The 1,153,433-nt window shown below is 39.5% G+C and overlaps 4 protein-coding genes, 2 long non-coding RNA genes and 1 other non-coding gene across 16 annotated transcripts; 5 read left to right on the plus strand and 2 right to left on the minus strand.

Annotated features, from left to right (window-relative positions):
- Nucleotides 1-15,238: 15,238 nt before the first annotated feature.
- LOC114656811 (U1 spliceosomal RNA) lies at nt 15,239-15,403 on the minus strand. Its single transcript, XR_003717104.1, has one exon. It is a non-coding gene; the product is annotated as a U1 spliceosomal RNA (small nuclear RNA).
- A 15,118-nt stretch (nt 15,404-30,521) lies between these two features.
- Nucleotides 30,522-827,607, plus strand: kalrna (kalirin RhoGEF kinase a). 10 transcript variants are annotated; one of them, XM_051930993.1, is made up of 60 exons: nt 30,522-31,277; nt 326,918-326,992; nt 345,866-345,980; nt 382,373-382,565; nt 385,257-385,769; nt 396,472-396,594; nt 401,462-401,653; nt 406,937-407,068; nt 412,093-412,323; nt 443,040-443,162; nt 465,536-465,727; nt 517,524-517,693; nt 528,413-528,587; nt 529,981-530,176; nt 530,595-530,761; nt 533,206-533,325; nt 534,958-535,176; nt 538,040-538,189; nt 541,659-541,773; nt 542,519-542,634; nt 543,959-544,081; nt 547,143-547,325; nt 552,662-552,780; nt 554,566-554,632; nt 555,648-555,757; nt 558,877-558,946; nt 559,827-559,916; nt 575,518-575,610; nt 576,019-576,130; nt 579,593-579,783; nt 582,216-582,317; nt 585,015-585,157; nt 591,384-591,486; nt 649,626-649,872; nt 736,700-737,001; nt 743,303-743,446; nt 744,947-745,042; nt 751,155-751,276; nt 765,859-765,925; nt 769,463-769,566; nt 770,703-770,772; nt 771,330-771,416; nt 771,796-771,888; nt 772,720-772,770; nt 774,284-774,361; nt 783,480-783,665; nt 783,847-784,018; nt 784,273-784,508; nt 785,112-785,362; nt 787,575-787,707; nt 792,392-792,451; nt 812,101-812,128; nt 812,230-812,392; nt 815,086-815,207; nt 816,110-816,241; nt 817,286-817,450; nt 817,751-817,829; nt 820,905-821,105; nt 822,798-822,936; nt 826,730-827,607. In XM_051930993.1, exons 1-60 carry the CDS (start codon nt 31,211-31,213, stop codon nt 827,273-827,275), a joined length of 8,964 nt encoding a protein of 2,987 aa, XP_051786953.1. In that variant the 5' UTR covers nt 30,522-31,210; the 3' UTR covers nt 827,276-827,607. The 10 variants fall into 10 exon arrangements, with proteins under 10 accessions (XP_051786953.1, XP_051786954.1, XP_051786950.1 ...); XM_051930994.1 differs by lacking the exon at nt 30,522-31,277 and adding an exon at nt 259,088-259,414; XM_051930990.1 differs by lacking the exon at nt 30,522-31,277 and adding an exon at nt 298,759-298,864.
- On the minus strand, nt 409,152-474,310 carry LOC127528984 (uncharacterized). Its single transcript, XR_007935669.1, has 3 exons — nt 474,234-474,310; nt 419,716-419,868; nt 409,152-410,873 (listed from the first exon to the last, which is right to left on the minus strand). It is a non-coding gene; the product is annotated as an uncharacterized LOC127528984 (long non-coding RNA).
- Nucleotides 827,608-855,005: 27,398 nt separating the features above from the next.
- umps (uridine monophosphate synthetase) lies at nt 855,006-866,787 on the plus strand. Its single transcript, XM_051931011.1, has 6 exons — nt 855,006-855,232; nt 855,635-855,788; nt 860,654-861,325; nt 863,396-863,571; nt 863,733-863,847; nt 866,509-866,787. The coding sequence occupies exons 1-6, from the start codon at nt 855,089-855,091 to the stop codon at nt 866,694-866,696; spliced, it is 1,449 nt and encodes a 482-aa protein (XP_051786971.1). The 5' UTR covers nt 855,006-855,088; the 3' UTR covers nt 866,697-866,787.
- Nucleotides 866,788-899,594: 32,807 nt separating this feature from the next.
- Nucleotides 899,595-900,374, plus strand: LOC127528983 (uncharacterized). The gene is made up of 2 exons (XR_007935668.1): nt 899,595-900,141; nt 900,295-900,374. It is a non-coding gene; the product is annotated as an uncharacterized LOC127528983 (long non-coding RNA).
- A 76,318-nt stretch (nt 900,375-976,692) lies between these two features.
- LOC127528980 (beta-crystallin A2) lies at nt 976,693-982,423 on the plus strand. Its single transcript, XM_051931021.1, has 5 exons — nt 976,693-976,789; nt 977,213-977,400; nt 978,801-978,942; nt 980,546-980,688; nt 982,193-982,423. Exons 2-5 carry the CDS (start codon nt 977,243-977,245, stop codon nt 982,338-982,340), a joined length of 591 nt encoding a protein of 196 aa, XP_051786981.1. The 5' UTR covers nt 976,693-976,789; nt 977,213-977,242; the 3' UTR covers nt 982,341-982,423.
- Nucleotides 982,424-999,393: 16,970 nt separating this feature from the next.
- On the plus strand, nt 999,394-1,011,806 carry fev (FEV transcription factor, ETS family member). The gene is made up of 2 exons (XM_051931022.1): nt 999,394-999,741; nt 1,011,045-1,011,806. The coding sequence occupies exon 2, from the start codon at nt 1,011,104-1,011,106 to the stop codon at nt 1,011,572-1,011,574; it is 471 nt and encodes a 156-aa protein (XP_051786982.1). The 5' UTR covers nt 999,394-999,741; nt 1,011,045-1,011,103; the 3' UTR covers nt 1,011,575-1,011,806.
- Nucleotides 1,011,807-1,153,433: the final 141,627 nt, after the last annotated feature.

Here is a 1,153,433-nt window from a genome sequence, read left to right on the forward strand (position 1 = left end):
AAACACCTGAATTCAATAATTAAAATGTGTGTCCCAATACATTTGTCCATATAGTGCATGTGGCTACTAATAAGGAGGAAGTACTTGTCAGTACGTTAAACTAGTAAAACACTATGCCTGGGGTGCTTATTAAATGATTAAATTACTAGAAAACACGTAGATCTCCGGTCTTCCTAAGATCAAGATTCCAGCCAGGTTGCATGCAGTGGATGCCAGGGCTGTTATTCTTTATTTTTTCCTATCATGTAATCAACTTCTGCAATTTGCTTTTCAATCATCAGATGTTGCTGCCTTTCTTTTTCTCCCAGCCATGTCACCCTCTCAAGCAGTTTGCTGTAAGTAAGATACAAACCACCGATAACTTCACAGAGGTTGCCACAAGCCACATTTTTTGCTTCATCAGCACTTATCACATCATAAGCTTTTGATTAAGACCAAGATCAAGCCCGATGATTTAGGAGTCATCGCATGACAGACGAACTAGAACATTATAGATAGATAGATAGATAGATAGATAGATAGATAGATAGATAGATAGATAGATAGATAGATAGATAGATAGATAGATAGATAGATAGATAGATAGTGTCACACACGCGTGACAGTCCAAAGGTGAGTGGTACTTCGCAAGGTAGAGGGCTGGTTATGTGCACTGATATCTCTTTCTCTTTGCCGACAGAAATAAAGAAGAAAAATAAGAACGCTCTTACCTTACTTCTGGGTCCACAAAATGACTGCAACAACAACACACGCAACTTCTGCGACGTCACTTCCGGTCCCTGCACAGTGACGACACTTCCAGCCATCCCTGATGACATCACTTCTGCCGCTTCCATATGACATCACTTTCCGGCCATCTATGATGATGTCACTTCCAGCGCGGCCACAATGACATCACTTCCGGCCACTACAGATGATGTCATTTCCTCATTGTTATTTCCGTCCACCATTTTCTATATAAATGCTTTGAAGCAAATGTTCCTTGTCTTGTATAATCAATCAATTTTGATTCATTTTGACCATTTTTTTTTTCATCTTTGTGCGTCAGACAATATACGGGGTCACTCCCCAACTCTTTTTGAGCTTTCAAGATTAATTATTTCATCACAATAGATAGATAGATAGATAGATAGATAGATAGATAGATAGATAGATAGATAGATAGATAGATAGATTATAAACAGTCCATTTCATTTGCAATAACATATCAAAATAATCACTTGAATCTTCTATCCATCTATTTTTTAAATCTTTTTTCCTTTTTGTATAGGGTGATAATTCAAATGAAGCCTATCCAGGAAGCACCGATGCAAGACAGGAACCAACCCTCGACAAGGCACCAGCATATTGCATGACACACTAACAGCATACAAAAGATGGACTTCTCTGAAATTGTACAGTATTATTAAGTAAGGCTGTGTACATGACTCCAGTCCATAATGTGGGTAACCAATAAACATACACACTCAGTCAAACTACTTCAGTTCAGAATTTTCGATTGCATTTGTGTCTGGATGTAGCAGGGCTGTGGTCTCTCTCCATTTCTTTTCAACATGTATGCTGAAATGATCATGAGAAAACTGGACATTGATCATTTGGAAATTGACATTAAAATCAGTGGGTGTAACACCAACAATCTGTGATACGCAGATGACACCACCTTGCTCATAGAAGATAAAAGAAAGACCTTGAACAGGAGAACAAGCAATTTAGAAATGAGATTGCAACACTGAACCTGTACCTGTACATCAAAAAGACCAAGATAATGACAATGGCAGATGGGACAGTAAAAATAAAGATCAACAATGAAGAAATTTAATGCGCTCATCAATCTGTTTTCTTGGGTTCTAAAATTGGCTGCTGTGGCAAATGAAGCCCTAGCATCAAACTACGCATAGTCTTGGGCTGAAGTGCAATGATCAGCATGAACAAAATCCGGAAAAGCAAAGATGTCAGTCTTGGAAATAAATGCAGACTTGTCAGCCCCATTGTCTTCCCCATTGCTATGTATGGGTGTGAAAGCTGGACTTTATAAAAAAGGGACAGACAAAATATCAATGTGTTTGAATCATGGTGCTGGAGGAAGCTGCTTTGCATACTGTAGATACCAAACGTTGCAAGCAGAAATGTACTAAGTCGAGCACAATCTAAGACAAACATCACTCTGGAAGAAAAGATCACCAAACCAAAACTGAGTTATTTCGAACAAGTGGTGTAGGCCAGAAGTTTGGAGAAAGGAATCATGTTTGGAAAAGTCAGCAGAAGAAGGAAACCAGGACTACACTACACTGGATAGATACCATCAAAAATGGCACAGCATGAGCTGCCGCAGGTTAGGGATGCTGCTCAAGACAGAAAGGCATGGAGGAAGCTGGCTGAGAGTGTCATCTAAAGTCAGAAACAACTGAACAGAAAAATCAAACAAGGCAGGATTATGCCTTAGAAGCAAATGCAGACGTTGTAACATGGAAACTCCATACCATCAATGACTAGGCCTGGAGTCTAATTTAAGGCCTCAGAGTTTTAAGGCAACAATGGTGAGAATTTAAGTATCATGCTGTCATGCAGCATTATGATGTTTTGTAAATTTAATATTGATCTGGGAAAATTGATTTTCACACTAACAGTACAAATGAAGTAAATAACTTTGATTATAGTGAGAAAAACAGAAATGTACATAATGCTTAAGTATCTCTGTCTGCAGTGAGAGAGACAATGAGGAGATTGATGCAATAAGAAAACGTGTCAATTTTTATAACCAGTTAAGTCCATATGATTTTTGGTCAAACCCTAAAAAAACTGAACTGAAAATCAAATAACTGTAAACAATGATAAGTATTTTTAACACCAGAAATACACCAAAATACACCAAAAGAGCAATGCACAGAAAACTTGCAATATCTAGATCTCAGATAATTCGGAGATGTGTATGCTGACCATCATATGGTCGTTTGGGTGTTACACGTTGCACAAAAATAATAATAAAAAATTATATTTCTTAGCTGTGGTGGGCTGGCACCCTGCCCGGGGTTTGTTTCCTGCCTTACCCCCTGTGTTGGCTGGGTTTGGCTCCAGCAGACCCCCGTGACCCTGTAGTTAGGATATAGTGGGTTGAATAATGGATGGATGGATTTCTTAGGAGGCTTCTAACATGAAGCAATTCTTCATTATGAATTGATCACCCTAGGTAAAAAAAAAAGATGTATTCTTTGTTTAAACAATATGCAGAAAACTCAGAAAAAATGAATGAAAATTGTGAATCATGATAAATTACAAGGAAACTGCTTGGTTTACTTTAGCCAAGAGTTGGTCTGTGCCTCCTGCTCGCTTCGCTCACCCACCCCCTCCAAGGGGGGGCGCTGTGTGCCAGCCACTTCACATCTCCGCCACTCGCATTGTGAAGGGGGGGGCTGAACGCACGCTAAGGAGATTGGATCAGCTGCTCTCTTGCTGCTGCTGCTGCCGAGCTGCATGTTCTGCTTGTCGCGCTGCGTGTCGATCATTTAAAAGCCTGTACAGCAGCTGCCCTTTTGTCTCTCTGCCTTGTCTCGCGGGACATTAAAGTGTCTCCGAGAAAATCACGTATCGTCTCCTTCCAAGCCTTCCAAGATTTTTTTTATAATAGAGAGACTTGTTAGAAGTTCAGGTGAATGAAAGTGATTGAAGAAATACCATTGATCATTTAAGGTTTGGCTTAAGACTAATGTAAAACTTTAAATTGTCGGTCCTAGTTAGGGCTGCTGACAGTGAAGTGGCTGGGATCAGTCCCACCAAAGTCTGAGGTCATGGTTTCCTCTCGGAAAAGGGTCGATTGCTCTGTTCAGGAGATGGGGGGCAGTGGAAGAGTGGAGGAGTTTTTGGGATCTTGCTCACATGTAAGGAAAAACGAAATGTGTTGTTGATATGTGGACTGGACTGGCAGTAGCTGTTTAATTAGCCATTGTACTAGTCCATTGTGGTGAAGGTGGAGGAGACTCTAAAGACAAAGTTCTTGGTGTACCAGTTGATCTACTTCCCTGTCCTCAGCTATGGTCATGAGCTATAGGTAATGACCAAAAAAATGAGATGGTGCGTACAAGTGTCAGAAATGAGGTTTCTTCACAGAATGGCTGGGCTGACACTCTGTGATATGGCGAGAATTTCGGCAATTCAAGAGGGCCTCAGAGTAGGGTCACTACTCCTCAAGATCGAGGGGAGCCAGTTGAGGTGCTGCAAGCTTATTCCACTAGGTAAAGACCCTGCACTAGACCCAGGACACACTGGAGGGCTGGCTTGGGAATGCCTGAGAATTCCGCAGAAATAGCTGGAATATGCAGCTTGGGATATGGAAGTCTGAGCTGAAGTGCTTGCTTGGCCTGCTGCCACCATGACTCTCACCAGGAGAAGCGGTTTATAAAAAAAGGAGAAGAGACAGAAGAGAGCCAAGAACAGCAAAATTTCTAAATGAGACATGACTGCAGATACAAACATCCACCATCAGTTGTTGATACTTGGTCAGCAGAAGCTACACTCAGCCTTATACCTTTTAAAATGGATTGATGTACCCTCTTTAGTACATGTATCCATATGTTGTTAAAAGTCTGACTGTTTTTCAAACTAAGTTGCATTACATGTGATTTCAACTGGAACAAATGGACAAATTAAGTAGCAGGTGATGATCTCCTATATATTGAATTGATTGGCCTCTTATGCTCATTAATATCCTCAATGTCATGCCACATGGTCACACCATTAACTCAGGTCAGTACACTTACGTTGCAGAATTAGTGTTATCAGAGTTCAAACTCACTAAAATGTTGCTGAGATCCTCCTTCAATGCAACAGTAAAGGACCACACACAAGTCTGAAAACACCTGGGGTGGACTGTTCTTCTCCATCTACCCAGCAGCCACTGTTCTCGATCCATCAGACTGACACCTCTTTGGAGCCCTCAGATATTTCATCTGAGGAAAAAGATTTAGGAGAGATAATGATGTTATTGAAGCAGTGGTTTTGGGTGAAAGATTCAGACTGATTGATACATGAAGAGGATACACATTGCTTTTTTTTTTTTTGCTCTCTGGTACAAGGCTATTGAAGTTGATAGAAATTATACAGAAAAATAAGCAGTGTGTTCTTTTGACAATTGCAGAATCACATAATTTTGGACAACTGTGGGCATCAATGGAAAGTGCATTTAAGACTGAAGCCAGGAAGCATTACTCAAAAAGTCGTGGGAATCTGATGCAAACTACCAAGCCATGTTGGTTAAGCAGAAACCTTAACAACCTTTGAGAAGAATCTGGATGAGATATTGGGACAGCTTAGTTGTTAGCTAAACAAACATGTCTGAAGGACTGAATGGTCTCTCCTCTTGTTTGTCAAATTACTTATGTTCTATATTTCACGCAGCAAATATCTCTACCTCTAATTTGCAACAGCTTTTTTATTATTAGTTCTTTATTGTTGAAATATTTGAGCATACTCATAGGATAATTAGATTCTTTGTTTTTCTTTTTTTTTTAAATTTAATTAGGCAACAATAAACAAAAGAAAGGAAGAAATATATATAGGTACATAAAAAATGGATAAGGGAAATAGTTATTTCTCTTATTCTAAAATAATATTGATTAGATCCTGCCAGGTTTTGAAAAAATTCTGTCCAGATCCTCTAACTGAGAATTTGATTTTTTCCAATTTCAAATAATATAAAACATCGGTTTCCCACTGACTTATCAGAGGAGAGTTAGGATTCTTCCAATTTAACAAAATAAGTCTGCATGCCAAAAGTGTAGTGAGTGCAATCACCGTTTGCTTGTCATTCTCCACTTCAAGTCCACCTGGAAGAACACCGAACACAGCTGTTAATGGGTTAGGAGGGATTTTGACCCCAAGACTGTCTGAAAGGCACTTAAAAATTTTGGTCCAAAATGATGTTAGTTTGGTGCAGGCCCAAAACATGTGACCCAGTGAGGCAGGAGCTTGGTTGCAGCGTTCGCAGGTTGGATCTTGCCCTGGAAATATTTTGGATTCTTCATTTTTCTACATAATCTGTTAATGTAGCATTGCAACACCAGTAAGAAACAGAAGCAGTGAACCCTTATTGTACAAATCTGAATTCTGCAACTCATCATTTTTTCAATAATCTTGCCAGATACAAGCGTGGCACTACTCCAAAGTTTTGGAAATGTAATTGCATAATGTCAACCAAACTCAAAGTGACCATGACTTTCCCTGCAGAAGGGCATAACCTCAAACTTCTTTAACTGAAGAAATTGGATGAAGCCATTCCATTGACTGTCTTTTGGTCTTCAGTTCCAAATGATGCATGCATATTTTAACCCCAGTAATGATCTATGGCAAAAAGCTTTGATCTTCACCCTCATGACAGGATAGCAATTCTGAAAACATCTCTTTCTAAACAATTTTGTGACTACTGTGGTGCCCGGCGGGTGTCCATACCCGGCCGGGACGCCTAGGAGGAGTGGAGGAGGGCTTGTGCCTCCTCCAGGACACGCGGGGGCGTCCTCCCTGGTGGCTTTGGGGACCACAGGTATGGAGCTTAGAAGCTCAACCCTGTAGGGGCCCGTGGTCACCGCCAGGGAGCGCCCCGATGCCTTGGGAACATTGTCCCTCAGTACTTCCGCCACACCGGGAAGTGCTGGGGGGAAGAGACTTGAGGGCACCCGGTGGACTTCCGGCTTCTCCTTGGGAGCTTCTGCCACACAGGGGTGTGGCTACAGAAGTCCTGAGGATGCACCTGGAGCCCATCCGGGGCACATAAAAGGGGCTGCCTCCCTCCAGTCAGGAGCAAGAGTCGGGAGGAAGAAGACGAAGCGTGGTGGAGAGGAGTGGAGGCGGACCAGAGACTTGAAAGGCATTGTGTTGTTGCAAGGACTGTTAAGGGGTGATTGGTGCTTTGTGCACTGGGTTTGTGCACTTTATTGAATAATAATGTTTAATAAACGTGTGGTGGACTATAATATGGTGTCCGTCTGTGTGTGTCCGGGCTGTGTATCACAGTGGCGTAGTCGGCAGGATGCTGCACCTGGTTCAAGGTGCGGACCTGTATTTATCAAACATTCTGTGAGCAGCCCGGCGCAGCAGCGGCACCCCCACACGCGCCGCGGGAGCAACGCAGGCACAACCCCACGTGAGCGATTCACCTCAGGGTTCGCTACCGGTTCCTTCAATGGCCATGTTCTCCCGGTGCGAGGAGAAGAACAAGGACGTTGCCGGAGTGCAGCGGGCTCCAGCAGGCACACTGTCGCCGACGACGGCCGGTTCGGCAGCGCGGTGAGGACGGCGAGACAGGAAGGCGAGTCCCAGGAGGTGAGTACCCTGCCCAATGGCGATAGGCCCCGTGGGGGCAAGTTTACCTTTTGTGCTGCAGGCAGGGACTACCTGGGACTGCGTCAGTGGCAACGGGAAGCCGTGCCTCAGGCTGTCGACGGCGCCGAGGTGGCAGTAAGCAGTGCCACGAGAGAGGAGCCGCTGCAGCTCAATAAGCAGCAGCCGCTGCTGGAAACCAGGAAGGCACATCGCCGCATCAGGAGACGAGGAAACAGAGCCAAAATGGCCGCGGACCGGAAGCCGCTCCCAGAGATTGGCTCGGGATTGGGCGGTGTGTCTGACGTGTCCGCCGCTGATTGGATGGAGGCGGGCACAAGGAATGTCAATCCCGGGCTGAGAAAGGACCCGACGGGGCCGGTTGGAAGGACCCCCAGAGAGCAGCCGGCGGATTTGCCTGAAAAAAAGGTAAGGCAACCGCTGACTGGCAATCTGTCTTTGCTCGCGGCGCTGTGTGAGTTGGAGGAATGCCTCCAGCCCGCAGCGTCGTTATTTCAGGTATTACGCGTCCTCCGAGGGCGATTGCAGGAGCTGGAGATGAAGGTGGCCGCGACCCTGACGTCGCTGCGACAATGGACAGATCGGCGCGGCGCTGGAGGTTTCAGCCGGAGGGATGCTGCGGGAACGGTAAGCCAGACCGCCCCCATAAATAAAAAGGGAGATTCTACCGATGGGGACCGTGATATTAGTGATCGGGACTGTGTCGGTAGGTCTCCGACAGTGGATGCCGCGGGGCAGGCTGCGCGCGTGGTGAGGGGAGTAACAGTGAGAGAACAGGGCGGACAGGGGCTGACAAGTGCCCTGGGTCCTAGTGCCCGACGCCCCGAGCCCGCGGCAGTCTCCCGTCGCTCTGCATGGACGCAGACGGGAATGGGGCTGCACGTTTGTCATGCGCAGACTCAAACCGTCAGGGCGTCCAAGAGGTAAAGGAGGGATCAAGGGCTGAGTGCCGATTCCTCCAACAGGAAAGGATGTGCTGCTGGGTGCGCACGTCCAGTTAAGGGCCACTCCCCTGAGCCAGTGGAAGGGAGAGAAAAGCAGGCGGTCCCGTTAGCCAAAGGGACACGCAACCCGCGGAAAAGGTTCCGATCAGGCAAGTTCCGGGGTCCTTGTGAAAGGGGGGAGCGCTGCCAGTGCGTGGCGCAAAGGGACACCAGAGAAGGGTGTCCAGGTAGCGTCTCTGCCCCTATGTTTCTATCTGTTGCAGGATGGGACCCGGGACAAACAGTAGGACCTGCTTCATGGGAAGCTGTCCCTCCTCAGATGGACCGTCTGGCCGGACGACACTTTGCTGGCGATGGGGCAGCCTCTCAACCAGCGGAGGCTGCGAAGGCACGAGCGGCACTGAGCAGAGGGGCGAGGAGATCTCGGAGGGGGTGCCGAAGAGGAGAGTTCCAGGGTGCTGGATTGGACCCTGGATGGAGAGTTGGACCCTCTTCGGGGTTGAGCTGCCCTAACAGGGTGTGTCGCTCGGACCAACGGGTCTTCGCTGGCGATGGGGCACTGTGGTGCCCGGCGGGTGTCCATACCTGGCCGGGATGCCTAGGAGGAGTGGAGGAGGGCTTCCTCCCTGGTGGCTTTGGGGACCACAGGTACGGAGCTTAGAAGCTCAACCCTGTAGGGGCCCGTGGTCACCGCCAGGGGGCGCCCCGATGCCTTGGGAACATTGTCCCTCAGTACTTCCGCCACACCGGGAAGTGCTGGGGGGGGAGAGACTTGAGGGCACCCGGTGGACTTCCGGCTTCTCCTTGGGAGCTTCCGCCACACAGGGGTGTGGCTACAGAAGTCCTGAGGATGCACCTGGAGCCCATCCGGGGCACATAAAAGGGGCCGCCTCCCTCCAGTCAGGAGCAAGAGTTGGGAGGAAGAAGACGAAGCGTGGTGGAGAGGAGTGGAGGCGGACCAGAGACTTGAAAGGCATTGTGTTGTGGCAAGGACTGTTAAGGGGTGATTGGTGCTTTGTGCACTGGGTTTGTGCACTTTATTGAATAATAATGTTTAATAAACGTGTGGTGGACTATAATATGGTGTCCGTCTGTGTGTGTCCGGGCTGCATATCACACTACATAATTAAAATTTATGGAACATTAATATCCTAATACATCAATAATAGTGTTCACATTTCCCACACATAATGAGAGTTCAGTGCAAAACTTTCTGGTCATAATCTATTGGTAAGGCATAAAAAGTTAGAGGCATTTAGTATTTCTATGCCCATCGTTCTGAGTCTCCAATCATTACTTACAATCACTATGAATAAGGACAGCTCTATTACATTCTGAATAAAGGAGAGTGGGTCACAAAATTCATCCTCAATATATCAATAATATTTGTTCTTCCTGTGTCATGCTGGAACACTTTCGAGATGCCTTCCTGGTTGTGATGGACATCTCCATCTTATCTGGCTTCTCTTCAGTCTCTGGAGACATTTTCCAATACTTTAGACTTTCCTCTAAAAAGAACTTGTTACTTATCAGGGCTGGCGCATGGGGTGATTGCCTCAGGCTACACTTCAGTTGGAGCGTCATTTTCATTTTTACAAAATAATAATAGAAAACTGAGAGTTAAGAGTTACATACTTTAAGAGTTACATACATATCAGGTGCTTCATTTATATACTGCTTTGAAAAATTGAGAGAACTGTTTTCATTTCAAAAGTTTAAAATATAGTATCTCTGAACTGAAGCTCGCAAAATCTTGCAGCACTGTGAATATCTCACATGCACATTTCCAAGCTACATGTCAATAACTGATATTGGCATTCATTTCCCTGATTTTTGTACATGTCATATTGTGCATAGAGTGATTATGTAATTTTGCAAAATTGTTTTAATTTCTTAAATATTATCATGGAGTCAATCACAAGTACAATACCTCTTAAATATCTCTTTGCAACACATGTTTATGTAGAAAGGGCCGGCACCTTTTAGCTTGCGTGAGTTTTGAAACTAAAAGCGTGTGGGACAGGTAATACAGCTGAGCTTATTTCACATTCAATTTTGTAATCACAAAACTCAATAAAAATGTACATTTGGATCAAACAGAAGTGGAAAAGAGTTAATACCTCTGCATTGTTTTTAATGCCTATTTTGTGTATTTTATTAAGCTAATTGTTTTAATTTTTTCACATTCTTTCCATCCATCCATCCATTATCCAACCCGCTATATCCTAACTACAGGGTCACAGGGGTCTGCTGGAGCCAATCCTAGCCAACACAGGGCACAAGGCAGGGAACAAACCCCGGGCAGGGCGCCAGCCCACCACAGATTCTTTCCAAAAATAAACATTAGTATTTGCCCATTGTGGAAGTATTTTATTCTGAACCCTGTATTGTAATACATGTTCTTTGTGGAATAAGTGTATCCCTTAGAAAGGGAAATATTATTAGGGGGCATTGAATGGCAAAAATATGCCTTGCCTCAGGCAAAATTATTTAACTCACCGGCCTTGACTGTTATTATATATTTTTTAATTACTTTATTGTAAATATATATGTTGCATTCCAGCATTTTTACATTGCTACTGTAAAATACATAGTCTCTTTTTTAAATTTGCCTTTGGAGATGAGATTATCAATACATTAAAGCAACACTTGCTTGACTGCTGCTGTTGGTCTGCATGAGTGAGTTCAGCCACTAACAGTGAATTTATAACAAGCATTGTCTTTGCAGAAATTTTTAACCATTTTTATAACCATTTTTGAATGTTCTTTGCTGATTCTTCCTACATGAGAAGAAATTCAATAAAAGCTCATTCAGAAATTAAAATTCAGGTCAATACGCATTATGCAATACGCTATACAGTAGGTAGAAATCAGATTGTTCCAAAGCATTGCAGTAGCAAGTAGGACATTTCAGATGATCCAAAGAATATTTTGCAGACATTTTCCTTTAATTTTGACAGAAATATAGGAAGTATTGCCATTTTTTTTGGTAACTGATAAGCTTTGTTAGTCTAAATGGCCTATTACTGTATCTTTTTATGTTCACCAATATCTGTATACTTGTTTATTTTCTTAATTAATTAGACCAGAGTTGCCACTGTTGGGCCACGTAGGGTCATTAATCACCATTGTCTTTAATGGAATTAGTTGTGTATGGTTTGCGAAGAGTGTGCTGTAGTCGGTCAATGCGGGTTGATTAAGCAATCAACATTGATGATTGGCTGTGCTTTGTGGATTGGCAGCAATCTTCCAAGTGCGACATCCCCAAGCTATGTTGATCAGTGACAAAGGTAAAAGGTAAAATTGGGTCACAAGAAAAAAAAGTTAAAGAACACCTGAATTAAGCTATGCTTATCCTGACTAAAACAGGAATTGCCAAACTCTACTAATGGACAGTAGCGGAGGGATGAAATATCCATTCATTATATCCTAACTACAGGGTCACGGGGGTCTGCTGGAGCCAATCCCAGCCAACACAGGGCGCAAGGCAGGAAACAAACCCCGGGCAGGCCAGCCAGCCCACACACAGGACAATTTAGAATCACCAATCCACCTAACCTGTATGTCTTTGGACTGTGGGAGGAAACCGGAGCACCTGGAGGTAACCCATGCAGACACGGGGAGAACATGCAAACTCCACGCAGGGAGGACCCGGGAAGCGAACCCAGGTCTCCTAACTGCCAGGCAGCAGCGCTACCACTGCGCCACTCAGGGATGAAATAACTTTTTTAAATTAGATTTTCAAGAGATTATAGGGGTAAGTATGGCTGAAACACATTTTTCATGTTCAACAGATTATGCTTAAAGTTTTCTGTCATTCTGGTTATGCACATTTGCACTGTAGAAATCTTTGCGGCATGCAAATTCCTTCTTTGAGTTTTACACAAGTTCACACAAAAGATTCCTTTGCCAATTGAGTTTGTCTTCTTCTTTTCCATTTGTTTTTTAGGACCCAGCCATGTACTGGGCAGTCAGTAACATTAATTAAACTATATCTGACCAAGACTGCATTACTTATCAGTGTTTGTAAGAAGTGAGTAATTTAATTAAAACAGACATATAACATGGATGATCTATTTCTAATGCTCCTTGAGATCCATCCGTCCATGTCTTTACTGGAGCCACTTTTTCCAGTATGTAGCAGTGAGAGAGTTGAGGTCTGATGTTGCACTCTTGGTCAAAAGGTGAGAACCAATCCTAGACCGGACTTCAGTACCCCATGGTGTACACTTACACACAACCACACTGTTTTGTTGTGTTAGGGTCCTAGGATGACAATGATTTTCCCTTTCAGACTCTTTATTATGTACAGAATACCTCAAGTCCTATCAGCCTCACCACTGTCAGGGTTGACTGTGACTGCTACTATAATATAATTCCTCCTTTTGCTTCTACGTCTATAATGCCAGGCAACTATGCAGAACACCAGAACAGACAGAAGAGGAGTAAAATGAGTACAACCCGATTAATAATAATTTTTTCTTGTTTGCTTAGACTACCAGGTGGCTCTCTGTCTTAGTATGTTGATTGGTTTCATGTCCAGTATGCTTCAGCACGGGCCTTTGAATGGAATGGTAGAAACAGATAGAATGACTGTGTACAGAGAGAGGCAAAGGCACTAAATGTATGCTACTCCACCTTCTTTGATATGCCTCTCAGACCAAGGGATGTCAAACATTTCCCAATTAAGCAGACTCAGCCCACATTCCACCTCTGGCTAGAACTAACTTGCTTGTCCTTTCATCTTGTCTGAATTTCCCTAGGGTGTCTTCCTGGAAGGGAGATGAGGTGCTTGTGATTCTACCTGCTTGTCCTTTCACTTTGCCTGTATTCCCCAAGCTGTTCTTCTTGGAAGGGGATGAGATGCTCAAGAATTGAAAACATACCCTCTTTTGTTGAAGCTCAAGGGGTTTTACCTCTACAACTAATCCGCAACCTTCTGATGTCACAGATAATGTACCAAAGCAGCAGCAATGGGGATGCGGGTTGTAGCGAAGCTTTCTTGTTACAAACAAATTGGTGCAGAGCCCTCAACCCCCCTAAACACAAATTACATATCCCAGAGCAGCAATTAACAGTTCTTCTCTGATCTAGTAGGGTCATATGTGTGCCCTAACAACAACTTTCGCTTAAAATAAAAGTATGGCTCAAACTTCGGCAATAAAGACAATTCTACAAAAAAAGAGATATGATCCACTAATATGCTAGGTTTTACTCTTGATTACACACACTCAGAAGAAGATCTGGAGAAATGTCTCACTACTGAAAGAAAGGAATGACAGATCTTGTGAATATAAAAATAAAGAAATTGAATGATCTGAATAGCCATCTTGGAGACAGAGAAGGGGTCTTCAATTTAATTGCAGGAGGTATGCTCAGTGAAACATATGCCTTTATTTGGTAATTTTTGTATTTCTGTTACTGTTCTTTTGTTTTTTTTGTCTTGGTATGTATACAGTGGCAAATAAAAAATCCTTTTGTGTACCTTTTTATTGCGTTACAGTCTCACATGATAACTTTAAAATATATAATAGGAATGTGCTGCATTCACCATCCTGGAAGGTGGAGGGAGCAGTGGAGAGACTGCATTTTGTTACAGTGTGTTTGTTGCAATATGAAAAGTATTAACATAATCTTCTCAAACTCACTTATTCCCTCTTTGGGGTTGTGGGTGCTGGATGGGAATTGGGCCTGTAGGATGAAGCCTATCCCAGAAGTACAAGACAGGAACCCAATTAGGACTGGGCGACATGCAGTCTCAGGGTCCTCTCTAAAAGGCAGCTACTTTTAACTATGATTTTTCTCAACTAAATCTCAGTTTTGCATTATTTCTGACAACAGCACCCCAAGGTCAATGTTTTGATTCTCAAAAATGCACTTGTACAACACAGCATGAATATAAAATGAATAATAAAACGTAACACATTATATAAAACATGTGCAATACAATTAAGTGTAGACACTGATGTAACATATCACACTGATTGCCATGGCAATATTTTAGCTGTATGAAAAAGAAGATATTCAGTATTTTTAGTGGAACCAGAACAGAAACCTTTTTCCTTTTTTGACATTATATAATACATATTGAGCTTCAAAATCTACACATCGGGCATAAATCACCCTTATTCTTTATATATGCCATACAAACATCACTGAAACACAGCCTAGAAAATAAAATACAACAAAATCAATGGCATATATGTAACATATTTTTATTATAAAGGTACTACTCCAAGCTACTACCATTTCCTTAATCATATAAAAACATAAATATCAAAAGAGCCTTACCTCAGTGTTGCACATCAGTAGTGGCAAGAGCTAATGGTTGCTAAAGATTATTTTTTGAAGTTCCCAGACTATTCCACTTTTTCAAGGGTGTGCTAATTCGGATGCAATGATACAAAAAAGAGATACAGTTTTTTTCTAATTATTTTTACACTGTGTGGTTTACTCCATTTTTCGGAATGTGTGCCTTACAGGTTATCAAATCTCCCTCTATTAGTGCTTCTTAGCTTGGTTTAATGTAGTACTGTACAATCAAGACACCAAAAATACAGGCATGCTACATGTTTCAGCCACCCAGTATTTACTCCAGAGTTGATGCAGTGAACTGTCCAACCACTGCCTTCTTACCAAGTTCAGGGTCAGAGGAGACCTGTGCTCACCACTGCAGTATTCGGATTCATTTATTATTTTGCTTATAGCACCTACACATTTCTCTATTCTTATGTTTTTTTTTTTGTTCTTTATTTCGTATTATACAGTTTCTTGTATTAGGAATTTGTTCGTTTTCGCAGGGTCAACCATTGTACATTGCCCCTGGAGCAACTGCATGTTAAGGGCCTTGGTCAAGGGCCCAGCAGAGTAGAATCACCTTTGACAGCAATGGGGATTTGAGCTGGCAACCTTCCAGACACCAACGCAGATCCTTAGCCTCAGAGCCACCACAAAACCCTCAAACTCAGGGGAGAGTGTGAACGCCATCCCCCCCTACCAGAAATTATGCTGTCGAGCTTCCTGCATTTGGGGAAATCGCAGGAGTCAGCACACTCAAGAGTGCAAAGGATGAACCTCACCCTGGGAAAACTGCCTTAGTGATCATGGTATCTCCCCTGCCAGAGAAGTATATTATTAGGTAACTATATTATTCTTTAATGTTGCCTAAAAAAGTTGGATTGTAAAGCATAAGACTAATATTTGTTAATGCCTTGTAGTGTACGTCTTTGGTGAATCACTACTGTCTTGGAGGTGGACGTTGCCACTTACCATAATTAATAAATATTAACTACTTTTGTGATGGTGTGGGTTGGCCCCACATTACTGCGTCCTTCCTGTGAGCCACTTGCACCCGCTACTGCCGATAACGTACCTGAGGGATGAGCCAGTGGATGAGGACACAACACACAAAGCAAAGGGGTAGGTGTATAAGTGCTCTAGTGCTTTTGTTAAAATCCAACAAAACAGAACAGTGTTCAAAAGTGCCATGCAGCTCTTCAATAAATAATTAATCTATTAAAATGAATGATGGAGAGTAAAAACAGATTCAATAAATAAATCCATTAAAAACATTAAGGTTAAATCCAAAGACGATCTACAAAATTTTGAGCCCGAAATATTGCCCTTTTAAACCTGGCACCTCCTCCCCTTCATCCTGTTCAGACCTCGCAGGACACACTGACCAACAGGTGTCATCAACCTTCATATCCTGGTTCTGTTCCCTGCCGCCCTTCCTTTGGCATGCGCAAGGCAACATGTTGAGCCACACATGCCTCTCCCGCCACTCACACTCGGCCCTTGTGGGAGACGCTGACAACCGGGTTGCTCCTACTCCACGGCAATCGCTCAGAAGGAGTGCCCTTTCTTCAGCTTCAGGCTCCTGAAGCCATGAGGCTCCTTCTCAACCACCTGCCTGTCGCTCCCTGCAGCACGGGTGCTCTCGCTGTCTCTCTCTTTACATAGCTATCTTCTCTCCACTTACTTTAACCTCTGTCTTTCATTCATCTTTCTCTCGCTCTGACCATTCTATTTTCCCTCCCCTCTCTCATGCTGGCTCACCCTTATATGCCTCCGTGTGCGCTGTGTCTCAATCACGCACTGCAGGAAGCCAATTAAGCAATAGAGACAGACCTCATCCTCATGTGCAGGTGTGCCTTGCCCCAATAACTCCTCCATCCTCCCTACAGCTGCGTGAGCATGCACACCTATGGAGAATAAGCCAGCAAATTAATTAATTATTTATTAAAAATCTTCTTTTCTAAGCCACAGACCTGCTATACAACAACTTTAACTTGAAACTTCTCTCTTCTTTACCCTATTGTTATAACTGGCATAAAACCGGCTAAATGTTTAAACAGAGCAGATATAAGTACATAAATGATGTGTCTTTATGATAATCACATGGTTCAAATAAAGCAGCCTAATTAATGTCTTAAAACATCTAATTCATTATTGTTGAGTTTTTGTATATAGTGAGTGTAACAAAATCCAAGAAAAACAAACTAAAGATTTGGAGTATCTCTTGAAAATAAAAATTCCGGTCTGTTAATCAAAAGAAAATAAGGAGACTATCATAATTTAAAGGTAAAGTCAGGAAGTTAAAGGAATGCCACACCCAAAAATGATTTTTTAAAATTGTTGTTTAGCCCATGTGGTTTGTAGTGACCAGAGATGGGAGCATGCACTGATAGTGTGTTGCTGCATCCAAGACACGATGAACCACCTGGACTTGGACCCGAGTACAGCGGGTGAAACCTCAGTGCCACACTGGAACAATGTGAGGTTTTTAACAGTAGCTGGAGTGCCAATCCTGCCACCAACCTCCTAGTTTTACCTGTAAGTTGAAGGACCTGATTTCAGAGCTGGATGCAGATTAACATTATACCCGAGCCAGGACAAAGAAATTACAGGTTAAGGGCCTTGCTCAAGGACCCAACGGAGTAGAGTCACTTCTGGAGTAAGCATAAAGTGACCAATGCCGGATAACAGCAAACATATCAAAGCATCCATTAAAAAAAAATCTTGTGTTGTTTGTATGACATAATTCACCTATCAGACCATCCGGCTGCATGCTCACAGCATGCAAAACGCATGCATTTTTTGCTAAAATATTGCTAAAGAAATTCTTTCTGAAAATTATTGTTTGTTTGCAGGCTTTGGCTATAGCAAATGCTGCTGCTACATCATCTATGACCAAAGACTGTCAAACACTGAGCGCTACTGAAGTTAGAGCTCAGGCTGAATGTCTCTCCTGGCATATAGTAGATGACAAGTAAGATTTAAACAGCTGTAAAGATTGAAGCTTCTCTCACCAGAGGTGACAGTAATAAGAACAGTCAGTACTGCTGAGGGACCACATTTTAACTTCTTAGACCCTCGTCTCACTGTTATCCATTCACCCTGTGGCGGAATTGGTGCTGCTGATTTTGGCTGTGCAAAAACTTACAATGGGGTCTGAAGAGACTGAAGCCGAAACAAAAAGAGCCAAAATGTCTAAACAAATCGAGTCGATCCATTTGCTTCTAAACATATAAATGCTCTACATGATTTATGAAATCGGCTCTGATTACATTTAACGTTACTAAAAAAATTAATGTTTATCACAAACACTGACACTCTCACAAACAGAGATTGGGGCCGACTATGTCATTGTAGAGTGTCGATGCTACTTCAAGGGAAATTCCCATAGATCTGTCATTGAAATTAGTAACTGTGTAAACGGAGCCCCCCCTCTAGTTCATAGCCAATTGCATGTCTTGCATGTCCTGTGGCTGCAACTCTGTCATATGGGGTAAGTAACATTTAAACCAAATGCCATTTTTAGAAGAAGCAAATTTATTTAAGTGATTTGCTTCTGCAGAAGAGCTCTGTCTACCTCAGACATGGGTTTATGACTGACTGCTGAATTCTGGCCCTGCATGTTCTTAAATGTTAGCAAAGGCGCAAGGGGCGGGAAGACGAAAGTGATGTTGGTCCATTTCCAGCCACCCGTCTTCAATTCTACAGACAGAAAGGGAGAAGGACTTGACAACTGTGTGTACTTCTTGCTCTGGAGTCACAATTCTTACCTCGGTAGAATCATGAAAACACCCCTTAAGTGCACAGGTCTGACTCAAGATAAAGTTGCATACCTTTCATTAAAGCAAATATAGTCCTACATTTAGACGCAAATATTGCTGAGGTTAATTCATAAATATTCTTTTAAAAGTCTTTGAACAAAGGTTTGCTTTCTAGTCCTAAAAAATCAAAACCTTCACGAAATAAATATTATTGTAGCTTTCACCCCATCACCGCATTACCTCACAGACTTTACAGTGTTACTTCGCCATGTTTTAATACACCTGATGCAAAGAATGCAGTTACTAATGTGCTTGTATAACTAAGCTCAAATTTTGAAATTTTTTATTTCAGCATTCTGGTTAATTGGGGTGAGAAGTCTAATATTACCAAGAACTCTTCTTGGATAGTTTATTACCTATTTATCAAATCATTTGCAATATGTTTAGAAGTCCTTTGACTGTTCTCCTTCATTTGTGTTTAACGTTGGATGCAGTAAAAAATATTTCTTAACGCAGTTTGAAGTTTCTGCATATTAATGTTATACAATATTGAATCACAGTGAATTTAATTTAGGTTTTTTTAACACTGGTAAATAGAAGAACATTTTGAAGCAAAAACAGCAAGGTGCTTTAAATTAAATACAAATATAAAACACAAAATCACTGATCTCATAAGTATTCAGCCCCTTTAAAATGACACACCTAGATCCTCAATGGGCCAGCCAATTGCTTTTAGAAGTCACACGATTAGTCCAATAGAGATCACCTGTCTGGGGGTTCACTTGATGTTAGCATAAATGAACCTTATCTGGAAGGTCTAACTTGGGGTGAGTCAGTATGGTGGTCTAACCTACACAATAAAGACAAAGCAACACGCCAAGCAACTCCATGAATAAGTAACTGAAAAGCACGAGTTGGGAAGGAGACAAGAAAATATCACAGTCACTGAAGATCCCTTGGAGTTCAATTAAATCAATCATTAGAAACAGAAAGAACAATTGTAAATCTACACAGAGCACAAAAACTGAGTGATCATTCAAGAAGAAGGCTACTGAGGGAAGCCACCAAGAGACCTATGAGAACTCCAAAAGAGTTACAAGCTACAGCAGATAACAATGGAGAGACTGTGTAGACAACTATTACTTCTATTAAACCCCTATTCTGAAATAACCTAACATGAGTAAAGAATCTGAACATTGTAGCTAATTATTTACTGTGTTTATGCCAAGTTTTCATTTGTGCACAATGCACCCTGAATCTCTATTGCCTTTAGTTTGGCCTTAACAAAATATTTTGTAGATAATATTAAAATTTGTATTCATAATACTGTAGCATATTAGTAAAACACAATACATGTTGTTTTAGGATATAATGACTGTTCACTAACATATCCTGCTGTACAGCGGCTTTACTAGGTCATCTTTTTAATTTACTGTTCATAGAAATTAAACTCACTGCCTTCTAATTACCACTGTTAAGCCTCCTCTTATAAACTGCTCGATGTTAGCTTGCTTCGATTCCCCAGGAACTTCTCTATTTACAGTGACCTCTTTAAAATGTCATGTCATTTTCTATCCCACTTAATCCAGGGCAGGGTTGTAGGGGGTGCTGGAGCCTATCCCAGTTAGCATACTGCACAAAGAAGAGACAATGTTTGGGCAGGGCACCAGCACATCGTAGGACCAACACACACACACACACACGTTAGGGCCTGTCAAGCTTTACCAATTCACGGCTTTGGACAGTGGGAGGAAACCGGAGCACCTGGAAAAAAACTTGCAACATGCAAACTCCACGCAGGACGGACCCACGCCATGAACCCTGGTGTCCTTACTGCAAGGCAGCAGCACTAGCACTGCACCACTGTGCCGCCCGACCTCTTTAAAATCATTCTTAAAACTGCAGCTATGATGAAAATACTCAAACACAAGTCTGTTTGACAAGAAGCAGGTTCTGTTCACTTCTTCACATTCTGGCTTTAAGCTAAAGCAAATAAATGAGGGCACTTGAAAATTGTTTTAATGATCTGCAACCAAAGTTACCAATTTTCAAAAATATTGTGCATGCTTTTACTGATTTGTTTATTTTTTTTTTCTGTTGTATACTTTTTGTGACATGAAAGCTTTTTTGCTAAATCAAATAAATATCTGTCTATCTTTAATGCGCATTTTATATATACATACTGTATATTTACATAACCTAATGAATAACATGCTTTGCCTCGACTCATAAATCACTTTTTGAAATATAGCTCATACAGACCGGAACTGTAATAGAAGTGTGTGGTTTCACTCACATTGGTCAAAGATAAATTATAAAGTCTCATTGTTATGACAGGTAAAGCCAATGTTTATGTGCATCATATGCTATTCACGTGGCTTAAAAATGGCATTAAGGAACAGCAAAATAAAATTGAATATGGAATAAATATTTCTGGCAATGTGTTAAAAAGAGACAATAGTCATATATACAGTGAAATCATTTATGGTAACTCTGAAACAGGAAAGGATCACTTTTAACGTACAGTATCATCTGTTTGAAAGACCACCAGTTTTCACACTGATTAATGGTTCATACTTTTTGGACTACCATTATTTCTATATGCATCTTGTAGGAGGAGAATGCACATCCTGGCCAAGGAGAAGCATGGGCTATTACCTGGACAAGAGGCCCAAGAGGAACAATGGAAGGATTGGCCAGCTGGACAAAAAGATAACTTTGTGTCCAGGCGGTATAAAATAATGGATGGACCAACAGAAGCCGTAACCTGGGAGTGGTTCCATCCCCCGTGCGTTAGGTGGCAGTGGTCCTTGTATAAGAACCCACACCAAGGGGTGCCAGGGAAATGGAGTCTGGAAGTGCAGCTCTGTAGGGTCTCTTGGGATCAGCAGAGGACGCTGTCTGTGGAGGACCACCCTACATTGTCTATGGCCTGGATGTGCTTCCTAGAGGAGACAGAATAGCACTGGAAGCATTCCTGGGTGCTGGCATTAAAAGAAAGCCCGCTGCCACACATGGATGAGTCAGTGTCAGGAGGCAACATTCAGCAGAGAAGAGAAGGAGGAAAAATTGGTGATTTATTGTATTCACGTATTGTATAATTGTGGCACATTACTGGGAGAAAGTCTGTCAAGCTGCAGTAAGGAATAAATATTCCTTAATTTATTCTATTAATGTGTGGTGCATTGCTGTGTCTGTGATTTGGGTCTCTCTGGCACCCCCTTGTGGTCACGATCTATTTACTCTAATATTTGAAGGTAAAATCGATCAGTGTGTTAGGCTGACTGGTTCAGCATGACTGTGTGTATGATTAGGCTATGCAATAAACTGGGGTTACTGTCTACATTTCACCCCATAGTGACAGCGTAGCTACTGGTTCATTGCTGTCCTGAACTACTGTAGATGGATTGGGTTTGAGAATGTGATTTTGCGTGATGTTTTCAAAGAGACTCCATTCATTGACATTAAACAGTCTTCACTATACTGTAGTGTAAAACTGAAAACAGACTGAACAGAGACAATTCAGAACTACCTTAGAAATTTGCATTCTAGTATTCTTCAAAAAAGATTGCATCCTACTGCTAATTTGTAGCAATTCCTGCACAGTTTATGGCATGAACAGCGAGGACCATGCTTCCTTTTTCTTTACAGTGTTTTGTGATACACTTCACCACAAGTATTTGTCTAAATTAAGCTATAATTGAATCATCAATCACTTATTTACTTACATAAAAAGAAGTGCTGCTTTCAGTGACACGAGTTTCCATTTAACTGGTCATTCATTTTAAAGTGAAACTGATTGCATTGTGTGCCTTTTGTGAGTAAATGCTTATAATACTAATCATTAATGATTTTTGGACAATATAAAATTGAGTAAGATAGTTATACTTGAATTCTTGTATTTTACTGTAATACTTGGAAAAAGATTTTGTCACAGAACAACTTAGGGATGTTTCACTAGTCATTTTTAATGCTCGGTTTTTAGCATATAAACTCTTACTATGGTGTATTTTTTAAGTTAAATCCAGAATTAGAATGTTTTTTATTGGTGTTTGTGAACATTTTATAACTCTACAGACTTTTTTCCCTGGAAATCTTGGGACAGTCAGCAACAAGCATGGTGAACGATTTCATCAGAACATTTCTGAAATGGAAAAGCAATGCCAAGGCAACTGGAGTGCCAGTATGTCTTTAGAAACCAATTGTATTTACCACAAATTAAAACCAGTAATGATAAAATCTCAGAAACAGACTAGTCAGCTAGCCTGGGGGAATACAAGTGAGCTGAAATGAAAGAGCATTCTAACTGGAGATTGAAACGGGAGTGTGTTGTGCTGAAACAAGTACTGGTAGGGAGTCAGCGCATCCCATTGGTCATTGGACGACTGAGTTGTGGTTAAATAGGATTGGTATGAAGTAGGGAGTCGAATTATGCTATTGATACGGGAGGTACATCATGGAAACTAGACTAAGATAATTAACAGGAGGCTTGCAAAGGCTTGCAGTCTCTCTCATCCATAGAAAAGAACACCAGGCCTTCACTGACTCCAGAGCATTTTTGTTGCCCTAGGTGAAGCTGTAAAAGGTACCCTGCCATCTCCTATGTTTTGAATGAAACCATCACTGCCAGATCTGTACATTGAAACCTGGAGACAGGACTGCAAACAGCAAAGTATGGAGGTTTTGTATAGATGACCATTTGAAAATGTTGAGCAGGGCAGCTGATTACTTATAGAAACAATTTCCCTGGAAAAGAACAAAATCTTGCAGATTAACAAGGCATACAATTAAGTAAGGTCTGAGACTGGCAAAGATTGCTTTCTAATTAAGCAACTGGTTTGGAAGAAAAACCTGCAGCCACTGTGGCCCTCCAGGACTCATACTGCCTACCCCTGACCTATATTTAAGTCATGTGATAAAAAAGTTACATTTTGCCACCCAGTCTTTGATGACATTTTCTGAAGGCATTTTTTTTACATTACAAAGAAGCAAGACAGGAATGAATGCATGACAGGATATGTGTTTATTGGTCATTTTTACTATCTGTATTATTTTGTAAACTATCCTTATTTTACGTGTTAGTTTGTGTTACTTTGTGTAAAGCACCCTCTAATTTTGTTTTTTGTGACAGGTATCTTTTTTATAAAATAAAGATTAACAAAATAATAATATTTAACATATAAAGAATAAATATTCTGTAGTGGGGATGAACAGTATAATGGTGCAGTGGGTAGTGCCGCTGCCTAAAAACTACATACGTAGCATGTACTGTACTTCAAATCAGGCTTGCATCTGAATCCTTATATTCTAATCCAGGTGTGAAGGACAGCCGGGTCCCATGCCCGGCAGGGACGCCCCTGCTGCATCTGTTCCGGGGGAGCCACCATGGGCAGCTCAATACCTCCCCCGGGACGCTTGGTGGCAGCCTCCCTGGTGGACGATGATTCCCCAACCTGGTGCAAGGCTCCATGGGAGATGGAGTCCTCCACAGCCTGGTTGGGGGCTTGGATGGCCGCCAGGGGGAGCTGCATGGACTTTCCAGCCCAGCTGGTCGACTCGTCAGCCCCACCCGGAAGGTCAATTAGGACCAGGTAATCAAGCACCTGGAATGCTTCCGGGTGGGGTATAAAAAAGGCCAGCCACTACCACTCGAGAGAGCCAGAGTCGGGAGGAGGAGGACTAAGCCTGAGGAGGAGGAGTGGTGGTGCTGAGGTGGATAGAGAGTAATTGTGAGTGTATTTGGGACTGTGGTGGGCCTGTGGGACACGGGGAAGACGTGCCCCACGGCTGAAGACATAATAAAGCGTGTTTTATTTAAGTACGTGCCTCTGCCTGAGTCTGTGCCGGGTCGGGCGCTATATAGCGCCTTTTACACAGGATATTGGAAAGCCAGGGGCTAACATGGCATCATCAGGTGTCCCCTCACTGGACAAAACACCAGCCCATCAAAGAGCCCAGACACACACTCACTCACATAGTCACCAGTCAACCTAATCCGCTGGTCTTTGGGTTGTGGGAGTAAACTAAATCCCTGGAGGAAGCCAACACAGATATAAAGACGGGATTCAGAGCAAACCCAGGCATCAGCCATGCAGGGAATGTGCTCACATCTCACTAAACTACATGGCTGTAGTGTTAATCATGGAGGGACAATTCCTGCCTATTCTAATGCACAGTGTGCAGCAAAGTCAAGATGTTGTTTATATGTTTGTTATGAAATTTTGCTAATTGCTTGATAAATCTGTGTGTAAAAGTTATCACAGTGTGAGGAAAAATAAATTAAAAATTCTAACTGAACTAGATGAAACTGAATATACATTATATATTATATGGCACACTGCAAAAGAACATTGAAAGGATAAGTTTGGTATTTTTCAAACCGAAGTTATTTCTTCACAAACATGCTATATACAGTATGCATTTCCAACACAAAATTGTGTTCTAAAGTTAATTGCTTTCTATAAATATAAAAAAAATCTCACTTGCACTGGCACTTTACATTGTAGTCATGGGGCACTGATGAAAAGCTTTAAAACATGCCCAATTCGTCTATTTTTCAAGCCAAGACAGTTGTCGAGTACTGTTCCGCATCTTCTGATTACACACACGCTGTAATATAGTTTCTATACGTCATTTTTGAAGAAAAATCACCAATATTATGAGATTCTGCCATTGTAAAAGGTGACCACTCACGCGTGATCACTCAGCACTTAATTGTTCTGCACAACATCCTTTCCTTTCGACAGACCAAATCATAGTACTCTCTTTCCATGCCACGTGGTTGGTTTAGTTTTAATTGATTTCTGCATTGTTGTCAGAAATTTGTGTCGGAAATACATAAGGTGTGGATCAATACTCGACAACTGTCTTGGATTGAAAAATCTATTTATTTGGTAAGTTTTTATTCTTTTCATCTGCACTACATACTCACCCATTTTAAAGTGCCAGATCGAGCAAGATTTTTTTTTTTAATTTAGAGAAAGTGCTTAACTTTACAACACAATTTCACGTGGCAAATGCATATATAGCACGTTTGTGAAGAAATAACTTTGACTTGAAAAATACCAAACTTATCCTTTAAGCTATTGAATGGTTGAAGTGGTTTCTGCTATACTTGAAAAGTGACTCTTGGTGGCTACGATTAAAAGAATTTAAACTCACAAGTACCTATTTTATTTTATACCTACTGTTTGTATAAAGCGTGTCTTAAATTATTTGAGTGACATTGTTTCCTGTTTCATATGAGTTTCATAAAATTAGGATCAAATATTCAAATCTGACCATTTTACCCTTTTAAATGTTGCAATTATATGAATGCAATTACAAATGAAGATGTTACAGAGATCTAAACATACTGTGATATTAAGCCTGCTTTTAAAATGCAAAGGAAGTTTTGGAGCAATTCTTCAAAGCTAGGGGGGCAGTAAAGGCCAAGAAAAAAAATGGTTTTGAATAATTTTTCTTCGTGACAGAATAAAAAATGCAACTAGCATTTTTTGCATTTTTTTAAAAATAAAGAAAACGCATCTCACAAGGCTTCAACCCAGAGAATTGGAATGTTATGTATAAATGCAAATAATATATCTAGTAATATATTATTTTAGTAGTGTATAATAAACACTACTAAATTTCCTCTTGGGATTAAGTAGTACTAGGGTGCTGTACCGTGTTAGCCATTATGAATGTAGAGAAAAGCCAAGCAAAATGACACCTTTTATTGGCTAACTAGAAAGATTACAATATGCAAGCTTTCGAGGCAACTCAGGCCCCTTCTTCAGGCAAGATGTAGATTACATCTTGCCTGAAGAAGGGGCCTGAGTTGCCTCGAAAGCTTGCATATTGTAATCTTTCTAGTTAGCCAATAAAAGGTGTCATTTTGCTTGGCCCTTGGAATTAATAAAGTATCTATCTATCTATCTATCTATCTATCTATCTATCTATCTATCTATCTATCTATCTATCTATCTATCTATCTAAACATAATTTATCACCCGATGACCATTTTGGTATACATGGTAATATTAGTAAATGTCAACTAGCAGTTCCTGTGTCCCATGTGTCCTAAATATACAAGGTTTTAGTCTACTCATTCATTTACTGCACCCACTTACTTCATTATTATCTTAACACGTGGCCAGATATTATACTGGGAGTGTTGGCACCAAGCTAAGAAGCAACCTGGGATGTGCTGCCAGTCTATCACAAGGTGCCCCCTCTCACCCACTTCATCACACTCCATCATTACCAGGCCAAGAAAGAGTTGCCACTTGATCAAACACTGTGGGATCTGACCAGATCACAGGTCTTCAGTCTTGAGAAAAAACACACACAGAAGCCGGCTACAGAAACATATGTCCTCCATATAAAGCAGTAGCCATGATCTGAACCTAGCTTCTTAGAGCTGTGAGATGGCACCAAGTAGCACCATGCTGCCGTCATTTATAGTACCCTTGTAAATAGCATGAATGACAATAATGTTTGCACTGTCACAATACAGCATTGCAATCAGTATTGTCTAAATAAATAATTACAGCAATAATGTTGTTCATCAGTCCATCTATTTTCCCAGCAAGCACAGGGTGCAAGACAGGAACAATTACTGGACAATGTGCCAGCCCATCATGGGGTGGACACACACACGCACAGATCAGGGGTCAATGCATCTATCTACATGTCTTTGGGATGAAACCAGAGCACCCACCGGAAACCTGCGTGGACATGAGAAGAACATGCAAATTACATGCAGAGAGCACCCAGGAGTTGAACCCTGATCTCGTCTTTGTGAAGCAGTGGTACTTACCACTGTGTCACCATAATGTTATTCATGAAATCAATAATGATTATCAATCCACTCTTTTGGACTCATTTTTTTCTTTAAACACGCAGAAGTGAGATGCGGCCTATCCTGTCAGTGTTTGAGCCGAGGTAGCAGTCAGCCATGGATAGCTTGTCAGTCCATTGTAAGGAACTCTCACTCACTCATTCAGTCACTAACAGCAGACCTCCTATTATCCTAACATGGACAAACTTTCACTCTAGAAAAGATTTGAGTAAATATGGAAGGAATGTGTAAACCACACACAGAAAATAACTGGGCAAAGCAGAATTATGAAGGCCACCATCATCCTGCCTAACAATGTAATTTTCTTTTATAACCTAACTTTTGACAATTTCTATTATGACAGTGTTTACTACATAACATAACATTCTCAGACCAGTTTAATCTGGATCAAGGTTGAGGGAGGCTGGAGCCTATCCCAGTAGCATCAGGTGCAAAGACATAATTAGCCCCGGAAGGGGGAGTCAGCCCATTATAGCGCCCACTCATCTACCACACGGTTGGAGTCTTAGGGGAGATGTGAGAGGAAAACCTCCACATACCAGGAGAATCTGCAAACTCCACACAGGCAACAAAATGTGCATCTGAGAATGACACATTTGTGAGGTAGTAGAGCTAACTGCTGCTCCATGGACATGCAAGTAAGAGGTTTACTCTGCTCTGTGACATGTGACAATACTAATACTAACATATGCCACACTACATTGTGTTATGTAATTACAAAATTATGTAATTACAAAATCACCATTATCTCTAAGCTGTCATGTCATTTTCTAACCAGTTCAATTCAGACCAGGGGCGTAGGGGACTGGAACCTATCCCAGCTAGCATAGAATACAAGGCAGGAGCAAACCCTGGACAGGGTGCCAGTCCATCAAATGGCAAACACACACACACTAGGGCCAATTTACCTTCATCAATTCATCCATCCATTCACCTAGCATGCCTTTCTTAAGAACACTGGGAGAAAACTCACACAGACATGGGGAGAATATGTACGTGAACCTAGGTCTCCTTACTGGAAGACAGGAGTGCTACCATTGTGCCACAGTGCTGCCCATCTTAAGGGGTGTATTTTTTTATTTATTATTCCAGTACGTTGCCAAAGCCAAGCAACAGCATGAAGCATCAAGCCCACTCACACTTCCATGCTCACTCATACAGGACCAATTAGAAATGCCAGTCAACCTACTTGTGAGTCTTAGTAATGTGCATGGAGTACCCAAAGAAATGGGAAGAACATGCAAACTCTTCATACTGTAGACTGGCCACTAATCCAGCCATTTTCTAGACACACTTTTTCAGTTCAGGGCCACAGGAAGAAAAACGCCTGTTCAGAAATGAGTACACGGAGGTCCATGTCCAATCCTGGACGGCCGCAGTGGCCACAGGTTTTCTTTCCTGTCACTTTCTTCACCATCAGTGACCAATTTCTGTTGTTACTTGACTTCTTTTCCCTTCAATTAAATTGCCTTGATTTTTAAAACTCAGTCCTCTGAATTGCTTCATTTTTCTATAAATGAACAACAGATGACCAGCTATGTTGGGGCCTCAAACTCCAACCAGTTTCACTCCAACCAGTTTCTTAACTAGAAGTCGATTCTTTGTGTTAATTAAACTCTTATTAAATTCCATGTCTTATTGCTGCTCTCGTTTTGTCACAGCAGACAATTCCAAAACTGTTGATTTTCTTTTTTTTTAAGAGTACCGTCAAAATGTTTTGGTGACCTGAGCACACCAGCATTACTGAGAACTTCACCTTTCTTTGTTTTCAGTAAGTGTATGATGGACACAGGTTAGCTGCTCCAGTGTTGGCTCACTTTGTATCTCATTTTTGCCTGGCTGCTAATTAAGGGGAAAAGGAACAATTAAGAGTCCTAAGTTTAAAAAAAAAAGTCAATCAAAATTAATACAAAAGACGTTAATCAGTAGCAGCAAAAAAGCAACAATAAAACACACACACACACACACACACACACACACACACACACACACACACACACACACACACACTGATTAAGGACATAGTTGGAATGAAAACGTGCAGCCACTCTTGCACTCCAAGGCAGGAGCTGGACACCCCAGAATTAATAGGTGCAAAGCAGTAAAAAATTGTGAATGGGACACATCTGTTCTGTATCAATTTATAGACGCCGGCCTTTTGTAATAACTTGGGAATAACAGCAGTAAACAGGGATGAGATCATCCATCCATCCATTCATTTGTTGAACCATCAATTACAGGGTTGTAAGAACCTGGAAGCTGTCACGACGGCATTGGGTCCAAGACATATGAAGCACTGTTTTCTTGCAGGGCACATTTACTCGTACAAAAGACTTGCGGCAGACTGGCAGAGTAAGATTTGAGCTTCTCTATAGTTTCTGTGCAGTTTTGAAAGATGAATTAATGTTATTATTTTGTAATCCATCACAAATATCAGTAAACAAAAATTGAAGCACTCAAACATTTAATGAGCCCAGTTATGCTCATTCTTGGTTGCAGGGGTTCAGAGCCTTTATAAGCAGAATTAAGTAAAAGGATGGGATCAATTCTGGATAGGCTGCCTTTCCATTACAAGTGTTAACCCTTTGTGCAATTTAGAGTTAATTAAACTTTGGGATGTAGAAAGAAAAAGAACAGCCCACAGAGACTAGTAAAAAAAAAACCAATATACCAGTACACAGATGCAGTGACCAGGCAAGGATTTGAACCCAGTTCTCCGGAGGTGTGGTATGGAAGTGCTAACCACTATGCCACCCAATAGGAAATCAGTGATTATCAGGTGATGATCTTCTAACCTGTAGCCTGTAACCAGTTTAAGAAAATTCTCTTTTAATATGTAAGACTTTCAGTGGCACATGGCATTGCATAGAGTTCAGTATATTCCACAATACAGTTCAAGTGTATGTGTGAGAACTGATGGTGTAATTCGAAGTAGTTTACTGAACCTCGGGTACCTGGTGGAAGGTTGTGTGAACACGGTATGTAGTTTTCATTGACTATGAATCTTCATTGTTGTTCCCGCACGTCCACTAGTGAATGGTAGCCCCGTCTCTTTAGAGCCAGAGAATGACACGCTTGCACTCGTTCTCAATAAGCATTGTTCTGAGAGTGTGCACATCTCACACACAACACACACACACACACGCACGCACGCGCGCTGTGTACATTTAGTATAGTATACCTCATGTAGGCAGGCAGCGCTGAGCGGCGCTACCTAGTCGAGATTTTACGCTGGAGGCCGGGTGGAAGCGATCCGAGGGTGTGGCAAGTCAGGGTGGGGATTAGGAAGAGCCCATTGTTATGCCCCCCACCCCTTACACACGCGCATACACATACTGTACGTAAACCGTAAGGAGCACAAGAGAGGAAATGCTGCTGTGACACATGCGATCGCAGTTTTTCCATTTTTTTTACCTAAATCCACGCGCCCCGGGGCATGTTTCTTTTTTTGCTTTCGTTCTTCTCCCGCAGTTGATTCGGACGTCTCTGGCATTGCACGGCCATAAAACACACGGGCGTCCCGGTCCAAGTATCAGCACTCTGGCACCCTAGGCTGGCAGGGAGACAGCCGCGACTCGCACAGATCGTGACATCACTGCTAATGAGTTGTAAGGTACCGGTGTGAAGCAGCCGGACCGAAGGGAGGCGGGTTTGGGGTGAAGAGAGGCTTGAAGCCGGTTCGGCTGGTGGCGCCCATTCGCCGCTTGTCCTTGGCGTCGTCTAGCGGTATGCCATTCACATGTGCGGCGGGTCGCTTTTCGTGGCGCCGCCGGAGCTGCTTGCGAGAGGAGGGTGGACTCTAAACAATAGAGAGTCAATGCATCGCTCTTCTTTGTAATCAGCGAGCGCGGAGAACGGAAAAGCACGAGTGGAAAGGGAAAGGCGGCGAGCGCCCGTGAGCGCAGCAAACATGGACGGGATCGTGCACTGATTTTTTTTTTTGTTTCAACACACATACATCTCTGGATATATTTCTTGTTCTCTTTGGGCATTGTTTTTATTTGCGCTAAAATCATCCGAGGTGGAGGGGAGAGAAAATGAATTCGGCAGAAGGAGCCGAGGAGGGACTGAATGATTCAGACACTGACGCGTTTTTCAAAACAGGTAAGAAATGATTTCATTATTATTATTATTATTATTATTATTGGGATGGTGCAGCCATCACCCCTTTCACTTTACTGGAAGGAAACGGTTCTGCAGCATCCTGTGTAGGCAGTATCGAAGTGTATTGTGTGTGTGAATAATTTGATTAGAGTGGGGGTGGCTGGTTGTGTAAATTGCCTTGTGAGTAACACAAACATAACGGGGATTTTATTGTGCTGACGGATCGCGTAACAGTAAGCTGCAAACAAAACAGAACAGTGACAGAAAGAAAACTGTGCGGACAGTTAACGGGAAAGCAGAATAGACACCGTTCTTCGCTGCCGTCGGTGTCTTTATCTATAGACGTGTAAAATCTATTTTGTATTTATTCAGGGTAGCACTATTTATGCATCCGTGTGCCAATATTGCATACTGAAATTGACGCGAAAGCTTAAAGCACCTACTACACTTCATTCCCTAATGTATTCAGGGTCCTCACATCCCTATGTTTTGTGTGATGAGTAACAATAAGCAGTTGCTCGCAAGCCTCCAGCATTAGCAAACTAAACACGCCTCGCCTTCTGCCTGCTTTGCAGTATCCACCGATGATGCCAGAGGGTCAGCCGGAGCGGCACATGGTGCATTAATGCGATGTCACCAGCATCAAACAAATGCTACTCATTTATTACTTGGGCTGAGCCCGACGGGGTAGTTTATTTGGCTCTAATCCATTCTAGGGGTATGTTGCCCTGCAGACATGGCTGACAGTTTTTCTTCTTCATTGGTTCACCATCACCCAGTAGTAATCACGACACACTCCTAGGTAGTATTGCTGCTTTGCTGTCATTTCTCAGCATGTTTGATGACAACACCCCCTATAAAGCTTGTGTAAGTTAAAAATAGAACTATTTCAGTATAGCATTCTGTGTTGTATATTGATCTGCCTCAGCAACATATTGAAACCATCATGTGAATTTTCCTGAGTGGTTTTGAATTTTTCAGTACGTCCGATGTGAATTTTCACCTCCAATTTGATATTACGGTAATGATGATGTGGGTAGAGCATCCAATTATGAAGTGATTTTGGTCTTTCTTCAATATTTCTGTTGCATATCAGTTTTGTTTTTGTAATGGATTCATGTACCAGACTGGCATCCTATCCACGCATGGTTTCATGTTAATGAATCCTGCAAAAGATTGGAAAACTGTCCTGAGTTTGTTTCTTGAATTTGAACTGCTAAGTTAGGCTGGGTCAAAAATGTATAGAGAATTTATTGTGCATGTCCTCCGGGGATTTCTAACAAAGCCCAAATGCGTACTGTCAGTTTCTACAGGTAATTTGGAGTTTGTGTGTGATGCCCAGTTTATAAATACCGGGCATTCATTTCACTGGGTGAAAAGCTCCAGTACATAACACCTTTAAACTTGAGTGCGATTTTTGACCTTTTATTAGACCCTCAGTAAGGCTTGTTTTCTGCTGTGTAGTTGTAGTATATAGAATGTCAAGTGTTTCATCTGGGAAAGGTGCTACATAAATTAAACGTCTTCTCCTTCTTATTTTTATAATGATTGTTATTATTGTAAAAGCAGTAGGAAATTTAAAAGACATGTATTAGCAGGAAAATAAGAAGACATGATTAATTCTGGGGATACAGGTACCCTTTTACCAATCCAAGAGTAGCTCCACTGTGGGTAAAAATCACTGATTAAACTTGACTAAGATCTGTCGCACGGTAGACACACTAAATGTTATCTGTAGCATGTTATCTGTGTTGAGTGGCTGTTTGGTTAGCACTACTTCCCAGAGTCAGGAAACTGCATTCAAATCCTGGCCATATTTTTTGTCTGTGTGTATCAAGTCTATAACTTCTCCTGTGACAGCATTGGTTTTTCTCCCTTTACTCTAAGTTTTCTTCCACATCCAAAAGATGAACAGGTTAGGTCAACTGGTGACTCTGTGTCTGGGTGTGGATGTGTGAGTGAGAATGCCCTGAAATAGACACTTTAGAGTTGGTTACTGCCTTTTGCCTGATGCAGCAGTGATAACCTCCATCTCCAGACAACTCAGAAATCAATTAAATCAGGGTCAGTAAGAGGATGGACAGATTGATGTTTGTGAAATGAACATTATCCTAAGACGCTATAACTGTTCATTATTTAAGTATAATTATTTAAATATGGTTTTTACATGTGAAGCACAAGCAAGTTATGTAACTTGATCAGGCCTAACCACTCAGTCAGTCCAGCTTTGTGGTTTAGAGTACTGTGCTTTTTTGTTTTTCACTAGGCCACAATGCCAGCCATTGATTCATTCACCACTGGTAAGTGTTAAACACCTGCCCCTATTATAATAAAAGGAAAAATGCCAGATCAGGGTGAACTTTATTATCCCTGAAAGAGAAGTTTGTTTTCGTCTTTTGCATTACAATTGAATAACACACACAAAAAAAATCAGACAAAGAAAAGTATATGGTACAATTAAAAAAAAAAAAAAAAAGTTACTCAAATGCAGTCTGCGTCCTTTTTGAGCTTCTCTTTATTACAGAACAGTTCAATTGTACTGACAGTACAAACAATCTCTTATATTGTCTTATTATTATTCTGCATTGTAAGGTTTCATCTTTGTCACACTAACAATGCAGAATTTATAGAGCAGACACTGAGTAAGATCATTTCTGCTTTGGTGAAGGTTTCTTAGGGCAAAGTCAACCAATGGGCGCTCCACAAATGTTTGATCAACCCCAGTGCTGTACTCCTGCGGTGCAGTTTAACTTTATCTCGAGTGTGTGTAATTCGAAAAATGCCAGTCTGATCAGGAATAAACACTTGGCAAAGCAGGCATTTAGAATGTTTCCAGAATTGTCTTAGTGTACATTTCCACGGGTGCAGTTTGTGATCAAATGGTTCAGTAATTAGAGTGAGTTCCTGCCTGGACACAGGGAGAACATGAGGGCTGCACAGGGGAAAACACCGAGCCTGGGAAAGTAACTCCATGTACAGCTGTGATGTAGCAGCGCCTTCCACCTCACCACTATGCTACCTGTACTTTGATTTAAATTGTTCAGTTTTATGAAACATGTTTACATTTTTAATCTTTAAAAATTATGCCATACATATTACATAATTTATTTGTAATACAGTAGTTCAAGGATTTTAGATACTAACCAGTCTTTTTACCTGTATGTAGCATTTTGCAATCAACTACTGAACAACATATCTGGTATTGTGTTTTCAAGTGCACAGTTGTTGGGGCTGGAGTCCTGGTGCAATGCAAGAACCTATCTTAGGTGGGGCATCTGTCTGTTTGAAGGTGTGCTCAAATGCCACCAGTCGAAGTATTGAGAACTACAAAACAGCCTATGTTAAAGTTACTAGAACAAATTGTGCTTATGCCAGATGCAGTGCAGTGGCTGAATTTATATTATTTATTGCCTAAATGTGTGGGTGCATGTATAGTATTATGTGAATGCCAAACCTGACCAGGTTATGTGTGTAATGTTATATACATTTATTATTATATAAGTGTGTGTGTATGTATATATACTGTAAAGCAAAAGTTAAAAGGCACAAATAAAGGAGTTGGGGACCATCCTGGACCCAGTTTAATGTTGGACAAATTAGCAAAAGTTAAGAAAAGGTTCAAATTAAAATGGCAGTTGATGTTTTTGTCCATCAAGGCCTCTCTCTTAGAAAAAAGTGTTGAAATGCTTTCCATACTGAGGCTCCATCCTCTTCTGAATTAGTTCCAGAAATGAATGTCAACTTCCATTGACATCCTACTTTAAATAGCCTGTGGGGCAGAAGAGGTGGGACATCCGGGACCAAACTGGATGTGATGTCAACAGTCATTGTGCGACTTGTCCTGCGGGTGAAAGAATGAAGGCTGTTAGTGACCACGTTGATGTGCTGCTTACTGTAGTAGTACCGTGTGAATGTTCCCGATCTGCACACATGTGACAGCATATACTGTATTTATTGTAATATTTCAGTATTTCATGAGCTTGGTGCAAAAAAGTACCATTTGTCTATATTTCTGTCTATTGTATACAGTACATACAGTCATACATACATACATGTAGAAACTGAGACTTGCTTTTTTCAAACACTGTTAAGCTGTGCTTGAAGCTGTTGTGCTGTGAGGCGCCTGTCACGCAAGCTGGTGACCCTCAGAAACTTGTGTCCTGATTGGGTTGTGACTTTGAGTCTGCCAAATCTCTTCCTATCAGATTTTTTTCTAGTTTCCAGTACCTTTGGATTGTGTAGGACACCACTGCACTCACTAACACTTTAATTGGATTGATATCTTTAAATGAAAGGCCGTCACGTCGAAAAGTAATAATGCTCAGTCTCATTTCATTTGTTTATTGCCATTTCTTTCCATTATCACTGGAATTTGCAATATTCCACAGTATAATATTGTCCAAGTAGTACTGTGGAGGGTGTAGTAACACAGTCTGTTCAGACTCTGCTTTAGACAGACAGAGGGTTTTTAAGTAATCATCAGACGTTGGGACACCTGTGCAAATTGTTTGCTTCAACTTGCAAGGCTTAATTAAATAAGGTTGTAACCTATTAGTTGTTCCCTACATAAGGCCTATTTGTAACATTCTGAAATGTCATTGTTTTAAGTTTTTGCTAATCTAACTTTAAATCTAAACATCTGACAGTTTATGTCTTACCTTTTCACCATTTTAGGTCATTCATTGTATTTCAACTGATTAAATGTGAAGAAAAACCTACAGTGAAGTAAAAAGACAGTGACAACATCAAAATGATGGGGTACCAGCCTGGTAGCCCTGTTTCATACAGACTTTAAATGAAAATTAAAATGAAAGTCTCAACTAAAAATAGATAACCAAAAAGGAAGGACCGCAGGTCCTGAGGTACTCTGTAGAGGCCACAACAATCAAAATAAGCCTGTCTCCGCAGGAGGTCCTATATCTGTGGGAGCAGGGCCCAAAATGAATGCCAACTTCTGGTTGTACTTTGTCTTAAATAAGGGAAGGACTGGAAGGGCCACCAGAACATCATTGCTGGTCAGCATTGTCTTCCTCTGATCTAAGGAAAAAAATGCCAAAGGAATTACTGACTGTGTTACACCCAAATCCATCCTTGTCATGAATAAATGACCAGAGCCACTGGCACACTCCTGCTGCTTGAATGTGTGAAAGTATATAGTATGTGTTTATTTTATTTAAACAGATAAAAACAGAAGTAGAACTACCAATAATACAAAAATAAGCACTTTTATGCTATTTTTTTAACTGTAAGGGTGAGGGTTTACAGAAGGAAGTGCAACACAGCTAACCAAAACAAATGCCTGTTGGCCCCTCTGGGACTACCTTAGCAGGTGCTCCGTTCTCTTTATAACAGTGGGGGTAGCTGGCCTAATTCTCTTAAGCCCATACTCTTCTATTACTAATGTCCGTCTTTTACAATTCTCACCACCTTCCATACACCAGGGATTTCTTTTCTCTGACTCTTGCTCAGATTAAATTTGGACTAGTCATTGTCTAAGTTCTTTCTGGAGTTTTCTGACGGGACATTCCTTGAAATTATTTTGCAGGTGAAGCATCTATAAAGCCAAGTGTTTTAAACTGCAATTGGACCCTGATAGTTACTAAACATTAAAAGGGAAATTCCACTGTATTTAACATTTTGCATTTACTTATTTTGCTGATGCCTTTATCCAAGGCGAATTACAACATTTATGATAGAACTGGTTACATTTTTTGTTGGTTTTCCAATTGGAGCACAGGCAGTTGAAGTGACTTGCTCAGGGTCACATAGTGTCCGTAGCGGGATTTGAACCCACAACCTCAGATTTTGAAGTCCATAGCCTTAAACACTACATGGACTTATTATAAGAGCTGCCAGGGCTTCTTTTAGCATTCCAAAATGTATTTTATTTGGTGGCATGAATGTTAATAATTTTCCTTTAAAATAGCTTTAAATGTAATACATTTACTATGTTATAAATAGTATTTTGAATGTACGTACTTCATTTATAAAATGTTTTTTAGAGTTAAATAAAACCTATATTTTAAACAATGTTTGCACTGGCCCTGTTGTATCTTCTTAATTGTCCTCTTCTATTCTAGCTGTGCTTTTTACCAGTGATAATTCCTAATTACACATCCTTATTGGAACTGCTGGTTTAATATTTCCTTACTTCTTACAATTTAAATTATGAACAACAGAAAATACAAATAAATATCAAAGATGTGTGTGTTTATAGGGTGTGAACATGGGATTTTCATGTTGTAAGGAATTTTATCTAAAGTCTATTTCTTCCTTTTAAAAGTCTGTCCCTTAAGCGGGTCTTTCTGCTGCCATTTGTTGACCTTTAACTTTCCATGACCTCCTCCAGAGTACACAGGGCTACTCTTACTTTACATTGCCTCCTAAATTAAAATATAAACTTTGGGACAGTGTTGGATGACAGTGTAGACTTGCACCCTTAAGTGCCCATCTAGTTAGGCCAGGTTTCAGGGGTCTTCCTTCCCAGAGCTGACCTCCGTTTAATGCTGAGGATACTCATCACCTCTGACGTGCAACAGAAACTCAGAGTTGCGTTCTGGTCAGCCTCTATGGTGAGACATCCTCTGCTAACATAAAAATGAAATTTATTTAAGACATTATATTGTATATTGTAATGTGGACACTGAATAAAAACCTGGCTTGAATTAAATGAGTGACACAACAGAGCTCTTACCATCAGGCCATTGCGACTTTGTTCCTGAGAACTTCTAAACAACTACTGAATTAAGCAATTGTGCTGAGGAGAGTAGTAAGTATAAGAGAGCAGGGCAGTTTGCCAGCTTTGTTAATACTGTTGAGTAACATTGCAGCGACAGTGATGAGCATGGCCCCTAAGTTCCCCATCGCAGCAATGACACTGTGGAACATTTTCTAAATTAAATTGCTGAGGGATAAGAAATTAAAAGAGTAAGTGAGCTTTGATCTTATTTGTAAAGCTATGGGGTCGATTAGCACATCGTGAACTCGAGAAGACACACATTTACTGACCTTCTTTCTAGATGGCAATGTCATATTCTAGACTGAGGCATCTTTTGAACTACAAAATATGGTTTCTGTTATTAAATTGAACATTGGACATTCCTTGAAATTATTTTGCAGGTGAAGCATCTATAAAGTTGCGTTCTGGTCAGCCTCTATGGTGAGACACACATTTACTGACCTTCTTTCTAGATGGCAATGTCATATTCTAGACTGAGGCATCTTTTGAACTACAAAATATGGTTTCTGTTATTAAATTATTGTGACAAAAATAATTAATTAAAAGTGGAATGTCATTTTTGCTCTTTCAGCTTTGTAGCACTTGTTCTTGGGAACTGCCTCACTGTGTTTGTCCAACAGGCCCGCTTTGTTTCAGTATTCAAATGCAAACCCAAGACCCCGTTCTTCTACGAGGCACTTGATGAATAACATTCTGTGTTTTTCTTTAAATTAAGTAGTGAAAGTTCAGCAGAATGTGGTCAGCAGCTATAGATGAGATTAAGGGCCTTGTTTGATTCCGGGTGACTTTCTTAGTGCTTTGTATGTGAAGTTTGGCTATGTTTCCATGAGGTTCATTTCACCTGCTGTTTAGGCTGATCTGAAATCCTAAATGTACCTATTGTGGGTCAGGTCGTGCCCTCTAGTGCACTAGCCTCCTGTCTAGATACTGGTACCTGCCTTCTAGCTGTTGATGTTGGCATAGCCTCTGGCCTTTTTACAACTCGTTAATCCATTTCAGCGTTGCCAATGCTGAAGTATGTCTTCGCATCTTCAGACTTCATGGCAGGAATCATTGCGGGACCTTACATTCATATTCATTCACATGGAGCAATTATTCAGTTGCCAGTTAACCTAACAAGGCTGGCTTTGGAATATGAAAATCCAGGATTTCCAAAGTAAGACATCTGGATACATAGGAGACAGTTGAACCTAGGACTCTGGATCAGTGAGGTCGCAGCACTAACAACTGTGCCATAAGAATATACTTGAATTAACCGTAAAAAACAGTGTTGATGTGTAGACTGTATTGACTTCTCACAGGCACTGATTGGTCTGGAATTGTGAACCCAGGACTCCAGAATTGTGTTTCAATGGAGCTACTACTGTAGGGTTAATATGCCATTCCTAAACAATAACAGTGGAAAGCAGTATGAAATACAGACCCTGTGATGTTATTTTTCTGGTTTTAACTTTCTTGCATTAATGATTCCAACACTGCAGCTGACTGCAAGTTTAAAATTGTTTTTGCAAGGCTTCATGCTTCCCACGTTTTAATTTATTTAATCCCTCTTTATTTACTGTTCAAGGGTTGCAGCCCTTAAATTTTCAGCAGTTTGCAGTATTGACATTTACCAGCAAACGGAATGTCATCATTGCTTCTTCAGCTTTGCAGCACTTGCTCTCGGGAACTGCCTCACTATGTTTGTCCAACAGGCCCGCTCAGTTTCAGTATTCATATGCAAAGCCAAGACCCTGTTCTTCTGAGAAGCAGTTGAAGAATAACATTGTCAAATGCATTACTTCATCCTTAATTTGCCTTCTTTTTCTTATTTTCTCTTGTTTTTTTCTGCCCTTATCATGTGAATTAATCTTGATGATTTTATTATTCTAATTATAATTTTCAGTGATGATGATAATAATACTGAAACAACAACAATAATAATACAGGGTGAGCCAAAAAGAAGTGCCACATTTCAAACGTTTATTCTACAAAAACGGTACAAGATAAAATAAATTTCATTACGACACAAGAAAAGGTATACAAAATAGATTTTTTCACTGTGCTTTAAAAATGATGTCTTCAAGGTGGTGGCCATCATTAGCATTACACTTTTCGAGACAATTTCTAAACGCTCACATGACTCTTTCAGCCGTTTCAAAGGGAATAGCGCCGATTTCGTGGTGAATAGTGTCCTTGAGGGCTTCAAGGTTTTGAGGTCAGTGTGTGTACCTTCGACTTGAGATAGTCCCACAAGAAGAAATTGCACAGAGCGAGATCAGGCAAACGTGAAGGCCACCCGACATCGCCGTACAGGGAGATCAGCTTTCCCGGAAACATCTCCCTCAAAACTTGCATGGATCTCTGCAACGTATGAGTTGTTGCTCCATCCTGTTCAAACCAGGCATTCACCACATCCATTTTTTCCAGTTGGGGCCGCAAAAAGTTCTCTAACATTTCAATGTAACGTTCTGAAATGATGGTGACCATTGCTCCCCCCTTGTCAAAAAAAATAAGGGCCTACAATGCCAAATTCTGCAACGGCGCACTAAACTATAACACGCTCACTGTGCAGGGGTCTCCGATGAAGTTCGCAGAGGTTGGATTCAGCCCAATAGCGAAAATTTTGCTTATTTACGTAACCATTCAAATGGAAATGTGCCTTGTCACTGCACATGACGATGGCATCTCAATGAGTGGTTTGCAGAATGTTCTTACACAATGGCTCTCCCAGTCTCTCTCAGTGAGTTCCTGTACTACCATCATTTTGTATGGATGGAAGTTAAAGTCCTCTTACAAAATGCTCCTCAAAGTTGTGTTGGAAATGCCTAAGGCAGAAGCAGGTTTGCGCATTGAACGTCTAGGAAACTGCAAAATTGATGCCCTTACAACTTGGATGTTTTCAGGCATTTGTACAGTCCAAGGATGGCCTGGAGATTTTCTGTTCAATGTCGTACCCGTCTGTCTAAATTTAGGCACTGACTGAAAAATTGTTTTCTGATTTGGGACGTCACCGTTAGGAAGAATGCTGAAGTGTATTTGGAAGGCGTGTTGTGCAGTGATGATGGATTCGTTGTTTTTGAAGAATGCTTCGATAGCGAAAGCAAGGTGCGCACCAGACCAAGGCATGTTGCCAACTAAATACTACAAGGGATTGCCTATCAAAGAACCCCCACCCCAACCCACTTGGCCGCCTCTACCTCGTGCAATGACCTTGAGAAATATGGTACATCATTTTGGCTCACCCTGTACTTATTATCCATCTATTTTCCAAATCCAGAGCAGAATCCCAGCAAGCACTGAGCACAATGCAGGAATAATGCCTGGACAGGGCGCCTGTCCATTGCACAAATTTGACTCTCACGGTTTTGGTTATTTGTGAGTTAGCTGTGAACAGTTATTTTTGGAGCTTGCCGAAAGATTGTAGAAACTTGTACATCAATATATAAACAGTACTCAAAGTGATTTGTATTACATAAAACCCTATAATATACAAATAGTAGTGTTATTTAATATTTGTTAGCATATTGCATGCTATATTTTTAAAAATAAGAGTTAATTTTGGTAAAAAAGAACTGTGAGATCTACACACCTTCACTGCTCCCTTAGTTATTCAGCAGATCAGGACTTCTCCTCCCAGCTGGTTTGCTCTCCATGCTTGCATTCTTTCTTTCTCTCACCTCCACCAGAAAACCGCATAGAGCTCTTGCTACCCTTTTTGGCTCTCACCTCTTTCGAGTTTGCACTCAATTGCTCACTTCTTGATTTTGTTTCTTCCAATTTCTTTTTCTCCTTTCTTACGTGCTCCTTGTCTGTTCATCTGTGCACACAACTCCTGCTGACGCTGCACACTTAAAGAGTTAAAGAGTTGATTGCCATTTAGAGTGAGTGGCAGCTCTGGTTATCCAGTGGGGTAAGTTTAAAAAAAAAAAAACAACAAAAAAAAAACCTGAAAGCAATTAATAAATAAAACCACTAAAATATCCTGCTGTGGCGTACCCCACCTCAGTTAGGGGTATTGTTCACGATTTTTCACATTTGTGAGGGTCTTTCTGCCCCTAAACTTTGTGAAGGGAGTGACCTGTATTTAAAATAAAATTCCTTTTTATTGTCAGGATATCCTGACCTGTATGTAAAAGATATATCCATCCATCCATCCATTTTCCAATCCGCTGAATCTGAACACAGGGTCACGGGGGTCTGCTGGAGCCAATCCCAGCCAACACAGGGCATAAGGCAGGAACCAATCCCGGGCCAGGTGCCAACCCACCGCAGGACACACACAAACATACCAAGCACACACTAGGGCCAATTTAGAATCGCCAATCCACCTAACCTGCATGTCTTTGGACTGTGGGAGGAAACCGGAGCGCCTGGAGGAAACCCACGCGGACTCCACGCAGAGATGACCCGGGAAGCAAACCCGGGTCTCCTAACTGCGAGGCAGCAGCGCTACCACTGCGCCACCGTGCCGCCCCTGTAAAAGATATATTTAAAATTAAATTCCTTTTTTATTGTCAGAATACCCAAGAACAGCGCAAAATACAGATAAAAATCAAAATAAACATAATAAAAATAGGTAAACAAAAATCCATTTGAGTGGGCCAATTAATTATGCAATGATATTAATTGTACATCTTCGGTAAAAATCCAATTCCATGCAGCAAACATTAAAACTCACAATCGGGCCATTAATCCATTCATTTTCTTTCAGGCAGCATTAGGCAGTAAGGTTGGAAACAAAAATGGAGGTGATGCTAGTTCAGTGCATTGGCACAGTCATACTCATTGTGATGATTTAAAGACAGCGAATAACCCTACACGCATTTCTTTGGAATATTGAGAGGATACTCAGTAAATAAGAAATTTTAGAAAGACAGCGACCTGATCTGTTATCAAAAACTGGTCCTTATGGCAGTCAGGTAGCACTGTTAATCACTACGCCACTATGCTGCCCATTATTTGTGCTCATAAAAAAAGTTATAGTGTTGGAGTTATCAAAATAGAATTTTGCAATTTTATTTACTATACATTATACATTTTGACCAGTGGGAGGCAATCTCAAGTCAACCTTTCACTTACAAAGACCCACAGACACCAAACAATCCAGTCAGATGAGTTTTTTAATAGAAATAAGGGTTCCAGTGACACACAGGGCACTTGTTGCATAAAGATAGACTCTGAACTGGTGAGTGTTTATTGTTCCCTCTCTATAATACTTACATTTTTCTCCCTGGTCTATATTTTCCTCCTCTTTTCTCACCAATGGTACTGACAGGTTTCTCTCCTTTTTCTCCACTACCTTGCCAGACGAGTCCTTGTCTCCACATCACTCCAAACTCTGAGCTCACCTGACTGAGGGAAGCTGGCTTCTTTTAAAGTGTAACCCTTGACTACTTCCAGGGTCACAGCCAGTTTAGCTGACCGAAGGTTCCAGGTCATTCCAGACACTTTGGGAAGTATGTTGCTGCCTACATAAAGGGCCAGGCTCACCCATATTTGGCTGTAACCTGGGAGTAGCTTCCTGCTGCTCCCACATGGCCTGGATACCTTCACTACTCCATATGGAACAGGATATCCAATTCCTGGATCACTCCTTAATGTGTCGCTCAAGCATTGGTCAAAACCAGCTCCTCGATGGCTCAAAAAACTGCGCCCAGCTGACCTTCACCTGATTTATCACAGTCAATGGAAATATTTACAAGGAAAAACATACAAAGGTAGATTGCAGTCATTCAATGTACCAATGAAACAAGTAGTGTAAAAAGCAGTGTGGTTGTTCAAGGATATCACATATAAGGGGTTCTTAGCAGTGTGTGACTTCTGTCACCCTAGACTTTCTGCTCTGTCATATCGAAGTAGTGTGTTGCCCATGTCTTGAGTGGTTCTGCTGTAATTGAATATGCAATGCTAAAGAAACAGTATCCATCCATCCATTATCCAACCCGCTATATCCCAACTACAGGGTCTCGGGGGTCTGCTGGCGCCAATCCCAGCCAACGCAAGGCGCAAGGCAGGAAACAAACCCCGGGCAGGGTGCCAGCTCACCGCAGGGCGCGCACACACACACACACCAAGCACACACTAGGGACAATTTAGAATCACCAATGCACCTAACCTGCATGTCTTTGCATTGTGGGAGGAAACCGGAGCACATGCAGACATGGGGAGAACATGCAAACTCCACGCAGGGACAACCCGGGGAAGCGAACCTGGGTCTCCTAACTGTGAGGCAGAAGCGCTACCCACTGCGCCACCGTGAAACAGTATGGATGAGTAATTCATTCTTTTTATTTTATTTCATATAGTGTCTTTCATGGTGGGTACAATTACAACCTTTCAAATTGATGACCAGCTTTTGTGACTTCTGTGGAAGGTCTGATGTTCAAGGGCGAGACTCAAAATGTGTGTGACGTAATGATCATTTAGAGAGGGCAGTGGCATTGTATGCCGTAGAGCATGCAAATCTGACACTTCTTTCCATTGTCCTCTTAATATCTGATGGAGGCTATTGAGGATTGCTTCCAGCATAATTGAGGTATAGTTGGGTGATAATAAATAGGCATGGAATGTGGCCTTAAACCAGAAATGTCTATGCTTTTAGTTAGTAAATGTATTTCTTCTTAAATTAAGAAGGTGATGAATAAATTCTATAGTACCATGCATGTGGAGCAGTGGTAGTGCCGCTGCTTTGCAGTAATGAGATTGTGGATGCACTTCCCAGGTCCTCCCTGTGTGGAGAGTGCTTTGAGTAGTGAGAAAAGTGCTATGTAAATAATTATTAATTTATGATGTCCCTTAAAGCAGTGATTCATAACCAGTGGGGCCTTGCCCACTAGAGGGCCTTACTTAACTTCCAGTGGGGCTGTAAGATGATGGAAAATAATGATAAAATTGCATCAAAATACTCAAATTAGTAAAAATCAAGATACATTTGTCCACCTTGAAATATTTTTTAAGTAGACTGCTTCGTAATTATCCAGTATATGTTACATGGAGCACACAATTACTGTCAGTTTTCTCAAAGATCCCCTTTCATGTTCGTTTCATAGATTGAATCTATATATAATTGAGCCAGAATACATTTACACTTTTCAATAAAATGTGTCACCAGTGTCCAATCTATGCAGCACAGCGCACTGCAGCAGCTAGCTTGTAGTTTGAATGGGAATGGGATGCCTGCAATCACTACATTTACCTGTGTTTTGATAACCCAGAATTATTCACAGAAACCTGGTTTCTAAAATGCCAAGTAAACCCTTATTCTAGTTAGAGATTCTAAGTTGTTGGTCTCTTGAGAAACCAGGTTAACACATGTAGATTTCATCACAAGTAACCTGATTATTAGACCATGTAAACCCAGGTCACATTTGAGGATTTTGTAGTTTGAGCATGGCCGCTGCACTCTGTTCACTGGTGCATGTGTGATCAGTTTTTAGCAGCCACAGGTAGAAGACGATGGAAGCATTCTCAAGATAAATTTCCTGAAGCAAATGATCAAGTGATCCCATTAGTCCTTCTCCTTTTTGAAATAATCTGTCTCCATATTTCAGAAATTGCTAAATTTATGGTGATGAGCTGACCGCACAATTGCAAAGATTAGTAGCACAATCTATCGAGACATAGGGTAATGTGTTAAAAGTAACATGTGTTGAGTAATCCTTCCATCCATCCATTTTCCAACCCGCTGAATCCAAACACAGGGTCACGGGGGTCTGCTGGAGCCAATCCCAGCCAACACAGGGCGCAAGGAAAGAACCAAATCCTGGACAGGGCGCCAGCCCACCACAGGACACACCCACACACACACCCACACACCAAGCACACACTAGGGGCCAATTTAGAATCGCCAATGCACCTCACCTGCATGTCTTTGGACTGTGGGAGGAAACTGGAGCCCCCGGAGGAAACCCACGCAGATACGAGGATGAACATGCAAACTCCACGCAGGGAGGACCCAGGAAGCAAACCCAGGTCTCCTTACTGCAAGGCAGCAGCGCTACCACTGCGCCACCGTGCAGCTTGTTAAGTAATCTGATTACTTTTTAACCTAACAAGTAACCTAATACAATACTGTACCTAATTTATTAAAGTAAAAGTACATGCTTTATTATTGTCCCAGCAGCACTGAATGTAAAGCAAGAAGCACACATACCGTTGCACCACTCCTTTGCAGGGCTGAACCACACAATCAAGCATAAAGGAGTGTGCTGCAAGCAATCTTCCACTGAACAGTTAATTTTTATTGGATTATTTATTTATTTATTTATGGTAGACCTTTGGAGCATTGCACTATTTGGACACTGCTTATTTGATTAATTTTAATAAAAGTACTTGCACCTACCCCTTGTCTGGATGCATGTGTATTCATCTGCCCGGCTCATTTTGGTTATGTTATCAATGATGGTGGGTCTGAGAGGCCCCCAAAGAAGAGTGGGAGCATGGCACTAACTCGTGCCTTTACATAAACAAATTCAGGCACTTGTAAAATAACTTTTACTCAATGAAAACATACATACTTCTCAATTTATTATTATGCTTTAAAACACACAGGTTGTGTAATAGCATAGAAGCATATATTTTTTGTTAATAAAGGAGATGCGCTGATACAACGCATTGCTGCACCCACCACATGACAAATCAACCGAGGATCCCAGATTAGGACCATGCAGCCATGCAACGGGTGACAACTCAGTACCACACTAGTTCAGATGGAGTGGAACAGTGTGAGGTTTTTAATGATGGCTGGTGTGCCAATTCTGCCACCAACCCCTAAGTTTTTTCCCTGCAGGTTGGAGGGCCTGCATGCAGGGCTGGATGCAGATTAACGTCATACCCAGAACAGAGCAATTGCAGGTTAACGGCCTTGCTCAAGGGCCCAACAGAGCAAAGTCCCTTTTGGCATTTACGGGATTCAAACCGGCAACCTTCCGATTGCCAGTGCAGATCCCTACCTAGTCTCAGAGCCACCACTCCGCTCTGTTGTTAATAAAGCTAAGTTTATAAAGCCCCTTTGTAAAGACTACAAACAAAGTACAGGAAAATCAATATCATGTGGGGGACCTTGCTATATTCTCAAGGTACATTAGGGGACCTTGGAGGAATAAACGTTGAGAACCACTGGTCTGTCTGTTCAGAGAGTCAAGAACAAAACAAATATACTATTACTCTGCTTAAAATTCTAAGGTTACAGTGTCTTTTTTTTATACAGTTTTGAAATTGAAGAAAAGAAAAAAGAACCTGCAACAATAATTTATTCACTGACCTAGCAAGAATGTAATCTTCCATAAGAACCATTTTTGCACGTTACGTGCACACTTTTTCATATCCAGGATCATAGAATCGCACATATAGAGGATGCAAAGGTTAAAATCAAATGCTTATGAGTAACAAGGTGCCACTTAAAGGGATTTGTTCGAAGCAAAAAAGTTCACCTCTGTGCTGCTGATGGTTTAAAGGAAGAGCTGCAATTGAGATAATAAATGCATGGGAGAGGAAGCGTGACATTTTGTGAAGCAGTTCAATTTAGAGGGCACCTTTCCACTCAGAGCAATAACTGATACAGAAAACATATAAAACAAAGGAAAGCTTGTGTTTTAATTTTTAGGCCAGTGTAGCCCAGGTAATGAGAAAGAATACAAAAGATATGTCATTTCTAATTTCTACAAATCCTTCATGAGAGCCAGAGAAAGTATCTGTCTCTCCGCTTCTTACCTCATATAAACCTGTGTGACAGCTGAGATCTTCCCAAGCCCGCTTCCTAGCTGTTCATTATCCTGTTGATGAATGCTCAATCAGTTTTTTTTTTGGCACTCTTTTTGTCGTTCTTTCTCCTGCTCTTGATTAGAGACGTGCTTTTTTTATAATGGCATTTGGAAAATGCAATTATCAGATTCCTTATTTCCCCCCACTGCTTGCTTAGATGTACTGTAAGTCCTCAATTATTAGGTATAGTCTTGCTTTCAACAGTGTCCTTGTGTTCTGTTTGGCAGAGCTGAGGCAGATGATGGGATGCTCAAGGTCACAAAGTGAGCCTGGGATGAGGTTTCATCGTCCAGTCTTAAGACTTTAAAATGCGTTGTTTCCGGGTCATATATGGTGCCTCCTATAAATTCTGAGTGAGTGAAGTGAAAGTTTGTGACTTAACAACAAAACCTCACCTTTTATTTCTGCATCTTTCTGCACATGTATGTTTGAAAATTATGAGTAAATACTACTTTTTGTGTTCCACGTCCCTTCCCAGTAGATATTTATAAAGTAGGACATAAGAGTCCCTAGGGCTGTAGGAGCGGTGGCAAGTTACGCTTTTCTTCTTTAAATGAATCCAAATAGTAGATTATCCCCCTAAGGAAGACTTTATTTGCGTGAATGCACAGTGATTATCTTCAATATAAAACCAATGCAAAGCCCATGATTAGATGTCTCAGTGGAGAGCAAAAGCATCCGATTGTTAACTGTCTATTGTAGCAGCTTACATAACAGGGGACATATTACCACTGAAAATGAAATCTAAAGCAAGTCTACTGTATAAAAGTTAGTTAATTTACTCTGCAATGCGTACATTTTACACTGGCATGCATGCCAGCCATGTCCAACCTATCAGTGAAAATCTTTCAGGCGGGGAACAGTGTAAAAGACGCATGCTTTTGATATTTGTATATTTCTGCCTGAGATCTGCAGGACATAGTGACTACCTCCACTTGCTTTGCAAAACTCTGAAGTTGACCCCAACAAGCATGTAAAGATGGCCCGTGTTTTAAAGAATCGAAGAGAAAGCCTTTATTGTCATTGCAAAAAATTACAACAAAATTACGAAAAAAAAACTACACACAAGAAGAACAATACTGTATAAAAATAATAAACATACAAAAATGTTATTGCACTAAAGGAAACTGCACATATTAGCCCAGTTTATAGATAACAATATATTATATGTAAAATATATACTTGAAAAGAAATTAGATCAAAAATTAAACCAGTAGTAGTATAATAAATAATACAATTTCCCTTGGGAGTAGCTGCATGAGGGCGGCAGTGGTATGTATGAGTCTGTTTCTCAGCATTGACCAAAAAATATTTAACCTGCCTTAATTTGCTTATTTTTATTCAGTGTATTGTTGGCCATTGGAAAGAAACTGTTTCTGAATTTGTTGGTCCGTGCTTTCAAAGATTTGTAATGTTGACCAGAGGGTAACAGTTCAGATAGCTGGTGACCAGGGTGTGAAGGATCCTTAATGATATTTGTGGCTCTGATGAGATAGCGAGAACAGGCAATGTCTTCCAGGGAAGACAGAAAGCAGCCTGGGATTTTTTTTTTGTGCTGCGTTTATGATTCTTAGGAGAGCCTTCTTGTCTTTTGCCATTCATCTGGCGTACCATACTGTGTGAAGCCAAGACCGTTCCTGGGAGGCAGTAAGATGGTCAGACCTGTTCAGATGTACATTTGAAGGCATTAACATTTGAATACCACAGGTCCAACTGGTTGTGTCCACAAAAGATGTTTTTTTTTTGCTGCTACGATGAACCTTTTCTGTTTCATTTTAGATTTTGGAACATGTATGTTAGATTCCACTTCTGATATCTGCTTTCCTAATGGGAATTATTTAATTGGGTTGAATTATTTTTGCATCTTGTTCTATGCCATTTTGCTTTTCATGGGTACCACCATTTTGGGGAGCATCTGCTACCACTTTGCTAGGTAAACAACCCGGAAGTGAGTAGCAGTGACATCACAGGGTCAGGAGTATAAAGGTTAAAGGTTAAACACATCATATTCATCCAAGTTTATGGAGTGAAACCTAAGAGATTGGAGAATTGTACTTGCAAACAAAATATTTCTGACTATATGTTTGATGAATCTTCTTCTCCATGTCGTATCCTTTGTTTTCTGGCTCACTATTTTTGGCAGAACAGTAGCATATTTCAAATTATTTTATGTATTTAATTGCATTATTACTGTAAGTTTGATGAGTGTTCCCTTAGTCCAGTGGCAATTTTAGAAGGAAAAATGCTAATTTTATTCATTAGTAAATAGAATTAGGCCTGCTTTATGGGATTGATTACCACTGAACAAGTTTGGAGGAGTAAAATGGCATGTCCTCCTAATTTATGAGTTTGATCACATTTAGTTTGTGTAGTAGTTTGATAATGCCCTTGGCCCTTTAGTGGTTTTGAAAGAGAATAATCATACCTTTGTATTGTTTTCTATATTTAATCACATCCAGTTTAGTTGATTGGATAGACATCTCCTTGCTCCATGGGGATTTTGGCCACAGGGAGGACATTCTTGTCTCCACTGAAATCTCCCATCACAAAGTAACCCTAACCAGGGAAGGTGCACTGGGATCAAAATGATTTTACTGGATAATTAGAGGTGTTCCTATGTGGGTGGCAGACGCCCACAGGCAAACATACATGGATTTTGGAGGGAGGAGATGAGTGTCTGTGATATTTTCCAATGATAATGGTGTGCTTGTTTTTGCTTCTCATTTCCAGGGTCTATTTAAGATCTTGGCCATACATTTCTAGTACTTGCAAAATACTTTCAGATTGACAAGAAATATACAAGTTTGAAGGGACTCATTCATGAATTAGATAAATTTGTGGAGTATGCCTTCCTTTACCCACACTGCCTTTCCCTTGCCTGCATATAGTTTTACCCTTAATTCAAAACTCAGCTGTGAGTCATGGAAGGGAGAAGAATTCCTGCTAGTCCGGCCATGAAGGGGTAATTGAGCATGTTGGCAGGGAGCAGAAAAGTATGGACTTGGACATCTTTCCAGTGTTGTTTACTCAGAAATTCAGCAGAAACTACACACACACACACACACACACACACACACACACGGAGTAGAGAATTATTTGAAGTAACCATGGAGATGGCTGAAGCTGCTTCTCGCTCTTGGCAGTTTTTACAGTTAGTGAACTTAACGTGTCGCTTCCAAAGAAATGCTGACATACTGCAAATATTGACTAAGTGATGGCTCAGTGAAAGCCCGAGAATTTCTTAAACAGAGCTAAAATCCTGCACTTTGCCAAAACGGAGAATATACGGTTTATGTTGATCCTATATATATATAATATATATAATATATTCTATGCTTGACAAAATAGGTCAAATTCTTACCTATATACAGTAAGGGGGGGAGCAGATTATCTAGTAATACAAAAGGAGAAAAGCTGTTAATCTACAGATTGTCAATGTGTTTATAGTTGTTTACCATCCTACCATATAGTAATTGAAATTCAACATGTCAGACAATATATAATTTCAACAGCATACAATGAATACAACAATAGATAAAACAATAGACAATAAATGCAGCTCTGCCTGATTAAGATGTTTTTGAGTTGCTGTGAGTAGCCTTATGGCCTTTGGGTAAAAGCTGTCTTTGAATCTATTGGTGCAAGTACTAAATGGAGGAGTAAGAAAAGTGACTATCTGCCTTTCTAACTGTTTATGTTAAATATGAACAGAAGGGAGCCATGTGCCAATAATACTCTGAACTGACTTCCCCACCTTCTGTAATGTTTGTAACCCTAAACTAAGCAGGTGCTGTACCAGGATGATATGAAGCCAATGAGTTTGGATTCCACTGTGAGAACATTTGTGAGCATAGATAGCAACATCCAGGCCTTCCTCAGACATTTCAGCAAGTAAACATGTTGGTGAATGTTCTTGACAGTAGCCAAGGTCTGCTTGCCGGTGATGGTGACTCCAACAAATTTAAAGCCACTCGCATAACTGACAGCATTCCCACCAATGCAGAAGGGAGTGTAGTGTATCTTCTGATTCCTGAAGTATGTGAGCATGAGAGCCTTGGTTTTGTGGACATTAAGGGAGAGACTCTTCTCCTGGTGTCAAGAAGCCAGACTCTTCCCTTTGAGCCAGCTCTCCATTTTAATCATTAAGTACTTTTAAAGACCTTTGGCTGCCTATAACCCTAATGTACATTAGCAGTAGAAAGAGTAGTGGTAATGGCAGTAGTAGTAGATATGATCTGTAAAGGGAATATCTTGGGAATATGGGAATATATTGTCTGTGCAGGCTCTCATACTGTATCCTAGTCCCCATCCACACTTTTACAATTTCATTTGAAAAATGCAGACATTAGTCTTTGGTTTTGCTTTTGTCCAAACCACCCTGGCATTTTCAACCCTTGAAAATGTACACTTTCGATAACGCTCACCAGAACCTTAAACTTATGAAAAGGCCCGCTCGTTGTTGTAATGTAGACAGGCCAAAACGCAGATTTTTGAAAGCTCAAAGTGTAATCATGCTTTGATTTGTTTGTGCTTATTACGTAGCCCTTCCCTGATTGGATTATGGTCATTACATCAACTCATTTCCTGATTGGTCACCCTTAATGGATGAAAAACTTGTATCAACAAAGCAGAGATAGAAGAGTTGCTTTCCATGGCCTTTGATTTGTTGCTTACCTGTATGCGTCTAAATTGCATTTTGCACAGTGTAAATACTGCAGACATGTGCAAAAGGTGGCGTTGTTATCTGTTCAAGGATTTTTCGGCTGACACATGCATGCCCCAAGGTAGTCAAACATCTATGTTAGAGGCATTTTCCGTCATTTTATGGAGAGAAACTATAGTAAATGATGTGATAGACATCTTTTTAATACAAAAACACTTTTTAAAATAAAAATATAGTATTGTGGACATGTCTTACTTTAGATTGAGTTATCTTTTCCAACGACAGGGATGTTATGAGTTGACTTCATTTGGCACTATCTCCTTGGATCAAGAGTGTCTTTTGTTGCATTGGGTGCTAAGGGTATGTCATTTACACCATCACAACGTAGCCTTAAATCTGAGTAAGTCAGAGATGAAGCTTTATATTTCCTGCTTTCACATCCATTCAGATGTCCCTTAAAAGCACAATTAAAAATTTTTGTGGATATTTGTGTGATAGGAGCGAATTCAGTGGAGATGAGCCATACTGCTCAGTGCCATATGTTGGACGGTTTGTGTTATGTAATAATCATTGCAGAAAGCAACCTTCATCTTATTAAAATCCTTTTTTTATCTCATAAATCCACTTTTTCTCATGGACATAAGAGCATTCTGGTAGAAATCAGCCTGGACTTTGGGCCAGGGATCTGCAGAGTTGGCCCTGGAGGGTCAAAGAGGCTGTAGGGATTTTGTTCCAACCAGGTTGCCTAATTATTGCTGGGCTATCACAGGGCCTACACCCACACTCATTCATGCTGGGCCAATTTGAGATTTAAAAGTGAACCTAAAATGCATGTCTTTAGTTCTTGGATAATCAGGAGTTCTTGGAAAATTCCATACAAATGAATTGGTGCATTCTGTCAAATTCCAGTTTTGGATAAGCAGTAAGGTAGAGAGCAGTAATCAGAAGGCATGTTAAGGCTGCATCACAACTAGACGTGTAGTTTGATTATTACAAGTATAGTGGTGGTGTGAGAAAATTGTATAATAAGAAAAGATACATAGTAGTTAATATTAAGCAATTCTGACCAGGTGCCATGCAGTTTTTAAATCCCAAATATGTGTTAAAAATCCGCTATTTTTTGTGAACAAACTTACTTTACTAAAAGGTTATGAGTAGCTGGAGCCTACTTCCGTAGTGTCAATTTCAAAGCAGGAGCAAACCCTGCATGGGATGCCAGTCTTCCACACAGGCAGTGAATTGGCCTGGCATCAAACTCAGTTTTCAGCACAGCACCAAACACTGCACCACAGTGCCACCCACATGCACTCATCGATTAATCCTTTTTATTTTTCAAAGCTCAGTGACTTTCATTAATCTACTTGATAAATGCATATGACTGGCTGCTGTCTGTGAGAATCAATATTAAGAGACATCGTGCTTGGCTTTCTGCAAAAAATAGTTATTCTTGACTTGAGAGGTCAATAAGCTGACATTGTTGCTTTTTGCCAGATTGAGTTTTGCACTCTCTGCTTTAATACAATGCTGACAAAAGGATTTTTACTTTAATTAATCCCCTCATTAGACAATCTGCCTAGAGGTCTGGTGATGACCATTTGGAATAAAGCCTCAGCAGAAGGAGCAATGAAGGCAGATATGTGTCTTTGGGAAAAGTTTAAGAGCGTAACTCAATGGATGAACGTACCACCTATGTTTAAGTTTTCATTGTCATTTTAAAAAAATATTTATATGTGAGAGTGCTCTCAGAATGGAAGGACTGTGGGAGATAGAAAGAACAGAGCATTGTCTCTCCTGAAGTGCTAGATGGCAGCCCCGTGGGTTGTGGCAATGACATGGATTCCCACTGGGCCTAATAGGAAAAAATGAGAAAAGCGCTATATAAATGTAATGAATTATTATTATTATTAGGAACTGGAGTTCTTTAGCTCAGCCCTGTTGGGTTCCTTGAGCACCACAAGAAGGTGCAGTGAAGACTAATGAACCTTACCTTGTCAGGCTCTAGCCTAACCCAGAAGTGCTCCCAGGCCACGATTATGGGACACTGGAAGTACTCCTGGGTTTCACATAAAAGGTGTTGCATGCCATTACTCCAGGAGCCAGAGTCAGGAAGAAGGAGACGAAGCTTGCTAGGAGGAGTAGAGGAGGCAGAGAGAGAGACAGAGAGGAGAAGAAGAAGAAAAGAAAGAGTTTCTGTGTGCTGCTCATTGCTGTACCTGTGTTGGTACTATGGGAAATGATTGTGGAAGAGTTTCCCACAGAAAACGCAATAAAAATCCTTGTTTGCCGTGACTTGTTTCCTAGCCTGTCTCTGTCGGTTGTTTGGGGAGCTGGAGCACACCTTAGTGGCTACAATATGATTAGTTTTAGCTTTGCTTTCAATAACTGCAAGGGCGTGAATGTAATGTGTAATATTCCCGTCACACCCAAAAGACATATGGGTAGACTCAGTTACCCTAATGAGTAAATACTGTGATTGATTGGCATCCCATTTTATTCATGGGTTTTTGCCTCGAGCCCAGTGTTTCTAATGTAGGCTTGGGTCTCCACGAATCTAGCCTGGAACATGCGAGTTGAGAAAATTGAAAATGTGTAATGTGTAATTAATATACCTTTCCTGAACTTTAAAGCATTGTAAATGTTTAATGCAAAAATTTGATCTGCTGCATCATACAGTATCTTTGCTTGGACATTTCAAATGTATGGTTATACCTGTATCATCCAGGACAGTGTTTATCCTAAGTTCATCTGGCTATACATTTACCACTGTGTGTGCAATTTGCACAATCTCTGTGTGTCTACATGAGTTTTCATTGGGTACCATCATTTTTCTCCCATATGCCAAAGTTGCATGTGTTCATTGGTGCTCCTACATTGTACTGGGGTGAGTGAGAGTGAGTGTGTGTGTGAGATTTTCCCTACAATTTACTGGCATCCCATCTAGATAACATCATCCTAAAGTTTGCAGACGACACTGGTGGGGATGAGGCTTCCTACAGGAGGGAGGTGGACAGTCTGGCGTCATGGTGTCAGGACAATAACTTCACCCTCAACACAGACAAGACAAAGGAGATGATAGTGGACATGAGGAAGGAGAGGAGACCTCATCGGCCACTGTTCATCCGAGGGCTTGAAGTGGAGAGGGTGAGCAGCATTAAATACCTGGGCATCTACATCAGTGAGGACCTCACTTGGACACTTAACACCACACAGCTGGTCAAGAGGGCTCAACAGCGGCTGTACTTTCTGAGGAGGCTGAGGAAGTTTGGTATGTCGACTAAGATCCTCTGCAACTTCTACAGCTGCATTGTTGAGAGCATCTTGACCAGCTGCTTCACCGTGTGGTACGGCAACACTACTGCTATGGACCACAAATGCCTGCAGAGTGTGGTAAAGACTGCTGAGAAGATCACCAGGACCCCACTGCCCTCTCTGCAGAGCATCTACAACTGCAAAGTCCGCAGGAGAACTGCCTCGATCCTCAGGGACCCCACCCACCCCAGGGACCCCACCCACCCCCAACACGAACTGTTCACACTTTTACCCTCATGCAGGAGGTATAGAGGTATGAAATGCAGGACTTCCAGGCTAAAGAACTCTTTCTTTCCCAAGGCCATTAGACTCCTAAACAACTGACTGGAGTTTATAACCATGGTTCACCTCATTCTATCTACCTCACATAACTGTATTTGACTTGTCCATCACACACCTGCCTACACATTACACTTTATACTTCTATTCTGCTTTTATTCTTTATGCTGCCTCTGTTACTTATTATCTATCTGCTACTTATTATTTATGTTTATATTTATACGTTGGTTTTGTCATTTGGTGTGGACAGCAAAGAAAGAATTTAATTGTAAAGGGAAACGTGTTTCCTTACTGTGCATATGACAATAAACTTTGAACGTTAGAGCTGATTTCTGGAGTTGAGTCCAAATGCTGCTGAGAAAGATGACCTCTAATCCAAGTAAGCAGTTTGGATGATAAGTGAATCAAGGAATAAATTTAATACAGAAATGTGATGGTTCTTACACACATCACAATCTGTAACTGAGGCCACGGCCGAAACATGCACTACTCTTGTGTCTTATTTTATTTACCGTTTATACTCCAAATGTCTTCTTGTTTTTGCATGGTTATGTATGTATATCATATTCTTTAGACATGCATTGGTGGGCTTACAGGTGGGGCAAGACGAGGCTGCTATTCCTATCTACTATAGATAAGAATGGAGGGTGGATAAGAAGGGACTGATAGACGTAGCCCACTCTTTCATGTGTTTTTAATTGTGTGAATTGAATGACTATTTTTACATCTACTTATAAAAAGCAACATAAAAATAAATCTTGACATACCTGACCTATATCCATCCATCCATTATCCAACCTGCTATTATCCTAACTACAGGGTCACGGGGATCTGCTGGAACAAATCCCAGCCAACACAGGGCGCGAGGCAGGAAACAAACCCTGGGCAGGACGCCAGCCCACCGCAGTACCTGAGCTACAGCAGCTAGCAAATTTTGAAATGTATCAGTTAAAGAATTGCTGATGCTTTTTCTTGGTAAATATGATAATTTAGGTGCTGATCAGTATTATGTTTTCACTGAAATATACTTAGACTTCTTTAAGATTAAATAAAAAATACTCTATAGTCATTGAGTTGATATAATACAGTGCCTTACACAGTGTTCAACATTATTTAACAATTTAGCTGTAGTTACAGTTTGCTTTTGAAAAACAACATGTAAAGTAGAATAGTATTGAAACTGGCAAAAGACAAGGAGCCCGGCTTGGTGGCATTGTGGTCAGCACTGCTACCTCACAGATTCATATGGTTCCTGCGCCAGACAGTTGTCCATGTTGACTTGGCACATTTTCCGGTGACTGCGGAATTTCCCTGCACATTTCCAAAAATATGTAAGTTAGGTTAATTGGTACTACCATATTAGTCTCATGTGGGTGTAAATGGACCCTGTGATGGAAAGAGAGAGCAATATCTGACATCATAATTTGCAACAGTATTTCAGTCGCCTCATACAAACTCACTTTTCTGAGACAGGATAAACTAAACCTTTTGTCGTGTTATTGCTTTGGTTTCTCTACTTACTGACTTTTTAATGCTCTGCTTCATGTACTGAAATTTGATTCTTGAGTAATATAGGACTAAAGAAAGATCAGCTAGACTTTTTGGTATTTGAACTTAGGTTGTTATTTTAAGCACATCTGTAACTCCAGGTTCTTTTGGATATTATTATTACTTTCTATATGACTGGTTTTGATAAAACCCTTCCTATTTCCCTGAGACAGAAAGTCTGCCTTATGTCTGTTATGAGCACCTTCTACAATAAAGCAGAAAAAAGGAAGCAGGCCTACACAAACTCACAAAACCGGCCAGGCCAATGCTGATTCAGATGTGGGCACCAGAAGTAGGCCTCATCACAGGTAGCCTAACCCGTACTCTAATGGCAGACTTTCTATCCTGCCCAGGCTTTTTAGAAAGCAATTATCAAAAGATATCAACAAAAAGGGAAGAGGAAGACCTATAAAAACTTCAACCCAAAGACACAAGTTTTTTTTTTAATTATAAAATATTTGTAAGAAAAATTTCAAAAAGATGTCAATAACAGAGTAGTTTTAAAAATAAAACAAGATTGGTTTGCTTTAATGGCAAACAAATGTAAAAGTCCACAAACCAGGAATCAGTACCTTATGTGAAAATGTAGGTGTCCAAATCATGAAACCAAGTAAAACAAAGATAACCAGAAAGAAATTCAGCTTCTCCTTAAATATCTTTTCCGACAGACCCCCAGCTGCATCATTCTGTGGTCCCATATACTTGAGTCATGAATTGAGTTGTTTAAATAATTTTTGTGTTTGTGTATTAAGTGGCACGTTATTACACTCCTACACAAACTTAACCTAATACTTCTTCTTTTTCTTTCGGCTGCTCCCGTTAGGGGTTGCTATAGCGGATCATCTTCTTCTATATCTTTCTGTTCTCTGCACCTTGTTCTGTTACACCCATCACCTGCATGTCCTCTCTTACGACATCCATAAACCTCCTCTTAATAGTTATGATATTTTTATAATATTTTAAATTATGTTTAAATAATAAAAAAGAATTAAATTAACAACCCATACACCTAAGCCAGGGTAGAAACTCTGGTTGAGCTCTAACAGGGTCCCATGGCCCCGCAGAATTGGCTTAAGCAGGACTAAGAATGTTATGTTAATGTAAGGATTAAAATATAATGAGTAACAATTCCAGCAAAATATGATTACAAGTGGTGATATGTATCAGTCAACACAGGCAGCCTGACACAATGCAGCCTGACACAATGCAGCATCCAATAAATATTTCAAGCAGGTGCAGTTGTTCACTGTCTACTGACCAGTCAGCTGCAGTTTAAGCTTGGAAATCTCCTTTTTACTCTGAAAAAAGCCTTAAACAAACTGCTAGGCAAAGCTCAAAACTTGTCCATCAAACATAAACATTTTGGCAAGGGAAAAATAAAATAAAACCCCTAAATAATTTTCACAGTTGGTGTCTAGTAATTTGCCATTAGTCATTTATACATTTGTCTACAGTGGTGTGTATGGGTCTTTTTAACAATTGTCTGGTTATATGAGAAAGTGTTTAGCTGCACCTTCAATTTTTGTGCCAACTTAAAATGTTACAGATTTACTCTTTGTGTCTGATTTAGAAGAATTTAAATCTAATCTAAATTTGAAAGTGAAAAGTACCCATCTTGACACAAAAATCCCTAAGTGTTGTGATTCTCTGATATGATTTGAGCTTCTTTTTCATTTTTTTTGGATTCTTCCCTGAAGCTGGAACACTACTCTTAATGCCATTTTTTAGGAATCTTAACACCCAAGGAATCTAATTCTGCAATCAGAATTTTATTAAGAGCTTTGGTTTAGAAGATAATTTTTTGCCATCTTTTACAACGCTATAACTTCCGACGCACTTTGGAGCACTTTTAGATGGAGTCTCATTCAACCATGGTGTGCTAAGAATTGTCTCTGGGGGTCTTTTCTGCTCATTGCTATCAGACAATTCAGTGTTTCTCCCCGAAGTTTTTTTTGACATTTCTGCACAATATTTTTACTGATTGATTGATTGATTGGCTGTATTATTAGTCCTGTGATATTGTATCCTTGTTTTTTATGTGTCTCCTGCTGTAAGCCTCTGAATTTCCCCTTGGGATTAATAAAGTTTATCTCACCTAATCCAGTCTATTTTGTTTTAAAGTTGCTATCTTGTGGGTTTTGCGTTGTGTGTTTCCATGGGGATTTCCTATGAAGGGCTGCACTGTTTGTGATGTCGCATATTATAAAGATCACCCTAAAATAGTAACGAGTACCTGAGATTGGACCAAACGTAGCATACTCCTTAACTTTGAACTTTGCTTACTGGTATCTTGAAACAAAGCTCTGCCCTTTGACTGAAGTTTTTGGTTTACAAATTGGCTTTAAGGTTTCTGTCTTTTGCTTTTGACCTGTGCTTTGCCCTTTGACTCCATCCTTTCTCCTGATCCTCTCTCTTTAATTATTTGGGCTGACTGTCTTTTTTACGGTCTGTACACTAGGGATGTGCACTTGACCTCACTTAGGTTGGAGCCTTCTGCTTTCACCTGTACTCTCCAGTTATCATCCGTTTAGCAGCTCACTATCCTTCCTGTCCCCTAGATTCATAATGAATTTTTACTGTGGAATGAAACTGAAGGCTTTTTGAAACTAAAAAATAAACAAAAAGGGATAACATAGCAATAGTTAAGACCATATTGGTTGTCACATGCTTGTCATGGTGCCAGAGAGTGGTGATCATGCAAGTAAGAATTTCACTGTACTCTGTACATATAACAATATTACTTCTGCTATAACTACTACTGCTACTTAATCCGTAACAAATTGTACTCACTCACCAGTAACTCACTAGTAAAAATTATTCATTATTAATATTACTTATTATTTGGCTGACACCTTTATCCAAGGCAACTTACGACACTTCTTTTGTTTTTCCAACTGGAGCACAAGCAGTTGCCGTGACTTTCTCACGGTCACAGTGTCACTAGTGGGACTTGAACCTACAATCTCAGTGTTTGAAGTCGAGAGCCTTAACGACTACATACAAATGAATAGAGATCTGCTTATTCATTTACCTAGCTAAGAAATTCACCCACTGTATCTTTTCCGATCACAATCGTCCCTCACAAATGGCCAATGTGGAAACACTAGTTGTCTTAACATGTATGTGTTTTGGGATGTGGGAGGAAAGCTGAAGTATCCAGAGGAAGTCCAACATGGGCACAGGGAAGATGAACAAATTTTATCCAGACGACATTTGGAAACCAGAATGTTGAATGTCTAATGTAGCAATGCCACTGTGCTGCCCTGCTGTGAAAGTGCTTTATGAAACAAAGATTGCATGACTGTACACAATAATCTGTAAAAGGTGCGATAAAATATGGACGGCTTAACTGTATACTATAGAAAATAAGGATGATTTATAGGACGTGGTATAAATATACTGCACATTAATCTGGTTTCCGCCCTCTGCCCAATGCTGCCACGCTGCAAGTATGAAATTAAATGGCTTTTACTATTCATAGCTTCAAGACAGGGAGAATACTTTGCATACAATATTTTATTTGTGCTTCTTGATTAATTTATTTTCATCTCAGTTTGTCATTTGACTAATTATGTCTCATCCAAACCAGAAAGGTGCTTGCTTAATATTTAAACAACTATCTAGATTTTTCAAAAAGATATTTTCATAAAAAAATAAATGAGAGTGTTAACATGTCGCTCACGGTTTAAATGGTAACACATTCAGTGTAGCTTATACATTTGTCACAAAGAAACGGCTCATTTGACGGCAATCCCTCATCATAGGGGGACACCAGTGCCCTGCTGGCAGATCACAAATGGATACTATACGCTGCGCAAAACCAGGAATTGAGAACAATAGGGGGGCTTGATTCTTGGCTGTCACATACAACAATGGCCCTGCTGATGCTGCGTCACCATGGGTTCCATTCAAGGAATGGGCTTTTGTTTTTATTGCAATACCGGCATGGCAGATGGCTAATTGGACAAGATAAACCACTAGGGTAATAGGGAGAGTAAAAGAAGATTTGCAAGGATTATTGAGTCATGATCTGACGTGGAAATTGGAGGAAGTTAGCCTAAAAGCAGCAGGCTTGAACTTTTTGTGTCGGCCATATGTCACTTAAGGAGTAATTGTTATCCTGCCCCACTAATGTGCACTGAATCAAATTAGACAAAATAGCCGCCTCATCATCAAACAACACTGTTCATGCAGTAATTGTACTTATAGTTCAGATTTTGGAAATCAGTTTCCATCAACATCTGGAAAAAAAGAAATGAGCTGTGTGTAAAATGTGCCAAAAGAAGAAAGTGGAAAATTCTTTACTGTGAGGCAGTCTTAGGAGAAGCGGCCTGTATTTAAATAAACTTCATTGAAGAGAGCCGCTTTACTGTCTGTCACCAGGAAAATGAATGGAGATCTCTTTATTCATGTACTTGACCAGTGATTTCACCCAAAGCAACATTTGGACCACAGTAATCCCTCCTGTCTCTTTTAGCAGGTTCAGTAGGGAGGACTGAATTGATACCTTTGTTGTTTCCAGTCCACCATCCTTGCCACTAGGCCATACTATCTAGAACCCTAAAAGATTTTTACCATCTAGTGGTCCTGTCTGTCAATCACGTCAATAGTTAGGAAGCTGATGTCCTTTCTGCCCTAAGGGCTGTCAGTTCACAGCAAATTTATTATTTGCAGCATCTGATGTTTTTGTGTGGCTTTCATGCATTTAATTTTGTTTGAGAAGAAACTGGTCTTTGATGTGATGTCAGGTGTCCCAATGAACAGAAACATTTTTTTAACGTAACTTTCACAGCATGCCGTACATCCCATTTATGCATATTCCTCCTACGCCATGGCCAAATGTAGTGAACTTTTGGTAACTGCCATGTTTTTTCTGTAAAAAAATAAATGAATAAAATAAATAAATAAGTAAATCACAGGGCCAGTGGGGGGTGGTGGTGGGGGAATGCGATCCGTCTGTTGGCTGGACATATGTTTGTGAAGTCAAAAAGGGAAAGCCTGGTTTCATAGTAATAATGACAGATGGTTTTATGCTGAATTACTGTTAGATAAAATGAAAACCTGTTAGCCTTGGGGCTCAGCTGTTTAATGTTATTCCACCTTATTTGCTGCCATCGGTAGTGTTATTTTTAATTTTTTTTCCTGACCTCTGTCCGGGTGTATTTAGTCAAATTGTACTACATCCACTGCAAATACCGAATGCAGCTGCACGAATAATAATCACAGCACGCACCCACACACTTTTGATTGTTCTTCAAGAATTACTAAACATGTTAATTTTTTTCCTCAGACTTACGCAAATTAAAATACTAATTTACCACCTGGCCTTACGCACATTGAAGAAGGAGTAAAAAAAAGAAAAAATCTTTATTTGTATTATGCTTGCATACAACATAATTTTGTATGACATCTCTTAATAAAAGCAGCAATGCATCAGATGAAAATCACTCAAATGTACATATATACAAAAGAGAGAGCAGTAAAATAATAACTAGCAATAAATGCAGTCATGTGAAAAAGTAGGTACATCCCATGGAAATGGATTTTCATGCAAACAGTGCCTACAGAAAAAGGTGATGTACTTGTATAAAAACACAAGGAAAATTTTCCTTTTAAATCATTCATGGTGTAGTGGTAAGAGTTTTGCCTAACTGCCCATCAGTCTCAGACATCAGCTCAGTGAAATTTTTGACCAGTTCCTTCATGCAAAATTCCTTTAGTTGCAAATTGTGGGTTTTCTTGCATGCTCTGCCCGTTTCAAATTCCCCCACAACTAGGGATGCACCAATACCGAAACGGGTATCTGGTATCGGCCTCGATACCACATTTTCTAAAGTACTCGTACTCGTTAAAAGTCCCCCGATACTGGGGACCGATACCACGGTCTGAGAAATGTCTATGTTTGAGCGGCGTGTAAGGGGTTAATCACAGGCACCGAGTGCCCGCCCCCAGGCCCCGGCTGCAGCTCAGAGCGGGGAGAAGGCAAGGTGAGGCGAGACATGTCAGCCGTGTGGAACTATTTCAAAGTGAATGAAGACGACAAAACAAAGGCGGACTGCAAATTGTGCTCAGCGAAATTGTCCAGAGGAGGCTCAAAAGGTAGCGCATTTAACACAAGTAATTTAATCAAGCACCTAAAATCCCAACACGACAACGAGTACAAAGAGTTTACCCACGCTTCTAAACCAATACAACCCACGCTGCAGCAAACTCTTGCAAGACGAGAGAAAATGTCCAGAGACAATCCACGTGCTGTGAAAATAACACAGGCAATTATCGAGTACATTGCATTGAGTGACCAGCCACTCTCTGAGGTAGAAAATGTGGGATTCCTGCGTCTCCTCCATGTTCTGGAGCCCAGATATGATATCCCAAGCCGCCGCTACATGACTGACACGGAGCTGCCTAAATTACATGACTCCGTGAAAAAACATATCCACAGCCTACTGCAAGCCTCCTCTGCGTTTAGTTTCACCACGGATATTTGGACAAGCAGTGTTAGCCCCGTGTCGCTAATTAGCCTAACCTCCCAGTGGATAGACGAGAGTTTCTTGTTTTTTTTGTTAAATTATATGACTAAAGCTGTTACCTGTAAATTTAAATCATGTTTTTATTAAGTACTCGGTATCGGCAAGTACTCGGTATCGGCGAGTACTGAAATGCAAGTACTCGTACTCGTACTCGTTTTCCAAAAAAGTGGTATCGGTGCATCCCTACCCACAACATTCCAATGGGATTCAAATCCGCGTTTTGACAAAGCCAGTCCATAACTCTCCATTTCTTCTTTTTGAGCCATGCCTTGGTAGATTTGCTTCAGATCATTATCATGTTGAATTGTCCATTTCCAGTTCAGCTTCAACATTTGGACAAATTAACTCACATTCTCCTCAAGCAGTCTTTGATGTGATTTATAATCCATAGTTTGATTCAGTCAATACAAGCTGCCCAGGCCCTGAGGCGGAGCAACCCCAAGACATAATATTTCCACCGCCCTGCTTCACAGTTGTAATGAGGTTCTTCTCCTGAAATGCTGTCTTCACTTTGGTCCATATTTGCCTCCTGTTACCTTGGCCAAACAGCTGTATATTTGGTTCATCTGTCCAGAGCACATTAGTTTTGAAGGCCTGGTCTTTGTCTGTCTGTTCAATGTCAAACTGTTGTCTTGTTCTAATGTTCTTGTTGGAAAGCAAAGGCTTTTTCTTGACACACTTGCAGGTCGTACAGTATTTGTGCAATCTCTTTCTGATAGTAAATGCATGCACTTTGTCATCAGCTGTTGCAAGAGTCACTTGCAGATCCTGTAGTGAAATTTTGGCTTTTTTCAGTGGTCAGCTTTGTGGCTCAATTTGCTGGGTTGGCCAGTCCTAGTCAAATTAGCAGTCATTTGAAATCTACACCACTTGTAAATGATTTTCCTTTCAGTGGAATGATTGATTTCAAATTTGATCCTGGCACGATGATACCACACATTTCAATAGCAAAGAGAACACCACACCCTAGATTTGTGCATACATCCTTCAGGAGGTTCTAATGATTGACACCTAATCTGGAGCTCTTGATTCTCTGATTCTAAATGTATGGATTTGAACTGATGATCAATGTAAGGGTTGTGAAAGATGCCCCAGAAGCAGACAGACACGACACCAGATGTCCACAACACAAACATTTTATTTTTGTTTCCTGCACACACAGTACACAAACCTTCACAATAAACTCAGTGCTTATCTTTTCCTTCTCTGTCTTTTCTTCACTGCCTCCACTCCTCTCCTGCAAGCTCCGTACTTTTCCACCAAACTCCAGCTCCCTGAATGGAGTGATGTGGCCCTTTTTATAATGCACCCAGATGTGCTCCAGGTGCTCCCTGATGATCTCCCCGTAGCACTTCCTGGTGTGGTGGAAGTGCTACATGGGCACCCGGAAGCATTCCGGGTGTACCTGCTTCCTGGTTCAGCAGCACTTCCTGGTGTGGCAGAAGTGCTGCGGTCCAATGGCCCCTTAGTCCTTTGGGCGCCTGGCGGTGGCCACAGATCCCCACAGGGTTGAGCCTTTCAGTTCTGTGGCTCCCACACAATCCAAGATGGCTGCCCTCTTGCATCCTGGGGAAGGAATGTTAGTTTAGATAATGGGAGTGAACACACCAGGTCAGTTTTATGTGTCATTTGATCAAGTACATCACATTAATCTGCAGGTACTGTTGACATGAAGAGATAATGTTTGCATGTACAAATATGTTAAAGTAAACATTTTCCAAGGGGTGTGCTTACTTTTTCACATGGCTGTACATAGATAAACAGATTCAGCCTTTGGGGTCTGAATTGTGAGTGTGTGTGTGTGTGTAAAATAACAGTCCAAGGTGGGGTTTAAATCAATTCTTGGCAGTTGGACATGGGATGGTGGAGACCACATCTGTGGGAAGAAGCTATTTTTTAATCTGTGTGGCACTGGATCACCTTATAGCACCTACCAGGTGGTAGTGGATCACACAGTGAATGCCAAGATTGTGTTGTGTTTGTGAAAACACTGCTAGCCGCCTTCTTCAGTCGGCTAACATAAACACCATCCAGATATGAGAGGCCTGTCCTGCTGAACCACCTTCACAGTGCAGATCCTTCCATGCAGCTGGCATGCCACATAGTCACTCAGTGGAAGATGAAGGATCTCAATGGTGTTGTAGCAGAAGTTCTCCAAGAGTTGTTGAGGAAGTTGAGCCTCACTTCCTAAGGAAGCAGAGTCTCTGTTGGGCCTTTTTTACCAGGTAAGTGGTGTTAAGGGACTGTGTCAGCTGTTTTGTTACATAAACTGCAAGGAAATGGATGCTCTACATCTGGAGGATGGTGTTGGGCTGTCCTCTGAGTTCTTCTGAAGTGTACAATGATCTCCATTGTTTTGGTGGTGTTTAGGAACAGGTTGTTCTCCTTACACCACTTAACCAGATGTTTCACCTCATTCCTTTAGGACACTTCATCCCCATCTGAAATTAGTCCGACTATTGTGGTGTTTTCGGTGAATTTAATTACAGTATTGGACAGGTAAGTGGGGTGTTATCATGGGTAAACAGAGTGAAGAGAATTGAGCTTAACACTCAGCCCTGTGGGGTTCCCATGTTCTGGAAAAGAGTAGAAGAAATATTTACAATCTTGCAACTGCCATTTTCTTGTTCTTTGTTAATTTATTTTTATATGTGGTGACAAAGCATGTGTCGAGAGGTTTACTTATTTTTGCAGTGACATTCTTGTCTCTGGTGACTTCCTATGAAGTCAGTAAACGGATTGGGAAAGCACTGGGGGTTCATGAGGTTGTTGGAATGGGGTGTCTGGCGCTCCAGATATCTATGCAAAATCCCGAAAGTCCAAGTCTTTAGAGTCCTGGTGCTTTCTGTTTTGTTATATGGTTGCAAGACATGGACGCTATCCAATGGCCTGAGATGAAGACTGGACTCCTTTGGTACTGTGTCTGTTTGGAGAGTCCTTGGGTAAACGCTGGTTTGACTTTTTGTAGAATGAGTGGTTGCTCATGGAGCCTCGAATGAGGCACATTACCTGCATTGTGAGGGAGCGTCAGATACAGCATTATGGCCATGTGGCGTGATTCCTGAGGGTGATCTGGCTCGTAAGATCCTCATTCTTGGGGACTCAAGTGGCTGGGCCAGGCCAAGGGGACGTCCACGTAACACCTGGTGAATAGGATGGACGGGATTTTTGGGATGAACGGCCTGTTCTCGTCACAGTTTTTATAACGTTGTAATACTCCAAATGTAATATTACAGTACAGGTAGTCGCTATGTTTATTTATGCAGTGCATCTTGATGTCACATGTGAAAGACCAGTAACCAATTACAGATGAGCAGAGGAACTTAAATAGACATGGCGGCAAAGAAGGGAGTCTAAAGGCCTAAAGTAATGGAAAATAAATTAGTACAATTTTGAGAATTCTTTTCTTTTTGATTTTTTTTTGCAAGAAAATAATGAATAAACTATCACATAAGCTGAATTATTTATTTTAAAGTCATTTTGTTTGTGAGAAATGCAATGACCTCCCATATTCAAAGAGTTGGGTCTCTTTAAATTGTAAATGTGAATCTCTTTAATATACAGTAATCTTTGTTGACATAATCTTCTAGTGTATATGCTCCAGTAACAGACTAGAACACAAAAAATGTTGAAATATGTCATTATGTCGTTGGTCTCTTATATTTTCAACAATTTAAAAAAATCTTGTCTGTGCTAAGACATGCTGGTTTGGTTAATTTTTGACTTTGGCCTCTTACAAATGCAGGTGTATGGTTGTAGTGCCATGTGATTTACTGGTACCTTGTACACATCTTCTTCCTGCTTTGTGCTTAGTACTTCAAGGATGGGTTCCTTTCTCTTGTGAACCTGAATTAAATTACAGGTCTACCCTTGCAAATTGTGGGTTTATGATTTGCAGGTTTGTCATCAATAATTAAATGGAAATTATTTTTCGAGCTTTGCTACCTATTATGGAAAGTTACAGACAAAGCTGTAGCCTTGCTACTTAAATGGACTGCAATTCCCAGCAACCCTGGTAGTACTGCATCTTTGGGCAGCTTTGGTGGTCACCACAAAGGCTTCTGGGTGAAAGATGAGGGCGCTAGCTTTAAGGTGGCGCAGTGGTAGTGCTGCTGCTTTGCAGTAAGGAGACTGTGGAAGATTGTGGGTTCGCTTCCCGGTTCCTCCCTGTCTGGATAGCGCTTTGAGTACTGAGAAAAGCGCTATATAAACGTAATGAATTATTATTATTATTAAAAGTGAGCTATAACAAGCTGGCAGTTTTACAATCGGTGGTGTCTTTTTGTTTTAACGCTTCTGCACAATTGGATTACAATTACACCCATCGGATTATAGTTTTCTATTGATTTACAGTATGTTCTTGTCGTGTGCCAGCTTATTTGTGTGAATTTGTATGGGTTGGAAAATGTCTTCCTCTGGGAGCACTCTAGACTTCTACAAATCTTCACATACATTGGCATCATGGTAGGGCAAAAATTTACATAACTTTCAGGAGGCTTCTTCACAGGGGATTTCATTTCATACCTACACCACCTTCAGCTGCGGCAGATAGAGAGTCATTTTTGGTTTGTGGGACTGGACCACGTGTCTGCCTTGGGGGTTGCCAACCAGGATTCTGAGTTGTTTTGTCGTGTGGTGTGTGCGGCAACATGCTGTACCAGTGCTTGCTTTCCAACCTGACCGGACCTGACAGTATGTAGTACTGCTGTTTCACAGGTCCAGCACTTTAGGTTTAAACCTCTATGAGGAGTACCCACGTTCCACACATCTGTGTGATTTGACTCTGAAGTCTCTCTACTAAAACTGGCTCAGTGTGCGTTTGACTCTGTGTGTGTGTGTGTGTGTGTGTGTGTGTGTGTGTGTGTGTATTTGTTGCCTGGCACGCTGTTTAGGACTGGATCTTTCAGAATGGGCTTTGACTCCATGTAATCCCCAATTAAATTAAGTAGAATGATATGTCAGTCAGTCAGTCATTATCCAACCCGCTATATCCTAACACAGGGTCACGGGGGTCTGCCGGAGCCAGTCCCAGTAGAATTATATTTTATTTATAAATGTGTGTTCTGAATTTAAGAATTTATATAGTCTTCTGAGTCATCTGTCCATTATTCAACCTGCTTAAGTCAGTTTAGAGTCATAGGAGCCAGTGACTATCCCCTTACCACCAAGTTCAAAGATGCTTGTCCATCATAGAACATACTTGTACATATTTTGAACCAGTTTAGCGTTGTCTTTGCACACGTGTTTGTGATATAGGAGATAAACCTTAACAACCAGGGAAGAACTCACACTGGCACTGTGGAACCTGGTAATCTATATTACTAAACGACAGTTTAATTTATGCACAGACGGTGGACGCACCGAAGTGCATGCGCACTGCGCATCAGCGCCCCAGAGTCAAACCCAGGGGCTTCCCAGAGTCAGTAGGTGGCGCCCAAACAACACAACCTGTAAACTAAACTTGCTCTAATCCACTGTGCCAGCAGTCAGTGTGGCGTATTTGAATCACATAACGGTAATTCAGTATTAAAAGTAAGTTGAATTATGATTCCTAACAGTAAACGACTTCTACCTAACGACACAGCCACAGAAAAACAAAAACGAGACAGCATGGATAAAAACAATACACGGAGGCTCCTACAATGCGCTGCAGGAACACCAGATGCAAAGAAGTCATGGCTCCAAAAAAGAAAGAGCTCAACTAACGGAATTACAAAACGAGCCCGTATGGATAAACACGATGAACGAAGGCGCCAACAACGTGCTTCTGACACAGCAGAGGCAAAGGAGTCACGGCTCCAAATGGAAAGAGCTCAACGATTAGTAATACAAAACCGAGCCCGTACTTCCCAGAGTCAGTACGTGGCGCCCAAACAACACAACCTGTAAACTAAACTTGCTCTAATCCACTGTGCCAGCAGTCAGTGTGGCATATTTGAATCACATAATGGTAATTCAATATTAAAAGTAAGTTGGATTATGATTCCTAACAGTAAACGACTTCTACCTAACGACACAACCACAGAACAATAAAGGCGAGACCGCATGGATAAAGACAATACACGGAGGCTCCTACAACGCGCTTCTTGAACGAAGGCGCCCACAACGCGCTTCTGACACAGCACAGGCAAAGGAGTCACGGCTCCAAAAAGAAACAGCTCACCGATTAGAAATATAAAAACGAGCCCGTATGGCTACGACCTGTGAACTAAACCTGAGGTAAAGCATGCACGCCAGGTTGTACAGCTGCCCGAACGCGACCGCCCACACCACCGCATATACCACCTTTGTTTAGTAATGTAGCCCTCCATGCCTGGATCCGCCACCATGGTCAATTCAGCACGCGAATCCGCCGCCGTCAGCAAACAACTTCTACCTGACGACACAGCCATAGAAACACAAAAAACAGACTGCATGGATAAAAACAATAAACGAAAGCGCCTACAACGCGCTTCTGAAACACCAGAACCAGATGCGTCACAGCTCCAAAAGAAACCGCTTTAGTACAAATATGTTTATTTAATTGAATGAAAAATGTCCCAGGACGCACCCACCCTCCATGATATTGCATCCCTCCAAATATCGGAGGGAACAGAAAGTGATTGCCATTCTTGGATTTGCGATTCTTTTGAGAATCGCGGGGTTACTGGTTTTATATAGGACTCTGGAGCCACGAGTCAGTGCTGAAGATTGTGCCACTAATCTTCTGAAAGTATAAAAATTAATATAACTTAATCTTGAGCATGGAATGAATCAGAAATAAGAAACTGCTTAGATTGACCTTCGCCAAATCACTTGAACTGCCACAGGCAGAGCAGTATGGGTTTGTGATTAAGAATAGGACTTAAAGTCCACTACTTGCTGGATGTGGTGTTCTGATAAAATTCAGTGAAGTCTGCTGAAGGTTTCTCTGTCTGCCAATGTGGGTTTCTTCCTTCTCTGTCAGGGTCTCCTCTTTGGCCAGAGCCACCTTGATGTCACATCTGTTACAACAGCCTCTAGCAAAAGACATAGTAAGATATTCATAAACATGCTTACAGAATCGGAAAGCAAGAGGAAGAAGCTCAATTAAGAAAATATTTCAATTAGATGGCTTAATTAGTCTCAGGGTGGAACAGAAGCATGCAGCAACTGTGGCCCTCCAGGAGTTTAGGTTGAGCCAACTTGTCTAACTGATTCAATATGCTGACAAGTGGTTCCCAAAGTTGGTCCTGGTGGCCTACTCACCATTATAGCTGATAGTTTTTATTGTACCCAGTTTATTAACCCAGGGATAATTCCTCTCTGTAATTAGTTACCAACTTGGCTCAACAAGTTTTTGTTCCCTGTAACCACTAGGGGGCGCCAGAGAGCCCCAAACCACACAACCAGCAGTACACCACACGTTTTTAGGATGAAATAAAGGCATTTTATTCTCTCCCAAGGCACTTTCCACAATCCTCTCCAGATGTAAGCCACAATAATACAATAAATGAACATTAAATCACCAATCCTTCTTCCTTCCGTCCTTTGCTGAGTGTTGCCCGCTGTCACCCGACACTGACTCATCCATATATGGCAACAGGCTTCCTTTTATGCTGGACCTGGGAATGCTTCTGGGGCCACGCCACATCTTCTGGGAAGCACTTCGGGGTCATAATGAAAGTAGGGAGGTTCTACCCCGACAACACACTCTGTTGGAACATAGGGAACCTGTCAGACCAGGACTTCTGGACTCAATATCCCAAGCACCTCTGCGGGTGTCCCAACTGGGTTTCCATGCAAGGACCACTGCCACCTGACATATGGGGATTTAACTGCTCCCGGCTTCTGCTGGTCCATCCGTTATTTTATACCGTCTGGGCACAAAGTTATTTTCTGTCTGCGCTGGGCAAGCCATCTGTCTTTCTGGTCTGGCTTCCCATCCGGGTAATAAACCATGCTCCTCCCCGGCCAGGATTTCTGTTCCTATCCTGCATCCCTTATTTGTATGTAACAAATCTTAAAAAAAAAATAAGAGCTTTGTTTTACGTTCTGTTCTTTTGTTTCTTTCTGATTGTCCCCTAAATCCAGCATCCTGGGTTCAGCTCACACATTGATTTGGTGCTTATGTAACGTTTTCATGCTCTTCCATTGCCAGTGGTGGTTGGTTTTTACCTTTTCAGGTTTTAATCTGTCATCCTTAGTGTACAGACACACATTACAGGATAACTGACTTGAATCTGGGCCACAGTCACCTCTTCTGACAATAGCAAAATGTGTCCAGATTATACTGTAGGTGTGAAATATTATCCAGTTTATGGTGTAGTGTAAGTGGACGTTAATCTTAAACCTCCCTGATTTACTCAGAAGCCATTTGGAGAAACCCCAATTTTAAATCATAAACATGTTCAGTGTGTTTAACACAGCTGGAGGTCTGAAAATTGAAAGTACACCTTATTAGAAGCACCTTGGAGTCATAGTGGACTCATCACTGTCATCACTCAGACAGTGTACAGTCTCGCCTCACCTCACCTCACCTCACCTCACCCAGTGTATATTGTAGGTTTGGTCTTCATATTATAAACAAGACATTACAGCAGTAGAGGAAGTCCAGAAGAGAGCCACTAGGGCTGATTCAGGGACTGAGTGGTGTGGGCTATAAGGAGAGATCTTAGGAGTTGAATCTTTTTAGTTTAAGCAGACATTGATTAAGAGGGGTTTAAAAGTGTTTAAAATTATGAACGGAATTAGTACAGTGTATCACAGTTATTACATTAAAAAACCTGAAACATGAATCAGACACGGTTGGAAACTTGCTAAGGGCAGAAATGGTAGAAAGTTTTTCTTCTCGCAAAGAACCACAGCCATGTAGAATAAATTACCAAGCAGTGTGGTAGGGAGCAGGATTTTAGTCAGCTTCAAATCTCGTAATGATGTTATTTTGGACAATTGGTGAATAGGATGGATGGGATTTTTGGGATGAACGGCCTGTTCTCGTCACAGTTTTTATAATGTTGTAATACTCCAAATGTAATATTACAGTACAGGTAATCGCTAAGTTTATTTATGCAGTGCATCTTGATGTCACATGTGAAAGACCAGTAACCAACTACAGATGAGCAGAGGAACTTAAATAGACATGGCGGCAAAGAAGGGAGTCTAAAGGCCTAAAATAATGGAAGATAAATGAGTAGAATTTTGAGAATTCTTTTCTTTTTGATTTTTTTTTTGCAGGAAAATAACGAATAAACTGTCACACAAGCTGAATTATTTATTTTAGTCATTTTGTTTGTGAGAAATTCAATGACCTCCCATGTTCAAAGAGTTCGGTCTCTTTAAATTGTAAATGCAAATCTCTTTAATATACAGTACTCTTTGTTGACATTATCTTCTAGTGTATATGCTCCAGTAATAGACTAGAACACAAAAAATGTTGAAATATGTCATTATGTCGTTGGTCTCTTATATTTTCAACAATTTAAAAAAATCTTGTTTGTGCTAAGACCTGCTGGTTTTGGTTAATTTTTGACTTTGGCCTCTTAAAAATACAGGCGTATGGTTGTAGTGCCATGTGATTTACTGGTACCTTGTACACATCTTCTTCCTGCTTTGTGCTTAGTACTTCAAGGATGGGCTCCTTTCTCTTGTGTCCCTGAATTAAATTACAGGTCTACCCTTGCAAATTGCGGGTTTATGATTTGCAGGTTTGTCATCAATAATTAAATGGAAATACTTTTCGAGTTTTGCTACCTATTGTGGAAAGTTACAGACCAAGCTGTAGTCCTGCTAACTTAAATGCACTTCCCAGCAACCTCAGTAGTACTGCGTCTTTGGGCAGATTTGGTGGTTGCCACAAAGGCTTCAAGGTAAAAGATGAGGACGCTAGCTTTAAAAGTGAGCCATAACAAGCTGGCAATTTTACAATCGGTGGTGTCTTTTTGCTTCAACGCTTCTGCACAATTGGATTACAAATTACACCCAACAGATTGCAGTTTTCTCTTGATTTATGTTCTTGTCATGTGCCAGCTTATTTGTGTGAATGTGTATTGATTGGAAAATGTCTTCGTCTGGGAGCACTCCTGACTTCTACAAATCTTCACATACATTGACATCATGGTCGGACAATACTTTACATAACTTTCAGGAGGCTTCTTCACAGGGGATTTCATTTCATACCTACACCTCCTTCATCTGAATCTGTCAAAGTAAACTGTGTCATGTTTATCATTTTGTACGTAGTGTTTTGTTGGATTTCTTTTGTATCTGTACTATTAATAATTTTTGTCATTTACTACTATTAATATACAAACATTTGTTATAATTTAAATTTTATTAAACATTACAGTTCAATAATTAACTGCTGAACTGGACATTTTGTCTGGGAGACACCACGCATCTTTCTCTCAGCAGCCCGTCTTACATGCATGATTTACCTGTACAGTGATCATTTTATCTTGCATTCCTCAACACATTTTGCATCTTATTTAGTTCAATAAATCATGACCCCAAAACCATATTTGTAGATTTTCACATTCACAGGGGTCCTGCACCCCTAACCCCTGCGAATCGCCAGAGATTACTGCAAATGCTTCCAAGACTGATGTATAACATTATGTTTTGTGATGAACATGCTGGGGCAAACAGAACAGTTGAGGAAACTTTGTCATTTCTTCTTGTAGTTGCTATTTTAAAGGATACCATTTAAATGGATTGTTGCCTTCCTCAAGATACAATACAATTTATTTTTGTATAGCCCAAAATCACACAAGAAGTGCCGGAATGGGCTTTAACAGGCCCTGCCTCTTGACAGCCCCCCAGCCCTGACTCTAAGATAGATTCCTAATGCTTTCTGTCCAAACTGCTGAATAGGTAGGTCCGGGGAAAGGATGGACTGTTTAATGTTAACAAAAAAAAACAAACAATAAAAAACACCCATTAATGTTCTAGATCTCTTTTGTGCGTTCCTCTAAAACAAGGAGTATTTCCTGCCGTACATCCAGTATTGTCAGTATAGGCACCATCACCCTGCAGCCCTGAATTGGATTATGCAGGTTTGAGAATGGTATACACGTATGTGTTGTCCAATAAAGGGTCACAGTTTAGGACACATGACATTCCCTAGTGTATTGTAGGAACAATTTAAATTTGCTAATAAAGCATTTGTGCATGTGTTTAGCATGGGAAAAATACACACATAACACAAGGACAGTAATTGGACCTGGGCCTGGATCCCCACGTCCCCTCTTACTCAACTAAATATGAATGAAGAACAACGGATAAATATATAAAATTTCCTCTTGGCTAGTTGTAGTCAGGGTGGCAGCATACGATATTATACAGATGTTATTCCCGCACAAAGGCCTATTTTACAGAATGAGAGCACAAGCAAGGCAATAAGATAAATTAAATACAGGGCCCTGGCTAACAAATGGACTAAAGAGCTCAGTCCCCTGATGTAAGCTATTCCCCTACCCATCCTTGAACCTTCCCTCAGCATGTCCGTCACGCCTCGGCTGAGCACATGCAGTATTGTGAGGAGGGGCTTACACGTGAAAAGATCTTCCAAGAGTCATTTTTAGAAGCCAGCTGCTGCGGTGCGCTACAAAGCTTCTGTCCTAAGGAACGGGTTCTGATAAATGAGCTGCTAGCTGAACTAAAAAAAACAAAAAGTGAGTTCTCAGTTTGATGTATTGCAGCAAGCATGGATTTTAAAATGAGCTGATGCTATTTAAAAATGATGAAAGAAGCTTTAGTTCCAGTCTTTTTTTAGTTTGCCATGTTTTATTAGTGTCATACATGCAACATCTGCTGATCTCTCTCTCTGTCTTTGTTTCCTGTGTTTCATCTACTCTTTATTTTCATTTCAGTGCTCATTCTGTGTCCTTGGTTGGTTTCTACATTGCGCCTGTCATTGTAAAGATGGGCTTCAGCCCCCTGCAATAGAAAATGGGAAAAAAAACTGATACAGAAAATACATGGATTGTTGATGGGTGGGCTAGTGCCTGCCTTCTTAGAAACAAGATACCATAGTCGGCTAAGGGAATGAACTGTAAAGCGTAAAACCAGGGCATGTAACTGTAAAAGAAAGACTAATAATATAGAAAGTGACGCTGAATGGAAGTGGGGGGATAAATTCTTAAAAGTAAAGTTTTTAAATTTTGTGCAGTCTCGTTCTGTGTGGAGATTGTATATCCTCCCTCTGTGCTTGTGGGTTTTTGCTTCTGGTTTTCCTTCTACATCACGAAAGACAAGTGTGTTAGCCTAACTGGCGTTTGTTAACTGACTCTGTAAGTCTGATGAGTGGCGTGTGCATATGTGGACCCTGCTGTGGTCTGGCATCCTGTCCAGGGTTGGTTCCTGGCTTGTGTTCAGCACTTTGGTCATAGGCTTTTAGCCCCCTGAATACCATTAACATGGAAGAAGGGGGTCTAATATTATTGTTTTATGCCCTTTTGATGATTTTAAGCTGTTAGGAAGAGAGTTGTGTGGTTATGGACAAATATCCCAAAGTGAGCCGAGTTGAGTTGTTAAGAAGTGAAGACCTGAGTTGTCAGGTTCAAATCCTGTCCTTCAGCCTGAGAAAGTCACGTCCACTGCTTAACAACTGACAATATAAAGGTATGCAGCTGTGCTCAGCACTTTCGTTTGGCTATCATTGCGAAAAGTGTTATATATATATATATATATAAAGGTTGGATGTACCATGTCAAAACCAACAGTTTTACATTGATGTGATTAGGAGTTTTTGGACAGGACTGATCCAATGATTCAACCCAGAGTATGGTACTGTTATTTATAGTTTTATCCAATGGTGCTGCATGGTGGCACAACAGGGCTCCTTGACTACATCCTGGGTTCTGTGTGTAGATCCCTATGTTCCTGTGCAGTGACATGTACACTGTACTGTAAAAACCAACGTCCTCCTTCAGATGAGACATAAAACCAAGGTCATGACTCGCTGGCATCTTTCAAAAAGAATAGGGTGTATCCCTATGTCTTGGCTAAATTTCCCATCATGACCTTGTCCATTCTGGCCACCTAATTATTCCTTGTGCCCTACTGGCTGACTATCTCTCTCACACATTCCCCGCTTAAAATCTTACTGGCACAAGAAGGGTGACCGTTACATCATCCAGGTGGATGGTGCACATTGGTGGTAGTTGAAGAGGTTCCCCACTGTCTATGTAAAGCACTTAGAAGCTATATAAATCCAATTAATTATTATTGATTATTATTGGGGACTAGGTGCAAATCTAGAAACCAGCCTGATTACTTTCCATGAGGACTTTACCCATTTTCCCCATTATCTTTGTGGGTTTCTGTGAATGCATTTGTCACCTTAAAGAATGGCCAATGGAGATGATTGATGACTATAAAATGGCCTTCATGAATGTGTGTGCAATGCAGTGGACCTGCGCCTTGTAGCAGTTTGGTCAGTAAATTAATAGACAAATGGTGCCAGATAATGGATCATTTATAATGTGCAAGTGAGAACTCCATCTGGAGTACTGTGTGCAGTTTTGGTCTCTGGGCTACAAAAAAGATATAGCAGCATCAGAAGTCGTCCAGAGAAGAACGACTAGCCTGATTCCATCTATACATGGAATGAGTTATGAGCAAAGACTGAAGGAGCTGAACATTTTCAGTTTAAGCAAAAGATGATTAAGAGTGGGCATGATTTAAGTGTTTAAAATTATGAACAGAATAAATACAGTGGATCCAGTCTGCTACTTCAAAATAAGTTCTACAAGAACACAGGTGCACAGCTGGAAACCTGTTAAAGGTTAATGTCACACAAATGTTAGGAAGTTTTTATTTACACATAGAACTGTAGACACGAGGAATAAGTTACCAAGTAGTATGGTGGAGAGCAAGATTTCTGGGGCCATCAACACTAGACTTGATGTTATTTTGGAGGAATTCGGTGGATAGGATTGAAGACCTTTGTTGGGCAGATTGGCCTATTCTTGCTTTTTTTTCTACTGTTTTAATGCTTAGATAGATGAATGGCTCATATGAAATATACGATATGATAAGGGTAAAATTATTTTAAGACACTTCAAGGAAATCCTCACATAGATGATATTTGTCCTTTACCTGTTGGCATTAGACTTTATTCCTTATTTCTTAGAGGTGCTTCCTCAGAGCCCCTGGGATCCTGATTGATTCTTGGCTGGAGTTCCTTCTCTGTGGAGCTGCTATTTTCTCCCATGTGTGTGTGTGTGTGTGCGTGTGCATGTGCATGTGCATGTGTTTGTGTTTTCTTCTGACATTCTGATTTCTTTTCGCAAACAAAAGCTAAACGGCCAAGTTGATCTCATAAGCCTACTTGCACGTTTTCTTCTCCTGTGAGACAATGAGAACCTGCCGTTGTAAAGGTTGATAGTGAGATGGGTTGTATTTGTTGTTCAATCAGTTCAGTGAGCTCAATGATTGTGCAGGTGCTGTGCAATGGACTGGTGTCCTGATCTGTGCTGATTCCCTTCTTTAGGATCAGACCATAGCAGTGTACCGTAATGCTCAAAAATAGTGGAATGAAGACCACTAAGCAGTAGAGGAAAACAATGGTGTTAGTTAAGGGAAACGAAAGATGAAAACTGCAACCAATGAAAGTGCACGGATGGTCCTTTTTTTTGGTCAGTCTGCCAGACCGGAAACCTGTTTGAGAGGTGAGTGATGGATTGGCTGTTATGGAATGCCTTGGCTTATTTGTGTCAGTAACATGATGGTTCTTCCGATGGGAACCAATTGAATTACTAAACTTCACCTCCTATTCAGTGTCATCTTGTTATTGGATGGATTTCTTTAGCATACCATATTTTATTTTGTATGTGCATACATGCATACGTTCCTAAGCGTACTTAATCCAGTGCAGGGTCACAGGGCTCTCAGCCTTGTGTTAAATTCACATCTAAAAAAGTTCACATTTCTGAAGACAATCTGCTCTTTCTGTAGCTCATTTATATAGTGTGTGAATTTTGTCTTCTTGGTTATTCCAGTACAGCACTGGTTGCAAAGCAAAAACCAACCAGGAACATGTTGAATTTAGATTTTTGGTTGCTCTGTTGTCACATGTGATATGTATGGGTGTGACAGTACATTTCTTTTGACCATATTTTATAAGGACAGCCTGCTTGTTCAGTAATTGTCTGCACTTTGATTTGATAAAGGCAAGGCTTTTATTTTCCAACTTGCTGAAGTACCCACTGCCCAGGTATATTTGCTTAGTGGTTTAAGGTAATAAATAAATCCAGTGAAATGTCTTTGCCAACCAGATGGCCCCTAAATCCTGCTGACTACACCTGTTGTGGCCACTAGGAGGCAACTTCCATCCATCCATTTTCCAACCCGCTGAATCCAAACACAGGGTCACGGGGGTCTGCTGGAGCCAATCCCAACCAACACAGGGCACAAGGCAGGAAACAATCCAAGGCAGGGTGCCAACCCACCGCAGGACACACACAAACACACCCACACACCAACCACAAACTAGGGCCAATTTAGAATCGCCAATCCACCTAACCTGCATGTCTTTGGAATGTGGGAGGAAACCGGAGCGCCCGGAGGAAACCCACGCAGACACGGGGAGAACATGCAAACTCCACGCAGGGAGGACCCGGGAATCGAACCCAGGTCCCCAGATCTCCCAACTGCGAGGCAGCAGCGCTACCCACTGCGCCACCGTGCCGCCTAGGAGGCAACTTGGGCCATTCTTTTCCTTTCTTTGTTCAAACCTCCCCAGGCTTGTTTTGTCGTCTTCCTCCTGTCCTGACTCTGACTCCCTAATCAAGGCGAGGTGGAGGGTTTCAAGAAGCTGGAACAATTTCCAGCCCAAGGACAAGTCAAAAACTGCATAGTGGCGCAAGAGACTACATACCATCAAAATCTGAGAGTGCTAAAATACTTATAAAGGTAAAGGAGGGTCCCTGATGGAAGAAAACTATGCAAAGATGGAGGTGGATTGAAAAATAGTACTACATATATACTACATATTTAAAAAAACATGCCCAAAAACACAACCTGCAAAAGCCCTATTTCCCCTTGGGTATTGGTCAAAAATAGCTTAACTGGATTGGAAAACCACAGACAAGGAAACACTTGTGAGGCGGCTCCTTACACCAGACCAGGTGTACTTCTGGTGTCACAATGTCACACAGGGGAAGCACTTCTGGATCAGGTGGAATAGGGAAACTCATTGCTCCCCATGGTGGCACCCACAAGATCCAGCAAAGCTACGCAACAGGATGACAATTCCAAGGTCACTGTGTACTTGTGCACTTGGGTGACACATCAACAGGATGCCATCACCTAGTGCATGTGGGGAGTATACATGCCTGATATGCAGTCTTTCTCCATTTCACATTCTCATCCAGGAAAAGGGAACACCATTTATCTCATTCAGAACATTCATCCATCGACACTGTCCATCCACTACATGGGTCCTTCAGCCAGGCAAGGAACCATCCATGCAGGTTGTGAAGCCAATCCGTCCCCGCCTTCCCTTACAATCTATTGTTTATGTTTTTATTTATCTATTGTTTCAAGGATGCAGTGATTATGCAAATATTTTACAGATTATTTAAGCCTGTATGAATTTAATGTGTATTAAGTGTGTTATCTCAAGCCTAGTAAAGTTATATATAGGGGGGTGGTCAATAGGTGCCTTGCCTCAGGTGGCATTACAGTAATCCCTCGCTATATCGCGCTTCGCCTTTCGCGGCTTCACTCCATCGCGGATTTTATATGTAAGCATATTTAAATATATATCGCAGATTTTTTGCTGGTTCGCGGATTTCTGCGGACAATGGGTATTTTAATTTCTGGTACATGCTTCCTCAGTTGGTTTGCCCAGTTGATTTCATACAAGGGACGCTATTGGCAGATGGCTGAGAAGGTACCCGGCTTACTTTTCTGTCTCTCTTGCGCTGACTTTCTCTGATCCTGACGTAGGGGGATTGAGCAGGGGGGCTGTTCGCACACCTAGACGATAAGGACGCTCGTCTAAAAATGCTGAAAGATTATCTTCACGTTGCTATCTTTTGTGCAGCTGCTTCCTGAAACAACATGCTGCACGGTGCTTCGCATACTTAAAAGCTCGAAGGGCACGTATTGATTTGTGCTTGAAAAACAAACTCTGTCTCTCTCTCTCTCTCTCCCTGCTCCTGACGGAGGGGGTGTGAGCTGCCGCCTTCAACAGCTTTGTGCCGCGGTGCTTCACATACTTAAAAGCAAACAGCCCTATTGATTTGTTTGCTTTCCTCTGTCTTTCTGACAGACTCTGCTCCTGACACGCACTCCTTTGAAGAGGAAGATATGTTTGCATTCTTTTAATTGTGAGACGGAACTGTCATCTCTTTCTTGTCATGGAGCACAGTTTAAACTTTTGAAAAAGAGACAAATGTTTGTTTGCAGTGTTTGAATAACGTTCCTGTCTCTCTACAACCTCCTGTATTTCTGTGCAAATCTGTGACCCAAGCATGACAATATAAAAATAACCATATAAACATATGGTTTCTACTTCGCAGATTTTCTTATTTCGCGGGTGGCTCTGGAACGCAACCCCCGCGATGGAGGAGGGATTACTGTATTTAACCCACTGGCACTCTGCAAATGACTGGTGTGTTTTCTAAGTTTGGTTCCTGCCTTATTCCTGCAACCCTTCTTTTTCAATAAAGCATATGAACAAAAACACAAACACAACATAATAAGTTGGAGCCCCAAATCTGAAAAAATCACATTTACATTTTAATAGGTAGAGTAAAGATGCACTACCTCACTATTTCCCTTTGTCAAAAATGTACCAGAGACTGGCGGTAAGTCGGGGTCACAATTCGTCATCTGCATCGACATCTTGAGGGCTAGCAGAGGACAGCAGAATTAAGTCTCGTGCTTCTTTTAAAAGTCTTTTAGCCTGAACACTGATGCTGACATAGGCATCAGTTAAAGTATTACAGCATGTAGGCCACAGAAATAAAGGCCATGGCACAAAGCACAGTTAAAAAAAAATACTGAGGATAAAGAAAAAAACAGCAGTCATTTCCCGTTTGACCCAACATCAGGGGTTCTGTAATGGACTCTTATAACGTAAATTGAGCAGAACTCTTTTCATGTTTTTCCACTACACTGGCTTCTCTCGGGTCAGGATGGATTTCAGACTGCCATCTGCTACAAGGTAACAGATCTCTGAAATATTTCTCCTATAAAGGTCCACTTGGTCAGCCTCAAAAAGCAGTCTTGTCTCAACTCCAGTGTGATTCATCAGCCTCCAGGGCTTTCACAGAAGTTTTGTTTTCTATGATAAAGTTTGAAGAATTCCTGAGGGTGAAAATGAATCTATTTTGTATTTTGCAGCCAATTGGAAACACATGCGTTTTTGGACATGTGCTTTGTTTCCTACTGATAACTTAATAAGGCGGCTAAATGCACTGCCAAAAGACAGGTGAAGTTTACTCATGCTGTTTGTGTAGTGACCATATTTCTCTTTTTTCATCCATCCATATTCTCAACCTGCTATATCTTGGAGCAGGGTCATGGAAGCCTATCCCAGCAATCACATGGCTGGAACAATCCATCGCAGGGTAAACACATACACACAGGCCAGGTTTATCATTGCCAATCCATCTAACTTGCATATCTTTTGGAAGTAAAGCGGACCACCCACAGGACACCCATGCAGACAGAGGGAGAACTTGCAAATTCCAAACAAAGAGGACACAGCATGTGGACCAATGTTTTTCTTACTATGAGGCATCAAGTGATACCACTACATCACAGTGCTGTCCTGTTTCTCTTGTGAATGTTGCATTTTCTTGCTTACACTTCGTGACAGCCTGAGGGTGATGATGATGAGGTAAAAATGGGTTGCTGCTGCAAAGTGTTGCAAGAATAGGCACTCAAATGTGGCACTTGGTGCCACTGCCCACCTGCCAGGTTGTTCTGTCTGCCTAAGGTAAAGTCATCTCTGATGGAGGATTGCAGGAATTGTTGGGTAGAAGAGTCCTTTCATTGGACTGGCTGGCCCAGCGCTGACTCAACTGTGGAATGGCCAGTAGGGAGAGGCAGCTTGATGGCTGAAGTCTACAGGACTCTGAACAAATCCAAATTATGTAATATCATGTACTGTTGAATTCTGCTCCGTTCTTGTATATTTCTATTGCACTATTATATTGTACTAGCCAACCCATGGCGTAGCATACGCCGCATAATTATGTATTGATGGGTGAACACTTCCTGAACGACACAGTTGTCCAAATGGGGTGGGTTTGTGGATACCACTGTGAGTGAATGAAAAAATAGACCTCTGGAGAGAGCAACATATAATTGTTCGTGACTGAAAGCGGGATCGTCTGTGACGAAGAAGGCCACGCTGGTGAAAGTTACTTCGTCGGTAGGGATAAGCGTCAGCACTTGTAGATTAAGGGGTAGCGAGTCTTCGTTGTTGACGCTTAATATAGCTTGCTTACTGAGATGTTCCGGAGTCACAGTTGAGAAACACTTTTTTAATGTCTTTTAAGCACAGGGGAAAAAATGAACATGTGAAACATCCGTAATGTAATAAGCCACCAAGAAAAGTAACATTGCAACAATGCTATCTACGACCCGATCTCTGTAAACAGAAGTGAAAACAAAATCGAGCCCGGTGTATTCTTTAACTGCCTTGTGGCGCTGTAGTAGTGCTGCTGCTTTGCAGTAAGGAGACTGTGGAAGATTGTGGTTTCGCTTCCTGGTTCCTCCCTGTGTGGATAGCGCTTTGAATACTAGAACACCGCTATATCAATGTAACGAAGTATTAACAGGAAATTGTCTTCGTGTAATAGTAAAAGACAAATTATCCGCGACAAACAAACTGTTTTACATGCTGCATACCAACCCGCGGCGTAATATACGCCACATAATCACACCGCTTTTTAAATGTTTTTTAAGCAGAGGGAAAAAAATGAACATTTGCAAAATCCGTAACGCTGCTTTCAGTAAGTACAATGCACACGCATTTAATTTGTCGGCCACTTTTTGCCAGCCGTTTTTTCTGGTTTGGGCTGCTTTTGCAGTGTTACCGCTTGTTCATATTAAATCTTGAAATCCTTCGAGTAACTAATTAACTAACTAACACCAACCCACCCACACACACAGCTTGTGTGAAACAAATGCGCCCGTACTTACATAATTTTGTTGCAGCCTATAGTGGAGTCAGGCACAGAGAAGGTCAGCTGCTGAGAGAGCGTCTCGACTGTTGCAGGGCCTGCATCGGTGAAGCAGGTGAGACGCTAATGAAACAGAGGCACAGGGCTTATTGGTTTTTAAAGACTGCTTCCTTCATTGTGTTTTAACCTCAGTTTTAAAGGATTGTTTTAAGGATCCCATGGGATATCCCTCGCAAACTATTTTAGATGCTGCATTCAGCAATTCACATCCGCGACAAACATGCCTCTTCTTACATGGTCCTGCTTTGGGGGGCGGGGAAACGTTTTCCGTGTTCCTGCAGGACCATCTAAGAAGACGCATGTTTGTCGCGGATGCGAATTGCTGTATGTAGCGTGTAAAACAGTTGCGGTCGTGCGTCGTAACTGAAAAGTCAACGTGGCTCAGAGCTGCATGCGGACTGTAGCACAGACAAACAGAAATGACGGCGTGTTTTCCGAGGCGTCGCGTCCGAGTTGGTGGGCGTGGCTCTCGTATCCAATGGTCTTAGAGTTGGTGGGCGTGGCTCCTTCCTGCGAGCTTTCATGGGTGTGAGCGTGGCTCCTTCCTGCGTGCTTTCATGGGTGTCGTGCCGCTCTAGCGGCGGCTTAGAGAATTATATATATAGATTGAGGATTACTTGTGTTCTGTTCTGTGTATTGTATTTTATTTACCCTTCTTTTTGACACCCTCTACACGCCCAACCTACCTGGAAAGGGGTCTCTCTTTGAACTGCCTTTCCCAAGGTTTCTTCCATTTTTTCCCTACAACGTTTCTTTTTTTTTTTAAATTTTCATCATAGACAGTCCAGGCTGGGGGGCTGACAAAAGGCAACCTCCTTGTGTGATTTTGAGCTATACAAAAATAAATTGTATTGTATTGTATCAGGTGATTGCATTCTGATGTCCAACTTTGTGTTATGGTAGTCAGGGGGCGGAATGGCTGTGAGGTGAATGTGCTCTCTGTCCTGATTAATTACATTAAATCTTTAGTTTCTGTCCCAGTGACATACTGTCTTTTGATGGGGTCAGAGGCAGCCACCTGAGAGGTGGACAGGAGTTTTCTGCCTGATCTCTTCCCTTACCCTAATGTGCTCATGGACTTTGTGATGGAGCAAAGAAATGGCATGGAATGGAGATAACCTGAGGGTGAAGGTTTGGGTTCTGTTTTGAAACCCTTTTATAAATGGTGAAAAGTAGTGAGTTAGAATCTGTGTTTAATTATCTGGTATTAAAAGATATCTCACTTGGTGTTGGCTACCTTCTTCGATTTTTATACCTCTGGCATGCCCATAATCCTGTGGTAATTACTGTAGACCCTGCCTATGCTCCTCTTGTTTCAGTATTGTCTCCATGTAAGATGAGCATGCACACACAATTTAAAAAAGCATTATCGCTAGTTTATATAAGAGCTTAGTCACTGCAGAAATAGTGTTCAGCTGCAGTTTTGTCCCAGATATACAACGTTTACAGTCTAGCAGCACAGCCGTGTAGTGAATGACTGTTACTGCTTTTATTACAATTATTGAATTATAAATATTCATTTTTCAAATCTGCTTATTCTAGTACAAATCTCTAGTGAGCTCAAGTCTATCCTGACAACATCTGATGCAAAGCACAAGCCCACCCTGAATCAGGTGCCAGTCCATTACAGGACAGACCCACACACTTTTGCCACATTTTTAGTATGTGGGTAGAAAACTGGCAAATGCAGAAAGAATCACTGTGGACAGGCAGAGCATGTGCAGACAGCACACAGACAATACCCACACTGGAATTTGAACCCATAATTCTGGACTGCAAGGTAGAAGTCCTAACCATTGCACCTCTCTCCTTATATGCTAAGGCAAACATTCACTGAGTAAATTCGTAGGAACACATTACTAATACTGGCTAGGGCATCCTTTTGTTCTCAGAACAGCCTCAATTCTTTGTGCCATGGAGTCCTCAAAATGTTGGAATCTTTCCTTTGAGATTCTGGTTCATGTTGACATGATTGCATTACACAACTTCTGCAGATTTGTCAAGAGTGCAATCCAACCTGGCCTTCTGCTGTTGTAGTCCATATGCCTCAAAGTTTGATATGTTGTGCATTCCAACTGCATCAAGGTTCGACATTTCGTGCATTCTAAGATGGTTTTCTGCTCACCACAGTTGTACAAAGTGGATATCTGAGTTACTGTAGTCTTTCTGTCAGCTTGAACCACTCTGGCCATTCTCCTCTCACCTCTCTTATCAACAAGGCATTTCTGTCCACTCCTGGTACAACTTCAGCACATAGAAAGTGCACCACTTCTTTGGTGCAAATGGAAATTGGACCTGCCATGTTTACTGCAGTACTATAAAACAGCAATAAAATGGACTGATCAAGGTCAGAACTTTAGCAATGTGACCAAAGACACACCATGTCTCCACATATGCACGGGGAAAGCTGTACAGCCAACCCAAATGAAATTATCGCAAAGGTGTGGACAATTATTGACTTATCTCATATGTTATAGCAAGGGATTTCTCTTTTTGTGGAAATATCAGGTCATCTCTAAATAATTGGTGAACATTAAGAAAGGATATTGTGGATATATTATTGGACTCTAATCTACCTTAACCATTTTCATGTTATATCCTGTATAGAAAACAGGAAAAATGCAAAATAGGGACATCCTCCCAGCTGCATTGACTAGAGGTCACCAAAAGCAGGGTCAGATCCCTTGATTAGTTTTACAAATCATAGCAGTTAATTAGAACAGCAGTTAAAAAAAGGATCACTTGCTCCTAAAATCCCAGCTACCCTGACATCAAATAACTGCACAATTTCTCCTGGGACTGCTAAAATTAGCCCAATTTGACTAAGTGGCCTATCGTTTGGGCGCTTCTCTGCTCTCCTGGTCTGCGCAGGCCATTTCTTACCCTAATTGGTTGACATGTACCTTACAGTGATCTGTGCGATGCTGGAGCAGCTAATAATTACTCACCGGCTTCTGTACGCGTGTCGCACTCACTGTTGTGGTGATTCATCCAGCCTCATTAAGTGCCATCCTTTTAACTTTTAATGCTCCTTGATAAACACATTGGTCCCTTCGTGCCTCCTCTTGTGTTTTTATTTTTTTATTATTTTGTTATACAAGTGCTGTCTTCTGCTGGCTTTACGCAGCAGGGAAGAGAAAGAATGTGCTCATTTGTTTCAACCAGCAAAAAGCCATTTGGAGTTAAAACAATGTTGCATGCGTGACTTTTTTTCCGCTCTTCTCTTTTCCTCAGAAACAACTTGGAATAAAGAAGTTGACTCACTCAGTAAATTACAGTTATTTAGATTTTGGTAAATTGCAGAGCTTAGATGTGTACTTACCCTTTAAAAGACCATTATTTTGGCTGATTGGGACATACATAAAGTGCATAGGGAATCAAGCTATAATAAATTTGTCTGATAAATGTTGATTAAACCATCAGTGTTTATTTTATATAGCACCTTTCATTTTGCAAGATACCACAAGTAAGATTTTATTTTCTGAGAATTTTTCATAGTATTCCTTCACGATTTATCCTCTTACAGGGCCAAAACTACCCTTAAAAAGGCAGGCTCGCCCAGTGGCACTCTAATCAGTTCTCTTTTTACGCCACATTCTCAAACCTGCTTAATCCAGTTTAGTGTCATAAGGGACCAGAGGCTATTCCAGCAACACTTTGCATAAGTCAGGAACCAAACCTGAGTGAAGTCCGCATATACACAAAGTTGTATAGCACCAATCAACTTTGTTTCATATAGCACATTTTGTTATAAAGCTTTAATAAAAATCAGATATAATTCTGTGAACTGTTTGTTTGCTGTTCTGTTCCCTAACTTTATACTGAGCTCTCTCACTAATCTGAATGCCTTTGAAAGTAGGGTGTGCATAAGTTTACCTAACAGTGACCCTGAGTCAAATGCTTCTGGAATGTGCACCATATATCCAGAAACCTTTCATATGAAAGCATTTTATAATTACATTTTATCTGTATAAACACAATTGTAAGCAACTTGTTTGTCTGTTCGCAATTCATTCAAAATGGTCAAACCATTTTTCACTACTTTTGCACATGTGCTGCTGCTGGTCTAACTTAAAATATTGGTGATATGATATATTTGGGAGTGGAGTTGTAATGGGACAGGGGTAACCCAAAAATCATTGCTGACGTGGGGATTGCAGTTTCCAGGAGTGTGCTGGGGCTGATGGGAGGACATTCTTATTAGCACACACAAAGTTTCACACTAGCCAAAGCAGGATCTCATCCAAAATGACAGGTACAGAGTTTTCTTCTGAACTAATTTGGATTACATATCATTTTTTCCTTAGATTGCAGCCTTTGTCTAGGAGCTTCTCTTTTTTATGACATTGTAGATTGTATTTAGCAATAGGAATTGAAAACAGATTTTTCACAGAGAACAGGCCATTCAGCTAAACAATGCTCACCAATCCTGTCCTCCTAATTCCCCCAAAACAACATCAAGTCAAGTTCTAAAGGACCCACAGTCCCATTGTCCACCACACTACTTGGTAACTTATTCCATGTGTTTATAGCTCTCTGTATGTAGAAAAACCTCTATTGTTTTTATGGACTTTACCCTTAACAAGTTCCCAACTGCATTCTTGTTGAACTTATTTTAAAGTAACAGCCTGGATCCTCTGTACTAATTCATTTTTTTAATATTGGTCAGTTATGTCCACTCTTAATCTCTGTTTGCTTAATCTGAAAGGGTTCAAATCGTTTAATCTTTTGTCGTAGCTCTCAGTCCTAGAATAAGCCTAGTTGCTCTTCTCTAAGCTTTCTTTAGTGCTGCTATGTCTTTTTGTAGCCCAGTGACCAAAACTGTACACAGTACTCCAGCTGAGGTCTAACCAGTGTGTTATAAAGCTGGACCAGAACCTCCTTGGACTCTAAACACTGTGCTATGTAACCTCATATTCTGACAGCCTTCTTAATTGGTTTCCGTACACTGTCTAGAAGTTGATAGTAACAAGTCAACTATGACTGCCTGGTCCTTTTCACAAGGGGTACAGTACTTTTAAGTTTCTGACCTCCCATTGTGTATTCAAATGCAACATTTTCACTTCCTACATGTTTTTGAGCTTTGTTTTATATATTACTACTTTCCTACTCTCACTACTTGTCTGTCAGTGTTTTATAATTTGACAGTTATTATGAATGAGTATCTCCATGTCATAGTGGATGCTGGTGCCGCCGCACATATCCACTGGTTTAGCTCTCATGCTACATGGTTGATGTCTCTGTGGTCTTTGCTTGTTCTCCACTTGTCTGTGTGGATTCTCTGCTGTATACTGTGGTTCATACTGCAATTTAGAATAATTGGCAAGTTCAAGTCGGCTGTGTATGAGTTCGCTGTGATGGAATGATGTCCTGTCTGGGGGGACTGTTTCTGCCTAAGGCTGGGTTTATACTTGACTCTTAGAATGCTTATGCGCATGAATCATGGCTGCCATGCATTCCCAGCTCTTTTTTGACATGTCCTCTGAGCACGTCATCACTAATGAGCGTGTGTGACTTGCGGTACCAACAAAAATTTGGGTGGTGTGTGTGTTCAAGTTTTAGTATGTGATGTGAGCATCATTGTTTCTTATCAACACTCCACAGTTACAAAAAAGCTGGTATCAAATTGCCGTCTGTTTGAAAGAGGATGTGGAAACTTGCAAGACGAAATGGAAGCAAATTTGAGACCGATACATCTGTGCAAAGCGGAAAATGTCCAAGAAAAGGAATGAGGATTCAGCCTTTGCAAGATAACGCAGTGTGATGGCAACCCACATTCCAGCTCCAACAAAATCAATGTCTGCTTCAATGTATGATGAATAGTTTGATGCGGTGAAGCAAATCATCAAACTTAAATGCTGACATGCGAAAGTGTGTTTGATGCTTTTATTAATCCATTTCTCTTGTAGGCAATGCAAGCATTGGATGTTTCCCATCGTAATGACAAGATTTTCTGCACATGTGCAACAGCATCAGAATGCAAAGAATTTTTATCTTCAACATTTTTCTTTCCTCAGCGTACAACACAGCGAAAGCAGACATTGTTTTCTCACCGTGATGATGTCTCATTCTGTCTCCCAGATTTACATAAAGTATGTGTGCAAGTATAGACAGTACACAGTTTGCGAAGCAGCAGCACCCATGTAGCGTAAAGTATATCCTGGCCATTAACCCAGTGCTATCAGGATAGTGACACTGACCCTGTAACATATTAAGAGGGTTTGCAACAGTTTTAGTAGTATATAGGTTACAGTTTCAGTAGAGATGTTTCCATTTTTCTTTAGAGTAGGCAGCTGAAGAGATTTATACAGGGACAGACATTGAGCAAGTGATAGGGATTGAGCTGCATTTTTTCTGAAGTGGATTACAGTTGAATGTCTTGACCACTATGAGGCCATACTGCCTATTCATGAGCACTGGCCAGAGCTATGTTTGCGGGTATTGTGGGTTCAGGATCCTTAAGAATCTTTGTGGGCTTTGCTTTTCATTAAACAGACAATTTATCATCCTTGCCAGAGTTTCTTGGAAAGTTGTTCTTTAAACATACAGCAAGTTACAAGTGCCTTTAACTGAATGTGTTGGTGGTTTTTCGGCTGCTCCGTAACAGCACAGATAGCATATAGTCAAAGATGGGCAGTTGAGCCATGTTGTTCTGCTTCTGACAAGACACCACTTACAGTAAATAAAGGAAATGATACACTGATGTGCAGATGTGATATATGTGACTAATGTGGTGCAGCACATAAGAATCTTCTCAGCGCCCACCCACCAGACAGCCTCTTACTTTAATATACGGGAGCAGACCAGCTAGTGTTGTTTGTGCATTGGGATAAAGACTAAACAAAAATCTCACGTAAGCTTGCAGTGAATCCATTGCACTAAGCCTTGCACTCTTTCAAATCTGTTCCTTCTTTGCCCGATTCTTGAACTCTTTGATGTTAATGACAGTTAAAAATATCAGACTAATTAGACACTGGTAGAGAGCCACATCTTTACTTTAATTTCGTTTTCATTTTTTTTTCTGGTCTGCAAGATCAAAGTGATGTTAAGAAGTTACTAATTTTATTCTGTGTACTCGTCCGCGGTCCCACACTCCTTTGACTTTTTGCCACAAGGCACTGGGACTGTGCCGTCTGATCAAACGGCAGTAAAATTGACAATGAGCTATTAAGCTTGAAAAACATTGCATGCCTCATGACGTCAATATACTGTGTCGATTTTCAAATTCAGGTAATGTAAATGAGATGGTCCAAAGACAGGCTGTCTATTTATATTCTGGGGATAACCCTGTTTGGTTAAGTTCTAGCCCACAATAACCTGTTTGTAATTTATGTGCCTCTTCAAGCAAATGAGAATGTACTTAGAATTTCAAATAAGCCCTTAAATCATGTCGCTCTTTCATTTTGTTAACCCGTGTAATCCAAAAAGTCTGGAGAGACACAGCCTACCCCTACGGCATCAGGTGCATTGCAGGAACTGACCCAGAGCCAGTTCTTATAATCAATATAATATATTATCTAGTCAATATATTGTCAAAAACACTGGACAACGTCTAAAGGCCATGTCATATTATGCAACCTTTCCAGCAATTTTCATCTTTTACCTTCATTTACATAATCTGAGTGAGTCGGAGGCACTTGGTGGTGCGCTCCTGTGAAGCTAGTAGTGTAAATTGACATACCCAGTGATTCGCCCCAAGTAGTCCACGAGTGGTGGGCTTTGTTTGCATGAGAGGTGACAACCAGTGAATGCCATTCCGAAAGTGCAATGCATATAACACAGTGATGAGGAATAACGAACACAGGGGCTTTGGACCTCACATTCAATGGAGAAGCTCATCTGTCTGATGTCTTGTGTTTTATGTACCACAACAGGTTGGTTATAAGAAAAAAAAGAGGGCTACTGTGATTAGGGCTGAACTCGCCGTATCTGTTGACCGTTCTTACAACACTGACTCCATCAGGCAGCATGCTATTGGCTGTCACAAAAAGGAGATCACGACTGTGCTGGAATGTTAGCATGCACTCGCTGAATTTGACATGCCTAGAGATTTTCAGTCATGTAAATTGACATGCATTTGGCATGTCTGATGTGCCCAATGACCAAAAGTCCCATCATTTGATTTAATCTGTCCAAGTAACAACGAATGCTACAAGTGATGTGTGCTAGGGGAAATTGGGCAATCATGTGTCTATTGTTTAACAATTTTTTTCAGCTCATGGTTAAAGGTGACAGGAGCCTATCATGGTGCAAAGCAGGAACAAAATCTGGATTATGCATCAGCCCATTGCACACAACAGTACTGACCCAGCTTTGCATTGCCAGTTAACCTAATGGGCAGGTTTTTGGAAAATTGGTGATAAACCGGAGTACCAGGGGAATAACTCTTATGGAAAGGAGGAGAATATACAAAGCCGACAGTCTGTTCCCAGGCCTCTTTGGCGCTAACCACTAACCACTGTGTCACTGTACTGCATCAGGCACTCAGTTAATGTTTATTGTATATAGTGCCTTTTAGAATGACTCCTTTCTCAAAGGACTTGGCAGAGTTGTTCATTTTCCAAGACAGAAAAACAAGCAGTCCTCACATACATGAAACCATGCCAAAAAGGAAGGCTTCAAGGCTAAAGCACAGAATCTGGTAACCACAAAAATCAAATGTAAAGTAAAGTAAACCAGCACGGCTATGTGTTGGACTGGAAGTGGAGGGTCAGTTTTCCTGCTCAACCTTCTTGGGGATTTGTGGATAACAATCTGGCTGGAACCATATATCCAGTGTCAGAATATGATGATTGTCTTGACTCTTTGAAGTGAGCAGTGTGCTGCTGGCAAGGGAACAACATGTCAGGCCCCTGAGCGATCTGTCACTCACTGACACCCTACAGTGGAAAAGCCAAATATTTTATGGCTTTCAAAAGCTGAGTAGCATTTCTGGCAACTGTTAATCAGGAATTATTGCAGGTAAAGTGCAGTAGGATGTCAAGGAGCCAGGTGTTATTTTATGTAGCGCCTTTCACAATGAATCCTATAGTAGAACAATCAAGAACAAGGCGGTACTACTTCAGATTACTTTTGCACTGCATACCCATGTCTTTTTCATTCTGCTTCAAGGTTGATTATCATAGGTTATAGAAGAACCGGTGCTTTTGTAGAGGTAATTGTTCAAATGTATTTTTGTTGGTGGGTTGCAGTGATGAAATATAGTGCCCGTTGTGATAACTTAGAGATGGAGAAGGTGGCATTTCAGGAGCTTTTACTGTGTTTACACTTGACTTAATGTGGTTTTAATGTTGGAATATAATAGGAACATAACAAAACTGTAAAAGATCTGTAATGATTGTTTTATGCACAAGAGAATACATAATATTGACAAACAGTGCATCATCTAAAAATCCCATAAAAGCCATTGGTAACTGCATGAGCTAAGAAACAACAGCTCCATGCAATTCATATTCAGAACTTTACAACTCAACACCATGAGAATTAATATTGCCTGACGACACTGGCATAGTGGCATGTACAGTAGCTAGCCCCGCTGCCACAAAGTGCCAGGAGACTGGGTGGTGATCCCCAACCTGTGCCTCTATTTATCAAGTGTCTCAGAATTACTCCTAGAAATTGCATTAAACATCTGACTAGTAAGAATTTGGCCTACCCCAGTGTAGGACATGAGAAGTATTTCTGAAGTGTCCTACACCCATGCTTAGCAAGGAATAGAAGGTCATGTTTGAGAGTGAGTGGCGTCACCATTTTGCAGCATCCAGAGCCATGATTGGCACTCATTAAGGTGTTTTGTAGTGTGTTTTCATGTTGTCTAACACTAATGCTATGGCTTTACCACAAAATGATAATCATAAAAACTAGGGGGCTTTGCTCTCTGCTCGGTTTGCTCTCCAACCCCTGGGCCGGCACTATGCGCTAGCCTCTTTGCAGTTCCGCCACTCGCGTATGGGGATGCGGATGTACAATTTAAACAGATTGTTATTTTCATGGGAATTGTTACATATGCATAATAGAACTAACTATTTTACATTACAGCGAGTAATTAGCCATATTAAAAAATAGTAAAACATAATAATTTGAAAGTAAATTATGTTTCATGTTGTGTTAGAGTTATTTGTTGCAGTATACGATTTTGATCTGTTTGGATTTGAAATTAACACGCAAATAATTTTTAAACTTACGCTTTTACTGTAAAACTTCTGTAAAAACTATTTTTTGAATTAAATTTTCTTCAATATTGCATTGAATTTTGATTCTGGGTTTGGACTTATCATGTTATAACATAACGTATAACTACCCATGAGTGAATTTCATTTCTTCCTCTCTAATAAATAAACCGACCTTTTCGAATGTTTGTCCCTGCAATTTGTTAATTGTCTTTGCAAAAGCTATTCTAATGGGAAACTGTTAACGTTTTAATACAAATGGCATATCAAGATCTCCTTTAGTGTCTAATGTTATCCGTGGGAGATGTACTATATAAATGTAATGAATTATTATTATTATTATTATTATTATTACATTACCTTTCTTGGATACATCCTTCTTTCAACAGTAATTCAGGCGGTGGAAGACCATATGGTGTTAACGGTTGTAGATATTCTTTGGGATATTGTAAGTTAATGTTTTCATCTTCTGCATGATCATCATCAACTGTTTCAGCATATTCTATTGATACACATTTAACCAATTTGCAGTGTAACTGATCGACAGTTTTCACGTTAATTCATTTGACTTCATCGTTTCTCGGTACTAGGATTGCCCGTGTATGCATTTCTTCTGTTGATAACCCTTCGGGATGAAATTATTCAATAAGATTTGGACATATAATGTCTTCTTTTATTGGGAACTTAATTTGAGGAAAATGTGAACGTTTATAAGAGCTAAGAGAGCAGGAACTGTGTCTGTCAGAAGCATTCATACGAATGAGAGGTGAGAGGGTCGTGTGCGTGGTTGAATATGGTTGAGAGGAGGACGTGACTTGGAAAAATCTCATGGCCAAAGTCTCGTCTCGCGGGACTTGAAATTATCTCTTTGAAAAAGTCTCATCTCAGGATTACCTTTTATAATAGAGAGATAAGAATATTCAAAGTATTAGTAAAAGGAGAAGAAGGAAAACATAATAATGTAGGAAGTTACGCTAAGCTGAATGTAAATTGTTACCACTTCGCAACAACATAATAATATAGCTTGCATCAATGACCACTTGCTATTCACATATGTGTGCTCATCCATACTTGGGGCATCAATCTTTATGTACGTGCCATCACACCATCTCCAGGAAACCAGTGATTTGCATGAATGTAGCTTGCTTTTACATTATCTCATGTGAAGTGATAGGGAAATGTTTACATCTGAGTATTACCTCATGCGTTGCAAGGGCGTTCAAAGATTGGAGCAAAGTTCAAGAATGGTTGGTTATGACCTACCCAAATCATTGTTATTACAAACCTGCATTTTTCCTATGGCTAAAAAATATTATGTTACCAATGCTTTAATTTTGTCTGACAGTGCATGAGTTCTTTGCCTAGATGGAGCGATCACGTGACGTACAAGATGTGTTACGAATATTATTATCCATCCATCCATCCATTATTCAACCCGCTATATCCTAACTACAGGGTCACGGGGGTCTGCTGGAGCCAATCCCAGCCAACACAGGGCGCAAGGCAGGAAACAAACCCTGGGCAGGGCACCAGCCCACCGCCATTATTACTATTCTTTGTCAAATTAATATCCTTTTATGAGTTCATTATTATCCAGTGCTTCTAAAGCATTCTACCTTTCCCAGGATGTGTGTGCTGATCTCTGCCTAAATGCCATCTTCCTGCAGCTCCTAGCGAGTCAGGAAAGCTCACAAGTTCTCCTAAATCCTGTTGAAGTTAGAAGTAGTTTCCTAAATAAGAAAATGTTATGTTATGTATCAAGTTGTTAATTGTTAACACACCACATTCATTGCCATGAACAAAACAAAGGCTATTTGGGATGATCAATGGTACAGGCCCCTGCATGCCAGGTGTAGGAAGCGAAAACCGTGGTGGAGAGAATCTTTAACTGGCAGAAAAGATAATTGGCCATTGAAGAAACTAGTAGTACCCTTTGCAGTGTTACTAAAATTTAAAGGGTGAAGGGTCAGAAAAGAACTTCACAACACAAAATAGTAGCCATGATGAAGGGAGATAGTGACATGAATGACTTTTTGATCTTTTTATATTTGTATCCTTCTTAATTAAAGGAGGGCTAGTGAACTCATCTCATGTCTCGCCCATGTCTGTGCTACCTGGGAGTGAATACTCTACTGCTATATACTGTATGTACTGTATATCAATTTACATAACATGCGTTCAGTTGTGAGAGTTAATTGGGTTTACAGTAACAAAAGCAGACAAGTGCCTGTGAGCCAGAGGTCTTTTTAATGTAAAATAATCAAAATTTGCCACCAGGCAAAACATAGGCAATTGTACTTACAAGAAGATAAGAGAACATGCATGCATTAATATGAGTGATCCAGTTCACTGCATCACCAGTGACATGCTGTGATAATTGAGTTAGAAAGCAATGTGACCTCCGTGGTGTACATCACCACCATTCCACTACACTGATTGATCCTCCTCTGAATATTTGGCTCCTCTGGGATTACTAGGGCACTGACAGACCTTTGCTTTTAAGAGCTGATAAGATCAGAATGCAGGGGTCTGGCTGAAGGCTGTCACCATGGGGTTTGAGTCCACATCATTTTTGGCTCATTTGCAAATCCTTTTTTTTTTTTTTTTTTTGAAAGAAGAATGAGACAGAAAGTCAGACATTAGATTTAGCCAGTTTTAGAGAAATTAGAAACTAATGTCATTGGGGGTGAACACTTTCAACACCATTACCAGAAAGGCCTTGCTTGGTGTTTGTTTGTTTGGGACTGCTTGTGGTTTCAGGGTTAGGAGAACTGAATCAAACCACATAGTGCTTTATTTTAGCATTATGTTAATTATTTTCTTGGTGGTTACCTTCTGGTATCTGATACACAGTATGGGTGATCCATAAACACATCCTGCTTACCATTATGTCAGGTGTTAGTGGTAAAGCAGGGGTTGTCCAACTCAGTTCCTGAAGGGCCTTAGTGGCTGTAGGTTTTTGTTCCAGCCTCTTTCTTCATTAGTAACTAACAATACTAGAACATACTGTTACTGTGATTTAATTGATTCACATGTTAATCGTTTAATTGTTTTTAACCAGCAGCAAAACAATTATGAGAGACAAAGCAAACCTACAGATTACCAGACTTGCACCTGTTTCTATCATATATCAACCTGAATTAAATATTTGAAATTAAAAAATGTCTAATTTATTTGGCAAATTACTTCTGATACATGCTATTCATCATTAGAAGTACAGCTCGGTCATGCATGTGCAACACACAATAGTCAATATCTGGCCTGTTCACCAAAAGCAGAGGTAACTGCTTGTACACAGTCTTGCAAGGACAGGAAGTGTGTGGAATAGTATGCCATGTAGCTTCTATACATACCCAAAGCTTATCTGTGGTAACTGCTGTTGGTCTGTGACACACCTGTCATCCGGCCACATCACAGATGTAGTCAATGGGGAAAAAATCCTGAAATGTGTGACCTGGGAAGAAGTTGTATATGGTGGTTATTAGGAACTATAGCAGTTATCATGTCACATGTGGTCAAGCATTGTCATGTGGTATCAGGGAACCTCTGCTGGTAGGGTTCTACCTCAGTCTCCAACACCTCTGTGAGGTATTGCTGATTGGTCAGGGTATCGGCAAAGAGTATGAAGCGGGAACAGGAGTAGAACCCAGGGGCACCCCACACCTTAACACCTGGTAGTGGGCCTGTATGGTGCTGGAGAATGCATGCCTCTTGGAGACTTGAACTGTAACTTGTCCAAAAATACAATGCCACGCCATTTATTGTGCTATTGGTGGTGTTTTTGCATTCACAGACACTTGTGGTTGAGAGTCAAGGGTTCTCAAAGGAACAGGTGGTGAGTGAGAATGCCGCACTGCAGCAAGTGACATCAATCAATGCATGTGGACACTATTGACATCTGACAGATCCCACCTGTTGGGTTAGGGTCTGTGATGTGACTATTCATTCCATCACTGCCATGTGAATAAAATGTCTGTCCTCCTGTTCTGTTGTGCCTTGGGGTACTCTAGATCCCTCAGTTTTGTGGGTCCAACCCTCCTCTACCCACTGATGCAACACAAGTGCTGATGTCCCAGAAGGATAATCCGCATTCCTAAATTCCCACAATTCTTCCTTGCCCAAAATCTGAGAGCTGGAAGTATGGCTGTCATCCTCTTACCTGGTACATGTTTGGTCACTAAGAGTAAATTAACTGCCAGCTGTCACTTAATGAAGTTCCCATCCATCCTGCAAGTTTCAGACCAATGTGATGTGTTCTTTCCCAGTATTGCAATTTAATGGTATCAGTTAAAATCTCTGCATGTCTTACTGATATTGTAACCTGGAAGAAGGACCACCATCTCCCTCTCAACCTCTCAAAGACTGACATTTTTGTGATCCCAGTTCATTTATCTGTTCAGCACCCTATCTCCGTTCAGCTTGCTTCATTATTACTAACCAGTAGCGGCGCACTGCACGATAACGTGCAGTGAATACACTTGACTTGAGCATTCGTAGTCTTCATCCTCTTTCTCTGTACGTTTACCATTCATTTGCTCAGAGGTTGATGTGCTTGCTACTTCCTGAGCAGCTCTTCTTTACTCCACCCTAGCAGCTCGCTGCTTCTCCTTTCGTCGGCATTTTTCGCATTAAAACTGATTAAGTTAGTTGCAATTACTTAGTACGTTTTCTTTAATTTTTCACTTAATCTGGCACTTAAGTCTTCAATCTGCCTCAAGTATAATTAGCGAAGGTGGTAGGGAATGAGAATGGCGCCTGTACGCATGCGCCGCACGGCCGCCCTGCTGCGTGGTGCCGAGAGTTGATTCTATAATAAAATAAAATTAAAATAAAAAGAGTAATAAAATCATCACTCCAAAAGCGGATAGTAGATGTCATGTAGTATATGTTGTGGAGGATTGCCGGCTTTTTACTCCGGCCCCCACCCCCATGCCGCCAGGAGGAGCTCTCCCAGCAGCGTGGACATGCCCCGAGTTCCAGCAGGGCCTCATGGACTATGTAGTTTTTATACACAGCCCTGCTGGATACCTTGGGGGCCACCGGGAGTCGCTGTAGGGGGGCTCGTGGACTCTTATGTGCCCTATAACCCGGGAGTACGTCACGGTCACGTGACAGGAAGGAGCGACGTGCTCCCGGGTTGAAGAAAAAGACTGTTTACCCTGACCCGGAAGAAAAAAGGAACTGTGGACTGTTGGACAGGAACACCTCCGGGTCAGGGTGTATAAAAGGACTGTGGGAAAGCCCAGACACTGAGCTGAGCTGGGTGGAAGGAGGGCAACGCGTCTGGGAGTGTGGAGGATTATTGTATTATTATTGATTTATTATTGAGTATTGTGGAGAGGAGGGTGTTTTGTGCACTTTATTATTATAATAAATATTCATATTTGGACTTTTACCTGGTGTCTGACGTGTAGTCTGAGGGTTCAAGGGGTCACGGAGACCTTAAACTGTCACAATGTGTACCAAATTTCAAGTCAATAGGTGAAACAGTTTGCGAGCTACAGGTGATTTAAAATCCTGGACAGACAAACGAACAGCCATGGTAGCGTATTATAGAAGAAGATACCTATCAAGTTGGTTCACAGCTTTGGGGTGGTGATTGATGACTAGCTGTTCTGGAAGGAGCAGGTTTCTATGGTCTCTCAGTCTTGCAACTTCACTGTGTACAATATCCACAAGATCAGGCCGTATCTGCGTATCTGAATAGCACAGCTCCTTGTCCAGGCCCTGGTTTTGGCATGGCTGGATTACTGCAATTCTCTGTTGGCAGGAGCACCGGCATACAGTATGTCACCAAGCTGCTGCAGATGATTCAAAAAACAGTGGCACATCTGGTGTTCAACCAGCTGAGGTGAGTACAGGTCACTTCTCTCTTCAGATCACTGCACATCAATCCTTGATGTTTGCCAACAGAGTAGTCAGTAGGTCTGCACCTATATATATGGAGACAATTGCTCCTACACTATGCTCCTTCTCAACCATTCAGCTCTGCTAATGAATGGTGTCTGGTGAAGCCACCTCTGTCTGGTATTAAATCTCAGTCCAGACCATTTTCATGTGTAGCTCCTGGCTGGTGGAATGAGCTGCCCATTTGAAACTCTGACTCTCTCAATGTGTTCAAGAAGCTTTTGAAGATTCTCTTGTTTGGTGAATTTTTGCCTTACTGATAATGGCTATTAGGTTTTGTAAATCTGGGACTTGTAATTCACATTTTGTTCTGAGCTCTTTGCTTGTGATTATTAATTGTGCACTTTTGTCCTACTACACTTGTCCCCAAACTGTCTCCAGACTGATGTTACTTGGTTATGTTGACCCATTTTGTAAGTCACTTTGTAAGTCACAAATAAATGTAGATGTAAACGTGCAAACTCCACACAGGGAGGACCTGGGATTCAAACCCTGGTCTACTTTCTGCGAGGCAACAGTGCTACCATTGCGCTAGTGTGTCTCCTCTGGAAAAAGGGCAGCCTGTTCCTTGAATGGGATTTGAAAGCAGGCTGTGGCGGTGACAGCACCAAATCCTAACCTCTAGACCACCAGGGAATATTATCATTATTGTTATTCTATATTTATTAGGTACCTTGATCTAAATCAAATGACTGTACAGTACTTTAAGCAAAACAGTCCGTAAAGCATCATGAAGCAGTGCAAGAAGTGAATAGTGTATCATCTAACCCTAACCCTAACCCAATAAAATATAATACGTAGAATTTTAATTAAGAAAACCCTTGCCGTTTGTCCGATGAGATTTTTGTACTGCTGCAGGGCGGGATGGGGCAGAGGGCCTGGGTTTGTGTTTATTTGGACATGCTGCCACTTACAGTTGGATGAATTGATTCAAATTGGCTAGTACAGAAATGGATGGGTGGATAGAAAATTAGTTACATTCAGTGTTCCAACACATAGATTTCTCTGCTGCAAAACATGACAGAGCAATGCTCACTATGAAAGGAATTGTATAAATTCTAAATTATTACAACAGATTAATAACTAGGAAATCCTTGTGATGTAGTTGATGAGTGGGTGACTGCGTTTTTAGCTCCCACGTTACTTAATCTGTTATTGCTGTACTTTTGTGAAATTTATGGCCGTTGTCAAAGGGCCACATCTCAAAGGTGTATAGTGTCATTTTTATTTATGTTAATTAGGCTGAAATTGATATGTTTTACTCTGCATTTAGCTTTTGCGTGTTCATGTGTATAAATGATGTATGATTTAACTTTTTCCGTTGTTCATTGCATCTGCAGACTTGTGAAGTGCTGTGAGCCTGCACTCTGTTCAAAAATAAACTGAAACTGACCTCTGCATTTTTTGGGTATTTTCTGCACAAAGAAAGTCACTATATACAGTAAAATGAATTAATGGAAGCATTTTTTGTTGTATAATGCTGGTCCTCCGCTCCCAGCTGCACTGATGAACTCTTACTCTTCAAAGTATTTTTTGATATTTTTAATATTAGACCTCCTCTTGCACCAAGACCATCCCGTATACTTTTAGGTTCCTAATGTTATTAGTAGAGCAGATTTAAAATTAATGGCTTGCAGAGAAAAATCTCATTTTCAAGATGCTTCATGCGATTTTTTATTTATTTTTAATTTTTTTTTTCTGTAATGCCGATCTGTGTGTGACATAAACCAGCACTTTGAAATAGGCTTACAGCTGTGTAGCGAGGCTCCGAATTAAATACATTGAGCCTAATGCATCGCCTTTATTGGACCAGACACGTTTTTAAGGAAAGTGCTATTTAAGCTTATTATCCTCTTGGACCGCCTAGAAAAATAACATTACGTCTCAGGGGGCTTATTTTAGGCTGCCAATCCAAATAAATCAGGGACCGACAGAATTAGTTTACGAGGGGAAATTCTCTTTTGGAAAGTCTTGATTACTTTGACGCTCAGCTTGCTTTTGGATCCGAGGTACGATGGCAGGCTTTACTTAGCATTTTATTGCATTTATTAAATTGTTAATGTGTTGAGCATCCCACAGTTAATCTTACATGTAATTTGTACGCTTATCGAGAAACACACGCTAACAAAGGAAATTTTCAAATGTGCCAATGGAGAAGTGAATGAATCCATTTACCACCGGGCCAGCTGGGGTCTTGACGGACGGATGGAACTTTTTAATGGGGAGAGCAGCTGTCGACTAAGCCACAGGCGGCAGAGATACCTTATTAAATAAAAGAGAACACACTGGAGAAGTTTATTACAAGTCTGAAATTCAAAACGGGGATCTGGGGGGCATGAAAGAGACACAATGTTAAAGGAAAAGCTTTTGATGTTGAATAAACAGTTCTTTATTAGAATATAGAGTTTGGTAATAAGTGCCTTAAGCCTGATGCTTTCCAGTCATAGATGCAGGAGGAGCGTCAAAATTGCAAAAAAATAAAAAAGAAAAGTCAGTTTGGTCCACCCTGAGCTCTGCTTGGTGAAAGGCACTCTATTTTACAAAAGGACCATATTATAATGGGGAGGAAATGGGCCGAAGCTCAAGTCAGAGAAACTAGGGTGGCCGAGACCTATCAAGTCAAGTCCAATTTACTTATTATAGAACTTATAAAACAACTAAAAGTTGACCAAAGAGCTTTACAACAGTAAAATGAACAGCAGTTAAGAAGAAGGAGTAAAAAGCATTAAACATTAAGGTAAAAGGATAACAAAACAAAGGCAAACGCATCACAAGCTAAGATCAATGCTTGACAGTTAACACCCATAAAAATACATATATAGTTAGAAAATAAAACAAGCGAGTTAAAACTACAAAGTTAAACTTGACTTTTAATGTGACCTAAAAACGAGGGAATAAAAGTATGTTTTTAACTTTGATTTAAACTAATTATAGACGCTGATCTTATTGAGAGGAGCTGGCTGTTTCATAGCTGAGGACCCACTACAGCGAAGGCCTGATATGCCTGATCACCCCTCAGCTTCAAGTGTGTGTGGAACAGACAGCAATAATTGATTAGAGGACATGAGAGACCTGGTGAAAGAGTACAGAGAGAGCAGACCAGCAAGATAGGTGGTGGCAGAACCATGTAAAGTTATCAATACAAACAACAAAATCTTAAAAATCCTCTGTGAAGAGAAGCTACCACTGCTGAAATGTGATGTATTTTTTAAGTGCCAGCCAAGACTCTGGTGGCAGCTTCTTTAGTCTTTTGTACTTGGGACAGAGATGAGTGGCAACACCAGTGCAGAGGGGATTACAGTAGCCCAAACGGCATGAAACAAAAGCGTGAGGTCTGTCACAAATCCTGCTTCCTGCCCAGACGTTGTGTACGGTTTGCTAGCACAGATCAAAGTTTGTCCTCCATAGGCGACACAGAGTTCTGTTGTTTTCAAAAGATTTCACTTTGATAGTTTCTTATTAAGCACACTTTCAGGTAAAAGTTCAGCTGCAATGCACTATTACAAATACATCCATCCAGACTTATTTAGACCTTCTTAATCCAATTTTGTATTCATTATACAGTAGTTAAAGTAAATTACAATATTGTGTACACCAAAAACATAAAAACCACAAAGGTGAACACTATCTATCTATCTATCTATCTATCTATCTATCTATCTATCTATCTATCTATCTATCTATCTATCTATCTATCTATCTATCTATCTATCTATCTATCTAGATTTGTGGATGTTGTTTGAAGACATGCAGTTGAAATAGAAACCTTGACAACCTTTAAGTCGTCTCTGAAGGAGATCCCGGAACAACTTAGCTATTAATTAAACAAACAAGCCTGTTGGACTGAATGGTCTCCTCTCATTTGTCAAATTTCTTACATTCTTATGTTCTCTCTTTCTTTTTTGTAAATTATCATTTGCATTCTAGAAAACATTACACTCAGTTAATTTGTGTAGAACATACTTTAAATAGTGTCTTTCAAATCTACCCACAGTATATGCAGGTACATATAAGCTATATGTATGGATAAAGTGCCAGTGCTAGGTTATTTTATACCCTAGGCCAAGCTTATTAGTGTGCCAACCGACTGTTTGGTAGCTAACCTGTGTGGCTGGGTTCCCCTCCACTTATAATCTGCGCCCAAGGCAAATGCCTAATTCACCTTAATAGTGTCACTGGTCCTGTGGATACATCTAATACAGGGGTGGGCAAAGTTGTTCCTGGAGGGCTGCAGTGACTGCAGGTTTTTGTTCCAACCCAATTGCTTAATAAGAAGCCTTATTGCTCAAGTGACACTTCTGTTTCATTTTTATTGTGTCACTCGTTAGGATTTTGAACCCTTATTGCTTATTTTAGGCTTAAACAGCTGTATTCTTGGTTTTTTATTGCTCCTTATTAGCAATAAGATTCCATTGACAAAACAAACCAACAGTCCTCCATTTAGCTGGTTTCCATTTACACCTGTGTATATTTATCATGCACTATTTGGTTTAATTAAATTAATAATTAAGCAACTGGGTTGGAACAAAAACCTGCAGCCACTCCGGCCCTCAAGGACTGACTTTGGCCACCCCGATCTAATACATCATAGTGTTAAGTGGCACTGCCTCATACCCAGTTATGGTTTGTGTTTGTGGGGTTTGTACATTTTTCTCAAGTATGTTTGAGATTTTCTTTCTTGAATCCCCAAGAAGTATGCATTAGTTTAACTGGTGACCCTAAATGTGCCCCGTATTAGTTAAGTTGGGTGTGTGTATGTGTGCCCAGCAATGGACTGGAACTACACCCAGCAATGGCCCCCATTTTGTGCCTTGTTCTTCTGTGCTTGGCACTGGCTCTGCATGACTTTAAATTGAATAGGGCTGGAAAATGGCTAGATTGGGAGATGGATGGGGATGGGTGGCAAATGGGTGGATATACTGCATACTGACAATGTGTCTGTTCTCCTTATAGGATATGGGGAAATAAAATTGGGTGCATAAAGTCCCAGGACGAGCATTGAGCTGTTCTATTCAATATGGGTGATGATAATGAGAAAATTAAGTTTCTACAGGAGAAGGCAGTTTGTGCCAATAGAGGATACACTAATACTTAAGCTGGATTTTAAATCCTCTAGGTAGAGTTTAGGAAACTCTAGTACAGGGTTTCTTAAACTTTTTTTTTTGTCGTCACCTCATCTTGCCATTTTTAGCGTCTTTAAGACCTAGTTCTTGTTAAATGCCTGGATGATCGTCCGTGGGGTGGGCCCCCTTGGAAAATAGCGACTGATCATCAGTTTCTCCTTTGGAGAATCATGGACAATCATCAGAGCTGTTGTCACCCTTCGAGTAATTTTGGACGATTATGTGTGTGTGGGCGTGTGTGTGGTGGTAATCAAGGATGATCATCGGATGAAGGATGATAACTTAATCAACACTCCATGACCTTCTGTGACACACTTTGCAAACCAACTATGACCCTTTGCCACTAAATACAACTGCAGAAACAATCCAACCTGTACTTTAAGAAACTCTGCTCGAGTATTTCAGTTTATTTAAACAGCCAAGCAGCATGACGATTCTTTTCACATTATCAATTTCAATATACCATTTTATTCATTGCTTTAAAAGTGTTTTTAAAATGGCACTTCAAGTAAGGCCCTTTATTAGTTGACTAAATAATAATAGTAAACTATTTTTTGCCCGAGTTTCTAGCCCTATTGTTGTCTGAATGTTTTTTATTCGGTAAGTTTTGTCTCATGGCATTGTCAGTGTTTACCCCTCTTCCACTTCTCTGAGATGTGCAGATTGGCACCTCGACATTGGCTCTGCAGGATTATGGAATGGCTGCCTTTTTCCTAATTCTTTTACCCTGTACTGTTTCATTGTATTACAATATGCCATTGTAATGATCATGAATTAGAAATGTTGTTGTTTCAGAGTACAAAGTAAAGTTACAGCTGCTCATAAGAAAGCATGCATTGGCAACGTAAATCATACTGAACTTATACCTGCTGTCGAATAACAGCTGCTGTGGAGTGATTTCTCAGCCGGCAATGGTGTACCCCGCCAGGACGCTGCTGTCTATTTGTCGTGTATGTGCAGCATTCACACTTGAGTGAGCATCACGGTACATCCTTTGGATGATTATTGTGTGCTAATTCCATAAGTCTCTGCCTTCTGAATTTCCCATTAGTAAGCAGTTGCAGAATTTTAAATTAAAAACACAAGGAATATCGAATGAAGATTTCTTAAAGCACCAATGGGGACTGCATTAACAAGAAATAAAATACAGTGAGCGTAACTTTGCAAAGCAGGGATTTCACTAAGAAGCTTAGGAATAACTTAGCTATTGTTTTAACACAATAAATCCCCTCGGCTAAGCAATATCTGATGTCAAAGCAGTCTGTGCTCATCTTTTTTCTTTTTTTTTAATGCCTACATTTGAATTGCCAGTTCACACATGGCAAATAGATTCCGAGCTACCATGTTGTAAAATGTAATATTTGCTGTTGTGCTATGGGCCCGGATCGAGAAGCATGGATTGCGTCTGGTTGTGTTTGTCTTTATCAAATAAAGCCTTACAGCGTGGAGACAGTTTTCCCTCATATTTATGTACTTTAAAGGTACCACGGGTCATGTGGAGAAAGAGCAAATGTCTTGGCATGTTTCCCCATTTGGTTACTCTTGGTTAATTTACTTTGCATTTGTGTTTTCATTGCCTGTATGCTTGTAATATTCAACGTCATGCTTAGAATCAATTTATTGTAGTGAAAGTAACACAGATAGCTACAAGGCAAACTGAATAACCACCTTGCCTTACAAGCATTTACTCATTGCGCCTTTAGGTTCTGTTTGTTCAACTTCTTACTATGCCATGTGACAACTTTCTTGGATGCAATTTATTTTTATATGTTACTGTCTTGAAAAAATCATTGGTGTTGATCTGCCCTCCATTCAAGACTTATACAGATCTCGAGTCAGGAAACGGGCAGAAAACATCATTGCAGACCCATCACACCCTGGTTACAACCGTTTTCAACTTCTTCCCTCTGGTAGGCGCTACAGAGCACTGTACGCCAAAACTACCAGACATGTGAACAGTTTCTTTCCTCAGGCCATCACTCTCATGAACACTTCAGTCAATCTCACAGCATCAGGGACAATACTAGGTAAAACCGGAGTCCAATTCCTTGTATGTGTACATATACTTGGCCAATAAAGCTGATTCTCATTCTGATTCTGATTCTGATTAATAATCCCCAGACGTGTTTCTTGTCTTGTGTCCGCAACTGCCAGAATAGGCTCTTCCCTGTCTCTAAACCAGATCAATCAAGTTTGATACTCTATTGTTATAACAATGTATAATCTTGATTTGGTGAAATTTATTTAAAAGAATATGAATAAATACATCACATAACAGTAAGCATTAGGTCTTTTTAAAAGTCGGCTTAAGACCTACTTGTTTTCTTTCACCTTTCACTGTGTATACAGTAGTGGGATTATGGTGGATGTTATAATTGCTTGTTTTTTTAATCTGCTACTGCATATTTGTTTGCATAGTGTTTATTTTAATGCTTCTTTGTACAGCACATTGGTGCAACCTCTGTTGTTTAAATGTGCTTTTATAAATAAATAATCTAATCTAACCATCTAATAACAACTAATGAATGCAAACACGCTTACACATATTTATTGGATCAGTGTAGAAGGTGTTACATCCATGCATCTCATTGCACTCAGTACTGTTATGAAATCTGGTAGCCCTGATCCTCATTGACCTCAGCTACTTAGAAAAAAGAATCACGATGGGCTCAAAAAGAACCTAATGGGTTGACATTTCAGTCTGCAAGTGTAGAGTGAATCCACACTAGGGAGGTGGAGACTACTGATGAGTGAACCCTACTGAGTTCAATTTGCTTCAAGTTTGGGGAAAACATGGAAATGTTCAGGAATTTCTTGGCAAAATTCAATTAAATTAATGGGGGAAGCATAAACTGAACTAGCTTTGAGTGAATTATAATGATACAATAGTCTTTGAAGTGTCCCTGAGGGCTAGGAAACCAACGGCATACAATGCTGAACCAAATGTTACGACCATAAATATGACCTAAGCAGCGAGGTTGCAGTGCTGACCATTGTACCACTGTGCCTCCCTGAGATAAAAATATTGTCAGAGTCCACAATAATCTGAGTCCTTTATCTCTCTCTGTGTCTCCCTCATTATAAATAACACTCACTGAGCCTATGATGGATGTGACGAGCGTTAAATACTTTTGTGTCTGTTTCTTTCGGTACCTGATCTGCGCTATATTGCATAACTTGCTTAATCAAGCAGTGAAAACGCAACATTCAATGAATCTATGCAGAACAACAAATAATTTCATGGTGTTCTTGGTTTCATAATATTTCATAATATTCATATTATTATGGTTTGCTAATGTAACACTCAAATGAAAATACTTAATTTTACTTACTTTTTTTTTAATAAAACAAATGCAGAGTGCAAATCTGGCTAGGGTACCAATCAGATAGGGACATCACATGTATGTGAATACGCCATAAATTATTCACACATGCAGAAATCAGACCGGGCAGCACTGTAAAGTGTAAGGTGAAGTGTGCTTATAAGACACATGTGTGAAATAGTAAGTTCCTCTAGTATGTTGGGTGGTAGCATTTTGCTGGTGCTCCTCCAGTCTTGATTCCTGCAGGGCTTCATGGGAATTGTTGTTGTTATGCAGTCCTGTAGGAGACCACGGGGGCCACTGAAGGGAGCTGTTGGGTGGCTGATTCCCTGCCCTTACTGGTACTGGTGATATACTGGAAATACTTATACTCATTTTGGAGAGTCAGAATTGGGAGCGGAGTGAGGTGAAGCTCACCTGGAATGAAGAAAAAGCAAGACAAGAAAAGAAAGGGTAGAAATAGTAAATTACAGTATATCTGATTATATTTTGGTAAAGAAAGCTGTTTAAAAGAAGGAAGATGAAGAATAAAAGGTCAAAGGTCAAAGTTTATTTGAACCAGGGGTTGCATATAGCGTAGTTCTTTCTGGGGTTTGGCGAGCTGAGGTGCCCCCTACAGGCCACAGTGGACAGACAGAAATTGCAAATTACCCAGACTTGTACTTGGTATTCTTTACAGTGTTGTGCTGTCACACCTCTGATGCCTTCCGCATTATTGGCATTGGCTTAATCCTTGCAAAAAAAAAAAAAAAAAAATCATCTTATGTGTTTGCCATCTTTTGCCTGATTCCATACTTTATCAGAGTTGTCTTATATAAAGAAAATGTATTATCATTATTATTATGATTATTATGTATTAGATGTATATAACACCAAACTGCATGCAGCTAAGTCCTGCTGCTCATTCAATACACAAGGCTCAGCCAATCACAAATACATTGAGCCGTGAGCAAAACATCTAGTGAGCAGAGTTTTTTTTGCCTGCTGCTATACATTCTAATAGTGGAGATTTTTAAAGACAGAAAGATGGCTCTTGGGTGGCATGATGGTGCAGTGGTTAACATTACCGTCTCAAAGACCCAGTGTCCTGGTTTCAAATCACTGGTCCAGTTACCGTCTACATGGAATTTTCGCTCTCTCTCATTGTCTCTGTGGCTTTTTTCTGAGTACTCTGATTTTCCTGTCATGTCTTATCAGCTTCATTGGCCACTATTGATTGTGGTAGCATGTTTGTGAAAGAGTTGGCACTCTGTCTAGGACTAATTCTTGTCTGGCACCTAATACTGCTGGGATATGCTCCAGTCTCCCATGACACTGAATCGACATGTTCTATTGTAAAGATGTCTGCTAAGACCATTAATCAACAATGTTTTATTGTTGACACTCATCAAAGACATCAAGCACATAAATTCAGTCATATTAGAAACACACCAGAGCTGATAAAAACTGTGCCTTTTTTTGTCCGTCCATTTTCTAACCCACTTATCCAGTTATCTGTCCTAGCAGTACTGGGCCCATACAATAGTTGAAACCAACCCTCCAACCGTGCCAGGCCACTGTAGGGCACACTCACACATGCAAAAGCAATTTAGAGTCTCCAGCTGACCTAACACGTATGTCTTTGGGATATGAAAAGAAAATAACAAAAACACACACAGGCACAAGAGAGTGTGAACACATAGGATAGATAGATAGATATGATGGATCCCTGAGGCAGTGGCATAACCACTGTGCCCCCATGTTGCCATTTTTGCATTAAACTCAGAAATTCTACAATATTGCACAGGTTTCATGTCAACAATAAACTGTTAACTAAAGTTTTATGATAATTTTGTGATGCTTTTGAGAACATGCAAACTCCACACGGGCAGTGCCCAGTACTAGTTAAAAATAAGCAGCAATCATTGCCATCTACTGTTACAACTGTCCATGAACAGACTCACATTTGTACATCTACAGTTGTTTCAGAGTCTGCAGATTGCAATTAAATGCAGTACAAGATGTGTATGTGTTCCATATGGACAAATGTTTGCACCTCCAGACACCATGGCGTTGTTTTGTACCCAACACTGAGTAGTTAAACGCTATGCACAGCTGTTGCTGCTTTTCTTGAATGCACATAAGCTCACACCTCTAGTTGCCAGGGTGTTCTTTTAGATCCGGTTAACATTTAAATGTGGTTGATGCTCTGAAGCTGGGGCTGCTGTCCATGCATGGCCATATTGTGTTGTCGTCTAGGCACCGGCATGTTGTTTCAGATCAAATTATCTGTTAAACATGGCAGGTGGTCTACTAATGTCCATTTATCAGCATAGGTTTTGTACATTTTGGTGATAAAGAGATACAAAGTAGACTAACCTGTCTGTATGGTCCAGGGAGTAACTATGCAAAATTTGGTCCAGTTGAGTCAAAGTGTGTAGAATTGTATAGGGAACGTACAGACAGACAGACATTTTATTTTATATATACAGAGTAGTTTAAGCAGTTGTTTTTTAACTGCCACTTTTGTAGCCCAAGCTCATTTCACCTTATACTTCTCTCAAGTCTCTTAATCTTTGTCTGTATATGGCCCAGTGTTTAAAAACTTGGCCAGGAGTCCCCTTTGCGGCCTTTCTGGTTGACCTTAAGCAAATCTTATTGCCCACACCATTTGTAGAAATCTGTGCTTGAAGTTTAAGCAAATTATTGACGGTACTCTTTTTTATTACGATATAGCTACATTTGAAAGCTGGGAGATATCAACTCTCGATCTTGTCCCTCTTGAAGAAAAAAAGGTGCAGGTATGGTGAACCATCAATCAGTCATCATATTGAGTTCCCCAATAAAGATTCTTGAAGAAGTCCCGGTACTCACTGGTACGCTAAGGGAAAGTACCGGTGATGATCAACTCACTTCAAGCACTGGTTGTCCTCACAGGTGGCGCAGTGGTAGTGCTGCTGCTTTGCAATAAGGAGACTGTGGAAGATTGTGGGTTCGCTTCCCAGTTCCTCCCTGTGTCGGTAGTGCTTTGAGTACTGAGAAAAGCACTATATAAATGTAATGAATTATTATTATTAATGAATTATTAGAAGTCCAAAAATGGGTGAATCATGATTTTGTGGTTTGGGATGTACTTTGTGGTGTGATCTCATAAATAATGGGACATATTAATTATCTGTTCAGATGCTTGCTTAAGGCCGGCTTCTATTCTATTCATTTTTTTAATTCTCTGATCTCCTTTTGATGTGTTCCTCTGTTGTCTTTGCTGTTAGGTATTGTTTATGCTGTAATGTTAATAGATTATTTTTTTTCTGCCCTATTTTTTATACAGAAAAGTCAGGTTTACTTTTTAAAGGAAACAAAATGGCACTATAGGTGCAGCAGGAATCTTGGTTCAGTTCCTGAAATGCCTACTGCATAAAGTTTGCATGTTATCACCCACAATTTACAGATAGACCCTGAACTGGCCTGGTGTGACTGAGTAGTTTATTGGTATACTGTGAGAAATAATTGAATGTAGAATGTAGAACAAAGACTGGTACCAGCAAGAGTGAAAGGGAAGGTCTACAGGACGGTAGTGAGACCAGCTATGTTATATGGGCTGGAGACGGGGGCACTGACCATAAAACAGGAGACAGAGCTGGAAGTGGCAGAGATGCTAAGATTTGCATTGGGTGTGATGAGGATGGAGAGGATTAGAAATGAGGACATTAGAGGGTCAGCTCAGGTTTGATGGTTGGGAGACAAAGTCAGAGAGGCGAGATTGCGTTGGTTTGGACATATGCAGAGGAGAGATGCTGGGTATGTTGGGAGGAGGAAAGTAAGGATGGAGCTGCCAAGTAAGAGGAAAAGAGGAAGTCCTAAGAGAAGATTTATGGATGTGATGAGAGAGGACATGAAAGTAGTGGGTGTAATGGGGCAAAATGCAGAGAACAGGAAGATATGGAAAAAGAGGATCCGATGTTGTGACCCCTAATGGAAGCGAGCAGCCTATAGTAGAAGAAAAAGAATGTAGAACAAGGATCAGCATCTGTAGAAATGGACATCATATTGATAAGCAACAACCAGTGATGATAGGAGATGTACACTGGATAAGGAATGCAGAACAGAAGAGTAATAAAATATGAGCCTATGATAAGGGGGCACATGCAGGGACCGACCATGGGGTAACATTGACTGAATGTGGAAAGAAGCTGTTCATTGGTTTTTAGACTCCCTACACCTTCTGCCAGATGGAAGCATAGAAAAGAGATGCTGGGAGGAATGGGAAGGATTCCAGACAATCCTGCAGGCCTCACATATGCAGCTCTTTGTGAACGTGTCAATGATAGAAATGAAAGAAGTCATGATGATGGATCCATACCAGATAGTGCAGTGCAGCTGGTCAGGATGCTTTCAGTGGTGCACCTATAGAATATAGTGAGGATATGGCATGAACGTTTTGCCCTCTTCAGCCATTGCAGAAGTAGAGTTGCTGCTGTATTTTCTTGGTCAAGGAGAAAGCTCTGATAGACCACGTCAAGTCTTCCACCAGGTACACATCAATGAATTTACCGTTTTTCACGTTCCGTACCTCAGAACTCTTGATGTGAAGTGTGGGCAGGGGGGGTCTTCCTAAAGTCCACGATCATCATTACTTTTATCAACATTGAAAGACAGGTTACTACACTTGCACTAGCCTACCAGTTGCTCCATGGATCATTGCTAATGAGACCCATTACCATTGTGCCATCTGCAAACTAGATGATGCTGTGGGAGCTGCAGGTCACAGTACAATCATGAATCGGCAAAGTGAACAGAAGTGGGCTGAGCATTCATCCTTGGGGAGCTCCAGTGCTAAGTGTTAGGGTGCTGGATGCAATATTGTCAATGCTGACTTTTCTAGGGTCTTTCTAAATGAAAGTTCCAAATTCTTTTGCAAATAAGCAGGCACTCTAGATAAATGAACACATGGAAGACTGATTCATTGATTGAGAAGCCTTTTAAAAAATCAAAGCAAATACCAGTGCTATCATAACCATTTCCATGTTAATTTAAATATATAAATTAAAAAATAAATGTAGTAGTGGATAACACTACCAATGGCAAGCAGGTTAGGCCAAATGGCATGCCTGTGTACATGAGTGAGTCTGTGACAGGATGAAATTCTGGTCAAGCTTGGTTCCTGCCTTGCACCCAATACTTCTGGAATGAACTCTCCCTTCCATGTTTCTGTATTGGAATTAGCAGATTAAGAAAAAGAATTAGAGGTTCTTACATTTTTTAGAGTGTGTCTATAGATAAATGAAACAATTATAAAGTTATGCTTCACAGAAGATTGTCAGGCTGTCATAAAAAAACTAGTAACATTTATGAGCATACGTAAGACTTGGAGGTAGACTGAGTTTTTCCCAGTCTCCATTCAGTGCAGGAGCATGTGCTGTTTGTAAGAAATGTACCTTGGAGGTTGGCTTACGAACAGGCGAACTTCGCACTCATTGGTCACTTTAGTGGGTCCATCTGTCTATTACCAGGCTGGATTCCCTTTTGCCTGCAGAACACCCTGATTTCTTCAAGGCATGGATTTAACAAGATTTTTGAATTTTTAAGGGATTTTAGTCCATGCTGACTTGATAGCATCACACAGTTCCACAGATTTGTTCTTCTAGTCTCCAATTTGTGGGGGTTTACTGTCTGATTGACTGGAAATCTGTCCAGAGCTGGTCACTACTGTGAATTGCTTTGGCACCCCATTATTATTGCTGGATATTTGGTTAACCCCTTTGCCCAGGATGAACTGCATAATGTTGAATACAACACAATAATGTATAACCATTTTTGTGAAAAAGACTTAAGCGGCTTATTCGTTTTAACCACCTCACCACATTGTCCATTCATTACCTTGTACTGAATAAAAAACAAGTCCAGAAAATAATGGTCTGGCTGGAGGGATGAATTATATGCTCACTTTGGAGCTTGTGGCTTTCTTGTTTTGTTATTATCATTGAAATTACTTGTAAACCCATTGGTTTCTAGTTGCCATGGCATCTGGGACTGCACACTTAAGTGATTTTTCAGATTGGCAAAGAGTTAAGGAAGCCCTAGGAAATGCAAGAGGCAACAGATTATTAAAGGTTTTTCTTTGTTTTTATAATATTGCTCTCTTATCACATGTCTGTCCAGGTCTGCTCATCCCTTTGCTCAATCTTCTAATTATAGATCTTTTTAATCTTCGACATCACTTGTAATGTAACACAATGCCCGGCTGGATTTGAAACAGTTGTCAGTGTGGGGTTGTTTTTATTTTTTTTAAGTTATTTTTAAACAGCACCTTGTGGGACATGGACATTGTTGTTGGAAAGACATGCTGCTGTTCATTTGGTCATGGGGTCAAGAATCGAAACTGAGACTGTTGTCCATCTGTTAGATTACAATGAACTATAAATTTAAAGTAATCTGGTTATTTTAAGGCATAGTTACTCCTTATGCCTGAAAGATAAAAATATATATACTGTAGTAAGTAAGGACCAGGAAAACCAAAGAAAATTTAGGGTGCTACCCTGGACCATCGTGTTTATTGCAATCATCCAAAAAACAGAATAAAAATGAGCATGCGGTGGTGCAACTGAAAACAGGTGTAATAACTGCCTTTTTAGCCTCAATGGCTTTTCTAAATAATCAGCTCTCTTGAGTGTGTCTGCATTGGGAAGCTTGTGCATGTGGGACAAAGTTCTGTTAACTGAGATGCCATCCTCTATGAGCCCTCAGCTTTATACCGTTCCGACCTTATGGGGCGTGGCATAGTTAAGTAAGGATGATGTTGAGTTGTTCCTCATGGGTGGTTTCTCTGAGGTAGTGAAGGGAAAAGATTAGATAGGGTTAGCTTTGACCCCCCTTCTTGTCACATCAGGCTATTGTTGCATAACTTGTCTGAGCCTGGAAGGTGATCCTCAGGATCTCATGCATGACTGTATACACACATTGGACATATATATATATATATATATATATATATATATATATATGTATATATATATATATATAGATAGATAGATATATGTATATATATATATATAGATAGATATATGTATATATATATATATATATATATATATATATATATACAGTGGTGTGAAAAACTATTTGCCCCCTTCCTGATTTCTTATTCTTTTGCATGTTTGTCACACAAAATGTTTCTGATCATCAAACACATTTAACCATTAGTCAAATATAACACAAGTAAACACAAAATGCAGTTTTTAAATGATGGTGTTTATTATTTAGGGAGAAAAAAAATCCAAACCTACATGGCCCTGTGTGAAAAAGTAATTGCCCCCTTGTTAAAAAATAACCTAACTGTGGTGTATCACACCTGAGTTCAATTTCCGTAGCCACCCCCAGGCCTGATTACTGCCACACCTGTTTCAATCAAGAAATCACTTAAATAGGAGCTGCCTGACACAGAGAAGTAGACCAAAAGCACCTCAAAAGCTAGACATCATGCCAAGATCCAAAGAAATTCAGGAACAAATGAGAACAGAAGTAATTGAGATCTATCAGTCTGGTAAAGGTTATAAAGCCATTTCTAAAGCTTTGGGACTCCAGCGAACCACAGTGAGAGCCATTATCCACAAATGGCAAAAACATGGAACAGTGGTGAACCTTCCCAGGAGTGGCCGGCCGACCAAAATTACCCCAAGAGCGCAGAGACGACTCATCCGAGAGGTCACAAAAGACCCCAGGACAACGTCTAAAGAACTGCAGGCCTCACTTGCCTCAATTAAGGTCAGTGTTCACGACTCCACCATAAGAAAGAGACTGGGCAAAAATGGCCTGCATGGCAGATTTCCAAGACGCAAACCACTGTTAAGCAAAAAGAACATTAGGGCTCGTCTCAATTTTGCTAAGAAACATCTCAATGATTGCCAAGACTTTTGGGAAAATATCTTGTGGACTGATGAGTCAAAAGTTGAACTTTTTGGAAGGCAAATGTCCCGTTACATCTGGCGTAAAAGGAACACAGCATTTCAGAAAAAGAACATCATACCAACAGTAAAATATGGTGGTGGTAGTGTGATGGTCTGGGGTTGTTTTGCTGCTTCAGCACCTGGAAGGCTTGCTGTGATAGATGGAACCATGAATTCTACTGTCTACCAAAAAATCCTGAAGGCGAATGTCCGGCCATCTGTTCGTCAACTCAAGCTGAAGCGATCTTGGGTGCTGCAACAGGACAATGACCCAAAACACACCAGCAAATCCACCTCTGAATGGCTGAAGAAAAACAAAATGAAGACTTTGGAGTGGCCTAGTCAAAGTCCTGACCTGAATCCAATTGAGATGCTATGGCATGACCTTAAAAAGGCGGTTCATGCTAGAAAACCCTCAAATAAAGCTGAATTACAACAATTTTGCAAAGATGAGTGGGCCAAAATTCCTCCAGAGCGCTGTAAAAGACTCATTGCAAGTTATCGCAAACGCTTGATTGCAGTTATTGCTGCTAAGGGTGGCCCAACCAGTTATTAGGTTCAGGGGGCAATTACTTTTTCACACAGGGCCATGTAGGTTTGGATTTTTTTTTCTCCCTAAATAATAAAAACCACCATTTACAAACTGCATTTTGTGTTTACTTGTGTTATATTTGACTAATGGTTAAATGTGTTTGATGATCAGAAACATTTTGTGTGACAAACATGCAAAAGAATAAGAAATCAGGAAGGGGGCAAATAGTTTTTCACACCACTGTATATATATATATATATAGATATATATATAGATATATAGATATATATATAGTGTAGCAGTAGATGCTCGTGTCCACCTCTCGAACCCTCAGGTACCACTCTGATGACCAGGTGAAAGTATAAGAATAATTCTTTTTATTATACAATAGTGCACCAAGCACTCTCCTCACCACACTCATATAACCAATACACTATTCTCTTCAATACAATCCTCCACTCCCAGACATGTCGCCACCCTACCTCCCAGCTCAGCTCAATGTCTGGGCTTACCCAAAGTCCTTTTATAGACCCTGACCCGGAAGTGGCTCCAAGCCAAACCCACAAGTCCGTTTTCCTTCCGGATCAGGGCAAAGTCCTTTTCTTCATCCCGGGAGCACATCGCTTCTTCCCGTCACGTGACTGGGATGCACTCCCGGGTTAAAGGGCATGCCAGAGCCCACTAGCCCCCCTACAGCGACTCCTGGCGGCCCCCAAGGTATCCAGCAGGGCTGTGTCAAAACACTACAAAGTCCATAAGGCCCTGCTGGAACTCGGGGCACAAATATGCTGTCCGGAGGGCTCCTCCTAGCGGCCTGGGGGTGATGACCGGAGTCCATAGCCGGTCGTCTGTCACAGTCCCTCCCCCTTAGCGACGACCAGTGGGGCGGAGCGTTGATTCCCGCGAGGGACGTCTTCCTCCAGGAGAACGCTTTATCCGGACCGTGGTTCTGTTGTCGAGATCCCCCAGCGAACCTTGGGGGAACGGTGTATCTGGTATCCCACCGCTCCCCTGTCCTCCGGGGACAACTCCTCCACACGTGGCCCGGTTGCCGGCAGTTATAGCACCGCCGACGTCCTCCTGGTGGCCTCTCTTCCCGAGACCTGAAGCACCTCGGGAATTCAGTGAGCTCCACCCTGTCCTCTGCCAAGGAGGGTTTAACGGCCGCTTTGTTGCTCTCAGCCCTTTTCTTTTCCCTGTTAGGAGACCCGCATTTCTGTGTGGGGATCTCCTGCTTTCTCTGGGGCTTGTGCACAACGTGAGGCTCTCTATGGGAAAGAGAGAGCCTCTTTGCTGTTTGCACGCCCGTTGTCCTATGTAAACTCGGAGGCGGCGTCATTAGTACCGTATCGCTCCGGGTAACAGCACTATTCAGCTGCCCCGGGACGATCGGTGCTTCCCCCGCCTCACCGGTAACCAACGGCAACCCCCTTATCACGCGGGTCGGGCTTTTAACGTCCGCCTTAGTCCCGAGCAGCGTCTGATACCGCTGCTCCGGTTCTAACGGACAATTACCCGACCACTCCGTCATGGTGCCACATTCCCTTGTTGGGTTCACAGTGCTTTGGCAACCGCTACTTATTAAACGCGGTGCCGATTCACACTGCGTCCCCTTATGATATACGGTACAGAGAGCACCTACCTGCACCGCCGCATTAATCGAGGCCGGGGCTTCACGGCCTAACCGCCGAAGGTACGTCATCAGTCCCTTCAACGGCGCTTCGGCTGCAGCTCCCAGCTCCTCCACACGCTCCTTCACCTCCTGTAGTCCCTGGAAGAAAGCGTAAAGGGGCGCGAGACATTTCTCAAGCTCCTGCAAGTTTATTAAGTTATTTGTCTCGGCCGGCAGTAAGGCTATTTCCTTATTTTGGTCACCTGCCAACCGGGAACCAATGAGCACGTCCACTCCTGGCACGTGCTCTGCTGATGAGCGCAAGGGCTCCTGGGGTATGGAGTCTTTAGAGGAATGGGTAGCCTCCTGCGGCTGGCTGCGGTCTGCCTTTTTAATATTGCCGGCAGACACTACAGTCACGTCCCGTCCCTCTTTACCTGTGTTAAATGGTGGCGCTGCTTCGCTCGCCGTCCCCTTCCCCTTCAGGGAGCGCAGACGCATTGGGGAATTATTCGCCTTGCCGACGGCTCCCAACTGCTCTTCTTCCTGGTTGCCGGCGCGCGAGGTCATGTGGACATTCTCCGCCAATGGACTCCCTTTCTGCGGACGCCTAGACTGGCTTGCTTTCTTTACTTCGCGGCCATCTTGTCTAGGTGTGAGGCGGGCGCGTTCTTTGTCCGCTTCGTGCAGACAGGCCCCTGCAAAACAGGAAACAAATACTCCCGGCGTTTCGGGCATTGCTCCAGCACATACCTCGGAACGTTGGCGATCACGCTCCAACTCCCTGTAGTAATCTTCAGGAGTTGCCATCCGGCAACGTTCCGACTGCCGTCCTGCTCGGGTTTGCGTGGCCTTAAGCTGCTCCCGGTCTTCCTCACTGCCCGTCAGGTAAGTCCACAGCTTCTCCACGGGATCTGGGACCGAAGTCTTCTGGACAACTCCAGCTTTCTTCCCAGTTTTCTTCCCCATACTTGCCTGCTGTAGAGATTGGCTTCCCGCTGCAGCGCTCTTGGTCGCGGGTGGAGTTTTCACCTCCGCGGTTACTAGAGGGACCTTCGTAGGGTTCTAATATTTAAAGCAGATCCTCTGCCTCCAGACGGCCAGAGACTCCTGCCGACTACGCCAGTGTAGCAGTAGATGCTCGTGTCCACCTCTCGAACCCTCAGGTACCACTCTGATGACCAGGTGAAAGTATAAGAATAATTCTTTTTATTATACAATAGTGCACCAAGCACTCTCCTCACCACACTCATATAACCAATACACTATTCTCTTCAATACAATCCTCCACTCCCAGACACATCGCCACCCTACCTCCCAGCTCAGCTCAATGTCTGGGCTTACCCAGAGTCCTTTTATAGACCCTGACCCGGAAGTGGCTCCAAGCCAAACCCACAAGTCCGTTTTCCTTCCGGATCAGGGCAAAGTCCTTTTCTTCATCCCGGGAGCACATCGCTTCTTCCTGTCACGTGACTGGGATGCACTCCCGGGTTAAAGGGCATGCCAGAGCCCACTAGCCCCCCTACAGCGACTCCTGGCGGCCCCCAAGGTATCCAGCAGGGCTGTGTCAAAACACTACAAAGTCCATAAGGCCCTGCTGGAACTCGGGGCACAAATATGCTGTCCGGAGGGCTCCTCCTAGCGGCCTGGGGGTGATGACCGGAGTCCATAGCCGGTCGTCTGTCACAATAGATATATATATATATAAAATGTAATAAGAATGAGTCTCCAGAAATCATAAAGGTTTGGGGCAGCCACCCGTATATTATTTCCCAGCTGCAAAAGTTTTTGAAATATTTGAACAGAGATGTTCACAAGACTGAGTCCAAAACAGAACTGATTATTTAGAGGTAAGATGTTGGTTTTAAGGGCTGGGGAAGGAAATAATGTCATCTAGTCCGGAACCGGAAGTGACGTCATCAGAGGTGCCGGAAGTGACATCATCAGAGGTGCCAGAACCTGGTGAGATTTCCCGGGAATGGTCTGCAAGAAACTGAGAGAGACGGTCAGCACACTCTGCCACCCCCGGTCTGGTGTAGGATTACAGTTCCCCAGGCCCTTTAGCTGTCTCCTAAACGCACGTGTGTGACAAAATATATATACAGTATATACTGTATATCAGAATGAAGATGTAAGATTCACACTGGAAGAACTGCAAAGGCCTTCTCAACCCCCTGCTTTACTGTAAGGGTAGTAATGAGGAGCAATGGCAGGTCTGACCAAACATGATCACACTGGGCCAAGGTCAAATGGGGTGGGGTGAGGATGACCACCTAACTGTATGGGCCCCTCTAGACACTGACCTAACCCCTTCTGATCAGATTTTATTCCAACTTAGAATAAAAAAAAACTCATTTTAAATCATATTTTATTAGTTATTGCATTTTAACAAAACATTATGTACTGCAAACGTGCATGTTAGGTTAATCAGCCCATGTGTGAGTACGTCCTGTGCTGGACTGGTGCCCTGTCCAATTATTGGTCCCCGCCTTCTGCCTGATGTGGCCAGGATAGGCCCTGGCCCTCACAACCCTAAAGCAGGTTAAGTGGGTCAGATAAAGAACAGATGGACAAAAGGATGTGTTAGTATTTGTGTTAGTTTACATATTAATGTTACATCATTGTATATTTTTTCCATTGCTTTTCCATTTATATTTATACAAAGTTATCTAAGTGATCTGCGCTTCTGTCTTCTGTGAAAGGTGCTATATATGAATAAACTAAATTGGATTAATTAATAAACCTGCAAGATGTCTTTTTAGAGCATTTCCTACATGGCAAACAGCCTGCTCTAGTGTGACCCCTTGATACACTCAATATTTGAGTGATGAGCTCTTGATTTTAAGAAGTACCATTGACAGTAGATTGGAAAAAGCTAAACAAGCACCTTTCATCATGTCACAGTGCGCATCACATGCACAAAAATGTAAGGAGGAAAAGAAAAGTTTGATAATATCAGATGTGACCGGTGGACAGATTCTGCTAAAGCCAGAGAAATATTTGGAGCGCCAACTGGGCTGCCCTGTTTAATTCACAGGACTTTTCTGCACAACAGAAAGAAATAAAAAGAAAGTCCTATAAAGGCCCTGGCTTGCTTTTTGAGACTTTTAGTAGGCCTTACACCCTTTCCCAAATTTGTGTCACATATGACATCTCTTGATGGTTTTAGGATTACTTGTGTTCTGTTCTGTGTATTATATTGTATTGACCCTCTTCTTTTTGACACCCACTGCACACCCAACCTACCTGGAAAGGGGTCTCTCTTTGAACTGCCTTTCCCAAGGTTTCTTCCATTTTTTTGCTACTAGGTTTTTTTTTTGGGAGTTTCTCCTTGTCTTATTAGAGAGTCAAGGCTGGGGGGCTGTCAAGAGGCAGGGCCTGTTAAAGCCCATTGCAGCACTTCTTGTGTGATTTTGGGCAATACAAAAATAAATTGTATTGTATTGTATTGTATTTTAGGTCCAGGACCTTGTGTGAAGGGGCTTCCTGTTTGTGAACTAACTTCACTTTCCTGAGTTATTTATTTAACAATATTTTAGAAAAAAATACATATGTTTTGCACCTTGTGAGCATGTGACTTAACGTGTAGATTATGTGACATAAATAATGAGATTTTTTTTCATGGATATTTTTTGATACTGTTTGCTGTTGTCCAGCATTGGTCATTATTGGGTCCTGCTCTAACAGAAACCTTATTAATGTCTGTAATCCAGGAAATCATGAGGTTAAAAAACAAAAGTTCTCAGCCATCACTACACACTACATGGGGTAAGCAACATATACAAAATCTCATATTCGGGTGGAGCATACACGTACCTTTAAAGAATAGGACAGTAATTTTTCTTTTTAATTGGTAAGATAAAATATTAAATATACTGTTTGATTAAAATTTACATTTTGGTATATAGCAGATTTCTTCTTCTCAATGCCAGTAGATTCAGTCAGCTGTTATTAAAGACCTGTCATATTGCAGCTTTTTTCATTCATCCATCCACTTTTAAAATCCATATATTCCAGTAATGGGTTGTGAGAAGCCAGAGTCTGTCCCACTACTATTGAAGCAACTGTTGGGGAATGATGGTCTACCTTAGGGCTGTCTCGCGTACACATGACCAGTTTAGAGACATCAGTTACACTAGGCTGAACGCCCCTGAGATGTCTGAAGACAATCCTACAGATAGTGTATCCACAGGGGCGCAGAGAGACTGCAGTCCTAATATCACTGGGCTGTGGACATGAGGAAACTGCACACAGACTCCATCTAGGCTGGCATTTGAAACCAGAAGTGTAAACTACTGCACATTCATTTTGCTCCACATTTAAAATTAATATGCTGATGTAAAATTGAACTTTGTGACGTTTCAGAAAAAATCAAGTCTGTCCTTTCTGTGCTGTATAGCAATCTTGTTACCTTGTGTAAAATATATGCTGATGGAATATGCCATTGTTAATGGAATTACTGTATACAAAATAAAGAATGATTGAGATATGAAGTCTGTATTGCGCAGGAGACCTTGGTGTTTATAATTTGGAGGGCATAGTGTTGTAAAATGGGGACTTGGAATATAAATGCTTATTTGAGTGGCCTTGGGGCTGCAGTGTTTTACGGCTATTGGCAATCAAAATGTATTTATTTTTATTTTTACTGCATAAGATGTAAGCCTTTAGCTCAATGAGTAAAAAGAATGATCATAAACTTTCTGTTGCCTCAAGTGCTTTCCTATCACTGTACATTCAGTATTGTATACCTTATATTGTCACATGATGCTCATTTCCTCATGGCAAAAGCAACAATGAGTCTAAAATCATCATATGTCACTTGCTAAAGGCGCAATAATTACATAAAAATGGAATAAAGTACAAAAGCAGCCTTAGCCCCCTTTTGATGTTGCTCATTCCTCTTTATATCCCCTCACTGGCAGCTTTACGGACGCCTACAACCGCGTGACTTCTGTGTCCGTGCCTCTGCTTAACTGCCAGAATGGCGATGGCATTCACACTGAGTTAATATTTATAGTGGAAGTTAAATTTATACATCTTTGATCATTATGGGAAACAGATTAAATCGTAGTTCAGAGCTTAAATAAAATCACATTCTGAACTTGCAAGATGCATGGGTGGTTTAGACACAAAGAAGAATTTCACAAAACTAGAAACGACATGGCAGGAGATCATTCTTTTTGAAAATAACCAATCATTATTACATACTCAACATGTGCCATCATTGCAATCCATTCCAAAGTGGTGTGATGAAGTTTACATGCTCAACAGGACAAACAGGAGGTTTCAAAGAAGAAATGTTGTAGCGAGCAGCAGAGACTTGTTTTAAGTTCTTTCTTATAAGAGACAACAGAACCATGGCTGCTGGATGTTCAGACTCATATCTTAGCAATTTTTTTCTTTTTGTTTTGATTTTTTTTCTCTGGATTTTTCAGAGGGTGCTGCCACTTTGTGGCTGCCAACTCAGCAAGTTGCCAGGCAATGTGGTAGGAACATGTGTGCCACTTGACATTGGAATGACTGCACTTTAAAATAAGGGGGTATGCACAGCGAAGCACCCAAACTTTGTCTCAAACAAGGGTAAGATATCAATAAGAGACTTAGCACTAAGAAAGCCAACAAAACCTTGGCTGACGGTGTTGTAATTTTAAAATGTTTATACAAGCAGGCAACTGCAGAAATTAAAAAAAAAGAAAGCTTACACTATCAGAGTGAATTCATGTATTTTAGGCTTGAGGTGTGGTGTGGTGGTTAAGGCGTTGGACTTCAAACCCTGAGGTTGTGGGTTTACATCCTACTTCTGACACTGTGTGGTGATCAGCAAGTCCATTCACCTGCACTGTGGTCCAATTGGAAGACCAAAAGAAATTTCACCAGCTTTATCTCAGATGCTAAAAGTTGCCTTGGATAAAGGTGTTGAAAAGAAATATGATTTAAGGAAAGTAACTTCTTGCTTTGACTTGTGTTTTATTTTGTGTTGTTTTATTCTAGTTTGCCCCCCGTAGCTTGGCAAAAGAATTGTAAAGATTACCATTTATAACATCCTCCAGCTTTGCTTCTGTTGACTCTTATGAGAAATACCTTAAAAAAATCTCTGCTGCTTACTACAACATTTGATCTTTGGGACCACCTGTTTGTCCGGCGGAACAAGGACATTTCTTTGTGACATCATCACACCCTTTTAGAATGATGGCACATGTAGATTATTTAATAATTTTTATGTTTTGTTGCCTTGTGTTTGTATGTTTTGTGATTCTTTTTAGACATGCAGATCAAGTGTTCCTTGTTTTATTTTGACCTTTTTCTGAAAAGTTGATTTTGGCTAGCATCTTATTTTTACTATTTCCACAAAGCTTTTGGCAGGCTCACATAATAACCTTAGTCGTCACATTAATGATATTACGGGTGTGGAGCTATAAAGACGTGATGGTTCCTGTATTCACTTTCCCTCGGTGGATAAAACAATGTTTGGTCTTGCATATATGTCCAAGTCCTAGTGCTAGGTTGGGTTTTTGTGTTCTGACTCTTACTTATGTCCTTGACTTTGATTTCTGTTTTGCCCCTTGGCTTGCGTATTCTCAGTCCATTTTAACTTCTTGGTTATGAATTTATTTCTCACCCCCAATTACATCTTGTTTGCAGTATCATCTCCTGGTTTTTTGCCACTCACAATAATCCTCTGACATTTTGATTGTCCCTTAACAGATAACGGGAGTGGCCTACAGACATGTGTGTCACATCCCATGCACGTGGTCATAATGACCATTTTCAAAGCAGTAAGCCCCATGGTCAGAAAATGTCTACACTTTGTTCTCAAATGAAGAACAAATTCTAGTGTAAGAAAATTAGTTTGTTGAGCAGTTTAGTTTGTTAAATTTTGTCCTTGGCTAAATATTTGCCTTGATTTGTTGTCAGATTTCAGAACTTTAGGTATCATCAGAGGCTGACACTGACTACACTGTGTCCTTGGTCTTTGTTATTGTACTCCACCTCACTTGCTGCTAATCATGATGACTTGATTCTACCTTTATTGTAAGACTGAGACATAGAACATTTGTATATTATGACATATTTGATCTGTTCCTTCATCAACTTGGTGATCATTCTTAAAGTATAAGGTAAAAGTCATTAAACACTGTTTCCATAGCCACCCTGTCTCACACCTAACATGTATCCTACTGCCAATGACATCTGCTGTTGCTGGGCAACAACAATTACACTGTATTCAGAATTACTAAATAAGCTCCTTTCACTCATGCATCAATTGCCTGTGACTCAAATCTGTGTACTATAGTGGTAAATACTGTAGTTTCTAGTCTTTGGAATCATTTTGTATCTCCCTACTCCATATAAGAAAAAAACAAAATTTTTAGGTTTTCATCCTAATGTTATGTTTATGATCAGACAAGGTTTGAGAGTGAGCCAGGAGATGAGTGGAATCCAGAAAAAGGGTCAAAGTTGGGAGATAATAACGAGAATCTAAGCCACAAATTTATGGTTCAAGAAACAAAAACAAGGTGAAAAGTGCCAGGAATCAGTGATAGAAAAGCTAGCAAAAGCAATAAAAGATTTGGGTTTTGAATCTGCAGCTTGGATGTGGCATTGTCTTTATGGGTGACCATTGTGACCGATTATCTGCGCTCTGCCCCCTGGTGAAGCCTCCTCAGTTACAGGGAAAACACGGTCTTATACAGTATTCTAATGCTAAAGAAGCATATTCCTGGACTGCCAAACAATCTTCTAAATTGCATTCTAGTGCTGAAGCAACATACTTTCTGGGTGGCAGTTGTCACTTAAGCAGCTGCCATATAGGAAAAAGAACTCATTGCACGTTATTACGAGTCTTCTCACCTGTTGTCCTGTGCAGACTACATCTGACCCGGTTCAAGCCTCTGCTGCGCCTCTCTGTACAGGCAGGACTCAATGAAGACACCCACGAGTTCTTTTAAACTGAAGAATTTGAGTTGCTGTAACACAGACAACTTCTGTTTGCTGTGTATTTGAATCAAGCCACCGTAATTGAGTGAAGATTAAGTGCAGTTCCTGCAAGTGCCAAAATAAAAGTTCTGTTTTCTCAGTGTTCTTCCTTTGTGCAACTCCTCATCCCATTGGGTTATGATCGAAGGTCATGACATCTGAGGACACGGCCCTAACATTAACCGAGGAAAACCAAAAATAGCAGCAACCACGAATTTACAAAATGTCGGAAGAAACAGTCTACAAAATATTTCATAGTGAAACTGAAAATGAATAGGGAAATTTGGACACTAGATTCAACATCCAAAATACTGTAACTCCCAAACAAGTATAAAAATACCCCAAAAACTATAGAAAATCCTATAAAGTTAAGAAAAAGGAACAAACTCCTAACACATCTTTTTTATTTTCTGCTACAAGTTGAATTCAGGAAAGTGTAATTACAATATGCATAACAAGTTCTACTATATTAAATCACTGCTGTTCAGATTAATAGTCATTAATATATGTTTAAAAATTAAATTTCATGCTGTGTAAAGGTAAGCTTGAGGTCTGTACTTTTTGTCCTTATTGCGTCTCATACTTCATCATGAAACTTTGTCCGCAGTGGTAGGTCAAATGCCAGTTCAAGTCTGCAACGCTTGATGCTCTAATTAGTTAATTGTGACATGTGTTTATTTTACTAGGAGAAAACACATCTTAACAATTTATAATAAAGAAATAACTGCTCACATCAGGACGTCAGAATGATGGATGACATGGCACTGTACAGTGTGCATTCTTATCGGAGGCTGCATGCATCTGCATGAAACAAATTTGTAATGTAAATCTTTCCATCCAAAAATGAGCCTCTGAAATACAGTTGAAACGTGGATCTCTTATTCAGGGTTTAATTATAGTTGAGCTCAGTAGATTATGGAAAAACATTTGTGGCATAAATAAAAACAACAAAAGAAAAGTGATGACAATCCACAAGCCATATTTCCAGATGGCACAGCGCCTTTGAGGGAGCGAGTCAGAGTCTGCAGGGGACATTTGGCTTTTTTTAAAAAGACGCTCTGAAGTTGGAGGGGTTATGAGTTATGAGTGGCAATGCAAAGGGTAAAATGAAAAAGAAATACATCACAGAAAGCGCATAATAATAAACTCCTGCTTTAGCGTTTAGTAACATGAGTATAATCACAGTCCCAGTAAACATGGATGGATGGATGGATGACATTTCCTGGTATACATTGGCTTTTTGATGTGCCTTTAGATATGAAAAAGAGATTCTGATGTAGACGAGATCCTAGCTGGTGTCCTAGTCAGACGTTTTTTGGAAAATTGTGTTATTCATTACTTTTCTACTCTCATGTGTTTTTTCATTAAATAATTCAAGAGAGGTTTTATTAATGAAATGCTTTTAAAGCACTTAACTGGATTAAATGGGCTCCATAGTGGATGGATGGATGCTTTTAAGATGACCCATCACCCAGCCTGGCAGGAATGAGCAGACACTTAAACCGACACACTGAGTTTTATCCAATGTCCTTTCCGTATTCCTAGAAGGGCAGAATTAAAGCTGTTTTCCTTGCCTGAGATGGGCACTTATAGGAGTGTTGCCGAGCCAGCACTGGATGCCAGTTAGCCAGTTATTAATGATTGTTTTCATTTTAACTGTTATTTGTACTTCTTATTAGTTTTTCCTTCGTTTTTTAAATATTTCAGCTCACTTTTCCTGTCTATCACACTCAATCTCCCTGTATTATTATGATCAAATCTGGCACTGTGTAGTATTACATTATGGTAAAAATCATAGAAAATGTTTGCAATATTTTTGTGGCAACCTGGCTTTGAAACTTTAGATTTTGTCAGCTTGCATTTATAATTTTCAATCCATACAGCCAAAAATGTAATGAAAGGTAAAGTTAAACTTGCACATTCTGCTTAAAAATATCCCTTCACTTTCTATGTGATTTACCTGGTGAGAGTTGCAGTGCCAGGCTGGACAGATCATGTCTTCCTGTGCTAAGCAGCTTCTTCCAGCTATTCTTGAAATTTCTAGATACTTACAGGCCAGTAGAGAGAGACTCCCTGCAGTGGTAAACGTCCATGGGGACATCCAAACTGCATACCTTAACAACCTCTTCGGGCTCCTCTCAATCAGGAGACATAGCGGTTGTACCTCATGCTGCCCTAGTAGTGCTGAGCTCATTACCCTGTGTAAAAGAAGTAGTCTCAACACACTTAAAAAGGTTTGGAGTTGCCACCCGTATATTGTCCCTGGCTGCAAAAGGGTATTAAAAACAGGAATGATCTGTTTGGTTTGAGTTCTAAGACTGAACTGATGAGGTTTTGGGAAATGGCAGTTTTATAAGCCATGACCGGATGTGATGTCATCTGGCTGGAACTGGAAGCGATGTCAGTCTGGGCACCGGAAGTGACGTTAGTCTGGGCACCGGAACCAGAAGTGATGTTAAATCAGGCATGTTTTCCCATATTTGGCCTGTAGAAATAACAGAGGTAGGTTTAGTGCACCCGGCCACCCCCTGGCCTGGTGGGTAATTGCCTCTATTTGGTCCACTCAGCTCCTTCCTAGTTGCACGTGTGTGACACCTGTCATGAAGGTTTGTCATTTTTTTGGTCATTATTCAGAGCTCATTGTAAACTAATAAATTTTACAGACAGTAGAGGACTATTTAGCCCTTATGGCTTCTTTGAGTTCACTTAGTTCTCCCAATAATATCATTCAACTGCTTATAAAATGTGGCATCCTCTTCAAACTTCTGACATACTACTTGTAGATTTTGACAACACCCAGAAAAAAGGTTACGGTACAACAACAGTGGCCCAGTGTAATGAAATAACTGCAGAGACAGTCAATAACAACTCAAAACAAAAAGACTGTGGATCAAGGCTAGCTGTTGGTGTGCATTATGGGAGCGCTGTCCTCTGCGTTTGTCAGGTAAGAATCTGATGCTGCATTCTGCAAATGAGCTGTTCTTATATTCTGATGAATGAAGGGGTGAAGCTTATTGGGATCAGTCGTCCCTCTTGGGCATATTTTCTTGGCTGCTGGGAAGAAAGGAGAAGATGACGTTAGCATCAGCGCCCCCACTCACATCCTGGGGTGGTATTGCTTACCTCATCAGAGTCAGGAAGGTGGTCCCCAGATGCACACGCATGACACAATACTGTATATGTATTAAAACTTTCTTCCTGGTTTCCTTTATAAATACACTTCCTACTAATTTCTATCAGTGTATGTTTTAGACTTTAGCTGAAGAATTCAATTGTCACATAGCATCAGAGAACCAGCCTGTGTCTGTGTGAATGTCCATGTAATCAAGGAACTTTGTGACATTTTGCCATGTTTTCTGCCTTTTAGCCACATTCCAATTGTATTCCTTCTTTGGGCTAAAAGATTCAATGATAGGTTCCTTCAACTTGAAACCAATCCAACTCGTTTTTAAAAGGGCAACTGGGACTGAGAGATTAAAAAAATAAACATTCTTTAGAAATCCATGAAGCAAGGTTTTTATTCACAGCTCAGATAAGGAAAAGGTAAATCGAGCAACCTTTTAACCCCATCGACAATAGGATACAACGTGATGGCCAGAAACAAAACAAAATCCCAAGTACATAGCAAAACCCTCTAATAGAAGCAGGTTCAGAAAATGGATGGTTATTTGGAGTGTTTGTTGGATTTTGCCTTTCAAAAATGGAAGTAGAGAGACTGAATTTTAGTTTGGTAACCTCAATGATGTGGGTAGTCTGGTATTAGGACCCTTCCTTCCACCTCAGTCCTGCTTTAGACGACTGCTTTAGATACGTTATAAGGTGTGAAAGAAAGCATGATAGAGGGGCACAGCGAAGTGTGAGAGGTTTGCAAAATGTTGTAAGGTGGAGTTCCAGACATGACCAATGGGCATGAGGCTCCAAAATAAGCTACAGAAGCAGGCCAAGACCTTCACATGCCAGCCCAGAAGATGTTCTCCCCAAGACAGCTAATCCCCATATACTAACTGCAGGCTTCAGCCTGTGCAGGCTCCAGAAATGGGGAACTAGTTTAAAAAAGGTTGAAATTTTCAAAATACAAAAAATCCCAAACTTATCCTTAAAAACAGTTTTCTTTTTATATTTTATATCTTTATTATTCCAAATACAGTATATCTATGGTGAAAAAGCATCTATATACAGTAATCCCTTCTCCATCGCAGGGGTTGCGTTCCAGAGCCACCTGCGAAATAAGAAAATCCGCAAAGTAGAAACCATATGTTTATATGGTTATTTTTATATTGTCATGCTTGGGTCACAGATTTGCACAGAAACACAGGAGGTTGTAGAGAGACAGGAACGTTATTCAAACACTGCAAACAAACATTTGTCTCTTTTTCAAAAGTTTAAACTGTGCTCCATGACAAGACAGAGATGACAGTTCTGTCTCACAATTAAAAGAATGCAAACATATCTTCCTCTTCAAAGGAGTGCGTGTCAGGAGCACAGAATGTCACATAGATAGAGAAAACAATCTCTAGCAAACAAATCAATAGGGCTGTTTGGCTTTTAAGTATGCGAAGCACCGCGGCACAAAGCTGTTGAAGGCGGCAGCTCACACCCCCTCCGTCAGGAGCAGGGAGAGAGAGAGAGAGAGACAGAGTTTGTTTTTCAGTGAAAAATCAATACGTGCCCTTCGAGCTTTTAAGTATGCGAAGCACTGTGCAGCATGTCGTTTAAGGAAGCAGCTGCACAAAAGATAGCAACGTGAAGATAATCTTTCAGCATTTTTAGACGAACGTCCGTATCGTCTAGATGTGCGAACAGCCCCCCTGCTCAATCCCCATACGTCAGGATCACAGATAGTCAGCGCAAGAGAGAGAGAAAAGTAAGCAATCTAGCTTCTCAGCCATCTGCCAATAGCGTCCCTTGTATGAAATCAACTGGGCAAACCAACTGAGGAAGTATCTACCAGAAATTAAAAGACCCATTGTCCGCAGAAATCCGCGAACCAGCAAAAAATCTGCGATATATATTTAAATATGCTTACATATAAAATCCGCGATGGAGTGAAGCCGCGAAAGGCGAAGCGCGATATAGCGAGGGATCACTGTATATAATTCACTAAGCTGCCGCCAGAGCAAGCAAGACACCCATGAAAGCACACAGGAAGGAGCCACGCCCACCAACTCTAAGACCATTGGATACGACGAAAACTCGCAGAGCCACGCCCACCAACTCGGACGCAGCAACTCACAAAACACGACGTCATTGGATACGACGACAACTCGCTGAGCCACGCCCATCAACTCGGACGCAACAACTCACAACACAGGGCGTCATTCACGTTCGTCTCTGCTAGACTCCACATGCACCTCTGAGCCACGTTGACTTTTCATTATTCTTGTCGGTTATGACGCACACACCACCATCGCAAACTGTTTTACATGCCATGGTTTTAGAGTTGGTGGGCGGGTCTCCGTGAGTTGCTCTTGCGAGCGGGCACATGACCAGGCGGTGTGTATGCTTTGAGAACGAGGGTGGACGCGGCAGGACCATGTAAGAAGAGGCATGTTTGTTGCGGATGTGAATCGCTGAATGCCCGCCCCAACTCCTCACATGAGTCGGTTTCGTCTGTGTTCAGCAGTGTTTCCCAAACTCGGTCCTGGTGAACCCCTGTGGCTGCAGGGTTTTGTTCCAGCCGGATTCCTAATCATTAATGCTGGTGAAACTCATCCGGAATAAGTCGGTTTTTCAAACGCAGCCGTGTAGCAGATGTAATAATCCGAGATGAATGCGCGCCCCCGCACTGAGTGAAAAGCCAATGTATATTGAGTCTAGAAAACATGATCAGCAAGTCTTTGATAGGCTGCAACAAAATGATGAAAGAACAGGTGCATTGTTTTCACACAAGCTGTGTGTGTGGGTGGGTGTTACTTAGTTAATTAGTTACTCAAAGGATTTCAAGATTTAACATGCACAATAGGTAACACTGCAAAAGCAGCCCAAACCAGAAAAGACAGCTGGCAAAAAGTGGCCGACAAATTAAACGCGTGTGCATTGTACTCACTGAAAGCAGCGTTACGGATTTTGCAAATGTTCATTTTTTCCCTCTGCTTAAAAAAACATTTAAAAAGCGGCGTGATTATGCGGCGTGTACTACGCCGCAGGTTGGTATGCAGCGTGTAAAACAGTTTGTTTGTCGCGGATAATTTGCCTTTTACTATTACATGAAGACAATTTCCTGTTAGATTGGCCTTTGCGATTACAATTAACAAGGCACAGGGCCAAACTTTCAAAAAGATATGCATGTATCTGCCAAAACCAGTTTTCAGTCACGGACCGTTGTATGTTGCTCTCTCCAGAGTTCGATCTTTTCTTTCACTTACTGGTATGCCTGCAGGAACACGTGCAGCGAGCGAGCGAGAGCGAGCGACACACACAAGCATACAGGCGTGCACGCGCGCGCGAGAGAGAGCGCTGGACGCATAAGAATAATGATACTTCGTTACTTTGATATAGCAGTGTTCTCAGTATTCAAAGCGCTATCCACACAGGGAGGAACCAGGAAGTGAACCCACAATCTTCCACAGTCTCCTTACTGCAAAGCAGCAGCACTACTACAGCGCCACAAGGCAGTTAAAGAATGCATCGGGCTCGATTTTGTTTTCACTTCTGTTTACAGAGATCAGGTCGTAGATAGCATTGTTGCAATGTTACTTTTCTTGGTGGCTTATTACATTACGGATGTTTCACATGTTCATTTTTTCCCCTATGCTTAAAAGACATTAAAAACGTATTTCTCAACTGTGACTTCGGAACAACTCAGTACGCAAGCTATATTAAGCGTCAACAACGAAGACTCGCTACACCTTAATCTACAAGTACTGACACTTATCCCTTCCGACGAAGTAACTTTCACCAGCGTGGCCTTCTTCGTCACAGACGATCCCGCTTTCAGTCACGGACAATTACATGTTGCTCTCTCCAGAGGTCTATCTTTTCATTCACTTACAGTTGTATCCTGAAACCCATGCCATTTGGACAACTGTGTCGTTCAGGAAGTGTTCACCAATCAATACATAATTATGTGGCGTATGCTACTTTACGGATTGGCTAATATTTAAAAATTAAGGTCCAGGACAGTAGTACCTGCTTATAAAACTGGACAATTTAACTGGAATTTTGTTTATGTCAAAATTATACCTTAACAAGAAATTCGGTCACCTATTTTTCTAAACACCAGTATAGGAGTTAAACTCCAAATATTTCTTTTATTTGTTTGAGAGGTATTTGGGAGCATATAAGGAGGAACTTTACAAAAGACTAATCTGCACAAAGATGGTGTTTTCATCGGTTTGGGCAAACAGAAGGCCAGATGATTATATAAAAGTATGCTCTTTACAGTGCCATTCTGTTGGAGAGTGGGCGGCATCAGTAACACATCCAAGAATGTCTGTGAAACCCTGAATGCTTGAAAGTGCAGTAAAACAAATTGGGTTGTTGTCTTTGAAGCGGTGTGCCGATTTAACGTCACTCAACTACAGAAGAGGCCAAGTTTGATTTAAGCCTTGATTTGGACATGTAAATGACAAATTTATAGCTCCTCTTGCTAGTATTAAAATGGTGTTTTAGGTTTGTGTAGGGGTGAGCTATGATCGCTCCCATTTATATTGCATGTGTAGACTATCAGCTCTTAAAGCACACATAATAAAACCTGGCAGGACAGTGAAGAGCTGCTTCATTTTTTGTGGTGATTAATATGTATCATGTCCTTCTAACTGCATGGCACAGTAGATCCAGCAAGTATTTAGGCCCTCCTTCAAGACCATTATATCATAATAGCAGAGTGAAACATCCAAGGTTTATTTCAATTGCATGAGCTTGTGAGAGACAGAGATGTGGGAGCAACCTTGTGCTGACAGTCCTTGTATATATTCTTGCCATCAGATTTTCTGTGGTCGAGGCTCCATTGGCTTTTTTCTTCTGTCTCTTAATTTGGAGCAGACCAGATGCGGTGGCATCAGTGCTACAGGGCAGCAAGATGGTATGCAGGTTATTATTGTAGCCTTACAGAAGCATATTTGAGCCCAGGCAGGTTTTGCATAGGTACGCAGATTAGATTGATTGGTGACTCTAAATCTAGAGGGTCTGGAAAGGGGGTCATGGTGATGGGCTGGTGCCCCATTCACAGTTGGTTCCAGCATAAAGATGTTGCCGGATTTAGAATGTGGATGGATTTACAAAACAAAGCTGTTTAGAGGTACTACAGGTAAAATCCAATTATAACAAAATTCATGAGACCATAAAAATATTGTTATAACAGAAGTTTCGTTATAACAAATTTGGGGACAATATGTTTTCTATTGTGAAAAGGATTCACCATCTCTAATGGCAGCAATGCAAGAACAGTTTCATAGCTGCTCTGCCGAGTCTGGTAAACAGTAAACCAAAAGCAAAGTAATTGGTTGTTCTCTGCAGGATCAGGCTTACTGTGTAACATGCTTGTTGCACGATGTTTGGAAAATTTAACACCAGGCTTTGACCTGCTCTTCCTCACATTCTCCTGGTCTGCCACAGTACTGATTTCGAGCTGCTGGTGTTCTTCTAATCTGAAGATAGGAGCTAGAGCAAGACAACTGCCCTGGCGTTGTGGCTCCTATCTCAAGTGCTTGACTACTAAAGTAACAGCTTCAATTTTGACTGAAGTCTTGAGACTGTACCTGCCTTTTCTATACAGTAATAAATTACCTGCATTTTTCCTTGGAAACCTGGAGTCACCTTTCTGTCTCTTGTGCAACTCTTTTACACAAGCTTGACAATACTTATATGAAGAAACAGTGCTTCTTAAACTGAAACATTAGATGTATCTTTTTTTATAGAAATACATATATGACTACAGAATTAAAACGTGATGTTAGGAATACAGGTATGAACACAAAATGTAAACGGAACGTTAAGACGAAAATGAAGTCGCAATTCTGAATGCTTTTGTCACGTTATTTTTCTTCATTCCAGAATCAACTTTTTCTAGGATTGTTAACTTTTCTTTTAGTGTAAACTGACACCGTTTCTCACTTTTTTGTTCATCACAAAGAAAACTTTGAGAATTACTATGAAACTCCAACAGTACAGTATCTGCACACGACACAACCACCCACGTGGATGCTAGATGGAGCACTGACTCAAAATTCGGGTATGTGTATGATGTCACAGTGACGCTATTGCCAAGCCTCGCTCAAACTGCCTGAAACCAGAAACTTCAGAACAGACTACATCTTTGTTTGAGACCACAGGGTTCCCGAGACTGGTGTGGAAAGTGTAGGTGCGGCATTGTTTTTTTTGCATCATGTTATTATCTTCTGTAGATATTTTTGCTTGAAAAAAACATTTCATTAAAACGTAATTTGTTTAACATGATGCAATATAATGTTATATATAACGTTTGTTTGGACCAACCAAAAATATTTATTATTCTGAAAATTAATTATTAATTCCTTGTTTTTTTAAGGATGTCTGATAAGCAAGCATTTTCTTAGATATAAATCTTATCCTGCCCTGAGACTAAATAAAGGCTTGTTTTCAAATTCAGTTCAGTTTTCATATTCAGCTCTTTATCATTATATTATTTTGCCAAACATCTGAAAATTAAGTGTCTCCCTATAGTGGGACCTTGGATGATGTCAGTAAGGCTTTGATGTACATCAATTGTTGCCCAATGGTAGGACTAATACATTTTTTATCACAGCTTCCACACTCCTAACTTCATTATCACATGTGGAATTTGGCAAACATGTCACAATTAAGTGTCATTCTCCAGCATGTTGGATGAAGCCATTGTGATTTTATGCAGATCATTTGTGGGTTACAGGTATGATTTTTCCACTTTGCTTGTATATTTTCCTTTTTATTATTGTTTTTATTTCTGAAGTATTATTTTTCATATGTTTATTGTAATTACATAAAACTTGTTTATAATCTATCTATCTATATATATCTATATATACATACCTTGTCACGTAAACAAACCAACCGCCATGGTGCAACAACTGAATCTGTGCCTCGGGTGCTGATGTCCGAGATTTAATCACTGCAAGGGGAAGCAAAATTGCATACAACTGATGAGCCCCAATTAGGGTGAAACACATGCTGTGTACTCTTCGTATTATTTGGCAGGTACTATATATCACATACATATATATAAAAAATACTAGCAGTTGTCCATTGGTCATGTGGACCACTGGGCTTTGAAGGTTGATCTTGGTGTTTGTCGAGAGTTTATGTCATGATATGTGTAAAATCACCCATGAATTGTTCAGGAGAACTATGTACTTTGGTCGTTTAACCTGGCCTCAGGTTCTTCTCATGCCAAGCTCTGTGGCTGACAGCAAACCAACGACTGTGTGGATTCGAACAACAGCTGCATGGGCAGGTAGGGTTGCTAACAGGAAAAAGAGTGTTGCGAGCTCTTCTAATGATAGCAAAACAACAGCTGGGTTTCCGTACAGCATTGCTGACAGGGAAGGAACCATGGCAAGCTCTGTTGACGACACCAAAATGACAGCTCTGCTGTAATGTGCCATTGACAACGTCCACAAAAACATGGCTACATGGCTTGTCTCCATTCAAAGGCATTTTTTTGCATATTTTGAAGGACATTTTATAATAATTCAAATTGTTAGAAAACCAGGGCCCTATTTTAGGCCTGTGCAGGCTGAAGCCTGCATGTGGAGTTTGGGCTGCCAAGGGTGAGGCCATCTCTAAGCAGGTCAGTGAAGGTCCTGGTCTGGGATGTGGGACTTTTCTGAGGCCTGACACCCCTTTTTCACTATGTTTTTGTCAACCATTCCCTACAGTTTGTTGTTTATTTAATAGACTATTATGATTCATTTGGCACCAGCCTTGTTGACCACGTGTGTTTTGCTGCAGAGGTACCAGTGGCAGGAGTAGAGATGTAGTCAGAAACAGGTAGGAGGGTCAGAACCTTAAGATCAAAATTGTCTTTTGTCATAGCAAAATCAAAATTAAATTTGAGAGATGAAAGCGTGAGTCAAAACCCGAAGACAAAATGCAAAGGTACTTAGTGAAAGTTTCTTTGTAAAAAAAAAAAAAAAAAAAGGAGTTTAGGGATAGGGAAACCCATCAAAGGGCTTTCCTTTAGACCCATCGTGACACAGCCACACAGAAATGACCTCTGAGGATATGTCCCTAACAACCAGATGAAGCTTCCCAACAGTGGATGGTAAGTAACAGTGGCGATTATAACATACACAAAATGGGCAAGAAAGTGGTCTAAAATAATTTACAAAAGCGTATCCATACATAATTTAAAAAAACTAATGATATTAATCCTTGACCCCAAAAACCCATAGAAAGAAGCTCAGAATAAGTAAATCTATAATATTAAACTTGAAAAAATGCATAAACATTCTAATTATAACAATGTGGCCTGTTGTTTCCCTTTGTCAGAGATTTCAGAATTAAGTGCCACCCATCCATATATAGCACCCTGAGTGTTTTAGAAAGCACTTTTCAAATGTCAAATTGCATCTTGCAAGTGATTTCCATACATTGTTAAAATAAATAAATATAGTAAGCAAGACATGAATAAAAATACATTTTACCACACATAAATGTGTTAACATTTCTACCCAAGGAAAATCTTGGGGGACAATCATGTAGCTTTCTTACACCATAGGCGCTGCATGGTGTCATTATGGCTTAGTTGTACATACATCACTGATGCGTCTGTGGCCTTTGCTGTTTCTTTGGACAACATCTCATGATTAAGTGTCATCGTCTAGCATTTAGTGCCTTTGATGGTGCCAGTGTGGCTTTGTTGCACACCATTTGTTGGTCCTCATTTGAACTAATATGATTCTGATTCTTCTGGAACCTCCTGACTTTTAACCTCTTGATCTCTCAGTTGGCGTTTGGTTTCATTTTGGCTAACATCTCATGACCGGTATGATTTTTTCAGAGCCCGATTTCCCTCCTGACCCCTTGACCACATGTGGCCTTTTCACTTATTATACAGAACATCCAGAATTCTTTCTTTTTTGTGCTTTTCATTACATCTGGGTAAAGGAACATGCATGTTTGTGGTTTGTGGTTGAGGCTGATGCACAAGTGTAACATTTTTTGGAAAAATTAAGAATGTGACCTCAGGCGCTGCCTTGCATAATTTTTTCTAGGCATGATGGAATTTAACAAGCTCGCTGTTTTACATTCTGCATAAAAATCAGGGCCGCCTGGAAATGCTGCCCACAATGTACTTCTGTATCTTATATCAGTAAAATGTTTGTAAAAAAAAACAAAACATGCAGCTTCTAGGACCCTGGCCAAAATGTCAGGGTTGTGGGGTTGGATTGAGACACTCAGTGGAGCCTACTGAACATGAGCTGTTGGCCTCCTATGCAGGCCACCAGGCAGGAAGAAATGAGAAGAGCACCCAGGGCATTGCTTCTCATTAGACCCTGCACAATTCTGGGTCCATTCTTATGTGCTTCTGTTAGTCTGGACTGGCCCACTTCTCCTTGATGATTGGAGAAAGCCACTATTAAGTTCAGTACACTTGTGTTCGCACTCCAGCAATACTTAATGAAGAATGAGCCTGTATGTGTCAGGGAGATTGATGACTGTCAACCACTACTTGGAGACTGTTAGTCATCTGTAACAAAAAACAGAAAGATGTCATGTCTCTGGGAATCTTTAAAATGCCAGCAAAACAAAATGTTAAAAAATACTCCAGAAATCATCTGCTTGCTCAAACTATGTGCTATTTCTAAGTGTTAGTCTTTCTCCATTTCTTCCATCTTGTGAGCACTGTACTAATCTTTTGGAAAATAATGGTTTATTCATTATATAATAGAATGAAACAATAATTGGACAATTATAGTATTGTAAAATACCTGGGTCACTGCACAAAAATAGCTGCAGTAGTAGATATGGTTGCTTATCAATCAGTCATTCAATCAGAGGTGTGTATGCTGAAAGCTTCATAATACTATGTACTGTACTTCCTTATCTCACACTTAAGATTGTTCGTTAATTAGCGAGTGTTTCCTGAAATGCGTTATAACTAATGTAGCACTTAATCTCGTTTGGAAATTAATGAGTGAGCTGACCCACTTGTTATATTTAATGCCGTTCTTTATTTAGACTTTTGCCTGCGATTCTGTCACAGAGAGACAGAGGTCACCCTAAGTAGATTACAAAGAACACACTGACACTCTTATTTAGACAACATAATAACAATAATAATAATAATAGGTTGATTCTACAATATAAATTATACAATTATAATGTACAATAGGTTCTAGTTTAGCAGAACAATGGCTCTTTGTAGCTTTAACTCCTATATAGAATTTGAGTACATATTGATAGATAGATGTTACTTTATGAGTTAACTAATCAAGCCCGCTATGTAATCCGTCACATCCTTTAAAGTCGGAAGGCGAATCACCCCTTAGTACCACGATGACAGTGGCAGCTAAGCAGATAGTCATGCAGTTTAATGCCATTTGAGTCCAAGAAGCCAAGTAGCTGATCTAAATGCTCCTTTGCTGGCAGGCATGAACCCCTTGGACCAGCTCAGTTATCAACAACTAATGGAGAAGTACTGGCTACCTGAGATGAATTAAAAACCCTCCTTGGTCTTGTACAGGACGAATTGGAAAGAGGAACATTCCAGAATTTTGCCCTCAGTTCCACTATGTACCTTCTGTGGATTCCTGCAGATCATCTGTGATTTACATGGCCTCAGCTAGTCTGCTATGTCCAAATCTGTACTACTGTACCATATACGCAAAAGACCCTGAGATTGTGGGTTCCAGTCCTGCTATAGATGCTGCCTGACTATGAGCATGTCACTTCACCTTCCTGTGCTCCACCTGGAAAAACAAAAGAAATGAACCCAAAGGTATCTCAGATGTTGTAAGTTGACTTGGATAAAGGTTTTTAACCAAATAAGTAAATACTGTAATAATATTATTAACAAAGTGCTTTGCATGGCACTAAAACTGGTTTTCATGCCATTGCATTGTAGGTGATTGCAGTGGATGGAACACTCATTCTTATTCACACTCTCAGCCTCTTGAATCCCATCCATAACTGATGAAAAGTGTTTTTGGTACTAAAAGTCCAGGTGATAGACAAGCGGCCATCAGATTTTCACTTACAGATTTTCAACTGACAGGTTAAATTAACTTTACCTATTAGTCAAAATTTTCATTTATTTATTTTGTTTTTTTTCCTTATTTTATTTTATTTCTTGTTGCATTTTTTACTTTCTTGTATAGGGAAAGTATTGTAATCGTTCAAATATTCTATGTCGAGATTTTGATGAATCTTGACGTTTTAGACCTCCCTAACTTTCTTGTATACAAAGTGTTAGGGAAAGTATTGGAATCTTCCAAAAATTCCATTTCAAGATTTTGATGAATCTCGACATTTAAGGCATCCCTGAGTCTGAAAATACCATTTTTGGAATTATGTCTGTGTGTCTGTCTCTGTGTTTGTGTGTGTGTGTGTGTGTGTGCGTGTGTGTGTGTGTGTGTGTAGGTATGTAAACACGATAGCTTGAGTACGCTTTCACTTAGGTCAACCAAATTTTGCATACATGTATTACTGTAGGTGCAAAAGGCAAATTTCTATCAACTTTTGGGCCACTGTATTTCCGTTAACCGGAGGTGGTACTTTACCTTTTATTCATGCAGCTGTGAAGTCCGATTTATTCAACTTTACTTTTATAATAATTGTTAAATATATTATTAATTTGATTTGATTTGTTGTTGATGGTTCTTTAATGTACATAATATCTATATATATAATTCACTAAGCCAACAGAACAAGCAAGACAACCATGGGATACGCACGGCATAGCCACGCCCGCCAACTCACAGAGACCCGCCCACCAACTCTAATGAGACAGAACAAGCAAGACAACCATGGGATACGCATGGCATAGCCACGCCCGCCAACTCACAGAGACCCGCCCACTAACTCTAATCGAGACCGCCTGCACACCCGCCCACCTGACTGTTACCAGCATTCACTGCAATGCATTCACCGGAATGTACTGGAGTGTAAAACCATCACAGCCTTTAACTCACAAACTGCAACAACTCACCAAACACCGCCACCCTGTCTCTCTTGGCATTCACACTGCCGGAAGACAACCATGGGATACGCAAGAAATAGCCACGTCCGTCAACTCGCAAAGCCCCGCCCACCAACTCTAACACCATAGGATATGACAACAACTAACAGAGACCCGCCCACCAACTCTAAGAGCATGCCTGCCCGCCTGACTGTTACCAGCATTCACCACAATGTACTGGAGTGTTAAACCATCACAACTGCTAACTCACAAACTGCAACAATTCACCAAACACCACCTCAGTCGCTTTCTATATCTAAGAAGATATATAGATACTCATTATTCCCCGGCACGCGTCCACCCACGCTCTCAAGGCATTCACAGTGCCTGCTCATGTGCCCGGACGCAACAACTCACCAACTCGCTTTCGTCTCTGCTACAGTACACATGCACCACTGAGCCACGTTAACTTTTCATTATTCGTTTCAGTTTCGGCTGCATTTCTATATATAATCCACCAAGTCGTCCGACCATGAGATACAAATGACAGAGCACTGCCCAACAACTCGAACTGATACAGAGACACACCCACCAACTAAGAGCATGGGACGAGAACGCCTGCCTGCCCGCCCGCCTGACTGTTACCAGCGTTCATCGCAATGTACTGGAGTGTAAAACCATCACAACTATCAGATGCTGTCTATATCTAAGAAGATATATAGATACTCATTATTCTCTGGCACGCGGCCACCCACGCTCTCAAGGCATTCACAGTGCCTGTTCATGTGCCCGGACCCAACAACTCACCACACACAAATTTTGCTTAATTTGACTCAACACGGGAAACCTCACCCGGCCAGGACACGGAGAAGATTGACAGATTGATAGCTCTTTCTCGATTTTCTGGGTGGTGGTGCATGGCCGTTCCTAGTTGGTGGAGCGATTTGTCTGGATAATTCCAAAAACGAATGAGACTTCTTACTGCGAAATAGTTACGCGATCGCCAACCGGTCGGTGTCCAACTTTTTAGAGGGACAGGTGGCCTTCAGCCATGTGAGACTGAGCATTAACAAGTCTGTGATGCCCTTGGATGTCCGGTACTGCACACGCGCTACACTGAATGGATCAACATGTGTGTACCTGGCGCCAACAGGCGTGGGTAAGCTGTTGAACCCCATTCGTGATGGGGACCGGGGCTTGCAATTGTTCCCCATGAACGAGGAATTCCCAGTAAGTGCGGGTCATACGCTCGCACCGATTACGTCCCTGCCCTTTGTACACACATCCCCCTCTCTACTACCATGTTCGGGTGACTTGGTGGATTATATATAGAAAAGCAGCCGGAACCACAAAGAACAATGAATTGCGGGGGGGCCGGGACAAAGGGGGCAGAATGGGTGTCCTTCCACTCTCCCCCCGTTCCGCCCTCCACGCCTGAGCACCATCCTGCCCCGTCCCTCACTCTGGGAGGTGGAGGCACGACGGCGGTCCTCCAGTTTTCAGTCACGGACAATTGTATGTTGGTTCGTAGAGTGCATTGTTGCAATGTTACTTTTCTTGGTGGTTTATTAAATTACGGATTTTTCAAATGTTCATTTTTTTCTCTGTGCTTAAAACTCATTAAAAGAGCGGCGTGATTATGCCGTGGGTAGGCTAGTAAAAATATAATCATTGTCTTCTGGTTTACTTCTCAAATATCCATTCCCATATCTGAGTATACAAGAAAGTCTAGGGGAGACCACTCCCGATTTTTTCTTTTTGCATTTGTACATACTGTATCTGGTGTAACCATATATCATACCATTGAAATACATCAGATCAGTATTCCTGTTATAGACGGTCTGCTTTTCTGATGTGGATGCTGTAGAGGAGTTCAGAGGGTTTTGGAGTCAGAGTGCAAGGTCAACTGTCTGTACAGCGCCCCTGGACCAATTGCAGGTTTAGGGCCTTGCTCAAGGGCTCAACGGAGTAGCATTCCTTTTGTAAACTGCCAGGATTGAAATCAACAACCTTTGCGTTACCAGCCCAGATCCTCTAGCCAGAGAGCCGCCACTCTGCTTCTGCCTTGTAGATTCAGCATCCTGGATTCAAATCCTCCCTCCCAGTTTTTTTCTATGTGGAGTTTGCATGTTCTCCTTATGTCTCTGTGGGTTTCTCTGTAGGTACTCCGGTTTTCCTTTCCATATCCCCAAAACTGCACGTTAGGTTAACTGGCAATTCCAAATTTACCATATGTTGGTGTTTGCAAGTAATTGGGTACATGGTAGGAAATAACTCTGGACAGGGTGCCAGTCCATCACAGAGCATGGAGCACACTCACTCAGACTGGGTCCAGTTAACCAAATGTGCAATAATCATTTAATTACTATTCATTTTTATATACTTACTGTGGTGTACCCCATCTGATAACAGACGGATTCTCATTACCTTATATGACAAATGTAAAAGAAGACAAAAAATAAAACAAACTGAACAGTAAAAAGCAGAAGTGGTAAAGAGAAAATGAGAAGAAGGCGCAGGTTTAATACTTTAAACAACACACACAGCACCAACACATCACCAAATTCAAATTTAAAAGAGACTGAATGACTGGATGCAGGCTAATTGGTGAGCCTCTGGACCAGAACTGGGAAGCCATTTGGAGCTTATGTCATTTTCAGAGAATTTTCAGCTGCTTCACTTGGCTGATAAGCCATCTTACTCTGTGTACCGTATGTTGTTTGAAATTCTAGAGGACTTATGCGTTTGAGAGATAATCCATTGTTTAAAACCAGTGGTCCCTGATATTTTTCTTTGTTTTCTGAGGCTTTGCTATTTTTCACATTAAAATGTTTTTATGAATATGAACACAGGTGGGTTTCAGCACAGTTCTGTCATGTGTACAAACCTCAATGAAAATTGAATTGCATGTCTTCTCAGAATAATCACAGTGATACAGTAACAATAAAACACACAACACATACAAAAGCATATATAGAATATATATCACCTATTTTGTTTTTGCTTCTTTGGAAAGTGCGCATGTCTTGCGAATTTCCCCTTGGGATTAATAAAGTATCTATCTATCTATCTATCTATCTATCTATCTATCTATCTATCTATCTATCTATCTATCTATCTATCTATCTATCTATCTATCTATCTATCTATCTATCTATCTATCTATCTATCTTAAACTCACACAACAGGAGGATGTGACTGATTCAACAGTGTCTTGTTAATCTGCAGTTGTATTGTCTTTTTGTCAGACAGACCTCACAGTTAAACCTTGGCTTTTGTGAGGTCTTCGTGCTGTTGTGTCTTGGTGCATTCCATTATCTTCTGTTTCTGCGCTTTTGTTGTTAATGGCAAGGCAACAGAGCTGCTTGGGAGTGGAGCCAGCATGTGGCCAGTGAATGCACTCTGTCATTTAAGAGCTCCATGTTGAGGCACACACCTATCTGGCTGATTCATTACTATGAATTATGGGGACAATGTCTATGCATGGCCGCCTGAGAGACAATTCTGTGACATCAAAAGATAGAGAGTGACACCTTATAATGTGGCCAGTCTTTAAAGTTTGTATGGCAATGGAGAAGAAGGAGAAGTTTAAGGAAAAGGTTGAGCATCACATGGCAAGAGCAGGAGTTTTACAGAACAGTCAGTGTGAGTTCAGATGAGGGAGGTCATGTTTTACTAATAGGCCGGAATTCTTTGAGGAAGCAAGAAAAGGATACAATCCAAGTGGTGCAAACGATATTATTTATCTTGACTTTCAGTAATAGTTTGATAAGGTCCCACGTGAGAGGTTGGGAATCAAACTAAAAGAAGTGGGAGTTCAGGGTGTAGTGTGTAGATGGGTGCAGAATTGGTTAAAACACAGGAAGCAGAGGATGATGGTGTGAGGAACCTTATCAGAATTGGGTGATGTTAAAAGTGGTGTCCCTTTGTTGTCAGTGCTGGGGCTGTTTCTATTTTTAATATACATGAACGGTCTTAATAGGAATATAAATAACACGATGGTAACTTGAACACTCATATCTTGGGGAATACCTGTAATGTTGCCTTTCTGACTTCATACTCATCAAACTAAGCTCAGCTATCTGAGATATACGCTCAATATGAAGGACTTGTAACATTTTTGTTATAAAGGACTCAGTCACCTAACAGACACCCCACCATATAATGTTTTCTCAGATCTCTTTTCTGAAAGCCACCCCAATATGGTAATTTTTGTGACATGTGAGGTAAAGGACTTAGTCACCAGATGGAAGTCTTATCATGTTCACAGGTGTTGACAGGTCCCTTAAAGACCCACACGTGTGATGTATTGTAACATCTTACAGGTTGTTGAGCTCCGCCACCTGGGACACACTCCTGTGTTTTGGATGTTTGACCTCAACATGGCTTAACAGGGTACTTGATAGACACCTCACAATGTTAACAAATGTTCATAAATCCATTGGAAACATGCAGATGTATGGTGTTTGTAATTTTTGCAGTTTATTAGACTTGGCCACCTGAGGAACCTCCCGTTGTGTGACATGTTGTGACATCCTTCAAGAGCATGTAACAGTAACGGTGAAAGCGTAGATATGATGAACACCTCCACATTTGTCTGGTGACATTTGGACTGCGAATGTTCTCAGCTCTTTGAGAGAGTTTGCCAGGCATCAACATACCACTGTTTGAGTTACCCAGCGACACAAGCATTTTCAGATATCTAAAGAGTTTATGTGTCACTTGAGAGACCTTGCAGTAACACAAAGCTTTCTGTTATGCTCACCCAAAGTAAGTTGTAGGCTGACATATATTTGTGTTTTTATAAGCAGAGGTTGGCGCCCAGGAGGCAGTAAGCCTGAGTGCACAACTGATTAAACTGCAGTAAACATGTCTGAACAAAGGGCTGCAGATTTGCTGAGGTCTTTAATCAAGAACAGGGACTGGTGGTAAACACACTTTTGGTTTTTGTTAATTTCCCGCCTGGTAAAAATGTCCTGCTAAGTAAAATATTTTATTTTGTAAGAAAAAAAATGTCAAAGTGATAGTAGGTTCTGTCTGCCAGTTAACAGAGTACCTTGAAACCTGTAGTGGAGGCTTTGGATAAGTTGGTTTCACTAAGGGATGGATGTTCTTGATAGACAAGCTGTGCTGCCTGTCATGCTAGGAAGTGTACAAATGGTTGACATTGTGCAAAAAGAAACGACCAAGTTATTAATTCATTCATCTATCCCTTTTTTTGCTTGCTTGTTCTAGTGAAGATCAAGGAGGTAACAAGTAGTGCATAGCCATCCATACTTATTTTCACCACTACACATTCCAGCTCCTCCTTTGCTTTTCCCAGACCAGATGATAGATTGAATCTCTCCTGCTTGTCCTATTCAGCACAGGGCCTCCTTATCATTGGTTGGTTCCTGTAGAAGACACCCAGGGGTTATGTGTAACTAATTCCACGAACATGGGAGGTTTGGGGGGGTGCAGTGGCTCTTCACTTGAGTCCTCCCAGCTGGCACAAGTCATAAACTAGAGAGTTCCTAGCACAAAAGTCTCAAAAAAGCCCACTAGATGGGGGAAACCACCAAGCCCTGGCTAGTGACAAGAGAGCAAAGGTAGAATCTTTATAAATAAAAAGGCTTATTTTTAGAAAAATACTCTGTAGCAGTGAAGCTCCAAAGAGCACAAAAGCAGCACAAAATCACAAGAATTGTAAAAAAAAAACAAACAAAAAAAACACAGAGGTCAAAAATCCAAGAAATTAGAAAAGCGCACAATATTTACCAGAGAAACTCACCCATTCCACCTCATTCAATGAACTGCAAGGGACTGTGTTTTTTTTTCTCAGCCTTTGTAGGGCAGTTCCTTGACAGTCATGGACACACACTCAAAAATATCTAGACATACAGAAACTAAATAACCAACAATGTTAACATAAAAAAAATTAACCAAATAGACATAAAAGAGACATTTGAACTCCAGCCATGGGGGGAGCCCTGATTTAACCATAACAGCACTTTTCCTAATCCTATACCAGAGCACTGCAAATATTTAATGATAACTGTGGTTGATATACAGTAGTAAGAACCAAATCCTAAGGAAATTTTTTGACACCAGTCGGGTCATCCTGTTTAATTCAACAAATAAATCAAAACAAAAGCAAACACTTGATGGCACTGGAGAACAGAAATGCACAGTATAGCCTTCTCGTATATTGAAATTACTGCTTGGTTGAGTGGGTTGATCTTACAGGAGCTCTATCTTCTGGTTTGGCTCAGGTCAAATTGAGATGGCTCTATGGGTTTATAGGACTTAGCCTGGAAGTGGAGTCAGTTTGAGCTTATTGGCCTGCTGAGCATTACCAATGTAAAGGAAAATGTTTTAAGAACAGCGTACAAATGACTTAGGCTGAACAAAGTAAAAGCACTTACCGTATATACTCGTGGATAAGTTCTCCTGCGGATAAGTTGGGGCTTGATTTTACTGTATAATTTCTGGTATTGTATAATGTCGGTCGTATAAGTGGAAAACTCACACTGTTGGTCCAAGGAATTATTATATGCTAACGCCCACCTGAGAGAGTAACCACAGAGCACACTGCCTTTTTTTTCTATGTATTGTACCTACATAACCACACGGTAATACCCAAACTATTCCAAAGCAATGTTTGCACTATTTTATGTATTTTGTATCTCACAACCCCATACACCTTTATCGTAAGTGCATTCCTTATCTACAATGGAGCGTTTGATCAGAAGAAAATATGAAGTTTGTTTTAAAGTGGTGAAAGAAACTGGTAACTGCTCTGCTGCAACAAAATTCAATGTGTCTGAGAAACTGATGCGAGATTGGAGGAGGCAAGAAGATGTAAAAAAAAAAATGTAAGTGAACTGAACGGGCATATAAGTCGGGGTCTGATTTTATGATCGATTTTTTGGGTTTCAAGACCCGACTTATACGTGAGTATATACAGTACGTTTTTAAAGCGTCGAAGTGCAGGTTTTGCTTCTTGAAGATGTTAACTTTGGCTTCAGGGGCATCACACTGTGTGGCGCTGACGGCAGGGAAGGCGTGTATCCAGGACGGGCTCGATGTATGTCACGCATACCCAAGCAAAAATAAACAATCATCTCCATAGCCACCTGCAGTTAACAAAGTAAGAATTGCAAAGTGTTTATTTTGGGTTAGTTTAGTTTAAGCACGCATGTATTCGTTTTGCAGAAGGATCCGAGGTAAAGTTATGAAAGAGTAACTTACTTTAGTAACTCTGGAGAAGGAATCAGCTTGTCCAATTGAAACACGTCATGGGTGGGCTTGTGTTCGCTCACACGCACGCGAGGCCACTTTGCTATTTATTACTGACCTCAAAGGAGTTGAGTGTAGCATGTACGCAGAAGGAACCTGTGTCAGTCACTATTGGAGAAAGGGAGCCACGTGACGTGGGATTGGCTTGAAGTTTCATACCCCGATATAAAAGACTCTTTGTGTCTCTAGTGGTTGTCTTGTTCAGCTCAGTCGTGGGGAGAGTGAGTTTGGTGTAGCTTATTTGTTCAGGTATACCAAGCATAGCAGCCTGTGCCCTATTTTGTGTGTATTTTCTTTTTGTATATGAATAGATATAGATATCTCCAAGTAGTAGTATTGTTTTGGTGGAGGAGCATTTTTTGTCTTTCTTGTATATGCACTGTTTTTTCTTCTTGTAAATATTTTTGTAGTCATTGAAAGAACTGTGTTTTGTGTAGTTTCTTCCCAATTGTACATTTATTTAGTCTTTGATTTTTTAAAATTTTGGTACTGACAAAAACCTCTGTAAATAGTATTCATTATTTTTCATCAGGGCATTGCTGTTTGTGTTTTTGTGCACCAGTAAATAAAACACACTATTGTTTTTGGAAATACCATCTTTTAGTGTCTGTGTCTCCATGACTGACGTCTCCCGAGCCTGATCCCTATTGGTCCCGAACTACACAACGCCCAGAGTTGTGGAGGTAGAAACAGCTGACAACATTACCCACAGTGCTCCCTGTCATCCCAGAGTGGTATTACATACATCTGATAAACTCAGAAGGTGACCCTCCAACATGCATGCGTGATATTACTCATAATGTCAGGAATTTAGTGTATATTGTATCATAACTTCTAATAATATCTATCTTTTTCTTGAATTACTTTGAAGCTAATGTAGCTTTGCTTAATGCTGCATTATTTTTGGAGTTTTTGGCAAAAAATCAACTTCTGGCTTTCACTTAATGTCTAATGTTGCACAAAGAAAGTGTTGCTCACTGATTTCCTAAAGGGTTAAATTACATCTTAGAGGAAGACGTTTCTGGATGTTGTTATGTTGAAGCCAGGGTTCTTCCCCAGTCTTATGCGGAATGAAAGGAAATACTCTAACTGTCTATGAGAACAAATGCATCAAATTGACTAATATGAAGATTAAAAAAATAGTAAGACTGACTTTAATGCCTTTATTTTAGGTAGAATGCCCAGTGGGGGCTGGGTGGTCTTTTGGCGTGGAACCCTGGTAGATTTTGTTTTTTCTGTCCTCCCTGGCTACCTGACTATAGATCGGACTTATCTTAATGGATTTAATAATCTTATTTTCAAATTAGGATTCTACTGCTAGTATATGTGTCTTATGTAAGCACATATTGATTCTCAAAAAAATCATTTTTTACATATTTATTTAGTTATATATATTTTAACTTGGTGTTTTTTTCTTTCTCTTGTAACTCCTGTTTTATGTCTTTTTTTATTCATTTTTGATTCTTTGATTATTTTCATTTAGGTTAATATTGTTATTTATTGGTATTATTTGACTGGTTATGTAATTTATGCCAGTTTTATTTTAATCCTTGATTATTTTGTTTATTCTGCTATGTTTCTTGTATTTCAAGAGGCGGGGCCACCAATACCACACAACAAGGAACTGCCCCCAGCCTTTTAAGGCAAGCTGGGTGAGTGAGTTCATTGAACGTGCTGTGGAGGAGAGTCGAGTGCCAAGCTTGTGAGATGAAGGGACCGTGATGATAGTTTAAAATGTTGAACTGAAAATAACAGGGGCAACTGAAGAATATAAAGATTTTTTTGGGGTTATGACAGATAGAGGTCTCCGTGACCCCTTGAACCCTCAGACTAGACGTCAGACACCAGGTAAAAGTCCAAATAATGGTTTATTAATAATAATTATAATAATAATTGTGCACAAAGCACCCTCCTCTCCACAATACTCAATAATAATAATAATAAACAATAATCCTCCACACTCCCAGACGCTGTTGTCACCCTTCCACCCAGCTCAGCTCAGTGTACTGGGCTTCCCAGAGTCCTTTTATACACCCTGACCCGGAGGTGTTCCTGTCCAATCCGTCCACAGTTCCTTATCCCTTCCGGGTCAGGGTAAACAGTCCTTTTCTTCAACCCGGGAGCACATTGTTTCTTCCTGTCACGTGACCGTGACGTACTCCCGGGTTATAGGGCACATAAGAGTCCACGAGCCCCCCTACAGCGACTCCTGGTGGCCCCCAAGGTATCCAGCAGGGTTGTGTATAAAAACTACATAGTCCATGCGGCCCTGCTGGAACTCGGGGCACGTCCACACTGCTGGGAGAGCTCCTCCTGGCGGCCTGGTGGTGAGGACCGGAGTAAAAAGCCGGCAATCCTTCACAATTCCCCCCCCTTAGCGAAGCCAACTGGGGCGAAGTGACCAGCCCCGCGAGGGACGTCCTCCTCCAGGAGGATGCGTTACCCGGACCTTGTCTATGGAGTCTAGGCTCCCCAGCGAACCTTGGGGGAACGGTGTATCTTCTGTCCCACCGCTCCCCTGTCCTCTGGGGACAACTTCGCCACACGTGGCCCGGCCGACGACAGTTGTAACACCGACGATGTCCTCCTGGTTGTCCCCCTCTGCGAGACCAGAAACATCTCGGGAACTCCGTCAATGTTTGCTCCGCCCTTTCCTCCGCCAAGGAGGGTTTTACGGCCGCTCTGCTGCTCTCAGCCCTTCTCTCTGTCTTGTCAGGAGACCCGTGTTTCAGTTTGTGGATCTCCTGCTTATTCTGGGGCTTGTGCACAGCGTGAGGCTCTCTATGGAGAAGAGAGAGCCTCTTTGCTGTTTGCACGCCCGTTGTTCTACGCATTATAGGAGGCGGCGTCATTAGTACCACCTTGCCCCGGGTAACAGCACTTTTCAGCTGCCCCGGTTTGATCGGCACTTCCTCCGCCCCTCCAGTAACGAGCGACAACTCCCTCATCACGCGAGTCGGGGTCTCGAGGTCCGTATCGCTCTGGGAAGCAGTCTCATACCGCTGTCCCGGTTCGATTGGACCTTCAACCGACCACTCAGTCACCATTCCACAATCTATTGTCGGGTTCACAGTGCTTTGACACCCGCTACTAATTAAACGCGGTGCCGGATCACACTGTGTCCCTTTATGCTGTACGGCACAGATTTTATTTCCCTGCACCGCCCTTTTAATCTGGGGTATATCCACAGTTTGGGTCTCTCTATTAGAGAAAGAGAGCCCCTTTCCTGTCTGAACACCCTTTGATTTTTTATTAGAAGGAGGCGGCGTCTTCAGCACCTTATCGCCCCGAGAGACAGTACCTTCCAACTGCTCCGGTTTGATTGGCGCTTCCCCCGCCCCTTCTGTCATTATATCCCACACTCTCGTGTAGGGCTCGCAGTGGTTTGGCACCCGCTACTTATCAAACGCGGGCCCATTTCACAATGCGTCCCTATTTCATTATATACGGTACCGGCATTTCCCACCTGTACCGCCAAATCATATAACACGGGACGCTCTCGACCAAACCGCCGTAGGTATTCATCCAGCTTTTTTAACGGCGCTTCAGCTGCTGCTTCCAACTCTCCAACAATCTTCTGTATTGTTGTCACAATCTGTAAGAAACTATGCACGGGCTGAAGCAACTTCTCCAGCTCGCGCACATCAAAAAAGTTATTTAATTCAGCCGGAGGCATGCTCAAGAGATCACTAGCCTTACCCTCCGGCTGGGAGCCAATGAGCACGCCCGCTGTCGGCACATGCTCTGACGGGCTTCGCGGAGGCTTCTGGGATTTGGAGTTTTTTTTGTCTGAGGGCCGGGTTGCCTTCTTTGGCAAACTGCCGTCTGTCTTTATTAATTTGTCGACAGATCGATCAGCTACATCCCGGCCCTCCTTACTTTCTTGCATGTTGAGCGGTGCTTCGCTCGCCTCCCCCTTCCTTTTCGGAAAAACCAAGTCCGTCTTTTCCGGGTTGAAGACGTAAACAGCTGGACACGGATCTTCTCCTTCCCCCAATCCTTCGGGGTGGGTCACGTTTCCGTCGCCAGCACGCGACATGCGGAAGTCTTTCTCGCTCGACTGCTCCACTGATGTGAGTGCACTACTGCCTTCTGCATCCTCTCCTGCCTCCCGCAGAACCTCCGGATGGACCCCTGGGAGGTATGCGCACGGGACAAAATGCGTTATTTTAAATAAGTTTTCAAATTCGCTCCTGGCACATACCTCATTTCCATCGTCCTCTTCCGGATGCTTCTCCCGAAGCACGTAGCCGCTCCGTGGCTCATCATGAGAGCAGGCAATGTTGAGCCTTAGACCTCCGCTGTTGCTGGCGCTCTGCTTTGTCTTCTTCTTTCCCATGATGTCCTTGGTAAAGGTGAGGTTTGGCGACTTTTCTGCGTGTCTGGATGCTGCCTCTTAGGGTTCTCTGTCCACAGTAAAATTTATTTATGTACAGATCCTCTGCCAAAATCGACGGCCAGAGAATCCTGCCGAGACTACGCCAACTGTGACAGGTAGAGGTCTCCGTGACCCCTTGAACCCTCAGACTAGACGTCAGACACCAGGTAAAAGTCCAAATAATGGTTTATTAATAATAATTATAATAATAATTGTGCACAAAGCACCCTCCTCTCCACAATACTCAATAATAATAATAATAAAAATAATCCTCCACACTCCCAGACGCGTTGCCACCCTTCCACCCAGCTCAGCTCAGTGTACTGGGCTTCCCAGAGTCCTTTTATACACCCTGACCCGGAGGTGTTCCTGTCCAATCCGTCCACAGTTCCTTATCCCTTCCGGGTCAGGGTAAACAGTCCTTTTCTTCAACCCGGGAGCACATCGTTTCTTCCTGTCACGTGACCGTGACGTACTCCCGGGTTATAGGGCGCATAAGAGTCCACGAGCCCCCCTACAGCGACTCCTGGTGGCCTCCAAGGTATCCAGCAGGGCTGTGTATAAAAACTACATAGTCCATGCGGCCCTGCTGGAACTCGGGGCACGTCCACACTGCTGGGAGAGCTCCTCCTGGCGGCCTGGGGGTGAGGGCCGGAGTAAAAAGCCGGCAATCCTTCACAGGGTGTTGTAAGGGATATATAGTGCCATGGCAATGTTGTATGCTAAATGCAGTTTCAGTGGCCATGGATAATTGGTTGGTACCTCATCCCATGTTCACCTTTAAGGCATACATTGATTCTAAATCTGTAACAATGATGTAAAGGTTTTGTATTCAGTTTACACAATATCAAGTGCTTTGATAAATTTCAATCTACTTGTAGCATGGATTATGTTTGTTGGACCACTGATAGCTGACTTCGGGTTGTGTAGTCTGACATACCCAGTGACTCTATCATACAGGTTAGCAATTCGCCCGACAAAACAAACAGGTGACGAGATCAGCCACTACAGTTATCACGTCTGACATCCCCACCGACTAGAAGTCATGTAATGTCATATCATCTTTAACAGAGCGGGAGGAGTATTGCATAATGGCTAGAGCCGAAAGCTGGACAGAGAAAACAATGGGGTGTGCTACATTCTTACCTTTGTTTTGTGTCTGCCCCCTTGCATATCAGTATTCTTTTTATCACATATTGTTTGGTCTGCTACCTTACGTGTGTGTCCTTACATTTTTTAAGGTTGCTTGGCATTTGGATGTAAAATATTCACAGACACAGTAAGGATGGTGTTTAGCTATGGCAGTGGATTTGGTGACTTTGTTGCCTTTAAATTGACTTTGAAGTAGCAGATCAGATATAAAAAAGACAGTGTCAATAGTGACCTTTAAATGCTACATTAGCAATGGATGGGTGAGCATTCATCTATCTGGTATAATAATTCTTCACATCAAGTGTGTGCAAATGTCTACACCAGAAGCATCAAAAAATCTCAGCATAAATACCAAGAAAAACAGAAAAGGAATCAAGTAGAAAAATTAGTAGAAGGCTCAGCTTACAGTCTGGGCATAGAGTTACAAAAATACAGCCAACGCAGATGACGTCAGTATGCAATAGATTATTATAAAGCTAAAATTGTCAAATACTTCGTTGTTATTGATGGGCAGTTGATGGATACATTACGTATAGAGTATGTAAGAAAGTAGTTTGCTCTAGCCACCAATGCCTAAAATTCCCTGTATCATACGTTTACTTATTAAGATTGTGACAAATTAATTATTTCTTTTTGTGCCTGCTCCTTGGAGCATTACCAAAGAGCAGGCATAGGTGTAAATACAGTAGTCGACTGACTTAGTGTGAGATCATTGCGAGAGATATACATTAAATGGCAGCACATGTTGTTCTGTACCATACCTGAAAAGAACCAAACAATGCTCCATTAATCTTCTTCAATTAGTTTTCTTGGTTTTAGGTTCCGCGACTTGATGACCTTTATTTCACCCAATCACATTTACATATATTTGCGATGCTGAAATTACATTGATGAATCCTCTTAATCACTTTGACATTACACACTGGAATAAGGTCTGCATGCTCACTTAATACAGACTGATCAACGAATCGGGATATGAGGGGCTCAATAACACTGGAAGCCATCATTCAGTGACCTTCACACTTGTGTGTGCTCATCTTAAAGTGGCTGCTTCCGTAAAGCATTAAAGACTAATAATCCACACTTGCCTATAAAACATGCACTGAATATATCTGAGGAGGTACATTTAGAATGCAGCAGAAAGCCTTTTTTTTGGTGCGCTTACATATGAGGTCCGACACAAAAAATAACTAACTCTTTTCATTTAACAAATTAAGAAAATTCACCTTCAAAATAGTTCCCTTCTGAGTTGACACACAGCTGCAAACAATGCTGCCAACGTTGAAAGTATTTCCACAGATCATTTTCTGAAAGACCATTGAGGATCTCCATCGTGTTTGCTTTCACATCTTTTTCTGACAAAAAATAGGTTCCTTTGAGCACCGACTTGTGCCATTCAGAAATGTGTGCACGAGACATGTAATCTTCACCGTAAGCATCTGTCAATAATTGAAAAGTTTTCAGTACGGATTTCTTCAATTTCATAAGTAACTTGATGTGAACTCGCTGTTCACTGTTGCACTCCAACATTTTCCGCACGAGAGTAAGAGAACATTTATACGTGAACACGCGTCCACTCTTGCTGGATAAAGCGATCGCGATGAGCCTTTTCTGACTGTGATGAGTTAGAACATATTCTATAACCATCTCTTTGTTTCTCCCCTCCCACTCTTGGCTTCCGAGCTATAGGGTTGGACCTTGTATAATGCGAGAAGCACCTACTGTGGTTGCTGCGTCACTCTGTCTGTCCTCATTAAACAACCCGTCCCCCAATGGACTGATGATGTTGAAATCTGACACACTTATTCTTCAAAGAACCTTTTCAAGGTTGTTCAATTTTCAATTTTAGTGGACTTGCCGCTATCAAGCTCCAGACAGTGTTCAGAATGTTACGTCATATAGCACAATGATTAGAGTACAAGTCAAGTTAGGACTGCGCCTCCTCTTGTCCCGGGATGGTAGTGCTTACCTGAGATGAGCCTGGGAGGAGTCCCTCTAAAGCACACGTGAGACAATTTCTTTTGGTAATTATTGGGAACAAGTCTATTGTGTGTACTTTCAAAAATGTTACGTCCACCATTAACATACAGTATATCAATCAATCAACACTATTTTCACATCACTTAAATTGCAGTCTGCTCTGCATAAAAGCTATTGTGCTGCATTTTTAACTACATGATATAAAAAACCTGTATTTAATGCAGTCTACTAACAAAACTAATTGCGTTCTATTGTCACTGTTATTTTTGAATGGACTCATTGTTACAAAAATATTTAATTAAAAAAAATGTGATAACTGACTCTTGAATGAAGTAGCTAAAAATGCAAATGCTCCAAGTTTCACAGCAGTTCGCTTAATGCCATGGGTACATTTTGTAACTTGTTCATTAGAACCTGGCATATACGTAATAGAAATGAGAAAATGAAAATACAACTAGAAGCTTCAGTGCGTGCCTTGGGACTGAGTTTCCAAACACGTTTTTTAACCAGTCTTTATCAGGCTTCTCTGAGCTGTTCAACTGAAATCAAAAGACAGACCTGGCATAAGCAAAAGTTAATATGACAGAGTGAGAAATAGTCTGTCACGGGACCTAGACTTTGTATTTAAAACTGTTGAGGTTTGGATTTATTGTATTCATTTTTGTACATTTTGTGGATTCGTTTTTTTCAATTTTTGATTTATTATATTCGTATTCTGGCGATGCCCTTTTGTGTTTTGTTTTTCAGATGATTTCCACCACTTTGGTGCATTCTGTGCTCTCCAGCGGCCAATTTGTTTACACCCGCTATGTCTGTTAAGAATTAGGAAATCCTTTTTGGCAGGATAGAAAATGTTTTTGTCATGTCGTTTTCTCACCCCCTTAGTCCTGAGCAGGGTTGCCTATCCCAACCAACATGGGGTGCAAGGCAAGAACAAACCCTAGACAGGGCACCAGTCCATCACAGAACAAGCTCACATAACCACACACTAGGATCAATTTAGTATCGTCAATCCATCAAACCTGAATGTGTTTGGACTGTGGGAAGAAACCCGAAGAAACCCATGCAGACACGGAGAAAACATGCAAACTCCTTACAGGAAGGACCCAGAATATGAACCCTGGTTTCCTTACAGCAGCACTACCACTGCACCACCATGTCTGTTCTAAATATTTTTTGTGCTTCGAATAATTTTTTTTTTTGATTCATGAGATTTTTTCTTTATTTTGGATACTTCATTTTTGAAATGCGTTTTAGTATATGATTTTGAAACTATGTCTCAGAAAGATTTGCATTTTTTAAAAAATTTTAAGTGCATCACATCGCCATTTTAGAAGCCTCTATGGAGAGATAATGGGTTGCCAGGGGATCTTTTTCTAGTTGCTAAGGACCACCTCCCAGTCTTGGGTCATGAAGACTCTGTTAATGACTATCAGAGCAGCGCAGGAGCTCCTTTGTCCCAGAGTCCATCAGTAAGCTAGTGTAGTTGATATCATGACTTCTTCCCTGACTTGTGTTTTTTCTCCTTGTGTTTATATTTCATTCATTTGTGCATGTATTTGGGTGGCACAGTGGTAGCGCTGCTGTCTCGAAGTAAGGAGATCTGGGTTCACTTCCCAAGTCCTCCCTGTGTGGAGTTTGCATGATCTCCCTGTGTCTGCGTGGGTTTACTCCGGGTGCTCCAGTTTCCTCCCACAGTCCAAAGACATGCAGGTTAGGTGTATTGTCGATTCTAAATTGACCCTAGTGTGGGTGTGTGTGCCCTGCAGTGGGCTGGCGCCCTGCCTGGGGATTTGTTCCTGCCTTGTGCTCTGTGTTGGCTGAGATTGGCTCCAGCAGAACCCGTGACCCTGTGTTAGGATATAGCCGGTTGGATAATGACTGACTGACTGTATGTATCTTATTTACTTTTTATACAGTTATTTTCGTTATTTTTCGTTTAATTCCGTCACCATTTTGTGTCATGGTTGCAATTTTAGATAGATTGTTGTCCTAGAGCAGGGATGTCAAACTCCGGGCCTGGACGGCCGCATTGGCTGCAGGTTTTCATTCTAACCCTTTTCCTAATCAGTGATCAGTTTTCTATTGCTAATTAACTTCTTTTCCCATCATTTTAATAGCCCTGTTTTTCAGTATTCAGTCCTCAGAATTTATTCCTTTCTTCATTAAATATCAGCCAAACAGAAATGAGATGTGAAACGAGCCAACAAATGACCAGCTAATCTGGGATTTCAAACTCCAACCAATCTCTTAATGAGAAGCTGATTCTTGCTGTTATTTAAACCCTTTATTTAATTCCATGGCTTGTTGCTCCTCTCATTCTGTCACAGCAGACGTTTTCAAACCTGTTGATATTTCTGTTTTTAATAAGAACATCGTCAAAATGTTTTGGTGACCTGAGAGATCAGCCTTACTAAGACCTTCACCTTTCTTTATTTTCAGATATTGTGTGATGGGTACAGGTGAGCTGGTCATGTGGTGGCTCGTTTTGTGTCTCATTATTGTTTGGCTGCTAATTAAGGAAAAAGAGACAACTAATGGGGCTGAGTCAAGTTAATTAAAATGAAGGCAAAAGAAGATAATTAGCAGCAAAAAATGGTCACTAATGAAGAAGATGAGTTAGAATGAAAACCTGCAGCCACTGCGGCCCTCCAGGACTGGAATTCGACACCCGTGCCCTAGAGAGTGGCCCTGGGAGTTGCACAAATTACATCATTTGTATGACAGCATAAAGATTAGTGCAACAGATCCATAATTATCTGCATTTTATACATTCTGATTTAAAACTGTACAGATTTTATTTCATTAATCTATCCTGAGTTTTGCCTTACCTTCTTGATTATTGCGCTTTAGTTATGTTTTGGCTTTGACAATCTCTATATTTGTCTTCTGGTTACGATCCCTTGCTTGCTTAGAGTGTCTTCTTCTAGTCATCCCATTATTTTGGCCTCATTTCAGTGTCGACCCTAATAGTTTTCTGTTTTGTCTTGCCTTGGTTTTCATTGTAGTGTTTTGGCGCTGGTAAAATAATAAAATTTTGATGAATTACTCTTTGCAGTTATGCGACCATGGTTACAGTTCAACCTCTAGCTTGAGAAGCTACTCACAACAATTACAAAATGGTTCCTTCTGAATTTGATTCTAATTTTTGGGAAATACTTTTGATTTTGATTTTATTACCAAAATAAACTCGCATCTGATGGTTTGCTGTTTTAGCTGTCATAGCAGTTGCTTTTAAATACTCACTGCCAGAAGATTAACTATGGCGGTCGGTTTGGGAAAAAGACGAGTGGTCTGCATCTGCATTCTTGTAATTGGCATAACAATATTTGTTGGTGGTCATGTGATGTATTGTGTCATTATTTCCCACCATCTTTAAAATATACTATCTCTCTCTTCCATTAAGGTTTTAGTGCTGGGACCTCTTATTTGTACTCTTTACTTTGATTCTTGGTTTTGTATTTTAGGCTGTTTGACAATCACTATTTTGACTTTCTCTGACCCATTCACATGTTCCCAACCATGACTCTGTCAGCCTGTTTTGTACCTAAAATTTCTGGTCACACCCTTTTAGTTCTGTTCGTGAACAATAATAATATTAATTATTATTCTTTAAATTTATATAGCTCTTCTCTCACTACTCAAAGTGCATTATACAGTGAGCAGGGAGCCACTTCAACCACCACTAATGTGCAGCATCCATCTGGATGATGTGACGGCAGCCAATTTGCACCAGTACATTCACCACACATTAGCTGTTAGGTGTTGAACTGGTGACAAATAGTTAGCCAATCAGAGACAGGCGATGATTAGGGGGGCAGAATGACCAGGCCGTGGTGGGCAGTTTAGCCAGAACATCGGGATACACCCGACTGTTCACGAAGGGCGCCCAGTGATCTTTAATGACCACAGAGAGTCATGACTTCAGTTTTATGTCTCATCTGAAGGATGGCACCATTTTTACAGCACAGACTCCCAATCACTGCACAGGGGCATTGGGATGCATATTCAGATCACAGGGTAAGCACTCCCTGCTGGGCTCACCAACACCTCTTCCAGCAGCAACCCAAGCTTTTTGCTGGTTGGTCTCCCATCCAAGTACTGGCCGGGCCTGAACATGCTTAGCTTCAGGTGGGTGACCTCTTCTGAAGAGCATTTGGTATGGCTGCTGACCACAGCTTGCAGTTCTTAAAACTAACAATAACTAAATGTATTTTTGATCAATGCTCAGAGCAGTTGTCCTTTCTAACTCAAATGAGTTCCTAAAACTTTTCCAAAGATTTCACATGAAGTAAATTCTCAAAGGTATAGCTGGGTAGGTTAGTGTGTAATAGTTGCATTAAGTGACATGGGGTGCAAGGAATTCCTTAGAATAACAAACACAAATAGCTGAGCCATGGCCGCCTCCACACACTTACATACCATACACAGTAAGGATGTGCACAGCTCATTGTGCCGCTGAATCCAGCTCAGCTGACCAGTGATAAATCAATTTTCATAAAGTGTGCTGTTGTAATATGTGACATCCTACTGTCCCATGATTCTCGCTGGAATGTACTATTTATTTACTTGTTTTCATATGTCTTCATGCGTACAGCTGCTGAAGCAGATTCTCAAAAATGAATCAGTTTATGGTTGCTGACATTTACTCCATCCATCCATTCATTTTCAAACTCCGTTAATCGGATTAAGGGGTCACGAGCAGCCAACAGTTATGGTGTACTGAATTCTTAACAAAATAAGAAAACACATTAGTATGAGTGCAAGTGTGTGTGTGTGTGTGTGTGTGTGTGTGAAGGACCAGTGACAAACTGGTGCCCAGTGCTGCAGCTCTCCATGGCTCTCAATTAGACTAAACAAGTTTGACCAGGTTATGTTATGTTATACAGTAGTTCTTTTCAGTTTTAACATCAGTGCGGATTCAGGTTTAAAAAGCTGGCTACAGCCTCAAAATATCGGCCGCTCAGATATCGAGACACCAAATCTAGAAATTCACAGTGTGCAGAGGTCCATGGTGTGGCTCACATGGTTGTTTTTTTCCGGGAACAACTCCAGATTTTGAAGCACAGCATGAGAGAGCTGCCTGCCGAGAACTGCTAGCACTCTGGATCATCCCACATGCATGCTGTTTATTGATTGTGTCTTTTGTGAAATACATTTTCCTAGTGCCTCGTATTGATAGGTTTTTGCTCCCTTGTGGGCTTTCCTTTAGTTCACAAGCTGGGTATGTTATTGTATTCATTTACTTACAGACAATTCTTTTTAAAATTGTTATTTTTCTAATGATATCTGATTCCTGAAGCATTAAGATTGATTATCTGCCAGCAAGAATGTGTGATAAATAGACAGCAGGTTTAGACTCTAGTTAATAAACTCATTAGGCACACCGTTTTTTTATTTTTGAAGTAATGTTCTAAGAGAAATAAAATATCTGCATTAATGTTTATACATTGTGGGCACTTTTCTAAAGAACACACAGACACTCCTGCAGATCAAGCGTTTATAAGACACCGGCAGACGGACCACAGATGTCATATTTGATAAGTATAGGGGGAAAAATCACATTTGTATACAAGAAACCTGTTTGTGGTGTACTTGATTTCTCCTGTGATGTTGGCTTTCATGACGCGGTGGAAGCACTGGCCTTTGATGACATTCACTCATCGCTAAAAGTCATGAGAGCCATTGTTGAGTTCTTTAGGGCTGTTTTGCTACAAAAGCAGTAGCAACTGACTGGGCCACCAGAAGTAACCACTTTAAGATAAAACTGAAGAGTTAGCCAGTCCATTACAGGGCACACATACACGCAGTGGGACCATGTAGGCTTGCCGATTTACAGTGCCAGTAAAACGTATTCACTCCTTGGATGTTACACAGCATTGCATCACTGTGGCTTTTTAGCCATTGATCAACAGAAAAAGACTCATTAATGTCAATGTGAAAACAGATCTCTTTAAAGAGGCCAAAATAAATTGCAATTATAAAGCCCAAAATAACTGATCCCATAAATATTCAGTACTAGCCATTCCCCACAGCTCTGCTGGCGTAGGAGTGAAACAGGACAAACTTTAAAAATCAATAAACAAAAAGGTATTGCGAATATATCGCCCCTGCAAGCGAACTATGATTCTTAGCGCAATGAGAGAAGTCGCAAAGTCAACCGGAATGTTCAAGCAAATTCTAGAAAAAAACCCAATCTAAATCTGTTAAGCTGTTCCCTCGTTCGCTAACTTAAACGGATGTAAGATACGCCCTGAGGGTGGCGTGTAAGTGACGATGCCCCACCCCCCTCCCCTCAGCCTGCTGGATGACTCTCGAATTCACGCAAATAAATCGGTGCCGCAAGCAAACTATGATACTTAGCACGATGAGAGAGGTCGCAAAATCAACCGGAATGTTCAAGCAAATTCTAGAAAAAAACCCGATCTAAATCTGTTAAGCAGTTCCCTCATTCGCTAACTAAGTGGATGTCAGATACGCCCTGAGGGTGGCATGTGAGTGAAGATGGCCCCGCCCCTCTCCCCTCAGCCCGCTGCATGTCTCTCAGATTCGCGCAAATAAATCAGTGCTGCAAGCAAACTATGATACTTAGTGCGATGAGAGAGGTCACAAAATCAACCAGAATCCATCCATCCATCCATTCTCTTCCGCTTATACGAGGTCGGGTCGCGGGGGCAGCAGCTTGAGCAGAGATGCCCAGACTTCCCTCTCCCCGGCCACTTCTTCTAGTTCTTCCTGGGGAATCCCAAGGCGTTCCCAGGCCAGCCGAGAGACATAGTCCCTCCAGCGTGTCCTGGGTCTTCCCCTGGGCCTCCTCCCGGTTAGACATGCCCGGAACATCTCACCAGGGAGGCGTCCAGGAGGCATCCTGATCAGATGCCCGAGCCACCTCATCTGACTCCTCTCGATGCGGACGAGCAGCGGCTCTACTCTGAGCCCCTCCCGGATGACTGAGCTTCTCACCCTATCTTTAAGGGAAAGCCCAGACACCCTGCGGAGGAAACTCATTTCAGCCGCTTGTATATAAAATCAACCGGAATGTTCAGGCAAATTATAGAAAAAAACCTGATCTAAATCTGTTAAGTAATTCTCTTGTGAAAGTGGACAGACCTACAGACAGATAGACAGACAGACGTTGGATTTTATCTATATAGAGATTTAGTAAATGCAGCTTTGACAGCTACAGTATGACAGCCTTGGAATTTGTGTGTACTGTACAATGTCTGACAAAGACCAGGCCCTGCTCATCACCCACCTAATACCATCCCTCGATGAAGGAAGGTTGTTGCAGAGTCCCGCTAGTCCCCTTTCAGCAGCAGGGACAGAGAGACTGGTTCAAACTGAGAGAGGGATGAATACAGGCAAATACAAAAAGGTCCTTGAAGAAAACCTGCTCCAGAATTCACACGGCCTCAGACTGGGGTGACGGCTCACCATTCAGCTTGACACTGATCTGAGGCATACAGCTGAGACATGGCTGGAGTGGCTTTGTTGACAAATCTCTCACTGTCCCCGAGTGGCTCAACCGAAGCCCTGACTTAAACTCCATCTGTGGAGAGACCTGAAGATGGCAGTTTACAGACGTTTCCCATCCAGTCTAACAGATCTTAAGGGGATCAGCAAGGATGAATGGGATAAGCTGCCCAAATCCAGGTGTGCAGAGCTTGTAGAGACTTACTCAAGAAGCGGTAACTGCTGCCAAAGGGGCTCCTACAAAGTACTGAAGTGGGGTTTGAATATTTATATGAATGAGAGATTTCAGTTTTTTTTTATTTTTAAACAATTTGCAAACCTTTCTGAAAACATGTTTTACTTTGTCATCATGGGTTATTAAATGTAGATTGAAAAGCAAAAATGGCAAATATATTTGTTTAAAATTAAATCTACAAAAGAAAATGGAAGAGTTGGAATAGTTTTTGAGTCCACTGTACTTGAACAGTGTGTTGACTGAGTTTTTCTCCACTCCTTCAGAGGCCTGTGTCTGCCCTTCCTGGGTCTTCCTCCAGGTACTCCGGTTTTCCTCCCACGTCCTCAGTCATGCAGGTTAGTTTAATTGGCAATTCCAATTGGTCCCGAGTGTATGCATGAATGGACCCTGTAGTGGACTGTTGTCCTATCCATGGCTGTTTCCTGACTTGCGACTGGAGCTGCTGGGCTAGGCTTAGACCCCATGCTGTGCTGAATTGGGTTCTTCGGGTTTGACAATGGCATATTATGAATTCTAACAGCTGCCTGGATTAATCAGTCATGTACTCCACCTGCTTTTCAGTTTCACAAGTCTGTGTTGTTCGTTTTTCTCATTGTCAGCACCTTGCACCCCGTTATTTACAACTGCCAGCTTTACTTGATGTATTGTGCACTCAGTCTGTAATGTCACTTTGCCTTTTTTCCACAGATTTTTTAGATTATATTCTCTTCAGCCAGCTTGAGGGCCATACTTCCCTGCTGTGGTACATTTTTTGAATATTACACATGAATATATCAAATAGTTTTGCCCAGCTTATGCCTTAAATTCCAGTATTTACCCATAAGTACAAACTATGGTTTTTGCACACCACAGTGGAAAAACATTTCCCTTCCGCTGTCTCTTACCCTTCCTCGGGTTATGCTGTATGCACAACCACAATTAGGATCTCGGAGCAAGGTGAAACGTGTCTGTGGTTGTAATTTGAACATGGCATGAGGCAAGCAGGGCCTTGGAGCTCTCATAGCCTCACACATCCAGCACAAGCCCTCGGCCACAAGGGTTGCTGCCACTTGCCCGGACTTTCCAAAATGTCTCTCTTGATTATTTTGGTTTCTCCCTCCTTCTCCACTGAGTGCCCACCCTCCATGCTTGCCTACCAGTTCCAAGTTTACTGGTGTTTATGTCTACAGTCAAGCAGTCCTCATTGTGAACATGCAACTGGATGACTTGACGTGTGGGTTATGTGACATGAGTAATGTAAAATTTCTTCATTGACTTTTTGATACTGTCTGCTGTTGTCTGGCATTGGTGATCATGGACCCCTATTTATATCAGAAACTTTAGTTATTCCAATTCTGCTTGAAAAAATTAGATTAAAAATTTTTCTCGCCCATTACTATAAACTTCATTGGGCAAGAAACATAAAATATCATTCCTTTACTGCCCATGAGCATTGAATAAGCAGAGGCTTGAAACTGTGCAGGCAGCACTGGGTGCAGAGGGGATACAATCCCTGGGGGGATGCTAGTCCAGTGCAGGACTTATTCACAGGCACATGCACACACATACGGGGACAGTTCAGACTTCCAATGAAGCTAATATGTTGTAACAGATAGAGGCACTGTCGACCCCTTGAACCCTCAGACCAAACGTCAGACACCAGCTAAAATCCAAATAATGGTTTATTATAATAATACAGTGCACAAAGCACCCTCTACTCCACAATACTCAATAATAAATCAATAATCACTACACTACTCAATTCCTCCACACTCCCAGATGCGTTGCTACCCTTCCACCCAGCTCAGCTCAGCGTCTGGGATTTTCCATCGTCCTTTTATAGTCCTTGACCCGGAAGTGTTTCGCCTTCTCTGTCCACGTGACATGGGACACTTCCGGGTCAGATAAAAATCCTTTTTCTTCACCCCGGAAGCACGTCATTCCTTGTGTTGCTGTGATTAAGACGCACTTCCGGGTTATGGTGCAAATAACAATCCCTGGGCCTCCCTGCAGCGACTCCTGGCGGCCCCCGTGGTATAGAGCAGGGCTGTGCATTAAAAGTCCACTGTCCATAATTCCCTGCTAGCATTTGGGGTAGCTCCATGCTGCAAGGAGAGCTCCATCTGGCGGCCTCGGGGTATTGGCCGGGATAAATAGCCGGCCATATCTCACAAAGTATATTCCTGCTGGTGTGGAAATACCTGGAGAACTACCCACACTAGCATGGGCAGAACATGCAAACTCCACATACTGACGGGCACTGTGTGGGGGATTTGAACCTAGGAGTCCGGATCGGTGAGACAGCAGAAGTAAGCACAGTGTCACTATGTAATACAAGCTTAATAATAGTATAGAACTGTTTAGTTCAGCAAAGTTGTTTTGGAATAAAGCTAAAAGCTTTTGGCAGTCTGACATTGCACTCTCAATGCTGCTTTGTTTTTCTGCCATTTGTAGTCTCCCTGTTGGCTCCTGCACTGAGACCTCAGATGGTGTCCACACCATCCACCAAGGCCTTTCATGAGAATGTGTGGCTGAGTGAGTCATGAGAAAAGTCAAGGTGACAGATAAGAATGAGAGAGATAATGGAGTCAAGCCTTTCACTTTCGTCAGGGTCTTATCCCTGGCTGTTTGATGTGCCGTCCTGCTAATGATCCTTACATTTCCTGCATTTTTTGACAAGGTGATAGTTATTTTGGGGAAAATGAGAAATGGTTGGTAATTTGCCGAATATAGCAACATTCTGGAAATAATGGACTCTATGTAATTTATGTTACTGTTTGTGTGGGATGTGCATGTTCTCCCGGTATCTGCTTGGATTTTCAGCCCACAACCCAAATGTATACAGATTAGGCAAATTGGCAAAGCTAACTTTTTATGCCCAGTGATTTGCTAGTATCCTATTCTAGGCTGTTCCTTACTTTGTACATAATAGTGCTGGGAAAACGTATGGCCCTGCAATCCCAGATTGAAAGTTTTTGGATAAGACATGGATGATTAAATGAATGAAAACTGTACTTGTTACATATTTTAGTGGTTTATATGTCCTTATCTTATTGAAAACCTGGAGGCAGAGTAAGAAATTATCAGGTATTAAGGGTATTGATTCAGTTTAAAGCATTGTTTATTTTTCTAGACCCACTTGTTCCAATACAGAATTGTGGGGTACATGAGCTACCAGCACTGGCACAAGGCAGGAACCACCCTGGACTGAGTGCCAGTTCATCAAATTCTCTGATGGTATTAAATATAATCAAATATTGTCAGTCCTGCTTATTCCATTAAGGGGACGTGGGGAGCTTTGAGCACAAGGAAGAAACCAGTCCAGCACATTAACAGATGACATTGTGTTCTCTTGTTTCCTTAAAGCTAACTCTGTGTTTGCAGTAATTTATTAACGGTTTTTGTTCATTTATACAAGGCTATGGTGACGGGAGACTCCTTCAACACCCGACTCTCAACTTAAGGCACCACCAGTTCCAGCTCTGACTCCTCTATTTGTAAATAGACTAATATAATTACACACAACATACAAGATACAAGGCATTTCATCACTGCCAACATGAATCATCAGGCTACTTTTTAGCACCCTAACCTATGAAAGTTTGGGTTTAAGGGCTCTATTATATAGTAAAAAGTTACAAACAACAAGTAGCACTAAACAGAAGACAAAACTTGCTAAATTTATAAAGAGGCTATATTTTAATGAAAGAACTAGAAGGAAAAAAAAAATTATCGAATTAGTATATCCATCCATCCATTTTCCAACCAGCTGAATCCGAACACAGGGTCACGGGGGTCTGCTGGAGCCAATCCCAGCCAAAAGGCAGGAACCAATCCCGGGCAGGGTGCCAACCCACCGCAGGACACACACAAACACACCAAGCACACACTAGGGCCAATTTAGAATCGCTAATCCACCTAACCAGCATGTCTTTGGACTGTGGGAGGAAACCGGAGCGCCTGGAGGAAACCCATGCAGACACGGGGAGAACATGCAAACTCCACGCAGGGAGGACCCGGGAAACGAACCCAAGTTCCCAGATCTCCCAACTGCGAGGCAGCAGCGCTACTCACTGCGCCACCGTGCCGCCCCGAATTAGTATATGTGTAATTTAAATTTTTAACGGACGGCACGGTGGCGTAGTGGTAGCGCTGCTGCCTCGCAGTTAGGAGACCCGGGTTCGCTTCCTGGGTCCTCCCTGCGAGGAGTTTGCCTGTTCTGTCCGTGTCTGCGTGGGTTTCCCCTGGGTACTTCGGTTTCCTCCCACAGTCCAAAGACATGCAGGTCAGGTGCATTGGCGATTCTACATTGTGCATGGTGTGTGTGTGTGTGTGTGCCCTGCGGTGGGCTGGCGTCCTACCCGGGGTTTGTTTCCTGCTTTGCGCCCTGTGTTGGCTGGGTTTGGCTCCAGCGGACACCCTGTAGTTAGGATATAGCGGGTTGGATAATGGATGGATGGATGAAAATTTTAACACATTATATTACAATTTGGGTGGCTCAGTGGTAGCACTGCTGCCTCATCCCAAGGAGATCAGGGTTTGCGTCCTGGTCCTCTCTGCATGAGGTCTGCATGATCTCCCTGTGTCTGTGTGAACCCTGGCCTCCTTGTTGCAAGGCCATGCCACCCCAATATTATAAGAAAGTGAATTTTATTTTTTATTTATTTATATACTACATATATTATGTATATCCATTTTAATTAATTAATAAGCTATCTAACTTCATCCTGCCACTTTTCTTCTGTCAGGGGGGTTTGCTTGTATCGCCATAGCAGAGGATCATCCTAAACTGCTGCTTGCTTCTTTCTGCTGTACATTAATACATATAATATTCCATCTGATCCATTTTTCTTTCTTGTTTTGCTTGTGCATATCTTAAGGATCCCCATGGATTTTCCATCGACTGTCATCAAGTGTGAGATGATGAAGTGTGGATAATGGACACTCCCCAGCATCTCTGTAATGCAGAGGCCTCTTTAGTCCATCACACACTTGTCCTGTGTTCTCTCCAGTATCAGACCGTGCAGTGTTTTGTGTACAATGTTCTCACCACTCTCAGTGCTAAGGAAAGTGCGAACAACCATTTTATTCATTTAATTATTCCAGAGATATTATCTTTTTTTTATACATCTCACATTTTGCTCCCCTTCACTTTTGAAAGTGGAATTCCCCAGCGAGTGTTTTTCTCTGTTTGTGTGGTACGGACTGATGAGTGGTGATGACTTTCTCTTCAGCCATGGCATATTTAATCAGCAGAGAATTTATTTCTGAAAAGGCTTGTCATCGCTTAATTATTTCATGATAATTACAGGCATTAGCTTTTTATTTTGGTCTTCTTTGCTTTGCATAATTTAGTAAATTAACTGTTTGCATCTGAGGCGGTAACAAAACAAGCCCGGCCTGTCCACAGGACACCATGTTCTGAAAGATGAAGAACAAAATCAACCATTCTCCTGATTTTTTTGTCACTTCAGATTACATATTAGTAATACTTACTTAAATGCGGTGTGTAGTAAACTGTTTTATTGTCATCTGGGCTAGGAGTGGATCTTTCATTACACTGTGGTGATTGAGTCACCTCAGCTCATTTAATCAAGCTCTGTAATTCTTGATTCTTTGTCACAAGTGCCACACATTTAAGGTTGGGTTCTCACTTTGTGCCCAATGCTGCCAGGATAGGCTCTGCACCCCACAAGACACTGTTATTTATCCATGAGCTACTTACTATTGTATGCACTTTTTATGTTAATCTGCTGTGCACTTCACTATTATTGGTGAATCTTAGGACTGTCATTTAATGTTTAATTCTTAAACTAGCCATTCAACACTTGTCACTTTATACTACTGCCCTATTCCACCTCAATGCTACTGTAGACTGTATGTTGTTAGCAGTTGCACTGTATTTATTATTTTGTATTGTTGCACTATTCTCCTGTTAATTTTTAGTCAATGCAAGCTACACATTCACATAAGAACTGCACTATACTTCTACACTACACTCTGTATATATGGCAATAAAGCTTTGGTTTTGATTTGACACTGAAGTAGGATTAAGTAGGCTTAGAAAATTGATGTGCAGTATGTATTTTAATGTTGGCATTCTGTCCAAGGCTGGGGATCAATCCTGAATTGATCTTTCTCTCTCTATATATATATAAATATTGTGGCAGATGGCCTGGACCCATGCCCGGCCGGGATGCCCCTTTGACACTAGATCCGAGGGAGCAGCCATGGGAACCAACAATGCTCCCCCTGGGTTGCATCAGGGCCACAATTTTGGAACACCGAAGCTCATTTCTCTTGGGCTGCACACCTAACGAGCCTGTCTGGGTGGGTGGGCTATAAAAGGAGTTGACAGTCACCACTCCAGGTGCCAGAGTCAGGAGGAGGAGGACAAAGCTGCATTGGAGGAGTGGAGGAGAAAGTTAAGTGTTTTGTGGTGTTTTTCTTTTATGTGTGGTTTTGGGGTTTGTGTTGTGCCTGTGAGACATGAGGAAGACATGCCCCACAGGTAAAGAAAATAAATCTTTTTGTTAATTTTTACGTGCCTCTGGTGTCAGTCTGTATTGGGTTGGCACCAAAAGAGTGTGAATTCCACTATATATATATACTTATATAAAATCCTAAGCCTAAAATTGCAACTATTTTATGTGACGTTTTTATGTCATGTTCTTTGTCACGTTTAAATCTGGCTTATTTTAAAACCTACATATATATGTTTGGTATCATTCTTTTCAGAATTTATCGAACTTTAATATGATGTTGTTAGATTTTCAGATTCTTATTCAATTTTTAAATTATAAACTAAAAAATATCAAATACTCACGTCCTGCGAGATGAGACTTTGTGCCAAGAGATTTAACCACTCCCAGGGCCAGAAAGAAAAGACAAAGAGTAGATGACAAAGACAGCTGCTGTACAGGCTTTTAAATGTTCGAAGCGCCGCGCAAGATGCAGATCATGTGCCGCCACCGCAGCAGCAGCAGGCCAGCAGCTGATCGAGTAAAGAGGAGGTAAAAAAAAAAAACTGTATTTGTTTCCTATTGTATCACCGTTTAATAGGGGGTTTCGGAGGAGCGACCGCGTCTCCTTGGGATTCGTTCAGCCCTCCTCTTCACAACGCGTGTGGCAGAGACACAAAGTGGCTGGCGTGTAGCGCAGGTGGGGGGGTTGGCGAGCGAAACGAGCAGGGGGTGAACCCCCCTAGTGTATATATATATATATATATATAAATATATATATATATATATTGTAAGAACGTACGCTGTATAGCGCCCGACCCGACACAGATTGGACACGGGAGGCTCGTGTAAAATGAACAAAACTATTTTATTTTCTCCGTCTGTGGGTGCATGTCTTCCCTGTGTCCCACAGGCAATACACAGTCCCAATTAAAATACCCCAAGCACTCTTCTTCTCTCTCTCTCTCTGGCACCACCACTCCTCCCAGGCAACCTTGTCCTCTTCCACCCGACTCTGGCCGCTGAGTGGTGGTCGCTGGCTCCCTTTTATTGGGTACCCGGAAGTGCTCCAGGTGGTTGATTGCCGACATCCGGTTGCACTTCAGGGTAAGGCGAAACCAGTGCTCAAAAGGGGCCTGCGGAACCCCAGAGAGCTGCACAGAACTCCAACTCCCATGAAGCCCTGGCGGAGTCTGAGGCACCGCTGCAACCCAGGGAGGCTGCCATCTAGCGTCCAGGGGGAGATACTGGGGTTCCCACCCTTGTCCCCCTGGCAGATGTGGTGAAGTGGCGTCTCGGCCAGGCATGGGCCCCGGCCATTCGTCACAATATATATACTCTGTATCTAATATAGTTTGCACATTCTGCCCATTTTTTGTGTGAGATTTTTCCTAAAACATGCAAGTTAGGTCAATTGTTAATTTCAGCCGGACCCTGTGTGACTGAGTAGACCCTGCAATGGATATGTGCCCTGTGAAGGACTGTTTCCTGCCTTTTACCTGGTGCCATCATGATAGACTTCTGCCCACAACAATTCTGAGTTGGATAAAGCATGTCATGTTTCATGTTGTTTTTATATCATGCATTGCATTAGTGTTACACATTTTACGGAATTGCTACTGTGCACATGCCAACTGGTGAAAATGGGGTCATCATCTTATTCATGTGGAAGGAGTTATGGATGAGTCCTACCTAAACTTTAATTAAATCAAGAGAATTCCTTTTAAAAATGCTTTAATATTTGAAAGCCTATGAATTTAAGGGTTCTATATTTTGTGTTCTCATTGTTATAATTCTTGTCAAACCCCTTAAAAAACATTTGCTTGATTGATTAACTCTTGCCATTTTCTGGTTTCTCTTTCTGGTTAGCAATTCCAACCTCTATAACTTGTGATACATAGAGGGAGAGAGAGAGGTTAGGAGCAGGCGCTGAGACAGCACATTGCCGCACCCACCATATGACAAACCAACTCAGGATCCCAGATTAGGACCCGAGTGCAGCCATGCAACTGGTGACAACTCAGCACCACACTCGTTCAGATGGAATGGAACCAGTGTGAGTTTTTTTACGGTGGCTGGAGTACCAATTCTGCCACCAACCCCCAGGTTTTTCCCTGCAGGTTGGAGGGCCTACATGCAGGGCTGGATGCAGAGTAACTTCATACCCAGGACAGAGCAATTGAAGGTTAAGGGCCTTGCTCAAGGGCCAAGCGAAGCAGAGTCACTTGTTGGTGTTTACGGGATTCGAACTGGCAATCTTCCAATTGCCAGTGCAAATCTCAGTGCAGATAGATAGGTAATGTTTTATTTGTCTCAATGGGAAATTTACCAATAAATATAAAAATATTAAAACAAACAGCAGCAACAACAAACCACAACACACATACTAGAATTACAAAAAAGAAGAAAAAGCGTCTGACATGAAGGAATGATATGAAAGTAGTCTCAGTCCCAGTGAGGTGATATAAAGGCGTATTGCTGTAGGTGTGAAGGAGTCCTGCTAAAGTTTCTTGATACATTTCTACTGAATACATCTTACAGTTCATTCATGCCTACAGTGGTAGCAGTGAGCTGCGAAGATGGATGAATGGAAGGAGGATTGCACAATGTCTTCATTAACTTCATACCTAACATTAGATGGGCAACAAACATGTTTTTAAGCAAAAATACCAGAAACAGTACTTCATGACAGAAATGAATGAAATTGTTTTCTTCTAACCTGTTCATGACTGTCCTTCCAGCCTTCATATCAGCTGCAGTGAGTTTCCAGGATGTCTGCCCTGAGTTCTCATGTTTTTAAGAGCAATGAGATATTATTCCACTCTCAACCTACTACTTATAAAACTGTCATTATAAAACTTATATACACACCATTGTCCAAATCCTTCATATCTAATAGTATGCATTTATTTTCCAAACCTGTTTAATCCTAAGCAGGGTCATGGTGAAGCTGGAGCCTACCCCAGCAAAGACCTGGCACAGGGCAGGAACAGTCCAGTTCTTCAAAATGCAGCAACCAGCCTCCTGAGCTGAAGGAACATTAGGCTGCTCCCCCTGTTGAATGCACCAGCACACTGTCCCCTGTTACAGCTCTTTATGATTTTTTGGCTCACACTCTAAAAAAATTATATTTTACTCAAGTGTAAAGTTGATGTTTCGGATGTTACATTTAAATAATGCATTTTCATGCAAAAAGTGTAGCTAAACCAGGAGTAAAAGGAAGAATTACAAAACAATGAAAGCATAAGAAGTGTAAGAAAGAATTATGAATACAAAGACAATAGATAAAGAAAACAAAAATATATGCATACCAGTAACGGCAGACTGCACGATAACATGCAGTGAATACACTTGACTTGAGCATTCCTAGTTTTCATCCTCTTTCTTTGTACGTTTAGCATTCGTTTGCTCAGAGGTTGATGCGCTTGCTTCTTCCTGAGCAGCTCTTCTTTTCTCCACCCTAGCATCCTGCTTCTTCTCTTTTAACGTCGGCATCTTTTCATGTTAAACCTGAAACTGTTTGTGTTGCAATTACTTAGTATGTTTTCCTTAATTTTTCACTTAAGCTGGCACTTAAGTCTTCAATCTGTCTCAAGAATGATTTAAGATATGAAGAGGTAGGGGAAGTGACGGTGAATGTGGTAGGGATGAGAATGGCATCCGTATGCATGTGCCACACGGCCGCCCTGCTTCCAAGAGTTGATTCTACAATAAAATAAAATAAAAAGAGTAATAAAAATCATCACCCCGAAAGCGGATAGTAGACATCATGTAGTATATGTGTACCAAATTTCAGGTCAATAGGTTTGCGAGCTGCAGGTGATTTAAAATCCTGGACAGACAAATGGACAGCCACGGTAGTGTATTATATAAGAAGATATTCAAAATACCAATAAACAAATTGATTTAGAAATGGAAGAGTCCCCACACTCAGCTGGAAAACTATTAGCTAAACACAGTTTTTAATCTCTAATTGTTATAAAGGTAACCGACAGAGTCCAATGCTATGGCCAAATGACCAGGGAGGAGGGGAATACAAAAACTCCAGCTGGCGAGATGGTGGTGAACACAAAGCTGTAGGGGTTCTATCCCTAAATGACCTGTCAGTCCAACTGGATATTCTGCAACACATAAACAGGATCAAGTAATTCATTATTGTTATGTTGCACTGTCCCAGAAGATTGGATGCAGACTGTGTTGTCAGTAGTTGGAGCGTTCACATTTCTTTTAATATCAAAGGCTGCTGCAGAGTACTTTGATCAGGTGGCAGTGGTGCAGGACACCACCGCAGAAAACCAGAAAAGAAAGCGTAGAGAAGTTGCGGTTCAGATCTTTTCAGTATGGGATATTGCAGTACCTGTTACAATCTATTACAACTGGCTAAAAAAAAGCCAAGTTAAAGAATTGGGTTTTTTGAAGTTTTGTTTAATATTCCACAGTATTCCATTTCCACATCTCTAGCAGTAAAGCATTCCAGATTTAAGGTAAGTAAGAACAAAAAGATTCCTTACATGCTCTTTGTTTCTTGGCTTTCATAATAACAAACAAACCAGTGTTTGATCAAAGAAAAGGGTTGGGAGTGTAAGAGGACAAACACATCAAAACATAAGAGGGAACAAGATTGTTCAGAGCCTTACACACGATTAAGGGTGTTTTTAAAATGATTTCTAAAGAACATCGGCATCCAGTGTAATGATACTAAGACTGATGAAATGTGCGTGGACACCTACATCTGATGCTTGTTCAGGCCATGATTGCAAATCTGCTACATTATTAACATTGCCTGTCTTCATTTCCTGAGATGATTACCTCAGTGTAAAGTGGGAGTGCAGCATTTCACATAAGAGTAGGCTGAGCTCATTTCTTTTTCCATTTTGCTGACCAATCACGCTGGTTCAATCATCGTGAACAGCTGCGTTTAAATACGCAGTAATGGCCTGACAAAGACGTTTCCGCTCTGCAGTGCAGAAATGCAAACAAACGGCAGATTCAAATGCCACTGCTAAATCTGGTTTACCTGGGAAAGGCCTGTGTGTTGTAATCCCATTTTATTTATCTTTGATTATTCTGCTAGAGTGCTGAATAATGAGTCTCCGTGTGGTGATTCATTTTCATTAATTGTTACCATGTGTGTTTGCTGCGACAGGAGCAAAGCTGCTTCATAAATTACTGCTTAGCTGGATGCTTAATAACACATACGACACTCTCTGGTTGGATCCTGGCAGGCTGATTCGCACACCACTTACCCGACCTAGGTGGTAGCATTGCCATTATAAATACAGTAAATACAGATAACATGATCGTGTAAACAGAAAAGTGATTAGTAGGTGTCTTAGGCAAAGAATCTAAATAAAGACATGTTATACTACTGACAACCAAAGCTTCGTCTTTGTCCATCGTGATTAGATAACTGTCCCATATTACTTTAAAAAAGAGAGTTAGATGATTGACTTTACTTCTGGTTTAATTTCTGTGGGCTCAGGAGCTTAATTAAGATACACTTGGAATGTCGCCTGGTATACGACCTCTGTGAATTAACAGAATTACTTTGGAGTGCGTGTGCTGAATAAAACATGCAAAATTAACATCTTATATCTGCGGTATTTTCTACCATTAGAGTGCTTCACACACCTTGCAGTGAATGTCGGGACTTCCCTTTAGCGGCAGACCTGTCAGAGGCCATGCCAGGCTCATTGTACCCAGAAGACCGACAAGAAACAGCATTGATGCTAAGTGTGTTTAAAATGAAAAGACTCCAACTATAAACTGCTGCTTTCTTCCTAAACTCCAACCCTGGCTTTAGCTCTTACACCCAGGGCTTGAAGTGGTCCGACACTCTGCAGTACTCTGTACCGGCACTTCCCCGTTCTTATCTTATGAGTACTTGTAGTAAATGTATGCATACTGGTGTGTGCTAACACTTCACATCACATTACCAACACGTATGTAGAAAAATATTCTGTCCTTTCTAGGGGGTCCTCCTTTGGAGTTTTCACACCTCCAAATGCGGACCCCATTCTTCATTGTGTAACAAGGAGTACGACCGCTTTTTTTTTTCCACTTCTGACACTGTTATAACATTATCAGTCATGATGGGGCAACTGCTGCCGCTGCAATGAAACAGGGGTGTTGTAATTCACCAACATTTAGAGGGACTCACAAATATCTTCACTGTCATTTACTTATGTGGCGACTTACAACATTTATGATGCAATTGGTTACATTTCTTTTTGTTTTTCAGCTGGTCAAGTGACTTACTCAGGGTCACACAGTGTCGGTAGCAGGATCTGAACACACAACCTCAGGGTTTGAAGTTCAAAGCCTTAACCACTGCACCTCACTGCCTGCTGCTGTGTGACTCGACATTGTTATGCTTAACTGACATTTTGCCTTATTTTAATTTTTTTTTGAATTACTATTGCTTTAATTAATTATTTTGTTGTTCACTTTATTATTTTTTTGTGTGTGCATCACATATTGTTAACATTTAACATTTGGGATTAATTATCTATCTATCTATCTATCTATCTATCTATCTATCTATCTATCTATCTATCTATCTATCTATCTATCTATCTATCTATCTATCTATCTATCTATCTATCTATCTATATGATATTGCTTTCGGCAAAAGTTTCTGTCACTGTCATGATGCAACACTTGTCTAGGTGTGCCTCCATGGTCTTCTGATTGCTTGGGTAAGTGGTGTGAATACTGATTTTTAACTTAACTATCTTATTTAACAGCATGTATACCTGTGATGTTCTAAGACACATCTTTGATGAGGATTGCTAGAAAAGAAGGATGAGCGATTCTTTTCAAAATCATGTGATTCTGTTACTGTATTGCCTTTTGACTCTCTGACTAAATCAATATTTAACCATTCGATAATCGGCTAAAGGGGTGTGAGGCCTTCAATAAGATTCACAAACCAGGCCAGGACCTTCACCAGTGTACCCAGATAAGGCTACACACCATACAGCGGGCCCCAACTACTACATGCAGGCTATGGCTTGTTCAGGCCCAAAATGGGGAACTGCCTTTAAAAGTTAAAAGTACTTCTTAATGGTCCCAACATGTCCCTAAATGTGGTTTTGTTATGATCTTCCTTGTTATAAAAATTTATTTCTCCTTCAATAAATTTTTCCTCAGACTTTTATAGATGGTCTTGTGGATTTTAACCACAATGCAACAACAAGGCTAGCATCAAAATCATTCCTTAATGAAACTTTAAGGTTGTTTTAAAGTTTTTATACTTTACTGTGATGCCATCTTCTTTCAGCATGAGCACCGCCGTGTTCTGTTCCAGGCCTATTATTTGTGGTCCAGTCCTTATTTCCATATCCTTCAAATGCTGTTTGACCCATGTCCAACAATATCTGCTGTAGGAATTGATCAGTTTAACTGAGATTTTTGCAGCCTGCTTGGTTTAGTTATGGCACCTATTAATTTGCAAAATTTTTGCACAAGTACTTTTTAACATAAATAATTTGTTAAAATATACATGTGCAGACACACACACACACACACACACACATGGTGGCACACATAAACGCAGGCACAAACACACACTCCAGAAGTTTATAAGTGAAGAAGGCAAATGGCTTGTTTGCCTTACCAGAGTACCTGCTGGATGCTGAAAAGAAAGATATAAACATCTCACAAATACACACACACGTCACAATGGAGCTGAAATGGACAGAGGCATTAAGCCACCAGTCTGTCTGTGCAACTTGTTTACTTCATTTGACCCAATGTTTTTAGTTTCAAATTAAATATTAACTAAGTTGTTCACTTCATTCAATTTCTTATTCATTTTACTCCACATTTATATGTGTACATAATAAATATTACATAAGTTAGTCAGTAGAATTGGTGGTATTGTATTGTAAATTCTTCCGTTGAGTGATTTGCTTGTATATATAGTGTAATTTACATGAAAGTAGTGTATGGACCATTTTTTTCATGATTTTTTTCTTTGATATCATGTAAAGCACTTTAAGCTGCATGCCTTATATGAAAATGTGCTATAGAAATAAAAGTGGCTGTTGTATGACCGACAGGCACTTGTTTTATTTGCAGTGAGTGCACTTTAAATATGGCTGTGATGTTTTGGTATGATCATTATAATAACCATCGCCTATTAAGTAAACATAGAAAAGTAACTGGCCCCTGCCATGTCATAGAGCTCACGCAGTGTAGAATAAGCACTGTTTAGGATAACCAAGAAACTGGGAAACTGTTCTGTTCAGTTACCAGTAACATTAACTTGACATATTATAATACTCACTTACTGTAGAATACCCATCTGTTCAGTTTCAAACCTGTTTAATACAATTTAAGGTTGTGGGAGATGAAGCCTGTCTCTCAGTACAAACTTATTACAAAGTACAAACTCCGACAGTAGCTTGGACGTCAAAGAATTTGGGCTACAGCACTAACAACTGTGCCCCCGCGCTCTTCTTTAGTACTCAGTCAGACTTATTTCATAGGACTGATGACACCAGCCTAACAGATACTGATGCCTTTTGCACATAAAATAAAGAATCTTCTAAATACTTTCTTCCTGACCCTGAGAAGACGATGGCCTGTCACAGATAAGACTGGGGTAGTAAATAACAAAGACCATTTCTATAGACCTGGACAGTGTTTTATAAGACTTGATTAATACTAGCATTGATTTTCTCAACACAGCTGCAGCAGAAAGATTCCCTCTCTCCCCCTTGTCAATAAAGGTCGGTCTAATTACTCCAAAAAGCAGCCATTTGCATCCTGATGGTTACTCTCATCTACCAAGTGACTGAATAATATTACCAATGGAAATGTAAAAAGAGGAATTTTAATAGTATCCCATTCAAATGCAGGTGTAGTCTTCTTAACAATCCATTATAGTCATTTTGCATTCCTAACATAGTGTACCATTGCTGCTAACTCTGGACATATGGCCACAATGGTGACATTAGTTCTTTGTTTCCTGACTGAATGATGGTTTGTGTAGGATTAATTTTATTGACTTACAGGGATTCATCCATCCTGACAGTTTAGAGACACAGTAGGCCAGAGCCTATCGTAATGACACTGAGAGCCAGGTAGGATCAAACACAAAGCCACCCGTGTACAATGTGAATTTACACACTCAAGCACACTCAGCATCTGAAATAAGGAAACAGCTGGAGCAGGTGCTTGGGATCTGTAGGCTCCTGAGTAAAACTGGATGCTAAATAATCAACTAAATGTACATTTTTTTCATATATACTGTACAGTGGTAGATGAATCTCTGATTTGAGGGTAAAACAAGAAAAGGAATTAGCGACAGTAACAACCTGTGATCTGGGGCGGAATTACATGTAGTGACTGAATGAGGATGTCGGCTCGTTCATTTTGAGCTGCAATATTTTATATTCATTTTCTTGGCGTATGTGTGGATTTACTCCCCATTAAGAGTTGTTTCAGCCACGTGCCTGGTGTTACCAGGATAAGCATCAGCTCCCTGGAATTCTAAATTGCATAAGTAAGTAAGAAATTGGATGAATAGGTTAATCTGAAGTTTCAATTTTACACACAAGAATTACAGCCATTTACATTTATTTGCTTGGCAGATACTTTTATCCAAAGTGACTTACAAAAGAGGTAAACATTGTTGAATAACATCAGGGTCAGACCTGTTTGTTCAGCAAGTGTAGTAGGACAGATAACAAAAGCTGATTACCAATATGTAATAACTAATAAATATACAATCATGGATTACAATCAATAAAGCAGTTAAACTTAGTCTAACAACAAATTAACCAACAATATAAAATATCACAGAGCAAATTTTTTTTTGTTATTAATTAGATTGAACAAAATGGTTTTCTGTTGCTTCTTAAACACATTGAGGGAGTCAGCAGTGCAGATGGAGGTGGGAAACTCAATCCACTAACCAGGAGCTGCATTCAGTATGAAATGAGTCTGTGTTGAGGCTTGATACCACAGAGAGGTGGCATCACCAGACGTTGTTCCCTGGCAGACCTGAGTGAGCGAGAAGGAGTACAGTACCTCACCAGTGTCTCCATATACTCGGGTGCTGACCCACTGACTACTTTGTAGGGGAGTATCAGGGATTTGAACCTAAAACATAATGTGTGCTGCTACAAGGAGACACATAGCATAGCACCTCGCCAGTGTCTCCATATACACAGGTGCTGACCTACTGAGTACTCTGTAGGCAAGGATTAGGGATTTGAACTTAATGTGTGCTGCTACAGGGAGTCAATGTAGCAACCTGAAGAGAGGAGTGACATGTGCCCGTCTCGGCTGGTTAAATACAAGATGGGCCGCTACATTCTGTACCATCTGCAGTGGCTTGATAGCACATGTGGGTACTCCTGCCAGAAGCAAGTTGCAGTCGTCCAGATGTGACAAGACCAAAGCCTGGACCAGAAGTTGTGCTGCGTACTCTGTCAGATAAGATCTGATCTTGTGGATGTTGTACAGTGTGAACCTGCATGATCAAGAAATAGTAGAAATGTGCAGAAAAAGATAGCTGCTCACCACCCCAAAGTTGCATACTGACTGGGCAGGTGTTAGCAACAGTGAGCCAAGCTGTACAGAGATGGGGAGTTGAACAGACTGGCTGGCCAGGATCACAAGAAGCTCGGTTTTTGCCAGGTTGAGCTGTAGATGGTGGTGCTTCATCCATGTTGAGATATCAGTAAGACATGTGGAGACTATAGCTGATACCGTATTATCCTCCAGAGGGAACGACAGGTACAACTGTGTATCATCGGCATAGCACTGATAAGATAAACCATAGGACTGGACGATGGACCTCAGTAAGGTGGTGTACAGAGAGAAAAGTAGAGGAGCAAGCACCCATCCTTGGGGTACACCTGTGTATGTCTGGTGTTCCTTTGACATCTCTCCTTGCCAGGACACGCTATAGGGTCTGCCCAAGATGTAGGAGTAGTCCCAATGATACCATGGTCGGAGAGGCTGGCAAGAAGGATGTCATAGTTGAGTGTGTTGAAGGCAGAGGAGAAATCTAGCAGGATCAGAACCAATGGCATGTTAATAGCCATCTGGTTACCCACTATTGTCCAGACTGGGTTCTTCTCTTATCACTGTGGTTTCTCCTGCTATTTAACACTTTCAGTAGCATTTTTGCTTTATAGCACTGCTTAGCAGGAATACTTTGAGACCTTCATCATTTGAGAGAGGCACCACAAGATGCCCTGTGATTATACTGTATAATTATGCACAGTAGGTTCTATTAGAATATGGATTGGTCATGAATTCTTTCATAGAACATTCTTAAATAAAGCCACCAAATTGGAGGCCAACCAGGTAGGAATCCTGATTTCCATGGTAAAACTCAGGAGAACACCCAAAGGAACATTTAGAAGAATTTTATCCATCCTTTTTTGTAACTTACTGATTCCAGTTCAGGATTGCTAGATGGGACACCATTCCTTTGCAGGGAATAATCACTCACCCAGAGTCAATTACCATTCAAATAGCAGTCCTCTGTGAGCACAATACATATAGCACCCTCTGGTTTACCCATGAATAAGTTTAAAGGGTGGTATTTCTATGTCTGCCAATGCTAGCAGTTTAACACAAGGGACTTGATAAAGTGAGGTATGTGCAATTTCAGATAGATAGATAGATAGATAGATAGATAGATAGATAGATAGATAGATAGATAGATAGATAGATACTTTATTAATCCCAATGGGAAATTCACAAAATGAGAACGACATTCAAAAGGGACGTAAAAAAAGTAAAATAAGTACATTAAAAGATAAACACTATTTTTGGTTTAAGTGATTTATGTTACTGCGGTGGGTTGGCACCCTGCTCGGGATTGGTTGCTGCCTTGTGCCCTGTGTTGGCTGGGATTGGCTCCAGCAGACCCCCGTGACCCTGTGTTCAGATTCAGTGGGTTGGAAAATGGATGGATGGATGGATGATTTATGTTAGACTCTTACCTTACAGTAATATAATCTTTCAAAACCAGCAGGCCCTGCTTGGGAACTGCAGAGGGTGTCACATACAGTTGCTGTCATTTTCTTGTCAATAACGACTTTCTTGGTGCTCTCCTTTGATAACAAATGAATGACACTTCTATCATCCTGTGGTTGAACTCCAACATCAAGTGATGCCAAGTTTAAGTGTCTCCTCTGAAATCAGACTTTAAACAGATGGTGGCTGATACTGCCACTTATTAGAGATATTGTGTGAGGTTGTCCTTGCTGTGGAAGGTCAAAGTTCATGTCTGCAGATCAGTGAAGTATGGCACAGGTTTGGATGACTACTAGTAAACTGGTGCTGTGAAGTGTGGGCTGTTTTCAGAATGAATATGCCAGCTCCAAATATACGCCGAGTGAAGTTTTCCCAAGCTTAAATGCAAATTAGTTTTTACATAAATGGACTTGCATTCTCTGAGGTGGTGTGTTGTGTTCTTGTCACATTGATTTGTCGCTTTTTGTTTAATACATCAAATTTTGGTGGCACCATTGCCTAATGGGTCCAGCATTGAATCTTACACCCAGGCTGTCTGTCTTAGTCTGGGTGGCTTTTCTTCGAAGCACTCCAGTTTTCCTGCCATACCCACAAAAATGTGCAAATTAGTTTAACTCTAAATTAGCAGTTTGGCTGTGTATGAGTGGGCCCTGGGTTAAACTGACACGCTGTTCTGCCTTGCACCCGATCACAGGCTCTGGCCTGATGTATTTGATGATCCCCATCATGATGATCCATAGCTTATTAGTATTGTTTGCAGGCGGCCCCCTTGTGCTTATTTAAAAACAAGCAGTGTTTGGTGTTTACTAGATAGAAGGCTAAGGAATTAGCTAATAAGAGAATGCTGAATACTGCATGTCCCTACCCATTCAGAGCCACTTCAGAAAATGGATGGATGGATGGACTCTTGTTTTAGTCTGACTGCATCGCCTCAGAAGTAACACTACGTAGGAGGGCTTTGCAGTTGTTTGTAGCTTTTTGATTGGTCATTGGATTTAGAAAGTATTCAGACCTATTGAATTTCTGCACACTTTATTGTGTCATAGATTTAATTTTAATTGGATAACTGCGACCTGGGTTTGCTTCCCGGGTCCTCCCTGCGTGGAGTTTGCATGTTCTCCCCGTGTCTATGTGGGTTTCCTCCGGTGCTCCGGTTTCTTCCCACAGTCCAAAGACATGCAGGTTAGGTGCATTGGCGATCCTAAATTGTCCTTGGTGTATGTGTGTGTGTGTGTGTCCTGCGGTGGGTTGGCACCCTGCTCAGGTATTGGTTCCTGCCTTGTGCCCTGTGTTGGCTGGGATTGGCCCCAGCAGACATCCGTGACCCTGTGTTAGGATTCAGTGGGTTGGAAAATGGATGGATGAATAACTGCATCATTTTTGCCCATCAATCTACACTCAGTAACCCATAATGACAAAATGAAAACATGTTTTCCGAAAGGTTTGCAAATTTACTAAAATGCCTCAGACTTCTAAATCCACTGTATGTGGTGCCAGTTTTATGATAATAAACTGTTTTATACTGGATGGCCGCAGTTTATTCATATTTTCAATCCATCTGTTTTTGTGATGCATTTCAGCTCTCTGGCCAGCAGAGTCTATCCCAGTTCATTATGAATATCATGGAAGCAGGTAGAAGTGAAAGTGTGTCAACTTATTTTGCGCAAACATTTGTTCCTGTGCCACTTTTGTGAGCCAGCTTTATGACACGGGGTCCCTCGAGACAGAGTGTGATGTAAATGTTGAAGCTTTATTAGGGGGCTGGCAGACACCAAGCCATTCTCAGATACTCAACTTTTAATGGTTGAACTGTTGATAACCTGGCATCTTCTTGACACACTGACCCTATTTGCTGCATCTATTTTGTCCATAACTCAAGCATTACAAAAAATAAACCCATGCGGTCTGCTGTCTTAATTGGAAAATACCAAAATGTGACTTTAATGAATGTAACAACATTTTTTTTCTCACAGCCAGATGTTCTTTTAGCTGGGCACATCTGTATTTCACTGCCTTTCTTCTGTCGTTTTCACCTGCAGAGCTGTGAATTTCATGTATATTAGTTCAGCAATCATTCAGAGCTTGAACAATGTTTATCACCCAAATACTTCTGCTTCTTCCTATTTTGTTTAATCGCCAGCCGTGATGTTGACATTTCAAGCTCAGAATGCTTTATTTTTTTTCTCCTTCTGTGTTATTCTTTTGTTTTCTTGACAGGCTTGAGCTCATTGACAGTGGGTGCGATCATCATATGTAACTTACACATAAGCAATTAATCAAAGTACATTTGCAATTCTTAGAAGTCAAGGTGCTGCCTACAGCTAGGGGACTAGGTGACCTAATACTGTATATAAAAAAGGTGTATGGGTTGCCTTGCTTCCTTGTGCTGTAAGAACAGGCTTTGGCCTCCATGACGCTGGTTTCAATTAAGTGAATTCTATTGGTCAACAAAAGATTTTTTTTTTGTCCCAAAGGTCAGTTTACCTAAATCTTATAGTATTGTGTGTGTTGAATCCAAGTTCTTGGTTGACACGCCTCTGCAACATCGCATGGACATCAGGGACAGTGCCTCTGGATTGGCAGACCGGGGTGGTAGTCCCCCTCTTTAAGAAGGGGGATCAGAGGGTGTGTTCCAACTACAGAGGGATCACACTCCTCAGCCTCCCTGGAAAAGTCTATTCAGGGGTCCTGGAGAGGAGGGTCCGTCGGATAGTCGAGCCTCGGATTCAGGAGGAACAGTGTGGTTTTCGTCCTGGTCGCGGAACAGTGGACCAACTCTATACCCTTAGCAGGGTCCTGGAGGGTGCATAGGAGTTTGCCCAACCAGTCTACATGTGTTTTGTGGACTTGGAAAAGGTATTCGACCGTGTCCCTCGGGGAATCCTGTGGGGGGTACTCCGAGAGTATGGGGTACTGGCCCCCCTGATAAGGGCTGTTCAGTCCCTGTACGATCGGTGCCAGAGCTTGGTCCGCATTGCCGGCAGTAAGTCGAACCCGTTTCCAGTGAGAGTTGGACTCCGCCAGGGCTGCCCTTTGTCACCGATTCTGTTCATAACTTTTATGGACAGAATTTCTAGGCGCAGCCAGGGCGTTGAGGGGGTCCGGTTTGGTGGGCTCAGGATTGGGTCACTGCTTTTTGCAGATGATGTTGTCCTGTTTGCTTCATCAGGCCGTGATCTTCAGCTCTCTCTGGATCGGTTCGCAGCCGAGTGTGAAGCGGCTGGGATGAGAATCAGCACCTCCAAATCCGAGACCATGGTCCTCAACCGGAAAAGGGTGGAGTGCCCTCTCAGGGTTGGTAGCGAGATCCTGCCCCAAGTGGAGGAGTTCAAGTATCTCGGGGTCTTGTTCACGAGTGAGGGAAGAATGGAGCGTGAGATCGACAGGCGGATCGGTGCGGCATCCGCAGTAATGCGGGCGCTGCATCGGTCTGTCGTGGTGAAAAAGGAGCTGAGCCGCAAGGCGAAGCTCTCAATTTACCAGTCGATCTATGTTCCTACCCTCACCTATGGTCATGAGCTATGGGTAGTGACCGAAAGAACGAGATCGCGAATACAAGCGGCTGAAATGAGTTTCCTCCGCAGGGTGTCTGGGCTTTCCCTTAAAGATAGGGTGAGAAGCTCAGTCATCCGGGAGGGGCTCAGAGTAGAGCCGCTGCTCCTCCACATCGAGAGGAGTCAGATGAGGTGGCTCGGGCATCTGATCAGGATGCCTCCTGGATGCCTCCCTGGTGAGGTGTTCCGGGCACGTCTAACTGGGAGGAGGCCCCGGGGAAGACCCAGGACACGTTGGAGGGACTATGTCTCTCGACTGGCCTGGGAACGCCTTGGGATTCTCCCGGAAGAGCTAGAAGAAGTGGCCGGGGAGAGGGAAGTCTGGGCATCTCTGCTCAAGCTGCTGCCCCCGCGACCCGACCTCGGATAAGCGGGAGACAATGGATGGATGGATTGTTTATTTATATTCCCATTTAAATGACAAACATACAGAGTATATTGTAAAACATGCTCATTTTTGATTTTCTGCTGTACTTCACCTCTCTTCACATCTCCTTTAAGAGTCCAGCAGTAGTCAGCCAGCATATGGAGACTTGCCTTGGTAACTCTTCTCCGTGTTTGAAGTGTCCTGATGAAATTGCTTGCCATGTTCATCACTGAGTGCACTAAGGTTTTCAGTGGACAAAGTCCAAGTGAGCGTCCAAGAAGTTAATCTTCAATGACAAATTGCACCCAGTTGTTTGGTGTGACTTGAGAAGGTCACACACTATTTCAGGAAAACATTCAGACTTATGATTTCCTAAAACATTTGTTCAACACCTTTGAAGCTCTGCCCAGCAGCTTTCTCAACTTTGTTTAACCATTCTTCAGATGTCTTTTAACACTGCTCTGATCTGAGGACCTGCAGAAACGCCTTCCTTGATCTCTGTATCACTGACCCTTAGAAATGTATTTCTCAGGTATATGGATCCCGCTTGTATTTTATTCATTACTTTAACAAAGTTTTTTGTAAGCCCAAGTTGAATATACAGAAGAGGATAGTAAACTTTCTCAAGGTCAACATGTGCACTGTCTACCACTTTCTTCTTACAAGTGAGGCACATTTTGGCCATTCTTTCAGAACGTAGTGGCTATTTTTGTCTCTTATGTCCCACTCCCACAAAAAACAACAGGACTTGGTGCAACTAAGCTGCAAGCCAAACAATAGTGCAATCATATCTTGGTCTCCACGGATATTCCACTTATATTTGATAGTGAATGTTATCTAAAAGTAACTTCATATTCTCTTGCGACTCTTTAAAGCTAGAAGCATGTACCATAGGTATAGAATGGAATTTATTTCTTTCGCTTTCAAGATGACCTTTTAGGAGTCAGTGAACAAATGCCATTCATCCATATTCTGCTCATGGCCAAGGGTATCCATTACTTAGATATTTTTTTTAATGTAATAGTAATCAATATTTGAAAAGTATATATTTGTTAGTAATTTTTTCCTGCAAAACCACAAAATCAGCATTTCCCAACCTGTGGGCCACGGGCGGAACAACAGGTGGGCCACAACTTATCCCAGAAGAAAACCCAATCCACCGGTCTGATGATCGTGCTCAATTCCATAGAATTACTATTGTTATTATTATTAATAATTCATAAGTGGATTGTAGCCGATTCTGTGTGACCTGTCTAACCCCTGCTCTGGCAGTCACCTTGGAGGAAAAGCATTGACGATCGTGCTTGATTCTGACGACCAACCCATGATGATGATTGCGTTCAATATCACTGAGGGGGACCATCCCACTCCCTCTGCTCAGACGACTGTTAAATTCATGTTAGGGGACATCCCCCCTGCACCCCACCAAGGGTGAGTGGCGAACGCAACAGCATGTGAAAAATGGGTTGTGACACCACACAGGTTGGGAAACTCTGCTCCAAATGTTGAAAATATGAGGATGGTGTCACATGAAAACTAAGACTCAGAGAAAAAAATATGTCTTCATACTTGAATTCAGCATTATAAAGTAAGCTTAGAATACTCATCACAATTCTTGGGACAGAATTGTAGTTGACTAGCGATGGATGGGTGGAAGAATAATTAGAAGTTGTAGAAGTTGTGGCATAGGGCGACCCGGACACAGGCAGGCAGACACGTCTAAGTCCATCACCACACGTTTATTATACATACTACTATTTACAAAGTCAATAAGTGCACCAACACTGCTCCCCACAGTCCCACGGTCCTGGCTCTCATTAGCCATCTCTCTTCTTCCGAAACTCTTCTCACACACAGGGCCTCTCTTCGCCCCTTCTCTCACCGACCTCGTCCAGCTCCTCACCCAACTCCAGCCTTGATTGTCTGGAGGCGGACCTTTAAATAGGCAGCTGATTGCTGACCACACCCAGCAACCTGTGACAAAGTAGTATAAATAGTAATGGCAAGTAGTACTATCATCACATGTACAGAGTACAGTGAAGTTCTTTCTTTTATGCCAAATAACATGCAACAAATTGCCAGTTTCTGGTGCCATGATAGATAAAAATGCATGAGAAAAGACAAGGCAAAGCCTAAGAAAAGTGAATCGGATAATTAAGCCAATAAACTTTTCGTTGTGGAATATGTCGGACTTACCAACTGCAGTTGCTGATCTCATTTCTGGACCATATCAATTAACAAAACAGAAGATTGTTAGGCATGTCAAATTTAGCGACTGCACATCCAGCACAGTTAACTTTGTCCCTTTTTGTGACAGCCTATAAGGTACTGCCAGGCTCTGGCCTTTTTTTTCCTATATTCCTTTCTGTCGTGGTATGTAAAACACAAGACATCAGATAAATGACTGTCTCTTCTGCATGTGAGGTCGAAATGACTCACATTCCTTATTCCTGCTTTATCTATATATATAAAAATGGAATGGGTGGGTCGTCGGGTGGGCCTTTTTTTCATTCCGTCGTTTTTTCGACGTTTTGAAAATGTAGAATGATTATTTGATTTTTTTGTTTTTATTTGATCGTGTCTATGTAGCCGCCGTCGTAATAAAGTATCGCTAAAATCGTCATTTATCGTAATTTATTTTTGACGTATAACGTCGCCGTCGTCGAGGTCAGTGATACCAGTGCAAAAAATCTGCTTACGGTTGAAAGACACGCCCTACTCACTGGACAGTTAAAAACACCAATCAAACTAACGATGACATCAAGTATTACCCAATCAAAAGTAGGAAAGGAGGCATCTTCATAAAATGCGTGTGGGATGATTTGCATGAGACGCTGCTTTAAAAAAAAAATGATAAAAAAAATACGGGATAAATCCCGTCCAGTATTGATTCAAAACGGGACGCGCAATTTCATTCTCAAACGCGGCACGATTCCGTATTTTAAAGGACGGGTGGCAACCCTACAGTGCCAGGTAACCACCCATACAATCACATTGTGATTCAGACTAGGAATGCAATGAATGTAATTACCCCGATCTACATACAAGGCGAAAGTCTTGCAACATTCAAAGATGATGGTTTGGGATAAGTACACCATACAACATAAAAGAGCTTATGAAGCCTTGAACCGAAAAAAGCAACATCTCAGAGATCGTAAAAAAAAAAATAGGAGCTAATGTCGTTTTACTCGCTGTAGATTTTAGTTAAACATTACCAGTTATTTCACGAGGGAGACCAGCACATCAACTCAACGCGTGTTTAAAATCCATGCTTCTCCCACGCTCGGTTATATGTCGCGTGTTCTCGGGTAGGTGCACCAAAAAATGTATACATTTAAGCATGTAATGGGCAAACAAAAAATGAGGTATACCCGAAGGCACAGCAGTAGTACTTAATGTAACTTTACTTCTTAAATGTTAATGTTTTACTGTTTAATAATTTATACGCTTCTTATATGTTGTTCAAATTCTTTTATCAAAATACCACTGACAGCGCAATGCACGATAACATGGAGTGAATACACCATACGCATCCGCCCACGGCTGCCCTGCTGTGCGCAGATAGGAGTTGATTCTACAATAAAATAAAATAAAGATAAAAAGACTAAAACAATCATCACCCATAAAGCGGATAGTAGACGTGACGTACTATATGTGTACCACATTTCAAGTGTATAGGTGCAACGGTTTGCGAGCTACAGGTCATTTAAAATCCTGGACAGACACACAAATTGCCACGGTAGCAAATTACAGAAGAAGATTTTACTGTTTAATAATTTATATTTATATGAAATGTGCTTATTATATATTACTTCATATTCTCATATGATAATGATGTTATTGTTTATATTGATTTCTGTGTTATTAAAACTGCATGTATGTGTGTATATGTATATATATATATATATATATATACTAGCAAAATACCCGCTCTTCGCAGCGGAGAAGTAGTGTGTTAAAGAGGTTATGAAAAAAAAAGGAAACATTTTAAAAATAACGTAACATGATTGTCAATGAAAGCCCGTTTCACTCAGTAAGTCTTATGTGTGTGTTTATGTATGTGTGTGTATATATATGTACATGTGTATATGTAGATATGTATATATATGTATATGTATATAAATGTTTATGTGTGTGTGTATATTATATATATATAATATATATATATATATATATATATATATATAAAAGACAGCAACAGTTATAACAATGACAACACAATTACATTGACAATCATGTTACGTTATTTTTAAAATGTTTCCTTTTTTTTTTCATAACCTCTTTAACACACTACTTCTCTGCTGCGAAGCGCGGGTATTTTGCTATATATATATATATATATATATATATATATATATATACGAGCTGTATATACCCGGCGTTGCCCGGGGCAGAAGTAACCTAATCGGTCAAACACTTACATATATACCAAAGTAAACCTAATCGGTCAAACAGTTACATATATAAAAAAAGCGAACCTAATCGGATAAACAGCTTCATATATACAGAAGCGAACCTAATCGGACAAACAGCTAATCTATATACATAAGCAAACCTAATTGGTCAAACGGTTACATAAATACAAAAGCAAACCTAATCGATGAAACAGCTTCATATATACAGAAGCGAACCTAATTGGTCAAACAGTTATGCATGTGCAGAATAATTTTACAAAGATTATGCATGTTAACAATCATTAAAAAGAAAAGATTGAGGAACTCTTCTTCTATATGTGATGAAGCTGGATGAAGCTGACTTGACGAAGACGTAGGTGGCATAGATTGGTTTTTCTAAAACAGAAGAAAAAAATGAGTATCTATTATTATTTTAAATTAGAATGAAAATGAGAACCTTGATTAGAGATAGATTATCCGTATTAAAATATGTGCATGAATAAACTTTTGCTAACTCTCTAGCAAAAGTTTATTCATACAAATTGGCATGGGATGGCTTTGTGAAAAAGTAAAAATTAGATAAAAATAAATTGAGAATGCGTACTTCAATTTGACTGAGATTATCTGTAATGATGAAAAAAAAGTTTACTATGTTTTTTTTTCCATACGGGAAGGATGTAAAACCTTACATAGGCACCCTTCAGCCCGTACTGAAGGGTAGTGTCAGATTCTTACTGACTAAAAAACACCCCTTTTATTCCACAGCTACCCCAAAAACCACTATTAGGCATTACTTTGGGGTGGCAGTAGTTTAGTTATGAAACAGCTGGGTCCTAAAAAAAATCTGTCTTATTAGTGGCTTCATCACATATAGAAGAACAGTTCCTCAATCTTTTCTTTTTAATGATTGTTAACACGCATAATGTTTGTAAAATCATTCTGCACATGCATAACTGTTTGACCAATTAGGTTCGCTTCTGTATATATGAAGCTGTTTGATCAATTAGGTTTGCTTTTGTATTTATGTAACTGTTTGACCAATTAGGTTTGCTTATGTATATAGATTAGCTGTTTGTCCGATTAGGTTCGCTTCTGTATATATGAAGCTGTTTGTCCGATTCGGTTCGGTTTTTTTATATATGTAACTGTTTGACCGATTAGGTTTACTTTGGTATATATGTAAGTGTTTGACCGATTAGGTTACTTCTGCCCCGGGCAACGCCGGGTATATACAGCTCGTATGAATTGTATTTCCAGATGGCCATTCATTGGTTTTCGGCTCTCAGGCACACAGTTGCCCGCCCCTGCAACTAAAGATAAAATATAACCTGTTTGATTTTGTTGGGGTGAGTCATTGTCTAGTGGGAGTGAATTGCTGAGCATGTCAACTTAGACAACTGGCTGCCAACTGCATCCGAATTGCATGGATTATGTAAAGAAGGCTATGACTGAAAATCACTGAAAAATTGTCTAATATGACATTTATCTCTTATTAACTTAAGGAATGATAAACATCTAAGAAATATAAATAAAGATACAAAGGCATTAGGCCAACGTTGTGTGAAACCAAATACAAAACCTTCTCAAGCGGAGAACACAGTAAATTACTGCAAAATGTTTCACGAGAAGAAAAGTACCATGAACCGCAATATTCAACAGAGACACTACCATTCAAAATGATTACATCCCATGCTGTTAACAGTTTGTCTTTTCTTTATTATCCACTTCAGTGTTGCTTTGGCTTTCTGTTTAGTGTTCTCATCATATTGGCAGGTAAACTTAATTCCTTTTTGGAGCTTTTATTGAAGAAGGCTGCATGTTTTTATAATAATCTGTACTTTGCCTCATCTCACTTCTCTTCTGAACTAACAACCCATTCAAGCCTGGTTTCTACTTTGTACATGATCCTGTCAGGCTCTCTGTGACTATATTTTGAACAATGTGGATTATTTTTTTATCCATTTCATTACTCCCAGTATCTCTTTCTGCATTGCACTGGTACTTGGTAGCATCAAAGTATTTCAGGGCTGTGTGGCTTTCAGCAGAATACTGTAGACATACTTTTCAGCATTTTACATCCCATGTAACTTGCTGTTAATAGCCCATTGTGGATTTTACCTTTCTTTTGGCTTTAAGGGTCATGTTTCTTGTGAACATTGGGCCACCCACGAGGACATAAGGAATGTCAGTGTCATAAGGAGTGTGATCAGCTTATGATGAAATGTAGAAGGAAAAGGTGGATTCTGGTGTGTGATTCCTAAAGCAGCTGTTGCAGAAGGCACAGTCAACCAAAGCAGAGCCAGATGACAGGAGATGAGTAAAACAGGCAGATGGGCTTATCTGGAGAAGGCACAGATGTTGTCAGTCTACAGGAAGTTTACAGGAAAAGATGTCAAGATATTATATACCATAGACCATAACGCTAGGCAAAAACGTTTTTGGCATTATGTATGTATGTTTAAATTTCTGTAAGCAGTATTATTTTTGTGTTTGTTGACTTTTAAATTATTCTTTATCATATTTTCTGTGATATGTTTAATTATGTACTGTCTTTTTATGTGTTTCCATTCTATGTGTTTTGTGGGTTGAGTCCCAGGAGGCGGGGCCACTGCTGAGCTATTTAGGCCAGAGCCAAGTAAGCTCATATTAGGAGGCCTTTCAGTTTATTTTGTGGAGTATTGTAAGTATTGCTATTTTCTTTGATTTTTGTCTGCTTTTGCTGATTTCTTGCTTCTTTTTTAGGATTACAATTTCTAGATTTTGTATTGAAACTTGTTTGTTTTGGATCGCCTTTTAGGAAACGTTTTGTCTACTTTTGCTCTTTTGAGTATTTTCTTGTACTTTTCTCATTTTTGTTTACTTAATCTGAAATTTTAAATATCTTTTGTTTGCTCTTTTGTTCACAAGCTGGGGGTTTATGGTAACCCTTCTCCTTTTGGGACTTTTGCTTTATTTTAAGAAATTGTTTGTGTTATTTTTGCCTTCTCTCCTTGTTTGGGGCCTGCTAGGCTGGAAGCCTACAAGTCGTAGTTTGGAGAAAGCTGGACTGGGTGAGCCTCTTCTGGGCTGGCCATAGAAGCCTCTGGCCTATTTTTTGGCTCTTATTTGGAGGCCTTACACCCATTTTTTGATATGCTTTAAGACTCCACTTCACATTAGTGGGGAGCTAAAGCAAGTGGAAAAATCCAAAAAAAAAACAGTGAAAAGTACTGGGGGTCATCCTTTTACATAAAAGAAAACTAAACTCAGGAGAGGCCCCTTTGTTAAGTAACCAGGCCATTTCAGTCATATGAAGTTCTTGTCATCACGCCACAACAAAGACATACTAGCCCTTGAAACTTTGCAGAGGAGAGCAATAGGAACATCCCAGGACTTAAGGACATATCAGACTCAGAGAATTAAATCAGTTTAGTCACAAGCAGAGAAGACTTTGTGGGGACCTAATTCAGGTCTTTAAAATTCTTAAAGACACTGGCACACTAGATCCACCAGAATTCTTTCAACTTAATATGGAATCATGTACTAGAGTACACAAGTGGAAATTAAGGGGAAGAGCATTAAGGAGAGATGTAAGGAAGATCTACTTTTCACAAAGAGTTGTAGGAATCCTGAACAAACTACAGTTATGTAGTTGAAGCAGAAACCTTGGCAACCTTTGACATATTTAGATGAAATATTGGAAAAACTTAGCTATTTGCTAAATAAACAAGCTTAATGGACTGAATGTTCTCCCCCCTTTTGTCATATATCTTATGTTCTAAATTACAGTTGAAGGCGTGAGGTATGTGGTTACCACTTGTGATATGCAAGACCTTAAAGCAGTGACTGAAGTTGGAGAATAGTGTGTGTTGGAGTGAGTGCTGGCAGGCCCTTTCATGGTAAATTTGAAAGTCTTTATTTCTTACGGCCCATAACCCAACATGATTGAATTTTCTAATATGCTATTTACAGTGCAACATGCACACCTTAGAAGGTGTGTTAGTTCAGTACAGAAGGATGTTTGTGAAAATATAGAACTACATTTCGGTTAGAGCTCTGGAGTGTGCCCATGGAAGGTCCAGTGCTATAGAACAAGCTTACTCAACTTTCCCTTGATTGTGGCTTCAGTTTTCATGTGCTTTCTCCTAGAAAATGCTCCTGACTGTGTCTGTTATTCCACTGTTAGAATAACTGTAGTCATATTCAGTATTGGTTTCATACATGCCTTGTAATTAGATGTGCTTATGCAAACCTTTGCAAGACGTTGTTAAAGAGCTACCCAACAAGCAAGGGAATGCCGAGTTTAGGAAGGCTTTGGTGAAGGCATTGCAGAGAAGCTCTGTTAGCTAATTAAGGGGGATATAGGCCAAAATGGTGTTGTAAACTCTCAGACTGTAATCAATCCCAACAAAGTAGTTCTTTGCAAACTTGACTTTCTGTACCAACAAAGTAAAGAAGCAGGGGGTACATTGGTATAGTGGCTCCGGGGAATTTTGGACTGCAGGGACTGCATACCTGACCCAGGATATTACCCTGTAGTGAGGTTTAAAAGGATGCTCCCTGCTAATGGCATATTGAACCTGAAGCGAGAACGATTAGGGGATACATACAGAAGGTTTGGGACAAGCAGGCAGTTAGGATCATCCTCTCGAGTTATTTTAAAAATAGTAAAATTGAATATGAGGATGTAAACTCATTTTGTAACAGTGCTCGGACATTAATAACATGATGTGTCCACCAGGCTGGTGGCTTTGCTTTTTTATTTTATTAAAAGCTATCCACCTTCCTTTGTTATCAGTTTGACTAAGCTTCCAAAAAGAATCCGGTTTGTTCCCTTTTGAAACAATTGGGCTAAACTTACTTTTTCTTTGGTGTGTATAGTGTTTCTCTTCAGGTTTCCCATTTCCTCCACCTTGGCAGCCTCTGAAACATTTGTTCTGTAGTCGATTTCCCAGTGCTGACCCAAGATCCAGAGTTAGCTGCTGCTCATCTTGCAGGATCAATCTCCTCTTGTATTCCATTCAAATAAAAAAAACACTTCTAATACCAAGAAATGGAGATTATGTTACTGTGGCGCGAGCGCGTCAGGAAATTCACTGCTCAGTGATAATAAAAAATGACTTAGCGACTGGAGCTGAAAAGGAGTTCATGACAGGGGTAGAAACATGGACTGCCGCCATAAACATTCCAACATGGCGATAGGAGGATGTGTGAACAAGAAGGCATGAAGAGGTCGAAAGAGCCTGGCAGAAAGAAGTTCACAGGCCCTGTGATCAACGATTGGCAGCTCTTCATAGAAACAGTATAAAATCTGAGGGATAAATCTGAGATTCATAACTTGTTTTAGTATTATCTATCTATCTATCTATCTATCTATCTATCTATCTATCTATCTATCTATCTATCTATCTATCTATCTATCTATCTATCTATCTATCTATCTATCTATCTTAGTACCTTTCATCCAGCAATCATATATCCCCCGTTCACACCTACCTGTCGAACTGTATAATAGTTATTTTGTTATATTGCACTGTACATGTACAGTACATTTCTGGATGATTACCTTTCTGTCTTAAAGGAGCCTGCACTCACTATGATGGTCCTAGGAATCAGTGTGTTGGAAAATAAAAAGCTTCTAAGCACCAGAGTCCCAAAAATACTCGATTTGCACACTAAAAGGGGGAAAACCATCTAAAAAAAGAAAAATGTTGAATCTTTATGAATAAAAAGAATTATTATAAGAAATGTTCAAATACAAGAAGGTCCTTGAATCACAAAAAAACACACACACACACACACACAAAAGACAATGCCATCAAAATTGGAAATCCCAAAGTAAATACAATCACTATACAAAAATCCAAAAATTGTCAAAAGGCAGAGCATAATGGTTAAAAAAATCCAGCACATCAAAAAATATCAAAAAGAGCAAAAAACATAAGAGAACTTGACACCCACCTAGCACATTCAATAAACCACAAGGGACTGTGGGTTTTCCTCAGCCTTTATATGTAAAATCCATTTTTTTTAATCCAGTGGTATTCTAATGCTCATACACATTTATTCCCTTTTATTTAAATTGAAAAGCATTCTGATATACTTGCTATCCATGAAATCACAAATCTATGTTTCCATTAGCATTTGTTGTACTGTACCACTAAAGTTGATTAATAGAGAACATTTGACAAATGCAAGCAGGACCAGTTAAAACAATAAGAATAAGTATAATGGGAAGCACCAGTCACAGAACGCCACATGCTAAAAGACACACAGACAAAACAAAAAGACCAAATGCACAGTTTAGTAAATGAACTGATGGGACTTCAATTCAGCACCCAGTAAGTGACTCCATAGCTGGTCATAGTTGGACAGTGTAAGTATAGGAGGCTGAACCAGGATAAAAGTCCGGATTGGGTTGTAAGCACAAAGGCCATACAGAGAAAGTTGACCACATTTCCTGGGCAGCCCAAGCCCTGTGATGTTAGATGAACAGTGCTTTATATGCTGTAATCTGTCTAACCTACAGTAATATATTGGGATAGTAGGAAGAAAACAGGAGATGCCATTAGATTTTAAAAGGTAATCACAAAGTGTACCTTTTTGTGGGGCAGTTTTTCATACCCTCTGCATGGCACCCTGGATGACTTAATGAGCATTTCTAGATCCAGCACAATGTCATTTCTAACACAGTGCTCCAGGGTGAGCTAGGGGGTCTTTTTGGACCACCTGCTATCAGACTTTACAATACATTCTTCAATCTTGGACACACAAAGTAATTTAATTATTTAGATTTAGTTTTTTTGTGTATTATCTGGTAATAACTTTTAATTTGTATAAGCTGCTGCAATACTGCAGTTCTCCACTGGGAACAATAATCTATCTATCTATCTATCTATCTATCTATCTATCTATCTATCTATCTATCTATCTATCTATCTATCTATCTATCTATCTATCTATCTATCTATCTATCTATCTATCTATCTATCTATCTATCTATCTAGACAACAGACAATCAAGACATATTCCTGTTGGTATCTCCTCAGCTGGTAGTCCTTGGCCACTCTCATCCGAAGAGCTACTGTATAGCCATAAGAGAACAGCAACTAGTGGGAAGTGAAGTTCTGACATGGCAGAAGCTGTTGGAGACAAGCTGATTAAGTGACAAGACATATTAATAGTAATAGTAGTAGTAGTAGTATTATCCAGCGATTTTCAAATCAACTTAATCTTCTTTTTATTATTATTATTTGTTACTGTTTTTACTACTATTATTGTCTTTTTTTAGGGCATGACAGAGCACAGCAGGTAGCTTGGCATGTGTACGTTTTTAAGAACCAGACTCATGTCATAGGTGGGCTGCCTTCTGTGCAGAGAAGACATGCCCTGTCTGTGTCCTGCATGGCCAACACTCTCATTTCCTGCTTTAATGAATTAACAGTCACTATTGCAGCCTCCAAACTTCTCAGTATGAATGCCCTGTGATGGGCTGGTATCTTGTTACATTTAGTCTACAGTTATTATGTTTCAAGAGTATGTCCATTCTCCATTCACTTTCAGTATTATTTACTTATTTCAAATAAATCCATGAAAATTGTTTATATGTGCTTGTCTAGTTACCTACTACGGGACTCTAAAACCAGCGTGTCCAGTCACAGGAATTGTGCTCATTCACATATTCTTGTACAGGATATGCACACAGTCGTTCAGAGAGATGAATAGAGAGATGGGAAAGGCTCTTCATAATGGATAGAGAGATAGCGAGACAGACTGGAAAGGCACCATATAATAGATAGATAGGAAGGACATCATCAATAAATAAGTAGCTATTGTGATAGACGGCCAGGGATCCTGCCTTGCCGGGATGCCTGGAGGAAGGACAGACTGGTAGAGCGGTACTATTCTTCCCTGGGTGCCTGGACTGTCCTTGAACCCTGGAGGACAGCGCTTCTGCCACACCAGGAAGTGCTGCTGGACCATTGGTGGCGTACGCCTGGAGTGCTTCCGGGTGCAAGGGTAGCACTTCAGCCACACTGGGGAGTGCTGCTGGAAGTTCATCATCAGGCACCTGGATAAAAGGGGCTGCCTCACTCCATTCGGGGAGTTGGAGTCGGGTGGAAGAGGACGGAGCTTACAAGGAGGAGTGGAGGAGGCTGAAGAGTAGATAGATAGATAGATAGATAGATAGATAGATAGATAGATAGATAGATAGATAGATAGATAGATAGATAGATAGATACTTTATTAATCCCAAGGGGAAATTCACATACTCCAGCAGCAGCATACTGATAAAAAACAATATTAAATTAAAGAGTGATAACAATGCAGGTATACAGATAGACAATAACTTTGTATAATGTTAACGTTTACCCCCCGGGGTGGAATTGAAGAGTTGCATAGTTTGGGGGAGGAACGATCTCCTCAATCTGTCAGTGGAGCAGGACATTGACAGCAGTCTGTCGCTGAAGCTGCTCCTCTGTCTGGAGATGATCCTGTTTAGTGGATGCAGTGGATTCTCCATGATTGATAGGAGTAGAGAAAAGGACTGGGTTTGTGGTTTGTGCATGTTATTGTGTGTGGTGTATAATAAATGGTGTGTGTGTTTATGTACATCAGGAGGCTGATCTCTTACACTATATAGATAGAAAAGGCACTATATTGTGGAGAGAGAGAGATGATTAGATAGTTGGGAAAGACAACACATAATGACCATACTTTTTTTTTTGTGCATGCCAGTGACAGATTGGATTCCACTCCTTTCTTCACAGTATGTATAGATGTATTCAGATCAATCGCTGGAATCCATTTAAACATCTGCTGCATCTCAGTCATGACAGGAGTCAATAAACAGCCAGTCTCATTGACAGCCGACTGATGGAGATCAACAGAACGCTTCCCAGCGCATGGCACATTTCTAGGTGTGCAGGAGGGCAAGGAGTATTTTATTTATCAAGAGAGGCTTAGTGTCCTTCTTAGGAGGTATATCATAAGAGCACTGAAAATCTTCCGAATGTAATGATGTTACCAGGAAGCAACCACAAGAGTCAATGTTTTTCCTTTTCCATATACCATTGTTATATATGCAGGGAATATCTTGGGACAGTGTTAACGTTTAGATGTACTGAATGCACTTTGATGGCTTTGAGGTAGGATGGGAGCCTGTGGGTGCACTAACACAAAACAAATCAATCAATTGGAGTGAAAGTTGACACCCTGATTAGTATTGTAAGATAGCAGAAGCCTATTGATTTTGAGCAAAAATACTCATGTAGATTTTGCACTATAGAGATAATGATTTTATGAGGTTTTCATATTTGTGCTCCAAGTGTTGCACAGTTTGAGTATGAGGGATATAAATGTTTTTCAATAAGATATAATTCATTCTGCCCACATAATAAAGCATTGGCCTGTAATATTTTACTGGTGGGGTGCGCAACAAATAAGGGGGCACAAATGTTGCCATATGTGGCAGAATTTTGCTATTGGTAGGAAAATTTTAAACTTGTAGCGGTGTATCGGCAGCAAAAATATAGAAATAAATTTTATGAGGGTTTCAAAAAAACGTTAGGGGGGCGCGATTAAAACTGTTATGAAAACTTGGGTCGCAAATACTTAAAGGTTGAGAAACGCTGGCTTAATGCATGGAAAGTCATGTGCTAGACTCATCATATTTTCATAGATTATTGGTGGTGCAGGTGCTGTGACCTTGAATTGGGTAAACAGTTGTGGAAATTCATATGTAATTAATACTAGGCAGCACAGTGCCTCACTGCTGCTAGTCCAGGGTTCAAATCCCAGCAATTTCTCTGTCTGTGAATTCTGTCTGTCTGCAGGTACACAGCATGTCCTGGCATGGATTTTTATCAAATAATTCTTGCACCTCAAACACATGCAGTTTATGTTGATGAGTGAGCTCTGGAAAGATGAGCCACATCAAATCAGGTTCTTCCTTCAGGTAGTGTTTGATGTTCTGCCAAGCCCTGCCAACCTGTACACTTGGGGAAAAGCAGAAACACCAGTTTGTCCCCTCTGCCCTAAGCATCTCTGCTGCTGGCGCCATGATCAACATCTAAAGGCAACTGCACAGGCCATCAGCATAGTAATAGAAACAACCAAATAATCTCACTCCTCCAAGACTTTGACCACCTTCATCAGAGCTGGTGAGCAACTGCCTCCCACCACAAAAAAATCTACTGGAATCTTGCCAACATCTTGTGACTGGATGTGGACTTGAAAAGAACACTCAAGTGTCTTCAGCATATATTTATTGATCACCCTCAGACCAGATCAAGTGCTATGGTCAGATTCTACCAAACACGATATTCTAGCAGAGCTGACAGTGCTTTGGGAGAACCACCTTGAAGAAGCGTCTAAAAGAAAATGTTTCAAATATGAAGGGCTAATCACCTAGTGCAGGCAGTCTGGATCCAGAGCAGGGTGTCTGTTGAAGCTACATGTATTGGGGATCTGCAGCACAATCACTTGCCAGAGCTCTTGCCACATTGAAAAACAGATGAACGTGGCAGAGAGAACCTTGAGTTGCCTGAGGCTCAAAAAAATAGAACCTTGAGCTTGCTGTAATTACCTTCTGGTGAGCCAGAGACAACCGATCAGTCGTTGCTGGGTCGCCTAAGGAAGGCAGTGTGATGCTGAAAGACCTGTAACTTCTGAAGATCCCAGGCACATTACTAAAGATGTGTCCAGCTGTGGGCATCAGAAGATGCATGCACACAGACACAGTGAGCATGTACTAAGGTGGACGATACCCAGCTTTTGGTTTGTGCCTTGCATCTGACACTACCAGGATAATCTGCCCCCAAAGATTGATGTTCTTCAGGAGTTGAACCTTGTTTCATTTCACAGCTTAGCTATTTGCAGGTTGTCTTTTGTGGTGTCTGCTTTCCTCCTTCTGTCCAAGTATGTGCTGTTGATTTGGAATTTGAAATCAGCCCAGCATCTGTGTGGATTGTTCTGCTTGACAACTACCAAAGAAAAAGTGGCAGCAAAAGATAAATGGATGGGTGGACGGTTCAAGTAAAGTATTCTGAGAAGGCACCATCCTCTTTAATAAAACCCCTGTGTGCGTTCAGTGTCGGTGTGTGTGTGTGTCTTCTGGTGAAGTGCGCATGCGCGGGGCATGGTGCGACGCTTCAAAGCAGATGCTTCAAGGGCCGCCTGACGCGTCACACAAGACAGAGAGGGCGGGACCTATAAAATATCGCGTGGCCGATCCAATAGGATTTCGGTAAATGAGGTAAGACCCAAAACATAAAACACGAAAAAATCCAATCGGGTACTGAGACGCGGAGACCAGCTTCCCCATTGTTGTGCAAGAGTGTAAAACACGAAAAATCCAATCGGGTACTGAGACGCGGAGACCAGCTTCCCCATTGTTGTGCAAGTGTTTACTCTGAGGATGTCAGATTTGTGATTAAGAAGCTTGGCCCGGGAAAGTATAAAGTGTCAGTCGCTGAAAGGGTTTTCCTAAATATACGAATTTTCATGATATTACAATACAATGACTTTTAAAAGTAGATTTATTTTCGCGCACATTAAATCAGTTGCTTGGGAGAATCTGCTGATTGCCCACTGTTGTGACAGAAAATTAAACGCATATTACAGACAGCAAAGTCAGTATTACTGTCAGAGAAAATTACAGGCATATTACGGAAAAAAATGAATGAGGTAAAAGGTCCCTTGCCATTTAATATAGACTGCTCCTACTAATGTTTATGGACTACTGTTCTATTGCCCGTTATTTTAACGGGCTTAATGTCTAGTATAAAATAATTAACTCTTTTTGAAACCACTTAAAAAATTTCAGAGTCAGGGGCCAAAGTCTACAGTACCAGCATGGGGTGCATGGTAGGAACCAACCGTGGATGAGATACCAGTCCATTGCTGGGCGCACTCAGACTATTGGATATTCAGCCAAATTAAGCTTGACAATTAAATAAGAACATGGAAGTTTGGCAAACACGAGGAGACTATTTAACCTATGAAGTTAATTGGGTTAGCTCAGTTGTCCCAATATCTCATCCACATATTTGTTGAAGGTTGTCAAGGTTTCTGCTACAAATTCAAAATTATTATCAGTTCCCATCAGTTAACATAATACTCTCATGTTTGAGATGAATACCACACACCCCTCAGATAAACCACACAGACATAGACAGGACCTTGGCTGACATTTGATAAAGTGTAAAGTAACATAACAGTGTCAGGTCTGCTTAGTCCACTTCACTGACCCTGGGACTGGAGCCAGCCTTGGCAGCATCAGATTCAAGGTAGGAACCAACCTCGGATGGCATTCTGATTAACGTAATTCACATGTATTTGGGATTTGGGACAACACAGAGAGAATATACAGATATGGTGCTTGATTTGATATGATATTGTAATATTATGTAAAATTCTCATAACCTTTGGATTCACTTCTGAGGTTTAGTGGACTGGAGACCATCCTGGTATTACTGGGCACCTGATCATTGGAGGAAACCATATTATTGTGATGTAACATAACATTCTTAAATCCTCTAAATGCAGTTTGGTATTGTGGTGAGTCAAGTTTGTGGTGCAAGACAGGAACCATCCCTGCACAGAGTATGATTCTGTAGAGATGCTGCATTCTTTTAAGACATTGTTAACTTCCTTTTCTTGGATATTTTATCTTCATGTATATCAGTAATGATCAGGTCACATAGAGGCTACAGTGATGTACAGAGTGACTGCTCTTCTCACAGAGTTGATGAGCATTTCGTTAGATTTGCCCTGTTGTTCACAGTAAAGAAACTAACAACCTGCAAAGCACCAAACACCCACATTTCCCAAGTGAGCATTAAAGCTGGTGATGTCAGTTTATAAAGGGCTAAGAAATAAAAACACAAGATGACCAGGTTTTAGTACTCCACATTTCAGCCCATTAAGCTCCAGAGGAAATCCCAAGAAGCTACTGCCGAGCTGCTTTTCACACATGGCAGTAAACTCCCACTTTACTGCCTCAGTGAAAAATAATGGCTCTTCTTTCAGTCGTCTAGAAACTACTGTAAGCCAAAGACAGCAAAGCTGGCTGTTCATCATAAAGGATGTGTTGCCTCCCAGTAAGGTAAAAAGTCAAGTGTAGCTGGGGGGAGGCAGGGATGATCGCTGAGGTGGAGAAGTGCGGTGAAGCAAATGAAAGAATATGCAGTAGCAAGTAAATGAGGTGTGAAAAATGACTGGCTTTGCACATGAAATTCCAATTAACATGAAATCACCATCCAGTCATCCATTCTCTGAACCCATTTAATCCATTCTTATGGTCACTGGTGCTGGAGCTTATCCTGGCAACATTGGTCACATGGCAGGAACCAACTAGTCCATCATAGGTAAAAAATAATCATAGAACATTGCTTTAAATATGAAAGTGTAACTGAATTGACGTCTTTGTTAATCCTTTGAAGAAGAGCCAAATTTTTAAAGTATGTCTATATAAAGCTAAATATAGTGTGGCTGTTTACCTCAGAGGTAAAAGTGTTGTTTTTGGACACTATTGTTCTGCCATTGTTCTCTTTAACTTCTTGAAGTACAGGTCCGAGGGAAGACATACTGGAAGTAAATACCTAATAATCGATGTGATACTGGTTGGCCAGCACAGCCTCTTAAATCCTAGAAAAGGCCTGACCCAAAGTGACAGTGGCCTTGCCCTGAATGTAAAGTGCAGTGTTAGAATCAGAAAATGAGCAGAGACAATTTGGCCAGTCCACAGTACTGGCAAGCCATTCATCCTGGTTCAAACAGGACAAAGGTTGTGAATGAGTAATCACAATAGGCTATCTAGGGTTTCATTTGTTCTGATGCTTTGGGTCACTGTTAGTCCCTGTGATCATTCCTCCCTTGTTTTGTGTGTCTTTTCATTTCTAGTAAGAGCCTTCCTTTATAGTTTGCGATCATTTGGATATACAATTCAGAATCAGTGTAGTACTATCTATCTGTCTGTACATATAGTGCCTTTCATGTATCTATCTGATGGATGAAAGTGGTGTGGTAGCGAGAAGGGACATTTAACTCTCAAATTGGTATTATTTTTGGAGAAATTAGGTGGGGAGGATTAGGTAGGTTTATTGGGTTGAATGGCCTATTCTTATAAAACTTTTTTCAAATGTTCTATTAATGTATTACTATCTATCTATCTATTATATAGTGCCTTTCATATCTATCTATCTATCTATCTATCTATCTATCTATCTATCTATCTATCTATCTATCTATCTATCTATCTATCTATCTATCTATCTATCATGGCTGGATGAAAGAATGACATATGGCTTGATAAATATTTGGGCCTCCAAATGGGTTGTTCCGTTTAATATATATGAAAAATAATTAAAGTTATGCCAATGGCAAAAAGGAATTTCAGCAGAAAAAGGTTGCCGGAGTCAACGCTTTGAGAATCTCTGTGTCACGGTTACTCCATCAGCCAAATGACAATGCCTTCTGGGAACCAGTCCTTATAGTCAGTGAAATGGAAGGGGCGGAGCTAGATGCCCTCACTCGGCAGTTCCTCATTGCTGCTAGAAGAGAGAGAGAGAAGACGGATATATAATATATAATAGCGGCCCTTTTGTTTCATTGGATCATTACATACCTCGACACAGTCCCAGAGAAGGTTCTCGGACACACACGTGTGACGCTATCTTTCTATTATAGTGTATTTCATTCATCTGTCTACCTATCTGTGTAATATAGTGCCTTTCATATACTTGTTGATCTGAGTAATATTGTGTCATTCATCGGTTTGTCTCTCTGATTTATAATACTAATAATACTTTGAAGATCAATATATTGTATATTTTATATTGGTCTACCATTTCATTTTAATTTTAGAATGAGTCATTATCTGTATGTGCCATAACAAGGTGCTTTACAGGTCAAACATGATTATAATACAGAAGTACACTGACAATCTAATGAATAGAACAAACTTAAAATGCACAAATAAATAAGTTTGTATTTGAGAAGATAGAATACAGTAAAGAGTAGAAGGATCCACTACATGAAGTTGCTTGAAACTAATGCTGCTGGTCAAAGAGTGAGGCAAGAATGAAAGAAAGAAAGAAAGAAAGAAAGAAAGAAAGAAAGAAAGAAAGAAAGAAAGAAAGAAAGAAAGAAAGAAAGAAAGAAAGAAAGAAAAAGAAAAGGTGATTCTTTGGCTTTCTTATTAATATTGCACTAAATGTGATTTTGGGAAAAATCTCTCAGCTGGGAGTTCCAGAGAGTAGGAGTCACCAAACCTTTAGAGTTTAGAATGACAGTTAGAGCAGCTTCAGCCTAATTTCCTTCTATCTAAGGCTAGGTGCACACTACTATGTTTTTTCCTCAAAAAACGCAGACATTAGTCTCTGTTTTCACCTTTTTTTCCCACACCTTTTGTAAACCCTGAAAACAAAGACTTTTGACAACACTCTCCCGAGCTGTATACTTCGTAAATTACTGGCTCAGCATTGTAGTGTGAATGGGTTAAAACGTTGACTTTTGAAAGCAAAGACTCTGATCTCATTTTGATTTGTTCATGCTTCATCCCCTGATTGGATTCTACTCACTACAATGTCTCATTCCTTGACTGGTCACCCTTCATGGAACAAAACCACATTCCGACATTGCGGACATGGAGGAGTTGCTTTCCATGACGCTTGTTGTGTTGCTTACCTGTATGCCTTTAAATTGCTTTTTGTACTGTACAGTGTGAATGCCACATACATATGCAAAAGGCAAGTAATTTACCAGTCACTACAGTTTTGCAATAAATCCTGTGGCTGGCAGCGTTATTGTTGCTTAAAGGGTCTTTTTTCTTTGTCATTTTCAGTTGTTTTAGTGTGGGCAGAGACACATTTGTAAACTATATGAAAACACTAATATAAGTGTAGATTGTTTTCATTTTAAATTGCTGTTTATAAATGTAAATGCAGTAGTGTAGATGTAACCTAGGTGCCTATAATATGTCTTTTCTGGTGGCATTCTTGGTAGGCAGTGCTCGATTATTTTGCATGCCAGGCCAAGCTTATTAGTGCACCAACTGACTGTTCAGTTGCTAACCCGTGTGGCTGGGTTTTTCCCCCACTTATGCCAAATTCGCCTTAATGGTGGTGCCAGCCGTGTTGGTAGGACTTCTGCCCTCACCTACTGTATCCTTGTGTGAACTCTTACCCTGGTCATTATCTGTGTACTGTTTGCATGTTTCCCCCATGTCAGAGTGCTTTAGTTTTCCTCCATCATCCCTGTGCATGTTAGATCACTTGTTGACTCTAAAACAGAGTGAGTGCGTATGTATTTGTGGCCTGTGCTGGACTGGCGCCCTTTCTAGGGTGGGTTCTTGCATTGTGTTTAATGTTGTTTTAGCCCTGTGGTCCTGTATTGGAATAAAAACAAGTGGAAAACAAGTGACTGGAATGCCTTCTCCTGATCAATGAAGCAGATGCAAGTTTTCACCTGCTATTGCAGATTCCCTTCTCTTAACAATAGCCAAACCTTTACTTGTACCTTTACCTTTTTGAAAGCCACTCCAGTAATTTCCATTGCTTATACACTTTTTGACACGATCAGCAGGATTTTTTTGTGACGAGTGTACCAGCCGGCTGATTACCTGTATTTTGATGGGACACCTACGCGCTCACAGAGTGGGCATAGGACTTGAGTCAAACAAATGGTGTCACTAAAGTAAAGTGCAAGGGCAAAGACCCCCACTGCACCTTGGGCTCTTTCCTCTATGAGATAATGAAAAAATAGCACAACATGCAGTATCGTTCTCAAATAGACAAAATGTATGGAGGGAGCACGTCTTGACCTCCTTCAGTGACTAGGCGCTAGTATGTAATTTCAAAATATTAACACATGTTTAACAGATGCATTTTTATACATTAAGAAGAAAAAAATTGAGAAATACTTTATCAACATTGATGTTTTGTTTTGTTTTTTTTTGCAAATTCACAATTGGGAGTTTAATAAAGCAGAAATTAACAGATGTCACCTGAACGATTCTATTTGTTAATTGAAAAATCACATTTCCAGCCAGTGAAACAGGAGTCTAGAAATCAGGAAATCCCCCCACTGAGAAGTCTTGGCCGCGCTCCCATGAGCTGGGTAGGTGTGAAAAGCTGACGAATTGAATTTTGATGGCTTTTGTGATCTCGCCGGTGACCAGACGTCTGCTTCTTTATTGAACTGACAGAGGGGCAGGAGCAGAGGCAGAAACTGCTTTCTGTTTGACCCCAGTGGGGCGTCGCTGCAGACGAGATGCTCGTGCCGGATAAATCAGCAGGAGGTCGCACCTCGCCGCTGACCAGAATAATCTTTCCAATGTTGCGCATGCGTGTAACACTGAGCTACGGCCGAATTGTGCAAACAGCCATTAATCACAATGTGAGTGTTGAACTGTTTTTATTTTTATTATTATTTGGCTGGCCAGCACTCTGGGTCAGAACAACAACTTGATGCCATGTTCTGTCACTTGCATGCTCAATTGACATTGCTGGACAGTCTCTTGAGAATTCATTTTATGGGAATTCTAAAGTCCATACTTAAGGGTGTAAATTTTAGAGCCATTAAGCAGCACATGCTGGAAAGGGTAAATTGAAAAAATGTGAGGTTCAGCACCGTGTTTTTTAATGGTGTTAAAAAAAAAAAAAAAAAAAAAGTGATGAATTCTTTGGAAAAATGTGCTTCCTCCTTTCAGTTACTGGATTAACAGGGGCATGGTAATATACAGAAAACAAATAAAAAGGTTTCACTCATTTGTTGTTATTCTGAAAAAACACCAGTCTCCATTTTCTAACTTGCCTATCCAATCAAAGGTCGTGGGGAGCTGGAGCCTGTCCCGGCTGCACTCTTACTCTCTATGACATTGTAATCTTATCCGTATCGTTAATTTAAATAAGATGAATATGGCATTTAATTCTCCCTGTGTAAGCTGTCCTCTGAGTATTGTCCTTAGAAATTAGGTCACACCTGTCAAAAGGACTGTGCTTGGCGTAAATCAAGGGACGGTCAAAGTCAATTTTGTTGAGGGCCAAAAATAACACTTTCTTTGCCCAGCGGGGTCCAGAATACATCAACAAACAAACTACAGCCACATTTTCAGTATAAATGAGACACCCTGGTGTAACAAGCAGTAGACTTTAACTCTTTGAGGGCGAATTATTTTTTTTTTTCTGTTTTTGATCCAAGGCCGAATAATTCTTCCAAAAATCTCAGTTTTATGAAAAGCACACAAAACAATGGTTTCATACACAAATCAACATAAAATATTTATTTATGGCAAATGTCAATGAGTTTCATGTTCCATGAGCCTCTACACCATGTGAATTCACATGCCTATTACATAGCATAGTCCTTTCAAGGTATGGTAACGTTCCCAGCAGCCAATGGCGTGCATTGCCACACTACACTACTTGCAGTATGTGTTACACTGGTGCTGCTTTTTCAGGCATCAGTTGCTGCTTGCTGTGGATGCTGCCACCGCCTGTTCAACTGCCTCTGACAGCGGCCACAGCATGCAGCCACAGACACCTGAAATAGCAGCACCAGTGTAACACATACTGCATGAGGACAGCTCGCTACCAGAGACAGTGAACATGCGCTGACAATATGACACAATGTGGTTTGTACCTCTTGTCTTCATAAGTGGCAGACCTCCCAGGCGAACGTTACTGTAGGCGCATCAGCAACATTAATGTGTTCAGCACTACGGTCAGCTGATGTGGGTACCTCACTTTTGTTTTCAATCTCCAGAACACTTACATTAAAATCAGAGTCTAATAAGTCAGATTCAGAAATAATAAGCAAAACGTTATCCACTGAGTATTTTGCTTTGTGGAATTGCTTGTCTCTCTCAGATGTCGATGCCATTTTAGATATTGTTTACTCTTCGCCTCTCGCGCATGCGCAGGGATTTGAGGTCAAATTAACAACGTAAACTTTCCCTGTAGCAAAGAGAGTTGAACTACAATGTAACTGCTAGTTTTATCGACGTTTACAGGTGATTCCCGCATTCATCCCCTTGTGTCGACATAAGTTGAAATAAGGAGTGTGAAACTGGATGCTGTATAGTACCCGACCCGGCACAGACTCAGACAGAGGCACGTGTAAAAACACAAGAAGACTTTATTTTTCTTCAGCTGGAGGGCACTTCTTCCCCGTGAACCCCCCAGCTACAACACAGTCCCAAAAGCACTTCAAATCAATCACAACACTCCCTCCTCGAACCACCTCCCTAGCAACATCGTCCTCTTCCTCACGATTCTGGCTCCTGAGTGGTGGTTGCTGGCCCTTTTTATAGCCCACCCGGAGTGCTTGATCACCTGTTTCTGATTGCACTTCCAGGCAGGGCTGTACAGTTGTCCAGGCCGGCTCAGGGACCCATGCAGCACCCCCTGGCGGCCACCCCAGATCCAAACAGGGTAATGGAGAACTCCATCTCTCATGGAGCCCTGTGGGAAACTGAGGCACCATCGTCTGCCAGGAAGGCTGCCACCAAGAGACCCGGGGGAGGTACTGAGACGCCCATGGTTGCTCCCCCAGAACATATGTAGAAGGGGCGTCCTGGCCGAGCATGGGACCTGGCTGCCAGCCACAGGAGTTAAAAGTGTATTATTATTGGAATACATTTTTCTTACAAAATGCATATGTTGTTGTTATTTTTTTTATTTATCAGACACCTTTATCCAAGGTGACTTACAAAGCAATGTATAAGACATACAAGAATGAGGGTGCAAGCATCAAAGTATCAGTGAACAAAATAAAAAAAAAAAAAAAGTGAGCATAAGGATGTAGAACTACTACATAAACTATACCTTGAACTGGACGAAAAAAGAAGCATTAGTATCCTAAACTTTAAACCCCTAAACAGCTCTATGTAAGACTGGATTTGACTTCTCTTACACCTCCATCAACTCTTTCCTCCTGCCTGGATGAGACTGAAGCCTGGATGTCCAAGAACTTTCTTAAGCCTTACTGCACCAAAACTGAAGCTCTTTTAATTGGCACCCAACCCAATCCCCCCCATTCCCCCCCCCCCCAATCAACTTCGTTCCTCTGTAAATTGTATTTCCTTTTCTGGTCATACCATTACTTTCACCCCTTCTGTTACTAATTTGGGTGTCAAATTAGACTTCCATTTGTCATTTGATACATATGTCCATCACCTCTGTAAAATTGCATTCCTCCATCTTCTAAACATAGCCAAACTGTGCCCCTGCCTTTCCTTTTGTGATGCTGAAAAGCTGGTTCATGCCTTTGTCTCCTCCAGGCTGGACTATTGTAATGCACTCCTCATTGGGATCCCCAGCAAGAGCCTTCAAAAGCTCCAACAAATCCAAAATAGTGCTGCAAGGATCCTAATGAGGGTGTGGAAATATGGACATATTCACCAATCCTTCAGTGTCTTCATTGGCTCCCTATCCACCTCCGTATTGAATACAAAGTTTGTTTGCTCACTCACCAGTGTATCCTGTGGCAGACGGCCGGGTCTCCCCCTGGACGCTGGATGGCTGCCCCCCTGGGTTGGAGCGATGCCTCAGCCTCCCGCAGGGCTTCATGGGAGATGGAGTTCTCCAAAGCCCTGTTGGGATCTGGGGTGGCCACCAGGGGGCGCTGCATGGGTCCTTGAGCCCAGCTGGACTTAACTTCAGCCCCACCCGGAAGAGGAACTGGAAACAGGTGATCAAGCACCTGGAGCACTTCCGGGTGGGCCATAAAAGGAGCCAGCAACCACCACTCAGGGGCCAGAATCGGGAGGAGGAGGACGAAGTTGCCAGGGAGGAGTGGTGGAGAAGAGAAAAGAGTGCTGTATTGTGTGTGTTAGTGCTTGGAACTGTGTTGTGGCTGGGGGGATTACGGGGAAGACGTGCCCTCCAGCTGAAGAAAAATAGAAGTCTTTTGTGTTTTTACACGTGCCTCCACGTGAGTCTGTGCCGGGTCAGGCGCAATATAGCGCCTTTGTTACAATCCATGGAAATGCTCCACAATACCTTGAGGAACTTACAATCCACTACAAGAAACCTTCGTCTTGTAAATACCTACTGCCTTCGCCCCCCTATGACCAAACTTCGTACAATGGGTGACTGAGCCTTTGCAGTTGCTGCTCCACAGCTCTGGAATGCCCTACTGGAGAACCTGAGAACACAGCAGATTGTGGGCTTTTTAAAAAACAGTTGAAGACATTTCTGTTTAGGAAAGTAGATTAACAAAATTGCCTCTAATTATTGTTTTATCTTTGTTTTTATCTTGTTGTGTCTTTGTTTAAATTTTTTTATGTAGCACTTTGAGGTTTACTATAAATGTAAAGTGCCTTATAACTAAAATGAATTATTATTATTATTATTATTATTATTAAACTCAATCCTGTAGGAGAGAAGCTAAGTAGATCCAAAATATTGATTGAAAAAGTGCATTCTGAAAAGACACCTAAACACAAGTAAATTCGGTGGATAAAGGGAGACCATTCCACAGCTTTGGAGCAAAAACGGAGAAGCCTTGTCCAGTCCTGGCACATCTAGGCAAGATGAGGGATGGCCAGCAGACAGGCAGAGAGACAGAACAGACACTTCATGAAGGGACATGAGGAGAGACCAAGGATTGATGAACCGACAGTGCCAGCAGCTGCATTTTACAGGATATGTGGACTGAGAGGTTTTTGTTTTCATGACAATTCCTTAGAGGTGCTTTGAAATCACCTCCTTTTTAGTTTTGTTTTTTTTCCTGCCGCTTCCTGACTAACCAGTACAAGAAAACCTCTACATATGATACACTGTTTGACTTGACTTGATGTCTAGTTATGCAAGACATCAAGATTTTTGCCCCCCCCCCTCGACATGAATACCCCATGTTTTTTAGGTCATATTTTGTGCATGAAATTATACCACTATGATAAATCTTCAGAAAAAATGACCAGAATGATTTGAAGTTGTGCCTTCCGCATCAACTGACCCCAAGGGGTTCACTCCCTAATAGGGCACAAGGGTTCAAAGTTACTCCTTTTCACAAATCTTAGGAAAAATGGTTATCAATAGTATGGAGGCTATTTTGAAGTTGCTGATCACAAACAGGATAATGTTTCTGAGATTTAATTCTTTACAGGTGGTCCTTGCCCTCTAAGAGCCACTCCTAGAAGGTTAATAATGACAGATATAAGCATGTGGGGTATCATTTGGACTATTCCAAGGTCAGTGAATACGAATCATGTGATGTTATTTTTGATTTATAATTCTTTACTTGGGACCTACCCCTCTATGGACCTTTATCAAATGGCAGCAATGACAATTGAGAATATTTTTAGACTTTAATCATTTAACTTGAAGCACACATATTAGTATTTCATATATGTGATGCAGCTATTATTGTTTATTATGAACTTCTACCTCGTGAAGTAAATCATTGCATTTCTTATGTTAGGGCGGCACAGGTTAATTCAGACTTTTTTATACTCAAGAACAATTCTGGCTACTCATTGGTAATTATTGCTTCTGGATCTTAGTAATTTTGTTATTATTTTGTGTAATGTTATAGTATTACCTCTGTAATAACATCGAGCACAAAACAGGAACCAACCCTTGGTGTAGTGCTGGCCATTTCCGAGACACAATCTCACATGCAATACAAATGAAGCACTGATTAACCTAAGATGTCCATTTTTGAAATATGAGCGACATCCACTGGAGTGCCTTTCCTTATACTTGCTTGAGGGACTACCAAGTACAGGTAGTCGTCGACTTACGGCCACGTTTGGTTCTGACGGACCAGTCGCAAGTTGATCTGAATGTAAGACGGACCAGTATATGTATTCAAACCTGAGCGTATGTATAGAACTTTATAATAAGTCCCTTAAATCTTATGGTAGGCTTCTTGTTGTGAGTGCTAGCACTACACCACTGTGCCACTCCATTTTTATATTATTTTATATTATACTAGGCATTGCCTGGGTGTATTTGTAGAAAGAGTTAAGAAACGGTTTATATGTTTTTTAAATGGCGACCCTGTTGTTAATGCTAGCTATCCACACTGTGTCTTTATCAATGCTTCTGCTCTCGTGAGTTGAGAATTTGTTTTTTTGGGTCCAATTGGATTCCAGCATTGCAGAAACTCCTTGCTGGGTTGCACCCATGAATGCTGTCATGTTTGACTCATCCTCTGAGTTCAAGGTGGACAGTTCACAGGACTTAAATTATGAACAAAAGCTGACAAAGCAGGAGTTAAACAACCCTTTGATTCTCCTTTGTGTTGTGCTGCACTTCCACTCTTAATTAAATCTAACTGAACACCCACATGAAAAAGTGCACGATGCTCCCTTTTATATTACAGTAGATAGAAGCAGCACATGGTGTTGCTCGGTTGACTAATATTAAGCTTTGCTCATTTTGTCTGCTAGTCTGGCTTCTGTCTGTTTGGAGGTTTTACTTGCTCTGAGTCAGCAGGGGGCACCATTGTGCAAACTGTAGCTTACTGAATTAAAAAAATAAAACACACACTCGGACCCATCCATCATCCATATCCTAACTACAGGGTCACGGGGGTCTGCTGGAGCCAATCCCAGCCAACACAGGGCGCAAGGCAGGAAACAAACTCCGGGCAGGGCGCCAGCCCACCGCAGGACACACACACACACACACAATTTAGGATCACCAATGCACCTAACCTGCATGTCTTTGGACTGTGGGAGGAAACCCATGCAGATATGGGAAGAACATGCAAACTCCACGCAAGGAGGACCCGGGAAGCGAACACCTGGGTCTCCTAACTGTGAGGCAGCAGCTCTACCCACTGCGCCACTCCACACTTGGACCCCCAGGGTCAAAATTTTGGGTTCCAAAATAGTCCACCTTGCTGTATGGTCCTAATGAGAAACTATGCAAAATTTGGTCATTCTGTTTTATATACAATGATGGGCAAAAGTAGGTTACAGATGTGAGTATGCGAAACACAGAGTTTATTCTTACATTATTATTTATTACCTAGTCATTTAGCCCGTTACAATAACGGGTGCTAGAACAGTAGTGCATAAACATTAGTAGGAACAGTCTATATTAAATGGCAAGGGACTTTGACTTCATTCTTTTTGTTGGTCATATTTTTCTTTCTTTCAGCCTTTCTTTTGTTGATGTTTACTTGCTGAGCTGACCGTTCTTCATGGGCTGCCGCCGTGTATTGTGTGTCTTTAATTTTCTGTGACAGTAATACTGTCTTGTACGTCCGCTGGCTTGTACGTCTGTAATATACCTTTAATTTACTCTGGCGGTAATACAGGCGTGTGCGTCAGTAATATGCCTTTAATCTCCTCTGACAGTAATACTGGCTTGTATGTGGCTGTAATATGCGTCACTGTATTGTGTACCTTTAATTTCCTCTCGTAGTAATACTGGTTTGTATTTCCGTAAAATGCCTCTAACTTTCTCTGACAGAAATATCGCGCATCGCACCGTGCCCCGCACATGCGCACTTCACCAGAAGACACACACACACCTGGACGCACAAAGGGATTTTATTATAGAGGATTATAGCATTATTTATTTGTATTATTTGCCTTCTTCTTAAAGCTATTGTCATTGTTAGCTATTATAATAATCACACCCTGCATGTCTTTTTCCATACGAAGAACTGTAAACCTACTTTTGCCATTATCAATGACCATGCATGGAATAAACAGGGTTTTCAATTATTGAATGAATTACCAGTCCGCTATCCCTTCAGTAAACAAATAACAAGAAACGCTCTGTTCCACAAATGTTCTGTTCTGTGGGTTTCTTCGGTGGTAGGTGTGGTGGCGGACTGCGCTTCCCATTGTAGGCGGCTGAACTCTGGAGCAAATTAGGTGCTTGGTGTGGTGAGCGTCAGATTAGGAGTGAGTTTCCTCTTGAGGTTTCAGCAAAGCCACGCTGTCAAAGAGACACTCTCCTTAAGACTTGTGCAAGTGACTGATGTGGGGTGAACCACCGTTGAAATCTGAAACCAAAATGGAAAGCAAAGTGGCGCCTCTTCATTGCTGTTTAGGTCTAGAAGAGCCCAGCATATGGCTGATAAAGCAGCCTGTCCTAAATCATGATTCATATTGTGGTGGCAGCTGGTGGGAGACCCTGCACAGATGTGCCGCCGTTAAATGATGAGTGTTTTTTTGTGACTGATTGTCTGCTTTTTGCTTGTCAAATCAGCCTCACTTGGGCACAGATTAAAAAATATAATGTGTGTTGCACATCCTGCATGCGTTCAGAACTTCTTGATTGTGTCACTAAAGACGAGGCTGGTTTTCCAGATCCAAGCACGTGCTGAGGTAAATCTTTTTGTCTTTTTACAATCTCCAATGGGGATTTAGAATCTGTGCTCCCAGTCATTTTGAAAAGCAGTGTGGATGCCTACGAATCCCGAGTGATTTTCTTGTCAATTAATTCAGGTAGGCCTGGAGCTCACTGCTTTCAGTTCTGCACATGACTTTATTATTGAATCTGAAATTCAGCTGAAAGGATGGAGCACTTTTTCCAGGTGAATCTCCCTTTACTAATGCCTTAAAGATATGGTGCTTCTATAATGGCAGTTTACCTTTGGGGGGTATCTGCTTGTAAATCCTTTCAAACTGTTTTTCATTCTGCAAATCATAACGTAAATTAATCTTTTCAGCCCTATTCAGGAGAGAGATGAGTTTCCAGGCTTATTGGGACTAGGAATTCTATGGATAAAAAATGTTGATTGCACATAATTCAATTGATGCATAAAGATTTGAAAAACAGCAACATCTTTAAAGCAAATGAACTGAGCGATACAGCTAAGGGTTCAAAAATAGGAGTTAAAGGTACAAATAGTTTTCTGAAGCAAAGCTGGAGAAGCAACAGCTTATATTTCACTGTTGAGGGGCCTTCACATATAAAGTGGGAGAATGTGAAAATAGCAAAGTGCTGACATTTCTTGACTTTACGATTATTAAAGCAACAGCTAAATTACCTGTTTTTTAAATGACAGTGTGAGGTTTTTTACGGGGCTGGAGTGCCAATTCTGCCACCAACCCCCCAGTTTCTCCTGTAAGTTGGTGAACTTGCTTGCAGGGCTGAATGCAGGTTAACGTCTTACTGAGGACGAAGCATCCATCCATCCATCCATTGTCTCCCGCTTATCCGAGGTCGGGTCGCGGGGGCAGCAGCTTGAGCAGAGATGCCCAGACTTCCCTCTCCCCGGCCACTACTTCTAGCTCTTCCGGGAGAATCCCAAGGCGTTCCCAGGCCAGTCGAGAGACATAGTCCCTCCAGCGTGTCCTGGGTCTTCCCCGGGGCCTCCTCCCGGTTAGACGTGCCCGGAACACCTCACCAGGGAGGCGTCCAGGAGGCATCCTGATCAGATGTCCGAGCCACCTCATCTGACTCCTCTCGATGCGGAGGAGCAGCGGCTCTACTCTGAGCCCCTCCCGGATGACTGAGCTTCTCACCCTATCTTTAAGGGAAAGCCCAGACACCCTGCGGAGGAAACTCATTTCAGCCGCTTGTATTCGCGATCTCGTTCTTTCGGTCACTACCCATAGCTCATGACCATAGGTGAGGGTAGGAACATAGATCGACTGGTAAATTGAGAGCTTCGCCTTGCGGCTCAGTTCCTTTTTCACCACGACAGACCGATGCAATGCCCGCATTACTGCGGATGCCGCACCGATCCGCCTGTCGATCTCACGCTCCATTCTTCCCTCACTCGTGAACAAGACCCCGAGATACTTGAACTCCTCCACTTGGGGCAGGATCTCGCTACCAACCCTGAGAGGGCACTCCACCCTTTTCCGGCTGAGAACTATGGTCTCGGATTTGGAGGTGCTGATTCTCATCCCAGCCGCTTCACACTCGGCTGCGAACCGATCCAGAGAGAGCTGAAGATCACGGCCTGATGAAGCAAACAGGACAACATCATCTGCAAAAAGCAGTGACCTAATCCTGAGCCCACCAAACCGGACCCCCTCAACGCCCTGGCTGCGCCTAGAAATTCTGTCCATAAAAGTTATGAACAGAATCGGTGACAAAGGGCAGCCCTGGCGGAGTCCAACTCTCACTGGAAACGGGTACGACTTACTGCCGGCAATGCGGACCAAGCTCTGGCACCGATCGTACAGGGACCGAACAGCCCTTATCAGGGGGTCCGGTACCCCATACTCTCGGAGTACCCCCCACGGGATTCCCCGAGGGACACGGTCGAATGCCTTTTCCAAGTCCACAAAACACATGTAGACTGGTTGGGCAAACTCCCATGCACCCTCCAGGACCCTGCTAAGGGTATAGAGCTGGTCCACTGTTCCGCGACCAGGACGAAAACCACACTGTTCCTCCTGAATCCGAGGCTCAACTATCCGACGGACCCTCCTCTCCAGGACCCCTGAATAGACTTTTCCAGGGAGGCTGAGGAGTGTGATCCCTCTGTAGTTGGAACACACCCTCCGGTCCCCCTTCTTAAAGAGGGGGACCACCACCCCGGTCTGCCAATCCAGAGGCACTGTCCCTGATGTCCATGCGATGTTGCAGAGGCGTGTCAACCAGGACAGTCCTACAACATCCAGAGCCTTGAGGAACTCCGGGCGTATCTCATCCACCCCCGGGGCCCTGCCACCAAGGAGTTTTTTGACCACCTCGGTGACCTCAGTCCCAGAGATGGGGGAGCCCACCTCTGAGTCCCCAGGCTCTACTTCCTCATTGGAAGGCATGTTAATGGGATTGAGGAGGTCTTCGAAGTACTCCCCCCACCGACCCACAACGTTCCGAGTCGAGGTCAGCAGCGCACCATCCCCACCATATACAGTGTTGACACTGCACTGCTTCCCCTTCCTGAGACGCCGGATGGTGGACCAGAATCTCCTCGAAGCCGTCCGAAAGTCGTTCTCCATGGCCTCCCCAAACTCCTCCCACGCCGGAGTTTTTGCCTCAGCAACCACCAAAGCCGCATTCCGCTTGGCCTGCCGGTACCTATCAGCTGCCTCCAGGGTCCCACAGGACAAAAGGGTCCTGTAGGACTCCTTCTTCAGCTTGACAGCATCCTTCACCGCCGGTGTCCACCAACGGGTTCGGGGATTGCCGCCACGACAGGCACCGACTACCTTACAGCCACAGCTCCGGTCAGCTGCCTCAACAATAGAGGCACGGAACATGGCCCATTCGGACTCAATGTCCCCCCACCTCCCTCGGGATGTGGTCGAAGTTCTGCCGGAGGTGGGAGTTGAAGCTACTTCTGACAGGGGGCTCTGCCAGACGTTCCCAGCAGACCCTCACAACACGTTTGGGCCTACCACGCCTGACTGGCATCCTCCCCCACCATCAAAGCCAACTCACCACCAGGTGGTGATCAGTTGACAGCTCCGCCCCTCTCTTCACCCGAGTGTCCAAGACATGTGGCCGCAAGTCCAATGACACGACCACAAAGTCGATCATCGAACTGAGGCCTAGGGTGTCCTGGTGCCAAGTGCACATATGAACACCCCTATGCTTGAACATGGTGTTCGTTATGGACAATCTGTGACGAGCACAGAAGTCCAATAACAAAACACCGCTCGGGTTCAGATCGGGGGGGGCCATTCCTCCCAATCACGCCCTTCCAGGTCTCACTGTCATTGCCCACGTGAGCATTGAAGTCTCCCAGCAGAACGAGGGAGTCCCCAGAAGGTATGCCCACTAGCACCCCCTCCAGGGACTCTAAAAAGGGTGGGTACTCCGAACTGCTGTTCGGTGCATACGCACAAACAACAGTTAGGACCCGTCCCCCCACCCGAAGGCGAAGGGAGGCTACCCTCTCGTCCACCGGGGTAAACCCCAATGTACAGGCTCCAAGTCGGGGGGCAATAAGTATACCCACACCCGCTCGGCGCCTCTCACCGGGGGCAACTCCTGAGTGGTACAGAGTCCAGCCCCTCTCAAGGAGATTGGTTCCAGAGTCCAAGCTGTGCGTCGAGGTGAGCTCGACTATATATAGCCGGAACCTCTCGACCTCGCGCACTAGCTCAGGCTCCTTCCCCTTCAGAGAGGTGACATTCCACATCCCAAGAGCAAGCTTCTGTAGCCGAGGATCGAACCGCCAAGGTCCCCGCCTTCGGCCACCACCCAACTCACACTGCACCCGACCTCCTTGGCCCCTCCCATAGGTGGTGAGCCCATGGGAAGGGGGACCCACGTTGCCTCTTCGGGCTGTGCCCGGCCGAGCCCCATGGGTGCAGGCCCGGCCACCAGGCTCTCGCCATCGAGCCCCACCCCCAGGCCTGGCTCCAGAGTGGGGCCCCGGTGACCCGCGTTCGGGCAAGGGAAAACGGCGTCCAAAATTGTTGTTCATCATAGGAGGTTTGTTTAACTGCTCTTTGTCTCATCCCTCACCTAGGACCAGGACGAAGCAATGGCAGGTTAACGGAGGCCCTCTATAAGGTAACCATCCATCCCCGTTTTCCGGGGACAGTCCCCTTTTTCGGACAACTGTCCCCACTCAGAAACATGTCCCCGTTTTAAGATTTCGTCCCTGGTTTCAGATGGTTCAATTTTTTTAATGTGTCTCATCACCACGATAATTTGAACTCGGCGCGCATGCGCGGTGTTTTGACGGAGGTTATGCTTTACCGCATCCTGCAACTTTGGCGAGAAATCACGTGATAAGCTTTCGCTTTGTACTCTGTAGTGTTTAGAGTTCCTACTTGTGATATGTACATTCTAGCAAACCCCCCCCCCCAAGCCCCCCCCCCCCGGATTGGCCCAAAAAAATCTGGTCACCTTACCTTCTATAGTCACTTCAGGCATTGCGGGATTCGAACTGGCATCCTTTCCGATCAGGTTCCCGCAGAGCCACCTAGGCTCGTGGCGGCCCTGGGCAGTGAAACAATCGGTGGCCCCTTCGCCCGCCAATGTCAATATGGTATGTTATGCACGGCGGATGGCCACGTCCGTTGCAGACACTGCATAGCCGCCTCGTGCTCATGACACAAGCGTTTAACTTTTGCCGAAATTTTCCGCAGCGTTTTGCCAGCTTTTGTGTACTCGAAATCTCTTCACTTTGCTTAGAATGGGTATGCAAATGTCTTGTGTCCCCTATCCGACCAGATATTCACTATGACTATTGCGCTAACACTAATACTTTATTAAAACTGGGTGAAACATTAACTTGTAAGACGACTCACCCACTTACACTTGCATTGCTTCTATATGCGCGTGTCCATAACTTGAAAACCAAGTGGCGGCCCATGGTATTCTCATTACGGCAGAACGTATAAGACTACATATAGCTTACTGCTCTGACTCGAGCGACATTAGTAAATACAGCGTACTAATTAACAAGAAACACAATGTTTTTCGGCCACATTGCCGTCAGCTATGTCGTTATTTTCTCTTTCTGTTTTATATTCAGTATACTGTATATTGGCGTGGCGGCCCAGTGCACATGCCTAAGGCCGCCCCTGCATCACTCCACCCATGTTTATTCTAGGCTTAAGAAATACTCTGTTAATTGAGAGTAAAGTTTCTTAGCTTTGTGTTTTTATTCTCAGTTATTCTTATTTAATTCTTAATTGGTAATTGAATAAAGATTACTCAGTTTAGTCAAGATGCTCATGATTGCACTCAATTAAGGTCAAGGAAATTATTGCTAATTAAGACGTTGCTGAGGTTTCAGATTTTGCGTTGGGCATTTTCCTTCTTTAACCTTTTAGATGGTTCAAAAAGCTCAAAGCACTGCAGACACTTGGAGAGACCCTTGGAGAGCGTGTACAGACCCACAGTCTCTTGTGTCTTTCTTGTATTGCTGTATTTCTTTCTTTTTTTTTTTGTGCTGTTTTTCTGATTTGCCCATGCACCATTGTTTCTCAGGGTTCTGGAAAAGCCGGAGCCTATCCTAATAAGCACTGGGCGCAAGGTGTGAACAATCAGGGTGCCAGCCCAATGCAGGATGAACACACAAACCTATATACATTAGGGACCAATTTAGCATCACTAAATGCCCCCTACCTTAGAACTGTCGAGAAAAAAAACGGAGGAAACCCCCTACAAAAAGGGGAGAACATGCAAACTCCACGTATGGAGCACCTGGGACATGAACCCCAGTTACCTTTTTGTAAGAGAGGAGAACATGCACACTCTACCAGCTTTGTGATTGCTCTCCCTGCAATGAAAAATGGCAGAGCAGAAAATCTTGGATGAGGATAGGGATAAAGAACTAAAAAAAAATCATCCGGGATCAAAGACAATATTTACCAATGCCCAAAACACTGAACGAAATTCGGGATCGAGAAACACGTTAATGTCATAGCCCTACATGACAAAGTAAAGAATTTTTTAACATGCGAAAAACTGGACAATTAGAATAGTGTGCCACCATCTTAAATAGTGTTGACCTGCCTGATGTTTTGTGAAACAACTTCTGTTCAGTACATATTAGCAAGGAGCCATTGCTGATGAAAACAATGCACAGAATGACATTGTCTAAGCAAAGAAACTGTATTCAAAATGGTGACATGAAAACAATAATGGTAAACATTTTCAAAATGAGAAACTTCTTCTTCCTCTTTCAGCTGCTCCCGTTATGGGTTGCCACAGCAGATCATCTTCTTCCATATCTTCCTGTCCTCTGCATCTTGTTCTGTTACTCCCATCACCTGCATGTCTTCGCTCACCACATCCATAAACCTTCGCTTAGGCCTTCCTCTTTTCCTCTTACCTGGCATCTCTTTCCTTAGCATCCTTCTCCCAATATATCTAGCATCTCTCCTCTGCACATGTCCAAACCAACACAATCTCGCCTCTCTGACTTTGTCTCCCAACCGTCCAAAATGAAGAAATAAAAAAAGAGAAAGAAAAACCAGATTAATTTAAGAACTGGAAAAACAAGTTCTGCACTTGTAAAACCCTAGATTACATGGAAGAAAGTGATGTTGCCACAGAAAACCCAGTGTAGACATTGAGAGAACATACATATGCACACCCCTCACACCCATTGATACCAAGTCAATTTTTGAATCACCAGTTGTACTAAATTGCATGTCATTCGAGTGTGGCAGTGAACCATAAAAACATAAGAACATAAGAAATCTGACAAATGCGAGGAGATTATTCAGACCATCAATCCTGTTAAGCTGTCCCAATGTCTCATCCAGATTCTCCGTAAAAGTTTATACTTCAACTCTGTGTCTGAGTAGTTTGTTTCAGATTCCCATAGCTCTTTGAGTAAAGAAGTGCTTCCTGGCTTCAGTCCTAAATGCACAGTAATGTCTACTGGTTTCCTCATGGTATGTGATCCACTGTTAAGTTGAAAGAATTCTGTTGAATAAGTTATTCTGAGGGGGGTGGTTACAAGTGAAGACAGGGGCAATGGGGAACACAGGGCCAACATACAAATGCCACTCACATAGTGATCACTCAAATAAAAGCCAATGCTGCTAACCACTATGCCACCAAGCCTTTCTGACTTTGAATGCACTGAAAAATAGTGGAGGCTCATGCAGTGGTTTACCATTTGTTGCATTTAATATGCCGTACATGTAATTTGCTCTCAGTTTAAAAAAATACAAAAACTCATCATTTAGGAATAATTAGAGCTAATTAGAGCTGTGAAATATAACATGCTGTTGTGTGATTGGTTTGTCTGAGACTGTGGGATGCATGTCAAGATACATTTGTGGCCAGGGAAAGGCGCATTATTCAGATTGCGTTGCTTCACTTTGAGCGCTCTTCCTCTTGATTAGCCTCATTTCTATTCAGACAGTCTTACAATTTGTTTAAGATGGAGCTGCTGTTTTGTACCTATGGCCAAAACCTGCTTTAGAGGGAAGCGAGAGCTGTGTGCTACACTGTGCCGCCTCGTGCTAATGACTATAGCACATCTAAAAAATGTGAAATCTCACACTTTTCCTCAGAGACGTTACTCACCTCCACACCTTGGAACTTTAATTAACAAGAAGTCAAAAGACCCCGTAATTTGTACCAACCGAGCGTGTGTGTTCACTGCTGTAATATGTTTATAGCGTAATCAGTGGTTGACATGGAGGAGGGAGCAACTTTCTTTTCTTTTCTTCTTCTTCTTCTTCTTGTTTTTTGCGGCCACAGGAACATCTGCTAATAATTGTGTAATGAATCAGATGAAGAGGCTTATTCGATCTCCTGACGCTAAAGATGAATGCAGCTGGGAGTTGAAAACGTATGCCCACATCGCACACTAAATCCATTGCAGTTAAAGTCATTAAAGCTGGGCTGATTGGATGAAACACAGATGATCCTTCTTCACTTTTATCGGTTTACATTTTTTATTCTGTAACAAATCAACTTAGTTGATGATAATTGTATATTTAGATTTTAATTGCTTTGTTGACATGGTGAACACTCATTAACATTATGTACCCTTGCCTGCAGGCGAAAAGCCTTATAACTTTTAAAGCATAAAAGAAAAAAACTCACTAGCTTTTTTGGCACTAAAGAGAAATTTTAGATAACTATTGCAATATTTATGCATAAACAGAGTTTATACAGTTGTAATTAAATTGTCATTGGCAGTTATATTGTGAAACCGTAATAAATACTCAAGCTCGCCTGGGGAAAATGTAGTAGACAGTGTGATGAATGAAGTGCGTTGACTGCATAATCACGCACAGCATGGGAGGAGTATTAAGGACTTGAAAAGTGTGGTTTAAATATCCATTTCAGTAATTTCTTGAATTAAGTATGTTAATTAATATTTTACACTAATATTTTTTTGAAAATGGCACAGCTTTTAGCATACATAGAGGGACATAAGCTCAAATCTATGCCTTGTTGCTCTGTGTACTGTTAGCATGTTCTGCTTGTGCTTGTGTGCTATGAATGGGAACTTTATGTTGCCCCAGTGAGTCTTGTATTGATATTTCACATGACATGCAAATTCGCTGTCTTTTGCCATGTGCATAGATGACAGTCTGCAGAATGAGGTAACCAAGGCCTCTAGTACTGCCTTGTGCTACCCAAATATAAGTAAAATAAAATAAAGAAATAAATGTATAGAGTATATAAAGACCTGGAGATGTGAGAGATGATTAAGCCAGAGTGTTGGTGTGACTGTAAAATGGACCTTTTCCTTTTTAAGTGACACCTCCACCACGACACCCAGGTCTGCCATGCCTCATCCGCTTGGCACACTCACCCCCTGCCTCACTCAGCTCACCCAGTGTCAGAGGCAACCTGACTTCCTCACTATCTCCCGGTTCCATGAGCCAACCCAAATCCAGGATCCACATTTGAGGATTGCCAGCAGCCACACATAGACAGCTCGATAGCAGCAGGAAGTTGCAGAAAAAAAGTGCTTACCCACAATGCCAAGTTTGCAACTTCATTCATGCTCTTCATTGGGCTGCTTACACAGCTGGCCTCTCAGGGTATGCCCACCCCCTCTGGTATTTCATAGCATGTCCCTCCCAGGTCAGCATATACTAGAAAATATGGGGACATCTGGTCCTACCACAACCATGGTTCCAGCAATTTGCTTCATGCTCAGCAGATGTCACTGCTCTTCTTTTTCTCTCTGCCATGTCACTTTCATGATTAGTTCGCCTATTCAGTTCACCGTAAGAAGGATGTGAGCCCCGATAACTTCACTAAGGTTGCTGCTACCCACATTTTTTGCTTCACCAAAGCATATCATGACATAACTTTTTGATTAAGACATTAAGACCAAAATCAAAGTTCCAGCCCCAGGAGTTCATGAGTACCAGCAGGTCACATGTAGTGGATGCTGGAGCTGTCATTCTTCTTCTTCCTATCACTCAATTGGCTTCTGCAATTTGCTTCATGCTCAGCAGATGTTACCGCTCTTCTGTGTCTCTCTGCTATGTCACTTTCTTGATCAGATTTCCCGTACAGTTCACCATAAGAAAAGCATAAATCCTGATAACTTTGTGAAAGATGCTACTGGCCACGTAAGCTTTCAATTAAGACTAAGATCAAGATTCCAGCCTCAGTGGTTCACGAGTAATCATGTGACGGACAGCCATAAGCCTTAGCATTTTATATTTATACTAGTCATTTAGCCCGTTACAATAACGGGCGCTAGAACAGTAGTGCATAAACATTAGTAGGAACAGTCTATATTAAATGGCAAGGGACTTTGACCTCATTCTTTTTGTTGGTCTTATTTTTCTTTCTTTCAGCCTTTCTTTTGTTGATGTTTACTTGCTGAGCTGACCGTTCTTCATGGGCTGCCGCCGTGTATTGTGTGTCTTTAATTTTCTGTGACAGTAAAACTGTCTTGTACGGCTCTATTCAATAAGGGCGCGCGCAAAAAGGCGAGCTTCAAAAGGGCGACCTCAATTGAGCACAGCGAATAAAGGCGTTCGTAGATAATTTAGTACAAATGGCTCTGGAATATGTGAACAGCAACAAAGGTGCAGATCTTTATTTACCCGCGCCTTTATTCGCTGTGCCCAATTGAGGTCGCCCTTTTGAGGCTCGCCTTTTTGTGCGCGCCCTTATTGAAGGATGTCTGTGCGCACCCATATTGAAGGATACCGTCTTGTACGTCCGCTGGGTTGTACGTCCGCTGGCTTGTACATCCGTAATATACCTTTAATTTTCTCTGGCGGTAATACAGGCGTGCGCGTTGGTAATATGCCTTTAATCTCCTCTGACAGTAATACTGGCTCGTATGTGGCTGTAATATGCGTCACTGTATTGTGTACCTTTAATTTCCTCTCGTAGTAATACTGGTTTGTATTTCCGTAAAACGCCTCTAACTTTCTCTGACAGTAATATCGCGCATCGCACCGTGCCCCGCGCATGCGCACTTCACCAGAAGACACCCACACACGGACACCTGGACGCACATAGGGATTTTATATATATAGATTGTGGCCTGCAAGGGGTGCAGAGCTCCCCAAACCCGACACAGACAGACGCAGGACACAAGTTCAGCACATGTTCCTTCCTTCCACCTCCTCTCTTCCCAGCAAGCTTCATCTCCTTTCTTCTTGTCTCTGGCTCCCCGAATGGAGTGAGGCAGCTCTTTTTATGGAGTACCTGGAAGTGCACCAGGTGTCCCATAGTCTCCTTCCGACAGCTCTTCCGGGTGTGGCAGAAGTGCTCCATTAAAGGGCTCCACATTTCCTACAGCAACCCCTGGCAGCACCCATGGGACCTAACAGGACTGTACCAAACTCCAACTCCCATTAAGCCCTGTGGGAGTCCATTGTGCCACAGCAACCCAGGGGGGGGGGGGCCCTCTAGCGTTCCGGGGGAAATAATGCCCTGAGCTTTCTCTCTCCCCTGGAGAAATTAGTCCACCCTGATGCTGCTTCACTTTGTGCCCAATGTTGCTGGGATAAGTTCCAGCCCTTTGGGACCCTGAACTGAATTAAGTGGGCTAGAAAAGTGGATTGGTGACTTTTATTGATTATTATTTATTATAATATTCAAATTGAAAGAAAGAAAGAAAGAAAGAAAGAAAGAAAGGGAAAAGCTAGTGCTGTGCTTACAAAATTCCTTTAAGTTAAATGTATTGCCTGATGAGGGCAGCCAGGTATTCAAGTCCCTTTGCGTGGAGCTGGCATGATGTCTGCTTGTCCACTTGGGTTTCTGTTGGTACTTCAGCTACATTACAGGGGCATTCAGATTAAATGAAGAGGTGCCTGTAAATTTGCCAAGTTTAACTCGGTCCTTTACAAGACTAGCATCTTGTTCAGGGCTTAGACAAACCCAGCACTGCAATAATCGATTTTGAAAGAGAAGTAATGAGTGCCTGAGGAGGTACTTTTCTTTGAGATTCTTATATAAGATCAGTCCAAGTTGCCCTCCTAATTTAATAGTCGAGAGACTACTGTTCACCCATTTTCTGATCATTTCTGATGAGCCACTCAATTTGTTGTCAGATGGCATGGCAGTCGTTTAACTCACCCACATATTAGAGCACCAGGAAGTGAAAGTCCCAGCAAATGCCTGTGATCACTCGCTACAGGAAGATTAGCAGGCTGATGTTGGTCTCCTCGAGAACTAGTTTGAATTGCTGTATAAGGTAATCAAGTGCAGTGTGTAGGACATGACAACCTAAGGCAGCTGGTTCAGTCCCCATTTTGTGACTTGTTAAAGTCCTCTAACCTGCTTGGACTGATCAAATAAAAATATTTATGCATTATAGCTTGTAAGTCTCTGGGGGTAAAGGCATTTGCCAAACATGTGAAGATAATAAAAATTTTGCTTTCTGTTCCAGACATCGTTCGGGACAGATGCTGATCCATTCATTTAATGAACCTGCTTAGCCTTGTCTTAAGTTTGTGGTGAGCCAAAACCTCAAACATTCTAAAATATTTATGAGAATACAAAAACATACTAGTGGCCAAACAAGTGCTGCTATAGGGCAGCCAGTGAAATTGAAATCAGCCGCTCATGTATCTTATGGATCTCATCATGTCGTGTGATCGTCACCTCTCTCGGTCAGGAGCACAACATCGAAGGCTTTTCTACAAGATGGCACTGCAGTGGTTAACTGTGAGCTGATAACTGTTGAAGGTCTTTAGAGTCATCATTGGAGTTATTATCACAGACTTCACATTAACCCACAAAATTTCATTTGTTGGCATCTTTAAAGAATAACAAAAAATCCTAATGTGGGAGGCAGTGAGTCAGCCTTTAAAGGAGCCGAATGGAACAAATGCAATTGGAAGGAAGAGTGAATGGATGGAAAAGTGGCTCCGTGCCAACTACATGAGTTCTTTTGGTTTCAAATTGTTACACATAGTAGAAAAACTTTTTGATGAGCATTAAATAATTCCGTATGGTACCATAAATAGCATCTGTACTAATGACTATCATACGGTGGTCATTCCAGATTTATTTAATATAGTCTCTTAAACTTGGGGCTGACACGGTGGCTAGTGCTGCTGCCTCACAGCTCCAGTGACCTTTGTTTGAGCCTCACTTGGCTACTGTCTGTGTGGAGATTGCACACTCCCTCCATGTTTATGTAGATTTTAGTCTCCAGTTTTCCTTCCTCATCCGACATAAGTGTTGAGTTGATCGGCCATTCTAAACTGGCCCAGTATGAGTCAATGTGGAGGTGCATGAGTGAGTGTGTCCATCAATGGACTGGAGGTCTTCCTTACGCTGAGAATGCTGGGATAGTTGCCTACTCCCTACAACTGGATTAGGTAGGTTCAGGAAATTGGAAGTATGTACTTTTTAAGAATATGCTCGTTTGAATTGAGCTATGGTGGTAAAGAGCACAGTGTAGAGCTATGGCTATAGTTTGCATTGTAAAACTCTGTGCAAGACTCTTTATTTTAATTCCATACATGCTGCCATAGGTAGCTCAGGTCACTCCTCTTTATCTTTGAGATAAATTGCTGTCTTCTTCTGTTAGTTCTGGTAAAAACCTTTTGATTATTACCTTTAGACCAGGAATTTGCAGACCAATACATGAGGGGGAGAGGCAGCTCTTCAATTCAAAAGCTCAGTATTATGGGAGTGTCTTTCCTATTTATGATGTGTGCTGATTTTTTCTGCACATTGTGCCTTTAAACATTGCCACATTTGTCACATCTTAGATATTTCAGCTCCTTTTCCATTGGGATCCAAAATCTATGAAAGCCTGGTCCGGATGTCTGACATCTCCATTTCGCTTTTACTGTGTTATACTTGCTGGTTTTGATTGGCCTTTCCACATCTGCTGGGCTCCGTTTTTGAGTACCTGGCATTTGGAAATGACAATGATGGCATGACATTTGAATTTTTAATACATACACAAGGTAGAGTTTTTTTGTAATGTAATGGTTTTTGTTCCTGATCAAAGCAACAAGGTTTTTGTCATCCTGCACTTGTCCCTCAATCACAATTCGTTCTCCCCATTTGTGCCCACGTAAGTGTGAAAATGCTCCTCGCCCGCCACTTTAATGTTGTGTCCCAAAGGATTCCAGTCCAGATGCACACCTCTATGGCACTGTTCCTCGTTGAGCTGACAACAAAGCCACCATTTTCATTTGTTCTTAATAAGACATTGAATTAGAATTTTAGAAAAAGGCTATTCAGCCAAACAAAGCTCTCAAATCAGATCCACTTAATTTCCCCAAAATAACATGAAATGGAGTTTTGAAGGTTGCTAAAGTCCATCTCTCTACCACTCTACTAAGTAACTTATTCCATGAGTCTAAGCTTCTGTTTGTGCAGAAATGTTTTTTAGCATTTATGTGAAATTTGCACAAACTTTTGATTAGAACAGCCCATTCAGCCCATCAAAGTGTGCCAGTTCTGCCCACCTAATTCCTTCAAAACAACATCAAGTGAAGTCTTGAATGACCCTAGAGTCCTATTGTCCACGACACTACTTGGTAACTTATTCCATTTGTCTGTGGTTCTCTGTGAGAACAAAAACCTCCCAATGTTTGTGCGAACTTCACCATTAACAAGTTTCCAACTGTGCCCCTGTGTTCTTGTTGAGCTCATTTTAAAATAACAGTCTTGATCCACTGGACCAACTCCTGTCATAATTTTAGAACTTCAGTCATGTCACCTCTTAATCTTCTTTTGCTTAAACTGAAAAGGTCAGTCAGTCAGTATCCAACCAGCTATATCCTAACACAGAGTCACGGGGGATCTGCTGGAGCCAATCCAGCCAACACAGGGTGCAAGGCAGGAACAAACCCTGGGCAGGGTGCCAGCCCACTGCAGGGCACACACACACTCACCCAGCACACACTAGGGACAATTTAGGATCACCAATGCACCAAACCTGCATGTCATTGGACTGTGGGAGGAAACTGGAGCACCCGGAGGAAACCCACACAGACACGGGGAGAACATGCAAACTCCTCGCAGGAAGGACCTGGGAAGCGAACCCAGGTCTCCTAACTGCAAGGTAGCAGTGCTACCCACTGTGCCACCGTGCCACCCAACTAAAAAGGTTCAGCTTCTTTAATCTTTCCTCATATCTCGTACTCTACAGTCCTGCAATGAGCTTAGTCACTCTTCTCTGGAGTTTTTCCAGCACTGCTATGTCATTTTGTAGCCCAGAGACCAAAACTACACACGGTACTCCAGGTGAGGGCTCACTATTGCATTTTAAAGCATAAACACTACCTTCTTTGACTTGTAACTTAATATTCTGGTAGCCTTCTTGATCGCTTTTGTATACTTCAAGTCTAGTGAAATTGTTTTATATAGTGAGCATTTAAAAACAACAGAAGTCGAACAAAGTGCTGTACAGCTTCCATAAACACACCAAATACATACAGTATAATATATATATATATATATATATATATATATATATATATATACATCCATCCATTATCCAACCCGCTGAATCCGAACACAGGGTCACAGGGGGTCCGCTGGAGCCAATCCCAGCCAACACAGGGCAGAAGGCAGGAACCAATCCTGGGCAGGGTGCCAACCCACCGCAGGACACACACAAACACACCCACACACCAAGCACACACTAGGGCCAATTTAGAATCGCCAATCCACCTAACCTGCATGTCTTTGGACTGTGGGAGGAAACCCACGCAGACACAGGGAGAACATGCAAACTCCACGCAGGGAGGACCCAAGAAGCGAACCCAGGTCTCCCAACTGCGAGGCAGCAGCGCTACCCACTGCGCCACCGTGCCACCATATACGCCTGATGAGCCCAGAATTAGGGCGAAACACGTGTCGCGTACTCTTTGCATTATTTGACAGTAAACTATTTCAACCATATATATATATATATATATATATATAGTAAATAAATACACCAACAATGTATACTCACAACTTTACAAAGCTAATCTGAAAACCTTTCAAATAGGATTTGAAAGTGACCAAGATTTGTGCTGACCTAATATAAGAAGGTAGACTATTCCAAAGCTTAGGGGCAGCTACTGCAAAAAGCACAGTCCCCCCTAAGCTTAAGTCTAGATGTCAGCACAACCGGCAACTTCTGGTCAGAGGACCTCAGTGACCGGGAAGGAGAGTAAAGGTGTAAGAGGTCAGTAAGATAAATGGGGGTTAAACCATTCAGGGACTTAAAAAGAGACAGTAATATTTTAAAGTCAATCCTGTAGCGAACAGGAAGCCAGCGAAGAGAAGCTACGACTGGTGTGATGTGATTCTGTTTTCGTGTGCCTGTTAGAAGCCTGGCAGCTGCATATATAAATGTAATGAATTATTATTATTATTATTATTTTGGACCAGCTGACGACAAGCAAGGGATGACTGATTAGCTCCAGTAAATAATGAGTTGCAATAGTCAAGCCGAGAAGAGACAAATGCATGAATTAGTGTTTCAAAGTCATGTACTGAAAGAAAGGCTTTGACCTTAGCCAATACCCTGAGCTAATAGAAATGGGCTTTAACAATGGAATTAATTTGTTAAACAAATCTGAGGGGATTATCAAAAATCACACCAAGATTTTTTGCAAAGTGTTTACAATAGTTTATCAAGGGGCCATGATTAATTGTGAACAGAAGGTCTAAAACACACAATCTCTGTTTTTTTTTTTGTCATTTAGTGACATCCTTGCTTTAATGTCTTCTAGACATTCCATTTAAGGTTTAAGAGAATTTGTTTTAATCTGTTTCAGTGGAAAATGTATTTGTGTATCATCTACATAGCAATGTAGGGAAGTATTGTGTTTTTAAAAATTGATCCTAAGGGCAACGTGTACAGTGAAAAAAGAACAGACCCCAGAATAGATCCTTGAGGGTCCGCACAGGTGATAGGGTCTGAGGATGAGGAATGATTGCCCAGGCTGACTGAAAGCTTCACCAGAAACATTCCAAAGCAGTTCCTTGTATACGCACATACTGCTCAAGATGAGCGATAAGCATGTGATGGTCAACTGTATTAAATGCTGCTGTCAAATCTCACAGCAATAAGACAGCAGTCCCCAGTATCAGTTTAGAACCCGTAGAAGTGCAGACTCCATGCTGTGGTGTGTCTTAAAACCAGTCTGAAATTCGTCACAAATGCCATTTTCATTTAAGAAAGGTGGAAGCTGTAGAAAGACAAACTTTTTTGTATTTCAGAAAGAAAGGGCAGCTTGGAAAATGGGTCTGACGTTTGACAAGTTTGTAAAGTCTAGATTTGGTTTTTGTTAATTAAAGGCTACACCACAGCATGTTTACAATTGGCTGGGACTGAACCAGTCTCAAGACATCTGGTTATAATGTCCAAAATGGTGTAGATAGTGTTGAGTCCACTATGACTCCTAGGTCCTTTTCATAAGGGGTAACAATCCATTGTATGTTCATATCTGACATTTTAACTTCCTATGTGTAAATCTTTACATAACCTACTATACATTTCATCTTCCACAAATCTGCCCAAGCCTGTTCAATTCCCTCTGTAATGATACAACAGATTCTAGATTATCTGCCAATCCACCTATCTTGTTATCATCTGCAGACTTAACCAGCTTGTTATTTCCATTCCTATTCAGATCATTTATGTACATTAAAAATAACAGCCCTAGCACTGACCCCTGTATACATCATTCTGCCGGATTTATACTTCACGCGGTGTCTGCTGTGCAAGCGTTGTACTATTTATACTTGCGTGCGTACTTTACGTAAATCTGGAGGAATCCACCAGGTGGCAGTGCGAGATATTTTCACGGAGAGAACAGGTTTGGCTTCACTGTGTTGTGAATTGCCTGGAACACCCATTAAACTCCGATGACACCTTACTGCAATATCTCTGAAAAGGATGTTTAATGATTAAATCCATCAGTCCAGGGATTTGTCCATTTCAGCTAGCATTGGGCACGAGGCTGAAACAATCCCTGGACGAGGCATCAACTCATCGCAAGGTGAATACAAGCACACACATACATGCTGGCGTCATTTTAGTGTCACCAAATCTGCATATTTTTGGAAGGAAACCGGAGCACTTGGTGGAAACCTAGCAGGAAAACATGAGAACTCCAGGCAGGGAATACCAGCAACGTGACTCCCTGCAAGAGAGCAGCGCTAACGCTCCGCCACCGTGTCACCCCCATGTGTGTCATTATTAACAGTATTCATTATCCATCCATTTTCCAACCCGCTGAATCCGAACACAGGGTCACGGGGGTCTGCTGGAGCCAATCCCAGCCAACACAGGGCACAAGGCAGGAAACAATCCAGGGCAGGGTGCCAACCCACCGCAGGACACACACAAACACACCCACACACCAAGCACACACTAGGGCCAATTTAGAATTGACAATCCACCTAACCTGCATGTCTTTGGAGTGTGGGAGGAAACCGGAGCGCCCGGAGGAAACCCACGCAGACACGGGGAGAACATGCAAACTCCATGCAGGGAGGACCCGGGAATCGAACCCAGGTCCCCAGATCTCCCAACTGCGAGGCAGCAGCGCTACCCACTGCGCCACCGTGCCGCCCCCAGTATTCATTATTTAAATGAAATTACCGATGTATCTGTAAAATGTAACATACATACTTCAATGCATTTCATCATGAAAGTGATATCAAGTATAAATCTAAGGATTCTAAATGTACAGAGAGTTGGAATATCATACATTCAATGTGCGCAGTGTGGCGATCTGTTGCTGTTTGCTACTGCTATCAGTACCGGAGGAAGCACTAGAAAAAAAGACGGCACAGAAGACGATATGTGAGACTTTTAAAATGTATGGAGTCATTACGATCAGGAATATGCAACACTTGAATATAAAAGCACCACAAATGCATCTGTATGTCGGCATTTTGCTTCACTACTTCGAACCATTCATCAAACATCAAAGCGCGCACACTGATCTCGTAGGATTCGCAAAGAGACTTTCTGTCACTGTAGATAGTAACGAGAGACTCTGACGTCACATTCCAACTTTTAGCATACTGCGCTCCCCGACTTTTTGCTGGTACTGCAACTCGCGCACGCGGCGTGTTAATTTCTGAGGACCTGCTCAGAGAATGCATCAAATGAACGCTGAGAACTCATGGCAGCCATGATGCAGGTGCGTACGCGTTCTGAGCGTGAAGTATAAATGAGCCCAATTCCGATAATGTTCCTCATACCATCAGCCTGTGCTTCCAGTGTTATAGCTGGATCTGCAACCATCCATGCACTGCACCCTGAACTCCCACTTCTTTTAATCTGATGCCTAACCTCTCTTGTGGAACTTTGTCAAATACTTTCTGAAAACTGAGATCATTAACATCATATGCACTTGCCTTATTGTGTGCTTTTCCTGCTTCCTCATGCAATTCCAGTATATTAGTAAAACACAACTTCCCTTGTCTGAATCCATGTTGAGTATTTACTAAAGCTCCTGTCCTTGCAATGTGCTACTTAATAATTCCTTCCATTAATTTACTTGTGATGCGTGTAATTCTTACTGGCCTATGGTTACTTGGATCTGCCTGGTCACTGTTTTCTATATAATGGAGTAATATTTGCCATTTTCCAGTTCTTAGGAATTTTCTGATTACACGGATCGAGTTAAGCATAAGTTCTTGGAATGATTTCTTTTCGCTAATATTCCATATCAGAAAATGAGTCAATATCTGGTGAAATTGTATTGTGGAACTGACTCAAGCCTGGACATTCTTAGAAATGAACAACTTTGGCTAAACTGGGTGATATTTCTGACTGAATGCTACCAGGGGGCATGAAGATAACGTAACAAAGTGTCAATGTTTCACTCCATAGCATTTAGCTCTCCAGTCTAAAGTTCTCTGTTTCTTGAGTTTGCTACAATTATCACAGTTTTGACATAGCCTTTGACCCAGGGGTCTTCCATCTGCTTTATGATTTCAGACATCTGTGACTTCCATATGGCGAAGTGCTTGACTTAAGGAGTAAGAGGATGTTTGCAGGTCTTGATTTCCCTGCTGGGTGGAATTTGTGTTTTTCTTTCGTTTACTCCATGGCTATCAAGTGGATTTCATCTCTGACTTGTTTCATTGTGTGTGTACGTCATCCACTGTATTTGACTGCCTTGTATCTGTTGTTCCTTAGAAAGACTGTGGCTCTCTGTGCCTGTGACCAGAATGAAGGGAAGAAATGAAGTGATAAGAGGATTGTTCTTAATGTGAAAGGGACTATATGAACAAGGACATTCAAATTTTGCACCTGGGATAACTGGGACAAAACTGAAACCCATGATTCTCTTTCTTTGACGTCACCGGTTCTTGCACAGTCCTACTTATACAGCACATAACATAACATGCTCAAATCTGCTTAATACATTTCAGAGTGGAGGGATGCTGGGGAACAACACGGGACTGTATATCCTTGAGGGATGGAGAGAAAGAGAACATGTAAACTCCATACGCATGACAATCAGGCTTACATCGATGAGGCAACAGCACTAACCACTTTGCCTTATAAACAAAGCATGCTGTCTTTTCCTCTTTAACATGACACTTGGAAGTGAAAATAGTAGCTAATCAAGGTTTTTAGCCTGGGAAGAGCGGGGTGTGCTCCTCTATCTCTGTCTCTCTGGCACTCTCTGCCTGAGTCTGTCTGATTTATCTGTCCAGTTGTTGTGCTTTTCTGGACATGATTCACCTCCTTGACAGCCTTCATTGTGTTCAGCATGGTTCTCTGGTGAACCAGGTGGAATATTTCAGGACTGTGTGATGTTACCATCTTGACAGAAGCATTGTCCAAAAATCCACAGTGTGCTTTTATGATAAGAAATGTGGTCAAGTGTTTGTTGCCCAGTTACCACCACAGACACAATCTATGGACCCAAACCAGTCCCCCCTCCTTCTCCTCCTCTGGATTTTGGCACGGCACAATCATTTATGTGGCTAATGCATTATCGTAAATTGAATCCTGGTAAAGCTTGGTTTCTATTATGTCTGTGTGTGTGACATGAAGAAGCCAATAATGTTAGAAAGCAGAGCTGCAGATAAAAAAGCACCCTGACCCCACTTACAATGTAGCTTCAGGTGAGCCCATGTAAAAGACACTTTATGACACAGGCACAGCCTCTAAACCCTGGACTAGCTGCTGCTTTAGAGCACACATACTTTTTCAAATGAGCCAATATTGGGGGTCACCCATCAAAATACTGAGGAGGTATCACCTTGATGGTGTTGTGTGGCACAGTTGTTAAGGCTTTGGACTTCAATCCCTGAGGTTGTTGGTTCAGAGCCTGACACTGTGTGACTCTGAGCAAGTCACTTCACCTGCCTGTGCTCCAATTGGGAAGCAAAAAGAAATGCAACCAATTGTATCTCATGTGTAATAAGTCGCTTTGGATGAAAGCACCACCCAAATAAATGAATGCAAAATGTAATTTTTCACATCATACACTTTGATTTACATAATTTTAGTGAATTGCAAGCAGTCGGTGGTGTGCTTCCGTGAATACAGTCAAGTAATGTGACACACTCAGCAACTCTTCCAACTAGTCCACAACTTGCTCCGATAAAATTTTGTCTTTAGTCGTAGGGGTGGGCTCTGTGTGCATGACAGGTGATAACCAACGAGCACAAATCATATAATGTAGCAATGAAAAATAAGGAGTATGGGTGTTTTGGACCTTACACACAGAAGAGAAGCCCGTCTATCTGATGTCTCTTGTTGTACATACCATGACAGAATGGAAAAAAGAATAAAAAGGGTTGTGATTGCAGTTGAACTCACTGAACCTGCTAACCCTTCATACAGCACCAGTTCCATCAGGCAGGCTGTCAGAAAAAGGGGCGAGGACGACTGTGTTTGAAGGCCGGCATGCAGTCAGTAAAATTGACACGTGTGGTGGATGACCAGAGCCCTTACCCAGCCGAGAGTATGGAAAACCTGGGGGAGAGCGTATTTTCAGGACATTTTTCTTCCCCGGGCTGACAGAGGGCATGGACTTTTACAGGGTCCTGTTTGGCAGCAAGTGCTGCCGGAAGAAGCTTGTTGGGCACCTGGTGCCCTATAAAGGGAGCCAATCGCCTGAAGATGAGTGGAGGCAGATGGACTGGTGGCAATGAAGTGAACTGTGTTGAGCTCGGTGAGCCTTCTGTCTTCGTGATTTGTGCACTGAACTGTAAATAAACTGTGTGTTGTGTGTGATAAAACGTGCGTCCTGCCTGTCTGTGTCTGGTTAGGGTGCCTATACGCGCCCTTAGGCTTCACAAGTGGCATCCCAGGTGGGACGTCCTGGCCGTCAACTGGCGGGAGACCCAATTTAAATTTCTTGTGGCCTACCTGACACAGCAGTGCGAGGTGGCCAGAGTTGGGAGGAAGAGGACAAAGCCTGAGGAGGAGTGGAGGTGGATGGACTGGCTGCAAAGAAGGGATTGTGTTGGGCTCGGTGAGCCTTCTGTCTTGGTGATTTGTGCACTGAACTATAAATAAACTGGGGGGCAGCACAGTGGCGCAGTGGTAGCGCTGCTGCCCCGCGGTAAGGAGACCTGGGTTCGCTTCCCCGGTCCTCCCTGCGTGGAGTTTTCATGTTCTCCCCGTGTTTGTGTGGGTTTCCTCCCACAGTCCAAAGACATGCAGGTTAGGTGCATTGGCGATCCTAAATTGTCCCTATTGTGTGCTTGGTGTGTGTGTGTGTCCAGCAGTGGGCTGGCACCCTGCCCGAGGTTTTTTCCTGCCTTGCGCCCTTGTGCTAGCTGGGATTGGCTCCAGCAGACCCCCATGACCCTGTGTTAGGATATAGCGGTTTGGAAAATGACCGACTGACTGACTGACTATAAATAAACTGTGTGTTGTATGTGATAAAACGTGTGTCCTGCCTGTCTGTGTCGGGCTAGGGCGGTTGTACGCGCCCTTAGGCCTCACAAGTGGCATCCCAGATGGGACTTCCTGGCCGTCAACTGGTGGGAGACCCAATTTAAATTTCTTGTGGCCTACCTTACACAGCAGTGTGAGGCTGCCAGAGTCGAGAGGAAGACGACAAAGCCTGAGGAGGAGTGGAGGTGGATGGACTGGTGGCAAAGCAGAGACTGTGCTGGACTCGGTGAGCCTTCTGTCTTGGTGATTTGTGCACTGACCTGTAAATAAACTGTGTGTTGTGTGTGGAAAAAACGTATGTCCTGCCTGTCTGTGTCGGGTTCGGGTGGCTGTACGCGCCTTTAGGCTTCACACACACCAAGCAATTTTCAGTTGTGTAAACTGACATGGTCAGAGGACGAGATCAGCTACCACATTTGACATGCCCCATGACTAGAATCACGTAATGTGACATCGGCTTAAGGTTACAGCCAAATTATTTCTGTAAGTCAGGATTTCACAGTTTGTTTAAATGAAGATTTATCTCCTAAATAAAGGGCCATTGTGCTTTGCAGGGAGTGTTTTTGGTGGGGATGTTTTTCACTATTTTACAAGGAAAGTGGCCTTTATGTAAAATCAGTGGTTGCTACTTGGCGCAGCTCTGTGGGGTTGATACACTTTGCGGATGTCGGTGGGGCTTATCCTTAGTGAATTCTCACAAATGAGGGTGGAAAGTTATGCTAATTGTAAAAGTGGGGAATTTTATGGTGGTGCTGACAGGCCAGATTTGGCCCTGGAGGCTGTATATTGTCCACCATTACCATAAATTTTGATCTGGAGGTCAACCAAGCACCCTTGGTCACTACAGTTCATAACTTCCATATGGCCGGTGCTTGACGTCTGAGAAAAAGGCTCTTTTCTTCAAAATTGATTCAAAAGTGTTATGCTCCTTTAGTTCTCTCTAGGACTGAAATCTGAGTCGGGTTTTTCCTATTGTTGTTCTAAACACATGGCACAGCATCTAGCAGCCTAAAGTGTTCTACATCAAAATTCATGAGTGACAAATTGAACGGATTATTTCCAGTGTAGGTGTATTCTGTTGCTATTAGCAACTATCTCTTTTTCTGCCTGGGGCAGTGCATGAAGAATGAGAGCCATTTTTCAGTAAAAGCAACCCAACTACAGTAGGGGGCAGGTTTCTTCCAAGGAATATGTGGAATGCCAAGTTTCTGTTGTGCAGAAAGGCTAATTCTGTTGTCATGGAAACGGTTTTGAAAAACTGAAGAAGAGGAGAGATTGGCATTCCAGTATGGTTGAACAGATGCAGGTTAGATTAAGGCAGAGGTATAGCCAAGGTAACGGAGGAGTTTGCACCAGGGGGAGGGAATTGATTTTTAAGGATGATGTAGTCATCCTTCACAGTTATTTCTTGCCCTGTCTTCCTAATGAGCGAGATGTCATGATGGCTTGAAAGATTCAGCATGGTAATGTTGTAATAGGCATTTTGGTGTGCAGTGGGGTTCCAGGTAGGAAAATGTGACATGGAACAACTATGGTTGTAAAAAAGAACAAGAAATGTGACCTGAGAGCAATCAGTACACTATAGGTCAGCAGATCCAGAAAGTGTCAGAGATCTCCAGCTGTCTGTCAAAGGTAAAGACGAGGCCTTAGGGGATTAGCAGGAAGTCCGAGCACCTCCTGGGTTATAGAGGGCAGCATATGGTCTTGGGACAAAGCAAATGTTGTTGTTTAAAAAGCATGCACTGCCTGGAGGTCAGTTTTTTCCTCTCCCTATCAGATGGCAGCACACCGTCCTGGCGCAGGAGGAATGGCACCACGTTTCCCTTTTAAGTGGCTGACTGGAGATGCAGTTATCTCAGGGGTCAACAAAATGCACTTTGTCTTGCTGGCCCTTAAAATTTATAGGGTAACCTTTGATCCCAAAAGCAGCACCAGGTTCAGTTTCCTAACTACACTACCTCTTATCCCAGTTCACCTTTGGATTCCACACCCAGCAGACCACTGTTCTATGTCTTCTTTAAACTCCTTCCTGACACCAGTGCTCAAAGTTCTTGCCAGATTAGGGGTGAGAATAAAAAGTGTTCAGGTCCCGAAACCCTGGTGCTTTCTCAGCCCCTGAAACCACTGCACTCTTCGAGCCCGCCATTGCAGCAAACACAGTGCTTATTTTTGGTGACTGTACATAAGGTGCAACAGACCATTCATCCATCCATTTTCATAACTTTCTTTTCGAGATCAGGGTTGCAGGGCAGGCCTGAAATCGCACTGAGTAATAATATATAGAGAAATATTGAAGGGATTAAGTAATAGATAAAAATGAGAGGCAATATGTAATAGACATTTAAAGATTAAGGTGATATATAAAAGGTGGACGACCAAAACATGAAAACAAGCTTCAAATAAATGAAAGGTAAGCATGGAGGGCGGCATGGTGGCGCAGTGGGTAGCGCTGCTGCCTCGCAGTTGGGAGACCTGGGGACCCGGGTTCGCTTCCTGGGTCCTCCCTGCATGGAGTTTGCATGTTCTCCCTGTGTCTGTGTGGGTTTCCTCCGGGCGCTCCGGTTTCCTCCCACAGTCCAAAGACATGGTGGTTAGGTGGATTGGCGATTCTAAATTGGCCCTAGTGTGTGCTTGGTGTGTGGGTGTATTTGTGTGTGTCCTGCGGTGGGTTGGCACCCTGCCCGGGATTGGTTCCTGCCTTGTGCCCTATGTTGGCTGGGATTGGCTCCAGCTGACCCCCGTGACCCTGTGTTCGGATTCAGCGGGTTGGAAAATGGATGGATGGATGGTAAGCATGGAGGCAGAATGGTAAGTACTGCTGCCTCACAGACTCATCGTCCAACTTTGAATTCCACTCTCAGTTGTCTGAATATGGTTTATGTGTGTACTCTCCTATATTCTTCCTCTTTGCTCTGGTTATCCTGGTTTTCCTTCCAAAAAGAAACATGTTAGGTTAACTAAAAACTCTACTATGGCCATGTGTGATTATGATTTTGAGTATGTCAGAGCCTTACTTACAATGCTGCTGGGATAGGTCCCAGTGACCCTGATTTGGGCTATGAAGCGTTGAGAATGCTATAATGTGTCAGTTAAATATATTCATATTCTGCTTGGGATGCACTAAGGATAACAATATGTTTTAAGTTAACATATGAATAAGCCAGAAAACATTTAGCCAGAGGCATGTTTTAACATCAAATGGAGGTGGAAAAAAGCTGGTGCACCACAGGTTGACCAGGATGCCATGTGGAAGGTGTGAGACATTGTTCGTTATAACCTGCTTCCAGAGTGCCCAACCTAGTGCCCAGATTTGATTAACTTGTTAAATCTGTTTCCATCTCCTGTTTACCATACCAATGTTAGTACCTACTGGAGGTCGGAGGAGGAGGTGCAGTCGACTCAAGACCCCTTTGTATTCAGTGAGTACAGCCCATTCCAGATTCCGGGCCAAGTGTGTCCTTGCATTTCTTTAGCCTCATGTTTTTTTCAGCCTATGTGGGCATCCACCTTCACTGACATTAGCTTAGGTCCCAGCAGTAAGGGCTACATAGTGTTAAAGGTGCTGCAGATATCAAAAGAAATATGATCCTGACATAGCCTGTCTGTCCCATCTGAGGTCTGATGATGGTGGTGTCTGCTTCATTGTACGCTTACATTAAAATTCAAATGAATTTTGCTTGGTTAAGGTGACTGGTGACTTGAAATTGAACCAATATGAGAGAGTGTGACTGTGTGGCAGTGTGTCATGTAATGGACCGATGCCTTTGCTATGGCTGATTACTGCCTCACAAATGAAGTTCTATTTATGCTCCTGCCTCTAGCTCCTATGACTTTAAGCTGGTTTAGGCTGCTCCAATAATGAGAAAACACTGATTCATTTGGAATTTGTTAAACAGCAGTCTTTACATTGCAGTTTGTGAACTTAGTAGTAAGAGAATTACGTAGTTTGTGATGTTCTCTTGTAGACACTGACTGAGGACTATGTCATTTAGTCCATGAGGGGTTTCAGTGATTCTCCTTTGCACAGTCCTAGTTGATTTTTCAGGGCAGCACCTGTTTGAATGTTACTATTGTTACAAAGAAGGTGATTAACTAACTAACTAACGTTATAATTTTGTTTTGCTCCCTCAAAAATAGATTATGTTATTTCAAGCAGAATGCTAGCCCAAAACACCCACATAAATGTCAAAGCAGAAGGAGAAAACATGCAAATGTCAAAAACAAAAAGCACTGAGCTTGGGTTTTAGTGCTGGCAAGTAGCTACAGAGACAGGGAGAATACCCTAATCATTGCCTTCTGAACACGAGTCTTGACTATGGCAGGAATTTGGCCGGTTTCCTTGTCTGATGCTTAGGTTTTGTCCATCCAGCTGTGTGCTAGTGGCTTGGTTTAGAGATAAAGGACAAAAGCTGAATGGCTTGATGACTTCCAACAGGACAGCCCTGAGATGTTAAACCATGAAGACACAATAGATAGCGGCATCAAGGGACTGTAGCTGCACTCTTTTATCATCTTTACATCATTTGCCCAATAAGTGATACATCTCCATATATTGTTTAACCCTCTATCCCACTTCTAGTCAGAACTCCTGACAATTTCTAGACATGCAGCTGTAATTCTGTCTTCTATTTTCTTTCTGAACACTTACATCTTAAGAGGCCCTGTTCTACTGCTCATATTGTGTCTCATATTTTCAGTACAAGCTAAAATATTTTATTTGTGTAAGTAAATGCCAGCTAAGTCTGTGTAAAATATGGAAAACTACCAAAAATCATACATTGTATACATACTGTATACTCTATGTACATAATAAATTAAAGCATAAAAGACACTGATGTAGTAATATTTGATTATAAATGTTAATATCTAGTGCACATTTCAGGCTTTTATTTTATTTTTTAATTTAAAGAACCCAAAACAACCCAATAAATTCAAAAAATAGCAACTACCATAATATGATCCAAAGATAACCCATGAAACTCAACACTCTACTCCAGTCCAACCCAGTGAGCTATGCATTAAGACAGCTCAACCTAAAATGGTTTGTCATATAAAATAAATAAAATAAAATGGTTTAGCACAGGCCCGGTATGCTTACTTAACAATGACATTGATTAATTCTGAATGGATCCTTGTAAAGAGTCATTTTTTTCCAACTTGAGATAACATAGAAAATCAGAAGGTGAGACAACTAATATGTGAAGGAGAAAAGTGCACCGACCAGAGCCGATTGTGACAAAGGCTCAGAGGAAAATGCACACAGCAACTAGGGCATACAGCTCCTAAGCATCATGGGTAATTACTTCTAATATAATACCTGTATATACCTTTCATGAACTGTGATTTAACCTGTGAAAAGAGTTTTATTTACTTGAATGAAAATTATTATTTATAAAAACAATATCAATTAAATAAAGATAATCCATCCATCCATCCATTTTCCAACCCGCTGAATCCGAACACAGGGTCACGGGGGTCTGCTGGAGCCAATCCCAGCCAACACAGGGCACAAGGCAGGAACCAATCCCGGGCAGGGTGCCAACCCACCACAGGACACACACAAACACAGCCACACACCAAGCACACACTAGGGCCAATTTAGAATCGCCAATCCACCTAACCTGCATGTCTTTGGACTGTGGGAGGAAACCGGAGCGCCCAGAGGAAACCCACGCAGACACGGGGAGAACAGGCAAACTCCACGCAAGGAGGACCCAGGAAGCAAACCCAGGTCCCCAGGTCTCCCAACTGCGAGGCAGCAGCGCTACCCACTGCGCCACCGTGCCGCCCTAATAAAGATAATGTAGCAAAATAAAATGTATAAAATGAGGAGAAACACAAATTGAGAGAACATGCAAACCCATGTAAATAAAATGGTAATTGTACTGTGCAATTTATTTTTTCACATTATGTGCTGTCCTTTGCAACAAACCTGACCGTCACTTGTCCAAATGTCAGTATTGACCAGTGTAAATGGAAATTTAGTTGGACATGTCTTGGTGGGCTGCACAATGTTGCAGTGGTAGCGCTGCTGCCTCGCAGTTAGGAGACCCGGGTTCGCTTCCCAGGTCCTCCCTGTGTGGAGTTTGCATGTTCTCCCCGTGTCTGCATGGGTTTCCTCCAGGTACTCCGGTTTCCTCCCACAGTCCAAAGACATGCAGGTTAGGTGCATTGGCGATCCAAAATTGTCCCTGGTGTGTGTGCCCTGCGGTAGGCTGGCGCCCTGCCTGGGATTTGTTTCTTGTGTTGGCTGGGATTGGCTCCAGCAGACCCCCGTGACCCTGTGTTAGGATATAGCTGGTTGGATGATGACTGACTGACTGATATGTCTTGGTTTGGACACCTCTAGCTCTGGAGGGAAGGTATGCACACACTTTTAAAAAGCAGTGTCATCACAAGTCACATAACTTAAAACTAAAAACATTTTAACAATCAGGTGAACCTTTTAGTCACTTTTATAAGTGTCCACTAAATGAAATTCCAGCAGTTTTCTCCAAAGCGACCAGCTGAGATATCTGAGATAGGCATTTGTCGACTTGCTTTTGTCAGTGCACTAGAAGGTGGATTGGATCTCATCCAATTAAGCAGAGTAAGTCTTCATTTAATTGATTTTCTGTAGCACAATACTATCCCATCTGGCATTAGTCCAGCTAGAACTGCTAAAGCATTAAGGGTGATTTTACACCCAAGGCGAACCAACAACATTTTTTCCCAGAATGGTTTTAGTGTAAAACATTCCCAAAATACATGACGTAGTGATGACATCACAAGTTGGATCTTGCTCTGGTATGTGAACATTTTTTTTTTTTTTTAAAGTACGGCATGGTTGGTGCATCATGAACTAGAATATATTTTACCAGTAGTAACTTGAGCATTCCTGGTTTTTATCCTCTTTCTCTGCACGTTTAGCATTCATTTGCTCAGAGGTTGATGCAGGAAGCAGCTCTTTTTTTCTCCACCCTACTTCTTCTCTTCTTTCATCTGCGTCTTTTCGCATTAAAACCAATTAAGTCAGTGTTTATGTTGCAATTACTTAGTATGTTTTCCTTAATTTTTCACTTAAGCTGGCACTTAAGTTTTCAATCTGCCTCAAGAATGATTTAAGATATGAAGAGGTAGGGGAAGTGACAGTGAAGGTGGCAGGGATGAGAATGGCACCTGTACATATGCGCCACACAGCTGCCCTGCTGGCTGCTGCCGAGAGTTGATTCTACAATAAAATAAAATAAAAATAAAAAGAGGAATAACCTTGGAGGTCAATCATCACCCTGAAAGCGGATAGTAGACGTCACATAGTGTATGTGTATCAAATTTCAGGTCAATAGGTGAAACGGTTTGGGAGCTGCAGGTGATTTAAAGTCCTGGGCAGACAAACGAACAGCCACGTTAGTGTATTAATATATAACGATGATTGCCTGAATTCCATTTCTTTCCTGAAATTTCAATAGAGAGATCCCTTTCGTATAATTCCATAAGATCATAATTAAAGGGTAAAATCTTTGAAATTTGTTTATATATTCTGGATTTTTTGACATTTGTTGATATACTCTGGAGACGTTACTTGAATCTTCATCCATACCAGCAGGTGTCGCCTCAGCGATTGATACACTGTAAATGAAATATGAGGGAAATAATAATGTAAGCTACTTTTAATGCAAAGTTACTAATTTTATAAAGAAGAAAAAAATTGTCCCTGTAAGGTTAAATTTTGAGGAATAATAATTGATAAGATGCAAATAAATGAGAGCTGTGAATGTCACAATCTCATGTGTCTTCCTTAGACTGAATACTGTATAGGTTTGAGAGGACTGAGATAGGTCATTATCATCTATTGGGGCCACAGTTTAAAGCTCTGCTCTAAATGTGTCCTACACTGGTTCCATATCTTTAATAAATGGTGAACTACTGGATTACTGGTAATTTGGCAGAAATTTACGTTGACTGGAGCACAAAGAAAATTATGCAGAGATAATTTTCCTTTTCATGGCTAACCATACAGGTGTAGTTTCATTGACTTCTGCCAATGTTTTATTGTAGGAATGTTTGTCACCCAGTAATAGAACTGAAAAGGTGGGTGGTGCCACGACACTTTCAGCTTTAGATCTTTGCAGAATTGCCTTTATTATGTGTTTCCGTTTCGAAATTCCTGGTAAATTAAGTTACAACAGAGTCTGACTGAGCTTTTTGTTACAGTCCTTCAACGTATCTTCTCTAGTTTTATCTCCATCATTTGTGGAATTTTTATTGGAGAATGTGTGATCCCCACTTAATTTTGAGCCTGGCTGCTTTCTCCAGACTGTTGTTCACATGTTTGTATTGATTGTCCGTCATATTTTAAAGAGGTGTGATTAATTGGTACCTTTGAACTGGCCCATATGGTTAGAGAGTGTACTTTACGGTGGACTATCCAGGATTGACTGCTTGTGCAGGCTCAAATATAGGCATACAAACAGCAGATACACATGATGTATAGGCGAATGTATCTATGTTGAGGAAGGGCACCATTTCATTGCCATGCTGGTCTTTGTTTTCTACCAGCAATCAATACACAAAAGAACCACTTTTGTCATCAGTCGATTTTTTTAAACCTTTGCTACCATCCACCTATTTTCAAGCTGCAAATGGACGTGTATTTTTTTGCTTGGCAGCAACTGCTTACGTGACAGTTGAAATGTTATATAATGCCGCATGAAAGTGAATAAGCTATGATTAGGGGACGCAGTCTCTCCTCCTGAGGCAAAATGGTCTTTCTTTTCTTTTTCTGTTTTTTCTGAGGTAATTTAAAATGATCTGTCTTTCATGAATCTTCTTCATTTTCTGCAAAGAGGAAATATAAACATTACATATCCTAGTCTCTGATCATGCCATCGAACATTTAGGTTTGTGATTAAAAAAACCACAGAATATAAGCTTCCAATCTGTCAAATAATTAAGGCCTGCAGTGGCCCATTTAGACCTCTTTTTTACATAAAGGTATAATTGTGTGCTACAATGTCAAATACATGTTTGTTGCTATGCACTTGTTGTCACGGCAACAGGCAATGCTGCTTTTGCAAGGGGGATTGCAAATGGCACATGGCTTTTTTGCACATACTGTAGACTTGCAGATGCAGGTGGTGCACGCTTTACGCCTGACCACAATTTAAACTGTGCTTCTGGGCCATCATTTACGGGCTGCTCACTGAGCACTGTGAGTTTCATGAGGCTTTTTATTCCCTGATGGTCATATAGTCTTAGGACAGAAGTGTGTTTTTACTTGGTACTGAATTCCTTGTCTCTTTTCAAACACAACAGGAGTCCTTTCAAGACATGAAGCAGCCATCTGTGAGCACATGCAAACGACTAATGAATGTGGAGCACCAGAAATGGGTTTTTAACTGGTTTTCACTATGCGTATCTAAAATGAAATAAAAGAGTTAAGCTCACCTCTTAAATATTTGTGATACTGTGAGTTGCACAGGCATTAAACGTTCATTAAAAGGACAAATTACTTATGCTGGCAAATTTAAGGTTATATTCTTATGGTTCTTGGACCTAAGACTCTGATCTGTGGTAGGATTTGAAGGCTTTCTGTGAGGAGTTGGCATGTTCTCTCTGGGTAGCCAAATATTTTAAAAGGTCACATCATACACTCCGTAATGCTTCATCATAACATCAGCTCAGTCAGATAACATACCTTGGATGGAATAGTAATTTATTTAATTTCATTATGTAAAATATTCATTTGTTGCATTTCATTCATTCTTTTATGCTGTGCTTAGCCCAGTGATGGTCATGGTACCAACATGCTGAACTATAGAGACAGAGTCTACCAGTCCTCAGCAATGTTTTCAATCCCCTCATGATGGAATATTCAAGTGTTGTGTGCACCAGGTCTTCTTCCATAGGTCCATGTACTCCTGTACCCCTTTCTGAGGAGGATACCCTAGGTTAATTGTAACCAGTTTTTTACATAGAATATTAAAATGGAAACCAACACATTTGAGCTTGTAGGCCCTGGAATCACTAGATGCTTTATCACACTTGAAGGGCTTAAATCTCAAAACTCCTAATGATATTGAAATGCGTATCCACCCATCCTCCCAGACATTTTCAGCCATATATTCAGGAACATAAGGACTGGAGTTTTTTGAAACAGCATCAGATAGAACGGTAGCCCTCAATCTCCATTAACCTGCACATTTTTCAGCCATCTTAGTCCAGCTGTAGAGTTGTGGAGGCCTGGAGCTAATTGAACCAACAAGTCAGAGCACACCCTGAAATATATTTTTAAGGTTTTTCTTATAAACATTTAATGAAATAAGATATTTCACTTTTTGAAATATATAAAACAGTATCCTGTGTGGTTTAGCTCTGCACCCACGGCACAATAAACTTGAGATATTCAAAGTGAATTAGTAGGTATTGAAATAAGATACGACTTTGCATTTATGGTAGCAAACAGCTAAATGATTATTATTATTTTTTTTTTCCTAAACAACATGGTACTCTGCAGACAGGATATGGAGTTGCTATAGTAAGACACCAGTGGGAGAGGAAAATATATTCAGTCGAGTGAGTTTTCAGCCTGAATTTTCAGAAGTCACTGACGAACTGAAGTGGAATCAACACACTTCGTCTCTTGTCGCTTCCTCTCCCTCAAACATCTGACGGCAGCTCGCGTTTCTCTGTCTGCTCTCATGAACTTCTACAGGTACACAGCTGAGTCCATCCACTCTGGCTGCATCACACCCTGGTATGGCACCTGCTTGACTCAAGGACATAAAGCACTGCAGAGGATGGTGAAGGTGGCACAGAATATTATACGATAGTAAAATGGCAGGATAAATATAACAATCACTGCCTTAGAAAGGCAAACAGTAGAATTAAAGACATTAAATTCTACCCACAAATTAAAAGTTTGCTGAACAGTCAATCATAAGAATTCAAAAATTATAACATAACAAAGAGTGTGTATAAATATATAATACTTGCCAGTATCTATTGTATGTGATTGTTTTGTATATGTTGCATGCCAAGTATACTATGTATTTATTTTTGTATTGAATTTTTATCTTCTATTCTGAGGAGCTATGCAGGTACAATTTCCTTGTTCTAAGTAGATATGACAAGAAACTTGGCTTGACTTGCTACTTTCTAGTGACAGTATTTAGCCTTGGCCATACTGTATACATACTCATATTGCTCTATAACTTCCTTTAAAACATACACATTTTATTTTATATGACTTGTCTATTTTTAACTTGTAATTATTTTTTTTAGCTTTATTGGATCTAGGCTGAGTGACTTGTTTTTCTCGTCATACACATTTCATTGTATGTTGACCCTGTGTTAACCTATATATGACAAATAAACCTAAACCTAACCTACATGGCAGCATGGTGATGTAGTGCTTAGCACTGCCGCTTCACAGGTCCTCTGTCCGGGGATCAAATTCAGCTCAACACCCAATCATTGCCTTTGTGGTTTGCATATTCTCTACATGTTCATGGGTGTTTTCCTCTGAACAAGTAAATATATCTTGTAACGTTTCTGGCCACATCTTTAGTGATGTTCCTGGATTCCTCAAGTATTTTGTGTCTTTCAGCATCATACACTCTCCTCCAGTTGACCCAACTGAGGTTGATCAGGTTTCAGCTTGTGATGAGATAGCAAATAGGCTACTTTACCCATATGGCTCTCCTCTCTTGAGCCACAGCCACCTGGAGGCATTTTGTGTCACTTTGATGGTGGTACTGCTGGCTCTTCTGCTCTCTCCTTTAAACCTCAGTGACCTGAAGTCTGTGGCCAAGAATCGTCTTGTGAAGTGCCTGCATCCAACCTCCACTGGTAGGCAGAATGTTCTCCAACTGCTTAGTCTACAATTGCTGACCAGTTCCTCATGTTTTGTGGGTTTTCTCTTGAAAGCTTCATCCATACGATCCATGTCAGTATGCTGGGAGAACTTTAGCTGTCTCCCCAGGTCTACTAATAGCTGTCAGTCCCTTGCAGGGGGATATGTTTTCTATTGGTCTTTTGCCTGGAGGTTTTGGCTGCTCACTAGGTCTAATAAAGATGATAGTCTCTTTAGAAGGACAAACCTGTTTGCTCCACTTGATCTTCTCGCTGATGGTTTCTGTCACAACCTTCAAAACTTGATCATGCCACCTCTGGTAAATTGCCAAAGACGTGCATGGAAGGATAACTGTCTACTTGTAATTGACCCAATGTGGGTGTGTGCTTAATGGACTTAATGTGACACCGGAATTGAAAAGCAGATTTAAGAGTGCATTAACATACACATAAAACTATCAAATGAAACTTTTGTGTAATATGGTTAAGAACATCTTTTTTTGTTTTCCTTTCTGTTGGTGCATCTATCCACTGTTGGAGTTTCTCGATTCATTACAGCATAATAGAGCAAGAACCAATCCTGGCACCATCCATGCAAGACAGGAGTCAGTCCTGGATGGAGTGCCAATCCACATCCATTACACTTGGGCATACTTTCTTACAGCTGGCCAATTAACCCAACACACGCCTTTGGTGTATTGGTGGGAAACGGAGAATCTGGTGAAAAACACAACTAGGCAAGGAGAGAACATGCAAACTTGACACATCGAAGAAGCCGAGATTTGGACACTGCTAATTTTATGTTAGAAATTATTTGTGCAGTTGCTGCCCTTGGACTGTTTTTCCACATTCTAACAATACCAGTTTGTTAGATAGACACACTTATTTTAATAAACGGGCTTTTTTCACTATGCTAGTGTGCAATAAACTTTAACTTGTTATGGATGGTCCATAAAAGGCTGTTAGCGGACATTTATATTCAAAGCTACTCTGTATTTTTTCTCTGTTACTTCATGCTTTTGCTGTTCTTTAGGTTTATGTGATATCTTCTCCATTTTATGCTGAATGCTGGGTTTGCTGATAAATCCTTGATGTTACCATTCCAATGCTGTCCAAAGTTATTTAACTTGTATTAAATAGTTTTGTGACTTCAGTTTGCTGAGGTTCTTTACAAATGGTCATAGGTATCATTGCATCTACCAATTAGAAACAAGGGAGGGCAAGGCCAGACTTTACCTGGAGTTTAACTCTGTCAGACTTTGGTCTCCAAGCATTGACGTCCATTGCTGGGGGTTCTTCATAGCTGGTCTTACACACCCCTTACTCTTAGACAGTGCAGGTGGCTTTATGGGTATTTTAGCCTGTCTTGTGTTCTGTTTTAGTTTCAGAGGCAAAGAATGATTGGACAACAAAAAATAATTGTAGAGAATAAATGGTTCTGTTACAGTAAAAGCTTGAATTACTAGATCAGTTTATTTATATATATCTTTATATTTTGTAGATCAAAAGACTGCTGCTGTCAAAATACAAAATCAAAACTATTTATCATGCATATGTTTAAGAATAGTGTGCATAGAATAAAGTAAAAACAAAGATACTGGTAAATAAAAGCAGCTTTATCCCCCTCACTTAAATGTGAATATTGTCAGCCTGCATACACTGCACAACTCTTCCAGAGGTTTCCATGTACTGTGACATCCCCAGTGACTCAATCACACCACTCTACAACACACCACAACAGAATCAAATGGGTTTAATTTTATCATAAGTTGTTGGGGTGGGCTCCTGTGGGTGCAAGATGATGACAACCAATGTGCGTTCAACCAGAAGTACAATGAATGCAATGTGACCAAAAGGAAAGATATTTTGGACCACATAAACAGAAGAGAGACATGTTTATCATAGCACAACAAAATGGGAAAAGGAAAAAATGAACAGACTGAGGTTGTTGCTGAAATCTCCTGGAAAACATTTGTATAGATACTGACACTGTCCAAATGCAAGGAAATTTGATGAAGTGCAGACAAATTGTGAGGGAGTTGTCTAACAGATCATCCCCTGCAATTCCCAGTTGTTTAAAGGCCCTGTCACACTACAAAGTATTTCCAGTGACTTTCAATCACAGGCCTTATTTAGATATCTTAGAGAGTTAGGGATCATCATGGGATGCTTCTATAACCGGCAGTCATGTAGTGCGACATTCCCAGCGAATTCAGTCTGACCCGTGTGCGACTCACCCTGACCTGTTTGATTTTGTCTGAAGTCGTAGTGGTAGGCTGTCTGTATGCTATAGCTGCCTACCAATGGGCACTCACCAGCTGCAAGGAAACATGGAAAGTGTGTGTTTCGGATCTTACAAACTGAAGAGAGGCCTGTCTGTCTGATGTCTCGTGTTTTACATACCACAACAGAACTTGCCATGCCTGGAAAGCACTCATACGCCACCAGCATGGTCAAAAAGCGCGTCATAGAAGGAGCTTGCTAGCGATTACAAATGTGAAACTATTCAGGAAAGTCATCACGGAGGCGTGTAGTTTGTCATCCCTTGCTATTCCTTGCATCATCCCATGTTATAGCAGCAGCAGCTAGACTTTAGAGAGGTACTGTGATCGATATGTACAGTATATACCACTTGTTAATGCGCTGTGACTGTATTCAGGTATAACACGTTTGGCATGATGTGATGTTAAACTACTTCAGTTATTTGTTTACACTATGCAGCCATCGTCCATGGTCTGTGGTAATGTTAGTGTCATTCAGCCCACCAGCTGTTTCCAGTCTACTGGGTACCAAAGTCTTCTTCACCTGTAGCTCTTTATTATCAGTAGCAAAATGATCTTGCTTATCAGGAGCTCTTGTCTCCTCCTTTTTTTTTGTGTGATGACACACTGCTTAGTACGAATAGATAAGGTGCAGTTATTTTCTTCACTAATGTAGATGCCAGTTCTTTGCACCTCACATTGATTCTGACTGTACCGTCTTATTGTGAATGACGTTGACCACAGGCAGCCGGAAGCAGTGCATCGTTCACATTTACTACAAGTGCTCAAAGGTTCTGTTTATTTTGAACACGTTTTGTTTCTGCACACACACAACACATGCTTATTGGGTTCACAAGGGTCTTTTTGGGAGACTACTCGGCCATGGAAGGTTTATCCATCATAACTCTAAACTTGATATTGTTTGGATGACATAGAGTAGAGCACAGACGCTCTTTGCAGTTTAAATCACCGCCTCTGCTTTGACCTCCACCATCATGAGACATTGGATTGGTACAGAAATGTGATGTGTAGTGAACCGTCCTATTGTTCCCACCCACACTGAAGCAGAGTTCACTCATGGTTGTCTCCAGATGTGTATATTATATGTCTGACTCTGCAAGACTAGGAGAATGAGAGAGATCTGCGGACCACTATGTCCAACCCTGTGCTACAGGCAATGTTTCCCAGTATCTTTTAAAAGTGGATAAGCATTTTCATTAATGGTCTGGATGGACTCATTTTGGCAGTCCCTACTTCTATGTTGCCCAAAAACCTCTGGCAACCTCTTAAGAACTTCAAAACCATCTCTTCATCCTGTGCATTGTGTAACATGGATTCAGGGTCTTTAAATGGGGGTGTATTTCTGTGTGTCACCACCGACTTTCATACTTGTGTTTGCTGACGTGATCTGACAACAGGAGAAGCCAAGAATCCCCTGACCTCAGGAAGAAGAAAGGAAACAAAGGCAGACACCATGTGTTGTGCTGGGGAAAGAGAAAAGATTTGCCTTACATTTATGTTCAGTTTGACTTGTAAGACAAATATTTATACTGGCTTATGTGACTGCTCAAAAATTGTAATAATTTGGATGTTTGTGGCTTCAAGGACTAAACTCAGCTTTGATTGTCTCCTCACTTACAGTACGTTTTCTAACCCACTCTTCCAAAGTACTTTGAAGTCATAATTTGAATTGCATCACATAAAACTGCATCCGCAACAATTTCAGGTTTGATTTTTGTTGGAAGCTCTCAGCTACATCGCAGCTAATCACATTTACTTTTTTATATTCTTTTTTTTTTTGTTGCCTGGTGTGTGACTGACTTTCTCTGCCACTAATATTCAGAGATTTGGCTAGAGGAAAGCAGTATTCCAGGTTGAGGATGCCATGGGCACACATGTACCAGGGTTGTCCTGATTGTGTTAACACTGCTGCGAGGCAATTAAAAACTGCCAGCATCTTCAGCAATCTAAATTGTATATATCATCTTTCAAAGTGAACACTGTTCCAAAGCTATTTACAAAGATAATTCAGAAAATGATACAGAAAAGAAGGAGTGTTACTTAAATCAGAACAGTTAAGATCCATTAAGGTAATGCGTAATCTGTATTTTGTGTAGCACTCATCATAGTGAATAGCATTAAAGAATGGTAGTGCAAAAAAAATAAAAACAGCCTTTGTATTCTGGGATCAAGTCTCAAGATTTCAGCTCCATTATTTGACTAGCAGAATCCTCCAGTCTTATCGCCTGAAGCCCTGTCATCGATCAGCTCTGCAGAAAAGCCGTAATGATGGCTGTCTGCACAATGAGCTTAGCAGACCGCAGTACCACTTGGCTGTCCTGCTGCACGGTCATCCACCTCTAAGATCTAAATAGCATGGCATCCTAGTCAAATGATGGTGCATTATTACATATTTGAACTCATTTATTGAAGACTCTCTATTGAAGTTTGATCTGCTAAGGTGCAGCTCAGATGTGCGCCTGTGGCGGTCTGCATGAAGCCCAAATGTGGCAGCAAGACACTTAGAGCTGAGGTGACATGTTTCTGAGTTTTTTTTGTGGTTGTTCAATTTGTCTTGCCAATTATCCACTTTTTCCTCTTGCCAATTATCCACTTGCTTCTCACTAAGGGAATGCCAACATCCTCTGGCATTCCCTTAGTGGCATCTGGAAGGAAACACAAGAAGGGCCTCCTCAAATGATACCTTTAGATGGCTGTTTTCAGGCTCGGGCTCTGGTTCAGGAATCCAGGCCGTGGGGGTCCTAATAAAGCAAGATGAGCTGGTGAGAATGAGAGCGACTCTGATGACAATTATTGGATATGCAACTGCATCTGTTATTTAAAAAGTGTCAGCAGCAGGGTTTGGTGTGGCAATATGAGGAGTCTCACCAATAAAGAAATTAAAGCTTATTTTATATGGTGCCTTTCACAGTAAGCCATAGGCTTATAAGCAAGTATGCGGATTTCAGGTTGGGAACACCGCAAATGATATGATTGTTCCAATTGATTAATCATGGACAGAACTACGATTCTTACAACCCCCTGAAATTATTTCCTGTCTATGTCCCTGCAGTAAGCATTGTATTAAAATACTATATATTTAAAGGAGAAATTGATGCATTATATGTTGCCTTGTCACCACTAGCATTGTAAAAAGTAAAATAAGCCTTATTTGATATGGTGCGTTTCTCTGTGATTTTTAAGAAATTGAATAGTACTTTTTGGATCCATATTACTTTTTACAATAAGCACATAAACCTTATTTCATAATGCATTCTCTGCAGTGGGATAGATAGATAGATAGATAGATAGATAGATAGATAGATAGATAGATAGATAGATAGATAGATAGATAGATAGATAGATAGATAGATAGATAGATAGATATTTCCAATTTTTTTTACAGAAGCTTAATAAATAAATACAAACAACAAACTCCTCTTAGGTACCCACCAAAATTACTAAAAAGAAAGAGACCTTCAGACTGTGCAGTCTTAATCAGACTGAGGCGTTATAAAAGCATGTTGCCATGAGGTCCGCAGTTGTGTTTCCTGACACACTTCTGTTGAATGAATTGTTGGCTGAAAGTCCTCAGTGTTAGTGTGTCAGAGAGAGGATGTGCAGCTTTGTTCATAATGACACTCGGTTTTGTCTTTATTCTCTCCTTCCCTACAACCTCCAGGGGGGTCCATAGAGTGCCCCATAACTGAGCCTGCCTTCTTATTTGGTTTGTTGATTTGGTGGGCCTCTCTTGAAGTGATATTATCAGTGGGGAGACTGCAGACTGTTCTACAGTGTAGAAAATTGCACTGGCCCTCACAGAGTTGTAGAAGATGTGAATGCAGTCTGCTCAGAAAGAAGAGTCTTCTCAGCTCTTTCCTATATAGCTCATTTGTGCTACTATAGGGTGGTCCAGATCTAACTATGCAACCTTTAATGCAATGCGATGCAATAATTGCATAATTAGATCTGGACCACCCTGTAGACCAGTCCAACCTGTCATTGATGTGAACCCCCAAGCACTTGTAGGAGTGGACCACCTCTGCATCCACTCCTTGAACAGTGACTGGACATAGAGGCTCTTTGGTGCGCTGACAGTCAATAATCAATTCTTTGGTTTTGCTAATGTTAAGATGCAGATGACTATCTTTGCACCAAGAAGCAAATCAATACACCCTTATAAGTGCAGAATCATCTGGTAATGTCTGCTAGTGACATGAGCCAATGTTTTATATATATATATAGTCTGAGGTGTACAGAGTGAAGAGAACAAGAGACAGGACTCTTCCTTGTGGCGTTCTTGAGCCTCACAAGCTGCAGTCTGCACAACAAGACACCATAGTCTCATTGAGTGGCATATTCTTGAGTTTACCCCCTAACAGGGATGGCAGGATAGTAGTGAAGACAATAATGAAATTAAAAAAGAAAAAAAAAAACGTAATGCAAAGCCAGCTTTGTCCAGCCTTGTGGAGTTTTTAGATAATTGCACCTTCTACTCCAGTCTTTGTCCATTAGGCACACCTCAGTGGGTCAAGGTGGTCTTTCACAAGAGGACTCATATAGTCCAGGACCAGCCTCTCAAAGGTCTTCATGATGCGGGATGTAAGGGCCACTGGTTTGTAGTCATTAGGTAAAGAATACTGAGTATTTGAAAGCTATAGAGGAATCAAAACCTTCAATTTACAGTATAGAAGATTTTACAATTGACATAAACCTTGCTGTGCTCTTCAAAATAACTGCTAGGTAATCTTGCTTAACAAAATGTGACAGTCCTTATTTTAAACAGCACCTTTTGCATTAAGCAGCACCTCTCTCAACACTTTCAAATATGCCTTATTTAAATGTTGTGTTACTGTATGTATTGTCTCTTGTATAGTGCCCTGAACAGGAGCCTTTTGCTCTACATGTCACCTTTCACAGTTGAAATGATTTTACACAGCAAGCAATCTTTACTTAAAATTGTGCCTTTCAAAGTAAGCACTAAAAAAATTTAAAAAGTAAACAATTATTACTTCTAAATGATGTCTTGTGTTAAGACCTATAAACCCAAAAATTAAAAATCTTCAAAAGTGCCTTCAAAAGTAAGCAGCTGTCTCAAAGTGATTTAAAAAGCAGCATGCATAACTTAATACAGTAATGTTTATTTTATATAAACCCTTTAGGAGAAGCACTTGTTGAAAGTGGAGGATTCTCCTTTGGCTGCTCTGGTAGAGGCTTTGTGAATGTGTTGAGTTTTTCTTTTCTAAAGCTATCACACTGAATGAGTCCGATTGATTGGCTGGTGCTGGCGACGCAGTGCTTAGCGCAAATAACTCGCAGCTCCCAAGTCCCACGCTGACATTGTCACCCGCGCCCCGACTGCCGTCAGTGTGTACCTTTTGTGCTTTCTTTTTTGTGTTTCCTCTTTGATTATTCAGATGTTCAGAGTTGACCTGAGTGGGTGACAGTGTAAGAGAAGACAGGATGACGTTCTTGCCCAGGTTGCCCCAGGCAGGATCCCTGTGACAATGCAATGGACAACACCGATTTGGTAAATGTCGGATTGGCGTCATTTTGTGTTTGGTTAAAAACTACTCAACTTCAAAATGAAAGCCCTGGTTCGTTAAGTAGAATCGCACTGAAGACTGCTGATTCTCAATCCCACATCCTACTGAAGACTGCGACTAGACAACGAGTTCATGACAGGCACTACAAAAGTGTTGACCAAGGTGAAGACCTAACTGCAGGACCGACCATCCCAGTCGTGCTGCGCAGGTGTTCGAGCACATTCCGGCCATGCTGTAGTTGTTGTGATCGCCTCACCGGCAGCAGGCGGCCAATGCGCTCCCCACACCGTGTATTCCCATCTGCAGATCTTTCAAATCAGTCCAATACGGTTTCCTTCTTAAAGCACGAGAGGAGACGTTAGATCTGGGCACAGTGACGCCCCCCACCCCCACTCCATCTCTCATCTCCCCCGCTTTGTCTCTGCGATTTTTCTCTTTTAAATGCGCTCTCTCCAAGCTTGATGTCTATTTTGAGCGTTGTGGCGCCCACTCGCTGGAAATGTCTCCTGCTCGTGGGGCTCTTTGAGTGAGGGACTGGAGAGAGGAGCCACCTCTTCAGAGATGCCTTTCAAAAGCGACCTCCTCATCCTTAATCGGCACCTCATTTCCCTTTTTTCAAGCGTTTGCTTATCCTTGCCTCTGTCGTTTTTTTTGTTCTTTTTGCCTGTGCCTTTGTGATGGTGCCTGCTTGTACTCAGTTTCCATTTTGTGTGGTTTCGGATTGGATTGGTTTGCGGGGTGCTGCAGTCCTCCGAAAGGCGCTATAAAAGTGTAGTTCGATTGGTGGATATATCATCTGAAGTCTGTCCCCTTGTCACTTTGGTTTGGTGTGTGCTATAGCGAGGCTGGCTAAAAAAGTGCATGAAGCCTGATTGGAGGAAAACTGTCTCCTTGTCATTAGCGAGCTGCTCTAGCGATTGACACGGCGCTGCAAAGCGACAACTCAGAGAGGCGCTGTCGATGGGGATGTCAGGGTGGCATGCTGGCCAGCTTGTTCTTCGCGAACAGAAAGACAGGTATTTATGGCATGAAGTGATGTCTCTGTGTCTGTCACTGTGTCAGCATCTGCTGGGAAGGGCTGCGCAATGAACAATGGGCATACAGGGTGATGACGCCGCGGACAGCACGGGGGCACGCAGAAAGAAAGAAAAACAAAAAAAAAAAGAAAAAAGAAAAGGATGAAGCCAACGTAATATTTTATGGGATCTTTAAACTTATGACATTCAGTTCCAGATGTTATAAACAGTCTTTTATCCTGGGCTTCCTAAAGCTATAAAAACGTACGAATGAAATTTTATAGCTTATTCCATGAAAACAAATGGGAACAATCAGAATCAAACAAAAGTGGGGAAGAAAGCCACGGCTGGAAAACCCATTCATTTCCATTTCCATTCGTCAGTTTGTGTTCTTTGTACCTGTTGAAAGGGAAGAGAAGCAGTTTGAAGTTAGGTGCCTTAATGAGGTGCAGGGTAACATGAACTAATTGCATTGATTTGTCTGTTTATGGACTAATACTATTGGTAAATTTCATAGTGAAAGGAAAGGTGTAATGCAGTAATTGTGTTTGCGTGTGTCTGTATATATGTGTATATATGTATATAGTTTATATATATAAATTGTATCATATTATATATATGATATTATGTATATATAAATATATATACTGTATATTATTTATATGTACTTGTGTGTATATATGCACAGTTTATGTATGTATGAGTGAGAGTAATACATGTGTGTATAAGTATTGTGCATGCAAATATATATATATATATATATATATAATGTATGCAGTGTGTGTGTGAGTATATGTAAAATGTAAAAATATATATAAAGTATATGCATACACACACATCACATATACTAGAGGCATACGATATATGCATATATTTGCATGTATGCTCATATGATTTTAATTAAATGCAGTTATACACACTTATACACACACACACACACACACACACACACATATATATATATATATATATTTATGCATGTATATAACATGTATATCACACTGTATACCAGACACATATATATATATACATGTTTGTGTATTTGTATATAAAGTACATATATACTGTATATAGCTCATTTATGTTTAAGTTTATTGCATTTATAGTGTGTATATACATACATCACATATACCGGACATATTCAGTATTTACTAAAATATGTGTGTGTGTGTGGGTGTGTGTTTGTAATATATATAACCTATGCAGCAAGTTAAATACAGTATCTATCTATCTATCTATCTATCTATCTATCTATCTATCTATCTATCTATCTATCTATCTATCTATCTATCTATCTATCTATCTGATGACATACATTAGCCATATAAGGACATTATTTACAAGTGCTGCACAGGTTATATACGGTACAGTATACACAAACATACACACATATTTAGCATTTGAAAGTTTTATAATGCACATACATCATGCATACTGGATGCTTCCTATATATTTCTACTGTATACACAACACATAAACATTATACGGCCTGATTATGTAAGTGTGTATGTATGTAAACAGAATGCAGTGAGGAAGCAGCAGTATTTCGAAAACCTAATGTTTTGAAATAACCTGAAAGCATGTAGGAGATCTTAGAAATGGCAGATGATAAAGTGAGTAATAATTTTGACTGTCAGTTGCTTCAAAAAGTCCAGAATGCATTATGTCATTATGACAATTACCAGAGCTCATTCTCCACTTTTTGTAAGAGCCTATTACTGAAATTGAGCTACTCTAAACCTGTATGAGATTAATGGGCTTTTATTAGAAAAATTAAAAAGTAACAAACATGTTTTACTGAAATCAAGGTACTATGAAGCCTTATTTATGCATCAGAAGAAGCAGTCACGCTAACCACCATTAATGGCTGATAACACAGCTAGCAGTGCTGGACTTTAAATTACAAATACTGCAAGATCAAAAATCACTGGCTGATTTGATTCTACAATCTCCTTATGAATTTATTATAAAACTGTCAACACCTCTGTCGCTTGTTTTATTCCATTGTTTTGGAAGTGCTTTGGAAAAGAGTTCGCTGAGGGCGGCACTGATTGCATAATGAATTTGTGTGGATTTGCTTCTCAGCACAGACTAGCGACAGCTTGGAAGCCGTCTTATTATGTGCTGTAGCTTGATGCTTTTTAGGAGTAGTGCTGGCCATGAAAGGTCTTACATAAATGTAACATTGATTTGTCAGTTGTTTCCCTTACTTATATGCCATGACCCTTATAAAACTGTGTCGTCCATTGCTTTTCATGTCAAAGTACCTCTTTCTTATCAGAGTTTGTTCAGTTTCATGTTTGAATGCATATATATATATATATATATATATATATATATAAATATACTTATGTGTGTGTGAGTGTGCACATGTGTGCTCTCTGATGGACTGGCACCCAGTTCAGGATTGTTTCCTGCTTGGAGCCCCGGATTGCAGAGGTAGGCTTCATTTCCCATTCTGTTGAATCATAAAAAGTGGATTTGTATATGTTAATTTTTGTAATGTTGAAGTTTATTTGCTGAAATTCAGAATTACTCAAATTTGTTTAATCTTTTTTAAAAATTCAGAATCCATATGTATATACACACACATGTTTTAATTAATATGACTCTGTATATAGAGTACTCAGTATATATGCTGTGTGGGTTTGTTTTGCAGTGTCACTGAGAATGTCACTTAGAATAGAGGGCAACACAATTTTATTGAAAGAGATGCGTTGTTGGTGGCAAACTACAGTGCAGTCGTAATTAGCTCTGCTATTAGAAGTGTACACAGAGTAAAATCAGAGATATGAGCATTGTTTCTGATTTCAAAGGGAAAAGTTCCCCATCTGTCTCTATACATAAAGCTATAAGATAACCATCCAGCCCCAGCGTTCTTGCCCATGCCCGGATGTAATGTCACCTGACAACCACAAGAGGGTAGGAATGTCTGAAGAACAAAGTCGTGTCGCTAGCATAAGATAGTAAACCGAGTGTCGTACATCTGTGTGTCACGTTCTTCACAACAAGGCTGGAATGTTCAACTAAGAAAGGCAACAAAAAGCACAAAGAAAGAGGGATGTAAGGGCTAAAATGTCCAGTGAGCTAAGGCATACCGGCGCACAAAGAGAGAAGGATGTAAAGGCTGGCATATCCAGTGAACAGTCAGTCAGTCATTTTCCAACCCGCTATATCCTAACACGGGGTCATGGGGGTCTGCTGGAGCCAATCGCAGCCAACACAGGGTGCAAGGCAGGAACAAACCCCGGGCAGGGTGCCAGTACACGGCAGGGCACACACAGCCACACACACTAGGGACAATGTAGGATCACCAATGCACCTAACCTGCATGTGTTTGGACTGTGGGAGGAAACCCTTGCAAACACGGGGAGAACATGCAAACTTCACGCAGGGAGGACCCGGGAAGCAAACCCAGGTCTCCTAACTGCGAGGCAGCAGCGCTACCACTGAGCCACCGTGCTGCCAGTGAACAGAGGTTTGTAATTCCATGATGTAATAGAAACAGAAGGACATACCATTATACCATTAAGCCTATTTAAACAAACTGGCATTTTGTTATGGTAGGTCATAATAATCAGAAAATCACATACAATTTCACATCTCCCTGTCTCATTGTCTAATAACCATAAATATAATCAGTTTCTACCAGTTTCTTTAGACTGTGAACACCACTTTACTCACAATAGCATGCTGCCTTAATAAGCCATTATATGATTGTGTTATATGGTTTCTTGATGCCATGTTACCTTTAGTATCTTTAGTGATTGGATATCTCTGTATTCATTTCAATTTCAATTAAAAAAAACTAGTTTAAAACAGACTTTGTAAGTTTGGCATATTTTTAAGTTCATTCTTTCAAAGAATTTTCCTTGTTCTCATTCTAAGGGCAGTAAATCACAATGAGGGTCCATTACGTGCTTCACAGAATTGTTAATTGGCACATGGATGGCAACCTCTTCACAAGTACAACCACAGTGCTGGAGAAACACAGACTCACTTCATCTCGTGTAGCAGACTTTTAACTAGATCTTTATGTGTGTGGCTTACTGGTGAAGACCTGCTGTACATCTGTAACCCAAGATGCTGCCAGTTCAATTCCAACCACTAATCATTTAAGCCACCTATACTCCACCATGTGCGTCTATATCAGATCACGTGTGACGTGTACCAAATACTAAATGGTACCAGTTAAGCTCTTAGATTCCTTCCTTAATGGTGATGTGAAGAAATGTCAAAACCAGCTATACAGCTGTTCCCTGTAACCTGTTAACCTGTCTCTCTGTTCATAGTGTACGCTGCATATTCAACCTTATGGAACTCTGTGGCACTGCTGCTCGCCAACTGGGACTTGCTGTCTTCTACTTTTACTCCTTTACATCTACCCAGTTTTACCATCAATAGGTGGCTTCACAAGAACATCCTGTTGCACCCTTAACGGACTGCAGTTAGACCAGGAATGGACAATCTGTCTTCTTGATTGTACTAACAAATGAGACAGAGCCATTGGTTTAAGCTTTTACATAAAAATTATATTTACTTACGTCAAGAATGATACAACCAGAGTGGGTCAAGTCTTCATTCAGTCCCAGATAACAATTCCCAGATGGCTTCTTTACTTTAATTGAAAATTATATATCCTTAATTGAAACATAAAAAGAAAAAGCTTCTTTACCAGAGGGAGCTGTTTTCTTCAAGCGTCAAGCAGCTAAGTGTCAGTGATCCATGAAAGTGTCCATTTCAGTTTTTTACAAAGCAACAGAGCTAGGGAAAAAGGCTCCTTGCAAGCGTCCATTTTTGCAACTGAATAGAACTCTTCACAAACGTCTCATCAAAGCAGCAATGGTAATAAGAGAACCATTTTTGAAAAAAAGGCTCAAAAGAAGGCAGTTGCTTTCCCCTCACCCTTCTCACACACACAAGTTAATTGGCTTACTTGTTTTTCTTCTCCATTAAGAAAGCACAAAGACACTTTTACAGTTTTCTCAAAACACATAAAATGTTTCTGAATCATTATCACAGGCTCAAGGTTATTTTCTCTTGGTAATCAAAAGCTGCACTTCCTAACTAAGCAAGATATTGTCAATCCTGTTTTGCCTTTCAGCTTTCCCAGAGTACACTATACTCCTGTTCAGGTTGGTAAGACTTTAAGGCCAAATCCTATCACCTACTGTAAAATCTGACCGGCTGTCGGTCATCAGGCCAGGCAGGGACAAATGAGCCTGATAAAGTGAAATATTTATTCTCATTTCTCATGTTTCTGATATTCTTGTCAGGGAAAAAATGACACTCACAAGTATGGGGTGCTTCATGTTTGTATCTTCTGCTGTTGTATTCCTTTGTGCTGTCGTCACATGTAATTGTGCACATAACAAGAAATTTGAACTTGAGCTCAGGTCAGTGCTGGTCAAAGCCCATTTGGAGCTCAATGAGTTATGGATGGACGTCACCCCTAATTTTCTGTAGCGTATGGTCTGTATTATTAGACTAACTACCTGACCGATTCTCCCTTGGTGTCCGGATCGAGTGCCCCTTCAGTAGCACAATCAGCTCCCCTTTGTGTATATACTGTGGACTTTAGGGAACGTGTGCCCCTTAGTGTATGCGCCATATGCACTTTTACTTTCATAAACACCACCCAGGGGGTAACAGCACCGACTCAGTATCATCAGAGTTCTTTGACCTGTCCCCTTCGCTGTCCAGATCGTGCGCCCCTTAACTTTCATAAATGGTGCCCCTCTGATGATGGCTGCCTAATGGATTGACTGTCTCTGGCTTGGTTGTATCCCATATGATCATCCAACCATTCAGGATTTGCTCCTGCTTTATTACCTGAATAATGTTGTTGAGCATAACAACTCACTGCTCTTTGATGTTAAATAAATAAATAAATAATGTTTTTGAAACAATATAACAGATTGTCTGTAATACAGTAGAGAATCTTAATGCTTTGCTTTTTGGAAAATATGCATGCAAAATATTGATTTCCCTGCCTTTAATCAAGGCAGTTTCCATTTATGATGAGGGAGGTTTCTTTACTTGTGGAGTACCAGTAGGTTAACTGACTTCCTTAGGGTCACACCATGAGGCACAGTAGTTATTCTTGAGGTTTAAAATCCCCTGCCTTAGCCACTAACCCAAACTGGCTTCTAATAAAAATATGGACTAAAATGACATCTTTATAAAGTACAATGGTAAGATCTTCAATTATTACATGAAAGAAAGGAATCTAAAGTATGAAGGCAAGAAGACACACCAGTCTGAACATCATGTATTAAGGTGCCGAAGTCTGAGAGTTGTGCACAAACAAGAGCGGCAGCCAGCTGTTACAGAGTGACGCTTGCATGATGGGCAGTGAGGGGCCGATCCGCCCCATCTCAGCTTTTCATTCCCATTAAGGTCACACTTTTCAGCAGTAGGAGCTAAAATGGTTAACATCTGCAAGTGAAATGTTTTAAATGTGTGATTTCTGTGCATTGTGAATGTACCGCTAGCTCAATACACACCTGTTCATACTCCACATAGCTGTCCATTATGGAAGGCAATAAATGAGCTGCAGCGCCCACAAAATCCTCTGTTTCGTGCTCATAGCAGATGGCATTGAGAAAAAAAAAAAAAAACTTTAATAATGTACTCAAACTATGTTCTGTATGCAGGCAATTAGAACCTCTGGTATCAAAAATATGTCGTTTAAAACATCTACAAAACGGAAAGAATCATTAAGTGAAATTAGGGTAATAGTAAACAGGCGTGCTATATTTTAACACATACTCATGCATGTATTTTTAGCAAACAAATTCCCAAAATGAACCAAAAACACTGACACAGTTGGCCAAAGGAATGAACAGTTCTTATTTTTAAAAGCTAATCAAAAGTTCAGCTTGTCCTGCATGGAAAATAAACACTTGTGGATTTAGTGGATTTATAATATACAATACAATTTATTTTTGTATAGCCCAAAATCACACAAGAAGTGCCGCAATGGGCTTTAACAGGCCCTGCCTCTTGACAGCCCCCCAGCCTTGACTCTCTAAGAAGACAAGGAAAAACTCCCCCCCCCCCCAAAAAAAAAACTTGTAGGGAAAAATGGAAGAAACCTTGGGAAAGGCAATTCAAAGAGAGACCCCTTTCAGGTAGGGTGGGCGTGCAGTGGGTGTCAAAAGAAGGGGGTCAATAGAATATAATACACAGAATAGAACAAATCCTCAATACAGTATAAAAATAATAATTTTAGAAGTATGGAGCAGAATTTAACAGTAGATGATATCACATAATATGATTTGGATTTCTTTAGAGTCCTGGACACCTCAGCCATCAAGCTGCCTCCCCCATTTGGCCATTCCATAGCTGAAACAGCGCTGGGCCAGCCAATCCGATGAAAGGACCCGTCTTTCCCACGATTCCTGCGATCCTTCATCAGGGATGACTTTACCTTAGGCAGGCAAAACAATTTGGCAGGTGGGCTGTGGCACCAAGTGCCACATTTGAGTACCGAGAAGAGAAACAGAATAGGTGAGGGTTAGTATCCAATTATAACTATCATGTTACTTATGTTTTAGTGCTAATAACTAACAACAGAGATGCAGTTTGTACAGTTAATCAGCAGCTCTAGTCAGGACATGCTAAACTGAAGTAGTGAGTCTTCAGCCAGGATTTAAAAGCTGAGACCGAAGGGGCATCTCTTATAGTAGTCTTATAATATAATTAAGGAGATTTGTGCAATTGTTGTGACCCTCATTCCTGCATTTTGTAACATGCTTATCATTTTCAGGATCATGGAAACTCAGCACCTGGCATAGCAGCACTGGGCACAAGGTGGGAGTGCCAGTCCTTGACAGGGCACACTCACGCTCATTAAAACGTCTTTCAGGAAATGTCTGTGCAATCACCCACTCAGCACATCAAATGTTCAACATCTGTACGTAGAACTGGCTAAAACAAATCTTGTTTGTTTGTCCCTGATTGGAAAGCTCAAGGGTTTCACTGTGTAAGCATGGACTTCCGCAAATGTAATTTCACACAATTGGTGTCTGGTGACATCATTCACAGGCTCTGAATACCTTCTGGCAGGGAGAAACATTCCTGCCACCAAGGGATTTTAATTTAAATTTTTTTTTTTTGCATATGCAAGGGCACAGCATATTAGCGGGCTGATCAGACTGCAGAGAGTGGAGACAGCAGGTACCCGGAGGCGTTTCACATTGGCTCGCACACCTATTTAGATGACACAAGCTTTGGCATGGATGGCGCACTTTAAATGCGAATGACTATTTTGTTTTCCAGAAAAACATCAAGTAAATATCGCGAGGCCACTGGTTAGACTGTTTCAGAAATCATTTATTAAGAAGCTTTGCAAAGTTTTAAAGCCGAGTAGAAAAAATGTGCACTCCTTCAAATTGGTTCTGTGTAAGTGTGGCTGAATATATGAGTTTACCTGCCATTATTCTAGAGCTTATGAAATAATCATTTAAAAACAAGTCAAGAGCACAATCAACATTTACACAGGAAAGCCAAAGCCTGCCATGAAACTGGCATCACACCCAGCCCTCACCCTTTGTCTTGCAGGTGGTGGGCCTACAAGGCAGCTCCAGATTACCATTATGGGCTGAGCCCAGCTAGGTTATGCATGTTGCCAGACCCCCTAGACTGGCTCCAGGAGTGGGTACTGGTAACCCTATACTGGGCAGAGAACACTATTTCATAATTTGTACCACTATGAAGATCTTTGTGAACTGTTGTTTTATCTGACCTATCAGCCCAAACCTGTTCGCTAACAGAGACAATACCAGAAGCACAAAAACTCTCTCAAGCAAATATCACATTACGCGACTTCTAGTCAGTAGGGTGTGTCAGATTTACCAACTGCAGTTACTCATCATATCACTGGACCATATCAATTTAAATGACTGAAAATGGCTGGCCATGTCACATTTTCCGATCACGTGACCTTCCATGATGGTTATACTTGCCCCGTTTTCTGTGATTTTTTTGTTTTCTTCAGCTTGAGATCTTTATTTAAAAAACAGATTACAGGCAGATGTATACAGAATTAATGCATGACAATGTTTCCATGCAGGAAAGAAATACCTTTCTTCTTGTGTCAAGTGCATGAATTTTGATGGCTTTGAAACGCTGTTTGTTTTGCAAATTTTTTGCTGCAGGCTCAATGTCACGCTCATTGTCTGTAGCGTTCGCCCAGTAGTTAGCACTTACTGTAGTCACATAATTCCACAGGCCATGGTGTGAACCCTAGTCCGCATGCTACCTGTGTGTAGCTTTTGCATGCTCTCCTTGAGTCTGTGTGAGGTTTCTGCTTTCCCTTCCACATCTCAAAGATGTGTAGGTTAAATTCATTGCTGACTATAAATGGACGCCATTAATGTGGATTTGTTTGTGAATGTTCCTTATGATGGACTCGTGCCCCATCTAGCATTGAATCCTGCCTCGGTCCCGCGCTGCATCCAAACAATCCTAAAATAGAAAAAGGTTGTATAGAAAATGGATAGTTTTAAATTTTAAATAACGCAAAGTGGTTCTGTTCTGTAGGAAAGACACAGGATAAAGGCAGAAGCTTATTCTGGGCAGACTTCCTACAAGTATTTATTCACACAGAGAAGGGTGGATTGATGGAGCAAGTCACAGCTTCCTCGAATTGAAGATATTTTGCTAAGTTTAGGTGAATAGCAAACGGCCTACTCACTGTTATGCTCTTATTCTCAGTGTTACCCTTCTTATAAGCTGGCTAGACTCATCCACCCCGACTGTCTTGAACTTTGCCAGCATGTAGACAGGTGCCGTACGTTCCTCACCGTATGGACACCTACAGAGCAATGGCAGACAACAAAGAATGAGAAACTGACGCTTCAGAATGAATACAAGTCCAGGCACTACTGACATTTTACATTTATTGTTGCTTTTGCCTTCACTGCCTTCCTGTGGGAGCACTTTAAGTGTGCAGCTGTTGCCTGTTGAAACAAAGTGAAAATCAAAGATACAATAACGGCAATGTCTGATTCAACTGGGAATGCCGGGCGACATGCTGATGAAACCTATTTATAATTTTATGAGCATTTAGTTGTTTTATCATGACACGTGCTAACAAAGAAGATGTGAAATGATCTTAAATTTACTGCAGTGTAGCACGTCAATGCACTACACATATCGGGAATCTTTGCCGTCATATGGAGCTGATTCCATTTTATTGTGTCTCCATTATAAGAACACAGGACAGGGTCCGTCTCAGCAGCTGCAGGCACAGCTCTTCAATGGGATGCCATCCTGTTGACTTTGCCCACTCACAACAGGTCATGTCCAAGTTGCCACACAGCCTTTCCAGGATTAAAAGAAACCAATTTCCAGGCAAAAATGCATATGGACACAGCAAGAGCAAGCACAGTCCTCACAAGAGTCAGGAATCGACCCAGAGTGTAAGGATTTTAAAGTGTAAATGACAAGTGCTACACCACCATGCTGTCTGATGTTTTATACACGAGAATGTCATTGTTGTACGATGAGAGATGCTTGATTATTGCGCTCATGAATATACATGAGCTTTCTTATAGCTTAGATATCTTGATGTACCCTGTCTCATTTTATTGTTACAATGATTAAAAGCTATTTATAAATGAATCGTAGATAAAAGTGCATGAAACATACATAATTATCACTTGAATGAAAGACGTCTATACATTAATTACAGCATGATACCGTGGGCCGTGTTTTGAATGAGATCCATCCACCTGTTTACTGAAGCCACGTAATCCAATATGGCATTGAGTTCTGGGGAGCTGGAGAATCGGCAAGGCCCGTACAAACCCTAAATGGAGTGCCAGTCCATTGATGGGCATTGAATGATCATCCAGAAAAAAATGTATATATACATGGACACTATTGTACGATGGCACATTTTAGTAAATATATATGAATACTGAATATAATGCTTTAATGTTGTTTCATGCCACAGTAATACTTAAATAATTGTTTTGAGTACTTTGCCTGTGCATTGAGTATCTTGAGTTGCCATGTGAGGACTGCCCAGAGCGTCACTTGAGGATTTCATATTACACAACTAGTATTACACTGGGCACATCAAATGAGATGACTTTTCTGCACAGTTCAATGTTTCCAAAATACAGTATTTCAAGTTCTCTACTTTTTCTGATGGCCAGTAGTGTGCTGCCTTACAGAGTGTGGACTGTCGGGGGTGTCCCAAAGCCCCAAGCACCAGACATAATTCAGCCGAAGACTATTTCAAGGGTAAAATAAAATAATGATTATTTCATTGTTGTACCTTAATACAGCAAAATGTAGTCTAAGAGAATATAATTGAAAGAATAAGCACCTCTGTCTCATTCCACTCCAACCTTCTCCCGATTTTGGCACAGAGGTAGCTGAGGCGCCCTCTTTTACACTTGACCAGGGAGCTATGGTGCTATGACAATGCTATAAAGGAAGCCCTCCTGGGTCATGCAGAAGTTCCCTATCACAGGGATAATCTGTTTTCACATTGCAGCCCCTGTAGTCGAGTGCAGCTGTGGCACAAATTGAGCAGGACAGGCCGAAAGCTATCCCGGGCAAACGTATGGTACCTCTTTGTGTGAACGTACAACATGCATGTACCACAAAACTGGGTTTGTCTGCTTGGCTGAATGAGAAGTGAGGTGCATGAAGTGCTGAAAGAATATAAAAGTACTTGCATGTGTCATCTCACCAAGTGCAAGTCACTCTTGTATAAGCTTCAGATCTTCCCGTTTAATTCACACCAACTCCCGTGGCTGTGGTTAACTGTGAGCTGAGTGGACTGCTCCATACACACACACACACACACACACACATGCACACACACATATCTTTCATAGTGAGAACTGAGGTGCATCCAAGCACTGAAAAAATGTAAAAGTGTATGCATGCACCATCTAATGGCGGTGCTTGAGCGTGAGCAGAGTGGACTGCTCCATACACACACAGGTCTTTAGTTTATATATGTCTAATAGGTTTTGAGTGTGTATTGTTAGTTTTGACAACAGGGAACTACAGGTATGACGTGATGGATTGAACAACTTATATGAACGCACATCCACAAATGTAGAAGAGATCCAAGCAAACATTTCTTCATAAAAGAAAGTCATTAGTTTTAAGGATCGTGGAGATATGTTTTGTAACAATGGGGATCACCATTAGGACATATTGCTGTCAGGTCACATGGAGCTCAAATGAGCTCAAATCCAGATGTCCTATTGTTGTTGCCTCTAGAATTGAAGAGGGTGCGTCTGCTCTGCCAAAGAAGGGTAGGCAGTGACTGGAGAGCTCTTGTAAATTATGTAAGAACATAAAACATAAAACATCTGAAAAATGAGTCCTTTCATTCCAGCATCCAGATACTTTTGAAAGGTTATCAAGATTTCGTCATCACTACATGACTTGGTAGCTTCTTCCAGCTTCTCACGACCCTTTGTGTGAAGAAGTGTTTTCTGGCTTCTATCTTAAATGCACTTGCCTTTAATTTTCTCAAGTATGCAATTCACTGTTTAACTGAAACAGTTCTGCTAGAGAACTGCATTCTGACTGGGCAACAGAAATAAATTAGAGGCAATCAAATTAATAAGATGAATACTGAATTGTTAAAATAAATGTGGAGAAAAACACAAGGCTCAACTTTTTTAATAAATCATCATCCATTATAGGCTTTACTGAATATAATTGTGTTGCTAGTCTGGCTGTCCATTTACATTACAACTTAGTGTTCTGTGTGTACTTCTATATACTTTTATAATGTAGTCTCTTGTAATACTTTTTCTTTTGAAGTATATAAATACACGTTTGTATGTGTATGTTTCCTCCTGTGACAGTGTCACACAGAATTTAAGTTGTTGAAGTTCTCTGATGTGTTGCTGTAAATGTGACATGCATAACAAATGGTGTCTCCTCCACCCCTGTTTTCTGGGAGTACAAGGGTAAGGAGGGTGCTCTTCTTCCCAGTTAATCTGCCTGGTTTGGCTCACTTGTACTTCTTTGCTATATCACAAATAGTCCATGTAGCTGTCTTCTGTCTTCAGTTTCTTGACCTCCCAACTCTGACAAACTTTGCAATTGTGTGTACCGCGTTACATGCTGGAGTCATTTCTTCCAGCCCCATCATTTGAAGTACCACTACCTTTCTGTTCCCACATATTCCATCAGTGGTTGCCTACATGTTGCATTATTTTGTTATTTTCTAAATACTTGTGAGCCAAGACATTATGACCACCAGACTAGTATGCTGTTGCTCCTGTTTGTGCCACCAAAACAGCATTGAGACATGGACTCTACAAGACCTCTGAAGGTGTCTTGTGGTATCTGTGCTAGGACTTTTGCAGCAGGATCCACCAACTTCTGTAAGTTATGAGGTGGAGCCGCTGTCGATCAGACTTGTTGTTCCAACACATCCCACAGATGTTCTGTTGCATTGAGATCTGAGGAATCTGGAGGCCATGGCAACACATTGAACTCTTAAATCATCTTCATCAAACCATTCCTAAATAATTTGTGCAGTGTGGCGGGGCACATCATCCTGGTGAAAGATGCTATTTCCATGTACCTGGTTTGCAATGATTTTTAGGTAGGTGGTGCACATCATATTAACATCCACATGAATGCCCGGACCCAGGGTTTCCCAGCAGAACATTGCCCAAATCATCACAGTCCCTCCACCAGCTTGCTTTCTTGCAACAGTGCATCCTGATGCCCTTTTTCCCCAGGTAAATGACACAACTGTAAACAGCTGTCCACATGATGCAACAGAAAATCGGATTCATCAGACCAGATGGCTTTCTTCCATTGATTCAAGGTCCAGGTCTGATGCTCTTGTGCCCATTTTAAGCACTTTTGACAGTGAACAGGAGTTGGCATGGGCATTCTGGCTGTCCTGTGGCTACACAGTCCCATACACAACAGGATTTGATGCACTGTATGCCATGACACATAACTGCCAATTATTAATTAACCAATTATTCACATTTTGTGCCACAGTAATCCTTCTGTTGGGTTGTATCAAATGGAAGAGCCTTCATTGATCACTTGCATCAAGGAGTTTTGGCCGCCTTGTTAGTGGTTTGTGGTTTTTCTCTTCTTGTACCGCTGTTGGTATACACTCTGTCCATAATGATTAGGTGGTTATCAAGTTCACTCAGATCTTTGGGATTCAACACGTTAATTACAAGCACCTAAAATTAGCTCACCATCTAATGTATCCCTGACCTTGGCATGTGCCAAGATGGTTCAGGCTCATCAGTCAAATGTATATATAAATATTTTATACTGTATATGCATACCTCTTTTGTGAACAAAATTAAATGGAAATAAAACATAAAAACTCATACAGTATTTCCAAGAAAACTCAAAAAAGTCCACATGATATATATATTTTTGACATATTAATTTAAACTTTCCTGCACTTTGTTGAGACATGCAATGTACAGAATATATAAACCAAGCCAAGGATTTATTGGAGACCATGCGGAGGTGCACCCAACAGTCCCTCTCTGTGTTTGTGCCCACTTCAGCAAACATGGCCACAGGTGAAAATAACCAGCAAGTGCATCCCATTAAGCCGAAGTTACATTACATAACTTCTAATCACAGGGTTTTTCAGACTTCCCAACTGCCCTCCAGTGGTTCAAGTTCTACCTGACTGATAGGCAAGAGTTTGTTAGTTTTGGCAACAACAGATCCAGCTCAGTGCCAGTCACACAAGGAGTTCCTCAGGGCTCTGTTCTCGGCCCTCTTCTCTTCTGTATTTATACGCTTCCCCTTGGCCATGTTATTCGTAGCTATGGACTGGGTTATCATTTTTATGCAGATGATACTCAACTCTATTTCAATGTTAAAAGTGGAACATCATCAGAGCTTTCTCAGCTCACAACCTGCCTCAGTGAAATTAATACCTGGATGGAGCAGAACTCTTTAAAATTAAACTGCAACAAAACTGAACTCCTGCAAATTGGGACCAAAGTGCAACTTAATAAAATGAGCTCCTTGCCAGTCCATCTTGGCGGTGATCTCATCAGACCTGCCTCTACTGCAAAGAATCTTCATTTTTGATTCCTCCCTTTCTTATTCCGCTCACATAAATCACATTAAGAAACTTTCTTACTTTCACCTCCGTAACATATCCGTGTTTGCTCCTTCCTCTCCTTCTCTAATGCTGAGAAACTTGTCCGTGCTTTTATCACATCCCGCATCGATTATTGTAATTCCCTACTGGCAGGTGCCCCTTCTAATCTTATATCACAGCTCCAGCTTATTCAAAACTCAAGAGTCCTTACTCAAACCAGCAGCAGTGAGCACATCACACTCATCCTGCTCCGCCTTCACTGGCTCCCTGTGTCTTACAGAATCGAATATAAAATCCTACTAATAACCTACAAAGCTTTAAATAACCTCACGCCAAACTACATCAGTGACCTTCTCCATCACTATGTGCCTGCCCTCCCACTAAGGTCCTCTGATTCTGGTAATCTTGTTGTGCCCCTCACTAATCTACACTCCATGGGTGACAGGGCCTTCAGCTGTATAGCGCCCAGACTCTGGAATGACCTACCGAAATTAATCAGGTCAGCTGACTCCATGAATTCTTTTAAACAACAACTCAAAACTCATCTGTTCAGGAAGGCTTTTAGCTCTACTTGACTTTATTACCCTTCTCTCAGTTTACTTCTCTGTCAAGATGCTCATGTAACCTGTGTGTGTGCGAGACCATCAATTATGTTGTCTGGTATTCTTTTTTCTGAATTCAGTATCTTACTCTTCTCTATTTATTTATCTGGTTTAGGACAATACTATATACTGTATACCCTGCCGTTCTTTCATAAACTCTGTAAAGCGCCTTGAGCATGGGAAAGGCGCTATATAAATAAAATATTATTACTTTTCTGTTCTCATCACCAAACCATGTCAATTTAAATGACAGAAAATCACTGAGCATGTCACCGTTATCGACTGCATGCTGACCTTCCAGCACAGTTACGCTTGCCCCTTTTTCTGAAAGCTAGTAGTGCTGCCTGTTGGAGCTGGTGCTGTATAAAGGGTTAACAAGAATGGTGCAGCCGCAATCTCTGCCATTTTTTTTCTTCTTTTTTTCCATTCTGTCTTAGCATACTGTATAAAACATGAGACATCAGACAGATGAACTTCTCCTTTGATTGTAAGGTCCCGTTCTTTATTTGTCATTGCTGCAGTAATTATTGTACATCTGGATGACCATTCATTGGTTTTCAGCTCTCATGCCCACAAGCCCACCCCTGAGACTAAAGACAAAACCAAACCTGCGTGATTTACTTGGAACAAATCGTTGGTGAGAGTAGTTGGGTAGGTCACATTACATTACTGGCTTCATCGCCGACTGCATCTGGCTCACTAAGACTACAGAAATAATGACTATGACTGAAAATCAATCGAAAAGTCGTCTAATGTGACATGGCCTTTACAGATACTGTACACACAGACACGTATGATACAGTAGCACTCTTACTCAGACTCAGATGCTGACTAATCTCTGTCATCTATGCAGCCTGCGACTGAGGCTTTTATTTCCTTACAAGCTATAGATAAGAAGCAATGGCAAATGGGTCTTTTCTTGGCAAGCAGTGGATTCAAACAAGATGAATCCCTACCAGCCACTTGTACCTCCCGGTGTAACTTTTTCTCCTCTTCCTATGTAGTACAAATGACCATGAGTGATGCATGTCTTCCATTTAAAATAAGTGATGCAGTGGTGCAGGTGTAACCCTTCAACTCCCAGGTACGATTCCATGTGTGGAGTTTCCATGTTCTCCCAGCGATCAGATGGGTTTCTTCCTTTGGCATTAGATTCAGTTTTGACCTCTGACTCTACATTGGTCCGATATGTCTGGTTGTTGTGGTGTATATTAGCATCTCATGCTTCTGACATAACCTTTGATTGCATGTGACCTTATACTTAATAAAGGTGGTTCAAAAAAAGAATGGACATTTACAGATAAGCAGAAGGAGCACTTTCTTTTTTCAGTTTAACCAGTTTAATTGCACATAATTGAGACTAACCTTTCTTTTAGTACATATTTTAGGAATTAAATTACATCTTTACGGGCGCCCTGTTTCTTAGCTTATGCACAAAGCTCTTAAGGCTTGGCTTCACTCCCCCAGTGACACCGAACTATTTGGGTCTGAGAATGTCATGTTATGTTATTACTTTTTTCCACATCATCTATTTCACTCCTAACTGAAGAGGAGTGTGATGGTTTCCCACTGTTTCATTCTCACGAACAAAGAACTCAATTAGAGGCCATTTTTTTCTTAACAATGTCAGTGGTAGCCGTCTTGTTTGATGAATGTTACTTTAGCCACACTTGAGGGAGGCGAATGAGCGGAAAGCAGGGTGAAGGGCAGACATGTGTGCTGTGCCAAAAACAACAGCAATTAAAAAAAAATGATACGGATGTAATTAATTGATACTCTGATCATTAGATATTTTTATTATGAGTATTTAAACTCAGTTTTGAAAAGTAATTTCCTCCCAGGAATGTGTAGTCATTAGACGCACTGAAAGATTTGTGATGCCAGCTCTTAACAGATTATCCTTTTCTCTGTGTTTCGGAGCCCAGGGACCCCTGACTGATGCCTTAGCACCGGCAGAAGGTATCTGGGTGATTGCACAATGTCTTTTTTTTCTGTTACGGCTTCAAAAAGAGCAATGAACCGTCTAATGTAACTTTACAATTCACTTCCTTTCATTACTCCACCAAATCTCCTAACAGCAGTAAAACATTACAGCATTTTAAAATGTCCTAAATTGTGGAATTCGGTCATTTTAAATATTTTAAAACAGTAGGCCATACGGAAGATTTACTTTAGCACCAGCACATAGCATGATGAAAAATTATTGTAGATGAGGGGGCCTTTCCCACACTTACAGTATGAACATTAATGATTTTATCATTTTTAAGTAAAGACTGCCACGTTTCTGAGGTTCCCATGAAATTGTTAGGTGCTTGTGAGTCTCTACTTAATCAAGCGTTTAAGGGAAATTAATGGCAGTTTCTCATTCTTGGTGTGCCTGGTCAGTACACAGCTGTGTCTCCTGCAGTAGCCATGAGAGAAGCTAAAACTGCTCAGTTTCTGTGCATAGCAGGTGTGAGGCATGAGACACAAAAGACAAGCCTGTTTTCATGGTTAAGTGTCAGGGGTGGGACGGGCTGATCATAAGCTTCTGCTCCGCTTTCAGGGCACTCAATTAAATTGGGATTAATGGCCTTAAGGCGTAGCTCCATCCAGGCTGTTTCCTGCCCCGTGCCCAGTGCTGTCGATCCCACAGACACTTGGATTAAGCAGAAATTGGACACTGGCACCCAAACAACATGCTGGTTTTCTGTTGTGGTCCAAAGCCCTGGGACACGGCTAATACTTTTCTAAAAGGAGAAACTTAAAACGTCACAAGAAATCAATAAAAATCTGTATCAATGCGTTAGCGGGGTCAGGTTATCTTAACAGCCATGTTATAGCGACTTTTTGGCTGTGTGTTTAGATAGCAGAGACTCTTCCCTGAAAGAAATGTTCTGAAGAATTTAAAATCTTAAATAAAGAAATTTTAAAGCTACAAATGCAAGCAACTTAAACTCTAATTTTTAGACCCCTGACATCAAAATTATTTATTAGGTGCATAAGCTGAAATAAAAAGATATTTTAAAACATTCTTGTTTATCAAGGTTCTGAACAAGTGATAACATTTTTCAAGCTGGTGAGACAGGCAAGTGAGACTTTCACTGTGCTCTGAACACGAGATAATAGTATTTCTACTACTAATACTGTTACCTGTCATAAACTTTATAAGGGTGGGAGCACAAATGACAGAATTAATTCAAACACTCTTTAAAGACAAGAAGAAAAAAAAAAACAAATGACGTTGGCAACAAAACAACACGGGTGTGAGCTGAGGAAACTTCAGCTGCTAAACATGTATTCATACGTTTGATTGTGCTATGATAGGATTTGAAATTGCTCAGTTGTTTTTTTTTTATCTTTATTTGCTGCCTGTTTTACAACTCTGCTATGTCAACATGAAACAAATGTCACCAAATCACTCTAAACCCCTAGCACCCTTGGGACCACATTTGCTGAAAGTCCAATGAGAATTGAGTTCTTTAGGATCAGTGTGTTCAAGCTTTGTATTTGCACATTCTTCTTTTCAAAGTGGCCGGATCTCGCTCAACTTGAATGGACACAATTTTTCACCTCCTCCCTCACTGTGTGGTTTGAGGTTTATGAAGGGAATTAGTCCAGTGGATCAGGACTGTTACTTTAAAACGAGTACAACAAGAACACAGGGAAAGAGTTGGAAACTTAAGGGCAAATTTTGCACAAACGTTAGGATGTTTTTCTTCAAAAGAGAGAACTATAGATACATGGAATAAGTTACCAAGTAGTCTGGTGGATTGTAGGACTCTGGGGACATTCGAAACTCAATTTGACGTTGTCTTGGGTGAATTAGGTGGATAGGAGTGGTGCGCTTTGTTGGGCTGAATGGCCTGTTCTTGTTAAAAAACGTTTTTCTAATGTTCTGATGTTCCTTGACTTGGTCACTCCCAGTGCTGGTCGAAGCCCATATGGAGCTCTAGGTTCACCTGCACTTGGTGAGGATCATTGTGCAAGAACAAAGTAGTTTCTGCTGTCATATTGTATATCTGGGGTGACAATGGTAGATTGGCCATCTAGCTTTGTGAGGAGGATTACTTGTGTTCTGTTTTGTGTTATCCCCATCTTTTGACAGCTTTTGGATGCCCCTAACCTACCTAGAAGGGGAGTCGCCCCCTAATTTGCCTTTCCTAAGATTTCTTCCATTTTATTTTAACCCTGCAGGGTTTATTTTTTTTGAAGTTTTTTCTTTTATTCTTAGAGAGTCAAAGCTGAGGGGCTGTCAAAATACACAGCCTGTTAAAGCCCATTTGCTGTTGTTGTTGTTCGCTGCTGGTGACAGAAGACATGCGACGTTAAATGCATAAACAGTGGAAGTAAAACTCACAGATGCCTCTGTTTAACACGGCTCTGTCACACTTGAAACCTGTAGGAGAAGTTGTGAATATAGCACCAATACTTCATAAATATGAAGGCATATGTCACCCAGCTTTTCACCCTTGATGTTATGGGCATTAAGTTGGCAAAGTCTTTCATCTGAAACATTAAAGAATGCAATGGGGGCCCCTTCGGTCTTACGACACAGTCACCCCTTGACTTAACTAAACAGTGCACTTCAAATGGTTGCCATTCAAGCGGCTACTTATATTGCATAATGGGTTGAGTGGCCCTGGTCACTCCACTTCTTTGTTGTTAGGACAGCCATCAAAAAGGACAAAGGCAAGTCAGAACAATAAGATGAATAAGCTGTGTGAGGCTGGGTTGGGAACAGGCACCACACGAAGAACCCCCAGGATTAGGACCTGAGTGCAGCGGGTGACACCTCAGCACCACACTGGAACAGTGTGAGGTTTTTATGGTGGTTGGAGTTCCAATCCTGCCACCAGCCCCCAAGTTTTCCCGGTAGGTTGGACGAGAGTAAGTTGATAATTATCCATACACTGCAAAAACCAGACAAAGAAAACATTAAATGGGAGTTACTTTGCTTGTATTTAGCAAAAAAATCTACCAAAGGGGTAAGTAAAATTTACTTGACAAGATTTCTTAAAGTAAGCTGAATAATCATAAATACACATTTTTGGATAAGTTAATAATTGTTACAATAAGGAAAGCTAGTGGTAATGTCCTGATTTAAATACCTTACACTTGGCTTAGATTTCATTTTTTGCAGTGTACTTTTGTGATAATTTTGAATGGTTTGCCTGTTCAGCTTTCCAAAAGTCATAGAAGGCTTCCTGCACAATATGGAGACAGTGTTTTACCATGGTGGAATATTTACAATTGGTGTGAGACGTTCAGAAATGTTCAGACTAGTGTCATGCACGAAGAAGAAGTAAGTATACACGCCATGTCTAATACCAACAACAGTGACACAATTCTGAAAAATCTACAAGGATTTCAGGCCCCTTTTACACCATTAGCCTATAAAAAGGGGATCACTTCTCACTGCTCTTCTTTGGTGAAAACGGAGAGTGGAGTAGCCATGTTTACCCCTAGAAAACGACAGGAGAGACTGACCGATCAAGGTCGAAACTTTACCAGTGCCGCTAGAGACACGCTATGATTTCACATGTGTGCCGGGAAAGCTGTACAGCAAACCCAAAGCAAAATGATCCCAAATGTATGAATAATTGTTGACTTACCCTTGTATGTTGTAACTTAGACTCGGTTAATCCAATTAAGGGTCGCAAGATCTGGAGCTTGTCACAGCAGTATTGGGCACAAGATAGGGAACGGCGCTGAACAGGCCATCAGTTCATCACAGGCACACATACACACAGAGTTGCTGCTGAACTTCAACAAATTTAAGAAGACAGGCGGACAACTGGACTATCTGACATAAACCCCCAAACACACAAGGAGAGAACTCCACAAAGTCAATGACCATGTGTGGCATCAGTGCTCACCACTGCACCACACCGGCACAAATACTCTCGATAAAATTCAAAAATGACTTTCAGGATCACACCGAAAACATCAGCAAGTATCCACTCACATTATTTAATGGCAGATTAACTGCAGCTACCTGAGAATATTGCACGCTTGAGATATGATGAAATCCATCCATCCATCCATTTTCCAACCCGCTGAATCCGAACACAGGGTCACGGGGGCCTGCTGGAGCCAATCCCAGCCAACACAGGGCACAAGGCAGGAAACAATCCTGGGCAGGGTGCCAACCCACCGCAGGACACACACAAACACACACCAAGCACACACTAGGGCCAATTTAGAAACGCCAATCCACCTAACCAGCATGTCTTTGGACTGTGGGAGGAAACCGGAGCGCCCGGAGGAAACCCACGCAGACACGGGGAGAACATGCAAACTCCACGCAGGGAGGACCCGGGAAGCGAACCCGGGTCCCCAGGTCTCCCAACTGCGAGGCAGCAGCACTACCCACTATGCCACCGTGCCGACAATATGATGAAATGTTTATCAATAATTGTTTTGGGAGACTTTGTATTTTTTGACTAGGTTACGATCTATGCTGATTTCACTTTTAATTTCATTTTGTTCTTTGACCTAGAGTTTTGCCTTATCATTATATTTTTGTTCTTCTTTGATGCCATCTTGTTTCTTAGTGGACACCACCACTTTGCGTTCCCGTTGCTAAAAGGTCACCTGTCATGCAGGACACGTCCCTGGAAATCGGGTTACATAACATAGTTACTGCAACGTTTAGTAAGCAGCGAAGCAGCCGTTATCCAAGTTTTGTACAGTAGATTTAATCCAAAAACCTTTTTCAAGGGTTTTCTTTTGAACCTTTGGTATTTAGAACTTTCTGCCTAGATTCCTAAACTTTGATTTTTTTGTTCACATTATAAGCTTGTCACACTTTCTGTTAATGACAGGGAATTCCATTTAGGATGAGATTTCATCTTTTAAATCTTGTTTCCTTTTGCCCCTGAGGGCTCCCAATATTTAAACAGTTCTGCCAGTGCAAGAAAAGCCCAAATGGCATGAGGAGAACATGCAGAAATGTGCACAGATGGTGACGGGATTAGAGTTTGATTCTAGGGCTCTGGACCTATGGAGCAGGAGTGCCAGTTATTCTGCCTTTTATTTAGTACATGTATACGTGTACATGTATGTGTGTGTGTCTCTGTGTGTATAGAAATCCAGTAAAACAGTACAGTTAGAAGAGTGGATTGTAATACTTGTATAGTTAAATTTATCATACTTAATAGAGCTGCGCTATTACTTCTGTGCTTTAGTTTTCTCCATTTACTTTCCAAATTTTAATAATTTGTATTCGCCACACAATAAAAGTATGTGTTTTTTTTAATGACAAGTAATGGGATAATCCTTAGAGCCAGCCCTGATATTACTTTTGTGCTTTTCTTTTCAAAATGCATCACTGACTTGGGCCTTAAAGCAGATAAAATACATCTTGGGTCTCACAATCCATGCACAAGTAGATAACCAATTCTTCTCTGCTTCCCCCTTAAAGGAAATTCATCCTTTCTTAAAATATGGACACATTATTTCAATTACACGGCTTGAGTAGAAACCTAAATCAATTTTATATTTCTTGCATACTTTAATACGTTTAAACTACTCTCTCATTCCCCACAGAAAACCATTCAACATGAAAACGCATCCCAAGAACCTTCTAAACACATCCTGTTCCTTCCCATCACTATAGCAGTCCTTGTAAATCAAGGTTTCTGTCATAAATTACTTCAGTAAATCATATTTTCTTCTATTAACGTTTCGAAGTGCATGAGGTAATGAAACGTCAGCTGATGACTTACAGTGTGGCTGTGTTATCTGAAAATAGTTTGGTTACACTCTAGCAATCTGCGTCTTATTTCTATTCATGAAGAATCAAGAAGTAGAGGTTTGTTTATGTTTTAACATATAAAAAAATGTTTTTGGAAATTTGAAGCAGAGGTTTATTATTTTATTGATACCGCAATAATTATATTTTCAGCACATTTTAAGTCTTTCTGGAAATTATATTTGAAGAATAATTGTGAGTGGTTAAAAGTCTAAGCACAGTTAGTAATTCTTACCCATAAAAGGATGAGCTATCCCTTTAAGTTTATGTCCACCCTAACTAAAAAGTGATCTAAAGTAAGAACAAAGTCTGACGAAAGAGGGTCATTTGGTGGGCTGAGCCCAGAATCACATAACAAGACTCAACATGGCTTCTAGGCAGAATGAGTCTGGATTGGGCTGTCCCATTATATGGCTAGGAAGTGCACAGCTTGATAACTGTCTCACGATTTCAGACTTATTACGCTGTGATGTTGCCTCATTTTTGATCACACAAGAATAAGATGCACAAATCAAGCCATTTTTTTCTTTTTGCCCACTTTGCTGTGGTACAACAAACACAAAACATCAAACAGCATCTATGCTGACTCTAAAGTTCAACAAGCCTCTCTTCCACTTGTACCCTACAAAGCACTCCTTTCTCCTTCCTTCTTTCCTTGTTGCTACCATTGTTTGTCTCAGTTTTTGGGGACCGTATCCATTATACTAACAATTGACTGCTTGTTGATTGACAAAAGAGCCCATCCCAGCGACTAGGGGTTCGCTGAGTCACTTTGTGCCAATGCCGGAGCTACTGGGCTTGTCACACTGATGGCAGTTTGCCGTCCGCTGCGGCTGTCTTCAGCTCATTGAGGTTTTATAATAATGTAAAGGCTGTGACTGAAGGTCTTTGGAGAGGTTTTGTTGTTCAACACTGACGTGACAATAAAGTTATCCCAGCATCTCAACCAGATACTTTTTAAAAGCTGCCAAGGCCCTGTTCTTAAAGGGACATCAAACACCTGAGAATTTACAGTTGAAACCCGGAATCTGTCTTTAGAATTAGCAAATGTAAAATAGATGAAGGTGTGCACTCCAGCAACTCCAGTGTGTCTTTCACTAGATGTTTGGATCATTGTGTCGCTGGAAGACGAATCTTCTACCAACTCTCTTACTAACTTCAAACAGATTTTTTTTTCACATTTACAAGCTGTGCAATCTGTTACACCAACAAGCTTTCCAATAACTGCCAGCGCCATAGTGTGGACACCATTCAACAAATGATGCGACTTTTAAAGTTTTCTGGCCTGCTTCTGAACCTGTTTAACTGTGCCTTAAGCAAACAGTGTGAATTCTGAAGGAATCGGTCATCTGATGTAATTGTTTTGTGTTTGTTATTATTGCTCTTCTTGCACTGCTCAGTGGCACAATAACCTAAAAGCATGACGATTCCATGTTGAGTTACAGTAAAATGTACAATGTGAGGACTGAACACATTGGCTCCCTGTAACCCTGTACTGCAAATTCTGAGCAGGTAGCTGACAAGTTCAAGGAGATCTCCAGAACTTCATAAAAACTTGGAACATCCAATGTAAGGTCAACAAGTGTGCAAAACTACATGTAGGTTACATTAGCTACAAGTGGTGGCGCAGTGGTAGTGCTGCTGCTTTGCAGTAAGGAGACTGTGGACGATTGTGGGTTCGCTTCCCAGTTCCTCCCTGTGTGGATAGCGCTTTGAGTACTGAGAAAAGCGCTATATAAATGTAATGAATTATTATTATTATTAAGTGCAAGAATTAACCTAAAACATTACGTTGTACAAAATGGCAAATAGGTTATATCACAGAAACTGTTGAATATGAATTAGGGGTGTTTGACTGTAATGTGCAATATGTTAAAACACCATTACAGATGTGTGCATATACATTAATGTATATTAATATACGGTATATAATTGTGTCCATATACTGAACAGTGCACTGACTTTACATTATAATTGTGTACATATACATTACACTGACATATATTAGTATCAAGATACATTATAGTTATGCCTAAATTGACAAAAAAAGTACTATTACAGTAATATATATACAACTTAGCACATATACACTGACATTATGTAGCTATTGTGCATGCTTATTATATTATTTTATAACATTATCAATCAAACATTATAATGTACACAGTACATACAGTATACACTACTCTGACAGTACATTACAAATGTGTCTGTATAAATTTAGCCAACATTAAATTGTGTCCATATACTGTACATTACACTGACAGTAAGATTAAAATTGTGTACATATACTTTATATCACATTGACATACAGTATTAGTACAATGTTACATTACAGTTGATGAGATGGTAAAAAATATTATTACATTATTGTGATATACAAACTACAACTGAGCATGTACACATTTCACTGACATTACATTATAATTTGTGTGCCTATATACTCCAATTATATATGTTTAATAAAGTGTACAGTACCATATTTGTAAATTACTCTTGACATTACATTAGAACTCTGCCCCATAAGTTTACTCAAATTGCATTACAATTGTATTTGAATACATTACAGTAATATGTACTGTATATTACAACTGTGTACACTGACATTACATTATAATTTGTATATATATATATATATTAAAACTATATATGTATTACAATGGGTACAGTATATATAAATTACTCTGACATTATATTACATATATGCCTACATAAATTCAATCCACATTAAATTACAATTGTGTGTATATACATTGAAGTAATTAATACTGACATTACATTATAATTGTGCACATATATAATATAATTATGTATTACAGCTATGAACATATAAATTACACTGACGTACTGTACATTAATATCATGTTACATTATAGTTATGCTTAGACAGATAAAAAACAATATTACATAACAGTCATATTTACATTTACATTACAACTGTGTACATATACTGTACGTTACAATTATATATGCATTGCAAATGTGTACATGTACATCACAATGACAGTAAACTACAAAAGTGCCTTATTATTTAAAACAACATTCTATTGTATTCTATTGTATACGTTTGAGTGTGTGTACATTACAATTTGAAACACATTATGTGACAGCTGGTGCAGGTGCAGCTCTTTACTGTTCCATTCACATCCAGTATGCTGTCTGTTCTTCACAAGCACCAGGATGTAGTGCTGCCTTTGCCCCCAGTGCTGCTGGGTTAGGCTCTGGCTCCACCACTCTGGACTGATTTAAGTGGATTCTCTTACGGATAGGTGGCTGAAGCACAAGCGCATTAGGTGACTTGCTTGTGGCCACTCAGAGAATCAAAGGAGGGGATTACACTGGCAACCAGATGGTTTACAGTCCAGTGCCCAAGCTGTTGTGCTAAACTGTCTACCTTATTTAGCTGAAACTTTGGTCCAAAGTGGCTTACAAATGATCGGCACAGTTGTCCCCCTGTATTGTTACAAATGCATATTCGACAGGTTAAGTGGCCTTCGCATTTAGCACACCGATGCCAACAGCCCTCTGCTTTACAGTTTAACAGCACAGCCATCGAGCCACACTTGTGTTTTACCAGTTGGCTGTGTGGGTTTCATGGCCTTTTTGAAACTCTGAACAGCCCCAGGAGAGGGCCCAGGTCAATGGAGTTTACATACGGTGCCTTTCATGACACAGATGGGCATTTTGCATGCATTTGAGATGAGAGTGAGAACACCCACAGCTGAAAAGATTGACTCCTATAAAAACTAAAGCAAGCCTATTGAAAAGGTGCCATGTACTGTAGACCTGCAGCCAAAGCCTCACACATGGTGGCAGATTTCAGTTTTGGCAACAGCGCACTGTTTGCTTGACACACGTGAAATTTGCCTTAGCTGTAGAAGACAAAATGCTGCGGGGCAGGGATATCAGTGAGAAGTCCTGTTTTTGTAGTTACTAGCTCACATAGCTGGATGAGCACTCATGTCCAAATGCTAAACATATAAAATGGCCCATGGGAGGGAAGAGAAGAATTTTATCAAATGTCTCTTGAAGGTTCAGAACGGAAAGAACTGTATAGCTCTACTGAAAATTGTCAATGGCCAGTATTCACGAGAGCCCAACCCCCGACCCACCCATACACACACCTCACGATAGCATCAGCGTTATTTCTGCCTCCCGCTGCTGCTGTCACTACCCAAAGACTGCATTTATTTTTTCAAGGTTAGACTATTGTAATGCTGTACTCTGTAGGCTGCCGAGGAGCTCAATTAACAGGCTGCCGGCTATATAGAGCTCTGTTGCTGCTGTTTTAACCCCTTAGACGCCCCCATGGCATTTCTTACCCTGTCTGAGCCCACTCTACTCCAAAGTTTGAGTGAGTCTGTGATCATAACTTTGGAATCATCTGCTCATTCTTGCTTATCAGGCAGATGATTAGCCCTTGGACCTCTGCTTGGGTTCTGGGTGGGTTGCCTGATCAGAATGGAGCTCTAGTTGTCTCCCAAAAAACCAAAGATATGCTCTCTCTTAATTTGCCAGTTGCGCTTCTGCCTTGAGCATTTGCAGTCCTAATGGGCTTGAGCTTTTGGTGATACTAAATAGGAGAACAAAAGTACAACTATGGGAATCTAAGGGTGCCCGCAACATTTTTTATAACGGTTAGAGAATAATAGTGGGTGACATTGTACATAGATAGATCTTTATTGTCATTGTCACTTTTACAAAGGAACAACGAAACTGAAGGTGCAGTTAACTCAGTGTGAAGCATAAGAGTTAAAAAGACAAGAAGAGAGAAAATAATAACAAACCGAATAGTAATACAAGTACTTTACAAAACATACAAAATGCACTGGCTGACTTAAGGTCTATATTGCACATTGGGAGAATGATATGGAGCAGTTTTATTCTGAGTTCAGGGCCGTGATTGCTTTTGGATAAAAGCTGTGTTTAAGGAGGTTTGTCCTGGTTTTCATTGCTGGATATCTGGATTTGAATTCCCACACCTAATCCACAGTCTGCATGGAGGTGTCTTATTCTTGTGTTTAGGGAACTCTGGTTTTCTGCCATATCCCAAAAAAGTGCATGTTGGATTAACAGCAATTTTAAATTGGCCATGCTGGCATGTGAGTAGACCATGGGATGCACAGGGTTGGTCCCTGCTTTGTCACCAGTGTGAATCCCATGAGACCTCCATTAGATTAAACTGGTTTGAAAATCATACATTTGTCTGTATTGAGTGCTCTAATGCTCTAATTTTGAGTTTATCCATGGGATTAACAAAGTTTGATCCAATCTAATAGTCTCTAATAGGTTTCAATTATTCCTCTGTTACTGATGATTATCAGTGTAGGCATAAGAACGTAAGACGATGACAGATGAGAGGAGACCATTTAGTCCATCAAGCTTGTTTGTTTAGCTAATTGTTAAGCTGGCCCCATATCTCCTCACAGATTCTTCTTAAAGGTGTCAAGGTTTCGGCTTGAATTCCATGTCTCAGTAGTACTCTTTCTCTCCTGCCAGTGACGCAGTGATTAGTACTACTGCCTCTGTCCTCCATGAACCAGAGTTTGATTCATAAGAATAGAAGACTTTTGACAAACAAGAGCAAACCATTCAGTCCATCAAGTTAATTTGATTCCATATGTTGAACCCTGTATAGGTCTGAGAAGGTGGAAAAGGGAGATTATTCTGTGTAGGAGTGACAGATAACAGCTTCTCTACCTTCAAATGTTTCCCACATTGGTTCTGTATTTTAGGTACTTTGTGGATGACTAGGGGCGGCACGGTGGCGCAGTGGTAGCGCTGCTGCCTCGCAGTTAGGAGACCTGGGTTCGCTTGTTCTCCCCGTGTCTGTGTGGGTTTCCTCCGGGTACTCCAGTTTCCTCCCACAGTCCAAAGACATGCAGGTTAGGTGCATTGGCGATTCTAAAAAAATTGTCCTGTGTGTGTGTTCCCTGTGGTTGGCTGGCGCCCTGCCCAGGGTTTGTTTCCTGCCTTGCACCCTGTGTTGGCTGGGATTGGCTCCAGAACTAACGATCTTTAGTATTGATTGGAGCACAAAGCAGGGCACACAAGGAAGATTTGGAACAGGATTTGTTTTACATTACAAGGTAGGCCGGAGTGAATTAATGAGTTTTCCTCGATTTTACTGTGCATATATTTGCTGCCCAGTAGTAAAAATGAAAGTTAGATAATGCCATGCCACCTTCTGCTTTAGATCTTTGTTGAGTTGTCTTTTGAATCTGTGGCTGTTTTGAATTTCGATTGCATGATGTTATAGTTGAGTCTAAGTTTTTAAAGAAGCTTAGAGAGGATCTTTATTTTGGCCATTTTTGAACCCAGAACTGGATTTTTGAATGACGGTACATAGCAACCCAAGCGAACAGATTAACAGGTTTCAGCGGTGTTACATTATTTACAAATGTTTCTCTAATACCCAATTAACATTTTAATTGACCAATCAACGATAAGCTGACGCTGCTTTTATGTATTCTCGGACTATTCGGAGCTCTGAGTTGTGACGTTTCAGCTTCCCACTTCACATGGGTTATCAGTCAGACTATTTGGAGAGACACAAGGTCAATGTTGATTTGTTACTTGGTCTGTAAACAAGGAGCAATTAAAGATAAATAGCATTTTTGTGGAAATAAAGGGCAAAATAAACATCATGGAGGTGAAGGGAAGAAGGGTCCATAAACAAAAAAACAGTTTGGGGTGCCGACACGGCCCTCTCCATTTAGTAACTTTCTTTCAAACAAAAATGATGCACAGTGGGATGAAATAACAACAAAAGCAGCTGCCACATAGCAAAGTGGCCTCAATCATCAGGCTTCTGCCGGTCACGCACGTTCTAGTAGGGAGGTCCACTGTCCTTTTAAACCCTCACTGGGTGTTTTCTCTGGGCTCAGGACAAAGAGGATGACAATACTGTTAGTGGCAGTGCCCCCTTTCGGCCCTGGGTGTTACTACATCCCTGGGAAAAGGTTGAATGGTGATCCTCAGACATGCATGCTTGACAACGTATTACATGTACAGTAATCCCTCCTCCATCGCGGGGGTTGCGTTCCAGAGCCACCCGCGAAATAAGAAAATCCACGAAGTAGAAACCATATGTTTATATGGTTATTTTTATATATTTTAAGCCCTTATAAACTCTCCCACACTATTATAAACATTTCACGCACAATTATACAGCATAAACCCTTTGTATTCTCTTAGATATTAGGTAAGATTCATTGAAATTATGTATGTAAACATACAGTAAAACCTAAATATTATTTTAAAGATATCGAGCGTCTCCGATATCACATATGTTACAGCCATTACGACAGACAGGCCACCAGCAATAAATACGTACAATGCAAGAAAAATTGTATACAGTGACACTAAACTATGTACATGTAATAAGTACTGTACGTAAATAATTAATTATGGTTACTCACCAACAATGACACGACGACTTGTCCGATAACGATGAGTTTAATTTTACTGCACTACAAAGGATAGCGTTACAGCTCTTCTAAAGGAGCCTCTTCAGGCGACTGTTTAGCACCGCCGTTGTACTTCTTCCAGCATTCTTCAATCCAAATCCCTAAAGCAAATTCCATCCAGACTACTGCCTTATCACGTCCACTTGCAACTCGTTTTGCACCCTGGTTAAAGGACACTGCGGCCATAGATCTTATATGCTTTTCTTCCTTTTTAAATAAAAAGAATCGTGGACTCATTTATGCTGTAATGGTGTCCTGCAGCGGTGTAGCTGTTTCCTTCCTTCAACATATCCAAAACTTTTACCTTTTCTGCAATCATTTGCATCTTCTGTTGGCACTTGAACATGGACCCTGCAGCAGTAGCAGTAACGTGCGTTAATGCTGAATGAGTGAGATTAGACTTCCTGGTTAATGCAGCACTCCGTCGCTGAGCCAATCAGCAGCACACAAGAACTTAACCGAAGGCTCTGATTGGGTAGCTTCTCAGCCATCCGCCAATAGCATCTCTTATTTGAATTCAAATGCGTCCCTTGTTTGAATTCAAATGGGCAAATCAACTGAGGAAGCACATGTACTGTAGACCGCAGACATCCGCGAAGCAGTGAAAAATCCGCGATATATATTCACATATGCTTACATTTAAAATCTGCGATGGAGTGAAGCCGCGAAAGACGAAGCGCGATATAGCGAGGGATCACTGTATATGACTTCACTCCAAATGTAATTCTACCAAAAAAATCGTATTTGGGGCTGACTGGGTTATATGTTTTATTTTAAACAGTTGACTAAGCTGAAAGGTTAGCATTACATCGCAACTCAGACAATTCGGGTAGCTTTGTTTTGTTCAAATTATCCTACTGGTAGCACTGAGTTGGTAGAATGTTCATGTGGAATTTTCAACTTGGAAACTCGCCATCTGTTGAAGAGCACATGAACACAGTATGAGGGAGCTGACCATTAGGACACTGCAAGAATGATGGCTGAAAATGCGGTTTTGCTGTCATATGTGCATAATGAAAGAAAATTCAGGATTTAAAGCAATTATAGCCATTAAGAACACTTGTAATGTCTTAGCTGTATTTTTGGTGATGCATCACAAACATTAAAACTGCTTTTATGAATCACATAGCAATGGCATATAGCAGAAACATATGCATTGGAATGGTCATTCCAACAGAGGGTGCATTGCAAACATTTGTAGTAATGCATTTTATTACTACAAATATTTATGATGTGCTACCTGTTGGAATGACAAATGCATTTTATCACTACATGCATTACCAAATACATTCCAATAGATGGTGCAGTGTAAATGTTATTGTTGAGGTCTACAAGTATTACCTTCTGGTTGGGTCTTGGACGGGTGGCACAGCTGCTATATATATATATATATATATATATATATATATATATATATATATATATATATATATATATATTTTTTTTTTTATATATAGTGAACCACCAGGGGGGTGTACAGCTCCACAAACCCAGTCTTGCCACACAACACATGTTTATTTATAGTGATGAAACTCCTTCCCCCATTTCCCACTAATAGAGCACAGTTCACATAGCACAATACAACACAGTCCATCTTTCTTCCTCTCTCTTTTTCTCTCTTCGCCTCCACTCCTCCTCGTAAGCTTTGTCCTCCACCACCCGACTCTGGCTAACCGTCTGGAGTGCGGCAGCTCCTTTTATAGTGCACCTGGAAGTGCTTCAGGTTTTCCTTGACCTTCTTCCAGGTGTGGTGGAAGTGGTGCCACAAAGGGCTCAGCTGTACCTGCAGCACCAACTGGCAGCGCCCACGAAACCCAACAGGGCTGCTCCCTAACCCTAACCACTGCAGGGATCCGTGGTGCTGTAGCAAGCTAGGGGGGCTGCACTCTACCGTTCCAGGAAAGATAATATCCCAAACGTGTTCTCTCCCTCGCCCCTTCCACCCAGCTGGCATCCCATCTGGGTAATGGCCCCAGCAATCCATCAAAACATCTAAAAAACTTGCAGCATGTATACAAGAACATCACAATGCTGTCAGAAGAAGGACCCACTGTCTCTGATATACACACCAGACACACACTTAACTACACGGTGTGAGTAAAATTTGAGCTAATACTAAAAGTGCTAGAGAGCTGGCTGAATCGTGACTCTCAAATGAAAACACCATTAATAGACATCTGGACATGAACCCAACATATGCAGGCTTCAAAAGAAGAATAACCACATAATAAATAAGACTTTATGACCAACACCCTCTGAACCCCACCTTATCAATCCCCCCACACCCACCTACCTCCCCAATACTATGTATTGCCTTGGATTCCTGAATGTCTAATCATTTTCCTCTGATGAGGACTCCTGGAAGAGGTTGAAAGCTTAGGAATAAAAAACTGTTTTTAAGATCCGTGACTCATCTTCTCCCTTTGTGGATTTCTAGCTACAAATATGCATACCGTATCACAGACCAACGCTTGCATATCCAGACAGAGTTTATGTATATTCTGAAAATGGAAAAAATAAATATAATGTATTTACTACATTATTTTCTATTATAGTGCAGGAGAGCTATGCTAACTTAAAGAAATTTTTAGTCAGATCTTTGTGTTAATCAGAAGTCACTTATTACCATCACTTTATTACCTTAGTTTTCAAGGTGGGAAACTAACTTGATTTTTAGGGACATTGATAAATATTAAACCTCACACTCAGCCTTATTTTTTCTTACACAAAAATAGCCCATCAACTGCTCAGGATGGCAATTATGCTGTTGTTTTGCTTTTGAGGTTTCACCTCAGTTTATGAGCTTTATGTTAAATTGGACTCAGAAATTGCTTATAATATCCATTCCAAAATTGATATTTTAGGGAAGTTTGACAAAATAAAATGTCATGACCAAGCATAATTTTTCTACACAAAAGCTTCAGTAAGGGTGTTAAACCTCAAAGACTGTGCCCTTGTAGAGCTGTAAGGGCTTCTGCTGACCATGTGAGCTTTGTGCTAAACAGGACAAAGCATTATTTAACACATCATTTTTCAATGGTGCAAAACTTTTTAAAGAATATTAGTCATTAATAAAGTATCTATCTATCTATCTATCTATCTAAATCATAGCCCAGATGACTGTTTCCTCACACAAAGACTTCAGTATAAAACTACTCAATCTTCCTTCTATGGTGCTGCTGGGAGTTTGGGGTTTCTTCTGTTTGAATGAGTCTGATGCTTCGGGATTTTAATTTTCCCTCCACGTTAGGCACCCGCTGCTCTAAATGACTAAACAAATTAAGTGAGAATGCTCTGTGGGAGGCCTAATAAAACACACTCTGGATTTGTAGCATGATTGGCTGCTGCCCATTGACTAACACCACTTCACTTGCTCACGCTTTTATATTATTTCACTGCACGATTAATCCGATGACAGTGCTGAAATTGGTTATCGAACCAAGGTCAACATACCAAATGATTCAATAGAAATGCATGTACCGTTACGTCCCCAGGTCCCATAGTCGCCATCACTGGCAGTAGGAAAGCAATATGTGCAGCGTAATGCGGATACCAAAATTAACGTTCGATGAAAGCAAACATGAATATTGAATGGAAGCTGGCTCGCCTTTTGAAAGGCAGTGTTCAGACTAACCTGGAGAGATTTCCAGTGACTTCAAGTTTTCCTCTTAACCGGTCTGACAGTGAAACCTCATTTCGGCCCTTACTTGCAGTGCATGTTTAACTAAACTTCTGCGTTACTGTGATGTGAAATTCAAAAAGATTGTGAGTCATCAGATTGGCTTCCGCCTCCCCTGGAGTTTTTTAAAAAAATAATGGATGGACAAGTGGATCAGCATACTGGCTGTCAATATTCAATAGCTCAGTAGCTCTTAACTTTTTTATTTTCTTTTTGTTTCCGTTTTGCATGACCTTTGTAAAGCAGGCAGCATTCAATAAAGAGCTGCAGGTGTTCATGGCAAAGACTGAGATTCTCCTCTGGGTTTGTTTCTGAAGCCATGCGCTGAATTCAATTCTAAGGAATTAGGGGAAGGGCGGAGGAGGCCATCAGGTTATGGAGTTTTAAAGCTCTATAAACTCATTACTATTTATTTTCTCAATCATTATGAGATTTTCTGCCTAGGGCAGTGGCATGAGTTAAGACGCTTTTTCATTTTTCTTTGGCTTGGCTCCATGCATTTTCTTCATTTTTCTTTCCATTTGGGGGTTTGGAATATGAGAAATTCATTTATTTTATCATGTTATAGATTTAAAATCGTTCTTATGGTCTTAGAAGTATTTTCCATCTTGGCACTTGCCATTTGTTTTCCTACTGGGCGCCTCCTTTTGGTATTGAATGGGTACTCTTGCTAGCTTCATTGCTACTGCATAGGAAATGGAAGTCATGATGCGTGACGTCAATGTTGCCATGATATAAAGGTCAGCATTATAAACATTCTGGTTGTCCAAGATTGTGGACACACTTTCGTAGAGGGCTTAGAATTTAGGTGTTTCCTCAACTTGATTTTTTATTTTGCATCATTGGGCTTTATCTTCGGCATTTTGATGTTGATATGCCAATTGTGAGTATCTAAAGAGGATGAGCCGGACTACAGCACAGACAAAGTCTGCATGCTTTTTCAGTTCCAGCCAACCACCCTGAAATGATTGTTGGTGAAAGGAATGTGAGCAACTGCAAGAACAGTGCTTAATTAGAACAGGCGATGTGCAAGTGTTAGGGAAGCTGTCATAATTGTCAGTGTCTAAGGCTACCTCCACTCTACTTCATTTTCCATTAAAAATGCAGACATTTGCTTCAGTTTTTGCCTTTCATCCAAACCCACAAAAACGAATACTTCTGAAAAAACTCTCCAGAGCACTATAGTTTTAAAAACTGCGGTGCGGCATTTCAGCGTAGACGGGCGAAAACAAAGATTTCTGAAAATGCAGACTCTGTTGTGCTTTGATTATTTTGTGCTTATCATGTAAAATCTTCCCTGATTGGATCCTACTCATTACAACATTTCATTACCTGATTGGTCACCCTTCACGGAAGAAAAATATAGTGGGCAGAGAAGAGTTGCCTTCCATAGTGCTTTTTGTGTTGCTCACTTATATGCATCTAAATTGTATTTTGTGTGCTTTTTAGAAATCTTTGTCAAGTGACAGAGTCACCAGTCGTATATGTGCTCAAATTGCACAAACATGTTCAATTAAATTGACATCCCATGACGTTTGAGCTTAGACTGGACGTGTACGATGCACCCTCACTGCACTTGCTGCACAATGAATTTCAGGAAATTTGATGGTGAGATCAGAAAATCGGCTTTTGGGACTGCTCACACTGCAAGACAGCCGGCTGAAATTTCTGACATGACAGAAATTCTTCTGCTCGTGTGATAGCCCAATTGTTAAACGTGATCAGGCATCGCAACCCTTCTCATACTGCACGTGAAATGCTGGCCGATGCAGATGAAATTCGAGCTGACTCAGGAAATCATTCTGTGACTGCAAGTCAGGCTTAACATCGTGCCAAAACCGGTTAAAGATATCTATGCTGCGCACATGCCCAGTGTTGGTGTATGATAACGTCATATGCATTTTCTGTCATTTTAGAATATACCAAAATAGCTTCATAAATGATGTGAAAATGCTAGTGTGGACTGAGATCATTTTCATTTAACGTTAAAAACGTTGTTTTCTAGTATTGTGGACATAGCCTAAGCTAGCCTAGACTAAACAGCTAGACAATACGTGAAGTCTAAACAAGGATTTCCAGGAGTCATTAACTAGAAGACATGTCGTCACCAAAACTGAGAAATTTATCTCATCTAATTTTTCTGAAACCGCTTTTCCTGGTCCATGTCAGCGCAGACGTCTCTGTTCCCAGCTACAAGTACATATTCTAGCTCTTCCTGCGGAATGCCCAGACATTCCCAATCTAGTCGAGAGATACTACCCCTCCAGCGTTTCATGGGTCTGCCGCGGGGTCTCTGCCCAGGGATAAGTTCCCAGACATGTCGATACCACCTCAGCTGGCTCCGCTTGATCTGTAGAAGCAGCAACTCTACTCTGAGGTACTCTGCAATCGCTGAACTTCTAAACCTATCATGAAGTGTCAGCCCAGCTAGCCGACAAAGAAACCTCATTTCTGCTACCTGCATTTATGATCTAATTCTTTTGGGCAAAGAATGGTTCACAACAACCTTCATGATGGTACAAATTAAAAAGCAGTATAGCGTGCCCAGGATAGAGTTACCAGGACCTACATCTGGAGCCAGGCCTGGGGTTATTGGACTTAACTGAGATGCTAAGTCTGTAAACAATATCGAGATAGATGGAAGGCTATGAGTCGTGAACTAGAAGACATAAAATACTAAGAACATTAGACTAAAGTTGTTTAGGGATGCATCCATAATGTTGAATGCTCTATCAAGTCAGGTTATGTCTATGATGTGGTGCATAGTGCCTGCTGGGAAGCAGCCTCTAGCAACAGTGTAACGCATTCTAGCAACACAATAGCATAGCACTGAAACTACAAAATGATGATGTGAAAAAGTAACAAAAATAAAATTATATTAACTTATAGTTAAATTATTAACACAAAACCCCCATGTATTTCTATTCTTTGAAACGTGAAACCTCTAGGAATCCACAAAAGGGAGCAGAAAAGAAATATTTAAAACAAGAAAAGATTTTTAGCAGGATGTCCCAGTTCATAGCAAGTGTCGACCATCGCTAGTTTTTTGACTTTGAATTTTGTCGTGTCCATCTCCTGCTCCTGTATATTCTTTCACTCTGCCAAACCTCCACCTAAGGCAGAACAGACAGCCAGCTGACATGGTGGTTAGCGCTGCCAACTCATAGCTGTAGAGTCTTGAGTCTCAGAACTCACAATCTGTGTGCAGTTTGTGTGCTTTTCTTGCTACACTCCATAGACATGCATGCTGGTTAACTGTCAATTCTGAACTGGCTCGAGTAACCCTAACCCTAAGTGAGTGTGAGTGTACCCTGCCATAGACTGGCGACACATCTAGTGTTGATTCTGTTTTGCACCTCTGACTGTGAAGTGGGTTACGTGTTTTTTTTTTAATGGATGGCTGTTTCCATTAAAATTTCCATTTCCATCTCGTAAGTGTTCCAGTTTTTCTCCCACATCTCAAAGATTTGGGTGCTAGGATAATTGGCCACTCTGATGGCACCTTGTGTGTGTGAGTGTACCCTGCCATCGACTGGCGACACATCTAGCGTTGATTCTGTTTTGCACCTCTGACTGTGAAATGGGTTAAGTGTTTTTTTTTAATGAATGGCTGTTTCCATGTATTTCCATGTATTCCTCTGAATTTCCTTCACTTTCATTGTTCGAAGTTCCATCTCTACAGGTCTGTTCTCATGGGGCAAGAAGGGTTTCCATATGTTAATGTAGTTAATATCATCTTTGACACTGACAAATGGAAATGCCTTGGGGAAAGAAGAAGAGTCCTGCCTCTTAAAGGACATGTTGAATGCAGATTGAGGGGCACTGGTAGCCAAAGCTTGATGTTAATTGAAGACGTTCCGGGTGACGTCTTCTGTTCTAACTGCCTAATGAACCCTCTATGCTGGTGAAAAGAAATGCAAATATTATCACGAGTTATATGGTGTACAGGAGTGAGACATGCAAGTGAAGTTGGAAAGGACTGAAGTAAGTCTGATCAGGTGGATTTACTGAATTTAACTTGACGGAGAAGAAGCTGAGAGTTGAGAGAAAGGATCGGTGTGGCTGTAGTAAGCTGAAACAGGCTGACGTGGACTGACCTGGTGGAGTTGAGATTGAAATATAGAAAGTCCCTGTCAGAAGAAGAGGAGAGGGTGAGGTTAGGGAAAGGGATGGAGCTAGTGGGTCTCGCTTGTAATGGACTAAGAGAATTTAGAGGCCAAACCCAAATGATGGCCTCCGCAATGGTTATTGCTTTACGAAGTGCAGAACATTTTCTAATTTTCTGCTGTGTTTTTGTTGCAGTGTTTCGTGCTACTGCCTCTCATCACCAGGTTCATATCCCACCCTTCCCACTCTCTATGAGAGTTTTGCATGTTGTCCCTTTATCTTTAGGAGTTTTTCACTAAGTGTTCCAGTTTTTCTCCCACATCTCAAAGATATAGGTGCTAGGATAATTGGCACCTTGAGTAGAGCTGCCTCATGCATCCAACGTTCTGTGTTCAAATACGGCTTCCAGTTTCTGTGTGGAGTTTGCATGTTCTCCTCTGTCTGCATGAGACTCTCTCCCACTTTTCCGTTTTACATCACATCTCAGTGTTGTGTGTTTTGTTGATTGGCTATTCTAAATTGACCCAGTATGGCATGTGTGAGTGGTCCTTCCGCACCATAATGAATGCTGGTACTACCTGATGCTGCTGAGAGAGGCTTCAGCACCCCAAATCTCTGGATTATGTTAAGCAGGTCTGAGAACGTTATGTCATGTTATGCCACTTGGCCTGGTGTGATGGAGTGCGCCCTGCGATGGACTGGCTACCCTTTCAAGGTTGGATCTTCAATCTCCTATAAAAGGCTCTGGAATGCGTGTGTTCAAAAATGTACGTATGCATGTTTTAATGCTAAAGACACTCTGTAGATTTAAAAACAGTATTTTACTGTTTTTTTTTTTAAATATGTACTAGCAAAAATGTTTTAGCTGTAAACTCCCCACTAAATGGAGGACCAGCAAACGTCAGGAGGAGAGAGGGAAGCTGGGGAGTTGGAAGAAAATGTGCCGAGATTCAGTTGCTTGGTTTATTTAGAATCATTTGTGAAATGCTCGGCTGCTTCATCGCCTTGAATCCTGAATCTCGGGAACACAGCGCTCTTTGTGTGATGCAGTGAGAAATGGATAGTAGCTACTTTTTTTTTTCTGCAACTCCCACATTCATTATGTTCTCCGAGCGTTTGCTCCAAGGGATGGCAGGCTTGAAGAGCCCAAATGTACAGTACAGCACTGCGTCATGCTGACAAGCCTGACTTTGCAAAGACAATGCAACCGAAAAAAAAAAGAAACACTTGGAATTGACCAAAAAAAAAAAAAAACCCCAAAAAGCTGACCAGCGGCTTGTATTTCTGAAATGGGAATGTTGGGCAGGGTTGACCTTTTTTTTTTTTCCTTTTGAATGTGAGGCCGGATGCGTTGCTAGGGGTTACCTCCTCGGTTCTTCTTATTGGTTTTCCCAGGAGTGCTCCTCATGTGGCAGCCTGCACACCTAACCAGAGAAGAAAGAGGATCGATAGCCGTGGCTGTGTGCTGCATGTGAAACTCCTTGGAAGAACTTGCTGTCCCATGCAGGAGCCCCAGAATGCATGAAGGGTAAACCAGGGGGCTTTGTGCTGTCAGCCAGATGAGATTATTGCTCTGAAAGCTCTGACCACATCATGTTTGTGTTGTGTTTAGCTTATCTGCTGCTGCTTCATGTTGCTTCATCTTTAACATGTGCTGATAATGGTCAAATATTACAAAGTGTATTATGTGCAAGGTAAGAGAGTACCGGGTCCATCGTAATCACATGGAGAAGAATAACACATAACAATAACAAGACTAAGACTAATAATAGTTCTTCTTATTAGTAAAAGGTAGTCTCCCAAACTTAAACCTGAACTTGTACTTCCTTATGACTTAACCCAATGACATATGGGCTGCCAAAAAAAAAGACAACAAAGGGGACATCTTGAACCCAGCACTCACTCAGAGACACACCATTTACAGAATCAATGAGTGAACACATGGCTCAGTGTAGCAGTAACAAATAATTAACCAACTGAACGAGAACTGCCAATCCTTTTTGTTGCAATAGTCTTGTGGACTTTAAACCACAAAGTCTCCAGATCATCACCCACACACTAGCTTGCTGTGTGATCCTGAGCAGGACACCTTGCCAAAAAAATCTGACGTGTCCAGTACATGACTTTGCCCTACTGTGAGAGAAAGATGAGGCAAAGGAGTCCCAAAGAAAAGTTGGGGTGCCAACTTTAACATGCCGTTAATGCAAGGGCCTAAAAACTGAACAAAAATGGCACAACAGAAAAGAGGTGTAGCAGTTGTCTTCTTAGCCTATTCAGCTTTTCAAATGATTCACCAGGTGGATCTGCGTCAGGGAGCACTGACGTGCGGGGTTGCTTTTCTGAAAATGAAATGCCAACTTCCGAGAGCTCTCAGCTATATGTGGTCCTGATTGGAAGAGGCGGGGCTTCTGAGGTAGCGGGCGGGGTTTAGGTGCCCTCAGTGAGTGTCTTCTTGGCCCTGCAGAGGAAACAAGAGACGGTACTGTTAGTGGTAGTGCCCCCTCTCATCCCAGTGAGGTATTGCATACCTTATTCGAGCCCAGAAGGTGATCCTCAGACGTCCATGCGTGACACTACAAAAAGCTGTGATTTTTCAAAATTTTGAACTTGTCATAAAAAATAACAAAAGAGCATATTAAAGGATTTGTGTCATAGCCGGGAAAAACCCATTTTATTTGTCATAGGCAAAGATGTTGAAGGAAAAAAAGAGTTTTATTTGGGTAAAATGGAGACTGGCAATCAATCCATGCTCCAGCTTAATAGACATAAGACTGACGTTGACTGCTTTTTTTCTCATCAGCCGCTAGAGACGGGACTGAAGTTGAAGGCAGAATTTACTTTAATGATTATCCTCTGTGGTGTTGCTCTCCAGTCCAAGGGCAGATGTGGGAGATGGTATTGGTGTAGTATTGTGACCTTTCTCCCTACACCTGTGAAAGTGATCTACATAAGATACTCATTAGGCTGTTACCCATCCATCCATCCATTTTCCAACCCGCTGAATCCGAACACAGGGTCACGGGGGGTCTGCTGGAGCCAATCCCAGCCAACACAGGGCACAAGGCAGGAACCAATCCAGGGCAGGGTGCCAACCCACCGCAGTAGGCTGTTACATGTAACATTATTAAAACATATATGTAGTTATGTATGATTATATACACATATATATATATACACAGCACTAGCTATACTGCAGTAGCTGTGAACCAGCAAACTAGTGAAGGGCTGACAGAATCATAGGCGCCCAAGGCTCATTGATGTACATGGGGAGTGAAAGCTAGTCCATCTGGTCTGATCCCATAGAACAACAATAACATTTATTTATATTTCACATTTTCATACAAACAATATACTGTAGCACAAGGTCTTTTATAAGACGACAAAAAGAAAGTTATATGAAATGAAAAGCAAGAGTATTAAAGAATAAGTAACAAAGAAAAAGGTAAAGCCAGATGGCAGGGAGAACAGAAAACACAAATAAATAACAAAAAACTCCAGTTAGGCCAGAGAAAAAAAAAAACAAAATCTGCAGGGGTTCCAAGGCCAAAAAGATCATCCAGGCCTCACTGAGCATTCTACCCTAACATAAATTTCCTTAAATCAGTCCTCTTGGTTTTCAGTATTTGATGAAGTGGGTCTTGTGGACAGCTGAGACACCCACCTTCAATTCATCAACACAGGGGGCTACATGGTGCCTTGATCAGGTGGTGGTGGTGGTGGTGCAGAAGAACCAGAAAAGACAGCAGAGAAAAGCAGAGATTAATACAGATTATGGATTCCTAAAAAATGAAATACTTTTATGCATACATAGTCTGTGAGGAATACAACTAAAATAAGGATATGAGAAAGCCAAATTAAAATAATGGGTTCTTAGCAGTTTTCTTTTTTTTAAATGATCCATCGTGTTAGCCTGGTGGATTTCTATTGATAAAGTTGAAGATGGCAAGCTGGCAGAGGCAGTGTGGCTTCTTTGGATTCTGGCATTCATGTAGATGTTACTTTGACATGTACCACCTTCATGAAGATTGTTGCAGGCCATGTACACCCCTTCATGGCAAGGGTATTCTGTGATGGCAGTAGCCTCTTTCAGCATGACAAAGAGTTCAAGGTGTTGACTTGGCCTCCAGATTTTCCAGATCTCAATCCAATCAAGCATCTGTGGAATGTGCTGGAAAAACAAGCGTGATTCACGGAGGCCCCACCTCGCAACTTATGGGGCTTAAAAAAAAAAAAATCTGCTGCTAACATTTTGATACCACAGGATACCTTCAGAGGTCTGGTGGAGCCCATGCCTCAATGGGTCAGAGCTGTTCTGGCAGGACTAGGGGGACCTGCACATTATTAGGCAAGTTTTAATGTTGTGGCTGATCGGTGTATGTACAGTATAAACAGTATATCCTCCAAAGGAAGGATTTTTTTAGTTGCTTTACTGAAAATATACTGTACAAGATTTCAGAAACATATTATAATTCATTACATTTATATAGAGCTTTTCTCAGTACTCAAAGCGCTATCCACACAGGGAGGAACCGGGAAGCGAACCCACAATCTTCCACAGTCTCCTTACTGCAAAGCAGCAGCGCTACCACTGTGCCACCTATGAGGACATGGTGAACACAGTGTGCACATATCCTGCATATTACTGTTCCATGTAGAGACGGGAGAACTTAATACTTGACTTTCTTGTAATGTATAGATCACAACTGTTCAGGGCAAGTTAGGCCGAGTCGGCATAGGCTAAGCTCTTTCTTGTTGTGTTCCTTATTTAACATTAATAAACTGCATGTTCTTCCTGTGTCTGTGTGGGTTTCCTCCGGGTGCTCCGGTTTCCTCCCACAGTCCAAAGACATGCAGGTTAGGTGCATTGGCGATCCTAAAATTGACCCTAGTGTGTGTTTGGTGTGTGTGTGCCCTACGGTGGGCTGGCGCCCTGCCCGGGGTTTGTTCCTGCCTTGTGCGCTGTGCTGGCTGGGATTGGCTCCAGCAGACCCCCGTGACCCTGTGTTAGGATATAGCGGGTTGGACAATGACTGACTGACTGCAGTTATTTTAAGCAGCATTATGGTATAACAGTGGGTGACATCGCTCCATTAAGGGAACACTGAAGCGGTGTTTTAGAATCACTAATTAACCTACATAACACATCTCTCATGCAAACACCAACAGGACGCAGATTCAAACTCAGGACACCAGGCCTGTGACACAGCAAATGGAGTACCATACTGTACCCAGGAAGCTTAAACAAGTGGCTATCAAACTATGGATTGCTGCCTTGAGCCCACTGCTGCGAGACTACATATTCATGTATCCCTGAATAAGTTGCTTAAAAAGATGGATGAAAATCAAGCTTTGGCCATTGAGAAGAAGTGAATCAATAAAAGAGTTAAAAATGAAAGCAGTCGAAACATGCTGCTCTACTAATAATGGCAAGTGTGTAGTCATCGACGCTCCAGCCCTGTGACGTGTTCACTTCTCCGATGAGGAAAATTGCAAACTAAAGTGTTCTTTGCAAATGAAAATAAAAAAGGAATGATACACAGAGGATTCATTTTCTGTCTGGCTTCGTTGCCATTGCACAATACGCCAGCATACTTTAGACAAAGTGATCTGAAATAATCCCAGAGAAATGAGCCTGGCTGTTGAAGACACGTCCCTGCTGGCTGGTTTGCGGCTTGGAAAGGCTTAGACCAGATAGGAGGAAATTTCTTTGGATGCAGCGGAGGATTGTGGGGACGTGATTTTCATGCAGGGAAAAATAATTGCTTGGCTTGTGTTATGTGGGCTGGGCTGGTGCACTGCTTGTGCTCACTCATGTGGAGTCTATTCCATGTACTTGTGATCGTTTAGCTGACGCTTTTATTGAAAGCGACTCACAAATCACAAGTGCTCAAGGTGAATTGTTTTCACCTTTTTTGGACCATTTGCCGATGAAGGCACTCATTCAGGGTATTAAAGGAGGGGCTGCCCTCTAACAATAGAATAATGTCAAGGAGGCCATAAAATGCTGGATGTTGGATTTATTAATAACAAAAGGGAACAGACAAATGTGATGAAATAGCCAGCACACAAAACAAAACCCTGTGAGCATTCTGTACCTACCTGTTCATGTGCTTGTCCCATGTTCCCATGAGGGGGTTTACTCACATCCCTTAGACAATGCTGCTCTGTCTCCTGCCATCACTGTCTTTCTTCCACAAGTGAGACCTTGACCCCATCTCACGTCCTAACTCAGAGGGCTGCTGGCCTGATGCAACTGTAAACCTGAGCCCCCCACCCGGAGTTACCAAGCCACATTTTCCTCTGCTGATCCTGCAACCCTTGTAGGATTACGTCACTTGAAACTGTGATAGAGCCCCACTTCTCCATACCACTGCCACCTGATTTGCTAAAGAGATTTTGATAGTGATTTCCAACATTTCAGAGATACAGTTGATTATGCTTCTTTTGATTTTTCCAATTGGAGCAGGTGAGGTGACTTGCTCATGGTCACACAGTGTCAGTAATGAGATTTGAACCCACAACCTCAAGGTCTGAAGTCCAAAGTCATAACCACTATGCTACCCAGTCTGCCTGTTTAAGGGTAAATGAAAGCTGTCTGTTCCAGTCTTGGACAACATGCTGCCCACTACTGACCTAGAGGTGTATCAGAGAGGACAGAGCCGACTATACTTCCTTAGAAGGCTGGCATCTTTCAACATCTGCAATAAGATGCTGCAGATGTTCTATCAGATGGTTGTGGCGAGCGCCCTCTTCTACGCGGTGGCGGGCTGGGGAGGCAGCATAAAGAAAAGGGACACCTCACGCCTGGACAAACTGGTGAGGAAGGCAGGCTCTATTGTAGGCACTGAGCTGGACAGTTTGACATCTGTGGCACAGCAACGGGCGTTGAGCAGGCTCCTATCAATAATGGCGAATCCACTGCATCCACTGAACAGTATCATCTCCAGACAGAGGAGCAGATTCAGCGACAGACTGCTGTCACTGTCCTGCTCCACTGACAGACTGAGGAGATCGTTCCTCCCCCACACTATGCGACTCTTCAATTCCACCCGGGGGGGTAAACGTTAACACTACACAAGATTATTGACTGTTATACCTGCCTCACACTCTCCACCTTGCATTTTTTAACTTGCACTGCATTTTTATCACTCTTTAATTAATATAGTTTTTATCAGTATGATGCTGCTATCTATCTATCTATCTATCTATCTATCTATCTATCTATCTATCTATCTATCTATCTATCTATCTATCTATCTATCTATCTATCTATCTATCTATCTATCTATCTATCTATCTATCTATCTATCTATCTATCTATCTATCTATCTATCCACCTGCCAGCCCTCTGGGGGCTCTGAGAGATCTTTCTCATTTCTTGCACTTGCTGGGTTGCCTGCCATATTCTGATTATTTCCAAATTATGTTTTCTTCTCTCTCTTTCACTAGTTCACCTCCCCATCATACTTCCTGTAATGCCCGGGTTTGCCACAGCTGGCATTACTCCTCTTAGAGTAACCGTGATGGACTGGGCAATGAGGACACAAATACACACACACACACACACCAGGAGGTGGTGTAAAATTGCTTTGTGCTTTTATTAACAAACAAATCAATGCCCAAGTAATCAAATCAAGTGAAATGTTCCAATAAATAAATAAATTATCCCTGATTACAAATAGTGCCCCTGTGGAGATTAAAAATCCCAATAAATAAATCAATCCAAACAAGGCAAGGTTTAAAACACCGACAGGTTCCATTCTTTAAAAAATGATCTTCAAGCTGCGGTGCATTCCTCTAAAACCTACACCCCGCCCCCCCCATCCTCTATGGTCTCAGCGAGGGGATACGTCCTCCGGCAAGCACAATCAACTTGTTATTTCAGCTTTCAGTGGGCAACACCGCAGGCCCTGCTCCTTTTTCCCACTGCCGCCCTTGCTCTTCAGTGGGCGCTCACTCATTTGGTCACTGCTGCTGCTCTCGATGCTCAGCAGAAGTGATCCTGTCCCATGAGTGCCATCCACTTGCTCCTCTTGGGGCCACTTCCCGATCATTTGCCTCCATGCTACAGCACCAGCTCAGCCATGATCCTGCCTCTGTTTTCTTTCATTTCATTCCTCCTTTGGATCTCATCCTCCCCGTCTCTTTTCTGCTCAGGCTCCTTTTATACTTCAGTGGGTGCAGACGCTTATCCACGCAACCTAAAACACTAATGAAGAAATTGACTGAACCCCGCATGTCTGCACATGAACGTGTGTCTGCCAATTCCTCAATCAACACCCCAAGGCAGCGCATGCACATACGCCCGCCCAGTCTTATTTTTTAAAACTGCGCACTGTTGTGAACCCCAAGTTTGTTTAACCACCAGTACGTTCACTGGGTGTATGTCCCCTCTCAGTTTCAGCCTTCCCATATTGATACGATGATGTGCATCACTGTCTTAAAGCTTTCATCCATACTGGTCCCTATTCCTATCCTGTGTTTTCTCACTGGCGGCTCGTTGTCAATCTGACCTTAAATAAATAATTATTATTAAATTATTGGCTAATGCCTTTATACAAGGTGACTTGAAACATTTGTGATACAATTGGTTACATTTCTTTTGGTTTTCCAATTGGAGCACAGGTAGGTGACATGATTCACTTATGGTCATACAGTGTGTCAGTAGCAGGATTTGAACCCACAACCTCAGGGCTTGATGTCCAAATCCTTAACCACCACGCCACTTTGCCTCCATGAGTTAGAAATATGGTGAGTTACAGTCCGGCACCTTCGCCACTAAGTAGGTTATCATTTTTCTGAATATATTTTTATGGCTGCCATGAAGAACAATGCATTGTACTTTTTCCACAAGTTATCATTAGATGGGGACATCTGTCAGAAACACCCTGAAATCAGAATCCTAATACAAATCTGCCTTTGTTATTATGTTATACCAGGCATCTTCTTGGTTCGTTAGACAGATTTTATTTTTTTTACAGTCAGAGCACAGGCAAGTGAAATGACTTGTTGAGGGTCCCTCTGTGAATTGGTGTAGGTGTGAGTTGAACCTTCAGCTTTTTAAGTTCAATGCGTTTTCCGCTACGCCACCCTACCTGTCTGTCAGCTGCTGTGGGCTCACTTACTGAGGAGAGAAAATCTGTGCATTAGTGGGAAGGGAGCTTTTCTTTATTCTCTGCTCCATAATGCTCTACTTTTTATTTTCTATAATGATGAGAAGTTGGCGGGTGAAGTGGGTTGGGATAGAAGGTGTGCTCTTACCTCTGGTAATAACAGTGTGCACAAATGCTTGAAAATCATGTTGGCTGATTGCTGTTGGAAGTTAAATTTTTGTTTTTAAATGTATGAAGTTTGTAATATATGTATGTATTTGATTTGCCTTATTTTTAAATGCAGCTTGTACTAAGTAAATTATCTATCCAGAACCTAAGTCTCTAGATTCTACAGTTTTTCTTCCCTTGCCCTAAATAACAGAGTGTAAGTCTAAGGACTCTAAACTGGCATTGTGTACGAGTGTGCCTTACAATGGATTGGCAGCTGCTTGGTGTGTGGCGCTGCCAGATGAGCTCTGGCTTTTCACTCTTCTGATCTAAACAGTGCTGTACATAAAATGGCTGTATATGTTCTTTTAGTTTGCTGTTGTCTTGTCTGATGCAGATGAGCTGCATATGCTGGGTAGCACACTGGGTATTCCTGTCACATTGTCAGATGGAGGGCCAGGGGTTGTGGGGGATCCCTGGGAGTGTTGAGGCTTCACATCTCTTCTTACCTTAGATAATCATGAAAGAATCTTTGAGCCTTAATATCATTTGGGGCCATCAGTGCCACACGTCATTTGTGGAAATGCGGAGGTTAGTTATGTGAAGATGGAGGTTTTTTTTTTTCAGTTACATTATCAAACTGAATAAACTGCGTTAGTCTTCCCACTGTGAAGAATTTGAAAGTCAAAGAGTGCTGATGTCACCAGCTATAATGATTTGAAGTACGTATTTATGCATCTGCAGTGTTAGAAATCGAAAGGAGGTTCTGTGGCCTTTCCTTCCTTTTGGAAATGATCGATTTAGAGTATAATGCCTGTCACTTTATTGCTGTCGGTGATGTCTCTGATAATCATTAAGAGCCGTCTGGCCGGGATATGATGTGAAATGCTGAAACGTTCACATGTAGAAAAACGCTATTGCTATTCTGAACTAAAAACATGAATTTGAGAGAGCTTTGGGTAATCATTTCCAGGTGAAGAGACTTGTGAGGTAAGTATTTGGCTACCTCATACTTTCCGAGACTTTCAACTCCCTCCCCCCTCACCATTCTCTCTCCATGACTCCAAGGGTCTCACTGGGAACAATGGCTCTTTCGTTTTCAGCTGATAAATCAAGCAAGCCTGAAAGTATTGAGCTCTTCATTATTGAGTTAGCTTAAAGATTTGATAAAGTTTACAGAAGATCAGGTTGGCTTGGGGTAGTCCCCTGTCTGTCCCAAGATTGCATTAGGACTTGAGCTCAGCTGCCGTGACCTCTTTTCATTTGCTTCATCACACTGAAGATCTGTGGAAGTTAACTCATAACTCACCTTTGTCACCTTTAATTTGGAGCTCCAAGATATAAATCACTGACCAATGGCTGTCTAGAATGGGCTCTCCACAGGCTCTCTGTGACAGCCTAGGACGGGGTGAAGTGTCTGCACTTCTGTCAGGCTGCAGCCCACACAGCAGTCTGATGAGCAGGCTGGGACCTGCACTTATTTGGGATCACATTTTTTAGATTAGTCTGTGACTTCTACTTCATCTTTACTCATTCCATGCTTGCAAGCTTTTTAATCAGATGTTTTATCTCCTCGTCTTTAATTCCCCATCTATCTATCTATCTATCTATCTATCTATCTATCTATCTATCTATCTATCTATCTATCTATCTATCTATCTATCTATCTATCTATCTATCTATCTATCTATCTGTCTGTCTGTCTGTCTGTCTGTCTGTCTGTCTGTCTGTCTGTCTGTCTGTCTGTCTGTCTGTCTGTCTGTCTGTCTGTCATATAGTGTTTCATTATCTGTCTGTCTGTCATGTGGTTCACCTATGTAGCTTTCATTTTCCCTTTCATAAAATATGCTTTTCTAAAAAAGCAATCTTTCTTTCTTTATTAGATTATTCATTTAGACAATATGTATGCACATGGGCAACCCTTGTGCCTACTAATGTACCGTCATGCCCTGCGGTGGACTGGCGCCCTGTCTTGTGTTGGTTCCTGCTTTGCACCCAGCAGTGCCACAACAGGCAGTGACCCCTGTGATCCTAAACTGGATCAAGAGGATCTGAGGATGTTATTTTATGTTATGTTTTACAATTTACAGTCATATTTATTTCATGTAATGTATGTATTATTCATTGGTGTTAATTAGTTAATTGCCTGTCATTTAAAAACTTGTTTTCATAATTACCGTATTTGCTTGCTTGATTTTTACTAGTTTACATACAGAAGTTAATTATTTCCTTATCGCTGATGTATCTTTAGATGCACTTAATCCAGTTAGACAGTGATGGCAGGCAGGGGCACCAGTCTATTAGTTATTTCCTTTTTTTTTTAGATAGATTGATGCATAGATAGTTACATTTATGTACAGTAGTGGTTTTCTAGACACTCAAAGCACTTTACATAGACAACAGAGGAGCCACTTTAACCACCACTGATGTGCAGCATCCACCTGAATGATGCGACGGCAGCCATTCTTGCATCAGTACACTTACCACACATTAGCTATTTGGTGGTAAAGGAGTGTGAGACATAGCCAGTTAGAGACAGGGGATGATTAGGGGGGCAGAATGTCCAAGCCATGTAGGGCTTTTTAGCCAGGGCATCATGAAACACCCTACTCTTTTTGAATAATGTGTGGAGATTTTTTTATGACCAAAGTGAGTGAAGACCTCAGGACCATTTTTCAGCACAGTGTTCTCATCACTGCATTGGGCCATTGCGACCCACACAAAGACCACTGGGTAAGCACCCCCTGCTAGCCTTACCAACACCTCTTTCAGCAGCAACCCAAACTTGCCCAGTTAGTCTCTCATACAAGTAGTGGCTGGGCTGGAACATGCTTAACTTCAGGTGGATTATCTGGTCTGAGGTGTTGGTTGTTGTGGCTGCGTACTTAATTTATAATTATTAGCTTGTTGACATGTCCTGCCTTTAAGTGGTCTTATCAGGGTAGTTGAGTGCTATCACCTTATATACCAGTCCGCAGCCTGTCATTTCGGCAGGTGGCACAAGACGGTGGTGTGCTCACTTGTTCTTTAAAATGGCAGACGGTATTTCCAGAGACTTGCACTGCATTCTGGGCACAGACATAGCACAACAGTCCTCACGTTATTAAAGTTTTTTAACCAAAAATTTGGAAAATTGTCAATCATGATTAGTCATATGAAATATTTACAAGTTAAACAGATCAGGAACATTTATATGTCGTGAAGAAGCAGCTTACAAGGCCTTTCACTGTAAGCTAATAGATTCCTTCTGCTTTCTCCACCCTTTTGGATAAAGCCCTGCTGCGTATTCTGCTTTTTTTGTGACATTTCTGTCTAATGAGCAATGATCATTCCTAATGTTGCCTGTCCTGTATATTTTTTATCCCAACCGTAGTAACTTGAAAGATGTATATTGCAAACACACAGTTCTTGGAAAGCTCAAGTAGAACTGGCATGCCAACTTTGTAGAGTGATGTGCAGAGCTCAGCAAGATGGAATTGTCTCTGCAACAGAAGTCTAGGATGCTCATGTCTTATTGGCCAATTTACTTTTACGACTTGCAGATGTAGAATTAAAAATATGAATGCGATATCCAGAGACGGGGAAGGAGGAGGGAAACACAGATATTTATGGTACCATGTGAGGCAATAAAACTTCTAGTCTTAATACTGTTTTGGCCAGACAGACCCAGCTGGCTTATGTCAGGTACTGTATAGTATATTTTACAAATTTTTTTTGGTTGTTAATTTTTTAAGGGTCACTTTCTTGATTACATTAATACCACATAAATCTAACACTAGTCTGTATTTTAGGCTGATAACTAATATATACAATATAATGAATATATACATGTGTGTGTGTTTGAGACCGCGCCACTCCTAACAATCTGCATAGCTGGCAAAGACTCAGTTGTCACTACTGAAGTTCGATGAGCCAAAGGCAAAATGGCGTTAGGGATTTGAACATGAATAATAAAGGAAAATGATGGTTTGTAAAAATCATTTTGATTTACTTCTAATGGGTTATAAAGCTCACTGATGACAAGACCGCTTTAACAACATTAGAGCAAAATGGATTGTGGTTGTGCCCGAGCCCATCTCCCTGAATTATGGCACATCTTACAGACAGTAATGGAGCTCACAAATGGGGTTGAAGCTCATTTTGGAGTGAGGGGCTGCTGCTGCTACCACTGCAACTATAGGGACCAAAAAAGAAAGATCTAGAAGTCAACTGAACTGCTAAATCTATGGGGTCTCAAGGATGCAGTCTCCAGGGTTCAGTAGCTGACTTGCCAAGTCTCCCTTTAGACATTCCATATTGAACTGCATAGGCTGGCATCTATCTATCTATCTATCTATCTATCTATCTATCTATCTATCTATCTATCTATCTATCTATCTATCTATCTATCTATCTATCTATCTATCTATCTATCTATCTATCTATCTATCTATCTATTATATAGTGCCTTTCACATCTATCTATCTATCTATCTATCTATCTATCTATCTATCTATCTATCTATCTATCTATCTATCTATCTATCTATCTATCTATCTATCTATCTATTATATAGTGCCTTTCACATCTATCTATCTATCTATCTATCTATCTATCTATCTATCTATCTATCTATCTATCTATCTATCTATCTATCTATTTGTATAGTGTCTTTCACATATCTAGCTATCTGTCTGTCTGTCTGTCCGTTTCATTTTTGCCCAGTGTAAACTCCAGCACACAAAGGTTTTCATTAACAGAAGGTATTTTTCCAGCAAAAACACAGATGTCTAGTAGGGGAATAATAAAATCTGCACAAGCCAGTAAGCACCTGCAGGAGCCCACCTTTAAAGGCATTGCATAATGCAGTGCCCTGCGTTTCCTCCCACCATTCCAGTTCTCTGAAGCCTCTTTTCTTTCACTTCCACCCACTGACATGAGCCACCCAGATCTCACGTGAATGTGCACTGGCAGTGAATGACTATTCATACCTTTCCATGGAGCTTGCTTCAAGACCAGCACTTCTTATACCATCCTGTCTCAGTCATTGGTTCTTCAGCACCTCATATCCTGATATAAAGGTCCATGCACCCTGGACTGCTCCTGAGCTTCCTGCTGTTACTAGTGTCATGAATGTGAACAGTTTTTATTTTTTGTCTGTGATCATTCCATGTTTTTTCCATTTTTTTTTTTTTTATTCGAACAGTTTCTGAATATATGTGGAGTTAATTTCATTATTGTTTTTCATATTTGGGGTATTTTACAGTTTCTTTGCAATATTTTACATCTTTGTGCAGCACATTATTATTTTCAGGATTGGTGCACGTCATTTTTAGTGGACATTGTTTGTTGTTGCTATGCACATTACTGCCACTTGTCAATAGGAGATCATGACAGAATAAAAATCAGCATCACATGTCACTTGTTGTCCAAGTTTCAGGATTTGTGGATGGATTATGAGTAGTTTTGAGAGTTTTCCTTTGATTATTTGGCAATTGTTGTGATTAGCTAAAGACACAGTATCAAAAAGGATGAGTTGTCCTTCAAATACCACCTGCAAGGCTAGGACTTCACTGTGTTTGAGCATAAAAAAAAGGCTTTACCCCAAGAAGCCTGACTTTATAAGTAAATATTTCTCTCTATTATAATAAAAGAATCCTGGGACGAGACAAGACTTTTTTGCCTGGGACGAGACGTGACTTTTTCATAGAGATACTTTCACGTCCCACAAGACGAGACTTTGTGACAAGAGATTTAAACCATGAAATAAAAGACAGGGAGTAGATGACAAAGCAGTACATCGTAAAGAATTCAAAAACGTTGGTGCGATACCCATGCAGAGCAGGTTAGAGATAATGAAAGTAGTAAAATTTGAAAGTCTCAAAATAATTATAGTAAAGATCGCATTAGCGCAAACAAACGGAAATTATTACTCGGTGAAATAACGGAACAGCGAAAAGAGTTCGACTATATTGTTCGGATTTAAACTTTAAGTCAGAGACTTGTAAATCGTCTAATTTGTGTTGCCATCAGGGAAAAGTAGTGTTTCTTCCCAGTGAAGAGGTGTATCCGCGAGAATTAAAAGATTTGTTGTTTGGTGAAAGTGAAATCCACATATGCGACCGACATAGACACAAAGTGGCTGGCACATAGCGCGGGCCGGGGTGTTGGCGAGCGAAGCGAGCTGGTGGCAAAGCCCCCTAGTATCCAACAAAATTAAGAAGAAAAATAATAAAAATGTTTAACTGAGCTAGAAGGAGTTGCCTAAAAGGCTATCTCAGGTAAAAGCACTAACCTAAAGGGTAAGCCAAGTACAAGAGTGAAAAAGTCCATAAAGCAGGAATCAGCAAAGAAAACAGCACTCACATAAGACTCACAACGCTCATCAGTGAACCACTGCTGGATCTCTCCAGCTGTCAGCCTTTTATAGTGAGAGGGAGGAGCCAGTAGAAGTAACATCAAGGTGGCCTCACCTTTTGGAGGCTCCTCCCACAATAAATATGAAACGTAAGAACATTTAAAGAGCAGTAAATAATTGAGTTCAAATACAGCAAAAAAAAAAAAAAACATAAAAAAAACACAACATACACTAAAACACAATCTGACGCATGACATTTGACCCTAGCCTGTCCTTAAACTTTGATTCAGCGTTTTCTGTCTCCTGGGCTGTCTGCCCTGCTAGTCAGTACAACCAGCATGAAACTGAGTAGTCATTGTCTCATTTTGGTCTTCTTGGTGGCCCCCAGTGCCATCCCCTGTTCTCAGTATTAGAGGACACTGGCTGTTCACAAGGGGAATAATGGAGCCCAATGACACATTGGCCAGGTCAGGCACCCTTCAAATCTGGAGGACAATCCTGAATCATTGATTTAGGCCGGTCACTGGAGGTATCACTTGCTGTTTTCTGAGTGAATCGACACACTTTTAATGTTTAGGTTGCGCTTTATTTTTAAAATCGATTAGAGCTTATTGTCAATTGCTTTTTGGGCAGACCAAGTAGCTAATGAGAAGTTCATACGAGGAATTTGACTCTCCATGTGTAGTTACATGACAAACATACACACGATTGATGAGTAAACACCTGTAAAGCAGTGTAGCAAATACTGATTTAAGCCCTAGCTATATTGAAAACTTTTATAAGCTGTTGGTGGAGCCCAGCCTGAGCAGGGAGAGTGGAGTTAACTGTTTATGACATTGGTGGCCTCCATGCTCTTTTTGGCAGATTTTAATCAATAATGCCAGGCAGTTGGGAGAAGTTCAAAAGAAATTGTGGCCTAAATGTGAGGAGTCGTGATGATTCCCCCTGCCGGTGCCATGATTCTGTCCTGTAAGGTGGGAAGACTAATGCCAGTGGTCTTTTCGGCAGATTTGACTGTTCATTGTTTTTGTCATATTTAGTTGTTGATCCAAACTACACTGTAATGGATTAGCTGAGAACAGACTCAAAGATTGCAGTGTAGAACTGAATCTGCAGCTCCTTTGATAGATTGAACTCCCTCGGCTGCCACAGGAAGTACATCTGCTGCCTTTTTTTAAATGGAATCTCTATTGGTCTTCCATTTCAAGTCCCATGAGAGTATAGATCCCATAGACGTGAAGGTTTCCATAACTGACACGACAGTATTAAGTATGTTGAGAAGAGACAATACTGGGGGGGGGGTCCCTCCTGAAGTCTACTGTTGTCTCTACAGTTTTGAGTATACAGTGGAACCTCGGTTTGCGAGTAACTTGGTTTACGAGTGTTTTGCAAGACGAGCTAAAATTTTTAATAAATTTTGACTTGATAAACGAGCGAGGTCTTGCAATACGAGTGGTATGTATACGCTTTGTCTGCTGAGTGTCATGTGATCACAGCCGAGCGTCATGTGATCACAACTGAGCTGATGGTTCTTCTCTCTCTCTCTCGCTGTAGGATTGTGGGCAATCGTCTCCTATTCTACATCTGAGTCAGCGTGCCTCACTCATATAGTCAACATCCGTATGAGCGTATACTGTTTACTACAGCATTGTGACTGTGTGTGTGTGTGTGTGTGTGTTCTGTGACGTGCGAGTCCCCATCTTGCACCCCAAAACACGAAGCTGAGTCTCAGTACTTTAGCAATACCAGCTTTATCCAGCTTGAAACAGCAACAGCGTGGTTATTTATTGTAGCGGAATCTGCCACTCTCCTATACACAGACACTGCGCATTTATAATGTTCCTTGTTCCTTATATCACCCATCACGGCAGGTGCTTATAGCATGTCCGCGATCTTTTCGGATTCGCTTTTACGGCGAACTGCTACAGTGCTGGGAGACTGCTATTGATTTGGGACGCTCCTCCGCGTGTCGTCCCGTTGGGTGGAATCCCACAAGAGTTTAGAAACTCACTCACACCAGCCATGATTCTTTTCAAAGGTAAAGTGCAGGTTAATTTGTTTTATGTATTTTTACTTTATATTTTGTTTTAATCATTTTTATATGAATAGTTTTGGGTTGTGGAACGAATCATCTGAGTTTCCATTAGTTCTTATGGGGAAATTCACTTTGATATGTGAGTGCTTTGGACTGTGAGCACGTATCTGGAACGAATTATGCTCACAAACCGAGATTCCACTGTATTTAGCTTCAGTTCGTTTCTGACCACACCAAAGGGCCTGCTGTTCAATGCCCCTTCCGTACGCAGACTCATTACAATTTGTGATGAGTCCAATGATGGTTCTGTCGTCCTCATCTTTGAGGAGTTTGACAGAGGGGTTCTTAGAGGTGCGTTCGTTAGTAAAGAGGGTGAAGAGCAGTGGGGAGAGTACATATCCCCAGGGTCATGATATTGAGAAGATTACAGTGGTATTTAAGTGAATTGTTTTGGACTTTTTTGTTAGCAACAGAAGAAATCATCATATTGCTTTCAAGAAGTTCTGAAAATGTCCGGTCAGTGATACCCCATCCACCTTCAGTTTGCTGCTGTGGACATTTGTTCTGCGTTTACCTCTATTGAGCTCATCCTCATTTTGAATGTCTTATGTGCTGTTAACAAAGATGATCAGAATATGGAGCCCTGCTAGATGTTTAACCCTGATGCTCAATACATCTCTCATATCATAAACAGATTAAACATATATATATATGGAAATTTAGAAATGGAAGAAGCCAATTAGAAATGACTCTTTGTCTAGAAATAAAATGTTTGCCACTAGCTCAAATTCACTATTGCTGAGGCGTTTCTTTGTGACACCAAAGTGTATGAGTCCCTTGGGACTTGTGGGATTTAATATTCCATTTGGCAGCAGATGGCTTGGCATGGTGAATTGGCTTCATTTAACTTGGTTTTTGTCTTGTTTTTTCCCCTATAATGGCACACTCTGCCTTTTACATTAAATGTTACTCCTGTTGATTTCTACACCATTACATGCATTGAAGGAAAAGAGCAATGAAGGCGAAACGCTTAGAGAATTCAGTGCCTGTGGCTGATGCAGCTTCTTCCAATTTGCAGATCGGTCCTCTATCATATGAAAATGTAGTCAGAAATATGAAGACATTTCCTGTCTTATCTGTTCGCCTCGTGCCTCTTAGACGCCGATATGGATGGTTGACAGTATACAATTGAGACAAGTACAGCCTCACACTTTCTTTTGTGAAAGCTCTCTAAAATTAAAATAATACCGGTAGACAGTATTTTTTTATTGTTTGCATTCTCATCACGCATCATCAAATTTAGAAATGTGATCCTGAACAAGCTGCATAAAAAGCAAGCCGTGAACAAGTAGAGGAAAGATTACAGTACGGCAGGGGAATGATGTTTTCTTACACATCGGGGCAGCCAATGTCATTTTCCTGTAATTGAAAAGCAATCAGATGTTTACTGCTTTGGGCCTTTGGTTATTTTTATCCATTCCTCTATGATTATTTGTTCTACGAAAAAGCTTAATCATTATAAAAACTCTAATTTGTAGGATAAGTTTAGTCTAAAAAGCGTCGACTTTATTGGTATTTAATGTTTCTGCTTCTATTTTAGGACAAATGTTACAGACCTGTTTCGTAGCTTGTCATCCTTCAGTTTTAGCCATTGTAGTACAGGATTATAGGGAGCAGGATTCCTATCCAAAAGTACCAGATGTAGAAACAAGAGCCCACTCTAAGAGTTGAACCATCACATCAGGCAAATTTAATGATTAAAGAAAACCCACATGAAGAAGAGGAGGGCATGCAAACAGTCGACAGGTGTCAGTGGCAGCTCTTCCCCATAGATCTGCATTTATTGCTTTGTTTAACATTTATTAATCTGGTTGCATTTTGCCTGCTTTTTAAATAATTGTATTGATAATATTTGAAGAAAACAACGTTTCATACAATCATCTTGGACTTAACAATTCAATTGTTGTGGGGCCCAACAACCTCCACCGGTGTACGTCATTGCTGTGTCATGTGCCTGCTGACATATGGCGTTTTATTGACTGAACTTGACTACAGGTTACAAAATGAAAAGCTCAACAGTTTCAAAAAGGATGAGGAAAATAATAAATTCAATAAAATGTTAAAAATATATATATAATTTAGAACAGGGGTTCCCATCTCCGGCCCTGGAGGGCCCCAGTGGCTGCAGATTTTCATTCTAACCCTTTTCTTAATTAGTGCATCAGTTTTTGTTCCTAATTAACTTCTTTTGAATTCATTTTAATTGACTTGTTTTTTAAGATTTGCTTCCCTGAATTTCTTCATCATTCCTCTGAATTGCTTCATTTCTTTCTTAAATGGCACCTAAACAGAAATTAAATATGACGTGAGGGAGCCAACAGAAGACCAACTAAGTCAGGGCCTCAAACTCCAACCAGTTGCTAATCAGGCTCTGATTCGTGTTGTTAATTAAACCCGTTCTTTAATTCCATGGCTTGTTGCTGCTTTCATTGTGCAATAACATACATTTCTGAAATTGTTGATTTTTCTCTTTTCTAAGAGCTCTGTTAAAATGTGTTGGGGACCTGAGCAGATCAACCTTCCTGAGACCTTCACCTTTCTTTATTTTCAGATATTGTGTGATCGACAATGTTGGTTATGTTTTGCTGATTGTGTTTTGGTTCATTTTGTATCTCATTATTGTTTGGCTACTAATTAAGGAAAAAGAAACAATTAAGACGTCTGAGTCTTCAAGAGCAAGTCAAATAAAATTAATTCAAAAGAACTTAATTAGCAGCGTTGGCACCCTGCCCAGGATTGGTTCCTGCCTTGTGCCCTGTGTTGGCTGGGTTTGGCTCCAGCAGACCCCCGTGACCCTGTGTTCGGATTCGGTGGGTTGGAAAATGGATGGATTAATTAGCAGCAAAAACAGGTCACTAATTAAGAGAAAGATTAGAATGAAAAGCTGCAGCCACTGAGGCCCTCCAGGACCGGAGTTGTGGACCCTTGATTTAGAATATAGAATTTGACAATGAATTATATTAGCCAATGCGTGTAATAAATATAATACAAGTCTGATGATCAGTCTATGCATTGATTGAGTAGTTGACAGATTGGGGTCAATGCCACTGCCCAGGGTTGTTAGTATGCTAACCGGTGGGAGCATATGCAGACGAGACCACTAGCGTCCTTAACAGTGCGATGCTGGGAACTGAGGCATGGATGGAGTTCCAGGCCATACACACTCATATTGGGCCAATTTACAGCTGCCAGGCACGCACTGCTTTGCAATGTGGGATGTAACCCAGAGTATCTGGAGGAACATCTGTGCTGATAGGAAGCAATCTTAACATTTGAATAGATTTATAAAGTTTGAGATTTTATAGTTTTTGTTTTGCATGCATCCATTTCCCCAACCTGTTTATCCTTTAAAAGGGTCTACGCGTATCTTACATAACATTCTTAAAGCCTAATTCAGGGATCTCTCCTGACATACATAACATAAGAACACGAGACATGAGGAGACCATTCAGTCCGTAAGGCTCCTTTGTTTAGGTAAACTGTCCCAGTATCTCCTCCAGATAACTTCTTGAAGATTGTCAAAGGTTTTTAATTCAACTACATGTCTCGGTAGTTTGTTCCAGAGTCCCCCAACCCTTTGCATAAAGAAGTGCTTCCTGGATTCAGTACTAAAAGTTGTTCCCCTCCAATTCCACTGCCTGTCCTCCAGTATACGATTCACCCTTAAGTTGACAGAATTCTGCTGTATCTACTTTATCAAAGTCACTGAGGAGTTTGAAGACCAGGATTAGGTCTCCACTGCTCGAGACTAAATAAGTTTAATTCTCTGAGCCTGTTGGACGTGTCCTTAAGTCTTGGCGTGCACTTGGTTGCTCTCCTCTGCACATCTTGTGCTGCTTTGTCTTTTTCGCGGTGTGGTGACCAGACCTGCACACAATACTCCAGATGTGGTTTTACTAGTGCATTATATAATTTGAGTGTTATGTCCCTTGATTTATTTTTAACAGTTTTCACAATATAACCTAACATTTTATTTGCCTTTTGGTAGCTCCTACGCATTGCTTAAAGGATGACAATGTTGTGTCAACGCAAGCACCTAAATTCTTTTCAGAGGTTGCTTCCCATAGGATAGCATCATCCATCTTGTATTTTTAACTGACGTCCCTTTTGCTCTTTTCTACATTAAACTGCATTCACCCAGCTTTGAAGCTTGTCCAAGTCTTCTTGAATTGTTTTTGCTGCCTCCTCAGTGTCTGCCAATTCTTCAATTTTAGTATCTTCTGAGAATTTCACAGGTTTACTAACAGCACCAGAAACGCTGACATTAATATAGATCAGAAAAAGTAACGGTCCCAAGACAGACCCCCAGGGGACTCCACTGATGACCTCACTCCATATGCCACATTTGACTCTTATCTGTGCTCTGGGTTTCCTTCTGTTTAACCAACCAGTCCATTGTAAGGTCCATTCACACGCACTAATTCTCACACTCCTACAGGGCAAATATGGAATGACCACTGAACGTAAGCGGCACGTCTTTGATTCTTGGGAGAACGTGCTCATTCCACACAGACAGTGACCATATGCAGGATTCAGACCCTGGGATGCTAGATCTAGGAGGCTGCTATGCTAACCACTGCACCACCTAGCTGCACTGTTGTATAATAATACATTTCAAATACTGGCATGTATAACTGGTGGGCTCAAATGATACTTTTTAAACATATAAACCAATTGAAATAGGAACCTTTTCCTGTTTGCTGACTGTTTTATTAATTCCTTTGCCTTATTATCAAGTCAGTATTTTTTGTGATGAATCGTGCAGTTCATTGACCTTTCAGATCCTTCTTTTAACCCAATTGGCAGACAAGTCAAAGCTATCTCTTGTGTTTTGTGCCCCCCAACTCCCCCCATGGCAATACAACAGATGCACTGGGGGTCTGTCCAGAACTGGTGCTGACAGATGGTAGTGGTTAGACTCACCATTTGCATTTAGGCCTTTACTTGTAAATACATTTTACAGTTGCAAGTGACAGTTTGCAGGTTGAGAGGGGGCATTGGGATTAAAGCTAAAAAAGAAGAGGTGACCATGTCACAACTGATTATGTGTTCAGGCCTTTATTTTTCTGTGATACAAAATCAACATTTCATGTGGCTTTTATCATTATATAAAATAAAATAAACTGTACAATAAATTCTTATTTGCAAAGAAAAGACAGAAATTTAGTATTAATTGAATTGAGACCTACTAACATCGGACTGATGTCTCTGTGGAGTTTGCATGTTCTCCATTTGTTTGGGTGGATTTTTCTGTAGGAGCTCCAGCTTTCCTCTCACATCCCAAAGATGGACCTGCTAGGCTAACTGGTGACTCTGAGGAGTGTGCGCAGGTGGGTGTGCCTTCTGGTGGACTGGTGTCTCATCCACTGTTTACTGCTGGAACAGGTTCTATTGTCCATGACTCTGCATTGGATTTGGAAATGTTTCCAAATGTGTGGGTGAACATCTAAATTAACCTTCTGCTTTGTGGAAGTCATTTCTTACCTCTGTGCAATTTAGTTTTCCTTCAGAATCAAATGATCTTTCCTACCATAGAAAGGCATGGTCACCCTTACAAATACGCCGAGTATTATTGGTTTTATTTTGCACAGTGCATCTTATGATGAATGCTGTCAAGGAGGTCCATAAAGCTGCAACAGTTAGCCTTGTTGTTAGCTTTCTTATTCTTGCTAAATTAAGAACTTTTCCAGAGAGTGAACACTGTACATGATGGTATGACTTTAGTCCTATTACACTAAACACACTAGCATTTAACAGCTGTATTAAGGACTGGGATCCATCATACTGATTATCTGAAAAGGAAACCTATTGGGATTAATAAAGTATCTATCTATCTATCTATCTATCTATCTATCTATCTATCTATCTATCTATCTATCTATCTATCTATCTATCTATCTATCTATCTATCTATCTAAACACTTCGAGAGAGTGCCTTATACTGAATGGTATCACGCTGTGATCCATATCATACTGTCCAGCTGTACTGATTGATTTAGTATTCATTTTTTTGCGTTCATTCATTTACCCAAATTGGATGTAAGACAGGATCCATCCCTGAACGACCAACACACACTTACTAAGCAAATTATTCGAAACTCTTCACTAATACTGGGTAGGTCTTCCTTTTGCTATTAAAACAGCTTCAGTTCCTCGTGGCGTGGATTCCACAAGATGTTGAAAACATCCCTTTGAGCTGCTGGTCCATGTTGACATGATTGCATCACATGACTTGTCAGCTGCACATTTATGCTGTGCATCTCCCGTTCTGACAAATCCCAAATGTGTTTTAATGGATTCAGACGTGGTGATTGGAAAGACCTCTGAAGAGCTCTGAACTCATTGTCGTGTTGATGAAAGCAGACAGAGGCAACGTTTGTTATGTGACATGGTGCATTATCGTGCTAGAAGTAACCCTTAGAAAATGGATCAGTTGTGGCCATGAAGTGATGCCCATGATCATGCAACAATACTCAAATACACCAAAGCATTCAAGCAATAATTAATTTGTATTAACAGTCCCAAAGTGTGCAAAGAGAACATTCCCAACACCATTACACCACCACCACCTCCACCAGCCTGGACTGTTGACACAAGGCAGGTTGGGTGCATGGATTCATGCTGTTGCTGCCAAATTCTGACCCCACCATCTGTGTGCCTCAGCAGAAATCGAGATTCATCAGACCAGGCTACGCTTTTGTGAGTCTTCAACTGTCCAGTTTTCCAGTGATTTTGTGCCCACTGCAGCCTCAGCTTTCTGTTCTTGGCTGATAGCAGTGGAACCCGATGTGGTCTTCTACTTTTGTAGCTCAAACACCTCAAAGTTTGACGTGGTGTACATTCTAAGATGCTTTTCTGCTCCCCACAGTTTTACAGAATGGTTATCTGAGTGAGTCACTGTTGCCTTTCTATCAGCTCAAACCAGAATGTTTATTCCCCTCTGACTTCTCTCATCAATCTCTGCAGAACTGCCACTCACTTGATGTTTTTGCACCATCTGTGTAAACTCTAGGGACTGTTGTGCTTGAAAATCCCTAGTGCCACATGATTGGCTGATTAGATAATTGCATGGATAAGCAGGTGTACAGGTGCTCCTAATAAGTTCCTAATAATAACCTCTGCTATCCATCCGCCTTTAATTCCACATCTTACATTCAAGGATATCTGAAATATAAGGCTCATGTGCAATGGAAAAACCTCATAACTGCCATTTCTTTTTTTAGTTTTTTTTTTTAGTTTTTGGAGTTACTAGGTCATTCCTGATGTTATAAAATAGTGTTGATGGCCATCCATCCATCCATTTTCCAACCCGCTGAATCCGAACACAGGGTCACGGGGGTCTGCTGGAGCCAATCCCAGCCAACACAGGGCAGGAACCAATCCCAGGCAGGGTGCCAACCCACCGCAGGACACACACAAACACACCCACACACCAAGCACAATTTAGAATCGCCAATCCACCTAACCTGCATGACTTTGGACTGTGGGAGGAAACCGGAGCGCCCGGAGGAAACCCACGCAGACACGGGGAGAACATGCAAACTCCACACAGGGAGGACCCGGGAAGTGAACCCAGGTCTCCAGGTCTCCCAACTGCGAGGCAGCAGCGCTATCCACTGCGCCACCGTGCCGCCCTGTTTATGGCCAAATACGTCTTAATTCTAGTCATAGCACGATGGAAGAAGCTCGTATGTACACAGTATTTTACATACTGCAAGACAAAAACCTGGCAACTCCACTGACCAATGAGGAAAGACCGCCTACCAACGTAGGATCACGTGATTTAAATGCTGCCACTGCGTGATTTAAACGGCAGGTGTTGTTGATTCATCAAAAAAAAATATTGTGTACGTGAAGCTCAGGAAAGTCATAAGAGCAAACAAAGCCTTTGTTAAGGTCTTCCTTCATATTTGTAAGTGACTAGTAGATATACTATAGTTGGCCCTTCTTGAAAGTCATTGATGCTGTTAGTCCTATTAAGATAAATCAAAGCATTTATGAAGGTCTTTTTAAAAAGCAGCGAGTGACTGAGGGATGTAGTATTTCTAGCCAATACTGTAAGTTGCCGTTAGGGATTTCTAAGTGTTTGTTAAGGTCCTGATACTGTATACTGGAAGGATGCTCAGAATCTACCCGTAAAAAACAAAATGACTCCAATGAGACCCCAAGTGAGTTAAAAGAAGGTGTTTTATGAAATAAGCAATAAACACAGGGAGATGAAAATAAGGAAGCTCTCAATGTATCAAACTAAAAAACTCAAACTCCAATGGTTTAGGTCCTATCTTTCAGATAGAAGTTTTTGTGTCAGTATTGATGATTTTACTTCCACCTCTGTTGCCCTCCCCTGGGGGGTACCACAGGGCTCCATCCTGGGACCTCTTCTGTTCTCCTTGTACCCACTGCCACTCGGCACTATTTTTCGGAAACACGGTATTTCCTTTCATCTTCATTTCCCTCTGAAGTGCCAAGGTCCATGTTCTGTCCAGCCCCTGCTTGATTGCCTTATTGACATAAGGAGTTGGATGGCATTAAATTTTCTAAATTTTAATGAGAACAAAACAGAAGTCATGCTATTTAGGCCCAATAGCACCAGCGTTACCCCCTGCATCGACCTTTCCACTGTGGCTCAATTTGAAAAATCCACGATCACAAATTTAGGTGTAAAAATGGATTCCACTTTAAAACTTGATAGCCATATGAACGCAGTGGTAAAATCTTGCTTTTTCCAGTTGAGGCGGCTGTCAAAAATTAAGCCTGTGTTGTCTAAGCGCAACCTTGAAACAGTGATACATGCTTTTATAACATCTCGTCTAGATTACTGCAGTGCACTTCTTTTTGGAATTAGCCAGGCCTCCATGGCTCGCCTACAGCTGGTGCAAAACGCTGCTGCTCGATTTTTAACTGGCACAAGAAAGCATGAGCATGTTACCCCGATTTTGGCTTCCCTCCACTGGTTTCCAATTCGTTTTCGAATCCATTTTAAGATCCTTGTATTTGTTTTTAAATCTTTTAATGGGTGTGCCCCTCTTTATTTGTCGGAACTGCTACACCCTTACGTACCGTCTCGCTCTCTCAGGTCAGCAGACCAGATGCTTTTACGCATTCCCAAGGCATAATGCAAACTCCGAGGTGATCAAGCTTTTTCAGTTGCAGCCCCAAAACTCTGGAATGATTTGCCGTTGCACGTTAGGTAGACTCCTTCGCTAGCTGCCTTTAAATCCTATTTAAAAACACATTTTTACTCTCTGGCTTTTAACCCTGTATAATATATTGGCTATTTGTATACTTTTTATAGTTTCTATTAAGAATCTCTTCAGTTCTTATGTGTTTATGTGTTGTTTTTCTTTGTACAGCACTTTGGTCAGCCTTGAGGTTGTTTTTAAAGTGCTTTATAAATAAATTAAATAAATAAAAAGGAAAACAGTAAACTTACTGCGTCTCTTTACCTTTTAATAGATTCTATATTCCCACCTGTCAGTTGAGGTGCTTACTGCACTTATCCATCTCAAACACACAAAAAACAAACTCCCGTTCTCACCTCCAACACCTTCTTTCCATTCTCCTTGGAATCACTTCCTCCTGCCAGTTGAACCCTTCCACATCTCTCCTCCAATGTCCAAGTTTAATAGCTGTTTGGTCAAAAGGGCCTTTTAAGGCTCAGTCCGTGCCCACTCCCTTGGAACCACCTCTGGGTCAGGGTCTAACCTCCATTTGGACCAAGAATACCAAAATAGAGTTTGCTCATTGGCTTCTGATGTGCCTGCAATGTCCAGAACAGTATGGCAGTCTTTCTGTTGTCCATTGACACCTCTTGTGTTTACAACTCCTGTCCTCTACCAGCTGAAATGTATTCTCATCCTGGCCCTTACCAAGACTGTCCTCACAATACAAATTAGACGGTGACAAACACAAGCATCTGGGTAGCCCCTATTCTAAAGTGTTACTGACAAATGTCTCATCCATGGGAATTGTGTTGTTGTCAGACCCCAGAACTGAAGGACTTTGAATTAGTGGATTGGTAGTTTAGTCCATTCTATGTACCACATATACTCGCGTTTTAAGTTCTCCCGCAGATAAGTCAGGGCTTGATTTTACCGTATAATTTTCAGTATTTTATAATGTCAGTCGTATAAGTCAAATGCGGAAAACTCACGCTAATGATCCAAGAGATTATGATATTCTAACGCCTACCTTAGAGAGTAACCACGGAGCACACTGCCTTTTTTTCTATTTATTGTCCCTACGTGACCACACCATAATATCCAAACTATTCCAAAGCGACGTTTGCACTGTTTTCTCATACACCTTTATCGTAAGATCATCCCTTATCTGCAATGGAGCATTCGATCAGAAGAAAATATGAAGCTGGTTTTAAATTAAAAGTTGTTGAAGTGGCGAAAGAAATTGCTAACCGCGCTGCTGCCACAAAATTTGATGTGTCTGAGAAACTGATGCGAGACTGGAGGAAGCAAGATGATGTAAAAAAAAAAAATAATTAAGTGTCGCATTTTTGAACAGACGTATAAGTCGGGGTCTGATTTTATGTTTGAAGACCCAACTTATATGCGAGTATATACGGTAGGTTAAGCAGTAATCTCATTATAGAATAGTAGCAGTGCTGTTATGCCCACTACACTGAAGAAGAGCTCACAGCAGCCTCCTGTTCTTAATTAACATCCCGTTGGCTTGAAATGTTGTTCATTTGCCTTCTCCATGGTAGCATTGTGCGTTTTGGCTCCTGATGAATGGATCACCTGTATCAGAGGAGCAGAATCCTGCTGAAACATTCTCTGAGAAAACATTTTTAGATGGAAGGAAGTGAACTATATGACAAATATGAACATTTGAGCTCTCCAGCCTAGCATGTTCACATTACCAGGTTGTGTAGTGCACCTCATGGGGCACTAGGTTTCAAACCATAACATGCTGGTTGTCTCTTTTTAACCAGGTGACCACATGCAAGCTACTTAACCCTTGTGGACTTCAGGTGTAACAAAAAGAAGTGAACAACTGAAAGTCAGCTTGGATAAAATTGTCAGCACTGTTATACAGAGTAATAACTATGGCCTAATGGGTTTATATCAGTTTGCAGTACCTGACATTTCTCCAAATCTGTGCTTTCTTCCAGGGTCTTTCAGAAGCGATGGAATCAAGGCAGCTGACGTTTTGCCAATCCTAAAAGAAAAAGTGGCCTTTGTTTCAGGTGAGTTGCCTGTGAGGTCTGTAGCGTTGACACACAAGTGAACTAACATTCTTTTCCAGCCAGAGAGTCTAGGAATGTACTGGCTGCCATGGATTCTTTAATCAGAAAAACAGCATTTTTGTGTGCCATCAGCTAGCTGAGCGGAAGTGACACGTCATATTAAAAAGGGGACAGATGAAGTGTTAAGAGTGGAAATTTATGCAGGATGAGTGCTACTGAAGAGCTGGACTTAAATCCTCCTCCAAGGATTCAACTGCATTTACACATGTTGATAGATAATTCCTTTGAAAAATAACAATTTTCCTTTTCTTACATTTTTAAAATTCTTTTTATTTGGAATATTGCTTTTACAATATATATACAAGTATATACAAGTCAGAGCACTTTTTTGTAGCCCCTTGTTGACTGTGCACCCCTGAGCCATCAGAAGAAACCCATCTAGGCCTATGGCACCTTTTCAGGAGAAAGTCAGGTAATCCTGTGCAAAGTTAGCATGTGTCCATGCAGGCTTTGGTTACTTTTCCTTCGGTAATGGTGTCTTGACCAGTAGCCTGTCCCACTCACAAACCCTACAGCCCTTGGTGGTGTGATTGTACTAGCGGGGTGAGTTGTGTTGCTAGTGTTAGTTTATGCTGTATTATGACCAGCAGCTCCCCACTGCCGTATACATGTTCTGTGCTCCATGTCCTGTCCTTGGCCCTAGAGAGGTACACTAGCATCAGCTCCTAAACACCACACTACATAGGCACAGAATATGAAAATGCAGTATGGTCTGTGATTTAACTTTATTGTTGATAACCTGCTGTGCGAAAAAAAAATTACATGATAGATAGATAGATAGATAGATAGATAGATAGATAGATAGATAGATAGATAGATAGATAGATAGATAGATAGAACAAGGCACAATGGATAGATAGGTAGAACAAGGCAGGATAGATAGATAGATAGATAGATAGATAGATAGATAGATAGATAGATAGATAGATAGATAGATAGATAGATAGATAGATAGATAGATAGATAGATAGTGTAGCAGTTGGGGGTGCTAGAGCTCCCTTGAACCCTCAGGTACAATGCCAGCCACGAGGTAAAAGTATAATTATTATTTATTAAATAATAATAGTGTGCACCAAGCACTCTACACTCCACACTACACATATAATAAACCAACACTATTCTCTATAAACACAATACCAATCCTCCTCTCCCAGACACTTCGCCACCCTTCCTCCCAGCTCAGCTCAGTGTCTGGGCTTTCCCAGAGTCCTTTTATACCCCCTGACCCAGAGGTGTTCCTGCCCAACAGTCCACAAGTCCTTATTACTTCCGGGTCAGGGTAAAAGTCCTTTTCTTCAACCTGGAAGTACGTCATTTCTCCTGTTCATGTGACCGGGACGCACTTCCAGGTTATAGGGCACGCAAGAGTCCAACAGCCTCCCTACAGCGACTTCCCGGTGGTCTCCAAGGTATCCAGCAGGGTTGTGCATAGAAACTACAAAGTCCATGAGGCCCTGCTGGAATTCGGGGTACATCCATGCTGTCGGGAGAGCTCCTCCTGGCAGCCTGGGGGTGAGGGCCGGAAACTTTCGCCTGCCATCCATCACAATAGATAGATAGATAAGGAGCTGTTTTGAGGCCTGTTTGTAGTGTATGATGATGGGTATCATGAAGCACTGATTATCAGTTGTCATCACTGGCTGATGTACCTGCCACTCCAAGCATGAACAATAAAGGCAAGAAGATGAGAATAAGGGAGCACTCAAAGTATCAAGCAAAAAGGGAAGCAGTAAACCAAATGTGTTTTCCTTCCTCATTTCTAATCCCCTAAGGTTCTTGAATTCCACCAATCATGATGGGTACCTCTCACACTCAAACACACAAAAACAAACTCCCTTCTCACCTCCAACACCTTCTTTCCACTATCCCTGGAATATCCACCTCCTTCTAATAGAACCCTTCTGCATCACTCCTCAAGTCTGTACGTTTAATACCTGTTTGGTTGGAAGGGCCTTCTAAGGCCCAGCTCGTGGCCACTTCCAGGTTCACTTCCCCTGGAACCACCTCCTTGTGTGATACAAATTTACACCACCACCAGTGTTCATGTGCCAGAAGTAAAGAAAGTATAAATGTCTGTCAAGTGAAAGAGACTAAATATGAATAAGCTACTGCCAATCTCATGAAGGCAGAAAATGATGTAAAAGAGAGGTATAGATGGAGATGGATGATCCACTGTGATGACCCCTAAATGGGAGCAGACAAAAGAAGAAGAAGAAGAAGACTGCCCATTTTTTATATTGCTCCATTTGGACCAAGAACACCAGAACCAAAGTGCGTTTTATGATAGTGTGCATGATCAGGGATGGATATGTCAATAATGAATGTCACATTAGATAGATAGATAGACAGACAGACAGACATGAAAGGAACTATGTAAAAATATATAGTTATGAATACTACTATAAAAATAGGCATGGAAGACACTATACCAGATAGATAGATAGACAGATAGATAAAGAGCTGTATTGAGATGCGTGTGACGGTGGGTCTATGAAGCACTGATTATCACATGTCATCACTGCCTCCCTTAGCACTTGGGTCCCCAGTCTGATCAGCCAGTTTGCTTGCTTTCCTGGTGTTTGCGTGGGTTTCCTCCTACAGTCCATACACTTGCTGTTATATTAATTGGTTGGTGATGTTTGCTTTTTTATTCTCAGTGTCTCTTTCACACTTTCTTTTTTTTACAGATTAGCTACACCAGACTACAAGCAGGTTTCATTAGGTTTCTGTTTATTTAGTTTTCCTTTAGGTGTTCTAATGTGACAGCACCCCTTAGCAATGTACATAGTGTGACTTTGTGGTGAAGGAGATGGATATTAATAACTCCCTGCTTGACTCTGAGCAGGTCACGATACCTGCCCCGTCTCAAATGTTTAACAGAATTGAGCTGTCACGTATGAGACCTTTTGGATGAAAGCATCAGCTGAATAAATAAAACAGAATGTGACAGTGGTCCTTACCTTCAAAGTCATATTGAAACTCAAAGGAAGTAGTGTACATGTAATAATTGAAGAAACATTGCATAAGCTATTTTAATAGCTATTAACGCCTCACAACCCTGTATTTGAAAAGAGAGGAATTCAGAAAATGATTAATGGACAGTTTGTGTGACGTCACAGTGTAAAATATGGCCATTAGTGTACAAGTCTTCTACTATTAAGTCTAACATCTCGATCCCTAGAGTGCACTCCATTATGTAATGAGAAGTGGGGCTAAACATGGAAATTGACCCAAAATATGTCCATTGTTCCATGCAGTGATCCATTTATGGATACCAATGTTGACGCCTTTTTCAGCAGCATGGGATTAAACGCTAGCGAGCCAATTAAGACTGTTCTTTTTAAAGTAACCTGGGCATCTTTGGGATGTCACTAAACTGGAGAAGCTGGAGATAAACTCATGCAGATATGTGTGTATATAACATGAAGAACTCCACACAGCCCACTGGAGCTGTGAGGCAGCAGTGTTATCACCCTCTGCACAAAGGAAATTTACAAAAATAAAGGTAATTCTAAATATATAGAGTTTGTCACTATATTTGGCTTATCATTTTTACCAACATCCAACTTAGAGTGTTTTTCTTTGAGGAGATTTCCCATGTCGGCCTGTTGGCACAGAGCATAGCATTTCTGCTTTTTCTGCTCGGCATCATTAACCATTTTACACGTACAGCATGGCCTCATTTATAGGATCACAGTTTACAGAATATGCAGTATTACTACTGCCACTTTAGGCGATTTGCCGAGGGTCGCGCCGTCAGGCAGCAGAGGGGATTATACGTGCAGTCTCGTGGTTTCCTGTACAGGTCTCTCTGCCTGCCAACATTTATATTGTTATGAGGTATTGACCAGAACTGAGTCCCATAGGCACCTTTTTTTACAGGTCACGGATAATTTTTCAGCCAATTTCTGTGAAGCGTAGTCAGTAGTCATTTGTTTGTAAAATTTCTTTTATTACATATAGTGAAATACAAATATAATGATGTATGTAAAATATATACTGTACTGATCATGTGAAGACATTTTAATAAAGAACATCTTAGGAGTAGCATGCAGTGTATCTTTACATGCCCTTATGACAATGTGCTTGAGATTTAGTCTTCATTAAGACGCCTCTCCATTCATATTCTTACGGATTCTGTTTTTATGCTCTTAATTACTATTTCAAACAGAACTTTTGGGTTTAAGGCAGGGATCCACCCTTATGGCGTTCCAATCCACTGCTGGATGCACTTCCACCCCACACTCATACTGAGCCAAATATTTAAACCTGATTAACCTAACGTGAAGGGGTTTGAGATGTTCAAAGAAACCCGCACACCCTGCTTTATGGTCAATCGCAAGTGACCATCATGGGAAACTGCAGCCTCTTTGTTCATGAACTGAGACTGGCGCTGGTCAGGTGTCTCAAATAAGTTGTCATCTAGCACCCAAACATTAGCAGTTAACAGGCCTTTGAATGGCTCAGTTGTGAGCAGGGCAGAAATTTCAGATGTGAGGCTATTAGCGAAGACGGTCTTTCTGAATGATGGCTCCAAGATGCAGACCTGTCTTTAGTTTGCCATCTAATGGTCAGCATCATTTGGAATTTGCACAAATAAATGAAAGCATTGCTATGTTTGTGTTTGTTTATTGTTTGTGCATTTAATAGATAGATAGATAGATAGATAGATAGATAGATAGATAGATAGATAGATAGATAGATAGATAGATAGATAGATAGATAGATAGATAGATAGATAGATAGATAGATAGATGTTAACGTTTACACCCCCACCACCCCCCAACACCCATATACCATACCCCCCCCCCCCTCCCCATTTGGAATTGTAGAGTTGCATAGTGTGGGGGAGGAGTGATCTCCTCAGTCTGTCAGTGGAGCAGGACATTGACAGCAGTCTGCCGCTGAAGCTGCTCCTCTGTCTGGAGATGATCCTGTTCAGTGGATGCAGTGGATTCTCCAAGATTGACAGGAGCCTGCTCAGCACCCGTCGCTCTGCCACAGATGTCAATTTATGTTAATTCAATTGATAATTTATACCAAGACACTGTCCAAGTAGACATGTTCACAGCTTGTGTTGTATCATTGCCAAGTCCAGTCCCAGTGTGCTGTCAGCCGTAAACCACAGCTATTGTTGCGATTGCCGGCTGTCGCTACCTAATGCAGACTTCAGTTGCATCACAGCTCCCCATTTGACAGAACAGAAACAGTAAAGGCTACAAAAGGAGAGACACCTGCTGTCATGATTAGTTCACTTAAAATAGTGAGAAAGGTGTGAGGCCTCCAGAAGACCCACAAACCAGGCCAGGACCTTCACCAGCCTGCCAAAAGGTAGACCACGCCCCAGGCAGCCTGACCCCAAACTCTACAGGCCCAAATGAGAGCCTTGCTTTAAAAGTGCAAACATATCCCAGAATATACTAAAACTGCCCCTCAAGCGAGTAGAACTGCTGAACCTTGGCTTGAGTGACAAATCTTATACAGAATCTTTAAAAATGAAGAAATGTATTCATAATGAACAAAAGAAGAGTAGAAATTTCAAAAAGACATTAAATGAGATAAAAAATGGCTTTTCTAAAACAGCAACCCAGAGCAAACAATTTCTAATACATGAACAACTGCTGGGACCATCTCTTACACCTCAGTATAAAGGCTGAAGGTGGTCCCAGCCACATTGATATCAGGGTGGTCTTGCAATTTTGGGACTCATCACAAAGTACGAAGAGCATAGAAACATAATACTTACATCTCGTCCTAACTTCTCAACCGCATTTACTGGTTGGGGTCACTGGGGCAGCAGGTCACGCAGGCCAGTCCAGACTTCCCTGCCTCCAGTTACAGATTTCAGCAGTTCCTGGGGAATTCCCAGGTAAAATCACTCCAGCTTGTTGTATGTCTGCTGTAGGGTCTCCACCCAGTTGGAGGTGCCCAGAGTAGCGCTACGGGGTGCCCCCAGGTACAGCACGCCTAAGCCAACTCAACTGGCTCTTCTCAATCCAGAGGAGCAACGACTCTACACTGAGGCTCTTCCTAATCACTGAACCTCTCACCCTAATACAGGCTGGTAGAGCTCCCATAGAACAGCTGCCCCGACTTCTAAATAATTAAAGAAAACCTAATCAATGAAAAATAATATTTTACTTAAAAACAAACCAATGAGCAACAGATAGAAACCTAATAAACAACTGAAATATTAATCAAACAAGAAGTAAACAAGCCAGGGCTGACCCATAACACCTGCTGCTGAATGAGCACACGACCTCCACTGCTCATTGCACAATTCTGAATGCGAAAATAAATGCATTTCTCTTAGGTATCTTTGTACAATTGTAAATACGAGAAACAATTGTGTTGATGTATCTTTAAAGGGGAGCTGCCATTTGTGCCATCACCTTTAACTTGTCCACTTGAGTAAATGGAAGACGTATGCAGACAAAAAGCAGGCCAAGCAGTAGTGTGGTGTGGGAAAGTGAGGCTGAAAAGGCAGAGTGAGCCACTACATAATATCATATCCTCACAGTTGCAGCAGATGTCAAGCCCTTTGCTAAATGGGCTGGGGGACTACCTGTTAGCTCATCTGGATAAACTGCTGCTTACTGACTCAGAGGTCCTGAGTTCATGGCCAGCTTCTGTATGTGAGGACGAGAAATAAAGAGGAGCAGCGCATTGAGGGATTTGTCACCAGCACATCCTCAACTGAGGGAGTGGAGCTTTAGTGTGCTGATTTAGTGTTACACCCATATTTATTACAACACTTTTTAAAAGTACTTCATGCATTTTATTTCACAGTATGAGGCGAGGCACATTTTTTTTGCAATAGATATGTTCAAAGTAATTTTTTTTGTTCAAGCTGATTCCTGTTTTACTTTTTTCAAACTGAGCTCTGTTTTTAGTTCCTGTTCAGAAATCAGCTTGCAGCAAGCACAGAGGACACTGATTATCTTTTAACCTCCATGAAACCTCTCTGAAGTCAGGCTGCTTTATCATGCATCATGCTGCCCCCTACAGACACTGTACAGATTTACGCTGTTACTGTAATACTTTATTACTTGCAACAATTCCTACATTTTTCATTTAAAGAATACAGATATTCTGTGGATTCATAAAGTATTCAGACCCCTTCACTTTCTACACACTGTATTGTAAATGCATTTCCCTCAGGCATCTTTGTACAATTGTAAATACGAAAACAATTGTGTTGATGTATCTTTGTAGGAGAGCTGCCAGATTTTTTAAAATAGATAAATGTTTCATTTATAATATTCCTACACTCAATAACCCATAAATGTGATAACATATTTTCACAATAGTTTGTAAATTTATTAAAAAACAGAAACTGAAATCTTTTAGATCCTTATTCAGTACTTTCTTAAAGCCCGTTTGGCAGCAATTACAACTTTGAGTTTTCCAGAGTTTGCACACTTGGATTTGGGAGTTTATCCCATTCTTCCTGGCAGATCCTCTCATGCAGTGTTAGATTGGATAGGAAGTGTCTGTAAACTGCCATTTTCAAGTCTCTCCACAGATGTCCTATGGGGTTTAAGTCAGGGGATTGGATGGTCCATTCAAGAACAGTCAGAGACAGTCCCAAAGCTACTCTAGGACTGTCATGGCTGTATGCTTCAGGTCATTGTCCTGATGCATGGTGACCCGTCACCTCAGTCTGATGTTGCATGCACTCTAGAGCAGCACTCTGTATTTGACTGCATTCATTCTTCCTGTCCCTGCCTCTGAGAAGCACCCCATAGCATGATACTGTAGGGAGGATATTAGGCTGGTGATGCTGCCTGAAGAGTTCAATTTTTTATCTCATCAAATTAGAGAATCTTGCTCCTCATGTTGTCCGAGTCCTTTAAATGTGATTTGTCAAATTCCAAGTGGGTTGTCATATGTGCCTGATTGATGGAGTGCTGCTGAGATGGTTGTCCCATCTCAGCAGAGAACTTCTGAAGCTCTGTTAGTGTGACCATTAGATTTTTGGTCACCTCCATGGTTACTCAGTTTGGTGAGACAACCAGTTCTTGGAAGAGTCTTGGTGGTTCCATACTTCTTCCATCTCACAACTATTGAGGCTTTGTGCTCCTGGGAACATTTAAAGCTTTATAATTGCTTTATATCTTCACCCTGATCTGTGGTTCACTACAGTTTTATCACAGGGGTCTACAGAGTTCCTTGGACTTCATGGCTTGCAGTATGAATTGTGGACCTCATATACACAGCTCTGCACAGTTCTAAACTTTGTCTAATCAATTCAGTCTGCCACAAGTGGACTCCAGTCAATAGTCACATCTCAAGTATCATCAAAGCATGTTGGATGCACCTCAATGCAGTTCGGACTGCCACAGCAAAGGGTCTGAAAACTTAAAGAAATGAGATTTCAGTTTTTGATTTTTAATAAACTTGAAAATCTTTCTGTAAACATATTTTCACTTTGTCATTATGGGTGGCACGGTGGTACAGTAGTGGTGTTGCTGCCTTGCAGTAAGGTGATCAGGGTTCTCATCCCGGGTCCTCCCTGCCTGGAGTTTCATGATTTCTCCATGTCTGTGTGGGTTTCTTCTGGGTGCTCTGGTTTCCCCTCACTATCCAAGCAGGTTAGGAGAATTGGTGACGCTAAATTGGCCCACGTGTATGCTTGGGGTGTGTGTTCACCCTGCGATGAACTGGCACCCTCTCTAGGGTTTGCTCCTGCCTTGTGCCCTATGTTAGCTGGGATAGGCTCTAGCAACCCTGTTCAGGATAAGCAGGATTGAAAATGGATAGTCATCTTAACATGCATGTTTTTGGGCATTCGGGAAGAAAACTAAAGAATTTGGACAAAAAAATCTCAAAGACGTAGAGAGAACTTGCAAGCTCCATTTAGACTGTAACCAGGACAGAATTAAAACAGGATCCTGGTCTGGGTTAAGTGGGTTAGAAAATAACATGGCTTTGTCGTTATGGGTTATCGAGTGTAATTAAATGGCAAATTTATCCATTGAAAATTAAACCGGCAACACAAAAAATGTGCAGAAAGTGAAGTTTCTGAGTTCACTGTACCCACTGAATAGAAGTAAAGCATATTCTTGGTTCACTCAGGTTTTCCTCTAACTCCTGTTGTAATCCCATCAGAGAGTTGCAATCAGAATCCCCTCTGGGGTTCATAGTGTCCTGGGGTGTGTTACAGTTTTTCAGCAGCAAGTAGTTCCAATGCAACCCAGAGCCATTTTGGTGGCAGCGGTGGGATTGATTAGGTGTTGAGAGGGAGTAGACGTTTGTTTTGTTTTTGGAGCACAGTCCGAGACAGTTTTTGGCAGTATGGCTCCTAAAAAGAAGCAGTGAGTCGGCACTCCAGATCATCCCAGGGGAGTGCTCAGGCAATTGAGGGTACTAACATCACTGGGGGGTGACCGTGTGGCACTTCAAGAGGACAAGAATTACCAGATGGAGCAGCGCCTCAAGAACCGTCAGCACCATTTCACCCAGTTGCAGGGACAGGTGACTCTGGTACAATAATCCCAGTCCTCAATTCCAGATGAGTCTGCAGAGAGTAGCAGAGGGTCACCAGTAAGAACATGGAATTATCCTTGCTTAATGCCATTCCAGGAGCCAGAAAGCAATGAACATTACCTGTCCACTTTTGAGAGGATGGATACAGCATGCGACTGGCCAAGACCAGATTGGACAATCTGTCTGGTTCCTTTATTTACAAGTCCCCAGAATTGTCCCCAAGATTTCCATTTTTTTTTCTTAGCCTAACATGGGAGCCTGTGTCCCTGATGACTACAATGTCACCAACACAGACCTGATGGTGTCCTCCTCTCACTTATGGAGTTCCAGTTAATACTTGGCTCTTTTTGTGAGATTTCACTGGGCAACCTCCCCTCAACACTTGTCCAACTTTCTGGACAGGTCAACATTTTTATAGGTTTATGGGGTCTTTATTGCCACACTTACAGAATACTGTGAAATTTTTGCCTGCATGCAATAATCAACATGCATCTTCGGAAGCTTATTCATACCGCCAAATTTTTATTGCGTTATTACTTTTACAAAATAATTTAATCCAGTTTTTTTTTTGAGTGGGGAAATTAAGCCTCTGTGTGAAGCATGTCACCTCTCTCCAACACCATGATTAAAGACTATGACTGCCTTACCACAAAACCTCAGTCTCCCTCAAACAGTGCTTGATCTAAAATCCACTAGAGTAAAAATCACCACCATGCTTGATTTCAATAAAACCCCTTTGCTGTGCTCTGCCTACACTGTACTGCTGACCTGCAAGGATTCTGTAAAATCTTTGACCAAGTCCACTAGTTTCAGGGCTGATGTTGAGCGTGGGAACTTAAATCTTATTGTTTTCTTTCTGCTTAATAAAGAGTTTAAGCCCCCTGTAAGAAATCCCTGTGGTGTCTCATCTCCCACAATCCTTATCCCTCGTTTTGCCACTCGCTGACGTCTGTTGCAAGATGGTAGATAGATAGATAGATAGATAGATAGATAGATAGATAGATAGATAGATAGATAGATAGATAGATAGATAGGTAGGTAGGTAGGTAGGTAGGTAGGTAGGTAGATAGATAGATAGATAGATAGATAGATAGATAGATAGATAGATAGATAGATAGATAGATAGATAGATAGATAGATAGATAGATAGATAGATACTTTATTAATGCCAATGGGAAATTCACAAGGTAGTCTGACGGTAGTCCGTCAGTTGCCTGACCTCACTTATTCAATCACACCCTTTGATTGTCGAGGAGGTGAGGGGTCCGTATTAAGCTAAGTGTGGATGATAAACACTGAAAAGCAGAAAGTGCAGCTTTTCTTTATTAACGAGAATGCAGCTTAAGTGGCTGTCAGGAATCATCAGACTGCTCCGATCCAAAGAGGCCTTCTCCTCCTTTGAGTGAAACGCTTTTGGAGGTCTGGAGCAGAAACCTCATGCAGACATTATAAACCACTTCCACAGTTGGGTATGATTACTGGTCTGCATGTCGAGAAGCCCTGAAGCAAGAATGGAAGCAGTGCCTGCTTTTGCTCTGAATGAAGAGTGCAACGTAGCTCCTCAAGCTGCCTGGAGAAGCCGGATGATTTGTGGTTGTGCAGAGGAGAGGCAGACTCCCGTCTCCTGTGCAGTCAGCACTTCACCTACTTGACTGCAGCCAGCGAGTGCCGATTTTATCTCAAATACACACTTGGTCCATGTAATTAGAACATGCTTGTGTTTCAAATTAAATGTGAAGGAGCTGAAAGCTCCTCTTCAAGGCCATGGGCCCTCCGATTAAGTGCTTAACTTTGATTTGATTTTAGTGTTTATCTTAAAAAAAGATGATCAGATGTCTTCACCGTGTAGCTGATTTACTACATTGGGCTCAGGATTGCTTCCACTGGTAGAAGAAATTGGTACTAAACATTAAAATTTAGCTTGAAGATGTACTGTCCACCAACTTCTCCTATAAGTTGCTTTATCCGTTGAATTTCACTTTCTTACTTGTTTTTTTATTAGTCAAGCCACTTACGCTCGAGATGTTACCACTCAGCATTATCTAAGATACCAGTGCTATGGGGAAAAAGCTTGGTTTGGAAATTCAGCAGGGCTAAACACAACCCATGATGAGAAAAAAAAGATATGCTCTTAGACAAAAACGAATCTTGCGAGAAAATACCAAATCAATTAATAAGAAAACTCTGCATGTGCCTTCTTCTTTGGCTTCTATAAAACTTTGTGCACACTTATGACAATATCCTCATCCCAGTGTACTCATGCTGCCTGATGGGAAATGTAGTCCCTGTGTTGGTGCTGTTTTTTGAGCCCTCCCAATATGACCTATGGCCTATAGTATAAAATGGACCAACAGCATGGCACATGCAAGATTTTGTGACAGTCACTTACAGCCGTTTTTGTATGATTAGCAAACAAGTAAACAGCTTACAATTTTATTAATAGAGATTATTATGAATTCCTTTAAAATCAAAAGCGCTTCCCATCCTGTAGTAGGGCACGTTGGTGCAGCAGTTAGTCCTGCTGGGAGCTGTCTGGGTGGTGTTTGCTCATTCTCCCCACATCTCGGAGGGGTTTCCCCTAAAGTTATGTTATGTGTGTTATGTTGATGGGTGACTTGGAGATGTGTGCCCTGGTACAGACTGGCATGCTTTCTTTCCAGGGCTGGTTCCAGCCTTGAGTCCAATGTTGCCAAGATGTGGGATTGCAACCCTGAGTTGGAATAAATACTTTTTAAAAAGTGATGGATTTTCACAGGCTTATCATTCCCGGCTCTCATCTAACAATTAATCATCTGATGATTTTTATGGGTTGCCAGCTTTTATTATCTCGTGATTAGTGCTCCTTATTCTTGAAAAATGTCTGGCCATTAATCTCCTAGTGATCTCATGTCATTTGTCTAATAAGCATCCTGCATTAAAAAGATCTTTATTCTGGTAAGGTGCATTAGCGCTAATCACCCAGTGATCTGGCGTCTTCAGCGTTCTCCACTCACAGATCTCGCAGGGCTTTTATTTCACTGTGCAAACAGGTACATTCCCTGCCTTCATCGATCAGCCTGGCAAATTTTGGGTCGTGTGTTTGAAATGTTCTTCTTTGTCAAGTGTGTTCCAAGGCCTTAAAGGAGCAATGGACTTATTTTAACCCTTAAAATTGTCAAAGAGTTTTTGTTTTACAGCTAATGCTTGAATTTTCAGTTACTTGAGTCTGGAAAACCAAACTCTTCAAGAATCGTTTTAATTGTGAATAGTAATTTTTTTTGCATTCATGATAATTCATTATAATAAAAATACAACTAGAATGTTCCCATCACATTATATCTAAGTACAAAATTGACAAAACTTGAATTAAAATTTAATAAATTACACAATTTATTCAAGTGTACAATATTGTGCTAAAACAATTTAACATGAAAGCATTTAGTTGATCAAATTTTTTCAAACATATATGTATGTGTACATGTAAAGGAGATAACAACACATAATCCTTGAATGTTATTTCTTAGTTATTTTGTTTCGTCATTTGTCCTTTATTTCCAGTGTGTCCTTATGAATCATCCATGTTTAGTCCGCCATCATACTGACACCCCTGTGCCCCTTATTTCCATGTCTTTGATATCTTGATGGAGTTTTTCAGCCTGATCTTCACTCACCGCTCCAAGATTTTCAGAGAAAAAGTCTAAAGTGAACTTTGAGACTCATGTTGCAACCAAATTCATTAAACTTAACTAATACATTTTTCACAATTTCTGCATAATTTGGATCTTTATTGTTACATAAAAGCTTAGAAATAAAATGATAAACAAGACTCTCGTTCCTGGTCACACCATCAAGTTCTGCGTCAAAAATCAGTTTTCTAGTAGCAGGTCTCGCTGCCAATTTAGCATCAGGCAAACATGGAAACCTTCAGGACAAATCCATAAAATGGGCATCATCTTTTGATTGGGCTTCATTAAAGCAAACTTAATGTGAAGTGGTGGTAACAGAACTTTATCTGAATCCTCCAGGCCCACTCTGATGATGGGTTTAGCACCAAGCTGTAGCTTCTTTCCAGCAGACTATTCTTTCTGAACCTTCTTGGCTCTGCTGTCCCACTCACAGAGTAAACCTGGGATTATTGCAAGGCCCGATTGCTCATACAGTAAGATGCACACAACCTTCAGGTCACCACATATAAACCAACAGAGCTAATTGCAGTCCTTCTTCTTTTTCAGCTGCTTCCATTAGGGGTTGCGGATCATCTTCTTCTATCTTTCTGTCTTCTGCATCCTGTTCTGTTACACCCATCACCTGCATGTCCTCTCTCACCACATCCATAAACCTTCTCTTAGGCCTTCCTCTTTTCCTCTTTCCTGGCAGCTCATCCTTAGCATCTTTCTCCCAATATACCCAGCATCTCTCCTCTGCACATGTCCAAACCAATGCAATCTCGCCTCTCTGACTTTGTCTCCCAACTGTCCAACTTGAGCTGACCCCCTAATGTCCTCATTTCTAATCCTATCCATCCTCGTCACACCCAATGCAAATCTTAGCATCTTTAACTCTGCCACTTCCAGCTCTGTCTCCTGCTTTCTGGTCACTGCCACCATCTCCAACCCATATAACATAGCTGGTTTCACTACCCTCCTGTAGACCTTCCCTTTCACTCTTGCTGATATCCGTCTGTCACAAATCACTCCTGACACTAATTGCAGTTAACTGTTAACTGCAGTTAATTTTCTGAAATAAAACAAATATTTTTCTTTAAATATACATGTAATATCAGAAAATGTTAAAACACATTTCAAATAATTTACGATCAAAATAAAATACTGATTTTTAACGAATTATTGTAAAGTCGAAAAACAAACTAAAAAATATGTTTTGTGAAAAAATGCTACATGATTAAAAAAAAAAATGGTTTCCATTTTTAAATTCAGTGCCCAAAACCATACAAGACTAACGTGAAATAATCAAAACATTTTTTAATGTATGCCTGCGCTGTGTCAATTTTCTCTAATTCTGGAACTGACCTCTAACACGTGTTACAGTGTCTGTCAATATTTGGTATTGTTAAAAGTCTATTCAATTAAAAAAATTTGTATAATTTTCAAATGTGCTGCTGCTACTTGTTTCATCATCTTTAGCTGTCCTCTTTCATTCTCCCAAAGCGGCGTTTTTTTACTGTCATCATTTGAACATAACACGCCCACATTGAAAGTCATAAATCATTACTCTTTACAATTCCAAATGTGAACAACAATATTGGCTAAATTATGAGCTTCTAAAATAACTTATGACAAAAAAACATGCTGACACTTGATTTATTGGGATTGTTGTGGCCTTGGGAGGGAGTGGGGTGTGTATGTAAGACAAATTTTGATGCTGAGTGGGCTTCTCTGGGGAGCAGCTGATGGGTTGGAGAGGTTGAGTAGATGGAATTTATTAACGTTGATCTTTTTGTGCACACAATGGCTATAAAAATAGCTTTGGGCATTGACATAGGTCTTGTAAAGTATTTTAAAGAACCTTTGTTGTCAAAAGGTCGGAAGTCCTCTGTAAGCATCCACCTGCCCATTTTCTCTACAAGGCGGAGTGGTGGCTCTGAGGCTAGGGATCTGCACTGGCAATCGGAAGGTTGCTGGTTCAAATACCGTAAATGCCAATGGGGACTCTGCTCTGTTGGGCCCTTAAGCAAGGCCCTTAACTTGCAATTGCTGAGCGCTTTGAGTAGTGAGAAAAGCGCTATATAAATGCAAAAAATTATTAAAAATTATGGTCACAGACAACCTGGAACAGCCTTAGAAGAGATAGCAGTCCTTGGCAGGATGCACTCACACTCACTTTGTCAAGCCAGCTACCTTAACATCACTCACATCACTGGTTGTGTGTTCTGACTAGGGGAAATGGTGGTGCTGTAAAATATTATTTTTATTATGTGGTGAAGAGACAATAGAGCATATCTTAAAAATCAACCATCCATCCACCCACCTTCCAAACCCTCTTCATCCTGAGTAGGATCTTGGGGAAGCTGGAGCCCATCCCAGCAAGCACAGAGTGCAAGGTGGGAGGAATCCAGTCTGTCGCAGGGTGAGCACACACAATGGGGCCAATTTAGCGCTAACATTTCACCAAAACTGCATGTCTTTAGACTGTGGGAAGAAACTGGAAAACTTGGAGGAAAGCCACGTGGGCACAGCGAGAACATACGGACTTCACAAAGGGAGGACCCGGGATGTTAACCCTGGCCTCCTTGTTGTGAGGCAGCAGCACTACCAGCAAAAGTTATGTTCCATGTCAGTCCACTATGCCTGTGCCACACTTTTCAGTCTACCTCACATAGTCTCTTCAGCTGTGGTCGCAGGCTGTATATACTGACGGAAAGAAAAAGATTGAGAGTACAGTCGCCCGAATTGGAGGACCTGCTCAGGTCTGCAGGACACACAGGGTGAAGAGGACCCCAGTACAGGAGCATCAGAGAGTAGAAATGCTGTTTCCCCATATTGACAGTTGTTTTCAGGTTTGTAGCTAGGTGGACAGTGGAGAAATCACATGAGGTGTGTGTCAGGGGGCTTGGGAAGAGGCCTAAACAGCAGATCCAGAACATGCTTGAGTGATTCACAAGGAGAAGCTGTGAAGGTTGGTGAAAACAAGATGGTTACATCTGATCAGATTGGCATGTTCCCATTGGAACTGTCACCAGGAAAGAAGACAGAAGTAGTGATCAGCAAAAAGTAAAATTAATGGCATGACAAGGGCATTAGTTATGAACCAGTGAAACCCGGCTTCCCACAAACCTAAAATAAAATGAAAATAAAAACCAAGCTAAAGACAAAGAGCTGTTGATAACTTTTTCCTCATGTATTTAATGACTTTTGGCAGTTCATTTAAAGCAAGCAGAACTCTTCTATTTTGGCACTAAACTCGTTTTTGTGTAGCTTGAAAAAGCCCTGACATTGATCACATCACTGTTGCAACTTTGTTAAGCAGTGGTACTTGCGTGACGCTCAGCAGATGTCACCTCTTTTTTCTTTCCTTCTGCCATTATGGTGGCTTTCACTTGGTTTGGCAACAACTTTGCTGTAAAAACACGACCACAGGTCACTTTGCCATCCTTTACTGATTTTTAATAAAGCTGGATGTTCAATGATCATTATACAAAACTAGTTGTGTAAGCCCGTGCTGTAAAAAGCCCGGGGTCCTAGAAACTATTGAAATCATCAGAAAAAAAACTGAAATGTAGAGATATCAGGTAATTGAAAGGAGCTACTCTGGGCGTCTCTCTCCTAGGAGGATTCATTTTGCCGACGTGCTCGCATTGTTTATGTATTAGCGGCAGGAGGAAAAAGTAAAAGGGATACCGTTTTGCCCATGTTAGTGGCTAAGCGACTTTGTCTTTCTTCAGAGGTTTTATTTTGCTGATGTGCTCACCTCACTTGTGTTATTAGTGGCTAAGCGAGTTTTCTGTTTCCTCAGAGGCAGAGTCCTTACCCCGACTCCACCTCGCACTTCCGGGCCAGACAGACACACACACACTTCCACGCGTAGATGTTTATATATAAGATATTTACACTTGAATAGTAATAGATGGGCTTACCCACCAGTAATGTGACCACCAAGTTGCCACTGCCTAAAATGTTTTGAATTCTCCGAATAGATCAGGCCATATTTTTCTTTCTCATTCTTCATCACTTAAAACACCTTCTGTGCTCTTCTTTGTTTTTCTACCTATTATGGTTTTCTTCATCGAGTAATCAGCTACTGCGATTTGTTTGATGCTCAGCAGATGTCACTGCTCTTCTTTTTCCTTCTATCCTATCGCCTGGTCAGTCAATCATTTTGCCAAAATAAACATGTGTAGAGGTCAGTTTGCTGTTGTTGCCTCTACTTACATTTTTTTGAATTTCCAGAACAGATCAGGACATAAGCTTTTAATTAAGACCAAAATCAAGGTTGTAGCCCCAGTAGTTTGAAAGTAATCGCGTGGCAGACCTTAGCGTTTTAAATATATGTATAAGGGCTTGCATTGTGTTGTTCATTATGTATTCAGTGGGCCTCTTGCAACAGGTCACTGGGTAAGGATCTCAGCCGGTATCTAGAAAGTTGGCGGTTGAAATCCCCTTATGGCCAGAAGGGTTCCTACTCCATTGGGCCCTTGAGCTAGGCCCTTAACCTGAAAATTGCTCCAGAGATTGCTGGACTATGGCTGACCCTGCACTTTGACCCCGAAAGGTCATGTGAAAAAGAGAATTTCCCCTCAGGGATTTACAAAGTATATCAAATCAAATCAAAAATCAAATCAAATACAAGCCTGAGTGGAGAAATGGCAATAAGAAGGAAAGAGACTTGTAAAGGCATAACAAGTGACTGCCGCAGGCAAACCCAATTGGGAATGGTGGGCAACAGACAGACCTGTGTGGGCTAACTAGGTCTTTATTTTTTACACCTTTTTTGTGTGAAATCTATCTCTCTCTTTGCTCCACTTCCTCAATTTCTTCATATATTTGGTACTCTGTAGTCATATTCTCCATGGACGGGGTGGCACAATGAGGTATCTCAGGTGAGGAAAATCTTTGTCCCCATAAGGTATCTTTTATGTAATTAGATTAGAAATATGCCTCCAATTTATGAGATTTTTAGCCTCACAGTTTTTTAGGATCAATCACCTAGCAATCAAAAATCCTAATCAAGCCAGCAGTCTTTATTTCTTATAGCGATGTAGAAAGCTTAGTCTGATAATTGTGTCACATCAAGAAGATTGCTCATCCCGTGAGGTGTGACAAAAGTAATCGGCTAGAGACCTCGTGTCTCATCTCTCCACGAGGCTCATCCGTATTCAGACCTACTGATTCAAGGGCTTTCATTTCAGCCAGTGAGCAGCAGATGTTGGGCCTTCATCTCAGGGTTACACTTCTCAAGCTTTATTTTCTTCTGACTTAACGTTCCGTTAGGTGTTTTAAAGTTAATTGCCTGGAGATCTGAAACATCTACTGTAGTGTCATAAAATAAACTGCTGAGGTTTACACATAGTGATTGAAGATGACTTTTTTTTTTTTTTTTTAAGACTGGCAACTGCACTCTGAGTTCATTACAGGGTAGTGTGAAGTATTTTGTTTTATAACCACTTTTGAAGTTCAAACACATTTTTATTTTCATTTTAGCGCAACCGTGGCATGTGTTTCATTTTTACAAATATGAAATGTAAGCCCCAGTTACGCTGGGATAAACACTCCATGTCAAAGGAGCATTTAGAATCTTTAAGCCGTGCTCCTGAATAATCCGGCGTCATTTCAAAGATCTCGCACAGCTCCATACCTCAGTTAAATCCTTCTAATATCTCTTCTACAGGTGGCCGTGATAAAAGGGGTGGCCCCATCCTGACCTTCCCAGCAAGAAGCAACCATGATAGGATAAAACAAGAAGATCTGCGGAAGCTGGTGACGTATTTGGCTACCGTGCCAAGGTAAAGACAATTCCCTGTCATCTTACCTGAAGCTGTAATTGTGCTGCTGGTATTTAGTTGTTGCCATCGTATTGCTTTACCAACTTTCTTTTTATATCTGATTAAAATGTCATAATCTATTTCAGATTACAAATGAAGGGATTTACTACTATATATTATTATGCAAAATTGTGTTACTGTTGCATTTTTCCACATTATTGGATGTGTATATAGACTAAGCAGAAATACAGCTGTAGTAAAACACTTCATAATAATAAATTGCGTAGTAGTCAGCCCCTTCACAGAGATGTGATTTTAATTAAAAGCTAAGCCATGGGTTAAATATGTTTTATTGATAAAGAGCAAGTGAAAGAAATCGTTAGATTTTTTTTGTCATACATAAGAATTAATATACACATTATTTAAAGACAAGCTGAACATTTTATTATTTTTGAGCCTACACATTTTTTTTACTTTTGTGTCTTAACCGTTTTCTTTCTCCAGTTGTTATTCGGGTGGGAAGCATATTAAAAGACTGTTAATAATAAATAATAAAGCTTAAAGAGGGCACTCAGGAGCTGTTCCCAAAACACAGAAAGAGATCAGAATGGAGGAAAAGGCGTTTTTATTAACCAAAAAAAACTAAGTACAAGGAAGTGGAAACACAGAAGGCATCGATTTGTGAGAGCACATCCATATTCTAAACACTGGGTAATGTCGCATCAGTCCGCCAGGTTCCTGCTGCACTCGCCGACATTTCAAACACACGTATTACCAGCCTTAGAACAACATCAGCAGCTTCTTCTGTATGGCGTTGCTTCCTCCTGCCACTTGAACTCTTGTCCTGCACTCCTCCTGACTCTGACCTCACTGGTCTGGTGTTTTGCTCTATTGTGTTCTCAGATGCACCTAACATGAAAGGTACCAGCTGACCTCTTAGGAAGAAATGTCAAAGCCAGCTACAGTATGAAACTATTACATGTAACCTCTTAGATGTCTCACTCTCCATATTGCAGCCCACATATTCAACCCTGGAGACCTCTAATGGCAGGCTGCTTCTCTGACTGGGGCCATCTTTACTTTCAACCCGGTTTACCGCTAATAGAGGACTTCTCAAAGGCATCCTCTGGAGACCTTTAGGGGCCGCACTTAGACAATGATTGAGCGATCCTAACCTCCTCGCGTGTTAGTAGCAATCAGTGGCACTGATGTAAACTTTCACATAACTTCATATCTGTTTGCATTAAAACCAATAGCAGCAAATATAAGTACAGTAATGCAAAGAATTATGCAAACATCCTGGGTGGGTTCATGCAGTTATCATTCAGCAAGACGCTCGATGTGGACCAGTTCCTAACTTACAGATTACATAAACTTAATCAAAAATGAAAAGAAAGATTTCTTGCTAGAGAGAGAGAGAGAGAGAGAGAGAGAGAGCTCCTTTCCAGGTGTCCAGCAGATAAGCAGCAGGTAGAAAGTGTCCATTTTCAGTTGTTAGCATACAGAGAAAGGATCCTTACAAGCGTGCATTGTTGCATCTAAGCTGAGATTTTTTCACAAGTGTCAGAAAAACATACAACTTTACAACTTTTTTGCGTCATACCTTTTATAGTGATGGGCCGGCACTTCCTGTAAAGTGAAAGGGATGTCATCTTCTTCTTCGTAGTGGTCCTCCTCCACTCTAGGGCTGGAAGAGGTAGAGAGGTTGGTAGCTGCAGCTCACCCTCAGCTGTCCGCCAGTATAGCTTGTGAGCTGAGACTTCTGCATGCTTCCATAGCGAACGTGTATGACACGATATATAAACTTGAAAAGGCCTAACCAAAAGCATAATTAGAAAACACATCAATATGTGAACTCTACGTTGTTCCAAACCAATGATCAAATCTCACAGAAAAAATTACAAGTCCCAGAAAAAAAATTATAAAATACCAGTTATCATGGCAATAATATGTTGTAGTGAGAAGTCTCAATGTTATGGGAATAAGTCATAAGGCATAAGATAATAAGGCAATGAAACAAGATTCAACATTGTGGGGTGGGCAAAAATATTAAATTATAATATACAGTAATTAGGCATGGGGATATGACTTACAATTATATGGTGGGAACGCAATGGAAATTCAGATTACATAAGGAGGATACAGCACAAGAATTGAACATTGTAATATGCAGGGAGCAAAAAAGCAGATGTAGCGGCATCACCTGCACAGAGGACAGTGAAATTCTTACTTGCATGTCCAACCAACATACAACATGTCACCACTCTCTGTGAGTTACAAGTAGTATACCAGTACTGGAAAAGTACCAAGAAACCACAAATTTTAAAAACATACGGTAACAGCATTTCAGAATGTTTGGTGTCAGAAGTAAATGTCAGGTTTCCTCTTAATATCTCCCACCCCCTTTGCTTAGACGCATTCAGGATTTTATGGGGACACCCCACAAAACCCAACCCCTCTGACACAGGGACTTTATGGAGAGCATTGCTTCAATGCGTTTGGTACTTCTTAGGTGAACTGCCACCCACCCTTACTGGTTCCTTGCGGTTGGGACTTCATGGAATCAAACTACTTCAATGCAATTGGGTCTTCACTGGGGACCTTGGGAGGGGTGGGAGGTCACCCATGATCCATACTTCATGGGACCAAATTACTTTGACATGATCAGGACTTCACAGGGGGCACTTATTGCTTCAACATGATCAGGACTTTAAGGCTTCAAGAGAGAAGTGGTATGTTGTGTGTTAGAATGGTGTGGAGCCACCAAGGAGGTCAGGGTAAGACATGGGATTCTGAAGTTATCCGTTATGTGCTTTGGAACTGGCTTTGATACTGGTAATGAGGTCTGAATGGTGCTATCGATACCAAAGTTAAAATTTTAGCACCGATCCAAATCTACAGGGGACAAAATACTTTAATTCAATGCTACAAGTGATTATGTCATAATACATATAGTAACAGTAGTAGAACGGAAACGGAAACGGAAAAGTAAGCTGTGAGGCAGAAAATTATATTATTGGGTCAAAGCAGTAAATTGATAGGCTAGGAAGCATCAGCTAACGTTGGTATGTCTCCTCAGTTCAGCTCCAAGTCCAGCTCTGGTCTGCTGTACCTTCAGGGTTAAGTCTGGGTGTCCTCTTTAAGAGTTTACTCAAATATCAGCCAAAGACATGGCATTAAATTACTCTTTTGTGGAATGGTTTTGGGGTGATTCTATCCTTAAACATAGATACTTTTATTTACATGCCCAGATTCTTTGTAATGTAGACCCACACAAATGTCCTCCACCCCAGAGCTTGTTCTATTATCCTTGCACTTACCTGGCCTAGAAGGAGAGACAGCCCAGTAGCCACAATATTCTTGCCACTGAGACTAATGGATCCATTCTGCAAACTCCATTCTTCAAAACTGGCTGCTTCTCTGCTTCATTTCTCCTATCAGAAGACATCTTCTCTTCATGCATTTATACCTCAGGGGGCAGGATAGAGCAAATATTAAAAGCAAGCAAGGAGAGCAGGTAATAAACTTTTATTCAGTCATTATAGTCAGTAATGCACTTGGAATATTTCATTGCATTGGGTTAGACAATGCTGGCCAACACATCCAGTTGCTTAAAAGATAAGTTTGGTATGCGTCAGGTTGAAGTTATTTCTTCACAAATATTGTATGTATGTTTGACACACAAAATTGTGTTCTAAAGTTAAGTGTTTTACATAAATTTAAAAAAAATATGTTGCCCGCACTCGCATTTTACAATGGAGGCTAATGGGGTATTGGGCAACACTGGAAAAGTGAAGCTTAAAAACTTTCTGAATACATCCAAGACAGTTGTCAAGTATTGATCTGCATCTTGCAATTACACACTCATTGTAAGTTTATACATGTCATTACTAAAGAAAAAAAACAACCAATATTATGAGGTTCAGCCATTTTAAAAGAAGACTAGCTGTGCCCGCTAGCTCAACATTTGTCTGCTTTCACAATAATCTTGAAAGACAAAAATCACAGTCAATTTTTATGCCACGTGGTTGGTTTTGTTTTGATTTAGTTGTGAATTTCTGTGTTAATTCACACAAGTGAATAGAAAACATATCCTTGCCTTGAGAAAAATTGTACCAGGAATATGCAATAAAACAATCATTTTCAGATTCCATTTTGTTGCCACAAATGCGCATTGGAAACGTGGAAGGCATGTTTTCTTATATCAAACTTTTTGCCACTTCATCAGTAAGTTTTTAGGCTTTTATTTTCCAGGGGTGCCCCATGTCCCACGATGATGCGCCAGTGCTTTACTTTAGAACATAACACACAGGGCAAATGCATACAGTATATGGCATGTTTGTGAAGAAATAACTTTGACTTGAAAAATATCAAACCTATCCCTTGAAGGATACATTGCTGCGTCTCAGTGCATGGGTCTTCTTGGTGGCTGTGTTCTTCCACCTTTTCCTCTTTCCTGGTTCTTTCTCTTTTTATGGTGATCCTTTTTAAAATTTGTCAGGGCCAAGGTGAAGACCTCTAGCCTCTCTTTGTCTAATGCAGGGGTCTCCAACCTTTTTCCCCTGAGAGCAACTTTTACAAAATGAAAATGGCCGAGAGCTACTCATGTTTTCTATTGTTTATTCTCATAGCTTATATCCAACCCAAACAAACTGAATTAGCTTGTTTTGCATGAACATCTACAAAATGTTGGTGTCCACAGCTCACATTTTGCATTAAAACATCACAAAAAATACTTAGTTCACCTGCAAGTGCATTTTATATGTCTGTATGGATTTTCTAGTGTATCTCACACTATTGAAATAAAACACGAATGCTGTCACAACAAAACAATGCAATTCCAAATACAAAGATATTACTTAATCATTTGTCATTTTGTTCCATGTCACTGTTTCACTTCTCAAGAGTATTCACAGGTCCAGTTGCATGTGAGTAGTGAGTAGTGAGATGACTGGCACTGCATGGAGTCAACAAGAGAGGTGTATGGTGGAGTGGAGCCACTTAGGTTCACTCTTATGGAATCATTTAAATGTTCATCTGTCTGTCTTGTTCTGAACTTTGATTTCATGACATTCATGTCAGAGAAGACAGACTCACAGAGGTATGGAGACCCAAACAAAGCAGACATTTTCAGAGCTGCTTGGTGAAGATTCTTATAGTTATCTGGCTCTACTAAGCTCCAGTAATGCTGAGAATGCTGTTGAGACTTTAACTGCACATTATTTTGAAGGTTTACTAATATATAATCTATAAAATCCAATGTCTGTATGTTTTTCACGAGACAACTACTTAACGGATGTAGATCAGATTTTTTTCTACAATTTGCTTGAACATTCCGGTTGATTTTGCAATGTCTCTCATTTGGCTGCATATCAGAGTTCGCTTGCGGTACCCATTTATTAGCGCGAATCCGAGAAAAAGGCAGCGGGCTCTTAAGTGCTCCTCACTCACTCGCCAGCTTCAGGGCGTGTTCCTTAACTCCACTTAGCTAGCGAACGAGAGAACAATTGAATTCAACTTTTGTTTGATATTTAAAATAAAGTGTTACTTAGGTCTCGATGAGTTTGAGTCCGGATATTCTCTTAAGTGTATGCCACATTGAAAAGATACAGTAGATTGCAATTCAGATTATGGATCATGACTTTGTGTTAAAAAGGATCTTGATATGATTTTTTGGAAAGACCACCCACCCCTAATTTGACTAATCAAGTTTTCAAATGTATGTAGGATTCATTAACCCTTTGGCGAGGTACTTGGAAAGGGGTTGTGAGCTACCGGTAGCTTGCGAGCGACATGTTGGAGACCCCTGGTTTAATGTCATTTTGACATATCAGTACATGTGCACGGGGTATTCAGTGGTTCAAGTGCTCTGCTTTTACACATGTAAAAAGTCCAAAAAAAATGACCAATCTAGCAAGAGGAAAGGTAAGAAAATGAAATGGTAAACTGGTGCTAAACAAGGATATTCTCACGTTTCATCCATGCAGGTGTCAGTTAGTCTGATTTGAAGTGTTAAAATAAAAGCCTTTGTTACTTTTTAGCATTGGGATTTATTTTCAATAATTCTACTCATTTGATGTGCAAATATAAAATTTAGGGCTCCATTGGCTGTCATACTGAGAAGTTAATATACAGCGCGTGTCAATCAAGTCAGCTTTGAAATGCCTTTCATACTGAGCACTGTCACAAGCCTTGGTAAACATTAGGTGTGAAAGTTAAAAGGCACCGTCACCCTATGATTGAGTCTTATTTGACACATTTCTTAGCGTTCATTCATTCAGGATTGGGGGCTACAGCCTATCAAGGCAGCAAAGACGTAAGGCAGGACCAACCCTGCTGAGGATGCCAGTCATCAAAGGAACAGTACATCTTATATGTATTATCTGTTACACTCCTCATTGCACTTAATTTTCCTAGGCAATGCAAAATAATTACAATATTTTTAAGAATGCTCTCGGTAGGTGGTTTACCTCACAGGTCTGCCTTTTTAAAAGACCCTTTAGGCCCAAAGTATTGAGTCTTTTTTTCTATACATCTTTATAGCAAAAGCTTTAATTACGGCTTTCATACCCGCAGTTCACAAGGTATTCTCCAGCAGAGACAACTATCAACAAGTCGAGATATTCAGGCGGCTCATTAGAATACTGACATGCTGATTGACCCTTCCAGCACAGAGTCGTTCTGTTCAAGATGAAAGTCATGAGTAGCAGATGTAGAACATTTTTTTGCAGTCCTTACCCCTGGTAGTTTTTAATACTTTAATGTTCCTATTATTTCAAAGATGTTGCATATTATATGTTTGGAGGAATGTCTGTCAAAAGCTGCTTCACAGAGCCACACCTGAGATAAAAAAAGTGTTTTTTTTATTATTTAAGCAATAACTTTTTTTCTTCCTCTCATAAAGAATAGCACAATAGTTTCACTTTTGGGCTAATTATTTTGAGATCAGGCTTCAATGCAGAAAGTCATTTTATTTTATTTATAATGTTTGCAAATCAAGCAGTGTGCTTTGAATAATTGTAAACCTATTTTAAAAAGATCCAGCGTGTAATACTGTTAAATCTATTCAGATGGAACAAGAAGACTGAGCATTGTGCGGTCAAGTGTGGATCATAACTGGCCTTGAGATGCTAAGTCAGCTTCAAAGGTTGTCATAATACCGTGGACAGGCTGCGGTAATTAGACTTTCAACAACTGAGAGGGCTGAATAAGCAGTCAGCAGGTCTGGCATCTCTTCAGCCTGGCCTTTTGCAGCACAGAGGATATTCAGTAAGTGCAGGTTTTTCTAGTTTTAGGCAGCATGGTGGCATGGGTTCAGATCCAGTGCCTGGCTGTTATCCAAGTGAAATCTGCACACATGTCTGCATGTGTTTTCCTCCTATATCCTCAAAGATATGTGCGTGTGTGTGTGTGTGTGTGTGTGTGAGGTTAATTGCCAGTTCCTAACTGGCCTCAGGGTGAGTGTAAGTGTGGGTGTGTGTGTGAGTGGGTCCTGCGGTGGAATGGCACTCTGTGTGGGGATGGCATAGGCTCATGTCCTGAATTAGATTAAGAAGGTTTGATAAAGTTTTGCCATGTTATATATACTGTGTCAGAAACTCGACTCAGAGTCATAGAAAGGTTTGCGGCAGCCATCCATATAATTGATTTCCTGGCTGCAAAGTTGAGCAAGTAAATACAGCACTGCTGTGCACAAAACCGAGTCCAAAACAGAACTGAGGGAATAGGGAAAAGGTGCAGGCTTTTAAAGGGGAAGACAGGAAGTGAGATCATAGGGGTCGGGCTCATGAAGGTCTTCTGCCATTGGTTCGAGCCCGGATGTGACATCACAGGGGCCGGTGCCGGCAAGGTCTCCTTCCATAGGCTCGGTCCCGGAAGTGACATCAAGAGAGCCAGGTGGAATTGAATGGTCTACAGGAAAGGGAGAAAAACAGTCAGTGCACTCTGCCACATCCCGGTATGCCTCGGAACTGCCCTTACTCAAGCCCTTTAGCTGCCTCCTATGCGCATGTGTGTGACATGTGCCTTCCAAAAGTTTTAAGATGCCTTCACTTTTTTCACATTTTGTTATGTTTCAGCCTTGTGCTTAAATAATTTATATTCATTTCCCCCCACATAAGCAACACACAATACCACAGAATGAAATGTCAAAAACAGGATTTTAGGATTTGTTTCAGATTTATTAAAAAAAAGAAAAACTGAAATATCCCATTAACACATAAGGAGACAAGAGATTGGAAAGGCTGTGCAGACAACACCACTTTTTCTTTTTCTTCTAAAGCTTTCCCACTTTCATGTGGGGTCACTCTATTGGACCAGCCACCTCCACTCTGGTCTGTTGTCCGCTTCCTTGCCTGACACTTCTTTCTCCTTTAGATGCCCCTTCACACAGTCCATCCACTTTCTCTTTGGTTGCCCTACTCTCCTCAGTTCTGATGCTCCCATCTCCATGATTCTTCTACCTACATTGTTGATCTCTCTTCTCATGACATGCCCGTACCACTTTAGCCCCCCTTCCTGTAATTTTCTTTGAGATTTCTCCAACTTTTAACAGTAGCAATGATTCTCTCTTTCCTGATCTTATCAATCTTTGTTATTCCATACATCCATCTCAACATCCTCATTTCAGTAACATCACATTTTCTTTCATATACCTTTTTAACGGCCCAAGTTTCTTCGGTCACATAACATTCCTGTTATCTTCTTCCAGTTTTTTCAAACCTGATTGTATTTGTTGGTTTAATTCTAAAACTAGCTCCTCATCCTCTGTTACTGGTGATATGAGATATCTGAACTATTCCACCCTTTTAAGCCATCCTCTCTGAGGGTTAACTCCTCCATCTTGTTCCTGTCTCTTAACTCTTAGACATTCTACCTTTTTTCCTACTTATCCTTCATAGCTCTTCTCCACTGCTCCAGCTTCCTTTCCACAATATTCTTAGTGGTGCCACATTGCATGATGTCATTTGCAAACACCATGCGCCATGTGGCCTGAGCTACTATTTTCTTCCAACAACACCACCAGTTGCAGGTTTATGGGAGAGTGGCAAAAAGATAAAGCACACATGACATCTCGGATGGAGTTTATCAGAAGACATATGGAATACTTTGAAATCAGCTGGAAGAAGGTTCTATTGTCTGAAGAATCTGAACTTAAACTTGCTGTTTCATCGACTCTCACAAAGTTCATAAAGTTCAGACATGTTTAATGCGTTCATCCATCTGTTATTTCGTGAACGTCACACTATCAAGAGATATGTTACTCTAATGGAGAATAATAGGCATCTCAGGATAACTGTGAGATAAGTAAGCAGGAGCTGATAAATGCTAGGACGGGCATAGTCAAAAGGCAGGCAGAAGTTGAAAACCAGAACGACAAACCCAGGCTGACAGGAATTAAAAGGGCTGAATGAAAAACATGAGTCAGATAGGTAGTGAAGACAATAGCCAAAAGTCCTAATGCTGTACATTATTGTTACCATTATTAAGATTTATCCAAGTTAAAATAAATTGGAGAGTGCATGCGTCAAACGCAGCAGAGAACAAGACAATGAACCAGGCAAGAGGTTGGGCAAGAGGCAGTAATACTACTACTACTACTACTACTACTACTACTACTACTACTACTACTACTACTACTACTGTGTAATCATTCCTACAAATCGACTAACACAATAATCAGTATCCTAAGCTCTTTGTCAGTACAACAGCAGCCATCCTGTAGAAGAGAAACTAAAGCTGATGTCACATTACGAGACTTTTTGTCATGGAGTATGTCAGATTCGCCGATCACAGTCGCTGATATCATCACTGCACCACGTCAAATATCGCAGCCTGTGTCACATGTAATGACTGAGTGCCAATCATCCAGCACAGTTGTGTGCGCCCCTTTTTCTGACATCCAATAGCATGCTGCCTGTATAAAGAATATAAAGAACAGTTCAGCAGCAACCTCTTTATTTGTTTTTTCTGCTCTGTTATGGTATGTCAAATACAAGACATCAGATCGTAGAACTTCTCTTCTGTTTGTGAGGTCCAGAGAACCTCATGCTGCCTGATGGTGCTGGTGCTGTATGAAGGATTAATAGCTGTGGTGCGTTCAACCGTGGTCTCTATCCTTATTTTTTCTTTTTTTGATTCTGTTTTAGTACATAAATAACAAGACATTAGACAGACAAGTTTATTCTCTATTTGTGAGGTTCACAACACGAGTTCTTAATTCCTCATCACTACATTTTATGCATTGTATGGCCGGCTGAATGCTCATTGGTTCTCAGCTCTCATACAGTAATGACAGAAGAGAAAATCAAACGCAGCCAGTCACAGACAAGTTGGTCTCAGTCGTTGGGTATGTCACAATAGATAATCGGCTTCATGGGAGCACACCACCAACTGGCTAACGTTATGTAAATGAAAGCTAAGACTGAAATTCTCTGGAAAAGTCATCTAATGTGACATAACCTTAAGGTGCATTTTCTAAAGATGCCTGAGCACGAGTAAAATGGGTGCAGCTAGAATAGGCAAATGGAGATCAATCCATAGCTTTGGAGCACGAACGGGGAAGCATTGTCCAGCCATGGCACATCTGTTGAGATGAGGGATGGTCAGCAGACAGGCAGAGTCAGTATGGAGACTTCTTGAAAATATTTATGGAGGCACCAAAGACTGGTGATGTTGAGGTCAAGACAAGAGTTTTGAACTGGGTCTTTACAGTAACAGGGAGCCAGTAGAGAGACTGAAGCAGAGGAGTAGTAGGAGTGAAACGAGGAACAGCGAACACCAATCGAGAAGCTGGAGAGGGTGAATAACAGTTAAAGGAGGAATCTCCACCATCAGAGAGTTGTAATAGAACACAAACGTGTGGAATAATTAATGAGCAAGCATTGAATGCCCTAAATATTATGAAGAAGGAACATCATGATTGGGTCACTGAAGAAATATGTTCATTGAATGAAACTGAGGAGTCCAGAGATTCCTGACCTTGACTGGTGTTGAAAGGGTGGCATGACCTACTTAACGCTATGGACTACTTAGAATTCAGCTGACCAAAAAGAGGAACTTGAGAACCATAGAATCCACCAATTGATGAAGATTGAATGAGCTAAATCTCTGTGTATGCGTCATGTCCAATAATGCATCAGCTCTGCTGGTTGTGGTTACATGACTATAGAAAGGAAACTCCTAACGGAAAACCACTTTTCAGCTCATATTCATTAAAAAAATAAACCATGGGAAACGATTCCTTGTAATTTAAAATCAACAAGCATGTATATTAGGACAGTAATGTGCACATCACGTATCCAGCAATGCACAGCATCCAATGGGTCAAAACGGCAGTGACGATGAAAATAAACACATAAAATGGTAATGAGGTGGTGTCACCAAAACAATCAATGGTAAAAATTAATAGCATGTAAAAAAAACAGTAAATAAACACTTGAGACAAATAGTGAACACATTCTTTTAAGCCACATGAGACATGATTGAAATATTTAAAATTATGAAGGAAATTAGTACAGAGGATCAAGACTGTTATTTTAAAATGAGTTCATCAAGAACACGGGGACACAACTGGAACCTTCTTAAGGGTATATTTTGCACAAACATCAGGAAGTTTTTCTTTACACAGAGAACAATAGACAAATGAAATAAGCTACCAAGTAGTGTGGTAGACAGGAGGACTTTTGGGCCTTTCAAAACTCAAGTGATGGTATTTTGGAGGAATAAAGTCGATTAGACTAGTGAACTTTGTTGGGCTGAATGTCCTGTTCTCATCTAGATTGTTGTAATTTCTGACAAGGAGAAGCAGGATATCTTGTACATCCGTCTCATAGTCTTCATCTTCATGCACACATTGTGTGACTTTAATGCATTTGAGCAAATCATCTTCCTTTTCCAGAAAGCTGATCTGTAATTGTTCAAAACAGGCAAAGGAGATTAAAAAATAGTTGCCTGCGGCGGACAGTCCTCATAATGCAAGGCTACCAGCCCTGCACAAATCATTGTCATTGTCAGGAACCCAATTTGAGAGTTTTTCATAAATTATTGCATACTTCTGAACCATTGCCATTCTGTATTTTCTACTTAGCAGACTAAGTGTAATTGAAGCTGTCATGGCTTGGAGGAGCCAGGGAGCCTAAAACGGGCTCTGTTTATCCTCAGATGGTTTTATCAGCCTCACAGTCACAGCGTAGCCCAGTATGAATTATTTGTCAGTGATAAACTGGGTGTAGTCCTGCCTTGTACCAGTCATTAGCTGACTTCAGCAGCACGACCCTGACCTGCAGGAAGTTGCTTTTTTTGAATGAGTGTAAAGAGTTATGGCATAAATTCACGAAGAAGATCCTCCTCTTCAGTATTCAAAGTAAATGTGGACACATCCATTTCTAGACGTTCTGTGTATGGGTATCTTGAGGCTCAGTTCATCTCTGGTGTCCAGTCCTGTCATTGTAAAGTTCATGTTTTTACATTCTTTCAATCAGTTATTCATATTCATGTGCTGCTAACACGTAATGGTGGCATCGTGGTTCAAATCCCACCTTAAACACCATCAGTGTGGTTTATTGTTGAGGACAATACTCAGTAAATAAAGAAGAGTCTTAATACAGTATATTATGAAATTCTAAACCTGGATCTACAGGTGGAGTCCCATGTGCCCCTGTTTAATGCAGCAAGGCAGACTGAACAACTCTAACAGAACAAGCTTCCTTTATCAGTTAGGTTCATTTACACAACACATTTGAGTGAGTTTTAATTTTCACAAAACAGATTTCAATAAATTGTATAGTTCAGAAACGCACCTCCAAATTAACTGTTTTGTGAAACACATTTAAACATATTCAAAGTCCTAAGTATAAAAAATAAGACTTCTTATATGTACGCTGTTATTAGAGAACAACACACAAAGTTACGTGAGCTCATTGTCTAATATAAAGTGTGCTAAAGTAGCTTAACAGGCCTATAGTTTCAAGCACGTTTTTCTTTTCTCTTACAATATGTACGTTCTCTGGATTATGACCATTTGATGGCGGTTGGATGGTGCTTTACAGGAATAACATGATGAAAATGCCCTCTTCCGTCTTCCGTGCTCCATTTTGTCCTCTTGTCACTACCCCGTGTATTTCTGATATGCTGTGCTCTTCATTTTAACTTGTGCTGTTATGTGTTTATCGTAATGCAAAGCTGAGAGTTGAGATTTTTCTCTCTTTTTCTTCTTTTCTCATTTTCTTATCTTCATTTGTTCTTGTGTTTTCTTATTAAGTATGGTCTGCTGTCCTCTGACACTTCCATCCATCTGTTTGCTAATCTGCTTATGCAGTTCATACCCATCCTGACAACAGTAAGCACAATGTCAGAGCTGACCCTGGACAGGTGCAAGTCCAATACAGGCCACCTTCTCTCCCATGAACACTCATTCAGGGACAATTTAGAGTTACTAGTTAACTTAAGGGCGGCACGGTGGCGCAGTGGGTAGCGCTGCTGCCTCGCAGTTGGGAGATCTGGGGACCTGGGTTCGATTCCCGGGTCCTCCCTGCGTGGAGTTTGCATGTTCTCCCCGTGTCTGCGTGGGTTTCCTCCGGGCGCTCCGGTTTCCTCCCACATTCCAAAGACATGCAGGTTAGGTGGATTGGCGATTCTAAATTGGCCCTAGTGTGTGCTTGGTGTGTGGGTGTGTTTGTGTGTGTCCTGCGGTGGGTTGGCACCCTGCCCAGGATTGTTTCCTGCCTTGTGCCCTGTGTTGGCTGGGGTTGGCTCCAGCAGACCCCCGTGACCCTGTGTTCGGATTCAGCGGGTTGCAAAATGGATGGATGGATGGATAGTTAACTTAAGGTGACATGGTGGCACAGTAGCTGTGGTGCTGCCTTGCAGCAAGGAGACTGGAGTTCATGTCCTTGCATGGAGTTTGTGTGTTCTCCCTATGTTCATGTGGATTTCTCCTGGCGGCTTTGGTCCAAAGACATGCAGATTATCTGAACTGGCTGAAGTGTGTGTGTGTGTGTGTGCGTGTGTGTGTATGTGTGTTGTTGTTGCCCAGTGCAGGGATTGTTCATGTCTTGTGCCCTATGCTAGCTGGGCTATCCCAGCTTTTCTGCAACCATGCTTAGGATAACTAGGATTGAAAATAAATAGTTAACCTACCATGTATGTTTTTGGGTATTTGGGAAGAAAACTGAAGAATCTGGATAAAAACTCACAAAGACGTAGAGAGAACTTGCAAGCTCCATTTAGACTGTGACCAGACAGAATTAAAACTCCAGACTCTGGAATTGTAAGGCAGTGTTACTGACCGCCATACCAGTCTGCTGCCCACATTGCGTTGTGGAAATCCAGCCTACTACTATGTACTTAAACATTAAGGTCTGTGTGTGCAGTCCCTCAGAGCAATCTGATTGGTCAGTTTGACTTTAGTGATGTGATGAAAGAGTGTGAGACACACAGGGAGGAGTAATGGTGGATGGCGAGAGAGCCGACTTCAAAGACAGAAAGTATACAGCTGGATAGGAGGAGAGAAAGGCGTCTCGAAAATAATAACAACAGAGTCTGAGAAGCAGGCTTTACAAGAATGTGCTCAACAGAGGGAGCGCCGCTGAAAAGACGATCAGACACACGCAAATACAGAGCAAAGGCACTAAAGGTACATGAAGGGCAAGATATAGCATATATTTTTAAATTATTTGTTTACTTGTCTTTGACAGGTACCATGGCTAGTATAAAATGCACTCTCGGATACCAAGGAAACACAATGTAATACGAATTTTTGAAGCGGCCTAGTCACCTTACACTGCCTATATATTCAAACATGTCACCACATATACAGTATATGTTTGACAACCCCAGTTCTCCTGGGTATGCTAAGGCTCAGTGCCTTAAGAGCTGGAAATAAATTAACCAAAAGCCAGGTACCCTGCTGCAGGCCTCAGATCTTTCTCAAGCACAAAATGAAATCAGGACATCCTGAATGAACAGACCCACCAAAATGCTTTTTCCCAACACCATGATTGAATTTAGCTTAATGACAATGCCATAAGTATTGTCTACAAGGCCTACACAAAGTGTTCACTTTTTGTGTTTTATATTTGTAATTAATTTAGACCATTTGTAGAGATTTGTTGTCACTTTGACATTAGAGTCTTTTTCTGTTGATCAGTGTCAAAAAAAGCCAAATATAAATGCACTGTGATTCAATCTATATACTGTATATAAAAGTCAACGTATGTGTGTGTGTGTATGTATGTTCCAGCATCGCTTACGAACGGCTGGAGCGATTTCCATGAAACTTGGTACACGTGTTTCTCATTGGTTGACTAAAAATACTGTAGGGTGAAATCAACCCTAAGCCACCCCCTTCTGGGTGATCTTGTGGTCTTGTATGCATGTTATCATCCAGTTGACACTCAGAACGACCACCAGAGGGCGAACTGGAGGTGACTGCCAGCACTCTTTATGTCTGAGCCCACCTGCGCTCCTGTTGCTTTTCAAATTAAATAGAGTTGGCCGGTTCTGAGCGTCAACTGCATGATAACATGCATACAAGACTGCAAGACAAGCACATTAGTGAGTCTTCATTGTTTGCTAATTTATTTTTATTTTTAAAGTTGTTTTTTTTTTATTATATTTTTCTCAAACAATTAAAACAAAAAAACAACCTCTTTATTTTCCTCCCGGGCAACGCTGGTTATTTCAGCTAGTGTTATATAATAATAAAATGTAAAAACAGCCATGGGGTGAGTACTTTTTAATATGCTCTGTATCATCTGGTCAGTCTGGTATTTCTTTGTTGTTCAAACACATTACTGTAATGTCCAACACAGAGAGGCCTCCCCAGGAGTACAATCAATGAGAAATCTTTAACTTTCAACAGGTACTCTGCATACGTAATCACGTTAGCAATGGAAGTGGGCAGTAAACGGCTCTGCCATGCCATTCTCTTGCCTCAAATCACTTTACCTCTCATGGCTGAGGGGCAGGAGAAACCTGAAACTGAGTAATAAAACGAACTTAAATGGGAATTGGCCGACAATGAGATTCATGGCTTGTGCACAGATGTCCAGTAAATTGTTCTGCTCCTTTGTGGTTTTCCTCTTTATGCTTTACTGATGCGATTTTCCTTGTTACAGTGAAAGATGTTATAAATAGTAAAATCTGACTGGTGTTTTGTTTGTTGTTTAATAACGTTTTGTTTGTATGGTAGCAGTATTTTCACTAAATCCCACACAGGCCGTGGGCTGCGTTCTTCATTGTGGGTGGCTGTTAAGCAGCTCCGTGATTTGCAGAGCTCTTGAGCAGAATTTGTTCTTTGTCTTTTCTAACAATTCATTAGCGTAGCACTCAGAGTGGTGCGTCATCCCCATTAATTAATTCACCTGGAATCACTATGCATAATAAACAGTCAAAACAATAATAAATGTGGAGGCCTAGTGCTCACCACTTCTGCTTCACAGCTCCAGGAAGGCAGGTTTGACTTTTTTTCTGGTAACTGCGTGAAGTTTATGCTTGTTGTCTTTTTCTGTTACCTTTGTTTTGCTCCTCATCCCAAAGATGTTCTACAATGATGGCAGTAAAGTTACGTGTGTCTGTGTGAGTTTGCCATAAAGTCCTCAGTTCAGTCTTTGCTTCAGATGTGCTGTGTATGCATCCACATGCCTATAGTTTAAAAAAGTTCTGTTAAACTGCCAAATATATGATAATTATTATAATATAACTGGGTCGCCAAGTTATTAATGCTCCTGTCTGAAGGATCCAGCATCCTGGGTTCAAATGCACTCCCAGTGGAGGTTGTGTGGGTTTTTGTGCCTTACTGCAAACACATGAGTGTTAAGCTACATGGTGAATCTGCACTGGCCCTGTGTGTGAGTGGGCCTTACTACAGACTTCTACCCAATGCTGATGGCATAGGCTGCAGCCCCTGCGACCCCAGGTCTAAGAGTTTTATATTGTAATATAACATCTGGTGCCCCATCTAGGCATGGTTCATGCCTTGTGCCCAGAGTTACTGGTGTAGGCTCTGGTCCACTTGACCCAGAACTGCATTAAGATGGTTCAGTATTAGAGTATACAGAATATATGTCACTGGATCCCATTTTTTTGTTATGGGATGTTAAATAAATGGAAGAGCATAAGAAACGTTTTAATGAGAACAAACCGTTCAGTCTAACATAGGCTGTCAACCCTTTTCACTTCTTTCAAATATGTGCTTGGCATTTCTAAGCCCTTGAAGTATTATGTGCCTCCTTGTTCACTATTTGTAACTTCATTCCCTGTATCCATGATTCTCTGTGCGAAAAGAAACTTTCAAACATTAATGCAAAATATATCTTTAACTAACTTGAATCTGTAATATTGTGTCCTTGTTGAAAAAATTACTTTAAAATAACAGCTAGATAATATCTACCATATTTATTCCCTTCACATTTTTGAACATTACCTCTTAAGTTTCCATTTGTTTAAACTGAAAAGGTTCAGTTCCAACAATTTTCTTAATTTCTCAATCCTGGAATCCGCCTAGTTGCTATTCTTTGGACTTTCGCTAGTGCTGTTATATTTTTTTTGCATTGGAGGTGCACATAGCACTCCAGATGAGTCTTCACTAGTGTGTTGTATACCTAAAGCAGAACTTCCTTTGATCTGTGCCATATAACCAAACATCCTAGTAGACTTCTGAGTCACTAATGTCTGGAAAGGGACAGTGATGAGCCAGTGATACGACTTCTCAGTGATACGACGGCCGGAGTAAGAAGCCGGCAATCCACCACAGTTCCCTCCCCTTAGCGAAGCCAACTGGGGCGGAGCGTCCAGCCCCGCGAGGGACGACCTCCTCCAGGAGGACGCGTCAGTCGGGCCTCGGCTGTGTCGTCTAGACCTCCCAGAGAACCTAGGGGGAACGGTGTATCATCTGTCCCTCCATTCCCCTGTCCTCCGAGGACAACTAAGCCAAATGTGGCCCGGCTGATGGCAGTAGTAACAATGCCTTCGTCCTCCCGGTTGTCTTCCGGTTGTCTTCTTCCCTGGGATCTGAAACATCTTGGGAATTCTGTTAGCTCCACCCTTTCCTCCGCTAAGGAGGGGTTTACGGCCGCTTTGCTCCTCTCTGCCCCTTTCTCCACCTTGTCAGGAGACCCACGTTTTATTTTGGGGATCTCCTGCTTATTCTGGGGCTTGTGCTCAGCTTGAGGCTCTCTGTGGAAAAGAGAGAGCCTCTTTGCTGTTTGCACGCCCGTTGTCCTATGTTGTTTCGGAGGCGGCGTCATTAGCACCGCATTGCTCCGGGTAACAGCACTGTTTAGCTATACCGGGGAGATTGGCACTTCCCCCGCCCCTCCGGTAACCAGCGACAACTACCTCATCACACGGGTTGGGGTCTTGAGGTCCGGAGCACTTCGTCACACGCCTGCCCCGGCTCGTCCGATCCTCCCCCCGACCACTCGGTTATCGTGCCACGCTCAACTGTCGGGTTCGCAGTGGCTTGGCACCCACTACTTTTTAATTGCGGGCCCGAATCGCACTGCGTCCCCTTACAATGTACGATACAGGACGGACTCACCTGTATTCCCGCATCGATCATCAGCAGAGCCTCTCAACCCAGCCGCCATAGGAATTCCATTAGTCCTCTCAGCGGCGCTTCGGCTGTAGCTCCCAGTTCCTCCACGCGTGTTTTCAGCTCTTTCAACCCCTGGAAGAAACTGTATATGGGCTCGAGGTACATCTCAAGATCCCGCACGTCTACAAAGTTAGTTACTTCGGCCGGAGGTAATGTTGCTTCCGCGTTCTTCTTACCTGCCGGCTGGGAGCCAATGAACACGTCCGCTTCTGGCACGTGTTCGGCTGGGTCGTGCAAGGGCTCCTGGGACTTGGAGTCTTCCGAAGAGGAGCGGGTAGCCTCCAACGGCTGACTGCGATCTGCCTCTTTTAATTTCTCGGCAGGCCGTTCAATCACATCCCGCTCCTTTTTCCCTTTATTTAACTTCGGCGCTGCTTCGCTCGCCGCCCCCTTCCCTTTCAGGGAGCTCAGACGCGTCGGGGAATGCATGACCTCACCTAAGGATCCGAGGAGGTCTTTTCCGTCCCGGCATCCATCGAGCGAGGTCACGTGGTGGTTTTCGACGTATGGGCTTCCCCTCTGCGGACTCCTAGACTGGCTCGCCTTCTTCTTAACGCAGCCATCTTGCCTAGGTTTGAGGCAGGCGTCCGATTCTCCGTCCGCTTCGTGCAGGCAGGCCTCTGCAAAGCAAGAATAAAAAGTCTCCGGCGGTTCGAGTGCTTTCTCGGCACCTACCTCGGAATGTAGTCGATCCAGTTCTAGCTCCCTATAGTAGTCTTCGGGAGTTGCGATTCTACAACGTTCCAGTTGTCTCCCCGCTCGGGTTTGCTTGGCTTTAAACTGCACCCGGTCTTCCTCACCGCCTGTCAGGTAAGTCCACAGCATCTCAAGCCCATCTGGGACCGAAGTCTTCGCGGTAGATCCAGTCTTCTTCCCAGATTTCTTCCCCATCGTGGTCTGACGTATATTACAGCTCACGGTTGCAGCGCTTTCTGTCGTGGGTGGTTTTTCACCTCGGTGCGTTGAAGAGGGACCTTCTTGGGGTCGTCTGCATACACAATATTTGTTTGTAATTCAGGTCCCCTGCCAACAGACGGCCAGAGAATCCTGATGACCAACGTTCCCTCTAAGGACTTGGGTGTTGTGAGCCAAATTTTTTTTTTGTGAGCCAAAATTTTATCAATTTCAAAACTTGTGAGCCACTTTCTCCTTACCGGCTTCGATTTGTTATTTTACCAACATCGGTTGATTGCGCTTTTTATCAACGCTTCTGTAGGCCTTCGTTTTAGTGGCGATGAAGTATGTCATTTACAAAGTATGTTATTTAGAATTACAAAGTAAAATTACTTGAAAATTCAAAAGTTAAGCATTATAAATATTAATACCAATTTATTAAATTACCAATAGATAGTCATAATCCCAAATCAGTAAGTTTCAAGTGAAACAGTGTGGTAACTTAAAATCAAACTTGAAGTCTTGTACATGTATCATGAATGTCTATTTCTGTACATGTCTTACAGTCTTTCTCTTCTTCCCTTTTCTTTTTTCCAAAACTTATAAACACTGTTGATATTTACATCATATCCAGCTGCTGTGTACAGTTTAATTCGCATAAGATTTTCCAGGTGATCACTGTCCAAGCGATTCCTGGTCTTAACTTTAATGGCGTTCATCAAGCTGAACCCCCTTTCACAATCAGCACTGGAAGCTTGAAAAGTTCCACAAACATCAAGCAAAAGATTTAGTCCTTTGAATTGCTCCTGCTCCTGCTGGGTGAATGCTAGTATGTCCTGAAATGTATTCATTAATCCAGCTTTCATTTTCTCTGAAACGATGCATTTGAAATCCGAAAATTCTTTACAAACATCCTTGGCAAAAATCTTCTCATCTTTCTTGAACAAGACAGAGTAACGCTTAGCCAGCTGTGCAAGATTTTCATGACCAAAAGCAAAATCATCCAGATTTCTTTGATTACAGAAATGGTCTTTATCAAATATGCACCAGTCTTTTAATTCATCAGCAGGAAATCTTCTGTCCAAATGATCACAAATTTGCTTAATAAATTTAAGAATGTTATCTGTTTTTACTGGAGATGGGGAAGAAGCAACTAAATCTTTTACAGTGTCACTGAAATGCACGTGTTCCCCCAGATACTGAGACCTCAGTTTCCTGATTTTAGCTTTGGCAAATTGATATGCCTCTACAGTGGTTAAAGCACTTCTCTGGAAAATTTTGCACAGTTCTGCCAGTTCACCAAGTACATCACATAGGATATGTAATGCCACACGATATTCAGGTTTGCTTAATTTATCAATACAATATTTGTGAACTGGATCATTGTCCTCTTCTACTTGTTCTTTGCAATATTCTAACAAAATGTCATAACTCCTATTCAAGGCAAGTACAGCAAAGTGTCTTGAGAGCCATCTAACTTCATTTATAGGTCTAAATGAAACAGCATCACAGTCTGCAGCACTGGCCATTTCCTGAAATTTATTTTTTTTTACACTTGATCTACTGAACAGTGTATATACTGTTCTTATGAGAGTTTCAATTTCCCTCATTAATGGTAACTGTTTCCAAGCATCATCAATTCCTAGGTCTTCTCGGTGAGCTACACAGTGCTGCTCTAGCAAGTGAGGAATTGATTGTCTTAATATAGCAGCAACACCATTATGCTTTCCAAGCATCACAGATGCACCATCAGATGTAAACATGACCATGCGATTTATGTCCAAGTTATTCTCATTATAAAATCTCCTTATTGCCTCAACTATTGCTGTACTGTTACAAGCAGTCAATTTGGTAATTCCAGCAAAAACAGTTTTATGAATTTTATCAGTAGTTTTTCTAAATTTGATGTACATAATCAGCATTTTTGAAACAGAAATATCTGTACTTTCATCCACCATAAGTGTGTGGAAATCAGATTCTCTAATTTCATTTAAAACTTCTGTTTTTACAACATTGTTAATGCATTCAATGAATTCAAAAGCATAATTTTTGCTTCTCCAACATTCAGGTATTTCTGTGTTTTTTGCCACATGGTCATGAATTTCTTGCACAGACAGCATGGATGCATTCAACTTAACTGCAAGTAAAACATTGTCAATCAACACCTTTACCGCTTCGGGATTCGATCTGTCACGTTCATTCAATTCTTGTCTAACAATCCTATCTTCAGGCGTTTCTTTTAAAAAATTTTGTATGAATCCACGATTCTGATTTCGAAGTTTCGTGACAGCATCCAGATGAATTTTGTGACTTACGTGACGCTTCAAGTAATCAATTTTCCATTCACCCCATTTCTTTCCTGAACTCCATTCTCCGTCAACTCCTGCTTTAAGACAAAACGTACAAACAATGTCTTCCGTTTCACGATATTTAAAAATTTCTCCGAGTTTCACATTCTTATGTCCGGACCCATTTGGCAGGATGGTTTCAACCGAATAATCTGTTAACCATTCCTTCTTGAAGTTATTGCGGCTTCTCTTTGTCGCATTACATAGCAGTTCATCTTGAGCTTTGCGCTTCGACATTTTCATAAATAATGAAAAGAAATTGTAAAGTTCAAATTTTTATTTTTTACTGCGAATTTGCGAAAACAGTAATTTAACGAACGTTATGAATGCGAACTGGACCGGACCGGAACTTCCGACCTTTCAGTAGACAACATCATGGACTTTAATTGAAATATAGACCAGCTGAATGGTGGGAAAGTGCACCAATCACGCGGTCACCGGTCACATGCCATATTACACCAGCCAAGGCCCAACTTCGCCCAAGGCCAAAGTTTACTTCGTTATTATGCCGATTGAATCATGTAGCCCGAGACTCCCGAGTCATGCAGGCAACAGGATTCCCGCCAGGCCGCAGTCCGCCGGCACGTGATTTTACGAAAATTAACAAATCGGCCGCCACGTGCGCTAGGATTAAAAGTTGTGCGCCAAGGTTAAACAGTTGGTGCGCCAGCGCACGCTAGCGCAGCTTAGAGGGAACGTTGCTGATGACTACGCCAATGTAGCAGTAAAGGCCTTTATCCAACCTCTTGAACCCTCAGGTACCACTCCAAACACCAGATGAAAGTACAATAACTATTTATTTTGTACTCACATGCACAAAGTACCCTCCACTCCACACTACTCATATACTTAATCAAACACTAATCACAAACCAATCCTCCTCGCCCAGACACTTCGCCACCCTACCTCCCAGCTCAGCTCAATGTCTGGGCTTTCCCATAGTCCTTTTATACACCCTGACCCGGAGGTGTTCCTGCCCAACAGTCCACAGTTCCTTATTCCTTCCGGGTCAGGGTAAACAGTCCTTTTCTTCACCCCGGGAGCACATCGTTTCTTCCTGTCACGTGACCATGACGTACTCCCGGGTTATAGGGCACATAAGAGCCCACGAGCCCCCCTACAGCAACTCCTAGTGGCCCCCAAAGTATCCAGCAGGGCTGTGTGTAGAAACTACAAAATCCATGAGGCCCTGCTGGAACTCGGGGCACGTATATGCTGTCCGGAGAGCTCCTCCTGGCGGCCTGGGGGTGAGGGCCGGAGTAAGAAGCCAGCAATCCACCACACTATCTATCTATCTATCTATCTATCTATCTATCTATCTATCTATCTATCTATCTATCTATCTATCTATCTATCTATCTATCTATCTATCTGGTTCCAGTGATTTGCTCGACTTTACAATACAAGTGCGGCACATTCTCTACACCAGCACTATAGCTGGAAGGCATTTCTGAGAGCACTTTAGAAAATCGACTGCATTATTAAGGATTCTTACTTATTTGTGGTTAATTACCACTTACAACGTACATCATCTTGTACTTTATTAGGAAACTGTGCCTTATTACTTAACTACAATGTTCTTTCTGAAAAATGATTTCATAATGTTGCATGAGCTGTATTCCGTGTTAAATATTTCATTAGTAATTATAAGTAAAATATACCAATGTATTTTATTATAGTGTTCTTTTCTATAGTATTCATTCATTTTCCTAATTCAGTTATTTTACAAGAGTCTGAGCTTATCCTGGTACAATCAGGCTCTATGGTGGATGGTACATCTTCACAGGATACACTCACTGTGACACACACCATCATTTATATAAGGGCAGTTTTATGGTGGACAATCAGTCTAAATAATGCGTTTTTGTGATATGGCAGAAAACCAGAGAAATATGAGAAAAGCTTATGCAGAAATTGGAAGTAGTCGAAAATAGTCTACCTAGACAGGGTTTGAACCTAGGACTCCTGAGCTGCGAGACATCAACTTTTAACAACTGCTTTGCTCCATCCAGTCTGCCTTTCCATTTTCTGTTCCTATGATTTACAATTCAGGAAAGAGATGGCCAGCGTTAGCTGCTAGGCAGGGACCAACTCTGGACAGATGTCAACAGGGTATATTCCCACCACAGGCCGATTTATAGTCATCCGTTATCTTATACCATGCATTAGGATATGAGAAGAAAATGGGAGTAAAAAAATGAATGTAAAAATTCTAATCAGGTGTATCATGTGCCACCCTAATTTCTATTAAATGTCCATCCATCCTTACATCCGTTTTTTAGCCTCCTTACCTTATCAGATGTGTTTACGTGTAATTTGGAATCACCTTCTGCTGTTAACATGTCTGTCTTTCTGTTTTCTTTCTAAGACTTTTTCCACTTTCATGTGGGTCGCTATATAAGACTAGGCCTCCTCCATTTTGGTCTGTTGTATACTTCCTTGCCTGATACCCCTTTCTCTATTGGCTCCCCCTTCCCACAGTCCATCCACTTTCGTTTTGATTGTCCTCTTCTCATCTGTCCTGACACCTCCAAATCCATGATTCTGCTCTCCACTTTCACCTTGTTTCCTATAATTTTGTTAGAGATTTCCCCAACTTTAGCTTCACCTCTGATTCTCTCATTTCCGATCTTACCAAGCTTTGCCACTCCATGTATCCATCTTAACATTCTCATTTCTGTAGCATCTTGTTTTCTTTCACGCACCCTTTTAACTGCTCAGGTTTCTGATCCAAACAACAATGCAGGTCTGATTGCTGTGTTATACATTTTACTATTCACTCTTGATTTTTTAGTCACATAACATTCCAGGCATCTTTTTTTAATTTTTCTTACCTGATTGCATCCTACGGTTTATTTGGTGTATCACTGACATAGGATATTAGCAGGTGTGTAATATCTGTTCTTAGACTGGCAGATGGCTCCAGAGAGTGAAAAGAAGGCAGAGTGAATAAGCCCTTCCTGCTGGTACAAAGCCTCTACTAACAGCAAGTCTAATGCAGTGCCCCCACTTGGCACACCATGGTACACTGGGTTCCTTGTAGCCCCAGGCTATTGCTGGAGGACCAGTCTCATTAGCCTTGTCAGGCTGCTATGACTAGGAGAAGGAAAACTGCAAAGAGGGAAGTGAGAAACCATCTCAGACATTGTTCCCTAGTCAAACTGGAGAGGTCAGTCCCCTTTGTGGTGTGCTGGGGGAGCCTGGGAATACCATTAAGCTTCTGTCTTGCAGCTGGAGTTTTAATCAAAGGCTAAGCCCACCACAAGAACCGAGGCTGGTGTTAGCAAGGGCTTCCGGTCAATAACAATGACCAGTCTCTCTCTGTCTCTATGAAAAGCAGACTGATTTTGTTCAAATTCAATAATCCTTAAGGAAGTTTGTCAGGAAAGTGTTTTTGGATCCATCCATCCATCCATCCATTATCCAATCTGCTATATCCTAACACAGGGTCACGGGGGTCTGCTGGAGTCAAACCCAGCCAAACCCCGGGCAGGGCGCCAGCCCACCACAGGGCACACACACACACCAAGCACACACACTAGGGACAATTTAGGATCGCCAATGCACCTAACCTGCATGTTTTTGGACTGTGGGAGGAAACTGGAGCACCTGGAGGAAACCCACACAGACACGAGGAGAACATGCAAACTCCACGCAGGGAGAACCCAGGAAGCGAACCCGGGTCTCCTAACTGCGAGGCAGCAGCGCTATCCACTGCACCACCATGCTGCCCATGTTTTTGGATTAATTTTTTAATTAAATTTAATAATGCTTAAAGAAATTAACACACAATCCAAGTTCAAATTAATTATTAGTACACAGTAAAAACATGAACATTCCAAATCAATAAAAAAAGAAACACTTAAAAACTATCTTACAGAGCAGGTCACCATGTTTAGCTTACAAATTTCTTCAGATTTTTACGTGCCTATGGTAGTGCTGTTAGATTTTATAAACAGTTTCAATAATTTATACAATATTGTATGCAATATAGCATTTCAATAAATTACAGAGGTTATAGCACACTCCTGCTGTTTTACGTACCTTTGTCTGGAATAATATCTTGAATGGAGTATGTTGTACAAAATGGCAATATCTCAATTACACCCATTTAAAAGCATTGGGGAGTTGTTCAGTTTTAAAACAGAGAAGCGCTCTGTGTGACTTCAGTTACTGAATAATTTACTCTTTCTGATTTCCTTTAGGAGAGACTTTTTTTCCACTAGTTCTCACTGGTGCAGTGCTTGTGCTGCTGCCTCGCAGTAAGGAGACCAGGGTCCACGTCATGGGTCCTCCATGCAGGAGTTTGCACGTTCTCCCCATGTCTGTGTGGGTTACCACCAACTGTTCAAAGACACGCAGGTCAAGTGAATTGCCGAAGCTAAATTGTCCCTTGTGTGTGTTTGAGGTGTGTGTGTGTATTTATCCTGTGATGGACTGCCACCTTGCGCCCAGTGCTAGCTGGCATAGGCTCCAGCTGGACTAAATGGATTAGAAAATGACATGACCTGACTATTTCTCATCTGAAAGCCAGCACTGACGGTAAAACAGATCCCCAGTACAAATGTGTGGATGCTATCACACCGTCACCTCGATAGCTCACTTCTGCTTCGTGAAGTTGTACCAGGTCACTGTAATAGTCGTTGTAAACGTAAAATTAAAGATCGCAAACAAGGAAAGCCAAAAGTTACTCACATTGTCTGGGACTGGATGAAAGAGGACAGCCAGAAGTCTCCTAAGTGTGGCTCTGTAAGCTGTGACGAAGTGAGTGTGCTCAGTATTTACATTACACTAAACACAACGTCATGGCTGCATTATTATCTGCAGATTATAGTAATTCAATGTTTCGCTAATGCTACAATCTCTCAGCAGAAAGCCACAATGACCTGCAACCCATCATGGTTCATTGCTGCCAACAGTTTTAGCCTTAGACTTCACCACAGGTTTTAACTCTCCATTGGGTGCCTCTTTTAAACATTTTATGTTTAGGAAGTATGAGCTACAATTAGCCGTAAGCCCTGCACAACTAATGACAGTGCATCAATCGATGTCATTTTGGCATCAGTTGAGTTGTAATCTGCTGTCTATGAAAGCAGTTTGAGGCACACAAGCCTACTTTGGCTACGTTTTTAACGACACAATATTGTAAAATGCTTTTGAAAACCTTGTGTTTTATGCACTCTGCTAATACATGTAATCATATTCGGTTATCATTGTTGTTCTTTGATATGACTCATTTGTTATAAAAATATTTAATAAACCAAAATGTGACAACTTTATCTTTGAGAAAGTAAATAAACAAAAATGTAAAATGTAACTTTCAAAACCGTTTCCAAATTCACCTTGCGCTACTCCATGAGTGCGTGTTCTTACCTTGTTCACGGAGTCCTAAATGAGGCACATTACCTGCAGCGTCAGTTACGGCACTATGAGTGTGTGGTGTGACTCCCCGAGGGCGATCATTGTTGAGGCCCCGAGCAGCTCGACCAGGCCAAGGGGATGCCCACGTAACACCTAGCTGCAGCAGATAGATGGTCAGTTCTGGAGGGTGGGACTGGATTGCTTGTCTGCCTTTAACAGCCAGGATCCTGAGCTGTTTCGTTATGTGGTGGGTGAGGCAACGCGTTGTACCAGTGCATGCCCCCTAACCTAACCTGACCTGACCTGACCTGAACAGAACTGGACATGCCTTTTATCCAATGCTGCCAAGATGGCTCCCTTTAACCCTGATTTGCATTACATGGATTTGGAAAGGTTAGGTTAGATAAATTATTTACTCACTAGCCGTGGTACCTGTCGAAAACAGTTAATAGAATAATTTAGCGCAGCTGCCTTGCAGTTAGGAGACCCTGGTTCGCTTCCCGGGTCCTCCCTGCATGGAGTTTGCATGTTCTCCCCGTGTCTGCGTGGGTTTCCTCCCGGTGCTCCGGTTTCCTCCCACAGTCCAAAGACGTGCTGGTTAGGTGCATTGACGATTCTAAATTGTCCCTAGTGTGTGCTTGGTGTGTGGGTGTGTGTGTGTGTGTGCCTTGCGGTGGGCTGGCGCCCTGCCCAGAGTTTGTTTCCTGCCTTGCGCCCTGTGTTGGCTGGGATTGGCTCCAGCAGACCCCCATGACCCCGTAGTTAGGATATAGCGGGTTGGATAATGGATGGATGGATTGTGTCTCTTTCCCTCCATATACCTTCAATGCCTTTCCTCTGTATTTGTGAGTGTTTGAGCCTCTCTTTACAGGCGCTCGTATTTTCAAGTGCATTTCCATGGAGTCTGCTTCTCTGACTCCAACTAAGAAGGTGACTGTCTCAACGTGTGCCTTTACTCCTCATCATGTGTCTCACACTTCCGCTTTCGTTGTGTAACCAAAGCCAAACTGACCAATCACATCAAAGATAAACTGACAAATCACGCCAAAACTAAACTGACAAGTCACACCACAGTCAAACTGACCAATCAGATTGTTCTGAGGGACTGGACACACAGAACGTAGTGTTTTAGTATAGAGTAGATTTAGCTGACAATGTATACTAAAGTAACTTCAGGTCTTAAGTTAATAGTTCAGTAGTGCTGTTTCCATATTTTCCCAGGTCAGGATGCTTGCTTACTTGCATGTTCTTAATAGTTTTGTCAGCATAATAACTAGTCCAGCATTAACACATCCTAACATAAACACATTTATCAGATTCTGATACATTCTTAGAGTAATTACTGGGGCATGTTGCATATATCCTTGAGTTCTCTGGTCCGGCTCCTTAAATCACTAGGCCAAACTCCTCAACTGTTCACTGCTGCTTCCCATTCCTTGGGACAGGGACCAAGGCTCAATAGATGTTAACTGGGTGACATATTTTAATTTATGGAGGATTTTTTTTTTCATTTTTAAGAGGATGCGCCGAACCCTTGAGTTTATTTAAGGGGTTGTGTGCTGCTGAATAAATCCACATGTACAGTTGCTGTGCTGCCATTACCTCTCCCATGCCTCTGTCCGCTGAAGTTCAGTCCACCTGCCTCCTTGATTTAAGGATTTGAGAACTTTGTTGATGCCTTTCGTCTTTACTGAAGGAGGCTGAGATTCCTGCATGCAAATCCTGATATTTGAGTGAGCTGAGCTAGTCCTCAAAATGAGCCATTATTTAAAATACAACAAGGATGTGCTTGCTGGAAGGTTTTTAAAACCGGATCAACAGTGTTGTGTGTGTGATGTGCTTCATTATAGCGAGGATCATCTTAGCATCAGCTTATTTAATTACGTGTAACGTCTGCCACTGAGAGCTGTGACATTAATTCATGGCACGTTCCTCGCAGTTCAGAGCGCTAATGGGAATACTTAAAGAGGTCCTCCCATGCCTCACCTCCACTAATGACTTCTCAATCGTTGTCTTACAGTATCACACCTTGACTCTTCCCTCGTTTCAAATTATAGAATGCAGAAACAACATCAACGGCAACATAAAACATTTTTCTCTCACTAAAATATGCTTAAATTCAATTTCGTTTTTACAGCTGGCTGATTTGGAGTGCCATAGAGACATAATAGACAGTCATAAGAGAGCCAACTCTGCCAGTGCCGAGTTCAGTTTATTCAATCATTTATTTTCCAAACAAGCTTATTCCATTACAAGCATACTGTATTAGGGCAAAGATGGGCACAAGGCAGGAATCAAAATGGGGGTAGGATGCCAGTTTACCACAGGGCAAACTCATTCACAGACCCACACTGGGTCAAATTAGATCCAACGGAAACCGTCATTCATATCCAATGAGTGATGGAATTTACAAACCCAGGACTTTGGATCAATCACTCCACCACCCCCATGCCACACAAAACTATCCATACGTTACTGGCTCCTCATATTGCAGTGAGTCTCATGGGACTAGATATCAAGTAAATTCTTTTCAGTTATTTGGTATACGCCTTACTTGCTATTGGCAACTTGGAAATTCTGTGCAAATTTACAAATATAGTATAGAAAAAATAAAACACAGAATCAGATTCAGATCATAGCTACTGTACACCAGCCATTGGTCAATCACAACTGTTAAGTCGGTAGTTAAGGAAAACTATGATGTGACAAGCACCAAACTTCGTGATGACATTAGGGACCTGCAATGCCACATATCGTAAAATCTCGCGTATAACACACAAAATTTTCATTCATTTTACACATAAATCAACATAAAACATCTGTTGCTGGTTCTGTGGCCACTCTCACTCCGGGTTCGCCATCTCTGGCTCCAGTGGCAGTGGCTGCATGGGGGTGGCAATATAGGTCGCAGTACAACTCAATCTGGTTTGTCATTGGTTACCTCTTGTCATTGTAAGTGGCGGTCATCTCAGGCGAACATTGCTGTAGGCATATTAGATACATGAATGTTTTCAAAACCACAATCAGGTGGGCACCGATCAGCTGATGCTGGCACCTCACTTTCATTTTCGATCTTGATCTCCAGATCATTTGCACCAAAATCGGCTTCTGACAAGTCAGAGTCTGATTCAGAGTAATAAAATATACGCAAAAGTTTGTCCACTGAGTATTGTGCTTTATGCATTCACTTTGCTCTCTCGCCAGATGTTGATGCCATTTTTGCCGTTCTTTGCTCGTCACTGCTCATGCACATGCAGGGATTAAACGTCAAGTCATTGAGTCTAACATTCCTTAAAGCAAGGAAAATCTACCTTAAACTGTATCGGTGAGTTTTTTCAACGTTTACAGCTGAATATCGCCCTCACCCCTCCTGTCAACAAAAGTTGATATCTGTCCTACAAGAGTTTCGAAAATCTTGAAAAGTTAAGGTTGCGCATTGTATATTCATTTTTTTACTTGAAATTTTTGGGCCAAATCAGCATGCGTATTAGACGAGAGTGTGCATTATATGCGAGATTTTACAGTAAACATGCAAAATAAAGCTGGCAATGGAAAAAAGGTAGAGTAATCCCTCACCTATCGCAGGGGTTACGTTCCAGAGCCCCCCGCGATAGGTGAAAATCCGCGAAGTAGCGACCTATATTTATTTTATTATTTATACATATTTTAAGGCTTTATAAACCCTTCCCACACTCTTATAAACCTTTCTCACTCTCTTGTTAACCTTTCCCACGCTCTTATAAACACTTCCTATGCTCTTAAACACTTTCTACATTCTTAAACACCTCAGACCAACACTGCACACTGCCTGCACGCAGCGATCAGACGTCAATGTGTCTGCACTCGCTTTGTGAAGGGGGGCAGCTGAACTCACGCTGAGCAGAAATGGACTTTGTGCTGCTTCTGCCAAAATGCGTGCTTGTCGCTCTGCGCGAGGAGTGTGTGTGTGTGGGTGTGTGAGAGCTGAACGCACCTTCGCTCAAACCTCCCCCCTCCCCGGAAGCGCAGTACGCTCCTGCCACTTCGCATTGTCAAGGGGGTGGGGAGCTGAATGAACGCTAAGGAGAAGTGGACTTTGTGCTGGCTTTGTGCTGCTTGTGGCTCTGCGTGTCAATAATTTTAAGCCTGTACATCACCAATTTTCCTGTCTCACTGTCTTGTCTTGCGTGAAGTTAAAATGTTTTATAATAGTGAGATATTACTCATATCCTTAGCCCGACATCCACATATCATATGTGTTAACAAAGTGTGTTTTATAAGTTTACATGTGTTTAAAGCATGTGGGATGGGTATTTTAAGGCTTAAACTATAAAAATGTTTATTTATATGGTCTTTCTATATCGCGGATTTTCTCCTATTGCTGATGGGTCTGGAACATAACTTCCGCGATAGGCGGGCAATCACTTGTATTTAAAAACCCGCGAAGTCGTGAATCCGCGAAAAGTGAACCGCGAAGTAGCGAGGGATTACTGTACTTGTGTACGAAACGGACGGCATGACAAAGGAAAACAGAAGTATATTTATTGGGATAAAAAAAATATAGAGAAATTGAAATATTGGAATATTATAGAAATTCAGATCGTGGCACCAAATTGAAGAGGGAAGGTTTCCCACTACCCATTCTAGTGTAGGGCTCCATTGGGGAGGTGTCACTACTGTCCATTTAGTACACAAGTACCAAAAAAATGACTCAAGTGCAGGTGCCGACTTCTGCTCTACATTGCCCCCCTTGCACCATTATTAATAACACTGGTCTACAAAAAATATTTTTTGTTTGTTACTGGGAACTTCAGAGCAGCTCTTTATTAAGTTTTTTACACTGATTTCATATATGAAATCGTAATTAAGCTAGCACGTCAGGTTTTTGAAATACACATCATTGATGTCTTGACACTTTTGAATATCAATATAACATATCAACACGATATCTGGAGTTTGACCTATGTCCCACCAAAATTGTTTTGATGTGTTTATTCTGAAAACAAACCAGAAGACGATACCAGAGACACGTTATAGAATATTTATATCAATTTACCTCAATATAAAAGTGAGGTCAGCGTGCCCAAAAGTGTTGGAGGCACTCGCTTTTGCGCTTGTACTGCACATCCGTCTCTCTTTGCAAGAACCAACAGTAGTCACCCATCATGCTCGGAGTGAATTTTCCCCGATATCAGTTTTCCTTCACCTTTATATCTTGTTGAAATCTTTCCCCATGCTCATCTCTGACATCTCTTAGATTTGGTGGAAAAAAGTCGAGATGAGAATGTAAAAAATGCATTATTATCTTCAGTTACATTCTGGCTCCCGTAAGCTAATACAGTGGATCCTTGTCTTACGAACTTAATTCGTTTGTGAGGGCTGATTGTAAGTCAGGACTATTTTTCCCATAAGAAATAATGAAAATACCCAGAATGCATTCCGAACCTCCCACAGCAACACTTACTTAACCTTTTCATGATAAAAAAGGGTTGTATAATGTGCATAATTTACCAAAACACCAATAATTTTTCTAATGTACTAACCAAAAAGTTATAAAAAGTGCCTAGCCTACCATAAACAACAATTTCATACTGTACTCACCATTTAATTTGACATCTTTGGGCTGCAGGAAGGGAGGAGGAGGAGGAGAATGAAATGGAAGGTGGTTACTGTTTGGAAGGAGCCTCCTTATACAAATCTTTTCTTTGTAAAATTGTCGAGATGGTGGATTTCGACATGCTGTACATATTAGCGAGATTGGTCACACGAACACCACTCTCATATTTCTGCACAATTTCCTTCTTCGTTTCGATTGTGATCACTTTCTTTACCTTCGTTACCTTCTCTCCCTTCTGTAGCAATTATCGAAATAAATTATATATATCACTGCACTGACCGAAATTACGTCCACAAACACATGTATCTGGGCTTCGACTGACGCTTCCGAACACTCTCGGCTGTTTGTTTACAATTGCGCAAGCGGATACACGTGACCGCATTCGGGTCGTAACGCAAGACGTTGGTCGTAAACCAAAACAAAAATTTTGGTCGTAAAGCAAGTTGTTCGCATGTCAGGCCGGTTGTATATCAAGGGTCGACTGTATACTTTCAGCATATTCTCCAAAAGCTCAGTATAATTCTCTGCTCTGTAACTGAAAAGAAAATTCTGGAGAACCTGCACGAATGAGGGTGCTGATTCAGTTGGCTTCAGTTTCCTTTTGAACTCATCGTCAAGCATCACTCACGGATTTCAGGGCCAACAAAAACACCTTCCTTAATTTTGGCTTCACTTTTCTTGAGACCAAACTTATTCCTTAAATGCTGAAATGCATCGCCTTTACTGTCCAGTCACCCTAGTTGTCCAAGACCTGGAACATCATAACTAAAAAATGGGATGTGCTGGACGAAAACGGTTTTCAGATTTGGAGTCAGCAAGTGAAATTTGTTAAAGTACAGATGAAAGAATCCCAATAGCAAAATGCTTGTTGACCAGTGAATCGTGGTGAAAGAGATGCTGATAAGGAACACAAAGACCTAAATAATTAGATGGTATAATGCAGATTTCTACAAATCCATTTACCACATCCCATTAAATCTGCCATTTCAATTTAATTTTGACGGAGGGTTTGAACCTGACGTTGTACCCCACTACACAGGCTAAAATTGTATAGTAGGACTGTCCAGCTCCCCCGTTATATAGCTTTTATTCCCCACACTTGCTCAGTAATTAACTTCCTCAGCATTATGTTTAACCCCGAAAAATGAGATAAACACATTGACATTTTTTCAAAAGAAAAAATGTTACATGTACCAGAAATGTAAATACCAAACTGCCAACATAAATACACTAGGAATGGTAGGTATAATGTCCATTGCTGTACTGATGCAGATTTATTCCTTCGTGTGATGGCTTGCAACAGTCACCAATGTATAGCTCAATGTTGCAATCGGGACAGTAGAAACGTGTTTCTTTATGCACATGAGATGGCAGAATGTTAGCGACTGATCCGCGCGATTGACGTGCCCCTTGTTTTATTGCAGGCTACCACAGCCTACAATACACCAACTTAGTGTCTTCCCCGAAGAGAACATTGACAGTTGCTGAATTATGAAAAGTGCTTGGCTGCTAACAGCTTGCTTGCCCTTGCACTCAATTACAATTATTTTGACATTTTTTCATGCAACTACTGTCACGCAACCTCATTCACTGGGCATATCACAGTGTTTTGCTCGTACAGTGCCATATCATGTATCACTTTCTGTGTCAACGTCCCAATTCACATCGTCTTCACTATCACTCAAATCAAGCAATGATTCATGTCATTCTGAAACCACCTTCACGGCCTCTCATTTGCCAGTTTGTTTTTGTTGGAGGCTCCGCCCTACTCATAAATATTTATGAGTTACATAAGAATGGCAATTTATTTTTACACATAGAAGTATTAATGATTTATTGCAGCATATTGTTTCATCCACTACATGGCAATAGAATACTGTCCTCAGAGTTATCCAGGATTAAAAATCTAAAGTGGGTCATTAAACGTCACCCCGAGTCTGACTCGTGGTTAACCGTACCTGCATAGAATTTCTAGCCAAAGTCATGCTTGGGGTTAACACCAAGGATGTTAAGAAAGTTTATGCAGTGGCTTCAAGTTTTCTTTCCTGCCACTTTCTTAATCAGTGGCCACTTTCTGCTGTGAGTTGACTTCTTTTCACCTCGTTTTAATTGCCTTGTTTTTTTTTTTTATTTTTTTAATTTAGATGACTTAATTTCTTTTTTTCCGTACATGGCAACCAAACAAAAATGAAATGCGGTGAAGTGAGCCAACTGATGACTTGCTAGGTTGGGGCCTCAAACTTCAACCAGTTTCACTCTAAGTTTCTTAATTAAAATTAGATTCTTGTTGTTAACTAAACCTGTTATCTAATTTCATGGCTTGTCTGTGCTCTCATTTTACCACAGCAGACGTTCCCAAAACTGTTCATTTTCTTTTTCTAAGAAGAATTTCAAAATGTTTTGGTGACCTGAGCAGACCAACAATGCTGAAACCTTCACCTGTCTGTATTTTCAGATTTTGTATGATGGACACAGGTTAGCTGGTCCAGTGTTGGCTCATTTTGTATCTCATTATTGTTTGGCTGCTAATTATGGAATAAGGAAACAATTAAGGCACCTGAGTCTTAAATAGCAAGTCAATAAAAAATAAAGCAAAATATTGAATTAGCAGCAAAATCTGGTCACTAATTTAGAAAACAGATAAAACAAAAACCTGTAGCCATTGAGGCCCTCCAGGCCCTTGGAGTTGGACACCCCTGCCTTAGATGGACACCGCCCAAGAGAAGAAAGCAAGGGTTACTAAAACCAACCTGACAGAGGACAGTGACAGATGGGTCTTACCTGGAGCAAGGCATGACATGTTGATCAAGACAAGGAAAGATGGAGTCAGGTTGTCACAGCCTTATATCCCGGGAGGGACAAAGCTGATTAACTATCAGTGCTGTCTCATGGATCCAAAATATACTTAATTAAAATATTTTTCATTTTTTTAAGTAATCAAATTCAAATACTGTATGTATTTCTATTTTTGAATAAATGAAATCCATCTGTTGTACAATTGGGACCACATCATGGGTTTGATTCCCTTGTCCATTTGTTATCCAGTTGTGTGAACTGTACACAATCTCCCTGTGTCTGTGTAGTCCTCCCGGCATCCCCACAGATGGATGTGATTGGTTGATTGGTGAGTGGCCCCTTGTGTGTGTGGACAAGTGGTCTCTGTGAATGACTGCTACGTCACCCAGGGCTGGTTCCTTCTGTGCACCTGATTCTGCCTGTTATGTTATAATGTCAGCACCCTTTATAGGCACCATATAGTGTGTCAATGGTGAGACCTGAACTTGTGGTTTTCATGATGCAGAGCCTTAGCTGCTACGCCACATTCCCTGTCTTCATAGCCTAACCTGGCTAAGATGAATCAACTAGGCCTCCCGCCACCCCACCCTCTCTTCCACCTCCACCCAGCTGAACTGTCATTCTTTGAAACTCTGCCTGTGCCTTTTCTTTGTAAGTTAAGGTGGCAGGCTCAACATCCTTCTGAGCTCCATGAAAGAACACAACCTTCAAGTGTGAGGGATACCCACCGCAGTATGCTGATTGTTATCTGCACATAATGGTGTGCTGCTGTTTGACATTGCTTTGCTGGGATCCACTAATGATATTTTCTGCTTCACAGCGAAGATGTCTGCAAGCGGGGCTTCACTGTAATCATCGACATGCGGGGTTCCAAGTGGGACTTAATCAAACCTCTGTTAAAAACCCTGCAAGAAGCCTTCCCTGCTGAGATTCATGTTGCACTTATTATTAAACCCGACAATTTCTGGCAAAAACAGAAAACCAACTTTGGCAGCTCCAAATTCATATTTGAGGTAAGACATTTCATGTCACTTTAAGTTGTTTTTCTCCTCTCAGTATGTTAACACTTTTTATTTATTTCTTTTCTCTTGGGTTTAGATGCTGAAGTGTTGATACAGCATCGGTCAGATGTTAATATAAAACCCAGCTTTCAATAACATCCTTATAATATACCTAACTCATTTAATTTTTATATTTTAAAATAATTTAAACAACTGTGTGCAAGTAGGACAGTTGACGTTGGTCGAACAGAACATAAACTTGTTATAGTGTGACTTGTAGGATGGTGAGCTTTTTCAAAGATTCAGTGTCCATTTCATAAGCCGTACTTGTTGCTTTTAAATAACACAGAGTGTTTAGCTATAAAGCTCTGGCAAGCAACATCACCTCAGATGAAATATTTCCTAGATATTAACGTTTAAGCAGTGTCTAAATAAATGCTGATGTACCTGCTTTAAAAATATCCTCGCTCAGAGCATTAGCTGATTGCTCCTCACTGGATGGAGCCTACAGATGCATTCACCGTGTTAAAGTGTTCATCCCGTGACTTTTAGCTGGGGAATGGCGGGCCTGCAGAGGACCCCTTAGGCCAGATAAAGTAGGTGGCTTCTACAGCCTTCCCAACCTGAGACTTTTCTCCTGCTTTAAGAGAAACCTTTATTGACATAAACTATTAGCTAATGAGGATCAATAATATAATAATATCTATATATTATTACATAGTACATTTTTCTATCTGTCCATGTTTCTACCTCCTCAGACTGTTTATTTCACAGTGTGATTAATCTGTCTTGGAGTGCCATTCAGATCTATCTATCTATCTATCTATCTATCTATCTATCTATCTATCTATCTATCTATCTATCTATCTATCTATCTATCTATCTATCTATCTATCTATCTATCTATCTATCTATTATATAGTGCCTTTCACATCTATCTATCTATCTATCTATCTATCTATCTATCTATCTATCTATCTATCTATCTATCTATCTATCTATCTATCTATCTATCTATCTATCTATCTATCTATCTATCTATCTATCTATCTATCTATCTAATTGTTTCATTATATGGTGCCATTTACTATCATCTGTTTTTCAGATAGACAGTTTTCTGGTTTTAGTTTTAGTATCTATCAGTTTTTCAGATCCCCAAACAGGACCACTTTATGAAACAGTGAGCAGAACCCCACCATTTGCATTTATTTAAAAATGGGCTAAAGCTAAAATCCACAATGTTTACATCCATTTTTTCACACTTCCTTCTTTTACAGTTTTCAAGAAGCAGCAGTCTCAGGGTGTCGGCTGACCTTTTCTTCTTATACACAAGAAATGATCATAATGTATGTTTTCACCTGTAAGCACAAAAAAATGAAACTCCTAGATGCAGTCTATCCGGGCAGTCTGTGAAGGTTTCACCCCCAGATGCCTCACATTCTGTTTTATGTTTTGAACCATCAAATCTAAAACAGGTGGAAACTCATTTGCCGCCGCAGGGCACACCAGCCCTAATTTAGAAGCCTCTCGTCTGTAGTTAAATTGAATTTAAAGGTTACTGGGTACGTTACTGTAGCTCAGGGCTGATGTTTTCAGTCAAAAAATCAGGCGCATGGTGCACATGATTGTCACCCGCCTAACTAGCCACTGTACGTCAGGCATTTTAGAAGACTGAATATTTCCAAAAAGGTGCATTGTTGGTGGTTATAAATGAAGGACATGATGGTCTTGCTGACATGACATCTATCCAGTATATGTTTAATGGTGTTATAGTGGCCAAACAAGATCTCATATAACAGTCAGTCTTTTCATATAGTGCCTTTTACAAGAAGCACCTTACAGTATAAAGAAAGCAAAAATGCAGAGCTGAGTAACAAAATAAAAGCAGATTTGCTGTATATTGTATGTTACTTTCATTTTGTTCACATTGCAATAAATGAACAATTCTTTTTGTTTTAGCTCAAGTTGGTAAAGTCATTGGCTACTTTGATTGATGCTTCATCAGGACTGTTATATTTTAAAATATTGTAAGACCTGGTGATATGGTGCTTTGAATGTTGGCTCAGTGACACCACTGGTGGTGGAGGCGTTTGAATGTTCTCCTGGTATCGCACACGGTCACCTGACACATCCCTAAGATGTGTGTTTTAGATTGGTGGAAATCTCAAATTAGATCCATGTCAGTGAGCTCCGCATATTCACCCACCTCGTCCAGGGTTGGTTTTACTTGCACTTGATGCTGCTGAGATAGGCTTCAGTCCACATGACTCCCAAGCTGCAGTAAGGAGATTTGATTGTTCCAGGATATGGCAATGCCTTAAAATAAAGTGATATTTGATCTTTTTTTGAGGATGAGAGGATGACGCAGTAGTTTGCCCTTCTAACTCCCAGCTCAACAGTCCTGAGTCCTCTCCTTGTGCTGCTTATGTTCTCCTAATGTCCACATGTCTTTTCTTCGAGCATTCCCATTATCGAGACACTCACTTAGATTAATCCTTAACAGTAAATTGTCCTGGTTTGAGTTTAGGTGTTTGCAATGAACCGTTGTCTTCTCCAGAACTGGTTTTCCTCCTCTACTGTGCAATGAAAAACCTGGCCTTTGAAAATAAACAAATGAACAGGTGCACATATTAAGACTTTTTCAATCTTCAGAGTTATACTAATAATAAGATTTCTAACAGTGTTTCCCTTCTTGAATTTTAGACAAATATGGTCTCAGTTGAAGGCCTGACAAAACTAGTGGATCCATCTCAGCTCACTGAAGATTTTGATGGCTCCCTGGAATATAACCACGACGAATGGATAGAGCTGCGTGTGTCCTTGGAAGAGTTCATCAGCAATGCCATACACTTGCTGTCTCGACTGGAAGAGCTGCAGGAAATGCTAGCAAAGAAGGAGTTTCCAGTTGATGTTGAAGGGTCCAGAAGACTCATCGAAGAACACACGCATCTCAAAAAGAAGGTGATGAAGGCCCCTGTGGAGGAGCTAGACCGAGAGGGCCAGAGACTCCTGCAGTGCATCCGGTGCAGTGATGGCTTCTCTGGAAGGAACTGCATCCCCGGCAGTGCAGACTTCCAAAGTGTTGTGCCAAAGATTGCCAGTCTCCTTGACAAGCTGCACTCGACTCGGCAACACTTACATCAGATGTGGCACGTCAGGAAATTGAAACTGGACCAGTGCTTTCAGCTTCGATTGTTTGAACAAGATGCAGAAAAGGTAAGCAGTAGTAGTATTGTGACAGAGTACACTGAAATTCTTACCTGCATGTCAAGCCAACATGTGACATGTTACCACTCTCTGGCGTCAAGTATTTATTCACCATAACTCACTGACTACATGTCTTACATTTCCATCTATACCTTATGAGATCTATCAGTATTTAATACCTTATGCTCTTTTCTCAAAAGAAGTGTATAATGTATGAAAGTGACAGAAAGTGGCAATTCAATTCTGTCAGCTAAATGGTGACTCACATACACATACTGTTACACCTTTATTGGGTGCACTGGACATAACAGGACACAAATAATACAGCATATGTCAAGTCAGTCATTGGCAGGATAAGCTTACACCACAAAGTATGCACACTAAACCATTGTAAAAAGATAAGAGACATACAGAGGAAGTGTTGAGTTTTATTCTAGATTCCCTTTTTAATTATTTTATTATGATGATTATACCCAAAATTACCAAAAAGGACCCTCTGTTGCATATTAGGGCTTCCTTCACTAAGAAAGTGAAGCTTCTGAGAGTGATAACCCATCTCCTTCAGCCATTGGTCCATTAATGAATGTCAACTTCTGGTCTGATTGTTTCTTAAATAGTGTAAAGAGCGGAAGGGGTCCTCCGGAGTCTGGGAGGAAATGATGTCAGAGGTCCTACTGGCTATCCTCCTCCACTCTGGGACTAAAAATGGAAAGGAAGTTAACAGCTGTGTCACACCACTCTCAGTTCCTCCATTTCTTTGCTGTGTAGAGTTCACAAAATGCTCCCTGGGCTTACATGTGTTGCACGCCATCAATTCACTCCTTTTCTGAACCTTCTGATTCTGTTGTTCCAGGGATTCAGGGTGTCGGAGCTTGTCGTGTAGTAGTAGTAGTACAACTGAAAAGATGAAGCAAGACAGGAATCATGCTCCTGTCTATCCTAGAGTACCCTCAAGTGTAAAACATTACATTCCAACAACTTTGGTCAGTTTAGATTCACCAGATATGCCAACGTGAATGTCTTTGGGATGTGGAGGACACTGTGGTATAGCGGGTCCGCAGGTTAACCTCTTAGTGTTCTGTTTTTAAATAAATAAATAATTGAATGTCTGGCTTGATCTCTGTGGGTGTGTGTGCTCACGCAGTTGCGGGAGGATGGTGAGACAAGACACACCGGCACGTGAGGAAGCGGTTTGTCTCGATTGCATCATCGGCTTTCTATGGTGCGCAATCGAGGTGCTGTGCGAGAAAAAGGAAAGACAGAAAGACAAAGGCAGTAAAGAAAGAAACAAGGTTAAAGGAAGGAGAGAGAAATAGGTAGGAAGATGGGAGACAGAGCCAGTGCAAAAGCAAGCAAGCAAGCGCAAGAGGAGGCAGGCAGCTGTGAGGAGAGCCCCAGAAGAAGATTATGCAACTGACTCTCGGATTTGCTGAAGTGAATTGCTCTGGCTGAGCGTTTCAATGAGCTGGAGTGATGAGGGGTGCGAGCGGCTCTCTGTGGAAGACCGGGAAGGCAGCGGGAGTCAGAGGCTTTGATTGGGAGCCTTGCAGAAGCCATGGCCAGTAAGGACCCGAGGTTGGGTTCAGACGGGGAGCCCTGATGTTGAGCCATGGAGCAGCATGGACCCAGACCTACTGTTTAAGAAGGATGGCTGTGCCTGCCGGTTTGGTGTCTTCTTCTCCTGCAAGGTCTGGTCAGGATAAGGAGAGGAGACACCGCGGTAGAGGAGGTTTATAAAGGACAGTTTTCTGCCTGAGCAGTTTAACTTCAGTTTTAATGGATTTACTTATTGGGTTGTTTTTAACCTCCACTGGACACTGTTTTTTGGATTTTTTATGTATTTATTGACTTTTGATGCACTGCACTTTTTAGACACTTAGACACATGATTGATTTTAATAAAGCACTAATCACTTTGCACCTACCCCTTGCTATGTTTGCGTGTTGTGCCCTTGTCTGCTGGCTCATCCCTCGGGTACCTTATCAACAGTGGCAGGTTCAAGAGGCTCCCGGGAGGACCAGGAAGTGTGGAACCCACCCGCGCCATTACAAATACCCAGAGTGCTTGGAGAAAACCTAAACAAACATGGGGTAAACGTACAAACTGCATCCAGGCTTTGACCAGGCTAAGATTCAGACCACATCCCCAGAGCAGCGAGGGTGTACTAGTGTGCCACACTCCTTCAATACACTTTAGAGTGAGAGGCATATTGTATATGACACCCTGAGACTCCCTCAGTATTTAGCAAGATGTGCTGAGTTGTACAATTTATAAGGAGAGGTATGCACTGTTCTTTGCACATTATTCTGTATTCCAGCAGTAAGGTAGATATTTCAGTTAAGGAAGACTGATATTTGGAGATAAGAAAGACAGAGGTTTTGAAATAAAATAGCTTTTATTGTAGAATGCTAAAACAATTATGATGAGAACAGGCCATTCAGTCCAACAAACTTATCCGCACTGTTCTTCTAGATTGTCTAAAAATAACATCAAGTCAGGATTTGAAGGTCCCAAAGTCCCGCTCTCCACCACACCGCTTGGTAAATTTTTCTATGTGTGTCTATGGTTCTTTGTGTAATGAAAAACTTTAACATTTGTGCAAAACCTTCCCTTAACAAGCTTCTAACCCTGTTCCTGTGTTCTTGTTGCAGAATTTATTTTAAAGTAACAGCTGGAATACACTATACTAATTCCCTTTAAAACACTTCAGTCATGTCCCCTTTTAATCTCTGTCTACTTAAACTGAAAAGGTTCACCTCCTTCAGCCTCTCCTTACAGCTCACACCTCTCACTTCCACAATCAGCCTAGTCGCTCATCTCTGGACAGTTCTACTCGCTAAGCATGGCACTGGAGACTGGCGGTGTGTTGACGACACATGCAAGTCAGATTTCATTGTGCTCTGTACATGTGACAGTAGCAGCCCTATGAAGCTATTTAGTTAGATAGATAGACAGATAGACAGATAGATAGATAGATAGATAGATAGATAGATAGATAGATAGATAGATAGATAGATAGATAGATAGATAGATAGATAGATAGATAGATAGATAGATAGATAGATAGATAGATAGATAGATACTTTATTAATCCCAATGGGAAATTCACATTCTCCAGCAGCAGCATACTGATACCAGAAGTGCTGCATGGGCACCCGGAAGCATTCCAGGTGCATTTGGTTCCTCTTCCGGCAGCACTTCCTGGTGTTGTGGAAGTGCTGCCATCCAGGGCTCCAGGATCGTCCAGGAGGTGGCCACAGACCCCAACAGGGTTGAGGTTCTAAGCTCTCCATCTGTGGCCCTGATGTAATCAAGGGGGGGCTTCTCTTTTGCACCCCGGGAAAGATATTGCTCCTCTCCCAGTCCTTCCCTTGTCCAGGCATCCTAGTGTAGCAATATCCCCGGTCGTCTGCTACAACATATACCAGCTGAGACCAAGACAAATACTGTAACATAATAATTCTAAACCCACGTAATCCAACTGTGGGTCACAGGGCTGGAGCCCGTACTTGTAATATTGGGTGCAAGACAGGATTCAGCTCTGAACAGAGTGCTTGTCTATCAAACGGCCCACTCACGCACACACCCACACTAACATGGGGGTCTACTAGAGTCAGCGGTTAACCTGGTAGTACAATACCTCACAGGCATGGGGAGAATATAAAAAGTCCACCTGTAAAATGACTAGACCTGAGATTGAAATCCAGGTTGATGAATCTGGGAGGCAGCAGCACTGACCATTGTGCCGCCATGCTGCCTGTGAGACTGATACAATACTTTATATAGAAGCACAGACTATTATAGGATACATTGAACTAAAATCCATCATCAGTCCCAACCCAAAGGTGATAAATGTGAGCTGTACATACTGAATTTGATACTATCTGCTCTAAAAGGCATATCATAGTGTTTATGTCTTTAGTATGTTGTGTGTGACTGTTAATATGGTGCATGTCCTCAGTTTTTACGTGCAGTGAATACAGGACCCAGTATACATGTCTGTATATACTGGCCAGTAGGTTACTGTATGTGATTACAAATGCCATGTTTACTTTAACAGTAATCAATACAACATAATGAATTTGTGGAGTAGTCATGGGATAGATACACATGTTGCCGGCTGAGAATCACTAGACTTTACTGACATCTGCTCATTGCTGAAAGCATCGCTGTCATGGAGGAGACAGTAACCAGCCCTGAATGTTATTCCAGTTACTATCCGCTCAATTTAGAGTTACTGATCAGTGTAACACGCATGCCTTTGGGACGTGGGAGCAGAAAGGGAGTTTCCAGAGAAAATCTACACTTTCCACGTCAGCGATTCAAACCTAAATCTCTGGAGCTCTGAGGCAGTTGTGCCAGTCTCCGTTTCACCATGCCAGCCTGTTTACTGGTACCCTTTGGGATATTCTCTACTCCATAAAAAAAGGGAAGCAGAAACTCCAGTCGACATTGGGGTGACGTACCATCTAAATGAGGCCGTTTAATGCTTCTTACTGGCAGGAGAATTCTGGCCTACATAGGAGCTGGAAGAGATGATGCCAGTTATATAATGCCATTATTCTACTTCTTTTACTTCCTTCAAATTGGACATCTCACTTTTTTTCCTAGCAGGTATTGTTAATTGTTTTAGAACGTTAATACCCTGTGGGCACACGAAAAAGCACATCCATCCGTCAGAAGTGTTCTTTGACGACTTCCACTATAGGATGTTCAAAAGAAATGAGATTAGGAGAAATTCTTTGAGGTGGGCTCTGCTGTTCCATGCACTGTAAACCGAACTAAACATTCATATCCTTATGAGTGTTTTCTTTGAATTTCAATTACCTTTATATAGCGACATGCTGAACAGACGTGTCAGTCTTCATAATGCATGCCTTTTTTTCCATACCCCGATGTGCTAATTCATAATGTTGTTCTAAAGGCCGGACAGTTCATTATTAAACTTGGGCTTCTCTTCTCTCTGGTTGACTGTGTGATAAAGGAGCTATATAGCGCCCAACCCGGCACTGACTGACACAGAGGCACCTGTAACATCCAAACAAGACTTTTATTTTCTTCAGCTGGAGGGCACGTTTTCCCCGTGAACCCCCCAGCCACAACACAGTCCCAGAAGCACTTACTATAACACACAGTCCTCCACCTTGGCACCACCACTCCTCCCAGGCAACCTCGTCCTCTTCCTCCCGATTCTGGCTCCTGAGTGGTGGTTGCTGGCCCCCTTTTATCAGGCACCCGGAAGTGCTCCAGGTGGTTGATTGCTGACATCCAGCTGCACTTCTGGGTAAGGAGAAACCAGTGCCCAAAAGGGGCCAGCCGCTCCTGTTGCAGCACCCCCTGGCGGTGCCTGCGGAACCCCACAGAGCTGCACAGAACTCCAACTCCCATGAAGCCCTGGGGGTGTCCGAGGCACCGCTGTAACCCAGGGATGCTGCCATCTAGTGTCCAGGGGGAGATACTGGGCTTCCCACCCTTGTCTCTCTGGCAGATGTGGCGAAGGGGCATCCTGGCCATCTGTCACAACTGTCACTTTGCAAATGCTCGATCTGGTGGGTTCCGATGTGTTTTTTTTTTTGGGCTGGTTGCTAAAGCCCCAACCAATAACTTTTTTTTTCCAGTCACACATTTGACTGAATTTTCTTCCTTTTTTTATGATCATGATGAGATAATTACACACCAGCGGAAGTGCTTAATAAGAGAAGTCGTGTAGTAGACACCAATTGAGCAGAGGAACGGCTCCCTCAGCGTCGTCTTCTTTGTGTCCTGATCTCTTTTGTAATGATTTGCTACTAGGACAATGGCTCCCAAATTATGCACTCCAGTCCTAATTTAGATAAATACAGTAACTTGCCTAATTATGGTCTGTCCCCTTGGTGTCTGTTCTTTAGATGAGTAACTTGGTTATTAATTTCCCTGGTGTAGGGCTGCCTATGGGGGACAGGCTTATGCTCATATTTTCGTCTTGCTTTATAGAATTACTTTCAGAGCTGGAACCATTCAGCTTTATTGCTTCAAGCATTTTCCATTTTTAGACTGTAAAGCATCAATAGGTTAACCCAATACTTAAAAAATAAAACGTACACATCAGATCATTCACATTCAGGAAGGATTTTACTCATTTAGAAGTTTGATGTGTGCCAGCCAGCCATACGTTTTCAGTAAACGGGGTTAGCTCAGTTGGTGGCCCAGTGGTTAGTGTGGCAAGGAAATAAACGTATTCAATGCCTAGTCAGGACTGCATGTGCATTTTTTTCTTGAGACTCTGGTTGTCCTCCCACATTCCCAAATTGTGTAGATTGATTGTTTAGTGACTTTAAATTGGCCTGATGTGAATGTCTGCATGAGTGTGTCCTGGATCACTGAATCTGAGACACCTTAAGAAGACAAACCTTTCATACAACCAGTTGCTTGAAAAGGGCAGCGTCATGGCATAGTGGTTAGACCTGGTGTCTTCCTGGGCCGCCTGGGGTTCAAGCTTTGCCCCAGTAACTGTAGGAGTGGAGTTTCTCCAGTTTTTCTTGCATATTCAGATTAGGCTAATTGGAACTGTACATTGGCACAGTGCACAGCAAGTGAGTGTGTGAGTGTGTCCTCCCATCCTGTGTTGGTCCCCACCTTCCATGTTATTTTTCCATGATAAAAGTTACCTTTTCATGCCCTTATAATCAAGTAGGCAAATTCTGCAAATGAACAGACAGATGGAGGAAAGTACAGTATAGGCATGCTGTCACTAAAAGACGGTAATGACAGCTTCACTGAGAAGTTATCCCGTCTCACAGGATAATTGCAAAAATAGCTGGAAACCATGCGGGCCAATGAGGAGAGCTGGGACTTGAAATCTCACATTACAGCATGATGGTTGAGCAGGAAAGAAGAGGTATGAATAATAATGTGTTATTTCTGCTTCTCTGCCTCAAAATGTTATTTTCTGCCTTCATTCAGTATTTATGTAGAGAGTTAGTCTATTCCTTCCAGATTTCAGTGTCATTCACCAACTCATTGCAGTTTAATAGCCTCAATGCGACTCGCATGTTCACATCAGTTTCATTTTTATTAGAAATGCAAAATGATTCAAACACATAAGAGCTAATAGATTTAGAAATCATTTGAAAAGCATCTGAAGTCTTAAAGTCTGCATGTCATGCTGGAGTTTCTGTATACAGATATTTAATATTTAATATGATGCTGAAATCTGCGCTGCCATCACTGCGTCTCGTGGCCCAAATAAGTTAAAAGAACTGATTAGAAGATTAACAATTTACAGAAAAACAATGGATATGAAAAAATTAATAAATTATTAATAAAATTGATTCCAGAGTTACTCCATCCATCCATCCTCTTCCGCTAATCTGAGGTCGGGTCGCAGGGGCAGCAGCTTGAGTAGAGATGCCCAGACTTCCCTCTCCCCGGCCACTTCTTCTAGCTCTTCCGGGAGAATCCCGAGGCGTTTCCAGGCCAGCCGAGAGACATAGTCTCTCCAGCATGTCCTGGGTCTTCCCCGGGGCCTCCTCCCAGTTGGACGTGCCCGGAAAACCTCAACAGGGAGGCGTCCAGGAGGCATCCTGATCAGATGCCCGAGCCAGCTCATCTGACTCCTCTCGATGCAGAGGAGCAGTGGTTCTACTCTGAGCTCCTCCCGGATGACTGAGCTTCTCACCCTATCTTTAAGGGAGAGCCCAGACACCCTACGGAGGAAACTCATTTCAGCTGCTTGTATTCGTGATCTCGTTCTTTTGGTCATTACCCATAGCTCATGACCATAGGTGAGGGTAGGAACATAGATCGACTGGTAAATTGAGAGCTTTGCCTTACGGCTCAGCTCCTTTTTCACCACGACAGATCGATGCAGAGCCCGCATCACTATTCTTCCCTCACTCGTGAACAAGACCCCGAGATACTTGAACTCCTCCACTTGAGGCAGGATCTCACTCCCAACCTTGAGAGGGCACTCCACCCTTTTCCGGCTGAGGACCATGGTCTCGGATTTGGAGGTGCTGATTACCATCCCAGCCGCTTCACACTCAGCTGCGAACCGATCCAGAGAGAGCTGAAGATCACGGCCTGATGAAGCAAACAGGACAACATCATCTGCAAAAAGCAGTGACCCAATCCTGAGTCCACCAAGCCGGACCCCCTAAACACCCTGGCTGCGCCTAGAAATTCTGTCCATAAAAGTTATGAACAGAATCGGTGACAAAGGGCAGCCCTGGCGGAGTCCAACTCTCACTGGAAACGGGTTCGACTTACTGCCGGCAATGCGGACCAAGCTCTGACACCGGTTGTACAGGTACCGAACAGCCCTTATCAGGGGGTCTGGTACCCCATACTCCCGGAGCACCCCCCACAGGATTCCCTGAGGGACACAGTCGAACGCCTTTTCCAAGTCCACAAAACACATGTAGACTGGTTGGGCGAACTCCCATGCACACTCTGCTAAGATTGTAGAGCTGGTCCACTGTTCCGCGACCAGGATGAAAACCACACTGTTCCTCCTGAATCCGAGGTTCGGCTATCCGATGGACCTCCTCTCCAGAATCCCCAAATAGACTTTTCCAGGGAAGCTGAGGAGTGTGATCCCTCTGTAGTTGGAACACACCCTCCGGTCCCCTTTCTTAAAGAGGGGGACCACCACCCCGGTCTGCCAATCCAGAGGCACTGTCCCTGATGTCCATGCGATGTTGCAGAGGCGTGTCAACCAAGACAGTCCTACAACATCCAGAGCCTTGAGGAACTCCGGACGTATCTCATCCACCCCCGGGGCCCTGCCACCAAGGAGTTTTCCAGAGTTACTCATATACAGTTAAAAGCAATCGAAAACAAGTGTGTTTTAAGTCTAGATTTAAACATTTGAGTTGAAGAAGCTAACCTAATTTCAATTGGCAGAGCATTCCATAACTTATGGCAGAGCCCCCCTGGATGACAGTGGTGCCTCAGATACCCGCAGATACTTTCTAAGGATGGTGGGACTTATATATTTTAAACACATGTTCTGTAGGAAGTGTTACCACCCTGTGTAGTGCTTTGTGCCAGTCAATCGGGTGCTATACTGTGTTGTAGTGTAGGTAGCAAGGAAGGATTCCATTGTGCACCTGTAGAAGTTAGTGAGCATAGATAACTGATGTATTGTGCCCACTTCAGGTCGCCATTGCTGGTGATTTTAAAGAAATTTAAAGCTGCTTACAATTTCTACAGCATCCCTCATGAGGTAGTGTAGATGGGAGTGTGGTCTACCTCCTGCTCCTGAAGTCTATGACCAGCTCCTTCATTTTGCTGATGATAAGGGAGAGATTGTTATCTTAGCGCCACATCTCTACTCTCTGTACCACCTTTGGCCACACAGTCATAGGTTAATCAGAAATATAGCAGTGCCAGCACGGAGGATCAGCATGGAGGAAGTGACGCTGCTGGTGCGCATTTACCAAGGTCTGCCAAAATCTATCAGCTTGATAATCATTTTAAAGATACAACAGTGTTAAATGTTGACCTGTAGCCCATAAACAGGACTCTGGCATAACAGATTTTATTGGCCAGGTGTGATAGGACGGGATGAAGTGTGTGGAATATGGCATCCTCTGTGGACCAGTTAGGATGATATGCCAACTGGAGGGGTTCCAATCCATCTTGAATATTCTGTTTATTGGGTCCCAGCGCCTGTGTCTCAAAGCCACCACAATGGTAGTGACAGCACCAGTGTCTAGTTTAAATGTTTACCTATACAAATATTAATGGAGTGTTTTTAGCCATTTGTTTCACATAATGTGTGCTCTAATATAATTAGGTTTACAGACGAGAAAACACTAAATATGACTTACTGGTTTAATTAAGAGCAAAACTGTCTCATTTCTCTGAACCAGTCATTTTATTAAAAGATGGCAGTGTATCTGCTACAAGTATACGATTAGGTCAATTTGCTCCAGACCACAAAAAGCACAATACATAAATGACAAACCCACCAATTCTTCCAAAAATACTTGATTTTTTGTATATATCACTTGAGGAAGTATTGAATGACTTAAGCTTTATTATAGTTGTATTTTATGTGATACGATAGTTATTCTGTCACCCCTTTTGGTGTCGGGGTCACACCTAACTGTCCTCTTCAACTGATAATATGTTGAAACTGGTGTGAAGTGATGATCCGGTCTGAGATCTGATAACCAAAGCTGTAAAGAAATCCAGGCAAGGACCAGCGCTGAGCCCCCCGATCTCTCCAGCAGAAGCAAATCCTCTTGGAGGCACATGTCTCTTGAGTTCCATACAGAAGCATTCAAAGCCATAACAGTTTCAAGGTAACGCTGTATGGCAGCCATCCAACTTGATAACAAAGGAAGTACAGGAAACATGGCGTTATCAATAATGTATTGAGAGCATAACAGCAGCAACTGGTCCTCTGCTCTTGCCAAGAATCAGAGAGTAATAAGCCAAGAGAAAGTGCGCCCCACTGTGGCATGCAAGTGGAGCAGAGGGTGTGCATGTCGCAAGCCCTGGGAAGTCTTTTTTGTCACAACAACTCCATGCTGGAGATGCTCATGATAAAGACAATGACAGAATGACTTTTTTTTTCCCTTTCTAGCGGAAGACATTTTTCTTTAATCCTGCACTCTTGTTAATTGGTTGCTAGTATTTCAAGTAAAATTTAGTCCAGAGTGTAACATACATTTTTTCATGGTAAGCTGAAAGAAGATGCAAATGTCTGTTCTTTATTTTGTAGATGTTCGACTGGATCAGCCACAACAAAGAGTTGTTCCTTCAAAGCCACACAGAGATTGGGGTCAGCTATCAACATGCTCTGGACCTTCAGACCCAGCACAATCACTTTGCCATGAACTCCATGGTGAGTTTTGACATTTTTCTCTTTCTCATTGTGTGCAGCGTTAGATTAAAATCATCAGAGTTTGCCTCTGGCTACAGGACCAGAGGTTGAAGATGGTGCTGCCAGAGATGTGAAGCAGTCAGAAGGGAGAATGACTCAGGTTCACCTCCAACTTATCGTGTGAAGGCACTATTTTTCAATTTATTACTTTTGTGTGTTAGAAAGGATAGCAGTGAATCAAATACCAAGAATTGTTTACAGTTGTACATGAGAGTTGAAAGACATTTATAGCTTATAACCCAAAACGATAACGGTGCCTGACAGGATTATCTGTGTGACCTTCGAATGGCTGAGGACCTGTAACCACAGATTGTGGGACACAGAAGGGCAGGACATTCAGATTGGAAGAGGTCTCTGCAAATCTAAGTTCTCTTCGCTCTCCTTCCATTGTTGTCTTCTGTCTGCCTAATGAGTGTGGTAACCAGTCTCTAAGTGAACTTCTACTCAATAGCTCATGCTCTGCCATAGGAGGCTTCCACAACTTGGGTCACACTGCTAGGGAGTTTGATGAATCTGTTTGTGAGGCAGGCTTTGAAGGTATCCTTGAATCCATTTGTCTGGTGTAGCAGTAGAGGCTTTTATCGACGTCTTGAAACCTCAGGTACCACTCCAAACACCGGGTAAAACTCCAATTATTATTTATTTTTTGATAATAATGTGCACAAAGCACCCTCCACTCCACACTACACATATAAATCAATACAATAAACCAATCCTCCTCTCCCAGACGCGTTGCCACCCTTCCACCCAGCTCAGCTCAGTGTACTGGTTTCCCAGAGTCCTTTATATAGTCCATGACCCGAAAGCGTTTCTCTCTTCTGTCCATGTGATCATGAACACTTCCGGGTCGGATAAAAAGCTCCTTTCTTCAACCTGGAAGCTCGTCGTTTCTTCTTGTCATATGATCATGACGCACTTCTGGGTTATAGGGCACGTAAGAGTCTGATAGCCCCCTTACAGCAACTCCTGGTGGTCCCCAGGGTATCCAGCAGGGCTGTGCATAAAAAACTAGAAAGTCCATGAGGCCCTGCTGGAATTCGGGGCGCGTCCATGCTGTCGGGAGAGCTCCTCCTGGCGGCCTGGGGGTGAAGACCGGAATATTTAGCCGGCCACCCACCACACTGGTCAACCCCGGTTTTCTGACATATGTCTTATATATCTGGTTCTGTACAACTATATGACAACAAGGAGTTTTTGATTCCAGTGTGTGTCAGTAGATGCTGCTGTATAAATACCTAGATGTCTGATTTAATATCCATGTACTGCATAATAGTTGATAAGCTTCAGACGGTGACGGCTGAGGTTTTATTCGGAACAGACAAGACCAGTTCTAAACCCAGAACCAAAAAAGTGCAACTTTTTCCCTTTTATTAGTTTAAAATGGAATGCAAAGCCTGTGATTATCTATGTACATGTGGAAAAATAGAAATAAACAAGAATCATGCCAGGTAAAATAAAGAATTAGCCTTTGATTACAAGCTCGCTGGAATGAAAACCAGAAGCTACTTTCGTGAGCTTCTTGTTTCCTTTTTCTAATGAATATTTATTAACCATATAGAATCCTTCAAGTGAATTGCTTCGTACAGTCAGGAATTAAATTTGCACACCCATTCCTGCGTTCCATTTTTTTCAATGTATGCACTGTTGCGTTGTGCGAATGTTCTGTAGGAAGTGTAACAAATGTGAGTTTCTCACTGGGAGACATCAGACGTACGCCATTGCAAGGGCTAGCTGACAGCGACTGAATTCTGAGTTGTCACATAATTCTGACCCCTGCCTTTACTTCTTTATATAAAATTTTAATAAGTAATCAGCTCAATCAGAAAATGTCATTTTGATTTACTTTTTTATTGAGAGTAAAGTGATTCTTACCTACTACATTTTACAAATACATTTAAAAGAGCTCAGTTTTAATTGTCTGTGTACAAATTTATCAGAGAAAAGAACAGCAACCTCTTGTTTTTCTGAAATCTCCAGCAGGAAGGTTATAATTAACTGAGCGAAGTGAGATGTTGCAGCATCACGAATGCTAACTCTGAAAATTCCCATAGCTGGTTAATGCAACAATAGAAATAACAGTAATAAATCAAATATTTCTAGATTTTAGTATTTTCAGTAAGAAAATTGGAATAGAATGGCTACGCTAATGAATGATTTCCACATTAAAAGACATAAAGTGCATAATTATACTAATATCATATGGCAGTAATAAGCACATGGTGGACAACAGGACCCAAACTGGGCTACCATTAAAGTGGACGAGAAGCAGCCAGCATAAAAACAATCCCAAAAGCAATACACATTCTGCAAAAATGAATCTTTAAAACTGTGCGAGATTTGAACTTTATTACAGTAACTATTTTTATGAGGTGTAGGTGCTCATAAACAGGCCTGTCACCAGAGCCCTGAGATGCATCCTGGAGACGTAGAGGTCAGCTTGGAGGTGATACTGTGATATATTTGATTGCTTGTTTTAGTTAATAAATTCTGCATTTCTGCTTTTTATTGAAACAACAAACTATTGTTGCCGGGTAAAAGTGGTGGCAGAGACCAATGAGTAGAGCTTTTTACCCACTGTTTTTGGTCCATTATGTTTTCCCCTCCTCAGTTTCCTTCGTTACTCGATTTCATTGCCACATATTCCTCAATGAAAGCCCTTGACTTAATTCAATTTACAGCTTTTTCTGCCTTTTAGTTGTTCACCATGTAATGTAAAAAACATCTACTGCAATACCCATGTCTGCCTGTCTTCAGGAAACAACCTGGCACCCATGGTGGACTGATTTTGTTGTAATTTGGCACACTCAATTAGTCAGAACCGTTGAATTTTCATTGAGTCATCTCAGATACAGCACCCCGTACACAGTCTTACAATTTCAAAACCTCCCATTGAAAAGATCTGGTGAATTTGTGAATGTGTCGACCTTAAAACAGATAAACATCCTGTGTGACTGCAATTTACTATTTCAATTTTACCTTGAGAGCAGTTACTTCAACTTGTACATATTTTTATTTTTTTCTTACTTATTACCACTCCTGACAGCAAAACAGTGAAACACCTGCAGTTGCGCACACTGAAGCAAGTACACCTTGTTGGGGGACATGGGATGGAGTGGAGTCAGTTGTAGGCTGAGTTATATGGCCTGTGTTAATTTATTCAACTCGCTAATAATGATATTCCTTATTTATTAAATATGATTGTTATATTATTTATTGTCAATGTACAAGGTTAGTACTGTCCCTAACTGTGCCAGAATGCAGTGGTAGGTCTCATATGCTAACAGTGTGGCTTCTGCTTCCAGTCCGACCCACTTTCGTCTCTGTGGCTTTGCGGTATTGTGTGTGAACCTCGGCCACAGCAGCTCACTTCTCCTTCTGATTGAAACTGAAGTGTGTAAGTCACACAATGTTCATGTTCATAAAGCACATGTACAAATGTATGAAAGATGGCACTGTGACACTTTATGCCGCAGTGGTTAAACGTGTACTCAGCATTTCCGTTACACTAAAAACAACCTCATGGCATTATGATCTAAAGATTATAAAGATTCAATACTTCTCTGACACTGTGATTTATCAGAAAAGCATGCAGTGATTAGCTGTCTGTCATGTTCAGATGCAGGCAATAATTTTACCTTGAGATTTCAGCATGGGCGGCACGGTGGCGCAGTGGGTAGTGCTGCTGCCTAGCAGTTAGGAGACGCGTTTTCGCTTCCCGGGTCCTCCCTGCATGGAGTTCACATGTTCTCCCCGTGTCTGCGTGGGTTTCCTCTGGGTGCTCCGGTTTCCTCCCACAGTCCAAAGACATGCAGGTTAGGTGGATTGGCGATCCTAAGTTGTCCCTGGTGTGTGGTTGTGTGTGTGTGTGTGTGTGTGTGTGTGTGTGCATCCTGTGGTGGGCTGACGCCCTGCCCGGGGTTTGTTTCCTGTCTTACACCCTGTGTTGGCTGGGATTGGCTCCAGCAGACCCCCATGACCCTTTAGTTAGGATATCGTGGGTTGGATAATGGATGGATGGATGTTTAAGAAATTTGCACAGCAGTTAGTGACCCTTCACTTCCCACACCTAACAAGCTGTAATCTTTACATCACTTGAGTTGGAATCTGCTGTATATGGTTCAGGGACATGATATGTAAAATGGTATTAAATCTGCTTTATGTACACTAATACATGCCCTTCTGTTTTCACTATTATTTTAGAATGTGACTCACTGTTACAAAAATATGTAATAAACAAAATTGTGATAAACAATTTTCAGACTAAGTCTCCGAACATACTCGAGTGTAAATGCCATGCGTACATTTTGCTACTTATTTATTAATATTAAATATTTAGCTGATGTTTTTACCCAAACTGACTGGCAAAGTCATACATTTTTTTAATATTGGTGCACATATAAATTCTTTGGTAATTAAAGTGTGGATTAAAATCCGGTACCTTGACCAATCCATCAGACAGATTGTATGGTATTAGAAAATAAGAGATTTATTGTTCTTGAAGCCTCTGCTGAAGAAAACAGCAGCAATGGGGGATCCTTAAGGGACAAGTGCGAGGGCCCTCTGCCCTCATGCAGGTGAACATACGTATTTATTAAATGGAAATAGCATCCTAGCCAGTAAGCATGATAAAAATGTTTTCACTGAAGCAAGTTACAAGATAGTAGTCCTCTTGTGGTACAATGAGCAGCTGTGCCATGCATTTTTAAAAAGGCTGATCAGTGGCCTGATTGGTTGCCCCTGTTGTTTGTGCCAGATGTGTGCTGTTTTTAATGAGATGATGCCACGTTTCATTTGCTGTGCTCTCATTCTGCTGCTTTTTGTTTTCCAGAATGCCTATGTCAATATTAATCGCATCATGTCGGTGGCATCCAGGCTATCAGAAGCTGGCCACTACGCTTCCCAACAAATCAAACAGATCTCCGCACAACTGGATCAAGAGTGGAAGAGCTTTGCTGCTGCTTTGGATGAACGAAGTACTATACTGGCCATGTCTGCTGTGTTTCATCAAAAGGCTGAACAGGTTAGGCTGCTTGGGGATAAATGGAAGCACATGAAGCAAGCTAAATCAGTCAGTCAATGAATGAGTATTTTATAAAGTCTCTATAGTATGTCAGTGAGCCACATGATGGACTGGACTGGCTGATCCAACTTTGTGCCCGATGCTACAGGATAGACACTGGCGCTCCTTAACACTGCACTTGATAAGTGAAGCAAAAAAACTGGTAGATGGATGTTTAATGAATCCTGTCAGTTCACAGTGTCACACATTGGCAGAGGCCAGGAATGTTAAGTGACTCGCTCAAGGTCACCCAGAGAGTCAGGCATGATGTCTGATCCTATAATCTTGTTATGGTGACTCTACTTTGTCATGCATTCTGAAAGTAATTAAGTCTGGAATACCAGTCGAAGCCAGACATTTTGGTGTTATTTTTTGACTTTTGATAATGACAACTGTATGTGTGTCCATGAACTTTTGAAGTCTGGCTTAACAAAGAAGCAAATCACTTCTTTCTCACTGATTCGTCCATCGAATCTCAGAACTCATTTATTTCAGTTCAGGGGCTTCAGTTACCAGAGTCAGTTCCAGCTACTTTTGGGGAAAGACATGTGATGCCAGTCCATTTTTCAGTACTCTCAAACACTTGTCTGCAATGTCAAAGGTGCTGTTACCTCTTAGGACAACCATATACATACATGCAGAACATACAGATCTAGTAGGGAATTACACCTCAAGCTGTGTTCTTACCTCAGGTCCACCATTCCGTTGAGCTTGGCTACACAGTCCCTTACTAACTGGAGAAGCTTGCTCTGCTCTCACCCTCTTCATAGCAGAAACTAAGCCTTCCCTTTAGAATTCCTATTTTCTTTTTTCAAATTCAGTTTCAGGCCCCTGTACTCCTCTGCCAGTGAGCCTTTGCCCTAACTTATCTCCAAATTGGAATCTGGCAGAGAACAGCTATTACACCCAGCCCGGGAGTCACGTCTGGAGTCTGTAATGCTCCGGTGGAATCCCAGACCAGTGTTTTCTGGGAACCCATCGAAACACTTTACCCTTAAGTCTCCTCTTCCATTTAAAGAACAAGGTACCTATTTCAGCATCCCGGCCACCTGCCGTACCGCAAAATCAGCATTTAAAACAGTCTAACGTGAAAAGAACAAAACTCCCTGCAGCAAACTGCAGTCTGGCCTTATCTCCCAGCAGCCAATAACATACTAGCAGGGATGCCATCAAGTGGCCTTCTCTGAGATCTTACGACAGCACTCTTTTTAATGTTTATTGTGCACCTGACTTGGCAGTTGAACTTCTGTATCTGTTAGTTTGTATCCACCAAATAGCTACGGACAGAGACTGAAGGGTCAAGCATGTGAGTTTCACCAAAATGGTTAAAAAACAAAGAGAGAGCTGAACTAATGGTCGGTGTCTTTAAGAACACACCATTTAGAATGGCATGAATGCTACCTAGACATCCTGATTACACATAAACATACACAAGAAATGGATGTTGGAAAATACACCCAAGCTAAAGTAAAGCAGTGAAATCAAGTTGAAAAACAAGATGAGATGGATATGGAATGAAAGACACAGTATGATAGACATATAAAAGTGTTGTATTAGATTGGTGAATATGAAAGACATTCTGTGATCTACAGGTAAATAGACTCACTGAGCAAGTTATTTAGAACATTATACTAATACTGCATAGGGTCTCCTATTGCCCTCAAAACAGCCTCAGGTTTTTGTGGCATGGATTCCACAAGATGTTGTAAACATTTATTTGTGATTCTGGTTCATGTTGACATGATTGTGTCACACAGTATCAGCAGATTTGTCAGAAACCCAAAGGTATTCTATTGGATTCAGATCCGGTGGCTGGGAAGGCCAAAGAAGAACATTGAATTCATTGTCATGTTCATGAAAGCAGTTTGAGAGAACTTTTCTGTTGTGACATGGTACGTTATCATGCTGAAAGTAGCCAGTAGAAGATGGTTAAAGTGTGGCCATGAAATAATGCACATGATCAGCAACAAAGCCCAAATAGGCCATGGCATTCAAGCAAGTGGTATTATTGGGCACAAAGCATGACAAGGAAACAGCCTCCACACTTTACACCACTACCACCAGCACCAGCTAGGACTGTTGATACAAGGCAGGGTGGGTGTATGGATTCATGCTGTTGCCAACAAATTCTGACCCTACCATCTGTGTGCCTCAGCAGAAATCATAATCTATCAGACCATCAGGCTATACTTTTCTAGTCTTTAACTGTCCAGTTTTGGTGAGCCTGTGCCCACTGCAGCCACAACTTTCTGTTCTTGGTGGACAGGAGTGGAACCTGACATGGTATAGTCCACCCACCTCAAGGTTTGACGTGTTGTGCATTCTGAGGTGCTTTTCTGCTTACTGTATTTATACAGAGTGATTATCTGAGTTACCATAGTCTTTCTGTCAGCTTGAACCGGTCTGGCCAATCTCCTCTTCCTCTCACTTCAACATTGCTTTCACATACACAGAACCACCGCTCACAGGATGTTTTTTGTTTTACATGCCATTCTCAGGAATCTTGGGACTGTGAGGCGTGAAAATCTCAGGAGATCAGCAGTTAAAGAAATACTCAAACCAGCCCATCTGGCACATACAGTAATGCCATGATTGAAATCACTGAGGTTACATTTTTTTTTACCTGATTATGATATTTAATGTGAGCATTAACTGAAGTCCCCGACCAGTATCTTCAGGCTGTTTTTGTGCTGCTGTCACATGATTAACTAATTTGATAATTGCATGTTTAAGCAGGTGTAGACGTGTACCTAATAATCTGCTTGCTTAATGAATTCTGATAGATAGATAGATAGATAGATAGATAGATAGATAGATAGATAGATAGATAGATAGATAGATAGATAGATAGATAGATAGATAGATAGATAGATAGATAGATAGATAGATACTGTGTGATAGCTGGTGTCCTGTCCTTTGGTTGTTCCTGCCTTGTGCCCTGTGCTAGCTGGGATAGGCTCCAGCCCCAACCCTGTTCTGGATTAAGTAGGTTAGAAAATGACTATATAATAGACAGTTTGATAGAGAGATGCTACTAAAATGGTAAATAAAGAAAATTAATTTGCTCCTGCAGAAACACAGAATAAAAATATATGCAAAACAATAAAAAAGAAACTGTTGTAACCTCAAGCCTCAGAGCTGTACACACAATCTAATGATATAATAATGAAAAAATATCGTCATTAAGTCAGTGTGTCTGCTGTAACTAACAAGGGTGAAGATGGACACGAGAGGAGGAGGTGTTACATAGTCTAATGACACGGTAGCACTTCTTAGCACACTGTGGTCGGAATGAGCCAGTTGTGCTCCAGGATGACAGGTAATAAAGAGGATGGCCCTCCATAGCCATGATGATTTGTCATCATCCAATGTCATCCAGCCTGGTAATACCACTGCCTTTCCGGAATAGGTTATGTACCATAGATACTCGCGTATAAGTTGAAAAATTTATGCCTTAAAATTCATTCAAAAAAGCAGAATCGACTTATCTGCGGGGCAACACAATTGTACATAGATTTTGGGTAATGACATTGTACACTCAACGCTTCACGGTGTTAAGTCACCGGTCATCTGCCGTTTCCCATGGTCTTTGAAATAATTATAAGCCAGCAATACTATTGCTAATTAGCTAGTTTTTTTTCTAATTTCATTAAATAATTCTTTAAACTGTGAAATACTTGAATTTGAGCATTAGCTTTTGCAGGTTTTGGATAACAAACATACCATTAGCTGCCACGTGCAATCAGATTTGGAATCAAAAGAACCAAGGCAACGCACGCTATCAATGCGATGCAAGCGCAGCCCGTGATTCAAAAAATTTCTCTGCCTACCTGTTTGTCTCGTCTGACAGTAGCTGAAAAGCAGCATCAGGAGAGAGCAGCCTGAAGTAGTCTAGCAGCGGGTGATCTGTCGTGTCCAACAGCAAGCCATGCTGTCTTGTGAAGTCCGGTAGCCAGTTCGGCTCCCACGGATCAATGTTCTGGGTATTCCTTTCATGCGAACCTTGCCGTAGCTGCATCGGCTGCGCGAATGCGTTCAGCTGGGAGCCGATCAGCTGGCGCGGCATCAGCTGATGCCGGCTTCTCACTGATTCTGAAAAATCAGAGTCCGACTCATCGATAATGTGCAAAACATCGTCTGCCGAGTGTTTTCTTTTCTGCACTCGCTTCGCTACCTTGTGACATATCGACGCCATCTTGCCTTTGTTTACATTTCGCAACTCACGCACATGCAAGGATTAGTTGCCGAGTCAACGAGTCTAGCATTTCTCCAAGCACAAAGGGAATGCCTGTGACGTGACAGTGAGTTTTGTTGCCATTAACAGCTGATTGTGGCCCTCTATCTCTGATAGCTGTCAAGTTTTACCCTCGACTTATACGCGGGTCATAACAAATTTCGTAATTTTCGGCTTAAACAATACACTCGACTTATCTGCGAGATCGAATAATACGCGAGTATCTACTGTAGTTGTCTGATGTTACTCTTTTAGCAAGCCACAGTCTAGAACAGTAAACTGACCACTATGGACTGGCAGAATACTGTCATCAGCTTCTCATACACATTAAAGGGCAGTGATCTTCTCAGATAGAAGAGCCTGCTCTGAACCTTTTTGTTAAAATTATTATTATCATTTGCCTGATGTCTTTAGCCATAGGAGCTTATAGTATACAATCGGTTACATTTCGTATGTTTTTGTGATGTGACTTTCTCATGGTTGCACAGTGTCAGTAGCAGGATTTGAACCCACCACCTCAGGGCTTGAAGTCCAAAGACTTAAGCAGTATGCCCCACTCTTTGTATTTACAACTGTTGAGATGGACCCCAGGATATTTATAGGACTAGTTGATTGTTGGAAATGCTGCTTCTATCCATCTAAATCACTGGAATGATTTTCATCTGATTTTGCATTTCCAAGCTCCTATTGCTTATTCTCCAGGTTGGCACCGTTGGCCCCCATCTGCTGACAAACGTCTATAGCATGCAGTCTGAATATTTGAGGTGTACTTCTAATGAAACATTGGCAACTGAAGGCAGGACTTCAGTGTCTACGAGTAATGAGCTCAGTAATTATGCTTGTTTGAGCTAAGAAAAAGCTCCCTGTCGGCCTGCACTTAGCTGCCAATTCCTGTTTACTCTAGAAGTCATCTAGCTCTTAGAATTTCTATCTGACCTCCTGATTACTCTTGATTTGTGGCTATGAGATACCTTTCTGTTAAGTGTGATTTTATTTTGGACTTTTTCCAGTTTCTATCAGGAGTGGACGCCTGGTGCAAGATGTGCAGTGAAGGAGGCCTGCCAAGTGAAATGCAAGACCTGGAGCTCGCTATACACCACCACCAGTCCCTGTATGAGCAAGTCACGCAGGCCTACGCAGAGGTAAGGAAGAGAAAATAAAATTAAGGAAACACAGTAGAAAATTAATTTGAACTTTTATGTGCAGTCCGATGAGTGCAAGCTTGAGATAAAATGTCTCTGCACACACGCTGAGAGCTCAGAAATGACATTCTGAGGCTGGCATATTACTTCAAAGTGGCAGAGACCTTGATGTGGAACTACTGTCAGAGTGTTTTTATTCAGTATGTGTGCAGGATGTGGCGTGTCACCCTTTTCCATTAACCCAAGACTTTTTATGGCTGCAGTATCTGTCTTCCATGAAAAATGACCACAGGAAAGATGCAGTGGTGTGCTGGTGTGTGACACATAAAACAAAAGCCCCCACTTTACATGGTGAACTTTCCCTCAAGGGAAGCAACATTCCAGTTAAGGATTAGCATTAGTGATTGGATGGGAGTCAGGCTGGCTTATCTTGAGCCTGGCCTGTAGATACTGTATGTTATGGCATATTTTATACAGGCCTTTACAAACATTTCCTTAAAGACACGTTTCTGCTCTTCAATTAACTATCGTTCTCACTCCTTTCCAGGCCTAGGAGAAGATATTTTCACACCAGGGAAACAACAAAATCAAATCTGGAATATATAAAGACATACAAAGTGCAATAGTAGATATTTAAATCGCAAAACTGACTTGCTCAGTCATCAACAGAGACAATATTTCCTATTTAATTTAAAAGCTGACTTTAGGCACAGTGGTTTATTTAGGGCAGCATGTATCCACTAAGAAAGGATATTTTGATATATCAATATTTAGCAGTAACAACCCATGGAATAAAAAAAACTAAACATCCCAAAATTTCAAAAATCCTTTAACTGATTTAATTGAAATTTGATGATGTTATAGAAAAAAGAACATGAGCTGACCTGTGGTTTTTTTATTTGTTGACAATAATACTGTAATGAGTAGGCTGCTGTACGCTAATACGCCCCATATCTAGTCGGTGTAGTGCTGAGATGGAACGGGATTATGCAAATGAAACCCGCCAACAGAAGTGATGGGCGGAGCACACAAAGAGCAGCCCTGTCTGATAGGGTGGATGTACGAGTGACGTAAGGGAGGTCGCTAGAGAGCAAAAAGCAGCAGGATTATGTGTGCTAAGAAGTGAAAGGAGTTACCGTATATACTCACATACAGTATAAGTCGGGTCTTGAATCCTGAAAAATCAATCATAAAATCGTTCAAAAATGCGACACTTCATTTTTTTTTTTTTTTTACATCTTGCCTCCTCCAATCTCACATCAGTTTCTCAGATGCATCAAATTTTGTTGCAGCAGCGCAGTTACCAATTTCTTTCGCCACTTTAAGGACTTTTAATTTAAAACCAGCTTCATATTTTCTTCTGATTGAACGCTCCATCGTAGATAAGGGATGCTCTTATGATTAAGATGTATGAAAGTGAGAGATACAAAAAAGCACAAATCAGTGCAAACGTCGCTTCAGAATAGTTCGGGTATTACCGTGTGGTCACGTAGGCACAATGGAGACAGAGAGAGGTTAGGAGCACGAGCTGATACAGCGCATTGCTACATCCACATGGGAAAAAAAGGCAGTGTGCTCCATGGTTACTCTCTCAGGTGGGCGTTAGCATACCATAATCTCTTGGACCAATAGCGTGAGTTTTCTGCATTCAACTTATACAAACGACATTATAAAATACCAGAAATTATACAGTAGTACTAGGGTGTTGTACCGTGTTAGCCATTATGAATGTAGAGAAAAGCCAAGCAAAATGACACCTTTTATTGGCTAACTAAAAAGATTACAATATGCAAGCGTTCGAGGCAAGTCAGGCCCCTTCTTCAGGCAAGATGTAATCCTACATCTTGCCTGAAGAAGGGGCCTGAGTTGCCTCGAAAGAAATTATACAGTAAAACCAAGTCTTGACTTATAAGTGGGAGAACTTATCCATGGGTATATATGGTAAGTTTAATGAGGCTCAAGGAAGATGTGGTTAACATATTTAATGTGTTATAAAGCTTGAGTGCCACGGCCACATGCTGTGCCAGTGAATGTAGGTGTTACTTTGCCAGAAGCAAAAAGGGAAGGAGATAGAAATAAGAGACGTCCTTGGGACCAGGATAAACCAGGGGTGACCGCACTCATTAGTCATTTAGAGCGGCTCAATTAACGGGTTCCCCACAACCAGGACAGAGTTGAGATGGACATTGTACATAGTTTATGATATTTTATTTCTTTTCATCTGTTCTTTTCTGCACAATTGTTGCTTCTCTCCTGTATTGAGCATCACCCCTTCATAATAAGCTCCTCACTTTGTTATGTACGTTAGCGACTCCTGTGTTTTCTTTTTTCTACTCATTAAAAGGTCACTACAATACATTTATAGGGAGAAAGCAACCCTAAAATTAAAAACATTTAATTCATTATATGGGACACATAGATGTGCAGTCTATAAACTTCATTGCTGTTTGTAATAAGTTAGAGTAAAACACACTTCAGTGTTAGAACCTTATTGTTCTGGCAATGGCTTTCTGGATAAAGTCATATTAATAAAATGAAAAAAATAAACAAATTACAAAAAAACAGAAGTTGAACAAACAACTAAAGAAAACACGACAATAGATGCTCAAGTGAATGTACACATATATAGGTAATATATACCCAAAACATTTAACATTATTCTTACTGAATACTTATTTCAATTCAGAAGAATACACTTTCGTTTAAAATTGTGTTTTGCAATTACCATCATCAAAAGCCAAGGCCAGTCAGTAGGAAAAGCACAAATACATTTTTACTCCTGGGCAACTGTATGTAGCAGCTCCAGTAACCTAATAATCTTAGTCCTTGGTAAAAAGAAAAACAAACAAAAAAAACCAAAAAAATGCTACTTTTCTTCTTCTTCTTCTTCTTCTTTCGGCTGCTCCCGTTAGGGGTCACCACAGCGGATCATCTTCTTCCATATCTTTCTGTCCTCTGCATCTTGTTCTCTTACACCCATCACCTGCATATCCTCTCTCACCACATCCATAAACCTTCTCTTAGGCCTTCATCTTTTCCTCTTCCCTGGCAGCTCTATCCTTAGCATCCTCCTCCCAATACACTCAGCATCTCTCCTCTGCACATGTCCAAACCAACGCAATCTCACCTCTCTGACTTTGTCTCCCAACTGTCCAACCTGAGCTGACCTTCTAATGTACTCATTTCTAATCCTATCCATCCTCGTCACACCCAATGCAAATCTTAGCATCTTTAACTCTGCCACCTCCAGCTCTGTCTCCTGCTTTCTGGTCACTGCCACCGTCTCCTGCCCATATAACATAGCTGGTCTCACTGCCATCCTGTAGACCTTCCCTTTCACTCTTAATCCATCAAATTAACCAGCAGTGCTGTAACCAAGGCCCATTGTATAAGGACATTTACACAGCTAGTTATTGTATAAGTACAAGTTATTGTGTAACACAGTTTTTGAGAAATGTAACCCAGAGTGCATCAATTACTATAGGAAGATAAAACAGAAACATCTCTAATGGCAATTTTGAAACTTTATCCTCTGGTCAGATGGCTAGGGATCAGAGAAAAACAAAAAGTCCAGTGACACAGATGATAGAGAAATAAACTTCAAACGGTTCCTTGGTCAAAAGGCTGACCAGCCAATCAACAGATCATACACGCGGCTGACTTGTTCATTAATATTGCGATACGGCGTAACATCCCAGAATGTTTGAAGCAGCAGGTGTCATCTTAGTCATCCTTTTTAACATCGGAGACAACTGAAGAGAACTTTGGTCTGGTGGCATTGGCACAGGGGGCCAATACAGGATACCTGAAAGAGAAAAAAGATAGAAGTAGTGATGAATAACCGGAAAATGAAATGTGAATAATTAGGACTGTCTAATAGTTGTACTCTGAAAACAGCCATGCCTGTCGCTGAGAATAAATCTAAAGCTTAAAATATGTGATTATGTAGGATTAATTTTAGTAGAATGGATGTGCTATAAATAAATTATGAAAAGGCAAAATTTAAAAAGTGTGTTTTCAGCAGTTTTTTTGAATTGTTCGTCAGTATAAGCCTGGCGTATCTCTACTGGTAAATTATTCCAGATTTTCCTCATCGTCTTTTCTGTGCTTCCCTTCCAGATTATTTCAGAATATTGAGCTGTGGATTATTTTTAGGGATGTATAGTGACAGGCTTTATGAAACTTGCTGTAGGAAGAGGCAAGAGCCTAACAGACAACTGAGAGTATTTTACATTTTTTAAATTATGATTTTGACAGTGTAGTCCATATTGATTACCTGTCTTGAAAAGTCAACATAACTGGTCAATATGATGCTGATTTGCTTTGGCAAGGAAAGCTGTTGGTCATTGGTTCTGCTTGACAATAATGTCGCCAAGTCACAGTTCATAGATTGCAGAGGCTGCTCTGAGAAACAGTGGACATGAAAAAGACGGTGACTGTGTTTGGCTTTGTCTTTACGTTTCTCTGTTATAATTAACCGTGGATCTACCAGAGGTTTATTTTCTCCAGGGATGCTTATGACTGCAGTTTTTGATTTTGTCTCCCCCGATGTCAACTGGCAATAGTTTAAGAATTAATTAATGGATGCCTAGTGTTGATGTTAATCAGTTTCAAATTACTTTGTGTCTTTATTTGCTCATTATGTAAATAGTGAAGTTTGTAATTGCATTTTACCTGAGAAGATGTCACAATGTTCTGTGCCTGCACTCAGTATAGAGCAGTGTATAAAAATAAACTGAACTGAATTGGAATAAAAGCCTGTTTGGGGTGACGAGAATGTGTACCTAATAAAGTGACACGGAGTGAATATACCTGTTTCAAGCACTGGCAGGTAACTTTTTTCACATGCACTGATTTGGTAGTGTGACCAGACACCTCTGGTATTGATCTCATCATCTGTAACTCAGTGCCTTAACATCTTAAAACTGGAACTAATCCTCGTTCAGGGGTCCTTTCTTGGATCTGCATATTCCACAATGCAAGTCCCTTACTGTAAATTTCCTTTTTTATTGACTTGATTTCAGGTGAGCCAAGATGGCAAAGCACTTTTGGATGTTTTGCAGCGACCTTTAAGTCCTGGCAATTCAGAGTCCCTAACTGCAACAGCTAACTATTCCAAAGCAGTGCACTGCATCTTAGATGTGGTGCATGAAGTCCTGCATCATCAGCGAAGGCTCGAAAGCATCTGGCAGCACCGCAAAGTCCGCCTGCACCAGCGGCTTCAGCTCTGTGTCTTCCAGCAAGATGTTCAACAGGTACAATATTTCATTCTTATGCAGGATATACTGTATATATAAAACATTATATTAGGTATATCTTTTATATTTGTTTAATAAATAGTTTCTTCAGAAAGACCCTTTCACATTTCTTACGTTTTCCTATGTTGCAGCCTTATGCTAAATTGATTTTTTTCTCTCATCAAGCAACACTTGATGCCTCAGAATGACAAAACAAAAATAAGACTATTAAAAATAAACTGGGATATTCTCTTGACACAAGTATTCAGACCCTTCACTCAGTACTTCGTTGAATCCCCTTTGGCAGCAGTTACAGCCCGGAGTCTCATTGGGTCTGACGCAGCACACTTCACACACCTCATTCTTCCCTGCAGATCCTCTCAAGCTTTGTCAGGATGGATGGAGGCCATCGGTAGGCAGCTGTTTTTCGGGATTCTCCAGAGATGTTCAATTGGGTTCAAGTCCATGCTCTGGCTTGGCAACTCAAGGATATGCCCAGAGTTGTCCTGTGTTGTCTTTGCTTTGTGCTTAGGGTCAGTGTCCTGTTGTATGGAGAACCTTCAGCCCAGTGTGAGGTCCAGAGTGCAGATTCCAATTTCAGTTTGTCAATCTGGGGAATTCAGTGTTGTTTGATGAGGAAAAAAATGAATTTAAATGATTGTAGCTTAAGGCTGCAAAATTACAAAATCCAAAAAAAAAGTGACATTAGACATTTAATAATATTTCACGGCACGGTGGCTCAGTGGGTAGCGCTGCTGCCTCGCAGTAAGGAGACCCGGGTCCACTTCCCAGGTCCTCCCTGCGTGGAGTTTGCATGTTCTCCCCGTGTCTACGTGGGTTTCCTCCCACAGTGCAAAGACATGCAGGTTAGGTGCATTGGCGATTCTAAATTGTCCTTTGTGTGTGTGTGTGTGTGCCCTGCGGTAGGCTGGCGCCCTGCCTGGGATTGGTTCCTGCCTTGTGCCCTGTGTTGGCTGGGATTGGCTCCAGCAGACCCCTGTGACCCTGTGTTAGGATATAGCAGGTTGGAAAACGACTGACTGAATAATATTTCATATTAAAATATGTGCACACAACTTTTAATCTGATTTATGTTTTAATCTTCTCATCTCCTGTGGAGAATCAACTCTTTCTGCATGTTGTTTCATTGTCAGTCCTTACAGAAGGTGATATTCTTTTCTTCCTTGACTTTTTATACTCTTTTCATAGTTTTTACCTTTTTAGTCTTGTGTTTTTGTGAGGATTATCTTTCATGTACTTGTTGGGGTAAGTGATCCTTTATTATTTTGCATCACTGAGCACAGACGCTGATATTCCTTTTTACAGTTTTCTTTCCCGTCTTCGTTGTGATTTTCTTCTTTTGTTACTATTGACGATTAGAAGAAGATTAATTGGAGAATTTCTTTTAACACTCTGGAATCATTTGGAAGATTTTTTTTCAGTTTTCTATTTTTTGCTTCATTAATATTTTAAATTATTTGGCCGAGTGCCATTATAGAATTACACGGTTGAGGGCAAATGATAATAGTTGGTTGCTGAAGCATCTCCATGTATTTTTGTCATCATTTCTGTCCCTGATGCTGAGCTCCTTTTTCATATTTATTTCTAGGCTTTATCGTTTTAAATTGTTTGTTTCTTCTAGTGGCCAAGTCTCTTATTTATGTCTGAACCAAAGCCATGCTACCGAGCCTGTGCTTGCCAGTAAAGATGCTGGTATACTGTGCCAACAATTCCATATGCTTAATCAGAAAGTACAGGGCATCATTCTTCATTCTTTGTGTTATTCTCTGTCATTTGTAATAATGGCCCTAATTGAAATATGCATTATAGTACGCTGGTCTGTGTAGAACAGGAGCTTTTTGAAGGGGGAGGTCAACGGTTTTGACATATGATCACATTAAAAGACTTACCAAGAGTCTTGGTCTATACCCCAGAGCACTTTCGTTCTGTTGCTTATACAAAAACATTTATTTTACATTTAAACTAGGGGGCTCTGCCCCCTGCTCGCTTCGCTTGCCAGCCCCCTATCTCATGGCTGAGCTGCTTTAAGGGCGTCGGGGTGCTCCTCCATTAGAGAAAGTCATTATTTTAAAGAGATGGCATATACAGTGCATTCGGAAAGTATTCACAGCGCATCACTTTTTCCACATTTTGTTATGTTACAGCCTTATTCCAAAATGGATTAAATTCATTTTTTTCCTCAGAATTCTACACACAACACCCCATAATGACAACGTGAAAAAAGTTTACTTGAGGTTTTTGCAAATTTATTAAAAACAAAAAAACTGAGAAATCCCACGTACATAAGTATTCACAGCCTTTGCTCAATACTTTGTCGATGCACCTTTGGCAGCAATTACAGCCTCAAGTCTTTTTGAATATGATGCCACAAGCTTGGCACACCTATCCTTGGCCAGTTTCGCCCATTCCTCTTTGCAGCACCTCTCAAGCTCCATCAGGTTGGATGGGAAGCGTCGGTGCACAGCCATTTTAAGATCTCTCCAGAGATGTTCAATCGGATTCAAGTCTGGGCTCTGGCTGGGCCACTCAAGGACATTCACAGAGTTGTCCTGAAGCCACTCCTTTGGTATCTTGGCTGTGTGCTTAGGGTCATTGTCCTGCTGAAAGATGAACCGTCGCCCCAATCTGAGGTCAAGAGCGCTCTGGAGCAGGTTTTCATTCAGGATGTCTCTGTACACTGCTGCAGTCATCTTTCCCTTTATCCTGACTAGTCTCCCAGTCCCTGACGCTGAAGAACATCCCAACAGCATGATGCTGCCACCACCATGCTTCACTGTAGGGATGGTATTGGCCTGGTGATGTGCGGTGCCTGGTTTCCTCCAAACGTGACGCCTGGCATTCACACCAAAGAGTTCAATCTTTGTCTCATCAGACCAGAGAATTTTCTTTCTCATGGTCTGAGAGTCCTTCAGGTGCCTTTTGGCAAACTCCAGGCGGGCTGCCATGTGCCTTTTACTAAGGAGTAGCTTCCGTCTGGCCACTCTACCATACAGGCCTGAGTGGTGTTTTGCTGCAGAGATGGTTGTCCTTCTGGAAGGTTCTCCTCTCTCCACAGAGGACCTCTGGAGCGCTGACAGAGTGACCATCGGGTTCTTGGTCACCTCCCTGACTAAGGCCCTTCTCCCCCGATTGCTCAGTTTAGATGGCCAGCCAGCTCTAGGAAGAGTCCTGGTGGTTTCGAACTTCTTCCACTTACGGATGATGGAGGCCACTGTGCTCATTGGGACCTTCAAAGCAGCAGAAATTTTTCTGTAACCTTCCTCATTTTTGTGCCTAGAGACAATCCTGTCTCGGAGGTCTACAGACAATTTCTTTGACTTCATGCTTGGTTTGTGCTCTGACATGAACTGTCAACTGTGGGACCTTATATAGACAGGTGTGTGCCTTTCCAAATCATGTCCAGTCAACTGAATTTACCACAGGTGGACTCCAATTAAGCTGCAGAAACATCTCAAGGATGATCAGGGGAAACAGGATGCACCTGAGCTCAATTTTGAGCTTCATGGCAAAGGCTGTGAATACTTATGTACATGTGCTTTCTCAATTTTTTTATTTTTAATAAATTTGCAAAAATCTCAAGTAAACTTTTTTCATGTTGTCATTATGGGGTGTTGTGTGAAGAATTCTGAGGAAAAAAATGATTTTTTTTTATTTTGGAATAAGGCTGTAACATAACAAAATGTGGAAAAAGTGATGCACTGTGAATACTTTCTGGATGTACAGTAATCCCTCTCTATATCGTGCTTTGCCTTTCGCGGCTTCACTCTATCGCGGATTTTATATGTAAGCATATTTAAATATATATCGCGGATTTTTCGCTGCTTCGCGGGTTTCTGCGGACAATGGGTCTTTTAATTTCTGGTACATGCTTCCTCAGTTGGTTTGCCCAGTTGATTTCATACAAGGGACGCTATTGGCAGATGGCTGAGAAGCTACCCAACTTACTTCTCTCTCTCTCTGTCTTGCGCTGACTTTCTCTGATCCTGACGTAGGGGGTGTGAGCAGGGGGGCTGTTCGCACACCTAGACGATACGGACGCTCGTCTAAAAATGCTGAAAGATTATCTTCCCGTTGCTACCTTCTGTGCAGCTGCTTCGTGAAGCGACATGCTGTACGGTGCTTCGCATACTTAAAAGCTCGAAGGGCACGTATTGATTTTTGACTGCTTGTTTTTTTCTGTCTCTCTTCTCTCTCTCTCTCCCTGCTCCTGACGGAGGGGGTGTGAGCTGCCGCCTTCAACAGCTTTGTACCGGTGGTGCTTCGCATACTTAAAAGCCAAACAGCCCTATTGATTTGTTTGCTTTCCTCTATCTCTCTCTCTCTCTCTCTGACGCGCACTCCTTTGAAGAGGAAGATATGTTTGCATTCTTTTAATTGTGAGACGGAACTGTCATCTCTGTCTTGTCATGGAGCACAGTTTAAACTTTTGAAAAAGAGACAAATGTTTGTTTGCAGTGTTTGAATAACGTTCCTGTCTCTCTACAACCTCCTGTGTTTCTGCGCAAATCTGTGACCCAAGCATGACAATATAAAAATAACCATATAAACATATGGTTTCTACTTCGCGGATTTTCTTATTTCGCGGGTGCTTCTGGAACGCAACCCCCGCGATGGAGGAGGGATTACTGTACTGTAGAAGAGTATGCAGGGTGCGGGAGGAAGATGGTTTGGTCCTTAGTTATGATATAAAATCAGTTAACTTGAATATTTCACTACAACTGTCTTTTTTAAATACCAATGAATAATAATACACAGTAAAATGTAAAAATAAAAAAGTAAAAATTAATAAAACATAAATAAAAAATTAAATTACATTAATGCCTCATCAAAACAATATTATGGATTACTTTATCTTCTAACATACATTCTGTAAACGTTGCTTTTTTGCATTTATGTTCGCATATTGTTCCAGATATTTTTCTCTTTTTCATTTATTGGATTCTCTTTGTTCTTGATTTCTATTTTATGCAACTCTTTTTTGTTCATTTTTTTTTTTTCGATGTTCATTATCAGCTCTTGCAGCGATTTAAAGTTTGACCTTCTTGAACAGATATTTTGTTTTTCTGCCTTGCCTTTATTACTAACTATGCTGAAAGGCGAGTTAGCACTGAGAGTGTCACGGGGTGATACGGAGAGAGGATGTGCGCTGTAGGAGTAACGATTGGGCAAGTGGTGTGGAGGAGACTGGTCAAGGCTGAATAACGTGGACACAACACATAACTTTTTTAATATAATAGAAAGATTTATTTGCAAAGCAGATGCTTTTATCCAAAAAAACTTACAAAAGACAAGGAAACATCAGTCTGTGCGACTTGTTTGGGAGCAAGTGTTACAGGACAAGGTTACAAAACTGATCATCACAAGTGAGGAGTTGAAGAACAAAATACAAGTGAGTCACATCTCCAGGTTACAAAAAACTAATAATCTTAATACCCTTAACGTTTCCCATGAATTTCATTTGTGGACTTCATTCACATAAGTTTAGATAGTTCGACCACAGTCCTGTAGTCTGAAATACCCAGCGGCACAGTCCAACTGTGTCTCATTCTGACAAAACAGGTTTCATTTTGTTTTAAGTCATAGGGGTGGGCTTTGTGTTAGCGAGAGCTGACAATCAATGAACACTCAGTGGGAAACACAATGCAGACAATGCAGCTACAAGGAATAAGAAATTGTGTTGTTTTGGACTTTCTAGACAGAAAAGAGACTCATCTGTTTGATGGTTGGTGTTTCATGTACCATGACAGAATGGAGAAAAGGGATGAGATTGTAGTAGAACTTACCATACCTGTAAAGCACTCATTCAGCCCCGGCTCCATCAGGCAGCACACAGTTGGCTGTCAGAAAAAGGGCAAGCTTCTGATACTTTGGAAATGTGAAACTGTACTGGAATCCTAACACTGAGTTGTGTAGTTTGTCATACCCTGAGATTCCTAGTCATGTAATCTGACATCCCCAGACAACGGGATCTGCAACAGTACTTAGCGAGTTTGACATCCTGTCTGACTAGAAGTCATGTAATGTGAAGTCCACTTCAGTGTTCTAACCTGCTCTTTGGTCAGCTAGAAGAGTCAAGCTAGGCCAATGGAAGTTTGAATAAACTAATCAGGGATGCCATCTGAATTACAGAGCTGACCTTGATTCACAAGATGCATTTTAACTAATGGTGCCTAGGAAGCTTTGTCCCAGAGAAACTCCACTGATTGGCCCATTCCACACAGGAGTGCTCTACCATTATTCCCATCTTCACTGTAGCCTGTTATACCTCACATTTGAACAGTGACAGTATTCTTAGGGGCAATGCAAATTAAACATACAGTGCACTGGGTATAGCTCTGGGTGTTGTACTTGGTGTTTACTGTTTGAACTATAACTGTATGTTCAGTGCTACTGCATCAGTGAGGAAATGTACGTATAGGGACCAATAAAGGACTATCTATCTATCTATCTATCTATCTATCTATCTATCTATCTATCTATCTATCTATCTATCTATCTATCTATCTATCTATCTATCTATCTATCTATCTATCTATCTATCTATTATATAGTGCCTTTCACATCTATCTATCTATCTATCTATCTATCTATCTATCTATCTATCTATCTATCTATCTATCTATCTATCTATCTATCTATTATATATAGTGCCTTTCACATCTATCTATCTATCTATCTATCTATCTATCTATCTATCTATCTATCTATCTATCTATCTATCTATCTATCTATCTATTATTATAGTGCCTTTCACATCTATCTATCTATCTATCTATCTATCTATCTATCTATCTATCTATCTATCTATCTATCTATCTATCTATCTATTATATATAGTGCCTTTCACATCTATCTATCTATCTATCTATCTATCTATCTATCTATCTATCTATCTATCTATCTATCTATCTATCTATCTATCTATCTATCTATTATATAGTGCCTTTCACATCTATCTATCTATCTATCTATCTATCTATCTATCTATCTATCTATCTATCTATCTATCTATCTATCTATCTATTATATAGTGCCTTTCACATCTATCTATCTATCTATCTATCTATCTATCTATCTATCTATCTATCTATCTATCTATGACTGCCATGGCCAGTTAAAACATTAACATCTCTGTTTAAATCTCCATTACAGTAAATCCTCAGCCCCTCTATTTCATTTTGTCCCTCAACTTACTTGCTTCTTGTTACAGAGCATCTGCAGTGTAGTGCTGCCACCTAGGTGTCATAGGAGGAAAAAACATATTGGTAATAGGCTCCATGCAAGTATATACTGTAAATATGTAAAGGCTTTAAAATGATGGGGTAACAACGCATGGTTTTTAAAATTACATATGGTCATTGAAATTAATTCTCTCTTATAATGTCATACCTGTTACAATGCTTTCTTCTTTGTAGCTCATGATCTCTGTTTCTGTTGGGGCACTTTATCGTGTGTTTAAATGATTCTTCAATCTATTCATCAATTTTCTGATCTGCTTATGCAGTTCAGGGCCACAGGGAGTTGGAGCCTGCCCTGGCAACACTAGGCACAAGGTGAGAACATGCAATAAAACTGAAATCAAATGGCACACTCATGTAACACCCACAAGCACATTATTACTGGGCCACTTTAGAGGCATAAGTTTAACTCACTTAGGCATCATTGAGATGTGAGTGAAAATCCACACAGACACAGAGAGAACGTTATATCACAGGACACAGCGACACAACAATACAATTCAAAACAACTACATAAGTTAATAATATTATATTTGAAGTTAAAATATTCAAATATTATTCAAATGTTATTATTTAAAGTTAATTCAAACAAATGCCTTCAAACGTGCTGCTGACACCGAGTGCTCGTGAGCAAGTCACTTCACCTGTCTGGACTGCACTTGGAAAAACAAAAGAAATGTAACCAGTTGTGTCTCAGATGTTGTAAGTCACCTTGGATAATGGCATGAATCAAATAAGAAATAATAATAATAATGAAAATGATAAACACTTAGGGGAGACTGCAAAGGTTTAAAAGGAAAACATCCTTAAGAAGACAAGTATTTTTAACTTTTACAAACTGCATGCAGTTACAGATAAAATAACTAAAATGAATCCTAACCAACATATATCATTTGCATCTTTAGGTCTCTTATGTTACATCTGTGTGTTACCTCTGCATCTTTTTGTAGCCAGAAGGTGTCACTGGAGGCAAAAATTGAAAGGATCTTCCTAAAAATTATAACAGGAAAGCCAAAAAGCCATAATATTGAAATCAACGGAATACCACATTATACCTGAGGATCAAGGATGATGAAACTTAGTGCAGATACGGCTCAATATCTCAGAATTCCAAAGATCAGATAATGACAGCAGTGTGCTGGCTAACAAATGGTAGAAAAAGCATTATTTACGCAATGGTTAAATTATTAGGGCACTTGACTCTGCATAGCACGCCAGGCACACACCTAAACGTTCGTCACAATGAGCAGATCAAGTGCTCTGTTCTGTTGGTTTTTTTCATTCTTATGACAAGCAGATATTTATTTTGGGTGGCTTTCCATTGTGATTAGCCTACAGAAGGTGCTGTCAAAGAATCTTAAAGAAGAGCAGAGCAAACAGTGACCTGTGACTTCTCATGGCAACATGCTCCCCAATTCATTCATATGTGCAGTTTGATGTAAGTAACATATGGAAAATATGCTGTGCTGACGGGAAGCTCTTCTCTGGCTTGGTAATTATTTTCGGAGACATACAAGGAAATTTCTGATTATTTATTTATTTTCTAAGACACTTGTGCTGATTTATCTGATTTCTGTATGAAGTGTGACGGCTGAACTCTTCATTTTTGATTACGATTGCAGTTTAGTCTGGCTTTCAAGTAGTCTTTGCTCCAGCTAAGCAGTCTTATCTCCCAAGGTCACCTTTTACAGCTCGTGCTGGCATTGAGCATTTCAAGTTAAAATGAATCCCAGACCACACTATGTCCCAAAGTAGCTTCATTTTTAATAGTATAAAAATGTATAAAGGAAAAAAGAAGAATGTGTGAACTATGGATGGTACTGAAAAAAGTTCCCTCTCTGATAACATTTATTTGATACAGCACCTTTACCACAGAAGACTATTAGATTTACGAAAGTCACTAGGATACAGGAGTATGTAGGACAAAATCGGAAGTTACAATAGATAGATACTGTAATAAATTAGATAAACAGATTAGAAAAACTTTGTATAATAGACTGGGGAATATGTACAGTATATATCAGACTATATAATAAATAAACAGATATATACAGTATGAAATATGATAGAAAAAGGCATGATATATTAGAGGCAGTAAATACATAGATAATACTTTAATGACTTTATAATTAGTTTATTTGACATCAGATCAGAAGACAATGATATAAATCAAATACAAAAATGAGGTTATTGATACTAATGATAAGTTAACAACACACTAGAGTTAATATCAACAAAGCATGTTCAGAAATGTCTAATATAAAGACAGAAACAGGGAAATGACAGATCTTGAGTTGAAGAGAGAAAAGGTAGGTCTCCAGCTGTTATGGAATATTATGATTGAGGAAGTCTCATTATATTGTCTTCCGTTTACTAATTGCATTACCTGCATGGAGTCAGTGAGTGGGTCGGCCGTCCTTGAAGTTTGGTGGAGTTAATGTATTTGTGACCATAATTAATGGAGTGGTAGGTATTATCTCTACTACAAGCATGATAGTATGGTATTTAAAAATATAAAAAATATATCAATGAATCATTACAAGTCACCCAACCAATGACTGACAATTTTGCATCATATATATATAATACTGTATATATATATATATATATATATATATATATATATATATATATATATATATATATATATATATATATACTGTATATATATATATATATATACTGTATATATATATTGTGGAAAATGACCCGGACACAGACAGGCGGACACGTTCAACTCACCCCACACACATTTGTTATAAGAATCCATATTTACAATAAGTGCACTCAAACCCCTAAAGTCCCCAAAAGTCCAGGCCCTTCAACAATGCCTCTTCTTCCTTCAGGCGCCTCCTTGCCTCCTCCAAGATCTTGTCCTTCCTTCTCTCCCGACTCCAGCCCCCGAACGGAGGGAGGCGGCCCCTTTCATAGTCACCTGGATGTGCTTCAGGTGCCTCCCGACAATTTTCCGCCGGCACTCCCCAGTGTGGCGGAAGTGCCGGCTGCGCACCCGGAAGCACTCCGGGTGTCCCTGATCCTCTTCCCCCCAGCGGAAGTGCTGAGGTCCAGGGCTGCAAAGGCATTGGGGTGCCCCCTGGCAGTGACCACGGGCCCCTACAGGGTAGAACTCTGTACCCGTGGACCCCATAGCCACCAGGGCAGTCACCCCCAAGTGATCTGGGGGAGGCATAAACCCTCTTTTCTGGGGCGTCCCGACTGGGTCACCCCCCAGCCACCTGTGACAATATATATGCGCCATGGCAGCCGGTTCACTTATTTGACAGGGTGTAGATTGGAGCACAGTATTACATTCTTAGTTCTGAATCACAATCTGATTATTTTAGGTGGTTACCTACCAGGTAGCGCTTGTGGTTGGTTGGCCAATTGGCAAACATCCACCACATCCTCTCAGTTGTGAGAAGCAGCTCATAGATATGTGATACAAACCACAAGGGCCCCCAAACCCCAGACATAAGTCAATGGTATTTTTTATTTAACAGGCTTCTTTTCACACAGCACAATCCTTTTCTCTCACTTTTTCTCCTCCACTCCTCCCAGGCAAGTGTTGTCCGTCTCTTCTCCCAAATTCGACTCCCTGGTTGAAGTAGAGGGCTTACTTTTAAGCTGCAACCCAGAAGCACTTCTGGTACCAAATGCTCGTCTCCAGAAAGCACTTCTGGGTCAGGCAGAACCCGTACCTTCATTTCCAGATAGTTCCCCCTGGCAGCATCCAAGGAAGCCAACAGGGCAGTCTTATGAAACTACAACTCCCATGCTTCTATTTCCTGTAGGAGGTGATAGCTCCCTAGTTAGAATAAGCTCTTTTGTAATTGCGGCGTTTTAAGTAATCCAAAACTAATTAGATATAATATTAAAAGGTGATATCTCTCCCATAGTGATATGGCGGTAAGAAATCACATAAGAGAAAATACCTTATCTTTCTGTAATGCCACGTAAATATATATATATACTAGGGGCTTTGCCCCCTGCTCACTTCGCTTGCCAAACCCCCCGGCTTGTGCTCCGCGCCAGCCACTTTACATCTCTGCCGCTCATGTATGTGGATTTCACTTTCACCAAACAACAAATCTTTTAATTCTCGTGGATTCATTGGGAAGAAACACTACTTTTCCCTGATGGCAACACGAATTAAACGATCTACAAGTCTCCGACTTAAAGTTTAAATCTGAACAATATATTTGATCTCTTTTCACTGTTCCGTTATTTCACCACGTAATAATTTCCATTTTTTTGTGCTAATGCGATCTTTACGATCATTTTTTTGAGACTTTCAAATTTTCGTACTTTCATTGTCTCTAACCTGCTCTGCTTGTGTAACGTGCCAAAGTTTTTGAATTCTCTACACTGCTCTACTTTGTCATCTACTCTTTGTCTTTTATTTTCAGCCCCAGGTGTGGTTACATCTCTTGGCACAAAGTCTTGTGGGATGTGAAAGTATCTCTCTGAAAAAGTCACGTCCCGTCCCAGGCTCAAAAGTCTTGTCTCGTCCCAGGATTTTTTTATTATAATAGAGAGATATATTAGGGTTGTCAAAGTTAATACATTAATGAATGTGTTTAATTTCAAAAGTATAACAAGTTATTTTTCTTCCATTACATTTATTGTAGGTGTTGTTCCACACCCCTTGCTATCTAAACAGGTTTTTTAATGATAGCTAGAAGAGACAAAGTTTATGATGATTCAAAGACCAGAAACGTTGATATTTGTAAACATAGTGCTGGAAAATTTAAATATCATGAGTGTAAAACGTGTTTAGCATATTATAAACATGCTGATGTTAAATTCTATTTAATTAGTAAAGTCCACGGCAGACAACAATCTATGAATATTCCACTGGATCCATGTCTATGAATAAAACAAACTAAGTACTGTTTCTAAAAAATTGACCATATCAGACTGCAGACTTGTAAATATTGTAGAAGATAAAGGGCTGAGAGACATTCTGACAATTCTTACAATTGAGGTTCACATGAGACAATTGTGTCACATACTGATGATTTATATTGAGGGTGTTAAAGAGCGTTACAGAGTCCAAGACCTCGGACACAACTTGACCAAACACCGTAAAAAAGCTACTCCATGAAATACAGCATACCTTTTCACTGGCTGTTCTGACAAGTAGTTCTCTCTTCATCTGCCATCACTGCTGTGCCCGTAGCATCTTCTTATTGGAGAACTGAAGTGCTCCAGCATTGCATCTGAGAAACATTTCTGGGTCAGGGGAAAGTTCCTCCTAAGAATGGGAAGATCTCCCCCAGGAGCCCCCCTTCCAGCAGCCAAGGAATCCAGCAGGGACACTGTAAGGAAATGCAGTTTCCATGTGGCCCCGTGGGTATCCAGATGAGAACACCATGACAGTAATGCTGCTACACAGCATACTGGGGGAATATACTCCAGGGGCCAGTCTCCCACTGACCACCTGCTGTAATGGTCTCCTAATCAGACAAGGGAGCTCCATCCAGCCTGACACAGGATGCCAGGCCATTCATGTCTTTCACAAAATGAAAGCTACACATTTTCACAGTTTCAGCAGTTAAGGAGTTACAAGGCAGTGACATTCACAGGAGATAACAGGACATCAATGAGCAACCAAAATCACCTTGGTTAAACATACTGACTACTGTCCATCCATTATCCAACCTACTATATCCTAACATAGGGTCACAGGGGTCTGCTGGAGCCAATCCCAGGCAAAACAGGACGCAAGGCAGAAAACAAACTCCAGGCAGGGCACCAGCCCACCGCAGGGCACACACACCCTCACGGGACAATTTAGGATCGCCAATGCACCTAACCTGCATGTCTTTGGATTGTGGGCGGAAACCCACGCAGACACGGGGAGAACATGCAAACTCCACGCAGGGAGGACCTGGGAAGCGAACCCGGGTCTCCTAACTGCGAGGTAGCAGTGCTACCCACTGCGCCACCCTACTGACTACTAACTGAATGAAATTTTATCACAATTAAAAAATGTAATCATTTGACAGCCCTAATATATATGTATACACAAACCCCACCTTCTAAACATTTGGGCACCACCTTGCTCAGCATGTCTTAACATGCAATTGGCAAGCTTAAGCATGACAGATAGAAAGAATGATGGCACCTCTTTTTACAGGGGGTCTAATGAGAAGGGTAAGCCCTTCATTTGATCAAAAGATCATTTTATAAAAATAGTAATACTAGGTGGCTACTGTAATAAAGATTTAAAACTCCCACTTGGGTTCAAGTAAAATAGATAGATACGAGGGAAATCCCAAAAGTAAGGTCTCCAAAGCGGTGGGGACGTAGAGAAACTGTTCGAACGGCTGTTGGCCACACTGTTGTGATCCTCCACTCCCAAACAAGCATGTGTGGCTTCGCTGGGATGCTCAATCTTGGCTTGGCAGCCCTTGAAAATGGAGCTCCCATTGAACGCTACCGCCAAGTGCGAAGTTCGCGCAGGAGACCGTCAATTTCCGACGAGACAGTCGCGAAGGTTGAGGAAAACATGCGTAAAGATCGGCGGTTGGAACTTCATCACCCACCAACCCTATAGTCTGGACTTGGCACCTGTTCCCTAATTTGAAAAAACATTTGTCCGGAAGGTGATTCTGCTCCGACAAAGAGGTGAAAGATGAGGTTCAACGCTTCCTGAAGGACATGGCAGTGAGCTGGTATGACATGGGCATTCTAAAACTACCACAGCGTCTACAAAAATGCATCGACCAAAATGGCGATTATGTAGAAAAACAAAAAAGTCTTTAACCTTTAAAACGATGTAAACATTATAGAAAATAAACGGTTGTTTGTATTTCTAAAAAAATAGGAGACCTTACTTTTGTGATTGCCCTCGTAGATAGATAGATAGATAGATAGATAGATAGATAGATAGATAGATAGATAGATAGATAGATAGATAGATAGATAGATAGATAGATAGATAGATAGATAGATAGATAGATAGATAGATAGAATACATAAAACTTTTTACATGGGCTGCTGTGATGCTTTAGAGATTGTGTGCTACTTTCCTTTCTCGAGGTCTCAGTCCCCCCTAGTAATGCAGGCCACATTGGCCTTGGAAATTTGCTAGCATTGTTATTTTTTTTTCCTTTTTCTCACACAAACTGTAAATCCACAGAGAAGCACAAAAAGTATTTCATGTGAAAAGACCTACAGTGCACAGGGTAAAGGATGCCAAGCTGCTGAGTAAAGAAGAATTCAATAAATAATACACAGAGTACAGTATTTGTCAGCACTTGATTATCTGAGCAGCACATGTGCTGATCTACAGTAGGTGCAAGGATCCAGTTTATCCTTTTAGATACTCGTGCAAGTAAGCAATTCATAGGCTGACTCAAAATTCACGGGGTGCTTGGCAGCAGGATGAATATCACCATCATGCTATTACACAACCGTCTGAATTCAAACTAAATGCCCTGACTTGCAAGTTTAAAGCGATGCATTGCTCTGTTTTAGGAACAGGAGGGCTTTGTCAGTGTGACAGTGGGGATCTTGTTGAAAACAGCACTTTTCTGTTTTCTGGGTTCCTTGGGGCCAAGCCTAATTATGCGCTCTTTTGCTAAATACATTGTCATTAGCCATTGTATCTTGTCTAAATGAATTACAGCTTGAAGTGCACAGAATGTGCAATTAGGAAAAAAAGGAAGAAAAAAAAAAACCGCCCTGGACGGTGTCCCGGTACATTAAGAAAGTCAGGCTTGGGCTTCAGTGTGTGTAATTCACTTTATAAAAAGCCTGCTCAGCAATGGTGCCAGCTTGGGTAATCTAATCCTAATAATATGTCTTTTCCCAACAAGAGCTCTGAATGAAAATTTAGTTTAAAAACCAGAAAAGCAAGAATGCTTGCCAGTGAAATAAAACCGGGCAAGAGAAATATTTACCTGTCTTTAACAAAAATGCCATAATATGTTCTAATAGAGATAATCATTCGCATCTTTGTCTACTTTTTATTTTCCTTTTTATTCTGTTCAGTCATGGGAACACCTCTATAGATTATAGGTTTGATTCCATTTTATTTTATTACTATAATTGCTGAGACGACTGAGCAGAGCTATGCCAGTAAGGGTCACTGGAGCGTCTCAATCCTCGAAGCATCCAGTGGTAAAGGGAGCCATCAGGTGGAACAAGGAGGCCGTCTGAGCTTAGCTGGCTTCTGGGATATTGGTGGCAGCTGACAGGAATCAACAGGCCAAGACGAATGTGGTGATTGCAGTTACAGAAGCAAAAACTTCAACAGGGGAGAGTTTGGTGAGGCCAAGGAAAATGCCTTTCGGTTGGCCTCGAAGTGATTGTGGCAAACTGTCAGGCGACTCAGGAGGGGAAAGCAGTGCTTCACCCATGCTGTGTATAGCATGGATGGAGTGCTACTGGACACTCCTGAGGGTATAGTCGGGCGGAGAAAGGAGCACTTTGAGGACCTCCTGAATCCAGTGACATGCCTTCGTTAGAGGAGGCAGATATTTGCCCTGAGCTGCTGTAGTGTCTGGATGTTGTTGGGCTGTCTTGGTTGACGCATCTCTTTAACATTGCATAGAGGTTTGGGACAATGCCTCGGGACTGGTAAACTGGGGTAGCAGCCCCCATCATTAAGAGTGGGAACTGGATTACATGTTCCACCCAAGGTTATTATAGTTTTGCCTTTTTATATTAGTTTTTATTGCTATATTTTTTCTGACCTTACTTGGAAATTCAGTTTAGTTTTAGTTTTCCTTTATCGAATATTTTTAGTTTTAATTTTTATTTCACAAAGACATTTCTATTTTATTTTTATTTCTATTAGTTTCAGTTTTAGTAATTATAGTATGGATAAAGAGCTACTATGGAGTTGAGTTTTGTGTCACAATCAGACAGAAGACTTGAATAGCCCACCATAAGAACAGTAAACCCTTAATGAGCAGAGCAAGAGTAGGTAATAGAAGTATGGACGGGCACAAAACGACAGAGACAGCATCTGAGATTAGGAACAATATCTACAGTACATTATCTAAACCTGTTTAAACCCGGAGCGTACCCCAGCAGGTCTGGATCCAAGGAAGGAAAAATCCCTAGTATGCAATATGTATGATATGGCTGATGTTAAGAACACAAAGAATATGATATTTCACCTATCTATTTTAAGAGAGAGAGAGAGAGAAAAAGGGGGACAAATATTTTAAAACATAATTCTGCTACTGGATTATTTTAAATTAAAAAAAGATAAATTAATAAATATAGAATGAATACAAAACACATTAGTATCTTTATTTTTTCACCAGTTGGCAGAATCTCCTCGCCTACCAACCTGTAGTCCATTAGAGACATGGCCAACTCAGAAATTTTACAAGGTTTGTATTGCTTTGTTGTTAAACGACTTTTTTAAAGCAAAAGTGACTGGTCAGCAACAATATGCTGATCTTGTATGTTGACCGTCAGTCTCTCTATCAGTGCCGTTTTATTTTCAAGAAGGATTTCTCCTGTGTGAAGTGGCAGGTGAATTATTGTCAACAAAACGCAGGCACCTGAGAAATAACTGAAACGTTACTCACTCGTGTTGTTTCTGTCTGTACGGTAAAGGTTTTGTTGACCAGCACATTCCAATTTCAAGTGTTTCAATTACATCTTGATATACAACAAGAAAAGCAAAGAAAGGCGGCACGTAAATCGCTTTCTATTCCATGCGCTTTATGTGCCCGTAGTCAGCTCGCTGTGTGTGAACAGCCGCCTTCCGTCACCAGCCGCCATTGAATACATGCGGGCAGCTCGTGGTGGATGGGTTAAAGGGTTAAAGACTAATGGTAAGAATATTAATTCAAAAACTAGAAATATTTTAGTATATTATTATTTTATTTCAGTTAGTCTTTCCATCTACTTTAATAGTTTCGTTTAGTTTTAGTTTTTCATTTTGGTTTTGTTAATTATTTTATTTCAGTTTACGAAAATGTTTTTTTAATAATAGTTTCAGTTTTGATTTTAGTTTTCATTAACTATAATCATCTTGGTTCCACCTTTAGGGAGGATCACATTACTCAGCCGTCCTGAGAAGGTTTATGCCAGGGTGCTAGAAAGGAAGGATCTGTTGGCCGAACCTGAGATTCAGGAGGAAAAATATACACATTTTGTACAGGTCGCAGAACACTAGACCAGCACTTTGTGTGTTTTGTGGACGGTAAACAAATAGGCATACGTCTGTGTCCTTTGGGGTGTGCTTTTGTGGGTTCTTCAGGAATTTGGGGTACCAGGCTTGCTATTATGGGCTGTTCGGTCCCATGTGCCACTGAAGGAATTGATTTGCATTGCAGTAGGTCAGACTTGTTCCCGGAGAGTGAAAAGCTGTGCCAGGGATGCCCTTCACCACCAGTCCTGTTTATAATTTTATGGACAGAAATTTCTAGGTGTAGACAGTGGGTGGAGGGGTGTTAAAATTTGGTGACTTTAAGATCACATCCCTGCTTTTTGCAGTTGAAGTGGTCCTGTTGGTTTCATTGCTTGGTGACCTCAGGTGTGTACTGGGTTGTTTGCAGCCAAGTGTGAAATGGTCAGGATGAGGATCAACACCTCCAAGTCTGAGGTAATAATCCTCCAGGGTACTCTCCAGGGTAGGGTGGAAATGCTACCTAAGGTTGGAGGGGTTTAAGTGTCTCAGAGTCTTGTTCATGAGTAAGGGAAGAAGGAAGACAGAGATCAAAAGGAAGGGACGGCATTGGCAGTTATTTGAATTCCATACTGGACAATTGTGGTGAGCAGAGAGCTTAGCCGAAAGGTGCAAATTCCTTAGACACAGTGACTGGGCAGATGTTTGAAACCAGGACACTGGAGCTTTGGGACAGCACATCTTATTGTATAACATAACAGAAATTTGTGAAACCCTCTTCATCCAAACAAGGATCACAAAGTACCAGGGGCAATCCCTAGGGTTGCCAGATTAGAAAATTAGAAATACGGGACACTCTTAAAATCTCTCTCTTTATTACTATATATATATATTTATACATACCCCCTACACACCCAGACCAATATCTATATATATAAAATCCCTGTGTGCGTCCAGGTGTCCGTGTGTAGGTGTCTTCTGGTGAAGTGCGCATGCGCGGGGCACAGTGCGTTGCGCGATATTACTGTCAGAGAAAGTTAGAGGCGTTTTACGGAAATACAAACCAGTATTACTGCGAGAGGAAATTAAAGGTACACAGTACAGTGACGCATGTTACAGCCACATACAAGCCAGTATTACTGTCAGAGGAGATTAAAGGCATATTACCGACGCACACGCCTGTATTACCGCCAGAGAAAATTAAAGGTATATTACGGACGTACAAGCCAGCGGACGTACAAGACGGTAACCTTCAATAAGGGCGCGCACAAAAAGGCGAGCCTCAAAAGGGCGACCTCAATTGGGCGCAGCGAATAAAGGCGTTCGTAGATAATTTAGTTCAAATGGCTCTGGAATATGTGAAGAGCAACAAAGGTGCAGATCTTTATTTACGCACGCCTTTATTCGCGCTCAATTGAGGTCGCCCTTTTGAAGCTCGCCTTTTTGTGCGCGCCCTTATTGAATAGAGCTGTAGAAGACAGTATTACTGTCACAGAAAATTAAAGACACACAATACACGGCGGCAGCCCACGAAGAACGGTCAGCTCAGCAAGTAAACATCAACAAAAGAAAGGCTGAAAGAAAGAAAAATACGACCAACAAAAAGAATGAGGTCAAAGTCCCTTGCCATTTAATATAGACTGTTCCTACTAATGTTTATGCACTACTGTTCTAGCGCCCGTTATTGTAACGGGCTAAATGACTAGTATTATATAAAAGAAGAGACATAAGTTAAAAACATAAAGCAAGGATTTTAATGGGTTATGAGGAAAACAAAAGTTAAATCATTTGAAAATTATTTAATACAAGCTAAAAAAAAATTCTGTAAAAGTGAAATAATTTGAAAATATGTATTTAATACAGACAATAGAGAAATATTATTATTATTTAATACAGGCAGTTAGAAAAAAAGTGGGCCGTGGCAACTAGTAACAGCACACTTTGTTGACAGTCACTGTATGTCACAATGCTGATACAGAACTGCACAGCAGCGCGGCTGGAGAGCAAAACGGTAAGAGTGTCGCCGTCCTCAGCCAACCATAGCAGCTGAACAAGTTGTAAACTGTCAGCAAACAAGACTTTCCTCGTTACATTTGGGTTATTTTTCATTAAGAGAATCTGAGAAAAGAAATTATAATTACTATAAAGTTACAACTAATTACTGTAAGAAGGTAGTAAAAATATATTTTTATTACGAAATTTGAAAATGAACTAAATACAGAACATTTGGGTGTCCCTGAAAGGTCAGTACAGGACAGGGGACAAAATTATCAAATATGGGACATGTCCCATATATAAGGGACGTCTGGCAACCCTAGCTATCCCAGAAGCACTGAGCACAAGCCAGGATCTAACCCTGGGCATGGCACCTTGCAAGGCTCCCACATTACCCTACTCACACTCATGCACACCAGTTTAGAATCACCGTCTTCCGCCATCTTTGTGTAATGTATCTGCTGGCCGACATTGAGAGCAACCCAAGGCTGTTAAACATTGCACTTGCTTGAAGTAAAGTCAGAGGGTGCCGCCTGGGAAGTAAACAGCACCCTGCATTAACTTGTAACATTCATCGCTTCTCTAGAATGTGAGCGGACAACGCGAAGGAGCCATTCACACAAAGAAGTGTATGTCTGTGGAAGCAGTTGCCTGGCTGTGCAGCTGACTGTAGCACCCTGCGGATCTTTCCATCTCGCCTCAGTATTTTTGGAAGTACTTGTTCAATAGGAAGTGACAGGCAGTGTTTTACCTAAATGGGCTATTTCCATCAACACTTCTTATATTCTTCTTGCATTGATTAATGTCATGAAGCCGTCACATATGTGTCATCTTCATGAGTCAGACCTGTCAGTCAAAGGCTGCATCCTTAATGTGGCCCGTGGTTTGTTCTTACTTAGGGTGTATCTGAGGATTTTTAATGCACTAATCATGAAATGACTTTCTGTACCTGTCGCTAAAATGTAATCTTCTGATCTGGAATCGATTTCGATTCCAGCCTACGCCTAACATACAGATGCTGACTCATCTCAGGATGCCTGTCACTTCAACCTCATTTGTTTATTGTTCTTATTGGACACCATGGCATTTACAGTAGGCTTAAACTGCCCAAGCATAGAATTGTGTTTTAATATTTGTCTTCTGTAGTGACAGGATGTGTGCAGTGTGTTACAATAGGTTTGATAAGTCAATTATAAGATCAGCAAGGCCATTTTGGCGTTCCTAACTCCCTGTCTTCCAACTCTAAATGGCCCTCTAATTTGGATCAATAACATGCAAAGTAAACCAAAAGCTACAAATCTGTTTTGAATGTTATTCTGGGGGCAAGTTGTATTAAGCAAGACCAAACTACAGTTACCACCAAAACCTGTCTCATTATCATATGGAGGCCTGGGAGGCCTTTTGCTGTATTTCATGGAGTAGTAATCCACGAGATAGAAAGTTGCCTGTCACTCGGCTCTAATTGATGGCCATGCAGTTGTGTGATTTTTTTTTTTTTTAATATGAATAATTCATTCAAATCTCAGTTCCAGATATTACAAGATGCACAGTAAGACATACAGGTACTTAACTTCTTTCCTTCCATCCATTCCCAAAGTTGCTTCATCCGATTCAGGGTTGTGAAGGCCCATTGACTAAAGACACCTCCACTGATACACTTGAATAGTTTAATTATGTTATTAGAGTGTGAGGAAGCTCTTCTGGTTGATCTGTTCTCAGAAAGTCAGATGTCCATGTGCAGGTCAAAAAGCTTGATTGTTAAGTCATAACTGGAGCACAACTATTTACCATACAAAATGTACCTGTTAACGGGTAATTTTATATATATGACAGATACGCCTGGAGGTTTTTCAGGTAAGGAAGACAGACATTTCCAGGTAGGGTAGTTATTTCACGCAAGAAAAAAAGTGTCAAATTGTTGCATATTGATTAGCACACACCTTATAAGCCAACGTCTTTGGAATGTGGTAGATAAAGCCAGGGTAACCTCAGGAGAGCTGGTGAACAGAAAGAGAACAAGCAAACGCCACGCAAATAGACAGCGCCAGGCTCAGGAGTCGAACCAGGAGTTTGGGACAGTGAGGTAGCAGGGCTCGCCACTGTAACACCCTGCTGCTCTATAATCAATACTGCTATTAAATAACAAGATGGTTTAAATATTTTCCACTTTGCAAGTTGTTTTTTGTTAACCGTAGCCCTGCATTTGGATTTTGAAGAGTGCCTCCAGCTTCTCTTTTTTACTTTTCAGGTTTGTGTTTGAGTAATTGGGAGAGTGCATTTGAGAAAGTAAAGAACAAGTGCTTTAAATATCAGGTTTTGAGATGTCTGTTAGGAAGATGGCGAATAAAATACACGAGTAACACTACAGTGGATATAAAAAGTCTACACACCCCTGCCAAAATCTCAGAGTTCTTGTAATAAAAAAATGAAACCAAGATAAATCCTGTCAGAACGTATTCCACCTTTATTGCAAAATTACAATCTGTACAAAGAAGGTGAAAACAAATCAGAAACAGTTCAGGGGGAAAAAGGAAGAAGAAATCCTACAAAAACCTGCATTGGTGTGCACAGAGATGTGCCTGTGTTCAGAATCAACCAATCAAGATAAGTCTCATCTCAAAGAGTAGTTAGCATCCACCTGACAAAAAAAAAAAAAAAAAAATATTTTCTAAATGCAACCAGCGCTTATTTCTCTTCCATAAACTCAAACTATTTAAAGTAGACAAGGACCTCATGTTGTCCTTCTATCGTAGTATGATCCAGTCCGTGATCACTTTCAGTTTCATTGCCTGGTTTAATAGTCTGACAAACCAAAACTCAAAAAAGCTCCAGCAGATTACGAAGTATGCAGCTAAAGTTACTGGGGCTGATGTAGATGATTTGACTAGTGTGTGTCAGAGGGCAATGCTAAAGAAACTGGAAATCATCTCAACTGATGACAGACATCCATTACATGTAGAACTTAACTTCAGTAAATCAGGAAGGATGGTTGCTTTGAAAACCCACACAAATCGCTCCAGAAACTCCTTTCTTCCTAGTGCCATACGACTTTTCAATAAGAAATATCGGAGATAAGGTTTTTATATATATCCTGTAACCTTTTTTTTTTTTTTTTTTTTTTTTGGTATAAATATGTTTTATCTAACTGCCTTACCTAAACCTTTCTTATTTCTATTTGTCTGTTTTATTTCATTCTGTCTGTTACCTGTTATTAGATGCAACTGAGAAGGCAAATTTCATGTTTTTCCTGTGTAAACATGACTAAATAAAGAAACCTAACCTAACCTAACCTAACATCTGTTAAAGTAAAGTGTGGCTGCTCCTGTAGGATTATTCTGATAATCTAAGGCCATGGTCTGCAAAGAGCTTTTAAAACAGGATCTCATCATTGAAAGATACGTATCAGTCGGGACAGGGTACAAACATGTATCTTCTTCTTCTTCTTTCGGCTGCTCCCGTTAGGGGTTGCCACAGCGGATCATCTTCTTCCATATCTTTCTGTCCTCTGCATCTTGTTCTGTTACACCCTCAGTTCCACTCTCTTTACTTTCCTCCTCTCTTCCTGCCTCTGGACACGTCTCCCCCCTCTTCTTCTCCTTCTAATTCTTCTTCTTCTGCCAACAGTAGCCCAATTTCCGCCAGCACCCTGTTGTTAACCTGGGACTCGACCGATCCGGTATGGAAATTTGTATTGTTGTACTGCTGTGTCATAAACTTCCAAAAAGAATCTGCTAAATAGTGAAGAGTATTCTAAAAAGAGGTCTCACTTCTACAGCGTTTTTTTAAATCTAACAAAATAGTTCCTCTAATTTATGGCTTCGCTGCGTGCAATAAATACAAATAGATGGGTTAGTCAATAAGGAAGACTTAAAAATGCTTGAACAATACAATATGGGCCGACAGCATCAAGTAAATTAAAGAAGAAAAAACAAGGAAAGCTGACTGAACTGTTTAACGTAGAGCTGAAAGGGCCAGCGATTTTTGAGTTTCTGTAAGAAGTGAGCAGTTTTTCAGAATTGCCTGCAGCAATTTAACAAAAAGCTTTATATTTTTGATTGACTCACTTCATTAAACCAATTTGTGTGGGCTATTTATATAAAAACTGCTAATTCCACTCTTACAATTGATATTTTTTGATCCTGTGTTAGGCATACAGAACAGTTGTTTGACTGGAGTGAAAAACCAATTGAAAACAAGGGCCCGAGAGGTTTAACAGACTGGTGACAGCAGGGCTGCAGAAATTAATTTTCTTCTCGCTCAGGGGAATAAGGAGTAAAGGAGAAAGGAATAGTGTTATATTGGAATTGGAAATGGGGTTTTGTAAAAAAGACAAACAAGAAGTAAATGGGGGCATCCTTTGATTCCTAAGTCAAGTCACATTAAATTTGCTCAATTTGTTCATCTTTCCTTTATTAAACTTTGGCTTATTGACCTTTAAACTTTATTCCAAAATTAATAATGGACATTCCTTTGTCTTCTATACTTTTAAACACTAATAATGCGTTTGTTTTAAGTTATTCTGTTTCATCACTTTGAAACGTATAAAGCCATGTGCAGGTAGTATGAAATAGTGGCTGAGGTCTTGGATACAGACAACATCAGTCCTATCTCGGCCCCATCTTACTGTGTAACCCCGGATAAATCTTTCATTTGACCAGCCAGTGTTCTGCATTAATAAATATAAAAGTAATTGTACCACATGGCTCTGATTCATAAGCTATTGTAGATAAAACTGCAATCTAAAGTTTTCCACGTGATGCAGCAGTTGTAGGTGCTTTGCTTGGATTCTAAATACCTGCCTGCACCTCCGTTTAAACATTTTTAGTCCTGTTTGACCTCCTTTATTATTTAAAAGCATTCTCAACACAGATGACACGACTAATTGTCAAAGGGTTAAGAATCAGCTTTGGTCTTGAATCCATTTTCCACAATGGCCAATCAGTTACCAACCCTAAGTAATAGACGGTGAATATGACTGTATACTGTCCTCTTAATCAGCAACTCTAAACTGACCAGAGCGGGTGCATGTGTGTGTCCTGTGATGGACTGGTGGCCAGACTGGGGCCGGGTCCTGCCTTGGGCACAGTGCTGGTAGGTGTGGATTAGAAACTCGATGGCATTCCAAGTCCATGTGTAGGCAGTAACTGTCTTATTGTTAACTGATCTCATAAGTGACACACCTACATCATCACCGGTGTGGCCAATTGGTTTTAGAAGTCACATGATTAGTTCAATGGTGGTCACCTGTCAGTGGTTTCAATTGATTATAGTATAAATACACTTTATCTAGAAGGTCCAACTTGTGGTGAGTCAGCATGGTGGGCTAACTTACACAATGAAGCGCCTTCCACCTTCCCACTGGGTCCCCTTTGCATTCTGGGGGAACTGTTGGGAATGGGGTTGATTCCATATTAATGTAACCTCCACAATGAAGACAAAGGAACACTTTGAGCAACTTGGTGAAAAGTGGCCTGAAAAGCACAAATCAGTGCATGGAGACAAGAAAATATACAGGTCGTTAAATATTCCATGGATTCCAGTTAAATTAATCATTAACACTAGAATTACCAGAGTTTACGAAAAAAAACTCGTAGATCCAGCCCATCTTAAAACTGTCCTCACCTCTCCGTCAGCGTCTTTTGTCTTCTAAATGTGCCGATTAAGACAAGCAGCAAGCAGCCGGCTATTCCATCCCCCACCGCCGCAGAACGTTCACTAAGTTTTCCCAGCTCATGCCTTGTTTGATTATCTGGGAGTGACTGAACTGCTGGAGTTTTAGAGTGGAAATAATAGATCGTTATTTGGAACACACGCATTTCATGCGTGTTCCGTTTCTAAAGTAATCTGTGTAAACACATTGTTAAAACAGAAACTTTTTCATATTTTAGTAATAAATGTTACAAAATGTAGGCATAAACTGTAGAATGTGTGAAGGCTGAAGTCCAAATATCAAAGAAACACTTTCACAAAAGGTTCAAGAATGATACAACAGCTTCTGTGGCATAACACTAAGATTTGCTGACTCAGAGTGCAGCAGCCCTGCCGTGCCTCAGAGACCCGAGTACATTTCCCCGCTGGGGAGAAAGTGTTATTTTTTTTTTCTTTTTAACCTCAAACAGACGTAAAATTTATAAATTGGTATGCACTGTAAATCGTTAAGTTTAAAATGTCGATTGCGGTTATTTCTGTTGATTAATTCATGCTTTTTACTTAGAGTCAGAACAGGAGCTTATTCAGCTTATTCAGATTCTGATCTGACTCAAACAGCGCCAGTATAACTTCACACCCGACCTGACCCTGTTCGTTTTCAAATAATATTGCATTACTTTGACGATGTTTTCTGCACGGAACGGAAATCAGCAGTTCTTAGCATTGCACCACGCAAGCTGTCGTATCAACCGCCTACTGTAACTTACTTTCTTCTTTCTTCGGTTATAGTCTTAAATAAAAGTACACTTGTTTTGTTATACTTGTACATCAACATATGTTCCTGTGTTTGAGCGGGCATGCTCAAAAAATACATGTGTAATACCACAAAAAGTTCACGCAGACACTTCAGTTCGCAAGCATTGGTACGAGAATGCAGTCACAAGTACACTGCAGAGCTATAGCGCGTCTTTATGTGAAAACAGCAGTGTGAATGAAATGAAAATGAAAAGTGAATAAAAAAAAACAAAACAAAGCTAACCTTTACAAGTATCATACATTGACACCAGCTGTTACAGACTGAAATCAAATGTATGTTTTTATTCTAAAATAGTAAGAATAAGAGCAGCTCGCTTCTCAAAACAGAGTCGTGTAGAATTGAACTCATGACCTTTTGATTCCTAGTCAGCAGTTGATACCATTACGCCACGGAGGTAATCATCGTAAATGCGTGTCAATGTCTCATGCTAAGGCGGCTTTTTTTTCCGGTTATATTTTTGAATAAAAGCGCACTTGTTCTGTTATATTTGTACCTTTCGTGAAAGTGTTTCTTTGATATTTGGACTTCAGGCTTCATACATTATATAGTTTATGCCTACATTTTGTCATTTACTACTAGAATATGAAAAAGTTTCTGTTTTAAAAATGTGTTTACACAGATTACTGTAGAAACGGAACACACATGAAATGCGTGTGTTCCAAATAACGATCTATTATTTCCACTCTAAAACTCCATTTCATTCCCAGATAATCAATCAAGGCATGAGCTAGGAGATGCTCATGCACGTTCTAAGTTAGTGGGGGGATGGAATAGCCGGCTGCTTGCAACTTGTCTTTATCAGCACATTTAGAAGACAAAAGACGCTGACGGAGAGGTGCGAACAGATTTAAGAAGTGATTTAAGGTGGGACGGATTTACGAGTTTTTTCATAGGCTCTGGTAATTCTAGTGTTAACAAATGGAAAGAGCCTGGCACAGCTGTATATCTGCCACGAGCAGGCTGTCCACAAAAAGTAAGCGATTGTGCAAGAAGAAGACCAGAGAAGGTGACCACCAAGAGTGTCTCTAAAGGAGAACTCTGAAGGAGTCACGAGCTACAGTGACTGAGATTGGAGAGACTGTGCAGACAGCAACTCTTGCTCAGATGCTTCACCAATCACATCATTATGGGAAAGTGGCAAAAAGAAAGGTACTGTAATAAAAAACAATGACATCTCAGCTAGAGTTTGCCAGACTCCATAGTCAGCTGGAAGAAGGTTCTAAGACCAAACTTGAGCTTTAAGTCCATCAGACTAAACAATATGTTTGAACACTACACATTATTAAAAACATACCAAGCCAACCATGATGCATGGTGGTAGCAGCATCATGCTGTGAGGATTCTTGTCATCAGCAGATCCTGGAAGGCTTGTGAGTGAAAAGGGTGAAAAGAATGCAGCAAAACAGGAAAAAATACTGTAGAAAAACCTGATGCTGTCTGCAAGAAATAAATGCCTTGAGAGAACCTCAAGCACTGAGCCAAAGCTACACTGGAATGGCTTCAAAACAAAAATGTGAATATCCTGGAGTGATAGAGTCAGAGTCCCGATCTCAGTCAGTTTGAGAATTTGTGCTGCTCTTCACTTGTGATCCCCATGCATCCTGACAGAGCCTGAGCTCCCAGTCGAATGAGGATAAATGGCAGTATGCTGATGTGTGAAGATGACAGAGAGAGACCTGAGCACACAGCTTCACAGCTGTCATGGCTGGCAAAGGTGCATCCACTAAATACCAACTTGAAAGGGATGAGTACTTCTGAGATCAGTTTATTTCTGTTTTACATTTGTAATTAATTTAGTCCATTTGGCAGAGATCAGTTTTTATTTTTACATTAAAGTACGTTTTTCTGTGACTCAATGTCAAAAAAAATGAAATTAAATCTGCTGTGATTCAATGCTGCACAAAATTAAAATGTGAAAACTCTCAAGGGGTGAGGTGGGCTCTGTATTGAGGAGAAGGGGAGGACATTTCGTTTCTGGTTAATTTTGCCACACACAACAAAATACGTACTGTATATAAAAACACAGCACCATTGCAGTGACATGACAAATTTTTACTTTTGCCATTTGTCAAGATGCTGTGAGTTAACATCTGCTTTTAATTTCTATGCGTCTTTAGGCTTTAGGCTTGTAAGCTCTGAGGGCTTAAGTGGTGCAGACATTTACTGGAGAATGAATGTTCAATGCGGGATATTCTGTATGACCTCGAAGAAATATTCTGTGAACAACGGAAATCATTTTTCTTGCTGGAATACAAAATTGAGATGCACAGTGGAACAAATTGCAAATAGAGTTTATGTTTAAATAGTAAATATGTTTTATTTACTTTTAAATATGCACAGCGCCCTCCATAATGTTTAGGACAAAGACTCATTTTTTCCTTCATTTACCCCTCTGTTCAACAGTTTAAAATTATAAATAAAAACAATTCAGATGTGATTGGAGTGCACATTGCAGACATTCATTTGATGGGATGGCATTTCAGGGCACCTTAGTGTTTGGCACAATTAACATCACAGGTGTTTGTGATTCCTCCGGTGTGTTTCATCGCTTCATAAGATCCCTTGGCTTGCTTCTACCCTTTGGAGTCTGTAGTTGTCTTTGTTCAACATGAGGACAAGAGTTGTGCCAGTGGGAGTCAAAGAAACCATCATGAGGATGAAAAACAAGGTTAAAACCATTAGAGACGTCAGTAAAACCTTAGGATGACCTAAATCTATCGTCTGGAGTATCATTAAGAAGAAAGAACGCAGTGGTGAGCTCAGTGATCACAAAGGGACTGGTAGGCCAAGGAAGACCTCCACTGCTGATGACAGAGGAATCCTCACTATGGTAAAGAAAAAGCCCCAAACTCCTGTCTGACAGACCAGAAACAGTCTTCAGGAGGCAGATGTGGATATGTCAGAGATGACTATCAGCAGAAGACTTCATGAACAGAAATACTGAGGCCAGGCCACACTGCAAGATGCAAACCACAAGTTAGCAGCACAAACAAGATGGCCAGATCACAACTTGCAAAACTAAAGCTACTTAAAAGAGCCAGCAGAATTCTGGGATAAGGTTTGTGGACAAATGAGACAAAGATGAACCTTTATCAGAGTGATGGCAAGAGCAAAGTGTGGAGAGGCAACAAGCAGACCACCACATTTGTTACACATGGTAGTAGGGGTGTTGTGGCTTGGGCATGTATGGCTGGCACAGGTCCTGGCACACTTATCTTCATTGATGATGGAACTGCTGAGGATGGTTTTACAATGAATTCTGAGGTGTATAGAAACATCTGATCTGCTCAGGTTCCAGTAAATGCCTCCAAACCCCTTGGACAGCTCTTCATTCTACAACAAGATAATGATCCCAAATACACACATGAGATAATGCAAGCTGAAAAATGAAATATTCTTGAATAGCCAAGCCAGTCGTCCACTTTAAATACAAATGAGCAGGTCTTCCATATGCTGAAGAGAAAGCCTAAGGGGAAAAGCCCCTGAAAACAAGCAGGAGCTGAAAATGGCTGCATTAGAGGCTTGGCAGAGCTTCACCAGGGAACATCCTCAGCACCTGGTGATGTCTGTGAATCGCAGATATGAGATATTTGACAAAGTATTAAATATGACTGCTTTAACAGACCTGCCATTGAGATGTCCTAAACATTATGGTGCCCTGAAATGGGGGGATCATCTAGAAAAAGTGCAGTCATTTCTACCTGGTGTGACTGAAATGAATGGCAATCCCCTCAAATGAAAGTCTGCAGTGTGCACTTTAATCAGGTCTGAATTTTCTGATCTGTACTTTTAAACTATGGAGCAGAGGGATAAATCAAGGAAAAATGTGCCTTTGTCCCAAGCACTATGGAGGGCACTATCCATCCATCCATTATCCAACCCGCTATATCCTAACTACAGGGTCACAGGGGTCTGCTGGAGCCAATCCCAGCCAGCACAGGGCGTAAGGCAGGAAACAAACCCCAGGCAGGGCGCCAGCCCACCACAGGACACACACACCAAGCACACAGTAGGGACAATTTAGGATCACCAATGCACCTAACTGGACTGTGGGAGGAAACCAGAGCACCCGAAGGAAACCCACACAGACACAGGGAGAACATGAAAGCTCCATGCAGGGAGGGAAGTGAACCCAGGTCTCCTAACTGCGAGGCAGCAGCGCTACCCACTGCGCCACCGTAGTGCACTATCTATTCTAAAATCAAAAGTAATTGGAATGTTGTTCAATACTGCAGTTAAAGGAGAACATGTGAAACACTCCTAATTCATAGGTTACAGAAACACGTAAACACTGTGTGTTTTGTAAATTTTAAATGTAATCAGTTCAGTTTAGTGGTAACTGGTGGCACACCAGTCAGGGTCAGTTCGTGCTGTGCTCCTAATAGCCTCCAAACCCAAAACCACTACCCTGAATTTGATTTAGTGGCTTTAGAAGTGGATGGACAGATTCTTCAATAGACAGATAAACATAACTGACATTCGAGACACTGCACACTAGCTGCTTAATCTGTGATGAGAAGGTTAAGACATGGTTGATGTTTGCAGACTTACGAGGTGCAGAGATAGCTAGAACCCAGGGCAGGGATATTCTGTGCAGAAAGGGCACTGTGCCAAATTAGCCGTGAAGAAAATGAAAGCAGGGACAGCAGAGGTGGAAGCCTTTCTTTTATTATGCTTGTTTGATCCTGTGGCAGACCTTTAGAAAGCTCATTTCAATTTATTAAAAGCAAATGATCTACATAGCTAATATTCCTCATACATTTGGGCTATAATTAAAAAGTTAATTGCTGTAACATTGTCTGTCTTTTGTGACCTGACTCGGGGAATTAGGTAGCACAGTGCCATCTTGTGAGCAAATAAGAATTTAGCAGCTGTTGTAACTTCACGGTAACCAAAGCTCCTGTTTTATTTACAACAGGTAATGGACTGGATTGAAAACCATGGCGAAGCTTTCCTCAGCAAGCACACTGGTGTTGGGAAATCTCTGCACAGAGCAAGGGCTTTGCAAAAGCGACATGATGACTTTGAGGAAGTTGCTCAGGTAAGAAACACTGTACTGTAATCAAAGTGGACTGACCTGCTGGGACCACCTCCTTTCCGATAGGACGTAGCTAAAGGTCTGGGGTCAACAGAAAGGAAACATTTTTTGACCCTTTAAAGGTGATGAAGGTCAGTAGGATGGCGGTGAACTTCTAGCCTAGTATGTGGTAGCATATAGTCCTGCACCATATTGCCCTTTTTAAGCATTTTGCTTGAAAGACCCCTTATTTAAAGGGCAACAGAAGGCACAGTGGTACAATAACTCTGTGCTCAGCCAGATGTGACCCACTGAAATTTAAAGACAAACCTCAAAATCAAATTTGTATCAAGTATGGAGTTTGAAACAGAGTTTGGGCTAAAGGCTCATCATGCTTGAGGAAGAGCAAGTGAAGAAGGAAAGAATTAGAGTGAGAACATCAAGAAATGAGGATGGGAATTCTTGGAGATATTTTGGGAATGAAGTGGACCCTGCCCTACAGACATGTTGACCAGCTAGCAGAGGTGTACCCAGTGGTGCAGTAGAGTTATTTTTTTTATCTTTTGAGATGTTATATTTTCCTAGTTTTTATCACTCACTTGTGTTTATTTTATTAATTGAGACTCCATTTATGGTTAAAGTTTGGCTTCCATTGTGCAATATTAGGTGGACAGGGTTGTATGTCATGTTAAGTCTGATTAGGCTTTTGTCTCAGTAGCTGTCACAATAGATCCCCACATGACAGCCTATGCATTGTTTTATGTAGACTCTTGAGAATGAAGATGTTTGCAGCCATTCATACCTTCTTCAGCGAGATGCTATTTGTTTGCATATTGTAGTGATCTTTCAAGTTTTTTTTTCCATAAATTTCATTGGTTAATTAGATCAACCACTGCTGATAACAGCCACTATCATACTGTCACAGACTGATTTCAAATTGAAGGTGATGGGCAGACAATGTTTTTCTTCAGGGCTTCACAGTTTATAGAATTAAAAGATTTCGGTCTTAGTGAATTCATGTTATGTATCTACCAGGGCTAATTTGCTTGTGAGATTTCTTCTCATGCTGCATTGTAGTGTAGGTGTTCTTTACAAAGCAAACAAACGGTTAGTGAAGCTGCTGGTAAGGACTTCCTAACAAATGAGAACTTGAAGTTTCTAAGGAGTCAGTCTTATTGCCACAATGGCAAAGGCATTCCTTGTCTTTATTGTCCTAGATTATAATGCTAAAAATGTAAAATTAATGAAAGGAACCTCATCTGGTTCAGGAGTTTCAATTTCTGTTTCAATTTATTCTTATTGATAGATAGATAGATAGATAGATAGATAGATAGATAGATAGATAGATAGATAGATAGATAGATAGATAGATAGATAGATAGATAGATAGAGTGCATCCGGAAAGTATTCACAGCACATCACTTTTTCCACATTTTGTTATGTTACAGCCTTATTCCAAAATGGATTAAATTCATTTTTTTCCTCAGAATTCTACACACAACACCCCATAATGACAACGTGAAAAAAGTTTACTTGAGATTTTTGCAAATTTATTAAAAATAAAAAAACTGAGAAATCACATGTACATAAATATTCACAGCCTTTGCGCAATACTTTGTTGATGCACCTTTGGCAGCAATTACAGCCTCAAGTCTTTTTGAATATGATGCCACAAGCTTGGTACACCTATCCTTGCCCAGTTTCGCCCATTCCTCTTTGCAGCACCTCTCAAGCTCCATCAGGTTGCATGGGAAGCGTCGGTGCACAGCCATTTTATGATCTCTCCAGGAATGTTCAATCGGATTCAAGTCTGGGCTCTGGCTGGGCCACTCAAGAACATTCACAGAGTTGTCCTGAAGCCACTCCTTTGATATCTTGGCTGAGTGCTTAGGGTCGTTGTCCTGCTGAAAGATGAAGAATTTTCTTTCTCATGGTCTGAGAGTCCTTCAGGTGCCTTTTGGCAAACTCCAGGCAGGCTGCCATGTGCCTTTTAATAAGGAGTGGCTTCCGTCTGGCCACTTTACCATACAGGCCTGATTGGTGGATTGCTGCAGAGATGGTTGTTCTTCTGGAAGGTTCTCCTCTCTCCACAGAGTACCTCTGGAGCTCTGACAGAGTGACCATCAGGTTCTTGGTCACCTCCCTGACTAAGGCCATTCTCCCCTGATCGCTCAGTTTAGATGGCCGGCCAGCTCTAGGAAGAGTCCTGGTGGTTTCGAACTTCTTCCACTTACAGATGATGGAGGCCACTGTGCTCATTGGGACCTTCAAAGCAGCAGAAAATTTTTTGTAACCTTCCCCAGATTTGTGCCTCGAGACAATCCTGTCTCGGATGTCTACAGATAATTCCTTTGACTTCATGCTTGGTTTGTGCCCTGACATGAAATGTCAACTGTGGGACCTTATATAGACAGGTGTGTGCCTTTCCAAATCATGTCCAGTCAAATGAATTTACCACAGGTGGACTCCAGTTAAGCTGCAGAAACATCTCAAGGATGATCAGGGGAAACAGGATGCACCTGAGCTCAATTTTGAGCTTCATGGCAAAGACTGTGAATACTTATGTACATGTGCTTTCTCAATTTTTTTATTTTTAATAAATTTGCAAAAATCTCAAGTAAACTTTTTTCACGTTGTCATTATGGGGTGTTGTGTGTAGAATTCTGAGGAAAAAAATGAATTTAATCCATTTTGCAATAAGGCTGTAACATAACAAAATGTGGAAAAAGTGATGTGCTGTGAATACTTTCCGGATGCATTGTAGAAAGATAGATACTTCACATACTCCAGCAGCAGCATACTGATAAAAACAATATTAATTAAAGACTGATACAAACACAGTGGAAGTTAAAAAGTGCAAGATGGAGAGTGCGAGGCAGGTATAACAGACAATATCTTTGAATAATGTTAACGTTTACCCCCCCGGGTGGAGTGGAACTGAAGAGTTGCATTGTGTGGGGGAGGAACGATCTCCTCAGTCTGTCAGTGGAGCAGGACAGTGACAGCAGTCTGTCACTGAAGCTGCTCCTCTGTCTGGAGATGATACTGTTTAGTGGATACAGTGGATTCTCCATGATTGACAGGAGCCTGCTCAGTGCCCATCGCTCTGCCACGGATGTCAAACTGTCCAGCTCCGTGCCTACAATACAGCCTGCCTTCCTCACCAGTTTGTCCAGGCGTGAGGCATCCCTCTGCTTTATGCTGCCTCCCCAGCACACCACCGCGTAGAAGAGGGCGCTCGCCACAACCATCTGATAGAACATCTGCAGCATCTTATTGCAGATGTTGAAGGACGTCAGTCTTCTAAGGAAGTTTAGTCGGCTCTGTCCTCTCTTGCACAGAGCATCAGTATTGGCAGTCCAGTCCAATTTATCATCCAACTGCACTCCCAGGTATTTATAGGTTTGCACCCTCTGCACACAGTCACCTCTGATGATCATGGGGTCTGTGAGGGGCCTGGGCCTCCTAAAATCCACCACCAGCTCCTTGGTTTTGCTGGTGTTCAGTTGTAGGTGGTTTGAGTCGCACCATTTAACAAAGTCCTTGATGAGGTTTCTGTACTTCTCCTCCTGCCCACTCCTGATGCAGCCCATGATAGCAGTGTCGTCAGCGAACTTTTGCACGTGGCAAGACTCTGAGTTGTGTTGGAAGTCTGATGTATATAGGCTGAACAGGACCGGAGAAAGTACAGTCCCATGCGGCGCTCCTGTGTTGCTGATGACAATGTCAGACCTGCAGTTCCCGAGACGCACATACTGAGGTCTGTCTGTAAGATAGTCCACGATCCATGCCACCAGGTATGAATGTACTCCCATCTCTGTCAGCTTGTCCCTAAGGAGCAGAGGTTGGATGGTATTGAAGGCGCTAGAGAAGTCCAGAAACATAATTCTTACAGCACCACTGTCTCTGTCCAAGTGGGAGATGGATCGGTGTAGCATGTAGATGATGGCATCCTCCACTCCCACCTTCTCCTGGTATGCGAACTGCAGAGGGTCGAGGGCGTGGCGGACCTGTGACCTCAGGTGGTGAAGCAGCAGCTGCTCCATGGTCTTCATCACATGTGACGTCAGAGCGGCAGGCCAGAAGTCGTTCAGCTCACCAGGACATGATACCTTTGGGACGGGGGTGATACAAGATGTTTTCCAAAACCTCGGGACTCTCCCCTGTTCCATTCTAAGGTTGAAGATGCACTGTAGAGGACTCCCCAACTCCAACGCACAGGCCTTCAGCAGTCGTGGCGATACTCCATCTGGACCCGCTGCTCTGCTGGCACAAAGTCTCCTCAGCTCTCTGCTTACTCTCTCTGTATACTTGAAAAAAGGCTTGAGTAAGAATCAAAAAACTGAATTAATAAAACAGAGTATTCACAAAGGACTGAGTCCAGGACGGGACTGCTGACGACTTTGAAAGCTTGAAAGTTTTTACAGCTAGAAGGAAGGAAGAGGCAGGTCTTTGTAGCTGCAGGAGGAAGTGATGTTAGGATCTGGACTGTGACCAGAAGTGCTGTCTGTGGAGGAACTGAAGGACAGATTAGGCAGGTTTTTGCGGTTCTGTAGGGAGATGAGAAAAGTTGTTAGTGTGTTTTGCCAACCTCTTATCCAGTCCAGTATGTTCAATAAAGCTCCTTGAGTGCCTTCTATGTGCATGTGTGTGACACAGCCCAGACTTTTCTGGTCAGGTGGCCCGAAACGAGAGGTTATGAACCTGCGATAGAGCATCATGTTTGGTTTGGAGAGAGCCCCGGCGATAAACTACAGTAAAAGTATAGGGCTGGAGGTCTAAAAACCACCTTGTGATTTGTAGGTTCAACTCCATGTGTACGGCCATCCACCATAAAGCGGCATCATCTGTAACCAGGGAAAACTCATGGCCTAAAAGGTACTATCTCAGCTGGGTTACTGCCCATTTAATCGCCAGAGCCTCTCGCTCCATCACCGTACACCTGGTCTGTATATATACAGTGGCCTGTATGGGGTGTATCTGAGCCCCAAACCCCATACACGACCACAGACAAGTCTCCCAGGTTTAAATAAAGAATTTTTGTTACCAATACCTCGTACATAATTCTGCTCCTTCTAGAATATAAAAATGCACTATTCAGTTCAATTCTTTTCCTTTAATTTTTCTCTGTTCCTCCCAGGTGAGCTTTGCCTGACTAAACTCCCGACTCTAAGGAAGGTGAAACATTTCTTTTTAAACTAGACCCGGAACTGCTTCTGGCACATCAGCACTGTAACCAGTAATCATTTATGGGTCAGCCAGAATTTCCCACTGACAGGACAGCCTATCCCCAGCAGCTCCTCCAGTGGCTCCCAAGAACACCAGTAGGGCTTAACACCAGAACTACAACCCACATACAGCCCTGTGGGTGTCCAATCAGGAGCCATACCACAGGGATGCTGCCACCCTCTTACTGGGGGAACACATGGTTTCCCTCTAACCTCCTGCCATAACAGCCTCCCAGTGGGAAAAGGTACCATTAACCAACCTGGCCAGGATGCCCATCCTCACAGGTGGCGCAGTGGTAGTGCTGCTGCTTTGCAGTAAGGAGACTGGAAGATTGTGGGCACGCTACCCGGTTCCTCCCTGTGTGGATAGTGCTTTGAGTACTGAGAAAAGTGCTATATAAATGTAATGAATTATTATTTATTATTATCCACATCCTCCTGTATATACACACGAGGGAAATTGCTGCACTTTTTTTAAATTCTATTTATTAAGAATTTCAAAAACAAATTACATCACTTTTCCACATAGTCACCATACCAACATTTCAATGCCCAATTACTACCATATATACTCACGTATAAGTCAGGTCTTGAAACCTAAAAAATCGATCATAAAATCAGACCCCGACTTGTAAGCCCGTTCAAAAATGCGACACTTAATTTTTTTTTTTCTACATCTTTTTGCCTCCTCCAATCTCGCATCAGTTTCTCAGACACATTGAATTTTATTGCAGCAGCGCAGTTACCAATTTCTTTCGCTACTTCAATGACGTTTAATTTAAAACCAGCTTCATATTTTCTTCTGATAGAACGCTCCATCGTAGATAAGGGATGCTCTTATGACAAAGGTGATTGAATGTGTGAGATAGAAAAAACACAAATCAGTACAAATGTCGCTTCAGAATAGTTCGGGTATTACTGTGTGGTCATGTAGGCACAATAGAGAGAGAGGTTAGGAGCACCCGCTGATACAGCGCATTGCCGCACCCACATAGAAAAAAAAGGCCGTGTGCTCCGTGGTTACTCTCTCAGGTGAGCGTTATCATATCATAATCCCTTGTACCAATAGTGTGAGGTTTCCGCATTTGACATATACAACCAACATTATAAAATACCAGAAATGATACCGTAAAATCAAGTCCTGACTTATCTGTGGGAGAACTTATCTGCGAGTATATACGGTACTCCTCTCACCTTCACCATTTCAAATGAAAATCTAAAAGTGCAGAAATGTTTGCAATGTCCCTTGTGTATATATATATATATATATATATATATATATATATATATATATATATATATATATATATATATATATATATATATATATATTTGCAGCTGTAGCTCCACAAAGGGAGAAAAATGAATCACGTATCATAAAGTAGTTTTTATTCCTGAGCTTTCAACCCCTGCCAGTTGTCTTCATCAGAGGATAATGCTTAGACTTACAAGAATCAAAGGCAATATATAGCAAAACATTACATAGTGGGGGGGGGGGGGAGGTGGCTAAGTCAGTGTGATCAGGAGGGGGGGTATTGGGTGTACAGTTTATTTATTATGAACATGTTCTTCTTAAGTTTGCATATGCTGGATTTATGTCCAAGTGTCTGTTGATGGCGTTCTCATTTGATAGCCAAGATTTGGCCAGCTTGGCTATCAAATAAGAACACCATCACACACACACACACACACACAGAGCTGGCCGATTCTTGGCTATCTAATGAGAACGCCATGAACAGACACTCAGAAGGCTATTTATATTGATAACCAGAAGATAAATATATATAAGAGATACAGTGGCGAATGGCCAGAACCCTTACCTGGCCGGGGAAGGACCAGCTGGGGGCGAGAACTTGTAAGGAGCATTACCTCCCCCAAAGTGCTAGATGGATTGCTGAGGTGCTTTGAATTCCCACAAGGTTCCATGGGAGTTGGAGTTCAGCACAGCTCTATTGGGTTCCATTGGTGCCGCAAGGGGACGTTGAAGGGACTGCGGAGCCCAACTTTGTCAGGCTTCTGCCACACTCGGAAGTGCTTTGGACCACGCTAACGAGCCACCGGAAGTACTCCTGGGTTCAGCGTAAAAGTAGTCTGCTGCCTTCATTCCGGAAGCCAAGGTCGGGAGGGAGAGGATAATGTTTGACAGAGGAGGAGTGAAAATGGCAAGAGAGAGAGAGGAAGACAGAGAGAAGAAGAAAAGTCACTGCTGTATACTGTTTCATTGTGTTTCATTGTGTTTGTGTACTGTGCTGCATTAGAGGGAAATGCTGGGGAAGAGTTTCCCAAGTAAATAAAGCCTGTGTTGTGCTGGGACTTGTGCCTTGTGTTTGTTTGTGTTGGGTTTGGGGAGCTGGAGCGACCCCTGCAGGCCACAGCATATAGTAAAGGAGGATGTAAAATATGAAAAGTTCAAGGGTTCAAGTCAAAATCTCAATTGTCCAGGTCAGACAAACTGTTAAAAGGATAATTCCACAGGCAAACAATAATTTCATTTGGATGGGTATGTGAGGATGGCTCTTCCCAAGGCAGGCCTAATGCCCTCAAGGACATGAATAAGAGAAAGAAAATGGAAGAGACTGATCACAGGCAAATCAAACAATTACCAGAGTTATGTGAAGAGCAATATACAAGAGATATATTGTTTATCAGTTTCCAGATTATGTGCTATGTGTTGTGTGTTGGTGAAGGTCAGACTTATAAATTTTAGCATGGCATTTGTAAAAAATGTGTTGCACAAATAGGTTTATTAAATGGGGGAAGTGGACTGTACAAGAAATTAAATAAGCAAGTTTGTCTTTTGCATAGATACCACAACCTTGCTTATTTTCTTAACCCTTTTCTTTTTTGTTCCAACTCCTTTATATTGTAGTTGAAAATAGTGCTCAGTGTATATTTTAAAACTATGATTCATGCCAGCCTGGCAGAGTTGAGCTAGGCAAATTGCACTGGAAAAAAATTCCAATTACTAAACCTTTTTCTTACAATATTCCTAATTGTATTTGAGTTTTATAGCAGCCAAGTGCTATAAAATATCAACAATTAATGGCTTAACGTGAATGAAAAGGGCAAAATCTTTGAAAACCAGCACAGGAAGAATTGTAAAACGTAGAGAACGCAATAAAAGAAATGACTTGAGAAACAACAGAAAAAGAATGACAGCCAGCCTTCAACCTACTAAAAGGAGCGGACAATGGCAAAGGAAGAGAATCAGGGATCAGCATCATCCATTGGTCTGAATCATCCTAAGGAAGTGTTGTAGCGTATAGCTGGCACAACGTGTGTTCATTCGTCATCATAGTACATCAGTTTACAGAGCCCAGTTAATGATGTCGTACATTAGTGAGATGTGGGGAAACCGGATTATTTAAAGAAAACCAGTTCAACACATGCAGACTTCATAGAGTGAAAAGTGAACTCAAGTCACCAGAACTCTGAGGCAAAATGCTAAACCATTGTTCCAAAGAAAGAAAGAGAAAGAATGAATGAATGAAAAATATGTAGAATGATGCCAATGGTTTCCATTTATTTTTTACTGTTTCTTTTTATTTAAAAATGGGCACATGTTGTACAATGGGCAGTAGGTCAGAACCTTAACTTCTAAAAATACATGGCTAATAACTTTTTCCTAGAATTTACGAGGTGTATTTAATAATGACTGGTACAGTTTGCACACTGGCATATTTATGACACCTTTATAAAACTACATTCCATAAGTCTATTCTTCTCCAGTTTTATGATTGTTAATTTATAGTGTCTATACTTTCCAAAAAACATCTCTTTTTGCGGCTCTGGCCCCTTTCTAAGTGTCTACTCATCTCTGAACAGCTATTTGATTTTTATTTTCTTGCAGAAGTCCCAAGTGGCCAAAGTCTCCCCCTGACTGTAAAGTTCTTCCCCTTCTTGTAACATCGTCGGCACATGACCAGTGATTTACCATAACTGCACTCTGAGTAATGGCACAGACACCATGCATGTGAAGGCACTTACAGCTGGAAATGCACTGCCAGGGTCACTGGGGCTTTTTAGTGGTGACTGTAAGATGAGCTAATTGATCTTCAACCAGCCGTTTAGAAAGCATTGTTCAGCTTTGTACAGGCCATGGAGGTGGTATACTTACAGGGTCTTCCTCTGGGAGATTATGTGTGATCTGCCACTTTTAATATGCCACATACTAGGGTCAATAGTCTGTTGATCTCTTGTTTCAATTTTTTAAAATTGTTCATTTATTTATTTTTGTAGTATTTTATCTGATTGGCTGTCTCCGCTCTTCCAGCAATCCAAATGCCCATGCCATCTTGACATCACGGGTGCTTGTGCACATTACCATATGTAATATCACAGTTTGCCTTATAAAAGGAACTTGTAAAAACAGAATCGTTTCTGACTTATATTAAAGATTTTGGATTATCTGTTATAATTTGAGTTTATTTTTAATCCTTCTTGGGTTTCCTTGAAGCTGGAGTATTATTGTTTGATGTCATTTTGGGATTGTTAATACCCAAGGAATCCAATTATACAGTCTGAATTTTGCTTAGAGCTTTGGTTTAGATGTTTCATATTTTTGACCTTCTTTTCTGTTTTGTTTTGGGGATGGCGCCACTATTTTGTGGGTTTTGAGTTGCCTGTTTCTATGGGGATTTCCCATGAAGCACCAGGGCCACGCCGCTTATGATGTCATCGATGTGCCAGCATAAAGATCACCTTAAAATAGTAAAGAGTATCTGAGGTTGGACATTACTTACTTTGAACTTTGATTACTGGTATTTTGTAACAAAGCTGTGCCATTTTTGTGTTCCGATTTGACTTTGACTTTTGGTCAAGTTTACTATGAGGTAGGTGCATCACTTTATTTTATCTGCATATGTGGAATTAATGCCAGTGTGCATTGAACCATCTGGCAAAGAAAGCACCACCAGCTTGAAAACAATAAGTCTCAAGTCTTTCAGCGCATTCAAGGCAAACCTTACCAAGTAATTAAACGTGTAAAGGCCCCCAACGACCATAGTCAAAAATTATTAAAAGCATTTAACTTATAGAAAACATATTGCAGCTTTGAAAACTGTCCATTATTGCTTCGTAACTTCACTGCTATTTTAATATCACTTAATTTCTACTGTTGTAATAGCAGACATTACTTACAAATAGCATTCTGGCAGGTGAGGAGGCATCTGCTTAGTTTTACCAGCATGAAGAAGCGTTTTATATTTATTTAATCAGTGCAGTATAGCAAAATTGTTTCCGTATTTTTACAATAACATTGAGACTGAAGTAGACCTTGAACTGGTATCCATGCGGTGCGGCGTCTGTTACTGCACTACACAGCCTGGCTTGTTTTTTGGAGATTTTGAGAAAGAACATTTCTGGACATAGTTATTCCATTTCAGGCTCGGTGTGAGCCAAATGCATACCAGCAAAATCAGGTAAAAGAAAGGAACTGACCCTGGAGAGGATACAAGTCCATCACAGGGCACAAAAACACTCTCCTAATCACACTCACTCATACCAGGGCCTATTTAGAGCCATTATTACACTTACTGGTACATCACTGAGTTGGTAGGTGACCCATGAGAACATGGGGAGAATGGGTAAAATCTATGAAGATGGTTTCTAAGCCAGGAATTGGTCCCACTTCTCAGGGGATTTGAAGAATGGAACCACCGTGCTAGGTGTGAATAAATATGTAAAATATGAATAACACATTTTTCTAACCAACATTTTTCTAGTGCACTGAACATTATTTACAAAGACAGGCCTATTAGAATATAAAATGATATGCAACAAAAACAAAACAAAACAAAATCCTTCTTGTCACTCTCTTCTCTGACCTTGGCATCACTGGGACTGTCCACAGGTGGTTTGAGTCCCACCACTTAGGTAAATCCTATCATGTACCTGGCAAGAACAAATGTCAAGAATACACCAGGAAAGCTTGGAGGTTCCCCAAAGATCAGAGCTGGGTCCTCTCCTCTTCTGTCTATGCATCTCCTCATTTGGAACTCCATGTGGTACCCAAGGATTTATCGAAGAGACACAGTACCAAAGGAGTCCAGTCTTTATCTCAAGTCACTTGATAGTGTCCATGTCTCGCAACCATATAGCAAAACAGGAAGTACCAGGACTCTAAAGTCATTTTGCAGAGATATCGGGAGCATCACACGCCCCGTTCCAACAACCTCATGAACCCCCAAGATCTCCCAATCTGTCAACTGACTTCATAGGAAGAGTCACCAAAGACATGAATGCCACTGCTGAGGTAAGTGAACCTCTCGGCAAGGTTGATGTTCTTTCTCCACGGACAGACACACTGTAGATGGCTCTGTCCAAGAGGTCATTAAATGCCCAGATCTTGGTTTTTATCCAGGACATTCACAAGCCCAGACACTTGCTCAGTCTCTCGAGAGCCCCAACCAGAGCCTTCATTGACTCCATGGAGATCACAGCATCATCGGCAAAGTCAAGATCAGTGAATCTTTCTTCACCAACAGATTCCCCACAGTCGCAGGACCCCACAACCCTACCCAGTCCATTGAAGCAATTAACAGATTAGGAACAAGAACACACCCCTGACAAACCCCATAATCAACTGGGAAAAACACAGAGGCTCTACCTCCAAGAGAACAAGCAAAGAGCTAATGATGTCTATGGTGAAAGACTGTCGTTATTTAGACTATAAACCAAGAGGTTTGGTGATATGAAGGAGTATGATCTTTCAGAGCTGTAAATGACAATATGTCAATTAGGTTTATTAGACCCTAGAAGTTTAAAAAAAAAGTATGTTAAAAATGGAGCTGAAGTCAATAAATTAAAGGCTACAATGCATCTAACTATTAATGCCTGCAATGTGAAATATGAAAGAAGTGACGTGAAGCTGGCTGTGACCACATAATGTGACTGAAATTCTCAAAAGGAATAAGGAGACACAAACAAAACTCCATATGCTGCTATGTGCCTGAAGTTCAGCTCCTACTTTCATTTTGCAGTGTATAGTAATAAATCATTAGAACATCAATATGATTTATGCTTCAAATGTTATATTTTTGCACTGCTAACATACACATTTAGCTCACATGTACTGTATACGCACAAAAGCATTTTAGCTTGTGCTTTGAATATTTAGACACTATTGAGACCTAGGGTGGCTCAGTCGCACAATGTTCTTGCCATGTAAGTGTGGGTTTTCTCTTGGTACTCCAGCTTTTTTTTCCCATATCCCCAAAGATGTATTTGTGTTAATTGTGAACTCTAAACTGGCCATGTTTGAGTGTGCATGAATGGTTCCAGCATTGAGTTTGCACACAGCAGGACGGTTTTCTACCTCATACACTATGATGCATGCATAGCCCCCACTATTCTGCGACCTTAAATTGGATTAAGCAGGTCAAAAAATGTTGTGCTATTGAGAATGAAAGAAAAGCACCTTTTCAAATAATGATATTCAGAGACAAACCAAAAGACAAAGCCAACATTTTTACTAAACACAAGAACTTGCTGTTCTGCAAACTATCGGTGTGCGATATTGGCAAAAAATGATGTCTCCATATTTTCAGAGACTTTGACGATAATGATATTTTGCATCCTGGCTTGGTCTTGTTAACAGGATATTAATTGTAGCTTACTAATGAGATTCATGGAAACAGCAGTTGAGGAAAACAGTTGTATTTATTTACTTAAAACTGAAGTAAAATAACACAAGAACATTAAATTCACCAGTCAAAGTATTACTGAGATCAAACAGTGCAAGTATAAGTAAGCCATTTTAAAGAGGCCTACAGGATTTACAGAAAACATTGCACTAAGGTCAATAAAACTAAGGGTAAACACTTACTATTAATTTAAACAAGAATCCGATGGGAATAAAATACTAATCATAATTGAACTACAGGGCATGAAGATTACAGTCCGGATACACATAAACTGCTCTGTTGTAAGATGAATTGTGCAGCATACAAGCAAGAACAAAAATCTAACATACTATATACAGTGTAAATGTCCAAATGTCCTGCACAGGAAAAAACTATAGCATTGAAAACAAGTTCTGTCATATATTGATTGCATAAAGATATAAAAAAAAAAAACCCAAGCGATAACATTTTTAAACAAATTACTAACTTCAAGTTCTGTCTAATATTGCACAAAGATCTCAGAAAAAAATAAACAATTTAAAAATTCCACTGAGGAAACTTTCAAATTGTATGACAGAAACACCAGTCTGTCCACAGCATCTGGCTTCACGGTTACACTTTGCTCCCTCCCTTGTGCAGCCATAGGGACAGGATGGAGCGGAACGAAGAGGCGGAGATTTGTGTGAGTGTTTTAAATAATGAAAGACAAAAATGTGCTGTGGAATCGAGGATCCCCAACCAAGATGGCTTGCAAAATAAAATGTGCCCAGTAGGCATACACTTCTTACAGAAAGAAAAAGAATTTGTTTGAATGGAATAATAATTCTGATTGGATTTGTTTGTTGTTTTTTTTTTTTTGTATGACACCTTCGGGGCTCCATACTAGATCTTCCATCCATCCATTATCCAACCCGCTATATTCCAACACAGCGTCACGAGGGTCTGCTGGAGCCAATCCCAGCCAACACAGGGCACAAGGCAGGAACATATCCCGGGCAGGGCGCTGGCCTACCGCAGGGCACACACACACACCAAGCACACACTAGAGACAATTTAGGACCGCCATTGCACCTAACCTGCATGTCTTTGGACTGTGGGAGGAAACACATGCAGACACAGAGAGAACACGTAAACTCCACGCGGGGAGGACCCGGGAAGCAAACTCAGGACTCCTTACTGCGAGGCACCATACTAGATCAACTTCACTTAAATTTCATTTTAAAGAGAAGCCCAACTTGCACACCAATGGCAATATGAAGCAAATGTCCAAGCAGTGCATCTTTCAGACCTTGCATAATGATGTTGCCTGTGTGGTCTTCTTCACTGTAGGATGTTTGCAAACAGCAGCTTTGCAGTTGTCAGGTTTCGCTGATGTCAAGGAGAGGTATGGCTTGGATTTCAAGGATTATGATTGTGGCTTTGGATTTGGACTTTTTGCCTCTTTTTTGCTCTTCTGAGCATTTTGTTGTTATTTTAATTTTTCTGAGTAAGTCATTTGTTTTTTGAAGATCTTTTATTCTTCCTTTTGTGCACAAGCTGGTGGTTTCTGGTAGTCCTCCTTATTGTGGAGCTTTTGCTTTATTTTTGGGAAATTTCTTGCTCTTTTGTAAGTTTTTCTAGTCTGGGGCCTGGTTGGCCAGAAGCCTTCTGATGTTGGCCTAGGTGAACCCTCTAGTGAGGGTCCTGAACTGCTTTAGTGGCTTCTTTTGGAGGCTTTACATCTTTTAGTCACATTTCACACTCCATATTAAGGCAGAGTTTTGTCTTCAATATCCACAGTCTTGGATAAAGAAAGGTCATCAGGGGAGGACTTATATTCTGTTTGCTTTGATGATGTTACACCACATGGAATTCTGGGTCATAACCAAAGGAATGTGTAAACAATTGGCAGTGTCTGTGAACAACCATAGACCAGTGCAAAGTAATAGTAAATATCTTCAAAAAATTTCACAATGTAAAAAAAAACCATAGCATAAAACAGAAACAATTCATTTATATTCCCGTATTCCCTTTTGGACAAGAGATTGTTGTTCAGATGGTGTACTTCCTTTTTGCCCCTTGATAGCTGTTTGCTTCTGAACTTAAATCAGAATTAAAAGTAAGCCTAAGTGCTGTTTTCTCTGTGATGTTCGAGCGTCTTGTCACCCTGCCACTTATTTTAAGTTGAGTGTGTTTTGTGGAGGGACTGGGGAATTATCTAAGACTTAAACGTAATGGAATACATCTTTTCAGAAACCAGGATGAGCCCCTTACAAGGTACACACACTAAACCGAGTCCTTTGATGCCATGTGAAAGTGTAGCCCTTTCGCCCATCTACAAACTGGCATCACACAATGCAAACAGTCAGCTATCCACTTGTCACTGGCACTATCAAGACTGTAAGTTGTGACTTGGCACATTTTGGGGTTGCCAGGCACTTTAGTGCCTTTGATTGAAATCGTTTTGCCATTTGAGATCTCAAATGCTTGCTGGTTTATGAACAATAAGAGCTGGCTTTTTATGCTCTCATATATTAAAGCATTGAATTGTCTTTTAAAAAAAATTATCAGTGACGATATCTCAGCACCTGTGCTTTTCCTTTTTCTTCCCGAAAAAGCAAATCAGTCTTATCCTGTTGAAATCAGCCCGGGGGAGCTGCTGATTGGCAGCCTCTGGGGAGGTAAGGAAATGTGGCTTCACACCAGACTGCTGTCTTCTGCTGACTTTGTGATATCAGACAAGAATGAGGATGTTTTCATGGTGATAACGTATAGCCGCGATAAAAATGACAGGAATTAGTAAGGAGTGATTTGATCTCAAAAGTCTTCAAAGCAAACTGCCCTGCCACCTGCTGAGCTGGTCTCTTGGCAAAGAGTATTCTCTTAAGTAGAGATAACGCAAATGTATCAGAAGTCATGGTAGCCTGTTATTGAAAAGACTGTGATTAAAAGAAATTTTGCTTTTTAACAGAAAAAGTGGTTTAGAAAAGACATAGCAGAGCAATGTAGTCCCTGATTTTTTTTTTTTTGTTGTCTTTTAAGTTTAACTGGAAGATATTTGAGTTCTGATAAGGGATGAAAAGGCTTTGACTGGTCCAGTAAATCGTACCAATGGCGCAAGTTACTGTAAATGGTGGAACCGTGACAACACTTGAGTGTGAATAAAAGTCTTACTGTATGGTTTGCAAATCTCTTATTTGGTTGTGCTAACCATGAAAAATGTTACAGTATATAAAGCAAAATTTAATTATCAAGTTAAACAAGCATCCATCTGTATGTGTGACTAAACTTATATTTGCTGTTCAGTGCCTTCAGTGTTTATTTCCTTCAGATAATTAATTTAAGTGAACTGACAACCGTGAAATGGCCCTAATTTGAGTAAGGGTGGGTATGTACAGTATGTTCAACCTGTTAAGGCTCTGGCACCCATAATCCCAGACTGGATTACTTATGGCTGGTAATTGATGAATGGATGGGAGATATGCACATTAAGTTAACTGGTAACTCTACCTTGTCCCAGTATGAGTGAGTGTGAGAACAAATTATGCCATTTAAAGGACTGGTGCCCTGTTCAGGTTTGAATCCTGCTTTGCCAAGTGCTGCTGGAACGGGCTCTGGCACCCACCTCCCTTAACTGGATTAAACTTTCTATATTTAATGTTTCACATCTCTGTCGTGCCTGTCGCCTACTGTCCTTTAAATTTCTCACAACTAGCTTTCCTGTGGTTTGATTCCAGGGTGGGAAGGAGTTTTCAGTATTTTCCTGCAAAGACATACAGTCATGTTATTGGGGCTCTGGGATGAGTGTTGTCATGATCAGCCAACACACAACAATAAAAATATTTATATGGGGTGGCCAGTAGGGGGCACCACTGAGTTCCAAAATCCAGACACGTGTGCACAAGAACAGTCCCAGGTTCAACCAAATGTTATTTTTATTTTCAAACAGTGCCTCTGGCAGGCTTCTTTTTTTCAGTACTACACAATCTAATCCAATCCTTTTTGTTCCTTGTCACCTCCACTCTTCATAGGACAGTGTTGTCTCTCTCATTTTCCAACTCCATGGCCCAAGTGGAGGGCTTTCTTTAAACACCCAACCCTGGAGTACATCTGGTGCTCAATCAGTTGCATCTGGGAAGGGACAGTCAGGCCCACACCAGTTCTTGTGCAGTCAGTTTCTAACAGTTCTCCTTGGCAGCCTCATGGGACCACAACTCCCATGCTGCACTGTGGGTACCCATACCGGGGCACACCAGACAGGATGCTGCTGTTCACTGTTCAAGAGGATGCTCCGCTTATAGCAGGCAGCCACCCACTGTCTTGTCCTTCCAGCCTCCTAGCCCCAACCAGGGTATTGCTCAATGGCTCCTGGGATGCCAGCCGTGGCATAATTGTTGCTGCATTATTCTTGTATGCCCACGTCATGGTGCCAAAGGGGAATATCGCAGCTCCTTTGGTGACCTTTAATTATAAATGTCTCCTGGACTGCCAAGGGAGCAAGATCCATCCAGACTGGAACACTGGTTCGTTTCTCATGATAGACTAAACGTGCTGTTGAGTCACTGGGAGATTTATTAGTGAGAAGGACAAGGAAGAAGGAAAGTTTATCATGATAATCATTCTCTGTAGTCATTTGTCTGTTTTTTATCTTCCCAGTGTCTGCATGGGTGTCCTCCCACAGTCCAAAGACATGCAAGTTAGGTGGACTGATGATGCTAAATTGGCCCCTTATGTGTGTGTGTGTGTATTGACTCTGCGATGGACTGGCGCCCTGTCCAGGGATTGTTCCTGCCTTGTGCCTTTTGCTTGCTAGGATAGGCTGCAACTTCCCTGTGACCATGCTCTGAATAAGCAGGCTTTAAAAATGGATGGATGGGTTTTTGTGCTTCCTGTGTGCATTCTTTGTGTCACCTTGTTGACAATGTGATAACAGCCACATTTTGCAGCTACAGGTGCTTTTTCTGTCACTGTGTTGTCATTGTGCATGTGTCAAGTGATTACATGTTTAATGCAGTGTTTGAAGTGAGAGGGGATGGTTGGGAATGCAGTTCTGTTACTTATAAAATATTAATCTAAGCGTTCTCTCACTTCTCATACCGTTCCTTTAATTTCTAACTCCTGGTAGTAGATCAACTGCTGGTCCTGCTTAAGATCTTGCAGTCTTAAGATTAGCAGCTATAGTAATCTTTTTTATTTTGTTTCAAATCCATGGAGGATATGTAAGGAAGGATCAACCTTTAAGAACATGAATTCACAGATTTGGTGGAATTTGATAACCTGGAAGGCTGAGGAGTCCAGACTGGCCAATTTAATGAATTTAATGGATTAGTTTTTTCAATGTATGGCACTTCAGTTTGTGTGCACTGTACACTGCGTACAGAAACATGCTTTCATGGTTGAAAAAGCAAAAGAGGGTAGTAGAAGTTATCACTCCCCTTTTCTGTTTATCATGGTAAGGAGGCAGAAAATTCTGAAAAGCCACAATAAAGACGCCATCACGTCTGACCATGGCAATTGTGCAGAATGCTAATCAAATGAGCAGTTAGATTATTAAAAAAAAAATGATGACTAGCTACTAGTTTCTGATGGTTGACTGGGATGCTGCAAATGTAAGTCAATTAATTCGTCTGGCCCATCTTTGAGCCATAGGCTCTCAAATACACAGACCCAGTGTGGAGTTTCCTGTAGTGACGGAGATTGAGTCAGTCAGCAAACCACTAAAAAAGAAAACATAATCACAAAGAATTAAAATCACAGAAAAAAAGGCTTAACAAGTTCTCTATGAAAGAAAACATGTAGAAATGGTCACACTCACTCATAAAATCTGTCGCCAACTAACCTAACATACCCATCTTTAAGACGGGAAGGAAAACTGGAATACCTGGCAAAACACCTACATGGACATGGCAGGAGGGTGTAAGCACCACACTAACACGAATAGGTAGATTTCTCCTTTAGAAAGAAAGTGACTTAAAATCTCATTGACTTGCCATGCTTTTCGAATATCAGTTCAGTTTACTCTTATATAACATTTTCAGTGAGAATGTTTGCAAAAATCATCAACTATAATATAATATCAGTGAATTACTACTCCACATAACACACACCCATCCATTTTCTTAACCTGCTTTTCTAGGTTAGAGTCACGGGGCAGCTAGCTACAATCATTGTGCACCAAAGTCAGGAACAAAACCGGGTCTATCACAGGGTGAACACAGACACTTGGGTCAATTTAGCAACAACAGTTCACCTAACTTACATGTTGTGGACTGTTGGAGGAAGCCATCTCCATATAACACTTACCTGTACATTCATAAACTAACTACAACTGACAAAGACGTAAACAAAACAAAGCCATGCCAATATGAAGTCCTGTTAGCAGAGTCACTGAGGTATGGCCAGTTGACAATGGAGGAGAGGAAAATAAAAGCTACAGGCAACAACTTTCCTGGAGAACATAAACCTTTGCAGAATACATTTTCTTTTTTTCCTTTAAATTTCATTGTATAAAAAAAAACAAAGACTTTCTTTCTTACTGTTTCTCTTATCCATTTTCTGTTGTACTCACATGAGGTGTGATAAAGAGGTGCCTTTTTATGATGGGTCATCAAGACAGGGAATAAGATGTTTAAATACTTATCCTGAAAATAATACAGAAAATATTAACCTTTTTGAATGTCTGACACCAATTTGACTGATATTCATTTTAGAAGAGATATCTCAGTCAAGGACTGGGATGTGTTCAAAAATGATGTGAGATGGTTTGGAAGAGGCGGTAGTAATAGTTGTAGTAGTCGCATGTACAGAGTACAGTGAAATTTTTATTGCATGTCTGGCCAAAATGCAACACGTTGCCATTCTCTTGCACCATAATGAACTTATTAAAATACACAACTTCATGCTATTTAATAGAAAACACAAGTCAGATTACCTTTTTACATAAGATTGTCATTATGTAAAAGCAATGAATATTTAGTGTAAGGGATGCCCTAGGAAGAAAAATGTGTCAATTTTTCCCTTAAGTATGTTGATGGTTTTCAAATCATTTGTTTTCCATATTGCTAGTCAGGGATGTAGAACAGTCATGATTTTCAATATGTCATTTTCTGATTCTTAGTTATTGCATAGTTCTGATGTTAACTTTTTGTGTTTGGAGATAGTTCTTAAGAATTGGTGTCACAATATTCCAAGGTTTCACAAGCGACTAGCTAAATAGTACTAAACTATGAATGAGACTACTACAATTGCATTTACTGCATGATGCTATAATGCTAGGATTGACTACTGCAACGCATGTTCAAAGGCTGCTCAAATCGTTCTTTATACAGCTTTCAGTTAATTCAAAATACTGCTGCAACAATTATCACAGGAACAATAAAGTACAAACACATAACTCCTTACACTGGCTCCTGGTTAAGTTTAGGGCAGATTTCAAAATCCTCCTTTTAATATATAAAGCCTTAAATGGCCGAGGCCTTGCTTACTTTTCGGAACTTACAAACCTGAGTGCACATTAAGATGTCAAGATGCTGGTCTGATTATGATTCCAAGGGTTAATAAAATAATAGTAGGAGGTTGAACTTTTAGTGACAGGGCCCCAAAGCTGTGGAATGGTCTGCCTGCTATTGTAAGAGATGCCCCTTCAGGCTCAGATTTTAAATCCCGGCTGAAGACTCACTATTTCAGTTTAGCATACCCTGACTAGAGTTGCCGATTAGCTGTGCATACTGCATCTCTGTTGTTAGTCATTAGTACAAAAATACAAGTAATACAATATTTATAAACTGTTACTAACCCTCCCCTATTCTGTTTCTGTTCTCGGTAGCCTAATGTGGCACTTGGTGCCATTGCTCTACTGCCAAGTTATTTGCCTGCCATTGAAACGTCATCTCAGATAAAGGAGCACTGAAATTATTGGGCAGAAAAGTCCTTTCATCAGATTGGCTGCCCATTACTGATTCATCTGTAGAATGGCCAATAGAGGGGAGGTAGCTAGTTGGCCAACCTCTCCAGGACTCTCTGTCTGGCTTGTCTTAGTCCTTTTCTACAATCTGGCTGTAGTTCTACAATTAGATGATGGATAGATATTTCTGTTTATCAGTATTATTAATTTGTTTCTATTTGTTTTTTGACGTATCTGAACAAATCTATATCCTCATATGTGATAGTTCTGTATTTAGTCAGTGATGTAATCTATTTTTGCATTTTTTAGGCCATTCTTTGAAGTTGATTGTGGGGGGCATGAAAGCTAAATTGTTAGCATGGGTGTCTCATATATCTGGTGTCCTGGGATTGGTATGCCATGTCCATTCATTGTTCATGTGGAGCATGCACATTCTCCTCAAGTCCGTGTAGGTTTTTCTCACACATACCTACAGATATATACTGCAGGTTAGGTTAGTTGATAAATCTAAAGTGGCGAGTGTGGATTTGTTCCTTTGTCGTCCCTGTGTTGGACAGGATTGTTTCCGTCGTGGGTCCAGCACTACAGACCTGGGCACCAGCCCCCTGCACTCCTAAAATGGATTAAATGGGTTTGAGAAGGCATATGCATGACTTTTATTAATTTTTTTCTGGCTTATTAGTTATAAGCTCAATGTCCATTAAAAACATGGTTAGAAGTTGATGGTCAAGTTAACCATTTTGTGACTATTTTACTTATTTTTTTAATTTTATTTTTTTTTTGTTCCTGTGTTAGGCACATTAATTGTCAGTGAATCTTGAGAATAGAGATCTGGTGTTTAACAATCTGAGAAGGAAATAATATCAACTTACATCATTTCTATATTTGTGAGTCTGTACAGTTTAAGGCAGGATCACCCTTACTCCCACTTCCATACTCCTATCCCCTTGCATAGTGTCAATGAATTCTACTTTCCCAGAAGTCCTTTTTTTTGGGGGGTGTGGGGGGATATTGAACAAACAAGCAAATTCCCAGTTTACTATAATTTGTGCCTGATGACTGGCAGATACCACTAAATACAAATCTATCGACCAATTAAGAAACAAAGTAAATACTCAAGTCAAAACAGAAAAGACAAAAACTAGACCCAAGCACATCGTCACTCCTCCCCTGGCCTGTTTTTGATATTCCTTTACAATAGAGCTTAACCCGGGCTGTGTCATGTGTCAGCCGCTTTCTTGGCCAAGAGATCACATATTGTAGACGAGCACTTTGAAAAGAATCTCTGAGCCTTTGAGGTCAAGTCAAGTTGCTTCTATATTGCAGCAGCAAAAAATTCCTAGGATTTTCTAGATAAGCACGTGCATTTGGTCTAATAATCCATCTTGTGGCTGCAATGCTCCAATGACAACTTATATCTCTGAGGAAAAAAAAAAGGCACAAGATCTCTCATTGCAAGGGCTGGATTACAGGGCATGGATTTACGGTGGAGTCGCTTGCAAGTGTTGGTGTGGTGTCTAAAAACAAACTTCATTATTTTAACCCTCTAAACCTTACCTGCTCTGAGGTGAGAGGCAAACTAAACCATAAATGAATGTGTGTTGGAGTGTCAGTTTTTTCATTCATTTTGCATTTACCTTTTTCTTTTCTTTTTTTTTTTTACAGAACACTTATACCAATGCTGACAAACTGCTGGAAGCAGCAGAACAGTTGGCCCAAACAGGAGAATGTGACCCAGAGGAGATTTACAAAGCTGCCCGGCACCTGGAGGTGCGCATTCAAGATTTTGTCAGACGGGTTGAACAGAGGAAACTTCTCTTGGACATGTCCGTTTCTTTTCACACACATACCAAAGAGGTAAGGCAGAGCGGGGTGTGTGTGTGTTGGGCGGGGGTTGTCCTGTTGTTTTCTGTAAAGAGTGAGGCATTGCATAAAAAAGGCCTCTGCAGTAAAGCAAACTACTGTGAACAATCCAGAGAGAGTCTGTTGTGTTCATTCTGAATGCCAGTGCCAAGCTTGAAGTGAATGAGTGCAGTACAACACAGATTTCAATAAAGTCAGTCACCAGGTGTTACGTCTCTTCTTTAGTGGAATAGTTGAGAAATTCCTCACTAAATAGATTTCAGATCTTTTTCAGATACATAGTATAGAAGAATGGATTCATTCATATTGTCAGAATCAAATTTAAACTCTGCACTGTTTTATTTATTGTTTGTAATTTTTATCATTACTTTTGGTGACATAATCGTATTAATGGATTGTTTAATGGGCACTACTATTTTGTACATTGTTTTTCATGGTCTCCGCCATATTATTTATAGCTATAAAGAGGTTCTAGTCATGTGATGAGATCTAGCTGCTGCTATAAAACAATGAGGTACCCACTAGGAGGTGACCAAAGTTTAGATTAAACCTAAAGAAGCAACTCTCTCCTGTTCTTCTTTCTCTTTATCTAATTAGTGATTTTACTGCAGAAGTTTCAATATTCATTTAGAAAATGCTGTGTGCAACTTTGTTTTAGTTTCTTACAATAAATTTGGTTAATGTTTGGGTTTTTAATAATTAAGTATTGTTATTCCTTGTGCTTTGACTGATGCCAGTATTTCACATCTTACATTTGGATTTTCCCTTTGAAAACATCTTTGTTGCTCAACTTTTATTGTTCGACACAGTCACAATAATTTTGGCTGTCAGTGCAAAATGTTTTCTGTTATTACCTTTTATTTTGATTCATAGCCACACTATGTGTAATCACTTGATGATGGCACACACACATTAGGAAGGGCAAACAACAATTAAGTGATTCTTCTGAAATTATTTTAAGCTTACTCTCTAAGTAGACATTAATAAATTAGTTTTAGGTAGTGCTGGAGCCTATCCCAGCTAGCTTAGGGCAGGAACAAACCCTGGACAGGGTGCCAGTTTATCACAGGGCGGACACATACCCGTTCACACACCAAACACACACTAGGACCAGTTTAGCATGGCCCTGTCCTAACCTGTATGTCTTTGGACAGTGGAAGGAAACCCACACAGTCATGGGGAGAATATGCAGACTCTGTGCAGGGAGGACCAGGGACGCGAACCCTGGTCTCCTTACTGTGAGGTAACAGCACTACCACAGCGCCACCCAGCTGTCTTAGTAAGTTAGTACATTAGTAAATTTGGATGCTTCTGATGCTGACAAGTCAGAAGTTTTCTTTCTTTTCAGTAATTCTGGTATTTGTTGCTGTCTGTTGCAATATTTATTTATTTATTAAACTTATGTAAAAAGCTAAATTCTCCGTTGCGACAAATAAAGTGCTGTCTATCTATTGTGAAAGATAGAGGCACTGTCGGCCCCTTGAACCCTCAGACCAGACATCAGACACTAGATAAAAGTCCAAAATTAATTTATTATAATAATAAATGTGCACAAAGCACCACTACTCCACACTACTCCAATAATCCATAATAATCAATCCTCCACTTCCAGACGCTTAGCCACCCTGCCTCCCAACTCAGCTCACTCGTCTGGGTTTCCCACAGTCTTTTATAGTCCATGACCCGGAAGTGCTCCTGAACCCTTGTCCATGTGACTCGTTAGCACTTCCGGGTCGGATGAAAACTCTCCTTCTTCATCCCGGAAGTACGTCGTTTCCTCTGTCGCGGTAATTAAGACGCACGTCCGGATTATAGGGCACATGAAGGTCCTTGAGCCTCCCTGCAGCGTCCTCTGGTGGGCCCCACGGTGTCCAGCAGGGTCGGGAATAAAAACTCCATTGTTAATGATTCCCTGCTGGTCTTTGGGGCACTTCCATGCTACAGGGAGGGCTCCAACTAGTGGCCTGGGGGTATTGGCCGGGATGAATGACCGGCCATCTCCCACACTATGTATACAAGTATGTCAATTCAAAGTAAGGATGAAAAACATTAGAACAATTTAGATGATGTGGCACCTTATCAAATGATAAATAATATCATATGCTCCACTTTGATCATATTTCTTATTGCTTCCTCATAGAATTCCAGTATGTTAGTAAAACATGACCTCCCTCTTCTGAACCCATGCTGACTGTTCACTAAAACTCCTTTTCTTGCCATGTTTTACTCAATCCTTAATAATTCCTTCCATTAATTTTCCTGTGATGCACTTTAAGATTACTGGCCTATAGTTGCTTGGATGTGCCCAGTCACCTTTTTAATACAATTGGATAATATTTGGCATTTTCCTGTCCATCAGAATTTCCCTAATGCGCAGTGACATCCTAAAAATATGTATCAAGGGTTTATATATGTACTTGCTAACATCTTTATGAAGTCGAGGGAAAATATTACCTGGTCATGGTGATTTGTTTGATTTCAGCCTATTTAATCTAAGTAGTACTTCTCCCTCTACGATTTCCAAATCACTCAGTACCTCCTTATTACTCTTTTATTACCACTGGGAGGTTGTCCACTCCCTCACATATGAAAACCTCAGAAAAATGCGAGTTTAGAGCATCTGGTGTTTCACTGTCTGTATTTTTTAATTCTCCTTTACTATACCTGATGAACTTCACCTCCTTCACAAGACAGCTTGTTACATGGATCAACAGAAAATAAAAACTTGAGCTAACACAGATCCATAAAAAATATGCTTCTGTGATCTATTGTTCTTTGTAAAATGTTAAGTCAAAGTCTACATGACCTGGGACAAATGGCAGCCCAAACCATTGCTGAGTTTACAGGCTGGTAGTCACAAATGGCATGGTGGACTAGCAGGTGGTGTGTTTCAGAGGAAGCTGCACTAGCTGTTTGCACATCTATATCTTCTCAAAGCTAAGGTTTGAGGTTTTCAAAGTGTCAGTGAATATTTAGGTACTCATTATCTACATGTCGCACCCTTCAAGTTCATTTATCGTCATTGGCAGAAGCAGATCAAACGTAATTAAATTAACTTAAGACATGATTTGGTTAACAGAAGGGATCAGTATGTTTGGAATATTAACTCTGTAGGTGATAATTAGATCTAACATATGATTATGAAAGGCTGTTGAACCTTTCATTATTTGCAACAGTGCTATTGAATCAAAGACAGAGTGGACACCTTTAGCTGAACATGACAGTTACAGTATATTAAACATGCCCATAAAGACTGCTTTATCAAAAATTATTGCTAATTTCTAAACTTCAGCTATTGATGAGAAGTATGGTTATGAGAGACTCGGAAATTACTAATTTTACTATAGTTTGTAATATATTACACAAGTCTGCATGTAGGGTGTATTTTGTGGGAAAAGGTAAAAACAGGTGAAGCCTTGACTAAAGTAATGGTATCAGAATTTTTACATCGAGATTCAGTATGCATGCTGCACAAAGTATACAAAGTCATTGACCACAGGAGTGGTGATTTTGAATGAGAGGATATTTACCAGTCTATGTAAAATACTGCATAAAGAAATTGTCTCTTTATGATTTTATGTCCAGCAGATTATTAATACAGTACAAGAATCATCAACTTTAGTTTGCTTAATTTTGAGTAACTGGCCACAATCTTTAATTATGGGGTGAATCTGAGTCAGTGGCAAGAAGTACTTTTTGAACTGAACCCTCACTGACATAAGAGGTAACTAGAGAGAAAGACGGTTAAAATTAAAAAGACTTCCATGGGCTAAAATAGACAATAATGCAAATAACTCTTAAAACTTAAAAGACACTCAAAGAGCTCAGATGTTTTTCTCTTTGCAGACTGAGAGCTACTAGTCTTTTTTTTAGCTATGTCAAATAACGTCTCAGAATATGCAGTATTTCAGTATTAATGAAAAATATGTACACATTTTTACACAGTTACTACCACTCCTTGGAAGATAAGCAAGCCCCATTTAGGGTCTTTTTCTATTCTCTGGTAGGTGATTAATATTATTGCTTTAAAAACTTGGAATCACACCCCAAAGTACTGATGCATTCAGGCGTCTTTTTTAAAGCATTTTATCTGATACCATGCTTGATTTGCAATGCACTTAGGTAGCATAATAATGACTACGATGTATACTGTAAATGTCTTGCCTATGTTGAATATGCATTTAGGAAAAAAGGGTCACTTTAGCAGAACAAATGGAGTTATCCTAACTGGGAATGATTTACTCAGTCTGTTGTCCTCTGTGAAGAAAAAATATAAGAGCCTTACTCTCCAATTCAATTCAAAGTAGGCTATGGGATTAATGGGTGTTAATGCCAGCACTGGAAGCCAACAGATTATGTTTTTCATGGCAGCATTAATTTCTGCTTTAGGACAGCTGCCAAAGTAGGTTACTTGGTAAATAGGATTTTCAGTTTTGTTTCATTGTTTGCATGTATATTTTGTATTTGATTTGTATTATTACCTTAGAATCACCAAGATTTAAGATCCAAGATTCAAGAATTACACAGGTTGTACAGGTACAACTTGCAGTGAAATGAAAAAGCTAGCGTACTCCATGCAAACAAAAAAAGCAAACACATAATAGAATAAATGATAAAATTAAGAAAAAGATAGTAAAATTAACAAAATTAACTAAAATTAAGTTAAGTTAAACTAGATTAAAATGAAGTTAAAATCTGAAGTCTAAAACAGTAAAAAGTATAAAGTGGCTGTGCAGGAAGTTAAAGTGAGTTTTAGGTTCAGACGTTTTTTGGCATGTCAGAGTTCAGGATTCTGAAGACCTGAAGGTAAACTCTCCCTGTGAGCCTCCCAGTCTTTTCCATTAGGATGCGTAGCTGCTTGCCTGAGTTGAGCAGGCTAAACAGTCTGTTGCTGGGGTGGGTAGAGTCCATAAGTATTTTAATAGCCCCGGTCCTGCAGCGCTCGGTGTAGATGTCCTGCAGAGAGGGCAAGATACGCTCTACTGAACTCACCACTCTCTGCAGGGTTTTGTGATCTTGGACTGAACAATTCCCAAACCATGATATACAACTCTGTGTTAGGATGCTCTCTATGGTGAAATGATTGGCGAGACCTTGAATTTCCTTAGCCACCTCAGGAGATGAAGGCACTGTCTTCTGTTCCTGACCTGAGTTTTCTGTGTGCTGGGTGCATGTCAGGTCCTCGGTGATATACACACCCAGGTGCTTAAAGCCGCTCACCCTCTCAACAGGAACTGCATCTCACATTATTGAAATAGGTTCAAACTCTGTTCCAAGCACTGTTTGGAATTTTCAAATCCTACTTGTTTGATTGTGGATTTTTTATGGATATCCTAGATTTCCACCCACATGCATGTTTAAGTGATTGTAGGAGTGTTTGATTGATTGACAGTCTCATATTTATTTGCTTTTGTTGCCAGCTGGCACAGAACAGACCCCCAAAAGCAAAGCCATGTCATCTCCTGAATCATAAGGAGTGTTAATGAACACATATCCTGTGGTAAATAAACAACTTTAACCAAATAACTGAAGCACAGCTCCTGTACTAAAAGAAGCAGAATTTCTTAGGAGATTACTGTAGCACTTGCAGCTTTCAAGGTTTGATTTCATGAAACTTACGGTATTGTTTTATTTTTATTGTGTGAAGTCAAGTCTTTTTTCAATCCCCATGTCTGAGACAATTTAGTCTTGGAGTACTTTATTTAAGTATTTCTTCTACATTGTGACCAGAGGGAATTCCTCCCTTGTGCCCAGTACTGCTGTGATTAACTCCTGCCCTACAATTGGATTAAGTAAACTCTGGGAACTGATAGATACATGGACGTAAATTGAAGTTCGCTTAATAAGAGTAACCTGAATTGAATGTTGATAATAAAGATGGCATAGGTCTCACATTGTTAAAGTAGAATTTGGTGAACCCTGGATGGGACACTCTTAGTAACCAAGGTTATAATAGGTGACACTTCTGATCATACGGTACCAAGTGAGAATCAAAGTGAAGCAGAAGGTTTGACAGTCAACCTGGTTATTGTGTACAAAGGCTCGTGGTAAATGCTTTCAGAAGTACAGTTATGTGAATGGCATTTACAAGTACGAATTTCACTGTACTTTGTACATGTGACAATAATGACCCTATGAAAGCTTTAGCTGATGTTTTCTAACCAAAGCTACAGGAGCTATATTTACAATACAAGGCTAAAATACAATTCCAGTATGCAGTCTTTTGCATACTGACATTTCTCTGCTCTGGTTTTCCTGTAAGATCCCAAATATGTGCAGGTCAGATTAATGGATGACTATTAACTGGCCCATGTTTAATTTAATGTGACCTGTGATGAAATTATGGCATCTCCAGGGTTCTTTCACACATTGTGTTCCATATTTATAGGATAGGCACCAATTCAATGTGACCCTGAGCTGAACTAGAAGGTTTAGAAAATGGATGTGTGGATAGTATTTAGTGTAAACTGCCTTATCCAGGGTTGGCTCTTGCATTATGCCAGATGATGTCAGTTTCCAGTGACTCTGAATCGGTTAAGAAAAAAGGATGGATGAATGGATGGATTTCCTACAAATCAGAACTTGCCTGATCAGAAAAGTTGATGTTTAAACTGCAAAGGTCAACATTCCTTTATTTAATGGCAGATCTGTTTTATTTCTCTAAATTACTTGTTTTCAATAGATGTGAGTTACCTATTACACTGGGGATTTACCTCATAGCAATCAATCAATCAATCTTAATTTTATATAGCAATTTTTAAAGAATGCACCATAACAACGTGTTACACAAAGTGAATGATCCATCCATCCATCATCCAACCCGCTATATCCTAACACAGGGTCACAGCAGGAACAAATCCTGGGTAGGATGCTAGCCCACTGCAGGACACACACACACACACCAAGCACACACTAATAATAATAATAATAATTAATAATTCATTACATTTATATAGCGCTTTTCTCAGTACTCAAAGCGCTAGGGACACTTTAGGATCACCAATGCACTTAACCTGCATGTCTTTGGACTGTGGGAGGAAACCCACGCAGACATGGGGAGAACATGCAAACTCCACACAGGGAGTACCCGGGAAGCAAACCCAGGTCTCCTAACTGCGAGGCAGCAGCGCTACCACTGTGCCACCATGCCGCCCCCAAAGTGAATAATAATACATTTAAGTAGTGAAATAAAATGCAATATATTTCCGGACATAACAAAATTCATCCATAAATGTATGTGTTCTGCAAACGTCCTAGGGCTTCATCCAGTGCTGGTTCTTCTCTTGTGCTCGAAGCTGCTTTTATATGTTGTTGGCTACACAAGCCTGAATTAAACAAAATGAGTACTGATAATGAATGGATGGATGGAACAGATTTGTGCTGTGGCTCACACTGGTTAGATCTTGACTAGAACCAATGACTTTGTAGCAATTAACATGAACCATAACCTGCTGAGCTAAAGAAATGTACCTTATATTGTGGCTTTCCATTAACAATTCCTGGTTAAAGACCATAAATGCTGAGTCAAGATCATTGGCTGACTATATTTACAAATAAATGGAAGAGTTATGTGTGATGCAAAAATATGCTGGTGGCAGGTAAAGAAGACACAACTGAAAGACAAAGAGATATGATATAAGATGGGTTGTCTAATATTGTTCAGCTGTTGCAAAATGCTACACTTTAATAATTCATCAATGTATCCATCCATCCATCCATTTTCCAACCCGCTGAATCCGAACACAGGGTCACTGGGGTCTGCTGGAGCCAATCCCAGCTAACACAGGGCACAAGGCAGGAACCAATCCCAGGCAGGGTGCCAATCATCAATGTATCCTTTTGTCTATTTAGCCACTGATTCTTTTATTTTCTGAGTCTGCTCATCTAGTTTGTGATTATAGAGAAGCGAAGACAGAAATATCATGATTAAGTGCAAGCAAGGAACCTGCCATGAACAGAGTACCAGTCTGTCACAGGGAACACTCAAGTCCACACTTAGATCAGACCAGTTTAAATTTTCCAACCCAATTCTCAATCTAACTGTACTGCTTTGTGCCATGTGAGGAAACAGGAGAAGTTGGGGAAAACTCTCTGTAAGAATATGGAAAGTGTGCAATCCTTATAGAGTGATCCTGGCTCCAGGCACTGAAGGGTAGCAGGAGCATCTACTATGCCACCATGCCACCATGCCACCTCTTCATGTTAGGTATCTATCAATTCTCAAGCCTGTTTAATCTAATTCAGAGTTGTTAGGGTCACAGAACCTATCCTTCAATGACAGTTTCCCGAGTTTGTTAAGCAAAGGAGCTTAGCATCTGTTTTCTGTGAATAAATGACAAACTTATTAAGCACAATACATTACAGATCAGTTCAAAGATTTGGCACATACCACAAAACTAACACATTAAACTACTGACCTACAAGGCAGGGGTTTTTGGAAGACAATCACCTGGTTTGCAAGTCTGAAAACCCCAATCAAAACAACTCCCATCTGCATTACCTGAGTTGCAACCAGCGAGCCATTCATGAGGACATCCAAGAAGGTCACTGAGGCACACAAGTGATAATGGAGAAAGCATTATTTCCTGCAGTTAGAAGGAAACAGCAAACAAATAGATACCGTGTGACTATTGCTTTATTCCTAGAGTGGTAAAATGAGAAACATATTAATGAGGCTAATGAAAATGTTGAAAATAATTCAGCAGTTTCTACTATTGCCTATTCTGCTGATATCAGGTGTGAAAATACAACCTTGTCAACAACTGTTGCAGCTTTGTAATGAGTAGTCTTTAGGGAGGATTATTTTCATGTCAAAGCTGCTGATCCTTAGTAAAACAGTATTGATTTCATTTTCAACTTAAATAAATACATTTTGCTGGGATTGCACAGTAGTTTGTGCTGCTAGGTTTAAAATTTGTCATCATAATTTCCTGTGTGGAATTTTAATGTTGCTTTTCCTCCAGATAATCCAGTTTTCATCCCACAACTCAAAGACGTGTGCATTAGGCTAGTTGTGACTGTGAGTTAGCCATCATGTGACAAAGTGGCATCCTGTCTAGGGTTAGTTAGTGCATTGCACCCAGTGATACCAGGGCAAGCACTAGCACCCTGGGATGAGTGGATAAGATAGACGATTGATGAACAGTACTTACTGTAAACCATTGCATCCATGGGTGGGAGCCTTATAACAGAAGTTGCCAACTCACTATGTTATCCAGATCAGAAAAAAAGACTGCTAAATTCACCACAATCCAGAATTATGAAGAACAGGAAGCTGGTGTTTATAAAGGCCAAATCCTACAGTTACCAGAAAAACATTTTTGGCTACAGTATATCGCCGATTTTCTTTAAATTTTACCTACATTTTAGATTGAAGACTGACATCATATCAGTAAATCAGTTGTTATTTTATTTGGGCACCCTTTCAAGACTGTACTCTGCCAAAGAATTGTACTGTACACTTCAAAGAAACAGGATCTTGTCATTACGCAGTAACATCAAAAGTAACCAACTGAAGTGTCTATATTGTAAAGATAAACTGAAACACGTTAACATCTGGACAAGAATATATTCAGTAAATTGGTTAGGTTTCTAGATTAGATTAGATGATACCAAACTAGGTGGAAAGATAGAACATATAGAATTAGCCAAATTGTTACAGAGGGACATAGATGCAATACAGGCTCAGGCAGATTTGTAGGAGTTGAAATTTAATGTTAGTAAATGTAAAGAATTACATGTAAGAAGTAAAAAATTTTAGAATCCATAATGGGGGGTCTGAATCTTGAAAGTACACCTTATGAGAAGGACTTGGGAGTCATAGTGGACTCATCACCGTCTACCTCCAGACAGTCTACAGAAGCAATTAAGAAGGCAAATAGAATGCACTGCATGTAGAGTACAAGTCAAGGAAGGTTACGCTTAAGTTATATTACATACTAGTGAAGCCTCACTTCAAGTATTGTGTACAGATTTCATCACCATATTACAGAAAACACTTAGCTGAGGTAAAGAAAAGTCCAGAGGGAAGCGACTAGGCTGATTCCAGGGCTGAGAGATATGAGATATGAGGATGAGACTGAAGGAGTTGAACCTTTTCAGTTCAAGCCAATAGAGATAAGAGGTGACATGACTGAAGTGTTGAAAATTATAACAGGAATTAGTAGAGTGGATCCCAGCTATCATTTTCAAATGAATTCTTCAACAAGAACACAAGGGTATGGTTGGAAACTTGTTAAGGGGAGATTCTGTACAAATGCAGTGTGGTAGAAAGTAGGACTTGATATTATTTTAGACAACGGACGTGAATGGACTGCGGTGGGTTGGCACCCTGCCTGGGATTGGTTCCTGCCTTGTGCCCTGTGTTGGCTGGGATTGGCTCCAGCAGACCCCCGTGACCCTGTGTTCGGATTCAGCAGGTTGGAAAATGGATGGATGGATGGACGTGAATGGATGGATGAGCTTGTTGGGCTGAATGGCCTTGTCACAATTTTTCCAATGTTTTAAGTGAAGTACAAAATGGCAACACAATAGAAAATGTATTGAAATATCTTTGTCAGAACCTTAAAAATTAGCTACACACAGTTTCAATGTGCCCAGTTATTACACTGAGCATCAGTTTTATGGCTGGCTGCTAATCCTTTAGGAAAGGGAGTCCAACTTGTGCACAGTGTATCTCCTCTTAAAAATAGTGCTCCATTGCATGTAGGCCTGTACAGATCAGTATTAGCAATGTGAGAGGTGTTTGCTAGTGTTTCTAACAGAGGTGTCCTTCTTACAACCAAAACAACCTGCAATCTTCACACAAGTCGACAGAAAAGAGACGTTTTAGAAATGGAAAAACAGAATAATCTTAACATACAGCAGAACATCCTCCGCATTAAAATTACTATCAACTTGTTTTTGTACAGTTGGCACATTGTCCCAATGCTTTGTGGGTTTTCTATCAAGTATTCCAAGCTTCTCCCACACCCCTAAAGATGTGCCTGATAGGTTGACTGGCAGCCCTAAAGTGACACTATGTGGATGTGTGCATGACAGACTCGTGCAGTACAGTTGTGTTTCCTCCAGGACAGTGCTCAGTTTGAATGGAAAAGATACCAGCTGAACAAAATAAATGGATAAATTTTATTTATTAGCATGTAACCCTCTGCTCTGAAGTCAGAACTGAAATTTTTAACCAGATTTACAAACATAAAACAGACAAAAGTAAAAACAATTACTCAGCTTTTACACAGATAATCTTGTTTGTGTGTTCATATGAATGTGTTCAGAAATAAAGTGACAAAAAGGTCTACTTACTTTTCTCAACTGCTACTAAAACAGGAATTTAAGAAAGACATCTAGTCAAGACTTTTTAGTCTAAACATTTCCTTCAGATACTCTCTGTCTGCTTTGGTTTTACAATTCGTATCATTTACTATTTGCTGTTTATACATTATGCTTATTAGCTTTTGTTATGCTTATTATACTTTGTTAACATGTATACTAATTTATCAGTATACCCTCTAATGTCATCCCTTGTGTAAAATAATTAGGCTTCTTCTTTTATCGAGGTACATCATAGAAAGTCATGACATGTAATCATCAAATGGTGGAACATTTTCTGAAAAGGATAATCAGGCAGCATTGTGCTGGGGAATTCTATCGCTAATTATGTTCTTTTTCTAAGAAATGTGATAGAATGCTTCATTAGGCAGAATACTACAAATGTAGTTGGTATTTATGAACTTCTTAAAATAATATCCTTGATATATATTATTCTCCATGAAGGATTTTATTTATCTAAAATTACACAGTTTTAATGATAAACCTTGAATTAGTAACATACTGTATCCAGTTCTAGCCATCCATTATCTAAAACAGATTATTATGGAGGAAGTGCTAGTCTGGGTAAAACATAGGGTCCAATAGAGCAGAAAATAAATAAGTATTTATAAGTTCTTCTTGTAGGTAATGTGGTGTATTAGAAAAGGAACTAGTAAATCTCAAGCAGAAGGTTAATGTCCCACCCATAAACCTATGTAAGGCCTATCTGTAAAAATAAAATAAAATAAATACATGTAAACAGTTGTGCAGTGAGTCTACTCGTAGGGTACTTTGGGGCGGTGTTTGTGATAGAAAACCATTTGATCAAATTAAGGTAAAAAAACTTAAAAATTATTTTGCAAAAGTATGGCATTATTTCGCAAAGATATTGCCTGCTGGGATTGGTATTATTGTGCACATGCGTGCTCCAGTCATGTGCATAGCACATAATCAAGTGACAGGAACTGAACAGACATTATAGGTATACATTTAATCCTGCATGTGCTGAACTTAAAATCCACCCAGTTTAGGGTCACAGCAGCACTGGGTGTAAGGCAAGAAGCAAACATGGGGGCGGTTTATCAGTTCTTTGCAGGGCACAATCATAAAAAGAGTGTGTTCCGTGCACTTTAGTTTAAAATATATATATATATATATATATATATATATATATATATATATATATATATATATATATATATATATATATATATATATATATATATAATAAAATGATCAGTTTAGTTTAATAAAATTATTTACTATAGATATTTCAAAACAGTGTAATCTAGTGGCACGGTGTTAATATCTCTTAATATCTCAAATCTTGTGGGGCTCAGGTTGGGAATAGAAAAAGGAGAAGGATTTTATTTACTTTACATCACATGAACATTTTTTCTTAATTGAGAAGTATTACTGACACATGTTCAGTATTCAGTGTTCAGACAATCATCCACAGTTAAGCACACTCTCTGATGCCAATCAATCCATTAATGCATGGGGACGTCACGCAAACTCCTTGCAGACCCTGGCACTGTGAGGCCGGTGAGCTAGCTCTGCGTTACTATATACCTATAACCTTTCTTCAGTTCTTGTCACTTTATTGCATGCTATGGACGTGTTTAACCTATCCCTCAATAGCTGTCACTATACGAATGAAACATGTGCAGGCACAATATTAATGGCAATAAATAACAGAATACTTTTTCAAAAATAACATACTTTTGCGTAATAATGCAATAAAACTTTTTTTGAGTGGTGGGAATAAGCTTCTGTATAATACTGCATGTGGTTATTGGAGTGGCAAACTGCTCAGGGTGAGCTCCTACATTTTGCTCAATGCTGTCAGAATCTCCTGTGCCTGGATGTCACTCTGAATTAATCATTAAATTGTACATCATAGTTAGTAGCAGTATCAGCATTTTTTTTTGGTCATGACTAAAGTTAAGTGTTTAGTCGGCAATAGCACAGAGTTGAAGTCATTAGTGCTTCAGTTTCTCAGTATCTTTGGTTCAGATCCTAACCTGGTCAATGTCTGCGGAGAGTGTAACGTTGTCATTTTGTCAGCACAGCTTTTTTAAGGGTACCTAACTTTGCTCAGACATCCTGGGGATGTGCATATAAGATTGAGCGGCCATCCAAACTGGCCCTTTGTGGGCTAGTATGCATTCTGATGGAGCAGCACCTTCAATCTACAGTTAGTTTGTGCCTTGCACCTTGTGCTGCCTGGATGGGCTCCAGCTACCTTGTAGTGGAATAGTCAAGCTTGTAACAGGAATGAACAGTTTGTAAGGTAAAGGCATATTGTTTTTGGCAGTGATCCAGCTCCCTACATGCAATGGTGTTTCTGCCATTTTTTGAAAATATTGGAAACATGATCAGTGTCTTAAAAAGAGTATTATACAACGTATAGTACTGAAATAGACAAAAAGATTATATTTGCTGTAACAGTCCCTATATGTATTGATTGTATAATGGCAACATCAGGCACATGGCAGGAAACAATTCTGCAAACAGCAAAATAGCATGACATTCATGGCTATGCAAGCCCAGAGCCTGTCTGAAAATCACTGGGTGTAAAGCTGACATCAACCCTGCACCCTGCCTATTAAACCCAAGCCCAAACTAATCGCATTGTTTGTCTGCTGAACATGCTGTGAATACAGGATGACAAAAGTGGAAAACTTTGTTAAACACATCTTGAGGTTAGTAGAGTTACAGCATTTGATCACTGTCATGACTGTTCTGATATTCTAATTAAGTGAAGATTAAAGGTTAATTTGTATAAGTTCAATGGGGCAGGCTATCAAAGGGGTGAAACAAGAAGGAACATCAGGAGAGAGCTGGGGTCAGTATGCACAAACTTTACATATCAGCAACTAAATTGACAGGAAAAGATAACCTTATTATCAAAACAAAAATAAGTCAAATCCTAAAATCAAAAAAAAAAACCCTCATAAAGAAAGTAACGTTCTAAAGCTAGGCAACAGAGCATAGTTACAATGTATGTGTCTTAAACTTACAGAAGATTGCTGCCAAAACAACATGGCCATACCCTACTGATATAAAGTGCACACACATATAACACATGGCGTCATAGCAATCAAATGTTACAATGCAGACATCATTAAAAATGTATTAGGCCAAGACAACAAAACTTAGATAAGTTTTGTCTAGGCCTAAAACCTAAGATAAATACCCCTAAAGCTCAAAAAAGCAGAACATATTTAAATATGTATTTAACAACAAAGGAATAATATTTTACATAATTAAAATTTAATAACGCAAAACTAAAGAAAGAAAAATTAAGTTGGAAAAATATAGGCTGGACTTCATAGAAAAAAAGGGACAAAGAAATAAAAGGAAACTAGAAACAAAGAAAAGCAGACTCAAAAAATAAAAAACATTTTACAAGCCAAAACAAAACGCACCCAATTAATCAAAACTAAATGAAAGTCAGAATTCTGTTAGTCTTTAAATAATCCAAAAGTTAAAACCCAAGGGCAAAGTCTAAATCTAAGCCAGTGGACAAACCAATAATTTGAAACCAGAAATTAAAAGACCTATGCAACAAAATTCCTGTAAATCAATGAGTTATCCTCGGGAGAGAAGTGGGCCAGTAGGCAGAATGCCACAGCAAGGAAATATGGCCAAGTGTAGACCTTGCGCATCCCTCAGGTGAATGAGTTACTAATTTCCACAGCACCTGACGGAAATATGGCTAAATAGGGGCCTCCCTTTATTAATTAAACAAAGCAGGAAACAGAAGGTACATAAAAGGGTAAGGAGACAGCATCAAACCATGACAATATATTACTCCTTTAGTTTCTGCGATAATAGTTGCAATAATGATATGCAGTGTCAACTCTCTTCTGCGAAATAGCAAAATTCAAAAAGACATTTCTTATTAAAAGTGTGCTGAGAGCTGTTGGCTTACAATATCTGGTTACTCTAAAAGTAATAACCATACACCATGACATCCCACAGCTGTATTGCATTCCTGATTTTGAATGATTTTGAACAGTGCTGTACTATTACACCTCTGCTTAAAATTTTGCTTTAGGCTGACATTGCAGTACATCACTTTTTCTATGATTTTCAGTTATAGTGAATTTGTGAATTGGGATTATATTATATTATAATATTGTGAATTTCCCATTGGGATTAATAAAGTATCTATCTATCTATCTATCTATCTATCTATCTATCTATCTATCTATCTATCTATCTATCTATCTATCTATCTATCTATCTATCTATCTATCTATCTATCTATAGCCTTTACTTACAGCCTTCATCTGAAAAAAAAGTCATAGTGAGTAATAGACAGTTGCAGCGCACTCCCATCACAACCAGTTGCATAGTGTGACACCCCAGTGACTAGTCAAACTGTCAAAGTACTCTGCAATTCTATGTGACTTTCCACAATTGTTATTTATTTCATGTTTTTTTTTTCTTTGTAGAAACTGTTTTTGAGGTTGTTTGATTATTTCATAGTGAACTGATAAAGTTTCATTTTATTCCCATTATTGTGTGTGTCACAAGAACATGATCATTGACCGCACATATTGCGGGATAAATATGGCGGCAATCACATTACACATTTTCCCTCAGCGGATAAAACTTCTTGAACTTGAAATCTGCTGTAGTTTCTTTATCATTTAGGCTTTACCAGCAGGTTTCTTTTATGGTTTTTGATTTTCCCTTTTGACTGTGACTTCTTTGTTCTTGTGTTTTGGTTGCCTTTGATTGGTTGTCTTTTTTGGTATTGGCCTGATTTTCCAGTCTGACTATGATTTTTGCTTCTTGCTACCCTCTCCTGGTTTTATTTTATTCTCACAATAAACCTTCAACACTAGCAAACAACAAAATCATAGGGGTGAACTTTTGTGTTTGTGCGTGTATAGCTAGATGTACTATACATACAGTGCCCACGAGCAGTGAAAAACAATAGAAACTGAAAGGAAAGAAAGTGAGCCTTTTGGAATGTGCAAAAGGAGAAAAAGCTGGTCAGACCCAAGACCCAGCACAGATGCTTTGTATTTGTTTGAGCGTGACAGAGTGAAAAAGCAAAACAAAAAGATAGGCCAAGATTGTGATGTATCACATTAGGCTCCATGTTGATTGCCTGCTAAAATAAGGCAACATTGTGGTACTGTTATGTTTTAATAAGGGTTCCTCTCCTAGTTGGGGTTCAAATTTTCGTCAATGTCTTCTTTGTTCATTTTTGATTCTTTTGTTTGTATTAACTGTATTTCTATTTATTTTGTTTATTGTGTTGCATTTATTTGTATCTTATTTGTGCTTAAATTGTGTCTATGTATCTGTGCCTGTGCTTGTGTCATCTTCGGTGTGGTCCCCAAGAGTCAGGGCCACCTGCACATCATAGGAAGGGACTGGCCTCAGCCCTATTAAGGTAGGGGGAACCCACAGTTACTTTTGTGATTTTCTTTTGAATACCTGAATGTTTGAACCTGTGCTCTATTTTATGACCTCCTCTTGGATTTTGGATTGGGCTTCTGTTTCCGTTTGGAATGGCCTTTTATTGGCATTGAATCTATTCCTTTGTGCTTTTCTGAGCTTCAGTGTGTAACAAATATTTGGGATTTACGTGCTTGGGAGCTTGTGAGATTCTTAACACTTTCTGTTAGTAATATGAAATTTCAAAAGTCATGAGGAAATCAGGTAATTGATTATCCACTGCCATTCCTAGCTGGATAATTTGGCACCCACGGAGGCAACAAGTTTCAATAACCACAGTTATTAAATTCAACATGCTTTCCAAACAGAAATCCTTCTGAATCCTTTGGTGTGACACTAGCCTTATGTAGGGCTCTAAAAGTCTTGCATTTTTTGTTGGTTTCCTTGTCTATCCATTAATTTTGTGAACACCTCATTAAAATTAAATGGCGAGCTGGAGCCTATGACTGTCTTAAAATCTGTAATTGTGAGCATGACCAGACAATCAAAGACAAACAAAGAACATATACAGTGTATATGAGAGTATTTAAAGGCGCTATAACACAACAGGTACGTAATACTAACAGCAGCTAAAATGTATTTGGATTATCTCTTAGTAGTAGGCGCTACACGACAGCTGTGGTATAGAAATTACATTTTCTACGTGATTGTCCAAATTTCTGCCTGACAACCTTGCACTACGTGCCTGTGATTTACTTCTTAAAATAATTAATCACAAAAGGAACCTTGAATGTTGCGGGGTTTTAGTGACCCGAACTCACCTTAAGGGACAGTAAGTAGTAGTGCAGGGTAATTTACAAACAGAGTCTGGCTTCGATGGCGCCGATTACACTCATTCGCACAGATTTCCATTCTCCCAGGAACCGACGGGGCACTTGAAGTGTCACAAACAGTGTGAGAAGAGAGGACACTGCCCGAAACTGCAAAGCTCTCGACCCCGCGGAGCAGCCCGACATTCCGCACCTCCCAGGGTCCACTTTGTTCTCGCGCACATTGTTTACAGCTCGCTGCAGTTAAAAAGTAGAAAGACGTAAAGCTGTTTTCCTCATCTCTTCTACTATCAAGTATTGCCAACTAAAAAAAAGTTACAATGTGGCAGTTTCCGCGACAGTCACGTGGACGAATAAATAAAACTTCTCTGTCAGAACGCGCCTGGCGGCGGACGGCTCAGCACTGTAGTCCAGAGAGGAGGGCTGGGAGAGAACGACACGGGGTGCACTTCTATGGGATAGATCGGCGTGTTTGTGTTTACTTCTTTTCAATATCAGTAAAATAACTCTCACACAAATAATAACAATTCGTAAAGACGATATAAAAATGGCGTCCACAAATTAAATGATTAGTTCCTGTATTATAATATGTTCTGTGGTCATACGTAATTTCCATATCGCGTGGCCATACGTAATTTCCGTTTCAAACGCAAAAAGAATTTAATATATATACATTTGCACTTCATGTTGTTACACTGTGGACCCTGAGCTTCGCAATTTCGTCTGTCTGTATACTTGTATATGGTTGAGATGACAATAAAGTTCACTTTGACTTTGACTTAAAAATACTGTTAAGTTTAAAAGATTTTAGCACAATGCTGCAACTTAACAAAATGTGAAAAAAGTGAACAGGTCTGAAAACTCTCTGAATGCCCTGTACATCCAGAAACTCAAACTGGTCAAATTTCAAATTTTCCATCAACACAGCCACATACAAAGAAAATGTCAGCTCAATACAAAAAAGGAACTGGGCATAGATTTCAATGAGACTCCCAGAGCTGTGAAGCTCCAGTGCCAACTGTGTACTGCTGTAACAACTCTCATATATCTTGATAATCCTTTATTGTCTAATTATTCCTATTCTGTACATAAACAGTACTTTGTGTTACTTGTAATGTTTAGGAAAGCAAACAATAATGAATTCAGTGTCACCTCTCATTTCTGGAAAAAGTCAAGAACATGTTCGCCATCTAGTGGTGTAGTGTTAAAGCTCCTCTGCAGGATAACAGAGAAAGCAGCATATCCTCGTATTCTTGATCAGTCTGTTGAAGTGATATTTGGAAAGGTAAATAACCTGAATCTTTTCACCTAAATATATACATACAGTAGACAAATATTCCACAAAACTGGAGCAAAATGTGTCTACTGAAATTGCAAGCAGCTTCTGATATGTGCTTTTTGTTTATCATTTTTTTCTGTAAATATAATAAATTAATAAAGAGCATATTTATTCTCCTTTGATAGATTTACCGCCAGTGATAGGGCTGTTAGTCAGTTTTAGTGCAGTATGGCACTTTGAGTGATCGTTAGGTCTGCCACAACGCTCAGTATTATTTAAGGCAGCATTAAAAAGAGCATCATGAACAGTCAATCGATTCATTAGGAATACAATGAAGAGCTAAGGAATTTTTATTGCAGAGAACTCTTGTAAAGATTCATATGGGAAAAAAAAGATTAAAGTTCATTTTGGTTATTTTTTATTGTACGTTTACATGCCAATAGCATTGTACACAATTATAAGTTTTAACAGTAAACAAAATGCTAAATAATATATTGTAATGCAAAAATATAATGCTGGACAGAAAACAAAAAGCGTGTCATATATAGACAGAAATATACACAGTGTGTACATTGAAACATTTATGCAGACTTTTTTGTTCATTAAAACAAATAATTATATTTCGCTGTCAAGAGTATTGATATTAGTATTTCTTTAATGTAATGCCTTGGTGTTAAAAAAGAAGATTCATCTTAATAGCTCATTTTCCTGTATGAAGATTAATATACAGAAAGTCCTGTTAATGTGACATGATTATATATATATATATATATATATACTGTATATATATATATATACTGTATATATCATGCTATTTTCTAACCCACTTAATTCAGACCAGGGTCATGGGGGGTGCTGCAACATATCCCAGCTAGCACAGGGCACAAGGCAGGAACAAACCCTGGACAGGGCGCACCAGTCCATCACAGAGCAAAGACACATGCACACTAGGGCCAATTTTTTATTGCCAATTCACCTAACCTGCATGTTTTTGGACTGTGGGAGGAAACTGAAGAACTCGGGGCAACCCTCGCAGACATGAGAAGAGACAAACTCCACACACGAAGGACTCGAGACACAAACTCTGGTTTCCTAACTGCGAGGCAGCAATGCAACCACTGCACCACCATAGCACCATTACACCCTGTATATATGTAGCTTTAATTGAGTTATTAAAACTAGTAAAATTGTCATATTAATAATATAAGAAACACAGCAAAATAAAACTTGATAAAAATGCTTTTACCTAATGGATACAACTGTTAAGTAAATGAAGATAAAAAGCAGAGGCTGGAGCTCACATCATCGGTGGCTAACTGCTAGGGAAATACAGTCCTTAATTTCCGTAGTTTTCTTGACATTTCCCTGTACTGCCTCACAACCCATCTTCATGTAAAGGAATCCAGCATGTGGAAAATTCAGTTAAATTAAAAAAGTCTGTCAATAATTTAAAGGTAAAAGAGCTCAAAAAAGCCCAATTAAATTTACCTCAGTAAAGCTACTTAGACCCCCAAGTGGCCTGAGTGCTGGAGGCCAGTGATGTCCCTGCCATGTATTGGGCTCAGTTCCTATTTATAGTAACAGTTCCCAAAACTCCTGCTCTTGTAATTCCAGCACATCTGTGTCAGATATATGAGCACATACGGAATACCACATGTACAGAGGCTACATTTTTAATTTAGATGTTTACAGTGTGAATTTGTATTTTATAAAATGAGGGGTTGACAGGATTACAGTAGAGAGCTAGCCAATACTAAAGATAAAGTCTGTATTATGATATCCTTGAATCTGAGGTTTCAATATCTTGTTTTTGTGTTTCATTTTGATTTGTTCATGAAGCACAGAAATGAGAATGTAGGACAGATCCCCAGTGACAGGTACACGAAAGCTCTGCCATGCATTGTTTAAAGCCTGTGTGAATCACGTGGCTTGGGCTTCTAGCTGGAAATGGTTTCTGATTTCAATAAGATTTTCACTTTAGATGATACTACCTTCAGCTTTAGAAGCTCAAGAATTTCAACACATTGATTGTGTTACATGTAGTGTTATTACTTTGATTTTAAATTTAGGAGGGAAAATGGATTATTTATAAAGCTTGGATGAGCTACGCTGCAACGTCTTTGCTTTGATTTTACATAGGAACGCAAGGGGTGTTTTAAAGGATTGGATGCTGTACTAAATTGTGACGATAGAGGCACATACACACTCCTTTCAATGCTGCTTTCCAGAAGAGCAGAATGTGGGCACAAAAAAGTGTGTAGCTTCAAAGTTTGTTTTTTTTTTTAATTTCAAAGGGTGATGGGGATGATAAGAAAGGTACTTACTGTACCTGATACATTTGGTTACACTTATTAATGGACAAATCATATTCCATTCATCTCACTGCTTTCTGTGTGCTTGGATAAATGGCTCAAAGAGTTAGGGGTTAGTGTAGTGCAGAGGCCAGGATGCCAAGGTTCAGGTGTGAGAACAAATTTATAATCATTTTATAAAGAGTCATCAGAGTTTTCCACAAACTAGTGACATTAGTAGAATACCAGTAACATACAATAAATACCACAACATAAATTAAATGCAGCATCAGATGATAGACACAAAAAAAATCATGCATTTGTTGGTGTTATGCTCATCATTGGGATGTGAGAAGAAACCAAGAATATCAGGAATAAAAAACATCTATAGGTCTAGGGAGCAAGAGGTTAAAAACATACTCTGTATCGAGTTGAGGAGGGAGAAAAGTGACTGTGCAGGATGACTGAAGTCTTAAATAATACTGTTTGCCTTCCAAAGTAAGGATCTTTGGATATTCTCAGCCTCCTTCACCTCCCTCTGTAGTGATTTGCAGTCCTGAGCCAATAAGGATGTCCTATAAAAGTTCAGTCCTGACTGCTGACTCACTGGGTGACCATACACTAGCAGCTTAACCATGCCGTAGAAAGTAACAAAAAAAATACTCTAGAAGAAGCTTTGGAGTGGAGTTTGCCACATAAGGATGAGGATATACTTAAAGCTATGTGACATGTGCGCTTGAGGACGCTGCTGCTACATCATCATTGTACTGTCTATACCTGCGTGTGTACTTTAAGTAAATCTGGAGGATTACAAGAGGTAATATAGTGTGAGAAATCATCACGGTGAGAAATCAATGTTTCACTGTGTTGTACGTTGAGGAAAGAAAGGTGTAAAGATAAACATTCTTTAGATTCTGATGCTGTTGTGAAGGTGCAAAAAAAAGTCACCAAAGATGGTATGTGAGAGCTTCAAATGTATCAAGTCATTACAACAGGGAACGTCCAATGCTTGCATTGCCTATGCGAGAAATTTATGAATGCATGAATACATTCACATGTCAGCATTTAAGTTAGATGATTTGCTTCACCACTCATTGAATTCATTCAAACATTGACGCATGCAGATTTATCTTGTTGGAGCGACATTGTGGCTTGCCATCACATGTTGACAGTAAACAAAAAATGCTGACATCACTTCCCAAAACTTAGGCAGGTTACAGTTTCTGATGTTATGCCACTACAGAACTTAAACTTAAACACACACATCACCCATATGTTTCCTGGTACTGCAACTCGCACATGCATCATGTTAATTTCTGATGACATGCTCAGAAGATGTGCCAAAAGAATGCTGGGAATGCATGGTAGCCATGATGCGTGTGCGTATGCGTGCCATATTAAATCAATGATTAATCGATGTCTTGCACCTTGTCGTTTGACCTTCTGGGCTCCTTACTGTTCTATCCCCATCAGCTGGAAGTAAATTGCAATTCTGAATGTTGAAAGGACTTTAGTTAAGATCTTTCCATGTGATTATGACATTAATTTTCACTTTTATCTTAGAGTTTATCTTTCTCTTAACTGTCAGCATAGCTCAGAGCTGAAAAAATCCCAGATTTAATTTGCATATCATAACTGCATAATTTATTAAGGTCATAATCTTTTCTGAAACTGTTTTCAATATTCATTTTAATTTAATTTTTTTTTTGCACCAACAACCTTTCTTTGATAAACATCATTTGCACTGCAGAAAAACAACAAAAGAAGGCTGGCTTCGTTTCATGCTGCATTTCTCCTCCCCGTCTCAATTTTCTTCTTTTTTTCCTGAGACCCACTTTTAGTTTCCAATCCCCAGTCCAAAGGCCTCATTGTATTTTAATGAATCTCAGTATTTATTAGCAGAAATACAATTCAGCATTTAGACACACATACTCCTTCATGCTGTATCTGTCTCAATCAATCTGTCTCATCCTCTTTTGTAAGAATGATTTGTGCCAGCATCACTTAACACATATAATTTTGTGTCTTGAGCCTTTAAATGCTGACGTGCTTCTCTGTGATTTGTTTTATGATGGCAGTGGCAAGTTTAGTGCTCTAATTATTTCTCCCCCTGTGGATTGCATGGCTGTGAACAAGATAAAGCTTCTGATATAACCACACTTGTGCTCGTAGGACACCTCTGTAAACAAGATGATTCATCTTGATACTGCATCTGTCTGTAAGGAGAATGTTAATGCGCAGAGAGTCCTATTAATATGACAATATGCTGTGGAATATGCAACAAGGGTCTGCTTGAGGCATACAATAAGATGAAAAAAAAACTGGGACTTGGATGTTTATTTGGACCAAGGCCAACAGTTTGAGTCTAAAACATTAAAAGGGTGACTCTTACATGTAATATTTAGAAGTAGTCATCAAGTCCAAGAAGGTCTGAGCACCTATTAAATCTGTAAAGTCACTAGTTTCAAACAGTCCTGCAATTCATACATTTCACTAGTGTCTTTGTGTAGAGGACACTGTGTGGAGTTGGCATATTCTCCCCTGATCTATTTGGGATGCTTTTCTACTAAATGCTGTTGTTTTCTCTGATATGCTGAGCATGCTAGTTTAATTTATGATCAGAGTTGGTGTGTGTATGTATGTATGTGTGTGCTGCGATGGACTGGTATCCTCTCAGGGGCATAGTTAGTTTTTATTGTAGTGACAGATTATCGCTATCTAGTAAATGATATTAATTAATTAATTAATTAATTAGACTATTGGAAAATGAACAAGTTGTGTTGAATATGTAAAGCACACTGTGTGTTTTATTTATTTAACTGAAGCATGGTGATGCAGTAGTTACTGTTAGTGCCTTTACTGGGTTGGGTACCTCTGTTCTGTTCAAATTCTGGGCTGGTAACCAACCCAGTGGAGTCTTCGTATTTTCTGTTTCCCTCCTAAATCTCAACCATCCATCCATTATCCAACCTGCTATATCCTAACTACAGGGCCAACACAGGGCGCAAGGCAGGAAACAAACCCTGGGCAGGGGTTTTAGGGACAATTTAGGATCACCAATCCACCTAACCTGCATGTCTTTGGACTGTGGAGGAAACCCACGCAGACACGGGAAGTGAACCCAGGTCTCCTAACTGCGAGGCAGCAGAGCTACCACTGCGCCACCGTGCCGCCCTCAAACATACATTTTAAGTTATTATTTTATTCCTTCCCAAATTAAACCACTCACTAGTTGCTATTGTACTTCCTGGGGATGATCCCCATCTCTGAGCTCAAATGCTAAGTGAAGTTCAGCTGAACATTTGCTTAGTCCTCTCCAAGGGCTCAGCTTTGCTACTGTAAGAATAAGCATGAACTAATTCATGGTGGGCAGTGAAAGATAACTTTTCAATTAATCTGATTGGTGATTAGATAAAAAGGCTGAGATCTTGACATATAATGCTAAATGTGACTGTTTCAAGTTTAACTTAATTGTCCTGAGAAATTGTTACTTTTTTACTTAAGTATATATTATATTTTTATTTTTATATATATATATATTTCATTGTACAATTAGATGAAATTTTCTTTCTCGGATTGTGTTCAGTTTTACATTCTTTTTTAAACAACATACATAATTTCCCCAAATTTAGTACTAAAGCCCCTTTTTAACTACTTCCATGCATATTTAAAAGGCCATTTCCATAAAATCTGTTTTCCATCTCTCAGGGCTTTCTCTTCTCAAAATATATTCTATAACAACTGAAGTGAGTCCTCAACCATTCCCACTAATCCCTCTGCATCCGCCCACACCCCTTGTGCACAACCACACTCCCAAAACATGTACTTAATTGTTTCCACTTGTCCACAGTCTGACCTCAGACACTTACTTGTTTGTGATAAATTGTGCCTGAACAGTCCATCTCTATCTGACAATCTTCCCCCATACCATTAGCCAATTCAAGTCATTTAAGATGTTTCATTCAGACTCTCTGGCTGTACCAGTTTCCGTATCTCATTACCAGTTTCTAGTTTCATTGCCTGTTTCTTCTCTATTTTACAGCTAACTGCCTCATACAAACTTTTTCTATTGTCAACACAAACCCATGTCTGTAAATTCTGGTACCTCTTGTCCAGTTCAATTGCATATTCAAAACCCACTAGTCTCTTTTTCACCTTTCGCACCATATTGGACCATACCACTAAAGAACGCATCACCAAATAGAGCCACAGTGCTTCAGAATACTGGAATTTGTGAACAAGGATAGGATCTAAAGCCTGGCACAATGCTGCAAAGAAAATGCAGTACATGTTTAAATTCCACAATCCCTCTACTTCTCCTGTCCAGAACCCTTTGTATATAAACCCTACTTACACTCTTGTAGTCATTACCCTACACAAAACAAAATCTTTCTCCCTAAAGAACAAGGCAAACAAAAAAAAAAACTCCCAAAATACATACAGAATTAGAGTACCTCAGTGTTAACTATCAATGCCTTGCTTGTAAGGATCAATGCCACCCCTGTCAACAATGCCAGCATGCACCTAATTGTATATGCATACTTTCCAGTACCTCTTCTTATTCTCAGGCCTGTAGAAATCAACTTCTAGAGTCCAAATGCAGCTTATATTAACCAACAGATCACAAAGAGCTTCCCTCTTCTCCTTCAATTTTCCAAAAAAACCTTCATAAGTCGACTTAGTCTTATTCAAACTTCAGCCTGTTGCTCCTTACAACAGTTCAAAAACATCCAAACATCTTTCCAAATCCCAATCATCTGTCATAAATCAAAAAATATTATTTGTATATTGAGATAACCTATTCCACACTCCCTGGCAAAAGTAAGCCTCAATATCACTCCATTTATGTTTTGTAGTATAAAAGTGTTCATGAAAGGCGCTTAAACCTCTAAAGTTCTTTTTATATTGGTGGACAAGTTAGGACTGGAATGCCTAAATTATCGGCCTCAATTTACATGTACATACCCCGTAATATTTAACTCTTTAACATCCACTCATTACTCAGGTTTCAAACACAATGGTGGACAAGGGTATGATCGAGAATACCTTTACATGGACATCAGTTTCAAAACCTTAACGGGAGCTATAAGGCACTTCGCTCACAAACTACACTCCTGTTGACTTCCTAAATTGCTACTCCCCAAAGAGCTACACTTCACACTATGTAAAGTCTAGAAGCTGCTTCAAGAGCTGTCCTCGTGCCACAATTCACACATGTTGTGCTTTGTTTCCAGATCTCTACCTTTGAAAAGGCCAAACCAATAACAAATCACTTGAACAAGCACACTAGGGCAGATGATATGAATAAATATGAAACATTTCCGTGATTCTGATTACATCTTGCCTGAAGAAGGGACCTGAGTTGCCTCAAAAGCTTGCATATTGTAATCTTTTTAGTTTGCCAATAAAAGGTGTCATTCTGCTTGACTTCTCACTGCATTCATAATGGCTAACACGGTACAACACCCTAGTACTACAGTGAAAAATATTCAAACTTTAATCATTTTTGATGCAGAAAAAAACAGGCATTAAACACTAGAAGTCAAGAGAAGGAGAAAAGATACAACCTGAAAGATTCAAATCAGTATTCGTGAAAGTGAGCTTGGCTTTAGTATAACCACGGGAGGGCTGTACTTGCAATTTAAAGAGTTCATTCTACTTAATCCAGCTGAGACATTCTTTAAAAGATTGTGTAACCATAATGTTCTCCTCTCCTTTATCGGGGTGCACTTTAGGTGCAGCTTCAGAACTGCCTACACCCTTCTCTCTCTCTTTCTCATATCAATACTGCATTGTTATCCCTCCATTATTCACTCGCGTACAGCAACGCTCAATGGTATAGCCTGGTTAGATTTCATTAGACCGATGTGTTTCTCAAGAAAGCTGTTTCATTTTGGCCATTTTTGAACGCAGAACTCAACTTTAGGAATGCCAGTACTTTGCTACTAAAACAAGTTTACTCATCCATCCATCCATTTTCCAACCCGCTGAATCCGAACACAGGGTCATGGGGGTCTGCTGGAGCCAATCCCAGCCAGCACAGGGCGCAAGGCAGGAACCAATCCTGGGCAGGGCGCCAACCCACCGCAGGACACACACACACACACACACACACACCAAGCACACACTAGGGCCAATTTGGAATCACCAGTCCACCTAACCTTGCATGTCTTTGGACTGTGGGAGGAAACCCACGCAGACTCAGGGAGAACATGTAATAACCAATTAGCATTTGAAATGACTAACAATATGTTAATGGAGCTGACCATCAGGACACTGAAGTAATGGCTACTGAAAATGTGGTTTTGTAGTCATATAAATAATCGGCCATTTCAAACTGCAATACCATTAGCAAGACTAGTAATATTGTATGTATTGTAAAATCACTTTAATGGTATCCATCCATCCATCCATTGTCTCCCGCTTATCCGAGGTCGGGTCGCGGGGGCAGCAGCTTGAGCAGAGATGCCCAGACTTCCCTCTCCCTGGCCACTTCTTCTAGCTCTTCCGGGATAATCCCAAGGCGTTCCCAGGCCAGTCGAGAGACATAGTCCCTCCAACGTGTCCTGGGTCTTCCCTGGGGCCTCCTCCCGGTTGGACGTGCCCGGAACACCTCACCAGGGAGGCGTCCAGGAGGCATCCTGATCAGATGCCCGAGCCACCTCATCTGACTCCTCTCGATGCGGAGGAGCAGCGGCTCTACTCTGAGCCCCTCCCGGATGACTGAGCTTCTCACCCTATCTTTAAGGGAAAGCCCAGACACCCTGCGGAGGAAACTCATTTCAGCCGCTTGTATTCGCGATGTCGTTCTTTCGGTCACTACCCATAGTTCATGACCATAGGTGAGGGTAGGAACATAGATCGACTGGTAAATTGAGAGCTTCGCCTTGCGGCTCAGCTCCTTTTTCACCACGACAGACCGATGCAGCACCCGCATTACTGCGGATGCCGCACCGATCCGCCTGTTGATCTCACGCTCCATTCTTCCCTCACTCGTGAACAAGATCCCGAGATACTTGAACTCCTCCACTTGAGTCAGGATCTCGCTACCAACCCTTAGAGAGCACTCCACCCTTTTCCGGCTGAGGACCATGGTCTCGGATTTGGAGGTGCTGATTCTCATCCCTGCCGCTTCACACTCGGCTGCAAACCGATCCAGAGAGAGCTGAAGATCACGGCCTGATGAAGCAAACAGGACAACATCATCTGCAAAAAGCAGTGACCCAATCCTGAGCCCACCAAACCGGACCCCCCTCAACGCCCTGGCTGCGCCTAGAAATTCTGTCCATAAAAGTTATGAACAGAATCGGTGACAAAGGGCAGCCCTGGCGGAGTCCAACTCTCACTGGAAACGGGTTCGACTTACTGCTGGCAATGCGGACCAAGCTCTGGCACCGATCGTACAGGGACCGAACAGCCCTTATCAGGGGGGCCGGTACCCCATACTCTCGGAGTACCCCCCACAGGATTCCCTGAGGGACACGGTCGAATGCCTTTTCCAAGTCCACAAAACACATGTAGACTGGTTGGGCAAACTCCCATGCACCCTCCAGGACCCTGCTAAGGGTATAGAGCTGGTCCACTGTTCCGCGACCAGGACGAAAACCACACTGTTCCTCCTGAATCCGAGGCTCGACTATCCGACGGACCCTCCTCTCCAGGACCCCTGAATAGACTTTTCCAGGGAGGCTGAGGAGTGTGATCCCTCTGTAGTTGGAACACACCCTCCGATCCCCCTTCTTAAAGAGGGGGATCACCACCCCGGTCTGCCAATCCAGAGGCACTGTCCCTGATGTCCATGCGATGTTGCAGAGGCGTGTCAACCAAGACAGTCCTACAACATCCAGAGCCTTGAGGAACTCCGGGCGTATCTCATCCACCCCCAGGGCCCTGCCACCAAGGAGTTTTTTGACCACCTCGGTGACCTCAGTCCCAGAGATGGGGGAGTCCACCTCTGAGTCCCCAGGCTCTGCTTCCTCATTGGAAGGCATGTTAATGGGATTGAGGAGGTCTTCGAAGTACTCCCCCCACCGACCCACAACGTCCCGAGTCGAGGTCAGCAGCGCACCATCCCCACCATATACAGTGTTGACACTGCACTGCTTCCCCTTCCTGAGACGCCGGATGGTGGACCAGAATCTCCTCGAAGCCGTCCGAAAGTCGCTCTCCATGGCATCCCCAAACTCCTCCCACGCCCGAGTTTTTGCCTCAGCAACCACCAAAGCCGCATTCCGCTTGGCCTGCCGGTACCTATCAGCTGCCTCCAGGGTCCCACAGGACAAAAGGGTCCTGTAGGACTCCTTCTTCAGCTTGACGGCATCCTTCACCACCGGTGTCCACCAACGGGTTCGGGGATTGCCGCCACGACAGGCACCGACCACCTTACGGCCACAACTCCGGTCAGCCGCCTCAACAATAGAGGCACGGAACATGGCCCATTCGGACTCAATGTCCCCCACCTCCCTCGGGACATGGTCGAAGTTCTGCCGGAGGTGGGAGTTGAAACTACTTCTGACAGGGGGCTCTGCCAGACGTTCCCAGCAGACCCTCACAACACGTTTGGGCCTACCACGCCTGACCGGCATCCTCCCCCACCATCGAAGCCAACTCACCACCTGGTGGTGATCAGTTGACAGCTCCGCCCCTCTCTTCACCCGAGTGTCCAAGACATGTGGCCGCAAGTCCGACGACACGACCACAAAGTCGATCATCGAACTGAGGCCTAGGGTGTCCTGGTGCCAAGTGCACATATGAACACCCCTATGCTTGAACATGGTGTTCGTTATGGACAATCCGTGACGAGCACAGAAGTCCAATAACAAAACACCGCTCGGGTTCAGATCGGGGGGGCCATTCCTCCCAATCACGCCCTTCCAGGTCTCACTGTCATTGCCCACGTGAGCATTGAAGTCTCCCAGCAGAACGAGGGAGTCCCCAGAAGGTATGCCCTCTAGCACCCCCTCCAGGGACTCCAAAAATGGTGGGTACTCCGAACTGCTGTTCGGTGCATACGCACAAACAACAGTTAGGACCCGTCCCCCCACCCGAAGGCGAAGGGAGGCTACCCTCTCGTCCACCGGGGTAAACCCCAATGTACAGGCTCCAAGTCGGGGGGCAATAAGTATACCCACACCCGCTCGACGCCTCTCACCGGGGGCAACTCCAGAGTGGTACAGAGTCCAGCCCCTCTCAAGGAGATTGGTTCCAGAGTCCAAGCTGTGCGTCGAGGTGAGTCCGACTATATCTAGCCGGAACCTCTCAACTTCGCGCACTAGCTCAGGCTCCTTCCCCTTCAGAGAGGTGACATTCCACGTCCCAAGAGCCAGCTTCTGTAGCCGAGGATCGGACCGCCAAGGTCCTCGCCTTCGGCCACCACCCAACTCACACTGCACCCGACCTCCTTGGCCCCTCCCATAGGTGGTGAGCCCATGGGAAGGGGGACCCACGTTGCCTCTTCGGGCTGTGCCCGGCCGAGCCCCATGGGTGCAGGCCCGGCCACCAGGCGCTCGCCATCGAGCCCCACCTCCAGGCCTGGCTCCAGAGTGGGGCCCCGGTGACCCGCGTCCGGGCAAGGGAAAACTTTAATGGTATCTTGATAAAAAAAATGTATCAACCTGTACCAAAAATATGAACATTTCTGGGTGTATCCAAACTTTTGACTGGCACTATATATTCCCATATTCACTTTTCATAACTTATATACCCTCATATTGGACCAAAATCTTTTTCTTTCATACATTAATCCCTGTTTATAAAACAATTCCCCTTCCACCTCCCTTTCCAGTTTTGCAACCACAAGACCTCGCCTCTCTGGTTATATTTCTGTTTATCAGGATACCCCTGACATCTCATATCCTCATCTCCATCAGACTAATAACCATCCAAATCAAAATGATTCTCTTGAACTCCTTATATTCCCTCCAAGTCCCTCTCAAGGTTTAATGTTTTTATTTAGTCTTGATTATGCAAGAAAACACAAATTTTGCCTTCTCGGTTGCATCCAGTTGTCACAGACTAGGAGTTCCAAAGAATATAAATCCCAATAACTTCCAAAAAGACTTCCAAAAATACCCAATAGAGAGGGGGTATTACTAACAAAACCCGGCCAGTAATAAGGGCCAGCATCATCTTTATAAAAATAAAAGTTTATTCTCAGAATGCTTTTTAATAACAACAAAGCTCCATCAGGCACAAGAGGCAAAGTAATTGCTCAAAAACAACTAAGGCAATCCAGTGCAATCAGAGCAACAAGGTTCAAAAATCTAGAAATCAAATAATTCAATGACACATAAGTAGACTTACCAACTCCTGGGGAAGACCCTCTGGAATTATAGTGTAGTGGGCAGTTCCTGGTGAGGATTAGCAGGTGGCCCTGTCTCTTGGGGGCACCACCCAGAAAACACATGCAAGATAACAAAGGGAGCTTATAGACAAGATCAAAAACAAAGAATAATGCACATAATCAATACAGGCAATATTAGCATAACTCTCACAAAAATTAAAAAAAGACATAAAACGAGACTTTAAACCCCATTTGGGGAGGACCTTGGCTGAAACATGGCACCAATAACAAGTACAAATTAAAAAACAAACAGAGATAAAACGAGTTAAAACATACATAGAAATTATTAAAAAGATTAATTTCAGGAGCGATTTGTATGGGTTTTTTTGATCCTCCATGATTTAATGAAGTTCTGTGTGTAATGGATGTCTATCATCAGTTAAGATGATTTCCAGTTTTTTTCCAACATTGTCCTCTGACACACATATCAATCATCTACATCTGCCCCAGTAACTGGATGTTTGATTTTCTGCTGGAGTTTCTTAAAAAAAATTTTTTCAAACTACTAAACCAGGAAATTAAGCTGAAAAGTAATGATTGGACTGGATCACCCTGCTAGAAAAGAACAACAAGAAGTTCTCGTCCACTTTAAATAGTCTAAGCTGATTGCACTATAAAGATCACAAAGATCTATAGATGAAAAGTATGTTTTCACATTAATAGTCCAATTAAGATTGTTACCTAGGGTAGCTCCTAAGTATTTATATTGTGAGATATGGCCGGCCATTCATCCCGGCCAACACCCCCAGGCCGCCAGATGGAGCCCTCCTTGCAGCATGGAGATGCCCCGAATGCCAGCAGAGAATTATGGACAGTGGACTTTTAATGCACAGCCCTGCTGGATACCATGGGGGCCGCCAGGAGTTGCTGCAGGGAGGCCCAGGGACTATTTTCCCTACGCCCTGTAAGTACGTCCCAGTCACATGGACAGAAGAAATGACGTGCTTCCGGGATTAAGAAAAGAAGTTTTACCTGACCCGGAAGTGATAGAAAGTCACATGGACTGAGGGACAAACACTTCCGGGTCAAGGACTATAAAGGACTCTGGGAAATCCCAGACGGACAAGCTAAGCTGGGTGGAAGGGTGGCAACGTGTCTGGGAGTGTATAGGATTGTTTATTGATTGGAGTATTGTGTTTATGAGTATTGTGGAGAGGAGTGTGCTTTGTGCACGTTATTGTCTAAATAAAAACAATATTTGGACTTTTACCTGGTGTCTGGCATACAGTCTGAGGGTTCAAGGGAGCGATAGCGCCCCCAAACTGTCGCAGTGGCGTAGTCGTTTTTCCCACCAGCTCGACTAAGAGCGCACCGCCGTCTTCGGAAGGTCTGTCTGCCTCCCGCAGAGACTTCGGATGACATTCTCCAAGGTATGTGCACGGTACTAAATGAGATGTTTTAAATATATGTTTTTTAAAATACGCCGGCACATACCTCGGTGTATTTATCTTCCTCCGGAGGCTTCTCCCGTGCTGCGCAGCCGCTCTGTAATCCCTCCTGGGTGTCGGCCATGGTGAGTGGATCTCCTCCGCTGCCGCTCTGCTTCTGCTTCTTTTTCCCCATGACGGACTTGATATGGGCGAACGAGGGTTCAGGTGATTTGGCCTGTGTGTTCAGACGTTGTCCTCTCGGGGTTCTCTGTCCACAGAAATTTATTTTCAGGTCCTCTGCCAAACTGACGGCCAGAGAATCCTGCCGACTACGCCACTGCGACAGTTTGGGGGCGCTATCGCTCCCTTGAACCCTCAGACTGTACGCCAGACACCAGGTAAAAGTCCAAATATTGTTTTTATTTAGACAATAACGTGCACAAAGCACACTCCTCTCCACAATACTCATAAACACAATAATCCAAACAATAAACAATCCTCCACACTCCCAGACACGTTGCCACCCTTCCACCCAGCTCAGCTCGTCCGTCTGGGATTTCTCAGAGTCCTTTATAGTCCTTGACCCGGAAGTGTTTGTCCCTCAGTCCAAGTGACTTTCTATCACTTCCTGGTCAGGTAAAACACATCATTTCTTCTGTCCATGTGACTGGGACGTACTTCCAGGGTGTAGGGAAAATAGTCCCTGGGCCTCCCTGCAGCGACTCCTGGCGACCCCCATGGTATCCAGCAGGGCTGTGCATTAAAAGTCCACTGTCCATAATTCCCTGCTGGCATTCGGGGCATCTACATGCTGCAAGGAGGGCTCCATTTGGCGGCCTGGGGGTGTTGGCCAGGATGAATGGCCGGCCATATCTCACAATATCCAGTCATTATTTCTACCTCCTCCCCCAGAACAGTGATGGGTGAATCTTTCTCCCTTAATATCTCTTCTCAAAATTCAGACCTCATTATTGGTAGCAAAACGGTTCTACAACACATAACTGATAACATCAAGACTCCCATCATACTCCAGCCTCCCTGGTGCACCGCACAATTGCTAGCCTCCCTGGTGTGCTGCGCCACCGTGGTACATTACACACTGCTTTTCTCAAGATAGCCATGAAGTCTTGATAGTGTCGCAGCACGTGTTCCCCTGTGATGTCACAAATGCATTGAAGAATGGGAGGGTGGGGTGGTTTAGGTCCCCCATGAAGTTCTGATCACATTGAAGCATGTAGTTTTGTTTCATGAAGTCTACAAAAAAAAATGTTTTCTGTTTGGCTGTGCAGTTGTGCTCTGCACAGCAGTGACTTACTAGTATGTGCGCTTCTTGCCTTATACCTTGTGCTGCTGGGATAATAACACAGGCATTTTTACTTCAATAAAATAAGTATTGTTTTAGGTTACTTTAAAAAAAGTATCGGACTACTTAACACATATTACTTTTAACATGTTACCCTACTACTCTCAAGATTGTGCTGCTGATCAACATAAATTTAGGGATTCTAAAATATCAAGACAGATTGTTTCAACCAGGAGGCGGAATAATGCGATCACCAGAGCATCCCCCAACACAGTGTAATTCAAGAAATCTATCTTGTCGACACATCCATCGTCTTCTACCTGTGGCTGCTGAAAGCCAGTGTGAAGCTGACCAGGGGAACAGAGTGCAGCAGTCATAGATAAGATTATTTTTTTTAATTTCCTATGGAAAGACAATCCCCATATGAAGTATTAACATAAGGTGGATCAGAAGAATTCCTAAAAATCCCTCTAGTAAATGGAACTGCATACCTAATTTCTTTTTCAGCAACATAGGCAGGTTACAGTTTCTGATGTTATGCCACTACAGAATTAGTAAGGTACCTATAAAGATGTCTGCTTTACATAAGTTAAGTTTTGCTGAGGTGGCTTTTCCTTTACACAGTTTTTTTTTCTCTGGAACAATCAACATGTTACTCACTCTACTTTTAGATAAATGGTTTAATAACAATATTTTATCGATTCAACAATTATTTCATAATAATCATTACAAGATGGTCTATTCCAATTTTGGCTACAAATTCTGAAATATTTCTTCAAAAAGAGAATGTAAAATGATATGCGACTCTATCCCAGATGTTTTTTTTCTCCTTGATTGAAAGCAGCCACACCACTGTAGACATTTTCACATTAGATCGATTTTCATTATCTGTATAAGAAGTTAACATTGGACAAGAGTTGTAATAATAATTTTTAAGAAACTTATTAATTCATGAAACTAACCCTCCAGTGACTTTTCAATAGTTGGCTCAACCAAGAAAAAATGTTGCTTATAAATGTTTTATTAATAACAAAATTGAGAATTGTGGTTTAAAATATTGCACAAATATGGCGCCATTGTGATAATTGCCCAGACACCACCAGTCGGAGACCACATATTCATCCAAATACCTTTTATTTTCTCTTCTTAACACACACAAGTCAGTCCCGCACAAGTCCCACAATGCTTCTAGCCCCAGTCTCCCTTCTCCTGGGCCTTCTCTCTCCTTGTCCCTGGGCCACCTACACTCTCTCTCCAGGAGCTTCGTCCTGCTCCTGCTCCCGACTCCAGCTCAGCTCAGCGTCTGGGCTTTCCCACAATCCTTTTATATTCCCTGACCCGGAAGTGTTTCCCATCCTACAGTCCATGATTCCTTATCACTTCCGGGTCAGATAAAAAGTCCTTTTCTTCAACCCGGAAGCATGTCATTCCTTCTGGTCATGTGATCATAACGCACTTCCGGGTTATAGGGCATGTATAAGTCCTTGAGCCTCCCTGCAGCGTCCTCTGGTGGGCCCCACGGTGTCTAGCAGGGTTGGGAATAAAAACTCCATTGTCCATAATTCCCTGCTGGTCTTCGGGGCACTTCCATGCTACAGGGAGGGCTCCATCTAGCGGCCTGGGGGTATTGGCCGGGATGAACAGCCAGCCATCTCCCACACTATTTATAGTCAAACTTTATATTAAAATTATATTTTCATACTTAGGGACATATGAAACGGTGGTGGAATTTTTTCATGATTACAGATACATTACCTAGATTACGTACAGGTAAAAAGAGTTCTAGTCACCTAAAAACATAGAAAAAGTGTTAGTATTATATAATTTTTGTTGCAATAAATTGCTATAGGCAAAATTGCATTTAGCTACATTTAATTATGATAATGATGGAGGAAATTGAAAAAATCATAAAATTAAATGTATTACCAGGAACAGGACGAGGACGTTGCTTATTGTTCCCATTACATCTTTATATTTACATGGAATGTTCAATGTTTACACGTTATTGTTAAACTGATGATGTATAAATTAAAATAAAATTAATAATAGTTGTTGAAAGAATATGCATTATATTGAATACAGTTTTTAATATTGTGCACACATTTATATTTCCATGATACAAAAAATTTGGACGGTTGTTTAAATAAAATACTACTTCCAGTTTAGTAATTTTTCTCAAATTTCATATGTTTGTTTTTATCATTATAAATATCTATACAAAATTTGAATCATCCATCTATAATTATAACTATAGTTTACTTGAAAATTCGTGAAAGTATTCAGTTAATGTACCACTTCCCGTTGTCGGAAGTGGCTCAAAAGTTGTAAGGATTCCTGATTTTTGATATAAAGCAAGTGTACAAAATCTCATTGACCTACATCAAAGCATTTGAGTTATCCTGTTTACACATAGACAGACATAATTTTAAAAATGGTATTTTCGGACCCAGGAAGGTCTAAAACGTCAAAAGATTCATCAAATCTCGAGGTTGAATTGTTTCCCGATTCCTATACTTAAAAAAGCGCGTTCCTCGTTAAGAAATCTATGCCTCTTAATCAGGTTTCTCAGAATCCAATGACCTAGTTTCTCTAACTGGTATAAGGCCAGATTTATACTTCATGTGACGTGATGTGTGCTCTAGTGAACGCTACTGCTACGCAAGCGTTTTACTGTTTATACTTGCGTGCGTACTTTACGTAAATCTGGAAGATTCCACCAGGTGGCAGTGCGAGTTATCGTTCGCATTTGCTGTGTTGTTAATCGCTACATGCTTCTGGGGCTTCTTCCTGAACTGTACATTTCCTCTGCACATTTAGAATCCTTATATTTATACTTTATATCACTTTCATGATGAAATTCATTAAAGTACAGTGCATCCAGAAAGTATTCACAGTGCATCACTTTTTCCACATTTTGTTATGTTACAGGCTTATTCCAAAATGGATTAAATTCATTTTTTTCCTCAGAATTCTACACACAACACTCCATAATGACAACGTGAAGAAAGTTTACTTGAGGTTTTTGCAAATTTATTAAAAATAAAAAAACTGAGAAATCACAGCCTTTGCTCAATACTTTGTCGATGCACGTTTGGCAGCAATTACAGCCTCAAATCGTTTTGAATATGATGCCACACCTATCCTTGGCCAGTTTCGCCCATTCCTCTTTGCAGCACCTCTCAAGCTCCATCAGGTTGGATGGGAAGCATCGGTGCACAGCCATTTTAAGATCTCTCCAGAGATGTTCAATCGGATTCAAGTCTGGGCTCTGGCTGGGCCACTCAAGGACATTCACAGAGTTGTCCTGAAGCCACTCCTTTGATATCTTGGCTGTGTGCTTAGGGTCGTTGTCCTGTTGAAAGATGAACCGTCGCCCCAGTCTGAGGTCAAGAGCGCTCTGGAGCAGGTTTTCATCCAGGATGTCTCTGTGCATTGCTGCAGTCGTCTTTCCCTTTATCCTGACTAGTCTCCCAGTTCCTGCCACTGAAAAACATCCCCACAGCATGATGCTGCCACCACCATGCTTCACTGTAGGGATGGTATTGGCCTGGTGATGAGCGGTGCCTGGTTTCCTCCAAACGTGGCGCCTGGCATTCACACCAAAGAGTTCAATCTTTGTCTCATCAGACCAGAGAATTTTCTTTCTCATGGTCTGAGAGTCCTTCAGGTGCCTTCTGGCAAACTCCAGGCGGGCTCCCATGTGCCTTTTACTAAGGAGTGGCTTCCGTCTGGCCACTCTACCATACAGGCCTGATTGGTGGATTGTTGCAGAGATGGTTGTCCTTCTGGAAGGTTCTCCTCTCTCCACAGAGGACCTCTGGAGCTCTGACAGAGTGACCATCGGGTTCTTGGTCACCTCCCTCACTAAGGCCCTTCTCCCCCGATCACTCAGTTTAGATGGCCGGCCAGCTCTAGGAAGAGTCCTGGTGGTTTCGAACTTCTTCCACTTACGGATGATGGAGGCCACTGTGCTCCTTAGGACCTTCAAAGCAGCAGAAATTTTTCTGTAACCTTCCGAATGTCTCGAAGGTCTACAGACAATTCCTTTGACTTCATGTTTGGTTTGTGCTCTGACATGAACTGTCAACTGTGGGACCTTATATAGACAGGTGTGTGCCTTTCCAAATTCTGTCCAATCAACTGAATTTACCACAGGTGGACTCCAATTAAGCTGCAGAAACATCTCAAGGATGATCAGGGGAAACAGGATGCACCTGTGCTCAATTTTGAGCTTCATGGCAAAGTCTGTGAATACTTATGTACATATGCTTTCTCAATTTTTTTATTTTTAATAAATTTGCAAAAATCTCAAGTAAACTTTTTTTACGTTGTCATTATGGGGTGTTGTGTGTAGAATTCTGAGGGAGAAAAGAATTTAATCCATTTTGGAATAAGGCTGTAACATTTCAAAATGTGGAAAAAGTGATGCGCTGTGAATACTGTACTTTCCGGATGCACAGTATGTATGTTACATTTTACAGATAAATCGTTCATTTCGTTTAAATAATGAATACTGTTAATAATTACACACATGGGGGTGACACGGTGGCGGAGGGGTAGCGCTATTGTCTCGCAGAGAGTCACATCGCTGGTGTTCCCTGGATGGATTTTGCATGTTTTCCTGCTGGGTTTTCACAGTGTGCTCCGGTTTCCTTCCAAAGATATGCAGATTTGGTGACGCTAAAATGACTCCAGTGTATGTGATTGCTTGTATTCACCTTACGATGAGCTGATGCACCATCCAGGGATTGTTTCTGCCTCGTGCCCAATATTAGCTGGAATGGGCACATCCCTGGATGGATGGATTTAATCATTAAACATTCTTTTCAGAGATATTTCTGCAAGGTGTCTTCTGAATTTAATGAATGTTTCAGGCAATTCACAACACAGCGAAGCGAACGTTTTCTCACCGTGGTGATATCTGGCACTGCCACCTGGTGGAATCTTTCAGATTTACGTAAAGTACGCGCGCAAGTATGAACAGTACAACGCTTGCGTAGCAGTCCAGTCCGCTGGAGCATGCATTGAGTCGCGTAAAGTATAAACCTGGCCTTAAGGGTTTGTACACAGCATTATAGAAACCATGCGTAACCACGGTAATAAAGCGCATGTAAATGCATTGTGTACTGTTTAGGAGAAAGTCGTTACCTGTTTCGGGAAGTTTCTTGCTGTGTCCGTTCTTGTTCTACCTAACTCATGCTATGATCTGATCTGGCAATCTGTAATCAGCTGTCCAGCACTGATAATTAAAGTAGTCTAGGTAATGAATGTTGATCCAGAAACTGATGAAAACCGCACATTACATAAATTGCACAGAAAATGAGAATACCGTAAACAAGTTCTGCTGTCTGCTGCTGTGCATCTTGGGTACAGAATGAAAATGCACTACCTTTAGACAGGCAAACCTCCTTGCGTTCAACTTTCCACGTGCTTTTTCTTTACGTGTGCAGATGCTATACACCACCAAATCAGAATCTGCGAAGAGAGCACAATTAATGCATATCATGGTAACATAAGCATTTTGATCATTGCTAAACGTCTAAAACTGTAGCAGCATTGAGCGCAATTCGAAGTGCATCATGGATATGCAAATGAGTTCCCAAATCTCGCCTCAGGTGCCGAGTTTCTGCGGACTAGAGACTTGAGTGAAGGCGCCGGGCTCTTCTAAATCAGACGTGAGGTGACAGTCGCAGCAGTGCAGCCTTTCATGTCTCCCCCATCATGGCATAAACAGTTATGGGGCCTTTAAGGAGACAAAGAAGGACCTGCATAATAAGGCGATGGAGGTAATTATTAGTTGTTGCTTGAACGCATTCTACCGCTACATCTTTGTAACAATCTGAAAGGTATCAATAAAAAGTTAAAGTTTGCTGTTAATTTATGTTTTCTAAGTTTTAATACCTTGGTGACTTGATGTTGGCTTGTGGTTGGTTTTAGTTGTGAATTGAATACGTTTGCCTGTGGACTTTTTTATTGACTCACATTTCAATCGCCTGTGTGCGGTAGGATGCCGTTGCTAATTGCATTCGTTTGCGTCTAGGCATTTTAATCATACATACAGTCTACGATATGTGCAAGTTAGTTGATAAAGAAACGTGAGTATTTAAAAACGGAGTATGCATACACCCTAGAGCAGGCATTTCAAACTCACTACCATTGGTGGGCTGCTTTGACTGCCATACGTGCGTCAGCGGGCCGCACTGTAACAAATACTATTATACAAAGTTACTGTAGCTTTCTTTCCAATACTGAAAACTTTAAAAATGTAACACTTAAAGTTTAAAGAAAAGCAATTTATTTCCATACAATCTCTGCACAACAGCGAACAATTAGAGTCTTAGCCTCTTAGCTAGGTCCTTATATTATTATATTATATTCATTATATTATAATCATTGCTTATATAGGAGTCTTACAGTGTGAGAACTATATCTTTTGTCCCGACACTTGGCATCTCTTGTTAGTAACCAGTTCGTCAGTATCAGGCTTGAAATCTTGTGCAGCTGCAACTTTTACCAACTTTTAACTTTCACATACGAGGGTGGCAGGTAAGCATACAAGCCTGACACACCAACTTCGTTATATTTTGCATTCAGAATAGAGTCTGACTGCTTATCAATCAATTCCATTTGGATATTCTCAGGCTCCTTTTCTATGTTAACTAATGTTGTCTTATTTTAATTTCTTATTTTGTCTTTTATTTTTCTTTTCTTCATTATGTAAAGCACTTTGAGTTACTTTTTGTATGAAAATGTGCTATATAAATAAATGTTGTTGATGCTGTTGTTATGGTGACGTAAACAGCGCAAAGTGCTGTTTGTGTGAACTGAAATCACGAAAACGTTCACTGAATTCATTGCTCAGTAATTCAAGTTGGAAAACAAATCCTCCAAAAATCAAATTTTACTTTACTAAGGTTACTTCAAAGTTTATATTTTAAAATACGCCGATATGCAAAAAGCCCCTTGACCTACACTAATTTTACAAACTCAAAATCACAACAATTTGTTAATAAACAACTCACCAACTTCTCGCGTCCACTTCAGATCTTCAGCTGTAGTCTGCACTAACTCTTCGTTACAATACTAGCACAAAATTACATAAAACTAGAGCAAAAAAACGTGAAAATGTGCGAGCTATTACTACTCGTGATGGTCAGTTCTGCCCAGTGACCAGTCTCAGCAGCCCAGCCAGTGGTGTAGCCTGCCAGGGGCGGCCCTGGGCAGAGAAAGAATCGGTGGCCCCCTTCGCCCGCCAATGTCAATACGGTATCTTATGCACGGCGGATGGCCACGTCTGTTGCGGACACTGCATAGCCGCCTCGTGCTCATGACACGCTTCTATATGCGCGTGTCCGTAACTTGAAAACCAAGTGGCGGCCCATGATATTCTCATTACGGCAGAACGTTACTACATATAGTTTACTGCTCCGACTCGAGCGATATTAGTAAATACAGCGTACTAATTAACAAGAAACACAATGTTTCTCGCCATTGCCGTCAGTTGTGTCGTTATTTTATCATTCTGTTTTATATTCAATATATATTGGCGTGGCGGCCCTGTGCAGGTGCACAGTTTGCTGCTGCAGCCTAGCACTTCAGTTGTGATGCTGCGGCTCATTAACTTTGGACAAGACTCGTTGCTATACTAGCAGATGACATTTCCGGTACCGTGATGCCATGGCAAAACGCGCTTTTGTCAGAAGGCAGAAGTAAGAAAAGTCAAAAAGTAACGCCGAAGATGCAGAATGATTCAGTCACAAACGATAGTAATCATTTTGTACAAGTTTAGTGCTAACTAGGATCTGTCATGCGGGCCGCATGTTTGACATGTCTACCCTAGAGGGAAAGACACGACATTCACCGTGCACAAGACCCGCCATCCACACGGTCCCACATCCAGAGTGAGGCCAGGTCTGGTGCAGCACATTGCCACAGCCACCACGCGGTAAAACAGCGGGAGTGAGGCGGGGATCAACCCTAGGCAGGATTTAGGTGGGGATATGACACTGGTCTGCAAACAACAACAACAAAAGTTCTCTCCCGTCAAAAAGTTTAGCTATTCTTGATAGATTTGAGGGTGCTTATTCCAAACCTAGCAACAGAATTGTACAACAGAATCCAGGTTTTTGAGAGATGACTGTTTTGAAGTAAAAAAAAACCCCGCTATTTTAGAAAGCGAGAGAGTGAGAAAACGCCCATTAGAGACAGTTCCCATGATTTAGGGAAGAAAAATCCAAACTAGAGTGAAGAAAATAGATTTTTAAACACACGCTGCACCCGGGTTCTTGATAGGAAAATAGAAACTCCTTAGCTTGTTCCAGGTCCTTTTCCACCTTTGGATTCCCAAGAAAACTGTCACACCATTTTTCTTCAGTAAAGGAATTGTATGTATTCTTTTACATTTTGCTTACCAGTTATCTGGGCAAGACAATGACTGGATCAACCCCACCGTTGCATATTTCTGTTAAAACATTTTAAACATCGCTGTCTTTTCTGGACAATAAAAAAAGACATCTTTTTAATTTTCTATATATAAATTCATGGCTATTTTGAAGTAATAAGAATACAGTAAAAAAAAGTACTGATTGAGAGCAAAAAATGTGTAGCAAATACTTGGTTTGGATTGTTTCCACCTAAATTAGTGCTAGAGGAAGATTGCCATTTTTCAGCCCAAAATATATCTCAAAAGTATTCTGAGCATGAAAATACTTAAGATATAATATAAACTTACTTTAAAAAAATTTTTTTTTCAAAACAGCATTTTTTTCTCTAAATTTGATAAGTCATAGAAACTTTGTGGTAGAAAAATTTAAATTTCAGAAGTGGATTCCGCACACCGATATACATAAATTATAACTTTTTTTTTTGTGTGCTGGAAGATTTTGGTGCAGACCAAATTATTTATGTAAATGTCTAGAGTCTAGACAACCTCAGTAAACAACCTGGTAATCCTTAATCCAACAAATCTGATTAAAAATGGAAGCATGAATGGCATTGATAAGCCGTGATGACCAAAAGACCTCTGTTAGTGAAGTGTTTGAAAAAAAAACCTATATATACATGTCAGAGATAGACAATAAGTTACTTGTCTCACTAGGCCAACAATCTAGAATGAGTAAATGTAACACTTGTGACTTTCAAGTACACACACCCCCCCACAACAAAGCAATTTTTGTTCTAATACTCTTCTATTTAATACATTACCAAAGTAAAAATATAAATTTCAAATCTTAATTAATAGCTTTGTGCTGTTGGTTTCTTTCCTTCTGTCACACATGATTACACAAACATCTGAAACTGACTGTTTTTTAAAACAAATAGGAGAATTTAAAACAGTTTATTTTCTTTTGAGTTATTATTGTTCTTTTCTTACAAAACCCTTTCATGTTCTTGGTTTACTTTTTGGGCCATCTGGCAACTGGTAACTTTTTCCTTTTCCCATTTTAATCAATTTCTCACTTTTGTTTTAAATAAAATTTATCCTGATACAGAATTAATTTTTTCCCTTGTTCGTATACTGAGTGTGTGGTCGTGAACAGATGCAAAAGTTTGGCAAACTTTTTGGTTGTAACCCGATTTGTACGTGTTCAGAGATGTTCATGAACTGAGGTTCCACTGTATTTCTCCTCACACCAGTTTACAAGATGAAGTGCTTTCATGCAGGGCTTCTACATCTGACAACTACGGTATGCTGTGAATTAAAGCAGTTACAGACATGAAAGACAAGGAGGAGCCCAAGTGGGCATTATACACAGTCTGATTCACAATAAAGGGTGGGACCTTTTAAGCCAAATGCTTAATGATGTTACCCTGATTTAAAAACCACTATTCCATTTTTGTAATAAAAAGCCAGCACAGTCTCTTCATTTAATTTACAAAATTGATTAGCATTATTAAGAAACACAGGAAACCTGCATCTTTTGTAATACACTCCATTTTACAACACACAGAAGACTGGCATAGACCCAAAGTGAGGCAGAGTTAATTTTGTGAAGTGGTCCTCCTTACTGCAGTTTGAGTCATTATGTTTGGCTGTTAATCACAGTGAAGAAAGAGTAAATACACAGAAAATCTGGCAGATTTTTTACGGGTCCACATGGTCTAATACAGTTGTGTGCTGAAGGTAGAAAACTCAGACATTTACAAAGAGAAAGATGGTGCAGCAAGCACTCAGTGGCCTCATAAGCTGTCACATTTAATCTCATGGATAGCAGGTGGGAGAAAGTCACTGTCTGTGTCTCTAGATTAGTAAATGTGTGAGCAATTTTTGTCTTGTATTGGTTATAGAAAAATAAAATTCTATTGGATGAATTATGAAATATATCTTCTAATTAAAATAATTCACTGGAAGCAGTTCCAATGCAAGGGTTGATGTTTGTTTCCGACATTTCCTCTTAGCAGCATGTTAAAAAAATCACATTAAATAAAAAATTAATGTAAAATAACAACAAGTGAAAAAAGAGATAGAAGGAGACTTAATAAACTACTGGCCAGTATATAGCGCCTATGAAAGAATTCACCTCTTTGGAAGTTTTCACCTTTTATTGGTATACAACATTGAATCAAATTAGACTTCATTTGGCTTTTTTGACACTAATCAACAAAAAAGACTCTTTAATGTTTAAGTGAAAACAGATTTCTATAAAGTGGCCTAATTTAATTACAAATGTTAAAGAGAAATAATTGATAGGTATTCACCCCTTTTAGTATGACAAACCTAAATCATTGCTGGTACAGCCAATTGGTTTTAGATGTCGCCTAATCATTTCAATGGAGATCACCTGTTTGGAGTTTCTCTTGATTGTAGTATAAATACTCTCAATATATGGAAGGTACAATTTATGATGAGTCAGTATGGTGGCCTGACCCACACAATGAAGACAAAATAATTCTCCAAACTACTGTATGAAAAGGTAATTGAGAAGCATAATTTGGAGATGGAGGCAGAAAAATATCCAAGTCACTGAATGTATACCTTGGAGTCCAGTTAAATTAGTCATTAAGCACAGCTGTACATCTGCCTACAGCATATAGCCCAAAAAAAACAGTAATCATGTAAGAAGAAGACTAATGAAGGAAGTCACCAAGAGATCAATGATACATCTGAAGGAGTGACAAGCTACATTAAATAAATTCATAGGGACTGTGCAGACAACAACTGTTGCCCCAGTGCCTCATCATTCACCAAAGTTTGCCAGGCCAGAATGCACTTCGAAGTCTCTGCAACTAGCTGGAAGAAGGCTGTATGGTCTGAGGAGACCAAAATTGAGGTTTCTGGCTATTGGACTAATCGCTGTGTACACACTACATGTTATCAAAAACACACCACCGTGAAACATGGCGATGGCAACATCATGATGAGAGGATGCATCTCTGCAGCAGTCCTTGAAAGTCATGTGAGGGTAAAATGAATGCAGCAAAATACAGGGAAATGCTGGAGGAAAACCTGATGTGCTTGGAGAAGAATTTGCTTTCCAGCAAGAAACAGACCCCCAATCAAAAGGCCAAAATGCATGTCCTGCTATGACAGACTCAAAAAATTAAAAGCATTTGGTTTCGAGCAGAGGAGACTATATGGGGTCCTAATTTAGGTATTTAAAATCCTCAAAAGCATTGATAAGGCAGATCTAGCAAAATTCTTTCAGCTTATGGGTGAATCATACGCAAGGGTATCAAGGGAAATTAAGAGGAAGCGCATTCAAGACTTAAGACAGGAAGAACTTCTTTACATAAGTAGTAGTGGGATGCTGTTGAGACATGGAGTTGAAGCAGAAACCTTGACAACTGTTAAGAATCTGGATGAGATACTGTAATTAGGACAGTTTAGCTATTAGTTAAACAAACTGGCTTGATGGACTGAATTATCTCTTGTTTGTTGTATTTCTTATGTTCTTATTGAGGTACAACACTAAAATAAAACTACTCCCATATACTCTGCTTATTGATAAAATACACTTGCACTTAAATTATGACTATTCAATAAAAAGTTATGGCAAATAACCTATAAAGACAGAAAAACAACATGTGTTAGCTAAAAAAAAGACCTCATAATTCTTTTAAGGGAAGTTAACAAAATGAGTTTCCATTTACTTGCTGAAAAATTTCAATGCTTCGTCTGTATTTTTCAGAAATATATTTGTCTGGGGTGGTGCAGTGCAAGTTCTCCCTCTGTTCACATGGGTTTTCTTCAGGCACAGTCCAAAGGCATGCTGCTTGGGTGAATTGACATTACTAAATTAGCCCTACCACAATTGCTTCACACCATTGTAATTGCTGAGATAGGCCCAAGCTGCCCCCCAACCTTGCCCTGGTTAAAATAAGCAGGACAGGAAAATTGACTGATGGATATTTTGTCTTAATTAAGTGCATTTCTGTTTAAAAGTCATAGTAAATCTAATTGTTATTTTGAAAATTAATTAAAGAATGTATTAAATATAGGAGATTCTAAGAATATTTGGTAAGTTAATGTAGAGAAAAGCCAAGCAAAATGACACCTTTTATTGGCTAACTAGAAAGATTACAATATGCAAGCTTTCGAGGCAACTCAGGCCCCTTCTTCAGGCAAGATGAGTTGCCTCGAAAGCTTGCATATTGTAATCTTTCTAGTTAGCCAATAAAAGGTGTCATTTTGCTTGGCTTTTCTCTACATTCATAATGGCTAACACGGTACAACACCCTAGTACTACTGGTAAGTTATTGGAATTGAATATTAAATACCAATGTAATTGTTTTAAATATTTTCTTTTTATTTTTGAACACTGGTTCATACCCTACCAAATAATGCAACAAACTCATAATTTAAAATTTCAGCCATGCTTGTGATGTACTGGCTTTCTTTTTTTTCTTTTACTTTAAAAAAAAAATCTTCACTGATTGACAGAATAGGATACTCTTACTTTAAAATACAAACATCACTTTTCAAATTGCCAAAGGTTATTAAAGTTTAGTAGCCTCAAACTATCAGAGTGGGAAGCTCTTCAGTTTAATTCATTTCAGTACAAGAAAATAAAAGACTCTATGAGTTTTCTTTCAGGTTTTATACCTAACTGGGGTTGTGCCTGTGGAGGCTCGGCAAGCTGTGATATTATATAAAATAAACAACATGATCAAAACATTTCTTTTACATATGTTATTTTCATATAATATTTTTATTCCTCACCTTTATTATATACACAAATATGACTAATGTTGTGAGGTATTAAACGTCCTGGCCCGCTGCAACGCTTACTTGGTAGTGTTGACCCTCAACAGCATTCTATACTCCATGTTGGCCCTTTTCTGTGCCCCTTCTTCATCTCTGACTGTATGGTCAGACACAGCTCTAGCTCTGGCATTAAATTTAACACCACCATCATTGACCTGATCACCAGCATTAATTAACAAGCTGGCTTACAGAGAAGAGGTCTATTTGCATACTTAGTGGCACCAGGACAAGGATCTCACCCTTAATGTCAGCAAATCGAGGGAGCTGATGCTGTTAAAGGAGTGAGAAGCTTTAAATTTCTTGGAGTGACAGGCACTGTACACAGTAGGATCCCTACTCGCTGGCATCATAAGATCTTGGTATGGCACCTGCTCTACTCAAGAACATAAAGGACTGCAGGGTGTAGTTAAGGTGGCACTGAATGTTATTTGCACTCCGCTGCCATTTTTTCTGTACATTACAGCACAATACCTGCTGCCTTAGAATGGTAAGCGGTAACATTAAAGACCTCGGCCATCCTGCACTACCACTTTTCTTACTCCTTCATTCCGGTAAATGGTACAGGGCCATTAGCTCTTATACCAATAGATTCAGTGACAGTGTCTACTCACAAGTTGTAAGTTTTGAACACTCAATTGTAAGAATTCATATACTAATATGCAGAATATGATTGTATATTATGTACAGTATACTTTTATGTATTTGTTTGTTTTTGTGTTGTATTTTGTCAACTGTTCTGAGAAGTCATGTAAGAAAGAATTTAATTTTACCATGTAGATAAGATAATAAAGTTGACTTACTGAGTGGCTTTGTCAGCATTAATCTGCAAAAGGAAAGATACTTCCACACTGAAAAAATAAAAGTAAAATTAGGTTAGAGACACAACATTTAGGCCAGTGGCCCCCAAACTCAGCCATGGGGGCCCACTGCAGCTGCAAGTTGTTGTTACAGTTGGGGTCCTAGTCTAATTAAGAAGGGTGTCATTTGCCAATTTCTTTGTTTTTGGTTCAGTGTAGAAAATTCTAAATTAAGATTGGCTTAGTTTTATTAGAATATACAAAACATTTGGGCATGTAAAATGGGAACAATTTTGTTTTTTTAAACTTGATTTGTAAGATTTTTGTCTTAATGATTTTCATTCTGCTTTTCCACATGTTCAGCTTATTTAACCCATTTACTAATGAGCACTTTTGTGTTTTTCTCCTCAGTTTTATTTTAAAGATTAATTTAATAGTGCAGTTTGCTATTACATGATTCATAGCTACAGTAAATAAGGTGTGTTTTTCTGAGGTTGGTGCCTCACTCACTAGTCTGCACTCACAGACAGTTGTGATGTGCCTCATAAATAGCATGTAATACCATATTGGATTTCCCCTCATCATGGCAGCATGGAGAGTTTTACTTTCTGTTCAGAGGACAATGTCATGCTTCTTATACCAGTAGTGTTAGCAAGTGAATATAAAGGCTGCCTGCAAGAGCCTTGCATTTTATAAGCAGTTCATTATCTTTCAAAAAGCAGGTTAATTGGGTAACAGAAATAGAAGCATTCTATTTGGTTGGACAAATTCAGGGAAAGTCAAAGAAAATAACACGTTAAAAATAGCTACGTGACATAAAACCATCATCTACAAAAAGGAGGAGTTGTGCAACCATCAGGCTGCAGACTGTTTACAATGTTCCTGGGCTTCACCAAACCTCTCAGCTCCCACAAGATTTTCTTTTAGGACTGGCTTCTTTGGTCAGGCTTGAAAAATGTATCAGGAGCCACTGGCCATAATGCTTTGTCTGCTGATACACTAGGAGCTGCTTGTTGAAAGTTGAAATAAACAATAATTTCATGGCCCATCCATTCATTTCTTACCAAAGCACATTAATCCAAATGTTTAGTTTTGCCAGTTGCAGCGAGACTAAAATGGATACAGCCCACTGTCAGAAGAGATGCCCTCAAAGTCCGGTGTCTGATTCATCATTAGAGTGAGGACTTGCATCTGAGAGGGGTCCTGTGTAACAACATTTTGTGCTGGTTAGAGAGGTGTCAGAGTTTATCTTGGCAGCACTGGTCACAAGGCAGGAACCAGCTTTGAGTGGAATGTTAATCTATTGCAGGCATACACAATCATAGAAAATACAGAATTTCCAATTTATCGCACACAGCTTTCAGATGTAAGAGAACAAAATTTGAGTACTTGAGTAGAAGAAGAACATTCAAGCACCTCACAGGCGCTGACTGTGCTGGGATTTGAACATAACATTTTTAAGCTGTGAGATTGCACTCTACACTATGCCATCCTAATCTGTGGGTTACCACGCTCCCAGTACATTATCGCTGTTATTTTGAGAGTTTCACCATAGTCATCATCACCATTGCTGTAAGACTGTGTTTAGGTTTAGCAATGATGGCGTAAATGCACATTAAACATTTAGGGAGATTTACTATAAGTGTTCCATCTGCCCATCCAGTTCTTGAAACCATTTACTTTAAGAATATTTTAAAAAAATTATGTTACTTACCCCATTTAATTTGTAGTGATGGCCATGAAAATATTTTAATGTCATGTTTTCATGTAGAATTGACACTACAAAGTTTCTGATCAAACTGAACCCATTGGGGACCAACTCTAGACAACAGCAAAAAAAAAACCAAAAACCTCCATGAAAAAAATCTCACTCTACTCACTTGTATTTAATAATGCATGTCATGTCTGCAGAGGGTACAGACCTATAAATACCTGGGAGTGCAGCTGGATGATAAATTAGACTGGACTGCCAATACTGATGCTCTGTGTAAGAAAGGACAGAGCTGACTATACTTCCTTAGAAGGCTGGCGTCCTTCAACATCTGCAATAAGATGCTGCAGATGTTCTATCAGATGGTTGTGGCGAGTGCCCTCTTCTACACGGTGGTGTGCTGGGGAGGCAGCATAAAGAAGAAGGACTCCTCACGCCTGGACAAACTGGTGAGGAAGGCAGGCTCTATTGTAGGCATGGAGCTGGACAGTTTGACATTTGTGGCGGAGCAACGGACGCTCAGCAGGATCCTTTCAATTATGGAGAATCCACTGCATCCACTAAACAGTGTCATCTCCAGACAGAAGAGCAGCTTCAGCGACAGACTGCTGTCAATGTCCTGCTCCACTGACAGACCGAGGAGATCGTTCCTCCCCCACACTATGCGACTCTTCAATTCCACCCGGGGGGGTAAAAGTTAACATTATACAAAGATATTGTCTGTCTGTTATACCTGCATTGTTATCACTCTTTTAATTTAATATTGTACTTTATCAGTATGCTGCTGCTGGAGTATATGGATTTCCCCTTGGGATTAATAAAGTATCTATCTATCTATCTATCTATCTATCTATCTATCTATCTATCTATCTATCTATCTATCTATCTATCTATCTATCTATCTATCTATCTATCTATCTATGCTGTTTGCTAACAATGTGCAAAATGTATATATTTTTTGCAAAAATATTGTTAAATTAGTTCAGAAGCACAGTGACGGCAAGGGCTAACAGTTGTCAGGATTCCAGTCCATCATAGCACACTCTCCACTCTAGGTAGCTTCCTAAAACTTGACAGTTAATTCAACATGAACCTCTTCAGGATGAGGGTGGAAGCTGAGGTACACTGAAAGAACATGCAAGTTCCATAGTCAGTCTGGGAATTACACATACAGTAGGTGCCTGGAGCTGATGTTAAGTATGTCATGATCTTATCCTACTAATTTCATTTCAGTATTCACTTACTCTTCTGAGTTGTACGACTTAATAATTGATCTAAAAATGGATTGAGTCCATTTGTTATTGCCTGGTAGTATATGGTAACAGCTGATGAACTCTGCTCTGTAATTCAGTATTTAGTAAATAGAACAATGGTGAAAGAAAAAAAAAGTGACTCAATCAGATTTACATCCAAGGGGAAACTAAAGGAACATTTTTGGTTAAAATGTGCAGGGACTCTGAGGTAGTGACTAAGAAAATAAACTAAGCCCTGAGGTTGCCAGTTTTATCCACTCCTCTGAGCCTGTAACAAATGTATGGAAACTTTCTCCTTGGGAACATATTTTATGTAAAGTCTTCGTACTGAATATAGTCTGTTGGTTGTTTGTTCCAAACTTACCATGCAACCTATAAAACTAAATAACAGCCTTCATGCAATACATGCAAACCAAAATGATAATTCAGAGTTTGGTAAAAACCTAGAATTGATTAATTTTAGCTCCTTTCTCACCTAGCTTATACATTTATTCCAAATGGGAGCACTGCATTACACACACAAAACGAGTTATCAATAGTGGAAACAGAGAAGGAAGACGGACGAGTTGGAGCTGGGTTGTGTGTAGCTAACATGAAAGAGTGGCACTAAGAAAAAAGATCCATCATATACTGATAATGTCTAGCCTTTAAGTATGTCTATTCTTAATCTGCTTCTTTGCAGCTGTGGACATGGATGGAAGATCTTCAGAAAGAGCTGCTTGAAGATGTTTGCTCTGATTCTGTGGATTCTGTCCAGGAACTAATCAAGCAATTTCAGCAACAGCAGACAGCCACCCTGGATGCCACTCTAAATGTCATCAAGGAGGGAGAAGATCTTATTCAACAGCTGAGGTGAATAAGGAGATTTTTCTTTTTATCTTTAGATTTGTTTTATTGTTTTGTCATTCTTTTTTATTGGTAGCGTGCTCTATGTGGTACTGTTGTACACAATTGTCTCCCTAATTAGGTTTTTAATCCAGTATGTCTGGAGGATATTGTAAGTCATCCATTTTTAGCCTCCTTATGCTGTTCAGGCCACCAGGAACTGGTTTCTATCCTGGTAGCATAAGGTGCATAGTTGGACTCAACCCTGGATGGAGTGCTGGTCCATTGCAAGGCACACACACACACTCAAGTACAAGGAGCCAATACAGAGCTGCCAGGCCGTCTAAGAAGCAGTACAATACACTTACAAGACCTCACGTTTGAATACTGTGTGCAGTTTTGTTCTCCATATCACAAAAAAGGACCTAACAGCACTGGGCAAGGTCTAGAGAAGAATAGCTAGTCTGATTCCATGACAATGTAGTATGAGCTATGAGGAAAGACATGAAGAGGTCATCCTTTCCAGTTTAAGCAAATGGAGATCAAGAGTTGAAATAAAAGGGAAAATTAATGTAGATGGCAGAAGTTACTTTAAAATAAATTCATCAAAGGTACAGACAGAAGATGGATCTTGGTATATTTTCCATAAACGAGTATTTCTTCACATACAGAGCTATAAATATGTGAAGTAAGTTACCAATTAGTGTACAAGACTGTAGTACTTCAAGGACTTTCACATCTTGACTTTGTTATATTTTGATGAGTTATGCTGAGTTAAAAGGCCTGTTTTTGTCATAGTTTTGCTTATATTTTATTATATCCTTACCACTAAAAACTGGTCTTTTGATAGTCTTCCTTTCATTCATTCATAACTTAACCTTCTTAATCGAGTTTAGGGGTACAGGAGACTACAGCATATCCTGGGAACATCAGGTTCTGGACTGGGTGTCAGTCTCTCGTTATCCTTTCTATTTTTTAATATTTATGAGAACTGCCTGCATGAGCTTCACTTAGGTACTGTGTATTAAATGGAAATATATCTTTTTAATATAGTAGCACATTATTTTCTGTTGCTTCTCTTGGTCTGACCATTATATTTTACTTCTTGACTTGCTGACTGATGTGTTCAGTTCCATAGCTGGTCATTGTGATTTTGTGAGTCAGTGGCAGATCTTTATAACTTACTTATCCATCCATCCATCCTCTTCCGCTTATCCGAAATCGGGTCGCGGGCGCAGCAGCTTGAGCAGAGATGCCCAGACTTCCCTCTCCCCGGCCACTTCTTCTAGCTCTTCCGGGAGAATCCCAAGGTGTTCCCAGGCCAGCCGAGAGACATAGTCCCACCAGCGTGTCCTGGGTCTTCCCCAGGGCCTCCTCCTGGTTAGACGTACCCGGAACACCTCACCAGGGAGGCATCCAGGAGGCATCCTGATCAGATGCCCAAGCCACCTCATCTGACTCCTACTCTGAGTCCCTCCCGGATGACTGAGCTTCTCACCCTATCTTTAAGGGAAAGCCCAGACACCCTACGGAGGAAACTCATTTCAGCTGCTTGTATTCGCGATCTCGTTCTTTTGGTCACTACCCATAAGTCATGACCATAGGTGAGGGTAGGAGCGTAGATCGACTGGTAAATTGAGAGCTTTGCCTTGCGGCTCAGCTCCTTTTTCACCACGAAAGACCGATGCAGAGCCCGCATCATTGCGGATGCCGCACCGATCCGCCTGTCGATCTCACGCTCCATTCTTCCCTCACTCATGAACAAGATCCTGAGATACTTGAACTCCTCCACTTGGGGCAGGATCTCGCTCCCAACCCTGAGAGGGCACTCCACCCTTTTCCGGCTGAGGACCATGGTCTCGGATTTGGAGGTGCTGATTCCCATCCCAGCCGCTTCACACTCAGCTGCGAACCGATCCAGAGAGAACTGAAGATCACGGCCTAATGAAGCAAACAGGACAACATCATCTGCAAAAAGCAGTGACCCAATCCTGAGTCCACCAAACTGGACCCTCTCAACGCCCTGGCTGTGCCTAGAAATTCTGTCCATAAAAGTTATGAACAGAATCGGTGACAAAGGGCAGCCCTGGTGGAGTCCAACTCTCACAGGAAACGGGTTTGACTTACTGCCGGCAATGCGGACCAAGCTCTGACACCAATCGTACAGGGACCGAACCGCCCTTATCAGGGGGTCTGGTACCCCATACTCTCAGAGTACCCCTCACAGGATTCCCCGAGGGACACGGTCGAACGCCTTTTCCAAGTCCACAAAACACATGTAGACTGGTTGGGCAAACTCCCATGCACCCTCCAGGACCCTACTAAGGGTGTAGAGCTGGTCCACTGTTCCACGAACAGGACGAAAACCACACTGTTCCTCCTGAATCTGAAGTTCGACTATCCGACGGACCCTCCTCTCCAGGATCCCCGAATAGACTTTTCCAGGGAGGCTGAGGAGTGTGATCCCTCTGTAGTTGGATCTTCTTAAAGAGGGGGACCACCACCCCAGTCTGCCAATCCAGAGGCACTGTCCCTGATGTCCATGCGATGTTGCAGAGGCGTATCAACTAAGACAGTCCTACAACATCCAGAGCCTTGAGGAATTTAATTATCCATTAGGCATTATTTTACAGCGGCACCTTAGCTTCTCCTTTTTTAACCATAGTGTTGTAGGTACATTAAAGGAGTACTATTTGTCAAATGTAATTTGGTCTGTAACACAGTTATATATTAAGGGTTATCAGAAATACTAGTTTTTCAACATAATCTGTCCCCATGAACACCAGAACACTCCTCATAATGATGACAAAATATTTTTGTACGACTCAAATAAAATCACTTGCCACAGTATATTCCTTGGAGACAGCTCTTCAAATTGGAAAACAGAATGAGTGTGGCATCTCTTTCAAACATTTGTAATCTGTATGGTATGTGTATGAGGTAGAAGGGAGATGCCTTCTCACTGATTATCCCTATTTGATTGCAGCAAATGTCAAATGAAATAAGATGGTTGTATGGTCTTTTGGAGACATGCAATCAATACAGACTTCTTCCTTAGCCTCATAAAGAAGTGATTTTGCCAGCACTGACTTGGACCTTGAATATCTGTAGTGCTGAAGAATCTCCATGCTTCCATTGTTGTTTGGGTTTAGGTTCTTTTCATAATAATAATGTATTTTTATAAAGTGCATTTCAAGCATTGAATACATCATTGGGTGCATAGTAACAAAATAAACCAAAAAGTAAGTGAAAAGCTGGTAAAATGGTTTTGTTGACCTAGGCCAGATGGCCTCCTACACCCTCCAGAAACATTTACTTGTACATCATCCAAGTTTGTATTCTTTCATGAAACCATAGAACTCTGATGATGCCAGTGTTGTTCTTCAAACAGATGAAAAACTTCCACAATTATACAGTACCTCATAGCACTACAGCAGGCTCCAATGAAAGATAAGGAATTAGATAGGTATAAGCCTTCCTTTCATATGAATAAGTATATTTTAACCCTAAATGAAACTGGAAGCCATTGTATTGCACATAAGACTGGCGTCTGCTCTGTCGTACTTAATCTTTGTTAAAAGTTGTGCTTGGACACAAAATTGCAGCAAACAAAGAAATTTGTAGATTTCCAACTCAACATGACTAAAACCTATACAAAACACAGCTTCATTCTTGGCGATTCATTCTGTTTTTACTCATAAGGAAAACTAGTCTCATTTTCTAGTTGATGCTCTGTGTTGCAAAGAAATACTACATGCTTATTTTGTGGTGTACAATGGACTAAACTGTTTCCCTGCTCTGGAGGTGTAATAAAGTGTGACAGTGCAAGCATACAAAATGGGACCATCTGGACTGGTGTAAGCACCACGGAGCTCAATTTACTGGCAATATATACAGTGTTTACAAATATACTAAATATGAACAAAGAGCATAATGAGTTAGGGTCCTGAGGTATGTCCCTTTTAATGTCCAAGGCTAAAAACAAATAGATTGACAAAATATGTAGAGTCTGGTGTATTTCAGTTCAAAGTGAGCTGTCCTGAAGTCCATCCTCCTAGGAATCTGGTCCTGAAGTGAATGCTAAAGATGCTTGGCTAGAAGCATCAGAGCAGAAGTGTTGATAGGTGTCTTCCACGTGCTTCTCTTCCACCATATGTGTGAAAATGAAGCAGAGTTTAGTAATTATCATCCGCTTAGTCTTTCCACTTTGTTTCCTCATATGCAAACCCATAAGGCACTCTGGATACTTGCATGTGTATAAAAGAATAAACATATAAATATATTCACATGCAGGGTAATAAAGGCTGGAGTCTGACATTCTATATCATATTATATATGATCTGAAAAACAGGCCCAAGAAAACATTCAAAGGGTTGGGGAATCGGGGCTGGCTACCCATTAATTGTTGCTTTTCGGTGGCTTCCAAAAGCCAATAAAAGCTTTTGAAATTTCAGACAGAAAGTGTTGGTCAAATTATGCTGGTGGTTAGTAGTCACTGGTTTTAATGTCAGCAAGACCAGAAGAGGCAAGCTTGGGGAGTGGCATAACGGCACTTCTGGCTGATTGTAACCTTCCAGACTGGAAGAGGACATACTGGTCTGATATCTTCCTGTGCGACTCTTAATCTTTTCCTGTGGACGTTTTAAGTTACAACCAAAAAGAGAAAGGATTTTCCCTCCTGTGTGACACAATATTAATTATACACTAGTCAATAGCATTTGCTACTGATACAATCAAAATGAATACTTTTTTTTGATCAAACAGGTCCAGTTTATCAAATGTATAGTTTGTATAGAGATGCTCTTTTAGAAAGTGCCCATCACTACCAAGCAGTGGGTTGGGATATTAAAGATGCAAACCTACTATAAACATTAAATCTTGTATTCCCTCCTCTGTACTGTTTTTTAATGTCCTTATACAATACAATACAATTTATTTTTGTATAGCCCAAAATCACACAGGAAGTGCCGCAATGGGCTTTAACAGGCCCTGCCTCTTGACAGCCCCCCAGCCTTGACTCTCTAAGAAGACAAGGAAAAACTCCCAAAAAAACCTTGTAGGGAAAAATGGAAGAAACCTTGGGAAAGGCAGTTCAAAGAGAGACCCTTTTCCAGGTTGGTTGGGCGTGCAGTGGGTGTCAAAAGAAGGGGGTCAATACAATACAATGCAGTACACAGAACAGAACAATTTCTCAATATAGTAAGAAATAAAAAATATAAATTTTAGAAGTACAGAGCAGAATTTAACAGTAGATGATATATCCCATAATAAGATTATTGTAACCCAAGTCGCACACAGCCCCTCCAACCCACATGCCAGCTGGTATTTCACATTAACAGTGTAGATAGGAAGCTTTTTCACCCTATGAGAACCTAGCTGGACTGCAACATGTGAAGCTTAAGCATATTCCTCAAAGTATAGTTCATAAGTACTGGTTCACTATTTGTAAGTTCTTTTTATAATTCTGAGAATTCTCTGCAACATTCACATCTACAGTACATGTAAATAAAGCAACAGAGCTGGCTGTAGTTCTTTAAAGTTTCTGCATGATTGCAGCTTCAATAGAAAGCAAAATGTTCTTATACAGTACATCCATTCATCCATCATTTCAAATCCACTTATTCATTTCAGTGTTTTGATAGAATTTTGAACACCTTTTAAATCTGTGTACAGCTTCCCTTTTTGTATTGAAAGCTAGTAGTAAACAAATGGAAGATCATTTATGGTTGAAATTCAACAGATGCACAAGAATGGAAATTCTAGCTTAATTGCTTTGGATGAATTAGTGCTCAGTTCATATTTCTCACCATGATGACATTGTTTGTACTTGAACTGTTGTACTCATGCTTAATCTTGTCAGGTATTTTAGCTAATTGTCTACATTTGAGAAATAGTGAACCTGTGACCTGTAACTGACCACACAGCTGTACTTCTATTCATTTATATTACTTTGGGTTATCTAGCTTGCTGTAAAGAAATATTTAGCATAATGAGCAAATGTTCGTCAATTGAAAAGATCATAGAAATAAGTTAATTAATGTAATTAAACTGTCTCAAAATGTTTTTTTCAAATCTGTTTTTATCTGAAATAAATAGGAGTATCTGGATTCAAACAGCAACAGCTAGATGTTACATTTAAAGATAATTATTTTAATACATTTTCTAGTTTAGCATTCTAAAGGTAATCATGAAAGTGTGACATCACAGAAAAATATTAGGTTATTGGCAATTATGTAAGTTGTAAAATAAAAGGAAAAAGTAGAAATTTGGTCATTCATTCATTTCAGCTTGGTTTGCCCATTCTGAGAGTTGTCTGTATTATAATTGTGTTCTTCTAATGTGAAATGCTTTCTTTAACTATGGACACTGGACAGAGCTTTAGCCTACTAAAGCAAATGTAGTCATGTGTGTGGTTGAAATGTCAATGTCCTTAAATTGTATATGAACCATAATAAATAAAACTGAAAGGAGGCCATTCAGTACAGTTTTACAGTTTTGTATGCTCATGCTGCTACAAAAGAAAGAAATCTTGTACAAGGTTTAGAACAAACTATTAGGATTCCCTAATAGACACACAATAATTCAGAAATATTTTAAAACTCTGGCTCCTTTCAAAACACATTCAGTTCTTCTGTTCCCACTATGAAATAAATTCCAAATTTTGTGAAGAAGTCCTGTCATTTATCCAGCATTTATCCCCCTGCCCCCCGATATCTTCTGGTATAGCTCCAAGTTTCCTTTCAGAAAACCTCAGCAATTTAAATGCCTCTAACTAGTCTCCTTGTACCTTCATTCTTCCCAAATTCTTCTTACAACAGAGAACTTTTAACTTTGGTTGCATTGTATTTTTTTTATTCATGTTTGCTTTCTGATCGAACTCAGTGTGGAAGGAGCTAATTAGTGTAAATACCAAGTCATTCTACAAAGTCTAATCTCTTGCCCTTGCATTATGTTACAGCTTTACCATATATAGTTAGGTCCATAAATATTTGGACAGAGACAACTTTTTTCTAATTTTGGTTCTGTACATTACCACAATGAATTTTAAATGAAACAACTCGGATGCAGTTGAAGTGCAGACTTTCAGCTTTGCATAAAAATGTGAGGCAACTAAAGCATTTTTTGAACACAATCCCTTCATTTCAGGGGCTCAAAAGTAATTGGACAATTGACTCAAAGGCGTTTCATGGGCAGGTGTGGGCAAGTCCGTCGTTATGTCATTATCAATTAAGCAGATAAAAAGCCTGGAGTTGATTTGAGGTGTGGTGCTTGCATGTGGAAGATTTTGCTGTGAACAGACAACATGCGGTCAAAGGAGCTCTCCGTGCAGGTGAAAGAAGCCATCCTTAAACTGCGAAAACACAAAAAAACCATCTGAAAAATTGCTACAATATTACGAGTGGCAAAATCTACAGTTTGGTACATCCTGAGAAAGAAAGCAAGCACTGGTGAAGTCAGCAACGCAAAAAGACCTGGACGTCCATGGAAGACAACAGTGGTGGATGATCACAGAATCATTTCCATGGTGAAGAGAAACCCCTTCACAACAGCCAACCAAATGAACAACACTCTCCAGGGGGTAGGCGTATCGATATCCAAGTCTACCATAAAGAGAAGACTGCATGAAAGTAAATACAGAGGGTGCATTGCAAGGTGTAAGCCACTCATAAGCCTCAAGAATAGAAAGGCTAGATTGGATTTTGCTAAAGAACATCTAAAAAAGCCAGCACAGTTCTGGAAAAACATTCTTTGGACAGATGAAACCAAGATCAACCTCTACCAGAATGATGGCAAGAAAAAAGTATGGAGAAGGTGTGGAACAGCTCATTATCCAAAGCATACCACATCATCTGTAAAACATGGTGGAGGCAGTGTGATGGCTTGGGCGTGCATGGCTGCCAGTGGCACTGGGACACTAGTGTTTATTGATGATGTGACACAGGACAGAAGCAGCCGAATGAATTCTGAGGTGTTCAGTGACATACTGTCTGCTCAAATCCAGCTAAATGCAGTCAAATTGATTGGGTGGCATTTCATGATACAGATGGACAATGACCCAAAACAGCCAAAGCAACCCAGGAGTTTATTAAAGCAAAGAAGTGGAAAATTCTTGAATGGCCAAGTCAGTCACCTGATCTTAACCCAATTGAGCATGCATTTCACTTGTTGAAGACTAAACTTCAGACAGAAAGGCCCACAAACAAACAGCAACTGAAAGCCGCTGCAGTAAAGGCCTGGCAGAGACATTAAAAAGGAGGAAACCCAGCATCTGGTGATGTCCATGAGTTCAAGACTTCAGGCTGTCATTGCCAGCAAAGGGTTTTCAACCAAGTATTAGAAATGAACATTTTATTTCCGGTTATTTAATTTGTCCAATTACTTTTGAGCCCCTGAAATGAAGGGATTGTGTTAAAAAAATGCTTTAGTTGCCTCACATTTTTATGTAATCGTTTTGTTCACCTCACTGAATTAAAGCTGAAAGTCTGCACTTCAACTGCATCTGAGTTGTTTCATTTAAAATTCATTGTGGTAATGTACAGAACCAAAATTAGAAAAAAGTTGTCTCTGTCCAAATGTTTATGGACCTAACTGTACTTCGTGATGCGCCCTGTGTTGGCTGAGATTGGCTCCAACAGACCCCCATGACCCTGTGTTAGGATATAGCGGGTTGGTAAATGACTGACTTACTGTATATCACACTATTCATTGAATCTGCTTACAGATTCTTACATAAAATTCATAAATTTGAAAATATATATTTATGAAACATTTACTGTCTAGGAGGTGGCCCTCATAGCAACTGCCTAATTAAGCAAAACACCAAGTAGTCAGAAGGTTAGCAGAAATCATAAATCATTAACAACAATAAACTCACAAGTAAAGACAACTGAAATAAAGCCATCCTGCTGTTCTGGGCCTGCTTAAATGCCCGTTGACCTCCTCTCCACATGGTGATGTTGTTCAGCTGCCTACTCAACCTTTATATTAAATAAAAGATTTCTTTCTCATCTTTCATCAATTGGCCCAGACTCTGCACTCTTTTGTTTTTGCCAGCTGAGTGCTTGTTGTCACTCTCCCTCTCTTTGCTCTCTCTTCTCAACTCCGAAGTGTGCCATAGCTACATTCTCATGCTGCTACTCCTGCCCAATGGCAAAAGGATTTTAATCTTACTGTATTGTCCAGCACATACATATAATATTGTAGGAAGAGGGGGTAGGTGGCCAGTTGGCTTAGGTCATCACAACCCTGTGTTTTTCATTTAAACACCTACTGTTGACTTTTCAGAAACTCAAGGCATCAACATCCTTGGAGAATATAAACCATGGGGGTCCACAGTCAACTGGAGGAGAGTAGTCAAAGTGACGTCAGACATAGACACAGTCTTAGAGACCTCCCCCAACTAGCTGCCCACCCCTCCTGGCCATTCTATAGTAAAGATTGTGCTGGGCCATCCAATCTGATGACAGAATCTTTCCATCTAATGATTACAAGGCTTCCGGTATCTCAGATGACTTTTCCATGGACAGGAGAACAGCTTGGCAATACAGCAGTCACATCAAGATACCAAAAAGAAACAGAATAGATGAGGGTTAGTTATCGATTATAATTACTTCATTACTTATGTTTAATTACAAAACACTAACAAACAGAGATGCAGTATGCATAACTAATCAACAACTCTAGTCAGGGAATGCTAAACTAAAGTAGCAAGTCCTCAGCCTTGCGGAGACCGATGGGGCACTTCTCATATAAGCAGACAGATCATTCCACAGCTTCAGGGCCCTATAACTAAAAGCTCGACCACTAACTGTTTTTTTAATCCTTGGAATCATAAGTATGCCAGTATCTTGAGATCTCAATGTGTGCTCTGGATTGTAAGTAGTGATAAGTTCAGATAAGTAAACAGGACCTTGGTCATTTTAAGGCTTTATATATTATAAGGAGAAATTTGAAATCAGCTGTAAACTTACCTGGGAAACAGTGTAAGGACTTAAAAACCGGAGTTATGTGTTCATACTTTCTGGTTCTTGTAATTCCAAATTACATATTTAAAGAAAAATGTTGGTGGATTCATTTTAATTCACTTACATTAAATCATTTAATATAAATAGAGATTTCTAGAGGTTTCTAGAGATTTCTATATTTCAAACCATAATCTGAAGAACAAAACGATAAGTGTTTCTAGGACAAAGGCAATCCTCCTAACAATAATATTGGTTTATGTTATTCAGACAGTCCTAGATCAGTGGTTTGATATTCCCCACAAAATCCTGGGCTTCTGGGTTAACCAGCAGTCTCTTTAGAAACAAGTGTTACACTCATATGAAAGTCCAAGTAAATCATGCTGCAAGCTTTCCCATACATCCCCTTGTCTTAGCCATTCTCCAGATCTGATTCCTAACCTAGTTAGTCATGATGGTAAAGTGTACATGTTTACTCCCAATGGATTTTCTTTGGATTATCCCATGTTCCAAAGGTATGTGTGCAAGGTTAACTGGTAACTTTATCAACCTGGTGTGAATGTGGACGTGTGCGCCTTGTTCAGGGTTTCAGGATTCTTCCCAGCTTTCTGTTACCCTGTGCAGAAAAAAAAAGTAAGTTTCAAAAGTAGCAAATAGTTTTGTACGTCCCTTTTTGAAAAACGTTTTATCTGATGAAGGTATATTGGTCATTTTCTCTTGTATCCCAGGGTGCATTTTACTTAGACCTAATGTCTTCTTTCTGTCTTTTTTTCACTTCATACAGGGATTCTGCGATGTCTAACAACAAGATGCCACACAACAGCTCCATCAGTCACATTGAAAGTGTACTGCAGCAGTTGGATGAGGCTCAGGGCCAAATGGAGGAACTTTTTCACGAAAGAAAAATCAAGCTTGATATTTTTCTACAACTTCGAATTTTTGAGCAATATACTATAGAGGTAAGATCAGAACAGTCAATTCACATATGAAGCAGGTAATCCAGGTTTATCCAGCTCATAGAGAGACAGTGTTTTACAGTATAAAGGAATGCTGAAAAAGTAGAGTAAACAAAGGTGACAAGGTAGCATGTTGGTTAACATTATTGTCTCTCATCTTCAGGAAATTGGGGTTGAGTCCTCAGCTAGTTGTTGTCTGTATGACCAGTTAGTTCTTCCCATGACTCCCTGTTCTTTTTTTTCTGTGAGTACTGGGATTCTTTTTCTCCCCATCCCAAAAACAGGGAGGTTAAATTAATTGCTATCTGTAGTGGTTCCTGCTTTGTGTCCAGCAACACTGACACAGACTTTAGCCCCTTTAAGACGTGAACTGACACAAATTAACTTGTGCAAATTGCCCATTATTTTATTCTTGATCGATTTATGCGCTCATTATGTTAACATGCCATGGTGTGTGGATATACATATAGTACACTTTTCCATGACCAACTATGTCATGTTAACAACTTCTTCCCTCCTTCCAACAAATCATTGCATAATGCTCACAACATATTGTCTCAGGCCTACCATTTATGGTTTTGAATGATGTAATAAATTCTGTATCTGTTTTGAGACCACTATTGAGTGATCTCTTGATATTAAACAATAACATGGGAGAAAAATATACATAGGTATTTAAATAGTGGCCTTTACCTTGTTCACACAACTGTCTCTTTGGAAAGACATTTGTATCATTTATCTTGTAAGTACCTTATTTACCTGAATTTGGGTTCAGTGTCATTGGTACCCAATGTGTATGTTTAATTGAAATGAAGTAAAAATAATCACTAGCATTTTTACTTGATCTCACTTGGATCATCAAAGTTTCAATCTGGTCTTGGATTAGTTCATCAGCTGTCTGTAATGATAATGATCGAGGATGATTGGATTAAAAAATGTATAATTTGTTAGATTTGGTCAAGGTTAGCATCCCACTGCTCAAGAGAGCCATGAATGTGACTCGCAACCCATTTTCTGCCTGTGTGGAGTGTGCATGGTTTGCTTATGTCTGCTTGGTTTGTAGGTCAGGTGCAAATACATGTTTGGTTAATTGATTATGATATTTTGCCCAGTGCAAGTAAGTGAGGTCATGTGTGGGAGAGTGTCTATTATGAACTGGTACTTTGTGCTATTTGCTATCAAGGTCAGCTTCAGCCTGAACCAGATTATGAATGAACAAATGAATCATGTATACTTAAGTCATGGCAAAAGCAAGAAAGTTTCAGTAGGTTGCTTTAGTACATATACAGTATATCTCATTTTTTCATATTGCTGTTATTTAAATTGTGTAATGTATTAAAATGTACAGTAATTACAGTTAAGACAACTATGAGCATGTGATTTTATCTCATTGAAGGTAACTGCCGAGCTGGATGCATGGAATGAAGACCTCTTAAGACAGATGAATGACTTCAACACAGAAGATCTCACACTAGCTGAGCAGCGTTTACAACGGCATGCGGAAAGAAAGCTGGCCATGAATAATATGACCTTTGAAGTAATCCAGCAAGGTCAAGACTTGCATCAGTATATCATGGAGGTGCAGGCTTCAGGTGAGAAATGACAAAATCTAAAAATAGGTTTCTTGATGTTACAGAATGTATGGATACTAGAAAATAATGTGAGAGCAAATTTATAAAGGTAATGTAATGCACTTCATACCTTGATTCTTTCCATCCTTAATGGTACTTAACTTTCTCTCCTTTTTCTTTAAATTAGCAGGTAAAAAACACAACTTTTAAATTCCTATTGTGCCGCTTATAGCAGCACGTCTTTAGTTAAAGAGCATGGACAGTCAGTCATCCACAAATTTGTAGTGGCATTTTAGTAAGTATCAAGGGACAGGGAGGGGTTGGATGTTGAGAAAGAGAGAGAAAGGCTGCTCTGAAGAAATAGCTAATGAATTGACTTGTAATATGTTGCTGCACCAAATTAACTCTGACAATTATTCTGTTTAATTTTAATATTAAGGGATAGAACTTACTTGTGAAAAGGATATTGACCTGGCCACACAAGTACAGGAGCTTCTGGAGTTCCTTCATGAGAAGCAGCATGAATTGGATCTGAATGCTGACCAAACTCAGAAACGACTAGAGCAATGTGTTCAGCTCAGACATCTGCAAGCCGAGGTCAAACAGGTACAAAATTTAAAGGAAATGATAGATCACTCTTTTTGGTATTGAGAAGAGTGTTAAAGCAGTAAAATTATTACTGATCAATCGCTCTATCTACTGTAATCACCATAAGAACACAAGGAGTCCACAGTAACAGCTGGGGAGCTAGCCAGTCAACCCAGTTTAATTAAAGTAAAACAAAAATGTTAGCCTGGAGGCTTGGCAAATCAAAATTAGGCCAATCCAGCCTCTGTAGCACAGAATAGAAGCACAATATTGTCAAGTAACTTGGGAGCTCTGTCTGTTGTGAAGGTCAGTTCCATAAAAAGACATCTGTCTCTGGGCACACCTCCTCAGGGCTCTGTGGCCGAGGTCTCACGCCTTCTTTGGTATCTGTCTGTCTATCTATCTATCTAAGGTGGCAGCACAAGGTTATTGCTTTTGCTTCACAGGTTCCTTGTCCTACTTTTGAATCCTGCACCTTTTCATTTTTTTGTTTATTCTATATGTTTTTGTCTTACATTTCCTAATAAGTGCAGTTTAGATTAACTAGTAACTCACAACTGTCCCTGCGATAGTGTAGGTGTAGCATCAGAGGGCCATGAAGTGGACTTGGCACCCTGTGCCTTATGCTGCAAGTATGGATCCAGATTTATTGGACTGTAAATTGAGTAAAGCAGCAATAACTGACAAAATATACATTGTAAAAAGAACCAAAGGACAAGGAACAAGGTTTGGCGTTCCACACTGTGTATTCTCAATATTTTATATTATACAACAGGAATAACAACAGAGTAGTCTCAAAGCACTGAGTCTAAGATGGAACTGACTAAAAAAGGTGTTTCCCACTGGCCAGATGTGAGGTCAGGAATAAGGGTAGGGACTGGCACCAGAAGTTGAGTCTGTATGAGTGGTGATTTTAGGCAGGCTTTCCTTCCGACGATCTGAAGAGGAGGGAGAAAAGACATTAGTGCAATTATTTAACAATTATTCCTTCGGCATACCACATTTAGTCAAGCCCATTGACTATCACTCATGTGCTTGTTTGTGACAACATATAACACATTTAATCAAACAACAATGACAACTGAATGAAAATTAAACTTAAATGTCAATGTTAACATTTCAATCAACTTTGAAAAGGGGCCATGAAGCTTAAAAAATCATGATTTATTTAATGTACAGAATAAGATGTGTTACACTTGATTTGGATTTATCTTTGATTGTTTCAGCTCTAACCTGTTCCCTGAAACTGTTTTCCATGCCAATATTTTGCCTACAAGAATTACATTAGATATGATTTTTGGCTAGAAAAATGGACTGCTGTAAAAATGCAAAAAGTGTCAGTTATGATGACATTTGCCCGAGACATAGTTATATATGCTACAGTGGCTCCTTTTCCCTGGAGTAATCAGTGACTCTAAATTTTGAAGACATACAGTACTTGTATAGGTCAAGTAGTTGCTAGTAGGAAAAATGCTCCTGTGAAAGTATTGGTATTTAAAATGATGTCAGTGGATGTGAGGGATTGATGGTAGAAGGAAAGAACGGGTGCATTATGTTGGGAAACTTGAACTGTTTTGCTATAATTCTAAAATAAATACAGCTGTTAATTTGGTTTTACTATTTATGTGATTGAATTGCAATGTATTTAATTTCATTTGATGATATGAGAGAAATAAAATTTCCCTGAAACTATTTTTTTTCAAAACGTGGTACAACCACAATGGCCATATATTTTTTTTTTTTGCTCGTAAATTAATTTTAAGGTAACCTCTTTGTGCAGTACTGGGTTGGAAAATATACTACGGCCTATCCAGACAGCATTGGGTACAAGGCAGGAATCAGTCCTTCCAGGGTACACTCAAGCACACTGTGACACTCATTCACTCACACTTGGTCAGTCATTAATGAACCTAGCATACAATTTTGGAGTGAACGTGGAAAATGTAAGTACCCAGAGAAAAAACATCTACATACACAGCAAGAACATCCAAGCATATAACAAAAACTGAGTCCAGGTTACAATTTAGAACCCAGTCATCTGGAGTAAGTTTGTGTGTCCTATGACATACTAGTGACCATCCAGGGTTGGTTCCTGCCCACTGGTTTGTGCTGTAAAGATAATCCTAACTCCTGACAACCTAAAATTGATTTAGGTTTAGACTGGTCATGAAGCAGTAGGCCTGTCCAACTGAAATAAAATGATAATAATTCATGTACTCTTTTATGCAGTTGATTCATTTAGTTAGATTTCTGAGTATTGATTTTATGCACTCAGATTTATTTATTGTTTCAAACATTATTTGTGTATTAAAATGTTACAATTTTGGTAGAAAATATGCTCTGAAAATATCACATGGGTTGTCTGATTTTTTTTTCCTCTAGCCATACTTTAAAACTGCAGAAAAAAACACGGTTGCAAATAATTATTTTTTCTGACTGCTGTATGTTTCTTCTATTTGAAGGTGCTGGGTTGGATCAGGAATGGAGAATCTATGCTCAGTGCCAGCCTTGTAAACGCAAGTTCACTTTCAGAAGCTGAGCAGCTCCAGAGAGAGCATGAACAGTTCCAGCTGGCTATTGAGGTAATTGGTGTAATATGGCTAATTGTTACAGTATGCTAGTCTGACATACTGTAGTTGTATCTGACTTTATGTGTCACTTTGGTTACAGTCTGGTGAACTTGTGAGATATAAATGAGCATAAATATACTGGCACTCACACTGTCTGCTACAATTCCAGCCCTGGATTCCATTATAAAAGGTGGAGCAGGGCCAAACTTCTCCATTTGCATGAGTAATAATTCATTAACATCTTAGTGTATTATGGGAATTGTAAGAGCAAAAGCATGTGTTTAAATGTGAGACATATTTACAAAATTGAGTTTAAAGGGTTCATACAGATGAAGTGCTAGAGTAACATTGCTTTAGATTTCTCACCTTTAAATCTCATATACAGTCAGGTCAGGTTTAGATGATTACAGAGATGCATTAGGAAATTTTGAGACCTCTGACACCATAAAAATCTTAAAAGACAAAAATGCAGAGTGGCCACTTTGTTAGGTACACCAATCATGTAGCCGACTCTTTTTTGCCTCCAGATTAGCCTAAATTGCCCAAGGCATGGATTCAATAAGGTGCTAGAAACATTTCTTAGAGGTTTTTGTCCATGTATTTTGTAGTCCCCACAGATTATTCAGCCACATGTTTTGCTGCAAACTTCCCATTCTACCTCATCTCGGAGGTATTCTGTTGGATTGAGATCTGAAGACTTGACAGGCCATAATCTTGAAATGCCCTTGTCCACCACTGTTACAGAGAGCTGTTATCTGAGTGTTTGTGTTTTTTCCGTTAGCTTAATTGAGTGTACCATTCTCCTCTTATCTCACTCATTAACACTGTTTTACCTACAGTTCACTAGATGTTTTTGTTCATTGCACTATGCTCTGTAAAGCTTTGAATATCATAGTTTGTGACACTGACAGGAGGGCAACAGAGATGATAAAAACCACCATGTCTGACACTAAAAATGATGCACAGTCAAAGTCACGTAGACCACTTGTCTTAACCATTTTAATATTTGACTGAACAATCACTGATCCTCTTAAAAATACAATGACTTTATTTTGTATATATTGAGTGGCAACCACATGATTGGCCATTTGCATTAACAAGCAGGTATACCAAATAAGGTAGCCGTATTCCAAATTTGCAATTCAATTGAGTGGACCCTTCCAATGACCTTGAATTGGGGTAAAAAGGTAAGGAGGGGTTGGGGACTGACTGAAATTATATATAAAATAACGGCACCTAGGTGACTTATAACTAATTATAATTATGATAATTTAATATTCCTATTTCAGTCACACAAATTTTTTAATAGATAATTTTCTGTCCTTATCTTAAAATCCTTATGTCAATAAAAGAAGCATTTCTTTTAAGACAAACACATAGTTGTGTTGATTTAAAAATGTAATCTTCATTACATGAAACGATTTATTCTTTTCAGAAAAACCTCTAGTGTTGGGGAAAGCAAGGCAATTACAATTTCGTAGGTCAATACTGTCAAAAAAAAAAAATATATATATAATATATATATATATATAACTGAAAAAGATTTTTTTTTTCTTGTATCTTCCATACTCACGCATCACTCTTTTTTTCTTACCATATATCTTGCTGTTCTGCTCAAACTTCACTCGTCTTCCCCACACACAGTCCCTCTTTCATGCCACCTCTCTCCAGAAAACCCACCAGAGTGCCCTACAGGTTCAGCAAAAGGCAGAAATCATGCTTCAAGCTGGACACTATGATCCTGATGCCATTCGAGGTTGTGCAGAAAAGGTGGCACTGCACTGGCAGCAGCTCATGTTGAAGATGGAAGACAGACTCAAGCTGGTTAACGCATCAGTGGCTTTTTACAAGACTTCAGAGCAGGTGAGTTTTACACACATCTGAAGAAGATTCATATTTGTCTGATGGACTTTCTGAGGTTCAATTAAAAGAACTGAAATATTAAATTAATGCAGTAAACTATGGAAACCATTAATTACAGTAAAATCTGCAATATCCAGCAAGTGTTGCATATAAAATATGCTCAATATTAGAATGTTATTCCTATTCTGTTATTATAGTGTTCATGACAATGGTGATAACTATTTCATCTAAATAAAAATAGCCATTTATAATCAATATATTTATATTTAAATAGCACTGAGAGCTTCAGCTTTTTTATATATTTAATGGATGTTTCTTTTACTGAGAGTTTTTTTTATTTGTAAACATAAGGATGAAGAAAGATTTTTATTATACTGACAGTTACAGTAGATTGGTCAAACTTTTTGTAACCTTATTAACATCATTCGCCATTACAATATGCTTTACATAGCTAAGAAGATTACAATAAAAGCACTGCACTCTAAGAATTAAAATAATAAAAAATGTGAGATAGGAAACACATTTGCATGCCAGGAGGAACCTGGGCATATACTGGAGAGATTTTAACAAGTAGCTAAACAGATCAAGGAGAGCTACAGTATAAAACTAAAAAAATGGGTGCAAAATGATTGTGACAAAGTAATAATAATAAAGCTTACATGATACACAGAACAGGGAAATTTTCAGTCTGAATCTAAGTACTGTATTGGTATGGATTCAACTTTGCAAATAACAGAGATAGAATAGAGTGCAATAGCCATAATAATGCAAAAATATTGAATGGGTGGTGCTTGGTGAGCTTTTAGAATAGTAAGGCCATTGTCAGATGCCTCATAAGTGTTTGCAGCATAGAGACATATTCTGGAGCGTTGGAATAAATAGCTTTATAAGTCAGTAATAATTTCTGGTGACTATTTTTATATTTAACAAGAAGCCAGCATAGGTGAGCCAAATGGCGGATAAAAGTAATCAAAGCATTTTGACTGGGTCAGGACTCTGTTAGAATTCTCAGCATTTTATAACTATCTATCCAGCCATTATCCAACCTGCTATATCCTAACTACAGGGTCACGGGGGTCTGCTGGAGCCAATCCCTGCCAACACAGGGCGCAAGGCAGGAAATTAATCCCGGGCAGGGCATCAGCCCACCACAGATTTTATAACTATTGATGGTTTTTACAATAAAATCAGTAAAAATTAAATTTACTAAAAAATATGGAGATGAACAGACACAGGACCACGGGGCTTTAAAAATGTTTCATAAATGACAAAATTAAATTTCGAAGGTAGCAGAGAGATGACATTGAAAGGTATGGTGTCTGTTTAGTGCAAATCTAAGACTGGTTATACATGTATAGGACCATGTCATAAGTTCGTTTGCACTTTCAAGCTGACCCATTGAGAAATAAGCCAGTTTGTTTGTATTGAACTGGAAGGAGTTTGCAGACTTCCACACACTGAGGTTGTTGGTTGCCTTTTCCTTAGTAGACGTGCATACAAGAGAGTTTTTCTTTTTTTTTTATTAGCAACATAGAAAATGATGTCATGCTGGTGTGTCAAGTGGCCCAGTGGCAGGTTGTAGATATTATAAAGAGGTACATGTGCAGAGCCTCAAGGGAATGCACAGATGAAAGGGTTGTAGGCAGCTAGGTTTGCCATTGAAGGCAACAGACTACATCCAGTATAGCTGTAGAGAGAGAAGACAGTATCCAGAAGTAACATGGACCGATCAGTGTGGCATAATTCTTTTGGAATTACAGAAGCAAAACAGGCACCAATGATTGATTACTGATCAAGGTTGAACTTCTTTATCTGTTTTAAAGAATGATCAGTTTATTTTATATATATAAACAAATGTAGTCACAGTTTATTCAAATATCTGAACAAGGAAATTACAGTTGTTCTTTCCATAGCATACCATCTGGGATTGCAAGTCATACCAACATGCTGTCATTCTTAAAGAATACTCCACCCAAAAATAGTTGTTGCGTACCCATTGAAGTTTGTAGTGATGACTGAAAAAAAATCTTAATCTTATGTTTTCGTGCAGAAAGGAGAGAAAAATGGTTATAATATAATAGATCCCAATGATGACCAATCCTGTAAAACGTCAAATGATGTGAAAAATGTTCATGGCAAAAAGAAAAAAAAATTTAATGTTAATTATGTCACATTTTCCACATGTTAGTTATGCAGTTGTATGATCAAAATGTGCAAAATACATGGAGTTTATGCAAAACATTAATAGTTACTCCCCAAAAAATCAGCACACATCATAAACAGGAAAGACACTCCCATAAATACTGTACTTTTGAATTGAAGATCTGCCTCTCCCCCTAATTTATTGGTCTTCAAATTCCCGGTCTAAAGGTAGTAATCAAAAGTCTTTTACCAGAACAAACAGAAATAGACAGTGATTTATCTTAAATATAAGAAAATAAACTCGCTATGCCACCATTTTAAATGACGTGATTTCAACAGCATTTTTTCTGCAAACAGAAACTATATGGCTAAGACTATGTCAGCAGGACACAAAATAGTAATGCCAGTGAAGCAAAATAATGGCACAAAATGGCAGTAAGTGATGCTAAAATAAAACAAAATGAAAAAAAGACAAAAGATAACAGTAAAAAAACTTTAAAAAGTGACACAACATGCTCCACACCCAAATTATGACAGGGTGTATTGTTTAAAAATTATGAGGAAAAGGATAGTGGTATTAAATAAAGCACAATGGTTGTTAATATGCTGTGGTGATAATAAAGTTTAGTAATAACTCTGTGTGTTCAGTTAGTTTGTCTTAATTTACAACATTGTATGTCTGATTCTAAAATTTGAACGCACAATTTTCCTTGTGAAATAGGTATGCAGCGTTCTGGAGAGCTTGGAGCAGGAATACAGAAGAGACGAAGACTGGTGTGGAGGTCATGATAAACTGGGAACCACTTCAGATACTGATCATGTTATTCCACTCATCAGTAAACACCTGGAACAGAAAGAGGCTTTCCTCAAGGTACGGCAGCATTCTCTCACCATAGAATAGTAGTCGGCCTCCAGCTTATCTACTGATATTCAGGGCCTCTAAACTTAATCCTAGCAGAGAAAATTAGATAGAGTAGAAGAGGAAATTATTTTCTAGAGCATGAGAAAAACGTGTTTAAAGAGAGATGATCTATAATTTTGTGTTTTTCATTCTCTCGTGGTAGCAAGACTTTCCTTCTTATTTCTGAGGATTTTTAATTTTTTTTTGTTTTATATAAAGTTGTTAGCTTACGTATAATGAAAGAGTGGGAGCTGTGAGGCTAATTTTGATAGTGGATATGTTACCCTCTTTTCTTAAACTGGGATTATACTTCACACGAAACGTGCTCCAGCGGACACTACTGCTACGCAAGCGTTATACTGTTTATACTTGCGTGCATACTTCATGTAAATCTGGAAGATTCCACCAGGTGGCAGTGCAAGATATCATCACAGTGAGGAAATGTTCAGCTTCATTTTGTTGTGAATTGCCCTGAAACATCCCATTAAATTCCGAGGACACTTTGCCACAATATCTCTGAAAAGGATGTTTTAATGATTACATCCATCAATCCAGGGATGCACTCATACCAGCAAGCATCGAGCGTGAGACTTAAACAATCCCTGGACAAGACATCAGCTCATCGCAAGGTGAACACAAGCACACACACACACGAGCATCATTTTAGCGTCACCAAATCCCCAAACCTTCATATCTTTGGAAGGAAACCAGAGCACACTGTGGAAACCCACCAGGGAAACATGCAGACTCCAGGCAGGGAACACAAGGTACGTGACTCCCTGCGAGGCAACAGCGATACTATTCTGCCACTGTGCCACCCCTACATGTGTAATTATTAACAGTATTCATTATCTCTCTATTATAAAAAAAAGTCTTGGGAGGGAGACTAGGGAGATGAGACATGATCCTCATGGAAGACAATTTGATGTCCCGCGAGACAAGGCAGTGAGACAACATTTAAAATAAGTTCACGGACATCTAACCTAACAGTTGTTGGAATGCTTTTGGCAGACACACTTCATGTGCTTCCAGCTCTTAAAACAACAAGCTGAACACACAGCTCACTAGCAGCAGAAAGCCAGCAGATGATCCGAACGCTTCACCTTAGCACGTGTCCAACGCAAGCAGCGTTACACGTCCTGTGAGAAAGAGATTTAACCACGCACGGGGCCGAAAATAAAGGACAAGTATTTTTTTTTTACAAATGTTTTAAAGTAAAAGTGAAAATAATGCATATGTAACAATTGCCATGAAAATAACAATCTCTTTAAATTGTATATCCGGAAAACCAAACCTGGGGGTGGGTGAGCGAAGCAGAGCCCCCTAGTTTAAATGAAGTTAAAGACTTATCTGTAAAATGTAACATACATGCTTTAATGCATTTCATCCTGAAAATGATGTCAAGTATAAATCTAAGGATTCTAAATGTGTAGAGAGCTGGAATATCATAAATGTAATGTGCTCTGTGTGGTGATTGCTGCTCTCAGTTCAGGAGGAAGCCCCAAAAGCACGTAGCGATTAACAACTGGGTTGGTTTTAAGATAATTTTTACGACGGTCTACTTTAATGATAAAGTAAACTGCAAGGTTAAAGTGGACATTTCGAGATTAAAGCTGAAATTTCCACATTAATCACAAAACAGATCTTTTCACCGTGTCCTTAATTTTTTTCTCTGTGGCTCAAATACTCCGCCATACATTCTGGTGCTGCTGTGAAGGTGCAAAAAAAAAAAAAGATGGCACAAAAGATGGTATGTAAGACTTTTAAAAGTCATCATGTCATTACATTGGGGAATATGCGACGCTTGAATATAAAAGCACCCCAGCTGCATTTGTATGTCGGCATTTTACTTCACCACATCGAGCCATTCATCAAATATCGAAGCACGCACATCAGTCCCGGAGGATCCTCAAAGTGGCATACTGTCACATTTAGATAGTAAACGGAGACTCTGACGTCATGTTTCAGCTTGATCACTGCGCCCCCCAACTTTTTGCCGGTACTGCAACTCACACGCACGTTGTGTTAATTTCTGAGGACATGCTCAGAGGATGCGTCAAATGAATGCTGGGAATGCGTGGTAGCTATGATGCATGCGCATATGCGTTCTGAGCGTGAAGTATAAACCAGCTCTTATAATATCTCGTATCCAGTCCATAATTGGTCCCTGACTTGAATCTCCCATTATAGATTAAGAAAATGTGTTCATGGATAGATGTATTGGATATTCTGTGCAGGTTCTGTTTGATACAGTAGTTCATTTAACTTTAGAACTAATGTATTCTCAGCCACCTATACATACAGTATGTTTCAATTATTTTATTTACAGATGGTTCATAATTTGTGTTACATTGTATTAAGTGGCATGTGTCTTGTAGACTGCTCAAGCAAACACACTGCAGAGAGCTAAATATCGTCCATATATTTTAAAGATTTTATGGTTCTGTTTTCAAATTCTGGAAATTTTTATTAAAATAACAAATTATTTTTATTTAGAGTTCAAATGTTAACTGCCCCTGTTCTTAAATAACATGGTACCTGCTGAAGTCGCCTGTGTTTAACAATTGTCACCATGTACTTGGACTGTGACAAAAACAAATTAAGCAAAACAATGGATATAGTTAATCTCTTATAAACTAACTGGCAGAATACATTGATAAATACAGGAAAATACTAAATACATCTAAAACCTGTCAGATATATTTCAAAGCCAGGAGACCAAGTTAGTGTATGGTTTGGGAGAGTCATTGCTGCCATAAGTGGAGTGAGGGGTGCTGTCTGGAAATTAAAGAGAGGAGACAAGAATTGAAGCGGGCGAGAAAACACATGTGTTTTTACTCTCAATATAAGACGAGACAGAGAATCATAGGCTTGTACCTGAGAATAGAGTAGGTATCATAAGAACAGTTTTAGAACAGTTAGGTGGATAGCATCACAAGACTATTTTAACAGGTTTATGAGGTGTGAGTAGAGCAGAGAGGTTTATAAGTGACTAGAATCATGCTCTGACAGTGATTCACAGAGGATAGAAAGTTTGGATGGCAACAGAGCCATTGATTTAAAAGACTGGTATATAATCAAACATGAGTCCAGCTTCTTTAGCTGGCCAAGTGATCCCAAGAGAGGTAATTCAATTTTATTGGTGTTGAACTAGTTAGAGGCAGCATAAATCCAGACATTTAGGCCTGATTTATATCTCATTAATATAATGGCCCAACCCGGACTGTTTTACAGCAGTAATAATGAAACAGTAGAAAGTGTTAAATAAATTAAACTTCACTCCTGTAATACATAATATTTTCTGGCCTCATTTTGTAAAGAATGTATAATGACTTTTTGTGTAGGCCAGTTCTTTTTAGTTTAGTCTTGTATGATTATTGTATTACTTGTGGATTTTACTTTGTACAATTTTAATAGATTATTGAAACCTTCATTGCAGGCTTGTACTTTAGCAAGGCGGAATGCAGAAGTGTTTTTAAAATATATTCATAGAAACAATGTGAGCATGCCTGGAGCAGCAAGCCACACCCGAGGTCCTGAGCAGCAAGTGAAAGGTTAGTGTGTGAATTTGATTCTGTTTTGTGCAAAACAATGTTTGAGTACTGTGTTAACATGATTAAAATTTACTTACAGAGAGCTTTTTTTTAATAAGATGGGCATCATCTAAAGAATGAAACTGGATAAACTAAATGCAATTTCAGAATGGTAACCCTAGCGAAAATGTGGCTGGTGGAAAAGAAAAGTTCAGCTGTCTCCTGTTTGATGGTTCATCAAATCAGATCAGCTGACTCAATATTAGTGGAGCAGTACATCACTTGTTAATTTAAGAGTCCCTCCTTATAAAGTTATTTACTGAGCTCAGTTTTTAGAAATTTACATAAATTAAGTAAAGTGTAACTTACAGCCTGTGATCTTGAATTGGATTAAGCAGGTTTGAGAATATTTTGTTATATTGACATACAGTATGTATTTGATAAAACTTGGTCCAGTGTGTCAGTTTAGCTTTCTGTATCAACTGGTACTTAGACACCTGGTTTCTTACTTGTACAGATTAAATATGAATGGGCAGATAATGAAGTTCAACCTTGATTAGTAACCAATCAATTGGTGCCTGTTTTGCTTCTATAATGGGTACAGATTAAATATGAATGTATGAATTTTACATAAATGTAATTTCTAGTTTTATTATTGACATTTTTGTTAAAATAGTAATATGAATTAAAGAAATAAATATCCATGTCATTCTTGTATCCCAGTCATCATTTGGCAGCATTACCTTTTTACCTTTTTTTCTACTAGCCATTCTGAATGAGCTGCTTCAAAGAGAAAATCGGGTACTGCATTTCTGGACCATGAAGAAGCGTAGGTTAGACCAGTGTCAACAGTATGTTGTTTTTGAAAGAAGTGCTAAACAGGTAAACTAAGGCCTGCTTGAGGTCATTTTTCTTACTAAAGCTGAACTGATCTGATTTCATCACATTATGGAAATGAATATTTTTTGCAACAATTTTAGAAGAAACCTAAAGGTACAGTCAGTTTCAGTTTCAAGTTCAGTTTCAAGTTTATTGTCATGTGTACACCCTATTATGAGATTCTCACTTGCATTTATTCCACAGACCAGTGACAGTAGTATAATATGAACAACAGATAATAAATATAAATACAACATTGGAAAATCAACAAATATGGGAAGTACACATCAGGGACACTCATGCAGTAGTCAGTATGAGCATATGTTGAGTAGACTTATAGCTCAGGTGTTTAAACTGTCCTGAGTCTAGTGCTAATGCTAATAGTCCTGTACCATTTTCCAAAATAAAGGTGAGAGAAAAGTGACAATGCATGATTGGTAAGGTCTTTTGCTGTTTGCTTTTCTAAGGCAGTGTGTATTTTACATATTCTGTACTAAACAGAAAGGACCTGTGTGCCAGTGATATTCTGTGCCAACTTCACCACTTTATGTCTTGCTTTGCTGTCCTACACTGAGCAGGTGCCATGTCAGGATATTATACAACAAATGCTTGCAGAGTCTACTCTGCATCAATACAAGCTGGTAATATAACAATATAAATTTCAAAATAAAAAGTGACAGCATAAACCATTCAGTATAATAATACAATGTACATTATTCTGCAGTCCTTTAGGTTTAACTTTCATGTGTTTAATGTTACCTGGAGCAGACTACAAGTAGACATAAAATTACCTGTTTCATAGATCTTGTCTAACTAGGCTATACAAAAGCAGAAATCTGAAGATGACCATATTGTTCACAAGAATCAGAGATACGTTAGTTATTTTTTTTAAGCCAGCCTCCAAAGCGATGTGAGTGATAGGACAATGTCATCAAGCAGAGCCAGATAAAAGCTGAGGCTCGGGCAATTAAATGAAGCACTGGCATGCATTTATAGTCACTTCAAGATGTTATGTCATCCCTGCAGTTGTTGTAACATCATGATTCAGACACACATATTTTGACACATGATGTTCACTGCGGGTGTTACTGGTGCCCAAGCTTTGTTGACTTCATTGAAAAATTGTTCTGCTGGCATGTGGTTTGACTGCGGCACCCACCTCTTCATGTGTTTGCTGTGGTTTTCCCAGAGTTGCAGGTTTAATATTATATGCTTTATCTTTCAATAAAATGCACAAATAAAAGTCAAGTATGTATATTTTTAGGACATCCGCTATGTGTATTAAACATATAATCAACGTTTTGGCAATCTTATTGATTATACCTAGGCCTTAGACTGGATCCAGGAATGTGGTGAATATTACCTTTCTACGCATACGTCCCCAGGAGAAACAAGTGAAAAAACTCAGGAACTCCTAAAAGAATATGGAGAATTTAGGATCTCTGCCAAGGTTAGTTTATTGGGTCATTTGGCATAACCTTGTAGTCCTATCTAAGGATGTCTTGTTCTCTGTGCCTGGCACTGACAAGATAAGCTTCATTCACTGTAACCTTTTATTGATATAAACCATTTGGAAAACAAATGAGTAATCATTAATAAGGAAAGTTACTTAAAACAAACATTAAAGCTATCAACTAAATAAAAATATCTTTAAATGTTCACTTTTTTCATTTTACTGAGAATATGTGATTTATATTGGTGACCAGGGGCCTCATGTATAAACGGTGCGTACGCACAGAAATGTTGCATACGAACGTTTCCGCGCTCAAATCGCGATGTTTAAAACCTAAACTTGGCGTAAAGCCACGCAGATTTCCACAGTACCTCATACCCTGGCGTATGCAATTTCTCAGCTCGGTTTTGCAGACTGGCGGCACCCAGCATCAAAGCAGTGCTACTGTTCCTGTGTAGTTACCCTTTCTTTCTTAGACCCACATTCCTGACAGCTTTATAAATACACTGAAATTAACTGCATATTGTTTATTAGTGTAATGCATCTGATTGTAATTAACCTGTAGCAATATAATGGTCCAGGGAATAGCCATAGTATTCCAAATACCATAACTGCTTTAGCGTTGTTACTCTCACTGCATCTTCTTCTTCTTTCAGCTGCTCCCGTTACGGGTTGCCACAGCGGATCATCTTTTTCCATATTACTCTCACTGCACCACTCGGAGTATTTATATCACTGTATCTGAGTGGGGAATCACAGCAGCAGCTGATCGGAAAGCGAATTATCGGGATACAGCATGAAGCACACACTGCGTCAGCCACGGCAAAATAATTCAGAGACTTTCCTGTACGGACCTCGCGGTTCAGAAACAGTTTCATCCAAAGAACTATAAACGCAGTCAATCTGTGCTCCTTGTAGAACTGTTTGTACTTATAAGTACAATTACCCCACTGTAAAATTGCACTACAGTTATAATATTGCACAACCTGCGCCACTTTATAAAGCGCATATGATGATGATATCATTTTTAAGATGAAATGCAGCAAAATATGTTGATTATAGTGTACAGATAAAACTTTAACTTCATTTAAATAATCTGTGTTGTTAATAATTAAACATGTGAGGACACGGTGCTGCAGCGCTAGCTAGTTCCCGGATTGCTCCTGCCTTGTGCTGTATTCTTGCTGGTGCTGACGTGACACTGGAAGGATAGACGGGTAGAATAATTAAACATGTACTACGAAGATATTTCAATGTTCCTTAAAAGTTTTGAAGATGGCTTAACGTCTATTACAGAGCTGATTGTGTGGCGATTGGGTATTTGGAGAAAGAAAAGTAAGGACAGGAATTGGAGGTTAGTATGTTGAAAGAGACAGTACTTCTGTAATAAATTATTTCATCGAAAGTCGCGCATGGTGCAGCAAGCCTCTTGCGTGAAATATGAACAATCACTGCGCCACCGTGTTCCCATGTTTAATAACATGCTTTCATTCCTATCATCATGAAAAAGATATCACGTATACATCTCAGTGTTTTAATTATTCAGAGAGCTGTAATATCACGAATGTTATGGATTCTGTGTCCTGTCGGAGAAACAAAAAGAACGGAAGCACGTAGTGATTCACACACATAGAAGATCAAACACAGAACGAAACATTTAACGTGCTAGTTTAGTTACGATGGGATCTGAGAAACTAGTAAAATAAACAATTTTAAGATTAAGTTTATGATGTTCTACTTGAATGACAAAATAAACTACGTGATTAAAGTGGAAATTTCGAGATTAAAGTTGACATTTCGTGTTTTTTTCCCACTGTGTGCCTATTTTTTTTTCTCTGTACCCTAATAAGCTTTCATATGACACTCAGACGGTGGGCTACGACTCGCCTTTTCACGGTGACTTTGATATGTGACAGCTTCTTTTTTATTTCAGGCACTGTGCGACTTTGTGAACTTGAGCTTTCGAGTTTCTCCGACACTATGTCACTCGATGAACTTCCTTTTGTTGATTATACCACTGTTTAAACCAACAAATAGTACGTTTTTCCTTTGCCTCCACTTGGTATTCTCTGAAATTCTTATATTTTCTACCGTGCTTTTCCCATTGTCTTTTCACAGAAGGCTTAGCTTAAGGGCTATTTATATTGATTTGCATATTCAAAGAGGCGTAATTCTGGTAGGAGTTGGGGCAGGACAGAAGGCGCGTGCATGTGCGTTACTTTTCACGCTGATTGGGATTTATGCAGCGGTAGAACGTGGAAGTTTGCGTACGCACAGATTCCTGCATCTGGATTTTTCTGTGTGTACGCACATTCCCGCTTTTGTGCTTACGCTATGTTATAGTGTGAGTTCTACGCACGGTGTTATACATGAGGCCCCAGGTTATGTTTCAGATCAATCTGTTTCAACTTTGTTTAGGTTGTTCTTAGTAATTATTTTCCAAATGAGAAATCCAGTGAAACATTGAAAACATTTCTTATCATGATTTAAGTTATTTCTTTGTGTTGGCAGGAGATTCTCTAGCACTTTTTAAAGTTAGAATTATTAATCAAACTTTGACCATTTTAAAGACTGGGCAAATAAAAATGTTGAGGAGTTTTGTCTAGTCATGTTGTGTTTTCTGTAGCACTTGAAACTCTGTATAGACATTCAATATAATAAAACAAATCTGTCCATTTATCTCTTTCCTGAAACATGTTGGGGACATTTTAATTTTACCATTTTTCAAGGAAACATATATATTGAGCTGAGGCAGAAGAAGTTGACAGTTTACCATAGATGAATTATTTCCAAATTGTGTAATTTGGTACTCCTAATAAATGATTGTAAACACAAGATACCTACATGGGCACCTTTGGCTGCAAGAATGTAGTTTTGTAAAAAGTATGAATCTAAGGGAATGTTTAATAATTTATAACAGAATTTAATAGTGTTAAAACACATTTTTCCCCTTATGTACCAAAGAATTAAATACTTTTGTGCTTAACATTTTTACATCCAATTGCAGCAAACAGATTTTGATTCCATTTATGATTTAATAACAATTCTCATTCCTTAGCAAACCCAAGAGAAAGTGAAGTTGCTCATTCAACTGGCTGACAGTTTTGTGGAGAAAGGTCATGTTCATGTGGTTGAGCTTAAGAAATGGGTGACAGCTGTGGACAAGCGCTATCGTGATTTCTCTATGAGAATGGCAAAATACCGCTCCTCATTGGAAAAAACTCTTGGCATAAGTTCAGAGGTAATTCTTTGCTATCCATTTGATACTTATGAAAAGGAATTGACCTAATACATTCTTTTGGAATTGACCTAATAAATCCTTTCACTCTTTTTAAATTATTTGAAGTGAGTTTAGATTGTGTTCATGTATATATTTGTTAATGTGGATAAATACAAAATATTTATTGAGCTAGGTGATGAAAGATTAAACAGCATGTAGATAAACTAACCTGCTAAGTTTGTAATATACTTTTCAAATTTCTGAAGATGATTTTGTACAATTGGTTACTACAACGGTATACAATATGGCAAGCGCATTCAGAAGCAGCAGGCAGCATTGTTGTGCTGCTGCATAAAAACTGAAATCCTACAAAGAGGATAGGGTGTCTGTTCTGGGTTATTTGAAAAACCATGATTATACTATATACACTGTTTCTATTATGGAAATGACCATCTTACTACATTATATCTAAGTACAGAATCTTGAATTTACTTACTGTAACTTATGTTTGTTTACCTAAATATTTGGTGGTAATGTATGTAAGTATTTAGGATTTTGTACTATAAAGTTGTAAATAAGCGCTACACAAGAATAAACGGAAAGAAGATTAATAATCAAATTACATTTGTAGAACAATAGGGATCCTACATACAACTTAAAACAACCCTTACAATTTTGGAATATATATATATATATATATATATATATATATATATATATATATATATATATATATATACATTAGAATGTATAATGGGTTGCTTAATTTTGCATTTTTTGAGATGTACAATATGCAGCTAAGGGATTTCAGTATCATCCAAGTTGTTCAGTGCTACAGTTAAGAGTTTAAAGGATAGGTTTTTTATTTATTTAGTCAATGTTAGATTTTTAACATATGTGGCACATATGCATTTGCCGCACAAAATTCTTTTCTAAAGTTAAGTGTTTTCTGCACTGGTGTTTTATAGTGAAAGTTATGGTGCATGGGGGAACCACCAAAAATAAAATCCTGAAAAAATAACAATTAAGTCTACTTTGAAGCAGCAAAAATTTCAGTATGAGAAAATATGCTTTCCATGTTTCCGATGTATGTTTGTGACAGCAATAGGGCTCTGGAAATTATCATTTTATTGCATGTTTCTGGTACTGTTTTTCTTGAGGTACGGATACATTTTCTGTTTGATTATGTGATATGAGGAGGAGTTCTCACATAAATAGAGGAGTAAATCAACATGATTCCCAGCACATGCCAGGAAAAGTTTTCTGTCTTTTGTTAAGAAACTGCGGAAGAAGATAAGCACTTAAGGGAATGGGAGCACCCACGGCTAGCCATCTTTTGAAATGGCTGAATCTCATGATATTGGAGTTTTTTGTTTGAAAATTACATATATAAGTTATTTTAAAATATGTATATTATCTCACTGCACAGATCAGTGTAAGTAAGTAAGTTTGTTGACTTGAAAAAGTGATGTTTTGGTAACTTTTTAAGCTTTTATTTTCTAGTGGTGCTCTGTGCCACATAGCCTCCATTATGAAACGCCAGGGTGGGCAAGATATTTTTAAAAAGTTATAGAAAACACTTAACTTTAAAACACAGTTTTGATCATAGTATGTACTTTCTTGTGATGAAAATGTTAAGTTTCATATTTTCAAGCCATAACAAGTGTTTGCCTTATGTATTGTTTTCAATCAAAATTCTATCTGTTGACTGAAAATGATGTTTATAAATATGTGCCAATTAATGTTACTTAAATTTTATAACAGTCTGATGTGTTCGCTGAGTGTTTAGGTTTGTTCACTAAGTGTCTTTTAAGTAATATCACGTAACAGAATTAAATAATATGATGGAGTGTTGACAGGAATTTTGTATGGAAATTAATTATATGTATTTAAATGTAATCTGTTCATTTTAAATATAAAAGTTTGAGCTGTTCCAGCACAACTTGGTAATATATGATTAACAACTTTTTAAAAAATTACTACTTTGTACAAAAAAATAACCATTTTGTTGCAAATATTCCTCCTTTTTACAGTTAAAGAAACCAATGTATAATCCTCTGTGCAAAAATTGTTGCATAGCTTAACATGTATGAAAGAAGGTATTTTCTGATATTTGTTAAGTTTAAGAAACTCTTGTAGAATGTCTTAGTCTTCTTCTTTCGGCTGCACCCTTTAGGGGTTGCCACAGCGGATCATCTTCTTCCATATCTTTCTGTCCTCTGCATCTTGTTCTGTTACACCCATCACCTGCATGTCCTCTCTCACCACATCCATAAACCTTCACTTAGGCCTTCATCTTTTCCTCTTCCCTGGCATCTCTATCCTTAGAATCCTTCTCCCAATATACCCAGCATCTCTCCTCTGCACATGTCCAAACCAACGCAATCTCGCCTCTCTGACTTTGTCTTCAATCTGTCCAACCTGAGCTGACCCTCTAATGTACTCATTTCTAATCCTACCCATCCTCGTCACACCCAGTGCAAATCTTAGCATCTTTAACTCTGCCACCTCCAGGTCTGTCTCCTGCTTTCTGGTCAGTGCCAACGTCTCCAACCCATATAACATAGCTGGTCTCACTACCGTCCTGTAGACCTTCCCTTTCACTCTTGTTGATACCCGTCTGTCACAAATTACTCCTGACACTCTTCTCCGCCCATTCCACCCTGCCTGCACTCTCTTTTTCACCTCTCTTCCACAATCCCCATTACTCTGTACTGTTGATCCCAAGTATTTAAACTCATCCACCTTCACCAACTGTACTCCCTGCATCCTCGCCTTTCCACTGACCTCCCTCTCATTCACACACGTGTATTCTGTCTCGTTTCTACTGACCTTCATTCCTCTCCTCTCTAGAGCATATCTCCACGTCTCCAGGGTCTTCTCAACCTGCTCCCTACTATCGCTACAGATCACAATGTCATCAACAAACATCATAGTCCACGGGGACTCCTGTCTAATCTCGTCTGTCAACCTGTCCATCACCATTGAAAATAAGAAAGGGCTCAGAGCCGATCCCTGATGTAATCCCACCTCCAGCTTGAATGCATCCGTCACTCCTACCGCAGACCTCACCACAGTCACACTTCCATCGTACATATCCTGTACAACTCTTACGTACTTCTCTGCCACTCCCGACTTCCTCATACAATACCACAGCTCCTCTCGAGACATCCTGTCATATGCTTTCTCCAGGTCCACAAAGATGCAATGCAACTCCTTCTGGCCTTCTCTAAACTTCTAAATCAACATCCTCAGAGTAAACATTGCATCTGTGGTGCTCTTTCTTGGCATGAAACCATACTGCTGCTCACTATCATCACCTTACTTCTTAACCTACCTTCCACTAGTCTTTCCCATAACTTCATGCTGTGGCTCATCAATTGTATTCCCCTGTAGTTACTGCAGTCCTGCACATCCCCCTTATTCTTAAATATCGGCACCAGTACACTTCTTCTCCACTCCTCAGACATCCTCTCACTTTCCAAGATTCCATCAAACAATCTGGTTAAAAATTCCAGTGCCATCTCTCCTAAACACCTCCGTGCTTCCATAGGTATGTATCTAGATCAACAGCCTTTCCATTCTTCATCCTCTACATAGCTGTCCTTACTTCTTCCTTGCTAATCCGTTGCACTTCCTCATTCACTATCTCCACATCATCCAACCTCTTCTCTCTCTCATTCTCTTCATTCATCAGCCTCTCAAAGTGCTCTTTCCATCTGCTCAACACACTCTCTTCGCTTGTGAGTACGTTTCCATCTTTATTCTTTATTACCCTAACCTGCTGCACATCTTTCCCAGCTCGGTCCCTCTGTCTAGCCAATCAGTACAGGTCCTTTTCTCCCTCCTTAGTGTCCAACCTCTCATACAACTCATCATACGCCTTTTCTTTAGCCTTCGCCACCTCTCTCTTCACCTTGCGCCATATCTCTTTGTATTCTTGACTACTTTCTGCATCTCTCTGACTATCCCAGTTCTTCTTTGCCATCCTCTTCCTCTGTATACTCTCCTGTATTTCCTCATTCCACCACCAGGTTTCCCTTTCCTCCTTCCTCTTTCCAGATGTCATGCCAAGCACCCTTCTTGCTGTCACCCTTACTACATCTGCTGTAGTTTCCCAACTGTCCGGTAACTCTTCACTGCCACCCAGTGCCTGGCTCACCTCCTCCCTAAACTCAACCTTGCAGTCTTCCTTTTTCAACTTCCACCATTTGATCCTTGTCTCTGCCCTCACTCTCTTCCTCTTCTTGATCTCCAACGTCATCCTACAGACCTCCATCCTATGCTGCTTAACTACACTTTCCCCTGCTACCACTTTGCAGTCTTCAATCTCGTTCAGATCGACTCTTCTGCATAGGATGTATTCTACCTGTGTGCATCTTCCTCCACTCTTGTACGTAACCCTATGTTCCTCCCTCTTCTTAAAATATGTATTCACCACAGCCATGTCCATCCTTTTGGAAAAATTCACTATACTCTGACCTTCTTCATTCCTCTCCTTGACACCATACCTACCCATCACCTCCTCGTCGCCACTGTTCCCTTCACCAACATGCCCATTGAAATCCGCTTCAATCACCACTTTATGTCCCTTGGGTACACTGTTCATCACTTCATCCAACTCACTCCAAAAATCTTGTTTCTCACCCATTGCACACACAACTTGCGATGCATTTGCACTAACAACATTCATCATTACACCTCTAATTTACAGCTTCATAATCATTGCTCTGCCTGACACTCTTTTCACCTCCAAAACATTCTTGACATACTGTTCCTTCAGAATATCTCCTACCCCATTTCTCCTCCCATCCACACCATGATAGAACAATTTACTCCCCTTCCATTTAGTCTCTTGCACGCACAGTATATCAGCCTTCCTTCTCGCCATCATATCTGCTAACTCTCTCCCCTTACCAGTCATACTGCCAACATTCAAAGTTCCTACCCTCAGTTCCACTCTCTTCACTTTCCTCCTCTCCTCCTGCCTCCGGACACATCTCCCCCCTGTTCTTCTCCTTCTTCTTCAGCCAACAGTAGCCCAATTTCCAAAAGCACCCTGTTGGCTAACAGTACTGGTAGCGGTCATTGTTAACCCGGAGCTCGACCGATCCAGTATGGAAATATGTATTGTTGTCCGCATATTGATTTGGCAAAATTTTTCACCGGATGCCCTTCCTGACGTAACCCTGCCCATTTATCCTGGCTTGGGGCCGGCATGAAGAAACACACTGGTTTGTGCATCCCCTGTGGCTGGGAAAGTCTTAGTATATGTCATATATTCTGATCTTTTTGTTTTATGGGCTTTGTTTATTTTGTATTGCTTGGCTTTTTAAGCTTTTCTCTTTAACTTAAAGGATAACAAAGACTTGGAGCTGGACATCATTCCGGCCAGCCTTACTGACCCAGAAGTCAGACTTCGGGATGCAAATCATGATGTCAATGAAGAGAAGAGGAAATCAGCTAGGAAGAAAGAGTAAGTGTTATAAAATTACTGTTGTAAAATATTAATATTTGGTTTGATTCTTCTACGTTGATGGAGAATAAGTAAAGAGTAAAGTTGTATTCTTCAGTTGGGCACATGTATAAAGAAGCACTTTTAACCGTATGCAGTCAGTCAGTCATTATCCAACCCGCTATATCCTAACACGAGGGTCTGCTGGAGCCAAATCCTCAGGCAGGGTGCCAGCCCACACCAAGCACACACTAGGGACAATTTAGGATCGCCAATGCACCTAACCTGCATGTCTTTGGACTGTGTGAGGAAACCGGAGCACCCGGAGGAAACCCACGCAGACACGGGGAGAACATGCAAACTCCATGCAGGGAGGACCCGGGAAGCGAACCGAGGTCTCCTAACTGCGAGGGAGCAGCGCTACCACTGTGCCACTGTGCTGCCACCGTATGCAGTTTTGCATTGAAATTTCAAATTACTACTGTACATAATTTCATACATTTTTGTTCACACATTTCATCCTAGTTAGGTCTGCGGAGGACAACAACATAAATGGTAAAAGCCTAAAATAGCTCATGAAATGACAACCACCCATTATGGGGCATGTATTCACTCAATTAATCCAGTTCTGAATCACAAGAACCAGGGCTAAGTCAGAATTTTCAAGTTATAAAGTGAATTACATGTTGTGCATTTTTAAAAATAAATTTCTGTCAAATGGGTGGCACAGTGGGTAGCGCTGCTGCCTCACAGTTGGGAGACCTGGGGACCTGGGTTCGCTTCCCGGGTCCTCCCTGGGTGGAGTTTGTGGGTTTCCTCCCACAGTCCAAAGACATGCAGGTTAGGTGGATTGGCGATTCTAAATTGGCCCTAGTGTGTGCTTGGTGTGTGGGTGTGTTTGTGTGTGCCCTGTGGTGGGTTGGCACCCTGCCCGGGATTGGTTCCTGCCTTGTGCCCTGTGTTGGCTGGGATTGGCTCCAGCAGACCCCTGTGACCCTGTGTTCAGATTCAGCGGGTTGGAAAATGGATGGATGGAATTTCTGTCAATCAGTGCACAATTCTACCAGATTATTTGTGATTTTGATATCTATTTGATGTTTTTGTTTGTTTTTTTTTTTACTATGACAAATGAAATGTATTAGTTTCCCAGTCATTTAACTGTAAACATCAATTAGTATAGTTTTTGCATTTTTATATTAAAATATTGTGTTTAATCAAATCTGTTCTTCGTATTGGCATGAAATGTGTGAATAGTAGCATTTTTTCAGTTTGCGCTTATGCTAAATGGTAAAATCCAGGTAAAGCCGGGCCTGTTGTTTGAATGAACTGACATTGAATTGTGTACCACGCATATGGCTCAGACCTGGTGCTTCAGATGTGATGTTACAGCTTGAGCTCTGATATGAGTTATTGCCTAGACATGCTGTAGGTTACCCTAAATATTTTACAGTGACAGAACAGTATGGGCTTAAAAAATTGAGAGTGTGAGCCAAAAGTGTATTATTTGTAATTTATTGCCAAACAATGGGCTGTTGTTGGTCTGAGTATTGTATATAAAGCACTGCATAATATAACATATTTTATCATATTTTAAAATTCATTTTTATGTATCTAATATGTGTTTTTGTTTTATATTAAAATTAACAAATTGGAAGTATAATTTTTTTCTCTTTTTAGATTTGTTATGTCAGTGCTTATAGGTCTTAGGCTAGAATGCTACTACTGGCAGTTCTATTAGTTTAAAAAAAAGTTTCTACTCTCTTTTGTGTTTATGAAATATCTAATTTCTTAATGATTCTTTCTTAGGTTCATAATGGCGGAGTTATTACAAACAGAAAAGGCTTATGTCAGGGATTTACATGAGTGTTTAGAGGTAAGCAATTTGACAAGTGCTCTCAGTGCACAGTATGCTTTCTCTCATCAACCCTGCATACCCTAAGTAAATGAAGATGAATCTGCCTCACCAATTTATCCTAGCCTTTTTTTTATTCTTAAGTGTTAACATAGAAATGTGAAGAGATCTAGCAGCAGAAGAAATTTGTGTTGAGCATTAATTATTCATTTATTTAGTTATTTTCATGTTTATATTTTTATACTGTACCTATTGGTCATTCAGGGATGATTTTGACACATCACATGACTCCAGAGATATGCAACATACACAAGCATGTGCGTATAGACCTTTTTGGGAATTTGTTTAATTATGCTATTTATTATTACTCATAATATGAGTGCAGAATTAATTGCATGTTTTAATTTGCTATTTATTGTAAATAGAATGGTTCATTATAAGAAATAAACTGAAGTGAACATTACTGTATTTGGATACATCGCTGTAGATCTGTCAGCTAGTCAGCTTATTTATTAATGATCTACACATTTTACAAAAATGGCTTTTAAAAAGTGGGTCAATAGCAAAGAACATGTTTATTCTTTGAAGAATATAAAGGATTTACACTTGTACCTATTCTGTTAAATGGATTTTCTCTATTAAACTTGTTCTGAACTTAGCTCATTTAATTTAGTTTATGTGAAACTGATGCACTCTGTTGCAGGAGTGTCTTCAGTTGATCGAGAAAGAACAAAAAGTGGTAAACAAGCAAGTAGTTAAAACCTGAGTTTAAGTGAAGGGGAAAATCAGCCTCTTATTAAGAGTTTAGTTCAAGTGAAAAACCGTGGGCTATCATGGTTGGCACTGAGAACACTTGATGTACAGAGTGTGATGGAATTTTTTGCATTTTATTCACAAGTTAATTTAACTCTGTACTCTCCCATACCAGGCCATTTGAAAATGAACAGTAAGTAAATAGTAGGAAATGAAAGAATCATTGTGGCATGTGGATAAAAAATCACTTACATATATATCTATTAACATTTTTCAATTTTAGACCTATCTTTGGGAAATGACAAGTGGAGTAGAAGAAATTCCTCCTGGTATTCTTAACAAAGAACATGTGATATTTGGAAATATACAAGAAATTTTTGAGTTCCATAACAAGTATGTGAAGGTCTTTAGTTGTTTTTTTTTTAGATGTTTTTTGTTTTAGCAAAAACCTGAAAAGAAAGAATCGTGTTTAAATGTGATCAAAATTCAAATTGTTCTATCATGGTATGGATGGGAGGAGAAATAGAGTAGGGGTTATTCTGAAGGAACAGTATGTCAAGAGTGTTTTGGAGGTGAAATGAGTGTCAGACAGAGTAATGATTATGAAGCTGGAAATTGGAGGTGTAATGATGAATGTTGTTAGTGCAAATGCATCGCAAGTTGGGTGTGCAATGGGTGAGAAAGAAGATTTTTGGAGTGAGTTGGATGAAGTGATGAACAGTGTACCCAAGGGACAGAAAGTGGTGATTGGAGCGGATTTCAATGGACATGTTGGTGAAGGGAACAGAGGAAATGAGGAGGTGATGGGTAGGTATGGTGTCAAGGAGAGGAATGAAGAAGGTGAGAGGATAGTGGATTTTGCCAAAAGGATGGACATGGCTGTGGTGAATACGTAATTTAAGAAGAGGGAGGAACATAGAGTGACGTACAAGAGTGGAGGAAGATGCACACAGGTAGATTACCACCTGTGCAGAAGAGTCAATCTGTAGGAGATTGAAGACTGCAAAGTGGTAGCAGGGGAAAGTGTAGTTAAGCAGCAAAGGATGGTGGTCTGTAGGATGATGTTGGAGATCAAGAAGAGGAAGAGAGTGAGGGCAGAGACAAGGATCAAATGGTGGAAGTTGAAAAATGAAGACTGCAAGGTTGAGTTTAGGGAGGAGGTGAGACAGGCACTGGGTTGCAGTGAAGAGTTACCAGACAGCTGGGAAACTACAGCAGATGTAGTAAGGGTGACAGCAAGAAGAGTGCTTGGCGTGACATCTGGAAAGAGGAAGAAGGAAAAGGAAACCTGGTGGTGGAATGAGGAAATACAGGAGAGTATACAGAGGAAGAGGATGGCAAAGAAGAACTGGGATAGTCAGAGAGATGCGGAAAGTAGACAAGAATACAAAGAGATATGGCGCAAGGTGAAGAGACAGGTGGCGAAGGCTAAAGAAAAGGCGTATGATGAGTTGTATGAGAGGTTGGACACTAAGGAGGGAGAAAAGGACCTGTACTGATTGGCTAGACAGAGGGACTGAGCTGGGAAAGATGTGCAGCAGGTTAGGGTAATAAAGGATAAAGATTTAAACATACTCACAAGCGAGGAGAGTGTGTTGAGCAGATGGAAAGAGTACTTTGAGAGGCTGATGAATGAAGAGAACGAGTGAGAGAAGAGGTTGGATGATGTGGAGATAGTGAATCAGGAAGTGCAACGGAATAGCAAGGAGGAAGTAAGGACGGCTATGAAGAGGATGAAAAATGGAAAGGCCGTTGGTCCAGATGACATACCTATGGAAGCATGGAGGTGTTTAGGAGAGATGGCAGTGGAGTTTTTAACCAGATTGTTTGATGGAATCTTGGAAAGTGAGAGGATGCCTGAGGAGTGGAGAAGAAGTGTACTGGTGCCAATATTTAAGAATAAGGGGGATGTGCAGGACTGCAGTAACTACAGGAGGATAAAATTGATGAGCCACAGCATGAAGTTATGGGAAAGAGTAGTGGAAGCTAGGTTAAGAAGTGAGGTGATGATAATGAGCACCAGTATGGTTTCATGCCAAGAAAGAGCACCACAGATGCAATGTTTGCTCTGAGGCTGTTGATGGAGAAATATAGAGAAGGCCAAAAGGAGTTGCATTGCGTCTTTGTGGACCTGGAGAAAGCATATGACCGGGTGCCTCAAGAAGAGCTATGGTATTGTATGAGGAAGTCGGGAGTGGCAGAGAAGTACATAAGAGTTGTATAGGATATGTACAAGGGAAGTGTGACTGTGGTGAGGTCTGCGGTAGGAGTGATGGATGCATTCAAGGTGGAGGTGGGATTATATCAGGGATTGGCTTTGAGCCCTTTATTTGCAATGGTGATGGACAGGCTGACAAACAAGATTAGACAGGAGTCTCCTTGAACTATGATGTTTGCTGATCTGTAGCGATAGTAGGGAGCAGGTTGAGGAGACTCTGGAGAGGTGGAGATATGCTCTAGAGAGGACAGGAATGAAGGTCAGTAGGAACAAGACAGAATACATGTGTGTAAATGAGAGGGAGATCAGTGGAATGGTGAGGATGCAGGGAGTACAGTTGGCGAAGGTGGATGAGTTTAAATACTTGGGATCAACAGTGCAGAGTAATGGGGACTGTGGAAGAGAGGTGAAGAAGAGAGTGCAGAATGGGTGGAGAAGAGTGTCGGGAGTAATTTGTGACAGACGGGTATCAGTAAGAGTGAAAGAGAAGGTCTACAGGACGGTAGTGAGACCAGCTATGTTATATGGGTTGGAGATTAGAAAGCAGAAGACAAAGCTGGAGGTGGCAGAGTTAAAGATGCTAAGATTTGCACTGGGTGTGACAAGGATGGATAGAATTAGAAATGAGTACATTAGAGGGTCAGCTCAAGTTGGACGGTTGGGAGACAAAGTCAGAGAGGCGAGATTGCATTTGTTTGGACATGTGCAGAGGAGAGATGCTGGGTATATTGGGAGAAGGATGCTAAGGATAGAGCTGCCAGTGAAGAGGAAACGAGGAAGACCTAAGTGAAGGTTTATGGATGTGGTGAGAGAGGACATGCAGGTGATGGGTGTGACAGAAAGATATGGAAGAAGATGATCTGCTGTGGCAACCCCTAACGGGAGCGGCCGAAAGAAGAAGAAGAAGACATAGTCTTACAGAAAAGAATGTTCCTGTAGTCTCTGTTTTATTAATTGTTAACTAATGTATTCTTCCTCCAATAGCTGAACTGAAACCATTGTAGGGTTAAAAAGTATAAATATACATTTAGGATGTCTACTGCAAATACCTGAATTAATCCAAAAAACTACATCTTTAGAATGTGATGTTTAATTTAAGTGACTACATACAAAAATCCTTAAAGGAAACTTCAGTCTGTTTTCACATGCATAGAAGTTTATTCATGCCAGTTAAAAAAATATTATTATTAAAAATGTAAATCATACAATTGTTTTTATTTCTAGGGCTTATTTGCATATGTATTGTATTGTTCTTTTATCATGATCACAGATACAGATTTTTTTTTTTGTATAGCATCTTTTTAAAAGAACTTGAAAAATATGAGCAGCTGCCCGAAGATGTGGGTCATTGTTTTGTTACATGGGTATGTTGTTTTTTTTTTCTCTAATTTCCTATTAGAATATTACTCTATATAGAAAGATATGTTAGCAGCTCAGACCAAGTTAGTGGGGACAATAAACAGCGGGGTGATGACCTTGGAACATGTGGTGAACAGACAAAGGGAGGCTGAAAATCCCCATACTCCCCCTCAGTTTCTGTGCTACTTAGACCAGTCTTGTGTTTTGTTTGATCGATGATTCCTTCTTTTATTGAGAACATAATTTCCTCTTGAGATATGTCATGATTCAAACTATGAAGTTAATTCCAAATGCAGCTGTAATAATATGATGTCCTTCGAACATAATCCATAAGGGAGTTTAGCCTATGACCAAAATATTTTCTACATTTCTAAGAATAATTATCATGAAATGTGTTTTTCTGAGACTTATATATTTACTTGATCCATCCTTAATTTGATGGCCGGCACTGTGGCGCAGTGGTAGCGCTGCTGCCTCGCAGTAAGGAGACCTGGGTTCACTTCCCCGGTCCTCCCTGCTTGGCGTTTGCATGTTCTCCCCGTGTCTGCGTGGGTTTCCTCCCACAGTCCAAAGACATGCAGGTTAGGTGCATTGGCGATCCCAAATTGTCCTGGGTGTGTGTGTGTGCCCTGCGGCGGGCTGGCGCCCTGCCCGGGGTTTGTTCCTGCCTTGCACCCAGGGATTGGCTCCAGCAGACCCCCGTGACCCTGTGTTAGGATATAGCAGAATGGATGGATGGATCTTTAATTTGAAGAACACAATTTTCTTGATAGAACATTACTTAATATTAGTTTGAAATATACAATATCTTTATAAAGATTACTATAACATTGGGATGTACTTGATTGAATTTATGATTTATTTTAACTTTTGCATTATTTATAGGCTGACAAATTCCATATGTATGTCACATACTGTAAAAACAAGCCAGATTCTAGCCAGTTGATTCTGGAACATGCTGGGACTTTTTTTGACGTAAGTATTAATATTGACATAACCAAGCATGATGTGTTTAGCAAATAAAAAGTATAGAGTTACTGAGGAGCTCTGTCATTGTGCATTTGGAAAAGCAAAAAATAAATGTTTTAGTACTTTGGCAATGAAAATTAAAAAAAAAGCTTTAAAGACCCAACTTTCAGGTAAATGGAGATGCAACTGAAACATTACATCTCTTTTTTCTGTTTGTTTTTTACATAATGGAAATTGCCTTTACCTATATGTTTTCCTTTAATAAATTAAAGAATGTGCTTCAAATATTTGTATCTACTTGTAGGAATGTCATAATACCAGAAATTTAGTATTCAATACCAATACCAGTGAAATTTCACAATACATTTACTTCTTTTGGCTGATACCTTTACCCAGAATGATGTACATTTAAGAAAAATTGGTTCCATTTCTTTTGGTTTTCCAAATGTTGCACAGACTTGTAAAGTGACCTGCTCATGGTTACACAGTGTCAGTAGCGGGATTTGAACCCCACAACCTCAGGGTTTGAAGTCCAAAGCTTTAACCGTTAAGTCACGCTGCCTGCCAAAAACAGAGCAGTAACAGCAGCTTTGAAAAACTGGTATACCCATCAAGAAGTTATTCAACTACCGTTTAAGAAAACTGTTGGCATTTAATAATGTCAAAATATAGTGCAAGGCTTTCATTTTAAGGTGTGATGGAAATGGGTATTCCCTAGTGTATCAACAATTGGAGGAAAATGTATAAACCTGAGGAGATTTCAGCATAGGATTTGTAAAGGATAATATCAACCTGGACTACCTAATTTACGTTACTATGTGCACATTTCAAATGTATTCTCTGATATTTTCTCCCCAAAAAATATCTCTCACTAAACATAACAATTCAAGCATTATTATACTGTACTGTTGAATAAGTGAATTCCAAAGTAATTCAGGGTATTTTAATATAAACAGCTATTTATATCTGTTTTTGTAACAACATGCTTTTAAAATCTGGTTTGCCAGAGAATCATTGTGTTAGGTTTGTAACATTTGCTATTGTGAGATTTATATTTGCTTCATTAGCTGTTTAAAAACAAACAGTAACAGATGAGTGAAATTGATTCAATTTTCAAAAGTTCACAAAATCCTGAAACTTAAATTTTCCAAATCTCACTCTGTTTATTTTTCTTGCATTTGTCTAAACTTTAACTTCTTGTGTAAAATCAAATTTGTCAGCTTTTGATTAATCTTTTATTTCAGAACTACTGTAAAACGTTCTTTGTTGTAGTGTCTTCAAAGTATCTTTTTTTAATTAATTTTATTGTAATCATTCTGTACATATAGATCAATTTTTACAAAAAATAGGATTGAAAGCAAATCAAACCCCACCCCTGAGAAGGAGAGCATGGCCAAAGGAGTAATACTTAAGGCTTGTAAACATGCCTAAATTATTGAGTTTAAGAGGGCAAAAAAAGATAAATGGAGAAGGAAAAGAAAAGCGGAAATAATTATTTCTTCTTATTCTAAAATATTATTGATTAAATCCTGCCAGGTTTTGAAAAAATTCTGTACAGATCCCCTAACTGAGAATTTGATTTTTTCCAATTTTAAATAATATAAAACATCGATTTCCCACTGACTTATTAGAGAAGAGTTAGGATTCTTCCAATTTAACAAAATCAGTCTGCGTGCCAAGAGTGCAGTGAATGCAATCACAGTTTGCTTGTCCTTCTCCATTTCAAATCCATCTGGAAGAACACCAAACACAGCTATTAGTGAGTTAGGAGGGATTGGGACACCAAGGCTGTCTGAAAGGCACTTAAAGATTTTGGTCCAAAATGATGTTAATTTGGTGCAGGCCCAAAACATGTGACCCAGTGAGGCAGGAGCTTGGTTGCAGCGTTCGCAGGTTGGATCTTGCCCTGGAAACGTTTTGGACAGTTTTAAGCGAGACAGATGAGCTCGATATATAATTTTGAGTTGAATAATTCTATGCTTTGTGCATATGGAGCTTGAGTGAATTCTCTGCATTGCTACCTTCCACTCCTTTTCTGATATATTAATTAAGAGATCTTCTTCCCATTGTCCTCTTGGATCTTTGAAAGGTAGGGACTCTAATAAAGTTTTATATATTGCAGAAATGGTGTCTTTGTTCTCGAAGTTGAGCAGTATTTTTTCCAGCATGGTGGAGGGTACGAGATGAGGAAAATCGGGCAGGTTCTGTTTGACAAAGTTTCTAATTTGAAGATAATGAAAGAAGTGTGTAGCTGGAAGGTTAAATTTGGAATGTAATTGTTCAAAGGATGCAAAATATTGTCTATATAAAGATCTCTGAGCAATTTAATCCCAAATCTTTTCCAGATATTAAAAACTGGATATGTTTGCGAGGGTTGAAAGAGGTGGTTCTCTTGCAGAGGTGCCACAGATAGAAGACTTTCCATCTTAAATCGCTTTCTAAGTTGGTTCCATTTTCTGAGTGAGTGAAGCACAATTGGGTTATTAGTATATTTGCGATAACTTGCATTTATTGGAGCGCAGAGCAGGGAGTATAAAGAAGTGTTGCAGGATTTTACTTCAATTGTGGTCCAAACCTGTGTATGTTCATTTATTTGTGTCCAGGTTTTTATGGCTTGTATATTTGCTGCCCAGTAATAAAACTGAAAATTAGGTAGAGCCATGCCACCTTCTGCCTGAGGTCTTTGTAGGGTCGCTCTTCGGATACGTGGGTGTTTTGAGTTCCAAATAAATGAGGTTATGGTTGAATCTAATTGCTTAAAAATGATTTATTGATATATATTAGGATGTTTTGAAATAAAAAAGAAGCTTAGGAAGGATATTCATCTTAACAACTTTAATTCTTTCGGCTAGAGTGGGTTGACCATCTATGCAAGTCTTTCTTAATTTTTTCCATACAGACGGTGAAATTTTGTTGATAAAGAGCTTTATGTTTACTTGTGATAGTTACCCCTAGGTATTTAAACTGGTCTGCTATGGTAAAAGGTAGGGCATACAATCTAATATTATATGCTTGTGAATTCACTGGAAAGAGTATACTTTTATTCAGATTAATTCTGAGACCAGAGATCTTTTGAAAATCTGAAAGTGCTGTTAAAACTGCAGGCACAGTGTTTTCTGGGTCTGATATATATAAAACCATATCATCTGCATATAGAGAAATTTTCTGTTCCAGCCCTTCTCAGATAATCCCCTTTATCTGATAAGAATTTTGACAGTGGACCACCAGTGGTTCAATGGCGATTGCAAACAGCAGTGGTGACAAAGGGCATCCTTGTCTGGTGCCACGTTCTAGTTTAAAGTAGTCTGAACAAATGTTGTTAATACAGACTGAGGCTTCTGGACTGGTGTACAGTAGTTTGATCCATGCACAAATATTCGGGCCAAACCCAAATTTCTCCAATGCAGTGAAAAGGTAGTTCCACTCAATCATATCAAATGCTTTTTCTCCATCCAATGATAATAAAATCTCTGGGGTGTTTGACTTTGCTGGTGAATATATTACATTAAACAGGCATCGAAGATTGAAAGATAAGTGTCGGCCTTTAATAAATCCAGTTTGATCCTGTGATATTACCAAAGGCAGCACTTTCTCCATCCTTCTAGCTATAATTTTTGAGAGTATCTTAACATCATTATTCAGAAGTGAAATTGGTCTGTATGATGCACATTATAACAAGTCCTTATTTTATTTATGAAAGACGGTGATTAATGCTTGACGAAAAGTTTGAGGTAGAATTTGATTGTCTCTAGCTTCTGTAAATGTTGCCAATAAGAGGGGAGCTAGCTGAGTGGAGAATTTCTTATAAAATTCTATAGGGTAGCCATCAGGGCCTGCTGATTTCCTGCCTTGAAGTGACTTTATAGCATCTTGTAATTCTGATAGGGTCAGAGGTTTATCCAGTTCTTCAGCACTTAAAGTCTTCAAAGTATCATATATGACTGATCAGACTTTGTTATTGCTTATTTGGTGTACTTGTTCAGAAGTAAAATATTGACAGGACCTTCATTTTAACTGGTAGACTGTATTACATTCACCAATGTACCTTATAAAACTAGGTACTTCTCAATAAATTATAATATCATTGAAAGTTAATTTATTTCAGTAATTCAATTCAAAAAGTGAAACTCATATATAGATTCATTACACACAGTGATATATTTCAAGCGTTTATTTCTTTTCATTTTGATGATTATGGCTTATAGCTAATGAAAAAACAAAATTCAGTATTTCAGAAAATTAGAATACTGTGAAAAAGTTCAATATTGTAGACTCATGGTATCATACTCCACTCAACTAATTAACCCAAAACACCTGCAAAGGTGTCCTGAGCCTTTAAATGGTCTCTCAGTCTGGTTCAGTAGGCCACACAATCATGGGGAAGACTGCTGATTTGACAGTTCTCCAGAAGACAGTCATTGACACCCTCCATAAGGAGGGTAAGCCACAAAAGGTCATTGCTAAAGAAGCTGGCTCTTCATAGAGTCCTGTATCCAAACATATTAATGGAAAGTTGAGTGGAAAGAAAAAATGTGGCAGAAAAAGGTGCACAAGCAACAGGGATAACCGCAGCCTTGACAGGATTGTAAAGCAAAAGTATCCGGGACATAGGCTACAACTGTCGCATTCCTTGTGTCAAGCCACTCCTGAACCAGAGACAACGTCAGAAGCGATTCACCTGGGCTAAGGAGAAAATGGACTGGACTGTTGCTCAGTGGTCCAAAGTCCTCTTTACAAATGAAAGTAAATTTTGCATTTCATCTGGAAATCAGCGTCCCAGAGTCTGGAGGAAGAATAGAGAGGCACAGAATCTAAGTTGAGGTCCAGTGTGAAGTTTCCACAGTCAGTGATGATTTAGGGAGCCATGTCATCTGCTGGTGTTGGTCCACTGTGTTTTATCAAGTCCAAAGTTAGCGTAGCCGTCAACCAGGATATTTTACAGCACTTCATGCTTCCCTCTGCTGACAAGCTTTATGAAGATGCTGATTTCATTTTCCAGGAGAACCTGGCACCTGCCCACACTGCCAAAAGTACCAATATCTGGTTTAATGACCATGGTATCACTGTGCTTGATTGGCCAGCAAATTCGCCTGACCTAAACCCCATAAAGAATCTATGGGGTATTGTCAAGAGGAAGACGAGAGACACTAGACCCAACAATGCAGATGAGCTGAAGGCCGCTATCAAAGCATCCTGGGCTTCCATAACACCTCAGCAGTGCCAAAGGCTGATCGCCTCCATGCCACATTGCATTGATGCAGTTATTCATGCAAAAGGAGCCCCGACCAAGTATTGCATGCGTACATGGACAAACTTTTTAGTACACCAACATTTCTGCATTAAAAATCATTTCTTTTTATTGGTCATTACCTGCAGGCCATAATCAGCAAAATGAATAGAAGTAAATGCTTGAAATATATCCTTCTGTGTGTAATGAATCCATATAATATACAAGTTCCACTTTTTGAATTTTATTACTGAAATAAATGAACTTTTTGATGATTTTCTAATTTATTGAGATGAACCTGTATGTGCTTTCATTGTGCTTGTCACATTTAAGAGATTATATAAATGGACATTAGTATGGCTTCAAAAACCAAATGAATTATACAAATTTAGCATTTGCACATCTGTATTTAGCAATGAAGTATGTCGTTTTGCCAGTCCTGCTAACTGGCATAATCACAGTTCTTTTTAGCACTAAATTAATTTTATTTGGTATTAACAATTGGAGCAGATTATTTCATTGTAAGCCAATTAGCCACTTCATTTTGAAATTTGCCTAGACTTTTATTTGCTTCAGCGGTTTACACTGCCAACACACTGAGTCCTATATGCACAATGCTTGCAATGTTTCCCTCATGACCATGACCTGTATAAACCCATTAGAAAATGGATGGATACCTAAAAGCGTGTGTTGTAATTTATGAACTAACACTGTTATGACAGTTTAGTTATACAGCGATTGGGCTTCTGTGTTACACTGTTGGTTCTTCCACAGTGCTGATGGGTTAGGCTCTAACCTTATGTGATCCTGTATTAGATTAATCAAGTTTGCCAATGTTATGTTAGTTACCATTTTTTGGTAACCTTATAAACCAATTTTGAAAAATGGCCAAAATCCCTGCTATTCAAATTCATGCAGTACTAACCACTGTGCCACCACATTGAATAGTGTTTCATGTTTTATGAAATTATTGTTAATTCGGAAAGAAATCAATATTCTTTTTACTAATGTTATTGGTCTTTAGCACATGAACAAAGCATACTGGTACGTAATTGATGTTGACAGTGCTACCATAAAATATGGAAAAATATTAAAACTCAGTTACAACTCCATTTTTCCATTAGACTAAGAAGCGTCATGACACATTCTACCATGGTGTAGAGTATTACAGAGTAGACATTAATGTAAGTGATTTTAAGGCCATAAGAGGAGTATTTATATAAAATAATGTTGCTAAAATTATTTATAATGTAGAAGTAAGTTATATTTTTTAAATGGTAGTGCTGTCCGCTAAGCTTCTGTCTTTAGAATATCTCCAATATTTTGTGGTCATTTTATTCTGATTCTTAAGAAGAGGCATTTTTTTATATAATGACATTTAGTTACTGAATGTTTATAATTCATTATTAATATATTTACTGTCAATTTATAGACAAAAATATTTGTAGTTTCAGTATTTCAATTGCATGTTTACCGAATGTATTTACATCTTTATTATGTATAAATACATGGCATAAATTGTCCTGTAGATGGTGCTCTAGGGCTATTTTTTGTATTCATTTAATTGCATAGCCTTTATAAAACCTTGTGAGTATTTTATCACATAACACAACATTCTTAGCATTGCTCCAGTCAATTGACAAATATATAAAAAGTAGAATTTTCACAGGGGTCTAAGACAATTGTGCACCGTCTAGTCAGAAACAATTAAAGGGACAGAGAACTTTGTTTAATGGAGCCAACCTTGAGCATGCAGTCAGGCATTCATGAAAGAACAATCTTATGACCCGATTGGTGGATGGTGATCACCAAACGTCTCATGACTTGTGTACCTCCCGCAGGAATATGTAGTTCAGGACTTGAATGTTTTGTTGTCATGTTCTTTGATTTCCATGGAGTATCAGAAGATAATTGTGCAATTGAGGAATAAAAATGATTGTCAAAAATGCTGGCAGTCTGCTCAAGATGGCCACGATTTCATACAAATCCTGGCATACAGTATATATTTTCTGTATTTATTAAACCTACATTCTCATAAGGGTTCCAAAACCAAAATGATACAAATGCAGACAATGAGGCATGTCAATTGCTAAACGTTTAGCACTACAGTCCAAAAATTTATGTCTCCACATATATAAAAAAGTGACATACAGAAACACAAAAATTCTGTGCATCTTTGCTGTTTTTATTTGTCTCCTTCACAGTATTACTTGCTTTCAGACATCCTCATATCATTTTAATATTTTTATAGCAGGCATATACATTTTTGTAAACTGTTTTTAATAATCTATTAACTTGTCAAAGACAAGTGACAGTTGAATAATTTAAGGGTTCAATAAATTACATTTGCGGATTATTAGAATCTTTTGGGTGTGTTGAGTGTAATATGTAATCATTTTATGGAATTTATAGAAGTGCTCTTTGATCTTAATTTTAATCATGGCACATTGAAATGTCAAGTGTGTTGCTTCTACTTAAACCTAATGAGGATTTGGTGGACTGAGGCTATTGGCTTGGGATGGCAAGCAGAACATGCTGGGGCAAGTCTTAAATATTTTATAAGCCATCCATCCATTTTTTAATCCACTTAATCCAGTTGAAGAAAGCAAAGCCTGTTCTGTCAGTGTTGGGTATGTTGCAGGATCCACCCTTATAGGGCGTACCACAGGACCATAGCAGAGCACATCAACACATAGACATATGTGCTCATACCGAGTAATTTACAAACAAAAGTTAACCTAATACCAGCATCTTCGGCGTGTAGGAGGAATGCCAGAGTACTTGGAGAGAAAAAAACACACAGAATAAGGCATTTTATAATGCAATTTTTTTTTACATAAAAATGAACAGAATTACAACTGCTGAATTAAAGAATATTCGGAAGGAAGCATCAATAATGATGTACTACTTATTTTTAATATAAAAAGAAAAAGTGTATTTGACCTTCAGTAATTCAGAGTTTTGTGTGAAGTAGATTATCACAATTAATTTTATTTGTAGGAGACATTGTGAGCTAACAGCACCAGGAACATAAGGAGGATTCATTTCTGTATTATCTGTGTTGAGTATGCAGCTTTTTTTCACGTTTGTGTCAGATTCTCCTGAGATATACATATTAGGTTCATTTGTTATACTAAACATTGCTGGACTTGGTGAGTGTAAAAGCGTATATGAATATGCACACCAGAGTACTGACATCCTTTCTAGGGAAGGTTCCCTAGGAAGATACTGTCTGGTTCCAGGCAATGCTGTAACAGAAAAATGTACTAGGAAAATTAATAACTGATTTTAACATATACAGTGGAACCTCGGTTCACGACCATAATTCGTTCCAAAACTCTGGTCGTAAACCGATTTGGACGTGAACTGAAGCAATTTCCCCCATAGGATTGTATGTAAATACAATTAATCCGTTCCAGACCATACGAACTGTATGTAAATATATATATTTTTTTAAGTTTTTAAGCACAAATATAGTTAATTAAACAAAAGAATGCACAGCGTAATAGTAAACTAAATGTAAAAACATTGAATAACACTGAGAAAACCTTGAACAACAGAGAAAACTAACACTGCAATAGTTCGTGCTATAGTGCTACCAACCGCTGGCTAAAAACACTTTTTTTTAATGAGTTTTAAGCACAGGGAAAAAAATAAACCACCAAGAAAATGAAACATTGCAACAATGCACGCTATGAACCGATCGCTGTAAACAGAAGTGAAAACAAAATCAAGCCCAGTGCATTCTTTAAATGCCTTCCTACCTTATGCGTCCAGCTCTCTCTCTCCCGCTGCCTGTGAGTGCGTCTCTCTCACGCTGCCTGTGTGTGTGCATCTCTCTCTCTCGAGCGCTGCCTGTGTGTGTGCGCTTCTCTCTCATGCTGCCTGTGTGTGTGTGCGCGGCTCTCTCTCGCTGCCTGTGTGTGTGCTGCCTCTGTGTGTGTGTGTGTGTGTGTCTTGCTCTGTCGCTCTCTCTCTCTTGCTCACTGCACAGGAAATGCACAGGGAGAGACTGAACACGTACAAACCGAAAGGGAACCTGGCTTGTTTGTATACTGAGTGTTTGGTCGTGAACCGAGGCAAAAGTTTGGCAAACTTTTTGGTCGTAAACCGATTTTGTACGTGTACCAAGACGTTCGTGAACCGAGGTTCCACTGTACTTGTACACTTATAAAATATTAAGTAGCATGTTTACGTAGTATATTGGGTTTGGATCAAATGTTAGTGAATCTTTCATTAACAACACTTATGGTTTTGCATGCACGATGTTGCACATCTTTCAGATACTGTTCTGTGTACGGTGCTAAATGGAATAATTAAGTCAAACATATTAATCCTGACTTGGCCCACCAAAATTATTTATAACTCAGACCTAATTTAAGTTTGACTTGCAAAAGATTGACTTCTAATTACAGATCACCTTAAACAAATAAGGAGATAGCTTCCTGTTTGTACCTGAGCACATGTGTGTATATGTATAATGAAGTCTATTTTCCATAGCAGATAAAGCTAAAGCTGCCCTTTTGTTTTCTAAACACCGATCCTGTCGGAACTTAGGAGCACCAAAAGAAAGTGGCATTCAGTGGGGCTAAAAATACATTTTCTATTTTAAACCTGAAGTGTGGTTTTAGATATTTGACTTCAACACTCAGGTGTAACAGCTTCACAAGAGACACCTGTTAAAAAAGAACCAGATGTACTGTACATTTAGAATGATGTTTCCAAGGACGTTGGTACAGTATGTGAAAGCAAATAACAGAAAGCAGGGATTTGTAAATGCTCTTTACACATTTATATATATATATATATATATATATACATATATTTTCTTTCACACCTATCTACTGTCTCACCAAACATAATAATGCTAGGGGATTTTAATATACACATGGATAATATCAATGTCCCTCTTCCTAGAGACTTTACATCCTGCCTTGAGAGCTTTGGGTTCCAGCAGTATACTGATGTTCCCACTCACTCTAAAGGACATATTTTAGACTTGATCTGCTGCTCTGGAGTTAACCCCCTTGATTGTACAGCAGATGAAGTCTCCATAACTGATCATTTTCTCCTTTCATTTAATGTTAAACTTACTCTTTCCATTATTAAGCTTCCCCGTCTCATGTCTTTCCGTAATACTAAGAATATCAACTTGGATTTTCTTTCCTCTAGTATTGATTCCCTCATGGACATTCATAATCTATCCACTTCTGAAGAACTGGTCTCACACTATAACACTGATCTGTAGCAGAAATTAAATCATGGTTCTCCTCAAATTTTCTTAAATTAAACAGTGACAAAACTGAGATTCTCCTCAATGGTACAAAATCAACATTATCCAAAACCAATAATTTTTCATTTGTTACTGATAATTCATCTGTCTCCCCTTCCCCACATGTCAAGAGTCTGGGTAACATCCTTAACAGTACTCTTATCTTTTCAGTCCCACATTAATAACATCTCCCATTCTGCATATTTCCACCAACATAACATTAATCGTATTCACCCCTCCCTCACTCCCCCAACCCCACTGCTATCCTTGTTCATAGCCTTGTTACTTCTCGCCTGGATTATTGCAATTCCTTCTTCTTTGGTCTTTCTCGCAAATCTCTCTATAAGCGTCAACTGGTTCAGAATTCAGCTGCCCGCATTATCAATAGAACCCCCTCTATTCATCATGTCTCTCCCGTCCTACAGCAGCTTCACTGGCTTTCGGTTAAGTTCTGCATTGACTTCAAAATTATCCTGTTAACATTCAAGGCTATCCACAACCTTGCCCCTCCGTATCTGTCCAACCTCCTCCATGTTGCCATTCCCTCCCGCACCCTTTGATCCTCTTCCTCCATTCATTTGACTGTCCCCTTTACCCATCTTACCACTATGGGGAGCAGAGCATTCAGCTGCTCTGCTCCTCTGCTATGGAACTCATTACCATCGGAGATTAGAAATATTGATTAATTTTCACTTTTCAAATCTAAACTTAAAACTCATCTGTTTAAGACTGCTTTTTCTCTTTGTTTACAATTGCTCTGTCTGATTTTAACGTTCTATATTTCTTTGTATTTTTAGTTTTGTTTTTAGTTGTGTCCTAGAGTGTTTAGAAAGGTGCCTATGAATAAATAAAATGTATTATTATTATTATTACTATTATTATTATATATAATTGAAAACGGTACCTAAATAAAGTTTTATCTCTTAAAATCAAAAATAAATTTGTAAAGATAGATAGATAGATAGATAGATAGATAGATAGATAGATAGATAGATAGATAGATAGATAGATAGATAGATAGATAGATAGATAGATAGATACTTTATTAATCCCAAGGGGAAATTCACATTCTCCAGCAGCAGCATACTGATACAAAAAAACAATATTAAATTAAAGATTGATAATAATGCAGGTAAAAACAGACAATAACTTTTTATAATGTTAACGTTTACCCCCCCGGGTGGAACTGAAGAGTCGCATAGTTTGGGGGAGGAATGATCTTCTCAGTCTGTCAGTGGAGCAGGGCAGTTAAATGTAAGCTAATTCCAATTTTGATGCCTGCAACACGTCCCACAAGAATTGGGACAGGCACCTATTTAGTGTGTACAACTTTCCACATTAAATAGGTAATTAGGTAACAGGTGACACTATTGTGATTGGCTATAAAAAGAACATCCTAGAAAGACTTGGTCATTTACAGGCAGCAATGCATCAGAGATTGATACTTTGCACTAAAGCAGTTTAGAAACAACACTTTTTAATATATGGTTTCAAAGAACTTAGGGATTTCAACATCTACGGTCCATAGCGTCATAAAATTATTTAGAGAATCCAGGAAAATCAGTTTACAAAGACAAGATTGCAAACCAGTATTGAATGGCCATGAGCTTTCAACTTGTTTTTGGAAAAAATGGACATTGTGTTCTCCAGACCTAAGAGGGCACGGGATCATCCTTTGCTTCCAGTGTCAAGTTCAAAGTCCAGCTTATGCCATAGTATGGGGGTGTGTTAGTGTTAACTTGCACATTTGTGAAGGCACCATTAATGCTGAAGGATAAACAAGCATTTTGGAGCAACATGTGGTGCAATCCAGACAAACAGCCTTTCAGGGGGGCTCTTGTTTCATTAAGTCAACGCCAAACTACATTCAGCATGTATTACAACAGCGTTGTTTTGCAGTCAGAGAGTGTGGGTGCTAGATTGGCCTTACTGCGATCCAGACCTATGTCCCACTGAAAATCTGTTGAAGCATTATATAGTCCAGAATATACCAACAGAGATCAGGATTGTTGAGCAGCAGAAGTCCTACATCAAGAGAGAATTGGGAAAAAAACTCCCCTTTCAACATTATAACAATTAATGTCTTCAGCTCCCAAATAATTGTTGAAAGTCATGTAATACAGAGACAATTTGACAAACCCACTCCTGTTCCCACATTTTTTGGGATGTGTTGCAGGCATCACTTCTTTCTGTTTTTATTTGCATTTTACATCCTGTTCCAACATTTTCAAAATGTGTTTTGTCTTCATAGGATGTGGATAATTGGTTTCTACAGATATAAATATAAATGAATAATTAATATAAAAATGTTCTGCCTTAAGTAAGTAAGTTATATGAGTCAATTATAAGCATGGTCTGTTTTCCAAGTTGTTAGTCTGTCTTTGCAGCAGGTTATGAAAATGCTGTCAAAATGTAAAGGTATTTATTCATGAGAAGAGTCAACACTATAGTATGCAACCTGGTTCCAGTTTTGTAGTGAAGACATGCCTAATTATGTTATGCTAATACTGTTTCAGCTGTTTAATAAAAATAAGATACAATCTTTATTATTAACATATGCTGAACAAACATCATGCAGATGTCCTGGCTTTCTAAGTATTATTGGTAGGAAAAGACTATTAGTCTTGTTTCTTCAGTTTTCACTTTGCAACATACACGGTACACCTTATTTTATGGGTCACCTGTCTGTGGTATAAATATATGCCTTGATACCAGTTCCCACATGTTTGAAAATTGTGATAAATGATTCAACACAGCTATAAAAAACTTTGTTACTAGTAAGTAACTTCAGACAGGCTTTTAAAATTGCATATAGAGTGCCAGTTATTTAATGTCTGAACCCACATTTTCTGTTACAGGGTTTCAGGGTACAAGACCACAACCTAGTCTAGATGGGATGTCAGTCCTCTGTAGCTTAAAATACAAGGGCAATAATAAATCTGTTTTGTACTTAAGTCTATACCTATTAAGGAAATTCACTGCAGTACCACTGAAATAAATTTCTAAGTCTGGTAGAGAAAGAATCCAGATCTCAAATGCTAACCAGCTTTGTTACCATGACACACCTTAGTTCTATATCAGTGAGAAATATGGCAGCACTCCCACTTTTGATAAGAGAAGCTGTAAAAACAACAGCCTGTCTTTCCTGTGATTTTGTTGTACAGATGCCTTTTAAGGAAATTGTATGCATGTATTAAAGAAAGGCAGCCTGAGCCATCTTGGGTTTTACACAACAAAAAACAGTTATTGATTTATACTTTTTCCCATTAACTTGTTAAGTTGGGTTTAGTTAGAAATCGGTCTTTTAACTGAGGGAGCTGTCTTGAATTATTAACAAGGGGATGCAATTGGAAATTCATTGGTTTATGCTGTATATTTATCATCCATGTATCTGTGCTTATATTGATTACAGTTGCTATAGTTATAAATAAAGAAACTGTCTACAATATCTTTTTGTATGAATCTTGATATTTGAAAAGTTCTGTTTTCCGTGTAAAATTTGTTTGGCAATTTCCTTTTATTCAGTATATGTAAGTCAAAGTGTAGTTTGCTTTGTCAGTCAACACAGTAAATATGCAACATCATAATGAAAATGAAGAGCTTCTTAATTTTGCAGTTGAATAATGATATGAATAGGACATTGTCACATGTCAGACGAATCTGTGTATATATAAATAATTTACTACAAACTCACTATCCCATCTGACAAATTGTTGCCACTGTTTCAAAAGTTAGACGATCCCTTTGGAGTTCCAGCTATGCATGAACAGTTTTAGCTTATTCATGTTTTTACCTGTAATTTCACTGTACTGAATTACTCCATCCATTTTCTAAACAACTTATGAAGAACAGGATTGTGGGAAAGCTGGAATCTAACCCAGCAAGCAATGGGCACAAGGCAGAAACAATCCCTGGACAGAGAGCCAGTTCATCACTGGGTTAACACACAGACACAGACACACACACACACTATCGGGGCCAGTTCATCATCACCCATCCACCTAATCTGCATGTCTTTGGACTGGGGGAGGGAACCAGAGCATGCAGAGGAAACCCACTTAAACATTGGGAGAATATGCACATCCATGTGGGGAGCACCCGGGACTTAAACTCTGTTGTAGGGTAACAGCACTACCACTGTGCTACCATGCCACCCTAGATTCTAACATTTGTTTGTTTTTTTCTTTTTTCTTGCTCTTTTGTAGGAAGTTTGTGAAATGGGTCTGACATCCAATGGGGCTTACCATTATTTTCTATATTCTTGTCTTTCAAATGCTTTACGTGTCAAACCCATGCTGGCATTTCCTTATGTACAATGAACACATAGGTGAAAACCTGTGGCAGGGATTTTCTCCATAACAAGAAATTCCATCAACAGACATTGTTGATAAGACATATTCTTATCAACCATTTTTTCCATACTGAACCATGATAACTTGATTAAGGCAGTTAGGACAATAAATGGAACTACTAGTTACAATGCTATGTATTTCCATGACCTGGCAATTTCAATATATTCATGCATTTTTTGGTATATTTCTTGTATGTTTATTGTAATTATTCTCTAGGCATCAACAATATAATTTTTGTAAATACTTTTAGAGGTTCTTTATACAAGGCAGTCAGTCAGTCACATATTAATAATACAGTTCATAAAGTGTGTTCAGAAACTGAGTGAGAGACTAGAATATTTCATACTCTTAATTTCCTTGTGGGGTGGCTTCTGTGTTTGTGTGGATTTCATCAGAAGCATGCAGTTAGTTTGACTAAAGATTTTAAAATGTCTAGGTGTGAGTATGCCCTGCAATGTCTGGTGGATCTTCTTGAGTTGATTCTTCTTTGGAAATTTTGCTGCTCCTCCCAAGTAATAATGCATTGGGAAAAGTTGATGTAGAAGATTAATTATATTATTTTGGTAACCCACTAGGCATTGTGATTTTGTTTTTTTTACTTCAGAAAATCTGCTGCATTTTGGCAATAGGTCACATAGTTCTAATGTTAATCTTTCACAGAGTACTCAAAATAGCATTATATAGTTTAAAAAAACAAAATTTTAACTTACATCATTTCTGTGCTATAGGTGTTTTAATTCCTATATTTTTCTTTAGGAAATTCAGCAAAGACATGGCCTGGCGAATTCAATCTCCTCCTACCTAATCAAACCAGTGCAGAGAATCACAAAATATCAGCTCTTACTGAAGGTAAAAATAACATCAGACCTTTTTAGTCCTCAAGGAAGATTAATTATCTTCAGTCCCATTGGAAGTCTTACAACATCAAAGAGCTTGACTGACTTTCATGCTTTTCTCTCCGTCTACTGGAATGTTTATAAAGATAGGTCTGAAATCCAGGCACTAGTTATAAAACCTCATAAACATAGCATAAGTTGAGAGAGTGTGCCTGGCTGTGGTATGGCAGGCTATCAGCATATTCCTCATATTTGTGCCTCATTGCTATCTTAACAGTGAACAATGAAGAGGAGTGAAAAGTTAGTTTAGATTATGTTTAGGTCAAATTACAAACTGTAACACAAAGGATATGTTCTTATCTTCCATTCTACTATACATATAATCATTTGATTCTAAAGTGAATACATTCTGTCTCTGCAGGAATTGCTAACATGCTGTGAAGAGGGCAAGGGTGAGCTAAAAGAAGGTCTTGAAGTGATGTTAAGTGTGCCTAAAAGGGCAAATGATGCCATGCATGTTAGCATGCTTGAAGGTATGTAGCACATGAATCTTCAGGAATAAAATGTTTTCCTGACCTGGTATTCTCATGTGACAAAGATAAATAGACATTTCAAATAAGGAAAACTAATCTGGTATTATTTGTCTAGGTTAATTTCTAGGCATATTGAGCAGAGATTTTGGAGTGAGGGCATTTTGACCATGAGGTTAATGACTACTTGCTGAATATCATATACACAGCATTGTAGATATGTTCAGATGTAGTAGTTTTACAAATTCTTAATATAGCATGACTTCATAAGTAAGCAGTAATGTCATTGTGCAACCAGCTACAATGTTCTGGTGATTATGCATAGTATAAAACCAATAAATGGTGTTCTTATTTTTTGTTCATTTATTATTCTATTTAGTAATATACTCTTATAAAGAGCATTTCTTATTATATGCCCAGTGTATCATAAAAGAATACAGAATACTTAAAATATATTAACAAAATAAGATGCAACAAAAAAGCAAAATATGAAGAGCTTTGTTGCAAATTGAGGAGAATTACCTTTTGTCTTGTGACCAAATTACAGCAGTAAATACTGATAATAAAAAGTTTTACAGGTTTATTAAATCAATATTGAGATTTTTCATTTTCAAAAATAAATACAAATAATGCTGTTTTCCTTAAAATGTTCTTTGGTATAACTCAACATATGCATTAGAAGTTTTTTTGTGATCAATTTTTATTGTGTAGTGGTGATGCTGCATAGACAAAGTGGGGTATGACCGAGTGAGAGTTCAGATGACAACACCAGAAAGCGTTCTGCTTGCAGTGTTCAGAAAAAGTCCCGGTGTGGCTGATTAATGGAATTAGCTCATGCAGCAAGGAGATGTGTTCTAAGCCAGACATTATGGGCTTGCAGCAGACCACTGGCAGTTCACCACAGTGCAAATCTTCGGACTGAGATGCTTCGTGGTACAGTAAGAACAGAACAACAGTCAAAAAAATGATCCTAAACAGATATCAACATTAAAACTATGTGGAACCAACTTGCCTCAAGGCTCCCATCCTCTGTCCATCCCATCGAAAACCGCCCTATAAAAGTGGTTCATTAAAGGTTTAAAAGTTTATGATGCCCATGCAGACCAAGGCATAACAGAGACAGTGAGAACTACAGCAGAGAGAGTAATAGGAAAAAGGAAAAATTAAAGGTTAAATCTAGGAACCTGATGATGACGACTAGCTAGCCAGAACCCCCACCAAAGTTACATCATCTTACCACTTATATTGGAGCTAGATAATCCTTTGATATTTGATGCCGAAAGTTCAAGTAGGATAGATTAAAGAGAAGATTTTGGAAAATGTACAGAGGAAGAATTAGGAAATTACCAGAGAAAGGCTGGGATTAGATTTCTGACAATTGTACCCAAACAAAATAACCTATTCTGGGTAAAAGTAAGTGTAGAGAAGTTAAAGATAAGAAATGTATGATGCAAAAGAAGAATATTAACAGAAAGAACAGAGGATGAAAATTTAGCTTTTTAGTAGATTTAGAGATGCAATTAAAAACATGTCACAAAGATGGGTTGAGACAAAGAGAGATGATGGTGCCAGACATAAAATAGGTTGAGGTCTAGTAGATGCTTTACTTAGACAAGACTATAAGAATCCCACATGCTTAGTGAATTCCATTGTAAGTTTTTTTAACAAAATGTTAAATGTAATGCCTATGAAACGTATTCACCCCACTGAAATTTTTTGCATTTTATCGTCATACTACATTGTATCACAGTGGATTTTATTTGGGTTTTTTAATATGTCAGACCTTTTAGAAGTCAACTGGAGAAACTGTGCATATAGCAGTTGTCTCCGGGTGCTTCTCCAGTTGTAGCTTTTTGGGAAAGTGGCAAAAAAGCCACTTTTTTTAAAAAAAAAAACAAATAACATCTTCATCTAGAGTTTGCTAGAAGGGACAAGGATGACTCTGATGTCAGCTGGAAAAAGTTTCTATAGTCTGTTAACACCAAAATTGAGCTTTTTGGCTATCATATTAAATGCTATGTTCGATGTAAGCCAAACACTGTACATTATTAAAAACACACACTTCATCTATGAAGCATTGTGGTGGCATTAAATAATCAAAATTAAATACACTGTAATCAATGTTGTATAACAATAAAATGTGAAACCTTCCAAGGTGGTGAGTGGTTTTTATAGGTGCTGTATATACATAAGAAATTAACACAGATAATAAATGTAAAAAAATCAATTTGTTTTATAATAAAAAGACTAAAAGGGACATGATTAAAATAAAAATACAGGGTAATCGGAAAGCAAAAGACATGCAGGAGGAACAAGCAAGAGAAAAGCTACCTTCAGGAACTCACAGCAAAGGATGTCACAAAGACATCACAAAAGTGTTTCATAAAAATAGGAATGAAAAGCTTACATATATGTTTCCGCTTTTATTTATTCGATTGCCAGATTCCAGCAAGTTAAGTGGTTTTAAGTACATTACACTTCTGTTGCAGTCCATTAAATGTACGCTTATACAGAATATGAAACAAACTTTTAGTGTATAGTGTGCATTTTTCAGTATATGGTGTGCTTGGTATACAGTGTATCCGTTTTGGCACGGAGTATATGCACTGTAAACAGTAAATCAAGACATAAAACATGGGTTATTAAAGCTGATAACTCAAGAGACTTGTGTATGTGTGCTTTCTGTTTAAAAGATAACAGTCAATAAATACATGGCACTTGGCCATCAACAATGAAACCTCACACTGCCATGTTTGTTATTTGAAGGGCCAGAAGTGTGCATAGTGTTTTGTGCTAAAAACAAAGTGCCATTTGTTTCTTTCAGGAACAAAAAGTGTACATCTTAGCATGATTAACGTGATGATGTCTTTACAAAGTATGATTTCTGCATTAAACTGACACTCTGGATCAATAGTTCTTCATACACCAAAATTGGAATGTGTCATTTGTTGTATTTTGCTTTATATGATGTAGAAAAACTAACTGAATAAATTCACAGTGTTTTTTTAATAAAAGGGATGAGTTTAATCAGTTATTGTTTAAGTAAACTTGTTGTTTAACTTTAGGTTGTCTTCCAACTTCAGCTGCTTGACATATCCATTGTCTTAAAACTTATAACATGTGCATGATGTAGTTATTGATAAAGAAGTAAAAATAACTAAGCAAGCAAGAATGTTCTTGCTGTGCTAAAATTAATTGGCATTCCCTAAGAGCTCAGAAAACAGTTTTTGGAACTCTTTGTAGCATTTTTAGTAGACAAACAAATAATATGTGTGTAATTCATTGATTAAACCATTTTTGTATTAGTTTAAAAATTCAAATTTTACCCTTTATTGAAACTCAAAAGGTTTGTTGTCACCTAATTTATTTCTTTAAAAGATTTTTTTATTTCCTTTCAGTTGTTACACATTCATAATAACTATAAATTTAATATGGCTATTAACATTACTGACTTCACTTCAACAGGATTTGATGAGAATCTTGATGTACAAGGTGAGCTTATCCTCCAAGACTCTTTCCAAGTGTGGGACCCCAAGTCACTCATTCGGAAAGGAAGAGACAGGCATCTGTTCCTCTTTGAAATATCACTGGTTTTTAGCAAAGAAATAAAGGATTCATCTGGACGCACAAAATATGTGTACAAGAATAAATTGTTGGTATGTTTTATGTTTACTTAACCTAATGTTTTAAACACACAGGTGTCCAGAACCTATCCAAGCAGCATTGTGATCTGTAATAATTTGAAGAACACATTTTCTAGTTATTGTCCATCAGTTCCCATATGCACCTATGAACTCACACCTTTTTGTACTTAAATAATACATGTATATATAACAACAAAATTATGTATTATATTAACACAGCTGACTCTAAGAAAATTAGATTTACTGATTTACAAACTTTTGTTCAGCCTTGCATTTGTCTCTACTAATGATCGGTTTTGCTTATTCATGAAACAGAAACAAAACATAAAGTTCAAAACCATACATAAAATACCTCCAGAACCTTTGGTTCAAATCCAGACAAAGTCAATGTTGTCTTTTTATAGTTACTACAGTTTTCTTTCTACGTCCTAAAGACATGCATTAGCTTTACTAGCATCTCTAGAATAATGGCCCCATGAGGATTAGTTAGACTGGTGATCGTTTTAAAATTAGCTGCTGCCTTGCACTCATTGCTGCTGAAATAGGCCCCTAAACTTCACCTTCCATTTCAGATTAATCGGGATCAAAATTGATCAAGATTGATATCTTATATATAAAGCAGACTGTAACAATCTTGTGGTCTTGTATGCATGTTATCATCCAGTTGATGCTTAGTAACCACAAGGGGGTGCCAGAGAGCCCCAGACACAGCAATACAGTCCACAATATAAGAATATAAATACAATAAAGAGTTTTTATTCCACAAAGCACCTTCCAATGAACACCTCTCCAACAATTAGCCACAATCTTATATATAAAGCAGACTGTAACAGTCTTGCGGGCTTGTATGTATCTTACCCAGAGGGGGCCGGGCGGTCTCATGGCCTGGAACCCCTACAGATTTTATTTTTTCTCTCCAGCTGTCTGGAGTTTTTTTTTTTGTTTTTTCTGTCCTCCCTGGTCATCAGACCTTACTCTTATTTTATGTTAATTAGTGTTGTCTTATTCTAATTCTTACTTTGTCTTTTATTTCTCTTTTCTTCATTATGTAAAGCACTTTGAGCTACATTATTTGTATGAAAATGTGCTATATAAATAAATGTTGTTGTTGTTATCATCCAGTTGATAGTCTGAGCGTTTCTGGTATGCTCCGTAAAAGCAACCGACAGTTTTATCATGAAAAATCTGTAGTATTATTTGTTTATCATTTAATATTTGTTTTTGTTTACTATATTTTCATCTTATATTATTCTTATTGTATCAATATAAAAACTTATTACTACTCCAAAAAACAAAAATTAATTTGTCAAGTTGTGTACGTTAATTATATTTTTCTAAAACAATTAAAAGAAAAAACTGTATTTTCCTCCCAGGCAACACCGGGTATTTCAGCTAGTCATTAATAATAATACATTTTATTTATATAGCACCTTTCCCATGCTCGAGAAATTGAGAGCTTCATATTTCAGCTGTGAGAGTCATAAACAGGTTTTCTTGAACATGTCATGTCCTAGTATGCTACAAATACAAAAGAACAGATCAATAATTAATCTCTTAATAAATTTGCTTAATTAAGCCTAATGAACCAAGCTATTGTAGTCATGGGGTAGTAATTAGTGTTGTTGATTCATGATTCTTGCATCCAGGGTTCTGTTGCCATGTGTGGATTGTGCATGTTCTCCCAAAATCTGTTTGGGTTTGTCTAAATATTTTATGTCAGTTGACCATTTTGAACTGGGCCTGCCTGAGTGGGACCTGCAGTGGACTGGCATCCTCTAAATGTTGGTTGTGATGTTGTTGCTGTCAGGATAAATACGCCCTGCACTTTAGATTGAGTGCATTATACTCATGATATAATAATGATGGAGTTGTGTGTGCTTAAAAAATGGTGCGGAAATAGAATGATGAAGAAAATGGGTTACACTTGTAGCATTTTTTAAAAATTTTTATTTCTGATTATTTTTGTTAATGGATGTTTGCTGCATATTAGCTAAACAGACTTAAGCTGTCATAAATGGCATAATTCATAATGGTGACAAAATAATACAACCCCAATTCAAAAAAAGTTGGGACACTGTGTAAAATATAAATACAAACAGTAGGCAATGGTTTGCAAATCTCATAAACTGATATTTTTCACAACAGAATATAGAACTGAGAAAATGTTCCATTTTAAGAAAAGAATAAGGTTGGTTTGAATTTGATGGCAGCAACATGTCTCAAAAAAGTGGGGACAGGCAACAAAAGGCTATAAAAGTAAGTGATACTGAAAAGAAACAGCTGAAGGAACATTTTGCAACTAATTAGGTTAATTGGAAATATGATTAGGAATAAAAAGAGCATCTTAAAAGATGCAGAGTCTCTCAGAAGTAAAGATAGGCAGAGGTTCACCAATCTCTTATTTGAAAGACAAATATTTTTAACATGAGTAATTTTCATTGTAGACATCAGAGTTGGGAGTCACAGAACACGTTGAAGGAGATCCCTGTAAATTTGCTTTATGGTCTGGAAGAACCCCTTCGTCAGACAACAAAACAGTTTTAAAGGTATACTTCCAAAAAGTTTTAATTTTCTTACAATTTATTTGTAGAACTTCTTTCTGTTTCTGATAATGGTATCCTGTTTTCATTACTGTCAATGACTAGATGTCTTAATGTGTACATGCATCCATTTCTGTGTACTTATCAGACTAAATGATTGGTTTCTTGCTATTCAAAATGTTTTAGTGCTTAGTAAAATCACAAATTGATGTTAGCAACTTAACTTTATGAAATAAATTACAGAAAAAGAAAATGACATAATATAATTGTAATGAAACAATAATAATTGCTGTGATATGTAGGACACAGAGAGGGTGAGAACATTTACATTATGAAGGAAAACTCTTTGAAATGCAGTGACAGAAAGCCTTAATTTTAAACGATAAGTTCTTTATTTGTGAAGATTAATGACATGGACTTACTTTATACAGACACTATGTTGTTGTTTAAAACCATATTTAGCAATTTAATAAAACACTATGTCTCCCATGTGTAACATGGTTTAAAATTTAGTGACTTATGTTAACTGTGAAGTGGAAAAACTTTCAGTTTAGTAAAAGTTGTATTCAGCATTTTAGAAGTATGTTTGACATCAAAGGTAAGTTGGAGAAAAGTCTGTCCCTCTTGTAACAGATAGAGGCACTGTCGACCCCTTGAACCCTCAGATCAGACGTCAGACACCAGATAAAAGTCCAATATGACTTTATTTTATAATAATTATGTGCACCAAGCACACTCCACTCCACTATACTCATACAATAACCCAATAATAAATCAATAATCAATCAATCCTCCACTCCCAGACGCATTGCCACCCTTCCACCCAGCTCAGCTCAACGTCTGGGATTTCCCACAGTCTTTTATAGTCCATGACCCGGAAGTGCTCCTGAACCCTTGTCCATGTGACTCGTTAGCACTTCCGGGTCGGATGAAAACTCTGTACGTTGTTTCCTCTGTCGCGGTAATTAAGACGCACTTCCGGGTTATAGGACACATGTAAGTCCTTGAGCCTCCCTGCAGCGTCCTCTGGTGGGCCCCATGGTGTCCAGCAGGGTCGGGAATAAAATCTATATTGTCCATGATTCCCTGCTGGTCTTTGGGGCACTTCCATGCTACAGGGAGGGCTCCATCTAATGGCCTGGGGGTATTGGCCGGGATGAATGACCGGCCATCTTCCACACTCTCTTTTTTTGAGGATCTTTGTTTTTTTTTTTTGTTATCAATAAGATCCAGTGTACACAAGAGAAGCAACAGTGATAAGAGATCAGAGATAATCTGAAAATTAAATGTTTGCTTCTGTAGCTACTTAGAAAAACTTATCGAAGTAGTTGATGTGGTACATAAATGCCCATACTCAGGATGTATAAACAGAATGAGAAAGAAATGTTTCTACATGTTCTATAAACCCTCTTCCAATAATCAAAATGTATGCTTGATGATGGGTAGAAACTTCTCCCCATCAGCAAAACAAATCGTGATCTCTGACTCTTACGGCATCTCCTACTCTTATTCTGCTGCATCTCCTAGGTCTTTTCTACATTATATAGGTAGTAAAATGTTTAAATATTATAGCTTTTGTAGTTGGATATATTGGTGGTGTAAATGACAGCATATTTGTGTCAGTATTTAAAAAAATAGAATTACACAATAAAGATCTAGAACTGATATCAAAGAAAATTTTTATCTTTAGTTTTTAGGGACTAGTAACCATGTACAGAGTAAACAGAATTTTTATATAAAATATAATATAAAAGGAAAGAAATAATGAGGAATCCCAGCATTCCCTCAGTAATGACAGTCTGAAACAGAATGAAATATAATTTTGTGTAAACAGTTTGTTAGAGTGTATTATTAAAACATGAAATGAGTTGTGTTCTCCACGTCAAAGTAAACATTTTTATTAAGTTTTAAAGTTTTTGTTTCTCCTTTGGACTGTTGCCTGACTGTTAACTATTCTTCGCCCTTCTGGGAGGCACAGTGTTTTGTGAAATGATTAAATTTAGCTTTAGTCAGCAAAGCAAATGTCTGGGGCATATGACACCATGCCACAATTGTGAAAAAAATAACCTCAATTTCAAAAATACTGAAACTTATACTTTAAGAATCTGACTTGTGTTAAGTTACTTGTGCTGTTATAAGGCATCTAATTGTTTTCATTTATTTCAATTTTTGTATTTGCTGTTTTTGAAGGAAAATGGTATGGGTAACTGGGGTGGTGCAGTGGTAGCACTGCTGCCTCACAGTAAGGAGACCTTGGTTCACTTCCCGGGTCCTCCCTGCGTGGAGTTTGCATGTTCTCCCCGTGTCTGCATGGATTTCTTCTGGGTACTCCGATTTCCTCCCACAAGCCAAAGACATGCAGGTTAGGTGCATTGGTGATCCTAAATTGTCCCTAGTGTGTGCGTGTGCCCTGCGGTGGGCTGGCACCCTGCCTGGGGATTTGTTCCTGCCTTGCGCCCTGTGTTTGCTGGGATTGGCTCCAGCAGAATCCCGTGACCCTGTGTTAGGATAGAGTGGTTGGATGATGACTGATTGACTGACTAATTCCTTCATCTTCATTTCTCAAACACAAAAATACAAGGGAAGGTTTGTGTGAGGTTTAAAAGCAGCTGAATATATTTAGTTTCACTATTTGGTGTAATTGTATTTGCAAGGATTTTTTTCCTCTTTTTGATAATGAATTGTTTATTTTGTGTACCTTAGGCATCTAGTATTGAAGCAAAACAAGAATGGATTAAGAACATACGAGAGGTTATTCAAGAAAGAATGATCCACCTTAAGGGAGCATTAAAAGAACCCATTCAATTACCCAAGACACCAGCTAAGCAGAGAAACAATAGCAAAAGGTAAAAATGTGAACTTTTTTTTTTTTTTTTTTACATATCTTTGAAGTATTTTTGCCAAAGAAATTAAAAAACAAAAGCAAAACACTTCTGTCAATTCCCGGGTTTCTTGACACTTGAAGTTAACTACACTGGTCTGCAAAAAAAAAAAAAATCACTCCTGACAAAAATTTCCAGTGTTAAATCCAAATCTGGGAACATCTAGTTTTTTAGAGATGAAGGTTTAAAGTGAAAAAGCACTTCTAGTGAAAAAACGTAATATACCTTTAAACTTAATTATTTAGAGGTGAAAAAAGTACAACTAAGATTTTTTAAAATATAATTATTACCTACAAAAAGTAGTCACTTGGTAGTCTTTTTCCTTTTAAGATGTTTCACAATGAAATAAGCAACAGATGTCTGCTAACATTGATTCACTCCTCTTTCCAATATGACATCAATCCACTTAAGTGATGTCCTATTAGAACCTCACCCCGTGTTCATCAGAGACTGCTCCCATGTTCTTGGAGAAAAAAAAAACAAGTAAGACTGTAGGAAGAGGGTTTGCTAAGACATGTTGCACCAAAGTTCTGGTTAGAAAGAGAGAAACTCCTCCACTAGTACCTGTTAGTTTTCCACCTTTGTATTCCCAAGAAAATTGTGACACATACATTTTTCCTGTAATAGAAGGGCGTGTATCCTTTTATTGTTTGCTTTTAAACTTACCTGTTTAAGACTATGGATAGATCAACCTGAACTTGTATATTTCTGTAAAAACCATTTAAACCACAACTTTCTCTCTTATAGACTAGTGCTATTTATAATTCAAATAAAAATGCTGTCTGAACTAGTATGTGGATAATAAAACATAAGGGGTTTATAGGTTAAGGAAGAGAAGAGTGTTTTAATAAAGTAGTAGTACTACTAATTGTGTACACTGTTTTGCTGTTTAACCTCAAGGCAATAACCCTGAGGTGAGGGTCTCTTGGGCATAGAATTCTATGTAAAAACAGTTAACCCTAAGTGTCTCTCAGGTTAAGCTGTTATGATCCGAAGTGTAGTTTTAAGCCTGAATAATGCTCAGGACAGTATTCTGCTGCCATCTAGTTGGTAAAAAATCCTGAATATTTCTATGCTTTCGCTACCCTGTGGCAGCTCATCAATATTTATGAGTGGGACAGACACTTCAGCCAAAACATGCAATGGTAAGAAATGAAAAGTTTTAAAGCCATTTTAGAACAACCTGAAACTGGATCATTAGTTAAATGAAGCAATAGTGATGACAATGTGAATTGGCCATCGGGCATTGACACAGATAGTGAATGTAATGCATATGGCACTGTATGATTGAACTGCCGTGATATTACTGGTGAACTTGGTCATGTGAAGCTTCAGAATGACAAAAGGCAAAACGACTGCAGTCAAGTGGAAGGACAACAAGGCGTTAGCCTCCTAAGCACTGTTCACAATAAAGCAAATGTTAATGTTTGTGTCGGGGAAATGTGGATGTCACTAAGCCTTGCATTATGGTAACCCTACATTTACCCAAGGGGCAGCATTGACTGTGTGGATTAGATGCTGACATTCTACCGTCTCATGCACGAGCAAAAGAGAAATATTATAAGAAAAGTGTATAAAGAATGCTCCAACTAACCCGATTACAACTTCGGGCTGTGCATTGGTGACTGTGTCAAAATATGTCACACGAAGGAGGTGTACTAGATCTGTATCAGTACTGCACTGGACCCTAGATATACCTTTCCTACTGTATCTTTATTGACGTTTTGGTATTAACATGTTTCTGTTAGATATAATAACTTTTTTCTTGTTGATAAATAATACATAATGCTAAAGAGGTTATCTTTATTTAAAGTGATTTAGGCTTTGACATTTTTTTCTTTTGGTATATTAAATGGAAACAAAAAGATAAATACTCTCTTTATATAACTGAAAGAAAAAATAAACAATATATAACATCATAGTCTGTAGATGCCAGTGCAGTTACAAAAGTGCACAGAAGAAAAAAGTGCTGACAAAAGGGTGCGGTTACAAATAAACACATTTAAAAATATGCACACAGACAAATGTGCATAGCTAGTGGAATTTTATTTAGTGCGTGCTTATGAAGATGAAGTAAAAAGTTTGCCTGTAATATTTCTTCCCAAACTACAGGCATCCAAGTTAATATATATCAAACTTAATCTCAGCCTTCAACAGGTAATACCAACATAATGATGGGTGCCACTTTTTAAATTGCACAGTACAGTTATCTTTTGTCCTTACATTTTGTTTTGCCACATTTTCTTTATTTGATTAACATTACTTTTATAAAATCTTTTCTTTCCAGTAATGAAAACATACTTTTCAGAAGTAAAGTTACAGTTCATGAGAATTCATTGTTCTGACTGTTAGGTAATTTTTAACTTTTAATGGTAATGTAAATCAGTATTGTAGACAGTGAGTGAGGGTGCCAGCTAATGAAGCTTTGCATAAGATTGGATCCTGTGGAGCTTAATGTAAAATGTGTGCGTACAGGACCATTTCATGGTCATGTGGGTAAGAATTGTGAAATGAAAAATTGCCTTTAATTTGCAGTAGAACTCCAGTAAAATGATACTGGTTTTAATAGAAACAAAAATACTAAAGTACATTATAAAAAGGACTGTTTGGTGATAATACCATTGCATTTAAAATATTATTTCTGAGCACCAGATGTTTAAAGTATATTGAGAAAATGGAACATACAAAGAGCAATAAAAACCAACCAGTATCATGTAGTTGAAAAAATTGTGAAGTAATTTTAAGCAGGCTTTCACTGCTTTTAGATTCAGAAATAAAGGAGCTGAACAATGTGAGTTGTGTTTAATGCACCCTGGCACACCAAATTGTCGTCCAGATAGAAGCAAGGTGTGTGCCTTGCTAGCATTAAGCAATGGAAAATAACAAATATGTTGAATTTGTCCATGAAAACATTTGTCCCTATGATTCTGTAGTTGCTAAAGGTTTTATGTAGCTTGGTAAATACTTGGTTGACAAGGATGTGAAATATGGCAGATTTGATATCTGTGTATGCATTATACATCTAAATACAACGAATACCTCCATATAACCAGGCACATTTTTTTTCTCATTTAATTCCCTGAAGCTTCAAAATGTACATGTTACCTAATGGGGACACTGTTATACTGTTTGTTTTGTTGCATGTGGTTTCAAGAATGTTATCTTTCTGCATAAGAAAGAGTTTCCATATCAACTCAGAGTAAACAAAAGGGGAACTTGAACTCTGATGTCAATAGTGCATGCCTACATCAAGAATCTTAAGTTTAAATTTCCCTCTGTTATCATATTTTTAATTAATGTGCACTGGACAGAAGCAGTCAGAGTATTTGTGGGAACTCAAATGAAAAAAGTCTGGCACACACTTCTAATTTATATAAAAATAACATATACCTTGGATCTACACTTGCACTCTCTGGCTTCATAACATTATTTATATTTCAAGCTTGTGATACATAGCTTAATCATCTTTAACATCTGAAAAGACCAAACTAAATTATAATTGCAGTTGGTATATCTGTGTGTTTTTATTATTTTTTTAGCCTCTAAAAACTGACAAATGACTAGCTAGAGCTTTAGTTATGCTTAGAACTTGTGACACAAGTAGTAGCAGCATGCATTTGTTGCAGCACTCATTTTTGCCTCCGTATAATTGTCACCACAGATTTGTTGTGCCACATCATCTTCTACACTAACAACCTTGTAAAAAAATTACCTGATTGTTGCCCTTTCAGATGTATCAAGAAATATGACTGTGTCTTGACATAAAAAGGAGGCAGAAATGTGACTTATCAGAGCTTCTATAACCTTCTTTCTGTTAAACCCTATCCATTGCACAACAAGTGGTTCCCTACAACTGTGCTTTTATGCCATTCACACAACTCCCACACATTAACGTACTGGCAGCAACACTGCAATCTCTTATATATATTTCTCTTCTGGTTCGTCCAGCTTCCACTTCAAAACTGGTCCCGCCCACACACAGCCGACACGGCATTTTTCGATTCTTATTCATCCTCTTCCAAACCCTTCCCCACGCTACCTGCGGCTCCTCTTCAAAACTGGCCCCGCCCACATGCAGCCGACACGGGATTTCTCGATTCCTATTCGTCGTCTTCCATGTCATGCACTATACTGGCCTGCCGAGTGTAATACATCCAACAAATACACGAGGTGCTGCTACAACGGTAAAGTAGCTTCACCACCTTTGCGGGAGCCACCTGTGTCTTTACAACAGCTTCTTGCACAGCAAACATCAGAAGCTAAAAATGATCGTGAACACATTCGGGAATACAACTCTTCTCTAGTGTTTGCTTCCATGGGTGCACAGATAACTCAACCTCTTGGCCACGGACCATACTGTTTTAAAATACACGGGCAAATTTATCACCAAATCTCTCCACTATACACTAACACTTCTACCTCTCCAGGATATGGACAGTTGTATGTTTTTGACACAGCGCAAGCTACTGAAGTACACTTACAAAATAAAGAAAACTCTGCATGCGGCGAAAATGTACTTCTCCAGCTAGATTCCATGCTCAGAACCATCAACCCCTTCACTAAATCATACAAACACATGCATGTAATCGCTCAGTCCAATTTAACAGCATCTGTACGAATGGTTTTCAAGGAAATCCCTAGGCAGGATTTACGACGATACGATACAATGCTCCAACTTGTCACACCGATGTTGCAGCAATTTTCGTCGGAGAAGATGGCAAAACGCCTGCCGAAAGGGATATTTTCATCTATCCCATAGGCAACTCCTGTAAACAGATTTCCACACTCAATATGAATTGCGATCCTATGGTTTACCCACTTTTATTCCCTTACGGAGACATTGGCTGGCACAAAGATTTACAACATGTTCCTGATAAAAGAACCGCCAAGCAAATAAGGCTTACTCAATGCCAGTTTTACACGTACAGATTAGCAGTGAGGAATACATTTAGTATTTTGCACTCCAGCGGCAAACTATTCCAACAGTACGCCGTAGATGTGCATGTTAAAACAGAGGGTGCACGTCTCAACTATCTCAGATTACATCAACAACATCTGCGCGTGGAACTATCAAACGCACTGCAAGCAAACGCTGAAAATAACAACGTATGTGTAGGCAAAATGATCATATTACCGTCCACATTTCCAGGAAGACCAAGATACATGCAACAAAACTATCAGGATGCCATGGCCATAGTATGTAAATTCGGAAAGCCTGATTTATTTATCACTTTCACATGTAATCCTGCTTGGCTGGAAATTCTACACGCACACTGCGTGAGTGCACAATCTGGCAAGTACCACAATCAACCACGGAGCAGGGCCCTCAGGGGCACACCTGCACCTGTTCTGAGCCTGCACCCTCTCAGGACCCGATTATTTATTTAAAATCTCCTCTACACCATGGACCACTTATCACAATGTTCCTCTTTATTCATAGCTCTTCACTGAGGGCTTGGTCATAAAAGTCAACATAAATCTCCAGAATGTTTTACAAGAACATCTTTTGTTTTGTAGTCCACAGAAATGCTATTAAATGAACTTAGCTTTTAAATTGCTCTGTGTGGGTGAAAGGGAGGGAGCGGGTCTGGTAATGAGCTGGAGTCCTGACCAGGGTGTAGTACCTCATCACACACAGCATTCATTGTTGCTACCTCCATCTGGCTGAGCTCATACTGTACAGGAGCAGTTTTTTAAAGGATGAGAAAAGCTGATTTATAATATAAGTAGCTAAAGAAACCTGTAACTTATCTATTAATATGTGCTTTTCTTGTTTTTAATTAAAGTGCAGTGAAACTTTTTTTTACTGTTAAAGCAATGTTTTTGAAATGCATACTATTATTTATATGTTTTGTATAGTGTACAATTCAGTGTACATCCTATTCAGGTTTGTGTGTGTTAAAAAGTTATTAATAAAAACAAAAGCAGAGAAACATTTAAGAAATAACTACAAACTAAAACCATTTTAGTGTCTTAGGTTTCAAATCTTAAGCAAACATGCTGTATGAAATTTGTTACATGTTTTTTGTTTTAGTTCCAGACTGTCGCTGCCAAAAATAGTTGTTCAGCAGAACCTGTCATTATAGTTTAACTGAGGCTTTCAAGCAGTTTGCTCTATAAATATGCAACTACTGTTGAGCATGCCAGTATAGGCAGACAGCTCCTCACACTTTCCGCTTTCTTTCACCAGGGACACTGGAGAGGATGCCGACAGTCAGGGAGATGGAAGTAGTCAGCCTGATACTATTTCTATTGCCTCAAGGACTTCTCAAAATACAGTGGACAGTGATAAGGTAGGGGGGCATTGTTTCTTTGTACATGCTGGAGTAACAACTGTTGCTATGAACATTACATACAACCACAGTGAGTAAAGCAGCTAAATTATTGTTTTCATTGTCTGGTTAGCTTTGCCTGTACTCAGACTTTTTGGCTTTTCTGCTTAAGTGATACTTAAAATTTTTGTTTTCATTTTGTAATGAGATAAATTTATAAAACTTACAAATACTAAATATACATTATCTCTTTACAGTCATGATATTTGAATTCTAAGAGAATAAGTTTATTTCCTTAAAACTAGTGTACAGTTATTTTTGAGATACTGCAGGATCTGCAGAAATTATGCACTCGAGTTAATTATTTCAAGACTGCACACAAAAATATGTTCTGTGTGAACTCATTGAAAATTGAGGGGGCTGAAAGAGATGAGACCTTCGATAGTGAGAACCCAAGCACAATGTTCTTCACAAAGCAAAAAACACTATTGGAAAATGAGATAATTAGTTCTTTACAATTAAGTGAATGTAGATTGTAATGCTCTGCTTTACATGACAGCACTTTAATGTCTCTTTCATAAAAAATTCTTGATTGGTAAATTTAGATTACTGCCATGTTCATCCATCTGTCCACCCAGCTGATTAATTTGGCAAATGTTATTTTTAGAACCAATAAACCAGATATAAGAAAAATAAATTATTTAAATTTTTTTTTTTTTTTTTAATTAAGAGCACTGCTGGTATTTCCAAGAAATTTAACACAGCACAATCTGCATTCTTCTCCAAACTAAATTGATTCAGCACTCTTAAAAGCCTGATTTCAGATTGGTTTCAACAATCCCACAAAACACAATTTTAAAACACTGTGTAATGTAATGAACAAAATTGTTAAAATGATTATACAGCTCTTTATTATTTTGGTGTCACCCATAATCCTAACTTCCTGCTTACGTAACAGTCGCGTCTGCTGCTGCTGCTGACTTATTCTCAATTACCAGTTGTTGCTCCTCTTATGTATAGACATTATGAGAGAGGTGTTGAAATAAAAAATGTATTAAGGTGTTTCCAGACCAAGTTTGTTTGTGTTTCTGTTCTTTTTTTAAAAAACCAAAACAAAACTCTGGTGAGATTTTCCAGAAAGTCTTGTTCGTTTAAGTAGATGTGAACATGCCAATCACACTTGGGTACAGACCAAAACAACTGGACCAAGCCCTGTTGGAAAGGATGGTCTCTGTACAGTACCAAGCGAACCCTGGAGCATTCTGCATGACATATGAATTTGATCCATCATTAGAATGATCTAGCTACAGGAAATACTGTGCATTTGGGTGAAATTGTGCGGTAGCTATTGGTAATTAAGGAATCATATTCACTGCTTAATAATCGAGAGTTAACATGGAGCATTAAAACAATTAAAAGGTAAACACAAATAAGAATATAGGTTCAAATGTGACACAATGTGCCTAATTTGTATAACTAGTGGGAGTGAGAGCAAGCCTAGCACCTGATCCAGGCTCACAGTGTATCACGCACAATAGTTGAAAAAGAAACAAACGGGTGTGAATTCACTTATGATTGGATTGATTAATACAAATACAGAGGTGTCAAGAAATGAACAGCAGTGCCCCGAGGGACCCCTAATCTTGCATCACAAAAGTGATGTCCGCAGGTAGGGTGTCCACTCAATGTGATTGCTTTTCAGATAAGGAGACACAGTAACTTTTGATATTCTGTATGTAATAAATGTTAATCAAACATGATAAAATGAACATTATTAACAAATAGTCATAGGAGTTAAAACAGTAGATATGTAATTTGGGAACCTAAATTGAGGATTTGTTCATATGATTCTTACTGGGGAGTAAATACAAAACATTATATAGTTAAATGAAACTGACCTGATATGCCTACTGCCATAAAACTGAAGCACATCAGCACATCCTTTTCAAACCATGCGTAGTAACACATACATTTTAAGTATTTCTCCAGTTACTCAATAATAAGCATTTTGCTCATAGAGCTGTGTTTTGTAAATAAACCAAATAATTATTGAAAATTTGGCAGTGTGCAAATACAACTGTTTTTGGCCCTCAATGATATTTTTCCCAGGGAAAAGGTTTCTGCCCAAGGAAAAAATTCTACACTACACCCATGCCATGTTTATTCGTATGTTTGCTTTGGTTGAAATTCTGCAGTTTGAAATGCTACCAAACTAACTGGAAACTGAAACAAAGTAATAAATCATCCCCTGATTCTGTACAAAAAAAATGGACTTTAAGTGTGAAAATGCCTTAAAATTCACTAAATCCTTCACTTCTACTTTATACTTCCACATCCGGCCAAAGGTTTGTTTGTTTAGGCTTTCTATTTCTTGCTAAACACCTGTTTTAGATAGGTTGCCTTTTTATATTTTATTCTTTTAATACACAGGAGTTTTGTTTATCATTTTTGTTAATGTTCTCCTTATGTAATTTGCAGCCTTGATACTTGCGCTTACCAAGTAACTGCTAATAACAAAGTACATTTTAAAGTAAACCCTAAGTGGTCCCAATGATACCCAAAAGAGTATGTTCAAAACTGAAGGCATTATAACTAAAGCCTCAATGGTGTTCTTCAATCACTTCACTGTACATGACCATATACAATACAATAACTTGCACAAGTTATTATTATTTTGTGTTTGGGTGGTGCTTTTTGGTGACTTTGAGGATACAGCATAGTAGTTTACATATATTTTTCTGATTGGAGCCTAGCTAGGTTAAGTGATGTGCACAGAATCATACAGTAAGGAGTCAGAGGTACAGAATAAACTGACTGACTTCTGCACCTGTCAACACTCATCCTGAGCAAACCACTCCAGCTGTGTCAGCTTTGAAGGGTGCAATATCCAGACTGCATGTTTCAGTTCTTTCCATAGAAGTTCAATAGGATTTAAATACGAGCTTATAGAAGGCCACTACAGAGTGGTCCAATGTTTTGTTCTCAGCCATTCTTGGGTGTTTTTAACTGTGTGTTTTGGGTCATTATCCTGTTGGATGATCCATAAACTGTGCGTGAAACATAGCTTTCTGATGCTGGGTGATATGTTTCACTGCATAATATCTTGTTAGATTTGAGATTTCATTGTTTGTTGCACAGACCTGAGGCATCCCATCCCAAATGCAGTAAAGCAGCCCAAGCATAACCAAGCCTCCTCCATGTTTCACAGTAGATATGGTGTTCTTTTCTTTGAAAGCTTAATTTTTTCATCTGTAGACTTTGAGCTGATGTGACTTGCCAAAAAGCTCCAGTTTTGTCCCATCTGTCCAAAAGACATTCTCCCAGAAGCAGTGTGGTTTCTCGATATTCATCTTATCAAATTCTAGTCTGGCTTGTTTGTTTTTTTCTTTCAACAGTGGAGTCCTCCTGGGTCTTCTCCCATTAAGCTCACTGTCACTGAAAAAGTGACAGATGGTGCGATCAGACACTGATGGACATTGACCTTAGAATTCAGCTTCTTTCTGTTTGGAAATTAACCTTGGCCTTTTTGTCTACCATTCTCATTATACTTAAGCCAATTCTGGGGTCGATTTTCCTATGTAAACCATATCCAAAGAGGTTGGCTATAGTCCCATGGACGTTAAACATCTTAATAATATTTGCAACTGTTGTCACAGGAACATCAAGCTGCATAGAGGTGGTCTTATAGCTTTTGCCTTTAACATGTTTGCCTATAATTTTCTTTCTGATATCCTCAGACAACTCTCTCCTGGTCCATATTCACTGTGAGACAGACCATGATACCAAACAGCAGAGTGACTACTTTTCTCCATTTAAGTACAATAGGCTGAATGACTGATTGCACAATTGGAGACATGTGTGATACTAAATAAAGAAAACAGCTAATTTGAAAAATCACTCTTAATGCAATTATTTATTATCTTTTCTAGAGGTACCAACGAATGTGTCTAGACCATATATCTTTGTAGAATAAGTAATACTTTATCGCTTTTCATACTTGCTTTGCTTTACTCAATGACATAGCAAAGGCATGTAGGTATATATGGTACAATTGCTTTTCATATAATCACTTTTCAGGAGGCATACAGTAATTTTTCAGTGAGCCATAAGAGCACCAACAAATTTGAGCTTGTCTGTAGATACAGATTTGTTAAAATACACAGAAAACAAAATAGAAACTGATTAACATAAATGGGAACCAAAAGTATCTGTCCATTAATTAATTGTAGAACTATGGCAAGTTGATAACAAAGGTGACAAAGTTGTAAGAAAGCACATCAAAGACGAAATTAGACATGGAGTCCTGGTGCCTAATTTATAAAGCTTGCATACACACAAAAAGAACCTTGAAATGTGCGTATGGAACTTCTCACTTTAAACATTGTGATTTGTAAAAGAAAACTTGATGTGAATACTTGCATATACCAATGGCAAATCTGACCCAAGCATGCATAGTATTTCAGAGAAACTGGTAAATGACGACAGCCATGATCAAGCAGGGAAATGCATCCAGACCAGCTAAATGACAACACACACATACAGTATAGTGATTCATATCACCAAGCTGTTACTGTAATGTGCATTGATGTGACAAACATATTAAACCTGAAAAGTGTTATATATGATGCATAGTTCCTTTTAAAGAGTGACAATGCTGTGTATTTGCACTGAAGAGCTTTCTTTGGTTTTTCATCAGTTTATATATCCTGCCTGTTGTCACTTCTCAGGGAACAGGCCAACAGGTCAGGAATATCTCAGCCAAGCTTCAGTTCACGCCCGCTGTACTTGAATCCATTAACCAGCCGAAGAGGTGCTGCACCCATTTTTCGTATTGGTGTGCATTCACATATTTTTGCCAGCATAAAAGGGCAGTTGGCTGCAGTGTTCTGTTCTGCTAATGTAACCAAATCACTTTACTGCATCCATATTGCAATAAGGGAAAACCTACTGAGAATGAAGATGCTTTTGTTAACCTAAGATGTTACATTCCATAAACACTAGAATCCCTGAAGCTTACAATTTTTTTTTTGCCGTCCCTGACCTCCTTAAATTTTCCTGACATACACCAAGAAGCTCGTAGCTCCTTATCACTGCACTAATAGCCTGCTTTTGTTTTGCAAATGTGTGGATAAATTTACACAGGATGTTACAGACTCACATCAAATGTATGTTTTTATTATATGATGATAATAATAATAATAATAATAATAGCAGCTCATTACTCAAAGTGCTAAACACAGACGATGTGGGGTTCAAACGTGTTACCTCATGGTTACTAAACAGTAGCTTATCCACTGCACCATCTGCACAGATCCATGATAGAGCAGGGTTACCACTGTGACAACTGGCTGAAAATGAAACGCGCAAACACGCGTATGCAAACATCTTTTACTTTGTACAGACTGATAGTTGGGCTTCAGCAACATGTCAGTAGAGCAATTTCTTTTTCTTTGGTTTTATTCTTGCATAAAAGCAAGCTTGTTTTGTTATACCTTTTGTGAAAGTCTGTGTTGGATATTTGAGCTTCAGTCTTCACACATCCTACACTTCACATCAAAATTATGTCATTATTACTATAACATATGAAAACATTTTCTGTTTTAGCCATGTGCCTCGCATTTCTTCTATCATTCGTAAGGTTCAGTGTTTCTAGTGTTAATGCAGGAGTTTTATCAGAATCAGATTTATTGGCCAAGTATGCACACATACAAGGAATTTGTCTCCAGTTTCGGTGACTCTCCCAGTTTTAAGTTACATAATCAACATACACACAACAGTTAATCACACACCTGAGAGATAAAAAAACAAGACAGAGAATGTAAAAATGTATCTATGCATACAAAGTGCAGAGTGCAACTCAGTGCACGAAATGCTGAAATAAACGCTGAGAAAAAAAACATATTAACAATATGTGAACAGTATTGCAAGACTCTGGGAAGCCTAGGAGATAAAATATAAAATGAACCATTTGTGAGCTTGATGGCCTGTGGGGAAAAACTGTTCTTGTATTTGTTTGTTTTGCCATATATTAATCTATAATGCCTGGCTGATGGAAGAACTTCAAAAAGGTTGTGGCCTGGATGTGAGGGATCAGTAATGATTTTCATAGCCCTTTTCAATGACTCTGGAATAATACAAGTCCTGTAAGGTGGGCAGACTGGTACCAAGGATATTTTCAGCAGACCCAATTATTCAGTGTATCCTGTTTTTGTCATGTTTAGTCAGTGAACCAAACAACACTTTTATGGATGAGCTGAGAACTGACTCAATGACTGTTGTGTAAAACTGAATGAGCAGCTCCTGTGGAAGTTTGAACTTCCCCAGCTGTTGCAGGAAGTACATTCGCTGTTGTGCCTTTTTTATGATGGATCCTTCATTGGACTCCCATTTCAAGGCCTGGGAGATTATACATCCCAGAAACATGAAGGTTTCCACAACCTTCCTGGCAGTATTAAGTTTGGAGAGAGTGGATGATATTGTGGGACCTCTCCTAAAAGCACTGTCATCTCCACAGTTTTGAGAGTGTTTAGTTCCAGATTGTTATGACTACACCTAAGGGTGTACAACCTCCCGCCTATATGCAGACTCGTCACCATTCCTGATGACCCCAGTGATGGCTGTGTCATCTGCATATTTAATGTTTGAGTCCTTGTAGGTGGAGTCATATGTGTAGAGTTAGAGGAGCAGTAGGGAGAACACACATCTGGGTTAGGGGTGGGAGAGACGCCAGTGTTAATCATTAGATAGCTAGATGTGAGTTTCACCTGCTGTTTCCTACTGATCAGGATATCGGTGATCCATTGACAGGTGGAGGCAGGGATTGAAAGCTGGAAGAGTTTCAAGTGGTGGAGCTCCAGGATTATTGTGTTGAAAACAGAGATGAAGTCCACAAACAGAATACTTGCATATGTCCCCTGGGTTGTCAAGATGTTGCAGGATGTAGTGCAGACTTGCCTGCATCATCCACTGACCGGTTCTCTCAGTAAGCAGACTGAAGGGGGTCCAACAAGGGAGCTGTGATGTTCTTCAAGTGAGCTAACACCAGTCTCTCAAAGGTCTTTATGACCACAGATGACAAAGCAACAGGCCTGTAGTCATTCAGTTCTTTTATGCTTGATTTTATGGGATCCGGTATGATAGTGGCTTGTTTGGAGCATAAAGGAACTTCACACAACACTAATGATTTGTTGAAAATCTGAGTGAAGACAGGGGATCAGTTGATCAGCATATATGTGATGCCAAGATGAGACTACCAAAGATCATGTCTCAGTGGCCTGGGTCAAACTGTGATTTATTTATTTTGAGGCAAACTAGATTTGGTCAAAGTGATGGTATTACAGTGGGAGAAATCAGTATTGAATGCATCAACATTTTTTGTACCAGACATTGGTATTAACTCAAGCAGTCCACAAATAAAAAGAATTCACAAAATTAAAGGCCATAAATAAAGGTATGTGTAATAAAGTGGAATGCCACAGGGGAAAAGTATTGAATACGCTAACTTAATACTTAGTGGAGAAGCCTTTGTTTGTAACGACAGCTTCAAGACACTTCCTGTATGAAGAAACCAATCGCCTGCAGTGCTCAGATATGATTTTGACCCATTATTCTAAAGTGTCTTTAAATCTTGAATATTCTGGTGGGACCCACTTGTGAACCCTGATCTTTAGTTACTTCCACAAATGTTCAATTTGATTTAAGTCAGGTGATTGACTGGGCCATTCTAACAACCTGATTTTACAGAAAAAAATGTTGACACGTTCAGTACTTATTTCCCCCACTGTGTACATGGTGGCTGGCTTGTTGGTAAGGTAACTGGCTGAACCCTCAGTTTTTCATACATTTTATACCATTCACTGTATCAGCAATTATATCATTACTAGTAATGGCACACTGCATGATAACGTGCAGTGAACACACTTGACTTGAGCATTCATCGTTTTCATTCTCTTTCTCTGTACGTTTAGCATTCGTTCGCTCAGAGGTTGATACGCTTGCTGCTTCCTGAGCAGCTCTTCTTTTCTCCACCCTAACAGTCCGCTTCTTCTCTTCTTTTGTCAGCGTCTTTTCACGTTAAAACTGATTAAGTCATTGTTTGTGTTGCAATTACTTTGTACGTTTTCTTTAATTTTTCACTTAAGCTGGCACTTAAGTCTTCAATCTGCCTCAAGAATGATTTAAGATATGAAGAGATAGGGGAAGTGAATGGCGAAGATGGTAGGCGATGAGAATGGTGCCCATACGCATACGCTGCACGGCTGTCTTGCTGGCCACTGCCGAGAGTTCTACAATAAAATACAATAAAAATAAAAAGAGGAATAACCTTGGAGGTCAACCATCACCCCGAAAGCGGATAGTAGATGTCACGTAGTATATGTGTACCAATTTTCAGGTAATAGTTGGACAGACAAACGAACAGCCACGGTAGTGTATCATATAAGAAGACATTTGCCAGGTGATAGTGGATAGCTGCTCAGACACTGGCACTTTATGCCTTTCCCGGACTCCCAAAACAGAGAGGAAAGGTGCCCTAATTCCATGGATGGTCTTGTGTGCTCAATTGCAGAGCGCATTCAGATACTTTTGAATTCAGGTGGCAGGTTTCCGACACCTCAGGAAAGGTCTGCTTTGCTAGCCAGTGAATGTCTGCAGCATTGTGAATGCATATGACATTGTTTTACATTAAAGCATATTCATAAATACACATTTACAAGATGATTGTGATTTGTAAAGGTAAATTGCATAAAAGTATGCGTATGCCAGGTTTTTTAAATAATTTTTTTTTACCATATACATTTTCCTGTTTTTTCGGTGTGCACATATTTCTCAATCACATCTACCCAAACTTTTATAAATGAGGATCCTGGAGACCTCGGCAAATTAGTCGCCTACCTCTTCCTAGGCATTGTACAGAAGACTCGGTGCTGGTCACCCAATTTGTTGAAAAGACCATTCTAGCTGATGATTCTAATGCTTCTTTAACAGAGATGAGTTTTTCATAAACAAGTAAAGAACTTGGCAGTAGAGCAGTGACATCAAGAATAAAGGAGGGTTGGTAATGGTTTATAAATATTGTATTACATATAATTTTTATGACTATCAGACAGAGATGCAGTATGCACAGCTAATCAGAAGCTCTTGTCAGGGTATCCTAGACTAAAGTAGTGAGACTTCAGCCTGGATTTAAATGCTTGGACTGAAGGGGGAATCTCTTCAGTCTTGAAATATATTTGTCAATATTATTACTATTAACACCTTATTTGAACTGTTAAGTCTGGCTTGTCCTAAGTCTGCTGCCTCTGTTCTGTAATGTATATGCCTTCCCAACACATATTCCCCTCTAGCTGAGATGTGGTTTAAACTAGACTTCAGAATATGCTCCAATATTTTATAAATTGTTTGCTCTCTGTCTCTTTCTGATATATTTAGCGTTAACTGGACTAGCACTTGGATCTGTAAAACATACTGGTTCTGCTCCAGATCTTTCTAAATTTCCATGTAGAACTAGCAGTCTACTTTACCAGTGTTACAGAAAGTATTTGTTGATTTTTTTATTGGGGCATATGTGTAAATATATGATATATTACATGACATATTAAACAGTTTAATTTAAGACCAAGGAACAAAGTTATGTTAAGTTTTCATTTTAATGCAGGCCATAATGTAAATCAGAGCATTGTAATGTTGCAGCAAATTAAAAGATCTTGTGTTCTCCTATTCTTTCTACACTGCTCCAAAGAATTAAGGATAAATCGCACATCAGATCTCAGATGCACCAATACATAACGTCTCAGAGGTTTTCAATTGGATTCAGGTCGAGGGAACATGCAGGCCAGTCAGTGGCATCAATCCCTTTGTCATCCAGGATCTGCCTTCACTCTGGCTACATGAGGCCGGGTATTGTCCTGCATCAGGAGGAACCCAGGGCCCACTGTGCCAGTGAAAGATCTGACAATGGCTCTGAGAATTTCATCCCAGTATTAAACAGCATTTATGGTACTACTGCCTAGCACGTGGAGCTCTTGTGCAACCCTCCAAGGATATTTATCTCCAGACAGTCAGTGACCCACTGCCAAACCGGTTCTGCTGAGTGATGTTGCAGGTTGAATAACATTGACCATGGCATCTCCAGACTCTTTCATGTGCTCATGCCACCTTTAATGGAGCCTGTTTCTGACAATTTGGTTAGAAACATGCACACCAGTAGCCAGATGGAGGTCATTTTGTAGGGCTTTGGCAGTGCTCCTGTTGTTCCTCCTTGTACAAAGGAGCAGATTTCAGTCCTGCTGCTTGTTTGATGCCCTTCTATAGCTCTATCCAGCTAACCCCGTGTAATGGCTTGTCTCCCGGTATCTCCTCCATGTTCTTGGAACTGTGCTGGGAGACGCAGCAAACCTTCTTGCAGCAGCACATATAGATGTGCTGTCCTAAAGGGGCTTGACTACCTGTGTAACAAGTAGTGACAAGGACACTAGCAAAATGCAAAACTAAAGTATAATCAGGAAGCATAAAGAGAGAGCGATTGTCTGTGGCCACCACCGGCAAAACCATTCCCTTTTTGAAGGTTGCAATGCTGTTGCCTCTCCAGTGCACCAGTTGTTACTTTCATTTTCACCAAAGCAGATGAAGTTGATTCACAATCGCTTATGCTTCCTAACTGGACAGGTTGATATCCATGAAGCTTAATTGACTTGGAGTTAAACTGTGATGATTACACGTTCCCTTAATTTTTTGAGTATTGTTATATGTTTGTTCTTTCTAGACACTTTACAAGAAGCAGCTCATGGACTGTGATGTTTGCTTTAAAACAATGTAAGCTCAGATGTCAAAAATAAGACATCTTTCTGTCTACCATGAATTATCATTTGCTCCTTAAGTGACATTTAGTGGTACAACTATTACACGATACACAGTAGACTGTTTTCATTTGCTCTGCTGAAGACCATCACTGTTCACTAAGATCATTAAATTCACTAAGATCATTAAATTCTGTTTGGCAATTTAACTGCTTGCTGCATCAAACCTTTGTAAAACTTTAGACCGACAGTATGCATCTTGCTTTCATAAAAAACTGACAGGATAATGTATAATGAAGCAGATCATCACACACCAGATAATTAATGTTTGGCCAGAAGCAGTGAATGTTCATTTTAGCAAAACAATTATTGAAACACTGCGGTGGGCTGGCGCCCTGCCCGGGGTTTGTTTCCTGCCTTGCGCCCTGTCTTGGCTGGGATTGGCTCCAGCAGACCCCCATGACCCTGTAGTTAGGATATAGCGGGTTGGATAATGAATGGATGGATGGATGGATTATTGATACAACCAATAGTACTTGGCATTTTTCTATCTGGTCTGATTCCCTCTGCTGTCAAAGTCAACAGAGGCATGTCTCCATTGATCCCTGCTCTACACTGGTGCTGCAGATTTAAAACATGGATTTCACAGGTCCTTTCAGAATGAAAGATATGTAAGTGCAGAATGCATCAAATATCTATCTATCTATTAAATAAAACACATTATATTTTTAACTGCAAACACTGCATTCATTCGTGTGGCTAATGCTGTTGCTGCATAGGTTCAGAAATCTTGTTCTGGGTCTTGCCTATGTGGAGTTTGCATGTTCTTCCTAAGTATGGATTTTTTTTCTGGTTTCCTACCCACATCCCAAAAATGTGTGTTACATTTATTGGTGGTTATCTCCATATCAGGAAGGTGTTTTACAGAAATTACCACTGGATCAGCACAGTTTCTTGAAGAAGCAGTGGAAAGGGTATCTTCATTGTTTGGTTATTTTCATATTTGTGTCTACAAAATATATGAAAGTAGTCACACGGCTTAATATGTCAGTACTATTTATTATTGCTCTCATAATGTATACAATGATTTAGCTTAATTAAATGGAGTTTGTATTTATATTTAAAAATAAACTTTATATTACCTGGCAAAGGTTGTTTAACACTAGAATTGCCAGAGTCTACGAAAAAACTCATAGATACATCCCACCATAAATCGCTTCTTAAATCCGTTCGCACCTCTCTGCCAGCGTCCTTTGTCCTCTAAATGTGCCGATAAAAACAAGCTGCAAGCAGCCGGCTATTCCATCCCCCCACCGACTTAGAACGTGCACGAGCATCTCCCAGCTCATGCCTTGATTGATTATCTGGGAGTGAAGTGGAGTTTTAGACTGGAAATAATAGATTGTTATTTGGAACACACGCATTTCATGTGTGTTCCATTTCTACAGTAATCTGTGTAAACACATTGTTAAAACAGAAACTTTTTCATATTTTAGTAATAAATGTTACAAAATATGTACATTTTTTTTTTAAGCACAAAAATTGTTAATTATACCATAGAACGCACAGTGTAAAATAGTACACTAAATGTAAAAAAACATTGAATAACACTGAGAAAACCTTGAACAACAGAGAAAAATAACATTGTAAGAGTTTGCGCTAGACCCTTACGAAGAGTTTTAAGCACAGGGAAAAACATTTAAATGTCACTTCTCTTGCGAAACTTCTCAAACCATCCTCTACTGGCTTTAAATTCCTCACCTTCGTCACTCAAAGAAGGATTTTTTTTTCAGCTAATCACCATGAATCTTCCTGGCTTTCTCGTATATGATCATCTCGCTTACGCTATCCCCTGCGAGTTGCTTCTCGTTCAACCAGACTAGCGACAGTTTTTCCACCTCTTCAAGCACTTGAGGCCTCTGCTTGGTTAACATTGTAACTCCTTTTGCAATATCAGCTGCTTTGTTAGGCCATGTATACGCAAACAAAGGAAAATAGAAAACAGAGAATGGGAAATCCTTGGCTCTTATGAATGTGCATAGGGAAACTGGCTGCCAGTGTTTTTGTTCTCCACCAGAGCGTGTGTTCGTGAACAGCTGCAAACTTTTTGATCGTAACCCAATTTGTATTTGTTCGGAAACGTTTGTGACCAGAGGTTCTACTGTATTTCCTAAATAATGCCGTTCTGTTAAAAAGTGATGATACCACAGTGAAACCTGCATTCTCCCAGTGTCTGTGTAAATTTTTCTGGAGTATCCAATTTTCCCCCTACCTCAGAATTAGCAGAGAGAGGAGGTTGGGAGCATGCGCTGATACGCATTGCTGCACCCACCACACAGACATTCAACCATAGACGGACTGTGTTTTTTGTACATCTTTGTTCAAAGCTTTGCATTCAATATTTCAATATTTTGTAGCTCTGTGGTTCACATCATTAAAAAGGACTCTGACAGTATGGTTAAATTTGACACCAAAGGCAGATAAGAGACCAGGAGGCTATGGATATGCAGCAAAATTAGAAACAAAATACAGGAAATTTGTAGATGTTACTCTGTGCTACAAACAGAAAGACTTCTAAAGGCTGTTAGGTGTGCAGTGGAGGAGGTTTGAAGTTGGGGTATGGACAGTGGTACAGCCAAGAGGACTGGAAAATACTTTAAAGGATTTGAACTGGATGATGGTGTGGGGAAGATTATGTGTGAGAAAGAGGATATATAAGCAAGGTTTGACACAATCAAGGACATGTCTAAGACCAGACTATGCCCAGATGGAGACAATCAGGCATGTGTTTTTGGAGTTCAGGTGAACAAAACAAGTGTGGACAAATGTGAAAGGATTATAGATAATGGACACAGATTCAGTTCTGATGTTTATGGGTTAATTTTGAAAGGGAGGCTCTAGCTAGAAATGGCAGAAGTTCAAGGGAAGCCTTTTTAATATGGCCTGTTATTAGCTGAGCAAAGTATATAGCATATGAGATGCCAGGGTGCATCCTGGTAAAAAGGTTTGTGACAAGAGATGTGCAATGGGTACAAAAGATTTTGGAACAGGAGCTTGAAAGGATAATAAAGAGGGAGGGGTTGCAGCTGCAAATGAGAGATGGAAGAGCTTGTGGATATTGGGGAATAAGGCTTTAATGGGAATTGCTTTTAAACCGAAATATATGTGAGTAGTAGTTTGGATGTTTGGTCCAATGTTTTACAGTGATGTGGGTTTCAGTTAAGAGATGGAAAAGGAAAATGACTGCATTTTTGTTATATAGTAAAATGACATTGCAGATTATATTTTATAATTTGGAAATAAAACCTTTTTTTTTTCAAAAAAAATCTACAGTAACTCTGCACCCAGAATTTAAAAGAATCATCTTCCATCACCTTCATTGTCTGCATAAGTATTTTCAAACTGAATGATATTTTAAACTGAACAGAAATGAAATATTATTTGCTTATAATAGATTAAAACATACTTGTCATTTTAGGAGAATCAAGAATAAACACATTTTAAAAATATGCCATAAGTAGTGATGTTTTATTATTGGGTGATAATTAGTAAAGTAGTTCAAGAAAGAACTGCATGTGTCTTTCTACTGGATAAAGTGCAGTTAAAGGATGGCAGATAATAAGGAAGTCAAACCATTCTGTTAGTACTGTGGTCTTCAGTTAATGTATGCATCTGTTTCTGAAATTGAAATTACACCTACACATTTACAGTGGAGGTAACTGCACTTGCAAAATTTCACAAATCCATTGCTTTAATATCATTTCTAAATAACTATTTCAAGTCATAAATAGCGATTTCTGCACTGCAGTGATTAACTGTAACATGCAGTATTGGTTGCCATCTTGTAATATACCTAACTCAACATCTTCCTGTTTGGAAATATACAGTGATAAAAGTTATGGTCTGCAGAGCACTGAGAGTTTTGAAAATCAGTTACACAATATTAAAAACTGAAATGAAATCATCAGAATTGAACTCAATGTAATTCAGTTTATTTTTGCATTAAGTACAGGCACAAAGTGTTTACACACGTTTCTGGTTATAATGTAAAGACAGAAATAATTAAACCATACCTTATTTGCATATAAGAAGGCACAAATTGGGGTTACTACACAGCAAAACCGAGCAAAATATTATAAATCAGATGAGTCCAGTTAACAATGAAGGAAAATAAACATTCCAGTCAGCAGGCCATGCAGTAACAAAAGAATGTGCTAGAAGATGATTAAACCCTTGCATCCATGACTTCCAAGACTTTCATCTCTCTGGTGTCCCAATTAGCAGAGGTAGTAGTTTAGCAATATACTGATGTAGTAAGGTTAGGAGCATGCACTGATATCTCGTTACCGCACCTACCACATGACAAACCACCTGGATAGACCTGAGTGTAGCGGGAGACACCTCAGCACCACACTGGAAGAGGGTGAGGTTTTTACGGTGGCTGGAGTGCCAATCCTGCCACCAAACCCACAAGTTTTCCCAGTTAGTTGGAGAACGTGCTTGCAGGGCTGGGTGCAGATTAAGATCACACCTAGGACGAAGCAATTGCTCAAAGACCCAACGGAGTAGAGTCACTTCTGGTGTGTATGGGATTTAAACTGGAAACCTTCCAATTGCTGGCGCCAATCCCTAGCCACAGAGCCACCACTTCGCTTGGAATTAGCAGATTAGGGTAATTTGTATGTATACTGTCTCAGTGGTAATGAGAAAGGTAGGTCTTGCCTTGGCCTCTACAACTGTGAATTGGAATAGGTAAGCTCTAAAAAATGTATGGAGGGATGGATGTATGGTAATCTTACTGTCTTTATTAAAGTGAGGAAAAATCATAAAAATATCATTGTGATTGTAACACTTTTACCGTGTAGTTTATTAAAAATAAATAAGGTCATCAGTACATAGTACTCCATAGTCCATCGTATTAATATCCCAAAGCTGTGACAATATTTCAAAGTGGTGCCAAATTTTACATCTTTTTATTCTGGTCAGAATGACTGTATTTGTACTTGTTGGGTGACATGATTCTGGCTTTTCAGCAGTCATCAGACATCCATTTAAAGGTGTGCTCCAGGCTGACAACACTCGCATGAAGGTACTCTAAAAGTAATAGAAAATAAATGTGAAATGTGTAACATTAATTACTGCTGAGATGGAGTTAAAAAATATGCTGCCATTTACTTGAGATCATCAGTGGAACTTAAGAGGAAGTGCATTTAAAATTGAAGCCAGAAAGCAGTTTTTAATGCAGACAGTTGTGGGAATCTGGAATAAACTACTGAGACATGTAGTTGAAGCAGAAATCCTGACAACCTTTAATAAGAATCTGGATGAGATATTGGGACAGCTTAACTATTAACTAAACAAATTACCTTGATGGACTGAATGGTCTCCTATCATTCGACAAATATCTTATGTTCTTATGAAATGTTATTGATACTAAGCTACTAATTAACTATGCATTAATTTTGCGGCTCATTTTTTTTGGACAGTTCTTATTTATTTCATCATCAGAGTGCCGTCACACATCTGATTTAACTTGAGCTATATAATTAGTATTTGTGACATCAATTAGTATAAATGTATAATCATGCTGGCAGTGCCAATCCAAATATGGAAATTGGATAACAGAGTGTAGGGCACTCCTTTCACTTGAAGCAGCGTATGGCTTTCTGTATCAGCTAACACTTGGGCACTTTTGCTAAATAAGAGAGATGAGAGGAAAAACAACTAATAATGTATTGTCATTGTATCAATATATATTGGTTTTGTCTGGGCCTGACTCACTTTTTTAAAACTTTGGGCTGCACCCACACCCACATAAATAACTAGTCTTAAAATTATTCTGTGTGCAAACTTTGTGAGTACCCAACCTGATGTACAGCCCTAATCCAGGGTAGGTTATTAGGTGGTGCCCAATTCTGATGAATACAGCTTCAGCCCCAGTGATCCTGAATTGAAGAAACTGGAATAGAGGATAGTTAAAGAAATGGATAATTACCATTCTTTGAATATTTCAGATCCTTAAATTATTTTTGGTGTTTATTAATAGTTTTTAAAACAAGTAGACTATTTGAAGACCAGTAACAGCGTACTGCTCGATAGCGTGCAGTGAATACACTTGATTGAGCATTCCTAGTTTTCATCCTCTTTCTCAGTACGTTTAGCATTCGTTTGCTCAGAGGTTGATGCGCTTGCTGCTTCCTGAGCAGCTCTTCTTTTCTCCACCCTAGTGGCCCGCTGCTTCTCTTCTTTCGTCAGCATCTTTTTGAGTTAAAACTGATTAAGTCAGTGTTTGTGTTGCAATTACTTAGTGTTTTCTTTAATTTTTCACTTAAGCTGGCACTTAAGTCTTCAATCTGCCTCAAGAATGATTTTAGATATGAAGAGGTAGGGGAAGTGATGGCGAAGGTGATAGGGAATGAGAACGGCACCAGTACGCATGGGCCGCATGTCCGCTGCTGAGAGTTGATTGTACAATAAAGTAAAATAAAAATACAATAACATTAGAAGTCAATCATCACCCTGAAAGCAGATAGTAGAAGTCACGTAGTATATATGTGCCAAATTTCAGGTCAGTAGGTCAAACGGTTTGCAAGCTACAGGTGATTTAAAAACCAGGACAGACAAACGAACAGCCACGGTAGCGTATTATATATAAAGATTGTTTAAGGCAGTTTTGGTATTACCTCTTTAAAAATGTGAACTTCTAATGCAGAGATTGTTATTTTTGGAAAAATAAAATTTCATTATTTACACATTTTAATATTTGAAAATATTTTTTTATTCTGTAGCACAGTGGTCTACTTTTAAATAACTTAATTGATTTTTTATATAGTACTATTATAAGATGCTTCACAGGGCAAACATAGTTATAATACAATATCAAATATACAAACAATGACTAGAATAAAACAAGCACAGCAAATTCATGAAATAAAACACTGACAGATACAGTACATGACTGACAGTAGACACTTTGTTCAGTCTGTTCCGGCTATTTTCTAAATTGCTTTTCTCAGTTACCAGTGAGTTCAGAGCCTTTCTCAGCACAAAGGAAAAACCAACCATTCATTATTCATTAGTCCATCACACGGCACACTCAAACAATTTAGAGTTGCCATTTAATGTAACTGGTATATCATTAAGAGGAAAGCCATAATACTAAGTGAAAAAATGTAATATAGAGGATGTGCTAACTCCAAAGTCTGTGGCTAAACTGGAATTCAAATCCAGGATTCTGAAGCTTAGGTGGCCACTGTACTGCCAAACCTTGCAAACGTACATACATTTTTTTTATTTCAGTGAATAGCAGGGATAGCTGAAACTCATGAATGAAGTGGCCTCTCTTACCTGTAAATTTCATTAGACCTCACTCTCATTCCAAATCATTAAGTTATACTTTACACAGTAAACTCTGTGCCTCACTATAAAATAAACAGTGTTGAGTAGAATGTCTGAGAAAATAAAGATAATTGAAGCATGCATGTCACATATCAGTAACAAAATTCTTAAATCACATAGAAATAATAGTAAAAGAAAGAAAATAATCCAAGACTGTTGTAAGTCAATGCCGTAGGCTAAGTTTAAAAGAATACATGTGTTGTGGTACGGAAATGCAACTGGCAGAAATCCGAACAGTGCACATATTGTGCTGTCAGATGACTAGGTTTGCTGTTAATAATTGTGCCATCTGACATATTGAAAAAGCAACTCTGGTTTCCATCTGCAAGGCATTTCGTCAGTACATAAGGGTGTAGCATACACTTAAACAAACCTAGTCCAGTCTTATCTTAATTTCACCCTTAAATCACAAGATATGTTGTATGTTCATGTGACCACGCCTTAAGCAGGAAATTTGAGTCGGCTACTCTAAGCCTGGATTAGAAGACACAAATGCAGGTGTTTATAGGCAAATGCTATGCACAGTGAATTTTTAAAACCAGGCAGTGATGTGCTAGAGCAAAAAGGATCAAGCAAACTCGCAGAGGACAGTCAAATAAGAGACAAAACTCCATCATGCCTCAGTCAGAAAATTTGAAGACTTCAAAAGGAGAGACATTTGTAAGTAGTTAAGTTAGAAATACTTTAATTTACGCATTCAGTTGATGTAGAACAATAGTTGACTTAATATTTGAAAATATATTGTACCTTTTGCTTTATATTATACATCACAAGAGTTTGAAATTATATGTTTAACTGTTTAGATTACTAAAAGTCTCCTGCATATCATTGTGGTTTTCAGAGTATATTAACTGACTGACCAAGATACAAGTCACATAATTTATTCTCCACCTTATAAATCAGGTAAGTTGTTATCAAAGGATGGCCTGTTCCTAGTTTTCACTTAGAGGTATGCATTAAATATGTTAGCCAGTGGTGTGTGATAAGATTGTTCAATTAACATGCATGTTGGCTAGTAATAAAGGTAGAATAAATGTAACTGACTTCTTTCTTTATTGACATACGGGCAGCTGTGAACCTAGGGTCCCTTCAATTAGTCCTGATATAACAGTCCAGGAGTCTTTAAGTTCAAGAATATCAATGTGGAAAAGTACTCAATTAACCTTAGGAATGAGTAAACGTACATTAAGATTTTCACAGGAATGATTGGCCATTAAATACAACTGGGCAGAAGTGGTGGATGTCATCATGTACACAGGCTAAATGGTAGGTCTAATTTGCCCTAGTATGACTAAGCATCCCTCCTGAGCTACACCATAGGCTCGGCTCTGGCTCAGTCTTTAATTGAGTATAAAAGGATACCTAACAATATGACCAAAGTATATAAACTAACTTATTATTATATTAAAAATCTACCACAAGAGAAAACTTCAAAAATACTTTTAGTAAAGCATTTTCAAACCAATCATTTGGTTTGTAAAAGAAAAAAATAAAAAGAAACACCTTTAGATATAAAATATACCAAAGGGATTATTGTTTGAATAGTTTGGTAAATTAATGCATACATTTAATAAATTAATAACTGATTCCGTAATGTGCTAAGTCTACTTGTAAAAATGCTAAATAAAGTTGGATTTATTTTTTGTTTCAAGCAAATACAGTAAATCAATAGTTGTTTGTGAATAACACTTCAGTTTTACTGTTTGCTTTACATATTTGCAGTTCTATTAAGATATTACCAGCTCAGTGAGGCTCTCTTGAAATGATGTTACCACCCTGGCCGTCACACAGTTATAGAACATGTACAGAACATGTAAAGAATGTCATAACTTACATTGAAGTTAACACAGTGACCTAAGAAAAACAAGAAAGTCTGTTTTGCCCATTTTTATATAGTGTCTGTGTGTTACGAGATAATTACTAATATGGACCACCAAATATTTGTAGCAGTACACCACCTCCATATCCACTCACTGTATAGTGACTGACGTAAAGTCTGTTTGATGCAGCAAAAGTCAATAACCAGCTTCTTGGTTTTATTGTGTTAAACTGCAGGCAATTCTTCTTGCGCCAAGAAATAGAGGTCTTTATCTGACAACCCTAGTCTTTCTAATCTTCTTTATAGTGAGAAGTTAAGCAAAATCACACCTTTTATTGGCTAACTAGAAAGATTATAATATGCAAGCTTCCGAGGCAACTCAGGCCCCTTCTTCAGGCCTGAGTCCAGCCTCTCAAAGGTCTTCATCCTGTGGGATGCAAGGGTCACTGTTTTGTAACCGTTAGGTGAATAGGTGCCTGCCATCTTTGGAACTGTAACAATACTTGTTGCTTATTACAGCAGTAGCACATTTTGGTGTCTTAGTGACAGACTGAATACAGTAAGTGACAGAGGATACCACAAAATTGGTTCACACAGGCCTTAAGAACTCTAGGACTGGTTCTGTGTAGTCTTGCAGCTTTTCCTGAGTGTATCATCTATAGTTGAAGAGATTTTCATCAATTAAAAATCTTAAAGAATATAAGTAAATGTATTTTATAGATTTATGAAATCTATTTAACCCATACAACTCACTTGGTGTACATTACATTAAGTAGTTTATTTTTGTGTTTGTCCTTCTATATACAGTATGTTTAACACTAGAATCCCTGAAGCTTGCGATTTTTTTTGTTGTCCCTCACCTCATTAAATTTTCCTGACATACAGCAAGAAACTCGTAGCTCTTTATCCATGCACTAATAGCCTGCTTTTGTTTTGCAAATGTGTGGTCTAGCAGAACACAGCCTGCTACACCCCCCCACCCATCAGTCAGATGAAGGCATCGCTCTGCTGCAATTCTCACAGTTCAAGTCTGTGTTGAAGAGTTTATCTGGCGATGCGTTTGTAAGGAAATATATACAGTCGGCCAAAAGTTTGGAAAACAAGTATTGGTTTTTACAAAGTTTGCTGCTTCAGTGTTTCTAGATTTTTTGTCAGATGTTTCTGTGGTATACTGAAGTATAACTACAAGCATTTCATAAGTTTCAAAGGCTTTTATTGAAAATTACATTAAGTTTATGCAAAGAGTCATCATTTGCAGTGTTGGCCCTTCTTTTTCAAGACCTCTGCAATTCGCCCTGGCATGCTGTAAATCAACTTCTGGGCCAAATCCTGACTGATGGCAGCCCGTTTTTGCATAATCAATGCTTGGAGCTTATCAGAATTTGTGGGTTTTTGTTTGTCCACCCGCCTCTTAAGGATTAATCATAAACTCTCAATGGGATTAGGGTTTGGGGAGTTTCCTGGCCAAGGACCCAAAATTTCGATGTTTTGTTTCCCGAGCCACTTAGTTATCACTTTTGCCTTATGGAATGGTTCACCACCAAACTGTTCTTGGATGGTTGGGAGATGTTGCTCTCAGAGGATGTTTTGCTATCATTCTTTATTCATGGCTGTGTTCTTAGGCAAAATTGTGAGTGAGCCCACTCCCTTGGCTGAGAAGCAACCCCACACATGAATGGTCTCAGGATGCTTTACTGTTGGCATGCCATAAGACTGGTGGTAGTGCTCACCTTTTCTTCACTGGACAATCTTTCTTCCGGATGCCCCAAATAATCGGAAAGGGGATTCATCAGAGAAAATGACTACCAAAGTCCTCAGCAGTCTAATGCCTGTACCTTTTGCAGAATATCAGTCTGTCCCTGATGTTTTTCTTTAAGAGAAGTGGCTTCTTTGCTGCCCTTCTTGACACCAGGCCATTCTCCAAAAGTCTTTGCCTCACTGTGTGTATAGGTGCACTCTCACCTGCCTGCTGCCATTCCTGAGCAAGCTCTGTACTGGTGTTGCCCCGATCCCACAGCTGAATCAACTTTAAGGAGATGGTCCTGGTGCTTGCTGGAATTTCTTAGGTGCCCTGAAGCCTTCTTCACAACAGCAGTGGAAATGAGTTTTTTGGGATTACAGTAATCCCTCGCTATATCGCGCTTCGACTTTCGTGGCTTCACTCTATCGCGGATTTTATATGTAAGCATATCTAAATATATATCGCGGATTTTTCGCTGGTTCGTGGATTTCTGTGGACAATGGGTCTTTTTATTTCTGGTACATGCTTCCTCAGTTGGTTTGCCCAGTTGATTTCATACAAGGGACACTATTGGCGGATGGCTGAGAAGGTACCCAATCAGAGCACATGGTTAAGTTCCTGGGTGCTGATTGGCTCAGCGATGCAGAGCAGCATTTGATTCTGCTTTGCGTTAGCCAGCATCTTGTTTCGCTCATTCAGCGTCAACGTGTTTTGCTGTGTAAAGAGTTAACTTTTGTGCTCTTTTGAGTTTATCTTTGTGCGTAGTCAAGCCCTTCGTTATGTCTCTAAAACGATCTGCTCCTGCTACTGCTTCCGGGGCCATGCCCAAGCGCCAACGGAAGATGCTAACGATTGCCAAAAAGGTAAAAGTTTTGGATATGTTGAAGGAAGAGAACAGCTATGCCGCTGTAGGACGCCATTACGGCATCAATGAGTCCACAGTTCATTATATTAAGAAGGATGAAAAGAATATAAGATCTACGGCTTCAGTGTCCTTTAACCAGGGCATGAAACGAGTTGTAAGTGGACGTAATAAGGCGGTTTATGCTGTATAACTGTGCGGGAAATGTTTATAAGAGTGTGGGAGAGTTTATAAGGGCTTAAAATATATAAAAATAACCATATAAACATATGTTTTTTACTTTACGGATTTTCACCTTTCGCGGGGGGTTCTGGAACGCAACCCCTGTGCTCGAGGAGGGATCACTGTAAGTTCATTTACATGGCAAAGAGGGACTTTGCAATTCATCTGATCACTCTTCATAACATTCTGCAGTATATGCAAATTGCCATCATATAAACTGAGGCAGCAAACTTTGTGAAAATGTAATATTTGTGTCATTCTCAAAACTTTTGGCCACGACTGTAGGTAAAGAAGCATAGTGATTTGAAATACATACATTTCATGTTTGTTCCGTGTCTACAACTATCTGTGTAAGTACAGAATGACAGAGGAAATGCGAGGCAAGACATGCTGAACACACATATGTTATAGTAATATCAACATAAATTTGAAAGAAAGATTTTGAGTTTAAGATGTGTGAAGACTGAAGCCCAAATATCCGAGAGTCACTTTCGCAAAAGGTGTAACAAAACAAGCATGCTTTTATTCAAGAATAAAACCAAAGAAAAAGGAATTGCTCAATTCACATATTGCTGAAGCCCAACTATCAGTCGGTACAAAGTAAAAGATGTTTGCATACATGTGTGTTTGCACGTTTCATTTTCAACCAGTTGTCACAGTGGTAATGCTGCTCTGTCACAGATCTGCGAGTGGATAAGCTACCGTTTATCAATGGCAAGGTAATTGGTTCAAATCCTGCATTGTTTCTGCATTTAGCGCTTTGAGTAGTGAGCTGCTATTGTTATTATTATCACAGAATAAAAACAAACATTTGATGTGAATCTGTAACATCCTATGTAAATTTATGGTACTTGTAAAAGTTGTTACTTTTCCTCACACATGGACATTCATATCAACATGTGATCTGAACAATTCTTTTTTTCTGTTTTATTCTTGGATTCTTGAATAAAAAAAAATCATTCAATTGACATGTTGATGTGAATGTCTGTGTGCGAGGAAAAGTAACATTCACCATAGACACTGCGTTGTCTGCTCAACAAGACACCAGGAAGAAATGATTGAGCTGCGTTTGTGTGTCCACTTTTATATCACCAGCTGTTACAGGCTCAAATTAAATGTATGTTTTTATTATATAATAATAACAATATTGAGCTCACTACTCAAAATGGTAAATGTGTGGAGGACCAAGATTGATCCCACAACCTCTTGATTATGAGGTGGCAGCCTTTATTTACCACTGCACCAGCCAAGCTGACGTGTCTATCCCCTGTCGATTGATAGTTGGGCTTCAGTTTTTACACATTGCCAGTAACGTGTAAATTTATTCTTGAATAAAAGCGCACTTGTTACACTTTCTATTAAAGTGTATATTTGATATTTGGACTTCAGTCTTCACACATTATACAGTTCATGTCAACATTTTGTCAATTATTACTATAACATGAAAAAAGTTTCTGTTATAGTTATGTGTTCAACATTTTTTGCCTCACATTTTCTGTCATCCTACATTTACGGAGATAGTTGTAGACACGGAACACACATGAAATGTATGTATTCCAAATAACGATATATTTATTTACCCTATACAACTCCAGACACCTCACTCCCAGATAAACAGACTTCAACTCTGAGAATTTTGTGTCTGACTTCAGTTGCCTCTGTGGGGGATGAATGAGCAGGCTGCCTGCTGCTAGTGCTGATTGACACATTTACAAAATAAAGATGCTGATAAAGAGGTGAGAAGGTATTTAAGGTGGCATACCATTACGAATATTTTCGTAGGCTTCAGGGATTCTAGTGTTGAACTTCATTTTTGTTTTTATTTGACTTTAAGATAACCACAGGGTGCTCTGACAGCTGCTTACAAGTGGTTGATTTCTTTCTAACACACAAAACAATTAATTTGTTTTAATAATACTGCAATATGTGTTAATCTTTATCACTGTTCCATAGCCTCTGTCAGTCTCAGATTTAAACTCTGACCAAGGAACTTTAAGTGTACACTTACAACATTAAACTTGTGTTTCTTTTAGTGTGAGCTGTGCAGTGTTGTTAATTCTTTTCTTAAAACATGCTGTTTAAATAAGTCATCAAAAAGATCCTCACTACACGCAGCTCTTTTCACCATATTGTATAGTGGTGATGGTGTTGCTTTGTTGATGAGTAGTGTCAGATAATACACTATAGGCGCCGTGTAGTGTACAAGTACAAACGTAATAACTAGGGGCTGTGCAGTATACCGGCAGAAATGAGACACTGGAAGAATTTTTCATATATCATTTCTCTTGTGGTAGAAACTATGTATCAGGAAGCCACCTTTGTTATTTGTTGCAAATTGAGACAGTACCTTGTGAGGACCTTCATACTCAACTTACGCTTCTCTCAGCACCCATCCACAAATCTCCCCACACTCCTCCTGCTTTCGTTGATTGCATCTTTGGACTTTGAAGAGGTCTCACATCCCCACCCCCAATCTCACTCCTTGTCACATTCAGAATTATTTTTAGATTCAAACACATTTTGACACTTTGAAGAGGACAATTTCCCCACTCCCCAGATGGTTAAAGTAGACAGAAGCTGTGAAAACAGTGTGGTTATTTATAATATTAATTCCTTAGATTTGTAGCACTTTTCTCACTATTCAAAGCTTTTTACTAAGTGGGGATCCACTCCAGCCACCACTAATGTGCAGCATCCTCCTGGATGTTGCAACAGCAGTCATTTTTTAGGACAGCACACTCACCACACATTAGCTGTTAGGTGGTGAAGGGGTGAAAGATAGCCAGTTAGAGACCAGGGGGCCAGAATGACTAGGCCATGGAGGGCAGTTTAGCCTGAGTATTGGGATACACCCAACTGTTTTTGAAGGGTGCTGAGGGATCTTTTATGACTACAGAGAGTCAGGACCTCGGTTTTAAGTCTGATCCCACATTTACAGCACATGTTCCTGCACTGGGGCCTAAGGATCCATGTTCAGACTACTGGGTAAGTGCCTTCTGCTGGCCTTACCAACACCTCTTCCAGCAGCAACCCAAGCTTTTTCCTGGTTGGTCTTCCATCCAAGTACTGGCCGGGCTTGAACATGCTTAGCCTCAAGTGGATGACCTGTTGTGAAGTGCATGTGGTATGGCTGCTAGAAGATGGCTTATTCCACTTCAAGCAGTGTTGATATTGTAACCCTGGATTAACCAATAAGCACATGCTTAGGTCACCAAATAAGTGAAACAGAGCAGCATAGACTCTTTAAAAAAAGTAGGAGAAAACTTCAGGTATATAAAAAAGTTCTAAGTAGTCAATAGTAAGCATTAGTAACAAATAATGTTTTTTCATTAATCACTTTTTAAAAAATTCTGCACCAACATCAGTTTATGTAGAATGAGGATTATGAAAATCAATTGTGAAGGCTTTCTTTACTAGGCTGTATAGCAAGCCTTGGTTTGACAGAGTCTGTTTAAGCAGTGTTCAATCAATGGATTGATATGTCTTTATATAGTTTTATACCGTAACCATGAGAAATTTTAATTATATTATGATGTAACATTTTGGCCATATCACTCACCCGTAGTAATCACTAAATTCCTTTTTGTCTTCAAAATTGGCTGAACAATGTTTAAATTATTCAAAGTCCAAGGATTACCTTAAAAAAATTAAAACTGACACCAGATCATGGCAACAAGCAAATATTGTTTTTTCCAGCCATGGTTTTTTCCTTGCCAATCTTCCATAAATGTCCTTTTTGTACAGTGTCTTGGAGATTGTTCAGTAATGAAGATCCTCTGCATTCACAGTAATAACTTCTACAACTCAGGCAATGTGACAGTTCATGTCAGAGTAGCCTATCTGAGAAGAGATTTTTCTTTTTCATTAACTAAATTTAGAGGGGCTGCCTCACCTAGGCAGTGTGACTGTAGTTTAGATTTTTTTTTTTTGCCACTTTCGTGTGATGGACCACACTGAGTTCCAAGGTATGCTCCGTGCCTTTGACGTGCTGCTTTTAATTACATCCCTGACTTGTTTTGGATGCTCTTTTTTCTTCATGTTGGATAGGAAACTCAATCCAACCATACTCTTGGACCTTAATGAAAGACGGGATTTATCTTGATAAATTAATTGAAATGGTTAATCTACCTATTTTCTACACAGGTGGAGACCATCAACAAATAGACTGAATTAGAAAAGCAATCCAATGCACCTTTGCAAAGTTAGTGTTATATTTGCAGAGGGTAAAAATACTTTTTAAGTCTCACAATTTTGATTTCAGAAAGGTTTTCAGTTTGTTTATATTGATTTGGCATGATGTACAATATTTTATAGATTAGCTAGAAAAAATATTTCATATATTCACTTTCGAATCTGAAATTATAACATATACTGTATAAATAAATTTTGGTGATGAGTGCTTTTCTAACACACTGCTAATAAAAAGATAAATAAAAATGTAGCCCCTGAACACTCTTGAATGTTACAGCATGCATATAGTTACTGACTTATTTTACTGGTGCCTTTTCTCTCAGTTCATACAAATGGTCCAAAACTAGTGTGCAGGAACTTTGAGAAGACAGTATTAACCAGTATAACACCATGCTGCCTATATTTCTGTCTCGTCAGGATATAGCTCATATCAATATGAGGACTGGTCATGGTATCAGAGTGCATTGTGGATCTCCGTTCTCTTCCTTTCCTGTGGTGTTTATATTCTTCTTGTCTGTATGTAAATGATTTACAGCTCCAGTAATTCCTATGAGTGTGGGGATCCTTCTACTCAATTTATTATGTCATTTAGCCATAGAGTTGGCATCACTTATGAGCTCTTGTCTGTCTGCCAGTTGTTTCAAAAGCCACTGTCTACAGCAGTCCCCCCTCTGAAACCGTAGTGTGTGTTTTTCCCATTGTTATTTGTGTGAACACCCACACTTTTCTTTAAATAGCAATTTTTACATCATTTAAGTTAACTTGGAATTATAAAACCTCTAAATAAATACCTCCAAAAGAGGTCTACTGTATTAGACTAAGTTTACAGTGTGGCAAATTATTTTGTTATTTACTTTTTAAAATGTATTTAACTTTTGTATAGACATATTTAAAACTGGTGGAGTTTTGCTAGTAAAGAAATAAAGGGTTTATTTGATAAAGTGCTTCTTCCTAATATTTACTCTAGAACATGAAATAAATGTTGATTGTAAGACTGCACAGTAGTATTAAGAAAAGAATAAAGAAGCAAATGTTTTAATTAGTATATTCAACATGTTAACTGAAATATCCACCCATCCATTTTCCAACCCACTGAATCCGAACACAGGGTCACAGGGGTCTGCTGAAGCCAATCCCAGCCAACACAGGGCACAAGGCAGGAACTAATCCCGGGCAGGGTGCCAACCCACCGCAGGTAACTGAAATATTCCGTAGATATCGTAAGTACTGTCTACAAAAGATAACTAAAACAGACATTGGCTTGTCGATCATACAGTTGTACTGAGTAAAGACAGATCTGAAACTTTAAAGTATGGGGTTAAAACCTGGGACTGCCTATTGGAGTTAGAAAGCAGGGTTTTATTAGAGTCAATGTTTGTGTTTATGGCTTACTTGAAATCCTGCAGTTTACGAAGACGTGGAGTAGTAGAAATAGTCTGTGTCATCTACTGTATGTCAAGACTAACTCTTGACTCACATACTCCAAATATAATGTCTTGAAAAAGTATCTGCCTCCTTCCTGAAATCCTGCATGTATGTGTGAGGAACTTGCAGACTTGAGTGTGACTGCCAATCTTAATGTGATGTGGGAGACGTTCCTTGACAAGACCCTGAAAGTTGTGGGCTGTGTTGGTGTTACCCGTGTTCCTAGAAGGTGGTATTTCATCTTGCAGGGCACACTGGGTATTATCAAGAAGAGTTGCAGAGTGCGGCTTGATGGCAACTCCAGTCTGTACCGAAAACTGAGAAGGACTGCTGCGAGGGCACTGAGAGCAGATAAGGAGGTGTCTGTTAGAGGAATCTTTGAGCAAGTGACACACCATCTATGGTCTAGTGACCCATGTCCTATTTACAGAGGAGTTGAAGCATTACGCACATCCAAATCTGTTCCTTGGAGTCGAAATCAGGGCAGTTAATGGAACCGTCCTTACAGATGATGCTGCAGTTTTGACCTGCTGGGCTGGCTATTTTGAGCAGCTGTTTAAAGCTAATCTGCTGGCTAGGACATGATCCTCCAATTAGCTGTGATCCACCCAATCACACTGAGATTGCACAGGTGGTGAACCAGTTGAGGGTAGGGAATGCTGCAGGGATCTGTTATATCCAGGGTGGACTTCTCCAGGCTGGCAGTAAGGCTATCCTCCTCGCAATGCAAGCAATTTTTGCTTCCAGTTGGGAGACGGGCGTCATCCCCACTGACTGGAAAACATGACTTATTGTCCCTATCTGGAAAGGGAAGGGTGATCACCTGGGTTGTTGCAACTACAGGGTGACAACACCACTCTCTGTGTCAGATAAGGTCCTTGCTAGGGTCATTCTCAATAGAATCCGTGATCACTTGCTCACTTACCAGCAACCAGAGCAGTCTGGTTTTGTGCCTAAGGAGTCTACCATCGACTGCATCCTGGCACTGAGGGTTTTCATCGAGTGCAAACGTGAATATAGGCAGAGTTTCTTTGCAGCCTTTGTCGATTTTCATAATACATTTGACTCAGTTGATCGAACTGCCCTGTCGGATATCCTGAGTCTTCGCAGGAACCCCCCTGAAGTTGCTGGATGTTATGGCCAGCCTGTACACTGGTACTGTGAGTGCTGTGCAGAGTGGAGGCAGAACCTCAGTGTTTTACCCAGTTGATTTTGGGGTTTGTGATGGGTGTGTTCTTTCTTCTACCTTGTTCTATGTCTGGCATGGAGTGGGTGTCGGGCAGGTTCTTGGGATCCAGCGGCTGTGGGGCATCTGTCGGTGAAGAAAGATTCACTGATCTTGACTTTACCGATGATGCTGTGATCTTCACAGAGTCAATGGAGGCTCAGATCAGGGCTCTCGAGGGACTGAGTGTCAAGGCTTGTGTCCTGCATAAAAACCAAGATCCAGGCCTACAATGACCTCTTGGGCGCAGCCATCAGCAGTGTGTCTGTCTGTAGAGCGTGTTGACCTTGTTAAGAGGTTTACTTACCTCAGCAGTGACATGCATGTCTTCGGTGACTCTTCCTATGAAGTCAGTAGATGGTTTGGGGATTTCATGAGGTCGCTGAAAAGGGGTGTGTGGCACTCCTGATATCTATGCGAAAGGACAAAAGTCCAAGTGTTTACAGTCTTGTTGCTTCCTGTTTTGCTATAAGGTTGCAAGACATGGACGCTATCCAGTGACTTAAGACAAAGACTGGACTTCTTAGGTACTGTGTCTCTTTGTCAACAATCGCTCATTCGACACAAAGTCAAACCAGAGGTACCCAAGGATTCTTCAGAGTCCAGAATGAGGTGCATTACCTGCATTGTGAAGGAGTGTCAGTTACTGCACCATGGCCATGTGGGGTGATTCCTCAAAGGTTTTCTGGCTTGCAGGATCCTCATTGTTGAGGACCTAAGCAGCTGGACCAATCCAAGGGGACTCCCATGTAACAACTGGCTGTGGCAGATAGATGATTATTTCCGGAGGGTGGGACTGGACCACTTGTCTGCCTCAGTGGTTGCCACCTGAGATCCTGAGCTCTTTTGTCACGTGGTGGTGCAGCAACACGCTGTACCAGTGCATGCTTTTTTTTTTTTTTTTTTGCCTATTTATAAAACATACTATAGATCGTCAAACAAATTTAGTACAATACAAAAGACAACCTAAGTAAACATACTACACCATTTTTAAATGATCATTTAAATTATTACAGGAAACCAGTTTTCCAACCCCTGTGTTACCTGTGTGCAAAAGTAATTGCCTCCTTAGTCACGCAATCAACCAATGAACCAAATTTAAATGATTATGGGTTAAATTAGACTGGACAGATGCCAGCCCTATTGAATATAAATATCACTTAAATATAATGTTTCCAGTGAAGTGCAGTTGGCTAAAATGTGTCACCAAGCAGCACACCATGTCTCAATCATAGGAATGATGCCACAAGGCCTGAGAAAGAAATCTGCTGAAATATGTACTTCAGGAAGATTACAAAGCACTAGACAAAAATGGCATTTGAGAGGTGCAAGATAAAAACCACTCCTACACATGACAGACATTTACCAAATAACACCTTGATTACCTCCAAAACGTTTGGGATAACTTTCTGTGGACTGATGAGTCAAAAGTGGAACTTTTTGGAAGACGTGTTCTGTTGCATCTGGAGAAAAGCTAACACAGCTTTCCATAGCAAAAATATAACTGAGAGAAGCAAGAGTTTGGTTTTGTACCATGATGAGAAGCTCAAGCACATTTGGGTTATGCAGGGACATTGGTCCAAAGAATAAGAGCAAGTCCACATCTGAATTGCTGATAAAAAGAACAAAATTAAGATTTTGGATTGGTCTAGCCAAAGTTCTGACTTTAACCCAATTGAGATGTTGTGGCAGGGCCTTAAATGGGCTCTTATGTGTCAATAACCCTCTCATGTGGTTGAATTAAAACAATTCTGTTGAGTAGGCCAGAATTTCTCAACTGTGATGCCGAAGACTTATCTCCTGTTAATAGAAACAACTGTTTGCAATAGTTGCTGCTAATGGTGGCACAACCAAGTATTTAGGAGGTAAATTTCTTTTTCATATGGGTGATATTGGTATTGGCATACTTTTTTCCTTCAATAAATCAAATGATAATTTAAAAACTGTGTATTATGTATACTCAGGCTGGCTTTTGTATTATACTATATCGTTTGGAATTAAGTGTTATGAATAAGCAAAAATAGAGGAAGTCAGAAAGGAAGCAAATACTTTTTCGTGGCACCAAGCAACAGATAAATTAGTTCAACATCTTATTAAAATGCATTAATAAAACACAAATGTTGCTCTTCCAACTAAAAGGTAAGAACATATAACTATCATCCATCCATCCATTCCTGAATATACCTAATTTAGCTTAGGATAGGGGGAGCCTTAGCCAACCCTTGCCACATTGTGATTAGGATAGGAACCAACTCTTACAGGGTACAAAGTCCATCGTAAGGCACATTCACCCATACACTACACCCACACCCACTTACATGGGACCACTTTAGAGTTTTCTTTTTAACAAACATTTAAGAAGTGGGCTAATCAGGTTGAAAATGGATGGATTAAAACAAGTTACAATTTATAGATAATGTGTGGAAAAATCCACATTGAAACAGTGTGACTATGCAAACAGCACACAGACAGTCTGAATTTAAACTCTGCAGCAGTGAAGCAGTAACATTAACCACTACACCACCATACCGTGTCGCTACATAATAAACTTTCTAAAATAAAGAGTAACAAGTGGTATGGTGAGGTATTGCAGGGCTGATTAGGAGCGATTATTCTGTATTTCTTTAATTCTTATCAAGTCAGTTCGATTCAAGTGGACTTTATTATCGCATCATCTATATACGTACCTTGGTACATTATACTGTGGTATGAAATTACATTTCCCAGGGACACATTGCAATAGTTAAGACAATAAATATGACACTATAATAATAAAAAGGGGTGGGTAATTTTTCATAAAGATATGTTGGTCTCACTGAGTCAGATACATAATATATATACGGTGTAGCAGTGGAGGCGTTTATCGACCTCTTGAACCCTCAGGTACCACTCCAAACACCAGGTAAAAGTACAATTATTATTTATTGTACAATAATTACGTGCACAAAGCATCCTCCACTCCACACTACTCATATAAATCACTAAACCAATTACAAATACCAATCCTCCTCTCCCAGACACTTCGCCACCCTACCTCCTAGCTCAGCTCAGTGTCTGGGCTTTCCCAGAGTCCTTTTATACTCCCTGACCTGGAGGTGTTCCTGCCCAACAGTCCACAAGTCCTTATTACTTCCGGGTCAGGGTAAAAGTCCTTTTCTTCAACCTGGAAGTACGTCTTCTCTCCTGTTCACGTGACCAGGACGTATTTCCAGGTTATAGGGCACATAAGAGTCCACGAGCCTCTCTACAGCGACTCCCAGTGGTCCCCAAGGTATCCAGCAGGGCTGTGTATAAAAACTACAAAGTCCATGAGGCCCTGCTGGAATTCGGGGCACATCCATGCTGTCGGGAGAGCTCCTCCTGGCGGCCTGGGGGTGAGGGCCGGAAACTCTCGCCGGCCATCCATCACAACGGTGTTTGGTAGTTCAACTGTGATATTGGGCATTGGTGAAATCATCAACAGCATAACTGCTTCTGAAACAGTCATGCTGTTGTGTCTGGGCCTTCTGTTATGCCCTTCTTCTCCTCTCTCTAGTCTTGTCCTGTCTTTACTAACTACGAGTTGTGTGCACAGCAAACTTGCACCTTACTATCTGTTTTAAATAACATTGCATCTATGATGAGGTCTCTAATTGCACAATTAATTATTTGGCACACCTGTGTCAAATGATAAAGTGGACACTAATCATTTAGAGGGCTTAAACAGCAGATATACCTGATTAAGTGGATGTTTAGTGAGGACTTAAATGCAAATGGACTGTATGTAGTGAATACTTGATGTATGGCTATTTTAAATTTAATGCAAAGGTTTATGGAATGTTTACATACAAAAAAAAGAATATATGTACTATGTGAATTTCCCCCTGGGATTAATAAAGTATCTATCTATCTATCTATCTATCTATCTATCTATCTATCTATCTATCTATCTATCTATCTATCTATCTATCTATCTATCTATCTATCTATCTATCTATATTACTGAATTGTGGTAGAGTCACATGCTGCTTTTGTAGTCTCCCAAGGTGTTGTTTAAAATGTCACTGTTAAAATATATTTATTCTTTTTCCTTATATTCTGTTATTCAGTACTTTTTCTTCATACGTACTTTAAAATTAAAAATGAAAGGGAAGGCCCAAACGTTTGTTTTATTCTTATTTTTTTTTTATTAACTGAGACAGTCTGGCCACAGGCCTATACTGTATTTCCTTTTGATTCATGCATTCAGTAAACATGTGTCTTTCATAATTGTACTCCAGTAAATAGTACAGCTGTTAATTCCACGCATTTGTGATCTTAAAACTATAATCCTATTAACCAATGCCTTATATATTTTACTGAGTTTACAGAGGTAAATTAAAATAAACCCAGTAAACTGATTTTCATTTCTGAAGAGATTATTATGCGAAGGGGTTATTAAGGGTCAGAATGCATTGCTGATCCCAGGAGGAGCCGCAGATCAAAGCACTCATTCTTGGCTGCTATAAAATGTTAGTGTGTGTGTGTGTGTGTTCATGAGGAAGAGAAGGAGAGAACAAGAGGAGGGAGGGAGTGAGGGAGGATCTAAAACACCACAGTGCAAGGAAAAGCTGTAAGAGGCTAGCAGGCATGAAGGACCCTTATCTGGGTCCAAAGTTAACAGCAGAGGTTTTGGTGGCTATGACATATTCCCTTATTTCACTGGATTTTCCACCTCTCAGGGTAAGACAAGCGTTTTAGTGCTGAAATGTTGTTTTGATTGGAGAATGCTACACTTTTGTATGAAGAAAAAAATTTACCATATTTAATTGGACTGAATTTAATGCTGAGTTTGCTATTTTAACATTATTTCCCACAGCAGTACAATGGATAATGGAGAAAAATATATGATTAAGAGCAAATGTTTCACAGCAAAAACATGTACAAAAACATTATAACAACTTGATGAATGAAACTATTTGCTATTAAAATGTTTTAAACCTTTTTGTAATGTCTGCCGAAACTGTTCTTCCTTATTGTATGAGATGTGTCTGTGTATGTATTCATAGGACTACATAATTTCAATGAATTGTCTTAATAAAAAATTATAGAATTTCTGAAAATGCAGTTTTTATTTATTCAGTAATTAGTCAATTTTAGCTATAGTATCCAAACAAACAGCAATGGCTCTTTAGAGCTGTTACCATGCATGAGTGCCGGCAGCTTTATAGTTTCTCTGCTAACTTTTTCCAGCTGTGCTAATGGGCTTTATAGTCAGACAACAAGTGGGGCCAAAGTGGCAAAGTTGTATTTTTTTTTCTCTTTTGAACGGCTGTGTTCAAAAAAAAAACAAAAAACATCTGAGCTGAATTTCCTGTAATGTGTTAAGTAGTGCAACACAGTGTATAATCTCACTAAAGCATTCTTCTCATAGAAGTAAACAGAGAACGATATTAGTTGTTTACTTTTCTAAATTGCATTTTTTTTTGCTTCCTATGCCCCGTTCATTTCTTGTTGTCTTTTGCCCCTGACACTCCACAGAAGATTGGGATGGCTGTGCTTTCAGATGCAGATTTAACAAGTCTTATTGTGAATGCACCACTTCCTCAGTTTCATGTCTTTTTTTTTACTTTAAGCATTTATTACAGAATCAGTAAACAAAGTAGTGACAAAAAAATAATACTTTTTGCATAGACCCAAATAAAAAATACTGTTAAATTTGTTTTATTAAGTTGAACTTATGTGACATAGCATGTAGACAGCAACAAAATCCTTTTAAGAAAGGTAATGAAATGAATAGGAATTTATTGTGAATAGATTTATTTTGTATAGTTGATCATTTAAAGTTGATACATGTATTTTTGTAAGCCAAACATTAAAAAATGAATATTTATAGCAAAATACTACTAAGTTCTGATAAAAACGTCTATTCTAGTTTATAGTTTTTGAGTGGGAATATCCAAGCCCCTTTTTTTTTTTTTGCTATTTTCATCGTATTAATTCTTTATGTTTGTCTTTTTATATCATGTATACCATCCATCCATTTTCCAACCCGCTGAATCCGAACACAGGGTCACAGGGTTCTGCTTGAGCCAATCCCAGCCAACACGGGGCAGGAACCAATCCCGGGCAGGGAGCCAACCCACCGCAGGACACACACACACACACCCAGCACACACTAGGGACAATTTAGAATCGCCAATCCACCTAACTTGCATGTCTTTGCACTGTGGGAGGAAACCCACGCAGACACGGGGAGAACATGCAAACTCCACGCAGGGAGGACCCGGGAAGCGAACCGAGGTCTCTTAACTGCGAGGCAGCAGCGCTACCACTGCGCCACCGTGCCGCCCTCGTGTATACCTGTAAATGTAAAACTCTAATATAAAATATATAGTCAACTCAAAAGAAAACGATTCAGTGTGAGATGGATAAATACATGTTATTTGTGTTTATTAAATGAGTTAATCCATGTCCATTTATTCAGTCTCAAACTTACCTAATTCAATTCAGAGTCACTATAACTGGAACTCATTCCAGGATCACTGGGTACAAGGCAGAGACAACTCTGGACAGGGTACTAGTCCTTCACAGGTCACATTCCCATATCACTCACACTCAGCCAGTTAACAATGAACTAACTTTTTTGGGATGTGGAAGAGGAAACTCTATGCAGATGTATTATTAGGCACAATGCTGGATTAGCCAAGTTTATTGCAGTACACGCACATGCACAGCATGGCCAGTTTAGAGCTGAACCTAGGTATCTGTGAATCACCAAAGCTTGACTTGTGTTTTTAAAAATGGATAGAGACAAATTACAAATAACATCTTACAGTGTTTTAAATTAAGAGGCCCTACTGTAATTCCCCTTTCATCTAATAATATAATAGCTATATGAAGATGTGAAAATTTTGAGAAAAATATACTTGTTATCTGATGATGATATTTTAATTGTTTCTTTTCTTTTTAATTAGATTGTTTCAGGCAGTGAAAGCTGTTTTCTTCCAGCTTTTTAGAGACACTTCTGCCATCTGTAGTTAATCTTTCTGCTTTGCGTAGTGTCAAAAGAATGTTCCTGATTTAGTGGTGGAAAACCTTCAGCGCTAAGATAAACAGATGAATAAAGCAGGCTTACAACCATGTCACTTTTATTAAAGCTCTGTAATGCAAAACTGTTTTTATTTCCTGAAGCTGTGTATTTGTTTCTATATTTGTAGGTTTTACCAGTGCTAAGTAATAATGGATTTTATTTTATACAGTCTACAGAAATCGCCTATTCTATAATGTGTGTTTGCCTTTCCAGAGTATCTACATAAGGGGAAATGAACACAATGTAACTGTAATATAAATATACTTCCATTTTATTCAAAATGCTCTTTACCATTCATCTAACCGCTTGTTTTATTGTCAGTTTTAATTTAAAAAAAGAAATTTCTTCAGATTGAATCAGAAGATATTCGTTCACAAGTGACTTGAATTATAAAAATACCATTTTCATTTGTAAATGTGGTGAGATGCAGTTGTTAGGCTACTGGTGGGTTTGATTTTTCCACAGACCTAGCATCTTGGAATTACATCGCATATGTAACAAAGTCAGAATTAGTAAATTTAATTATGGTATAAAGTATCTCCCAGCAGTTAACCAATACTATTAAATATTTTTAACTAAACTCTGTTGTGTCAGGGATTCTTCAGAGGAGATTAGCTGCACACATTAGGTGCCGATTTGGCATCAAGAAGCAGGTTTTGTACATATTATGGGATGACTTTGTACTCCCCCCCCCCCCCCCCCCCACCATGTTATCTTGTTATTATGTTATTGTTAACAATAATTGTTTTTCTCTTCCCATGTGTGTCTGACTTTAGACCCACTTTAAAATGCAGTGAAACAGAAAATTAAGATTATTTTAAATAAAAAAATAACACACAGTGCAGCAGCCTTGCATTGATAGTAGAGAGTTCATATGTTGGGACAACACATTCTTTACAAAACAAAAACATACAGTAGTTGGCAGACTGCTTAAAATTGTTAGAAACAGAAAGGCAGTGTGCTAAAAGACCCTACTTTAGAGATTAGTTCTGTCAATATTCACCTCCAAGCCTGGGAAAGCACACCAATGGATATTAAATCTTTCTTTATGCTCAGGAAATACACTGCTGTTTAATAAGAAGGATTTCTCTACATTTAATCACATGCATCAAGCTCAACAGAGTTTTCTTGTCAAAGATTTTGATCTGTTGGATAAATCAGCCTAAGAGGTCTGTTGTTAGAAACTATTTTGTGTGCTATGCTCAGAGTCTTTGCTGGCAGAAGAATAATTTTATCATCCTGTTTGAAATGCGTGAAGAAAGGCAGGCAGAAGGCAAATTTTGGATTAACAATACTGTTTTTTCCAAAAAAGTTTTCAATCAGCACTTTAGTTCAGATTGTTACTTGGAAACTGTCAGTAGCGATATCTCATCTGTCTGCATTTAAGATGTTAAGAAGACAACAACATAAAGAACACAATGCCATTTAGGTCGTTGTGTGATCTCTGCTAGATTATTCTTTTCTGTTTGTCTAGTCTGCATCAATTCTTATTACCTGATCTACTTAAGAGCAATTTATGATTATTTTTTATTTTGTTTTAAGTCTGGACCACATAGTCTTGAAGATCGTGTTTATAACAAATTAGAGATTCATCCATAGGCTTCATATAATATTTGCTATTTTCATTTGTACAGTTCTTTACATTTTTGTTCATAGAATGAGGAGATTTGGGATCACTAGTGACTAACTCCACCATCAGAACATTGTGTGATTATCATACAGTTTTGGACATTTCCATGTGCCATGTAATATTTTGGAATGGCTGCGATGGTGTGTTTGGCAAGAGGTTTGTTTAAATTAATTTGGACAGATATTGACTTTGCTTATTGGAAAAGTTTTATTTTCCACAGTTATGTTATTAAACCGAGGTTATATTCCACTTACTCCAGGACCAAAATCCCATATCCTCTGGTAAATAGATTTATCTTACATTCTTAATTTCTTAGTGGGTGGATGTATTCTTAATTCCTCCTTTGGGAGCAGTTGAGACCAAGTAAATCTTTTTAGCAGTCCATTACTGCATATTAAAATATCTGTGCATGCTAATGTACTATATATAAAAATTGTAAGGTTTGGCATTGTTCTTACAGCAGCATTACAGAAGTAGAAGAATTCAAATGTGGCTAAAATATAAAATAAAATGGAGGATTATTAATAAATGTGTAGGGTAAACAAAGGGAGCACACTAAAGTATGTAACAAAAGAAGGAAAGTCAAAACCATACAGACTCTTTGAGCTAGCATACATTGTTTGAACTCTTGCTTACCAGAGAAACACCATATCACGCTACAGTACTTTTATATTGATTTTCAGTTGTATCCTTTATTTATATAATCTTAGTGATTATGAGGCAATCAGCAGCACACTCCTGTGCATCAAGGCGTGTAATGTGACATTTCAAACGACTCACTCCAACTTGTCTACATCTCACTCTGAAATAGTCATATAGGTTTGGTATTGTATTCAGTTGTAGATTTGGACTCTCTCTGCATGAGAGCTGACAATCAATGACTGTTCATTTGGAAGTACAAAGCATAGAATGCAGTGACATGCAATAAGGAACACAGATGTTTTGGACCTCACAAACAAAAGAGAAGCTGAACAGTTTGACGTCTTATGTTTTATGAACCAAGACAGAATGGAAAACGAAAAAATGATACAGACTGTGTATGAATTCACCATACCTGTTAACCCTTAGGGCAGTGCCGGCTCCGTGAGGCAAGCATGACTGTGCTGGAAGGTCATCAATAAGGTAAACACATGCCCAGCGCTTTTCATTTGTGTAAACCGACATGGTCCAGTGACTCTCACGTACCCCATGACTAGAAGTCATGTACAGGTAGTCCCCAGGTTACGGACACTCGACCTACGACTTACGAACGAGGCCGCAGCTGTGACACATGCGCCTCATTAACTGCCGCTCCGTCATCTTTGGCCAGAGGACGCTGCAAGTAGTGGCTGGAGGGGTGTGATTTCGCTGCTCGTGTAGTGTAGTGTCCCTCAGGCGGCTCCCGGCGGAAAGTGAGCGGTGACCCGTGGTCCATAGTAATTGGGGCCACAGCTATCGCTCGTGTGCAGGACGGAGGCTTAATGGGGCGGTTCGCTGTCCGCCTACTACGCCGCCGCAGCTACTGCTCCTGACTGGACGCAGGCTGGATGGAGCGGTGTAGGGCGTTTCACTGCCCGCCCACTACACACGGCTCCCCCCGAATCATTTTCGTTGGGTGGCTGGTAATGCTGCAAGCGGTGACCCGGTTGTGGCTGAACAGGGGCCATTGAGGGTGAATGGGGCGGCGGTGGGTAGCATTGTAGTTGAATGGGGGCGGAGGTGGGCAATTCACTACACACCTTTGGCCGCACCGTGTTCGTTCTCGGTGGGCAGACGCACGCTGCATACTGTAGTGGAGGTGACTGTGTGGTGGGTGGGTGGTGAACTGCCCCTCGCCACCCCCATTCATTCTCAATAGCAAGCCTGCTTGTACTGTTACGTACATAGCAGGAAGTTGTCTCTTGTCAGTACACCAAACGTGCTGACGAGGGATGCCTGCCTGCTGTGATAACGTGTACAGTGCTGTGCAGAAGAGCTCATCTTAACCTTTTATCTTCACCCTTCAAGAATGTCTCTGAAACACAAATCTGATGCAAGTGCTGGTGATAGAGTAAAGAAGAGAAAAACCATCACCATTGAAAATAAAGTAGAAATAATAAAAAGGTCAGAGAGAGGTGAAACTCCATCATTCATTGGCACAGCACTTGGTTCCAGTTGGTCTACAATAGCATTTATTAAAATAATGTACCTGTTCCGACTTACATACAAATTCAACTTAAGTACAAACCTACAGTCCCTATCTTGTACGTAACCCAGGGACTGCCTGTAATGTGATATTGGGTTAACGTGGTTCTCCCAGTTTCCCAACACAGTTTCACATTCAAGCACTCTGTCATACTGTCGTTGTCTTTCTCTCTGTGGACATCATGGACTGTCTCCCTCCTCCAACTCCTAGAATGCTTCTCCTAGCTCCATACAGTGTATGATTCAATGTTTAAACCCATCACAGAGGCACTAAACTCAGAGTCTGAATTGTGCTGGAATGTACTTCTTAAAGGGACCGGTCTACTAAGCAGTCTCTGTGATGCCTTTACAAAATGAACAAAATAACTACTCTCAAAGATCACGTGCTGCTAACAAGCAGGCTGGAAAAAAATATTGATCTCCTGATATTCTTATGATCTCATATCCCTGTTAGGACCTGCTGGAGTCCCAAAATATGTAGGTTCTGAAAACGGACTTGGAGCCCCAAAATATGTAGGTTCTGAAAACACTTTCAAAAATGCCCACTAGAGGGGTGTTACCATCAATACTTGGCCAGATTGAAGGTCAAACACAGGATCTTTATAAAATAAAAGGATCTATTGTTTCAAAATAATTGATAACAAAAAAAAAGATTCATAGAGCACAGAATGCAAAAGGAATCACCTATAAGAGACCAGAAGGTCAAAAATCTAGAAAACCACAAAAAACACAGAAAAAGACACAACTGCTCACCATCTCAAAGCACATTCACAATTAACCGCAAGGTACTATGATTTACCCCCAACCTCTGTAAGGCTGAGGAAAGTACCTTGTGGTGATGGGCAGGTGGCCCTGCCTATCAGTGGAGCATAACATAGGCATAATACATGGACAACATGAAAAACAAAGAATAATGCATATCATAAACAGAAATATTAACACAAACAAAGGAATCAATAACAAAGATGAACAATAAAGTCAGTTGAACCCCAGGCAGGAGGGGGGTTCTGGCTGAGACCTAACAGTTCCATATTTTGGGTGCATGTGGGCAACGGTTAGGGTTACATTCTTTTGGCCTTGAAGTTACTTCTCAAAAGCCCAAATCTCCTTTAAATCGCATCTCAAAAAATCAACCAATTGGTCACTTTAAAGGGCTGTATCCTTCAACCCACAAGGCTAAACTGAAAAGTTTAAGCTTTACATGAGCACACATGAGTAAAGGTACCAAAAACTCTGCAGGTTGAGAAAGCCTGCCATAGCAACCCCACAACAGGCCAGCACTACCGGACACAAAAAGAACTACATTTTTCTAGATAAGAAATTGAGCATTTCATTGAAAATTAAAAAACTGATTATGACCAGGGCGGCACGGTGGTGCAGTGGATAGCGCTGCTGCCTCGCAATTAGGAGACCTGGGTTCACTTCCCGGGTCCTTCCTGCCTGGAATTTGCATGTTCTCCCCGTGTTTGCGTGTGTTTCCTCCCACAGTCCAAAGACATGCAGGTTAGGTGCATTGGCGATTCTAAATTGTTCCTAGTGTGTGTGTGTGTGTGTGCGCGCGCCCTGCGGTGGGCTGACGCCCTGCCCGGGGTTTGTTTCCTGCCTTGCGCCTTGTGTTGACTAGGATTGGCTCCAGCAGACCCCCGTGACCCTGTAGTTAGGATATAGCGGGTTGGAAGATGGATGGATGAATGATTATGACCAAGTTGAGTTTGCTGTAAACATTTTAATAATATGTAGGATTATTGAGATGAGTTTACTACTTTTACACTATAGTACCCATTGCCCCACATACCCATAGTAAAGAGATGCCGCTGAAATACACAAGAATGTTAGGTAGCTTCATTGACTAAAAGTGCTGCTGTAATGAAGATGCTCCTTGTCCAGATGAGCTCCACAGCTTCGTACCATTGCACAAGAAGAAATTAAAACTATACAGTATATATATGGTGCTGAGTACTGATTATGCTCTCACTTCAGGTTCCTCCTTTTCAGACTTTTTGCCTCTTCTCGTTTACAAGTCTTTTACTTACAGCTCATACTATGGATGATTAATATTGCAGTTATTTCAGCTGCCGACTTTGCCTTTATGACTGCCTTTGTTCTTGCAGAAAATTTGTGAAACTTTAGATTCTGTTGTAAAAAATTTTCCACTACCGGGGAAGGAGCTGTTTAAATGTGACAGGGGTGTGGTTTTGGGATATGATATGTCTACATAAACATGCTGTACTGCTGTTTGATGCTGAAGAGTTCATTTAATAGTGTTGGGCCTGGGCCTTTAAAGTGTGCTGCAGCAGTTTTACTGAATAAGTATCTAACTGAACATGTTCAAAGAAGTTCTGTGAAAAACAGAGGCCTTTGTTTTCTAATTGAGTGTATTAACTTTACGAGCCAAGTCTACAAATAAAATATTAGGCTAACTATTGACTCAAATTTGAGCAAGCTTTTGTGAATGATCGAGTGTCCCCTGATTTTGAACTGGCACTCCATCAAGGTTTAGTTTTTGCTTTGTGTCTGTTGCTGTGGATAAAGAGTCCAGTACCTCAAACCTGATGTGAATTAAGCAGGTTTGATAATGAAAATATATATACAAATTTTTTTTTTGGATCAAAAATTTGTGATCATTGAGCCTATACTGTATGTTGTAGAGGTAATAACTGCCCATCCAATCTTTTTTCTAATCTGCTCATTTAGCTCAGGTCATGGTTAGTGCCTTTTGCGGCACTATTGGGTGTAAGGTGGGAACTAGCTTGGTCATGGTAATACTGCATGACTGAGCACATTCAATAATATTTCAGTGATTTTAAATTACTAGGCAATCTAGCATGGTTTGTCTTTGGGATGAAACTAAACAGCTAGAGGAACCTCGTCAAAGACATGAGGAGAGTGTGTAAAAAGACAGACAATGCCACGAATGGCATTCAAATCCAAGACTCTTGAATGCTATATTATATTCTTAATTTTTATTAATTTAATCCCTCTTCAGAATGACTTCCAAATATAACTCTGATAAATGTAATCAAATTGATTTTTCCTGTGATCTATCAGCCAGTTTACTTCAGCTAACACAATCAAGACATGGGGATTTAGAAGCAAACTAGGGGGCTCCGCCCCCTGCTCGCTTCGCTCGCCAACCCCTGGTCTTGGGTAACCTGAAATAGCGGGCTCGTGTTTGTATATCCGTCAGTGGAGGTCATTCGTTTTGAACCCGTGCCTGCTTTGCTTCCACATTTTCAGACGCGCGTTGTAGGCGCCTGATTTGAAAGAGATTATTTATCTCCGTCAGTTGTGGTCTTTCGTTTTGAACCTGTGCCATGCTTTGCATCAACAGTTTCAGATGTGCATCCTAACTTCACTCCGCAGTAGTGCCACTCACAATATGGCGGTGACGCCTGCGCCTTCACTCCGTAGTAGTGCCACTCACAATATGGCGGTGACGCCTGCGCCTTTCGCACTATCTTTGTGGACCTGTGGAGCCTCCGTAGCCTCTCACGTTTGACTCTGGGGTGCAGCGCAGAATCGTCTTTTTTCTGTGGTTGTGTCGTTAGTGGTAGCTATGGGCGCGTTGTTGCTTCATTTCTCATTCACGTTAGTTGAGCTCTTTTGGTCTTGTGCCGTGACTCCTTCGTTCGCGGTGGATACGACTTCGCTTGCAGTTTATGAGACGTGCGCCTGCTCAGTACGTCTCATGGTCCCATCACCATGTCCCTGCGTCCATATTCCGGTTTATTCTAAGTTAGTAATATGGATGGTTTTTACTGCTGCACAAGTGGAAGAAAAATATTTGTAGCCTCATTAAAAATAAACCTTGTCTGGGATAAATAAATCATTCATTGTTAATGTCTTTCAGACATTATTCAAAATGACTGAAAATGTTCCTTTTAAGAATAGGAGATTTCAGGAGAATTGGTGAAGCTCATTCTTTGTGCAGTGGCCAATAAATGTTATATAGCAGAACTTCCTACTGGCATAGTGAGAGAAGAGAGTGGCATACTGTATATTTACACACCCAGGAGCTTATGGTTTAGGTACAACTGGCCTGTGTGTGGCAGTTGACAAGGTCACACTTTAATAATTATAATAGCTTATTGATAGTATCCAGTCAAGTACTCAGGTGTCCAGCACAACTAAGTCAGGCTAAGCCTTTTATACAGCATTGAGTAACAGCCCAAGTTCCCCAATACTAATATGGAAATCTCTTCAATGCCTCTTCTCCTCATTTATCTGTCAAATCTGCTTTGTTTACTGATTGGATGTTTTGAGTTGTGAAAAGGTGAAGATTAAAAACATTTTATTTCATACAGTATGTCTCTTTAAGTAGATGGTCCCAATCATTTATCCGTCTAAGTAGCAAAGTGCAACAGAGGTTAGCACTACTGCTTCTTAGCTCCAGGGCCTTGGGTATAAATTCTGTCATGGTTGTTACACAATTTGCATCTTCTCATCCTTTCAGCATACGTTCTTCTCCAGTGACTGTATTCCTTCTTCTCACCTCTCAAAGATATGAGGGTTTTCTGCCAGCTTTGAGTTGGCCCGTATAGCTGAATGTAGACAGCAGTGAAGGGGAGCCTGTCCAAGGTTGGTTGTTGCCTTTTGCTCTGGAACTGGCTACTGGTGACTCTAAAATTAGTAAGTGAGTTAGAAAGAGAATAGATGTATGAATGGAATTGTCCTTGATCATACATGCAGATAAACCTTCAAGTACATGTTGGTACAATTCCATATTTTTAGCATCATGATGCACATGTTGAGGTGTACCAGTCTAAATGCTCTTTTACAGGTAACCACTGTTTTGATCAAAGTAAAGACAAACAAAAAGCAAGTCTTGCTTTCATTTATATCCATCAGATGGGAAGTTCAAATAAGAAAGATCTTTTGTCTTTTCTCAAGAGCAATAAAACATTCTCTACAATTATACGATCTGCATTTGTTTTTTTTAATGTTAACACATTAATGCACTGATATATTACTCTGGCAGTATAAGGAGAAGTAAAATATCCTCGGGTTTTAAATGTAAAGTAGCTTAGTAAACAAAAAAACAGATTTCCATATATTTTCAGGAAACCATATGCTGTTAGTCAGCATTTTCAAGGGCAGTTGGATGTGCCAGTGCCAGATTTAAGAGATTACATTAAAGTAAGCTGGAGGTCTTTGAGACATTTTTCACACTATACAACTTCTTTTTTGCACTGTATATGCCACTTTATGAATGTTTAAAATATAAGGAGAAGGAGGGCAGTACTATAACGGTCATATTTTGTGTTAAACCAACTATACTATCAATCCATCTGTTCATTACCACAACTTTCCATCCATTCAACCAAATCAAATCATTTCATCTATTAGCCCATTTTTGAACATGCTTAATCCTATTCTCAGTTACAAATACTTTTTATGCTAAACTTAAAAGTGCTTTTATTAAACACAGTAAATCACCATAAAAACTAAAAAGTAACAAGGCACGTATGAATGGGAGAAGAAAGGTCTCTCTCTCTGTGGCTGGGTGTTACAGTATATGTCAAAAACATTTCATGGGAAGACAGTGTCAAGCCAATCTGCCTCATTCTGCATATATGTTCCAGGCACAAATCCAATTATTACAGAATGAACAAACAGTAAAGTGCAAGAAGGTCATGTGTAGTCTGTCTCTGGTTTGCCTGGTTATTACCACATCATAGATATTTTTAAAGTAAATGTGGATTGCAGTAGTTCGGTAGATATTATTTACTAAGTGCATACACAAGCCTGGCCAGCAGTAACTGGTTCTCTTGCAGAATTCTTTCCTAATCTTTGCTTAATGCAACTGGCATAGGTTCCAGCCTCCTGACAAAGTGGGTATGAAAATGGATTGTATTTAAATTTTCAAGTATTAATTGCAAAAATCAGTAACTGGTGTTTTAATTTACATGTGTTATAAAAGAGCTTAGTTCTATGCTTCAGTAATTTATTTTGAATGAGCCAGTAACCATCTTTGCCTCCCAGTATTTCAAGGCTCATAATAAAATTTCCAATGGTGAAAAAATGACAGTCCTGTGAGAATTTGTACTTAGTTTTTGTTTTCAGTATTTTAGTATATGGTCTGACATTAAATAACTGTTAAAAGCAACTGGTTAATTCATAAATGAATGCGTAAATGAATAAATACAAATAATTGAAGTAGTATTATGCCTCAGCTTTGTAATTACGAAGTTTGAGATATGGTTGTCTTAAACATGTAATCCAACTAACTGTGCTAATTTAGTAGCAACGTTGGTATTATGCACTGAAGAAGAAGATTCACTGAAGTTAAATAAATGTAAAGAATCATTAAAGAAAATAACTTTTCCCTACCAGGAAATGGGAGCAGCCATACAATTTATGAAGGAAGACATGTTCATTTCCCAGAATGACAATTTTGATATCAATCAATATGACAAATTTAGCACTTATAATACTAAATTAGCAGTTGGGCCCATAAGTATACTTCAGTTGGGCAATAACTGTGAATAATGCAGTGAGTAAAAGAACTTCTCTGTTCATAGATTGGTCTACCAGAAATAGTAAACGAGCAATCAGCCTTGACAGTAGAGGCTATGTTTCTTTAATGGTAAGCAGACATGTGAGCAGTGCTTTATTTACTATAGGTTCTACAGGAATAAAGCCGCCATTATATGTTTGCTCTAATTAACTTGATAAAAAGAAATTAAATTGTTAACATAGTGTACATAGCAGGAGGTATAATGCGATACGTACACAGTGATGATTTTGTAACATTGCTGAAAAAATGGCTACTCACACATTCTGAATGTTTATAAATTAAAATACAGTAGCATTTTTAGTCTTAAAATTCACTAAGCAGGTCAGGGTGTCTTATTTATTATAGTAGTTTGTTTTGACAAAGCGAGTATTTCCAAGGAGAAACAACTTTCTATGATTAATAACACGCAAAAAAACAGCAAATGCCTCATTTTAAAAACTTTAAAAATAAGTAAATAACACTACCCCAATTACGAGGTTACTAAGGACAAGGGCACCACTAGGATAACAAAACACTTAACATTCTCTGGCTGTTTATTTCATCAAAATCAGAATGGCAGAGGCTCTGAGGATCTCCTAGCAGCAATAGGCATGAAGCAAGAGCCAACCCTAGGTGGAAGTGTCAATCCATCACAAGAGTCTATTTTGAACTGTCAGTTAACCTAAATGCTAGTCTTTAAAATGTCACAGGAAAAATGGAGAAAAACTCCACACAAACTACACAGACAGTGACTAGAAAAGAGATTAAATCTTCGGATGTTAGATCTGTGAGGCATCCAGGATAATACATGCAAGATGAAATCCCAAAAATAAACCTGCAAATAACAGAAACACCTTCACTATCATTAAAATAAGACTGTACCTCTGCATGCCACAGCTGGAACACTGGGTTACAGAAGTAACAATCCCCATCCTACAGAATTCTGCCCTGAAAAGAAATCTCCAGGAGCACCAAGCAAAAGACGAAAGGAGCCGTGGTGATCTCACTAAAGGTGAAATTGTCTCTTAGGATGTTAGAGGACATATTGTTCCTAGTGGGAAAAGATGAACCTTGGTGCAAGAAGATACCAGGGCAACTAGAATAAGCTTTAAGGTGCTAATCATTTCTTTTGCTAAATTAGAACTTTAAAAGATGATGGGATATTGTTGGATTTGATCCCAAGTAAGAATTAAAACTCTCTTAGGCGAGGGTGTGAGGTGAGTTGTACATCTCACTTATCTTCAGGCTGGCTAGTGTAGAACTTGAAGCTTTGTAAGGTTTTCTCAGATCATGGAAACAAACAAGGTTCAATTATAAGTAAAGTCTTTATTTTTATTACAAATTTTGAACCTTCTGGATTTTTTTTAAACAGTGCAGGCTAATAGAAGAACAAAAGACACTAAAATTCAATGGTAACTACCACCTTTGGTTCATAGTCCCTAAGTACAATGTTTATTTAAACCAGTTATGTGACCTTCCATCCATCTGCCCATTTAAAAAGCACATCAAGACAGAATCAATCCTGAAACAAAACTCATGATCTCTTATATCTTGATGTCAAATATGCACTTGCTGTGCTTTGCAAGACTTTTTACCCAAAAATAAATTCCTATTGCATTAGTTCTGCTATGAATGGAACCAATAAGAAGGTAAAAACTGACAAAAACATGTTGGCCAAGGTGAAACTATTTAGTTTGAGTTTACTACTTAAAGAATTCAAAATACAGAACTCAAAAAGTAACATGTACAAAATTTAAATAACAGAAAGGCAAACAGTGTTATGATTTGCATTATTTTCAAAGATTTTTCTTACCTTTATCTGTCTCTATGTCTGTCTTGTTTCTTTTGGGATTTTTTGATTTGAAGAATTCACCTTCATCATTTACAAAATATTTAAATGCTCTTTAAACAGAGTTATGTGATGCCAGTATGGGGACCACCATTAAATAAATGGTTTTGCTTATTTCGCAGAGTTTACCAGGAGTGTGTGATACATAGCATCATAAGCATGATTATTTAAAAGGGCAGCTTTGTGTATTTTCAACTCATCCACATGTGCGGATATCTCAAAACAAAACCCTCTTGTTAATATGTTTTCATCTGATAATTCTGGTATTAGAATCAGGTGCAAGGCTTGAACCAGCACTTGACATTTTTCTCAGAATGGTAGTATGTTAACAGTGCTGGAAGACAACGACAAAGAATGTCTGCCGTATCTGAGTTGGATAGATAAGGAATTGGTAATGCAATAGTACACACGTTTAGCCTTTAGATTTCACCACTAGCATAATGAGACCATTCAGAGTTCAGGGTGTGCTCAGTAATGTCTGAAGGCTGGGCATTGAGAATAGAATTGGCAGGATCTAGGATTTAAGATACATAAGCATAGTTCTATTGAAATGCATCATACTTCTTTACAACTGTTTTATATTACTAAGTGAAGAAAGTCTACTGATGTACTTAACCATCTCTGTGGCCCACTTTTCTACAGAAAGTGCTTTGTATTATGTCTGTAGGTTTAATGTTGTAAGTAAAGGTTCACCTTTTTGTCCAATAAAGCTTCAGGTTTGGATATTAAAAAGGATCAAAGTGCTTTTTCTAGTTTTATTCAGGTACAGAAAGAGAAAATCTTTAAGCTTTCTGGGTAAAAAAAAGTAAAGATGTTCAAAATAAAAATGCAAAAGGCCTTCCGAGTTTCTGCTCTTTAACCGGTCTATTCATTACACAAAGATTTTTAGGAGAATAGAGATTGACAGGAATAGGTTTGACTAAATGACCTGTTCACATCAAACCTTTTCATCATATGTGACTGGCACTAGCATCAAGCCCAGTGACATAACTTCATGCAAGGCAGGAACTCAGTGTAGACATGGCACCAGTCCATTGCATTTCATACTTCTGTACCCACTCATGCTCACTCACACCGGGACATTCCAGAAGTACACCCCAGAAACAAATAAATGACATCATTTTTGTTTCCCTGCACATTTCAAATGCTTCAGTAAATAGACTCGTAATGAATATCTCATTGATTTAATGAGCAATACCACTAAGAAATGAATCTGAGAGTGAGTCATGATTTCCTTCGCAGATTTCACTGCACTTTCAGAAGACTACTCAGCTTAACTTAACTAAGAGCACTTTGTATCAAGATACTGTAATTGGAATCTGTACACATAAACATTTGTTTTATTTGCCCCTTAAGCAGAATGATGACAAGTGAAATAACTATAGCTATGAAAGACCACATATAAAAATTGGGCTCTGACTCTTTGGAAGTTTTCACATTGCTGTTTATAAACCAACCAACATCAATTGTTTACATAAACTACTAGTAGTACCATTATTGTTTTTAAGATGCTTTTCCAGGGTCAACCAGCAAATATGACAGTACAGGTGTTCGGAATAAATGGAGTAGTGGGTGTGGGTGCCTAGTGTTCATGTAAAACTAGGCTCTCTAAATGTCCCATTTTTCACATTTCTAATCGGCTGAAACTCCAAAGGGGTAATTCCTCAATATTTCCTACTTAATTTTTTTATAAAGCACACCAAACTCCAAAGGGACCCATCCCCCACCCACACCCCTGCCTATAATCTAATCAGTGTTTGCCTAGCTCCACAAGCGTACCAGTGAGAACAGTTTATCTGGCCTTGCCCAAGAAGTGTTTGTGGTGCTTCAAATAAACAGGAGCACTTGGAAATACTGTATAGCACCCAGACCCTGGAATGACCTACCGAAATGAATTAGATCAGCTGACTCCATGAATTCTTTTAAAAAACAACTCAAAACTCATCTGTTCAGGAAGGTTTTTAGCTCCGTGCCTTGAGCATGGGAAAGGCGCTATATAAATAAAATGTATTATTATTATTATTACTGGAGGCAATCATACATGTACAGCCCCAGTACTTTATGAGGTCATCTGGGTGTTTATTAACAATTTGAACGAGCCAGGGTTTAAAAGGAGGAGGCATTTTTGAGACTTGGCACAGGTATGCTGATTTATACCCCTGGGTTTAGTCAGTGAAATTTTGGTTTATATCCAAACATTTTTTCCCCAGGTGAATTTATTTAGTGGCCATACTTACACCTTGTCCACCTTGGGCAATGCTGGGTACCCTTACAAGAACTTTTACATTCTTCCTTTTAGCTTAAATATAATGTTCTTGAGCATACTGTACAAATGTTTTTGGTTTCACTGGTCCAGTACTCGTATGGGTAGCACTGCATTTGGGAAAATCACATAAAGTATCCTTAGATCTTCAAATTGAAAACAGTATTTTTCATGAATCAAATGAAATCAGTCATATTGGTCATCAGGGGCCTCATGTATAAACGGTGAGTACGCACAAAAATGTTGCGTAAGAACGTTTCCACATTCAAATCGCGATGTATAAAACCTAAACTTGCCGTAAAGTCACACAGATTTCCACGGTAGATCAAACCCTGTCGTACGCAAGTTCTCTGCTCGGTTTTGCAGACTGGTGGCACCCAGTGTCAAAGCAGTGCTACTGTTCCTGTGTGGTTACCCTTTCTTTTTTAGATCCACATCTCTGATGCGGCTTTATCATATACACTGAAATTAACCTCATATTGTTTATTAGTTTAATGCATCTGATTGTAATTAACCTGTAACAATATAATGGTCCACAAAATGGTCAAACTATTCTAAATACCATAAGTGCTTTAGCGTTGTTACTCTCACTGCACCTTCTTCTTCTTCTTTCAGCTACTCCCATTAGGTGTTGCCACAGCGGATCATCTTTTTTCATATTACTCTCACTGCACCACTCGGAGTATTTATATCACTGTATCTGAGTGGGGAATCACAGCTGTACAGCAGCTGATCGGAAAGAGAATTATCAGTATACAGCATCAAGCACACGCTGCCTCAGCCATGCTGTCTATTGAACTGCTCTCACAGGACAAACGCTTCAGAGCCTTTCCTGTACGGACCTCGCAGTTCAAAAACAGTTTCATCCCAAGAACTCTAAATGCACTCACTCAGTCCATCAAGTGCTCCTTGTAGAACTGTTTGTACTTATAAGTACAATTACCTCACGGTAAACTTGTGATACAGTTACAATATTGCACAACCTGAGCCACTTTATAAAGCGCGTATTTACATATGATGATATCATTTTTAAGATGAAATGCAGCAAAATATGTTTATTATATTATACAGATAAAACTTTAACTTCTTTTAAATAATCTATATTGTTAATAATTAAACATGCCAGGACACGGTGCCGCAGCGCTAGCTAGGAGCTTGCTCTCCATTCACGGATTGTTCCTGCCTCGCGCTGTATTCTTGCTGGATAGATGGATAGAATAATTAGACACATACTACGAAAATATTTCGATGTTCCTTAAAAGTTTTGAAGAATTGGCATTCTAAGCTTACAGATGGCTTAACGTCTATTGCAGAGCTGATTGTGTGGCGATTGGGTGTTTGGAGAAAGAAAAGTAAGGACAGGAATTAGAGGTTAGTACGTTTGAAAGAGACAGTACTTCTGTAATAAAGTATTTCATCGAAGGTCGCGCATGGCGCAGCAAGCATCTTGCGTGAAACATGAACAATCACTGCGCCACCGTGTTCCCATGTTTAATAACATGCTTTAACTCCTATCATCATGAAAATTATATCGCGTATACTTCTCAGTATTTTAATTATTCAGAGAGCTGTAATATTACGAATGTATTGGATTCTGTGTCCTGTCGGAGGAAGAGAAAGCCTGTTTAAGAAGCACGTAGTGATTCACACACATAGAGCACATAGAAGATCAAATACAAAACAAAGCATTTAACGTGCTACTTTAGTTACGATGGGATTTGAGAAACTAATAAAACGATTTTAAGATGAAGTTTATGATGTTGTACTTTAATGACAAAATAAACTATGTGATTAAAGTGGAAATGTAGAAATTAAAGTTGACATTTCGTGCTTTTTTCCCTACTGTGTGCCTTTTTTTTTCTCTGTACCCTAATAAGCCTTCATATGACACTCAGACGGTGGGCTACGACTCACCTTTTCATGGCAACTTTGATATTTGACAACTTCTTTTTTATTTCGGGCACTGTGCGACTTTGTGAATGTTAGCTTTCGAGTTTCTCCGACACCCTATGTCACTCGATCAACTTACTTTTGTTGTTTATACCACTTTTTAAACCAACAAATAGTATGTTTTTCCTTGCCTCCACTTGGTATTCACTGAAATCCTTCTATTTTCCCTCGTGCTTTTGCCATTGCCTTTTCACAGAGGGCTGAGCTTAAGGGCTATTTATATTGATTTGCATATTCAAAGAGGCGTAATTCTGAGAGGAGTTGGGGCGGGACAGAAGGTGCGTGCACGTGCGTTACTTTTAACGCTGACCAGGATTTGTGGAGCGGAAGAACATGGAAGTTGGCGTTCGCACAGATTTATGCATCTGGATTTTTTTGTGCGTAAGCACATTTGCGCTTTTGTGCTTACGTCATGTTATAGTGTGTATTCTACGCACACAGTTATGCATGAGGCCCCAGGAGACCAGATGTTAGCCAATCATTTGACAAAGACATTAAATCAACACATCTGCATGAACAAAAAATGCTCAGGAGCCACAGATATAGCATGGTGACATCTTGATGCTGGTAAATGGATGTGGCATGAAGTTTCATATCTAGATAGTGTCAAGTGGAGAAGGGTTTGGAGTTTTTGACAAGTTACAATATTCCATTTTCCTATTATAACCCAGAATTATGTATGCTAGCTTAATTAGTTAATGTTCTTCCTGCAGTAGACTGGCATTTAAATCCAGGGTTATTTGCTACCTCGTGTCTCTTGCTGGTAAGATAACTTAACACAAATCCACAAAGGATAAAGAAGTTCATAAAATGCAGTGATGAATTTATAGATACTGGTAAAACTGCCCCACATCATTCACTGCTGATTATGATCTTTTGCATGCCTGTCATTGGGGAAAGTGGAAGTCATTAGGTTTCCTTCCTTTATTAATGTGCAGTATATTATTTGGTAAAGCATAACAGTTTTCAGCTTGGAAACTAAGTAGACAGTGTGCTTTGGGGGTATAACGGAGAGTCATATTGAATAGTGGTTTGTGGTTTGGCTGTAGAGCAGGTCTTGTATCGATCATAGTTTTCTGGATGAAAGTCTATAAGGCATCCTCAGGCATCTGTGAGTGCCAGGCTCACCTGCTAGTTAAGCTGCACTTTATTCCCAGTGAATATTTTTGTGTTCTTGTAAAAGCCTAACCACTGTATTACTTTAATCTATTGCTGCAACTGTATTTTTTTTTGCTTTCACCAAAGTATGTAATACTGAGAAATCATACTCACATTCTGCAGTTTATGGTGCCAAGGGATTCTAGAAATGTGGGGATCCCTGAACGAGGGTATATTTTATTTCCCATTGATAGCAATCAAAGGGTGCAACAAAACAGATCAATGTTTAATATTATAAATAAGAAAGAACAACAGCCTTAAGTACTCCTGTGTTCTGCTTTCACTATACCTAGTTATTTGCACATATTGGTGTTGTATCATTTTTCTTCCACCCAAGCCAAAAAGTAGAACACTGCCATCTGTTTCTACTTTAATATATTGATGTTTTTATAGCTTCTGTTTTCTCCCTACAGCATTCTGTTGTTTATCCTGAAAGATCATTACCTCATAGTTCTGCTTATTATTTTATTATTCAGGATGTTGTTATTGCTTACCTATGCAGATATTAATGTTATTTAACTATATGAAACCATCAGCTCTTGTTTTGACTTTAAAAGAAAAAAATGACTGCTACAAATATAGTTTTATTTTGCAGGTGGATTATTATATAAAGTAACATTCTGAATTTGGCTTGATGCGAGTCAGGGTTTTGAGGAGACAGACCCTGCCTCAGAAGCATCAAGCACAAGGCAGCAAACAACCCTAAACAGGTTGCCAGTCCATTGCATGGCCTACTTGCGCCCACACCACTTGGAGCCAATGAAGTAAACTCATATCTGAAGCTAGAACTGTGAACCAGTGCTGACTGAGCAAGGCCTGCCCGACAGACATCTCATTACCTTCTCACACATCACCATGTTCTTGCCACAGTAGTTATAGATTTTTTATTTTTAATAAAATATTTTCTCTGGAAAAAAACTCCATCCATCCATTTTCCAACCCGCTGAATCTGAACACAGGGTCACGGGGGTCTGCTGGAGCCAATCCCAGCCAACACAAACTTACCATCAGAAAAATACTACGTAAAATAAGTCAAGGATAGCAGCAAGGTACAAATCAGTATTTGCAAAGAAGAGCGTTGATAGTGTGCACAACCTGTTAGATGATCAAGATGTCTTGAGGAATAAATTAAAAATGGGTAAGGCAAAAAAAAAGAACACTTTTTACTACATGGTCCCATTATGTCAGCCAGAAGCAAAACACAGGAAGAATGAAATGTCAGGAATAGAGCGTTGGAATGTCATTGTTTGGAGATGCTATACTGTACTCCCTCAGGAACCAGCATAACTTACACCTTTGAAGAAAACAGAAATTATGCATTGAGGCATTTTTGGTGTGATTTGCTTTTTTTTGGGCTATGTCAAAAATAAACTTATTGTTGCTTTGTGTTAAAAATTATACAAGGGAATGCGCAGGTGCATTTGAGCCATGCATCACGACAGATTGTGCTGTGATCTAAAACACGAGCAAATAAGCAAACAAATGTGCAGACATTTATATTTGAGAAGTTTCAATTTGTAGTCTTCACCCAGACCCTTAAAATATTATGGTAGAAACTAAAATGTAAATGTCAAGGAATACTAACATGGAGAAAGTGGGAAGTGTTGTAATGTGAGAAGCTGATCAACAAATTTGGAAAGCAACTGCCTGCAGGTATTGTTGCTGAAAGTGATGCAATATTAGGGGAATAATTTTTTTAAATGTAACTGTTGCATCGTACAAGAGCTCCCAGCCATTATGAAACAACGGCCTGAAGCTGGCTGGACAATGGTCAAGCATCACTTACAGTTAGCTAATTCAAGAATTATTTAATGTATTTTATTTAAGTAATCATCAGTTAGTGAACTAGTTTACTGCTTTTGGTAAGATGGGTGTCAGGAACATGTTGTGGAGTGTTTTTAAAATTTGTCTAAGCATAGTATGTTTTATTAATTTTTATTTTTGATTGTTAATAGTATACTTTTCAATGTTATTTTTGTGATATATCCCTTTTACTATTTTGTGTTTGTTTTTTCATCGGTGCTTCCATTTCAGTACTTTACGTTGCTATGATGCTGTATGTTTGCAAGTCACTTGATGTGCCTATCATTTCCACCATGATATAAGTGATGGTACATCCATAATTTAAGCAAATGAAAGACTTTGTGAGAGGCTAGAGTGTGAGCAAATTGATAAACAATTGAGGAAAGTATTCTAGTTTTGAGTCAGACTGAGATTTTCATCCTTTAAATTTTGATGTGTGTATTATTCATGGCATTTATTTTGTAAAATCATTAATGAAAGCCCTCTTTTGATCTCTGTCATTTATCTAAAAAAAAATTGCTTGAAAGAACACGGTATAGGTCCTATTACAATATGACAACTTGCCTATGATTGCATTTCATCCATTGCTCAGCTAGAGTTACTCATTTAATGATCTCCATGAGATGCAAGGAACTGATTGTGCATAGTCTGTCCACTTCTGTGCTGCCACCATGCGCCGCCACAAAACAGTCATCTGTATGAAAGCACACTATTAATATTTTTGCAAAGCATAAAATGCTAATTTTCAGAGGTGCAATTAAAATGTAGATGTGGTCGGAGTATATCTCAAAATAACCAGTTATATTCACTAGAGAAAGAAGAGTCCATAAGGAAATGTGATAAAAAAAATAAACTGCAAATATTAATGTACAAGAGTATGCAATGTTCTTTGAAGAAAGTATGAAATTTGATAGTCACTATTTATTAAAGGATATGACTCAGCCAATCAGGGCGTCAAAGGCAATTCATGACATACTCTGCTTGGAATAAAAACTGTTTTTGAAATCGTCTGATCTGAGTTTTGAAGCTATGGTAATATTTAACCATATAAAAAAGTGAGAACAATTTGTGCCTAATGTTTTTGGAATCCTTTACTATACACAGGCTTTATTTTGGCAGTGTTTGGAATAAATCCCCATCATCTTTGGTTAGTCTGATAGTTTATTATTTTACAACAGCTTACAACAGCATTTTAGCTCGCCTTTCTGTCTTTTGGCTGTGTTGCTATAGTGTGAATTTTCTCTTCTTCAACAGTAAATGTTATTTAAGACTATCGTCTTATTCATCCCACTTTTAATTAGGTGAGGGTAGTCTTTTGGTCTTTTTAGCATGATGTCAGCATTGTAGCTTCAGATCTGATACCTATAACCTTGGGATTGAAGCATTAAAATTATTCTATTGTTGTTCCATTGAGGCTGCATCTCTGTATGTCTGCTGAAGATTATATTAAGATACTGGGATTGGTTGCTTTCACTATTGCACTGGATTAGATTTGCCACCTCATTGCTGTATGTAGTCTTGTTACCCATCACTCCAATCACTGTGGTGTCCTCACAACATTTGATTATGTGATTGTTGCTGTATTTGCCTGTGTATTTTTGGGTGAAAATGGCACATCTAGGACTGAAGCAGCTGCCCTGAGCTACTCTAGTGTGTAAAATCTGCACAAATGAAGTGAGGTTACCATTTGCTTTCTGACAGTTTGTAAATGTATAGCAGTAGAGTGTTGTACCGTGTTAGCCATAGATTGATACAGGAGAAAGTAGGGTGAAATGACACCTTTTATTGGGTAACTAAATAGATTACAAATACAAGCTTTCGAGGCAGCTAAGGTTACACCTTGCCTGATGAAGGGGCCTTAGCTGCCTCGAAAGCTTGCATTTATAATCTAGTTAAGTAAGCCAACAAAAGGTGTCATTTCACCCTACTTTATCCTGTATCAGTTTGTAAATGTAGCACACTAAAGATGAGATTTAACTAATTGCTATAAATTCATAAAAAGTGAGTTCTACCAAAGAAATAAATATTTTTCCAGTCTGGGTGCAAAGTCACTTCATTTTACATACTGAGATTATTGACCATTATATGATCTTAAAAAAGTCTTTTTTCTTTTAACAGCTATCTGGAGGTTGTGAATTGACAGTGGTTCTTCAAGATTTCAATGCTGGTTGTAGCAGCGAACTGAGCATCCAAGTGGGACAAACTGTTGAACTTCTCGAGAGGCCAAGTGATAGGCCTGGTTGGTGTCTCGTTCGGACCACTGACCGCAGTCCTCCACTTGAAGGCTTTGTCCCCAGCAGTACTCTCTGTGTGTCACATTCCCGCAGCAGTGTGGAAATGGAATGTTTCTTTCCAACAGGAAAAGGTAGGATTTTTTTATTTCTTACAAAAAGAATTGTTTTATTTAGTTTTTTGTTGTGATTTCTTAAGTATAATATATAGAGAATGTCAGACAATGTATACACATTAAGAACAAAGGAAAAAACACCAATGATGTAAATGTTTTATTTTTATGTCTACAAAAGTTGTTCAAAGTTACCAGCACATTCTGGTAATTTCTGGACAAAATGGACAGTGGTCAGATATTCACATTAACTTTATGTGACTGTTCCAATTTCATTTCTAAATGGCAGTGATCCCATAAATGTTTGTAATATGTTCCAAAGACATAGCCCAACATACACAAATACTGTTGCTGTAGAAATCTTGCACAGTAATGGGTTTCAACAGTGAAATGATGTTCTGTTGGAGGATCAGTAATAAATTTATGTCTCTACCATCTTTGTATTTTACATACATTCTGAAATTTCAGTACCACTGGAAAAAGTACTGTATGTTGAAAGCTCTCCAATATAAATTTAGTTTTTGTGATTCTGTCCCTATAATAAATTGTATAAAGGTGTAAGTTTAATTTTTGAACAAATATTATTTACCAAAATGTGTATACATTTTGACACACTCTGTATTTCAATAGGAATGTGAGTAAATGTTGAATAAACCTTTTTTTTTTTTCCTTTTTATGAGAAAAATTTTCAATAAAGTTTTTTGAGATTTAGAGAAATTCCAATTTATTAACTGGCACAGTGAAAAATGTAGTGGGTAGAAAATTAATTAAACTGTAGTTATTCAGCATGGTGTACAGTATTTTCTGAATAATTGCCATCATATACCATTCTTCTAATAATATAAGCCTAAAGATACAAAAAATGAAGACTTGTGTATTGTATGATAAGTACAATAGCTGTGATGTTGAAGATTAAGAACTATTTCAAGTTTCTGTTTTTCAACACTACCTATAAATTCTTTATTGATTTAATCATTATTGATACTTCAAATGATGTTGAAATTTTAGTGTTACGATAATGTAGTAGAAATTGAAAAGGGTTGAAGAGAAAAAGTTCAGTGGCATTTTGCAGAGAGGGAGGTAACCATACAGTATGTTGTACCCAGTTCAAACAGCTGAAACTTTGTGGCAGAATATCACCTTGTACAAGACGCTAGTGCCTCACACCCTTTGTACAAACACTTGTATATTAAGATCAGCATTTCAGCATGATTTCTGACTAAACACCAGGAAGAGCACACAAGATTTACACGTTGGGACATCAGAGCCCAGGATATAGCCTCCAGCAATTCCGTGATTTACAGTAATAAATCAGGATATTCAGGGTAGCAGTGGGGCTATATACAGTAGTACATGTCAGCTGCATTGACATGCTGTGTGCATAATGATTAGCTTGTATTATTTAAAAAAAAAATATGAATTTCAAGAAAAACCATGTATCTTAGAAGTTAGCACTCAGGCACAGGCATCACTTAATTAATTGTTGCACCGTGTTAAATTGGTAACAAAAAATTACATTTAGACTAAAGTAGTTATAATATAGTTCAAAATTGACATAATGTAAGTTTTTTTAACTTTGCATCCAAATTTTGAGATTAAATTTACAGTTCTACAAAAACAAGGTTATAATTGTCTTAAAACGCAGAACATTGTAACATCTACAGTTCTGTTTATAAAAGTAGCATCTGCTAATATATGAATAAACTTATTGCCTTTCATGAAAGATTAATCATGAGGTGCTTTACTATTGATAATTGTTGCTGAACTGTTCATCTAAGTAGTTAAAATGTTTTATCATTAAATAATCAACTTAAAGTAGGTATTTTTGTTTTTAGTGGGCAGTGCAAATGTATTCAAATGACAATGTAATGTTGTACTTGAGGAGCAAAAAGGATGAGTTAATTTTGTTGATTGAAAGAGCACAGAATAAAGGCTGCTTTGCAGTGGGAAACAGTCGCCTTATGTGAAGGACTTGGAGCCACAGTGTACTTGTCAATATTTAAAGCCAAGCCAGACAGTATAGTGAAGCAGTCAGGAAGGGTTAATAGGATATTAAGGTATACTGCACGATATTGAGTACAAGTTAAAGAAGGTTATGCTTAAGCTTTGTTACACACTATGGAGATCTCCATATTACAAAAAAATAGGTAGAACCACTAGAGAAGGTCCAGAGGGATTGAGAAGCATGAGCTATGAGGAGAGATGGAAGGAGTTGAACCTTTTCAGTTTTAGCAAACAGAGATGGAGAGGTGATATGATTGAATTGTTTAAAATGATGAAGGGAATTAGTATAGTGGATCCCATCTGTTAATTTAAATTTAATTATTTCAATTAAAACATGGGGACACAGTTGGAAACTTATTTAGGGCAAGTTTGCTTAAATGTTGAAAGGTTTTCTTCATACAGATAATCATTCACACATTGAATAAATTATCATATAGTGTGGTAGAGAGTAAGATTTTAGAGAATCTCATATTTTGATGTCGGAGAATCTTGGTGAGTAGGATTGTTGTAGCTTGTTGGACTGAATATTTAATGTTCAAAAATGAGTATTGGAAGCATGATGCATCCCTGTCAGTCGTAGGAGAGTTGTGACATTTATAAAACTAATCTCCAAACAGTTCAAAGATGGAAACCCGACTGATTTGCCATTTAGCACACACATAATCTAATATTACTTTATTTTTACCACACTTAACCAGCAAACTTTTAAATTGCCTCTGCTAACCAAGAGACGTGTTCAGTTTATAAAGTTCAAGGGGGGAGACCTAGAAATTCCTAGAATTGTAAAAAAAAAAAAACACTTCCAGCAATTCCCTTTCAGCCATCTTCAAAGTACTTTCCTTGAGATGCATTACACTTGTCCGAGTGTTCCACCTGTTCCTGTTTTCCTGTTAACATTTCCTGTACTCAACTTTTGTCACCATGTCTAGAACCTCCTGTGTTTTTTCCTGGATTTCTTATATAGTAGATAGATAGATAGATAGATAGATACTTTATTAATCCCAATGGGAAATTCACAGTAGCGTATCATCTTTGCTTCAGTCTCAGTTTTAATTTCATGGGGAGCAAGATCTGTCGATTATGGGAATGCAAAGCAACAAACACATTGTTTTTGGTCAAAAACTCTTTGGCTGATTGCAGGGTGTGTGCAGGTGTGCTGTCATGGTGTACAAATGCAGTTTTGTGTGCACCTCTTTTTTAGACTGTTTTCTTTTTCTGAAGCTTTCCTGTAGACACCATAGCAGCTTAACATAATGTCACTGATTAACCTCTTAATCAACAGGTCCATCAGTGTTGCCCTTACGGCTTGAAACAAAAAAAATCATTGAAGTCACAGGACAATTGAAAAATAAATCGTCAAAATAATCACTCAATCAGTTGAGTAGGATGCCACTCGGCAGACTGATTAACTACACTTGTAGGTACATAATACCTAGCAACATATTCAATAACTACTCCTGTGCTATTGACTGATTCCAGGAGTTTTTGCCCCCCACCCCATACACAAAAATGCAAACACTGTACCATTAATGTTGTGATATATGACATCCTTGACTAAAGACTGTATTGAGACATCTCCCAGGCTAAGCTTAAATAATCTTTCTTTTTTGGGGGGGTAATTAACTGTGAAACAGAACTGTAAATTTCAGTCTAATTAATTTCAATTCAATTCATTTTTTTCAATTCATATTTCATAGTGCAATGATAAATATCTGTTTCTAGTCCTGCTGGTGCAGAGACTTTACCAATGTAATGACAATGGTTACACGGTATCACAAAACAAATTGTTGCCAATTAGCACAAGAAATAAATATCAATGAATATGAATACAAGTCATATTAAAACAATGAATATGAGCTATAAACATAGAATATGTGACAAGGCATTTGTTGAGCAGAAAGTTAAAAATTTTTTTTTGTTTTTCATGCTAGCAATTCATTATAAAATTGTTTCGACATACTCATAACCAGATGTATCTGCTGTACTTCATTGCATACATAATCTGTGTGAAGTTCAAAAGCCTTGTACCAGAGAGAAACAAGAGCATGTACCTCTACTAAATCCTACACTCACGGCCAGTTTTCACTCTTTCAATAAGATTGGATGGAAACTGTAAGGACTCCAAAGATGTGGAAAATCAAGTTTAACGTTTGGTGAATGTTTGATACTTAATGTTTCCACATCACAGGAAACTTAGTAAATTCAGTTCTTTAAAACACTCGTCACCACTGAATGCCATATTGAAGGCCACCCATGCATGTACTACAAAACTGATTGTGCTGCAGTAGCAAGCAGGATATTTCAGATTAAAAGCGGAATAAGTTGTAAACGTTTCATATTAATTGAAGTGTTGAAGAAATTTTTTGCATCCATCATACCAAACAAAACATGTAGCAGACAGATATTGGAAGTAACTGAGCTACAGAATGATTAATAACATTGTATTGCTAGAGAAGGCACATATATAATGGCATGTAAGTCACTAGTCAAGCAAATAACCATTTGTGAGTCAAACAGCATAATGCTTAAGAATCTGTTGGTATGGCATTGAATTCTACAGTACTGCTGGATGGATGGTGGGGCGAAAAGTTTGTTGCTGGATTGTTTGAGATCAAAAATGATGGAACAAGCTTTCTGCAAGTATCTATGGTCATAAATGTTCTATGTGAATTGGTGCTTAGATCCAGTTATGATCCTGGGCATCTTAACTACTGCCAAGTCTAGTGATTCACCATACTAGACACAACTAGTCAGTATATTCTCCATTGGGTATATCTAGATGTTAGTCAGGTTATGGTGTGACCAACTGACATTCTATTGTTTTTTAAAAATTCTCCATTGGGCATATCTAGATGTTAGTCAGGTTATGGTGTGACCAACTGACATTCTATTGTTTCTTAAAAAATAAAGTTGAGCCTTCTTCACAGAATAGGTATAGGTGAGAGAACCCCAGTATTGTAAACCCCAAACGTTAAAGCTACTGACTGTATTCAGTGTAGACCAATTATATCATCAGTTGCCTAACCCACTCTAGGTATCCCAAAGTCCACAATCAGCTCCGTTGTTTTGCTAATGATAAAGGAAGATTGTTACTAAACTATTGCACAGGAAATTTAACTTCCTCAGTTTCCCATCGTTGTTTGTAATTAGACACTTATAAGGTGAGAAAGGAAACCAGAAATCTTCAAAAAGCAAAATTGTGGGAAGGGGGGGGGTCCTTGGAAATAAATTTTAATAACATATTATGGTGTTACAAATTTCTTGGTGCCCTTTAAAGTGGTTTCCAAGAAAATAAGCTAAAATATAAATTCAGAAGAAGGTCATTAATAAATGGCTTCCTTTTATTCCAGCCTGGCCTATTCCTTGAAATGGCATGCCTCTTCCATCTCTGCTCTTACCCAAGTAGAGCTGCAGTGCGAGCCTTTGGCTGGGTGCTGTTAATTACATTTATTTTAATTTGTAATTACTCCCTGAAACAAAGAAAACATATTTTTCTACTTGTAAATTTTAATGTATGTTTGAAAATTTTTAACTAAAACAATAAAAATGTCCCAAGCAAAAAAATTTCCACTGAAAGTTTCACTGCCATTTAAATGAACATCAGTACTGCTTTTTCAAATGAGCTGGAACTGTCCTGCACAGAAATGCATGTGTGCCAAGAAAAGTAGCTGACAGAAGTACAAGGTGGTGTGGTTTTCATTTGCAAACTGCATATCACTGTATGATGTAATTTGTCTATTTCAGATATTCACATCCCAAGTTATAGCATTTTATATTATATAGCTAATTCTACAGTATATTCCACAGTGCCAGAGTTACAATTTCATTTTCTATCCAACAATGAAGCAACACTGTAAAACATTATTCTTGTATCGTGAGCAAACTTGATGATTGAGTTTGTGTCATTCTACGCAATATATTTTCTTATAAGCCATCTATTATATTGAATCTCGGAAACATGCTAAAGTCTGTTTTTAATAGAATTATTTTGTTGTACTGCCCCTTTAAAGAGAGCTCTTTGACATTTTCAAACCAAAATACATCTTGCCTGAAGAAGGGGCCTGAGTTGCCTCGAAAGCTTGCATATTGTAATCTTTTTAGTTAGCCAATAAAAGGTGTCATTTTGCTTGACTTTCACTACAAACCAAAATAATAATAATACATTTTATTTATATTGCACCTTTCCCATGCTTAAGGTCCTTATGGGATCTTTAATCCATGAATGTTGAAAACTTTAGCGTGCAAGATCCCATACTGTAATTGACTAACATGTTATGTGCGCAGTTGGCGATGCAATTTTCTTAAGTACAATTATTATATATAAAAATAATATGTAGTGATCACCAGGGGGTGCAGCAGCTCCCCAAAGCTGACACAGACAGACGTGGACACAAGTTCAGCAACAAGTATTTTTTTTTATTTGGCTGTGGGAAACTGTGGGACAGCACAATTACAAGCACCAATAAAGCACATAGAAATTTCATCTCTTCTTCTTTCTTTTATCTTCTCTCTTTATCTGTCCTTCAGTCTCCAATCTTCCTCCAGTAAGCTTCACTCTTCCTCTTAACTCTGGCCCCTCGAGTAGTAACAGCGGGCTCCTTTTATCCAGCGTCCAGGAGTGCTTCCGGTTGCCTGTTTGCATTGTCCGGAAGCACTTGCGGATGAGATAGTAGCCCGACAAAGTAGGTCTGCACAGTCCCTGCAGCACACTCTGGCTGCACCCATGGAACCCAACAGGGCTGTGCCGAACTCCATCTCCCATGGAGCCCTGTTGGCTCCAGGGGAGATAATGCCCTGTATGTGTTCTTCTCCCCTGGTCCTTCCATTATACTTGCATCATGGCCAGGTAAGGACCCGGTCGTCTGCCACTATATATATATGTGTGTGTGTGTGTATATATACTGTATATATAATACACATACACCTTTAGAATGCATTTTTATATATTGGATTAAAAAAATTGGCGCTGTACTTGACTATAGGTACTAGTAATTTTTCTAAAGCAAAAGAGAGTTTGCAGTCTTGTATGTCAAAAATAGAATATTAAAATCTGCTCTAAATGTAAGTGAAAGTCAGTGTAGATATTTAAGAACTTGAAGTATTTGTTCTTTTTAGTTATACACTGCTCAAAAAAATTAGTGGAACACTTACATCACACATCAGATCTCGATGAATGAACTATTCAAGTGGAAAATCTTCACTGAGTAATACTGTGTAATTCATTGAGAACAAAATGATGTAACAATGGTCAATGGAAACCAAGATCACTACCCCATTAAGGGCTGGATTCAACACCACACCGAAAATCAAAGTCAAAAATTGAAATCACAGACTGATTCAATTTGCATGAATTTCATCACGGCAGCTCATAATGTGACTCAGTAGTGTGTGTGCCCTCCTTGTGCCTGTATGCACTCCTGACAATGTCTGGGCATGCTCCTGATGAGACGGCAGAATCTCCTCCCAGACCTGGAACTGGGCATCAGTGAGCTCCTGGACAGTGTGTGGTGCTGCTTGGAGGCATCGGATGTACCAATACATAACATCCCAGTGGTTCTCAGTTCAATTCAGGTCTGGGGAACTGGCAGGCCAGTCAGTGGCATCAATACCTTCGTCATCCAGAAACTGCCTACACACAGTGGCCACATGAGCCCAGGCATTGTCCTGCTCCATGAGGAACCCAGGGCCCACTGCTCGAGCAGAAGGGCTGACAATGGCTTGGAGGATTTCATCCCAGTACCTAACAATAGTCAGGGTACTATTGTCTAGCACTTGGAGGTCTGTGCAACACTCCAAGGATGTGCCTCCCAGACCATCACTGACCTACCACAAAACCAGTCATGCTGGATAATGTTACAGGCTGCATAATGTTCACCATTGCATCTCCAGACTCTTTCACATCTGTCGTGTGCTCAATGTGAACCTACTCTCACCTATAAAAAGAATGGGGTGCCAGTGGCAGAGCTGCCAATTGTGGCATTCTCCGGTGAATGCCAATCAAGCTGCACAGTGATAGACTGTGGGCACAGGTCCCACTAGAGGATGGCAGACCTTCATGCCACCCTCATTGAGTCTGTTTCTGACAATTTGGTAAGAAACAAGCACACCAGTAGCCAGCTGGAGATCATTTTGTAGGGCTCTGGCAGTGCTCTTCCTATTCCTCCTTGCAGAAAGGAGCAGATACCGGTCCGGATGGTGGGTTGATGTCCTTCTACATCCCTGTGCAGCTCTCCTCGTGTAATGGCCCATCTCCTTTTATCTCCTCCATGCTCTTGAGACTGTGGTGGGAGATGCAGCAAACCTTTTTGTCACAGCACATGTGATCCTGGAGGAGCTGGGCTACCTGTGCAACTACCTCATGCTACCAGTAGTGACAAGGACACTAACACAATGCAAAACTAGAGAAGAATCGGTCAGGAAGAATAAGGAGAGAGCAATTATCTGTGGCCATCACCTGCAAAACCATTCTTTTTTTAGGGTTGCATTGCTGTTGCCTCTCCAGTGCACCTGTTGTCACTTTCATTTGTACCAAACCAGGTGAAGTTGACTCACAATCGTTTATACTTCTTAACTGGACAGGTTGATATCCCTGAAGCTGGACTTGGTGTTAGACTGTGATGATTGAGTGTTCCCTTAATTTTTTTCAGCAGTGTACATTGGGCCCCACCAACTACAGTGTAGTAATCAAAAATTTTGAACAGCCCTGCAATACAAATTTACAGTGGTCAATTTTAGTTGTAGTACTTTTCTACTTCTTGCATGTTAAGAAAGTGTCTTTGTTATGCAAGTTATAAATTAAGAAAAGCAGGTTTTTGATGTTGTGGAAGGATGACAAACGTAACGTTTTTGGTGGATTTAACCAAGCTTAAATTCATCTGTTCTTCCATTTCCATAAACCCATGAATAAACTTGACAATTGAATTAAGAGTTGCAAATGTTGTGTTATTGTGGTATAATGGCACAGTGGTCTTTACAAATTCAGTGTCCTGGCCTTGAATCTCTCACCAAGTCACTGTCTATGTTCAGTAGGCACATGCTTCACTTGTCTTAAGTAAATTTTCTCTAGTTCCATCAATTTATCACCCATATCTTTACAATATTCTTTTTAGGTTTATTGTCAATTTTAAATTGTCTCATGGTGTGTGGATTAGTATGGCCTGTGATTGGTTGGCAGCCTGTTCAGAGCTTTGTTGTTGCCATGCACCTGATGCTGTCCCCGCTCCATCTCATATAGCCCTGAACTGGATTGAGTGGGTTTGATAATGGCTAGTAATAGTGTATGCTGTTGCTTTGTACATCACCCATTTCACCCTGCTTAAGGAGTAAAAGATTAAAATGATAAATTGAGGTAATTGTTGAAGAACTGTTATATGCCTTAGTTACTCGGTTTCAGGATTGCCATCTTTCCAAAAATCACAGATCGGGACAGCCACCATTTCGAGTGACCGAAACAAAGATATTAGGGAACTAAGGAAGACAAAAATAGATCACTTTAATTAAATTATAATTATAGATATATAAACATGTGTAATCTAAACATATAAGTTTATGTAAATAAGTACATATATAGAAGAGAACATATATAAAATAGTCACAAAAGTACAGGTATGTTTAATATAACTTGTAACATGTTTTATGTTTCATATCATACAACACGATATATGTAAATAGAATGCAGATATAGAGATATGACCCACTTTGTTAGTCGAAAAGTCTTATCAATATCACTTTCAAAACTAATTACACACGAGAATGACTAGCCATGTTGAGCTTGAGAAATGTACGACGACATGAGCACACGACATACACGAAAGCACACAATTTAAACACTCAGATTCAGCTGACAGTGACCAATTTTGTTCATTAAAGGTGGTACCCCAGGCTGTCTACAAAAATTTAGTGAGCCTCTTTAACTAGATATTGAATATAAAAATTGAATTAAGATTTTTTTTCTACATACAATTTTTGTTCAGTCAGGATTTTCTGAAGCAATGCAGGACTCTGGATTTGTCTGTTGAACTTGGGACGTCTGGCAACTCTGCTTAGCTTTATAAATACCTCGTTGTAGTAAAGATCTGTACTGTACGTCTTTGGCTATGCACTGTGTGCATTTCTATAGTCCTCCAGAAGAGGGCAGTGGTAATTTAAAAGTTACAGCATCCAGTCTCTGTCAGTGTGTTGAGCAAATATCAAATAAACACAGAATATCATGATGTGTACTTAAGTACAGATCTAACACTGTCATGTCGCCAATATGCATTTTTTAACTGTGTTTAAAAACATTCAAAAAGCATGCAGTTGTGCATTATGTAATTGTAATATTTAAGTATCAAAAGATTTTTCCACAACATGACATCTAGTTTAACTTGATTATTGCTTCTACAAAACAAATGGTTAACAGTGCCACATTTTTGCTTCTGTATTCTAATATCTTTGATATAGGAGAGGCAGAAAATGAATGGGTGACAGGAAATGTTTGTGACTATTTTTGCACGATTTCTTGATTCATTGGTGTACACTGACCTCAGCTAAAAACTTTTTTTCACCAAAATGTACATTTGTTCAAACACTGAAACAATTTCATTCTGTATCCTTGTTTCAGTTTAAAATAGGAAGTATAATTCTACAAAATTACTGCAGGCTGTACATTAATTAAACTAATAGCAGAACTGTGCTCGTTTAACCATCAGCGTAAATTAAGTTCTAAATACCAAAAATATCTTTTTTTTTCTGTCACTTTTATAACCGGTTTTGCTGAAAACAGAATAAAACGAGTTAGTTAGAAAGAATGCTACTAAAATGAAAGGAACAATAAATCAGCAACTAAAGACAATTCCATCATAAAAAATATTATTGTCATAACCTGTGGTAGACTGGCACCTGGTCCAGGGCTGGTACCTCCCATTTGCCTAGTGTGGCCAGGGTAGGTTCTGGCTAACATAACTCTGAACTGGATTAAGGGGATCAATACTGAATGTTTTTATATTTAACTGCAGTATATCAATATTTAGTTTTTGATTTCTGAAACAGTAAATGATAGATAGATAGATAGATAGATAGATAGATAGATAGATAGATAGATAGATAGATAGATAGATAGATAGATAGATAGATACTTTATTAATCCCAAGGGGAAATTCACATACTCCAGCAGCAGCATACTGATAAAAAAAAACAATATTAAATTAAAGAGTGATAATAATGCAGGTAAAACATACAATATCTTTGTATAATGTCAACGTTTACCCCACCCCACCCCCCAAGTAGAATTGAAGAGTCACATAGTGTGGGGGAGGAGCGATCTCCTCAGTCTGTCAGTGGAGCAGGACAGTGACAGCAGTCTGTTGCTGAAGCTGCTCCTCTGTCTGGAGATGATACTGTTTAGTGGATGCAGTGGATTCTCCATGATTGATAGGAGCCTGCTCAATGCCCGTCGCTCTGCCACGGATATCAAACTGTCCAGCTCCGTGCCTACAATACAGCCTGCCTTCCTCACCAGTTTGTCCAGGCGTGAGGCGTCCCTCTTCTTTATGCTGCCTCCCCAGCACACCACAGCGTAGAAGAGGGCGCTCGCCACAACCGTCTGATAGAACATCTGCAGCATCTTATTGCAGATGTTGAAGGACACCAGCCTTCTAAGGATGTATAGTCGGCTCTGTCCTCTCTTGCACAGAGCATCAGTATTGGCAGTCCAGTCCAATTTATCATCCAGCTGCACTCCCAGGTATTTATAGGTTACAAAATTGTTACAACTTATATAAAAGTTTAGTTTTGTCTGTGGCCTAGTATAACAGGACTTCTCTGAAGCAGAATCAAACTGAAAATCTAGTACTATACAGGGACATTTTTAATAATGAAAGTCTTTAAGACATTTACACACTCATAGTGCACTGCTAGGCACTGCTGACTTTTTTGTGCATTTTTTAACTCCACCTCAAACATGACACTATTTGTTTCTTTCACAGAGTTGAAATAATGTTTTATAAAAGTGAGAGTTTTATATTGAAAGGGAGATGTACAAGATAATACCCAGTACTGACCTAATAGACACAGTGGTTTGACCAGGCCCACCTAGTACAAATCTGAGGTAGTGTACATTAATGTAAAACTTTGCCTCTTGCTTCCAGTTTGTTCATTTTGAAAAGAATTCAATGTTTCTTAACTGGGAAGTCTGGTAATAATTTGGAATGTTAAGAGGTGTGCTTAAGATCAAAGGTTAAGCCAGGCTGGCACTACTGTGAGTACTAATCAGCAAACAAAAGTAACTGTTTTGTTGTTATTTAATTATTTCTGTATCAAAATGTTAACCCAAGGCAACATTACTTTTTATCCTACAGTGTCTGTCTATATGCTTCTATGTATCTAACCTTTTCTTAGGCCACAGACTGCTTTTGTCCCCTAATGTCCTGACATTAGGACATTAGGAGCCTTGCAGTGGGGCCTTCAGATTTTGTACAGATGCAATAGTATATTTAAGTGGGCAACAACGTAACTTACTGCAGCTCTTCCTTCAGAGGCCTTTATGCAAGCAGTATTGTAGTCTAAGACTGATACAGAATGCTGCTTGCAAAGTCCTGACATTTACAAAATACCATGAGCTCGTAATGCCACAGCTCGCTAGACTTCATTGGCTTCCTGTCCATTTCAGAATCCTCACCAGGATCCCGCTACTCACCTGCAAAGCACTGAAAAAGAACACCCCAGAAATCTGTCTACACAGCTTATCCCTCATAAACCTGTGTGACAGCTGAGATCCGTGGAGCCAGCTACACAGTACTTCAAGGCCTCACGATCCTTCATCTTTGTGGTGCCCACCCTCTGGAACTCTTCCCTTATGTCTTTTCTCAGGGGTTCCTCAGTCTCATCGTTCCAAGTCCAAACTGAAGAGCCACGAGTTGTCAGCTCCTTTCGGAAACTGATATTTGCATCTTTTGTCTGTGACGCTTAATTTTCTGGTTCTGCTTTGTTCTTGCCATTTTTGATGTACTGTTCTTTTAGCTTTTCTGCACTGCTTATATTTATGAATTTCAATGTATTTCATTGCATTCTCTTTTTGAACTGTAATAATGTTTTGTTTTGTAAAGTACCTTGTGATAGTGCTAACTATGAAAGGCACTATGTAAAGATTGTGTAAAAGTATACAGTATCTATACACAGAAAATTAAAAAGCATCTGGTATTTATTCTCATATTTAATAAAGGAAGATTTGTGAATAATTACAAGGCCGGTTGAAAATAACTTTGAAGCTGTTGTCTTATTTTCATAGTGTATACTTTTTTCAGCTTATCTGCATTCTTTCCTGGCGAAGAAACTGACACTACGTGAGATGCTAACACTGAAAGAATGCACAAATCTTAAATGTTGACTGGAATCACAGTAAGGGAAAGAAAGCTACAGTAATCTGTTGAGAATGGGTGTGAGAGCTTTAGTGGCCAAGAAAAAAGCATTACAAACTGAATTTTGTGCCTCAAAAAGGCGTTTCTTCTAAAATGTTCTCATTTGACAGTAGTATTGAAGCTAAATCTTAATATTAATTTTCTATACCTTTAACATTTATGACAGGTAAGATATAAAAAGCATATTCCATAACACATGTATGGAGCAATTCAATGAAAAATTCTTTTTCAGCAGCCATAAAGAGGTAGTGGGCAACACAGAGCAGGAATCCCCTTGGTAATTCAGTTCATAATGAATTTTACCATCTGTGAAAGAGTTCAGCGACTGCCGTTCTTCACAAATAACTTAACAGTTGTTTATTTGTCCCGTAGGACAAAGGATTTAGGTTTTATATCTAGCATACTTGTTAATTTCCTCTGTTGTGTATTAGCTTCCTTGTTTTGTAAAAGCCCATTTAAAACCTTCTTTATAAAAATAAGATACGTATTGTAAAAGATTTATTTATTCCTGTGAGCTGACTGCCACTAAAAATATTTTGAGATGGATGAAGATTTCATGTAAGCAGGCTGATCTGCCCTGACCATTAATTTTAGCAAGCAGATCCTCAGGAGAATTCATTACAGTGTGCTGCTAATCTATACAGAAGCTGATTTCCTTCACAAGGGTGCGGTTTGTTCATGTTTTAGCAAAGCAAGCCATCTCTTGGAAAGGCATTTAAAAGTACTGTTGGAAAACTGAAAAACAAAGAGGAATTTGGACAAACATGTCCTACAGAACAGTACAAACAAAGTGTACAATTTGACTGGTGCAGAGATTATTCATGTCATGTGTCATGACAAGTGACTGAGGTGTGCATATACACTCAGGGGTGACTTTAGTAGGTCCATGTATCTAGTACCTGGGTACAACCCCCGTTTCTCTCCAAAACAGCCTGAATTCTTCAAGGCATGGATTCAAGAAGGTGCTGCAAACATTCTTAAGGGATTTTGCTCCATGCTGACTTGGTAACATCAAGACATTTCTCCAGATGTTTTAAAATAACGTTCATACTACAAACCACCTCATCCTGAAGGTTGTCAGTCATCTACTTTTGGAGAACACAACATGCCCTACAGCTTAATCTTCCTGTTCTCATGAAACAGAAAATTTGTAATTTAATATTATAACAGTTGGAATAAACTATATCAGGATTTTTTTGTCTCCCCTGCACTGTTTTCAGAATAAGGTTGGAAATCCTGCAGAATGTCCTTTGCCAAATTCCAAAATCAGTCATCTCCTAAAGCACCAGCCCTGCGCAGCTTTACATTTAGTAAATTTCTATACCAACGTTGAGCCACAGGTGGTACCTTAGAGTGCTAAGTTCAAATCCTAGCCTGGCAGCTGACTGTGGGGTGTTAAGTTTTGTCTGAGTGTGTTTTTCTCGTTTTGTCCGGGTGTGTTTTTCTCGTTTTGTCCGAGTGTGTTTTTCTCGTTTTGTCCGGGTGTGTTTTTCTCGTTTTGTCCGAGTGTGTTTATCTCGTTTTGTCCGGGTGTGTTTTTCTCGTTTTGTCCGGGTGTGTTTTTCTCGTTTTGTCCGGGTGTGTTTTTCTTGTTTTGTCCGAGTGTGTTTATCTCGTTTTGTCCGGGTGTGTTTTTCTCGTTTTGTCCGGGTGTGTTTTTCTTGTTTTGTCCGAGTGTGTTTATCTCGTTTTGTCCGGGTGTGTTTTTCTTGTTTTGTCCGAGTGTGTTTTTCTCGTTTTGTCCGGGTGTGTTTTTCTCGTTTTGTCTGAGTGTGTTGATCTCGTTTTGTCCGGGTGTGTTTTTCTCGTTTTGTCCGGGTGTGTTTTTCTCGTTTTGTCCGAGTGTGTTGATCTCGTTTTGTCCGGGTGTGTTTTTCTCGTTTTGTCCGAGTGTGTTTTTCTCCGGGTACTCCTTAAAGATCAAAAAGATGTGTCTGTTGGGTTAATTCATGAATCTAAACTGGCCCTGTTTTGACTGATGGTGCATGCAGGCACTTGTGTACCCTGACACTGGAACCACACAAGGGCAGATTTCTGCCTTGTATGCTAGTCTTCTGGGCTTATTTGAGAATGAATAGATAATTGTTTTTTTACATAGAGAAGTGAAAAGTCAAGCAAACTGACACCTTTTATTGGCTAACTAAAAAGATTACAATATGCAAGCTTTCGAGGCAACTCAGGCCCCTTCTTCAGGCAATAAAAAATTAAAAGATCACATTTGTGCATATAACACTTTATGTTCAAAGAAGCTTGTTTTATTTTTTTAATGGAGGAATTTCTGATCTTCATTTCTTCATTCATTTTTTTACTGAGTGAACAGAAGGCAGGATTATTTCCTGCTGTTTCCCTTTGCATGTTATGCCAGTTGTATTAACACTTCTTTACTGCGTGGCTATTCATTCCACAGACCGTGAAAAGTTGACTCTAAATAAAGAACTACAAATAGATCAGCAATTTTGAGAGCCTAAAGACTAAATATTTTTAAATGCCATTCTCAGGCTTGTTTAATTGAATTCTTGGTCACTGGAAACTGCAGCCCATGCCAGTACCATTGGGCGCAAGAGAAGAAGCAGTTCGGCACATGTTACTAGTCTCAGGGCTCAGAAGCACACCCACATTGGGTCATTTTAGGGTGACTAGCTGATCTAAACTTTGGGTTCTGGAAGGAAAACCAGATTATCCAGAGAAAAAAAACCCAGAGAGATACAGTATAGGTAAAATACACTCTGTCCACACAGGCAGTGCCTAGGCTGCAATTCTAGGGATGCTGGATCTGAAGCCTACAAATTAAATGCTTAATAATCAAAGGTATATTGAAGACACTGCCCAAGTTTAATTCAATATAATATTCCATACAATGTGCTGCCTGATTTATAGCTTTTGCAAAGTATTAGTAATTACAATTTAGTTATCCTGTGATGCAGGTGTTGCAGTACATTGACACTCACATTAGCAGAACAATGTAGAGCTCTGCATTTTTTAGTCAAAGCTATAGTAGTAGCACTATGAATAAGGACAAAAATGCCCTCAGGATGACAATTGTTTTACAAGGAAATGTATAAAATAATCTTGTATTCATACCGGAACAGGAGGGATTTTGACTGGTGAGTAAAACATGGGTGTGACACTTATTTCCATCGCTGAGTACAATTAGTATCAATCAGTCAGTTTGCCCTGCAATAGAATGGTATCCAGTACAGGGCTGGGCTCTGCCTTGTGCCTTATTCTGCCAGAATATGCCGCGCTCCATCCAAACCTAAATTACAATAGACAGGATAAGGAAATGGGTGGGTTTTTTTTTTTGGTTTTTTTTGTCAGAATTTACTGTCTTAATCTTCTTTATTTATTTATCTGGTTTGTACAATGCTATATACTGTATATTCTGCCGTTCTTTATTATATTCTGTAAGTGCCTTGAGCATGGGAAAGGCGCTATATAAATAAAATGTATTATTATTATTGAAAAAAGTATAATCACTCTAGCAGTTATCATTCTAAAAGAAGTTGAAAGAAACTTCCATCTCTGTAATGTAATGTCTTTAGTTGATGTTAGAGTGTTATTATTATGATTAGACACATTTAAGCTGTTACTTTATTATTTTACTCAAAAGCAGATTTCAAACTAAAATTGGTTGTTTTCCTTTCTGCCACTGAGATTGTGAATTTTAAATACTATCAACTTATTTCACAATACTGAATACCTTCTGACTAAAAGACCTGTTTAGCTGGAGGACACACTTGGTGGATCAGATTTCTTGAATATACAGTACTCTTACTTTGACATTTTGGTGCATTGTATTTATTTTTATCTTCTTGGCAAGTTCAGAATGAACAGCAAAAGGAAGTACATTTCAGTTTAAACTGTTGGCTTCTGTTAAGTACAAACAAGTGTGAGTGAGATTAGAGAAATGTAGCTATTGGTAGACTTTTCCTGCTATCTACCCTGCTTCTTTGAATTTTTCATTTGAGGAAATTAGCCTCTCTTTGAAACAATTTAGGATTTTGACATTGGCACTTTAATTTATTTCATATATTTTTATGCCCTACTTTTTCCAACTGTAACAGATATTTATGTAACGACAGCACAGCAAGAGATCATCCGTCTTTGTCAAGGATACATTTCTGCCATTTAAGGACACTAAGACCTACTTAATAGTGACACTTTAGAGCATATACATTATTGAACTTGATGTACTTATAAGTCAGCTAAAGTTACAGTACTTTTTTCTTGAGTGAATTTTCTTAAAGGCTTGGCTGCCTTTTTTTCTATATATTCATTTTTAAGCCTGTATATTTCAGGTTAGCTTTGGTGGGGACCAGGGCACAAGGGTGGAAATTGGCTAGAGTCCATTGCATGTGCACTACACCTAATCACACATCCGTGTGCATCCATACAGGCCACATTAGAGCATCTTTGGGATGTTGGAGGAAGACCAGAGTGCCTGGAGAAAAATGCCCAGAGACATAGGAGAGTGTTCAAAATCCAGGACATGGAAACTCTAGTCAGATGCTGACTGTGCTGGCATTTGAAAAATGGAGACACCACAAAGGCAGTGAATAGGTTTGGTTTTGAATTCAGAACCTATAGCTGTGAGGTAACAGCCCTGACCACTCCCCTGCTGTTACTTAGTGTTGCTTTCCTAAATGTACTACTTATAGCATAGTGTTTAATTAGGCTTAATGCTATTAATGATCACATGTAAGTGTGGAAGTATAGGTATTATTAAATATAATAAACTGGTGGAAATGAGAAATTGCATTAGCTTTATGTGTATTTCAGCTTGTATTGCAACATTTTAATTATAATATTACATGTCAGAGTCACATAGAGCTTCCCTCAGCGTTTTTATATGCTTTATATAACAAGATCCTGATCATAACACACAGAGTAATACTATTAAACTCACAAAAATTATATTTAAAACACCTTAGGCAACATCTACACTACTAAATTTTTATTTTAAAATGTCATCTTGATAAGAAAAAATAAAATCTTAATTCTGATTTTACATCATCACTTCTTCAGACTCATGCAATATATAATTATAAGAAATTTATTTAACAAAGACAGGTTTGGAGCACCCCATGCACCTGCCATTGCTATCACTGGTGCGCTAACAATCCTTTGTTTGAGAAGGTTTTAAAGTGTATGAATATACAAAAGAATATTTAGCATATAGCTCATAATGTGTTAATCTAATATAATAAATACTTATGGTCCATATATGAGACATTTGATCATCCTGTATTGGTTTCATAGAGAGAAACATGATACTTCATTTAAAGGTCAGGGGCTACCTCGGGGGCATACTTAAATGAACTTATCCTGCTTATAGCAGTTATACAAAAGGAATATAACTGAAAAGATTAACATTAAGGTTTTCCGCTACAATTTTTACACCAAAATGAACGCTGTGCATACTACCATTTTTACATCTTTTATGAAAGTATCTCCATCCACACTAAAACTGCAGAAAAGAAATGTGACGTAGATGCTTGCCTACACTGAGCATGTACACAGCAGCAGAAAAATCCTTGAAGGGCTGGTAATGCCACCAGGTACAAGATTTCTTTTGAAACTTTAGCGATTAAAAACGATTTGCCTTTAGTGCATTTATGCAGCTTTCAAACTGTGCAAAATGCAATATAGGGAATGCATTGTAATATAGGTAAGCAACACAAAAGGCATCATGGAAAGCAAGTCTTCTGTGTCTGCTGGGCTTTAATTTGGCTTTATACCATGAAGGGTGATCTTTCAGGAAATGAGAAGTTGAAATGCGCAGAATCCATTCAGAGAATGGCCACATAATAAGCACAAACAAATCACAGCATGATTAGGTTCTGCATTTTCGAAAATCTGTCTTTGCCATCCACTTTACAATACTGAGATTTAACAACTACCAATATTCCAAAAATGACTGGATTACACCCCAAGAAAGGGATACCTCAGCCTTGATAGCATTTGCTCAGCTTTTAGTATGTTAATAAATTACTTACTTTTTTACACCGATGCACATACTGTATGTGACTAATTATGATGACCCTTTAGGATAATTAGACCATTCCTTAGTTAGCCACCAGCTCTGTTTCAGCATCCTAATTAGCACTATTTCTTCTTTTGAAAGCCTGATGCTTCTTATGTCAGTACAGCTTGAAGGCAGTTTCACATTTACTGTAGTTTGTTTTGTTATGTTAATTAAATCCCAATGATTGTAAATGCACAGGACGAAGAAACTCTTCTGTTATTCAAAACAGAGTTTGTGAGTTGGCTTACCCTTCAATATACTGCGTATGGGTTTTAACTGAGATATAATAAAACTTAGCTGTAAACAGTTCACTAACCAAGAAGTCGGGCACCTAACGAGGACAATCAGAAATATTAGTTTGTCTTTAACAAGGTGATAAAAAAGTAAAGTTTCCCAACACTGGAAACTGGGACACCTGCAGCATTGGGAATTGGAGAATACTTGTTACATCCACCGTGTTCCAGTTTTCTTATACCTGACTTTTTCTTGGCAGTGTGTCTGCAGCAGCAGATGACCTTCTTATGCCCATGGGCTACAGAAGATGCCAACTGAAGGATGTTTTCAAGATGAGCATTCTAATGATAATAAATGGGAGGCCATGTGTGAGCTACTCAGTTTCAGTGTTTTAAATGGAAGGACATGTTGGCTGTGATTATTCACTCACTTTATGCCAGAGGCCTAGTCCTGAGTTTTACATTTCCACTGTAATTACCAGAATTCTGCTAGTAAAATACCAGCTACATTATCATTAAAGGTAAAGTACCTTAATTGTATGCTGTGTTATGCTAAGTCGATAGTACCATAACACTTCACTACATCTGCCCTCCCTTTATTTGCTTTTGAAGTATCTGCTGACACAAGGCCTCTGTGATACCGTAGTTTAAAATTTGTGATTTTCATGTATGATTGGGCTCAAACTGGCAACTGGTTCAGTGCTACATTAATGTAACTGAACTTATTTTAACTTTCTATGGTATGAGACTGTAAATAAACATAATGAAAATGACAAAGGTTTACATCACTGCATCAAAGTTCATTGGCTATAACCTTACTTTATTATACACGTACAACAGAAATATTAGCAACCTAGTGAAATGATCACAGATAACCCTGCTCCAGCTTATCACCTGGTTTCAGTCAACTAATAGTCACAGCAAGTCAGTATCGGAATGGGAGTGTCCACTGAACTCCAACAGTTGGCATTTTTCCAGTTACTGCTTATATTCAGATTTTTAGCTGTATGTTGTTGTTGTTTCAGTTCTGAGCTTCTTACATTATGTACTAAATCGAATTCCACCAACCTGACTGCATAGCAATATACAGTAGTATCTGTTATACTGATATCTATCAATCTGTCTATCTGTCCTCTACATAATATCTTAATGGTAAAAAAAAGTACCTTGTGTATTGAAGCCCAAATCACACCATTATTGTTTACATGTTGTCAGACAATGTGGCTTAATCTACCGCTGCTCCAGCTGTACTAAATTTATTTAAACAACTGTAATATACTTTAATCTAATCAGTTGCTTTGGGTGAAGATATGTGCCAAGTATACATTTAAGTAATTTGGTCAATGTAATATCTGTAGCTCCACTTGTCTTGACATGATTATAACATCATATCACTTACAGACATACTATACAAGCACTTTGTAATTGAATGAAACTTTTGAAGGCTATTTAATATTCATACTGCCTTTCCTGTTCTCTCATTTACTCAACATAATATAATTTTATTACAGAAATAAAATGGCTTTACAGCACCATCATGTGATTAGACTTTGGCACAGTGAAAAACCTTTATCTTAGCAAATGTAAATTTCATTATGCAAAGCTACAGTAGACGACAAATAGTACAAAGACAGCATTGAATGTTGGCGTTGAAGCATAAACCTTGCTTTACTGGAGATAAATTTACATGCTGCGTATTTCAAAATTAAAAGTTGAAATTGAAGCAAACTTTTATTTCTTAAGAAGCAACTTACAAGAGTTATCACTAAAAATAGATGTTTTTCATGGTTAGGATGCAGGGTTTGAGTAAATAACAGAGTCATTTAACATAACATACTTTAGTTGGATTACACAGTACTAAAATGATTGGATACTAAAATGATTGGATTCTTTTTCAGACTGTCACATTAGACGACTTTTCCAGCGATTTTCAGCCATAGCCTTCATTTATTTAAACAGAGGCAGTCGGCCATGCACTCCCATGAAGCCGATCATCTAATGTGACGTACCCAACGACTGAGGCCAACTAGTCTACAACTGGTATTGATTTTCTCTTTGGTTAAAGGGGTGGTCTTTTTGCGTGCGAGAGGTGACAACCAATGAGCATTCACCCGCAAGTACAGTGCATAGAGATGACGAATAACCTCACAAGTAGAAACGAAGTAGAGGAGAAGCTCGTTTGACTGATATTTTACATACCATAAGAGAATGGAAAAAAATAGATAAAGGGCAGAGATTACTGCTGAACTCACTGCAGCTCTTCGTACATTGCCTGCTCCATGAGGTAGCACATTACTGGCTGTCGACTGCACTGGAAGATCGGCATTCAGTTGGTAAATGTGACATGGGCTGCTATTTTCAGTTGTGTAGTTTGACATGTTGCACTGATGAAGCCAACAATTGAAGTCGGCGAATCTGACATACCCGCAACAAAAGAGTTGTGTAATGTGACATCGGCTTTAGTACTTAAGGAGACCAAGTTCAAATCCTGAACTTGCATGTATCGGCTCTACACTTTCTACTTTCTGTTTCTGTGGGTTTTTCCTCCATGTACTTCGGCCTTCCTCCTACATCCCAAAGATGTGTGTGACAGTAACTGGCCCCTTTAAAATGACCCAATAAGAGTGTGATAATGTGTGTGCACCCAGTACTGCTGTGATATGTCCAAGCCCCCTATAACCTTGAAAGATTACAATGCTGGTACATTATATGAGTGGATGGAGCTATTTGAATATGTTTACAATATTTATCCCTCTAATATGTAGGCAGGACTATTAGGCAGTATCTTTTTGGTTTCTTTAATGGGCTATATAACTTGGCAACTTAAATATAAGTAGGTTATAGAACTTGACACCTTATATATAATGTAAAATTGCAAAAAAAGTTGTAACTTTGAAAGACTGCATAATAGAACCTCAAGACGGCCCAGCTATTTGTGCTTGGCCGAGTTACTTAACTGCTTCAAGCCACACCTCACAAGAACTTTGAGATACTGTACTTATTGACTGAGTAATTTAGGTAAGCATTTTTGCTAAGTCATGCTGTAAAAGGTTGCTCATTGAAAAACATGTTAAATTAAAAAACATACACACAACATGTAACTGCATTTTATTATGCTATAAAAGTGATCTTTCTGTCCAGACAAGAATTCATATTCTTGTTTATTGTTGAAGCTTCTATATACACATGAATTATATTAGTCTTGCCTGACCAATATTTGAATGTTACACCAATATCACCCTAAGCTTGACTTGACTTGACTTGACTTGACTTGACTTGACTTAGGTTAGTTATGAAGCAATACTTTAAAGTAAGTTTTACAGCAGAAGTTGAATTTTAAATGGGCTCCTCTCTCATTGTGAAATATTACAAGTGAACTTGCCCAAACATTTCACTTAAATGTTTTTAGGATTCGTGGAACTGTGTCTCTACCCCATCTTGAATTTCAAAACCGGAAGCACTGAATCTTCTGGTGGTCTTGAAGAGATTAAATGATATTGTACTCCAGTTCCCATGATACCCTTTGGGTATCTAAAGGGGACCAGAATCCCAGATACATGAATAGGTAACCGGCTTTCAATTTTCTTTCTCCATAACACTGCATATGAGTAAGTAGAGCCATCTCTTTTTTCTAAGTTCCTCATTAGTGCAGTAGCAGTTTGTTTCACAATCAACCTTTCAAAAAGTCAGCAACCTCACCCATACTCATAATTGCCAAACATTCAGTCTTTCATTTGTCATATAAATGAAATAGGGACACTTAAGCCAATATGGCGTTTTGCTTTTTACAGCCTCCTATCTTTTTTCCTCGTACCATCCAGCATTGTAAGTCAACAGTATGACACTTTTATCGTCAAAATGAGCAGTGTATTCAAATATAATGGAAGCAACATTGATTCCATTACAAAATAGATACTAATCAGCAACTCCATGCCAGACAATTACTTTTCTCACAGTTTTGCATGGCAAAGCGGTCTTTGATTTAAACCCTAATGCTCCATCCATGCAGTGTTGGTGGATTCGTCCCTATGTTCATAGCAGTTTTCTTTGGGTATTTTACTTGTCTGTCACATCCCAAAAACATGCAGGTTATGGTAATGTTGTCTGCTTGACTGTGCCACATCCCGTCTATGGGTGGTTTCTGCCTTGATGTGCATGACAGGCAGTGCCTGGTTAAGAGTGATATAAAATATACAGAGGGATGGATTTTTACATTCTAAATTTAAGATATTTTTTACATGTGAATTTCCCATTGGGATTAATAAAGTATCTATCTATCTATCTATCTATCTATCTATCTATCTATCTATCTATCTATCTATCTATCTATCTATCTATCTATCTATCTATCTATCTATCTATCTATCTATTAAATTTAATTTGCCATATATCTGTCCAAACCTGTTATTGCTGTTGTGATTTTGCAGACTATAGTATATGTGATTGTCCGTTTATTGTAATCTGCACATTTAACTAACTTGTTAGTGACATATTATGAAAAGTATGTATAGAATTTGAAAACAACAGCAGTCCCATGACTGACCAGTACCAGCCGTATCTTTTAGCCTTCCCTCATTTTCAAATCGTTACTTTCACCTTACCCAGTTGTTTTGAGTGTTTTCATGCACCCATTTGTACATGCCTATTGCAGTTTGATTACTGGCCTCTTATGGGCTAGTGTCTTATTTGCTCACTCAGCTTAGTTTGGAAAGATTGCCTGATTTATAAAGTGCCTTGATCGTGCAATATATCATCCACTTCATTATAGACCTGCTGTTTTAATATCTCACATCATGAGAACCCTGGAAAAGCTTGTGTTCATCCACCACAGATCCTTGGTGAAAATAGCACTGGAGCTCCTGAAGTTCACCTTTCATGCACAAATTGCTCCACAGGGCCTACCCCCATAAGGATAGGGCTGTCGGCAAGGATCGTCTTTTTGATTCTCCAGTGCCCTTAACACTGTGTTAAGCCATAATGCTGGAACAAAAGCTAAAGTCAATCAAAATCGCCACCCCCACCTCGCATCATGGATTACAAGCCAATCAAAATTTTTTGGGGTTAAAGAGTTGTGTGTTATAATGGTTGGCCAACAACACAGGCCTTCTAAAGAACTACCCTAAACCTTTTCCTGTTCACACTTAGAATTCTAGGACATACCAGATGAGGAAGTGTTCAGTCAAATCTACAATCATGGGGATTAGGACAGCAGGAGGAATACAAAGACCTGGTGAATGACTTTACTGAGCTATTTATGTTCACCTTTTAAGCAGATGATGTGGACTTCTGGAAAAGCAGGGCTTGCCCGATTCTTGTCTCCAGCCAGGGAGTGGAAGTTGAGGTATGGTGTTCAACATGAGTGACTACAGATAGACAGAACTCGGGATTGAGATGTAAATATTGAATGAAATCATATACAAAAATGCCAAATGTAACTGGTTTTTCTGGGGAAGATTCAGATGCATTGGTGTGCGTGGAACATTTTTCCATTTGTTTAGTTTGTGGCTGCATGTTTACATTTTTATATGGTGCTATATTAGGGCAGGAACATGAAAACAGGAGATTACAACCAATTTAATACAGTAGACTATGTTCTGGAGGTAACAGCAGAGAGGAGGACACTGGCTAAGCTACTGGGCACCATGAACACCCTTGGCATGACTCCTTGTTTGACCTGTGGAGCATCTTCACCTGATTCAGGGAGAACTATAGGAGGTCTTTTTTTTTACCAGCTGTCTACTAACAATATGACTGTGATTTGTTTTATACCATTTATATATATATTAATTTTAAATTTCAAGTGCTGAAAATATATATATAATTTTTATCCTTTTCAGAGCATGTTTTGTAAGATTTTGTGTATACTATATGTGTCTGACTATTAATATGTTTAGGCTGTAAACTCTACTTTCCCCTAGAGAAAAATAAACTCTGTAGAATGGTCAGTTTAGATGCGCCATTAATCTAACGTGCTCACTTTAGATACAATGCTGACCTGAGAGTGCCAAAGCTGGGATATGATCCCAAGGCTCTAGAGCTACAGCTCAAAAATGCCAATTACTATGTGGCCACCTCACCCCTTAATCATCCTTCTATCCCTTTTCTGACCTGCTAAACCCAACTCAGGATCACAAGCAAGAGGAGCCTATTGTAGCACTGAGTACAAGTCAGGGACCATTATTTAAATTTTATGATATCTGGTTATACAATATAAAGGTAGTGAAAAATAAATATAAAATGTTAAAATGGCATTGCCTTGAAAACCTTGATTCACATCATAAGTAAAGTTTTTTTTTACAACAGCCGAGTTTAATTTGGCAGAAGGCACAGAATGTTGTAGTAGCTTTGTATTCATTTAAAACTGGTTTGGACTTTTACTATTTTAATTTCTAAACAGATGTGTACTTTCAATATGTCTTAAGTTAGTGCACTGCAGCAAATAAACCAATATCTCCTCCTTCCTCCTCCACAAAAGGTGCCAGTTTATGGAGTTAAGGTCCGTCCATCCAATAGCAAATCTACTTACTGAGCAGGAGCTGATCCTATCAGAATCAGGTGTAAGGCAGGGATCAATCCTGTATAGAATGCAATCCATTGCTGAACATACGCGCACACACACCCACAACTGGGAATATTTACAATAGTCCATTAATCTACATGTTTTTGGAATGTGAATGGGGAAACTGGAGTACTTGGAGCACATCCGCACTAACACAGACACAGTGTGCAAACTGCATAGGCAGTGACCAGGCTAGGATTTGAATTCAGGGCTATGGAGATTTGAGGCAGCAGTGCTAATCATTGTTTTACTGTTCCACCCCTCAGTGTGTCTGTATTTATTTTACACTACAGCATTAACAGTTTTCATTATCCCAAGGTGTATACTAACCAAATAAGTTTAACAAACAAATCAGTACAGTAAAAATAAAAACGAACCACTGATAATGGCAAGAAATACACAATCAAACAACTTCTAGAAGCAAATACAATCAGAAGCTCTCTTCCTAATCACTAAGCACACTTAAGAGTCGTAAACACCTAAAAAGGAGGAGAACAGTATAGAGTTTGTGGAAGTGAGCAGCCTGACTTAGTACTTGGTAGCAGCACGGTAAAAAGCAGAAGGGATTGGTGAAACTTAAAAATAACAGGACAGCAGTTAAGAGAGCCAAAGACCAGAGGTGGGCTTTCAGTAGAAATGAGTTTCTCATCTACCAAGGCAGAGAGTAGGAGCCACAGATCTGAATTAACTCTTTGATACAGTAATAGTTATTTGATAAGATTTTGGAACAGTAAAAGGCTGGCATTAGACAATTTCACTTATCTAAACAGTTCCAATGTACATACACTGCAAAGAAGAATTGTGGAGTTTTGTAGAAACAAGCTTTGTAAAGTAGTAGTAGAGCCCTAGATATGATCCGACATCGGCCAGGAAGCAAATATAGACAAGTCCACTCAGAGACTAAAGTGATGAGTGTTTAGTCAAATCTTTAGTGGCAACAATATTTAAAACACATTTAAAAGAGAACTTTCAGTTTTGAACAACTCAAATTGTTCAAAATAGTTTATCAGCATGTACCACCCCTAATGGCATCCCAAAACTAATAGTTGATCTCATTTACATGCTGTCGAAGTTTCTTGCTTCTTTCGACCTACTTATTTCCTTAGGACTTCTAGAAATTACCAAGCCCCTTGGGTGGCAGTCATCTCATATTAAGCTTATAAATACTAATGCATGTAAAAAATGAGAATTTCCAAATGAGAAGTACTTGAAGCATCGTGCAATATTTCTCCACTAGACCTTTGACTTGGGTGGGTGGTAGATTGATATGTATTGTTTACAGTTGTCTTCACATAATCTGAGGCTTATTTCAAAGCATTTCATTGAATCCATCCATCCATCCATTTTCCAACCCACTGAATCCGAACACAGGGTCACAGGGGTCTACTGGAGCCAATCCCAGCCAACACAGGGCACAAGGCAGGAAACAATCCTGGGCAGGGTGCCAACCCACCGCAGGACACACACAAACACACCAAGCACACACTAGGGCCAATTTAGAATCACCAATCCACCTAACCTGCATGTCTTTGGACTGTGGGAGGAAACCGGAGCACCCGGAGGAAACCCACGCAGACACGGGGAGAACATGCAAACTCCACGCAGGGAGGACCCGGGAATCGAACCCAGGTCCCCAGATCTCCCAACTGCGAGGCAGCAGCGCTACCCACTGCGTCACCGTCCCGCCTTATTGAATCCAAAGGAGCCTAAATAAACTGCTGAATTCATTCTAAAATCAGTCCAGTAAGTACTGTGTTACACAGATGTGTGGTCAGATGGTCACATCATAGCTTGTACTGCTTTTTAAGGATTTTTCATTATGATCCTGGTCTTCTATCAGAGATGTGTAGATTACTTTGACCAGTGACTCTTGAAATTCCCTGTATATGTGTGTGTGTCCTGTGATGGATTGGCAACTTGACTAGGGCTGGTTTTCCTCCTTCTGGCCAAAGTTGCTGGGCTAGGTGTATGTCTCAGATAACTCTGTACTGTTGTAAGAGCATTTAGAAAATTAATCAAAAGAAAAATTTACCTTTGCTGTTTTAGCTGAGGTAGGCACTTGTCCAGGTCGTCTCTGTGGCAGGTTTGGTTCATGACCTGTGGTACTTTGTTTGTGGAGTTAGCGTGTTTTTTGTGAATTTCTGCTACATAGTGCAGTTTCATGCGATAGTTTAAAGACATGTAGTTAGCCTAATTAACTTGCCAAGAGGGGAGTGTTGTTGAGCGTGCCCAGCAATGCCAGTTGTGGTTAGTTTCCTGCCAGATTAGACTCTGTCTCCCTTTGACCCTTTTTAATTTTGGCAGCAAAAACAACAACATTTATTTATATAGCACATTTTCCACAAATGGTGTAGCTCGAGATGAAGAGAGAAAAGTTTATAAAAATTAAAAATAAGATTAGGCAATACTAAATAACAAAGAATAAAATAAGGTCTGATGGTCGGGAGGACAGAAAAAACAAAAAAATACTCCAGAGGGCTAGAGAAAAAAAAATAATCTTCAGGGGTTCTGAAGCCATGAGACCACCCTGCCCCTACTGGCATTCTACCCAACATAAATGATCTAAATCAGTCCTCATGGTTTTCAGTCTTTACATGGAAGAAATAGATAGTGATGGTCATGTGGGGCGGCACGGTGGCGCAGTGGGTAGCGCTGCTGCCTCACAGTTGGGAGACCTGGGGACCCGGGTTCGCTTCCCGGGTCCTCCCTGCGTGGACATGTTCTCCCCGTGTCTGTGTGGGTTTCCTCCGGGCGTTCTGGTTTCCTCCCACAGTCCAAAGACATGCAGGTTAGGTGGATTGGCGATTCTAAATTGGCCCTAGTGTGTGCTTGGTGCGTGGGTGTGTTTGTGTGTGTGTCCTGCGGTGGGTTGGCACCCTGCCCGGGATTGGTTCCTGCCTTGTGCCCTGTGTTGGCTGGGATTGGCTCCAGCAGACCCCCGTGACCCTGTGTTCAGATTCAGCGGGTTGGATAATGGATGGATGGATGGTCATGTGGACACCTGGCCTTCAATCCATTAATGTAGGGATTGCCTGGTGCCCTGATCAGGTGGTGGTGGTGCAGAAAACTGGAAAAAGAACAGCAGAGAAAGTAGGGATTAATATGGACTAACACTAGGTAAAGGGGTTAAAATGCATCCATGGACTCTCAACCACACTTGTATAGTGTTGATATTGAATAAATTTAGTAAAACATTCTAAAATACATTTTAGTGGGAGATTGTAACATGGTTCGTATAGAAGAATCAGTTTTGACTTAAGTACACAGTAGTGCTGCTGCCTCGCATTTCTCTCGAACCCTAATTTAATATGCTGGCCTGGACACTGTGTACGTTTTTCTGTGGATACGCCAGTTCTCCTCCTAGACATTCATTTGAGTTTAATTAACAATTCTAGACTGACCCAGTGTAATTAAGTGTAATTACGTTTGCATTGTTATAGACTGCCATCTCATGCTGAAAAAATCCCTACCTTGTGCCATTCCCAGCGACGCAGAGTTCAGGCCCTGTTATTCTGAACTTGATTACGTGGGTATAATGATGACAATTCCAGGCTTTAAGATGTCAGAATGTGAATAAATGTTGGAGGAGTTCACACATTACAATAAACATTGCAGTTTTTATAGAGAATGTTGTTTTATTTGCTTTTTTCTATGCATTCAAAACTTTTTTCTTGTGTTAACCTGACAAAGTGAAGATCTTCCACCACGTCCCATCCTTTTTAACATGCTTTTCAGCAGTTTAGCAGAACCAAACCCATCATAATATTCTACGCTGATAGGCAGAGAAAAGTTAAAGCATTTCACTTGCTTCACAGCATAGGGCGCTTTTTACCTGTGGCTTAATGAATAAGAAAGAAAGAAAAGCCTGATTGGGAGCTGCCGAACCTGTCGTTTGTATTTATTTATTTATTTATTTGCTGTAAATAATTGCACTGTAAACTGTGAGGTTCATGATTCCAAACTGGCAACAAGGTAAACTTGAGTTATTGTGGTTCTGTTCCTTATCTGCTGCCCTTTGAGGACTGTAACGCGCTTATCCCATCAAATGTCATATAACCCGACCTCTGTGACCAGCAACTGTGCAGGAAAGTTTTATCTCGCCGATTCCTATTAAAACTTTCCAAGTGTAAAGGCAGCGTAACCCGAGCTCGTCGCGTTTTTGTTTTTTCTCTTTTTTTCCGTCCTGCCGATCTGTAGACAGAAGCTCCGAAAAAGTCCCGCCCTGCTCGCCGCGATCCTCCCCGCTCTGGAAACTGGCCCAGATGCATAGTAAACTAGCGAGCTGGAAAGTGGCGGCTCTGATCGCAAGGCTGCCAGCTCCGACGGGCTACTTTTAAGCTTCGGTCTGCAATGAGCAAAAGTCAGGCAGAATGAAAAGCGAGAGGGGATGCGGTTCCTTCCGTTTGTGCTTTCGCTGGATTCGGGCTAAATGTTGCTGCTGCCTGCACCTCACAGGTCAGTACACTGGACTTTATTCGTGTGTGCGGCAATGGGAAGGGGGGGTGAGGGGGAGATAGTAGAGCGACTCGCATTTGCGAGCTGTCACTAGAAAAAGAACACTTCGCCCACACTTAAGAGTGTCGTTTAAAATATTCAGTGTACTTAGGGGGGATCTTGGCTCCGTTTTTAGGTCGATAAACTGTGAAATGTGGATTTCGTCACCTTCTGATTTGCTCTGCAACATCCTGATTCAATGCTGTAACTAACATATGGCTAATCAGGCTGACTTCATGTTTTAAAAATAATAGTTCACGCACTTGCTGGCAGATAATTAAGGAGCTTCTCATTAGGCAGGCAGTGATTGGATTTGCTCACATGTTGAGGTGGAGGTCTTAGCTTTACACCTGTTTCCAGTGATTGTCGCAGTGTAGGGGGGATGTAGAGTTTCAGAATGTCATTATTGTCTCTAGTCCTGCATATCACTACTGGAAGCAACAGGGGTCGGGTTATTGGGCGGGGGGAGGAGGCGAGGGTCATGGTAGGTGCGCTGCTTTTTTAGTCATATGCTAATAAACCCCCAGTGTGCATTCACCTTATTATTAAATTGACTCTTTCCCAAACTACAATACCTAACGTAAATTGGAATGGTTATGTGAGACAGCATCACTTGCACCCTCCTAGGTTAGTTACCTTATTTGTAACCTGACCAATTATGAAGCACCTTGACCATGGGAAAGGAACGATATCAATAAAATTTGTTGTTGTTATTAATGTTATTATTATGACAAACTTTCACATTGTAATAAACTTATTAGAAAACATTATGCTGCCACCTACATCAAATGTCAGTTAATGACCACAGATTATGTATTTTCTTCTAACACACTGTTGTTATTTCTGCACTCTTTTCACGTGTTGACTTCAGCTCTCTACTCCAGGTAACCCAGACACATGGAAGTCACATATCACAGTAAATCTATAGTAAAAGAAGCTGCTGTTATGTAATCATTCCTATACCTGGTTACAAATCATTTTCTCTTCATACAGTATATAATTTTCTGCAATGTGTTACCAGTTCCATCATCTTACAATGCCTTGTTGATTTTGGAAGCTGACATGGATAATGACATCTCCCATATACATAATAATAATTATGGTAATTGATTACTACCGTCTCTGTTTCTCTGGTTGTTACTGATAACATTATGTAGGATCTAGATCAATATTTTACAGTGTCAAAGATGCACTACTGTATTACCTTGAAAGGACCTGGGTCAGTGCTTGTTTAGGAGCTCAAATGCGTGGAGTTAAAAAAACAAAACAACTGAATAAAGTTACTTTTAACAGCATTAGAGTTAACATTTACAACAATCTTGAAATCTATGGAAATATCCTTCAGTGCTTTAACATGTTGGTGATATTGGAATGCAATCTGAAGGTGAAACATGTCTGTCAAGATTTTTTCTGTTGTCACAGCAACAAAGATACTATGAGGAAATGTGCTGAGTCGTAAATAGGAATGCCAGTAAAGACAATCATTGCAAACTACAAAGTTAGCAAGTCTAACAACTTTTAAATACCAGCATTGGGGATATTTAAGGACTTTTTTCAATTTACATTTTTTGTTAATGAATATATTATGTGTATATATATATATATATATATATATATATATAAAATGTACTGTATATGTGTGCGTTTGTGTTTATATACTGTAGATATATGCTATTTGTACATCTGTTAATTTATGAATGCATTTCAACCAGTTCTGGGTCACAGGAGATGATAAGTGATATTCAATTATTTTTGACATGACTTTACAATAGAAAACCTATGCAAGCCCCCTGGGTCTGTTACACTATATACAGTATAACAAGCACTATTCAAAAATAAGAGTAAATTTAATTGAATAAGCAATATTGGTAGGAACTACCACAGTGCAGGTAACAATTTACAAACAGTATACCAATAAAGTTGCAAACTAAACTAATCATCTTTAGGATTTAAGTGAAAGAGCATGATGTCTTACCCACCAAAACACAGAGAATGTATAAATGTCAAACAGACAGTAACCACAATGGGGTTCATGAATTAGATAGATAGGCAGGTTGGTCATTCTTTGTTTGTGGCTTTTTACTGAACCTTAATAAATAAATATTATTATTTTGACTAACAACAAACCCCCTCTCAAATAAATACCATAATGGCTAAATAGAAAGGAAACATCTGACTTGGCTGAAGATAAAAAGAACAGTCCCAGTCACAGCGAGACATTATAAAGATAGTGACCACAGGGGGGCGCCACTGAGCCCAAGACACAGTAGTATCCAACGTGTTGTTATGATAAAATAAAAGGTATTTATTCACAGAAGGTACAAGCAAAAAAACAAAAAAACAAAAAGCCAAATAATTCTTCCTCCTTTCTGCCTCCACTGAGAATTGTCTGCTGCCTCCCAACTCTGACTCATTGACCTTTTAAGCTGGACCCAGGAATGCTTCTGGTAGGGCACCATGTTTTCGAGGAAGCACTTCTGGGCCATAAAAAAAGTGGGAAAGATCTCCCCCAACAGAGCCCTGTGTCAGTACCCAGGAACCTTGACAGGGCTTCACTTCCAGACTCCAACTCCCTTGCACTCTCTCCTGCGAGTGTCCCGATTGGGTTGCCATATGAGGACTACTGCTACCTGGTTAATGGAGGATGGAACAACTTCCAGTCCCCGGCTTCTGTTAATAATTTCGCTCAATCATACCAGCTGGGTACAAATTTATTTTTCTGTCCTGCAGACAATTTGTCTGATGATCCGGTCTGGCCTCCCGTCTGGGTAATAAATCATCTTCCTTCCCCATTCTCCTTTTTATAAGGTGTATTGATGTAGGTATAAAGGAGCCCCAATAGTTTTACTTAACACACTTCTACTAAATAATTTGCTGGCTAGATGTCCAGGGAGAGGATATGTAGCATTGTTTATAATGGCCATCTGTTTTGTTTTCATTCTCTACTCCGCTACTACCACCAGGGGACAGAAAGTGCTTCCCATAACTGAGCCCATGTTTTTATTTAGTTTGTTGATTTTTGTAAATTGTTTTCACTGCATGTGATCTTTAATTTGCACAATTTGCACTTGATTGTACTGGTTATATTAAGCAAACAAAAAATAACATGTTATTGTAAACGTATTGTGCCAAAAAGATTTGATTTGAAGTTGTGGATTGGTTATCAATATACTTAAAGCCAGCCATATTAATGCTGTTGAACACATTTAGTTTGAACTGCTTTCAGAGATGACTTATACAGCACAGCAGCAGAGTAGGTCATTTACTGAAGAATACTCATACATCTATCCATTATCACTTACACCTAAACCATTTCAGGGCCACCAGTACAGGAGCCTATCCATTTTGCATCAGATGTAAGGCAGGAATACTGAAAAATATTTTTTTATATAATATATGTACATTTTAACAATAGCAAAAATATTGGTTTCAAGTATTCAAATTAATGATATTGCTTAGAATTTATAGTTTTATTTTCAAATTGGGATTGATTTTGAGTTGTGTTACTGACATTAAATATTCTATGGTCACATATGGTTCACAGTTACAAAGATAGCTCCTGTTTGTGTTTTTAAATTAAAGTTAATGCTGAGTTTCATTTGGTCAAGTGGTTAGCACAATTTTAAAATGTGCAAAAAGTTGTAGATTTCTGTGACTGAGGAAATGTTTTAACATTTTCACAATGCACAGCAGTTTTTGTTTCTCAAGTCAGCACATAAGCAAATAAACCATAAGCATCTGTGAGAACGTACCTCTGTCGGCATGCAGGTCCACTTGCTCTGGGAGAAAAAGTGAGACCAGTCTTGGATTTGTGTTTCAGATTTTCAGTGCCATTCGCGCTCTCTCAGACTAGGTCTACTAACAGAGCTGAGAGTATATAATTCTACATAAACTTCCTTAAAGAATGTACCCAAGCAAAGTTTGGTATATTCAAAGAGTTCAATGCTAATTTAGTGTTTCCTAACACTATCTGAATTGCTGAAAATCGGTGTCTTAATTCCTTAATCAAAAGCAAGCACTGAGCAAAATTTAATTAGATTAAATCTCAACTCAAAAACCTACAGTATGTAGACAAGAATGGCCATTTGATCTTCTCCCTCTTTTGATAGAGAAAGATATCAATATGAACAAAGATCAAGTCATTGCAGTCTATGCAAACATGGGATCCAAAAGATGATTTTGTTATAAAACTCCAAAGCTGACAATACCTAGACAGGAAAAGGGTATTTTTTGTTTTGTTTTTGAAACTGTGTGATCTTAATAAATATAGTATATATAAATTAATTTTGCAATGTACTTGACAGTTCTGGACCGTAAAAATTGTACTTTTCTTGCTGAAAGCCTAATAACAATGTATGGTACCAGATGAGCAGTTCTAGCGGCTTCCTGAAAATCTGACCTACAATAGGTAGCTTCTGAGTTGAGCATGTGAACGCTTGTTTTTAAGATGGAAAGAACCTGCATTTAATATTCCATGTAACTTGATTGGAATATTTTATTTGCTCTTTCATCTCATTAAGAAGCATGGGTGTTGTGTCTTTTCTGATAATCCTAACATAATTAGAAATCATGGACAAAGAGTTTTTGCCGAAACTGTGTTTAATTAATGCCCCTGAAGTTACATCCTAATTTTATGTCTCTCCATTATAATAAAAACATCTTTGGAGGAGAGACGAGACATGATTTTCTCAGAGAGACACTTTCACGTCCCGCAAGACGAGACTTTGTGCCATGAGATTTAACCAGCCCGGGGTCGGAAATAAAAGACAAAGAGTAGATGACAAAGTAGAACGTCATAAAGAATTCAAAAACGTTGGTGCGATACACATGCAGAGCAGGTTAGAGATAATGAAAGTACTAAAATTCGAAAGTCTCAAAAAAATGATAGTAAAGAGATGTGATCTTCTCAGAAGACACTTTAACATCACGTGAGACAAGGCAGTGAGACAAAAGGACAGCTGCTGTACATGCTTTTAAATTATCAATGCACAGTGCGACAAGCAGAACATGCAGCTTGCCAGCAGCAGCAAGCCAGCAGATGATCCAACTGCATCTCCTTAGCGTGCGTTCACAACCCGAGCAGCGTTATATGTCCCACAAGAAAGAGATTTAACCACGCCCGGGGCCGGAAATAAACGACAAAGAGTAGATGACAAAGTAGAATGTTGTAAAAAGTTCAAAAATGTTGGCGCAGTACACATGCACAGCAGGTTAGAGATAATGGAAGTACGAAAATTCAAAAGTCTCAAAAAAATGATAGTGAAGATCGCATTAGCGCAAACAAACTGAAATTATTATTCAGTGAAATAACAGAACAGTGGAAAGAAATCGAATATATTGTTCTGATTTAAACTTTAAGTCGGAGACTTGAAGATCATCTAATTTGTGTTGCCAGCAGAGAAAAGTAGTGGCTCTTTTGAGCCACTGTCCACCAAAAGTTCTGTACAATGACTCACAATAATTTACAAAAAACAAGCTTCTTGAACACTGTTTAATTCTCAAATACAGATAAAAGTGATGTTTCTCGCCTCTCAGTTTTCTGTTTGATTATATCAGTTTTTGTTTTCTAAATAAATCAATTTTCATGCTCTTCTGTAACCTGGAGTTGGAGACAGTTCTAGTTAGTAGTGTTGCAAAGTTTCTGATTTTAATATAACAGAAATTATAAAATGCGTGTTTCATATTAATCTTATTGTGAAATTCATAATTAACCAAAATGTTTAGACTTAAACATGGACAATCCATATTACTAACCGAGAATGCTAAACCGGATGATGGACGCAGGCACATCCGGCAATGGGCCGTAGCTGCAAAAAGACGTACTGCGCAGGCGCTAAAAACAGTCCGCGAGAGTCGGCTGAGGAGCCGAGAAAGGCGGACAAAAGAGGGCGAGAGAGGCGGATGAGGGGCCGCGAGAGGCGGACAAGACCACAGAAAAAAGGAGTGAGCACAGGAAAAATGGAGAAATGAGGAAACGCAGGCAAAGCACGAAACACATTGCACACGAGACTAGACCCAAAAAAAAAAAAATAGAGGCTCGCGCACAACAGCAAGGCACCCCCCCCCGGGACACACATCAAGAGGGGGATTCAACAAGCCTATGGAACAGGGGTAGGCAACGTCGGTCCTGGAGTGCCACAGTATGTGCAGGTTTTTGTTCCAACCCAGTTCCTTAACGAGAACTCAATTATTGCTGATGAAGCACATATTGCTTAAGTGACATTTTAATGCTTCATTTTAGTGGTCTCGCTTGTTAAGGTTCTCCAACCTTAATTGCTTATTTCAATCTTAAACTGCTGCATTCAGTGTTTTAATTGCTCCTTATTAGCAATAAGATGTAAAAGACAAAGCAGCCAGCAGTTCTCCAGCTAGCTTTTTTCCAATTACATCTGTGTGTGTTCATCATGCACGGTTTGATTTAATAAAACACTTAATAGAAAAATGTGACAGACTGAAAATGATCTGTTTTAGGCTTCAAATCATTTGGATGATATCCTTGGAAAGGAAAAAAATCTACGATATAAAAGCCTTACATTGCACAGACTAACAAGCCATAAAATTAAATAAGGTCTGAGATTGGCAATGATTGGTTTCTAATTAAGCAATTGGGTTGAATGAAAACCTGTAGCCACTGCGGCTCACCAGGACCGACATTGCCTACCCCTGTTTTACATCTTATTGCTAATAAGGAGCAATTACAACACTGAATGCAGCAGTTTAAGATTGAAATAAGCAATTAAGGTTGGAGAACCTTAACAAGCGAGACCACTAAAATGAAGCATTAAAATGTCACTTAAGCAATATGTGCTTCATCAGCAATAATTGAGTTCTCGTTAAGGAACTGGGTTGGAACAAAAACCTGCACATACTGTGGCACTCCAGGACCGACGTTGCCTACCCCTGCTATGGAACACAAAAAAAAGAACACAAAACCACCCCACAGACCCTACAAGCAAGGGACGGGACACACACAAACAGGGGGATTCAACAAGACACAGGAACACAAAAAGAAAGAAGACGCTCGCGCGACAACAATCCTCAACCCCCCCCCCCCCCCACACACACACACACACACATCCATAAGAAGTGACACCCAAAGCCACATATTCTAAAGTGAACATCAACACCTTCACACTAGACAGCATAGGTGTCAGCATTGGTGGATCTCCTTACAATAAAGCACTATTAACCGTTCAACTGCAGAAAAGGAAACACATTAACAGTGACTGCGATCCTCCATATTACTTATCCATATTTCGCATGCTGAGAAAGAAACAAGTCATGAATACACGGTCACGGGTACAAAACGAAAAGGAAAGGATAACAGGAACAAACACACGAACACGAAAGAAACAACAAAATAGACGGCTATGCAGCATAGGTGGATCTCATTACAATAAGGCACTATTAACCGTTCAACCGCAGAAAAGGCTCCATATTAACAGTGAGTGCAATACTCCTTATTACTTATCCATATTTCTAAAAGAAAAAATGACTCGACTCCAAATACGCAAAGCTCAACTAAAGCTTCTAACTAACGATGTACCTAAAAGTAAAAACTTTATGAACTGCATTAGATCCTACAATAGTTCATTTAATATGCACAAATCTACATCCTAGATCCACATGACGCAAACTATCAATCAAAGTGCTGCATCGCAACAGGCACGGATTCAAAACGAAACACCTCCCGTCTCAGACATACGTTAATGGCAGCGAAGGCTACAACGGGCTTCTCACACAGCACAGGCAAATCGATTACAGCTCCAAAACAACACGTCCCAAATAATACACATGCAACAACGCGCCTCTCAAACGGCACAAGCAAAACATACACCAGGAAAATTCATTCGGATTAATGAATGTCATTTGCAATCATTGTCATTCAGTTCACTTCCCTGAAGAAACAACTGGCAATACAAGTTATACATTTACACGTTGTTGTCAAAAGGGTCAAATTAGACTGCCTTCTTTACATTCATATACTGAATATCTACAGAAGCTTATAACTGACGATGTACCTGAAAGTGAAATCTTTATCAACTACATTAGATCCTACAAATCGGAATCCACTATGAACATTAACGGTGGCACTGCACGTGACATCCGTCTTGAAAAAATGTTGTTTATTGATGAATGTTCAATGGCATTAACAAACGTTTATGAATAATAATATTCGATTTGGAGGAAAGGTACTTTTATGAGGAGGAGATTTTAGACAGTGATTAGCTATTCTTCCAGATGCCATGCACTCAGCTATTGTTCAGTGCACCTTAAAATACACAGACAATTGGCATTGCTTTCAAAAGATACAGTTGGTAAAAAAGATACGATGTCCAGAACCAGATCATAACAATTGCTTATTACAACTGAGAGATGGTACACTCACCAATACAGATGGACTTCACCCACATATTATTACAATTCCTCAAGCCTTTTATCTGCGACGACTTAGTTACAGAGAGATTTGGAACAGCAATCTCATTAGACCAAATGCCCCTTTTAACACAACGCACTATATTATGTCCAAAAAATATTAATGTGGAAAACATAAATACCCAAGTCATTCCATTACTTCCTGGAGAGACACAACTCTTTCTAAGCTCTGACAAACTTGACTCTGATCACAACAATAACCATCTTAAATGACCTTACAAGTTCTGAACTGGAATTACCTTTTACACTTAAACGGCGTGTACAAAGAAATTTTCAAATAAACCTTTACACTGTGCCACACACTTTATTGTTTGCTTTCTATTTGCATCATCTACACCGTCACACTATTCTATATCTCATTCATACATCACGCTCTTTGTCATTCCCAACACCAGGGGTTGGCGAGCGAAGCGAGCAGGGGGCGGAGCCCCCTAGTATAAATATAAACTGTTGAATGTCACATATTGCAGAATTATCCTGTTAGATAACAAAAGGGCTCTATGTACAACATGGACATTTCTGGATGGGTACTGTGAATAGCATGAGTTGTGACAGTTGATATACTGAAATTTCACTTAAGTTGTAATGATACAGCAAATATTTTCTTTACCTTATAAGTTGGAAAATGCACGTCTTAACCAGTCAAATACCGAAAAAGCATTCTTTTGCATTATAATTGATGACCACTCTCTGAGACCTTACACAACTGTCTAGAATTAATTTTTACTCCTTTAAATTCAGAATTTTTACAGACCAGTGTCATTACTGCATGACTTACATAATTAGTCTTTACCTGATCAATGTCTCTCAATGAAATTTTATAATGAACTTTTGCCGTTTCCTGCTGCGCCCTGTGCTAACTGAGATATCCTCCAGCATTCCTGCTACCTTGGTCTGGATTAAGCGAGTTAAAAAGTGACATAATAATATAAATACAGGGATTCCTATTTTTTGTGTATCATCTGCATGTACAGTGTTAAACATTTTAAAATATTGTCAAATATATAAAATATTTTATATTGGCAAATAAGACTTAGTATTTCACATAATTCACTTAAACGTTTTAGTAAAGTAGCCTTTGGCTAACTTATATTATAACAACTGAGAGTTTTCGTTAATTTTTTATTCACTCCTCCTAACAAGTCCCACTTACAAGCTTTTATTATCTAATGAATGGAATGAAATTTTTAAACCAGTCACAAAATTTTCATTCTGAATGCACTCTACTGTTTCCACATCTGCCCTAGTTGTTCAGGACTACCCGAAATTCAGGCAATATCTGACCCATCATGTTTTTCCAGCAAAACTTCTTTGTAGTATTCTTTTTCTTCTTCAATATCTCACAGGGAGTCCAAATTGAGTAAAATTATGCTCTAATTCACACTGTTCTGTAATTTTAATGTTATTGTTCCCCTGACTATTAAAATCTTCCATTAAATATCTTCACTGATAACTTGGCTTTGGTTTTCACTGAAGGATCTTCCAGGATAATTATCATGTAGACCATAAATCGGTACATATATAGATGAACCTACACCTAATTTATAGGGTAATGCTAAGTTAAAGTTGAAACAAAACAAACTCAAAGGCAGATTCCTAAACTAAATTGTTTGCTCAACTCTTTTAATTTTTAAAAAAGTTCAGGCATCATTAAATTTGCAAGACACTCCTTTATATCATGGCTGTCATGATGCTACATATAGTACAGTGATTGTATTATTTGACTGGTGACACACAACATCATAGGAACAGACTTCTTTAAAAATGGTGGCACCCTTAATTAATTAATTAAATGATGACTAGGTCATAAAGGTAAAACATGAAAATAAAAGCAGTTTAGTATTTCTTCCAATCTGTACCCTTTCTCCAGCATGTGATGTTGTGTACGGTATGTTGCGAATATATAGTGGTTCAAAACCTATCGAGAATTTGTTTCAATATAGGACAAATCTGGGGTCAGTGTCATTACTATCAATTGCACCCTTAAAAGAAAATCATGTGTTAACACCTTCATTTCCACCACCCACATATCTGCATCTAAAAAACACTAAAATCCCAGTTGTTGAATTATGCTACTTCAGTTTTTTTTTTTCTCCAAGATTGATAATTGTTTTTGCTTCTTGAATTCAAAATTAAAAAAAAAATGATAGCCAAAAAAACTGCTTAAATCAGTTCCATAAATCTACAACACCCAGTAACTCTAAACTGTAGGTAGAAATTATTAATGAGAGAATATTAAAGCTGAAGCAAGTACATTATTTTAAACAATGGAATGTCATGGTCACTGCCATTTATTTGTTTGTAAAAGGAGAAACCATCAACTCCCTTAAGGTGTGAAAGGCTATTAACAAATCCATGTAGTCAAGATACATGTTAGGAGCCTTGTTTGGTCAACTTGGACTTCTTATGGTTCCTTTCAGATATTGCTTGTGCTTGGTTTCTCTGTCCATAGAAACTGCCTCACACATAGGGTCATGACAATCTAGAACAAACTACCAAGCCAGTTGAAGTGAAAATGCTGATAACCTTTAAAAAAGTATCTGGAAGAGATACATGGCAACTTAGCAATCAGCTAAATAAATAAGCTCGATGAACTGAATTTTCTCCTCATGTTTGTCAAACGCCTTATTGTTGTGTTTCTTCTAGAGTTTTCTCTCAGGCTTGTATTTATGTGTTGTTTCAATGTTATTATTGAATTATATTTTTTACATTTTGTGTATTTTTATTTTTATTTTAATTATGTACAATGTTTTTAAATGTGTCCCCATTCTGAGTACTTTGTGGGTGAATCCCCAGGAAGTGGGGCCACCTTGACTTCATTGCTGCTTCATTCCGTTTAAAGGATTCATCCAGTGCATATTTGCAATGACGTGTGCATGCTGTTATACCAAACATAGAGAATGCAAAGTGCTTGGTCCCATAACAATAAATATTTCAACAAATTATTGATCCATAAAATCATGCCCTAAAATCAAATTGAATGTTCTTTGGTGTTTAAAATCCAATAAGTAAGTTAAAATCCATAAGAGAGAGGTTAACTCTATGCCGTGCCTTATTTCTCTTTTCTTGTCCTTGTCAGAACACTAAGAATTCCCCCAGATGCAGCACACTGCACCCCCATGATCTGGCACCTCTTCTTGTATCCGTGGACCCGAATTGTCACCTCAGCTGGTACCTGCAGTTCCCATGGTGTCATGCCCATCCTTGGGTGCCACCATGTCAGATCCCCTTCCTTCCATTAGCTCCCTTGGCCTTGCTTTCTCTCAACAGCCCAGCTTTCAGCTGTTCAGCTGATGAGAGCACTTCCAGCTCTCACAGCTCTCATTCAGCCCTCTATCCTGCCCTCCGCAATTAGTAAGACGGATGCCATCAAGCTCATCCTCCTTACACATTATCTCTCACAGCCAGTGATCATTTTATCTTTTCTATCTTCCTATCTCTGCACTAACTCATTCCCTTTTATACACCTTTTTGGGCTTAGCCAGTGATTCCAGATTATCACGTGGCTTCCTCCTGGCAATCATCAATTAACACCAGTACATGCTGGCATATGCACATCTCCACACTAACACACATAACAATGGGGCATGCTGCTACTAAAAGAATCAAATGATTAAAAGTCCCATTAATCATCTCATAACAAGATGACACATTCAACACTCAACAATGTATCCGTGTATTTTCTAAAAATCCTATACCTTAGCCAGATTTGTGGATATTCCAAAAGTAAAAAAGAAATGTACGAACTAACCCTTGAGGGGGTTTTTAATGGGGAGACTGGGGGCTAATCACGCTTTCATGTGAGTGTGCGATTGTTTCTGGTTTCATCATTGACCCCGTGCAGGTCATAGTTAGGACACTGTGCCCATAGTATTACAAAGATGCATGAGTAGGACAGACCAAGAGAGAGATTTTGAGAGTAAGAAAAGAGTAAGACAGTCAGGAGGTTAAATGAAAGAGGTGAAAGAGCAGGATCATGGCTGAGCTGGTGCTATGGGGAAGAAGCAGGCAGTCGGAAATGTGGCCCTCAAAAGAGTAAACAGATGGCGCTTATGGGGCAGGGTCACTCCTACTGAGCACTCAAGGATCAGAAGCGATCAACCACTCCTGAGGGTACTTGCAGACCCTGAGCACCTTTGATACACTACCCTTGCCATTTTGTTTGTGTCCTCAGTCGCCTTAGTCTATCTCACTTTACGACTATCGATCTCCAGGGTTCAAGAGGAAGTTTGCCAGGTTCGGGTAACCTGGATGATGGTGGGCAACCACAGGTGTCAAATACGTACTGTTATATTCATCTTCATTCAACATCAGCTTTACAAAGAGGTATGTCTTCACTGCAACATCCTATTTTTGGTTAGCTACAAGATGGTTGGTTGTTACCTTGGGTAAAAAGTGTCTAACATTATTAAAACTAAAGGAAAATGGTTGACACTGTTATTTTTTTTTTTTGTTCATCAGTTTTGGGACCGCGACTCTTAAAACTGTCTCAGGGGACTGGGGATTCTGTCTTCACTTACTTAGCCAGATTCAACAAGTAGGCTCTTAAAATACCTGCATAGATAAACAATAATTAAAGAAATTGTTTTAACTACTCTTATATTTTTCTGTAGTGTTAACAGTTTGAAATAAGTCCGTTATATATTTTTACACCCAGACTCAAAATGCACTGGTCCTAGATGTGTGTGTTACTGTGCACTGCAACAGGGTGCTGGCAGGGTCAATCAGTTAAAAGCTATTTGTGTAGCAATTTCAGATTGCATGAATAAAAATTTTCAGTGATTCTGTTTTATGCCAACTTCCTTGCATGTTAACCATCCATGTACATTTCCTAAATAACATTAGTCAGTTTATGGTTATGGGTTCCTGGAGCCAATTCTCGCAGTACAGGAAGTAAGGCAGGAACCAGCCCTGGAAGTGGGGCCAGTCTACTGCAGTGTAATGTAATCTTTCCGTACTAATAGGAAGCTTTGCATAGATATGAGTGTGCAGTCTGTTTTCTTTTTGTTTTCAAATTGATACTCTAAACATGATGTTCCAAATATGGGTGGATTGCTGATTAAAGAGATTAGCATCCACCTCAGTTCTAGCCTGTTTCAGGGAGCTTTCTGGCTTTCTTCAGTAATAATGGATAACTTTTAGAGGCGTAACTAGCACACTGAAGAAGACATGCAGAACTAATTAACCTCTCAAATAAACTCAAGAGGTCAAATGCCCGAGATAGTATAAGCATGTAGCAGAACTCTAGAAGAGCAGCCTTGACTATGTGGCTTACTGCCAAGGAGAAAATGTGACCAGAGATGTGTAAGTAAGAGACACTTTTAGGTCCATGATGGTAAGCAATCAGGAAAGCTTGCCTACCTCATAGTTTAAAACACTCAAGTTACCAAAATTACTAAAGTTAAGTTTAGGCACAGAGAAATGGTCCTAGCAATTTGGGGAAATGTAGAGAAACAGATCTTCAGCATTAAAAGAGCCAGTTGATGTAATTTGGGTCATCTAGTTTAGAAGGCGTTTAACATGGCAGTGTATTTGGCATGGGCCATATTAGGGGGTGATCAAGGGGCAGTCCCTGGACATTCTGAAAGGATTATAGCACTTAGATGGCCTGGAAGCACCTACATCCCAGAACTGATATGGATGTCTGGTCTGTCTGTTTGTTCTGTTGACACTGCTCCCCTCACCATGAGAAATAAATGGGAGGTAAAATAGGCGAGGGAGTATTAAATAAGAACATATGATGGGTGAAGAGATTTCATGCTTTTAGCATTTGTGACAGAAGGGAATGGATTTATTACCAATAGACTCTCTGTAAGATGTGCAAAACCATGATGGCGTTGCTAAACTGGAAATTCAGCACTAATAAATTGAATGTTTTTGGGCTATTTTGAAGTTTATTGTGAAAAGAAAGACATCTCAAGATGATAAGTATTTTGAGACAAAGTACTGAATTCATGATACAGTCTTCCAGATAGTATTCATGACCCACATGTTTTCTGAGCTGTACAACATGAAATTAGAGGTTATCCAAGCAACAATTGCTGCAAGCACTTGCCTGAGCGTTAAACACAAACTGACCTACACTAGAACAGTTTGAACCATAAGAAAAAAATGAGAAAACTGTATCAAGCACACAGTATGCAAGTAGATGGCTCACAGGTGTAGATCCTCACAGGTGGTGCAGTGGTAGTGCTGCTGCTTTGCAGTAAGGAGACTGTGGAAGATTGTGGGTTCACTTCCCGGTTCCTCCCTGTGTGGATAGCACTTTGAGTACTGAGAAAAGCGCTATATAAATGTAATGAATTATTATTATTGTTATTATATCAGTTTAGAATCACACTTTGGGCCAAAGTGCTGTAAAACTGCATTACTTCCATGTAGTGCCTTCCACAAGTATAAAAAATGTACTTATTTACATTCTGTTTTAATTCACTTACCTCATTTATAATAGATATAAGTTAAACATATTCAATACTTTAATTGTATTAGTTAAGATTTAAATAATAAAAATGACTTTGTTTTAAATAAATTTGAAAAGAAATGTGGACACTTATAAGTCTTCACACACTTATACGCAACATAATATTGTAAAGATTATAAGGAATCATTATTCTCCTGACTGTTAATGAAGCAGCATATGAGAAGTATACTTTATGTACCTGCACTGTAAATTTGAAGTTTCCATCCTTTCGCATTCCAGTAGTAAAATAAATTAAATGAAACTTCAAAAGATCAACCACAATAAAACAAAAACAGATGTGTGAAATAAGAAGGGAAGTGAGAATAGGATGAAACATGCTTGGGAGATTATAGTACTTTTGCATCAGCGTATATGATTTTTTTAAGACAATTCTTTCATTGGATTTTTATTTTAACCTTATTTAGATTAATATTTTAAGATATATTGTCACTTTGTGTATACAGACACAGCAGTTAGGCCTGCTATGTCACAGCTCCACAATGCTCAGTTCAAATATTATTCTTGTCATGTCTTTGTGTTTTGCAAGCTCACCCATGCCTCTGTGTGACTGTGTGTAGTTTTTCCCAGGGTACTTCAGATTTCCTTCTAAAGACATCCACATTAGGTTCATCGGTGACTTTTCCCAAGTGTTGGCGTATGCACAAGTATGTCCAAGTATGTGCTTTGTGTCGAATGCATTTAAAATAGGCACATTAATGGTGGGTAGATGTTATAATGTGGTACTGTTTTATTAGTGTGTAATTGTCACTTTTCTTAAAAGTTCCAATTTTGTAGCCATTGTGAAGACCCTGCCTGGATTTAATAAACATAGCACTGTCCATCTCTATATAAAACTAGTTTCGTTTCTTAAGGTACTTGTTATACTATTTATTTACATGTATTTGAGGATGTGTGAAAAGTGAGAGCTTTTCAAACATTTTAATATACAGTATATTTAAAAAAAGTGCCATAGTAGTAGATATTATCGTTTCAATAGTTTTATGGTGATTTTCTCCTGAAAGCAACAATCATATTGGGCTCAACAGTACTCGTCATACTCAACAGGAATTGAGGGGCTAATAGAGCTCAGTTTTAACGCAGCGTCTGTTCTCTACACAGAGTCTTGGGATCAGCTCCTTGAACAGATTTCCAGTCACTTGGGTGGTTGACAATGAACTGTCAAACCTTCATGTGTAATAGGCCTCCTTCATGTGTAAAAGGGCACAACTGAAAGGCACAATCTAAAGTTTCACTTGTTCCCTTATGAGACATCTAGAGCTCTTAAATCCTGTCTCAGGTGTTTTTTCCCTATTGTTATAAAAATCTGCCAATAGGCAGCAAAGTTAATTATGACAGTACACAAAGAGAAGAAATCCATTAGTCAGTAGTTTTTACTTCCCAATGAGATGCTTATTTAATTTTGTAAAGTCCCATATCATGGCACCTAGTTTCGCTTAAAACAAAGGACCATATTCTACATTTTGATAAAAATATCAAGCTGTTTAATACATGCTGCTCTCTTAAAAGGCACTGTCCATTTTCATCAATTGAAAACATGCTTATTTACTGTATGAATAACATTTAAAACTACAGCATTAATTTACAAGAAAGAGATAAACCTTCCTCAAAATATAAAATAAATGTATTGACTAAACATATCTTGACCAGGTTAGCAGTAGTTAATCTGGAAAAAGTGATGCGCTGTGAATACTTTCCGGATGCACTGTATGAATAACATTTAAAACTACAGCATTAATTTAAAATAAAGAGAAAAAATAAGCCTTCCTCAAAATATAAAATAAATGTATTGACTAAATATATCTTGACCAGGTTAGCAGTAATTAATCTCACATTAACCACTGGTAGTCAGAATAGAAAATGGGAAATAATTAACCAGATGAGGAAATAAACTAAGGAAAATTTTGAATGGAAGGCATTGTGTTGCTGGACATAATATACGTTTTGTTTATCTTAAGTAGCAAGATTAAAATAGAACAAGCTGGTGCTACTCTCCTATGCTTATGAAAATTACCTTAGGATCAAAATAAAATGAGAAACATGAAATGCACAAGGAAAGAGATAAACTGTAAATGTATTTTGAAGAAACTTAGTGGAAAAATGATAAAAGCAAATTTTAACAAATACATCCAGACATTGGATAGGACAACACAGAATGAGATGCCACTAGGGCCTTACTTTGACAAAGATACAATATTATACAATGTAATGCTTGTAATGCTTTAGATAGGTAAACTTTAGTTCCGCAGTTGTTCCAGGAAAACATTTGGTTAGTGTGGTGGTGAAAGTATTTTGATAAAAGCTATCTACTTCTAAAAAATAAATGAAAGTCTGACAAAGCAGCAGAGAATCAGAACTGCAGGTGGATTTAGTCAAGGTTTTTGACATGAAAGAAAGTAAATGGAAATCAAAGTTAAATTTGAAGACATGGATAAAATTTGAATCAATTAAATATGAATATTTATCCTTTTAAGCCAATAATTAAACAAGTTAGTTAATAATTAAGTTAAAGGTGAGAAAATGAGTGTTTTTAACAATATTTTAATTTCCAGAAGAACATTCCTAAAAACACTAGTGCAGCATTTGGGGCGTATTCCCACACTTTGATTTATGTAGCCAGGATGGGGTTCTGAGTGTTTCTTAAAATGGCATTTTAGAGTTTGTACCACTATGTAATAACTTGATAACAGTGTAGATAAATGCAAGAGAAGCAATCAGAATATTCCTCAGCAGCGTTCAAAGGAATTTTCCACTCAAAAATTGAATTTTTTTATATACAGTATGTTACTTTCCCCATGTATTTTGCCAAGAAATATTTTTAATCTTATGCAGAACAGAGATAAAACGTTTATGATATTATACCAGCCAATGGTGACCAATGCTGTAAATTCACAAACGATGCGAAAAATGTCCATGGAAAAAAGAAAAAAAAAATCTCACATTACCCGTGTCATCTAATCCACATATCCAGTTATATGCTCAAAAAGCACAAAACATTTTTTTCTATTACAAATATGATTTAATAGACTTATCATTAGGAAAATTAGGGCGTATCATAAACAGGAAATGCAAGTCACATTTTCAAATGAAAGATAATACTCTTAACTAATGAAGGGGGGGGGGGGGTAGTTTTAACAACATTTTAGCACAAAGTTCATGTTTTGCATGTTTTGAACATACAAATAGATAAGTGACAGGTGGATTATGCTGCACGAGTTTTTGTGGACATTATTCACATTGTTTGCCAAAGTACAGCTTTGGTCACCATTAGCTTCTATTATATCACAAACTTTTTTTTATCCCCAACCTACATAAAAATATTTCTCGGTCATCATTACCAACTACATGGGGTAAGTAACATATAAAAAAATGTAATTTTTGGAAGGAGTATCTCTTCAGCACTGCAGGGGAATATTAATATTTTATTAAGGGTCTTGCACAAAGCCTGCTGGTCCATATTGTGTTTTTGGATTTTATTATTTTTCACCTGTTTTCTTTAAATCATAACATACTCAAATAAAAAAGCAGAAAATGTAATCTGAAATTTGTCAGAAATACAGAATCAGAATATCTTTATTGTCATTGTAAAAAATACAACGAAATTAGGTGCTGTCCCTGCGGTGTCAAAATATAAATAAAATATAATTAAAAAAAGGATAAGAAGAAATAAAGTAGAGCACAAACATTCAACATAAGACCTTAATTGCACATGAACACTATTGCACAAGATGTCATCTATTGCACTGCTGCATTGGAGGTGATTAGGTGGCATTCAGTGCCCTAACAGCAACAGGGTAGAAACTGTTATTGTCTATTAGTCTTTGTTTTGATGCTCCTATATCTTTTGCCTGATGGCAACAGTTGGAACATGTCATGAGCGGGGTGTGAGGAGTCTTTTAAGGTATTTTCTGCTTTCCTCAGGCAGCGAGAACTGTGCAGTTCATCCAGAGAGGGTAAAAAAGAGCCAATGATCTGCTGGGCAGTCTTTACGATCCACTGAAGTGTTTTCCTCTGCGCTGTTGTGCAGCTGGAAAACCACACGCAGAGGCAGTAGCACAGGATACTCTCGATAGAGCAACGATAGAAGGACACCAGCAGTTTTTGGGGGGTGTTATTTTTCCTGAGTACTCTCAGGAAATAAAGTCTCTACTGAGCCTTCTTTGCCAGCTCAGCTGTGTTCACACCCCAGGACAGGTCTTCCATGATGTGGACTCCCAGGAAGCGGAAGTCTGACATCATCTCCACACACTCCCCTCCGATGTAGAGTGGTTTGATGTCCATTTTCTTTTTCCTGAAATCCACAATGAGCTTCTTGGTCTTACTTATGTTCAGGAGCAGGTTGTTGTCAGCTGCTCCACTTCATCCCTGTAGGCGGATTCATCCTCCTCAGAGATAAGCCCCACCACAGTGGTGTCATCTGCAAATTTGACGATGGTGTTGCTGTGGTGGGCGGGGCCGCAATCATGTGTGTACAGCATGAAGAGCAGGGGGCTCAGCACACACCCCTGAGGAGAGCCAGTGCTGATGCTGATGGCCGAGGAGATGTGAGGGCCCACCCTAACCCTTTGTGTGCGGTCTGTCAGGAAGTCTTTAATCCATATACAGGTGGAAAACGGGAGTCCCAGGGATAGCAGCTCGCACACTAATCTGTGAGGGAGAATGGTGTTAAAAGCAGAGCTAAAATCAATAAAGAGGAGATGTGCGTAGCTCCCCTGATGCTCCAGATGGGACAGGGTAGCATGGAGAGCAGCAGCAACAGCATCCTCAGTAGACCTGTTAGCCCTGTAAACAGATTGGTGTGCATCAAAGGTGGGATTGCTTTATATAATTTTGCACATTTGGCGACACCTGTCAGATATTTCATTTTGGAAACTAATCTAATATAAATAAATACAATCTGTAGTTTCACTGTGACTTATTTAAAATAAGTTTTACCACTAAATAAAGTAAGACATTTTATGTCTTGCTACACTAAAAGAATGTAGTCAATCTTTGTATGTAGCACTGATAGAATTTTAATACAAGAATATTCCACATATTCTTGCCTTCCTGTTCCTGTGTGACTGTAGTCATTTTACTTTTGTGTTGTTCCTAGCAAAAATCCAAATATCATATCCTACAAGTTTAAAATGTAGTACTGTTAAGTGAGTTAATGCGTCTTTAAGCTCCCAACAAATGAAAAAGAACATGAATAAATGGATAGTATTTTGAGGGTAAGCAGGAAACTGTGGTTTTTATTTTTTGTTTCTATAAAACATTTACATACACCAATAGATAGGCCTTCTAGGTAAATATCTGCTTGTGTTGCTTTATTTATGATACTGACCAACTGGTTGCTTTTATTTTTGACATTTCCTGCTGTAGCTTCTTACTGTGTGGAAGTGTTGGTTCTCAAAACCCTACATTAAATGTTTTTTTGTTATGAATTTTTGTGCATTTTTAAAATGGCTTTAGATATTGTGTTTTGGCAAAGGTGTCTTATAAAATAACCAGTAATGACCTGAGCATTCCTAGTTTTCATCCTCTTTCTCTGTACGTTTAGCATTCGTTTGCTCAGAGGTTGATGCGCTTGCTGCTTCCTGAGCAGCTCTTCTTTTCTCCACCCTAGTGGCCCACTTCTTCTCTTCTTTTTTCTGCATCTTTTCGCGTTAAAACTGATTAAGTTAGTGTTCGTGTTGCAATTACTTAGTACGTTTTCTTTCATTTTTCACTTTAGCTGGCACTTCAGTCTTCAGTCTGCCTCAAGAATGATTTAAGATATGAAGAGGTAGGGGAAGTGACGGCGAAAGTGGTAGGGATGAGAATGGCACCCACACGGCCACCTTTCTGGCCGCTGCCAAGAGTTGATTCTACAATAAAATAAAAATAAAAAGAGGAATAACCTTGGAGGTCAATCATCACCCCGAAAGTGGATAGTAGACATCACATAGTATACAGTATGTGTACCAAATTTAAGGTCAATAGTTGAAACGGTTTGCGAGCTACCAGTGATTTAAAATCCTGGACAAACAGACAGACAGCCATGGTAGCGTATTATGTAAGAAGATTATATCTTTATATATAGTGTATTTTAAGGGTATAGCAGTTAACACTGTTGCTTTGCCACTTGAGGCACTAGGGTTTAGTTTCAGCCTCTTCATTGTTTTCATTTCCTCCCTGTATATGTGTGGGTTTTTCCACATCACAAAAATGTGTGCGCTATGTTAACTGGCTCTGTAGTGGCCGGGTGTGAACAAGTGTGGGTGTATTTGTAAATGTGCCCTGCAAAGGACTGACTTCTCATACAGCACTAGTTTTTGCATTGCACTTGGTGCTCCAGTCAATAAAATTTGATTAAATTAGTTTGAAATGGAAACGTGTATGGAGTGCATTTCTAACTCCATATATGAACTGCTGGACAACAGGTAATTTGGTAGTCACTGTGCAATATTAATTTCACCAATTTACTGAAGATGCCTGAATTTTAAATTTTTGTTTCACATGGAGGCAGAACTTGTCCAGTTAGTGGTGAATATAAACTGGAAACATACTGTGGAAAGGATGCCAGTCCATCACAAGGCATATTCATACACATACCCACAGTCCTAAATAATAATTGCCAATTAACCTAAATTGCATGGATTTTGGATTGTAAGAAGAACAATGGAGCCATAATGACACAAGAAGAATGTACAGATTCAACACAGACAATGATCAGAGCTGGGTATAAACTTAGTCTCCTGGAGTTATGGGGATACAGTGTAACAACTGTGTAATCATTGTTCCCGCTATAATGTAATCTGGTATCTACAAATCAATGCCTTGATACAAAAGATACAATATGAAAAATTAGTCAGCCATCCTTCTTTGCACTAGTTACAGGTTGTGGGAGAAAGCGGCCATTCTGGCAGCCCCTGTAGGAAGGCAGGAACCATCCCTGGACAATGTGTCTCAGGACAGATACCCATACTCACTCACCAAATACCAATTTCCAGTAGGCAACTAAGGAACTTGTGTTTTTGGAATGTTTGAGCAAAATCAGAGGACATGAAGAAAAACATACCCAGTTACAGGGAGAAGAACATGCAGACAACCCACAAAAAGTGAGTGAACCTGGATTTAAACCCAGAACTTTCGACCTCAGAGGTAGCAGTGTTAACCACTATACCACCTGCAGATATTCATGTTATTAAATAAAAACACGTGTAGAAGAAATATGAAAAAAAATGCTCCAGGGTCTTCTATCATCTATATATATAATTCACTAAGCCGGGAGACAAGTAGCCACCCATGGAAAGCATGCCGGAAGGGGCGTGGATTCACTAAACCGCCGACAAGTAAGACGCCAATGGCGCACGCAGGAAGGAGCCACGCCCACCAACTCTTAGACCATTGGATACAACGAAAAAAATCACAGAGCCATGCCCACCAACTCGGACGCGACGCCTCGGAAAACATGCCGTCATTTCCGTTTGTCTGTGCCACAGTCCACTTGCAGCTCTGAGCCACGTTGACTTTTCATTAGTCAACCTCAGTGGAACCTTGGTTCACACAGAGGCAGCGCCAGAGAGAGACAGAGGCACACACAGGCAGTGCGCGGCTCACTAAGCCGGGAGACAAGTAGCCACCCATGGAAAGCACGCCGGAAGGAGCGTGGATTCACTAAACCGCCGACAAGTAAGACGCCAATGGCGCATGCAGGAAGGAGCCACGCCCACCAACTCTTAAGACCATTGGATACGACAAAAAAAATCACAGAGGCAGCGCCAGAGAGAAACAGAGGAACACACAGGCAGCGCGAGAGAGAGAGCCGCGCACACACAGGCAGCGCCAGAGAGACAGAAGCACACACAGAGGCAGCGCCAGAGAGACAGAGCCGCACACACACACAGAGGCAGCGCGAGAGAGAGACAGAGGCACACATATGCAGTGCGAGAGAGAGAGCCGTGCACACACACACAGTGGCAATGCCAGAGAGAGACAGAGGCACACACAGGCAGCGCGAGAGAGAGAGCCGCGCACACACACAGAGGCAGCGCCAGAGAGAGACAGAGGCACACACAGGCAGCGCAAAAGAGAGCCGCACAATCCTTTAAAACAGAAGTTAAAACACAATGAAGGAAGCAGTCTTTAAAAACCAATAAGCCCTGTGCCTCTTTTTCATTAGCGTCTCACCTGCTTCAGGCCCTGCAACAGTCGAGACGCTCTCTCTGCAGCTGACCTTCTCTGTGCCTGACTCCACTACTGTCAGTCACCTGATTAAAAATGGCCTTTTCAAGGGGAGCTATGGACCCGCTATACCACAGGAACACATTGCCTTCGAGTCTGCTCTCGCTCACTCTAACGTATCGGCTTTCTCTCTCTCTCCTCACTCGCTCACACACTGCACAGGGGAGAAATGCCCGCAGCACGAGTCTACCCGGAAACCGTTTCAGCCACACTTCCACGCCCCTCGCTACACTGTGAGTGCGATGCTTATTTATTTAAAAATGGGCTTTTGAAGGGGAGCTGTGGACCCGCTATACCACAGGATCACCTGTGACATTGCCTTCACATTGTTTTCCTTTTATTTATGATCCTGTTGAGCAGATCAGACACCTAGGCAAACAACACTGAATAATCAATAGCTGTAACCACTTTGCCCGCCCCCACTCCTCACCTGAGTCGGTTTCGTCTCTGTTCAGCAGTGTTTCCCAAACTCGGTCCTGGTGACCCCCTGTGGATGCAGGGTTTTGTTCCAACCAGATTCCTAATCATTAATGCCGGTGAAACTCATCCGGGGTAAGTCGGTTTTTCAAACGCAGACGTGTAGCACATTAGTCTAGCAGACTAGCTGGATGTAAAAATGTCATTGACGAAACTGTTGCTCTCAAACTTTGCAACATGGCTTTTGGCTTTGTTTGCCAACATTGGGATAATGTTGGCGACGTGGTCACAAACTGCAACAACTCACCACACAAGGACGCCCTGTCTCTCGAGGCATTCACACTGCCGGAAGACAACCATGGGATACGCAGAAAACAGCCATGTCAGTCAACACAGATCAGACACCCAGGCAAACAACACTGAATAATCAATAGCTGCAACTACTTTGCCCGCCCCAACTCCTCACCTGAGTCGGTTTCGTCTCTATTCAGCAGTGTTTGCCAAACTCGGTCCTGGTGAACCCCTGTGGCTGCAGGGTTTTGTTCCAACCAGATTCCTAATCATTAATGCCGGTGAAACTCATCCGGGATAAGTCGGTTTTTCAAACGCAGCCGTGTAGCAGATTAGTCTAGCAGGATGTAATAATCCGAGATGAATGCGTGCCCTCGCGCTGAGTGAAAAGCCAATATATATTGAGTCTACAAAACATGATCAGCAAGTCTTTGATAGGCTGCAACAAAATGATAAAAGAACGGGTGCATTTTTTTCACACAAGCTGGGTGGGTGGGTGTTACTTAATTAGTTACTCGAAGGATTTCAAGATTTAATATACACAAGCGGTAACACTGTAAAAGCGGCCCAAACCAGAAAAGGCGGCTGGCAAAAAGTGGCTGACAAATTAAACGCGTGTGCATTGTACTTACTGAAAGCAGCGTTACGGATTTTGCAAATGTTCATTTTTTCCCTCTGCTTAAAAAACATTAAAAAAGCAGCGTGATCATGCAGCGTATACTACGCTGCGAGTTGGTATGCAGCGTGTAAAACAGTTTGTCGCGGATAATTTGCCTTTTACTTTAAGACGAAGACAGTTTCCTATTAGACTTGCCTTTGCGATGACAATTAATAATGCACAGGGCCAAACTTTCAAAAACATGGCTAGCGGCTCATACGCTCGCACTGATTATGTCCCTTCTCTTTGTACACCCCCCCTCGGTACTACCATGGTCGGATGACTTGGTGGATTATATATAGAAAAGCAGCCAAAACCGCAAACAACAATGAAAAGTCTACGTGACTCACACGTGCATATGGACTGTGCAAAGAGGAAAATTACTCAGGTGACGAGTTGGGGGTGGGCACATGAAATGTTACTTTTCTTGGTGATTTATTACATTTCCGATTTTTCAAATGTTAATTTTCTCCCTGTGCTTAAAAATCATTAAAAAAGCGGCCTGATTATGCGGCGTATAGTACGCCGTGGGTTGGCTAGTTTAAGAAAAATGGCTTACACAATATTTTGTGGTATAAATTCATTCTACATATTTTATCACATTGCCTGTTCACATTCAAAGCTTGAAAGCTTGCAACTCTCTAGTCTTGAGGTTGTTTTGTTTCTTTTATCAGCATATGTTGGGCATGTCAGATAACACTGAGTCATTATTGAGACACAAATATGTGGTTAAGGGTCAACTACAGTACACTCGAGCATTACTATACATATAAGAAGAAGCTGAACTGTTTACCATTAGACTCATAAGTATTTCTTGGCTTTATATAGGTAAAACAAATTGGAATAATAACCAGTACTGATATATGAGTCAGCATTGAACAGACATTTGTTTGCAGACGCTAAAAGAAGTAAATGGAGATGCCATTCTGAAGAGATTTGATAGAGAACAGTGCCTAGCTAAAGTTAGAATGACCACCTCAGAGTACACATATAATTCTTGAGAGGAGAGTCAATGCCATATGATTCAGGTTAAATAACTAGAATACCTGCAGGTATCTCAGATACAAAGCTAAGTTCAGTATGTAGGCAATGACATCGTAGCTCAACTTTCTGAAACAAGAGGAAGTTTAGAACAGTAAAATTCACTGGTGCTGCAAGAACAAGTTTGAACTGGTGGCTTTTCAGCAGTGGTGCAATTGACAGAGCCCCATCAACTTTATTTAATCCTCTCTCGAACTCTGCATAGGTTTGTTTATCAAGAATTAGGTGGTGAGGCTGTGGGGCTACAAGAAAACCTGCCTTAGAAATGGTATTCAAATATGTTTTGCATAACATTTTGGTGTAAAAATCAATTTATATTATACATAATACAAAAAGCATACCTTCATCATCGTCCTTTGTCTATATTCCTTGCCGCCAGCACTCATGATTTATGATAAAAAGGCGTTAATACAAATTCCAGTCCACACCAGAGAATCAAACTTTAATTTTAATCCTTTTCCTCAGTCCATGTTGTATCATTTGTTTCATGTAAAACATAATGATAGCAACCAGAAAAAAAATATGATTGACACAGGGCTAATATTAAGCCCCTCAAATAATCAACTGAAACATGCTTATTTTATCAGAAAATGTCACTGATGACTGTAGTTCCACTCTAAGTATCTTGTCTGTTCATCTACAAGTATTTTAACTTGAAAGCTGCCTGATTAAAGCTATTGAAGACTTACAGCCTTTAATGATTTAAGAAAGGTTTAAGTGCACCACCCTTGTGGGATCTTTATTGTGGTGTTACTTCTTGTCGATTTCTGATTCACATCAAGATGTACCACTTGTCTTCATTATAAATGTTACCAGAGGGTCTAAGAGGTGTGACCATCTATTGGTTCTTGTGTAGGCCAGCAACAGCTATTTCATGAACATTTACAGTAAAGCTCTCTTTATGTAAACAATTGTTAATAAATGTTTTCGACCACCCTGAGGGATTTTTAAAAAAATTAATTAAGTATGCACAGGCTAAAATGACCAATTGTTCTGTGAAGCATTTTATACCTGATTTATAGACAAAAAAGTCTACATCCAAGACAAACTGACATGAGATCCTTTGGGTCCTCGTAATTACCTAGGGAGTTTATTTTCACCACGTTTGCAATGAAATTTGGAAGTTCTTGAGCTTGACCTTTTGTTTTTTGGTTGATGACAATTAACTATAAGAAAATTTGCAGTTTCCACCAATTACGAATTTAAAGACATCCAGCAGAACCTTCTCTCTCCCAAATAAATACCTCCCACCTTTTATAAAAGCTTCTAAACTACTGATATGTGAGCCATTTCCAAAAAATGCTGAATGATTATATCTAATCTGATGTACAAAGAACATGAAGGTTAATGGCCACCCATGGTGGGGCAGCATCTGAAATGGAATTTGAAACAGCTACCTCCTTGCTTGAAAACCTTTAACCCCATGAACTCAGTGTCTCCATTCTGTTTATTCAAAGCATTTTTGTAAATGAAAGAAAGCCCAGTTTGCTCAGTTACAGGAACTGAACATATCTAATCCAGAAACCCTGAAAGGCTCATTCTCAATGTGAAGTCATATTGGTCTCGTAAGTCGCTTTAGTGAGTGTGGAGTAAATGCCCACGTATGAAGTGACAGAAGGCTTATTGAATTTAATCTGGCAAAACTGAAGTTGACATTTGTGAGCAATACACCCCAAGGATCTTTCTGGAAGGTGGTTTGTAGATTTTTGGCCTTTGATGACTTAATTAAGATAGGACTTCTTAGATATTTTTAACATATACTACACTCTCTTATTTCAGGCATACAAAGGCCTTATTTCCAGGAATATCTACACATAACTGTAGACTGTACAGCAGCAATTTAAGAGTGTATTTTTGAACTTGGTCCTTAGTGCTTATAATTATAATAATCATGTAACATGTGCAAAAAATGATTGTGAGCACCCAGTGTTTATGTGCTAGAGATAATAAAGCCTTTCTCTATTGTGGTCACCCCTTTTCCCCTTCGTTTCTCTTTGCAGTTTGAATTAGAGAATGCGCATGAAATCAGCTGACAGTTATTGATTCTGAATTGCTTCATAGACGACACTATAATGATAATGTTAACACCTTTACTTAAAGGCAGGCCAGCTATAAAGAATCCAGAAATGTATTTAATGCAGCCCTCATTCGGCTTGTTGGTTCTAGGCCTTTAGATACACATAAAGGCCGTGTTCTGTTGGCTGTGCTGGAATATCATTTGTAATTGTTGACAGTACTCTTGTACAGCTAGAAACTAGAAGCCCACACAGTGTATGAACAACTAAATCGTATTAGTAAAAATTTTACATGAAAAATATCAGGTTAAAAAAACATCATCTTTGTATGCATTATGTACATAAAACATTAAAAAACAGCATTTATATTTAAAATTTAATGCAAATAATTAATCAGATATGCCTGCTGCTATTGTCAGCATAATAAATTCCGTGAACAGCTTTAACAATAGTAATTGTGGGCAGTAAACAAAACTCCCCTAAAGTAACAAGCCCATCAAGCACAGTTGTTAACATTTAATGTTAATAATCAGAAATAATTTAATAAGAATCCCGTCTTTTGCTTTGCTTTTTCCTTGTGTTATACACACTCTCAGGCTTCATTTTCACTTTTCCTGCTTCAAATGATTACATTTAAGTAAAAGCTGATTCATGTCTACAGTATTATTTTAAAGGAACGGTCAAGTAAAATTAAAATTGTTCCTCAGTAACCTATGTACAATGGAGATGGGGTAATTCCTTGTAAAGATGAATTGTACAGATTCTAAATTTAAAAAGTTCTTTCACTCTGTCTTTCTTAATGAGCATTTCTATTTTCTGCATTGGCTCTTCTAGTTTATTTGCAAGTTAGGTATTGAACTGAATGGATTATTAGGAAGTGTCCTTAAAATCAGATACCATGAATACATCCTGCCTTGCTCTGTGAAACACATCACAGGATAAAAACAATATCAGTAGTGGAGAGGAGTCTGCAATAGTTAAATAAGCCTTTGTATTTTTCCTGCTTTTGCTCGTGTTCATCGCAAATCTTAAATGCAGTTATCTTTTGGAGTTGCAGTTTGCGTCATAGATACTGCAAGAAGGACTCACCAGTTCAAAACTATAAGTGAAAGAAATGAGAAATGTGATTTTGTGCAAGATTATTCCGATCAGCCAATAATTAATATTTTTGAGTTATGTTATTTAAAAAAGGCAGCCTGGTGAGGACTTAGGGTGACACAAAAGGCTTTAATAAAAGAACAAAAATGCTTAATGTGCAGCCTCATTCACTGCTCCAAATGTAAATAGAAACTGGCAATTTAATAGCCTGTCAGCGACCAGATCAAAACATCAGTTACCAGCCTAAAGTGTTACATAGTCTGACGCCCGTTAGAATGTGCCAGCAGGCTGTCTGGTGAAAGCAGCATACTGTACGAGTGGACTGAGCTAAATGAATGTCCCAGGAAGAGTGGCAGAATGGTTAGCACTGCAATCTAACAAATTCAGGAGACTGGATTTAAATTGCCCTTGTGTAACTGAAAGTGAGCGTGCCCAACTGTCCTCTGAGATGGACAGATGCTTCATTCAGGGCTGGCTGCCGTCTTAGGCTCAGTGCTGCCAAGAATTTGACTAAGCAAGTTCAAGAAACTGATTGGTGGATAAATATATCTGTAGAAGGGAAAGGATGTCTTGTTAGGTTTCAATAAGACAGTGTCTCAACCTGAGCTGCACGGTTTATTTATTTATATATCATACTATTCAGTACAGTTAACTTCCCATCATGCAACATGCAGCCAGTCAACTCACAGTATACATTACATTTTGATTTTTAAAAAATTTAATGAAAGCTTGTAATGGTATTTTGGTATGGTCTGAAAGCAAATCTGAAAATTAGAAGGCCTTGATAGATTTTAAAGTTGTGGGAAGAACACAAAATATAACCACTAAAACAAATTAGGACTACACTAATGTATGTATACGGCCCCAATAATGAAAGCGTGTTTTAGTACGTTTACAGGTTGACATCAGAGTGGAAAAAGATGAAAAAATGCAGAGAAGCAGAAGTAGTACAATGTGGAAAGATTTTTAAAGACTAATTTTTATCCCTGTGGTTTCAGTTGGAGGAAGTTCTGGAGGCTGGGCTGTGCACCAGAAGAGACAAATATATGTTATTCATACTCTTGTTTGTCCGAGGAACTTATAAACTTACTGGAAAGGGAAAGGGACATTGGCGTAAATGGAAAATTGGAAAAAAGACCCTACCAAAATGATCTGTTTTATATTTACATTTTTGGTAAATATTTTTATATAAATACTTTAAACTGTGCTTTAAATGTTCTAGTAATAGTTTTTATTTTTTTTAAATATTACCTAAATAAAATGTGTGAATTATTAATTCATTACTCATCTTTAGCTCAGAAAAATATATTCCTACTGTTAAGAGTTCTTCTGTTTGGAGAGTTCATGCAGTCATTAACTCAATTTGATTTAGCGTGAAGCCCAACTGTAAGAGGTAAAGCAGACAAGCAGATAATTGCAAGTACATTGGCACTTTTTATTTTATGTGACAGTGTCTTAAAAACAAAAAATCCATACATTTAATCATTTTCAAAACTGCTTTGTGCCATTTTAGGTCACAGGGAAGGAAAAAAAAATTATACTCTAGTCTTTATTAACATTAATGTCACTTTATTTTAACTTATAGCTGAACCATCATAACACATTATATCATTTACATTGTTAAGATTTCTAAGAGAAAATATTTTATTTTCAACAATTTACTTTGTAAAATGGAATTTAACCAACATGGAGGTGGCCATACAGCACTGAACTTTCAGGAGTTGCTCTTTCTGTGGAATTTTTATGTCCCAAATACACATAAAGGTGTATACCTGTACACATATTCAAATACAGTGCCAACAGGGATGACATGTGCAACGTTGAGACCCTTATCCTTGACACTGAGTGCTGCAGTGGTAGTGTTGCTGCCTTGCAGTAAGGAGACCAGGGTTCGCATTCAGGTCCTTCCTGCATGGACTTTGCTTGTTCTCCCTGTGTCTGTGTCCAGAGACATGCAGGATAGGTGCACTGTCGATCCTAAATTGGCTCTGGTGTGTACTTGGTGAGTGTGTGTGTGTTTTCACCCTGAGATGGACTGGCACCCTGTGCTAGCTGGCATAGGCTCCAGCAGACCTTGTGACCCTATCCAGGACTAAGCGGGTTAGAAAGTGACTGACTGACTTTCTAAATCCCATTATTTAGTGGCTTTAATTGGCTGTGGGGCTGTTAAATAATTAAGTGTAGACATATTTTCTACCTGCAGAGAGGTAGTGCTACAATTGTATTATGAAATGAATAGTAAGGAACAGTGCAGCTGATAACATTGCTACTTCCCAGTAATGCTCTAATGTGCGCACTGTGAGGGATCTGCATCTTCACCCTTGGGCTTTCGCCACTACCTCTAGTTTTTTAAAGTGTCCAAAAATCTGTAACAAAACATATTTTGTACATGTTACAATAAGATTGGACTTACTTTCTGCTCAGTATGCATTTAATAATGTCTTAGTTTTAGCATCTGCACATGCCCAGTAGTTGACTAGACATCCAGACAAGGTTTGTTTGTCGTCTGCCCAATGTGGACAGGAAAGTCTCTGGATTCAAACCAACATAAGCATCTTATGAAAACAGATGGATTAATAATAATACACCAAGGTGGCACAAACAGAAATTGCATTATATAAGGAATCCTGTTGATGTTTTTTATACATGTCACTTCCTCAGGAGCAGTGTGTGTGGTTTGGGTTATTATAACACACAGTGATAAATAAAATGTCTTTGTCATCCTAACCATACCTGTGGCACGCAGCTGCTCTGAGGAAAAGTTGCCTGCTACAAAAGTAAAATATATTTTCTCTTTGGCTGTTTTCTTCTGTCATAAACAGGGATTACGTTGATCAGTAAAAAGCATGCAAACAGCAAATGTTTTTTCTGTTCTTCCCATGTCTGCAGTGTTTTTCCCAGTTATTCTAGTTTTCCTCTGTACACATTACTGTATTTTCATTTAAACCGGCCTGATGTGGGTTTGTGTGGGTGTAATCTGCAGTAGATTGGTTCCTCATGCAGATACTGCCGGGAACTGCATAAAGTGGGTTTGATAATGGGTGGATATTTTCGTTGTTCCTATTTGTAAACCAGTTGGTATGATTGAAGTAAATCAATTTTGATCAGCAGTTGTGGAAGTTGACTTCATGAATTGAGCTTAACATGGCACTTTGTCACTCTGCACTGAAGCAAAGAGCAAGCAGCTTTGTCGTTTCGGCCTTCCACCTGCACTTGAAAGTGCATGTTCCGTTTTATTCTTTTTTTTTATTCTTCTGTCACCTTGAAGTCACTGACTCCATACAAACCTAAGAACACTTATGTTTGAAAGTTGACAAAGAAATTCATATTTTGGGTAGTCTTTTATAATTTGTAGTTCTTATATCTTTGTATATTTGCTTCTGAGTTTCTGTTTTGTTGACCCAGGAGAAATTTTGCTTTGTCAAAAAAGGGTTATTTACAGTATTTATATCAAACACATTTGCCAGTTTCAAAATAAAGAGAATATGTGATATATGATTTGTTACCACAGCATCTTTCTTTGGGAATGAGATAAGAGTAGGGATTTGTTCTGCTGTGTCCCAGAGGAGAGTTTCAGTGTTATCTTATACAGAGTGTGGACATTGTGATGCAGCTGCACTCAGTTGCTGCTTTTTCAGTTTTCCAGGTGGTTAATGCAAATGCCCTACTGCTGAGCCAAACAGCTAATTATGTGGCTGCAGTTCAATGTATTCAACATGCAAACACAGTCAAGCATTTTTGTTTTTTGATAAAACATTTGAATAAATAAAACAGAATCTAAGCCTGACTTCTGACACCAGAATAGACGGCTTCACTATCTCAGGAAAAAATGACCTCATAGAATGTCCATTCAATACAATGTCTAGAGATTACAAAGAGTGGAGTAATGAACAAAAGCATCCACAGAGAACTCCTCCTTGTTAATAAATGAAATTAGATGATAGTCAGACTTGTTCAAGATAACAAAAAGGCAAATATTTAAATAACCGCTTTTTCCACTAGTGGTTGTGACGATGCAGGTTCACTCCATGCTCCCGTCTTGCTTCTGGGAGCTCTTGAACCCGACACCGTCGGTAATGTCACCGATGAGTTAGGCAGTGAGGCACAATAAACCAAGGGGACGGTGTAAAAGTGTAAAGTGCTTTTATTTAAAATCAACAAACAAAACAAGGTGTTCAAAATAAAGTGCAGTGCTTCACAATCGAGTCAATAAATAATCCATAAAAACAAGTGAAACGTGGAGATTAAAATTCAATAGAAAAAAATCTTTTAAAAACAACGAGGTTAAAACAATGGCTGGAAGCTGTCTTTTTAAAATCAACCTGGTGCCTTTCTACTGGTGACACCTTGCTTCTCCCGTCCAGGCTATGCACCAGGGGAGTCACCCTACATGCAGCTAACCTTCTTCTGCTCGACTGGTCTGGTGGCCTCCCGATCCCTGGCTTTGTTCAGCCCCTACCAGACCGAGACTTGGCTTCCCCCAATGGCCAGGACACTCACGCTGGGGATTCTACTCCAAATCTCCGACTCCCATTGCCTTTGCTGCGGCAAGCCATCCTTCTCCTGGTCACTCCTGCTCCCAACAAGCGCTCAGCAGGAGCAACCACTACTGTCAGCCCTCGGGTGCCGGCCAAACACCCTACTCGGGCTCACCTTTCTCAGCTGTCTGCATACAGCGCGAGCCTGTGCTTGCTCGCTCTCCTTCTCTCCTGCACCAGCTTTCCTCTACCTGCTTCCAGCCGTCTTCCTCTCCTGCAACCTCCGTCCGTTTTTTCAACTTTTCTTCCTCTCCCTAGCTGCCTCGCACTTCTATTTATTACGCGGACGTGGATCAGATGTGGCAATTAGCAGCTCCCAGCGCCAATCACAGATGCGAACGACTCCTCACCTGTGCACTTAAGTGAGGACTGCCCGCATCACAAACTCCCCCAGGAACCGCTAGGCCACACACACCACGCCCCCCCACTAAGCCGCAAGTGCAGCGATTATTTATTTAAACAGTGGCCTTTTTGACATGAGCTGTGGACCCACTACACCACAGTGGTGCGAAGAAAGACATCTGTAAACACACAACATGTTGGACGTAGAAGTGGTTGGCCAGCAGCAGCACGAGACCATGAACTATTAAAGAATAGAAAAATGTCTACTAACAAATCTGGATGTGTGCTGTTAAATTTGGCATAAACAGCATTATCCATGGAAAAACCTTGCCTTGTGTTTATATTACATGATCTTACTATTACAATAGTGTGGGTCTTTATAATAACATACGTGAGCTTTGTGACTGACCTTGTACATCCCACAGCCTAGCCCTTTTCAAATGGATACTGATTATAATGCCCCATGTTTCAAAGAATGCATTGTCTCCTATCTCAAGATGTTTTTTTTTTTCTTTTCTTAACATGCCTGATCTCAATCTACAAGGGCAATCCTAAAAGTAAGGTCTCCTATTTATTTAGAAATACAAACAACCGTTTATTTTCTATAATGTTTAAATAATTTGAAAGGTTAAAGACTTACTTGTTTTTCTACATAATCGCCATTTCGGTCGATGCATTTTTGTAGACGCTGTGGTAGTTTTAGAATGCCCATGTCATACCAGCTCGCCGCCATGTCCTTCAGGAAGCGCTGAACCTCATCTTTCACCTCTTCGTCGGAGCAGAATCACCTTCCGGACAAATGTTCTTTCAACTTAGGGAACAGGTGGTAGTCACTGGGTGCCAAGTCCGGACTATAGGGTGGGTGATGAAGTTCCAACCGCCGATCTTTACGCATGTTTTCCTCAACCTTCGCGACTGTCTCGTCGGAAATTGACGGTCTCCTGCGCGAACTTCGCACTTGGCGGTAGCGTTCAACGGGAGCTCCATTTTCAAGGGCTGCCAAGCCAAGATTGAGCATCCCAGCGAAGCCGCACATGCTTGTTTGGGAGTGGAGGAAGCACCAATCACAACAGTGTGGCCAACAGCCGTACAAACAGTTTCTCTACGTCCCCACCGCTTTGGAGACCTTCCTTTTGGGATTGCCCTCGTATTAAAGAACCTTTAAGATCAGGTGCCATTACAGGTTCATAGTATGAAAGCGGGGGCCAAAAAGATCTGTGGGAACTGTGTGATGTTTTCAAATCAGCATGACTACAATCCTAAGGAATGTTTCAAGTTTCTTGTTAATTCCGTAACACAATGAATTCAGCCTGCTCTGTAGGCAAAACAAGTCCTACCTGGAATGTTATAGGTTGACCTAATAAAATGGCCACTGAATTTATTTTAAATTGATGGAATGTTCAGTAAAACACCAATTAAAGAAAACTGTTGTAGCAAGAAATTGATACATTTAGCTTATTATGCTTTTAGCAACAGTCTATAAATACTTTAGGAGAAAATAATTATGACTTTTATCTATGCATCAATATCACCTAGACTGGCTGGTGTCTCACCAGTTTGTTTGTTACCAAAGGCTTGTGCTATGTAAATCATGTTGAAAAATTCTTTTTAAGTGTTTTTTTTTTTCTTGGCCAATAAACCCAAAATATTTCTTGACCGGCAGTAACGATAGCTGCAGATTGTGGTAATAAGATGAGGTATGTGTTTCTCAGGTTTATATATTTTCCTTTTTTGTTCTGTTGTGTTAAAGATTAAAGTAAGTGTGTTCCTTAATGTGGTACAGTATGTGCTGACGAACATAGTAAGCTTTAATCAATAGACTCCAGCTGCGGACCTCCGCAGTCCGCTCCTCTGATCAACATGCACATATCTTTGACACAAAATAATTGACGTCACAAGTGGAAAATATGCTGTCAAAATAAAAGATTTACTTGCACAAGTGCTCAAGATATCTGCAATTAAGCATATAACTTCAAGAGCTAATTTCAACACTGGTAAAATTTTCTGTTTTGTTACTACAGTCATTACAATTAAATTATTTTGTGATAAACACTAAGCTCAAACAAGTGTTATGTATTATTTGATTAACGTTTTGAACTAAAATCTTGAATTTATCTTTGTGTACAACAACATTTATTTACATACTATTAGGGAGCTTCGCTCGCCCACCTCCAGGTTTGGTTTACCGGATATACAATTTAAAGAGATTGTTATTTTCATGGGAATTGTTACATATGCATTATTTTCACTTTTACTTTAAAACTTTTGTAAAAACAATATTTGGAATGAACTTTACTTGAAGATCGCATTGAATTTTGATTTTGTGTTTGGACTTGCATCGTGACAACGCAACGTATAACTGCCTGTGAGTGAATATCATTTCTTTCTCTCTAATACAGTCATATGAAAAAGTCTGGGAACCTCTCACAGCCTGCATAATAATTTACTCTCCTTTCAACAAAAAAGATAACAGTGGTATGTCTTTCATTTCCTAGGAACATCCGAGTACTGGGGTGTTTTCCAAACAAAGATTTTTAGTGAAGCAGTATTTAGTTGTATGAAATTAAATTAAAATTGAAAAACTGGCTGTGCAAAAATTTGGGTCCCCTTGTAATTTTGCTGATTTGAATGCATGTAACTGCTCAATACTGATTACTTGCAACACCCAATTAGTTGGATTAGCTCGTTAAGCCTTGAACTTAATAGACAGGTGTGTCCAATCATGAGAAAAGGTATTTAAGGTGGTCAATTGCCATTTGTGCTTCCCTTTGACTCACCTCTGTAGAGTGACAGCATGGGATCCTCAAAGCAACTCTCAAAAGATCTGAAAACAAAGAATGTTCAGTATCATGGTTTGGGGGAAGGCTACAAAAAGGTCTCTCAGAGGTTTAAACTGTCAGCTTCAACTCGAAGGAATGGAATCAGGAAATGGAAGGCCACAGGCACAGTTGCTGTTAAACCCAGGTCTGGCAGGCCAAGAAAAATATAGGAGTGGCATATGCGCAGGATTGTGAGAATGGTTACAGACAACTCACAGATCACCTCCAAAGACCTGTAAGAACATCTTGCTGCAGATGGTGTATCTGTACATCGTTCTACAATTCAGCGCAATTTACACAAAGAACATCTGTATGGCAGGGTGATGAGAAAGAAACCCTTTCTGCACTCACGCCACAAACAGAGTCGCTTGTTGTATGCAACTGCTCATTTAGACAAGCCAGGTTCATTTTGGAACAAAGTGCTTTGGTCATAACAAAAAGCGCTTTGCATGGTGGAAGAAGAACACCACATTCCAAGAAAAACACCTGCTACCTACTGTCAAATTAGGTGGAGGTTCCATTATGCTGTGTGGCTAGTTCAGGGACTGGGGCCCTTGTTAAAGTCGAGGGTCAGATGAATTCAACCCAATATCAACAAATTCTTTAGGATAATGTTCAAGCATCAGTCACAAAGTTGAAGTTACGCAGGGGTTGGATATTCCAACAAGACAATGACCCAAAACACAGTTCGAAATCTACAAAGGCATTCACGCAGAGGGAGAAGTACAATGTTCTGGAATGGCCATCACAGTCCCCTGACTTGAATATCATCGAAAATCTATGAAATAATTTGAAGCAGGCTGTCCATGCTCGGCAGCCATCAAATTTAACTGAACTGAGGAGATGTTGTATGGAAGAATGGTCAAAAATACCTCCATCCAGAATCCAGACACTCATCAAAGGCTATAAGAATCTCATGTTAAAAGTTTCCGTCTCACAGGACTTCATACCGCAACAACGTTTTTGGAATCTTTTAATTTTCGCTGGTAACACGAATTAGACGACCTACAAGTCTCCGACTTATAGTTTAAATCCGAACAATATATTCGATCTCTTTTTGCTGTTCCGTTATTTCACAGAGTAATAATTTCCTTTGTTTGTGCTAATGCAATCTTTCCTGTCCTTTTTTTTTGAGACTTTTGAATTTTAGTACTTCCATTACCTCTAACCTGCTGTGCATGTGTACTGCACCAACATATTTTTAATTTTTTCCAATGTTCTACTTTGTCATCTACTATTTGTCCTTTATTTCCGGCCCTGGGCATGGATAAATCTCTTTCTTGCGGGACGTATAAGGCTGCTCGGGTTGTGAAGGGGGAGCTGAACGCACGCTAAGGAGATGCAGTTGGATCATCTGCTGGCTTGCTACTGTTGGCAAGCTGCATGTTCTTCTTGTCGCACTGTGCGTCAATCATTTAAAAGCCTGTACAGCAGCTGTCCTTTTGGCTCACTGCCTTGTCTTGCGTGACGTCAAAGTGTCTTCTGAGAAGATCACATCTCGTCTCCCTCCCAAGATTTTTTTTTTATAATAGAGAGACATTTTTGTACAAACAATGGCGGCACGGTGGCGCAGTGGGTAGCGCTGCTGCCTCGCAGTTGGGAGATCTGGGGACCTGGGTTCGATTCCCGGGTCCTCTCTGCGTGGAGTTTGCATGTTCTCCCCGTGTCTGCGTGGGTTTCCTCCGGGCACTCCGGTTTCCTCCCACATTCCAAAGACATGCAGGTTAGGTGGATTGGCGATTCTAAATTGGCCCTAGTGTGTGCTTGGTGTGTGGGTGTGTTTGTGTGTGTCCTGCGGTGGGTTGGCACCCTGCCCAGGATTGTTTCCTGCCTTGTGCCCTGTGTTGGCGGGGATTGGCTCCAGCAGACCCCCGTGACCCTGTGTTCGGATTCAGCAGGTTGGAAAATGAATGGATGGATGGATGTAGCTTTACAAGATGTCAAAGAGAAAGTTACAAGAAAAGAAAAAAATAAGATCAGACAGTCATATTAAAGAATAGGTAACAAAGAAAAAACAAGTTAACCTAAATGACCTTAAAAACAGATAAATATGAAGTAGAAGAGTAGCATCCATAAATAAAATGTCATGATGCAAGTCCAGTGACAAGGTTAGATGACCGGAAGGACAGAAAAAACAAATACAATTAGGCTGGAGAAAAAATAAAATCTGCAGGGGAAGGCCAAAAAACAACAGGGGCCCACTGGGCATTTTGCATAACATAATATATATACTAGGGGCTTCGCCCCCTGCTCGCTTTGCTTGCCAACCCTGCAGGCCTGTGCTACGCGCCAGCCACTTTGCATCTCTACCACTCGCGTATGTGGATTTCACTTTCAACAAACAACAAATCTTTTAATTCTCGTGGATACGCCTCTTCATTGGTAAAAAAAAACAGTACTTTTCCCTGATGGCAACACGAATTAGACGATCTAAAAGTCTCTGACTTAAAGTTTAAATCTAAATATATTTGATGTCTTTTCACTGTTCCGTTATTTCACTGAGTAATAATTTCCGTTTGTTTGCGGTAATGCGATCTTTCTTATCCTTTTTTTTAAGACTTTTAAATTTTAGTACTTTCATTATCTCTAACCTGCTCTGCATGTGTATCACGCCAACGTTTTTGAATTCTTTACGACGTTCTACTTTGTCATCTACTCTTTGTCTTTTATTTCCAGCCCCGGGCATGGTTAAATCTCTTGGCACAAAGTCTTGTCTCGCGGGATGTGAAAGTGTCTCTCTGAAAAAGTCATGTCTTGTCCAGGCTAAAACATCTCGTCTCGTTCCAGGATTTTTTTATTATAATAGAGAGATATAATTGTATATACTGGGATAGACAAAGCAAAATTACTGGTGACACACATTGTGAAAGTTAACGGTCTTTGGTCCATAATAAGGAGCTGTCTTACAGGAACTTTGATTAGCTGGGAGAAAGTTGAGTTGTGTATAAAATTGAAGTCAGATATTCAAAAGCATTAATTTGTGATCTGAGGGAAACAAAATGTTACTTTAATTTATATTTTCACCAGAGATGGTTTAATTTCCTCTGTGATTTGAAATAAATAATTTTTCCCTAGCCTGGAAACGGGCCATTTGTATGATGTTGCAGAAGTGCTTGAAAGATTTATAGTTCTTATTGTCTTGTGTACCAGTTTCTTTGACCTCAGTTATTTGTCAGTTGATAGGAAGATTCTGTAAGAACAGAAGCAGTCTGGAACCTGTAGCTAGAATAGGTTTAATATATTAAAGTTTTTAGAAATAAGGAGGCAATTTGTGCTATTCATTTCTTAGAAGTCTATGCTATGCCAGAATTAGGAAAGAATTTCTTCAAGTTCAATGGCAAGTGTCCAGTATAGAGTACGGTGAAATTCTTACTTACATGCGTGACCAATATGCAGTATGCGGTCACTGTCTGATACCATGATCAGCAAAGATCTCTAGTCAAACGTGGACCTTACCTTGAGTAAAAGAAAAGTTGCCTTCTGGCCACCTCAATTTTTATCTTCTATTTCAAAGCTGTATTTCTCCATCTTGCTGAAAGTAAGGTTTATTGTGATTTCTTTTAATGAGCATTTGTAAACATACACTATCCTTTAGTAAGCACTTGCTCTGTCTTTTTTGTCACTCAACGAAGCAAGTGTTGGATAACTTTCACAGTTATTATTGGTTCTCTTCAGGGTCCCCTGTTCACCCAACTCTTAATAGTATTATAATTAATGATTTTGCCTATGGCAGTAAATATTTAGTAAATGTGATCATCTCTCTCTGGGTGTGCAGATGACTGGGCCTTATGGAAGGAAGGAATGATTACTAAGTTCTTAAACAGCAAATCCAAAAAAGAAGAAGAATGCTCTTTAGTATGTGCCTCGTGTGAAACCAAATGAATAAGCAGCTATAACCTCTGTGAACTGCAACACACCATCTGCTGACAGCACTTATCATTTCACTCATTCATTGCAGTTACATAGGCCACAGGAAAAGCTGAGTGTGCTTTCAAGAGGAAGGGTAACTAGGAAGGGAGGGTGGAGACACCTCATCCTCTCGTTAACAGGTGTAGGGACACTGGGGGGCCTGCAAAAGGGAGCTCAAGCTGCGTGTCCCTGTAGCCAAAGAGGCTTTAACCTGACTGACCGAGCAGAGAGACCCAGTCACTATCTCCAGCTATATTGTTCTATCATAACATGGAATGTTCACCTTGGGCACAACTTGCACACATTTATGGTAACTGATAGTTAAATCTTTAAAAGTAGGCATGTAAATGTCCTCGGTGTATCTTCTTTGTAGTGGTCTTGTTTATATTTGTGATCATAATTTATTTCCAGTTATGTAGACATCCTAGGTAGTGTAAGTGAGTGCAGTTTTATGGTTTTATTACATTTAACTTAATCAGCATATAGTGTTATATCAAGCAAGAAGGTGTTCAAGAACCATTCGTGATCTTAGATGTTTTCACAATAATACTCAAACCTGGATTGTTTACTATCATGCTTCAATACGTTCAGCCCAGTTGCTAAACCAAGGTTAAGTATCAAACCTTTTACAAAAGTCAGTTGTCTCTCTTCTGTGATAAGAACACACATAAAGCCTATTTAAAGTATTCACCCCCTTGTAAGTTTTCACATTTTATTGTTCTGCAACATTAAATCACAATGGACCTTGTTTGGCTTTTTGTCACTGTCAACAGAAGAAGACTCTTTAATGTCAAAGTGAAAACTGATCTCTGTAATGTTAATTAGAAATATAAATCACAAAAATACTGATCACGTAAGTATTAACCCCATTTAATATGACACACCTAAATGATCAATGATTAGTATAGAAGTGACATAATTAGTCTAATGGAGATCACCTGTCTGTCATTCAGGAGTTTCCATTGATTGTAGTACAGTAATTTCTCACTATCTGCGGATACCGTTCCCATGGAGTTGCTTATCCACTATTACAAAAGTGTAACCCATTTCACAACACCCATACACAGCACAAAAAATACAAAGAAACCTACCAAGCAGCAATGAAATATGAGATTAAGTAATAACAGGTCTGTGAGGCCCATATATATGTGGGGCTGCACATGCGCTACACTGAATGGATCAATGTTTGTCTATCTACTGCCAAGAGGCATGGGTAAGGCTCTGATCAGGGTTTTCTATTGTTCCCAAAGAATTCCCAGTAAGTGCAGGTTGTAAGCTCTCACTGATTAAGTCCCTGTCCTTTGTACACACCGCCTGTTGCTACTACCTATGACATAGTTTAGTGAAGTCCTTGGATAGGCCCAGCTTCAGTCGATTGTGGGCTGTAGCAGAGCACATTGAAATTGATCAAATTTGGCTATAGAAGAAGTAAGTCATATCAAGGTTTCTGTAGATGAATCTATGGAAGGATCATTAACAAGCTTGGAGTGGTGAGGGGGCGAGCCAGTGTTCCTCCAGTCTTCACAACCCCATCTACCCCAAGCCAGTCTCCCTAACCCCATCTTCCCCTACCTACCCTATTTTTCCCATAAGATCAGTGCTTTAGTACCTGCTGTTAATATACCCATGGGGGTTTTCAGGACGGTAACCCTTGCGGGTAATGAGAATTGGTTATATAAGTGTACTTGTATCTGGAAGGTCTAACCAGTATCATAGTCTAAGCTACCGTTCACAATAAATCCAAGTCACCAAATATCCCTTGGAGTCCAGTTAAATCAACTATTAAGAAATGGAATGAAAATGGCACCACTGTAAATCTGCCTAGAACTTGCCATCCACAAAAACTGTGAGATTGTGCAAGAAGAAGATTAATGAGGAAGACCACCAAGACCTATGAGAACTCTGAAGGAGCTACAAGCTACTATGTAAGAATGGAGAGACTGAGCATTAAATAACAGTTGCGCAAGTGCTTCACCAGTTGCAGCTTTATGGGAGAGCAGCAAAGAGAAAGGCACTGTTAAAAAACACACATGACATCTCGGATAGTTTGCTAGATGGCAGTCAGCTGGGAGTAGGTTCATTGGTTCAGTGGTCTAATGATGTCAAAACAGTGTTTTTGGCCATCAGACTAAATGCCATGTTTAGTATAAGCCAAACACTGCATATTATTAAAAAATACACCACCCCCTTCATAAAGTATGGTGGTGGCAGGAAAGACAATGGTAATGTTCTGGATTGGCCAAGTCAGTGCCCATATTTACAGTATCAAGAGTCTGAGAATTATGCCTAGGAATTGCACTAAAAGTCTGACTAGGATAAGAATTTGTCCTACCCCAGAGTTGGACACAAGAAGTTAGTTAAAAAGCGTCCTAGTCCTACTCCCAGACACATTTGAGAATGAATGATATCATAATTTTACAACACTCCTGGCCACAAACTGGTACAGGCAGTCCCCGGGTTACATACGAGATAGGGACTGTAGGTTTGTACTTAAGTTGAATTTGTATGTAAGTCGGAACAGGTACATTATTTTAACAAATGCTATTGTTGACCGACAATAACCAAGTGCTCTGCCAATAAATGATGGAGTTTCACCTCTTTCTGGCCTTATTATTATTTCTACTGTATTTTCCATGGTGATGGTTATTCCCTTCTTTACTGTATCACTAGCACTTGCATCAGATTTGTGTTTCAGAGACATTGTTGAAGGGTGAAGACAAAAGGTTAAGATGAGCTCTTCTGCACAGCACTGTACAGCTATCACAGCAGGAAGGCACCTGTCGTCAACACGTCTGATGTATAGGGTGGTCCAGATCTCATTATGCAATTTTCATTATGCTATAACTTATTCAGTTTATTACATAGAAAGATCACCCGAAAAATCCCGGACCATCGAGAAGTGTGCGAACTGACGACATGAAGAATCGTCTTCGCGCCGAACTGGAATCGTTCCTGCATAAATTAAAGTCATCCAGCCGATCTGGATCTGCATAATTAGATCTGGACCACCTTGTACTGACAAGAGACAACTTCCTGCTATGTGCGTAACAGTACAAGCAGGCTTGCTATTGAGAATGAATGGGTGCAGCGAGGGGCGGTTCATCACCAGCCCACCTCACAGTCACCTCCACTACAGTATGCTGCCTGCAGTGTACGCAACACCACCGCCCCCATTCAACACGCAGCCATCCGAGGCACACTACAATGCTACCCCCCGCCGCCCCGTTCAGCCACAACCGGCTCAGCACTTGCAGCATTACCAGCAGCGCACCTAGAATGAACGGGGCAGCTGTGTGTGGTGGGCGGGCAGTGAAACCGCTTGCCGCCAGGAGCCACCGGAGGGACACTACACTGCGCGAGCAGCGAAATCGCCCCCCTCCAGCCTCCGTCCAGCCACTGCTTGCAGCGTCCGCAGACCGAAGAAGACGGAGCGGCAGTTACTGAGGCGCATGCGCCGCAGCTGCTGCCCCATTCGTATGTCGTAGGTTAAATGTCCGTAACCTGGGGACTACCTGTACTCATGTGAACGATTTGTAGTATGCTGATACTAACACTAATGCTGCGACACAAAAATGATGATGATAATAATAATAATGAAGGGTATTATGAGAAGAATAAAAAGAAGGAAAACATACAGTAGGATGCTGTTCTAAACTTTATACCACAAAGTGTGCAATATATTTACTTGTTTTGGTTTTTAGAAGATGATCACACTGTAGTACCATTCATGTACACATCTTCAATATAATACTGGTAAAACAAAATCTTAACAATTATAAGATAATTGGCTGATGACATGTTGAGAATGAATATCAGTGTATTGAGGTTGCTGGCTGAGCAATCACTGCAATCTCTCATTTTTATTGTGTGATCTACACAAAGCAACTGTTAATTTAGCATTGTGCTACAAATGGCTACAAAACAGGCCTTAAAGTTTTATGTTGCTTATGATATTCATGTGGTATCCGACAATGACAACATAGTCACTTCATAAAGCTACAGCACATAAATTCCCTGTTATTTAGGATTAGCATAATTCATGTTTGATTAGTAGCAGCTTTGGAAAAGTGATGACAAAACTGACACTTGCCATGACTATACAGTTTCATTTCAATTTATGCAAAATTGTTACTTATTCATTTGTTTTTCTGGGTTGACTTTCAGCTGTAAACTGACCCAGTGTGCCAAAGAAAATGTGCTGTGTATTGGATGTAAATCTAAGTGCAGTTATTACCTTATGGCAGTTGCCGTCAATATGATCTGATTTCTGAATCTTTTTTCTTTTGTAAAAGCAATCAATGAATAACATTAGGTGGTTTTCATTTTATTTTACATAAATAACATGCAGGCCGAAATGAATTCTATATGTGCACCATAGAAAAGATTAGCATAATCATCCATTTGCTAAAGAGTAGGTTTAATGGTGTTGATTAATTGTTAATAAATACACAATCCTGAACACATTAATTACCTCATCTATTACAATCTACTTTTATACATAGTGTATTCCATACAACAATGTTAGTGTTTAACATTGCAATAAATGGTCTGTGTGTTAAATTTGTCAAATGATTCATCATGAAGGAAAAATAAGTACACATTTAAAGGACACTAGACAGGAAAATATACTTTCTTGCTAATAAACCTCTCATTGGTAAATTGTATTTTAATATCATTGTTTTATGCTTCTTCTTTTTTGGTACTTACTGAATAAAGATTGTCATGTGTGCCAAGAAAGTGACTTTTTGATTCAAAGCTCCAACATGAAATATATGACTGTATGCCTCTATAAAGGTTACAGTGGAGGTCAGCTGAACTCAACTTGAAACACAGCAGCCGATTCTGTGTCTGACATGTTGACTCATTTTTTGTGTACTGGCCTAGATGCATAACCTAAAAGCTCCCTTTATGTGAAGTGCAGCAGTACTGAGCTGAAGACAATCTATCAATAGATTATGTTGTCTTGATAAAACTATGAATTTCTCAGAAGGTTCTTTACAACTGAGGCTTGGTTGGTGGGAAGGACCAATTTTATATTGCTGCAAACTGTTCTCCTAACTGACTCATATGCATATGTTAAATTATTTTATATGACTTACCAAATCAAAAAACTTTATGTTGGTCTCAATGTCTTAAAAGCAGTACTACAGGATAAGCTAAACTACTTATAGAGAAGTAGCTAACTGGGAACACTCTAAACTACCACTGCAAAGTATGTGTGTGTATTTGTGTGTCTTGTGATGAACTAGAAACCTGAACACTGTATATATTTCTGCCTTGCACTTATTGCTGCCTAGTTACTTTGTGCCTCTCAGTTACCATTCAAGATAGATAGATAGATAGATAGATAGATAGATAGATAGATAGATAGATAGATAGATAGTCAACATTTTTATCAAAGTGGCCTGGTGGCATAGTGTTAAGTGCTATTGACTCACAACTTGGGTTCAAATCCTGAAATGGAAAAGGACTTGCAAAATTTCCCTGTGTCTGCATTTGTTTTGTTTTTTTTTCATTTTTTCTTTTTAATCTCCTGGGTACTATAGCTTGATTCCACATCACAAAGACATGTACAGTGGATTCATTAGTGACCTCAAACTGGCCATCCATGAATAAGTGTACTTTGCGATGAATAGGCCTGGTTCCTTTCTTGTGCTCAGAGTTAAAAAGGTGGATTTAGGCCTCACTACTTCACTACTAACTGTATTAAAGGAATGTGATAATGACTGTATGAGCACTTTCAACAAGTTTCTATGTGTTTTGGAAAACAGGCTTAATTTATGTTATAACAATGTCTATTTGTCCTTCTTATTGTACATATAATACGTATAACTTGTATCCAAAAATGTTGTTGTAGTATAGAGTGAAATTCTTACGAGAATAAAAGTTTCCCATTTTTCAATTAAATCTTGTCTTTAATCAGGCTTTCTGCTTTCACATTTTAGTCAGAAATATGCAACTGTGTAGATACAAAAGCACAATAAAGCTTGTTTATATTAGTGTCCGCAGGGATGGCATGGTAGCAGTTATGTCAGCTATTTCTTAGCTGTAGGAGACATTTTCATTCTGACAGATTTCTGTAATGACTCCACATTACTTCCACATCTTAAAGATGTGTATGTAAGGATAATTTGTGGGTGAAAACTGGCCCATAATGAATGAGCTTACGTGTGTGACTTAGTGTGTCCTGTATTATATTGCTTTGCTCAGTATTTTTGATTTCTTTTTATGCGTGTTGTGGGAATTAAACAAATTTTAGCTGAAGAAACGGGAAAGGTCATGGAGTACCAACATACAGTTGGTTAAGCAGGAAAAATTCCTGAGCCAGTAAGTTTGAACTGGGGTTATAACAAAAACTATAATAATAAAATCAGCATGACAATGAATTTATGCAAAATTTATGTATTGTATAAAGGACATAAATAACACATTTTTCAAGTGCTTAATTGTGTCAAATGTTCAAACAAAAGGCAACTTTGTTTCCTTTTTTATGTGCTTTTGAATAATATGAAAGCACCTAGTTGTCGTCATCTTTGTTCACATAAAACAACATCAGTCAACATAAAACACCCAGGCTCTCAATGGACTGAGTTTGTTGAAATATGGTTCATTTATTCTTCAAGGAAACGTGTTTGTAATGTTCAGTTTACTTTGAGATATCTTGAATAAGGCAAGCTGTACAAATTTTTGAAATTTTATAAACTCCCATTTAAAAAGTAATGGCGAATTTTGGATATTATATCTATTTTAAATTAAGAAACGTTTTGTGCAGCTTTGATTACTGATGGCAAACAAGTCTCAAGTTCAAGTTATCAAAACATTGCTGGTGCACTGGGGTGCATGCTCACATGTGGTACTTCTCAAAAATTTTATGTTTAGGAAAATATAAACTATAATTAGCTATATATAAACTATAATTAGCTATAAACCCTTGATAGTACATCAATGACACTTTTTACAACACTTAACTTGAAATCTATTCCAAGCCACTGTAAACCAGTTTGGGCTGAAATGTTAACTACAGTGGAACCTCGGTTTGGGAGTAACTTGGTTTACGAGTGTTTTGCAAGACGAGCAAAAATTTTTAATAAATTTTGACTTGATAAACGAGCGAGGTCTTGCAGTACGAGTAGTATGTATACGCTTTGTCTGCTGAGCGTCGTGATCACAACTGAGCTGATGGTTCTTCTCTCTCTCTCTCTCTCTCTCTCTGGCTGCGGGATTGTGGGCAATCGTCTCCTATTCTCCGTCTGAGTCAGCGTGCCTCACTCATATAGTCAACATCCGTACGAGCGTATACTGTTTACTACAGCATTAGCATTGTGACTGTGTGTGCGCGCGCACGTGTGTGTGTGTGTGTGTGTATGCTGTGACGTGCGAGTCCCTATCTTGCACCCTAAAACATGAAGCTGAGTCTCAGTACTTTAGCAACACTAGCGTTATTCAGCTTGTAACAGCAACAGTGCGGTTATTTATACACAGACACAGCAGTCAGACAGGGCCCTGCACATTTGTAATGTTCCTTCTTCCTTGTATCACCCATCGATGGCAGGCACTTATAGCATGTCCGCGATCTTTTCAGATTCGCTTTTACTGCGAACTGCTACAGCGCTGGGAGACTGCGATTGCTTTGGGACGCTCTTCCGCATGTCGTCCCGATGGGTGCAATCCCACAAGAGTTTAGAAACTCACTCACACCAGCCATGATTCTGTTCAAAGGTAAAGTGCAGGTTAATTTGTTTTATGTATTTTTACTTTATATTTTGTATTAATCATTTTTATATGAATAGTTTTGGGTTGTGGAACAATTCATCTGAGTTTCCATTATTTCTTATGGGGAAATTCACTTTGATATACGAGTGCTTTGGACTACAAGCACGTTTCCGGAATGAATTATGCTCGCAAACCGAGGTTCCACTGTATTTGTTATTGTAAAATGTTGTAAAAAAACATGTATTTTATTTTGTTTACTAATACATATTAATTGCATTCTATTGGCACGGCCATTTTTTAATATGACTATGTTTTACAAAAATATTTACAATATTTTGATACGAACGAACAAGAATTATAAATGTGCCAACTTTCAAAACAGTTAACTTAATACCGCTCGTTACACCGTATGTACATTTTCTAACTTGTTCTTCACAGCTATAAAAAAGAGCAAATGAGAGTGCAACAAGATAAATTAAAGTTGTTTTCTATACAATGCCTGAACTATGGAACAGTACCATGTGTAATTAAGTTGCTGGATTGTCTCTTGATAGATTTTACCCAAGTCATTGAGAATTATTGAGAATGACAGGTCATTTAAAGAATACCTTCAAACAATTGGTTAAAACAATGCTTCCCAAACTCGGTCCTGGGGACGCACTGTGGCTGCAGGTTTTTGTTCCAACCAGCTTCTAATCAGTGACAACACCTGATAACACTCTTTTAATTTGTTGATATTTTTTTCCTCTTATTCTACATTCAGAAAAGCACAATAGCATGATTTTTACATTTATACATTTTACATTTAGAAATATTTCTGTTCTTGCTATAGATTTAATGCTTAATTCTCTTTCGTTGATTTCATTATATTTTGCCCTTTCTCTGTGCAGTTTTTCCCCTTCGTTGCATCTTATTAATGACAATTAAAAACAAGCACAGCAGACACTCAGGCAAACAACACTGAATAATCAAAGGCTGCAACTACTTTAGCGTTAGACCCACTAATTAGTAAACAATAGATTAATTACACAATTAACAATGGAACAATGAAAATCAAGATGAAAATATTGTTAAAAAGAAAAAAAATACATTATTCCAATATAACTGCCTGATACATTTTAATTTTTTTTTAACCAAACTTACTTTTCTAATTTCAATATTGTTCACAAAACACAGAACTTGGGAAATAACAGTTCACTTAATTAGCCCAGGAGTCCAATTAAAAACAGTAGCTGGTTGGAACAAAAACCTACAGCCACAGTGGGTCCCCAGGACCGAGTTTGGGAAACACAGGGTTAAAATATTCAGTATCTACAACAAAACTCAAATTTTTAAGTTTATATTATTACATGGTTTCTTTAATAAAATAATGTACTCATTGTGAGTATTTTTATACATGCAAAATGGCCATACATTTGAACATCAACATGATGCCGAAAAGCCCTCAAAATGTCCTGTCTCCTCTGAAATAGATGTCCCAGTGTGGTTAAATAAACTGCACCTATATCCACAGTCTCATGTGCCTTATACCCAGAAGTATTGTTTCTTCTCTTTTGTGCTTTTAGCCATCTGAACAGTAAGTGATTCAATATAAAGATGATTGTTCAAAATCAAAAGATGTTTATCGAGGGTTTTTCTCTGAGACAGACATTTTAGTGTGGCCCACAATAAATGCATAATCTTATTCTGCAGAAATTTTTAAGAGGCTGTTTTACAGTCATGTCCCACCAATGAACTATTATGAGCAGACTGCCATGGTTAATAGAGCCATGGAGCCGAATGGGAAGGAGCTTGTTATGCAAAATTAATCAATGATTAAGTGATCTACACTTTTCATTGACCTAAAGTAAACGAACACCATAACTCTCATCGCTAGGCAGAATTAAGCATTGAAGCTCACAGATATATCACTAAATCATTACACAAGTGAAAGTACTGAAATGAAGAGAGTCTGTTGCAAAACACTCATGCAATTAGAGCCCAAAATTATTAACTGAGCAAAAGAATTTCTCCTTGGCTTGGCTATCCAGGGGACTGTTGTTCACTCTCCATGTGGAGTCAGAGGCTTGCTGTGAACTGGTGGGAGGCGATTCACAACTAAATTGCTGGCTGTATCACAGATACACATACTGCGCTCCGATTCTAACCTAATTTAGCTCTTGAGTTATTTTTGCATGCGACCTTTATTGTTTTACTTATTGGACTTTGGTTTCCACTCATATGCTTAGTAATATGAGTGAGAATTCCATGCAGAGTTAGGTTCTTCCTTGTTGTTGTCTCTTGCCTTCCTGCAGAAAACATACAAATGGATTTAAATATGCCTGACCTTGTTAATTTTAGTTTATTTTAATTGTGTGCTATTGGAGTTTTGTAGTACTTTATCATAGCTGTGTTTAATTTTGCGTTCTTACCTACCTTTTTTGTGCACATGATTTCTTATCTCCCCCTGTATTTTATATGTGCCTCCTATTTCCATTTATGGCAGTGTTTTAAGTAAAACACTGTCAGCCCTAGTGAGCAAAAAGTTAGAACACCTTGTGCTTGGTAACACTATGAGTTTTCTTGTCAGTTACAAAAACAGTGGATGAAGACATACTGGAATCCAAAATATAAATGTGAAAATTTCTATTGATATACTCCTACCAGAAACCATCAGGTATTCCCTAGCTACCCTGTCTTCCTTAAATGAATATCAGGCAAAGTACTTAACCTACAGTACTTGCTTAAAAGGTCTACAAATCAAGCAATGCTGCCTCAGAGAACTGTCTCAGGCATTGATACATTTCTCTTGATCACCTATGCACTTGCTGTGCGTGGCAGTTCAAACTTACACAAAATGGGAGCAGATACATTTCTTTCTGCTACACATTCTATGCCAATTGTATTACGTTGGAAGCTGTTGCAGTTGGTATAGTGTTTATACCTAAATTAAATTTGTAGGTGGCAACACTCAAGTAGAGAGCACTAGAAGCAAAATATGTATTTTTAACTAGATAGCCATTCAGTTATCTACTGCCATTCGTTTTTCTCTGCTGACTAGTAGGAGTTGCTGCATGCTATTTTTATGCCTTGATAAAACAGTTTTAATTTTACTTTTAAGTACATGACATTGGCAAGAAATCAGCTGCCAGGAATGCTAAATTTCTGCACATCATAATTACATTCTCTATCACCACTTTGCAGATGACCTTGTGTCTTCTAGCGAAAGACAGCATTTTACCCTGCAGGAAGAGGAGTCCCTGATGGTTTGTGATAACACTTTCATTCTAAGACAGTAGTGCCAAGTGAGAAGCATCCACTGTCAGTAATAATTACTGTTAGGTCTTGATAATAAAAATAAACTGTAGTTACAGCTTGAGTATACTATATTAATGATGTGTTCATATAACATGAGGTGTAAATGGAATCTGAGTGTTTGAAACAATGTAATATAGGATTTATTCAGTCCTCTCATCTCAGAGGTGTATTCTTTGAAGCTGTTTCTATCCTGCTACTGCATTCTTACTTTATCTGCCTAAGAAACTAATTTGGAAAAAAAAAAAACAGTAAGGACTACAAATCTTTTCTGGAATACTTTTGATACTGTTTTTCAAACCAGATGGGATGGATTTCTAATTGTCAAATCTCCCTATCTGTTATCCAAAATTTCCTGCTGCTGACCAGAGCACCTTTCATTTGCTGCTGTCACCTGCAAGTAATAAAATTACATTACTAATTTTACAATTTCCACCTAGAACCAATGAGCAGCCCTATTCCAGTTTGTAAAAGGTAGGGTAAGTCCACTGCAGTGCACACAAAGACCAAGTCCCAGCAAAAGTTATGCATAGCAAGTAACAATGTTTTTTTTTAACAGTCTGGAGATTGTGCCAGTGTAATACTGATTCTATACAGATATAAAACAAAACTCCAACTTTGAGAAATATTTTTGTATGGTTTATTCCGTTATCCTGCGGTGGGTTGGCACCCTGCCCAGGATTGATTCCTGCCTTGTGCCCTGTGTTGGCTGGGATTGGCTCCAGCAGACCCCCGTGACCCTGTGTTCGGATTCAGCGGGTTGGATAATGGATGGATGGATTCTGTTATCCATACTGGGGCAAGTGTCTCAACCAAGCTAGTATAAAAGAAGCAAGTTGCCCTTATTAACTAAATCAGGACTTGACATTTAGAAGTGTGACATTCAAATGTGTTTGTTTTATTATAGTCAAAATTGTCAAGTGCAGGTGGTGACTATGGGGTCACTTTTTTACATTCTGCATGTTAGCATTTGTATTGTACAGTGTACCGCTAACAAATGCCTCTCACTTGTTTCCCTGCAAAACAGAATGTGTGGGTTTTAGATGATGTTAGAACTGTTTCCCTAAAATGTTCATAAATTATAAGAGATCAGTTAACAAAAGGTGAGTCAATCACAATTTTGTTGTGTCCTGTGTAACAGTTTGCTCTTTATTACTGTTCCTGAAATGTTGACTAGCACAATTGTGGAAATTCATAAAGCTACAATTGCGCTGATCATAATACGTAATGGCATTCTTTGTGTACTGTTTACATTTTTACCTTTAAGAATGTCATTTGTGATGTTGTAAGTGAACTTAATGTTCTTTCTAAATGTTGCAATTATCTTGTTCTCAATATTTTTCTAATTTCTGCATTTATGCATAAATAAATTATAGGATACTACTTCTGGAAAGAAAATGATATATTTCTGCATCCCAAAGACAAGTATGTTAGGTAAATGGGTAACTTTGCACTGGCCTGGAGGGAAGTCAGAATGAATGTGAGTAAATGCACCATATAATGGACACCCACTGGTTCTTGCCTTGTGCCCAGTGCTTCCAAGATAGGCTTAGACACCCTGTCACCCTACAGCTGAATTAGGGAAGTTTAAAAACGGATGTACACTTCTAAAATTTCACCTTCAGCTTCCTGAAACCCAGAGTTCAAAATTAACAGGCTGGGAATGAATTAATGGACTGCCATGTTTTTGTACAGTTCCTAATCAGTGCTTAGCTGATGTCATTTATTTGGGATATTATTTGGGATAAAGTATGAGTTCATAAGATAAAATTCAAAAACAGGTTTTATTTTTTCACATGAAAATTCCATGCAGATGTCAATCTATCACTCTTATTTTAGTTAATTATTCTGGTATCACAATTAATAACTTACTTTCAGCAACAAAAATGTAACTTGCATTCCTTACAGTGAGTAAAATGCTTGTTAATTATTATTTTTTAGCCATAAGTAATAATACAATGCAGAAATGAATCCCTACATAGTGCAGTATGTACATTTCAGTGTGCATGATCCAAAACCAACTGCTATAATGCAAAACAACTACACTGTGAAATACTAAAAGAATCAGGTAGCATATCACTAGAGTCCCTGAAGCCTGCAAAAAAACTCATAATCCCGGCCCACCTATTAAATCCCTTCACACCTCTCCATCAGTGTCTTTTGTTTTGTAAATGTGTCAATTAGCGCAAGCAGCCTGCTGTCCCATCCCCCGCCTTGACGGAGCTCAACTCGGGTTTGCCCAGCTCAAGCCAAGGCTTCTTATCTACGTGTGAGGTGAGGTGCCTGGAGTTGTATAGGGTAAATAATATAGTATATTGTTAATTTGGAATACATGCATTTCATGTGTGTTCCGTGTCTACAAAGATCTGGGTAAGTGTAGGCTGAAAGAAAATGCGAGAAATGCAAGAAATGCTGAACACATACCTAAAGCAGAAACTTTTTCAATGTTATACAAATAATGATGTAAAGTGTATAATGTGTGAAGACTTTAGTCCAAATGTCAAATAAATACGTGCACTTTTATTTAAGAATTTAACCAAAGAAAAAAAAAAGCATTCAATTTAAATGTGGCTGTCAATGAGTTGAAAACTCTAGCTCAAATGTCAATCAACAGGAAGTTTATACGTATTCTTGAATGGTGCAGAGGTAAGAAGTGCTGTCTTATAACACAAAGGTCCTGGGGTTCGAGACCGGGCACTCCGCGTTTTGAGTAGTGAGCTGCTATTATTATTATTTCTACAATATAATAAAAACATACATTTGATTTGAGTCTGTAACACCCGGTGTAAATTTTGGCTACTTGTAAAAGTTAGCGCTTGTTTTTTTATTATTCAGTTTTATTCTCTCAGTGACATTCACTTGGTACAACAAACTTGCCTCTCCCTCTCTGAGTTGATGGCATTTATCTATGTTCTTTTCACAAGAGCAGCGCTGTGGCTGATGCCTGCTCAGAACTATTTTTGTTGTACCAGCAATCAATGATACAATGTCCCATGACCACTATCAGAATGGACAAAGGCAGGACCGTAGCAGCAGACAGCTTCTTCACAGCGCTTTCGCTGGATAATAGACTGCTGCACCATAAGTAAAATGTGACTTCCGCCTGCAGCTAAAGTCACTTCAGTACACGAGCAATTTGCCACACTAGTGTTTAGATCTGGCAGTGCCGTGCTGATGGTATACATGCCCCAAAAGAAGAAGCCTTTGATTTCAGTCTGTAACAGCCGGTGTAAAGTTTGGGTAAAGTAAAAAGAAAAAACCAGAAGGCTGCTGGAAACTTAAAACAGGGTCCATGTAACTTTAGAAAATTTAAACGATTCATGGTAAATATCACAACTCTTAACAATAGATAGATAGATAGATAGATAGATAGATAGATAGATAGATAGACAGACAGACAGACAGACAGAGACAGAGACAGACAGACAGACAGACAGACAGACAGACAGACAGATAGATAGATAGATAGATAGATAGATAGATAGATAGATAGATAGATAGATAGATAGATAGATAGATACTTTATTAATCCCAATGTGAAATTCACAAGTTGCACAATAAGTTTATACCTATTTATGCATTAATGATGCTAATAATGGTTGTTTAAAATAAAGAGGACTGCTGATTAGTTGCAACAGGAAAGTGGACATGAATCCTGGCCAATGTATAATAATAATAATAATAATTCTTTACATTTATATAGTATAGAGTCTGCACTTCCTTCCCTGGTGTCATCAGTTTTCTTCCCTGAACTCAAAGACATGTATTATGTTAATAATTAATGCTTGATGCCATTGTAATAAGATCTACCACACATTTAGCACGGAATGCAATAATAACATTCTGAAAATGGATGGCTGAGATCATGGATGGTGGCTGCAATCTGTGCTTAATAATATCAAGAGACTGTCAGAATAAACGTTTTTCCATGAGGAGGATTGTCTGCTGTTGGTCTTTTGCCTCTTCAGAGGATCAGAGTATGCATGCACTGATACTGCTCTTATATTAATTTTGTCACTTAACCTGGAAAAATTAATCAGGCACAAATCTTTCAGTGGTAACATTTCTCACTTAATTTAAGTTTTCTGTACACTAGTGAAACTAGATTTCTACATGGAAGGGAATTTAATTTAAACCCTAGAAAAGTCATTTTACAATTCACTTTAAAATGCTTACTTGCAATTTTCTGAAATTAAGTCGCAGAGGCTTTTGTCAGCTAACAGTACTTTTTTAAAAAATGATGGGACACCAATTTTCATAGAATACATTTTCCAAATTTGAAACTAGTGTGAAATGCATTGGATCATTCATTAAGGTCACTGGTGAACTGCAGATCTGTGGCTTCTTAGATTGAGGAGGCACAAGAATTGACGCTTAGTAAAAGCCTGAAAAACAGACTTAAAATTGAATGCTTTTAAACCAAACACATGTTTTAGCACAAACATCTTTATGAATCTAACAGCTCACTGGTAATAAATGCACCGTAACAGGTTTACACACAAAACACCACGGTGACAAAATGTTTGTCAATGCTGCCTCTTAACTGAAGTATCTCAGGTTCAATCTCATGTGCCATAAACATGTTAGGCTGTCCAATGACTCTAAGTTTAAGGATGTCAGAGTGTGTACATGAGTGTGCACTACAATGGACCTGTCCAGAGTGGGTTTCATAACACCTCAGGCTCTTTGGCCTGTGACCTTATATTGGACCGAGTCTGACTGATGATGAATAGTTGGAGTTTCACAAAGTAAACTAGTGAATAGACACGGTTTTGTATCAGAGTTTGGAGTTTGAACTCTCTGACCATAGCATCCTTTTTCAGATTTTTTGTGCTATACAGGCCTCACTTTAATTTCATTTTGTTTTGTTTTTTTCCCAGAAAATTATTCTTCCTCAAGCAATGAAAATGGTGCTAAGTCTGAGTCTGTGACCAACCTCCAGCCTCAGGCATCAATAAGTTCCATTCAGACAAGTTCCCCAGGACCTAAACGATCAGGAAACACCCTCAAGAAATGGTTGACAAGTCCAGTACGTAGACTGAGCAGCGGCAAAGCGGACAGTAGCAACGTCAAGAAACTGCCTAGCAAGCCGAAGAAGAGAGACAGCAGGAAAAGCTTTGATTTAGAATCACCAAAGCCTGGAGAACATGAAACCACACCTCAAGATGACAGTGCAGATGAGGTAAAACAATTAAGTTGAATTTTATTTTGTAACCTGGTAGTCATGTGCAATGAATGTTGCTGAATGAATGCAATGTAAGGCAAGAGAAAATTACAACACAGTAGCTACTAAATCATTAACTTTTCTCATCATCATCACATTGCTGAACATTGTTTTTGTTGTGTTTATTGTTGAAAGAACTGAATGTTTAAAGGTTCCATTTTTTTCTAATGAATTGGCCTCTTTTCATTTGGTACAGAAACATCTATTGATTAATCTCTCTCTATAATTTATCCGAATAATTTGTTTAATTCTGATGACGTCTGCTCTCATTTAAGTCCTTTGACATAAAATACATTGTCAATACAAGAGTAACATTGACAGCCACTATGCAAGTCAAGTATAGATTATTAGGTGGTTTACAGATGACCACCTTCTGAAAAAATTGTAATATAAAGAGCATAAGATGAATCAGCTAAACTATTAGTGTAATTGACATTTTTTACATTATTATTTCTACATTCTTCTTGTTTTTTGATCAGAAATTGTAGGTGTTTTGCATTGAGTGCTGTATTGGTTCATACCACTAGATTTTATTTAGTTTCATAGATGAATCTACACGCACTGGCCACTTCATTAGGTACACCTTGCTAGTACCAGTACTGTCATAGTTTTTCGTGTTATAGATTTAACAAGGTGCTGGAAACATTCCTCAGGGATTTTTGTCCATAGTGACATGATAATAGCATGCAGTTGCTGCAGATTTATCGGCTGCATATCTATGATGCGACTCTCCCGTTCCACCACATTCCAAAGGTGCTCTATTAGATTGAGATCTGGTGACTCTGGAGGCCATCTGAGTACAGTGAACTCAATCTCATGTTCAAGAAGCCAGTTTGAAATGATTTGAGCTTTATGAGATGGCACATTATCCTGCTGGAAGTAGCCATCAGAAGACAGATGTACTACAGTCATAAAGGGATGGACATGGTCAGCAACAATACTAAGGTAGACTATGGCATTTAAACAATGCTCAGTTGCTACTAAGGGGCCGAAAGTGTGCCAAGAAAACATTCCCCACGCCATTATACTGCCATCACCAGTCTGAATCGTTGATACAAGGCAGGATGGATCCATGCTTTCATGTTGTTGACGCCAAACTCTGACCCTACCATCAGAATGTTGGAGCAGAAGTTGAGACTCATTAGACCAGGCAATGTTTTTTCAATCTTCTATCGTCCAATTCTGATGAGCCAGCTTAAATTGTAGCCTCAGTTGCTTGTGCATACTGTAGCTGACAGGAGTGGCACCCAGTGTGATCTCCTGCTGCTGTAGCCCATCTGGATTTCAGAGATGCTCTCCTGCATACCTCTGTTGTAACGAGTGGTTATTTGAGTTACTGTCGCCCTTCTATCAGCTCAAACCAGTCTGGTCATTCTCCTCTGATGTCTGGCTTCAACAAGGCATTTCTGCCCAGAGAACTGTCACTCACTGGATAATTTCCCTTTTTTGGACCATTCTGTAAACCTTGTGTATGAAAATCCCAGGAGATCAACACTTTCTGAAATACTCAAACCAGCCTGTCTGACAGCAACGACCTTGCCATTGTGAAGAAGCACAAGACTCGTATAAAGGTTTGGGGTTTCCGGCCCCGTATACTGTAAAAAAACTGCAACAGAATAATGCACTATTAAAGTCATGCGTTCAACCAAAGACATTCATCCCTTCGCAGAGGGGAACTTAAATAAGGGGGGACCGGAAACTGGTGACTGGAATGCTGGGAGGAACCGAGGAGCGTTGTGGGTACTGACGTCATCATCATGTGCCAGAGGAAGGGACGGAAACACGGAAGTGGTTACGGGTGGATTGAAATGGCATCTTGAGCGTGTTTACGGGGTTGTTGCATCAGGTTTTCTGCGGGAATAAAAGAAGAAAAGGTTAGTACCCCGTCTCCTACCCCTGGCAGGCTGTACGCTGTTCATCGGGTCTTTCCGCGGCCCCCTAAGCGCGCGTGCGTGACACCATATTCAAATTCACTTAAATCACCTTTCTTTACCATTCTAATGCTCAGTTTGAATTTCAGCAGGTCATCTTAACAATGTCTACATAACTAAATGCACTGAGTTGCTGCCGTGTGATTGACTGATTTTATATTTGCGTTAACAAGTTGTTGAACAGGTGTACCTAATAAAGTGGCCAGTGAGTGCATACTTTATAAGAAAGTGCCAGTATTACCCTGCTAATTGTAGAATTGCAAACAAAAGAACAAGTTATTTCATCTTCCTTTTCACATAATTACAGCAGGGAAGGGGTATATTAAGCCTTAAAATACCCCTCCCACACACTTTAAACACATGTAAACTTATAAAAATGCACTTTGTAAACACATATGATATGTGGATGTCGGGCTAAGGATATGAGTAACATCTCTCTATTGTAAAAACAAAATCATGGCAGGGAGACGAGGCTTGATCTTCTCAGAAGACAATTTGACATCCCTTGAGAGACATTTTAACGTCACACGAGACAAGGCAGTGAGACAGAAGGACAGCTGCTGTACGGGTTTTTAAATGATCGATGCGCAGAGCGACAAGCAGAACACGCATCTTGGCAGAAGCAGCACAAAGCCAGTAGCTGATCCGTCCACTTCTGCTTAGCGTGCGTTCAGCTCCCCCACTTCACAACGCAAGCGGGAGAGATGCGAAGTGGCAGGAGCGTAGTGCGCCTCCAGGGGGGTTGAGTGAAGCGATCGAGACCAGATCATCTCTATGAGACACTTTGACGACACGCAAGACTAGACATTACAACATTATGAAGCAAATCCTGTGAGACGATGACTTTTGCACGTCACGCCCTACTTACAAACAATTTAAAACAAGTTAACTGACATCTAACCTAGCAGTTGTTGGAATGCTTTTGGCAGACAAACTTCAGGTGCTCCCAGCTCTTAAAACAACGACAAACAGAACATGCAGCAAGCCAGCAGATGATCCGAGCCCTTCTCCTTAGCATGCGTTAAGCCCTCACACCGTAACAACCCCCATACCCCCCCAGCAGCAGCAGCAAGACATCAGCTGAACTGATCACATCTCTTTAGCGTGCGTTCAGACCCCCCCCTTCGCAACGCGAGAAGCGTTATAAGTCCCGCAAGAAAGAGATTTGACCACGCCCGGGGCAGGAAATAAAGGACAAATATTGTTTTTACAAAAGTTTTAAAGTAAAAATGAAAATTATGCATATGGTACAATTCCCATGAAAGTAACAATCTCTTTAAATTGTTTATCCGGTAAACCAAACCCAGGGGTGGACGAGCGAAGCGATAGCTGAACCACGATAAAGCGGGGGATCACTGTATTATCTATTGAAACTCTTCTGGCTACATTTAAAGATAAACACTTAGTACATCGTCTGGTTTCAGAGTTTGAACCATCACCATATTCCTTAATGGATTCACAGTGATCAATAAAGTATAGAGTAAACCACTTAAATACGGTGCCTGACAGTCCACATAAATTCTTAAGGTTATGTACCAGAATCTTATGTTCAATAGTGTCAAAAGCTGTACTTAAGTCTAAGAAGCATAGTGAGTGTAGAATGAAATACCACCAGAATATCATTTACAACATGAGTTAAAGCTATTTTTGTGCTATGGTTGGGTGAACATCAGAGTGCAATTGCTTGTAAATTTGTGTTTTGTAAAATAACATTTCAGGTTTCACCAAAGTTTTTTTTAAAGAACTTCTATATCTGAAATAAATCTATAAATCTTAACAACAACATACAGTATGACTTCTTTAATAAAGGTGTAACAGTGGCCACTATGGGAGAATCTGGGAAAACACAGTTCCAAAATAGGCATTAAATATGTACAGTACAAGCTATGCTAATACACCATGTGACTTTTTCCTCAAACTAAAATTTATCTAAAGATGAAGTTTCATGTTCTGCCATTCAATTGTATATGTAATTCAGTAATAGTAAATATAATTAAATAAATATGATTTTAACTTGAAAGGACTGGCCACACACTCTTAGAATTCTTAAGAATTTTTTCACATAAATAAAAACTTGTAGCCCAATGATTTGCCATTAACATTATCTGTTATGTTCCAAAGGATGCAATTAGTCACATGGTGAGTTTGACCAAAATCAAACTTGCTTGCAAATTTAAAGCCGCTTCAGACCTTTAGTTTTGAAATGGACTGAATGGATAATGGTCTACTTAGGTTAATACCGGATACAATTAAAGTGCCTGAATTAATGAGGTGCCCACCTTAATGGTTTATTGAATAATTTATAATGATAATCAGATTAACCTGCAGCACAAAAAAATTAAACATTTCAGTATCCCATCTGTGTTTAATGGGGACCAGTTTAAATTTCAATGTTGACATACCTTTATAGAACAGTTGCTGTAACAAGTGCTACTGTTTGTTTTTCCATAAGAAACATAAACCTTAAAAAGGATGAGAGAAAGAAACAACGTTTATGTATGGATTAATTACATTCAATTAAATAGTACCAATCTTATATATTAAAGCTTATTGTTTAATACATTTTACTCTTTTTCCATTTTTTGTTAAAATGTTAGTTTTTGGCTCATCTTTTGAACTCCTTGCAGGATGTACTTTAAAAGTACAACGTAAGTAATCTGAACCTAAAAATATGTATTTTTTTTAAAAGGAAATTCAAAAAACATTGGATCTGAATGAAGGATTTTCATTTTACTTTCATTTCATTTAACAGTGGCTCAGATCCACATTCTTGTTGGGCACATTTAATGCTATGAGTTGGTATGAGACACTAAAGCTGGCGTCCTGCCAGTCCTCTATATTAACAGAGTGCTAGTGAACAATTTACTTCCAGGGCACTTTTATACACCTTACAGCTTTTGCAATCTTACAGCAAACTGTAACTTTTAAAGGGACCTCATACAATGCAAATATTTCAGAAGACAAAAATTTAAATGCAATAGCTGAGCATTAACTAAAATTAAATGCAAATAATAACAATGTAATTTTCTAAGTACTTTTGTTTCCCCAGTAAACTAATAAGATTAATTTTGTTTTTCTTCTCACTGACATTAGGTAACTGTACTGTAAGTTCTTCAAAGACAGTTAAGATGTCAGCTCAAAGCATGTAAATAATTGTAATGCAGCCTTCAAAATGAAGTGACCAATGCTGTTAGGATCAGCACTGCCTCAACAGTAAATATGACTGATTGGGGTTAGAAATGTGTGGAAATATAGATATTGCCAAATATTTATTATTTCCTACTTTTCAGATGTATGTGAAGGTATCTTGAGTACCAGAGAAATGGTATACCCATTTGGGAGTAGCTTTGACTGATATTGTCAGTAAGTTTTGAACTTGATCCCACAGCTAAATGTGCTTATGCTAGTTGAAGAGGTGAACCAGAATTTGATTGTACTGTTAGGAGAGTGATCAAGTTAATAAATGCAGAAATGCTCAAAGAAATGAGTGTACACTGTGTCATAAATGAAGACTCATAGCTGTGACAACTAACATCACTAAATAAAATGTATTTTCGGACACCTGAAAAGTTTTCATAGAACAGACCATTTGGCCTAACACTGCTCATCAGTTCTCATTCACCTAAGTCTTGAAAAATGTTGTCAAGATCTACATTTGTCCAAATACTACCATCATCCACAATGTCTGGTAGCTTATTCCACATTTTCTGTTTCTCTTTAAGAAAAAAAAAACAACTTTGTGAAATTTACCCCAATAGTTTGTATTTGAGCCTGTGAGTTCCTAACTGAAGAAATCATTTTAAATTAATAGTTGACATCCACTCCAAGTTTTAAACACATCTGTTATGCCCTCTTTCATACTCTGTGTGCTTAAACCAAAACAGTTCACCTCCATTAATTTATTCTTACAGCTCATGCATCATGGGGTGATGCTGTATTCATTTCTCATCATCGTGCATATATGTATTGAGCCTGATCGACTCTCTTTTCTTCAAATAACCCTTGATGAAAGTTCCTTGATTTTTATATGATTTGTACCCATGACGACTGAGTAGAACATGTTATGACAGCTTTAATTGTACAGGCCTTGTGTAAATTAATCTGCTCATATACATAGTATGCAAAGACCATAGCTTTACCAGTTCCACATCCTACAGACTCTGTAAAAGAAAGCCTCATTTTAATAAGATGGAAAGTTTCATTTTTGGGCTGTGAGTGCTATTACAAATGACAACAGAAACTCCTGCAGCAGATTGTTTCATATTCTCCTTTGCAGTGTTATTGTGTTCAATGGGTGTACTGATTTTATTTTGTTGCCCGTTCCTTAGAAAGGAAGAAGGGATGGTGGAACTTTATCAAAATCCTCTTCTGGAATGCAGAGTGGAGGAGAAGAGGAACCAGATGAAGAATCTCACACACCACTCCCTCCTCCTATGAAGATAATTGAAAATGACCCTACACAAGAAAATATGGTATGTCCCTTTCACATTATGCACTTCTTTCCCATAAGAGTGCAAATAATGTTGCCCTTTATTATCAGGTTTTTACTCTTTCAAAAGTAATAATGTTGTCATAAGTACAGAGTGACCTTAACTCCAATTCCATGTGCCACTTCATTCAACACAGGTTCATAATCAGACTCCACCTGTTGTGTTTTTTCTTCAGAGTTGTACCTCATGCCAGTAACTAATGGGATCTCTCGTTAATGTGTCTCTGCTGTCAGTCCATGGCAGTCATAACCATCAACACTTATTAATTGTGTTTTTCCCTAATGTTTCTTCAAATATCCTGCTGTAGCTCTAACCTTAAAAGCCTATCACACCAGAGTTTTTTCTTAGTTTAATAGCTTTTAATAAGAGCTATTAAAAGATTTTAATAACTTGCTAATTATTAAATAATACTTAATAATAATTAATACTTAATTCTCTCTTTTGTTGTGTATTTATCTCTTTCACAGCTATATCAGAAGTAAAATGTAGTTTAACAAAAAATTAGTATCATTACTTGCATTTGGTATTATTTAAAAAAAATACGATGACCTTTGTTTTTTGTGTTATTTGCAAGAACTGTTACAGTAGATTTACTTCTATTAAAAATAATATTTCACATTGTTTTTATTTTGATGAAGAATGCATTTTTTCTGGCAATAAAGTATTTATTAATTTATTTCCATAAACAGATACCTTTGTGGCTTAAAAAGGATATTTACTTATTTAACTATAATACAGATTATCTGAAAGATGAAGACAAAGCATAATTTGAATGCATACACCCCAAAAATGTACACTACTGTATTAACAGCAACTAGATGTAAATGTTAATGAAGTTTTCACCTAAAAGTGGAAGCATGTAAAAGAATTTGGCATTCTGAGAATAAAAAGGAGTTACTGTACCTTTCCCCACTTTAGCTTTCAATATTTATGTGAATACAGTATAATGAAAATATTATATTGCTAGATTTTGTAGCAAGCCTTCACTTCTCTTAGTGTGCTGTCATGAAATAAATACTGAAACATTTTCAAATTAAGACAGCATAAAACATATTTATGAGTTTGAAAAGATAGTAAAGTTCTACCTTGGTCTTTAAAATTTAAGTTTCACTACACATAAAATTCACATTACCTTTATAGAAGTCAAAAAACAGAAAATCCCATATAAACATACAGAACAGGATAGAAAATTAATTATTTAATTGCCCTGATACATGTTGTACAAACAAATATTTTAGTTTATGTTAAAACACTGCCAGATTCCTACTGCCATTGAAATATGGTTCAGTAGTAGACTATGTGAATCCTCTAACATGACTGCATTTATTTTCATATAATAAATAACTGTAATGGACCCTCATCTTAATTTTCCCGCCTCGTTTCTGTAACACTTGTCTGTTAACTGCTTGTTTCTTTTCTTCCTCTCTTGTTTTTCCATCTTGCTAATTCGCAAATCCTTTTTTATCAAACTGTGCCTTGCAGTCCTCCTCATTGCTAACCACTCGTCAATGCTCTGCTGATGTCCCCAGTGCCGCGGATCTTGTCAGTGCAATAGAAAAATTGGTCAAAAATAAACTGGTAAGTGTGGTGGTTGAACACTTGGGGATAGAACAGAAGTTAACCCAGTGTGACTGTGATCATCAGTGCTGGAAGAGGGAATTAACACTGGGAGTCTAGCAGTTTAGAAGATTGTTTGCAGTGTTTTGTGGGTTTTACACGCCATACATGAACAGGCTTGTTCAGTTAACAGAAAAGTACAATAACTGATTATTAATTAGAATGTTTGTTTGCTGCTGGTGATGCAGCCTAATAATCCTATAAATAAGAATTTTTCAACAGTGAAACTTCCTACCCTTCCAGGTTTCACAATAACATAAAAATAATTTAGATTAACTAATAACCACGTTCTTTTTACCAGTTTTAACTTTACACAACTACTCTCTAGCCACCTATCTGCGCATGCTGCCAACCTCTCTTACCCAAGTCTAATTTTCATATATGTGAGAAATTAACTTTGTGAAATTTATTCTACAACTTTAGTGCTTTAGTTCAGAAATCCTACATAATTTCTATGCAAAGGTTTACTTTTCCAGCTCTGTCCAGATGTTTCCAACATGTTCATAGGGATGCTCATTTCGCATATTGAATCCCATTCCAGAAATTACAACCCTCATAATTGTTTCCACTGATAAATAATTTTAAATGTCTAACAGGTTTCTGCATTTTCTTTTACACTCTTTTAGCCTAGTGAGATTTCATTGAAGTTTATGTTGGCATCTTTTTCATAAAACACATAGCTGAATAGTGTGGTTGACCCTTAAAAAGCTGTCATTTGAGCCAATATTTGAGATTCACATATATTTCCTAATAAAAATTAGCATTTGTTTAAATATATTCAGATGTGGCAAGAATGGTGGAGGGCTACATGTACGTAATTTCATTGTACTCTGTATAAGTAATAAACAAAATTGTCTTGCCCTTTTTTACCTTCACACTTTCTCTCCAAATTAATCAGTAAGCAAATCAGAAATATAACTAAGAGATTTAGATAAACCTGTCATGTTTTAAGAGATCTCTTTCTAGCCTGTTCCTCACCTACAGAATAATATAAAAATAGTTTTATTAAAGATTTTTAAGGCCACCTTAATAAATGTTGCTACTTTCAATCAGAAAGGATATAAATTTGGTCTTGGACACTACTGGTATGTCATGGGCCTGACATCCAACAACTTGTTGGGTCTTGTCTTCACACTAGCCAATGTTAAAAATGCATATTCAATGAGATATGATAGTGGAAAAGGGACCATTTTTGTCAAAAGTGAGTAGGCTTCTATTTGTGAGGACCAAAATACAATGAAATTTTGTTTTAACAATCATTTCTTCAAAATAAATCAAATCAGATTTTGTCACGTAGAAATTATACATACAGTACTTTATGCAGTTAAATGCTTAGTTGCTCAACTCCTATGATTGTGCCTTGATGTGAATATAAAAGGGAAAATAACAATAAATAACTACAGTATAAATTAAAAAATCATGAATAGAATTATACAATGTAATAAACAATAATAACTAATAAAAATAATAAATACTTATAAATAAATAGTTGACTTAAATATCTTAATGTAAGAAAGCTAACAATAGGGCATTTTGTATTTCTAGACACGTTCCTTATTTAATATGCGGATGAACTGTGGAAAAGGCTTCTCTCTGAACTGGACTTTAGGTAGTTTTAGCGTTTACTTAATCAGGGCATAGAAAAGAGGCCATTGCTGCAATGGCTGTTGTCTTAGATAATATTCGCTCTGGTTCAACATCACTTAGTGTAGATATCCTGGATGTTAGTGACTACACACCCTGTGATGTGTTCAGCTGACCACCCCACTCTGTGCAGAGCCTTCTGGTCCTGCTGTGTGCTGTTCCCAAACCATGCAGTGATACTTCCTGTCAGAATACTTTTGATGGTAGATGTACAGTATAGAGAATCTTTAGTATCTGGGAAAGCAGACTGAAATCCCCTAGGTGGTACAGCTGTTGCTGTGCCTTCTTCACCAAGTTGTTCATGTGCCTGGACTAGGTCAGATTCTCTGTGATGTGGACACTGAGATATCTGAAATAGTCCAATCTCTCTACCTTAGTGATGTTACTATTGAGAGTGTGATAGTGCCTCTGCCGTTTCCAACCAAGTCCACCATCGGCTACTTTGTTTTGCCACCAACCTTGTTCTGCAAACTGCATATCAGCATCTTCCATCAAGTCCAAATCAAATGATTTTAAATCTTCTGCTCCATAAGCTTTTCCATATGCTTCAAAATACTGTCTTAAATCCAGTCTGGGACCCTCTCTAGAGAGAATGACATTTTACAAAGTGATAGCCACCATACACATATATGATAAAGCAGTACTTTGCAAGCATCTTAAATGTCTTGGCAGAATATTTTGAAATGTCTGTGGTTCAAAGCTCGAGACCAGTTGAAGTTTTCTACTTAGACAATGATATCTGTAGGTACTTTTAAGCTTTACAGAAAGAGTTGTTGACAGCAAAGTATGGCAAGGCAGAAAACAGTAACACCACCTGCAGGGCCTGCAACATAGCTCTGAAGCCAAATTTCTTTCCTAACATGAACAGTGTATCATTACTGCAAATAAGGCCCAATTTACACCTTATAGTCCAGAACTAACTAAGCTTGTACACATGAGCAGGCTATGTGGTAGCCAACAGGGTTTTTATGTTGCAGTGTATCTCTCAAAACCTAAAAGTTGACTGCATTGAGCCTCATCGGTCCTTTAAACCAGTGGAAGTCCAAAGGGCAGAGTCACTTTCTTGAGTTCTTCCAGGAGTTAATCCAGAATACAAATGACATATCAAAAATGTGACAGACATGTTTCCTCTGTTGCTTAAAGACAACAACTTTTAACTACTTGTTGGGCATAAGGCTTGATTAGAGTCTCACGAGCTTTGTGATACTTTTGTTCTTTACAATTAGATATGCCATTTTGTAGAATGCCTTAACAAATGACCTTTTGACAAATGGCCTTCAAGTAAATACAAGCCCAACTTGAACAGTGTGTTTGATGTCTAGAATTGATCTTCCTTTTGCTTCAGTGACTGCAGTGAGTTTCCAGTATTTTCCTGGATGCACATTTGTGACTGCAAAAAACATGTTTGTGTGTTTTGGTTGTATCCTGGTCAAAACAGTATATGAATCCAAATTTCACATAATCAACATTATTAATTTTGTTTTCCTATCTTTTTGTACACAAAACTGCATTTAGAATAGACTATCAATCATACTAGAAGTTAAAAGTAAAAACAACCACCCACGGTAAAGACAAACTGCTAAATAAACTAGTGCACATAGGTAAAGTGCATGACAACGCTGAATTATGCATATGCCTGCAGTTTGTAGACTGCAGTAAACAACAAATGACAGGCATTTGTATATGTTGGTGTATTTAATTAATCAGCAAATCAAGCTATTTTTAATTAATATTAAATATACAAAATTTTATCCAGTAAGAAATAAACTACAACAAATTATTCTGGGAGGGACCCTCTGTACCTCACCTGGGGATGCACACCCCACACGTCAACAACCTTGCCATGTAATGTGCATAATTCCAGCAATGAGGATATTAATTGTTGTTCTTAAAAAATACTAAGCCTTCACACAGATTTATTGCCTCTTCAATCTCAATACTGAAGTTCAATGTCAATTTACCACAGGAAAAAAACATTTTACCATCCACATCCGACAAAATATTTTAGGACTTCTTTTCCCTTTCCCTGTGAGTGTTTTTGCTACTCAGGTTAGAGTTAAGTGCCAGTAAAATAATTAAGCATATATATTCTGCACACTGCTACGATACCTTTAAATATAGCAGTTTATCAAGCAGCTCTTAAAAACATGTCTCTTTGCAGGACATCTTAGATATATACAGTTGTACTGACTGCCAACCAGCTGTTATTTTGCTAGATGTTTACTTTTTATTCAGACTTAACACTGTGTTCTCTATTGGGTTTAATCCATGTAGTAATTGGTACAATAAAACAATACATTCAGTTGTTGAATCTTTGGAATACATAAAATACAATGCTTCAGCAGTTTACATAAATCACAAAACAGTTCCTGCTGTTTGCCAAAGCCCTAGGTTAACCTTGGACCTCCTGTAACCCTGAATTGTATTAGGCTGATTATTAAATTGATGGATGTATTGGCAGTGACACTGGTCCATTGTCCCTGAGTTGGTCACAAATTCCAAATATACTTTAAATTTTGAAATGTAATATTTAATATCATGTTGCAATTTGTTATTACACCTTCAAGAACAATTAAAAGTATTTTCTGTTCGCAAAAAAAATGAGAAAGGCTTTGTTCCTGGTAATTTACAAAATATGTACATTGTGTATTATTTTTAGGAGAGTTGTCAGTATATATATTTGGGTAGATAAGATTATAGTTAAACCTCTACAAATAATAATGTGTCAGTGGAAACCTGATAATATACCGTAGCTTTGTTGTGCTGTTTGCCTGTTTTTGTCATTTGTATGTTTTTGTGATAGTGTGTTCATGTTGTACACCATCAGCATGTTTAAATGTTGCCATTATGTTACAGTTATGTTAAAGGAACCTAAACAATGCAGTCTGACGTATAGTACAGGAATTTCCCATTATATATGTATTTGATTCATCATTTTACATTTCGGTGAAGCTGTTCTTTCATGTACATACCTCTGAAAGCAACAATAAAACAGCCTAACAAATGCTTTAACCTTCACTTTACTTACTCAGACCTTACTTTTTATTGCAGGAATACTGTACTGTCGGTGTTCAATCCATGTTGTTACTTGTTTGAATGGTAATACGGTGCACCAAATACTAAACACCAAATACCCAGTCCCCTTTTTAAAGGCAAATTAGTGTTGTCATGATTTTAAATGACACCATGATTTTATACCTCATAATAGTTATTTGCAATTTAAACATTTCACTTATTTGGAGGGAATCCAAATAAAAGAAAACTGAGATCAAAAAGCATATTTATAATTGACAATGTTGCTCTTTTAACTGCCATCTTGAATGTTTTGCTATTTTTGAAGCAACAGTTAATAACAGAATGTGATTAGCTATTGAAAATATCACTACATTTAATAGGATTCAGGTACAAAGCTTTTCTTCTTTAATGAAATACCACCACTACAACAGACTCAAAGTGATATGCTGTACATTTACTGTATCTCTGACTGCTGTAATAGCAGATACTGTGGGACTTTATTGAACACTGTCTTGGTCCATACTAATTAAACATAATTTGATAATTCAATATATTGAATTCTAAAAAAGCACAATTCTCAATTTAACAACACACAAATGTATCACCTTATAAACCATTGCTTCAACAGCATGATTCAAATTATTTTATAACCTTTGGCTTGCACATTCTTCAAATTTTAGTTTTGTAGTTATAAAGTAACATTCGTTTCTACTGGCTTGCTTAAGAGACAACCATCTTTGTCCCTCTTATCGTTAAAGTTGTGTGCTGGCTTTGAAGTCTAAGCCGGTCATTTGATTGTTCATTGATTGGGTTCAAATACAGGGGAACATGGCTAAATCTAAGAAAATTCAAAAGTTAGGAATATGTGTTTTGTTTCTGGCATACTGTCATGGGTTTAGTCCTGCCGTGTACTTTATCCTGCAAGGAAAGGCACCAGCTACATGACCCTGAAGTGAAATAAGGAGGTTCATAAAATGATAGATTGAATTATTCTGTCATTCGACTCCTCATTTTGTGGATTTTTTGTAGTTTGTACAAAACTATCTTGTAATACATGGACTGACTGTATTCAAATGGTAAATAGTTCATGTCATGACAAGAAATTAAAAATACAAATAATTTAAGGTATAAGTGTGCCAGGTGAGGGACTGGGATGGCAAAAGGGGCTGGTCCCTCCCTAGGATATAGCCCAGTTCAACCAATGCCATATTGGAGTAACTTGAAAAAGAAAAATGACTGCCTTGCTAAACATTGTTCAGTTTGAGTGAAAACACTTTGGGGATGAATGAATGCTTTTGAGAATTTCTCCAGTGGTTGTAGTTTACAGAATGGCGTTTTTGCTAGCATAATATAAACAAAACACAACATGTACAAAAAAAATGTTAAATGTTTCAACTTTTTTTTTTTCATTCAGACAACAGAATCTGGGTGTTCTCCAGGATTTAGTGCAATTAATCCTCCAGATTCTCATCCCACAACAGTGCAGCCAAGAAATCCAGAAGAGGGACAGAAAGCCAAAGCATTACGTGGAAGAATGTAAGTTAAAAGTAAAAAAAAAATATTTTAATTAGTTTTTACTTAAAGTTCAAATTGCTGATTTCATACTGAGCAACAACCTGACAAAATGATGATTACATAAATATAACATTGTAAAATAGAAATATAAAATCCTGAATACCAAACTAAGTTTACATAAATAACCCCATAATCTTGTGGGAGGACTAAATAAAAAAAATCTGGCAGTCCAGCTTTCTTATATTCTGTTAATACTTCCTTCTTGTACGCAGCCTCTTGTTACAAATTTCCCTGTAGAATCAGTTGGCTGAGGTAGGGAGCAGCCTTTCTAAGCAGTCCGGTAGTTTACTTTCAGAACATCTAGGGAGCCCCTTAAATGTATGTCTCACATATATAGTACAGCATCTTCTGGTGACACCTGACTCAATGATATCTCTGTGCCTAGTGTTTACTTGGAGTAGAGAACTCCTGTCCTATACAAGTTCATTTCTGCCATACAGGCTTCCAGATGGATTTTGTCTTTACTAGAACAGATCTTAAATAAAAGTTCAATCAATCCTCTCATTTAACTTTTGCTTCTTCTATGCCAGGTATTTCACCTGGCAATCATCCCAATAATTACCAAACAGAGTTGAAAGGGTAAATTAATGTAAACATTCTTATTATTCCTCTTCATCTTTTCCCACTTCAATGTGGGGTTGATGTGCTTGATCAGCCTACTCCAAACCTTCAAAACCTCAGCTTTCGCTTCTTTTCCCCTGTACTTCACTCTATTGCCCACATATTTTATTGTCTCTCCTCATCACATGTCCATACCACTTCAAACTACAGTACTTTCCTCTGCTTTCTTCGATATCTCCCACATTTGTTGTACCTCTGATTGTCTCATTTCTTATTCTGTCCTTTTTTGTAACTCCACACATCCATCTTAACATTCTCATTTCTACCACATCTAACTTCTTCACCTGCATTCCCTTAATTGCCCATGCCTCAGCTCTGTACATCACTGCTGCTATTACAACTGTCTTATCAACCTCACCTTTAACCTTCTCATTGCTGTCTAGCTCCAAACTTGATAAACAAATGCAAATTTACGGATACACTAAACCACATAAAACATCCAGTCACTGACCATTGTTCACAGACAGGTTGCTTAATTGAGGAGCACTAACCACTGGAGTATTATATGCATGTTATGAACTGAGTCATGTAAAGCAGAAAGTACTCCCTCTATAGTTATACATATCGGGACATAAAAAAAAAATCTGGTCCGAACCAGGTTCTAAAATTATTTAAATCTAACCTCAGGTGTTAAACAACACACAGCAGATTCCACCGTGTCATTATTTATTTAACAAAAATGAAGTGAAAATGGAGAAGCCATGTGTGAAAAACTAAGTACACCACATGATTCAGTAGCTTGTAGAACCGCATTTTGCCACAATAACTTGAAGTAATATTTTCTTTATGATTTTATCAGTTTCTCATATCTTTGTGGAGGAATTTTGGTCCATTCTTCTTTACAAAGTTGCTTCAGTTCATTGAGGTTTGCAGGCATTCGTTTAAGTACAGCTCAATTAAGGTCCTGCCACAGCATTTCAATCAGGTTGAGGTCTGGACTTTGACTGGGCCATTGCAACACCTCGATTCTTTTCTTTTTCAGCCATTCTGTTATAGATTTGCTGGTGTGCTTGAAATCATTGTCCTGTTACTGACCCAATTTCGGCTAAGCTTTAACTGTTGGACAGATGACCTCACATTTGACTCTAGAATACTGGTATACAGAGGACTCCATGGTCAACTCAATGACTGCAAGCTGCACAGGTCCTGTGGCTGCAAATCAAGCCCAAATCATCACCCCTCACCACCATGCTTGACAGTTGGTATGAGGTGCTTGTGCTGATATGCTGTGTTTCGGTTTTTGGCAAACATGGTGCTATGCATTATGACAAAACATCTCCACTTTGGTCTTGTCTGTCCAAAGGACATTGTTCCAGAAGTTTTGTGGTTTGTTCAAATGCAACTTTGCATACCTAGGCCATGCTGCCATGTTCTTTTTAGAGAGAAGAGGCTTTCTCCTGGCAATCTTTCCAAACAAGCCATACTCATTCAGTCCTTTTCTAATTGTACTATCAGGAACTTTAACATTTAACATGTTAGTTGAGGCCTGTAAAATCTGAGATGTAGCTCTTGGGGTTTTTGCAGTTTCTCTGAGCATTGCACAGTCTGACCTTGGGGTGAGTTTGCTGGGATGTTCAATCCCGGGAAGATTGGCAGTTGTCTTGAATAGTTTCCACTTGTGAATAATCTTTCTCACCGTAGAATGATGGACATGAAATTATTTGTAAATGGCCTAATAACTCTTCCGAGATTGATGGGTAGCAGCAATTGCTTTTCTGAGATCCTTGCTGATGTCTTTCCTTCTTGGCATTGTGTAAACACACACCTGAATGCTCCAGACCAGCAACTGCCAAAACTTCTACATTAATAGGGGCTGTCACGCTTGGTTGCACTTTATTCAAGTGCATTTGATTAGTAGCACCTGGATGCTACTTACCCTCTTAATTCCTATGGTAGCAGTAAGGGTGTATTCAATTTTTCACACACTACTTTGGCATCTTGGTTTAGTTTTTATTAAATAAATAATGACACGGTGCAATACGTCATGTGCTGTTGTATATGTGGCTAATTTTAAGACCTGCAAAGGACCAGATGATTTTTTACTATGTCCTGATAGGTGAAACCTTAGAATTGAAAGAGGGTGTACTTTCTTTTTCAATGATTGTAGGTATCTTTGTTTTATTTCTCTTCTATAATGAAATGTTATTTGCTCAGTTAAATGTCAACGCTCCACTCCATCAGCAAAACATTTATATTACATAATGCTGCCCAAGAAAAACAACACATGCAATTAGGAATCTTGTGTGTTCATGAATTTTCAAACAGTACATTGTAGTATTTGCATATTTTGGTAGATAAGTCAGTTTTAAAGGTCATGGAAAAGGCATGCATCTTCAGTTATTAAATTAACTTAAATACCTAATGCAGAAGGTACATTCAGGGCAGAAGTAAGAAGAGTAACTAACTCAAAAGCAAATGAACACTGTGGGCTTTCTGTGAGAGAAATTGTAAGTATGGATGTATAGCAGAGCTACTCTAGAGAGTTCCATTTGATTGCTTTGTAATTAGTGCCTTGATTAGGATTCTCAGCACAAGTAAGATGTTGGTGTAATTAAGCCAAATAAGTTCTGAAATAGTGTAGTGGATACTTAGTAGTGTTTTTACTAGCTAGAGTTTGTTTACTTCTACATTTTATTCAGTTCATACTTAAGAGATAATTACAGTAATCTCAGCTAAAAGTGATACAGATACTGAAGAGGAACTGGTGCCTAAATGGATGAGAGGAGTTTTTTTGATCATATAATGTACTAACAACAGATGAAACAGATTCAAATCAGTATAAGGAATGAAAACTCATTGGAAGAGACTTAGAAAATCCATAAATGAAGATAAATAAAAAGTCCACATTCCTGATTTGTAATGTGCAGTTGTAAATGCACTAAAATTAAATAAACTGAGACGCTGTTATAATATGTTTTGTTATTAAGTTTAATGTCACTGTTCTTTGTGCCCACTGTTATGGACTCATTCATACAGGCAGACCAAGTATGGTACGCAGGGGCTCAGCATCAGCATTTAGAATTGCAGAGCCAAGCACAGGACTAGAGAGCCAAAGACAACTGGAGAATTGAATAGTCAGCCTAAAGACAGACTAGTATATTTCTGTCCTCTGTCAGCACAAAAATCCTCTTTCCTTGTTGGGAGAATGAGAACTGCATGTAGGCATTGTGCTATTCCTGTATTTTTGAAGGTGGGGTTTGAGTCCTTTCCTGTCCTTGTTTGGATCCAGAAAAAGAGCCTGCACGTGGAGCAACCAGTATATAAGGATGGACCAACGGCCAATACACTTTGAAGCTAATGGACGGAAGATTATGTCCTCCGTCCGGAAAATCCTTTCAGCGTGGCGACGAAAGATGGCAGACTGCGTTGGTCAAGACCCCCACATGCTTGATAGAGTCTGTCATAAGCTTCCCGTTTGTAATACCGCGTGAAACCGTCAGTAAAGTGAGCTAAACTATCCTTATACTTCTCATGTAATCTTGTAACCGTCATATTGCATGCTGGGAGGGATAATACCTTTTTAATTTATAATTATTTAAATTCAGGTTAATTAAAACGCCACAACTGAAAAGAACACATTACCGAGAGCTAATGCCTCTTAAGGAAACAGACGCTTACCACAGCATACGGGCATTCTAGAGTACAGCCAGTTACGCTGAATCTGTCACCAAAGTTGACCTTCATTGTGCTCCAGGCGTTTCCCTGGCCTGCAGTCACCTCTCATTTCTATGGTAAGGGTACAACAGTCTTGAACTAAAAATGAAAAAGTAAATAGGAAATACACAATATATAAGCTGTACATACTGTGATAAAAACTCTGAACAGCTTCTGAATAGATCCAAGCTCAGCATTTCTAAATGCCTCAGTTACACAAGGTAAACTAGGTTATTCAAGTCAAAGTGCAACCCATTACAGTATTAAATATTTGAGAAAATATTTAGCTGCAGAAAAATTTAGACTTGACAAACCTGTAACTTTGGAATGTATGTGTATGAAGGCATAATTGTTGCTTTGACAGAGTACATTCTTTATGATGTATAGGTTAGGGCATGAACAGGATATGAAAGAAGGAATGTTCATCTATTTTTAATAAAAGAGAAGGCCTTTAAAAGCTGGCCTAGTTTTTAATATTTTCTGGTTGCAGAGAAAATCTGGGGTTTTCAAAGTGCATTACACAGCCAATTAAAGCAAGTACAGGTAGTCTTCTATTTACAAAGGGGTTACGTTCTCAAAAATCAGATTGCAAGTCGAATCGATTATAAGTCGCATAACCTAGCCTAAGGTACTGTACTCATAGCCTACTTAATATAAGCCTAGCCTACCCTGATTTCGTGGAAAATGTGATCAGTAATGCACTAATTTGTTAATAAATTGGGTAATATTTTAACAAAACTCAGTGTAGGCTACAGAGTTTACAATAATTACTAATCCATGAATGTTTTATTAATTATTGTAAAGTTTAAAAAAAATGCTAATTCTTTGCCTACATGCACTGTAAAAGGGTATCCTTTTGCATTGCACTTACCAATGGAGTCAAGTTCATTGTAAAATAGACACTTGGCTAATGTTAATTGGTGTTAAAATTATAAATAATACACTAAATAATCGTATCTAGTACATGCATTGAAAGAACATCAAAGGCTAGGCTGTACTCACCAATAAATGTGTCCTTTGTGTGCATACGTGACCGATGATATGCTTGATCTTGATGCCTTAAACCAACATTAATTATCGGATGATGAAGCTGGGGATAACACAGAAGCAGGGTCATCAATACATTCTTCTTCAGCTCTTGATTCAACCAAAGTTGCATCATGTTTCAATTCTGTCTCTCTGTGACTTTCACAAGATGTTGAAGGCTGGGGCTTGGACCCATCGGATGATGTTTTCTTTAAAAACATATCCATTGTAGCTTGGACTGTCGGTTTCTTCTGTTCTTCATACATAAGTTTACAGCAAGCTAATGCATCATGAATCTGTGTCTCAACTTTTGCAATTCTGTCATAGCTAACATCCATCTCTTCAAAACGTTTTAAGTCCTTGCTCAATGATTGAAAATGCTTCTACCATTTTCTTTGTTGTGAACTTTTCCGAATCTACCTTAATTTCTTCTTCCTCTTCAAACGTCTTTCTTTCTTCCTCATATTCATTCAAATCTTCAGTTGTTAAGTTTTCCTTCTGAACATCTAGAAGTTCTTGAATGTCATCTTCTTCTACTTCCAACTCCAGCATTTTGCCTAGCGATACAATCTTTTTGTTTATTTCTTCAACAGCATCATCTTTCTGAAAGTCTTTAAATGTGTTCACATACACTTTCAAAAGATTTTTCCATATCCCATTCATGCATTCCTTCGTTACTTCTTTCCGTCTTCTAGCTATGTTCTTAATTGCTTAATTGACTTCCAAAAAAGTCTAAGTTCCTTTTCTTCGATAGCTTCCACAGCTGTAGCGAAAGCGTTCCTCAAATAATACGCCTTGAATGTGACCACAGCACCTTGATCCATTGGCTGGATAAGGGAAGTTGTGTTGGAGGGTAAAAACGCAACTCTGACATCAGGATCTGCACCCACTATGTGCTGTGGGGGTCCTGGAGCATTATCTAAATTAAGGAGGACTTCAAAGGGTATGTTATTTTTCATGGCAGTTTTCTTTCACCTTAGGAATACAACAATTTATAAACCAATCTTCAAATAAAGCTGTTGTCAACCAGGCTCTCTTTTTGTGCCGATAATAAACGGGAAGCATTGCCTTGATTTTTTTTTTGCTAAAGCTCTGGGGTTTGCCGAGTGGTAAATCAGGAAAGGCTTTAATTTATAGCCATCCTTGAAATCCTTAAATCCTGGCATTGTCTTAACTTCTTGATGTCTTCATATACAATCCAGTTCCATCAACATTGAAGATTTGTTCAGGCAAGTATTTCTCGTCAACAATAATCTTACGAAGTCCTTCCTTGATTTTTTCAGCTGCTTCAGTATAAGCATTTGCTGCTTCACCGTTAATTTTCACAATTGTGACGATTCTTGAAACATCGAAACCATCCGCGATTTGCCGTAAAAGCTTGAGTGTAGGTTGGGTCATCATAGCGTTCCTTAAGTGTATCGAAAAGCGTACGCACCTTAGCCTGTATTGTGAGTAGGCTAAGCAGTATATGCTTTTGTATCTGATCTTCCATCCATGTTATGAGTAGTTGTTCCATATCCTCTAAAGGCCCTGCTGCCTTCTTAGTGATAATCATTGAATGCACCAAAGCAGATGTCTTAATTGCCTCCATTATCCTTTTCTTGTCTTATCTTTGATACTCAAGAGATATCGTCGACAGGGATAGCTGAAGATCACGTGCAATGGCCATGACTGACTTTCCCCCATCATGCAGGCATATTATCTTTAATTTCTCTTCCAAACTAATGGCTTTCCTCTTCTTCTTTTCACTACCAGCAGGTGAGGCACTTGGAATACATATTTACACACTGTTCAATGGGCTTCAAAAAGAAATCATAGAAAAAAAAATTCCACTGTAACAACAAGATCACTGATCTCTATCTATTGCTAGTGAGACTGTGGCATCTCACAAGGTGGAAGTTCCCAGCATACTGGCAGCATCCCAATGTATCATACCACATCGCTCGGCCCACAGAAACATTTGCTCGCCGCAGCAACTTGAAAATGTACACAGTATTTTACACAATTTTATATAAATTCTTGTATCGCTACCGCCATCTTAACTTTGAAAAATCATAAGTCGACCTATTGTAAGTTGAGGACCATCTGTATACCCTCTTCCAATTCTATGGTTTTGTGCTGTTGGGTGGTTAACTCATTTTTAGGAATGTGTCCTCTTATTTAAATCACAAGAAGTTATCAATTTCTGCCAAATAGGAGTGCTTGAAAAAGTTGATGAGCAAACCCTGAGCAACAAAAAAAAAACCCTGTCTTAACAAATGGGGAATACAGTAGATGGCTAGCCTCTCTCAGACATACAGAAGCTAAACATGGTGGCTCACTTTCAGGGAGAATGGAAGGACAAAGAACTGAGGAGGAGGCTGATAGTGAAAAATGTGACTCCTGGTTGACCCTCTGTCAATTCAGGTAATCTCTTAGAAGGCACCTAAATATACTGGCAAGAGATATATTTGTGATAATAGTCTTTTAAGTGTTACTCAATAAAAATCAGCTTGGATATCAAATTTCTTAAATTTTCCAAGTAAAAACAGAGAGTTGGGGCTTTCTAATGATATATGTGAATTCTTTGTGTGCTGTTTGCAACCCCTTCAAATCTGTGTGTTTACAACGTTAATTCTATTTCCTGGTCAACTGATTGCATCAGTTTTTTTTAACAGATTACCAACCCTATACAGCTAACCAGGGGACACTGATCCAACATGATTATTGCTTCCTGAGAGTAATTATTGTTGTTGGTGTATAGAATCTCCAAGTAACTTTTAATAATTTTGAAATCTCTAAGAGAACATGGCTGTGACACATTTTTCAGCAGCAGAACCACAAGTAATGATGCTCAAGGTGACGAGGAACAAGGAGAATACTCTACATCTGAGTCATGCAGTGCTGTGGAGAAGCAAGCTTTTGCAGAGGGGGTCACCACGTGACGCAATGCGTGCTCCTGTAGACGCTTCTGCTACGCAAGCAATATACTGTTTATACTTGCGCACGTACTTTACGTAAATCAGGAAGATTCCACCAGGTAGCAGTGCGAGATACTATCACAGTAAGAAAATGTTTGGCTTCTCTGTGTTGTGAATTGCCTGAAACATCCATTAAATTCCAAGGACACCTTGCTACAATATCTCTGAAAAGGATGGATGATTAATAATTACATCTATCAATCCAGGGATGCACCCATTCTAGTATGCATTGGGCATGAGGCAGAAACAATCCCAGTACGGGGCATCAGCTGATCACAAGGTAAATACAAGCACACACATACACTAGCATCATTTTAGCATCCCCAAACCTGCATGTCCTTGGAAGGAAGCTGGAGCACACTTTGGAAATCCACCAAGAAAATATGCAAGCTTCAGGCAGGGAACACCAGGGACGTGACTCTTACCATTCCGCCACTGTGCTGCCCCCACATGTGTAATTATTAACAGTAGTCATTATTTATTGTTGCCTGCTGCTGCTGTCAGTTCAGGATGAAGCCCCAAACGCACGTAGTGATTAACAACTGGGTTGGTTTTAAGATGGCATTTATGATGGTCTACTTTAATGACAAAATAAACTATGTGATTAAAGTGGAAGATTCGAGATTAAAGCCGAAATTTCCAATTTAATCACAAAATAGATCTTTTCACTGTGAACCTAACTTTTTTGTCTATGGCTCAAATACACTGCTGTACATGGCGTACATTCTGATGCTGTTGTGAAGGTGCCAAAAAAAGATGGCACAGATGATGGTATGTGAGACCTTTAAAATTTATTTCATCATTACATTAGGGAATATGCGACGCTTGAAAAAGAAAGCAACACGAATACATTTGTATATCAGCATTTTGCTTCACCACATCAAACCATTCATCAAACATCGAAGCACGAACATTGATCCTGTAGCATCAGCAAAGCGGCTAGCTGTCGCATGTTGATAGTAAACAGAGACTCTAATGTCATGTTCTAACTTCAACACACTGCGCCCCCCCAATTTTTTGCCAGTACTGCAACTGCATGCATCCTGTTAATTTCATGTTAATGTCTGCCTACGGTTCCCTAGCTGTAGCTTAGGGTCCTCAGCTCTGCTTCAGCAGTTCTACCCCATATGCTTCTGTGTCTTCCTAGCTTGCTTTTTCCTTCAGGGGTCGAGTGAAGTGCAGTTTATCACTTGTGAGATACTGTTGCCTCTTTAGTCATCCCTGGGAGGGATTTAATGTCCAAATCAAATGTTTTCCAGTTTGTTAAAAAAAGCAGACTGCAATTTTGTAATTGTCATTAATAAGCAAGCAGCATTTGCTGAGCTGAAAAATAAGTGAGGCTTCTGTGCTTTCTTTTTGTTAATCTAATCAACTAATAAAGAAAGAATCATTTGGCTAATTGTTGTGGCTCAGAGTTAGGGTAGAAACCGTAACAATGCTGGTCCCATTCCTAAAGCCGGGAAAGTAATACTTGCCAACAACTCCATTTTTCAATTAAAGGAACAGTTTTACTGAGCCTGTAAAGCTCTTTGGCATGGTGTTGGATATACAAAGATCCATTCCTCCATTTTCTGACCTGCACCTAGATCAAAAAAGGAACTATGCCTGGATGGAGCACCTTTGGACATATAAACATGCACCACTCTGGGCCACCTTAGAATCTCTTGTAATTTTTTTAAAATTGATTTTAATTAGAAGCAAATAACATTCCATATAATCAAGTCAAACTTAAACCAAAATTCAATCCCCACCCAAGAGAAAGAGAGGAGGGCCAGAGCAAATCCTTAGAAGCAGCAAGGAAGGAAAAGTATCCTTATCCCCAACATAGAAGCTTATTCTAAAATGTTTAGAAGCATTTAGATCCTGCCATATTTTTAAAAAGTTTTGAACATATCCTGTAAGTGAGAATTTGATTTTTTCTAATTTTTCATAAATTTAATCCACTTAATCTTTAATGTTTGGGAAGAAAATCTGAGAACCTAAGTACTATGGATGGACAGATCAATACCATAGTAATTGATTCTTAGATACTCAAGCTGCACTCATTTGGTATCGAATACCATTAAAAAAATATTAACTATTTTGTACTTTTAAGATACAGTAGCAAGGTTCTTGCAAAGGCATAGAATGTACTTACATACTTTCTGCTCACATGTATTGAAATGAGCAGACATGCTATGACACTAGAATGCCATAAACCTGTGCTCCTTGCACAAGCACTGTGTACAGCAGTGGCAGCCCAAAAGCAAAGTGTTATATACTGGTACTTTTCACAGATGGAAAAGAATATGGCCGCCTGAAGTAATATTTGTAGGAAGAAGGAGCAGTACAGAGGCAAAACAAGCAGCCTATTTAAACATTTAAAAAGCACACACATCGACTAACAGAAAGACATTTGTAAAACATAACAAAGATGCAAATCTGAAGCATGGCGATTTAGCTACAATTTGTGCCAGATAAGGGATGTTGCAAGTGAGTTTTCAAAGGGGCACAAGCCGGTATCTAAGTAACTCTGCTGCTAGCTAGTTTATGTTTATGAAAAAGTTTGGGAATCCCTCTTCTTTGGATTTTTGTTTATCATTGGCTGAGCTGTCAAAGTAGCAACTTCCTTTTAATATATGACATGCCTTATGGAAACAGTAGTATTTCAGCAGTGACATTAAGTTTATTGGATTAACAGAAAATATGCAGTATACATCATAACAAAATTAGACAGGTGCATAAATTTGGACACCCCAACAGAGATATTACATCAATACTTAGTTGAGCCTCCTTTTGCAAATATAACAGCCTCTATGATGTCTGGATTCTGGATGGAGGTACTTTTGACCATTCCTCCATACAAAATCTCTCCAGTTCAGTTAAATTTAAAGGCTGCCGAGCATGGACAGCCTGCTTCAAATCATCCCATAGATTTTCGATGATATTCAAGTCAGGGGACTTTGACGGACATTCCAGAACATTGTACTTCTCCCTCTGCATGAATGCCTTGGTAGATTTCAAACTGTGTTTTGGGTCATTGTCTTGTTGGAATATCCAACCCCTGCGTAACTTCAACTTTGCGACTGATGCTTGAACATTATCCTGAAGAATTTGTTGATATTGGTTTGAATTCATCCAACCCTTGACTTTAACAAGGGCCCCAGTCCCTGAACTAGCCACATACAGCCCCACAGCATGATGGAACCTCCACCAAATTTGACAGTAGGTAGCAGGTGTTTTTCTTAGAATGCGGTGTTCTTCTTCAGCCATGCAAAGCTCTTTTTGTTATGACCAAATAACTCAATTTTTGTCTCATCAGTCCAAAGTAATTTTAAATTTTTTTTTTAAAATTTGTGAATTTCCCCTTGGGATTAATAAAGTATCTATCTATCTATCTATCTATCTATCTATCTATCTATCTATCTATCTATCTATCTATCTATCTATCTATCTATCTATCTAAAGCACTTTGTTCCAAAATTAATCTGGCTTATCTAAATGTGCGTTTGCATACAACAAGCGACTCTGTTTGTGGCGTGAGTGCAGAAAGGGCCTCTTTCTCATCACCCTGCCACACAGATGTTCTTTGTGCAAATTGCGCTTAATTGTAGAACGATAGACAGATACACCATCTGCAGCAAGATGTTCTTGCCGGTCTTTGGAGGTGATCTGTGGGTTGTCTGTAACCATTCTCACAATCCTGCGCATATGCCACTCCTGTATTTTTCTTGGCCTGCCAGACCTGGGTTTAACAGCAACTTTTTCATATGACTGTAGACAGGGGATTACCAAATATTTTTTAGTTGAGTTTAACATTTTGCCGTTTACCACTCCATAAAGCCCGTTATTAGTTAAGCATAATGGAGGACACATAATAGTGTGAAGCCTAACTGTCAGAGCATTTTGTCACAGGTTCTGTGTGTTTTGTTTTTTCTTCTAATTAAAATGATTAAGTACAGTATAGTCAATATCCATAAATATGAATGTTAAATAGTCTAACACTAGGCAAAATACTTATTAGCTATGCCTAATTTGTAAATGAAATCTTTAACTGAAAGTAGTTTTTCTTTGAAAAAACTAGGGGGCTTCAATTCCCAACCCCCCCGGCCTGTGCTTCGCGTCTCTGCCGCTCACGAATGTGGATTTCACTTTCACCAAACAACAAATCTTTTAATTCTCGCAGATAAACCTCTTTAAATCTCTTGGCACAAAGCCCGTCTCACATGACCTGAAATTATCTCATATAGAAATCCAAGAAAACTCCTTTGTCCGTGTTTTTCAGATTAATTTAATGTAAAGTGCGATACTTTTGGACGTATGGATTTGTATCCATTATTGGCTGTAGAATTTCTAATACGTCCAATCGTTTAACACTTTCGATTCTTTGTTGCATCGCTTCTCCGTGATCATAATTATAAACCTGACCAAGTTGTGTTTTCTTTGAAATTAAACTTGTAGTAACTTTAATTGTTGTGGGACCACAGATTCTCATAGCGTATGGTCCTGAATCGTGAAAATCTACGTTTTGAGCATTGATTGATGCAAACGCGAACAGATAATTGTAGATTTGGATATTTTGTCAGTAGTGTTTGTGTATTTCAATTTCACCAAATAACAAATCTTTTATTTCTCGCGAATACGCCTGTTCATTGGGAAGAAACACAATTTTTCCCTGATAGCAACACGAATTAGACGATCTACAAGTCTCCGACTTAACTTTAAAGCCGAACAATATCTTATCTCGTGGGAACTGAAATTATCTCTCTGAAAAAGTCTAATCTCGTCCCAGGATTTTTTTATATAATAGATAGATAGATAGATAGATAGATACTTTATTAATCCCAAAAATAAGTGCCCAAGTAAATAGTAATAAAAATATTATTTTGCAAGTTATGTGGATTTAAAAGTACTTTAATTGCATTAGTAACAATATCTAGTTTAATAAAATATAATTTTTCTGATAGATACTTTATTAATCCCAAAAATAAGTGCCCAAGTAAATAGTAATAAAAATATTATTTTGCAAGTTATGTGGATTTAAAAGTACTTTAATTGCATTAGTAACAATATCTAGTTTAATAAAATATAATTTTTCTGATAGATACTTTATTAATCCCAAAAATAAGTGCCCAAGTAAATAGTAATAAAAATATTATTTTGCAAGCTATGTGGATTTAAAAGTACTTTAATTGCATTAGTAACAATATCTAGTTTAATAAAATATAATTTTTCTACTTAATTTTGTATTGTTAAAATTGTATCTGGCTCCTGTCTCCTCCCACAATCCAGAGACATTCAGGTTAGTTGGACTGACAATGTTAAACTGGATGTGCTGTCACCCTGTCCCAGGATTGTTACTGCCTTGCAGAGGCAAAAAAGGATTAAGTATAAAAATGTCAATGTTACCTTTTTCTAAATGCAAATTTCAAACATAACTAGATGTAAAGCTAATATGACAAAATCTTTCTCAATAAAACAGAAGGGCAGAATATAATAGAAAATGCAAATGTGCAAATATTTTTCTGTAAATGTTAGTGTTCTAAAGGGAACAGTTTAATTACTTTCGTGAAGTGATTGCCTGTATTATATGTATTAAAAAATAACCAATTCTTTATGAAAAAGTTCATGTTATCTTTAATACATTTGTATGTTCATTCTGGGTGGCATGGTAGTGCAGTGGTAATGTTCCTGCCTTGCAGTAAGGAGAAAGAGGTTTGCATGTTCTCTCTGTGTCAGCTTAAGTTTCCTCCCACAGTCCAAAGATATGCAGTTTAGGTCAAATGGCAAAGCTAAATTGGCCATAGCGTGTGTTTGCCCTGCAATGGATGGGTGCCCAGTCCTGAGTTTGCTCCTGCCTTATGCCGTATGGCAGCTGGGATAGGATCCGACACCCCCATGTGGCCCTGGTCTGGAGTAAGTGGGTTAGAAAATGACATGATATGTTCATTCTATTAGTATCTTGTAATAAATTTGTTATGGTGACCTTGATGCTGTGTTGTGATATTAATTCATTTAAATACAGATGACAATACTATCATCATTTGAAAATAACTTCCTATCTAAAAAATATTAATTATTGGTACTGTAAATATTGACACATAAAATACCTGAATCAGAATCAATGTCAAAAATAGCAGTATAGCACATCCCTACTGATACCACATAGGTGCTGACAGACATCCACACAGACAGGAACCAGGCTGAGATTTGAACCCAATCTTGTGTGTTTTAGGAAACAAAAGTTTGTTTTACTTTGACTATGTTTTATGTTTAACTTTAATTTTGTCTGTTTAATTTTAGGTTTGTACTTAATGAGCTAATTCAGACTGAAAAAGATTATGTAAAAGACCTGGGAATTGTAGTGGAGGTAAGTTTGTCTGGTTGTCTGCCTAACGGAATGATTTTTTCATATTTTTAAAATAATATAAATACTATGTAATTATCTACCATCATGAAGATAGGAGCTAAAGCAGGATGATCACAGCTCCAAACAACTCGTATTCTGAATGAAGTCTTGAGACTGTACCTGCCTTCTCTATACAGTAATAAGGTACCTGTATTTTCCTTGAAAACCTGGACTCTTCTTCCTGTCTGTCGTGCAACTCTGTAACCCATGCTTGACAATACCTGTATATATATATATATATATATATATATATATATATATATATATATATATATATATATATATATATATATAATATATAAAAATAAAAAAAAACAGTGCTTCTTAAACTGCAAAAAAGTTTTTTGAAAATGATATGTTAGACCTTTTTTTTTTTTTTTTAAACTAGAGATACAGGTATTAAAACAGAATGAAAACAAGACATTAGATGAAGATGAAGGCGTGATTCCAAAATGCTTTCACAACATCATTTTTCTTCATTCTGGAATCAAGTTTTTTCAGGATTGTTAATTTTTCTTTCAGTGTAAACTGACGTTGGTTCTTGCTTTTTTGTTGATCTCAAACAAAACTTTGAGAAGCGTTATGAAATTTGAAGAGTACTGTATCCGTACACAACACACCTTCCCATGCTGTGGCTCGTGAAGCACTGACTCAGAATTCGGGGGTGATGTCGCACTTACACGCTTGCTGAGCTTTGGCAAGAACGCCCAAGACTGGAAATTTTGCAATAGACTGTCTCTCTTTTTGAGACAACCTGTTGCAAAGTTCCCGAGACATGGCACGGAAGGTGTAGGAGCAACATTAAGTATTTTTTGCATCTCATTATTACCTTTGGTGGCCATTTTTGGTCGGAAAAAAAACGTTTGTTATACTGAGATTTACATTTCGTTAAAACGAGATTCATTTAACATGATGTTCTATGAATTTTTGTCCAGGCTCATAAAAAGTATTAGTTATTCTGAAAATTCTGTTACTTCAGTATTTGCTATTTACGGGATTACCTGTACCTAAAATTCACTACTTAAAACTTGATGCGCTCTTCAAGTTCTTTTCCGCTTACTTTTACTTTCCCTCTAAACAGCATTACAATAAATGTAAACCTTCATCTATTCCCAGCATTCCTGCATATAAATATATTCCATTACTCTAACCCATAGTCATTTTACCCTTATTTACTTCCTTACATCTCTGATGTTCATAATTGTAATATTTTAAAAGCCATCATAATTCCTTACTATTTTTGTGTATTTTACCATTTTCCTTAAGTACTGTCCATTTAAATGATGTTTGGTATTTTTAAAGTCAAAATTATTTCTTCACAAATGTAGTATATATGTATTTTATAAGCAAGATTGTGTTCTAAAGTTAGTTATTTTCTATACATTTTTAAAAGTATCTTCCTTGCACTGCTTTACAGTTGAGACTAATGGGGTATTATAAAAAAAGTAAAATAATTTAGATCTTTAGATAAATTATACTTTAAAAAATAGATTATTGGCTTTATTATACTATTTAATGTATTCTGACATATGTTGACTTATTAGTAACTTCCATCTCTAAGGTTTATACAGAAACAATGTATTTGAAAGGTAAACTGTACATACAATCATATGAAAAAGTTTGGGAACCCCTCACAGCCTGCAAATTAATTTACTTTCAACAAAATAGATATCAGTGGTATGTCTTTCATTTCCTAGGAACATGAGTACTGGGGTGTCTTCCAAACAAAGATTTTTAGTGAAGCAGTATTTAGTTGTATTAAATGAAATCAAATGTGAAAAACTGGCTGTACAAAAATTTGGGTACCCTTGTAATTTTGCTGATTTGAATGCGTGTAACTGCTCAATACTGATTACTTGCAACACCAAATTGGCTGGATTCGCTTGTTAAGCCTTGAATTCCATAGAATTCCATAGATAGGTGTGTCCAATCATGAGAAAAGGTATTTAAGGTGGTCAATTGCAAGTTGTGCTTTCCTTTGACTCTCCTCTGAAGAGTGACAGTATGGGATCCTCAAAGCAACTCTCAAAAGATCTGAAAACAAAGATTGTTCAGTATCATGGTTTAGGGGAAGGCTACAAAAAGCAATCTCTGAGGTTTAAATTGTTAGTTTCAGCTGTAAGGAATGTAATCAGGAAATGGAAGGCCACAGGCACAGTTGCTGTTAAACCCAGGTCTTTCAGGCCAAGAAAAATACAGGAGCTGCATATGCGCAGGATTGTGAGAATGGTTACAGACAACCCACAGATCACCTCCAAAAACCTGCATAAACATCTTGCTGCAGATGGTGTATCTGTACATTGTTCTACAATTCAGCACAATTTGCACAAAGAACATCTTTATGGCAGGCTGATGAGAAAGAAGCCCTTTCTGAACTCACGCCACAAACAAATGTAAATGCTCATTTAGACAAGCCAGATTCATTTTGGAACAAAGTGCTTTGAACTGATGAGACAAAAATTGAGTTATTTGGTCAGAACAAAAAGCACTTTACATCGTGGAAGAAGAACACCGCATTCGAAGAAAAACACCTGCTATCTACTGTCAAATTTGGTGGAGGTTCCATCATGCTGTGGTGCTGTGTGGCTAGTTCAAGGACTGGGGCCCTTGCTAAAGTCGACGGTCAGATTAATTCAACCCAATATCAACAAATTCTTCAGGATAATTTTCAAGCATCAGTCACAAAGTTGAAGTTGAGCAGGGGTTGGATATTCCATCAAGACAATGACCCAAAACACAGTTCGAAATCTACAAAGGCATTAATGCAGAGGGAGAAGTACAATGTTCTGGAATGGCCATCACAGTCCCCTGACTTGAATATCATCGAAAATCTATGGGATGATTTGAAGTAGGCTGTCCATGCTCGGTAGCCATCAAATTTACCTGAAGTGGAGAGATGTTGTATGGAAGAATAGTCAAAAATACCTCCATCCAGAAACCAGACACTCATCAAAAGCTATAGGAGGCATCTAGAGTCTGTTATATTTGCAAAAGGAGGCTCAACTAAGTACTGATGTAATATCTCTGTTGGGGTGCCCAAATTTATGCACCTGTCTATTTTTGTTATGACGTATATTGCATATTTTATGTTAATCCAATAAACAATGTCACTGCTGAAATACTACTGTTTCCATAAGGCATGTCATATATTAAAAGGAAGTTGCTACTTTGACAGCTCAGCCAATAAACAAAAATCAAAAGAATTAAGAGGGGGTACCAGACTATAATCAGACACAACAACATTATATAATACACATTTTGCTCTGAATGACATGCTCAAATGGGTATATTAATTTAGAACTCTGGCAGGTTCAGAGACTCAACATTACATAGCTCAAGAGAACTATAATTCAACATTTTTTGGTCTCCAACTTTTTAGCCATATAGCCACTTTTTCTGCCTACAGTGCACTTGTGATATACCTGGTAATGTTTTATGGGCACAGTAAAACACTTGTATAGTAAATGCCTGCACTTTGTTCCATCTTTTTTTAAATAGGGGTTCATGAAGAAGATTGAGGAAAAAGGTGTCCCTGAAGACATGAAAGGAAAAGACAAAATTGTTTTCGGAAACATTCACCAGATTTATGATTGGCACAAAGAGTATGATATTTGTTTTTACCTATGCATTTGCTTATTGCTTATCTGCCTTTATTTATAATGTTTTTAAGGGCTATTTAAATATAATAGTTTATTAATTTATTTGACATACACATAGACATTGGAATTTACACTTGTGCTTGCAATCAGTAAAGGCAGACTAAAAACTGGATAAAATGTTATGAAAAATAACAGTACAAGGTGTACTCAATACCCAGTATGTTATACATCATTATAAATGTTATAACAAAAAGAACTTTATAGTAGAAGTTAGAATAAAAAAAAGTTCTTCACAACAGAAGAACGTTATTCAACTTTTTTTTTAGTATTTTCTTGGGTATACTTACTTAGGTTGGCCAAATCAGCCAGTCTTTGTGAACTATTGATGCGGATCTTTGTGTGATTCATGAGGATACCAAGAAAGACACAAGGTTTAAAATGGCTGATGTATGAGCGCTGAAGGTAGAAAAGGTTTCCCAGTGTCATCATTAGTCAGCTCTGCTACAACAGCACAAAAATATCCAAAGTAATCCAGGGATGATGAGATTACCTCAGAGCAATTAGGCAAGTGGTCCACAGTGAAATGTTATCAGTTACTGTTCACCCCTAGCTACACCTGACATCTGTTACAAAGTGTTCGTCTGATATATTTTAGAGCTTGGCTGGGGCAGGAAGCATGATCTTAAGATATCAGTGCAAATGGTAGCATATCTTTACCATATCCATAACTGAAGCTAGAGCACATTTCATGAGAGCCTACTAAGAATTATATATGCTTAGGCAATTGGACACAAGGAATTAAACAATACAAAAAAGAAACAAAGCAAAATCAAATTCTAATTGAGTCATCAAAATAATAACCTTAATCAGTGAAGCAGTAGTTGGAAGAAAATAATATCCACTTTCAGAGATGACTTACTTGGATGATGCCTGCTTATATGATATTTGTAAAGCTTAAAATACATGCAGTTTTATTAAGTCACTGATCCAGATTCCTTGATTATCCAAAATTACACAGAAATATCATAATTTGACCAATATATGGAGATGTCAAAATGTCTTGTTAAAAAAATTTAATACATATATTTTAAAAGTATCAGTGCAGTTTATTTTATACTGTAATTATTATATTGTTTTAGTTTTTTCCAAGGAGAGCTGGAAAAATGTCTTCAGGACCATGACAAATTGGCAGAACTGTTTATCAAACATGTAAGTCTTCTCGCAATATACATTTTTGCCTGTATGAAACATAATTCATTCCATTGTTTAAAAATACAGAAGGAATGTTTCCTCATAACATTTTAGAAAAACCAGTAGTGCACCTATTATAAAACTAGTTTGCTTTTTGTTTCAAATGGTTACTTCTAATAGAAAAACATGTAACCAACACAGTATGATAGAATACTGAATCCAGTATGTTATTTAAGTACTGAAAATATTTGTTGTTGAGTAGCACGTGTGTGATCCAGTAGTAGTCTTAATTTAATGTAAAGCAGCATAGTAATGTTTGATGCTAGGTGCTGGCTTGCCTGACAGTTCTGGATGATTATATTGTTTAACTGTTATTGAAACCATCAGCCAAGCCAACAACTTGCTTCAAGCATTACTATGCTGGGTATCCATTTTGCATGCACAAGATACTGAGCTACAAGTCTAAAATGGGAGTATATATGATTGTCATGAGTTCTTTTATGTCAAACTTGCCATGTGATTAACAGTTTTCTACTCTATATTGCCGTATTTTGTAACAAGCCATTTTCTTTCAGGAGCGGAGACTGCATATGTATGTTGTGTATTGCCAAAACAAACCACGATCAGAGTATTTAGTGGCCGAGTATGATGACTATTTTGAGGTAATATACATATATATATATTTTTAAGAGCAAAGAAAACAACATGCCTTCAGGCACATAATTTTGTCCTGATTTACCGTCAACGATTTTACTTCTTGTAATGAAGTATTAGTAAGGAATTTGGTTTAACCTGAATGATAAGTTTATAGATAAGTGGCAAGCAAATCAGTTCAAGTCTTACTTAGAATATGTAGGATGGGATCATTAAAAGGGTATTATTTAAAAACAGTCCCTTCTTAAATACACATTAAATAGTAGATTTGAATTTGCTTTATTTTATTTATTTAGACAGGTAATGCTGTTCTTTTTCAAAGATACATTCAAAAATAAAAAAAATCACATTATAATTACACATGTATTGGAAATATTGTTTTTGTAGGAGGTAAAGCAAGATGTGAATCAGAGATTTACAATTAGTGACTTTCTTATAAAACCAATTCAAAGAATAACTAAGTACCAGCTACTTCTTAAGGTAAATATTACTTGTTTACTATTACTAATATTACTGGAATAAAATAACTCTTACATTGTTTAAATATGTTTATAAATAAATATGTTTAAATATGTTTATACTAAATGCTTTAGTTTTCTACCCCAAATTAATACTAATATGTTTGCATGCATATATTGTCAAAGATGTGTTTAGAATATGTAACAAAAAACCTAAACACAGACTAAGTAAAATATATTTTGACTGGGAAGATAGTATTAGTAGGGGATACACCACATTATGGGGTATATTTGAGGTGAGGCTAGACTGTGGACAAGTACATTTCCACTAGAGTTGGGGTGATTGCTACTGTTATGTTGCAAAGAGAAAGAAAACTTTCAGCTACTAATGCATTTGTCAAAATGTTCTACCATGTTGTTTTTAGTCGCTGGTATGCAACTATAAGCATTTTCCTTTTTGTGTTAACATTGCCATCTTCTGTACACAGTGGGTTGAGGGCAAACATAGGAAGATTTAATAAGGTGTACAAGATATTAAAAATGTAAAACATTGCACAATTTTAAAGGAAATTACTGCAGTTATTGTAATTAAAACAAACTGACATGCATTTCTCTATTGCTTTTTGCAGAGGACACAGTACATTTTAGCTTAACATATTTTTATATGCTTAACATATATTAGTAAATCTATCATCTTTTAAGCCTGCTTCCTGCAGGGTTGTGGAGAGTGAATGTCTATTTTGTCAACGTCTTTATTTTGAAGAGTTACATTATATGGGAATAAATACTACCTGCTGAATTAAAAAAAAAAAGTATTTCTATGCAATAACTTATCATGTTTTGCCTGATTTAGGATTTTCTTAAATTTAGTGAGAAGGCTGGACTAGACTGTGAAAATATAGAGGTAAAGTCTTTTTTAGTATTTTTTTCTGATTGCATTCTAATATTTTGCATAATTATGTAAATATCCAATTCACCTTATAAAGCCAGTCTCATTAATTACTATTATAATGTATTTAGCTGATAACTTTATCCATGGCAAATTTCAATTATAAAAATATAACTGTTTACATATACTGTATTTTTCATGATTGGAACAGAAACAGGTTCACTGACTTGCTTGAGGCTTATGATTCAAGCTTCAGTCCCATAGGCGCTATACTATACTACAGTGTCTGTAGGGGTGATCTCCATCCTACACCTACTGTTCTGTCCTCTTTTACAATATGTACTTTTAAGTTGTTTTTCATGTGTAAATTTCCCTTTTGCTCACTGTGTACAAAACTGGAACGCCCAAACGTAGTTGTATAGATCCTGTATGTATCAGGTTCTGGTCTAACCTTGTGGAAGGCAAAAATAATTACTTGTGTAACTTGACTAGAGACTTCATGAGAACTAGTATTTGAAATCCACATTAAATCAGAATATTAACCACACATTTTCTAATGCTCATAATGGATTTCAGGGTTGCAGGAGGCTAGAGCCTATACTCTGCAACGTCAGACAGAAAGCAGTTCATCCTAGGACCCATTCATGCACAAAACCACACTGCAAATTTAGAATCATGAATTAACCCAACATACAAGTCTTTAGAATCAGGATAGAGAATCCACATAGTTACAGAGAGGATGTTGCAATTAAAATAAATGACCTGAAAATGCAGAGTAACGATGCAATACTACTTGAGAACTGAAACAGTAAAAGATATACAGTCATCGCTTAAATGATTAAGAACAGGTTCATTGCATGTTATTACTCAAGTTGCATAGTTCATACACAGTTTAACTATAGTTACCTGCAAATGGCAGCTACAAAGTAAAATCCAAAGTTGTTTTTATAAAAAATATTTGCATATATTAGTATTATTTTAATTGGCCTCACATAAACATCTGTTCCTTGTACTGAATCCTCAGGTCAGGGCACTTGAGATAAAAGTTATTTAAAAATATTAATGTGTGCTTTTATTAAGTAGCTAAAATATGGACCTTGCTTTCAGATTGTATAAAATCTGAAATAAATGATTTTTGAACATAGTTCCTGCTATTATCATTGTTATAATAATTATTCAGAATAAAGTTTTTCCTTATTTTAAAATATCAAAAACTGAAACTCTCTTTGTAGCTTGCATTGCATTCCAAAAACCAAAGTAAATTATATTGTTCATACTTTTGGAATGCCTAAGCTAAGGTTTCTTGCTATCTTGTCAGCATTCCTGGTTCTAAAGACATGATATCTGTTACTGTTAGGAACACAGCGCATAACCAAACATTTGCTTTTGTCTCAGGAACTCAAAGATCAAAACTTTACACTGAAGACACTTTTATAGTGTTGTACACACCAGTTAAAAAGATGACTAAGATATCACATGACCCTGAAGGAGTCTATTATACTGTAACTGTCTTCTTTTTTTCTAACAGAAAGCTGTGGAACTCATGTGCCTTGTACCAAAACGCTGCAATGATATGATGAACCTTGGACGTTTACAAGGCTTTGAGGTATCAAATTATATACATTTTTAATATTTTAGTGGCTAAAGATTTGTATTACTTCAGATCACATTATTTAAATTGCATTAATAGAAGGAAGCCTGGAAAGAACATTAAATGCATTAAGACATCAAATGGTTCCTCCTTCTTTGCAAGCTCGCATTGTTAGTTTATTAAATTACAACAATTTTAAAAGGTTTTCAGTTATTAATTTTCATTGTAAAATGATTTTTTTTTTTTATAACCATGGTAGTATTTTGAGAGTAATTAAAAAACTGACTATGCGTTTATTTTTGAAAGATATACCTATCATATTTAGTGTTTATTTACAAAAGGCTGTGAGCTCAAGAAAAATGCCTTTAACAATGCTGTATTTGCTAAGTTAGTAAGGCAGAATCAAGCATTAGTCAAAGACGTATTAAAAGAAATTTCCCAGTCCAAAAAAGTTTTTTAAAAAAAGGTTTAGTGAAAATTCAAAGCAAACAGTTAACACAAGAATAGAGAAAAAAGTTGTTACACATGAAGAATAAAAGGCAAAAAAAGAAAAAGGTTTCTTCTTTAAACTTAACTTTTCTTATTAAACTTCAGTTGTTTTCTACTTAAAAGATTAATTATTTCTCTATGCTTAATACATTCAGTACATTCTATACACATGGCATGGCACATTCAATGGAACATGTTATGTTACATACAACTGGGCATGGTTTGAAATTGTATGCCCTCCATACCTTACCTACAGCAAGGCAGATCAGTAACCAAGACTTATCTGCAGCCAGAGAGACAAAAAATAATTAGAATTGAACCTCCCATATACTATGCACTAATATATACAAAAACATTCAACATAACTAAGAAAATACTTCTATCAACTTAATATAACCTAAATAACTAAAAAATGGCTCCTACAAATGCATTTCTACTTTAAATTTTATTAAGAGTTATAATTCATGCAAGTTTTAAGAGTTGCAGCTCTGGTAAAGTAAAGATTATGTAAATAAATGTTCCATTTCTGTTTTCATTTTTTTTCTTACATAATGTCACAATCACTGTAATTTTGTGTATTCCTTTTTTCATTGAATTGCCTTTATCATTGCTAGGATGTTGTGTGTTAGGCAGGTGGTGAACGCATTATACATGTGTGACATGATGACAGTTACATTATAAAAGATGGCTCAAAGAAACATATATGCTGAAGGAACTACATTGAGGAAAAAAAATGTTTTTGAGCAACCTTCTATTTAGAAATTAATGTTATAGACTTTAGTTTTCTTAAGCCATCTTGTATAGTTTTCACAGTTAATACTGATGATAGTTTTTTGACCTTTTCCAACTTTGACAACACTTCTGTAATATCCCTCAGTTTTCTTCATCTTAATTTAATAAAATTGGTCTGTCAGAAATCAGCTAAAATGTAGAAAATCAATCCAAAAGGAACAAGCTGGTGTTAAGGAAAAAAACAGCTGACAAAGCTTGGTAAATCAGAGTGCCCCCCCAATGTGCAGTGCTATTATCCAGTATCCCTCTCGAGATATTCTACATCCTCTCATTTTTGAGCATTCTTGTACTTATCTTTCCACAATTTAATACTATATCTGACATCCACTGAGTGTGTAACTAGTGTGTAATACGTAATTTGACAGTACACTGTTTAACAACTGCCATACTATGCATGTTGTCGTATTAGATAGAAGTGCCTCACTTACATGGACAACATTTGAAAGCCATATTCCTCATTCACTTTCATATACTTTGTCATAGCCAACAAAGAACAGCGTATTGTCCATTCAAGGATGTTTTAAAAAAAAAACTGTTCAGGTGCAAAAAAAACAAAAAAAAAAACAACAAATGTTGTGTGACCTGCCACGTAGTACATCATTGTGTTATTTCAATAAAGCAGATGTATTTTACCTGTAATAATAATAATAATACATTTTATTTATATAGTAACTTTCCCATGCTCAGGACGCTTCACAGAGTCTTAGAAAAAACAGCAGGCTATATGTAACATTGGATACAAATGTTTTCCTGAATAGAACAATGAAACAAATAAAGCATTAAATAGAATAAAGAACAATAAATGTGTGCATTTATTTAGCAATTATCCTACTTTATTATATTTTCAGGGTAGGTCATTACAAAATACAATTGATGTGCAATATTCACATGTCCAGGTTCACAGTGGCCAATTTAAATAAAACTACATGCAAAAATTTTGGGGGTTGTCAGACATGATCTGCATGTACAAAGTATTTTGTAAATGATGTGCAGTTTCCTTATTTTTACAGAGTGATGGCCCAGTGTATTACAGAAAACTGAATATGCTTTGTAAACGCTACCTCATTACATCCCTTCCACGGTGACTTTACATTTTCTGCTACATGTGGGCATACCTGTGCAATGGACATTGCAGTTTAAAGTTCTCATTGTAGTGGTAGCAGCATCACTCTTTATATAAAAAAAGAGACGATACTGTATTCATTTAGAAGAGTTGTTCAGGCCCAAGGACATACAGTAAGACAATGAAGCTGTTTTATGTGGTGTAAACTGTATCCCAAAAAATCGAGGAAGCAAGTTGATTTTTAAATTAACATGTTTAATATACAGCATACACAATTTAAAAAAGAATCATAGTTAACTGTACTGAAATATGCAACAGTAAATTTCTGATAACCAAGTAGTGCCCAGTTGTACTAAAGGGTATGGGGGCTTGCAAAACTTTTGGTTTCACCATCTGAGCAAGGCTACAGCAAAAAGCTTCATATTGAGAATTATAATGACAAGTCCAAAGAACTGGTCACATGAAATACTTGGCAACAAAACGCATTTGACATTACATTGACAACACACATGCTGTATTCATCTAAACGACAATTTACAAAATATCCTTATTGCCCATTGACTCATGTAACACCTGCCTTCATTTTTTTTTTGTTTTAATACTCACGTTTCTGGGAGTGTTTCTGGGACACAATCAAAAGAATTTAACTGTAGTTTGTTCATCAGTGTTCTACTTTGTTACTTAGAGATAACATATTAACTGTGGTTTGAGCTTTAAGTTCCTTGTATGTTCTGGTTCTATCCAGATTGCACTTGCCTAATATGTTGACAGTATAAGTCTTTTTTATGATACTATTCTTTATTTGCAAAACTGTAAACATTTCGCTCCACTGAAGTCTTTGCTTTCTCAAATTATCTTATATATGAACGTCTACACGTGGAAGTGTGTGTGTCTGTCCATCCAGCCCAGAAGTGAGAGGTGGAGTCGGGGTAAGAACTCCACCTCTGAGGATACACAAGCGAGGCGAACACGTTGGCAAAGCGAAACCTCTGAAGAAAGAGTTACTTGCTTAGCGGCTAATGCAGAAGCAAGGCGAGCACATCAGCAAAACGGTATCCCTTTTTAGTTTTCCTCCCGCCGCTAATACACAAGCGAGGCAAGCACATCGGCAAAAGGAAACTTCTGAAGAAAGACAGTCGCTTAGCCGCTAATGCACAAACGATGTGAGCACGTTGGCAGTATGAAACCTAGGCATGAGATGCCCAAAGTAGTTCCTTTCAATTACCTGACATCTCTACATTTCAATTTTTTTTCTGACAATTTCAATAGTTTCTAGGAAAAAGCACGAGCTTACACAGCTAGTATATTATAAACTTCTAATAATAACTTCAGACTACATTTAGAAATGTACTTGTTTCGCATGAATTTGTTATGATACTATGTTTGCATGTACAGTATTTCAGATATAGGTTACTTCTGTACTGTGGGCTATTAGAGTAACTAAATAATAAAGCATCTTTAATATTGATTTCAAATTGTAATTAGTATAATGCATTGCACATCTAATAAAATTATTTTCATAACTTTAAATCTCATTCCAGAATAACAGGGGACAAGCTGCTTTTAATCAATTAAGGGTCCAGTTTACTAGAAGTGCTTAACAATACACTTTAAAACCACTGTAGCTGGGGTCTGCTCTAACACCATGATGGTGCAGATCAGGGCAGCTGCGGATGCTTGTTTGGTCTGTTCCAGAGCTCTGAATCCATGGCTGGTGTTAAATGTGCCCTGCATCAACCTTTGGACGACAAACATGTTATGCTGTAAGCCTGCCAACTTACAGTTGCACCGATGGTGGACAACCAATCCCTGTGTGCGTTAGCAGAATTTCAAAATCAAAAATCTCACTATATATATACACAATGGACCCTTGACTTACGAACTCAATTCGTTCGCGAGGGCTGGTTGTAACTCAAGTTGGTTGTAAGTCAGGACTATTTTTCCCATAAGAAATAATGGAAATACCCATAATGCATTCTGAACCTCCCACAGCAACACTTACTTAACCTTTTCATAATAAAAAGGGTTGTATAATGTGCATAATTTACCAAAACACCAATAATTTTTCTAATGTACTAACCAAAAAGTTATAAAAAAGTGCCTAGCCTACCAGAAACAACAATTTCATACTGTACTCACCATTTAATTTGACATCTTTGGGCTGCAGGAAGGGAGAAGGAGGAGAATGAAATGGAAGGTGGTTATTGTTTGGAAGGAGCCTCCTTATACAAATCTTTTCTTTGTAAAATTGTCGAGATGGTGGATTTCGACATGCTGTACATATTAGCGAGATCGGTCACACGAACACCACTCTCATATTTCCACACAATTTCCTTCTTCGTTTCGATTGTGATCGCTTTCTTTACCTTCGTTACCTTCTCTTCCTTCCTTAGCAATTACCGAAAAAAATTATATAAATCACTGCACTGACCGAAATTACGTCCACAAACACATGTATCTGGGCTCCGACTGACGCTTACAAACGCTGTCGGCTATTTGTTTACAATCAGGCAAGCGGATACACGTGACCGCATTCGGGTCATAACGCAAGATGTTGGTCGTAAATCAAAATAAAAATTTTGGTCATAAATCAAGCTGTTCGCATGTCAGGCCGGTCGTATATCAAGGGTCGACTGTGTGTGTGCATATATATATATATATATATATATATATATATATATATATATATATATATATACACACACACATACACACAGTACATCCGGAAAGTATTCACAGCGCATCACTTTTTCCACATTTTGTTATGTTACAGCCTTATTCCAAAATGGATTAAATTCATTTTTTTCCTCAGAATTCTACACACAACACCCCATAATGACAACATGAAAAAAGTTTAATTTAAGATTTTTGCAAATTTATTAAAAATAAAAACATTGAGAAAGCACATGTACATAAGTATTCACATCCTTTGCCGTGAAGCTCAAAATTGAGCTCAGGTGCATCCTGTTTCCCCAGATCATCCTTGAGATGTTTCTGCAGCTTAACTGGAGTCCACCTGTGGTAAATTCAGTTGATTGGACATGATTTGGAAAGGCACACACCTGTCTATATAAGGTCCCACAGTTGACAGTTCATGTCAGAGCACAAACCAAGCATGAAGTCAAAGGAATTGTCTGTAGACCTCCGAGACACGATTGTCTCGAGGCACAAATCTGGGGAAGGTTACAGAAAATTTCTGCTGCTTTGAAGGTCCCAATGAGCACAGTGGCCTCCATCATCCGTAAGTGGAAGAAGTTCAAAACCACCAGGACTCTTCCTAGAGCTGGCCGGCCATCTAAACTGAGCGATCGGGGGAGAAGGGCCTTAGTCAGGGAGGTGACCAAGAACCCGATGGTCACTCTGTCAGAGCTCCAGAGGTCCTCTGTGGAGAGAGGAGAACCTTCCAGAAGGACAACCATCTCTGCAGCAATACACCAATCAGGCCTGTATGGTAGAGTGGCCTGACGGAAGCCACTCCTTAGCAAAAGGCACATGGCAGCCCGCCTGGAGTTTGCCAAAAGGCACCTGAAGGACTCTCAGACCATGAAAAAGAAAATTCTCTGGTCTGATGAGACAAAGATTGAACTCTTTGGTGTGAATGCCAGGCGTCACATTTGGAGGAAACCTGGCACCATCCCTACAGTGAAGCATGGTGGTGGCAGCATCATGCTGTGGGGATGCTTTTCAGCGGCAGGAACTGGCAGACTAGTCAGGATAAAGGGAAAGATGACTGCAGCAATGTACAGAGACATCCTGGATGAAAACCTGCTCCAGAGCGCTCTTGACCTCAGACTGGGGCGACGGTTCATCTTTCAGCAGGACAACGACCCTAAGCACACAGCCAAGATATCAAAGGAGTGGCTTCAGGACAACTCTGTGAATGTCCTTGAGTGGCCCAGCCAGAGCCCAGACTTGAATCCGATTGAACATCTCTGGAGAGATCTTAAAATGGCTGTGCACCGACGCTTCCCATCTAACCTGATGGAGCTTGAGAGGTGCTGCAAAGAGGAATGGGCGAAACTGGCCAAGGATAGGTGTGCCAAGCTAGTGGCATCATATTCAAAAAGACTTGAGGCTGTAATTGCTGCCAAAGGTGCATCAACAAAGTATTGAGCAAAGGCTGTGAATACTTATGTACATGTGATTTCTCAGTTTTTTTATTTTTAATAAATTTGCAAAAACCTCAAGTAAACTTTTTTCATGTTGTCATTATGGGGTGTTGTGTGTAGAATTCTGAGGAAAAAAATGAATTTAATCCATTTTGGAATAAGGCTGCAACATAACAAAAGGTGGAAAAAGTGATGCGTTGTGAATACTTTCCGGATGCACTGTACACACATATATATATATATATATATATATATATATATATATATATATATATATATATATATATATATATATATATATCTCCTCTTTAATAAAATCCCTGTGTGCGTCCAGGTGTCTGTGTGTATCTTCTGGTGAAGTGCGCATGCGCGGGACACAGTGCGATGCGCGATATTACTGTCAGAGAAAGTTAGAGGCGTTTTACGGAAATACAAACCAGTATTACTGCGAGAGGAAAATAAAGGTACACAATACAGTGACACATATTACAGCCACATACAAGCCAGTATTACTGTCAGAGGAGATTAAAGGCATATTACCGACTTGCACGCCTGTATTACCGCCAGAGAAAATTAAAGGTATAATACGGACGTACAAGCCAGCGGACATACAAGACAGTATTACTGTCACAGAAAATGAAAGACACACAATACACGGCGGCAGACCACGAAGAACGGTCAGCTCAGCAAGTAAACATCAACAAAAGAAAGGCTGAAAGAAAGAAAAATACGACCAACAAAAAGAATGAGGTCAAAGTCCCTTGCCATTTAATATAGACTGTTCCAACTAATGTTTATGCACTACTGTTCTAGCGCCCGTTATTGTAACTGGCTAAATGACTAGTATATATATATATATATATATATATATATATATATATATATATATATATATATATATATACACATATACACACACACACACACACACACACACACACATACATACATACATATACATATATCGTAAGAAAACAAAGGGAACAAGATAAAGGTTTGGGGGGGATCTGCTCTGCATATTGTCAGGTTCGCTGTAAGGCAAAATATCTTTAGGTTAGAAACAAGAGTAGTCTCTTCAAATCGAGTCATATAACAGACTGAAGTCCAGGAGGATCATCGGGTTTATATAGTGGAAAGGGAGGAAGAGGTGGTTCGTCGAGGGGAAGTAACATCATCCCAGGGGCGGTCTTATGCTGAAACAGGAACTGAAGTTCTTAAGTGTCCCTGCAAGGAATGAAAGAAGGTATTAGTGCACATAATCAGTCCCATATGGCGCTTCAACAGTAACTAGACCCTGCTGCTGACTCCCATGTGCGTGTGACAATATATTCACACACACACACATATATATATAATGTTGCATAGTTTACTGTCAAATAATGTAAAGAGTACGCGACACGTGTTTCACCCTCATTTGGGCTCATCAGGCATACACACTGTACTGCTCCCCTCGCGGGGATCGAACCTCAGGCATCAGAGACGAAGCCCTTTTACACTGCGCCATGGTGCGTGGTTCGCTTATTTGACAGCCTGTAGGTCCGGAGTAATTACATTCATTGCATTCGTAGTCTGAGTCCCGACCTGATTGTATGGGTGGTTACCTACCAGGTAACACATGTGGTTGGTCTGCAACTGAAGATGGCACCGTGACGGATGTTTATCCAAGGGCAGACATGCGTTACCTGGTAGGTAACCACCCATTCAATCAGGGCGGGACTCAGACTACAAATGCAGTGAATATATATATATTATATATACAGTGGAACCTCAGTTCACGACCATAATTCGTTCCAAACCTCTGGTCGTAAACCGAATTGGTCGTGAACCGAAGCAATTTCCCCCATAGGATTGTATGTAAATACAATTAATCCGTTCCAGACTGTACTTTTACGTAAGTAGTTTTTTCAAGCCTACTTTTTTACTTATACTTGAGTACCTTTCATGTAGGAAAATATTACATTAGTACATTTTTGTCTATGTAGTAATACTTCTACTTGAGTGTTTTTTTTTTTTAAGTAGTTCTTCCACCTGTGTATCTTACACTCATACATTTGTCTTCCGATTACAGATTTATATTTTGTGTGAATTATGTAAAATAAATCAGAGGCGTCATCTCCAATCCTGGCAGGCGCTACTGGCTGGAGGTTTCTGTGCAAAACACTTTATTAATTAGTAACTAATTACTACTACTAATATAAAATACTTCTTTTGACTTGACTTAATTGGTGTTAGAAATCATTTGTGGATCATTTAGGAATTAAGTCTTTGTTGAGCAGTTGGAAAGTAAACATTTTAAGTTCTCAAGCTTATGTCTGTTCCCTGGAATTTAATACTAGCTCTCGTAAATTAATACACTAACCAGGCTGGAGAAAGTCATTTTAGTTGAATCTTTTGTAAGTTTTTAAAGCATGGTAATGGTATGCAGAGAAAGAAATGCACTCTCTGAGGGTTATGTATGCAGTCTTGCCAACAATGTTTTGTTTTAGCCATGTAAGGTGAAGGAACTAGTTAACAATTGGACGAACTTGCTTTGCACATCCAGCAATCTGTTTCTGGCCAAATATGGCACAGAGTAATTATATATTTTTTAACAACTGCTGTGCAATCTGTACCTTTATAAGTAAATTTATGATAGGGCTGTTCATCTAACCTAATTAGAGGGACCTTTGTTTTACTCTAGGGCAAGCTAACTGCTCAAGGTAAGCTGCTACAGCAGGACACATTCTTTGTGACAGAGCAAGACTCTGGAGTACTGTCTCGCAGCAAAGAACGAAGAGTCTTCCTCTTTGAACAGATTGTAATCTTCAGTGAACTCCTCAGAAAAGGCTCTTCGACCCCTGGCTATCAGTTTAAGAAAAGCATTAAGGTACATTGTATAAAAAGTGTGCTCTATTAAAAGATACCCTAACTATCTGAGAAAGTTGTAAACCGCATGATTCCATACAAAGTAACTAAATGTTGAGTGTTCTCTGTAAACCTTTTTACAAATTCATCATTTACTTGATCAAAATCATTGTTGACTAAGGACTCGTACATTTTTATTTTAGATGAGTTACTTAAGTATGGATGAAAATATTGATAATGACCCTTGCAAGTTTGCACTTTACTGCCGGGGGTCATCTGAGAGATTCACACTTCAAGCTGCCAATCCAGATATAAAGCAAGCTTGGGTAAATGACATTAATCAAGTCCTGGATACTCAGAGAAACTTTTTAAATGGTATGCCATTACATTTTTTTCATAAGCATGTACTGATATAATTAGCTGCATGTACAAAGCGGCAGTGACTTACACTGTGATTTTTATTGTAATAGAGAACTTTATGAAGAAACCTAAATTATGCATGTCATTTGCACTGTAAACTTCATATATTATATACTGTACTTAACATATCATACTTTTTACAAAGCAAATAATACTTAGTATATGAAATATGTTTCTAGTGTTTTGAAATTTCTTTCTTTTATTTGCAGCTTTACAGTCTCCAATTGAATACCAGAAAAAGGAATCAGGTAGCCATTCCTTAAATAGATCACAAGGCAGCTGCAGGTCCAATAATCGTCCTGTTTCCTCAGCTCCTGCTGGTACAGAAAAACCTCCAAAAGCTGGGATGCATCCATCATCACTACCACCCTTAAAGATACCTACCTCTAATGGAAGCTCTGGCTTTGAGCACCATAAACAAGCAGATATGAATGAAACTAGCAAGGTCAGTTAGCTAAAGAAACAAAACAAAAATAAAAATTGTACCAATAAAATCATAGGAATATACATATATGGAGTGACATTCTAACTGTTAATACATTAAAACACATAGAAAACCAATGTAGGAAAAAATTCAAACTAGTTCTTTTAGGATTCATAATAATGATGGTGAACTCCATCTACTGAATAAAATATCCTGATAGGATGCAAAATCACATGAAGCACAATGATTTGCATTCACTGAAAATGCACATAGTAAGTGTACCAAACAAGAGAAAAAGCAGTCAATTTTACATAGCATTCATATGTTGCTCCTGCTTGTACACAAGTTTAATTTCCGGGCTCAGGTCTCTTCCTATAATCAAAAACAAGTTGTCCCCAGTCATGTGGGTATGCCCTTTGATGGAGTTGTATCTCTTAAAAAACAAGGTATTGGATTAATGGGTCAGAAGTGCTGACTTATCGTCAATGTTATCTTTATGTCAAGTTATTCTTCAGCTTCAATGAATAATAAAGTACTGTATAATGTGCTATACTACACTGTGTATATAACCAGAATAAAATAATAACAGTTTTCCTTTTTTTAATGTTTTGTTTTGTTTTGCAGAATGATATAGCTGGATGTAATGGAACCTCATCAACTATGATGGTAATCCAAGACTACAATGCACTGAAAGAAAATGAAATTTGTGTAATCCATGGTGAGGTGGTTCAGATCCTTGCCTGCAATCAACAGAATATGTGCCTGGTCTACAGACCAGCAAACACACACTCCCCAGCTGCCGAGGGGTGGGTTCCAGGATATGTTCTGGGTCCCATATGTAAAAGCTACACAGAAAATGCTGATGGAAGCATCAAGTAAGTGCCACTTGGCTTCCTTGAGAACAATGTAAGGAATTAGAGGCAATGAAAGAGATGATTCCCCTGCTGATCCCCCCCTCACATTCTTTGGATCAAACTGTAAAATACTGGAATAAAATCGGGGAAGACATACCTATCAGCCTTTTTGTTTATATTTGTAAAAAGAGATACAATAGGTGGACTGTAGGACAGTTATGACTTCTCTCATGAAAACATCTTACAAAAAATGGAACTGACTGGATTGGACATTAATTTCTGTTTTATGTTTCTAATATGTTTTCATTTGGGTTTTTAGTCATTTGGCCTTATGTCGTACAAAGGCCACAATCTCCAAAAGGAGATGGTTTTATGTTATTGTCTATGGCAATTTGTTTTGTACAGCTTGTATTTTTTATTTAATTTTTATTTCTTTTGAAAAATGTTGACAGTATACTGTAAAAATGTTTTGTTTGGTTTGCCACGACTCTTTCCAGTACATTCCTGTAAAAAGTCTTTTGCACTATTTAAAAAGAAGAAATTCACATATTAATGAAGTCAGGTTGTGCAATATAATGATAGTCACAATGTTCATCATTGTACCTGTAATGTAACTAAATTTTAATTGTATTATTTTAAATATGTAAAATAAATTTTCAACATGAGCATGACTTAAAGAGGCTAAATAAGTTGAACTTGTTTTGCCTCAAAAATATTAAAGGTGATATTTGCTAACTATTGGCAATATAGTACATGTACGTACAGTACAAAACATTTCCAGATTACTGAAACTTTTTTAATGTTAGAAATTAGAATGCAAAGTGTCAAAGGAAACAGTATACTTTACTTCAAGTAAAACAGTAAAAACTACTGTCAGAACAAACCTGGTTGCAGCCATTCTTAGCTAATGTTATTTTTATATCTGAACTATTAGATGCTTGAAAGTGATACTGTTTCTAATTTAGTTATATAATCTGCAATGTTCTACTTATTGGATTTGTTGCAGACATAGATCTCTTCAAATTTCACCCAGAGTAAATTTACAATTATATACACATAGCGTATTACTACTGTGGCTAACCATTACGTACTCACTAGCACCCATTTCTAAATGATGAACCATTTTCAGAATTGTGGACTACATTAAATCTGGTTATTTTTTTCTTTGAAAATGCTGTGATGCGTATTACTTTTTTTACACAGTGTTTTTTTAGGAAACTAGAATGGAAAAATCCAATTGAAAGTAAAAGGCCAACTTCCGTTATGTGTTCTTTATCTGCTTATTTATTTATATATTGTTAACATTTTTTCTACAGCATCATCTACTTTAAAGCATAAAACTGCATATATTTTCATGGAAGAATGTCCTAACAATGTCAAAACTACAGGAGTAATCAAAATAGTACTGGACTTAGTCTGGACACTAAAAGAAATGAACAATATGACAGAAAGTAAAATATTTATAAAAATCTAAATTTAAGAAGCAATCATTTCCACATAATTTATCAATGTAAAACTATGCAAGTATCTTCAGACCCCAGACCCTTTCACAGTTTTTAAATGATGCCTAATTATAAATGATAATAGTACTGTACATCCTGCTCCCGTCTATATTTTTATATAAAACTCACACTGTCTGGAAGACCATTTTTTGTTTTTTGTCAGTAGATATTTTAAAGTCTGAAACTGAATTATGCTGCTTTTTTCAGTTGTCTGGACCCCACAAAGTAATATTTGGTTAAAGCACATGTTGCTGCAATAAGTTAAATTGTCATGGTAATACATTAGGTGTCTACTTGTTTTGTAGACTGGTTAAGGGAAATTCTTTTCCACTCTAAATGGTAGGTTTGCTCCAACTCATAGTATCGCAAGTGTCAATTTTCAAATTGTATCACAGATTAAGAATTTACATTACTGAATTTGTACAAACTATATAATAATAAATTACCTTTCACCATGTTCAGTTAAATTATTTTTAGATGTAGAAGTAGAGAACACAAATAATAATATGTTTTGTCTTTGTATTATTCATTAAGGTTCCCTTCCCGGATGTATTACACTAATTTAAAATTTCTTTTGTAGGAAAGATGTTTTTTACGTTTAACTTATATTTCTGTAAATAGCAAATGTGGATTTCTTTGTAACTGGAGGCAAAAATGCTTTCATCTTTCACCATATCCTACACGAAGAGCTGTCCTGCCCAATTTGACTGGTGCGTTTTTTGGTATAACAGGAAGTCTCTTTCATGGCACACCCTACGTATGAGAAAGCGATCAGAAAAGGAGAGTGGTGGCAAAATTGAAGCAAAGGTAGACAATGGACTTCGTAAACCCAAGGAAATTCTGAACAGCAAGGTCCCTGTTAAAGTGAGTAAGCAGGTACCAAGGAAACACTATGCCACCTGCCTCTCCACCCGTGTTACAACCACTAACTACATTATTATTTACTTATTTACATAAATTGCATGGGCATCATACTCACCAACTTTGAAACACTGATTTCAGCAGACAATGTTAAAAATTGCTAGGTACTACTAGTATTTTTGTAAGTGTTCTGTGAAATAAACCACATTTTCACTACAGCTAATGTAAAAGAGACTACCACATTTTTAAAATCAGCTTAATGTGATCACAAACCAGATGTGTGTTTTGTGTTTTTCATAATTTATCACTATATTAAGCACAACTGTTCTGAAGGCATGCCACAAAGATTTTTTTTAAAGTATGACTTTTCTAATTTTTTACATTGTGTTAGAAATACCTTGTAGAGCTTTTTTTATTTGAGGCCTTGGAATTTTTTATATCACCATATTTGTTTGCTGGTTTTTATTCCATCTGAGCTGTGAATCTTTGAATTACTTGGAATAATTATGTCTTTATTATAATTAATGTTTTTGTATTTTGTTTCATTTAACTACATGTCAGATATAGCCGCTATCATCATGAGTTCCACTAAGCAGGCATGACACAGGAGAGCCACATAGGAACATGGATTAAGTGGTTGCGGAATAACAAAACTGACACCAATGCTACATTTTAGCAAAGATTTCTATGTGGCTCCAGATTTTTGAACTGTCCACATGCTTCAGCAAATGTTAGCAAGCCGAAATTAATTATTATGACATTTGGTTGTGTGTTTTTTGCATCGCTGGCCAACTACTTAACCATCTACATCATCAAGAGTAAGGTATTGCAAGGTTGTCCAAGTCAAATATCCAAAAGTTATTTACAAACAACCTTGCTAGGCCAGTTCTCTTCTGTTATATTTAAGGTATATTCTAGGTGGCCAACAGTATAATTACCTTCTTTGACTCAAAGACCCTACAGTCAGCACCTGGTATTTTGAAGAAGGGAATATTTATTAGATAGCAGATACAGTGTAACACAAAAATGAGTATTTGTACACCCCTGGTCAATATCAATATAATGTTTAGTAAGCACAATCCTGTTGATTTAATAACATTTATACTTGATTTTAGCGAGAAGAATGAAGTTGATTAATTTGCAAAACAGAAACATTCGACTATTCATCCATCCATCTATCCTCTTCCGCTTATCCGAGATCGGGTCGCGGGGGCAGCGGCTTGCGCAGAGATGCCCAGACTTCCCTCTCCCCGGCCACTTCTTCTAGCTCTTCGGGGAGAATCCCAAGGCGTTCCCAGGCCAGCCAGGAGACATAGTCCCTCCAGCGTGTCCTGGGTCTTCCCCAGGGCCTCCTCCAGGTTAGACGTGCCCGGAACACCTCACTAGGGAGGCGTCCAGGAGGCATCCTGATCAGATGCCCGAGCCACCTCATCTGACTCCTCTCGATGCGGAGGAGCAGCAGCTCTACTCTGAGCCCCTCCCGGATGACTGAGCTTCTCACCCTATCTTTAAGGGAAAGCCCAGACACCCTGCGGAGGAAACTCATTTCAGTCACTTGTATTCGCGATCTCGTTCTTTAAATCACTACCCATAACTCATGACCATAGGTGAGGGTAGGAGCGTAGATCGACTGGTAAATTGAGAGCTTTGCCTTACGGCTCAGCTCCTTTTTCACCACGACAGACTGATGCAGAGCCCTCATCACTGCGGACGCTGCACTGATCTGCCTGTCGATCTCACGCTCCATTCTTCCCTCACTCATGAACAAGACCCCGAGATACTTGAACTCTTCCATTTGTGGCAGGATCTCGCTCCAAACCCTGAGAGGGCACTCCACCCTTTTCCGGCTGAGGACCATGGTCTCGGATTTGGAGGTGCTGATTCCCATCCCAGCCGCTTCACACTCAGCTGCGAACCGATCCAGAGAGAGCTGAAGATCACGCCTGATGAAGCAAACAGGACAACATCATCTGCAAAAAGCAGTGACCCAATCCGGAGCCCACCAAACCGGACCCCCTCAACGCCCTGGCTGCGCCTAGAAATTCTGTCCATAAAAGTTACATTCGACTAATTAAACAATAATAAAAGGTCTGTAACTGCAACAAAAGCAAAGTTCACCCTTCAATTCAAGATTCAATTCTTTTATCTTTTTAATATTTTGTTTGTCGAGCTTTAATTTTGATAACACATTCAACCCCCCAGGCATGCGGATTGAATCATGGATGACAACAGTCTTGCCCAAATCTTTGGAGAGATTTTCTACCATTCTTTACAGATGGTTCTTTTCATCTGCTCTTTTGTTGCTAAATCTCCAGCTTTAAAATGCCTCTAAGGTGTTCTGCAGAAGTCTAGTCAGGGGATATAGTTGGCCAGGTCATAATTTCACATTTTTTTAAATTAAAAACTCTTTGTGAGATTTTTGCAGTGCATTTGAGATCAACGCTTCTTTTAAGACTGAAAAATCTTTTCATTCAGTACGAGGGTATGCAAACTTGCCTTCATCGTGCCATCTATAAATGTAGTCTCCTCTACACCTTTTGCACTCATTCATCCGTGTTAACAGTACACTGCTACCTCCATGTTTCACGGTTGGCACTATGCAGTGACTGTGGTAATCCTGGCCAGGTCCATGACAAACAAGCTGGAATCTCTCCGATCCAAACAATTTTATTTTGGTCTCATCTGACCCAAAGATGTCCTACAAATATTCATCAGGCTTCTTTTCATGTTCTTAGGCAGTTTAATCATGCGGTTTTGTGAGTAATGGGTTTCTTCTTGAATGCCGCCTATAGAGGTTGACTTCATGTAATTCCCTTCATACTGTCTTAGTAGTCACTGCAACACCAATTTCCACGCAACATTTTAATTTAAAATTAGTACAATTACTGAAAGATGATAACATTTTAAATCACTTTATATTTTAGTGATGGTGACCAGGGGTGTACTCATGTTTGTTACATACTATAAAATCAGGCCTCCTTCCTCTTTTTAAAAACATAAACTGGAATAAAATGTGTACCGATTCATTGGCCAGTTGAAAAATAAAAAATATTATACAATAAAAAACTAAAACAGTAAAATAGATGGAATGAGCAAATAGATGAGGATCACTTCTTATTATTCAGGTATGTGTATAAAAATATGTAAATCATTTAAAATGGAAGGATTCCCCAGTCATGGAATTATTTATTTCTTGCTTCAATATGTTTTAATTACACAGCTAAAATGTGATGTGCTCTATCTGTTCTTTGTTATTCTATTCTTATTTTCTTCTGAAAGTCCACCACCAAACAGAAAACAAATCCCCCAATTGTCAACCTGGGCTTATTAAAGAACAGACTTTTCCGTATAATGAAAATACACCAGGTTCTGACCTGAACTGAATTAAGCGGTTTAGCAATATATGTCTGTACACTACGGACCTAACTGTTGGACGTACAGTATGCTTGGTGGCATAATAGGTGATGAGGCAAGAGAAGGAAAATTTGACGTAGTTTGGGAAAAGTGCAAGAAGAATTAAGAGTGAACTGTGCCTGTGCCAGTGTTGGAGGTACTTCTTTGTATAGAGAAATTTTCTTTCAAATTCACAACACAAACACTCTGAAAGCTTTCAATAACTGGTGATGACATTTGGCATTCAAAATAGGTTACTAATCCTTTGCATATGGATAAGCAGATACCTGACTACAGCCAATTCTTAAAGCATGGTGTGATTTTCTTTAAAATCCCATACTTAAACATTTACCATGTACCAGTGAGTTCCATTCTGTAAAGATGGTTACTTTGTGAGTGAGAGGGGCCTGGGTCTTGCTTAGTATAGTGTGCCAAAAGCACTGAAGCTACCCTACTGCTTACATTTTGTGCTTCATTTATAACAAAATCCTTTACTGCTCAGCCCACCAAAGTCTCAGGGAACACACCCACTGATTTACTTTGTAGATAAATCTAAAAATTCTGCCATCATTATAGGCTCCTATTTTTGTTACACTAGTATCGAGTCTGCTGTTGATTTTTGTCTTGTGCTGCCAGAATGGGCTCTGACCACTGAAGTAATGAATTGGATTAAACAGGTATGATAATGGAGAGAGTGACTGTCTTTGTGAGTTAACAGCTCAGTTGGAATAAAAATCAGTAGGGCTACTAGCAGCACAATTTCAATAAAGGATAAAAACTAACGTAAAAAAGTATAAAATGTTCACCTAGCTTTTATGCAAATAATATTTTATACTCATTGAACTGTAAATTTATGCAACCAGTCTTTGTAGATTATAACAGAACACTAAGGAACATTCAAAATCAATTTGATTCTTCTGAGAAAAGGAATTAATGAGCTACACTTGACTGAATAGCCTCTTGCAGTGCATACTTTGTTTAGAACATGGCTGTTAATACAGGTTTCTAAAGTGTAGATGTTAGATTGCATCTTGTTCCACATAATTAAATAATATTTTGGGAATTTATTCTATGCATTGTTTTGCACAAATCTGTACATCAATAACTAGCAACTAGTAATAGTTAAATAATCTACATATTTCAGAAGCCTACTCATTTATCTTTCTTTTCCTTTTCTTTTGCTTTCAGCAGTTCATACAAAGGCATGCCATTTAGTTATACAGCAAGTTATTATTGTCTGTCACTTTCAAGTAGCAGCAGCTCTAATTTTGCTTTCTTTCATTCTGCACTGCAGGGATCTAACAGTTCTGAAGAGTCAGATTGTGATGAACTAGACCCCCAAACTAGCATGCAGGTAGTAATGTACATCAAATCATAATGCATGCAGCCCTTGACCAATAAGATGAAAAAAAAATCCCTTTTTTATGTTGCCTTTCATTGTTCCTAAAAAGTTCCACTTTGGAGATGCTCTGCACAAACATAACATTTTGGGATTTCAGGTACATAAAAGTTAACTTCCATCAAGAAGAAACAAGCAATAATCCACTCCCTGCTTTCCTCTTTGGGGAACAGCTATTTATTTAGGGTATATTGCATTAACATAACCACCACCTTGGCAATTTTTGACCCTACTGATTCTCTACAGAGCTAGTCTGTGCAGGGCCTCCACAATGGGACCTTATTAGCCTACTGCTTCTTTTTCTGTTTTCTTAGAAAAGTGTGTTGTGAACTAATACAAGAATGCATGTGCAAAGCACTTCCAATTACTAACCCTAGACTGGCGGTTTAATATGAAGCTCCCTTTTTAATCTTACAGTGAAGGTGTGCAAGAAATGCAATGTACAAGAATGATGCTTCACATTTAAACAAATGAACATTTTTCTTTGACAAATAAAACCGCAATCTTCTAGTGAATGAAATAATACATTTTTTCACCTATGCTGTAAAGTATTTATTTGCTTTGAGGTGGTACTTGACATAAAAGGCATGGACAGTGATGACGACCAGAAATAGGAAGATACTTTTGACAGCTGTGGCCTAATATTAGCATTCTCATATAAAATATTTCATACCAAACATTCATATCTACTATCACAAAGCCACTCATATGACAGGGCCTATCAACAAATGTAGTGACTGAATATCTGAAGCTTCAAGTTAAGTAAAATTTCAGGACACTGAAATAGCAAGAATAACAAAAGGAGACAATTGTGACTCATGAACAGAATATACAAAAATCAGTTTTAAGAATGTGTGTACTTTTACTGTTATAAAACTACTGTATTTTGCATCCCCATGTCACCTTTTATTAAGTAACTGAAGTTTCACAATTTGTCATCACTCATCCAGTGTTGCCATACACTTCAGCTAATTGTGATTATTGGAGGTTCTCATAACTTGTTGTTTTGTACAAAAAACAGTTTGGCTTCTCGGGATATAAGCAAAAATGCCAATGGCAACATACATTAAATAAAAAATACTTGGCCCTTAAGGGACTTGTGTCCTGATTTTATAGTAGAAAATGAGCTAAATTGTTTTCTCATAAATAAATCACACCTGCTCTCTAAATTATTCCATGTTGCACTTTCAATGGCAATTCTATTATTTATTTGAAGCTTATGATATGAGGTACAAAGACCAGATTGTTAAAATGTTTATTTATATTAATGTTTAATGAATAGTAAAAATGATAATATTAATCAACAGTCTATACAGGGCCTTTCACACAAATAATTATTGTAAGGAATGTCAAAGTGCAGGACTGCATATATTGGCTTTCACAGTGAACATAATCACAAGGCACCTTATAAAGCTAACACAAATACAATACCAAACATAGTAAGGTAGAGTGTAATGTTAAGGATGGTAAAGACTAAAGTCCTGGGTTGAAATCTTCATACATTATCTGGGTAGTGTCTATACGTATCGCAGCAAGTTTTTCATTATGGTAAACTTGTTTAATGCTGAAGTTAGGATGACTGACAAGACTATATCAATCTGGTGCAAGATGGTATATGATCAAGTGTATCTTGCGATGGACTAACACCATCCAGCATTCCTGCCTAGTACCTATGGCTACTGGAATAGGACAGGACTCCCTGCAACACTGAGTTAGAGTAAGCAGGTTGGAGGAGAATAAACTAAATTAATAAATTGGAATTAATAAATATTAAAAATGTGTAGTATTATATTAGTTAGTAAATCTCTTGAAAAAATATGTTTAGTATTAGGCCTACCTACTGGAAAAAATACTGATAAATGCAGCGGCCAAATATTAACACTGTTTGCAGTAAAAGAAGCAATGCTGCCATCTAGTGGAAAGTGTTTATTAAAACCATCACAAACACCATGCATTAATCACATATTGTTACAGTGCAGATTTAACTCTTATAAAATACATCCTGGGGATGGAAAACAACAGAATGAAGGACCCTATGATCCTAAATCTGGATTGATCTGAAAATGGATGGATGGATGGACAAAAAACACTACTTACTGAAAATAGAAAAAATGAAGTCTGTTACTCCAAAACATCTCTAAATTGAAAGTCAATTCTGAGAAATAGAGACATTGTGATGTAGCTTCATTTTTTAATAAACTCTTTTAATTTAAATTGTGGACACTTGACCTAACCCACTTAAGTGTTAAATACATTATATTGTTTAGTCATAAATGCATTTGAATTGTAATTCCTGATTGTTGTCTACTACTTCAAAGGTTTTCAGTGTTTTTTTTTTCCCCACTTATCCATAGCTGGAGACGCACAGTGTAATAACATGAAAGCTTGTGGAAAACCAATATGTTACAGGAGGCTTTGAATTTAGTAGCATGCATCCAATATTTGAATACCTTTCCATCAAAATTTTTGTTCTCTATCATGGTATTTATTAATTTGCCAAATGAAATTTTGTTTTAATGCAAGACTTTTTTATATATTTTCTTGTGGTTTAAAATAGGACATCACTCCAAACACAAAAACAAAAACCTTAACATACTCCACCCAAAAATATACATATATTTTTTAATCTGTTATAAGTTACTTGTAGTAATGGCCAAATAATGTTTATGTCATGCTTTTATGGAGAATGAAAATAAAGTTCTTGAGGCAAATGGATTCTAAGGAGACCAATGCTAAAGCCATGGTGAAACATAACTGTTGATGAAACAGAACTGGAGATCCGAAAAGAAAAAAGTATGCAGCCTTAAACTACAACAAGGCATACAACAACTGCTGTATGGCGATACACCTCTGGAAAATGTCAAAACTCAACCCACAATGGTCACTGTGACTAAAAAGAAAACAAGAAACCTATTCTTACCTCAAGAAAAATAGTACCAAGATCTGTGATAAAATATATTTCTATATATTTTTTATTGTCACTAACATGCCTCAGAAACACGGAAGGCATGCCTTCTAAAATCAAAACATTTGCTGCTTCAAAGTGGACCTGTTCGGTAAGTTTTAAAGCTTTTGTTTTCACATTTGCATTTGTGTCATTTTGACATTTTAAACCACTGGAATATGCTTGATATGGATGCTCCGATCAAGTGTTTTAAGGCTGATAACAATCACTAATTTCATGCTACTTGATCAGCAAATTCTGATAACAATTCCATTTTTTTTCTTTATCCCTTTAAAAAGCTTTTTACACTAATCTCCTGCACAACCAGACAAATAGAAGTCTTATGTCCTATTTTAAATTGTATTTTTATAATTAAATTATAGACCACAGATGTTAACTGTTCATTTTTTATTGACAAAATGAAATTCTGCAGGTTTATGACCATGAAATACTAAAATAATCAAAAAATTTCTTTAAAATGCATACTTTATAAAATATGTTCAAATATATATATCCATAATACATATGGCATAAAAGAAAAAATGCTACTCCTAATTACAAGCTGTCATTTTGTTCCATTTTTTCTGTAATATACTTATCTAAAATAAGGCTTAATTAACAAAAGTAATTTTCAGAATTTTTCTGACAACATATATATATTTTTTTCTCCTTACAATCAATTAACTGATATTGGCAATTAAACACTGCTTTAATGTGAAAATACATGGACTTGTACATTTTAATAATTTAAATCAGTAATTGTACTACAGCTTTTTGCTGTTAAAAAATAAATTTGCTATATTTATACATGTATATAAAAAGATTTATAATTCTTGAGGTGTAATTATACAATATGGATTACCACTTTAATTATATAGTACTTGTTTCTTACCAAAACCTACGCCGTATGACACACAGCAACAAATAATAAACAAAGTACACATCTTTTAAAAAAAAAAAAAAAAAGCATATTGTTTACCAAGCAACAATTTCAATTTTGTCTTTATCTTTTCTTTTTCCAGTTAAAGTGTAAGCTGCTGCATTTTAAACAAGTTCACTGTCCAAACTTGAGCAGTGTCTGTTTTAATTTAATGGACAAAACAAAAAAGGTCTGAATTCCTTAAAGTAGCTTTTCTTGCTATTTGTCTAGTTGCACAGAATGACTCAGATTACTTTTTATTCAGGTTGTTACTCCACCTTCTTTAATGGAAAGGTTAACAAGCTAAATCCCCTCTCATTCACTGAATGCAGTACACTTGCTGCAAAAGAAAAAAAAGCATTGGTTCAACTACTGGAATACCTTACATAAAAGGAGCACTAAAATACCATAAAGCTTAGAAAAGCAGGGACTGAAAAAATATCATTTTTTGTAATCAGCCTTTTCACCAGTCACCAATCAAGTCGATTTTTTAGTGAAAATCTGAGATTTTGATCTGCAGCGGATCAATTGGAGCATCCCTAATTTAGAACAATTTCAAGCTGCATAATTAATATATACCTTGACTGTGAAGAAATAATTCCAGCTTTAACAATACAAAATTATCCTTTAAGCCCAGGATCTATAAGACTTGGGGTTACTATTGCATTTTGAATTACAAGGGAGCCACTCCAAATATGCAGACCTCCCCCAATAGTCTGCATTACTCTAAACTTGCAACCCACACTGTTGTTTTTAAAGCAAATGATGTTCTATATGATAGTGACAGGAATGTAAAAGAAAGTTCTGAAACACCAGAACTACAACTCAGACTGTATGTCAGTCATTACTTGAGATGACTAAAATTGTAATATACAGATGCAACCATTAATTGATATTGATAACAAAATTAGTGTGCAAAACATTTTTTACAGATTAGTTTCCTAAATATGTCACATGGACATCTACATCACTTTATTGAGAAAGGAACAACACATGTGAGGAGGTGGAAATTAAAACAGTCTTGGTTCCTGTACTTCATAAGTGTACCAACTTTTTGCTTAGACTTCTTCTAAGAAGACAATGCTGCCAAATGCACAAACCTAAACTTGCACAGGGTGGGACAACAACCCTTCATGCTGTTATATGAGATGGTGTAAGGTCAATGTATGTACAATATGGGTAGATGTAAGGACCTTACCATACAAGGATCATAGTGATGCTGGATATGTATCATCAGTATACATTTGCCTTACGGGCTATTTATAATCCATTCAAATACATATTATGTTGACTATATCTACTTGTTTTCCTTATCTGAGTTAATTTCGGGTATCACAGCCACAGAAAAGGTGCAAAGCACCACCTGTAGCAGTGTGGATGGTTAGTTGTTGTACTCCTTATATAGTAAGGCATGACATCTGACCTTTTACCACTTTGTATCATTCACCAAAGAAATTTTTAAGTGAGAACATGATAGAGATAACATATAGAGGATGAAGTAGGATCAGTGCAGTAACAGTAGTTTTAGTGGAAAAGTCAAAGTAAAGCAGAGCCCTGCCCTGGTCACATTTTCAGTAACAGCTACTGCCACACAGTTGTACCAACAAGATTACACCCAAACCACTGGCAATAAACCAATACCAATTTTATAATCCACACTTATCAGTTAAATTATTAGAGAACATGTATGCACACCTGTTTTTGTTGTCAGTTATTTCTAAACATTTCATATTAAATGCAACCCATGATATTGTATATTTTTATACACACACACACACAGCCTTTGCTTTTTGAAAAACAGCATTGTGCAAAATGACGGATAATATATACATTTTTAATATTTTGAATAATGAACCTACTATTCCCAGTTATGACTAAGTGGTTAGCTGATTGTCAAAACAGTTGCTTGCTGCTGCCCTAATATCATAATTTCCTTAAAGCTGAAAATGCAAACAATGCAATAGGTAAAATACCCTGTAATAAAGGTATGATTTAGTTTAAGTTAAAATAATGACCGAAAACATCACAGATTTCTAATGAAAATAATTGACTCAATTTATACCATTTAAATATTTTTTTCTTTTTCAGAATGGATTTTCAATATCTTCTCATTCTCCAAAATTAATTTAAATATTTTTTTCTTTTTCAGAATGGATTTTCAATATCTTCTCATTCTCCAAAATTAGTCTAGGAACACCCAGACTCATGGTGCATAACACACACATTAGTACATTGTGTAAATTTAGCTCTGAGTGAGTAGATTAGGCCTGTAGTAGGAGTGTAAAAGAATTATTTAAATTAGAATGTTTAAAATACTCTTAGAACATACAAGTCTTTGTTTAAAATTATTGTGCTACATAAATGTATAATGCCATGAAGGACTTGCAAACCATTAACGTTACTTTCACAATAAGTTATTAAGCTTGCATACATGCTCAAAACATAGTGAACACAATCTAGATTAAACATGGGAAAAAAATTCCTGTAATGCTTCGCACACCTTTTCTTTTGCTTGCGTAGCTTCACTACTGCTCAGCTAAGTGAAGCCTTCAACAGAAGAGAAGCCAAAAAAAGGGGAAATGTATTTAACACTGAAGCCAGGAAGCACTTCTTTATTTAAAACGTTGTGGGAATCTGGAACAAACTACTGAGACATGTACTTTAAGCAAAAACCTTGACAACCTTTAAGAAGGTTGTGTCTGGATGAGATGGAACATCTTAGCTATTGACTAAACAAATAAACCTGATGGACTGAATGGTCTCCTTTCATTTGAATAATATTTGGATACACACTCTTCGGTTAAAATGGCCATTACACAGCTCAACCCACCTGCAAGAGCTAGCTGCAAGCCTTACCCATTTTATGGAGTCCTTCTGTTACTGCGTACTATTGTTGTGCCATCCATCCAATTGATACACAGTTCTAAGGAACTTCATATAGAGACAGGCCTTGAAATTCAGCACAGGATTCTGGGTATTCCACACAAATCAAGTAATTCCTGCAAATTCTAACTTTTAACATGAAAACTTAATTTGTGTTATGTTCACTAACAAATTAATAATAGTCCAACACTTACTCCAGTTCAGAGGAGCTGGAAATAAGAGCCTACCCTGGCAGGACTGAACACAATGCAAGAATCTCAGTGTCCACTCACACATAACGAGTCAATGTTAAAATCCAGCACCTGATTGTCTGCATAGTATGCTGGATCTGTAAAGTGGCAGTGCTGTTCACTGTGCAGTATCGTGCCACCTAGGCTACGAATATATTAATTATATGTCAACTAAATATCTCAGATTTCTTAAATTAACTACATTCACACTTACAGACTTGTAACTGCTCAACTGACTTGGAGCTACAGAAAATGATACTACCAACACCAAAAACAGTATGGTATGGATGAAGAATTCCAATTACACATTTTTCTTAGCAGGCTTTATTTTACAATCTGTGCATTGTTTTATATTACTCTACTGTTACAGTTTTTCTATAGCTATTCTGACTTTTTGGCTAAACATGAGTGGAAATCTTTACATGCAAAATAAAACATTTATTTAAAGTTAAAATAGTGGAAATAAATTATTTGAAAGACTGGATGATATCTTGAAAATTTTATAAACTACTGTAAACATCAGAAAGAAGTTATGACATTAAAAAATGCCTTAAGTAATAATATCAAAATGCTTTTTAAACAGTAGGTTTTGACCACAACCTCCTCATTCTCTGAAATCCCCCATTGTGTTAAATTATAGGGGAGATTACTCCCCAGTTCAAAAATTAATTTTAAGCCATGAACGCCTTTCCTTACAATTGTGAACACAATGTTTATTCAATAAAAATTTGAATAGTCAATTGGAATATCAGTACTGCCAGAAATAATAATATAATGTATCTTTGAACTAGAGAGCTACTGACAATTTCATGTGTAATTTACTGTCCATAGAAACATGTACAAATGACACAAAAAACAGTTGAGGCATGGCCTGTGTATTTATTTTATCATTAAACACAAACTTTCTTTGTATACATTAGCTTCTTTGGATTTATTCTAGGTTTGGAGTTGGCTAGCAAGTGATCACTATTAGTTCCTACATACAGAAAGTTTTTCCAATGAGTTTGTTTACTAAAATATGAATATTAAACAGCTGCTGACACCCTTTATTAATGCTTCAGATCATTTCATTGTTACATACATGAAGTTGCTGTCCCAGCCCAAACCCTAAATGCTCTTACAATTTCAGAAAAATTTACTTCAGTTAAATAAATAATAAAACAATACACAAAACCCATGGAAATCATACATATACAGTAAATATTGTCATACCTTAGGGATGCTCCGATCGATCGGCCACCAATTGGAATCGGCCGATTTTCACAAAATAAAATATATTTTCAGCACCTGCTTTTCTAAGCTGCATGGTAATTTAATTGCAGTACTCCTTTACACAAGGTATTACAGCAGTTTAGCCAATGCAAGGTTTTTATTTTTTTTTTTTTTTGCAGCAAACCTCCTGCAGTGTAAACAAAGAGCAGCAGGTAGAAGCTTGTTTCAGGGAATCAGAGGTGACTGATATATTAGCCTTTAAGTTACAAAAAAGTGAAGTAATAAACTGAAAAAAAGTAATTGGAGAAGTCATCCTGTGCAAACAAACACGAAAAGCTACTTTAAAGATTTCAGACCTTTTTTTTGTCCTTTAAATTAAAACTGACAACACTTGAGTTTGGACAATGAGCCTGTTTAAAATGCAACAGCTTTAAAAGATAAAGATGAATTTGAAATTGCTGCTTAGTAAACAATGGGATTTTTTTTTTAACATTTGTATTGTGTTTATTTGTTGCTATGTGTCACACAGCATAAGTTTTGGTCAGAAACAAGTACTACACAATTAATATGGTAATCCATATTTTACACTTACACCCCAAGAATTAAGAATGCCTATCTGAATTTGTTGTGCGAGAATTTATATAAGAATATATATTTTTTCTGTTAGATAAATGGTGTAAACTACATTTTTTTTTTTTAAATTGAGCCTGGTTTCAGAGAGGTACATTACAGAAAAAAATTAAACAATACGACTGCTTGTAATTATGAGAAGCATTTTATTTTATTTAGTGTTATGGATAAATATTTTTGTACATTTTATTAGTTAAAGTATGTATTTTAAGGAAATTTTATTTATTTTAGTATTTTATGATCAACTGAACAATAAGCCTGCAAATTTCATTTTGTTAATAAAAACAGAACAGTTAACACCTGCACCTGTGGTAGTTTAATTATAAAAATACACTTTAATATAGAACATAAGGCCTCTATGTGTCTGATTATCCAGTGTATAAAGTTTTTTAATGGGATCTGAATCGGCTCATCAAGTAACATGAAAAATCGGCGATGAGTATTGGTCTTAAAAAAAATAAATTAACACACCTGATAGGACCATCTCCATTATGCATACATACATACATACATACATACATTTTATATTTATATATATATATATATATATATATATATATATATATTCATGGCATTTGTAGTCTGAATCACAATCTGACTGTATGGGTGGTTACCTACCCAGATAACACTTGTGGTTGGTCAGCAAGTCGGCTAACATCCGCCACGGTGCCCTCTTTCAGTTGCGAGAAGCAGATCATAGAATGGTTGAAGTAGTTTACTGTCAAATAATGCAAAGAGTATGTGACACGTGTTTCGCCCTAATTCTGGGGTCATCAGGCATACACACTCTCTGCACCCCCTCTCGGGAATCGAACCTTGTACGTCAGCGTTGCGCCACAGCGTGTGATTCGTTTATTTGACAGTATGTAGATCGGGGTAATTACATTCATGGCATTCGTAGTCTGAATCACAATCTGATTGTATGGGTGGTTACCTACTAGGTAACGCTTGTGGTTGGTCAGCAAGTCAGCTAACATCCGCCACGGTGCCCTCTTTCAGTTGCGAGAAGCAGATCATAGAATGGTTGAAATAGTTTACTGTCAAATAATGCAGAGAGTACGCGACACGTGTTTCGCCCTAATTCTGGGCTCATCAGGCGTACACACTCACTGCACCCCCTCTCGGGAATCGAACCACAGACGTCAGCATCAGAGGCGAAGCCTCTTACGTTGCGCCATGGTGTGTGGTTCATTTATTTGACAGTATGTAGATTGGGGTAATTACATTCATGGCATTCGTAGTCTGAATCACAATCTGATTGTATGGGTGGTTACCTACCAGGTAATGCTTGTGGTTGGTCAGCAAGTCGGCTAACATCTGCCACGGTACCCTCTTTCCACACATACATTCGTACTTGTGTACTAAAAAGACGGCAGTGAAACCTCCCCCACGGAGCCCAACACTAGAATGGGTAGGGGGAAACCTTATGTAACCTCCCCTCTTCAATATGGTGCCACACCATCCGTTTAGTACACAAGTACCATACATTCCGATCCTCCCCCAGGGCGTAGGGCAATCCCTATCTGGACATAGTTAAAGATGTGAATGGTCTAGAACATTGTTTAACATTGTATAGCATTGCTTAGCCCTGGCTTCGATTATGTTGTAAAAAATATTTTCTCTCCATTCTGCTTGAAAACATTAGATTAAAATTGTTTTCTTTGCCATCAATACAAACTACATGTGGTAAAAAAAATAAGCAAAAAAATATTTTTGAGTGGAGTATTTCTTTTAATGTCCACAAGGCATCCAATTCATATGGTATTTCCATGCACATTTTAAAAATCTCCAGCAACCAATTTCTTTAGATCAACAATGACATTTCACTGAGAGAATCTGTGGTCCCCACCTTCTTCAAAAGGACCACAATTGTTCCTGTGCCTAGGAAAGCAAACCTTTACTGTGTGAATGACAAAAGAACAGTGGCACTTACTCCAGCTATGATGAAGTGCTTTAAGAGACTAGTGCTGTGACACATTTAACAGAACAATTTAAATTTGCATATCGTCAGAACTACACCACAGAGAATGCCGTATTCCTTGCACTTCATACCATCATGGCACATACAAATTAATAAAAACTATCAGCCAGACCCCTATTTATTGATTATAGCTCAGCATTTAACACTGCTGTACTGTCAATGCTGACTACCAAACCCCTTAACCTGGGACTTAGGGACAACCACTGCAAATGCATTTTGGACTTCCTAACTGGTAGACCTCAGCTTGTGTTGAATGGCAGCATCACATCCTCCAAGCTGACCCTCAACCCAGGCACTCGCGATAATCTGCTTGGTATGCAGCTCTAAATTTCTTGGATTCACCATTTCTGATGAATAGTAGGCACAACACATTTTGGCCCTTGTCAAAATGGTTTACCAAGATCATTACTTCTTCAGACATCTGAGGAAAGCTCAGATTTCTTCATTTGCTCTCACTAATATCTACAGGCAGTCATTGTAGAAGCACTGCAGAATGTGGTAAAGGCAGAACAGAATGTCATGGACACCTAGTGGTCTTTTGTTCAAGACATGTGTGACACTCTCTGGCTTTGAAAATTGTACTCACTGACTGACTTTTTTTTTTTTTTTTGCAATTTCTCTAAATGAAAGGCCTACACTTCTAAGGGTAATAATGCTCTGTCTCATTTTGTTTGTTAATTGCTGATTTCTTGCCATTATTACTGGAATATTATCCAATTAGTACTTCAGAGGGTGTAGTAACAGTCTGTTCCAACTGTGCTTTAAGACAGACAGACAGGATTTTTAAGTAATTAACAAGAATTGGGACACCTGTGCAAATTGCTTGCTTCAGCTTGCAAAGCTAAATTTATTTTAACTGCTGCAGAGCATCTGTAGGTTGTAACCTATTAGTTGTTACTTGAAGAAGGCCCATTTGTAATATTCTGATATTTTGTTTTTTCAGTTTTCGCTAACCTAAATTTTAAATTTAAACCACTGGCAGTTTACTGCTTACCTTTTCACCATTTTAGGTCATTCATTGCATTTCAATTGATTACATTTGAAGAAACACTGAAAACAATGAGGTGTTCTAAAACTTTTGACCAGTACTGTATGTACCAATGACAAAGATTAACTATAAATAAGGAAACTTACTATGTGTTCCTTACACACTCAAATATTTCTAAACTATTTTAGTTTTTCAAAAGTGCCAGGCAAGGCTGTCTACACTTTACATTATAATTTCATTCTTGAACCATTAACCATTGCACTTCATGTTCAATATTTAATTTCTCCTATCACAGCCTACAGATCCCAACAAAGGTTCTCTTTATACTGACTGTCCTGATCTAGCTTTTGATTTTAATTTTTTAGTTTCTCTTTGGCCTCTAAAAATTGTTCACCTGTCTTGTTAAACTCCCAACATGCTTTTGAAGCAGATGCATTTTGGACAATGTTAGAAATGAAACACGTTCTCTGCGCAGCTATCTTGTAATTGGTCTACAGACATGCGCTCAACAATGTGTGCATAATCTGATCTCTCACTCTCGCTATATCACAATTCCTGGGAACTTTTTGACTGCCCCTCATAAAAGGCCTTCTATTTAACACTTACTTTTAACATGGCTTGAAATTCATTTTAGAAAGGGAGGTTTTCAGACTTTGTGGGGCAAAATGAAAGTCTTTTAAGGTGGTGTCAAAAACGTACAGTTTAAAAATCACTTTGATATTAATATTTTAGGCAATTTTAATGGCAGAACTTATGAGGTATACATAAGTTTATAAAGTTGTGAGTTGATTAAGTTATCAGCCAGTATTTCAAAACATCTGTGCCATTTCTGCTGTTTTAACTTTTAAATAAATATTGCATTAACTTTGGATTTAGAGATTTTCATTTACATTTAGCCAAAAGACTTGCCAAAAAACTGCACCAGTTGAGTAATACAAAAAAAAAATCTACAAAGTAAAATTTGCTGAGAAAAGTTGTTTTTTTATCCATACTATACTTTTATTCTGTACTTCTACTATGTTATGGTACTTTACTTTGGATGTTATGGGGCATGGAGAAAAAGTTTAATAATTTACCAAATACGTTGATTTTTCAAGCCAAGACAGTTGTCGAGTACTGATCTGCATCTTGTCATTAAACACACATTGTAAAATAGTTTACATGTCATTTTTGAACAAGAAAACAACAATTTCATGAGATTCAGCCATTTTAAAAGAAGATCGGCAGCATGTGATAGCTCAGCACAGGGACTTTTTGTGCAACAACTTTTCCGTTCCCGGTGTATGGTTTCCTGCCGAAAGACCAAATCACAGTAAACTTATTGAGCCACGTGATTGGTTTTGTTTTAATTTACTTACATATTTATCTGAGAACTCACACAAGTGAACAGAAAATGTATCCTTACTACATGAAAAATAGTACTAGGAATATTCGATAAGATGATTATTTCCAAATCTCTTTCGCTGTCACAAACAAGTGTCAGAAACATGGAAAGAGTGGATCAATACTTAACAACTCTCTTGGATTGAACAGTGGATATATTTGGTACATTTTTAAGCTTTTCCTCCATGTCCCTTACTTTCTATTATAAAGCTCTAGTGCGGGCAAGATTTTTTTTTTTTTTTAATTCACAGAAATTACTTAACATTAGAGCAAAAGTTTGTGTGGTAAATGCATATATACCATGTTTGCGAAGAAATAACTTTGACTTGAAAAGTACCAAACCTATCCTTTAAACACAGAGCTTCATGTGTTGACCAAGTACTTGACGCCTGCTGTGCAGTTGTGCAGCTCCACTCCACTGTCGATTTTCGCAGCTGCATGTTACGGTCACAAGCAACATCAATAATGAAGAAAAAAATTAACTCTCAAGCAACAAATTAGAGACAATTTGTAAACAGTAATTTAAAAAAGACTTTGGATCATTTTGCAACAATCAAGATAGAATGCTTTTACCAAATAAATGTGCAATAAATTCGCACATTAAAAAAATTAAAACTTATGGAAATTACTAAATTTGTGTGGATATCCAGACATCCTGCATCGAATTTCAAGCCCTGATGTAATTTATGAAAGTTCTAATATCGGAGTGTTGTTACAGGGTTTGGAACTGTAGCACTGGGCATTTATACTTCATCCAATTTGGATCTGGCTAGATCCCCCATCAATGCTATCCTATGTTATCTTTCTAAAGTGTCTTAAGAAACAATTAATAGGAATTAATAGGATAAAATGGTTTTCATTGGTCCCATTTGTCTAGTTTGTATTTGTATTAAATGTTTATCAAGTTCCAAAATACAAATGTATCAAAATGAAGTAATTAATGTATAGTAATGGCAAAAAACATCGAGATACTATGTAGCCCATAGAAACACTAATAAGCACCTAAGGTGGCTATTGAGAAAAACGACTCCGATATGACACAGTTGTTGTTTTGAGATTTCCCCTCAGTGTTTTTCAAAAATTATTGTTTGGGTTTCAAAAAAAATGTTGAACCTGTTAAAAGTGTTAAAACGTCTCCCATGCAAAAAAAGCTTTTTTTTTTACTGACAGACGAATGTAATTATTAAATATCCCTTTGAAACCCTGAAGAATTCCTCTATAAAATGGATATAGGGGCTAACTAGTATTCTGTATAAAGATGAAATATGCAGCATGTATCCCAAGTTAATAGCATAGAATACAAAGTAATAGGGGATGGGACCCATCCTGACAGCACGGAGTACAAGGCAGGTCAGTTTTGACTGAACAGTTAACTTGGCCTGCACTTTTTTGTGGATGTGGAGGAAAAATTGGCAGAATCTGTGGAACAGCCATGCAGGCAAAATTAGAACATGCAGACACTACATGGAATATGTCCAAACATGGGATTCATTCACTCATTCGGCTGACACCTTTATCCAAGAAAATTTGCAAAATTTATGATACAACTGGTTACATTTCTTTTGGTTTTCCAATTGGAGCACAGGCAGGTCAAGTGACTTGCTCGTAGTCACACAGTGTCAGTAGGGGGATTTAAACCCACAACCTGGGGGTTATAAGTCCAAAGTTTTACCACTACACCACACTGCCTACAAATTAAGACCCAGGATATTAGATTCATGATGACAATAATAATAATTTTATTTATATAGCGCCTTTCCCATGCTCAAGGCGCTATATATGATATGGCAACTACAGTATATCCAAATCAACTTAAAACATATACACTTTAGGGATATTTAGCGACTGTGTATGCTGTACATGTGGTCTGTTAATTGTGGCATTGCTAAAATGTGTATTATTTGGATACCAGACCAGTATGGGTCGTATTTCTTACAATGGCAAGTAACAACGCTAATTTGGGTTTACGTCGGACAGTAGCTCACTGCTCTACCTGTAAGGTAATGGTTGTATTATCCGCCGAAACTGCTAGAATAATCCGTCTGACTCTGTCGAGTTATGTTAGCCCGACCGCTAGCAACCAAGAAACTTTTTTTAAGTGTTATTTAGCTCGAGGTCAACAAAACCAAGCAGCTTTAAACTTACCACTTTTCTGTCACACACAATCGTTCGAGGCGTTGGCGCGTGCTCCTGCTCGGCTTTGAGGTTAAATAAAATATGACTTCACTTTTAACAGCTCGACGTTATTTCAACCAGTGTTTGAAGTCCTATCAGCAAACCAACTCATACCTTGGTCACAGCACTTGGACAGCTTGCCTGATGACGTAACAGAGCGCAAGCTCCCAAAGCCCGCTCTCCTTCAAACGCCTCCAAACAAGTGAGGCGCAAGCTAGGCGAGTGTCACTTGAATTAAGCGGCAAACATGAGGGGAGTGTAAAAAAGATGACACAAGTGGAGACATTTGTGACGGTGTTTATTTTGAGGCAGTTCAGTTCTTTGATGGTATCGAATTTTTCTAAATGTAATTTTGTTCAACTATTTTTGTTATATGGAAAGAAGAAATGCGCATTTATTATAAGTTACGAACAGCTCCCCCCGCACTTAAAATTTGGTATACATCCATTAGATTCGTACAAAATTTAGCGCAGTTCCTTAGGCGCTTTTTCTGGAGGCTTTTGCAATATTTACCAAGATATTTGTCAGGACGTGAAATTAAAAAGGATCTGTGCAATTTTTTTTGTTAGCAGGTAGCAGGAATTTATTTGGAGAGTTGAACCATAAAACAAATTATTTCATTTATGTCGTACATCATTTTCTCAACTGGGTGAACTTTGTGGCACTTTAACAGAAATGCCCTTATATATGTCACAAATTCAATATTTTTCTCCAATACGTGAACTGTGTTGAACGATAAGAAAAAATGATAATCTTTTTCCTCTTCATCTTTTACTACTTCTATATGGGGTCGACGTTTTATTGATTTTCACGGCTGGATGCCTTTCCTGACGCCAACCCTCCCCATTTATCCAGGCTTGAGACTGGCTCCAAAATGGAGGCTGGGCTCAGAAAAATGATCTTTATTATGTCAAAAGTCATTGTTCTCAACTAGGTGAATTGTAAGGGTATTTTGCGTGTATAGCAGACTCAGTGCTTTATAGTTTTAGTTTGGTATTGATGGGGAAATAGTTTGTTTAGTATAGAGTTCATTTAACCCTTCAAGGAACTGCCGGTATGTCCAGGGATTGTTACCGCGAAGTGGGATAGGCTCCAGCTTCCCCATGACCCTGCTCAGGATAAAGTTCATTTTAACTGCTTGGCTGCAACTCTGAGCTGTTTGATTTCTGTGGCAATATTTACCAAGACATTTGTCTGGACGTGAATGTCTGCAATTTTTTTTTTTTTGTTATCCGCCTTTTAAGTTTTATTTTTGTAGCCTCAAACGACAAAATCATCAGTTGTATTGACCTAGTTTGCTCTGACACCTTATGGGAACTTTTTACTTGGGGAGTACAGGATTACAAGAAGGTTCACTGTATGCCTTGCAACATGCAGAACACACACACAAAAAAAAACTGGATTTCATGTAGTTGCTTTCCAGTTTACACTTGGGGATCTCACCCTAATTCATATCAGTGGTGTTTTTCACATGAAAATTGTGGTTTTCCTTTTTGTGCAAAGACTCCTGTTATGCTAATGTGGTTTTGTGAGCCTGAGTTTTCAGTAGCTGCTGTAACACGTACAGATACACTTCACTCAAAGAGCTACAACACTACAATACTTGCACATGCATCCATCCCACCAGCACATCAAAAACAAGGCTAAAAGGTGTTCTGAACCTCAGCCCCGCCCCACACACACACACATCTGGCTGACTCCCCCTGACAGGTACAGTTACAAATACAATGAAAAGATTTATCCACATAAACGTCAGAACAAAAAGTACTCTAAGTAATAATTAATACAGTGTTCTCTGTAGCCAAAATTGTAACTTAAATGACATCCAACATTAACTTACCTAACTATGCTTTTTTTTTTGTTAATGACTAGCAAGAGATGCAAGTTAATGCACTTCCCATCACAAAAAGATTGATCAGACAATAGAAGGCTGGTGTACGCTCTGTCTTGATTGGCATCAGATCATTGTGATACCTTCTGACATCATTATCATGTGACATAAGACAGCAATATGTATATTTAAACATTAAATAAACTCTCAAACTCCCACTGCCCAGGAAAATGTATTGGCTTATGATCTGTCTAAATTGAAAAAGCAAATTTCTCCATTCCTGTCTTTTCTGCACCAGGACTCTGCACCTTTTTAAGACAGGGGTATCATACTGCTGGCTTCCTTCTTCCACAAAGTGAATTGAGCACAAATAAGACTTATTTGGTAGTGTAGTACTGTCAGGTGGTCCTCCCTCAGCAGTAGGTAAATATCAGATGGTCTTTCTCAGCAATGGGCAAATGCCACTCAGCTCCATTCTATCCATGCTAATGCCTTGTGCTTGATGCATTCTTGATATTGATCTGCTTTCTTTCAAATTACTGTGACTACCGTTAAGAGTGAAAATGGTACTGGACTTTTCATACCTCTATACTCACATGCACTGCATAGCCTTTACTGGAAAAAAATGGAACCAGAAAAAACAAAAATAAGGTCCTCCTCTTTTTAATGTGAAAAGTATGGGGCTGTAGCCGGAAAGTTCAGGTAGCACACATACACACAAGAGTAAACCTGGGACACTGCAGGGCCAATGGAGCTAGCAACATGATCAGGAAATAGGTTTGCAGTATCTGGTACAAAGACAATTTCATATTTTACAAAAATCAACATTTCTCTAAATAAGAAATGACATCAAGCGTATGACAGAAAATTGCTTAAGAAGGCAATTTAATAAGTTAAATTACTGAGGGAATTGTATTACTTATGTAGCATAATATCGTATAAGGCTGTACCCCTCTAGCCCTTAATGCAGAAATGCCTCTGATCCATATAAATTTATAGGCTTATAGTTTCCTTATTGCCAGATGTACAAAGTAAAGTGAAACTCTTACTTGCGTGTAATAATCATCACACAAATCCATTGTGCCTCGAAAACAATTAAGCTGCTTTCACCAATACAGCTGGCTGAGCCTTGAATCTTTAAAGGAATACTCCACCCAAAAATGAAGCTTTTTTATGTTACCTACCCCATTTTACATTGTAGTGGCATCTGAGAAACATTTTTAATCTCATGTTTTCATTCAAAATGGAGAGAAAAATGTTTATGATAGAATGAGAACCAACACTGGCCAATGATGGAAAATAAAAACATAATGTGAAAAATGTTGATGGTAAAAAGAAAAAAATCTATCATATTACTTGCATCACACAATCCACAATTTAGTTAAATACATGCTTTAGTGCTAAAAAATAGTTTTATTGTTACTTTCAGAATTTACAGCGCACATCATAAATGGAAAACTAAAGCATCATGGGAAATACTTGTTGAATTGAAGACTGGATTGTTGATTACTGAATGAGGGGTTGAGGCGGGTCTTCAATTCAAAAAGTCCTACCCATGATGCTTTAGTTTGCAGTTTATCATTTGTGCAGTTTATGCCCAAAGTATCTATTTAACAATATTTTAGTAAAAAAGTATGCTTTGATCATATGAATAAAGAAGTAATATGTGGATTATGTGACACAAGTAATGTGAGTTTTTTTTTTTTTTTCCATGGACATTTTTTACATCGTCTGCCATTGTCCAGCGTTGATCACCCTTTGTTCCCATTCTATCAGAAAAAAAATCCTTTCTCCCCATATGTAACATATAAAAAAAAACAATGGTTAATTTTTGGGTGGAGTTTTCCTTTAACAGTTTGATCATTCTACATTATCTATGCGGAAGACAAGAAATAGGCTTGACTCTCACACTTTTAGGGCAAAGAAATGGAAGTATGCATAAAGTAAATTTTGATGTTTGTTACCACATAAAAAAAATCTTGCTTAACAGTGAAGCTGTCATTAACTTAAAAACACAAAAATAATTTTACCTAGTGGCATCACTTTCAGTATGTGAATTTCTTCATTTTGAAAGCAAAAAAAGTATAATGTGTTTAGGTGTTAATCACCATCCCAATGCCCTTTAAAAGTAGAACATACATGTTTTCTGTATTTCTACAAATGAAACATGCCAGGTAAAGTGGCATGGTAAGACACTTGTTGGCACTGAGCCTGCATCTTAGTGATTTACAGTTGGAAAGTCTTTAGGTCATCTTCCTTAATGAAATTAGATTGGGATCTGAATATCACTTATGCAATGTAGAAATTATAATACATTTTTAATTTAAATTCGTTACTCCAATGTAAGTTTGAAATTGTAATTTTGATTCCGTCAAAATTTCTTTAGGCAAAAAACTTGCTAACAATCATTTATTTATGTCTTTCACAGTTAATGAATCCAAATTTTATTCAAGAAGGTAAGCTGAATGTAAAAATAAATTATATACTTCTTCACTGATTTTAATTTCATTCATGTTTTATTTTGTACATTTTATTAATCCAACACATTTATTTCTAGTGGCTCCTGAATTCCTTGTTCCACTCTCAGATGTCACATGTGCTTTCGGTGAGACGGTAGTTCTAAGCTGTAAAGTCTGCGGTCGACCAAAACCAAACATAACTTTGAAAGGACCAGACCAAAACCTTGTGGTGAATAACAGCCGCTTTACACTCGATATCAGGTATAGGAAATCATTCAATAGCGATTTATTATAACTAACATGTATCAGAGGGACACAGAGGCTATTTTCTATGTAGAATCTTTGTTTACTTACTTATTTAATTACTTTAAAATTGTGTATCTGTTTTTACTAATATTTTCTACATTTTGGTCTTGATTTAAAAACTGGACGGCATGATGCTTTCATAGGCAAATTAAATCTTTGTCAGCTTGTCTCTGTTTTAATCTGCAATTCCACAACCCCCTAAGTAATGACTGAGTACTTCCATTCAAGTTAAAGCTCTTGCCTTAATCCAACAGTGTAGCAATTTATAAAGTAGAATCTACTGATACACAGTAAACCTGCAGACTGTGTGTGTTAAATGAAATTGATCCAATAAGCAGTGGATCAGTGTCAGTTTGTGTGTTCATCCAGTTGCTTTGTCTCTGTCATTTTAAAAGATGGTGCATCACAAACATTTTTAGTGATACAGTGCATTTGACTTTTCTTGCTAACAGAAGACGCATCACAAAAATTAATGAAATGAATCTAACTGCAGCCCACAATACATATGACATAGGTTATGTAACACCCACAACAAAACGAAATGCCCAAAACATCAGTCACAAAATGCCCATGGAGTCAGAAAACCCTCCCACAACTCTAATCTTAACTATAGTGTAACCGGGCATTCAATGGCCGTTTTGTTATGTGACTGTTCTCATAGATATCGCGGGCTGGAATTACACTCTGTTGACATTAACATTGCTTTTATAAATCCCATACCAAATAGTATATAACAGAGACCAACATTAATACTGAGGTCTACGCTGATAATTTAGATTTCAACCTGTCTTAAGATGGGTACCACAGCTAGTGATAACTAAATTTATCTGCGGAAAACAAAAGGTTCAAGGCTACCAAGGTTTGAATTTTCTTTCAATTTTCTTTTCTAACTGATCCCCCCATTTTGAAAGAATTCTAGTCTAAAGTAGACAAAGATGACAAATAATAGCAAAATGCATAAAAGAAAAGCACCATAAAAGCAAAATAGGTCAGAATGTCATGCAAAGGCCCTGAAATGAAAACAGAATTAGCATTTAGACATGTTAGGGCCTGCCCTATCCAACCTATCTTCCTCCTTGCATTAGCAATATTTCTTCAGTCATGTGAAAAAGTAAGTAACCAAAAGTAAGTAAACAAATCCAAATTATATTCTAAACAAATCCAAATCATATTATGTGATATCATCTACTGTTAAATTCTGCTCCATACTTGTAAAACTTTTATTTTTATACTGTATTGAGGATTTGTTCTGTTTTGTGTATTGTATTGTATTGACCCCCTTCTTTTTGACACCCACTGCACGCCCAACCTACCTGGAAAGGAGTCTCTTTTTGAACTGCCTATCCCAAGTTTCTTTCATTTTTTTTCCAGGGAGTTTTTTCTTGTCTTCTTAGATAGTCAAGGCTGGGGGGCTGTCAAGAGGCAGAGCCTGTTAAAACCCATTGTGGCACTTCTTGAGTGATTTTGGGCTATACAAAAATAAATTGTATTGTACTGTATTGTAACTACAACTCATGAACTGTTTTTTCTTTAATCTGTGGATATATCTTCATTTAAATATTATTTTTATATAAAGATGATGAATTTAAAAAAATAAAACAATGAAAATCTGACTTTGCAATAATTAAATTAACAAAAGTCAATAGAAATACCATTTCCATATGTGGAAAGGTAAATATCCCTTTGGCTGTAATAGCTGGTATTGATCCCCAATGCAGACTGTTTAGCAGTCTCTTACATCGACTGTGTGAAAGCTTTTACCACTCCTCCATAGAGAATTCTTCCATCTGTGTGATGTTTGAAGGGTGTCTTGTGTGCACAGCCTCTCCCCTCCCATGGCATCTCAAAGGGATTCAGATCCTGGCTTTGACTTGGCCATTCCAGAACCCTCCATTTATTTCTTTTCAGCCATTACATGGTGGATTTACTGGAGTCTTTAGGGTCATTATCATGTAAGGTCCACTTTCGGTTGAGCTTCTGACAGTTTCACAGTTATCCTCAGTCACCCTCTCTGCTACAATGAAGAATTCATGGTAGATTCTTTGATGGTGGGCTGCCCAAGCCCTGATGCAGTAAAGATTCCCCAAACCATAACATTTCTACTGCCATACTTTACAGTTGCTATCAGGTTAATCTTTTCAAATGCTGTCTTTGTTTTTCCTGCATTTCAGCGTAAATCATGATTAGACATATAGAGTACTACTACTAATTTGTATCTACGAGGCCATGGAAGTGCATTGGTATGCATTGATGCCTCCAGAGTAGTTGGATCAGATCCCAAGCCAATCACTATCTGTGTGGGTTTTATTCCTGGTACTCCAGATTCCTCCCACATCCCACGTTATATTAATATAAGACGGTAATTGATCTTGCATGTTCCCTGCTAAGGACAGACTTTCCAATCACACTTAGTCTATCCTTTATTCACTGTGCAGTTGGGATAAGACCCCACAAACTTAAATGGGAAAAAGCAGGTCCATGGAATGGATTGTCATTTTTTGGCAAGTTATTTAACCTTAAAAACCAAGGACAAACAGATATATAAAATTTCTGTCAGGGTGACAGGTAACATTAATATATAATACATTTCAGTTTTATTTTAAATTAAAGTTATTGAGGTCAAAATTTCTTTTCTATGTTTCCTGCAGAGAAACTGGAGAAATTCTTCTGAAAATCTGTAACCTAATACCTCAGGATACGGGTATTTACACCTGTGTGGCAGTGAATGACCATGGAAGTGCATCATCATCTGCCTCAATCAAAGTACAAGGTTAGGGCCTGGAAATTAAGCATTTACCTTCACTTCTATTGTTTCCATTTGACATTTTAAACAAAGTAAGATTTACACATTTTCAAGTCTATGGTGTAAGTTTAGACTTCTGAAACTGAGTTTATGCCATCTACTGAGGCAGATGTATGCTTTTCATCCAACTGAGCCTTCAAATTAGATCTATTAGAGATAGCTGACAAATGCCAAAATGCTCAAACTTCTCTATGCAGTCATTGTTTTACAGAAATAAGATGTAGTCCCATCCAAAGATGTTTCAATGTTCTTTGAACCTTGTTGCTTCATGCTACTGAGACCTGGTGAAAATATATGTATAGATAATGTGGAATTATTTTTTCATTCAATCTTCATTTTTGTTCTTTGTATTTTCATTTTATCCAACCATCCATCCATTCATTTTCTGAGCCCACTGATTTCTTTATAGGGTTGTAGAGCACTGCATGAAAGGCATAAACCACCCCTTAATATAACATGTCCTTAGATGTTGTTTTTTGTCTTGTGCCCAATACTGCATGGATGGTTTCCAGCTCACTGTGACCTCAAAGGGAATAACCAAGTGTGGAGGATGGAAAGAAAAGTGTGATTAGTCTCCCTCCCTGAATAGCAGCCTCAGTCAAGGCATAATATTTATTCTTGAACTAACTTCTCATTTTGCTACTTATTAATTATTTATTAAATGTTATGTTTAGATAAAAAATAAATGTGTTCAAGTAAATTTTACTCCATGTGAGGTGAAGTACAGTTCCAGAAAATAAAAAAAACAAAACAAAACTCAAGAATCCCCATATTACTAGCTGCAATCAGCTGACCAAATGCAATGTACAAGGTTTCTTCTACTGAACATCTCAGTAACCTGCTTTGGTCATCTCCTGTTCCTGCTGCAGGTGTGCCCGCAGCACCAGTCCAGCCAATGGCACAGGAGCGGAGCAGCACATCCTTAATCTTACGCTGGTTACCTCCAGCAAACACTGGCAACTGTGCCATTTCTGGTTACACTGTGGAATACAAGCAGGAAGGTAAGGATTTTCTAACAAGGGAAACTTGTTTCTTTCTATGTCTGGTGCCCTTGCAGGATGAGATCTTACCTTGTGCCTCATTGGGTCTCCCACAATTTCATGTGAGATTCCCTGGAGCCACAAGAAATACTGAATTTTATTTGTATCTTGATTAACATTCTTAACTTACACTGTTCTTAAATCTTTGCAACCATGGTATAATTGAATGAACAATTATGCATCACACACATCTTTGAAGATTTAAATTGCCTGGGGCAGAATCCTAACTGCAAGTAGTGCCTTCATACACTGTCCTCATTGGGTCATATATTTTGGGAATGATTTAAACTAAGACTATTTTGAGAGAAATAATGTGTTATTTTTCAGATGACATTGATTTACAATTACTCATGATCAAATACAACACAGGGTGGGCCATAAATTTTCATACATATGGTTTTTAACATTTTATTTTTTATATTTCAGATACCCTAAAAAATGCATTTGAATAAAGAGCAATGAATTGAAATCATACTGATGGCCCATTTGATTTTTATCTTTGGGGGCATTTGAAGGCCATGGTGTATCAGAAAAAGATATGAAACATAAATCATCTTAGGGAACGTATCACTGACACCATTACAAGCATAACTCCAGCTGTGTTAATACGTATTCATCAGCAGTGGTGAACACATATTGAAATGTGTTTTCAAAACAATGGCAGTCATGTAGAGCATATTATATAAATAAAATTGTTTTTTCATAAACAAATGTTTATTTTCCTATGTATGAAAACTTATGGCCCACCCTGTAGTATATTATAGAGTAACACCATACAGAATATGATTATGCCAAGATAAATTTATTTTAAATTTATTTAAAAGTCAAACACCTGGCAAATTTATTTATTAAAATAAAATTAGTGAATAATGAATGAAACATCTACTTATTTTTTCCTGAAAACAATAATAATAATACATTTTATTTATATAGCACCTTTTCCTTACTCATTGTTCCTAAAGTCACTTGCTAAAACCATCTGAAATATTTTTCTTGTTATGAAAGGTTCTGTAAAATGGAAAAGCATAGCAGTGTCCACTTTGGACACCTTCCTTCTGATTGAGGACCTAATGCCTGGAGGCCAATACCAGTTCAGAGTCAGTGCCAGTAACCCTTGGGGAATCAGCACTCCAAGTGAGCCATCCAACATAGTCTCACTTCCAGAGAATGGTGAGCACATTTTATTTGGAAATGCAGAGAAAATTTGCTTTAAAATGTGGCAGATGATCATAATGTATTTCATTTACACAGAAATGCAGCTCTTAATTAATCTCTCCGAAAGGATAAAATGAAATAATGGAGAAACAAACCTGTCACAGATGAATGTAACATATGAAGAGCACTACTTGATGAAAAAATAAGTTGTGTTTGATGAATATCTTTGGATCAAAGTTGCATTATTTTAAAAATTCAACTTTTTTTATTTCTCCTTGTTTTATGTGTGGATATGTGTTTTTCTTTTTCTTTTAGATTCTTCTTATGATGGAACCACCATTCACTGGAAAGACAACTTTGAATCTTCTTATATTAATCTTGCTGAAATTGGAAGGTAATAATGCATTTCATTAACCAAAGTAGCTTGTTTTTTTTAAGCTTAACACAACATAAATTGTTTGAAAAAAAGAAGGAAATATGCTTCATTCCTAGTGTTGTCTAAAGATCAAACGCTATGCAGAAATAAAATTTAGTACCGGAGTGGTGTGGTGTATGATCACTCAAAAGACATGAGGATTCAGTTAACAAACTAGCAGTACTTTCAGCCAACAAATCATTTATTCCAACGGCAATGCAAATGCATATGCATAATACCTCACTGGGGCTGGGACTGCCAAGTCATAAGTTTTCTTTCTTAAAATTGTCTTCCTTTTTAGTCATTTTGGTATATGGTCAGACCATACTGTGTGTGTGTATCTATCTATCTATCTATCTATCTATCTATCTATCTATCTATCTATCTATCTATCTATCTATCTATCTATCTATCTATCTATCTATCTATCTATCTATCTATCTATCTAAAGAGCTTCTGAAAAAAGCCAAATATCCCTCTGGGGACAAATAAAGTTCCACCTAATTTAATTTAACTGATGGTTCTAAATTTGCCCAGTATAAGCTTCTGTGTGTTAGTGGGTCCTGTGACAGACTGGTTTCTACCTTGTGTCCGATGTTGCCAAAATAAGCTCTGGCTTCTCTGACCCGGAAAGGAAATAATTGGATTTAGAATCTGGAAGGTAAACTGACAGCTTTTACATGACTGAGCTTGTTTCCAAATATTCTGTACTTCATGTTGTTTCAATGAAATCATGCAGCTATTGCTGTCATTTAATAAAGGTGGACATCCATTATATTATGAGTCATTCTCTTATTATTCACTTATTTACTTTCCAAAATCCAGGAAACTGTAGTCTATCCTAGCAGCATTTGAGGCAAAGCAGGAACCCCAAAGACTGAATGGAAGTCTATTAAAAACAAATACAATATGCAGTCACTCTTACCAATAGCAGGACAATTTAGTATTGCCATTCAACTTAATATGCACATCTTTGGCATCTGGGAGAAAAACTCAATGACGTGGGACCATTCTCCTTATATCCCCATATACTTAGGATGCCCCTATGAGAACATATTTTCAGTGATCTATCTACAATGCCCATAAATGTATTCACCCCTTAGATGTTTTCTTATTTTATTATTATGCAACATTGAATCACAGTGGATTTAATTTGACGTTTGACACTGATCAACAGACAGTGACTGCCAATATGAAAACAGATCTCTGCAAAGCGATCTAAGTTAATTCAATGTTGAATAACAATAAAATATGAAAACTTCCAAGGGGGTGAATACTTTTTATAGACACTGTATATGCTGTGGAGATACCACCACCAAAATAGCTCCATCTGTTATCACAAGCAATTGAAGAAGTTCTGCACTCAATAAATTGGTCAGATTTCTAAATTTTCTTATTCAACTACTGGGTCTCAGAGAGAATGAAATAAACTGCCAGCAGCCATACCACATGCACTTCAGAAAAGGTCACCCACCTGAAGCTAAGCATGTTCAGGCCTGCACTTGGATGGGAGGCCAACCAAGAAAAAGCTTGGGTTGCTGTTGGAAGAGATGTTGGCAAGAACAGCAAGGGGCACTTACCCTGTGGTCTGAATGTGGATCCCAATGTCCCAGTGCAGTGACAGGGACACTGTGCTGTAAAAATTATGCCATCCTTCAGATGAGACAAAAAACCGACGTCCTGACTCTCTGTGGTCATTAAAGATCCATGGGCATCTTTCATAACGAGTAGGGTGTATCCTGATGTCCTGGCTAAATTACTTGCCATGGTAATTATCCCCTGTCTCTTATTGGCTAACTTTCTTTCACCTGTTCAATGCCTAACAGTTAATGTGTGGTGAACGTACTGGCGCAAAATGACTGCAATCATATCATCCAGGTGGATGCTGCACATTAGTGATGGTTGAAGTGGAGTCCCACTCACTTTGTAAAGCACTTTGTGTAGCAAGAAAAGCAATATATAAATGTAAAGAATTATTATTAACTGCAAAGAAACTTCAATTCTTTAGATACACACATCTGCACTCACACATGCAGGGCCAGTTTAGAGCCACTTATTATGTATGTCTTTAAAATATGGAATGAAACCAAAGCACTAGAAAACAGTATGAATACAGTGGCCATAAACTTTGCTCCCTGTACTCTAAATGCCCTGCTGCTTCATTCAAATCTGATTTGTGGTATAGCAGCAGACACAACTTACTTTCATACTCAAAAACATTGTACATTATAGGCTATGTACAAGGCCTTACACTATTATGAAAGTAACATAATAGGAAGGCCTGTCATTGACGGCACCCAGCTTCTTACATCTTATTTGTCAGGGAACGTTTACTGTCTTAAATAAATAATAGTTGTGATCAACGTTACTAATTTCTATGTTAATTAATGTTGTCTTATTTTAATTTCTTATTTTGTCTTTTATTTTTCTTCTCTTCATTATGTAAAGCACTTTGAGCTACTTTTTGTATGAAAATGTGCTATATAAATAAATGTTGTTGTTGTTACTAATGAATCTAAGATGGGCATCCTTTATTAAAACAAGCTTAAAAGAACCTCCCATGGTCAGTGCACCATGACAAGACTGAGGAATGTAGCAAAGAACAAATTTTGAATAAGTTAGGTTAATTTGCAAAGTAGAGTTAAGAAACACATCAGTTTGCATCAATTAGCATACAGATACATGGTGTAATTTTTAACATACCTACAATTTTTGTATATCGGAATGTCTCAAAATAGTTAGAGATAAAGTCATGGCACACATCTATACCTAAACCAAAATGTCTTATACTGTATATAAATTCTTAGTGAGAACAAATTCATTCATTGCCATTATCTCATTATTGTACAAATGGTACAGAATGACTTAGTTATATAGGCAGTTACAGTCAGAAGCAGTTTACAAATTCATACAAAAAGTCTTCCTTGAATGATCATCAGTAAGAGTACTATAACCAAGAACCAAAGCTAATCATCAGTGCCACCTTACTGGTGGCTGCTGCTAGGCCTACAACTGTCTCATTTCTGTTTTTGTATTTTGCTTCTTTGTTTTCAGGGGCAGGTTTTCTGTAGTAAGGAAATGTGTAAACAGGGCTACCAAGAAGGAAGTGGCCGCAAAATTCATCAGTAAACGATTAAAGAAGAAAGAGCAAGTGGCACATGAGTCAGCCATCTTACAGCATCTTCAGCATCCGCAGTTCCTTGTTTTGTTTGATACATTTGAATCTCCTGGATGCTTTATTCTAGTTTTAGAACTGTAAGTAGGGAATGTGGCTTTAATATCTATAATGTTTTTAAAAATATTTTGTTAAAATCAAATCAAATGTTGTCACATACAATTATATACACACTAGCTGTGCTACCCATCTAAAACAGGCTGAAATTTAAGTAGTCAATGTGTCATCTCTTGTCTTTTATTTGATACATGGCTTGTCCATTTGGTCTGGTATGATAATACACACTCAATCTGTTGCCCTTGTGGCGTCCTTTTCACTTTCAGATAAATCTGCTTGTTTTCACCACTTCCTCTTGGCATTGCTCGTCGAACTGACTACTCTTAAAGATGAAGTGTTTTGCTTTTAAAATGTGGTGATGGCCACTACCGAATTGACCTAGTTTAGCAATTCTAGTCTAGATGTCCCAGGGATTTGGTTTCCCAGCATGTTGATTTATTGCTATCTTTACTCACCCATTGCCTGCCATGTGAAGTTATCAGTCATTAGCACGATAGATATCTCATTCACATAGCCCAAGTGAAAACAAGGTTTTTACCATGATGTCCTTACCGCTGTATAATGTTGGACAACAGAATAGGCCAATAATAACCAATTTTAGACCTTTATTTGGTATTTTTATTATCATTTTTTTACCCTTATACCAGGAAGTAATACTTCTTATCAGGATACTTTCAATGATGGATATGTAGAAATTCTTTAGTAATTGGGAGGGCAGCCTGGAATCCGTGAGGCATCTGCGGCAGGACTGTCTTAGCATATGGGCACAATGGGCACTGGCCAGGGGCCCCAGGAGCATAGGGGTCCACGATTTTTCTGATACCTATGTAAGTTTCTGTTTTGCTATCAAAACAGTGGCTCCAGCAGGCTACTTTGCCTGAGGGGCTACGATGCTGTTAAGACAGCCCTGGTCTATGGTGGTAAAGACATTATTGTGCCTTCTTTACCAAAGTGTCAATATGCTTGGACCAGGTCAAGTCTCTGAGATATCTGAAACTGTCTACCCTCGCCACCTGAGTGCTGTTAATTCTGAAGGGGTGATGGTGCATCTACTGTTTTTACTCCAGAGTCCATAATAAACTCCTTTATTATTTTGTTCTGGTCTGAGGTGAAATAGATGAAACTTTTACAAACTCCTACAGCTGCCACAGAGATGTTCTCTGAAGCATCAGCCTTATAAAAAATAGTAACAAAATGAGAATGAAATTAAGTTTAGAGACTTTGTGTCTATATCTCCTAATTAAATCTAAGTGGAGTAAATTTCTAACTGTGTTTGTGTGACCTGCAGTGAACTGGCATTTCATTACGGGTGGCTACCTGGGTTGCATGCATTGCAGGTATGATGGCCTGAAGCTGTCAGTGACCCAGAAGCAGAGGAGCCAGTAAATAAAACATAGACAGGCATACAGATGGATGGATCAATTGATCAATCAATCAGTCAATCAGTGCTATATTAGAATAATTACAGGCTTTCCATCCAGATTTCTGTTACATAGGCTCCAGCTCCCTGTGTCACTAAAATGTAGGTGGGTTCAGAGAGCGGATGGATATTTTTCCATAATTTTTCAATTGCACATGTTCCTGTCTGTATATATCTATTTACAAATTATTGTGTCATTGCTTGACAGCATTTTTTTAGAAATAATGCTTTCCTGAGGCATGATAGTTATTCAACAGTTTTGGTTGACTTTCAATGCCAAAATTATTCCTTGCAGCTTGGACGATGGACGAATTTTGGACTTCCTTGTAAATCATGATGAACTTATGGAAGAAAGGGTGGCCTTTTACATCAGAGACACTCTGGAAGCTGTTCAGTATTTGCACAATTGTCGAGTGGCTCACTTAGATTTAAAGGTAAATGGATACAGAACCATATTTTTGCAGATTATTGTTTTGGGATAAAGAAACCAATGCTTTAGTTGTAAATGTAATGGAATAAAATATGTTACTTGATAAGCATACCAAATGAAAACGTTTGAAATGTCAAAAAGTATTCAGACCCCCTCACATTCTGCACACTGTATTGTGTTGTTGATTTGATTTTAAATAGATACATTTGACATTTTTGCCAAGCAATTTGGTCTCAATAACTTATAATGACAAAGTGAAAACATGCTTTCAGGAGGGTTTGCAAATTTATAAAAAAAAATCAAAAACTGAAATCTCTCATTCAAGTATTCAGACCCTTCATTCAGGACTTTCTAGAAGCCTCTTCGGCAGCAATTACAGCTTCAGGTTTTCTTGGGTAAAATTCTACAACCTTTGCACATATGAATTTGGGTGGTTTATCTTACTCTTTCTAGCAGATCCTCTCAAGTTCCGTTAGATTGGATGTGAAGTGTCTGTGAATTGTCATCTTATGGGGATTAAGTCTCAGCTTAGGTTGGGCTATTCAGATACAATCAAAGACTTGTCCCAAAGCCACCTAAGCATTGTCTTGGTTGTATAGTATGTAGGTCATTGTCACGATAAAAGATGACCTGTCGCCCCAGTCTGAGGTCCTGCGCATTCTGTATCAGGTTTTCTTCAAGGACATCTATGTATTCGGCTGCATTCATCCTTTGTTCAATCTCGTGATCAATCTCCATTTCCCTGCCACTGTGAAGCACCCCATAGCAATATGCATAATATTAGGTGGCGATGAGCAATGCCATGCCTTCACCAGACATAATGGAGTTCTGCCCAAAGAGTTAAATTTTTGTCTCAATTAGAGACAAATACTCTCAAGGGTCCTTTGAACTGTCACATACTTTTTAGTTAAGAGTGGCTTCCTTCTAGTCATTCTACCATAAATAATTGATAGATGCAGTGCTGCTGAGATTGTCATCATTCAGACGGATTCTACCATCTCAGCAGAAGACTTCTGAAGCTCTGTTTAAGGGACTTTTAGGCTCTTGGTAACCTCTCTGACCAAGGCCCTTCTTGCTTGTTTACTTAATTTAGTCAAATGGTCAACTCTAGGCAGACTCCTGATGGTTCCAAACCTTTCCATTTCACTATATTAGAGGTACTGTGCTCCTGGGATCACTGAAAGCTTTAGAAGTTGTTTTATACTCTTACCCTTGTTTATGTGATCATGAAGGTCTATTGAGGGTTCCTTGGATTTTATGGCTTGGGTTTTGTCCTAATATGCAATGTGAATTGTGGGACCTTATATATACAGGTATGTGCCATTCTAAACAATGTCCAAATAAGCAAAACGGTCACAGGTGGACTTCACTCAAGGTCTAGACACATCTCAAGGAGAAATACAGCACACAGGATCCACCTGAGCACAGTTTGGAGGGCCACAGCAAAGGCTCTGAATCCTTATATGAATATTTCAGTTTTTGAGTTTTTAATAAATTTGCAAACCTATTTGAAAACATTTTCATATTGTCATTATGGGTTATTGACTGTAGATTGCTGGGGAAAAAATGTGAAATTTATCCATTTAAAATTTAATCTACGAAACAATAAAGTGTGCAGAAAGTAGAGAGGACTGAATAGTTTTTGAATCCACCACACAAGGAATAGCCATTTGCTTAGGAGTGTATATGAAAAAACAGTCATTCATGCAAGGTAGAAGTGACTAAGCCATAATGCATACCTAATCTTATGGTGGAAATAAAAGGGTTTAATATTACAGAAAATTAATAATATGACTATAAAAATTAAACCAAATGTTAGCTGCTAGTTTCTAATAGTATGCTCTTTCAACAATTGATGGAGCCAGTTAAATACAAATGCAATTTACAGTAAGTCAAACAGACTCTGAATTGTGACTTGATACTATTTGTAAGTAGTTGATATATATTGTTCAGCTGTATCATGAATTGATTCCTTCAACACTACAGTGACTGATATTTTTCCACCCATTTAGTCAAATTCTGCCTGCTAACTGAAATCCTTTCTTAGTCAGACTTCTTTTTTCTTTGTTTTTTTTTTCAAAACTGAGTTGCTGAGCATAACATATGTGGTGTCAGATACCTTTTGTTATCTGGGATGGGAGGGCCCACCAGATTTTTAATGAAAAGTAAATTTTGTTATTAATTTAATTCTTCCTTTAAACACATAGCCCACTATCTTCTGCCTTGGAAATTAATATAATGTGAATTTTACTTCTCTTTGAAATTCAGAGTGACATGCCATGGCTTTAAGTGCTTGCTATTTTCTTAAGTTACTGTCTTTGCTTATTTAACTTTACTTAATTTACTTGTTAAGAATTTTGAGTTATTGTTTGCTTTTATCATCCAAATGGCAATTATCACTGACTTCCATGTACCTATACATATATATCTGTTCTTCATTAAGTGGCTGGTTTTAAAATATTACAAAAATGCCAAGTCTTTTCTGTCTCTTAATTTCTTAAAAAAGCGTCCAATGATTACTTGATTGGAGGTAGCATTCTTCACTGGCCTGAAATAATCCAATGAACTATGCAATTTATGAGAAGGAAGTGAAGGTAAAACTGATACCATGTTTGCAGAGGCTAAATCAGCATCATGGTGAAACACTATAGAAATTAATATATATTCCTATTACCAAGTACACTGGAAAGATAAAATACAAATCTGCAATATAAAAGGGAACTTCTAAAGAGAAGAAAATCAACAGCCAGTGTGACTACCACCCAGGAGCCGAGTTCAACAGCCCTTTTTTAAAGGTACCCATATATATTACACTGATTAACTGAGAGCCAGGCCCTCATAGCAGCATGTTGCTTCAGAAAATTACTCTATATATTAAAGCTGAATGACCACATTCTTTTAGAATTGCAAGTGTTGTGATTTACAGGAGCCAGAGAAAAAAGGAATCAAGTCTAGAATTACTGAAATAATGACTTTCAGGTCCCTGGTCACCATCTGAGTCTATCTTTATCGAGCATTACTTTCTGAAGAGTTAAGGCTGTTGACTTCAAGTATTCCACTTTGCTATAGTAAATTGGTAGTATTATTATTTTTCTTGGAGTCACACTTCAACTTATAAATAGTGAAAAATCAGTTTGCTGAAGCCAATGGAAAGGTTACAAGTGCTGAAATTTGACCAAGGCCATCAATTAGTATAAACTCACTTAAAACTCCTGTTTCAAGAGGGTTCTTTTGCCAAGTTTGAATGAACCTTCACAAGGTATTTAAAACTTATTGTTGAGGAAAATACTCATAAAGAGTATACAAATAAATAAAGAGCCTTGAGCTATTGTTACATATGAGCTCCAAACATGGACAACCTTTATTTACACCAGCTGGTAAATCCTCCACAGGCTTTGTTTGATGCACCATAGCAGACTGAAGAAATCTAACAGAGCACTGTCTTATCATTGAGGTACATTTACATAACATATTTGAATGTATTTTAATTTTCACCAATCAGCATACAAATAAATGGTATACCCCAAAACTACCCCTTGTCATTAAGTATTATGTAAAGGTCCTAATTAGCTAAACATATTAAGAGCCATGTGTGATACTTGGTTAAAAGAAATAAGACATCTTATATGTAAACTGTTATCAGAGAACAAAATATAAACTTAAATATTATATATGATCTAATTTTCCAATTGAAATATGCTGGTACAAATATTGGGATGACCTAATTTAACAGGCAGGCAATTTCAAGAACATTTTCTCCTATAAATATTTAACAAATATTTATTTTCTCTCAACAGCCCGAAAATCTTTTAGTGGATTTCCACATCCCAGTGCCTCGTGTCAAGCTCATTGATTTGGGTGATGCCGTTCAAGTTACTAATCAGTGTTACATTCATCAGTTGTTGGGAAGTCCAGAATTTGCTGCACCAGAACTAATTCAGGGTTGCCCTGTTGCATTGAGCACAGATATCTGGAGCATTGGAGTACTCGCTTATGTTATGTTAAGTGGTATCTCTCCATTTCTTGATGAAAGTTTGGAGGAGACATGTATGAACATATGCAGACTTGATTTCAGCTTTCCAGGTGAATATTTCTGGAGTATCAGCAACGCAGCAAAAGACTTTATTAAAGCAGTGCTTCAAAGTGATGGCAGAAAAAGGCCTACTGCAGCAACCTGCCTACAGCATCCCTGGCTGCTTTCCCACAGTAGTGCATATTCTAAGACTCCCTTGGATACTTCTCGCCTGGCTTCTTTTATTGAGAGACGCAAACAGCAATATGATATATGTCCACTTACAAACATTAAGAGCTTCTTGCCAAGTAGCTCAAGCCACACTGTGTGAAATCCAACATGACTGACAAGAGACTAATCAGTTGCAGCATACTTATTGTGGCAGACCTTCTCTTCATTAAGTGTTTATTTCACATACAACTCTCAGCTAATTGATGTTGAAAGTTATCTATATGTAAATAAAATAAGATGAAAAAGTCACTTTTTGTGGTAAACCCACAATTTTGCTGATATTTGGTAAAGTGGATCATGCGTGAAGGTCACAAATTAAGCCAAATTAAACTCTGTAGTATCTGACATTGTGATACTCCTAAAAAGCTTGTTTTTATATGTCGGTATTTAAAATATAATAAACACAACCCACCTGTGAAGATGGGTCCATAATATGCAGTGTCACTCGTTTCATTTCTTTGCTGTCAGGTATTTTTGACCTTGTTTGTTTTGATCTTCTTTGTTTCATTAATGCACCTTATAATAATTTTTATAGTAAAAGGCATCTGATGGACTCATGTTCTAAAACTGACAATATTTTTTCTAAAACATGGCCTTAATTAAAATGATACATGTCTGATACAAGGAGATATCCACTAGCTGTATTAGAGCCATTTTTGACAACATTCAGCAGACTGGCAAAACAAAAAAGTCTGAATTAGCGTACACTGTTCTAATTCAGAGTGTTCATAAGAAATGTAATGATTTCCTCCATGAGGTAGAAGTACATAATAATAAACAAGAATACTTTCAATCAAATGTTTGAATGTTTAAAGTCTAAATATTTTCAATTATAATAAAAAATTGTCATTTTTCTCCTTCTGATAAAGGTCCATAGAGGGCTAGATCCCTACTAAAGGATCAAAAATCAAAAATAACATTATACTCATAATCACTGACCTTGAAATACTCTAAAACGATACCCCACATGCTTATGTTTGAAATGTGTCATTTTTATCTTTCAACAAGTTACTCTTAAAGGGGTAAAACCATTAGTAAAAAATTGAATATCAAAAATATGACCGTATTTGTGATCAGCGATCTTGAAATAGCATAAAACAACATGGCACATATCTATATTACCAATCCCCATTCTTTGAAAATTTTGTGAAAAGGAGTAACTTTGACCCCTTGTATCCCATTAGGGGGGTGAACCCCCGGGGGCTGTTGATATGGAATGCAATGCAGAACTTCAAGTGCTTCTTCTGATCATTTGTGCTGAAGACACTATTGGTTTACTCTTTATCATTAGGGTGTAATTTCCTGCACAAAATATGGTCAAAATGGCTTAAACATTTGTGTTTTTCAGGTATAGAGGGCCAAAAATAGTAGGAAACTGCAAAAAACTCAACATCAGACTACAAGCAAGTCAAATGGTATATCATGTGGGGGTTTTCTCGTACCACTGAGTCAGGAGGCAAAAAAAAAAACTAGTGACTTCAAAGCGTTCATAAGTAGTTCTTACGAACACAATGCAAAAAAAAATCTGGAGTGTTCTCCACTCGACTTTCTCATATACGTAGAGATTATATAAAAATTGTATGAATATGTCAACTTGTGAAGCAAAATATGTACTTATTGAAATTTTAACTTTATTTGATAGTTCTTTTTCCTGATTAGATAGTCTTCCAATTATGGTGTTATTTTGTGTTTGTACCATGTAATTTTTTTTGCATTGTTGATAAGTTAAATAAAAGTTAAAAATAATAATATGTGCAACATAGTTAATAAACTGTTACTAAATAAGATGAATAGTTAGATATTCCCAAAAGTATATATTATTCTAGCCCTGTCTTTAACTCTTTCATTCTGTTTATATGAAATATAAGAGTGTAAACATGTATGCAACTGATTAATTTTCTCCTGCCTTTGCGATGGTGTTTGCTTTTTAACTCTCATTTTCAAATAAAAAATTAAATGTAGGTAATAAAAAAAAGTTCAGGCAATCCAAAAAGTACGGAAAATGAGACGAAATGTCGAATAATTCACAAACAGTACAAAATTTGATGAAAGATCAAAACATATATGAAATACAATTCGTGGAATTAAACATAAGGACAAAGAAGTAAATGCGTACCGCAAATCAGAAAAGTATGGTATATAAATTTCAAAATTTAAAATTATAAAAAATATCTATACTTTAATTAAAAATAATCGCTTACCGGAAAAATTATAAAACAATGATTTCATTGATCATAATATCATTCATTAAAACAAGTAATTATCGATAAAACAAATTTGTTTAGCTGATAAACTAACATGTAACAATGAAAAACAAACTTAGCAACTGTTAGTGTTCGTATGTCGCCAATCATACGAGAAACATATTGAACACAAATACTTACTAACACTAAGTTGTGTGATTTTACCAATGAATTAGTAACCTTTTGTGGAAATTCAGAACCAGCACAACAAAGAAAATTTCACAAACACTATTAAATCACTAAAAGTACTGTATTTTAAGCACAAAACCAAAAAAAACAAAAAGTAAATTTCAAAAAACCTCAGCTCAAAACAATTGTGGAACACAATTTTCTTTAAGAAAGACAGTAATAAGTACCTAAATGTTGAAATATGATAATTTGTTTAACAGATAAACCTGCTTCAACAATTTCACAGAATCAGCTGTCAAGAAAGCAAATTGAAATGTTGTCAGTCAATCAAAGTGGTAGGGTAAATTCTAGAAAATCCCTATTTCTGGGTAAAAAAGGTAGACACAAATTTGATGCCCATAAAAACGTCAATCCTATGAGGCAATAAACTTTTATTATACCAGATGTGTCGCAATGATCCATACCAAACGTTGGAAGTATACTTACGTATATTAACTGTAGTTGGTTATTTTGTGAAGGGCATTGATGAGTGCCAATTTGCTAGTCTTTTATAAAGCTCCACACATAAAGCATAAAAAATCTGGATTGTTCTCCACTCAGCTTTCCTTATACCTGTTCAGGTAAAGTAGATGCCACTTGCGGTAGTCCAATTATAATGAAACTTCACATCTGTGTGTTTCTTACAAAATTTCAATCACTTATCTTTGTTTATAATACAAGTTTATATGGCAAAGAACTACTTCTGGTAATCCGAGCAAATTGAAATTTCAAATCTGATTGCTTTTTGTGATCAGTAATATACCACTTCCAGTCACCTGCTCTAGGTCAAATTTGATATCTAATGATAAGTAATGATCACACAAAATGTAAATTATTTATCAATGTTTATATAATGGTAGTAATGCATATGTAATAGTGCTGATACCTGTTAAGATATCATTTCTGGTTATCCAATTAAGGTGAATTCTATACCTATGTATTTCTTACCTTAACTAAAAACGATATTAAATTTCAATTATTTTTCTCTTCTTATAATGCAATTTCACATGAAAAACTACTATACAAAATTTCAATTAATTGTTTATTTAAACTATGTACCTGCTTATCTGAAAAAAATGACACCACAGCGGCCATTTTTGCACCAATACACTCACCACATATTGGATCCTGGACTTCTTGACAGAGAGGCCCCAGTCAGTTCGGATAGGCTGCAACACTTCCAGCATCATCACACTGAGCACTGGAGCACCGCAGGGCTGCGTGCTTAGTCCACTGCTGTTCACCCTGCTGACTCACGACTGCACAGCCATGCACAACACCAACCACATCATCAAGTTTGCGGATGATACGACAGTGCTGGGACTGATAAGCAGGGATGATGAAACAGCATACAGAGATGAGGTGGAACGGCTGTCCGCATGGTGTGAAGACAACAATCTATCTCTCAATGTCGACAAGACAAAAAAGATAATTGTGGACTTCAGAAAATCACATCCTGCCCACATCCCACTTAGCATCAACGATTTAGATGTGGAGACTGTTAGGAGTACCAAGTTCCTCGGTGTGCACATAACTGAGGAACTTACGTGGACACATAACACCTCATCACTAATCAAGAAAGCCCAGCAGAGACTACACTTCCTGAGGCGGCTGAAGCGAGCACGTCTTCCCCCTTCCATCCTCACCATGTTCTACAGAGGCACCATTGAGAGTGTTCTGACCAGCTGTATCACTGTCTGGTATGGCAACTGCAACATATCCGACCGCAAGCGCCTGCAAAGGATAGTGAAGACAGCAGAGAACATTATTGGGGTGCCTCTCCCTTCACTACAGGACATATTTTACAAACGTAGTGTCCGCAAGGCCTGCAGCATTGTGCAGGACCCCTTACACCCCTCACATGGACTTTTCACACTTCTGCCATCCAAGAGAAGATACTGCAGCATCAAAGCCAGAGCTGCCAGGATGCAGGAGAGTTTTTACCCCCAAGCTGTTAGACTACTTAACACCAGGCTGCCCCCTGCCCTTCCACATGGCCTCAACCACCTCTAAAAACAGAACTTTTATACATGCGAGCCACTGTCCTGTAAAGACGAGTGTGCAGGTAGAGAAGAACTGGAAATCTCATACTGACCTTTAAGTATTTTGACACTCTTGATATCCTTCTGACCTGTCATTGTTTACACATGTCTTAAACAACTATTATCATACACTGATCATTTCTGTATTATCTAAATCTATTATTTATTATATTACATATCTTACACATCGATATTGCTGCTACTTCTTTGTCTTGTCTTTGCACAATATCTTGTCTTGTTTATGTTTTAATTTTAATTTAATTTTTAATTTTAATTTAATTTTTAATTCTATTTTTAAATTATTATTTGCACATCATGTTGTTACACTGTGGACCCTGAGTTTCGCAATTTCGTCTATCTGTATACTTGTATATGGTTGAGATGACAATAAAGTTCACTTTGACTTTTGACTTTGACTATTAGGTGGTGAATGGGTGAAAGAGAGATAGTTAGCCAATAACAGAGAGCAGATAATTAGGGTGCCAGAATGACTAGGGCGTGGTAAGCAATTTAGCCAGGACATTGGGCCACACTCTACTTTTTTCAAAAGATGCCCAGAGATCTTTTCTGACCATAGAGAGTCAGGATTTCAATTTTATGTCTCTTCCGAAGGACAGTGCCAATTTTTACCACAGAACATCCTCATCACAGCACTGGGATATTGGGATACACACACAGAACACAAGGTATGCATCCCCCGATGGCCTCACCTATACCTCTTAGAACTGCAGCCCAAGCTCCTCCTAGATGGTTTTCTATCCAAGTACTGGCTGGGCCCAAGCATGCTGAATAATATTCTCAGTTCTCATGAAAGCACAGCTCAGCTTCAATAAAGTGCAGTTTATTATTTTTATGTGGTCAATTTTCCAAACAATCATAATAATTGCTTTAGTGGCCAGAAGAATAAGAATGTTTGTTCCGTTACAGTGCACAGGTGACAACTGTTGGTCAGTATCATGAAAAATAGTACTGTAATACAGTAGTAATACAAAATATAGTTTTCCTGTCATTTTGACCATCTATCCATCCATTTACTTAAAATGGTCACTCCGATTTTGGAATTCTAGAGAGGGAAGCCTGTCCTGATAGCATTAGGAGCAAGGCAGGAGTCAATAATGGACCAGTCCATCACAGGGCACACCAATGCAGATACCATGCACATACTGTACAGGCAACACTGATTTCAGTGTGGTTGATAAATAAAGATGATCTTATTTTGAGCTTTTAAATAATTTTTTACCAATCTGACATTAACTGGATGTTCCACCAGTAAACGACTGAGGTGGTTGGGATGAAAGCCGATTTTAACAGTTGACCTTGCATGCAGGCATCTATCTATCTATCTATTGTATCTATGCTGCAAGAAATCTGTTAAATGAACGGAGTGAAGTTTGAAGAAAGGCGCTGAGACTCACAGGAGGGACAAAAAAAATAGCCCAATTTTAACTTTCTGATTTTAATTCTTGATTTAAAATGTGATATGGATTACTTAATATTCACTGATTTTACTTCCATGGAAGGATGCCATTTATAAGGACTATTTACTTATTTGAGGGAAAAGCACTTACTTTTTGGACACTGAATTGTTTGAACTGTTTTAAATAAAAAACATAAAGCACATTTTACACCAGTCTTGCTGTCTGTGTGTCCTCATTTGCCTTAGTCAACCTTGTTTCATGATAATCAATGCTCCGGATTCAAAGAAGATATGCCTGCTGCAGGCAACCCAGGCATCACAATGCTCACAATTATGATTATCTTTGTAGCACTTGTAACATAAATGGACACTCCCAGGGCATACTTCAGGCAAAGCTATTGGTGTTTATTGCCGTAAACCCTGTAAATACTGTTATTATCTATTAGGATTCTTTATGAAAAGATAGATCCCTGGTTCAAAATCCAGCTTTGTCTCTAAATTAATTTATATTTATTTTTCTACTAAATTTAATAAGTTTATTTTCTATTAAAGTTCAGGTATATATTTTAATCCACCTTTTTGGCCCAGTCTTTTTTTCTAATTTCTGATTTGTAGTGTATTGGCGGAAAAATGCAACCAATCCAAGATGACGTGCCAGTCCATCACAGGGCACATTTACATGCACAAACATGCTAATTTCTTCAGGCTCAAACTGGAATACAATAACAATTATTCATATAAACTGATGAGATTCAGCACTGTAATAAAAAAGCAAACAGTTAACCTCTTCTATTCTGAACTTTAATATGAATTTATATTCCTGTATAGTAAATATAAATGTATAATATTATCAGTTTTATTCATGTTCCATTTACAATACAATACAATACAATTTAGTTTTGTTTAGCCCAAAATCACACAAGAAGTGCTGCAATAGGCTTTAACAGGCCCTGCCTCTTGGCAGCCTCCAGCCTTGACTCTCTAAGAAGACAAGGAAAAACTCCCAAAAAAACCTTGTAAGGAAAAAATGGAAGAAACTTTGGGAAAGGCAGTTCAAAAAGAGACCCCTTTCCAGGTAGGTTGGGCATGCAGTGGGTGTCAAAAAGAAGGGGGTCAATACAATACAATACACAGAACAGAACAAATCCTCAACACAGTATAAAAATAAAAATTTTACAAGTACGGAGCAGAATTTAACAGTAGATGATATCACATAATATGATTTGGATTTGTTTAGAGTCCTGGAGACCTCAGCCACCAAGCTGCCTCCCCCATTTGGCCATTCCACAGCTGAAACAGGGCTAGGCCAGCCAATCCGATGAAAGGACCCCTCTAACCCACGATTCCTGAGATCCTTCATCAGGGATGAATTTACCTTAGGCAGGCAAAACAACTTGGCAGGTGGGCTGTGGCAACAAGTGCCACATTTGAGTACCGAGAAGAAAAACAGAATAGGTAAGGTTAGTAACAAATTATAAGTATCATATTAATTATGTTTTAGTGCTAAAGACTAACAACAGAGATGCAGTCTGTACAGTTAATCAGCAGCTCTAGTCAGGATATGCTAAACTGAAGTAGTGAGTCTTCAGCTGGGATTTAAAAGCTAAGACCGAAGGGGCATCTCTTATAGTAGCACACAGACCATTCCACAGTTTAGGGGCCCTGTAACTAAAAGCTTGATCTCCCACTGTTATTTTAATAATCCTTGGAGTCATAATCAGACCGGCATCTTGAGATCTTAATGTGCGCTCTGGTTTGTAAGTTATGATAAGTTCAGACAAGTAAGCTGGACCTTGGCCATTTAATGCTTTATATGTTAAAAGGAGGATTTTGAAATTTGCTCTAAACTTAACCGGAAGCCACTGTAAGGATTTAAGAACTGGAGTTATATGTTCGTATTTTCTTGTTCTTGTAATAATTCTTGCAGCAGCAAGGTGCGACTGAAGCTGATTGGCGACTACTTTGTCTAGTGTTTTAGAGAGAAAGGGTAAATTTGAAATAGGCTTATAATTATTTAGTATGTGTGGGTCTAGGTCTGACTTATTAAGTAATGGTTTAATGACTGACACTTTTAGTGCATCAGGTACTGTGCCATGCAATAATGAACTATTGATAATGTTTAGAATAGGTGCTGCAAGAACATCCACTGCACTTTTTACTAGTTTTGTTGGCACTGGATCTAGGGAAAAAGTAGTGGGATTCATTTTAGAAATTAAAGTTAAGACTTCCTGCTCAGTTACAGGATTAAAATTACTAAAGTGCTGAATGCAATGTGAGGCAGAGTCTGCTAAGCTAGTATGTGGTTTGTACTGTGATGCTGAGATCTGGGATCTTATATTTTAAATTTTCTTATTGAAGAAGTTCATAAAGTCTGTACTGCTAATATCTGTTGGTATTTTGCACTGTAGGTCTGAATTCCATCCGTCCATCCATTTTCCAACCCGCTGAATCCGAATACAGGGTCACGGGGGTCTGCTGGAGCCAATCCCAGCCAACACAGGGCACAAGGCAGGAACCAATCCCGGGCAGGGTGCCAACCCACCGCAGTGGTCTGAATTCCCATTTGTTAATTTAGCCACTGGTCTAAACTGTACCTGAGGATTTTTATTATTGCCATCTATTATTGTAGAATAGTATTCTGAGCAAGCTTTAAAGAGAGCTTTTTTATATTTTTTAACACTCTCTGTCCATGCAATTTAAAAGACATGTAGCTTTGTTGTTCTCCATCTGTGCTCCAGTTTTCAACACTCTAATTTAAGAGTTTGAGTGTTTTCATTAAACCAGGGAGAGTTTCTATGTGCTTTGATCACTTTTGTTTTAAGGGGAGCCACTGCATCCAGAGCATCTCTCAAGGTCACGATATAATGTGATGTTAGCTGATGTAAGTTGTTTTCCACATTTACATTTGATGTTAACTGATCTAAATGGTTTTCCACAATTACACTCGACTTACTCAAAGTATCTGTAAATTTTGAAACAGAATTACAATCTAGATGTCACACTGTCTTTGTTTTAATCTGTGAGCGCGTTGGCAAGTCAAGTTGGGGAGCATGCACTAGTACAGTGCGTTGCCGCACCCACTACACAACGAAACAACTTGGGATCCTGGTTTGCAACCCCCCAGGCAGACACGAGGTCCAGTCCCACCCTCCGGAAATTACCCTCTATTTGCCGCAGCCAGGTGTTATGTGGGCAACCCCTTGGTCCGGACCAGCCACTCGGGTCCCCAACAATGAGGATCTTACGAGCTGAATCACCCTTGGGAAAACGCACCACATGGCCATAGTGCCGTAACTGATGCTCCCTCACAATGCAGGTAATGTGCCTCATTCAGGACTCCATGAGCAACCGCTCATTCTACACAAAGTCAAACCAACGGTACCCGAGGATTTTCCAGAGAGACACAGTACCAAAGGAGTCCAGTCTTCTTCTCAGGTCACTGGATAGCGTCCATGTCTCACAACCATATAGCAAGACAGGAAGCACCAGGACTCTAAAGACTTGGACCTTCGTCCTTTTGCATAGATATCGAGAGCGCCACACACCCCTTTCCAGCGACCTCATGACCCCCTCATGCTCTCCCAGTCCGTTTACTGACTTCATAGGAAGAGTCACAAGAGACATAAATGTCACTGCCCAGGTAAGTGCATTGACAAGGGCAGGACTAAATCAAATGTAATTAAGTAGTGATCGGAAATAACTTCATTTAATGGATAGATAGATAGATAGATAGATAGATAGATAGATAGATAGATAGATAGATAGATAGATAGATAGATAGATAGATAGACAGATAGATAGATAGATAGATAGATAGATAGATAGATAGATAGATACTTTATTAATCCCAAGGGGAAATTCACATACTCCAGCAGCAGCATACTGATCAATAAAATATTAAAGAGTGATAACAATGAATAATGTTAACGTTTACCCCATCCCCCCGGGTGGAATTGAAGAGTCGCATAGTGTAGGGGAGGAACGAACTCCTCAGTCTGTCAGTGGAGCAGGAAAGTGACAGCAGTCTGTCGCTGAAGCTGCTCCTCTGTCTGGAGATGATACTGTTTAGTGGATGCAGTGGATTCTCCATTATTGACAGGAGCCTGTCACTCTGCCACGGATGTCGAACTGTCTAGCTCTGTGCCTACAATAGAGCCTGCCTTCCTCACCAGTTTGTCCAGGCGTGAGGCGTCCCTCTTCTTAATATTTAAATTTTAAGTTATAATTAAATCTAATGTGTGGTTATGATTATGAGTTGGACCTTTGACAATCTGACAAAATCCTACTGAATTTAACAAATAAGTAAAACATTTGCTAAAAGTGTCAGTTTCCACATCAATGTGTACATTAAAATCCCCCATCAGAACTGTAAGAGCCAATCTTAGAAAGTTAAAGTTTTGAGTTAAACTCATATTAATGTTTGCTTTATTTGAATAGAATATAATATCTTCTATAGTCATAGACAATGGTATAGTCTTTTCCCCCTATAAGTTAGCAAGATATAGAATCTTCTTACTATAACTGAGAAACTGTGAGTTAATAAGCTCTTGTTGTGTTTACAGTACCGCCGCGCTCCCTATACGCAGAGTACGCAGTCTGCGTAGGGCACCAATTCCCAGGGGGACACCATCCCAGCTGCTCAAAAAAATCGTTTTTATATATTATAATAATAAATTAATATCAATAATATACATATACAAATAAACAAAAATATAAACGTATATATTGCATTTTACGGTGAACGCAGAGTAGACTAAGCAGCGCGCCCTCAACTCTGTTACGGCTGCCTATTTGGACAAAAATGATAATATTTGAACAATATGCCTGGTCCTGGAAAGAGACATCAACAGTCCGGCGCCGAGAAACGAAAGAAAAAAAAAGCCCATGATGAAGCCCGTGCATCACTTTCAGGTACGTTCATAATCCTGTGAAATTATGTATTTGCTTTTATTTGAATAAAGTTATATTTTGGCCCCTATAGTAGGTGTTTTTTTTATTATTTTATTTTTACTTCCGTAATATTTGGGGGAGGGGGCACAAAAGTAAATTTCTGCTTGGGGCACCCATTTGGCCAGCAGCGGCCCTGTGTGTTTAGAACGAGAAGGGTCCGGCTGCAGGTCGCAGACTTGGCCTTCCACGCCCCCGGCCTTCCACGCCTCCTGCCTTGCACAGTCCGCCCCACAACTGCCTATAGTCCGTAGAAAGAGAAGAAGAGCTGCTGTACAGTTTTTCCAATTCGAAAAAGAAAAGGAGCTAAAAACGTTTTCTGACACGGAACAATGGCACAACAGAACCAGGTATGGACTCACAGAATAAAAAGCTCAGTATATTTAAAGAAACTTTAGATCCATTAAACAAAACTAATGAGATGTACGATTATATACAGTATAGTGAATCCAAGTGTTCTCTGTTTATCGTCATTACTGACATATCCTATTTTTAAGCATATCGTTTTAATTATTTTTTACCTCTTGTATTGTTTCTTTTTAATATTTGCCGTATTATTTCATCTATATTAACTTTTTCACTTATTTATGAGATGCTATGTAGAGACTCTGCAATGTTAGTGTACAATATGAAAGGTATTTATGTTTATCGTCGTCATTAACGTATGTTAAATATCTTATCTTAACTTAGTTAAGTTAGCTATTTATAAAAGCACGTTAGCGCTTTCTGCCAAATTAGTATTACATATTATTTTTGTCTTGATTTCCACAGTCACATTTCACCATAAAGGCAGAGAATATAAAAACAACTTTGATAACATTGATTAAATATCCAAATGAATCCAAGTGCCCTCTTTGTAAAAAGCACAGAGACTACAGCATCCTGCTACGTCACCTTCAGAGTCATGAAGGCCACATTGTCAAGTATGCAGGTAGTATATATACAGGGTATGCTAAGAGTGTGTGCTTGCAAACAATACTGACGTTTAGATTTCTGAACTGGAACTTTTTTTAAATACAGGTTAAAAAGCTGAGCATTTTCCGTTGTTTGGCAGGTTTTACTATTTACAGATGTAACACAGGGTGTGTCCCAAGTGGCCAATTCCATTGTTGTTTTTGTTTAAAAGTCATTGTCAACAGTTTATTGTATGTCAGTATTTAATATTTTTCTTTGATTAAATTTTTTTACCCTTTGTATTAGGGCCTCCCTAGTGTGTGTTTGGTGTGTTGGTGTGTGCTTGGTGTGTGTGCGCCCTGCGGTGGGCTGGGATTGGCTCCAGCAGACCCCCGTGACCCTGTAGTTAGGATATATAGCGGGTTGGATGAAGGATGGATGGATGTATTAGGGCCTTCCAAGCCAAATGAATAGCCATGGCTGTGGAATTTCCATGTTGATGGTATGACCATTTCATATTGTAACTATCATTTTTTGTATGTCTGTATTTAATGTTGTGTCCAGGTTTCCAAAGGACCATTTTGTGGTGTCTCTGTATTTCATCCTCGAGGCCCCCTTCAATTTTAACGAGTTATGTCTCAATTTTAGTCCTCTCTTCTTTCATTGTAGTATTTGTAGAGGGAGGATTATATCTGGTTGCTGGTTCTGATTTTTGTCACCTTCTACAATTTGTGTTGGATATTTGTGTTATGTTTAACTTATTTTATTATATTTGTTTTTTTTTTTAAATTTCAACATACTGTCCATAGTGGTTTTGAAGTTCCAGAAATGCCCACCTTTCAAAATCCAGATCATTTAAATGTATGTTTATAATGGTTTGCATAAATATTTTTGTAACATTAAACTCCTTTTAACAACGTGACTCTGCTCAGTCCTCTTTAGAATGACATGCTGGCTTTGTGGAAGAGCTGGTGTAGAATGTTACTTGAGAACTCCAGCACCAAGGGATAAATGAAATTTAAATTTCCTTTAATAACTAATTTAGTTCTGCAGCAATATGGCAAATATACTTAGCCATATTGTAAATCAAAGACGAATAGTCCAAATGTTTACCATTATAAACTTAGTGCTTCTTTTTGAAATCACTGAAGTAACTGCTCACATCAGACTGAGCGAGCAAACGCCCTTCTAAATGAAGGCCAAGAACCAAAAAAAAATTAGAAGGTACAGAAACAATGGACAGCCAGGACAGGGTCATTTTTTGTGCTTATTCTTTTGGTTCTTTTTTAATATTTCCTTAGGTAAATATTATTTTCTATGTTTTTAGGTTTAGACTTTATTGAGCCATTAATGAGAAGACAGAGTAAAGACTTGGCACTACATCTGAAATGAACAAATGTCTTGCTATTCTGTTCCATAGCACTGCATTCTGCAGATTTCAGATTTTTTCTTTTAGAAGAAACATCAGTGTCCCTTCTCCAACATCCAGCACAGGGCACTGATGAGCAGGTACAGACACATCATTTTATAAACTTCCATAAGAAAGATAAATTACATTTTGTTGATGCTGGCTTACAATGCCTGTGGTATAGTGAATAAAATGTATAAAAAGACTTAATGCTTGTCTCAGATGCCGACTGTTAATCGTTAAGCAGTAGGAGTCAAAGCTCAAAAGACTAAAAGCCTGTTTTATATCTTCTGACAAACTGTAGTACTAGTACAACTCTTAAAGGCCTTAAAACATTTGAAATGCATTGTGTGCTGTATTAATAATAGTGTATTGTAAGAAACATTGAAGACTTGTAGAATCTGTGATCAAAAGCAGCAATGTTAATAATGTATAATAAATTAAATTTGCTGTACATTATTTTTTTTACTTTCCTTACATTCCTTGTAAATGTGGAGGAAAAGGCTATGAGCTTTATGATGACCATTTAAAGAATTTCCTTTCTTTCTTTTTTAATATAATGTATTACAGCAGCATGGAATCCTTCAGCATTTCACCGAGGCACAGAAGTGGTGTGCTGAGAACATTTCTGTGTTCAGAGGGCGAATCTCACTCCCTGCATTACTGTCAATGGACAAAGACGACACTGAGGAGGCCCTTCAGAAATTTGATTTGCTATCTGAATTTCCAGAAGAAGAGGAGAGAGAATATGTCTTTAGACATATTTTTTTCACTTATGGAAGACATGCATCTGTTTTTAGATTAACGTGAGAGGAAAAAGGAAAATGACTGAGTTTTGTGAGAAAATGTAACAAACATACATGTCCCTCATTGTTCAGTTACAACCTACAATTCTTGTTCTATATTTTATATATTCTTTAACTTTTTTGTAATAAATGTTTCAAACCAACTTCATCTTTACAGTCCATTGTCTTAGTGTTATGTATTAAAATAATGTTTTATAAAGCAGGGCAAGGCAATATTTATTTATAAACCACATTTACAACAGCAGCCAGAACTGAACCAAAGTGCTGTACAAGAAAGGGTAAAAGAAGCAGTTCAAATATACCGTATGTACACATCACAAAACTGCAAGAATAACCAGCCATTACATAAAAGATAAACTTAAAATACCCATATATACAGTACATATTTATAATCCTGAATGTACGTGAGCCAACATATACAAACAATGTCAACCTCTTGCAGGGTCAAATGGCAGCAAGAAGAAATAAGACTTTAATGATGACTTAAAAATGGCCTGTGATGGAGCAGACCTAATATAATAAGGAGAGCCATTCCAGAGAAAAGGAGCAGCCACCACAAACACCCGATTCCTCCTTTGCTTCAACCTCGACCTCGGCACAACTAAGAGCATCGGGCTAGTAGACCACAGGGATCTTGTTGGCACATACAAGTGAAGAGGTTCCAAGAGGCAAGATGGGGCTGATCCACTCAAACATTTGAAAACAAAAAAATAGAATTTTAAAATCAATTCTGAAATGGACCAGAAGCCAGTGAAGTGAGGTCAGTATTGATGAAATATGGCCACACTTACGAGAGCCTTCAAAGAGCGAACAGCAAAGTTGTGGAATAGTTGTAGGCGTCGTAACAGGGCTTGACCAATACCTACATACAAAGAACTGCAATAGTCCAAATGAGATGCTGTAAAAGCTTGGATGGCCTTTTCAAGATCACAGAAAGAAAGAAAAGCCTTTACCTTAAAGTCTCAGCTGGAAAAAGCTTCATTTAACTTCACAATTTATCTGTCTGTCGAGTTTGAATGAGCTGTCACAGATCACACCTGGGCTAACTGAAGCTTTATGATACGTATATGGAAAGGGGTCCAAGAGCAATATCAGAGACACTCAAACTTTCTTAACTCTTGGACACCATGATCACAGTTTTATTATCATTTAGTTTAAGAAGATGCATTGCCATTCAGGTTTTAATATCATTCAAGCACACATGGAGGGTCTGTATATTCTTGCTTTGATTTTAGTGGCAAATATATTTAAGTGTCATCAGTATAGAGAAGCCATACTTGTTAACAGTGGAGCCTAAAGGTAACATGCCTATCAAAAAGATAGCTGGTCCAAGGATGGAACCCCACAAGTAAGAGGAGCTACAGAGGATGAGAACTCACCCAAATGAATAGAAACTTTACTATTTCTTAGATAAGATTTAAACCATTTCATGGCATTACCTTGGATGACTACATACTGTTCAAGGCAGGATATAAGAATCATAAGATCCACAGCATCAAAAACTGAAGTAAGATCTAGCAGTACAAGAATGGCAAAATCTCCAGGATTAGAAGAGGTCACTGTTAACCTTTAACAAGGATGTTTCAGTGCTGCAAGAACATCTGTATCTGGATTGGAATTTTTCCAGAATACTATTTTCATCTAGAAATGTTTGAGTTAGGACAAGTTTTTCAAAGACTTTAGATAAAAAAGGCAGTTTAGAAATTGGCCTGGAATTTGACACATTGGAGGGTCCTTATTTTGTTTTTTATAATACGTTTCTGCACCACAGCGTGTTTCTAGGCAGAAGGAACAACCAGAAATCAAGCTAGCATTTATTAAGGTAACAATACGTGGTCTGACAGAATCAAAAAACCCTTAACTAATCAAGAGGGGGACACTGACCAGGGGGACACTTTGTAGGATTTCAGGCGTTACAACCAAATCAGACAACAGAGACGATGACACACGCAGGCACAAAGTGATCAAAGACAGCTGAACACACTATGGGAAGAATCCTGAGCAGGCAGTGACACCGATGACCTAATAACGGTAATCTTATTTACAAAAAAGTACATCTCCGTTTGGAGAGTAAGTTGGGGGTATGCAACAAATGACAAATTCCTAATACAAGAAATGGTATATGGCGATTAAATTATTTAAAATCACTAAAAAATTGATTTGTAATTATTGTATCGACCCAAACAAAACATTTTTAAAGTTAAGTTTAAAATCTGTTAGTTCAGTTCCAAAATAAATAAAAACGACGGTTTATGGATGTGCAACTTTCAATAATGCAAATGTTTGCATTTCTTTAGAAAAACAAACGATATATCTATTAAGCAATTTGAGAGATTCGCTTCACTTTTTTTGATAAGTACATATTTATAAGTTTGGGTCCCAGGGAGAACAATTATGCATTAAAATTAAAAATCAGGTAAACGTTTGAAAGTTTAATAACTCCACTTGAAATTTATCAACATTATAGCAGCAGCGAAGAACAAAATTAAGAAAACACAATTCAAGACAGACAATGGAAATGAAAGTATGAACTGTATTAGTAAGCTGGATCATTTAAAAAATTGTTCAATATAAACAATTTTAAAAGTTTCTTTTGAACTCGAAAGTTTAGACCTTCATTTTCATGCCTGTTGATTGCTTTGTTGTGTTATTGATCATCATTTATTTTGTAACATAATAAATTAATGTCATTAACGGAATTTTCCTTTATTGAACGAGGTTCCAGAAATAATGTCACATGCCGTTTAGTACAAAAGTACCATAAAAATAATTTCAAATATTTTGAATGATAGAATTCACTATAATAGCAGTTAGAGCATCCACATTCATATTTAGTATGGGGTTTCCTTAATCTAAAAATATGTTATGCCCTCTTTCTTTTAACTATCGAATCCTGACTCATAAATTATAAAACTGTTTTTTGTTTCTAAAAGTAAACACAACAGTAATACCATAAAGAGAAACTCGGATTCTTGCCTCGTGATTGCAGGAAGTCATATTAATATTGTCTTTTACGGTTACATGGTAAATCAACGTTACTAGTTTTTCAACGAAAGCGATGTGACAGGGGAACGCACGCGAATGATGGGGGCGTGGTGTGGAAGGCAGGAGGCGCGGAAGGCCGGGGGCGTGGAAGGCCAAGTCTGCGACCTGCAGCCGGATACTCTTGGAGAGAAGAACAGGTCCCTAAAAGACCCATTTTCAAGTTAGAAATGGGATAAGCATACAGTTTTCTGACCGTTTTGAAATGGTTCAGAAATTATAAGTAATTAGTAACGATTTAAGATGTAACAAGATTAAGCTTAGAACTACATTTTTCTTATTATATTTTTTTCTTTTTTCTATTTTAATTTTCTTTTTTTTTGTGTGAACTGTTTTACTTTGAAACTTAACTAAACTTTTAAAAACTAAGCTATTTTGTCGGTGGAATCATTTCTGCGCGTCAGGCCTTTGCTGAATCCCATTTTTTTGAGTTAGTGCTGCAGAATTTTAGAAACTTTGGGAAAACGCAGCTACATTTTCGTCAGAAAACTTGCCATCTTAAGGCCTTGAAACAGGAATCTACCATCTGAAGACAGAGGACGCTTCTGCTCCTGAACTCGTCAACAAAAGAAAAAGAACTGAGTCACTCTGAGGTACTGTGCTCTTACCTTCTATCTCAGCGTTATCGTAATGAAAGCAAGGTCGCCGCACCTGACCTTGAGAAGATTTTAAGAGACTGTGATATTATAAAGACTTTGTGGATGATCGCTTTTGCTTTTTGCCTGAGTTTTTGAAGCCTCGCTATAAGGCAGTATCTGCTTTGTTGGAACGTTCCTATTGTGACGTTTGTTGCTGACAAGAGATCCAGCTGTCAGTCTTTTATCATGGCAATGTCTAAGCATAATTCCAGTGAAATTAGTAGTGAATTGAGTACAGACTCTAAGCCAGAGAATGTAATCGGAGATCTTAAAGGTCACATAAGTCAGAGGAAAGATAAACGAGCACACATTAAAAAAATTATGAACTGGCCTCCGATAAAGTCAGCAGAAGATGGAGGAGCATTGGTAGATTTAGCTCTCTTCCTCGATCGTTGTTTAAATGCAGCACCTACTTCAAGAAGAAATCAGAACGAATTCGATAAAGGTGAAAACTTGCTTATTGTAGTCTCCAAGCTTCTGTATGAATTGAAACGAGAGTGGACAACGCTAGCTTGCAGTATTGAGAGAGAAGGAAAATGAGACGTAAGATTTGATGATTAAATAGATTTCTTACATATACAGTACAAGCCCAAAACGCCTCTCATTCAATACACGGCCGAGCTGCACAAAGTTACACTTACATAGAACAAAGAGAGAGGAAGGACAAAGGAAAACCTTCTATGAATTTTAGTCAAAAAAGGGAAGTACTTTCGCTACAAACATCATTGAAACTGATGAAAAAGAAACTCCAGACACCTTAATCAAGAGCTCCACCATAGGCACTTATGCCTTTAAAAAACCGTGTGCCTTTTGCAGTGGTCAGCATATCCTTGCTGAATGTAGTAAAATCAAAGAATTGCCGCACAAAGAAAGAATTGACTTTTTAAAATCTAAAGGTTTATGTTTTCGTTGTCTCAAACAGGGGCATCTTGGTAAGAACTGTAAAGAAAGAATGAAATGTCAGACATGTTCTTTTCAGCACCCAGACATCCTGCATATCAAAAAGGATTCCGGAGCAACGTCTAAATCTACAGCTAGTGTGGCGACATCTACTGAAAGGGAAACCGAGACTGGAACTTGTAACTTTACTGGGGCCTGAGAAGAATGTGCATTACTAGTAGTTCCTGTTAAGGTAAAATCTAAGAAAGGTGAAAGGTATGTAGAAATATAGGCCTTTATAGACCAAGGCAATACAGTAACAATTTGCACTGAAAGGCTCCAGAGACAATTAAACCTTCAAGGGAGAAGAACTCAAGAATTTCTCAAAACTATGAATAATTATGATGATGATTCAAAGGTCCTAACTCAAAGTTCTATCTTGTCAGATTTACAAGTCTGTGGTCTCAATGATGATAAATATATTGATTTGCCAAAAGTCTTTACACAGGTCTCCATTCCAGTGGACAGAGAAAATATTCCACTACAAGAAGATATCGAGAAGTGGCCATATCTTAAAGAGGTATGTCTAACTCATATTGACTCTGAAGTTGATCTTTTAATAGGAATCAACTACCCAGAAATCTTCAAGCAGTCACGAATTATACCTTGCCAAGGAGGTGGACCCTATGCTATGAAGACTGCACTTGGATGGGTGGTTGGTGGACCATACAAAGAAACAGATGACCTCACAAAACAAAGTGGTAAGATGCCCAAACACTCAATCAATCGTGTGTCAATAACAGAGATTGAGGATATGTTGCTGCAACAGTATAACACAGATTTTCCAGAGCGCAGCTGTGAAGAAAAGGAGGAGATGTCACAGGAGGATGTCAAGTTCATGCGCATAGCCTCAGAATCTGCGAGTCTGGTAGGTGGCCACTATTCTTTAAATTTGCCTTTGAAGGATGAAACACTGAAAATGCCAAATAACCGCCATATTGCTGAACAGCATGCTATTGGACTCAAAAGAAAACTGAACAAAAATTCAGGTTTCCACGGGAGACTATAAAGCCTTCATGAAAGACATTATAGACAATGGTTACGCTGTCAAGGTACCCAAAGAAAGCTTAAATTGCAATGAAGGCAGAGTGTGGTACTTCCCATATCACGGTGTGTATCATCCAAAGAAAAATAAAATTTGAGTGGTATTTGACTGCACAGCCACCTATCAGGAATCTCACTTAATGAGCAGTTATTAAAAGTCCCCCGATCTAACTAACACACTCATTGGCGTCCTTACAAGATTCAGAAAGGAGCCAGTAGCACTAATGGCAGACATTAAGTCAATGTTGTACCAAGTTAAAGTACCAGATAAAGACACTGATCTTTTACGTTTTTTATGGTGGCCTGAAGGTAATCTAAATAAAGACCTTGAAGAATACAAAATGACAGTACATCTTTTTCGTGCTACTTTTTCACCCAGTTGTGCTTCTTATGCTTTGCGTAGAACAGCAGAAGATGCCAGAGATAAATTTCCTGAGGAAGCTGTTAACACCGTTCTCAATAACTTCTACGTGGATGACTGTTTAAGGTCAGTAACAACAGAAGAACAAGCTATAAAGCTGACAAAGGACCTCCAAGCTCTATGCCTAAAAGGGGGATTTCATTTGACTAAGTGGGTGAGTAACAACAGAGAAGTTTTATTGTCTATACCAGAAGAAGACAGAGCTCATGGACAAAAGGACTTAGACTTGAGCCACAGTCTCCTTCCCACAGAGCGTGCCCTGGGTGTCCAGTGGTGCACAGAAACGGACAGTTTCAAATTTCAGATTAAGTTACAAAACAAGCCCGCTACATGGCGTGGTATTATGTCCGTTGTTAGCTCAGTTTATGATCCACTTGGTTTTCTAGCACCCGCCTTACTGCCAGCAAAGCTTATTTTAAGAGACTTATGCAAAGAGAAATTTGGGTGGGATGAGGAAGTAGAAGTCAAACACATTCAAAAATGGAAAAAATGGATGGACGATTTACAGTTACTTACAGACTATAAAGTGAACAGATGCTTCAAACCTACCGGGTTTGGAACCATAAAGACAGCACAAATGCATCATTTTGCAGATGCTAGTGAAGATGGATATGGCACTGTCACTTACCTTGTCTTAACCAATGAAGAGAGCAAAAGGCATTGTTCATTCCTGATGGGCAAGTCAAGAGTTGCACCATTGAAACAGGTCACGATTCCAAGATTGGAGCTGACAGCAGCCGTTGTGGCAGTAAAAATGGACAAAATGCTTAAAGGTGAGCTTCAAATGCCCTTAGAAGAATCTACATTTTGGACTGACAGCACCACGGTGCTAAAATACATTTCAAATGAAAGTACTCGGTTCGAGACCTTTGTTGCCAACAGAATCTCCGTGATCAGAGATCCTTCACAGTGGAAGTATGTCACATCTGCCCTTAATCCTGCTGATCAAGCATCCAGAGGGGCTAAGCATAGAAAACTTTCTCAAAAGCACCACATGGTCACAAGGTCCAAGTTTCTTATTGAAGGCCTGAAAGGGTGTGGCCAAAAAGACCAGGGGCCTCATGTATAACGCCGTGCGTAGAACTCACACTATAACATGGGCGTAAGCAGAAAAGCGGGATTGTGCGTACGCACAGAAAAATCCAGAAGCAGGAATCTGTGCGCACGCAAAATTTCACGTTCTTCCACTACATAAATCCCGATCAGCGTGAAAAGTAACGCACGTGCACGCGCCTTCTGTCCTGCCCCAACTCCTCCCAGAATTACGCCTCTTTTGAATATGCAAATCAATATAAATGGCCTTCTGTGAAAAGACAATGGGAAAAAGCACAGTGGAAAATATAAGAATTTCAGCGAATACCAAGTGGAGGCAAAGGAAAAACCTACTATTTGTTGGTTTAAAACAGTGGTATAATCAACAAAAGAAAGTTGATCGAGTGACAGAGTGTCGGAGAAACTCGAAAGATCAAATTCACAAAGTCGCACAGTGCCCGAAATAAAAAAGAAATCACATATCAAAGTCGCCGTGAAAAGCAAGTCGTAGCCCACCGTCTTAGTGTCATATGAAAGCTTATTAGGGAACAGACAAAAAAAATAGGCACACAGTGGGGGAAAAAAAAAGCACGAAATGTCAACTTTAATCTCGAAATTTCCACTTTAATCACGTAGTTTATTTTGACATTAAAGTAGAACATCATAAACTTCATCTTAAAATCGTTTTATTTTACTAGTTTCTCAAGTAGCACGTTAAATGCTTTGTTCTGTATTTGATCTTCTATGTGCTCTATGTGTGTGAAGCACTACGTGCTTCCGTTCTTTCTCTTTTCTCCGACAGGACACAGAATCCATTACATTTGTGATATTACAGCTCTCTGAATAATTAAAATACTGAGATGTATACGTGATATCATTTTCATGATGATAGAAATGAAAGCATGTTATTAAACATGGGAAACACGGTGGCGCAGTGATTGTTCATATCTCATGCAAGAGGCTTGCTGCGCCATGTGCAACCTTCGATGAAATAATTTATCACAGCAGTTACTGTCTATTTCAAACGTACTAATCTCCAATTCCTGTCCTTCCTTTTCTTTCTCCAAATACCCAATCGCCACACAATCAGCTCTGTAATACACGTTATGCCATCTGTAAGCTTAGAACGCCGATTCTTCAAAACTTTTAAGGAACATTGAAATATCTTCGTAGTACATGTTTAATTATTCTATCCGTCTATCCTTCCAGTGTCGCGTCAGCGCAAGAATACAACGCAATGCAGGAACAATCCCTTGAACTAGCTAGCGCTGCGGCACTGTGTCTTCATATGTTTAATTATTAACAATACAGATTATTTAAATGAAGTTAAAGTTTTATCTGTATACTATAAGCAACATATTTTGCTGCATTTCATCTTAAAAATGATATTGTCATCATACGCGCTTTATAAAGTGGCGCAGGTTGTGCAATATTATAACTGTAGTGTCAGTTTAAAGTGAGGTCATTGTACTTATAAGTACAAACAGTTCTACAAGGAGCACTTGATGGACTGATTGGGTGCGTTTATAGTTCTTGGGATGAAACTGTTTCTGAAACGCGAGGTCCGTACAGGAAAGGCTTTTGACGCTTTTTGCCGTGGTTGCGGTAGTGTGTACTTGAAACTGTATACCGATAACTCTCTTTCTGATCAATTGCTGCTGTGATTCACACTCAGATACAGTGATATAAATACTCCGAGTGGTGCAGTGAGAGTAATATGGAAAAAGATGATCCGCAGTGGCAACCCTTAACGGGAGCAGCTGAAAGAAGAAGAAGATGCAGTGATAGTAACAACGCTAAAGCAGTTATGGTATTTGGAATACTATGGCTATTACCTGGACCATTATATTGCAACAGGTTAATTACAATCAGATGCATTACACTAATAAACAATACACTGAAACTAACTGCATATTTATAAAGCCGCGTCAGGAATGTGGATCTAAGAAAGAAAGGGTGATCACACAGGAACAGTAGCACTGCTTTGACGCTGGGTGCCGCCAGTCTGCAAAACCGAGCGGAGAAATTGCGTACGCCAAGGTATGAGTTACCGTGGAAATGTGCGTGGCTTTACGCCAAGTTTAGGTTTTATACATCGCGATTTGAGCGTGGAAACATTCGTACGCAACATTTCTGTGCGTACGCACCGTTTATACATGAGGCCCCAGATCAGCCGAACGATTCACTTATTGAAGGTGATCCAGAAGTTAAAACTTGTGCAGTCAACATGACAAAAATAGAGGAAGCAACCGAGCCCATCAACAAACTAATCACCTATTTTTCAGATTGGCATCGCTTGAAGAAAGCAGTGGCTTGGTTCCTCAAGTTTAAAGACTTAATGCTGAACTTAAGAAATAAAAGAAAAACATACCAACTAGAAGTCAGTCAGACTAAAAGTAATCCAGAAGAACAAAAATCACTCATTGCAAAGCACATGAAAAGGTATAAAATGACCTTAAAAACAAATCCAATTTCTCTAGACGATTTAGTTAAAGCCGAAACAGAGCTTATCCGCCTCAGTCAACAGCAAGAATTTCCAGAAGAATTAAAGGCTTTAAAGAAAAAGAATTGTGTTAAAAAGAACAGTCAAATCTATAAACTTGACCGATCATACAAGATGGAATACTGAGAGTTGGAGGAAGACTCTGCAAAGCTGCAATGCCGAAGAAGCTAAACATCCTGCAATTCTACACAAGCATTCACATGTTGCTTTTCTCATATTGCAACACATTCATAAACGAATTGGACATTGTGGGCGCAACTATGTGCTCGCACAGCTACGCCAAAAATAACAACAACAACAACAACATTTATTTATATAGCACATTTTCATACAAAAAAGTAGCTCAAAGTGCTTTACATAATGAAGAAAAGAAGAATAAAAGACAAATAAGAAATTAAAATAAGACAACCTTAGTTAACATAAAAAGGAGTAAGGTCCGATGGCCAGGGGTGGACAGAAAAAACAAAAAAAACACCAGAAGGCTGGAGAAAAAAAAAAAAAAATCTGTAGGGGTTCCAGGCCACGAGACCGCCCAGTCCCCTTTGGGCATTCTACCTAACATAAATGAAATAGTCCTCTTTGTAGTTCGGGTTCTCACAGAGTCACTTGATGCTGATGGTTATACAGACTTCTGGCTTTTAATCCATCCATCATTGTTGGAACATCATGGTGCTTTGGGTAGATGGTGGTGGCACAAGCCACCACCAATAGGACACCGGAAAAGGAAACAAAAATACTGGATACCTCAAGCGAATTCAGCTATCAGAAAAATAATTTCAAAGTGCACAACGTGCAGAAGATACAATGCAAAAGTAGGTGAGCAAAAAATGGCAGATTTGCCAGAAGATCGCCTAGCACCAAACCAACCACCGTTTACAAAATTTTGGAGTCGATTATTTTGGTCCCTTCCTAGTCAAAAGAGGAAGAAGCCTAGTTAAGAGGTATGGAGTAATTTTCACATGTTTAACAACCAGAGCTGCGCACATAGAGATTGCACATACCTTAGACACTGATTCTTGTATCCAAGCCATACTCCGATTTACCGATAGAAGAGGACAAGTTAAAATCATGCGCTCAGACAATGGAACAAATTTTTGTTGGGGCAGAAAGAGAGCTACGAGAAGCTATTAAAAAATTGGAACACAAAAAAAATCAGCGACGCTATGATGCAAGAACAAATCAAATGGATTTTCAATCCACCATCAGTTTCTCATCAAGGTGGAGTGTGGGAAAGACAAATAAGGAGCATAAGAAAGATCTTAAATTCAATACTAAAACAACAAACACTCGATAATGAAAACCTTCCTACAATGTTGTGTAGAGTGGAATACTCAATAACAGACCCCTTACAAAGACATCAGATGACCCAAATGATTTAGAACCACTCACACCCAATCACTTGTTGTTACTGAAGACAAAACCTAAATTACCACCCGAACTCGTTTCAGAGAATGAACCATACCCAAGAAGACGCTGGAAACAAATTCAATACATGGCCGATTTGTTTTGGAAAAGATGGACTAAAGAGTATTTACCAATACTTCAAGAACGTCAAAAATGGCTTGCACCAAGAAGAAATTTTGAACCAGGGGACGTTGTTTTAATTGTAGATAAAGCTACACCTCGCAATTCCTGGGTAATGGGTCGAGTCATCAAGACAATGCCAGATGCTAAAGGTGCAGTCAGAAGAGTTTGTGTGCAGACCAAAACCAGCACACTGGACAGACCCCGTGAACAAACTGTGCCTGCTTCAAGAAACAGCCAATGTTTAAAATGAGAAATTTTTAAAATGTTTGTTTGCAGTGTTATTGCTAGTGATTTGAAAACAATAGTTAAAATAAAGGGCGGCACGGTGGCGCAGTGGTAGCGCTGCTGCCTCGCAGTTAGGAGACCCGGGTTCGCTTCCCGGGTCCTCCCTGCATGGAGTTTGCATGTTCTCCCCGTGTCTGCGTGGGTTTCCCTCCGGGTGCTCCGGTTTCCTCCCACAGTCCAAAAACATGCAGGTTAGGTGGATTGGCGATTCTAAAAATTGGCCCTAGTGTGTGCTTGGTGTGTGGGTGTGTTTGTGTGTGTCCTGCGGTGGGTTGGCACCCTGCCCAGGATTGTTTCCTGCCTTGTGCCCTGTGTTGGCTGGGATTGGCTCCAGCAGACCCCCGTGGGGGTTAGAAAATGAATGGATGGATGGATAGTTAAAATAAAACCAACTGGCTCATATTGAAGTAAAGTATAGTAATTGACTCCGCTCCTGCATAGCCAATTAGGGGCCGGAAATGTAAGAGCCAATCTTAGAAAGTTAAAGTTTTGAGTTAAACTCATATTAATGTTTGCTTTATTTGAATAGAATATAATATCTTCTATAGTCATAGACAATGGTATAGTCTTTTCCCCCTATAAGATAGCAAGATATAGAATCTTCTTACTATAACTGAGAAACTGTGAGTTAATAAGCTCTTGTTGTGTTTAGAACAGGTCCCTGTAAACAGGGACTTAAAAGACCCGTTTTCAAGTTAGAAATGGGATAAGCATACAGTTTTCCGACCGTTTTGAAATGGTTCAGAAATTATAAGTAATTAGTAACGATTTAAGATGTAACAAGATTAAGCTTAGAACTACATTTTTCTTATTATAATTTTTTCTTTTTGCTATTTTAATGTTCTTTTTTTGTGTGAACTGTTTTACTTTGAAACTTAACTAACTTTTAAAAACAAAGATATTTTGTCTGTGGAGTCATTTCTGCGCGTCAGGCCTTTGCTGAATCCCATTTTTTTGAGTTAGAGCTGCAGAATTTTAGAAACTTTGGGAAAATGCAGCTACAAGAACATTTCATAATATTCGCATGAAGCATGCTCTTTCCAGGTATTACTTGCATTATAAGATTTATATTTTTAAAAAATTAGGATTGCTCCTTAAGGGACTAAAGGTTTAAGTACGCTATATATTCTCCAAGATTAAGAACTCTTTTATCTTATTGTTTCTTTTTTTCAGTTCAGCATCTTCAAAGACTAGGGTGACAATGCATTTGATTTCTTGAGCTATAAGCCCACAATCATGAGATTTTCATTTGAACTGTCTGTCTTATTTTCTGAATTCTTGGTCCCATAGGCCACCACACATTGAATTTACTGTATGTAGTAACAATACCAGTTTGTTAAAGTGGGGGGGGGGGGGGGTCACAAAATCCTATAATACAGTATAATTTTAGGAACTGGTATGATGCCCATTCATTGTATTGCCAATGATACATTTTACTAGACAGCAAACATAACTAATACATATAATTTAAAGTTACAGTGCCACATTGAAAAAGAGAGTACAAACGGATTTTTCAGACGTTTCATGAGAAAGCTTGCATAAAAGGTTTATTTATTAAATTTTTAATATGATGGGCTTCTTTTGGATGCTCACATTTGGGGTCGCCACAGCGGATCATCGTTTTCCATATCTTCCTATCCTCTGCATCTTGCACCGTTACACTCACCACATCCCTGAACTTTCTCTTTGGACTTCCTCTTTTCCTCTTCCCTGGAAGCTCTATCCTTAGCATCCCTCTCCCAATATACCCAGCATCTCTCTTCTGCACATGTCCAAACCAACACAATCTCGCCTCTCTGACGTTGTCTCCCAACCGTCCAACCTGAACTGACCCTCTAATTACTCATTTCTAATCCTGTCCATCCTTGTCGCACCAAATGCAATTCTTAATATATAATTTTCTAATATTGTCTAATATATCCGTGCCTGTTTAATTATTATGCATGTTTCTAGAAACGTCTACACAACAAGTACTGTACATAACAGTGTAACTTAGCATAACATTCTCAGTCACTCATAAACTCTGTTGGCATGTTGATTCATTTCAGCTTGAAATAGCTTTGGCTTCGCGGCATTTTACTTGAACTGAAAATAATAAAAGGTCCTTTTTTTCTTTTTGCGGTCATTCATTACTATATTTTCGACTCTGACATTGACGACACTTCAATCTGCGACAAAAAACGTATTTAACTCATTTTTATCATTTACTGTACAGTACAGCTCACAGTCTATTCTAAACTCAAAATGCTTTCAACTTCAAACCGTGTGACAATTGAAAACCTATGCTCCGATAAAGAACCTACCTCCATTTTCTGAATAATGTTTGCACTCGAGCGGTTTGTTGTAACCTGACTATATTAGCATTACACCATTATAGTGTGTTACTGTATTACCTGGTGCTCTTTCTAATAATGTGGTGGACACTTAACCAATAGAAGTCGGCCGAGGGTATGTCGCTTTGGAATTGCGTCATTTTCGTGCGACTAGACAAAGCGTGCAGCAAGCACACGCCCGATTCATTGCTACAAGTGATACTTAGACATACTCCTGTAGGAAAATGATGGATATCGAGAAATTGATTTTGCAGCTTTATGATATACAAGCGGTGAAGTTTGGCAAGTTCCAGTTAAAGAGCGGCATTTCTTCTCCGATATACTTTGATCTTAGGGTGATCGTCTCCCATCCAACTTTGATGAACCAGGTAATTTATTTTTGCCCAGGCCTTGTTTTTCACAAGTAACATGCTTTAAGCTGATCGTTATTTATATGTTTTAATTGAATCGATTAATGATATAATATACCAAATAGTAATGTAACAATTCATCGTTTTGTTATAATAATTAAATATGGGGTTGCACGTGTTGTAAGGCGCATAGTTTTCTTGATTTTTCTGTTGAGGCAATAGTTTTCAACTTTGGTGACGAGGTTTCAGGTTTTCCATTGCGTCAGGCATATCATGCTTCGTCTGTAACATTCCTACTTATATTTTTAAAACTGAATAATAAAAGTTGTAAAAATACTACCCATTGTAAACAAGATTCTAATTGATTCCAATCTAAAGATTGAATAGTTAAAACGTATTTTTATAATTTTTTAAATTCAGGTTTCCAGTCTGATGTTTCAGTGCTCAAGGGATGCTGGTTTGAAATACGATTTATTATGTGGTGTTCCGTATACCGCCCTGCCACTGGCCACCGTCATCTCTTCTTCCAATAATGTGCCGATGCTTATTCGGAGAAAAGAAGCCAAAGATTATGGTAATTAAACTTACATTTAAAGTAGTAATAGATTTTTCAGTTTTTCTGTTTAGTATCTGTAGCATTGCCACATGTACCAAAAACAGTGAAATTCTTACTTGGTCATGATTATACTAAAATACATAATTTTAATGGAAAATATAAAATCGGGTTATTTGAGTTGCTTGTTACCCTTGTTTTCATTCTACTTGTTCCATTACCTAAGAAAAGTACAACAACCAGATTTGAGTTCAGAAATTCAACGCCTTATGTGGAGAAGCTGCTCAAATAAAAGAGTAAATTACTTGACCCCTTATAAGGGCTCCGGATGTAGGCAAAGTCAATACCTTCAAAAGATCCCAAAGCTTACATTTGCAGAATCTCAAAAATAAGGTAAACCAAAACAATGATTTAAAATAACAAGGCTTCTTTTTTCAAGAATTGAATTTTACCCTAGTAAAAAAAAATTCACTTAGTTATACAGTATATTTATGGTGAAAGGTGAATGCATAATCAGCATTGAGAGACTTTATGATGCCTCTGGGACTGAGTGTTCTGGGTTCAAATTGTTGTCTGTTTGCACATTTTCCCTGTGTCTGTGTGAGTTGCCGTGAAAATACTCTGGTTTTATTCCCACATCCCCAGAGATGTGCAGGTTAGGTTAAATGGTGACTCAAAATTGTTTGTGTTTGTGTGAGTGGGACCTGTGTGCATTAGTGCTCTGTCTATGGTTGTTTCATACCTTGTGCCCAGGTATGCTCCTGTGGCTCAAATTTGAATTAAGTGGGTGAGAATTGATTTAGGTATGTAAACTTCATTTAATTAAAGTATTAGGAGAACATTAATTTGCTATGAACAGCAGTTTAGGAGTTGAAAACCATATCAAAAGTATTCTATCCATGATGTTACATATTAAGAGCAAAGTTCTTAAGATACTTCCTATCCTCCCTATGAAACCATTCTTCCCTATCAGCAAAGTAAACTGAAGATGAAAATGGTTAACAAACAGACAATAGTGTTTGTCCAGCTGATAAAAACAAGATACCATTTGCCTCACTCAGCAACCCAGTATGTTAAATATGAACCATAGAGAGAGATGTATACCAAGACTCTGTTCTGAAGCACCAATATTCATGCTGTTGCTATCACTAACCACACAAGTCTCAGCTTTAAGAGTACTAATGTACCATAGCTCAATTTAAAATGTTACTGCCTCTTGGTTAATATCTTAGTCTTGTATATTTACATTTATTTATTTGGCCTACATCTTTATTCAATGCGAGTTGCAACATTTGTGGTACAATTGGTTACATTTTTTTTTCCAGTTGGAACATAGGTGGGTGAAGTGACTTGCTCAGAGTCACACAGAGTGAATGGCAGGATTTGAACCCACCACATCAGCGTTTGAAGTCCAAAGCCTTAATCACTGTGTCACACTGCCTGCCTATTGTGTATGTCATTCCCAATCAACAAATCCTCCAGATTGCATAAATCACTTGTCCTTTGCACTTTTACTCCACATCTTGATGACATAGCTGCTCTGACTTTCCCACACCTGTATTTTCAATTGCTTCAATGGACAGAAAAAAATTCTTTTATTTACATCCTTTTTGCAGTTCGCATGTCACATTGGAAAACATTGTTAAAATACAGAAAAAAACATACCTTATTTGCAGTGGCGGCTCGCGTATAGGCACTGTGGAACTTCAGCACCCCCTATTTCCACTTGATATTATCGATAACATTTAATATAATGAGTCCTTTTTTCTTTAATTCTTTCTTTATACTTGTACAATATATAATCCTTAAGCTTAATGTCAGCAGCCATCCCCCAGTTTATGAAAAAGATACAAAAATCTTTGTATGGAATTGTGCGCTTCACAGTTCCAGCGGCGTGGTGTTTGGCTGTTGTGCGCATGCGCACATAGGAAGCAGCACGCGAGGCTGCAAGGGAGAGAGAGCACTGTCGCTCCCGCAGTGCCAACCCCTGCTTTCAATGGAGAAACATTTCCTCAGTTGTCATCCAGAGATTAAGGAGAAAATTATTGATCTTTTCGCGCAAATTAAAACGAGAAGAATGGATTTCATTTTTAAATGAATAGATCAAGCTTGAACTGTAACAATTTAGGATATAGTAAGTAAGAAATGTTTTGATTTTGTTCTTTTAGAATTTTATCAAGTTTCTGAATAAATTTTCTTTTTATACATGTTTAATTCCTTTTACACAATTTTAAAACAAAGGCTAAAAATTTTCTGGAGCAGCACCCCCACTAATTTTAGCTACGAGCCGCCACTGCTTATTTGAAGGTGCCTCATGCACAGTATTTGTTTTTACTCAACTGAAGTAATTCCAAAATATCTGTACTCTGGAAAGTAATACAATAAGGAGAAAAAAAATCAAGATATAAATATGCATATAGTATTTTGCATATGCCTTTTAAGGCACAGAATCATGGAAAAATATGTAGTACTGTACTGTATAATGTATACAGTGAAAATTGAAATAAGGTGAACAATTAGAAAAACAAAATACGCTTCTTCCCAATTCCCCCGGGTTCCCACTGAAAAAAAAAAAAACAAGCAAGCCTAATTCGACTTTAATATAGCATTTCAAAACATCTTTGAGTACATGAAGAAAATTATATAAAGACAAACCAAACAACCTCTGCTGATGCACTAGATGTACATTTATCAAACTAAACCCTACCATCCAGCTTACTAAAGAAAGGTTTCACACTTGTCATACTACTGAATTTAGGTGATCTCAAAACCATACCTTTCAGTTTTTGTAATCCTTTTTCTACAGAAATCAATGTGGAGGACACTTTTAAAAAATATATCTGTAATCAAGAAATGTTCTCATTTGTACCAAGCAAAACATCCATTCCATTGCTTTCTAATCTAATAAAAATAATGATTAGAAAAACAAACATCAATGAATTAGTTAAGAGTACATAGCAACTGAAACAATATGCCAGTGCAGGTATAGCAACTTCATTAATTTATTATTTCACAATAGTTGTGGCCAGATGGTATCAGAGAAGAGGAAAACAAAAACTTCAAAAGAAGATCAGAAAAGAAAATAAACCTTAGTGGATTCATGATCCTTACTTGCTAAAGAAAGCATAAGCCTAATAGTCATGTAGCTCCTCCTGGGCATTCTGTATTTTATAATCTACTTTGAAATTGTGGAGCTCTAATGGTGCTGAAATTACTGTAGAGATATAGTCCTTAAAGCTGAAGACAACTTCAGTTAGACTGCTGGAATATGTAGACAATAGTACAGTGTCACAAGCGGTCACCACAGGATACAGAGAAAGGCAAAGGGCTTATAATTTATTATTAGGTTAGTTGCTTCAAATTTTAGCACATAGCAAATGTTGCTTTAGGACAGGGGTCTTCACTCAAGGTCCTGGAGGGCTGCAGTGGCTGCAGGATTTCCTTCCAATTAGTTTCCTAATTACAAGACAATCCTTGCTGATAATGAAACTTTATATTTAACTAATTGGCCTGTTAGTGTGTTCATTCATCTAAGGTAAATTTTAATTACACTATAGAGTTTCTCTGAGAACATTATCCATGTGATTTGTGAACCAGAATATATTTAAATTTAACAGTCCTTGCAATTCCTCTCTCGTTTATTTGTAAACCTTTTTTTAACACAATTACTTCATGGTGCATATTCACAGGAATATTTTAAAAAAAGGAAGCATGTTAGCTGGAAAGCTGCTGGTTTAATGGTTATCTGCATTTCATTATTAACTAATGTCTGGTTAAGAAAACAGGCAACCATTAAAACTTAAATGCAGCTGCTAAAAACTAAAATACACAACTAAGGGTTCTGAATTTTAACAGGCAAGATAACTAAAATTAACCCGAAAAAACTTGCAGCTTTAGTAGTAAATAAATGGGTCCTAATTAAGGAATTGGTTGAAGTGAACGAACCTCCAGGACTGTAATTGAGGACCTCTGATCTACAATGTAACAAAAATTTATCTTTGATTAATGAAAGTGCTAACAAGGTATATTGTTAAATATCAAGCTTCATTATCAGCAAGTACTGAGTTCTAATTGGGGAAACTGGCTGGAATAAAATCCTGTAGCCACTGCAGCCCTCCAGGATCGTTACTGAAAACCCCTGCTTTAGAATATTAAGTGTAAATGGTTGTACTCATAACGGCACACATCACAATGTACCACTTTGTATTTAACTGAGTTAACACAGAATGGCCGATAGTGAATGCAAGATTCTTTGTTATAATTCCTTGATAGTAGGAGAGGGCAATGTCACCATCAAATTGAAAGTTGTTTGCAGAATAATTGTCCTGAACAATCTTGACTTGTTTTTGTTTATTGGAGAGTTGTTCTGTAAGAGGGGCGGCACGGTGGCGCAGTGGTAGCGCTGCTGCCTCGCAGTTAGGAGACCCGGGTTCGCTTCCCGGGTCCTCCCTGCATGGAGTTTGCATGTTCTCCCCGTGTCTGCGTGGGTTTCCTCCGGGCGCTCCGGTTTACTCCCACAGTCCAAAGACATGCAGGTTAGGTGGATTGGTGATTTTAAATTGGCCCTAGTGTGTGCTTGGTGTGTGGGTGTGTTTGTGTGTGTCCTGCGGTGGATTGGTACCCTGCCCAGGATTGGTTCCCTGCCTTGTGCCCTGTGTTGGCTGGGATTGGCTCCAGCAGACCCCCGTGACCCTGTGTTCGGATTCAGCGGGTTGGAAAATGGATGGATGGATGGATGTTCTGTAAGATGGTTATTAGAACTTATATATGCATAAATGGTGAAATCATGATCTATTATTTCAGATTGCCAGTGCTGGCAGTTTACTCTGTATAAAGTAAATAGATGCTTGTTGTACAGTAATTTGGAAAGTTTTTCTTTTTTTCAGGTACCAAACAGATTATTGAAGGTGATTACAAGAAAGGAGAAACTTGTTTAGTTATTGAGGATGTGGTCACCAGTGGATCCAGTGTCTTGGAGACAGTTGAAGTTCTGAAGAAGGAAGGACTAAAGGTCACAGATGCTATTGTCCTGATGGATAGAGAACAGGGAGGCAAAGCCAAATTGGAGGAATTGGGAATCCAACTTCATTGTGTTTGCACCTTAACAAAACTTTTAGATGTTCTTCACAAAAATGGAAAAATACAAGCTGAAATACTACAGGATGTTCACCAATTTATTAGAGAGAATAATACTTTTGTTAGCCCTGAGAAACAGTCTGTCACATCTGCAAAGAAAACTTGTAAAGAATTAAGTTATGGAGCACGTGCTGAACTTGTGGACATTCACCCTGTTGCTGCAAAACTTTTGAGGATAATGGAAAAGAAGAAGACAAATCTTTGCCTATCTGCTGATGTGACTTCATCGAAAGAGCTTCTTCACCTTGCAGACACTTTAGGCCCTCATATTTGTATCCTTAAGACTCACATTGATATATTGCATGATTTTCAGTCCATTGTTACTTCAGAGCTTAATGCACTGGCAGATAAGCATGAGTTTTTGATTTTTGAAGATCGGAAATTTGCAGACATTGGAAACACTGTTAAACATCAGTATGAAGGTAATTCAAATTAAAGCTGTAAAGATGAGAGTACCAAGCATAATGCATTCTGTGTGGAGTATTATGTCTGTTATTAAAATTTCTGCATATGAATTACTAGAACTAATGACCATATCTGAGTGAAAAATGTAATGCTTTATCTAAGTGAAGTGAATCCTTAAAGTAAATAAGCTATAGTGGTTAAACTGCACTAATGGTGTGTGCATGTTCAGTTGCAGACGAGAGAACATGAATCAATAAATATTTATTTTATGTAGTGCCCTTAACAGCTTGTATTGTCATAAGTAACTTTATGATATGTTAGTAATAAGTATACAATCTAATCAGTACCATAAAAGTCAAAAACACCAACAAAAAACACAATATCCAATAGATCTAGAGAGTAGATCTGATTGTTTTTCATAGTATTTGCAATCAAAAGGAATTTTACTTATCAAAATTAGTTTTTGCTTAACAGTACAAGCAAGAGTACACATGAGAGGTTAGGCATCAAACTAAAAGAAGTGGGACTTAAAGGTGAAGTGTGTATGTGGGTGCAAAATTGTTTTCAAACACAAGAAGAAAAGGGTTATGATGCAAGAAACCCAATGAGATTTGGTAGATGTTAGAAGTGGTGAACCTCAGGGGTCAGTGTTGTGGCCGTTGCTGTTTTTAATGTATATACATGATCAGAGTAGGACTAGAAACAACAAGCTGGTTAAATTTACAGATGATGCCAAACTAGGTGGACTGGCAGGTAATCTAGAATATGTTGAGACTTACACATCATACAGGTCGGGGCAGAATAAATTTAATGTAATGTATTACACATAGGAAGTAAAAATGTTAGATTTGAATACACCGTAAGAGGTTAGAAAATTGAAAGTACTGCTTATGAGAAGAATGTATGTGTCGTAATGGACTCGTGGCTATCAACTTCCCAACCGTGTAAAAAAGTCATTGAAAAGGCTAACAGAATGTTAGGTTATATAGCACGATGTGTAGAGTACAAGTCCAAGGAGGTTATGCTCAAGCTTTATAACGCACTAGTGAGGCCTCATCTGGAGGATTGTATGTAATTTTGGTCTTCAGTATGCAAAAATAGTACAGCAGCACTAGAAAAAGTCAAGAGGAGGGCTGATTCCAGGACTGCAGGCAAATTATTAAGGGGAAATATTAAAGGAGTTGAAAATTTTAAGTTTAAGAAAAAGGAGATTAAGAAATGTTTAAAATTATGAATAGAATTAGTACAGTTCAGTCTGCTGCTGTTCAACAAGAATACATAGACACAGTTGTGTTAACTTCGCAGAAACATTAGGAAGTGTTTCTTTACACCGGGAACCATAGACACATGGAATAAGTTACCAAGCAGTGTGGTAGACAGTAGGACTTTAGGGACCTTCAAAACTTGACTTGAAGTTTTTTGGAGGAAATAAGTGGACAAGACTGGCTAGTTTATTTCGGCTGAATGGCCTGTTTTCATCAAAATCTTTCCATGGCAAATATGAGAGAAAGGTAATAACTTTATACATTTTGGGTAGAGATGTCTTAGCTATCAGTCAGTGATAGTGTGCAGTAGTGGCATGAATATTATTATTCCAGATAAAAGAAGGAACTGTTGAAAATTGCAAATGAAGAAGCACCTTTTCAAATGTTACAAAAACAATGTAGGTCTTCCGTCTCTGTTTGAAGATCAGGGCAGATGGGAGCTGTTGAAAAGACCTTGAAAAAGATACCAGGTGCATAGGAGTGACAAAACTTATGCACATTTGCTAGAAGGTGATTATTAGGAAATCTGAAATGTCCAGTGGATCACAGTAAAACTAGCTGTATACTGTTATATTTAATAACATAATTATAATTTAAATGTGTAATTTGTTTCAATGTGCTGTATGAATAGCAAAGTGTTTTGGTCTTTATTATTGGTAATGTAAACTCGGAATATGGTTACATATATTAGTCATAAATAAAATAAGACATCAAATTGAAAAGTTGTCAAATCGGGATTAGTATAATAGGATCTAAGCATAAAAGATACAAATGGAAGTATAAGGCTTTTCTTAAATCTTGTATCTTTTCCTGTTTCATTAGAGGGTTTGTATCGGATTTCCTCTTGGTCTCACATTGTAAATGCACACGTGGTCCCTGGTCCTGGAGTTGTGAAAGGTTTAAGAGAAGTTGGGCTTCCCCTTAATAGAGGATGTTTGCTTATTGCTGAAATGAGCTCTCAGGGATCCTTAGCTGTAGGTGACTACAGCAAAGCAGCTGTAAGTATTGCTCGTTGGTTCTTCTTATTATAACCTTACTGTAATTTTATGCTTAAAGGTTTTGACACAGTTTGAAAGCATAATCCTCAGGTGATCATGAAACAATGTTTTAGTACATGACAGATTTTAATTTTATCGAAATGTGGATTTATTTTAAATAGGTTAAAATGGCTGAGGAATATTCCAACTTTGTTTTTGGCTTTATCTCTGTTTCAAAGATGACAAATAACCCAAAGTTTCTCCATATGACTCCTGGGGTTCAGATGCAGTTAAGCGGTAAGGACCATTTGAATTTGTATACTTCATATGTTAGATTTAGAAAGGATTGCAATGTCTACTTTCAATTCTTTAGTCTTTTTACACATTTCTTACCATGAAGAGTATTGATTTCCCATCTTTCTCCTTTTTTTTCACATGCATGTTTCTGCACGATCATTCCAGAGATAAAGAAACTTTACATCAGAGAAGGAAAAAAAAACAAAATGATGTTCAGAAAATATTACTGAACTGAACTGAATATTACTGAACTGTAGTTCTTTTCCTAAATTTTTTATTTACTTTCTTCATTATTTTCATCTTTTCCCATTACTATGTTGGGTTCATGTACGGTGGTTTCAGAGAGTATTTAGACCCCTTTATTTTCTGCAAACTTTATTGTTGTAGATTTACTTTAAAACAGATAAACTTGCTCTTTTTACCCATCAATCTAAATTCAGTATCCCATAATGACAAAGCGAAAACATGTTTTTAGAAAGGTTTGCAAATTTATTAAAAATCTAAAACTGAAATCTCTTATTCATGTAAGACCCTGAATTAATGCAGCACTTTTTATAAGCCCCTTTGGTAGATATTACAGCTTGAGTCTTCCTGGGTAAGTCGCTACAAGCTTTGCATGCCTGGATTTTGTCGGTTTATCTCATTCTTCCAGGCAGACTCACTCAAGCTTAATTTGATTGAAATGAAAGTGTCTGTACACTACCATCTTCAGGTCTTTCCAAAAAAGTCCTACAGGGTTTAACTCTGGGCTTTGGCTGGATTACTCAGGGACAGTGAGAGATTTGTCCCAAAGCCACTCCAGCGTTGTCTTGACTGTATGCTTCAGGTAATTTTACTGAATGTTGAGCCATCACCCCAGTCCAAGGTTCAGTGCACTCTGGAACAAGTTTTCTTCAAGGATGTCTCTGTACTTGTCTGCATTTATCAAGCCTGACCAGCCTCACTGTCACTGGCCCTAAGAAGAACTCCCATGGTATGATGCTGCTTGGCGTTCTTCCCAAAAAGTTTGTTTTTTGTCTAATCGGACCAGAAAACCTTTCTCCTCGCACTCTCAGAATCCTGTAAACTGTCATATAAGCATTTCATTCAAGAGTGCCTTCCATCTAGCCACTCTGCCATAAACGTGCAGCCGGGATGGTTGGCCTTCCGACAGTTTTTCCAATGTTAGCAGAGGACTTCTGCAGCTCTGTTAAGTGACCATTAAATTCTTGGTTACCTTCTTGCCCAAGTACTCAGTTTGGCTATAAGGCCTACTTTAGGAAGTGTCCTTGTGGTTCCATGGATCTTTGATTTCATAATTATAGAGGCCACTGTGCTCCAGAAAAAACTGGAAGCTTTAGAAATAGCTTTATACCCTTTCCTGATCTGTGCTTCATCATAATTTGATTTGATTGCGGAGGTCTATAGAGAATTCCTTGAACTTCATGGCTTGGTTTTTGCCCTGACATGCAGCATGAACTGTGGGACCTTTTATACACAGATGGTGTGCCTTTATAAACAATGTTCAGTCAATTCACTTAGCCACAGGTGGACTCCAGTCAAATTCTAGACACAGCTCAAAGGTACGTAAAGCAAACAGGATGCGCCTTGACCACATTTTGGAGTGTCACAACAACGGGTCTGAACAGTTACATGAATGAGAGACTTCAGTGTTTGATTTTTAGTAGAACTGCAAACCTTTCTGAAAACATGTTTTCAGTTTGTCATTCATGGGTATTGAGTGTAGGCTGATGGGCAAAAATGACAAATGTATCCATTTATAAATAAATCAACAGTAAAACAAAATAAAGTGTGCAGTAAGTGAAGGAGTCTGAACACTTTCTGAAGCCACTGTTTTTTATTTATCCATAATTAATATTATTTCTACAATTGTTGAATGTGAATTTCGTTAACTGTTGTGGAACTTGGCCCGGACACAGACAAGCAGACATGTTAATTTCACCACCACACGTTTATTTATACAACTAATATTTACAAGTATTGTGCCACAAACCCCAATCTTCCCCAAAGTCCAGGCCAACCACTCTGCCTCTTCGAACCGTCTCCTTCTCTCTTTCTTGCACCTTGTCCTGCTTCCACCCGACTCCAGCCTCGAATGAAGGGAGGCGGCCCCTTTTATCCGTAACCGGATGTGTTCCAGGTGTGCACTGGCAATCCCGCGGACACGCCCCAGTGTGGCGGAAGTGCCGGCTGTCCTCCCGGAAGCACTCCGGGTGTTCCCTCTCTTCTTCCCTCCAGCACTTCCTGGTGTGGTGGAAGTACTGGGGTCCAGGGTCCTTCAGGCAGGGGGACGACCCCTGGCGGTAACCATGGGCCTCTACAGGGTTGGGCTTCCAAGCCCTGTACCCGTGGCCCCCAATACAACCAGGGCAGACGCCCACTCGCGGTCTGGAGGAGGAATGAACCCTCCTCCTGTCTTCCTGGGCGTCCCGTCCGGGTGCCACACTGTAGTCATTGCATTATGCTTTGATGTTAAAATGTGTGTGGTAAATGGTGGTCCTGTTTAAATTATCTTTAAACAAACTGTTGGATACATAAATTGAACTGGTGTTCTTTAATCACCTAAGGGGCTGGAGACCAGTTTTTTGTTGTTATAACTTCCTGTTTTCAAAATCTGAACAATAATAATCCATCAAAGTATGTATGTGTCTTTTTTAACAGGAGACAATCTGGGTCAACAGTATCTGACACCAGAAGAAGTGATTGATAAAAAGAGGTCAGATATCATCATTGTAGGAAGAGGCATTTTAACAGCACCAGGTCGACTGGAGGCAGCGCAGGCCTATAAAACAGCAGGCTGGGAGGCTTATCTTAAAAGGCTTACAAAGGCTCCTTCATCAGAAGACTGAAAGGGAAAAGGCACAACATGCAAACTTCTGTATATGCATCTTTAAAACAAAATTTAAAAGCAACAAATATTAAAATCTCAAGTTAAATCACTACTGTGACTTAATATTCTATGTCTGCAAGGTCATCTGCTGTAACACTTGTTTACACAATGGTTGTTTACAGAAAGGAAAAAGAAAAGTAATTTTTATGTAAAAACAAGTAATATGATACACAACATCTTGGTTTGCACTGTTTGTAATTAATTATCCCCACTGATAAGTGAGTATAGTGTGTTTCCGAAACAGTTGTGTTGAACTCTGTGTTGTTTACCGTGTCCTTAATTTCAAAATGAAATTAATTTTTTTATTTATTAGTTACTAAAAGTATCAATTTGATAGTATTTTTACAAAAATAAATATACACATATTTGAAAAATATATAATTCTTCATAGTACTAGGGTGTTGTACCGTGTTAGCCATTATGAATGTAGAGAAAAGTCAAGCAAAATGACACCTTTTATTGGCTAACTAAAAAGATTACAATATGCAAGCTTTCGAGGCAACTCAGGCTCCTTCTTCAGGCAAGGTCTTGCCTGAAGAAGGGGCCTGAGTTGCCTCGAAAGCTTGCATATTGTAATCTTTTTAGTTAGCCAATAAAAGGTGTCATTTTGCTTGGCTTTTCTCTATAATTCTTTATGTAATTTTTTTCTGAAATAACTTTTATATGCCTGATTTCATAAATTTGTTACCACTTCTAACATTTTATTTTGGATAAGCAGGCTTTACAATTACAGAACATGAAAGCAGAAAACTGTCCATGTAGGTGGCATTTAGGATAATAATTTTAGTTTGACCAAAATGGAACCTTGATATCCAGTATCAAACATGTTTCTTCCTGCTCTTAAGGAGAATAGGATTGTTCCTAAAATAAGCTTCATGTTACATAAATGGTAAAGATAAAATGCAGCTATTACATAGATAGATAGATAGATACAGTGATCCCTCGCTATATCGCGCTTCGCCTTTCGCGGCTTCACTCCATCGCGGATTTTATATGTAAGCATATTTAAATATATATCGCGGATTTTTCGCTGCTTCGCGGGTTTCTGAGGACAATAGGTCTTTTAATTTCTGGTACATGCTTCCTCAGTTGGTTTGCCAAGTTGATTTCATACAAGGGACGCTATTGGCAGATGGCTGAGAAGCTACCCAACTTACTTTCTCTCTCTCTCTCTCTCTCTCTCTTGCGCTGACGTAGGGGGGTGTGAGCAGGGGGGCTGTTCCCACACCTAGACGATAGGGACGGTGCTACCTTCTGTGTGCAGCTGCTTCCTGAAGGACATGCTGCACGGTGCTTCGCATACTTAAAAGCTCGAAGGGCACGTATTGATTTTTGATTGAAAAACAAACTCTCTCTCTCTCTCTCTCTCTCTATCTCTGCTCCTGACGGAGGGGGTGTGAGCTGCCGCCTTCAACAGCTTTGTGCCGCGGTGCTTCGCATACTTAAAAGCAAACAGCCCTATTGATTTGTTTGCTTTTGTCTCTATCTCTCTCTGTGACATGATCTGCTCCTGCCACGCACTCCTTTGAAGAGAGAGGAAGATATGTTTGCATTCTTTTAATTGTGAGACGGAACTGTGATCTCTGTCTTGTCATGGAGCACAGTTTAAACTTTTGAAAAAGAGACAAATGTTTGTTTGCAGCGTTTGAATAACGTTCCTGTCTCTCTACAACCTCCTGTGTTTCTGCGCAAATCTGTGACCCAAGCATGACAATATAAAAATAACCATATAAACATATGGTTTCTACTTCGCGGATTTTCTTATTTCGCGGGTGGCTCTGGAACGCAACCCCCGCGATGGAGGAGGGATTACTGTACTTTATTAATCCCCAAGGGGAAATTCACATACTCCAACAGCAGCATACTGATAAAAACAATATTAATTAAAGAGTGATAAAAACACAGTGCAAGTTTAAAAAGTGCAAGGTGGTGAGTGCAAGGCAGGTATAACAGTCAGTAATCTTGTATAGTGTTACCGTTTACCCCCCCCGGTGGAATTGAAGAGTCGCATAGTGTGAGGAGGAACGATCTCCTCAGTCTGTCAGTGGAGCAGGACAGTGACAGCAGTCTGTCGCTGAAGCTGCTCCTCTGTCTGGAGATGATACTGTTTAGTGGATGCAGTGGATTCTCCATGATGTACCCTCTGCACACAGTAACCTCTGATGATCACGGGGTCCATGAGGAGCCTGGTCCTCCTGAAATCCACCACCAGCTCCTTGGTTTTGCTGGTGTTCAGTTGTAGGTGGTTTGAGTCGCACCATTTATCAAAGCCCTTGATTAGGTTCCTATACTCCTCCTCCTGCCCACTCCTGATGCAGCCCACGATAGTAGTGTCGTCAGCGAACTTTTGCACATGGCAGGACTCCAAGTTGTATTGGAAGTCCAATGTACTGTATATAGGCTGAACAGGACCGGAGAAAGTACAGTCCCCTGTGTCGCTCCTATATATTGAGAGTCCCTGAAGTAGTAAATGCAGGGAGAGACTGTTTGGAACTCTGAGTTCATACAAGTCCTGGAAAATCATGAAAAATTAACAAGGCAAAATCTACTTAAAAGTGATTGAAAATATAAAAGTGAATTCCAAGTATCGCATATTAGGAGATAAAAACGTCCTATATTTTCAAAACAAAACACCCACATCTCTCATTAATATCATGTTTAATGACCTTACACATTAATATCCCTTTGTGTTGTGTTCTGTGTGTGTGTGTGCAAACTGGTATAGATATGTACAGTAGTTACTGTTTGCCTGTATGTTGAATTATTAGTGGTGAGCTAGCATTGTAAATTACACTGAGTCTATTAAGCGTGACTGTGATGTATTGAGCCGACACAGTGCCAGGACAGTGTGCATTTAACATGAAATGGTTGGAAAATGCTGACTTCAAAGATTGGCTTCAGCCAGACAAATCAAATCAAGCATATGGCTAAGTGCCGTTACGGTATGAAAACGTTTGACATTGTGAATATGAATGAATCCTCTTTGAAAAGCCAATAATAAAGGAAATAAACATTATGAACTGACGAAGAACAAGGAAGCCAGAAATTCTGTTAAGAAATTTTTGGACCTTTTCTGGAGCTATTGCCACACCTGACTGTTACACCAATGAGATGTTCAAGTGCCAGTGGATTAGCCAGCAGAATCGCTAGTGATAACTTTGTTTTAACAAGGTTTTTGTTTCCTTCTTAATTTCCTGTGTGCTAGATAGGGTTTGTGATGCTGATCACAGAAATAACAAATTTTCCCATCATGCAAAGTTTTTGAGACAAGGCTAATTTTGTAATATAAATTACAAAATTTTCAAATTGGGATGTTTTGCATAGACATGGGTGCTCAGGTTTAGCTGCCTGGCAGTAGCTCATGATCTTCTTATGTCAGAATCATTATATTTTACAGCCATAACCGATGCAATTTATACCTGAGACTTGCTTAGCTAAAATACTGCAAGAAAATCTTCTGATCGTGTGTGCTCGGGTGTGCTCAGCAATGCCCAAGTGCGCCTTCAAGATTATGGCTTGTTTCCAGGGCAACGTAACCCTACATATATATATATATATATATATATATATATATATATATATATATATATACACACCTAGCAGCAGCTGTCTTTCTAACTGATGTTAGTGTCAATGAGTATTATATTAGAAATAAAACTGTTGAGTTCAAAGGCCATGAATTTCATTTCATATAATTTCTGAAATGTCGTGCCAATGTTGCAGTAACCATGACATATTTTGTTACATGACAAATTCACTTTGAAAGCGCAGAAATGGAGAATGACAGCACTCATAAAAAAAGCATGTAAGTTGTACTTCAGCTGTAAAATTGGTGACCAGGGTAACCCTAGTCGGGCTAGTGATACTTCTACTACAGTATATCAACATCTTCATCTTCATATATAACTAAAAATGAATGTCTGAAATCTGAAACCCTCTGTGATGGGGTCATGGTGAAGATGTGAGCAATCTTTTCCCGAGAGTGAGATCATACAGTGTACGTGTACTTTTCATCCACAACATCTTAAAATGTGCCAAAAATAATTTTTTATGTTCATTTAGTTGACTAATAGGTGTTGGGTTGCTAGGATCTCAACCTAGTAAATTTTCCATATATTTACATGCGCTTGGTAAACTGTGTTCAAACAAAGCATGCATTTTTCATGATTTCTTTGTACCTTTTGCTTGCACACAACAACAAAATATTGGCATGAGCCGAGTCGGTGCACACTACACAAACAATAGCGCACTTGGTGTCCTGGAAATGATATACAGTATCTGCTTTTAAAATGTAGTGGCCGTGCTTAGAATAGCATATACAGTGGTGTGAAAAACTATTTGCCCCCTTCCTGATTTCTTATTCTTTTGCATGTTTGTCACACAAAATGTTTCTGATCATCAAACACATTTAACCATTAGTCAAATATAACACAAGTAAACACAAAATGCAGTTTTTAAATGATGGTGTTTATTATTTAGGGAGAAAAAAAATCCAAACCTACATGGCCCTGTGTGAAAAAGTAATTGCCCCCTTGTTAAAAAATAACCTAACTGTGGTGTATCACACCTGAGTTCAATTTCCGTAGCCACCCCCAGGCCTGATTACTGCCACACCTTTTTCAATCAAGAAATCACTTAAATAGGAGCTGCCTGACACAGAGAAGTAGACCAAAAGCACCTCAAAAGATAGACATCATGCCAAGATCCAAAGAATTCAGGAACAAATGAGAACAGAAGTAATTGAGATCTATCAGTGTGGTAAAGGTTATAAAGCCATTTCTAAAGCTTTGGGGACTCCAGCGAACCACAGTGAGAGCCATTATCCACAAATGGCAAAAACATGGAACAGTGGTGAACCTTCCCAGGAGTGGCCGGCCGACCAAAATTACCCCAAGAGCGCAGAGACGACTCATCCGAGAGGTCACAAAAGACCCCAGGACAACGTCTAAAGAACTGCAGGCCTCACTTGCCTTAATTAAGGTCAGTGTTCACGACTCCACCATAAGAAAGAGACTGGGCAAAAACGGCCTGCATGGCAGATTTCCAAGACGCAAACCACTGTTAAGCAAAAAGAACATTAGGGCTCGTCTCAATTTTGCTAAGAAACATCTCAATGATTGCCAAGACTTTTGGGAAAGTACCTTGTGGACTGATGAGTCAAAAGTTGAACTTTTTGGAAGGCAAATGTCCCGTTACATCTGGCGTAAAAGGAACACAGCATTTCAGAAAAAGAACATCATACCAACAGTAAAATATGGTGGTGGTAGTGTGATGGTCTGGGGTTGTTTTGCTGCTTCAGGACCTGGAAGGCTTGCTGTGATAGATGGAACCATGAATTCTACTGTCTACCAAAAAATCTTGAAGGAGAATGTCCGGCCATCTGTTCGTCAACTCAAGCTGAAGCGATCTTGGGTGCTGCAACAGGACAATGACCCAAAACACACTAGCAAATCCACCTCTGAATGGCTGAAGAAAAACAAAATGAAGACTTTGGAGTGGCCTAGTCAAAGTCCTGACCTGAATCCAATTGAGATGCTATGGCATGACCTTAAAAAGGCGGTTCATGCTAGAAAAACCCTCAAATAAAGCTGAATTACAACAATTTTGCAAAGATGAGTGGGCCAAAATTCCTCCAGAGCGCTGTAAAAGACTCATTGCAAGTTATCGCAAACGCTTGATTGCAGTTATTGCTGCTAAGGTTGGCCCAACCAGTTATTAGGTTCAGGGGGCAATTACTTTTTCACACAGGGCCATGTAGGTTTGGATTTTTTTTTTCTCCCTAAATAATAAAAACCATCATTTAAAAACTGCATTTTGTGTTTACTTGTGTTATATTTGACTAATGGTTAAATGTGTTTGATGATCAGAAACATTTTGTGTGACAAACATGCAAAAGAATAAGAAATCAGGAAGGGGGCAAATAGTTTTTCACACCACTGTAGAATGCATACAGTAACTGCACTATTACTTCTGGTAAATAGCATGAGCTGCAATATCAGCCTGTGTAAGAAGTCTGTAATTTAAAATAGGCCACGTATTTGAGTTTATTTGTGCTGTTCTTAGGTTCGTGTAATTTTACTGTGGATAGTCCAGTATTCTTGTGCTGGTTGGTCCTGGAAAAGTCATAAAAAGTATTGGAATTTGAAATATGATGAAGTGTACAACCCCTGAATGCTGCATTATGCACAATTTGAGATAGTTTGATAGTTTTTTGTTTTTTTTACCACCATGTCTGTCCTAAACATGAAGCACCAGTTTACATCTGGGACCCTCGCTGCATCCTAGTGCCTGCTCCTACATTATTTGAGTTATAATATACCCAATTCATCTGATTCACATTTGGATGCTAAAGTCAAATATGCCCGGCAAGTTACTTTACAAAAAAAGTCCAGAGGAGTATTTCAAACCTCTACTTCCATATTAATAATAACAACATGATTAAATGCATGGTTTTATAGTTAGAATGTTTTCACTTCAATATTATGTTTTGCATCTTTTTTTCTGCAAAACATCCCAGTTTCTGGGTTTGTATGTTTCTAATCATGTCAGCTTTTTGCATTTACTTATTTGGCTGACGCCTTTATCCAAGGTGACTTACAACATTTATGATGCAATTTGTTGGCATTTCTTTTGGTTTTCAAGTTGGAGCACAGGCAGGTCAAGTGACTTGCCATTGGTCACATAGTGTCAGTAGTGGGATTTGAACCCACAACATCATGGTTTGAAGTCCAAAGCCTTAACCACTACACCACTTTGCTTATTATCATTAGCACATGCAAGTGGGAATTGCAGTGTACACTGTGCACATGACAGTAATGACCCCTTTAACCTATTATTAGAGGTAATTTCACAAATTTTACTAAAGGATTAATTTACTGCTTTATCTAAGAAAGCATTCGTTCTGTAGGCCAAACACTACACTTGTGAATCTTGAGAGTCCCAAAGTACTTAAGTTCTGAATAGTTCCAAAAATCCCCACTAGAGGGAGAAACACCTGTCAAAAAAAACCCAGCTACTAACACAGAGGGCTGAATAGAATATTTATAAATAAAAGATGTATTAATATAAAAATGCTCTGTAATAACAAGAAACTCCCTGGAGCTCAAAAGGCAAAAAAAGAAATGCTTGTAAAGGCTATCCCAGGTAAAGTCAAAAATCCAGGAAATCACTAACAACAGAAAGACAGTAATCTAGAGCAGTGTTTTTAGACTCGAGCTAATTAAGTGGTGTTTTTTTCCCAATTTCTGTGGGAACAACATAGAAACTAGAAAGATGGGTAGAAGTTTGGTAATAAATATATATATATATTAAAATGTACCAAGCAATTATATGGGAATAGTGTATTTTTTTCTTTTTAACAATATTTTCATCTTGATTTTCATTCTACTTTTCTAGGTGTTCTAATTATTTAATTAATCCATTATTTACTAATTAATGGATCTGATGCTAAAGTAGTTGCAGCCTTTCATTATTCAGTGTTGTTTGCCTGCTTGTCTGCTCTGCTCATTTTTAATTGTCATTAATAAGATACAACAAAGGTGGAAAACTTCACGGAGAAAGGGCAAAATAAAATCAACTAAAGAGAGTTCAGCATTTAAATCTATAGCAAAAGCAGAAATATTTCTAAATGTCTTATAAATGTAAAAATCATGTTGTTGTGCTTTTCTGAATGTAAAATAAAAGAAAAACAATACCAGCTAATATAATGAGATCAGTGTTATCAGGTGTTGTCACTGATTAGGAATCTGGTTGGAACAAAAACCTGCAGCCACAGTGCGCCCCCAGGACCGAGGTTGGGAAACACTGATCTAGAGTACGGGTGTTGAACTCCAGTCCTGGATGGCTACAGTGGCTGCAGGTTTTCATTCTAACCATCTTCTTCATTAGTGATCTTTTTTTTTCCTGCTAATTATCTTCTTTTGCCTTCATTTTAATTAACTTGACTCGGGGCCCCATAGTTGTCTCTTTTTCCTTAAGTAGCAGCCAAACAATAATGAGACACAAAATGAGCCAACACATGACCAGCTCACCTGTGCCCATCACACAATATCAGAAAATAAAGAAAGGTGATGGTTTTGGTAAGGCTGATCTCTCAGGATACGGTGTTCTTATTAAAAACAGAAAAATCAACAGGTTTGGAAACGCCTGCTGTGACAAAATGAGAGCAGCAACAAGCCATGGAATTAAATAAAGGGTTTAATTAACAGCAAGAATCAGCTTCTCATCAAGAGATCGGTGGGAGTTTGAAATCCCAGTTTGGCTGGTCATTTGTTGGCTCGTTTCACATCTCATTTCTGTTTGGCTGTCATTTAATTAAGAAAGGAATAAATTCAGAGGACTGAATCCTTAAAAGTAGGGCTATTAAAATGAAGGGAATAGAAGTTAATTAGTAGTGAAAACTGATCACTGATTAGGAAAAGGGTTAGAATGAAAACCTGCAGCCACTGTGGCCCTCCAGGCCCGGAGTTTGACACCCCTGATCTAGAGAACACACCACACTACAAGTGCATTCAGATGAACTGCAAGGAACTGTGGGTTGGCCCTGGCTTTAAAGGGTCATGGAGAATGAAGCAGATAATTAACAAAAGTACCATTGATGTAAATGACACAAAAATAAATAAAAAGGGCATAAAACCAGAATTTGAACCCCAGCCAGGGAAGAACCCTGGATAAAATATAACAATTCTTTTCTCTAGATGATTTTAACAAACATGAAGTTTGTGTGAAAGTTAACACAAATCTGATTAGACACTACTTAATCTAACTCGGGGCTTGCAGGACTGGATGCAAGGCAGGATACCAGTCTATCACAGATTGCACACTTGGCCAGTTTTGAATCTCCAGTAATCCTATTGTGCATGCCATTAGGAATTTGGTGGGAAAACCAAGAGTACATGGAGGAAAATCCAAACGGGCACATGCATACTCCACATGGACAACAACTGACTGCAGAGTTTGAACTTGGAGCACTCCGTTCACAAGGTGGCAGTGGTACACACTCCACTGCCTTGTGAAAAAATTGATTTGTAAATATTAATGTTGAATGTTTGGTTCTCAAATGCAATGTGTGGAGGGAAGCAGTTGTTATGGGTTTTCCAACCTTTCTTTAAATCAGAAGGCAATCTGCTGTTCATGAAGCACGTTATATAATTCTGTACTTCTGCCACATGAGATATTTCTAATACTGGGGGTTTCCACTATTTTCCTTTTTTATTTAAAGAACAAAAATATAATAGTAAAGCACAATCTAATCAAAAGAAAAAAAAACATAAGTACAGATATATGTTACCAAAAATAATCCAATAAATAGAACACAACATTCTACCCCTACCTGAATCAGCTACTGAACGTATAACATATACAGGTGCTGGTCATAAAATTAGAATATCATGACAAAATTGATTTATTTCAGTAATTCCATTCAAAAAGTGAAACTTGTACATTAGATTCATTCATTACACACAGACTGATGTATTTCAAATGTTTATTTCTTTTAATGTTGATGATTATAACTGACAACTAATGAAAGTCCCAAATTCAGTATGTCGGAAAATTAGAATATCAATTAAGACCAATGCAAAAAAAGGATTTTTAGAAATGTTGGCCAACTGAAAGGTATGAACATGAAAAGTATGAGCATGTACAGCACTCAATATTTAGTTGGGGCTCCTTTGGCCTGGATTACTGCAGCAATGCGGCGTGGCATGGAGTCGATCAGTCTGTGGCACTGCTCAGGTGTTATGAGAGCCCATGTTGCTCTGATAGTGGCCTTCAGCTCTTCTGAATTGTTTGGTCTGGCGTATTACATCTTCCTCTTCACAATAGCCCATAGATTTTCTATGGGTTAAGGTCAGGCGAGTTTGCTGGTCAATCAAGAACAGGGATACCATGGTCCTTAAACCAGGTACTGGTAGCTTTGGCACTGTGTGCAGGCGCCAGGTCCTGTTGGAAAATGAAATCTGCATCTCTATAAAGTTCGTCAGCAGCAGGAAGCATGAAGTGCTCTAAAACTTCCTGGTAGACGACTGCATTGACCTTGGACCTCAGAAAACACAATGGACCAACACCAGCAGATGAGATGGCACTCCAAACCATCACTGACTGTGGAAACTTTACACTGGACCTCACGCAACGTGGATTCTGTGCCTCTCCTCTCTTCCTCCAGACTCTGGAACCTTGATTTCCAAAGGAAATGCAAAATTTACTTTCATCAGATAACATAACTTTGGACCACTCAGCAGCAGTCCAAAGGCGAGACGCTTCTGACGCTGTCTCTTGTTCAAGAGTGGCTTGACACAAGGAATGCGACAGCTGAAACCCATGTCTTGCATACGTCTGTGCGTGGTGGTTCTTGAAGCACTGACTCCAGCTGCAGTCCACTCTTAGTGAATCTCCCCCACATTTTTGAATGGGTTTTGTTTCACAATCCTCTCCAGGGTGCGGTTATCCCTATTGCTTGTACACTTTTTTCTACCACATCTTGTCCTTCCCTTCGCCTCTCTATTAATGTGCTTGGACACAGAGCTCTGTGAACAGCCAGCCTCTTTAGCAATGACCTTTTGTGTCTTGCCCTCCTTGTGCAAGGTGTCAATGGTCGTCTTTTGGACAACTGTCAAGTCAGCAGTCTTCCACATGATTGTGTAGCCTACAGAACTAGACTGAGAGACCATTTAAAAGCTTTTGCAGGTGTTTTGAGTTAATTAGCTGATTAGAGTGTGGCACCAGGTGTCGTCTATATTGAACCTTTTCACAATATTCTAATTTTCCGAGATACTGAATTTGGGACTTTCATTAGTTGTCAGTTATAATCATCAACATTAAAAGAAATAAACATTTGAAATACATCAGTCTGTGTGTAATGAATGAATCTAATATACAAGTTTCACTGTTTGAATGGAATTACTGAAATAAATCAACTTTGTCATGATATTCTAATTTTATGACCAGCACCTGTATAGAAGGGTGCAGCACAGGACTGGTGTGAGAGATTTCCATTTCCGAGAAGCTGTTCACAACATTTTATGGATCTGAATACAACACTGTTTCAATATTTTGCTCAACATTTTTCAATCAATTTTTCAAGTGTTTGATTGAAAAATTGCATAAACATTCACAGAAACAATTGAGATTATTTTAGCTTTTGGTTCCCTTTATTAAAATTTGATATTTTGCTTGGGTGACTAAATAAAACACGTTTTCTAATCTTATTTGTGTTACAGTATATGTGACGTTTTCCCCAGAAATAAATGCTGCCATTCTTTACTTTAGTTTCATATTTATCTTTACACCTAGAATAAATATTTTATAAACATATAACAAAATACCCTTTATTGCTTCACTGCTCAAGTATTTTTGCTTCTTACTGTAGCTGTAAAGAAATGCTCAATACATTTATATATCGAAGTTTTCAAGTAGAGCAAAAAAAGTATGCAGTACAGTGAATCTGGCTGTAGGCTTAACAAAACAGTGACTGCTTACTTTGAACACCAGGGGGAGCAAGATCACCATTTTCAAACCAGGCTTCTTACACTAAGACTCCCAGTATGACTAACTGGAAAATCTTTCAGTATGGTTACTAGTACTATGGAAAAATTAGTTTTGTTAAAGAAATCTTGTCATTCACTAATGTAGTTAATGAGACAGCATTGTTTAAATTATACAGTGCCCTCCATAACATTTGGGACTAAGACACATTTTTCCTTGTTTTACCCTTCTGCTCCACAGTTTAAAATTACAAATAAGACAATTCAGACGTGATTAAAGTTCATATTATAGACTTTCATTTAAAGGGATTTGCATACATTTCAATCACACCATGTAGAAATGACAACACTTTTTCTATATGATCCCCCCATTTCAGGGCACTGTAATATTTGGAACAAAGCAACAGCAGATCTATTAAAGCAGTCATATTTAGCACTTTGTCACATATCCCTTGCATGCAATGACTGCTTGAAGTCTGAGATTCATAGACATCACCAGGTGCTGAAGATCTTCTCTGGTGAAGCTCTGCCAAGCCTCTAATGCAGCCATCTTCATCTCCTGCTTGTTTTCAGGGGCTTGTCCCCTTAGGATTTCTCTTAAGCATATGGAAGGCATGCTCAGTTGGATTTGAATCAGGTGACTGGCTTGGCATTCGAAAATTTTCAGTTTTTTAGCTTTGAAAAACTCCTGTGTAGCCTTAAAGATATATTTGGATCAATATCTTGTTGTAGGATGAAGCACTGTCCAATGTGTTTAGAGGCATTTACTAGAACTTGAGCAGATCAGATGTTTCTATACACCTCACAATTCATTGTGCCACTGCCATCAGCAGTTCCATCATCAATGAAGATAAGTGTGCCAGGACCTGTGGCAGCCATACATTCTCAAGCCACAACACCCCCATCACCATGTGTAACAGATGATGTGGTCTGTTTTGGATCTTGTACAATTTATTTTTACCTCCATACTCTTGCCATCACGCTGATACAGGTTCATCTTCGTCTCGTCTATCCACAGGATCTGGCCATCCTGTTTCAGTAGCTAACTAGCGTTTTGCATCTTGCAGTGTGGCCTCAGTATTTCTGTTCATGAAGTCTTCTGCTGATAGTCATCTCTGACACATCCACATCTGCCTCCTGAAGACTGTTTCTGATCTGTCAGACAGGAGTTTGGGGCTTTTTCTTTAAGGATTTCTCTGTCATCAGCAGTGGAGGTCTTCCTTGGCCTACCAGTCCCTTTGTGATCACGGAGCTCACCCCTGCGTTCTTTCTTCTTAATGATACTCCAGACAATTGATTTAGGTCATCCTAAGGTTTTACTGACGTCTCTAATGGTTTTATTCTTGTTTTTCATCCTCATGATGGCTTCTTTGACTCCCACTGGCAAAGCTCTTGTCCTCATGTTGAACAAAGACAACTACAGACTCCAAAGGGTAGAAGCAAGCCAAGGGATCTTATGAAGCGATGAAACACACCGGAGGAATCACAAACACCTGTGACGCAAATTGTCCCAAACATTATGGTGCTCTGAAATGGGGGGGCCACTTAGAAAAAGTGTTGTCATTTCTATATGGTGTCACTGAAATGTATGCAAATCCCCTTAAATGAAAGTGTGCAATGTGCACTTTTATCATGTCTGAGTTGTCTGATTTGTAATTTTAAACTGTGGACCAGAGAGGTAAATCAAGACAAAGGCGTCTTTGTCCCAAACATTATGCAGGGTACCGTATTTCCTCCTTAATCCCAAAGATGTGTCATGTCCATTTGCAATTCTAAATCGACTTATTGTGAGTGGCAGTGGTTTTGTGTGTGCCAATGTGACCTGAGTTGGTATCAGGTCTGGTCCCTACTTTGTCTTCAAGGCTGCAGTGATGGACTACAACTCTAATTGAACGTAAAAGTAAGATTGTGTATTAGCTTGGGAATGAATGGATGAGTGAGTGTAGATCTGTGTGTTCTACTGTAAGATCAGTGACCTGGGTAGGGCCAGTTCTTACCAGCTGTGAAGGAAAATTCAGATTAAAAAATTTGCAGATATGTTTTCTTGAAATGACTTTAATTTAATTCCAAGTGTTTTGTGACCAGGCAGATAAATGACAATGCAGATAAAATAAAGAATGCCACCATCCTCCCAAATTTTGAAGCTGAAATCTTTGTCCAGTCAGGGCCATACCCAGTGCCAGAGCCAAGTTATTTTGCGCCCTAGGCCAAGCTTATTAGTGCGCTAACCGACTGTAGCTAACCCATGCGTCTGGGTTCCCCCATCACTTATAATCTGCACCCTAGGTGAATGCCTAATTTGTCTTAATGGTGGCACCAGCCCTGGCCACACCCACACAGTAAAGGCTGAATCATTGAATAGGTGTTTCTTGTATAAGCTAGCGTATGGATGCTTGTCAGAACTTAATGGATGTAGAAAGTGCAAGATGACCTAGGAGAAGGCCTGCTTGTTAAAAATTCAGTTTTCATCAAGGTGGTAAAGTCAGGCATATTGTAGTGCTATTTTGGCTGGCTTAAATGAACATGAGGATGTTCCTTGACAATCAACAAACAACCCAAACTTTAGTCTGAATTGAAAATGTCATCTCACATTCTAATCTGCTTAATCCAAACCAGCATTGCGGTGGGAGGACTGAATCCTACGCCAGCTAACATAAAGTGCAAGGCAGCAACAAACACTGGACAGGGTGCCAGTCCATAACAGGTTGAATGCAGACACAAACACACACAATTTAGTGTTGCCAATTCATCTAACCTACCATCCCCAGAGTTTGGTTAATTGGGAGCTCTAAAGTGGTCACAAGATGTGTGTGTGTGTATGGATGGGACTACAATCCTGGCTTGTTTACCCCTTTGGGTCCATTGCTGTTTGAATAATCTCTGGCTACCTTGACCCTAACTTGAACTTAATGGGATTAAGTGTGTATGTACAGTGCAGGGAGTGAAGGAACCAATGGCCCTTTTGTAGAGTGTATAGTGCAGCTACTTTACTCTGAATGTGAGCCACAGTATAGGTATAGATAAGCATCTCCTGGTACAGAGTAGTTCTTTGGATTTGGTGTGTGAGGGGGCGGTGCGAGGAAGAATAAAGTTTCATGTAGGTAAGCAGGCGAGCTGGAATAATTACATGGGAATCCCAGCACCAGACAAGAAAGAAAGGTAGTAAGGAAACATGATGTATGTTTTTTGTTCACGGAATGTAAAATAAATCCCTTATATTTGTACCCAATATTTAGGTGCTGGACAATAGCAAATGGTGATAACACTATTAAATACAGTACTGCGAGATCTGCCTGATATTCCCTCCAGCAAGGTATAGAATGGCATAGAGAGTTTCCATTGGCAGGTGTTTTCTAGCTGTATGTTTTTGTAATGTCAAGATAGAAAAGGCATGCTTACTCCCAAATTAATGAAAGCATGGAATGCAGGAGGATCCTAATATTGAAGTATCATTAAGTGTTTCAAGTGCTGACATTACTGATATAGCAGAAATAAGGAAAGTTAGAGTATTTAGGTTTCACTACAGTTTCTGGATCCTAAGTTCAGTTCCCCACAGAATTTGTGCAGTTTGTGGCTGTAAATATTTTCTTCAGATATGCCAGTTTTCTTTCATATTGTAAAAAGTGCATTTTGGGTTGAGTAAGACTGGGGCTGTGCCTTGTCATGGACTGGTATTCCACCCAAAGCTGGTCCTTACCCTATGTGCAGTTCAACTTGGTTATCTTCTCACTTGTAATGGACTAAATGTGTGTCCAAACACTCCGTGGCATACACACACTCACTGGTTCTAAATCCACACTTGCTAAGGTTCACCAGTCTTCTATTTTGAATAACAAAATTAACACAAATGCCTGGGCGTTAACCAGTCTTCTAATTTAATTAACAATATTGACACAAACGCCTGGGCGTTATTCTTGACAGTACTCTGTCTTTTACTTCCCATATAAGTAATGTTCCTCAGACTGCCTTCTTCCATCTCCAAAACATTTCTAGACTTCGTCCTGTTCTTACACAACAGAGTACTGAAGTATTGGTTAATGTCCTAGTCACCTCACGTATAGATTACTGTAATGCTATTCTATCTGGCGTTCCACAAAAACTTATCCATCGCTTACAACTTATTCAAAATTCTGCTGCCAGGATAATAACCTGCTGTTCTAAATCCACTGAACATATTACACCTATTCTCTCTCAACTTCACTGGCTCCCTGTTAACTACAGAATACAATATAAAATACTGCTCTTAACATTTAAAGCTCTCCACAACCTCTCTGATCTCCTCCAGACTTACACTCCCTCTCGCTCACTCAGATTCTCATCTGCAGCTCGACTTTCTGTACCACACATCAAACTCTGTTCTATGGGAGCTCGAGCATCTCTCATAGTGCTCCTCAACTCTGGAATTCTCTTCCCTCTCATATACAGTGCATCCGGAAAGTATTCACAGCGCATCACTTTTTCCACATTTTGTTATGTTACAGCCTTATTCCAAAATGGATTAAATTCATTTTTTTTCCTCAGAATTCTACACACAACACCCCATAATTACAACATGAAAAATGTTTACTTGAGGTTTTTGCAAATTTATTAAAAATAAAAAAACTAAGAAATCACATGTACATAAGTATTCACAGCCTTTGTTCAATACTTTGTCGATGCACCTTTGGCAGCAATTACAGCCTCAAGTCTTTTTGAATATGATGCCACAAGCTTGGCACACCTATCCTTGGCCAGTTTCGCCCATTCCTCTTTGCAGCACCTCTCAAGCTCCATCAGGTTGGATGGGAAGCGTCGGTGCGCAGCCATTTTAAGATCTCTCCAGAGATGTTCAATCGGATTCAAGTCTGGGCTCTGGCTGGGCCACTCAAGGACATTCACAGAGTTGTCCTGAAGCCACTCCTTTGATATCTTGGCTGTGTGCTTAGGGTCGTTGTCCTGCTGAAAAATGAACCGTCACCCCAGTCTGAGGTCAAGAGCGCTCTGGAGCAGGTTTTCATCCAGGATGTCTCTGTACATTGCTGCAGTCACCTTTCCCTTTATCCTGACTAGTCTCCCAGTCCCTGCTGCTGAAAAACATCCCCACAGCATGATGCTGCCAGCACCATGCTTCACTGTAGGGATGGTATTGGTCTGGTGATGAGCGGTGCCTGGTTTCCACCAAACGTGATGCCTGGCATTCACACCAAAGAGTTCAATCTTTGTCTCATCAGACCAGACAATTTTCTTTCTCACGGTCTGAGAGTCCTTCAGGTGCCTTTTGGCAAACTCCAGGCAGGCTGCCATGTGCCTTTTACTAAGGAGTGTCTTCCGTCTGGCCACTCTACCATACAGGCCTGATTGGTGGATTGCTGCAGAGATGGTTGTCCTTCTGGAAGGTTCTCCTCTCTCCACAGAGGACCTCTGGAGCTCTGACAGAGTGACCATCAGGTTCTTGGTCACCTCCCTGATTAAGGCCCTTCTCCCCCGATCGCTCAGTTTAGATGGCCGGCCAGCTCTAGGAAGAGTCCTGGTGGTTTCGAACTTCTTCCACTTACGGATGATGGAGTCCACTGTGCTCATTGGGACCTTCAAAGCTGCAGAAATTTTTCTGTAACCTTCCCCAGATTTGTGCCTCGAGACAATCCTGTCTTGGAGGTCTACATACAATTTCTTTGACTTCATGCTTGGTTTGTGCTCTGACATGAACTGTCAACTGTGGGACCTTATATAGACAGGTGTGTGCCTTTCCAAATCATGTCCAATCAACTGAATTTACCACAGGTGGACTCCAAATAAGCTGCAGAAACATCTCAAGGATGATCAGGGGAAACAGGATGCACCTGAGCTCAATTTTGAGCTTCATGGCAAAGGCTGTGAATACTTATGTACATGTGCTTTCTCAGTTTTTTTATTTTTAATAAATTTCCAAAAATCTCAAGTAAACTTTTTTCACGTTGTCATTATGGGGTGTTGTGTGTAGAATTCTGAGGAAAAAAATGAATTTAATCCATTTTGGAATAAGGCTGTAACATAACAAAATGTGGAAAAAGTGATGCGCTGTGAATACTTTCCGGATGCACTATACGTCTGCTCGATTCAATAACACATTTTAAAACTGCCCGCAAAACGTATCTTTTCAAACTGGCATACCAATTGTGAATTTTGCACTGTTACTGCCAGTTATCTTTGTTTGTTTGCTAATTATTGCTTTTTGATTTATCATGCTCTTCATTTTTATTTTACTAATGTTGTTTAATTTCATTGTAAGGTGACCTTAAGTGCTAAGAAAGGCGCCTATTAAATAAAATGTATTATTATTATTATTATTTATTATTGCCACCTCAGTTTTTTGGAGCCTCCCATTAAGGTCTTACATGTTCTCTGCATGTGCCTGTGCATGTGGATTTCCTCCAGTTTCCTCTCTGAATCAGAATCATTTTTATTTTCCAGTACTTAATGTAAAGGAATTTAGCTTGGTAGCTTTAAAGATGGTTATAACAGAACAACATCACATTTAAATATCCTAAATAACATAAGTCAAACAACATACATTATAAACAGTTGAAGAATTGTGCATTCATGAAGGAGAAATGCAAATGATGTGCAAATAAAAGCACAAACACACTCACACCCTTTCATATATGAAAGAACACATGCATAAGTGTGGAAGATGGCTAAGTTTCTGGTTTCTGAGGGTTATGGCTCTGGGAGATAAACTGTTTAGGTGTCTATTGGTTTAGTTTTAATTCACTTAAAGTGTGTACCACAGGGGAGTTTTTAAAACAAGTGATGATATTTCAGATGAGTCAGTGTTGATCCTTTTGACATGCCTTATGACACTAGATGCCTACAGATCTGCAACAGCTGATCTCACAAACCACTGTAAATTATTTTTGGAACAGACCGTTTCTGAACCAAACCAGACAACTATGGAGAATGTGATTACACTTTCAATTACGGCTTTGTGGAATTGTACTAGAATGGGCTGGGAACTACTTCATTTCTTTAGTTAGTGTATAAAAAATACATCCATTGCTAAGCCCTCTTAGGAATGGAAGTGGTGTTAGTGTGTCACCTGACAGTGTTTGTGATAGTTGTGCCCAAAAATTTGAAGGATTCTACCATATTGACTGTATAATCATTTCTTTCTAGAGGGAGAGGATGTAACTGCTGTTTGTGAAAGTCAATTACCATTTCCACTGTCTTGGTGGTTTTGAGTACAGAATTATTTGTGGCCCACCAAGACAAAAGATGAGTCTCCTCCTTTCTGTATGCTGTTTCAGTTCTATTAGTAATTAGTCCAATGATGGTGGTGTCATCAGCAAACAATAATTTTTACTGAAGGGTCAGTGGACCCACAGTTATTGGTGTACATGGAGCAAAGTGTGTTTTTTGGGGGCTACACTGCTTTAAAATTCACCTGTGCTAACATGGAGACAGTCTGAGAAGTGGGGGCCCATCTGAACCTACTACTTGCTGTTTGTGAGAAAGTATTTACAGATGGGAGCATTCAGTTCAGTTTAGAAGTTTAGTTAAGAACAGTTCACAGAAAATGGTGATAAATGCCGACCTGAAATGTACAAACAGTCTCCTTAGGTTTCTTCACAGTTCTAATTATGTTGTCAGAACGACTGTGTGAAAGTGTGCCAGTAATCATCTGGTGCCCCCCGAACTGGAAAAGTTCCAGCTTTGTGCCTATTGCTCCCAAATACAGAATGCAGCTCTATGAAACCCTGAACTAGATAAAGCAGGTCCAGATTACAAGTGTTCATATGTTGGGACAGAGACAAAGTAAGACTGTAAAGGTTATAGAAGTAACATTCTGTAAGGTTCCTTAAATAGCAGGTTAAATTGTAAAAGGTGTGGGTATTAAGGTTATGTATGAAAGGAGAATCCACCAAAGTTCCAGTCTTTGTAAACAAAGATGGGTCGTGGCTCACCATTTTCTGCTAAATTTCATGAGAGAATTATCTGTCATTTTAAAATTTGCCCAAGCCTGTATGCTGTCCATGTCCTTCTGTAATGATGTAACGGATTCCAGATTATCTGCCAATCCACCTATCTTGGCATCATCTGCAAACTTAATCAGCTTGTTACTTATATTCCTATCCAAATTGTTTATGTATATTAAAAATAGCAACAGTCTTACCACTGACCAATGTGGAACACCACTCTTAACATTAGCCAATTCTGATAAGGTTCCCTCTACAATTTCTAAATCATTCAGTACCTTCTTAGTAGTCACTTTTACTGCTGGGAGATTATCTACTTCCTCACTTTTGAAGACCTCAGAAAAATGTGAGTTTAGAACATCCACTATTTCACTGTATGAATTTTTAACCCCCCTTTACTATTCCTGATGCACTTCATCTCCTCCTTGACTGATCTTTTACTACTAAAATACTGAAAGAATCTGTTAGGGTCGTCTTTCGCCTTATCTACTATATTCCTCTCTAACTGTCTTTTAGCCTCCTTGATATCCTTCTTAATGGCTACCCTCATGTTCTTATTTGCCCTACAATTCACTTTGGAGTTATTAGTCTTATATGTGTTATAAAGCAGTTTTTACCGTTGCAGATTCTTTTTAACTCTTTACCCACTGTGGAGTTTTTTACATTTCCTACTAATTCCAAATTTAGGTATGTACCTGTCCTGCATTACAGGTAAAACATTTTTAAAGCTATTCCACTGCTCCTCTACTGTCTCCACACTTAAAAGCTTATCCTAGTGTATGTTCCTTAGACTTTGCTGGATCTGCTCAAAATTTGCTCTACCAACTGTTAACAGTCTTAACAGTTTTGACTTTACATCTGCACTCTTCCAAAACAATGAGAATTATATTATATTATGGTCACTTGACCCTAGTGGTTCAATTACCTCTGCACCCTCAATTCTATCCTTGTTATTATAAAATATTAAATCTAGACAGGCTTCACCTCAAGTTGGTGCTATAACATACTGTATTATAAAACAGTCACTGACTACTTCTAAAAACTTGTGCTCCTCTATTTGTAAGGTTATCTAAGTTAGTATTTGGATAGTTATGGTCCCCCTATGACTATAATATCCCCCTGTAAACTTGCCTTTTAATATTACTAAAAAGATGTGTGTTGAAATTACTGTCTGCATTGGGTGGTCTATGACACACTCCTAAAATAAGACCTCTTCTCCTAATGCTTTGCAGGCGAAGCCACGTGTTCTCACTAAGATGGGACTCATCATTCAGCTGCAGAGGTTGATGCAGCCCCATCCTATGCAGTAAGGTAGGCAAAATCAGTCAGGATTTCAAAGACTGGGTCACATATATCAGCTTTAATTTTAATATGCTAAGCTTTTTATTTTTATCATTCCCATAAATCTCCAGACCCTTTCCTGCAGTTTCTACTTTGATGGTTTAAAATGTAATCCGTCCAGCATTAAATACATCTGAAATATGTTTAAGCCCATTCACCACAGTCATAAAAATACCACAATACCTGAACTTGCAATTAGATACGACAGTTCTTTCAATTTAAATGGTGAACAACCATTCCTCTTTATATGTAGGATAGTCAGTTTTGAATTCTTTCCACCTAACTTTTATATTTGCCCAATATTTTCACCCTTGCCATCTTTGGACAAGCTGTTCCTGTGGTAAGGTGTGAGATAGCTCCTTTGGTGGAAGTGATTGCAGTACATTCAGCTGAGTACAGTGATATTTAATACCGGTATACCCTACATTATTTTCCTCAGGTTCTTGTTTATTCTCAGATGTTGCAGATGTATCCTTTAGTCTTACTCAAGTTAATCCAATTTCCTCTCACATCACAAAGACATATGTATTAACTGTCTTCTTTAAAATGGTTCTGTGTTATACTGTGTGTGTCCCATACAAGGCTGCCTCCCATTCTGTGTTTCTGGTTTAAGAACACCACAACACTTTAATTTAGAAAACTAGTTAAAAAAAAACAAATATCTGGTTCTTCTAGGATCTAGCAACCAATGGACAGAATGACAAGGTTGCCAGTTTGGTCTAATTCCTTTGGGTGATCTGCAAAAGTTGCCTTTCCTGGCATGACTTCAATTTTATTAAAAAGATGTAAACAAATCTAATAGAAGTCTGCTCTTATAAAACACTTTGAGATGGGGCTCACTATATGATAATGTTATAAAAATGTTTGCACAGTACAAACTCTTTCAAAATGAAAATATAAAGCTTCAGACTGTTTTTCAATGATGTTCTCTCCATCTATTGCTTTTTTCATGAAGTGAGTCAATAATTGCAGCCAGGATACTGGGTGAATTCTTATTTACTAAGATCATTGCTCCCACAACACTCTTCTTAGACTATCTGTGGCATCTCTTTGGTCCTTTGTTTCTGACTCCCTCCCTTTAGTTCTTTCTTGTTATATTCCAATGGCCCCTCAAGTGGTCTTATTGCTGCACTGTTCCCCTTTCTCATCTCTCCAGTGGAGACTTACAATGTTAGTTTATTTTGCAGCAAAGTCTTATGCTTACTGTCTTCTCCTGTCATTTGGAGATCTTCTTTGGACAGTGTTTTACACACAACTTTCAACTGCTTGGATCATCTGCTCACCCAGCTTCACTATCCAGATTTAAATGAATGTGATCAAGTTGGTCAAGGACTGTGCAGTCCATTTGGGCAATTTCCCTTTCTCTTTCTTCTTCTCTCCACTTTTTTCTCTTTATTGCCAATGGCTTCCCTGGTTGTCCGTGCTACTCGATCCTGTCTGATATTTGGAATGAGAAAGAAGCTTTCTGTTTTTCATTTTTCAGGACAGGTGTGTAGTGGATGAATGAGCTGCAGGTGTTTTGCATTAGTACTGTTTCTAATTAAGTATTGCTTAATATTCTATTTTTCTTTTTTTTGGCTACACATTTTATGTTCGTTTGAATTAATTATTTGAATTTATTCCCTTGATTTATTCTGGCCAATAAAAAATGATTACAAAAAAGCAATTTAAATGATTGTAAAATAGGTCAATTAACACTTTTGGATGATAAAAAAAATGAAAATGCAACATTCAATTCTTCTGATCAAGTCAGGTCAACTTTTCCAAGATCTGAACATTGGCATGCTGGCCATTTTGGTCTTATCTATTTGATGTAATGAGGCTCTGTCAAAATCAGAAATGGAGAGAGCAATGGCTGTAGTCTGAATCTGGAGTATGGCACAATTATGTACTTCTCCACCATTTTAGTATGTGAGCCACACAAATGAACGAAAGGCCACATTATCTGACTTTATAAACGTACACAGTTGGCATTTCATTAAGACTGTCAAACTCAATAAGAAAAGGAATGTCTGGGACAGACACTGTGCTTTACATGTCATTTACAGTGTACGTCATTTTGATGAAAGCATCGGCAGAATGATTATTTTATTGCTTACTTGATTGAGTTAAGAGAAGAGGAAGTAAAGGATAATGAGTAAAATATATAGTATTTAGAAGATGATACCTACACATCTAATTTAAAGGCTGTAGCATATCGTTTAAGCCCACAAAAGTATTTAAAATGTGTAAGGCAGCACCAGGGACCCAGAGTCGATTCCTTTCACTATCTGTTACAAATCTGTATGGCCTTTTCATGTTAATGTGGGTTTTCTTAGATGCTTTGCTTTTGCTTTCCAATCTTTCAGATTTTTTTTGAACAGACACCTGAATTAGTTGACAAAAACAAAGCATAAAACATCATTTACTTTGACTTTCAAAAAGCCTTTGATATAGTCCCACACCAAAGATTAATTCTAAAACTAGAAGTTGTAGGCATCAGAGGTAACCTACAAAACTTGATCTAAATGTTGGTTAGCTGACAGGGAACAAAGAGTACAGATAAGAGGGGACTGCTACACATGGAGTGAGGTTATCAGTGGAGTCTCTCAGGGGTCTGTCCTGTCCAGTGGCTTTGACTGAGGAAGGAGGAAAAAATAATTCAAAAAGGCATGGACAAGCTTCAGAACTGGACAAACATTTGGAAAATGAAGTTTAATGTGGAAAAATGTAAAGAGATGCACATGGGTAACAGGAACTTCAGTAATAAATATAGATGAGAGACACTTTCCTAAAGGAAGCAACCTCTGTAAGGGGTTTATGTTGACACAACATTATTATTTAAGCAATGTGCAAAAGCAATTAAAAAGGCAATCAAATGTTAGGTTACATCATAAGAACTGTTGAATATGAATCATAGGACATTATGCTCCGACTATATAACCAACTACCAAGATGTGTAGTTGAGGGAGATATCTTGGTACCCTGACTCAATTCATTCTTTTAGAAAAACAACTTGAAACTCATTTAATCCCAAAGGCATTTAATTGGCCCTAACTGTTCTAACTCTTCTTTCAGTTCACCTTCTTTGTCCAGACATTCGGGATCATTTGCATTTGGATCACAAATTAGGTGATTTGTTCATGGTTTTCTAATAGTATTCGTATTTTTGTATTTTATTCTGGGGCATTGTCTTTAATTCTATTTAAAAGCTTTGTATAATGTTAATTTATTTAAATGAGTGTTTTATGCTCGATATTTGTTTTATCCCATGTTATATATACCCTGTTCATTCCAAATTTCTGTGAACCACTTTGACCATGGGAATGGCACATTACATATAAAATGTATTCTTCTTCTTCTTATCTCTTTATTATGAAAGGAAATCCTGAGATAAGACTTCCTCAGGGATAATTTCAACTCCCGTGAGACGAGAGTTTTTGCCAAGGGATTTTGACAAGTCCTGCCCTCCTCTCAAACATTTACAACCACACCAACGGTCCAATCACGTCTCATTCATGTGAATGCTATTGTCAGACACAGTTCCTGCGCTCTCAGCTCCAAGCGGGGTCAGAAATAAAAGACAAAGAGTAGAACACAAAGTAGAATGTCGTAAAGAGGTTCAAAAACATTGGCATGATACACATGCAGAGAAGGTTAGAGATTACGAAAGTAATAAAATTCGAAAGTCTCAGAAAACTGATAGTAAAGATTGCATTAGTGCTAACAAACGGAAATTATTACTCAGTGAAATAACAGAACAGCGAAAAGAGATCGAATATATGGACATGGGTGATATGACAGAAGAATGTAGATATTGTTAGGCTTTAAACTTTAAGTTGGAGACTTGTAGATCGTCTAATTCGTGTTGCCATCAGGGAAAAGTAGTGTTTCTTCCCAATGAGGAGGCCTATCTGCGAGAACTAAAAGATTTGCTGTTTGGTGAAAGTGAAATCCACGAGCGGCAGTGACACAAAGTGGCTGGCGCATAGCACCTGCCTGGGGGTTGGCAAGCGAAGCGAGCAGAGGGTGGAGCCCCCTAGTTATGATTATTATTAACCTTTAAAAAGTATCTGGATGACATTTTGGGACAGCTTAGCTATCACCTAAACAAACAAGCTCGATGGTCTGAAAGGTCTCCTCTCCTGTATCAGATTTCCTGTATTCTAAAGCGAGCGTGATTCTGCTCCCATCCCATTAAGTTTTTCTGCATCCTCCCCATGTTCATGTGGGTGTTTCTTTGCATTTGTAGGTTTAATTATTGACAAGCCCAAAGATAATTTGATTGTGCAGACCAACAAACTGGCATCCAATCAGTTACATTCATCCAAACATGGCTGCTGTTTCCCTCCCAGTGTTTGCTGTGAGACCCCTCTGCCCTGTATTTGAGAAAGCATGTTAATGAAAAAGATTAAAGGGTACATAACAATATTTAAATTTAAACATTGTACTCCTTATTTAAACAACATTTTTGGAATTGAACAAACATGCTCGCTTTCTTCATTTCAGTGCTGCTACATCATGTCACGACACAAGAGAGCTAAGGAAGGAGCCAAGTGAGCAGCAGGATGTGGAATGTGGGGTCAGTAGGGCATATGATGGTGCTTCAGGGCCTCATTTCTAAAACAGGTATATGGGTATGCGTATTAAGAGCCTAAAAAGGCTAGAAATGTCATCTAGTCTGACAGGGTCAGTTTGGAGCCACACTTTAGCGCATCTTTGGGATGTAGTAGAAAAACATGCGCATATACTGGAGGTAAATGTAGACTTCACACAAACTTTTCCAGATTTGGAATTGTCCCTTGCTGCTCATATATTTGATATATTCAATCTGTCCATCTGTTATCAAACCAGCTTAATCTAATTCAGGGTAGGGGAGGCAGTGTCTGTGATGTATCTACTCAATGCTTGGACAGCACAAGGAACTGCCATTGACACACGGACCTTTCTGCGCCTTCTGTTAAGGGGTCATATACGTCCAACATTAAATCACTTTGAATAACTTAGATATGTCCCTGTCTTTTGGTGGAATGGCACTCTGCTCAGGGTTGGCTCTTGTTTGGTGCCAGTTATTTGTAAGAGACTGCCCCAGACTTTCCTTGCCTCTTATAAAAAATTGACTTATGGTAATGTTTACTTGATGTACTGTGTCTAATATAACTTAAAATAGTCATACTTGCTAATATTATACTGCATTTTATAATTGCATTGACTAATTCTCTTAAATGTCACATCAAGATAATTAAATTATGATGAAAGAAAACCATTAAATTATTTTCTTTCAACAGAGGCGTATTCCGCCTCCGGGAATGTAGTCATTAGTTACCTATTTTACATTACTCTTATTCAGAATTAACCATTCTTTAATACTCTGTTATACCTGCATTTTTAGCACTCTTTAATATTGTTTTTTATCAGTATGTTGCTGTTGGAGTATGTGAATTTCCCCATTTGGATTAATAAAGTATCTATCTATCTATCTATCTATCTATCTATCTATCTATCTATCTATCTATCTATCTATCTATCTATCTATCTATCTATCTATCTATCTATCTATCTATCTATCTATCTATCTATCTACTGCAAACATGGCATTCTCATTTTCACAATACACAGATGAATTAAGTTCACTTAACTTAAAATAAACTGTTTTTACATACATGACTCCCCTATATACAGTATTTGCATAAAGTATGATAGTTTGCATATTCAGACTCCCCCCCCTCCCCCCCTTTATTGCATTGTGGTCCAAGGGATTCTCCACACCTTCGTACAGCTGGAAAGGAATTTAAAGACTTTTAGTAAACTGATTTTTTCTAAATGCCATGGGTCTTGTGTGGTTTTGGGAAAATATTTTTACTTGGTTTGATAGACTGACAATTAGATTTTAGAAAAGCATCTTTTTATGGGCTTCCTATAAAACAGAATAATTAGTTGTTTAGATGATATGAAAAGTGCTATCAACCAAAATAAACAAATGACATCCCCTAAATGAATATACTTAGCATCGGCCTCCCCTCCAAAAAACATCATGATAAATATCCATCCATCCATTGTCCAACCTGCTGAATCCGAACACAGGGTCACGGGGGTCTGCTGGAGCCAATCCCAGCCAACACAAGGCACAAGGCAGGGAACCAATCCTGGGCAGGGTGCCAACCCACCGCAGGACACACACCCACACACCAAGCACACACTAGGGCCAATTTAGAATCACCAATCCACCTAACCTGCATGTCTTTGGACTGTGGGAGGAAACCGGAGCACCCGGAGGAAACCCACGCAGACACGGGGAGAACATGCAAACTCCACGCAGGGTGGACCCGGGAAGCGAACCCGGGTCTCCTAACTGCGAGGCAGCAGCGCTACCACTGCGCCACCGTGCCGCCCTCATGATAAATATTTGTTGTTTTAATTTCATTTGGATATCACTGTGTAAAAAATTATCTAGAAAGAAAGTAATGATGGCCTTAAGAAAAGAGAAGGAAAGGACTCACCAACATCAGGACTTGGCTGCCCCTAAAGTACACAGAACAGGAAAGCTGGAGCTTTACTGAGGAGACATGGTCTAATAAGTCCCCCTATGACTTTCCACCTGCCCAAACCAGAAGGAAAAGAAAGCTTGGAATAATTAGAAACTTCTAAAGGAAACCCTGAAAAAAAAAAAAAGAATACGATATGAATTAAGGAAATACCCAAAAACGAAGCTGAAGATGTTTGGCTGATGGTTAACAGCAAGAGACTAGATGATCTGGCATGGGAAATGGCACACAACATCCTGGACACTAAGAAAAACTTAGCTGGGAGGAAAGACATCTGGAATGATAAATGCCCAATGATGAATTGTAAGGGTATTGAAGGTGCCAAGGATGTAATATGGGATACAATTAGGCCCAAAAGGTTGGGAACAAGGTCCAAATCCCCATGTCTAGCAACACAAAAATAAACAAAATAAACTAAGAAAAAGTCCTATATGGTAATACCCAAACCCCAGTAATAAGTGCTGGATAAGACTAAACATTATTAAAATTGTACATGAGAGTACACATGGGAGTCAAGGAGGCTGCTAACAATAAATGATAAAATAATGCCAACTCAGTGTTTTTGAGATTACAACGGAACGGGTCAAAGAAACAAGAATATACTAAGAAAAGTGAAGTATTAAAATGCTCTTTTTGGTTAAAAGGTGTTTTTATTTCTTTTTTTTTTATTTAAAGATTTGTTAATCCTAATCTCCATTGTGTTAATGTACACAGGGGAAGGAGGAAAACTGAAAGATCAGATATAATTATGTTTTCGATTCATATATTTTTTAAAAAAAAATGTGAAATAAAATAGAAAACAAAGGAAAAGGAAATCTTCAGTGTTCTTTATTATTTGTACTGACACAGCATAAATGGATATTTGAATGTTAATTATATCTAACATACATTGATAACTTTAAAATAATTTCAATGAATTGCATTGGAGATTTTTTTTCTTTGAATTGCTAAATTCATCTACACTCTTAAAAATATAGGTGCCAAAAATGGTTCTTCAGAGAGATGCCATAGGGTCTACCATCTACAGTACATGAAGCTCCCAGAAAGACCCCTTATTTAGTTAGAGCTGTAACAGGCTTCATATAAACAGTAGATGATGATAACATATTGGTGAAATACCACTGAGTTCCTGATTTTACAAAGACAACAGCACTAGCCATGTTCAGATTTTCTTGATCTGTCTGTTAGGGTCCTGCTTGGTACCCTAATAGACATACAAGATTTCTCTTTCTCCACATATTAGGAACCTTTTCAAAGCTCAAAGAACCAATTTCAAGGAACTCTTCCTAGAATTAATGGTTTCTTTATCAAGCAATTGTCCTACCAGGAACCAAAACTGTAAAGTGTCATTAAAGAACAAGCATTTTTAAGGGTGTAACTGTGGATTAATTAATTTCATCAAAATAAAATAAATATATGTAGTATACACAGCATTGTATATTTAAGTACAATTTAATTTATTTAGGTGAAAAAGCTTGGTCATAAAACACGTAATTAAATCGAAAGATTTATTTTTTGAGTAAACAATAGATGAATATGTTAGATCTAAACATTTATTTTAAAAGAGGAGAGCTTAAATTATTTAAATAAAAATAGATGTCATCATTTAATAAAGTACACACAAGAAGTTATTCTCTAAATGTACGTAAAAAATGGAAAAGATGGAAAGAACGGATGTGATCAGAAGAAAAGGGAAATGAATGAAATGTATTAGAAAAGAAATTATAGGTTTTGAAGAGATAAGAGGAATATTTTGAATAGATGTTAAATTTCGGTGCTGTTTTTACTGTGACACGTTTGTGTGTTGATGGACCCCGAAATAAACACACGGAGATTGCACAGCGTGACACCTTTAAACTGTAAGGTCCAAAGGTGCTCGGAGAACCCACAACGTGCAGGGTTTTTAAATCTGGCCCTGAATTTACAAAGGCAGTGAGGGCTGAGGCTCGTCTGTCTTCTGTTTCAAAGCCCTTTCTTCACACTAACATTGTCTTTGTTCTTCCTAAAGTGGACAGGTGAATTACTGAGGTCGCTTTTCATTGTCTCTCCATTTGGACTGCGAACTAAATGAGTTTAATATCGTGACTTGGATGATTCAGAATTTCACTTTCTTTACGATGTAAGCCATTATGAATGTAAAGCCAATCAAAATGACACCTTTTATTGGCTAACTAAAACGATTACAATATGCAAGCTTTCGAGGCAACTCGTTGCCTCGAAAGCTTGCATATTGTAATCTTTTTAGTTAGCCAATAAAAGGTGTCATTTTGCTTGGCTTTTCTTTACGATGTAAATAATGCTACATTTGCATAATAAGTGACTCAATATGTGAAGTTACGTGTTTATGCTTATAACTCCCACGCACAGGCGCTTTTTATTTCTCTTATAGTCATGCACGAACTTACAGTCCTTCTCACGGTGGCAAATATAGAATCGCGTTTTAACTGTATTTTTATTTTTGCAAATTGTTCACAGACAAGGCCAGTGACCAATGCTGAATTACTTGAGTTGTGGGGCAAAAGCACCAGCCCCACCACTGCTTCTTCTTCTTCTTTCGGCTGCTCCCATTAGGGATCGCCACAGCGGATCATCTTCTTCCATATCTTTCTGTCCTCTGCATCTTGTTCTGTTAAGCCCCACCACTTCCATTACTGCAAATAAATTATTGAGACTAAAAAAGCTGAGTTGTATCTCGGCGCTCCATCCTTTAATTAACACAGAACAGTGAAATATATCCCGTTCTTGAACTGCATGTGTGACGCAGAGATTGGTTTTAAAAATCAGTATATTTACATTTATCGAATACAGGGCGGAGCGATACTCCACACACTCAGTTACCACTTCAGTGGCAACTGCTGAAGAAATGGACTGCAGTGTCTCTGACCGTGAGGTGCAACAACGGGTAGTGCACGTAGCCGAAAAGATCATTAGGACCTCTCGGCACTGCAGTCCATTAAACACGTCTTTATAAAGCGATGTAACCGCGAAGCCCATAGTATTGTGAAGGACCGCTCGGTCTCCTCGTCCCACTTCCATTTGGCAGACGGTACTGCAGCGTCCAGACCACTTCTGTCAGATTCTGCCACAGCTTCTTCTATCCCTTGGTTGTCTGAACTCCGAACTCTGCGCTGCCCTTTAGATCTTATCCTAATGGCTACGCAGTACATTTGTTAGTTGTTACTACTGTTTTATATCAGTAGTTGCTATTATTTATTTATTACTGTTAAAATTGATTAATATTTATTCATTAACTATTATTTATTTATGTGTCTTGTATCTGTTTATTGCATAGTTCACTTCTCTTACATACTTTTCCTGTGTTTATATACTGTAAATTGAGCACCGCAGTCCTGTTATATGTTATTTCGTGTCACTGTATGCTACAATACTGTGTATGAATGGCATGACAATAAAGCCACTGGACTTGACAAAGAATCAACAACATCTCCTCTGATGGCAAACATAAATGTGATTGTCTCATTTTGGCTCCTGCCATTCCCGGTATGGGACTCATCCATCCATCCATCCATTATCAAATTCACTTGATCTTGTTTAATGTACACTCTTAAAACTATTGGTTCCTTACTGGGTTGTGTGGTTCATCGTCATGCTTGAGCAAGCACCATTTCAATCTGGGAAAAGTTCTTAGTGCTTTGAAAAAATTCATAATATGTAAAAACAAGAAGAAGAAAACACAGATCAAAACAAACAAACATTTTTTTCCTGGAACCTTTGTGTGCATGGATTTTTGGGATTTCATTTCCCTTTTCTTCAGATCACATTTGTTCTTTCCATCTTTCTCTATCTTTCAGGTACATTGAAAAAAATAACTTCTTGTATGTACTTAATAAAATGATGAAACCTATTTCTATTCAATTAAATTAGATTGCCTAATTTTAAAATAAATATGTAGATCTAATATATTCATTTCTTGTTACACTCAAAAAAGAATTCTTTTGATCTCATGAAATGTTGTCAAGATTTTCCACTTATATAAATTGAAGTATACTTCAATATAGGATGCCGTGTTTACTACTTATATTTATTTGATCTTGACGAAATTAATTCATCCACAGGTACATCCTTAAAAATATTGGTTCTTTAATGGCACTTAGCTGGGTTTTGTAGTTCCTTGTAGGACGATTGTTTGATAAAAAGCATTCCATGCTAGAAACGGTTTGGTTCTTGAATTTTGAAAAGGTTTCTAATATTCGGACAAAAGTGAAATCTTAATGTTTCGTAGGCTACCTAGGAGGACACTAATTGGTTAAGAAATCCTGATATTGTATGCAGTAAGAGTCCTTTTAAAATCATGAGCTATTGGAATTTTTTAATCGGTTACCATCTGTTCATGCGCCTGTTACGAATTTCTTTTTTCTGGAACCTTCATTTTGATGGGTCTTCTGGGAACCAAAAATAGCTCCCCCATGACATCGCACTTAAGAACCACTCCGGCACCTTTATTTTTAAGAGTGTTACGGGGTTCCCAGTTCTAACCGGGTGCAAGACAAAAATCGGTGTGCCAGTCTATCGCCCGGTGGGTACACTCGCTCACACCCGCACTCACTCATACCAAGGCCAATGTAAAGGTGCCAGTCTCCCTAACGCGTATTTTATCGGGTGGTGGAAACACCTCTGAACAAGGACCGGTGAAGACTCAAAACTGACTAGAGTAAAGTGACACATTATTTTTAGGGAAGCCATTCATTACTGCCAAACTCTGAAATGAAAGCGAAAATCCGAAGTGATGTAATCCCTCCTCCCTTATACATCAGCAGTCGGTATCGCTAATAAACACTTTAATGTTCCCAAACGTAAGGCCGGGTTACGTCAATTTATTTTTTTTTGCCAAATCCACTTGAATAAACATTTAAGTCACGAGCCACCTATACGCACTGGTGACAGCAGGTCCTACCTGTTCGAGACAACAGTTGTGCGATCTTTAACTTTCGTCTCTACAAATAATTTTAAACAAATAACCTGTGCTTTGTGCAAAAGGCCCAGAGAATGTTTGCATCCCGCCCAAGATGAGCCGGTTAGCTTTCGTCTATTGATGATCCGACTTTCCAGCTCATGTATTTAGGTGTTAATGCGGGACAGCTGGTACCACTGTGGCCTTATATTCCAGCCCAGGGCACTCCGGGGGGTGCGCACACTGTACGTTCTCCACTTAGTCTGAGTACCTTTGCACGAGGGCACCCCGGGAAAATCGATTAGTGATCTTAACAACGGATGGGCAGCTCGTGTTGATAAAGGTGCACACACCACAACTATCGCGATGCTCCGTACTTTTTAATGCTAGGAGTTATGAAATTCTCCCAGCTGTGTGCATCTCATCCAGCTATCCTATACAATGTCTTCGACTAACCCCCCCCCCCCCCCCCCCCCCCCCCCCCCCCCACTACACTGGAAGGTGTGTGCAGAAAATGTATCGATACAATGTTTTTTTTAAATTATTATTTTGTCTAAAACGTTCGTTTAATCCCCCAACCGCCCTTTCGCCCGTAGCTCTTTCCTAATCCTCATGCTATCTCATGCTACCTGCGTTCCGGTAACCAGGAAGGTGTCTTCATTTGCAAACCATATGGAAATGTTTGTGTAAATGAGAGACTGCAGGTGGGTGGAAAGTGGCAGGTGTTGTTTCAGCACAGGTTAATGAATGTATACGCGTCTCAATGGCCTATTCTCTTCTGTTTTACAATCGCCTGAGCAGAGCTCACCCTCCAGCGCTCATCCTATCAGCTCCATCAACTCTAATTAACAAAACCGGAGTAAAGTTAGTTTGCATAGAGAGCCTGCAGTTTGGAATAATCACGAAGACTTAATCGCCTCCTCCTCCTCCTGCTGCCCTCCCCTTTGGATCTTGTGTCAATATTTGACCAGAGCAAACGCACCGTGTGACAGGTGTACCAGAGACAGTCCTCTCACTTTAAAAGCTCATATCCTTTTTTCACTCCTATACCTCTACAGATAAATGGCACGGTTGTTATTTTTAACCCGGCTATATAAACACGCACTTTCGAGCAAAAGGTTCATTTTCCCCTTATGATCGCAAGAGGGAGAAATCGCGAGTTTTCATATTTATCTTCAACTGCCGACGTGTCACCTTTAGGAAAAGCCGACAGGTAAGCGGGAGAGCGCGGCGTGCGCACGCACCTGTCTGTCTGCCTGCCTGGCTGGCTGGCTGGCGGCGCGCGGAGGACAGTTGCGCTCCTCACAAAGATGTTTCGCTTTACTGTTCCTGTTCCTATCATAACTTTTTTGTTTCCTTTTCGCAGGTGAGACGATTTCATTAAGAGTCCGGGGGATTTACTCTACAGTTTGGACCAAAAAAAAAAAAAACAGAAGGAAAAAGAAATGTTTAAAGTTCAGTCAAGAATGGCATCCCAGACGGGTAGACGTACAGCATCTGTACACGGAAAGCTTCAACCGAAGATATCAAGAAGTGCTGAAGTGGAGCAGTCGGGACCCCCGAGCAGTTTTCTGTATTTGCCTCACGTTGAGCCGGTCGTACAATACCTAAAGCTGAAGTTTTGTTCGTTCGGCTCGCGTTAAGCAGCTGCAGATTTTCAACGATTCTGCCAAGCGAAATTATGGACAAGAAGAAAACCTTTTTTGCCTCCTTCACTGTGCACCATACTAATAACATATTTTTATTTAGGAAATGATGAAATATCACGTAAAAGTAACTTTGAAGAGAAAGCACGGTGAATAATTAAGCCTGATCCTTTTTAAAGGAGGAGTGTATGGACGTTTCCATAAAATATTATAAAAAACACTATTGTTACTTTATTTCAAGGGCAACTGCTTAAATTAAGTACTTTTTTTGTAAAATAAATTCCTTTTAAATTTTCGGAGATTAAGGAAGCCAGAAAACAATTGAAAATCAAAAGAATTTACTAGTTTTATAAGTTTGATCCTTATGGCAAGGCTAACGTGTGACACTATTTCGTGTCTTGCAGGTGATCTTCCTGGCAATAAAGTATGGAAATAGAAATTTCATGTCAAAACTGCAATTCTAATTGAATTTTTTGAAAAATATATTAGCGCTATTTCCAACTTTGAATGCTTTTCAAAGGTTTGGATTCATCCATATAGAGAACTCTTGTTAATGTATTAACACAGACCTCCGCAATCCTGATCTGGGAGATTTTCTAATCTGAGTTAGAAAATTTTATAAAATGATTCTTATGGATCTTGTGGATCTTTGTTAAATTAGCAGATTAATGTACATACTGTTGATGCAGTTAATCTACATTAAATTAGCACTTACGTTTGTGGGTATATTTATATACTCTATGCACAGCCAATCCATGCTGGCAATGCTATTCTGAGGGAAATCACCTATGGGTGGATGTTTATTGCATGTAATAAAAATATTTTGTTTTCTCAGGGTATATGAACTTTCATTCTTTGAAGTCTGAATGCCTCTAGCAGTGAAACTGAAATACGTTCTTGAAGTAAAGGTTCTTGAATGGAACTTGATGTTGAACCATTTCTCAAAAAATAAACCATTTTATTCTGGAAAGTGTTCTTTGAATATAAAGTTGGTTCTTCGGGCTTGAAGAGGTTTCTAATATGTACACAACATATAAATCTTTAACTTATATTAGATTACCTAGCAGGATACTGACAGATGAAGAAAATCTGAAGTACCCTGTGTGAGTGTATATGCAGCAAGAGATCTTTTCAAAATCTTGTTAATCATATGTTCATTTATGGAACCCATTACAGATCTAAATAAAGGTTCTTTTTGGAACTCACCTTTGGATATTTATTTTGGGAACTAAAAATGTTCCTTGATGACTCTGCTCTGAAGAACCATTTTGGCAACTTTATTTTTGAAAGTGTAAGACACAGTGCATCTCTGTGGTATGACTGGAGAGGGAGCTCTCATCTGAGTTCTTATCTTCATAAAGTGCGTGATGATGTTTAATAACCTAAACCTTGTGCTTCTAGCAGCCTTATTATTTTCCAGCTTGGTGTTTACCTTGACCTTTTTTTGTTTCTTTCCAGTGTGGAACATTATTTCTAAGGTTAGGTGCATTGTATAATAATTAATTTGGTTAAATCAGGGCTAATGGGAATTATGGGTAAATAAGACAAATGAATATAGATAAAGTTTAATGAATGCACCAAAAATGTGCAGTACTGTATAAGAATAATTTATAGGAAATGGTTGCAAGTTTGTGTTTTGAGAAAGTGCTCCTGGTCTTAAAAATTTTGGAAAGTTTTAAAATTGGAAATATTTCATAGTGATGCAAGTTTTCTTTTACACAAGAGACCTTCTCTCCTTCTTTCTGTTTGGCAAAAAGATCTCCATTTTGTCATCACTTCTCATCTTGTACTCACTGCTAACCAGAACCGGCAATATGTTAATGAAGAACAAAATAAATATTTCTTTTGACTGCTTACTTTCTCTCCTTGTTCCCATTTGTGGATACTCCTACTAAAAGAAACATGTTTACTAACTTCTAGGCAGCGCTGTATATTTTTTCCCTGTATTTTTTCATTCACTGTTAATTTTTACAGACTAAAAGGTCTGAGTTAAGTGAGTAGGAGAGATGTAGAGCTGAATGGCTTCATTTTAATTTTTCAAGCAGTGTGTACTCCCTTTTCTCATATTGCAGCAGAAACCTGACCTTAGACTATTTTGAAACAAGAATATGGAAGTTCCTGTAATTCATTAAGACTCGATGCTGCCATTCATGTCTCTTCCAGTTTTTGCACAAATTCTGTGCTGTGCTATTATATTCCTCTTTTTTAAAAATTTGTTTCCTACTTTACATTTCAAATACAAATTAATCCTTCCTAGAGCATAATCCCAGTATCTGAAACCCCAGTTCATTTCCCTTAGCTGACAGCACCAGTGGTTTAAGTCATTGCCCCAGAACAGTTGTCCCAGAAAATAAAAATAAATGCATAATTGTTTAATCAGTAATGCATTTAGGTCCATAATGTTATAGCAAAGCACAATGTTCCAGAACTAGAACATTTTTACAATGTACTATAAACTTAACACGTAATTGTTATGAGCTTTATTTTGTTCAAAATTAACTTAATAAAAACAGTTATATTCTACACACTAGTGTAAATTGTGCAGAACAAGCTGATACTGGGCAGAGTATTTGGTCATTTGTACCAGTGTCAGCTTCATTACTAATTCTCACTTTTAATAAAAATTATTTTGAAATGTAGAAAAGGGGAACATCTTAGAAAATCAGTAAAATAATTAATTGATGAATCATATGTGCATCTTTCTTAAAGATAATCACACAAGTAGTTTTATTTCTTAAACCCCAAAGTTTTTTTCAGTGTTGCATAGTGATGAAGGCTTTGGACTTAAAGCCTTGAGGTTGTGGGTTCAAATCCCACTACTGACACTGTGTGACGCTGAGCAAGTCGCTTCAGCTGCCTGTGCTCCAACTAGAAAACCAAAAGAAAATGTAATCAAATGGTGTAAGTCACTGTAAATGAAGGTGTCAGCCTAATAATACAGACAACCGATCTTTGCATTTGAATAATAAAATCTCCAGATGTGTCTCAGTCTCCTGATATCCTGTGAGCAACTGCTTCCCTGTTGTGTCAAAGCCAAACGGAATCCCTAAGCACGTATCCCTCCCATTGAATCATTTCAAGGCAATTCTATGTGTAATGCCTTACATGTACTGTAGCACTCCTAGTAACTGAACCCTGCTTTTGTGGACCACTCATATTTTGTAGCTTAATTAAAAACACAAACATTTGGAAAGCTGCTGTGTCCATATGAACTCCTCATTACTTACCAAATCTTCAGTTTTAATTAGTATTTTTGGAGTTCAGATATGGTCTTCCACGCTATGTAAATATACATTATAGAGTAGAAAGCATATACCTTAATCATCCCTTAAAATCTAAAACTACTGAAGTTTTAAAAGGTTAAGGTAATGCTCTTAATTTAAGTGTTTGGAGAGCTTCTCTGCAGTCGCAAATTTGTAATTAAACACAAAACATACACTGTTTAAAAATATTGATATAAATCAGATGCTAGGCTATTGAGGAGTTCTCCCAGATTAAATAGGAGTAGTAAGCACATACCTTAGGTATCCTTCAAATGCCACAGTTTAAAAAGATTAAAAGGATGAGCTAAATGTAAAAAATGTCTGGAGAGCTACTCTGCAATTACAAATTCCTTATTAACCACCAAGCTTTCTCTTTTTACAAATATTTCATTTAGCTATGCCATGTCCTCTGAATTAGATTATGAACATTAGGACATGTATAGCTTAATTATTATTCAAATAGTGCAGATGCCCCTACAAAGACTGAGAAAATTGCAATTTAATTTTAAAAGATTAAGATCATAGGCTCATTTTAAAAACATGGATTATGAATGTGCTTTATTTTGGTGAAAATATTTTTAAAATGTTGATCTGTGCCATTGTTTTTTCTCTGTATATGGTGGAAATAATGTTACTAGTTAACATGTAAGCCATTGGAACTCTCCAGTATCAGACTGGCAAGGTGGTTAGGACTTTGGACTACAAACTGCAAGGCTGTGGGTTCAAATCCCACTTCTGACACCTGTTGACTAGAAACAAGTCACTTCACCTGCCTGTGTTCCAAAGGGAAAAACAAAAGAAATGTAATCTATTTTATTTCATATCTAGTAAGTCGCTTTGGATAAAGGCATCAGCCTGATAATAATTAACTGCTTTAACTTAAAACATTTGCATTCCCAAAGTGAAAAAATCTCAAAACACATTTGCTATCACCAAAGCAAGTTACACCTAAGAACATGTTTATATGGAATGCATCTTAGAACAGATCTATTAGCTAGGAGTGACAGATGGCAACTCCAGCACTTCTTTAGTATTCTAAATATTTCCCTGTTCCTGTATTTACTATTGACATACATTATTTGCACTGAACTTTTGACAATTATTCAAATATTCAGAAAGAATACAAAAATCCTTTTGGTTGCAAAAATACAGAGAAACCAACATCGCATGCAACAGCATTATAAAAGTTGAAAAATTTTGAAGTGAACAGCCCATTCATCCTAACAAAGCTCAGCAATTGCAAGGAACAGTTGTGATTCAAAATAATTTTTAACCTGAAAAGTTTCATGTCCTTTATACCTCACATTTCACAACCCATTATTCAGCCTAGTCACTCTTTTCTGGATTTTCTTTAGCGTTGTTATGTCTTTTTTGAATTATAGAGACCAAAACTTCACACAGTACTCCAAATGAGACATCACAAATGTATTATGTAGCTTAATAAAACCTCCCATCACCACAACATATTAGGATGCAATATAACGTAACATCATATTAGCCTTCTTGATCACTTCTATATACTGTGTGGATATAAACAGTGATGAGTCCACTATGACTCCTAGATCCTTCTCATAAAATGTACCTTCAAGTTCCCAACCTCCCATCATGCATTCATTTTTGCTTCATAAGTGTAATATTTTACATTTCCTTACATTCAGTTCCACCTGTCAGTCTGAATTTTGTCCAGGCCCAACTGTAATTCTGTGACCAATACTAGGCTGTCTGCCATTGTGGCCCTTACAAAACAACATGGACTTGGTTGACTAAAAGGAACAGTGCAGAGATACTGTAAACTCAGATGCTCCATAATCCCAGGAACCTGAGCTTAGTTGCCGTCTCTTTGTGGTGTTTGTATGTGTTCCCTGTAGAGGATTATGTGGATTTTCCAAGTTCTGTCATTTCACCTTTAAGGTTTGTGTTTCAGGTGAACTCACAATTCTAAATGTGCTTGGTAGGCCTGCAGGTGAGTGTGTTCTGTGATGGACAACATTTGTTCGTGCTTAATGTTCAGTGCTGCTTGAATAGGCACAGACATTAGATTTCATGTAATATATAATAAAACCCTCAGGTCTGTGTGTGTGTGTGCATGTGGGTGTGTGTGTACGTCTGTGTCCAGTCCCTCAGAGCAATCTGATTGATCAGTTTTCTTAGAAAGAGGAAGTGTAAGACACACTGGGAGAGAAAAGTCATAGAAGGTACACTGAGAAAGTCACCTTCAATGTTGGCAAATATAAAAATGGACAGGAGATAAGAAAGACGCTTTGAAAATAATGGCGGGATTTGAGAAGCAGGCTTTACAGGAATGTACTTGATAGAGGGAGTGTCGAGCAAAAGACGTTCAGACACACACAGACACAGAGGAAAGGCACTGAAGGTACACAAAATTCACACAGATAGCAATTTTTAAAAAATTATTATATTATTTGTCCTCTTCAGGGAGCATGGCTCGTAGAATGTAAAATAAATGATCAATTAAAAGTAAATAACATAATTTGTTAGAAATGCTTTTTCTTATGTGTTATACATTTCAAGTCATAAGATAGAAGGGTTAGAAAATGGATTGAAGAGTGAAGTACATCAGATTATTTTATTTAAATGATAGCAAGTAGCAGGTGTAAAAGGGTGGCAAACATAAAACATATACAACCTGTTATACAGAACAACAACACAATATCTCTCTATTATATAAAAAAATCCTGCAACGAGATGAGACTTTTTGGAAGAGTCCCGCGAGTTGAGACCTTGGCCATGAGATTTTTTTCAAGTCCCGCCCTCCTCTCTACCATATTCAAACACGCATGCGGTAATCTCACCTCTTATTCGTGTGAATGCTTTTGAGAGACACAGTTTCTGTTCTCTCAGCTCTTATAAATTTTAAGGTTTTCCTCACTTTAAGTTCCTAATTAAAGAAGATGTATTATGTCCAAATCTTATTGAAGAATTTCATCACGAAGGGATATTAACAGAAAAAATAAGTACATGGGCAATCCAAATAAATTTACTCCAAAAAAGTCGATTGGTTAAAAGTGTAAGTTTAAAAAGTATTTGCATGTTAATTTCAAAGCCAAACAGAACAAAATCATTTTACGCAACAAATAACTCTAACGCAACCTGAAACATAATTTACTTTCAAATTATTACGTTTTACTCTTTTTTAATATGATTAATTACTCGCTGTAATGTAAAATAGTTCTATTATGCATATATAACAATTCCCATGAAAATAAAATCTGTTTAAATTGCGCATCCTCATACACAAGCGACAGAATCACAAAGAGGCTAGTGCATAGTGCAGGCACGGGGGTTGGCGAGGGAAGCAAGCAAGGGGCAAAGCCCCCTAGTACTGTATAATAAAAGAGAGCTCACAACTATGAGTATGAGCAGAGGAACTGTGGAGCACACCTCTATAATTGAAGGGGAGATGCCGACAGTGGTCAGGGGTCAGTGCAGCAAGTCATTCTTCTCTCATTCTTGGAGTTTTTAGTGTCCTTATGATCTCATGGAAGTGATTCTGTGCTAACCCGAGGGAACCCACTTTTATGACAGCAGGTCGCTGGAGATACATAAATGGAAGTAAAGCAGAGTGCCTACGTTGATACTGACTGTTATGCAACTCCAAAGCAGCCCACCAACTAGGCTGAATATGTGTGGTCTGTGATGGAGTGACGTTTCTTTTAGGGATCGTTCCTGCCTTGCACTCACTGCTGACAGGATTGGCTCTGTAATAGGAAAAGTGGATTCCAAAACTTGAAAGTAACAAACATGTTAAATACCCAACTTAAACACTCTTATCCTTGAACACACTACCCAATGTCCTTACTTAAAGATGACTGACTGAAGTAACCTACAAGACTGGAGAAGTTTCAGCTGTGTGCACTTAGCGCCCCATCCTCATCAAGGAGGACCTTAAATTCTGAATGCTTTGCCTCACACCCTGACAGGCAGAATGAAGTATTTTGGTAAACTAAAAAGTACGCTGGCACCATTAGCTTGACTTAAAGATGAACAACTGCTGAACCCACTTTTAAACAGGAACGATCCTTGTTTGAAAATATTAGGGTTATACCAAAAGCTATGCAAGTGTAAATTAACCAGTTCAATAAGTTATGAATATAATATTACTACTTATCAAAGCAAATCTAAGTATCTTTGTTTAACTTTCCATGAAATAATTAGCCTGCCCTGGCATTTTTGCCAGCATTCTGTATCTTAGAAGACACCCTTGTGAAGTCCATTCCTGCTGTTTGCTTTTCAGGTCAAGTGATGATAACTTTAGTCACCAATTATAATGAGAAAAAGTCATCCCTTTAACAGCATTGTTCCCAAGCAATTGAAAGGAAATTTGTTTTTTCAACAAATTTTATTTCTCATCCAGCCCGTATCCTATCTTTCTACTTTCTGAGTGTATGCATAATCCCATATTATTATGATTTGGCCCATTTTGAAAATTTTCCTTTTTTTTATGCACGTTTTTTGAAACTTCTTTGTGGCCGTAAAGGTTTTCACTGATGCTGTCCTCTAAACAAAATTGAAAATGTGCTTTAGGTCCGTTGTACTTTTTCATGTCTCTTTTATTTGTATTGTCATTCTTGCTTCTTTCATTACAATGGTTTCCAACTGGGTCATCCAAGATTAAGTTGCATTATTGTATATACTCGCGTATAAGTCAGGTCTTGAAACCCGAAAAATTGATCATAAAATCAGACCCTGAATTATACGCCTGTTCAAAAATGCGACACTTAATTATTTGGTTTTTTTTTACATCTTCTTGCCTCCTCCAATCTTGCATTAGTTTCACAGACACATTGACTTTTGTTGCAGCAGCACAGTTAATAATTTCTTTCGCCAAATCAATGACTTTTAATTTAAAACCAGCTTCATATTTTCTTCTGATCGAATGTTTCAATGTAGATAAGGGATACTCTTACAATAAAGGTGTATGAGGGTGTGAGATACAAAAAACACAAAACAGTACAAACATCACTTCGGAATAGTTTGGGTACTACCGTGTAGTCATGTAGGCACAATACATAGAAAAAAAGGCAGTGTGCTCCGTGGTTACTCTATCAGGTGGGCGTTAGCATATCATAATCTGTTGGATCATTAGTGTGAGTTTTCTGCATTCGACTAATACGACCAACATTATAAAACACCAGAAAATATATGGTAAAATCAAGCCCAGACTTATCCGCAGGAGAACTTATCCATGAGTATATACGGTATTTAAAAGTGATGTTGAATTATGTGACTAATAATAGGGTATGTCGGACTCGCTGATCGCTGTTGCTGATCTCATCGCAAGACCATGTCAGTTTATAAGACTGTACATGTATGGGCCAGTCAAATTTAATGAATTATGCCCATCTCCTTTTCTGACAGACAATAACATGATGTCTGACAAAGCTGATTCTGTATGAAAGAGTTCAGCTGTAATCTCAGGTGTTTCCATCAGTTTTTCATTCTGTCATGGTACATAAAACATGAGACATCAGACAGACAAGCTTCTTTTCTGTTTGTGAGGTCCAAAACGTGGATGAGCATTCATTGATTGTCAGCTCTCAGGCACAACAGAGCCCACACTACAACTAAAGACATAATCAATCCCGTTTAACTAGTTGGTGTGAGTCACATTATGTGACTGACTTTATGGGAATGTGCTGCCACTGATTATGTAAAAAAGCCTACGACTGAAAAGCGCTGGAAAGTCAACTATTGTGACATGGCCTTTAATGTGCAGGGTACTTTAACTTATTTTTGACCTTTGGTATGAACATTTCTCCTATTGATTTTTTTCAGCTATTACTTTTGATTTTAGACTTAGTTTTTAGCAAAAGAAAGGAGTGATTTTTGTTTCTAAACTTCAGTTCATGCTAAAATAAATCTTTGTGCTTTGTCATTTCAAAGGCTCAACACATACACAAATATTTCCTGCAATTTCTTTATTTTCACGTATTGATTCCCTCTGTAATGAGCTCATTTATTCTGTGCTTTGTCCAGTTTACTGTCTTTGAAGTCATTACCTGACACTGCTAGTAGCCATGTGGCATCTCCATGTACATTTTGAAGTCTTACCTTATTGTCACATATAATCCATCCATCCATCCATTTTCCAACCCGCTGAATCTGAACACAGGCTCACGGGGGTCTGCTGGAGCCAATCCCAGCCAACACAGGGCACAAGGCAGGAACCAATCCCGGGCAGGGTGCCAACCCACCGCAGTGTCACATATAATGATTACCTAATTTTGACAAAAATTATATTTCCTTGGTGGATATTGTAGAAATGAGAGGTCAGCAATTTCTTACACTAAACCATGAACACTTAACTAAAGCAGAAGACAACATTTCATTCAAGTGTGAGATGATAAATAAAATTACTAGTACAGTATCACGTACTACAAAATGACGAAGCACTTACTTTTGGTATGAATTTTTAGTTTATTATCCTTAAGTTGCATACGATGAGTTCCGAGTTTATGTTAGATATATCGTGGGCACATAAATATCTGGGAGTGCAGCTGGATGATAAATTAGACTGGACTGCCAATACTGATGCGCTGTGCAAGAAAGGACAGAGCCAACTATACTTCCTTAGAAGGCTGGCGTCCTTCAACATCTGCAATAAGATGCTGCAGATGTTCTATCAGACAGTTGTGGTGAGCGCCCTCTTCTACGCGATGGTGTGCTGGGGAGGCAGCATTAAGAAGAAAGACGCCTCACGCCTGGACAAACTGGTGAGGAAGGCAGGCTCTATTGTTGGCATGGAGCTGGATAGTTTAACATCTGTGGCAGAGCGAAGGGTGCTCATCAGGCTCCTATCAATTATGGAGAATCCACTGCATCCACTAAATAGTATCATCTCCAGACAGAAGAGCAGCTTCAGCGACAGACTGCTGTCACTGTCCTGCTCCACTGACGGATTGAGGAGATCGTTCCTCCCCCAAACTATGCGACTCTTCAATTCCACCCGGGGGGGTAAACATTAACATTTAACATTATACAAAGTTATTGTCTGTTTTTTCACCTGCATTATTATCATTCTTTAATTTAATATCATTTATTGTATCAGTATGCTGCTGCTGGAGAATGTGAATTTCCCATTGGGATTAATAAAGTATCTATCTATCTATCTATCTATCTATCTATCTATCTATCTATCTATCTATCTATCTATCTATCTATCTATCTATCTATCTATCTATCTATCTATCTATCTATCTATCTATCTAAAGGCTATCTCACATTAGATGACTTTTCCAGTGAGTTTCAGTTGTACCCTTTATTTGCATAATCTTAGCCATCTTGAGCTGCGCTCTCGTGAAGCTGATCGTCTAATTTGACATACCAAACTACTGAGACCAACTAGTCTGTGACTGGCTAAGATAAAATTAAACAGGTTTGATTTTCTCTTAGGTTGAAGGTGTGGGATCTTTGCATATGAGAGTTGAGAACCAATGAGCATTTGGCCTGAAGTACAATACACAGAATGTAGTGGTGAGGAATAAGGAACACACGTTTTGTACCTCACAAATAGAAGAGAAGCTCTTCTGTCTGATTTTTCATGTTTTATGTATTTAAACAGAATGGAAAAAAGAAAAATGGGCGAAGACTGCGGCTGAATGCACCACAGCTATTTGTACAGTGCCAGCGCAACACCACCTCTGTCAGGCAGTATGTTATTGGGTGTCAGAAAAAGGGGCGAGCATGACTGTGCTGGAAGACTGGTAAGTACTGTAAATGTGACATGGGCTGTGATTTCAGTCATGTTATTTGACTTGATGCAGTGACAAGGCCAGAGACTGATCTGACATACTCCATGACAAAATGTTGCGTAATATTACATCAGGTTTAATATCAAGCCTTTAAACTTATATGATGAGGAATGTTTTAAATGATTAGCTCAATAAAGAAAAAATGTGTGAATTCCTTTTTATGAGCTTAAAGGCAAGCATTCATTTAAAGTAAAGCTACAGTGTATTATTCCATCCAGACTCATGTGCAGCAGTAAAAAACATAAATGTCAATTATCTCGAGAGAGGTCAATGTTAGCAGAAAGGCAGCCTTCTCTGTTTGTTTTCTTTGTTTTGTGTTTTCTTTGCACAACATTGGATGTACGGTACACGTTTGAAGAAGCTGATTTATTTAAGTATAACACCTTCTAATTTGTCCGAAGTACTGTTATGAAAACCAAGTAACTATGGGAACCAACTCGGGGATTTGAAGTGTAGCAGACAGACAATGAAAGGCTGCAGATATAAAATGTTTAATAAATACTTTACCGGGATAATGTAAAACATTAACTACAGCAGAGCCCGGAGGTCAATAATGTGAAAATGTCCATCTGTCAGCTGAATCACAGGGACAGCATACATTTGCCTCATTGAAAATGAAGAAAACATAAAAGGACGTCAACTATCCACCTATAAATTATGAAATGGTTCACAATGTCCCTGACAAAACCTTCTTTGCAGCAGTTGCCTTTGTTAGAAATACACTATTGAAGACATATATGCTTACTTTGTCAAACCTACTTAATGCAATTCAGGGAGCCACATACACCTTTGGGGATGTGGGAGGAAAATCCACATGGAATTTCCAAATCCATTCAGACAATGACCACATGCGGGACTCAAAGCCAGATCTGTGTGGTGCCAATGCCAACCTCTGTGCTTGTGTGCCACCACTATTAAAATATAACACACAAACTTAATTAGAAAGTTTATTAGCATGCTTGTCCTGACTGGAGGTTTTATTTTCTTGTACAAGTGATATTCACTGAGAAATCTAGGAACTTGATGTTCTATTTAGAAACCCATTTTATCAATATACTAAAAGTTACGTTTGCCATGCGCAAACATTTCTTCATAAACCTGGACTTTCACTGTACATCTTTTTCAAAGTACCAAAAATAATTCAAAATACCATTATCAACAAAAACCACAACAGTCATATAGTTTAATTAATCCATGTGTCCATTTACTTCTCTTGGTGTCTGTAAAGGGTTTCTCCTTGTGCTTTGAATTTACTTCTCCATCCTAAAGATGGCACTGGCTGGTGTGTGGTTTTCTTGTTCTCACTGTGTCCCTGCCTTTGCCTTTTATCGAGGTAATTTACTATCTTTCCACATTCAAAAGATCTCTGTTGATTAATAACTCAAACTTAGCTTGGTATGAGTGGATATGTCCTCTAGTTGATTTGTGCCAAGCACCTATTGCTGTCGTAATAAGTTCTGACCCTGTAATGGAAAAAATGGATTTATTAAAATGGATGAACAGATAATAATAATAATAATAATAATAATAATAATAATAATAATAATAATAATAATAATAATAATAATAATAATAGTCTGCGGTGGGTTGGCACCCTGCCCAGGATTGTTTCCTGCCTTGTGCCCTGTGTTGGCTGGGATTGGCTCCAGCAGACCCCCGTGACCCAGTGTTCGGATTCAGCGGGTTGGAAAATGGATGGATGGATGGATAATAATAGTTGTTAGTATTACCATCATCATCTCATTTTGAGCAGAGAACAATTCCAAAGCCCTGTGTTCAGATCTTGGCATTGATTTTATCAATGTGGGATTTGCATGCTCTCCTACATTCCAAAAATGTGCAGATGACGTTGACTGGCAGTTTTGACATAGTCTCGTCTGTAAATGAATTTACCCTGGGATGGTTTCTGTCCTCCATCCAAAGCAGCTGAAGAAAATTTTGTGTTTCTGTGACCTTATAGTGCAGGGGTGGCCATCTTTGATCCTGGATAACCACGTTGACTAGAGGTTTTCATTATAACTATTTTCTTAATTAGTGACTAGTTTTTGCTACTAATCAAGTTCATTAAATTTATTTGATATTTAAGATTCACACCCTTAAAATCAGAGCAGAACATCATTGGTCCTGGAGGGCTGCAGTGGCTTCAGGTTTTTGTTCCAACCCAATGCTTCATGAGAAATCATTTATTGGTTAAGTGACATTTTTCTGCTTCATTGTTGTTGTCTCGCTTGTTAAGATTTAGAACCCTTAATTGCTTAATTCAGTCTTAAACAGCTGAATTCATTGTTTTAACTGCTCCTTATTAACAAAAAGATACAAATGACAAAGGAACTACCAGTTCTCCATCTAGCTTGTCTCCGTGTCCACCCATTTGTCTTCCTCACTCACTATTTAGTTTAATCAAGTACTCCGAAGGAAACTGAAGAGAAAGTGAAAAACTGAAATTACTCATCCGTTTTAGGCTTCAAGTCACTTGGATGATACTTATTTCATTAGAAAGGAAAAAAAATCTGTGATTTAAGGATGAACTGCCATGGTAGAGTTAAAACACTTAACAAGCCATGAAATTAAATAAGATCTGTTATTGGTTAGGATTGGCTTCTAATTAAGCAACTGGGTTGGAACAAAAACCTGCAGCCACTGTTGCTCTTCAGGGTCGGAGTTGGCCACATCTGGAATAGTGGAAAAAATTGGTTAATAAAATGGATGGCAGAATGGATGGTATTATCAAAATCATCATCATGGATGGTGCAGTGATTAGTGGTACTGCTTCATAGTTCTAGAGACCTAGGCTAATTGTGTTAAATAGCTATGTGTCATGTGTGTGTTCTCCACAAGTCTTAGTGAATTTTAAGAAAGGACTTTATTTTAATATCAACTTCAGAAGAAATGTACATAAGGTCATTGATGTCTTCAAACTGGCATTCCATTCTAGGCTGGTTCCCACAGTGGGTCAAGTTGTCATGCCTGATTCCTCACAACATTGTAATGGAAAAAGCAAAAAATGAATGGAAAGTATGAAGCTGCCCATGAATGAAGCCATCGGTGCAAAGGTCATTAAGTATTTGATTCTAATCACAGTCTCCTTTTTAACATCAACTTAGACAGTTCTGCTCGTGTAACATCACAGAATGACTGTCCATACTGAATGTCCTGCTGAAAACAATCCAACATTCAGCATATCAGAATCAGATATAACAAGGCTTGCCCTTAATTTTTACATATGACTAATGGGTATGCTTAGATTGAAATGGAATTGTGTTCAGGAAATGCACGGTAAATTGAAAACATAATTCTTTATGGCCAGCTTAGCGGGTTTATGCTCCCAGGGTTCAATTTCTGTACTCTGATGTGGTTTGTATGGAATTTGCATGCTCTCAATTGGGAGCATGCGCCCAGTGTAGCTGGGTTTAGGACTGGCTGAACAGGAATTCGTTATCATCAATGACACTCAAAATAAGAGCTATTAAGACATGTCCTCAAATGAACACATACAATGTAAAATTATTAATTTCACCAATTTACCCCACATTTTGAGGGAGGACATAGAAATGAATGAAACAATAATCATGTCTGCAAAGATGGACTTGAGAGGGATAGACATGCAGATGTGAGATGATTAAAGAATGCAGCAAGGACTTAGTATGGAAAAGAAGAGTAAAAGATTTGGGATTACCTGGCACAATAGTGTGAACATGGAGGGTCCAGTCTAATGATTTCTGAATGGATTTTGCTTCAATGGGAACACTAAAGCTCTCCCTCTGTAGGTGTACACAATGATTGTGACACACTTCCCATTTGTGCTAATTTCCTGCCTTGCATCTGCTCCAGGGATCAGCAACTGCCATTTATCAATCATGGATGGAGGATACAGCATTGTGCTTTCTTAATGAATATTTCATGTGCAGCTCATAATCCTTCATTCACTTATTTTTGCTTTCATCTATTTCAACTCTAAGATGGAGCTATCCTTGACTTTGTTGTGAGGTAGGCATCAGCCCTGTATGGAGCCCTTCACGGGGCACAATAATACTGGATACATTTGGCATTGCCAATCAACTTGACCTACATAAGAGTGAGATGAAACTGGCGACTTCAGAGAAAAAGTAAAAGTGACACAGGAAGGGCGTGCAAACCTCTCACACATAATGACTGGACCAGGATATGAACCCAAGGTGTGGGACAACAGAGGGGAACAATGTGCAACTGTGTTGCTCTGGCTTACAAAATGTGAGAAAAAGTGAAGCCTTTAAATAAAACCTACTCAGGCACAATGAGAACAGAAGAACAGGAAAATCCAAAAGATATGGTCACCAGGCTAGGGTCTGAACCCAGGACTATCAAGCTTTGAAAGCTTTGAGACAGCAGGAAAAAACAATGTGTGACTATGCTGCTCTACCTTAATGTTACTAAGGTATTTATTGAAGACTCTGTACAGTATGACACACGTACACACACACACGCACACACACACATCCATCCATCCATTTTCCAACCCGCTGAATCCGAACACAGGGTCACGGGGGTCTGCTGGAGCCAATCCCAGCCAACACAGGGCACAAGGCAGGAAACAATCCCGGGCAGGGTGCCAACCCACCGCAGGACACACACAAACACACCCACACACCAAGCACACACTAGGGCCAATTTAGAATCACCAATCCACCTAACCTGCATATCTTTGGAATGTGGGAGGAAACCGGAGCGCCCGGAGGAAACCCACGCAGACACGGGGAGAACATGCAAACTCCACGCAGGGAGGACCCGGGAAGCGAACCCAGGTCCCCAGATCTCCCAACTGCGAGGCAGCAGCGCTACCCACTGCGCCACCGTGCCGCCCACACACACACATATATATATATATATATATATATATATATATATGTATAGTATATATAGTATATATATGTATAGTATATATGTATAGTGGAAAGAGAATATGGACACGGGTTCAAGAGTTGGGTTGCCTCCCAGGTATACCTATCTAATTTAGTATAGAATCTCAAAGAAATTGCACACAACATAATATTCTGCTATCTATCCATAGAGCAGGGTAGAAGTTGTGTTAGGTGTCTTCTGCATCAGGTGCCTAAGATGGTGGAAAAAGAGAAAAGGCAGTTAGCCAAAGTGTCCCCTCTCTCCGTGTGGTTGTAATACTCATCCTAACAGAGCCACAAAGGTGTCGCTAAGTGTGTGTGTAAGGAACTATATATCTTATATATAAACATCTACGTGTGGAAGTGTGTGTGTCTGTTTGTCCGGCCTGGAAGTGCAAGGCTACAGTGTGAAGCACAAAGAAAGTGACTCTGTCACCAAAGTGAAACTGTCACCACTAATACACAAGTGAGGTGAGCACATCACAAAAACAACATCTCCAAGGAGAGAAAAACTCGCTTAGTTGCTGATAGACAATGGAGGCGAGCATGTCGGCAAAACAAAACCAACGAGGATCTGCTAAAATACAACCGATGCGATTGATTGATTGAAGTGCCAGAATCCATGGTTTGTAGGAGCCCAGGCTTTTTATAGCACAGGTTTATACAGCTAGTCTTGTATATAAACGTCTACGCGCAGAAGTATGTGTGTCTGAGTGTCCCGCCAGGATGTGCGAGGCTACAGCAGGATACTCAAAGAAAGCAACTCTGTCACCAAAGTGAAACCACCAACAAAAGAGAAAATTGCTTAGCCGCTGACACACATGCGAGGCGAGCACATCGGCAAAATGAAACCTCCGAGGAGAGAGAAACTCGCTTAGCCTCTGATAGACAATGGAGGTGAGCACGTCGGTAAAACAAAACCACAGAGAAAGACAACCTCACTTAGCCGCTAATGCACAACTGATGCGATTGATTGAAGTGCCAGAATCCATGGTTTCTAGGAGCCCGGGCTTTTTACAGCATGGGCTTACACAGCTAGTACATATATTTATAGATAGATAGATAGATAGATAGATAGATAGATAGATAGATAGATAGATAGATAGATAGATAGATAGATAGATAGATAGATAGATAGATAGATAGATAGATAGATAGATAGATAGATAGATAGATAGATAGAAACACCACCACTCATGGTTATCGTGAACTTGAAACCAAATTGTGTCAATTCATAAAATACATTTGATTTTCTAAACCCCTTTCATACGAAAGTAAGGAAAATTATAGATTTCTGCTTGTCTGCTAATCATGAAGCCAGCAAATGTGTCTGTGCTTGTCATTCTCTAAATTTCCAGTAATTTTGGTTGCTTGGTAAGAAACAGTTGACTTATGCCTTCCTGTTCTCAAATTACTAACTGGTTTTAAAAGAAAGTATTAGCAGCAGTCGTTGCTTAGTCTTGAGACTTTGTTTATCATATTCAGTGTTCTTTACCCTCTAGATCTGATTCTGTGTGTGTCAGATCTTTAATCATTAGATGTGAATTTTGATTTTGTCTTTTAAAGCTTGACTTGACCTTATGTTTAATAATCAATGTCCCTCTAGATTAATCAGTCTCCTTAATTAATTTAAGAAATTCTGAGATGGATTAGAAGTAGTCCATCATGAAATGCTAACTAGGACTGTAATTTAAACGAAGCTTTAAAGGGTTCAACTACAAATGTATACCATGTTTACAAGCTAAAGCCAAGAACTTCCAGTTGACTCTGACAAAAAAAAAGGATATTCAATGCAACGACCTTAATCAAATACCTTTAGAAGACTGAAAATCTGTTCAATACAAAAAGAGAATCTTTCATGCTGTTTTATGTGCGTATTCCATTAATCCACAGGAGTAGTCTGTGGTGGTAGTGATTTTGTGAAATCATCTTAATCCGGTTCAGGGTAGAATCACATGCAGTGATAAAATGGGAAGAGTAGACCATTCACCTCCTTCCAGCTGTACACAGGGCACCACACTTTTGAAGGCTAACGCCTCCCCACATTTCACATTAATACAGGGTCAACCAAACAGTCTTTGCAACAGAGGCTTGAACCTGTGCCAGTGATATAAGTAGTAACAATGTGGTACAAACTAAAGCAGGAGTGTTCAATTCAGATGATGGAGGGACATAGTGGCTGCAGGCTTTTCTACCAGACATAGCAGTTCTAGGTTTACAGAGTCATTACTGCCAAAAGTACAGAGCACAATGAAATTCTTACTTGCATGTGGTAATCAACATGCAGCCGTCTCCACTCTTCAGCTCCATGATTACTGCCCTTCATGGAACATCCTTCTTTGTTCCTTGTTTTAACTCACTTGCTTTTCAAGATTCAGAACCACTAATTGTATAGTTTTTTCCTTAACCAGCAGTCAAACAATAATAAGATGCAAACAGATGACCAGCTAACTTAGGGGTCTCCAGCTCACTTCCTGGAGCCCTAACCTGATCCTATTTGCACCTATTTCTGCATCATACAAAATCTTTTTTCAATAAAATATTTGAAAAACAAAATGTCTGAGAAATACTGATCTTTTCTGATTCACAAAATTTTTTGATGGTACTATCTGAAAAATGAATTAACAGCTTTGGAAATGACTGCTGTAGCAGAATAAGGGAACTAACAAGAACTAGAAACTAGTTGGTACAAAAAGGGTGGCCCTCAATGACCTGAATATGAATCCTTAGATTTAGCTGGTCATCAGCTGGTCTACTTTGTATTTCATTGTTATTTGACTGCTGATTGCTGAGGACAAAATAAACAGTTAAGAGTACAGAATCTTGAAAAGCAAGTCAATTGAACTTAAGGCAAAAGATGAATGTTCTGTTAGCAACACTAATTAGCTACTAAATAAGAAACCCTTCAGCCACTGGGGCCAGTCCTGCACTGACGGAAGATGTCTGGTGTCTCCTATTGAAAGGGTATAGCATTACAATATACTTTTTAAATTTCTTGAACAATCATTTAAGTTATTTTAGGCTTCCTCCTCTCTTTATGACAGATCAGCAGACTGTTAAGAAAAAAACACTTTAGCTTGAGTGACCTGGCGATGATCATTGGACATTCTTCATTGTTGGTTTAATTGTCCTGTAAGTCTGAGGACACCTCTAAGCACCTTTTCAACCATGTGGGAGGTCAGTGGAACCTTAACTTTAGAATATAAGACATACAACAGACAATTTGATGTCTGCTGAATATTAAAAGTCCTCAGCATCCTATGGTCTACTGCACTGCTTTGTACTTTATTCCGTGTGTCTATGGCAGTGGTTCTCAAACTGTGAGGCGGGCCCCCCTAGGGGGGCGCGAAGTAACAAAAAGGGGGGTGCAAAGATGTGAAAAAAAGAAAACAAAAAATTGAAAATATGAAAAAAACATCTATTGAAACCAAAACATATTAACTTAAACTACATTCTGATACTAGAAAAATAAATGTAGAGTTAGATAAATGTCGATAAAAGTTAAGTAGGTATAATAAACTATGCATCTATGATATATCATTAATTTAAAAAGAACAAATTGGTATTAGTGGGCTCCTTTCAAAAAAATGTTTGGGGGCGCGATTAAAACTGTTATGAAAACTCGGGTCGCAAATACTTAAAGGTTGAGAAACGCTGGTCTATGGTTTTCTATGTAAAACAATCCTTGGTAACATTGGTAGAAAAATGTATCTTCATCAGTTTTCACCTACACTTCCCTGTTCGATTTGAAGAATTCATTTTTACCTCCATCTTTCATGTGCTGATCCTTTTACAATTTCTTACCCTATGTCTTGTAGAGCTTGGAATGCTTTTGTAAAATTATTCTGAGCGTCAACAGATTGTGGGCAAAATATGGAAACTCTTGATAAAATGAGGGACACATATTTCCTTGAAAGAAGATAGATGGTTGCTGACTTTTGATGTGATTTTCTTCCAGTCTGTCCAGGCATATATAAGAAAGGTGAGAGCTGGCTTTGTTGTCTTGAATTCTGACTAGAAGCTTTTCAAGAGCACAGATTGTTGGATCATGTTTGTCAAGAGCTTTAGAGAGGAAGACATTTCAGTGTTCTGACATTTCATGTAGATCAACATTTCATAGATGTCAGTATGGAAACATACAATCACAGAACAAATTATTAACAGCACCTGTACCCTTGAATATCCATTCAATTATCTAATCAGACAATCATGTGGCAGCAGATCAATGCATAAAATCATTCAGAAGCTTCAGTTAATGTTCACATCAAACATCAGAATGGGGAAAAATGTAACTGCAGTGATTTTGAATGTAGCCTGATTGTTAGTGCCAGATGGGCTGGTTTGAGTATTTCTGTAACTGCCAGTCTCCTGGGATTTCTCAAGAGTTTATTCAGAATGGTGCGAAAAACAAAAAGCATCCACTCAACAGCAGTGGATGTGGATGGAAATGCTTTGTTGATGCGAGAGGTCAGAGGAGAATGGCCAAAATGGCTGACAGAAAGGCTACAGTAGCTCAGATAACCACTCTGTACAACTGTGGTGAGCAGAAAAGCATCTCAGCATGCACAATGTGTTGAACCTTGAGGAGGATGGGCTAAAACAGCAGAAAAATGTAGCTTGGTTTGATGAATCTCAATTTCGGCTGAGGCACACAAATGATATGGACAGAATCTGGCAATAACACAACAAATCCATGCACCCAACTTGCCTTGTGTCAACTGTCCAGGCTGGTGGTGGTGGAGTAATGGTGTGGGGATGTTTTCTTGGAACTCTTTGGGCCTGTTAATACCAATCAATCATTGCTTGAATGCCACAGCCTAATTGAGTATTTCTGTGGTCAGTGTGCATCCCTTCATTGCTACAATTTAGCCATCATCTAATGGATACTTACAGCATGATAATGATCCATGTCACAAAACAAACGTTGTCTCAAACTGGTTTCAAGAACATTACAATGAGTTTAGAGTTCTTCAGTGGCCTTCTCACACCTTATTCCAATAGAACACCTATGGGATGTGGTAGAATGAGAGATTCACCGCTTGAATGTGCAGCTGACAAATCTGCAGAAATTGTAGGATGCAACCCTATCAACTGTAAGATCAGACAAGGCTACAATAAAGATTTGGGAAACCACCCTGGTAACCCCATATAATTGAATGACAAGAAAAAAAGGAAAAACATGCAACAATTGTGAAAACATCTTCACAGACCTGAGTCAATATGGTGGTTCTTCTGGTAGGATGAGATGTATGAACAGCAGATGTGACACCACTGGTGTTATAGCCATCAATTGTCAGTCTGCAGAGGGAGGAAAGAAAAAGGCATTAGGAAACAGCGCCAAACCCTGGAGCAGCAGGGAATTACAATCACCACAGCCATTAAGATGTCACCTACTGTATGCACACGTGTGTGACACAACATGGACCAGAATCTCAAAGGAATATTGCCAGCATCTTGTGGAATCCATGACACAATGAATTGACTCTGTTTTAAGATAAAATGTTCAGGAAGCCCTACCCAGTATCAATATAGTGGAGTGAGTGCATACTCCTGGAGTATCATTTCTGCATATTTGTTTAAGATTTAAATAATAGGATTATCCATCTTTCCATCAATTTCTTTATATACATTTTATATTTAATTCCATAGAAATAGGGAGTCTGGACATGTTGCTACAACACTGGGGGCAAAACTGAAAGAAAACCTGGAAGGGACACCAGTCTGTTACATGGTTCATGTGGGAAATGTGGTAGGAAAACCAGAAGACTCACTTGGACATGAGGAATGCATGCAAACTTACAACAGATAGTGACAGGCAGGGATTTAAACCCACAAGTCCAGGGCTGATGGACAGAAGCACTAACCACTGCACCATCCCTAAGTAAAGTAAATGAAACACATTTAGTGTCTCTTCTTTGAATTTATCTTCAAACAATCACTGATCACATTTGAGAGTTTCAAAATGGCTTTCTTTCCAACAGCTTTTCAGTAAAACTCAATGCATCCATGTTTAATTTAACTTGTTTTAAAATCTGGAACTATTTAAGGAACGGGAAGAGAAACCAAAGTAACAACACATTCTCTTTGTTCTGCAGCCTCCATGCCTTTGGCCATTATTTTTTTAATTGATGTTTTTTTAATGTTGTTAAAGGCATATGCAGCCTTCTTTAAACGTGTATCCTGGTCAACTCCCAAAATGCTAACTTGCACACCCTTCCTGCTGAGGTCTCACATGATTGTACTTTAAAAACCTGTTGAGTCTGGCAGCACAGCTGAAACTTGAGCTGTCATGGTTATGGTGACTTGTATTTTTTTAATGTACCAAGAGCCCTTTATTTGAATCTTTATTTTTATTTTAGGGCGCTGCCTTACGGATTCAGCGTCCTGGTTTCAAATCCCAAATCAGGTCATTGTGTCTGTGGAGCCAGCACGTTTTTCCCTGTGTCTGCATAGGTCTTTCTCTGGGTACTCTGGTTAGATAAATAGGTGGTTCTAAAATGGCCCGGTGGGGGTGTGGGTGGGAATTGGGATGAACTGGTGCTTACCCGGGGTTTGTTTGTATATTGCACTTGATGATGCTGATAGACATTGCACCCCTGAAATAGACTAAGAGGATCTGAAATGTTAATATATTTATTTTGGTCAAATTTCTATAGTTCTTGTGCAGAAATAATTAAAACCTCAAGTTCAAGGAATCCCTAATTTCTTAATAAATTGGACAAAATATATAGAAACTCATTACAGAAAAAAATATTTGGTCACCCACATCACCTTGCACAACCTTACTCACTGCCAATAGTTATAGTGGCACAATGGTTTAATGCCCATTCAGGTCACTATATTGTGTCTACCCCCAATCGCACCTACTCTCCCTCACATCAGGTCAGTTTACCAACAGGGTGCAATTTGATTTTTTTAGGGGGGCAATTCGAGAATTTAGGTACGTTAAACAATTTATAAAATGAAAAAACAGAAATTCACTGTTGAAAATGATAGAAAAAAAAAAATAATTTTTATTTTTTACAGAGACATTTATGTATTTATATAACCATAGAAGGGATGGTGTAGAACCCTTTAATTTATGATTTTACAACTAGCTTGGGTTATTCTATATAGAAATCGTTTTTACCATTAAAATAATATGAATTGTAACAATGATTATAAAATTTTGCAATATAACAAAAATATAAAATGATCAAAATATTACAGAAAAAGCTGTCATTAAAGTTATTTTATATCTATGAATATGTCTCTTATTATATGTTTTCAAAACTGTATTTGCTGTATTTTCATATTACTTCATATGTTATTATTTTTTTAACAATTTCATAGTGATTTCTTTGTCAGTACTTCAACTATCCTTTCCCTCTTTTGTTTCCATGTTCTTTGGAAGCTTGTTTAGACCAAATTGATGACATTATGGGCTTCCTCCATGTGAGTAGGAGTTCAGTTTTTGAATAGGTAGTAATAATAAGAAAGTATATGTTACAGTGGGGGACATCATGATTTTAGAGAGGCCTAGGTGGGGCATGGCCAAAAAAAGGTTGGAAACCACTGGCTTACAGTCTCCTTTAAATACAACATCCACATCTTTGGGTGTTGTAGAAAACTATAGCACCCGGAAAAAACATGACGAAAAATAAATATATGTTAAGTCAATAGAACTGGCCAAATTACAAGGTATAATAATAATAATAATAATAATAATAATAATAATTAAAGCCATCAATACATATGCTATACCAACACTCACATATTCCTTCAGAATTATACATCGGTCTCAAACAGATGTACCACAGCTCAAAAGGAAAACATGAACACTACTTGCAAAAACAAACAACACCATCCCAAAGCAGCCATAGAGTGACTCACCCTTCCACGTGTTGAGAGGAAAGAATCTCATACATATAATTAATTTGTGTAACACACAGAATAGTAACTTAAGAAAATCTTCCAGACCAACCATCATACATCAACACTATACAAAGCAATAGTTCAAGAATATGCAAAGTACACACCACTTAACCTACACAGCACAGAAAATATATCCCAGAGGACATCAGATTCACACAACTTTAAACACAATCATGGCTAACATTCTTATTGCATTTGATCAGCCTTGTGTGGATAAGATTGTGCCAAATAGCTGGCTAAGGTGGGGTGATATTATTGACAAGATAGAAAGGTTTATGTTAGCCATACAAGATCAAGTCATAAACATGAAAAACTACAGAAAAAAATATACCTAAGGACACTAACATTACAGACTGCACATGCTGATATTGCCACAAGGAACCAGAAATAATCCTACACATCATATCAGGCTATAAAGTGCTGGCACAGGCAGATGTCATGTACAGATACAATCAGATGGCAAACATTACACGTCAAGAACTGGCACTGTAACACAAACTGATAGACACATACACACCATATTATACAGTACAGTAAGTACACCCCACCACAGAGCTTGAAAATACCAGCCATAAACTATACTGGGACAAAACTATACTGACAGACAAAACTATCCTCCACAACAGACCAGACTTTACACTGGTAAACAAACAAAATAAAACTATAGATATTATTGACATTACCATAACAAACACACATAAACTACAAAATACACAAAGAAAATGCAGAAGTATTCCAACTGATACAAAAAATATTTTGCTTGAAGAGAATGGTCAAGGTGATTATTGTGTCCATTGTTGTATCCACCACTGGTGTCATCCCACTTAGACTACAGAAAAGCCTACAGATATTACATAAAAAACCAAAGCACATGCATGAAACTACAGAAAACAGCCATTTTAAATACATGTCACATAGTGAGGCAATTCCTTAAATCACATACACACATATTCACCACATAAAATTTCCCTATGTCTTGATCTAGGCCTGATATAGATGGTAGCAATCTCAGAAAATACTTTGAACCATAATAATAATAATAGTAGTAGCAACAGTAATCATTATCATAATACTACTACTACTTCTACTACTACTAATAATGCCTTTTTCTGTTTTAATATAGCTATGACTCTGGTTCAAAGAACATGTTTCATCACTATCTAGGTTAAATATGCACATTCTTTCTATGTCTGTGTGAATTGTTTTTTTATCTTAGTACTCTGGTTTTCCTTGAAGATTCCAAAAAGAGATAAGTTATGTTATTTGGCAGCCCCAATCAGGCTGGTATAATTGGGAGGTAGAGGGTGTATGTGTGTGAGTAGGCCCAGTAATGGCTGCATCTTGCCTTGTACCTGATGCTGCCAGTATAGACTCTGGTGATACTGAATTGGATTCAGCTGGTTAGAGAATGGTTATTGCATTGAATTCCATACAGAGATCAGCCCAGTTCCCCTAAAACCCAAACCACAATTCAGTATCACAAGTCAGTGAGTAGATCACAAACATATGGCACGCACAAATGTTCAGCTACAACTGAGACAACAGAAAGAACTATAGCAGTGTGATCCCTGGAGTACAACACATCCATGAGGCACGGTTGAAAGAAATAGTTTGAGGTGATTTGAAAGAGAGGTCAAGGAACTGGAGGGTTAATGAGTTGGGCGGAGTAAAGGGTTTAAAAATGGGCATGGTGCATCACTAAAAAAGAAAGTTCATCCCATCTCTCCATCCATCCATACATCCATCCATCATCAAACCTATCTAATCCACTTCATAGTTGCTGAGGTTAGGCACAAGAGAAGAATGACCAATAAATAGTAGGCCGGTACATCATATGGGACCTTCAGTAATGCTCTCAAACTGGGGACAATTCAGAGTTGCCAACTAATCTAACATTCATTTTTTGAATGGGAGGGCAAAACTACAGTAGCAGGGGAAAGACCCACATGACACAGGAAGAACGTGACTGTGCTTGGCTTAAACTGCTGGAGCTGTAATACTAGGGTGTTGTACCGTGTTAGTCATTATGGATGTAATAATAATAATAATAATAATACATTTTATTTATATAGCACCTTTCCCATGCTCAAGGCACTTACAGAATATAATAAAGAACGGCAGAATATACAGTATATAGCATTGTACAAACCAGATAAATAAATAAAGAAGATTAAGACAGTAAATTCTGAAAAAAAAAACAGACAACATAATTGATGGTCTAGCACACACACACAGGTTACATTGGCATCTTGACAGAGAAGTAAACTGAGAGAAAGGTAATAAAGTCAAGTAGAGCTAAAAGCCTTCCAGAACAGATGAGTTTTGAGTTGTTTTTTAAAAGAATTCATGGAGTCAGCTGACCTGATTAATTTTGGTAGGTCATTCCAGAGTCTGGGCACTATACAGCTGAAGGCCCTGTCACCCATGGAGTGTAGATTAGTGAGGGGCACAACAAGATTACCAGAATCAGAGGACCTTAGTGGGAAGGCAGGCACATAGTGATGGAGGAGGTCACTGATGTAGTTTGGTGCGAGGTTATTTAAAGCTTTGTAGGTTATTAGTAGGATTTTATATTCGATTCTGTAGGACACAGGGAGCCAGTGAAGACGGAGCAGGATGGGTGTGATGTGCTCGCTGCTGCTGGTTCGAGTAAGGACTCTTGCAGCTGAGTTTTGAATAAGCTGGAGCTGTGATATAAGATTCGAAGGGGCACCTGCCAGTAGGGAATTACAATAATCGATGCGGGATGTGATAAAAGCATGGACAAGTTTCTCAGCATTAGAGAAGGAGAGGAAGGAGCGAACACAGGATATGTTACGGAGGTGAAAGTAAGAAAGTTTCTTAATGTGATTTATGTGGGTGGAATAAGTGAGGGAGGAATCAAAAATGACACCAAGATTTTTTACAGTAGAGGCAGGTCTGATGAGATCACTGCCAAGATGGACTGGGAAGGAGCTCATTTTATTAAGTTGCATTTTAGTCCCAATTTGCAGGAGGAGGAGGAATTTTAAAGAGTTCTGCTCCATCCAGGTTTTAATTTCACTAAGGCAGGTTGTGAGCTGAGAAAGCTCTGATGAAGTTTCACTTTTAACATTGAAGTAGAGCTGGGTATCATCTGCATAAAAATGATAACCCAGTCCATAACTACGGATAATATGGCCAAGGGGAAGCATATAAATACAGAAAAGCAGAGGACCAAGGACAGAGCCCTGAGGAACTCCTTGTGTGACTGGCACGGAGTTGGATCTGCTGTTGCCAAGACTAACAAACTCTTGCCTATCAGTCAGATAGGACTTGAACCACTGGAGGGCAGTGCCAGAGATACCCAGCATGTTCTCCATTCTGGACAGTAGGATGTCATGTCTAACAGTGTCAAATGCTGCACTGAGGTCTAACAGAATTAATATGCTAGTTTGTCCAGAGTCTGCTGCCATAAGCAAATCATTGGTTACCCGTAGCAGAGCAGTTTCACAGCTGTGCCGCGCCCTGAAACCAGACTGAAAGGGTTCCATCAAATTATTAGAGGTTAGGTAATTGGTGAGTTGGGAAGCTACAACACGCTCAAGAACTTTTGACAGGAAAGGTAAGTGAGAAATAGGCCGGAAATTGTTAAGATTGTCAGCATCAAGGCCAGACTTTTTTAACATTGGGGTTACAGAAGCAATTTTAAAAGTGAGCGGCACGGAGCCAGTGTCAAGGGATGAGTTTATTATTGTTGTAACAGTCGGGATTATGGCATGAGAGGTCAAGCAAAATGACACCTTTCATCGACTAACTAAAATGTTTACAATATGCAAGCTTTCGAGGCAACTCGTCCCCCTTCTTTAGGCATTGTTTGAATTTGTATTTGAAAAATGCCTTGAGATTGTGAAAGAAAGGTGCTATATAACAAAAAAAAGTTGTCTGCTTATTTCCTCTTCATATTGAGGGTGTGCTTGATCATTCTATTTCTCTCCATTTGGAAAACTGTCCATTCTTTATTATGCTCTTGACTATGCCAGGACATTTACATTACATTTACATTTATTTGTTTTAATCCAAAGCAATTTACAAAAGAGGTCAACATAATCAAGTAAACATCTGTCTGGTTGACTGTGTAGGAACAAATGTTACAGGACATGGTTATCAAATTAATCACCACATGTGAAGAGCGCAGAACAAAACTGAAGCGAGTTACATATCCTTGGTTGCAAAAACTAAACAGCCATTATCAGTTAGACCGCAAATTCACAGAACAAAATGCTCTTAATTTGAATGGAGATGGGCAGCTCATTCCACCAGCCAAGGAGCTACACATGAAGAGAGTCTGGATGGAGACTTGATGCCATCACCAGATGCCGATCATCAGCAGGCTTGAGTGGTTGAAAAGGAACATTGGACCTCACAAGTGTCTCCATATATACTGGCACTGACTCAGTCACTACTACTCTGTAGGCAAGCATCAAAGATTTGAATATAATACGTGTCGCTACAGGAAGGTGGAGATGAAGTGTGTTCTGGTTCTACAGGGAACAGAGTGGGATAGCGTTGGGAATGGTACACTGCAAACAAATGGCCAACCATATTGCCTGGCATTGTGGTCTACTGTGAAAGACTGTAAAAGACAAAGCCAGTGGTTCAAATTACACTTTAACTGACTATGTAAACCTGCCAGAGCTCCAGAGCTGTAAGACTGAAGTCTGCTCTGTGCAAATTATGAAAGGCACCATATCAAAACACTTTACTTGCACTGGATAGGAACAAATGGCAGGCTTTTCATGCCTATAACTGTTTTTAACACAAAGCCAACCAATTATGTTTTTCATATACTTTACAGTAAATTAAGAATTTGTCAGCTTTGCTGGCTTTACATACATACAACTGGAAACAAGGGGCAAAGCCTGTGTTTGTGAGCACTTTGTACAATTACAGTTACCATATGCAGAGGTACTTTGACGAGCAGCAGCATCACAGACAGCCCACGCCTTTATTGGAAACGCATTGGTAAAAGAGGAATGCTCCATGTGTTATCACTTCACATCAGGGCTTTTTTTTCTGCAAGCTGCAGCAATACTAAATGACAATTATGTTTTCCAGCTTTTCATAGATAATTTATTATATTTACAAAAGCCAGAGGAAAAACTGGCTTAATGGGAGGACAATTGATGCCTGTAGGGCGTGTGCTGTTTAACACATGGATGCATGAAAGATAGCTAATGAAATATGCAAATGTCTGTGGGCACTGTTCGTTGGTGCTGTGTACAGTAAAGCACTGCTGAAAATTAAGGAAACCGTGCAAAGGTTACAGCTAAAAGTCTCACTCTCCTGCTAAGAGCACAATTCTATTGTATGTGAAGCACAGGGCCATTGCTAGAACCTTTCAAAGAGCAGATGTTACCTGGAGGACCCGTCGATGCTTGTTCAAATTTGTCCTTTGGAGGATTAGTTTCTATGGCAGCAGCAAACATGTTGAGCAGGTCGTTTTAATGCTCATTTGTTATCTGTTTAAATAGCATTTCTCAATTTTAAACAGCAAAAGATGCCTAGTAACTGAATGGCTAACATTACCTGCATGGAAGAAAGGAGTCAGGCTCAATTGTCTATTAATATTGATTGCCTATGGATTGCTGGTATCCTTAAAAAACCAAGAACAGGCTTAGTAGATGAACAACAAAATGTATAAAATACACATATAAACACACTGTACATTGTACATAAATACCACAACAAATTTACATTTATAATTGTATAATTTGTGTAAGTGTGGGTCTATAAAATACATATACATACAGTATATATCACATACTGTGCAACAGATAAACTATTTACATAGAGTGTATATCTGCATCCATATGTATCCTTACAGACAGGCTTTTAATGATCCAACTCTGGGTCACACGCACCCAGAGTCAACCCAGAAGCACAGGTCACAACCCAGGGTGGGCGTCAGTTCATCACACGGCCCGCACACACCCACACTGGCTCCCTCTGGGGATGATTTCGAGTCATCAGTTAGTGTAATCTGCATATCTTTGTAATGTGGGAGGAAAATTGGAGCACCCAGAAGTATTAAATATGAATATGAAAATATGAATATGAAAATAATTGAAACATATTTTTAGCTTATAAATTATCCACTTCTATATATACCTTGTAGAATTTACTGTATGCTTGAGCAGGGCCCTTTATGCTGTTAATTAATTACTTATAATAAACATGAAACCTTGCCAAACATTTCAGCAACTTCATTTAGAATTATCTCCACAGTTGCCCTTATCATCATATAAACATATCCATTATAAATACACATTAATCCATATATACTGTATATGTCATGAATGTGCATCTGTGGATCAACCTCCAGGATCATCTGAAGCAGGTATTACCACCCTGGGCTGAGAGGGGGCACTTACACTAACCTTCTCCTCTTCTGTTCACTCTCTAGCACTGAGAAGATGTCCTGTGAGAGCGATATTCTTGCCTTGAGCCTGATGTTGCCAGTATCCAGTAGTTCTATTGAATTGTATTAAATGCGCTCAGAAAATGCAAACAATAATGGATAAATACTGTAGAAGAGTATCAAAGAATATAATGTGTTGAAGTAAACTCATGTTTTATACTGAAATGGTGTGTTTTATTTTCAATAACAGGAAGGATGTTTGGGTGTTTATTGTAATTCGTAAAGGTCTGCCATGTTTTTCCTTGGCACCCCACCCCAATCTGTTGCTCATCATAGTCAGTTTAACTCTTCACTGGATACTTTAAGATCCAAGTACCTTGTGGTCAGTCAAATGGAGTGATATGTGTTCAGTAAAAGCTTAATTTCTATTAGAAAGGTAAAGAGTTGGATAATAACATTCACTGCCATCATTGTTATAGTTTTAAGTTTAAAATAAAGTTAAGAAAGCACTAAAAACTGCTAACTGGGTTGTTTGGTCCATTAATAGTCTCCTTGTAATGCATGCTGTATTTAAAAGATGCATTTTTAGACTTGAACTAAGAATGACCGAATATCTCCTGCCAAAAATGGTTAAAAAGATTAAAAGTTGATCAAATAACAAAATACCTAAATATTTTTTAAACAAAACTTTGTGCATTTTCTAGTGACTTTTAACCTGCTGTTGGGAGGCCTGTATGTAAATACTGCAATTTGCAAGTAAAATGTGCCTAACTGTCTGTAGAAAATGATGTAACCAGCAGAAGTAGGAAGAGGGCCCAGTCGCTTACTCATCACCTCTTTCAAATTTCAAATCCTGCCAATTAGTACAAATTTCGTCTTTAGTTGAGTTTTTAAATAATGAAATCTCAAAATGAGGCAAACCGCATTTGCATGTCGTAAATTTATACGTCTTCTGACACTCGGATATGCAATGCCAAGACAATTATAATAGTACAATTACAAAACCATGGCAAAGAGATCTACTTTTTAGTTAGTTTTTTTTTTTAACAGATGTCACGTTTCCCAGTCCTGCTTTATCCAGGGGAGTGGAGATCAAGTAAAGTCGCCCACCCTGAAACATACTGCTTAGGAATAAAGTAGGCCGGGCATACAATAATTTGCTTCCTATTCTTGTGAAATTCTCGTTGCCTTAGAACACGTATGTTTACTCTGTTTTATAGTCAATATGGTAAACCCGCAGCCCTCACATGTTGTGGCCAACTGCTGCCAATTTCATAGTCTGGAGTGACCCTCACCAAGCACACAAATACAAATAAACTGAGTGGGTGTCTCATACTTACAAACCAGTGGCTATTAATTGTAAGAAAACACAACCCAATGTACCCTCACTGTGTGGGCCTTTCTGGAATTACTACAGCAGTTGTCCTCCATACACATTAGGGATTCTCCTTTTTTGTTTTTCTGTACTCTTTCATCAGTCCTGGTTGGTGGGCACAGTTGATCTGTTTATATCTCATTCACAGCTTATTTGCAAAATAACTCACTGCCTAAACTGTACCCCTGAAATTAAACTCTGAGTACCGTACCCCAGTTTCCACTGAGAGAAAATGTCACACTGATAAGCTGAAGGGATTCTGACATAAAATGACTGCTATGTCTGGGTGCCATAATATTTGAAAAGAGAACTTCTGTCTAGGGTTTGCAAAGCAACAATGACAACATTTATTTCATAGACGCGATGTAGCTCAAAATCAAAAACTGAAACCATCTCTCTTTTATATAAGTATTGAGACTCTTATGTGTGGCACTCTTGTTTCCTTTAGTTCACCTTGAGATGTTTCTAGAACTTGATTGGAGGCCTCCTTTGACAAACTTAATTGATTGGACAAAGTTTAAAAAAGCACACGCCTGTGTATATAAAGTCACACAATCCTCACTGCATGTCAGGACAAACAACAAGCCATGCAGTCCAATGAACTTTCTGCCAACCTTCGTGATAGAATTGTGGTGAGGCAAAGATGAGGGCAAGAGGGTAAAACCATGATTTGAGAGATCCCAATAGAACAGTGGCCTCAATAATTATGAAATGGAAGCAGAACTCTTGCTAGAGTTGGCCATCTGTGTCTAAAAGTGCCAGAATTGAGGGAAGGACAAAGCAGCCAGATATAGAGAAATCCTTTAAGAAAGTGGAATGGCTTTGGGACAAGTTTGCCTCAGTCTTTGATTAGGCCCAGCCAAAGCCCAGACTTAAACTCCATAGTACATCAGTAGGTAGACCTGAAGATGGCACTTTACAGACACTTTACATCCAATCTAACAGAGCTTGAGAGGATCTGACAGGAAGAATGAGGTAAACAGTCCAACTCCAATCATGCAAAGCTTCTAGAGACTTACCCAAGTAGGCTAAAAGCTGTAATTTCTGCCAAAGGGGCTTCTACAAAGTACTGTATTAAGGGTCTGAATACTTTAATGAATTCACTTTGTCATTATGGATTATTGAATGTAGATTGGTGGACAAAAATGGCAAATGTATGCATTTACTATTAAATCTATACCAAAATGAAGTGTAAAAAGGTGAATACTTTCTGAGTCCACTGTAGACAGATAGAAATGAAAGTCATTATATAATAAAAAGACAGATCGATTTCTGCCAATATACAGTATTTCCCTGGCATCCATGATGTCTATATTTTGAATGCATTTCCATTTCCACAGTAAGCAAAAACAAGTGAAGTGACAACATGCCATCTGTAAATTGCTCTTCACGTGTTTTCTTACAGCTGCTGGCTGCTGAGCTTATGGCCGGTAGCAGCAAAGCTGACATAACAAGAGCAGGTGCTGGACTCACGGAAGCAAACAATGCCAGATTTCCATCAGTAAGAAAGGCAGATGTATTTGGACATTTAAGTCTCGTCATAAATTCAGCAAATGATCTCAAACTAGTCAAATCTCTTGTTCCTCTTCTGAAACCGGTGCAGTGTAATAGCTGCTCAATGGCTTCTTTTACCGCACTCGTCCAGCCAAATTAACAAACTGCGTTAATGAGATATTTTGTTGTTCCTCCATTATTAAACCTTGCATTCTTATTCTATTTGTGGTTGTTTTCACCAGTTATTATATATAGATGTGAGTGTCATTAGGCTTGGTGCCCCAAGAGCCAAGTTATCTGAACTATTCTATAACATTTCAGTAATTATTTACTGCTCTGATGCTGATCTTTCAGTTCACAAAATAGGTCATTACGATAGCAATTGATGAGAAGAATTCATAATTAATTGCAGAATTCTTTTACATGATATGGCTCAGAAACTAATCAGCACGTCTTCAGCTCATAACAGGTTTAAGTTTCGAGTTTAGTATTTTTCCGTCCACCTCTAGATCGTCCTCAAGAAACTGTGACACACAGACACACACCCACAGACACAGACAGACACTCACCCATCATTGAGATATCAACGTTTTCGGTATTAGAGGACCGTAAAATGTCAAGATTCGTCGAAAGCTGGAGGTCAAAATTTTTGACATATCTGAAGTGTTCACTCCTTCCCCATAGATGACGGTTATGGTTGGAGAGGGCACAAAGCAAAAATACAGGCCAAAGCAGATCCCTCTTAATGCATCGCCATCACCAAGCAGTAAATGGTGCTCACTTCTAGTGTAAGGATTCTCATATAGTCTTGAAAAATAAATTATTATAGGCTGATGAAACAAAATCAAAAGGGAACTTCAAATTAAAGTACAAAATCCTACATTTCTGTTAGTTGCTTAGTTTTTCCTTTTACTTAGAGTTGATTAAGGAATAAATGTGGATTTTTTAAAAAGGGAGCTGCATGGCACACAAGCCAGTGCATTGAACTTTAAAGCACAAGACTTCTTACTCACCAGTGGGGCATAACTAGGGGCGGGCGGAGGGGGTGGTCCACCCCGGGCTGCATATTTTTGGGGGCATTATTGGCCAAAAGACTCAGTACACTTTGTGTGTAAGCAGCAGAGTTCAGAAAAATATCACTCATGAATGAAAAAAGTAAAATTCTCTGATTTTTATCCACAAATGCTTCAAAAATAATTTTCAGACTGTTCTTCTGTGACGGCATCAGACACAGCAGTTGAAATGTATGAGGCAATAACAAAAATAAACATACACCGATAATAATTTCTAGGAAGATAAACAACTAATTTACTATTTATATTTTCGTTTCGTTATCAATCCAAATGCGTTTTTGCTCTGCGCAGAAAACATCCCCACCTGTCACTTGTGCTGGTTCTGGTTTTCGCAACGTAATTATATTAAACTAATAAATACAACACGGTTTATCAGTGCGTCTATACTATATTCTTATCTAGTTGATGCTTATAAATAATTATTTGTGAAAAATGATAGCTGTTTCTCTATGTATGAATAAATCTATGCAAAATGTATCTTAATTTTTCTCTATACGTCATTTACATTTTCTATTTAAATAGATTAACATATTCAGATATGTTGGAGGGCAGCAAATTGAAGCCCCGCCCTGCCCCGAGCGGCACAAACTCGAGCTACGCCACCGTCACTCACTCTGTGACCTGACCACATCTGTCTGTTTGCTGGAGCTTCCTTTGTAAGCAACTGGATTTTAACCAGTGACTTTCAAGCTGACTGTTCATTAAACTTGTTTAAAATAGGATCTTTAGCAGGTTAAGTGATTTAACCAGGGACACATATTGAGTCAAATGCAGACCTATGAGTTAAGGTGTGCCGCCTTATTGTTAGCACAACACCAGTGCATCATCTTGTAGCTGCTTTATGTAAAGGCATCATCCATATAAGCCATAACGTAAGGCTAGGATAGTCAAATTAGGCTTCCTTTGTCAGGTTTAGTGTCCCCAAATAAAGGTACCTTATATTATATTAAGCAGGTTTAGAAAATGGATGGGTCAGTATTTGAAAGAATTTATTGACCCCATGGCTGCCTTCCACAACTAGAGATCCAGACTGCATTTTTGATAGCAAATAGTATGCTCTGTGCTTCCTATCCAAGTATAAAAGTTTTTTTCTCAATAAGTAATCTGGGGTTTGGTTATATAAATCATCATCATCATTGTGAATTGAAATTATCTATCTATCTATCTATCTATCTATCTATCTATCTATCTATCTATCTATCTATCTATCTATCTATCTATCTATCTATCTATCTATCTATCTATCTATCTATCTATCTATCTATCTATCTATCTATCTATCTATCTATCTATCTATCTATCTATCACATTCGTCCATTTTGCACCTATTTGTTCTTCTTCTAAGTTAGCCCATGACACAAAACTCCCTCAGTCTTGGAGCACACATGGACACACACCCACAGCAGCATAATATAAAGCTGCCATTCAACCTCACAGTGTGTGTTTGGGACCTGCGAGGCAGACGAGGTTCCCTGAGAAATTCGGGAGAACCATACAGACTCCACAGAGGAGGCGTTAGAGCCGGGAATTAAAGTGGGGGGCTGGTAGCAACATCTCCCACGGTGCCACAGTGCCACCCTGCAGTTCATTGTGCTTATGTAATAATTCACAATGTTATGCTATCATGCAAAACACAAGGCTCACTTCCAAGCCATTGCATAACATCTGTTTTTATGGATGGACAAAAAAAGCTTTGCACTCCCAAGGTAGATATTACTACTGTGTTTTATTTTGCTTCAGAAATAATAATGTTTATTATGTGTAGAGTACTAATGATATTCTAACACTGAACATTCTTGTTGATCATGGTGTAACAGAGAGTAGCACTGTATTGCAAGTTGCTCAGACATGGTAGTACTGGTAACGATGCTGCTACTACTACTACTACTATAATTCAAAAATGCTATGCTGAAACACAGCCAAATGCAGCTGTCATATGGTAAAAGTAGGGCCATCTTAACAGCATCATAGACCCCGGGGCAAAGTAGTGTGCTGGGACCCCTGTTTTGATAGCAAAACAGAAACATTCTTAGGCATCAGAAACATCGTGGGCCCCTATGCTCCTGGGCGAGTGTCCATTGTGCCCATACATTTCTTGGGTAAAATTTAGCACTAGCAAGGAGACGCAGTAGTCAGCACTTCTGCCTCATACTTAACTCCTGGGTTTGAACCCTGGCTTGCTGCCATTTTTTTGCCTGAATATTTTCCCCATGCTAAGCAAGTTAGGTTAATCGATGACCCTAAAATGGTCCCTGCATACAGTAAGTGAGTGCATCTGTGATGAACCAGACCACTATGGTGGGTGTGATGACGTATTCAATGATTTTTTTCGACTACTGACTGGGAGAGGTTAAACTTTTTTGAGTTAGTGAAGAGAAAAGGCATAGACTATTCAGCATTTTTGATCAGAAACATTATGTTTCCACCCTACTTCAGTGTACGTGTAATAGTGGCTCCCAGGAATTTAGATGGGATCTACTCCCTCCCTCCATCCATCCATCCATTATCCAACCCGCTATATCCTAAATATAGGGTCATGGGGGTCTGCTGGAGCTAATCCCAGCCAACATAGGGCGCAAGAGCAGGAAACAAACCCCACGCAGGGCGCCAGCCCACCGCAGCTGCTCCCTCCACCCATTTTATATTTCTGGTAAGAAAATAAATACATTTTATTTTTTTCTAATACAAACACAGTTTATTATTTATAGCACCTTTTAACAATGAAATAAGTTGAAGGAGTGCCAACTCCAGCTCACCCTGACAAACATTGACCTTTTAGTTATCCCTGCCAGCCAGACTATTCAATACCCTGTCTCGGTTCAGCTCGGCTCCATATTGCTAAAACACCCACCACGTCAGCGCACAACCTTGGGGTGGGGATCGATGGTCAGCTCTCTCCCACCGAAAACATTGCGTCCGTCTCTTGGTCTTGCAGATCAGACTCTATTTGACAGAGTATGTAGCACAACTCCTAAACCAGGCTTTGACTTTGCCACATCTGAACTACTCTTTACTGTTTGGTGTACTGCATGTGCCACCAAGCCATTGCCAACGATTAAAAATGTGGTGGCCTGTTTTGTGTTCGACAAGCCAAAGCGGTCACGTGTCATTCCTCTTTTCAAGGTCCTACACTGGCTCCATGTTGCAGCACATATTAAGTCCAAATCCTTAATGCTTGCCTACAGAGTAGTTAGTGGGTTGGCACCTTTGTAAATGGCAACACTCATGAGGTCTTTGTTTCTTTCACATCCACTCAGGTCTGCTGGTGAACAGTTCCTGAAGCATCATACCTCAATCCAGACCCATTCATGTATAGCTCTGAGCTGGTGGAAAAAACAAACTGCTGACCCCCTCAATGTGTTTAGGCAGCTTTTGAAGAATCTCCAGTTCTCTGAATATCTCTGTCTAATTCATAATGGCTTTGACAAATATTTAAACTGGGGAAAGAGTAACTTATGGTCTTATTTTTGGTCTGGCGCTCTTAACTTGTGATGGCCGATCTGAAAACCTTGTCCTGTAACACTTACTTGTTCCTAAACCATCTCTCAGACTGATGTTTACGCAATTTTGCTCACCTCTTTAATAAGTCACTTGGGATAAAAGAATCTTCTCGACTTTTTGTTGTGGGACATTTCAGATTTGCCAACTGAAGTCACTGATTTCGTTATTGCACCATGTCAATTTACATGACTGAAAATCATAGCCCATGTCACAAGTACCAGCTGAGCACTGATCTCCCAGCACAGTCATGCCTGCCTCTTTTTCTGACTGCTAATAGCTGCAGTGAGTTTAGCAGCAATTTCTGCCCTTTATTTATTATTTTCATCCTCTTCTATTTGTGATGTTCAAAAGACAAAGGTTCTTATTTATTAGCACCACATTCTGTGCATTGTACTTCAGGATGGGCATTCATTGATTCATTTGGTTGTCAGCTCTCCCCTCCTACTAATGAGAAAATTAAACCTGTTTGATTTTTATCGTAGCCAGTTGCAGACTAGTTGGTTTCATTTGTTGGGTATGTTATCTTAGATGCCAGAATGTCATAAAGTATGCTGTAATGTTTTTATGAATCAAAAAACTTTCTTCAAAGTACAGTCAGCAAAAAATAAAATAAATCAATATCTAGAGTTACCAAAACAGAATTTCTCTCAGGCTGTCATTCCAAGGTTTTTTAGAGAACTTGCCTCAGTCCCACTGTAGACTTTGGCGGTCTTACTTGTAATCCCAGAGTGGCTTGTTTGTGTTCAGATGAAGGCATTGTGGGCCACACTATCTGCTGCAGAATTCCCCGTTCCTCTTTTTACTGCATATAGTTGTTTATTATTTTGTCTGTGTATTTGGGATCATTGCTATGCTGTTGGGACTAATCAAATGCCTCTCTGATGGTATTGCATGATGGATAACAATCGGCCTGTAGTTCTCAGCAGCGAGGGGGCTGTCAATTTTGATCAAATTACCACTATTGAAACCTATTGAAACCCCAAACCTGCAGGGAACCTCCACCATGCTTCACTGATGCCTGCAGAAAAATTCATCCATGTGTCACTCTCCAGCCCTTTGGTGGAAACACTGCTTTCTGTAAGAGCCAAAATTAAATTTAAAATGTTGACTCATGAGTGCAGAGCACCTGCTGCCATTTTTTCTGCACCTTTGTCCTTGTGTTTTTGTGCGTAGGTGAGTCATCTGGATTTATTTCCACCTCAGAGGAATGGCTTTTTGTTTGTAACTCTTTCCTGAAGACAGCGTCAAGTAAGACTCCTAATACTTGGGTACCAGTGGTTTTAGCCAGTTCTGCTTTGACAGAGTGCTGAACAGCTTTCAATTTGAAAAGGAAGCAAGTAATGATGAATTTCTTTTTTGAAATTTCCATGATTGACCACAGGCCTTTTTGGTCTTCAGTGTTGTCCATTTGTTTGTGCTTCTGCAGAATGGCTTGGACCACACCTCTGGAAATATCTGTCTGCCATGAAATTTCTACTTGGGAGCAACATTTATGATGCAGGATGACTGCCTTGTGCTTTTTTGTTAGGCTCACGTTAGCCATGGTATAAGATTTACAGGCTATACTGTCACATCTACTATGACCTCACCCATTCAGTATGGCTGTCCCAGTAGAGGCTGGAAACGCTCTGCTTCTATAAAAACACAATCCACATGCACTGCAGTGTGGGAGGAGGCAAGTTGATGAGTGAATAGGCAACAGATGTATATACTGTAGGTGAATCACGTTCAATAAAAAGTCAGTAGTTTTTGCCTGGCATGTTTTCTTTCCTCGCAGGGTACTACAGTGGAGACCCTGAAGCTCTTGGATGATTCCAGAGTTATGTTAGTCATGTCTGCCGACACGGTGGCATTAAAGCTACTGGAAGTTTGGGAACAGCAAGCCGCAGCATGGTTCGCCCAAGCAGACATTACGGCAGATGACACGAGGTACTACCAAGTCGTTGCAACAACAACAACATTTATTTATATATCACATTTTCATACAAAAAAGTAGCTCAAAGTGCTTTACATAGTGAAGAAAAGAAAAATAAAGGACATAATAAGAAATTAAAATTAAGCAGCTCTCAGCAGCAGGGTAGTGAGACTGCTTGAAAATCCCCCACATACGGACATGTATGTAACCTTAAAGGCATACTTGTTAGAGACACATGGCCTCACAGAGTCAGAGCGGGCATGGTGGCTACTAACATTGCCGGGCCTCTGAGACGCGAAACCCTCCTTGTTGTTTTATATTTAGAAAGCTGTTTCTCCAACAGATGCCGGAACAAGTGTGTACTGCCCTGGCCAACGTGTCCGTCATTGACTATTGAGAGTTAGTCAAGATGGTCAATAGCCTGCACTCTGCTTCACAGAGCTATCATCCACCTGTAACCCTTGTCAGTCCCATTAGCAAGCCCGCATCTCATACTGCTCATCCCCCTCCTGCTGCCATACAGACAACTGTCCTGTGTTTTTATCATGCCCGATTCAGCAAGAACACAAAGAAACATTGCCCTCCTTGTAAGTTTAGCCCACCCGGGTCGGTCAACACTATCTCATCAGAACCAAAAGACTACGTGCTCTACATAACAGATGCCCAGTCCGCCCACCATTTTCTATGTGATACTGGTGCACAAGTGAGCATGCTTCCTGACACCATGCACAGCTTCTCACATCCAGGACGAAAGGCATCCCATCATTTGGTGGCGAGCAAATTTGTTTGGCGGGGCTTCAAAAAAGTTGTTTGTAGCTGGGCAGCAGCTTGTGTTGCATGTCAGAAGGCTAAAATACATCGCCATGTTAAAGCCATACTGACACCTTTCCTGGTGCCTGCTCATCATTTCGACCATGTTCCTGTGGACATGGTAGTCCCCCTTCTTCCTTCTCACAGTTTTACCCACCTGCTCTCTGTGGTTAACAGGACCACCAGGTGGCCTGAAGCTGTCCCGTTGACATCCACGACTGCAGCAGAAGTAGTGAGAGCTTTTATCAATACTTGAGTTGCATGGTTCGACGCGCCATCCCACATAACATTCTACCGAGGCGCACAGTTCACTTTACAGCTCTATGCTTCATTGGCACAAGACGCTGGGACTACCCTGCACCATACCACTGCCTACCACCCCTAAGCTAACGGCCTTTGTGAGCGATTTAACCGGTCGCTAAAGTCAGCCCTCAAGGCCTCCCTTACCAAAGACAGTTGGATTGACTGTCTGCTGTGGGTGCTGTTGGGGTTATGTACAGCTCCGAAAGAGGATCTACAGGTCTCGTCCACTGAACTGGTGTTTGGCCAGCCTCTGTGTGTGCCCGGGGATTTGATCCCTCAGAGTTATGCCCCCAGGACTGCATTCCAACACCAATCTCTGCTCCCAGACACAGCGGTCACCTTGCAGTTGGTACCTCCCACCCAGCATGGCTTTCCTCACTCCTGGTTCCCATACCACCTGCAATCAGCAAAGATCGTGTTTGTCGGGCACAAGGTACATCGTGACACACTGAAACCACCTTATGATGGCCCTTTCCAAGTCCTGGAATGTGGAAATAAAACGTTCGTGCTTGACATCGGTGGCAAACAGCACATGGTCTTGGTGGATCGCCTCAAGCCTGCGCACTTGGATTCCTCTGAGATTTTTGACTCTTTTCTGGCACCTGTTGGTGACCCAGCCCCTGCTTACTCTAACACACCTGTACCTACCGGGCATTCAGATGTTAGTTCTCCAGGTCTGGCCACAACCCTGCCTAACCACACTTGGGCAGGGCGCATAGTGTGCTCCCTAATAAAGTTAACATTGCCTGTACATGTAAATTCTGGGGGGGCCTGTGTAGCGGCTGGAAGCGCTCTGCCTCTATAAAGACACAATCCACACGCACTGCAGTGTGGGAGGAGGCAGGGTGATGAGTCAATAGGCAACAGATGTACTGTATATAGTTGAATCACATTCAATAAAAAGTCAAGAGTTTTTTGCCTGCATTAAGAAAACGTTGTCTGGTGTGTTTTATTCCCTCTACACAGCTATTTCTGTTTCAGTTAATAACTTTGGTCAACCTACATGTTAGATCGTTGATCAGCATTGGTTTCTTATATTTGCTTAATTAAATGCTGTGTTTTATGCCTACACAGAGATCTCATGTTTTTTTTAACTAGAAGGTGGTCTATTGCTATGTTAGTTTCTTTCTTTAAGGACATTCAAATATCTTATTGTATTGTTTCAAAGGACAGTTTGGAAGTCTAAAATGCACTCTTTAATATTGACCCACTAATCTAAAAGACATAAATATTTTCTAAGACAAACATTTTTTGTGAACAATCTGAAGTGCAGTACCTTTGCAGTTCTGTACATACAGTCCATACATACTGTACTGTACATATATACTGTTTACACTATAAATACGTATGTACATGCCATTCTTCCTGGCAGATTTTCTCAATCTCAGTTAGACTGGATGGTGTAGGAGGAGAACGGCCATCCTGGCCAGGGAGGAGTGTGGGGTATTACCTGGACGGGAGGCTCAACACGAACAACACAGGGAATGGCTGACTGGACGAAAAGATAACTTTGTGCCCAGCTGGTATGAAATAATGGATGGACCAACTGAAGCGGTTCTATCCCCCATGTGCTAGGTGGCAGTGGTCCACGTATGGGAACCCAGTCGGGACACTTACATGGGTGCTAGGGAAATGGAGTCTGGAAGTGCAGCCCTGTAGGTGTCTCTTGGGATCAGTAGAGGGTGCTGTCAGAGGAGGACCACCGTACTTTGTCTGTGTCCTGGAAGTGCTTCGAGGGGAGACAGAATGGCATTCCCGGGTCCGGCATAAAAGGATGACTGCACATGGACAAGTCAGAGTCGGGATGCAGCAGGCAACACTTAGCAGAGGACAGAAGAACTGGTGATTTATTGTATTCATTTATGGTATAATTGTGTCACAATACTGGGAAGAGGTCTGTGAAGGTACATTGATGAATTCTTGAACATTCTTTATTTTATTCTACTAACGTGTGGTGCATTGCTTTGTCTGTGGTTTGGGGCTCTCTGGCACCCCTTTGTGATCACAATGGGAAGAGTCTGTTAACTGCCATCTTCAGGTCCCTCCCCAGATGTTCAATGATTTTTAAGTCTGTTCGTGGGTTGGGCTCCAGTCAGACAATCATAAACTTATCCCAAAGTTTCTTCAGTGTCTCGGTTGTATGTTTTTCGTGTTTTGGGTCCTTGTGTTGTTTAAAGGTGACCTGTCTCCTGTCAAAGATTTCAGTTTTTAATTTTTAATAAATAGGCAAATCTTTCCGAAAACATATTTTCACAATGTCATTATAAGTTACTGGGTGTAAGTCAATTGGCAAATTTATCCTTTTAAAAAGTAAATCTAAAACACAGTAAGGTGTGAAGAAAGTGAATGGGTCTGAATACTTTACGAATCAACTGTATATTGTAACCAGGTTCTCTACACAGCATGTCTCCCCTGGACTCCCATGATGCAAACCTGGGTCTGCCCTCTTCTGGCTATAATGGTGCCTCTTCGTTCACAGCTAGATTGTTTTATTTGAGCCTAACAGTACTACTCGCTTGCAGAATCTCACCCTTCATGTTGAATTGCTTGTTATGCTGCCTTCCTTTGGTATGCCTCAGTCACAGAACCGATGTAACTGGGTTCTTCATAGCAGCACTGGGCTCCTAGAATGTGAACTCAGGTCAGCACTTCACCGTGAGCCAGTGCTGCTATAGGCAGACAGTATATATGTGTACAATATATACATGAAAGCTGTAAGAATAATAAAGAAAATAGTTGGTTCTATTGCCCTTAAGCGAAACAACAGGTGGATTATTATTATGATTTTTTTTTCTTAAGGATTTTGCAAGCAATCAAAAGCAGCAGAAATGGCATCGCCTGTCTTCATAGTTGAGATCAAATTCAAATTACACAGAATAAGAAATGCAAAAATTTACATGTTGTTTCGATTTCCCTAGCAAAATAAGGAGTCAGCTGATGAAGAACAGAGACAGATCTAATCATTCAAATAGCAGAACAAAGGTCACTTGCTATGCATCTGCCTGGCTTTTAACAATGAGGGCAGTATGCACGAGCTAAGCAACAGATCTACAAATCAATCATGCAGCCAAGCACGGTGAACGGCAGTGCAAACACACACCTCAATTAGAGCTTCCAGCTCAGAGAGGCAAAACAGACCACTCTGTTTGCAGAGTTCACTTGAAATTTTTAGGAGTATTTAAAAAGGTGCCCACTTTTTTATGTTTCTTCCATAATTAAGGCATAATAAATGAATAAATCCAACACAAGCACCCAGCTCTGGTGAATGGATGGCCTTTACTTCAACCTTCACTGGCTGTACCACGTCAGCATGATGACTCAAAGTTAATTATTGTAAATGACTTTAAAGTGCTTGCTGTAAATTTAAAAAGTCACATTATACTCATCAATATATCGTATTTAAAAAGGAATTGCAGAGGCTTATGGCCTATCATGTCACAAACTAAGAAAATAAAATATTTCCAAAAATTGTTTATAAGTAGTAAAAAATGGGAAAGTATTTTTTATGAATGTGTGAAATATGATACATTTCTGGCATCTTCACACCTTAATCCAGTTGTAGGTTTATGGAGGGCCAGCACCTATCCTAGCAGCAACGGGTGCAAGGCAGGAGCCACTCTTTTGCCAGGGGTTATCTCAGAGTCGTCAGTTATTCCTTCTTACAAGTCTTTGGGATGTGAAAATTAAAACCCATTTATAACCTACAGGGTCTGACAGATGAGTGAGTCAGGAGAACAGAAGATACAGGGAGCTCTTGTCCATTTCTTTGTGCTCTGCACTGACTTTCAGGATGCAAGAAAGCAGCATGTAAAATGAAGTACAAACATATTTTTTGGTGTTCGATAAAGAGATCGATATATTTAGGAGGTTCTATTGCTAAACCTCTTCATCTTTATGACATACAGTAATGTAATTTAAAATTAGGTATCAGGTGTGATAGACGTAATGGATGGAATGGCATCTTACTCGGCCAGGAGGTCATTATGGAGGGGTGGTGTGGATGGATCCCACATTCTGGCTTGGATAATTCCTATTTCCTTTCTCATAATGGATGGGCAGAGGGAGACTACCTGTCAATAATAGTTGTTTCCACAGTATGATAGGTGGCAGTGCTCCTCTGCAATGGCTCTGGTTTAGATACAACTCAGGGTTGCATAGGAAGTGTAGTTCTGAAAAGCAGACTTGTTGGGCTCCTGCCACTGAGTGCTGCAGTGAGAGGACTCCTTTTTTTGTAATGGCAGTTCCACCTGACCCAAAAGTGCTACCTGAGTACAGTGTTGTGACACCAGAAGTACTCCTGTACTCTTAAAAATGATGCATCTTTAATGGAACTTTAACGTTCTTTACTGGGTTGTGTAGAACCATTGCTTGATCAAGCACCATTTCATTCTATGGAGGGTTCCTTACATAATAATCAACCTCATATGTAAGGAACCCTCCACAGAATGAAATGGTGCTTGATCAAGTTGTGCTTTGAAAAACTTCCTAATATGTAGAAAAAAACCTGAAACATTTAATGTATGGTAGGCTACCTAGCAGGACACTAACAGATTAAGAAAACCTGGACTAAGCCTGAGTTATTGTATGCAGAAAGAGTCCTTTTAAAATCATGAGCCATTGGCATTTCACAAATCTGATACCATCTAGTCATGGTTATTTACTGCAAAGAGTCTGTTATAGAATCTAAAAAAATAAAGGCTCTTTCTGGAACCTTCATAGAGATGGGTCTTTTGGGAACCATTTGGCGTCGCTCTGAAGAACCACTCATGATTCACTGATGATGATGATCATCACTGATGATCCACACTCATCACTTACAGTAATAATTCTTTACATGTATGTAGCAATTTTCTGACTACTCAAGGTGCTTTGTAATTGGTTATGTATGTAGATTTGGTGCTTAATATATTTAATTTATTTTGACATTTGTCTGGTATGTTTTGTTGATATTTGGGTGTTGGGCTGGAAAATACTGTAGGTGTTGGTTTAATTCCATCCAATCCTTCATTTTACAAGAGTAGTGGCTTCATCGTTATGTAAATCTGTTGGCAACCTCACCACCTCCCAGTAGGCTACAGTTTTTCAGATGATGATGTTATCAGAGGATACCACAATGATCCCAATGATCCGATGCCAATCGAGACAGGCCAGGCAACAACATCCCATTGTCTGACTGATTTTTTGTGGCATGAAAAGTGGGTGAATTTGCATGTCTCGCTAGTCATTAGCAAAAGAATTGCAGATATTATTAGATAGGTAGGTTAATTTTACATTAGAGAACTCTAAATATATACAGGAAAATCATGGTATGGCCCCACCAGAATGTTCATGCCAAAAATACTACTGCTCATGAAAACTCTAAATAACAATTGAATAAATACAAATACATATTAATGCAATAAAAAGTAGCAATTTCTTGTGTTTTCTAAAAACCTTTTGATAGCTTGTGAGAAGGTCAGAACAACAGTTTGAATCCCAAACCTCTCCTCAGGGTATTACTGCCATTCCAGGTGTTTGCTTAATTCCACCAACAGAACAAATGCTCAAATTAATGAGGTAGTGGTTAACCAAACCAGGCGTTCTAGTGGTGTAATTTAACAAATAAAAGAAATAAATGGATGAATTGGATGGTAATGCTGGGGTGTCTTGAGGAGAAGTTTGGAAATGGCTAAAAATCATAGTTTTGTACTGACAATTCTATAGTCAGCTAATCAAAGGCAGATTAAGACCCTCACAGCCCCCTGGGTGACTTAGCTCCTTAACTGAGCATTGATCTTACTTCTAACAGTGCAGCAAGCGGACACCGGGTCATTTAATGAAGCGCGTTATTTCTCACTCTTGATTACAGCATCGTTTCATCAAGCTTGGGGCTTCCACCTTGGTCATTCTGGTGGCACCCAGCTACGCAATTGTTTAATCAAGCTGTGGGACAATACTCTGTCATTTCATCAAGCAAGGTGTGAAGTGCTCTTCTTGTCATTTGCCTTTGGTCTCTGGTCATGCACCCAGAACGCCCTGATGGTAGATCTGCCCCTGTAGCTAACTATAGCACACCAGGTGTTCATGATGTGGTGTACAGGCTGTCATGAAGAATTTTGAAGCAACTGGGCTGAAGGCAGAAAACACAGTGGAGAACCCAAATAGCTGTTTGTATCTGATGAAAGTGCTTAAAGGGACTGAAGGAGATCCCTTGAAATGATTGTTCACTGTCTGGCAAAGTCATTTAGCACCAAGCTAATTGCTTCTACCATGTGAAGCCATCTTAAATTTTTTCTGTTTAACCAGGCAGAAATTGAAAAGCTGAAAATTATGGAAGGAATTAGCATGATGGATCATAGCAATCAATTTACACCCACATTTAAAGGATAAGACCCAAGTGCAGATCTAAGACACCCTGACAAGATTACTCAGATTGCCAGAGGGCACTCCAGAATCTGCTGAGAGGAATCTGAATACTAGTATTGTCATTACGAATTCTGGTCAAACCTGCTCAAAGGGAAAGTAGTTACAAAATGAAAGGAGAAATGGCATCACGTGAATGGTTCAGCAGAGGGCTGGGTTAAACTAGATTTTTTTAAAAGGTAAAGTATACTGTATGGGTATTAAATGATACTTTCAATTTACATTCAGACCTTTCTCCTTCAGTCAATTGAGCACAGGGACAAAAAGTTTGTTGGTGAGAGGAAGGAATCCCCACAGAGGCACGAGGAGAACATACACACCATCTCTGAGGATTCATATTCATCAATAAATTCCTGCATTCACTGGCTGGCCTCACATTTTATTTTATATGCAGGGGCATTGGTACATGTATTGTAACAGACTTAACACCCCTGTGTTCATTAGAGTAATAATGATATCATACAATTTCAGTGGCCTCATTAAACTTATGGAGGGTACTCCATAGAGACTAAGATTGGCATTGTCATTTATGTTTGGTTAACTTCTTCTTTTCCCACTTCTATGGGGGGTCGATGTGCTTGATCAGCCTTCTCCATACAGCTTGGTCCTGCACCTTCTCCCCAGTCAAATTCTTTTCCTTCAGATCTTCTTTTACTTTATCCATCTACCTCCTCCTTGGCCTCACTCTCTTTCTCTTCCCTTGTACTTCCATTTCCATCACCATTTTTGGCCACATATTCATTATCTCACCTCATCAGATGTCCATACCACTTCAGTCTAGTTTCCTGTACTTTCTTAGATATCTCTCCTACTTTGTTATCCCTCTGATTGTCTCCTTTCTTATTCTGTTCTTTTTTGTAACTCTACATATCCATCTCAGTATTTTTATTTTTGTCACATCTAACTTTTTCTCCTGTGCTCCCTTTACTGCCCATGTCTCAGCTCCATACATCTTTGTTGGTCTTACACCATCTTAAAAAACTTACCTTTAACCTTTGTTTTAATTATTCGATCACTCAATACTCCGGATACCTTCTCTCAGTTGTTCCATCCACACTGCACTCTGTGGGTTATATCTGCATCTAGTTTTCCATCTTCGGTTACCACTGATACTAGATGTTTAAATGAATGCTGGAATCAACCCAATCAGCTTTGGATATTAATATTAGGTTAACTGGCAAATTTAAATTGGCAATGCATCAGTGAGTGTGGTTGTATGCTTGAGTGTGCCCTGGCACTTCATCCAGGGTTATGCTTAACTCTGCCAGAATAGGCTCTCCTCTGTGACCCTGAACTGGATTAATGTGGTTCAATGATGGCTAGATGTGTGGATGGAGAATGGTAAGGGGCAATGAAAAAGAACACTGCTACTCTTGCTGTTCTCAACTCAACTACTATAAATCACAAAAAATGGTAGAGCAGGATTGTAGCCTTATGAAATGACCATGGATATGCAGATGGAAATTCCCATTTCAAAGAAATGAACTAAGTGACAAAACTGAGGTTCTCCTCATTGGTACAAAATCAACATTATCCAAAACTGATCATTTTTCATTTGTTATTGATAATTCCTCTGTCTCCTCTTCCCCACAGGTTAAGACCCTGGGTGTCATCCTTGATAGTACTTTATCCTTTCAGTCCCACATCAATAACATCTCCCGGTCTGCATATTTCCACTTGTGTAACATTAATCGTATTCGCCCCTCCCTCACTCCCCACACTACTGCTATTCTTGTTCATAGCCTTGTCACTTCTCTCCTGGATTATTGCAATTCCCTTTTCTTTGGTCTTTCTCGCAAATCTCTTTATAAGCTTCAACTGGTCCAGAATTCAGCTGCCCGCATTATTACTAGAACCCCCTCTATTTCCCAATATCACTCCCGTTTTGCAGCAGCTTCATTGGCTTCCAGTTCAGTTCCGAATTTCATAATTCTCCAACTAACTTTTAAGGCTATCCACAGCCTTGCCCCTCCATATCTGTTTGACCTCCTCCATGTTGCCATTTCCTCCCGCATCCTTAGATCCTCTTCCTTCATCCACTTGACTGTCCCCTTCATCTGTCTTACCACTATGGGGAGCAGAGCATTCATTTGCTCTGCTCCCCAGCTTAGGAACTCACTACCATCTGAGCTTAGAAATATTGAATCATTTTCACTTTTCAAATCTAAACTTAAAACTCATTTGTTTAAGACTGCTTTTTCTCTTTGATTACAATTGCTCTGTCTGATTTTAACTTTTGTATTTTACTTTTGTTTATAATCTGTGTTTTGTCTATAGTTTGGTTTCCTTGAGTGTTTAGAAAGGTTGCCTACAAATAAATAAAATGTATTACAGTGGAACCTCGAGATACGATCACCTCTGTATACGAGAAATTCAAAATACGAGGAAAGTATGAGCGAAAAATTCAGATCTAAATACGAGCATTGGCTCGCGTAACGAGCCACGAGCCAGGCTGTGGGTATAGCTCGCGGCTTAGCGAGGGGGCGTGGTAGCAGTTGCGAGCCGCGATCTGCGGTGTCTGCGTTTCTCACTTAAGTGCACAGGTGGGAAACTGCCCACATCCATGATTGTTCCTGTGGCTGATGGGCTGCAGCTGCCATGTCCTCCCCGCATATATAGAGAAGCGCGAGCCGGTTAAGGGGGAGAAAAAGTAAAAGAAAAGAGAGGAGAGGAGAGGAGAGGAGAGGAGAGGAGAGGAGAGGAGAGGAGAGGAGAGGAGAGAAGAGAGAGAGAGAGAGAGAGAGAGAGAGAGAGAGAGAAAGAAAAGGCAGGCAGGCAGGCAGGCGTGTGAGTGCAGGCTCGCGTGTAGCTGAACAGTGAGCTGAACAGGCGAGCCAAACAGCTGAAGCAGGACGGTGTAGAGAAGGTCAGCTGCATTAAGAGTGTCTCGCCTGTTGCAGAGCCCGCAGGTGAGACGCTAACAGAGAAGAAGCACCGGGGATTGTCATCTGTTTTTTAAAGACGGCATCCTTTTGACGTTTTAACCTCGTGTTAAAGGATTGTTATTCTTGTGTATTTTAAACCTCCACTTCACAACTGTTTTAAGGATTATTTATTTAAAGATTTATTGAATGCTCTACTGCACTTTGGACACCTGTTTTGATTCTTTTAATAATCAGTTATATTATTTACCAGTGTTATTTATTAAAGGTAGACTACAGTATATATAATTTATCAGTGTTATTTGTTAGGAAAATTGATTTTTATGTTAATATATTTGGGGTGCAGAACGGATTAACTGGATTTCCATTATTTTCAATGGGGAAGTTTGTTCTAGATACGAGAAATTCGCTATACAAGCTCAGTTCTGGAACGAATTAAACTCGTATCTAGAGGTTCCACTGTATTATTATTATTATTACTAATTTAAAATGTTCTGTTTTGTTGCAAAGGCAGCAGTCAATAAAACAAATACATATTCGACTGGTCCCTTTGAGGGCAGTCATTGTTATACTTCTAAACTTGACAGGGCCTTCTGTTGTGTCATTGTTGTCACTCTGTTGTACATAAAAGGACTGCTGAATGTGCTGTTGAACTCTTTCCAGCACCTTCATGCTGCCTGCTGCCCTGTGTGAGTTGGGTCAGAAACTTGTATACATAACCATTAGGAAGTTTTTCTTCACACAGAGAACCATAGACACATGGAATAAGTTACCAAGTAGTGTTGTAGACAATAGGACTTTAGGGACTTTCAGAACAGGGCTTGATGTTATTTTGATGGATAGGACTGACAAGCTTTATTGGATTGAATGGCCTATTCTCGTTTAGATTGTTCTAATGTTCCATGGATGTGCTCTTCTGTTCTTTTTTATCATACTTATAATTTTTTTCTCTTTTTCATCCTAATTCAATCACTTCACACCTGAATCAGGAGCCACTACAGTGCGTTCAGAAAATATCAGATCCTTTCACTTTTTGCACATTTTGTTATGCTGCAGCCTTGGGCTAAAATCATCTCTCTATTATAAAAGAAAATCTTGAGACAAGACGAGACTATTGCCATTGTCTCCTCTCAACCATTTTCGACCACGCCCACCAGTCCTCTCACCTCTCATTTGTGTGAATGCTTTTGACAAACACAATTCCTGTGCTCTCAGCTATTATAATTTTTTATGTTTTCCTCACTTTAAGTTCCCAATAAAAGAAGACTTATTATGTCAGTCAGTCATTCTCCAACCTGCTATATCCTAACACAGGGTCACAGGAGTACTTGTTATGTCCAAAGGGCTATCAACAGAAGAAATGTGTAAACGGCCAGTCCTAGCACTGATAAACGATGAAGTCAAACGAATTAACGTGAAAATTGTCGATTGGTTACACAGCAAATTGATTACATGTGTTTCAATAAACTATGCTGAAACAGTTGGTGGTGATGGTGTGGAAGATGAAAACATCAACTTACAATATCCCGTGAAATATCTACAACTGTTAACAACGTCTGGTCTTCCACCAGCCGAATTACTGTTGAAAGAAGGATGTATTGTAATGTTATTGCGTAATTTACTGTATGTATGAGTGATGGGCTATGCAATAAGACAAGATTAGTTGTATTCAAAATTGTTCGAACAATTCTGACATGTAAAATTTTAACAGGCGACAAGAAAGGTAATGTAGTACATCTTTCACAGATAACAACATTAGATACCAAAGGAGATCTTGACATGCCATTCATATTAAAACGTTTACAGTTTCCTGTTTGAATAGCTTTTGCTAGGACAATTAACAAATCACAGTATCAAATATTCGAAAAAGTTGGTTTATACATTAGAAAGAAAGACACAATATTAATTCATGGGAAGTTATATGTTGCGTTGTCACGATGTAAGTCCAAACACGGAATCAAAATTAAATGCGATATTCACGAAAAGTTCATTTCAAATATTGTTTTTACTGAAGTTTTACAGTAAAAGTGTAAGTTTATAAAGTATTTGCATGTTAATTTCAAAGCCAAACAGAATGAAAATGTATAACGTAACGAATACCTCTAACGCAACATGAAACATAATTTTCTTTCAATTTATTACATTTTACTATTTTTTACTAAGGTTAATTACTTGCTGTAATGTAAAATAGTTAGTTCTATTATGCATATGTAACAATTCCCATGAAAATAACAATCTGTTTAAATTGTACATTCCAATAAGCAAGCGGCAGAGTCGCGAAGTGGCTAGTGCGTAGCACCCGCCCAGGGGTTGGTGAGCAAAGCCAGCAGGGGGCAGAGCCCCCTAGTTTAAATTCATTTTTCACTCATCCAATAACATTCAATACCTCAGACTGACAAAGCAAAAACAAGATTTGCAGAATTTTTCCACATTTATTAAAAATAAAAAATAGAAAATTCACTCAGACACAAATATTCAGACCCTTTGCTGTGCCGCTTGAAATTTGGCTCAGGTGCATCCTATTCTACTGATCATTACTGAGATGTTTCTACACCTTGTTTTGGAGTCCAATCCAAATGAATGGACATTATTAAGAACGGTTCACATTGTCTACAGAAGGTCCCACAATTGACAATGAGTATAAGAAGAAAACCAAGCCATGAGTTCAAAGACAGGCTTGTATTGAGGCACAAACCTGGGGAGGGCTACAAAACAAATTTAAGGTTCAAAATACCACAGTGGCCCTCCACAGTTCTTAACTGGAAGAAGATTGGAACAATCACGGCACTTCATCCAGCTGACTGCCTGGCCAATCTGAGAACCCAATGGGTGAACTACAGAGAACCTGTGGGAGAAACTTCTAGATGGACAACCATCACTGCAACACGCCACTAATCTGGGCTTTATGACAGAGTGGCCAGACAACATATAAAGGCCTGCCTGGAGCTTTCAAGAAAGCACCTAAAGGGCACTCAAGTTATAAGAAACAAAATTCTCTAGTGTAATGAGACCAAGGTTGGACTGTTTGGCCTCAGTTCTAAGCATCACATTGAGAGGAAACCAGGCACTACTCATCGCCTGTGCAATACCATTCCAACAGTGAAAAATAGTGGTGGCTACATCATACTGTGGGGTTGTTATTTTCATAACAAGGACTAGGAGACTAGTCAGGGTTAAAGGAAAGCTGAACAGAGTAAAGTATAGAAATATCCCCAGTGAAAGCCTACTCCAGAGGGCTGTGGACCTCAACACTCGATCAAAGGTTCTCCTTCCAACAGAACAATGACCCTTTGCACAAAGCAAAGATAACACCTTAAGTACCTTTGGGACAACTCTGAGAATATTCCTCAGTGGCCCAGCCAGAGCCAGGACTTGAACGTAATCGAACATCTCTGGAGAGACCTGAAAAAAGCTATGTGCTGACGTTTGCCATCCAACCTGATAGAGCTTGGGGGGATCTGCAGAGAAGAAAATTCCCAAATTCAGGTGTGTGATTGTCATGTCACGTCCAAGAAGACTCCTGGCTGCAATTGCTGCCAAACGTGCTTTAACAAAGTACAGAGTAAAGGGTTTGAATACTTGTGTCAAGGGGATATTTGAGATTTTTATTTTTAACCGATTTGATAACATTTGAAAAATCTTGTTTCTGCTTTGTCATTGTGGGGTATTGAGTATTGGGTGATCAGGAAAAAATGAGTTTAAATGATTTTAACATAACAGAACAAAATGAGTAACAAATGAAGGGGTCTGTTTTGAAGGCACCTCCAGCAGTGTAGCCATGTTCAAATCATGCCCAAAATAATGGATATGTGAGGGTGACGCATTGATCTTAAGCACATGCCAATTTTCCTTCCAATATTTTCAAGGGTAGTGCATCAAAACATTACAAAAATAACACAAAGTCAAATTCAGTACTACATTTTCAAGTAGGTAGCTTTTCAGATCCTTGTCGACTATTCATTGTGCTCTCAGATCTGGCCCTGTTTGAACTCAACGTTAACCTTCCTATGCCAGCATGAAACTCATTAAGCAGTAACATAGTGGTGCCATTTAAATCCATTCCTGAAGTCACTCGCAAGAACAAGAGTCAACCCAAACGTCCAGGGTGGTCTTATAATACAGCATCTGGTGATTTTCAATCCATATGGTACCACTCATCCGCTGTTGTACTTCAAGAGCCTGGCTGTTTCGAATGCTCTCTAGTTATCTTCAGCTCGGTCCTGGCAGTACATTCCTAGAATCCACTGCTACTCATTGTGAAGATTCACACTTGGATGCCCTGTACATCAATATTCCCTAATAAAGTTCACATAAGTAGGCCTTAGTCAAAGAGATAAGGATGACACTTTCCTGCTTTCTTCCATGCACTCAGTTCCCTTCAATAATATTTAGAGATTACCATACACCAGCAACATATAATGGGGGCTATCAACTATACTGGCACTGCTAGACACAAGCCATATACAGAATGACCTTCATTTCCTGGACTGAAAGACAGCCTAAAGAAGAGATTTGACTACCCCTGCTCCTTCCTTGTAACAACAGATAATGATGACCCACCTTCATAGGCCTCAGGCATCTCTCTCCTTTATTCTTTAAGCAAATGCCTCTTAATGGCCTCTTCATCAGTATTGATTGTATCTACAGTATACGAATGATAATAGGCATGAGAACAAACAAGACAATAACGGAGTGGTTAACTCTGCTCCCTCACAAATCCTGAATCCTGTTTATGCTTAGTCGACCTTCTGGAGTTTTCATGTTATTGTCATAATTGTGTAAACCTCTCCAGGTTTCCTTCTGTATCTTTAAAAACGTGCATGTTAGGGTAATGGGCAATTCTGAATGGTTTTGTGAATGAGGCAGGGACTTGCCTTGTGTGTTATGTAACCCCCATTTGAGGAGCTGAGAAAGTTATGTAAGATGTAATATTATATGCAGTTTCACGCGTGACACTAGTGACTGTAATTTGACTTCCCCACAAGGGGTTGGTGCTGTGTCTTAATGCCTTCTTCTCTTCCTCTATCTACAGACCAGATAATTGACAGCAGATCATCTCTGACATCACTTCCGGTGTCTATCCACCGTGACCCGCCTCTTCCTGCTGGGATGACTGAAAACCGGAAGCTCGTCCATCTTTGCCAGTTCTGTCCTGAACTCATGTCAAAAAAGATCTCTCTGTAATTATTTGCTTGTTTTTTGCAATTTGCTTATGGTTCAATTATACAGAGTTACCGGGTAGGTACCCAACTCTTATCATTGTCCTTTGATTCTCTTAGCTACAACCCAGAGGCTGGTATGGAAAATGAACAGGTGGATAATAACATAACAGAAAATTCTCAGAACTGCTTAATTCATTTCAGTGACAAAGGGGTCCAAGGTCTCCTGATGCAGCAGGGTACACAGGACAGGAATAAGCCCTGGATGGGGCCCACTCACACTCACTCTCACACAGAGACAAATTGGAATCGACAACCTAACACTCAGGCTTGTAGGGATGTGGAAGGAGAAACTGGAACACTCAAAGAAATACCTGCAAGGACATGGGAAGAACATGACGTATTGCACACAGGCAATGAAAAGCTGTGGGATTCAAACCCAACATGTTGGAGCCATGAGGAGAGCAGCATTAATCACATGGATGGTTAACATAAAATTCCAATTATTCTTATTTAACATACGATATATGGCGGGGCACCCATAAATTCCTGGACTAAAAAATTCCAGGAATAGGATGTAGTTATAGAATCTTTGCCTTCTTCTTCTTTCGACTGCTCCCGTTAGGGGTCGCCACAGCAGATCATCTTTTTCCATATTTTCCTGTCCTCAGAATGTGCTGTGTAAATGAAGTACAAACAAAAGATAAAGGTTTAGGGTGCCCTTGGGCAACCCTTTATAACTATAGAACAAAATAACAAACATGAAATTAACATGTTGTTTGAAAAACATCTTCACAGACATGAGTCTATGACTAGACTGACTCCATGATGGTAGGGAAGCCGGTTAAGAGGCATGCAGAGCAGAAGAGGGGTCAGGACTCCAGAAGTGATGTCACTTGTCTTCCTGTTTCCTTTTGTTCGGTTTGCAGAAGAAAGGAGAGGAGAGGCATTAGGCAACAGTGCCAACCCTCAGTTCGGAGTAGCTGGGCCCTGAATTCGACTCCCATGAGCATGTGTGTGACAGCCTTAGGTATCGTAAGCTTACAGTCTGGTTAATCATTCCGTCACATGCATCATGCTGGGATGATCAAGTGTGTATTTCTGGGTTTGATTCTAATATCGCAGAGGTAACTTTTTTTTTTTTCCATGCCACCATAGCTGATTTTCAAAAGACGATGATCTTGTTTTTCAACATTGACAGATTTGTTCACAGAATTTGTTCTCCGTGAACAGACTGTTAATCATTTCATTGCACTGCTGAAGTGTCTATGGGGAAAAACCAGGAAAACAATCTGGAGCAGTGACACACACAGAACTTTATTTTAGACCAAGACAGTACACCTGCACACACCATATTGACAGTCAAACCTTTTTTTGACCAATAACCATCATTCACCAGATATCACTCCTTGTGGCTTCTTTTTCTCCTAAATTTAAAATTCAGACTGAAGTGAATAAGATTTGATACAGTGGAAGAAATAAAATCCAACTAAAAATGTAGGAGGCTCTAGACAGGGTAACAAATTTGAGTAAATGTTAACAGAAATGGAAGAGGTGCTGGAATAAGTGGCTTACATCTCAAGGAGAGTATAATGAAGGTGAATAAAATGGAATTGATGTTAAGTTTTAGCATGAAGTATTTTTTTAAATAATTATGAGAATTTTTGGGTTCTCTCCTGTATTAAGTAAAAGTATATATTTTTCAGGGGTGGCACAGTAGTAGCACTGCTGCCTCGCAGTTAGGAGACCTGGGTTCGCTTCCCGGGTATTCCCCCCGTGGAGTTTGCATGTTCTCCCTGTGTCTGCGTAGGTTTCCTCCCACAGTCCAAAGACATGCAGGTTAGGTGGATTGGCGATTCTAAATTGGCCCTCATGTGTGCTTGGTGTGTGGGTTGGGTATGTGTGTGTCCTGCGGTGGGTTGGTGCCCTTCCCGGGATTGGTTCCTGACTTGCGCCCTGTGTTGGCTGGGATTGATTCCCGTGACCCTGTGTTAGGATTAAGCGGGTTGGATAATGGATGGATGGATATATTTTTCAGAATGCAAAAACTAAAATCTCAAGAGATTTTTTCTGCAGCATACATGAATCATAACTAAAAATAGATTTGAAGACATTTATTACATTTAAATTGACAAGTCCTTTTGAAAAAAAGTGTTGAAGAAAAAGCTTGGTGATAAACCATTGAAGGATGATTGTTTTGCATTTGGTTAGAAACAGCACACCACAAGGGTTGATTTAAGGGATAAGGAAATAAGACAAATCATAAATTTAGTCAAAAGTCAAAACAGAAAGAGAGCCTAGCGGCAAAGCCAAAATCCATCCATCCATCCATTTTCCAACCCGCTGAATCCGAACACAGGGTCACGGGGGTCTGCTGGAGCCAATCCCAGCCAACACAGGGCACAAGGCAGGAACCAATCCCGGGCAGGGTGCCAACCCACCGCAGGACACACACGAACACACCCACACACCAAGCACACACTAGGGCCAATTTAGAATCGCCAATCCACCTAACCTGCATGTCATTGGACTGCAAAGCCAAAATGAAATTCAAAAATGCAGTCAAAGAGAATAGAGCCAGGGCTAGGATATTAAGCATGGCAGAACGCGCTCACAAACTCATTTTTGTAAGTTTAATCTACAAACTCAAACAATAATGAATTCACAGTCAACAACCATTATACCTTTAACTCCAGACATAATGGCAGCATGAGTCTGAGTGTCACAGTAACCCCAACCAAAAATGGCGATGCCTATGAAAACCAAAATATATTAAGACTTCTAAAACAACTGAATCCCAAAAATACTAATAACAAAAATGGATTTAGAGTCTCCTAAGGAAACTCCAAAAGAAGTTTATAACTGAGAAATAATGTGGAAAACAAAAAATAATGAAAAATCAAACATGAAATCCACTTACAATAGTGACAAGAGGACCTAAGGACATCTCCTACTCCTACAGATTCAGAGAGTTAAACGTATTTAATCTTGAGTGGAGATGAGTTTGTGTGGGCCTAATGGTCTTCCAAATTTCCAAAGACTTTGATAAAATAGTTCCAGTGAATCACATATGAGAGAACACCAGTGGAAATTAAGGGGAAAAGCATTTAGGACTGACTCCAGGAAACACAAGGCTTTGGGAGGTAGGAACACACTAGTGAGACATGTAGTTGATACAGAAACCTTAACAACATTTAAGAAGAATCCAGAGGAGATATTGGGACTGCTTAGCTATTAGCTAAACAAATGAACTTGATGGACTGAATGGTCCCCTCTCGTTTGTCAAATTTCGTATGTCCTTCTTCTATGTTCTAACTTGGATTGTACTGGTAGTACAAATAGTATGTTACATGAACAGAGCATGGTGAAATTCTTAATTGAAAGTCCAACCAACCTGACAAATGTCACCCCCCTTAGGTATCTTGATGTATTCATGCAGATTTACAACATAATCTAAATCACCTTGAATTCGCTACAAAAAATCACTAGGAATAGAAGAATATTTGTCTAAGGCAGTGTGCCCCCCAGTGGCTCAGATGTTGTAAAGCATACAACCACCTATTCAGTTCTCACCACTTAACTCCATGTGTTAACCTGAACCATTGTTCAAACAAAACAAACATGGAAAAAGCTGTATTGTGAAGTTGTGCGTTGTAACTTGCTGATCATTAACAGTGTCATTTACATAAATAGATGTTTTTATATATTTACATCAAAATTTCTGTCTTTAAGAGTTAAGTGTATCTTTCTCCATCTTTCTCTTTGTTGTTTAGGAGCAGCCCATCCTTAGAGCTCTTGGGGTTGGATGCTTTTTGAATTTAAAAGAGATATTATTTAATAATCAATCAAAATAAGCTGAATAGCAATAAATTTTTATGTCAGAAGAAAGATGTAAGTATTGCCCAAAACAAGGTGACATCTGAAAATAAGAAATGAAGCCACAAATTCATAGATAGCAAGAGATACCACACCTGCAGTTGACCCCAGTGTCCATAAGATGGCAGTGTTATCGAGGCTGTTGAGCAGACCAGTAGCCGCAAAAACTGACACTGAAATGTTCTGTCTGATGTCTTCTCAAAGTTAGATTTACAGATACCATTGTACTGAGCAGATGCTGCATATAATCAGGGCTGTGTGAGCAAATGCATGGTAGGAAATATAGCCTGCAATATTCTGATCCCATTTCACGTCTTAGAAGGCTTCTTTTAAGAACAGCCTGAAACAATCAGAAAAGCTTTATTTTCTGTATAGTCCCCTCTGCCCCACAAAAGAGCTTTATCAGAATACAGATACAATTCAATTTGTCAGTCAACCATGAAATCAGCATTTACCTAAACAAATACCCCAAAGCCTTCTGTTAATCTTTCATCTGAGAAGAAGAGGGGGATTGGGGAGGTGGGGTGGGGGCTGGAGTTAGAAACTGGGACTTCCATAGCTTGTGTCACATAAAGAATGGAAATAATATGGCTGGCGTCGTAGTCTCCATGTATAAGCTTGATTTGGCCACTTGAATTGTATAAAATCATTATCAAAATATCAGTGTAGATTTCTGCAATGTGTCCATGTTCCCATCATAATTATCTGTTCTCTTTGTGTTTCTTTTAATTGCCCATGACACATGCAGTTTAGTAAGTGCTATAATAAAGCAGGTTTGCTAACCATAATGAAGTATTAATAACTTTGTGAAGCTGAGAAGCATTTAACAAGAAAAATCACCTGAGGGCTCCAGATTCATTGAAACCGTAGCTCGGGGTTATTTCAAATGTAACATCAGTGTCAGCTGTTGTTCCACATTACCTTATATTAAAGAGTCTATAGAGGAGCTGATGTAGGCAATGTCCATTCATTTATTACCTTTAAAATGTATTATTATTATTATTATTATTAGTAGTAGTAGTAGTATTAAAGAGACTGTTCATCATATCAGCACATAGGACATTTGCTGTCAATCACCTTAATGTCAAAACCATTAGACAAACTTTCTGTTTCACATTACACAATAGTAGCAGGGCTCTTTGTAACCTCCTGACAGGCACAAGAGGAAAACCTTTAAGAGCCAAAGCTCAAAGGACTATACTGAGTTCAAAGGAAGGATCCAAAACAATCGAGTGAGCACTGAGGAAGTACAAATTAAAGTTCGAGTTCAATTAGTGTCTCCTATACATAGTTTAATGAAGTTCTTACCTGCATGCCCATTGAGGGGCGGTACAATGACACAATGTTGGCACTGCCGCCTCGCAGTAAAGAGACCAATGTTTGCATCCTGGGTCCTCCCCATGTCAAGTTTGCCTGTTCTCCCCATATCTGCGTAGGTTCCCTTCAGGTGCTCTGGTTTCCTCCAACTGTCCTAAGACATGCAGGTTAGGTAAATTGATGATGCCAAACTGGTCCTAGTCTGTGTGAGCCTGTTGAGTGTATGTTCATCCTGAGATAAACTGGCACCCTGTCCAGGGTTTGTTCCTGCCTTATGCCCTTTGCTGTCTGGGATAGGCTCCAGCTCCCAGGTGACCATAGTCTGGAATAAGTGGATTAGAAAATAATTTGACATGCCTGCTGAGAATAGTAACATTGATCTTTAGCAATAAAGCGCACACACAAATAAAATAAACAGCATCCATATTGTTCAGCATATATACAATTATATACTATTTACGTTATAGTGGTTTCTGAAACTATTCTGTACACTTTGATTTTTGCCTTCACTCAATAATGCATAATGATGAAGTGAAACAAGATTTATCCATCCATCCATTATCCAGCCCGCTATATCCTAAGTACAGGGTCACGGGGGTCTGCTGGAGCCAATCCCAGCCAACACAGGGCGCAAGGCAGGAAACAAACCCCAGGCAGGGTGCCAGCCCACCGCAGAACAAGATTTATTAAAAATAAAAAAACTAATATCTCTCATTTATATTAGTATTCAGAGTTTTAGCTATGGCACTGCAATTTGTTGTCAGGTGCACCCTGTTTGCTTTAATTCTCCTTGAGATGCGTGTAGAACTTGGTTGGAGTCCACCTGTGGCAAACTGAATTGAATGGACATCGTTTAAAAAGGAACACGCCTGTGTATGTAAGGTCAAACACGTCACACTGCAGACCAGGACAAAAACTAAGTCAACAAAGTCGAGGAACTCTCTGTAGACCTTCATGATTAAATTGTAAGGTGAGGAATAGATGTGGGCAATGGAATAAAACCATTTATGAAGCTTTGAGTGTTCCTAGGTGCACAACAACCTCAACAATTCTGAAATGGGGGACATTTAGAACCACCAGGACTCTTCTTAGTTTTGGGGAACTGGGCAAACTGAGTAACTGGGCATGAAGTTGGGGAGGTGACCTGGAACCCAATGCTTCAGAAGTCCTGTGTGAAGGACCTGTCAGAAGGATGACTATCTCAGCAGCACTCATTCAATCAGGCGTGTATAGTAGAGTGACTAGAGGGAAGCTACTCTTAAGTAAGAGGCATATGACAGTTTAAAGGACTCTGAGAGCATGAAGAAGAAGTTTCTTTGGTCTGATGAGACTGAACTCTTTGGGCAGAACTCCAAGCTCGATATCTGGCAAAGACCAGGCACTGCTCATCACTTATGTAATACCATCCCTACAATGAAGCACGATGGTGGCAACCATCATGCCATGGGGGTGCTTCTCAGTGACAGGGACAGGAAGACTGGTCAGAATTGAAGGATGAAGGATGAATGCAGCCAAATACAGAGAGGTCCTTGAAGAAAACCTTCTCCAGAGTGTACTCGACCTCAGACTGGGCTGATGGATCACCTTTGAGGACAAATCACTTTCCATCCAATCGGAGCTCGAGAGAAACGGCAGGAAAAATGGGACAAACTGCCCAAATCCAGGTGTGCAAAGCTTGTAGAGGCTTACCCAAGAAGAGTCAAAGCTAGAATTGCTGTCAAAGGGTCTTCTACAAAGCACTGAATTAAGAGACATAACGATTATATGAAAAGAGATGTCAGCTTTCTGGACAAAAGTGTGCAGAAATTGGAAAGGCTCAAATACTCTCCGATTCCTCTGCATACAGTACTGTATATACAAGCCCCATATTTGTTATTATGACTGAGTGTTCTTCAGTTTATTTGTCCATTCGTTTATTCATTCCTCCATCTTTTGTGCAAACTTTTTCCACTACAGGGTCATGGGAAGCAGCCTTAGGTGCAGGCAAGTAGCCAACTATGGATGGCACCTCTGTTGATCATTGGACCCACTCACACAGCCACCTACATGTATTCAATTTATTGTCATCATTTCTTGTAGCCATTTGGAGAGACTGCATGCACACAGAGGTAGTACAGGTCTGTTCCACAGGCAGGGATCAAATGAGGATTATAACACCTAGAAGCCTTGTCACATTACATAACTTTTCCAGTGATCTTCAACCATAATTTTAATGAGTCGGAGGCAGCACACTCCTGTGATTTTCAGTGATGTAGTCTCATAAGTAGTACCCAGTGATTCAGTCCAACTAGTTTGCGACTCACCCCGACAAAACCAAGCAAGCTTCATTTGTCTTAAGTCATAAGGGTGGGCTTGTGTGCTTATGAGAGCTGAAAACCAATGACGGCTCAACCAGATGTACAATGAGAGCTTGTCATTCCTACAAAACCTTTGCACAGGCACTGGATCCGTCAGGCAGCATGTTACTGGTTGTCACGAAACGGTCATACTTACAGTATGATACACATCGGAAATGTGAAAACATGCTAGAAAATTATCACATAGACATCTGCTACATTACAAAACTTTTCCAGCAATTTTCAGGTGCAGACGTAGTTACGTATTCTTAGTGAGTTGGAGGCAGTCGCGGTGCGCTCCTGTGATCACTAGTCATATATTCTGACATACCAGCAACTCGGCCCCACCAGTCTGTGACTGTCAGGGTGGACATGTGTGTGCGTGAGAGCGGACCACCAGTAAGCAATCACCAATGCATACAGTGTAACCACAGGTGGAATGGGGGAAGCTTCTGTCTTGGAACTTGCAAACAAAAGAGAGGCTCGTCTATGTGATGTCTCTTATTTTATGTATTATGACAGAATGGAAAAAAAGGAAAGCAAAGGGTAGAGACTGCAGATGAAGCTATCAATCCTGTAAAACGTTCAAAGGAGCTCAGGTGACTTCAGGCAGTGTGTTACTGGGGGCAAACTCACAATACTTTGAAAATGTGAAACTGTGCTGGAAAGGTGTAATGGAACTGTGTAATTTGACATACACATCAATTATTAATCACGTAGTATGACCTGCTCAGGCAATCAGATCAGCAATTGCAGTCATCACATTTGACATTCCCTCCAACTAGAAGTCAAGTGATGTGACATTGGCTAACATAATCTGTATCACCTAGTTGTGTAATATGACACACAATGGAAATGAGGGCAGCAAATACAGCCATCACGTTTGACATCCCCTCCAACTAGAAGTCATGTAATGTGTCAGAAACGGACATAATCTGTAATAGCTAGTTGTGTAATATGACCTGCTCAGGCAATTAGATTACCAATGCAGTCATCGAACTTGACATCCCCTCATGCTAGAAGACATATAACGTGACATTGGTGGACATATTTTGCAATATCTAGTCATGTAAGAAGTTATGTAATATGACATACTCAGGCAACGAGGTCAGCAACAAATTTGACATTCCCTTTGATGAGAAGTCATGGAATGTGACATAAGCTGACATATTCTGGTATAGCTAGTTGTGTAATATGACCTGATCAGGCAATTAGATCAACAACACAGTTATCAAATTTGACATCCCCTCTCATTGGAAATCATGTAATGTGACATCAGCAGACATATTTTGTAATATCTAGTTATGTGAGAAGGTGTGTAATATAACATACTCAGGTGATGAGGTCAATAATTGCAACCGCCAAATCTGACATCCCCTCCTATTAGAAGTCATGTAATATGACATTGGCTGGGATATTCTGTAATTCCTGGTTGTGTAATATGACATATTCATGTAACAACAACAACATTTATTTATATAGCACATTTTCATTCAAACAATGCAGCTCCAAGTGCTACAAGGTCAATAATTGCAGACATCAAGAGTGACATCCCCTCCAACTAGAAGTCATGTAAGGTGACATAAAGTGACACATTCTGTTATAACTAGTTGTGTAATATGACCTGATCAGGCAATTAGATCAACAACGGCAGTCATTGTATTTGACATGTCCTCCGGCTAGAAGTCAGGTAATGTGACATAGGCTGACTTATTTTATAATGTCTAGTCAAGTAAGAAGTCATGTAATATGACATGCTCAGGTGGCAAGGTCATCAAGTTTGACATCCCTTTTGACTAGAAGTCTTATAATGTATGTTGTAACATCGGCTGACATATTTTGTAACATCCAGTTAAGTAAGAAGTCGTGTAATATGACATATTCTGGTGACGAGGTCAGCAATTGCAGGCGTCAAGTCTGACATCCCCCTGACTAGAAATCATGTAATGTGACATCAACTAAATATCGAAGCTATAAGGCAGCACTGCTAGTCACATTCTAATCTTGCTGCCCAACTCCTGCAAGAGTACAGAGATAAACAGAAAGGAATAAAAAAGACTGTTACAGAAGATAAATAAGTCTTTAAGAGGATATCCGAAATGCAAAGATACCAGATCAAAAAACAAGCACTTTAATACTTGATAAAATAAGTGGAACAATGTGGGGAAAACCAAGCAGCATCTAACTTAAATAATAGTGGAAAGTGGGCACTGAAAAGGACATATCAGGGAGAATCTCCATAAGGAACCACCAAGAAATGCTCTAAGGCTTATCTAAAGGACCTGCTGAATAAAGACGTTTGTAAGCAACAACTCCCTTATTAAATCTGCTGGCCAAGATAACTATCAACAGCACAACTGCCAAGTTTTTCCACCCACTCTTCAAAGAAATTTGGAAGACTAAGCAAATTCCACTGGAATGGCTCCAAGGTCCCATCATTAAACTCCAATGAAAAAAGAAGCGTTGACTGCAGCAGCTCCTAGAGTTTTATTCAAATGCTTTCTTTGAATCAACACCTGAGGAAAAAAGCAGTCTGAGTTCTACCAGGGAAGCCCTTGCAGTGACCAGGCACATTATGTAAATGGAAACCAAAGTTGCATCATGAGTTATCCACTGTAAAAAGAAAGAGGAAAGACAAGATCCCTGAAAGCTCTCCTATCCCAGTGGCATGCCGTCTCAGATCATCTGTCCCAATTTAGAACATTTCATTGCTGTCTTCAGTATATGGGTAACCACAGCATGGGGTTTTCAGTTGAGTTCAAGATCAAATTGAAGCTGCCCGTTTTTCCTTTTCAGTTTTTGAAACATACAGTGCCCTCCAAAAGGTTTGGGACAAAGTCACATTGTTCCTTGATTTACCCCTCTGCTCTATATTTTAAAATTACAAATCAGATGTGGAGTTTGCATGTTCTCCCTGTGTCTGCATGGGCTCCAAACCCACAGTCCAAACACATGCAAGTGAATTGTGAATTGGCGATCCTAAACTGACCCTGGTGTGTGTGTGTGTGTGTACGTGTGTGTGTGCGTGTGTGTTTGCCCTTTGCCAAATTGCCAATTGTCCCAAACATTATGGTGCTTTGAAATGGGGGGACCATGTAGAAAAAGTCTTGTCATTTCTATATGGTGTCACCGAAATGTATGCAAATACTTTTCAATGAAACTTTAATCAGATCTGAATTGTCAGTCAGTCAGTCAGTCAGTCAGTCAGTCAGTCAGTCAGTCAGTCAGTCAGTCAGTCATTTTCAAACCCACTTAGTCCTGGACAGGTTTGCAGGGGTCTGCTGAAGTCTATCCCAGCTATCACAAGGCATAAGGCAGGAACAAACCCTGGACAGGGCGACAGTCCATCACAGGGCACTAAAGCCAGTTTAGTGACAACAGTCCACGTAACTTGCACGTCTCTGGACAGTAGGTGAAAACGGAGCACCCACACAGACACAGGGAGAACATGCAAACTCCGCACAGGGACCACATGGGATGTGAACTCTGGTCTCCTTACTACAAGTTAGCAATGCTACTACCACCGAAAATGTGACATTAAAAATCTGATTAAACATCAAACAATAAAAAAGGTGGAACCAGAAAACCCTTATGGTGTACCCAGCTAGAAAACTGGAACTAGATTGGGTATTTAATGAAGAAAGCAACACAATCTATTCCAAATGTGGACCTTTTTTAACCTTCTGAACTAAAAAGGAAAAGGGTATTTTATGCTATTATTTGCTATTAATACTAATCACTTAATGAGAAATATGCTTTGTTTGTATTTCGTGCTTTGTCTTGGGTTTCAACAACAGCAACAATTTATTTCTTATATAGCCCAAAATCACACAAGGATTGCTGCATTGGGCTTTAACAGGCCCTGTTTTTTCACAGCCCCCCAGCCTTGACTCTAACCTTGATTTAACATGGCATGCTCATTACTGCTGTTGGTGGAGCTGCTTGTGCTGACTCTAAATAATGCTGTTAATTCTAGTGAGTGAAATGCCCTTCCCAAGATTTCTTCCTTATTTTTCCAGTATGTTTTTTTCTTGTCTTCATAGACAGTCCAACGATGGGGATTTGTCAGATTGGGCCAGCTAAAACAATCTGATGTGTTAGAAGTCAGAAGTTTTCACTCTTTGTGAAATGTCTTCCTTTTTTGTTATTTTGTGTGTGTTCAGAACTATACTGTGTGTGTGTATACCCGGCTGGGATGCCCCTTCTACTTAGGTTCCAGGGGAGCAGCCATGGGCTCCTCAGTACCTCCCCCGGGACGCTTGGTGGCAGCCGCCCTGGTTGACGATGGTTCCTCAGTTTCCTGCAGGGTTCCATGGGAGATGGAGTTCTCCACAACCCTGTGGGGATCTGGGGTGGCCACCAGGGGGTGCTGCATGGATCCTGGAGCCAACCTGGACACCTGTACAGCCCTGCCTGGAAGTGAAATTACCAACAGGTGATCAAGCACCTGGAGCACTTCCGGGTGGGCTATAAAAAGGGCCAGCATCCACCACTCAGGAGCCAGAATCGGGAGGAAGAGGACGAGGTTGCCTGGGAGGAGTGGTGGTGCCAAGGTGGAGAGTTGTGTTGTTTATATTAAGTGCTTTTGGGAGTGTGTTGTGGCTGGGGGGGTTCACGGGGAAGACATGCCATCCAGCTGAAGAAAATAAAGTCTGTGTTTGGATTTTACACGTGCCTCTGTGTCAGTCTGTGCCGGGTCGGGCGCTATATAGCGCCTTTATCACACTGTATATTTATCTAAAGCCAGAAAGCCAAATAAAGTTCTATCTATCTATCTATCTATCTATCTATCTATCTATCTATCTATCTATCTATCTATCTATCTATCTATCTATCTATCTATCTATCTATCTATCTATCTATCTATCTATCTATCTATCTATCTATCTATCTATCTATGATTTAGAACTATCTATCGTTGTTGTTGTATATTAAGTCTATTTTTCTACTGTCTATTTTGGTAATCGTGAAGCACTTTGAGCTACATTCCTCTTATATTTTGTTGTTATTACCTATCAAGAACTCTTTTTCATTCCTTTTTTCTGTTCTATGAAGTTGTCATGGATTGACAGCTGAGTTCACTCTATAATGGTCCCAATAAACCCCTTTGATTCAATAGATCCAAGGGAGCAAGGCGTATTAACTGCTCAGTTCATAATGGCTAATGCTGACTATTACATGGAGAGCTAAGCTTTGGAGTACATGTTTGTCTGTGGATCACCCTCCAGGCTCTTCTGAAGCAGATTGTACCATCCCAGGCCGAGAGGTGGTGCTCATGCTAACCTTCTCCTCTTCTTTTCCCTCAGTTCCAGTGAGAAGACGCCCAGTGAGGGCAATTGACTTCGTCCCTTTTGGTCTTCACCACTGCTGGAAGGAGGCGGTCAGTATTGAAATGACTGGACTAGAAGGTAGAGCTTCAAAAACCGAATGACTAATTGGGAAAGAAGCGGCTTACTGGCCATGCTTTTTGTTAATTTTATAGAGGTGCGCATGGCAGGTCTTTTTTGTAACGTTGTGACTTTATTAAACAGTGATGACTGGGTTGGGTTGCAACATTTTTTTGTGGGAACCTTTAGTTCCTTATTTGACCACAGCTTATAAACACTAGGATATTTGGCATATCATTTTGCACACATCGCACCATATACAGTACTATATATGGATAATAAAGTTACAAAGACAGTTAAGACAATTTGAAAGTGTCTGGTACATAATTTGTCATGTGATTGAATTGCTGCCATCTTAGTCTGTGGCTGGCAAGAAATCTTAGTTACATAAAAAGACAGAGATGACAGTATTTCTGTTACAATGGCAACAGTACTGCCTTAATTACTTTATTCATCCTGACTTTGAAATGGAATGATGGACTGGATTTGTTATTACCAAAGACAGATCTGACATTAGAACTAAGTTGCATTTAGTTTTTCATTTCCTGCCTCTTTTGTCATTTCCTGAATCTATCCACAAATGTTTCAGGCGCATAAGTTAGGAACTTTGCTTCACTTTACTCTCAGCTTTCTTTTCCTAGGGTCATGGTGGCTGCATGAGGTCCACAACAGACTATGTCACCCTGTCCTCATCAACATTTTCTGCCTCTTCCTGAGAAATTTCCAAATGTTTCCAGGCCAGTTTAACATGTCCTGGTTCTGCTGTTGAAAATTCACTAAATATTTGGTATCTGGTATATACCCTTTCACAGATGCCAAAGTAAAATTATTAAACTTGGGGATGGAGCACCAATAACCCAAAGTCCTGCTGAGCTCCTCATTTTAGCTGTTTATTAGAGCATTAGAACAGTTGTGATGAGAACAGGCACAAGCTCGGCCATCTCGTTCACCAAGTTTGTCCAAAATAATATCAAGTCGAGTTTTGAACATCCCTGAAGTCCAACCCTTCACCACACTACTTGGTCACTTATTGCATGTGTCTATGGTTTCTTGCTAAAGAAAAGCTGTTTAACATTTGTGCAGAATTTCCCCTTAAAAGTTTTTTTATTGGTGTTCTTGTTAAAGAACTCATTTTAAAGTAATTTCTCTGATCCACTGTATTAATTCCCTTCATAATCTTAAACACTTCAAACATGTTACATCTTGATCTCCATTTGCTTACACTGAAAAGGTTCAATTCCTTCAATCCCTCTTCATACCTTCAGTCCCGGAATCAGCCTAGTTGCTTCCCTCTGGACTTTCTCTTGCCTTGCTACATCATATTTTGGTCATTACCCACAGCTATAAACTGCAGTTGTGGGTGAAGATTAACTGGTAAATCCAAAGTTTTGTAGAAGAGTAGAATGTTAAAACAATCCACATGAGAACAGGCCATTCAGCCCAACAAAGCTCACCAGTCCAATCCACTTCATTGTTCCAGAAATAAAATCAAGTTGAGCTTTGAAAGTCCCTAAAGTCCTTCTGTCTACCATACTACTTGGTCACTTATTGCATGTGTCTATGGGTCTCTATATGAAAAAGCACTTTGTAACATTTGTGTGAAATTTACCCTTAACAATTAACCAAATGTGTCCCTGTATTCTTGATGAACTCATTTTAAAATAAAATGATCCACTGTAATAATTCCCTTCATAATTTTAAACACTTCAGTCATGTCTTGTATTAATCTTTTTATCTTACTTCATAACATTTTCTGTGTAGCCCCAGAATCAGCCTAGTCGCTCTTCTCTGGACTTTCTCCTTAAACGTAGCTTCCACTTCACCATCATGATCTGACTTACAGTTTTAGCTAGTGTATGACATTAATCAGCTTCATCTTGTCTGGCTAACAACTGGCAAATTCTAACACCTTAGGACTTCCAAAAAGCAAGAACACAGTAGGTCACATTTTCTCCAGTATAATATGCAAGTGACGCTAACATAGTTGGAGAACAGACTATAGGAAAGCTAACTGGGCACAGGGCGGCACGGTGGCGCAGTGGGTAGCGCTGCTGCCTCGCAGTTAGGAGACCCGGGTTCGCTTCCCGGGTCCTCCCTGCGTGGAGTTTGCATGTTCTCCCCGTGTCTGCATGGGTTTCCTCCAGGTGCTCCGGTTTCCTCCCACAGCACAAAGACATGCAGGTTAGATGTATTGGCGATTCTAAATTGTGCTTGGTGTGTGTGCGTGCCCTGCAGTGGGCTGGCACCCTGCCCGGGGTGTGTTTCCTGCCTTGCGCCCTGTGTTGGCTGGGATTGGCTCCAGCAGACCCCTGTGACCCTGTAATTAGGATATAGCGGGTTGGATAATGGATGGATGGATAACAGGGCACACTTCTAAGATATGTTTGAGCAACTAGGGGTATACCTCAAAATATTGTGGGGCAGCATCTCATCTTTATTTTTTATAGCCAAATAGTCAATCTGTTGGCCATTTTCGTGGAACAAACCTACCTTTACAGCAACAATTTGAAAGAGGTACTGTATTTCTAAATCTTTCATATTTTTACACTACATCATACTCAGCTTTGTACATTCAAATAGAAATGTCTTGTTGGTAGACCACAATATGTCATGTATCAATCAGCTTAACTAGATAATGGAGTCCCTGATCCTCAGTAACCTAAAGGGGAAGACAACTACAATAGGGCACAGGGATATCATGATTTTGTTTGCAGTGTCCATTTGTTTTTTTATTGGTCATGGCCATATATCCCTTTTAATAATTTCCTGCACTAATGACTGAGTTGGGTGACTGAATTTGCAGTTTTTAGCACAGTACATAACCAGTGGTGTAATGAGAATAAGGAAACAGGATTTCCTTTATCATTTTATATATTGCAGCAGGGGAATGGAGTGACTTTACTCCCCTCATACACTTCCTGTTTGCCAGCCAAAGTACAATTTTTTTGCACCTACATCCAATAAACATTTTCTAATCTGCTCATTGTCATAATAACAGGCTATTACACATACAAGTGTATATTTTATACTTTATGATTATTTCTCATAAAGACTCCATTTCTGTGGTTTATATTTTATTTTGATTCGCTTTTGGTTTGGGTTTTGTTTGTAAACATGACACTTTTTAGAGGTATCAAATGACTGTGATGTGATAATATTTAAATGTGTCGTGATAACAGTATAATAATATTATCATTAAAATATATAATTAGAAAAAATGATACTTTAGAACTTACTACAGATTAAAACTAGTAATGATAAAATTTCAGAAACTGACTGGTCAGCTAACCTGGGGGAATACAGTTGGGCTGAGATTAAAGGCCATTAACAGGCCAGTATAGCCCAGAATGGAAGGGAAAGGTAGAATTTATGACATCCCATCCCCCCTCCAGAAGAAAAGACTGCACTAGAATGGGGGCTGTGATTGGAGGACTGAGCTGTGGTTGAATAGGACTGGCATGAAATAAGGACTCAGCTTATCTCATTGGCCTGAGAAATACATCAGGCAAGCTGGACTAAGACAAAGACAGATGTAACAAAGAGGTTCCGTCTCTCTGTCATTTTTGCAGCCATGGAGGAGGAAAATACCATCTGTTATTTAGGCTGCAATATTCAAGCAGCCCATTTCACTAAGTTATACCAGAACATAAGACAGAGACACCTCGTAATGTAAGCAAAATGAACTGATTATTACCCAGAATGTATTATTATTATGCCAACACTCACTTGAACTCACTTGGACATATTATCTACAATACATAAATAAATTTGTAACTTTTCCTCTCTAGCCTGTTTTGGTACTCTATCCAGCTGCTTGGGGTTAAATGTAAAAGAAAGGGGGAATATTAAACTACAGTAGCAGTCAACCGAGTGCTAAGTGTGTGGGATTTGGGACATTCTTTTAAGGTGTACATAATAAAAAGTACAGGAAGGAAAGAGTGTCACCCTAGGATCCTGACATGACAAAACAAAAAGCAATGTTCACAGCCTGCATTATCCCTCAGTACATATAACATGAACAGTGTCACTAGTAGTGTACTTAATTTCTATTTCAAGTGGGTCCTAGTGATAGGTTTGTGTTTCTATTTTTGTTTTTTTATGATTAATATATTTACCCTTTTATTTGTCTTAAATGCTGATTTCAGATTCTGACTCCTGGCTTTGACCTTTGCTTTGCTTAACACTATCTTTGTCTTGCATTCACCAGCTACTGGTTTATTTATCCTCAGAATAATTCTTGAACATGTCCTGTGTTGCAACACTTAATTCTTTCAGGACTGCAGGGTTCCAGAATCTACCTTTTGGCTTAAATGAGGGTACCAGTTCATCATGAGTGGGTACACTTACAGTAAATACACACCCACACCAACTCAGACTGGACTAATAATCTTAATCTCTTTGGTTCAAATTCTGGCTCTATCTATATAAGTGGATTAATACAGTGTACCAAAAATTCTCTCTGTGTTTGTGTGCTTTATTTTTTTTAATTGCCTTACGAAATTAATTCATCAACACATAACTACTTGGGCCTTTAATACATTTATTTACCTAAATTTGACCACAAATTGTTTAAAGGTTGCACCAACTGCAAGCACTTGGTTCACATTTTGATTATCATATTGGCAAGAATTGGTTAGCTAATTACTTATTAAGAGAAAACCAGACAATTGTGAGTTATGCCAAAAGGGATTATCTCTGCCCTTCACATCTCCATTTTCTAATTACCAGAATCCCATCTTCTTATATAATACACTACCGTGGCCGTTCCGTTTGTCTGTCCAGGATTTTAAATCACCTGTAGCTTGCAAACCGCTTGACCTGAAATTTGGTACACATATACTACGTTATGTCTACTATCTGCTTTTGGGATGATGAATGACCTCCAAGGTTATTTCTCTTTTTATTTTTATTTTATTTTATTGTGGAATCAACTCTTGGCAGCGGCCAGCAGGGCGGCCGTGCGGTGCATGCGTATGGGCGCCATTCTCATTCCTTGCCACCTTCGCCGTCACTTTCCCTACCTCTTCATATCTTAAATCATTCTTGAGGCAGATTGAAGACTGAAGTGCCAGCTTAAGTGAAAAATTGAGGAAAACGTATTAAGAAATTGCAACACAAAAACTGACTTAATCAGTTTTAACACGAAAAGATGCCGATGAAAGAAGAGAAGAAGCAGGTTGCTACGGTTCAGAAAAGAAGAGATGCTCAGGAAACAGCAAGCGCATCGACCTCTGAGCAAACGAATGCTAAATGTACAGAGAAAGAGGATGAAAACTAGGAATGCTCAAGTCAAGTGTAACATGCAGTGCACTGTTACTGGTTAGTAATAATGTCAGATAAGACTATGCCGAATATGGTAAAATGAGGCCGTATATGGAGCCTGCATACTATGACATGAACTTCATTGTCCATAATATGACATATCAGACTTTCTCCTGATCACCACGTATTTATTTAAAGGTTTTGAAGATGTATATAATCAAGCTTTTAACACATAGATAATGTTCAGTTTTGGTCTTCATATTCTTGGTTCTCTATTTAAACTTCCTTGAGCCTTCTATCATCTCTCCTCATGTTCATGACTTCTTCACTTTTACTCAGATTGTTGTGAACATGAGTACAGGAACATGGCAAAAGGTGTGTTAGGACTTCAAAAATACCACAAACAACAGGCCAGGACCTTCGCACACACCTGACCAGATTGCCCCCCTCCCCAGCAACTGCCTCCAGGCTTTAGCCGGAACCAGGCCCAATATGATGTAACTGGCTTTTAAAGTTTAAAATGCTCTTAACAGTCTAAAAAAATATTAAAGGGAAGGAACTGTTCAAACTTGTATATCCAAAAGAAAATGAGGATTCTTTATAAATTAATATATTTACTTGCAAAAATGATACAAAGGAAAAAGCAGATGCCTAAAAGACAATCCCAGCTAACAATGTCCCAATACGCAAACCAAAAGAATAATCCAAAGACCACAGCAGAAATAAATTCAGTAACCAGGAAACTTGTTTCCTGAATAAGTATGTGCTGAATACTTGCTCCGCATATTTCAATTAGACGTATATGCAGCTTGTAACAGTGCGCATGCACTAAAGAAACAGTGTCTTATGAAGCATTTTGAGACAGAACTCGCAAACCCTCATTACAGACACGTGGCTTTGCGGTCATTTGAAGTGCTTGTTCTAGCACTGTAAGATGATAGTGTCTTTGTGTAAGAGGTTTCTATCTTGGGACTGTAGAGGAATTGACATTTTTCAGCTTGGCCAATACTGGATGTTTGCTAAACAAACATACTGTGGTAATCATAACAATTTGTATCTACTTGGCTTTCTCTTTCCACAATTTGTTTTCAATTTTGGGAATCTTCCTCTGGATATCTGTGTTTAGGCTTTCTTCAATGTTTTGGTTATGATGTGATGCAATTATTATGTACACAAAAAGCTTTTATGTTGCAGTCTAGAAGACCCTAAATGTCTCCAGTCCTGAAGTTGGCATGAGGCATGGCGGATATATCTAGTGCATATCACAGATGGCAGTGGGGAGAGCTCTGTACTGTTTTTCAAAATTATTGTCAATGTTAAACAGCAGTGGAGGCCTTCATAAGTAGACAAAAGGCATTTCTGAAGTTCATTCTATAATACTGAGCTTCTTTCTGCTTGTCTTTGTGTGCCTTGGAGCTCTGTAGGCAAGGCAAAAAAAATCTGAATGTAAACAGACAATAGGGAACGACTTCAAGCACCACCAATATGTAGCATTAACCTGGATAATGTGATGACAGCCATTCTTGTGCTAGTACACGCAACACACATTAGATATTAGGTGTTGAAGGGGTGAGAGAGATAGTTAGCCAGTAAGGTGCAGGGGATGATTAGAGGGGACAAAATGACCATGACATGGAGGGCAATTTAACCAGGACATCTGGAAACACCCTACTCATTTGCCCAGTGATGCCCAGTGATCTTTCATGATCACAGAGAGCCAGGACCTTGGTTTTCGAAGGAAGGTGCCCATTTTTACAGGACAGTGTCTCCATCTCTGCACTGGGGCATTGGGATCCACACAAAGACCACAGGTAAGTGCTCACTGATGGCCTCACCAAACCCTCTTACAGCATCAACCCAAGCTTTTCCTAGATGATCTCCTGTCCACATACTGGTTTGGCCTAAATATGCAGGCTTGAGGTGGATAACATATTCTGAAATGCAGGTGGTATGGCTGCTAGTAAATTCTTTAATGTTCTCATCAGCAACCAGGGCTGATACATAATGTAACTTCTGCAGATGCTGGTGATTTTTTTTCTGTAATTAATTTGAACAGTAATAAAAAAATCAGTCCTGTGGTGGGTTGGCACCCTGCCCGGGATTGGTTCCTGCCTTGTGCCCTGTGTTGGCTGGGATTGGCTCCAGCAGACCCCCGTGACCCTGTGTTCGGAGTCAACGGGTTGGAAAATGGATGGATGGATGGATAAAAAATCATGATCATGAGTTGGATTAAACATGTTCATTGAATTAATAGATGGATAAATTATTGAAAGAACAGTATTAAGGAAAATCTGTCCAGTCTTTTTGTAAACCTGCATAGTCTTAGTCAGTGAGCAGGAGTCTGTAATAAGAATAATGAATAATAATAATAATAGTAATAATAATAATCTTCATTAATGAAGATACCCAGGAGTATGAAGATTGCTAAAATAGATTCCATGTCCTTATTTTTTTTACATTGCATAATATGATTTACATAATGTCTTGGCTCTTGTCTCTTTCAGGTTTGCAGGAGACTTTAAAGAATGAGCATCTCTCGCCTCCTTTAATTTAGAAATACAAGTGAGGTGCCACACGGCTGCTCGAAGCGCCATCTCACTCGTTAATCTCCCCGAATGCTGGTTTTATCCTGTTTCCAAATCAAACTGTTGTGTCAGTTTATTGGTATTGAAGGGGGCTGTCAATCACGCGTGAAGCACCAGCTTCCATTTTGATGAGTCAGAACTGCTAAGCCGTTCACAATGGACCCAGAGATGCGCAACAATAGTTTGAACTAATACGCTCTTTCAGCCGGGCCTTGCTGAGTGGGCAGAGGTTGTGCAAATTCTGCATTTCATCTGGGGCCTAGCACTATAAAAGCACTAAAGGGAGACTTGTCCCCGACATTGACTTTTTTCTGGATTTGTCCACTTCAGAATGTAAGTATTACTCTGTACAGTGTGGAAAGAAATTAATGAATGAAATGAAATGAAGGAACAATTTGTCCAACTTGAAAAGACACAATTTTGGGTCATTTGTTGATTTATCCAAATATTTTGAGAAGTATTTCAGATATAATGGATATAATTACATCTTGCCTGAAGAAGGGGCCTGAGTTGCCTCGAAAGCTTGCATATTCTAATCCTTTTAGTTAGCCAATAAAATGTGTCATTTTGCTTGACTTCTCACTACAGATATAATGGATATAAACAGACTAAAAATAAATTCTTATTATACAAAAAAGTTTACATTTGAAACTAAAGGACTGATTCATATTTGGGGGAGATATCTGGCTATAGTTTGTTGAGTTACTAAACTATTTTTAATATTCACCTATTTATATGTTTTGTAAATAAGTACAGAAAATAGTGAAACAAGCAACAACAGCAAGTATGACCACACAACAGATAGAACACTTGGGACAGTGGAAAATCACCGTGTGGGAGGAAGAAAACTTCCAGGGCAAACGATGTGAGTTCATGATGGAGTGTCAGAACATCATGGAGCGGGGTTTTCACAAGATCCGCTCCGTCAAGGTGGAGAATGGCCCGTAAGTTCTGCATTCTCTCCTCTGCACACTCTATCTCAGGTCTTTGTCTCTCATTTCTGTAACCATTGGTGCTAAAGAAAGAAGAGCTGTAAAAAATTCTGTTGTTCTTTAAAAAGCTGCTTTTGAATCTTGGTGTATTGTATTTTCTTCATTAACGTAAGCATTTTCTTATGGGCCTCAGAATTGCAAGCAGCATTGACAAAACTCACTTAATACTTACAATAATAATTTATTAAGATCTATCTGATAGCTTTGTTCTTTAACAGAAAGGTGCCGGATGTCTGAATGTGGAAAGATTTAACTTAAAAGTGATGCCTCCTGTAACTTTTAATTAAAATCTTTTATGGAATTTAGTTCAGTGAAATTCTCTGTCCCCCGTGACCCTGTGTTCGGATTCAGCAGGTCGGATAATGGATGGATGGATGGATGGATGAATGGATGGATGGATATTCCCTGTCAGCTAGGGTGCCAATGAAAAATACTCTGAACATTTGTGCAGCAAGGGTCTAACTCCAATTAGTATTAATATTACTTCAATCTCAAAAGACCTTTGTAAAAAAACTTACCACTATATTATATTATATTATATTATATTATATTATATTATATTATATTATATTATATTATATTATATTATATTATATTATATTAAGGTCGGCACAGTGTTGCAGTGGGTAGCGCTGCTGCCTCGCAGTTCCCGGGTCCTCCCTGCGTGCAGTTTGCATGTTCTCCCCGTTTCTGCATGGGTTTCCTCCAGGTGCTCTGGTTTCCTCCCACAGTCCAAAGACATGCAGGTTAGGTGCATTGGTGATCCTAAATTATTCCTAGTGAATGCTTGGTGTGGGTGGGCTGGCACCCTGCCCGGGGTTTGTTTCCTGCCTTGTGCCCTGTGCTGGCTGGGATTGGCTCCAGCAGACCCCCATGACCCTGTAGTTAGGATATAGCAGGATGGATGGATATTATATTATATTAAATTATATTATTCAAGAACAGATTGACATAATAAATATGGAACTAGATGTTTAGCTACAAGGCTTCTTCTGGTTGAATTCCTGCCAGCTCAAGAGCCTTGGGATGGTGTTTGCTATTAAAAGGCACTTTATGAAATAACAGTGGTTTGCTGTTCATTTTTAATTTTTTGATTTTTTTAAAACCCACTTATTATGACAATGATATAATATAAGAGCACCTGTTGTGTATTGCAATCTTTTGTTTGCTTTGAGGATGTGCTCTGACGATAGATTAAAGTGCATTGTTTTCAACCTTCCTGTCTTCTTTGAAGCTCTTTGAAATATTCATTAGTTATAAAAATGACAAGCAATTTGTTTTTGCCTCATAGAAAGAGCAATGATGTCTTTTCACATTTTGCCATATTACCTTTTCCTGTTTGTGTCTGACAGATGGGTAGGGTATGAGTATCCTGAGTACCAGGGCCAGCAGTTCATACTTGAGAAAGGAGATTATCCTCGCTGGGAGGCCTGGAGTGGGAACAGTGGCTACAGAACTGAACACCTGCTCTCTTTCCGACCAATCCGCTGTGCTGTAAGTAACAATGTCCTTGTAAAAGGCAATGTGTTAATCAATCACTCATATGCTGCCTTACATTGTTATTTGTTTAGTGCAGGACCTCATCATAATGTGTTTGTGAGGGGGGCATGTAAAAGAAAGATTAGTGTGCAATTACAGTATATCAAGTCAAACGGCTGCAGTTATATGCTGCTTAGTCCCAATGTGCTGACCTCACCAATCTCCAGTACATCTTGTTGTTTGTGCCTTTGACATCAATATCAAGATCTTCTTGAAATGTTCCTTCACTGTCATTACTCTCTGTTCCACAGTTTATTTGATTATGAAACCAAATATGTAGATGAATGTCTGGTATTACTTGATTATTATGTAGGCCTAGGATGCTTCAGGGCTTCAAGAGTTTTGATGATGCGTAGTGTTACTTTGTAGTCCCCACATTGTACCCCCTGTTTGTTACTAAAAGCCTTTGTTTCACTTTTGGCTCTTTCTCATTCTGTGTTTTTATAATCCATTGTGCCCTTAAACGGAGTAAGCACAATAAAGCCTTTCTGTAGAGTAACACCATCTACAGATGCCGTACAAATACAGAGGTAGAGTGTACTTGTTTATGTGTGACTGACCTGCTCAAAAGCAAGAGCTGAAACTGCAATCCTGTGGTCTGAAGTCCACAGAATTAGCCCCTACACTAAAATGCCTGTGAAGAAAGGCTTATGATTAAACTATTCGCATGTCATAAACCACCAGGACACTAAAGATAAAAGTAATACACTAAATTCAATAATTAAAGGACGCCAACATAGTGCTACTACTTCACAGATCCATCCTTGAATCCCGTGTCCAGTCACTTTCCGAGTGGAGTCTGAACATTCATCTCATGCCTGAATGATTATCTTCTTGGTACTTTAATTTTCCTTCAACACCATCAAAGATGTGTATGTTTGATTGGTGGCTCTAAATTGGCCGTGGATAAATGTGAGCATAAATATATGCACGAGGGGTCCCCAGCAATGACCTGCTTAACCCAATTCAGGGTTTTGGTGGGCTAGACCATATTCTAACAACTCCAGCTGCAAGGCTGGAAGCATCTCTGGATAGAGTTACTAGTCTATCACCAAGCCCACACAGCCTCTCACTAGGCAAATAAAACACATGTGGAAAATTAGAATGACTTGAAGAAGAACAACTGAATCATGGGTAGAACATGTAAACTCCATTTAGACAATGACCATGAGTGAGAGTCAAACCCAGGATGATAGGACCACGATGTGGCAACTATGCTACTGTGTCACCCAAATATAAGTAAGTAAATAAAAATAATTTGAACATACTTTGCTGATAGGGATGCCAAGCGAATGGGACATCAAATGTGGTAATGAGACAAAGAGAGTGAATTAAGTGTCACAGATTAAAAATAAGAATAAGAGCCATAAACAAAATGAGATGAGGCTGGCTGGCCTTTCACACATTCTAAACTTGAGCCTCCTGGATAGACAAATAGGGGATAAAATAGGGAAAACTCCGTGTTCTACGTACTTGAGAAGCCAGTGTACTCATACATGAGGACAGGGATGGATTTCTTAAGGGATGAACCTTACAGTATTTTCTTCTTTCTCTACAGAACCACAGTGACAGCAAAGTGACTCTGTATGAGTGTGAGGACTTCCAGGGTCGTAAGTTTGAAATGTGTGATGACTACCCATCGCTGCAAGCCATGGGATGGTGCAGCAAGGAAGTTCCTTCAATCAAAGTTAACTCTGGCGCGTAAGTCCCTTCATTCAGCTGTGACTTTTTACATAAATCGAATGAAAGTAGCACATTTAGAAAACATGAAGGTAAAGATGACTGCCATTCACAAGTCATTCTAACAACCGCTTTTACAATAAGGGAGGTTTAACTAATAGATCTAGCTAGGTAGCTCAGAGGACGGCGTACACTTTATGGGTAACTCATAGAAACAAACTGCCTCAGAGGTTAACATTAATTGAATATGAATTCAGCAGAAATAAAGTAAACACTTTTGGAAACGTCATGCAGTTGTGAGCCAGTAGTACTGTTAAGATGTGTCTAGTACAATGGTGACAAGCACAATTAATTTATGATATATGATAATACAACATCCTAAAACCCACTTCAAGACTGGGCTGAGCTGGGCTGCAGTCTGTCTTGAAGCCTTGGGTGCATCGCAGGACAGCTGATTTATCCTTCAGTCACGTCATGTTTAGTTTGTGTAAAGCAGCCATTTCTCATACTTTTAAAAGAAATAGGAACTGCTGAACTGTGTGACACTGAGGGAATGCTCTCGTCAAACCTTTCCTTGTATTCTAAAATATTCATTTACAAAATAATCCTAGTAAGCCTTTCTATCTGCAAGAACAGAAAAATAAATAAACAATGGACAAATTAGATCCAAATATGTTTATACTATATTTAATTCATGCAAAAGATTTCCAATGATAAAGCTACCACGAAGGCACAGGATGCAGGACGGTTCTAGGCAGGACCTCCAGAACAGAGACAGGCCCACAGGAACAGATTGTGAGCTCCTTGTAGTCTGGTGTGAGTAGACAGGAGACACCAAGAGGAATTTGACTCCTGTATGCCTCTGAACAAGAAAGTGATTGTGACAGCCTATCTGTAGGACCAAAAACTGTCTCTCCGATTGAGAAAGAGTGGAAGCTCGGACAGGTGGTGGGAGGTTGAACAGCCTCCTTTGGGCTGACAGGTGTGACAGGAAAGATCCATCTAGGGATATGTAGTAACCATTATTCTCAAAACATGGAACCAGACCTTCTGGAAGTTTCCCTGGTGGACTGCCCATTTAAAGATAGAAAAGTGCTTATGATTTCAGGGACAATAACAGTCACCAGAAGGCAGAGTGACTTGACCATCTAATTACTGTATGACAGAGCCGATGCTGAGAGACGGAAAGAAGATGATATGATAAGCAGAAGCTCTTCACAATAATGTGGGAAAACAGCACACCACACAAGGGATGATGCCTGTATAACTGGACAGCTTGGTGTTATTTTATTTGCTAATTTTTCATGGACATATTGTATTTTCCCTGCAACCACACCTACTTTGTGCAGTTGGATTATCACAGCTTTTTATTTCTTTTCCTTGACCTTACTCTGAGGAGAAAGACACTAGATGTAGTCTCTCCTTTGACACCTGCTGCAGTAAGCTAGTCATGCACAGCTCCATCAAAAGAGCCCTGGACCACAGCTGACATGTTTAATTTTGCTTTATGTCTTCTATTTTCCAGTTGGGTTGCTTACCAGTACCCAGGATACCGTGGGTACCAGTACGTCCTGGAAAGAGACCGACACAATGGAGAGTTCCGGAACTACAACGAGTACAGCACCCAGGCTCACACCAACCAGATCCAGTCTATCCGCAGAATTCAGCACTAAATCAACCTGAGCAGGATGATATTTCTGAATTAGCATGAAATCTACCATAACAGGCAATAAAAGAATCATTCAAAGAGTGGAAACGAGTAGTTCTGCCAAATTATTATAATGAAACTCTTCTTTGGATAACAATGTTGCATTTATTTGTTTAATAAATAACATCTTATGATGGCTGATGGTATTTTTGAGCAGTATCTCTGTACTCTTAACTTGCCAAAGATGCTTGTTGTTCCTCACAAATATCAATTGACTAAAAACCTCAGCAAACCAGTCACCAGAACAAAGACTCTTCAGAAAGATAAAAAGATATTAGTGACGAGTAAGTGACCTTAGTGACAATGCCTCTTTGTCAACATTTTGCATCCACATTCTACCTAAACTGTTTTCAGAGCACTAGAAATACAGGTATAAAAAAATGGTCTCATGTTTGCCCCATCTACACTCTTAAAAATAAAGGTACCAGAGCGGGTCTTCAGAGCAATGCCATAGAGGAGCCATTTTTTGGTTTACAAAAAAACCCCATGTACATGAAGGTTCCTGAAAGAACCTCTGATTTATTTAGATCCATAATAGGCTCCACACAGTAAATAACCATGAATAGATGGCAAAAGGGTTGTGAAATACCAATATGGCACAATTTTAAATTGAATCTTACTGCATGCAATAACACAAATTAAGTCCCAGATTTCCTAATCTTTCAGTGTCCTTCTAGGCAGCCTACCATTTTTTGTAACCTATTCGGAAGTGAACTTAATATCCAAAGAACCCTTCAATAGAATGAAATGGTGCTTTGTCAAGAAATAGTGAAGAACCATAAAGTGTCATTAAAGAACCATTATTTCTAAGAGTATACACATACACTCACCTATCACTTTAGTAGGTACACCTTGCAAGCATTGGGTTGGACCCCCTTTTTCCTTTAGAACTACCGTAATTCTTTGTGGTGTCGATTTAATGAGGTGCTGGAAACATTCCTTGGGGATTTTAATGCATATTGACATGATAGCATCACACAGTTGTTGCAGATTTGTCAGCTGCACATCGATGATACGAATTTCCTGTTTCACCACAAATGTGCTCTATTAGAGTGAGATATGGTGACTGTGGAAGCCATCTGAGTACTCATTGCCATGTTCAAGAAACCAATGTTAGATGATCTGAGCTTTGTGAAATGATGTGCTATCCTGCTGGAAATTGCCATCGGAAGATGGGTGCACTGTGGTTAGGAAGGGATGGACATGGTTAGCAACAATACTCAGGTAGGCTATGGCATTTAAATAATGCTCAATTGGCACTAAGGGACCCAAAGTCTACCAAGAAAACTTCTCCCCCATCATTACACTCCCACCAGCAGCCTGAACTGCTGATACAAGGAGGGATGGATCCATGCTTTTATGTTATTGATGCCAAATTCTGACCCTACCGTCCAAATGTTTCAGCAGAAATCGAGACTCAGCATACCAGGAATCATTTTTCCAATTCAACTGACCAACTTTGGTGAGAATGTGTGAATTGTGGCCTCAGTTGTCTATTCTTAGCTGACAGGAGTGGCACCTGGTGTGGTCTCCTACTGCTGTAGCCCATCTACTTAAGGTTTGACGTGTTGCGTGTTCAGAGATGCTCTTCTGCGTACCTTGGTTGTAACGTGTGGTTATTTGAGTTACTGTTGCCTTTCTCAAACCAGTCTGGCCATTCTCCTCTGACATCTGGCATCTAAAAGGCATTTTTTGCCCAAAGAACTGCCGCTCACTGCATATTTTCCCTCTGTCAGACCAGTAAGCCCTGAAGATGGTTGTATATCACCTTTAAAGGCAAACTTTTAAATCAGTGGGTGAAGAATGGTGTTTTAAATGGGGAGTAAAGCCCAGCTATGAAGTTAGACTCTGTAGTATTGGTATTTATCACTAATTAATACATTATTTTATTCACTTTTTGTCTATTTCACAGGATAGGGTTAATTTTTCTCAACCACACCAAAACAGCCAATGAGTACATTAGCATATGCTTTAATAACCCGGTTATTCACAGAAACCTGGTTTCAAAACTGCCTTATAAATGCTTATCCTGGTTAGAGAAAGTTTTCTGTGAGCAAGCAAATTAACAAAGGTAGGTTTCTTCATGAGAAACACTAAACTGAGTTAAAGTTAAGGATTTTGTATTCTGCACATGCACGCATGCTTTTAGCAGCCATGTGTAGAAAACGGTCAAAGCGTCCACAAAGAAATTTGTAGAGGCAAATGCTCATGTGATCACATTATTTCTTCTCTTGGTTGAAATAATCTGCCTTACTATTTCAGAAATTGCTAATTTTATATAGATGAGCTGAACGTATAGTTCTGAACTCAGCAGAACTATGTCAGGAGCAGTGTTGGGGGTAACTTGTTAAACATAATGTACGTTATGTAGTGGAATTATTTTTTGGAGTAATGAAGGACCTAATGCAGTAATTACTTTATTGTTATCGCAGTCAAGCAGAAAAGATTTCACTACGTACAATTTTGATAACAGAAACATATTAATGCAGTGTCAGTTGAGTTTTAATCTGGTTGTTTTCCATTGATATATTGAAACAGTGTGATCGGCTGACGCAGGAGCCAGTGTGCAGTGGTTATGGGAGGTATTTTCTGCAAAAAAGGAAATTAAAATTAAAATATTGTAATAAATAGCATATCAATTACTAAAGAACTACATTTTGTGTGGTCTTTGGATTTTGTGAAACAGTTTTGCTGTGAAGGTCAGAATACGAAGGTGAAAAGATCAAAGTCACACAGTTTAAACACAGTCGAAGAGAGAAGTATTCTATCGATTGAAATGGCTACAGCTATGAAGGACAAAGAATGGTGGGAAATCGAGGTGTAAAGCCCCGTCCATTGACCCACTCTAATTAAAATATATTTGCATGGTGAGAACTTGAAAATAAAAATGTTAAGTGCAAAATGAAAATTCAATAAATGCAAGTTATCGCAAATATACTAATATACCAATTGTGCTTCACTCACTCAGAACATGGAACAAAATTAGAAAGCATTTTAAGATGGAAAATCTTCTATCTGTGCCACCCCTGCAAGAGAACCACCTCTTTCAACCCTCACTTACATATCCAGTTTTTAATATCTGGAAAAGATTTGGGATTAAATTGCTCAGAGATCTTTATATAGACAATATCTTTGCATCCTTTGAACAATTACATTCCAAATTTAACCTCCCAGCTACACATTTCTTTCACTATCTTCAAATTAGAAACTTTGTCAAACAGAACCTGCCCGATTTTCCTCATCTCGTACCCTCCACCATGCTGGAAAAAATACTGCTCAACTTCGAGGACTTAGACACCATTTCTGCAATATATAAAATTTTATTAGAGTCCCTTCCTTTCAAAGATCCAAGAGGACAATGGGGAAAAGAGCTCTTAATTAATATATGAGAAAAGGAGTGGAAGGTAGCAATGCAGAGAATTCACTCGAGCTCCATATGCGCAAAGCATAGAATTATTCAACTCAAAATTATATATCGAGCTCATCTGTCTCACTTAAAACTGTCCAAAATGTTTCCAGGGCAAGATCCAACCTGCGAGTGCTGCAACCAAGCTCCTGCCTCACTGGGTCACATGTTTTGGGCCTGCACCAAACTAACATCATTTTGGACAAAATTTTTTAAGTGCCTTTCAGACAGCCTTGGTGTCACAATCCCTCCTAACCCATTAACAGCTGTGTTTGGTGTTCTTCCAGATGGATTTGAACTGGAGAAGGACAAGCAAACTGTGATTGCATTCACTACACTTTTGGCACACAAACTGAGTTTGTTAAGTTGGAAGAATCCTAACTCTCCTCTAATAAGTCAGTGGGAAACCGATGCTTTATATTATTTGAAATGGGAAAAAAATCAAATTCTCAGTTAGGGGATCTGTACAGAATTTTTTCAAAACCTGGCAGGACTTAATCAATAATATTTTAGAATAAGAAGAAATAATTATTTCCACATTTCTTTTCCTTCTCCATTTATCTTTTTTTGCCCTATTAAACTCAATAATTTAGGCATGTTTACAAGCCTTAAGTATTACTCCTGGCCATGCTCTCCTTCTCAGGGGTGGGGTTTGATTTGCTTTCAATCCTATTTTTTGTAAAAATTGATCTATATGTACCGAATGATTACAATAAAATAAATTAAAAAAAAAGAAAATCCAGTGATCGGCAGGTGCTGCCAGTGGTTATTTGTGTTTTACTTTTCATTTTTGCAGTTTCATTGCTGTTCTGGCTGAAAATAAAATTGGAAATGGTGCTATTTCATTTTATTTTTAAATTTTACAGCATTCTTGTGCACAGACTTTGAAAAATAAACAGCAAAAGAGAGATTGTATTTTGATTTTATAATTCTAATTTTCAATTACTTTTTTTTTTTGGAAAATACCTCCCATACTGTGGTGGGCTAGATTGAGAATGAAAAAAGCAGGAATGATGTTATTTACTTCACAGTACATGAAGAACTGAACATATTTATAAAACACAAGAATACAATAATGTTTTGCTGTGATGGGCTTAGAATTTAATAACAGATACTGGCCAGCCAAATGTGCAGAAGAAGTAATGCAAAAGTAACACACTGGTTGTAACTCATTACATTTCATAATACAGTAGGTATCTATATCACTATATACTGTATATACTGAAAACTAGAGAGTGCACTGTGGATGGAGCAGTTACTGAAGAAGAAGGTATCAAGAGTATTATGTAATTGAAGAAGGCTCAAGGTGAGGTTTCTAAGACAGTTGTAAACCCAGCAATGATGTATGGAGCTGAGACATGGAAGTTAAGGGGGCGAAGAAGAAGAAGTTAGATGTGGCCAAAATGAGAATATTGAGAAGGATGTGTGGAGTTACAAAAAAGGACAGAATAAGAAATGAGGCAATCAGAGGTTCAACAAAAGTGGAACAGATATCGATGAAAGTAGAGGAAAGTACTGTAGTTTGAAGTGGTATGGACATGTAATGAGGACAGGCAATGAATAAGTGGCCAAAAGAGTGATGAGAATGGAAGTACAGGGGAAGAGAAAGTGAGGAAGGCCAGAGTAGAGGTGGACGGATAAAGTAAAAGAAGATACAGTATGAAGGAAAAGGGATTGACTGGCGAGAAGGTGTAGGTCCAAGCTGTTTGGAGAAGGTTGATCAAGCACATTGACCCCACATAGAAGTGGTAAAAGATGAAGAAGAAGCTCCTTTTTATTAAATTAATGAGTAATGTAACTAAGTTACTTTTAAAAGTAATGTTCCTCATACTACATGGAAGACACAAACTCCATACTTGTTTTCAGATTCACGGTGGCTGTTGATGAATAATAATGATTTTTTAGCGCATTTTTTTTTTTTTACATCTGAGCGTTTTCCCAAAGGAGAGCTCCATAAGAGCCTTAACTGGCTTTCTCTCCTCATCCTGGTTATCCCCTGGTCTGTCTCTGTGTGTTCCCCCTTATTATAGGCTCATATCTAAATACTTTTCTGTTCTTCATTCCTTGCCCATTGTACATCTCCTATCTTCACTGATCGCTGTTTGCCAATATGATGTTGATTTATACAGAAGTTCTTTGTTCTTAATACCCTTTATATAAAATTACCCACCCCTCTGTATTATTATATTTTCATATTTACTGTCTAAATATTGCACTGTGGCCCTGGGAAACGTAATTTCATATTACTGTATGATGTACCAAGGCATGTGTATGAAGCTCACTTGACATGACTTGAGGTGAAACTCATAGCACAATAAAGCTGGCACATAAATCAGGCAAAGGTATCAAAATACTAAACAAAGGGAAGCAAAAAGTCAACACCTACCAGAAACCTGTAAAGCAAACCAACATACTGTATCTGTGAGCTTGAGAGCAGTAAACTAGACGCTTTCAGAGAACCAAATTAGAAAATTGATAGAAACAAAGACCTCTAGTTGAGTTACCTCTTGTGTTTCTATTGCCTCTCCCGTCACATGACTAAAGCATCGTTAACACTGCATAGCAACAGACAGTGAAAGGCGGGGCCAAGGGCAAAACACATGCAAAAGGAGGGACTAAGGGCAGACATCAAGCACATTCCTGACAGACAGGGCCTTTGTGTGCCACCTGGGAGCCACCTTATGGTAATCTGTCTCCCTTAATTGTTCCCGTCTTGAAATCTGAACAAGGCCACAAATATAAAAGCAGAACACCTCTACTATTGGGCCTCCAGTAAACACACAATAAGGAGGAAATCCACTTAAACAAAATGAGGGGTTAAAGTGATTTGGCTCTAATTTCCATGCTGCAGTCTACTGGGTGTACTGATCATTCAAAAGATTAGGATTTACAAGCCTTTTGCTATTGTTGGTGAGGCACCTTATGATTTAGTAGGATAGTTCAGCCTGGATTTGGGTGTAAAACCTGTTATAGTCGTGTCTATTAAAGGCAATTTCAGAAAAAATCTGTTTTAATAAAAGGCAATATATACTGCACCTTTCAGCACAATATGTTCATTGACTATAGTTAATTTGTTACTGTGCATATTTGTTATATCCATATTGTTTATGTTGCTTGTTAATTTAATAGCATTTTATTTTAATGGACTATTTTCCATAATACATAGTAAACAGTCAGCTTTGAGAATTTTAGAATGCAGAGACAGTTTTTTTTTTGCCATTGGCTCTCTTCAAGCCTGAAGTGGATAAGCAGATTGCAGCACTACATACAGTACTCAGTCCCAAAAAGGCAGTATGATTTCTATAGTTCGGTAGACCAAGCTACATTAGAAATTTACCATTTATTTAAGTTCAGATCGCATTAATCATTCAACTACTGTAAGGATGAATAACTCCAGAGAAATATGGACAATATAAGTCAGTGTGCTGAGGACAGAATAACTCAGCAGTAAGTGAGAATGTCATGAGAACAGCTCCTGTTGAATCACTTATTATCATTTTATCTTTATATTATAACATGATATTTTTTATTTAGACAATCTCAGTGAATAGGATGGATGAGCTTGTTGGGTTGAATGGCCTGTTCTCTTCATAATATTTCTAATACTGTAATTAGTAGCAAATGGAGCACAAAGCAGGGCATAAAAGGAAGACTCAGAACAGGAATTGTTTTCCATTGCAAGTCAGGCCAGTGTGAATTCTGGAATTTCTGTTTGACTTCCAAAATTTTATTGTGCAATTTACTAAATATATGGAACCAATTCAGGATATATTTCAAGGTAAAGAAGCTCCTTTCTATTGCTCCTGCACAGGATAATCACCTTTTTCCACTTGCTCAGGCATATTCAGTGTGTAATTTATGAAACATGCTAGGGTATAAGACACTTATGATCAAAGTTTCTCCATTTTATGAACACTTAACTCTCCAAATTTAACCTGCTCGCTGCACAGTTTTCATATATGCAAATTAGACACTTAAAAGAAGCCTACCCAACTTTCCACATCTCGCACACATGTCAGTCCCAAAGGCCATTCTAGTTAGTCTGATGAAGACTCAGAGAGCACTTCAAAAATATATAAAAACATTTCAAAGAGTCTACCCTTCAATTGGCACCTCAGAAAAGATATTACACTTAACCATATATAGAATATGTTCCACAGGTATATGTGCCAACCACTCCATAATTCAATTAAAGGTCTTTCATTGGTCACATTTGTTTTGTTTTAAATTGTCCAAAATGGCTGAACCATCTCTAAATCTTGGAAATTTTGGACCAAAATCTTTACATACTTTCCAGACAGTCTTGGTGTCACAATCACTCCTAACCCATCAATGCCAAAATTTGGTGTTCAACTGGATACCATTAAAGTGCATATGGAGAAATTGATTGTAATACCCAATACCACACAATACTGGCACACAGACTTATCCTGCTGAACTGGAAGAATGCCAGCCCAGCCTCTATAACTCGGTGGGTAAGTGACAATCCAAATAATCTCAGATTAGAAAAAAATCTAATTCTGTTTTACTTAATATTATTTAGTATAAACAGGCTGGGCCTTTATTTACTCTCTTATATTATTTATTGTTTTATTGTGTTTTAAAAAGCTTTTTTGTTTTTGCTTGAATCTCTCTTTTTCTCCTGGTTGAATCTTGTTTTCTTTTCTTTTTTTGTATATCTATTTTTTTTTACTAATTTTGAAGACGATGGTTGTATCTGCATGTTATGCTGTTCTTATATGTGTGATTGAGTAGCATGTCATTGTTTTTTTCTGGTTTTCGAAAACAAAACTATATATTATATATAAATATACATAGCAAACAAAAACAATACAATTCTCAAACACTCTTAATTCAATTGAGGAGACTTGTCCAGGGCAATGCAAATGGAGAAAACAGCAAGAATAAACGCTTCAACAGCAAGGTTTAGAACCTGGACTCGAATTTGTATTCTGCACCTGGCCATCTGTCCCCTCTTGTGTGACGTCATCTTCAGGCACTGACGTCAGTAACTGGGCGGGCGGCTGAACCAACTGCAGTGCACACCCCAGCTGACGTTCTTTGCACATGAATGCACTTGCATGAATGAACATAACAAACCGGGAATCAAACACTAACATTATCTTTTATATTGTGTATTAAAATATGCATCATTTACTAAAAATTCAAACCTATTCAGATAATAATAAAAAACTTTTAAATATATTTTATATATTTACTTTAAAGTTAGACCTATTCACCTTGGATAAAGGTTCCTGCTATATAAATAATACCAATAAAAAATAACATTGAGTTATTGTAACATTGAGCTTTGGCGTTTACAGCTTACACTAAAAAAACGTAAGGTTCCAATTATCACAATAACAAAAAAAAAAAAAAAAAAAACACGCTATAAATGTTATCACATGCGAGATTACGAGTAGAGGGTGATTTTCCTTCTGCCGGCAACATCCCGCAGCCACGCGGACACATCCTGCTCTGAATCCGCCTACCGCGGCAGTGTCAGCTCGCTGCTCTCAGTTCTTTCGTGCAGCAATCACAAAAGCGCGACGGTGCTTTCTGAGTCAGCTTAAAACAAATCTTCCCACACCCTAACCAGGATCTCCTAATAAATATTCTGGTAACACACCTTTCACAAATACACATTCTCAACGATTAAAGCCAGTGTATATATTTTAGTTTGAGTCAACGCACCGTAGCCTACGCAACGCAGCCTACAGATGGAGAAAATCGCCTCTTGATAAAGAAATATCATTTATTTTGTAGCACTGTAATTATACATTTTTTTTCTGCTGGCTTTGAATTCTTTAATTACAGGTGAGATTTGATAATGATTTTTCTTAAATATATATATTAAATTAAATATTGTATTGTAGTCTTTGGAAATCTATCTATCTATCTATCTATCTATCTATCTATCTATCTATCTATCTATCTATCTATCTATCTATCTATCTATCTATCTATTTTTTTTCTTTTTGTCGTATGTCAACACCAGGTAACGAGATGCACCCGAGGTGTCTGCCACCGTAGCTTTCTTCCTCCAATTTTTTTCCTGCACGCTAAGTCAAGGTTTCCTTTTCATAAAACGTCCGAATATTCGGCTTTATCAATTTTCATAGAATGGAACATTCAAAATCAGTCTTTCAACAAGGAAGTCAATAGTACAAAATCATATTGTCTGATATTTTTGTTCTGTATAACCTGCATATGATGCCAACGAATTTGGAGAATGGCGTTCAGATCTTTAGAAAAAAAAACTAATTTGATAATTAATACAGAATAAATTACAAAGTAATATTTATATGATGAAAAAATTATGGACTAAAATTATAATGTGCATTTGTTCACTACATAAAATCTGAGCAAACACTCTATTATAGATTCCTATATAGTTTGTTGTTAACAGAGTTGAGGGCTTGCTTGCCTCATGGCCTGACTAGCGTGGACCAATGTGAACAATTACCATGTGAGGGTACAGCGATAAAACAACTTTTTCAAAATCGGACTCCTTTTTTCTACACAATCATAATTTTAAATCACACAACTGATAATTCATCAGAAGTGGTAGATTTGTTTCTTACTTGTCTACAAACAATAGTGTATGGATGTGTGTGTTTGTATTTTAGCCTCACGTTTCTTAGCTCGTTGATAGACGAACCAGTTTTTCAGTCGCGGGGAGGCGGAGCCTACCCCGGCAACAACTCTTACAAATAAAGGTACCACAGTGGTTCTTAAGAGCAAAGACAAAGGGGTCCATTTTGGGATTCCTAAATAATCATCCATACGAAGGTTCTAGAAAGAACTTTAATTGACTAACTTTTATTATTCGTAAACGGTTTCATATAAATATATAATGATGTATTTGTGAAATATTAATATGATTTAAATATATTCTTGCTTCATACAACAACACTGGCTAAATTCAGGTTTTCTTCAGTCTTTCAGTATCCTGCTTGGTAGCCAGCTATACAATAAAGATTTCTGTTTTGTGCACATATTAGGAACTGTATCAGTGCCCAAAGAACTAATTTCACATACAAATAACCTTATCCAGAATGAAATGGTTCTTTGTAAATAAACCGTTATTTGTAAAAAAAAAAATGTAGATTTTACGCCGGCTTATGCCCATTACACACCCGGACACTATGGTGTCTCCAGTTACCTCACATTAGAAGAAAATCTTTTTTTTTTTTTTTTTTACCAGTGTTGAGATCACACCTTGGCTGCTATTCATTACCTTTCGTCACAGATTTTATTGTAAAGAATCTAAAACAAAATTGTCAGGAAATGTTGGGATGTTTAAAATTTTGATTGCATTTTCAGGTTTTGAGATATCTCCTGAATTGCGGGCTTGTTTTAAGTTGCCTGCGATTTTTTATTAAAACTCAGGCAGCTAAAGCAAGTCTGGAAAGTGGGAGCTTCATCCAGCGCTGGAGTCAACTATACAAGAACATCGCGGATAAAGAAAGCCTTCAGTTAAACGGAAATAAAATAAAGATGTAACTCCCGAAATGCTCGTCTGTTTCTTTGAATATATTGTAAAACAATGTCCTCATATAATTTTATTTTATTATTAAAAGGTGTTTCTTAAATGTATAAAAAATGTTTAGTGCCATTTTTTTTTTTTGTAGTAAGTTATTTTGCAGAATAACCTACTAAAAACTATTCACATAACATTATTAATTAACCTTTATTTCACATATTGTATTTTATTGTAAGTAGGCAGGGAGGGGTAGTGGTTACGGATTTGAACTTGAAACCCTGAGACTGTTTGTTCAAATCCCGCTACTGAAATTGTGCGGTCATGAACAAGTCACTTCGCTACCTGTGATCCAGTTGGAAAAAAACAAATGGAATGTAACCAATGTTGTAAGCCAAACTCATCAGCCTAACAATAAAAACCAGGATTCCTGGGTGCTCAATTCTGCCTCACAAAACCTGTACGCCATCGGCAGAGTCTTCATTAAGAAACAGCGACTTTGAAAAATGCAACGACAAGAATAGAACTGATATTCAGCATTGATCTGGGGGTGAACGGAATACAATACAATACAATACAATTTATTTTTGTATACAGTAGCCCAAAATCACACAAGAAGTGCTGCAATGGGCTTTAACAGGCCCTGCCTCTTGACAGTCCCCCAGCCTTGACTCTCTAAGAAGACAAGGAAAAACTCCCCCCCAAAAAACCTTTTAGGGAATAAATGGAAGAAACCTTCTGAAAGGCAGTTCCAAGAAAGACCCCTTTCCAGGTAGGTTGGGTGTCAAAAAGAAGGGGGTCAATACAATACAATGCAATACAAGACCTTAATAGACAAAAGACAATAACCTTTTCATAATACGAGCCAATATACGGAAAAAGTCCTTACATGATTATTTAACATAATTATAATAAGGCTGCAGCATTTTTAATCTAAACCAATATATTTTCAGGGTAAAAGAACAATACATTGGCCAGTAAATGTTATTTCTGTTATTTTAACTGTGGTACGGTAAAATGTACTTTTTTAAAATGACTTTTTACAAAACAGTTTAGTTCAGCGTATGTGGCTGAATTAAACAAATCTTGGATTATAAATCTTTCCTCTTTGTAATCTGCAGTAAATAGCGGAAAAGTGAACTCCTGTTCCTTACAGTAAACGACATCAAGAGATCCGTCTTAAAGGCTGCAAACGTTAATAATTTCTTCGATCAATGGAAAATGTACGAGTTAAAACTATTTGCGACCAGATTCATCCTTACGCGAACCCATGTAACCTCTAGCCCAGTATTTCGTTGTAAGGAAACTTCTGTGAACCAATCAGTAACCAGTCCAGTACTGTGCGTCATTACGCAGGTCGCACGCACGTGCACACTCACCGCCAATCAGTAACCATTCGTGGACAGGGTGTCAGTCCATCGTAGGGCACACTCGTGCCGATAGTTCACTCTCTGATCTCAGCAAATCTAGAGTTACAAGGCATTATAAACATACGCCTGTGTAAGAAAAACGAGGGAAAGCATTACCCTGGAGGCGCAGTACCAATAACCGCACAATTTCAGAATTGCATGTTACAAAATACAGGTCTTTTTTCCAATTTCTAAGTACTGTATTAGGATTTTTCATTTGCACCAAGGAATAGGAAATTAAGGCAGGTGTATATAAAGTAACGATCACATACAGCATTCAGCAGAAATGTGCTGATTATATTTAAAATGACCCATCTGTTAATTTACCAACCCCTTTGTGCGCTTTACGGTTATGGGTAGCTGGCGCCTATCGCTTCAGTGCGATTCTCAAGCGGGAATCAGCACAGAACGGGCCACTAATCCACTGCACGATATACTTACTCGCTCATTTAATAGTGAACCAATTAAAAATGCCCACTGAAGGTAACAAAGGTAGAAGTACATTATTTATACATACGGAAAGAGAGAACACACGCGAACCCCACACAGGCAATGTATGCGTTCATCCATTTTATTTCCGTTTAAGAATACGTGTAAAAATCAAAGAGAGATATAAGACCCAGATACCTGCAAAATCTACAAAACGCCATGAGGTAAACTAATGGAATCGAATGTAAACAATACAAATGAAAGGTAGAATTAAAACCTCAATTTTATATGTCCACTTAATTTATGTTTTAAAACACAGCACCCCTAGATGAATCTCCATACTTAATATTTTAAATCGCCACCTTGCTATGATCATATTGCAGATTAATCAAAATCAAATTACGAAACTACATCAGATACGGACCGTTTGGGATTATTAGTAAACAGAACATACAGCCTCGCTCTATAATATATTAATCGATCAATTCATTCATCCATTTTCGATCCCACTCAATCCAGTTCAGGATTGCGGGGATTCAAGCCCATCAGACAGAAGCCAGTCTTGGACGCGGTGCCAATCCATCACAGGGCACACTCAGACACACACCCATACTCATTCTCTTCTGTTCAAGTCGGACTTGCCAATTCACCTAAAGTTCAGGTCGTCGAGATGTAAAAGGACAACCGGAGTACCCGGATGAAACCCGATGGTTTTAAATATAAAAGTGCTAAAGTGGCTCTTAAGAGCGATGCCATAGGTGAACCATTTGTGGTTCTCAATTTAACCGTATACAAAAAAGTTCTGGAAAGAACGTTTATTTATTAATATTTATAATAGGCTCTACAAATTACCATTAATTGACGAGAACAAATTTGTGAAATAGAAATGTGTTCATAATTTTAAAATGACAGTAGCATTAAGTTCAGTATCCTGCCATAAAATGAAGCTTTCTTCTTTGTTACGTATGAGGGACATTATCAAACCCAAAGACTGAATTCCATATGCAAAACAATCCTTACCGGAACTAAAATCGTTCTTTGCCAAACGGTGGTTGTACGGGAAATCACTCAACCCAGTAAAGTGCTATTTCAGAATCATTAGTGTTAACACTACACGCACAAGTAAATCCTGTAGACACTCCATAGTGACCTGTCTCAGATGTGCAGGGAACCGCTGTTATCAAAGGACTATTCTGTTACCCTGTAATTCTATTGTTTTCTAACAATTTAATCATATATACTGTATATATATGATTTATATATATATATATATATATATATATATATATATATATATATATATATATATATATATATATATATACATCCATCCATTTTCCAAACCGCTGAATCCGAACACAGGGTCACGGGGGTCTGCTGGAGCCAATCCCAGCCAACACAGGGCACAAGGCAGGAAACAATCCTGGGCAGGGTGCCAACCCACCGCAGGACACACACAAACACACCCACACACCAAGCACACACTAGGGCCAATTTAGAATCGCCAATCCACCTAACCTGCATGTCTTTGGACTGTGGGAGGAAACCGGAGCGCCCGGAGGAAACCCACGCAGACACGGGGAGAACATGCAAACTCCACGCAGGGAGGACCCGGGAAGCGAACCCAGGTCCCCAGATCTCCCAACTGCGAGGCAGCAGCGACATCCTGAAGTGGAGTAAGCGGATTTGAGAATACCATGTTGTAAAACAGGAGCCCTCTGTGAGCTTTAGAATTTAAACCACAGCCTGCTTTAGACGATTCTATTTTTTCAAGTGTGTTCCACGTTTTACGGGCTCTAGATCGTAACAAAACAGGGCTCCTCTTATGGAAAACATTTTGGACAGGTGTGCTCCTTTTCAAAATACACTCATTTATTTCAATTTTAATACATGTATAAACGTTATCAATAACATATACTGCTAATTATATATGCTAAGGTCGGTATCACCGTGCAGGCGCTTGCACCGGCCGTCCCGCGATAATCACTTGCTCCCAGTGACCCCAAACTGGGCAGGTTAAATGTACCCCTCGGCACTTGTAGGATTAAATTTTAAACCTGCGATTTTTTTGTTCAGTTCTTGTCACTTAATTGCGCGTGTGCATAATCTGTTACTCACTAGTTGTCACACTATAGCTGGAACACGTCCGTGCACGGTGACACCAACCACACAAGGCAGTTTGCGTAGTAACATAATACTTTTGCAAAATAATGCAGCAATTTTCTATCTATCTATCTATCTATCTATCTATCTATCTATCTATCTATCTATCTATCTATCTATCTATCTATCTATCTATCTATCTATCTATCTATCTATCTATCAGTAACATGGGGACAGCTGATAACTGTACTGCTACTGGAACAATGGGTACAGAAAATGGACGAATGGCACTTGAGACTAACAGATACTGTATGTCTAATGCCGATCAATTCCGTTAAAATGGCGCAGTTTTGAATTTAAGACGGACAGCTTTGTGGGATATCGGGGAGTCAAAGATTTTCTGGGCTAAATCAGCGTGAGACCAGGCCTAAAAATAACGGCATTAATAATAACGATAATTTTTTTTTCTGTATTACCCTGCCATCTTACCTTATCATCGGATTCATCTAAACACATTCTATATACTGTATAAGGACTCCACTTCTCTATTAATTATATATATAGGCCTACATTACGAATGCATTTTTTGCATGTACTTATTCATTACAATTCTTAATCTAATTTTAATTTGCGTTTCTTTCTTTGTAACAATTTCTTTGATATCTTATAAAGCACTTTGAGCTACATCTAGTGAAAATACGCTATAGAAATAAACGGTGTCGGTTCTTTAATGGCATTTTACTGGGTTGTCTGGTTCCTCGTAGAGCCATTGCTTGGTAAAGGGCCATTTCATTCTGTGGGTTGTTGAGTATGAAATGATTTGAAAAAATTCCTAATGCAGTATGTGAGAAAGCATACATCTTTGCATAGTAGGTTATCTAGTAGGATAGTAACAGATCAGACACGCATATCACATGATCGGAGAGTAACTGACAGTCACATCTGAGCTCAGTTCCTGCTTTGCGTTCGGTGCTGCTGCGATAGGCTCCGGCTCACCATGACCTTGACACTGAGTCGCCAGCCAAAGAGCTTTATTAACTTGCGTTGAATGGATTAATCTAACGAAATGCTCTGCAATCGAGCATTTTATTTTTCAACTCCTTTTTTAATTTTATTTTTTTGACATGACCTTCACGAATATGTTCACCTATGTTAATTTTATAAGTATTATTATTACATAATAGTCAAGCTGTAGCAAGAAATCTGGGTTAAAAAGAGTATAGGAAGCTTCGAGTGCTACCCTGTTGAACAGGAAATGAATAAAAGTTTAATTTTGATTGCTGTATGTCTAGATGTATTGATTAATGTACCTTTATGTGTTTTTCCTTACAAAGGCGGTCATCTTCGTCTCATTATGAATCCTCCTTTTGTTGATTATTTTATTTCTCTGTATAATGCACAGATTGATTGGACACTACCCTACCTCCTTCTAAAGCACTTTAGGCGTCTGTTTTCCTAGATGCGCTGAAGCAGAATTTTAAAAGGTAAACATTTTATTCCAATATAAACCAAGCGACTCTATTTATAAAGAGTTAAAAAGGCGGAAAATTAAACGGATCTGAACAGGTTTCCATGTCAAACACTTCAATTTTCCATAGAAACTCTGATCTTAACTCGGAAACTTTATTAAACCCGATGGAGGATTGATAAAGCCGAATTTCTATCAGCTTTTTATTGTGGAGACCGGGCTAGATGACAGAGTTAAATTGCTCTTTTAATTAAAGCAATGCTTCGAAGGAAATTACAGTCTGAATATTGTCTCAGAGACGGGGTTTGTGACTGTTGCCTGGAAACTTCTTCAATCTGTTTCACATTTATTCCAGATCCCAGTTTTCAGATAAAGTTTAATAAAAATCCTTCCACCAAATGAAAGTCGTTCCTTTCAGATACACCAGGCACAATGAAGCAGAACTGTGGAGCAAACCTTATGTTTAACATGTACCTTCCAGGTAGCCTTTTATTCTATCTTTTAAATTCTTTGAACATTTCGTAGAAACGGAATTTTGTTTCTAGAAATGCAATGTTTGTTTTTGTGAGATTCCATGCCGTTTTCCTTACAGTCTTTCCATTTAAAAAGCCCTCTCATCTCTTTGTCGGAAATCGGATATCCTTTTTCCTGAACACGCTTCCTGCCTTCACCTCCAAAATCTCGGAGCGGAGACTTCTGACACCAAAGAAAGAGAAAAAGAAAAGATGAAACGACCCACAGAAAGCAAAGGGGAAAAAATGAACGAATTCGTGTGCGATTGGCAAGCAGTGATTTTAATTACATGAACAGAGGCACTTTAACTTAAACGAAAGCCATGTTATTATTGAAATGAAAAACACCATTCTGCTAAACTTTATTAAGATACGTGCAGTTTTCCGTTTTAAAGTTTCACTGAATATTTTTGTTACGTTTGTAGAAGAGTATACGTTTTTTTTTTAAAAAAAGATGCCATATAGTGTCTTTTTCTTTTAGATCCGGGACAAGAAAATTTAATTAAAGAAGGAAAATCTTCATCCTGGAGTTCCATTAACCCTGGAGTTCAGAAGGGTAAGTCGAATTTTTCTTTCTTTATTTACTCGAATATTTTTTAATTTAATACGACTATTATTATTATTATTACCTTCTTGCGGGATTTGTTCAGGTGAATTTAAAAGGATAAAACAATCTCCAAGACAAATTATAATTTCGGTGTTTAAAATGTAATTCACATTTAAATTATCTGTTTTATCTCTTCATTTGTACATTTCTTTTTCATTTTTACACAAGTGCAGCAGTATTAAATGATAAAGTCAACTTTTGCTAAAATATTTTTTTCAGAAATGAAAATTTATGCTATAAATAGTATTTACAATACATGAAATGTATATTTATATGAATGCAATATTACTTTCCTTTATTCAAAATCTCAAGAAATTAATATTTTCATGAGAATTTATATTTTGTTTATCTTTATATTCCTGGCATCATAAAAAAGCGTTTTTTTATTTATTGGCTGTTATATCTTACATATTCTACAGTACCTCAAACTGCATGACGTTAAAGCCACGATTTTATATTTTACGTTATGTTTGCTCTTTTGTATTTTGAAAATCTTAAATTGAGATTAGCAACAACACACACATTTAAGGTTTCTTTAAAGGTATGCAAGTACAATTTATGTGTTATTTTAACACATGGGGCCAACTATCTTATTATACAGATAGACAGACATGAAATTCATTATATAATCAACTGGCTGATATGAAGATTGCAGTATAATGAATTTATACAATAAACTTAAAGGTGCAATAGATTGATAAATGGATAAATAAATAGATAAGAAATTCATTACATAATCAATCATCAGATATGAAAGTTGCAATATAATGGATATATACATTTTAAAGGTAAAGAAGCGACAGACAGATGGAAGATTACATGTATGTTTTGTCTCAGTTTCATCCAAAATACTTAAAAATGCCGGCTCTTGAATGGCACTATGTGGTACTTTACCTGGTTGTGTGGCTCCAGAACCATTTCTTGACAAAGAACCATTTAATTTGGGAGAGGTTCTCTGCATTTGAAGTTTGTTCTTTGTGCTTTATAAAAATACTAATATGTAGAAACCAATGAAATCATAAAAGTATTGTAGACTACCTATAGGAGGACACTAACAGAGTTAGAGAACCTGTCATAGCCTGTGTTACTGGACCTGTGCAACAAAAGTCCTTTTAAAACCCACTGGTAAGTCACCAGTGTGTTCCCATCTATTCATGGTTACTTACTGTATGGAGCCAGTTACGCATCTAAATAAATTAAAGCTCTTTCTGGAACCATCATGCAGAAGGGTCTTTCGAGAACCAATAATGGCTCCCCTATGGCATTGCTCTGCAGGACCACTCCGGCACCTTGATTTTTAAGCGTGAAGGTATGATTTCTAAACAGTTACATTTGTTCTGATGATGTTCCATAAAAATTTTAATTGAACATAACAGAGAATTGTATATGTTTTCTATAAATAGAATATCGACAAAGCACATTTTCTAGAAAATTGTCAACATTTACAATATTATCAAGGCATTGAACCCATGAGCATTATTAATATTATAAAAATAAAAGTTAGAAAAGGAGACAGCACATTGTGCAATATATTAAATAGCCATGTTGCATTTAGTATTGATCAGTTTTTACAGTGAATAATCTGTTTATTCAATTATAAACAATTATGTACATCAATGCATTTTATAATTGTTAGTCCATTGTGGACATGATGCTCTATTTTTTATTTATTGACTGCATTTTTATCATTTAAAACTTTATAATTGCTAGATGCAATATTTTTTGTCTTTTGAAAGATATTTATTTTTATTATAGACATGTTTTAAATTGTTTTTATTGTTTTTCATCACAATGAATTTAACACAAAGTGTAGGAATTTGAAGTCATTTAAACAGACTGATTTAAATATTTAGAGAAAGTGAATGTATCCGTTTATCAATCCATCTTCATTACCCACTTCACTCTGAGAAAGGTCGCGGGGAAGCTGGAGCCAAAACTGGCAAGCACAGGCACAAGGCAGGAACAGTCAGCGGACACAGGGCCGAGCACTAAAGTGCACCTCTGGAGATGTGTGCGCTCCAGACACATTTACACACATTTACAGAAACAAACATGGTAACCGAAATGTACAGACCCTTACAACACTTCCATACAGCCTATAAAACAGACAATGAACTCAGACATAATGCAGAATTCAATACCACTGGTTAATATTAAACAAAGTCATGCAAATTGTCATAAATATAAAGATAAATGTTAAAAAGGTCACAGGGTAAACATGCAGAAATATTGCACTGTGACCTTGTGACCTTAATTTATGTGGCTATTGTGTATAGTATGCGATATGGCTAATGTGAATACGAAGACATCTGCATTAGTTCGGTCAGTCAGTCAGTCAGTCAGTCAGTCAGTCAGTCAGTCAGTATCCAACCCACTATATCCTAACTACAGGGTCACAGGGGTCTGCTGGAGCCAGTCCCAGCCAGCACAGGGCACAAGGCAGGAACAAACCCCGGGCAGGGCGCCAGCCCACCGCAGGGCTGCATTGGTTCACTTTTATTCTAATGACATATGGTGTTGAGAATGCACCAACTATAAATGAATATTTTTCAAGTTCAGTGAGGCAACAACATGCACTTTGTTGTGACACAGTTTACCTTACATTTGTTTTTATAATATTATTTCTACAAACATTTAGCAGATTATTATACTGGTAATCATATACTAATAACGGAATAGTAAAAGTAGATTTTAAAATATGCTGTTTAGTAACAGAACGGCTTGCAAAAAAATGTTTCTGTTTTTTAAACTTTCACTTTCATTAGATTACTATTTTAGGTTGCAGAATTTATAGCTGATTATTAAGTTTGTCACTATTTATCTGTACAAGGAGGAATCCATCCATTAGTCCACCAGTGCCGGAATGTGAGGTGAGCCGGAGTCTGTCCTTGTATAACCGGCACGGGCAACAAGACAATTATGTTGTTCACTCACACATACTAATATCATATCTAGTGATGACAGTATATTAAATGTGTGTATGTACTGTATATATATATATATATATATATATATATATATATATATATATATATATATATATATATATATATATATATATATATATATTGCATATGAGATTTACAAGGTATACACAGATTCACATATTTATCACTCTGAGTTGTTGATGAGTGGCCTTACGGACCGATGATAAAAACAGTCTCTCACTCCATGGGTGCAAGTGCTGACGCTCATGTATCACATACCAGAAGTGAGGAGGGAGAAGAGACATCAGGGCCGCCTCATCAGCTTTATGACTTGATAGTTTGCTCCAGATTCCCATGACCTTTTGAGTGGCACAGTGGTAGTGCTGCTGCTTTGCAGTAAGGAGACTGTGGAAGATTGTGGGTTCGCTTCCTGGTTCCTCCCTGTGTGGATAGCGCTTTGAGTACTGAGAAAAGCGCTATATAAATGTAATGAATTATTATTATTAAATACACTCTTTCAGGTTTTGGGCCTGTAGTAACCTTTTCTTTTCCTTACAGTTACTTCTGAGAAATTTCAAAAGCATGTAAGTTTCTCTGTTTGAAGATAAAGAGGTGTGATTCCATCAGTCTGTCCGAGTAAAGCGGGAATGTGCTTGGTTGCTCTTCTCTGCATTATTAAAAATAAAAATGCCAAAGTGGTTTTACAGAGCAGTACACTAGGGGAACCATTTCTGGTTCCCAAAAGAACTATCCACTTGAGTCCCAGAAAGACCCTTATTTTTTTAGATCTTTGACAGGTTTCATTTATAACTGTGAAGAAATGATATCAGGTTTGTGAAACACCATTAAAGGGCTCTTCCTGCATACAGTACCACAGGATGAGTTCCGGTTTTCTTGATCTGTTGGCTTACTGCTAGGTAGCCTTCTACACAGTAAAGATGTCTGTTTTGTCCGCATATTAGGATCCTTTTTAAAAGCCAAAGGACAAGTTTTCATTTACAAAGAAATCTTCTCAGGATGAAACTGTTTTCTGTCAAGCAATAGTTCTACAAGGAACCACACAACCAAGTAAAGAGACATTTTTGAACCATTATTTTTATGAGTGTGCAGATTTTGCATACAGCTGCTATGTTTTGGTAGCATGGACCCAAAAAGGACACCAGTTTTTTTTTTTTTTATTCTGGCTCATTAATTCTGCATAGCATTTCAATACAACATTCTTCATTTTACTTTTGGTGAGTTTTTGCGATATAACATTTAGCTTATCCTTTTGGTGTCTTCTGTGCACTGTCTGTAGGTTGAGAATATTATGTTGTATATTATATACAAACAGTATAAGGTGAAAGTACACTGATAAGTGAAGCAAATCACGAAGTATCAGCAGTCCTCATCTTTGCATACACGTTAAAGAACGACTGCTGTGAGTGTGCACGTTAACAAGTCTTGTGATGGACCAGCACCATTCCTTAGTCTCACTAATACTGCGAAAAACGGTGTCTCTCTCCAGCTCTGACCAATAAAAAGAGAAACAGACAAACTGATGTATTAGAAAGCACAACATGATCTTTAAAAGATCTGCTTATCAAGTTCAGTTCTGGGGTATCCCTCTGGTTGCAAAAATTTCTTCCAGCCAGTCTCATAATCAATAAATCATTTTACCTTGTTTAATTAGATAGTCTTTTCTTTGTTCTTGTTCTTCTTCTTTGTTTAGAAAATCAAAGTAGTACGAGTTTTTACATTTACAAGTAATATAAATGTATTTATAGTTTTTTCATACTGTAGCTATAAATTCTTAGCTCTTCTGTCATTTTCCTAATAATTCACCTTTTTAACTGTGAAGTTTGCTTTCTTACCTGTATAGCTTAATATTATCACTTAACAACAAGTGGAGCAGGCAGGGTAAATGGCACTGAACGCTGAAAAGGCTGCAGCCACTTCAGTGTCAAGGCCACTAATGCCCTCGTTAGTATACTGGCTTAAATAACCAGAACACATGGACAGGCAGAATTAAAAAGGAGATGATGATGAAAATCTCCAAGTAAATAAACAGTAAGGTATTCCCAGTCTTTACAGGAAAAATAATCGCGTAAAGACTAACATGATCACAACAACTCTCATGACATTCTTTAACTTTCAGATTACAGACAGCATTTCGAAGATATTATGAGTATTGTCAATATTATTATTACTATTACCATTGTAAGCTGACCCTGCGCTGTGACTGCCAAAGTTCATGCAAAAAGACAATTTCCCACTGGGGATTAATACAGAGTGCCAAATTTAAAAAAAAATGGTTAAAGCCAAATTATTCAGAGTCACTTGCAAAACTGGGATGAGCCACAAATGTATGTACACATTCTCGGGCGCAAACGGTCTAAAGGACTTGATCAGGGTCATAGAGTGAAGTAGAGGATGGAGTGGAGGGCGCAGATGAGCCACTTCGTCACACTGTCTGCCTATTCTTAAAAATATAAAGGTATTAAAGCAACTCTTCAGATTCATGTCATAGTGGAATCATTTTTGGTGTCCTCCCTCAAGATTCATCCACACGAAGGCGTCACTCCTCGTCCGACATGCATGTCCGACCATTTCTTAACATCTTCATCCACTCGAATACGCTTAACCTAGGTAAAGCATCATCCCCAGAACTGCAATGGAAAACATCCAGTGAAAATACATTACGTTTGTTGTATATTTTCACACTAAAAAATTGTAAAATGGTTATATTAAATAGATAAATACATGTAAAATTATATTTAAGCAGTGTGCAATGTGCAATACTACTTTATGAATAACTGTTGCATTATCGTGAACTCATAATGATACAAAATTGTAAATCAGCATAAATTTATTTTATTTGCCTAAGAATACACCCTCTGTGCAGCAAATCTGTACATTCTTCCTTATAAGCTGATTTATGATGAGGTATTTTCGATTTACTGGCTAATGTAGCACACCCTGTATCAGAAAAGCAACGGTTCCTTCTCCAGTGGACAACGTGAGTTTCGTAATCAGGGCATTTCCTCCAATTACTAAAATAACTGTCTCTTGAAAGCATTTATATATTTATATTTCAGTATTGATTAAAGGGATGTTATTAATTTGGTATATATAAATAAACGGCACATTATAAATTAAATGTTACATTACTGAACTATTTAGCTTGAGTTGATTGGATTTAACATAATTGTAAGATGGGCGTTAAAATCTAACGAAACACTTCCTATGAATGATGATAGAATTACAATCGTTGACTTTACTGAGACAACCCGTACATTGCTCTTTGCTACGGACTGTTTTTTTTTTACTGTTAAATAACTGAGAGCTCAGCTGCCAGTCATTTAACCGTTAAATTACGGCCATATTAATTTTTTCACAGTGTTGCGTATAAACAGTCGTGATTTTCAGCCGCTGTATCACATTTTCCCCCTTTTTTGGGGTCAGCAGAACGAAAAATGCCGAAACCCCGAGAGCACTGGTGTCGGGTTTGGGCTTCAGAGGCTTAAACCGCTGATCTTTTTCTCGACAGTATACTAGATCAGCGTTTTCCAGCATCTTTTTCTGTAGTAGCACTTTTTGTAACCAAAATCATCCGAAGGCTCACCACTAACCCCAAACACTTACGCGGTATATATGACACCCTTGCTCAACTGCCCAAAGGAGCGGGACTACCGGAGAATCAGGTAAAAAGAGGAGCACCGACATCAGCGTTCATACACACGGCACTTAGTGAGCATCTCCTAGCTGCTTCACCCATTTGCCCGCTCCTCGTATTATCCACATTCCACCAGCCATGTGAGTCTCGCTGGTGCCCACACACCCAGGGCAGATGGACTATTGCAGCCATAAGAGACACGTCTGAAGTGCTCTTACATGGCGATCGCCGAGCTGCTTTTATACCGGCTTCTCCAGGCAGTCCTATTCTCCTGAGACAGGTGTCGACCACCTGCTGAGCTTGTCCCTCTCAGGTTCAGACCCAGGTGCGTTACACTACTATTTCCACGGCACACCTGGGTAGCTCTCATGGCGCGTTAAAAAACACGGTACTAGATCAATAGAAGTAACTCCTGATCTTTTTGTTCGTCATACACGACGTAGACCCGATCAGTGTTACACCATCTAGAATGAAAGACGGCGCGAAACCCCAAGAGGACTCTGCGTTTTTATTTACAGGCAAGACGTACGTGAAACTCCAAAAGGGGTCCCCACATCACCCCCATATCCCATCTCTTCAGCTTTTCGATTTTTTTTTATTTAAATCATTGTAACTAACAGAGGGGGCGTTACCAAAAAGCGCGGAAAGCCTTTGAAGGCTTCTGTTATTATAGCCTAGTTGTGCATGATAATGTACTGTACAATCTACCGAAATGTTTAATCACTGGAAGATATTGTTAATTAAAGAAAAAAGCTTAGTCGAGCTTATCAGAGTAAGTCTCCGTTTATGAATTAGCAATGCAAATCGATTTGGCGCTGCTGATGCATTCCTGTTTACAGAAACTGAACAGAACCTTAGTTGTATTGTGTTTGCAAACAATTTTGTAACCAGACTTAGTTGCATCTGCTGGTCTGCAAATTTAATAATGTAGTGTAAAAAGAAAAAGACATTTATTGGTTGCTAGTGGTGTCAATGGGCGGCACGGTGGCGCAGTGGGTAGCGCTGCTGCCTCGCAGTTGGGAGATCTGGGGACCCGGGTTCACTTCCCGGGTCCTCCCTGCGTGGAGTTTGCATGTTCTCCCTGTGTCTGCGTGGGTTTCCTTCGGGCGCTCCGGTTTCCTCCCACAGTCCAAAGACATGCAGGTTAGGTGGATTGGCGATTCTAAATTGGCCCTAGTGTGTGCTTGGTGTGTGGGTGTGTTTGTGTGTGTCCTGCGGTGGGTTGGCACCCTGCCCGGGATTGGTTCCCTGCCTTGTGCCCTGTGTTGGCTGGGATTGGCTCCAGCAGACCCCCGTGACCCTGTGTTCGGATTCAGCGGGTTGGAAAATGGATGGATGGATGGATAGTGGTGTCAACAACAGCAAAGCCTGCTTAAGTGCTTTGAGGACACAGTCGCTGGATAGTGATGCTGCTGTGTTTTACAATCATCTCTGGTTCTAGACCAAAATATTGAGGGGGGTGTCTGAAATACATTTGCCGTGATTTAATTCAACAAGTCATTGACATGATTTGAACTGGGATTGGGGTGGTCTTAGCCCCACTAAATGACCCCCTGGCCTGTTTAGAACACCCTGGCTTTAAATCCCAGTTCTGCTCATGTGTAATTGTCAAGTTCCCTCAGTATTCAGGTGGGATTTTCTTTTGTGGTACTCTGGTTTTCCTCCAACATTCCAAAATGGTGTGTTAGGCTGGTGAGTGTTCCCTGAAATTCGACTAATGCCCTGTACAGAGTCGCATTTTGTTATGTCTCTGATGCTGGAGAGTATCTGGCTAAATGTAATGTTTTTTTAAAGAAAAAAATAAACTGAATATGTGTATTACTATTAGGATTTCGGTTATACAATATGTTTTGTTGTAACATGAGAGTTTGTTCCATTATTTTATTATTTAAGGGTGTTGTCCAACATTCCGAAGGCAATGTGGTCTTAAGATGTTCTTAGCAGTCCATTTGATTTATTAATGTTATCAGTTTAAATGTTGTTTCCATGGACTTCATGCATGTTTTAAAAATTTGAAGACCGAAGGAGGTTTTGAGATTGTGTGAATTTGTCAGATTATGCAGTGCTTGTCACTCTTAACATGAGTATCGCAACTTGAGCATATATTTAAAAATGTAAAGGTTTTAAGAGATCATGTATGTTTTATTTGTACATTTTAGGTTCTGATGTGGTGAAAGAGACAATGGGAGAAGATGTGAGGGCACTAACGTTAACAGATTTTTGTTGTTAATTTTGTATATGTTGAATATTGTATTTGAATATACTGTATGGAGTCATTGACAATTACCCAATCTTTTAGTATGTGGAAGCCATTGTGCTCTTATTTTAAAATGATGGTAGCTATTGTGATAGAGTAATATTTGTATTATATTTTAAAACATAGGGGATAGGTAGCTGTAGCTCCTTAAATAAGATTTAAATTTAAAAATTTGAGTTTGCTGTTTTTTATTTAACTGTTTTGACCACTTGCAGCTGGTTTCTATATCTAATTGTGATGATTTGAAAGTAGCGTTGGATATAATTAAGTTCAGAAAATGAGCGACTCAAAATGCTGGAGTAGTTTCTGAATGCCAACAGAGATTGTGCCAAGGAGACATGATTCAGTTGGTGAGGATAAACCTGCACTCTTGAAATTAAAGGTGCCAAAGTGGTTCTTCAGATCAATGCCATACAGGAACCATTTTTGGCTCCCAAAAGAACCATCTACATGAACAACAACAACAACATTTATTTATATAGCACATTTTCATACAAAAAGTAGCTCAAAGTGCTTTACATAATGAAGAAAAGAAAAATAACAGACAAAATACAAAATTAAAATAAGACAACATTAGTTAACATAGAAAAGGAGTAAGGTCCGATGGCCAGGGTGGACAGAAAAAACAAAAAAAAAACTCCAGATGGCTGGAGAAAAAAATAAAATCTGTAGGGGTTCCAGGCCACGAGACCGCCCAGTCCCCTCTGGGCATTCTACCTAACATAAATGAAATAGTCCTCTTTGTAGTTAGGGTTCTCACGGAGTCACTTGATGCTGATGGTCATACAGACTTCTGGCTTTTAATCCATCCATCATTGTTGGAACATCATGGTGCTTTGGGTAGATGGTGGTGGCGCAAGCCATGAAGCCATGAAGGTTCCAGAAGACCCTTTATTCATTTAGATGCATAACAGGTTCCACAAATAACCACAAATAAATTATAGCAGTTTCACAAAATGCCAGTGGGTTCCAGATTTTAAAAGATCTTTTGCTGCATACAATACCACAGGCTAGGTTCAGGTGTTGTTGATCTGTTAACATCTTGCTACAGTAGGTACCTACTACATGTTAAAGATTTTGAACAAGCTTCAGAGCTAGGCAAGGACTTGGAACATGCAGGTTTACGTAGAAAAGTGTAAAGTGCTACACATGGGAAAAAGGAACATCAAGTATAAATTCAAGATGACAGACATTGTCATACAGGAAGGAGCCTCTGACAAGGATTTAGGGGTTTATGTTGACACAATATTTTTATCATCTAAGCAATGTTCAAGAAGCTATTAAAAAGAAAAAGAAAATTTTAGCTTGTATCATTAAAAAAATGTTGAATATGGATTGAGGGGCAATATGTTCAGACTATATAATGCATAGTGGGATTGGGTGCAGTTGTGGTCACTACGCTACAAAAAAGACATAGCAGCACTTGAAGGTGTGCAGAGGAGAGCAACCAGGTGCATCCCAGGACTTAAGGACTTGTCCTACTGCGAGTGACTCAGAGAATTAAACCTGTTTAGTCTAGAGGTGAGGTGACTGCATGGGGACCTAATCCAGGTTTTCAAAGTTCTCAAAGGCATTGATTAAATAAATCCAGCAGAATCTTTCAACTTAGTAGTAGTGAATCATATACTTGAGGACATCCGTGAAAATTAAGGAGAAGAACATTTGTTATTATTAATGTACATATTTGCCTGACACCTTCATCCAAAGCAACTTACAACATTTGAGATACAATTGGTTACATTTCTTTTAATAATAATAATACATTTTATTTATATAGCCCCTTTCCTATGCTCAAGGCACTTTTGTTTTTTCCAATTGGAGAACAGACAAGTAGAGTGACTTGCTGATGGCCACACAGTGGCAGTAGTGGGATTTGAACCCACAACCTCAGCGTTTGATATCCATAGCCTTAACCACAGCACCACACTGCCTTCCTAGGCCTGAAATCAGTAAGCACTTCTTTACACAAAAAGTGGTGGGACTCTGGAACAAACTCCTGAGACATGGAATTGAAGCTGAAACCCTGACAACCTTTAAGACGTATCTGGAGGAGGTATCTCGACATTCAGTAAACAAACAAGCTTGATGGACTGAATGTTCTCCTCTTTGTTGCCAGTTTCTTATGTTTTATGTCACGTCAAGACGCAACACGGTTACACTCTCCGCGGCCATGATTAGTGAGTATGACTACCTTACCTCAGAACTTATGGTTTTCTTTCTTGCAGTAAAGGAATGTAAAATACTACACTGTCACTGAACAAATCCTTCTGCCACCCTGTATTTTATTGAAGTTACCTTTCATACAGTCTTTAAATGTTAAAGACACATGTATTTACTGTATGTTGCTCTACAAGCTTTCATCTTAATTAACATGGCTAAATAAATTGGTATTTTTTTCTGTTCTTACTTTCAGGTAGTGGACAAATTCAGCTTTGGCAATTTTTGCTGGAGCTTTTATCAGACAGCGCCAATATGAACTGCATTGCTTGGGAAGGGACCAACGGGGAGTTCAAACTTATTGACCCAGACGAAGTGGCCAGACGATGGGGAGAAAGGAAAAGCAAACCCAACATGAATTACGACAAGCTGAGTCGAGCGCTTCGGTATTACTACGACAAAAACATTATGACAAAAGTGCACGGAAAACGCTATGCCTATAAATTTGATTTTCATGGGCTAGCACAGGTTTGTCAGCCCACCTCTACAGAGCATGCTTTGTACAAATTTCAGAGTAATTTTACGCCTCTTCCATTTTCTGGGATTTCTAAACTTAACCTTGTCACGCCAAGCGTCTCTGCCTCTGGGTTTTCGTACTGGACCGGCTCCACGTCAGCCCTGTATCCGAGTCACAGCCTCCAGCCTCCTGGGCCGTTCACTCCAGTCTCCGCATCTCATATCAGCAGTATTAATAATATTAGCAACATTAATAACCACTACCACTGAATCAATGCACTGTTTGGTAAGTGGCATCACGGCAGAGCCACTCATGTTTTTCTGACCTTTTTTGTTTGCAGGATATCTGAGAGGTGTAAAATTATTTCCAGCGTCCTTTTTATATTTTAAGGTAATGCTGAAATGCAAATGTTTCGCACAGCTCTTGCTAGTGAGATTTAGTTGTACAAAGCAATTGCTTGAATATGCAAATATTCTAAAAATTGGCTTTTTCATATATTAAAAGTATAATCAGTGGTAATATTTTCTAAACAAAAAACAAATCGTTTATATGTTTGCACATAACACAGTATTGTAAACTTTTTATTGAACGTCCAAGGTGGGAACACGGATTTGCTTTATTCTGTGCCAATTCATATTGTTCATGATTTTGCACTGGAGCATAAGGGATATTTTTTAATGCAGGGAGTAATAACAACAAAACACATATTAATGACGGGGATGGCATTAGGGGTTAGTTAAAAGGGTTATTTATGTGCTTTTTAAGTTATGCATTTTACACTTGTGTGAGCTGGAGGTGCTTTAAATGAGTCCGTTAATTTTACTCTAATTTGCTGCTCTGAACTGTTCCAAGTGTGTCCGGACAGCCCAGCCGCGCAGCTCGGTGGGTGCAGGTGTTTGTTCCAAGCAATTCTTGACGTTAACTGGACTTTTAGCAGCTCAATTAAACATGCCATTATTTGGCAGTTCAATCCAGGGTTCATTTTCTTTGTGAAGGAATTTAGCAAGTATGACTAAGCTATGTAATGATTTCATTGTTTAAGATTATGGCTATTTCATTTCTTTTTAAAAGTCTTCATTTTTTAATGAGTTGAAACATTAGTAAAATTTAGATGAGAACAGACCAGTGAAGCTTGCCAGCCCTATCCAATTAATTCCTCCACAATAACATCAAAAAACATTAGTTTTTAATCAACGAAGCAAAAAAGTTGATGCTCCTTCCATTTGCACCCATCCCGGCTCTTTCTTAACTGACACTTTTTGGAAAAAAAATAACGAATACCGCTTCTGATTAAATAATGTCAGAAATACATTGTTTTTTCCTTTGATTTTAGTAAAAAAAGTTTATTTAACAATGTATTCTTTTTACTTATAATGCTAACAAATTGACATGTAAAAAAGATAGGACAAGGCACTAAATGCTAACAAGAAGCAGCTGTTTCAGTAACATTTCCACTTGTGAAATCATTAGCATTTAACAGCTTCAATAACAAAGACATTTCAAAATAAATAACACAGCAAAATCTCAAGATCTGAAAAAATACATCATCCATCATCCAACCCGCTATATCCTAACAACAGGGTCACGGGGTTTTGCTGGAGCCAATCCCAGCCAACACAGGGCGCAAAACAGGAAACAAGCGCCGGGCAGGGCACCCGGGCCTCCTAACTGCGAGGCAGCTGAGCTGTCACTGTGCCACCGTTTATTATTATTGTTTATTATTATTCCTAATATATTGTCATGGGTTGGGGGCTGGATTCTCTAATGGCACAATGCGCTTTAAATTTGAGCAAGTTTAGTTAAGACGGGAGTTGGAACAAAAACCTGCACTCAGATAGACAGAGTGGTCCTCCGTGGACTGAGTTAAGTAGCTGGGGGTAGACACTGATTCGAAATGAATCGAACGTTTTCAAAGATGTGTTTCTCAGTAACTACGTATCGTGTAATCATGTGGTAGGAACCAAATTGTAGAGTTACGCTTCATTTGTTTCCAGAGTCAGGATTTTGTGAGTTGCACGCATTGCCGTGTCAACCATCAACAGTGATTTGCTGTAGAGGGCCTGGGACGAAACAGACTACGGGATCGATGTGGGACATGGCGGGACCAGTATTGGTCACTTGTAAGACTGAGGAGAAGCTGCGACGTTAGCTTTGCAAACTGGCTTAGAGTACATGTTCATACGATACTTAGTTACTCAGCAATACATTTTGAAAGTGTTCAGTTATTTTTGAAACATGCTATATATCTTGAAAGTTGTCAGCTGCTTTAAGGTTGATCCAGGAAGGTTATAACTAGCACTAGAATAGACTTGTAGGAGCAGAATGAAGAAGAGTTAAACTTTATATTTAATGTAATTCTTGTGATTGTGATCCTGTATGTGTAATAGGTGCTGCACACTTCTGAAACTGATGTAACAAGCATATATGATTTTTTATGTGTCAAAAAAGATTACATGAAACTGAAATATTTGCTACATGTGAAATTTTCTAATGTCTCTTAGATAAGCAAATTTGAATTTAAATAAGTATTTGTACAGCTCAGTTATAATAGCTGCATCATGTTAATATACATAGGAATTTAAGATTTAGTTGTAGTTATATATATATATTTGTTTGTTTGTTTATATTTTTTATTTTATTGACTCATTTTGTCACTGTACTAATATCTGTCTTTATACTAAATGATGGAGTTCAGGATTGTGAATAGCCAGGGTTTGTCCTGGCAGCATTAGGTGCACAACAGGATTGAACTGTGCATGGAATTTTGTTATATATATATATATATATATATATATATATATATATATATATATATACTTTTGTAAAATATATAGAAATATTTTGCATAAGTAAATATACAATAGATAAGCAATGGGGTTTCTTAAATGGTTTTTCTTTTTTTATGTTTCTTTTCCTCCATGTATACAAAACCAGATATTTCTCGAAAAAGTATGCAGTCTTTTTTAATTTACAATTAGCTGAACAACATTTCAAAATGATGATATATTTATAGACTAGAAATTGGAGGTGATGTTTGAGCTCCAGTTGGGATGCAAGAGGGCTGTTAATGTCAGCGGGAAATGCTTCACTGCCGATTTTAATCTAATCGATTCATTAACTAAATGAACATTCACAGTTTTCGTCGGAGGGGATGTATGACCAATGACTCTTCTTATTTGAAATATTATAAAGTTCAATGGTTGTCCTTGTGAGACATTTTAATCCATCTATCACTCCCTCTTTCCTAAACAATGCTTAGGCCAGTAAAGAGCTTCTGAAACAATGGCATTGTATTTTTTTGTATTTTAGCTAAAATGCCTTGATACTTTGAAAACACTTACTAACTGAACGTGAGCATTACGGCAAGAAATGACTGACACTGTGTTCACAAGGAATTTCAGTTACAGTCAAATATCGTCCAGTGAGATGAGTGGTTAGATTACCATTAAAATGCTAATGTGGGTGCCATGCATCGACTCTGCATGCACTAATTATAGGAGAGTCACACACCAACATTTAGCCGGACATGTGGCTCTTTTCTCTCATGGAAGTCCATCCCTTTGTCAGTCTCACAAATGTGAAATTATCAGCTGAACTTTATTTAACTCCACTATGTGCATCTCTGCTTTTTGCTTGAATTCAGCAGTGTAGGGGTTTGTCATCTCATTTTAGAAATTGCAAGAAGTGTAGGAGGAATGTACAGGGTACAAGAAAGAGAGGGGAAATCTGGGATTTTGGGAGCTCTTTTTGCTTCATTATACTGCAGAGTGTCAAAATAACAGCAAATAACCATTTTAGAAGATTCACACTTTAAAGACAATGGATGAAGAAAATTAAAAAAAGGAAGAAAACCCGTGAATCTGATTGAACTAATGTATGTTTGCAACGTTTTTACAAAATACAAGTAACAAGTGTAGGTTCTATAGACATTTTAAGGCAGTACTTCCCAAGTTCAGTGTCGGGGATGACACCTTGGGCTGGCTGCAGGTTTTTATTACAAAAGATTTCAAAACCCGTACATCATTCTTAGTTTTAATTTATCTCACTGTGTAGCGAGCTGTCCTCTTTTTATATTCATTTATTTTAAGAAACTCTGAAATATTTGTAATATTGACCAAACAGTGTGCTCCCTTAATTATATCTTAAGTGGTATAGTGGGGACAATGACTTCAGTGTAATGTTCACGTGTCTGCTCATTTATAAGAAACGCTGCCTAATGAGCAGACAAGTGACAATGGCGGTGAAGTCACTGCTCCCTTTGGCCATTCAGTGCTGTGTGCACGTGTGTCTGCACTGCTCGTTGCTGATCATCAGCATTTGGACACAATTAAGGGAGCAAACTCATGTTAAGCTATGGTAAAGAATATAAATATTTATGAATTTGTCAGAAATATTTGTGCAGCTGACAACTAAACAATTGGCTCAAATGAAAGTGAGAATGATGGAATTGGTTTGTATGAAAAAAACCTGGAGCCATGAGGGTTGTGCAGGGCTGAACTTGGAAACCACTCTTTTATAGTGTTATAGTAAAAGGTCATTTTCTGCTCAATACATTGTATGGCCTTTACATCAACATTCCATCTGCCTTCCCATCACGCTTATCCAGGGCAGGGGCCAGTTGGTGCCAATCATTGGGCACAGGGCAGGAACAACAACATGGACCGGGTGGCATACCATCACAGGATGAACACACACATGTGCTCGGGCAAATTTAGCTATGCTATGCCAGCATTTTAAAATGGCATTGTGGTGGTTTTTGGCATGTTAATTTTATTTAGATACGTCTATCATTATTTTTGTGTTCCAAGTGAAGGCTAATTCTGTTTAACTGAGGGTAATTGGGGTTAATTCTGAAAAAAGAATACTTTTAGCCAAAACAGGTACATCCCACATTAATAGATGCCAAGCCCACGGTTGTTTGCAGAAATAAGTGCATAGTTGAAAAACTGATGTGGTATCATGCAGTCAATTAATTATGGCTATTTATTATTTTTGTAAGAGAGATGATGTGTAGAGCTGTTTTAGATTTAGCTTTAAAAAGCTAGTTGTTTGAGATTGTGCTAAAGTCCACTCAGCAATTACATACAGGAGACTATTGAAACTGGTAGGTGAAGGCATTGTGATGGACCGGCCCCCCATCTCAGACTGGCATTGCTTGTATAGGCACAGGTCACCCGACGATAAGCTTATCAAAGATTGTTATGCTGTTTTACTGTTTGAAGTACATAATGAGTATATTTCCATCCATTATCCAACCCGCTATATCTTAACTACAGAGTCACAGGGGTCTGCTTGAGCCAATCCCAGTCAACACAGGGCGCAAGGCAGGAAACAAACCTTGCAGGGCGCACACACACACCAAGCACACACTAATTTAGGATCGCCAATGCACCTAACCTGCATTTCTTTGGACTGTAGGAGGAAACCCATACAGACACGGGGAGAACATGCAAACTCCAGACAGGGAGGACCCGGGAAGCGAACCCAGGTCTCCTTACTGCGAGGCACCAGCGCTACCACTGTGCCACCGTGCCGCCCATGAGTATATTTTCTTACACATATTAAGAAAATAAAACTGAAATAGTCCATAGAAGAATAAGGCTCTGATGGCAAAGCTAAATGCCAAATTTGCATTTGGGTTTGGAGGCATTTTTTTCCAAGCCCAAAAATACAGCAGCACTTCAGAACTGGTTTACCACATTAAGTTTGTACTCAGTACTTATTTGTGGGCTACATTTAATATCCAGTTCAAGGCTGATTCCAGTTTTGCACCTGCTGTTCAAGCTCTTGTGATAATGCAGAGGGTAAAGCAAGTTCAGAACGTGGTACACAGACAAATGTCAAGCAATAGTTCAAAGAAAACATTGCATTTTTCTGTGTTCTCCATGGTTGTATCTTGCCTTATGCCCAGCGTTTCCAACATAGGCTTTGGATTCCATGGTCCTTCAGTGGGGTGCACAGATTTATAAATCTGGTGGATAGTGTTACTCACTGCCAGTGCTAGGTTATTTTGCACCCTAGGCTGAGCTTATTAGTGCGCCAACTAATTGTTTGGTAGCTAACCAGTGTGGCTTATGATCTGTGCCTTAGGTGAAAGCCTAATTCGCCTTAATGGTGGTGCTGGCCCTGGTGCTACTGTAATGCTTGCTATTAAGTGTAAATTACTAGAACTAAGTAGAGAAAAACTCTTTACAATGCAATCACTTTTTGATTTAGCTAAGTTGCCTTAATGTATCTGTCTACTTACATGAGCTGGTGTTCCATTCTAAGTTAGGTTTTGTATTAAATGCATTTCTAGGCCTTGTTCACACTACTACATTTTTGTTTAAAAATGCAGACATTAGTCTCCCTTTTCGCTTTTCATCCACACTACCCTAACATTTTCAGTCTTTGAAAATGCTCTTTTGCACTGTATACTTCTGAAAATGCAGCCTCAGCATTGTGGTGTAGACGGGTGAAAACACAGTTTTTCACAAACACAGACTCTAATCAGAGTCTCATATGTTTGTGCTTATTACGTAGCCCTTTCCTGATTGGATCCTGCTCGTCACAACTTCTCATTACCTGATTGGTCACCCTTCACTGAAGAAAACCATATTCCAGCATAACAGACACAAAAAGAGTAGCTTTCCATGGCACTTGTTGTGTTGCTTACTTGTATGCATTGTAAGTTTTGGGTTTTTCTGGCCCAGTTCAGAATATTGGTCAGTGATTTGCTACCAAGCGTTACAACAGACAACATGAAAATGGCGAAAAGGAGCAATTTATAGGGTGGGACCGGAAACAAACAAATGGAATGCTGGGAAGGAACCGAGGTGGTGTATGGGAGTCATGACGTCATCAGGAGTGGACCAGAGGGAAGGAAGGAATGTGGAAGTGGTAGTGCGTGGTTAGGGAGTCTGGGTGAATTCAAGGCGGCGTTGCTTTGTTCTTTCCGTGGAGATAAAGAAAGAGATGTTAGTACCCTGCCTTTGCCCCCTGGCACATTATACTACATTGCTCGTCGGGTCTTTACGCGGCTCCCTATGCGCACGTGCGTGACAGCATCTAAATTGTGTTTTGTACAGTGTGAATGCTGCATCCATGTACAAAAGGCAAATTAAGTACCAGTCGCTACAGTTTTGTGATGCACCCTGTGGCCAGTGGCATTACCACCCCTTTCAGGATTTTTCTGGTGATGTGCACACGCCCAATGACTGCGTCATAGGCATTTTCATTGTTTTATTTTGGACAGAAATACTTTTGTAAATGATAGTATAGATGAAAATCATTTCAGTTTAAAAATATAAATACAGTATGATTACAATAAAAGATTTAGTAATGGACAAATACTTCTGTAACAAAATGTTAAACAACCCAAACTGCTACACTGTAACTTTATAAAACCATGGTTGATGTGCAATACAGGTTTGCACCGCTGAACAAGCTTGTATTTCTTGAAGTCACTTCACAGTATTCTGTACAGGTGACAGGAATGATCCTATTGATCTATCTATTCAATGATAAACTCCAAAACATAACATTCTTAAACCCAATGCAGGGTAGTGGAGGTTACTAGAAACAAGAAACAACCACGGACAGAATTCCAGCCCCTCACAGGACCCACTCACATTCACACAAGACCTTTTTGGAATCACCAGTTAACCTAAACTGCAATTCTTTGTATATGTAGATGGAAAACTAAAGGAAAAATAAACACACGTACATGGGGAGAACACGCAAACTGCACACAGACATCAACTGGGCACAGGAGTCAATCTCACGATGTTGGATCCATGAGGCAGCACCACTATCTGCAGAGCTACCAGCATATAATAAACTCCAGTTTTCTTAAAACTATACAATTAAAGCATTGATGGAAACTGTCAGAAGATTAACACACGTGTTGACTGTTAGAAGGTTCGTGCTTAACTGTCAATCCATGCCATTACCCTGTAATTACAGTTATAGCAAGCAATTTCATAAATGAGAATTTCTTTCTGTTTCTAAGGGTCACATCAGGTAAAACAGCTGTGGAGCAACAAAGCCTCCAATATGCAATCTTCTCTCCCTTTCACTCGGCTGCTGCGGCTATCAAAACGCAGTGTGGAGTCCTTTGTCTGCACAGTGTATTCATTTATTGTCAGCCTCTGTGCAAAGAAAAAATGTGTTGTCTGATTACACTTTAACTGTTATAATGACAACTAATTCTCACTTTCAAACAAGTTAACAGATAAACAGTTTTGTAAAAATATAAGGCTTATAAGCACAGAAAATATTTTGTATAGGGTGTATATGTATCTCACCATCACAAACTGGACGAAATGGGTTTAGAAATTAAATTGATGGGCTTGAATATACTGTATGTAGGAAGACCAAGAGAAAGAGACAGAAAAAAAATGCATAAAATACTCATCAAGTATATAGTCTGGCACTGTGGTAAAAAAAGAAATTGTGCTACAGGAGTTAGTGTTGATGTCTCACAACTTCTTCTTCTTCTTTTTTTTCTTCTTCCATATCTGTTCTATTTTCATATGGGGTCGTTATTTATTTTTTTGACTGGACTTTTCCAATATAGGTTTCGGCATGATTTTTAAGGCCATTTGCCTTTCCTGATGCCAGTCCTCAACATTTATCCAGGCTAGGGACCGTCTTCAAAATGCAGGCAGGGTTACTGATGTCTCACAACTACAACGATTGAATTTATATACGGACCTAAGCACTCTCTGTGTTGAGCCTGTATAATATCCTGTGTCGGTGTGAAAGTTTTCTTCAAATATTATGATACTAACTGTGCTACCTGTCTAAGAAGGTTTGAAACCTAAATAATCAATGTAGGCCTCTGTGTTAAAAGTTCGAAGTATGCCGTGCAATGCATATGTCTCTGTTATATGCCATTTGGTATGTGATTCGTAAAAGCAGCAGCCATCTTTTGGAATGACAAATGCAATGCATTTTATTACAAAAACTGTTTGTGATGCACCATCTTTTGGAATGACAGAGACATAGCAGCCAGATGGACACACAGACAGACATACAGATGCTTATTCTTTTATTAAGCTGGGGCATGCAACTTTGGTTGATTTATAACTCTGAATGTGATAACATTGATGTGTGTGGATATGTCCTGAGACAAACTTACATCTCATCCATGTTCTCTTTTTTGTTTTGCTTTGTTTGCTTTGTGTCTCTATGAATCTAAAGAATTGTATTATAAATGAGTGGCAATATTCAGTTCAATTCAGTTTATTTTTGTATATCGCTGTTCACCGAGTTCAGGCACAGACAGCAATTACATGTCCATGTCCGTATAACTGTATACATGTTGTGGAGGAGAATCTTGTCAAAACTGGGAATGAAGTCAGGATACTTTAATAAGGTTGAGAAAGCCCTAATGGTTGGGACAAGTAAAGTTCAATCTATCTATCTATGGTTTAAACTGACAACAGCAGGGGGCAGTAGTGAGTGCCACAAACCAAATATTCCAGGGCACAGAACTAGGAGAATGGCAGTGATAGAAGATATGTGATCTAATAGAGGAGTGACAGGGATGCCTGTTATGCCACCATGCCCCTCACTATATGTCATGGCAGTCTGGCTTCCTAGGAGGTTGTCTGGCCTTTTAAAGATGGGCAGACACTTAGGGTTGCAGGGATTGGAGGAATCACTGGAATCCTAAGAGAATGGCCCAAGTAGTTTCAAGGTCATCTAGATGTTTTTGGAAGTAGTCCTTTATCCAGGGATACAAAGCCCTATAGTATCACTCCACTGCTGAGTTTAGAGTGTGGCGGGTATGGAATGGCAAAAGTCCAGTTGCCAGGAGGAAGATGAGTCAAAGCCATTGAGGAGATAAAAGTGGAAAATGAAAGCAGGACAATTGTAAGAGGTACATGCCATCCTACCTACCCAATAGAGCATAACTTTTCTGTTTATTTTCTGCCATTTATTCTCCATTGTTCACATATCCTTCTTTTATTTCATACATAAAGCAATCTTTTTTGTGAGCATTTTAGCCTTTGTGGTGTTATTTTGAGTTTCGCCATAGAGCACCTCCTTCAGGTCACAATGCACACAGCACTCCGTTTAACAGACCTGGGTAATACAATTTTTATAGTCTAGATGAGGTCAAACATATAAAGGATACTGTATGAATAAGCATGCATCCACATGTGTATGGGTATGTCAGCTATCTCATCTTCTTTATCAAAATTTTACAAAAGAGAAATGAAAATACCTTCTTTATCTCTTAGCTATATTTTGCATTCATTCCATGGTAATTAGAGTTCTTTTTGTTTTCTTGTACTTTTACCAAGTAAGGGCAATGCGAGGGTCAAAAGTGAAAATCAAAAATAGAAAAAAGTCTATCAAATGGGCAGAGTTTTATTTCAAAGTGGCAATAATCAAAATTCAAAGTAAACAGAATACTAAGTTTGTTCCAATTTCAGATACTTGTGAGTATTTTAGGGTGACCTTCACACCGTTGTGCCAAAGACATCACAAATGATATGGCCCAGTGTGTCATGGGAAAATCCTCATGGAAACGGATGACACAAAAACCACAAAATAGTTAGGTCTACCACCACTTCAAAATGTTGGACAAAATGAACATCTAAACTGAAGCTGTAAAACCTGTAATTGACAGCAGCAGCTCTCTGTTATTCAATGCAAGTTTTCATGTGTGTGTGAGGGGTTGTTTGTTTTTATTTGTTTAAATTTTCTTTTTTGGCAACTTCTGTAAAATTGTAATTTTCCACTTGGGGACAAATCTAATCTAATCTAATCTAATCTAATCTAATCTAATCTAATCTAATCTAATCTAAATAACATTCTGATTGCACAATTGGATTCCTTGGGTGTTAAAATCCTCCAAAATGGCACCATGATGAGTCTTCCAGCTTTAGGGAAACTCAATGAAAAATTAAAAATGAGCTGAAATCATAACAGAGCTATGCATAGGTCATCAGAAATCATTGCTGTAGAATTTTGAAAGGTTATATACAGTACATATTTTTCTCACAGTGGTATGGAATTAGTGTCCTGAGTTCAAATCCTGTGTCTGGTTGCCACCAGTGCTGAGTCTACATGTTCTCTCCATGTGTGTATGTTTGTTTTTGGGTGTTGCACTCCAGATTTTCTCCAGTATCTTCAAAGTAGTGAGTGTGCCCTTCAAGTGGCTACTGCCCTGTACAGGATGTTTTCCTCTTTGCACTTAGTGCTCCTGGGATAGGCTGGACAGGATCTTAGAAAGTACATATGTATCTTTATCTGAGGAACACGTTTTGTGTTTTTTGCTAAATGTGTTGAAGGGCTCAACATTAATGACATTCCTTAATAGTTCTCAAAGTGAGAGATTTCAAAACCTAAGGTTGTGGGTTCAAATCCAGTTTCTGACCCTGTGTGACCATAAGCAAGTCACTTCACCTGCTTGTACTCCAACTGAAAAGACAAAATGAACTGCAACAAATTGTATCTCTCAGATGTTGAAGGCATAAGTCAAATAATAAGCAGACTTCTCACGCGAGTCTCCCTCTACTGATTTCTAAAGCAGTGGCTTTTATTTTCTATTGAATATGTACATTGATCAATGCCAAATAACTGAAGCAGAACTAAATTGGGGTGGATGGTGTGATGAAGGTTGAAGGGTGGCCATGGTGAGTCTGGGACATCAGAGGAGCAGCAGGCTGTCAATTTTCCTTTGCTCTGGACATGCAGTATCATCCTGGTCAAAAAAAGGTGTCAATCAGGATCAAAAGCCTGCTGCCCACCCACCCACTTTGTTTGCTTTCCTTTACTGGAGTGTCTCACCAGTGCACCACATTGCATCTTCAAGGAGGAGAAGGCAAAGCAGCAGTCGATGAAAGGTGTAGCAATGGCTCTGCAGGACAAGCTAGTGCTGACAGCAGACCAATTAAGGATTGACATTAAATGTTGAGATGTTCTGCACATTTTGTAACAAATATGAGCGGAGTTTTGTTCAATATTTCAAGTGGTATAGTGTTTTGAAAACCGAGAGATCAGTGTTACGAAAAGAAAGCAAGGTTCGAAATTTAATTTTGTAGGTATCTCAAGAAATAAGTCACACCTGCCAGCTTTTTGAAATTATTTTCCAAGACTGTATACAGTTTATAGCGTATACGTGCATAAGTATATGTACTGTATATGCATGTCTGTGTGTATTTGTATATATGTATACTGCTGCATATTCAAAGTCTTATCGTATATCATACAGTATTATGTTGTGCTTGTAAAATAAAACAAAACCGGTTCACTCCAGAAGAATCCAATAAAATGCAAATTCACTTCTGTAAAATATGAATTAACAGCATAAACCAAATATGAATAGTGTGGTGAGAATAGAAATAGTCTCTGTAAGTGTTCATTTGTGACATTTTTCTGTATTGTTGTCATCAGTGTTTTGTTAATTTGTAAATATCAATGTAAATTTCTGTTCAGTGAATTGTAACTTAAATAGAAACTTAATAAAAGAACCTAAAGGTATAAAAAGAAAATTTCACTGCTTTTATTAATATAAACATGCTTGGGAACTTGGAACTAAAGCTAGTCAAGATGAAGCAGAGACTCTAATGATTTTTAAATTGGTGTAGATGAGACTTTGGGACACTTGTACTATTAGCTAACAGAAAGAGTTTGATGGGTTTGTCAGACATGTTATGTTCTTGACAGCAGAAGTGGTCCACGACTTGATTAGGGGCTTTGGTGTCTCCATAGTTTTGTTATTTTACAGGTTATCCACATTTCATAGCAGATTGCTCACTTCTGATAAACTATAATGACATTAACACTGAAGGATACTTTGATCATACTTCACTTGTCTTTGGGATGTTTACGGCAGTCAATATTATCATTCTGAAATAATAATTCAGACTTTTGAATAAATTCAGAGCTGCATGATATCAGCGTACACGTGCCAGGTCTGCCAGCCTAAAACTGACTCTTCTATTCTAATTTGCCTTCTTACTGAGACTGATAGCCGGATATCAGAAGGTCCACTACTCTGCATGACACTCCAGCTGAAACTGAGAGAGTTTAAATGAAGGAACAGATTAGTTTTTGTAGTATTCTGTTTCATCCATTAAAATCACATCAAAGCTGAAAGTGGTATGCCTCACAAACCTAGTTAAGTAAAAAAATTAAATTCAGATAGATAGATTGAACTTTATGTATCCCACGGGAGAAATATGGCTTGGATCCATTGTTGTTTTAGTGATCAAGACTTGGTACTACAGTATATGTTTCCTTACTGACATTGCATACTTTTCCAGGGTGCATATCAGTATACTTGGTTCCTGCCTTGTGCCCTGTGTTGGCTAGGATTGGCTCCAGCAGACCCCTGTGACCCTGTGTTTGGATTCAGCGGGTTGGAAAATGGATGGATGGATATCAGTGAAGGTCTGTCCATCTATCCATTTTCTAATCCCCTTACCCAGTTTAAGTCATCGGGAGCTGGCTGTTACTCTCTGTATTATTGTGGAATGAATGGAACTCATCAAGTTCGTTATTGGATTTGGTCTACTCTCACACCCTAAGCTTCACACACAGAGAAGGATGAACACACACAGACCCAATCCTCTTAAGCACTGAGTGCCTACAATGCCTGCAACTCTTGAGTACTCCACAAAGGGAGTATCTTGAGCAAGAACAGCACACAGGTGTCCCTGGATGAGTCTTGGGCAGAGGAGACTTCAAGGAGACCTGAAATCAGGTCTTCCAAATCTTCAAAGCCATTGATTAAGTTGATCCATCAGAATTCTTTCAACTTAACGGTGAATCGCATACTTGAGGACACCAGTGGAAATTAAAAGAAAGTGCATTTAGGTCTGAAGCCAGGAAGCACTTTCTTATGCAAAGAGTTGTAGAAAACTAGAACAAAATGCCGACATTGGGAGTTAAAGCATAAACCATGGCAACCTTTAAGAAGAATCTGGATGAGATATTGGGGTTATGAGATAAACCAACAAGCCTGATAGACTAAATAGTCTCCTTCTTGTTTGCCTAATTTCTTATGTTCTTATGTTCCAGACCTAAATGCTACTTTGGTCTCTAAATATGTCCTAGACACATGAAGGCTGATACACCCTTTGGTTTTATGCCACATACCAACAAACAATGTTTTACTTCTACCTTGCTGTTCTTCTGTTGGAAATGACTTTCCTTAGCCTGATAATCCCGTAGGAAGGAATATGGCAACCCCCTCTACACCAGGTGACCCTGTTTACTTCATTACTTCAGTTACTCTAGGTTTAAAGAAAAAGTAGAGAAATTTAAAAGAAACATGGTACTTATTAAAGTTAAATAACACCAGTAGAAGAACATATAATAGAACTGGGGGCTTTGCCCCCTGCGCGCTTTGGTCGCCAACCCCCCCCCCAGCCTGCACTACGTGCCAGCCACTTTGCATCTCTGCCACTCACGTATGTGGAGTTCACTTTCACCAAACAACAAATCTCTTAATTCTCATGGATACGCCTCTTCTTTGGGAAGAAACACTACTTTTCCCTGATGGCAACACGAATTAGACGATCTACAAGTCTCCGACTTAAAGTATAAATCCGAACAATATATTCGATCTCTTTTCACTGTTCCATTATTTCACAGAATAATAATTACTGTTTGTTTGCGCTGATGTGTTCTTTACTATCATTTTTTTGAGACTTTCGAATTTTAGTACTTTCATTATCTCTAACCTGCTCTGCATGTGTATCGTGGCAACGTTTTTGAATTCTTTACGACATTCTACTTTGTCATCTACTCTTTTAATTTCCGTGGTTAAATCTCTTGGCACAAAGTCTTGTCTCGCGGGATGTGAAAGTATCTTTCTGAAAAAGTCACGTCTTGTCCCAGGCTAAAAAGTCTTGTCTCATCCCAGGATTGTTTTATTGTAATAGAGAGAAATATACTGTAACTAGATAGCAAAGTCTGAATGCGAATAGTCTTAGAAAGCTTACTGAAGATCAGCTGCACTGTCAAAAAAGGATGTTTTCCTAGGAAGCTTTTAGATGTAGCAGTTGGGGTGATGCATGAATTGCGTTCTCCGACGTCCAGACGTTGCTTTCTGGTCTCTCAGACCGGGTGTTATTCATGTGAAAAATTCATGTTGGGTTCCAAACCTCATGAAACCACACACCTAGGATTGGGTAGCTATCCTGGTGATGGATGGCTCTGCCTAAAACCTTTGATCCTCATACTTTTTCTGTGCAATCTTTTGCTTGCTCCAGTTCTTTTACTATTAAATTGTAAATTGATATTTTTAATCTGAGTGTCTTAACTTATTTAGATAATAATAAAGAAAAATGTACAGATGCAGTTAGATAATTACTTGTCACAAGAAATAAAGAATGACCAAATGTATTTGGGTCATGAAGTATTGGTCACAAGAAATAAAGACTGAAGATGTAATTAGCTAAATTATCTTCAGGAATCTTTTAAAGTTCATCGCTGTTCATCGTTTGAACAAGAGCTTGTAATTGAAGCAATTAGCAGCTTATTTTTTAATATAGTTTTTAATATTGTGTCTGTAGTTCCAAAATAATGATTTTATCCCTCCAGCACATCCTGGAACCATCTCTGGACAGGCAGCCAGTCCATTGCTCACTCATGAAGTATGCGGTGCAATTTGGAGTCACCAATCAACCTAAAATATATGTGTTTGTGATATCAAAGTAAAACCCAGCACAGAAAACATGGAGAGAACATACAAGGTCCACATAGGCTTGAGAGCTGAACTGAGGGCTTTGGATCAGTGAGGTAGCAGCAGGAGACAAGAAGGTGACCGATGGGGACCCTACTTGCAGTATATATGTTTAGTAAGATGGTCCTGATTTATAGTGGATTTACTTGACACCAACCATATTCATGATAATCTCTAACAACGCGTATTGTTGCCAAGCCCTTTAAGGATGTCAGCTTGCAGGATCCATTGACCATGAAACTGTCTTTGGGATTACTTGAGAAGAACACTCTGAAATGGAGCATACATGTTCTCTTCAGGAAGAAATCATTTACTTTAGGGTTGAATGGTATGCTGTGGAAAGTCATTTGAAGGAAATTTTCATTGTTTTATCTTTATGTATTTGTCTGTACAGTATACTTTTCAAGGGAGCAAACACTTTTCAAGATGGAGATGATGGGATCATATGATATTTAACTCTTTCATTTGTTGCAGTATGTTAGTAAGTAGTGCCTAATCAATGATAAGATATTTAACCAAAGATCTTTAAACTGTAAAATGAGCCTTAATCAGCCCAGGTATCTACATATTCTTTAGCAGTTATCACTGTAAAGTGAGCTGTTCAAATAGCAGAGGTACCTCAGATCTGTTGTAATAAAGCCTGTCCATCAGAACCATTGTAGTGGTGATCTCAGCTGTTATTTAGGAACAGGGATCACTGGACAGATGTTAGTGTGCTCATAGACTGAAAAACTAATTATGAAAAAGGAGACGGGGATGTTGTTTGTCACACTTTTATGGGGGATCTACAAAATGGATTTGCCTAATGTTGCAGATCCAGATTAGTTAATTTGTTTAATCTGTAATTCAGAGTGTCTCACTTCACCATGCCATCTTCATATTTGTTGTTGAATAATGCCTGTCTTTTGTATATTTTGTTTTTGAATGTCAAATCTGTTCAGATCAAAGAGTTTGTCTTACCTTCATTTATTTCAAGGTTGCTATTTCCTCAGCTCCATTTAGCAGAGAGCTGCCTCTCTAACAACAAGGATGATTGATTCTTACTTGGTTCAGGCAGATTAATTGAAACATTTATGTTGTCTGACACCTGATGCCAACCTAGAGGTCCCAATCAAAGTTACAGCATGCCTTTGCATCTTCAAAGGTGCCCTGCTTATGGATGCTGTCTCACCGACTGGATTTGAGTTTTCGCCTGGTCGCAGATTTGTGGAGCTTCAATGTTTTCTCTATGTCTGTGTGGGTTTTTTTCCATTTTTTTTCTTGAATATCCCAGCAATGTATGGGTTAGATTTATTGGTTATATATTAATTTGGACTGCTAACTACAGTAAGTAATTGAAAGGAATGATAGGCCAAAGCCTCAAACCTCTGGCTCTGTACTTGTAAAATGTTTATTTTTATACTGTATTGAGGATTTGTTCTGTTCTGTGTATTGTATTGTGTTGACCCCCTTCTTTTTGACACCCACTGCACGCCCAACCTACATGGAAAGGGGTCTGTCTTTGAACTGCCTTTCCCAAGGTTTCTTCCATTTATTCCCTACAAGATTTTTTTGGGGGGAGTTTTTCCTTGTCTTCTTAGAGAGTCAAGGCTTGGGGGCTGTCAAGAGGCAGGGCCTGTTAAAGCCCATTACGGCACTTCTTGTGTGATTTTGGGCTATAAAAAAAAAAATTGTATTGTATTGTATTGTATTGTACCTACGATGGAGACCTGGCACAAACTCTGTCTGTGCTGGGTTTGTCGAGTCTTTTAGTGCTTGATTGGATTTCCTCCTACAACCTGTTATGAAATTTAGCCTTTTTGAAAATTGATCCTGTTATGTTTGTGATATAAATTATTCATCACTAGCTTAACATCAGTTTTCTGAGTGTACCCATGTTTGCCCTTTTCTGCACTCTGGACTTTCTTGAAGGTGAAACACAATCTTTGTACATTATCTGACACCGTCTCCAATCATGTCTTCCTTGGCCTCCTATGTTCTTATTATTTTGTGTTATTACTTTTCTTTTGTTCCTAGTGTGTGGTTGGTGTGTGTGTGTGTGTTTGTGTTTGCCCTGCAGTGGACTGGTGCCCTGTCCAGGGAATTCTTCCTGTTTTGTGCCCTCTGGTAGCAGGGTGGGCTCCAGCACCCCCTGTGAACCTGTTCAGGAATAAGCAGGTTAGAAAATGACTGACTGACTGACTGACGGACGTTCTTTCTCCGTGAGATGCCATTTTTGTATTTATTTATTCCTTTGCCATTTTTTCAGAGCCATGTTGTATCTAGCAATGGCTTTGGTTGCTGGACATGTGACCCAGCGTTGAGTCACGACAGTCACCCTATTTAAGAAGGCATTGATCATGTTCCTGTACCCAAGCTTTTGGATCAATTGCAAACACTTTTACAAATCTTTGCAAAATTTAGTTTAGCTAGGGAAGGGATTGCTAGTCACAGTTAAGGCCTTATTTTTCTGTTCTTTGAGCTCCACATTTTGATAAACATTTTGGTTTGGTTTGCAGGCTTATTTTAAATTTTTGGCTCTGACCAACTCTCTTGAAATTCCTTTTGATACTTTTTCTCATTGCTCTTGTTTCTGTCCAGTTTCGGACTGAATTTCTTCTATCTTAAGGCAAAATACTTATACATGTGCAGGTTAAGTTGACTGGTAATTCCAAAATGGTCCAATGTGAGTATTCACCTCATGTAAAGTTGGTTATTGGGATTACTTGCGGGGCTGATTTCTACCTTGTGAACATTGTTACCAGAATGCACTATGGCTTCTGAAAATCCTAAAAGTGTTTAATCAGATTCCAAATGAATGGATGGATGATATTTTTTTGTCTTTGTCTCCTCACTCCTATCTCCGTTCAGTTTCTGAGCTGATCAAAGTTGGAGAGGTGAGAAGTGGACAGCCATTCGCTCAACTCCACATTTAATTGCCCCACTCTAGGGATGTCTAAAGTAATAAGACAGACTAAGGTGTGCTTTACTTAGATTTTTGTAGTGCCTTGTCTGGTCTTCCAGCTCACTTTGCCCACAAGAGGACGGGACAATTCCATATCTTTACTGAGAAGCTGGACAGGCCTAATACCCCACCGTCAGGAAACAGAGTGGATTCAGAAAGCATTCAGACCCCTTCACTACCTGCACATTTTACTGTGTTGCAGATTTAATTTAAAATGGAAAACTTTGCCTTTTTTACCCATCAATCTACACTCAAAAACCCATAATGGCATAGTGCAAACATATTTTCCGAAAGATTTGCAAATTTCTTAAAAACTGCAATCTCTAATTCATATAAGTATTCAGAGCCTTAATTCAGTACTTTGTAGAAGCCCCTTTGACAGAAAGTAAAGCTTCAGGTTCCGTCAGATCCTCTCACGCGCCATTAGAAACGGTCATCTTCAGGTCTCTCCACAGATGTTCTATGGGATATTAGTCTAGGCTTTGGCTGGGACAGTTAACGACAGTCAGAGACTTATCCCAGAGTCACTTCAGTGTCTTGCCTGTACGTTTACATGTTTCAGTCATTATTCATGCTGAAAGGTGTACTATTGCCCCAATATGAGGCCTTGTGAACTCAGGAACAGGTTTTCATCAAGGACCTCTCTGTATTTGGCTTTTCTTATTGTTCCCTTAATTCTCACCAGTCTTCCTGTACCATAGCATGAATTTTTACCTCCATGCTTCAGGGATGGTATTAGGCAGGTGATGAGCAGTGCCTGGTCTTCAACAGATGGAGTGCTTGGAGTTCTGCCCAATTTTGGTCTGGTTAGACCAGAAAATCTTTTTCCTCATGCTCTCAGAGTCCTTTAAATGCCATTTGACAAGAGTGGCTTCCTTCTAGTCCCTCTACCATAAACACTTGACTGATGGTGTGCTGCTGATTATTATCATTCTTCTGGCAGGTTTTGCCGTCTCAGCAGAGGACTTAAGAAGCTCTGTTATAATGACCTTTGTGTTCTTGGTCACCTCCCTGACTAAGGTCCTTCTTGCGTGGGTACTCAGTTTGGCTGGGTTGCCAGTTCTAGCAAGAGTCCTGGTGGTTTCAAACTTCTTCCATTTCACAATTATTGGAGGCACTTTTCTCCTGGAAATACTCAATGCTTTAGAAATGGTTTTATATCGTCGCCCTGATCTATGCTTCACCACAATTTCAATGCAGAGGCCTACAGAGAGTTTCTTGGATTTCATGGTGTGGTTCTTGTCATGACATGCAATATGAGTTGTGGGACCTTCTATACAAAGGTGTGTGTCTTTATAAATGATGTCCACTCAATTCAGTCTTCTGCAGGTGGTCTCCAGTCAAGTTCTAGACACATCTCAAGAAGAATTAGAGCAAAAATGATGTACATGACCACAATATGTAGTGCCACAGGAAAGGGTCTAAATACTTCTATAAATGAAAGATGATAATGAATAAGATATTTCAGTTTTTGAATTTTAATAAATCTGCAAATCTTTCTCTTTTTTATTATGGGTTTTTGCATGTAGATTGATGGGCAAAAATGGGAAATGTATCCATTTAAAATAAAATCTAAAATGCATTAAAGTATTTAGGAAATATAGGAAGTTATGTAGAAAGGTAAGGTGTCTGAATACTTTCTAAATCCAGTGTACAATTCTAATGTTTCCTATTAATTTGTATGTGAAAGATCAAATATTAAACCAATGTGTATTAAAATTGTGACATTTGATTTCACACGAACCAATCAATCAGTCAATCGATCAATATGTCATAATGTCTGCATAAGCAATCTTCTCAAGTTAATAAAATAGTGCCCTATAATAACATTTATTCACTCGTCTACTTTCTGATGCCACCTTTTCAATATCGAGGTTGCAGGAAGTCAAAGTTTCTCCTTGCAACGTCAGGCAAAAGGCAAGAAGTAACCCTGCATTAGACCCCGGCCCATCGCAGGGCACACTCATGTACTTTACTTAAGCCCACTCAATTACCATTTCCATTTGCTGAAATTATTGATCAAATGTGCTCCAATTGGGAAACCTAAAGAAATGTAACCAATTGGATAAAGGTGTCAGCCTAATAAGTAAATGTTAATGTTAATAATAACAACATCACACAAACAATAAAGTGAAGCTGGGTCCCAGAAATTCAAACACATTTTAAACATATGTGTTTTAAATCAGACAAAACACTCCACATTAAATTATGTTATATTGAAAAAAATTAAACATATAAAAAGTGTCAAAAACAACATGCAAACTTAAGCATTTCCAGAAGCCTGCTCACCCCAACAAATAAATGTACGCAATCACTGATGTACAGAATATGGCCACTAGGGGGTGATGTTAGACTGTAAAAGCTGTGCTTTTTGGCACATACATTAGTTCTGTGGAACTTACCAAGTGGAAGATAATATTTGTTCTCATAACTTCTGTTTTCAAAGGTGCACAATTTGGGTTGGGTTGCATTACATTCATAAAGTTTTTATTTTAATGTCAAGAAAATAAAACAAAGACAATGATTGACTGTAAGCCAGATCATACCTTTTGTAGTCTGATGGTCATTAGTGAGTGATATCCATGTCATGTTACAATTTAATATGTGCCGGGGATGGGCTCCTGCCACACAAAGCTGCTGACTGTTGGAAACAGGTTTGATAATAGATGGATAATATAATACATTATGATATAATGTAGCATAATCTATATACAGTATATAAAAAAGAATGTCTGTCTGTCGGTGTGTTCCCTATACAATCTTATACCCTTTGACTGATCTGGACCACATTTTGTATAGTTGCTCTCTAGGGCCTTATGGACAAGACAGACTGCTTTGGAATCCAAAATTTTGGCCCGAGGGGTCCAACTGAACACACTTGGGTGCATGGATTCATGATATTGGTGCCAAAGTCTGACCCTGCCATCTGTTTGCCTCAGCAGAAATCAAGACTCCTCAGACCAGGCTGCACTTTTCCAGTCATCAGCTGTCTAATTTGGTGAACCTGTGCCCACTGCAGCCTCCAGGTTTGACAAGTTGTGCTTTCTGAGATTCTTTTCTATACCACGTATGTACAAAACGGTTATCTGAGTTATTGTAGCCTCTCTTTTGGGTGACCTCTTTCATTACTATTGCAGAACTGCTGCTCACTGGATGTTTTTGGTTGTTTGCACCATTCTGAGTAAGTTCTAGAGACTGTTGTGGATGAAAATCGCAGGAGATAAGCAGCTACAGAAATACTCCAACCATCCCATCTGGCTACCATAGTCAAAGTCATTGAGGTCACATTTTTACCCATTCTGGTTTTTTGATATAAACATTAACTGAAGCCTGTGGTGGGCTGGCGCCCTGCCCGGGGTTTGTTTCCTGCCTTGCACCATGTGTTGGCTGGGATTGGCTCCAGCAGACCCCCGTGACCCTGTAGTTAGGATATAGCGGGTTGGATAATGGGTGGATGGATGGACACTGACTGAAGCTTCTCACCTTTATCTGCAGGAAAATGGCTGAAATTATTATAAAACATGGTCTATTTATTAATTTCTTTCCTTTTCTTCAGATCACCCAGTGCCAAATCAGGGACACCTATTGTAGAGTACACTCCCTTGTAACGAGTCCTTAGTTTTGACTAGAAACAGTTTAATAGATTCTCACCAATGCTGAGATTTTAGGCAGGTCATCTAAATAGTAGTTGCACTTACAATTTGATTTTAGTACACTTTAAACAAACTTTAACTAATCCATCTATCACTCCATCCATCCCAAACTTTTATTTTCCTGAGCAGAATCAATGGGAGCCTCATCATGTCCTGGCGGTCAAAGGGACAAGGCATACAGCCATCTGTGGATTGCTCATTCCTGGGCACACATCAGCACAAACTAGAGTCACCAACCAGGGAGAAAGCTGACAGATTAACACAGTAAGGGCACGCAGACTTCAAACAGGAGATACCCCAGGCTAAAACGCAACTAGGGTCTGATCCCAGTCATGTAGTACTGCTGTCTGCCTCTCCACCATTTTCAGCATACTGAATATATTTCAAGCAGGATTCATTAAAGAGATGTTTGCTGCAGTCTCCTTTTGAATTCCAGTGTCCAGACTTGTTTAACCCTCTGCTGTTTTGTGTAGCCAGCCAGTGAGACTGTTTTACCAAACTGCAGAATCATATTTACTCAATTTATTGCCTTTAATGCTTAACTCTACCTTTATCACAAACGGCACTGTCCAGCTAACCCAGTATTTCTTTAATGCAGTGCCTTTCATGGTGAGCAATGTCCTAGAGCACTTTACACATACATTATAACACAAAAGACTCCTAAAGAATATAAAATATTCAGGTGATGGGTTATTAAAGTAGGAAGAAAACTGAATATAAAAAAATAACTAAAAAACAGCTGGACAGACCGGTGAAGGACCTGAAGTCCAAATTTAGAATACCATTTTCCAATAAAGGTTTGACCATCTACCTGCAAAATTCTATAAGTATTATTTTCTGATGACTTCTCATTACTTAATCAGCTTAACAAGTTCTACTATCAGCTTGGAAGAAGACACTCCACTGGCACACCAGGTGGTGTTTATGGCCATGCATCCTGCAGCTTCTCCCTGTAACCTTTCCATCCTGTCAACCCTCTTCACGTAACTAAGTGTGAGGTTCATTTGTTATTGTGGATGCTGACAAGCCTGATGGGCTGAATGGCTTTCTCTCATTTTTTTTTCAAATTTATTACATTCTTATGCAGAACTGCAGAAATCTAGCTGGCCCAGATAGCATCTCTCCTTCCACATTAAAACACTGCAACATAACACCTATGTTTATGGATATCTTTAAATGATACTTAGCACAATGCAATTTCCTGCCAGTTTGAAATTATGCATAATTACCTCATCCCACTGAAAGCAGACAATTTGCTGCCTTAATGATTACAGACTAATGACACTAACTTCTGCGATAATTAAATCATTTGAGAATCTGATGTTCCACATTTCAGCTTTGCCACTGATATTCTTTTTGACTGGTGTGGCCTGGAAGAGGAGCTTCTGAGCAAATCTAAGGCCCAAAATGGCAAAGGAGACCAAAATTATATAAAAGAAACAAAGTCTATAAGTACAAAATGACACAATAAACAGAGAAGAGTGTAGGGGTAAGGACATATGGAATTGATGGGAAAACAACAAGCCTGCTGCCCCTCTGGACCTAAATACATAGGTGTTACCATACAGTATCTACTTGATATGGTAAGTATCCTACTTACCAGCGTTTTTGTACCTCCTCTTGATGTTTGACCCTTTCTCTCATTCCTTACAATGGCCATTGTTCCTCCTGCAAGATGACCCTTGCCAACACCACTCCTTCCAACTCTAACCTTTTTTGTATGGTTCCAGGAGCCCCTTTTAAATCCCCCATGGATAGTTCTTGGGGGGCTGGATCTTGCACCCCTTGTGAGGTCTGAAGAGTCTTAGGAAATTCCTTGGGACATCTGGCTAGAGTTCTGACTGATGGTTCCAGTTTTCCCTGCAGATTGACTCCCTATGTCTCCTTAAAGGGGCAGACCAAATCAAGATTACCTGTCCCACATATGGAGTAGACCTTTCTAACTGGTGAATTCCTGCCAAATGCCCTGGGGACAATTTACGCCCCTAGAGTGATTTGCTGCTGGATATCTGTACAGTTGGGGCATTACAACATATATCTGCCATTTGCTATCCTACCAGAGCATCTTATGACGCGATACTTGCCTAACATCCTCTCACTGCTGCTTTCATGCCAGTAAGATTGATCATCCCTTCACATTGTCTTCTGGTTGCTTGTAATGTTCATATTCACACCCACAGACATTTTAATGCAATGTTATGTAAAAGGTCTCAGACACATTTCCTCTTCACCCCAAACTGGAAAACGTGATCAGTCAAAAGAACATAGGAGATTTGACAAATGAGAAGATACCATTCAGTCCATCAGGCTTGTTTGTTTAGCTAAGAGCTAAGCTGTCCCAGTATCTCACCCAGATACTTCTACAGGGTTGTCAAGGTTTCTGCTTCAACTGGAGTTCTCGATAGTTTTTGGTAGACTCCCACAACTCTTTGTGTATGATTTGTCATTATGCTGAAAGAATTCTGGTGGATCTACTTTATGAACACATTGGTAGATCTGCTGGATCTATTATACTTACACGCTGGATCTACTGTGATATATACCCTATCAGAACAAGAGGGCATCTCACTTCAGACACCCTGACCAATGGAAACTTTGAAAACATAACTCCTCCAATCTAGACAGAAGGCATAGTAATCAATAAAAAGATCTTATAAACACCTCCTTCTGCCACGAAGCAGTCACCTTAGTCAAACAAATGGTTCAATATTTCCATCCTGTCTGATAATGCAGACATCCTAGTTAATAGAAGAGTCTGAAATGTGACACACTCCTTCCTAAAGCATTCATCATGGTCAATCAAAATGTCTGACACACGCATAGCCTTCTATATTAGACTATCCTAACCAGTCATAAGTTCTGATAACCCCTAAATTCACCTTAAATCACAAACAGTAGTCAAGAAAATGGTATGAAATCTACCTCCTCAGATGAAAACACCCTGGGCAATGAAAGGGTCTGAAACATGATAACTCCAACATGATAACCTGCTCAATTAAACAATCTGATACACAATCCCTTTTGTTTCAAATCAGTCACCAAGGCCAATTATAAGCTCTGTTCTACTCCTCCTCCCTAAATCACTCCTTGGTCAATCATTCCCACCAGTTGTCACTTCAATCAGTTACAAGGTTTGGTATATCTGGTTTTCTGCCCAAAAACAGTTTTCCTGCCAGCAGTCATAAGGTATGAAACAACCGTCCATGTAGCTCTCTACCCTCATCATGCTATAATCTTTCTCCTCAGCTTCATCTTATTCTTTCGCATCATGAGGTGAGTGGAATATGAAGCATAATGCAAGTGTAATTATACAAGATGTGACACTGCTTACGTATTATTTAGGTATTGAGTATTGGTCACTCTATTGTCTTTTGTTTTTGCTGTAGATGCAGTGTTGGAAATTGTGTGCGGTTCTGAGTTCAGATATATCTATTGTTGTGTTAAGACTCACAATTATGGCTACACCTCAATGCGGGATTCACCTCACTGTAATATGTTCTTAATGTCTGAGTAATTTGCTCAAGGACACACTGTATGGAATCACCTTTTGTTTTCCAGTGAAATTCCATGATCATCCCAGCTATAAGCCATTATTACCCGATGCTTTACAAATCTCACATGTTTTTTGGGTGGAGTACTCGCAGACCAGGAATTGCTCAGCATCACACATTGGCTTAGTTGTGGGAACTGAACCCGTGTCTTGTAGTTTATAGTACATCACCATTATCTGCTGAACAATGAAGCATGAATTTTTACCATGCATTTATTTTGTCTTCTCTAAATTAATTTTCTCTCTAACTTCCCTCCCATTTTTTGCATTTTTTCACATTATTTTACAGTTTTGCCAATTGCCTTTTCTTGAAGACCTATTAAGTAAGACATTTTAAGCTGTAGAATAAAAGCTTGACTGGTTGAATTAAAATAAAAAAGCTACCAGTAAAAACACCCTGGTCATGAAAGATTAGTGCTGAAAATCCCTCCTTTGAAAAGTAAAAGAGTCGAAGGACCCTGAATTAAATCTCATTCCGACAGCTTACACAATTCCACAAAAAAGGATTTCCAGTTATAATTGATTTCACCTCACATTTGCATTAATTATCAAATTTGAACCATTTAAAACAATTACATTTTATAATGCTTTGGCTTTGGATGGACATGAAGTTGTCTTTGTTCTACCTTGTGTTTTGGTAATTCTTTTGCAATCTGCTTCTTCAAATTTCATCAGCCATGACTAAACTGACACCCACCTCTGAGTTTTACTCATTAGTGTCTTGTGAGGCAGTGGCTCACTTTTATCTCCCTGGAGACCGGACAAAATGGGGATGTTTCTAAGGAAATAGTGTAAGGCACAGAAATCTACGCCTACATCTCCAAGCTCTCTTTTTCCTTTTAATGTTTCTCAGGTTAATATCACAATCATCACATTCCATTTTGGGGGAAAAGAGACAGATTTCCTTAATGCAGACTGGGCTGAGTCCACTGCATGAGATATCTGTACTAGAATATGGGATGCCTGGGTTGCCCACAGCTGGCATTACCTCTTTGAGCCCAGGCCATCGACAGTCATGTCGCTAGGGCAATGAGGATACATAATAACAGAGAAAGGTGCTTCAAAAGTGCTCTGTGTTGTTTTATTCAAACAATAAAAGTGGTGTCAATACTTAAATAGTGCTGTGTACTTAAATAAATATTCTTCAATAAATAAAAACACTGTTTTGGTGAGGAAGTTAAAATCCAAATAAATACAGTTAATAAATACTTCATTAAAATTCCAGGCAAAACCAAAGTCAGAATCACCATTGTATTCCATCCCAGTGTTCTCTCTCTCTTTCTTACGCTCATCTTGCCCTGCTCACCCAACTTCCAGGTATGTTTAGTGGGGCTGAGACCCTGGCGAAAGCGTTCCTTTTAGACTTCTGTCCAATCCACCATCCCACAGGCACCCACCAGGACACTCTGGATCTGTATTTGTCTTTGCTACTCCCATCTCGGGGTCCTTGGGATTTCTGGGATCTCCACTATCACTCCTTCTCTTCATTGTGCAACAGGAGTGATCTGGTCCACCCATGCAGCTCCACCTTGCTGCCATCTAGTAACGCTGGCTCCCATTTCATTCTGTTTTCTCTTTGTCTTTTCGCCAGTCAAACTTTCTACTGATTACCCACAGAGAGCTAATGAGGAAACCGGCTGAACTGGTCGTGCCTGCATGTGAATGCAGGACCAGCCAATGTTGCTCATCAACACCCAGAGGCTGTCCAGCCATGCAGCTATGCACTCCAATATCCACCAAACTTGAGCTGCGGTGTTTTTATAAATTAAAAATAAAGCTCCACCACAGACCCCTAATGCACTTCATCACATCATCCTAGTCAGGAAACAGGACGCCAAGCAGTATTCAATTTGCAGAGCAATTCATTTCTACAGTTGCCTTAAAGATACAACACACCTTACAGAATTATGAACATTGTAAGTCTCCAAGGCCTTCTCATAACAGGGCTTACTGACATTTGCCTAAAATCTTCTTGTTTACCTCGTTGTAGCCTTCATAATCTTATTTCACACCTCTGTGTACAAGTCATCAATTATACAGAGTGTACTCAAAGGCTGACATTAGGACATGTCTAAACTGAGACACTGCTTGTTAAGATTTAGCATTATGGGGAAGGCCAAGACAGTTTCAGGCACAATGACAAACAGTAAGAGCGGTGAAGTATATACTGTAAGTACTGTATCTTCACAGTGATAAATCAGGCACTTCACAAGGTGGACTAAACGGATTCTGTGTTTCTTAATCAAAGAAAAGTCTGAAACTCATTTATTAGCTGCTTGCCCAGTCATCGGGCGTTGTGGAAATTGTAATCTAGGTCTGTTTTGTTGACCAAGAGAAGTCCTGATGCCATTTTTGGAAGGTAATGTCATTTATTTGTAATTTTGGCTTTCATAATAAAATAAGTACATGTCTTTTTATGTGTGTGTGTGCCCATGTGTGTATAAAGGTAGTTAACAGTATATTCATCATCTCCATCCATTTTTCATCCTGCTATACCTAATCAGGATCACAAGGACAATCTGGTAGCCAAAATGTTACTTTCGATAACAAATTCAATTCAACTAAGAAATTATTGCTGTTGCTTTTGCTAGCATCAGCATGTCCTCTTTGCCAGTGTAATGTAATCAACTTTTTATGCTGCTTTGGAATGAATAGAATATCATTAATAACAGTGGGCATGAAGTGTGTGTCAACAGCATCATCTGCTAAAATAAAGAAAGTAGCAGTTTAAACTTTGAGGATTTGAATTTAAGTTATATTAATTCATCTCAAATTGTCCTTGCATGCATTTCAGAATATTCATTTTGAAACAGCTTGAAATCACTTACTGTCCAATTTCCTGTTCTTTTAATTGAAGTTCATTATGATTATCCAAATTAACATTTAGAGATATCTGAAAATAAAACATATTTGAAGATATCTGAAATGTATTTAGGATATCTTAAAATACTAATTAAAGTCTGAAAATACATATATTTGAGGATATCTTAAATACATTTCCATTTATCTGAAACAGATTTTAAGATATCTTGCACTGATAAATTTTATTTTGAGACATTGCAAATGCATTCCAAGATACTTCAAATGCAGGTTGTGACAGATGACTGGGGACTTTGCCTCACTGGGATGCCTGGAGAGCGGAAGGACCAGGAGAGAGGCAATACCTTCCCCGAGACACGAGAGGGCAGCCCCCCTGGTTTGCATTGGGGCCACGGGACTGGAGCTTGGAAGTCCAATCCTGTTGGGGACTATGGGCACTGCCAGGGGGCGCTTGGACAATCCTGGAGCCTTGGACAGCAGCACTTCCACCACATCAGGAAGTGCTGCCAGAAGAGAATCCGGGCACACCTGGAATGTTTCCGGGTGCCCATGCAGCACTTCCGCCACACCAGGAAGTGCTGCAGGAAAATTATCAGGGTGCACCTGGAGCACATCTGGGTGCAACATAAAAGGGGTTGCCTCACTTCATTCAAGGAGCCGGAGTTGGGAGGAAGAGGACAGAGCTTGCAAAGAGGAGTGGAGGTGGCAGAAGAGAAGATAAAAAGAAAGAAAAGAGAGAAGAAGAGAAAGGATTGAGCCTTGTGGTTTGTACATTGTGTGTGCAGAAGGAAAATAATAAACGTGTGTGTTTTTTGGGACATTGTGTGTCTCACTGACTCTCTGTAGCCGGGCTCATCTTCCACAAGGTCAAAATATCTTAAAATAATTCCGATGCATTTTGAGATATCTTCAGTAAATTTTAAGATATTGTAAAATAAGTCTGCAGCTATATGGAGATATCTGAAATGCAACTTAAGAAATCTCAGGATCACTTTCTTAGAAATTGTCTGTTTTCACTGGGAATTACTGTCACTTTTAAGGTATTTTGAATTGATTTTGTGATATTTAGAAATGAGAAGTTATTCTGAGATATCTTGAAATGGATTGCTGATATCTGTAAATGAACAGAAAGCTATTTTATGATATCTGCAAATGTATTTTGGATATCTCAAAATGGTTTGGATGTTCTTTTAAGATATCTGAAAATGTAATAAAGATGTCTTAAAACAGTATTTCAGATGTCTTCACATTGACTCATTTTGATATCTTAGATTCATTTCATGACATTTTAAAATCGGTCTCTACTTGATTTCAGATATCTTAAAATGTATTTCATATTCAAACTCACGGAGCCCAGGGAAGAATGCATGGACAATATAAACAAAAGAAAGAAAGTGCTTGTGGAGAAATGCCAAATTAGTGACTGGCAGCCTGTCAGGGATTTGTAGGACAGTCACTCTGCAAGACGTTTTTTTGACCAAGGATACTGGGGGCTGCAAAAACGAGGGCCATAAAATCTGTGACGAAGCCATGGTGAAACCCACTTGGTGGCTATGAATAAAGAAAGATTTGTGCTGGGATGTGAGCAGGGATGTGATTGACCCTGGCTGAGTGCCCAGTACAAGAATGTATGATATTGAAAGACCCAAATCATCCGAGGACCTCAGCAACATCACTTATGACATATCCCAATGCATGCAGAAAGTGCATCTTGGAACAAGATATCCAAAATTTTATTTTAATCTTTCTCAAATGCATTTCAAGAAATCTTTAAGAAGACATTAACATATTTTAATATATCTGAGAATCATTTTCAGATATCTACAATACAATTCAAGATAACTCAACCATGTATTTGAAAATACTTTCATATCCATTTTCAGACTTCTGTAATGCATTTCATGATATCTCAAAATAACTTGCTGGTCTTTTTTTTAATATACTTTATTAAATTCCCAAGGGGAATGACTGTGGGGGCCAGAGCTCATGGTCAGCCATTATATAGCACCCCTGGAGCAATTTTCAGGTTAATGGACTTGCTGAAGTGGTCAACAGAGTAGGATCCCTTCTGGCACTAATATGATTTGAAGCAGCAACCTTACAGATTCTAGCGCAGATCCTTAGTCAGAGAGGCACCACTCCATGGCACCTCTCAAATACAACTCATGGTATCTTAAAATAGATCTGAAAGAACGACAAGCAGAATTAACAGTTAGAAATATCTCAAAATTAATCTCTAAATGCAGCTCATCTTTGAAGACATCTGCAATGTGATTCTACAGTAGATATCTCAAAATATTTTCCTTTACATTTTAAGATATCTGAAATCCATCTAAAATATACTTCAAGATGTCTTACATATATATTTCCAGATATCTCAAAATCACTTCTGTAAAATTTCCTATTACATCAGTGGGCCTTTATGCCTATATTAAGGTATGTATGCTTTACAGATACAGTATCTATTGTCACGCATGCATGCCTGTCGACTTGTAATTCCACCCCGAGCCAGGGGTTGGCACTACCTTGTAACATTTCTCTTATCCTTTACTCTGCAGATTGGGTGACCAACATTTTGAGGGCATATGACATCACTTCTGGTCCCAGTGCCCCTTCCCCTTTTGCCTCACCACCTCCATAACTGGCACCACCATCATCCTTCTCCAGTCTGACAGATTTGTGCATCTGTGAAGATGTTACTCACAATATATGTTAACTCGTGTTTATTATTTTGTTCATTACTATATGAGCTTGTATGAGGGTGCCCAAACCCTTTAGCTTTGTTCTGTGTTTTAATTTACATTATGTATTATTATTATCATGGTATGAAAACACACAAGAAGATATAGTTTAGATATCTGGAAATGTATTTAAGATACTGTGAATTGTACTGTAGATATTTAAAAATGAAATCTGAGTATCTTGAGTTCACATCACACATCAAAATAAAATGTATTTGATACATCATGAAATACATTTTAAGATATCTGAAATGGAGCAGAGAGACCAATTTTAAGATCTCATTAAATTAATTTGACGTACCTAAAAATGTACTTCAAATATCAGAAATGTGAGACAATATGAAGATATCTGAAATGCATTTTCAGATATCTTGCTCACCAACCCCCTGGCCAGCGCTACACGTTAGCCTCTTTGTGGTTCTGCCTCTCCTATATGGGTATGTGGATGCACAATTTAAACAGATTTTAATTTTCATGTGAAGTGTTCCATTTGTATCCATACGATGTATAACTGCCGTGATTTCATTTCTTTCTTTCTATTAAATAAAACAACTTTTTTGAATGTTTGGCTCTGAGATTTAATTGTCTTTGCAAAAGCTATTCTAACGGGAAACTGTTAATGTTTTAATACGAATGGCATATCAAGATCTCCTTTGGTGTCTAATGTTATCTGCGGAAGATTTACCGCATTACCATCCTTGGATATACAGTACATCCTTCTTTCTACAGTAATTTGTGTGGTGGAAGACCGGACAGTGTTAACGGTTGTAGATATTCTTTCAGATATTGTAAGTTGATGTTTTCATCTTCCACACGATCACCACAAACTGTTTCAGCATAGTCTGTTGATATGCATTTAACCATTCTGCCATGTAACCGATCGACATTTTTGGCGTTAATTCGTTTGACTTCATCGTTTCTCAGTGCTAGGATTGCCCGTGTACTCATTTTTTCTTTTGATAACCCTTCATAATGAAATTCTTCAAGAAGATTTGGACATAATATGTCTTCTTTAATTGGGAATTTAAAGTGAGGAAAACATTAAAATTTATAAGAGCGGAGAGCGCAGGAACTGTGTCTGACAAAAGCATTCACACGAATGAGAGATGAGAGTACCGTGGTCTTGTTTGAAAATGGTTGCCAGGAGGGCGTGACTTTTAAAAATATTATCATCTCACAGGACTTGAAAAAATCTTTTCCAAAAAGTCTCGTCTTGTCTCCTTAAAATTCTCATTGCGTCAAAAGATTTTTTTATATAATAGTTAGATATGATATCTTAAAATAACTTCCAGACCACTTTGAGATATAGGAAATGCATTTTAAGATAGTTCAAATACATTTTCAGGTATCTTAAAATAGCTTCTTGTCCATTGTCGGATATCTACAATGCATTTCTAGATGCGTCAAAATAGAGCAGAATTCTGTGATCGTCTAGGTTGGCTCCACACTTCCTGGTTGCTTCTGAGACCCAATTATTTATTGAAAAATCATGCTTCACCACGGACCTCTTATCATACACTTCCCTCCTCAAGCTGCCAGTTGCATGGGAAGGCTGCACACTCACCCCAAACCAGTGCAATTGGTGGCCAAGGTCCCTGGCATGGCCCTAGCACTGCCCTAATATAATAAAAGCACTTAAACAAACATCTGAAATAAAACAAAGCCCAACCCCCATCTAAAAACAGTACATTAAAAGAATAAGAACTTTAAAATGACTGTAAAATCAGCAATAAATAAACAGTAATTCTAAAAAGTCCTCTTCAGGTTTAAGTGGGTGGGTTCATAACGCAGTCAGGCACCAATCCCACTTGCTGCTTCTTCTTCCGCTCTTCATTCCGCACCGTCACTGCCACCATTTGTGATGGTCCGGGTTAGCTCCACGCTCCCTGTTTATTTCTGGGAAACCGATTATTTATTAAAAAAAATCACGTTCTACCACGGACCTTTTGTCACAAAGTCCCATTGGAAACTTAAGAGATTGCAGAGGAAGAAATTTTAAGATATCTTTAATTGTAGTTCAGATGTTTCAAAATTGAGTTGTTATGAGAGTTGCACAAGGGTTCATGTGGTGAAAGAAAGAGAGATCAAAAGGTGTTGGAGCTGAGAAGGCTGTGTATTTGTATCGTGTTTGTGGCTGGTTAGTGGGTTAGGCACCTCATACAATAGACAGGGAGCATATATTTGTTAGTTTAAGGACCCAGAAGGCTGATCAGTTTGTTGTTATTCCTTTTGTTTTATAACTTTGAATTGTCTTTTTAATTATTCATCCTTGGGCTGATTATTTATTTAATGAATCTACTTTGTTTTAATTCATTGTGGTCTCCTCTAAGTCATTCCGGGTTCAGCGATGTCTTCAATGCATCCATGCAGGCCAAAGCCTACTAACAACATTTAGTGCCAACTCCCATACATTTAATACAACTAAAGAAAAATGTTAAACTAGAAGGAGATATGAAACATTCTACATGCCAAAAGAAAAAAATGACCCTTGACCCCCAGCCCTAAGTCACCATTCTTCATGTCAACAAGTGATTTAACACAAAAGTGCTCTCCATGCACCTGTGTCATATCTCCACCTAAGGAGATTCAGACCAAGCACCAGTGCGCAGGACAGAAGCACATTATGTAACCACTGGCATCAGCTTTACTTACCCACTCTCGAAAATCAAACACATTGGGAGCAAAAAAAGACACAAAAGCCGCCATGCTGTCATCCACATAAAAATCCATGAACCACTTAGCCAAGAATAAAGAGAATGAAGTGTCAGAATGTCTTTAAAAACAACTCAATGTCACTCCAAAACAATTCTGCAGACAGAACAATGCCTTCAGGAAAGCTGCACAGGGAACTGACCTCAGATTTTGGCACCAATAAAAGAAAGTACTTCTGACAGGGATACAATATTCGAAATCCCGCTCTGACATTATTGTCAGTTTAATAAAACTCTGCTTCAGTTATGCACATGCCAAAAAAAAAGGACAGTTTCAAAAGTCTTTGTGTGTCATTTAAAGACAAAAGCTCAACTTGAATGTACCGTGAGGCAGGAAATAATGAAAATGGGATTCATGGAAGGCATGGCTCTGACACCACTAAACATAAAAGAGCCTTGAGAATCAGAATCAGGAATCAGCAGAAACCCATTGTGCAATCTTTTCTTGACGTGCGCTTGACAAAGTGCCGTGATGACAAGCCTGCAAAGAGAGATCAAGGAAAGCAATTTAATGTGTCAAATTTAACTAACCATATAGGATCAGAAAAAAAATTGAAAAGATAATTAAATATAAGTATAATGGTCAAAAGATAGAATATAATTAGCTGTAATTTCTCATGCTCAAAACAGATTATCCAGTGAAAGAAAGAAAGAAAGAAAGAAAGAAAGAAAGAAAGAAAGAAAGAAAGAAAGAAAGAAAGAAAGAAGTGGACCAGCCATATGTTTGTAACACCCAGAGCTCATTTCCTTTAAACTTGGAAGGGTTCCCTTTTGTTGGCGTCTACAATGATTCAAACGCAGTGGTTCCTAGTCCTTCATCTAACAGTAAACACTATTAAACAAATCGTTCTTTTTAAGCTTAAAAAGTTATACTTGTAAATGTAAATTACAATTAGCCATATATCCTCCACATCCAGCAACTAACAATATTGCACAAATGTTGTCATCACTTGACTTGGAATCTGCGGTCTATGAGAACCATTTCAGCCATATCATATTGTAAAATGATATTAAAATTATTTTATATACACTACAAGTATATGTAATTACATTCTATTATCAGTGTTTTTTAATACTGTTACAAAAGTTACAAACTCTGTTACAAACTCTTTCATGAAGTTACAATCTGCCTGAAGAAGGGGCCTGAGCTGTCTGAAGCTTGCATATTGTAATCGGTTCAGTTAGCCAATAAAAACTGCCATTTTGCTTGACTTCTCATTGCATCCATAATGGCTAACACAGTACAACACCTTACTTAAAAATTTTTAAATGCTCTAATTTTCAAATCTGCTAATCAAGTCTCTGAATGCAGCTAAATGTTACACAATGGGCACGTTTCCTTGCTTTCTTATGCTCCTTCGGTCAGCTCTCCTATTTTTTAATAGCACATCTGAACTGTTCAGGTTTTCTTTCTTTCTTTCTTTCATACAATGTAGTTTTCCTCATCTAGCTCGGCAAAGGCTGAGTAGATATCAGCTGCGGACAACAATGGGTCATTTGAGTTGGCTTGAATGTGAGGCAGCACGTTGTTTTCTTGCACGTGTGCTCAAACACATGGAAAGAGTCCTCAACGAGTTCTCCTGCAGTGTTTCTCATCTGCTGCATCACCTCACCTTGACACCTCTGTGCTTTATTTTTTTCTCTAATTTACCGGCTGATGCGAAACAAACACACACAGAAGCAAGAGCTGTTTTTTTAAACTATACCAATATATTGGAAAACCCACACATCTGGCAACCCTGTCCTCTAGACTCCATCTTGAAACTTCCTCCCCTCGTTTAACCCCCTACACATCACTCAATATGCAGCACCCTGTTTGGGTAAATTCAGACTTTAAATATTGAGCAGCTACCAGCAGGTTTGGGCCTCCTCTTCATGGACTTCTCTAACGTATAGTGAAAACATACAGTATATGTCCTCATCAACAGAGACTGACTCTGGGGAGAAGATGAATTTAAACACCAGCTCATCGCAGTATATCATCCATTTTGTTAGCACTTTCAGTTTCATTGCATGGTTTAGTAGTCTGACAAACCAAAATTTTATAAAGCTCCAGCAGATTACTAAACATGCAGCTAAAGTTATTGGGGCTGATGTAGATGATTTGGCAAGTGTGTGCCAGAGGACAATACTAATGAAACTGGAAATGATCTCACAGTAGAACTTAACTTCACGAAATTAGGAAGGATAGTCTCTTTGAAAACCCACACACATTGCTCCAGAAATTCCTTTCTTTCTAGTGTTATGCAACATTTTAATAAGGAATATCGGAGTAAATAGTAGAGGTTTGAAACGTATCCTGTAACCATCTTTGTGTAATATTAACTATCAAACTGCCATACCTTAAGTTGTCTCATCTCTATTTGTTTCTTTTATTTCATTCCGTCTGTTATTGGATGCAACTGAAAAGGCAAATTTCATGTTTTCTTGTGTAAACATGACTAAATAAAGAAACCTTGAACCTTGAAGAAACACTATGTAGCATAAAGCCTAAAATAGTGGTGTCCTGTATACTCCTCTCTTGTTTTAAATGCAGTATAAATACTGTCTAGTTATTATGGACATGGGGTACAAATAAGGAAACTGGACAAAGTTTCAGTTAATGAACTATTCACATTCATTTAATGATTGAACCTTTACAGCAAGTACCATGAGAAGATGAGGTGCAAATCAAAGAAAATAAAATAAAATTACAAAGTCAAACTAGATGTATGGTGGAGGAGTAGTTGCTCCACTCTCACAACTGCAGAACATTGGGTTGAATCCCAGGCTTGGGCATGGCTTGTGTGGAAGTCACACTTTCTCTAAGTTTCTCCACAGGTTTTCTTTCGTTTTTCCTTTCACCTGACAACAACGTAAAAGAACTGCAATGCACAGTGTTAATATAAATGTGTGTGTGTGTGTGTGTGCACATGAGAGCGTGCTCTAAATGGCCCAGTTCTTTGCCTCCTTGGGCATGATGCTCCCATGCCCTAAGGTGAATATGGTGGGTGAGAAAATGGATGCAGGAATAAATGGTGCAACAAAATAACAGAAAACACTCCAATTTTGAAATCAGTTAACTAAATTGAACCTGAATGTTACACTATGCATACATTCTCTAAATTCCTAAAATAAGAAAGTGCTTATCTTGCCACACTTAATTTAACTGAACATACAAAACTTGAAATACAATGTTTTCCATCCTTCAAATATCATTAATGGTATCTGTGTAATTGTTTGTGATGATAACTGACTTATAAGCCAAATTAGACCACCTAGAACCGCCCTCTTGGAGACTACATTACAGAGACCATCACACAAAAATCTTGTGACTCCTGTTCTATTATAAGTTGAGAACAACCAGATTTAGAAAATTGATGAATGGATGGATGGATGGATGGATGGACACCAGAATGTGACTGACATGACATTGAAATGTGCACATAAATGAGACTCTCTGCTCACTTCATCATCCTGCCACCTGGAGTCGCTAAAATGCCAACACTAACATAGTCTGTGTAGGATGCTCAAAGCTTTCTCTAACTTCAAAATAATTTCTATGCCATGTTTGAGTTTTATAAATCTCGACTTTTGAGTAAGAAATGGCTTATACATGTTTCCAAGCCTAAGCAAAGTTTATCCATGAGGCCGGAGGAAATAGGCAGTAAGAGAAATATAGAAAACAGTCTATCTAGTACCAACAATCACGCCATGGGGGAAATCACTGAGATCAGAGTTTTCCCCCATTCTGGTGTTTGATGTGAACATTAATGGAAGGTCCTGACCTGTATTGGTATGATTTTATGTATGGCTAATTAGATAATTGCATAGATAAGCAGGTGTACAGGTGATCCTAATAATTTACTCTGTGCGTATATACACACACAAACACACACACAAAATGTTCAGCCAAAAATTAGAAAGGATAAGATGTGATCTAAGTGACTTTGACCATTGCTTAAATATTAGAACTGAAAGTGGTAGCTTCAGCATCTCAGAAAGGGCATCATCTTCTCAGAACAGTCTATAGCATTTACAGAAGATGGTTTAATAAAGAGAAAAAACTGAGTGAAGTGCATTCTGGGGGTGGAAAAATCATCTTGAAAATGAGGAAGGTCAGAGGGCAATGGCTTGACCCATTCAAGCTAACAGAAATATTGAAATAACAGATATTTTAAACAGCACTGAGCAAAGGAACATTTCTGAAAGTACAGTAGATAGATAGATAGATACATAAATAGATAGATAGATAGATAGATAGATAGATAGATAGATAGATAGATAGATAGATAGATAGATAGATAGATAGATAGATAGATAGATAGATAGATAGATAGATAGGTCTCTTCTATTTATTGTGACGAGAGTCTTTAGCACAGCTATCCCTACACTTATGGTCAATAGACAGCTTCTTTTTCTCACTGAGTTGGTTTTAAAAGACAACTGCAGTAAAAAATTGAGCAAGAAGGTGGCATCAATTGGGGTTCAGGTCAGAGATCTTCCTAAGGACAGGGATCTTGATGCTACAAAGGATGCAGACAGATATGTGAGTTCTCTGGTCTTTCCTGTGGGTTTTTCTTGTCATTCCATGTGCATAGCCATAGACAAATGATAGATAGATAGATAGATAGATAGATAGATAGATAGATAGATAGATAGATAGATAGATAGATAGATAGATAGATAGATAGATAGATAGATAGATAGATAGTGTCATACAACGTGAGTTTAGGTGGCATCTTCAAGGCTCAGCTGAGGTATGCAGTTCTTGTGTGGGATGAGACGTGGTGCTGTCAGTAACTACAGATTTCTTTTCGTCTGAAGCTCTGAAGAGCAGGACCCAGATGATCCTTGTCTGTGCCTACCAAAGGATTCTGGAAATGTTATTTGTTCAGTCTGCTAACCGGGCCCTGGTGTTTGTAATAGGACCTGCTTGAGACAAAGATGGATCTCTTCTACTCCAGCTATTTCAAAGATCAAATGAGGACTCAGTGTTGGCTCTTATTTTTCTGTTAAAAACATTTTTATTTTGTTATAATTAAATAGGGATGAGTGGGCTTGTGTGTCAATTCTTAAAGTTGATTCCATTCTAACATGTGACGATAGATAGATAGTCCTGTGCTTATATGCTGCCACTTTGTCACTGTCTACTTGGAGCTCTAACATGTTCTTCCCATGTCTGTGTGTGTCCTTCTTCAGTTTACTTCTGTTGTCTCAAAGACTTTTCTCTGAGGTCATACTAGCTCATATTGAAGATGTCTGTCAATGTGCAATGCAATGCACTAGTACTCCATATAGGATCATTTACTACTTTGAACTCAAAATTATTGAGACAGACACCAGATCCCCTTGACCTAAAACTGGATAAGCTTATTAGAAAATCAATGGAGGAAAATATATAGAATATGAATGCACTTTAAAATACATTCTTCCTTGTTTCTCTTGCTATGTATTGGAAAAATCAATTTAGGAAATTAAAGAACATGCAGCTTCTTTAGTTTAAAACAATTTTAACCTCTGATCATTTTTATATCCTCTTAAAGTATTTATTTATTACAGGAAGTCAGAGCTAATCCTTGCAGGACTGCATGTAAGAAAGGAACCCATTCCAGATGAGACAGTAGTCCACTCACACTTCATCACACAGAGCCTGTTTAGAGTCATGAATTAATTTACCGGTAGCTAGAAAAAAAAACACACACACAATCACAACATTCAAACCCAACACAGACAGGTAGCAAACCCTTTGAAAGCCACAGTCTCTGGAGCTGTGAGGCAGAACTGCTAACCACTGTGCTGACCTGCACCACTATCCACCAACCCCTTCATTTCTAAAGCTAACTTCTACAATGCTTAGGGTTAGGAGAGCTGGAGCTTCAAACACAAAACATAAAGCACACTTTGATGGGACACAAGGCACACTCAGAAATGCAAAGTCAATTTTGAGTCAAGAGAGGGAGAAACCTGGTGTGGAACGTAAGAAAAAATATGCAAATTCCACACTGAAAACACATCAGCCAAGTATCACACCAGGACCAATATCCTATTAGGCAGCTAAATCCACAATTCTAACATTCAATCCAGCCAACAGGAAAGCAGTTCATTCCCTTTATTTTTGATTTCTCTAATATACTTAATTAATACAACCTCAGACAAGGCTGGAATGGTCTGCTAATGTCACGTTTTTAATTTTACATGCTTCCTCTTACACAGATAATTAGGGTCTTTAAAGCCCAGATAGAAGCTGAAACCCAGTGACACCATGTTGAATACAAAACTGAAAATGCAACAGAACCAAGATAGCCAGGTTACCACCAACGTGTGAAAAGTGCCATTTCAAAATATATGGGGTGGAAACCTTGATTGCAGGTACAGTTATATGTTCTTCATGTGATGTGTCATGTTTCAGCCAGAATGTGTTCCCAGCATTACTATTAATTTTCTGTGTTTCCTTTGTTTATTTTAAAATATTATTTTTTATGTGTTTATTGTATTTTTCATATTTTTTGTAACCACTGTTTTGTTCATTTATTATTTATTGTCTATTCTCCTGTGTTCCTTATATTTTGTGCTTGGAACCCCCATAGAGGCGGGGCCACAGTGATGTCACATCTGAAGGACCGCCCCAGTCTGTGATATGAGGCTGGGAATTGGATCCTTCAGTGACTCATTGATGTTTGGAGAGTGCTGTTGTTTTTGAGTATTGATTTTCTGGCTTCTTTTTTCTGTTTTTGGATTTTGATTTAAATTTGTAGCTTCTTTTTTGCCTTGGTGCTGTTTTATACTATTCATTTTAATGTTCAGTCTAAAAGACAATTAGGGGATGTTTTCTTATGAAGGACCAGGAGAAACCAGAGATGTCCAAGGATCGAGAATCAGGAATCAAACTGATCTTGCATCAGAACCAGGAAGGGACAAAAATAGTTGAGAGTTCAGAAAAATAAGAATTTAATCATCCATCCATCCATTTTCCAACCCGCTGAATCCGAACACAGGGTCACGGGGGTCTGCTGGAGCCAATCCCAGCCAACACAGGGCACAAGGCAGGGAACCAATCCTGGGCAGGGTGCCAACCCACCGCAGGAATTTAACCAGAATTATTTTAACAAGGTTTATCAAATCTCAGATACAATGTAAAGGCCATAATAATATTTATATGGTCGTGTTGATGTTATCACATATAGTGCAACCTTCTGGAAACTATCGCCACGGCAACCATCAGTGTCACTGGCAGAAACATGATGAGGTCGACAAGAAAATCAAAGTAATATCACAGTATGACAGTAAAAATAAGTAACTTTCAGGAGAATACTTGGATCACAAAATAAATAGCAAAGGTGAATTCCTTGGGTATTGAACCCCCCATAAACAATACATACATTTACCAAAACATTTCAAGGAAACACTAGAAAAACTAAATAATAAAAGCAATCACAACACATAATCATTTATAAAGATTTCAAAATGGACTTGTCTGTCTAGCCAAAGGCTATTTACAGTTTTATGGTTCCTCTCATTGTGTATTTTATATATTATTAGGACATTTGAAGATACATTTTGAAGCCAGATCCCTTTTTTGGGCCTGTATAGGTGACGCCTGCCTGTGGAGTTTAGGGTCAGGATGCCGGGAGGTGAGGCCTATTTCTGGGCTGGTTAGGAAAGGCCTTGTCTTGGTTTATCTGTGTTTTTAGAGGCCTCACACCTTTTTTACCATTTTGAGAGCACATCAAATGATAATTGAGTGACATGTGACAATTTCACTTGTAAAGAGGAGAAAGTGTTAATGCTGTTCTAATGCTGCCATTGTACATGCGACAGCTGTAAAGAAGTCTTGAAATTAACATTCCCTCTTCTTCACCATAAAATAATCTGCCAATCTGTGTGAAATCAAAGTAGAATCTGCCAGGATGAAATTAATGGTAATTTGGATATGATGAATGCATTTTATGAAATTAAAAATATTTAATGTTACACTAATACATGGCATATCCTTACAGGAGGCATTTTAGGCTGTTGATGGCTGCGCTACTCTTATGAGTTTTAGGCTTTTACAGTGAAAGTCAGGGCAGATTACTTCAGAAAAGTAACAGCAGTATAAATTATATTATTGAAAAACCTCTGATTTGCCAGCAGTGCTAGATTTAATCAGAGTGTAGTATGCCAGCTTGTGCTTTGTCCTCTTAAGATTAACCATCATCCACATCATTTTGTCAATTGATTTCATCAATAATACTTGAAAATGTAATGAAATAAATCCTTACATCATTAAATCTATTAAAATAAATTATCCCAATGGCATATTTAAAGACTCAGAGAGCTAGAATAGGTAGGATTTAGATAAACAATTCATGTAATAGAGCAAAAACTTTTTAATATTTTGATAAGATTATTTTGTTGTTTCATAGTATTTTAACATCTGCGTAATGTATGTAATGCAAAGCCTTGCGCTTGCATTAACGTTGACTGCATAACAGGCTTTAATACTTGCAAAGCCTGCAGGTGTGCCGTTTTATTTTTGTAATGTAAGATTATACAGCTGATTACGTCATAGTATATTTAAAAGGACGGCAATATGGTGTAGTGGATAAAGACCTTAAACAGAAATGCTGCCTCATCAGTATTCACCTCTGAACCACTGTAGTCTACGTCTAAGTTAAAAATACATTTATTTAGTCTAGCATATAGTTAATTATTCCATGTCACTTTCCCTGAGATATTTGCACAAACACGTGCTTGTCAGCCCCTTCAAAAACATCAAGGTGTGAGGAAATTTGGAAACTGAGCCATGGAGAAATTTGTCCAACTGGGAGACTGGTGCTGTTGCCTTTCTGTTGCTGCATTCTTTGCAGTGGTGGAGAGGTGCTGATGTCTTAGAAAACACTCTGACCTAGGCTGCCATCTTTTTTCTCTCCTTTAGGTAACTTATCCTAACGAGGTATAGAGGAGCCGACTATTTCAAAAATAATATTAGGGAATGAACGGTCAACTCAGATTTAGCTAACACACTCTGTCTTTATTCTCTTAAGCTATCCTGGAGGTCTGTTTTAGGGCACATCAACCTATCCTCCTGAGAGTGTGTGCCAAAGAGCAGTGTGATTGCCAAAACCAGCAAAAGTCTTCTATTGAAAGATCTGAAGACCCATCCCAGCTCATCATATCACAGACCGACAGCTAAAAGTAATACAATGTCTAAGTGATAGACTTTGTTTCTTGATGAACTCGTTTAACATAAGACAAATAACTCCGAGAAGATGACTACTTGCATTCTGTTTTCTGTCTCGTATTTACCATGTTTTCGACACACTTTGCACAACCTCCCTACCTGGAACAGAGTCTTTCTTTGACTCGCCCTTCCCAAGATTTATTTCCTTTTTTCCTACAAGGTTGTTTGGGAGTTTTTTTCTTGTCCTCATAGAGAGCCAAGGCCACGAGACTGTTAATTAAATAGGGCCTTTTAAAGCCCATTGAGGCATACTTTGTGTGATTTTGGCCTTTCTAAAAATAAATTGCTGTTATATGACCCTTAGACACCCTAAGTCACTTAACCAGCCTGGTCTCCTTGGAAAAGGTGTCAGGTAAATATACCATATAACGCTATAATGCCTTTATCATAGCAGGTAAAGTACGTAAGGTGTTGGATGCCAAACCTCATGGCTGATGGCCCAGTTTCTGCCTAAGGAGCTGAACAAGTCATATACAGTAATTTGCATGGACTCCAAATGTAAAAAGCATATAGTATGTGCAAATGTGATATAACAGGACATCATGGGCAATGGTGACAGTCAAATATATAATATAGATAGATAGATAGATAGATAGATAGATAGATAGATAGATAGATAGATAGATAGATAGATAGATAGATAGATAGATAGATAGATAGATAGATAGACTGTAAAAGTCACATGGGCTGGACCGGCATTGCTGCCAGCAGAGGGAATGGTGCCTTATCTGGATGGGAGGCTCCTAGAAGGCAGACAGGCATCCAAACCAAAAAAGATAGTGTTGAGGTTCAGCCCTTTTACTCAGACAGACAGACCACAGATGTCCAAAATCACACACGTTTAATTTCCTTTATGATTTTACAGCACCACACAATGCACTAAACAGCTATAAATTGCTCACAGTCCCTTCTTTCTTTTCTCTTTCTTTCCTTTTCTCTTTTCTTCTGCCACCTCTACTCCTCTCCTCACAAGCTCTGTCCTCTGTCTCCTGACTCCAGCTCCTCGCATGGAGTGAGGCGGCCTCTCTTATACTTCACTCAGATGTGCTCCAGGTGCTCCCTGATGACCTTCCTGCAGCACTTCCTGGTGTGGCGGAAGTGCTGCAATCTATGGCTCCATAAGTATTCGATTCGGGTGTCCCCTGGTGGTGGCCACAGACCCCAACAGGGTTGATCTTCTAAGCTCCGTTCCTGTGGCCCTGATGCAAACCAGGGCGGCTTCCCTCCTAGGGGAGGTATTGTCCTTCTCCTGGTCCTTCCATCCTCCAGGCATCCCGGCAGGGCAGGGGCCCCCACCGTCCACCACAATAGATAGATAGATAGATAGATAGATAGATAGATAGATAGATAGATAGATAGATAGATAGATAGATAGATAGATAGATAGATAGATAGATAGATAGATAGATAGATGCACTGTAAATCTATGTTTTGTATCTGTGATCTAATAGGATATCGCAGGTGATGGTGTCACCCAAATATGTACTAATAATGCACTGTAAATCTATCTATCCATCTAATGCAAAGTTGACTCACTCACTCACTCACTCACTCACTCACTCACTCACTCACTCACTCACTCACTCACTCACTCACTCACTCACACATGGACAAAAACACTACTTCCCATTTAACTAGAAGGCTGAAATTGGCAGGATGGTACATCTTGGGCAGTAGGTATCCACTAAGAAAGGACATTTTGATATTTCAGTATTTAGGGGTTAAAAGAACAGTAGAAAAAGTAAATACCATAAAATCTCAAAAATGCCTTGACAGATAGCGAGTGGGACTTTCTAACTCACTGTGTCCCCTATTTCACCACAGCACTGACAGATGAGTGTGTGCCCACTGCAGCCTCAGCTTTCTGTTTTTGGCTGACAGGAGTGGAACCTGACGTGGTCTTCAGCTATTGTAACCCATCTGCCTCAAGGGTTGATGTGTTGTGTATTCTGAGATGCTTTTCTGCTCATCACAGTTGTACAGAGTGGGTCTCTGACCTACCACAGCCTTTCTGTCAGTCCGAAGCAGTCTGGCCATTCTCCTGTGACCTCTCTTATCAGTAAGGTGTTTCTACTCTCAGAACTTCCGCTCACTGGATGTTTTTTGTTTTCCTTACCATTGTAAGTACACTCTGGAAACAGTTGTTGTGTTGAAAACCAAGGAGATCAGCACTTACAGAAATACTCAAACCAGCCGGTGTGATCACATTTTTCCCCATTCTGGTGTTTGATGTGAAAATTAACTGAAGCTCCTGTCCTTTATCTGCATGATTTTATGCATTGTGCTGCTGCCACATGATTAACTGATCAGATAATTGCCAGACTAAGAAGGTGTACAGGTGTTCCTAGCAATTTGCTCAGTGAGTGAACATTTAATTGTATTGATTTATAGCAGCTTTTGCTTGTAGTTAAAATTGTTGCAGATTCATATTTGTACTTTTATTTCTCCTGAAATTAATTTCTGTCACACTGTCATACACTACTTGTGACACAAACTTTGAATCTCCTAGTTTCTTGGACTATGCATCTATAAGTGTTACAGAGTATTATGTAAAACACCAAACTTCTATTCGTTGCACTTGCGTCATAAGTGTTCAATTAAGCACTATTATTAGCTGTCATCTGTTGGCAACAAAAGTCATCATTCCTCAGTATGAATATACATGAAAACAAACAAAAAAATGGATTTTATTGCATAAGCGGTTTCCAAGGACTTTAATTCTTTCAGCACTCATAGGTGTTCTTTTGTCTCCATAGAAGTGCTGAGAAATAACCTGCGCATTACTAATTACTAATTTTAAAGTATTTTTATGCCTTTGAGGCTTCTGAACAAATAAATACTAAAGTCAAGCCAAAGAGCACACTGCAATATGCAAAGTATTTCAGGCTTTTCAAAAAGGCTTTAATGATGGAAGTGTAGTTATGTAATAGGAAGCCTGAGTTCTTGAGACAAGTTACACCTCAGGAGAAAACTTAAAAATAAAAAGGAAATTAGAGATATTTTTTAATCATTTGCTAACGAGAACACCAACATCTTTAAATATGTTGTTACTTTCTTAGTTATGTATATGCTAAAGGAATGATTTCAGTTTATAGTGTAGTAGTACTAAGGTCTTGTACCGTGTTAGCCGTTATGAATGTAGTGGAAAATCAAGCAAAATAACACCTTTTATTGGCTAACTAAAAAGATTACAACTTGCCTGAAGAAGGGGCCTGAGTTGAAAGCTTGCATATTGTAATCTGTTTAGTTAGCCAATAAAAGGTGCCATTTTGCTTGACTTTTCACTACAGTTTATAGTGTAGTAAAGCCTGATGCTGTGTATCTGACAAAAATTGCAGTTGGCTGTTATCAGCTCTTTCACTCAAACTAAAATTGAACTTGAATCAATTATTTATTTTGAGTGGAGTATTGGGGAAGGCATGCAGTAGATTCAGAAAGTACAGTATTCAGACCCCTTCACTTTCTGCAAATGTTATTGTGTTGTAGATTTAATTTTAAATGGATACTTTTGTTATTTTTGTCCATCAATCTACACTCAATAACCCATAATAACAATGTAAAAACATATTTTCAGACATTTTGCAAATTTTGTTGAAAATCAAAAATTGAAATCTCACATTCACATAATTATTCAGACTCTTAACTTTGTAGAATGCTTACATGAATGAGAGATTTCATGATATTAAATAAATCTACAAACCTTTCTGAAATCTTTCTCACTTTGTCATTGTGGGTTATTGAGTGTGATGGGCAAATATGGCATTTATACTCATTTAAAATTAGATCTACAATACAATATAGTGTGCAAACAATGAAAGAGTCGTTTTCTGAATCCACTGTATGTGGGAATGGACCACTTCACCATTCCAGCATTCTTCTGTGTGGAGTCTGCCTGATTTCCCTGCCTTCCTGATTCCATTTGATTTTTCCTACAGCCATAGATGTGCAGGTTACCTTAACAGACATTTCTCTGAGTTGGCCTGTTGTGGCTGAATGTGAGCATATTTGTGACGGTGCCTTGTAATGAAACAAAGACATGATTAGTGTTGTTCCAGCTTTGTGTATGATCTAGCAGCAGCTCACTTTAAATAAAATAATGTTTCAAAAATCTTTATGAACATTTTAGAAATCAAACATAATAATCGTTGAAAAGATAGGAACTTCACCATAATTGAACCATGTCTCATGGAGCTGATTTTGGTGAGTAGCTTCTTGTGCCTGTACTGCTGTGTCTTCATAAGGAAAGTGACTGACCTACTTTGCCTAGTGAAGCTCCCTCGTGGTTCAAGCACATGCCTTTTATTCCTCTTTGGTCGCACCTTGTTCTCATTATCTTTGAACTTTCAAGAAGAAGGGCCAGGACCCTATTGATTGGTCCAAAGCAGAAACGAAAAGACAAGGTCAACTTAGTCTGGCAGGCTACCTACACATCCTGTGGTCACTGAATACCACATGGGGTAGCTGGCCCACTTTCTCATGTTCCACACAATGCTCTCTCTTTCTTTACCATTCTTTTGTTTTAACAATGACTTTCTCTTTGTCACTCTCACATAAAGGTATGACTGGTTGAGCACCCGTTCTCTTCACAATCTCTCTAATGTCAGCTTCTGTACCTTCAGAGTTATTATAGACTGCTTTAGAGGTCTCTTGGTTGCCTCTCTCACTTCTCTTCTTCTTTCGTGATCACTCAGATTTTGTGGATGGTCTGCTCTGGGCAGATTTACAGCTGTGCCATAATCTTTTAATTTCGTAATGGCTGTGTGGTGGACGGCCAGGACCCTTGCTGGGCTGGGACACCTTCTTAAAGAAAGGACTAGGGGAGAGAGCATGCACAGAGCATTATCTCCCTTGGATCACTACATGGTAGCCCCCCCCCCACCTCCAACCCCAGGATGCAGGAACCCCACAGATTCCCACAGGGCACACTGGGAGTTTGAGTTTGATGGCTCAGCCCTGTTGGGTTCTAGGGGTGCTGCCAGGGGATGCTGCAGGGATTACGGAGCCCTACTTTGTCGGGCTTCCACCTCACCTGGAAGTGCTTCCAGACCACGCTAACAGGCCACTAGAAGTACTCCCGGGTGCAGGATAAAAGAAGCCTGCTGCCACTGATTCAATAGCCAGAGTCAGGAAGTGGAGGAGAAAGCTTGTTGGAGGAGGAATGGAGGTGGACAGAGGAAGAGTAAGAGACAGAAAAAAGAAAACCAAAGACAAAGTGTTGCATGCTTTATTACTGTGCTTATTTACTGTACTGTGCATTGCAGGTGGGAAACTATTGGGAAGAGTTTCCCATACCTAAATAAAAACCTTTATGCGGTTCTGAACTTGTGTCCATGTTTGTTTGTGGGAACTGGAGCAACTTCTGGTATCCACAGCTGATATAACTGCACTCCAAGGGATATTCAGTGATTTGGATATTTTTTTGTCTCTATCCCTTTTTCAATCCTCTTTTCAGGCCACCACACTTTTTTAGGGCCTACCCTAATGGTACATTATTCCAGACCCTGCTGTTTTTCTACCATTATGATCTGGTAACATTCCCTGTTGGCTATCGTACCCTCCTACACACCACGTATTTCACTTCAGGGTTGTGGGGAGGCCAGAACCTATCTAGGCAGTATTGAGTCAAGCAAGGAACCAGCCCTTGGATGGGATAGGAAACCTTCACAGGATCCACTTGAACACACCCAAAACTCACACTGGGATGCTGAATCATTGCAATTTGGGAAGAATATCTATGCAGGCATGGGAAAACTGTGTAACCTCCGCAGAGGCAGTTAATGAGCAAACCCAAGACGTTGGATCTTTGAGGCAGCAGCTCTGTGCCATCATACCACCCAATCTTAATGTGATCTGTATTTATTTTGTCAAGTGCTGACTCCCTTTGGATTCTTTTGTGAATTCAGCATGTTAGGATTATGCTAGGCCAGTACCCAACCATTACCAGGGTATATTTTTATAATGGGTTAAAGAAAGGTAGCAAACACTATCTCTTTGATAACTGCCACTTTCTCTGCTGTCATGAACTCAGAATTAGTTCTTTTTGTGTACGATTGGATTCCATAATTGATGTAAGGTCTTCCTACATGTATAAACTGGATGACTTGTTGAATAATTGAATCTATCAGCTGGGGCTCTGAAGGACTGGAGTTCAGAGACATCACTGCAGGTCTCCAGATTATTACAGGAGGCAGCACCAGTGATGGTATCTGAAAATCTTATAAAGGTGATTCAAAGATGACTCATTCAACAATTACACTGGTCTACAAAAAATATTTTTGTTTGCTACTGGGAACTTCAGAGCAGCTCTTTATTAAGTTTTTTTTCACTGATTTCATATATGAAATCAGAATTAAGCTAGCATGTCAGGTTTTTGAAATACACATCATTGACGTTTGAATATCAATATAATATATCCACACGATATCTGGAGTTTGACCTATGTCCCACCAAAATTGTTTTGATGTGTTTATTCAGAAAACAAATCAGAAGATGATACCAGAGACGCGGTAAAGTATATTTATATCAATTTACGTCAATATAAAAGTGAGGTCAGTGTGCCCAAAAATGTTGGAGGCACTCACTTTTGTGCTTGTACTGCACATCCGTCTCTCTTTGCAAGAACCAACAGTAGTCACCCATCATGCTTGGAGTGAATTTTCCCCTGATATCGGTTTTCCATCACCTTTATATCTTGATGAAATCTTTCCCCATGCTCATAGCTGGCATCGCCCAGATTTGATAGAAAAAAGTTGAGATGAGAATGTAAAAAATGCGTCTTCAGTGACATTCTGGCTCTCATAAGCTGATACGCTTTCAGCAAGTTCTCCACAAGCTTAGCATTATTCTCTGCTCTGTGACTGCCAAGAACATTCTGGACAACCCACACGAATGCTTCCCATGCTGCTGATTCAGTGGGCTTCAGTTTCCTTTTGAACTCATCGTCAAGCATCAGCTCATGGATTTCAGGAACAACAAAAACACCTTCCTTAATTTTGTCTTCACTTTTCTCGAGACCAAACTTATTTCTTAAATGCATCGCTGTTTCTGTTCATCGCCTTGACAGAATTTTCAAAGTAATGGTGAATCTAACGAACAAAATGTCCTGAAATGCAATGTTATGTTTAACATTTACATTTACATCATTTAGCAGACGCTCTTATCCAGAGCGACTTACAACAGTGTTTGTTAGTTTTTTTCGCATACCCCTTGGGGTCAGAGCGCAGGGTCAGCCATTGTACAGCGCCCCCTGGAGCAATTACAGGTTAAGGGCCTTGCTCAAGGGCCCAGCAGAGTAGGATCTCTTTTGGCACTGACGGGGATTCGAACTGGCAACCTTCAGGATACCAGCGCAGATCCTTAGCCTCAGAGCCACCACTCCGCCTATACAGTTTAACAGTAAAACCTCTACCTACTGCAGTGTCATTTCTGACTTGTGTCATTATACTTTAGAGTCATATAAGACCTGGTAATCAGTAAGAAATATTAATTTTTAATTAGCAGAAAAGATAATTTTTAAATAAAATTAATAATGACAAGGTAAACAACTCACAGCTGTTAGTAACGTGTGGCGAATTCTTTTATATTAATGGCATCCCTAGTGGAATACCGGTATTTATCAAAATGGTTATCCACCTTTACTGTCCAGTCACCCTACTTCTCCAAGACCTGGAACATCATAACTAAAAAACAGGACATGCTGGACGAAAACGGTTTTCAGATTTGGAGTCAGCAAGTGAAACCTGTTAATGTAAAGGTGAAAGACTCCCAGTAGCAAAATGCTTGTTGACCAGTGTTATTTAAAACAGCCACAAATCACAATGGTGTATTAGCATCAAAGCCTAAAAGTTTAAGTGCATCATCATAAAAGGGACTTGAATAAATGTCTACAATCTAGAAATAGTAAACTAACGAGTTACTAACGTTGCTCCCGGTTTACTATACTATGAACAGCACCTCAGCATGCTCTAAAAATCGCGGTTCATTCTCTTTTATCATGGCTAATCTCTACTGCAGTGTTTCATGAAACCTTAAATGTCTTGCATTATCTGTAGCTAATGGAAGAATTAGCAGAAATCAACGAATAGGCAGATTTTGACACAACACTGATCTGAGCTCACCTAAACCAGAAGGTAGATGTCATGATAGTTAATAGACATCTCTGTTGTTTTCTTGATTAAATATTTTTCAAATAACTGATCATTTTGCAATTCCTTTTTTCATAGGGGTTTCATGGACCAATTAAAAAAAAAAACGATAAAAATGTAGCCTCATCAGTTCACTTCAGAGTTATTGTCACTTATACACAGTGCAATGAAATTCCCATCTGCATGTCTGACCAGCCTTTTGGACCAGTATATTTCACAGAAAAGGATCTAGATGAAAACAAACAGGCAAAAATTGTCTTTTGGAAATTCATCATGGCTAAACACAGCACACAATGAGACTTACAACTGTAATCCAGCATGACAATTAAACTATATACAAATTAGAAGAGAAGAAAATACTGTAGCCGTAGTTTAAGATGAGATTTCGCTTTGGCCAGCACAACATTCTCTATGTTCTGATAACAGTGTCCTCCCACTAGCCCCAGTGCGATTCTGCTGGCTGACGGGAATTGTAGCCCCCTTGCTGACAGAGTTTTCTTGGTTGTATCCTCCAGTACAATCCTTTTCCCCAAAAAGCCATATAGCCTGTATTTGAAGTTGGACCAATGACTACACACATTAAGAATTTCAAAAAAATTGGTTCAGCCATTTTCGTGTGATTGGCAAAGAAACAAAGAGGTAAACACTTTAAGATCGAATCTATAGAGACAAAGAGTGTTAATTCAACCTTTGCCGGCTTGCTCCTGAATATAGTACTACAGTCAAAATGTTCCTTGTCAGTGAAAAATGTTTGTCTAAGTACTGTAGATGCAACTGCATTAGAACCTGTAAAATCTCTGTTATTTTTAGCTTTAGCAAGCTCACAGTATGTTAAAACACAAATAGATATCACAAGTTAGATAACAATTATGGCCCCAGTACTGAGGTGCTCTGTGTTCGCTTTTGCTGACAAGATCTGAGTCTGTTCCTACAGCTCTGCATAGTTGCTAGGGAATATCACATCACCATGTCTTTTCATAACCGCCGTGAAGCTTGCATAAATGGGAGAGACTGGGCAAAAGGACAAAAGGAATGAAATTATCATGGGAGCTGTAAATGTAGTCAAATACTTTATATGAGAATTTTTTTCATGGATGCTTATATCATACTAACTGAAAACAAATGTCGAAAGGTACAGTAGGATTATTGCTGAGGAAACTGAAAGAGGAGTGTGAGAAACAAAGCATTTATTCATTGTGTATTATTATTTATTCATGCTTACTTTGGCATGTTCATACACTTAATTTAAAATCTAAATCCAGATTTAATAATTGATAGGAATATTAAAAGTTAGCTATGTGAGAAGCTGCTTTTCACTGTTTAAAAATTGAAAACATTTTCTGTTTCACGCCCAAGGCAGTTTTTTCCACAATAGAGACATCAAGCACAGTGCTCAGTGATAACGTAAGTATAATCTCTACAGAAATCGAACATTAAACATGCATTTTATAAAATTAAGTTAAATAGCTACAGCTTTATTAGTAGTGAATATACTCGTATGAGGAAGAAAATTGAATTATCTATCTTGTGATGGAGCCCGGGGCATCATCGAACCCCAAACCCCTAAATACGATCACACCTAGTCCCGGGTTCAAATAATGGAAGGTTTATTAAACAATTCCTCCACAAAGTCGTACAAGCACAAACACACAAGTTTTCTGTCCCCACAATACCTCTTCTTTTATCATCGCACTGCCCTCCTCCAGTTGAGTGTTGCTCCACGTCCTCCCAGCTTCAACTCGCCTAGATAAGGAAGTGCAGTCCCTTTTATTATGGACCTGGGAGTACTTCCAGTGCCAGGGTGCTTGCCCGAAGGAAGTACTTCCGGATCACACATAAGTCCCATAAATTGAGGAGCACATCTCCCTACAGCGCCCCTTGAAGCACCCATGGTCCCCAGCAGGACTACATCTAACCAGCATTCCCTGCTGGTTTCTGAATGGGTGCCTTCATGGAGGGCTGCTGCCATCTAGCCTCTGGGGGGAATAGAAAGTCCCCGGCGACCTCTTCCACTTCTGGTGGGCTGTCCGTCCCTCTGTTTTGGCCATCTTTTCAGGGTCTGATTCCTCTCTCTTTTCTGGTTTGGATGCCTGTCTGCCTTCTAGGAGCCTCCCGACCAGATAAGACACCATTCCCTCTGCTGGCAGCAATGCCGGTCCAGCCCATGTGACTTTTACAATCTATCTATCTATCTATCTATCTATCTATCTATCTATCTATCTATCTATCTATCTATCTATCTATCTATCTATCTATCTATCTATCTATCTATCTATCTATCTATCTATCTGTTTGTTTATGGCTATGCACATGGAATGACAAGAAAACCCCACAGGAAAGACCAGAGAATTCACATATCTGACTGCATCCTTTGTAGCATCAAGATCCCTGTCCTTAGGAGGATCTCTGACCTGACCCCAAACTGATGCCACCTTCTTGCTCAATGTTGTTACTGAAGTTGTCTTTTAAAACCAACTCAGTGAGGAAAAGAAGCTGTCTATTGACCATATGTGTAGGGATAGCTGTGCTAACGACTCTCATTACAATAAAAAGAAGAGGCCACTTAGTAAGGGCAGAAAAATTTTGGACCACAAACCACGTGTTGACCCTGAAAAAATATTTTTGCTTCCTTTACATGAAATACCCAGACTGACAGAAAATGTCATGAAAGCAAAGAAAGTGAGGATTTTGAAATTTTCAGTCAGGTGTTTCCACAAATTACTGATGCCGAGATTAAGGAAATTTTTTCGCAACTGCAGTGCACCAAACTGCATCCATCTGGTTGACAACATACGTCAAGCATACCTGTATAAAACCATGAAGTACAACATGTCACTGAAGATTCATGTTCTGCATTTACATTTGGACTTCTTCCCTGATAATCTTGGTGCCATCAGTGACGAACATGGCGAAAGGTTTCGTTAGAACATAGAAATGATGAAAAGGTGATATCAAGGGAAGAGGAATCCCTCAATGCTGGGCAACTATTGTTGTACACTGAAACAAGAAGCATCAAAATCTAAGTACAAATGAAAACCAGAAACAAAACATTTTAGCTCAATTGAATTAATGCAAGGTATCAGCATCATTAAGAAATTAAACACACTAAATTCAATAAAAGTTAGTGTCATGCATCTCCAGACTCCTGTGTGATATGTTCACTCTAACATTATTTTTGTGTTCAGGGAGAAGTTGTCTACCTCAATCTCCAAACATTTTTCCAGAAACAAAACATGTATTGTTCAGTGTTACCCATTTCCTTTTACATGAATAGGTTTGCACATATTTTGATGGGACATGTGTTACATTTAAACAATGTGTTCTACTGATTTTTAGTCATAGTGATCAAACAATTTTATTGAAATCCATACCTCAAGAAGAGTTCCATCTGGTAAACTGGATCAAGCACTTTATCGCTCACTCCTACAAAGAGGTTTTCTAAGAAAACTTATCTGATTACCTTTTCTTCTCCTACTTTCAATACAGCATTTAGAAAAGGCACAGTGATACGAAAGAGTAAGTACACCCTCTTTCAACTCCATAAGGACATAACTAACAATAATCTAAAGTAGCTCCCATATTTTAATAAATTTTACCACAGGTGATAACAAAGGTGTGACAGATGTAACTTTGTTATTATCAGTTCAAGTCAAGATTCAAAATCCATGAGTTAATATTTTGCTAATGTTAGGACTTAGTGAGGACTAGATAATAGTTACTTATGTCCATATTGTTGAATGAGGCTAAACTTAATTTTTTACATAATTGCATATAGCTCTGTCTATTATTTTTGTTCACTTTAAAATTTTTCTTTTTAGTCGTTTGTATTATTGTGTAAAAGAATTGTTTTAGTCTCTTGCTTAGAAATGCCACATAGCCTTAAAGATTTGGACCGATTTCAAATGTATAATCACCCACTACAGTCTATTTCAGTTAGACGAATGAGGGCACTCATCTTGGGAGGGTTATGCAATTAAGCTGCAAATGGCTGATAAGCAGGGTTTAGGTCAGGTGGAAACAAGTTCTTAATCCCACACAGAGAGTGGCTGCTCATTGGGATTGTTTCTGTTTTGCCTTTCACATTCCTAATGCCAATGCTTCAAAATAATGAGAAAGAAATAATATGTCTAGCATCATCAACGGTTGTGAGCTAAATTTGGCTATACCTTCCTCATGACTTTTTAATGCTGCGTGCATTTTTGCTGTTTTAGCCATTCACGTCTGTAAACTTGTTGTGAACACTGCTGCTCATAAGTATATGTGCTATATTTAACTGCTAATCGAGTCTGAGTGCCTGAAAGGTAAATAATTTAAGCTGCAAATACACAGAATGTTGCTGCTTCACTGATTTTCTTCATTTCTATTAGGAGGCAACAAAACAATTGATAACACAAGGGCACATTATATTGTCAATCTCTAATTTAAGAGAGCTTTTGCTAAGGTTTCCCATCAACATCTCATTATGAAGTTGCACACTACAAGGATGCAGGGTGCTTTTTTGCCTTTGTTCGTCAGCGCTACACATTTCTAAAATGACAGTTACTTCACTTTGGTGAATTCATTTTGCTTTAGGCTCTTTCCTTTGTCAAACGTGTCAGTGTCTGATGCATATATTTTGGAATGAATAGAGAAGAACGTACAGTTCTAAAGCAAAAACATTGTAACAATACATCCAGACCTCTCCACAATATTCAAATTGGAGGTGAAAACTGAATCAGCTTAGCCAATAAAGTCACACTGCCTGTCTTACTCCAGTGCCAGATTGTTCCATCCTCAGATGAAGCAATAATCTTAGGGCTACTTTCAAAATATTTTGGAATACTGCCCCGCATGTCGATGCATGACATATTGAGATCATTTGCATACCACGTCACGTCAAGCACACTGTTACACTGACCTGCTAAAACTTTGGAACTGTTAAAAGATTGCAGCTATGGTGAGAAACCTCTTCAAGATTTGTGGGTATTATTTCAAGGACTAAAACTTGAACAAAGCCTCCTCACAGGAGTAATGGTCATATGAGTTAAGACTGTTGTGAACGTTTATATTGATCAAATGAAATGATCATAGATGGTGTTATATTAGTGAGTGGTGATTGCTTTTAAGATATACAGCAGGTCCATGGTCAGATGAAATCAGGGGTCAGTAAAAAGGAACATGTGACACATGATTGATAGAGTAAAGCAAGTTCATAACTAGTGATAGACAAAAGAGCTAAATTTCTTTTAGCATACGATTTTGAAATTGTGAAACGCTAAAAATCACTAAAATGTTTTAAAGTTGTTTGGGGTAGAAAGTAAGGAATATTGTTACCTTAGGGATATTCTATGTCTGTCCTCTTCCTCGATCGCCCTCAGATGCTTCTACCACTTCCCTGATCTTCCATGTAGCTTCACAAAATCTTACCTGTCTCATGCACTGCCTGTCTGCACATTCACGCTGCAGGTCCTGCCTTACGCTACTTATTTTGGGTCAGAGGAAGCATCATCTATAATCACTTTCCCAACTCTGTAAACTGATCCTGGTCTGGATCTTTCTGGAAGCTCAATGATGGACATGGACCTAAGTCAGTGAATTAGAAGAGAAGAAGTGTCTCTTCAGTGCTTGAAGGTACAGTACATGCTCTCTATTCATGTTCCCCTTCCACACTCTGCATCACAGAAAAGAAGGCTGCAGATGAGAAGAAAGTAACATGTGGTAATGGCATGCATTTCTCTAGCTGTGAATCACTGTTTATTTTGTGAAACCAAAAGTTTTGCTGTGTGCAGATTTTTGAGTGAACTCTTTTGCTCTTCACTATCGTGGTTGTCTGAGGAAATGACAGTCTCAACTAAATAAATGTTGGGGCGCAAACCTGGCTGTCCCTGTTTACATCAACAGAAAAAAAAAACGAAAAAACAAACGCTTGATGGGGTCAAAATGGAACAAAAACAACAGCCTCCAGTTCATGCAAGGCAAAATTATACACAAGTTTAATTCAAGTTATAGAGGAGCTCGGTCGTGAAACAATGCCTCTTTCCAGGATGTCATGCTTTTATGGCCCAGTGACCAGAAGAGGCAGACTCAGTTGCCCTCAGTGGGAAGTTTCTCAGTACTGTGGAGGAAAACGAAGACAATGCAGTTAGTGGCAGTGGGACCACATACCTAGGAGGAATTCAGAGGGTGACCCTCTGACGAGATGCTGTTCATAATTGTTAGACTTTTCCAAGGTCTTCATACCAGACACTCTCTTTTATTTTTGTTACATGCAACTTTAAATTGGACTAAGCAGGTTTGAGAATGATAAGGTAGGTATAGTTAATATTCTTTAGTAAAGAAGACCTTTTCTTTAAAGTATACAAAATTCAGATGTCCTCCTGAAAAAAATCACAGTTTAAAGTGAACTAACTGCCATGACTTTACATGCTAATAAGCGTATAAATGATTTAATATAGTACCAACAGAAGAATTGGTTATGTCATCAGTTCACAACCATCAAAAATATTTTCCAAAGAAAGTGTTAAAACATAACAGTCTTGATTTTTGTTCAATTCCCAAAAGTATTAGATACACTGAATTGCTCACTGAAATTAATCTTTGGTTCAGTATTCTTCATCCAGGTTTGACCAGCTTAGCTGGCCACTTGTGATTATTTCCCTGTAGCATGCTTCCTTTGCATCATGGGTACATTTTAAATTGTGTTATGAGACTTCCCCGAGCACAGATAACAAGCTATATTGACTATAACTTTATATTACTCAGAATAAAGCTCATTTCTTGATCCACCTTGCATCAGAATGTAATGTATGTTTCTTTCACAAAGCTTTTTAAACAAACACTCAGGGAGAGTGGCCATATTTGTATTGGCCTGCAATAGAGACATTGTTAATATTGCAGCTTGAAAGATTTGTAAATATTAGAAGTTTTAAACACAGCCTAGATATTAAATTTTGCAAGCTTATAATAGAAAATGACCAAGAGGCAAAAGCTAAAAACATAAAATGGAGTAGGACCACAAATTCATGAGTGAACTGAAGTTGATTGGTGTTACGTTTTAACCAGGGTTTGATCCATCTCAAGTATGTTTGCCTTTTGTTTAGTCATTTGTATTGTTTCTGGAAACATATTTTGTATTTTTTGACATTTTGCAATTTTGATGTTTAATATTGTTTCTCTTAAATATTATTTAGTATGTGTATATTGTGTATACCCTGCGACCCTACTCATTGGGTATAATATATTATGTATATGTTTCTTTGCTACATCACTTATGTTTTGTGGGGGAACCCCAAGAGGCAGGTCCACCACGACATCATTGCTGTTTCTTCTGGCTGAGGACTTGGCTCCAGCAGAGAGTCATTGGTGTTATATTGGTATCTTGTCTTTAATTTATTTCACCCTTTTAATGCTGTTATTCCTTATTATTTCCTATGGGTTTTTTGAATTCAAGGAATTCATATGCAGTGCTGTTTTCTGGGTATGACTTTGTGTAACAGTTTTTGTATTTATTTTTTACCATTTCATTACCATTGTGCTTTTTCTAATGGGCACAGCCATTTGTTTATGTGTTGCCCAGGTGATGATCTGAATGTGCGCAGCCCGTGACATCAAAAAGACAATAGGATAAAATGTTGCTATTTATGACATATCTATCAGAGGTTGCAGATAACACCCAAACTTTTTGCAGTTCAAAACAAAAAGAATTATCTTTGTATGTGCAGTAATTTGTTTTTTCCTGTCATTTTTTTACTTTGATTATCATGTTTCGATTTTGATGCTTGTTCTACTGAACTTTTGGTTACAACCCAATAACATTGCTCTCCTCTGATTGATATTTTGGAACATTTTGGACCTGTGCAGTCTGTAAGTCTTGACATTTGTATTTGGGACTAGGCTGCCTAGGATGAGGTCTCCTTCTGAGTCCTGGTTTGGTTTTTATTTATTTTGAGGCCTGCTCACTCTTTTTGCTGTTTAGGTGTTGCAAAACACAACAAATCTACTAGACAGCTGAAGAAGAGTGGAAGACATTCAAAGAAAGAGTCATATTCAATTTAAGCATGATGGGGTATGGTTTATTCAGCTACTTTATTTAATATTTTCATTTGAGTTTTCATTTGGGTTTTCTCATTCTGGGTTTTGAAAGTTGAGGAATCTATATCTGACATTTGTTTTAGATGAATTTTTATAATGTTAAATATTTTTAGCACTCTCCTGCAATGTCATTTGGTTTTCCCTTTGGGTGCTGCCATTATGAGGGTTTTTTGTTGATAGTTGCTATGCTGTTATTAGGCAAGGTCAACTGGAAGTGTACAGTACATGACATCAATGGGTCAAAGGGGCAAAGGTCAGTGTTCTGCACTTCCCGAGATTGTAGATACAATTTAAGAAGTCTTGTTGGTGTATTTTTATTTGTTTTTTTTCTGGTTAACAATGTGTTTTATTGAAGGAGAATTTTGGTTCAGTACACATACTTGTATTTAGGGATAGGTGTCATGGTTTATTCATTTTTTTGATATTGAACTTGGCCTGGCTTTTAGACTGCCTTACATCTGCTAATCCTTCATTAAAAAAATTATCTTTAGTTTTGTGTGTAAAAGAGAATGATCAGGAAAGACAAGCTAAGAAATCTTTTACTACTCAACATTGGCACACAAGGACATGCTTAATATTTTTAACAACATGCAACTGAAGGAGAAGCAGCAGAGGAAGCACAAATGAGTCATTGAAAGATTTTAGGCATTGTGTATACCCAGAAGGAATAGAGCGAACAAGAAGTATAAAGTCATTATCTAATCCCAAACAGATTGACAATGTGTCGAAGAGTTAATTATTTAAAATGTCAGGCTTGTATTTCTGGACCTATTCCTGACTGGCTTATTTGCAACCAATTTGTGATGGGACTGAGGGAAAGTTACTAGGTAAATGTGTCAATCACTAGGAAAAAAGGTGTTCAATCTTGGACTCAACACAGAAGTAGACGGAGAACCTATTCTGAGCAGTACACATGTGACAAGCATCACGTGATGCATGGCTGAGGCCTTTTGATTTGTTGAGGTTGATTCTTCTTTACTGCGGTGGGTTGGCACCCTGCCCGGGATTGGTTCCCTGCCTTGTGCCCTGTGTTGGCTGGGATTGGCTCCAGCAGACCCCCATGACCCTGTGTTCGGATTCCGCGGGTTGGAAAATGGATGGATGGATGGATGGATTCTTCTTTATTTTACGTTTTTCTTTTCATTAAACAGGGCTCACAATGGAGTTACCCCAACTCTTAGCTAATCTTGCTTTCCAGTGATTACAAAGTTTATAGGAAAAGATTAGAAAGATCAAAGATTGATATCATCACTGTGTAAGGAACAGACAACAAGGGTTGGTCTTGGTGAAGCAACAACAGACCCCTGTATCACTGAAACTAGAGTTCGCCAAGGTGTTTTTATCTCACCATACAACACAGTCTCTAAAAGCAACTGAGAGGGAAGCACTAGAGAATATGGAGAAACAGCAGCAATAAAGGCTGGGTGGACAAATAATGACATTTACCAAATTTTACAAATGATTAAACTGATCAGATTCTTGGAAGATTGAGTGATAATGGCTAGCACAAGAAATGTTCAACAAACTACAGACTTTTTCAATACCACAGTGGAGATCTATGGAATGAAAATTAGTATAGAGAAGACAAAAGTTATGAAGATTGGGAAGAACGGATACAATGAATTGTAAGTAAGACTTGAAAGTCAGTTTAAATATCTTGGAGCATAATCACAGATGGTCAATGTGCAAAAAATGTTAAATCGTCAAAGATGCAATCAACTAAAAAGGGCCTCCTCACCAGTGGATTACATAGAGAACCAAAAAAGTGAAAGACAAAAAGCACAAGTGTGGTGTGTTTTACTTAATGAAAAAGAGACTTGGACATTAAGGAGGGCAAATATTAACAACTGGAACCATATGAGATGTGTTTTAAGCAAAGAATGGAAAGAAAAGGCTGAAAAGAAGAAGTGACCAATGAGGAGGCACTGAGAATAACAGGAGAAGAACAAACTTTGACTAGAACAAACTCAGATGAGGAGATGGCTGGGACATGTGCCTAGGCCTGGTAGTTCAGGGTGTTTATAAATGTACCCAGTGCATTCTTTTGATTATCTGTAGCATGTATTCTCCCTTATTAATTCAGCCCTTACATGTTTTATGTAATAAAGATTTTTTTAAATGTTCTGGCTTCCTTGGAAGTATTCTGATTATTGTGGTGATATGATGAGTGCATCTCTTCTGCTATAGTCTATATACTGTAGTAACACTAGTTACTTTTTTGAAGAAAGCTCAGTGTGTTTTGGAAATTTAGTGTTTAAGTTATTTCTCTGAAGCCTGACATGGATACAGAATGAATCAGTTTGGTAGCAAAATGTACGCTTTGATGTACAGTCAGTTTTTTCCTTCACAGCCTTCCACTTATGTTGTTATCAAGAATGCATGTGGCAGGCTAATGTGCCAAATGCGGAAGACCTTGAAGCAGATGTCGCTAATGACATTTTCTTTACATACACCAGTGCTAAAGCGAACGTTTACTGAACTCTTGCATATGGGAGTGTTGGAAAATGACTCACTTCTCAGAAGGACCATGTAGTTCGTGATATTCGTCTGCAGATTTCACTTTCTGTTCTTCTGCTTCCTTTCTGTCCATTTAAACTGAGCTTCCTCTTTGTCTAGACACAATCAATAAAGTCGAAGTGCTCCTTTGCCTGTCAGAACTCCTTACTAATTATACAGCACCACAACACACCACACCACTAATACCATTAATCTCTCAAATGATAACCATTGGTGTGCAAATGGATAATGATGAAAAGAGATTGATAGCTACACTGTAAAGCTAAACGTGTAGAGGGAGAAATGAATTATACCTTCCAATTTGCAGAAAGATTGTTCCTTTCTTCTTTTATCGTTGGGTTTCAATGTTAGTATGGCTGCAAGAAAGACAGGTTTGTAGATAACTCTGTAGGTTTGCACATTTCCGCTGAAAGCTCTAATGTAATTATACATCATACTTTCATTAGGAAAACTGGCAGCACGTTTTGATTGATCCAGATAGTAATGGGAGTCAGTAATAATTCCAAAATTTCATGTCAAGTTCAAATGAAAATTAAATTTGTTAAAATTCTTTGGCATATTTTATGTTTTGTTAGCACCCTACTGAAGCCTGATTGTTTTTGCGGTGTTAAATAGACTAACAGGAATAACATATGTGATTAACAAATCTGTCACTTTTTAATGTTTTCTCTAAAAGTGTTTACAAATTCCTCATTCTGAACACAGAGTACATCTAAATAAAATGTTCCTGTAAGGACTTCACACATAGAAACAAAAAAAAAAATACATGGATTCTGCTAAATTTATCCACTTCAGGGTCTTGGGGTCAAGAGCCCAGTCAAAGAGAATACAGTAGAAAGCAATCCTCATTCATATAGATGCGCAAACACTAACAGTTTAGAGACACCATTTCACGTAACATGCATGTCTTTAGGATAAAAATGACACACAAACAGCAGCTGGGCTGGGAATCCTGAAGCTGAAAGGCAGAAGCACTTATTTGACCTCTGAAAAAGATTTTGTTAATGTGTCAAATGAGAAAAAAGAGGTGTATCCTTTACTGAAGATCATTATTTTATACTGATGTGCCAACCAGTTCAGTCATTAATGGGATAAAATTATGATTCTTCCTTTCAGGGGTGTTTACACAAACAGAGACTATTGTAATAATACTTGATAATAAATATAGTACAGACCTTTAATGGCACATTAAAGAAAACATAATTAAACTTTAAAGTACAGATATGGACAAATTTGCTGGTACCCTTAGAGGTCATTGAAAAAATGCTGTATGCCTCCTGAAAAGTGACTAAATAAAAAGCAATCATCCCATGACACCTATATGCTTTTGATACGTCATCATGAAAGCAAAGTAAGTATCAAAAGAGATACAAAGATATTCTACAATGGCCCGGACACATTTGTAGGAAGAAATCATAACTAATTTGATTAGTGTGATTATTCAAAATATCTGTTTTCTTGAATTAGTATCACATATGTCTCCTATCGGGCAATCAGTCATTCAGCCAATTTAAATATATAAAAGTAGTCACTCTGCTGTGTGGTATCATCATGTCTCTTACACTGAACATGGATTAGGGAAAGTAAAGCAGAGAATTGTCTAAGGAAATCAGAAAGAAAATTATAGACAAGCTTGTAAAAGGCAAAGGCTCTAAGACCATCTCTGTGCAGCTTGACGTTCCTGTGCTAACAGCTGCAAATATTATTAAGAAGTTTAGGGTCCATGGGAGTGTAGTGAACCTCCCTGCACATAAGAGGAAAATCAATACCAGAATGGGCAAAAGAATAGTGAGAATGGTAGACAAAAAGCCAAGGATAACTTCCAAAGGGATACCATCTGAAATCCAAGGTCAAGGTCTATCTGTCGGAGTGTACCATCCATTGGTTTTTCAATGATAGTGGGCTCAATGGAAGAAGTCCCAGGAGAATTCCATTATTGAAAGAAAAACATGCTAAAATGCATATTGACAAGCCATACTGCTTCTGGGAGAATGTCCTTTACAGATGAGACAAAACTGGAGGTTTTTGGAAATTCACATCAGCTCTATGTTCACAGATGACAAAAATTAAGTTTTCAAATCATACTTACTTTAAAACTTGGAGGAGACTGGTTATGTTTTGGGCGTCTTTGCTGCATCTGATAAGGATTGCCTTGAGTCTGTGCAGGGAACAATGTAATCTCAAGACTATTAAGACATTCTGGAGTAGAATGTACTGCCCAGGTCAGAAAGCTCTGTATCAATCACAGGTCATGGATACTCCAAGAGGATAATGACCCAAATCGCACAGCTTAAAGCACCCAAGAATGGCTAAGAATAAAATATTGGACTACTCTAGAGTGGCCTTCTGTGAGCCCTGATTTGAATTCTACCAAACATCTATGGAAAGAACTGAAACATTGAGCCGGGAGAAGGATGGAGCAGTTTGCTCAGGAAGAGTGGGCCAAACTACCTACAGACAGGTGCAGAAGTCTCATTGAGAGCTCCAGGAATCATTTGTTTGCAGTAGTTGCTTGTTAAGGTTGCACAACAAAATATTAGGTTAAGGGTCTTATCATTTTTGTTCATGCCATTTTCATTTGTGTTATTATTTGAAATGTTCCGTTGATAAAGCAATGTCTGATTTTTGTTAAATAAAGAAGAAACAATAATGGGTGCCAATTACTTTGGTCAGTTTCAAGTTATTTCAGGGACAATTGTGGGTTCTTCTTTTTTGAAGAGAGGTACCAATAAATGTATCCTCTCAATTGACACTTTATTAAGTAGGTCTTTCTTTTCTGCCTTTGCTTCCAGAGGAGCTTGAACATTAATTTCACAAGCTGTTAGAGATATCTCATAGACATTTTGGTCCATGCTAATTTGATAGTGTTTAACACACAATTTCTACAGATTATATGGCCAAACATTCAAAATGTGACCCTTCTTTTCCACATAACCCCAAAGTTGATCTATTTGATTGAGATCTGGGGACTCTGAAGGTCAATGGAGTAAACCGAAGTCATAGTCACATTCATGGAGCTAGCTTGAGATGATGTGTGCTTTGTGACATGGCACATCACACAGTTTGAAAGGCATCTGAAAGGTTAGAATGTGGTTGTAATGGAATGCTCATGATCAGCAACAGTGCTGCAGAGGGGCACTCAAAAGATTTTTAGTTGATATTTAGAAGCCTAATACGTGGCAACAAACATTCCTCTACACTGCTACCACTGTTGACACAAGGCAGGATGAAACTATGGAGTCAAGCAATTTATGTCAGATTTAGACCAGAGTGAGCAGACCAGGCGACATTTTTTACTGATTGGTTGTTCATTTTTGGTGATCATATGCCCACTATAGACTTATGCTCCTATTCCTAGCTGACAGGTGTGGAACTGAGAGCTGGCCTTCCACTTCAAGGTTCAATAGTGTTGTGCATTCAGGGATAGCCTCCTGTGCACCACTGATGGCCTTTCTGTTACCTTAGGTGATCCTGACCATTCTCTTCTCACTTTTCTTAGAAGCAAAGTGTTTTTTTCCCACAGAACTGGCACTCACTGAATGTTTTTTTCTTTATTACACCATTCTCAATACAGTAATCTTGTAGTTCATCAAAATAACAGGAGGACAGCTGTTTCTGGGATGCTGAAACCACCAAGTCTGGTACCAAGAATCCCATCATGGTAAAATTTCATTGATCACTTGTCTTGCCCATTCTAACATTTTGTTTTGAACAAGAACAGAAACCCCTGGAGTGCATATCTATGTACTGAGCCCCGAAGTCCCAAACAAAGCAGCACCACTGCAAATCCTGGGTTCGAATAACAAATTATTTTAACAAATACCTTCACACAGGTTTTTCTCAAGCACAAACATAAGTAGCTTTTTTCTTCTTTCTTTTCCTTCCTCCCCTTCTTCCTGTCCTTCCACTCCTCCAGATGAGCTTTGTTCTCTGTATCTCGACTTCTGATTTTCTGGGTGAGGCAGAGAGACTCATTTTATTTGAAACACAGTGGTGCTAGGGCATATCCCATCAGAAGTACTTCTGGGTCAAATGGAGGTCGCCGAAAGCAGGGATCATAAATCACTGCAGCATCCCCTAGCTATACCCATGGAACTGAATAAGGCTGCTCCACATCACTGCAGTTCCCAGCATGCCTTGCAGGTGTCCATCTAGGTACCTATTATATGGAGTCCTCCATGATTGCTCTATTATGTTGGTCTCCCTGCCTGATAAGGGTACTTTACCCAACCCCACTGGGATACTGATAAACTTCACAAATCATTGGCTCCTCAAGCCAACCATATGGCAACACAGGAATTGTCCTGCCTTTTCTTTCTCTTGGTAATGGACAGGGATCCATTCTGGCATGGACACCAGCCCATGTATGCTGTCAATTAAAATATATTAGAAATATATATATATACACACACACACATCGGTCAATTGCATGGGAGTAGGGTGTAGTTAATAACCGTGCTGCTAGCGATCATGTGCCTACACATGTGTCCTGTTAATCAGTTCACCGAGTAGCTTTGTGCCGAATTGATCATGTACATTTGATCATATCATTAATTCAATTCTGCACATAACTTCAGCAATTTTTGTTGTTCATGCAGAAAAAAAGCATGTCAGGCTATATTGAACAACACCTGCATTTTCTGATATTAAAATTTAATAAAGAGTTTCCCAGTGTTCTGTTAATCATTGAAATTATACTGAACTGCATAGGTGTCTGTGTTGAAAATATCAGGAAAAAATGTCCAGTGCAGTGGCACTTGAAAAAATGCCTTTTACACCATGGCAGCGCACCTGCACTCACCACATTATTAGTTGAAGATTTCTTGACTAAAAACTATGTGGTTGTTGCTGCACACCTCCCGTATTCACCTGATCTCACTTTCTGTGCATTTATTTTTGTTCCTGAAATTAAAATTGAGACTGAAGTGAAGACACCATGTTACAAATTTAAGAAATAATTGCTGTAAGCTCTGGATGTGGTAACAAAAGATGAGTGTAGGAAATGTTAACAGAAATGGGACAAGTGCTGGGGAAGGTGTGCTGCATCTCAATGGGAATATTCTGACAGTGACTTAAAGGGAACATATTCAGGTGGCTGTTTGGAAAAACATGTTATTTGTATTAAAAGTAGGTTCAACTAATACAGTCGCCAATTATAATATTTCTGCAATAATTTTAATAAACAGTTTAAGATGGATGTTCTCTTATTAAAAATAAATCTGTAAAACACATCACTGATTAAATGACACTAAAAAACTAAAGATGATATAAAGTCACCTCCAAAATCAGCAGCTGTGTTGATAAGTAAAAGCAAAGACATCTTTATAGAGTATAATAAGATAACATAATGAGAGAGACTTGAAAGATTGTGATACTGCAGGTCATTCACTTTAAAAGCATTAAACTACTATATGCCAAATATTGCAAAAACAATAATTATTTAACAATGAATGATATATATCAATCCATTCATAAAAAACAGTGTTTTGACTTGCTTATCTAGTTTAGTGCATTGATTGGGGTACAATAGGTGCAAGGCAGGAATCATCTCTAATCCATCAAAAGACACATTTAAGCAAACATAATTCAGAGTCACCCATTAACGTAACTTATGCATCTATGGAATTTGGAAGAAAAAGAGGAGGATAACCCATACAGACGAGAATAATGCATAAACTTCACACCAAACATGACCAGGCACAGGTACTGCATTACTGTGCTGCCCTAGAATGAACAATATATTAAGGTGAAATTTTGTGATCATACATTTCAATTTTAGAAATCCAACAAAATCTGAGTTTTCATTTCAATTTAATTCTACTACAACACCAAATGTTCCTGAAAACACTTGTGAATGAGCTAGTGGTCTATAAAATCCCCACATGGATCATTGTTGAAGGCTGTCAGACCACACAACTCTTGGTCAGTAGAGTGCATTGCAAGTGCCTCTGACCTGCTAAAATTATGTAAATAAAGTCTGAAAAAGTTAAAAAAGGGGCCTGAGGTGCCTAAACAAAGCTTGCATATTGTAATCTTTTTAGTTAGCCAATAAAAGGTGTCATTTTGCTTGGCTTTTCTCTAAAAATTACATAATTTGATAGAGTCGTTAAATGGCACTGAGGACTGAATTTGAGAACTACTGACGTAAATGAACAACTTATTTGATTTAGTATCAATCAGAATCACGTCTGCTGATGTCATGTTATCTTTTAGATGTGATTTGGAATGTCATTGGTGAACTTCACACACAATATACTGTAATATAAATTCATCAGCAAGGGTATGTAAATGTATGCAAAAAAGGCAAGAAATGTTTTTATTTTATTTATTTTCCTACAGGCTCTAACCCATTTGAGAGAAGACAGGAAAATCAGCAATCTGCTATTGGTCGTAAACATAATATATGTTTCACTTTATCATTGTAGATTACTAGATCTCACTAAAAGGTGAAAAAGTCTGATGTAATTTATCTTGGTTTTACTAATTAATAAGGCAGAGTAACTCCAGCACTAATTTTGAGCATAAGAGAGCAACAGTTACAACTAATTTTGGGAAGGCTAAAAGATAGTTGGAGAGATATATTGCAGAAAATGTAAAAGGTCAAGGCCGAGGTGAAGAGTATTACAATTGCTAAAAGTGATCTAGAATACACAGATTGTGAAATAGCAAATGATTTCAGTTTGCACTTTATTGATGTTTATACAGAACATGTGAAGTTGATGACCTCCTTCTAAAGTAACAGGGACTACAAAGGTGATACTTAGTGACTTGGAAATTGTTGACGGAGAAGTACTGCTTGGATTACTTAGACTAAAATCTAAAAAATCACCAGGAAAAGGTAAAATGTATCCTCAAATGCTTAAGGTGTTAGTGAGTGCATATATAAACCCTTGGCAAAAATTTTCAAAAATCTCTGCACCCCACCTAAAGAATGGTGGCTAGTAAATATTATCCCATTATAGTGATCGGTCTGATCAGAGTAACTATAGGCCAGTAAACTTAAAGTGTATTACAGGCAAATTAATGGAACCAGTTATTAAGAAACAGATTAAGTGGCACATAGTAAGAACAGGAGTATCTGCAGTTACTCAACATGGCTTCTATGAGGAACATGATAAGATAGGTGCCTATGATATTACTTATTTTGATTTTCATAAGGCGTTTAATAAGGTACCACAAGAAAGGTATGTGATCAAACTAAAAGATTTGGGAATTGAGGGTGCAGTGTGTGGGTGGGTACAGAATTCACTCAAACAAAGAAAGCAAAGGTTATGGTGAGGGGAAATTTTAAAGAATTAGGCGATGTTAAAAATGGTGTCCTTAGGGAATCGGCGTTGAGGTTGCAGCTATTTTTAATATAAATAAACAATCTGGACAAGAATTTAATCAATAAGTTGGTTAGGTGTGCAGATGATACCAAACTAGGTAGAAGGGCAGATAATAGAGAATCAGTTAAAATTGTTACAAAGGGACTTGGACAACATATGGGAAGGGGCAGATCTGTGGCAGATGACATGTAATGTAAGTAAATGTAAAGTATTACATGTAGGAAGTAAAATGTTAAATTTCATTACACATTCAGGGGTATGAAACTTCAAAGTACTCCTTAGGAGAAGGACCTGGGAGTGGACTGGTCACTATCTATAGCAACACAGTGTGCGGGAACAATCAAGAAAGTTATCAGGATGTTAGGTTTGTGATGATGTAGGTCCTGCTCAGTGCTCCCTCTTCCAGCTTTGGGAGCCTTTTGAACCCAACACCGTCGGTAATGTAACCCGATGAGCTGGCAGACAAGGACAAATCACGCTGGGAGCAAGGGGATGGTGTAAAAGTGTTACTGCTTTTATTAAAAACAAACCAAACAGTGTCCAAAGGGACAAGTGGAGGTTAAAATCCATAATAAATAAATCCTTTAAAATTAGGTTAAAACCATGGCAGGAAGTTGTCTTTAAAAAAACCTGGTGCCTTTCTCCTTCCTTTAAACTGGTGATTCCCCTGCTTATACAGACCTTGCAGCAGGGGAGTTGCCCTCTCAGCAGGTGCAGCTGACCTTCCTCTGATCTGGTTGCCTTCTGCCCCCTAACTACGTACAGCTGTCTCACCGGACCGAGACTCGGGTTTTCCCAACGGCCAGGGCGCTCATGCTAGGGCTCAGCCTCCCAAGCCTCCCTGACTCCCACTGCCTTTTGCTGCGAGCCATCAACCTTCTTGGTCACCCCAACTCCTTGCCATCTCTCATCTGGAGCGACCACTTCCAACTGCCTCCTCAAGTGTTGGCCACTCACTCCTTCTGGGGCTCTACTCTCAGATGCCCGCTTCTCTGCAGCGAGCCTGCTCTCTCACCATCACCAGTTCTCAGCACCTCCTGCCTTGTTCTTCCTCTAACCTCTGGTCTCTCTTTCCTTCTCTCTTTTTTTGTTCTCCCCTTCTGCACTTGTGATTCTCCTTTATATAATGTGGCACAGGTGTGACAATTGGCAGATCCCAGCATCAATTATGGACACGGGTGATCCCACACACCTGTGCACTTCAGTGCGGAAATGCTCATGTCCGCATCACACCCAAGAACCGATTCCGACACACTATTACGCCCCCTCCTTAAAGCAGCAGCTGTACCGATTATTTAAAAACTGGCCATCCGTTTAGAGCTGCAGACTCTCTATATCACAAGGTCATATGCAGAGAACAAGTTAAATGAAGTTATGCTTAACATATGAGGTCTCACCTGGAGAGAAGTATTCAGTTTTGGTGTCCATATTTCAAAAAAGACATAGCAGCACTAGAGAAAGTCCAGAGAAGAGCGACTAGGCTAATTCCAGGACTAAGAGGTTGAAAATTTGTTAAGGGCAAATTTTGTACAAATGTTAGGAAATTTTTCTTCACACAAAGAACCATAGACACATGGAATAAATTACCGAGTAGTGTGCATATCTTGACCTGATGTTACTTTGGACAATGTCGGTGACAGGATGGACAAGCTTGTTAGGCTGAATGGCTTGTTCTCATCACAATGCTCTAAGGTTGTAATAATGAATTATTTGTCCCACTCACTGCACGGCCACTGTGATAAACCTCATGCTGTTCCGTTCAGTGTCACACTTTGCACGGCTGCACTCGGTTCCTAAATTGGGATCCTGAGGTGGTCCCTCATGTGGCGGGTGTGGCAATGCGCTGGATCAGTGCATACTCCCAACCTCCTCCTCCTCCATCAAGTAAGCTACGATTAAACATTCTAACTTGGCCTGACCACCTACAGTGACAAGAGTCATGACAGCTTTGTGAGTAGTGCTCAACTTTTAGTTTATTGAGAGTCTTCTTAACTCTTTGAGGGCTGAATATTTTTTCCAAAAAACTCAGTTTTCTGAAAAGCACACAAAGCGATGGCTTCACACATACAGTAAGTCAATATAAAACATCTGTTGCTATGTGCTGTGGCTGCTGTTGGCGCATGTTCGGCATCTCTGGCAGCAGTGGCTGCGTGGCTGTCTCCGCACAGCAGGTGGGAGGCGGTGGTGGTGGCATTGTGACACAATATGGTTTGTACCACATGTCATCGTCACGTGGTGGTCCTCCCAGGCAAACACTGCTGTAGGCACATCAGCTACACGAAAGTGTTCAGTGCCACGATCAGCTGAGGTTGCATCAGGTGATGCTGGTACCTCACTTTCGTTTTTTGATATCCATCTCCAGATCACTTGCATTAAACTAGGAGTCCGACAAGTCAGAGTCCTATTCAACAAAATTACATAAAACGTTCATGGAGTATTTTACTTTGCACATTCACTTTAGTCTCTCTCCAGATGTCGATGCCATTTTAGAGGTTGTTTGCTCTTTGCTACTCACACACGCGTATGGAATCGAGGTTAAATCAACAAGGATATGTAAATTTCCTTCTAGCAAAGACAGTCAAACTAAAACATAAGGGTAAGTTTTGTTGCAGTTTACAGCCGATTACCGTCCTCTACTCCTGAATTTTGACAAAAGTCGACATCAGCCCTGAAAGAGTTAATTACCTCACTCCCTGCTGCAAACAGAAGATGATCAGCCAGGAAGTGTCTTCTGGCAGCCATTCTCCAGACAATATCCACAAATATTTATGATGTAAACTTTATCTTAAAGGAATGGAAATGTTAAACCAATACCACACGGAAGGTTTTCTGTAAAGTCAATGAAAGATCATTTTGTTTGTTCTAAAGAACTAAATATAACTGTTCGCTTTGAAAATGTGTTAAAACTGTTGTAGATTGGCAAAGAATATAAAGCAGTGACATCTTAATATGTTGGGCACATTGCTAGTTGTGGGAGGAATGGTCCCAGAATATTGGGATGCAGAACATAGCTCGAGCTTGTGATCTATTTGTTTATGCGGTTTGCACTTCACTTTGATTTTTCAGTGGATGCCCTAGTTTTCTTCAGAACAGAAGCACTGTTTTAGATTAATGACAGCCACTACATCACCCTTCTGATCATTAATGTGTGTGTCCTGTGATGAAGTTTGCATCTTGCCAATAAGTATTCTCACCTTATGCTGGTTGTTAGCTCAGATGTTTCAGATTTCTTTTTCTCTATAAGTGTGAAAGAAGCTCAGATTTTTTTTTGTAGGTGTGATGAATAATACATAAATAGTACAAATATTCATTCCTTAAGCTGCTTTTTCCTTTACAAAGCTGCAGTAAGCTGAAGCTTATCACTGCAGAACTGTCACAAGGTAGAAACCAACCCTGGAAGGAACGCTTATCCCCTGACTGGAACACTTATGCACATATCCATGTTTCCTTCATTCATTGATTTTACAGACTGTACAGATTTTACATTGGTTTATTCCAATATAGTGTTTTGTAGGACTGGAGACTATCTTGGCAACACTGAGTGCAAAGCATGAACCGATCCTGGATGGGGTGCTACTTTAGTGATTGACATACTTGTGTATATCCCCAATTTAATTCATTTATTAAATTTCCAAACTTATTTACTTCACTGTAGAGTTATATGGGGCTGGATGCTTATCCACATAACATTGAATGCAAGACAACAACTAATCATGGATGGGAGGCCAGTCAATCACATTGTTTGCTCACTTACACTCTGCTTGTAATGTGATACAGCGGCTAAAAGAGCTGGGCTTAAAAAATGATTGTCTCTTCAGTTTTTTTGCCTCTGACTCGCTGTGTGTCCCTAAGTAATCTGTGAGGTAAGCTGGAGAACCCTGAGAAAACAACAAATGGAAACAGGAAAATATATAGACTGAACATAAACAACAGATATGGAAGTGAGCCCATATCATTCAAGTCAAACTTATTGCCCAGTCCCACTCAAATTATGGAAATGTTTGTAATACGCAAGATATTAGGATAATCTCATCTGATTGCATTTTTTTACTACATTGTCCTAGTCAGGGTCTCAGTGGTAACAGGCTGGGCAAGGTAAACTAGATTTCCTTATTCTCAATAATAATCTCCAGCTCCTTTTGGTCAATTCCCTGGTGCTTCAAATCCACTTAACTAATATAATCTCTCCACTGTGTGCTGGATCTGTGCTCAGGCCTTCATCCAGGAGGGTTTACTTGTTAAGGGATGTTCAAACTAAATTAGTTAACTTGATTATGAACAGTTTTTCTACCTGGAATGTCTATTTCCTTGACTTGTTTGAAGGAGGAAAGCTCATGGAATTTCACTAGGCCTCAGTATCCACCATTGCATTTCTTCTCTCCTTGGAGCTCACGGCCATAGATGAGGATGGAGCTCAATTTGTGCCTCTAGCTTTTGTTTAGTTCTGCAGCCAGCCCACCGATCTCTACCCTCACGCATGAACAAGACCTCAAGGTTAATCAGTCTCCTCATTTTGAATGACTGTTCTGTGAAAAAGAATCGTGAGCTCAGATGTGGGGATGTTGATTCTCTTCTCACTTACATTAGTCTCCTGCAACATTGCTCAGGTAATCACCAGAGGTAAATAATAATAATAAGAATAAGAATAAGAAGAATAAGAAGAAGAAGAAGAAATTATATTTATAAGCTGCTTTTCTAACCTACTCAAAGTGTTTTAGGTGATAGTCAGAGGTAGTTAGACAAGAAGAGAAATAGGATGATTAGGGGCCAGAATGACCAGGGCATGATGGGCAGTTCAGCCAGTACCTCCGGAAACACAGACCAGAAGGAAAGCATCCTCTGATGGCTTCAAGCACCAATTGAACAATTTTTTTTGATGTTCCATTCAAGTACTGGCCAGGCCCAAACATGCTTAGTTTCAATGGACTACCTGTTGTGAAGTGCAGGTGATATGGCTGCAGGCTATGATAGATAGATAGATAGATAGATAGATAGATAGATAGATAGATAGATAGATAGATAGATAGATAGATAGATAGATAGATAGATAGATAGATAGATAGATAGATAGATAGATAGATAGATAGAACTTTATTTGTCCTAAGAGGGAAATTTAGCCTTTTTATTGAAACTCAATACATATTTTAACAAACAACAACAGCACTCCTCCAAATAAGGCATCATCTGCCAATAGAAGAAAATGACATATCCAGTGTCCCCAGATTGAACATGCCTCCAACTTTTGCAGTAGGCCTTCCACAGTGCTGCACAATGAAAATAATGTTGATGTTAACAGTTTTGTTTGTACATATTTCACATCAACTGCTATCACATTTTTAGTCGTGTACAAGATAATTTACCAATTGTTTTTGCCTTCTATTCTGTTCTTACAGTACTTATTAATTGCCCATGACCTTATATGAGCAGTTGTTGACGTATTATCAAAACCCAAGCAAGCTCAAACTCAGACTTGACCTGTTGTTGGAGGTAGGCACTATGAGATATCCTCCATACTCTTTTTGTCACATGCTCCTCTTAATATTAGCTACAGGAACAAATACAGTTTAAAGGAGTCAATAGCTAGTTAATAAAGTAAGTGGAAAAACACTCTTACAGAGAAGATAGAAGCAAAGTAGAAGCTGATAAAATATTAAACAAGTTTTAGTGTTCTAAATCACTCAGCATCCATTACAGGTTTTTTGAAAAACTTGTGACAGCTAGCAGACAGCTCTTTACAGGCTAGAAGCTTTAGCGGCAGGGAAGTGAAGGGCCTCTTTTGATAAATGTCGAGGGGATTCAAGAAAGCGACTACTTCAATGATGCTGAAGAGTGTGATGTGGACAACAGAACGTGATGTTGATTGCAGATAGCATGACAGTGAAAGTGTTCACATTGCAGGAGAACATTGCTTTACTCTTGAAATGATGTGACCTGCCTCCCTGCTCTTACCTAACTAGAACAGGAGTGGTGGTCTGTGACAGGGCAGCAAATTAGTTCATGGATGGCTATTATCTTAATCTGCAGGATGAAATAGCCATATAAGCATGGCATATACAGCACTAAGTTTGTTATAAAATGTGTCTGTTTTGGATGATGCTGGTCAGAAGTACAAATAGGCATGGCTTTTGTTTGCATATTGCTTACTGGTGTAAGTGTGAGTTTCTACTTAAGATAAGCATATCCTAACTAATAACATTCAACCTCAGTTATGTATACTGAGAAACACATGGATCTCTTATCCTCAAATAAAGGTAGTTCATATAGAGCAAGAGAGTGTTTTGTTTTTACCATGAAAAATTACAGCTTCATGTATGTCACTGATCTCCTTTTTCCTCCTTCCTATTATGGAGCTTTTCGTCATAGTGGATGATCAATAAACGCAATACTTGCACTTGATTATGAATTCAGAAGAGGTATGAAGTGTGCAGCTTTTATTACAATAAACATTTCAGCCCTCCTGTAAAATACTCAGCTAGCACCACTTTTCTTTCTGCCATGTCACTTTGTCAATCACTTTAATTTTCCGAGGTTTCCATGAGCTGAAATTTGTTGATTTTTCCAGAACATATAAGATCACAAGCAAGATTTTAGCCCCAATAGTTTGCAGGTGCCATACCTGCTTGACAGCCAGCAGATGCCACAGCTGTTATTCTTCTTTCCTATCACATAATTGGCTTATGCAATTTTCTTGAAGCTCAGCAGATGTTGTCACTCTCCTTCATCCTTCTGCCATGTCACTTTCTGGATCAATTTTTCATAAGCAAATTGCAAATATTTATAATTTTGCTAAGGTTGGAAACTACCCAAACTTTGCTGCACCAGCATGTATCACAACATAACCTCTTGATTAAGACCAAGATCAAAGTTCTAGCCCCAGTAGCTTGCAAGTAATTGCGTGACAAACTGACACATCTCTTACCATTTTATATATATATATATATATATATATATATATATATATAGATTCTGTAGCACCAGAGTAAGGTTTCAAGCAAACACAAGAGCACTGAGGGGACAACCCAAATACCACAAGGTATTCTGCAAACTGAAGAAATTCGAAAGGACCTTCAGTGGCCATGTTGATAATTGTGACACTCCTTCTCCATTTATATACCACTGATCATCTCACAAGAAGCTGATTACCAGTCATGGAAGACAACTTTGAGATGGGCTAAAAGGCCCAGGTAAACAGGGGCTTTGTTTTTAAAATCTGATCTGCTGAATTAACAGCTCTGTACGCTGGGAACCAACTTGGAAAATATTCACATAATGGGGTCACCTCTTAGACCAGACCCTTTTGTTACACACACACATGAAACCAAGCAAAGTTTAAAGATAAAAATAAGATATATACCCGCTACAGCTGACAAGCACGGTGTTATGTACCGGTCTGGATTTTTGTGTATTTTGTGTTTTATTGTTGTTTTTTTAGTTTTAAATTATTATTATTATTCATATTTCTAATTTATGTTATGTTGCTTTTTTTTTTAATATTTATGTACTGCGTGTGACGATGAGGGTTCCATTTCATGGTCCCATCACCTTTTTAGGAGCTCTTGATCCTGACACCATCGATAATGTCACTAGATGAGCTGATCAGTGAGAACACAACGAAGCAAGCGGATGGTGCATAAAGGTGCAAAATTGTTTTTATTTAAAAACAGCAAAATCAACAACAGTGTTCAAAATAAACAGTGCAGTGCTCCCAAAAGAATGTTATTAAAATAATAATTCATTAAAACAAGGATTAATCAGTGGAAGTTAAAATCCAATAAACAATTCCTTTTAAAAGCGAGTTTAAAACATTTGGAAGCAGTCCTTTAAAACAAAACCCGGTGCTTTCATCTGCTGGTGACTCCCCTGCTTCTCCCATCCAGGGTTTTCACCAGGGGAGTCACCCTACCTGCAGCTGACCTTCTCTACCTACTGATCTGGTGGCTTCCCGATCCCTGGCTTCGTTCTGCTCTCCCCAGACCAAGACTTAGGTTCCCCAGCGACCAGGGTGCTCATGCTGGGGCAACCACCTCCCAAGCCTCCTGACTCCTGTTGTCTTCCGCGGCGAGCCATCCTCCATCTGGTCACTCCTGCTCCTCACTAATGCTCAGCAAGAGCAACCACTATCTATGTCATTGTTGTTATTGTATACATTCCTCCTCGGGCGGACGTGGAGACAGCGAGTGACATCATCCATTCCGCTGTTGCTAAGTTACAAACGCAGCACCCCGAGGCACTTGTGCTAATCGCTGGAGACTTTAACCATGTGACGCTGGACAAAACATTACCTGCATTCTCCCAGTATGTGCACTGTAACACCCGGGGAAATAAGACTATTGATTTACTGTATGCAAACGTTAAAGACGCATACAGTGCCACCCCGCTGCCTGCGCTTGGGAAAGCAGATCATAACCTGGTTCTGCTTCAGCCTCACTATAAACCAAAAGTTAGAGTCCTACCTGTAACCACACAATCATTCAGGAAGTGGACTCCGGAGGCTGAGAATACTCTGAGAGAATGTTTTGGAACTACAGACTGGGATATCCTGCAGGGATCTCATAGTGAGAACATTGAGGAAGTTGTTGACTGCACTACTGACTACATCAACTTCTGTATGGACATTGTAGTTCCAGTAAGAACAGTACGCTGCTATGCTAACAACAAGCCATGGATTACAAGTGACATCAAGGGCCTTTTGAATCAGAAGAAAAGGGCTTTTAAAGACGGTGATCAGCATGAGCTCAAGCGCGTGCAGAAGGAACTCCGAGTCCAACTCAGGGCGGCGAAGGAGCAGTACAGGAGAAAGCTGGAGCAGAAGTTGCAGAATAACAGCATGAAGGAAGTGTGGGATGGGATGAAGATCATCACTGGCTGCAGCTCGAAGCGGGGTACCACCATTGAGAGAGACGTGAAGAGAGCAAACCAAATGAACAACTTTTTTAACAGGTTTGACCACCCTAACCCACTCTCACTCTCACCTCGGAGTACTGCACCCTCCACACATCCTTCTGCTGATACCAGCATAGGAGAGACATCCCCACCCATAATTACAACAGCGCAAGTGAGCAGAGAGCTGAGGAGACTTCGTGCCAGCAAAGCAGCGGGTCCAGATGGAGTATCGCCACGACTGCTGAAGGTCTGTGCATCGGAGCTGGGGGGTCCTCTACAGCGCATCTTCAACCTGAGCCTGGAACAGGGGAGAGTCCCAAGGCTTTGGAAAACATCTTGTATCACCCCAGTCCCAAAGGTATCACGTCCTAGTGAGCTGAATGACTTTCGGCCTGTTGCTCTGACATCAGATGTGATGAAGACCATGGAGAGGCTGCTGCTTCACCACCTTAGGCCACAGGTTCAACACGCCCTTGACCCTCTGCAGTTTGCATATCAGGAGAAGGTGGGAGCGGAAGATGCCATCATCTATATGCTACACCGATCCCTCTCTCACTTGGACAGAGGCAGTGGTGCTGTAAGAATTATGTTTCTAGACTTCTCTAGCGCCTTCAACACAATCCAACCTCTGCTCCTTAGGGACAAGCTGACAGAGATGGGATTAGATTCATACCTAGTGGCATGGATCGTGGACTATCTTAAAGACAGACCTCAGTATGTGCGTCTTGGGAACTGCACGTCTGACATTGTGGTCAGCAACACAGGAGCGCCACAAGGGACTGTACTTTCTCCGGTCCTGTTCAGCCTATATACATCGGACTTCCAATACAACTCAGAGTCCTGCCATGTGCAAAAGTTCGCTGATGACACTGCTATCGTGGGCTGTATCAGGAATGGGCTGGAGGAGGAGTATAGGGACCTAATCAATGACTTTGTTAAATGGTGCGACTCAAACCACCTACACCTGAACACCAGCAAAACCAAGGAGCTGGTGGTGGATTTTAGGAGGCCCAGACCCCTCATAGACCCAGTGATCATCAAAGGTGACTGTGTGCAGATGGTGCAGACCTATAAATATCTGGGAGTGCAGCTGGATGATAAATTAGACTGGACTGCCAATACTGATGCGCTGTGCAAGAAAGGACAAAGCCGGTTATACTACCTTAGAAGGCTGGCGTCCTTCAACATCTGCAATGAGATGCTGCAGATGTTCTATCAAACAGTTGTGGCGAGCGCCCTCCTCTACGCAGTGGTGTGTTGGGGAGGCAGCATTAAGAGGAAAGACGCCTCACGCCTGGACAAACTGGTGAGGAAGGCAGGCTCTATTGTTGGCATGGAGCTGGACAGTTTAACATCTGTGGCAGAGCGAAGGGCACTCAGCAGGCTCCTATCAATTATGGAGAATCCACTGCATCCACTGAACAGGATCATCTCCAGACAGAGGAGCAGCTTCAGCGACAGACTGCTGTCACCGTCCTGCTCCACTGACAGATTGAGGAGATCGTTCCTCCCCCAAACTATGCGACTCTTTAATTCCACCAGGGGGGGTAAACGTTAATATTTAACATTATACATAGTTATTGTCTGTTTTTTTCACCTGCATTATTATCATTCTTTAATTTAATATTATTTATTGTATCAGTATGCTGCTGCTGAAGAATGTGAATTTCCCATTGGGATTAATAAAGTATCTATCTATCTATCTATCTATCTATCTATCTATCTATCTATCTATCTATCTATCTATCTATCTATCTATCTATCTATCTATCTATCTATCGACTTCCCCGGGTGCGGGACAAACACTCTGCTAGGGTTCACTTCTCAGCTGCCTTCTGCTCTTGAAAGTGAGCGTGCCTTTGCCCCCTTTGCGCACCAGCTTTCTGCTTCCTGCCGCCTTCTTCTCCCTTAACCTCCATTCACTTTCTTTTTTTTCCCTCTCCCTCCGCACTCGTGCTCCTACTATATATAATGGGGACGTGGCTCAGGTGTGGCGATTAGCAGTTCCCGGCATCAGTTACGGATGCGGATGATTCCTCACCTGTGCACTTAAGTGAGGAAACGCCCGAGAACTGCTCTGGCCACACTACCACGCCCCCAATTTAAGCCACGAGTACAGCAATTATTTATTTAAAAACTGGTCTTTTATTCTGAGCCATAGACCCGCTATACCACACTGTGTCTTTTAATCTGATTCCATTCCATGCACTTTGGGGATGGAGCCCCAGGAGGCGGGTCCTCCCTCTGCATTTATCTGCAGACTAAAGCAAGAGACCCGACCAATGGATCACTGCATGTGTTTACTGCACAGACAAAGCTGAGATAATGTGAGTAACCTGGCTACGGCAGAAACTTGGTTTCTTAGAAACTTCCATTTAGATACACAAGTCCATTTATGGAGTTCATTCTTGGCAAACTGCTCATTACTTACAAAAAAAGTTTCTAAATATGTTATATATAGTTATATACTAAACTGACACTATACTTACATTTCTCTCACTGGATTGCACACAGCACATTCTTTTCTGCTTGGCTGTGCAATTGAACCCTACAAAGGAGAGGAGAGGAATACTGGTATCTGTGCTTCTTGCCTTACAATCAGTGCTGCTGGGATAATAGTAATGTCAGTATTTATCTTTCTAATATATAAACAAATCCTGGAATGAGACAAGACTTTTTTGAAGAGATTTTTGCAAGTCCCGCGAGACGAGACCTTGGCCATGAGATTTTTTCAAGTCACGCCCTCCTCTCAACCATATTCAACCATGCACACGGTACTCTCACCTCTCATTCATGTGAATGCTTTTGACAGTTCCTGCTCTCTGAGCTCTTATGAATTTTAACGTTTTCCTCAGTTTAAGTTCCCAATTAAAGAAGAAGTATTATGTCCAAATCTTATTGAAGAATTTCATCATGAAGGGTTATCAACAGAAAAAATGATTACACAGGCAATCCTAGCACCAAGACACAATGAAGTCAAATGAATTAATGCCAAAAATGTCGATCAGTTACATGGCAGATTGGTTAAATGCATATCAATAGACTATGCTGAAACAGCTGGTGGTGATGGTGCAGAAGAACATCAACTTACAATATCCCGAAGAATATCTACAACCGTTAACACAGTCCGGTCTTCCACTGCACGAATTACTATAGAAAGAAGGATGTATCCAAGAAAGGTAATGTAGTACATCTTCCGTGGATAAAATTAGACAACAAAGGAGATCTTGATATGCTATTCATATTAAAATGTTAACAGTTTCCTGTTAGAATAGCTTTTGCAAAGACAAATAACAAATCTCAGAGTCAAACATTTGAAAAAGTAATTTTATTTAATAGAGAGAAAGAAATGATATTCATTCACGGCAGTTATACGTTGCGTTATCACAATGAAAGTCCAAACACAGAATCAAAATTCAATGCGATATTGACGAAAGTTGAATTCAAAAAATTGTTTTTACTGAAGTTTTACAGTAAAAGCGTAAGTTTAAAAAGTATTTGTGTGTTAATTTCAAAGCCAAACAGAACAAAATTGTATTACACAACACAACATTAAATATAATTTACTTTCAAATTATTACATTTTACTATTTTTTAATATGGTTAATTACTCACTATAATGTAAAATAGTTTGTTATATTATGCATATGTAACAATTCCCATGAAAATAAAAATCTGTTTAAATTGTACATCCCCATACTGTACATGAGTGTCAGAACCGCAAAGAGGCTAACGTGTAGCGCAGGCCCGGGGGTTGGCGAGCGAAGCAAGCAGAGGGCAAAGCCCCCTAGTATTTCACTAAAATAAGTATTGCATTAGATTAATTTAAATGTGTTACTCTCAACAATGCTACCAAGATCATGCTGCTAAGCTTAGCAATGTAAGTTCAGCTTATTAACATAAATTTAGCAATTTCTGAAATACCGAGACACATTATTTCAGCAAGGAGAAGGACTACTGTGATCACCTGAGCATTTGATGCAAAGTTATCTTTATAACAGAGTGTCACAAACATGCACAGACTACAACATGCTTAAGTGTGTCCTGGTTAAGGGTTTACATGGCCAAATAACCAGGCTACTTGCAGAGAAATGTTCATGTGTTAACCTGGTTTCTCATAGAATAAGGGTATGCATGGCATTTTTGAAGAGCTGGACTATTAAAATGACTGTAAAAGCACTCAGTGAGAGTTTATTGGAGTTCTGAAAATATTTTGTCTTTTAATATTTTGTGGTTCTGGAATCTCACTACTTTCGCTGGATTTTGCTTGTGCATTTGATAGTAGGAACTTGCTTACCTTGAATCACATTCGTAGGCAAACCATTTTTGCCTCCTTTTCTTGTTTTGAAACATTTCTAATATGTTCCTTTATAAAGATCTTTTGTGGGGAGTTTTTATGGTTTGTGCCTGTGCTGCTAAGGAAGACCACTTCTCTAAACACTGAAGTCTTACTAAAAACTCCTTTGTTTGGTAACATGTGCTCAGGCTGTCTCACCTCAATGTGTCAGCTGCTACCACAGTGTCAAGAGTAGTCAAGGAAGTGACAAAGCTGCTTTTTATAGATCAGCAGCTTTAAGGGATTCTTTTCAAAACCTAGGATTAAAGTTCAAGCTACAGTTCATTTTGTACATTTAACTTCCTTTAGTCAGAAAGGTTCTCAGCTAGTTAGATCACCATTTAATGATTTATATGTATGTTATTAGTTGATGCCTTTATCCAAGACGACTTACAATATTTGAGATACAATTGGTTACATTTCTTTTGTTTTTCCACTGGGGGCCCAGACAGGTGAATTGACTCCGTTCTAGTCACACGGTGTTAGCAGCAGGATTTCAAACCCACAGACTCAGGGTTTGAACTCCAAACCCTCAACCACTATGCCAAACTGCCTGTTTTATTAGCCAAAGTCCCTGATATTGCCTGGGTATAAATAAATTGGGAAATAAACGGTGTTTCGGAAGTTCAACATGGCTAAACACAATCCACAATGAGACAAAAAGACACACTCGTAAGCAAAATCTGCAATCCTGTGACACAATGGCAAATTCATTTAGAAGAAAATGTTGTATGTACCAGTTGTCTGAGATGAGATTCTTCTTTGTCTGTTACAAAATGTTGTGCATGCTGAAGACAATATCCTCATTGCAGCACACTGGGAATTGTAGTCCTTGAGTTGGTTTTTGAGTTGCTCCCACTACCTGATTATAACCCCCCGCCCTTCTCCATATGACATACAGTATAGCCTATATTTTAAGATGAACCAACAGCAAGCACATGTAAAATGATGTGGAAATTTTGCTCGTTTTTACATCATTAGCAAACAAGCAGACATCCAGACGGAAACAGCTTGCAATTTTATGTACAGAGATTTGTTGACAGTATGCATAGATATGCCTTGTGATGAACAAGGGTCCCATTTAAGGCTGGATTCTCTTCTTACAATCCCAAAATAATTATTTATTTAAAATTAACAGTACATACTAGTCTCCTGATAAGTGAACATCTTATTATCTGTTTTTTTCTGTACATTTTACTTCCTCTTCCTAATCTTAATACACTTCGGCTTCTTCTTTATCTTTTAATAACTACCATAATGTTGAAAGATCTTCTTTTAGTTAAAAAAATATCCTTTTGTTTTAAAGCTTCTGCCAGGTACATCATATAAAGAGAAAGTCAGAGTTGTTGGAAAATCCCTTAAGCAGCAATGCAAAATGTGTAGGAAGGTGTACAGTATGTCTACAATATGACTTTGTAGTCTTACATAATATACCATAAAATTCTCAAATCTGCTTGATTCAGTTTAGGGCAGCGCCGTTCGAACCTCCTATGGAGTCCTGTGGTGTCCAGTGTGAACATTACAGGCTATATGAACTAAAGATTGACTAACTATATTTACCGGCATGCTGGTAACAGAATAAGTTAAAAAAATGGATGGATTAATAATTAAATTTATCACATTTTATTAATTTGCTTAAATAAAATGCGTACTTTTTGCCATATACCATCCAGGCAATTTACCCAGCCTGTTTATTGCTGAAATGTAAACCACCCTGAGTGTTAGAATTCACAGGGAGAATCCAACAACACAGGCATAGAATGTGCAAACTACACACAACAAACATCCATGTTGGTATTTCAACCCTGGAAGTACAAAGAGGCAGTCTTAACCATTGTGCCACTGTGTTATCCTCTTAAAATTTAATATCTTTAAATTCATTTAGCTAATCAGTAAGATTTACTTCTGTCTGTGGCAGTACTGAAAAGGCATGGATGGAGTATTTTATATATTCTGACTCTTCTAAGTACCATGGAGGAAGGGCAGGCCTCCTGGCCAGGATGGAGGATGATTTCTTGCCTGGCCAGGAAGCCATAACAGAAGGATGGTGGGAGTGGAGACTTAACCCTGCTGGAACAGCTGAAATTCTTCATCCCAACTGGGATAGAAAAATAATGAAAGGCCTGGACAAACGTGGATGCCAGAAGCTGTTCATTCCCCCAAATGGCAGGTGGCAGTCTTCCTCTGGGCTGAACCCAGTTAGGATACCCCCAGGGTGGCATGGGAATTGGAGTCCAGAAACACAGCCTTGTTGGGGTCATTGGATGCCACAAGAGGGAGCTGTTGTAGAAGGACTGCCCTGGAATCCACATGACCCAGAAGTACTTCAGATGACCTATGTTGTGACATGGGAAACAATCCTGGGTCCAGTTTAGAAGAAGCTTGCAGCCTCGCCACGCAGAGGCAGAGTTGGGAATCAGCAGGTGATATTCACTTGTAGGAAGGAAGGACAGAAGAAATTTTCACATTCTTGTATTGATTTTGGCTGGTGCTTGGTTGGAACATGTTGGTAACAAATAAAAATCCTTTATTTGAACTAGGAGTTGTGTTGGGTGACAGTGTGTCTGTTGTTTTGGGCTCAGTGGTACCCTCTTGTGGTTACACCCTCCATTGACTTTCTGTACCTGCCTATCTAGATGGAACACAGAGTTCTGGGCTTACCTCGGCAACAACAGGTGCAATGAGGCAAATCTGTTATCTTCTATTCATGGTTATTTATGAAGCCTGCTACAGATGAAAATAAAGGATTCATTCTGAAACTTCATGTGGATGGTTCTTTTTGAAACCTATAATGGTTTCCTTATGGCATTGCCCTGAGGAACCACTTTGGCACTTTTATTTTTAAGGGTGCAGAATGCTGGCTTGGTAAAGCAGTAGTGCTACCATACTGCCTGGATTATTAAATATTACATACATGTTTTAATTTTGAGATTGTGTTTACATTTCAAGTTTCTCAGATGCTAACTAAAGACTGAATTCTGATTGTTTTATATGTGATGTGAGTTTAAACCCGGCAAATTAATGGTGAAGACTTCATTTTTCTGTCTTTACAAGAGAAGACAAACACGATAAAACAACTCTAATTTAAAAGCTGAGGTCTGATAATGCTGGTGTATGAAAGGCTGTTTATCACCTTGTGCTATGCCAGGCTCTACTGTATTTTTTTCTTTTGTTTTTTGCTGACATGGAGGAAAATGTAGCTTAATGTAGACGAGGTTTGCATATGAATGTAGACTTCGATTAAAAATAAAGTAAAAAAAACAAGAAAAAGAAAAAAAAACAGAATAAAGAAGTGCCTTAGATAGCTCAGAATAAACAGTCTGAACTCCTGCGGCCTAATTTGGCCTTTCAGGCCACCTGAATAGTCCCATGATATGAAATGAGTTACACTATACATGCTACTGCAGCTAAAGCCGGAAGGAGGCTGCTAATATTAGAAATCAAAGTTCACACGAATACATATCAATAATGCAGGAAAGGTTCTCTCCTCAGTGTGGCTTCTTTTTCATCCCCAGCAGCATTTCAGGTGGGTTTTTATGATAAATGTCAAGAGCAGCAGCCCAGAACTGCTACAGAAAACCGTAAGGGCTAGCAACCAATGAGATGTTACATTTTGCTTGTTGAGCAGAGATCTCTATTAATAATTGATATGGGATGGTTTGGAAGATGCAGAGTACATGTGACTGATGTGGGTCACGCTGCTCTACTCAAATATTCAAAAGAACAAAAGACGGGATTTCTCTGGCTAGCACTATTCCTGCAAATGCCTCCAATTTCCTCTTCATTTAGCAGCATAAATTCTGTTAGGGAATAAGATTTTAATAGTTGGTAGTAGTAATCATGAAATTAAAAAGTATTTTAGTTATGATTCTTTCTGTCAGAATAATTTGTTAGTGCAGCACAGAACTGTGACCTTTGCTATTTTTTATTTTACGTCTAACCTCTGTAAAAGTAGCTTGTCTAGCCACAGAAAGAGGACGTGTTAGTACAAACAGTAGACAGAAAGCAAAACTAGCAAAAATAAAATTCACCACTATAAAATAGGGAAGTCAGGACCTTAAATGGTAAGCTGGGGCCTCATGTATAACGCCGTGCGTAGAACTCACACTATAACATGGCGTAAGCACAAAAGCGGGATTGTGCGTACGCAGAGAAAAATCCAGATGCAGGAATCTGTGCGCACGCAAACTTTCACGTTCTTCCACTACATAAATCCCGATCAGCGTGAAAAGTAACGCACGTGCACGCGCCTTCTGTCCCGTCCCAACTCCTCCCAGAATTACGCCTCTTTCAATGTGCAAATCAATATAAATAGCCTTCTGTGAAAAGACAATGGGAAATGCACGGGGGGGAAATATAAGAATTTCAGCGAATACCAAGTGGAGGAAAAGGAAAAACATACTATATGTTGGTTTAAACAGTGGTATAATCAACAAAAGAAAGTTGATCGAGTGACAGAGTGATCCAAGTTCACAAAGTCGCACATTGCCCGAAATAAAAAAGAAATCACATATCAAAGTCGCCGTGAAAAGGCGAGTCGTAGCCCACTGTCTGAGTGTCATATGAAAGCTTATTAGGGTACAGAAAAAAAAAATAGGCACACAGTGGGAAAAAAGCACGAAATGTCAGCTTTAATCTCGAAATTTCACATAGTTTATTTTGCCATTAAAGTAGAACATCATAAACTTCATCTTAAAATCGTTTATTTTACTAGTTTCTCAAGTAGCACGTTAAATGCTTTGTTCTGTATTTGATCTTCTATGTGCTCTATGTATGTGAATCACTACGTGCTTCCGTTCTTTCTCTTTCTCCGACAGGACTCAGAATCCATTACATTCGTGATATTACAGCTCTCTGAATAATTAAAATACTGACATGTATACGTGATATCATTTTCATGATGATAGGAATGAAAGCATGTTATTAAACATGGGAACACGGTGGCGCAGTGATTGTTCATATCTCACGCAAGAGCCTTGCTGCGCCATGTGCGACCTTCGATGAAATAATTTATTACACAAGTACTGTCTCTTTCAAACGTACTAACCTCCAATTCCTGTCCTTACTTTTCTTTCTCCAAATATCCAATCGCCACACAATCAGCTCTGTAATAGACGTTAAGCCATCTGTAAGCTTAGAACGCCGATTCTTCAAAACTTTTAAGGAACATCGAAATATCTTCGTAGTACATGTTTAATTATTCTATCCGTCTATCTTTCCAGTGTCGCGTCAGCGCAAGAATACAACGCAATGCAGGAACAATCCCTGAGCTAGCTAGCGCTGCGGCACCGTGTCCTCACATGTTTAATTATTAACAATACAGATTATTTAAATGAAGTTAAAGTTTTAGCTGTATAATTTAATCAACATATTTTGCTGCATTTCATCTTAAAAATGAATACCGTCATCATATGTAAATACGCACTTTATAAAGTGGCGCAGGTTGTGCAATATTATAACTGTAGTGCAAGTTTACAGTGAGGTGATTGTACTTATAAGTAAACAGTTCTACAAGGAGCACTTGATGGACCGATTTAGTGCGTTTAGAGTTCTTGGGATGAAACCTTTTCTAAACCGCGAAGTCCGAACTGGGAAGTCTGTATAAAGCGTTTTGCCTTGGCTCAGGCAGCGTCTGCTTCATGCTGTGTACCAATATTTCAGCTGCTGCTGTGATTCCCCACTCAGATACAGTGATATAAATACTCCGAGTGGTGCAGCGAGAGTAATATGGAAAAAGATGATCTGCTGTGGCAACCCTTAACGGGAGCAGCTGAAAGAAGAAGAAGATGCAGTGAGAGTTACAACGCTAAAGCAGTTATGGTATTTGGAATACTATGGCTATTCCCTGGACCATTATATGGCTGCAGGTTAATTACAATCAGATGCATTATACTAATAAACAATATGCAGTTAGTTTCAGTGTATTTATAAAGCAGCGTCAGGAATGTGGATCTAAGAAAGAAAGGTGATCACACAGGAACAGTAGCACTGCTTTGACGCTGGGTGCCGCCAGTCTGCAAAACCGATCGGAGAAATTGCGTACGCCAGGGTATGAGGTACCGTGGAAATGTGTGTGGCTTTACGCCAAGTTTAGGTTTTATACATCGCGATTTGAGCGTGGAAATGGGAGTACGCAACATTTCTGTGCGTACGCACCGTTTATACATGAGGCCTCTGGTCATTTTCTGGACTTTCCGCATGTGAAAAATGAAGCTTTCCAAAAACTGCTTATCTTCATCCATATACATCTCGTGAACAAGTGATATGGTCTGTCCAATGGACATTTAACAATGTGGGCTGACAAGCTATAGAAAGTCAACAGTTTAAAGTGAAAGTATGAGTTGAAGAGAGGGATAGAGAGAGCAAGAAAGGAGGAAAAGGAAGAAGAACATAGCCATCAAGAATTCTGATGCCATGAGACACAGCAATGTAACCTGAGCAAACTGAACACCACACATATTGTGTGTAGGCCAACATCAGTAATGACAATCAGCACCTTAAATGTCCAGGTTGTATTATTGATTTTATCACACCCATGTACTTTTATTTGCTTTCACTTGTTAGAACATTAAGAACATTTTAGAATATTTTAGAATGTTAAAGACTATAATGACTGCTCAACCTATTTTTCCTGGCAGGTCCTCTTAAGTTCCATCAGATTGGATGGGGAAATGTCTCTACACAGATGTGCTCTAGCTTTTAAGTCTGGGCTTTGGCTGGGTCACTCATGGAAAGTCAGAGGCTTGACCTGAAACCACTCCAAATGTTGTCTTGGCTGCATGCTTCGGGTCATTGTGATGCTGAAAAGTGAATGCATTCAGGAGCAGGTTTTCTTCAATGACCTTTCCTTATTGGGCTGTATTCATTCTTCCCTCAGTTCTAACCATTCTCTTTGTCCCTGCTGCTGAGAAAGACCCCCACATCATGATGCTACCACCACCTTTCAAGGAAGGGAGGGTATCAGGCAGATGGTGAACATTGCCTTGTTTTCACCAGACATAGTGCTTGGAGTTCTGCCCGTGTTCAATTTTTGTCTCATCAGACCTGAGAATCTTTTACTGTTTGGCAAACTCCAAGCAGACCGTCATATGCCCTTATTCAATAGTGGCTTCATCTAGCCACTCTACCATAAACGCTCGATTGAGGGAGAATTGCTAAGATGATTGACCTTCCAAAAGGTTCTTTCATCTCAGATGAGGACTTCTGAACCTCTGTTAGATGAGCATTGGGTTCTTGATTACCTCCCTGACTAAGCCCCTTCTTGCCAGGATACTCAGTTTGCTGGGTGGCCCACTCTAAGGAAAATGCCCTGATGGTTCCAAACTTCTCCCATGTCATTATTATTAGGGACAGTGGGGTCTTGGGGACACTCAAGCTTTAGTAAAAGGCTTTATACTCCTGTCCTGATCTATGCTTCACCACAGTTTGAAGACAGAGCTCTACAGAGACTTCCTTGGACTTCATGGCTTAGTTTTTGTCCTGACATGCAGTGTGGATTGTGGGACCTTATATACACAGGTGTGTGCCTTTCTGAATGATGTCTAATTAATTCAGTTTGCCTCAGGTAAACTCTTATCACGTTCTAGACACATCTCAAGGAGAATTAAAGCAAAAAGGAGGCATCTGACCACAATTTAGAGTGCCACAGCAAAGGGTCTGAATACTTTTGTGAACAAGCAATTGCAGTTTTTGATTTAATAAATTGCACACTTTTCTTAAAACATATTTTCATTTTTCCATTATGGTTTACAGTACTAAGTATAGATTGATTGCCAGAATCATCAAATTATCAATTTAAAATTAAATTTACAATACAATAAAGTGTGCAGACATTAAAGGGGTCTGAATGCTATCTGAATCCACTGTACCTTCACTTTTTATTGTTGCATTGTACCTCATGCTTAACTCTAATATATTGTATTATTATATTTAGTATTTTAATAGGGAGAAAATATTTCTCTGTCTAATTGTTATCTATAAAATAATATCATCTTGCTGTAGGAACCATCCATGTAGAGCTTGATAGTCCATCACTCGACCCACCAGGACAATTTAGAGTCCAGGCCGACCCAACAACAGATTCTTTGGGTTATGGAATGAGAAATGAATGAACACACCTGCTAACTCTATTCTTGAGTGGGTTTGGCACACACACTGTATAATTTGAACCCCCATCTTGATTACATCTTGCTTGAAGAAGGGGCCTGAGTTGCCTCGAAATCTTACATATTGTAATATTTCCAGTTAGCCAATAAAAGGTGTCATTTTGCTTGACATCCCATCGTAACCCCCAACTCCTAAAGTTGTGATGTAAATGAAAATTTGGTAGTTATGGAAAGTTATATGTGAATGTGGTATGGGAAATAGCCCGGACACAGACAGACAGACTTCATTTTAAAGGCCCAACACACTTTTATTTTCACTATGCACAAAGTCCAAATATGCACACAACCCAGTGCCTCAGCACCAGTCACCCCAATAGTCCAGGCCTCTGTCCACAGTAAGCCTTCAGGCCGCCTCCTTTTCTCCTCTCTCACTCAGTCTCCGACCTTGTCCTCTTCCACCCGACTCCAGCCCTGAATGAAGGGAGGCGGCCCCTTTTTTAATCACCCGGATGTGCTCCAGGTGGTTCCCGGCAATCTTCCCCTGACGCGCCCCTGTGTGGCGGAAGTGCCGACTGTCTTTCCGGAAGCACTCCGGGTGTCTCATTTTCTTCTTCCCCCCAGCACTTCCTGGTGTGGCGGAAGTGCCGGGGTCCCAAGTCCTCCAGGCATAAGGACGCCCCCTGGCGGTCCGGAGGAGGCATGAGCCCTCCTTCTGTCCTTGTGGGCGTCCCGGCTGGGTACCACCCCCAGCCACGTGCCACAGTGGATCCTTTGTTTTCATGTGCATTGTTCTTAATAACACCTCAGTTTTATTTTTGATGTTTTTTGATGTATCGTTATAAGATATTGTTATTATATTAGGCTGACCACAGATCTGAATTTTAGAGGAGATTTATGGATTTTAGGGACGCCATAGAATTCAGCATACTATGTGGTTCATGCCCAGCTATATAAATGAGACAAACATCAGAAGCACTCGCAACTTGTATACATACACATCACAATGCTGTCAGAAAGAAGCACCCACGGTCTCTGATTTATACACATACAAGTTCAACTGGACACAGTTTTGACTGGGACACAGTGCAAGTGAGATTCAAGGCTAATACTGAAAGTACCAGAGAACTGGCTGAATCGTGGCTATCCAATGAAACACCATTAACATACATTTGGACATGAACCCAGCATGTGCAGACTTGAAAAGAAGAACATGCACATGATAAATAAGACTTTACGATAAACACCTTCTGAACCCCACCTCATCAATTCCCAACCCCTGCACATCCATCTACCCCCTCTACCACTTATTTGCTATATATTGCCTTGGATTCCTGTATGTCTATTCATGTTTCTCTGATGATGATAGGAACTGAAAGGTTAGGAATAAAAAACAATTTTACGGGATTCATTTTCTCCCTTTGTGTATTTCCAACTACAAATATGCAAACCATATCACAGACCTTCATTTCCATATATATACATATATTGTGGCCTGCAGCGGGTGTTCCTGCTGCCCAAAACCGACACAGATAGACGCAGGACACCAGTTCAGCACACACACTTTATTTTTTTCTTTCTTTCTTTCCCCCATTTCCCACTTGTAGAACACAGTTTACAGCACTAAATGCAGCACAACACTCTTTCTTTTCTTCTCCTTCTTTCTCTCTCTTTGCCTCCACTCCTCCTCCAGCAAGCTTTGTCTGCCTCCTCCCGACTCTGGCGCCCCGAGTAGTGGCTGCTGGCTCCTTTTATAGGGCACCCGGAAATGCTCCAGGTGCTTGACGGCTTTCCTCCGGCAACACTTCTGGGTGTGGTGGAAGTGCTGCCACATAGGGCTCAGCACCATCCACAGCACCCCCTGGTGGCGCCTGCTGACCCCAACAGGGAAGCACCAAACTCCAAATTCCATGGAGTCCTTTTTGAAGTCTGAGGCACTGCAGCAATCCAGAGGGGGTGCTATCTGTCACTCTGGGGGAGGTAAGGCTCTGGATATGTTCCCGAGTCCTTCCAATATAAGGGTATCCCAGCCAGGCAAGGACCTTGGCTGTCTGCCATGACATATTTTATATATATATATTTGTAGCTAGAGATCCTCAAAAGGAGAAAATGGGTCACATATCTTAAAATAGTTTTTTATTCCTAAACTTTTGACATCCTACCAGGTGTCATCATCAGAGGAATAGGATTAGACATACAGGAATCTAAGGCAATATATAGCAGGTGAAGGCTAGGGATGGAGGGGGAGGCTGTAAGTAAGGGGGTAAATGAGGTGGGGTTTGGAAGGTATTGGTCATACCTACAGCCACATCAACTAAGTATTCCCCGCAAGTTGATGTGACTATAGAATTCATTCAACTGGTTACATGCGTTTAACTGGAACACCATGAAAGTAAAATTCAGGGCTAATACTAATGGTGCCAGAGAGCTGGCTGAATCGCGGCTATCTAATGAAATCACCATTAACAGACAATTGGGCTTGAACCCAGCGTAGGCAGGCTTAAAAAGAAGAGCATCCAAATAATAAAAAAGGCTTTATGACCAATATCTTCCAAACCCCACCTCATTGACCCCCCCACTTACAACCTCCTACTCCACCTCCACCCGTCACCCGCTATATATTGCCTTAGATCCCTGTACTGTATGTCTAATTATTTTTTTCTGATGATGACACCTGGTAGGTTGCTGAAAGCTTAGGAATAAAAAACTATTTTAACATACGTGACTCATTTTCTCCCTTTCTGCATCTCTAGCTACAAATATGAAAACCGTATCACAGACCTATGCTTCCATATTATATATATGAGGGGGGACCCAAAAATAACTGGAATTTTGTTGTTGTTAGGTTGGTACTTGTAGTACGTGGTTGGGCCGCTAGGGCGATCTAGTTACACTCCTCACAAGTCAGTCTGCCAAGTGCCATCAGTCTGGAAGGTTGTGCTTGTGTTCAGTGAATTTTTTTGTAAAAGTAGGTTGCGCAACAGTGTGAGAAGGAAACGCCCTGATTTGTGGGAGTCGGGCGATTGGTTCTTTCATCATGACAACTCTCCATCTCACACTGCTCTCAGCATTCGCCAATTTTTGGCAAGAAACGGTATGACAACCCTGAACCACCCACCCTACTCACCGGATTTAGCTCCGTGTGATTTCTTTTTGTTCCCTCGGATGAAAAAAGACTTGAAAGGAAGGCGTTTTGCTGACGTCGAAGAGGTAAAACAAGAAACGACCAGAGCATTAATGGGCATTACTTCAGATGAATTTAAAAAATGTTTCGAACAATGGAACAAACGGTTAGATAAGTGTATTCCGCCAATGGAGAGTACTTTGAAGGAGACTAATTGTAGTTTGTACAGAAAATTAAATTAAACACGTTTTAAAAATATTTCCGGTTATTTTTGTGTCCCCCCTCGTATATATATATATATACTGTATATATATATCATTCTTTAATTAATATTGTGTTTATCAGTATGCTGCTACTGGAGTATGTGAATTTCACCTTGGGGATTAATAAAGTATCTATCTATCTATCTATCTATCTATCTATCTATCTATCTATCTATCTATCTATCTATCTATCTATCTATCTATCTATCTATCTATCTATCTATCTATCTATCTATCTATCTATCTATCTATCTATCGGCTGCAAGAATTATTACAAGAACAAGAAAATACGAACACATAACTCCAGTTCTTAAATCCTTACACTGGCCCCCGGTTAAGTTTAGGGCAGATTTCAAAATCCTCCTTTTAACATATAAAGCATTAAATGGTCGAGGTCCGGCTTACTTGTCTGAACTTATCATGACTTACAAACCTGAGCGCACATTAACATCTCAAGATGCTGGTCTGCTTATGGTTCCAAGGATTAATAAAATAACAATGGGAGGTCGAGCTTTTAGTTACAGAGCCCCTAAACTGTGGAATGGTCTGCCTGCTACTATAAGAGATGCCCCTTCGGTCTCAGCTTTTAAATCCCGACTGAAGACTCACTGCTTCAGTTTAGCATATCCTTATTAGAGCTGCTGATTAACTGTACAGACTGCATCTCTGTTTAGTCATTAGCACTAAAGCATAAGTAACATGATAGTTAGAATTGGATACTAACCCTCACCTATTCTGTTTCTCTTCTCGGTACTCAAATGTGGCACTTGGTGCCATGGCCCACCTGCCAAGTTGTTTTGCCTGCCTAAGGTAAAGTCATCCCTGATGGAGGATCACAGGAATCGTTGGAAAGAGGGGTCCTTTCATCGGATTGGCTGGCCCAACACTGTTTCAGCCGTGGAATGGCCAAATGGGGGAGGCAGCTTGATGGATGAGGTCTCCAGGAGTCTAAAATTATTCAAATCTTATTATGTGATATCATCTACTGTTAAATTCTGCTCCGTACTTCAAAAAAATTTTTAATTTTTTATTGAGGATTTGTTCTGTTCTGTGTATTGTATTGTATTGACCCCCTTCTTTTGACACCCACTGCACGCCCAACCTACCTGGAAAGGGGTCTCTCTTTGAACTGCCTTTCCCAAGGTTTCTTCCATTTTTCCCTACTAGTTTTTTTTTTGGGAGTTTTTCCTTGTCTTCTTAGAGAGTCAAGGCTGGGGGGCTGTCATCCTGTGTGATTTTGGGCTATACAAAAATTAACTGTATTGTAAACTGTATTCTATCTATCTATCTATCTATCTATCTATCTATCTATCTATCTATCTATCTATCTATCTATCTATCTATCTATCTATGTATGTGTGTGTGTATGTATGTATATATATATATATATATATATATATATATATATATATATATATATATATATATATATATATATATATATATTTATATATATATGAAGAGATAAATAAATGTAAAAACGTAAAAATAATGAATGATAAAAAGGGTCTGTAGGGTAACACCCCAAGTCTATTAAGAACACCGCACTGGCCATCCGTTCATGGAACAGAAAACAGAAACAGCACTTTGCGTAAAAGACGTACGAGGTGGGCTTAAATCTAACAGTTAACTGTAATTAGCCGATCATGTTTATTTAAGAACACTGACTTTTTTGTCTTTCATAATTTTTACGTTTTCATTTGTGTTTTTCTCTTATCACTTTTATAGTTTATTTTAAACCGAATACAATTACACCTGCGTTGTTCCAACTATTATGCGACCTTTTGATGTTTTTACAAACTGCAGCTTCGGCTAGAAAAATGTTTTAAAACATTTGTCTTTCGTGTAACTTGGCTGTTTCTGACTTGGCATCTGATAATATCCATACATTCATCTTCCAGAAAAAGCTTTTTTTTATGTATGTGTCTGTTTTTATTGCATCCTAAATTGGCGTCGGCTCTTGTTCAAGACCGATCGCCGATCCCGATACAGCACAGTCGAATATGCAGTGAAGACGAATAAGCAGACAGAAATTTAAAAAAAAGGCCGGCTGGGCGACGACATGTGATCTCTACGTATAACGTGCTGCTCGGCATTTCAGCCCAGGTCCCCTAAGCGAGCTTCTAGGTTGCGCCGCCCTTCGTCTTGCCCTCCTACTCCAGCCCTCTCCTGGGGTATCCCGCAGGTGCTCTCTCGCTCTCCCGTAGACTCTGACCGTGTGTTTATTTTTCCTCCTCCTAAAGCTTGTATTGATTTCAAAGGAAATCTTTTGTGATGTCTGTTGAAAGTGACTAGATTACAGAGGACAGATGTCAATAGAGCCCTACTGTTTTGCCTTTTTCTCTCTCAGATCATATCTCTCGAGCTGCACCAATACAAATTTCCCTCATTAAACACAATCAGCGTTCCATTTTTAACATTCGTGAAAAGACAAACCACGGGAAGTAAAAGCCACCGTGGAACTAGAACACACTGTTCCTTACGCAAGGCGCTCTTAGTGTGCAATCCGTTATATAATGTTACAGAAATATCGAAAACATCTCGGATAGCAATTTTTAGGCTATTTTACGTTTTATGTGCACCATACAAAGGCAAAAAAAAAAAAAAAAAAATAGTGAGACACCAACGAGGCATTTTTTGATTCAAGAGGATTTTATTTTTGTGACCACTTTGACTATTTCAGTATCTGCGATCTGAACCTTTGTTCAGAGGTTTTAAGTAGGAGTGTGCGTGTGTGTATGCAGTATTATGTCAAATAATATCTGATGAATCACAGCTAATAATTTTATGCAATGATTTTTCTGCATTGTGGACTGAGGTTGTTGACCTTTTCATTTTTATTTATACTGAAGATGCATTCCCTAAAGGTGGTTACCAGAGTTATTTTCATTATGAGATCATTTGAAGCTGGGGCCCACCCAGCAGTATTAGCTGTAAGGCAGGAAGCCAGCTTCTTACATAGCATATTAACTTATATCAGGACAATTCTGGGCTTACACACTATCACAGCACACACATACTTGAGACGTGACAGGAACCAACCCTGGATTGGATGGCAGGTATTCACAGGGCACATTCACCTATACCAGCACAATTCTGGGTTACACAAAATCCTAGCACACATTTAACTACCCATTCTCAAGAAGCCCACACTTGAACCATCTCAAGTTGGTACAGTAATTACATACTAGTCTCTCTCCTGTCCTTTTCATCCAAAACACTGGAACGTGCAGTCTCTTAACCAAATCTCTTCTTTCCTTCTGCAGAGCAGACTGCTTGATCCTAATCAGTCAAACTTCAAGAGGGGCCATTCCAGTGAGACAGATCTACTCACTGTTGTCTCCATGTTGTGGCTTGTTAGAGCTACAAACATGTCATGTGTCCTCTACCTGCTAGATCTCTCCTTTCTCTTTGACATGGTCAACCACCAGATCTTCCTTGCCTTCCTCTCTGACTTTGGCATCACTGGGACAGCTGCCTCTTGGGCAGATCCCACTGTGTATCCTGGGAAGGAGAAATGTCAAGGATGCACCAGGCATACACAGGGGTGCCCCAAAGGACCAATGATGGGTCCCCCCCTCTTCTCTCTGTACATCTCCTCACTAGCCCCCCACATCCAATCTCATGCTGGTCAATCATACACGTGCTGTGCTGATGATACACACTGCTGTATGTGTTGTTCTCTCCAGAGCACCATCCAGTATCAGCTGGAATCTCTGCATGTCTCATCAATATTGCAACCTGCATGACTGGACACCATCTCCAGCCTAACCTGGCAAAGACAGATCTTTCTGTTGCCCCATCTCTTCAGCACCATATCTTTAATCAGCTTGGGTCTTTATGTAACCTTGGAGTGGTGATCAATGACCGGCTGTACTTCACTGACCATGCTGCAATGGTCTCTCGGTTTTGCAGATTCACTCAATGCAACATCTGCAAGATCAGAAAGTATCTGACAGAGTGTGCAGCACAACTTCTAGACCAGGATTTAGTCCTGTCACATCTGGACTAGTGCAACTCTGAGGTTCCAGGAGTACTGGCATGTGCAACCAAGCTGCTACAAGATGATTCAGAATTCAGTGACATGTCTAGTGTTTAACCAGCCAAGATGGACACATCTCACTCCTCTTTTCTCTTAATTATATGTAAGTGTGCATTATTTATTGTTGTGTACTATTTTCCTTATCTAATTTGATTTTGTTTTTCTTTGCATGCAACTACTTCTTTGAGCTCTTGTAAATCACTGTAAGCTGCTTCGTTTGTATGAAAGTGTACTATAGAAGTAAACATTGTTGCTGCATTTTCTGATCACTACATGGGCTCTCTGTAGTAACACAAGCATATTCATGATGCCTGCCTACAGGATCAGCTCCTATATATGGAGACACTTGCTTTGCTCCTTCTTGACCACTCAGGCCCGCTGATGAATGGTGTCTGGTGATGCGACCTCCTGGTATCAAAACTCAGAGTGGTAAAATATGTTTAAGTGGGCATCGCAATTAGATGGTTAGCAAAAGCTGCCCGCTTTCTCCTTTGTTATAAGCAATTGAGAAAGAAAATTTAGAATTAAGGTGCGTCAGTCTTTTCAAATAATAAAAGCATGATGCTAATAGAACTATAAGAAGCGTGACACTTATGTATTAAATAAGAATGTGTTAAAGCTAACTGAACAAATGTAATCTAATGCAGATACTAAAGCTATAAGAATATAATTTCTTTATAACTAATGTAATGAACTGAACTAACTTTTATGTAACCCTTGATATTTTATGAGCAATGTGCATGAAAAAAAAAAAGAATGAGGAAGTGAGCATTGTCTAAAACTGCTGAGTTGCATACACCCTATAACCGTTAGGACAAAACTTGCTACAACTGGTCTTATGTATGTGTAAGTTAGCAGAAGTGTATTTCTTAAAATTGTGAAAATACTGACCACTTTTTATCTGTAAAAAGCACTGTGCGCTCCTACATGTTGCAATCCAGGGTGTGACCGCAAGCTATAACGATATATGTATGATCTCAAGTTCTTAACGAACTTGAGTATTAAAGGAGGTCTCGGCTTCCTACTAGCAGGCTGACGGTTTGTAGCACACTGGAGCGTGACAGGGTCTGCAACCTCCTCTCACCAAGAATAAAAGAAATTGATTTTTATTTTATATTGGTGTCCGTTTTCTTGTCATTCCCGACTTTCAGCGTCCACACCATGTACAGTATATAGAACCAGTGGTATTAGGAAAAGGGAGGATATTGAGGGCCTTGTCTTGCCTGGGAGTGGAGGAGTGAGGCTGAAGGTATATCAATATGCAGATGTTATGTCCCTATTTGTTAGAGATGATGGAGATTTAAATAAAATTTGTAATGCCTTTGGGCTTTTACAGGAGGCAACAGGCTCCATATTAAAGCGGATTAGGTCAGTCGCGATGTATTTTAGAAAATGGAAGGAAAGGAGAGATGCTGATTGTGTACTCTCAGTTAACATTACTTGGATAAAGATCCTGGGAGCTGATTTTAACAGGAACAGGAAGTGGCAAGAAAAACTGGGAAGACAAAGTAAGAAGGATAGAGCGCAGACTGAATTTGTGGAAAGGAGGAACTTTTATGTGTAAGGCCTTACTAGTGAAAACATAGATACAGTCTTCAAGAATGTATTAAGAACGTTTTTTTCTTTGCCTCGTTATCTAGGGGTGAAGGGTAAAGCAATAGTGTTTCACTTTGGGTGGGAATGCAGGTATGAGAGGATAAGAAGATTTGATAAGGACCAAAGCATGGAAAATGGAGGTAGAGACATCTGAGACATTCAACTGCAGACGGACTGTGTTTTTTTATACATCTTTTGTGTAAGGCTTTGCGTTTGGCTTTTGTACATAAATTCCAGTATTGTGTGGCTCTGTGCATCACTTTAGTGATGAAGCCTGTGACAGTGTGGTCAAATTTGATACCAGAAGGAAAAGGAGAGACCAGGAGGTCATGAATATGCAGCAAAATTGAAAAAAAGAAGTGTAGAGAATTAGTAGATGTTGCTTTGTACCACAAACAGAAAAATTTGTATAAGGCTGTTAGGCGTACAATGGCATGGGGTGCAGAGTTTGAAAATACAATTTGAAGTGGGGATATGGACAGTGGGTGGCACGGTGGCGCAGTGGGTAGCACTGCTGCCTCGCAGTTGGGACACCTGGGGACCTGGGTTCGCTTCCCGGGTCCTCCCTGCGTGGAGTTTGCATGTTCTCCCCGTGTCTGCGTGGATTTCCTCCCACAATCCAAAGACATGCAGGTTAGGTGCATTGGCGATTCTAAATTGGCCCTAGTGTGTGCTTGGTGTGTGGGTGTGTTTGTGTGTGTCCTGCCGTGGGTTGGCACCCTGCCCAGGATTGTTTCCTGCCTTGTGCCCTGTGTTGGCTGGGATTGGCTCCAGCAGACCCCCGTGACCCTGTGTTCGGATTCAGCGGGTTGGAAAATGGATGGATGGATGGATATGGACAGTGGTACAGCCAAACGGTCTGAAAAATACTTTAAAAGACTTAAACTGGATGATGGAGTGGGGAAGATTATGTGTGAGGGACAGGATATATAAGCAAGGTTTAACACAATAAAGGTGGAGATGACTAAATACGTGTTTTGGGAGTGCAGCTAAGCACAAGGAGGGTGGGCTGATGTGGAAGGAGAATTGCAAAAGGTAAAGAGGTTCAGTTGTTTTGTCTTATGATTTAATTTTGAGAGGTGAAGGTCTAGTAGAGAATGCTAGAAGCTTGAGGGAAGCCATTTTGATATGGCTTATTATTAGTCTGGCAAAGAAGAGGGCATGGGATGCAAAGTGTATTCTGACAGAGCGAAACGTGACAAGAGATGTGCAGTGGGTACAAAAGAGCCTGGAAAAGGATTTGGAAGGGAAAGTGAAAAGAGATGTCGAGAATTCACAGCTGTTAAGGAGAGATGAAGGGTTTTGTGGATACTGAGGAATGGGAAATAGGGCATTTACTGGGAAATGTTCTTTAATCAAAGTTCAATGAATGTATAATGGACATTGGTCCAATATTTTGAAAAGAAGAATGTTTTTGTTATACTGTATAATGGAAACAGTCAGTCAGTCATTTTCCAACCCGCTATATCCTACAACAGGGGTCTGCTGGAGCCAATCTCAGCCAGCAAAGCAGGAACAAATCCCCGGGCAGTGCGCCAGCCCACTGCAGGGCACACACACACACCCACCAAGCACACACTAGGGACAATTTAGAATCGCCAGTGCACCTAACCTGCATGTCTTTGGACCGTGGGAGGAAACTGGAGTACCCGGAGGAAACCCATGCAGACACGGGGAGAACATGCAAACTCCACTGTGCCACCATGTCGCCGTAATGGAAACAGGATATTCATTTACTGCATATATTCATTTGTGAGAGAAAATTAAATTGGTGTCAGCTTTGAATAAGAAAAAGTTGCTTAATGCATTGTATTTTGTATGTTATAAATAAAATTTACTTTTCTAACAAATAAAAGGACAAATCTCAGTCCAGAGTCTTTTCATGTGTAGCTCCTGGCTAGTGGAATGAGCTGCCTCCTCCATTTGAAATTCTGACTCCCTCAATGTGTTTGAGAAGTGTTTGCAGGCTCTCTTGTTTGGTGAATTTCTGTCTACTTGATATTAGTTGTGAGGTTTTTGTAACCCAAGGATCGTAACTCACATGCATTTTGTTCTGAGCTCTTCACTTTGATGATCAAGTTTGTATCTACGTCCTGTAACACTTGCACCCAAACAATCCCCCAGACTGATGTTTACTCCATTATGTTGATCTCTTCTGTAAGTCACTTTGGATAAAGGCGTCTGCTGAGAAAATACATATAAATGTAAATATTTGGGACATTGTAAGATTGGATTGGATGCCAGTTTGTCACTGGGCACGTTTATTATATGCCAAGACTTTTATGTGATACAAAATATCCCAATGCACACATGTTTAGGATAATGAGAGATGAATGGAACGGTCAAAATAAACCTACTGTACATGCAAACTCCATACTGCATATTACTAGGCAGGAAAATAAACTGAACCCACGTCCCATGAGCTCTGTGGCGCTGCTCCCACATGTTATCTTGCTCTGTCTGCAGAGTTCTGCATAAATGTGCCCTGTTGATTAATACAAGACTTACAGTTTATCCAGCCATTTTCCAAACCCCACTAGAAAAATGCTAAAGTGAAACTGAGCATTGCTTACAACAGAGACATTGAGTCATTTTTTGCCCTTCATTGATTTCTGTGCTATGCTGGCTATTCGTTTATTTTACTTAGATTGTATGGTGTATTCTGAGTAAAGGTTACCTGTCCTCCCTGTACTTTCAACAGTTTCCTTCCAGTATTCCAAGTTTATTGTGTTTAATTATTAATTGCAGTGCCTAAAACAGATCTTTTTCTTTTTATCGTAAATAGTTTTGGCTAAGAACTTATTAAAGTGAGCAAAGCTCTGACACTACCTATCTCGATTTCAGCCTTTTACAAATATAAAAGCTTTAATTTCAAAATGGACGTGGTGACTTTTGATCGCCACCATATCTGTGATTTACAAATATAGAGAGAAGAAATAAAGAAGGTTTTGGGAAGCACCCATATGCTCTTTTTATGATGTGTAAATAAAGCTGTGCGCCATATTCACTCAACTCTTTTAATGCTTTGTTAGGATTTTCCACTTTTCTTTTTCTTTCTTTCTTTCTTTCTTTCTTTCTTTCTTTCTTTCTTTCTTTCTTTCTTTCTTTCTTTCTTTCTTTCTTTCTTTCTTTCTTTCTTTCTTTCTTTTTCACCCTTCCATTCTATCATATTGGAAGTACTAACCACTGTGTGCCTTTAGCACTCCATGAACAATTATCAAACAACTGAGTTTATATGCATGAGGTAGTTGCAATCAAAAGCCTAAAACCACTGCGACCTCCCAGTTCTTTAGCAGAGCTGTTTTTAGTGTGCAGTTTGGATTTTCTATGTGGCTTGCTGTAATGGAAAACACTCAAAAGGAAGCAGACAATGTCTCATCATTTATTATTTATTTTATATGGCTCTAGGAAAATATTATAAACCTGATTCATCTCAGCCTGATCTTGTGATATCGTAAATGTGTCCATTTCTTGCTGCTGTTCTCTTTTGGAAGTGTCTGAGTATCTCAGCTCTTTACTGGCATTTACCCTGAGACTGGTGAGGACAGTAGGTAAATATAATAAAAGGACATAAAATCCTCTTAATTGGGACCAGGGAGGGGGTGCTGATTTCATTCAAGGATTAAGAAGGACACACCACCGGCAAGCAGTTCTTATTTAAATAAACAACAGGAGATGTATACTGTATTATGAAAGACAGCAGCCCTGGATGCAGACTGAATGAATGACTGCAATAAATCTGTCTGCCTTCAGGTTTTATTTCTGTCATCCATGTTAAGTGTTATCAAATAAAAGCACAGCATTTTATATGTCACATGAAATTGTCAAAACTGATATATTTGAAAGAATGGAATTTAATAAACCCTTCATGAAAATAATGTATTTTACTCATAGAAACTGAAACAGTAAAAATATATTGTAAGTTTAACCAAGCAGGTATTCATTGTATTAAAAGGGGATTTATGTTATAATATTTCACATATCAGAATATAAATACATTGAAGTGAATGTACACTGTCATGCATGTGCATCAGAGGGTTGCCATCCAGGCTCCTCTAAGGTAAGCACTACCACCCTGGGATGCTAGGGGGCGCATTCGCTAACTACATTGTCTCCTTTTCTACTCACAGCTTGGAGAGAATGACCAGTGAGGGTAAATGACCTCACCCCTTCCAGTTCCCTGATTATAAAACAGGACACTCCTGGAAAAAGGCATTACAATTTTGGAGATTAGCAACCTGCAAGACAGAGTTTTGGCCCTAAAGCCTGGCCGCTGTACATAGCGTTCTTACTTTAGCCAATGGCTGGTAATCTTTCAGGTAGTGTCTGTGCCACTGAGCACCTGTTATTTTAGTTTACACACTTTTTTGAGTAAACAGGGTGGTCTGCTTGGCACTCCAATATTTCATTTCAACACTTACTGAGTTATTTATTAGGAGCACATGTACAGCTGCTTATCCATTCAATTACAGTCATATGAAAAAGTTTGGGAACCCCTCTCAGCCTGCATAATAATTGACTCTCCTTTCAACAAAAAAGCTAACAGTGGTATGTCTTTAATTTCCTAGGAACGTCTGAGTACTGGGGTGTTTTCTGAACAAAGATTTTTAGTGAAGCAGTATTTAGTTGTATGAAATTAAATCAAATGTGAAAAACTGGCTGTGCACAAATGTGGGTCCCCTTGTAATTTTGCTGATTTGAATGCCTGTCACTGCTCAATACTGATTACTTGTGACACCCATTTGGTTAGATTAGATCCTTAAGCCTTGAACTTCATAGACAGTTGTGTCCAATCGTGAGATATAAAGGTATTTAAGGTGGCCAATTGCAAGTTGTGCTTCCCTCTGACTCTCCTCTGAAGAATGACAGCATGGGATCTTCAAAGCAACTCTCACAAGATCTGAAAACAAAGATTGTTCAGTCTCCTGGTTTAGGGGAAGGCTACAAAAAGCTCTCTCAGAGGTTTAAACTGTCAGTTTCAACTGTAAGGAATGGAATCAGGAAATGGAAGGCCACAGGCACAGTTACTGTTAAACTCAGGTCTGGCAGGCCAAGAAAAATACAGGAGTGGCAAATGGGCAGGATTGTGAGAATGGTTACAGACAACCCACAGATCACCTCCAAAGACCTGCAAGAACATCTTGCTGCAGATGGTGTATCTGTACATCATTCTACAATTCAGCACAATTTGCACAAAGAACATCTGTATGGCAGGGTGATGAGAAAGAAGCCCTTTCTGCACTCACGCCACAAACAGAGTCGCTTGTTGTATGCAAATGCTCATTTAGACAAGCCAGATTCATTTTGGAACAAAGTGCTTTGGACTGATGAGACAAAAATTGAGTTTATTTGGTCAGAACAAAAAGCGCTTTGCATGGTGGAAGAAAAACACCGCATTCCAAGAAAAACACCTGCTACCTACTGTCAAATTTGGTGGAGGTTCCATCATGCTGTGGGGCTGTGTGGCTAGTTCAGGGACTGGGGCCCTTGTTAAAGTTGAGGGTCGGATGAATTCAACCCAATATCAACAAATTCTTCAGGATGATGTTCAAGCATCAGTCACAAAGTTGAAGTTATTCAGGGGTTGCATATTCCAACAAGACAATGACCCAAAACACAGTTTGAAATCTATAAAGGCATTCATGCAGAGGGAGAAGTACAATGTTCTGGAATGGCTGTCACAGTCCTCTGACTTGAATATCATTGAAAATCTATGGGATGATTTGAAGCAGGCTGTCCACGCTCAGCAGCCATCAAATTTAACTGAACTGGAGAGATTTTGTATGGAAGAATGGTCAAAAATACCTCCATCCAGAATCCAGATTCTCATCAAAGGCTATAGGAGGACAGCGTCTAGAAGCTGTTATATTTGATGTATTGATGTGATATCTTTGTTGGGTTGCCCAAATTTATGCACCTGTCTAATTTTGTTATGATGCATATTGCATATTTTCTGTTAATCCAATAAATTTAATGTCACTGCTGAAATACTACTGTTTCCATAAGGCATGTCATATATTAAAAGGAAGTTGCTACTATGAAAGCTCAGCCAATGATAAACAAAAATCCAAAGAATTAAGAGGGGTTCCCAAACTTTTTCATATGACTGTATCTAATCAACCAATCATGTAATGTCAGCACATTGCATACCATCATGCAGATATACAGTAGGTCAGGAGCTTCACTTAATGTTCACAAATATGTGATCTCAGGAATTTTGATCATGGTGTGATTATTAGTGCTAGACGTGCTGGTTTGAGTATTTCTTTAACTTTTGATTTTTTAGGATTTGCATGCAAAACAGTCTCTATAGGGTTTTACTGAAAAGAGTTAAAAGAGCAAAAAGCATCCAGTGAATGGCTATTCTGCAGACTGAAACATTTTGTTGATGAGAGAGGTCAGAGGAGAATGGCCAGACTGTTTTGAGCTGACTGAAAGGCTACGTGACTCAGTTTACTACTGTGTACAACTGAGGTGAGCAGAAAGGCATCTTAGAATGCACAGCACGTCAAACCTTGAGGTGGATGGGCTACAACAGCAAAAGACCATGTTGTGTTTCACTCCTGTCAGCCTAGAAGAGAAAGCTGAGGCTGCAGTGGGCACAGGTTCACTAAAACTAGACAGTTTAAGACTGGAAAACTTAGTCTGGTCTGATGAATGCCGAATTCTGCAGAGGCACACAGACGGTAGTGTGGTGTAGTGGTTAAGGCTTTGGACTTCAGACCCTGAGGTTGTGGATTCTAATCCTACTACTGACACTGTGTGACCCTGAACAAGTCACTTGACCTGCCTGTGCTCCAAAAGAGAAAAAAGTAATGTAACCAATTGTATCCAATGTTGTAAGTCACCTTGGATAAAGGTGTCAGCCAAATAAGTTAAGGTAAATGGTAGGGTCAGAATTTGGTCCCAACAACATGAATTCATTCCTGCCTTGTGTCAACAGTCAAGGATGGAGGTGGTGGTGTAATGATGTAAAGAACATTCTCTTGGCACACTTTGGGTCTGTTAATACCAATCAATCATCACTTGAATGCCATGGCCTATTTGAATGTTGTTAATGACTATGTGCATCCCTTTATAGCCACAATTTACCCATTTTCTAATGGCTGACTCCAGAATGATAATGCATCATGTCACAAAGCAAAAGTAATCTCAAACTGGTTTTATGAACATAGGAATGAGTTCAGTGATCTTCAGTGGCTTTCCCAGTCACCAGGGGCCTCATTTTTAACATCTTGCATAGAATTCACACCAAAACATGTCGCACGGACAAAAAGAAGAATGTGCATGCACACAAAAAAATTCAGATGTATAAAACAGTGCATAAGCAAAGTTTCACGCCTACAGCCCTACCCCATCTCCTCCCAGAATTTGCATATCCAAATATGCAAATCAGTATAAATAGCCCCTTCTGTTCAGTGTTTTGTTAAAAGACACTGGCAAAAGCACATGTGAAAGAGAAGAATTTCAGCGAATGAGAAATGGAGGTCCTGCTCAGTCAAGTAGAGGCAAGGAAAAACGTACTATTTGGTGGCTTAAGCAGCAGTATAAGCAACAAAAGAAAACTGATGGAATGGCACAGCGTGGCGGAGGCACTCAAAAGTCAGAAAGTCACACAATGCCCAAAATAAAAATGAAGTGTTCAGATGTGAAAGTCGATATGAAAAGGCCAGTTGCAGCCCACCATCTGAGTGTCAACACCACTGGAGGTGGTAGCAGGTGGGGTTCACATCGTTTGCAATTATTGACGAGACAATTATACATCTTGCCACAAAATTAATGAGAGGTATTTTCACATCACAGATAATTTTCATATTAATAGAGTAGAAATGCTTTCTATTTATATAACCAAATTCATTCTCTGAAGGTGTATTTATAGCAATGTGCATCCGGTCGATTGCTTCAATTACATTTGAAATAACAGAAGTTGCTGCAAATTGCGCTTTGATGTTTGCTTGTTCAAAAGGAAATCTTATACATCTGGATGACAAGCGGATAATACCATCCCATAAAGCTTGCATGGCACGAGTCAGTGATGATTGAGAAATACCTGATTGGTCAGCCAGTTCATGTTGAAAAGCTCCTGTGGCTAAAAACCCAAGGGTGGACAGAACTTGCGAAGAAGCAGTCACTGTAGAGCTCAAGCCCTTAAAATCTGCCGTTTTAAAGCAAGCCCCAGTCCAGCACACAGTTCCAAGAGGATAGCTCTTGGAAATCTTTAGCGACTTAGAAGCCAGTCGTCATCATGGGATAAGACATCAGTATGATCTCTAAATACGTGCTGTCTTCTAATTCTTCCACTTACAATGTCTACTAACAATGCTAAAGCAGCCATAGTAGTTGGGATAGTCTGGTCATTCCATGCACCATTCTATTGTTACAGATTAATTTTGGTGTACTGGATAAAGCCTGCATCATGGATGTAAATATAAAAAAGGGAAGCCACACAGAAAAAGTAGCACTGCTTTGGCTCTGGGTGCCATCCATTTATAAAACCAAGCAGAAACATATGTACGTATGGTCTGAGGCTGCTGTGAAAATGTGCATGTTATTATGCCAAGTTCAGTTTTTTATGCATCTTGACATGAGCATGGAAATGGGCATACGCAACATTTTGTGGGTATGCACCATTTACACATGAGGCCCCAGATCTGAATCCAGTAGACCTCTTTGGGATGTGGTAGGAAGGAAGATGAAGGTGCAGCTGACAAATCTGCAGAAATTGGGTGATGTAATCATGTCAACATAGACCAGAATCTCAAAGAAGTGCTTCCAACATCTTGTGGAATAAAAATTGAGACTGCTTTAAGAGCAAAAGGAGGCCCTGCTAAGTAGAAATATATCGTTCTTAATAATTTCTCAGTGAGTGTATATAGTAAATACAGATACAGCACCCTGGGTTTGAATCCATGCCCAGGTAATTTTCTGTTTGGGAGTTTGCATGGATATCCTGTCCACTGTTGTTTCCTGACCTGTGATCGATGTCATCAGGACAGGCTCTGACCTCCCCCCTGAACTGGATTAAATAGGTTTCAGAATGTTATGTTCAGGACCAATTTATGTATGCAGGAAGCGTGGCACAGTGGTTAGAATTGCTGCACAGTTCCAGAATTCTGGGTTCAGATACTGGAATAGCTGATGTAGTGTCTGCACATTTTCCCAGTGTCTGCCATAGTTTATCCCAACATCCACTGATGAGCCCAATTGGCTGCATGTAAGTGAAAGTGTGTGTCCGTGTCCTGCAATGGTCTGGTGCCTCTTCCCTTGTAGGTTGTCACCTTGTTCCAAGGGCTGCCAAGATAGGCACTGACTTTCTACAACCCTGAACTGGATAAGCAGGTTTGAAAAAGAATGGATGTACTTAAAATATACCGCACATATGAAGATTGTTGGAACCCACTTATTCCATTAATAAAATTGTATGGCGGCAGAGTCTATTCTTATAGCACTGGACATAAGGCAGGAACCCAACTTACATGGGACACCAGTGCACTGTTAATATTTAAAACTTATCTTGACCAAGCTTCCTGCTGTACTCTGCACATTTTTGGGATCTGATAGGTAACTGGAGAAGAGACACCAGGAGGACAGGTAAACTCTGCATCACCCCCTAAATTGGGAATTGAAGCTTGGTCTCTAGAGATGTGTTAAAGTGGCAGTAAACACTGCTCCCTTCTTTAACCTTAACAAAATGCTCAATTTATATACTGTAAATTCATTTAATGTCTATATTCTTAAATAATATAATGTTTTCAAACCCACTATATCTACCTTCAGGTTTGTAGGCTGTCCTGACAGCAGAGGGCACAATTCAGGAACCAAAGGCACAACCTGACAGAAAGCCTACTTAGCATGACCAGTCAGCTTAACACAAGTGTCTTTTGAATGTGGGATGAGAGGCCTAACAGCACCGGATGAAAAGTAAGAACCAAACCAACTCTGGAGGAGACTTTGGTCTGTCATAGAACACGATCACACATACAGAACCAAGTTACAACGGTGTTGGTCTACATGGCCTGTTCTTGTCAAAACTGTTTCTTATAATCGTCAAATGATCTCACATGCACAGTATAAAATTGTACCATAAAGAGCACCACAACAGTGTTCTCCATATGCAGTTACTGTGTATTATGAATGAACATGGGTGGTTGACTTCTGCTAGACATCTTTGCTTTCTCGCCTGCTTCTCCACACAGGGTGCACATCACTGTAATGCAAAATGCACATTTTATAAACTGCACAGCTGGACAGATGGATACTTTAAGCTGCCATTATTATAAAATCAGTTATTCAAAGCATAAATTCAGATTAGCTTTTGTCTTACAAGACCTGTGACTAAGAGTGAACAATATTCCTGATACCCTACGGTGACAGCCTTGTTCACTCTCTTAAACTTGATGTCCAAACTGCTTATGTCTCAGAAGGCCCACATTCCCAAGATCCCTAATGTAATCAAATCATCTGCTTACTGGTCTAATTGCTTTACTTGCCTGGGCACGAATCCGCAGGCGGCTTGTCAAACTGTGCTTACAGTGCCTGATCGGCACACGTGCGCCTGGTACTGTGTACAGTGACTTCCTTCAGGACGTCTTTATCCATTTAACTGTTGCAAATCCCAATGAGTGAACACTCACAGATGTCTTTAGCCAGGAAAAGAGCCTTCCTTGACCATGATAATGCATTTAATGATTTATTTATACTTTTATATGTGTATTTCTAACAAGTTATCGGTAAACATCGGATGGATGACGTGGTCCCATGCTTTTAGGGAGCAATCTGATTTAGTAACTACAGTGCTAGATCTTAAAGCCTGAGATTTCAGTATGAAGAAGGGTAAAGAAATTAAATAAAGACCCATGAAATGGGAAGATTTGTTTCTGCGAGTGAACACCCATATTTTTCCAAAAACAAAACAATTTTTTTTAAGTATGACATGATTTAGGATTTTCTATTTTTATGGAAAGACAAACTGGAAATAAGCATTATGTGTCTATTCTGGAGACCAGCTGAAAGGATTGACAACTGAACTGACTGGCAGTTGCATAGCTTCATGCTTATTTTCTTCCTTTACTTTCAGCCCTAAAGAACCCAAACTACCAGAGAAACCCTGGTATCACCTCAGGTCTGTTCTTTTATCTGCTTCCGCTGGTCTCCCCAGCATATATAAACACTGATCAAGCAAACCACACAGGAGTAAAGCACACTGGGGTCCTCTGAACCTTTGTTTTTTTCCAAGCTTTTTTCAAAAACCTCACACTGTTCTAGTGTTGTGCCGTGGTGTCACCTGTTGCTCGGCTGCACTCAGGTCCCAATCCAGTTTGTTCGTCATGTGGTGGGTGTGGCAATGTGCTCTAAAATCAGCGCATGCTCCCAGCCTCCTCCTCCTCCTCTTTTCATCATAATAGAGCACAATTAAACAGGACATGGCATCCCAGGGTTTACTGCACATGTACACTCTATCTATCTATCTATCTATCTATCTATCTATCTATCTATCTATCTATCTATCTATCTATCTATCTATCTATCTATCTATCTATCTATCTATCTATCTATCTATCTATCTATCTATCTACCATAGCCTGCAGCCATATTACCAGCACTTCACAACAGGTAGTCCATTGAAAGCTAAGCATGTTTGGGCCTGGCCAGTACTTGAATGGAACATCTAAAAAAACGTTCAATTGGTGCTTGAAGCCATCAGGGGATGATTTCCTTCTGGTCTGTTTGTGTTTCCTGATGTACTGGCTTAACTGCCCATCATGCCCTGGTCATTCTGACCCCTAATCATCCTATTTCTCTTCTTGTCTAACTACCTCTGACTATCACCTAAAACACTTTGAGCTCTCTCTCAATAGCACTGTTAAATATCAGTTGATGTCTCTGTTTTGTCTTGGTAGAGTAATACTGTATATTGCTCTACCTTCCCCTATTGTATTATTAATATGTAGCCTTTGTCAGAATGCCTAATCTCACAGACTTACCACTGTTTATAAGGTATTATAGTATATAACTTATCCCCACCTTCCCTTCTATATCTACAGTGGTGTGAAAAACTATTTGCCCCCTTCCTGATTTCTTATTCTTTTGCATGTTTGTCACACAAAATGTTTCTGATCATCAAACACATTTAACCATTAGTCAAATATAACACAAGTAAACACAAAATGCAGTTTTTAAATGATGGTGTTTATTATTTAGGGAGAAAAAAAATCCAAACCTACATGGCCCTGTGTGAAAAAGTAATTGCCCCCTTGTTAAAAAATAACCTAACTGTGGTGTATCACACCTGAGTTCAATTTCCGTAGCCACCCCCAGGCCTGATTACTGCCACACCTGTTTCAATCAAGAAATCACTTAAATAGGAGCTGCCTGACACAGAGAAGTAGACCAAAAGCACCTCAAAAGCTAGACATCATGCCAAGATCCAAAGAAATTCAGGAACAAATGAGAACAGAAGTAATTGAGATCTATCAGTCTGGTAAAGGTTATAAAGCCATTTCTAAAGCTTTGGGACTCAAGCGAACCACAGTGAGAGCCATTATCCACAAATGGCAAAAACATGGAACAGTGGTGAACCTTCCCAGGAGTGGCCGGCCGACCAAAATTACCCCAAGAGCGCAGAGACGACTCATCCGAGAGGTCACAAAAGACCCCAGGACAACGTCTAAAGAACTGCAGGCCTCACTTGCCTCAATTAAGGTCAGTGTTCACAACTCCACCATAAGAAAGAGACTGGGCAAAAACGGCCTGCATGGCAGATTTCCAAGACGCAAACCACTGTTAAGCAAAAACATTAGGGCTCGTCTCAATTTTGCTAAGAAACATCTCAATGATTGCCAAGACTTTTGGGAAAATACCTTGTGGACTGATGAGTCAAAAGTTGAACTTTTTGGAAGGCAAATGTCCCATTACATCTGGCGTAAAAGGAACACAGCATTTCAGAAAAAGAACATCATACCAACAGTAAAATATGGTGGTGGTAGTGTGATGGTCTGGGGTTGTTTTGCTGCTTCAGGACCTGGAAGGCTTGCTGTGATAGATGGAACCATGAATTCTACTGTCTACCAAAAAATCCTGAAGGAGAATGTCCGGCCATCTGTTCATCAACTCAAGCTGAAGCGATCTTGGGTGCTGCAACAGGACAATGACCCAAAACACACCAGCAAATCCACCTCTGAATGGCTGAAGAAAAACAAAATGAAGACTTTGGAGTGGCCTAGTCAAAGTCCTGACCTGAATCCAATTGAGATGCTATGGCATGACCTTAAAAAGGCGGTTCATGCTAGAAAACCCTCAAATAAAGCTAAATTACAACAATTTTGCAAAGATGAGTGGGCCAAAATTCCTCCAGAGCGCTGTAAAAGACTCATTGCAAGTTATCGCAAACGCTTGATTGCAGTTACTGCTGCTAAGGGTGGCCCAACCAGTTATTAGGTTCAGGGGGCAATTACTTTTTCACACAGGGCCATGTAGGTTTGGATTTTTTTTCTCCCTAAATAATAAAAACCACCATTTACAAACTGCATTTTGTGTTTACTTGTGTTATATTTGACTAATGGTTAAATGTGTTTGATGATCAGAAACATTTTGTGTGACAAACATACAAAGGAATAAGAAATCAGGAAGGGGGCAAATAGTTTTTCACACCACTGTATATGCAATTAGGTGTAGTAAAAAGACAAGCAGGAGTTAAGTTACACATAAAATAATGTATTATTGATACTATTCATAAATAATAACAATATGCAAAGTACATTTGAATATTGGCAGCCATACAACCTGATTAAATGGTGATGTGTAGTTTTTAGGCAGCACACAGACATGTTTGTTATTTAAAATGTCTCTAGTTAAGGCATCATTGGTGCTCAGTTTTCTTCAGAACAGGACATATGCCTGTTCCAAAATGGCTACTAAGCTGTGGTCTCTATTGTGTTGTCCTTTCAGTTCATGGTGTGATGGTCTTTATCAGTTGTTGGTTAGTAAGAGAGAGAGAATGTGGTTGAGCAAGCAGATTTATAGATTCTCTGTCCAACCCCTAGAGCCAATAGGGCATCATAGTACTTAAAGGCCTCTGAGACAAGCCAATTCCAAACAAGCATACCTCAGACCAATGGGGAAATAGAACATCTTAATACCTGCCAGTCCCCAAAACCATTTGTTGAGCTAAAGTTTCCTTGCGGGGGTTGAAAGACTTTAGCAGAGAAACACTCGCCAAACTGGTTTAAAGCACACCCCCCAACTCTGTCGTAAAATTCAAAGAAACTCAGTCGTAAAAGGGGGGGCAAACACGAATGCCTCTCACCAAAGTAACACTAAATTACATTGCTTTGCCTAAATTACAAATAAAGACATACAAAATATTTATCAAGTTATATGCAAAATCTCACATCACAACAGTCTCTATCAATCTGTCTGTGTTCTTGGCAATCCCCTGAGCTGAATTTTCAGTTTTTTTAGCTGGATGATTCCAAATTTGCTAACTCCTTCTATATAGTATGTGCTACAATGTATGGTATGTGAAATCTCTCATATTGGCCTTCCCTCAAGGTTTATTTTAGCGATTTATGAAAAGAGAACTCGGTTCAGGATGCCTGTAATGGATGGTACGTGAGCCCATGTGCATCAGGAGCCGGGCCTTTCCCTTTTTGTATAGCCCACTATCTATCTACTATATAGTGCATTTCATATTTATCTATCTATCCAATTACTATAAAAAGTAATTACCCCTTTGGAAAGTTGTCACATTTTATTGTCATTCAACACTGAATGTGTTTTTGGCTTTTTTGACAATGATCAACTGAAAAATACAATTTTATTGTTAGATTGAAAACAGAGCTCTGCAATGTGATCTAAATCAACTACAATTATAAAACACAAAACAATTGCTTTCATCACTGGTGCAGCAAATTGATTTTAGAAGTCGCAGCATTAGTTCAATGGAGATCAGTTGTCTGGGGTTTCCATTGATTGCAGTCTACATGCAACTTATCTTGAAGTTCCAACTCGTGGTGAGTCAGTATGATGGCCTAACCTACACAATGAATACAAAGGATACTTCAAGCAAGTCAGTGAAAAGCTGACTGACAGGCACAATTCAGAGGATGGAGGCAAGAAAGGTCATTGAATATCCCTTGGAGTCCAATTAAATTCATCATAAACAAGAGGAAAGAGTATGGCACAGCTGTAAATCTGCCTAGAGCAGGCTGTCCACAAGAACTGAGCGATTGTGCAAGAATGAAACTAGTCAGGAAGGCCATCTAGAGACCAATGAGAACTCTGAAGGTGTTACAAGCCTCAGTGGATTAGATTTGAAAGACTGTGCAGACAACTGTTACTTGAATGTTTCACCAGTTGCAGCTTTATGGTAGAATTGCAAAGTGAAATGTATTGTTATGAAAACAGAAGATACACGAGAGAATCTGAAGACAGCTAGAAGAAGGTGCTATAGGCTGATAAGACCTAAATTGAGCTTTTTGGCCATCATGCAAAACACCATGTTTGAACACTGCATGGCATCCCACCATGAAGCATGTTAATGGCAGCATCATGCTGTCAAGAATGCTTCTCTGGAGAGATTGTAAGGGTAAAATGAGTGCAGCAAAATACAGTGAAACCCTGGAAGAAAACCTGAAATAGTTTACAAGAAACCTGCTCCTTGATCGAAGACTTGCTTTCCAGCAAGACAACAACCCCAAGCATGAAGGCAAAGCCACACAGGAATACCTAAAAATAACAATATTAATGTCCTGGAGAGGCCAAGTCGGAGTCCAGATCTCAATCCAATTGAGAATTTGTGGCTAGACATGAAAAAGGCTGTTCACTAATGATCTCCATGGTACCTGACAAAGCTTGAACGGTGTTATGAAGAAGAACAGGGAAAAATGACAGTGTCCAAATGTGCAAAGATGATACAGACCTGTGCACAGTGACTTTAGGCTGTCTAGGCTGCCAGTGGTTCAGCTACTAAATCCTGACTTAAAGGGGATTTCATACTTATTTTGTGTTTTAAATTTGTAATTAATTTACACCAGTTTGCAGAAATCGGTTTTCATTTTGACATTAAACAATATTTTTCATTTTATCAGGGTCAAACAAAAGACAAATTAAGTCCACTGTGATTCAATGTTGTATAATGATAAAATGTGTAAAGATCCAAGGGAGTGAATATTTTTTTAGACCCCATATGTATTCTGTGGTGATCTATGATGGTGGTGATTTTATAATTAGCTAACCATTACCTCAAATGTAGTAAAATATCTGAAGTGTAAGTTTTTACCATTTGTGGTTTCTAGTGTATCTTTTGTGTTTCTGAAGTCAACACGAGTGAATTCCTAATTCTAGTGAACAAAACACCTTTAGAGATTCATATTTGCTGAGTCAACATGTTACCGGGACCAGCTCCCTTTCTATGCCAGAGAAAGGTTTCAGAATCTGTGATTCCATAAAGTCTCCTGAAGATTGCATAAAACGTGTCCAACCTTTCACACTGATGTACCTTGCTCGCTTCGCTTGCCCACCCCCAGTTTTGGTTAACTGGATATACAATTTAAAGAGATTGTTATTTTCATGGGAATTGTTACATACTCTTTCGATTCTATGTTGCATCACTTCTCCGTAATCATAAATATACACCTCACTGAATTGTGGTTTCTTTGAAATTAAACTTGTCGTTGCTTTAATTGTTGTGGGACCACAGATTCTCATAGTGTATGGTCCATTATTGTGTAAATCTACGTTCTGAGCATTGAATGATGAGATCGCGAAAAGTTTATTGTACACTTGGATATTTTGCCTGTAGTGTTTGTGGATTTCACTTTCAACAAACAACAAATCGTTTAATTCTTGCGGATAGGCCTCTTCATTGGGAGGCAACACTACTTTTCCTTGATAGCAACATGAATTAGACGATCTACAACTCTCCGACTTAAACTTTAAAGCGTTACAATATCTACTGTGGAAGTCCAGTCCTGGACACAGACAGGCACACACCGATGGTTACACAAAACATACATTTATTAATAATAAAGTCCACAGCACACAGTTCCCTTGCACCAATCACCCACTTCTGCAAATCTTCACCGCCTCCACTCCTCTCCACCGAGCTCTCCGCCGAAGTGCCGCATGAGCACCCGGAAGCACTCCGGGTGTCCTCTGTATTCCTTCCGCCAACACCTCCAGGTGTGGCGGAAGTGCTATCGTCCGAGGCTCCACCATCATCTGGGCACCGCCTGGCGGTGGCCACGGGCCCTTACAGGGTTGAGCTTCCATGCTCAGACCCAGTGGCCCCCAAACCAGGCAGGGCGGCTGCCCTCTCGTGGTCCTGGGGAGGCATAGTCCTTCTCCCTGTCCATCCAGGTGTCGTGACTGGGGACAGTCCCCAGCAGACCACCACACTACATACTTCTGACATATCACCTATGTCCATATATTCAATCTCTTTTTGCTGTTCCGTTATTTCACCGAGTAATAATTTCCCTTTGTTTGTGCTAATTCGATCTTTACTTTCTTTTTTTTTGATACTTTCGAATTTTACTACTTTCATATTCTTTAACTTGCTCTGCATGTGTATCACATCAATGTCTTTTTTGAGCCTTTCGAATTCCACTGCTTTCATAATCTCTAACCTGCTCTACATGTGTATTGCGCCAGTGTTTTTGAACGTCTTTATTGAAGTCTTAGAACGTATAAAATTTTTAAGAGCTGGGTGCACATGAAGTGTGTCTGCCATAAGCATTCCAACAACTGAGAGATTAGATGTCCGTAGTCTTGTTTTAAATTGTTTGTAAGTAGGGCGTGACATGCAAAAGTCACCATCTCCCGGTCTTGCTTCCAAAGGATGTAAAGTCTAGTCTCACGGAACGTCAAATTGTCTTTCCGAGAAGATCACGTCTTGACCCAAATATTATCACTATATCAATCAGTAAAATGCAAAGAATTGCCAACTAATTCCAGTGATTCACACACATGCAGCATAAAATAAAAAAATACAAAAGAACACAAATTATTAAAGAGAGCAAAGAGAATTAAATGAATGAATGAATGAATAATAAAAGAATAAGAAACAAATACACAAATACAGGAATAAATAAATGCAGGATATAAACATACAACCTATATCAGACAGAATAAGCAGTTCTAATTACGTAATGCTGCCTCGTTCAAAGGTCAAGAAAATGGATAGCATGGAGTTTTTATAGACCATAGGCAAAAAATATTAGTGTCAAGTGGCCAAGCATTGACTATTATGATATCACTTGTTGATGGGATGTCTGGAGTTTGTTATGATGGAAGGGCTTTTGTAAGCCATCTCTCATCATACATCAATCTATCCATCTGTCCATCTTCTAAACTTGCTAATCCAGAGCAGGGTTGTGGGGAATCTGGAGTCTCAAGCATCTGGAGCAAGGCTGGAACAATGACCAAAAAGGGCCCATTCCAGGGTGAATACACACATGCCAGCAGCCAGTCCACCTAACCTGTATGACTTTGGACTTTGAGAGGAAACATCATTTTCTGTACCTTGTTGTTCAATTAGAAATGCAATGAACATGGAAAGTGTGACAAATGAGAGAAGAGCATTCACTGCATTAAGCTGATTTGGTTAACTAATATCTCGCAAAAGTACTGCAGCAGACACCAGAAATGTGTAAATTGATATTTGATGCTGTCTATATATTCCTGGCATCACCAATCTTTCTTGGAAGCAGTATTTGAGTATGTAGGCAGAACATTTCCCTTTAGCTGACATGGAACATGTGAAGGATTAGTGTCTTTTTTCACCTTCAAGAAGATATGGAAAAAGATGATCCGCTGTGGCAACCCCTAACAGGAGAAGAAGATAAAGATGATATGAAGAAGAGAGCAAGGCATTGTAAAGCTGATTGGTTTTAACAGGGTACATTAACTAATTTAATATAGTACCTATGACTTTACAGACATTAGACAGTCAAAATATCAATGCTAACATGTAGTGTCCATAGTGAGCAGAGGATTCATTCATTTTCCCACCTATTGATGCCACCTTTAGCTACTCTACAGTTATCTGATTACATCTTTGCTAGGGGCTTCAGTGCTGTATCATTGGCTGCTTGCCTTTATGCTCTCAGACTTCCTGATTTAAAACGTACTTTAAAAGGTCCTGTACAAAGCTGACGATTGACGTGCAGCTCATTATGTCATTGAGTGGGCACTAAAGTGGATTGGCATCCTTGTCTGAATTGCTTTGTTCCGTGATGATGCCAGGTTAGACCTCAGCTTCCTTCAGTGCTGAAATGAACTAAATGGGTATGAGAACATTATGTTGTGTTGTGTCATTAATATAATTATCGAAGTTACTGCTGCTCCTTCGGGGGTTGGAGGAAGGATACAAAAATGAAAACGCAAACAGGACTGCTATTTAAGTTAATGTGAACATGTTTTTGTTTCATTAATATAACTTAAATTCAGTAGGGGATGTAATAAGCATCAGCCCCAAATAATAATCAGACCTCTGTCTATGTGTGCTGAGTGACATGCTGGTGTCTTGTGTTCAGAATGTGAATCATCTGTTTAGAGGTTTCATGTGTTCCTTTATCTCCATGGGTTTCTTCTCACATCCCAACGACGTTTGTTAGGCTTTCGGTGTGTATAAGTGTGCTTGATGATGGACTTTCACCTTGTCTAGATGCTCTTAGGATAGGCCCCAGCTCTTCGTCAGACAAATTTAGGGACAGCTTATTGAGTGAATAGGTGGTCATATAGGTTTGACATTTATTCTGTATATTATGTCCACCATATTTGTCATTTTCTTTTTCATTTTAGGGTCATAACGCCTGAAGCCTATACCATCAACATTGGGCACAAAATATGAACAAAGACTAAACATGATGGAGTGGCGGGCGGCACGGTGGCGCAGTGGGTAGCGCTGCTGCCTCGCAGAAAGGAGACCTGGGTTCGCTTCCCGGGTCCTCCCTGTGTGGAGTTTGCATGTTCTCCCCGTGTCTGCGTGGGTTTCCTCCAGGAACTCCAGTTTCCTCCAACAGTCCAAAGACATGCAGGTTAGGTGGATTGGCGATTCAAAATTGGCCTTGGTGTGTGGGTGTGTTTGTGTGTGTCCTGCGGTGGGTTGGCACCCTGCCTGGGATTGGTTCCTGCCTTGTGCCCTGTGTTGGCTGGGATTGGCTCCAGCAGACCCCCGTGACCCTGTGTTCGGATTCAGTGGGTTGGAAAATGGATGGATGGATGGATGATGGGGTGGCACGGCATGGTGGCGCAGTGGTAGCGCTGCTGCCTCGCAGAAAGGAGACCTGGGTTCGCTTCTCCCCGTGTGCTCAGGTTTCCTCCCACAGTCCAAACACATGCACATTAGGTGCATTGGCGATCCTAAATTGTCCCTAGTGTGTGCTTGGTGTGTGGGTGTGTGTGTATGTGCCCTGCGGTAGGCTGAAACCCTGTCTGGGATTTGTTCCTGCCTTATGCCCTGTGTTGGCTGGGATTGGCTCCAGCAGACCCCTGTGTTAGGATATAGAGGGTTGGAAAATGACTGACTGACTGACTAAACATGATGATTTTATCTATATCATATTTGTTACCATACATCACACTGGCCTTTTTAATCGAAAGTCAAGTGTATAAAAGTAAGCTGAAACAAAAATTATAAATTGCTGTTCAGTAGGGCTCTTAAAAATCAATGGCATGGCATTGCTCATATATACTGTATTTATAAAACATTAGAAGGTCAGAAATGCCCAGAGACAAAGTGCTCATTACAGAGCGGAGCAGGCAAGGCACTGTTCCCTTGTGAGCTGACACATTTATTAAAGATACTGGGACATGGAATCTTAGCACTATTTGTCTAGAGCTGTTTCAATCTGAAGCCTCAGCTCACCCATTCATAACAGCCTGCCTAAGTGGATTATTGTCCTCATATAGACAAAAAGAGCTTGAGTTCATAATGCCAGCAGCTAAGAGAAACTCCTGGAATTACCTTGTGGAGAGATTATTTACTGGTTATAATTAGTAAAGAACACCGTAATCTAGCTTGCTTTTTCCACTGTCTTTGTCAACATAGCACTTGCACGCCTGTGTACCAAAGTGCTTACTGGTTACGTTACAATATATTAACCCCATTATTCAGTATCTGGGGACATGTTGAGTCGGAGAAAATTCTACTTGAGCTACAACTAACATTATCATATTTTATATTCTCCGTTTTTTTCTCTTTTCAATAAAAGCAACCAGCTGCAGGCAAGTTTGTTTGATAATCTAAATATGAGTTATTTGGTTGAATGGCTGGCTGCAGTTTAATTGTCTGTGACAAAGCAATATTTTAGAGTGTCTGTCCTTTGAATGTTTTCCATCTCAAAGTGACTGATAATTTGTGATATCATGTAATGTGAAATATGCCTACTGGGCAATATTCATTGTGCCAGTCAACAACCCAAATATGAGCAAGCTAAAATCAATGAAAACACGGTGGCAAATACAGAATTACTAGGCCATTAAGGAAGTTTCATAAAGGCTGGCTCCATCTCCAGTGTCTTACAAGGACCCATAACACTGTAAGGGAACACATCATAATAACTGGACTGTAAAACTAAAAGGAAAAAGGCAATCATAGACAATAATGTCTGTCATAGTCATGGATAAAGTTTTAGATAATCTTCTTCTTCATTCGGCTGCTCCCATTAGGGCTTGCCACAGCGGATCATCTTCTTCCATATCTTCCTGTCCTCTGCATCTTGTTCTGTTACACCCATCACCAGGATGTCCTCTCTCACCACAATCATAAACCTTCTCTTAGGCCTTCCTCTTTTCCTCTTCCCTGGCAGCTCTATCCTTAGCATCCTTCTCCCAATATACTCAGCAGCTCTCCTCTGCACATGTCCAAACCAACACAATCTCGCCTCTCTGACTTTGTCTCCCAACTGTCCAACCTGGGCTGACCCTCTAATGTACTCATTTCTAATCCTGTCCATCCTCGTCACACCCAGTGCAAATCTTAGCATCTTTAACTCTGCCACCTCCAGCTCTGTCTCCTCTTTCTGGTCAGTGCCACTGTCTCCAACCCATATAACATAGCTGGCCTCACTACCATCCTGTAGACCTTCCCTTTTACTCTTGCTGATACCAGTCTGTCACAAAGTTTACTCCTGACACTCTTCTCCACCCATTCCACCCTGCCTGCACTCTCTTTTTCACCTCCCTTCCACAATCCCCATTACTCTGTACTGTTGATCCCAAGTATTTAAACTCATCCACCTTCGCTAACTCTACTCCTTGCATCCTCACCATTCCACTGACCTCCCTCTCATTTACACACATGTATTCTTGTCCCTACTGACCTTCATGTCTCTCCTCTCTAGAGCATATCTCCATCTCTACAGGGTCTCATCAATCTCCTCCCTACTATCGCTACAGATCACAATGTCATCAGCAAACATCATAGTCCACGGGGACACCTGTCTAATCTCGTCTGTCAACCTGTCCATCACCATTGCAAATAAGAAAGGACTCAGAGTCGATCCCCGATGTAATCCCACTTCCACCTTGGTTGTATCCATCACTCCTACTGCAGACCTCACCATGGTCACACTTCCCTCGTACATATTCTGTACAACTCTTACGTACATCTCTGCCTCTCCCGACTTCCTCATACAATACCACAGCTCCTCTTGAGGCACCCTGTCATATGCTTTCGCCAGATCCACAAAGACGCAATGCAACTCCTTCTGGCCTGCTCTAAACTTCTCCATCAACATCCTCAGAGCAAACATCACATCTGTGGTGCTCTTTCTTGGCATGAAACCATACTGCTGCTCACTAATCATCACCTCACTTCTTAACCTAGTAGCTTCCACTACTCTTTCCCATAACTTCATGCTGTGGCTCATCAATTTTATCCTCCTGTAGTTACTGCAGTCCTGCACATCCCCCTTATTCTTAAATATCGGCACCGGTACACTTCTTCTCCATTCCTCAGGAATCCTCTCACTTTCCAAGATTCCATTAAACAATCTGGTTAAAAACTCCACTGCCATCTCTCCTAAACACCTCCATACTTCCACAGGTATGTCATCTGCACCAATGGCTTCCACATTTCATCCTCTTCATAGCTGTCCTTACTTACTCCTTGGTAATCCGTTGCACACACTGATTCACTATCTCCACATCATCCAACCTCTTCTCTCTCTCGTTCTCATTCTCTTCATTCATAAGCCTCTCAAAGTACTCTTTCCATCTGCTCAACAAACTCTCCTCGCTTGTGAGTGCGTTTCTATCTTTATCCTTTATCACCCTAACCTGCTTCACATCTTTCCCAGCTCGGTCCCTCTGTCTATCCAATTGGTACAGGTCCTTTTCTCCCTCCTTAGTGTCCAACCTCTCATACAACTCATCATACGCCTTTTCTTTAGTCTTCACCACCTCTCTCTTCACCTTGCGCCTTATCTCCTTGTACTCTTGTCTACTTTCTGCATCTCTCTGACTATCCCAGTTCTTCTTTGCCATCCTCTTCCTCTTCACCACCAGGTTTCCTTTTCCTCCTTCCTCTGTCCAGATGTCACGCCAAGCACCCTTCTTGCTGTCACCCTTACTACATCTGCTGTAGTTTCCCAACTGTCTGGTAACTCTTCATTGCCACCCAGTGCCTGTCTCACCTTCTCCCTAAACTTAACCTAATCATCAGACTACAAAAGAGCGAAGCATAGTTAAAGTCAAAACTGTAATCTTCCCTGTGTTATTTATTTTGTTCAAGACAAGTCTGTCCTTCAAACTTTTAATTTTAAAGTCCAAATGCTGTGGAGTGCTGCCATCGATTATTTCAATATTGCTATAATGTCAGGGGTCACATCACACATGTATCATGTACCATGAGGTCAAAAAGTTCTAAAATGCATTGCCCATTAAAACAAACACAAAAATGCTGGTGCCCATGGAAAAACAAACTCACAAATATTGCTAAAAATTCAAAACAGAAAGTAATAGCAAACAGCAGCAAATATTTATCATAAATTAATAATGCAGTTCTAACATTTAAAGTGTAACTAGGGGGCTTACCCCATGCTCGCTTCACTCACCAGTCCCCCTTGCCTGCACTACACGCCAGCCACTTCACATCTCTGCCGCTCGTGTTGTGAAGAGGGGGGCTAAATGCACGCTAAGGAAACGCGGTCGTGGGAAACAAATACAGTTTTTTTTTTACCTCCTCTTTGCTCGATCAGCTGCTGGCTTGCTCCTGCTGCAGTGCCGTGTGATCTGCATTTTGCGCGGCACTTCAAATATTTAAAAGCCTGTACAGCAGCTGTTCTACTCTTTGTCTTTTATTTTCGGCCCCGGGTGTGGTTAAATCTGTTTGCACAAAGTCTCGTCTCACAGGATGTGAGTTCTTGATATTTTTTAGTTTATAATGTAATTTATTTTATAATTTAATAATGGAATAAGAATCTGAAAATCTAACAAAATCACATTAAAGTTAAATAAATTCTGAAAAGAATGATACCAAACATATACATGTACAGTAGGTTTTAAAATAAACCCGATTTAAAGCGTGACAAAAAATGTGACATAAAAACGTCACATAAAATCATTGCACAAAATCGTTGCACTTTTAGGCTTAGGATTTTATATTTATAGTAGGTATATTAAGATTGTATGGGCAGCATGGTGGTGCAGTGATACTACTGCTGCCTCACAGTAAGAAGACCAAGGTTTGAGTCTTTCTTCCTCCCTGTGTGGAGTTTGCATGTTCTTCCACTGTCTATGTGGGTTTTCTCTGTGTGCTCTGGTTTATTCCCACTGTCTGAAGACATTCATGTTAGGTGAATTGGTGATGCTAGATTGGCCCTGTGTGTGTGTGTGTGTGTGTGTGTTCGGCCTGTGATGGACTGGCACACTCTCCAGGGTTTGTTCCTGCCTTGTGCCCTGTGCTAGCCGGGATAGGCCCCAGTTCCCCCTGTGACCTTCTGGATGAAGCAGATTAGAAAATGACATGACACATTAATAATTTACTATTATTTATGCTATAAATGTTGTGAAGTTAGAAAGTCTACATATATTCAATATGTACATTTCAATGGTCAGAGTCTGGCAAACCTATTTAGCAATTTTGCAGCCTCTCCTGGGGAATTTCCAGACACTCCTGGGCCAGTCAACTTATATAATGCCCCAGCTGTGTGTGACCTTAGTCTGGCGATGGACCTTCTTCAAGTGGGCCATTCCTGGTACACCTCTGGTAGGAGGTGCCAGGGGGCATCCCAAATACAAGCCTAGATGAACCTGAACTGGCACCTCTCAACTCACCTGAGTAGCCATGAGTTTGCCTTTGAATCATTGAGCTCCACACCCTATGACAGAGAGGGAGCCCAGCGCAGTAGTCTCATAGCATGAGAAATGAGCAATAAGATTTCCTCAGTAATTTAACTTATTATTACAATGTTTATAAAAACCCTCAGCTTTGTCTTCTTAAATATTGTTTTATTAATTTCCTATCGTATTCTTAATGTAATAACTTATCTAGATAAATATTGCTTCTTCTAGTAGATGGAACTGTCTTTGTACTGGATGCTGCAGCCCTGTTACTGGATTGAGGGGTTGGAACAATTGGCCCTGCAGTGTTCTCTGTACCCTAACGTGTGTGTACGCGTGTACAAATTTTAGTGATGGTGCTTGAAGGTCATTGCTCATATTAAAATAAGGACCGCTTGTTGTTTTCTTACATTAATTATGTATTTTCACTTCCAGTTCAAGCTCCAAGCTCTAAAGGTAGTGTGATGGACAGACTGGCATCCCAGCCAGGGTACCTGGAAATGGAAAGGGAAGGAGCTGCAATATTCCCCTTCCATGCCAGGGGATTGGATGTGGAAGGACACTGATGTGCTTCAGTTTAATGACAGTAGGCATATCGATACGATGTTCAGTATTTACTCTCCGGTTGCAACCATGTGAACCCAACCTCAGTTTAGGTTTGTAATCTCAAATCATATGTACACTGTCTTAACTTCTATAAACTATTTGTTAACAATGTTCATTTAACAAACAATGTTTGATTAACATTTACCACATATATCAAATGTACCATGACATGTTATCTGATTCATGCCCAAAAGTGATCACAATGAGAGGAGGCCTTGCACACACTTCACTTTCTTAGTGAAGATTTGCTCTTTGGTCTCACAGGACACTGTTTTTCGTTGCTCTCCACCTCTGCATACAAATATACTTTTCTTTTTTTTCAACTGCTGTAGAATTGCTTGCATGAGAGGCATGTATCAGATGCTTCCATCAGGTGCTCTGCTTGTGCATGTGGATCAGGTTCAGTGCAAGTCGGGTGATAGGCATGAAAGGAATAGATTTAGGCATACTAGATTTTGGAAATGGAAACTGGCTCTTAGGACTTTGCATATCTCCGGCTGATAAAGAGCCCAGAGCATGTCCAGGAGTTTTAAAACTAAAAGCATATGTACAGGTAGACTCATCTCTAGTTACAGCATTGGCAGTTTAGCCAGATTTCTTCATTAAGATGGGTTCTCTTCCTGCTCTGGATTTGCCCTACAGGAGAGGTCCTGAGTAGGTGTAGAAATGTTAAAATAGTAGGCAAGAGGGCTGTCTCAAAGCAGCTTTGAATTGCAGACAGCAAGCAATGTCTATATGTCTAATAACTGCTTACAGTATTTAACCTTTTTAGGGACTTTGGATTAAGTGTTACAAAGGGTACTATTTGCTGACTCTATAGTTCTAATGAGAAACTTCGTACCTCCATATCTTACACCAAAGCGTAGCAATCAACTTTGTAGTCATGTCAATTAATCTGAGGCCGTACAGTATATTCTGAACACTGAGGTAAAGAGAGGAGGTGAAACGCTAAAGGATCATCACTTCTTGACCAACCGAACATCCACTGGTGAGACTTGGTAGAGTCAGACAGGCTGAGTGTTCACTGGTGAGACCTTGTAGACCTAGACAAGTAGTGAGATTATACTGGAAATGACCAGTGTTCTGACCATTTGAGATGTTTTTATAAAGTCCTTATGGACTACTGTTTAGGAGACTTGGCAAAAATCTATTGTCATTTAAAGGAATGCTCCATCCAATCATCGTCTTGTTTGCAGTGACGGCTGAGAAAAAAATGGCAACCTCTTGTTTTCACAGAAAACAGAGATAACATTGTTTCTGGTCCAAATGACGTGAATGGGGACCTAGCAATATCAAAACATCTGTAAAAAAAACTCAAATTACTTATGTCACATAATACAAATGTCAAGTATCCTGATTACACATGATTACAATAGACTTATATTTTTTCTAAAATATTGTTAAATATTCATCCACTTGTGCACAACTATGTAGCTCACACAAATAAGACTGAAGAATTTGAAGTGAAGACCCACCTCCCCTCTCATTCATTGGTTAGCAGATAGTAGTGTGAATAATCCACTTTGTAATAAAATCAAAAATATACAGTATGTTTAGAAGTAGACATTATATTAACAGGCCCTGTGACGGACTAAGGCTCTGCCCAGAATTTGTTCTTGTGTTGTGCTTAATTCTTCCCTAATGGGCTGTCAAACCACCCTTATGTAATTGTACAATAATAAAAATAATAATTCCCAAGAATTCTGCAAAACAGAACTATTCAATAACTAGCACACAACACACAAGAATTGGAATTTAAAAAAGTCGTTTCTGAATTTCTGTAAGAGAAGCCTGACTAGAGTTAACGATCTGTAAGAATTTAGACATTTTGAGCCTTTAGAAAGCAGAGCTCATAATATAGTAGCCTTCCTAGTGTTGCTCAAGCCATCCATCCGTTCATCTATTTCTGAACCCATTTAATTCAATTCACATAGGATGTCAGTCCATTGTACACCGCGGAAAAGCCAGGAAAATGTGTAGACTCCACAGAAACAATTCTCAGGTGTGAAACCCACTCTTGTTGAGCTGTGAGGCAGAGGAATACATTTCACAAAATTGGTGAAAGATTTTATTCATTCAGGGCTACGAGATTTTAAGAAATTTTTTTCTTATTTTAAAATTTATTTACATTTAATAATAATAATTCATTACATTTATATGGCGTTTATACTCATCCAGATTTTTCAGAACAACATATCAAATATTTAATTGTGAATATTATTTTTTCACAATTGACATTTTGCATATAACGAATTGGTTGATCTTTCCACATTTCAAAAGCACTGCTGTTTTAGGTTAACTGGTAACTTTAAATGAACTCTGTATACTTCTGTTCTACAGTTTCTGTTTGTATAGTTTTTTTCATTTTTAAATAAATAGAATGCGTATATTGTTATTACAGACACAAACTTATTTATGAATCTTCTTAATCGGCATTGAGGAGTATGTGTGTGTGTGTGTGTGCATATACTGTATATATATGTATATTTTTTATTATTGGGATGGAAGATGGATCCTTGCCTGGCTGGGAAGACATAATGGAAGGACAACATGAGAGGAAGCGTAACCCATAGGGGATGGGGCTGGATTATTATGCCAGTTGTGATGAAAGATTAATGGATGAACTGGGAGAGGTTGATCGTGAAGAGCAGCCCCTTCTCCAGTCAGCACAATAGATGGCAGAACTCTAATTGCCTGGACCCTGAATGGACACGCACAGGGACCCATGGGATTCGTAATCTTGAGAGACAATCCTGTCAGGGTCTTTGAGTACTGCCACGGGGCACTGTAAGGAGAAAGACTCCCTGTTCTTGAGGGGCTTCCGCTTGACCTGGAAATCCTTCTGTCAGCCTATGCCCTGGTACCAGAAAGTACTCCTGGGCCTGAGATAAAAGGAAGCTGTCCAGCCTCCTCCAGTGGAGTTGGAGTCGGGAGGCAGAGGGCAAAGCTCACGTGGAAGAGAAGAAAAAGAAGAAAATATTATTTGCACCTGGGACTGTATGGTGGTGCCCTATGGTGCTATATTATATATAAAAGGTCTGGGAAAGGGAAAGGTCTGCAGGGGACTTAGAAGGAGAGTTAGTGTACCCCACCGCCCCCTGGGCAGATGTGTTATCATTATTCTTTAAGCCCTTCAGCTGCCTCCTATTCACACGTGTGTGACAATATATATTATATATTGTGATGGACGACCGGCTATGGACTCCGGTCGCCACCCCCAGGCCGCTAGGAGGAGCCCTCCGGACAGCATATTCGTGCCCCGAGTTCCAGCAGGGCCTCATGGACTTTGTAGTGTTGTGACACAGCCCTGCTGGATACCTTGGGGGCCGCCAGGAGTCGCTGTAGGGGGGCTAGTGGGCTCTTGCATGCCCTATAACCTGGGAGTGCGTGTCAGTCACGTGACTGGATGAAGCGACGTGCCTCCGGGGATGAAGAAGAGGACTGTTTGCCCTGACCCGGAAGGAAATGGACTTGTGGGTTGTGCTTAGAACCACTTCCGAGTCAGGAGCTATAAAAGGACTCTGGGAAGCCCAGAACATTGAGCTGAGCTGGGAGGAAGGGTGGCAAAGTGTCTGGGAGTGTGTAGGATTATTATTGTTGTTGTTATTATTATTATTATTGAGTATTGTGGAGAGGAGGGTGCTTTGTGCACTTTATTATTAATAAACCATTATTTGGACTTTTATCTGGTGTCTGACGTCTAGTCTGAGGGTTCAAGGGGTCACGGAGACCCCTAATCTGTCACAATATATGTATATATTGTGGGGAACAGGCCGGACACAGACAGGTAGACACCTTTTAAAGCACCACACACATTTATTTACAGAACTACTATTTACAAGTGCACACACACCCCAGTGCCGCAGCACCAATCACCTCAAAGTCCAGGCCTCTTCCAAATGCCTTTGCCTCTTCAGCTGCGCCTCCACTCCTATCCTCCAAGACTCTGTCCACTTCCACCCGACTCCAGCCATCGAATAGAGGGAGCCGGCCCCTTTTATACACACCCGGATGTGCTCCAGGTGCCTTCCGAATAGCTTCCGCCAGCACTCCCCAGTGTGGCAGAAGTACCGGCTGCACACCCAGAAGCACTCCGGGTGTCCCTGGTTGTCTTCCTCCTCAGCACTTCCGGGTGTGGTGGAAGTGCTGAGGGTCAGGGCTCCTCAGGCATTAGGGCGCCCCCTGGCGGTGACCCTATAGGGTTGAGCTTCTAAGCTCTGTTCCCAGGGTCCCCAAAGCCACCAGGGCAGTCGCCCCCTCGTGGTCTGGAGGAGGCGTAAGCCCTCCTCCGGTCCTCCTGGGTGTCCCAGCTGGGTACCACCCCCAGCCACTCGCCACAGTGCCCCACCGCAAGCTACACACCTAGGGGCTAGCGGCCCGTCCCACAAGGGCAGGTCTCCCACGGCGGGAAGCCAACACACTCCACTCCAGGGCCCGGTCCTGCAAAACATAAATCAGAACGTTGCCCTGATGTTGTCCTGACGCCGCCACTTGGCGTCTCTCTGCTTCATATACGGGCAACGTTCCCACCTCTGACCGGCACCCTGGTGCTTGCCACTTCGGCCCCCCTTCCGAGACCTCCGTGCTCCCAGTGTTGGGACATTGGACGGGACAGCACCCGCCCCTGTCACCTCAGTTTGGCTGTGGGGTTTCCCTCTGCCTCCGCAGAGGGCGGCCCTTCTCTGGACGTGAGCGGCCTGCCTCATGTCCTCCCTTATCGGAGGAACTGGCTCTCTTCCTTCGATTCCTCCTCTTTCTCTGGGATGCTGTGACGGTTTGGGTCTCCCTATGGGAAAGGTATAGACCCTGTCCCATCTGTGTCCCTGTGGAGCGGCGTGAGACCGTTGCTGGCTCAGGGCGTAGGGCGCTAGGACCCGCGGCACACATCAGCCGGCGTCCTGCCTGCCCTCTCGCACTCTCTCCCCTCACCTGCGATCGGCTCCCACCGCCATGTCCACTATCGGAGCCCCCCCCTACTTGAATCTGATCACATTCATCATGGTTGTTTTCGGTGGGGTCTCCCTTATTCTTTACGGGGCTGGTTCCACTTACCTGCCCTGCCGCGTCCCTCCGGCTGAAGACTCCAGCATCACCCCGATCCGCCCACTGATGCAGCGTCATCACGGACGCGACTGCCTTCACCTCCAGCTCCTTCAATCTTCTACGGAGGACACGTATCACCTGTAAAAGCGACTCTGCGGGCTGAAGGCACTCCTCCAGCTCGTGCAGAGCCGCCGGCAAGCACAGAAAGTCAGCCGAAGGTGGACTTACCTGTCAATCAGTCACACACGCCAGCTGCTTCCTGTGGGGCCTCTCCTTCGGCCCAATTTGGTCCTTCCCCGGCTTGGGATGGACATTTGTTTGTCCCGCCACCATCCAATCATCAGCGGGCACGCAACACACACCACTCAATCCCTTGCCTGTCTCGGGGAGGGACTTCCAGTCTGTGGCCATCTTGTCTCCCCTCCTTCTGGTGTGGTGGCATGCCTCCAGGAAGCCTAGCAGCCACCGCGGCCTCTTGAGCTGCAGCGACTCCTCCTCCGCAGCTCCTCCTGCTGCCATTGCGCTGACGAAGCCCCACAAATCGGCACGCGTCTGCCACCGACGCGGATCCGGGCAGTCCCTGCCTGCAACACAGAACGTAAGTCCGACTCCGCAGGGCCGATCGTCGTTGGGCAGGGCACTTACCACCCAGGTGCCGTCTGTCCGAGGCGCCTGCCTCGGCATAGCCTTCCTAGACGCGATGCCGTCCCAGACATCCTCAGCCGCAGTGCGCTTGTAGGAGCCCGCTGCACTCCGGCAATGGCCATTGTCGTCCTTCCGCACCAGGGAGAAATGGCCCTTCTGTGGACCAGCAGCGGTCCATGGGGTGAATCGATCCCACAGGGTTGTGCGTGTGCCACTCCCACGGCGCATGTGTGGGCTTACCTGCTGCACCGGACTGCCCACAAAATTATTTAGGATGGGTCCCCGCCTTGCAACAGACGGAGAGTCCCATCTGGGATGTCATTGTGGGGAACAGGCCGGACACAGACAGGTAGACATGGTTTTTAAAGCACCACACACGTTTATTTACAGAACTACTATTTACAAGTGTACACACACCCCAGTGCCGCAACACCAATCACCCCAAAGTCCAGGCCTCTTCCAAATGCCTTTGCCTCTTCAGGTCCGCCTACACTCCTCTCCTCCAAGACTCTGTCCACTTCCACCTGACTCCAGCCATTGAATGGAGGGAGGCGGCCCCTTTTATACACACCCGGAAGTGCTCCAGGTGCCTCCTGAATAGCTTCCGCCGGCACTCCCCAGTGTGGTGGAAGTGCTGAGGGCCAGGGATCCTCAGGTATTGGGGCGCCCCCTGACGGTGACCATGGGCCCCTATAGGGTTGAGCTTCTAAGCTCTGTTCCTGTGCTCCCCAAAGCCACCAGGGTGGTCGCCCCCTCGTGGTCTGGAGGAGGTGTAAGCCCTCCTCCGGTCCTCCTGGGCATCCCGTCTGGGTACCACCCCCAGCCACTCGCCACAATACAGTCTATATTATATATATATATATATACTGTATACAGTATATATATACAGTATATATACATATATATATATATATATATATATATATATATATATATATATATATATATACACATATATATATATATATATACACACACATATATATATATATATATATATATATATATATATATATATATATATATATATATATATATATATACATATACATATATATATATTGTCACAAGAACGACACAAAGGCATTGCAAAGGTTTGGGGCAGCCACCTGTATAATATTTCCTGGCTGCAAAAATGCTTATTATGAACAGACATGTTCACACAACTGAGTCCAAAACAGAACTGAGTATCTTCTTTAAAATGGTGGCTTTTAAACCCTCACGGGGGGAAGTGATGTCATCAGGACCGGAACCAGAAGTGACGTCATTGGCTACCCCAAACAGGGTGGGATTTCCTGAGAATGGTCTGCAAGGAATTAAGGGAGAGAATTAGCGCACTGCGCCACCCCCTGGTCCAGCATGGAACTGCATTTATTCAGGCCCTTTGGTTGTCCCCCTAAACACGCGTGTGTGACTATATATATAGATATATATATATATATATATATATACTGTGGCGAGCGGCTGGGGGCAGTTCCCAGCTGGGATGCCCAGAAGGATAGAAGGAGGGATTACGCCTCCTTCAGACCACGAGGGGGTGACCGCCATGATGGCTATGGGGTCCACGGGAAAGGAGCATGGAAGCTCAACCCTATAGGGGCCCGTGGTCACCGCCAGGGGGCACCCAGATGCCTGTAGAGCCGTGGTCCTCAGCACTGCTGCCACACATGGAAGTGCTGGGGGGAAAAAGACCAGGGACACCCGGAGTGCTTCCGGGTGCACAGCCGGCACTTCCGCCACACCAAGGAGTGCCGGCAGGAGCTCATTAAGAGGCACCTGGAGCACGTCTGGGTGAGGATAAAAGGGGCCACCTCCCTCCATTCGATGGCTGGTGTCAGGTGGAAGAAGGACGGAGCTTGGAGGATAGGAGTGGAGGCGGACCAGAAGAGAGAGGCATTGCAAAGAGGCCTGGACTGAGGGTGATTGGTGCTAGGGCACTGGGTTGTGTGCGTCATTGTAAATATTGTAAATATGAATAAATGTGTGTGGTGTTAACCCCACGGTGTCCACCCATCTCTGTCCTGGGCCGGTTTCCACAATAAATACATACACACACACACACATTACATACATACAGTATATATATACACATATATATATATAAATATATATATATATATATATATATATATATACACACAGACACATATACAGTATATACTGTATATATATATATATATATACACATACACACATGAATGCATACAAACTGTATATACATATACAGTAGATGTATAACTAGGTGTGAGGCAAGAACCAGTTTTGAACAGAGCACCAATTCATCATAGTAGAGATATAAAAGTAGTGTTTAAGGTATGTCATTAAACATTGTTAAAGTATATAGGACCTGAAGAGGGTCTTTTGTTTAAGATGGTGGACAACTAATCTGATTTGTAGATTCTACAGAAGGTTTTGTTATTATAGGTTTGTCTGAGTTTTCTTATCTTTCTTAGTCTTTCTTATCTTTGAGATGTCTCTGTAATGTTCAACTCAGTGTTTACTGTTTATTTGCCTGCAGGGCTGTGTCCATGGAGGCTTCCATGATCAGTGTGGTGCTCTGCCCTGTTGGGGCCAGTGGTATTACATCACTGTTTCCATAGAGACGGGCCATCTCTTGGCCTCCTCTACCTTAACATATTCACATTTATAGGTGCCATTAAGACTAGTGCACTGTGGTGTGTTCAGTTTTTACATGTGCCCTATACCCAGTGATAGGCATTGGACCCCAGATATCCTAAACAGGGGTTGAGGATATTATGTTATTAAAGTTAATGTAGCTCTTTGCCATGTATTAAATTGAGGTAGTGGAGATTCATACAGTATTTCATAATCACTGGGCAGTGTTGGTAACCTACTTGGCTTAAAAGAAACATTATTAAAAACTAAGACCTGAAACAGGAATTTTCATTCATTGAGAGAACATCTAGACAAGGTGCAATGCATATGAATACAAATTCTGGGAACCCAAGGTCACAGACCTCACATAATTCAGAAGACCCATACGCAAACTACCATATGAATGTGTTTTTATAGCATAACAATGATTTTTTTTTCATTTAGTTATTCATCTATGTAGGTGTTCAACTTGTCTTTCTACATACAAGTGATGCATTTTAATAGTTTTTTTATCACATGGGAAAAAAAATACACTTTTCCTGTGAACTATAAGTCCATCTCACCATATAAAAATGATTTCTGTGAAATAGTGAAAGAACCTGCATTGTGTCTCTAATATACTTATCTTCTAAAGGTTATACAACAAGATCAGCAGCAGGCGTTCTCCCCACCATATTAAGTATTAAAACCTGTGAAGCCTCATTGATTAGAAGTGTCTGTAAAAGTCAATAGGAAGGGCGGATAATAAGAAAGCTAAGGTAGACATTTAAATAGCATGTGTCATTACTGCATTGCAGATTGTCATTGTGTGGGCGTTTTACCTCTCCTGGAATAAACTTAATGGAGAGTTCGTCATCATCAATAGGCTTAACCTGAAATCAGAGTGTTACAGTACACACAATATGCAATGATCCATCTTTGAAGTTGCCTTTTAAAATATGTCAATTTTCACTTTTGCTTTCTTTAAGCATATTTTTCATAAAGATTTCTTTTAAGGCTCATTTGACTCTACAGCTGTAGGTGTTTTTCTTTTAGTTAGCCCCCAGGACAGAATGTGCTAATGAAGGCTCTGTTGTCTGTTTGTGAATGGCCCAATTTTTTTTTTAATCTAATTTTTTACTACCATCTATTTCCATAGTAACCATTAAATTCACATTCAAAAAGGACAGACTTTAATATGCAATGCAAGCAAGATGAGTAGTAACTTGTTGAACTCGCTTACTGGAAATCCAGTGACTTCTGTAGGTTGCCTCTTCTTGTTTAAATGTGTATCTGTTCTGCTAGGCTTTTTCTTCATTTTTATAAAACAACCCTGTAGAATTCTGAGCTCATTTACTTACAGGCTTTACATGAAGTGCTAAGAGGTCAGTTCAAGGACCGATGGACATTTTCTGAATGAGCAAGAAATCATCTAATGAAAGGCTCTATACAGTCAGACAAACAGGCAATGGGTGCAGTTAACATGTTGAAATCTTATCATAGCAAAGAATGGCAAGTTGGTAGAGTATGTAATACTAATATTTTACAGCTGCCAAGCCTTGGGTTCAAATTCCAGCCTAGTTAGTACAAAAAGCACATATCTGCCTCTTTTCCAGGTACCCTACTTTCTTCACATACCCAAAAAATGACCAGAATTTAGCAGAGTCAGGAACAGAGTCAATCAGTGCCCTAGGCAAGTTGAACGTCATGCCAGTGTGGAAAGGAGGGCACAGTAAGGCAGGAGAGTGCAGCAGACATAGGCTCATATATAGAAGGACTGGGAAATGAGGAGATGGGATGCACCCCCACACCACTACCAGTCAATAGGTGGCAGCACTGCAGTCTAGTAAAGTCTGTTTGAAGAGGCAACTCAGACTGGAAGCACCCAGGAATTCAAGGGTCTGTTTTCCTGACCTCAGAAGTGGCCTGTTGTGTGGGGCTTAAAGGATACGGTCGGAATATTTCATGTAGAAGTTATTTCTTCACAATCATGGCATATATTAGTTTGCCACATGAAACTGTGTGTTCTAAAGTGAAGCATGTTTTAAACATTTTGAAAAATATCTAGCCCGCTCTTATGTTATATAATGAACATGAAGGGTACCCTTGGTAAAGAAAAGCCTTAAAACTTACCAAATATATCTACTTTAAAATTGCAAACATTTAAACTTAAGAAAATGTGCCATCCATGTTTCTGAGCAGGGCCGGATTTTCCTATAGGTTAACTAGGCTTCAGCCTAGGGCCTCAAGATCAAGAGGGGCCTACATTCAAATTGTTAGCAAAATTAAAATTACACTATTCTAAAAACAGTGAAAACTAAAACACTGAACCGAAAATAAGGAGAAATTCTACGCATATGACTAATAAACAAACATAAAAATGTATTGGTTAAGATCAACGCGTATTACGTATTTTATTATCTCTCATGTAATTTACAAACTTAAAAATGGAAGGTGAAAGGGCCTCATAAGTGGAATAGCCTAGGGCCTGTTTTCATATAAATCCGGCCCTGTTTCTGAGGCATATTTGTGACAACAAAAGTAAACTGAATATAATACATTTTATCCGAGATTCTTGGTACTATTTTCTCAAGGTAAGGATATGTTTCTTGCTCTTTTGTCTGCTTATAGTGGCTGTTGTGGTAGGGTTATGACAACCCAATGCAACCCACCATCACCCTTTACATTCGGTGTTGTTCTTTTATATAGCCTGCAGCAGGGGTGGACAACTCCAATCCTGGACAGCCACAGAGGTTTTCAGTTTAACTATTTTCTTAATTAGTGACTAGTTCTGCTACAAATTCACTTAATTTAATTTATTTGTTATTTAAGACAGACCCCCGTGACCCTGTGTTAGGACATAGTGGGTTGGAAAATGACTGACTGACTGACTGACTGACTGACTGACTGACTGACTGACTGACTGACTGTTATTTAAGACTCAGACCCTTTAAATCAGGGCTGAGTAATGCCAGTCATGGAGGGCCACGGTGGCTTCAGGTTTTTCTTCCAACCCAATTGCTTCATGAGAAATCATTCATTGCTGATGAAGCACTTATTAGTCAAGTGACATTTTTCTGCTCATTTCAGTTATATCGTTTCTTAAGATTTTGAACCCTGAATTGCTTATTTCAGTCGTAAACAGGTGTATTCATTGTTTTAACCACTCCTGCAAATGACAAAGTAACCAGCAGTTCTCCATCTAGCTTGTCTTCATTTCCACCCGTGTGTCTTCATCATTCATTATTTGGTTTAATTAAGTACTCAGAAGGAAACTGAAGAGAAAGTGAAGAACTGAAAATTATTCATCCATCTTAGGCTTCACATCACTTGGACGATATATACGTATATCATTAGAAAGGAAAAAAAAATCTGTGATTTAAGAATGAACTGACATGGTAAAGTTAAAACACAAGCCAAGAAATTAAATAAGGTCTGTTATTGGTGAGGATTGGCTTCTAATTAAGCAAATGGGTTGGAACAAAAACCTGCAGCCACTGTGGCTCTCCAGGGTCGGTGTTGGCCACCCCATGATAGACTACAGAGTGAGATGCATGCTGGGTGGCAGCGTAGGGAAAGGTGCACATAGGAGGTTCTTTGTACTTTGTACATACAGTATAAGAATAAATATGAAATGAACAGGTTTTTCTTCATTATGTTTTTAACAAAAGTCTGTAATGTGAATACAATTTCCCATAATGTGTCTTGCTGTTTTATCAAGATAGAGTCCTTGGTGACCCTATTTTCTTCTTTTATAGTCTTTGTTATGTAGACTTTACCAGAATGCCACTTCAGCACTTCCTCCTTTTACATCTGTAGAATAAAAAAGTTTGCTGGAGTGAAGTTACACCTTTTTTTACGTGTTTTTGATAATACTGCCAAATTATGAGAAAGCAGAATACGAATAGTGTTGGTTACAAACCAATATAATCAGATAGTGCTGGATGTGTACCTTCAGGCAGTATTTCAATTTGTAATTATACTTGATTCTTTCTGCTCAGTTCATTTCTGGTCTGCTCTCTTCAGGATGTAAAATACCTGAGAGGAAGCACGCCTTTGCAAATCTCCTTCTGCAGCTCCTAAAATACTTCTAGGAAACTTTCTTGTCCATTCATCATTGAAAGAACTCAGGCACAGCCCCCCAATGCAAGTCCAGTTCTATTCTTGTTTCAAACAAACAAAAACAAGAGTGTGCAATTCAGTTATAGAAATGGGCCCTTTCTGGTCAACGTTTATCAAAGAAACCCTGGGGGTAGAAAAAATATTGGTATGTCCAGAGGCTTTGCTCTTTAAACATTATACAAGTATAAAGCCAATTTTACAAATAATGACATACAGAGTATTTATCATTTGATATGCTACATAGTACTCAAGATTTATACTCCACCACCATTGAACATGTGGGAAAAAAACTCAGAAAATGATTAAGGTAGAGTGTATGATGTAGCGGATTGAAAAGCCACAAAACTATCATTGCATTTTTAAATGCTAAGTTGTCACTCTTGCTGAGGCTATGGTAATGAAAGAACTGAGAACAATACTAATAATCCATAACTACAGAGGGAGAACATGCAAAATCCATGAAGAACCTGGCACTGTGAGACAGGAATGACAGCTCTGCCCTACAATTCTGTCTATGTTGAAACATTTGTACTAAACTTCTTAAACTTCAATCTCATTAAACGTATGTGAATTGCCTTTGCAAAAGTGTCCTTTGTGTGCTTGTGTTCACACTGCAATGGACTGACGCTTTGTCCAACTGTTGTTTCTGTCTTACACCCTATGATTGCTGGTATAGGCAATTGCTGCCCCACACCCTAGAAATATGGAAGAATGTATTATTATTATTACTAGGAGACTTCACCCCCTGCTCGCTTCGCTCGCCAACCCAGACGACCTGCACTACGCGCCAGCCACTTTGCGTCTCTGCCGCTCGCGTATGTGGATTTCACTTTCACCAAACAACAAATCTTTTAATTCTCTCAGATAGGTTTCTTCATTGGAAAGAAACTCTACTTTTCCCTGATGGCAACACGAAATTAGACGATCTACAAGTCTCCGACTTAAAGTTTAAAGCCAAACAATATATTCAATCTCTTTCTGCTGTTCCATTATTTCACTGAGTAATAATTTCCATTTGTTTGTGCTAATGCAATCTTTACTATCATTTTCTTGAGACTTTCGAATTTTAGTACTTTCATTATCTCTAACCTGCTCTGCATGTGTATCGCGCCAACGTTTTTGAACCTCTTTACGACATTCTACTTTGTCATCTACTCTTTGTCTTTTACTTCCAGCCCTGGGCGTGGTTAAATCTCTTGGCACAAAGTCTTGTCTCGCGGGATGTGAAAATATCTCTCTGAAAAAGTCACGTCTCGTCCCAGGCTAAAAAGTCTCATCTCATCCCAGGCTAAAAAGTCTCATCTCATCCCAGGATTTTTTATTATAATAGAGAGATTATTATAGTGCCTATAGTGGAGAAAATCTATGAATAGATTTACAATAATATTGAGTGGCAAGTTAGTGTCGTGGTAGCACTGCTGTCTTGCAGTGAAGGAGACTAAGTTTCACTTCTGCAAGGATGGAGTTTCTCCCCAGGTATTCAGACCCCTTGCTGTGGCACTCCAATTTGTTGTCAGATGCACCCTGTTTGCTTTAATTCTGCTTGAGATGTGTCTAGAACTTGATTGGAATCCATCAGTGGCAAACTGAATTGATTGGACCACATTTAGAAAGTCACTTGCAGGAGAATAAAACGTCCTGCAATTTAAACTACATGTCAGGACAAAAACAAATCAAGCCATGAAGCTCACGGTAGAGCTCCACGATAATATTTGTGAGGCACAGTTCAGGGAAAGGATATCAAATAATTTCTAAAGTTTTGAGTGTTACCAGGAGCACGATAATCTCAGTAAATGAAAAATGGAAGTAGTTTGGAGCCAACAGGACTCGAATTCCTAGAATTGGCCATCTGGCTATACTGAGTACTGTGACCTCAGGGTGGGGTGACGGCAGTGGCGTAGCTCGAGTTCGCGCCACTCGGGGCGGGACTTCAATTTGCCGCCCTCCAACGTATCTGAATATGTTAACCTATTTAAATAGAAAATTACAATGACATATGGAGAAAAACTAAGATACATTTTGCATATGTTTATTTATATATAGAGAAACAGCAATATTTTTTCACATATAATTATTTATAAGCATCAACTAGACAAGAATATAGTACAGACGCACTGACAAGCCATGTTCTGATTATTAGTTTAATATAATTACGCTGCGAAAACCAGAACCGGTGTAGTGTACAAGCGATAGGTGGGGATGAGCAAGAATGCATTCGGATTGTTAACGAAATGAAATTATACATTGTGAATTAGTTGTTTATCTTCCTAGAAATTATTATCGGTGTAATGTTTCTGTTTATTTTTGTTATTGCCTCATAAATATCAACTGCCGTGTCCGATGCCGTCACAGACGGACCGTCTGAAAATGATTTTTGAAGCATTTGTGGATGAAAATCAGAGAATTTAACTTTTTTCATTCATGAGTGATATTTTTCCGAACCCTGCTGCTTACACGTGAAGTGAGCCTTTTGGCCAATAATGCCGCCCCCAAAAATGTGCCACCCGGGGCGGACCGCCCCCCTCTGCCCGCCCCTAGCTACGCCACTGAATGACGGTTCACATTTCAGCATGACAATGACCTGAAGCATATAGTCAGGGCTGGAGTGGCTTTGGGACACATCTATGACTTTCTGTAAATGGCCCAGTCTAAGCCCAGACTCAAACCCCATCTGTGATGAGACCTAAAAGATAACAGTTTACAGATACTTCTTATTCAACCTAACTGAACTTGAGAAGATCTGCCTGGAAGAATGGGGTAGTCTCTGCCCAACTCCAGGTTTGCAAAGCTTGTAGAGACTCACCGAAGAATATTCAAACCTGTGATTACTGCCAAAGGGGTTTCTGAAAAGAATTGAATTAAGGGTCTGAATACTTCATTTAATGACTTTTTAGACTTTTTTCAAAAATATTTGTTTCAGTTAAGTTAGTGCTTTGCTGCAAAAATGTAGCTTTCAGTTCTGTCACTTTTGTAAATATTCCAGCTCAGTGGACATTTTGAGAGGAACCTCGGGCACTTAAATGGAGCCTCCTGTTTGTTGCTGTTTAGCTGCTGACACTTGGAAAAGGAGCTCTCTCTCTGTCTGTCTCTCTGGCAAGATGTCTTTCTTTTCATTTTAAAGCTGAAGGATATACAGTATAATCTGTAACGCTGGAAGTGGGCCACCTGGGAAATGTCATCTGGGACTGAATAATAATAATAATTCATTACATTTATATAGCGAATAAAGACTGCCTGAACCTTGGCAGGTTTTATAATTCTTCGTATTACTTATAGTGTCTCATATTGGTTTTTATGTAAATGAATATCATTTTAATTAAAGCTTGAAGTCAGTCTCTGCCTGATTTCTTCTAGCATTGTCATGTGCTGGATTGTCATTCATCTTGTCTAACTGCAGTCCCTTAAGGGCACGAAGGATGATTTTATGTAGCCTGCAATTTGTGGCATACTGGGTTGAAAGGAAGGAGTGAAAATAAAACACAGTCCCAGTCAGCGAGCAGCCTGCTGATAGGGGTCTCTAAGCCTGAAAACACAGGGTGCAATACGAACAGTGAGACATGTAAGAGGTTACAGGTTAAAAGTTTAATAGCTGGGTTTGATGTTATTTCTTTCCCCAATTAAGAAAAGAGCCCTAAGAGGTTAGTTTGTCACAGGTGATCTGATAACACAATAAAACAGTACGTCTTTATGTTTGGGAGGGCAGAGAGAGATGGGTTTGCATCTGTTCTCATTTAATATGTGGCCTTCAGCACTCTATGCCTCTCTCTATCTTGTATAAATGTGATATACTCATACAGGAAGGCTTTACGTCGAACGCAGCAAAATGTACAGGAGATACAAAAACTTGGAAAGTGACCAATAGGCAAGAAGCAGCAGACATTTGGATGGCTAAAGTTAAGTACTGGTGATGTATTGTAGATCCGAGTTTGCCATCCATGGTCCTCTCAGGCCACTGAGTCAGCTGGTTTTCTGCAACAACTGCACTTTCCAGTTATTGAATAATTTGTCAAACTTATAAATGAGCTTTAACAAACTAAAGGCCAAATGACAAGGACAGTAGGTGACATCAGTCTCTACAGCATGGAGAAGAAGCACATAAAGGGGAAATCGTTG

The sequence above is a fragment of the Erpetoichthys calabaricus genome, chromosome 8 (genome assembly GCF_900747795.2).
Source record: "Erpetoichthys calabaricus chromosome 8, fErpCal1.3, whole genome shotgun sequence".
In the NCBI taxonomy this organism is placed as follows: Eukaryota; Metazoa; Chordata; class Cladistia; order Polypteriformes; family Polypteridae; genus Erpetoichthys; species Erpetoichthys calabaricus.

Coding starts and splice junctions, on each gene's coding strand:
- LOC127528980 (XM_051931021.1), top strand. CDS start 977,243: ATGACCACACAACAGATAGAACACTTGGGACAGTGGAAAATCACCGTG. Junction 978,943..980,545: donor TCCGACCAATCCGCTGTGCT/GTAAGTAACAAT, acceptor CTTTCTCTACAG/AACCACAGTGACAGCAAAGT. Junction 980,689..982,192: donor ATCAAAGTTAACTCTGGCGC/GTAAGTCCCTTC, acceptor TCTATTTTCCAG/TTGGGTTGCTTACCAGTACC.
- fev (XM_051931022.1), top strand. CDS start 1,011,104: ATGAACTGCATTGCTTGGGAAGGGACCAACGGGGAGTTCAAACTTATT.
- kalrna (XM_051930990.1), top strand. CDS start 298,774: ATGGAGTGCGCCCTGCGATGGACTGGCTACCCTTTCAAGGTTGGATCT. Junction 530,762..533,205: donor TGCAAGCCGAGGTCAAACAG/GTACAAAATTTA, acceptor TTCTATTTGAAG/GTGCTGGGTTGGATCAGGAA. Junction 559,917..575,517: donor ATGCTGGGACTTTTTTTGAC/GTAAGTATTAAT, acceptor ATTTTTCTTTAG/GAAATTCAGCAAAGACATGG.
- umps (XM_051931011.1), top strand. CDS start 855,089: ATGATGGATATCGAGAAATTGATTTTGCAGCTTTATGATATACAAGCG. Junction 863,572..863,732: donor GTGACTACAGCAAAGCAGCT/GTAAGTATTGCT, acceptor TATTTTAAATAG/GTTAAAATGGCTGAGGAATA. Junction 863,848..866,508: donor GGTTCAGATGCAGTTAAGCG/GTAAGGACCATT, acceptor CTTTTTTAACAG/GAGACAATCTGGGTCAACAG.